The sequence below is a fragment of the Felis catus genome, chromosome B1 (assembly GCF_018350175.1).
Source record: "Felis catus isolate Fca126 chromosome B1, F.catus_Fca126_mat1.0, whole genome shotgun sequence".
Lineage (NCBI taxonomy): Eukaryota > Metazoa > Chordata > Mammalia > Carnivora > Felidae > Felis > Felis catus.
Genome location: NC_058371.1, coordinates 109904810 through 111017206, shown reverse-complemented (window position 1 = coordinate 111017206; position 1112397 = coordinate 109904810). Strand labels below are relative to the sequence as shown.

The following is a 1112397-nucleotide window of genomic DNA, read 5'->3' as shown; positions in this document are numbered from 1 at the left end:
GCTGAGGATCATCATTACCATAATGTAATATGTTTCTTCTCTTGGGTTCTTTTTTAAAGTCTTTATGACTTGGATTGATGTTTTTCAGTTTTGATATGATGTGTCTAGATATAAATTTTTTTTATTCTCTTGAGGAATTACATTTTCCAGATCTGAAGATTCATATCTCATCAAGTAATGCTACTACTTCAGGCATTATTTCTTTGAATATTTCCAAAATTATTCTCTCTTGCTTTTCCTTCTGGAACTCCTATTATACTTGCTCATTCCATATTCGTCTGTTAACCTCTCATATTTTTATACTACATCTTGGGTCACTTTCTCAGAAATTTTTTACTAGTTCATAAGTTCTCTTTTTTGTCTTAAAAAATACTCATTTGTATCAAGTTCATATATGCAAATAGTTTAAAGTATCAAAGAGGCGACCGCTTTAATTTTTTTTACTGATTCCTTTAGTTATGACTTCCTCATCACTAAATAACATGGTTTTACTGCTAGTTCTTGATTTCTCAGATGTGGGTAGTATTTCTGTTATCTATTCCTATCTAAAACCACACCAAAACCTAGTGTCTTCAAACAATTTGTTATTTCTCAATATACTGTGAGGCAATAGGATGGTTCTTCTGCTTTGTATCAGTTAAGATCCTGGACAACCAGAGGGCCTTAAACAATGTCACTCACATAGCTGGAAGTTTGTCCTGACTGCCAGCTGGAAGTTTAGCTGACGTTGTCAGCCAGAACATTTTAGCTCTCTTCCACATTGTCTCTCTATGGCAGCTGGATTCTCAGAGTCAATTATATGTATATATAATTATTTATATATATTATAAATATAATATATATAGTAATATATTATATATAAATAATATATAAAATATATTTTTTATTTATATAAATAATATATAATATATATGTGTGTGTATATTTATATATAATTATATATAATTATAATTATATATAAATACACACACACATATATATTAGGACTGTTATGCCTTCTTAATTAATTTGCCTTCTTATCATTATGAAACATCCCTCTGAAGAGGCTCAGAAAAAGTCTCCCCAAATTATGCTACTGTGACATGGAGATCATGTTGAACTAAAGGCAATCAAGTCCCAGTGGCCTCACGAAAAGCTCTTTACCACTGCCTTATCTATAAAAAAGAAATAAAAATGTCCCCATTTGTGGGGAAATTCTGCAATTATAAAGGAAATTTATATTAGAAAGGGGGCCTGTACCAGAAAAAGATCTATTACCAGAGATAATTTTTTACATAAGAAATTTATGTGCATAACAGGGCAAGATTTGTTTCCCAAACATCTCCTACTCTCACTTTCCTATGAATGGTCTTCCTTCCCTTTGTAGCCCCAGACCTCGACACCTTTCCTTAACTCAAGATGTTACAGAAACCTCAATTTCCTGGCTGCCTTTTGAATTTAATATCTTTTAAGGGCTCCCATACATATGTTATTAAATTTGTTTTTCTCTTGTTAACCTGTTTTATGTCATTTTAATTGTTAGACCAGTCACAGAACCTAGCAGGGTAGAAGAAAATTTTTTCCTCCCAACACCTTCTTATCCCTAGTAATGCTCCTTATATTGAAGTCTAATTTGTCAGACATTAATATAATCACACAAGCTCTATGGTTAGTATTTGCATGGTTATATCATTTCTCATCCTTATTTTATTTTATTATTTTATTTTATTTTTATTTTATTGAGAAAGTGCTGATGGGGGAGAGAGGCAGAGGGAGAGATGGGGAGAGAGAGAGAATGAGAATATTTTAAGCAGGCTCCACACTCACATAGAGCTTGATCATGACCTGAGCTGAAATCGAGTCAGATCTCAACTGACTGAGTCACCCAGGTGCTCCTTTTCATCCTTACTTTTGTTTTAATATAGTTTTTTGATGTTTACTTATTTTTGAGAAAGATAGAGACAGAGTGTGAGTGGGGAAGGGGCAGAGAGATAGAGGCACAGAATCTGAAACAGGCTCCAGGCTCTGAGCTGTCAGCACAGAGCTGGATGCCGGGCTTGAACTCACTACCCGTGTGATCATGACCTGAGCCAAAGTTGGATGCTTGGCCTACTGAGTCACCCAGGTGCCCCTCATCCCTACTTTTAATCTGTTTTCATATTAGAAGTGCATCACTTGGGAATGACATATGGTGAAGTCTTTTTTTTTTCTTTTTTTAATTAATAGTCTGAGAAAACAATCCCTAACTTTTAATTGTTGTGTTTAGCCCATTTAAAGTAATTATTTATCTGGTTGGTTTAAGTCTACCATCTTGTAATTTGTTTTTCATTTGTCCTATCAGTTCTTTCTTCCTTTTCTCTCTTACTGCACTCTTGGATTGAGTTGTCTATTTCCTTGCTTTTAATATTCCCTTTTACCTCTTCTTTAACTGTATAGCTGTATGTATTTGGGGTGTGTGTGTGTGTGTGTGTGTGTGTGTGTGTGTGCCCTATTTATTGTGTCTTCTAGTGATTGCTCTAGGGCAGTGGTTCTCAACAGGGGAAAATATTGACTCCCAGGGGGACATTTGACAGTGTCAGAATAAATTTTTGGTTGTCACATTGGGAAAGGTGAGTGCAAATGGCATCTAGTGAGTAGAGGCTAAGGATGCTGTTAAACATCTTACAATGCACAAGCCAGGCCTCCATGAAAAAGATGATCTGGCCCAATATGCTGAGGTTAAGAAATCCTGCTTTAGGTATTATTGTATGCATTCTTCATTAACCACAGACTACCTTGAAATTATATTAAAACACTTCTCTATTAATAGAAGAATGTTACAACTGTGTGTTTCCACTAACTTCTCGTTTCCTTTGTGTTACCTTTATTTCACTTCTCAGCTACAACTCCTAAAACACATTGTTATTTTTAATTTTTGCTTTATAAGGTCAATTGTCCTTTTATTTTTTTTAATGTTTGTTATATTTTTTTAAGTTTATTTATTTTGAGAGAGAGAAGAGAGAGGATCCCAAGCAGGCTCCACGCTGCCAGCATAAAGCCCAACGTGGAGATCAATCCCATGAACCATGAGATCATGAGCTGAGCCAAAGTCACGAGTTGGATGCTTTAACAGATAGAGCCACCCAGGTGCCCTAGCTGTCCTTTTAAAAACAAAACAACAAAAAAGTATATTTATCTACATTTCTAGTGCTCTTTATTCTTTGTAAATCTGAGTATCCATTTGGTTTCATTTTCATGCACCTGATGAGCTTCCATTGGCTTTTTTTGTAGTAAAAATCTGTTGTAATGAATTCTCTCAGTGTTTATCAGAAAATGTCTTTATTTTGCTTTCATTTCTTTTTATTTTTTAATTTTTTTTAATGTTGATTTACTTTTGAGATAAAGAGAGACACAGAGGCATGAGAACGGAGAGGCAGAGAGAGGGATACACAGAATCCAAAGCAGGCTCCAGGCTTTGAGCTGTCAGCACAAAGCCCGATGTGGGGCTCAAACTCACAGACCTTGAGATCATGACCGGAGCTGAAGTCAGACACTTAACCAACTGAGCCACCCAGGTGCCCCTATTTTGCTTTCATTTCATTTTTCATTTCTGAAAATTATGCGCCCTAAATGTAGAATTCTAGGTTGACAGTTGTTTCCTTACTCCCTCCCTCCCTTTCTTCCTTCCCTTTTCTTCCTTTCTTTTCATCCTTCCTCTTTCTTTTCCTTTTTCTTTCTCTTTTTTTTTCAACGTTTATTTATTTTTGGGACAGAGAGAGACAGAGCATGAACGGGGGAGGGGCAGAGAGAGAGGGAGACACAGAATCGGAAACAGGCTCCAGGCTCTGAGCTGTCAGCCCAGAGCCTGACGCGGGGCTCGAACTCCGGGACCGCGAGATCGTGACCTGGCTAAAGTCGGACGCTTAACCGACTGCGCCACCCAGGCGCCCCGACATTAACTATTTTAAACATGCTAGGGGTGCCTAGGCGACTCAGTCAGTTAAGCGTCGACTTGGGCTCAGGTCATGATCTGACAGTTTGTGGGTTTGAGCCCCGCTTCGGACTCTGTGCTGATAGCTCAGAGCCTGGAGCCTGCTTCAGATTCTGTGTCTCCTTCTCTCTCAGCCCCTCCCCTGCTTGCACTTCTTTCTCTCAAAATGAATAAACATTAAAATACAATTTTTAACATGCTTATAGCATGATTGCTTTTTATATTTTGTGTATTAAATTCATGGTTTTGTTTTTCTCTGCTATTCCATGTGTCCGCTTTGTGCCATAGTAGTTCATTTGTAATTTGTGATTGCAAGCTCATTTTCAATGTGGTTTTATATCTATGGAAATCCTGTGAAACTTAGATGGAAAGCATGTATGTCTTTCTCCTTCCCCTAGTGAATGTTTTTGCTTTGCAAGAAATATCAAGAGTATCAATGCCTCAAAACTACTTTTTATGTTAATTTCTTAGCCTGGGGTTCCAAGACTGAGGTTACTGTAAATCCCAATTTCTTAATAGAAAAAGAGCCATTTTTTTTCCTAACCCAGCTTTCATCAATATTAACAAACTTGCTTTTTATCTCCTACCCTTCCTAGCCCTACTTTCTGATGGTAGAACTGGACTCAGCAGAATACCTTTCTCTTTTGTTGGCAGGTTCTATGTTGAGATCTTCCAATAAGGGTGCTGAGGAGACAGTGCAAGACTCAAAAAGGCAACTTAATTCTTTTTTTGCTATTTTGTTTTCCATGTAATGGCAAGTGGATCAGCAGGAAGGAGTCCTGGCAGTGGTTACTACAGTGGCACAGCCCTCCTACTCCAGTGGTAAGTGCCCCCCAGTCCATAGAGGTGGGTTCACTCACAGGCAGACACCTTCCATCTAGCTTCTCCATTACCAGAGGAGCAGGGCAGGTTTCTATGGCATCCACAGTCTTCTCCGAGGTCTGAATGTGCACTTTGTAGGGCTGTCCTCTAAATGGCTAAATTCCTCTGCTGTTCATTTTCCCTCAGTCCCAGGGGTGATGGCTACTCCCAGCAGTACCTACATCTGTTAGAACTTGGTTTCCTTCTAGCATTAACCTTCAATCTGTATAACAATAACAGCTAATATTTATATTATATTTAGGGTATTATAGTTATAGCATGGCATATAATGTACATTGCAAAAAGTATAGTGTAATCATATTATACTAAGCTCTTAACATTATACTAAGCACTCACTTTTAATATTCTACTAAGCACTTGATTAAATGCTTAATCACTTAGGGGCACCTGGGTGGCTCAGTCACTTACGTGTCTGATTCTTGATTTCGGCTCAGGTCATGATCTCACAGTTCTCGAGATCAAGCTCCATGTTAGGTATGCGCTGGCAGCATGGAGCCTGCCTGGGATTCTCTGTTTCCCTCTCCCTCTCTGCCTGCCCCCCTACCACTTGTGCTCTCTCTCTCTCAAAATAAATATTTTTTTTAAACGCTTAAATAATTTATGCTGACAACAAACCCATGAGGTAAACTTAATTGTCTCATTATCTACATTTTATAGCCATCTTATCTGGTATCCTGTGTAAATTTTGGTAATCTAAACTCTGTTCCAGTGAATTGAAAGAATGGATTTACATCCATGTTTGGACCACTATGGTAACAGAGAGCACAGAATGCTCCCCGAACCCCCAGAGAAACATGATTGTAGCAGCTGATCTCAAAAAAGCAAAAAGCAATTAATAGCCAATAGAGGAATTCTGAGCAAAGAGATTCATATTTGAAACTTCACAATCCAGACGACAACTAGAGGTACAGATTGTATCCTGATCGACTGCAGTTTCCATGAGAAAAACTTCTTCCTTTGACTTCAGAATAAACCACTAGAGAGAAAGGAACTTTGCAAGGGATGAGAAAGGAGAAAAGTCCCGCTAGCGGGAAGGTGGGTAGATGGCGTCTCTAGCAAGCTGATATTAAGTGGCCATCACTGTAGATAATTTGTGTGTCTCTTACTGGTACATTGACTAGTCTGCTGGGCAAACTGCCATTTAAATGATTTCTCTAGCTGTGATAATTAAGCATAAAAATCCTACCAGAATATACTTGACTATTGTCTTTATTGATTCCATAACCATTCTCAAATGCAGGTTTGGAGATGCAATATTGTGCCATGGCAGAAACACAACAAGACTTGTGCTCAACTCATTTTATTGGAATCCACCTACATTAAAATCCTCATCACTTTCTAAATGTCTGCATTTGTTATCAAACTTAACCAAATTGGCTATTAATTAATCCTTCCTGCTGATAGGCCAGATTAAAAAAATTTTTTTCTCCAATTACAGATGTTTCAAATTACCATTTAAAAAAACTGAAAAAAATACAAGGAAAAAATCTCCCAAATCCACAATCTTGCTAATATTTTTATTTACCAATTTTTATTTTCCCCTAGGAATATATGTAAGAAAGAATGTATATATGTATTTGAAAACATATGTGCTTTGTTTTAAATATGATTTGGAACACACTATATATATAGTTTTCTATCCTGATTTTTTTCATCCATCAGCAGCATTTTGCCATGCTATTAAAGCTTTTTCAAAAAGTATTTCACATGGTTATGGAATAAGACCATACCAGCAAATTTAACCATCCTTCAATTGTTGAGCATTTACTTTCTTTCTGGCTCTTGACAAATATTTCCAAATGATTTTTCAGAACGAATTTCACTGTCCCCCATTCAGGACAATACTACTTCACTGTACCCTTTCAAAAACTGAACATTTTTATTAGGAAATTTTTGTCAACTGACAAGTGAACAGTGACTTTCCTTTGTGTTTTAATTTGTATTTTTTTAGATTAGTGAAGCCCATTTTTTAATGTTTTAATCATCTGCACTGACTCTGAGGATCGTTCATATCCTTAACTGAGTCCAGATCTACTTTTAATAGAGGTTTATAAAATGTCTATAGTTGCATTAATTGTGGTGTCACATGCAGTTGTAAAAAAATAATATAGAGAAATCACTACATGTATCCTTTACCCAGTTTTCCTCAATGGTAATATCCTGCAAAACTATAACACAATATCACAAACAGGATACTCACATTGACACAACCAAGTACAGGTTTTCCATCACCACAAAAATCCATTCTCTACTCCCTGATCCCTGGCAACCATGCAATCTGTTCTCTGTTTCTTTAATTTTGTCATTTCTAGAATTATACAATATGTAAGCTTTTGATACTGGCATTTCAATTCAGAATAATCTTCTGCAGATTCACTTAATATGTGTGTGTCAATAGTATGTTCCTTTTTGTTGCTGAGTAGTAGTCCATAGCTTTCTTTAAACATTTATAGTTGAATTTTAAAGATTATTTCACTAGTAAATTTGCTTGATTGTGGGGACTGAAAGAGGGATAGAAAGTATGGTTGCTATGCAATAAGTCATTCAGTCATTCCACCAATATTCACTGATTGCAAACTAATAGGCCAAACATATCCTTTATGCACTTGGTTACAAAAAACGACCAAGACCCAAATAAGGTCAAAATTATTTAAGAGGCACTTCTAAAACTGAAACCTAGGTCGGTCTAGATTTCAGGAAACAAGAAAACGAATAGCTCAGAAACGATTTTTTCATTAGTAACAATTTTCCAAAACGTAACAATTTTCCTAGATAAATTACAACAGGCTAAAAATAGACATAGTTTTTAAAAAGCACTTTATGCAATGGACTGGGAGTTTACTAATCCACGCCTCAGATGCGATTTTAAGGCCCAAATCAAAAACCAAGTTGTACAGGAACACTTGAGAATGCAGACCAAGTCGCGTCAGAGTAGCTATCTCTTCGCATCTACTAAAGAACCCAGCAGCACGCTTGGATTGGCAAGGCGTGGATTGATGTCCCTGAAAAACCATAGCCCTCGAACTGATTTCCTCTGGACCACTACCACCTCTCCGAAACGATCTGAAATTCTGATTTTAAACAAAACAAAAAGAGGTCGGTAGGGCACCATTAAGTTTCTCTACAATACTGACAGTACGGAGATAGAAACGCAAACTAGAGACCAGAAAAGGAAAAAATTCCTGGTGCATTCAAAACTATTTCACTCAGTCCCCTGACTCTATTTGCCACTTATGGTGCAATATTAACTAAACCTAAGCACACAACACACAGAGAAGTGCCCCTTCTCATACCCGATGACTTCTGGCCTTGGGCTCTAGGTAAGCCGCTCACAAGGCTTTGGTACAAAGTTCAAAGGCTGAGCCTTGACGGTTGCGACGCGCGGAGACGCTCGGGACCCAGACGCGGGAAACGCAAGGAGAAAAGGAGACTTCTAGTTAGGTCAAGGTCCAACAAAAACATCCACACCCAGGAATTGAACTAGCTCCAAGGCAGAGGCTGCGGACGCGGGAGCTTGTGGAAGTGACGTAAGAACCGGTGGCCGGAGGAGGCGGGGCCGCAGAGGGAGGGCACCCTATTGGGGCCCGGGAGAGGGCGGGGGTGTGGCAGCGTCGGCGGCGAGGCGCTGGCCCGGGTGCTCGGGAGGGCGGGGTCTGGGTGCGCGACTCGCGGGGACTGGCTTCCTTCAGCGGCTGGAGGCGGTCACTTGTGCTAGGCTGAGGTCCTGAGGCGAGCGAGGGGCCATGCGGACAGCGAGGGAGTCCAGATCGCGCAGCCCGGCACTCTTCCCTCGAGCGGCAGCGACTCGGTGGCTGCTGGAGTAACCGCTGCCTTTGTTCCGAGCGCCTGTCCCAGTTCTCACGCCGTTGCGCGCCGGCCGGCCCGCCCTTGGTCCCCGAAGCCTCATTCGGCTCGTGCCGCGCGGATGCGGCTGCCGGGCCTGAGTGTGGGCTTTGAGCGGGAGGAGGAGGAGCGGCGGCGCCTGGGCGGCATGCGATGGGGAACTGCTGCTGGACGCAGTGCTTCGGGCTCCTCCGCAAGGAAGCGGGGCGGCTGCAACGTGTAGGAGGCGGTGGAGGGTAAGCCCGCTGGGGGAAGGGCCGAGCTCCCACTGGCTCCTCCCATTCTGCCCCTTGCGGGGAACCCCCTTCACTGTCTCCGTTTCCTCCCTCCGCCTGCGTCTTCAAGTAGGCCGGGAGCCCCTCAGCCCGGCGTCGAGCGGGCTGTCGTGGTGGAGGCCCTGGTCGAGAGTTGTCCCCCAGGGAAAAAGCTAGAGAAGGGGGCGGGTGTCGCTCTTGCCGCCTCCAGCAAGACTCCCTCCGGGCGCGATGTCACGCGGGGAAGGAGTCGTGGTAGGCGTCTTCTCTGGGAAGCTATGGGGTACTCTCTACGAATGGGCAGTAGAACAGGCTTCACAACAACCCGGACACACCCTACGTTGAGTTTGGGCTGATGCCAAGGGTAATAGCTGTGTATTTGATCCTCCCTTTGGCTGTGACAGAGCCGCTGAGAATCTGGCTCCAGAAAGTTGTTATCTCAGAGGGATTGTTAGTAGAAGTCATTTGGATGCTGTAGGTAGTAAAATAAGGTTCCAGACATTGAGTAACTCTTTGACATGTACAAAGACTTGCCGAATTGCTGGGTTCCCAATAGGCATTCGGATTCTTGGTACTGATAACAAGAGGAGCAGTGTGTGGCTTTTCCGTATTAATTCTTTCGGTTATTTCCAGAGGAATGCTAGACCCTGATTGCTACCTATAAACTGTAATACTGAGGAAATCACAGTCCTTCTGAACCTTACGTCTCTTGATTAAAACTGGCATATTCATAGGTTTTTCTACTCACACCATCCATGGAATACTAGAAATTCATTATTCCATTTTTGTGTTTTTATTTCTTACGGTGTTGGGAAAAAATTAGAACAAACTCCTTTGAAGTTGGCTTTGTTGTTGTTAAACGTTTCCCAGAAATTCAAACTTAGAATAGAAAATATGAACCAAGGCGCTTTATGTAAGGAATAAGACTTTTTGCACTTTATGGAACAGATTGCTAAATTTTCAGTCTCTGTCTCATTGAACCAACATTATTAGGTAATAGGGTGTTCTGAATACACGAACGGGAAGCCACATGATTTATAATTTGGATCTTTTGGTGATGGAGATCTTATTTATATATGATTCACTCATTGGTTCGTCAGGTGCATATTCTTTGTGTTCATTGCATCACCTCACTGATACATAGTAGCCAAGGTTGTGCACTGAGTAGTCTGAATGGAAGGGTTAGGATTTAAAGATTTTGTGCCTAGTTTAGTATCTTGATTTCCCTGACTTAAGGGCTATTACTGTCAAAGGGGAACATGACAGCTGTTTTTATCATGTCAGACATAATCCTGTAATTTACTCCTAATTTTTGTGTGGAAGTGCACCAATATAGTTAAATATGCTTAACTAGGTTTGACTAAGGACTGGAAGTCACAAAATCTCTGGCTTTGTTAATATGCTGTTTGTATTTGTGTTGTGGTGTGTTAAAGTCTAATTGTAGAAATAGGGTCTTATGATCTAATTGGGTAAGCAGAAATCATTTGTATTTGATTTTGGACTACACTGGTGTCTGGAGTTTTTGTTTTGATCTTTCATTATGATTTTACAAACTAATTATGTTTTCCTTAGAGTGTAGCATTAAAATTGTAGATTTTACTCCCCAAGCACCTAAGCTTGGCAGCATAGGGAAGGGGCTGGGGGAAATCAGTGAAATCAGTGTGTTAATTGTCGGTTGATATGCCATAAAAACATAATGGTTTGATCTGTTTTCCTCTGTTATGGGCAAAACTCCTTGAACAAGCAAGTCCTATTGAAGGAATGAACTTCTGTGGGTGTGGACACTGTCATCTAAAACCATATAATGGTGATATCAATACTTTTTCTATCAATCCATAAATGTAGATTTGGACAAGACAGTTCCCTTATTTGAATATACTGATAACTTATTGTTTTACATTAATTTTCACATTGTTTTAGAAGCTTCTAGTAAGCATGCAGAGACAAGTGGATGTAGCTAATTGTTATTTACAGAATAAAGTTGCACTTTGCCTCTCGTTTTAGTTGCTTGTTTTTAACCCCCTGGTAATTCTGATTTTCTTTTTGGTATAGGTTTAGATAATTAATAGTTCATCTGAAGATGAAAAATTTAGAGTGATCGCAAAAACTTGATTTAATTTATATTTGTCACTGTAGTTGTCATAGGTAGGAAAAAACTGGGCTTTCTTAGACTGTTTTAAGCTGGACATCACAAGGATGCCTTATGACCTAGGGCCTTAGCCTCATAGATTCCCCAAGGGTATCTCAAAGTCAGATCATTCAGTATTCATTACCCAGTTTCAAAACCAGAATACCACTGATTTTGTTTATAAAATATTAGGGAATTCTAGTATTTTATATTCTAAGATATCTGTCAACTAGTCAAAATATTAATATCAGCGTTAAGATATGTCATAAATATTGCTACTAATAAAATTATTTGGTGATTAAAGCAGAGGGAGTAAAATATCTTTAAGGAATAAAATTTAGACATCTTAATGAGTCACCCTTTTTCACTGTAGGAAGTTTTGCCCACCAACACATTCCAGAGGGCTCCACCTGCTGGTCAATTCTTGGGCAGTACTGGAAATCTTTTTTGTATGTACTTTTAGTGTTAGTTTCTTTCTCAAACTGAAGATCCAGTTATGTTTTGTTGTGTTATATTTTAATTACCATTTTTATCTTGCCATATATTTCCACACAATGGTTCCAGTTAAGATGTACAATAGGTTTTTTTTGTGTATTTATTCATTTTGAGAGAGAGTGAGAGAGAGTGCATGCACAAGCAGGGGAGGGGCAGAGAGGCAGGGAGAGAGAATCCCAGGCAGGCTCTGCACTCTCACCATAGAGTCTGATGCAGGGCTCAGACTCATGAATCAAACCATGAGATTATGACCTGAGCTGAAATCAACAGTTAGACGTTTAACCCACTGAGCCACGCATGTGCTCCAAAATGTGCTGTGGTTTTATATAAAGGTATGATCATGTTTCGTATCCTTTATATTTAATATTTGTTGGCCTTTTGGCTTCAGCAACAAAGTTGCCTCAATTCAGGCAATAGTTTACAATGATCAGCTGTTTTCTTTCCTGGTAAAAAATATTTTAATAATAGCTGCCAACATCTGATTACTTCCTATGTGTGCAGGCTCTGTTCTAATAACTTTGCATTATCTCATTTATTCCTTACCACAGTCTTGTGACAAAGGTAAGTACTATTACATACATTACAGATTGAGAACTGAAGTGTGGCAAGTTTATCTTACTCAAGATAGCTAAACTGGGATTGAGCCCAGGTCCCTATGAATTCAGAGCCTTTACTCTTAATCACTAATAGCTCACGGCTTTTTATTTTGTAGGTAATGTATGCATATATCTTAACAACTTGACTCTTTATTCTGTATGATAAACTGTTCTTGAAACTATGCACTTGACCTCTGCAACATCACTTTTATTTTCCTGCTTCTCTGCTGGCTGTTCTTACTCTGCCTATTAAGTATGGGATTTTTCTCCTTGTTTTCCGTGCTTTATTTAGTTCTCTTTACACATAAACCCACCCCTGAAGAAATTTCATCCATTCCTATGATTTCCCATCCACCAACACTTCCAAATCTCATGTCTTCTGAACAGACCTCTTTTCAAGGGTTCAGCACTGTATTTTCAGTTGCTAAGTGAACAGATACACTTGGATATGTGAAGTCTCCTCAAATCAACCTATCTAAAATATCTAATATTGCAGGAAATATCTAAAATAGTATAATTTCTTTCCCCCAAGGTTTCTTCTTTCACTGCTTTATGAATTAATTCCTTTAACAGCTGCATTCACAGTTTTCCAAGCCACAGACTAAACTTCACAGTCTTCTACCTCTGTCTCATCAGCTAAGTCAGTCTCTTCTTTATACATATTGAATCCATTTCCTTTGTTGGTACTTTGCCTTAAACTTTGTCTTTTTTATCGCCAGGTCACTGGCTTCTTGATGGTTCTCCCTGTTGTATGTATCTGTCATACTTCAGTCCATCTTCCCTTTTTGTCATTGGAGTTAGGCTTTCTAAAACTCATACTGGATCATACTAGGCCCTTACTTAACCACTTCCTGTGTGTCCTATTTCCTACAGCTAAATTGCTCAGCCTTTTTCCCCTTCTCTGAGAGATGATGAGATGCATGGCAACAGCTCAAATGTGCAACATAACGTCTGCTCAAGATTATATGTAGTCTCTGCATTTGCGTAAAGAGTGTAATCTCAGTATTTGTTCTCTCACTCAGAAGATAATATCAGAATACAAATCAGTGAGAATAATATAAAAAGGAAAACAATAAATCTAATTTCAAAAAACAACTCATTCATAAGCCTTAATATCTTAACTTTTTTGAAAAATGATAACCTTCCATTGAGAGTAGTATCAAATTTAAACTCCCAACAAGATAATTTTAATCTATTTTACCAGCCTAATTGTGTTTTCCAGTTATATTTTTCTTAAAATATGCATTAAAATTGTAGATTTTACTTCCTGCATGCATGACCTTGGCAGCATAGGCAGGGAAAACCAATGAAAGTATTCTCTGCCATTCTTCACTTGCCACATCCCCAAATTCCTAGATACTAGATGGACTATATGCATTCCTGTTTTCTTAAATTACAGTGTTCTCTCATCCTTGCCTTTGTGTGTGATATTTCTTCTTTTCCTGTTCTTGGTGAGCTTTTACTTATTCTTAAGTATTACTGTCTTTTTTTTTAAATTTTTTTTAACGTTTATTTATTTTTGAGACAGAGAGAGACAGAGACAGAGCATGAATGGGGGAGGGGCAGAGAGAGAGAGGGAGACAGAATCAGAAGCAGGCTCCAGGCTCCGAGTCATCAGCCCAGAGCCCGACCTGGGGCTCGAACTCACGGGGCCGCGAGATCGTGACCTGGCTGAAGTCGGACGCTTAACCGACTGAGCCCCCCAGGTGCCCCAAGTATTGCTGTCTTTATGAAACCTGCCCAGCCCCCTGAGACAATGTTACCTCCCTGAGGAAATAATATTCTCTCTAGGCTTCAATCTGCTTTATAAGGTGAGCTTTTTCTGTAAAGGTCCAGATAATAATATTTTAGGCTTTGCAGGCCATAGGTGCAGCTTTTTTGCCACTACTCAGCATTGCGGTTTTAGCACAAAAACATAGATAATAGGTAAACAAATTGCATGTGACTGTATTCTAATAAAACTTCATTTTTCAGAAACAGGCAACTGGGCCAGATTTGGCCCATTGACCATAGTTGTCGGACTTCTAGCATAAAAGGTGATATGGGTTGAGAGCTCCTCAAGGTCAAGGATATGCTTTATCTCTGTCTACTCTCAGTGTCTCATGTTTGTTGAATAAATAACCAGGAAGTATTACTTACGTACTTGTAAGATATAGAAAACAATGTTTTCTCTTATCCTTTTTCTTTTAGGTAATTGTCTAACTTTGGCAAAAACGTCGCTCGTTCACAGAGTTGAACACATATCCTACCAGTTTTACATTGATTAATTAAAAAAAAAAAAGACCATAGATGGGGCGCCTGGGTGGCACAGTCGGGTAAGCGTCCGACTTCAGCCAGGTCACGATCTCGCGGTCTGTGAGTTCGAGCCCCGCGTCAGGCTCTGGGCTGATGGCTCGGAGACTGGAGCCTGTTTCCGATTCTGTGTCTCCCTCTCTCTCTGCTCCTCCCCCGTTCATGCTCTGTCTCTCTCTGTCCCAAAAATAAATAAACGTTGAAAAAAAAATTTAAAAAAAAAGACCATAGAGAATACTAATGAGAATATTTTATCATAATACATGTCGCTAAAATAGTAATCAATAGTGTCATTGAGAGATTCAGTTTGGTTTTCTGCATGTTTGTCAGAAAAATATACAAGTATAGGACATTTCTTTTGAAATTTCAGGAGTTAGGAAGGAGAACAGTAGTAGACTTAAATGGATATGAATTTCCTGAATATTCTGTATTTTACCTTAAAGACTCCCCAGGGCTCTGAACCTTACTCTATTCTTTTTTAATATATTTTCCTTCTTTAATGTACTTTTCCTTGGTGATGGCATGAAAACACATGGCTTTACCTATTACCTGCATACTAATGAGCCCAGTCATCTCAGTATTAGCTCTGAAATACGTAATTACCCACTGGGTATTTCCACTTGGATATGAAACATAACTTCAAATTCAGTTTGTAAAGCTGAGCTCATCTTTCTTCCCTTCTCACAGCCCTTTCCTCAATTTTCTATTTTTTATTTTTTAAACCCCCAATCATTTCTTTTACCTTGTGCCCTACCTCGTGAGTGGTAAACACTGTATCGTCACTTAAAGCCATGAATCTAAGAATCATATTAAACTCCTCCCTTTTAATCACCCTACAAATATGGGTTGTCATGTTCTGTAGATGATACCTTCTGAATTGCCCTTACATCTTTCCAACTAATACAGCCTCCCTGCCTTAGAACAGACCATTCTATCTTCTGGATATTTGTACCTCTACCCTCTCGCTGATACCTTTTTGAGCCTATGTCTCATTAATCTGAAAAACAAAGAGAAAGAAACACTAAACCTTACTTAGACTCCTACATCTCCGGCTAGCTACTACCCTATTTCCTGTTCTTTCCCTTTAACAACCTAAAGAATTATCCAGTCTTGGTATCTCAATTTCCTCACTTCTCACTCAGTCTTCAAGGCAAGCTAAATGTTCCCTGCCACTGCTGCCTTTGTTGCCTCCTTCTGCCCCATAACATGAAAACAGCCATCATAATCCAGTGGGTGTTAGTAATCTTTGCTGTACTTCACCTTTTAGCTGCATTTGATGCTGTTTGCTCCTCCTTTAACTCCTGTAATTTCATACCATATTTTCTATCTACCTCCCTGGGTAGTGGATTTAAATTGATCTATCTTCCCTATACCCTATGAATATTCATTTTCTTGTTTATTCCTATGTTTCTGTATTTTGAGAGAGAGAGAGAGAGAGAGAGAGTCCTAGTGGGGGACAAGGGCAGAGAGAGAGAGAGAGAGAGAGAGAGAGAGAGAGAGAGGGAGAGAGGGAGAATCTTAAGCAGGATCCATACTCAGTGTGGAGCCCAATGTGGGGCTCAATGCCACGACTGTGAGATTGTGACCTGAGCCGAAATCAAAAGTTGGATGCTTAACTGAGCCACCCAGGTGCCCCTGAATGTTCATTTTCTTCACCTTTGTCATTAAATGTTGGAGTCCTTAAAAATTGAATTAGATTCTTCTACTGTACCTTTCTTAAAGTCACTAACCTAGGAGCATCTATGACACTATTCCCCCATCATCTCACATTTCTTAGTCCGTCCCCCAAACCAGATTTTTTTGTACCTCCTAGTTTTTCAACCCACCTATTTCTTTCACCACTGCCACCTTAGTCCAAGCTTTCATCATTTCTTGCCTAGATTTTCAGTACCATGTGGTAAAACAACACTCTTCCTAATTCATCATATTCTGACACTACTTTATTCCTTCATAGCACTTACCACTTCATGACTTTGTAAACTCTGTCTGTCTAGTATTCATTTCCCTTTAACAGAGTATAAATTTCATGAACTCAGGGACTTTGATTTGTTTATTCCTATACATCCAGTATACAAACAGTGCTTGCCCCATATTAGGCACCCAGTAAATATTTGTTAACTGAGTGGGTAGACTGCCAGCAGGTCTACCCACATCTATTCCTGATCCTTTTCAGTAGCTCCTATATTTTGGAGTCAAAGTAAAGATAAACGCAAATCTGTGAATAAACACCGATTAAAATTCTTCAGTGGCTTATCATACTTTTAGGATAAACATTGAAATCTTTAATGTAGATTTCAAGACTTTGCATTATTACTTCAAGGCTTTTGGGGGGAGGTGGTACTCATCTGTGTCATACACTTCGTTGCATCCATTTCTTCCCTTTTTACTTAGGTAGCTCTTACTCAGTCATCTTTTAGACGCCAGCTCAAGGATTCTCCCCACAGAAGTCTTCCCAAACCACTTCCTACCCCCAGTGGATAAGTCTTCACACCATCACGGAATCATCATCCTTTTCTTCTGAGCACTTCTTCAGGTTTTTATTATACCTGAAATAGTGTGATTATTTGGTTAATACGTGTTATCTGCTTTCAGTGTAAAGGAAGGAGTCCATGTCTGTTTTTGCTCACCATTGACTGTTTAACTCCAAGTTCTATGCCTTGGATAGAAGGTATACAGGCATTAAATACCTGTTGACAGAATTAATGTGTATGTTTCTTAAATATATCTTGCTCTTTCATTCCCCCTTGCCTTTGGTAACTGGTACTCTCTGAAACGCTCTTTTTCACTCCTTGGGGCCTGGCTGATCCCTCCTCCAGCTGATTTTTGATGCCCCTCATCTGAACATATCCCTCTCAAAGCATGGCAGTTGTTAATTTACCTGTGCATCTATCCTGTTAGACCCTAAGCCTCTTGGGTACATGGGTAAGTTTTTATTCACTTTTGTGTTTTAACTACAAAGCTATGTCTATCATTCAGTAACCCAGGGAGGTTCAATTATAATTAGAAAATTCAATATCATAGATACATAAGTAGCAACAGTTACTGAAGAAGAAGGTGGTCAGCAATTTCACATGCTGTATACAGATTGCAGAGGATGAATGAGAAAGAACCAAAAGACCAATAATGCTCCTTCTAGTTATTAGTTTCCTCAGGCCCCTCTTAAAGGGCAGTGACCCTCATATAATGCATCTTTTTTTACCACAATGCTATGAAGCTAGAAATCAACCACAAGAAAAAAATCTGGAAAGACCACAAATGCATACAGGTGAAATAACATGCTACTAAACAGTGAATGAGTGAAGCAAGAAATCAAAGAAATAAAAAGTTACCTGGAAACAAATGAAAATGAAAACACAACAGTCCAAAATCTCTGGAATGCACCAAAGTGGTTTATTTCATTTTTATTTTTATTTTTATTTTTATTTTTATTTTTATTTTTATTTTTATTTTTTTTTATTTTTATTTTTATTTTTATTTTTATTTTATTTTTATTTTATTTTTATTTTTATTTTTATTTTATTTTTATTTTTATTTTTATTTTTATTTTTATTTTTAAAGAGAGAGCTTGTGCAGGGGAAAGAGAGAATCCCAAGCAAGCTCCACACTCAATGTGGAACCAACATGGGTCTTGATCCCACAATCCTGGGATCATGACCTGAGCCAAAATCCAGAGTTGGACGATCAATTCACTGAGCCACCCAGGCACCCCAACAAAAGTGGTTCTAAGAAGGAAAGTTATAGCAATAGAGGCTCACCTCAAGAAGCAAGAAAAATCTCAACCTTACACTTAAAGGAATTAGAAAAAGAACAATACACAATACACAAAGCCAGCACAAGGAAAGAAATAAAGATTCGAGAGGAAATAAATGATATGGACACTAAACAAAACAATAGAACAGGTCAGTGAAACCAAGAGCTGTTTGAAAAGAATCAACAAAATTGATAGACCTCTAGCAAGAGTCATGAAGAAAAAAAGAGAAAGGACTCAAAATCACAAATGAGAGAGGATATAACACCTAACAAACACCACAGAAATACTATTGTAAGAGACTATTGTGAAAAATTATATGCCAACAAATTGGACAATTAGAAGAAATAGATAATTTCTAGAAACCTATAACCTATCAAAACTGAAGCGGGAAGAAATAGAAAATTTGAACAGACTGATTACCAGTAAAGAAATTAATCAGTGATTAAAAACAAAAAACCTCCCAACAAACAAAAGCCCAGGACGAGATGGCTTCACACGGGAATTCTACCTTTTTTTTTAATGTTTATTTTTGATAGAGAGGCAGAGAATCCCAAGCAGTTTTCACACTCTCAGTGCAGAGCCCAACTCAGGGCTGGATCTCACAAACCTGAACCAAAATCAAGAGTCAAATGCTTAACCCACTGAGCCACCCAGGCACCCCCTACCAAACATTTAAAGAAGAGTTAATCCCTGTTCTCCCAACTAGTTCAAAATATAGAAGAGGAAGGAAAACTTCCAGATTCATTCTATGAGGACAGCATTAACCTGATAGTAAAACCAGATAAAGACACCACTAAAAAAAAGAGAACTACGGGCCAATTTCCTTGATGAACATAGACACAAAGCCCTTTAAAAAATGCTAGAAAACTGAATTCAACAATAAATTTTAAAAAATTATTCACCATGATTAAGTGGGATTTATTCATGGGTTACAAGGGTGGTTTAGCATTCACAAATCAATGTGATACATCAATAAGAGAAAGGATAAAAACTGTGTGGTCTTTTCAATAGAAGCAGAAATGCATTTGACAAAGTACAACATATTCATGATAAAAACCCTTATCAAAGTAGATTTAGAAGGAATATACCTCATAAAGGCCTTATATGAAAAACCCACAGCGAACATCATCCTCAATGGGGAAAAACTGAGAGATTTTCCCCCTAATACCGAGAACAAAACAAGGATGTCCGCTCTCACCATTTTTGTTCAACATAGTACTGGAAGTCCTAGCCACAGCAATCAGAAAACAAAAAGAAATAGAAGGCATCCAAATTAGTAAGGAAAAAGTAAAACTTTCACTATTTGCAGATGACATGACGCTGTATATAGAAAACTCTAAAAGACTCCACCAAAAAAAAAAAAATACTAGGACTAATAAATGAATTCAGTAAAGTGTTAAGATATGAAATCAATATACAGAAATTGATTGCATTTCTATATACTAATGAAGCAGTAGAAAGAGAAATTAAAGAAACAATCCCATTTACAATTGCACCAAAAATAATAAAATACCTAGGAATAAACTTAACCAAAGAGGTGAAAGACCTACACTCTGAAAACTACAAAACATTTATGAAAGAAATTCAAGAAGACTTTAAAAAATGGAAAGACATTTCATGTTTATGGATTAGAAGAACAAATATTGTTAACAAATATTGTTGAAATGTCTATTGTTAAAATGTCAGAAGCAATGTGCACATTTCATGCAATTCCTATCAAAATACCAACAGCATTTTTCATAGAACTAGAAGAAACCATCCTAAAATTTGTATGGAACCACAAAAGACCCCAAATAGCCAAAACAATCTTGAAAAAGAAAAGCAAAACTGTATCACAATTCCAGGCTTCAGGTTACAAAGCTGTAGTAATCAAAACAGAATGGTACTAACACAAAAATAGACACATAGATCACTGGAACAGAATAGAAAACCCAGATATGAACCCACAAGTATATGGTTAATTAATCTTCAACAAAGCAGGAAAGAATATCTGAAGGGAAAAAGACAATCTTTTCAACAAATGGTGTTGGGAAAACTGGACCACTTTCTTGCACCATACACAAAAGATAAATTCAAAATGGATTAAAGACCTAAATGTGAAACCTGAAGTCAAAAATCCTAGTAGAGATCACAGGCAGTAATTTCTCCGGCATCTGCCATTGCAACTTCTTTCTAGGTATGTCTCCGAAAGCAAGGAAAATAAAAACAAAAATAAACCATTGGGACTACATAAAAATAAAAGGCTTCTGCACAACAAAGGAAACAATCATCAAAACTAAATGGCAACCTACAAAATGGGAGAAGATATTTACAACTGATATATCCAAAAAAGGGCTATATCCAAAATAAATGAGGAACTATAAGACTCAACACCGAAAAATATAATCCAGTTAAAAATGGGCAGAAGACATGAACAGGCATTTTGCCAAAGAAAACATCCAGATGGCCAACAGACAACATGAAATGATGCTCATCATCACTCATCATGAGGGAAATGCAAATCAAAACTACAATGAGATATCACCTCACACCTGTTAGAATGGCTAAAATCAACAACACAAGAAACAACAGGTGTTGGTGAGAATATAGAGAAAAGGAACACTTGTGCACTGCTGGTGGGAATGCAAACTGGTGCAGCCACTATGGAAAGCAGTTTGGAGGTTCCTCAAAAAGTTAAAAAATAGAACTGCCCTACAATCCAGTAATCACACTACTAGGTATCTACTCAAAAAATACAAAAACACTAATTCAAAGGGATACATGGATCCCTGTTTTCATTTACAATAGCCAAATCGTGGAAGCAACCAACAGTCCATTGATAGATGAATGGGTAAAGAAGATGTGGTGTATATACACAATGCAATGTTATTCAACTATATGAAGGAATGAAATATTTCTATTTGCAAAAACATGTATGGAGTTAGTATAATGTGAAGTGCAACAAGTCAGTCAGAAAGACAAATAGGATTTCACTCATATGTGGAATTTAGGAAACAAATGAGCACAGGAAAAAAAAAAAGAAAAGATAAAGCAAGAAGCGTCTAGACTCCACTACAGAGAACGAGCTTGTGGTTACAAGAGGAGAGGTGGATGAGGGGGATGGGTGAAATAGGTGATGGGGATTCAGGAGTGTACTTGTCCTGATGAGCACTAGGTGATGTATGGAACTGTTGAATCATTATATGGTACACCCGAAACTAACATAACACTGTATGTTAACTATATTGGAATGAAAAATTTTTTAAGGCAATGACTCTTTTTAACCCATGTTTAGCAGAAAGAGTTGTCTTTCTCTTTGAGAAATAAATTTTCTACACATTCATTTTTCCTAAATTTGCCTTCATTCAGGAGGGGCTTATTAAACAATAAGTGTTATTATTATTTATTATTATCATCTATGTCGATGCTATCCCAACCTGGAAAATCTACTGATGGATCATGCTTTGAGATTTGAATTATTAAACTTCCATTGAAATACTTGATAATAATTGAAAAATGATGTGTCTATCATCTTGATTGTAACAGCTTTTATGGGGCATCTGATTTGTAACCTTTCCAGTCTTTTGTTCATTAAAAAAAAAGTCTTGGGAAGCTTTTAATTTTTAATAGACTTTGTAACAATTTACCGTGGTTCTTCATTATTTATAATGTCAAACAGAAGATCTAGGGAAAGACTTTCCTATTTTATTTTAACAGATGTTAGACATCAGGATATGAAGAAAAGGAACAGTACAAATGTAGGACTTATGAAAAATTTTCAGTTATCTTTTACTTAAGTCACTTTGGTGAAAAGGGTATTTGCTGTGCAAAATAACATGCAGAAGTATAAAAAACTGCATTTTCAGCCTATTCTTGATGAGACCGATTTTATCCTGAATAAAAAATTATCTTGATATCTGCCTTGATAAAATTGATAAATATGCAAGAATATATATATGCAAGAATTTTCACTTGTGTAACATTACTTTTAAACTCTTCCAAAAATTTTTACTTCACCTTCATTTAGAATACGATAGCCTATTTTTTCTACTTCTTTAATATCATTTATATGTTTGAGTCCGCTTTCACATCTTCAGCAGTAGTAGAATGGACATACAGAAACTTTACTTTGTTTAGAAACATAGGGACATAAGGCTTATGTATAAATGAATGTCCTTGGATGACTTTGGGGAGCTCTAGACTGTTAAAGGGAAAATAGACTTCTATTTTCTTTAACTCATTGTTTTTGGAGACTCTTTGTTTCAGCAGCTCAGCTTTCACCATAATACACTTGAATATATATGCTCTTGAATAGAATGGTGGAATTGTTGTCTACATTATTTCTAATCTCCCCTTTCCCTCCAGGGCATATGGCTGAATTCATGAAAGTTAAGTGCACACATGATAAGACTTTAACCATTTTCTTTACAGCTCAGCTTTGTATTATGTGATACTGGTGTATTCCTATAGGTTTCTTTCAGCTTCTCACATCACTTAGTTTTTTATCCTTGTCACCTCTGGCATTTAAGTCTTAGGACTTGGATTGGCCACATTTATTTTTCTCCCCTTGTACACTTCATTCTTGACTCCTGTTTCTTTGCTATTACAACCCCATTGGGATTCTCTGACTCTCCTCCCCATCATCTCATTTTCCAGTTTTATTTTCTAAATACCTCTTTAACCTACCCATTTCACTCACTGACTCCACTTTAGTACAATCTGTCATCATTTCTTACCTAGATCCAACTTTAATTGCAAACTTTATTCATGCATGCACTTATTCTCTATGCATTTATCTCCACTCATTTCTCTAGTAATCACATGGTTCCTGGAACTTGCAGGAGCACCTTCTTATATGGGTCTAAGTTTACTCCTCCCACTTGAAAGAAAGAGTGATGTTTTTATTCCCCTGTTGTCACTCTGAATACAGTAAACATTGATTGATTAATTCTTTGCTTTAGGGTATTGTTCTTACCTGGAATATTTATTCAAAATATCCATTTTCATACATGTGGCTCTGGTTCATTCATTCAGGCTCCTGTGTAGTGGTGTGTCATTGTATCAGTAAGCTATAATTAATTTATCCATTCTCCTGTTGGTGAGCATTTAGATTATTTTGAGGTTTATTTGGTATTACAAACTACTTCAGTTAACATTCTTACAAATGACTCTTTGTACATGTGTATAAGAGATTCTTTAGGTACATATACCTAGGAATGGAATGGGATAGCTCATGCACATCTTCAGATTTATTACAGAATGTCAGACTTTTCAAAGTAATTTTACCAGGTTATACTTGTACCAACAGTAGATTTTCATTGTTCCACTTCCTAACATCTGGTATTGTCAGATATTTTTCCCAATGTATTAATGTGAAATGCTGTCTAATATTTATACTAAGACTTTATTGTATTCCTGTATTCCAGAAACAAACAGATAATGCATGTTTTAAAAATTACTTTCTGGAGCACCTGGATGACTCAGTTGGTTAAGTGTCTGACTCTTGGTTTCAGCTTAGGCCATGATCTCATGGTTCATGAGATCAAGCCTCATGTCAGGCTTTTTGCTGACAGTGCAGTCTGCTTGGGATTCTCTCTCTCCCTCTCTTTCTGCCCCTCTCCCACTCATCCTCCCTCTCTCTCTCTCTCTCTCTCTCTCTCTCTCTCTCTCTCTCTCTCAAAATAAACAAATACACATTTTTTAAAAATTACTTTCCATGTTAGCAATGAAAAGTATAAGAAATTAGAAATAAATCAATAATAGATGTGTAAGAACAAAACATTTAAAAACAAAAGCCTGAAATAAATGAAGGATAGTGCCATGTTTATGGATAGAAAGATGTGAATTGAATGCAGGTCCACCAGTTGCACTGAACTTCACAAGCTGATTCCAATAATTTTTATGAAAGCACAAGAAACCAAATCTGGCCTACAAATTTTGAGGAAGCTGACTTGCCTTATATGTTCTAATAATCAAAACCCTGCTATACTGGTATAAGGCTAGACAAATAGATGAGTAGAACAGAATATAATATCCAGCTCTGTAAATCAGAGACAGAGCTCAGTAATCTCCACTTTTTTTTTAATTTTTTTAACGTTTATTTATTTTTTTGAGACAGAGAGAGACAGAGCATGAACAGGGGAGGGTCAGAGAGAGAGGGAGACACAGAATCTGAAACAGGCTCCAGACTCTGAGCTGTCAGCACAGAGCCTGACGTGGGGCACAAACTCACAGACCGTGAGGTCATGACCTGAGCCGAAGTCGGATGCTCAACCGACTGAACCACCCAGGTGCCCCAATAATCTCCACTTTTTAACAAGGTGATTGTTACATGCCGAAGTAGAGTATGACAGATTTACTAAAACAGAGCTGTTAGCATTAAATATGTATTATTAGAGATGTTTTTATGTATTGCGTCTAGATCATAGACACATACTTTTTTCTCTTTCTTATTTCAGCTATCAGAGGTGTACATCAGTTTCCTGTCAGTAATAATAACTTATTAATTGATTGTTGCCCTAGGGTGGGGAATGGATGCCTTCCTAGATTTACTGTTGCCATTTTTGCATATTGGTTTCTCTAATAACCTCCAACGTTCACTACTTTGAGAATCTCTGGTCTTACGAGCTTGGGAGTTTTCTCTTAGAGTTTTGTTATCATTATCAATGAAATGAATTTGAGATTCAAAACTTTAGTCAAATGTTACAAATATGAAAGCAGAGAATATGGTTTTTAGCTGCCTGTTTTTATTTTTAAGCAGTTATGTTTGCATAATGAAAAATCTTAAATTGTTCTGATTTACTTTAAAAAATTTTAGTGAAATTTAGGGAACTTTGTACATGACCCACTTATATACTAACAATAGGTCTATAAAAGTAGGATGGCTCTTTATTTTTAGATTCTTAAGAAGTTAATGAAAGTGACCACATTTTCTTTTCATTTTATCAACTTTTTTTTTTTTTTTTTTTTAATTTTTGGGACAGAGAGAGACAGAGCATGAACGGGGGAGGGGCAGAGAGAGAGGGAGACACAGAATCGGAAGCAGGCTCCAGGCTCTGAGCCATCAGCCCAGAGCCTGACGCGGGGCTCGAACTCCCGGACGGTGAGATCGTGACCTGGCTGAAGTCGGACGCTTAACCGACTGCGCCACCCAGGCACCCCTTCTTTTCATTTTAAATGTCAGATTTAAATGTCTTTTAATTTTAAATAACCCCTAATATTTAGTGAACTTTTTATGAATAATAAAACAAATGCTTTATGAATAATACAAACATTTGTTTCTTCTAAAAGTGTACTAAAAGCCTATATTGCAAAGCAGCATTACATATAAAATCAGCATACTTTTAGATTCTAAGCCATACACAGAGTATTGGAATATGCACATCAGTGTTTTCAACTGCAGAATTGTAATCAGTTTAACTTGGAAGGAAGAGGAATTGAGGAAGATCTAACAGATATTTATCTATGTTTGATCATGAATATATGTTGAAAGAACTTAGTTATTGGAGTTAGATCATTTTATTTTGTTGTTTTTGTTTGGTATTCAGTCTTCAAAATCCAGTGTCTCTTTGAAATATTCAGACTGAATTCTCACTTCAGACTAGCCACATGTTAAGTGCTTGATAGCCACACGTAGGCTAGTGGCTATCGTGTTGAACAGTGCCTGTCTCTAAGATTACAGTACTTCATAGGATTATTGTGGAAAGGAAATGTATATAAAAATACATATAAAAACTAAGTTCATAAAAAAACAACAACAAAGTCCATACATGCATAATAATACCTGGCCCATTATAGACAATAAATGTCTCTCTTTGCTCTCCATTACGGTGATAATTTGTTATACTTTGTTTTTTTGTAACATTTTGCATACTAAGAATTTTCAAGTCAATATTTTTTTTTTCAAATTGAAGAAAGCAAAACGTTATTTCTTTAAGCCAAGTGATAATAATCAAGAGCCAGGCCTTTGTGGGACATTTGGGTGGCTCAGTTGGTTAAGCATCCAACTCTGGATTTTGGCTCAGGTCATGATATCATAGTTCATGAGTTCAAGCCTCACATCAGGCTCTGCACCATCAGTGTGGAGCCTGCTTGGGATTCTGTCTCCTCTCTGTGCCCCTCCCCCACTTGCTCTCTGTATCTTTCTCAAAAATAAATAAAAATAAACTTAAAAAAAAAGAGCCAGGCCATTGCAATAGACATTGCTACTTTCAGTCATTTTGTTTCTTATTTTTCTTTCTAAGATTTAACTTTCATCTAAGGTTGGAAATGTAGTTTAATTGGTTGGTATCAAATTTCTGGTTTTAGACTGATCCTATTTCTTTGTATCTAATTTTCCACTGTTCTTTTTTAATGGTGCCTCTTATATACAACTAGAACTTCATTCTTGAAGAAAATATTCTCAACTAGGACCTATGTACTGTAATGAAATATTCCTGCACAGGACTTGGGAGACCTGAAGATGACAAGTCCTGTGATTTTTCTATGGCTAGTTTTGTTTTTCCATTAACACATAGTAATTTTTTTTTAAGTTTATTTTGAGCGAGAGAGACGTGGGAGGGGCAGAGAGGAGAGAGACAGGGAGAGAGAGAGAATTCCAAGCAGGCTCCGCACCGTCAGTGCAGAGCCCAAAGTGGGGCTCCAACTCACTGTGAGATCACGACCTGAGCTAAAACCAACAGCCAGACACTTAGCTGACTGAGCCATCCAGGAGCCCCTAACACCTAGTAGTTTTGTTTGAACAGTCACATCAGTGATTTCCCTTTGTCCCAGGCTCTTGCCCTCAGCTTTATTGGGTCAAATATAGAAAAACAGAAGGCATATTTGGTAATTAACAATGTAAAATATAACTGTCCAGAAAATGTATAGTACTTGTAGCTTCAGTTAAGCACATTCTTTCGCTATGAGTAAATAATAGGGTGGAGTTTCTTAGCATAAATTCAGAAAAAGTTATACAATTCAAATAACCCATCACCATGGAGCACTACCTACCACTGGGTCCAGATAGCTCAGTTCCTTGAACCAGGGACTGTTCTGCAGATGGGCTTTGGATGAACTCTGCCAACATTTACTTCCCTGTTTTCTGCCCTTCCATTTCCTCCACTTTAACACATTCTTCTTTTAGATATTAACTACTTCTCTTTCCTTTACCCAGGAGCTATTCTTTTTTCTTTAAGGTAATTTAGCTTGTCGAGGTAACAGATACATTGTGTGTTGCTTTTATAGTTTTAATTTTTGTTTTCTGTATTTCCAACTTTTTGAGAAATAGCTCATTCTTCCTTTTTCCCCAAGAATAAGCTATACTTCTATTTCTCCACAGTGATTGGTAATAAACTTCTTAAACACAATAGGCTTGTGTATGTATTAGTAATAGCATGAAGCATATATATGGGAGGAAAAATCACTGGCATTGTATCTTTGTTCACAGCAAGCCTTCCTTAGGATAGGAAAAGAAAACAAAGATTAATTTCCTGGGTTTGAAGCCAGGAAGAAAAGAATGGTGTTCTTAGTGATCTGGAATTGAGAAGTAGGCCCAGGGTTAATTATAGAAAAAGTATAAGGGGTTTGGGGATTGGTATTTATCTTAATGTGCTAGACTTGGAATTTGAATAGAGAATTCTCATCCAGACTCTTAACTATGTATGGATGTTAAGCGTAAGGCATCTAAAAACACCAGTCACCCCTTTTCTAGGTTGGTTTGAAACTTTATAATGAATTAGGCTGACAATACCTGAACCTACAGATCATCTTAGCATCAGTAAAAGTGAGGCAGACAAAAATAAAGTTCCTCATAATTTAGTTCAACAGCAAGTGCCATATTTGAAGAGTTCTTGCCTTAAAAAATTGCACTCAATTTAAATCAAATTGTCAGTACACAGGAAATACAGAGGATAGAGGAAGCAAGCAGCACCAAGAGAAGAACAATCAGCCAAACCTAGAAATTGAGAAATTCTACAGGACAAATGACACAATTTCTCCAATACATGAGTGGCATGGGAAGAGGTGATGGTACAGCAAGGAGGGCTGTTACAGACTAAAAGAGGACTACAGAGGAAGTAGGGTGGTTGCAAGTTGGGGTGCGCCGGATGACTCAGTTGGTTAGTGTCCAACTCTTGATTTCTGCTCAGGTCATGATCTCACAGCTCATGAGTCTGAACCCAGGCTGGGCTCCTGCACTGACAATACACAGCCTGCTTGGGAAAATGGTAACTTTTTTAAGTAGGGTAATGGGTACAAGGAGGTGTATATGTTCTCCTCCCTACTTTTGGGCATATTTGAAAATTGTCATGATAAAAGCTAAAAAAAAAAAAAAAAGTGTGGGGGGGATGCCAAAGACAGAAATCTTTTTTTGTAAATTCTTAACTATTGAGAATAAACTCCAGAACCCTTCCTATGGCCTACAAAGGCCTGTGGTCTGACCCTGGCTGTTTCTTAGACCTCATATTTTTTTCTCCCCATTCCAGCCATTCATTCAGGTCCCCCACTTACGTAGAATATGCAAAGAACAATTTGCCTCAGAGCTTGTTTGTATTTGTCTTTCTTCTGCTTAGAATTATTTTCCTCCAGTTATCTAGCTGGCTGGCTTTCTTGGGGGGATCTTTGTTCCAATTTTGCTCTAACCGAAAGTCCTACCCTGACCACCCTACATAAAATAACTTCCCTCTCCTGGTCACTATCTTTGCTTACTCTGAAGTATTTTATTTTTTCGTAGCATTTCCCACCATTTGCTTATTGTCATTCATTCCCAAGAATGTTAGCTGCAAGGTGGTAGGGTCTTTATCAGTTTTATTGACAGTTGTATTGCCAGCACTTTAGAACCATGCCAAGCACTTAGTTACATACTCAGTAAATATTTATGAAATAAAAATATAAACACTTGAGGTCACATTTAATAAAACAGGTACGATTTTCCTCTCTGCAATTGTTCTACTTACCTTTCACTTTTATTATCATCTTTTTTTTTTTTTAATGTTTATTTATTTAGTTTGGGAGAGAGACTTAGAGCATGAGCAGGGGAGGGGCAGAGAGGGAGGGAGACACAGAATCTGAAGCAGGCTCCAGGCTCCGAGCTGTCAGCACAGAGCCCAACGCCGGGCTTGAACTCATGAACAGCAAGATCATGACCTGAGCTGAAGTCGGAGGCTTAACCGAATGAGCCACCCAGACCCCCTCACTTGTATTATCATCTTTACCTAGAAGTAGGTAGTAGAGGATTGTGAAGAACCTCACTCCTTATTCTAACACAACACTTCAAGGGGCGCCTGGGCGGCTCAGTCGGTTAAGCATCTGACTTTGGCTCGGGTCATGATCTCACAGTTTGTTGGTTCGAGCCCTGGGACAGGTTCTGTGCTGACAGCTCAGAGCCTGGAGCCTGCTTCAGATTCCATGTCTCCCTCTCTGTCCCTTCCCCGCTTGCACTCTGTCTCTCTCTCTCTCTCTCTCTCTCTCTCTCTCTCCAAAATGAATAAACATTAAAATATTTTAAATAAATAAAATAACACTTCAAGGTAGAAAATCAGGGCACTTTATTACAGGAAACCCTGAAAAAGTTATATTCCAGATGTATTAGACTTTTAGGCATCCAATAATATGTAAAGATTTTAATTTAAATTTCTTTCATATACCACTTAAGTAATGGAGAGCTCTCTCAAATCTGAGATGCTACTTTCAAGCAGTCGGCTTTCTAATTACTTTAAAATGTGTATTACAATATTTCTCGACTTCTTTTTGGATAAATCCCAGGATAAAACGCTTCTAATAAAAAATGTTGCCCCTGAGTTTGCCAAATTGAGTATTTAATCTATTAGTATAATCTTGGCATTTATGATAGTAGGAATCAATATATGCCTTTGTGAATAAAAACATTTAAGTTTCTTTTTAAAAACAGATTAGGTTGAGACCTTTAATCTAAGTTTTCTTTTTAAAAACAGATTAGATTGAGACCTTTAATCTAAGTTAAGTTTTCTTTTTAAAAACAGATTAGATTGAGACCTTCAATCTAATCTGTTTTTAAAAAGAAAACTTAAATGTTTTTTCACTTGTTTTGCTTTTCTTTATACCTTTCATTTTAATTGTTGTGTTTTATTTTGGTTTTAGGGTGTTTTTTTTTCTATTAACTTGCTCTTTTGCCATTCTATTATATAGACTTATGTTTATTTATTAGTCAGGACTTTGTGGGGACAGAAATCTAGATCAAACTATCTTAGGCAAAAGGTAGAATTTCTTATAAGGATACTAGATTTATCAAGTACTAGCAAAACCATGGGCAGAGCAGGGATGCCCCTGATCCTTAGGGATGACTTCAACACTGTCAGAACATTCTTTTGATTGGTTTCATTCCTCTTTGAAGATTTTCAGAAGCATAACTCCTAGCATCTCCCTAGAGCTCTCAGGAAGATATTATATCTCTCTGCTCAGTTTCCATATGACCCTGAACCAATCACATGAGTCTGGGGTTTGACTATGGTCTAGTTTGGTCAGAAAATCAGGGAGTTAGAGTCATGCAAAAGCACAATCATCCTCACTAAAGTTAAATGTGGACAGAAAGCACAGAAAAGTGAGACATTTACAACAGTCAGTACCTTGGGCTTCTCCTAAAGTTAGGGGTGTATCTGTATATAATTGGAATAAAACACAGTGTTCTGCTATTTAATACAAGCATAGTACAATTACTTCTCTTGGTTTGGACAGTATACCACTTAGCTTTAGGTTTTGCTTCAGCAATGAAGTCACATTGATAGTCTATAATGAGATACTTAGTATTACTGAACTTTATTATTCAGTTACACCATCGCAGTAAGCCTGGAAGGAGAAGTAGATTAATCAGAGATAGATTCTTCATTCAGGGAAGAGAGCGATGGTTGCAGGGAGAGAGCATACAGTACTTGAAGTACGTATCCTAATACCAGAACACAGCGCTATTCAAAGGCTCAACTCATTTCTGTTTTTGTTTGAGAAATGGGGAAAATAGAAGAATGGGGACACTACATGCTTAGAGAATTAAGGGTATTTTGTTTGTTCTGGGTATGTTCCATAAATTATTAGATCTGTAAAATGACAATTCCAAGTCCTCTGTTTTTTATTAATTATCTCTTAATGGGCAATAAAACTGCTTTGCATCTGTTAGCAAATAAAGATTGTACTAAGAAAAATGGGACCTATGATTTCACTGTTTTTTATTCTTTATAATAGTAAAAATTTTATCATGATAATATAGCATTCATTCCCTTTCACTAAACCTGTCTCCCTTTCACACATACATAAACACATGATACTCACAAAGCATTCTGACCTATCCTAACCCCAGGATTCTTCTCATCTTTTAAAGGATCCTTTCTGTCCAAGGATCCATTAAAAACCCTCAGTGTGACTTTTGGTCTCTGTGGGGGCATGAAGTCCACTCCTCCATTAATTTAAGCAGCTATAACACGAACCACATTATAAGTGAAAGTCTTATAATCTCCTGGCATTTCCAGTAGTAAAGAAGTTTGGGTGTCTCTGCCCTATACCAACTTTCATACTATAATAGAGGACAGAAACATAGTTAATAGAGTGTGGACATGTTCTTGGAGCAGATATAACAAAGGAGTTTCTTGTTTGATAACCTGTAAATTTCACTAATAGGAGCAGAAGAGAATGATTAAAATTTATATGGGCATGGAAAGAATAAAAAGTGCCTAACTTTGTATAAACATGGATTCCATAATCCAGAAACAACCACTCTTAGCATATTGGCATATATCTTTCCAGATTTATGTTGTTTTGCATATGTTTTCGAAAATTGGAGACATACTCTTATACATTGTTTAACACATCAATATTTTAACATACTTCCCTTGATACAATAACAATAATGAGTGTTAAAATTTAATTGTATTCTATGTAGTAAATACAATAAATTAATTTGTTATTACAGGTTGAGTAAATAGTGGTGTTGGTAGGTAAATGTTGGTTGAACACTTTTAAACTCACAACTAAGTTTGAAAATCTGGGAAATGTTTTTATAGAAATGTGTTTATGTCACTACATTGGCTCAGTTTTAGTATTAATTGTGATTTTTAAAGTTTTTCTGCTTTTCTTCCCAGATCCAAGTATTTTAGAACATGCTCAAGAGGTGAGCACTTAACTATAGAGGTAAGTAAGTCTTGAATCTGATTGGATAAAAGTCCCTTCGGGAAGGCAGAAGGGACATTTTTCTTTTCATTAAGGGCCCTAGATTTAGTATGGACTTGTTATATTTCAATATTATTGATGCCAATGAAAAGGAAAAGAATTGGGGTGGGGAGGGGAGGGGTGAATAGGGCGAAGTTTGCAGAAGATTACGGTCCTGTTCTTCTAATAGAATGCTATTTCTACTAAGAAGTGGTGTTTTTGTTTTTTGTCTTTTTTTTCACAGTGCACAATTCAAAGAGAGGGTACTCTTGTGCAGTTACAATGGCTCAGTAGGCAGTGATTCTAGACATAGATGGTTGGCCTGCCCCAGTAAAGAAGTATAGCAGGATCAAAGCAGAAAGCTGACTTTAAGCAACTCCACAGGATGAATCACTGAGTTTCTTATTCTTTGTGTGTAAAATATAATAATAGAATCTATTCAGTCCCTGCTATGTCCCACCTACTCCACCATAGTTTATAAACGTCATCACACATAATTCTTAATGTAGTTCTGCTGAATGGGTGGGCAGTCATCCCATTTTATGGATGGGAATGAGAGGCTTAGACAGGTGAAGAAGTTGGGCTTTGTTACAGCCCATAAATGGCAGAACCTAAATCCAGTCCAAAACCGCCTGGCTTCAAAGGTTGAACACTGTACGTCACTGCCTTCTATATTAAATAAGGAAGCAAGTAAACCAGAAATTAGTTTTTTTAAAAAAATCACAAACCAAAGAACAAACAAAAAGTTCAAGATAATAATTTTAAACAATTTTAAGTCACTTCTTTAAAAAAAATTTTTTTTGAAAAAAAAAAAATTTTTTTTTGAACGTTTATTATTGAGAGACAGAGAGAAACAGAGCATGAGCATGGAAGGGGCAGAGAGAGGAGAAGACACAGAATCCAAAGCGGGCTCCAGGCTCTGAGCTGTTAGCACAGAGTGGGGCTCAAACTCACAAACCGCGAGATCATGACCTAAGCTGAAGTCGGACACTTACCGACTGAGCCATCCAGGTGCCCCAAGCCACTTCTTTAAATTCTTGTCATTCTAAACCTTTTAAATGCATTGTTTTCTTGATTTTAATCATGTTAATATTTAATAGTAGATAATGTTAACAATAAAACTTTTTTCTTTTGGTGGTTATCAAATTATTTATAGTTTAAATACAAATATTTTAGTAATACAATTTAGTAGTAATGACTCATTTAGTCATTGGATATAATACTGTTCATCACATCATCAACAAATTGTTTACTTTCCTGTCTGTAGAAAGACAGACACTATATTTGAGAGCAGTGACTACCATTTGGTAGATTTTCAGTAAACAGTTAATGAATAGATGAATAAATATAAACATTATAAGATAAATTCTTATTTGGGTATCTTTTAAGGCCCTGTTTCTTGAGTAAATTCTCCTTCTTATGACATTAAATTTTTTTTTTAATTCAAGTGGAAAATTCTGGTAGTATGGGTTTAAAACACCCATATGAAATAATTCAGGTGAAATAGTTTATAAGTTTTAAAAAGTTTCTGATTTATGAAGAAAATTGCTTTAATTCTCCTTTTTCTTTTTCATGTAAATCATAAATAACAGTATATACTTATCTTGGCTATCTTATAGGACTGTTGAATATATCAAATGAACTAGTGTATAAAGGGACACATGACTCAAATATCTTAAAAGTATAAAGGTATATTATTTTTGAAGTGAAAAAGTGACAATTTTTTATGAGGTATGTACCTTAGAAAAATATCCCCCCTAACGCTTGCTTTCTTGTTCTTTCAGTTTGAGAATCTAGTAGAAAGTGATGAAGTAAGTATTTCCACAGTAGTGCAAAACCCATATTTGTTCTCATGAATCATCGCATTAATCCTAGGTTTTATTTAAAAAATTTTTATTTTATTGTCTTTCAGGATTATTATTTTTTGGTTTTTATTTTTACTTCTTAGTCCCTAACTATGTCCTTTTACCAATTTATATTAGCATATCATTCAGAATTTTCTCATGTATAACATATATAATACTATATATATGGTATATTACATATAGTTTTATATGTTGGTTTCATGTATTTTATATATATAAATATATATCATATTTTAAAGCATGCTATAGAACTCAAGGAACTTTAAAAAGGATATTTCTAACCTCTTGCCATTAGGTAGGTAAAATTCTTCAACAACCCAAGGTAGATCCATTCTTTAACCATAGTTTTCATAGATTTCTGAGGGTAGAATTTATGCATGCCCATTCTATAATCACTTTCTGACTTTAGCCATTCTCTTTTTTATCAGTTATTCTTTTTGTTGACTTTTTGCATTTCATCTCATCCAAAACTTAAATTTAAGATGCATTTGAAGTACAGAAGTGTGAAAATATGAAAAAAGTACAGTGTAGAATTAATGAACTGTGGTGTATACTTCTTATGCACTGGTTATAGTTAGAAGAGCTTTAGATCGTGAGCTAAACTTCAGTTTCACTAAACTAATTATATGAGTTTGTGCAAGTTACTAAACCTCCCTTGGGCAAACTTTATACAACTCTAAAATGAGTTCTATAAGAACACTGAGAGCTCTGACCTTTTATCACTTTTTGTTGCTAAGGAAAAAGGAAAATGTATCAAACTAAATTTAAATTATCCTTTAGCCCAACATTTCCCAGTGTGTATGGAATACTATTTCAGAATGTAAATTAACATGGTAAAGGTTCTGAGAAGAACTGTTAAGAGAACTGTTAAGAAAATTATTTAAACCTATTCAACTCAGCATTTCCCAAATTAATTTGAGTATGATTCCTTTTTTCAGATAATAATACATATTTATTATCCTCTGATAGAACACATTTGGGAAACAAGCATAGCCTTTGTTTCCCAGTAAAATTTCTCCCAAATACATTTATGTTTCATAGAACCCAGTTTCTTTCCCATTTCAAGTCATTTTAATTCCATGTTATTTTTTAAGATAAGTGTAAGCAAACACTTTACATAATATTTTTAAAGTTTCTAAACTCTAGAAGTGCTAAATGTAAGAGTCCTTTCAACCTTTATTGCATCATACTGCTTTTCAAAAGAATGTGGTTCCATGTGCTTTCCTAAGATGCTTTTTGTTTGGTTGAGTTTTTTGTTTGCTTTTGTTTTTCCTAACTGGTCTTCTCCCCTTCTGTGTCATGTTTTGTGTTTGGTTTAGTTGAACATCACCCTGTTTTGTGGTGCTGTTTCTTATCAGCACCTGTTTCCTGTTGTTATTTGCCCATATATGTTAACTATCACATGTGAATAGCTTAAGTGTGTAAGAAAGATGCATAAATTCAAATCAGTTTTGTAAGTAGTTCTGGTTTACTTTGGAGGAAAAAAAAACTATAGGTAATTTCATAACCATGTGAAGAAAAAAACAAAAACAATTCATTCTCATCATTTGTGGTAGTATGTCCTATAAAGTTGCCGTAAATGCTGAATTATTGAATACCAACTGGAAATTACTCTTAGGAAAAAATGGAGAGTTAGATTCCTGTAAGCTTCTAGCCACAACATTTTCATCACCCAATCAGTAAATTACCTTGTTTTAGATTTCTGTTTTACACCTTATTTTAATATATATTACTGATTCATTAACATTGAACTCATGGCCAACAGCATTGTAAGTCATGTCTGAACAGAAGCCTATCCAACACACACATTTTTTCCATAAGTCTTGCCACAGTCTTCATGTGACTAGGAATATTAGACAGCACTTCAGCACCATACAGTGAAATCACCAACAATACACAAACAAGCAAAAAACATGGCACTCAGTAGACTGTAAAGAGGACAGTAGGAGAACTGAAACAAGAAGGCAGAGCATCGCTATGTTCTACCTCAACTGGGAAGGTGCATATCGAGCAACTCAAAGTTTTTTGCTGCTCTGTGAAAGTCTGTTCATGATGACAAAAGTGCAGGGGTTATTAGTTTCTTTGTTAAAGTACATTTTAGCCTTATAGGTAAATTTGCAAATATGGAATCTACAAAGTATGAAGATCAACTGTAAATGAAGAGGGCGTAGAAAGTATATTGTCTAGTACCATCCTGACCACAGAAGTTCATTTGGTATAGAATATATATTTGTTAGAAAAAGTTAAGAGGGGCGCCTGGGTGGCTCAGTCGTTGGGCGTCCGACTTCGGCTCAGGTCATGATCTCGCGGTTCATGAGTTGGAGCCCAGCGTCGGGCTCTGTGCTGACAGCTCAGAGCCTGGAGCCTGTTTTGGATTCTGTGTCTCCCTCTCTCTCTGACCCTCCCCCGTTCATGCTGTCTCTCCCTGTCTCAAAAATAAATAAACATTAAAAAAAAAAAGTTAAGAAATGTCCAATAATTAGTTAATATAAATTAAGCTAAATATTTAATTTTGCTTTTGAGAAATAGTAAAATTTTAAAGCGTTTTGTTTAAAACACTCTTAATAATAAAATTTGTTTACATGATAAAAATAGATAAGCAGAAAATATTTTGATTAAATAAAAAATTTGTTGAATTGCCTCGCATAGAATTCACCTAGTGAAATTTCTTTAATTGTTTAATTTTTATACAGGGGGAAAGTCCAGGAAGCAGTCATAGGTAAGTAAAGCTTTTTTTTTTTTTTTTTTTTTTTTTTTTAATGTCTGTGTGAACCATAAGAAGCTCCCTAAGAAGCGAGGCTCTGTCATTTGCTTGCTTTGAGGGATTGAACAGTTTACATTTTAGGACCTTAGTTTTCTCTTTCTGTCAGATTGAGACAAATAATAATGTCTCAAACTGTTGTTTTGAACATTAAGGAATTGAATGTACATGATTGCCTAGTGTTCTCCTATTGAACCTAAGTCATGTATATTGTAGTTTTTAATAAACTATTTAATATTAATAGTTACATTTCCTTGAATTTTTAAAATGTGATCGCCCTTTTTCTTCCTCATGACATTCTAAAGTTTGTTTTACTAATAAGGTTAACTAGAACCTTGATACTTCAATTTGTTTAAACAGCCTCTTTAGATTCTTCCTGAGCTACTTGAAAAAGAACCATCTGTCTTTAACTCAAGAGTTCTTAATATCAAGAGAATATTTTCATATACTGTTTCATATTTTGAATGAATGTTCTTTATCTTTTTTAGTTTAGCAAACATTAGGCAACTATCATGTGGCATTATACGAGGCACTGGGATTAAAAAATCAAACATGGTTCTCTCCATTAGAAGAAAGAATATCCTGGTCTAGGAGGTAGTTTGTGTAGATGACTAATTTCAACATAAGATGGGGAAAGAGATTAATTAGCAGTTATAAAACACGCAGGGAAAATGCAGGAGAGACCCTTTGCCTAAAATGTGTGAGAAGAGGTGTGTTGTGGTAGACTTCTTTAAGATGACACTTAGGTCAATCCTGGGAGTGTTGGCTAGTGATGACTATCCAGAGGAGGAGAGCATTCCAGACAGAAGAAATTGCACAAACAAAGGGGGTTGACAGGAAAGAGTTACAAGAGAATTTTGTGGAGGGATGGATATGTTTGTATCTTCCTTTGTGTTGAAGTTATATGAGTGTATACAGTTGTCAAAACTCTTAAGTGAAATAACACTTGAAATTTGTATTTTATGTGAGACCTCAAAAAGAAAACTTAAAAAAAAAAAAAGCCCCAGGCAGAAGTTAGGGCTAGAGGAACAGAAGTAGGAGACATTACCTTATAGTGATGGTTAAAACCGTGATCATTATCAAGATCACCAACCCGAGATTGGGACCAGGAGGAAGTGGGTTGGTTGGAGTGTGTGGAGAGAGAGCAACGGTCTGAGAACTGAATAGGCAAACACTAGAAGAGGATTCTGAAGACAACAAAGACTCAGTGGGCAAAAACAATTAAAAGAACATGGTGGACATAATCGTCTTTATCTCATTTCCCTTGTGTGTATCATCTCTGTCTCTACCTGCTAATGTTGATGTGAGGATTGAAATTAATTAATATACATAAAGCACATTGAAGAGAACCTGATACAAATTAAGTGCTAGATGTGCTATCAGTGTACATTTAGTTTCATGAATTTTGGCTGAAATGGGAAGGAGAGGGAGCAGTAACTAGAAATAAATATAGGTAAAATGAAGATTTTTCCTTCTTCTTTTTTTTTCTTCCTTCCCTCTTCCCTTCACATGGAAGAAAGGTAAAGACAGATAAAAAGTAGGGTGAAGCTGAAAGAGAGGTGCTAATTAATAGGCAATGTCCCAGGGAATGCCCTAGAGTGGGGGAGGGAGGGTGGCATCCATGTCAAATGAATCAAGAGTAGAAGTATAGCAGATGACCTTGAAGAAGTTAAGGAATGCCAGCTCTTCAGAGGATTGAGGGAAGAATAGAGAGGATAGACTTAAGAGGTGAGGTGGCAAGAAGTTGAAGGAATTGCTGGTTGATATCCTCATATCTCAGAGTGGGGTGAAGTTAACTTCTGAGAGAAAAGAGTTTAAATGCGGAACTTAAGGAGTACTTGAAGATTTGAAGTATAGCTTAAGATGTGAGAGGTAGTTGATCATGTCTAAGAAAAGGGTTATTGCTAGGGACTGAGAACCAGATAGGTGTTAGATTTTCTTTAGCAGCTCTCAGGAGAAAGGGCTAATCATGGAAGTGATCCAAGGTCAGAAAGTAAGCTGGGTGAATATGGTATTATGATAGGAATGCAAGAAGGTGTGTATGTTGGTAAGAAAGTACTTCAAATTTGCCATGGTGTCCACATTGGTTGTATGTGAAGTATGGCCAGGTAATCAGCATAGGTTGACGAGGAGAAAAGGGAAGGATCAAGGGCCTATGGTGACCAGACTGACTGATTGGCCAGGATAAATCGGGAGGGTATCGGGTATGAGAGTTAAGAGTCCTAGAATGAATGATAAGAGGGCTATCAAAGCATAGCTTTATGCTTTATGGTGAATATTTTGGGATATGGTCAGATGGCTGAAGCAGAGCCAAAGTGAAGGTAAATGGAGTCCACATATCTTAGAAGTGGTTGTAGTGCTAAAAAATAATCTGAGAATATATCATCCTATTCAACATATATACCAAATTATAGCAAGTGTTAGAATGTATGCCTTTTTACTCTTAACAATTGAAATTATAGCATCAAATTGCTTTAATACGTTTTGAACAGTAAAATTTTAGTATTTCTCTGGTTTATGAGTTTTTTATTTGGACTTGAACTCATCAGAAGTATTTTTTTCTTTTCTTTCTTTTTCTCCCTCATTTTTCTCTGTAGACCTCTTACTGAGGAAGAAATTGTTAACCTAAGAGAGAGGCATTATGATTCTATTGCTGAAAAACAGAAAGATCTTGATATGAAAATTCAAAAAGAGGTAAATAGTCTTTTATATTGCTTAAGTATGTGTTCTCATAAAGCTTCAGTTTATAGTATGGAGAAAGTTGTCATTAATATAGGGCATATGAACAGTCACTGAACCTATATTTAGATATTATACAGATGAAAATTATTTAAAAGTAAGAGAAGAACAAAAAGTAAAAGAATAATGTTCCAGTCTATTATAGTTTCTTTTATTTTGATTTAATTGATCAGAAATCATATGCTGCCGAAAATGAAGATAATACATTCTTCTAAAAAATAACATCTTAATTCACAAGTAGAGACTCTGGCAAGATACATGTATTTTTGTGTTTAAAACCAACTTTTAAAAACTACTCTGTTTCACAATAAGTATTTTTTAAGTCTTTTTGTTTGTCTTGGATTTATTTATTCTTAGTAAGTGAACCATAAACTATAATCCTAAATGTTATATTTATTTTAATGTGTTGATGGAAATGGCCTATAATTATAGTTTTGCTAATCAGTAAGTGGAATTAGTCACATTCTGTTATACATGTAAGAACAGTTTGTTTAGTACCAATTACTGATTTCAACAGCATTAATTTAAGCTATGCAAATAGATGTTAATATTAGGCTAAAGAAAAAATCGTTGAAATTTGATTTTTAAATTTGGTTTGACATGCAATGAATTATCACTAAAGCAGTTTGGATGCTATTAGGAATAGCAAGAATTTAAATTTGAAACTAATTCCTGAATAGCTTGGTGGTAATAAAATTCAGGACACATGTGCATCAATGAGACATGAACTTTGTGAAAGCTTACTTCACTTTGATAGATGGCGGTATGATGGGCCTTAGTTTAAAGACCTTGGACTCAGGAGAGCCAAAACCATTAAACTAGTCAGAGTGATAGGCATTGGAACAATTGTTGAGCATGAAGATCACTATATATTCTAAAGAAACAATTTTGTATTTCTGCAAATTAAATGCTACTACTTCATAATTCAGTTTCTAAAGAGTTCTATAATATCTTTGATATCATTTGAATTATTTTGTAAGAGGAGAAATTGAAATGAGAAATCACAAAAATTTCAATTCTGTTATGCTTTGTAGAGGTCATTTATTTTTTTAATAATTTATTTTTAATTTTACAAACAAACATTTTATTTTTAGAGCAGTCAGACAGGTTCTGGTTTTTGTTAATCCTTATTGTTTTGTTCATGTACAGTTAGCCTTACAAGAAGAGAAGTTAAGACTAGAAGAAGAAGCTTTATACGCTGCACAGCGTGAAGCAGCCAGGGCAGCAAAGCAGCGAAAGCTCTTGGAGGTGAGGGGAAAAGACCCCAACATATGTCAGGGCTGCTCATCTCCTGATTTTCTCTGACAAATCTCAGTTGAGACTTCTTCCACCCCCCAGAATCAAGGGCTTCTTGTTTAACAGCAAATGTATTTATGCATATATTCTTAGGAATTTTCATTTTTATTTTCTAGTTTATTTATTTTGAGAGAGAGAGCGCACAAGCAGGGGAGGGGCAGAGAGAGAGAGAGAGAGACAGAATCCCAAGCAGGCTCTGCGCTGTCAGCACAGAAGCCCCATGCAGGGCTTCATCCCACAAACTGTGAGATCTTGACCTGAGCTGAAATCAACAGTCGGATGCTTAACCGAGCCACCCAGGCTCCCCCATTCTTAGGAATTTTAAAGGCAAATTAGTTCGTCTTTAACAACTAGGAATAGCATCAAATAATTTCTACAGCACTTTTTAGTTTACTTTTGTGAGTATTTTTTAGACCAATTCGTTGAACTGCTAGAATTTCTTCTACTTCTTTGAATCTGGTAAGCTAGGCAGTTTGCCTCATCTTCAGATATTGTATATTTCTCATCTTTACTCTTGTGTCTTTGGGAGACTGGGAGTTTGAGTCTTGAGAAATCTTTGGCATATTATCAGAGAAGGCAACAGATTTATTATATCTCACCATGCTGTATGCTAATATGGCATTCCTGTAATTGCCAGACCACTATTAATAACAGGCATTTATGGAGCCCTGGCTAAGTGTCAGGAAGTGTTTTAATTAGTTTACATGTTTTACCTTGTTTACTACTGACAACAATCCTAGGAGATAGGTAGCATTTTCAGTCCTCATTTTATAGATGAGGAAACCAGGGGACAGAGATTTTAAGTAACTTGCTTGAGATCCTGCAGTTAATAAATGGTAGAGCCGCAGTTCAAAGCACAGCAGTGCTTGGTCAGTTATCCTACTTAGCATCTTCCTCCATATTTTGCCTGTGTGAACTCTGTGCTGTAATATTAACTGAAGTAGTACAAAGATCATGTCACATAAGAATTATTGTAACAGAGAAACTGAAAAATCATGTGTCATATTGCCATGAATTTATATGTGACCAGTGCCCTTTCTCTCTTTCTTTGTCTCTATCTCTTTCTCTTCCCGCTCCCCTCCCGTTTTTATTAAATTGTTTCAGCAGATTAATTAGATTATGTGGGAGAATGGAGTTTTTTTTTGGTTTTGTTTTTGTTTTTCAATATATTCTAACTTGTGAAAAAGGTTAAAAATTAACTCACCTACTAGGAAATAAAAATATTTTTCTGGCTATACTTTAGATAACTCTTCTTACTATAATAAAATCTCTACTGCTCACCTTTTAAAGACAAAAGCATTCCATATGCAGCATCTATTTGGGTTCTCTGAGTTTTCCAGAAACACATAATAGTCTGTACAACATACACTGGCACACAAACATACACAGATATATGCAAATCCATTCGATTTTCAATAGCATTATGAGTGTGTTAGGGCAGTAATATAGCCATCTGTAATTTACAGATAAACAAAGTAGAGAACATGCCAGGGATACACAGCTAATAAGCGTCAGAACCCTAACTCTTTTTTTCCTCCAAAGTTTATCTATTTTTGAGAGAGAGAGAGAGAGAAAATCCCAAGCAGGCTCTGCACTGTCAGTGCAAAGTCCAATGCAGAGCTCGATCTCACAAACCCTGACATCATGACCTGAGCCAAAATCAGGAGTCAGATGGTTAACTGAGCCGCCCAAGCACCACTTTTTTTTTTTTTTTTAAAGTTTATCAAAGCCCTAACTCTTGACAGGTTTTCTAAATCCTTTGTTTTTATTATTTCTGAGTCAGCTCAGCCAGGTCTTCTAGATCTTTTGTTTTATTGCTATTTATTTCAGCCAAAATAGAACTTCATCCACTGTTTTAACTATTTTTTTCTTACCCCTCATCCTTCCAGTTATTATAAGTTCTTGGGTATAATAAGAATGTTGAGTACACCAATATATACCTGTTTTAAAAGTTATTTTTAATAACACTGTAAATATTCTGAGCCCTCAAGGATTATACAAGGATAGAGATTCTATCCATAAATAAGAGGATATAGAAATGAACAGTGATACATTTTTTTTATAAAAACCTTCAATGGAATAACTTTTTAAGTTTGTTTTTTTTTTTTAGGAACTAGGAAAAAATTACCTTTTGGTGTTACATGAAAGATTTTTTTTTAAATATAACTTTACAACAGAGTGATTTTGTATTGCATTATGTTTCCAAAGCAAGAAAGGCAGAGAGTTGTGCAGCGATACCATCCTTCGAACAATGGAGAATATCAAAGGTAAACAGTGAAACATAATACTTCCCTTTGTAGTAGAAAATGTTATTTCCAAAGAGAACACAGTTCAGCTCTGGATGTTTGTATACATACTATGTTTATGTGTTCCCTAAAAAATAGAGACAATACTTTGTAAAAAGACTGAGAACATTTGCTTTCTTTACATTGGAAAGTGCTCATTATTTATTTAAATTAATTTCATTGTGTTTTTATGAGTGGTCATATCTTCCATATAGAAAATAATGCAGTAACAGACCAAATGCCATTGGATAAATTGCTTATGCCTTGCTAGATTGTGTTTTCCTTAGCACCCCTCTTTTTCTTATAACAAAGTTTATGTATGATTGTTTTTTAGAACACACATTCCAAAGTTGTATTTTCCACTCATTCAAAGAACCTTGTTCGTGCTTCATTATTATAAATTATAAAAATGGGCTTATGACTAAACTTTGACTTCAAGATTAACCAAAATCTTATTATTTTCAATTTATTGCTAGCATTAAGAAAATTAGGACCTATTTTCGTTAGGTAATTCTAATTGTATAGTAATTATAAATTTGTGTGGGATAGACCCTCAAACTAAAATGCCTTCATTAGCATAAGCATGCATTTTGTTGCATCTACTATGAATATATTAAAAAATTCTTTTACTTTTATTACAGTTCAGGACCAGAAGATGACTTTGAATCTTGTTTAAGAAATGTAAAGTCACAGTATGAAGTTTTTCGAAGTAGTAGTAAGTCTTTTAAAATATATGCGTACATTTTAATTTTACTTAATGCCACAACAAACAGATAAATGGAGATCCTGACTCTCATTCTATAGAAGAACTTCCTGCCCTTTAAAATTGTATTTCCCAGATATATCAATTAACTAGTTCTGTATTATACATTTGTATCTTTCCTTTTCAAAAGGGAATTGGAGCAAAGAAAAATCTCAGGGTATCACCGTAGATCTGGATGGAGAGTCAAGCACATGTTTTTCTATTTCTACTCTGGTCTTACCTCTCCATCTCCCAGAAGAAGGGAAGACGGGAAGAAGTAGTTACAAAAGTATACTCATTTTAGTTATTACAAATTAATTAAAGACTAAATGTTTTAAACATTAAAAAGGTTAAGATTAAAATGTTTTTCTCTAAGTTTCAAAAGTTGGAACCCCAAAAGCAGTTCCTCTTGAAAACATGGACAGATTTTCATTTTTATTTGTTAATTTATTTTTTTGTCCCTCTTTATAATTGGCTATTAAAAATATTACCTAGAGTTTATTGTATTGGAAAAGTTTATATAATTCATTTATTTATTTATTTTAACGTTTATTTTTTTTTATTTATTTTTTATTTTTTTTTTAAACGTTTATTTATTTTTGAGACAGAGACAGAGCATGAACAGGGGAGGAGCAGAGAGAGAGGGAGACACAGAATCTGAAACAAGCTCCAGGCTCTGAGCTGTCAGCACAGAGCCCGACGCGGGGCTCGAACTCACGGCCTGTGAGATCATGACCTGAGCCGAAGTCAGACACTTAACCTACCAAGCCACCCAGGCACCCCTATGTTTATTTATTTTTGACACAGAGAGAGACAGAGCATGAATGGGGGAGGGTCAGAGAGAGGGAGACACAGAATCTGAAACAGGCTCCAGGCTCTGAGCTGTCAGCACAGAGCCCCACGCAGGGCTCGAATTCACGGACCGCCGAGATCATGACCTGAGCTGAAGTCCGCCGCTCAACCGACTGAGCCACCCAGGCGCCCCTATATAATTCATTTAAATTTGCATGTTTATCACACTACATGGTAAAAAAATAAAAAGAAAGAAAGGGGAAAAGCCTTATATTGTTCCCAATAGAAACTTAACCAATGTGATGATTTCAATAATTGTTTCTTATGATGTTAAAAGTAATAATACTTGGAGAAAGGTAATATTACAAAATAAATGGTTGTGATAAAAGAATATAAATGACCACATTATATTTAATGTATATTCTAGGACTCTCATCAGATGCCACAGTTTTGACACCAAATACAGAAAGCAGTTGTGATTTAATGACCAAAACTAAATCAACCAGTGGAAATGATGACAGCACTTCCCTAGATCTAGAGTGGGAAGATGAAGAAGGTATTTTATATTCACAATTATACCTGAAAATTTTAATCTGTGTTAATTTATAGAAATCTACTTGGTATTTTACTTTAAACTGAAATGAGTGCAAGACCATGAAAAATCAGTATAAAAATTTCTTAGTATCTTACTATATTAGTGATTATCATCTGTTGATAAATGGGTTAGAAAGTTACTTAATTCTCAGTGTTTCTTGCACTTTAGAAAATAAATGTTAATGAACCTATAGTACTTAATAAGAAGAATTACTGCCCCCTTGTGGTCTACGTAAAGCCAAAATTTTATTATCTTTTGGTTCATTATAAATGGTAGGGGTTTTTTTGTGTAGTTCAAAAGCTGTAAGTAACATGGACATGAGTTTGAATTTTAGCTGGTATGTTTTCCTAGCTCTAGTACTTTCAGGAGATTTCTTAATCTCTTTACAGCTTCAGTTTGTTCATCATAAAAAGGGAATAATAAACCTACTTTAAAGAATGACTATTCACCATTGTATACACAGGTCTAAAATGCCTGGCACAAAATAAATAAATGAAATGAAATGAAATGAAATGAAATGAAATGAAATGAAATGAAATGAAATGAAATGAGGCACACAATGAGCAGTCCATAAATATTTGAACAAATGAACATATGAATGTTGTGAGGATGAAATAAAATGTATATAAAATACCCACTACAGAGTATAGCACATAGTAAGTACTCAAAATTGTAGCTAAAACATGGGAGGCTTTTAAAGGCTATTTCACTGAATAAGGCTCAAGTTTTCATTTTCATTTTCATTTTCATTTTAGGAACTAGGTAATCCACAAAAAGGAAGAACCAATTATAGAATGTAGGACTTTAGAAGAATAGTAAGCATTAAGTATTTTATAGAATTTTGAGATGCAATGGACCTTAGTCCTCTAGTCAAGCCATTTCTTTTATCAAGAAACAAACAAAGATACAAGGGACTTGAATAACTTTACCAAAGATTGCTTTAACTTACTTAATTAAGTCGTCTTCTCAGCTAAACACTTTCCACAGTCCTGTACTTCTGTTATTTTGTATCTGGGTCCCAAGCAGCAGACTTTAAATTTATTTTTATTGTAGCATCTTTTTAAGTTTGATTTACAGCCTGTGAGGTCTTTCAATTCCAGAGTCTGTCATCCACACTGTATGCTAATCAGATTTGTAGATAATATGACTTTTGAGGTTATTATTCTAGTCATTAACACAGTTAGTTACTAAACTAGGCCAGGTAGGAGAGAGAGCCAACTAGAAACCTTTCCTTAACAAGGCCTCCATAGGACTGACTCTTGAAGTTAATTAACAAACCAAGTCTGATTGTTAAATAAAAACTGTATTACTAACTGGTAAGTCTTTTGACACAGCTTCTTAAATTTTCACTGAGATTTGTAACAACTCTCCAAATAATAGGAATGAATCGCATGCTTCCGATGAGAGAGCGTTCCAAAACGGAGGAAGACATTCTCCGAGCAGCACTTAAGTACAGCAGCAAGAAGACTGGAAGTAACCCTACATCAGCCTCTGAGGATTCCAACGGGCTGGAGTGGGAGAATGATTTTGTTAGTGCCGAAATGGACGGCAATGGCAATTCTGAGTATTCTGGATTTGTAAATCCTGTATTAGAACTGTCTGATTCTGGCATAAAGCAGTCTGATGCAGATCAACAGAAACGATAGGGTAAAATCGTGTGACCCGGTTTATCAGTTGTGACCAAATTTTAAAAACCAACTAGAATGTATAGATGGTTGTGCTGAGCCGTTTTGTAAGAGGGAGATAAGAAACCATGTTGTAAATGCTTATTAGAAAGGAATAGAAATGATAGGCTATATCTGAGTTGCTTCAGAATTAAGTGCAATTTCATCATCTGCCTTCTGCTTTTCAAAAACAATTTAATGGTTCTGTCGTTATTAGATTTATTTTAACTCATCTTTATAGCATTCCTGTTTACTATTTGTAGATTTTCACTTTTAAAAATAGTTTCATTAATTTTACTTTGAATGCTTCTCAAACCTATTTCAGTAGGTCTCTGTGAAAATATTAGGGCATTTTGTGTTAATTCTCAGCAGATGTGAAGGGAGCATGAGGAGGGACTGCCAGATCAGATATGTAATAGTGTTCCCGTTTCCAGCATTATTTACTCCTATGACTTACTTAAATTTTATTATCTAATAGTAAGCACAATTGAGTAGATGACCCTAAGGAAATGCTGAAGTATCCGTTTCTTTCTACACTTACTGCATATCCTAGTATAATAATGTTGATTCAGTCTGAACAAAGGATAATATGTTACAATAAACTCTCAGAGTTTGGACACTTGAAGCTGGTAATCAAAAATAATATTGAAGAAGAAATATATATTTAGGTTTTTCTCTTCCTTTTACATGCTGCCAGTATAAATGAATATTGACTTTAAGTTAATTGATATATTGAATTTCTAAGTGTCATTTTTTAAAAATTCTATATTTCCAATGAATGGTCTTAGAAAGATTTTACACAGGACATATTCTCTGTGCATGATTTATTAAGAAAGGAAAACCTAAAAAGGCAATACGGGTATTTCAAAGTAAAACCCTTTCTGGTGTGAAAGGATCCATTGATTTTATTAAGCTTTCCTTTGCCTTGTAATACAAGGTGCTTTAATGGGATGGAACTAAGCATATCAGTATATAAAAATGCATTTTGTTTTATGCATTGAGCTCTTCTTTTCCCCAAAGTTTATGTATCAACTTGAAAGGCCAAGGATATAAGCACTCCCTAATTGCTTGTCTTAATTTTGCTGAGGATTGAGTATGATTTTAGTAAGCAGACTGTTTTCTGATTTTTCCTTGGTGTTTTTTTTTTTTTTTCCTTGCAGCAATGACAGTGCATGTTCTCAAAAATATAGGAAGGTCCAGATATAAATAGTAACTTAAAGTTCTTGCTGTACTTAAAACAAAATCATGTGGCCCTTTCAATATTTGAACTGCTAGGCAATGACATCTATAGTTTCATCTTTTTTAATCTCATAGAAATAAATATGATACTTTAAATATGTAAATATATTAGGTAATGCTGTTATTTATGATTGTCTGAACATAATTTAAGTTGTAGCTTTGTCACTGGAAATATTTTAAAAGTAATCTATATTCACATTGCCTGTGTTACGCTTTTTAAAGTTTGTATACATCAGATGTATATTTTTGGTTTGGCATAAGCTACTATTGTAATTTTTCTTGGCATTTTGTTCATAAAAAATTTTTTGAAGGAATGGTAACTTCTCAAGGATTGTGAATAAACACATTTTTACATTTAAAAATAATAAATTATTTGATTATTACTAGGTTTACTCTATAAAAATGCAATAATTCCGACTCCTAGGGCATAATTATTTTACTAAATCTGCTGTGAAGACAAAAAGGAGTGAATTAGGAAAGCAGGGTGGAACTAAATTTTAAAATGTTTGTTTTAACTGCTAAGAAGAAGATATAAATTTTCTTGTTTTATATATTTATAAAAAACACTAGAAATAGCATTTATTTATTCAGCAGATATTAGAGAATCTGTGTCTGATAGGGTATTCGGGATATCGTGGTAAAAAGACATAAAATGTCCAAGCTCTTTTGCCTACATTCTGATGAGAGAGACAAGACAGTAACAAGTAAACATCTAAACAAGAAAACCACAGATCACAATTAGGAAACATACAAGACGAGAGGATGCAGGATAGCTGGAGACGAGCGGATTACTTTTGGTAGGTCAAGCGGGCCTTCTCTGAGGAGAGGACATTTGAGCTGAGACCTAATTGCTGAGCAGGAACCAGCCCATGTAAAAAGCCTGGTGACACAGGTTATAAGCAAAAGGAACAGCAAATATAAAGTTCCTGAGGTGAAGGAGAATGTTTGGTATGTTCTGAGAATGAAAAGACCACTGGGACTGAAGCATTGTGAGGTAGAGTAATATGAGATGATATCTGAGGGGTATTTAGGGCCAGATCATGTAAGGCCTTATAGACTGTGGTTAAGAATTCATTTTATTTGATGTATAAAGCCACTGACTTTTTGTAAGCTAGAGCGTAGAGTGATCAGAGTTGCATTTTTGAAAAATTCCTCTAGCTGCAGTATAGAGAATGGGTTATAAGAGGGCAAGAGTGATACTTGCAATGGGACATGGTGTGACTTGGGTTGATAATGATGATACCAATGCAGAGCTGATAAACTTTAGAGGAAGAATTAACAAGATTTTCTAATGGGTTAGATATGGGGACAAAAAGGGAGTGGAATCCAAGATAACTGTAGGATAATGCTTCCAGCACGGTGACCTGGTGACCTTGCTAACTGCATATCTACCTAGCAACACTCAACCCCAGTCCAGCCTGTCTTGACAAAGCCCTATGATCCTTCCTGGAACATGGCAAGATAGGCAGTCTTAGAGGAGCTGTGACAAAGCCATTTATCATCTGCTTCCCTGTCTTGCAGAAGGCCGCGATGAGGCAATTTCTCACCCAACTCCTTGGTTCTAGTGAAGCATGGGATTTCCACCCCACCCCCATTCACTACAGATGTAGGCTAATAAAACTGTTTGGCTGGAGTTCATTAGAGACGGCTTTTTCAACAACAGAGCTACCCTCCATTTATGTGTCATTTAGCCTCTGGGGTCCAGTGTCCTACGGACATCCATAGGGACCAGGGATGGGGGACACTGACTCCATGCTGATCTTCCTTTTGCTATCTGTGTAAGTAATAGAGTAAGTCTATTTGAGCTCATTGTCTCCCTGCTGGCTAAATCTATGGAAGTGTGACAGCCAACCTAAGAGCTTCAACTATGCTTGTCAATAGTTTTTTGGTTTCTAACTTAATGAATGCAGTGGCAGGAACAGATTTAGGAAGGTGGAGGAAATTAAGAGTTCTGTTTTGGAAAATTAAATTTGAGATGTTTATGAGAAATCTGAATGAAGGTCTCAAGAAGGTGATGGGATATATGTCTGCAGCTCAGAGAAGAAGAGGTCAAGGTACAAGTTTAGGAGTCATTAGTAGGTAAATGGTATTTGAAGTCATTACACTAGGTAAGATCACCCTGGGGAAGCATATAGGCAGAGAAGCCCAACTATTGATATTTAGAGAACAGGGGTAGAAAAACAGCCATCAGAAGCAAACACAAGAATACAGGAAACCAAAGAATGTGGTGTCACAGGAACTACTAGTGGCCGTGTGCCACCATGTGAAGTGAGGAAGACGAGAATTGGAGCCAATAGGCACTGAGGGGCAGATGGTGGTGACTTAATCCCCAGCCACAGCCTCCTCTGCCTGAGGCCTACAGCACCCCTCCCTTACAGCAAGCAGTCTAAGAACAGTTCTGTCTTCAGAAAGAATTTCAAAAAAATTTCAAACGTTTCAAAAAAATGTTTAGAATTAAACTTAGACCTTGTTTTTGGAGAGAGAGAGAAAAAGAGAGAATGGAGGAGGGGCAAAGGGTGAGAGAATTTTAAAGAGGCTCCACACTCAGTGCAGAGCCCAACACGGGGCTCAACCTCGTGACCGTGATAATCTTGACCTTGAAATTAAGATCAGATGCTTAACCGAGGAATCGGTTAGGTGCCCCTAAACTTCAACTTTATTATGTGCATGGATGCTGTTAAAATTTTGAATTCATGCAATTTAAAAGTGTGTAGTAGAGGCGCCTGGGTGGCTCAGTCGGTTGAGCACCCAACTTCAGGTCAGGTCATGATCTCGCGGTTTGTGAGTTCGAGCCCCACTTCGGGCTCTGTGCTGACAGCTCAGAGCCTGGAGCCTGCTTCAGATTCTGTGTCTCCCTCTCTCTCTGCCCCTCCCCAGCTCATGCTCAGTCTCTCTCTCTCAATAATGAATAAATGTTAAAAAAAAAATTTTTTTTAAGTGTGTAGTGCATAAAAATCAATGTAATATTTGGTAAGAAAACAAAAAAATTCTAAACATAGCAATGGTTTATTAAAATGTCTAAAATATTGGTTTTAGATACTGAATATAGATATGGAGAACTACTTTTGGAAATAAACACCACAATTCTACAAAAAGGAAATCATAGAAAAGGTATTATTGCTCAAATAAGGCTTCCTATAATAAAACCACAATGACGCATAGACACTGCTCCAAAACACATCATGCTGTGTTGCAGTACTCTAGCACTGCAAGTACCAACAGGCTATACCACCAGGAGCAACTCAACCATGGCCTTGACATTGAAAACAAAGAGCCGCTTGTGAAATAATATGACCAAACAAAGAGGTGGTTCCTTGCAAAACATAGGGCTAAAATCAAGCGTAAAAAGAAAATAATATAACTATTTTGAGAACACTATTCCTTCATCACCAAGGATGCTTTTTGTACATTAATGTTCACAGAGGTACACTTAAATACACTTAAGAATTCTTCATACATCTAGGAATGCAACAAACGACTAAATCAATGACTAATACAATTTAGACTTCAAAATGATAAGAAGAGATCCCAAATCTGATAACAGATAACAGTAATATACTAATAAACTGTGAAATATCTATAAAACGTCTACAGATTTCTTCATCCTTCACAATTCTCCTCTTAGCCCTCTGTGTTCACAATTCATTTTCATCCATTTCTGTAGGAAAAGTGTTTTGGGTAGAACAGGATGAGTAACAGCCATCCTCAGGTATGGGCTTCTGTAGTGGCCAGTTGTTTTCTTGCAAGAGTGATGTTGGAGACAAAATAAATTGAGTCTCAAAAAATTCTAATGACTCTCCATCTTCCTTCTCTATCAGGAGTTGATAGTCACCAAATCTGACCATGCACTTGTCAGGCAGGTCTATTTTATTTAAGTAGCACAGCTCCTTGTTGTCCACAAGCAGACTGGTCTTCTTACTCATATTTTTTATTTCAAAAGAGAGAACTGAACTATCAAACTTTTTAAACAGCTGCAGAGAAAACTGAACTCGGGAAACTTGTTTGTCCTGAAAGGTATAATGACAGATATTGGAATTTCGGCCAAATTTCACCACTTCACTGGAGGGAAGTTTTTCTCGGTTATAAAACCTTATGGATTGGAATATTCCACTTTGCAGCTGGACAGGATGGTAAACAGTTATCTGGAGACAAGTTATTGTCTCTTCCGTGTCAGCATCTTCAAAATTGGACATGACGTGTCTCAGAATCTGACCTGCCTGCAACAATCAAAACAGCATGTTAGTTCACTCCTATACTTCAGGCATTGATATCTTTAATTCTAATATTTTGATGAAAATCTTCTGATAGGTCATTTATTTAGACTTTAAATTAAGAAGACAATACAGGGGCACCTGGGTGGCTTAGTCAGTTAAGCGTCTGACTTTGGCTCAGGTCTCTATCTCAAGGCACGTGAGTTCGAGCCCACATCAGGCTCCACACTGATGGTTCAGAAATGTTTGGGATTCTCTCTCTCTTTTCCTCTCTCTCTGCCCCTTCTGTGCACTATCTCTCTCTCTCTCTCAAAATAAATAAATAAACCAAAAAAAAAAAAAAAAAAGGGAAGATGAATACATAGAATACTTTCAATTATCTAGCACAAATGTGAAAATTTTCACCAAGCCCCATGAGATCTGGTGTATTACTTTTTCTATCTCTATTTTTCATTTCTAGTTTGACAACAAGACCATACATACAGTCTAGACAATAACAAGGAATGCCTGCTGATAATAAAGTGATTTGGCAGGAGCAAAAAAGAAACTTCAGTTCCTTTCTCACTTAAATAGAATGACTTGGGGGGCGCCTGGGTGGCGCAGTCGGTTAAGCGTCCGACTTCAGCCAGGTCACGATCTCGCGGTCCGTGAGTTCGAGCCCCGCGTCGGGCTCTGGGCTGATGGCTCAGAGCCTGGAGCCTGTTTCTGATTCTGTGTCTCCCTCTCTCTCTGCCCCTCCCCCATTCATGCTCTGTCTCTCTCTGTCCCAAAAATAAATAAACGTAGGAAAAAAAATTAAAAAAAAAAAATAGAATGACTTGGGCTCAGAGAAAATATGACAGCTGTACATTAAAATTGGGAATAAATAATCCCTTTGCTTTAAATGCCTTCGGAGAATATACACATAAAGAAAACCTACAGTTTATTAACGAAATTATAATTAGATGTATTATGAATTGTAAAACCTGATTAAAGAAATTTAAAAGTTATGAACAAATAATTCCAACATTTATCCCTTAACATCGTCACTTAGATTTCTAGTAGGAAAAGGGTTAAATACAATAAATGCTTAGCAAAGATATGGAAGCAATCTAAGTATCCATCAATAGATTAATGGGTAAAGAAGATGTGGTATACACACACACACACACACACACACACACACACACAGAATATTATGCAGCCATAAACATGGATGAGATCATGCCATCTGTGACAACTAGAATGAACCCAAAAGGTATTATACTAAATTAAATAAGTCAGACTGAGAAAGACAAATGCCATATGATTACACTCATATGTGAATCTAAAAACCAATGAATGAACAAACAAAAAGTAGAATAAGACCTGCAAATACAGAGAACAAACTGATGGTTTCCAGAGGAAAGAAAGTAGGGGGATGGGCAAAATGAATGAAGGAGAGAGGGAGATATAGGCTTCCAGTTACAAAATGAGTAAGTCACAGGGATAAAAGGCACAGCATAGAGAATATAGTCAATGATACTGTAATAGTATTGTGACAGATGGTAGCTATGTGGTAAGCATTAAGTACAGAGAAGCTGAATCACCATGTTGTACACCTGAAACTAATGTAATGTTGTAGGTCAACTATACTCAGGGGCACCTGGGTGGCTCAGTGAGTTAAGCCTCTGACTTTGGCTCAGGTCTTGATCTCACAATTTGTGAGTTCAAGCCTCGTGTCAGGCTCTGTGCTGATAGCTCAGAGCCTGGAGTCGGCTTCAGATTCTGTGTCTCCCTCTCTCTCTGCCCCTCCCCCGCTCATGCTTTCTCTCTCTCTCTCTCTCTCTCTCTCTCTCTCTCTCTCTCTCTCTCTCTCTCAAAAATAAACACTAAAAAAACAGTGAATCCTTTAAAAGTTTATTTTATTTTATAATTTTAAAATTAGACATTACATACTTTAAAAAAATCTCCACAAGTTAGTTCTAAATATCATAGTCTGTACTCCTCCTGGAATTATTTATTTCTGTCAATGGTTCCTAATGACTGGACAAACTGACATTAACCACAATATAACTGCCATTAAGAGTTAAGGGTGTCCCTCGAGAGCTCTTGGCCCCACAGTGCCCTCCACCTACATTTGCCTTTAATAATCAGTACAATAAAGTAGCATAACAGAATAGAACTAATTGCCAAAATCTTTGAGAGATTATTCTCACACAGAACTGCCATTTTAAAGCTAATTTATTTTAAAAGGATTGCATGCACATGATTAAAAAATTGGCACAGTAAAAAATAATATTTTAAAGAGAGTATCTTCCCTCCACCTTAGTCCTTTGTTTCCTTTTCTAGAGCCAACCACTGTAAAAGTTGCTTTTATCCTTACAGAAATGTTCTTTACACAAGCAGCTTAACTATGTGTATGCTCAGACACAAACACCTATATTTCTACACATAAGAGAAAACATTTTCTTACACAAACAGGAACATACTGTATCTAGTTCTAAACCTTGCATTCTTAAATTAATAATACAAATGGGTGATTTGTTTCTATATCCACACATGTAAATATATCTTACATTTGAACAGCTACACAGAATTCCTTTAAACTAGTGTGGCGATAAATTATACCAATAGAGGGGTGCCTGGGTGGCTCAGTCAGTTAAGCATCCGAATTCAGCTCAGGTCATGATCTCGTGGTCTGTGAGTTCAAGCCCCGTGTCGGGCTCTGTGCTGACAGCTTAGAGCCTGGAGCCTGCTTTGGATTCTGTGTCTCCCTCTCTCTCTGCCCCTCCCCAGCACTCGCTCACACGCTCTCTCTCTCTCTCAAAATTAAAAAAAAAAAAAAAATACCGAGAGAGTGATCCTGAGCACTTACTGCATTCCTTAAAAACTGTTTAGAGTTTGGGAATCAATAAGCTTGAGTGAAGTTGGTGTGTAGTTTTGTTTGCCATCTATATTAAATGTTGGTATCAGAATTATGCTGATTTAAAAAAAATGCTTTCCTTTTCTTTCTATGCTTGCTGCTATTTACTTTTAAAATACAATCTTTCCTCCTATTTTGCAAAGTTATGATGCTACAAATCAAAACTCTCAATTTATTCCATTTTTCAACAAACGATATAGCTAAGCAAAATTTCTTTTTTATTGATTTGGAAATATATCTTTATTTTATTTTATTTTTTTTAACATTTATTTATTATTGAAAGACAGAGAGACACAGAGCATGAGCAGGGGAGGGGCAGAGAGAGGGGGAGACACAGAATCCAAAGCAGGCTCCAGGCTCCGAGCTGTCAGCATAGAGCCTGATGTGAGGCTCGAACTCACAAACTGCGAGATCATGACCTGAGCCAAAGTCAGTCACCTAACCAACTGAGCCACCCAGGCACCCCTCTTTAATTTTAAATTTACTTTTTGTAATAGATTGTTTTTGGACATTATTACATCATATTGTATTACCCAAGTAGACAAGAGATGCCTAGCTATAAGCAGAAAAAGTGACCTGAACCCTGAAAATCATGGGTCAAAGATAGTAAAAATTACTATGAAACCAGTGTAGCGACAATTAACCAACAATGGGCAGAATTGGTTAACAGATCCTACACTGTGATTTGAAGATACTTTAATTATGATAATAAATTCTCATTATTCACAAAGCAGACAGCATTAAAAAGAATAATTATAACAAATCATTAGATGATGCAATTAGTTGTTGACAAGAAAACAATTAGCTGTTAACAAGCAAAAAAGATAAAAGGAAAAGCAAGAATCTGTCCATGATCTCAGTCTTGTCTAGGATACATTGCCCTCATTCTAGTTCATTCTCGGACGTTGGACAATAACAGTTCCAAAAGGAGAACTGTATTCAAAACCATTGATACAATCTTTTGGTAACACCCAAATTACACCCAAATTTTGGTGTGTGTGTGTGTGTGTGTGTGTGTGTGTGTGTGTGTGTTTATTTTAGAGAGTATGCGTGAACAAGTTGGAGAGAGGGGCAGAGAGAGCAAAAATCTTAGGCAGGCTCCACTCTCAGTGTGGAGCCTGATGCAGGGCTTGATCCCATGACCCTGAGATCATGACCTGAGCTGAAATCAAGAGTCAGATGCTCAAATGACTGAGCCACCCAGGTGCCCCTGTTTTGTGTTCTTTATATAACCTGTGAACTTAGAATTCATTCTTTTGAGCAAATGTGCCACCAAGAAAAGTTTGCCTCATACAAGCTCTTATTCCTAGTACTCAGGGTAGATCTATTATTCACTGCAAGGGAAAAAATACTGGCGTTCTGGTTTATCAAATCAGTGGCTACAAGTGTCTTGGTGTAGATCAATTCTCAGGGATCACAATTGTGACCCTTCAACAAACACTGAGATAGACTGTCTAATGTCAAATACTTGTTGCTCCTCCCTATCAGGCCAATCCCTACTGGTTCTGCTCCTTTAGAAAGATGAGACTTCCCACTCCACTGACAGCCATGTAATGAAACACGAATGGAAGTAACATAGAAGCTTACTTCCAAGCAGAAGCTTTAAAAGGCACTGTGGGGTTCCACCAGTCTTCTTTGCCTCTGCCACATCAGCAGTCCCCAAAAGCAGCTCAGCCTCCATTCTAGAGGCAAAGGCCAAAGATAGAGCCAAAAAGGACACAGAAGATGAGCAAGAAATCAAACCTTCTTTAAATCATTTGTTCTTGAATTCTAACATCACCTGGGCTGACATCACCTGGGCTGACCTATCTAATGAAGGTAAGAAGTGACTGACTACAAACCCTGACAGTTAATAGGGTTACTACTTACTGTTTATGCCCTTCACATGCCAGTTACACTGCTAGCCATTGAAATCTGCTTGAGATAAATTATCAAAGACAGAAGAACAATGAGCTTATATAGTATAACAGTGGTTACCTTTGGAGAGGGAAATGGGTTGGGGATGGAAAAAAGACTTCATTGCACACTCTGTGCCTTTGAAATTGTATACCATGTGCACTTAATATCTAACCAAACAGTTAACAAATATTTTCTTTACAAATTTACAAACCATCAAATTTTTGTGGAATTAAATGGAGGTGGAGATTACCTAAGTATTCAGTGGTAAATTGTGATATCTGACATCAAAAAGTTGTAAAAAAAAAAAAAAAAAAAAAAAAAAAAAAAAGAGTTTGCCTGGCTAGTTCAGTTGGTAGAGTATTGATTCCTCATCTCAGGGTCATAAGTTCAAGCCCCAAGTTGGGTGTAGAACTTACTTAAAAAAAAAAAAAGTTTGTAAAACACTGTGATGATGTCTGAAACACAGTAATATCTGTATTCACAAATGAACTACAATAAATGAATAAATAGAAATGAAAATGAGCCCTGCCATCAAGAACTTTATCACAGAAAGCATAATACAGAAGGCATGGGTGCTCCATTGTCAGAAGAAAAGTAAACCTCTCCCTTCCTAGGCACCAGGAAGTACACACTTACGGGGACTCAGAGCGGGCAAGAGAAAGGTTAGACTGAGGTTGGCTTCTGCTCCTCTCAGAGGAAATAGGGCAGATATGTGGAGAGGTGTTATGTGCAAAAAACATGCTCTCCATCCCTGCTCACACTCCCACCCCCTCTACCCTTCTCTCTCTCTCTCTCTCTCTCTCTCTCTCTCTCTGTCTCTCTGTCTCTCTTTCACACACACACACACACACCTCACCACACCACACCAACTACCCCTCCAAAAGCTGGGCAAAGCCAGTAAAGAGACATATGACCCTCAACCTTGCAAAAGGCTGTTTGGACCTCAACTGTTAAGAACAAAAAGATAGACAGATATTTTTGCTTAAAGGAGGAGCCAGGTGTCCAAACAGTTTAACAGAAAGTTTGGTGCTCCTGGGTGGTCATGCATGCCAAGAGGATTCTCATGCTTTAAGAGTTTGTTTTTTAGAGTAAGATTTACTGAAATAATGGAGTTTGTTCTGGGCAATGTGTTAAGGAAGGTATCCTTCTAAAATTTTTACTTTCATCCCTCCTCAACTCAATAGGATTATTAATAATCTCAAGACAAAGTATGTCTCTGCCTTGTTGCAAGTAGCCTTTGATCAAAGGCTTTTTCCCTGACCAACACCCAACACTGAGCTTATTAATAAGGAGGGAAGAGAAACTTGAAGCACAGCAAAAGGCACAGTAATCCTGCCGCCAAACCTCCCTCATGGGTCATCACCCCCGCAGTGTGGCTTTGAAGACATCTGTGAACAACAGTGTTCAGCAGAATCAATTTCTACTAAAGTAATAGGTTTGGCAAAGGAGTCGTGAATAGCAAAAAGAGCAAGAGAAAAACCTTAAGGAAAAACACTTTCTTTTCAGAGACCTTGTCTTCTTTCTCCCACTCAGCCTCACTAATCTGTACCCAATCAAATTTGCAGACTCCGCCTCCAAATTTGGTGGCTGTGGACAGCCGCTACGAGGTACAGCGTCTGTTCTGGCTTCCGGAGGATTGGGGAAATTCCTCCTTTCAACCTGAAAGCTAGGGAAAGTCCCAGAAAACAGCCGATTACTCTGTTTTCCTAATGAACCACTGAAGCAAGTAAGGCAGGTCCCGAAGAACCCTCAGCAGAGAACTCAGAGCCCCGGGGAGCCCGGGACCCCGCAGAAAGGTCTCCGCCAACGAGAGGGGAGGGGTTCACGCATAATTTCTCTATGAGCTACACTTGATAAATTCTTTTTTGTTTTCTGATGGGGGGGGGGAGGGGACCTTGCAAAGCACAGAAAAGTGTATTAAAAAAAAAAAATCCCATCTCCAGTATTTCCTTTTCAGTATTCCTCCTCGCATTTACAAACATCCCTGTGTCATAAAGCTGGGACCATGCCGTATATAATTAATTGAGCGTGCCCGTACGCTGAGCTGGGAGCAGCGGGTGTGACTTTCGACAGGGCACCCCGAAAGACTCCTTGACAAAGCCTCCCTCTTGGGGCGATAAACAGACCAGACACAGTCCCCACCTCACCCCCAGGCTACAGCCCGCCAAGTACCTTGGGGCCCGAGGGTCGGAAACCGTCCCAGAGCGGCTTCGCTTTCCCGGCTCCGCCGAAGACTAACGGAGGCCACCCCGCGGAGGTTCGAGTTGGGGGACGGTCACCGCCCACCGCCCACTGCCCGTAACCACACTGGGAGAGGGCGCCAGCCCGCCGCGCCGCAGCTGCGCTGGGAGGGAGGAGGCGGGGCCGAGCCGGGGGGAGGAGGGGCGCACACGCGGACGGCCCCGGATCCTCCCGCGCGCGCCTCCTCTGCTCCCGCTCCCCGCGAAGTGCGCCCGCTACCCACCTCCCCGAAGCCTTTACGGAGTCTCGACAGCAGGAGCCGGTTCCCAGCCTTGGCCCCCGCCCGCGCCCGCCTCCTCCTGTCTCCGCCGGACGACTGCGGCTGCTGACGCTACATCCAGACCAGAAGGCCAGCCCCCTCACCCCTTTTCGGAGTTCCCAGGACCGGTTTGAGGCTCCGTCCACTGGTGCGGACCGCACCTCCCGAAACGCGTTGGCCCCTCCAAAGAGGATGTGGCTAAGTGAGCTAGATTTTGAAAAGGGAAAAGAATCACTTCCCCATTAAAGGGCCACTCTCTCCAAGAGTTGGCCTCGGACGGGGTAGGGATAGGAGGAGAGTTGCACTAATTTACTAAACAAGACAGGTGAACGGCTTGTATTATCTCATTTAATCCTCACAGTCGGGAGACTAGGACCCCCTTACAGACGGATAAACTGCGCCCCTGCCAGTGGTTAAGTGTCACGTTGAGCAAGAGCAGAGACAGGATTTGAACCTGCCACAGAGCCCATAATCAACCTGCGGCTACCTGTGATGCCCTGACCTTACACGAGACCAGTCCAGGAGCTTCCTCTCCCACCCGGGGATCCACCAAAAGGGATCCCTCACTCAACATCCAGGCTCTGGCGTTGCACGACTAAAAGCTGATACATGATGCAAGGAAAAACACTTAACCTCCCACGAGTCCTTTATAGCCTTGGATGAATAAGATAATAGTTTTTTCCTGCCTCAGGGAAAAAGGTTTGGAAGGGAAAAAAGTGGAGAGAACCTGAAGACAATAGGTGTCTAGAGCGGGGTAGGAGTGAGACTCTATATAAGGAGTAAAAGACTGAGAAGAAAGGAGAGAAGACCAAGCTTGCAGTGACTGAGGAGGTCAGACTGGCCCACTTACTTCAGAGCTTGGGAATCTACCCACCAACTCGGGTAGGCGTCAGATGGAAGACGCTCCCCTGGATTCTGTCCTGGGCTTGCAGGAGAGTTGTTCCTTCGCAGGTCAGTTTCACTGGCAATAAAATGACGCTGATACTTGGAGCTTCCCCATCTGATAAAAGTTCTGAGAGGCGTTAAGTTTTGACGTCTCCGAGTTACGTATAATCAGGAACCATAAACACAGGGAAGGAAAAGTACAACTACAAATGTGGCAGATTCCTGTAAGGCTGCAATTTTGTTCGTTAATCATCAACATTTATTATTTCTTCTCTGAAGTGGAGATAGCCAGAGTATCTTCTTTCAGGTGAAGAACATTAGACCATGTGGACGGTAAGATATGCAATCTGACTATACCAATAAACATACACAGTAAAATATTTTATCAGAGTTTCTGATATTCACTCTTTAAAGTTAAGCAAGATTTGAAAATTCTGTGTAAGCTGCAAAGGACTAGTGTAGTAGATGTTATTAATAACACTAGTAAAGAAAATGCAACAACTGCTAAAATTTATGATGCTGAATATTATTTCGTTTTTCTGTTCCCTTTAAGTATTCCTAGGCTACCAGTTGAGGAAGAGATTAAGAGGAACCATTCAGGGGCGCCTGGGTGGCTCAGTCAGTTGGGTGCCTGACTTCGGCTTAGGTCATGATCTCACAGTTTGTGGGTTCAAGCCCCGCGTTGGGCTCTGTGCTGACAGCTTGGAGCCTGGAGCCTGCTTCAGATTCTGTGTCTCCCTCCCTCACTGCCCCTCCCCTGCTCATGCTCTGTCTCTCTCTCAAGAATACATAAACAAAAAAAAAAAGAGAGAGAGAGAGAAACCCTTCAGAGAAATGGATACCCCCAAAGTCCGGCTGGAATTGTTTATCAAGGCAAAACGGAAGAAAACAGTAGGCAGATATGTTATTGATATTTAAAAAAGAGGGATTTACTGTTTGAATTATCACTGATGAATCATTTAATGTGAAAATAACATAAAATGCCCACAATCTATTTTTCCATGAATAGAATATTAAAAATAGGTTTTAGATACTTTCACTACCCCCTAATTAAGCAGATGTACCTGAGCCTCTTGTATTTCATTTAAAACTAGAGGAAGCTAATTTATGGTAATACGATCACCCCTTATAGAAAAAAGAAAGTGTTGCTCGTTTGTGTTGCTTGCTGGGAATTGGGTTATATGATACGCACCTTCTGTCTGGTGCACTCTAAACCCCTTGGATACACACTCATCTAACTCTCCATTCCCAAGCTCAGATGCTCAGATTTGGGGTAACTCAGTTGTAACTCAGTTCGGGAGTGCCCCACCTCATGGTTGATGCTTTCTACCAACCTTTGAAAATACTCCGAATTACCTGAGATACCTCACTCAACTCTTTTTTCATTATTCTCTGAATGGAAGACAAGCAGAAACCCAAAGAGTTGGGACTGGAAGAAAGGAAAGCTAGCGTGGACTTCTCTTCCTCCTCCCTATTCTTGGAGTCAAGTGACTACAATTAAAATGAGCCACTTAGATTTATGTGGAGAGATCTGCCAGACACATTACTAATGGAAAAACCAAGTGCTAAACAAAAATGTTGCCATTTGTGGGGAAAAAAAAAACAAACCCTGTCTGTAAATGCATGAACTTTCTGCAAAGAAATCCGAGAAATAGAACTGATAATACTGATTAACCTGAGAAAAAGAAATTGGGAGAGAGAAGGCAGAAGGTCCACATGGGGAGATATTTTTTATTGTGCACTTTTTCATACTGTTTGGATTTTGTCTCATTTGCATGCATTGTGGTTACACACCAAAAAAAACCCCCAGCTTTTTAAAGAAGGGCCAAGTAAGAGAAGTCTCCCGAGAGACAGATTCAATGCTCTAATGCCTCAATATTTCTCATAAGGTGGAGGACTGCAATAGAATTCAGGCTCCCGAGAGAGTGGTCAGATGGTGAGGTAAAAATTAGAGCCCACAAAGGCAGGGCACCTGAGGGTGGAGGAAGGGGAGGAGTGGGCCTGATTAGGGCCATCTGCTCTGCCCCTCCCTGGAGGCAGTTGTGGGTAGTTCTGTGGTAAAGCAGAATTCTAAGATGGGCCCCAAGATTCCCACTCACTGGCGTACACAATTTATATAACCCCCTCCCCTTGAGTGTGGGCAGAACCTGTGAATATGATGGGCTGTCACCCCTATGACTAGGTTTCTAATCAGTTGTCTTCAAGTTAATCCAAAGGAAAATTATCTAGCTGGGCTGGACCTAATCACATGAATCCTTAAAAGGGATGGATCACTTTTAAGGAGCACAGAGACACATACCCCTGTTGGCCTGGAAGCAAATATCCAAGCCAGGAGCTGCCTATGGAGACCACATGGCAAGGAACTACAGGTGGTATCTAGGAGGTCAGAGTGGTCCCCAGCCAACAGCTAGCAAGAAAATGGGACCTCAGTCCTACAACTAGAATTCTACCAACAATCTGAGCCTTGAAGGAGACCCCAAGCATCAGATTAGATCTGCAGCATTCTCAATGATAATGTGCCCAGACTTCTGACTGATAGAAACATAGAAATAATAAATGAGTGCTGGGTTTTTTGTTTCTGTATATCATAGAACCTTTATTATTTTCCCCCCTCAATTCTTAAGTCTTATATAACATCCATGTTCTAAGTATGATACCATTTATAGACAGTTTTTAATGTTTATTGTTTTTTTTTTAATGTTTATTTATTTTTGAGAGAGAGAGAGAGACAGACTACAAGCAGGGAGGGGCAGAGAGAGAAGGAGACACAGAATCCAAAGCAGACTCCAGGCTCTGAGCTGTCAGCACAGAGCCCAACATGGGGCTTAAACCCACAGACTGTGAGATCATGACCTGAGCCGAAGTCAGGCACTTAACTGACCCAGGTGCCCCTAGACATTTGTCTATTTCATTTCATTTCATTCATTTCATTTCATTTCATTTCATTTCATTTCATTTCATTTCATTTCATTTCATTTCAAGAAAGAGAGTGAGTGTGTGAGCCCGGGAGAGGGGCAGAGGGAGAGAGACAGAGAGAGAGACAGAGAGAGAGAGAGAGAGAGAGAGAGAGAGAGAGAATCTTAAGCAGGCTCCACAAAGAGCCTGACACAGGGCTCCATCCCATGACCCTGGGATTGTGATCTGAGCCAAAATCAAGAGTCGGACACTCGGGGCGCCTGGGTGGCGCAGTCGGTTAAGCGTCCGACTTCAGCCAGGTCATGATCTCACGGTCCAGGAGTTCGAGCCCCGCGTCGGGCTCTGGGCTGATGGCTCAGAGCCTGGAGCCTGTTTCTGATTCTGTGTCTCCCTCTCTCTCTGCCCCTCCCCCGTTAATGCTCTGTCTCTCTCTGTCCCCAAAATAAATAAACGTTGAAAAAAAAATTTTGAAAAAAAAAAGAGTCGGACACTCAATCAACTAAGCCCAGGCACCCCACCATTTATATACATTTAAAATGCATCTTCATTTACAAATATTTTACATTTGGTCTATAGAACAGATAATTTAATGGGTGTTCTTTTAAACTGCTAAATTTGTGGTAATTTTTTATGCAACAATAGAACAATAATATAGGTTTTTTTGTTAGAGGATCCCTGTGGATTATGAAAGTCCCCAGTAATCCTGATCCTAATAACCCAATATGAGAGCTATAGACTATGTAAGCAGGAAAAGAAGGGCCAGTTTTGGGGAGGAGTGCATTATTTCTACCGGTCACATAACCTCCAAACCAGGTAACTTCGTCTTGCCCTTGTTGAATCTAAACTGTGTCATCTAGTACTCCTCACTGGTGTAATTTTTAGTAAAAAAGAAAACAAAACCCAGAAACCTTCCCTCTCCTTTAATATTTTATTTTTACATTTCATTTGTGTTTCTTCGTTAATTTTTAAAATCAATTTTAAAAAATTTTAAAGCTATCTTTGACCTATTTGCCAAGTCAGTGGACACTTTTCTAACCTTATCTTTCATCATTTCTCTGCATCGTTTAGTACTGTTGACTACTCCCGCCTTAAAATACGGAGCCCTAACATGAGTTTGTCTGTTTATAATAGATGAAAAACGTCATGTTATTTCTTAGTGACATTCTCTTTCCTTGGCCCTCAGAGGACTGACTCTCTATTTTGACTTGGTCCACATAAGAGGATTCCTTGCACGTTGTTTAAAAGTAACTTCCCTGTAGTAATACAACTCCCAGAATACCTTTCACCAAAGCAATTCCTAAAGGGGTGTGGCTTCTGGTGCAAAACTGCTGAAAGTCCCAGAGGTGAATTACACAATCAGATTCTGAGGCAGTGACAGACTTTGTTTTCCTTCAAATTTCTACTTCCTGAAACCAAGGCTCTTTATGGTAAACAGTGTATTTCAGGGAAATTGTGCTAAAATTAACCTTTTTCAGAGATTTGCTGGCCTTAAAAGTGTTTATCTTCGAGACAAAGGTGAGTATAAGCTTTTAAATGACAAACACAGTAGATGTGGGTACAAAAGATGGCATAATATATAAGGAGGTATTATTTTAGACTCTGACCTTGTTTCTACTTCCTGGTATTGTCTGCATTTAAATAACTTGAGAGCTTTAAGAATATTTGCAATTCTAAAAGTGCTACACAAAGGGAATAAGGGTTGGGAAGGGGAGGGAACAGTAAATTTAGATTACAAGGGAAAGGAGAAAAGTAACCTGTTTTTTTTGTTTTGTTTTGTTTTTTTGTTTGTTTGTTTGTTTTTAGCAGGTTTTAATAACAAAGTCCATATGTCAGGAACCTTGCTACTGAACATCTGGCTTTGTCACTGAATGGAGATGTTTGATTAAAGCATTAACGAAGTGGGATTACTTATGTGAAAAATTGACCCTAGGACTTTTGCCTGGAGTACATTAGTCATAACAGAAACCATCACTTGTAGGATGGCCTCAGTGATTTTGCCAGGAAAATAGATAAGAGTGGAGAATTACTCTTTTCATATGGGAACAACTGACAGGAATTCCGGGTGTGGTGAAGCATTACGTAGACAGAAAGCATCTAGAAAAATTAAATTCTGGGGCGCCTGGGTGGCGCAGTCGGTTGAGCGTCCGACTTCAGCCAGGTCACGATCTCGCGGTCCGGGAGTTCGAGCCCCGCGTCAGGCTCTGGGCTGACGGCTCTGGGCTGACGGCTCGGAGCCTGGAGCCTGTTTCCGATTCTGTGTCTCCCTCTCTCTCTGCCCCTCCCCCGTTCATGCTCTGTCTCTCTCTGTCCCAAAAATAAATAAACGTTGAAAAAAAATTTTTTTTAAAAGAAAAATTAAATTCTGGGGCACTTGAGTGAATCAGTCAGTTAAGCGGTCAACTCTTGATCTTGGCTCAGGTCATGATCTTATGGTCCATGGGTTTAAGCTCCGCTTCGGATCCTCTGTCTCTCTCTCTGACCCTACCCCATTCTCTCTCTCTCTCTCTCAAAAATAAATAAATATTAAAAAATAATTTTTAAAAAATTAAATTCCTTCATATTTTATTCAAAAGAGTCCTTTCATTAACAAATTTTATTATTTGAAATTAGGGCTATAAACTACTTTGGAAAGCCACAAATTACGACCTTTAGAATAGTTTGGGACTGGGGCACCTGTGTGGCTCAGGTGGTTAAGCATCTGACTTGGGCTCAGGTTATGATCTCACGGGTTTGTGGGTTCAGGCTGCAAACCGGGCTCTGTGCTGACGGTGTGGAGCCTGTTTGGGATTCTATCTTCCTCTGTCTCTTCCCTTCCCCCACTTTCACACTCATGTGCAGGTGTGCTCTCTCTCTCTCAAATAAATAAATAAACATACAAAAAAAAAAAAGAATAGTTTGGGACTTCCAGGTGGGTGAGAGTACAGAGGCAGGGTCAGAAAGGAGGGTATTTATGTCACAACATACTGACGTCTCTAATATTTGCTATCTCCCTCTGCCTTTTCTTTTCTTTTTAGTAAGTGTAGCTAGTACTCTTACGAGAAACAATATCTGCTTTTGGTTGGCTGATACCTCCTTGTTAAGAACATTTTAAATTCCTTACACATAATCACTGTTGCTGTTCAAGCCAATACATGATGCTTCAGCATAGTCTCCACATTCTTTTGTTTCTCCTCTTTCTTCCGTGACCTCAAATACAATTGAACGACATGGTGCATTAGTGTGATCGCACCACAGAGCCATGCGCCCCTGTCTAGATGGTGCGTCGGCAGATTACAAGTCAGCAGATTACAAGTCTGTACATTGAGCACAGTTTTGGATAGGGGTGTGTATAGATTAACTTACCACCTAAGAGACATACCAGACCTGAACAAATGCTAAGTCAAGCCTTTATACCAACTGACTAAAATAATTTACTTCTCTTTTTCCACCTCCTCCTTCTGAACTCTGTCAACCTACAACCTCAAAAGAAATAAAATACTTAAAATTATGCTGGCAATAATTTTCTCTCCACTTTAAATATCTTTTGAATCTGAGCTGAATCAATTCTCCAAGTTCTTTTCCAACAAGACACCAGAATTTTATAGTATCCTCCATGGGCATGAGTGATGTTAGGGTGACCGGTGATGCAGGTGGCAAAGACTTGCACAAAGAGTAGAACATCAAGCAGGACAGAATGTATTGCTGGCATGTTAGAGCAGAAGGTGACAGGTTTCTCTGTCCAGGGCTCACCTGGGATGTGAGTTGTGGTCAGGCTAGAGAAGAATATGTTTTGTAGTTGGGGTCTATTTGTTGAGAATGCAAGGTACCATGATCTGGAAAAACAAAGAGTGCCAAGTATAAATACTAGTGAGTTTTGTCTGTAAACTTGGCAAGGGAAGGGGCTGTGAACAGATTCCTGTCAAATAAGGAGACAATAATTACTTTAAACTTTAAAATACATACACATATATACATTATATATATTATATATATACATTATATATATACATTATATATTATATATAAATGTGTATATATACATTTATATTTATATATTTATACACATTTATATATACACATTTTTATATATACACACTTATATATATATACATATATAATAAATATATATACATATATATGTTTATATAATATATATGTGTATTTAAAAATTTTTTTTTAATGTTTTATTTGGTTTTTTTTTTTTTAATTTTTTTTTTCAACGTTTATTTATTTTTGGGACAGAGAGAGACAGAGCATGAACGGGGGAGGGGCAGAGAGAGAGGGAGACACAGAATCGGAAACAGGCTCCAGGCTCCGAGCCATCAGCCCATAGCCTGACGCGGGGCTCGAACTCACGGACCGCGAGATCGTGACCTGGTTGAAGTCGGACGCTTAACCGACTGCGCCACCCAGGCGCCCCTTTTTTTCTTGTTTTTGTTTTTTTTTTTAATTTTTTTTTCAACGTTTATAATGTTTTATTTGTTTTTGAGACAGAGAGAGACAGAGCATGAACAGGGGAGGGGCAGAGAGAGAGGGGGAGACACAGAATTCGAAACAGGCTCCAGGCTCTGAGCTGTCAGCACAGAGCCTGATGCGGGGCTTGAACTCGCAGACCACAAGATCATGACCTGAGCCGAAGTCGGACACTCAACCGACTGAGACACCCAGGCGCCCCTATATGTGTATTTTTAAAGTTTATATATATTTATATATATATTTTAAAGCCATATGTAAATCAGGATGAATGTTATAAAATCTCACATAAAATAATACTGTGTAATGAGCACACCTGATATATTAAGCTGTAACAGTCTCCCCTTAGGTCCTATGTGATCTAAGTTTGAGTTTAGAACCCAGAATTTTCCTTAAGAATAAATGTATTCATTTCAAAATATTTCTGAAACTCCATGGTTCCTCCCATTGCAAAAGAATTTCAGTAACCCCTTTCCCTGAACACCATACACATACTACTGTTACTGTCCCTTTATCTATTTCAGATGATGATGGCTTTTTAGTATAAAATGCTCTTTGGAAATGCTTTCCTGAATTTTTTTTAATGTTTATTTATTTTTGAGAGAGAGAGAGAGTGAGAGAGCATGTGTGTGCACACATGGGGGAGGTACAGACAGAGAGGGGGACAGACGATCTAAAGTAGGCTCTGAACTGACAGCGCAGAGCCTGATGCGAGACTCGAACTCGTGAACCGCGAGATCATGACCTGAGCCGAAGTAGGCCGCTTAATAGACTGAACCACCCAGCCTCCCCTGTTTTCCTGAAATGTTAAGCATCTATGGTTTGAAGAACTTTAATAGGAATGTGCTTTCAAACCTTTGGTGTAAACTCATTCTATATTTTTGTTATTTTTATTTGTTGCCTCTCTATATGGAGAAGTCTTTGTTTCTTGTTATTGACAGTGACATCTTTTTGCAGGATGTTGTGATTTGCTCTGTTTATAGAGTTCTGTGAGACAGACAAATTTAAAAGTAAGAATATTGTCTGGGACTATTATTCTTCTATGTGTAAAGAAAGGAAAGAGATCATAGCTTTAACATCAGTTTTATGATAATACAATTTTCTCAAAGTATGGTGTACAAACTACTGATTTTAGGTAGCATGTGTCTTTGAAAATTTGAGTTAGATGCTTATTTTAATGTGAAATAAAAATATAACTAGCTCATAAAATTTATGACTTCATAGATATTATTGCTCAGGAAGATGTTAAGTAAAATGAAAGTAAACTGTTCACTACTGATTTTAAGGAAATGAGTAAACAAGGTAACAATTGTGAAGGTGGCATGTAAATGGCTAAAGTTTTGGAAATATTGGACTAATGTGTTTGCTAAGTGGATATTTTCTGAACCGCTGCAGAAATGTGAACCTCACTGGTCCTTGGTTACACTGCTCAATTAGTAATGCAATCTGTTAAAATTTCTTAATTATAGATGTACAAAATATTGGATAAAAAATGCCTTATCAAACTTTTATCAGACCTACAGTCCTCATGAATTGTCATAACATTGAAGGGATGCAGAAATTAGCCCATATTTTTTGAAATCAGAATCAGAGAGAGGATGAATCATCCCAGAGTCAGCATTATACTTCTGTTGTGTCTGTTTCACCAAGACACTGATATCTTAGAAGGTCAGGGAGGGGTGCTGTGCACTAAAAGGTGAGAGAAGGGGAGGGGACATAAACATCATCTAGGTCAAGGACCATCAGTGTATCATGTAGTGTGTCAATGGCCATTAAAAATGGTCATATTGTTCGTTTCTTTCAGGGAATCCATTCTAGGGAGGATGTAATTCTAAATATGGAGAAAATCCACACAAGATGTTTATCATAAAGGTATTTATGATACAAGGAATTAACAAGCATTCTAAAAAAAGGGAAAGATTAAACAAATTATGGTATAACAGTCCCTCCCTTATCCATGGTTTTGCTTTCCACAGTTTTAATTATTTACAGTCAACCACTGCCAGAAGCAGATGATCTTCTTTATGACGCTTCCTCACACGCCTGAGCCATTCACCTCACTTCATCTCATCACATAGACGTCTTATTGTCTCACATCATCACAAGAAGAACAGTGAGTAGTATATAGGCATATCTCATTTTATTATGCTTTGGTTTATTTTGCTTTTCAGATACTGAGTTTTTTACAAACTGAAGGTTTGTGGCAACCCTGGTTCAAGCAAGTGTGTCAGCGCTGTTTTTCCAACAGCATTTGTTCACAATTTTCTCTGTCATGTTTTGGTAATTCTCTTGAAAGTTTCAAACTTTGTCATTATTGTTATATTGTCATGGTGATCTGTGATTAGTGATTACAACTTACCGAAAGCTCAGATGATGGTTAGCATTTTCTAGCAATAAAGTATTTTTTTCATTTTGGTGTGTACATGTTTTTAGGCATAATGCTATTGCACACTTAGTAGACTAAAGTATAGTATAAACATAACTTCTATATGCACTGGGAAACCAAAAAGTTCATTTGACTCGCTTTATTGCTATATTTGCTCTATTGCAGCGGTCTGGAAACTGAACCTGAAATACCTTCACAATATGCTTCTACAATAAGATATTTTCAGAGAGAGAGACCACATTCACATATGTTTTTATACAGTATATTAGTATAACTGTTTTACTTTAGTATTGTTGTTGTTAATCTCTTCCTGTGCCTAATTTATAAATTAAACTTTATGTATGTATGCGTGGGAAAAAAGGTGATATATATGGGGTTCAATATGGTTTCAGGCATTCATGGTCTTGGAATGTATCCCACAAGGATGGTGGGTGGGGGGGACTACCGTATATCTGTAAAACAAGATGAAGAATAGTACCAGCACAGAAAATGCTGAGTGAAAAATGGATTCAAGGCTGATTAACAATCGTACTTACAATTATGTAATACATACATAAAATGATATAGATATAAATCCACAAATATTCTGAAAGTGGTTATTGTCTCACAGTGGTAGATTAATTATTCCTTTTCCTTTCTCTACTTTTGTATATATAATATATTTTTAGATTGGCTTTTTATATTATTATATAACATATTTATATTACTTTTTTTTAAGTTTATTTATTTCAGAGAGAGACAGAGAGAGAGAGAGCAGGGAGAGAGGCAGAGAGAGGGAGAGGAAGACAGAATCACAAGCAGGCTCCATGCCGTCAGCACAGAGCCCGATGCATGGGGCTTTTTGACAAAACTCTGTCAGATCAATATGTTAAATATGTTAAATAAACTACGCTGCTGTATAGTAAATATAATTATTCAGTCTTTGGGAGATAAATCTTACCTTTTCTTTGCTTGACATACAAATAACTTGCTATTTGAAAGAAGGGAGGATTGAGTCTCAGTGCTAGAGTGAACGGGCATGACAGAATCAAAGAACAGAGGGGGAAATACCAGTTGAAATACTTACTACTAGTTGATTTTTCTTACATTGGTTGCCTTCAATGTCAACCATGGCTTTTACTGAAGTCAACTTATTCTTTTATTTTGAAGAGAGGAAAAAAGGCAGGAAAGAGGAATGGGAACTTCACATGATATGTATGCTATTAGTTTCTTGATTTGTTTCTCATTCTTTTGGATTCCTATAACTTGGATTCATAAATTTATATCTGTACATACTGTAATTACATCTATGTTTTCCATATTATTGCATATACTCCTATTGTACCTCAAAGTATATTGTGTCATCAGCTTGCTCAGGAAGCTTTGCTTAGAATCTTAACCCTAGAATATATAGTTACTGTGATGCATTCCCCATTAGTGCATTATAAGCACTAAAAAATATGCACAATTTTCAACAAAAGCCTCATCCATTCATAATTGTTTTTTCTTTTCTGTAAGAAAAGTGCTTAGATCCTCATCACATGTCCTTTTGCTTGACGACTTCTTCACAATAACTTAATCTCTGATTAAAGTCTGGATGCTGCAGGTATCATTCTCCAAGATAACTATATTCCTACCCAGAAATCTGCTTCCCTAAATCATGCCCAAGTTATTGTGAGGGATAGTAACATGTAAGTGAATAGCATCTCTTGTGAGATATTAATCGGTCAGGTCTGATGCTCATTTCCTAATGTTGCAGGTTATTTAATAAGAAATATTTGAAGCCTTTTGAGCCCAGATTCCCTCCCACCCTGTACCTCCCCTCCTCTCCAGTGGGCAAGAGAGACTGGTAGGCAGACACCAGGAACTAGGAAGAGCTTCTTAAGGCACAGCTTGCCAGGCAGCTGAGAAGCAGGCAGAAACACCCTTATCCCGTTAATTCTGGGCTGCAGGCTCCAACCTCTTAATGTAGATGAGGCAAAGCACTTCATCTTTGTAGCTCTCCTAGCGGATTTCTTGGGGGCATATTCTTTGAATATATTTCCACTTAATAAAATGACCTCTTATTACTTTATTCAAATCCAAAGGATGCTTTCTAGACTTCATCTTTCTCTCTGCATTTCTTTGCAATTTTGACACTATTGACTTCTCCAAATTTTCTTTTTTGGTTTCCATATCACCATGCATTTCTGACTCTTCTAGTTCTCTGGCTGCACTCCCCTTTTATATTCCCGTTCTCTGCTCTCTGCCTCCTCTCGCTCCTGCTGTATTTTCACATTGGGTGATGCCCATTGCTACGTTTATATCAGTTTACACTCATATACCGAAGGCCCTGTGGTTCCTCTTCCAGAGTTCTGGACTCTTACATCCAAGTGTAAATCTGCTACTAAATATCTTTATTCTGCATTCCACAGGCATCTCACATCTAAAATTTTCAACCCTGGACTCATCATTTCTCACCTCCATCTGTATTTTTTATATTGATATCTGGCACTAAAAGCCATGGACTTGCTCAAGCGAAACACCTGGGGCTCTCCTAGACCCCTTATTTATCAACAGCATCTAATCAGTTTTGAAGTGACATTGATTCTGTTTCTTAAATATCTTTGGAAACTACCTGTATGTCTACTCTTGGTTCAAGCCCTCAACATCTCACACCATATCCTCATCTCCTCAGCCTCTAGTCTGCCTGCAGGCAACATTTTAACAGTTATTTTGGGTCATGTTGTTCAGAGACTTCTCATTTTCCTAGCATGTATTTTAATAGCCCTAATGATCCGTGATCTGCATCATTCTCCAGCCCCATCTTTCAGCCCTTACCAATCAATACCCTAGATGAATCTAAGTTCCAGTGATACCTCGGTACCCATTCATTCCCAATATGCTCCTCCATTCTTTATCCCAACTACTGCTTGCTCTGCCTGAAAGACCATTCCTTTCTTTGGTGGCTTACTTTCTGAAAGGTACACCTCAAGCATATTCCTCTGGGAAGATTTGACTGACTTTACTGCTCTCTACCAAAGCAGGTGGCCATGTTGTCCTGTTGGACTAGACATTTCCTAGAACCCAGAGTATTCTTCTTTCCCAGAACTTTTTTGCAATAACCACTTTTGAAAACTAAGACTGTATCTTCTATCTCTGAATTCCCAGTACCTAACCCAATGCATGAGACATTGTATGTATCCAATATGGATTTCCTAAATAAATAAAATTTCACGAATCCCTACTTTTCTGTCCTATTTCTTTTAAGTGAGATTTACCACTACTTAAAGCTCCCTAGCTCACAAAGGGCATAATTTTTCCCCAGAATTTAATAAAAAAAAAATCCATCAATTCAACATTTGAATAATTACATCTACTTTTTCACACATATATAATGATATCTTCTCAACTAGAGACTGTAGAAGGTTGTGACATTTGAGAGGTCTTGGACCCTGGCAAATGCTCCTTCTGACTTGGTATTGTTTTTTAAAAATCTTGAATCTTTGCTCCATTTAAATATATTTAAAGATTCCCAGAAGGAATACCATATATTCTGTATTAAAAGGCTCATATTTTTAAATGTTTATTTATTATGAGGGACAGAGCAAAGAAGGGGCAGAAAGAGAGGGAAAGAGAGAGAACCCCAAGCAGGTTCTACGCTGTCAGCACAGAGCCTGACACAGGTCTCCAACCCATGAACCTTCAGATCATGACCTGTGACGAAAGCAAAGAGTCAGACACTTAACCAACTGAGCCACCCAGGCACCCCCTTTAAGAAAAAAATGTTTATTTATTTATTTATTTGGAGAGAGAGCAGAGAAAGGGCAGAGAGAGAGAGAGAGAACCGGTTCACATTTTAAAGCAGCTTGTCCATAGCATGGCCAAGTTTTTGCTTTTGTGCTATTAGGTTATTTTTAAAAAAAGATTTTACTGTCTATCCAAAAAGAAAAAAAATTCTTCTAGTCTTTTATCAAGTCTAAGTGCTATCCTATGGTACAGGATGCTTTTGATCTGGTCAATTGACTGCCCCTGTTAGTCAGCTTTGTCCCTTTGCTGTGTGACCATGACCAAGTTCCCTAGTCACTATGGGCCTCAGTTTTCTCCACCCTAACATAAAGATAATTATGTTAATTATCTCTTACAGTTTTTATGAGAATCAAATATGTTAGTACATTAGGGCCCTTAAAACAATATTTGATAAAAGCAAATGCTAGCTGTTTTTAAGTCCTGTGGAGTCTATGTAGATCCTATGGTAGCACACCAGGTGGGCACTGTCTTCAGTTATTTGCTGCCGAATTTTGAGAAGGTAGAATAGTATTACAGGATTATAGAGTTGGAAAAGACTTTATTTTTTTTTCAGTTTATCTTTTTTAAAATTTTTTTTTTCAACGTTTATTTATTTTTGGGACAGAGAGAGACAGAGCATGAACGGGGGAGGGGCAGAGAGAGAGGGAGACACAGAACCGGAAACAGGCTCCAGGCTCTGAGCCATCAGCCCAGAGCCCGACGTGGGGCTCGAACTCACGGACCGCGAGATCATGACCTGGCTGAAGTCGGACGCTTAACCGACTGCGCCACCCAGGCGCCCCAAGTTTATCTTTTTTGAGGGGGGAGGTGGAGAGAGACAGAGGATCCCAAGCAGGTTCCTCACTGTCAGTGCAGAGTCTAATGCGGGGCTTGATCCCATGAACTATGAGATCATGACTTGAACCAAAATCAAGAGCTTGACCCTCAACTGACTGAGCCACCCAGGTGCCCCATCCTAGGAGAAGTTTTGATAAAGATTAACACTCACTGATGAGGGTTGGCTACTGGGATTTGTCATTTGTGTTAGCTGGGATGTGGAGGGGCAGGCAGAGTGGTGAGAATGTCTAGTTCCAAAGCAAGGCTGAAAGAAAAACAGAAGACAATAAATGCAGAAAGCATCCCTAAGTTAACCATAAGTCATGAGGGAAAGGAAGTGCCACTAAAATATATATATAGTGTCACAGTGTTTTGTTAAACTACTTCTGACTACACCTAGGCACCTCAGTTGAGAGACAAAAATCAGACTGCTCAATTATAGTCCAAGAATACTTACTTAAATTTTGAAAATTACACTTTCAAAAGCTTCATTATAAATATATATGTGCATATAGAAATATATATATGTATATACACATATATATATATATATAAACATTATAACTGTACACAGAAACAATGATATCAAAAGGTTTATAGTGCTTATTTCTTAGTGGGACCATAGGTAATTCTTATTTTCTTTTTTGCCGTATTTTTTCTCCAAAATTTTAAATAAAATCACCATTTTGCTCTCATTATAAAATAAAATGTTTCAAAAATTTAAATTATTTAAAAATACATCAGAAATCACTATGGTACAATCTTCAAGATTTTCATGACTCAGGGCGCCTGGGTGGCTCAGTCAGTTAAGCGTCCGACTTCATCACAGGTCATGATCTCGTGGTTCGTGGGTACAAGCCCTGCGCTGGGCTCTGTGCTGACGGCTCAGAGCCTAGAGTTGCTTAGTATTCTGTGTCTCCCTCTCTCTCTGCCACTCCCCTGCTCATACTCTGTCACTCTCTCTCTCTCAAAAATAAATAAATGTTATGGGCACATATGGGTGGCTCAGTTGGTTACGCATCCGACTTCAGCTCAGGTCATGAACTCACAGTTCATGAGTTCAAGCCCCATGTTGAGCTCTGCGCTGACAGTTCAGAGGCTGGAACCTGCTTCAGATTCCGTGCCTCCCCCTCTCTCTACCCCTCCTCCACTCTGCTCTGTTTCTCTCTCTTGCTCTCTCAAAAATAAATAAAAACATTAAAAAATTTTTTAATAAATAAATGTTACAAAATTTTTTTAAAAAGTTTTGCATGACTTAAATACTTCTTGATAGAACATACTGGAAAACACCTAGTAGGCTAGTAATACCTCTCACTCATAAGCCAGAAACCACCGTGTATGAAAAAGTAAGTTATAGTGAAAGAAAAGAAAAGCACTACTTAGTATGCAACATAGATCTTAGAAGTCTCACAGTATCTCAACACAGTTATTCCCCAAATCACAGTTGTCAAGGGAAAGCTTTTTAGACCACAACTGCATATGCACAAAGTGAAAGTCTAAGTGACAGGAGGGAACCAGGGGGTTCCCTCTGGGCAAGGTTTCCCTTCAAATACCCCTATCTGCTCCCATTCAGCCTCTTCTGAATGCACAGCTCATCTAAGAGCTGGCCTTTCATTTCACTTCCCTGGACAGGTCATTAGCTGAGTCATTAGCTGAGGCAGATTTGGAGTTCAAAGTGGACATGTTGAGAATATGATGCTGACTGGATATACAAGTCAGATACCCAATGAACAGTTGAAAATATCCATCGGAAAATTTCAAGGCAGAAGTTTGGACTGGAGATACAAAGTTGGTGATTGTCAGCCAATACATGATATTTAAAACGATGAACTGAATGAGATCACCAAGGAGTGGATTGATTGATTGTTGAGAGAGAGAGAACATGCAAGAAGGGATGGGACCCAGAGAGAGGGAGAGAGAGAATCTTAAGCAGGTTCCACACTCTCACAGCTGTGAGATCATGACCTGAGCCAAAACTAAGAGTCGGACGTTCAACCTCCTAAGCCACCCAGGCGCCCCAAGCCAAGGAGTAGATTTAGATGGAGAAAGGAAGAAGGCCAGAGACTGAGGCTTTGCACATCTCAACATTAAGGGGTCTAGGAGAGGAGGATGAACCAGCCAAAAAGGCTGAGAAGCAGTGATCAGTGAGGTAGGAGGAAAACCAAGAGCATGTGGTATCCTGGAAGGCAATGGAGAAGGGAAGGTGTGTGTCACATGCTATCTATCACATATTTTAGTAGGTTAAAAAGAAGAGGAATGAGAATTGGTCTTTGGATGTAGCAAGGTGGAGTTCACCAGTGACTTTGACAATGGCAGTTTCAGTGGTGTGATGGAGCAGAAGTCTGATTGAAGTGCATTTAAGAGAAAATGAGAAGAGACAGATCGAAAGCTTAAGTAGGAGCAATTCTTTCAAGGAATTGTGCTGCAAAGGGCAATAGCTGTTGATGAAAGTGAAGTCAAGAGATTTTTCTTCTAAGATGGGAGAAATAATGGCATGTTTGTAAATGGATAGGAATGAACCAATGGAGAGCAAAAACTCAGAGAAGAAAAAAATTCAGCACCGAGTTTGAGTAAGGAGAAGGGTGCAATTATTGTTTGAATGGAGTAATTGCTTCCAGATAAGAGAAGGGTGACTCATCTCTGAAAGCAAATGGGAGGGCAGAATATGGGTTGCAGCCACTGTTAGAGGTGAAAGTCCTCTTCTGATTGCTGAGAATGAGGGCAGAGGAGGAAAGGAGACAAAGTGTGAAATCGGCCCCTGACAGAGTGAAAGGTGGATGGACCTGAGAATCACAATGCGATTGCCTGGCAGCATTAATGGCATCACTGAGTTTCAGAGGCAGAAATTTAAAGTGGAATCAGGGGGCAGGGATATTTTTTCCCCCAGCATCATTCAGCTGTGTAAAGTTTGGGTTTAACTAGAGTTGTGATTTTGACATGCACATGTTAAAAACAAGGGAGTCAAAGGTGTATGCATGTGGTGATGATCATGATTGACCATGGAAATTAAATTGGGTAGAGGGAGGAGAAAGGGCCTCAAGGAGGGTGGTAGGATCAATGGATTCCAGGTCCCAGTGAGATTTTGGGATTATTGGATTTGGGAGAATAAAAGGGGACAAGATGGATGGTAGTGGATAGAAAGTGAGATACAATTTGAAAGTATGAAAGAGTTGCCTTAAAAGTGAATGCCCGAGGTTGGGTGAAGGGCAAGATCTTTGGAAGAAAGGATTCAAGAAACCAAGAGTCCCTGATTGCTAAATAATTATTGCAATCTCCAAGAATGGGGGTCATTGGAGTAACAATGATGTGGGAGCTAAAATGCCCTAGGAGCAGGCTGTTGACATTAACAATGACGGGCAGTGGGTCATGATGTAAGATTCCAAGATTGGGGAAGGCATATGCAGATTAAACAAGGAAGGCAAAAGCAAGGTCTAAAAGTGGCCAGGAGGCTGCTCATTTAGAGCCAGTGGTTCAGGGACTTAAGGGCATAAGCTGCCCCCTGAAATATTTTTCAAGGTGGTTGAAAATGTAAAGCACTATGGGGGCACCTGGGTGGCTCAGTTGGTTAAGTATCTGACTTTGGCTCAGGTCATGATCTCACAGTTCGTGAGTTCAAACCCTGCATCGGGCTCTGTGCTGACAGCTCAGAGCCTGGAACCTGCTTCAGATTCTGTGTCTCCCTCTCTCTTTGCCCCTCCCTACCCCGCTCATGCTCTGTCTCTGTCTCTCAAAAATAAATAAACGTTAAAAAAAGAAAGAAAATGTAAAGCACTATGAAATGTCATGTATTGCTATTTCTAGTGTATGAAAAAATAGTAACTATTATTGCAAATTCTTTCGGCAAAATATTTACATAAATAACCAGGAGGACTTCCTCCCCTGGCAATCCCCAAAAGTAATAAATAGACTTCTTTTAAAGTCACTGAGACAAGAGATCGTTCAGAAAGGTTTTTTCAGCAAAGTCTCTTTATTTTCTCATAATGAAACTGTCAGAGGGTACCAACCCTGATAATTTAGACCTCTGATAGTAAAGATTCTAAAAAGTCTAAAGAGAGATTTGAAACCCCTACCTCTGTTTAAGAGGATGGAGAGAGATGTTTGTCCCCTGTTAACCACTTTGGACAGGATCTGGTCTTCTGTGATTGACATTTTTCCTTTATGTGTTTCTTTTTTTAATGTTTATTTATTTTATTTTACTTTTTATTTTTTAATGTTTATTTATTTTTAAGAGGGTGCTAGTGGGAGAAGGGATAGAGGATCGAAGCGGGCTCTGGGCTGACAGCAGCCAGGCTGATGTGGGGCTTGAATTCATGAACTTTGAGATCATGACGTGAACCGAGGTCGGTTGCTCAACCAACTGAGCCACCCAGGTGCCCCTATTTATTTATTGTTAAGGTTTATTTATCTTTGAGAGAGAAACAGGGAGTGCAAGTGGAGAAAGGGCAGAGAGAGAGAAGGGAACAGAAGATCTGAAGCAGGCTCTGCGTTGAGAGCAGAGAGTGCGTCGCGAGGCTCGAACTCATGAACCATGAGATCATGACCTAAGCTGAAGTCAGACACTTAACCGACTGAGCCACCCAGGTGCCCCACCATGTGTTTCTAACGTGATGGATGGTGATGACCAATTGTAACTTCTCTACTCTCATTTGGGACTCAGGACAGTGAGTTTCCTCTGTTCTCTTACCTGGGATGTTTCAAGTAGAAATCATGCAACAATGCCTATGACATAATGCAGGAAATAAATATAAATTATTCCTTATTCTATCCATTCTCTTATTATAATAAAGTCCTCTGTGTTTAATATTTTTTTAACCTAGAAAGTTCTAAATTAGAACTGGATCAAAATCTATGAACACCAATTTTGGGTAAGTTTTCACATGAAGTTTTGAATTAATTATTTTCTCCTAATTATAGAACTATACATAGTCATTGTAGAAATCATAAAAAGAAGGGGAAAATAGTCAAAGAGTATTACTGAGAACCAAAGATGCTAAATATTTTGGTGTATTTCCTGCTATTTTTGTAGTCATTCTTAATAATTGTGGTAAAATACACATAAAATGTGCCATCATAATCATTTTAAGTGTAGAGTATAGTGGTATTAATTTACATTCACATTCTTGTGCTACCATCACTCCCATCTATTCACAGAATGCTTTTCATCTTGCAAAACTGAAACTCTGTATTCACCATCAAACAATAGCTTCTCATACCCCACTCCACTCCCCCCACCCCACCCAGCCCCTTGGCAACCACCATTCTACTTTCTGTCTGCATGCATTTGGCACCTCAGGCAGTAAGTAGAATCATGCAATTTTGTCTTTTTGTGATGCTTATTTAATGTTATATAATGTCCTCAAAATTTACCTGTGTTATAGCATTTGTCAAAATTTCCTTTTTTAAGGAAATGTATGTGTATACCACATTTGTTTATCTGTCTGTTGATGGGCACATAAGTTGCTTCTACCTTTTGGCTACTGTAAATAGTGCTGTTTTGAACATGGTATACAAATAACTCAAGTCCATGCTTACCATTATTTTGGATATGTATTCAGAAGTGGAATTGCTGCATCATATGATAATTCTATTTTTAATTTCTGAGGAAACACCATAATATCTTCTTCCATAACAGCTGTACCATTTTATATTCCCACTAACAGTGTGCTAAGATTATAATTTATCCACATCCTGGCCAGTACTCTATTCTTTTTTCCTTTTTTTTTTCTTAGTAGCCATCTTAATGGGTGTGAAGTGGTATCTCATTGTGATTTTTGTTTGCATTCCCTAATTATTAGTGATGTTGAGCATCTTTTCATGTGCTTATTGACCATTTGTATATCTTCTTTGGAGAAGTGTCAATTCAAGTCCTTTGCTATTTTTTTAAAATTAGGTCATTTGTATTTTTACCCTTGAGTTGTAGGAGTGCTTTACATATTCTGGATATTAATTCCTTATCAGCTGTACGATTTGCAAATATTTTTCCCATTCCAGGGGTTCCTTTTGCACTCTGTTTAATATGACCTTTGATGAGCAGAAGTTTTTAAATTTTATGTAGTCCAATTTATTTGGGGTTTTTTTGTTTGTTATCTGTGCTTTTGATATCGTACCCAAGAAACCACTGCAAAATTCAGTATCATAAAGATTTTCTCCTGTTATCTTCTAAGACTTTTATAGTTGTAGGCTTTATTTTATTTTATTTTAGGCTTTACACTTTTCAGTTAGTTTTTGGCTTTGGTATAAGGTAAAAGTCCAACTTTATTCTTTTGCACATGGACGTCCAGTTTTCCCAACACCATTTATTGAAAAGATTGTCCTTTCCCCATCGAATGGTCATGGCACCCTTATCAAAAATCACTTGATGTGAAGGGTTATTTCTGGGCTCTCTATTCTATTTCATTGGTTTATATGTCTGTCTTTATGCCAGTATCACACTGTTTTGATTAGAATAGCTTTGTAGCAAGTTTTAGAATCAGAAAGTACAAGACCTCCAACTTTGTTCTTCTTTTTCAAGATTGCTTTGGCTATTTGGGTTTTTTGAGATTATAAATGAATTTTAGGATGGATTTTTTTTCTATTTCTGGAAAAAAACATCATTCATCTTCATCTTTTTAAAAACATAGTAGCTGTCACACTGTGAACACTGGTATATTCTGTTTTTTCCTCCTTAACATTATATTTATCTTGTTAAAAATAAACATTAGGTCTTTTTATTTAAACACTTCATAAACATATTTCACAATGACTACATAAAGGACAATGAACAAATGGAAGTATAACTGAAAGACTAGAAAATATTTGTGCCTCAAACTATGTGACTAGAATATACTTTAGATATTATAATCATAAAAATGAGAAACATATGATTCAAGATTGTGATTCTTGTATTATTTTTGACCAACTACAACTCTGGAATTCATTTATTTCCTCAGCAAATATTGCTGAGTCTCTATAGTTTATAATACACTGGGAACCTAGATATAAATTAGATATGATCTTCACCCTCAGGGAAAGGGAACAAATACTAAAATTTAGTGAAAGTGTAGTATGTGTCATGGGTTTTCACTTTCTTTTTTAGTGTTTGTATTTGTCTTAGGGAGAGGTGGTGTTAGACCCATTTACAGATGAGGGGAAAAAACATTCATTTCAGAAACGTGTCTAAGGTGACACAGAGAGTGGATAGCAGGGCTGGGATACAGTTCAGGGTTGTCTGCTTCCAAAGCTCATGCCCTTTTCACTCTCCCAAGTTGCCTTTAGGCACTAATGACATAGCACAAGAGACAGGAGTACATATAGCTAAGTGTAATGTGAACAAAAACTCGTATAGCTATGAATTCTGCCAGAAAAGAGTAAAAAAAGGCTTTAGAGAAATGCCACTATAATTTAAAACTTGGAAACTGAGAATTTCATTAGATGAAAATGGAAAGAGCAGCATTCTATCATTCATCCGTTCACAAACCCGCACTGAGCTTCTATTTCACAAATCCGCACTGAGCTTCTATTGTGTGCTAGTCACATGGCTGGTACCAGCTGTGCACTGGAGATTTGAAAGAGAATGAGTGAGGCTGTGCCCACTCTCAGGAGTCAGTCTCTTGGGAGACAGTTAAGTAACTGATATATGATAGAGCTTTGTGCCAAGCTCTGCCACAGAGGAGAAAACCGAGTGCCGGGGGACACTATTACAGGGTACTAAGGGCAAGTGCACAGTGACAGAAGCTGTGCTGCATTGCAGGTATGCTGGGTACCACACACTGGATTCCAAGTTCAGGTGCTTGGACGACTTCATCCTATAGGCAACAGCAAGACAGCAGACATTTTTTTTTAATTTTTTGTTTTGTTTTGTTTTAGAGAGAGAAAGAGCATAAGCAGGGAAGGAACACAGAGAGAAAATCTCAAGCAGGCTCCATACTCAGCACAGAGCCTGATGCGGGATTCAATCCCAGGACCCTGGGATCATGACTTCAGCTGAAAGCAAGAGTCAGATGCTCAACCGACTGAGCCATCCAGATGGCCCCCAGCAGACATTTTTAAGGAGGGGAGTAACAAGGTTAATTCTACTTTTAAGAGGCTACCTGGCAATGTGTGAAGTATAGAGTTATGGGGTATGGAAAGAGACAGGTGGCAGGAAAACCAGTTTGGAGGCTAATGGTCCCAACTAGAGATGGAGGGGACCTGGGAAAGACAATAACAGAAGAGATTGTGAGAGCAGAGACCATATTTGCAAGAAGATGGCAGAATTCATCCAATATAGGATGTGTAGTGTGAATAAGGTAGGAGTCAAGAGAACAGTGTAAACAAAGGCTTCAGGTCATATATATGCTCAGAACCACTGCATTATTTGCAAGTGAAGGACTCATTCAGCACTTCATAAGTAAATAATGAATGCTCTTTGAATTATCAGTGTTTATTTCATATATTTAGCCATGCTAAAATACCCTTAATAGTTGAATAGATTTTTTTTCTCCCAGTTTGCACATGGCCTGCAATACTATGTACACTATTAATTCTGTTAGCAAACTCTTTCTACATAGATAGTACAAGTGAAATTTTTATTGCTGTTATATTGAAGCATCATAGATTTTGAGACAATGGACTCGTGATGTTTTTCTATAATAAAATTCAAAAAGAGTAATGTATTTTTTTTCTGAAATGGGGTTCAAAAAAGGTTATTGGTAGATAAATAATATGCATCTCTATTTTAATGTTTCACAAAAGTTTTCCATTTTATTAGGTCATTTCTAAGTCTTGTAATTTATTTGGCTCTTTTTTGTTCTGTAGAGCCACATTTGTTTTCATTAAGTAAAGATACACATCTAGTTTAAGAAGTGGGATCTTTTATGCCTGTGCTGTTATATGTAACCAGAAGAGGGCGGCAGTGAGGCACTACAAAGCGTGAACAGACCCTTAAAATTGCAGAAAGGCAGTTAAGATCATCATGTAAATGACACAAACATTTGTTGGGACTGACAACTCATTAACTGACTCATTTTCTGAGCCAGAGACTATGACATAAACATTGTCACAGAATTTTCAGAACATCTGATGATGTCCTTATAATGCAAAAAGTAACACTAAGTAGTCTCAACATTTTACATCAGTCTGAAAGGAAAACAATTAGAGGATGAATTAAGAATAAACATATTGTTTCTTGTTAAAGAGCATAGGCAGAGAATTTAATAGCTTATAGAGACAACAAAAGGAATCCTATTTTCTTTGAATATTACAGATATTCCTGAAATAAAAAGAAATACTTCCAATTTATCAAATATATGGTAAGCAAAGTGTAGGATTAAGCAACTGAGAGAGGATGTCCAGATTCAGTAGATATCTCCTTTTATAAACAATTCATGAAAACAAATACTTTTTGAGTACATCATATATGCTAGGAATTATCCTATGTGCTAAACATTCCCGGCTATAGAGAAGAACAGAACAGATGCATACCCTGTCCTATTGGAGCATATATTATAGTGGGGAAGATAGACATTAACAAAACCACTAAAATTAATTCATAGTTACGATTGAGAAAAGAATGGAAAGCAGTCTACCACAGGGCTACAAGTAAACTAGTTTAGGTTCATTCCCCAAATTGGAAATTAGATAAAACTGAAAATAGGACTTAAGAACAACTTATTTGAAGTACTTAATACCTATTTACATTATGTATTTCTTTTAACAATAAATAAAATGGATAAGGGAAAAGCTACATAATAGTAAAAATAACAATGCACAAGAGTATTTGGGTAGTTGGTATACAACAATAAAACACCACCAATTTGAAGTGTAGTAAAATACCCCAAGACTTCTCTGACTGCCTGAACTTGATTAAACAACCATCTCAGTCATCAGACTGGCTGCGGCTTCAACTGAGAATCTGTCCTCACTTGATCCACTCAAAACCCCAGGTCCCAAACCTGAAAAACACTTGTGTAAATATAATCCCCTACCTCCTCTTTTTTGTTCATTCGTCTCAGCATCTCCAACATCCCAGATTCTCAGTTTGCCCAGGCTACGAGCCCACTTCTAGGTCCTCTAGCCTCTCTGAGTCTGGACCCCTTGGTTCACAGGCACTTTAGACTTTTGATATGTTCCTTTGCCCTCTGCTGTATACACTTTCCAGATGTGGATTGACTCAGCTGTCTAGAGTAGAGGTGGGGTAGCCCCTCAGCTGACTGATGGCATCCATTATTGATGAACTGTAGCTGGGCCCCACTGAATCTTTTATTTATCCTTACTTAATTGTCTTTCCAATTCTCTACAGCCCCTGTTTCAATCCAGGATCCCCCCCTTTTCAAGCTGAGCTCACTGCTGCCACCCTACCTCCCAGATTTCCATCTGTTTGACTTAGGATACTGGGTTATCTATGGTGAACTCTCAGATTTTCTGTCTGTCATTAGCCATTTTTTTCTCCTTCCCTTATGCCTCAGAGAAATGGTAGTCTACCTTGGATTAAGCCTACTCCTTCTGACTTCTTAAACCTCTTTTGTGATTTTTCTCATTCATATTCTTTCTCTTTCATTTTTTTTCTTTGCTTTCCTTATTTTTCCTTTGCCTTCTAATAGCTCCTTAGCCTACACACGTGTTCAAATCTAATGATTTTTATGAAATATTCATTTCCCCTGAGACTGCAATCCATCTTTCTCCTTCCCTTAACAGCAGTGCTTCTCAAAATAGTTGTCTATATTTATCCCTTTCACTTCCTTGATTAACACTCATGCATCTACTTCTGATCTGCCCTCTTCTGATTATGATGTCGATTTACAAGATCAACCAGAACTTTACAATCACCTAATCTAGTTGCCTCTTCCCAGCAGTTACTCTGGGGTTTGGTTTCCTGTGGAACTTGTTGCTCAGTATCATGTCTCTGCTGTTCTTGGTTCTCACAGTTCTGGCTGTTTCATTGGAGGCCATAATTTTACTGTTTGGCTCTTGAGTAGAGGCATTTTGTAGAAGTCCGGTCTTCTTCATATTTTACCTTTGCCTCCTTTAATCTAATACAGTGGCTTCTATTATTGCCCCCGACGTGGATGATCCCCAAATTCCTCTCCAGCCCTAATATCTCTCCTGAATCCGACTCACATTTCCCACCTTTTGTAGAGAGCTTCATTTATCTACAAGATTCCATGGGCACTTCAAACAGAACTGGTCTGAACTCATCATCTCTCAGTGTTCCACACACCCTGGCTTTCCTGCTAATTCTAATCATGATCTGCATTTGCTCTTGCTGTGTCTCCATCCCACCCCATCTGTCTGAAATGCGTCTCTTTGTACCACTTTCCTTGTTCCCCAGTCCCTGCCTCTCCATTTTCTCCAGTTGTTGGAGTCCTACCCATCCTTCAGTGTTTAGCTTATATTTGTCCTTCTTAACAAGCAATTACTTAACTAAATCTCCCCTTCCCCACTCTTCACCCATTCTTTGCTTGGAATTCAACTATATCTGATCCCCCTCAGTCTTGTGTTTGAGATACAGATTTGTGTTTGTCATTTCTATTAAACCCTGAGGACTAAAAATGCTGGGACTATGTCTTACTCATCTTTAGATCCCCTGCAGAACCTGACACATAGCAGAAAACCTAGAAATTATGGTTAATTTGCATTGCTGGAAGAAAAGTACCTTCATTTTTTTAAAGTTTATTTATTTATTTTGAGAGAGGGACAGAGAAAATGAATGGGGGAAGGACAGGGAAAGGGGGAGAGAGAATCGTAAACAGACTCTGCACTGTCAGCACAGAGCTCGATGCAGGGCTTGAACTCACAAACTGAGATCATGACCTGAGCCCAAACCAAGAGTCAATGCTTAACCTATTGAGCCACCCAGGCACCCCACAAACCTTAATTTTTAAGAATTGAGAAGAAAATGGAATTTATAATATGCAGGCTACAAATCTAGGAGAATATAGGATCTAAAAAATCAAATTTACATCAAATATAGTTGACATTTTTCCTATTTCAGTTGAGGCAGATTTTTAGAGGATGACATAAAATTTCACTCGGTAAAGGCCTTTTTTTAGGGGTAATTTAATTCTTGGAAATTAAGATTTAAATTTCAGGGACTGGGATTTTATTTTACTTTCTTTAAAGTTACTAAGTTGGGAACGACTGGGTGGCTCAGTCAGTTGAACATCCAATTTGTGCTCATGTCATGATCTCACAGTTCTCGAGTTCGAGCCTCGCGTTGTGCTCTGTGCTGACAGCTTAGAGCCTGCTTCAGATTCTGTGTCTCCCTCTCTCTGCCTCTCCCCTGCTGATGCTCTGTCTCTGTCTCTCAAAATGAAATAAACATTTAAATAATAAAAATAAAGTTGGTAAGTTGACCTGGTACTGTTTCATGGATGCTGGCAAAAGACATGAGATGATCCTCTTGGGTCAAAGACAGGGGACTTTATTATTCAAGAGCACAGCAAGCATGAGCATCATGTAGACATCTGTTTCTTATGCCCTCTAAGTCCCAAAGGAGTGATACTGAGCAGTCAAGGTGGGTTTGTGTTGCAGTCAAGGAACATTGATCTTGAGGAAGCCACTGCTTTTATAACAAAATTGTTCTATGACCTCATTTCTCAAGGTTGCTGCAAATACAAACCTGGTAAATAGGCCAAGCAAGGGAAATTGGGTTGACATTCTTGACACACTCAGCGAGAGCTTGCAGAGATGCATGCCCACAGCCCATGGTGGATTGCCTTTCCCAAAAACATTCTGTGAGAGTAATGATTGATGATTATCCTGGTGCAACAGAGGGACTCAATAAATACTTGTTGAATCAAATTAATTAATTAATGAGAAGGAGGGGAACCACTGAGGAATTTAAAAAGGCAAATAGAGTGAATCCCTGTGGGAACAGTTCCAGATTTCAGATCTTTTTCAGAAGAAAAAGTCAAAAGGGTTATGAGAACTAAGACTTTGTAGACCACTTAGCCTTATAACAAATAAAATTTCCAAAAACTTTACCTCATGGAAAGTGAGAAGGACTCATATACAAAATAATCACTGATTAAGTCCAAACAACCTAAGGCAATGCCCATAGCTTGCTGAATTAGTATCACAGTAACTATAGTTCTTTCCATCTGCAGTGTTTTACCACACACTAAATTTCATTGAAAGTTTAGACATTATGCTCATTTGGGAACTTCTACCACACATGAGTTTTACTTCCTTAAAATGGTGACTTGAACTACAAACCAACATATATTATGCTAATGAATTTGATCAGAATTAAATACTCGCTTCAAAAGTTGCAAACAAATGAAATACCTTACCCTCTCAAAGATTCTCTTGCTTTAAAATTAAAGTATGATTAACATAAAACACTGTATTAGTTTCAGGTGTACAATATAGTGATTCTACAATTCTATACATTACTCAATGATCACCACAATAAGTGTAGTCACCATCTGTCACCATACAAAGTTATTACAACATTACTGATTATATTCCCTACTCTGTACTTTTCATCTCCATGACTTATTTATTTTGTAACTAGAAGTTTGTACTTCTTCATCCCCTGTATCTATTTCACCCAACCCCCCACCCTACTGCCCCTCTGGCCACCACCAGTTTTTTTCTCTGTATTTAAGAGTTTGTTTTTTTGTTTGTTTTTTCATTTATTTTGTTTTGTTTTGTTATGTTTTAGATTCCACATATAAGTGAAATCATAGGGTATTTTTCTTTTTTTATCTGACTTATTTCACTTAGCCTAATACCTTCTAGGTTCATCTATGTTGTTGCACATGGCAAGATCCCCCCTTTTTTTTTATAGCTCAGTGATATTCCATCATATGCTCCATACCACAACTTCTTTATCCATTCATCTATTGTTGGACACTTGGATTGCTTCTGTATCTTGACTAGTGTAAAAATTGCTGCCAATAAACATAGGGGTGCATACATCTTTATGAATTAGTAGTTTCATTTTCTTTGGGTAAATATCCAGTAGTGAATTATTGGATTGCATGGTGTTTCTATTATTATTTTTTTTTGAAAAACCTCCACACTGCACCAATTTACAATCCCACCAACAGTGCATGAGGGTTCTCTTTACTCCACATCCTCATCAATACTTGTTATTTCTTGTCTTTTTAATACTATCTATTCTGACTGGTAGGAGGTGATATCTCATTGTGGTTTTGATTTGCATTTCCCTGATGATTAGTGATGTTGAGTATCTTTTCATGTGTCTGTTGGCCATCTGGATGTCTTCTTTGGAAAATGTCTATTTAGGATCTCTGCCCATTTTTTAATCAAATTGTTCATTGTTTGTTTGTTTTGGTGTTCAGTTGTATAAGTTCTTTATATATTTTGAATATTAACTCCTTATCAAATATATTATTTGCAGATATCTTTTCCCATTCACTAGGTTGCTTTAGAAAACCATCAATAAAACAAAAAGGCGATCTAGTGGGTCAAGATTCTCTTGAAGGAAAGGAATTAACCTGAAATATCTTGTCAGAGTGTAACAATGAGGTACTTGAGACATGTAGGTTGGAAGTGCAGATTTGTGAGGGAAGTTTACTTTTACACTGATGATTTTAACTCTTGTTTCTCAAGAGTTTCTCTAAGACGGTCTTGTTTCTCAAGACCATATTAGTCCAAGTGACTAAAATACTTAGGCTACAGTCACAAAATTTTGTGATTGCATATCTCAATGTTTAGCCTCTCTACTTTCCTTTTTTTCCTGTATGCTTTCCAGTCTTTTCAAACTACTGTTGCAGTGTCGCTGTTCTCCATCTGCTGCTCTCACAATTGGAGATTGATTGCGTCCAGGATTCACAGTGTTTCTAGCAACCTTATATACTTTGAATTTTTAAATCGCTACTACAGGAAGGTTTTGTTTTTAAGATCTAGAGTTCCTCTCTCCTCTGTTATGCCCAGAATTCATGATCCCCAAAGACCACTAGGGAGCCGAGTCCGATGCAAAAGCAAAGAGCCTTTATTTGAGCTAGCTCGAGCTCAATCCCCTACCTGCAACGACTCAGCGGTGAGATACCAGGGAAAGAGAGCGAGTTTCAAAAGGACAAAGGTTTTATTGGGGCCTGGGGGCAGTTGGTGAGGTAATGGCTATGGCCTCAGCCGATTGGCTGGGGAAGGGTCCTGGGGAAGGGTCCGAGTCCTGTTAGGCAGGTGAGGGAGGGTTTACTCAAGGGGAGGAGGTGTGGTCAAGGTGAAGGACACAGAACAAGATGGAGTCGGCTGGCATAGGCCCGCCCTTTCATCCTCTCCCAAGGAATGTTACCCAGGTTCCTCTAAGGAAGCAGGGTTAGAGGGCTTTTGAGTAACTTGTGCTTCACTCAGACTCAAACTGGTATCCCCAGATATGTCATATAGTTGGAACCCTTCCCTACCCCAAGGCAAGTTCTCAGCTTTCCTGAGGCTCTTTCCTTTTCTTTCCTCAAGTTTATAGAAAGCTTCATCATCCTTTTGTCTTGGAAAATCTTTACAATAGAGATGATCATCATTTCCTTCATTGGTCTTATCCTCTTTACCAACATCCCATTTTCATACCATTTGCTCTATTCTTCCCTGATTGCTGAGATTGTCCCATGCAACAGGTCACAACAGGTCCCCTTCCCCCAGCCATCAGCGTCATTGTTGCTGTGCCCTAAAGGACCGGGAGTAGATAGCTGATGCCAGAGGTAACAAATATGTTGTGCTAAGACTTTGTCTTTGAACTAAGGATGCTGAGACTGAATTAGTTTCTGCTGAGGATTTGAATCAGGAGGTCATGTAAAGCCATGATAAATGGATCAGATAAGGATGGTCTACAGAGAAGAATAAGGCAGACCTTGTATGTTCTGTTTGCCTCTGTACTCTTACCATCTAGCATGGTACCTGATACATAGTAGGCTATCAGTAAGTCTTGGTGGAATAAATAAAACAGACTCTTAAAGGGGGAGAGAGAGAGAGATTACTTTTGCTTCCAACAGCTTTCGGTTCCTGACTCTAATCCCTCATGAGGACTACTGCATTTCCTGTCCTATGTCCAGGAGAGATCCTTGTGTCCATCCAATAAATCTCCCTTTATGCTAAAGCTAGTTTGGGTGTATTATGTTCCTTACAGCTACATTAAACCTAAGAATCTCTTGGGGCGCCTGGGTGGCACAGTCGGTTAAGCATCCGACTTCAGCCAGGTCACGATCTCGCGGTCCGTGAGTTCGAGCCCCGCGTCAGGCTCTGGGCTGATGGCTCAGAGCCTGGAGCCTGTTTCTGATTCTGTGTCTCCCTCTCTCTCTGCCCCTCCCCCGTTCATGCTCTGTCTCTCTCTGTCCCAAAAATAAATTAAAAATGTTGAAAAAAAATTAAAAAAAAAAAAACCCTAAGAATCTCTTAATATAAGGGTTCCAATCATTAGAACTTAACGTCTCTGTGTCCCCAGGGAGCTACAGTTCCTCATGCAAGCCAGAAATCTTGATGACTTGTGCAGAAATCACTGAATTCCAGAAGTAGGCATGCCTCCACTTTGCTTGATGTGAACCTCACATTGTTGGGACAGGGAAAAGAGTAGAAATGCAAATTCAACTGAAAATAAAAGAATTACCTCCAAAAATAAAGTTTGATGGTCTTCTTAAAAAGTTACCTCTTGGGGCACCTGGGTGTCTCAATCGGTTGAGCATCGACCCCAGCTCAGTTCATAGTCTTGCAGTTCCTGGGGTGATAGCAGGGAGCCTGCTTGGGATTTTCTTTCTCTCCCTCTCTCTCTGCTACCCCCCCCCCACTCCCTCACTCTCTCACAAATAAATAAACATTAACAAAATAAAAAATTAAAGCAACATCTCAGGACACCTGGCTGGCTCAGTTAGAGGAGCACATGGCTTTTGATCTTGGAGTTGTGGGTTTGAGTCCCACAGTGGGTGTAGAGACTACTAAAAAAATAAATAAATACACTTTAAAAAAAAAAAAAAAGCAACCTCTGAAGAAAAACTCCAGAAACTCCAACTTGAGGATCCTTTTGTAGAGAGGGCCAGGTCTTATGCATTGTTGATTGAACGTGACTTTATTTAGGGTCCACAGGGTAGATCAGGCATGATCAAGAGACACTTGCCAACCTAAGCTCCAGGACGAGGGGGAGTAGGTCATGGCTTCACCTCAACTTCTGAAATGCAGTTGAACTAAACTTGGTGATGCAGGAAATTTCTGTGCAGTTTCTGGTTGTCTTCTTGATTATCACACAGCATGTGGAGGAGAAAGGTTAGTCTTTCCTGCTCACTAAAGTAGCAGGGAGACAGGGCACATATAAACTCCGCTATAGAAGGAGGGAGGTGGTTGAAAAATCCAGAGGTAAACATTCTAGGTTTGAAAAACAGAAAAACAAAATACCTGGAGGCAATATGGCAGGTTTGGCAAGAACACAGGCAGTGAGACAGATCTCCAAAACCAATTCACCAACTTACTGATTAGCTCTGTGTCTTGGGCTAAGCTGCTTAAACTCATAACCTTAGATGTCTCAAGTTTCCTGGCCAGTGGTACCATGCTAAGTGCTCAGTAAATGGTAGGGATGATTAGGATTGTTAGTGCTTAGTAATTTAAGCAATAATGAAGAATGTGTTGCTTTTAGGTTGACCAAAAGGGAGATTGAAAACTTTTTTTTTTAACTGAAGAAATATTGTACTAAAACATATATTTAACAGCTCTTCTTCACTGTTACTTTTACAATATAAATCCCTATGTGATCGAGAAATGTAAAAGAAGAGACCAGTAAATATCTAGCAAGATGGTAGCTATACAGCAAACCGCCATGAATTGTGGTATCACTCAACAGAAGTATAAACTTCCTTAGAAGAAGGAGAAGGAGAAATTCCCTAAATAGGAGGCACGTGTGAATTCTCACATGCAGTCTTCTGACCTTATGCACTTGCAAACTGTATGACCTCTAGATGGCGAACTTGGATAGGGTGAATACTAAGCAATGACTACCTAGAGAAGAAAGCAATGGTTTTTGTTTCGTTAAAGGAAGGACTAAGTTAGGTTGCTACATTGATAAAGGCTGTACACTATACCAACCCAAGACAATACTTTGCTGACACACTGAATGTCTTCCTCTAAAGGGGCCGTCCATCTGCCTGTCGAAGTGAGTCTACCCTCAGTCATATGTGCTGTTGAGGGACAAGCCTGCATTAGTTTCTGAAAGAAATGTTTTGGTTCAGAATTCATACGGGCTGCTAGTCACTGATACAGGAGAACAGTATCAAGTAGGGAATATAAATAGATTTCTTACAAGTCTCTTGAGGCGTACAGAAATGTTACCCTCTCAGAATATCCATATGTAACACTATTTAATTATCTGAACCCATCTTACATGTCCAAAGTATCCCCATCTTTTGATCTGTATAAATAATTATATCCTCCCTTGCTCGCTTATTGCCCCTGTTGAGTATTTGTTCTGTACACTTCCCAAGGCAATCCTTTAGGGACCAATTATCATCCTTTATTGACATCATCTCACTGGCTGATGGAGATTTCTAGAGTTCCACACTGGGCATTCAGGACTCCTAAGGGAGCTCTATGGTACTTTATATGATCTATATGCCCTGCTTGAGAAACATTTTCTTCCTTAAAATTCTACCATGAGGTACTATTTTTAGCATATTTACTAGTTTTACCAGATCACAACTACATATAATATGTGAATTTGTAGTAAAATTCGTGTGACTTTCCAAAACTGTGTCTGCTCATGCAGTGGCTTAGATGTTCTGTTTGTTCTTTCAGTTGTGAAAAAGCCTAGTAATTCACCCAACATGATAGATGGATGACCTTTTGCTGCATTATAAAAGGGTCACTGTCCCCAAAGCGCCTCTCAGCTTGTGGATCAGGTAAAGGAACATCTCTAAACTTTTGTGGTGCCTCTGCCCTGTCAGTTATCACAAGGCTGTAATTATTGCCTAAACATTGGCCTCCCCACAACTATGTACTTATGGAGTCCAGAAACTGTACTATATTTATCTGTTTATCCTTAAACAGATTGTGTCTGGCACATGGTAGGTACTTATGAAAATGTTGAGTGGATTAAACAATAATATATGTGCTTTGGAAGAACAAGAGAAGGCAGCAAGGAGGAAGTATCAATTTAGGAAAAACAAAAAGAGGAAGATAAGCTAACCACCTATAAGGAATTGTGCCTATATTAGACAAATTTCATTCCAAAAGTATAGAAAAAGAGAGAACAGCAGTGGATTGTGTCCAGCCAAATACATTTATTTTTACTAACCAAATTCTTGACAGGTTGACTTATAAACTAATGTGCTAGTTCACCATTTCCTGTAGAGAACATCTCTTCAGAGATTACAAGTTTTGTGTCCAGGTTACAGCATTGCCCTTAACCAATTCCACTGACTTCACGTCTTCATTCATTTCAAAATGAAGAAAGTCCCTAACTTTCAGGATGGGGCAGTTCTGGTTTTCAGGTATCTTCTAAAAGCTTCTAAAAAGTTGCAGTTACTCTAAGATATGGTAGGTAGAGAAGTTATCAGAATGTTCAGAAATTGTAGATTTAGATTTAAAGATACCCACTGGTAAAAGCCATACACTAGAAGGTAGGAATGAGGAACAATCAGAAACAGACTCTGAAAGACAGTTCAAATAAGAGGAGCTACACATTACCCCAAAGTTTTACTCATAGAGTTGACAATGGTACATCTGACATGAAATAATAGGGATGGCCAAAGACATGAGGACCATGCCTAGTGATGGAGAGTATAGGACTGTCATGTCTACACATGGTGAACACTCAATAAATGCTGGTTGAATGAGTAAGCCATTGTGTGCCCGAGCTGCTGTTAAGGGAAGTCATGAACTGCTTTGTTAAAGGCAGGGTTTATTTATTTACTTATATATTTACTTAGGTACATGTAAAAAGGAACCAAAGTGGCATGCACTATTAAAATGTACATAAAACAGGGTAGGAAAAGTTAAAGCAGAAACCATTTAGAAGAAAGGAAGAAAGCAATGGCCTGGAAACCTGAGGTGAGAGAATCATTACAATGGAGCTTATAGGAAGCCCTGAGCTTCCTGACAACCAGTTCAAAAGGGAAACATGCTAGATCATGCATTCTCATCAGCCAGTAAAGGGGAGTTTGTAAATTCATCTGGAAATGGAGAGTTATTCTTGGAACTTAATTCTAGAAAGAGTTTACTGCATGGACACTTAAATAAGAGGAAGAAGACATTTAATAAGTTTTTCATCAGCTACATACATCTTATTCATTGACTAAACTTAAAGGTAACCACCACCAACATACCCTATGTAAAATAATAGATGACAGAGAGGGGGAATGTGTATGAACATACACACCTGCCGCTCAAGCAAGGAAATATAAATATTGACCACAGTCCCCATGTTTGCAACTAGTTATGAGACTACATTTGTAAGTTCCTTACTACACTTTCAGTAAACAGGAGGAAGACTCTTCTTCCCTATAGTTTCTGAGCCCCTGTAATCTGCCCTTGGGTGAAACAACACCATATATTGGTTATTGATTTGGAACATATACCATTTTCTCTAGACCAGTACCCCTACCTCATAAGATATCCTCCAGCTGGCTCTGTAACTTTGTCTTCAATAGACTATTGCTTTGCTATAAAAAGCCAGCTGCTCCTGGGTTATGGTAAGACCAGTGAGTCCTGTGGGAAATTACCTATAACATCCTGACCAGAAGCAATGTTATGTGGATTACTGTTGGTGAATTAAGCCTTCAGGAAGTCCACAGAATATATTGCTAATAGAAACATAGCAGGGAAGTCAAATCTCTATCCAGAACAAATATCCATTTTATTGAGAAAAATTGCTACCAAGTCCATAATGAAAAGGGTTCAGTATAATCAGTCAATAGGAGGTTGGTCATGCCATCTACATGGCTCACGTATTGAACCGAATGCAGAAGTCTCTGCTGCTGCTTAGGCATTCAATAGTGGCAGTAGCCAGATCTGCCTTGTGAGGTTGAACTCATGAATAACCTCCGCCTCTGTCACTATGGCCACTGTGTTCCTGAACCTACTGAGTAATCCTGGTGATGCTGGGGAAAGAAGACAGCTGACATGTGCAGTCCTGGTCTTCTTGCCCACCTGATTCTGGAGGGTCTTCTCTGCAGAGAGAGCCCACTGATGAGCTTTAACATGAGGCACAAGCATTCTCATACCATCAACCTATTTTAAGACCCCCATGAGTGCACCTCTACCCTAAACCTTCTTATAATCCAATATTGTTCCTTTTAACTTCTCATCAAGCCAAACCTTTAGGTTCTATGTATAAATCTTCACTATAAGAATCTTTATTTCTAGGTCAATTGTGCAATTCGATTGACTTATCCAAGTTCTTAGTTTGAAGATTTATTTTCCTACTTGTCCCTCATGGCCAACAGTGAGAAGAGCTCTGGGATCAACTTATTTATGGCTGGTGCCAGTATATTACATGCGCAATGATTAGTGAATCAGTCTTGAATCTTTTCTTCCCTGCCTACAGGAAATCCCATGAGGCTATATGAGTGGGTATAGGAGTGGTGGCATTTGAGCAGGATTAAGTGCCATGAGAGTTGAAGCCATTTTCTCATGAAACTTCCTTGTGCCTTTAGAACTTGCTCAAGTCTGATCTTGTATATGCAACTTCAAGTTGAGGATGGAGAGCTGCTTTGTACATCCAAATTTGAGAACAGGTCAATCAAATAGCGCTTAATTTGGAAGGCAGCTCGGGTCTAACAAAGAGTCCATTTCCTATGGCCAGATATTCAGTCTCTGTTAGGACCTAACAGCAAAAATCAAGAGCTGTTTCTCAACGAAAGTAGTTATTTGTCAAAGACGTAGGGCTTTGCTCTCAGTTACGGGGCTATACTATGATTCTCTTATTAGGGAGTTTCAGAGGCTCAATGGTTTGTTGCAGACACTTTGTGCACATTAGATTTCCTGGATCACAAGATCTAAGTAGCAAGTATGGCTTATTCTTTAAACTGAACTGGCTGAAGAATATTCTTTTGCTTTGGGGCTTCCTTAAATATAGAGCCTTGTGGTTTATTCAATAAGAAGGAACAACACCAACGTAACATTATTTTGCTTCTCTCATACTAAAAGCCCACCATATGTGTATGCCTCTTTCTCTATGGAACTGGATACAAGGTGAAGCAAATTGTCTTTAACTTGGAGGGGATACCTTTATATATCACAGATCTCTAGACTCCCAGAAAAATCAGTAAATTAGTAGATCTCTGAACTTTCATAGAATTCATCTCTTATCTTCAATCAGATAAGTGTCTTACCAAGGTGTCTTATGTATTTTCTACTTTCTGACCTAATTGTAATAACCAATCCCACATACTGGAACTAGCACAAAGAACCCAGAATCTCTGGTAATTGTAGTCATGTTAATAATTTTGACCCAAAGGAGCTATGTTCCTTTTTTCCTCCTTAGTCTAGCATTTTAGAATTCATTTTCACAAATATTCCCCTGGCTTCTGCTGTATAAATTAGAAAAAAGTCATACAACTCTTTTGATATATAAGCTCTCTTCTCTGGGTATGATCTGGTCTGACTCTCCTTATATTTAGATACCTCAGCCCTAAAGTTCCAAGAAGTATGACATTGAAGCCCCTTGATTCTTTTTTCTTCTTCTTCTTTTTCTTTTCTTTCTTTTTTATTTCCTTCCTTCCTTCCTTCCTTCCTTCCTTCCTTCCTTCCTTCCTTCCTTCCTTCCTTCCCTCCTTCCTACCTTCCTTCCTTCTTTCCTTTTCTGGGTAAACAGCATATATTGGCTTTATTTTTATTTATTTTATTTCTTTAACTTGATACACAGTAAAATTGACCATTTGTTTGGTCTTTATTTTATAATTTTAACACATGTATAGATCTGTGTAATAACCAACACCACAATTAGGATATGGAACGAATTTCCCTCTAAGCGCTGCTTTAGCTGCATGCCACAGTCCCAAGGGGAAACACTGTTTCCCCTTGTTAAGACCATTGTCAAAACTAGTAAGTATTTAAACAGTTATTCAGGTAGCATAAGCTTTGAATATATAAAGTTTTAGAAAGTAATCAGTTTAGGGGCGCCTGGGTGGCTCAGTCGGTTAAGCGTCCGACTTCAGCCAGGTCACGATCTCGCGGTCCGGGAGTTCGAGCCCCGCGTCAGGCTCTGGGCTGATGGCTCAGAGCCTGGAGCCTGTTTCCAATTCTGTGTTTCCCTCTCTCTCCGACCCTCCCCTGTTCATGCTCTGTCTCTCTCTGTCTCAAAAATAAATAAACGTTAAAAAAAAATTAAAAGAAAAAAAGTGATCAGTTTGGTTGTGGATATATAGAAATTTTAGAATATTAGCAGGAAATATATATCTCAGAGTGGAAAGTCAGGATAAGGGTGAATATTTCTTTTATTTTAAACCAGATAATTCTGAGGCTTTTCTAAGTTACCCAGATCCTTGTGCTACAGGCTCCCTTTGAATCTGATTACTCTGCTATAAGTTGCATGAAAAAAATTCTTGGGATAATTTGTTTTATAAATCTTTGTTGCTTGTATACAGTTCCTGATAGAACCAGGGAAGCAGACTGGATGAAGATCTTTGCATTTCTTTTTGCCAGTCCTGTAACATTCCAGGAGGAGATGGGGAAGGCTTCATAGTAGTGATAGTAAGAATCAGAAAAAAAAAAAAGGCCATTTGCTTTTGGTGGTTTATTGTTGTGACTCTAATCACTGAGATGTAGTCTTGTCTGAAAGGAAAAGATAAGCCAGATGGTTAAGTTTCTTTTCATTCTTCAAAAGGTGGATACTAATACCTTTGTGGTGATTGGGATGTTTGGGGTCCTGGCCTCCTGGCATATTGAATGCTTTTAACAGGAGTGGAAACTGGTGCCATCTTGAATAGAAACAAATGAACTCATTGGGTTTCTAGTTGAGGCAGGACAGGGACTAATATCAGTATGAGATGAGTCTCAGAATTTCAACTTTGGGAGACCTGCATAGTGGATATAACATATTAAACCCACATAATCAAGAGGTAAAAATATAATTTTTGTATTTTTCAATGACTTAATGTAATTTCAATCTTATTATGCTATTTCATCTGGATAAGGGGAAGCATGAACTAATTAAGTCCCAGCAGATTCCAGTAACAAAGGTTCTTCTCTAACAATTTCAGGTTTTCTTGGACTTCTTCTGAGGAAGATTTCACAGAGGGTAAGTCGAACATCTTTGATTCATCGCATGAGCTTTTAGGATTTTTATCTAACCTGAATGGGTGAGGAAAATGTTTATTGTTTATAGTCCTTTGCTATGAATTTTTCATGTGCCTTTGCATTTTGGAAAAATAAATAAAAACAAAAACAACCAACCAACAAATCTAGGCCCTTGACTTGAGTCTGTCTTTCAAAACTATTAAGGTTTATTTTGTTTACTGCTGTATCCCTAATGCCTAGAATAGTGTCAGACACATAGTAGGTGCTCAATAAATATTTGCTTACTGTCTAAATGAAAGACTGAGTAATAGGTGAATGAATCAAAAGTCTAGGCTTTCACTTTTTCCTTTTAGGTATAGTTTCCCCAGCAGAAAAATAATCAAATGAACAGCCACATACAGTAAGGATAGTAAAGGAATTAGAGTAGATGAAAGTAGATTAATTAAAGTAGATTCACTGGCACAGAGAGTAAGATGAGATTCAGATAGATGTCTTTCAATATTGAGTCAGGGGAGGACAGGCAGACAGAAACTACATTTAGATGTATAAATTCGAATGTGTAAAAAAATAAAAAGCTTTGGGGCGCCTGGGTGGCGCAGTCGGTTAAGCGTCCAACTTCAGCCAGGTCACGATCTCGCGGTCCGGGAGTTCGAGCCCCGCGTCAGGCTCTGGGCTGATGGCTCAGAGCCTGGAGCCTGTTTCCCATTCTGTGTCTCCCTCTCTCTCTGCCCCTCCCCCGTTCATGCTCTGTCTCTCTCTGTCCCAAAAATAAATAAACGTTGAAAAAAAAAATTAAAAATAAAATAAAATAAAATAAAATAAAAATAAAAAGCTTTAACTGCAAGCAAGTTGCTTATTCTCCCTGAGTATCCATTGTAAATAGGGATACCCAAAAATAAATGAATGAAATTTAGGTAAACTTATTACATCTTTATTGAGATATAATTTATATACTAATAAAACATAATAATTTTAAGTGTACAATTGAATTTTTAAAAATAAATTTACCAAGTTGTGCAAATATCAGAATCCAGTGTTAGCACATTTTAATCACCCGAATACTGTCCCTTATGCTCATTTACATTTAACTATTCTTCTCATCCCAACCCTCATTCCCACCCTATTAAATCTACTTTCTATCTCTTTGGATTTGCCTTTTCTTAAAATTTCTAAGAAATTAAATCACAAAGTACTTGGTCTTTTGTGTCTGGCTTCTTTCACCTAGCATCTTTTTGAGATTCATCCATGTTGTAGCAAGTTCCTTGTTATTGCCAAATATTTCATTTAATAGATATTACATTTTCTTTATCCATTCACCAGCTGATGGACATTGGGTTGTTTCGACTTTGGGGCTATTATGAATGATGCTGCTGTGAACATTTGTGGGCAAGTCTTTGGGTGGACATGTGTTTTCATGTCTTTTGGATAAATACCTAGGAGTGGAATTTGGGGGTTTTTATGGTAAATAGCTGATTAACTTTCTTTTTTTTTAAATATATATATTTTTTAACATTTATTTATTTTTGAGACAGAGAGAGACAGAGCATGAATGGGGGGAGGGCCAGAGAGAGAGGGAGACACAGAATCTGAAGCAGGCTCCAGGCTCTGAGCCGTCAGCACAGAGCCTGATGCGGGGCTCGAACTCACGGACCGTGAGATCGTGACCCAAGCGAAGTCAGATGCTCAACCGACTGAGCCACCCAGGCGCCCCTAGCTGATTAACTTTCTAAGAAACTGTCACACTGTTTTTCCAAAGTGGCTATACATTTTATATTTCCACTAACACAGTATACAAACTCCACATCCTTGCCAACTTCTGTTATTTTCTGCCTTCTTGACAATAGTGAATATAATTTTATGAGGAAAAAGCAGCCACCTGTGTTTCCTTATGCCAGCTGTATTGCTAGTGAAATAATGACAGCTAAGATAGGATTGGGATCATTTAAAATATTTGGAATGGAATTTATAAAACTTGAAAAGAAGCAAAAACTCTCTGCCATCCTGGTAATCTTCTTCAAGCTCTACTTTTTTCTAGATTTTTTTCCCTCTTCTATTAGAAACTCTTCATGACTCTCTCAGTAGTCTCCTGGAGTTGTGTCCTACTGGGCCTTATGAGAACCAATTATTAAATTTTTCAGGAATTTTGTGAGCCATTTGTCAAACACAACCATCACTAAAAATTAAATATATAACTTAAAGCTAATAAGTTACTTACAGACAAACACAGATCTTATTTCTCACTTATTTTGTAGCATTTGACTATCTATGGTGTTGAGATTTCCTGTCTACTACATTTGCATCATGGACACATTACATAATGGTGTGATACTGCACATCTCTTCCCAACGCTATTTTCGGTGATCCCACAGTGATAGCTTGAAATCACCCATGGTAGGAATATTTACACCACAGAAGTTGGCAAATGCTACAAACCAGTACTTTTTTTTTTCCCTCCCAGAGAAGTGGTTGTTAAATATTTACCAGGTCTAAATTTATCCTGTTGGTATTTTTTAATTAAGTTTATTAAAGGTGTAGATGATTTTGGAGAGAATCATACCATTAAAATATTATTTGGTTCTTTGCTGTTTGTCTATTACCTCAGTAAAATTTTCTTTCCACTAATAACCTGAATCCACTTCTTATCAATTTTATATTTGGCAATTTATATTTTGGAGATATCGGTGGGAAAAAACTATGTCTACTCTAGTTATTTTTTCTTCATTGTCTTGGTCAGGTATTAGTTATAGTGTTATGTCAGTCTTATAAAATGAACTGAGAATGTCTTTCATATTTTCCTACCCTCTGTAATAATATAAATTTCCTAGAAATAATATACATATTTCTAAAAGAATTAGTCAAAATTGACTATGACATCATCTGAAACTGGCACTTTTCTTAATAGATATTTTTTTACCCATTCTTAGTATTAATTATATCTTAGATTTTTCTTCACTTAAAAAAAAATTTAATGTTTATTTTTGAGAGAGAGAGAGAGAGAGTGCATGCACGCGAGTCGGGGAGGGGCAGAGAGAGGGAGACACAGAATTCAAAGCGGGCTCCAGGCTCCAAACTGTCAGCACAGAGCCCAATGTGAGGCTTGAACTGAAACCTGAGATCATGACCTGAGCCGAAGTCAGATACTTAACCGACAAAGCCACCCAGACACTCCTTCTTCTTCACTTTTAATGGTGTATCAAAATTGTCCTAGAAAATATACACTATAAGCAAATATTCACATTTTTAAAAAATTTTTATTTTGTATTCGAGAGAGAGAGCGTGAGTGAGCGTAAACAGGGGAGGGGCAGAGAGACAGTGACAGAATCTGAAGCAGGCTCCAGGCTCCAAGCGATCAGCACAGAGCCCTGTGTGGGGCTCAAACTCATGAACTGTGAGATCATGACCTGAGCTGAAGTCGGATGCTTACTCGACTGAGCCACCTAGGCACCCCAAATATTCACATTTTTTAGATGGATTTGTACATGATAGTCTCTTATACTTCTAAAATCTTAATCATAATGGTGTTTATACCACTTTTCCCATTGTGAAATGATTCTCTCTTCTTTTTTTTTCCATTGCATTTTTCTGAAAGCCAATTAATTGGTATTTTCAAAGAGCTACCATTTTGATGTATCTGCTATTTCATAAATCACTGTTTTTAAATTTTTTATGTTTATTCACTCTTCCTACTTCCCTATGACTTAGTCTGTTACTCCCTTTCCATTTCCTCAATATGAAAGCAGTTTATACTTCTTCATTTTTATTATAAAAAGTTATCAAGCTATGAATTTTTTCCAGGTATGCTTTTGGTTGCATCCTTATGTCTGGAAATGTTTTGGAAAAACACAGTAAGATGACTTGTAAGTGCTATTGGAATTTCCAAGCAGGCCGATTACAATTCTTTTTGTTGTTGTTAATAATTAGAACTGTTATGCATTGTCAAAGAGTTTTCCTTTTGAGGGTTTGTGAAGTTTCTTTTGATCCTACTACATTATTCATCTTTATAAATGTTCAACAGTAATGCACACTTAAATATATATTTATTTTGGATAAGAGATGAAGGGTGCATTTATAAAATCATTTTGATTAATGAACTATTTTATATTAATTTTTATTCTTAAATATAATTATACTTAGGGGGGCTAGGGCAGAGGAGACAGTTGTTTTGAGTAAAATATCATAAACAACTTTAAATGTACCTAACCCTGTACTTATTTCCCTACCTTGTTTAAATTAGAAGTGTGGGAAGAAGGTGATAATAAACAATCAGGAGGAGGTAGAAGAAGGAATAAGAATCACATGACAGAGATGCTTTAGTAACTTTTGAAGTGCTACAAACATGGAGGGGACACACTACCTGGGAAGGACATTTGCTAAGGTCTAGATGATGGAAATAAAATCTTTCAGAGTATATTTTACTTTGGAAATGATTGGGATATAAAATTAAGTAGAGAATGATACTAATTATAAATGAGACTTTGGTGCCAGGATTGAAGAGAATATAGCATGACAACTCATAGCAAAGTTTCTTTTTAGTGTCTGAAAGTTCCCAAGTGGCTCACAGCAAGATAAATAATTGGTCACCTGTCTCATAGCTTAGTCACCTCAGAATAACTGGCAGATAATACCTGCCACATAGTAGGTATATGACAAATCCAGGCCTGCTTAACTCCAAACCCTGAGTTCTTTCCATTTGCCATAAAGCCTTTCTAGCATATGCTTATAAAGAAAATGGCCAAAATAAATAAATAATACTATTGTGAAATGTATTTTAACTTGTACACATATTCAAAATTATTTGAAATTACCTATAATGAGATACATAGATGTGTCTAGAACTATTAAACTTAGGGTAAATAATGTGGACCAAAAAATGAAGGATCTGGGTTGATGAATTGTATAAGATTATCTAAGTAAAGGACACCCATGAACTAATTACAAAATCTGGCTCTGAGTTTCCTGGGAGTAAAGGCAAAAAGGAACAATACGATAAGGTTTAGATCCTAACAATCTAATAGAAAGAAATGTGTCCATTTTGTATGAAAATTAGAATGTCTCCTGCTTTAACCATAGAAGAATTTATTATGTGGGACTTTAAGTAAAAATAACTCTAAGCAGCATAGTAAACATCTTCAATGGCGATTTTTACAAAACATTATTTTTAAAATTACAATTTATAAACCAATTATATTTTTATAACTAATTATCATAAAATAAGGAAAACAAAATCAGTTTCATTTATAGCATAGTGCTTTCCTTTAAAAAAAAAATCCTAGCGTTAGTAAGGGAATATCATCAATAGAATAATGGACTTTACTTGTTTTCCTTTGTTTTAAATAAAAAATTACATACATTTTCTGCAATGTTGTACAATTTTTATTGTTTATTATATTTTATTGAAATTGGGTACTGGATTATCTGCTCTTTAGTTGGGTATCATCAGCTGAATCATCTTTGTCTGTAAGAGCTACCTACAAATTACTGCATCTAAATGTTATCCTGCAACATCTGAATGTTTTTCTGTAAAAATAAGGTAAAGGAAAAAAACCTGTGACATCACCAGGTCTCTTTCCCCTGATTTTCCAGGATCAGATTCCCTAGACAGAAGATGTGGTTAGCATTTGATCCTAATCAAAGGACCCAAAATACGTGGATATAGTTCATTTTAATCTTAGTTGAAAAGATTGTGGATAGACACTTAGGAAAAAGTGAAATCAGCATAATATCTCCTCTTCAAGTGCAGTCCAGCTTTCAGAGTGGTAACTTGGATTTCAGCCTCTTCATAATTGTCCTTGATGAAAACAGAAGGATTTCACAGCACAGAAAGCAGTGGTTTATGAGGCTGGGTACAAGACAGACGTACAAGAGAACTCTGTTCATCTTCTTCAAAGTGATGCAGCGATGGCACGGCCGCTGCTGTGGCCACATGTAATATAGCCTGTAGCTCTTTAAAGAGGATTAGCTTTCGCGGCTGGGAGCATTCAAAGCTGGATTTCATGTAGAGTGGAATATGCTAATGAAATGTAAATGTCTATGGCAAACATTGCGTAATATCGAAACCCCTCAAAACTGAGCTTTGTCTCTTGCACAGTGGGAAACCAAACTTTATCATGTCAGAAGAAAAAGTAGAAAAGAAACAACCCTAATACGTTTCTGCCCTATGTATCTGCGTCTGTAAAAAGTGAATTTAAATATATATACACATGTATATTTATATTTAAACTAAATTAAATTTTAAAGTCAGTGGGGAAAGCAAAGTCATTCAAAAATATCTTGATAGATCTGTGCCCACAGATAGATGTGAAATAATTCATATTAGTAGAAAAGGATATATGCATCATATGGATTTTTTAAACACTGTTTTCAACACTATTTTTAAACACTATTTTAAGTCTACAAAGGGCTTCACAAGGTTTCCCCCCATTTCACCTTAAAATTTTTATTTGTAATTTTTCCCTTTTTTTCTACATCATGTCCTTCTGTTCAATAATGAAAAATACTGTGTCTCTATCATAATTTTCCATCTAGTTCTTTTACTACTGGGAAGCCAGTATGAGATTTGATTCATCTCTTAAAGCTACATATGTACTTAATTAAATTAAGGTCATTTTCACGTATTAGAGTTTTAGAACACATCTGACATTGGGAAGGTGAATTCATTATATGAGGTGTGTGACTGGCAATCCATGTAACTGTGTATAGCATCTTGGACTCCACACACATGGTTCCCAAAGATTAAAAAGCCCTTAAAGAATTTCTTCTCAATTGCTGGGAAATAAAGATCCCAGGAAGCACATGGAACCGGGTGCTTGTGTGATCTTTCATTAGTTACTAGCATTTTCACTATGCTCAACCGAGTAGTTTAGGTTCTCTGCATTTTGTTGGTCAGTGGTGTGTGTGTGTGTGTATGTGTGTGTGTGTGTGTGTGTGTGTATTTTATACCTCAGTTTTTGAAGGGTTTGTCTCTGTAGACACTGAGGAGGAATGGTAATACATATTCATGAAAGAGTACTCTTTCCAGGCCCTGCTACCTCTGACAAAGCCTTAGCTGTTTCACACAGCAAGCTGACTGGGATTGTGTGTGAGGGCTGCATGGCCAGATTAGTGCAAACAGCAAGCCCACTCCTCTGCTTGTTAGGCCTTGCCTTCCTGACAATTTCCCCAATTGTCGCTTGTGACAAGGCTGTCATTAGGTGATGGCTTCTTTTGGCCATTTTCAGATAAAGATAATTTCCTTAACTTCCATTTTATTTGACAACAAGCAGTTTGGGAGAGAAAGGAAGTGCTTCAGTAGTTTATGGATTAGGGTTTTGTCACTTCAAAGGCATCTTTGATCTAAAAATATGTGCTGTACCAAATTCATTATGTCTTTCCTTAAAGAGCTTTTAAATTTATTGATCTTCTCCTCAATTATTCTCCTTTTACGTCCAGTAATGATGTGTGAGATGGTAGTGTTGGGAAAAGCCTAAGGAGGAGTGTGGGGAAAATGCAGCCAACTGGTCACTTCTAAGGCCATTACAAGAATGAAACAACAGGTGCTTTTGTTTAGTGTCGATTCTCTTCTGAATCCCCATGCAGACAAAGGCCCCTCTGCTGTTTATCACTCAACATAAAGATATCAGTACCAACAGGATAAGACAAAGTTATATTTGATATTATAACCTAGTAAAGCAAAAACCCCGCAATTTGTGTAAAAATTATGCCTGCAATTGTTTTCATTCTCACCATTGACTACTTGAGTTCCAAAAGCCTGTGTAAGAGTCATAGAGAAAGAGCAAGTGACTTCTTTGAGGACCAATAATTTGGCTTCCTCTAGAAGCAATATGACATTGTACTGAGGCTCAGCTTGCCAAAATTCCTAAAACTGGATCATTAGACTGCCACCGAGAGCAGAAAATAAGAGATGATGAATCCATATGTGAAAATATACTTGAAAAGCCGAGCAAGATGAGCATTTACAGCTTCCATACTAGGTTCTCTTATTTAGAAGGTCTACTTAGCCTTTTCACCTTCCTTTTGCTGCTGTTGTTGTTGTTCTAAACAAATGTTATGCGGAATTATTGTGTTTTAAACAACACCTAGGACAAAGAAGTAAATAGTTTACATCTAAACTATCACGATTAACCATTGTCTTCTAATGCTTCACCTATAATAACTTCAATTTAGGACAGAGCAAGCCACTCCCACTTCTGCAACTGGAAAAAGGGGGTTAAAACAAATGGCTTCATTTCTTTTTTCTTTTTTTTTTGTCTCAATGTATTATTTTATTAGCCTTTGGTCAGGCTATTTTATAATTTAGAGATATCCAGATGGTTTTGATAATTAGTTCATTTTAGCGAAGCATCATTTTAAAATCTTACACATTAAAAGAAATATGTAATTTAAAAGCATGGCCTTAGGTTCCTAAAGGCGATAAAAATTGTTTCTTTTAAAAAGTCAGTTTTCTGAATTTCCAAAGACCAGTAGAACATCTTGTCTTTCATTCTGAAAAACTCACTTAGAGGTTTGGGACTCTATCTTTAGGCCCTTAATACTCCTGTCCATAAAGTCAGGATTAAAAACAGCCCTCAAAACAAAATGTCAGAAGCATTTTCCATGTGTTAGTTATTTCATCCTTATCAAGAGGTGGATACTATTATTAACTCGATTTTACAGAAAGAAACTGAGGTGCAGAGAAGTTATGTAAGTTGGCCATTATCTCATATTCAGTAAGTGGTAGACCCAGACTTGAGTACTTGGATGCAAAGCTTATGTTGTTAATGGTAGGTCCTAGAAGACGTAGGATCTGGAATATCTCCTGGTACTGAACAAGTAAATGTTAGCTTTCTTCTCCTTCCCATCCTTCAGCTCCCCAGTCCTGGGCCCTTGTTCCACAGAGTCCAAGAAAATGGGAAGAGAGAGTAGGAAACAATAATGCGAAGGGGGCTGATCCAGGTTTCCTTCTGCCCGTGTGTCAGACGCAGGGGTGCTGACATGCCAAAATCTGATAAATTCAGACAGTGGGTTCATGGTTCATTGTGCTGTCTTTTCAAGGAACCTTCCACCCCTTCATTATAGACCTCTGATGTGATTTGTCTTGACTTCGTTTTAACCAGGAAACCTTATTTTAACTTCCTTGTGAAATCAGTAAGTGCCACTTTGGAGGAGGAAAGAAGTACTTTTTGAGCAAGAATGTTTTGGAGAAAGATCTCTGTTTTGTCTTAGAGTTCACCTGCTCTGTAACACGTGAATGCACCACAGAAACTGGCAGGCAGCAACACCACCAGCCTGCCTCCGAGGAGACAAAAGTAAACACCCGTTTCAAAGAGATTGCGCTGAAATATGATATCAGCTGCAAGAGAGGGCCATCTCCTCTGGTCAAATGAGAAAAATCATATTATCCTCACTGTGGTATACAAATAGCTTGTAAGCCACATTCTCCATTTGAATGATAACAATAAAGTGCTAACCTCACTGCTGCCGGGCCAGGGCCAGCCTGATCCCATCTCCAAACACAAACACTTCTGCCTCGGTTTTGGCTGGGGGCTGTGCAGTGGCCTCCCAACCCCCACCTTTTCTTCCCCCCCTGTTAATTGGCTGAGACCACCAGAATTTGGAGGACACAGATGTCACTGATAGTTTTCCTAGGGAGCACATTCATGCCCATCTGTTGCAGCCTAGAAGGCTGTTCATATATCCACAAGGCCTTCATTTAATTCTTGTCAGAAAGTAATGTAAATCCAGTTTACCTCAGAGGTCGCAGCCGAGATTTATGCCAATGAGCCCCCTGCAATTTACACACACTGTAGTTGTATAGGATGAAAAGAAAGCCTTTCATGTTGGTGCATATTAACAAGAAAGCCTGCCTTCCGAGAGGGGCTTTTTGATTGAGGTTTCTCCTGATTTTAATACAGCCGATGCCAGTTGGTATACCCAGCTTTAGAAAAAGGAAAAAAAAATCTAATCTTTAAACTAAAGTTTCTTCTTTTATAAGATGTAAAAGAGAGAAATCCTAGCAAGTGGCACTGCCATGTCTTTAATTATCTGCTATGAGACAAAACTCCCCTGCACTTGCAGAAGATAGAGTGTGACAGGAGAGCGTGTTCTGGCCTGAAGTCTAGGGAGAATTCAGTTGTAAGCAATTGTCTTTCCAATGTGAAAATAGTAGTGGTGACCAGTTGAATTAGTCTCTGACTTTTCAGTTGTCTCTTTCTCGTATGTTTAGAGGAAATTATGGCATTTGATTAACTTTCTTTGGACCAGGCTGGGTAGAAATTGATTCATCAGTAAAGTGGAAGAGTACATACGTGATACATACTTATGTATTTATAAAATTATTGGAAGCCTACGAGTGCTTAAAAGGACTTCCATTCATCCTATCTTTCCATACATTTTGAAATATTCAGGACGGTATCAGTAAGCTGGAAGGCAAATAGTTTTAAAAAACACCCATCAGGTCAAAATCTTCTGGAAAGCCTGAATATGCTTTTTATGAAGTATATGACCATGGGCAAGTTACTTTAACCTCCATGACCTCAACTTTCTCATCCCTAAAGTGGGGATAATAAAGCCTATATTATAAGGTTTTGTGTCTTAAGTATCTTGCATAGGACCTAAGGATAGAAAATACTCAACCTGTGATAATTTCCTTCTCCATCCTGCCTTTTGGCAGTGTCTGTGACAGCAAACTGTAGATTAAAACCGTTAGTTAACTTGGTTTAAAAACTCTAAGCATTCAAATCATCAGATTACTTTTTCATATTTTTTAAAAAGGTTAAACAGACATGAAGTTGGAGATTTTCATTCCAGTTTGCAATTTTTGTTTTGAGTTGTTTAACTTTTGAATCCTGTAGAAAGTAGAATAATAGAAGTGTGTTACATAGTTTTGTTAAAAGCAGGCTTGGCTTCTCTACTCATTCAGTCCTAGCCTGTGATTTCCCAAGACAGTGTTAATAGGGGGCGTGCTTCTCTTGTTTTTGTAGACAGTGCTCATTTACCCATGCTAATGGCTTTGAAATATTGGTATGATTATTTTTGCACACATTTAACTTTTTGTTTATATCTTTGTTAGGATAATATTCAAATTGCCTTGTGCTTTCTAAGCACGTACTATTAAAAGGGAAGTGCAGCAAAAAAGCCCAGATTATATGATGAGGATGGAGGTGGAATGGGCCGTAATTAAAATTATGTGTTGTTGGTAACTCATTAAGCAGACACTTCAAATACACATAGTCATAGTCTGGACTTAATTACAGAATCAGATGAAGCAGTGGCTTCACTTTTAGAGAGTAGGGCTCACATTCACGAGGGCAAAGCACAGTTTTGTTGGCTATCCAAACTTCGTACTAGGCAGATTTAAAATAATTTCAGAATAGTCTTTTACCGCTTCTCAGAGTTTATCAAGACATTTCTTTTTTGCTTACAGTCTTTAAAACAGAATCTTTAAAAATTTTTCATTATACACAATTTCAAACGTACAAAATTAGAGGCGGCAATATAAGAAACCTGATATATTTTATTCAGTCTCAACGTCTAACAATCTGTAGCCAATCTTGCCTAATTTATACCCTCACTTTCTCCCCGCCTCCATGTCCCAGATGATTTTTGAACCAAATTTCAAACTGCATACAATTTCATGTATAAATATTTCAGAGTGTTTCCCTAAAATATATGAACTCTTTTTCTTTTCTTTTTTCCTTTCTTAAATGAACTCCTTTTTGAAAAGCACAGTACTATTATCTCACCTTAAAAATTAACACTAATTCCTTAATATCATTTATTGCAACTTAGTATTATTAGTGAGAAAATGGAAGGCCCCCCTCCATTATTTGAAAGATTATTATTTGGTGGATTATTTGGCTTTCATGTTACAAATTAGTTATTTTGCTCCCACAACACAAGAGTTTCATGAATACCCTTTTGTAACAACTTTTAATGTTGATTTATGTGGTCGGTGTGTTTTGTGATATGTGGTAGTATCTTCCTAGAATGAAAATTTGTCATTTTATTGGAAAATAAAAATTGTATCACTATTCTACTCCTACCTACCTTCATTGATTCATTTGGGTAAGTGTTTTCCAAACTTATTAGCTTCAAATGAAATTATGCATGGAAAGCCACTATATAAAACGGATGGAAATGAAATTGCTCTGGGGCCATGTTGCCGACCTCTCATTTGTCCCATTCTTTCCCCATGTGGGGTTTTGGTAAGTGAAATGCTTTTTTATAAATGTATACCATTTTCCCATTCTGGTTTTCGGGCAAGACAAATTGCTATGTGAAACAATGTAAAGAATAAGAGAGGATTGCATACATAGCTGAAACGACAAGAAAATGACAACATACTTAATTTTTAAGCCTACTACCACTAAAAAGAATGTTTCACTTAAAGTAATTAAAATGTTTATTGTAATGGGAAAAATCTACTGTGTTCATAAATAATGGCCCCACTTCTTAGTTGACTATACTGGGGCCTCCTGGGAGGAGATGTATTTGCTCCCTGTCAGGATTAATCTATAAATGCAATCACCACTTAGACCTCATCAGTTCTTTCCTTCCCCTTCATTGGTCCCTCTGGAATTATATTGCAGCTTGAGTAAGGTCAAAATTAGGATACTTTTTCCCCAGGAAAAACACAGCCGTTGTTATTTCAGTGCTTTAAAATTTGACAATCAACCCAAGAGTTACTTCTTTGAACAGCCTGGAGTATACGTTTCTGTCACAGAATCAATATTCTACCAAAGTAATGCATTCTGTTTTTCAGTGTGTTTATTGGTTTCTTTCCCACAAAATCCAGGGACACAGAGTAGTCTCACATGAAACCACAGTGGATTGTATGTTTAAAAGCCTGTGTCTAACACCTGCAGATAATCCCAGTGAGTTGCCATTTGAACTTGGACAACCACTGAATTTCTGACTTTATCTTCAAATGTGGGCCATATTACTAGCTATCTTCCTCACTGTAATCTTATAAAAGTAAGAATTCTCCGATTTCCTTTGTCAAGTTTTAATATGAATGTCTTTGCCTCCAACTTGTCTAAACGTAAGTAATCTCATCCTGGTGGGTCAGAATATTGCTTTGGAGTTTTTTTTCATAAGCTAAATTATGTACTTATTTTACTTTCCCAACGAGGCTGTCTTTGAGGGTTGTCTATTCTGTTTCTTGGCAACCTTTAGAAGTATCAAGTACAATATATAATGGATACTCAACATATGCTTAACTACCATTCAGAAGTTTGCAAATGCAGTACATATTATTTTATATTTTAAGCCTGTAAGTTAGCTATCAAAGCTAAACCTTAAGGAAATAGTAAGAAACAGATCATTAATTTTTGCCAGGAAAAGATTGTATAAAAACTAATGTGTTTCAGTTGCTTACTTTGATTTACTTATTTTAAAAAATTTTTCTGTTCTACACTGGCAAATATTCCTTCATTAGCTAAAAGCAAAGAATAGAATTAACACTAAGTCTCAGATCTCCATCCTTCTCATTAGGGGAAAGAGAAAATGTGAGTTCTTCTGCTTGAGGAGCTACCAAAGAAAGTGAGTGGAGTAGTTCAAAAGCAATAAAATTATATCCCCAAATCAGGTGATTGATGTTCTGAGCACATTTGCTCTGTGACGGAGCAACATTTTATCCAGGAACAGAACTCTTACTGAAAGTGAAGAATCCTGAAATTGTAAAACTGTACTCATTTTCCAAGTCAGCCTGATGAAAGGAGGGCCTGGAAGCTCTCTATAGGTTACAGAGAGAGCAGAAGCAGGTTTGGTTTTCTAATAGAGTCTTTCTGGCTCCTAAAATGACTCCCGTTAAGGACTCTGTGCATTTGTATATACCTTAGGATGCACATAAGCTGTCAACAAGTAAGTAAACAAAAAATTAAACGTGCTACCTTTTCTTTATAGACACCTTTCCCCCCACCTTAAGACCACACAGGAGTGGTAAAATCCTGCTGTAAACTCTCCTACAGGGCCCCTCACCCCGGGGCTGTACGTGGTTGTCACTATGTTCAATTAGTTTGGTGTGTGAATATTTGCCTCATCGAGCGATATTTTTGCCTTTGTGCCCTCCAAGTGTGTGGATATCCAAGTGTGTGGATATCCCGGCGGTTCTCCCTCAACAGTCTCTTGCCACTCGAGAAAATTCAAGTCGTATTTGTTCCCAGGCCAGTAGGAGGCTCCCTGCCAAGACCCATCGGCTGCTGGTGACATGCACACGCTGTGTGAATCACATGGCCACATGGTGGACTTTTATTATGTCGGCCTGGGAGTGTGGTCTGCCAAACCCCAATCCAGAAGCCCACCCCCTGGCGCCTTTGACATTTTAAGTAAAAAATAAATAAAGAGCTTTGTGTGTATCTCAGAGTGAAGAAGAAGATGTGGGGTTGGGGGTGTTTCTGTCTGATCTGTAATCCGATAGACGTTCTTTCCCTTAGCCACTTCAGGGCTCGCTTTCCTGCCACCTCAGATAGGGGAAAGGCTGAGTACTGGAGGCAAAGGCTGATTAAACCAAGTTGGCTGGGTTTTAAGGGCTTTTCTTTAAGCAAGTAAAACTCACATTTTTCTTCCTGAAAATATCTAACTGGTTATAATATTTCAATTCTCTAACATATTTTTATTCATTAATGAATGTGAATCTGGAGAATTATTTAGGGAATAGCCCCATTACTACAGGACTTTATACTGGGGAAAATAGCAACATATCAAGAATCTGAAAACTTTGCATCGCCAAGCAATTTTCTCTCTTAAGAACATAAATGCTAATTAAGTCAATAAGGAAATCAAATCCAAATAAGGTGAAGAGAAATTAGGTGACCCTTTAAAAAATGAAACTTTATTTCTTGAAAATTTTATTAATAACAATAACTGACCACTATGGAGCACTTATTGCATATGCTAGGCAATGTTCTTTGTGTTCTATATATAATGTAGTATATTTACATTATTATAGTTATCTGATATCATAATATAATCCAATCGATCCTTATAAAACTCTGTGAGATTGGTTCTATGATTACCCTTTTTTACAGACGAGGAAACTGAGACATGATTTATCTCAGGCTGCTCAGCTAACAAGCAGCAGTACTGAAATTTAAAGCTGAGAACCCTGACTGCAAAGTGCTTGTGCTTACCTTGGCTACCCAGTGATGGCTTAGACACTGAAAGGGCAATTCCTCATTTTACTCTCTTCATTTTTCTGCTTCTATAATTTCAGAGCCCCCTCATCCCTTTCCTCCAAGACACAGTGTTCTTTCGTAGGCTATCTCAATCCGAATCTACATCAAAACAACTCTCCTGGCTGTGAGAATTGCAAATACAAATTTGAAATATTTTGTTGCAAAAATAACTTTGATCCCCACATCAGCTGGCCTCATCAAAAGTCTGTAATGTTTCATAGCCCTGGCAATTTTATATCATAGTATACGTCCTGCCATTTCCATTTGCATACGGCACCATCGCCTGGCCTTTCCTCCTAGTCCACCCCGGGGACATCCAGCAGGTTTGCCATTCTGGGTCTGTCACACAGAGCATCTCAGTTGCCTCATCAACAAAACACAGACTACATTAATGGTCAAGTCAGCTCCATTTTTTCTTTTAAAGATTTCTCTTCCAGTGAAGTTATTCTTGCTGTGTTTTTCTCTGGAACTCTGGTATCCATTAAATGAGAAGGTGTGTTTTAAGGACAAGTCCTTAAAACTTGTTATATTCCTATCCTACTTGTCCAGAATTCCTATCCTGATCATTGCTTGGGACTTTGGGCAAGTTACTCAACCTCCTCCTCCTTCTGATTCGTCACCTAGAGTTTGGGTGGACAATATCTGCCTCCTAGAGTTTAGTTGTCACTTTGAAGGCCCTTCAAAGTTTGTAAAATAATTTTTTCTTGCTCTGTGAATGCCCCCCAGTGTCATGGAAGCTCTGGATTTGGGGACGTATGGAGTTAGTAAATGTGGCAGCTCTTCTCTTATTTCGGGTGCGAAACTACAAAGAAAACTCTTCCTGGAAGCACCACTTGGAAGTACAGGATCCTTGAGCCAGACCAGATGGCAGGTTTGGCTCACCTTGACCTGAGATGTTACTCTTCTAGCCATGGGGGCCGGGCTTCTAATTCATCGGATGTCACCGTGGCTGATGGAGTGGGTAACTGTAGCTGCAGAGTATGAGCAACAACCCCCACGATGATGACCTTTTTTTCCCCCTCCTCTTTCTTCCTGAGGCCAACAGGTAACCCATTCATGACCCGGAACACTCTCATTGCACTTTCCTGTGCAGTCAAGTTGGATAAACACATTCAGCAGTCAGCAACTGAAGAGGGTGGGGCACAAGGGCAAGAGAGACAGAGACAACTTTGAGAGAAGGGACAACTTTGGCCTCCAGTGTCCTGTTCTAACAAGGTGTGGCCTTTAGGCTGGAAGTCTTGATATAAAAGAGCCACAGGAAAAAACTCCTCTTTCATTTATAGAATTCCCGAAAATCTTTTCTTTTTTTAATTACATACACTCCTTCATTTTCTTTGTAAATGGAAAGAAAAGGTGAATTGAATTTCTTGGCCATCTAGTGTTTGTGAAATTAATGGTTCAAACTGCCTGTCTTATTATTTCACTAGTCACTGCTAACTCATGGATCCTTAATACAAGATGAGGATCTCCTCCTTGGAGTCTCTTGTCATGCCACTCCCCAACTAGATTTCTTTTCCTCACTTCTCTCTCCAACTATTTCAGATCCTACCTCCTTGAAAAGTCCCAGTGCAAGTGCCCCTTCCTACTCTGAAAGGTTCTTTCTCTCTCTCAATGGAATCACTGACTCCAATCCTAAGGGCAGGAACTGATATTTATTACCTGTGCAATACTCCTAGGCTTGAGTTTCTATTTTCCACTTTTTAATTTTTTCATTAAATGTCAAATAGGTATCAAAAAATTATAAAATAGGGGCACTTGGGTGATTCAGTTGGTTAAGCATCGGACTTTGGTTTAGGTTATGATCTCACGGTTTGTGGGTTCAAACCTTTCATCAGGCTCTGAACTGACAGTGTGGATCCTGCTTAGGATTCTCTCTCTCTCTCTCTCTCTCTCTCTCTCTCTCTCTCTCTCTCTCCACCCCTCCCCCACTCACGCTTTTTCTCTCTCTCTCAAAGTAAACTTTACAAAATTATAAAATAGGTGTAGTATACTGAGAACATGATGAATGCTCATAAATCAAATAGTCTGAGTAAAAAACGTACCACTTTCTTTGACGTTTCCTGTGTTCATATGCTTCCCCCTCATCTTCACTCTCCCCTCAATAAATCCACTGTTGTTAATTTTTAGTTTATCATTCCCTTGCTTTTCTTTGTAATTTTACCATATATATATGTATCCTGTAATAATATATTGTTTAGCTATAAACATTTTTATGCACATATTCGTCTGTGACGTGCTTTTTTATATTTATAAGATTCATCCGTATTGCTATATGTAACTGTAATTCATTCACTTACTTGCTTATTCTATCCCAGTGTACGAATACACTTCAGTTTTTAATTAACTTATTTTTTTTAAGTTTATTTTGAAAGAGAGGGAGAGAGAGAAAGTGAGGGAGGGGCAGAGGAGAGGGGGAGAGAGAGAATCCCAAGCAGGCCCCATGCTGTCAGCGCAGAGCTTGATGCAGGGCTTGAAGCCATGAGCCATGAGACCATGACCTGAGCCAAAATCGGGGGTCAGACACTTAACCAACTGAGCCACCCAGGCACCTCTACACTTTGGTTTTTTAATGCATTCTCCTCTTGATGGGTAATGGATTGTTCCTTTTGTTTGCTATTACAAACTGTGTCACTGTGAACATGCTCATATTCCCTAGACACAGGTCCCAAGATTTTCTCCAAACTAGAATATCTAAGAGTGGACACTGGGTCATAGTGCACCACTATGTGCATTTTTTTTACTTTACTGTATAATGCCAAACTATGGTTTCCAGTTTCCAACAATAGTGAATGGAAGTAGCAGTGACTATTCTTGACAACTGTTATCCAACTTAAATTTTTTCTAATCAAAAAGTTGTGAATGGTCATGGTTTGAATTTGTATTTCCTGATTACCAATGAGCTTGGACACATTTCATGTGTTCATTGGCCATTAATGTTTTCTCTTGTGTGAAGTGTCTGTTCAATTCTTTTGTTCATTCTTTTTCTACTATGAGATTGGTCCTTCTCTCAAGGATTTATAGGAATTCTTTGTATATTCTCAATAGAAATCCTTTGACAGTAACATACATTGCAAATACTTTCTCCCAGTTTATGACTTGTCTTTTCACTTTCTTTATCGTGTCATTTTACTAATCAGAAGTTCATCTCTCTCACTAATTAAATATCAATCTTTTGTGATTTGCTCTTTTTATAAGTGTTTGAGAAATTCTTCCCCAACCAATGGTCAAAAGGATATTCTGTCTTAGATATTCTCCTCTAAAAGTTGCATACTTTTGTCTTTCACATTTAAGTCTTTAACTAGTATTGATTAAAAAAAATAACCAATTAGCTCAAGGTCATGTATTGAGCTAGTGTATTAAACCAAATTCCCATATATACATGTGTCTCTTGCAGAACTATATTTAGAAAGGCAATTTGCCTATCCTAGTGCCAGTAATTTTTGCATCATTTAATATGATTTTATTATTAATTATTGACATCTGTTATGATACTCCCTGCTCCTCCCTTGTTATTTTTCATTAGAAGTATCTTGATTATTCTTGAACTTCCTCCTTTCACATAAATTTTAGAATCATCTGGTCAGGTTGGCACACAAACACATGTTCAGCTGTAGTAATTTTTATTGGAATTGCATAAAGATGGAAATAAATATGGGAAAAATTGCTATCTTAATAATATTGTGCTTTCCAGGCCACTACCATAGAATATTTCCTCATGTATTTAGATTTTCATTAATGTCTTTCAATGAAGTAAGTTTGATAATTTCTTTCCAAAAGTCTTACATAGTTATTATTAGAATTATTCATAGGTTACTTCATATATACACACATATAAGTTTTAATTATACTTTACATATTTTATGCCATTGTAAATGGTGTATTTTTATTGTTACATGTTTTTAGCTACTTGTTGTAGATTTAAGGATATTTTTCTTAAGACTGAATTTATTGGCTTGTTGGATGTTTGATAAAATTTTACTGGTAAAACTGTATGTTCCTGGTGTTTTCTTTGTAGGAAGGTTTTTCAACTACTGATTACATTTCTTTAAGATTATAGGACCATACAGGTTTTCTGTTTCTCCTTGGTTTCTTTTAAGTAAGTTATGCTTTTATATGAATTGCCATTTTATTGTTTTCAACTGTATTGGTATATAATATTTCATTATTCACTTGTTAGCTTTTTAAAAATCTCTGTAGTATCTGTTAATGTCCCCTCCTAAGATTTTTAGTCCTACTTTTATTTGTTTGTTCTCTATCTCTTGATCGCTTTTACCAGCAGTTTGTCAATTTCAGTGGTCTTTTGAAAGAACTTTATTTTATTGAGCTTCCTATGGAATATTTGTTTTTTCAATTAATTTCTGTTTCATTCCATTAATTTCTGTTCTTTTCTTTATTTCACTTTTTCTACCATTTATTTTTTCTATTCATTTCCTTACTTTTGGTTATTTAAGTTTAACTCATTAAATTTCCCTCATTCTTTATTTCTATTGTAAGTATTTTGGCTATAAATTTCCTTTTGTGTTCCACTTTGATTGAATTCCACATATTTTGACATGCAGTATTTATCATTCCATTGTAATACTCTCTAATTTTCGTAATGATTCTTTCTTTGACCTGCAAATTATTTAGAACTGTATTTCTTAATTTCCATCTATTTGAATATTTTTCTAGTCATCTTTTTGTTATTGATTACCTTAATTGCCTTTCAGTCATACAATGTCATATGCAAAACATTAATCTGTTTTCTGAAATTTGTTGAGATTTGTCTCATAGCACGGTAAACCTTAAATTCTTATAAATGTTCCTTCCAGGCATGCTTGAAAGTAATGTATAGACTGCCATTGATATGTTGTTTCATAAATATCTATTCAATCAAGTTTGTTAATTGTGTTGATCAAATCAGTGATATCATTACCACTTTTTTTTTGTCTGCTTAATGTATTAGTTTCTAAAAGAGGTGTGTTAAATTTTCCCACTATGATTATGTATTTGCATATTTTTCTTTATGGTTCTCTTTTTTTTTTTAGAGACATTAAGCAACCTTTAAAAAAAATTTTTTTAATGTTTATTTTTTTGAGAGAGAGAGAGAGACAGAGTGGTAGCAGGGGAGGGGCTGAGAGAGAGGTAGCGAGACACAGAATCCGAAGCAGGCTCCTGGCTGTGAGCTGTCAGCACAGAGCCCGATGCAGGGCTCAAACCCAAGAACCATGAGATCCATGACCTGAGCTGAAGTTGGACGTTTAACCGACTGAGCCACCCAGGTGCCCCTATTGTTCTTTCACTTTTTGTTTCATATATATTAAAAGCTATACTCTTAGATGCATATACATTTAGAATTGCTATACCTTCCTGGTGAACTGAACCATGTATCATTGTAAAGTAGCTTTTTTATCTTTATTAATGCTTTTTGCCTTAAAGTCTGTTTTGCCTGATATTAATATACTTTCTTTTATTTATTTATTTTTATAATTTTTTTAATTTTTAAATTTTATTTTTATTTTTTTAAAGTTTATTCATTTATTTTGAGAGAGAGAGAAAGCCTAGGTAGGGGAGGGGCAGAGAGAGAGGGAGAGAGAGAGAGAAAACCCCAAGCAGGCTCTGCACTGTCAAGTGCAAGCCCAGTGTGGGGCTTGAATTCACAAACAGTGAGATCATGACCTGAGCCCAAGTCAAACGCTTAACCAACTGAGCCACCCAAGGGCCCCAGTTTTTTAATTTTAAAGAGAGCACGCTAGTAGGGGAGAGAGGCAGAGGAAAGAAGAGAGAGAGAAGCTTAAGCAGGCTCTATGCTCAGTACAGAACCTAATGCTGGGCTAGATCCTGTGACCTTGGGATTATGACCTAAGCCAACATCAAGAGTCAGAAACTCAACCAACTGAGCCATCCAGGCACCCCAATATACTAACTTTCTTTTAGTTAGTATTTTTCTAATATATCTTTTTCTTATTACCTTTAAACTTCCCTTATTCTTATGCTTTAAGTAAATCCATGTGACTATTTTTAAAATCAACTCTACCTTTATCTTTTAACTATAGCATTTAGTTCATTTATATTTATTGGAAATACTTATATATTTAAATTTATTTCTGTCATCATATTTTGTATTTTAAATTTATCCTGACTTTTCCTTGTTTTTTTTCCCCTTTTCCTTTCTTGCCTTCCTTTGGATTGTTTTGTTTCTTTTCATGTTTTACCTTCTACCAGTTTGAAACTTACATGTTTTATTTTTAAAAGATTATCTTAGAAATTTTTATCACAGTCTAAAGTTAAAATCTCCCTACCTCCTGTCAATTCCAAGATCTAAAAACACTTTGACATCAATCACTCTCCTCCTCATATATATGTTGTTTGTATTTGTATGTGTTTTTTTTTCTATTTTTTAATCTCATAAGACATTGTTATTGTTGTAGCTTTATACAATCAGTATTTATATTTAGCCAACATTTCACCACTATTTTTGTTTATTATTTTCCCTTCAGTCTCAGGCCCTTCATCTGTGATCACTTTCCTTCTATGTAAAGTATGTACTTTAGGGATTTATTTAGTAAGAATCTGTTGATGTTTATTTTTAAATATTTTTATTTTTCAAGGTTTCCCCCCAGTATATTGAAGATATCCTTTCACTGTCTTCTAGTTTCCATTGTTGCTTTTAGGTAGGTAGCTATAAATCCACTGTTGTTTCTTTGAAGGTGCTGTGTTTTCTCTCCAGTGACTTTAAAGATCTTCTCTGTGCCCTTGGTATTCCCTAGTTTTGCTATGATATTTCTAAATATGGATTTTTATTTATTTATTTAATCTGCTTGAATATTATGGGTATTTTAATTACTGTCTTTCTCCTGTTCTTAAAGTTCTTAGTCATTATGTGTCCAAACATTTCTTTTGCTTCTCCCTCTTCTTCCCATCAAGGATTCTTATGAGGCATATGTTAGAGCTTTTCCATCAATTTTCCCTGTTTCTGAACCTCTCTTTTGTATTTTCTCTCTCTGTCTTTTTTGTTGTTGTTGCAGTTTAGATATATTCTGATTTATCAACAGTTTAAAAATTCTATCTTCAGCCAGAACTAATATTTGACTGAATCTATTTCATTCATAGATTTAAAAATTTTTAACTATTATTTTTTTCATTTATAGAAATTCTATTTGATTCTTTTTCAATCTGCCTATACCTTTGTATAGTTTCCTGTTCTTAACTCATATACTCAATATACGCTTTCACAATTTAAGCATGTATATTTTGTAGTCTGTATCTGATAATTCCATTAACTAAATTCTTTGTGGGTCTGATTTTACTATCTGTTGTTTCTTCTTTCATCCATTGTTTCCTTTTACCTCATGCATTTTGTGAGTTGGCCAGGGACTCATATTTCTTGGTATTTTATAGGTGGAAATTCTTTGAAGCCTAGTTTGAAGTCAGATTCCTTTAGAGAAGATTATGTTTCACTCCACCAGTTGCCTGAGAAAACCACCAACCTAGGACCTTTCTTTTTTTTTTTTTTTCATGAAATTCACGTATGTAAAACTACCTTTTATTTGCTCTAGCTATTTTTTTTTTTGAGAGAGAGAGAGAGAGAGAGAGATTGAGGGCACAAGTGATCGAGAGGCAGAGAGAAAGAAAGAATCCCATGAGGGTCAGAGAGAGAGAGAGAGGGAGAGAGAGAGAGAGAAGCAGAGCTCATGTTCACCTGAAGCAAGGCTCTTGCTCATATGATACGGGGCTCACTCACCCATTGTCAGACTCGAACTCATGAACCCTGATAATCATGACCTGAGTCAGATGCTTAAACAACAAGCCACCCAGGCGCTATGCTGTAGCTATTTTAAATAACAAGCACAGGTTTAGAATATTATTTATCTCTCATGATGTTGAAAAATATCATATAAAAAGCTAAGGAATGAATGAAAAAAAATGATTAGGTATTTGACATGTTTTCAATAAACACATATGATCTTGAAAAACATCGTATAAAAGCTAAAGAATGAATAAAAAAACGATTTGGTATTTGACGTGTTTCCAATAAACACATGTGATCTTGAAAAACATCGTATAAAAGCTAAAGAATGAATTAAAAAACGATTTGGTATTTGACATGTTTCCAATAAACAGTTAATTAAAAAATTTACATGAGCTCTGCATGTTGCCTGGGTCGGGATGTCATTATGTTATAAGTGGACTTTACAAGGTATGTTCTCCTGAAGCTTTAGGATCATTTTTAAATAACTTGTTTTAAAGTAATTATTAGCCAGAAGTTTTGTAGATCTGTGGAAATTCTCAAGAGAAAAAAATCTGGTCTCTCTCAAGAGGCAGCATGTTTTGCCACAGGCAAATTTCCTGAGAGGTGGCAGGAGAGGATGAGGATTCACTTTTAGCTTGCCCTTACACTAAAGGATCAACCTTTACTGGGACATCAGTTTTATGCAAGGGAACAGTGTCTTCTTACACATTCCAACTTGGGTAGGCCTTCGATTTCATTTCCTATCTTCCCACACTCCAAGATCGTGAAAACCAAAGTTTCAGCTTACAGTGTTTGCAAATACACTCAAGGCAAAAGCTAACTTCTGTACTGCCTAACCTTCTGGGTTCCAGCTTTTTCTTGGTTTGTTTTCTGAGTAGTCCTTCCTTTCTTATAATTTTTTTTAATGTTTATTTATTTTTGAGATAGAGACGCAGCATGAGCAGGGAAGGGGCAGAGAGAGAGGGAGACACAGAATGTGAAGCAGGCTCCAGGCTCTGAGCTGTCAGCACAGAGCCCGACGCGGGGCTCGAACTCACGAACTGTGAGATCATGACCTGAGCTGAAGTCGGACGCTTAACCAACTGAGCCACCCAGGCGCCCCCTTTTCTTATCATTTTTATTGATACACTGTAGATGTGATAAAGGGCGTTTGCAGCATTTTTACTTGTTTTCAGCGGGAATGTTGTTCAGAATGTATAGTCTTCCATACCACTAGAATAGAAGTCTACCCTTTTGGGTTTTGGTGACTTAGAAGTTGCCTTCTCCTTCTCTTTTTATTCAGTTTTAAAATGGTAACAATGGCTGTTACCCAAAAATATCTATCCAAGCCCCACAGTTGTCTTACTCTCCAATCAGTTCTCTTTCTACTTTTGTGTCCCCACTTGCACGGACCAGTACCAGAGGCACTATGGTCAGAATTTGTGTGTGGGGTTGCTCAGGGGAAGGTGAAAAGGTGGAAAAAGCTGCATTGTCATTGCTGGTGACTGATCAGAGAAATGTATTCTTGTTGTTCTTTGTTAGATACCAGAATAGAACAATATGATAAACGATTTTGAATGTAGATGAAAAAGTAATTTGAGTATAATTATTCATTTATATATGAATCAAATGAGCTCTGTATGTTCGCTTGTGAGTCTAACCAAACATTAATTGAATTCCAACAAAGATATTTTAAACTGAGACTTTGGACTATAATCCTGTTTAATATTTTAATGTACTTATGTCTTATTCCCATAATTACATTATAACTCCTTGACAGTGTAGGCTTCTTTATGCCTCTACTTCTTTATGCTTCCCCACATCGTTTAGCTTAAGGATTATGACTAGCTGGCTGGTGGATTATTACAGAAGTGGCAGCTAGTAGACCATGGAATGCCTTTGGAATTCTTTTATTTTCTTTGATTTACCCCCAAAGGAGTACTAATTGTCCAAGAAAAAGACTCACAAATGCCAAAAGAAATGGGGTTTTGAATAATACACTGATTTGCCTTCTCTTAATGATGGCTGATTTCTCAATTATCTTACAACTCATCCACTCAGCTGTATTCTAGGTCACCAATAGAAATAAAATACACAAATATCAAAATTCCAAACATGGAATATATGAACACATGACCATTTGGCTATGTGCATGCATGTGTGCCATAGATTCTAACTTTGTTGGATATCTAATATTATCCTGGAAGTATCTGTTTGTATGTTCTCTTGCTCTTGATGGCCTCTTTCTATTTAATTTTTTGAAAAAAAAATGTATATAGGGGATGTCAAAATAGAAAAAATAATTCTTAGATTACAAAAAATATGGGGAAATTAACATTATTCAATTTAGGAATAGGTACAGCTCACAGAACGCCACAGTTCAGGGAGCAAAAATTGATATGTGTTGAAATTGAAAATGATTCTTTTATAAAGGAAGCTGACCAAAATTTCCAGCAGGATCATTGCCTGAAGGAAAATTTTCTAGGCTCCAGCCTCTGTTATGCTTAACAATGAACCATACAAGTCTGGACAGATGGTTGGATTCCAAAGTGTTTCTCATGTTACAGTATTTTCTTCCTATTGTCTCTCCTGAATTCTGCAGGGAAATGAGAAAATGCTATAACTTTCAAAAAGTATAAAGAATATTTTCAATATATTTTGGGAAGTCCCAAGTACTAAACATTAATTATCCTGGAAATCTTCTTTTCTTAGAAATGCTTTCTTGGTTAGAATCCAATTGTTTATTCTGGACAGTATGATTTATCTTTCTATCTTTATTGCTAGAAATATAAAATATAAGATGCATTTATGCCTTTTCCTAGATCCCTTCTATGTTCCCTGTCTCAAAGTATGGTAACTGTCCATTCAACTTTGAGCTATGGTGAGCCACAATCTTGGGACTCATTTTTAAGACCATATCTATCCAACAGCAACACTGCATTTATTCCCTAAACAGCCCTCAAATTTGTCCAACTTTCTGTCTCTATGACTCTGGCCCAAAGTTCTGATATTTCTCATCTAGGTTATTACAATAAATGCCTAACTAATCTACCTGCAATCACCTTTTTCCTCTCTGCCCCCAAAACACCCTATAGCCAAAACAGAATGAACTTTTCCAAATGCAAATCTGGTCATGTTCCTCCTGCTACCAGTAGTTTCCTATGACTCTTGGGTTAAACACAAGATTCCTTACCTGGCACATGGGGCCCTGAACAGCCCCTACCTACTTCTCCAAACTCACCTCATCAACTTTCTCCTTTTATCTCTAGTTAAACTAATTTGGCCTTCTTTCATTTCCTCTATATTTCTATCTGCATTACGGCTGTTCCCTACCATTTTAATTTCATTAAGCCCTGTTCTTCTTACAGAGTTTAATTCAAGCATCATATCCTCAAAGAATACCCCAAATTATTCACCCAAATTATTAGGACAAGTCCTGTTGTTTGCCCTCACAGAACCACATTTCTTATCTCTCTTTCACAGCACTTAGACAAAAGGAAGAGATTTATGATCCTGTAGACATTAGGGTTTCAAGTGAGGGAACAAAAGCAGAGTTATATTTATTTAGTAATCAACCTCTAAGATTCAAGCCAACATTTCTAAACCACAGAGAAAAGTATACATAGGAATATTATACCTAAGTGTTCTCAAAAGAGCCAAGAATTATGCAATGAATAAGTATCAGATATTCTTAGGCAAAATAGACAATCTGCTGAGTATGTAATTTAAGACCTGGAAAGATATTAGCAATTGTTCCCACTTAACCCCCTTAAAATAGAGATAAGAAAAATGAGTCTCCACAGTGAACCTCAGAGGTCTCACAAATAGTTGACGATAGAGAATGAAGTGGAATCAGTCACAAATATCTGTTGAACACTATTATGTGTAACAGTTTTCCTCTATCCAAGTCCTCTATTCATTACTACATGCTCTTTCTGTTTAAACATTTACAGAAACAGAGCAATTAAAGTTTATTTTAATTTGTCAGTATAACAAAAGACTACCTCCTACCTTAAGAGGATGATATGGCACCAACAAAACATTATTCTAAGCCTTTAGACAAAGGAATGGTGTGCTATTAACATTACATCACAGTACAGGATTATTTCTTTGTGCATGAGTTCTTCATATTTTCTTATTATACTCCTCTTTCTATATGAGGTCCTAAAAAGGATCCTAAAAAGAGAACCCCCTTCTTCCTTTCATTTGAAGAAAAAGGAGTGTGTCCTACTCACTTTCAGTTAATTTCAAGCAAGGTTTGTTAAGTTTCTCAATTACCAACTGCATTTCTCAATCTCCATGCTAACCCTCCATTAGAGCACAGCTCCCTTTTTCAGGAATGGTGGGCCATTCCATTGCTACATGGCTTCTTGCTTGTGCTACTCCACTAATTAGCTCTCTGACCAGCCCTCACTTCTTGGTTCCTTTCGTAGAAAGGCAAGCTAATGGCCAGCTCTTACCACACAACATTCACTTAAAAACACTTGGGCTAAAAGGGACATTGGAAACCATTTAGTACCACAACCCAATCCATGCAGGAATACTTTTCTGAAACATCTTAAACAGAAGAGAGATTTAATTTATACTTATGCTTTAAATGTATCCAGTAACTAATTCATCACAATCTCACTTCTGTGAATTCTCTTTCAAGAAACAGGAATTTTGTATCCAAGTACTGTACTTGTGTTCTTCACCAACAATACACCATTATTTTAAGGAAACAAGCCTGTAACATCCTGAAACTTTGCTTTGGCAGTTTTCTGTCTAAAGAACGTGTGTGTGTTTTCAAACCCAAAGTATATAAAGTATACCAGCCAGGTTAGAATGAAAAAGTGAAAAGTTTATATTACACAGTTAGTTCGTCTTTCATTTTCTGTTCCTGTTAAGGAAAAAAAAGAAAGAAAGAAAAATATTTTCTTGCTATTTAAAATTCAAGACTAGCTTCTTAAAATGAGACTTTTTATCCCAACACCTACGCAATAATTCATGACTTTAATATTTTTAATGATTACTTCCCTGCATGTATAAGCCAGAAGATGAAGGAACATGAGCCATCCATACATTTGTTACTTCCTTCCCTTTCAGACTCTCTTGCTTTAGTAATAAAATTCTATGTGCCCTAGGGGCGCCTGGGTGTCTTAGTCGGTTAAGCGTCCCACTTGGGCTCAGGTCATGATCTCGGGGTTTTTGAGTTCGAGCCCTGGTGTTGGGCTCTGTGCTCACAGCTGGGAGCCTGGAGCCTACTTCAGATTCTGTGTCTCCCTCTTTCTCTGCTCCTCCCCTGCTCACACTCTGTCTCTCTCTCAAAAATAAATAAAGATTAAAAAAAATTTTTTTTAATTCTATGTGCTCTATAAGAATGTCTAAGCCCTATAGCAGCTCCACTCTTTTCTGGCAAACTCAGGAAGAGTTTCTTTGTTTCATTTGTTCATTGTAAACAAAGGAAGTTTGTTTTGTTTACAGTGTACATTCCTTAATAAAGGGAAGATTTATAGATAATAAGATAGTATTCTTATTTATTTATTTGTTTATGATCTGTAAGATAATAAAGATGTATTAATTCAGTAATTTTATGGTATTTATTTGCCAGGTACTTTTGTACTGTTAGTAATTTATTTTGTTCGTGAAATTACCTTGACTGCAATAGATCATTATAGTATATTCATATTTACATATGCAATCTGTCATCCAAAAATTCATCCATACACTAGATCTAGGAAATTGGGCTTTCTGGGATATCATTTCTCTATTTTATTTGGCAATACGCCTAGCGGTGAAGAGCTTTAAATTTGGCATCTGTCATTGCCTATCTTGGTCCAAATTATATGATGCTAAATACCATGAAGAATACTTCACAGGGGAAATCAGTAGTGGGTTATGAGAATGGTAAACTTCATATCACCATGTGCTTGTATCTGAATATTAGAACTGTTAGCCAGATGCTTCCTGTAGACTTCCGGAGAGACAGAAAGTGCGGTGCCACTGGGATCCAGAGGCACTGATGGGAAGTATGCAGAAGATACATAAATCACAGAGTATATTCATTTCATTTGGCTTCATGGGATTCCACTGACATCACTGCGGGTAACCAAGGTCTGCACCAGGACCCTCTCCCTTCTGCTCTCTGACGCCTTCGAGGTGCTGCCCATCTAGACCAGGCCCTGCAATAATTTCACACACTCCCCTAATAAAGTCCTCCGGGCTGTCATGTATTTTCATGTGTTTGCCCTATTATCCCTCCCTGCTTGAGTCTTACAGATAATTGATGATGCTTCAGTTAATCATCTTTCTCTCGCTTTTGTTCACCAGGTACCTTCGCCTTGAAGGGGCTCTTTTATTGAGAATCGATGTCTTCTTCTGGGTAATTGATCACCATAGACCCAGGGACACTTGACTCATCGTTGAGGAAGAGTAATCATCATGAATAATCAAAAAGCCGTAGCTACACTACTGCAAGAGTGCAAGCAAGTGCTGGACCGGCTCTTGTTGGAGGCGTCAGATGTGTCGGAGGAGGACAAGAGCAAGGACCAGCAGTGCAGAGGTGAGGTCCTGAGGAGAGGCGCTGGGGGGAGGGAGAAGCCAGCAGGTTTGCTCTCAACTCCCCTGCCTGAACGACATGTTTTCATCTCTGCCCTATTTTTCTTCTCTTGGCAGATGACCACCGAGAGATGAGTGGATTTCTAGGGCGTGAATGGGACATGGGCTACAGGCGGACGGGCAGGGGAGGAAGCCCACTTTGTTGCAGTGAATTGCTGTCAGTTCTAATTTTAGGCTTCAGTAAACATGAGGCTACAAGAAAACAGTTTAGTTCAAGAAGAACAAAGGGTGCAAGTAGGCTGGTGCTCATAAATTTCAATTATTAAAAAATTGAAGCAACTTCTGAATGGTGGCATATACTTTTTTCAAACTAAGCTTTTGTGCCTCATCAGTTTCCATAGGCTTCTACGGTTTCCATAAATATGTCATCTCATTGGTCCAATCTTTCTTTTTTTTTATTATCAATACATTTCTCATGCTGCATTCACATGCCATTTGTAAAATAAATCCTTTCATACCGATGAATACTGATTGCATCATTATCAGGGTTTAAGAATTTGGCCTTTTGCTCATTTCATAGTTTATGCCATTCATAGTTTTAGATGAGTCATTGTTTGAGAAGTTTTGATCACAAAGTCTAGAAAGTTAAAACATTTATTTCTTCCATAGCCAGTTTTGGAGAGGGAATTTTCTTTCCTTTCAGCATTTGAATAAATTTTCCTGCATTTCTATAAGTGTATCCCTTTTATGTGCTTTTATTTATTTATTTATTTATTTATTTTTTGTATTTTTAGTGACTGGCTATTCCTTGCAGAGATAAGATTACACAAAATGCACACTCCCCATTTCTTTTGTTGTGGATGATTATGTAATGGGAAAGGTTCTGGAGGAGTCTCTCCCACATTCTTGTATACTGGCACACACACACACAGAGGCACTTCAGGTACCTAGAGGCGTCTTAAATTTTTGTAATCCGTTATTTGTGCCCCTTTCAAGGTAAAATGCCCCTTGTCCCATTGTTTCACAACACCTTAGTTTATGTGTTTTCCTTCTTTATTAGCCAGATACACCACTGCGTGATTTTGCTTGCTAGTTATACGTGCCCATCAGCCTGGGCACACCCTGGCAGGTGTTAGCCCCTCGTCAGGGAACGGCGGGTACTTGGCGCCTCCAGAACACACTGCAGGGCTGGTTCTAGTTCCCTCAGGGCCAGCGTATTGTGTTCTCTCTACTGAAGTTTTTCTCTTGTCCTTTTACTACATGGCATCCTTTGTCTCTTTAGCCCAAATTCCTTCAAGCTTTGTGTTCTCCCTAGTGAAATCTCAGAGCCCCAACTTGGGTAGCATCTTCTTCTTTTTTCTTCCCAAGTGCCACAGAAGAGGAGAAATAATCAGTTTAGTTCCAGATAAGGCAAATCAGGGCTACAGAATCATTCGATTAGCAACGGCCCTTCAGGTACGCTGCTTGGGGAAGTAAGTGATCAGAGAGGCAGAAGAGGATACTGCTCTGTCAGGGGCTGACTGCTGGGGTTGGCTGAATCTGATAAGCCAGTGCGGGAGGAAATTTGTGCTGAGCCATTGATAATCTCAGCATTAACCCATCCGCATGGAGGCAGGCTTCGTGATCCACCCCAAGCACCATCAGTACAACTGAATGCAGTGTGAGTGCAGAGTCCCTCCCTTAGCAGGTGGTTTCTGAGCCATACTAGTGACTTAAGTGGTCACTGACATGTGCTCCAAGAGAAAGGTATTAGTGCAGGGCAACTTATGGTGACAGGGCAAGCCAGAGAACTCTAAACATGATTACTGTGGTTTTTGTTCTTTCCCTCCTCTTCACAACCCTGTTCTCTTCCCTCAGAAATTGTCCTTGCCAACATGGGTGACTACTTCTAGCAACTTCCTCAGAAATAGAGAAGGAACTGAAATCTAAAATATATATATATATATATGTGTATATATATATATGTGTGCATATATATATATATATACACACACACACACGCATATATATGTATATATATACATATATATGCATATATATATACACATATATACGTATATATGTGTATATATATACCATATGTATATGGTATATTTTATTACATCATATGGTATATTTTATATAATATAATTTACTATCAAATTGGCTAACATACAGTGTGTAAAGTATGCTCTTGGTTTTTGGGGTAGATTCCCATGGTTCATCACTTACATATAACACCCAGTGCTCATCCCAACAAGTGCCCTCCTCAATGCCCATCACCCATATTTCCCCTCTTCCCATCCTCCCACCACCCTCAGTTTGTTCTCTGTATTTAAGAGTCTCTTATGGTTTGCTTCCCTCCCTCTCTCAAAAATAAATGTATTTCAGAAGCATCATTTATTTCAGTGTGCCACACTGGACTATCCATGTTCTGGCATGATCTGTAAGGAAAGGGTAGTGTGGAGGAGGCAAAATGAGTTGTACAGAATCAGATTTTCTCCATCATCATGAAAAAATTGAAAATATTGAGACCATTCAGTGCCAAAATAAGGTGAAATTCTTCGAATCCAGATATCAGATTCTTGTTGTCATTTGACTACTCATTTGACTCCAGAGCTTGATACTCACGGGCAGAGTGTCCAAATTTATTGGTCAAACTGGGACACTTGAGAACAAGAAGGGGCACTATTAATAAGTACAGGAGGACCACAGAGAACTGTCCTAAGTGAACAGGACTGAATAGTCATCCTATTCCCAACTATTTAGAAATATCATTTAAGAAACTTTCTTTACATACATACTGGAGCATTTCTGGCAATCAGAGGGCCAAGCTTTCCAGCAGATTATGACCACATAGGTCCCTAATGCCATGGCTCTGCTTTCTTTAGAGGAGTGCTATCACACAGTCAGTGCTCCGTAGTTCTAGGTTGCTGAATCAGGAAGCAATGATTTCAGTGTGATATTTATAAATCATCCTCAATAGTCAGTATGGATTACTCACTGGTGTGGTCCATCTGATACCCTCTCAATGCCAAGCAGTGTCTCCTCACCAGCAGTCATCCATACATTTGCCCACTTGGCAAGGACACAGAAAGGCATCATGGACCAAGGCAGAGTTAGGTTTTCTTCCTTCTCTTCTTTTTGTGTTTTACTCTCTCTGTCATATCTCTTTGGTCCTATTTAGCATGTCTCATGTAGATATAAGACAAATCCTTATAACCATCAGGGTGTGAATTACAACAGCGATAACACACGATGTCTGTCTTCAGGGAGCTCACAGTCCAATGAGAGGACAGTATAGTTTCAGAGCAGTGGGATGAACACTGAAAGGGCATCTGCATTTGGGGACTTGGGAGCACTCAGGAGGGACATCTCAATTCTGTGGGATGGACATCTCATGGCAGGCTGATGAGAAGTACCCAAGTTTGCACTGAGTGCTAAAGCCAGTGGGCCTGAACTTGATCATGAAAGGACTGGGAGAAGGCAATGCAAAAATGAGGACAGAATATACAAGGGCAATGGCCTGCTCCATCTTTTTTTTTTTTTAAGCAAAATGGGGATCAACAGTGTGGAAGTTGGAGTGGAAGAGGCAAGATAAGAAGCAGGGGTTCAGGCAAGAATTACTGATAATGAAAAGAAGGAAATGGATTTTTTAGGATCTACAGATTTCAATAGCCAGTTAGATTCAAGAAGGAAGAGAGAGCAAAGAATCTAGACTGACTTTTAAGTTTCAGACTTGGTGACTCAGTGAATGGCGGTAGCATTCGTCAAAATAAAGAAACAGATTTAGAAAAAAGACAGTGAGTTCAGTTTTAGATATTTTTGAGTATGAAATGTCTGTAAGATAGAGATTTATAGCTGGCAGTCATATAATCAGGTCCATAATCCCTTATTCAGACCACTTGGGGTTCACATGTGCTTCAGAATTTGGAATTTTTCAGGTTAGGAAGGTAGTATGGAACATGTACCATCTACTACCTTCATACTCCGGTGGAAGCTGGACAGCACCTATAGTCAAACATAATTTTTACAACAAAACTTTTGGATTCTCACTAAGTAAGATAAACAAGACCATAAGTACCCTCTAGTCAGTTCAAGTCTGGTTTGGGTGCCAAACTTAAGAAAAAAACCTTCTAGTTTCCAGAACTTTTTGGGTTTTCCAAGTTTGGACAGGATATTGTGGACCTCTTATAATGAGGTTTGGTGCCCAAGAAGAGATCGAATATGTCTACTAATGTAATACAAAGCCATCTCACAATAAGTCGATACCATTTCAAATTTCATTTTTTGGTAGCCATTGTCAATATTCAGATGTAGTCCATAGTGAAAGTATGAGGTGAGGCGAGAGGTCTTGGAGAGGTAAAAAGAGGTTATACAAATTGACTCTCTGCATTACGCAGCTGCCACAAGCCCCAGATGTCATTCCATCTCGGTCCCTTTCTCATTTTACAGGGAAAATAATATTTCCTTCATTCCTTTCTCTGATTCTTCATGCAGAGATAGTCACTGAAGTGCTTTACTTCCTGCTAAAAACCTTTCTTAATGCCTGACTACCCCAATTTACCTGAAGGGCAAAGTAGACCAGGGCCACCCCTGACAGATAGCTTTGCGCTATTATTCTTTGAGTCAGAACCACCAGCTCAGACCAGCCAGCAAGAGGTAGGCAATTTTTTTTTTTTGCCACGGAGGTGCTTCATCATAACATTGGTAACTCAACAGCCTTTTCTTTGACTGCAATTTCCTTACCTGAACTCTGACCTTTTCAGCTTCACTCCCCTGTGAATTAAGGACCCTGATCCAGGAGGCAAAGGAAATGAAGTGGCCCTTCGTGCCTGAAAAGTGGCAGTACAAACAAGCTGTGAGCCCAGAGGACAAAACAAACCTGCAGGATGTGATTGGCGCCGGGTTGCAGCAGTTACTGGTAGGAAGAGCCACACCACCTGTTCCTCTGACACCCTGAAGTGAGGCATTTAGCCTCTAAGTGGTCTAATAGATTAAATTTCTTTGAAGCATAAGACAGCCCCTACCCTTATGGCCAGCTCTGCCAGATTGACTAATGTGGGGGAAATAGCTTTTAGAAAGTGTTGCCTGCCTGTAAGACCTTCTGTTGGAAGCCAAAGCAAGTAAAAGTGAAGAAGAGTGGTCAGTGGGTCTATCGAGAAAACTGTCATCCTGAAATGTTTATTATATCCCTGGTAGTCCAGAAGCACTGGTTTTGGTTCTGCTGTGTCTCTTAGCATTTTTATTTTGAAATGCTCCTTTTTAAGGGTTGAGTAGCTTGAAAAAAAAATCATTCACCATTATTTCATCAATATGACATGCTGTCCACCATGTCCCTTCCCAAACCTGGGATCCTCCTCATTCCCTTGTCTCCTCACAATGCGGGCTGTTCAGGAAGCATTAAATCAAAGTCATTGACCTGCTTATTCCTCAAATCACTTCTTGCAAATTGATCAAACTGCTATCTCTTCCTTGGATAGAAGAGGACCTCAGGAATAGCACATGAACTCAGATCTGAGCTCAGATTTCAGCCTTAGGTTCTAGGGATGCTACACAGAGTGTCATTGTTCTTTTTAGTAGCATTGTTTTTTTATTTACATTCTCTCAGATGATTGTCAAGGAAGAGAGTCTATTAGCTTTTATGTATTTTTTCTCATGTAAAAATATATGTTTGTCTGGACACCAGGTATTACAAGCAACGATAATATCCTAACATTTTTATTGCATCAGTTTACATTTGAATGTGTTTTGGGGTCACCCCCAAAACAAGTGTACAGGTATTGTGTTTGCCTACCGAAACAGAAATCTGGGAAAGGTTCCCTGATCTATGCACATATAATGGCATCTTTGGAGACTTAGTAGAAATAGCAAAGCCCCCACTTTTCCCATGACCTACCCCCGCCGAAAATATAAACAAACAGACTGAGGTTAAGCAGACTGGAGACTGCAGGAAAAGGAAAGTGGGTATTTGGAAAGAATGCAGTGGTGAACCAGCGATTTTAAATCCAGGCTTGGTATATGTGGAAAAGGGGAATGGAATAATAACTATGGTCTGCTTATCACTGCAGATTTTACAAAGTGCTCACACATATATCATCTCCTTTACTTCTCAAAATGGCCCTCCTGTAATCACCACCATTATCATCCCCATTTTACAGATGAGGGAATTAAGGTGCAGGGAGATTAACGTGCCCAGGGGAATAGACCGGTGAGTGGTGGAGCTACCCCTTCCTCCATCTAGCTACCGATTCTCCTTCAGAAAGCCCCATGTGAGGAACTTGAAAGCACAGGTAGAATCCCCAAGACTTTTTTACTCTAAAGCAAGATGTAGGCTACCCAGTAGAACTTCCTGCGATGCAGGAAATGTTCCATAGCTCTGCTGCCCAGTGCGTTAGGCCCTGGCCACTTTGGCTCTCCACCACTTGAAATGTGGCAAGCATGAGAACTGAACTTTTTCGTGTTATTTAATTTTTAAAAATCATTTTTTATATAAATAGCCACATGGTGCTAGGCCTACGGTTTTATGGCACAGGGCAGCTCTGGAGAAGTGATACTTAAAATGAGACCTCACAGCAGTAGCACTAGAAACTTGTGGGATATTCAGATTCTTGGGCCCCACCCAAGACTTACCAAATCGAAAACTCTGGGCCTGGCAATAAGCATAGACAAGCCCTCCAGAAGATTCTCACGCATGCTAGAGCTTGAGAACCAACGTTCTAAAGAAAAGAGGAGGAAAGTCAGAGAGCCTGACCGGGGATGTGAGGGGAGAAGGAACAAGGTAAGGGGTAAAAGGAGACTCCAATGTGAAGTTTCCAGGAGACCAACCGTAAAAGCAATCTCCTTCCCATTAATTCCAGGAACTTGTTTAAACTTGGGCCAGTTCTTGAAAAGCCATAGTTGCTTCACCTGCTTGGGAAGCCTTGTGTGATTCAGCCGAGGGTGGCATAGAACGTTCAAGGCTTCCAAGGAAGGTGAGAACAGGACCTCTTCTTTGACCTTTGGGGCTTAGAAAGTTCCTCTGAACTCCAAACGTAGGCTGAGAGAGGGAGACACATCACACCATGACAACCAGGGTTTTATTCCTCTTGGTCCATCCCGCAATCACCAGATCCCCCTCGCCGCATGCAAAGCTGTTAGTGACTCTAGATGAAAAACTCAAGATGGTATTTTAAAAACTGGGTCTTGCTGCATTTGGGGGCTAATGTGAGTTGGCAGACAAGGTGTTCATAGTTGTTAGACTGTATTTATTCCTTCTACTTTCCCTCTACATACTGCGCGGATGTCACAGTTGGGAAAATAAGAGACATACAGAATTTAAGACATTTGTGTCCGGCTCACGAGATCACTAGTGGCAGCTCTGAGAATCAGTCCATTAGGCTTCTTTAGTCCCTGATGTATTTAACCTGGGAGCTTTTTGAACTCTGAGCATCATTTTCTTTCGCTTCCCCAGCAAGCTATAAATTAAGTAACCACACCTCCTAAAGACTCTTAGGATGCTTTCCTATTGTGTCAGACCCCAAGTGCACAATTACTAAACCACTCTGTTTTGTAAATACAGAGCACTATAGCACTCTGTGAACTCATGCTACTTTCGATATCTTAGCTTGCCAAAAGTATCCCGAGTGAATTCCATGATTTGTTTTTATCCCATTATCTGTTGGTTTCAATATTATTCTTTACTGAAGCGGGCTGGCCATGTTTTAATAATCAATTCATTACGAGATTCTCTTCTTTACATAAAAAATTGGTTAAAGGCTGCTGAGTTTTCTGTTCAGCCGAGTTATGTCTTCTTTCACTTTTTTCCACAAATCTAAATTGCCATGATTTTCTTTGCTTTGAAATGAATCCTTCCCATAAAAAGTTTCCCCTCCATTTTTAAAATTAGCATTACACTTAGAGTCTAGCCACTGTTAAGTTTAATTTAACTTAAGTTAATTCCACAAATAACATATCAAAGTTAAGCACAGAATTATGCTGAGTGCCTGAGTTAGGGAAATTAAGGGTCATTTATAATGTTACTCTCTTAGGCTAAACTTAATCAAGAAAAATTATTTGTGTTTTATGCTTTGCTTTCTGTTCTCCACAGCCTCTCCCATTTCCTCCCTCCCCACACGCTCCCCCCCACCCCGCCTCCTCCTTCCCCACCCCCAACCTTTTCTCCTTTGGTGTGTGGCCACAGACAGAAATTTATGGCAGGGGCCAACCTCCTTTACACTCCACACAAAGCTCGCTGACTTGAGAGAGTTTGTTCGCTCTCTCCCAGAAAAAACACCTGCAGCACGCTCCCCAAGAAACCTGGAGAGATGGGAGATTAATGTGGCTGTAATAGCTGGGCAGTGTTTTTGGTATTATGCCCTCTCCCCAGGTAGATGGGTCTTTTCCGAGATGATACCAATTATTTATTGCTGAAACATCTGTTGATAACTGCAGCTGCCCTTGTGAAACAAAGCCTATCACGGGGTCACAGGCTATAGGGACCTAAAATCCTACCTCATGCTAGTTTTAGACTATTCAATAACACCCTCAAGTCCATGGGTTACCATCATCTTTAATGTCTCATCATGCCATAGAAAATACTTTGTAAACACTGCACTGCCCTGCCCTACAGGCTTTGAAGTATTATTTCATCTCCATTGGTAATTTATATTCCAGTGCCATTGTGCTGTGGGAAAAAGAGGGGGAACCTTTTTTGTTTTCCATTTAATTGTATATCGCCTGACACTTTGACCTGTATTATTAGTATTAGTCAGAAAAAGGATTTTCTCCCTCTCTTATTTAAAAATAAAATTTCAAGGGAAAGTGAGCGCTCCTTCAGCTCTTTTCACTCAAAACAATGTTTACACTCTAAGAGGAAAAGATGAAAAGCACGAGCAATTTTTTTCAAGTGTCGGAGAAGGGCATTTCAGTTTTTGAAAGAGAACAGTAAGGCCCTTATAAATATCATTCAGCAAAACCTTTGATGGATTTTTTTTTTTTTCCAAAAAGTATTGAAGGCATTTACCATTAGCTTCTGTTTAGCTTGGTTTTGGGCGGGCACAGTAGCGTTCTTACTAGTAAAACTCTCCTTGCTTCTGAGATGCCAGGGAATGAAGGCACCGGCCTCTGTGTAGATGCCACCTTTTGTAACTTTTCCAGTAACTTTTACACTTCTAAAAAGGATGCTTTCTGCACAAATAAAGAAAATATGAAAACAAAACTTTTAAAAAGGAGATTAAGGACATGTTTGGATTCGCATGTCTGTCGCAGTTGAGAGCAGGCTGGGTTGCCGGGCTAAGAGAAGTTGCTGGCCAGGCCCTGCTTTTGAGCCTTCCTGCAGATTTGGGCATCCTGATCTTGGCAAGGATCTGGCCTCTCCTCAGCCCTGTTTCTGTGGAGAAAGGGAACTTAAGTTTAGTGGGGTGTCTCTGCAAAAAGATATGGGGTAATTTTTAGAGGTTGGCTAGAGTAAGGTGCAAGGAGATAAAGCAGTCTCAAAATGAGGATTTTTCCCCATTTTCTCTTTAACTATATAACCATGAAAATGGATAATATGATAACTTTTATTCCACAATTTTTTTGGAAATATCTGTGCTACCAGTAATTTGAAGAGAGACCACATAAATAAGTAGTTGTTTTCTTATGTGATCTTGGGTGAAAAAGCTTTGTGGATGAACAAAGTTTGATAGATTTAACTTCCAGAATATTTATATGTCTGCAGATAATCTTATTGCCTTTAACTTGTTGATATTGTTATTTTTAAACTACTTAAAGTACTAAGAGGTCAAAAATTAAAACATAAATAGGAGCTCCTGAGTGGTTCAGTTGGTTGAGCATCTGACTTCAGCTCAGGTCATGATCTCACAGTTCATGAATTCTAGCCCTGCATCAGGTAAGCTGCTGTCAGCACAGAGCCCACTTTGGATCCTGTCACCCTCTCTCTCTGCCACTCCCCTGCTGGCGTTCTTTATCACAAAAATAAATAAGCATTTAGAAAATATATAAAAAAATTAAAACATAAATGAAAATGAATAAAGAGTTGTTCATTACAATATTATGGGGAAAGGTTTTTAAAATGGCTAGTGTGATTAACCTAAGAGCAGAGAGGACAGGAATAGTATTTAGCAAAAGATGACTATAAATGTATTAGGAAATGAAAAGTCAAGTTCAAAAAAGATACATTGTGTGAGGACTAGGTAAGGTGAGATGCTATCCCTGGAAGCAATAAAATTCTTCTCCATGAATAAGCTCTGGGTTTAAGAAGTTCTTAAAACTAATTTTAAAACATTTATTTCAGGTGTCAGTTTTCATATTAATAATAGAGAATTCTTGGCTTAGATCATGATTCAGGTCATGATCTCACAGTTCATGGGTTCGAGCCCCACATCAGGCTCTGTGCTGACAGCCCAGAGCCTGGAGCCTGCTTTGGGTTCTTTGTCTCCCCTCTCTCTCTGCTCCTCCCCTGCTCATGCTCTGTCTCTCTCTGTCTCTCAAAAATGAATCAATGTTTAAAAAATATTTTTAAAAAATAGAGAATTCAAAAGCAGTAATAGGTAATTTTTGGATTATGATTCTTTCAGCAAGTGATTTTTTCAAATGAAGTTTCATCTTCAACTATGTGCCTTGGGGTTTTAATAGTGGAGATCTTTTTCATTAAGATGCAAAAGGCAAAATGAATGCAAGCTGCATATTCATTCATTTACTCAGGAAAACTTTATTGAGTATTAACATGTGCCACACATTTGATATATTGAACACTGAAAGAAAGGCAAAGGAAGTGGAAGACCTAGTTTATGTCCTGGAAAAACCACCAGAATGAGGAGATGGGTCAACCAACCTTTGTCAAAAGCCCTGCTTGTTGGAACAGTTCCTCCCATTTGTCGATCACTTAATATGTGGCAGGTGCTTGATACATATTCTTCTAATTCTTACAGTCTCGGCCATAAGACCTGTCTTAGCCAATGAAATGTGATTAGAAGTAACATATGCCAGTTCCAAGCAGAAGCTTTATAAGCCATTGTGTAGTTTTACCACTGGAAGTCTTCCTTTGCCTCATGAACAGGATCAGGGCTACTCCTTCAGCCTGGCTTCTGAAAAGGGCAAAATACATGGAGCAGAGTCTCAGAGTTAGAGCCAAACTGCAGCCAATTCTAAATATGAACAACAACCAAGTAACTTTGTTGTTAAAGGTACTGAAATTTTGGGGTTATCACAGTCTTACCAAGTGATATAGGTTGATTTGTCCCCCACCAAACACATTGAAGTCCTAACCCTCAGTGCCTCCAAGTATGATTTTATTTGAAAATAGGGCCATTGCAGATGTAATTAGTTAAGATGAGGTTATACTGCAGTAGAGTGAGCCCTCAGTCCAATCTGACTAGTGTCCTTATAAGAGGAAGGCCATGGGAAGACACAGAGATACAGAGGGAATGCCATGTGAGGACAGCAGCAGAGGTTGGGTTTTGCAGCCATCCGCCAAGGAATGCCCAGGGCTTCTGGCAACACCAGAAGCTGAGAGAGAGGCGTGCAACCTTAGAGAGAGTGTGTCCTGCTGACAACCTGATTTTGGACTTCTAGCCTTGAGAACTTTGAAACAATACATCTTCGTTGCTTTAAACCACACAGTTTGTGGTGCTTTGTTATGGCGGCCACCGGAAACTAATACACTAAAGGAAAGCTGGCTAATGTACATGTGGAAGATAATGCAACTCTCAAATGACCTCAAGATTCTTAGTATGTGGTCCTATGCCTCTATAGAGAAGAAGGCAAAATATACCACAGTCCACAACCAAGAACAGAATTTGTTCAAAAGGACATTTCAACAAAAATGGTTTCTAAAAGAAAAAAAAAGTAGGGTAGGGTATTTACTATATTATTTCATCCTTAAACGTGGCTGGAGAAAACAGATTGGAAAAAGCCAATCACTCTTTCTATTTCATTCAGTTTCGGGGCTATAGAGCAGTCAACAGTCCACTAACCATCTCTATTTGGATGTCCCAGATATCTCAAGTCCCCTAGGGCCCAAACTGGCTCATCATCTTCCCACTTTTGCTCGCTCCGTCCACCCCATTGTCTCTTCCTCCAGTGATCACAATATCAGTAAATGGTATCATGAACCTCCCAGTTACCCAAATCAAGACCTAGGAATCATCTTTAATTCTATCTTCCCATCAACCCTCATGTCGTATTAATTATCAAGTCCCACCGTTTCCTCACAAATATCTCTCAAATACATCTTCCTTTCTCCAACCCTACTGCAACTGTGCTGGTTCAGACCATGACACCTCCTTCCCAGATTATATCCAACCCTTCCCCTACCTCTAGTCATGTCCCCTGTTAGGCTGCAGAAAAAGCAATGCCAAAACTTAAAGCAATAAAGGTTTGATTTTTCATGTCTCTATATGTCCATCTGAGGGGGGAAAGAGAGCTCTGCTTCATGTCACTCCCCTCAGGGACCCAGCTTGATGGAATACCTACCATTTAGAATATTGCTAGTTGCCATGGCAGGAGGAAAAGGAAATGATGAATTGCACAGTGGCTCTACATACGTGCATACAGAAATGACCACAGGTCACAGTAAGTGATGCAGTCACAACTGACGTCAAGAAGGCTGGAAAACACCATTCTACCATGTGCTCAGGAGGGGAAGACACAGAAATAGATTGGCAGGTAGTACTCATTATCACCATGACCCACCAGCTTTACTCTACACTGCAACCAAAACCATCTTTCTAAGATGGCAATCCGCTACTTCTTCTGGCTTAAATCTCTGGGGGAAATCTCAGTTAATTTGAAAACAAGAACTCTTTTAAACTGTACATCTTACAAAAGTACCTAATACTAATCCTGAACAACAAAATCTACATAAATTTGGATGAGCATTTCCATGAAAGTGGTGGGATTTTACTTTTATTTACTTGACTTTTATTCTTTATACATTTTTTATTCTTCACCATAAACATCTCTTACCATTATGAAAAAGGCAGGAGAGAGAGAAGAGTATCTGTTGATCAGTCCCCTTTAGATCCAGATCAGGTCAAGGGCGCCTGGGTGGTTCAGTCGGTTAAATCTAGATCAGGTCAAATGTTCAGAAAAACTTAAGTAAGGGTAGTAAGGTTATGCTGCACCACTTCTCTCACACCAAGTACAGATACGGAATTGCTTCTATCTTAACAATGAACAAGCTAAGGTGATTAATTAAGTGACTCGGACAAGGCATCTTTTGCCGATAAAGGAAGGATTTGAAATTGCAACGTTCTTATTTCTGAATCTTCTCTTTCCATTTAATGGCCTGCCATAAGCTAAGTATCATTCTTCTCCTGTTATGTTTTTGGAGATTATTTTAGCACACAGCTGTGTACCCACACATACACACATATGGAAAATATATGTGTATATATCTACATAATTGGTATGCATGAATACAATTTCTTTCTTTTTTTTTTTTTTCCCAAGAGAGTACATGTGTGAGTGCAGGAGGGGCAGGGGGAGAGGGAGAGAGAAAATCTTAAGCAGGCTCGACATGGGGCCCAAAGCAGGGCTGGATCTCACAACCAACCATGAGATCTTGACCTGAGCTGAAATCAAGAGTCAACCGTTCAACCCACTGAGCCACCCAGGCGCCCCAATACAAGTTCTTTCTTTATCAAATGATAGAACATTGAAGCTGGAGGGAAATTTAGAGATCATTTCTTTCAAGCTCATCATTTGGTCAGTGGGGAACTTAAACCCAGAGAGAGAAAGAGGTGGCTCACCATAAGTCACAGACCCCATCAGCAAGAGCCACAGGATATGACACCCAGGTCCCTGAATCTCCCTGAATCTGCACACCCCCATACTTCACACAGGCCTGTGGTAGAACTGGACCAGCCTTTCCTTGCCGCCTTCCTATCCTTTCTGCTGCCCTATAATCTGCCTTGGGCTCCCTCTGCTAACATCATGGGACTTTTTTACTTAGAGCAGAATTAATTAAGACAGAAATTTTATAATTTCCTATTATCAACACTTAAAACCTTAGCTTCATCTGCTGAACCTCATAGTTCTTCTTTGGAAAAGCAACCAGACAAAATGTTCAGATTCATCAAAAATAAATTTCATTCAATAAGTGAAAATTAGGCACCCAGAGAATGGAGTCCTTAAAAGACAAATATTAGCCCCAAGGCCTATGAAGTTTCAGACTTTAAGATAGAGTCTGATTAAAATCACCAAGGATTTAAACCCTGCTCTAAAACTGTGCCAAAAACCGCCCCTTTTAATACGGTACTTTCAAGTTTTAAATTAAAACGATGACTTGTTTTTAAAATTCTACCAACGAAACTTCAGCTGCCACAGAATCGGGCATGCGAGTTATCCCTTTGATGAGGGCTAACCCTATGGCATGAGCTTCATGTCTCCCCATAATGAAACCCCAAGGCTGAGCCAAGTCTTGGAAGAGTTGATCCGAATAAGATGAGCAGACAGAGCAGCCAAGTTCAAAATGCAGGAAATTAACACGTTGCAGTCCCCGGGCAGACAGAAGAAAGCAGTGACCTTCAGAAAAGGATAAATCCTGGGGGGGTGTTTATTCAGTCCTGTCAGCAAGTAAGAATAACATCACCTCCTAAATCTTATAGGTGAAAAAACTAAGGAGCTTACAAATATCATCTCTAAAAATACATCTCCCTATATCTGACACGGATTCTATTAGTTCAAACAATATGAAAATATCGTCTTTGTATGTCAACAAACATCAAACCATGGCAGTTTCATGGGATTCAATCTGATATGTTCACAACATACAATCTTGGGAAAAACCCTCAAAAGTGGATTTGATTATGCCCATTTTACAGATGAGGTGATTGGTTCAGGGAGCTCAAGAGACTCTCCTAAACTATATTACTGAGTGTGACTAGGCTGAGATATAATCCAGACCTCCCCACGTGCCGCCTCCCTCTGCCTGCCATCATCCTATCATGATGTGAAATCATCTACCCAGCGTATTAAACCAACTTGCCTCACTCTCAAGGGCAGACACCAAAAATTTTTAAGCTCAACAAATTTCGCAGATATTTGGGATTAGCCCTTTCTTTTTTAGGCTATATTGGTACAGAACCAAAGAAAAACTTACGTTATCCCACTGATGAATATATTCTGCATCAGTTGCCTTTGATTTTTGTTGTTGTTGCCCACCCCATCAGGAAAACCATTTTAGCAGGCACCCTGATATACATGTAATTTTTCTTTCTTTTTTTTATATATTTTTTAATGTTTATATATTTTTGACAGAGAGACAGAGTGTGAGCAGGGGAGGGGCAGAGAGAGAGGGAGATACAGAACCCGAAACAGGCTCCAGGCTCCGAGCTGTCAGCACAGAGGCCGACGCGGGGCTGGGACCCACGAACCGTGAGATCATGACCTGAGCCGAAGTCAGACTCTTAACCGACTGAGCCACCCAGGCGTCCCCGTTTAATTTTTCATTTAATAAGTTATATGCACGTACTATGCATATGTATATATATTTCTATAGAATGGAAACTTAAGAACAACACAAAGATTAAATGACCACTTTAGAATAATTTTTTAAATTACATTATTGGCATGAGAACTTCTTGTTCAATTTAAAATTATAATCGAATATGTTTAATTAGATGTTATGTTTAACATCTTAGCACTGTGCCTTGAAGATATGGGTAGGATAGGGTTTTTTTAACACTTAGTTTTTTTAATGGCTGTCATAGTTGAAAAACCTTATGCTTCCAACATAAGCAGATCCAAATAAAAGAGGTCAGCTAATCCATACTACCCATATTTCAATCCATCCATGAATCCTGAAACATCATGTGCTGAAATTCAGCCGCAAATTTCCACATTTTGCAAGTTAATCAGAAGATACTATTTTTTTTCACAAAGGATGTAAAAGCTCTTCATGCAGAAGATTTTTAAACAGGTTAAAAATTTCCCATTTGTGTGAGTTATCTTTACGTGATGCTTTATTTAGTATGAAGATCACAATGATGAAAACATTTCCAGCCCTCATGATCTGAAAAACATTTTCAAAATACCTTTTGGATAGCATACTGTTGTCAGCCACTTATCACAGGAAAGGAAATTTTGGAGAACTTGTCTGTTTATAAAAAATCTAAACCCTGTAAAGTTGACAATTCTTTTTTTTTTTTTTTTTAATTTTTTTTTTTCAACGTTTATTTATTTTTGGGACAGAGAGAGACAGAGCATGAACGGGGGAGGGGCAGAGAGAGAGGGAGACACAGAATCGGAAACAGGCTCCAGGCTCTGAGCCATCAGCCCAGAGCCTGACGCGGGGCTCGAACTCCCGGACCGCGAGATCGTGACCTGGCTGAAGTCGGACGCTTAACCGACTGCGCCACCCAGGCGCCCCAAGTTGACAATTCTTTAAAGAACTTTGCCTTGAGATGTTTATAGTCTTTCTCCCTCATTATGAGTTATTTCAAAGCAGCCGTGATTTATAATACTATCATCTGTCAATCTACTTAACCAGATATGTAGAAACTGCAATACAAGCAACTGAAAATTGAGTTCACAGTTCTCATTGTTGGCCCCTCCAAGATGAGGGCTTCCTCAGGTAACATCTGTATTAAGTGGCCATCTGACACACAGGCAAAGTAAGGAGCTGGTGTCCATCTACTTTTTAAAATGTCAGTAAAGCTTAATTTCTTTCTTACTGGTAAACTTCAGAGGAGTCTTTTTGAATTGTCTTTCTGTTTTGAGAACAGAGAGACTGTGTACGGCCATACCACCCTGAACGTGCCTGATCTCATCTGATCTCGGAAGCTAAGCAGTGTCGGGGCTGGTTAGTACTTGGATGGGAGAACTGAGACAGTGATTCCACAGATCTACTCCCAATCCACTCTCAAAATCATGAGTTCCTATTTACTGAGCAACTATTATGGAGCATTTTACATACGTTCTCTTTAATTTTCTCAGTAATCTGTACAGTATTATTATCTTAATATATAAGAAGTTGAAACTAAAAAGTTAAAAAAAGTTACCCCAAAGGGGTAGTGCCTCAGTACAATCAAAGCCCCCTTTTTTTTTGCACTGTCCTGCAGTGTCTCCCTGTAGCAACTGCTATGACTAGCTTCCTCATGAGAATAGCCTCAACAAGTTGGCTCCTTTTTCTCTATATATGTACAATCTGTCACATTTTGGAAGTATTACCAACTCAGTCATGGAACTTTGTATATTTATTCACCATTAAAGGCTAGAAGCAAAATATGTTTCTTTCATGGACATTGAAAACATCATAGTAGGCGTAAATTATTCCCACTGACACTGTCTAACAATTAGAAATCTCTGGGCTTTCGGGAATCATTGTCAGGTAGAACCTTAAAAGGGCTTGCTTAGAGGTCAGACTCTTAACATTCTTTCTCAATAGCTCTCTCATTTTATTACTTTGAGCATAAGACTGTGGACAGCTTCCCTTCACTCTTTGTATAAGGCCATATCTTTGCCTAATATGCTTAAAATGCACCTTACTTATACCCGTTTAAGACTTTAATGGCTTATGCCAGAGATTACAAACATTGTTTAATGAGCTGACTGAATCAAGATTATCTGGGTGAGTTTGGGTTGGGGGATGGAAAGAAGGGCAGCTTCTTTAAAATATACCAGGAGATTCTTTATTTTTTTTAATGTTTATTTATTTTTGAGAGAGAGAGATGGAGCCTGAGCAGGGGAGGGGCAGAGAGAGAGAGAGAGAGAGAGAGAGAGAGAGAGAGAATCCAAAGCAGGCTCCAGGCTCTGAGCTGTGAGCGCAGAGCCCAATGCAGGGCTCAAACTCACAAACCGTGAGATCATGAGCTGAGCTGAAGTCAGACGCTTAACCGACTGAGCCACCCAGGCACCTCTAACCTGGAGATCCTGATTTAGATCTCTGTTGAGACCCAAGAACTTGTATCAATAAAACATCACTATTGATTCTAATGTACAACCTGGTTGAAGTACCACTATTTTACTCCCCTTTTTAAGTATCTTATTTGTCATTAATAACATTTTCTGTAATTGAATCATATTTTAAATAGATTATAGATATTCATTATTTAAGAATATTATAGTGAAGGGGCGCCTGGGTGGCGCAGTCAGTTAAGCGTCCGACTTCAGCCAGGTCACGATCTCGCGGTCCGTGAGTTCGAGCCCCGCGTCGGGCTCTGGGCTGATGGCTCAGAGCCTGGAGCCTGTTTCCGATTCTGTGTCTCCCTCTCTCACTGCCCCTTCCCCGTTCATGCTCTGTCTCTCTCTGTCCCAAAAATAAATAAACGTTTTAAAAAAAAAAAAAAAGAATATTATAGTGAATCATGAAGACTACCTCGTGTAATGCATAACCATTCCTTAGGTTGACATTTCCTAGTATAGTAATCTGAGATTTTTTTCCTTAATGAGGTTTTATTAAAGCAAGGCTAACCCATACTGATTGGACATTTATTTCTGCTGTGCTTATGTGAATGTGATTCCCTTGGACTATAGGACTCTAAAGTGACAGGTGAGTCCATTGGTTTCTCTAAGTATGCATAGCTGTTAAAATTACAACAGGACAAGTAAGCTCTTAATCCTTTCACTGATAATTAATAGTTTAAGAACCAGTAGAAAGCCCTAAGGAAAATGAGGTCCAAACAGTTCTTTTTGTGCTATACACTGCTACTCTTCTAGCATATGTTTTTGGTAACAATGACAATGACAATCTTGATAAAATTAAGACAGTATAGGTAGGGGCTAAGGAAGCTGACCTGGTAGCTAGACTGTGTGGGTTTGAATCCAAGAGCTGCCCCTTATTAGCTTTGTCATCATGGGCAACCTGTGTAAACAGCATCTACAATGATAGTAATAACAGTACCTACTTCATAGATTGTTTGGAGGATTAAATGAGTGGATAACATGGAATGTTTAGAATGGTGCCTAGCATTCAATAAATGGTAGCTATTATTATACTATAAGCTAATTGACAAAAGGACATGGCTTAGGGCCAGATATGAAATTTTTATAGTTATGAGGCAAGACAGAAACTCAAGGGAAACAAAAGCAAACATAAACAATTGAGACTACATCAAAATGAAAAGATTTTGCACAGCAAAGGAAACCATCAACAAAACATAAAGACAACCTACTCAATGAGAAAAGATATTTGCAAGGGTTAATATACAAAATATACAAAGAACTTATACAATGCAACACCAGAAGAAAAAGCAGTCTGATTAAAAATGGAAAAATAAATGGGCAGGGGACCTGAATAGACATTTTTTTCCAAAGAAGATATACTAACAGCCAATAGACACATGAAAATATTCTCAACATCACTAATCATCATGGAAATGCAAACCAAAACCATAATGAGATATCCACTTACATTTGTCAGAATGGCTAAAATAAAAAAGACAAGAAATAACAAGTGTTGGCAAGGATATGCAGAAAAAAGGAACTCTCACACTGTTGGTGGGAATGTAAATTGGTACAACCACAGTATGGAAGTTTCTCAAAAAGTTAAAAATAGAAATACCATGTGATCGAATAATTCAACTACTGAGTATTTATCCAAAGAAATTAAAACACTAATTCAAAAAGATCTATGCACCCCTATGTTTATTGCAGCATTATTTACAATAGCCGAGATATGGAAGCAACCTAAATGTCTGTCAATAGACCAATGGATAAAGAAGATGCAGGGTGTGTGTGTGTGTGTGTGTGTGTGTGTGTGTGTGTGTATTTATTTATATTTATATATAATGGAATATTATTCAGCTATAAAAAGGATGAGGTTGTGCTATTTGCAACAACTTAGATGGGCCTAGAGGGTGTAATGCTAACTGAGAAAGATAAATATCATATGGTTTTACTCATATGTAGAATCTTTAAGAAAAAATAAACCAAAAAAAGGCAGAATCACACCTATAAATACAGAGAACAGTTGGTTGCCAGAGGGGAAGGGGAGTGTGGGGATGGGAAAAATGGGTGAAGGAGAGAGGGAGATATAGGCTTTCAGTTACGGAATGAATAAGTCACAAGAATAAAAGTCACAACATAAAAAAAGGAAGCAAATATAAAATATTTTATGAATTTTTAAACCTTTTGACATTACAGTATTACCTTTAGTATTAATTTATATTTTTAAAAATACCACTTAGCTGTTAAGAAACTGAATTATCATTCAAAAAAATTCTCTGGAAGGACATATACGAAATAGATAATGTCAATCACCTTCTCAGAGGCGAGGAAGGAGCCTGGGCCCAGGGTGTCGGACTTTTCACTATATCCCCAAGTGCATTTTGAACTATGTGAATATACTACCTCCACAAAAAAATAAATGAAATGTAATTTTTTTTAAAAAAAGACAGAAGCTAAGATCAAATAGAGTAATCAAGACTCTAGCTGAATTTTGCTATCAAGATATCAAAAATGACTGAAATTTTTTCAGATTTATCTATTAATGTATATAGGCAACCTTTCAAACAATGCAAAGAACTTAACGTTCCAAATAGTATGTTAGTGAATCTGACAGTTGAACTTCTTCATGAGTCCCTCTCCCAGTACCAGCAGTCACACACCACCACTATTTAAAAAAAAAAAAAAAAAAAAAAAAAAAAGGAGAGAAAATAATGTACCTGTGGAAGAACCCCAGACTACAAAACTGATTGTCAAGCTGGCCTCTTCCTCTGCAACCATTGATGACAGCCACTGAGATAGAAGAATCATAAGCGGTGATGAACCGATAGTCTGGATTCTTCCCTGGAGTGCCTTAAGGGCAAAACCTGAGACTCCTTTGCTATTACCACTCACGGAACCCATTAGCTGTTAAGAGGAGTAATATCCACATGAGGTGAACACGGTTCCCAGGAAACAAAAGAACATCAGTTACAATGGTCTTCCAGTTCCATGTTAGATAAGAACTTTTGCTTTTGACCTGACTTGGTACTCTTTGAGAAGGGAGACATCTCCTCAGGAGCCAAGGTGGTTAGGACAAGGGAGAAGAATGCATCTTCTTCATCAAATAGCTCTTCTTCTGGGGACCTATTTTTGGACTTGAACTCAATGTGTTGACTCAGATTATAATGCTAAATGTTTGGTCTAAATATTAATTTTTTTTAATTTGTTAATGTTTATTTATTTTTGAGAGAGAGGGAGAGAGACAGAGAGAGAGAGAGAGAGAGAGAGAGAGAGAATGGAGGAGGGTCAGAGAGAGAGAGGGAGACACAGAATCCAAAGCAGGCTCCAGCCCCTGAACTGTCAGCACAGAGCCCAACATGAGAATCGAACTCATGAATTCTGAGATCATGACCTGAGCTAATGTCAGATGCTTAACTGACTGAGCCACCCAGTCACCCCTAAATATTAAATTTTTGTTTTGTTTTTAATTTTTTTTAACGTTTATTTATTTTGGGGACAGAGACAGAGCATGAACTGGGGAGGGGCAGAGAGAGAGGGAGACACGGAATCGGAAGCAGGCTCCAGGCTCTGAGCCATCAGCCCAGAGCCTGACGCAGGGCTCAAACTCACGGACCGTGAGATCGTGACCTGAGCTGAAGTCAGACGCTTAACCGACTGAGCCACCCAGGCAGCCCAAATTTTTGTTTTTAACTCTGACATTCATCTCTTCTGTATTTTCTAAAAACCACCCAATACATTGAGCTGGGAAATTTCATCTTCAAAATGTTTGAAGATCAGATAACACCATGTCTGTCTTTGTTAGTATTGTATACCCAATGCCTATAAGATACATCTTATATCTTAAATATTTTGTTGGGTGAATGAATAAATTCTCAGTAAATCATATGCGAAGAATCATTTGCTACATTATAAAGCTTCACGTGCAAAATTTTCCCCTATAAATGGAGTGTATTGCAATAATGAGTTCCCCTTCATTTTTGAGATTAAGCTCATGGGCCCCAAATCAGTTCTGTCCACAGTCAAGTGTCACATCAACTAATATAGACTTTTGATTTTTCTTTTCATTTCGTTTATTTCCAGGTTAAGCACTCTCCAAGAAAATAGTTTTGCTATGATTTTAGAGATATTTTCATAGTTAAAAAAGAAGGAATAAGAATTCTAATTTCTCAGGCTTCTCTGACATTTCTTTGTCATTACATGTAACCATGACATTGGTATCAATAATAAATATTGTAGACATTTGTACATAAAGGTAGAGCCAATAGGATTTGCTGATATATTGGAAAAGAGAAGGAGAAGAGTCACAAACTTGGAGTCAAAGCTCTAAAATTTTGTCCTAAACAAATGAATGGATGATTTGTTTTACTGAGATAGAGACACCAAGAGAGAAGCAAGCAAGTATAGAAAATAAAGAGCTCTGTTTTAAATATGTTAAGTTTGAGGGGAACCTAGCTGGCTCAGTTGGTAGAACATGCAACTGTTGATCTGAGGGTCATGAGTTTGAGCCCCACATTAGGTGTGGGGCCTACTTAAGAAATAAAATAGGGATGCATGGGTTGCCTAGTTGGTTAAGTGCCTGGCTCTTGATTTCGGCTCAGGTCATGATATTAAGGTTGTAGAATAGAGCCCCATGTTGGGCTCTGTGCTGAGTGTGGAGCCTGCTTGGGATTCTCTCTCTCCCTCTCTCTCTCTCTACTCCTCCCCTGTTCTCTCTCTCTCTCTCTCTCTCTCTCTCAAAATAAATAAATAAACAACCATTAAAAAATTAAAAAAGAAAATAAATATGTTAAGTTTGATATACCTAATTGACAAGTTGGCTGTTATCTAGGCAATCTCATATACAAGGCTGCATTTCAGGAAAGAGACCAAGGATGGTATTGAAATTTGGGATTCACCAACAGAAATGATATTTGAGGCTATGGGAGAGTCTAAGTGAGTGCAGCTAGAGACGAGAAGCAGCTTTAGAACTTTTAGGGCATTCAACCTTCAGAGGCTGGAGAAGGATACTCCAGCAAAGGAGAGGGAAGAAAAGAAGCAATTGAAGTAGAATGAAAACCGGAGAACGAAATGCCGAAGTCACTTGAATAAAAAGGAGGGATTAATTGACTCAACCAAATGCTTCTAGGAGTTTGAATGAAGATTAATAAATGGTCGTTGGATTTGGAGGCTGTTGGCAACCTTGAAAAGGATGGGTTCAGTGGAGTGTTGGGGATGAAAGATATAGCTTTAAGAAAGAACGAGAAATGAGGAAGTAAAGACAGTGAGTTTAGACAACTCTTGAGATTGACTGTAAACAGGGACAGAGACCATGGCATAGGAGCTGGGGAGAGATTGCTGTGGACTGAGTACTTGTATCCCCTCACCTACCCCAAATTCATATATTGAATTCCTAACCCTCGAGGTGAAGTTTTTATGAGGTGAGGCCTATGAGAGGTGACTGAGCCATGAAGGCAGAGCCCTTATGAATGGGATTCATGCCCTTATGAAAGAGGCCCCAGGGAGACACAGGAAAAACATGGCGTCTGTGAACTAGGAAGTAGGGTCTTACCAGACACTGAATCTGCTGGCGCCTTGCTCTTTGGCTTCCCCAGAATTGTGAGAAATAAATGTCTGATGTTTATAACAAGGTTTATACCACCCAGTTTGTGGCATTTTATGTTATAGCAGCCTGAACTAAGACAAAGATGTACAAAGACATATGATTAAGGGAAAATTTTTTAAGATGGAAGACACTATGTCTGTATGCTGATGAGAATGATCCGGTAGAGACGAGGAAATTAATGATGTGGAAGAGAAAAAGGGTGTTGACAGGAATCGTGTCCTAGAGCAAAGAGGGAGGGATAGAACTGAGTATATAAATGGGAGGTTGGCCTTAACCGTGGCAAAGGGACAGTAGGCAGAAACATGGGTTCCACTGCAAGAGGGTTGATAAATCCGGGTAAGACAATAAGAAAGGTCTCTTCTCACTGACTGTTTTCTCAGTGAAAGAAGAAGCCAGGTTGTCCACAGAAAGCGTGGCACCTTGAGAAGAGAGCAGAAGGTGTGAGTGTAGCTGGACTGTCAGCTGTGCTGAGGGCCAACTTCATGTTAAGGTCATAAATTCAAAGTGTCATGGTTGTGTGTTTTCCTCCAGCCACATGCAATTACTTGGATAGAAGCTCAGGTTAGGCAGAAAAGTAGATATAATTTGGGGATTGTAAGTAGCAATAAGTAACACTCATTGTCACCTCCTGTGTTCAGAGCCAACTGAAAGATAGATACAAAAGAGCAGCCTTCATTATTCTAAAATGGATAGGAGAATGTAGCTTTAGGTATTCAGACAAGTGAGTTGGTAAATTCTCTACCCCAAACTCATTTTGTTGCTGGCAAGTTCCTTCCCTTATTGTAGAACAGGGAGAAGATTTTTTTTTAATTTTTTTTTAATCTTTATTTATTTTTGACAAAGGCAGAGAGACAGAGAGGGGAGGGACACAGAGAGAGGGAGGCATAGAATCTGAAGCAGGCTCCAGGCCCTGAGCTGTCAGCACAGAGCCCAACACGGGGCTCGAACTCACAAGCTGTGGGATCATGACCTGAGCCGAAGTCAGACGCCCAACCGACTGAGTCACCCAGGCGCCCTCCCCCCCTTTTTTTTAAATTTTGTTTTAATCTTTATTTATTTTTGAGAGAGAGCGAGAGTACAAGTAGGGGAGGAACAGAGAGAGAGAGGGTGACACTGAATCTGAACGAGGCTCCAGGCTCTGTGCACAGAGCCTGATGTGGGGCTTGAACTCACGAACCACGAGTTCATGACCTGAGCGGAAGTCAGACACTCAACCGTTCAACCGACTGAGCCACCCAGGCACCCCAAACAGGGAGGAAGTTTTGAAGAGAGGGGAGAGGAAAGGTCTGAACCAGGTATGCCCCCTCCCATCAGATAACTCATTCCACCTTTAGCAAGAGAAGGAATTGAGGGATGAGGAAAGTGGCTAACAGTCAGGCTACCCCAGGGATTCGCAGCTCTGCCTGCACATTGAATCACCTGGGGATATTAAAAGAAATCAATGCCTGCATACAATTCCCAGAGAGTTCAATTTAACTGGTCTGGGGTGCCATCTAGACATCTGAACTTTTTCAAGTTCCCCTAAGAGATTTTGTTTTTGAGAGAGAGTGCAAGAGGAGAGGGGCAGAGAGAGAGGGGGCTCCACACTAACAGCAGTAAGCCGGACGTGGGGACCGAACTCACGAATCCCAAGATCATGACCTGAGCCGAAGTCGAAGGCTCAACCGACTGAGCCACTCAGGAGCCCCTCCCTTAAGTGATTTTAATGTGAGGCCAACATTTTTCCTTAACAATAAATATAGTTGGAATTGCCAGATTTATGTGACAGAAGCAGAAAGTGACAAAGGCATCAAGAATGGGTTTTTTTAAGTCATTACTTGGATGCACTGTGGGAATTTAAATTTTTTTAATGTTTATTATTTATTTTAGAGAGAGAGAGAGTGCAAACAGGGGAGGGGCAGAGAAAGAGGGAGACACAAAATCTGAAGCAGGCTCCAGGCTTTGAGCTGTCACCACAGAGCCCGATGCAGGGCTTGAACTCGCAAACTGTGAGATCACGACCTGAGCCAAAGTTGGTGGCTTAAATGATTGAGCCACCCAGGTGCCCCAATGCACCGCAGGAATTTAAAGAGTCAAGTGAGAACATAGTAGGGGTCCATGGATTGTGGGGATGTCCCTGAAGGGTTGCAGAATTGTTGGAGTTGAGCTACTGAGAAAGGCAGTTAGAATAGTAGATAAAGATCAGAGAATCAAATGGTTAAGTTGAGATTCCAACTGGGCTGTTATCAAAATTTTAAGATCTAGGCTATGACTGACCATGGGAGTCGTGAGTATCATAGTCATAGGGACTACGGCTTGGTGTAGAGCAAGATCACTGGAGGTAAAGAGGCTGTGGCAAGAGAGATCAGTGTGCTAAGTGAATCATCGATGTGGATTTTGAAATGACCAGTGGTGACTGGAGTGATAGTGGCCATCATAACCTGGAAGAGACTAAGGCATGCAGGTCCCTGGTTCTCAGGGACCATGAGATACACTAGGATCCTGGGCAAGTGGTCATCTGTTTTGAAACTGCTTTCTTTTTCTTCTAAAAGACAGCCAACTCCATCTATGGTAGATATGAGGGAGAGAGGATGAAAAGCAGGGAGAGATGATTGCAAATGCTGTCTTTAGGTATATAGAGAAAAAGATGTGCAACTATTTTGCAAAAAGGACTTGCATGTTCTACTGGTAAAATGAAAGAAGATCAGTGAAATGTTAACCAGCCTTGGGCATAAACCTTAGGAAAGTTCGGTTCTTTTCCTCACATTTCAGCGGGTGGACAAATTTAGAGCATGACATGCTTGGTCCTCCGTTGACCTTGAGTAGTCCAATTGGACAGGTTCTACTCTTACTCTGCTTTCCTTATTGATGTATAACTATGCAGGCATCATCATTTTTCATTTGTTTATTCTGCTAATTCCTCACCTCAGGACATCTTCCCCCACTTTCCCCTGCCTTTTTCCAATCTCCCAATTTGCTATGCAGCAATAATTTCCCTTTCCACTATTCCTGCCAATTGCAATGCCAGATGGCTTCAGTTCTGAGTCCCCTCACCCAGCCCCCCTAGAGAACAGCTGCCATTGTCATTGCTGCAAACGCATCATGGCTTTGAACCCATAGCTGGGACCCAAACTTGATGCTCAGCATCGGGAGGGGCTAGCACTAATGCAAGGAACCATGAAAACGGCACACACTTTTCCTTGCTGCTGTTCAGCAAAAGCCCTTAGAAAAAGCTCTTTAGCATTTTTTCAATCATCTGTGTATTGAAATCTCATTGTGGAGTTTAATTCCTTTACCACCTGACTCAGCTTTCTAGCCGTGAAGTTCCCTTTGTGCCATAAACTCAATTAGAACCCCATATTTTCCATTCTGAAAACAGATGTGAAAAAACAACTGTGGGGCTGTTGCACACATGCACGCACACACGCACACACTCATTTGTAAGCCTGTCTCTAGAAATCCAGCACTCTCTTATCTACATCCACATATTTTTATTTAAACATGATCACTCAACAAGAAAAACACAAGTTGGTTTGAACAATCTGACAGCCCTTAAGTCAGGCTCTGAAGAAAGATAAAGGAATAGAATTCCTGTTCCTTTTTTTTTTTCCTTGAGTTATCCTATGTTGATTCCAACAACTAAAATTCTGCTACTGTGAGATTGTCTAAAAAGATCATATTTTTGAGTGCTCTGTGATGGCAGGTCAGTCATAGGCCTACAAACCCAGACAAAAGAACCCTGAATCAAATTCCATGTAGACCAATATGCATTTCAAAGGCACTGCCCATGTAGGCAGTGGGTTAGGGTTTTTGTGTTGTTTTCTTTTTCTTTCTTTTTTGGGGAGTGGGGGTGGGGGAGGGACTCTCTTTCATGTTAATCTAATTGTGCATAACCCAGGCACATTTTACCATGTAGGGAAACTTTCTCTTTTAGTGTCCTTCCTTGCCACACACTCTGGCCTCCTTTCATTACCCTCCTCCTGAAGTCAGAGTGCTCCCGGGGCGTACATTTGGGGGAGATTCCCAGGATGGTGATGTATTCGGCGTTGCCGCTGAGGAATTTACTATCCCTTCACTTGGCAGCAAATGAAAGTGGGTATTAATTTCTCAGAGTGCTGGTAGAAATGCGAGAGAGGGGCGACAAGAATGATACCCACCTAAATCTGTATGTAGTGCACAGCATGCCGAGGTTTCAAAAGAGGGAGAGAAAAGACAATGGCAAGAAAGAAAAGATTCTCCTGAGTTGACTTCTCTGCATTTTGCATCGTTAGGTTTTGGAGAGAGATGCGAGAAGCTCAGCCCCAAACGGAGTTAAATTATGCAGCTGTGGGGATGCCAGGTCCTCCAGAATAGGATGCTTCGTTTAGATTTTCCACAATGCTATTGAAGTGCTTATTTTCCTCCTGAAGAGACACAAACAGATGCAAACTTCTGTAAACACTTTAGAAATGAATTCAGTGAGTTTGGCCTCTCAGCAGTGCTCAATAGCTGACAGAAAAATGTCTAATTAGTGCAAGTGGAAATAATAGGGCCACTTGGATTCCTTCCATCCTCCTCCAAGTCTACTTTTCCAAGGAACTCAAAGGGCCTTTGTCTGGCAGGTCACCCTCTCTCAGGCTTTTGTGCTCCAATCTATTAAGAGTAGAAGGGGGAAAAATAGATTAGGCAATGTTCTCTGCTCAAATATATGGCGTGTTCATGCGGGATGCAGAATGGGGTGTTTGCAGCATCAGTTTACAGGTGCTTGGGGAGGGATTCCTCCATTGGCGACAGCCAAAAGCAACTCGCACGTGCTGCAAAGGCTCCCTTTCAGGAACCCGCTTTCCTTCACCAACTGCCATAAAGCCTGCTCATTTTCCTTTTTTTTTCTCAGTTTCTAGCAACATCACTCCTTAGAGTTGGCGAAGAGAAGAAAGAGATTAAAAGAAATTAGAGGCTTAGTTGTATTCTGAGATGAGCCTTATAGATGTTATACACATGATCGATTATTTCCTTTTCACTCTATTGAAAGTTCTGCTGACGGTTATTTTCAGAGCCTGTCTTTTCTTGTTATTTTGCCATACGGAGAAAAGGAGTGCATGAACTGACTTCTTTTTCCTATCCCCCCCCCCCACACACACACACAGTATTCCCTGTCATTTATTAAGCACCCACCATGTGCCAGGCCCTGTGCTGAGCATTTGACTCACATTTCCTCTAATCCTGATACAGCACTGAAAATAAACATTATCCACATTTCACAGATGAAGTCTTTGAGACTCCGAGAGGTTAAGTAATTTGCCATTGACAAATAAATGCCAGCTAAGAAACAAATTCAGGTATCTGTGGTTTCATTTCAGACATTATATATTTTTTAATCTCTAGAAGTTTGATTTGGATCAACTTTCACATCTCCCTTGTATATTTTTAACTCTACCTAATTTTTACTCTACCTTCTGAAACTTACGAAATACAGTTATAACTGTCATTTTGAGGTCGGTTTCTATTGATTTATTTTTCTTTGCAGTTTGGGCTTTTTTTTCATGCCTGGCAATTTTTGGCTGGATGCCAGACATTGTAAATTTTACCACATTGGATGGTGGGTATTTTGCAAGTCCATAAACACTTTTTTTCTTAATTTTTTAAGTTTTATTTATTTGCTTTGACAGGGAGGGAAAGAGAGAGAGAGAGCACACACACAATCAGGGGAGGGACAGAGAGAGGGGGGGAGAGAGAATTCTAAGCAGGCTCCATGTGGTCAGTGCAGAGCCTGATGTGGGACTCAAACTCAGGAACCCTGATATCATGACCTGAGCCAAAATCAAGAGTCGGACACTTGACCCGCTGAGCCACCCAGGTGTCCCGCCTGTAAATATTTTCGAGGTTTGTTTTGGGACTCAGTCAAGTTAGGAAATTGCTCTTTTTCAAGCTTGCTTCTAAACTTTCAGAGTAGACCAAGAGCCACTTTACTCTAATTTTAACTCACTATTGAAGTGATGCCCTTCTGAATACTCCATGCCCTGTGGACAACAAGGTTTTCATTTCTGATTGGTGGAAATATAAGACCTACATGAAGCCTGGGGACTGTTTCCTCTAGTCCTTTTAGGTAGTTCTTTCTCCAGCTTGATGTGGTGCCTTTCCATGAATGAGGTCTCCTGAAAACTTGAAGGACCTTTTCAGATCTCTGGACTTCTTGCTTTGTGCCCCTTTCTCTGTGAACTCTGGCCACCTTGACCGACCCAGACTCCTAGAAACTCCATCTTTCCAACACAGGAAGACCACCTCACAGAAGTTACTACTGGAATTGCAAAGTGTCTTTGCAGCTCAGTGTGAAGAAGGTCCAGCTGGAATAATTTCTAGCTAATCACCAAATCATCATTTGCTCTCATGGCACCAACTTTAGAGAATTTCAAAACAGTGACAGTGAAGGCCATCTCCCATAAAGTTTCTTTTCTTTCTTTTTTTAAATACATAACAAAAACACTCTTTTCAATTGTTGTGGGGTTTTTTTTGTCCCTCCTCCCCCCCCCCCCTTAGAATTTTCTCATCATAATAAAGGATATGGTTTCCTTAGAGCTACTGTTTGGGTTCAGTGAGTGATGAGTGTAGCCCTAGCTCCAAAGACCCAGTATCCTATGCCCAGATCAAGCACTGAGCAAAATCACCCTGATCAAACTATAAGGAGAAAGCAGAAGAAAAACTGACCTTTTAGACATTTGAGTTCCTCAAGTGTTGGCCAAGGATATGGAGAAATTTGAACTCTGTTCACTGTTGGTGGGATTGTAAGATGGTGGAATCTCTAAGGAAACCCAGCCTGGAGCTTTCTCAAAAAATTAAAAATAGAGTTACCATATGACCCATAAATCCCACTCCTGGATATGTAGCCACAATAATTGAAAGCATGGTTCTGAAGAGATATTTGTATGCCCATGTCATTAGCAGCACTGTTCACAATAGCCAACAGTTTGAAGCAACCCAAATGTCCATCAACAGATGAATGGATAAACAAGGTCTGGTACATATATACAGTGGAAAAATTCTGCCTTAAAAGGAAATCTTGTCACATACTATAACATGGATGAACCTTGAGGACATTATGCTAAATGAAGCCAGCCAGCCACAAAAGGACAAATACTGTATGATTCCAATTATTTGAAGTACCTAGAATAATCAAATTCATAGATAAAGAAAGTAAGGGGAACCTGGGTGGCTCAGTCAGTTGAACTTCTGACTTTGGTTCAGGTCATGATCTTACAGGTTCGTGAGTTTGAGCCCCACATCAGGCTCCCTGCTGTCAGCATGGACCTTGATTCAGATCATCTGTCCCCCTTTCTCTGCCCCTCCTCTGCCTGCCTCTCTCTCTCAAAAGTGAATAAACTTAAAAAAAAAAAAAAGTAAAATGGTGGTTATAGGGACTGGGTTGTGACAGGGAAGAGGAGTTGTTTAATCAGTATAGACTTTCATATTCACAAGATGGAAAAGTTCTGGAGATCTATTCCACAACAATGTGGATTAACACTAATGAACTGTACACTTAAAAATGATGAAGATGGTAAATTTCATGTTACATATTGTTTACCACAATAAAAAAAATATTTTTAAAGATGGAGATTTGGGTTCTTGCCTGACCCTGACCCTCTGACTTTATAAATTTGGAAAGTCACTTAACCTCTCAACTTCAGTTTCCTTACCTTACTTAGATTTTATAGTTACTCTAAGTTTAACTGGGCTAATGCACGTGAATGTTTTTCATAAACTGGATGGTGCTACAATGATGGAAACCATTTTTATCAGAGAGGTAAGGATTGAGAATCACCCTTGGAAAATAGCCTGTCACTAAACATTGCATCCCATGTAGGTAAACAATCACCCTAACGCTGAAGTGGGGCACCTACGAGAAGGGAGAACAGAACTAAACATTGAGCATACACCGAAGTGCAACCTCGAAGTGAGGGAACCCACTGTGGCTTGCTGAGTACCCTGCAGGATACATAGTCATGAGCAGGGTTGCAGGAAGAGTGCTGCACTTTCCAAGCAGACCTGTAAGGAAGCCTGGAAGTGGAACAGGCTGCCAGTTGTGCAGGGAACAGCTGAGGTTGCAAACTCATGGACTGTATCACATACACCTCACATAGGAAGGACTCTTGATCAGGGACAGGCCTTACTGAACAGAGTAAGGCATACATAACACCATAAATTTTCCTTTCCATTTGATTTACGGTTTCTGCATGTCAAATGGCTGACTTGTTCTTGCTTCAAGATTTGTGTTTTTCAGACTGATGATTTACTTGACAATTCTCAATAGAAGTTTTGAGCATTGCAGTTTTAGTTCGGGTTTTTTTTTTTTTTTTTTTTGGTTGGAAAGAACAGGTTCGCTCAAACATATTCACAAAATGGGGTGTACATTATTATGAAAACATAATGGAACAATAAAGGAGGCCTGTAACTCTAAAAATGGCCCTCATGAAAAGGTAAATTTGGATTCAGAGCCATCATTCTTCAATCTTCACTCTGCCATTGCCCATAAATATGACTTAGCTATATTCTATTTTCTGCTTCTTTCTACCCTTCTATATTTCTTAGTTCAGATTTGAAAGTTCATTTTTTCAAGCCAGGCCACAGAGTCGTACTCTTAGCCCGGTACTCTTGGGTTAACTTTGAGCTGGTGCATGGGCGGGGAAATGGAGTCAAGGGCAAGTAGCAAAATGCATAGCTATTTCAAAGGCAGGGACCCTGGGCAAAGCAGTTTTCCTCAGAAAGGGTTATGATATATCAGGCAATAATTAATGTTGGGATCTTTGAGAGGATCCAGGATTCCTTCCCTCCTGGATTCTGAGCAAGCTGAGAGAAAAAAAAAAAAAAAAAAAAAAGGTAGGCAGAATCAGGTTAAACATTACTTTTAATTCTGATAAAGACTAAATTGAAAGACATAGCCTCAGGGGCACCTGGGTGGCTCAGTCAGTTAAGCCTCTGACTCTTGGTTTCGGCTCAGGTCACAATCTCATGGTTTTGTGAGTTTGAGCCCCATGTGCTGCCAGCACAGAGCCTGCTTGGGATTCTCTCTCTTCCTCTCTCTCTCTCTCTCTTTCTCTTTTTCTCTCACCCCCCCCCCCCACCCCATCTCTCTGCCCCTCCCCGACTCGGGCTGTCTCTCTCAAAATAAACAAATAAACTTAAAAAAAAAGAAAGAAAGATATAGCTTCATATTAGAGTACAAGGGGTCTGCTAGCTGAACCCCTAAATTATGTAGACATCCTCATTCAATCACAGAAATTACTGAGGCAAGCAGAACACCACATAAAGGGTGGCTTTCTAGATTAGACTTATGATATGAAAGAGCAGAGAATCCTGTTTCCCTTAGACACCTGTTCCCAAGGAAACAAGAGAGAGAGAGAGAGAGAGAGAGAGAGGAGGTAAGCCAGACATGCCCAGTTTCTTCTTCCCAAATTTACCAGATTAGTCATTCCACCTCCCCTGGGGCAGAGTGGGTAAAGAAAGAGGCCAGGTGTGCTACAGTAAGTAAGTTCCCTTCACGTGGAAAAAAAAAAACATCAAAAGAAGACATCGTCCCCCCCTAAAATATGGCATCAATACCACAATGAGAGCAGTGATCAATTTTAACAAAAGGATAAATATAAATGCAAATTATCACTTTCCAGACTTCATAAACACAGCGATAGCTTAAAAGCTTTAATGAGTTGAGAGCATCAATATGAAAATAGAGGGCTTATTGTACTGGTTATTGGTAGGCTTTACCTGATGGATGAATACCTATAAATACAAATGTTATTTTCTATATGCGGTGCTATAGATAAGCACACCAAAACATATATGCCGAAAGCCAAATCACATGAATAAGCACCATAGATAGAATTCTGGAATGGGCCAGATATAAAAGTTTAGAACAGTTTTACTCATAGATACACAAGTATCAAATTACAACTCTGAAAGCACTGTTCCAAGCAGATTTTGAAAAGCAGAGATTATTCTCTCCCAGTTTGAATGTATCCTCTCTTACCTTAAATTTGTTAAAGTAGGGGTGCCTGGGTGGCTCAGTCGGTATCGGCTCAGGTCATGATCCCATGGCTGGTGAGTTCAAGCCCGCGTCAGGCTCTGTGCTGACAGCTCAGAGCCTGGAGCCTGCTTTGGATTCTGTGTCTCCCTCTCTCTCTGCCCCTCCCCCACTTACACTCTGTCTCTCTCTCCCTTAAGAATAAATAAACATTTTTAAAAAATTTAAATTTGTTAAAGTAAATCATGCTTCAGACCAGCAACTCTAACAACATTGATTACATATTTGGTATTTATGGCATCACTGCAAGTATCAGATAATTGATGTCCAACTCCTGTTTTCTTAAAGTCGGTGCAACATGGGACTTGAGCATGTGGGATTTGGACCTGGACTTCCTGTATTCAAATCCTCCCTCTTAGCCAGAGGTCATGCGACCTTGGGCATGTTACTTAACCCCTGTGAGTCTCAGGTTTCCTGCCTGTTAGGATTGTTGTAAAGAGTGAGTGAATTAGTACATGGCATGCACTTCGCACTGTGCCCAGTACCTAGTTTTTATCCAAGAAATGTTAGTACTTCGGATTATGTAGCAGTGCTTCGTGTAGTAACATCGTGCTAGGAAAATAAGCAAGGCTTTCAGCGCTTTATATGTGAGTTCACATGCTCAGAAAACACAGCCTGATTTAGTTTAGTAAACGGAGAAAGTACTGCTGGGTGGGAAACTCATTTATGCTAGTAGCTACAAGGCTTTGAGTGTCTTTAATGTAACACCTCACAAGACCAAAAGATGATGTTTCCCATAATTCTGCCTCATTTATCATTCTTTATGTTACACTTTCATTTCCTGCCTGTTTTCTTCTTTTTCTTGTTGTATTCGTTAACTACATATAAATCAAATGTTTAAAATGTTACCTAAAATTTTGTATTTCCTCTTAATTACAACGTAGGCATTAAATGAAGCAGAGTGTGGTGAATTGATGTGGAACCCTCTTCTAGATGTTACCATGACTGAAAGAACCAGCTAGCATAACAATATGTGTAGTGTAATCTCATTTATGAGAGAGAAAAGGGGGGGGGGGGGGGGGAGAAAGCAAGGCAAGACAAGGAATCAATTAATGCCTAAACACACATAAAAGGGTAGAAGTTTCTAGAAGGATCGCTCTGACACCATTATGAGGAAGAATGAGAATGAGCTTGGGGGCAAGGAGGGTAAAAACTAATGTAAAGAGTCGACTAACTAAAGGGCACTTTTCATTTTTACCTTGTGTTTGAATTTTCTAATAACAGGAAATATGCATTTAGCACTTGTATAATTTTAGAACCGTAGTGGGGGAAATGAAAGAAATATTTTCTGTCCCAGTTGAATTGGATTTTTTCTTTTTTCCATTATTCCATTTCCAAAAAATTTATTTTTTTTCTTTTAGTTCGGCCGCCCAAGAAAGTATGTTTCTCCCCCTAGTTCTAGGTTTTCTTTCTCTTGTTTCAACAAAAACACCTAGAGATTAAGCTTGGTGTCACGGCTGTCTTCTTTTTGCGCCGGGCGCGGCTTCTGTCTGGTTCATGACGTCCCGTGGATGTCCCTCCAGGCGTCCTTGAAAGCCTCCATCCTCGCCCGCGACTGCGCCACGGCTGCTGCCATTGTGTTCTTAAGCGACCGGTTCCTGTACGGGCTCGACGTGTCGGGCAAGCTCCTGCAGGTCGCCAAAAGGCTCCACAAGTTGCAGCCGGGAACGCCAATTGCCCCGCAGGTGGTCATTCGCCAAGCCCGACTCTCGGTCAACGCAGGTAGGCCTCCTCCCGCCGGCCCGGGGCGTCCAGCCGCGGGCTCGCCTTCCCTCCGGGGCTACTTGACTTCCGCGGGGGAGTGCGGCGGGCACCCGGGCCCGCGGGCCATCTTTTCAAGCTGCGGGCTCTCCCCGCCCCCGGCCCGCGATGCCCTTCCACCCGCCTCTTGCCAGCACAAAGGCCCTGGCATAAAGGGTTTCAGAGCCAAAAGCGGTAGAGAAAATTGTGAAAGGGTGTGGAAAATACTAATTGGAGCTTTTGTCTTCTAACAAATCTGTCCTGCTGCTTTCAAACAGGGGTATCTGAATTGCTATACTTCTGACCAAGAGCCTTTAAAAAGCAGATTAAAATTCTACTATTTTCTCTTAGTTCTCCTGTCTCCTTTCTGCAGGGCCACTTGACTATGCTAACAATAGAGCTGACAAACCCACTGAAGTAATTTGAGGGTTTTTTCCATCCCTGGGAACACCGGTACAGTACCTGATTAGGCCTTAAAGTATCTTTTTTTTTCCTTCTGTCACTTTGAATGAAATGAAAAATCAGGCTGACATTCTAACTTAGGATGTAATGTAGAGGGGGATTGGAGGGGAAAGAGACCTGCTATGCATTACAGTGAAGTTTACTTCTATAGCATTTTTGAATTATTTAAGTTGCTGATGACCATGAGGTTTAGAATGTGTAGCCTGCTATTCTCACTTCTAAGAGTGAAAGAATAAAGGACAGAAGTAGAAAGCAAGTTGCCCTTCCCGGACTGGCTCAGTTTTTTAAATTGATTTTAGCTATTGTTGCTGTTTTTAATAAGCCTGGCCTGCAAGGAGTTAAAATATCTTTACTTCACTTCCTTTGAAAAGGAACTGTACTGACTATACTAAATGGGACAATTGTTGGATGCAGAGAGGCACAGAGATAAAAGGACATGAGAGAAATGGGCTTGTGGAGGTTAACTTTTCAAAAGCCCAAGTTCATTCACTTTCAAGTTCTTGCAGCTGTGCGTAAATTGTGTCCATGTTGGTTACTCTTCTAGAGTAACTGCAGGGACGGAGTGGAACTTAGGAAAACTTCCTTCCTTCCAAAATCCCTGATCTTGGACATTTTACAGTGTTTTGAGTTTATAATGTTTGGGAGATGAGGAAAACCTAGCAACTAATGTTCCTTCTGATGGCATCAGATGGCGATGATGTGTGTGTGTAGCACTCTGTGGGGAGGACAGAATGATGAAGGCTGGGCATGCACAGGCAGACTTCCATATTGGTTCTTCTCAGTTGGAACTTGGAAGAGTTAATGTGACCTCGTTTCTGGTATACGGAATTGCTATGGTGGGACATAGAAATTGAGGTCAAGTGGTAAGCAGGCCTGTTGATAGCTTTGCTTTACACAGCCAAACCGAACTTTTCGCTGGTTCATTTTGTTGTTTCTCTCAGGCTTCCAACTATGATAACAACGAAGCCTAGATATCGTCATGAGCAGTATGCTCCTCTGTTCACATATCATACACCTTAGATAAAATCCTAGATCTTACTCCCCAACAGTTGGGTTGTCTTTTCCTCAAAGAAGCTACCAAAAGAGCCACAAGAACACAAACACAGCCTTGGTTAAGTGAAGACAGTAAAAGCTTGGTTTGCAAGCATAATTTGTTCTGGAAATATGCTTGTAATTCAAAGCACTTGTATATCCAAACGAATTTCCCCATAAGAAATAATGGAAACTCAGATGATTCATTCCCCAACCCAAACATATTCATATAAAAATGATTACAATACTGGAATAGAATGCAAAATAATAAAGAAAATACAAAATATAAAGAAAAACAAATTAACCTGTACTTACTTTGAAAACCTTCATGGCTGGTGTGAGGGAGACTAGAGGAGGGTTACTGTGTAGGATGACTTTCACTATCAGTAACAGAATCACTGCTATCTGGTGGCTCCATGGAATCTTTTTCTTTTCATGCAACTTTAATAAGGAACCTATCCAAGGACACTTGCTTTCGCCTCCTTTTGAGGATTTCGCTGAAATGTGACATCCCATTGTTGTTAAACAGATTCATCTTTCACACGGCTACAGCCTTATTCGGGTGGTGCTTTTCTGTAAAATTTTGCACTGCTTCCCATATTTTACACATCTCCCTAATCTCATTTGAGGTGAGGGATTCCTCTGCCTTTTTTTCCTCCTCCTCTGCAGACGAGACAAGACACAGACTTCTTATGAAATCTTGAAGTTTTGGCCACTCACATACCTCATTTGACCTTCTCCACGATTTCCTTCTCAACTTCCACCATAATCATCTCCTTCTTCTTACCACCTTTCTTTTCAAACTTTTTTGCATGGGAGCCATTTTATATGCTCGCATGGATGTTGACTACAGTACAGCATTAATAAACTCTTGTCATATACCATATTTAATGTAACTGGCAATAAGGCAGCAGAGGAAAGAGTCTATATCTGCAGGCAGCCTGACCTAGAATGAAGCAAAGCATTCCTAAGCTTACTCTTGTATGGAAAAGCAAAGGACTGTCCATAAGTGCTTTGAAGTGACAAATAATACACTATCGCCAGGTGTGGGCACCTTCCAACATTCTGAAAAATCACTGATTTCTGCCAAACACTGTGGTCTGAGACCCAGCATCCGACCATGGGAGAAGATCACCCACAGTTCCGCAGAGAGAGAGAAGAACCATTGGCTCAGTTGTGATAATGTGACATGCTACTTGTATTGCAAGACATTGCTCATTTATCAAGTTAAATTTTATTAGAAATGTTTGTCTTGGGGAACACTTGCAGAGCAAGTTATTTGCAATCCAAGGTTTTACTGTATTTGTGAATTTCTGCCCTCAAACAACTCTTGAGCCTCCCCCTACACCAGATGTCTCAAAGAGAGAGAGAGAGACTTAGAGCAGGGGTGGTGTCCTGGTAAAGAAGGTGCCATGGAAAGGGGTCTCCATCCTCAGCACCTGGGACTCTTGGGTCAGAAGAGTGAGATGCCTATATGATATTATAAGGAGTAAGGAAGAGGAATAAAGGTAATATGAGGGGACAGCACGGCCCTACTGTTACCCTTCCTGATATCCACCCAAAACACATTCCAAGGGTGGGGGCATTTCAACATGTGGGGTTTCAGAGGCAATGGAGGGCATCATGAGCCTGCTCAGCTCACTCTTGCCTAGAATTAGGAGGCCAAACCTTTTAAGCCATAATTAGAGATAAAGGTTAAAATTTCCAGTTCCATCAACATGGAGCAGTAAGCACGCATAGAATCTTCTCCCATTACATAAATACTGTGAATAATTTTTTTTTTTTAAGCGCTGAAAATACAGAAAGTGTTCAAAGTTATAACAGTGGACTACTGCTCATGACACTATAGCCGGAGGGGTTTACACTTGGATGTGGTCCTAGGGGAAGGGACTGTCATTTTAATCCTCATGCAAGGACAAGAGACAGCACCTTGGGCCTATGTGAGGAGTGAAATATTTACATAAAGCTGGAATTCTTAAAGGTGTGCACAGCTATGTGTGGGGACTGAACAGCTCCACCAGCTCTCCCACGGAAGTGGCAAGGAAGCTTGCTCTCTGCCCAAGCTCTGGGTGGAGGCCAAAAAAAAATCTCCCCAAACAAATGAAAACCCCAAGACGTGAGTGTGCCAAACGTGAGTATGGAGTCTCAATTTACCCTACCCGTAAGAGAGGGAATCCCCCCAAGTAATTAACAGAAAAAAAACAGTTTAGTACTTACATTTTGGGGGCCCAGCAGAATATCAAGTACAGAACTATGCTCTAGAGAAACATCCACAGTCCAGGAGCGTAGGAATTCCACAGGAGAATATTACTTGCTGAAGATGCCCTCGGATTAAACTGTATAAGCAACGAAGGAAATGAAACATGGGAGAGAAGAACATTGTGTACCATACACAGGAAATGTGGCACTCCAAAACAAAATATAAAAGTAGAACAACTTAAAAGACTCATATGGCTTTTTTTTTTAATGTTTATTTATTTATTTATTTTGGGGAGAGAGCACAAGCAGAGGAGGGGCAGAGAGAGAGGGAGACACAAAATTTGAAGCAGGCTCCAGGCTCCGAGCTGTCAGCACAGAGCCCAAAGCCCCTTGTATGGCTTTCTTTTTTTTTTTTTAAGTTTGTGTGTTTGTTTGTTTGTTTGTTTATTTATTTATTTACTTATTTATTTTGAGATAGAGTGGGGGAGTGGGGGAGTGGCAGAAAGGGTGAAAGAATTCCAAGCAGGCTCTGTGCTGGCAGCATGGCCCAACGTGGATCAGGCTTGAACACACAAACCATGAGATCATGATCTGAGCCCAAATGAAGAGTTGGATGCTTAACCAAGTCACCCCTGTGCCCCAAGACTCATATGACTTTAAAAAATCATATGTTTAAAGAATAGAACACAGGGGTGCCTGGGTGGCTCAGTCAGTTAAGTGTCTGACTTTGGCTCAGGTCATGATCTCATGGTTAACGGGTTCGAGCCCCATGTCGGGCTCTGTGCTGACAGCTCAGAGCCTGGAGTTTGCTTCAGATTCTGTGTCTCCCTTTCTCTCTGCGCCTAGCCCACTCTCACTCTGCCTCTCTCTCTCTCTCTCTCTCTCAAAAAGTAAATAAACAAAAAAATAATAATAAAAAGAACACAACAGGAAAAGAAAATGATTCACTGTTTTTAAAAAGAACTTAAGAGAGCTTTCAGGAAAAAAAATACAGCAATTAAAATTAAAAATCAGTGTGGTTGTCAGAAAGTTTAGTAATTGGTAGGAAATTGCCTACAAGGCAGGCATAGCATATAAGTTTCTTTTTTTGTAGCTACAGGCTACAAGAGTGCAACCATACAGTGATGGCTAGAAAGAGCCAAAAACCCAGCAGCTCTCCCAGTTGGCGGTGATGCTTTTCCGAATTTCAAGTGCTGATAAGGACACCACCTGCCAAACAAGCTGCTTAAACTGAGGTGAATTCAATAAAATAGATTATTAGAAAAATGAAAGGAAAAAAAAAAAACAAAAGAGACCTAAAACTTTAAGTCCAAAGTATTTATTATTAGGTTGAAGAGTCACAACATTACTTTGGCAAAAGATAAAAAAAAAAAAAATTTCTAAATGTTCACTCTCCATTTTTCACTTAATCTCATCTCAGACCAATGATAAAAACTCACAAATGGCAGTGCTTCCCAAACTTTGATGAGGCACCTGGAGAGCTTACTGAAAATGCAGATCCTGATTGAGTAGGTCTGTGGCAGGGTCTCAGAGTCTGCGTTTCCAACCAGCCCCCAGACAACACTGATGCTGCTGTTCCCCGAACCTCACTTGACCAGCAAAGGACTATCCAAAGACTCTAAATATGCGCCCGCCTGCTTCCGGTGAGTGGTAACAACCTCCCAGTAAAGATCAATTTCCTAGGCCAGTTTCTCAGGTGTTCCATCCCCCTAACTGACCTACCTCAAATGTGTTCCTGCAGCAGGTCAAACGGCGGGAGAGAAAATGATGGACCTGGGTGTTATATTTAAGGAAAATCCTGAGAATGAAGTATATAGAGTTAGGTGGATGCAAATATGAAAGCGGCATTTTAAAAACTTGGAGAAATAGAATGTAAAAAACATAATGGGACTTCTGGGAGAATTGACTGGAATCGAAGGAAAAAATGTGTCTTTGAGCAGAAAACGTGGACCCAACCTTGAGCAAAAAAATTTTTTAATAAAAAATCACCCAGACACAAAACTACAGAAAATTGGGGCGCCTGGGTGGCACAGTCGGTTAAGCGTCCGACTTCAGCCAGGTCACTATCTCGCGGTCCGTGAGTTCGAGCCCCGCGTCGGGCTCTGGGCTGATGGCTCGGAGCCCGGAGCCTGTTTCTGATTCTGTGTGTCTCTCTCTCTCTGCCCCTCCCCCGTTCATGCTCTGTCTCTCTCTGTCCCAAAAATAAATAAATGTTGAAAAAAAAAATTAAAAAAAAAAAAACTACAGAAAATCAAACAATGAGGAAATCTTAAAGGAAACAAGAAAAGACAGATTATTTATATGGGAACTATATTTAGACTGAAAAAAGCATCTTATCAGGAATAAGAGTCCAGAAAGCAACGAAATCTACCAAAAAAAAAAAAAAATTTGAGAGGAAATAGCTTTTCAGCCTAGAATTTCATACTCAGCAAAAATCATCATTCAAAAGTGAGGACAAAATTCACATTTTCAGACAAAGACTAAAAATAATTATTATTCTCAAGACATCTCTCTCATGCACACACACATTAAAGAACGTGTGTTGTTAAGGAGGAAGTTGAATCCATACAGATTGAGTAGAAGATTCAAAAAGCAATGGTAAAGAAAGAATTGGTAAGTGCATAGGTCAAACTAACTAAAATCGAAATAAAAGGAAATCATATGGTAGTATCATTTACATAATTTATCAGGTGCAAAAATCTTAAAATAATATCAAATTGACCAGTATTGTATTAAATTAATAATAATACATTACAGTAAAGGAAGGCTATTATCTGTTTATTCCAGAAACATAAGGATGGTTAATGTTTAAAAGTTGATCCATTCACGGGCTCCTGGGTGGCTCAGTTGGTTAAGCATCATACTTCAGCTCGTTGGGATCTCGCAGTCTGTGAGTTCAAACCCCACGTTGGACTCTGTGCTCACAACTCACAGCCTGGAGCCTGCTTTGGATTCTGTGTCTCCCTCTTTCTCTTCCCCTCTCCTACTCATTCTCTTTCTCTCTCTCTCAAAAATAAATAAACAAAAAATTTCTTTAAAAAAAAAATAAGGGGCGCCTGGGTGGCTCAGTCGGTTAAGCGTCCGACTTCAGCCAGGTCACAATCTCGCGGTCTGTGAGTTCGAGCTCCGCGTCAGGCTCTGGGCTGATGGCTCAGAGCCTGGAGCCTGTTTCCCATTCTGTGTCTCCCTCTCTCTCTGCCCCTCCCCCGTTCATGCTCTGTCTCTCTCTGTCCCAAAACTAAATAAACGTTGAAAATAAAAATTAAAAAAAAAAATTGATTCATTCAGAGTTGCCTGGCTGGCTCAGTTGGTAAAGCACGTGACTCTTGATCTTGGGGTCATGAGTTCAAGCCCCACATTGGGTGTAGGGCTTACTACAAATGATAATAATAATAATTGACTCATTCAATTCACCTAATGGACAGAATAAACAAGAAAACTATGTGTTCACCTAAATTGATGTGAGAAGTGTTTTATAAAATGTCAACCCATTTAGATTGAAAATACAAACTAGAGTTAGAGATGTTATTGGTCAGCTTCCAGCCAGGAGTCAGAAACAACACAATAATTTGAAAAAGGAAAGTTCAGTATAAAAGAGTTATTAACTATATCAGGAGATTAATGAGGGATTGGCTAGTAAGTAGTAAAGAAGACTCTGAAGAATACAGGATAAGCAGTTATAAGGAGCAGCCACTATCCCTTATACTGAAAGCATATGAGAAAAAGTTCACAAGCGCACAGCCAGGCACACCAGGGCCGTGATCAAGACCTTGTTGGAGAAGGCACCGCCATGACTCACTGGATGGTAGAGAGGTCAAGGAGTTTCCATGCCAGCAGAACTCACTGGAAATCCACCCTCTGGGGTGCTGAGGGACGCCATCCACAGAGAGGTGCCACCACAAAGCAGCTCTTATGGAACACCAGGGGGAAACATTCATGGAGCCGTTCCTCACTGGCAGGCAGCACTCACTCCACTGTGAAGTCACCTGAGAGGATGCTGCAGGAACCTGCTGGCTGCTGGGTGCCGCTGACCTTTGAGGAGCCAGGTGCTGGAGAAGCCACCTGTATTGTAGGAAGAAGGCACAGGAGAAGCCAGGATCGCTGCAGGAGGCAGGCATTGGAGAAGCTGTATGCACGGCAGGAGCCTGGCAAGAATGGCACACTACATGAGGAAGAGAAGCATCTTCCCCTTGCAGTGTCTCTCCATGCCATCTTTTATTTTTTTAACGTTTATTTACTTTTGAGAGAGAGACAGACAGGCAGAGTGTGAGCAGGGGAGGGGCAGAGAGAGGGAGACACAGAATCAGAAGTGGGCTCCAGGCTCTGAGCTGTCAGCACAGAGCCCGACGCAGGGCTCGAACTCACAAACTGTGAGATCATGACCTGAGCCGAAGTCGGACGTTTAACCGACTGAGCCACCCAGGAGCCCCCTCTCTCCACACCATCTAATGACAAAGCTGGCAAAGGAGAAATATTTACAAGGTCCATTCCCATTATTGCAAAGCAGGCAATAAAGGATGAATTTGAAGCTGAAAGGCAATAAGCTGATAGCTGCACAAGAGGGAACTTCTTAACCTGATAAAAAGGAAGCAACTGGAAACCTTTGGCAAAACTACTGATGGAAAATTAGGAATATTCCTTTTAAAATCAAGTCAAGAAAAAAATGCATCTTGTTATCACTTCTGTTTGATCGTAAACTGGAAGTCCTCCCAATGCAATGAAAACAGAAAAAGAAATAAGAGGTATAAAGATTAGAAATGAATAAACACGATTAGCAGGATTTGTGCACAGTGTGATTGCCCACATAGAAAACTTCAAGAAATAGATTATTAGAATTAAGACATTCAGCCAATGTGGCGAATACAAATCAATATGTTTTAAAACTACCCATCCTTATATATCAGCAAAACCTAATTAGAAAATATAACTTTTAAGAAGAAAGATACCTTTGGTAAAATTTATTTACATAGGTATTTCAAGTTATTGCTCTCTTTCCAAACATTGGAATGAATAAATTTTAATCAGGACCTAACTCATGATTTCAGAAAGTGGCTTTCCCCTTCTTTCCTTCCTTCCGTCTTTATTTCCTTCCCTCCCTCCCTCCCTCCCTCCTTCCTTCCTTCCTTCCTTCCTTCCTTCCTTCCTTCCTTCCTTCCTTCTTTTCAATAGTCTTGTTCACAGAAAGAAGACACAATGTTTTACAATGGTTTATCTTTACTTTTCAAGCCTTATTCTATATGAATGAGTGTGTGTGTGTGCTTGTGTGTGTGTAAATCTAATTGCCATTTCAGATACTGTGCAACTTCCCATCTCACCGATTCCTGGAAATGTCATCTTTCTCTTCACTTTGGTATATGATGTCGTTATTGCTGTTAAATTTTAAAATAGCATGTTTCCAAGAGAGGTAACAGTGTGTTAACCTTAGAGCTTAAACTACTAGTAGTATTGAAGGCACATGTTCAGGTACTAATTGTGTGGCATTTGGTTGCTTCTTTTCAGGGAAACTTTTAAAAGCAGAATATATCCTGAGCAGTCTAATAAGCAACAACGGAGCAACAGGTAAGGTGCTTTCCTATCTTCACAACGACCTTCACTTGCAGTCCCTTCTGGAGTTCTAGTTCTGGAGTTCAGTTCTAGCACCTGAATGACCTGATAGTTGCTGTAGACCAGATGCCTCCAGAACTAGCTAGGACTGACTTTGCCATTAGTGAATGAAGTGGCTTTGGTCAAGGAGCTTATTTCTCTGTGTCTTCATTTTCTGTAATTAAAAATGAAAGCAAAACAGAACAACCAAAGCTCCTAAACTTCTGGGCTTATTGTAGAGTATACTATCTAAGAACAATATGCTGTTAAAGCAGGTAACTCTGTGGGCCTCAGGAGGGGCTCAGTAGCAACGTTTAGGAGAATTGTAAATGGAGATAAAGTCTGTAAGTTGAGAAAAATATATTTATGACTTTATGTATTTAAATGGTTTGGAAAGTAAAGTTGATTTTGCTATGTATGTACTTTCAGAAAAACTTATTTTGAAATGAATTTCTTTCAATATTTAATCATACATGAAAGGAAGCAAGTACTAATAGTTGGGCAACAAATCATTTATTCCTTCAGATATCTTGTCTGAAATTCTGGGCGTTAAAGACAACAAGTTTCCCAGTAAGTTGAACACAACCTCCAGTAGACTTTTAAGCTCAGTCTGCTTGGATATAAGGTCCCAAGCACCTTGAAACTTGTAGACATTCCAGTGGAGAGGTGGTTTGGAATATCGATATTGACCACATACCCATCATTTGTGTCCACCATCACTAACCTATGATATACACACTTCCATCTTCTACACCACATATGCAGATGCACACACACACACACACACACACACACACACACACAGATTAAAAGCTGGGGAGAAAATAGAAAGGGTGATGTGACAGAGAATCAAGGGGGTATAGTAATGAGTTTGATTCTGTTTTTGGTGTTTGCCCACTGACAGTTTTCAGACCCCAGCCTTCTGCCACCCACTTTGTCCCACAACTGGACAGGCTGGGGCGGGGGGGAGGGTTGCTTTTTGGTTTGTTTTAAACCTACTCAGCAGTAAACCAGGCATAGCTTGTGGGAGACTTTACCCCAGCCCACACCCTAATCACAATAAAAACAAAAGCCACTCACCACTCTCTTCACACAAGTCAAATGAACCAGCTTGGGTGCCTGTCTCCTCTCCTCAGAAAGACTCATTATGTGAGTACTAAATCTTTTCATATCTTGGTGTGTGTGTGTGTGTGTGTGTGTGTGTGTGTGTGTGTGTGTGAGCGCGCACAACCATCAGTCTCAACCTACAAACTAAATTTTGGGTGGATGGGAAGGACCCCACCCTCCATTAGGCAACCACAAGACAGTGGGGTAGTACTATGGTAAATCAGTCTGGGGGGCTTGGAGGCAATAGCATTGAGGCTGAGACCTGAAGTAGAAGGAGCTGGTCTCCTCAGGAACCATGCCATGGCAGAGCACAGTCAGTTGGGAGACTTGGAGACCAGACAGGAGTTCAAGTGAGAAGTTGGATTCTTGGTATTCACATACAAGTTCTGTGAAGGCTTGTATGTTATAGCAAGGAGTTTGGACCTTTCTCAATGTAGAGAAGAGATCGTCTCTCAAACCTGTATCACATGTGCTCATGAAGGCTTCGGTGAAATTAGTTTCGTTTTACCAGGCTCTTTACTTGATAACTAGGAGCTGAAACTACTTTTCTTTTTTCCCTCTTTTGTTGTAGGTACCTGGCTATACAGAAACGAAAGTGACAAGATCCTGGTGCAGTCAGTCTGCATACAGATCAGAGGGCAAATTCTGCAAAAGCTAGGTACGGTCATCAAACATTCGCTGCTCTCAGGGCTCATTTACAAAGTCTGGCTACGAGATATTACTGTGGAATTTTCTCATTGTATCTGGTTCAAATTGCTAATCCTCACTTTTCTTAGTTTCCTCATCGAAAAGAAAATGACATTTGAGATCCCAGGAGTGTTATGAACATTAATAAAACAAAATATTTTCTGTTGAATTGTGTTAAAGAAATGTATAGTTGTACACTGTGGTATTAACCGTAGGATTCTTGGTAATAATTCTGGCATCTGACTTTCAGTTCTACAGGACTCTATGTGATAAGAGGGACACCTTATTCTAAACCACCCTGACACCTTACCCATTCACTCCTCAGAGGGCATTCCTCAGGTTGTAAGGCAAAATTTATAGAATGCTCATTGTGCTTTATTTTTTTTTCTCTCTTTTAATGTTAAGGGTATACCTTTAAAAAAAATGCCCTTAAAGCTCCCAAAGGATGGTTAAAAGGAGGGAAAACAAACAAGGAAAAAAGTAATACGGCCAGCAATTATCAAGAGCTCTGCGGTAATAGGCTCAGAACTGTTAGACCTCAGGTTCAGATGGGCCACGAGGCAAGTACACCTGAAATGCGTAGAATGCTAGTTGTGCTTTAAAATGCATGGCCCTACCCTGCTGTTTATGGTCCATCAAGCCTGAGTGGCTTGCCAACAGCCCATGAAAGGGTCTCTGGCACTGTCCCCACAGACAGGGCAACCTGGACATCAGAGGTTCCCAGGAGGGGTCCTGAGGAGGGACACAGGGCAGCGGCTATGCTGTCAGCTGGAGGGAAGAAGGAACTACTGGGGAGCCGCTGGGGGCCCTGTGGGCTTCTTAGACTGTCCCCAAGCCCTTTGCTCACCTGAACGTGGAAGACTTTAAAAAACAACAAAAAGGAAAAATAAAAAGGAGCTGCAGGTGCTCAAATAAATTACTTAATTAAATAAAATGCAAACTAAGGTGTTTGAAAATGTTAGCATAGAATGGTAATTATTCTTGTAAATACTGTATTTAGTTATTTTTATGTTAATGTATTATATATGATATGTAATATTTTTTTACTGTTTTCCTGTGAAAGGGAAGCATTATCTGTATTAAATCAGCTGGAAAAATATGTTGCTGTTTTTCCAGCAGATTGGCATTTGCTGATTGCTCTCAATCTAATCCAGCCCTAAATTTTCCTAACGGGAGCCAGTGAATCTTCTTTCTGTATTAGTTTTCAAAAGTATTTTCTAGCACAATGCACAGATACTAGCAGTTTGTCTCATCTCTCTCCCTTTTTTTTTCAGGGATGTGGTACGAAGCAGCAGAGGTAATATGGGCCTCAATCATAGGGTATTTGACCCTTCCTCAGCCAGATAGAAAGGTGGTTTATCTAGTGCTTTTTTTCCTCTCCTATCCTACATTTGTCTTTGGATGATTATCTCCTTGTGGCATAATGCAGTGTATTGTTTGTCAATTTTATTGGTCCTATTTTTATTGATTCTACATGGGCATAGGACCACGAACACTTGGTAATTTCCTCTTGTGTCTTGCTCCGTCCCCATTCACAACCAGACTCCTGGCATGTATGTAGTGTTTTCACGTTTATTTCTAACTATCTTTTTAAAAATTTTTTAAAATGTTTTTATTTATTTTTGAGACAGAGGGAGACAGAGCAGAGTGGGGGAGGGGCAGAGAGACAGAGAAACATAGAATCTGAAGCGGGCTCCAGGCTCTGAGCTGTCAGCACAGAGCCCAAAGCGGGGCTCAAACTCACAGAGAGTGAGATCATGACCCAAGCCGAAGTCGGACGCTCAACCGACTGAGCCAAATCTATTTATATTTTTATTTCTATTATTCACTTATCCATTTCTTTTATTATATATTTAGCCTTTGCCTGATTCCACAGCAAAGTTGAGATAACCAAGCTGCTTATATGTAAAATCATTTTCCCTCCGTTGAGTGAGCAGACTCCAATCCAAGAAATTTGAGAGACACCACTTGCTTTCCTACTTAATGTTTTCATTCTCTGTACCTCTGTAAGAGTATTCTCCTCGTTAACTGGAGCACTGGGTTATCACCTGTATCAGCAATGCCACCGCCTACAACCCTTTTCCCACACAGACAGAATGGGATGCGAGGACGCATGCTTGGGCCAATCCCTTAAGCCTCTAGCAGTATGAAGAAGTTAGTGTTGACAGTCCAGTAAAGCCCAACTAAGAAATAGCTGTATTTACACTCAGGATCTGATGATCTTTCAAGCCTGTGGCATCCAGTTTAGAAGTATTTCCGCTGTCAGAATAACAAGAAGGAGGAGGAGGGGAAAGAGGAGGAGGAGGGAGAGGAGCAGGAGGAGGGAGAGGAGCAGGAGGAGGGGGAAGAGAGGAGAAGCAGCAACAGCAGCAACAATATTTCATATGGAGGACTAGTCATGGCCTTCAGGCCTTGAGATGAGACCAGTAATGGACCTTGAATTCCTAATCTGTGTTCTGTTTGTATTTTTCTTACAGGGTATCTCCACATCACTAGGTATACTGGCAGACATCTTCGTTTCCATGAGCAAAAATGATTATGAGAAGTTTAAAAACAATCCACAAATTAACTTGGTAATTATCACTTGGTCCAGAATGGCATCACCTACAAAACTGCCAACGTTCTTGGTGCTTGGTTTATCAATCTCATTCTCTTTCCGGGAGTCAGGGAGCACAGTGTCTCCCCTCTTCAAGTAACATGAACATTCCTGGGGACAATTTCTATGGTGTCCTGTTTGGCTTGATTATCTTAGCACCTAGCACAGTACCACACATACAGAGGGTACTAAAAAAATTAAAAATGACAAGTAAAAGAATGAATAAATATCATCAAAGTGATAAATGCTTTGAACCCCGCTGATTTCTTTCAGAAAGAAATCAGAAAAATAAACTGAGGTCTGGACAAATTAAGTGACCTCTAATTCAGATTATCACAGAATTCAGTTTCCACACTTGGCCCATCTCAGTGATAAAGTAAAGGGATAACAATTATAAAACTTTAATTACCCTCTGTTCAAATCAGAGCATCTGTCACTTGTCTAGATTCTTATTCTTAATAATGAGGGTTACTGGGGCGCCTGGGTGGCTCAGTGGGTTAAGCGTCCAACTTCAGCTCAGGTTATGAATTCACAGTTTATGGGTTTGAGCCCTGCGTTGGGCTCTGTGCTGATAGAGCAGAGCCTGGAGCTTGCTTCAGATTCTGTGTCTCCCTCTCTCTGCTCCTCCCCCCCCACCATCCCCCCAACACTCACGCTCTCTCTCTCTCTCTCTCTCTCTCAAAAAGCAAACATTTAAAAAAATTTAAATAATGATTACTAATTCTTATATATTCCTTTATAATTCAAAAAGTATGTGAGCATATGTGTGTGTGTATATATATACATATATATATATATACACATGTATATATGTATATGAGCTCCACAAAACCCTATGAAGTAGGTAGAGCAAAATATATCATTCCGATTTTAGAGAAAAATAAACTGAGGTCCAGACAAATTAAGTGACCTCTATAGTTTGCACACTAGGTAGGAAGGAAACTAGGAGCAGAACTCAGGTCTCTGTCCAGTTTGGAGCATCAACATAGACATTGAGCTGCTCTCCTGCACTGCACTGATACTGAAATTATTTTTTTAAGTTTATTTATTTTGAGAGAGATACAGCACAAATGGGGGAGGGGCAGAGAGAGGGAGAGAGGGAGAATCCCAAGCAGGCTCCACGCTGGCAGGACAGAGCCCAGTGCGGGGCTCGAACTCACAAATGGTGAGATCATGACTGGAGCTAAAATCAAGAGTCAGATGCCTAACAGACTGAGCCACCTGGCACCCCAATATTGAGATTTTTAATAGTATCACAAAGATTGGCATTTTTTGTTAAATACTAAAGTGACAATAGTAACCGTACTTAATAGTAATGAGTGTGGCATAAGAAGGCTTGCAGCTTGCTGCTAACAATCTGAATTTTAACAAAATGTTGCTTGTGCTGTCAGACCAACACACGAGAAAAGGGTTATATCTCTAGTTCAGTGAAGTTGTCTCTGATGACTGTTTAAAATTGTAAACTGCCAGGGCACCTGGTTGGCTCAGTCGGTAGAGCATGTGACTCTTGATCTCAGGGTCATGAGTTCAAGCCCCACGTTAGATATAGAGCTTACCTTAAAAAAGAAAGGAAGGAAGGACGGACAGAAGGAAGGAAGAGGAAGAAAGGAAGAAAGAAAGAGAAAATTTTTAAAAAATTGCTAACTGCCTCCCCACCCTGGAGCTCCTTGACCTTTTCCTGCTTTATTTTTCTCTTGACTGCTTGTCACCGTGTCAGATAATATGCATTTTACTCATTTTGCGTATTGACTGATCCCCTCCGCTCAATAGGAAGCAAGCTTATTTACTGCAGGCTCAACTGTCTGCTATCTCCTTCGTGTTTAGAACAGTGCCTGGCACATGGAGGTTCTCAATGCATATTTCTAGGATGAATGAATGAATCTTAATTGCTGTGAAATCATACATTAAAAGGCTCTTTGCCAAGAACAGTGCAGAAATCATCAGCTAATTTGGCTGCAAAATGTGGGGGATTTCTGTGAACAAAGAGTTGCATGATCCTGCAGAGAAACTTGTGTGAATTATTTTGCACACATTAGGCCCACTCTGGGGAGGGAGGGGGATGGACTGTGTATGGGTGTTGGGGGATAGGACACTCAATTCCCTAGGGTCCTTTGAGACGCTTAACTCTTTCTTGGCACTGTTCGGGTGTTGTTGTGGTAAAGGGCAGGGTGTCCCTCAGAATCCTGAAAGAAAAGTAAAGGAATTTCATAGCCTGACTTTTGCTAATGGATAAATAATTATCAACACAACACTTGGCCTGTTTTCTCACAGGGTTTGCTGAAGGAGTTTGACCACCATTTGCTCTCAGCTGCAGAAGCCTGCAAACTGGCAGCTGCCTTCAGTCCCTACACACCCCTCTTCGTGCTCACGGCTGTGGTAAGCAGGGTGCAGCCTGTTCTAAACACACTCTACCTCTCCCCAGTGATGGAAGCTACCAGTGAGAGGAAAAGGGCTAACCTAAAGTAGGCTTTGTGCACTTCATTAGAGAATTGTAATCAGACCTCATGTATGGAAAGGTTTTATCAGTCAGGGTAGTGACATCCTGGTGGAAGCTAAATTAATTCAGCCTGCGGGTCTGATGTTGTCTGCCTGAGGCCAATGGTTCCCAAGCACAGCAGAATCACACAAGGAGTCTTCTCAAAATGCACATTCCTGATCCACCCTAGACCCACTAAATGCAAATGTCTGGGATTAGTACTCAGAAATCTTTTATTCTGAAATACTGCCCAGGTGCACAGAGGGGTTTGGAAGCCACTACTCTGTTGTTTTGATTATTGTTAAATAAATGATGTGTTTATATCTAGCAGTCTTATTTCTCTTTTGCATAGAGAAACTTACTGTGTCCCTGTCCCATGTATAGACTGTTTGCTGAAACTAACAACAGCAGTAACAACAACAACAAGTTTATCATCTTTGATCAAAAAGTATCAGACCTGGGCTGGCTCAGTCAGAAGAGTATGTGACTCTCGATCTCAGAGTCATGAGTTCAAACCCCACTTTGGGTGCAGAGATTACTAAAAAAATAAACTTTTTTAAAAAAGTATCAGGCCTATAGTAAGATGGTAGTTAAAACTAATCTCTTACACCTTCATGCCAGCCAATCACATCCATCCCAGTCCCTTTCCCTGATTCACCAAAGAGACTTTAGGTCCTTGACTCAATATGTGATTGTGTATTTTTCTTAGAATATCTGTGCCACGTGTTTATTTTCCTATAATATTTCTAATCACTGTCCTCCAGGAATGAAGTGTTTCCTGATTCACTTCCAGTTTCTATTTCAGTGTCTGATTATGTGCTTGGTATTTTCCTCAGAATATCCGTGGCACGTGCTTGTTGTCCTATACTAGCTCTAATGACTGTCCTGTGGAAATGAAAAATTCATATCTGTGTGAAGCCAAAGAGGCCTTTGAAATTGGCCTCCTCACCAAGAGATATGATGAACGAGTTAGTGGAAAACAAGAGCTTCACAGTCTTCTCAAAGCTGCTTTTGGCCTCACCACTGTGCACCAAAGACTGTATGGGGAGACAGAGGTGGTCCGTACAGCAAGTCAGCTCTGTCATGAAGCTATGGGAAAGCTGTACAGTTTCAGTACTTCCTCTGAAAGTCAGGAGAGAGAAACTCTCTCTCAGGAGATCATGTCAGTTATCAACCAGGTAAAGGATCATTTACAAATTCAAAGCTTCTCAAACTTAGATGACAAGTCTTATGTTCCAGAGAGTTTCAAGCACGGGTTGGATAAACCCATCTTGCATGGGCAAGTAGATTTCCAAAAAATCCTTGAAACCTATTCACAGCACCACACTTCAGTGTGCGAAGTTTTTGAGGGCTCTTGTGGGAACAACAAAGATAAACAGAAAGATACGAAAACGGGAGTCTGTATCACTACTCTAGAAACAGAGACAAAAAACATAGATACTGTGTGTACCACTGAAGACAAACCACATTTTCAAAAAAGCACCGTAATATCTTCCTCCCACAAGGCTAAGAATGGTCAGGAGAAACCCAGGAGGATAGCAAGGAAAAACTGGACCCGTTCTGATGCCTTTCGAGTCTCCTTGGATCAAGATGGGGGAACTGAGGTTGAGTCATCAGATCACAGCCATGGTGAAGGAGCTGTTTTGAACAAGTCTCTGAGTGACAGCCAGTGCTCCAGTTCTTGGAGCGAATTATCGGTGGTTAGCTCTTCTACCAGCTGGGAGGAAGTGAATTATGTGGACGATAGGTCAACCAGAAAAGAGCCTTGCAAAGAAGTGCACCTTGTGGATACTGAGTGTTCCGCTGCCCCGTCTGAAGACATCAATGAGGAAACCAGACCTGTACATCCACTATCTTCAGAGCTTCACGGTCTCTCTCTCCAAGTGTCCAAGGATGACAATTTAGAGTCTTTGCAAAGTCAACGACACAGCCACGTGCCCTTGAAAACCTCCCATCCTCATAACACAACAGGCATGTTCTCAGCGTCTGGGGAGGGGCTGTTAGAAGGAGTTCCAGAAGATGTGCAGAAAGCCAGAAATAGGGGATCCAGAAATACTTCTGCTCATTCCAGACCCTCATTTGGTTCTGCTTCTTTGTCCTCTTTTGATGCTGGTTGGCCCAAGAACACAGCCACATACCCTTTGGTCCAAGAAGAAGAAACCTTTGAACTAATTGATGAATTTCCAGAAATCAACTATGATGCCGAAGACAGGCATGGAGAGGAAATCAAAAGAGGCACAGGCCTTACATTTAAAGAAAGTTCCGCCTGGGTTGACCCGGAAGGAGAAACAGCAGAAAAAGAAGAGGATATGCCCTTAAACTCTGACATAGTCATGGAGGATTCCCTGGGCCAACGTTCCAGGACAGCACGAAGCTTTTCCACTCTTCATTGGCCTGTTCAAAATCCTGGCTCAGGAAAGAGCAGTGGCTCAGTCAAAGAGCAGGGCATCGACCCTGATGCCTCCACAGTGGATGAGGAGGGCCAATGGCTCGACAGCACAGATGTTCACCCCACAAGCAGACGTGGCTCTTACAGCCTATGTGCTCTGAGACAGTCACGTGGTCAATGGCCTGAAACCCCCAACTCCTCTGTAAGCAGTAACATTCCCTCCTCTGATTTTAGCAAGGACTGCACTACCACGGAGGAGGGAAACAAACTAGGAAACATGCTAAACTGCAGCCAGAACTCCACCTCGTCCTCGGCAGGGTGGTTGAAATCACCAGCATTTTCCAGCGGTTCTTCTGAGGGGGAAAACCCGCAGTCCTTTCTGAATTCCAGTGGAAGTTCTTTTGTTTCATTGCCGGGAATGACAAGGCAAGAGATCCTAGAAGCTCGAACCCTGCTCCCTGATGACTTTGAAAAACTTTTGGCAGGGGTGAGACATGATTGGCTCCTACAGAGACTGGAGAATACAGGAGTTTTTAAGCCCAATCAACTGCACCAAGCATACAGTAAGTACAATCTTTCTAGTAGGTACAGCCTCAGGAAGTATCTATGATTCTGATCGAATAGCTCTGGGGTTTGGATCCAGGCATGAGTATTTTTTAAGAGCCCTCCAGTGGCTTTGTATAAAGCCAATGTCAATAACCTTTGCTTCAGGGTATTCCCGTGTTTTGCCTGCTGCCTTGAATTCAGACTAAAAAGACAGTTCAGGTTGTTACAAAAAAGGGCAAAACATTCCACTATAATAGGGTTTCCCTATTTTCTATTCCCTATTTAGGGACTCTGAAGGTTCGGAATCACATTCCTTAGAGTTAAGTAACTGCTTTATTGTTATGTGCCAGTTTACAGGTGAAAAGCCATATGTACATGATCTCATACCCATTAGGGAAACATTATCATCCCTGGTGTACAGATAAGAAAAAGAGAGGAAGCCCAAAGTTGGAAAAACAAAACAAGTTGTACATTTCCTCCTTTCTTCTTCCCTCAATTCATTTAGCCTTCCTATGTATGTGTGCAAGAGGCCCACCTTCTGTTTCCAACCCCAGCTTCTCTGATTGAGTTGCCCAGCCCTCGTCACTATCTTCCCCAGCCTCCAGTCATCTCCCTCCCCAACCCCAGACCCATGAGTTTATCTTATTTTAAGTACTTTTTCTCCTGAGTCTTCTGTTCATTCATCCATTAACATGACCTGGATGCAGAAGGTCCTTGTTCAGTTTATCTTAACTTGGATCCCAAAATGTTGCATTTCTTCCTTAGGGCTCATGTCTTTCCCCCTCAAAGAAATGCTTTCTTGCTAGCACTGTTCCTCCTTTCCTTCTGGTGGAGACAGTTTTTACTTTTCCTTCCTATCTTTTCCTTTTTCAATTGAGTAGCATCTTCGTACAGTAGCTGTATTTTCTCAAGTAATTCCTGGACTTCCCCAGCTTAAACAAAACAACTCAGAGAAAATTAAGGTGCACTTTAATATGTAACCATGATTTCTGGAGTTTCCAGGAATCTCTGAGGTATAATTGTTTCATTTATTTCTATCTATGTGGTCTGGCACAGGTAGTAGCCTCCATTATCTGGGCGCCCCAGATAATTAGAAGATGCAAACATGTATCACTGTTCCAATATGAACTCTGGCATTTTACTGTTTAAAAAGCCCTTTATTTTTCACTGCTTTCTCATATATGTATGTGTGTATGTGTGTATATATATATGTACATATATATGTATATGTATATATATGTATGTGTATATGTATGTGTACATATATATGTGTATATATATGTATATGTATATATATGTATATGTGTATATATATGTATATATATGTATCTCATATGTGTGTGTGTATATATATATACACACACACACACATACATATATATATATATATATATATATATATATATTTTTTTTTTTTTTTTTTTTTTTTTTTTTTAGAGAAGGAGCAGGGGAGAGAGAGAAAGAATCCCAAGTAGGCTCCACACTGCCAGTGAAGAGACTGGTACAGGGCTCAGTCCCATGAACCATAAGATCATGACCTGAGCCAAAATCAAGAGTGGGACGCTCAATCGAATGAGCCACCCAGGTGCCCCTCCACTGCTTTCATACAGAAATTCTAGCCTTAATCCCTCTCCATCACAAGAGAAAGGTTTTGTGAATCTTCATTATATTTGCAAAGCTTTACTTCTTTATTGTACTTCACTAACTTTTTAGTAGTATTCATAGAGAAGGCTAAAATTTGAGAAAATGTCTAAAGAAGCTAATGATTTCAGACAAGCTGGATTAGGATCTGTGTCACTTCAAATTTATTCATGAATTGTAACATCCCTTTGAAAATAACATCCAGGGGCACTTGGGTGGCTCAGTTGGTTAAGCGTCTGACTTCCACTCACATTATGATCTGGTTCATGAGTTCAAGCCCCACGTCAGGCTCTGTGCTGACAGGTTGGAGCCTGGAGACTGCTTCAATTCTGTCTCCCTCTCTCTCTGCCCCCCACCCTTGTGTGTGTGCAGGCTCTCTCTCTCTTTCTCTCTCTCAAAATAAAATAAACGGGTAGCTCAGTCAGTTAAGTGTCCGAATTCAGCTCAGGTCATGATCTCACGGTTCATGGGTTCAAGCCCCATGTCGGGCTTTGTGCTGACAGCTCAGAACCTGGAGTCTACTTCGGGTTCTGTGTCTCCCTCTCTCTCTATGCCCCTCCCCTGCTCATGCTCTGTTTCTGTCTCTCAAAAATAAAAATAAACATAAAAAATAAAAATTAAAAATTAAAATAAACTTTAAAATACAAATAACATACATTTTTTCTTACCTTTTTTCCAGATGCTCTTTTATTAAAATATTCTAAAAAATCAGAATTATGGACAGCCCAGGAAACTGTTGTGTATTTGGGGAACTACCTGAATGTGAAGAAGAAAGGCAGACAAAGAAACGCTTTCTGGGTTCATCATCTTCATCAAGAAGAAACTCTGGGGAGGTATTTCTTTAAAACATCTATACCACTAATGTAAAATGGGCTAATTATGCCTTTCTCTTAATCATTTATGAAATTTTGAAAGAGCTGAAAAATTTGGCCAAAATACATATTTCAGATGTCTACTCCTTCCTCCAACTCATTAATTAATTAATAGCAGTTACCACACATTGACCACCATTATGTCAGCCATTTTACATAGACATACATGATGTCAAACCTATCAGGGAAACATTATTATCCCCATCGTACAGATAAGAAAATGGAGTTTCTGACCATGTGGCAGGACAGAGAGACTTAAGCGCTCCCACTAACAAATGCTGACAAAAAAATCTAGTTAAACTACAAAAGCCCCACTTATAAGTAATAAATGAGCCTGCAAAAAAGGTAGTAAAATCCTTTGAGCCTACAGATATGAAGCATATCCAGGGATATAAATGTATACCGAGCCCCTAGGACACTCTGTACAAGTTTTGAGTGGGGTAGGATGAGACGGCAGCTAGTGATAAAAATTACACATGGAAGGGAGTGAGTTTAGATATCATCCATCCATATAGAGCAAGGATTCAGGAATGGCTATGTCCTCAAGGAAAAAGTTTTCTTAAAAAAATACTCACCCCATTGAGGTAAACACCTGGAAAATTTTTAATTTGGCCTTAGTTCTTGACAACAACTTTAAGCAAAAACTTACTTGAAAAATTAGTAACCATGTTACTATTTTTCCCCATTGAGTCTGAGGCCTACTTTTACATCATCTGTGTATTGGAAAAGACCTATCAGCCAAGAATTTTAAGGTGAACCCTGCTCTTTATCCAAATCCAAATAATTTAAGAAATAAGTAGGAAGAGAGGAAGTAAGAGAGAGAGAAATTGGGTGATTCTTAAAAAGTGGAAGTACATTTCTTGAAAAGGTTGTTGATGATAATAATAGTAGAAACAGTAAATATATTTACCAAATATATACTTGCCAAGCCTCATTTTAAGTCATTTTTATACTAATCTAATCAATCATCACAAAACCCTATGAGGTTAATATTATTATCCTGTGGGGGGCCAAGCCCCGGTGCCAGGCTGAGACCGGGTCGAGCAACGTTCCCTGTTGACTCAAGCCAACCCGGTGGTTCCCCCTCCCATTCCCCCATTTTCAAGGGCATACGAAAGCCTTGTCAAGGCTGAGAAAGTTAATTCCTGAAGACTGTGGTCTGCAGGTGTTGGCAGTAATGCTACCTCCCTTTTTCTACCCCGAGTCAGATAGAAACAAACATGGGAATTGTGTTTTGCTAGCAATCTTATCAACAAGGTCTTGTGACCCGTCTAGAAAATGCACAAGAAACACAGAACTAAATGTTTTGGTGGGCAGCAACTATGTGAAACCTGTTTATTCTTAGAATGACCTAACCCATAAGAGTCTGGTTATAAAAGATTGTGTACAGCAACAATAAAGCCGTCACTTAGGCCATCAGCCCAGGGGACCCTCCTGTTCCCAAACTTTCTCTTCTCTTCTTTTTTTCTTGCATTCCCCTACCCTCAGGACCCTGACCTCGGTGTTTGTCACGCCGGTCGCGACCTTATCCCCATTTTACAGATGAGGGAACTGAGGTGCAGAGATGTTAAGAAACTTGCATCCAATGATGGAGCCATGTGTTATGGGTTGAATGACTTTTTAACAGCTGTGTGCCGTCAGCCTCAGATTCATACGTTGAAGCCCTAACCCCTTGTACTCAGACTAGGATCTTACTGAAATAGAGTCATTGCAGATTAATTAGTTAAGATGAGGTTGTACTGGAGTAGAGTGGGCCCTTTGTCCACTATGATTGGTATCCTTATAAAAAAGAAATTTATTTTTTTAATGTTCATTTATTTTTGAGAAAGAGAGAATGTGCATGTACCTGCACACACGAGGGGCAGAGAGAGAGGGGGACAGAGGGGACCCAGGCACCCCTCTAAAAAGGAAATTTAAAGGGAGACATGCACGTGGGGGTGCCTGGATGGCTCAGTCAGGTAAGCATTCAACTTCGGCTCAGGTCATGATTTTGCGGTTGGTGAGTTGGAGCCCCACGTCGGGCTCTGTGCTGACAGCTCAGGGCCTGGACCCTGCTTCCGATTCTGTGTCTCTCTCTTTCTTTGCCCCTTCCTACTCACACTCTGTCTCTCTATCTCTCAAAAATAAATAAACATTAAAAAACAAGAGAGAGAGATGCACACAAGGAGAATGCATATGAAATTGTAGTTATTGTTGCCATAGGCAGGAACCACCAGAAGCCAGGAGGGAGGACTGGAAAACATTCTTCCCTAGTGCCTTCAGAGGGAACATGACCCTGCTGATAGCTTGATCTTGGACTTCTAGGCTCCAGAACTGTGAGAGAATCTATTTCTGTTGTATAAGGCACCCAATCTATGGCACTTGGTTGCAGCAGCGCTAAGAAGCTAATACACCAGGATGCATCATAGGAGGATCTGAGATGGGAAATAAAAGAGAATAAGAAACATGGAAGATGGAGTGAGAGGGTCCAATATATGTCTGATCAGAAAAAGATAACAAAGCAAATGTCTATTTGAATAGATAATATCTGATGATTTTCCAGAATTGCCAAAACCCATTAATCTTCAAATACAGGAATCACAATGAATCCTAAGCAGGATAGAAAAGGAATGAGGGAAAAAACTAGAAGAGAGGAAGGGAGGAAGGGAGACAATCATAAGTCCACTTCTAGCCACATTGTAGTCAAACTTCAGAACACCAAGGACAAAGAAACCATCTTAAAAAGCAGTCAAAGAAAAAAGAGTTTACTACTAACAAATCTTTACTGAAGAAAAATGACCCCAGCAAAATGGCATAAGATGCCAGAAAGAATGGGTCTACATTCCCAGATTGATGATCCTGTGCCTAGCACTGGAGGTCCTCTGACAGAATGCTTGGGAAATGATCCTGTACCAAGGTTTGCTCAAAGTTCCAAACTGGTTCAAAGTTCTTGCAGCCCAGAGGTCCGTCCATAGCAGAAATGCTCACGGCACTGACGGAATACCTCTATTAGGACAGCTGGTCCCCTGCAGCCTGCTTTCTGATGCCATGTGGGTTCCTCCTCTGCAGCCACCCCTGTCAGGTTTCTTTTCGGATCCCCAGGAGGCTGAATGGCCAAAACTGCAGCCAACGTGGATTTCATTATCTTACTGGCAGAAACTTCTGGAGAGAGTTTTCTCTAGTTGAGGCCTGTAACTCTAACCGTTCCCTTTGATTTTTGGAGGTCACTCTGGACGCATGTGAATTACTCATGAATTCACACCAACGTATAGCAAATATAAACCACAGTAAAGTGTGATAGTTACTGTTTGCTCCTTTCAACACTTACTGCCTCACTTATTTTGTCTCCAAGTATGCCTAAGTCCTTGAAATACACATATTTCATACTTTCTTTGAAACACTCAGGTCTGGCTAGCACAATGCTATACACGTAATAGGTGATGATGCAAACAAATATTTGTAGAGACGAAGGACTCGCAAGGGGAAGGGGTAGAGGAAGGCTTCAGATTGTTTACTTAGCCTGTTTAAGACCACGCTGCAGGTAGTAAAAGATCTGGTTGCAGAGTCTGCACTTTCTGGTGCCCATCCTGGCTCCCTTGGCTTACCAAGGAAGCCTGGCAGGCTGATTCGTTAAGGGGAGATTTCCTCTATAATCAGTATTATCCTGGATCAGTGTATCAGACAGGGTTCTTCAGAAAAACAGAGCCAAGAAGATGCAAACATATATAGACGAGAGTTATTGTCAGAAATTGGCTTGCATGGTTATAGAGGCAGGAAAATCTCAAAATGTGTAGTTGGCAAGGTGGAGACCCAGGACAACGAATGGTGTAGTTGCCAAGGCCAACAGGCGGAAGACCCAGGAAGAGCCGATGTTTCCCTTCAAGTCCAAAGGCAGGAAAGACCCATGTCCAGCTCAAAGACAGTTTGGCAAGAGGAATGTCTATCTTGGGAGAAGGTCAGTCTTTTGCTATTTGGTCCTTCAGCTGATTGGATTGGACCTATCCACATTAGGGGGAGCAATCTGCTTTACTCAGTCCGTTGATTCAAATGTGAAATTCATCCCCAAACAACCTCACAAAAACACCCATAATAACGGTTGATCAAATATCTGGGCACCTTATGTCCAAGTGAAGGTGGCACATAGAATTAACCATCACAGTCACCTAGCATGAATTATGTTCTGTTGTTCAGGAGGCTCTCACAAGATTATTTGAGTCATAGGAGAATTCAAGATAATATTGACTGTCTAAGGTAGAGAAAGAGTAACATCTTTCAAGCGGTTTTGTGTATCTTCTTTGGTCTTTGCTCTCTTACTCTATGGTAGGATCACTTTTGCATTTCTTTTTGTATTTTTTTCCTCTGGTCGTAGGTATGTTGGGAAAGAATATAAGGAGCAGAAGGGGCTCTGGCACCACTTCGCTGATGTGGAACGGCAAATGACCGCACAGCACTACGTGACAGAATTTAACAAGAGGCTTTATGAACAAAAGATCCCAACACAGATATTCTATATCCCGTCCACAGTATTACTGGTGAGATTAAAGGGAGTAAGGGTTTGCTTAAACAGGCCTATAAATATATGTCAGGTGAGATTTCTGGTAAAATCCAGTAAACTCAGTTACCAGACTCCTTCATCTACTTCGTCTGCTTTATCCACTTACACATGTCAGAACTAATATACCTGAATATACAATTTGGATCTTGGATCTCCCAAATCACTCTGTTAATTTTGGTATCTGGTCTGCATACATGGTCAAGTTGGCATTTGTAGTATCCTTTCTTTGTGTACTGTCTGTACTTTCAACGAGAGAAGAAGGACCCTGAAGATCATATGTAGTACAAATTATTCCCTCAGCACGATGCATTCATTCCGTTTCACATCTGTTGGACCCCACCACTTGTGACCAAGTGATTACTAAGTCATAGCTTAAACACTTTTAGAAGGAAAAATAATTATTACCTTTTCACTTTCAAATAATTCTAGTTGTTAGAAAGCTCTTAGATTTAGCCCAAATCTGTCTTCCTCTGAATTCTACCTGTGAATTACAGCTCTACCTTCTGGGGCCATCGAGACCAATGTGTTTTCACTAAGATATCTCTTTAAATATAGACAGGCAACAATCCGCCTCCACTGACTTTTCTCTTATTTGGATCAAGAATATTCTGCCTCCCCAACTATATCGAATCCTTAGCTCATTCACACCTAAAGGATTTTGTTTTACTTTGGCCAGAGACATTTTTAGACCCATATTCTATTACCACTAATAATAGCTATCATCCATTTTTCACTTTCTTTATGTCAAGCACTATGCCAGACATTTAACACATTAACCTTTGAAACAACTCTGAAAAATAGATGATACACACAAACGCTTAGCTGACATTCCAGTCCCGTGTCCCAGCACATGATCTATCCACATATCCTAACGGGCTAGCTCCCTGGGGTAGGTCCCATCATGGCCTCATTTTTATGTGAGCATTTTAAAGAATAATAATAATTTTAGGTTCTCATATATCACATAATGTGTTAACCACCCTACATGCATTTTTCTCATATAATTCTTTTAACACTCCTATAGTGGCTATTATTATAATACCTGATTTACAAGCGGGCAAACCAAAATCTATAACAAAGCTCCTAAGTGGCAAAGCCTGGGTTCAAAGTGAGGTCTACTGGACCCCAGAGCCTGCAGCCTTCCTAGCCATTGTGGTATATTGTCTCCCATTTCTATTTTTCAGATTTTGGAAGGCAAGACAATAAAGGGATGTATAAGTGTGGAACCTTATATCCTGGGAGAATTTGTAAAATTATCAAATAATGCAAAAGTGGTTAAAACAGAATACAAAGCTACAGAATATGGCTTGGCATACAGCCATTTTTCCTACGAGTTTTCTAATCATAGAGATGTTGTGGTCGATTTACAAGGTATGTGAAATTGGGGATTATTTTTTTTACTTTTAGTGTTATTCATATGTAAATATGAGATCTTGTAACTAGCTCTTCCAGTCATTATTTAATAGATTGTTCAGTGCCTAGACTACTATGTGTAATTAAATTAATCGATTTTATGGGGTGCCTGGGTGGCTCAGTCGGTTGAGCATCTGACTTTTTTTTCTTAGTTTTTTTAATTTTATTTTTTTATTTTTTAAAATTTACATCCAAATTAGTTATCATTTAGTGCAACAATGATTTCAGGAGTAGGTTCCTTAGTGCCCCTTACCCATGTAGCCCATCCCCCATCCCACAACCCCTCCAGTAACCCTCAGTTTGTTCTCCATATTTATGAGTCTCCTCTGTCTTGTCCCCCTCCATGTTTTTATATTCTTTTTGTTTCCCTTCCCTTATGTTCATCTGTGTTGTCTCTTAAAGTCCTCATATGAGTGAAGTCATATGATTTTTGCCTTTCTCTGATTGACTAATTTCACTTAGCATAATACCCTCCAGTTCCATCCACATAGTTGCCAATGGCAAGATTTCATTCTTTTTGATTGCCGAGTAATATTCCAACGTGTATGTGTGTGTGGGGGGGTGGTGTGTATATACACACACACATACCACATCTTATTTATCCATTCATCCATCCATGGATATTTGGGCTCATTCCATACTTTGGCTATTGTTGATAGTGCTGCTATAAACATGGGGGTGCATGTGTCCCTTCAAAACAGCACACCTGTATCCTGTGGATAAAGAGCATCTGACTCTTGATTTCGGCTCAGGTCGGGATCTCATGGTTCGTGAGTTCAAGCCCTATATCGGGCTCTGTGCTGATCGTGCAGAGCCTGCTTGGAATTCTCTCCCTCTCCTTCTCTCTCTGTCCCTTCCCCACTTGTTCGTTCTCTCTCTCTCTCTCTCTCTCTCTCAAAAGAAATAAACTTAAAAATAAATAAATAAATTTAATAAATTGATTTTACTATATGTAGCAAGTGCCGTCTGAAAAAAAACGTGTAAAGGTTCTACAAGTGTCTAGAGTAATACATAATCAGTGAGAAGATCTGCCTCACATTCTGTTGAGCTTAATTCTAGAGCAAATCCACAACAGCTTTTTAAAATTTCACTTAAGTGTATTTGAGTGATGTAGGTTTTTTAATATTGCATGTTTTAATATGTGAAAATCTTTCCACTCTTTCATTTCTTCAGCCCTTTACCCTTATTACAAGTGTGATATTGGGTTTCATAAATGGTGATCATTATGGAACAGAAAGTTGTGTGTACAAAAATCTGACTTTTTAAAAATTTTCTGCATTTATATTTTAATTTTGTTTCAGTTCATCTAGTATTTTATTTATCAGAACTATTATACTGATATAAGAGCCAATACTCTTCACTTCATTTAAATGATAAATGAGGTTTATTATAATTATTTTTAATAATGATTCTATGACCATTCCCCAAGATTTTGTCTACTCCCCTTCTGTAGCATTTACCATCACTCTCTGCCATATTATATATTTTACGTACTTACATTGCTTCTTAAAAAAAATTTTTTTTAACGTTTATTTACTTTTTTTGAGACAGAGAGAGACAGAGCATGAACGGGGGAGGGTCAGAGAGAGAGAGGGAGACACAGAATCTGAAACAGGCTCCAGGCTCTGAGCTGTCAGCACAGAGCCCGACACAGGGCTGGAACTCACGAACTGTGAGATCATGACCTGAGCCGAAGTCGGACGCTCAACCGACTGAGCCACCCAAGTGCCCCCTTATATTGCTTCTTAATCTGTCCCACTTCACCAGAATATTAGCTCAATGAGTGTAGGGATATTTTTTATTGTTTTTTTTTTTTTTTTGAGAGAGAGAAAGAGAGTGTATGTGCATGAGTGGGGAAGGGAGAGAGAGAGAGAATCTTAAAATTTTTTTAATGTTTATTTATTTTTGAGAGAGAGACAGACAGAGCATGAGCAGGGGAGGGGCAGAGAGAGAGGGAGACACAGAATCCAAAGCAGGCTCCAGGCTCCGAGCTGTCAGCACAGAGCTCTATGTGGGGCTTGAATTCATGAGCAGGGAGATCATGACCTGAGCTGAAGTCTGACCCTTAACCTACCGACCTACCGACCGATGGACCGACCGACTGACACACCCGGGGGCCCTGAGAGACAGAATCTTAAGGAGGCTCCACACTCAGTGCAAAGCCTGACTCAGGGCTCCATCACACAACCCTGGGATCATGACCTGAGCCAAAATCAAGAGTCAGCCACTCACCAAACTGAGCCACCCAGGCACCCCAAGTGTAGGAATTTTTGACTCACTCGTTCATTGCTAAAACCCCAGTACTCAAAACAGTGTCTTGTACAGCATGTATACTCAATAAGTATTTGTTAAATGAACAGATGAATATATGAATTAATGATTTAGGCACTAAATAAACTTATGCATCATGAAATAAATATTCAATATATTGTGATCTTAGTAATTAAACTAAGTGCATTTTACCGCTCTCTAATTCCTTGAAAATTGGTGATCTAGGTATGTCATAGCTGACAAATTTAATTACTCAGCATTTAGTTTCCCTTTTTAAACCAATTATTGGAGTATGCAATACCAAATCCCTTAGGAGAAATTTATTAAAAGTAAACCATTATGACCAGGTTTTTAAAATATCTCTTTAAGCATATACATTTTATTTCTCTGAAACACATTACTGACATTTGTAGAGGATTTAATTCTCATACATATTTATTTCTCTTTTAGGTTGGGTGACTAGTAATGGAAAAGGGCTTATCTATCTGACAGATCCCCAGATTCACTCTCTTGATCAGAACGATGTCACTACCAATTTTGGAAAGAAGGGAATTTTTTACTTCTTTAATCACCAGCATTTGAAATGTAATGAAATATGCCATCGTCTTTCTTTGACAAGACCTTCAGCTGAGAAACCAAATAAGTCATAGACTATCTGGCGTGGTAATGGGATGGGCTTGGTGCCACTCACGGGAGCTGGGTCTTTCTCTTCCCCCAGGCACACACAGTATAGTGAAGCCTGGTCCCCTCAGACTTAGGCAGGGCTGTGGGACTACTTCTGGCCAATGACTTGTGAGAGGAATTAGTGCCTATCCATTTCAGACCCATATTTAATTGCCAGTGTGACTTGCTATGGAGTTACTTCTGCCACAATTAGCAAGAATATGTCAGGAGACAGCTGCTTATCGGCGTAAGTACTACAATGAGGGAAACACGGGAAAGGCCCCCAAGTGACCCATCATGGACACAAAACAGATGAGAAATAAACTTTTGTGTTTAAGCCATTGAGATTTTGGAGTTTTTTGTCACTATCAATGCTGATACCATGAGTGTTTTTCTTATTGCAATATTTAGGAGTTCTCTGTACATATTAAAGAATTCAGGACATTGTGATAGAAGTTACAGTTTTTTTTCTCTTTGTCATCTGACATTTGACTTCATATGAAACTTTTTCTTCCATGCAGAATTTGTTTAATACAGTTGAATTCATTAATCTTTTATTTTATGGCTCCTAGGTTGCATGTCATATGTAGATCCTCCTGACCATGGGTTTATTTTAATCCCACTATATATATATATATATATATACACACACACACACTTATATTTATATTTATATTTATATTTATATTTATATTTATATATATACTTATATATACTTATACCCTTATATATATACACATATATATACTTATATATATATTTATATATACTTATATTTATATATATATTTATTTTTTTTTTTTTTTGAGAGAGAGAGAGCACATGAGAGTAGGGGAGAAGGGCAGAGAGAGAGAATCCCAAGCAGGCTCTGCTGAGCCAGATGCAGGGCTCAATCTCACAACCCTGAGATCATGACCTAAGTCAAAATCAAGAGTCAGAGGCTCAACCAAGTGAGCCACCCAGGGCCCTCCCCCACCATATTTTCTTCTAGTGCATTTACATTTGTGAAAGGTGTGAATGAAGAATAGTACATTTTAACAGCCACAACAGTCCACTCCTTACAGCACACAGATCTGCTTCTTCACACAGGTTGGGGGGCGGGGGCAGCTCATCCAGGATCTTGCTAAAAAAAACTTAGAAAATGGATATTGGTGAGGTGTTCCTTTCCTGAAGTTAGGCTTTGGGGCTGCAACTAGTTTTCACCCTTTCCCTCCTCCACAATTCATTCTAAATTTCCCTCATTCTTTAGTATTACTTCTGCAAGTCTTAGTGTTTACCTGGTGATGTGACTCAGACTTACATATGTGAAGTTTCTGGATGCTTGATAGAGCTTTCTCAGGGGTTACTGCACACATCTGTTCACAACTGCGTCAGGGCAAGTGAGAACAATTCAGATCTGCTGCTGTGGGGAGTGTGGTTGACTGGGAATCCAGCTTCCACTCCACTGGGTCCACTGCTGAGTTCATGGTGAAACGCTCCCCAGTGTGCTCTCAGCCACTGACTCAGCAAGGCCAGGGCACTTTAAACAGGTAACTGCACATGAAGTCTTCCCACTGGCCTGATCAAAAACTTCTTAACACTGCTGTCCTCTAAGACTCTTCCTGCCAAGCCTTCCTTTGTCTGCCTTCTCCTTTCGCAGATGTCAGACCTGTGTACTCTTGTTCCCACTGCTGAGCCTTTACAGTCATTTCTCCCAATAAATATCATATATGTCTAATCCCTTTTTGGCATCTGCCTCCTAAACAACCCAAACCAACACAAGTTTATTAAAGAAATGGGAAAAACCTCATCCTATTCACGAATAAAGAGGGAGGGGTGCCTGGGTGGCTCAGTCGGTTAAGTGTCCAACTTCAGCTCAGGTCATGATCTCGTGCTACAGTGCTACATGAGTTCAAGCCCTGCGTCGGGCTCTGTGCTGACAGCTCAGAGCCTGGAGCCTGTTTTGGATCCTGTGTGTGTGTGTGTGTGTGTGTGTGTGTGTCTGCCCCTCTCCCTACCTCTCTCTCTCTCAAAAAAAAATAAACATTAAATTTTTTTAAAAAAATAAAGAGGGAAAATCATAGTCTCAAAAGATGCAAAAAAAAAAGGTTATTTATTGAAAATCAACTCATGGTAAAAATCTTTGCAAACTAAGCACAAAGGAAAGCTTTCTGGATCTGATAAAGGGTTTTTTTTTTTTAACTTTTTTTTAAGTTTAATTATTTATTTTTAGAGAGAGAATGCACACTAGCAGAGGAGGGGCAGAGAGAGAGGGAGAGAGAGAATCCCAAGCAGTCAGAGTCTGACTCAGGGCTCAATCCCACCAACCATTAGATCATGATCTGAGCCAAAACTAAGAGCCATCTAAGCTCCCCTAATTTTGTTTTAAAAAACAGCAATATCATGGGGGTGCCTGGGTGGCTCAGTCTGTTGAGCATCTGACTCTTGATTTCAGCACAGGTCATGATCCTGTAGTCATGGAATCAAGCCCCGCATTAGACTCTGCACTGAGCATGGAGCCTGCTTAAGATTCTTTCTCTTTCTATCCCTCTGCCCATCCCCCATGCACGGTCTCTCTCTCTCTCTCACTCTCTCTCTAAAAAAAAAGAAAAAAAAAACAAAAGGAAATCACCTTACACCCCTTAATGAAATAATAGACCTGGGAAAAAATCACTGTTAGAAGAACTTTACAATGGAGGAATCAGGCTGATGTTACACCTCAATCAACTGTATCACTAAAAGTGGGACAATAAATCAATGATATAATAACACTTTGGAGACAATTAGGGATTTTTAATGTTTACTGAGTGTTAGATAAAATTAGTGAAGTGGGGGCGCCTGGGTGGCGCAGTCGGTTAAGCGTCCGACTTCAGCCAGGTCACGATCTCGCGCTCCGTGAGTTTGAGCCCCGCATCGGGCTCTGGGCTGACGGCTCAGAACCTGGAGCCTGCTTCGGATTCTGTGTCTCCCTCTCTCTCTGCCCCTCGCCCGTTCATGCTCTGTCTCTCTCTGTCCCAAAAATAAATAAACGTTGAAAAAAAAATTTTTTTTTAAAAAATTAGTGAAGTGGTATCTTAAAACAATACTAAAGCCAAAAAAAAACGTGAAGGTGGAAGTGAAAAAAGCTTGGTTCTTTTTTGGTAATGTTGAAGCAGGGATACAGGTACATGAGTATTCATTATATTAGCCTTTCTCATTTTGCATATATTTTTTAAATGTCATTTTTTTTCATTGGAAGGTGATAAAAAGGAAGAAATACCAAGGATAAACCAAAGAATGGGTTGGTAGAGATAATGAAAACTGTGATTTGTCAAACAAGCTAATCAAGAAAGAATATAAGAAAGAGTGTTCAACAGTGTGAAGTCCTGCAGAAAAATCAAGAAGAAATAGAATATGTATTGAGTGAGGGCCTGAGGATAACGAAGAGATTGGTGACAGCTAAAACAAGCCATTGATTGACAGAATGACCCTCTGGATATTGTAGAACAGAGATCAGCAAACTATGGCCCCTTGGGTCAAATCCTGCCACCATTCCAAGTTTTATTGGAACAGAGCTACACTCATTCAGTTACATATTATCTGTGGCTGAATTTGTGTTACAATGGCAGAGCTGAGGAGTTGCGTCAAAGACTGTGTGTCCTACAAAGTCAAAAATATTTATTACCTGGGCCTTTACAGGAAAGGTTTGTTAACCCTTGTAGAAGAAGAGATCAGGAATAAAGATCAGGTTTTTACATTTACAAAGAAAATGTGAGTATCTCTACCAACACAAAAGAAAAACAGGTAACACAAATGGATGAAGAAATTGGAAATTTGAGGTGATAAAGAAGGAAGTTGATGAAAAGCACGTATCAGAGCACCCTTTCCTTTTTGAAGTCAACAGTCTAGGCTATCTGTTGAATGAGATGAGGCTAGCAACATGAGGGATTTGAGTGGAGGGAAGGTTATGAAATAATGCATATTTCTATATCAAAAAGAGCAGAAATAGGGGTTCCTGGGGGGACTCAGTCAGCTAAGTGTCAGACTCTTAGTTTTGGCTCAGGTCATGATTTCAAGGTTCACGGGATGAAGCCCCCTGTCAGGCTCTATTCTGACACTGCAGAATCTGCTTGGGATTCTCTCTCTCCCTCTCTCTCTCTCTCTCTCCCTCTGCCCCTCCTCTGTGCTTGTGCTTTTTCTTTCTCTCAAAATAAATAAACTTTTTCTTTTAAGTACAAATTGTACTACTGAGGGGAATTTGCAGAAAATTACATTTTAAGAATCTCTTTAAATTGTTATATATTTACACCAACACCAATATATCCAACATCTGGCTTAAGAAATTAAATGTAATACTAATGTTGAAGTCTCCAGTAGACCTTTCCCTAATCTACACCTCCTCTTCTGCCTAGAGGCAATCACTACCTAGAAAGTGTTGGTTATCATTCCCTTTAATGTTGTTACACATTTACTTTTATTAAATGTTGTTATACATTTATGTTCATATAAAAGTAATAATAAAGGGACTTTTTAAAATATTTTTAAGGTTTTTATAAATACAATAAAGACCAGAAGTGTTTAAAAAGAACCAGATTGACTTAGAGAAAATGAAAAATACAGTCATTGATATTTATGATTTAATAGAAAGGTTAAACAACAAACTAGGCATAATTCAAGAAAGAATTATTGAAATGCAAGGTAAATGTGAAGAAACTAGCCAACATGCAGAAGAAAGATAAAGGGTTGGCAAAAGCAAAAGAAAGAACATAAGATTTGGAGGAAACATGGAGAACATGGTCTATCATCTAGTACTCAACTATATCTGCTCACCTCAAGTTTACTAGCCAATAATTTAATTCATAGTACTCTTCTTATCTATAAGCAGCATTTGACACAATTGATCACGTCCTTCTTATTTTTTTTTAAAGTTTATTTTGAGAGAGAGAGAGCATGTGTGAGTGAGTGGGGGAAGGGCAGAGAGAGAGAGAGAGAGAGAGAGAGAATCCTAAGCAGGCTCCATGCTGTCAATGAGAAGCTCAAGGTGGGGCTTGATCTCACAAACCATGAGATCATGACCTGAGCTGAAATCAACAATTGCTTAACTGACTGAGCCACAGAGGTGCCCCTATATTGCATTCTTCAGTCTAGCTCTTCTCGAATACAGTTCTTTCTCTATCTCTATGACCAGTACTTTAACTAAGATCTGCATGATCTCAGACTCTGGTGTTGCCCCACATTGTCCTCTGAGATACTGGTGGTCTCTCTTAAATACAAATCTTCCTATGTCATTAACTTGCTTTAACTCCTACTATGAAACACAAATAAGGGGAAAAAGAGAAAGGATGTGAACAGAGGATTCACAAAAAGGAAATACTACTTTCACTTATCAAATTGCAAATATGTTAAAAGTTCATACTCAATTCTGGAAAGGTTGGAAGAAACTCTGACAACGGGAATATGGATTACAGCAGCCTTTATGGAAAGGAATTTGACAACATATGTTGTCCATTCTTGGACCCACTAGTACCTCCGTGAATCTCTAATGAGGAAAGAACAGAAATGTGAACAAATACAAATGTGTCTATCATATCTTTACTCATGATAGTAAAAAATGAAATAATTTAAAAGTTAAAGAGTAGGGGAATAGTATTATATATTATAATGCATCCACATGGCTAAATGTTCCTCATCCATTGAAATTTTTATGTTTTCAAAAATATTTAATTGTATATAAACTTTAAAGTAAAAACTAGCAATCTATAAAGCAGAATTTGTAGTATTGCTCCCAATATCAGTATGTATGTATATGTAAATAGAAAAATATAATACAAATGTATGGAATAGTTATTGTAGTTTTCCCTGGCTAGTGAATTTCTGGCAGTGGACTTATATTTTCTTCTCTGTCATCTATATTTTCCATAATTTTTGGATTAAGCAGGTACTACTTAAGCCAAAAAATGTATTTAATTTGAAATTCGAATGGTTCTCTTTTTTAGTAGAAAGTCCACATTATCAGATGAGGATATAGGGCTTTCTCTTTTAGCCCAACACTCCTCCTAGTCTTATAGTCTTCTACTCTGTAGAAACACTGAACTGTTAATGGTTTCAGTCCAAAGGCACCCTGCCTCTGCCCACCCCACTACAGTCTTTTTTGTCACTTGGTGACTGTTTTCATGCTTATGCCTACAAGGGCAGTCACCCCTATGTCTTCACATCTTTGAAGACTCACCTCAACCAACACTTCTTTCAAAAACTCCCCCTTGAGAGGTGCCTGGGTGGCTCAGTCAGTTACAGGTCCAACTTTTGATTTCAGCTCAGGTCATGATCTCAGGGTTTATGGGATGGAGCCCCACATCAGGCTCTGCACTGACAGGGCAGAACCTGCTTGAGACTCTCTCTTTCCCTCTCTCTCTGCCCCTCCCCCACTCGTGCTGGCACATGCACTCTCTTTCTCTCTCTGAAAATAAGTAAACTCAAAAAAATCCTCCTTGATGTCCTTTATTCCCATTCTTTTTTTCTCTACAACCTAAGTACCCCTCCTTTCATCTACCACAATAATTGTGCAACTATCACTGCACAGTTATCATGGAAGCTAATATACGCTTATGTCATATTATCTACACTGTAGCTGAATTATAATTATCGGTTATATTATTCCTCTATTGCTGCATGGCAAATTAACCCAAAACTCAGAGGCTTTGAATGACAAAGGATTATGATATACAGAAGATTATAAAAGGCTATTCTCTTGAAGTTTCCACAGATCAGAAATTGGGGAGTGGCTTTGCTGGATAGTGCTGACTCAGAGTCTCCCTAAGGTTGCCATCACAATATCAGCTGGGACTTCAGTCATCTGAAGGCTTGACTGGAACCAAAAGATCTACCTCCAAGCTCTATCATGTGACTGTGGTCAGGAGGCCTCTTCCTTGCTGGCTGTTGGTCAGAGGCCTCGGTTCCTCATCACCTGGGCCAGTCCATATCACAACATGGCAGCTGGCTTCAATCAGAGTGAAAAATCCAAAGGAGAGAGAGACAGAAGTCACAAGTCTTTTATAATGTAGTCTCAGAAGTGACATGCCATCACTTCTATATTCTATTAGTTACACAGACCAACTGTGATACAATGTGGGAGAGACCAAAAGCATATGAATACCAGGAGGCAGGGATCAGGGATCATTAGAGGCTGGCTTGGAGGATATACTATCTGACCAGCCTAAACGGAGCCCTGTGCCCCGTTGTACCACAGCACTTGCCTATGTTAGCATCTGCTTAATAGTTGGTGCTTAAACAGTTCATTTTTGTTTAAATAATTGAATGAATAAGTAAATTAAATGAATAAGCAAATGCTAATTCTATGCATTTTATATACCCAATAACTGCTTATTAGCTAACTACTTCTTGCTACATAAGGCAAGAGGTAATAAGGATTTATGTCCTAATTACAGAAGAATGTCTGAGCTCTCCAGACTTCAGGAAACCATTCTACAACGAGGTAGGATGAGGATAGATAAGCGGATGGACAAGGATGGAAAATTGGAAGGAAAGAAAGACAAATAGAATTTCCTCAGTTGTACTTCTAATTTATGAAGAAAGTTATTTTGCTTCCTTATGTTTAAACTTTTCTAATTTCTTCCCCCACTCCTATTCTTTAATGCTTATTGCCCACAGCAAAATGGATACTGGGATATTTTCAAGTCAATTCTAGAAAACTTCCATTATCATGTTGCTAAATCTGAATTAATAATTACCTTTCAGTTTAATCTTTTGTGTGTAGCATCAAATGACAATATATAAAATGCTAAGTTTCAGGAGTTGTGTTCAACTTCAGGAGATGTAATTTTTGTCCCTTCAGACATCAGAAATATCAGGCTTTTGTTACTGTCTTTTAGCACTGCTATTGTCTGCAGAGGATGTTTGTTCTGTATGGTTTGCTTATACAGATGTCCTCTGCCTGAACGGTTCAGTGGAAACTAGGTGTAAAGTGTAAGAAGCAAGAGTGAGAGAAAAAAAAAATAAATCTCTTTATTATGGTGTATAAACCTTCAGTGTGAGGGAGCTTCGCAGCTGCACAAGGAGAAAAATGCATTCAAAACCATAATGCCAGTGTGAATAATCCTTTCTCGAATGCTGCTTGCAGACTGCTCCAGCTTTGTCAGGTGAACTTGAACCGGCCCATCAGATTTGCCCCCATTCCCATTGCACACTCTGTCTATCACCCCAGGGCATTCACCATCTTGACTGTTGTTTAAAGAGAACAAGCAATCCATCATTGAACCAGGGAGTCACTTTCTCATAGAAAAGTAAAATCAGCATGTGACACTACTCAGCCCTAGTGTTTTGCAGATTAAAATGATACATGGCGACTCACGTGTTACTAGGAAGATTAAGTCGGTTATCTTGTTCCGCTGCTCAGACAAAAGAATTCGCCTCAAGCAATAAGTGGGAGCTTTATGGAGGCTGAAAAGTTGGACCCAACTATACGATGGTAAAACAGAATTTAACAAGAAGACAGAAAAAGAATGTTATTTACATCTCCACACCTTCCCTGCACATGATGGTACAAAGAAGAATCCGCCCCGAAAGGGGGAGCTGTTAAATCTTTGTAGAAGCCTTTGCAGTTTAAGATGCCAATTTTATGACCAGAGAGCACACACAATTTATTGTCTGACTGCCTCCGCAATTGATTTAAATATAGTGAAATAAATGAGCAGCCGCTGGCCCTGAGGCAGTTTGCTTCATAAGAGAAGGTTGCAGCTACAGAATCAAGTTATTAACACTGTTATTCCATTGTGTGACCCACACAGTAATAAAATTTTAGATGAATCTCATACAGAAATGAGCTCACAATGGACTGCCTTCATTTACCAAGCCCAGGCAGATATTTACCATATAACAGAAATAGTAGTTTTGAAATAATTGAATGCGTAACTGTTAGATTTGTTTTTAAAAAAGTGATTTTCAAAAGGGAGAAGACAAAGATAAGTATCAAAGGTTTATTTAATTTTAGATTAAATAAGTGTATTAATAAAAATTAATGTATGAAGAGTCCATTTCTTTCTAATTAATTTTTTTTAACTTAAAATAATTTTAAAGTTTAATATGTGTTTTGCCATTTAGACCTTACATCGTAAATGACACAGGTTAAAGAGAAAGGAACTGTGTTTTCTTTCAGGTTCTGATGGATTTTAGGAAACACTGTTGTTGCCAAATGCTTTCTTAAAATACAGACCATTTTTCTAGTCAAAGGGATTTAGAATCAGAGAATGCCCTCTTTTGTTACTTTTAACTAAATTTTCAAACATTGCGCATCCATAACCAGCTATATGTTATGTAAGTGTTCTGTAAGAATACATGAGAGCATTGGAATATGTAAGTTTTCTCTGCCAAGGACAGACACCAGATTTAACCTTCTTTTTCTACACAAATCACCAGAAAGGAGAAGGACTGTTTAAACACTTTTGTTAGACATTTGACATGGTCTTTTCCAAATAACAGAAGGACCCACAGCGACTGGCTTTGAGGGGCCGTGTTCCCAAATGTGTTTTCAATGGGGAACATTCTCTCTGAGCTGAGCACCTGGGTCGTGTGCAGCGTTCCCTTGGGCTGGACAGCAGTCACTGAGCCACCTGCATCAGAGAGGATGGTAGATGAGGGACAGGAGCCTCTGGCCAGCTGTATCCTTCCCCAGCCTGCAGGGCATATTTGTGCAGGAGCCAGGCCAGCCCAGATCGGCACACGGGCATCCATCTGGGTGGCTGTCCTCTTTGCCCCACCATAGGCAAGTTAGCAAGAACCCTCAATGGGTATAAATAAAGGTTAAGAGCAATGGAGCCCAAGAGCCTTTAAAGCATGCCTTGTGCAAGGATTCAAAGCCATAAATTGTTCTGGCAAAGGCAGTTTAAAATATCAAAGTCCTAAGGGGCACCTGAGTGGCTCAGTTGGTTAAGCGTCTGACTTCAGCTCAGGTCATGATCTTGCGAATTCATGAGTTCAAGCCCCGTGTTGGGCTCTGTGCTGATAGCTCAGAGCCTGGAGCCTGTTTCAGATTCTGTGTCTCCCTCTGTCTGGCCCCCTCCCCCACTCATGCTGTTTCTCTTCCTCTCTCTCTCAAAAATAAACACTGAAAAAAAATTGTTTTTAATATTCAAGTCCTAGGACTTTCAACAGGCACCAGGGAAGATGACCAGAGATTGAGCTGGATACTAGAGCAAGCTTTACAATCCAGCATGGCAACCTACTGCAAAACAGATCTAAGCTCATCCCCTTCCCCCCATCCCCCCATCTCTTTTTGTCCCTCCATCCCAGCAACACAGCCTCTGCATTGTCTGAGCTGAGGAAGGACATACACTCAACAAACAAAAATTATTCCTAAGTATCTGGAGACAGTGTGATCACATATAAAAGTGAATTAAACTTGACATCTCTGAAACTGCATTGCCAAGCACTAGCTTTTTTTTTTTTTTTATACTCAACTCTTGGTTACCAGAAACGAGGGGGAAATGCAAACAACCAAAAAGAGGAGTATTGTTTAAGATTCATCCGACATAGGGGCACCTGGGTGGCTCAGTTGGTTGAACATCTGACTTCGGCTCAGGTCATGATCTGGCGGTTTGTGAATTCAAGCCCCACATTGGGCTCTGTGCTGTGCAGAGCCTGTTTTGGATCCTCTGTCCCTCTCTCTCTCTCTCTCTCTCTCTGCCCCCCCCCCCCAACTAGAACATTCTCTCTCTCTCTCTCTCTTTCACACACACACACACACACACACAAACATTTTTTTAAAAAACAGATTCATCCTACGTAGGCTGACAATTTTGTTGTTCAATGGCTACACAGTATGTGCTGACTGGGAGACAGAAAATTCCAAATCACTGAACGTCAGGAGAATGCCAGGGTTTGTCATCAGTAACTTAAAAATTAAATTAAAATACAGATCAAGATGAATTAAGTGCTTGGTCATTTGGTATATGTCAACTATTCTACTGCCTTGATGGTGTTTGAAAAACGTGCCCAAACTACCATGCTCAGAACATCTATCAACCAGAGTATATCTCGAGTGCTTTAAAAAAAAAAAAATGAACTAGAAAAGGTACTTAGGAAAGTTAATGTTTTATAAATTTTGAAGTTCAAGTTACCAAGAAAATATTGTTTTCAGAAAGTATTTTATAGTTTGGTATAGCTGGTTCATGGAATTTCTAGAAGAGAGAAGGACCCTACTCAGAAGTTTGCATATTTATTGTAGTGTTTTCCATTGGGAGAATTAATTATATATTCACTCCGCTGAAAATGGCTTCTCTTCTGCCCCTGCAAAATAACCCTACAGTGATTTTCTCTTTCAAACTCTCACAAAATCATATGTTTCTTATGAAAAGAGATAAGCTTCAGACAGGCACCTAAGTCTCAATCCAAACACGTGAACTTTAAGAAAATACAGTCACTTTTTTTTTCTTTCTTTCTTTCTTTCTTTCTTTCTTTTTTTTTTTTGAGAAAACTGTTTAAAAATCCAGACTATGAATGGCTGCTTCACAGTTGGAAAGGTCACTTTGAGTGCACTGTCCACAACATTAACTAGAAATGACCCTTGTCATCACTCTCAGCATGTGGGACAGAAGAAACAAATGAAAAGACACACCCAAAAGATGGTTTCTCGAATAGGCCACTTGGATAATAGATGAGATGCTGTACTCATGGGTCGCAAGGGCCCCCTGAGGCATTGTTCCCACTGTGCATTGTAGTGTGCTGGGTGGCTTAGAGATGACAAGGCCACAGGGAACCACAGAGTCTCAACTGGATGGCCATCCCAAAGTGATGGAAATGACGTCTGACTTTCCAATTTCCCAGCTGAGAACACTCCTTTAGTAACATGTTTCAAGTTTTGGTCTTGCATTTTCCTGACAACCTATTCCTTTCTATGCACATTTATTAGGGCAATAAATCGAGGGAAATGGTTTCATCAAATGATGTCCACACAGTTTTCTCCCCCTGCTATGTAGCTGTTGTCAGGAAGGACTTCACTAAGCAGAATGTGCTTTGTTCTTGCCATGGTAAACAAAGAGTTACGTTGTAGAGCCAGCTGGTGGCTTGCCAGGGAGGTTAGAGAGGAAAGAACAGCCTGCCTCCCCTTTTCTTCCCATATCACCAAAATACACCCTATACACCCCCATCCTCATCTCTTGCTGCTTCCCCTCTGCCCCTTTCTACCTCCCTGGGGCCAAAATAATTCAAATTAAAAAGTATGGACTTCTGACACCGAAGTTATTCATGTGGCTACACCCGTATTCTCATCGTCGCTCTTCTGGGCAATACATAAACATTAACTGGTGCTCAGTCCCTTCTGGTTCTACGTGCGGTCACTCTCGCGAGCCCCCCCCCCTCCCCCCGAAAGGTAAGGTGCAGTGAAATCACAGGAAGGCGCCCTAGCTCTGCTGAGTGCTAGGAAGGTGGCACCCAGTCTCTCAGAGCCTTAGAGTTCCAGTATGTCAAATAGGTATAAAAGGACACTCCTAGGGGTGCTGTTGTGAGGATAAGAGATAACGCATGCGAAGGACTTAGCACAGTAGCCAGCACACGTTGGTGTTCGGTAAGGAATAGGGTTTTATCACCATTACACGCGTTCTTTCCCCAGTACAGTCCTGCAAAATTCATTTTCCCAGTCCCACTCTCACTGACTGGCGGCCAAGACCACTTCCTTCCATGTAACCTCAGAATCTCCCTCAGACACCAGAACAGTCTTGGTCCTAGGAACGAGCCCTTTCTGATCAGACTGGGGAGTGAGAAGTGCAAATAACAGCACCACCAACAATAGAATCAGAGTTCAGGTAGTTATTTACTGATGCTTATTCATCATTATGTCATCTTGAGATATCATTTAAACCATATCAAATTTCTGTTTTAAGCCTAAATAATTTATATTGGCAAGTTCATATGATTCAACCTAAATAATCCCCAAACATGATCCTCTCATTTGATCTCTCTCCAACCTCATTTCCCGATTATCCTACAGCCTCCAGCCTCACCTGGCTGCAGCTCCCCACGTGTGACCTGCCCTCCCACAAATGTTTCCCAAGGCCCTTTCCTGTGCCTGGGAGATCTTCCCCTCCCTCCCCTTGGAAATTCTTGTCAGTCAAGACCCTGGTCTTGTCACTTCTTCAGGGAGCCGTTCCCTGGCCCTTCTTCTCCTACTTCCCTCCAGTAATACACACACACACACACACACACACACACAGAGGCTCCATTACACCATCACAAACCACTATGGTGGGACCTCAGCTGCACAGTAACTTCTTGTTTATGTATCTGCCTCCCCCATCAGATTATGAGCACGTGAAAGCAGGGACCGAGTTCATTTCGTCAGCCTCAAGGCTTAGCCTAGCACTTGGTTGTTAATAAGGCCTTGTTGAATGAAAGAAGTAAATCATTAAAAATCACAAGATTAATTAAGAGTGTAGTTTTATGATTGGCCCATTGTGGCATATCTCTTAGTGTAATACAGTATTTAACATTGTGCTGTGCACATAGCACGTGTTCCATAGATGTCTGTGAACTGAATGAATGAATGATGGCAGGTGAAAAATCTCTTAATTAGATCCAGAGGGTCCTCTTTATTTGTACAATCCAAATAAGAAAGGCGTTCTCAGACACTGAAAAAGCTATGCCGACATCTTTGTCTTACAAAAGACTCATCTGAATGATAATGAGCGTGGAAAATGGATTAGCTCTTGGGTGGACAGGGGTTTTTTTTGTTTGTTTATTTGTTATTTGTTTTTGGATTTTTTGTCTGCATGCAAAAGTAAAAATGCTTGAGTGCTCCATCATTTAGGGAGATTCAGTCCCCTCTTATTATTTATGATTTTGATTTTAGTTACTTATTTAATTAAGAAAATCGAACTATTTGCGGTATACAAATTAAACTTGGTAAAAGACAATGGTTCCTTTTATTAATGTTGATTTTTATTATTTTGTATATCTGCAAATTTGATAACTCTGGAGAATTTATTATGATTTGTTCTTGGACTCTAATGATAAGGTGTAATTATCTCTAGGTGTATTCTACAACTGTGCGGGCAAAACGTGTTAGTGATCTAATTTTTTAAGATGATCAATAGGGGAGGGGCGCCTGGGTGGCTCAGTCAGTTGGTGCCCGACTTCGGATCAGGTCATGATCTCGCAGTCCGTGAACTCGAGCCCCGCATTGGGCTCTGTGTTGATAGTCCAGAGCCTGGAGCCTGCCTTGAATCCTGTGTCTCCCTCTCTCTCTGCTCCTCCCCTGCTCATGCTCTCTCTCTCTCTCTCTCTCTCTCTCTCTCTCTCTCTCTCAAAAATAAACATTAAAAAAAAAAGGGGGGCGCCTGGGTGGTTCAGTCAGTTGGGCAACCGACTTCCGCTCAGGTCATGATCTCGCAGTTTGCGAGTTCAAGCCCTGTGTCGGGCTCTGTGCTGACAGCTCAGAACTGGAGACTGCTTCGGATTCTGTGTCTCCCCCTCTCTCTGCCCCTCCCCTGCTCACACTCTGTGTCTCTCTGTCTCTCAATAATAAGTAAATGTTAAAATGTTCACTTCCTTCTTTAGCCAGAGGAGATAAGCATTACTGAGATTAAGGGCACATTATAAAACTACAACAGGCACTTAAATTTTCTGTCCCAAGATGCTGCTGCCATTGTTTCCTGGTTTTTTTCCTGGTTAATCTCAGGATCATTCTTCATTACCTACACCCAAGGGTTAAAAGATGAATAGTATCAAGCTGAAATATTTTAAGAATTAGAAAAGGCATACATAAAGTTATTACAACAGTGTTTGTCGCAGAGTAAATATTCCATAAAGGGTTGCTCTTGTTTCATCATCATTATTTATTCACCATATTTTCGTTCTCTAAACCAAAGCAGAACCACCGTTATGTACTTTAGCTTTGCTTTCCTCCAGAGCTAAGGCTAGTTTCTAGATGAAGGCCAGTTGCTCTAGTTCTCGTTTACTGATAGAACCTGCTTTCTGCATAGTTACCTCCCCAGTCGTCCACATATGGTTTCATGGTATTTCCTGCATGTTTGCTATGATTCAGTCTCTGCTGTAAGCCCATTCAACATCATGAATCTTCCATCCTGATTATGAAAACCTGTCTTTCCAAAAGCCTCTTCTTCTGGTAATATAGGGTCATTTAATATAGGGTCACACAGTCATTTATGATCAGGGCTGCAGGACTGCACAGCTTCTGAGGATTCCGTTCCCCTGAAATCAACATGTAGTGGTTTTCTTTTGCTATGTAACAAATTACCACAAATTTAGCATCTTAAAACAAGGCCATTTGTTATCTTACAGTTCTATAGGTCAGAAATACAGAATGGTGTAGCTAGGAGCTCCGCTCAGGATCTCACAAGGTTAACATCAATGTGTCAGCTAGGTAAGTTCTCATCTGGAGATCAAGTCCCTCTTCCCATCTCATGCCTGTTATTGGCAGAATTCTGTTCCATGCAGCTGTAGAAATGAGATCCCATTTCCTTGTTGCCTGTTAGCTAAGGATTGCACTCAGCTACTTGTGGCCACTCTCCAGTCCTTGCACAGGGCCCCCTCCACCTTCAAAGCCCACAAAAGTACACTGAAATCCTTCTCATGCTTCAAATCTCTCCAACTTCTCCTGCTACCAGCTGCAGAAAACTTTCTATTTGAAAAAGAGTCACCTGATTGAGTCACGCTCACCTTGAAAATCTTCAGATCTTAAAGTTAGCTGCCTTGGGATTTTATATCTGTGAAATCTCTTTAGAGCAGTACCTAGATAAGGGCTTGAATAGCCAAGGTATGAGAAACTTGGGAGTCTGTCTCTAAAATCCTGCATACCACACAATGTGAGTTTGGTTCTCCTGATTTTGAGATGCTGGATGTCATGACATTGTTTAAAATTTTCAGTTGCAAAGAACAGACACTCTTTAAAGATAATTAATTTGGGTCCACATGAGATGATAAGGAAGTAGTTTCATGTAAAGTCACTGATTGACTTCTTTCTGTCTTGAAGCTTAGATTTCTAGAGTTTGCTTCTACTTAGGAGGTGGAAAATCAGAAGAGAAACACAGTTCCCACCTTAGCAACCAAAGCTAGAAAATCTACAAACTTTTCTTGAGCCCATATGAGAGCTGAGGCTACAAGCCAATCAAACAAGTTAAATCCCAAATAATTGCAAGCCCTTCCAAGGAGAGACAGGAAACACAAACTCCTTTACCTTTGGCAAAACAAAAAGACATACATGACCACTATATAAGTCAGTAAGGAAAAAATTAAAAGTTTGATAAAGTCTTAAAGGACAAGTATGGACTGGAGTATCAGTGTGGAATGGCTGGGAGTTGAAGACAAGAGGAGTTTGCCCTAATCCACAAGTTCTTTTCCACTGGAGTCTCATGAGAAAAGCTAGAGTCAGAGCGGGCATGCAGGAGGTGATCAGTGGTGTAGACATATAGGAAATGTTTGGCTGTCACTGTGGCAAAAGTGTGAAAACCCACCCAGCAACCTGGTTCGTTCTCTCATAAAAAGCAAAAAGGCTGAACCTACTTGAGGAAGGGGCAAACTTATTGCTTCTAGGGAATGAATAGAAGCAAAGGTCCTATGCCTCTACACAAAAGCAGGAAACCTCTTGGACTCAGGATCCTGCCCTGGTGGGAGGATGGGTGTACTACTTCCAGGAATACACAAGAAACTCTTTGCTATCCATGACCTACAAGTAAGAATTCAGCAGGCATTGGCAAGAGGGGTAAGAAATGCTGATAAAATCCTATTCCTGACAATCAGGCACAGGGAGTCTGCCAAAGACTAAAATCCCAGAAAAATAAAGATTCCTTCTTTCGTACCATAAGCCTAGTATGACAGGGAAAGATAAGATTCAGTAGACAGAAAGGGAGAGGCTAGGGCTTAAAGGTCCCTGGGTGGTGAAAAACACATATTTTAAAATATTTCCTCTGGAAACATCCTCAAGCAAAGTCCTTCAGGTGTAAATTCCTCTTAAGAATGTGACAGACATTGCCTATCCCCCTCAGGTTTCCCTCAGGAATTTGACAAAAGTCCTGGCTAAAAATAAGTAGATCATAAGACATGTGACCCACAAGGAACAATATGGCCATAGACCACCCCTCATACAATGGAAACGAGCCAATCAAAAAGGAATGACTGGGCACTTCGACTTACCTGGCCAATAGGGGTAAAACCTGAGGAGGAACAAGGGGGAAAGAAAGGGGCCCGACCAAAATCCTACAGAGCAAAGTCCCTTGCATATCGCCGAGGCATTCACTTTCAAATACCCCCTCTCTGTAAAGACAGCTTTCATACTATTCTTCCCTTCTGATCTTATACTCTACGAAACTTCTGCCTGCTGCTCATTTTGTTTTGTGTCCACCTCTCCATTCTTCGAAGTGGGGAGACAACGAACCCCGGGCATGGAGGTAAAAAATCCTGCAACACTTGTGCATAGTAACAAGAAATGTTAGCTCACGGTAGAAGGAGGACGAAGCACATGGAAAGAGAAACAGGCACGCAGGGAGCACGGGACGCTGAAAATGGGGCAGGAGCAGTAAGAACAAAAATGAAAACCCACAGTCCTCCAGGAGCCCAGGCCCGCCCAGCTCTAGGCACAAAGCACAGGAGCCACCTCTGCAATGAAGAAAATGAGAGTAACAACGAAACCCAAGACCAGCTGAGCTTCTGACCAGACTAACTTCTGACATGACAGCCTGACAAAAGAGGCATGTCTATTTTCAGAGTTAAATATTATTTCCCTCAGCTCCCTTTACTCTTCGATAAATGATATCAAGACTTCGTTGAAATGGGATGCAATATTAAAAAGCATGAAACGCGGGGCGCCTGGGTGGCTCAGTTGGTTAAGCGTCCGACTTCAGCTCAGGTCACGATCTCGCGGTCCGTCAGTTCGAGCCCCGCGTCGGGCTCTGGGCTGATGGCTCAGAGCCTGGAGCCTGCTTCCGATTCTGTGTCTCCCTCTCTCTCTGCCCCTCCTCCGTTCATGCTCTGTCTCTCTCTGTCCCAAAAATAAATAAACTTAAAAAAAATTTTTTTAAATAAAAAGCATAAAACACAATCTATTGTTAACGTATAAAGCAATCAATAGAAGTAGTCATTAAGGATGACCCAGATGTTGAAAGTATCGAAGATTTTTTAATTGCTATGATTAGTATTTTAAAAATTTAACAAGGGTTGATAGCACGTATGGGAACAGATAGGAAATTTCAGCAGAGGCATAGAAACTATAATTTTTTGAAGTCAAATGGAAGTTTTACATAAAGAAAAAGAGAAACACATTATCAGAGATGAAGAATTCCCTAGATGGGTTTATCAGCAGACAAAGAAAAGAAAAAAAAAATCAGTAAATTTGAAGTTCGATCAGTATATATTATATAAGCTGAAATGCAAAGAGTAAAAAGAGTTAAAGAAAGAGAGAGAAAGAGAGGGAGGGTTACCAAAAGCTGTGCTGCAATATCAAAAGAACTAATAATATACATGTAATTAGATTTCCAGAAAAAGAAGTAGTAGAGAATGTGGCAGAAGAAATATTGCAGAGATAATTTCTGAGAAACGTCCAAAATTAATAAAAGACAAAACTCTACAGATCCAAACACTCGGAGAATCCCCCAAAGTATAAACACCAAAAGAAGTCACACCAAGACACCTTGTAGTAGAATGGCTAAAACCAAAGATAAAGATAAAATCTTGAGCCACCAGGGAGGCTCAGTCAGCTGAGCATCTAACTCTTGGTTTTAGCTCAGGTCATGATCTCATGGTTTGTGGGTTTGAACCCCCCGTTGGGTTCTGTGCTGACAGTGCAGAGCCTGCTTGGGATTCTCTCTTCCTCTCTCTCTGCCCCTCCCCTGCTCTCTCGCTCTCAAAATAAATAAATAAACTTTAAAAAAAAAGATAAAGTCTTGAAAGCAGATAGTAAGTGTGAGTAGGGTGGGATGGAGAGGGTGTTACATAAAGAAAAACAAAGGTGAGAATTATAGTAGATTTTTGGCCAGAAACTATACAAGTCAGAAGACAATGGAGAAATATATTTGAGGTACAGGGGGGAAAACAGTTAAACAGAATTCTATACCCAACAAAAATCTCTTTTAAAAATGAAGACAGATACTTCCAAATAAACAATAGGTGAAGGATTTCCTCACAAGCAAAACCGCTGCAAGAAATGTTAAAGGAATTTCCTCATGCAGGAGTATGATACAGACAGAAAGCTGAATCTACAAAAACCAAAGAGTGGAAGAAATGTTTATAATCAATTAATTAATTAAGAAGAAATAAATAAATATATATGTATATGTAAAGGATGATTTCCTTTTTTTTTTTTTATGTTTATTTATTTTTGAGAGAGAGAGCATGAGCAGGGGAGGGGTAGAGAGAGGAGACACAGAATCCCAAGCAGGCTCCAGGTTCTGAGCTCTTACTTGACCGCTTTGAAGCCCCACCACTCTTTCTTACCTTTCTGCCTCCCATCCAGAGAAGGCAACCAGAAAGCCCAGGTGCTTTCTCTTTTGGCACCAGCAAGAAGTTAAAAGTATGCCAATTCCAACTTAAAGGGTTTTTATTTTATTATTTATTTATTTATTTATTTATTTTGAGAGAGACAGAGACAGGGTGAGAGGGGGAGGGGCAGAGAGATAGGGAGACAGAATCCCAAGCAGGCTCTGCACTGCCAGAGCAGAGCCCAATACGGGGCTTGAACCCATGAACGGTGAGATCATGACGGGAGCCACAACCAAAAGTCGGACGCTTAACCGACTGAGACACCCAGGCACCCCTTAAAAGGATTTTTAATAAGCCCTTCCCTCTAAATACCACATAACTTTAAACCCATTCTTTCAAGCCATTTTAGACATGTTTGGAAGCCTGACTTGTTGCCCCCAGAAAGTTTTATTATATGAGCAATACTCTCTTCACACTCTTGGTGAATGTGTGGCATCATCAGTCTCTACATCCAAATTTTGTATCTACAGGCTGATCACAAATAGGGGAGAATTGACATCATAGCAATATCAAATCTTCTGATCCATGAGTACCACACATCTCTCCATTTATTTAACTCTTCTTTAATGTTTCCCATAAAACATTTAGTTTTTTAGCTTTCAGCATACACATCTTGCCTATATTTTGTTATATTTGTCTTTGAGTCGTTTGTATTTGTTATGGTATTGCACATAGTGTTATTTTCTTATGTCAACTTCAATTGTTCTTTAATAGTTCATGGAGGATACTTCAAATGCCATCAGCAAGATGGCAGAGTAAACATTTTCTACCTTCATCCCTCCACAATACATCAATTTTGGCGGTCACCCATAGACAAGAGTCCATTCATGGGAGTCTGGGAGTCCAGCAGAGAAGTTGCATACAATTAGAGCAGAATAATCCAAGAATAGAAGCATTGAAGAAGGTAAGAGGAACAGTTTCACTTTGCCCTCAACACTCGTCCCCCAAGGCAGGCTGGCTCAGTGCCAGGAGACACCTCTGCAGATGTGATTCCTCCCACAGGGAAAACTGAGAATAGGTAACGGAGTTCCTGCCTTCCCTAGCCATGCAGGATGCTGCCCAAGAGACCCATTTCTTTCTTACCTCACCCAGATTACTGAGGTGATCTGCAAGCCTCAGGGATTGGAAGAAGTTAAGAGTATAAGCAGCCAGGGCTCTGAACTCATCAAAACGATCTTACTAACTGCTTCATAGTTCTGCTACTAACCAATTCACAAACTCCATTAGGAAGCCTACTCACAAAAAAACCGTGGATGCCCCAAACATGGGCCCCAATTGCCCCACATCCATCTCTAAAGTTTCTCGTGCATCATCCACACTCTTCTCTCCCTGCATGGCCAGCTTCCATGGACAGTGAGAAGGAGACTTTGCAGCTGACTAGCAAGCAAGCACAGAAAGCCAGACTAACTCTGTGCGAGATTAGGAGAACGCTAGCATGCATTTCAGGGCACCGTCCCAGGGAAAAATGGGAGATTCTCAGAACCCAAAACCCAGTTTTGCAAGATTAAGAGAAGGCATACAATTTTAGTAATTTGTCCCTAAGAGGGAACAAAAAGCATGGAGTGGCACACCCATAGAGGAGATCTGAAACAGCCTCAGAATCCCTAGCTGTACTAATACGTGACGGTATCTCTCTCCAAAAGCCAGTCGTTTTCCTAAAGGAGGTAACCACTTCTTTAAAAATAAAAACAGCAATGTGAGACTTCAAGGAACATGAAAAATCAAGGAAACACAACACCACCAAAGAAACACAATAATTTTCTAGCAACTGGCCCCAGAGAAATGGGGATCTATGAATTGCCTGACAAAGAATTCAATGAGATGATTATTTTAGGAAGCGCAATGAGTACAACTCAGATAGATACAACACAGATAGATAATACAATAAACTCAGTAAAACAACACAGGAATGAAATAAAAAGTTCAGCAGAAATATGAGCTATTTGAAAGAGAAATTAAGAAAATAATCTCACTTAAAATAGCATCAAAAAATAAAATACTTAAGAATAAGTCTAACCAAGGAGGTAAAAAAATCTGTACACTGAAAACCATAAGACACTGATGAAAAAAATCAAAAGCTCAAATAAATGGAAAGATATCTTGCATCCTTGGATTGAAAGAATTTGTATTGTTAAAATGTCCATATTACCCCAAGTAACCTATAGCTTCAACGCAATCCCTATTAAAATTCCAATGGCATTTTTCATAAAAATGGGGAAAAAAATCCTAAAAAATTTATGGAATCCCAAAAGACCCCAAGTGCCTATAACAATCTGGAAAGGAAGAACAAAGTTGGAGGCGTCACATTTCCTAATTTCAAACTATATCACATAACCATAGTAATCTAGGGTATGTTACCATTTTATGATTTTATGTTAGTACCATAAAAACAAATACATAGACCACTATTACAGAATAGAGAGTCCAGAAATAAAATACAATCAACCAATCTTTAACAGTAGTACCAAGAACACACATGGAGGTAGGATAGTCTATTCAACTAATGGTTTTGGAAAAACTGGATATTCACATACAAAAGAATGAAACTGGACCTCTATCTTATTCTACTTCTCCAAATTAACTTGAAATGGATCTTAAAAGCCTTAAATATAAGACCTGAAACTATAAAACTCCTAGAAACAAACATATAGGAAAAGTTCCTTGAAATTGGTCTTGGCAATGATTTTTTTTTTTTGGATAGGAAACCAAAAACACAGGTAACAAAAGCAAAAATAAACAAGTGGGCTACATCAAACTAAAAAGTAAAGGAAAAAAATCAGCAAAATTAAAAGGTAAACTATGGAATGGGAGAAAATATTTGCACACCATATATCCAATAAAAGGTTAACATCCAAAATATATAAGGGATTCATACAACTCAGTAGCAAAAAACAAGCAAATAAATAAAGAATAATACTACTTTTTAATTTTTTTTTTACGTTTATTTATTTTTGAGACAGAGAGAGACAGAGCATGAACAGGGGAGGGGCAGAGAGAGAGGGAGACACAGAATTGGAAGCAGGCTCCAGGCTCTGAGCCATCAGCACAGAGCCCAACGCGGGGCTCGAACTCACGGACCGCGAGATCGTGACCTGAGCTGAAGTCGGACGCTCAACCGACTGAGCCACCCAGGCGCCCCAAATAATACTATTTTTAAATGGGCAGAAGAACTAGACATTTTTCCAGAGAAGATATACAAATGGCCAATAGGTATATGAAAAGATGTTCAACATTACTAATCATCAGAGAAATGCAAATCAAACCAAAATAAGATATCATTTCACACACCTTAGTATGGCTAGGATCAAAAAGAGATATCAAGAGATATCAAGTGTTAGTGAGGATATGAAGAAAAGGGAACCCTTGTACACTGTTGATAGGAATGTAAATTGGTACAGCCATTATAGAAAAAGTATAGAAGTTCCTCAAAAATTTTAAATTGGAATTGCTATATAATCAAGCAATCCCATTTTTGGGTGTATATGCAAAGGAAATGAAACCAGTATCTTGAAGAGATATCTGCACCCCCATGTTCATTGCAGCATTATTCACAATAGCTAAGATATGGAAACAACCTAAATGCCCATCTACTGATGAATGGATAAAGAAGATAATAAACAGAAAATTCAGTATTGTTCAGTCATAAAAGATGAGAATCGTTTTGCTACTGAGTTTTATGAATCCCTTATATATTTTGGATGTTAACCTTTTATTGGATATATGGTATGCAAATATTTTCTCCCATTCCATGGGTTACCTTTTAATTTTGTTTTGTTTTTTTTTTTCCTTTCCTTTTTAGTTTGATGTAGCCCATCTGTTTGGGACAACATGGATGAAACTGGAGGGCATTAAGTAAAATAAACCAGGCAAAGATAAGTGCTGTATGGTTATCACTTATGTGGAGGGTGGGGGGGAAGGTTAATCTCATAAAACCAGAGTGTAGAATAGTGTTTTCCAGGAGCTGAGGGATAGAAGAAGTGTGGAAATGTTGGTAATGCTGGCAAAAGGGTAGAAGTTATAAGATAAATAAGTTCTAAGGATCTAATATACAGCATAGCGACTATACTTAATCATACAATATGTATATTTGAAATTTGCTAAGAGTAAAGCTCGTGTTCTCACCACAAGAAGAGAAAAGGAGGGGCGTACGTCTGGCTCAGTCAGTGGAGCATGAGACTCTTGATCTTTGGGCCATGAGTTCAAACCCCACATTGGGTGTACAGATTACTATCAATATAAAATAAGTAAAATAAAGATAAAAAAGGAAATATAAAATATAAAAAAGAAATATAACTGACTTCTGTAGAATGTGCTTATATCCTCTGATCTTACTAAATTCTCCTAGTTCTACTAGCTTTTGTGTAGAGAGGTAACATGTCAACAGTGTATAGTGGTATTTTACTTCTTTCCTTCTAATCATTATGCCTTGAATTTCTATTTCTTGCCATTAGCACTGACTAGGAACTCCAGTTTGATAGTGAATAGAAGTGGTGAGAGTAAATATCCCTGCTTTGTTCCAATCTTAAAAGGAAAACATTCAGCCTTTTATCACTAACTATAATTACTGTAGGGTTTTTGTTGAGGTCCTTTATTGGGTTGCCAACATAATTTCTTTCTGTTCCTAGTTTTCTGGAAACATTTCTGATGAATTGATGTTGAATTTTGTCAAATGCTTTTTCTGCATCTATTAATGGTCGTGAGGATTTTCTTTTTTAGTTTCTTTATATGGTGAATTACATCGATGAATATTCAAATGTCAAACCAACTTTGCAATCTTGGGACAAACCCTATTTGGTCTTGAGGTATTATATATATATATATATATATATATATATATATATATATATATAGTTAGATTCAATTTACTAAAATTTTGTAAAGCTGTTTTGTGTCAATATCCATCAGGGGTATTTGTCATTTATTTTCTTTACTTAATTATGTATTTAATAAAATACATTTTAAAAACTAATTATCTAATAGAAATAAGTTTCTTTTATTGTAATGTCTTTGTCTGGTTTTATTATCAGGGCAATCCTGGTCTCACAGAATGAGTTAAGAAGTATCCCAATCTCTCTTATTTTCTGGATATGTTTGTGTAGATTTGAGATTATTTCTTCCTTAAATGTTTGAAAGAACTCATGAGTAAAAACTGTGCCTGGAATTTTCTTTTGTTGTTTGTTTGTTTTTGTTTTTGCGAGAAAGTTGTAAGATGCACATTCAATCACTTTAATGGCTATAGAGCTGATACAGAGAGTTCTTTGTAGCCATGTTCTGTTATGGTTCATCTGGTACAAAGGACTTCCTCTATCAGCCTTTAAGGAAACAGAGGTTCTGTCTTTCTGGTTATGTTTTAAAAATTTAAAAGGGTGAGAGTTTAACTGTTGTTTAGTGGGTACTGAGTTTCTGTTTGGGATGATGGGCAAGTTCTGCAAGTGGATAATGGTGATGGTCACACAATATTGTGAATCTTTTAATGCTGCTAATTGTACTTAAAAGTGGTTACAATATAGGTTTTATGTTTAAAAAGTAATATGGGTTCAATGTTGAAAAATAGAAAATGTCGAATAAACAAAAATTATAAATTTTTAAACATTCATAATCCAAACACATTACTATGAATATATAAAGTTTGAATGTCTTCGTCTATAAAGCAGGAATAACAATAGTGCCTACTGTGAGATTTTTACACAACTATCTACGTAAAAGACTTAGCAATGGCCTTCACACGTGGTAAGCACATGATGAAATTTAGATATTATTATACCTAGTGTGTGACAATTTTGCACACATTATTGTAATCTGCTCCTTTTAATCTCATGATATATTGAAAAGAAACTTCGATGTGAATAAAAAGACACGTGGTGTCTTATTCCTGTGCACTCTTCAGTGTAAGAAAATTAATGTGAGTGCATAGTTCAGCTACAGTGCTATTATTTATGACAGCTTTGTATCAACTAGAGAAAAACTGCAAATAGTCTAAACACCTTGTGATAGGAAATATAGCTTACAGGTGTAGAACCAAGAGTTCAGAAAGGCTAAAGAACTTATTCAGAATTACACAAAGAACTCAAACCCAAACCCAACCTTCTCATTACGAATGCTGTGCTTTTTCTCTCAATATACTCCTTTTGATTATCAAACCTTTAACCATCAGTACAGTATAGGCAAAAGGGTCTTTTGTTAGACATCGAATTTTTTGAGAGATAAAACTTTAAAACTTTTTTCAGCTTGTAGGAATTCTCACTCTCCCTTCTACCTGTTGTCCCAGCAGAAACCCATGTTAGAAAATTCTTCCAACACATGTACCTGCTTTATTCTCAAATCATCATCGGATCAGAAGCCTTGTGCACAACAGATGTTTTGAATATGTGTCCACCTTATCCTGGAAGAACTTTTGTCAAATAACCCTTCATAGGCCTAAAGTCCCCTTAATATTCAAAATATATGTAATGACTTTTTCCCTTTTTTCATAAAAAAATGAAATAACACATTGTAAACTATTTTCAGGATAGTCCCACCATGATCACTGTGCATATTCCTCAGAAAGAAAAATAATTCACGACATGGCAACAAATGGAATGTAATATTTGTCGAGTTCCTTTGAGTAATTCTTCTCCAGAAACTATACCAACTTACAGCTTAATGTGACTGCCAAAGAAGAGAGAGAGTTACCTGTCCATTCACCTTGACTCAAATGAGGCAATGAAGTTTGGCCTAGATGTTCTCATTGCCAATCCTATTTGCCGGAGCAAAAGCATTTGGATGACTTTAGGGTGACTTTGAAGCAGATGCCAGGTTAAGAGCAAACCCTACTGGAGAGTCTAGATTTGCTTAGATAGATGAGAAAGAAAGAAATTTCTCAAGGAAGAGGCTAAAACTGATTGGATTAATTTGAATATTTTAAAGCAGGAAATAAAGGGGCAGCAAGATTATCTCTTGACTGGTCTCCAGGTCTCCGGGTGTCCTGAAATTGCTGTCCCTTTATTAATTGTCAAAGCAAAGTAAGGCCTGGCTTAAAGAAGAGAGTCAAGGGGCGCCTGGGTGGCGCAGTCGGTTAAGCGTCCGACTTCAGCCAGGTCACGATCTCGCGGTCCGGGAGTTCGAGCCCCGCGTCGGGCTCTGGGCTGATGGCTCAGAGCCTGGAGCCTGTTTCCGATTCTGTGTCTCCCTCTCTCTCTGTCCCTCCGCCATTCATGCTCTGTCTCTCTCTGTCCCAAAAATAAATAAACGTTGAAAAAAAAATTAAAAAAAAAAAAAAAAAAAAAGAAGCGAGTCAAACCCCAGGTTGCTGGGTGGCTCAGTCAAGCGTCCAACTCTTGATTTTGGTTCAGGTCATTATCTCACAGTTTGTGAGTTCAAGCCCCATACCCAGCTCACACTGACAGTGCAGAGCCTGCTTGGGATTCTCTCTCTGCCCCTCTCCTGCCTCGCATGCTCTTTCTCTCTCAAAGTAAATAAAAATAAAAAAAGAGAGAGTTATACCCCAATCCACAAGGACCAAATATATGTCCTGACAGAAGCTTAGGAGGCTTGTCTTGACTATATTTCATGTGTTTATTGGTTCTTTTTAATTACCTGGGTGATATAACCTCACAAAATTGTATACCCTATTGTATATAGTACAAAGGATACGGGCCTCCTTTACCCCACCAATGCAATCCCACTCCCCAATGGCTACTGTTACTATTTGGTGTATATTCTTTCATATGTTTTCCTATGTTCATGTGAACAAGTGGATATAGATAAAAATATGTAGATATTTTTATTAAGATTGGATGATCCCATGCCTGCATTAAGTGAGACATTACAATGACAGAATCCACAAAGCTAATTCAGCTGCAGCTTGAGAAAGAACTCAACACTACTGAGTTACTGTTCCCGCTGCCCCCAGCACACTGGACAGTTCCCTGCACTGCCCACCACCTCCCCCCCACTCCTCCCCCCACTCCCCTCCCCCCCTGCAGGGAAAGAAAGGCAAAGAATTTGAATTCTCACAGTTGCCCCTCAAACCAGAGTTCCTGGAGTGCAGTGCCCGAGGGTGGAAAGAAGGGACACTGGCTCCACTGATAACCAGGACCTGGAGAAATGGCTGGCTAAAATTGCCTGATAGGCAGATCCAAAGTGCAGGACATGAATGTGTATGTGTGTCCCTGACAGTTTTGGAAAAGGGTGTGGTAGTCCGGAGTTGATACGAAAAAGCACAGAATGTAATTAGAAACATTGTCTTGTTCTGGAAACTGCTGTTGAAAGTAACTTGGAATTTTTTAAGTTTAGTTCTCTGTCATTGCTTTCTAGACACTTATTCCACTTGTGTGTCTTCCCTTTGTTAAGGTGTATGTAATGTCCCTTGAGCGTATGCTTGACATAGGGTCAAGGTCTTTGTGACCACAAGTGGATCCACATAGAGAGGATATTATCATGGGAGTGTGTTTATCATCTGAAAAGGTTTTTTTTTTTGAGGTGGGAGGAGAGAGAAAGAGAACACGCACAAGCGAAGGAGGGGCAGAGAGGGAGACAGAATCCAAAGCAGGCTCCAGGCTCTGAGCTGTCAGCACAGAGTCCAAATGCACGAACCGTGAGATCATGACCAACTGGAACCAATTGATTTCCAGTTGCTCGTGACATTCATGGGCAGCATATCATCTAGTTCTTTGTGAATTCTCAGGTGCATGGTTATAGTGACAATGTGGTCTCCTGACATGTGAAGACAGGTAGAAAATAACAAGTCCATGTTGACAGTAGGTCTGTTCATCAGCTTGGTGACTTGTCCACACTCCAGCCTTACAGCACTTAGGTTTCAAAAACATGTCTTCAACCCTTGGAGTCATTCACAGATGATGGAACTGGAAACACTAAATCCCCAAATGCTAAGGGTCTAGTGTGTTCTACTGGTTTCCCTTAACTGGGGGATTATATGGCGATTTAGAAGCTGTTCTATTTTTCTGCATGGCAGAGGGCGCCTGGGCTATGTTCGCTTTGTTGTTTGTCCAGCCTCTATTCTGTACTCTTAGCTAGAATGCCATGGAATACATGTGAATAAAAGTTCTCTTTAAAAAAATAAAGATTGGATGATTCCATACATGATATTCTACAACTTGGTATTTTCATCTACTAAGAAATTGCGGGCAATTTACCTCTTCCCAGTTTATCCCAAGGTAGACTTTCCCAGGAATAATGTAAATGGGAAGCATTACCATAACTTAATACAACTTTCTTGCAAAAGAGCCCTCCCAAATTGCATACCTGTAGTTCCACTAAAGCCATCTGGGAATAACCCTTCATATGTGTCTTTATTGTTTTATTTCACAGTTCCTGAATGTCCATCCCAGACTGATGCCAAATTGGTTGTCTCAAAATCATTTCTGTTTTTTAAAAAACATACAGATTCTGGGTTCTTGCTTCAAAAAAGTCATCCCATAAGTCTGAGGAAAGGGCTGGGAATCTATAAAATATAACACATATAAATATAAAATATAACACCAGTGATTCTGACGATCAGCCAGGTTTGTAGATAATGAAACCGTCAGTGTTTGCTGGAGAACACGTTACCGGTGTTAGTAGTGGGAGATGAGCTCGTGATTATCCGAGCAAGTCAGTTCACCTAGCAATACTCCATTCTTTTGTGATGATGTATACTCTTCCAGCACATGAATGTGCCAGGCATGAGGTAACTTATTCCCTACTGATGAACACTTAAATTGCTTCCAAACTTTTTTATTTTATTAGCAACACTATCATAAATATTTGTGTGTGTGTGTGTGTGTGTGTGTGTGTGTGAAGAACAGAGAGACAATGGGAGAGTTCCTGTAGGATAACTTCTTAAAAATGGAATTTCTGGTTCTAACAGTATATGCTTTTTGATTTTTGAAACAATTCGTCCAGAACCACATTATATAGACTCCTATATTGTCCCATAATATGTTATCAAAGGATGAAGTATTTTATTTCACCTCTCCAAAGAATTATATTCATTGTAGTTATTAACTGTAAATTACCTCAATATAAAGTCAATGGTAGTTACAATTATTCTAAATTGTTACTACTACAGTAAAACCTTGGTTTGCAAACATAGTTTGTTCAGGAAACATGCTTGTAACCCAAAGCATTTGTATATCAAAGCGAATTTCCCCATAAGAAATCATGGAAACTCAGATGATTCTTTCCACAACCCAAAAGTATTCATATAAAAATGATTACAGTACTGGAATATAATAAAAAATAACAAAGAAAATACAAAATATAAAGAAAAATAAACAAATTAACCTGTGCTTACTTTGAAAACCTTCGTGTCTGGTGTGAGGGAGACAAGAGAGAGGTTTATTGTACAGGACAACTTTCACTGTCACAAATGGAATCACTGCATCTTTTGGCTCCATGGAATTTTTTTCTTTTCCTTCAGCTTTAACAAGGAACCTATCCAATGACACTTGCTTTTGCCTCCTTCTGAGGATTTCACTGAAATATGACATTGTCGTTAAACAGATTCATTGTTCGCACTGCTACAGCTTTATTCTGGTGGTACGTTTTTTTCTACAAGACTTTGCACTGTTCCCCACATTCTACACATCTCCCTAATCTCATTTGAAGTGAAGGGTTCCTCTGCCTTTTTCTTCTTCTCCTCTGCAGATGAGAGGCTGATGTAGACTTCTTATAAAATTTTGCAATTTCGGCCACCTCCCTACCTTGTTCATATTCTTCATGATTTCCTTCTTAATTTCCAACTTAACCTCCATCTCCTTCTCACCACCGCCTTTCTTTTCAACCTTTCTCTGCATGGGGGCCATTGTATACACTCGCACAGATATTGACTAACCTCTTGTCATCGACTGTATTTAATGTAACTGGCAATAAGGCAGCAGAGGAAAGGGTCTATACCTGCAGGCAGCCTGACCTAGAATGAAGCAAAACCATTCCGAAGGTTTCTCTTGAATGGAAAAGCAAAGGACTGTCCATAGGTGCTTTGAAGTGACAAAAAACACACTAGTGCCCGTTGTGGGCACCTACCAATGTTCTGAAAAACCACTGATTTCTGCCAAACACTGTGGCCTGAGACCGGGAATCTGAGCGTGACCATCACCACAACCCAGCAGCAAGATGGGGGAGGGGGGGGGAATCATTGGCTCAGTTGTGATCATGTGGTGTTTGATGTCACATACTACTCCTGGAAGATATCGCTCATTTATCAAGTTAAAATTTATTAGAAATGCTTGCTTGTCTCGAGGAACACTAGCAGAACAAGTTACTTGCAATCCAAGATTTTAATGTATACATTTTTCTTTGATATTTTCATAAACCTGATGTAATTTTTAAAGCAACTAAAATTCTAAAGCCTGTATAATTTTATACTTAAAATATCATGTACATTTGGTACTCATAATTTTCAAGAAAATAGTGGAATAGCAATCATTTATTAGGACCTACTATGTGCCAAACACATGACATGCATTAGCTCATTTAACTATTAGAAATAGGGAACTAGGAGCACCTGGGTGACTCAGTCAGTTGAGCATCCACCTTTGGCTTAGGGCATGATCTCTCAGTTTGTGGGTTGAGCCTCGCATCAGGCTCTGTGCTGACAGTTCCAAGCCTGGAGACTGCTTCGGATTCTGTGTCTCCCTCTCTCTCTCTCCCTCTCTTGCTGGCACTCTGTGTGTATCTCTCTCGAAAATAAATCAACATTAAAAAAAATTTTTAAAAAGAAATAGGAAACTAAGCTCAAAATTAAGGTGCTTAAGACCACAAAGACAATATATATTAGAAGTGGGATTTGAACTCAAGCTGATTGATTCCCAAACCAAGCATGTAATACTCACAGTATTAAAATTATTTATTTTAGAGAAAGAAAGTGAGAGCACAAGGTGGGGGGAGGGCAAAGAAAGATGGAGAGAGAGAATCCCAAGCCTGCTCCACACCAAACATGGAGCCCGACATGGGGAAGGGGGAGGCTCAATCCCAAAACTGTGAGAACATGACCTGAGTCGAAATCAGGAGTAAGATGCTTAATCAACTGAGCTGCCCAAGCACCCCTCAAATTTAACTTTATTTTGTTGTGATAGCAATGTGAATGGAAACTCAAGTATATTAAAATGCAGGTAGAAAGGCATTGCTATTGACTCTTAATGTCTTCAAACAATTGTGTTTATATAGAATATATCTGAGCCCCTAACTCCCACCTCATTCACTACCTCACAATATTATTGTAAGTATGCTTTTCTTAGCTCTGGAAGATTCCAGATGCAGCTTGAAAAGATGAAGTATTGTGTAAAGAAGAAAAACTAGAATTTAGGCAGACCCACTTATGACCACATCTATGACAGAGGTTGGGTGAAATGTTAACATTTGAACAAACTTTCTTCTTATCAAGGAATCAATGGGGGGAAGGGACATTGAGATGTGTCTTAATTGAGTATACATATAAATAGGAACTTAGAACTGACTATTCTTTGTCTATAAAAAATTACTTCATGGAGCACCTGCATGGCTCAGTCAGTTAAGCATCCCACTCGGTTTAGGTCATTATCTCGCAGTTCTTGAGTTTGTGCCCCCCGTTGGGATCTCTACTGTCAGCGCAGAGCCCACTTCAGATCCTCTGCCCCCCCTCCCCCCGCGCTCACTTTCTCTCTCTCTCAAATATAAATAAACATTAAAAAAATTTCTTCATCAACATTAACACAACAAATATTTATTGAGCTCCTACCGTGTGGGAGGCACTACTATAGGTGATGGAGATAGCACCGAACAAAGCACGCGCATGCACGTGGGCACGCACAAACACGGGTCCTCCTGGCATTTGCATTCTAATGAGGGAAGACAATGTAAACGAGTTACTTGTTGGTGATTCATGTAAGAAAAATGACGATGGGTGGGCGTTTCCAAAGTAAGGGTACAATGTAACTGGAACAAGACTACAAAAAATCATAGATGTATTTCATATATCGTCTAACTGAATCAGTACCTAAAAATAAGCTACAAGTTTATAAAGGTCATTATTGACTTGGAGCTCTCCAAGTCTCTGCATCATGAAGGGAAAATCAAACCTCCTTAGGAAAAGATGGATACTTTTGTTTCTTTTCATGAAGTTCAGTGACAGAGTAGAGGACGTCATCTAGCCTTTGGAAACAAAGTATTATTCTAAGTTGATGCTAGGTGAACACTAGTTCATAGGAGTGAAGTAAAAACCGTAACTGACCTGCTTGGGGCTGGTTACTTCAGATTTCACTACCTCTCTCTGTTCTACAACTCTCTGCGCTGAGGCCCACCCTCTCCCTTCTTCAGCAAACCAGACCGTCATGTTAATAAGAGTTGATTTGTAAATAGCGTCTCCCTCACCCCATCTCTACCCCCCTTTGGCCAGGCTCCTACTTTTCTGCTCAATGGCACAGATGCGGCTTTGAGCTGACTGGGACCAGGCAGCTATTAGCAGCAAATCCAGTGAGGGAAATTAATGAAGGGGACAGCTAATAAAAGACAGCTCAGGACAGCCAGACTAACTTGCTCGGAGCAGTAATTAACTTTTTTTTTCTTTCTTTCTTTTTTTTTTCTTTTCTTTTTCTTTTTTAACTCATGAAGGTAAATATGCCATCAGCACTGGTCCAACTCTTCTTTATTAAAATGGAGAGAGCAGAGCTATTCATGGGGACCTGAGACTTAATCTGTTTTACCCCAAGAAGAACAATTTTAAATTACTTATGTGATGTGTTTATAGATCCATGATGTCCAAATCAAGAGACGCCTTTAAAGATGAGAAATAAAGGAGGCAGATGAAGGAATATGAGTCCCTGAATAAAAGACATAGTCATCCTCTGCCTGGACGCAGCTTAAAAGACAGAAATCTTTTTTAAAGGTTTGCTTTTCTTCCCCACCTAAAATGATTGGCTTCTGTTCAGTGCCAAGTGTTGAATGGAAAAAAAAAAAAAAAAAAAAAAAAAAAAGATCGGATTCAAGGTGCATGGCAAGTCTTACGTGTCAGTGTGAAATAATAGCCTAGCTTGAGGGACTTTTCAATTGTCTTCCTCAAACCTCCAGTTTCCATTTTTGAAGACCCATTTATTAAAGGCAACTTAAAATTTGGTTTCTCCATCCATTTTTAGAAATCAATATGGCTCTTTTAAAAATAAATCTTTCTGAGATCTCTTTTGCACTGCTGGTGGGAATGCAAACTGGTACAGCCACTCTGGCAAACAGTATGGAGGTTCTTCAAAAAGTTAAAAATAGAACTACCCTATGACCCAGAAATTGCACTACTAGGTATTTATCCAAGGGATACAGGGATGCTGTTCCAAGGAGCACATCACCCCAATGTTCATAGCAGCACCTTCAACAATAGCCAAAGTATGGAAAGAGCCCAAATGTCCATCAATGGATGAATGGATAAAGAAGATGTGGTATATATGTATATATATATACAAATGTATGTATATACAATGGAGTATTACTCGGCAATCAAAAAGAATGAAATCTTCATATTTGGAACTACGTGGATGGAACTAGAGGGTATTATGCTAAGCGAAATTAGTCAGAGAAAGACAAAAATCATATGACTTCACTCATATGAGGACTTTATGACACGGAACAAATGAACACAAGGGAAGGGAAGCAAAAATAATATAAAAACAGGGAGGGGGCAAAACATAAGAGACTCTTAAATATGCTGAACAAACAGAGGGTTACTGGAGGAGTTGTGGGAGGGGAGCTGGGCTAAATGGGTAAGGGACATTAAGAAATCTACTCCTGAAATCATTGTTGCACTATATGCTAACTAACTTGGATATAAATTTTAAAAAGTAATTTTTTTTTAAAGTAAATCTTTCTAAAAAATACATTGAGATAAAGGGTGCCTGAGTAGCTCGGTCAGTTAAGCATTTGACTTTTGGCTCAGGTCATGATCTCATGGTTCACGAGTTCAATCCCTGCATCAGGCCCTGTGCTGACAGCTCAGAGCCTGGAACCTGCTACAGATTCTGTGTCTCCCTTGCTCTCTGCCCCTTCCCCACTTGCGCGCTCTCTCTCTCTCTCAAAAACAAATAACATTAAAAAAAAATTTTTAATTACCTGTGTGTCCCCTTATTAGGCTTGGGTACAAGAGGATCAAATGACATTATACAGTGAGTTTTATCCATAGGGTCCCAGGAATCAATCTACTCTTCAAATGAATCTCCAGAACCTATCAAACCACTTCAATCACATTCTGATAGAATGAGGCAAAAACATAATTACCTTCAGGGCTCTCTCAAGAATAGGTGGCTTCATTCAAGAGGGACAGGTACCCAGATAATGGGTGCCCTCCCTGCAAAATTGCCCTCAATCAGTCACTACTATACAAAGGAGAGCACAGCTCCATATTAATAATTATTTCCCACAATGTAGCAGAAAGAGCAGGTGTGGTAAACAATAGAACTTTATACAATGTTCGTTTCTACATCAGCAGTGTGGAGAAATAAAATTAAATCTTATTAAAATGAGATAGAGAAAAGTAGGGACAGGGATAACATGTGCTTCAAAAATGAAAACAGCTTTTATTATATAACGTATGTAACATACGCAAATTTATAGAAAGAATAGTGGTTTCCAGGGTAGGGAAAATAGGAGTTGTTATTTGATTGGTACAGTGTTTCAGTTTTGCAAAATGCACAAGTATGGGGATTACTTGTACAACAATGTAAATATACTTAAAGCTACTAGGCTTACAAAATGGCTAAGATGATTTTAAAAATCACTTTTAGGATGGCTATAGATTTCCAGGCATTAAAGCTTTTTTTGCATGGCTGTAAATAAAAACTAGAATGGTTTTTGTAACAGAATCTTCAAGCTTTTCAGAGATTAGTTACCAAGTTTTAGTCAACTATAAGACATTGTTTTGCTGCAAGTAAGTTATGTAGTCCCCAAATAAATGTACATGCGTATTAATCAGAGTAGGCTATTACAATGCAATCATATAACCACCAAGTCCTAGTGGCTTTTAACTCACAAGTTTCTTCTCTGTCACTCAACATCCACTGCAAGTTTAGGTGACTCAGGAGGACCACTGCTGCTTATATGGCCATTCAAAAGCCCAACCAGCTTTACTATTTGTCCTCACCATGTCAAGAGAAGAGGAAGATAGAGACCAGAGATGGGGCCCCACCCAATACTAAGGGCCCTGAACATGCCCAATAGGGTTAGAACATCAGATACTGGTGGAGACTAGGCATGTCCTCCACAATATCCAGCAGCAGGGTTTTGTCAGATGGAATGAAATGAAATAATGGGCTTTGAATAATCATCAGATCAGCTCCCTCTGTATAGTTTAGAACTTTTTGCTTTGAAAAAACTCTAGGGAGTCTAGAAAACTCCCCCCGGTATGAGAGAGCAGAATAGTCTAAGATTCTAGAACTGTTCTACATGAGGAGAACTCAACGCTTTTTAAATGATTTGGTCACAAAAAAGAAAACTCATTTTTCACTGCATTCTTTCTGAACTTCCCAGACCGAAGACGTTGTCAGGTGGACTCTAAGTTTCCTGCACAGGACAGGAGCGTCTTTTGCCAATGCCAACAAGAGCTTGGGAAAGGCTTGCCTGTGTACATACTCCCTGCCATGTGGATATGGTGCAATCATTTTTCTTCCAACTCAAGAGAAGCACTGGATTTGAATTCAGGACTTTCAAGATTCTTTTTCCTGCTCCACCAGGAAAACGATGTTTCACTTCCCTACTTCCAAGTTTCTGCCATGGCAATCTTTGAGAGTTAAGGAAAATAAAACTAGTTCAGATGGGCTTGATTTTTTTTTTTAATGTTTGATCATGTTCTAGGCACTGTGATATGAAAGAAGTATTAATGCATCAATACCATACTTATCCAAGGTTATGGTTACACTTTCCTCCACATAGTTTCAAAGATGTGTTGAAGGTCTTAACTCCACGTGATTTCTTTTTTCAAAATTAGCTGGAAAAAAATTATATCTTCACATTGAATCAGTCTTCTTGTATTTGCTTGCATGTTGTGTTTCGTTAGATGTACAAGCTTGAAAAAACAAAATCAAATTAAAGTTATACTCAGAATCCCTCGTTTTTAATTGTTTCAAGGCATCCCAAGATTTATGTACTACAGAAAGCAAGCCACGGCAAGCCTGTGGGCTTACTCTTTTGTCACACTGCCACTAGTTTGGCTTCTTTCTGCTATTCTTATACCGAGGAGGCAATAAACCCCCTTGAGAGTCATGGAGCTGCCCGTGGAGCCCTGACGGTGCGGAGAAGCTTTTATGCCAAAATACAATGCACAAAGGGATCATAAACACGTTTGAAAAGGAAGATGACCTCTTTGTCACAAGGAATTAGGCTTTATTGCAAGCTGCTGCCATGGAAACCAGCCCTGAGTTTCCCTCTGCTTATTTTGAAGGTTCCTGTTTCCATGTTACATGGACTTCAGCACTTTTATTTCATTGTTGCTGGATCAAATAAAATAGGTGAAAGGTTTTGGTTCTTGGCGCCGCTGTTGACCATCTCCAGGTACTCGTCCAGGCACTGGAGGGAAGAGAAAGAGGTGGTGATGGTGTCATGAGAAAGCAAGGAGCAATGTGGAAAGACCTTGGTGGCACAGTCTGCTCCCTGCAATTCAACAAGATCAGAGAAGATACGCCCTCGTTTCTAGACCTTTGAAAAGCCAGTTACAGTGCAAACAGCCTCTCCTGGAGACGTGTCCTTTGAAAGAAATTTAACTTTTTGCAACTAGATTTCTTACACCCCTGGAATTCAATGTACACTATTAACTACAGTGCCTACCAGGTCACATGAATCTAAAAGCACTGCCCCCAAAGTCCAACCAAAATTAAAAGTATGCTTCCACTGGGAGGAATCTTAGATCCCAAATCCTTTTATTTCTTAAGAAATGCGACTTTTGTACGGTGAGAAACTTGACATGAAAACCTAATGCTGACACAGTTACAGCCTTGACAAGTACCAGGGAAAAATAAGTAAAAAGAGAACTGATAATGAGCTAACCACCACTGAAGCTCTGAGATCCCAAAGCTGGTTAGAACACCTGATGAGTAATGGCCCCGAGTCCGCTCGGTGAGAGGCGGGGGCTAGAGAGGGAGAGGAAAGCCCTGCGGATCTTCCTTCCCGCCTGCAGCTCCCCACCCCCAACCCTAAGGGATTCCGGCGCTCTGATCCCAGGAGGCTGAGCCCTTTTGGAAGGTGAGAGATCTGCTAGGTGGAGCGCAGAGCTGGCCCCTGTCCGGGTGCTCAGGGAGTCCCGGCCTTTCACTGGGTGTTCCTGGTCGATAATCCAAGTTGACTTTGCCCCTTTGCGCTGTGAGTTGCTGGAGAAGCCTGGTGCGAGCGAAAGCAGACAGGAGCACTCTTATCGCCCTCCCTCTTCCTCCGCCCGTGGCACCAAGGGGGGGGGGGGGGTGTCATTTGTTGTAGTGCGCACACCATCGGGATCCTTTCCCACTCCATCCTCCCGACTCACGCCACCTTGCAGGAAAATAATAGCTTCGGCCACACTGGCTTTCCAGTTCTGCTTTCTGGATGACTGCATTTCTTTGCTCCTCTCTCCTGTCGGGGACCATCTAAAACTGCCCCCAAGTGGTGTTCCCAGGAGACCCCCCGGATCCGACTCGGGGACTAAAGAGCAACTCACTTCATCTTCCTCGGTAAGAGGAGCTCATCCAGGCTGAATAAAGCAAACTGGAAAAAGGAAACCAGGGGGTGGGGGTGGGGGTGGGGGTGCAGGGAGAACCGCTCCTGCAGTTCTCGCTCCTCCCCGCCCGGCCGGACCTTGCGGGTGCCCACTGTGTGCCACGTGGGGCGGCCCCTAGCGAGCCGCACCGCCCCCCTCCCTCCACATCCACACCCAAAGGTTTTGGAAAAGAAACTAACTGCCCAGAGCAATGAACCCTAGAGGATAGGGAGAGGGGGTGGGGGGTGAGAACCCTCGTTTTTCACACTCACACACACACACCCCTTTTTTGACATTCCTTAAGTGTAATCATTAAAATGAATTTTTAAAAAAGGGAGGCAGCAGCTTAACGCTGCTGTTTCTGACAATCTGCCCCACACACTGTTAGCGAAGTGAAAGATCTGGACCGAGCTTTGTTGCTTCGCTACCAATAGCAGACTTGGGGAGACCAAGCCTCCGATTTCTGGCTACATCAAAGCACTGATTATGCAAATACCCCCCCCCCCTTTATTTTTAAGAATAAAATGGAAGGGGAATTATTTATCACACAATGAACCCCCTGCCAGGGAGGGAAACAATAGATCAGACCAGATAGCCCTTCTAGCCCCAGGCTGGGGGAGCGGGAAGGGGGGTGCTGGAGCCCTCACGTTTTATTGGTCTAACCTAATTTCACTAATTCTCTTTTCACACATTTTCTTTTGCGGATTCGGAGGCCGGGACTTTCACGCTCCCGGGAGCGCCCTGCATCGGTGCGATTCAAGGGCTGCCTGCTTTATTTAATTAATACATTCAAAGCTCGCCTGGGAGCCCAAGAACTGAGGGGGCGCTGCGCCGGGGGATTGTGGGGGGCGGGGGGTGAGGAGGCCCGGCACGCGGAGGAGGCGCTTTTAACGGGTTCCAGGTGTCGGTGCCCAGAAGTCAGAACCTGCCCAAGGCTGTGCAATGCAGGGGGTGCGCCCGACGAACGGCGGCAGGCGGAGGGCGAGACGGGTGGGGGACTCGCAGCTCCCAGCCTCTCCCGCAGCCGGGGCCTGCCGCAGCCAGAAGCCCTTGCCATCAGGACCCGGGGGTGTGCGCGGCTAAAGCGGGCCTTGGGCCCGGATGTCCCTCGTGCGTAATCGGGCTAAACTCGGAGAAGGACCGACGACCCCTCGCCCTCTCCCGGCCAAGGCCGCCCTGGGCCTTCGGCTGCCCTAGCCTCAGCCTGCAAGGCTCAACTCCTGCTCAGGAGCGGCGGGACCCCGGGCTCCTCTAACCTCGGCTGGGCCTGGGCCGGGGTCCCGCGGCGGGCCCAGCAGTTGGCAGCCCACCTCTCTGCTTTTTTTCCTCCTTGTTGGCCCTCAGCTGGATTTATTTAAAATCTGGTGAAGAAATAATAAGGCTGTTAACAAGTCTTGGGCAGTTCAGAACAAATAAATATAACCTGTGCCGGAAACCTGACGGCGTCGAAGCCACGTTTCCAAAGAGGACAGAACCAGGCTTCACACCTCTCAGCCATTAGGTAAACACGCGCAGCTCACGGGCTGGCGCGCTGGAAAGATCTAGCAACTCTGCTGGTGCGGGACTGGCATCGGAAGAACATCGCCTTGGCCTTGTTTGAAACGTATGCCATCAGATAGCTGCCAGAAAAGAATGGCCGCTCGGCGGCCCACGAGCCCTCTCGGTGTAGACAGACCAGCTCTTCATGGTGTGGTCAAAGCGTGGGGAGGAAAAGGAGAAACTGGAAGAGCGACTACACTCGCTACTGCAGAAGCAGCGGCTTCAACCGTGTAATTCTCATTCCTACAGAGGCGAGGAAAGGGCCGTAGGGCCTCAGCCCACGCGCTGTGGAAGTTGCTGTAGGTTGGGGAGGAGAACTTCCAGCGCGAAGTGAGGCAGAAAGAACATCATTCTTAAGCACTAAGAGAGATTGGACGCCATAAAAAATAATTGCACCAATTTAGTATAAAATAAGGTCTGCTCTAGATGGGGAAGAGAAAGCCTGAGTGTAGATCACAAATGGTGGATGGAATTCTGGCCATGTGTGACCACTGACGTCTATGGGGACCGACAAGCTCCAGCTAAACAGGTCTCTCTGGTGCCTGCTAAGCTGAGCAAAGTAGCGGGTCTAGTCGTTCGCTGTATTACTCTTACTCAAAGCTGTGATTACTGGACCATCTGACCATGCCTCTCCAAGTAAACAATGAGTGTCACCTGTTAATGGGGTCACCTCACCAACTGAGGAGGTTTCCCCTAGTCTTGGGAGAGTAACTGCACCTGAGAGTTTGCCTCCACAGACCTGTGCCATGAACTGTTTCTTTGGCAAATTTCTGAAAGCAGCATCTTTTATCAACATAAGCCGCGTCATGATGAGAACAATTATTTGGCACTAACACTGACATTTTAAAACGCCCATACATACTACAATTGTTTTGCTTACAATTGTTTAGCTTCTTAAACATTAGAATTACAAATGTAAATATGAGGTATGGCACTTTTTTCTCATATCAGATAATCAAGAGTGCCTAGGAATAACAGGCTTGAAAATAGAAAGGTATTCCAACAGGTCTCTGTTATGTCCAGCTATGAAAACAAAGCAAAACCCTGGCTCGGTTCTTCCTTTGATAAAAAATGGAGTCATTAAGATATTAAACACTTAATATTTTCCATATGGATAGACAGGAGGAGTCATTTCAGATAGATATCTCAGGAGAAATTATTGTTGCTTGAAGCAGAGGACTGGAGGATTTAACCCAAACCAGAAGCAGATATGAAGTTCATGGGCCGTGGGGGAGTTGGACATGAATGACCATTTCTTTGCTAAGGTGTTTTTTAAGCTTGTGTAGTCCAGTGGACACCCTCCCCCCAAGGAAGGGGCTTAAATCTAGAATGGGGTCAACCTTCACTTGGTCATCTTTTTTTTTTTTTTTTTAATAATTTATTGTCAAATTGGTTTCCATACAACACCCAGTGCTCATCCCACTTGGTTGGTCATCTTTGGCCCATGGTGCTATTCATTTCTGCTTTGGAGATTGAAGTGCAAGTTATAGAGTTTTGTGCTTTGGAGATTAGGAAACCATTTTTGCTTTCTCTTTGAAGAAGTTTTGGCTATGTAATTATTCTAACAAAAAATGAAAGCTGAGCTATTTCCCTTAGATACAATTTTATCCCAGCTCACTCTGAGTATTTTTTCTCCAGGAGTTTGCTTTTCAAACCAACAAGCTTGTTAAAGCAGCTAATACAAAATCAGCTTCTGATAATGAATTATAAATACAATACAAATGCTAGAACTGGAAGGGGGCCTTCCTTAGAAGTCATTGTCTAATTCCTACAATTTACAAATAATAATTGAGACTCAAAGTGTAGGCACCACATTTTTACACATTCTAACAAGAAATTTCAACTTCACTATCTCTTTTTCAATCAAGGTTTCTGAACTTTGGAAATTACCGTGATTTAATTATCTTTTAATCCCCACCCCTTTTTTACTGATCTCGTATATCAGAAATTGATTTCTTAAAAATCAAATTTTGGTTGTATGCAGAGCAACACTCTGATGTCAGTGTTAATGTCTCAAATATGATTCAGCTACTTGTGATTTCTTAGACCTTATGTGTCAGTGAAATTCTACACACAAACACTGATGAAAAATACAAGGACTCTACTCAGTTTGCTATAAGGGGAATTTCACAAAGACACAACACATTCTTCTAAAAACCACATAAGCAGGCAAAAGTTACAACACACAGAAATTATGAAAATTATATATTTTATTTATAGTTTAATCACAAGAACAATTTTTTTGTTCAAGATGTAAATACATACTAGAATAAACTCTGTAGAATATACAAAAAATACATACTTTTCCCATGAAAAATTTCTTTATAATAAATAGAAGGGAACACGTGTGTGGCTGATCCTGATAATGCTCCGTGTCTGCTTAGGTTTTCAGTCTGTTGATTTATTTTTAATCTCTTGAAAGACTGGGGGAGTTCCTTCTCCCCTAAAAGGTCGAGATAAATAATGCATGAAGCAATCCTCCCTCCTGATTTTTCCCTTTTCCTCCACATTTTTCCTTTTGATAGAGAGTTCAGCCTAAATTTCCACGCTTGCATTCAATCATTACAAAGCCTACAAATTATACAATGACTTCTAACCTGGCCCTCTAACAAAACAACTTTTTCCCCCCTTATAAATCATAAGAGACAGATGGCAAAATGGAGAAGAAAAAGGAAAGAGAAGGACGGGACAATAGGCATTGTGACGAATCTGGGAAACAGAACAAAGTGCACATCAGAGAGGGAAAGTTTGGTTTGACAGGTGAAATTCCCACAGCCCGCAGACAGCAATGGGAATAAAGCAGATGCCAGCCATTGCAAATCTGTAGATAATATTATTACCGGTAAAATCATTCAGATGCTAAGATACATTTCTTTCTACTCGACATTAACATCTCTATGTAGAAGCAAAGGTGAAGAGATCAGAGGAACCAGTTGCATTCCCCCTGGGAGATTCACACGCACTGCGCCGGGTCCCTCTGGTGTTACAGAGAGGGGGAGGAGCGTCAGTCCGCTCTGCAAACTCTTTAGACTGGCCACCTTCTTTGCTTCCCAGAATCTTTTTAGCCTTAAGAAACTCCCCCTCCCCCCCCAAACTCTACCATCCTCTTTGACAATAAGCTCCATCACACCTTCAATAAATTAGAGACCGTCTGACGGAAGGAAACCCTTGGCCAAGGAATGCAGCAAACAACCCAGGAGTCAGAACGGCTACATCTGCCCTGCGAAATGAGATGGTTTCCAGGGCATAGAAGTGGGGACAGGAGAGGGGTGGGAGGGCTTGGTCCAGGACAGGAAAGGGAACCCACTAAGGCCTGGCGCGGGTAGCAAGGATGGCAGTTCTAGATACAGTCCCTGACTATGGGGAGGTGAGGTGCGTAGCGGTGCTTGTCGGGAGGTGGGGGCTGCCAATAGTCCATGTCAGAACCAGCCGGGCTGGCAGGAGATAAAGTGCAGCTGTAGGGGGAGGTGGAGTTGGAGGACGCCGAGGAGGACGGCGCCGGGCTGTTGGTGCAGCTCCAGGTGGAGGCAGGCGACGGACTGTCTCCGTTGCTGCTCAGGGAGGCGCTAGCGCTTCCTGGACTCAGCAACACGGTCTCGGAAAAGAGCGCCCCCGGCAGGCCTCCGCCGCCACCCCCGCAGTGGTCCGCCAGGCGAAGGGTCTCGGTAAGCGCCCAGATATAATTGTGGGCAAAGCGCAGGGTCTCGATCTTGGTAAGCTTGGCGTCCTCCGGAAACGTGGGGAGTACCTCGCGCAACGCGTCCAGCGCCGCATTGAGGTTGTGCATGCGGTTGCGCTCACGGTTGTTGGCCTTCAGTCTACGGGTCTTCTTGATGCGCTGCACGGTCTCGGCTGTCTTGGCGCCGCGGGAAACGGCCCGCGCCCTGGAGGGGCGCCGCTTGCATTCATGCACCAGACCCAGCAGCCGCGCTGGCCGGCAGCCCTCAGCTCCGGCCGACGGGCCGCCCAGCCCCCCGGGCCCGGCCTCGGCCCCAAGCTGCCGTCGCGCCCCTCCCGACGCGCCCAGCTCCTCCTCTTCCTCCTCGTCGGCGCTGGACGACAGCGGGGTGAGGGCAGCCGAGGCGGGGGAGGCCGAGCCGAGCAGGACCAGCACGTCCTCTTCCTCCTTCAACTCCAAGGTCTCGGATTTGACAAACATCCTACCGGGGAGAGCGGGGAGGAAGAAAGAACCAAACGAGATGTAAATACAGAAGCAGAGGCACGTTCTTGGTGCCAGCGGAAAGTACTCCTGCGCGCACCCACTAGGACTGGTTCGGAAGGGCGGCGCCAAGGAGGAACGTAGTTAGGGAGGAGACCCCGCCAGTGCTCTCCAAGCTCAGGAGAGCCCCTCGTTGTGTCCCCGCTGCCAGCCAACAGGGTCCCGCCCTCGGCTGGTCGACCTCGCGGCTGTATCCCGCCCGGAAAGAGACAGCAGCCCCTGGGACAAAGATTCTGTGCCTGCAAAGGGTGCTCGGACGTGGTGGAACAGAGTGCCGGAAAAGAGTGCCGGAAACACCCTTCCAAGTTGGAAGACACCGGCGGATACTTACGTAGTTCGCTCCCTCAGCGCGTCTCGGCGAAGCTATTACTTTGGCGTGTGCTGCGATTCTCCGCGCTGCCGGGAGCGCAGCGCTGCGTCCTTCTCTTAACGTGAAAGCGGCGGATCTGGCGCGGCTCCGCGGGGGACCTCTCCGACTGGCGAGTTTGCCAAGAGCCCCGGAGGCCGCGGCGATCCGCCCGGGTCTCGTGTGTTGTGGTGGTGGTGCGTGTCTGTCTGTCAGTCAGTCCTCGGCCGTGCAGCTCCTGGCACGCGACTCCCGGGCACTCCAGTTAAAGCGAAGCTGCTTGTGGTTCAGTGGCTGCGTGTCTGGCACACGACTCTCCTTAAAACCCCTTATATACCACCAAGAAAACAATCAGATCTGCCCCCAGGGCCCCCACCTCCCCCCCAACCCCTGCCGCCGCCTCCTCCTCCCCCCTGTGCAGGCCCCCCTTCTCCCCCGCTTTTCCCTCCCCCGGCTTATTCTTTTCATTGCATTATCATCATTCATTTCTTTCTCTTTCTTCACCCACTTCCCCCCTCCCTGGCCCTGCCATCCATCCTCCTCCTCCCATCGCCCCCCGCCTCTCTTTTCCCCCTTTATCTAATCAGCATAAAATGGTTCTAAAGCTCCTGTTGGAGCTCGAGGCTGCGGTCGGAGCGGCTGAAGCCGCGGTGGCAGCTTCAGCTCAAGCTGCGGCTGTTGTCGCCGCCGCTGCCCATTGTGATTGGTGGCTCGCGCTCGGCTGGAGCGTGCCGCTAATTTATTAATGAATGGAGGTCGCGAGGCGCAGCTGGCCAATCAGGGCGCCCCGGACTCCGGGAGGCCTGCGAGCCACGCGCACCGGAGCCCGCTCCCTTTCAGCAGCTCATTAGGGGCCGGGGCGCCGGGGGCCGTTGGGGAGACGGAGGCTACCTCCCCCCGCCCCCGTCCTTGCGGCCGCACCCCACCCCCAGCCCCGGCGCGCGCTCGCGCACCGCACCAGGCGCTGCCCGGCCTCTCAGCTCCCGGACGTTGAGCTCCGAGGAATTAGTTAATGGGGGTCAGAATCTCGGAGAAAGCAGCAACCCTCTGGTGCTACCCGGCGTCTCTTGGCAAAGCCTCTTAGGAGCTGTACCAAATTGTAAATGGTTTTAAAACGCATTCATTTGGTCAAGGGAGGAGTGGGGTGTGGGTGGCGAGTTGTGGGCACATGGTGGGCAAACGTGTTTAGGTTCCAGAGAGAATGGCGTAGAAGGGTGAAGGAAGAGGACGTTGGAAGGTTCATCGAGGCGTCTCCTAGAAGGGGAGATCCAGTGCGGGAGCGGTAGATGGGCTTTTAGAGGATGTGAGAATAAACGCACTCACAGGTTAAAGCTAAAACCCTCCTCATTTTGCCGGTGACAAACGGAGTCTCCGGGAACCGACACAGGTTCTGTCTGTTCGTTTGCTTTGTTTTGTTTGTTTTGTTTTGGGGTTTAACCCCGGTTTACGGCAGAGCCAGACAACAAGGTGGCTTCCTTGCAAGGGTGGGAGCCAGCGGAGTGGGAGGAGCGGCCGACCTGCAGCGCCTGTGAGCGCCTGGGCTGAGCTGACATTTCCGTGACCTCTGCTCCGCGCTGGGGGGCGTTGTAGGGACAAGGGGCCCGTCCTCCCGATACTCGGCGCTTTTCAACGGGAAAATAGAGCCGAGGGCTACTGGACTTCGGAGGGAACTTGTTCTGAATTGCTCGTCGGCCCTCCCTCTCTCCTCCTCCCCCACGCTCACGCCCACCCTCTTGTCGCCTTGACTGACTTTTCTTAGAGACAGAACCAGAGTCCCTAGAAGTGTGTGTGCCGGATGGAGCATTAGACCGTGCCAGAGTAGCTGACAAGAATCTGGACTGCGGTAGATAGGAGAGGAGTCCCTTGAGTTCCCTTTTGCAAATTCAGTTTAAGCAAGGCGTATTTGGAATGGTGGAAGTTGAAAAGTAACAAGAGAGAAAAGATTCTTGTCTGCAGGTCTCTGTGTCATTCAGGTTGTAGGAATTGGAAACAAATTTATTTCAGAGAAGGGCATGATGAAAGCGGTTGTTAGTGCTTTGGCATGGTTTCAATTTGTTTAATGTTTTCTGCATGGAGTAACTGCAGGATTGGAAGGTGCAAAGTAAAGAAAATGAAAATTAGAATCCCGTGAAAGAGACTTTTGCCCACTGCAGCCCTCCAACCTCCAGACTCCCTTCTGTCTTGAGATGATTTGAAAACTGCCACAATTTTCACTTTGCTCGTTGATATTTGTGTTTTGCCTCTCTTCCCCTTGGAAAGAGCAAGTTCCCTACGCTTAAAAGCATTATTTCTCCAGATGCCCCCTCAATCTTTTCAGAACAGCTTGATTTCATGTGTTAGCAGTGCAAACATTTATAAAGAAGAGAGACACTTTCAGTCTCCAGAATACAGCATCTGCCTCTCTCACACTTCTTCGGGTCTCTGATTCTGGATCATGAGCCTACAGAATCAGAACTTCATAAAAGAGTTTGATCAAGCAGAAGATAGGTCAGTAGTAAAAGTTACCAGAAATGCTTTACCATGGTTGCATGTATATCTTAACATTATTTTGCAGGTGATGCTCACCGACACCAGACAAGTGAATACTCTTCACAGTCCCTCTAAAAGAAAGCCTTCAAAGTCATGGCTAGCAGGTAAAGATTGAAGGAACACAGGAACACTGCAGTGGATGCAAGATTTTTGTGTTAATTTGAGTGAAACAGAGGATGAGAAGGCTGGGTTCTGAGGAAATGATCAAAGACTGCTAAAAAGAAATACTGGGATGATGGGAGGAACCAAGCACGGAGTGTCAGTCTTTAGATAGATACATCTCATGTAGGAGTTGCCCGCAAAGAATGACAAGCCAATTGGTTAATGTATCAGAAAGCAAAGGAAGGTTTATTTCGGTATCAGTAGAAACGTACCCTTTGGACAGGTTGTTGTAAAATTTTGGTTTGGCTAGAAAGTGCTGGGTTGATACGATAAAATATATTTGGGTGAAGAACAGAATCAGAATCCAGTTAAGAAGAAGCTTAAAGGAAAATCTGGTAAATCTTGTATGACTCTACACAGAGATCCAACTGGGTCTAATGCTTAGTGCTAGTGAAACACACAATGGATTTCTTTAGTTGATTGTTAACAGCATTTCGGTGTCTGACTTCCCAGCTTTTATGTTCTCCCAGGTTTTATGTTTTTATGATGCACCAAAGGGGTGCATGCTTTCTCTTGTCAAAATCCAAACTTTCTACACCGTAAGAAGTTAATAATACATATTTAAGCATGTTCTGTGCAGATATTTAGTAAAGATAAAATATCATGAGGGTAAACTGCCCATTTTGGATTCCAGAAACTTCCTTCAAAAGGAAAAATTCTGCAGAGAAACTTAAGGTTTCAAACATAGACGTAAATCAGCTTCTAATCTTTATAAATATAAGGATATCATGGAGTTCATAGAATTTTATCTTTAAAATAAGGGCTTCTTTGGGTGTATGCAGTGGTGTATCTTAGATTACTGTGCAAAGTACAGAGTTTTTAAAAATCACCCTTTATATCATTTTGGAATTCTAAGAATTTTGGCTGTATGTTTGTGTTATAGTTTTCAAGAGAATCGTCACTCAGTAATAGAGCACTTCTGGAAATATTTCCCACTATGAAGAATATTATTTTTAAAAAGAAAAGAAAAGAAACAACCCCAAGAACAGTCTAACAATGCTAGTGAAGTCCAGAAACCAACCATTCACACTCAGTTGCAGAATTCTTTTTGTTCAGCATTTTGCTCAGTTTTGCTGAAAGAAAGAGATTTTAATTTGTACTCAGATGTGCGAAGACGTGACCGACGCCAAATATCCTTAGCTGGACTCTTCTAGCACTCTTTTAACTTAAATAAATTCAAGAGGCACTTGTGTGGTCTAAAAGATTGTCCAGATGAAACGAGGCTGAAATGTTATGCGAAGGGGGAGGGGAGCGCGTGAATAGCATCAGTGAGGACGGTGACCGAGGGCCGCTCCTGTCCACTGCGTGAACTGTCCTGAAGGGTCAAACTGTTCATCTTCAGCCCTTCTTTCAGTGTGCAATCCTACTTTAAGAGAACAAAAGCTCAAAGCAGGCAGTTATCAAGAGATGGGAGCACAATGATTTAAACTCATCCCTAAGCCTTCGAAAGAAAGGGGGTCGAATCGTGTAGCGAGAGAAAAGTGAAGTAAGGGGAGGGGTGAGAGGGTGGAGATCTTTAGAAAGTCTTTGTTGCCTCTAAGAAGCTTGAACTTTGAGGCGACCCAAAAGCCCTAAAGTTTAGGGTAGGTGTTGCTGTGGGGCCATAGGCTACATCCCATCCACACTTCGACCTCACAAGTGGCCAAAGAGGGCAAATGGTCTCCTCCCCAAACTCACGCTGCTGCAGGTGAATGCGGGGGTGAGGGTGGGCGGGGAGGCCGCGAGGGAGGGCTCTTTTCCCAGAGTGCAGGAGGAAAAATTTGCCTGCCCAGCGAGCCTGTCCCCCAATTCCCAGTAAACCACCCTGCCTGCAAGGAGAGGGAGCGTCTACACCCTGCTAAAAGGATAGGGTGCCTTGCCTGCCAAAGGGATTTTATAGCCTAATGGCCTAATCCCCCGAGGGAGCGCTCAGAAAGGCGTAAAGATGGAGAGAAAAAGTTAGCCAATCCTGAAAATCGTTAGTTCTTCACTGGGGGCTGCAAACACCGTTTCCAGGGCCGGGGAGGCCGGGCTGGAAAAGGTTAGCTTTCCTCGCCGAGGACTCCTCGCGCTGCCAGAGTTCGTTATTTGTGACGACAAGCGCTGGCAGCTAGTGTGAACTCGGGTATATTGGCGGTCCCCTTCCGGGGGGAAAAAAAAGAAAAAACAAAACTATGTGAAATCACGCCCCACTTTCGTCCTGGACCCCTGCATGGAATTCCCAGTCTTCCCCGGCTTTCCCCTCGGATCCTGTCCGCGGAGGACTGGGCATCACCCTCGTACTGGAGAGGTGCAAGCTAAGAGCTTCACCGCGCCAGCGCCCCCGCCCCTCTCTTCCATAAACTGGTAGTCGCGGAGAAATCGACGGGAGGAGATCCAGGGCAGGGTAGACCATCTCCCCACCCGACCGACCCCACCCTACTCCCTGTCGGAGCCCCATTCCCGAGATCCTCGCTCCAAGCCCGCACAAAGTGCGTTGGTCCCTCAAGCCAAATATTCAGGGAACCCATCTTGACGCACGAGGTCGTCTTGAAGGCGGCGAGATCTGCCCGGCAAGCGAGGGGAGGCTCCCTTTCTTCCGCCCGGACCCTAACCCTGTCCCCATCAGCTCTGGAAAGGCAGTGCCCTACAGGCTTCTCCTCACTCCTTAAACGACCCAAGTGCCCCTTTGCTTTCCCAGGAAGGAAAGAAATCCCTGTTAGAAGATTTTGCCAATCCACGCCAGCTTTCTGATTGTTTTCTTCAGGTAAGAGGAAAAGAACAGCCGGCGCGTGAATGGGGACCTGGGGGCCCACTAGTGAAAGAAGGCTCCCCCACCCTAACCCTCCGTGCCTGCAAAAGGGACATTGGCTATCCAGGGGAAAGTGCAAGAAAGAGAGCACTAATCGCTGAACCAGGAGACAAACACGATTACCAGCTCCGAGCCTTGAGTCAGAAAGTCTCATAGACTTTAAGATGTTAATCCCCAGCATAATCCTTCCTTTGGCGTGTAGGAATAGTGCAGCCACAAGAGTTGTTTTGTTATTTATATTGGCGTTTAATAAAACTCAGCCAGTGGTGAATGGGCTGCCCACTCTCCAATGGTAATTAATTCCCTATTTCAGTGACCCAATTGTCCTGGGACAGAGCGTTGGGCCCGTCCCGGTGCCCCGGTCCCCCTTTGTGCGGATACACGGCCCTCGTGCTTCAACAGCTATGGAAACTCATTCTTTTGATGTCATTCAAGGAGTTTTCCTTGGGCATCTTCTAAACTTCAAGGACCCTTTTCTTTCTCCGTTTCATGAAAAGCAGTGCGAGCTTGACCACCTCTGTAGAATTTAATGATTTGGTGAAAGGGCCCTTTGGGTTTGTATAAGGAGTTAGACCGAGAGAAAGGAAATTTGGCAGCCTGCTCCCTCGCCCGGACAGTACCGAACCTGGAAAACACAAAACTTATTCAGAGCGATGGATAAAGATCTGAAAGCTGATTTTCCCCTCTGCTTTCCCCACTAAAGAAAAAAACAAAACCCCCCAAACACCGAATTCTCTTCTGGAGATAAATGCATTTTTCATTGCTGCTGATATAGATTTTTAAAAAGGGTGAGATTGCACTAAATAAATTCGAATCTTTAGGAGGGAAGTTTTTTTAATCGTATCTTTGGGGAATAGGAGGATCCGTTTACCGCTTTAACTCATTCATTCAATCATCCCTCCTTCCTACGTTCAAAATACACTTAATGAGTACCCTATGTGTGCCAAGCACTGTACCAACCCCTGGGAACAATGCGACGCGCAAGACAGACACGATTTCTACTCCCATAAAGCTTGCATTCAAGTAGGCAAGAAAGAGAGAGAGTTGCAGAAATCAGGAAAACGTGTGTTGTGTGGACAAGACAGTGTTATTAGTGTCAAGAGAGAGCGAGACTACGTTTTCTTTTGAGAGACCCAAAGTATATTTTAGAACCGAAAACATTAGGGGTCGACCCTTGTCGCTGATGTATTCATTCTTTCATTGCCCCCGAGTCTCCTCGAGCGCCTACTGTGTGCCAGGCGCCGTGCAAGGCGCAGAGTACGCACCTCGAGCGAACCAGACAGCTGCGGCCGGCTCGGTGGTTGGTCACGTCAGTGTGCTAATGCCATCGCTGACACCGCACTCCGCGGAGCGGCGACGGCCGGGTCTCCAGGCCGGGAGGGGGCGGCCGCGGCGCGCCCGGGCAGCGCTCCCTGCACAAGTAGCTCGTCTATGTCTTTATACGCATTTCCAAAAAAACTTCGCAAGTCACAGAAACAATACAGAATTCAACTAAGAAAATACAGAGTGAACCATATGGCCTGGGTGGCTCGAGTCGGCTGCATTTTCCTCCAGACAAAGAAGGGATTGAGAGTTGAAGGAAAGGAGAAAAAAACCAACTTTCCGGCTGATGAAGCTGTTGTCTGGAGGCAATGATCCCAAATCTGAAGGCTTTATTCCGGCTCCGACGGAGACGTGATATGTCATATGATTAGCATCTTTCATATTTACAAGAGTGGTATGGGCTGCCAGTCTTGAGAGAAAGGCCAGAGAAAGAAGGGGGCATATGCTGAAATGGATTTTGCATTTGAAAGAGAGAAAGGAGATCGGATAAATACACTTAAACGAGGATTTCGTTTTACTCCTGTTGAGTTCTAATGGATTGTTGATTGAGATTTTAGGGGCCTGGAACCGAGGTGTCAGCAGTAATTTAAAGAAGGCATTCAGTCCCCCAGCGCCTCTTTTCTCCGTTTCCCCCTCCCACCCCTCCCACCGTCTCTCATTTACGCCTTCAAGCAGTACCGGGACGGAGAAGGCTTTTAAAACAAAACACAAAACAAGATCTCACGCGAGGGCGATATCCGCGGGAACGCGAGCGGCTGCTGGGTTTGGAAGAGGCGCCCCCTACCGCCGGCCGCACCCCCGGGGTCAGGCTCCCTTCCGGTCACACCTAGAGTTAAGCGCAGAGGGTCCAGGGGAGCTGGGCGCGCGGCGAGGTCCTGGCGCCCCCTGGCGGGACTACGGACGGACTACGGCGGGGCCCGGGGTCCGCCGGCTGCAAACAGGACTTTGGGCTGTCCGTCACTTCGCAGTTCCTCCGGTGGTACCCTCTGGTGCCTTCACCTGGACTTGTTTTACAAACGCATGGCACCCGGCCACTTCTAACCATCAGACTCAAAAGCGTCCGTAGTGTGTGTGCGCCTCGGAGCCGAAGTAAACATACAAGGCACCTCCCCCAGCGATTCTGATGGCGGCCAAGTTTGAGAACAAGGGGGCCTAGGCCCCAAGACTTTTGTTTTGAGGATTTCTCTATTCACCAGCTAGAAGTGACGCCAAGATGCAGTAGACTAAGGAAAAGGCCTGAATTCCAGACTGTTGAAAGGACTTCATATGCACTTATTGAGCATACACTACATCTGTATATTATATAAAGGGTGTAGATGAATGTTTCTCCTGACACACAAAGAGCCATTTTCCAGACTCCTTCTCAGATTGCTTGCCGTTCCCTTAGTATATGTTTTTCTCTTCCAAATTGATATTCATTACACATTTTAGCTGGATATCATGTATGTTGGGAGAGGGGGCTATGAGGCACACAGTGCCAATTGCCTTAAGCTTCATCCCTTGGATTCAGAGGCTCAAATTCCAATTTCTGCTACCCATTTTCATTTCTTCCCCACTAGAATGTACTTGTCTTTAACTTTGTCAGGCAAATTGGGCTTTCCCAATTGTCAAAGATAACTTAAGGACTTATAATTTTAGCACTTCACCTGTGATTTTTTTAAGTTTGACCATATTTACCAATGTAGAGTCTAATAATAAGTTGTAGTATTACCACAATAACAAAATGTCGTGCAAACTTTCAAATATTTTTGGCAGATATTTCACCTTTAAAATCATGACGTAATTCTTAGTATGACTCCAGTTTGTAGACAATATGTATACTTGAAAGATTGCAGGGACATAAAAACACATACATCCTGGAAAGAAAAATATTCATCGTGCTTTTTTTTTTTTTTTTTTTTTTGCCATTGGGTAGTGGTAATTGAAATTTTCTTCTTTGTGTTTGCCAGGTAAATTTGGGGACATTTAATCAGAAATTATTATTTAAAAGCTAATGACCTTCTGGGGTTCACCTTTGTCTTTTGTAGTGTTTGTCAAAGATTGGGGGTAAATTTCAGATCAGAGATGCCTGAACCGGGGTGAGTTAGATCATAGAACTCCTTCACGGTTAAAATTAAGGATCACACAGACGGATCGATTGATCCATCTTTGGTTGATTGATATTGATTGATATTGGCTTCTGTAACTTGAAAACCAACATTTAAAACTTGCTCTTGAACCACAGTGTAAACATTGTTGTATAGGAAACATTCAGTGCTAATTTCAATATTTTTGTAAATCACAATTCTTGGGGTTGGATAGGGAAAGGAAATCTCCTTGATGCTATTGTTTTCTATATTCTGGGTAAATCACATATAATTTTCCCAAAGAGATGAGATCTCATCACAGATAGTGTTTTGATGGATATCTAAAGAAAGATTTTTTAACCGTGTATCAAAGTAATATATCCCCCTTTTAAATGGCACTTGTTAACAGAACATTCTTTGTGTCTAATCTTCCTTAAATGTACTTCTTCTTGACCTGTTCTTAGTAGTGATTAAAAACTTTCCTCCTCTTACATTCTGTGCTTGAAAATACGGCATTTAAAACTTCTATTTAAAAAACAGTCAGGATCCAGAAATTGTTTAATTCTGAATTTTGCTTTCTGATGCTATTAGGGCTTTGGCTTTATTGACAGAAGCCATCTTTACCCTGAAGGAGACTATTGTGGGTTTCTATTTAACTTTGCATTTTTATAGCACCAATCATCACACTGAAACTATGTTGTGTTATTGTCTGTGTATGAGGCAGCAGGACTGAGAATAAGAGAAAGGAAAGGATTTGCCAGAGGATAATGGCATTCTTCTCAGCAAATTCTCTTTTTCTCCAAGGTTTTTTTATTTTTGAGGATTTGAGAGTTCATTTTCTCTTGGTGAAAGGAAAAGAATAATTTCACAATATTAAGCAGAAAAATCAAGAGATATTTTCTAAAGTTTTTTTTTTGTGGTAAATGTCTGTGAAGAAATTTCTGAAAAAGAAAACTTTTTTTAAATTTCCCAGCTGCACTGAATCTAATATGCCCCTAAAAATTGGAGGAAAATAGTTTATTTTTTGCATGAATCTGATCACCTTTTATCCTCATACTTCAAAGTATTTGGGCTACATTGGATTTGAGATCAACAGTTTCTCAGAAAACAAGTCATTGGAAGGCTTAAAGGAAGTTGTTTTATGACGAAGTGCATTGTTCCTGACAATAAATTGCTGGCTGCTCCCGAAAAATCACATGGTATTTGGTTTTCTCTCCGAATATTCCTTTGGCACAGGGTCTCACAAAATAGGCATAAACGGTGCTCACCTACCCCCATGGTGATGCTTGGAAACAATTCTTTGTTCAAAATAAGCTAACCAAGGAGTAGTGTCTTATTAAAACACAGTAAAACCTTGGTTTGTCATCATAAGTCGTTCAGGAAACATGCTTGTAATCCGAAGCACTTGTGTATCAAAGTGAATTTCCCCATAAGAAATAATGGAAACTCAGATGATTCATTCCACAACCCAAAAATATTCATATAAAAAATGATTACAATACTGTAATATAATACCAAATAATTTTTAAAATGCAAAATATAAAGAAAAATAAGCAAATTAACCTGTACTTATCTTTGAAAACCTTTGTGGCCGGTGTGAAGGAGAGAGAGAGAGAAGGGTTATTGTGTAGGACGACTTTCACTATCACTAATGGAATCACTGCTATCTTTTGGCTCAGTGGAATCTTTTTCTTTTTGTGCAGCTTTTGCAAGGAACCTATCCAAGGACATTTGCTTTTGCCTCCTGTTGAGGATTTTGCCGAAATGTGACATTGCATTGTCGTTAAACAGATTCACCACTCACACTGCTACAGCCTTATTCTGGTGGTGCTTTTTTTTATACAAAATTTTGCACTGTTTCCCACATTTTACACATCTCCCTAATCGCATTTGAAGGGAGGGGTTCCTCTGTTTTTTTCTCCTTCTCTGCAGAAAAGACACAGATGTAGACTTCTTATAAAATCTTGCAATTTCGGCCACTCACATACCTTGTTCATACTTTTTGATGATTTCCTTCTTAACTTCCACCATAATCATCTCCTTCTTACTGCCTTTCTTTTCACCTTTTTTCTACATGGGGGCCATTGTATATGCTAACACGGATGTTGAGTACAGTATTAATAAACGCTTGTCATATACTATATTTAATGTAACTGGCAACAAGGCAGCAGAGGAAAGGGTCTGTATTTATAGGCAGCCTGACCCAGTATGAAGCAAAGCATTCCTAAGCTTTCTCTTGTATGGAAAGCAAAGGACTGTCCATAGGTGCTTTGAAGTGATAAAAAATATACTAGTGCCAATTGTGGGCACCTTCCAGTGTTCTGAAAATGTTAACTGATTTCTGCCAAACACCTCGGTCTGAGACTGAGCATCCGAGCAAGGGAGATCACCCACAATGTAGCAGAGAGAGAGAGAGAGAGAGAGAACCACTGGCTCAGTTGTGATCATGTGACATTTGTCAGCACTTACTACTTGTATGGCAAGACATCACTCATTTATCAAGTTAAAATTGATTAGAAATGTTGGCTCATCTTGTGGAACACCCGCGGAATAAGTTACTTGCAATCTAAGGTTTTACTGTAACAGGTTTTTCCTTCCCTCTTAACTGAAAAGCTCAAAGTGCTTTTTCTTCTTCTCATAAAATAGAAATAAAAACAAGTAAGACATACAGATTTTTAAAATAATAAATACAACAAATTAAATAAAATATATGCACACAGTCTAATAAGAAGTCAGTAATACATTTCTTGGTTCCAAGCATTTGGCCAAGAAAGGATACCTAGGTGATTTCAATCATAATTTGGCAACTGAAATTCTAACTTAATATTTATGGAGAAATAAATCTGTAACTAGAAAACACAGAGTAAATTTAATCATTGTAGAAAGTCAAGTCAAAATTTAGGTTAACACAGCATTCACAGAGATGAGGACCATCACTTTTTCTTCTTCTTTCTTTTCATTAAGCAATATTGATTACATAATATGTAGTTGATAGATGTATCAAGGCTGTGTCAGATCAACATCAGTGATCTTGATAAAACTTTTTTTTAAGTTTATTCATTTATTTTGAGAGAGAGAGAGAGAGAGTGCAAGCAAGCATGACTGGGGAGGGGCACAGAGAGGGGGAGAGAAAGAATCCCAAGCAGGCTCTGCACTGTCAGTGGAGAGCCCCACATGGGGTTTGATCTCACAAACCGGGAGATCATGACCTGAGCAGGAATCAAGAGTCAGATGCTTAACCGAATGAGACACCCAGATGCCCCAAAACTGTGTTCTAAAGGAATGATTTCTTGGGCAGTTTTTTCTCCACTTAATCTTTCCCCATATTTTTTGGTTGTAGTGAACAGCCAGGGAAGACAGTGTTTTCAGGCTGATACCTGATGAAAACTGAGAAAATAGAAACTACTTCTTTTTTTTGTTAATTTATTTTTTCAAGTTTATTTTTATTTATTTTGAAAGAGAGAGAGCAAGTTGGGGAGGGGCAGAAAGAGAGGGAGACATAATCCCAAGCAGGCTCTGCGCTGACAGTGAAGAGCCCAATGTAGGACTTGAACTCGTGAACTGTGAAATCATGACCTGAGCCAAAATCAAGAGTTGGACCCTTAACTGACTGAGTCACTCAGTCGCCTCTGTTTATTTTGAGGGAGAGAGCACAAGAGAGTGGGAGAGGGGCAGAGAGAGAGAGAGAGAGAGAGAGAGAGAATCCCAAGCAGGCTTCATGCTGTCAGCACAGGGCTTAATGCCACAAACTGTGAAATCATGACTTGAGCTAAAATCAAGAGTCTAACACTTAACCAACTGAGCCACCTGGGTGCTCTATTTTTTTTATTTATTTATTTTGAGAGAGAGAGACACACACACACCAAGGTCACATATTAATTAAAGGTCAGGATCCCGGTCACAGACTAGATCTGTCACACTGTATGTCCAGGCTTGAGAACTCCAAGCCTATGCCCTTCCCTTGAGAAATGCAAAGAAATATTTGAAACAATGACTGAAATTTCCCCCCAAATTAATACCAAACACGAAATCACAAATCCAGGAACTCAGAGAGTACCTAGCAGGATAAATGCCCCGTTCCCACCCCCCACCCCCACCTCCTGCTAAAAATCACCTAGGCTTTATCATTTTCAAATTGCAGAAAATCAAAGATGAAGAAAAAATACTAAAAGAAGCTGGGTTGGGGCAGGAAGGAATACCTTACCTGTAGAGGGGCAAAGATAAGAATTACAGTTGACTTCTCCTCAGAAACCATGTAAGCAAGAAGACAGTAGAGTGAAATGTTTAGTGTTGAGACAAAAATAAAAATAAAAATAAACAAACAAAAAATACCACTCACCTAAAATTCTGTACCCTGAGAAATTATCCTTCAAAAGTGAAGGTGAAATAAAGGCGTACTCAGGAATACAAATATTGAGAGCATTTTTTGGCTAGTAAATCTGCCTTATCAGAAATGTTAAAAAAAGTTCTTTTGATGGGAATGCAAGCTGGTGCAGCCACTCTGGAAAACAGTATAGAGGTTCCTCAAAAACTGAAAATAGAATTACCCTATGACCCAGAAATTGCACTACTAGGCATTTATACATGGGATACAGGTGTGCTGTTTTGAAGGGACACATGCACCCCCATGTTTATAGCAGCTTTATCAACAATACCCAAGTATGGAAAGAGCCCAAATGTCCATCGATGGATGAATAGATAAAGAAGATGTGAGATATATATATATATATATATATATATATATACACACACACACACACACACACACACACACACATATACACACACAATGGAGTATTACTCAGTAATCAAAAAGAATGAAATATTGCCATTTGCAACTACGTGAATGGAACTGGAGGGTATTATGCTAAGTGAAATTAGTCAGTCAGAGAAAGACAAAAATCATATGACTTAATTCATATGAGGACATTAAGAGACAAAACAGATGAACATAAGGGAAGGGAAAAAAATATAAAAACAGGGAGGGGGACAAAACAGAAGAGACTCTTAAATATGGAGAACAAACAGGGTTGCTGGAAAGGTTGTGGGAGGGGGGGTGGGCTAAATGGTAAGAGGCACTAAGGAATCTACTCCTGAAATCATTGTAGCACTATATGCTAACTAATTTGGAGGTAAATTTTAAAAAATAAAAAATTAAATTAAAAAAAAAGTTCTTTTGAGAGAAGGATAATGATATAGTTCAGAAATTCAGATCTACATAAAGAAGAAGAACACCAAGTAAAGAATAGGTGAGGGTAAAATGAAACCCTTTATTATTCTTATTTTTAATTGACCTAACAGAAAACAATTTGTTCAAACTAATAATAACAACAGTGTATTGAGTTATGTATACTTATGTGTATATGCTTATGTCTGCTTACATATAAGTGAAATGAATAAAAGCAAAGATACAAGGAACAGGAAAAAAGGAATTAGGTTTATTTTGTTATTATAAGGTACTCATGCTACCTATGAGGTGGTATAATGTTATTTGAAAATGGGTCTGGATTAGTCATATTGCAAACATATTGCAAACTCTAGGCAATCACTAAAAAAAGTAAAAAAGTAAGAACAAACCAACAAAAGCAAAAACAAAAAAAGAAGTCTAACTGACACACTAAGGAGGAAAAGAAAATGTAATCATATAAAATGTTCAATTGAAACGATAAAAGGTAGAAAAAGCCAAGAAGACAAAACAGGAATAAAGATCAAGGACAACAACAATAATGAATGTGGGAGATATTAATCCAAATATATCAACAATACTTTGAATGTCAATGCTCTAAATGCACCAATTAAAAAACAGAGTCTGGGGGCGCCTGGGTGGCGCAGTCGGTTAAGCATCCGACTTCAGCCAGGTCACGATCTCGTGGTCCATGAGTTCGAGCCCCGCGTCAGGCTCTGGGCTGATGGCTCAGAGCCTGGAGCTTGTTTCGGATTCTGTGTCTCCCTCTCTCTCTGCCCCTCCCCCGTTCATGCTCTGTCTCTCTCTCTCCCAAAAAAATAAATAAATGTTGAAAAAAAAAATTAAACAAAACAAAACAAAACAAAACAAAAAAAAAAAACAGAGTCTGTCAGAGTGGTTCAAAAAACAGAACACAAGCTTTGCGCAGTGGCAGTATCGTAGCCAATGAGGTTTATCCAAGGCGTGATTATTGCTAATTGAGAAAACAGAACACAACTATATGTTGTCTACTGGAAAACCACTTTGACTACAGACAAATTATAGATTAAATATAAGTGGAAGGATAAAAATACACCATCCTAACACTAATCAAAGGAAAGTGGGAGTAGCTATACTAATTTCAGACAAAACAGACTTCAAAGTAATGAACGTTATCAGGGATAAAGAAGGGCATTACATAACGATAAAGGAATCAATTCTCCAAAAGACATAACAATCCTTAATATATATGCACCTAACAACAGAGCATCAACGTAAGGGAGGCAAAAACTTATAGAACTGTAAGGAGGAATAGATATATCCACTAATATAATTAGATACTTCAACACCCCTCTCAGGAATGAACAGTCCAACAGGTAGAAAATCAGTAAGGACATAGTTGAATTCAACAGCACCATCAATGAACTGGATATAATTGACATCTCTAGACTACTTCATTCAACAATAGCAGAATACATATTTCTCTCATACATGGAGCACTTACCAAGCTTGAACATATTCTGGACCATAAAACACCGTAACACATTTAAAAGTATATAAATCATACAATATTGACTTTCAGACCACAGTGGAATTAAACTAGAAATCAGTAACAGAAAGATAACTGAAGAATCCCAAAATATATGGAAACTAAACAACACGCTTCTTTTTTTTAAAGTGTATTTATTTATTTTGAGAGAGAGAGAGAGAGAGAGAGAGAGAGCAAGTTTGGGCCAGAGCGAGAGGGAGAGAATTTTAAGCAGACTCCTTGCTCATCGTGGAGCCCAAAGTGGGGCTTGATCCCATAGAAATGAACCAATTCCTTGAAAGATACAATCAGCCAAAACTCATAGAAGAAAAACAATCTGAAAAGACCTATATTTTTAGAGAAATTTTATCAATAACTAATAACCTTCCAAAACAGAAAGTACCAGACCCAGATGGGTTGACTGGTGGATTCTACCAGACATTTATGGAAGAAATTATACCAAATATCCAATTCCCTGCAATCTCTTTCCAGAGATAGAAGCAGAGGGGATACTTCCGAATTCTTTTTTTTTTTTGAGGCCAGCATTACCCTAATATCCAAACCAGTCAGATATAACAAGGATAGAGAACTACAGAACAGTTAGCTCTCATGAACATTGATGCAAAGATCCTCAACAAATTATGGGCAAATGAAATCCAAAACAGAATTATATGCCACAACCAAGTGGGATTTATATAATCCACCACATCAAAAACTGGGAAAGAAAAATCACATTATCATCTCAATAGATGCAGAAGAGGCAATTGGCAAAATCCAATACCTATTCATGACAAAAACTCTCAGTAAGTTAGAAAAAGAGGGGAACTTTCTCAACTTGATAAAGCCTAGCTACAAAAAACCTACTGCTAATTCCATACATAATGGTGAGGAATTCAAAGCTTTCCCACTAAGAACAGGCACAAGGCAGGATGTCCCCTCTCACCACTGCTTTTCAGCATCATACTGGAAGTCCTTGGTAATGGAATAAGGCAAGAATAGGAAATAAAAGTCAAAGAGGTTAAGAAAGAAGATATAAAACTGTCTTTGTTCATAGATGATATAATTGATCTGTGTAGAAAAGAGTCCACAAAAATCTCCTGAAACTAATGAGCAATTATTGCAAGGTTGCCAGTTACAAGGTTAATAAACAAATGTTAACTGTTTTCCTATATGTTGACAATGAACAAGTGGAATTTGGAATTAAAAACACAATACTATTTATATTAGTACCCGATTCAATGAAATACTTAGGTATAAATCTATTAAAATATAAGATCTATTTGAGGGAAATTACAAAGCTCTGAAGAACAAAATCAAAGAACTAAATAAATAGGTATTTCATCATCACACACAGGAGGACTCGATATTATCAAGGTATCGATTCTTTGCACTTTGATCTGCCAATCCAATATAACCCCAGTCAAAATCCCAGCAAATTATTTTATGAATATTGACAAACTGATTCTAAAGTTTATGTGGCCAGGCATAAGACCTACAATAGCCAACACAATATTGAAGGAAAAGAACAAAACTGAAAGATTGATGCTACCAACTTCAAGACTTGCTATAAAGTTTTAGTAATCAAGACAGTGTAGTATTGGTAAAAAAAAAAAAAAAAAGACAACAGAGCAGAATGGAGTCTAGAAATAGACCCCTATAAATATAGTCTACTGATATTTGACAAAGGAGCAAAGGCAATAAAATGGAGCAAAGGATAGTCTCAACAAATGATGCCGAAACCACTGGACATGCACATGCAAAAAAAATGAATGTAGACACAGACTTGACACTCTCCACAAAATCTGCAAAATGGTCCATCACCTAAATGTGAAATGCAAAACCATAAAACTCCTAGAAAATAACATAGGAGAAAACCTAGAGTACTTTAGGTATGGCGATGCCTTTTTTGATACAACACCAAGGGCATGATCCATAAAAGAAATAAATGATAATCTGTGCCTCATTAAAAACTTGGGCACACACAAAAAGAAAAGATCAAGAGAATTAGAAGACAAGCCACAGGACTGGGAGAAAATATTTGCAAAAGACACATCTAATAAAGAGTATCCAAAATGTACACAGATCTTAACACCTCACCAAAAAAAAGATACAGATGACAAATAAGCATATGAAGAGATGCTCCACACCATATGCCATCAGGGAAATGTGAATTAAAAAAACGAGAGCACTACACATCTATAAAATGGCCCAAATCTAGAACACCAAAAACACCAAATGCCAGTGAGGATATGGAGTGACAGGAACTCTCATTCATTGCTGGTGGGAATGCAAACTGGTACAGCCACTTTGGAAGATAGTTTGGCAGTTTCTTACAAAACCAAATATACTCTTACCATATGATCCAGCAATCACACTGCTGGGTTTCAACAAAGGAGTTGAAAACTTCTGTCCAAACAAAAAACTGAACACGGATGTTTATAGAAGCTTTATTCATAATTGCCAATACTTGGAGGTAACCAAGATGTCCTTCAGTAGGTAAGTAGATAAATAAATTGTGGTACATCCAAACAATGGAATATTATTCAATGACAAAAAGAAATAAGCTATCAAGCCATGTTGTGACACCCATTTGCATATTAGTATAATTTTCATCTTTTCATGTATAATTTTCTCAAGAGCACCCAGCAGCAGCCCAGGTATGAGAAATGGAAAAGGATGTTAGAGTTTTATCAGCTGGAAAAACCCACAGCGAAGAGTCAATGCACCAAGGCAGTTGAGTGTGATTAACACAATGGTGTCTGGGCAGACAGGAAAAGACCAAAGGATGCAATAGGGTTGGCAGAACAGTAAGGAGTCAGGAGATGAGAGATCATGATGAAGCCAGGGAGTACATGTTGGGGAAGTGAGGGAGAGGCTGTGATCAGTGGCATGTTGGAGTAATTTATGCTGATGACAAATCTCAGGTGATTGTTTAAAAGTATGAACATGGCATGAACTGAAAGACAATACTGTTCAGTAAAAAAAGCAAGGTACAAGAAAGTGTGTATAGTAGAGTACCATCAGAGGGCAACGCCACTAATATTTATTGTATGCTAGTAAAATATTTCTGGAAAGAAATTTAAGAACCTTATAATATTAGTTGACTCTGGGGAAGAGAACTGGGTAGCTGAGGGACACAACAGAGAGGTAGACTTTTCACTCTACTCCCTTTTGTTCCTCTTGAATATTGATTCATGTGTATGTTATTACCTGCTCAAAAATATATAAATAAGCCTAGACAAAAGGAAGGGAAAAGAAAATATGATATAATGAATAAACACAGAATACAAAGTGAGGTATTCATGCTTTAAGTATACAAATTAGGCATATATATGGACAAATACTAGAAGGTGAGAAAAATAAGCTCAACTTGATTTGTTTAAAAACATAGAAGAAAATGTTTAAAAAGAAGAAAGGAAAACATACGACCTGGACATTCTAGATTTTATATTATTCAATGTGCAAACACTGAGAACCTATTGTGGTGGTGCTGATCCTAATTTAGAAATGCAGAATAAGTTTTGAAAAGCCATTGGCACTAAAGTTATGAATTAGCACCCTTTGCAATATGTTCTTTATTTTGTCCTTAGCCCCTTGTATTCAGTCAGCTTGCTTACACAGTATGCCTGATACGTGAAAGCAATTCTCATACAACAATGTCTAGACTCAGCAATTTCCCTGAAATGCTGTTCATTATACTTCATCTGATGCCGATTCTGTACTCATGTGATGTCTCCATGTGGAAGGTCATCATTATGCATTCAAAACACTGGATATGGCCCATGATACGTGAAAAGAGTCATAGACTACTTGGAGATGCCATCTGGTTAGACACACACACACACACACACACACACACACACACTCACCCCATCTGTGAGACTTGGTATCTTTTCATGCCTCAGAATTTGTCAACCTTGAATATTCCCCATCAGTTACCCCCCTCCATGCACATCCAGCCCTCTTCTACTTCTCGTTGCCTTACCTGGTCTTCAAAGATCTGGCCTCTACCTCACACCCCAAAGCCTGACACTAACTCTAGGAGTAAGGAATCTGGAAATGTAGGTAACAATGTATCTGAGCTCCCAACATCATCATGGCCATGGTAGTTCTTGCTTTATTTAGAAATAGACACTCCAAAAGAATGGTCAGAGAAGCCTGATATTTTTACCTCAAGAATTCTGCCAAGTTTCTCTATCAGGGATAGCTTTAGCCTGCCCCACATAGGCGCAAGGTGGTACATAACTAATTCACCTGTACTCCATGCCTGGGCTGACAAATAAGACAAGCTGCACACATGTGTTCCCGAATACTGAACCAGCCTGCTTTCCATTGAATATGGGGCCAGCCACAGAGTAGATGCTCAATGAATGCACTGACTTCAACTGAATCAAGAAATGATTTCTATTCCCCAAAGCCACAAATCCATTATAATCCAGCCAATAAAATAAATGTACTCAAAGTTTCTGTTGTAAAAGAGGTACTCTAGGGGCTCCTGGGTGGTTTGGTTGATTAAGCGTCCAACTCCTGATTTCAGCCCAGGTCATGATCTTAGAGTTCATGAGATGGAGCCTCGCATCGGGCTCTGCACTGACAGAATGGAACCTGCTTGGGATTCTTTCTCTCTGTCCCTACCCCACTCATTCTCTCTATGTCTCCAAATAAATAAATAAACTAAAAAAAAAAAAAAAAACAAAGAAAGAAAGAAAGAAAGAAAGAAAGAAAGAAAGAAAGAAAGAAAAGAATAGGAGAGAAAATCAATAATAAAGAGACTAAATAAAACAGAAGAGTTAGGGGTGCCTGGGTGGCTCAGTTGGTTGAGCATCTGACTTCGGCTCAGGTCATGATCTCACGGTCAGTGGATTCAATCCCCGCATCAGGCTCTGTGCTGACAGCTCAGAGCCTAGAGCCTGCTTTGGATTCTGTGTCTCCCTCTCTCTCTGCCCCTCCCCCGCTCATGCTCTGTCAAAAATAAATAAACATTAAAAAAATTTTTTTTAATTAAAAAAATAAAAATAAAACAGAAGAGTTAAAAATGTTAACCTATCTAGTATTTCAGGATGAAAAGAACTCAGGGCCTTGCAGAGATATTTGTATTGTATTTTTCCTTTATTCTATCATCAAGTCATGCTAATATAAACCAAAAACACAACTTGAGCTAAACACACATTTCACTCATGACTAATTACGAAGCAGGCATTTCAAGTCAGCATTAAGCTAATGTTTTTAGAACAATTATTTAATTTTCAAGGTCCAATATCTGTCGAGTAAATCACCAATTTCCATTTCCTTCTTATTTAATATAAAAAAATCAAATTAGTAGAAAGCTATTTCACAGCTGTCTTTAAATTAAACCATAGTCAAGAGCACGCAGCATTGCCAAATCAAACATTCTTTTTGTTCCAATATCATAGAACAATACCAAATGTTACATTTTACTGTGAAGTTTTAAGCTGGGCTTCATAATCTCAGATTTTAACTTGTGATTTTTCACAAACGACTCAAATATTGAAATGCATATTTCTAAGGACAGGGGTTGGCAGCAGAGTATGAAACATATATGTTCTTTTTAAGTCAACTTTTGAAAATAAGGATTTTAGGAATCACCAGCTCAGCTATTAAACTTCTTTGCTGGTAATCAGTTTTTCTTGCATTAAGTAGCAAAGTGGATCCTAGTAGCAAATGTAGACCTTCAAAGACCTTCAAAGAGCAATCAACAATCTGATTTCTTCACAGTTTGGATGAATGTTTAAGCGTGCAATTGCTGTTAAACTCAGGAACACATTTGGGACAAGGCTTGGAGAATTATGAAACAAGTTTTGTTTCTTCAGTGGCTTTATTTCTTTCCCAAACATAAAAGAATAGTTTTATAGAAGTAGACTGGTCATTTTTTATTATAAAATAATTCAAGTAAGCGGTTTTCTGTTTTAACTGATAAAGACAACACTTCATTGCTATTAATTATAATCAAGCCCTTGCCATTTTTCCATATAGAATGAGTAAATGTTCCTTTGTTAATGTTTAAAATCATACCACAAATTGGTTAACTTATTCACATATACACATTGTTGTTTGTAATGATTATCTCTGGGTAGTGGATCCCTAAGTGCTTTTTGTTTTCTATTGTATACTCTGCTGTATTTTACAAATTTTCTACTAAGAGAATGTATTCTTTTCATAATAAAAAATTGGGGGGGGGGTAGGCACCTGAGTGGCTCAGTCGGTTGAGAGTCCAACTTGATTTTGGCTCAGGTCATGATCTCATGATGGTGGGATCAATACCCACATTGAGCTCCATGCTGCCTGCTTGGGATTCTCTCTCTCCCTCTCCCTCTGCCCCTCCTCTGCTCATGTGCACATGAGCACACACATTCTCTAAATAAATAAATAAATAAATAAATAAATAAATAAACAAACAAACAAACAAACATTTTTTAAAAATTTAGGAGTGACGTCAACAAGATGGTGACATAGTTGTTCCTGACTTTGCTCCCCGACACCAGAACAACCACCACTCAAGAATAAGACCCACTGAGAGAATCCTAGAACACAAAAATGAGGCTGAAACACCCCCACATCACAGACACCGGGAGAGACTGCATTCAAAGGGTAAGAAGTGACTACATGTTGACCACATTGCCCCTCCCCTGAGATAGCAAAGCACCACTTGGAGAGGTCTCCCCTGAACCTCTGGATCTTCCAGTGAGAAGAGACCCAAGAGGAATAGCCAGTCATCCCCAGCATTGGGTCACTTTAAGGAAGTCCCTACTCTGATCTCACTCCATGGAGATTGCTGAGAATCTGCAGGGCCCAGCCACTGGGAATCTGACTGTGACAAAGGAGGCAGGGGCTTACAACAAACAGGACAGTCAGACTGAGTTCACACCTGCAGAGCCCAAGAAGTAATCCCTACCAGGGGTTTTTGTTTACCTGCAAAACCCTGACCAGGGAGCTCAGTAGGTAGCTGCCTGATTTAGTTCCTCACATGAATTCTGCCAGCTCTAAAGCCTGGCTTGCCCCAGGCCCAAGCCAAGGACCTGAATCAGAGCTCCACCCTCTGTGGAGTGTCTTATGGCCCCATCTGACCAGAAGGGCTGGCACAACTGGAATCTGTGGTCCAGCAGCAGCAGTAGAGCAGAGAAGTGGATGGGCAGAGCTGACTGTCCCCGGAACAAAGCCAGTACTGGGAGTGGAGTGTTCCCACACTACACACAAGCGGAGGGGTCAATTCACAGCCCAAACTGAGGGTAACTTCTGGCTCCTCCCCGTGAAACTTCAAAGTAGCCTGAAGTAGCCTCTCCCCTTCCCACCCAGACAAAGGAGCTTCAACATAGCCCCATCCCTGTGAACAGTGGCTTTCGACCCCATCTGACCAGAAGCGCTGTGGCAACTCCTGGAAACTGTGTGGCCCAGCAGAACTCAAACTGAGAGGTAGACCGCAGAGCCAATAATTTGACAAGCAAAGCCATGGTCCTGTTCATCCAGGGAACATGGGATGTGGGTTGGTTTTAGTTAAGACAACAAAGAGCATCTGAGAATCTCCCACGGCATTTGAGAATCTAATTCACAGCTCCGCTCATTGCTGAATATAGCCTTTAGTACGTCTGACCAAGGAACCTAATACACAAGATGCTACACAGTCCATTCAACAGCACTGCTTACTGTGGCACTGGAACAGAGAGCGCAGCCCAGGCTTCCACCCTCTGCAGAGAAGAGCCAGTGGCCTCACCTGACCAGGGAATTCAGTGTACAGTCTGACCTGATTTGGGTCGCTCAGTGATGAGCCGTCTGGGCTCTGGATCATTTCCTACTGCGCAGGCAACCCAGAGACCATCCTACAGCCTCGCTTGGGTAGGGGACTGAGCCAGCCATTCTATCCAAATGTTCTCTGCCAGTGGCACAACCCCCCACCTAATCCTCAGAGCTCAAACCCTTACCTCACCCCAAAACAGACAATAGCATGCCCCACCTGCCCAACAACACCGCCAAGAAATCCAAACTGAGCTGACTGGTTAAGAACTGTCTCTGCGAAAGCAAATCTTTAAAGACTGGAAGGGGAGCCTGATTACTCAAATGTACAGGTACAACATAGAGAATCAAGGATCATGAAAAATCAGGTAAATATGATACCACCAAGGAAAGCTAATATAGCTCCAATAATTGACCCTAAAGAAATGGAAATCTATAAATTATCAAAGAGTTTAGAATAATCCTCTTAAAGTTTAGTGAACTATAAGAAAACACAAATAAATGAAATTAGGAAAACAATGCATGAAAAAAAAACCACAAGAAGTTTGACAAGGAATAGCAACCATCAAACAAATTAACAGAGACATAACCCCCCTTTTTAAAACTAGGATTGTAAGTGAATTATGTACCATTATTACTATGTTGCAGAATCTAACTATGACTATATATTTACCATTATTGGTGGGATTTACACTACCTGTGTTTATGTTAATTAACATTCTTTTACTTTTGCTCAAAGAACTCCCTTTGGAGGGAGGTCTGGTGGTAAGGACCCCCCCTCAGCTCTTGTTTGTTCAGGAAACTCTTTATCCCTTTGTTTCTGAAGGACTTCACTGGCTATAGAATTTCTGGTTGACAGTTATTTTCTTTTGGTATTTTAAATATGTCATCTCATTCTCTCCTGGCCTGAAAAGTTTCTACTGAGAAACTGGTCAATAGTCTTATGGAGTTTCCGTGGTATATAACTTCTCTTTTCTCTTGCTCCTTTTAAAATTGTCTTTGACTTTTAACAACTTAATTACTATGTGTCTCAGTGTAGTCCTATTTGTGTTGACCTACTTGGGATCCTTTATCCTTTGGGCCTCATAGATCTGAATGTCCATTTCTCTCCCCACATTCTCTGATTGCTTTAAATACAGTTTCTGTTCTTTTTTCTTCTTCTGGAATTCCCATAATGTGAATAGTGTTTGTTTTGTGTTTCATAATTCCCAAAGGCTTTCTTCAATCTTTTTTTTTTTTTTTTTTTTTTTTTTTAGTTTTTGCTTCTCTGGAGAATTGTCAATATCCCTTTCAATGTCCTTTATGTAACAAATTCTTTCTTTTACATGGCAAAGTCTACTTTTGAAAATCTCTATTGAATTCTTCAGTTGTATTTTTTAACTCTAGATTTCTTTGTTTTAGATGGTGCCTATTTCCTTGTTGAACTTCTTGTTTTGTTCATACATTGTTTTCCTAATTTAAATGCACACTAAAAGGATCATTCACCATGATCAAGTTGGATTTATTCCTGGAATGCAAGGATAGTTCAATATATACAAATCAATGTGATACCCTGCAATAATAGAACAAAGAAATGAAACATCATAATCTCAATAGATGCAGAAAAAATATTTGATAAAATTCAATATCCATTCACAATAAACTCTCAATAAAATAGGCAGAGAGGAACATATCTCAACATTATAAAGGCTATATATGACAGGCCCATAGCTAATATCATACTCAATGATAAAAGGCTAAAAGTTGTTCCTCTAAGATCAGTTAAAAAAAAATGGGCAAAAGAACTAAGTCTTTTCTCCAAAGAAGATATAGGAAAGGCCAGCAGGTATGTGAAAAGATGCTCAACATCACTAGTCATTAGGGAAATGCAAATTAAAACCACAATGAGGTATCTATCACCTCATGCCTGTTGGAATAGCCATCATCAAAAAGACAAGACAACAACTGTTAGTGTGAATATGAAGAGAACCCTTGTGCATGTTTGTAGGATTGTAAATTGGTTTAGCCACTATGGAAACAGCATGGAGTTTCCTCAAAAAAAAAAAAAAATTAAAAATAGAACTACCATATGATCCAGCAATTATGCTTCTGGAGATATATCCAGAGGAAATGAAAACTCTAACTCAAAAAGTCATCTGCACCATTCATAGCAGCTTAGACGTGGATACAACCTAAGTGTCCATTGATGGATGAATGGATAAAGAAGTTGTGATATAGGGCTGCCTGGCTAGCTCAGTTGGTAGCACATGCGACTCTTGATCTTGGGGTCATGAATTCAAACTCCAAAAAGGGTGTAGAGATTACTTAAAAAAGGCAGAAGCTGTGATATATATATGTAAATATGAATATGAATGTACATCATATATGAATATCACATATGTATGTTATTTAGCCATAAAAAACAAAGAAATCCTACCATGGATGGACCTTGAAGGCATAATATTAAGTAAAGTAAGTCCAAGAAAGAAATACTGTATGATCTCACTTATATGTGGCATATTAAAAACAAAAATCCCCAAACTTCTAGAAAAAGAGATCAGACTTGTGGTTACTAGAAGTGGAGGGTAGAGGGAGGGGGAGTTGGAAGAAGGTGATCAAAAGCACAAAATTCCAGTTATATGATAAATAGGTACTAGGAATGTAATGGACAACGTGATGACCACAGCTAACACTGCTGTACAATATACAGGAAAGTTGTCAAGATAATAAACCTAAGAATTCTCATCACAAGAAAAATTTTTCCCTTTTTCTCCCTCTTTTTGATTGTACCTATATGAGAAGATGGACGTTAGCTGAACCTACTGTGGTCATCATTTCACAATACATGTAAATGAAGCCATCATGCTGTATGCCTTAAACCTATGCAGTGACGTATGTCAATTATTTCTCAATAAAACTGGCAAAAAAAAAAAAGAGTAATATACGTAAGTAGATTACAGTTGTTTTTACGGTGGAATATCAAACAGGAACGAGAATATTAAAAACTACCAATATTCAAAACAATGTGAATGAAGCTCATGAGAATATTTAATCAATCACATGTAGAAGCATAATGTGATTACATTTCTATAAAGTCCAAAGCCTGCACATGATAACATGAATCTCAAACCTATGTTTTTAAAAGTTATGATATTGGTTACCCTGAGGGTGAGAGTGTAGTAGCAGTGAGGGGACACCGAAGGGGCTTCCCGATACTGGTTATGTTCCGTCTGTGATCTGAGTGCTGATTACAAAGATGTATTCACTTTATGAAAATTCACTCAGCTGTATACTTGTAATTTGTACACTTTTCTATACGTGTGTATTAAAAAATACTTCAAAATAAAAAAATTTAAATCCATTATATATTTTATATACCAATATCTACCATGTGAATAAATGCACAGGAAAAAGACTAGAAGGAAACGAACCAAAGGTAGTCTCTCATTCATTCATTTGTTCATTCATCCAATGGCTACTTACTGAGAACCTACAATACCAGGTATGGTGCTGGGTACTGGACAAGGCCAGGTACTGAGCACTGCATTCTCCAGGAGTGAATTTTTTGCATTTTTCTTCTTCTTTTTATATTTCTAAAAAGTTATTGTGAATATGTTTTTACTTATAACTGGGCATTATATATATTTAGTTTTTAAAGATTCTGATAGAACTGTAGTTCAGAAAGTGGTGTATTGATACAACTTTGTAGCCATGTTCTAATAGATGAGTTTTTGAGATATTTACTTATTTTTGAAGTAACATTGGTATTCCCCAGGAAGGCTTTTCCATACCCTTTGTAAAATTTATTCCTTTAGCAAACAGAAATAATAATTTTTAGAAAAAAGTGTATTTTTATTAGTAAGATTTTATATTACGTTCAACATCTGCCTATCTTAATATAAGTATGTATATTTTTTGAAGAATAAATTTTTATTTGGAGTTAATTTATTACATAAATATTATAAATTTTTTATCAATAACATTTTGGGGTAGTAAAAATATAAAAAATATATAGTGTAAAATGAATTTAAATTCATATAAATACAAATTATCTATGCCATGACTTTTTGTGAATGAGATTTATCTTTTTCACTCTTTTTCTTCTGTTTCTCTTCTGCTTGTTTTTCAGAATAATCTTTAAGAAGATGATTCAGCTGTGGTTCACATTGGCTTGCATGTTGTAATCCATCTTCCCTTCCTAAAAAAGAGATAAAATGTGAGACAACGATATTTCAGTCATCTCACACAGTGGCAAAGTCAGAGCTAGTCCTACCTGAACCACTCCAAGCACTAACTCAAGAGTCATTTTTAATTCAAAACACTTGAATTAAAGACATTTTTATATTTTACCTTCACAGTGTTGGATCACACGTCCCCAGAGTTGATTTTTCCGCAAACAGGCTAAATTTCCCACGATCAACAAATGCCTCCTTCCTCTGGTCAATGCAACATTCATTCTTTTTTCTGAATCAATAAATCCTACTTGTCTTGTCCTTACACAGGACAGAATAATAATCTCCTTTTCAGCTCCCTGAAAAGCATCTACTGTGGATACCTGCACGGCTTTGATATCAGGATGATCAAAGTCCACGGCATTGAGTGAATGACAAAGCTGTGGAGGAAAAGACGAGATCACACAGGGAAGAGACCATGAAGAACTTAAGCCCTGAACCTATTCACAGCAGCCATTTTTATTTAACTAGTACTGGATAATTTTCATTTTTTAATGATTCACATAGATTTGGTAGTTTCTAAAATGATTCATAAATAACTAGATGACAATATACATTAGGAAACAAAAGCAAAAGTGATGATTTATCTATTGTTGGGGAATTCATCCAGATACACTAATTCAGAGTTGAAAATTAATAATAGAACAGATGAAAAATATTTTAAAAAAGAAAAAAAGTAAAAACTAGTTAGAAGTAATTGGTTTACATGTACATTAATATCTACTTTTGATTTATTAATAAAAAGAAATAATAATGAAAGAACATTTTGGAAAACAGAGATTGAATCCCATCTGGCCCAAAACACAAAGCATACACTGTATTTTCTTCCCTCTAATTTGTTTATTTGCATTTTTGCCCTAACAGCTGTAAACTGAATTTAATTAAACCTTGTTAGGTTTACATTTAATTATACAGAAAAAAAGCCAGACCACACAAAAATCAGAATTTTTAAAAATGTTACACTCCCAAAAGTTTTTTAAGTACCAAACCCAACTACTACTCAAATGTAACTGTCAAATATTGTAACAAAAAGTCCCAATATTTAAGTGTCATAATACGATACAGACCTTGTACATCTGGGATTTGTATAATGTTATCACCCCGATCACCGAGCCTGCTATTCCACTTACAATCAGTGATTGAATCAGCTTGAGTGTAAAAGCAGCTTCTGCCACATTATGAAAGCTGTTATCTCTTTCAATCTGGAATATGAAACAGAGCCTAAATTATATTTCCCAGAAAGGCTGTGGAAAGACCAAGAAAACCATATAAACAACAACAATAAAATTAAACCAGGAAACTAAACCATGTTGACTCTCATTAATGTCATTTACCTGCTCCAGTCCTTTAACGTTATAGAAACACAGAGTTGGGAGCCATTCCAATAAAGGGCTCCTCTCTGTTTCTGAAATGCCATTCATGAGGTTTCCTTCATAAAACAGATCATTAGAGATAGCACTGATTGCAGGGTGACAACGGTATTGGGTTCTCAACAGAACTGGCTTATGACCCTAAGAAATTTAAATCAAGAAAAAAAAAAATTAAAGCATTTTTTTCCTTAGGGGGAAAAAAAAGATTAGTATTTAAAAATTTAAAAATATCAACATACTATGCTCTTAGGAAATGAATTACAACTATGATCAAATAGACTATAAATAACAATTTTTAATTACTAAAAAATATCTTCATGGTAACCTATTATTTACACCACAAAATTATAAAGCATGTCAAATATTAGACTTATCTAATAAGTTTGGTGACTAACATTAGGTGGTTTCATAATGTATGTGGCACTAAATTGAAAAAGAATCTTTAAAAAATATATATTTGAGGGGCACCTGGGTGGCTCAGCCGGTTAAGTGTCTGACTTCAGCTCAGGTCATGATCTCATGGTTTGTGGGTTTGAGCTCTGCATCGTGCTCTGTGCTGACAGCTCGGAGCCTGGAGCCTGCTTTGGATTCTGTGTCTCCCTCTCTCTGTCCCTCCCCTGCCTGCGTGCGTGCTCTCTCTCTCTCTCTCTCAAAAATAAACATTAAAAATTTTAAAAAAATGTTAGAAAGAGTTGTTGATAGCTCATTAATTTTCCTCCTTGGGCACAAGCCATCTTATATTTTGAATCCTCAAAGAAGTTTCCAATCTTGTTAGTGCATCATAAAATCCACATTCCATCCAAGTTAGAGCTCTTGTAGAGCATGCTCTGTGTTTGCAAAATGTTCTGGAACACTATTTGAACATTTTGAATAACTACAAGGTACTCTAATAATAATAATGCATAGTTAAAGGCAGGATTAATGATCACACAGACAAGGTATCTTTTATGGAAGAAAAACAGTAAGTAAAAAAACAGTCCTTGTACTATTTAGGGCATAAGTTTGCGGATGAGTCTAAGTCAGTGGGCATGTGAAAACCTCTGCCAAAAATATAAAATATGCTCAAAGTACAAAAATTCTTAAATGATTTTTTTTATTCAAAGGACCATTATTTAGTACTAGAAACAATGTTAGAAAAATGATTAAAGTATGGTATATTCACATAATATTTGGTGATTAAAATATTTGTGACAACAGTGATTATAAAACTAGTAATAACACAGGGAAATGGTTTATTATAATGCAAAGTTTAAAAAAGGCAGGAGAGTAACTACATGGTATGGTTTCAACTACGTAAAAATACATATTTTTACAGATTTATTGCGATATAATTGACATACAACATAATTGTGTAAGTATAACACAATTGTATAAGCTGAAGGTGAACCATGAATTGATTTGATATTCATATATTGCAAATTGACTACCACCATAGCATTAGGTAACACCTCTATCACATCACATAATTGGGTAATTACATTTCTTTTTTTAATAGTGAGAACATGCAACATCTACTCTCTTAGCAATTTTCAAGTATATGATATTATTAACTATAATTACCATGCTGTTAATTAGATCCCCAGAACTTACTCATCTGATAACTGGAAATTTATGCCCTTTGACCAACATCTCCCTCTTCCTACCTTTCTACCTCCTAGCTCATGGTAACCACCATTCTACTCTTTGTTTCTATGAGGTCAGCATTTTTTTAGATTCTACAGGTAAGTGATAACATACAGTATTTATCTCTTTCTGATTTATTTCACTTAGCATAATGCTCTCAAGGTATATCCATGTCGTTGTAAGTGGCAAGACTTCCCTCTTTTTTTATGGCTGAATGATATTCCATTGTGTGCACATATATCAAATATATGTATTCTTACAGTGTATATATTTGATATATGCAGATACCCCTAGGATAAAAGCTGGAAGGAATGATACCAAAATATTACAAAGGATTTTCTCTTGGGGGCAGTGAGGTTATTATAGATTTTTTTTAACCTTTTAGTTTTCTGTAGTTTCCACACTTTCTATAATGAATAATAGATATTATTTTTGTTTCTTTTAATTAATTCTGAACTAGTTCAAATACACAGAAAAGCAAAAAAATATAATACTCATCTATGTACCACACAAATCTGACATTAGTATTTAGTCATCTTGCTTCAGATTTCCTTTTTGTTAAAATATGAAATGTGGCATAGATAGCTATGCCCCCCCACCCGCCCCCGCGCTCATCTATTTCCTCTACCACCTTCTCTAGAAACAGCTCCAATACTAACTGTGTCTTATGGCATTCCCATGCAAGCTTTATGTTTCATACATGGGCATGTATGTATGAATAATACACATTATTTGCTGTGTTTTTGAAATTCACATAAATTGTATTTTATACTATGTATCTCTTTGTACCTTGCTTCTTTCAACATCTACTATGTTTATGAGAATGATCTATATGGATCAAGTTCATTCACCTTGAATGTTTTATATATTCCATTTCGTAAATTCAATTCCATTATATTCTACAAATAAATCCACTTTTCAGTCTATCTTTATTTGCCCTTTTAAAATTCCCTCAATAATCTACTTCATGTTTTAAACATCATCGACAACAGATAAGTGAAAGAGCAAAGAGCATAACGGCATGCATTGTATGGTAGCGTTTGTAAAAGGGGCGAAATATTTTATGTATTTGCTTATGATGGCATAAATTATCACTAGAAGAATACAAGAAAAAGATGACAGTGCTTTGGGGGAGAAAAACTGAGCGGTTGGGGGACAGGAGTAAAAGTCTTCACTCTACTTTATGGTTCCTTTAGAATTTGCATTTTGAATCATGTGACTAGGTTACCTATTTAAAAATGTTTCCAGAATCCATAAATAATTTTTTAAATTAAGATTTTTTAAAAGCCAATGGAAAGGTCTGATTCAAAAGAATCTGAACACGGACTTATCACGGAAGGGGTAGAAAGTTGTGCAATTCAATTCAGTTACAATTAATAACTCAAGGTAATTGAAAGCTTGAGTCTTCACAAAATTGAGTACAACTCAACTCAAAAGAACACAACTTGAAACTCAGTGTAAGGGGAAACTTCTGAAAAAGGTGGAATAACACTGCCTTGCACAATCCATTCTCCAATATCTAAAGAAACATCTACAACAATATATTAAAAACAACAGCAAAGGAAAAATTCAGTAGCCATGCACCAAAGAAAGGTTTAGAGACAACTCAATGCCATAAAGTTTATAAAGTGCTTATCAAGAAACAGCATTCTAAAGCAGAAGGGAGAGGGGTGCCTGGGTGGCTCAGTCGGTTAAGTGGCCGACTTCGGCTCAGGTCATGATTTCACAGTCCGTGAGTTCAAGCCCCGCGTCGGGCTCTGTGCTGACAGCTCAGAGCCTGGAGCCTGTTTCAGATTCTGTGTCTCCCTCTCTCTGACCCTCCCCCGTTCATGCTCTGTCTCTCTCTGTCTCAAAAATAAACATTAAAAAAAAATTAAAAAAAAAATAAAGCAGAAGGGAGAAATGCAGTACAGATCTTTCTTGACTTATGATGGTGTTACATCCTGATGAACTCATCATAAGTTGAAAATGGAAGTGAAAATGCATTTAATACACTTACCCTATGGAACATCATAGCTTAGCCTATTCTACCTTAAACATGCTCAGAATACTTACATTAGCTAGCAATTGGGTTAAATCATCTAACACAAAGCCTAATTTATAATGAAATATTGAATATTTCATGTAATTTATTTAACACAATACTGAGAGTGAAAAATAGAATGGCTGTATGGGTGCAGAATGGCTGTAAGTGTATAGGTTGTTTACACTCATGACCATGTGGCTGACTGGGAGCTGTGGCTCGCTGCACTGCCCAGCATCATGAGAGAGGATCTTACATCATATCGTTAGCCTGGGAAAAGATCAAAATTCAAGATTCAAAGGATAGTTTCTACTAAATGTGTATCACTTTCACACCATCATACAGTTGAAATTGTTAAGTCCAAACATTGTAAGTCAAGGACCATCTGTATGGTGAGATTCCTAACTTCTCTAGAAGTCATAACATAGAAATTGCTCCTAAGAATAGTAATGAAAGAGGGAAAGTGATCTGAGCAGTTAGTTTTTAGTGAAGTGAAGGCTCTGAGGATGAAACATCAAACTGGGGGACACCTGAAGTCCAAGAATATTCCTTGTCTGGGAAAGGGACAATACCTCCAACTATGTGGAATGAATCCTGATACTGGATATTTAATAAAACCTTAGAATTGAGAGAGCCCATGTAAGCAAAAAAAGGCAGTACACGTTCTTAACCTTTTTTTTTTTTTTTAACTTATTTTTGAGAGAGAGAAAGAGACAGAGAGAGGGAATGAACAAACGGGGCAGAGAGAGAGACACACACAGAATCCGAAGCAGCTCCAGGCTCCAAGCTGTCAGCATAGAGCCCCACGCAGGGTTCGAACCCATGAACCGTGAGATCACGACCTGAGCCAAAGTCAGACGCTCAACCGACTGAGCCACCCAGGTGCCCCAAGACAGTACACATTCTTAATTCAGTTCTATTCCAGTCCCACACCTACCCCACTCCCCACACCCTATTTTCAGGGTACTAAGAAAATACAGAATCTGAGAGCTACCTAAGCAAGAACATCAGGAGATCAAGCAGGAATGGCAACTGTGCTAACACACTACAGCTTCCCCTCAAACTAACAAGATAAAGACAATGCAAACACTATGTATAGAACGCAGCCCAGACAAAATATAATCAAGAAACAGAAGAAAGTTTTCCTCAAGTCTCAACCTTTAGAATATAATCAGAATGTAACTGAGTGAAATAAAATCTCAACAGTGAGATGATGAAAAGACAATGAGATTTAAAAAGATAATGAGATTAAAAGGGAAATTTCAATCCTAAGAAAACAAACTAATTTTCAAAATAGTATCATTAGAGAACTAAAGGAAGCAAAGAACAAATGGAATTTCTTCATAAAACTCACTACAACCCAACTTAAAACTCAATGCAACTTCAAACTCAGTGTAAGGGGAACAGACAGATTAGAAAGCCTTCACAGATAATGAAGACAAAAAATTAAAGTAACATTAATGGAAACAGATAAAGATACCCAATATAAAAATAATTGAGGGGACTTTGTATTTTTGACCAAATGTGTCTCCGACCCCAGTTCCTATGTTGCAGCCCTAAACCCCACGGAGATGATATTTGGAGGCGAGGCCTTTGGAAGGTAATTAGGTTCAGATGAGGTCATGAGGATGGGGTCCTTATGATAAGATTAGTTTCCTTATTAGAAGAGGAAGAGGCCAGAGTTTTTTTCTCATTCTACCACGTGAGGACACGGCCAAGAAGAGCATTCTTACCAGGAACCAAATCTGAAGGTACCTTGATCTTGCTTGGCCTTCCCAGCCTCCAGAACTGTGAGAAATAAATGTCTGTTGGTTAAGCCACCCAGTCTATGGTATTTTCTTACAGCATCCTGCACAGACTAAGCTACTGGTAGAGAATTCATCAGGTAGAGCAGAAGCCTTTTCTGAAACAAAGAAACAAGAGTCTCCAGTTTGAGAGAACTTTTATTACAGAACGATTACAGAAAGCTCCACACTGAGATATACTGTGGCAAATTTATAAACTTTAAGGTTGTAAAAAGAGTTATTGTATCTAGGTAGAAAAAATAAATCATTACAAGGGGAAAATAATCAGGCTGGCCCTAAAATTCACAGTAATACTTGATGCAACTATTCAATAAGCCAAGATGCCTTTTACATTTAAAAGCAATGGACATTTTGAAACAAAACGGACTCAGGAAAGTATGTATCTATAAGTCATTCTTGAAAAAAAAAAAATTGATGATGAAGTCCAAGGCACCCATATGAATGACACTGAAACTTCTAAATATAGAACTAATTCTAGGGTCACCTGGGTGGCTCAGGTCATGATCTCATAGTTTGTGAGATCGAGTCTTGGGTCGGGGCTCTGTGCTGACAGTGTGGAGCCTTTCTGGGATTTTCTCTCTCTCCCTCTCTCTGCCCCTCCCCCACATGCATGCGCACACGTGTGCGTGCGCGCGTGTGCATGCGTGCTCTTTCTCTCTCTCAAAATAAACATTTTTTTAAAAAATTAAAAAATATATAGAATGACTCTAAACAATCGTACAAATTATGACTATAGAACAAAAAGAATAACAATGTAACTAACAAAAATAGGAATAAGGGAAGGGATAAGAAAAGGGGGAAAAGCATGAGAGCACTAATATCTCTACCGTTTAGAGCAAAGCAATCAATCCATCCATCTAAAATCTCTTGTTAGAAGGATCTTTTAGGAAATACTATCTCTTAAGGGTGAAGAAACATTTATTTGAGATTTAATCATTCTTTTAGTTTCATTTCCATTTTTCTTCCTCTGTTAAGAAAGTACAGATTATTGGGTGTCTGGGGGGCTCAGTAAGTTAAGCATCTGACTTCAGTTCAGGCCATGATCTCATGGTTCATGAATACAAACCCTGCTTCAAATGAGCACAAGCCCCACTTTGGGTGAGCATGAGCCCTGCTTTGGGTGAGCCCCAGTTCTCTCTCTCTCCCTCTCTCTCTCTCTGTCTGCCCTTTGCTCAGTTACACCCTCTCTCTCTCTCTCAAAAAGTACAGATTATTGAAAGTTCAAACAGCAAAGTAACTCCTTAAATGCAATTTAAGCTAGCAACATTGATAAAATTTTTCTTTTGGTAGATTTTCTATATTCTTTTGGCCGTAATGCTTTAATCTTCTGCTTATAAAAATAGCTTGATTTTGAATATTGCATCAAAACAATAGTAATAATAAATAGATAAGCAAATTGTGGTACATGCATACAATGGAATATTATTCATCCATAAAAAATTAAATAATATAGACCAATGGAATAGAATAGAGGGTCCAGAAATAAACCTGCACATAGTCAACTGATTTTTGTCAAGGGTGCCAAAACCATTCAATGGGGAAAGGACAGATTTTTTTGACAAATGGTGCTAGAAAAACTGAATATATGCATGGGGGAAAAAAAAAAACTGGACCCTATCTTATACCTTTACAAAAATAAACTCAAGATGGATCAAAGAATCTTAAGTTAAATGTAAGACCAAAACTATAAAACTCTTGAAGATAACACTGGGGAAAATTTGTATGATACTGGATGAGGTTTCATGGATATGACCCCAAAAGCACAAGCAACACAAGAAAAAAAAAATAGATAAACTGGATTTCACCAAAATTACAGAACTTTTGTTCATCAAAGGAAACTGTCAAGGGGCACCTGGGTGGCTCAGTCAGTTAAGTGTCTGACTTCAGCCCAGGTCCTGATCTCACAGTTCGTGAGTTCAAGCCCCACGTCAGGCTCTGAGCTGATAGCTCAGAGCCTGGAGTCTGCTTTGTATTCTATGTTTCCCTCTCTCTCTGCTCCATCACTGCATGCACTCTGTCTCTCTCAAAAATGAACAAAGGTTAAAAAAGAAAAAAAGAAAAAAGAAAAGAAAAGAAAGGAACAGACTCTTTTTTTTTTAAATTTTTTTTTCAATGTTTATTTATTTTTGGGACAGAGAGAGACAGAGCATGAACGGGCGAGGGGCAGAGAGAGAGGGAGACACAGAATCGGAAACAGGCTCCAGGCTCTGAGCCATCAGCCCAGAGCCCGATGCGGGGCTCGAACTCACGGACCGCGAGATCGTGACCTGGCTGAAGTCGGACACTTAACCGACTGCGCCACCCAGGTGCCCCTAACAGGCTCTTAACTACAGAAAACAAACTGATGTGGTTACCAGAGGGGAAGTGGGTGGGGGATGGGTTAAACAGGTGATCAGGACTAAGAAGGGCACTTACTGTAATGAGCGTCAGGTGTTGTATGGAAGTGTTGAATCACTACACTGTACACCTGAAACTAATATTACACTGTATGTTAACTAACTGGAATTCAAATAAAAACTTAAAAAATAAAAAAATAAAGAGAATGGATTTAAAAAAAAAAACATAAAATTATTATATGACCCAGTAGTAGCACTTCTGCATGTATACTCAACAGAACTGAAAGCAGAGACTCGAACAGCTATCTGTATACCAATGCTCATGGCACTGTTATTCACAATAGCTGAAAGACAGAAACAACCCAAATATCCATCCACACATGAGTGGATATATGAAATGTAGTATTACATACAATGGAATATTATTTGGTGTTAACAAGGAATGAAATTCTGACACATATTACAACATGGACACACGCTGAATGGCTTATGCCAAGTAAATAAGCCAAACGCAAAAGGACACAAATCATATGATTATACTTACATGAAGCACATAGAGGAGGCAAATTCACAGAGGCAGAAAGCTGAATAGAGGTTACCAGGTGCTCAGGAAAGAAGAGGAATTATTGTTTAATGGGTACAAAGTTTCTGTTGGGATAATGAAAAAGTTCTAGATATGAGTAGGGAGATGACTACAGTACCATTAAGAATGTATTAAAAAAAAAAAAAGAATGTATTTTTATTTAATGTAATACAGTATTGATATATGCTATAATGTAGATGAACCTCAAAAACTCGGTGCTAAGTGACATAAGCCAGGCACAAAAGGTCACATATTGTATAGATTCTGGGTTGTATATGATATGAAAGTTGTAAGATTGTATGACATAAAGTATACTGACTAGATACGACTATACAGACTGAAAACAGACTGGTGGTTGCCAGGGTCTGGAGAGAGGAGGGAATGGAGAAACTGCTAAATGGGTATGGGTTTTTATTTTTGGGTGACAGAAGTGTTTTCAAATAGAGCCCGTGTTTACAGAGTACCGTGAACGTATTAAATGCCACTGAATTATCCACTTTTAAAACGGTTAATTTTACATTATGTGAATGTCACCTCTATTTAAAGATATATTATCACCACTGTTATTCAACACAGTATTGGAAGTCTTAGCCTCAGCAATCAGACAACATAAAGAAATAAAGGCATCCAAATCGGCCATGAGGTCAAACTTCCACTTTTCGCAGATGACATGATACTCTATATGGAAAACCCAAAAGATTCCACCAAAAAACTGCTAGAACTGATTTTGAATTCAGCAAAGTTGCAGGACATAAAAACAATGCACAGAAATTGGTTGCATTCCTGTACACCAACAATGAAACAACAGAGAGAGAAATAAAAGAATCGATCCCATTTACAACTGCATCAAAATCCATAAAATACCTAGGAATAAATCTAACCAAAGAGGTGAAAAATCTATACACTGAAAACTATAGAAAGCTTATGAAAGAAATTGAAGACACAAAGATATGGAAAAAGATTCCATGCTCCTGGATAGGAAGAACAAAGATTGCTAACATGTCAATACTACCCAAAGCAATCTATATATTCAATGCAATCCTTATAAAAATAACGCCAGCATTCTTCACAGAGCTAGAATAAACAATCCTAAAATTTGTATGGAACCAGAAAAGACCCCAGATAGCCAAAGCAATGCTGGAAAAAAGAAAACCAAAGCAGGAGGCATCACAATTCCAGACTTCAAGCTGTATTACAAAGCTGTAACCATCAAGACAGTATGGTACTGGCACAAGAACAGACACTCAGATCAATGGAACAGAATAGAGAACCCAGAAATGGACCCACAAACATATGGCCAGCTAATCTTTGACAAAGCATATTTATCCAAGGGATACAGGTATGCTGTTTTGAAGGGGCACATGCTCCCCAATGTTTATAGCAGCATTATCAACAATAGCCAAAGTATGGAAAGAGCCCAAATGTCCATCGATGGATGAATGGGTAAAGAAGATGTGGTGTACACACACACACACACACACACAATGGAGTATTACTCGGCAATCAAAAAGAATGAAATCTTGCCATGAGCAGCTACATGGATGGAACTAGAGGGTATTATGCTAAGCGAAAGTAGTCAGAGAAAGACAAGTATCATATGACTTCACTCATATGAGGACTTTAAGACACAGAACAGATGAACACAAGGGAAGGGAAGCAAAAATAATATAAAAGCAGGGAGGCGGACAAAACATAAGAGACTCTTAAATATGGAGAACAAACAGAGGGTTACTGAAGGGGTTGGGGGAGGGGGATGGGCTAAATGGATAAGGGGCATTAAGGAATCTACTCCTGAAATCATCGTTGCACTATATGCTAACTAACTTGGATGTAAAGTAAAAATAAATACATAAATAAATTAAATTTTAAAAGATATATTAATAATTAGGGGAGCCTGGGTGGCTCCATCGGTTAAGTGTCAGACTTGATTTAGGCTCAGGTCATGATCTCATGGTTCACTGAGTTCGAGCCCTGCATTGGGCTCTGGCTGACTTCTTGGGATTCTGTCTCTCCCTCTCTTTCTGCTCCTCCCCTGCTCAGGATCCCTCTCTCTCAAAATTAGTAAGTGTTAAAAAATATATATGTGTATATTAATAATTAATTTAAAAAATTCTTTTAAATATGAAACAGCACTCTACAACAGCTCTACAATAGGGGACATGGATAATAAAGACATTATAGAGTTTTTTAAGATTTTAGAGCAAAAGCAATATATTTACTACCCACTATTAAAGTAGTACATGGGGAAAAGATTCATTATATAAAAGGGTACTTAAATTACAAGGTGCTAGTTATCTTTAAGAGGGGTACTTTCTAAACAGTTACAATTATTTTAGGGCAGGGACTAAGTCTTCTAATATTTTCATTTTCGATCTATCTACGCAGTATATAATCCATAAATGATAATTCTGCATGAATTGAACAGTAGTACCATTAAGCAGAGCCGATCAAAAAGAGTTTGTTCTAATCCATTTTCATGAGCTGCATCAGAACCCTGAATAGTAGGAGGAAGCTGTTTGGGATCTCCAACAAGAATCAGCTTTTCACACTCGAACCTAAAAACAGAATTCCAAAAATTAATCTAAGCAATAAGAGAAGGCATGCATTGACATCATTTGCTGCACTATTTTCCAACATGTATTCCCAGAGTTCTGGGAACTAACAAGGCTTAATAATGCTAATAAATGTATTAAAAGGCTTTGAACTTACTCAGTAAAAAACCCCTTACAATTTTTTCCTACATAAAACATACTAAATGTCCCCTTGCCTCTGCATGGAATTAGCATTTTGCACAACACGTTTTGAGAAACAATGACTTTTAAATTCTATAAACTTAGAGGCTTTCATAGAAAACATTTGGCTTAAACTCTTTCTTTAGAGATGAAATAAATTAGGTTCCTGTGGCTAAATGTCTTTTTAAATCGAGGTAGGATATCATGGGAAAATGTCCCAATTTTTTGTAGAAAAACTTGTATCTAAATCTCAACTCCATTATGTTCTATGGACACAACAAGTTATTTAACTTCACCAAGCTTCAGCACTCTTACCAGTAACCTGGATGTGCTACTACTTTGCATAACTGTTATCAGGACTTCGTGCAGTATATAATGTGTTTAGTATACAGCAGGTGCTTCACATAACAGGAAATATTTCTTGTTACTCATACTAGCATTATTGCTTCTATTGTTAAATAGATTGACCCTATTACTCCTCTATCCTCTGTACCTTACTGTTCCTCCATTCCCCGCTCCTGAGTGGGGTGACCAACTCATATTGGTTTGCTTAGGACTGTCCCAGTTTAACCTAAAATTCCCATGATGCAAGACCTCCCAAGTCCTGGGAAAATCATGACAGTAGGTACTCGTTCCCTCATTAACTGGGGATAGAACAAGGATTAGAACTCAGGCCCCTCACACCTGTTAGAATGGCTAAAATCAACAACCAAAGAAACAACAGGTGTTGGCGAGGATGTGGAGAAAAAGGAACCCTTGTGCACTATTGGTGGGAATGCAAACTGGTACAGCCACCATGGAAAACACTGTAGGGGTTCCTCAAAAAGTTAAAAATAGAACTACCCTATGATCTAGCAATTGCACTACTAGGTATTTACCCAAAGGATACAAAAATACTAATTCAAAGGGATACATGCACTCTTATGTTTACAGCAGCATTATTTACCATAGCAAAGATATAATAGCAGCCCAAGTGTCCATCCACTGATGAATGGATAAAGAAGTGGTGTATACATACAATGAATATCATTCAGCCATAAAAAAGGAATGAAATCTGGCCATTTGCAATGACACAGATGGAGTGAGAGAGTATAATGCTAAGTGAAACAAATCAACCAAAAAAAGACAAATACCATCTCATTTCACTCATATGTGGAATTTAAAAATAAACAAGAAAGGGAAAAAAATAAGAGAGAGGTAAACCAAGAAACAAACTCTTAACTATCGAGAACAAACAGATGGTTGCAAGAGGGGAGGTGGGTGGGGGGAATGGGGTGAAATAGATGATGGGGATTAAGGAGGGCACTTGTGATGAGCACAGGATGATGTACAGAATTGATGAATCACTATATTGTATACCTGAAACTAATATAACATTGTATATTAACTCCCTGGAATTAAAACGAAAACTTTAAAAAGAATTATGTGATCCAAATGTCTCAACTGTGATCTAACAAAATTTTGACACATTAACCCCTCTCAAAAGTTCCCCTCTGCATTCTTTTAAAAAGTCACTTTAGTACCTAAACTGTTAAAAATTTTCAAAAAGTTTGGTAAGCGTTTGAAGTGCAAAATTATTTGAAATATTATGATATCTGAGTGTGTTTTGGAAAGGAATTTTTTAGGTTACCTTGCAATGGGAAGGAGAGAGGCCGGTTCAGTTATTTGACTACACTCATCCAGCACAACTACAGGAAATTTAAGATCATTCATGCATGGGAATGGGCAGGCTGCACAGGTAACTCCAACTACCCGCACCTTTATTACAATAAGAATATTATTAATTAACAAACTTTTAAAAAATAAGACAATGTATTTACCAAAGAACTTGTAGGCTAAAATCAGAAACGAGCTGTCCTAATTTAATTACTGGCAATCAGAAATCATAGGTCACTTTATTTCCACATTTTTGTCATTCCCACAGAGTGAATGGAGATCACAGCATAGAGGCTACTTAAGCCACAAGCCCCTTAATAAGAACAGATAAAAGACACATTTTGATATTCACAAGGGAGGTATTACAGTGTCAGGATTTAAAACATTAAGGATGACATGCATATTTTATCCTTCTAGATGACGCTAAATAAACACCACATGTGTTATCATCAACACAGGCCAAAGTGCTCCACGAAGAGCACTGAACACACTAATGAACTGCACTCTAGGATTTTAACTTACTTAAGAAAGTAAAGATGGCTACTTGTAAGCAACAGTAAATTAGTGTCCTTGTGGCCTGTAAGTATATTTGAATCTTATAAGAGAATACCATTATTCTCAAGGCAAAAAGCCTGATGTAAAAAAAAAAAAAAAAAAAAAAAAAAAAGCTCATATTTAATCTCTGCAACTAAATATAAACAAGAGGAAAATGACTGAATTTTCTAATTACATGTGGCCATTGTACTAGTAGTCTAATAGCTACACACACACACAAACACACACGTGTGTATAGATACACATACACACAAGCATATATACATTTTTTTTCCTCTCTTAACAATCTGAAGTATAATTCTACTTCTTGGTAGCAAGGGCAGTCCACACAAACTGACCAAAATTTTGTCAACAAATGTGATTGACAAAAATATGCTTTACAAATTAAACACTGCCTCCATAGGCCCTGTGAAACAAGAAATACTATAAACTCCTTACTTTCTTTAATAATAGATAACATTTATTACATACAATAACCCTTCGTCAGTTAGGTTTTCCTCTTGTTAAAAACAAAACCAAAAATCCCAAGGCCCCATTTATATTAGAAACTCCACAGTTTTTAAATATTCAGCTCTTGCGAAAGGATCCAGCAGAGGACACCACACTGTAGCACTATACATTCTCATGGTACCACTCTCAAATGGCATTCCTCATTTAATTTCTGGGAACTGTATCTGATAAGACAAGCTTAGAATGAGAACCCTGAAGTTGTGACCCAGGAAGCAGTTTTTTTAGTTAAATAAATATCTAATACAAAAACCTAAATAACTAAGTTTTCTTTAAAATATCATATTATTATTGAGGAGGGCACTCGTTGGGATGAGCACTAGGGGTTGTATGTCAGCGATGAACCATGGGAATCTACCCCAAAAACCAAGAGCACACTTCACATGCTGTATGTTAGCCGATTTGGCAATAAATTATATTGAAAAATAAAATAAAATACTGTATTATTTATATATTTTAATTTGTCCTTGTATTGCTGAGGTTCTAACCACAGAAGAGATTTTTATTATTGATCTAGGAAATAGTCAACCACGAAGCATTTTTTAAAATTAATTTTATTGTAAAGACATGCCACTTTAGAAATGTGTTAGCTCTGACCTTGGAAATTTGCTAAATAAACTTTAAGAAAAATGTTTCCTTTAAAAGAGTTCTCATTTGTGAACAGATATTACCAGTGAGCAACAGATTATGCTATCTGGGCTTTCGCTTAGAAAATTATCAAAGAAGTCGTTAACAATTATTCTTACATGTCAATATTATATTGAATAAGTGACTAAAATGGTAAATAATTTACATAAATGACTAATTTGCATTGATTGAACACAGTCAAACTAAGCCCTTCTGGATTAAGTAGAGAAGGAAGTACAATTTGACTCTATAATTCAAAATACTTGAAAGCTCGTCTGAAGCCTTCTGAGGACTTCTGTAAGCAAAACTTGTTGCAGATTGGTTATCATTTCCAATTCCCCCCTCCCTCCTTGTGAGAGTATTACACATCCGCACCCTTTGCCATGTGGCTTTGCAGCACTTCCCACCAGAGAAGTAAGTGGAGTGTATTTCCCTGTCCCACTACTGCTGGGCTTGGCCATCTGACCTGTTAAAGCAAATGGAGTATTAGCAGACATAATATGAACGCTTTAAATGTATTTGTGTGATCCTGCCCACCTTCTTGTGCTTCTGCCATCCGTCAGAAGGCCATCGTGCCATAGGCAACTGTTCTCAGAACGAGAGACCTGAACCACAGCCTCAAGCTGGGCCGTGCCAAATGACCTCTATAGTCATGAGTCTGTTGTCTTAAAGTACTGAGATTTTGTTTGTTAAGCAGCATTTTTTGGAAAGAGCTAAGCAATACCAGGACCCAAGCATGTTGATTTTTCCAAATTTCTTTTTATATAATTTTTTTAAGTTTATTTATTTTGAGAAGGGGTGGGGGAGGGAGAGGGAGAGAAAGAGAATCCCAAGCAGGCTCCACACTATCAGTGCAGAGACCGATGCGGGGTTTGAACTCATGAACCGTGAGGTCATGACCTGAGCTGAAACCAAGAGTCAGCCGCTCAACTGACTGAGCCGCCCAGGTGCCCCGATTTTTCCAAATCTCTTGCAGAAAGTGACCAATGTCCACATGGTCCAAAAAGCCAACAACCCCCTTTTCCTCCATTCCTCTTTCTTTTCTGCATGCTCTCCTTTCATTGGTGGGAGCTACTCATTGGCTTCTTTCTCATCAGCTGCCAGCTGAAGGAAGCTGCTCTGGATGAGAAGTTGATAAAAGGGATGATGCTACCTGTTACAGGTTAGGATCCTATGTGCCCGGTCTTGGTTTCCAATACCTAGAAGCAAGTATCTGAGACTCCTAGATTCTCAGATACAGACAGACCCTGAAAGGCTTGGCTTTCTAGGGAAAGCATTAAAGACAAATTTCACTTGATATTTTGCCCAGGTCAGACCTTCTCCTCTCCAATTTCACCTAGAAAAAAACCAAGTTTCACTTAACTTGCCCAGAAAACTATCTTCTGTTTCCTCTTTAAGGGGAGGTTTTTCTCTATAATAAATAATTATTATAAATAATATACTTATATATAACTTATATAAAAATTATAAAATAATGCATTAATAATAAAAACCTTTTCTCTTTCCTCTTTAAGCTTATAAAAAGATATACAAATAGGGGCACCTGGGTGGCTCAGTTGGTTGAGTCTGACTCTTGATTTCGGCTCAGGTCATGATCTTACAGTTTCATACGTTCAAATCCTGCATTGGGCTCGGTGCTGACAGTGCGGGGCCTGTTTGGGATCCTCTCTCTCCCCATCTCTCTCTGCCCCTCCCCCACATGTGCTCTTTCTGTGTCAAAATTATAAATAAATAATGAATAAATATTTTAAATACACACACGCAAATACAGAAAAGGAGAAAAGATAACTCAGTCATGGTAAGCTGGATCTGTTCACAAATTTGAAGAGTGTTTTCCGATAGGATAAAACACACACCAGATGGACATACACACACCTTATTTGAATCTAAACTATCACAGTCATTTGTTTTATTTAAAGGAAATACTCTCCGTCAACAAGAAAAAGAAATCTGAATAGTATGTATAAATGAAGAAACAAACGTACCTGCTTCAGCAGGGTTTTATTGGTCCCCAGTTTATGCTGCTCAATACTTTTTCTGACATAGATCTTTTCCAGAGGAGTCAAGTCTTCTTTCATTAGTGCGTTCAGTTCTTTTAGTTGCTCGTTTTCATTTTCTGAGCTAGCATGCAAACTAAAAAAAGTATTACATAAAACAATATCCCTCTTTGTCCCATTTTCACATTATAAAAATATAAAATACAGATTTTCTAAGTTAAAAAAGATAAAAAAGAAAAAAAAGATAAATCTTTCTCCACTCTTCTTCAAAAACCAAATTTAAGGTAAGAGTTATATAAAATTATTATACTTCTTGGGGTGCCTGGGTGGCTCAGTCAGTTGAGCAACAGACTCTGGGTTTCAGGTCAGGTCATGATTTCAAAGTGTTGGGATCAAGTCCCAGTGCTGGGCTCCACACTGAGTGTGGAGTCTGCTTGGGATTTTCTTTATCCCAATCTCTCTCTGCCCCTCCCCCGCTTGTGCGTACGTGGGTGTACTCTCTCTCAAAAATAAATAAATAAACTTAAAAAAAAATTGTACTTCTCTGAGCACTTTGTGACTTCTGGAATTCAGTGTTCTCACCTATAAGGTAAAATTGGTTTGGCAATCTTCCTAACACTCCCAACTCTGACGAACTTTTCAAATCCAAGACTGAGAAGCCTTTAAAGAAAACAAGGTTAAATAGATTCCAATTATTTAGAAAAACATAAAGCAAAGTTTCATATAATATTTTTGTTACTAAAATTAATTTTGTGTTAATAGTGTATTCTATAGTTAATAGAAGTCAATCTGAAATGTCCAAACTAGAGTAAATGCAATGTAGCTAAAAGTCTTTTTTATATAAGGCGTTTTATAGAGAATTTTTAAATTCAACTGAGGGTTCATTAAATGTTTATAAAATATTGATGTTAGTATTTATCACATATAAAATTGTCTCTAACAACATAATAATATGGAAAACAATAGCTACCATATACTTAGCATCAGGATTTATCAGGAATAAATACTTTATCTTTATATACATTATCTCATTTAATATTCATTACAGCTCTGCCCGACAGTATCTCATCTTAGAGATGAGGACTCCAAAAAAAAAAAAAGTGAGGTATTTTGCTGAGGCCACATAGCTAAAAAGTGGAGTCAGCCATGATTCAACCTAGGCAAGTCTGTCTACCTCTAAAGGCTATGATCATTTGTATATATACATCACTCCCTTTCTGAAGGACAATTTTGCAAAATATATTAGGGAGCTTAAAAATGTTTGTATCTTGGGGCGCCTGGGTGGTTCAGTCAGTTGAGCCTCTGACTCTTGATTTTGTCTCAGGTTATGATCTCACAGCTTACAGGTTCAAGCCCCACGTCAGTCTCTGCACTGCCAGGGTGGAGCCTGCTTGGGATTCTCTCTCTCTACCTCTCTCTCTCTCTCAAAACAAATAAATAAACTTATAATAAACAAACAAACTTAAAAAAAATTTTAATGTTTATATCTTGGGGCACCTGGCTGGCTCAGTTGGTAAGAATGCAACTCTTTATCTCGGGGTTGAGAGTTTAAGCTAACATTGGGCACGTTGGCCACAGAGCTTACTTAATAAGAAAAAAAGGTTGATATCTTTTATTCTAGACCTGGGACTGTTTCCTAAGGAAAGAATCAGAAATGGAGATAAAGATTTATATTTAAGGATTTTGTCACAATATTACTTATAATGGCAAAAATATGGAAAAAATTAACGGATCAAAAATTGATTAGGGGCACGTGGCTGGCGCAAGTGGAGGAGTGTGCAACTCTAGATCTCAGAGTCATGAGTTTAAGCCCCGCGTTGGTTGTAGAGATTACTTAAATAAATAAAACTTGTAAAAAAAATAAAAATAAAATAAAATATTAGACACTTAAATACACTAGTCATACCTACCCAAGAAGTACTCTGTCCACAGCTACGTTAGTGGAAGAAGAAATGAGAAGTTTCCATGGTCTTGCATTTCCAACTGTAGGAACTTCACTCTTTTCAAATAGCTGTACAAAAAACAAAATCACCACTGCCAGCAAATAACTCTTTCCTGCTCCAAAAACACCTAATTATTTTGAAGGAAGGGGAAATAGAATAAAGGCAATGTCATAAATAAATTTTTGAAAGTATAAGAAATATTTCATCCATCTGCTTCCCTCTCCCTTTCATTTAATTAATTTAGTCAAAAGACATTCACTGAGTGACTACTATGTGCTTTGCACAAGGGATAAATAGATAACCAAAGGCCTCCACATTTAATGAATCTACGCAGGAAAACAAAGTGAAGGAACAATGATAAAATAATATGATAAGCAACACTGTTATTGTATCAAAGAAAGAACATTCCTCTCTGCTTTGGTAGAGATGGGAATGCTTCCTAAAAATAAGAAGTAGCAGAACTAAGACTTCCAGCATAATATATCCAGACTGCTTAAAGAAAGGTTCATTCCAGGCAAAGGCATGGCAAAGTATGCAGATGTTAACTATTTCTATACAGCCTATAGCAAAATAGGTAAGAGACAAGGCTGACAAAGTAGGCAAGAGGATAAATCACAAGAATTCTGCTTGGTGCGGCTAAAAAGTTTAAATTTTGTCTTGCAGACCAGGGAAAGTCACTGAAGGATTTTAAGCAATAGAATTGACTTAGGCAGACTGTATTTTGTAAAAACTACTTGAGTGAAAATATTAAGAAGGAAAAAACTAAAGGTGGAGCAATTAGAAAGGGGTGTGAGATAACCATAACAATAATACATGCTAACTTTCCTCAGTGCCTCCCATGTGTCAGACACTGTTCTACGCCCTTTACCAGCGTTCACTCATATGGTCCTCCAACCCTAAGAGAAAGATGCTGTTATCAACTTATGTTACAGAGTAGGAAATTAAAGCTGAGATAAGTAACCTGCTAAGGTCATGCAGCTAATACATGAGAGCACCAGGATATAAATCCAGGATTCCAGCTCTAGAGCCTACCTTTTCACCACCAGGCTATATAGGAGGTACAGTGAAGGCTTGGATGGAGGGGACCCAAGTAACCTGGAGAGGAGAAAACTTATAGGAAAGAAAGGTAGAAACCAGAAGTGAAACATCTCAGTGACTAATCTGATGGGGGGAGATAAACAGAGAGGAGGAGGAAGATTAAGAGAGTCACTTCATCTAAGGAGAAAGAATAATCAAGGATGAGTCCCAGGTATCTAGCTTGGTCAACAGGGTGAATGTGATATAAATCCTCAAAATAGCACAAAATAGCTTTGGAGTGGATGTTTGAGGAAATGAGCTAAAAAGGTGACAGAATCCAGATAGAATTATTAGCTCTGAAGAGGGGGAAGTAAAGCTCCTTTACTGGGACAGAACCAAAAAAGGTAAAAATAGGTTCAAACTTAGGGAAAATGGGGGAGAGCAGGATATTGAGAGGAATTTCTGTTATAAACTCCATTTCCTGTTTTAAAGGCAGAATCAATTTTAGAGGGAGTAGGGCAAGGGCCAGGAGAGATTAAAGGTTTGGAATAGCTGCTGGGGGAGGAGGAAAGTGTGAACTCACTAGGAATTAATAAAAGGCTTTGTTGCTCGGGCTTGAAGTTCACTCTGATAGTGCAACACGTAGATATCTAGATCAAGTCTGGATACTGTGAATAATGAGTATATAATGCTACTCATTCATTAGATACACTGCCTATTCTCCCTTTCAGGATGGTCAGTTCTGCTCTCATCTAATAGTTTGCTAAAGTAGGTTCAGACTCAAAATAATCTATGTAGAGTCATTCTAGAATCTTCTGTGATTAGGAAATTACAAGCAGACAGAGTTACAAAAGTGCATATAACAGTATATTTATTAGAACTGCTTTCTTTCTTGCTTCTTACCATGTATGATCGTGATAGGGAGGGTATGTGTTTGCAGTTCCTTCACTTCAGCATTTTCGTGCGACGCCATCATTTGAGCTATCTGAATTAAGGCTGTAGCTTGATCCTCATTTAACTTGTGTGCCTGAATTAATTGACTAGCTAACTGCAATGTTGCTTCTAGGCTGAGAAGTTCAAATTTTGTATTGATACTTGAGAAGGCTGGTGGGATAAATTTTCTCTTACTGACTCTCTTGTTGCTAACTACAGTTGACGAAGACCTAGTAAAAAGGCAGCAAAAAAAAAAAATCAAAGGAAAATGAGGGGTTTTTGAAATAGTGAGTAAACCTATTAATAACCTTCATTTCATAAGCATCATAGAGAACATTTTTTTAAGAGCACAAATGGATATATATACCCCATTTTGAAGGAGGGTAGAGGAGAAGAAAACTAATGTTTTAATGCTATTTTGAATACCAACTATGTGCCAGCACTATGCTAAGCATTTTACATATTATTTGATGTGATCTTAAAAACAACACTAAGAAGTAGTTAATTAGCCCAAATAAGATACAGAAATATTAATTTTTTTTTCCCAAAAAGCACACAGATAATAAGTGGTGTACTGACTTTAAAGCCCATGTTCTATTATACAAGGCTGTCTTAGGTAATTAATACAGCCTCTATTTCAGGTAAAACTATAATAAATAAATTGGTTTTATTTCTATATTTATAAAGGATCAATTCATTTCAAAGATTAAATAACAAAGATAGATAATAACATAATGGGATCATAAGGATTTTTATTTTTTACCTAGAACTTCATTATACTGAGAGAAAGGAAACACCACAAGACAGATAACATTCCAAATTAGAAACTAGACTGTTTCTACCATTTTAGTGAATTTAATAGAATATCACTTCCAATATTTTAAAAGGGGGTATTTTAAAACTTGAGAAATTAAGTTTATGTCAAGAATAAAGCGAGTACAGGGCGCTTGGGTGGCTCAGTCGGTTAAATGTCCAACCCTTAATTTCGGCTCAGGACATGATCTCACAGTTCATGAGATCCAGCCCCCCACAGGGCTCTGCGCTGACAGCATGGAGTCTGCTTGGGATTCTCTCTCTCTCTCTCTCTCTCTCTCTCTGTTTCTGCCCCTCCCTTGCTCATGCATGCACGCTCCCTCTCCCTCAAAATAAACATAAAAAAAATAGTATCAATGTACATACTGAATTCAACCTATAAAAAGGATTCTTTTTTATTTTAGTTTAGTTTATCTTTTTAATTTACATCCAAGTTAGTGAGCATATAGTAAAATAATGATTTCAGGAGTAGAATCCAGTGATTCATTATCTACATATAACACCCAGTGCTCATCCCAACAAGTGCCCTCTTCAATGCCTCTTGCCCATTTAGTCTATCCCCTGACCCAACACCCTGCCAGCAACCCTCAGCTTGTTCTCTGTATTTAAAAGAAAAAAATTAATGTTTATTCACTTTCGAGAGACAGAGGATGAGCAGCAGAGGGGCAGTTAGAGAGGGAGACACAGAATCCCAACCAGGCTCCAGGCTCTGAGCTGTCAGCACAGAACCTGACACGGGACTTGAACTTTCAAGCTGTGATATCATGACCTGAGATGAAGTTGGACGCTTAACCAACTGAGCCACCCAGGTGCCCCTGTTCTCTGTATTTAAGAGTCTCTTATGTTTTGCCCCCCTTCCCTGTTTTTATATTATTTTTGCTTCCCTTCCCTTATGTTCATCTGTTTTGGATCTTAAATTCCACTTTTGAGTGAAGTCATACAGTATTTGTCTTTCTCTAATTTCACTTAGCATAATACACTCTAGTTCCACCCATGCTGCAAATGACAAGATTCCATTCTTTTTCATTGCCAAGTAATACTCCATTGTGTGTGTGTGTGTGTGTGTGTGTGTGTGTGTGTGTGTGTGTATACACATCTTCTTTATCCATTCATCAGTTGATGGACATTTGCCAAGTAATACTCCATTGTGTGTGTGTGTGTGTGTGTGTGTGTGTGTGTGTGTATACACATCTTCTTTATCCATTCATCAGTTGATGGACATTTGGGCTCTTTCCATATTTTGGCTACTGTCAATACAGCTGCTATAAACACTGGGGTGCATGTGCCCCTTTGAAACAGCACTCCTGTATCCTATGGATAAACACCTCGTAGGGCAATTGCTGGGTCACAGAGTAGTTCTAATTTTAATTTTTTGTGGAACCTCCATACTGTTTTCTAAAGTGGCTGCACCAGTGTGCATTCCCACTAAAAGAATTCTTTTACATGTTAAATAATTTGTGGCATAAAAACAGAAATGAATAAAAAATCAACACTCAGAATCTCCCTAAAATATCATTCCTTGAAGAAGGCAAAAATTTACACTAACATCCTTTTAACTACTGACAGACAGTAACCTCATGGTCTCTGAAAGATAATTAAAATATTTTTGACAAAAATGTATGTAATGTACTTTGAATGCATTTTCATATTCACAGTTAGTCACCATTTTTGAACACCAATGACCGCTGGTAAATAATGACTTACATTGTTAACAGGTACGGTGTTAGAGGTAGAGTAGCTGGGTTAAAGTAGTCCTGAATGTTTTTCAAAGTGGTCAGCTCTGTGCTAGCATTACAAACCAACAATGCATGGACCACTACTGTAGAGAGAACGCAGAAACTGAACATTTAATGAAAATAAAATGGATGATAAAGGAACTATTTAAAACATTCGATACAACTCAGAGCTCAGCTACTGCATTAATCACATGACATAAAATAAACCCTTAAGTATATGGGGAGGTACTTCTACCCATTAAACTACTATACGATCTACTTATTCATACTTTTTCCACGGGTATCCATAAATTGCATAACTTAAATCAAACTCGGATTTCTATATATCACCTAATGAGCAATAACTACTGTTCTGAGTTAGTGCATGGTGACCCTCCTTGACAGTTCCAACTAATCAGCATACCACCTTGTGCTGTATAGTATTTGTGTAACTTTGGAACATTTTCTTTCATTTTTCAACTATTTTATAGAAATATATGGAAAACAGAAAGTTAGAATGCTGATATTGCTGGGGAAACAACGGTAGCAAATATTAAAATACACATATGGGGCGCCTGGTGGCCCAGTCAGTTAAGCATCTGACTTTGGCTCAGGTCATGATCTCACAGCTTGTGGGTTCAAGCCCCACGTCAGGTTCTGTGCTGACAGCTCAGAGCCTGGAGTCTGCTTCAGATTCTGTCTCCCTCTCTCTCTCTGCCCCTCCCCCACTCGCACGCATGCACGTGCGCATGCTCTCTCTCTTTCTCTCAAAAAAAAAAATAAAAATAAAAAAAAATAAACATATGAAAGTGACTAAGTAACAAATGTTTACTTAATTAGGCAGGCTTTTACTGGACTCAAGCTAGTTGACTAGATTTATTTTGTTCTTGAAGAAAATAATCAAAAGTTAGAAATGTATATGAAGTACTTAAATGAATCATTAAATGTTGTCTTTAATTAGTTATAGACCAAATTCGACCATCAGGAATTATTTCGGAGATCAAGATGTATAGAGATATCTACAGATTCTTAGAACTGAACAGGGATTCAGCCTACTAAAATTTCCTTTATTAAAATAGTAATAAGACTGGTAGCCTAGTAGCTTATTGAAAATTTCTCAAGACAGATGATAAAATACCCTCAAAATAAAAATCATACCCTCCTCTTCAGTTTCCTACAAAATCTCTTGCAAAATCTATAAGACCTTCTCAATATAAAATAATCGATTTATTTACTAAATGTACCCTATTAGAATAATAAACCAAAAGAATTCAAAAACCAAGAGAATCAAAACTTGCTGTAAGAAATTATTTGAGAAAATACTTATTTATATGTTTAATGTTTATATTTTTAAAAATCAGGTATATTCTGTGTAAAGATCAACTTTAACAAATTAAGTGAGGATTCAAAATTTTATTATATTTTTATCCCTCTGAGACTTGAACTACAGAAATATTTATATATTCGACTTTTATACACATTTTTCAGGAACACATTATACACAATAATAGGAAGTAGAGGTGGATGCTTTTTGTTGGCTTTAATCAAATAACCCCAAAGTTAGCATCCTTGCTCACAATACATCTTATGTCTATCATTCTTCTTTTAATATAAATTAATATAAGCATGGCAATACTTACTGTTAGTGGGCCAGTTAGAGGGGAAATAACCTTGCAAAGGTAGTAGCTCCACCTCATTGGTAGATGATGGTCCAAAGAAAGCACTACATGCAATAAAAGTATCCAATTCAAAGTCTAGGGTTTTTGAAACCACCCAAAGATCATCTGAGAAGACAAACAATTTTTAAAGAACTTAGAACTATGCTCAATTTAAAATTACTTTGAACTTCTTACATGTTTAGTCCTATGTTATTTCTCAAAAAACAAAATTGAAGGGCACCTGGGTGGTGGTCAGTTAAGTGTCTGACTCTTGATCTTGGCTCAGTTCGTGAGATCGAGCCCCAGGTTCATGAGAATGTGCCCCATGACGGGCTCTGCGCTGACAGCTCAGAGCCTGCTTGGGATTCCCTTCCTCCCTCTCTCTCTGCCCCTCCCCTGCTCACGCTCTTGCTCTCTCTCTCTCTCTCTCTCAAAATAAATAAACATTTTTAAAAAGACAACTTTATAACTGTATTAGACTTTCCCAAGGTAGAACATTAGTCTGAAAAGAGGCTCTGCCATATAATGGTTTTCATGCTCAAATAAAGTTGGCAATCTGTGGATAGAATACAAGTTCTCTTAATGGATTGTCCTTAACTGATGCTGTAGATTAATTAATGTACTTCTTTCTTTCTGTATAATATGCCATCTCCATGGCATATTGAGCACTCATAGCTAGTAGGCTATTTTCCACAATACCTGTACACCATTTCTACCACCAGTTGAGTTTACACTTACAAAGAGTCAATTGTATTTGTTCTAAAACTTATTTATACAGTTGGATTAGTTATAATTATATATTATATATAATTATTTGAGTATGAAGAAAAATAATTGTTTTACAAAAACTAAAGTAATAATTTAGAAAGAATTCATTACAATTTGCTTTAAGAAAACCACAAAACACAAAAACACTGCTGTTGACTCAAGCATAGGTGAAGTAAATATAAAAGATTAGAAAAGAAATTGAAAACATTTAAATCATTCTCTACTTATATCGCTTCACAAGTTCTTGCTCCGTGTTTAAGAATTCAGAATGGTAAATCTCTGAGTGGTATATTTGTGGGTATAGTTTATACAAGATAGAAAAGATCTCCAACCACAAACCCCACATTCCAAGCAAAAACCTTGATTCTTCATCAAAAGATCATTAAATTATCTCATATATTTTAAGTTAAAATATTTTATGTTCATATGCATTATTTATTATAATCCCTGACCTTAACCAACTAAGAAAATTAACTGACAAACCACAAGTCTCAACTGCATCAGAAAAGATAGTGTACTGGGCTACATTCCCATCTTGGAAAGTCCAATGCATACCAGCATGTTTAAGATTCTGAAAAATCTTAGATTAAGGTTATTTGTTTAACATAGCACTCTCCAAATTTATTTAGCCACAGAAGCACCTGCCCTTTTTTTTTACACTGAATTTTATCATACCCCATAAAACTACTGTTTTAGAAAATATGTTTAGGAAACTATTTTTTAAAAAGTTCATATATATTTTATATCTAATTTTTAAAAAACTACTTGCCAACTTATGTAATATATATTTAAACAATTTTCCCTGGGCACCAGGGTAAGATGAATAGATCAGAATCTATTGGCAGATCATGTATCTATGGGAATTTTTTTTTTTTTTTAATAAAACGCAATAGCCTAGGGGCAGCCTGGCTAGCTCAGTTGATGGAGCATGCGACTCTTAATTTCAGAGTTGTAAACCTGAGCCCATGTTGGGTGCTGAAATTACTTTAAAAAAATAAAATTTTCCAAAAATAAAAATAAAAAACAACCCCCACACAATAACCTATATTATATTCTGGGTCAATAGATATTTTAAATGTCAAGTAGGTATTATTATTATCACCATTTTATTGAGGAAGGAAGACTGGCCCAAAGAAGTTAAGTTGTCCATAGACACAAGGCCAGTAAATAGCAGATCTGGGACTGAACCCAACTCCCTGACCTCGTTGGAGCTGACCAGACTGTGGTCAGCCTTCACTCATCTGCATTGTCCAGAAAGAACAGCTGATACCACGAGGGGAAAATTAGTTCACGGGCCAAAATAATGAGACATTTAAGGAGACAAAGACTTCAAAAGAAAAACATACTGGATTACAGAGTCCTACACACAAAAAAATACCAGAACAGATGGACCAGTCATTTAAATTTAGCCTGGTAAAGAGATTTTTTTACAAGAAGGAAGAGAAGACAGTTGCAATGCAAAATAAGAACCAGAAAATAATGAAAGGTAATGAACAAAAATATCAGGTTGAAAAAATACGGTAGTTGAAATAAAGCTATAATTGATGTGTTAAATCATAGAATGGATACATTTGAGGAATAACTAAGCAATTTAGAAGACCATATTAAGGATATTTCCTAGAAGGAAGAGATGACAAAAGCCTAGACAATATAAAAGAAATGTTGAGTCAGAGGTGCTACATTGGAATAATAAAAGTCTTAGAGAAATAAAAGTAAAATGAAGATTATTCGAAGATAAAGGAGATCAATTTTCCAGAATTAAAAAAAAAAAAAGATAAAGGACTTTAGTATTTTTTTTAAAAAAACACCTTATGGAGGTATGAATGACATACAAAACGCTGTACCTATTTAATGCATATACTGGATGGATTTGGAAATAGACACTTAATAGATTTAAAAGGCTCACAGTGTGCCCAAGAGGAGAAAAAGGAAAAACCACATTTAGACACATTACAAGGAAATATAAGACTATAATAGTCAGAGAGAAAATTCTAAAGCTTCCAGTCAGAAAGAGCGAATAACATACAAAGGAGTAAGAATTGGAATGCCAACAGATTTTTCAACAGCAAGAAGATAACCAAGTATATTAATGTTTTCTTAAAACATATAAAATTGCTGCTTCTGGGGGTCAAAAGTATTAAGTGAAAAGAACTTATAACCTAGAATTTTATGTGCAGCCAAACTATCACATTCAAATAATGAATGTATAACAAAAACATTCTCAAGCATTCAAGGCTTAGAAGGTTTACCATACAACGACCTACATTCAAAACAGTTTTTGATGAAATACATTAATAAGAGAGAAAAATTTAGGAGACGCTAAAAGAGATACATAAACAAATGTAATTAAATTACCCTGGACAAGTCTGAGTCATCTTTTCAAAAGTACTTACATTCAAAGAAGATAGAAAATAAATCCATACTAACCTAAAATTTATAGGTTTAGATTAGTGCTGTTCAAAGTAGCCTGTCTTAAATAGTTCTGTTATAGGTCTGCAACATAAAGTCTGTGCTAGAATGCAATTTAACAAATCAACATAACGCTTCCTTCATTCAGAAAGTCTTGCTACAAACAAAACAAAGCAAAACCCAACTAAACTAGTTTGCTTATTGACATGGGTAGTTTATAACACCCTGGAGCAGCTCCTCACCTCTCTTTGGAAACCAGTAACAGTGTTTGGACTAAAACCAGTCTGCAGACCATACTTTGAGTAGCATCATTGTAGAAAATATCAATAAGATGTAGGGAAGGGGAGAGTGAAAGAAAAGGTCAAGAGGAAGAAAAAAGCTCTTAAAAAAAAAAAACAGGAAGAAACAAGAGGTGTGTTTTGTAAGTTCTTATCTTATTGGAGGGTAAGCTTTTAAATGTCAATTTAAAAAAAAGCAAGAAATGATTTAAAAGAGCATAGATAAAATGGGATAAAAAGAAATAATTTAAAATTGTAGAAAAACGAAAGGGCACATGCGCCCCCATGTTTATATCAGCACTATCAACAGTAGCCAAAGTATGGAAAGAGCCCAAGTGTCCATCAATGGATGAGTGGATAAAGAAGATGTGGTGTGTGTGTGTGTGTGTGTGTGTGTGTGTGTATATATATATACACACACCAATATATATGTGTGTGTACACACACACACACACACACACACACACACACACACCAGTATGGAGGTTCCTCAAAAAATGAAAAATAGAACTACCCTACAACCCAACAATGGCACCACTAGGTATTTATCCAAGGAATACAGGTGTGCTGTTTCGAAGGGGCACATGCACCCCAAAATTATAGCAGCACTATAAACAATAGCCAAAGTATGGAAAGAGCACAAATGTCCATCGATGGATGAATGGAGTATTACTCAGCAACCAAAAAGAATGAAATCTTGTCATGTGCAACTACGTGGATGGAACTGTAGGGTATTATGCTAAGCGAAAGTAGTCAGTCAGAGAAAGACAAATATATGACTTCACTCATATGAGAACTTTAAGACACAGAACAGATGAACACAAGGGAAGGGAAGCAAAAATAATATAAAAACAGGGAGACGGACAAAACATGAGACTCTTAAATATGGAGAACAAACAGAGGGTTGCTGGAGGAGTTGTGGGAGAGGGGATGGGCTAAATGGGTAAGGGGCATTAAGGAATCTACTCCTGAAATCATTGTTGCACCATATGCTAACTTAGATATAAATTTAAAAAATAATAATGATAAAAATTAAAATAAATAACAATTTTAAAAAATAAAATTGGAGAAACACACCCAAGCATATTATTATTATTATAATAAATTTAAATACTGGACCTATTCCATTCACAAGTCAAAATTTTAAAAATTCAGACATCTGCTATTTATAAGGGACAATGTAGGAACACACAAAGGTGGAACAAGAATGTTAGAAGACTTACCAAACAAATACTAATCGAAATAAATCTCACATAGTTATATTAAAAACTAGATTATAAGAAAAAAGTATTATTACAGATGAAGAGAGTCTCTATACAATAATAAAAGTTTCAGTTTACCAAGAAGATAATAGCAATTTAAAATATAAACCTCAATATATTCAAATATTAAAATAACCTCAATGTATAAGATCCAAAAATAGCAGGGAGAAAGTATACCATAGATGGAGCTACAGTAATTTAGACAGCATGGAATGGACACGAGGATATACAAATTGAACACTAGTATAAAATAGGGAGTCCAGAAACAGATCAACATTATTTTGAACTTGGCTATAACCGAGATAGCATTTCAATTTAGAGAGGAAAAGCAGGACTAATTAATAAAAAATGATTACTATGCTAGCAAAACTGTTAATTAAAGAGACAAAAAATGAAATTGGATCCCTATCTCATACCATGTACAAAAAAAAAATAAAAACTCCAAATGGATTGAAGATTTTCGCATGTAGTATGTCATTAAGAAAACCTTAATAAACTTTAAAGAAGTAAAAAAAAAAAGTCAAAAAGAAAACTTTAAAAAAAATTAGTAGAAAATAAAGGTGAATAATTTTAGACCTCAGTATAGGGAAAGATGTTAAAAATGAGACACAGAGGGGTGCTTGGGTGGCTCAGTTGGTTAAGCGTCCAACTTCAGCTCAGTTCTTGATCTCACAGTTTGGTTTGTGAGTTTGAGCCCTCCAGGGCTCTGTGCTGACAGAGTCAGCTGGCTCTGGCTGGCTCAGTCAGAAGAGTACATGACTCTTGATATCAGGGCCATAAGTTCAAGCCCCACAGTGGGTGTAAAGATTACCTAAATAAATGAAACTTAAATAAATAAATAAATAAATAAATAAATAAATAAATAAATAAAAATAAAGTAAAGTGAAAAGACAGGATACAAACTGTGAGCACACAGTCACAATATACATGATCAACAAAAAATTAGCACGAAAAATACAGAAGAACTATAAATAAGATTACAAATAATAAAATGGGTAAGAAACAACAATACAGGGGCGCCTGGGTGGCTCAGTCGGTTAAGCGTCCGACTTCAGCTCAGGTCACGATCTCAGGGTCCGTGAGCTCGAGCCCTGCGTCAGCCCAGGCTCTGGGCTGATGGCTCAGAGCCTGGAGCCTGCTTCCGATTCTGTGTCTCCCTCTTTCTCTGCCCCTCCCCCGTTCATGCTCTGTCTCTCTCTGTCCCAAAAATAAATAAACGTTAAAAAAAAAAAAAGAAACAATACATAAGCAAAAAACACATGAAGAGCTGTTCGACACCATAGGTGAGCAGAGAAATGCAAACTAAAACCACAGTGAGATCCTTTTACACCCATTTGATCAGGCTGATGCAAGATAGTAGAAGATAAGCTGATGTAACCACTTTAGAAATGACTTTGGCACTACCACCTGAAGGTGTGGGCATTTTCATTCTCAGAATTATATCCAAAAGAAGCTGTTGCACATCTACAAGACAGTACAAGAATATATGTAGCATACTGCTCACAATGGAAAAACTTAGAAACCAAAATCACCATCAGTGGAAGAGTGAATGAATAAACTGTGGCACATTCACAAAATAAATTGATATAGCAGTCAAAGCAAGTAATCTACACTCTAGATTTCAGATCAACATCAATAAAATGTCTATATTGCAACGATATGTCTGTCACTAAGTGAAAAAGATAAATAAACTCCAAAAGATTACAGATTTATATCACTTTAATAATGTTTAAAAAAAAATTTAAACTACAACTGACTCCTGAACAATATGGAGGTTAGAGGTGCTAACTTCCCACAGTCAAAAATCTACATATAACTTTTGACTCCCTAAAGACTTATCTACTAATAATAGCCTACTGACCAGAACTTTACAGATGGCATAAACAGTCAATTAACAAACACTTTGTATGTTATATGAGTTATCTATTGTATTCTTACAATAAAGAAACAAAAAAGAAAATTTTATTAAGAAAGTCATAAGAGAAATTATAGTTACAATACTGTACTGTATATATTTTAAAGATCGATCTATAAGTGGATCTGCACAGTTCAAACCTATTTTGCTCAATGGTTAACTGTACGCTCTTGAGGAATTCATTTCTATCAACTTACAAACAAAGAGGAGCAAGATGCTGATGAACACAGGGATGAAATGATAATTACCTTAGGTTAGGAGACAGCCAGATTGAGTTAGTGGGGTCACTTTATATTAAATGTAGGTAGCTAGAAAGGTACTTGATTTTGCCTCAGTTTGTAGATTCACAGATAATTACACTTAAAGTAACTAAATAATCAAAGCACTCTAGGTGAGGACCAATGATATGAGTAGGTCATGAAACCAAAGATAATGATGAACCCAATTTAGTGCATCTAAGCTCCTTAGAAAAAAAAATTCTTTTAAGATTTTATTTCCAATTCTCTAAAACTGGTGGTCTAGTCCTGTCAAATTGTGCAGACAATGACAGAAGTGTCAATAAAGTCATTACATTTTCAGTTTATTTTTTTAAAGTTTATTTCTTTATTTTGAGACAAAGAGTGAAAAAAAGAAGAGAGAGAAAGAGAGACTGTGAGCGGGGGAGTGGCATAAAGAGAGGGAGAGAAAGAATCCCAAGCTAGAACCCGACACAGGGCTTGAACCCACAAACTGTGAGATCATGACCTGAGCCAAAACCACGCGTCAGATGCTTAACTGACTGAGCCACTCAGGTGCCCACATTTTCAGTTTATTTTTGATATTAGGTCAGAGTACAGCTGAATCAATATACTTATTTATATAGTGGTAAGAAGCTAGTATAATTTTTCCAAACAAAATTAAATAGATTTTATTAAAAAATTTTTAGGGACTAAAACTAAAATTTTAGGGACACTTGGGTAGCTCAGTCAGTTAAGAGTCTGACTTCAGCTCAGGTCATGATCTCGCATTCCGTGAGTTTGAGGCCTGCATCGGGCTCTGTGCTCTGTGTGTCTCCTTCTCTCTCTGCCCCTCCCCCCTCACGCTCTGTCTCTTTCACCCTCAAAAATGAATAAATATTTTTTTATTTAAAAAATAACAAAAACTAAAATTTTAAAATACGCTTTTTGGAAATGGTCTAATTTATTACATAGTAACTCTTATATAATAACTCAGAGTATATGCTACTATTAAACAGTACTTTATAAACCTTCTCTAATGTAAAGAATTTGCAGAGCTGTATGTAACTGAGATACAAGGGTAGACTCTGTCACCACCATGACCAGGTCAACTTACTTTTACTATAAGTTGAAGAACTTTCCTTCCGACTCAGCTTAAGATAAAGTTTGCTTTTAGGTTCACTATAAAATTCAGGATTTACAGTTGTAAACTTCTTTAGTTTGCCATACTGTTTTCTTTGAAAGTCAAATCCTTTTCTGAAAAATGAGCAAAAACAAAAATAAATTTAAATATTAAGATACAAATTTTTACTGAGATATAGTTGTCAATAACAATTGAAACAATTGTATTAGGTGTACAATATAATGGTTCGAGATGTGTGTGTGTGTGTGTGTGTGTGTGTGTGTGTGTGTGTGTGTGTGTGTATTTACGGTAAAATGATCACCAAAATAAGTCTAGGTAACACCTATCACCACATAGAGTTACAAACTGCCTTCCTTGTGATGAGCACTTTTAAGATCTACTCTCTTAGCAAATTTTACATATCCAATACAGTATTATTAACAACAGTTACCATGCAGTACATTACAACCCCAGGACTTTATAAGTTTGAAAATACATTTTTTTTTTCATCTTTAAAATATAGCATTAAAAGGAGGGAACCAGAGTGAGTGTATGTTTATATACTTTCATCCATGGACAAAAAATTTAAAAAGTAGGAAGAAAATAGCAACCCTCACAGAATCATTAGTTTTATTTTTTTTAAATGTTTTATTTATTTTTTGAGAGAGAGGAGCACAAGTGAGGGAGGGGCAGAAAGAAGGGACATAGGATCCGAAGCTGACTCCACACTGGCAGGCTGACAGCAGCAAGCCCGATGTGGGGCTCGAACTCATAAACTACAAGATCATGACCTGAGCTGAAGTCAGATGCTCAACTGACTGAGCCACCCAGGCGCCCTGAATTATCATTAGTTTTAAGATGAGTAAGCCAGGGGCGCCTGGGTGGCTCAGTCGGTTAAGTGTCCAACTTTGGCTCAGGTCATGATCTCACGGTTTGTGAGTTCAAGCCCCGCGTCAGGCTCTGTGCTGACAGCTCGGAGCCTGGAGCCTGCTTCGGATTCTGTGTCTTGCTCTCTCTCTGCCCCTCCCCCGCTCACGTTCTGTCTCTCTGTGTCTCAAAAATAAATAAAACATTTAAAAAATTAAGGGGCGCCTGGGTGGCTCAGTCAGTTGGGCGGCCGACTTCGGCTCAGGTCATGATCTTGCGGTCCATGAGTTCAAGCCCCGCGTCGGGCTCTGTGCTGACAGCTCGGAGCCTGGAGCCTGTTTCAGATTCTGTGTCTCCCTCTCTCTGACCCTCCCCCGTTCATGCTCTGTCTCTCTCTGTCTCAAAAATAAATAAACGTTAAAAAAAAAAAGAAAAAAAAAAAAGAAAAAAAAAAAAGAGAGACTAAGCCAGGACAAGTATTGAAAAAGTACACAAAAGATAGAGTATCTCAGCTTCAATAACTGTAGTAAATCATCCCCATTATTTCCGTATCTTATAGGTTATTATGATGATTAAATGAAATAATACATGCAAAGTCCTTAGAAGAATGCAGGCATGTATAAACTCCCCAAAGATGTTATTAAATTACGATGCACATGTTCATTATAGCTACTTTTTGGATAATCCCACTTTTATAGGACATGTTTCCAAATTGTAGCATTCTATTATCCTATAAAACTAACTAGTTAGGCTACCTATTATCCTGCACTGACAAAAATTATTCTTGTGGTTTGTTCAACAGGGTTTCCTAAGGATTGTGACTATATATAAAAATGATTGTCTAAAAATAGCTTTAGAAAATTATTTCCATTTTAAAGTTAGAAAACCTGAGGTACTCTATCTTTCAGATAATTTACCTATCTCAATATCTTTTAAAACTGATAACAATCTGTGAGGCTATTATTTTCTGATACAATAATTAATTACAGGCATTATTTGCTACCAAAGCATACCTCACTAAAAGCTGGCATTCCTCAAAGAGGGGTATCTTTTGACTTCTTAAGTATAAGCCAATACTCTTTATATCACTTAAAACCATGCTAGTTAGAGAGGCTTCCTTTGTTAAATATCCTGGGGTCACTTCTTCAAGCCACTTGAAAAATTTACATCGGTTAGCTTTGGGTCCATCACAGGTATAAAAGAGACGACCCTAAGAGGAAAAAGATATTGCAATTGAGTAAGAAAAATTTTATATTTTACTATTTTTGTATTATGTTTGTCAAGACTTCTATAAAAAGGTGCTTGGCATTAATGTGCTCCAATAAATTATTCATCATACAAGTTAATCTTTTTATTAATACTAAACAACAAATTAAAATTTAAAACCACTTAGTTGACATTTCTCTTTATCAGAAAATTACATTATTCTGAGAACATAAGCTTATTTGAAAAATAAAATTTTTTGTTTCTCCAATTTAAAATGTTCACCATAGACACCCTGAAGGCTACCCAGAAACAACTACAAGAAACATCTTGTGCATTTCTTTTTGGCCTTTTTTGTCACTCACATAAGTGTGTGTGCGCACAAGGACACACACATACACTGTTTTTTTAAAAAAAAGTAAAACTCAGATGATGACGTGTTTTCTATTCCATAACCTAATATAACCTAACACAATAACATGCTGTATGCATGACAACCATGTCATCAAATTATCTTAAAAAGAAAAAAAAGACTTTTGATGGCTCTATAATATTTTATTCTATGGTTATAATATTATTTACAAATTCTTGCCTTTGACGCCTAAATTTAAATCTCAATGTACGTACGCAATACATAAACATTTTACTAACTTGACATCTTCCATAATAATATGTTATCAGCAATGTAAATTAAATCAGTTTGCTTTTACATTCCTCAGGCCTTATCTATTACTCGTACTGGGGCTCACACAGGAGACTACTTCAACTTTCACTTCTTCAGGCTCATCTCTGCATTCTCTAAGATCTCAGGTTGGGACATATTCCTCCTCAGTGTTCTCACTGTAACTTGGGCATATCCTTCCTATTCTATCAATTATACTATTACATAAAATTTATTTTTATGTTTCTGTCTCCAGCCACCACTATGCAATAGATTCACAGGCAATCTGAAGGATTATCTTAACTCATACTTTTATATCCTAGAACACAGATCATCTTTTAGTAAAAATTTACTGGGAGTTTACTGTAGGTTAGTTACTAATACCTCAAGTAGAAGGCTCCTAATCAGGACCTGCTCTTTGACAAAGCCGGTCATAAAGCAACAGGTACCTAAATTTTCTACAAGACAAGTTTTCGGTGGGGCAACCGGTGAGTATCAGGGAACAATACCTTATTTGGACCTTCCTTTTTAACCGTGACAAGTTTTGCAGGTTGATGATGATGGCAGGATGGCACATTACTTTCTACATTTTTCAGTTTCTCTCTCTTTAGTGATGTGTAAAATGATATGTCAACTTTTGAAAGAGCTTTGTGCAACCTCTGCGCCAATCCAAACAGCAATATATTTAGATGTTCTACAAAAAAAAAAATATATATATATGTATATATATATATATGTGTGTATATATATAAATACGGATGAAAATTAAATACAAAATAAGTTTGTGTTTGTATCATGTGTACTGTTAGCTAAGTCTGAAAATGACTTTTAACAGTAATCTATAATCTAACACTAATATTCATTTTTTTAAAGGCAAGTTTTGCCCTTGTACAACAAAACAATCAAAACTAATCATGCATCATACTTAAAATTTCTTAACAAAACCATCTGTAACACTTCTAGTTGTTATTATTATTTTTTAAAATTAAATTGAGCCATCCAGGCACCCCAGTAACACTTCTAGTTTAATAAAAAAAAAAAATGAAGAGGTGCTTGGGTGCCTCAATCAGTTGAACTGCTGACTCTTGATTTCAGTTCAGGTCATGATTTCATGGTTTGTGAGTTTGAGCCCAGCATCAGGCTCCGTGCTAACAGCCCTGCCCCTCTCCCTCTCTCTCTGCCCCTACCCTGCTCTCTCTCTCTCTAAAAAATAAATAAGTAAACATTTTTTTTAATGAAAAATTCTAACTTGTGAAAGATAATAAATACTATCATTTCCTACTTTTGACACTCAATTTGACCTGAAATTAGAATATAAGTTACTGTTGAAAACTGGAATGGACATATGGAAAATAACAAATCTCAAGTAGAGAATTTAATATGAAAGTTCACAATATAAGATACTATGTTTTCTCACAGATATCCTACTTACATTAAGCAGCAACCAATTATAATAAAATAGGAAGATAAGTCATACCTATGAGACAAGATGTAAAAATTTGCTTATAATGAGCAGGAGACTGAAAAACAGCCGGTATATGAATTTGCCTTTGGGGAAGATAAGCAGATTTTATTTTCTGCCCACTTGGGAAGCACAGCTCAGAGCCACTTATCCCCTGAAATGGAATAATTCAAGTTATTATAACAACTCCAGAAAAATACTGTCTACTAATGAGTAAATTATTTTCTATAGATATGTTTAACAAACACATTTTTTTGATTTTTCAGAATCCTTGAAAATCATTTTCTGATTTTATTATTATTATTATTATTAGTAGTAGTAGTAGTAGTAGTATTTTAGAGAGAGAGAGCACAAGCAAGGGAGCAGGGCAGAGGGACATAGACAGAGAATCTTAAGCAAGCTCTATGCTCAGCGCAGAGCCAGATGCAGGGTTCCATTCCATGACCTTGGGATCATGACCCGGCTGATATCAAGAGTCAGGTGCTCAATCGACTGAGCCACCCAGGCGCTCTTCATTTTCTCATTTTAAATGAGATACCAAGTATAGCAAGAATGGCTACGCATCGCACTTTTAATCATATAAATAAGACTAAACGTGGGGCGCCTGGGTGGCTCTGTCAGTTGAGTATTCAACTTCAGCTCAGATCATGATCTCATGATTCATGAGTTTGAGCCCCATATTGGGCCCACTGCTGTCAGGGCAGATTTCGCTTTGGATCCTCTGTTCCCTTGTCTCTCTGCCCCTCCCCCACTTACCCTCTCTCTCTCAAAAATAAATGAACATTAAAAAAACCCAAAACTAACCATTTCTGGTCTGCCTCTTAATAAGTTTGTAAAAACTTTTTTCTAGGAAAAACTTAGCTGATGTGAATGGTATCATTATGTGTTTCTATTTCCGGTTACAACTACAATAGAATTTTGCAAAACCAATGTATAAGATGTAACTTTACCCTAATCATGATCTGATCGGCAAAATTGAGCTGACGGTGAAAAATGAAAACAATCACAGTAATAGTAGTGGCAGAAGTGGAAACAGTTGGAGCTATCATTTATTAAGTACCTATTACGTGCCAGATACCACATAATTTCTTTTAATGCTCATAACTACTAGGTAAGATTTTAAGTCAAAGAAGATATGACTATAGCTAGAGTTCTATAAAACTCAAAAAAAGAAGTCATTAGCTCTAAAAGTAAAATCATTGCTCCTATATGATTTTGGTAATTCTTTTGTTGAAATTCAAACACTAACTATTGGACACAATGCACCAAGCTACATTGGCTCATTTCCTCACCTGTAAATCTCCTGTTACACTGTAGTTGCAGCAGGCAGACTCTCCTAACACATTGTGAATTTTCTCAGTCTTGGTAGTCTGCTTTAAATTCAAAGACAGTGCTTTCTTTCTGGAAATCAAATTCTGACTGCTAAAATCCTGTTGCTGCTGATGGAGCATGTCTTTTATCATTTGCAAATGCATGGAGCTTTCATTCACAGCATCACTCTGTCTTTCACCTATGTCACTACAATGTGTCCCAGAAACAACCTCAGCAAAGAAGCCATCTGTTACTTTATCAACTACATTTAGAGTAGTCAAGTTGCACTGGGGTATGTTTTGATATTTCAGCCACTTGCTTTGAGTAGATATATTATTGAGAAGTAAAACATCCTTTGGAGTCACTTCTCTGGATTCTTTAGAGAAGGAAGTTTCACTTTGGTTGTCAAGTCCAAAGTTAAAAGAAAGAACCGCTGACTTTTCACACAAGTTGAATATGGGGGAACCAGAAGATTCTTGCCTGTCATAGACGATGTCGTATGAACGAGAATCTAAATCAGGTGACCTATCAACACGTGGCAAAGTAATAAGTGGAACTCGGGTTCTACTTACTAATGGAAGCCTTTGAAAGTTCTTATTCCCCAGAGAACTGGGTTTTTTGATAACTGGAAAAAAAAAAAAGAGCTGATTAAATAAAAATGTATTATGGCCATCAACTAGGCTCTAAAAACCAGTAGCTATCTATACAAGAAAGAAAAAGTAACAACTTGCCTCGCCAAAACAAACAAAAAAACAAAAAACAAAAAATAGGTAATTTTAGTTCCTTTTTTATAATAAAATATTTTTAATGATTTTAGTCTCAAAAAAATGAAGATTTCAAAGCTCAAGAGACTCAAACTTTTTTAAGGTTAATGCATTTGAAATCCTTCCCTTTTTCTTTTTCCCTTAGCTAAGATTCCCCCCAACCCACCACCACCAATCACTAGATTATATTTACATAGCACTTAACTTTTCAAAGTACTTTACAACCATGAAGGGATTTATTATTCTCATTTTACAGATGAGATTGCCAAGGCCTAGAGGTAACATGACTATCAACTGGCAGAGTCAGGACATGAACTGAGAACTGGTTTTTTGTTCTTAATTGTATATTCCTACTCCAGAGACTGAAGTTCACGGTTTATTTATCTATGTGACTGTAACTTCCTTTATATTTACTATACCCATGAAGTGATATGTTAACCTTCAGGGTAAAGAAGATAGTTAGCTTTATTCTGATCTATTGGTATGTGGTAAGAGTATAATTCTCCTAAACTAGATTTTGGCTGAGTTTTAGAATTCCTTCTGTCAGCAGTATTAATAATAAATATATTCCTAAAATGTAAAAAGCAATAATAAATATTTGTTCAATAAATAAATGAATAAATAATACTGCATGGGAGCTATATAAGCTTAACGTTTTTATCTGATAATGCTATGGTTTCCTATTTTATAATAATGTACCTTCTTGACAGAGTTAATATTTGTTGGAAATAAACTTTGGGGATCATTTGGGTAGGTAGTAGAGCAGTAAGTGAGCAAATGATATTCTTTTATAGTGTTATTTTATAATTCTAACAAGCCAATCAAGCAACACTGACAGAAAAGGTAAAACATCATTAAAGAGTAAAAGATTGGCACAAAAATAGACATATAGATCAAGGGACAGAGTAGTGTCCAGAAATAAGCCCACACTTATGGTCATACAACAAAGGAGGCAAGAATATACAATTGAGAAAAGACAATCTCTTCAACAAATGATGCTGGGAAAACTGGAGAGCTACATGCAAAAGAATAAAACTGGACCACTTTTTTACACGAGACACAAAAATAAACTCAAAATGGATTAAAGACCTAAATGTGAGACCTGATGTCATAAAACTCCTAGAAAAGAGCATAGACAGTAATTTCTTTGACACTGGCCATAGAAACATTTTCCTAGATAGGTCTCCCCACGCAAGGGCAACAAAAGCAAAATTAAACTATTGGGACTGCACCAAAATAAAGCTTTTGCACAGTGAGGGAAACCATTAACAAAAGAAAAAGGCAACCTACTGAACGGAAGAAGATATTTGCAAACGATATATCAGATAAGGGATTAATATCCCAAATATATAAACAACTTATATGACTCAACACCAAAAAAAGCCAATAATCTGATTAAAATGGGCAGAGGAACCAAGGCACCTGGGTGGCTTAGTCAGTTAAGGGTCCAACTTTGGTTCAGGTCATAATCTCACGGTTCGTGAGTTTGAGCCCCACACCAGGCTCTGCGTTGTCATCGCCAAGCCTGCTTCAGATCTTTTGTCTCCCTCTCTCTCTGCCCCTCCCCCGTTCTCCCTCGCTCCCTCTCTCTCTTGCTCTCTCAAAAATAATATAACATAAATAAAATAAAATAGGCAGAGGACCAGAAGAGACATTCTCCCAAAGACATACAGATGACCAATAGACACATGTAAAAATGTTCACTAATCATCAGGGAAATGCAAATTAAAATCACAATGAGATATCACTTTACACCTGTCAGAATGGCCAAAATCAAAAAGACAAGAAATAACAAGTGTTGGCAAGGATGTGGAGAAAAAAGAACACTGCACTGTTGGTGGGAATGCAAATTGGTGCAGCAACTATGGAAAACAGTATGGAATTCCTCAAAAAATTGAAAATAGAACTACCATATGATCTAGTAATTCCACTGCTGGGTATTTACCCAAAGAAAATGAAAACATTAATTTGAAAAGATATATGCACCCCTATGTCTACTGCAGCATTGTTTTCAATAGGTAAGATATGGAAGCAACCCAAGTATCCATTCGTGGATGGATAAAGAAGAGGTAGTACATACCTACCCACACAACACACACACAAACACAATGGGATATTACTCAGCCATAAAAAAATGAAATCTTGCCATTTGTAACAACACGGATGGGCCTACAGGGTATAATCCTAAGTGAAATAAGTCAGAGAAAGACAAATATATTATTTCACCCATATGTGGAATTTAAGAATCAAACGAACAAAGAAAAACGGAGATAAAAAAACAGACTCTAACATACAGAGAATAAACTGGTGGTTTCCAGAGGGGAAGTGGGCAGGAGGAGGGGAAGAGATAAAGGGATTAAGAGTACACTTATCTTGATAAGCACTGAGAAATGTCTAAAGTTGTTAAATCATTACACTATACACCTGAAACTAATATAACACTACATGTTAATCATACTTGAATAAAAAATTAAGAAATCAAGAGTAAGATTCATGCTTTAACTATGAAAATCATCTATTATTCCATTGTCACTTCATTTGTTTTCGATACCCACTCCTCCCATACTGACTTTTCCCTACCTTGCTTCCTCTACTAGCCATACCCACTAAACCTTCTTCAACCCAACTACTCATTCACATTACAAAGTTGGTGGGGTTTTTTTGTTCTTTTTTTTATATCGTCCACTCCCCAAAATTACCTACAACTTCATCCCTTACCCAACATAACTTCGGAATCAGGGAAGATACGTTGGTGAGATTTCAAGAAAAGAGAGAGGGAAAGAAAAGTTAGTGGAAAGAATCCTACAGAATGTACTGTACTTATCAAGAAGCAGGAAATTACTCATAGGGAAGACTTAAAATGTATGAAAACACACAGATCTGAGAATGCAACTGTGGTAGCAACAGTTGGAAGAGTTCCCTGATTTTGCCAGGATCCCAAAGCAAAAAAGGGGAAACAAGAGGTTATACCAAAGTCAACCAATGGTGTAAATCAGACATTCACAATGAATCATTCCCTGGGAGGGGAGGGCACTATAGAGGGGCCCGACTCTGGAGTTACAGCTGTGAGAAGTACTGCAATGATGGAAGACATTTGCAGAGGTCTGTCATGAGAAGTTGAGAGGAGAAGAAGGACCTGAGAGTTAGAAGGGTGTACTGTATTTGGAAGTAAGAGCCATCTCAAATAGAAAAGTGGTGTGGGAAGGATTGAGGCGGATGACACTCAATCTGGTTTCAAGATATTTTTAGTTTAGCGACAATTTCTCAAATAAAAAACTTCATTTTACACATATAAGTATTATTAGAGCAGCAGGGTAGCAACTGTCTAAGCTGAGGAAGTAAAGGTCACCAGGTAAAGTTCTTGCTTTCAGGGACTCCGTAGAGAATTCTAGCACAAAGTCTTCATCTCTTGAGTTCAAAGAAAAAGTAGAAACAGGGTTTAAGGTCGAGATCTTTTGCTCTGGTGATGTCATCTATTCAGAAAGAAGAAACAAAATTACTAACCAAATGTTACTACATTTTTTTCCCTATAGTTTGAATGAATTCTAGTAATCTATATCATACAAATAATGCTTTGAAGCACATTACGTAGAACTACAGTAGGGCAAAAACTCTTCCCAAAGGGACAGGATAAACTCACTAAAGTCAACAAGAATAATAAAAAAATAAAACGCAGAACATAAAAACCATTGGATTTATTTGAAATGGGTCAGATCCTGACTTAGACTGATCTGGGTTATGGGGATTTGGTTCTGAAGATGAATTTCTAGTCAATAGGGCTTAAGACTAACTCAGATTTCATGTTTGAAGATGTGAAGGTAAAACTTCCTGCAGACTCATGGAATGAACAGCTTTCTCTTATGTCCTCAGGTCTAGGGTTTATCTATAGTTGACCTAAACTTGAAGATACTACTCCCAAATGGACTGAACTTTTTTGATCTATTCAAGACACGAATAGTCATATTACTCATTATGTTATTCTCCTTAGAACAGTATTTAATTTTCTTGCTGCTTCCAGAAATTAATCACCTTAAAAATATAATACGATGATCACATTATATATATATATATATATATATATATATATATATATATATATATTTGTATAACAATAGAATGAAAGAATAAAAGTTTGGAAGAATACATACCAAACTGTTAAGAGTGGTTGGTTTCTAACGCAGGTGGAATTAAGGAGAAAGGATTCTTGTAACTTTATGTACTTCTGAATGGTTTAAATGTTTTAGAATGTGCATGTCTTTTTTTTTTTTCAGTAAATTACAATAAAGTTAAAAAATGTATATATAAATTTTAAAACACTCTCTTAATTAGTCATTTGGTTCTAGCTGCTGTGCTAGGAAATAAGGATGTGAAGATGATTACTCATGATCCCCACATTCAGGGAGTTCAGTCTAGTAGAAGAAACTGACAAATCAATGGGAAATTACATTCAATCATCACCATAGTGATAGTCTTATTATAATAACAAATTCTTACTATGTGCTAGGGACTGTCCTAAGTACCTTTTAGTTTTAACTTATTTGATCCTTACACAACCATATGAGGTCAGTACTCTCATTTTCCTTATTTTACAACTGAGAGAATTGAGAAAAAGAGTAGTTAAGCAATTAAACTTGTTTAAACTCATCTAGCTTATTAGCAGCAGAGTTGGGATTCAAACCTAGGCAGCCTAGATTGTATTGCACTTTCAACAAAAGTAACAATAATAGGCAATACTTACTGAGTATGCACTTGTTCCCACAGTACATTCTCTATCAACCAGCCATAGGTTTCTTTCTAAACATAAGTTTAATCATTTCACTCTTCCCATTAAAACTAATGGTTCCTTTTGGGATGAGCACTGGGTGTTGTATGGAAACCAATTTGTCAATAAATTTCATATATAAAAAAAAAATAAAGTGGGGATATGGAAAACAAACAAACAAACAAACAAAAAACTAATGGTTCCCAAACTCTCTCAAAGTACAAAGCTCTGAAAATGTCCTACCCAGTTGCCCTATAAGATTAGGTCCTTTACTTCCTTTCTGATCTCACTTCCTACCACTTTCCCCTTCGTTTGTTCACTCATTCCATGGCTACCTCCTTGCTGTTCTACAAATTGGCCAGCATTCCCCCGCCTCAAAACCTTTCCATTTGCTATTCCTTATGCCTGGAATGCTCTTCCTCCAGATATGTGCATGGCATGCGTGTCCTCTCCCTTCCTCTCTTTTCTTTCAGTTCTCCACCCCAGTGTTTTATTAGAGAGGCCCTATTTTACCTATAAAATAGAACTCCATCCCTCTTACACAGCTTTATTGTTCTCCACAGCACTTAAACCCTCTAAGGTACTATATACTTGCTCATTATCTGTCTCCTTTCATCAGAAGGCAAGCTCCAAGAGAGCAGATCTTTGCCTGTTTTATTCATAGGCCTACCTCTAACACGTAGAACAGTGCAACATACAGTAGATGCCCCCAAAATATTTGAGGAATGAGTGGCTGATCAATCAAATATGTTACTCTTTTTAAGGAATTTTCCATATCCAGTCACTACTTTCTTACATCTCATTTACCATTTAATCCATCTAAACTGGTTTCAATCCTCACTATTTCACTGAAACTGCTCTTGCCAAAGTCACCAATGACCCTCAAGTTGCCACATGAGCCTGTTTCTGTCATTTTACCAATGTCTCCACAATAACTGACATAGCAAACCCTCCCCATCCCCCAATTCTTAAGAATGGGATATAACACATTCTCCTTTCTCTACACACTCTTGAAATGAACCCATCCATTCTCAGTGCTTTAAACTTTGCTATGTGCAAATGACCATGCAAACTTCTCTGAACCAGACCCATGTATCTGATATCTAACTTTACATATCTACCTGACTGATTCACAGGCGTTTCTGTCTGTTCCTATGTATTCACCAAACCCGCTCCTCCCTGCTGTGGACTGAATTGTGTCCCCCACAAATTCAGATGTTGAAGCCCTAACCCCAATGTAACTGTACTTGGAGACATGGCCTCTAATAGGTAACAAAGTCTAAATGATAAATGAGGTCATAAGAGTGGGGCTGTGATCTGACAGAATTAGTGGTCTTATAAAAAGAGAGCTTGCATTCACCTGCTCTCTTTCTTTCCATGTGTACACATCGAGGAAAGGCCATGTGAGGACACAGTGAGAAGGTAGCTGTCTGCAAGCCAGAAAGACAGTCCTCATGAGAAACCAAATTAGCCAGAACTATGATCTTGGACTTCTGGCTTCCAAAATTCTGACAAAATAAATTTCTGCTGTGTAAGAGACACATTCTGCAGTATTTTGTTATGGCAATCCCGGCAGACTAATACACTCCTCCTTCTTACTCCACGCAGTGAAAATCACACAATTGTTAAGTCAGATAGCCAGGAATCTTTCTTCTCCCTTTTCCTTCACCCTAACTATCTACATTCAATCCATCAACATCCATGCTTCTAACTCCTCTCACTGCCACAATGCCTGTCCTCAAGTCCCTATCAATTAAGTCTCCTCTAAACTGGTTTCTCTGTTTCCACCACAGCATCCATTAAACCCATCTACCACAGAGCAACCAGCAAACCTTTTAAAAATGTAAATTAAGTCATGTAATTTTCTGCTGAAAACCCTTCATGGATTTCCCTGAGGAACACAGAGGACTATCAAAATTCTTTACCTCACCTGTAAGATTGTGTGTCTGGCCCTGCTCACTTTTTCAATCTCTAATTACCACTTTCACGCTCTACAATCCCACTACTCTGGCTTTCGTCCACTTTCTCAAGCCCACTCAACTCTTTTCGATCTCAGGGTATTTATACTTGCAGTTTCTTTACAAGGTATGCTCCTCCCCCTACAGCTGCCACAGCTGGAAAAGCCATAAAGTAGATTTATCCATAAAGTAGATTCCCCTATTTCAGAGTACGTTCATAGCTTTCTTACATAGCAATTATCTCAATTTATTTGTTTGCTTGCACTCTTGATTAACATCTCTCTCCCTCCTTTAACCATCTCATCCTCTTTCTCCTTGGCCTTTAAAGACAGAGATCATACATACCTATTTTGTCCATCACTCTATACCCAAGTCTTACAAGTTCTGACCTACAGAGGGTATTTGGTATTGGTGCATTGCTATGTATTCATGAATTTTATATTTCACAGTAAAATTTCATAGTTTATTTCACACATGTTCCATATATTTACAATTAAGATTATGCCTAGGCATTGTATATCAGTTGTTATTATTGTCGGAACACTTTTCTATTATGTTTTCTAACTGGTTCAGGAAAGCTATTAATTTTTTAAGTTTATCTTGCCTTCAACTAACTTACAAAATTCTTCGTAAACTTCTCATTTTTAATTGATTCTTCTATTTCTTCCTCTCTAATTATGTATGCCTCCTATGTCATGTCATATTAGAAAATTCAAAACACCTTTGAATAATAAGATGGCAGTCATCTACATTTTGTTAATTACATTCTAACAGAAATTTTGCTGCTTGTTTTATCATTAAAATAATGTTGGCTGGTTATTGATAAACTTTATCATGTTAAAAATGATCCAATCTTAAAATTTTTATCTTTTTCGTTTTTAATGGATTCATTTCCTATAAGACTACCAAGATTTTTTACTACCAACTATTAAAACTTTGCTTATACTGTACCTTATTTGCTTCCAATGAAGTCCTCTCTGCTGATTTAAAATCAGAATCCAAATAATGATATGAACGTTCTGACTTTTTAGGAGAGAAATCTAAAATTGCTGTGGAGAAAAAAAAAAAAAAGCATGGATTTTTACATAATGGTTTGTTCAATGTCAAATAACTTTTTAATGTTATGTTTTATTTAGAATTTACTTACAGTCATTTTCAACTGTGTCCTTATTAGACTCAGCTCTCACTTGAAAATTGTCTTCAATATTAAAACTAATACCTCCTTTTGGAAAGTCGTCTTCATCTGGGAACTAGAAAACAGAGATCCATTTATCAGTTTATTTAGTAAAAAGAAACTGTATGTGTGTGTGTGTGTGTGTGTGTGTGTGTGTGTACATATCTATATCTTTATCTACCTCTCTATATATACACACATAGCTTGTGGTTATAACGAGACACAGACAAACAGAAAACAGTATGTTATGAAACCAATTCTAGTCAGGGAAAGTAGAGTATATTACATTTCATCTATTCTTACAGTTCACATTTCTTATACCTTAACACCATTGAAATGCAGATGAATCCTGTGATGACACTTTTACATCTCTATAGCACCAGCAATGGTTGTAACATAGTTGGTATTGCTGTGCAAGTGAAACTATATGCAAGTTAGACATACTGTTCATATATTGGTCACTTAAATAGGAGTTTGCCTTAACATTACCATGTTATGAAATTTTGCTGTTTAAACGTATTCAAATGGATGACATTATCATTTGCCATTGAACAAAAAAGTCTTGTGTTCACAGAAGGGCAAGGAAACAAAGCAGGGTGATATACCTTATTTGTGATATACAAATAAATCCAAGACTTCTTTCAATAAATATAACATCAAAAATCTAAGTGAAAGTGAAAAAGTTCTAGAGATCTGTTTCACAACATTGTAAATATACTTCACATGACTGAACCATACACATGAAAACAGATGAAGTTGGAAACTTTATGATGTGTTTTTTACCACAATAAAAAGTTTTCAATAAAAAGTCTAAGTGATAAAGCATCGTATGTTAACTGACTGTTCTTCTTTCTTAGTGGTGTATAATAGAACAGTGTGCCTTTCAATCAGTGAGAGCACCTGAGAATTTAATGAACTACAGAATTTTTTTTAAAGTTCAGAGACTGCTATATGCAATTTGCCACACTCACACCAAAAAAATTTTCTCTGGTCCTAGATCTATCTGGTCATTTTGCCTTAAAACATATCATAGAAACTCATGATACAAAACATTACCGTAACCAACGTATGTAAAAATAATTAGAAATAAAACAAATGGGGGTGCCTGGCTGGCTCAGTCGGTACAGCATGTGACTTTTTTTTTTTTTTTAATTTTTTTTTTCAACGTTTATTTATTTTTGGGACAGAGAGAGACAGCATGAACGGGGGAGGGGCAGAGAGAGAGAGGGAGACACAGAATCGGAAACAGGCTCCAGGCTCTGAGCCATCAGCCCAGAGCCTGACGCGGGGCTCGAACTCCCGGACTGCAAGATCGTGACCTGGCTGAAGTCGGACGCTTAACCGACTGCGCCACCCAGGCGCCCCCAGCATGTGACTCTTAAGCTCAGGGTGGTGAGTTCAAGACCCACATTGGGAACGGAATAAAAATAAAATAAATAAAAGAAATGGATACAAATTTCATTTTCAATATGAGTGCCTCTATTCTCCTCAAAAAAACCATAGGAAATAAGACACAAAAACATCTTTTATTTTTGATGAAACTAAGAAACAATGGTAACCTTTAACAACCATATATTAAGAGGATGGGGAAGAATACAAACTTCATCATATGAAAGAAAGTCACACCAAAGTACCTATTACAGGGGAGTCCAATGACAAGTAAACTGATTTACCCCTATAACCATGGAAACACTTAGAAACTATGCCGTCCACAGGGGCTGCTGAAAAAGTAGGCTACAAAAGGTTAAAAACATTTGATAGAAGCTTTAGAATGAGAAAAATCAAGAAAATAATGGGGAGGAAATTACCAAAAAATTATTTTTAAAAAAATTTTTACAGGACTGGTGGACTTGTATCTGCAGGATAGATTCACTGAGAATTCAATATCCAGTATTAATAAAACCTGAAGGAAGGTTCATCATTGTGAAATTTCAGGAATAAAGAATACAAAGAAAATATGCTTAAAAACCTCTAGGAGAAAACACTGCTAAATTTAAATTTAAAAAGAAAAATAGCAGATCATATCCAATTTCTATATTTAGCCTATCAATCAAGGATGACAACAGAATAAAAATATTTACAACATACAAAGTCTCCCAAATTCTATTTCCTATTCTCCCTTTCTTCAGAGGCACTTAAGATGTGTCATAACAAAACAAGAAAAAAAGACAATGTTCAAGATATAGGCAACTCAAGCTAGGAAATAGGCAAAGTTTATTTTTTTAAATTTTTTAAAATGTTTATTTACTTTTGACACAGAGAGAGAGAGAGAGAAAGAGAGAAAGAGAGAAAGAGAGAGAGAGAGAGAGAGAATGAGTGGGGGAAGGGCAGAGAGAGAGAGGGAGACACAGAATCTGAAACAGGCTCCAGGCTCTGAGCTGTCAGCACAGAGCCCGACACGAGGCTCAAACTCACAGACTGCGAGATCATGACCTGAGCCGAAGTCGGACGTTCAACCGACTGAACCACCCAGGTGCCCCTAGGCGAAGGTTAATTTTAAGATGCCAACTATACAGTGTAGATTAGGACAGATGGAGGCCATAAGAAAGAGATCCAAGGGGGAAAAAAATGAACTAACAAAGTTTATCTAATAAGTTTGTGTAGATTCCTGTATTGAAGGGTATTTTATAAAAAGCTTTTCGAGTATGTGAAAAATCTCTACTCCAATATTCAAAGAATACTAAGCAAATTTTTAAAAATGAGACAATTAAAAACTAAGAAAAAAAATCCAAAATTATAAAAGAAACAAAATGTAACCACAGTATATTGTTTCAGCTGTGAAAATATTACAATATTTATAATACAAATGTTGAACATCTATTTATTTAAAAATGATATAGTTATACTAGGAATCTGAGAGAATATAAAGAAGGAATTCAGAAATAACTTATTCTACTTAACATAGCCAATCATTAGTTCTTACTAAAAATAGTGTAAAACCATGATAATAAAGAAAAGCAACAAGATTCATTATTAAAAAGAACTGAAGGAAAACTTAAGAGTTCTGGCTCCAGAAACCATGAAAAAAAGCACTGATAGATCTGATTACAAAAATATTAAAAATGCATTTCTGCAGAAAATCATAAACAGAACCAAAACACTAATACATTGGGAAAAATGGCAAACGGTTAGTTTTCTTAATATGAAAAGAGCTCCTACAAATCAAATATACAAATAACAGATAGAGAATGCTGTATGCCACAAATGTAAACTTTTATGGGAAAAATTTAAGATCAAAATAGAAAATACATTATTACAATATTGAAAAAATATCAATAAAATATTGTAAAAAAATGTCAATTCTCTTCAAGATTTACATACACAATGAAATTCCAATCAAATTCCCAGCATGTTTATGTACATGTGTGGAAATTATTAAGCTAATTCTAAATGTATATGGAAATGCAAAAAGCTAAAAAGAAGAAAGTGGGAAGATTTAGAGATGCATGAAAACACATACTTTGTAAGATATGAAGACTTCCAAAACTACAAACCAATGAATCAGAACAGAAACCAAAACTGGACCTGAAATATAAGGACACGTGATTTATACAGCAAAGGGGGAAACACAAAAGGATGGAGAAAAGATAGCCTTTTCAATAAACGATGCTAGGTCAACTGAATGTCCATATGGAAAAAATATGAAACTTTATCCATATCTCGATACATAAAAAATTGTACATCAAAGTGTGAAAGGCAAATAATAAAGCTTCTACAAGATAATATGAGAGAATATTTTCTTTTTCCTTTTTCTTTTTTTTTAGAGACAGAGAGAGAGAGTGCATCTGAGCAGGGGAGAGAGGGCAGAGGGAGGGGGGGAGAGAGAGAGGAAGAGAGAGAGAGAGAGAGAGAGAGAGAGAGAGAGAGAGAGAGAATGAATATCCCAAGCAGGCTCCACAGTCAGCACGGAGCTCAATCCCGCAACCCTGGGATCATGACCTAAGCTGAAATCAAGAGTTGGACGCTCAACCACTGAACCACCCAGGTGCCCCATGGAGGAAAGACTTCTTAGACCTAAGACAAAAAAGCACTGATCATAAAGGAAAGGGTAGATAAACTGTATTATGTTAAAAAATTATAAACTTCTGTTCATCAAAAAGCATCATTAGGAGTAAAATATAAGACAGAATCAGGGAAGGTATTTGCAAAGTATTCAACTGACAATGAGTATATATCCAATATATCAAGGATTTCAAAAATTAATTAAAAAGATAAACACATGAATTAAAAACTGAGGAAGAAATCTGAACAAATACTTCATCAAAGAGAATACAGAGAAGGCCAATAAGCATCTATAAAGGTCCCAACCTCACTGTTAGGCAGGAAAATGCAAACTAAAACCACAATGAAATACCACTACATATCTACCAGAATAGCTAATATTCAAAACACAAACTGTCAGAACCAAGCGTTGATGAAGATATAGAGTGACGGGGACTCTCATACACTTCTGATAGAAATGTAAACTATAACAACCATTTTTGGAAAGCAGTTTGGCATTATATACTAAAAGCAAAGATATGCATATCTGGTGACTCAACAATCTCACTCCAATAAAGTATAATTAACAGAGGTGCATGGCAGCACACGAATGTTCCTATCAGCATTATCCATAACAACCAAATGCAAACAACTGAAGAATGGATAAACTGGGGAATATTCATACAACGGACTAGCACACCAGCAATGAAAATGAATAAACTACAGCTACAGGTAACAACAGTGATGAATTTCAAACGCTCAGTGTTGAACAAAAAGAATGAGACACAAAAAATACATCGTATATTACTACTCTATTTACATCAAGTTTTAAAAGCACAATGAATATATGGTGTTTTAAGTCAAACTAATGGTTATCTTTGGAGGGAACAAAAGGAGTAGTAGTTGAAAGGGAGTAGAGGGGGACTTCTGGGTGGAGGTTACATGGGTGTGTTCACTTCGTGGTAATCATTAAGCTGTGTACTTATGGTATGTACATTTATTTTGTATGTGCATCACACTTTAATAAAAAAGAAAAAAAATTTAATCTCTTTGACACTGTTTCAAATATATGCATATTGTTCCCTCTCTATGACCTCTATTTGGTAGCAATGAGAAGTACCTGGTGTCACAGTGAAGTGGGGGTGGGGATAATAGAAGAAAAGAAAAAATCTATAGCTGTTAAATATATTTTCTAAATGTGATCTATTTGCCATTGTCATGAATCCCTAGTCTTCTTAAATGAAAAGTAATCCTTTAAATTCCAGGTCCTAAAAGGCAGCAAATCTTTCAAATAAAATATTTTTCTCTTATTTAGATTTATTTCAGATATCATGCTTCTTATCAATTTACTAAACTCCTTTGTAACTTACATTTGTTCAAAGATTTAAATATAATCTGTTTATAAGATTTAACACTTACATAAAGAAAATGATTTGGCAAGGTGCAACTAGAAAAAATATTTTTACCTGCAAGAAATCAATCTGCATACAAGCGCTAGTCAATTTTGGTGTCAAAAAACAAGAGTCCGTCATGCAGTTTCCATACTCAATACTATCTGGAAACTGACTGCATTCTAGCTGTGAGTTGTGTCCTCTGACCATCACAGTGCTAGTGGCTGATCCTTTCACTTGGTGCCCTTGAAACTCAACAGGCTACAAGTAAATTATTAAAAATGAGTATTGCATAAGTATATATTGATATATAGTCACAATGTATATATACACAGAAATCACAATTCAGCTCTATTAAATATTACTTAATGTAAGTAATTACTAAGTGACCAATACTAAAACCAGGAAAGACCCCTATTATCGTAATATGTTAATTATGAAATATAATTCAGTTATTGATTTAATTCAGTTCAAAATGAATAAGTACTAATTTTTTCATTATAAGCATAAAAGTATAGTTATAATGAACTAATTCCACCAGAAAGATGTGGAGCAGCTCACAGTTTGTGAGTTCGAGCCCTGTGTCAGGCTCTGCGCTGATGACAGTATGGAGCCTGCTTCAGATTATCCCTCCCTTTCTCTCTGCCCCTCCCCCACTTGCTCTCTCTCAAAAATAAACGAATAAATTTAAAAAATCAGAAAGATGCGGCACCTGGGTAACTCAGTCAGTTAAGTGTCCAAGTCTCGACTTGGGCTCAGGTCATGATCTCATGGTTGTGAGACTGAGCCCCCAGTCGGGCTCTGTGTGGGACCTACTTGGGATTCTCTCTGCCCCTCCCCTACCTGTGCGTGCTCTTTCTCAAAATAAATAAACATTAGAAGAAAAAAAAAAAAGGAAGACATAGTTGCTCCTTTCTCTATGCTTCCCCTGTACATTATAAAATTTTCCATTATAGACTTATCACATTATAGTACAACGAAGTTTCTTCTTGTCTATATACTACCTATACTGTAAGCTCCTTGAGGGAAGAGACCTTTTTGTTTCATGAGGATATAATGTGCATTTAACACTGTCTTTGGCATATAGGAGACAGTCAATAAACATGATAATAGGAAAGAAAGTAAGAGAAGAAATACAAGAAGCATTTTCCTTTGTTTAGGCATTTTGTACACTATCAGGCTTAATAGAGGAGGGATGGGGGCTCCCAGAAGATCTGATCCTATTGTTCTGAGACCAGAGACCTAAGAATAGGATGCCAATCTAGGCATGTACTTCAGGGAGGTACTGTCATCTCCTCAGAGACTTGATCAGCTTTCAGGCTCCAAATGGTTTTCTCTGCTGCCCCCTTGAGGGCTCTAGGATTTTTACTCCTCACAGGGTGACCAAACCTACCCAAAAAGTAGGAAATTAAGATTGCTAATAGAGCCAAGGGAATGTACATAAAGGACAAATTTATTTCTAACTCATAAATGAACAAAATTATAATAGTACATAATCTGAATATTCTCTTATTAAAAATGAAGATTCTAAATCATACATTTGAGAGGAAAATCAAATCTAAATTGCCCCTGTATGGGACTTTTATTGAAAATATCCTGAATTATGAAGCACAGACATTTCAATAAAAAAGTCTCAATTGTTAAAGACTGTATATTTCCGTTTTGTTTGATGGGGAATACACATTCTCCACAAGAACACAGATGCCTTGTTGTCTATGTTTCTAAGTGGATCTCTTCTGTAGAGATCTATTGGGTTTAAGAAACAGAATCGGTACTTACAAAACTCAACTATTTATATGCTACTTTCTCTATCAATTTTTGATATGCAGTAGGTGGAACTACTTAGACCTTGGTTTATATATACTTCTACAGAAGTAGAAGTGGTAGACTAGACTATATGTTCATAGCTATAAAGATCTCTATTTTGTTCTCCACAGAACATTCATTAATTATACTTAATTTATCTTCCTGTCCAACCCCTAGGGCATCCTTCACACACACACACACACACACACACACACACATATATACATATACACGTATATATATATCCTTCATATATACATATATATGAGATGCATTATTATTAGTTCATGAGTAAAGAGAAAGGGCTCAAGACCAAACAAAGGCTAGCAGTCAGTTACTCTTGCTCTTAAAACCAGGTTAATTCATTATGCTCACTAACCTTCTACCTATGAAAACTCTGATAGTTGTATAAAAAACAGCAGGAAAAGATAGTAGATTAGAAAATCAAAGTTCTTTACAAGTTTTACCTTAGGATCACAGGTTTTTCTCTCTAACTGTTTAGGAATAACATCTAGAAAAGTAGCCTCTTCTTCATCTCCCAAGGGAAAGAACTAGAATAAAATATCAGTAAGTGTGTTAGCTACAATAGTTTTGTAGGTGGTTCATGGGTTAGATGGGAAAATACTCCCAAAACTTAAAGTTTCCCATTTGAAAATACACTTGCCATTTCAATCTTCTGTATATACATATGTATAAAAGGTACCCCTGGCAAAGGAGTTCTCTAGCAGATAAGGCACTATGCTAATTAATTTTAAAATTCAGCAATAAAAAAATTCTAATCCTAAAATTTTAATTGAATGTTTTAACACTAGAAAAAATTGTTGAGTACCTGATAATTATCCATCAAACCTAATATTTAATGCGAATGCAGATTATTTAATTCAAAAATTAGTATGAAATCAAAGGAGGAAAAATTGTAAACAGTGTTAACAGTTTATCTAAAGAATGAATCAGGGCGCCTGGCTTGCTCAGTCAAGCACGCAACTCTTGATCTCAGGGTTGTGGGTTGTGAGTTCAAGCCCCAAGCTGGTTGTTAAGCCTACTTAAAAAAAAAAAAAAAAAGAATAATTTTCTAGCAACCATAAAACACAAGATATAGACAATAAAAACTATTCATTTTTTTTTTAATTTTTTTTTCAATGTTTATTTTATTTTTGGGACAGAGAGAGACAGAGCACGAACGGGGGAGGAGCAGAGAGAGAGGGGGACACAGAATCGGAAACAGGCTCCAGGCTCCGAGCCATCAGCCCAGACAGAGCCTGACGCGGGGCTCGAACTCACGGACCGCGAGATCGTGACCTGGCTGAAGTCGGACGCTTAACCGACTGCGCCACCCAGGCGCCCCGAAACTATTCATTTTTAGTTCATCAAATGACTATGTAAAATAACCATGATTTCTGCTATGATTTAGATAGAAAAATGAATTCAACTGAGAAGTAATTTTTATGTTTAAAAAATATAGAGAAAAAAATTTCCCCAATAGACAGAAGAGATAAATTAGTGTATTTCTTCAAATAATGGGAGCTTTCCATTAATAACAAAATACATTAACACATCTCCCAACGAAGTAGTTCTTGAAAACTTTCAACTCTTATTTTATTTTTTTTTATCAACACACATTTTAGAATTAGAATTTTCTAATACAGTGAATTTAAAAAATCAATTAGCATAGCACCTTCTCTTCTGCTTTGCTATGTATAGCTAATTATAGAAATAAAGTGGCAGTGTCATTAAGTGTATCCTCAAAGAGGACCCTAATTTAAAATTTTGAAAGTTCTTTCTATCACTAGTGTACATGAAGAGATTGCTTCAGAGGGTTGTAGTACAAAATGCATTACATAAATGCAAATATATTCCTATATTAATGCTACAGATTTAAATAATTTTTTTTTTTTGCAAAAGACTGTAAGACCTTTTTCATTACTGTTAAAATTACAATGCACTTTTTAAAAAACATGTAATTATTTACTTATTTATTTATTTAGAGAGAGAAAGCGTGAGCAAGAAGGGGCAGAGAGAGGGAGAGAGAGAATCCCAAACATCTTTGCACTGTCAGTGCAGAGCCCTATGCAGGGCTCAATCTCATGAACTGTGAGATCAGGACCTGAGCCAATACCAAGAGTTACATGCTTAACCAACTGAGCCACCCAGGCGTCCCAAAACACGTAATACTTGTTTTAAGAGGAAACTCATTCTGGAGGAAAAAACAGTGATATTGTTTATTTGCAGTTTATACTTTGTGATAACTGTTCTTGAAAGGGTTAAATCTTAATTTTTCAAGTGAAAGAAAGCATTAAGAATATGATCATATAGGGGCGCCTGGGTGGCGCAGTCAGTTAAGCGTCTGGGTGGCGCAGTCGGTTAAGCGTCCGACTTCAGCCAGGTCACGATCTCGCGGTCCGTGAGTTCGAGCCCCGCGTCAGGCTCTGGGCTGATGGCTCAGAGCCTGGAGCCTGTTTCCAATTCTGTGTCTCCCTCTCTCTCTGCCCCTCCCCCGTTCATGCTCTGTTTCTCTCTGTCCCAAAAATAAATAAACGTTGAAAAAAAAAAATTAAAAAAAAAAAAAAAAGAATATGATCATATATGGCCCCTGGGTGGCTCAGTCACTTAAGCATCCCACTCTTAGTTTCTTTTAGCTCAGGTCATGACCTCATGCTTCGTGAGTTCACACCAGTAGCGTGGTTCCTGCTTTGGATTCTCTCTCTGTCCCTCCCCTGGTTCCCGTGCATGGTGCACCCGCTCTCTTTCTCTTTCGAAATAAATGAACTTAAAAAAAAAAAAAAAAAAAAAAAAAAAAAAAAGAGGGGTGCCTGGGTGTCTCAGTCGGTTAAACGTCCGACTTCGGCTCAGGTCATGATCTCGCGGTCTGTGAGTTCGAGCCCCACGTCAGGCTCTGTACTGACAGCTCAGAGCCTGGAGCCTGTTTGAGATTCTGTGTCTCCCTCTCTCTCTGACCCTCCCCCGTTCATGCTGTCTCTCCCTGTCTCAAAAATAAATAAATATTTTAAAAAAAGTGACCATTTATAAGCTAAATTATGCAGTTGCTAATTTTGATTTTATACATTTGCTCTTATTATATACATAAAGGGTGAAAAATGATTGAGCCACCACAATATGAATTTTATTTGTTATGTTTTGTTCTCTTTTAGGCAAAGGAGTTGCAGGTGCAGCTGTAATTGTCAATGACAATTCTTGGATTAAGTAATGCTTACAAAGTTTACAGACTTAGTTTTACAATAAAAGATTTGTTATATAACCAAATTGCATTGACCACACAGGCATTGGTACAAAAGATAGCAGGATCATCTAAGTAAGTATAAAGGAGCAACTAATTATAAATGAGATTGAAAACTAGTGGTGCCTGGGTGGCTCAGGCGTTAAGCATCTGACTTTTGATTTTGGCTCAGGTCATGATCTCACAATCATGACCTTAAGATTCTCTCTCTCTCTTCCTCTCTCTGTGCCCCTCTCCTACTTACACACATACTGTCTCTCTCTCTCAAAAATAAATTAATTAAAAAATAAAAAATAAGATACATGAGACTGAAAACTGACAATGTAAAATACAAACATAAAATTATATGCCATACCTATATATACAACTATAATTTCTGGCTACTTTATAGTTTAAAAATGAACATACCTGCAAAGACTGAAGTGGTCCACTTGGTTTGACTTCATTTTCTTTTATAATCTTAGGAACAGAATATTAATATAAGAACAACTAAAAGGTAGTAGTAAGTTACAAAAAATACATAAATTTCAATTAGACATAAGAAATAAAAGAACACCATCACTAATAATCAAGAAGTAAAAAATGTTAATGAAACACTATTTTACTTAGCAAGAATTGAAAATATCTTAGTACTGGTGAATGTAGAGTGAAATAAATATTCATATTGTAAAACAGTAAGACTTTTAAATTTGACAATATATATCAAGAAAATTGTTCTTAGCCTTTCAAGCTATCAGTTCCACTTCTGGGACTCACGTCTAAGGAAATAAATGTAAGCAATGATTTATGTGCAAAAACATTTACTAATATTTTATTAATCCTAGCAAAATGCTGGAAATAACCTAAATGTTCAAAATAGGGCACTGCTTGTCCAAAGCACAGGATATCCATAGGACGGAATAGTAAGTAACCTCTAAAAAATATATTTAACTCCTGGTCAGTACCCAGTAGCAAGCCACCAATGCCAAACTCTGTTCCGCAGGATGGGGTTTATTAAAGTTGTCAAGAATAAGACTGATTTCAAGAGATACCAAGTGAAATTTAGAAGACAAGAGCACAAAACTGATTACAATGCTTTGAAATGCTCGGCGATTCAGGATAAAAATAAGTACAACACACCTTAATACAGGATGGTAATTTGTGTAACAAACAGAGATCTCATTTGTCAGATTGCTAATGCCCCTAAAGGAGATACGCTAGTTTGTGCAGCTCATGGGCATGAACTCCCAAAGTATGGTGTGAAGGTTGGCCTGACAAATCATGCTGCAGCATGGTGTACTGGCATGCTGCTGGTCCACAGGCTTCTCAGTAGGTTTGGCACGGACAAAAGTCTATGAAGGCCAAGTGGAGGTGACAAGATGAATACAACGTGGAAAACACTGATGGTCAATCTGGTGCCTTCGTCTGCTATTTGGATGCAGGGCTTGCCAGAACCTTTAATGAAAATGAAGTTTGGGAGGCCCTCAAGGGAGTTGTGGATGGAGGTTTCTCTACCCCTCATAGTACCAAAAGATTCCTTGGTTCTGATTGGGAAAGCAAGGAATTCAATGCAGAAATACATCAGAAGCACATCCTGGGTCAGAATGCTGCAGATTATATGTGCCACTAATGGAAGAAGACTAAGATGCTTACAAGAAACAATTCTCTTGATAAAGAACAATGTAACTCCAGGCATGATGGAGATGTATAAGAAAGCTCATGCTGCTGTACAAGAGAATCCAATCTTTGAGAGAAGCCTAAGAAAGAAGTTAAAAAGAAAAGGTGGAACCATTCCAAAATGTCTCTTGCCCAGAAGAAAGATCGAGTAGCTGAGAAGAAGGCAGCTTCCTTAAAGCACAGGATCGGCTGCTGAGAGCTAATAAACCAAACCATAATTTTCTTTGAAGATTTTTCAGATTAAAGATAATAATAAACCTATTCACCAAGCAGCTAAAAAAATAAAATAAATTAATAAAAGATATATTTAATAAGTGTTTTAATGATGTGAGAAATACATTAAGGGGATAAGATATAAAACTATTTGTACACATCAAGCTAACCATATTTTTAAAAATAGGCCAAAAAATCCTGGAAACACTAATAATAATTATCTCTCAGTAGGTTGTTTTATTTCTTCTTCACTTTCTTCTATAATTAAAAAAGAGAAAACATCAAGATTATTTAAAAAAAAAACAGTAACATGGAAAACAGATAAGATACAAAGTGGGACAAATGAAACATTTCACTTTCTTTTCTTTTAAATATATCTTCTCGAAAAAGTGTCATATGAATTATCCCTCCAAATATGCTAATAGTATCCCCACTGAGAAACAAGAATTTAGATTTATTCTAATAAATTAATTTTATTCTAGAATTTCAATGTATCTAATTAGTACTATTATTTTTATATTACTACAATGGTTCCCAAACTGTTCAAGGTATTTTGGGGTGCCACAGGAAACTCAACATGGGCTCCATAAGATACTTTAAATTTAAGGGAAATACAGTGTCATTTGACCTCTATTGAATGAACTACTAACTCAAGGTAGTTCCATTTCAACAACAGATCTTATGTCATTTCTCTCAATGGCAACTTGTAAAGCTGAGTTTTCAGAAATTGCTATGATAAAAAAAAATCAATTACCATGAGAAAAACAACATGAACTAATTATTCTAAGGTTTGAGAAGCTGAGCAGTGCCCAACAAATGCATACATTCTATCAGTGATTGTGTTTAAAAATAAAATGCTTACAGCAACTTCTTACTTAACACATCTCTAGAGGCAAGGGAAACAAAAGCAAAAATGAACTCTTGGGACCTCATCAAAATAAAAAGCTCTGCACAGCGAAGGAAGCAATCAGCAAAACTAAAAGGCAACCGACAGAATGGGAGAAGATATTTGTAAATGACATATCAGATCAAGGGTTAGTATCCAAAATCTGTAAAGAACTTATCAAACTCAACACCCAAAAAACAAATAATCCAGTGAAGAAATGGGCAAAAGACATGAATACATATTTCTCCAAAAAAGATATCTAGATGGCCAACCGACACATGAAAAAATGCTCAACATCACTCATCATCGGGGAAATACAAATCAAAACCGCAATGAGATACCACCTTACACCTGTCAGAATGGCTAACATGAACACCTCAGGCAACAACAGATGTTGGTGAGGGTGCAGAGAAAGAGGATCTCTTTTGCACTGCTGGTGGCAATGCAAGCTGGTGCAGCCACTCTGGAAAACAATATGGAGGTTCCTCAAAAAATTAAGAATAGAAAAAAAAAAATTAAGAATAGAACTACCCTACAACCTAGCAATTGCACTACTAGGTATTTATCCAAGGGATACAGGTGAGCTGTTTCGAAGGGGCACATGCACCCCAAAGTTTACAACAGTGCTATTGACAATAGCCAAAGTATGGAAAGAGCCCAATGTCCACTGACGGATAAATGGATAAAGATGTGGTATATATATACAGTGGGGTATTACTTGGCAATCAAAAAGAATGAAATCTTGCCATGTGCAACTACATGGATGGAACTGGAGGATATTATGCTAAGCAAAAGTAGTCAGAGAAAGGCAAATATCATATGACTTCACTCATATGAGGAATTTAAGATAGAAAACAGATGAACATAAGGGAAGGGAAACAAAAATAATACAAAAACAGGGAGGGGGACAAAACTAAAAGACTTAAATATAGAGAACAGAGAGTTGCTGGAGGGGTTGTGGGAGGGGGGGATGGTTTAAAAGGGCAAGGGGCATTAAGTAATCCATTCCTGAAATCATTGTTGCACCATATGCTAACTAACTTGTATGTAAATTAAACAATAAACTAAAAATTAAAAATAAATAAAATGTTTACAGTAATCATTTCACTATACATATATCAAATCATTATGTTGTACACCTTAAACTGATCACAATGTTATATCTTTTATATCAATGAAAATGGAAAAAATAAAAAGCTCACTAAATTACTAAGACATAATACTTACTATGTTGTTTAATACTACTAACAACTTAATAAATGGAACTGCCAGGTTTGGTTTTTCTTTTTTCCTTTTAGCCAAGGGATATAATGAAAAATATTCTGAAACAAGGTGTGGGAGAGTCATGAAGCAAGATAGCTTGGAACCCTTTATATTACTGTAATTTCATTACTAATGACAACATTCTATATCAAAATATAAGAATATGCTGATAGGGAAAAAAAAAAAAAAAGACGTACCTGTTGAGAATCCTGGTTCAGATGAGGAAACTTTGGTAAAGTTTGTGAAACTACTTCAGTCAACGGTTTCCTAGCTATAATAGATAAAATGAAATTATTTTATTCATCATACATATAGTAGTGTTTTAAACTTTTTAAAAACTTATTTCTAGGGGCACCTGGCTGGCCCAGTTGATGATGACAACTCTTGATGTCAGGGTTGTAGGTTCGACCCCACACTGGATATAGATACTACTTAAAAATAATCAAATCTTTGGGGGTACCTGGGTGGCTCAGTCGGTTAAGTATCTAATGCTTGATTTCAGCCCAGCTCATGATCTCATGAGAGATCAAGCCTCCATGCTGACAGCACAGAGCCTGCTTGAGATTCTCTCTCTCCTTCTCTCTGCCTCCCCCCAACTCCCACTTGCACGAGTCTGTGTATGCTCTCTCAAAATAAACATTTAAAATAATAACAATAAAATCTTCAAAAAACCACCTAAAACTGAATGAAACAAGGAATACAACTTAAATTTGAAGATAAGGTAGTCTTGATAATTGTTGAATATGGATTTTGGATATTTGAGGATTCATTGTCTATTCTCTATATTTTCATGATAAAAATTTTTAAATAAGATTTTTTTTGGTTATGTTCTAAGTCAGTACTAGAAATGCTTCCTTTTTTCAAACTAATTGAAAAACTGAGTAAACAGCTAATAATCTATACTAAAAATTCTAAAAATGAAACATTAACTATTAGAAGAAAGCCAAGACCAGCACTATACAGCTGCTATGTGCAAACACGGAAAAGAAAAGAAGAACTTCATGCTATTTCTGGGTCTATTTTAAACCCATTTGACTATGGTTTGAGAAAAAAAAACTTCAATTATTTCCAAGTGTATTATGCCAGACACTAGGAAAACAGCAGTCCCTTGAAAAGGGAGAGCCACAGAATAAACAAACCACATAAATTCAGATTATGATACAAAAGGGCATCATAAAGGTTGATATGACAGAGACTAATGTAGATATGATGATTGGAAAGCTCTCTCGTGGGAAGTGATATTTAAGTTGAGATCTGAATATAAGAAAAGGCCACCAGCTATGCCAGGGGTAAAGGTGTTGAGACCAAAGTCACAAGTAAAAAGACTCTGAGACAGAGAAGTTGACAAGTCTACTGAATACAAAGGACATGGTGGCCAGGCCATCCTACCTTGTTTCAAAATAGGATTTTTTTTTCTTAAAGAAAAGTGCATATTCAAACATTTCAATTCCTTCTAAAGTCACCAAGACTATAATTTTTTAGTCAATTGTTATTTATGGTTTCATTATTTTCCTGTTAAAATTCAGAATACATTAAATGAAATAAAAATAAGTGGATCTTGGAACTTGATGCTATTTTTAAAAAGATTTTCATGCACTGCATGAAAATTGGTGTGTTTTCCTTGATTGCCTTCACTCAAGAATAAAATTCTAAATTAACATTTCAAAGTTATTCTCAATTATCTCATAAAAACTTTAACCTACTGAAGAAAATCTTTTTTTTTTTAACACATTCACACATCCTAAATTGGTGGTAAAACTGATTCATCTCTAATTCTGTATTAATTTTCTCAGATTGTCTTAAGAAAACCAACATTCCTTTTTGAAGAAATACATTTATATCAGAAAACAAATACAGTTAATCTTTCTTACTCACAGATCTTACCTACGCACTAAAATTTATTCAGAAACCCCAAATCAATACCCTGTTTTTGAGGTCATTTGTAGACATACAGAACTACAAAAAATAAGTTGCCCGACATATACATTCCCAGCTGAGGTAGAACAAGGCAACACTCTGCCTTCTTGAGCTCTCATACTATAAACAAGTATCCTTTTTGTCATCTACTTAGCCCATGTTTTTGTATTTGGGGGCTTTTTGTAAGGGACTGTGCTATTTAAAATGTTCCCTAAGCATAGTGCTGTCTAGTGTTGCTAAGTGCAAGAAGGCTGTGATGTCCCTTACAGAGAGAACATATGTTAGATGAGTTTCTTTTTTCTTTTTTAAGTTTCTTTATTTATTTTGAGACAGAGAGAGAGTGCAAGCAGGGGAGAGGCAGAAAGAAGGGGGGAGAGAGAGAGAGAGAGAGAGAGAGAGAGAGAATCCCAAGCAGGTTCTGCACTGTCAGCACAGAGCCTGATGTGTGGCTCCAACTCACAAGCTGAGATTATGACCTGAGCCGAAAACCAAGAGTTGGACGCTTAACCAAATGAGCCATCCAGGCGCCCCTAGACAGAGGTTTCTTTCAGACATTAGTCATAGTGCTGTTCACTACAAATTCAATGTTAATGGATCAACAATATATATTGTCTTCAAATGGAAACACAGATAAAAACAAGATTTTGATCAGTTGATGAAAATGCTTTGACCAGAGGCTTGAAGGAATCTACCCCTAAAAGCAATGACTCATTTTTCACTAATTCAGTGTTTATGTTGATTTTATAGAACTACCACAAATAAGAAGAATCAACTGCAATCCTCTTTTTAACTTCATGAGAAAAAAGATTTCTTAAAACTAAATTCTATAATTCTCAAGTCTTCATACTAGGGATTTACATCCTTATATGATATTACATAATCATATCTACCCCTACTTATTTTTCATTAAAATTTCTTCTTTCTTTTTAATTTTTAGAAAACAAACTATCAACTGCCATCAAACAACTACATTTTTTAAATTAAATTAAATTTTATTTTATTTTTACTTTATTTATTTTTTAATATGAAATTTATTGTCAAATTGGTTTCCATACAACACCCAGTGCTCATCCCAACAGGTGCCCTCCTCAATGCCCATCACCCACTTTCTCCTCCCTTCCTCCCCTCATCAATCCTCAGTTTATTCTCAGTTTTTTTTATAGTTCTTAAATTTTTTTTAACATTTTTTTAAATTTATTTTTGAGACAGGCAGAGACAGAGCATGAACAGGGGAGGGTCAGAGAGAGGGAGACACAGAATCTAAAACAGGCTCCAGGCTCTGAGCTGATAGCACAGAGCCCGACGCGGGGCTCGAACTCACGGACCGTGAGATCATGACCTGAGCCGAAGCCGGACGCTTAACCGACCAAGCCACCCAGGCGCTCCTATTCTCAGTTTTTAAGAGTCTCTTATGGTTTGTCTCCCTCCCTCTCCAACTTTTTTTCCCGTTCCCCTCCCCCATGGTCTTCTGTTAAGTTTCTCCGGATCCACATGAGTAAAAACATATGGTATCTGTCTTTCTCTGTACGACTTATTTCACTTAGCATAACACTCTCCAGTTACATCCACGTTTCTACAAAAGGCCGTATTTCATTCTTTCTCATTGCCAAGTAGTATTCCATTGTGTATATAAACCACAATTTCTTTATCCATTCATCAGTTGATGGACATTTACGCTTTTTCCACAATTTGGCTATTGCAAACAACTACATTTTAAAGAAACATATCAGGGGTGCTTGGGTGGCTGAGTTGGTTAAGCCGGCCAACTCTTGGTTTTGGCTCAAGTCATGATCTCACGGTTTGTGAGTTCGAGCCCCTGCTTGGGATTCTCCTTCTCTTTCTGTTCCTCCCATACTTGTGCTTTCTCTACCCCTTTCTCTCACTCAAATAAATAAACAAACTTAAAGAAACATATCAGTACATATAGTAATTTATTCCTATTTTCCTCAGGAATCCTTGAGATATTCAAATAAGAATTCAATTTTAACTTTTCTTTGAGTATCATAAAGTACATTGTTCATTCACATTCATATGTATATAATATTTGCTATATTTACTAATATGTTCTATAATAGTTTTTCTTTAAAAAAAATGTTGCTGTTGGCAACATACCATAAGCAAAGTCAGAAGACCAATACCATACTGAAAGAAAATATCTGCAACATATATCATAGATAAGAGGCTAGTATCTCTAATATATAAAGAACTCTTACAAATCAATGAGAATAAAAAGAACAACACCCATTAAAATCTGGACAAAAGGGTAAGAAAGTTCATGAAAAAAAGATATATAAATGATAATTAAACATATGAAAAGATGCTCAATTTCACTTGTAGTAACAGAAATGCAAATTTAAGTATACTGAATGCCATTTCTCATCTATTAGATAAGCAAAATTCAAAAGCTTGGTAACACACTATATTGGCAAGACCAGAGAAACAAGCACTCTCATATATTACTGACAGGGCTACGAAATGGAGGGAATTTTGAAGTATCTAATAAAGTCACGCATTTACGCAGCAAACCTACTGGGAATTTGCCCTGAAGACACACCTCAAACAATATGCAAAACACACACACACACACACACACACACACACACACACACGGTTATGTATTGTCACTTTATTTGTAATAGCAAAGTATTGGAGACAGGTTGCATAAATGATGGTTTATCCACACAGCGAGTATTACACAGATATAAACAAATAAAATGAGGATGTGTCCTATGAATTGATATGAAGTGATTTCCGGAATATATTAAGTGAAAAGTAGGTGCTAAAGAATATACAGACTTTACTGTCTTTTGTTGAATATGTGTGTGTCGGGGGCGGGGGGGGGCGGGGGGGGGGACAAGAATTTAAACATGGAGCTATTTATTTTTGCAAAAAAGAAACACAGGTATGATATATTGGTTACATATAGCAGGTGAGTAAGAACAGGATAAAAGGCTTAAGGAAGGCATATGAATTTATGTTTTTATACAGCTTTGACTCTTAACTAGATTCATATTTTACATAGTCAGAAATAAAAATAAATCAACAAGGTTGCACAAAAAACCCCTCATACTGAAATATAAACAATAAACTTAACTATATTTACATCAAATGATACTACAATTACAGTAAAGAAAAGTAACGCAAGTAACTTTTGAACATAATACTCCAACTCTATATTCCCAGGATACATTCTAAAAAAAAAACAAACAAAAAAAAAAAACAAAAAAAAAAAATCAAAGGATTTGTGAACTTCACAAACTTGTAAAGGTTTTTTTGCTAGTAGTGATACTAGTATAACAATTTGGAAGCTATTTGATGTGTATTGTATGCAGAATTGAGGAAGTAAATATACGGATGTTGTTGGGAACCAGGGCCCCCTCTCATTTTAGAAGTAAAGAAATATAATCATGAAATGGAAGGACAGGAAGAACCCTGTGGTTTAGAACTGGAATTAGAGATATCAATATGAACTCATGATTATTTTTTAAAAGTATCTTCCAGCAGGGTGTCTGGGTGGCTCAGTCGGATGAACCTCTGACTTCAGATCAGGTCATGATCTTAGGGTTCATTAACTCGAGCCCTGCTTCGGGTGAGTGTGAGCCCCACTTCTCTCTCCCCCTCTCTGTCTCTCTGCCCCTTGCTCACTTGCGCTCTCTCTCTCTCAAAAAAAAAAAAAAAAGAAAAAGCATCTTCTAGCACACATCTAAAAATGTAAGACAGGAATGGATATTCACACACATATTGCTTATATATGCCTATACATGTTTATATATGCATAAAACATTTGCAGAAGGATATCCTGGAAGGAAACTGTGGCTAATTCTGAGGATTGGACTGAGGGACTGCAGAACTTACTAGATTATCTATTAGAACTGATTTTACCAAGTACATGTATTACCTATTTAAATACTATGTAATTCTTAAGTTTATTTATTTTGAGAGAGAGAGAGAGAGAGAGAGAGAGAGAGAGAGAGAGAGAGAGAGACAATGAGCAGAGAGGGAGAGAGACAGAGAATCCCAAACAGGCCCTGCACTATCAGCATAGAGCCCAACGCAGGACTCGAAACCACGAACCGTGAGATCACGACCTGAGCCAAAATCAAGAGTTGGACACTCAACCGACTGAGCCACCCAGATGCACCAATACCATGTAATTCTTTAACGTAGCCTCCAAAGCAAATACTTCTCATCCTTAACAGTTATACAGATAACAATCCAAAACAAACACACCAATCTAACCTTCAGGATTGCTGTCTGGCTCACATGTCTGCAGAGTTCCTTGTTGCTTAAAGGTTGTATTTTTCTTTTTCAATATTTCCAAGCCTTCTAAAGCCGTACTATGTTCAGACAATGACTTTAAAAGGGAAATGTTATTTACTAATCCAGAGAGTTCTGAAGGATTTCTAGGAATATTCCAGTATTGTTTGCTTTCTCCAACAGTTTCTACATCGATATGGTCATGGTCTAAACTTCTAATCCTTCCCAAATCTTCAGGTTCAGGAATACACGCTTCTGTGTCTTTGGAAATTGGACGCTTTTTTCCCAGAGGGTAAAACAAAGAATTAGAAACTTGGGTATTTGATTTATCAAGTGCAACACATTCTTCAGAGTGATTCTGATTGACATTTAATTGTTGGATACTGATATCACTGCTAGAAGTTGATGGTAAAACCCATTCATCGTTTTTGTCTAAATTACTTCCCATAACAAAAGGCTGAGGCTCCTCCTGGTCTGAGAATAGGCTATTTTCAGGAGTCTGATTAATGACTATATTTAAATGAGGAATATGTAAATTCGAGCTGACATCTTTAGATTTACTCAGTAGTGAAGCAGTATCATAGTTAATTCTCACTTTTTGAATAGATTTATTAGCATCTTCATTATTATCTACATATACATCATCAGTCCATTCTAAGGATGAGTCAAAATTGCTTAATGTGTCACTGTACTCTTCTGTTCCTTTTCTAATGTTTTCAGCTTTCCAAGGTCCTGTGTCAAAACCCACATAAGCTTTATCACAAAATTGTGATAGAAGAGTCTCTTTAATAGGAAATGTCTTTGTAGGTTTATCCCCAATAGACGTTAAGGGAGACAAATGTTTACTGCCAACTTCTGTACAGCTTATATCTTCACATCTCTTTTGAACATCTGGACTACTGTCATTAACCAAAGTTTCCTTTACATGACTCCCTGAATCCTGGGAAACTTTGTTGTTTTCCTGTGACTCCTCCTCAGTGTCACTGGTTTCAAAATTGTTCAGATTAAAAGTCACCTCCACAAGTGGCTGTGTTACATTGCTCATAGGTTTGGGAATACTATTAAGACTTTCACTATCAGTATTACTGTTAGAAAGCATGCTGTTAAAGTCATCAGAGACCCTAGAATTTTTACTTCTAGAAGATTCAATCTGTAGATGTTCAGATTCTGGCAGAAACGACACTGGCTGTTTGTACTCCTTTTCTGGTGTTCCACATATATTTATCTCCTGAGTATTTTCTCTAATGAGAACTGATCCTTTTAGACACATCTGGTCATTTTCATTAACAGGTATTTTATTATTTTTTTCAATGTCAGGCTTGGATAATAAGCCATCATTCTCTACATTGCTACAGGTAACTGGTATATGGTTGCTTTCACAGAATGAAGGAATTTCCAGTTCTACTTCCTGATCCCAAAATTGATCATTAGCATCTACTGGCTTGTCTTCATTATACTTTTTGCCCTCTTCAGCACATGTTTCAAAGAACTGTATCTTTTCTTGTACCAAAAGGTCTCTCAAATTTAAATCTATATTGTCTCCCTGGGCCTTGGGTTTCCTTTCTATATTATTTCCATCTTCACTAGAAAAATGTACAGGTGAGCTCTGTGAGGATAAATACATGGCCCACCGGCTTTTATTTCTCACGTTTTTTTCTGATTGATGCCGGTCGTGTAAACTTTCTGTGCTCTTCACGTCAGCACACTCCTTCTGTTCAATTATGCACTTTGGTTTAGTAGGAATGTTTATACTTCCTTGTAGTTGTATCTGAGGGAGATGTTCTGTAATCCCAGAATTTGGCTCCTTACACATAGTTGACTTGGACTTCAAAAGAGCTAATATATGTGCTTTGCTTCTGACGTTTTGTGAAACTCCCAAACAGTGAGATATCAAACCATCTTTTTTTATGGCCTCATTGGTCAGTAAAGAATCTGAATGCTTATTTACAGAACAGACAGGAAAGCAAGAATAATTTTCTTCACATAGCATTTCTGGGTTACTCTTAAAAGATGGAGTAGAGACAACTGAAGAAAAACGTAAACCATTTGCTTCTCTATTCCTGTAAGTGACAATGTTCTCAGGGTCTATTGGCATATTATTTATATCTTTCTTGCCAGCAGTAGAAAACAAAGGAGGTGTGCTGTACAAGGGAGAAAGAAAATTAGGGCCAGGTTTCTTAGCCTCAAGTGATGCCGTTGATTCACCATTTTCTGTAATCATCATTTTCTTTGGCACTTGACGTGGTCCTTGAAAACCCTAAAAATATTAAAACAATTATTAGCTGTCCCATTATCTACAAAGGAAGTGTAAAATGAACTAGCTCAAAAAAAAGGAAAGAAAAAAAAAGGAGCCTGTTTTACCAGGTACAGTAATAAAGATATAAAATCTGCTAAATTAAAATGTAAATGCTCATTTGTATTAAGATTTCTCTAATTAGGGTTTACTTCCCTACCTAAACATATATTATGAAGTACCATTTTAATGATATAGAGTACAATAGCTTCAAATTCACTACTTCTTGGAACAATATTATAAATATATATTGACTTATTATTTTCAACAGATAAACTTACAGTAAACTTCCTTTTTAAACCAGCAGGCTGACATCCAAGGGATCGGCCAGAGGATAGAAATGTCCTTGGACTTAACTCTGGTGCTTCTTTACTGACATCCTGTTTAATAGCTATGCTTCCAGCAACTTTAACCTCCTCAACTGTGATTAAGTATCGGTCACCTTCTAAGTCATCTCCAGGCTTCACCTAAATTTTAAACAATACATTTTAAAGAACAAATAAGTTCTAAAACATAAATTCAAAATCACATACATCTAATTATTGGATTCTGTGTTCCAGTAGGTCACTAACACTACTAGCAAGACACAATAGGTATTCGATAAATAATTGTTAAATGTATGAATCGATAACTAAGTCTTTATTATTATGTACTAGTTAAGAAGCACAAAAAGGAACAATACAGCAAAAAAATTGTCACCAATTTATGTATCCAATAATACACATGAGACCCTTTGTTGCATGCAGGAGGTACAATGACAAGCAGCACAAGTATGCCCTCTTTCAAGGAGTTCATCAGGAGCTAAACGTAATTTTTTAAATTAGAGCTATTAAATAGCAATTATATATTTATCCTTATAAATTCAGATGAATTATATGCTCATAATTATTACAAATTAAATATTATTATAAATTATTAACTGAAATAATATTATAAATTATTAACAGAAATTGCTGAAATAATCATAATCCAAAAATGCATTTTAATTACTTGAATAAACAAAATATATTTTTTAAGATGTTTATTTTTGAGAGACATAGGGACAGAGTGTGAGTGGGGGAAGGGCAGAGAGAGAGGGAGACACAGAATCCGAAGCAGGCTCCAGGCTCTGTCAGCACACAGCCCGACATGGGCTCGAACTCACAAACCATAAGATCATGACCTGAGCTGAGGCTGGATGATTAGCTGACTGAGCCACCCAGACACCCCATAAACAAAATACTTTTAAAAAACAAAACAGGGGCGCCTGGGTGGCTCAGTCAGTTGAGTGTCTGACTTCAGCTCAGGTCATGATCTCACGGTTTGTGGGTTCGAGCCCCGCATCAGGCTCTGTGCTGACAGCTCAGAGCCTGGAGCCTGCTTCAGATTCTACGTCTTCCTCTCTCTCTCTGCCCCTCCCCTGCTCACACTCTGTCAATCTCTCTCTCAAAAAATAAACATTAAAAACAAAAAAAATTTTTTAATAAAAAAAACCCAAAAAACATAGCATCTGCCACCATCTCTGTAGCATAAAAATAAGATTATTAACCCCTGGTAATACACAAAATCTGTGTATTATCTCAGACAATGTGCTTAGTCTTTACTCATTAGTAAATGATTTAAAATGAAATAACAGTAGTTAGGCCCAATTAAGCATCTACGGAGATAGTGCTTTTCCTCTTTATGATAAATATAAAGATACCACAACCACTATTAATGTCACATAAAATTTTAGAAGATTTATGGGGCGCCTGGGTGGCTCAGTCGGTTAAGCACCCGACTTTGGCTCAGGTCATGATCTCACGGTTCGTGGGTTCGAGTCCCGCATCAGGTTCTGTGCTGACAGCTCAGAGCCTGGAGCCTGTTTCAGATTCTGTGTCTCCCTCTCTCTCTGCCCCTCCCCTGTTCATGCTCTGTCTCTCTGTCTCAAAAATAAATAAACATTAAAAAATTTTTTCTTTAAAAATTTTAAAAGATTTAACACCATGGTCAAAATCAACACAATGATAACAAGAACATGCATTTTAACACTTTTAGAATCACCATACTAAACTGCTAAGCACTTCACATACATTATTTCTAATTTTTAGACCAACACAATGAAATCTGTCTATTGTCTATATTTTATAAACAGTAGAGAAGTTAGACACAGAGAGAGGTTAGCTAGGAAGCATTTGAAAGTGGGACATGAACCCAGAATGACCTACTTTAATAGCCTTATTCTTTACACTGAAATTGCCTTTAGTTCCCTTTTTTCCCTCCAAAAGGGAAAAACAGAGAATATTTGAGAAAATATTATAAATAGGAATAATTTCACAAAATATTCCCCACTGTAGTTCTCAGCCTATCAAGATCATGTAATAGAGTTAGGTTATAGGGTCACTTCCTGGGTTCAAATCCCAGCCCTACCACTGTAACTCTATGAACATGAGCAAGTTACTTAACTTTTCTGTACTGCACTCCTAATCTATAAAAATCACAGGGTTGTGGAAAGATTATATGAAACAATATCTAAAAGTTTTTAGCACAGAGTGTGGCTAATAATAAATGTTCAATAAGTACTAACTATAATTAACACTATAGTAACACTAATAGTAACACTAACAGTATTTGACAATATTCATAAAGGAAAAAAAGAGATGTTTTTAACTTAAATATAGAGATTTAGATAACTTAAAAATAAGATAGAAACATTAAAATACCTCAAGGCACTTAAGAAATATACTCTCCAAACATTCTCCTTTGTCATCATATAAAATTGCCTGTATTAAAACAAATGTTAAACAATATAATATTGCTTCTCTTAAACATCTTCAATAAATAGCAAATCAAAAGTTGTTGCATAAGTAATCATATAATGAAAGAATTACCCACTTTGTTTTGGACTAGAAAGTGTATTTCAGCGTACCTGGGTGGCTCAGTGAGTTAAGTGTGACTTCAGCTCAGGCCATGATCTCATGGTTCATGAGATAAAGCCCACATTGGGCTTGCTGCCGTCAGAGTAGAGCCTGCTTCAGATCCTCTGTCCCCGTCTCTCTCTGCCCTCCCCAATTTGAGCACACTCACTCTCTCTCTCTCAAAATAAACAAACATTTTTTAAAAAGTAAAAAAAAAACAAAAAACAAAAACAAGGAAAAAAAGTGCATCTATCTCAAATGTTTCCTAAGCAACTATCCAGTCTGTGCAAGAGAGCAAAGGTATACATATAAGGAATTCACAAACTTAATCTCTACCAGAAGGATCTGGGATGGAACTGGAAAGAAAACAGAACTGGAATGTATTAGAGGGCAAAACAGAAGGCAAAATGAGTAAAGAGATTATGGTAATGGTGTGGCACAGAGCACCAGGGAGATGATCAGTGCTTGAAATAAGTCATCAGCATTGGGACGGAACTTGTTTATGAGGTATAAGGAATAAAATTTGAAGGAGAAAAAGGAAACTAAGGTAGTTATAACTTTCTGGCTTTCTCCTTGTTATCTCTAGACATTTTTTATACCAGTTTCTCCACTAGTCCCTTAAATATTACTGTTTCCATCACTTTGGAAAAGTTTGGCAGTTGCTTAAAAGGTTAAACATGAGATGCCACGTGATCCGGCAATTCCACTCCTAGATATATATACAGAGAAATGAAAACATAGATCTTCACAACTTCACAAATATTGCACACAAATGTTCATACCAACATTACACATAACACACATAACAGCCAAAAAAGTGGAAATGACTCATATGTATACCAATTGAAGAATGGATAAATAAAATGTGACATATCTACACAATAGACTATTACTGAACAATAAAAAGGAATAAAGTATTGACACATGCTTCAACATAGATGAACCTTGAAAACATGCTAAATGAAAGTAGTCATTCAATGAAAGAACACATATTATACAATTCCATACACGTGAAAAGTCCAGAATAGGCAAATCTATTGAGACAGTAAGTAGATTAGTGGTTGCTTAGGGTTGGGAGGTGGATACTGAGTAGTGACCATTAATAGGTATGGGATTTCTTTTAGGGGTGACAAATGTTCTAAAATTATATTGTAGCAATGGTCAGCAAAATTCTGTGAATATACAAAGAACCATTAAACTGAATACTTTAAATGGGTGAATTGAAAAGTTTGTGAATGTTATCTCAACACAACTCTTTAAAAGATTGGTGTTTACAAAGGCCCTATCTTTTCCCCTCTATTCTTTACATTCTCTACTCCATCCTTTGGCGATATCATCCACACAAACCAGATCATGTCATGCTTCTGTTCAAATCCTTCCAATGTCTCCACAGCTCCCAAAGAGTAAGAACAAAAGTTCCTACAATGACCAATAAGGCTTACATAATCCCCTTTATCTCCATTCTCACCCTTGCTCACCCTACTTCTTGTTGTTTGCCTAACTCACTAGCCATACGTATTCATTTAGTTTATTGGTCTCTTTCCTCCATGCTATTTCCATGAAGTCAGGGATTTATGTGTTTTGCTCTCTCTGCATCCCCTAGAATAGTGTGTAACTCATAACAGGTTCTCAAAAAATATCTGCTAAATGAATAGATGAATGTATTCACTCCAGGAATTTCAAATATCTAAGTGTTAAATACTCCTAACATATCTATATCAGTGGCCCAGAACTTTCCTGAGTTCCAGGTCTCTAGAGACAATTACTTAAATGTTCCTAGGACAGAAAAAATTCAGTAAATTCAAAACAATGGAACTCAAAATCTTAATTTTTCCTCCTAAACTTGCTTTTTTTCTTTTTGAGATATCCTATTTCAGTACCATAAAAACAATACAAAAACCTGAAAGTCATTGTGAATTCTCACCTTTCACATCCAAGACCTTAAGATTCTATAATATTTTCATAATTTCTCCCTAATCATCCTTTCTCTCCACTGTCATTGCTAATGCCTGGTTGGCCAGACCCCCATCACTTTTTGTCTACATTATTCTTTAGACTACACTCTTCCTAACTTCATCCTACACAGCTCAGAAGTTATGATACACATTGCTGCCAAAGTGATCTTTCTAAAATAGAAACATGATTATGTCACTCTTCGACTCCTAATTCTTCACTGGCTCCTGAAGCAGAGAAGACAAAGTCCTTCATTATATGACTCCTGACTGCCTCTTTAGCTATATTCTACAATTGTCCAATATGAGTCCTTCATTCCAGGCATATTTAATTGCTTATAGTTCCCCAAATGTTTAATACACTTCCATACCTCCACGTTGTTACAGTTATACCATCTTTAGCTTCCGTCCCTCCAAGCTATCAATTCTGTTTACAAAACAAAACAAATCCTCAAAAACTATGCTTCATCTGGAAAGACTTCTCTGAACCAGAGTCAGACTTTGATGTCTCTCCTTTGTAATCTCATAGAACCCTAAGCATATCTCTTTACATATTATAATCTTATGTTCTCAGGTAAAAGCTCCTTGAAGGCAAAAACTATAATAACAGTTACCATTTATTGCATTCTTACAGTGTGCCAGGTACTCTGATAAGAGATTTGTACATTTTTCTTATTTTTCTTATTTAATCCTCAAGACAACTTAAAGAAACTATAGCCCTTGAGAGGCTAAATAACTTGCCAAGATTACATATCTAGTAAGTGAAGAACCAGGATTCAAACTAAGGTTGTTTGATATTAACTGGTCTTCTACATTGCCTCCATATGTCTTATTTAACTTCTCCCACTGCCTACCAGCAACATATGTTTATTGAATGATGACTCAACTAATGGAAGTTGAGTAACTGTGACAGTAAGAATTTGGATAGGTAGGGAAAAGGTAATACTAGTAAGAGAAATGGTGCAAGCAGTGGTTTGGATTTGAGAACAAGGCTGTAATTTAGGATCTACTAACTTTCTTGCATCACAGAAAATCCCTAGGACTAACTTGAATTTATCCTGTCTTCCTGTAACTTACCAATGAGAGGCATAAAATAGACATTCAATAAATATACGCTATACGTGCAGATAAAGTTGGATAACACCACTAGTGTGACCTAATATTATGATTTTGTACCAGAAGACATGAAGGATATGCAGAATCTAATCAGATGCCTTTTTTTTTAATGTTTATTTATTTTTGAGAGAGAGAGAGAAAGAGAGAGAGAGAGCAAGGAAGGGGAAGAGAGAGAGGGAGACAGAACGCAAAGCAGGCTCCAGACCCCGAGCTGTTGGTACAGAGCCCGATGCAGAGCTCAAGCTCACAAACTGCGAGATCATGACCTGAGCCGAAGTCAGATGCTTAACCAAATGAGCCACCCAGGGGCCCCAGATGTCCTTTTAATATAAGACAAAATCTATAAGACTTTGCAGACTTGGCCCAACCAAATAGGAAAACTATTAAATATGAGTATATATATAGACAGAGAAAGAACAGCTCAAACAGTGAATGGATTAATTAGTTTAAGACAAATTATTTAAAAATATAAATGAGGGCAGGCATAGACATTCATTTATTCAGATTAAAAGAATTAGGTAATTGCAAACTGGTGCAACCATTCTGGAAAACAATGTGGCGGTTCCTCAAAAAATTAAAAATAGAACTATTCTACAATCCAGCAATTGCACTATTAGGTATTTATCCAAAGGATACAGGAGTGCTGATTCCTGTGCATGAAGGGGCACATGCACCCCAATGTTTACTGCAGCAATATAAACAATAGTCAAAGTATGGAAAGAGCCCAAATGTCCATCAACTGACAAGTGGATAAAGAAGATGTGGTATACATATACTATGGAATATTACTCGGCAATCAAAAAGAATGAAACCTTGCCCTTTGCAACAACATGGATGGAACTAGAATGCATTATGCTAAGTGAAATAAGTCAGTCAGAGAAAGACAAATATATGATTTCACTCATATGTAGAATTTAACAAACAAAACAGATGAACATAGGGGAAGGGAAGCAAAAATAAGATAAAAGCAGAGAGGGAGACAAACCATAAGAAACTCTAAATACAGAGAACAAACTGAGGGTTGCTGGTAAGGTGTTAGGAGCAAGGATGGGCTAAATGGGTGATGGGAATTATGAAGGGCACTGGTCAGGAGGAGCACTGGGTGTTATATGTAAGTGATGAATCACTAAATTCTATTCTTGAAATTATTACATTATATGTTAACTAACTTTGACTTAAATTTTAAAAAATAGGGATGCCTGGGTGGCTCAGTCAGTTGAATGTCTGACTTTAGCTCAGGTCATGATCTCAAGGTTCATGAGTTCGAGCCCCTCATCGGGCTCTGTACTGATGGCTCAGAGCCTGGAGCCTGCTTTGGATTCTGTGTCTCCCTGTCTCTCTGCCCCTCCCCCACTCACGCTCTGTCTCTCTTTCTTTCAAAAATAAACATTGAAAAAAAATTTTTAATAGTAAGTAAAAATTAAAAAATAATATGGGGCGCCTGGGTGGCGCAGTCGGTTAAGCGTCCGACTTCAGCCAGGTCATGATCTCGCGGTCCGTGAGTTCGAGCCCCGCGTCAGGCTCTGAGCTGATGGCTCAGAGCCTGGAGCCTGTTTCCGATTCTGTGTCTCCCTCTCTCTCTGCCCCTCCCCCGTTCATGCTCTGTCTCTCTCTGTCCCAAAAATAAATAAATGTTGAAAAAAAAAAAAATTAAAAAAATTAAAAAATAATAAAAGAATTAGATAATGCCATGACTTAAACCTAAGATATCAACTATGAGACCAACACTCTCTAAAGGGCATGGACTTAGACATCCTGTTGTTACTCCCACTAAACACAAGGCTCAACATATCCCTTTATGATGCTGGTAAGGGTACAGTGATTATCTATAACCCTAGGTCTCAAGTCCCAGCCTAGAATCTAATTAGTAACTTGTGTTCACTGATATACCTTCAATTTACTTGGGCAGTAACATTTTTATCTAAAGTTTATTTATTTGTTTGTTTGTTTATTTTTAAGTAATCTCTACACCCAATGGACTCAAACTCACAATTCACAACCCTGAGACCAAGAGTCACCTGTTCTATGGAATGAGCCAGCCAGGTGCCCCTAAAAAAAAATTTTTTTTAAACTATGGAAAAGGACTTTTTAACTCCTGAAACATTTAGAACTGGATAGTGATAAGGCAGTAAATCACCCCCAAAATATCAATGCTTTTGAGTTAAGATCATGAATAGGTTTTAGTAATTATGCAACCCATGATTTTGAAGTATCTGTGCTATTTTAACATTCAAAAATTATTTTTTACTTTAAAAAGTACTTGTAATGTTTCAATTTACAAAGACAGATTATACATTTATGATCCCAAATGTGTAACTGAAAAATTCATTTTGGATATGTGGCCTTTATTTTTTTGTAACTCTTAGAGAGAGAGGAAGGAAAGGGGAGAGAGAGAGAAAGAAAGAAAGAAAATCAGAGTCACCTGGCTGGGTCAATGCAAGCAGGGGAGAATGCAAGCAGGGGAGAAGAACAGAGGGAGAGAAAGAGAATCTTAAGCAGGCTCCATGCTCAGCACAGAACCCAACATGGGATTTGATCCTACAACCCTGGGATCATGACCTGACCTGAAATCAACAGTTAGATACTCAACTGAGCCCCCCCAGGTGCCCCAGATATGTGACTTTTTAAGTGAAAGAGGTGGGTAACTAAATTTTACTAAGTTTATAAACAGTATTAGAATACTTACAAAGCCTTAAGAATAACTATGTTTATGTTTAATTTACTAGATATAATAGAAGGATTTTGGCAATTGGGAGGTTTTTATTTGTTAGGACAACTAAAATGCTAAAGAAAGAAAATCAGAGGCACCTGGCTGGCTCAATTGGTATGGCATACAACTCTTTTTTTCTTTTTCTTTTTTTCTTTTTTTTTTTACTTGAGAGATGGAAAGAGTGTGAGTGGGGGAGAGGCACAGAGGCAGGGAGAGGGAGAATCCCAAGCAGGCTCTGCACTGAATGTGGAGCCCAAGGGAGGGCTTGATCCCACAATCCTGGGATCATGACCTGAGCTGAAATCAAGAGTCAGACACTCAACCGACTGAGCGACCTATGTGCCCCAGCATGCAACTCTTGATCTTGGGATCATGAGTTTGAGCCCCACATTGGATGTAGATATTACTTTGGGGGGGAAAAAAAAAAAGAAAGAAAAAAAAAGAAACGGACACCTGGCTTGTTCAGTAGGAGGAGTATTTCACTTTTGATCTAAGGGTTGTGGGTTTGAGCCCCATGTTGGGTATAGATTACTTAAAAACAAAATCTTAAAAAAAAAAAAAGAAAAAGAAAAAAGAAAATAAATTTATAAATTTAAAATATTTAAAATTTTATGTCTGTTACTAGACTGATGATTAAAAGTATCCAGTTTGTTCAACTTAAGTTGACTGAACGTTAAACCCACTGAACGTTAAAGTTAATAGGAAGTGTAAGTTGAACTTGAAGGCTTAAAGCAAAATGATTTTTTTCTTTTAATTTTAACTAATTGCTAATTTAAAAATAATAACAAGTAGCCTTTCTACATTGAAAAGCTTCTCTGGTAATTTCACAATGATAGATATGTAGAATAAGGACAGAATATGGAGATCTTTAACTGCTAACTGAGAAGTATGACTTCTAACTTCATGTATTGTCAACTCAAATGTGTTGGAGGGTTTTTTTTTGTTTTTGTTTTTAATTTGTAATATTAACAGAGACAGCAGAATGGTTAGGATATGGGCTCTGGAGCCAAAAAGCCTAGGGTCACATATGACTTCTCCATTTTCTAACTGTGAGATCTGTGGACAAGTTACTTCACCTTTCTGTGCTTCAGTTTCATCCTCAGTAAAATAAAGATAAAAATAGTACCTAATAGTGGAGTTATGTAGACTAAGTAAGTTGACACATTTAAAGCATGCCTGGCACCTAGTAAGCAGTTGACAATATAAGTTTTTTTAAAAATCCATCCGGGGGGGCACCTGGGTGGCTCAATTGGCTGAGCATCCTACTTTGGCTTGGGTCATAATCTCGTGGTTTGTGGGTTTGAGCCCCACATCAGGCTCTGTGCTGACAGCTCAGAGCCTAGAGACTGCTTCAGATTCTGTGTCTCCCTCTCTCTGGCCCTCCCCTGCTTGCACTCTGTCTCTCACAAAAATAAATAAACACTAAAAAAAAAATGTTTTTTTAATCCATCTGGGAAGGGGAATGAAGGGACAAAATGGATGAAGACGTCAAAAGACACAAAATTCTAATTATAAAAATAAATAATGTACAGCATAGTGACCATAATTAATACCACCATACTGCATATTTAAAAGTTGCTAAAAGTAAATCTTAAAAGTATTCATCACAAAAAATAAAAGAAAAAAAATTTTGTTAACTATATATGGTGACAGATGGTACCCTACACTTACTGTGATCATTTTGCAATGTATATGAATATCAAATCACTACACTATACACCTGAAACTAACATAATGTTAAATGTCAATTATACCTCAATAAAAAAATAAACAAATAGAGCTGATTGCTCTCCCTAATTGGATGGGCCTCATCTGATCAGAGGAAGGACCGAAGAGAATAAAAAGCTTGAGTAAGAAAAAACTCCTCCTGCCTGATTGTCTCTCAGCTGAGTTATGAGTGCTCTCCTGCCTTTTGACTCAAACTGAAATACTGGCTCTTCCTGAGTCTCAAGCGTTCCAACATTTATATTGAAACTACACTATTGGCTTTCTTGGGTCTCCCATCTTACCAACTACGGATCTTGGGACTTGTCAGCTTCCACAATCACATGATCCAATTCCTTAGAATAAATCTCTTTTCTCCCTCTCTCTCTACATGTGTGTGTATACACACACACACACACACACACACACACACACACACACAAAGGGATAAAAGAGAGAGTAAGAAAGATTTATATACCTTTATGTATTTCTTTATAAGTACATGTAAGACTGAGTCCTAAGGAAAAATTTAAAGTTTGAGAAGAGAATGAGCCCACAGAAAATACTTAGACGTCAGCAACATCAGGAAAGTGTGGTGTCACAAAAGTCAAATGAAGAGGTATCAGGAAGAAGAATGGAGGAGCCAACAGTGTTGCATAAGGTCATGAGAACTGGTTAAAGAATTACAATTTGGCAGATGGAGATCCTTGAGGGTGAGAGAAGAAACCCATAGAAGGATTACCATATCTAATAAAGTAAAACATCACCCTAGCAAATAATTCTCTCAAGATTGATAGGTACATATCACAATCAAAGTAACTGATTGAAAGAAAACATGAAAAGAAAGAGTACTCTGTACATAATTTTAGAAATCAGCAACTTTTCTACAACGGTGTGTCAACTCTGTACATATCCTTTCCCTCTATTACCATGTTAGAAATATATTTTAATATATATTTTTATCATTAAACTCATGCCTGCAAAGAAAAAAAATGCCAAAATTCCTAAAACATTTTATAGAAAACCTAATTCAACTTTTGAAAATCAAAACAAATTCAATAATATTTACTGAACTTTTATAATGCACAAATTAATCACTATAATCATCTGATCACTTCTGTTTTCATATTGTTTCAGTTTATGGACAAATTTAACATTCTATCATCTATAGAGTCTTTTTTAATACTCAATCAAAAGGCAAGAATTTAGCTCTTGAATTTTGTAGTCAACTGCTTTGTACTTACTTTGTTTCCCAAGTGAGTGATCTTCAGAGTTCCATCTTGCCACACTTTTGACTTCTTCATTTTTTGATGAGTATATAGTACCTTATTTCCAAAAGTACAAAAGAAATGGTTTCTTTTTACATGTATTAAATGTTATATATCTTTATACACTACCTACCCACAAAAAATATTTAGACATCTTTTATTGAAACAAAAGATATAATAATAACAACAAAACATCAGGGTGTCTGGTTGATTCAGTTGGCACAGTACATAACTGTGAGTTCAAGGCCCACACTGGGCCCTGAGCTTACATGAAAAAACAATAATAATAATAAATAACAACAAACATCAATTTAAAAAAAAGAAACTTGGTAGTAGAAGTCAAGGCAGGAAAGAAACAAGATAAAATCTAAAGAGGAAACTGAAAAGTTAACTGGACAACAACAATTTTGAGGGGCACCAGGGTGGCTTAGTCACTTAAGCATCCGACGCTTGACTTCAGCTCTGGTGATGATGCCAGGGTTGTGGGACTGAGCCCCATATTGGGCTCTGTGCTGAGCGTGGAACCTGCTTAGGATTCTCCCCACCTCTACCCCTCTCTCCTGCTTGCAGCACACTTATACACTCTCTCTCTCTCTCTCTCAAAAAAATAATAACAATGATAATTTTCAGCTTCTCAGACATCTGTGGGAAGGAAAATATTTGTTGAGTTATACAGAAGTCATGATCTGTGCTCAAAATGTAGTCCAGAGACTCCTATATGTTCCCAAGACCTTTTCAGGGGTCTATGAGGTCATAGGTCTATGAGGTCGTATTTTCGTGATGTTATTTGCCTTTTCTCTCATTTCTTCAGGCATGCAGAATGGAGTTTCCCAGGGTTATGTATACGCAATGTTGTAAGATTCAATTTCAGACTAATGCAGAGGCAGATCTAAGAATCTAGCGGACTTTTATTAAGTCAATTGCTAGGAGGATTTGCAAAAAAAAGTAAAGCAATGCCACTTTTTTCTATGTGTTTTTCTTCTGTTGTTGTTTTGGAAAATATAGCTATTTCCATTAAAAAAAAAAGTAATTTATGTCCAATGTAATGGGTTATTTTTAATGAATTAATAAATATTTTTTAAATTTGTTACAATTTATCATATGAAAGACATCAATAGACATAAGCCCCATAATCAAAAATTCTCTTGGGTCCCCAATAATTGTTTAGAGCATAAAAGGATCCTAAGACCAAACAGTTTTAAGAATCACTAATCTAGATAGAAGAGGCATGCCAATTCTTCAAAAGAAATTATTTCCTGGTCTTAACAAAGAGCTTACAAAGAGTTTGTTCCAAAGGACTTTGTATAACAAACCTGAATAGTAGGCAAGAGATAGGGTTGCCAGGTAAAACATCAGGCAATATTTGAAATATACATATTTATACCAAAAAAATTATTCACTGTTTATCTGATACTTAAATTTAACTAAGTGTCTTGCTTTTAGGTTCTGAGGTTGTTTGTTAAATCTATCAACCCTAGCAAGACATTTGTGAAATGTGAAAGGAAGTAAGAAAAAGGAAATAGTGGGGCACCTGGCTGGCTCAATGGATGGAGCGTGCAATTCTTGATCTCAAGGTTGTAAGTTAGTGCTCCACAGTGGGTGTAGAGATTACTTGAAAATAAAATATTAAAAAATAATAATAATAATAAAATAAAGAGGATTTTAAAAAAAGAAAAAAGGAAATAGTGAAAACTGGTAAGACTCACAATAAATTCCTGGCTTTCCATTATTTCTTCCGAAGTTATAAACGAGTCAGGTCCAGAAAATAACTGTGGTTATTCAATTATTTGTATCACCTAAAATGAAAACAAAGAACATTCAACCTTGACGAAAAGAATAAATATCAAACACAATTGTTTCCCACAAACTCGACAGAAGAGAGAAATCTGAGAGTTCTAAGTCTCTTAGAATCACCAAGGGAAACATAGGTATAATCAAATTATCTGATACTAAGTACACAATAAAAGAGTGACCCTACCCTGTGGAAAAAGAATTTGCCAAGAAAAACTAAAAGAGAAAACTAAGTAAAATATGTAAGATAATGTATATTATAAAATACATAAAATAACATGTTATTAATATATATTATATAACAATAATATATATATTATATAAAATAATTAGCATGGAAAGCTTTTTCTAGGTGCCATAACATGTATCTGAAAATGATCCCACAACATATGGGATCCTTGTGGAAAGAGCTTCAATTTTCCATTTTCTAAATTGCTATAGGCACCACAAGATGGCCCCCTTGCGTTTTGAATTCTTCCTTTTACATCTTAAAGTCAACATATCCTAGCATCCAAGAATATACAAATTTCCTCTGCAAGGAATAATCTTTGCAATATCACTGCAATGATATTGGAATGAATACTGTAGTTATCCTATGCTACTGGATAAAATTGTTACTGTGGGCAAATTTAGAAATCTAAAATTACTGATGGGGAATTGAAGAAGTAAACAGAGATGCCAATGAAAAAAAAAATTTCTAAAGCACTGGTTCCAAAGGTATGAACCCTGGACTAACAAGACAACATCACCTGGGAACTAGTTAGAAATTCAAGGTCTTGGGTCCCACCCCTGACTTGTTCTATCAGAGAGTCTAAGGTCAGGCCCAGTACTTCGTTTTAACATGCCCTGCAAGTGATAGTGATATATGCTCAATTTTGAGAACACACGGCTAAACCACCCAGGATGATTCAATAAAAGTATAATTTACGATTCTAGATTCAAATCCCCTTTCATACATATAAAATATACCACATACGTATCATTTATAAATTACATATATTATTTCCCTTAGTACTTGCCAGACAATGTGCTAAACTAGGTACTAAAATGAACAAAATACTATTCTTAACCAAGGAAATTTCAGTGTAGCAGGGTGAAAAACAGTACTTACAATAAACCATGACAGAAATAAGCACAGGAGGGACACTTAACTAGGTCTAGGGCATCAAATAAGGCTTCCCGAAGAACATAATGTCTAAGCTGCAAGTTGAAAATAACCATAACCAAAAGAAGATGCCAGGAATGTATTTCCAAAATGAAATCAATATATACAAGGACCTGTGAAAAGACACAGCAAGGCATGATCAAGGAACTCCGTACAATTAAGGAGTCAAGATAGGGAATAGTGAGAGAGAAGACTGAAAAAAAACGAGAAATAATAGGAGTCAGAGGGCCTTCTATGCTATGCCGAGTTGTTTGAACTTTGCATAAAGGCAGTGGGAAGGGTAGGGTTTTAAGAATAAGATTACATAATCTGACTTGGGTTTTACAAAGATTGCTCTGGCTGCTGAATGGAGATAGGAGGGATAAGGGATTAGGCAAATGAGGTATGAATACTTGCCCCAGGACATAGTTCACAGGACAGGACACAGGCCTATGGAGGCACTGCCTTTCAGAGATAAAAACTCCCATATCCTACATCCCTCCCCTCAAACCCACAGGAATTGCTAAATCCCTAATGAATGCCAAGAAGATAACAGATGTCCAGAGAAACACATCTTTCACTACTGTTTTAGAGCAACTTGCTCCCAGCCACTGAATGTGTTGGACATTCTACATATGTATGAGACTACATGTGTGTAGACACAGTGCTTGGCATGTGGCAGTTATTGATATGAGATTGCTTTTTTTTTTTTAATTTTTTTTCTTCAACGTTTTTATTTATTTTTGAGACAGAGCATGAACGGGGGAGGGGCAGAGAGAGAGGGAGACACAGAATCGGAAACAGGCTCCAGGCTCCGAGCCATCAGCCCAGAGCCTGACGCGGGGCTCGAACTCACCGACCGCGAGATCGTGACCTGGCTGAAGTCGGACGCTTAACCGACTGCGCCACCCAGGCGCCCCCTGATATGAGATTGCTTTAATAACAGCTATCATTTATTCAGTGCAATTATGTGCTAGACATCTAACATGCTTTAAATGCTCACAACCTTACTGTATAGATTTCAATTTTCACATTATTTTACAAAAAAAGGAAACAAAAGTATATATCAGTAAATAATTTGCCCAAGATCACAAAATAAATGGCAGATTCAAAATTCAAAACTAAGTAGTTTAGGGGCCCCTGCCTGGCTCAGCCCCTAGAGCATGCACCTCTTGATCTCCAGTTGAGTTCAAGCCCATGGTGGGCATAAAGTTTACTTAAAAAAATACGAAATTTTAAAAACTAAGTAGTCTAAACTCTGGCATTCATACTCACCAATATGACATATAACTATTTATTGAGTGCCTACTATATCAGGCAGGAAGTAGACTAGATAATTTATATCATATACAAATTATATATAATATTTGCCAGTCTCAGAATCCTGAAGGCATGATCTAAAGCACTAGTTTAGATATTATCACCACAACATACAGATTAGGAAACCGGTATTTACTAATATAGGATTACTTATATTCTATTTAGGAATTGCAAGATAAATCCCCATTGTTTTCCTAAATCTGAGATACTACTTGCGGGATTTACAATTTAAAAGGAATTGTAAAGATCCATGCTCTCAGAAGTGTAAATTAGGTAAAAAAAAAAAAAAAAAAAAAAAAGACTAGCTTAAAAAAAAAGCTAGCTAACTGTATTCAAAAATATTTAAAGAGGCCTGGAGTGCCTGGGTGGCTCATTCGGTTAAGCACCTGACTCTTGATTTTGATTCAGGTCATGGTTCGTGAGTTCGGGTCCTACATCAGGTTCCTACTGACAGTGAGGAGGCTACTTGGGAATCTCTCTCACCATCTCTCTCTGCTCCTCCCTCTCACACTGGTGCACACACTTGCTCTCCATCCCAAAATATATAAAAAAATTTTTTTTAAAGAAGAGCTAGTAACTATTCTTCTCAAACTGTTCCAAAAAACAGAATTGGAAGGAAAGCTCCCAGACTGATTCTACAAGACCAGCATTACTTTGATTCCAAAACCAGACAAAGACCTCACTAAAAAGAAAAATTACAGGCCAATATCAATGATGAACACGGATGCAAAAATTCTCAACAAGACATCAGCAAATCAAATCCATCAGTATATTAAAAGAATTATTCACCATGGTCAAGTGGGATTTATTCCTGGGCTGCAAAGGTGATTCAGTCTTCACAAATCGATCAACGTGATACACATTAATAAAAGGATAAGAACTATAGATCTTGTCAAAAGATGTAGGAAAAGCATTTGACAAAATACAGCATCCATTCTTGATAAAAACCCTCAACAAAGTAGGTATAGAGGGAACATACCTCAACATCATAAAAGCCATATATGAAAGACACACAGCTAATATCATCCTCAATGGGGAAAAACTGAGAGCTTTTCCTTATAGTCAGGAAGGAATAAGACAGATTTCCAGTCTCACCATTACTATTTAAATAGTACTAGAAGTCAGCCTCAGCAATCACACAACACAAAGAAAAAAACAGGCATCCAAATCAGCACGGAAGAAGTCAAACTTTACTATCTGCAGATGACATGATACTCTATGTAGAAAACCAGAAAGACACCACCAAAAAAATTACCAGAATACATGAATTCAGCAAAGTCTCAGGATATGAAATCAACATGCAGAAATCTGTTGCATTTCTATACACCAATACGAAGCAGCAGAAAAAGAAATCAAGCAATCTATCCCATTTGTAATTGCACCAAAACAATTAGATACCTAGGAATAAACCTAGGTAAATAAAGAGGTAAAAGACCTATACTCTTGAAGACTATAGAACACTTATGAAAGAAATTGAGGAGGACACAAAGAAATGGAAAAGCTTTCCATGCTCATGGACTGGAAGAAAAAACGTTGTTAAAAGGTCTATAGTACCAAAAGGAATCTACATATTCAATGCAATCATTATCAAAATAACACCAGCATTCTTAACACAGCTAGAACAAACAACCTTAAAATCTGTATGGCACCACAAAAGACCCCAAATAGCCAAAGCAATCCTGAAAAAGAAAAACAAAATTGGAGGCATCCTGATTCTGGATTTCAAGCTATATTACAAAGCTGTAGTCATACAGACAGTATGGTACTGGCACAAAAACAGACACATAGATCAACAGAACAAAAAACCCAGAAATAAACCCGTAATTATACAGTCCATTAATCTTTGACAGAGCAGGAAAGAATATCCAGTGGAAAAAAGACAGTCTCTTCCACAAATGGTGTTGAGAAAACCAGACAGCAACATGGAGAAGAATGAAACCAGACCACTTTTTTACACCATACACAAAAATAAATTCAAAATGGGGGTGCCTGGGTAGCTCAGTCAGTTAAGTGTCCAACTCTTGGTTTTGGTCATGATTTCACAATTCGTGAGATCAAGCCCCATATCAGGATCTGCACTGGCAGCACAGAGCCTGTTTGGGATTCTCTAGCTCCCTCTGCCCCTCCTCAGCTCATGCCATGTTTGTCTCTCTTAAAATAAATAAATAAACAAACAAACAAATAAATAAATTTGAATGCATGAAAGAACTAAATGTGAGGTAGGAAACCATCGAAATCCTAGAAGAGAACAAGCAGCAACCTCTTTGACCTTGGCCAAAGTAACTTCTTACTAGAGACATTGTGGAAGGCAAGGGAAACAAAAGCAAACATGAAGTATTGGGACTTTAGATAAAAAGCTTCTGCACAGGGAAGAAAACAATCAACAAAACTAAAAGGCAGCCTATGGAATGGAAGAAGATATTTGCAAGTGACATATCTGATAAAGGGTTACTATCCAAAATCTATAACAAACTTATCAAACTCAACACCCCAAAATAAACAATCCAGTTAAGAAATGGGCAGAAGACACGAATAGACATTTTTCCAAAGAAGACATTCAGATGGCAAACAAGACACATGAAAAGATGCTCAACATCACTCAGCATAAGGGAAATACAAATCAAAACCACAATAAGATACCACCTCACACCTGTCAGAATGGCTAAAGTAAACAACACAAGAAACAACAGGTGTTGGCCAGGATGTGGAGAAAGGGGAACCCTCTTGAGTTGTTGGTAGAAATGCAAACTGGTGCAGCCACTCTGGAAAACATAATGGAGGTTCCTCAAAAAGTTAAAAATACAACTACCCTATAGTCCAGCAAATGCACTAGTATTTGCCCAAAGGATAAAAAAAGTACAGATTCAGAGGTACATGCATCCCAATGTTTATAGCAACAACAATAGCCAAACTATGGGAAAAGCTCAAATGTCCAGCAACTGATGAATGGATAAAGAAGATGTGTTGTATCTATACATATATACATGTACACACAATAGAATATTACTCAGCGATCAAAAAGAATGAAATCTTTCCATTTGCAACGATGTGGATGAAGCTAGAGTATATTACGTTAAGCCACATAAGTCAGTCAGAGACTTACAGGATGGGGGGAAAAAAGGGAAACAAACCATAAGAGACTCTTAAGGATAAAAAACAAACTGAGGGTTGATGGAGGGAGGAAGGTGGGGGACAGTAGATGCATGATGGGTACCAAGGAGGGCATTTGTGAAGAGCCCTGGGTGTTGTATGCAAGTGATGAATCACGGAGTTCTACTCCTGAAACCAAAATTGCACTGTATGTTAATTAACTATAATTTACATAACATTTTGAAACGAAAAAAAAATTTCCTTAAAGTCTTCATCTAACCACATCAAGTGTTGATCCACTAAAGGGTCAAAGTTTAATGTGGAAAACTTTTAAAGTGGTATGGAGCCCTCAGATGGTGTGATGATTAACCAGACACATACAAACACACCCCACACACACATATATACTCATATATCCTTACACTTTTTGTACATTCATATATAAAATTCAGTGTTCTCAATAAAATGAGTACCACTTCCTTTTAAGTACCACAAGATTTTTTTGGTCTTTTATTCTGGAACAAACAGGACCTTTAGAATCCCTAAATGGTTCAGATTCAAAAGTTGGAGTCTCGAACCCAATATCCTGTTTAAGAAACCAGTCAGTCCAAGTAACCAAAAGAAGCCCACACTTCATTTACCAAGATAGTAATTACCATGATCCTGTGTTAACCAAGTGGCAATGAGACTTGACCCTTTGTCAGTCCTAAAAACAAACAGAAAAACCCTCCCTGGTCCTTACACGTATGCGGGAACTGCAGAGCAGAGGCTTGGAAACGCGGCGAAGAGGAGGCAGCAATTTTACAGGGATTCGGAGCAAGTTGCGACAGTCACTACCCAAACGTGATCCGCACGGCACCCGGACCAGTCCGCTTCTGGCGGAACAGATTCTTTTAACTCTTTGCCCTAAATCAGTGACGCTGCCTCTCGCTCAAAATCCCCTTGCCTATCCACCCTCAATCCCGGGAAAACAGTTCACTTCACCGGCCCATTGCATAAAATCCACTTTCGAATTTCTCCCGCGAAAAACTGTGACGTCATTAGCCCGCGACCGGAACAAATCAGGACCCAATACTTGGCCCGCCCACGAGAAGCAGCATTTTCAAACCGCCAAACTTTTCGCTGAGAGCCTAGGCCAGCCGCGTACTCCGACGCCCCGCCCCCTGCGCCAGCTCACGCTTGTGACGTAAGCGACGGACGCGCGGTCTCCGTGCTCGTCTTTTCCGAGGCGTACGGGAGAACGGTGTCGCTCGTCCTATGACGCGGAAACCCGGACCATAAGGATCTAGAGACGAAAAGGTTGGAAGACGCAGTCCCCAGCCCTGTGTGTTGGGAATTGAGCGGAGTAAGTTCCAAGTAGACTGTAGATAGTGTTGGACAGGTTGAGCGAGGTCTCAGTTTCTCTTTTTTCACTCAGTCCATTTTATCTATCGTTTTTCTCACCTCGCCCCCTCCCGCAAACCCATCAGTTTGCTTGTGCTAGTTCTCTGTGCGCACGCGCAAAAATGCTTTGGCAGCCCTTGTAGTTCCAGTTTTCAGAGGTTGGGGGCGCGTATTGTCCGGCGTTGGGAGGTTGGGGGTCCGCCCAGCATTTGGCGACGTCCTTGCGAAAGGACGGGTGCTGAGGGGGCCGTAGCCAAAGTGGAAATTACCTTACTTCGTCGATCTGAGCCTTGGCGGCCAAACGATAGCGAATGTGAGGGCTTGTGTTGTGAAGTTAAGTCATTTTCTTTTTCAGGATTCTAGTTTTTGTCATCAAAGGATGTCGAAAATCAATTACGGAAAGGAGCTAACAAAGTAGAAGTGTTAAGTGTACTGAGTGCGTTCATAGATGCCCTTTAGGGAAAGTAAGGTAGCAGTTAATTAAGGAAGAAGTGGTCTTGGAAAGCTATGGAGAGTAAGATGCCATTTAACGTGGATCTTGAAAATTGAATAGAGGTTTATAAGACAAGTAAGGTAAAAAGACTAATTCAGAACTTGCACACAGGCAAGGGAGTTCTGGTACCGTCGGGTGGTCAGCCGTGACTAGAACTTTAAGTTTTTGACACACCATTTCCTCCAAAAACGATAAAAGCTATGGATGAGTTTCCCAGGAAAATTCATGTACATGTCCAAATATTTTGCGTATAATTTTGTAGGGAAATTATGAAGAACATTGAAACGGCCAAGAAGCGTTATATTATATGTGTTGTCTAGGTTATCTCTTTCATTGTCATTGAGTTATTTTACTTTGTGTAAGTTGTAGAAAACGATAATAATGGAAATTAGTCTTGGAATTAAACTAGTTTTGCAATTACTGCCGTAACCAGTTTTACACCTATTAACAAATTCATTTCAGTGTTCCTGATTGCTTATTTATTTTAATTCTCCTTCGATTTGGTATTTTATATAATTTTTTAAGTTTATTATTTATTTATCTTGTTTTAGGTAGGCTCCACACTGAACATGGGCCTTAAACTCATGACCCTGAGATTAAGGGTCACATGGTCTTCTGAATGAGCCAGCTCTGCACCCCCTGAGATAGTTTTTAATACTTAACTGTTTCCTAACACAGAACACACACACAAAAAATCCTACTTAACTAGTTCCGTGATTTATTACTTAAAATATTTGATGTGTATTCATTTTATATTCACATATTTAGATTTCTTTTTTTAAAATGTATCTTTTAACAATTTCATGAAATTGACAAGAATGTTTGAAACCCATCCAAAATTCCCTGGACTGTAGGTTAAGAATATCTGAGTCAGAAGATAGAACGAATGATGACAGACTACAAGAGGTTCTACTAATAGGAGTCGAATTTACCAAAACTTGTTTACCTAGCTAGTTTCGGCCAATTCACTTCACCTTTAAGCCTGTGTCAAAACAAGTTGGAAGAAACTACCTGATTGTGACTGAGGATTTAAAACAATATATGTAGGGGCGCCTGGTTGGCGCAGTCGGTTAAACGTCCGACTTCAGCCAGGTCACGATCTCGCGGTCCGTGGGTTCGAGCCCCGCGTCAGGCTCTGGGCTGATGGCTCAGAGCCTGGAGCTTGTTTCCGATTCTGTGTCTCCCTCTCTCTCTGCCCCTCCCCCGTTCATGCTCTGTCTCTCTCTGTCCCAAAACAAATAAAAAACGTTGAAAAAAAAATTAAAAAAAAAAATAAAACAATATATGTAAAGTAACTGGCATTGTTATACAGTAACTTTTATTCCTTAAGCCCCTGTTTAGAAGCCAGTTAGATGTCACTGGTTCATCACCAATTTTTTAATTTTTATTTTTTTATTACCAATTTTTTAAACTTGCATATTGTAAGAAAGTGCTAAAGGATTTTTAATGTTGAAAGTTGTAACATTAAAATCATAAAATTAGATCTGTGTTTTGGACAAGTTACACAGCTTCTGAGAAGGATAGATGACTTCTGGAACCATTTATAAATTGTTCCCGTATTATAGTGACAGTAGTTGTGAACACACTGGAAGGAGAGAAAGAGCCCTTCCAGAAGTTGGTAATAATAATGGTAATAATAATGGTTACGTTTTATGGAGGGAGTGAGAAGGTAGAGTTGGAGAATCAAGACTGACAAAAGTACTGCCGTGTAACTTCCTGATTTTCTAACAGCCATTGCATAGGAAAGTTAAATTGAATCCTATCTTGTTACTTTATGTTTCATCCATATCTTCTCTAATAACAGAGATGTATTTGATTATCTAGAGGATATATTTCTTAAAATCGAAATTGCAGACATATGTTATACACACTAGGCAAGAGTTTTGGAACTTAATTATTCGGGTCACAAAAATAATCCTTAGGAAAAGGAATGAGGAGGGTCTCTGAGATGAGAATGATAGGAAAAATCTGGTTTGGGGAAATCGTGACTTTCTTCACTTCTGCAATTCTGTCCACTGTTTCTTTAGATGGTGGCTCTGACAAGGAAAGGAACTAGAGAGCTAATAGTATGCCATTTACTAATTTGGAGTTTTTACAAAAAGGAAAGTTAACATTGGATCCTTATGTAATAATTTTTAGCTTCCGCATATTTTTAAATTATAATCCTACCCCCTTTCAAAAGAACTTGAAGTGCTTAACGTTTTGCAGTGTATGAGAGATCCTTTTAAATAATTAGTTAACAAATGCTTAGGTTGTGATCAAGCTCAAGTCCCTACCTTCAGAGTTTTTTGCATTCTAATGGGGTAGACAGACAATAAAATTATAACTCCAAGAAGATATACAAGGATACAAAGTGGTGACAGAGGGGATAGGTGGGGTTAAAGTTGCCAGGTAAGGAATATCTTAGATTGAGTGAAAGAAAGCCTTTTTGAGAAATTGACATTTATGGAGACCTGAATGAACAGGGAAGTAATCCCTGTGATGTGGCAGGGAAGGTAAACAGCAAGAGCACAGGCCTTGAGATGGGAATGGCCTTAGCATGTTTAAGGAATGATATGTTGTAGTTGGAGTGAACCTGTTGGAAAGAATTGTTAAGAAATGAAGTTAGATATCCCCAGGCTAGAGACCATACTGCTTAGGCATACTATGGATTTTGGATTTTGAGTGTGATTAAAAATCCTTTGGAGGACTTTGTCCAAGATATTGACATCTCTGGTTTACATATTCTGGCTGCTGTCTGGAGAGTTGGTGATAATGGAAGAAGAGTAGAAGCAAGCACAAGTTATGTTCTTGTAGTAGTTCAGACAGGACACAATGATAGCATGAACCAGGTGATAAATGAAAAGTATTCATATTCAGGATATATTTTATAAAGGTAGAGCTAACAAAAATGCTAATGGATTTGTTGTGGTATATGAGGAAAAGAAGGAGGATTTCAGAATTTTTGCTCTCAACAGTTTTGTGATTGGTGTTTTTCAGAATGGGGAAAACAAGGCAAAAAGAGGTTTGTTAAAATTTGAGTGTTAGGTTTTTGCCATTTTCCACATGAGATATATATAGTTCAGGAAGATAAGTGAAGATGTCAAATGGATGATTGAATATTGGAATGGGGGGAGCTAATGGGAGAAGTAAGGGCTGGAGAATATAGATTTGTGAAACATCAGCATAGAGCTAAACAGCGTAAAGCCTGGGACCCTCAGAAAGGATATGTGTGGAGATAAGAAGGGAGCCCAGGACTGAATTCAATTCTGGGTAGCCTGTAAAGGTAGAGCAGAGTAGAATGGTCCAGAAAAGGAAATTGAGAAGGAGGAAAACTCTCCTGGAAGCCAGATGAAGAAAATATTTTCAAAGAGGGAGTTTGACTGCAAGAGCTGCTTAGGGGTCCAGTAGTCAGTGGAGATCACTGTTTTCAGTTTCACTAGAATGATGGAAAGGGAAGCTTCACAGGATGGGCTGAAGAATGTGGTTATTCAGCACTAAATGACACCTGATTGGTTTTTGGGTTTTTTTTTTTTTTAATGATTAATTCTGACAAGTAACTCTTTTATATGTATCTCAATAAATACTTCATTACTTGTATATTTTCAAAATTGGTACTTGGTCAATCAGCTCCAGCCTGTTCTGAAAATGCCAAAATACTCATCTGATTTTTGTGAGATTGCATGTTTAGTTGGAGATTTGAAGTGAAATGCATTAATGGCTTGTACTCTCTTACTGGGTGTCACTTTGAAACACATTTTCTATTTCTATTACTGTCTGCAGCATTGGTGCTCAGTAACTGATTCCAGCTGACAGGCCAAAGAGACAGAAATAGGCTTTAATACTATGTACACTGAGCTTTAAAGAAGGATAAAGACAGAAGATACAGTAGGGACAGCATCTTCATCTCATCTGGAGTCTCGGCCCCAGCACTTACTCAAACTGAGCAATTAATCCAAATCCACTTTTCCCCCCCTTTACATTACAACAGATGTGTGTGACTTCCATAGATAACGGACCAGAATGTTTTAGGTCACCTTGATGTGTAAAAGCCTTAGCCCCTGTTTCCCATCAATCTAGTATGCCATTCTGGTCGCATAGGTCCAAGGCCTGCATACCAACCAATAGTGGCTCCCACCCTGGTGCAATCAGATAAAACTCTCCCCATATGTCTTCACTCTCCTGTGTCCCAAGAAAACAGTTATGGGAGCCTGGGAAATAAAATATGGGAAAACTATGTTACAGAGATAAATCTCACCGCAGGCCTGATTTAATAAGCCTTTGCTCCTTCTTTTTGTGTATGTACTTCTAGTGGTTCAGTGAAGAGGCCACAATTCAACAAATTTTTGAGTGACTACTGTGTGCCAGGGAATGGGAATTCATCAGTAAACAAAACAGACAAAAACCTGATTTCATTAATATTACATTCTAGGAAGGATAAATAAAAATGTACAGTAGGGGCACCTGAGTGGCTCAGTTAGTTGAGCATCCAACTTCCAGGTCAGGTCATGATCTCACGGTTCATGAGTTCGAGCCCCATGTCAGGCTTTGAGGAGCTTCCCTAGTATTGTCTATCTCCCTCTCTCTCTGCCTCACCACTCCTAAAAACAAATAAATAAGCATTTTTTTAAATGTACGATAATGTTAGAAGATAAGTGCAATGAAGGAAAAGTAAGGCAAGGGAGATACAGGTATCCAGAAATTTGCAGTTTTAAATGAAGTGACATTTGAACAAGACTTTAGCAAGTGCGGGAGCAAGCCATGTTATCTAGGCAGCAAGTGTTTGCAAATTCAGAAGGCCCTCAGTTGAAGATTTGCCAGCCAGGTTTTAGGAAGAGCTAGAAAACCAGTTTTAGGACGAGCTAGATAACCAGGTTTTAGGAAGAGCTAGATAACAAAGAAGATACATGCAAAGTAACTCAAGGAAAGAGGTTTGCTGTCCCAAGAAATGAACACTGGGATGGGAAGGTCACCTGGAAAAGAGAAAGCCAGTTCTGTTTCTGATGAACAGAAATTAACATTTCTGGGCATGTGGCTAGCTTAGTCCATAGAGCATGGGACTCTTGATCTCAGGATTGTAAATTCAAGCCCCCAAGCCCCACTTTGGGTGTAGAGATTACTTAAGAAAACACTGAAAACAAAAACACTTAAAAATCAAAACCAAGATCAACTTATTTCATTGGAGATTGTATTTTTTAGTTTGTTAAGATGGAGAATGTCTGAGACTTTAATCTTATAATTTGACATATTGATTTAGAAGTGTAGCTTGGTGAGATATAGATGTTGGTAGAGATTTTATGCTATACTAGAACATTCTGGCCCTGAACTAAAATGCATCAAAAGCTTAAGCTAATTAATGACATAGGTTGTAAATTATTTTGAAAGTAAAAAGGCCAATGAAAAGTGAACAGGTAAGAGATTTAAAAAAAAAAACACAATGAAAGTTTTCTCAGCTAATTACAAGTGTTAACCCAAAGTTTGTTCTCTGCCAGCTGAATGAGTCTATTAACCTTCAGACAATAAAAAGGGTAACCTAAATATTTTCCTATTATTACATGTGATATAAACCTTTTTTCAGTACATAGGAATGGAAGCTGAAAGTGGAAATCAAGAAAAAGCAATGGAAGAAGAAAACCCTGAAAAGAAAAAAGAAGTAGAAAAAAAGAAACGGTCACGAGTTAAACAAGTGCTTGCAGATATTGCTAAGCAAGTGGATTTCTGGTTTGGAGATGCAAATCTTCACAAGGATAGATTTCTTCGAGAACAAATAGAAAAATCCAGAGATGGATGTAAGTTTACTTCACTGTATAATGAGTGGAACTAGTTTTAGAGGGTTACTGCCTTAAACTTGTACAACGTTTACCATAAATACAATGGTAGCATATTTTGTATTGTGATATATACCATATACTATACATACAAACCCATTAGTTTTTACACGTGAAAACTATTATAGCTCACTTTTGCTTTAGAAGACAGATTTCTAGTGTTAAAAGACAAAGATTTCAGTTAATTCTGGAGACACACATCCTATATTTTTTTGTTTATCTTAGAGATAGAGCAGAGATATGGGGACAGGGGTTCACAAGCAGCCTTTGTGCTGAGAGCAGATTAAGTCGGAGGCTTAACCTAACTAGCCACCCAGGCTCCATGTTTGTGTGGTTGAGCTCCTTGCAAGCTCAGTTTTCAGTGAGCAAAGTTTTCAGTGTTTTTTGAGTTTTCTTGAATGCTGTGTGCTTAGTGCATTAATTCTCATAAGGCATTTTACTAATTAATTTTGAAAGGAGGGAAATGTGATTAATTTTTTACCAAAATGCAATTATTCTCTGTAATACTAACTTATGCATTTCCATTAGATGTTGATATATCACTTCTCGTGTCTTTCAACAAAATGAAAAAATTGACCACAGATGGAAAGTTAATAGCCAGAGCACTGAAAAGTTCATCTGTTGTAGAGGTAAGAATTATTACAACTATATCATGGAATTATTATGTCAGTTATTAATCTCATGTAACTATTTCATAGCTGGACTTAGAAGGCACCAGAATCAGGAGAAAAAAGCCTTTAGGTGAACGACCAAAAGATGAGGATGAGCGGACAGTGTATGTGGTATGTATGTGGTGAGACCTTATTTTCTAAAAGCTCAGTGCTGGCATTCAAAAGAATGACAGAAACATTCTAACATTACAAGTAAAAATTTATTGACCCTGAAAAAGTTCTTCTATTTTAATATTGCTTCTCACTTACAGGAATTACTTCCCAAAAATGTTAATCACAGCTGGATTGAAAGAGTATTTGGGAAATGTGGCAATGTTGTTTATATAAGTATACCACATTATAAATCTACTGGAGATCCAAAGGGATTTGCCTTTGTAGAATTTGAAACAAAAGAACAAGCAGCGAAAGCTATTGAGGTAGGTCCCGAACCTAAAAAGAAAAGCAAAGACAATTAGCAAGTGTTTTTAAATAGTAACAAAATTTTATTGGTTTTCAGTTTCTTAACAACCCACCAGAAGAAGCACCAAGAAAACCTGGCATATTTCCTAAGACAGTAAAAAATAAGCCTATTCCTGTCCTTGGAGTATCAGGTAACTTAATATTGATATTTAAGTAAACGTAGTTGAATTAAAATGAACACTAATGATAACATTGTTACAGAAGAAAAGAAAAAGAAGAAGAAGAAGAAAGGCCGAATGAAGAAAGAGGACAATATCCAGACCAAAGAGTCAAATATTGACACAAGTAAAGAGACTGTAGGAAAAATGAAAAGATCCAGGACCACATCTGAGGGATCTGAAGTAGAGATTACTGAACCCCAGAAGCCACCGTCAAAGAAAAAGAAAAAACGGGAAAGAGCAGAAGCATCCAGCTTACCTACAGTCAGAACGGGGAAGAGGAAGAGAAGTATCTCTGAAGAAGCAGAACACCCAACTCCCAGGTCAAAAGTAAAGAAAATAACGCAGAAAGACAACATTAAAAAAGAAGATGTAGAAGTTCCCAAAGAAAACAAAGGTATTGACAGCTTCAAGGTTAATTTATCTACAATTAAATTAAAATGAGACATTAAGAAATCCTTATTTACCTAAAGTTAACTTTTTGATATTAAGATTTAGAAGTCTCTACTGAAGAGGAAAAGGATACTGGAGATGTAAAAGATGGATCCCTTTTAAAAGCAAAAAGGAAGCATAAGAAAAAACACAAAGAGAGGCACAAAATGGGAGAAGAGGTTATACCCTTAAGAGTACTTTCAAAGTAAGTAGATGATACAGATTCTGTAGTTGAAAATTGGCACACGCCATCACCATTGCTAAAGTGCAATTCCAATTTGTATTGAACAGAGTTGCATATTAGCAACAGTCATGGCATGTAGCCAAGATCTGCACATATAATGGATATAAGGCAGTTGAGGATTTGAAAGGAACCACCACACTAAAACATGGAAGCACTTATTTTTATTATGTCACAGCAAGTGTCTCCATGTTGAAGTAGAGGGCGTTCCTTAACAGTTTTAAGGGTACAGCTTAAATATACCATAGATGGTCATTTCGGTGAGGCTTAAATTAAGCCTTGTAAGTTTCTAAAATGTAAAAGTAAGACTTACCATCACTAAAACATGGAAGCACTTACTTTTTTAGATACAAAGCAAGTACATCCACGTTTAAGTGGTGGGGAGCCCAGTCTTGTAAAAATGTGAAAAAGTTACCATTCCTTAACCTGTAAAGTAAGCTTAGAAAATGCCGGATCAAGATAAAAGTTGTGTCCATTTGGGAACACCTCCACTGAAACATGGAAGCACTTACTTTTGTTTTACACAGCAGGTACCCCCATGTTAAAGCAAAGGGGCTCCCCTTGGGTTATATAAGGAACTTGCCTTGTTACATTCAGAGGAATGATTTGGATTCACTTCTACTAAAACATGGAAGCACTTACTATTTAAAAGTCAAAGAAAGTACTTCCATGTTAAAGTTAAAGGGAGTCCATCCACACAAGAAGCGGAAGCCATGTAGGAAAAGAAAAGAAAAGGCAAAAAACCATACCTTTGCCAAGAAAGTTTTTCTGATCCTTCTTGAATTGTACTCTCGAAGTGCCCTGTCCTCCTCTTGAAGGTTAAAAGGCAAGGACTTCAGGCACTTGTATTTATACTATTCTTAACTGCTGAATTCCTCTTGCCTTTTTATCTCAGAGAATCATTACAAGAGGTTTTTGTTATTCTAATGTATCAGCTCTCTGGGAATGTATGATCCTGGGTGGGTCTGGATACTTTTTTTTTTTTTTTTGAAGTATACAGATGTCAATAATAACAGCTAAGACCATTACCACAAGATATCCTCTTTAAAAAAAAAAAAAAAACCCTATCTGCTTGTTTGATGGCATAGATTAGAGTAACAATGAGTGCTCCTGTGGAGCCTGGAGAGGCATTGTGTTTCTATCTGGAGGAGCTCTAGCTGTTTGAAGAAACATCTACATGTTAAATGCATGTAAATAAATAAATTGCTTCCATGGGGCGTTTTTTTTCTTCTTAGAAATTCCTTTTGAGTCAAGTAAATGCTAAGGAATGTTATCTCCCAAATTGGAAGCAGTTTAACAAATAATCTCTAAATAGTAATCTGCCATTTTCCCCCTAGTGATGACTAATTGTTACTAGTTAATTAATTCAAAACTTTTATTTTCATAAATGAAAATATTTGAAACATACTCAAGAATTGAATTGTCAAATTTAAAACATTTAATCTGAATGTTGGGTCAGATGGAACTCCCCTTTATATATTTACTGGATGGACTTAGGACTCCAGAAGTAGTGTGAATGTATGTGTTTGAAGAAGGAAAAGATTACAAGGCACTGTGAATGTATATACTTTGATAATAACTTTTTATTTGACCATCTTTTTTCACTATTTCAAAAGTACATTCTTTTCGTTACAGGAGCGAATGGATGGATTTGAAAAAAGAGTATTTAGCACTGCAAAAAGCCAGCATGTCTTCTTTAAAAAAAACAATATCCCAAATAAAATCGGAGTCAAAAATGGAAACAAATGGAGTAGCTCCTAACTCTGGAATAGAAAATGAAAAAAGTAAATACCACTATAATTGTTTTTGTAGTATTGTGTTTATATACTAATGTACTATTTCTGAGTTACAGGATAAACCTTAATTTTTAAAAACTTAAATGTGCAATTTATTTTTGATGTAAGAATATTTGAAGTGCTCGTTTCCATGACTCCTGTTTTTCTGGGCACCTGGCTGGCTCAGTAGAACATGTGTCTCTGGATCTGAGTCCTATGTTCAAGCCCCTTGTAATTCAAGCCCTTGACATTTAAAAAAATTTAAAAAAGAAAAATGAAAGTGTCTTTTTTACTTAAGTTTTCTCTACAGTTTTTATTAATCAGAATTAGTGATGAGTGTCTATCAATTGAGCAAGTTTGTAGAAACAAAAATTACAATTTCCGTCTGTAATTTTATCCTATTAGGACATATTTGGAATTCTTACAGATTGAAAATCTTAAATTTTCACATTTTAATCATAATGTTTGTTGAATGTTAACATACTGTTCTGTGTCTGTTTACTAAGTAAAGTACTCTATTATTTGGTTAAGAAAAAGGGGGAGTTTTTTCTAAGGTTTTACAAGTGTTCTAACCAGGCTCTGCAATTAGAGTAGTAAAGGTTTGGGTATTTTTATTCATGGTAATCTGCAGTAAGCAGTATGACACCAGAATAACTTATTTTACAGTTACATTAAGTAAATTAAAATTGGTTACTTAAATCAGCTGAAGAAATTACTGTTGTTCTTCTAAAGTGGGCCTACTAAATTACTGAGCGTAAGAGGCTTATTTCTCTTTCCTTTTCAAATCAACAGCAAACAGTGAAGAGTGTTGTCCCCAGGAAAAGGTTAATGCAACAGGACCACAGTTTGTCAGTGGCGTGATTGTGAAGATCATTAGCACCGAGCCTCTGCCTGGCAGGAAACAAGTCAGGGTAACGCTTTTGTGTGTTGAGGATAGTTGTTGCTCTTTCCTTTTTAAAACTTCCCCACGTGAAAATGTTTTGCATATGGAAAACAAAGCAAGTAAAATTAGAATTTGTTCCTCTGCAATAAACTATGTCTAGATTTGATTCTGCCGTAACTCTTGTATTTGACTTGAAGCAAAATCTGAAGTCTGAAATTCCCTGCTGGATGAAATTTGCAGTGAGCTCAGTTTAAAACATCTTTCTATAGAACTGCACTTGGCTTATTTTTATTGGTGCCGTTAACGGTTGATTGAGTAGTTGAATGAGTAAGCCTTACTATAGTCATTATAACTTAAAAGAATAAATTAGTAAAATGCTTTCCTGGTATTCCTTTAAGGGACATCTATTTTCAGAGAAAATTTATTTTAGAAAATATTTCATGCTAAAATGTATTAAATATCTAGTCAACGTTAGAGTTGGTCTGAAGTTATGACGAATTTTTAATCATCTGTTGTTGTCTGATTTTGTAGCGAACATAATTCGTTTTCATTAGAGCTCTTAACTTCCAGTAGATTCCCAAAAGATTTTGTGACCTAAAGAAAGTCAGAGCTATTTTGGAACAAAGGGGATATCATATGCATATTTTTTAACTTAACGTAAATTTAGTAATTTTGTCTGTTAATCCTCTTGGAAATTGAAATTTTTTCCTGGAAGAAATGAAAGATATTTTTGGAGAAAAAAGGTTTTGTTAATACTATTTATTAATTTTTTTTGCTATTTTCAGTCTGCACTGATTGTTTAAAAATGTGAAACAATTTAAAAAAATGTGAAACAATTACAGAAAAGTGTAAAATATTTTGAAAAGCTACAAAAATTTTGTATGCGTGTACAAATAAATACGGAGTCCTATATAATTTACAGTACACATTGTTATATCTATTGCTCTGCAGTCTTTTTTCACTTTATCTATTTGATCTTCTGACAGCCTTTTGTAACAGCACAACCATATTTCTTTCTTATTGACATATTCCTATGTAAAATAGCATATATATTTTCATAGCAAATATATTTTCAATTGTTATGCTGACATTCATTGTCATCTAGTATGTTGTTTTGATTTTGCATAGACTCCTACCAGTCACATTTTTTAACTTGCATGACCATTGAAGTTGCTCACTGAAATAAGCTTGTGAACACTTTATCTGAAATCCTGTTTCCTGTAAAATCCTGTAGCTGTCACTAACGTAAATTTAGATTCTCTTTAAGATGTTGATGAGGGATTTGGTGAATCCCAAATTGGTATTACCAACTTATATTTCAGAGTATGGTAACAATACAGAATTTCAGATCAGAAGGGTAAAAAACTGAGGATGTAAATGAAGCTGTGGTTAATCAGGTTGCAAAAGATTTAAAAGAAAAATTAGAAAAAGTTTGTTATTTGAAATAACATAGATTCAGTAATATTCATCAAAGAGCTTTTGTTATCTAAAAGATAAGTATATCAGTTAAAAATTACTTACAGAATCATAACATTGTTAAAAGTTAGTAGTTACTTACATTTTGCCAGAACAAAAATGGAGTTATTATGGTATTTACTGCTATTTAACTTGCCCATGTGATTACCAGGCTAATTTATCATTTTAAGGAATGGTTTTAAGTCCTGGGATTAGCCTAACATTATAATGGGTATATAGGTAATATTTTGAATTGTAGTAATCGGGTCTATCTGGTAAGTCAGTTACAAAACACTACCAGTTAATATATTCACATTTCATTAACTTCATACCAATTATTTGTCTTGCTTTCTAAATTTAGTACTCAAGTACAAGTGGAAAGAATTGGCAAGTATATTTCCCTCCAGTTCTATTTTTTTCATGTAATTAGCAATCAGTAAGTGCCAATTTTGAGATAGGCAATATGCTAAGAGTAGGGTTGAGTTAATACTCCCTGGCTTCTCGGGTTTTTATTGCTTATTCTTTATTATTAACTAATAAACTTTTCTTATATTGTGGCGAAATAACATTTCCAGAATACTGCTCAGTTACAGAATTCAGACCTTAAAAATCCAACATCTAAAAGTAATCTAAATTCTTTGAGGCTTGAAATTTGGGTCAAAAGTAAAGCCAGATGCGTAAAGTGCTTTTTTTTTTTTTTTTTTAAGTTGGGAATCTCTAGTAATTTCTTTGGTTTTCTGAATGGAAGTTGATGAATGAAGAATTATATAACATTCCTGCATAATTGCATTGTTTACACCACAGAACATACTGGGAAGAAATGGTTAGGAATGCAGGAATCTTGTTAATTTGCCCTCACAGCAGGCATTATAGGTAAAACTTTTCCTTGCTGGGGGACCACAACTTGTTTAGAAGAGATTGTTGAGGTATTTCATCAGAAAGTATGAACTCTTGAGCTATATTCCCATAGATCTACTCAGGAACCTAGGATTTTTGTAGGCTCCCGTGAAATGTTTTTTTTTCACAAGTTGTTAGAAAAAGTTGAATTTTTTTTCATATATTTTAAGTCATAAGGGATTTTGTACAGATAAGTGGAAACGCACCTTCTCCCCCAATCCATTCTGGGTTTTTTGTTTGTTTTTAATTGTATTCCTTATTTTAACTATACCGTGACTTGTAATCCCCTTCTTGATGTGGGGGCTAGGGGAAATTATTTGTACATCCTGCTCTATAAATCTGTTGTCTCTCTGTAGTAGTCCTATTCTAGTTAATATTCTAAGATTGTGATTGAAAAAAAGGGTTTGATTAGAGTTTTCAACTTTGTCCAAGTCAATTTTAAGAGTATTTTGTATATTTTAGAGGTGCGTGGCTGGCTCAGTCAAGAGAGTTTATGACTCTTGATCTTGGGGTTGTGAGTTCTAGCCCAGATTATGTAAATGATCTCTACCCTCAACATGAAGCTCGAACTCAAAACCCCTAGATCAAGAGTCACCTAACTTGTACTGACTGAGCCAGCCAGGCACCCCTGTGTATGATAAGTAGCATAGTTACTCCTCATTTTAAACTGGATATGGCTTATTTATGTAACACATTCTAACACAACCATGGGAATAATTTTAGAATTATTATCAAGCATTTCTATTATTTATGTAAAATCTTTCTAAACTCTAATGCAGGATACTTTGGCAGCAATCTCAGAAGTTGTTTATGTGGATTTGCTAGAAGGAGATACAGAATGCCATGCTAGGTTTAAAACCCCTGAGGATGCTCAAGCAGTAATAAACGCATATACGGAAATTAAAAAGAAACACTGCTGGAATCTCGAGATCCTTTCTGGTAAAACGTCAGAGTCTTTTTTAATAACTCCTACTTAGAGGTGATTGTACTATGTTTTCTGATTTTGATTAATAAACTTTTTATTCATATTCTAGCATGTACAAAGTAGTATTTAATCAGACAACTATAGATTTATTATTGAAGTGTGATTAATGCCTTGAATATGTTTCTTCATTTGTATCAGTGATTATTGTTTTTGTTTGTTTTCAAGGTGATCATGAGCAGAGGTATTGGCAGAAGATTTTGGTAGATAGGCAGGCCAAACTTAATCAGCCTCGTGAAAAGAAAAGAGGCACTGAGAAGGTAATCAATTCATTTTTTTGTTTTTTGTTATAGTTGTTTGATAGCTTAAATATAATAGGTTGAATGTTTTCTGGAAGTCAGTAATGTGTAGTCCTAAAATAACCTTGGTTTTCCTATACACGATAAAGATTTACATGGTGTATACTGCATTTTAAATTGTGAGAGACAATACTTGTTTCTCTGGATTTTGAAATATACGAAATTAGAATTATTTTCCCCACAGGGTACATAATTTTAATTTAGAGTTTTCTTGTTTTCCTGTCTTTTATTGTACCTGTTAGTAGCAGTTTAATTTCAACAGTGTTGAATTCTGGCTGCTATGTATCATAGTTTGGTAGTAAATGATTATTTAAAGATTGTCTTAATGGTAAAAACACAATGTATTTAAGGGTGTAGTTTTTTAAGATATGACCCCCCCCACAGATAAGATTGGGAGAGTTTATGCCTAATGTTTGTTATAGCAATGATAAGCTTTATTCCTTTTTCTCTATAGTAGTCAACAAGTGAAACAAACAAGCTTAAATACTTTAAATAATGTAAAATAGACTCTGTTTCAATCATTTCATTTTAAATGATACTGCGTAATTTAATACTTGTTGCTTGTGTGCTGTCACGTTTATTCTTTTTAATCAGATTATTATAAATAGTAGTACATCTTTAAGTGCTTAGGACAAATTAAGGGTACATAATAACTAATGCTATTATAAAATTTTTAAATGTGTATTATTAAATAAGAATCTAAAAGGATATGCATTCTTCTATGACTGGTTACACTTAAAATCATAATACTTCCTGTGTGCTAGGTTTGTTGAGTGGTTTTCATTGGCCTTGCATTGCCTAGGATTCACTGGAATTTAAGGTGATTTGAAGGGAGGTTTCCTACTGGTCTTTGTTAATTCTGTTTCCATGAATACAGACTGAATTTGCTGAAATGTGGGAAGGCCTCCTTCCTCCCTAAGGATTCTTTCAGGTCTAAGAGGTGGTAATTTCAAAGCCTGCTTGAGATTATTTAAATGTTAAAATCATTGAACCAGAGCTCATAACTAAAATGAAATCACTTTGTTAAATAGTATTTACCATTCTAATTGGTGTGAAATTTCATTTAAATCGTATATGTTTTTAAAACTAGGAATTAGTTTTGTTTTTCAGAAAGATCCAATCTCCATAAATAAACTTGAGGCAAGGAAATAAACAATGACTGGGGAATTTTATAAGTTTCATTGGAACACAATGAGTGCCTCTGTTACTGAGTAGGAAAGTTTTTTCCTGATCTCATTTATCTGTTGCACCACCAGTCTTGTCCTTAGCATGATTTGTTTGATAAATAGTATAGGATTCTAGCTGAAGATGTGAAAGTAGCTAGTTGGCTCCCGTCATGTAATTAAAATAAGGTACCACACAAAGTGGGTATTGTACATACTTTGCAGAAAACACAGTAATTAGTATGTCAGTCTACCTTTTTGATAATTCATTTAATTAATATTTTTTGAGTGCTGATTTGTGTTAGCCACCATTCTAGGAAATAGCTGCAAGTAACAAAATACCCTGTTTTCGTGAAGTTTGCAGATGAACAGTTTAGGTCAGGTGATGACAAATGCTGTGTATAAAGAGCAAATTAAAGGGTATTGTGAGATATCTTTACATCACATGAGGTTCTGGGAAGTTCTCTGTGAAAGCGACACTAGAGCAGACCTTAGGAAAGTGAGCATACAAGCAGGAGAGCTTAAATGCATAGCTTTCCAGGCAGAGGCACCAGAAAGCACAGAAGCCTTAAAGGGAAGGAGGCCACTACAGCTAGATCCCTGGGAGCAAGCACCGTAGTAACGGAAGTTAAATATTTAGAAAAAAATTAGCGGCTAAAAAAGTATGACATTAGCGCTTTTCTGATACGACAGTTCAAAGTTTCCCAGTAGTATTGTAGTGTTTGGTCCATGAGCGAAGGAAGAAAAGCACTGGTAATGAATCTTCGTTCTGCATTTTCATGTCGGGGAGCAGAAGGAAACTAGGGACAGTTTCCTAAGTCCCAGTCAGTTTATGCAATATTAAAAGAGGAGAATAGGTGAAGAAAAAAGGTGTTTTATACTCATGGTCATATTTTTTACATATAGAGATCAATATGGGTAAGTTCTCACAGAACATTAGTAAGATGAGGAAGCGTCCTCCAGAAAGGGGCTCATTCCTTCTTTGTAGTCTTCCCTATCACTTTGAGCGTGTGGGTAAAATGCAGTAACAGCTACTGGAGACCATGAGTCTTTTCTCATTCATCCTTAGCTTTTAAAGCATATTTGAAATTTAGTTAGCATGGTCTTTTTTCTACAAATTACTGATATATCAGATATTCAACAGGTAAAGACAGAATTCATGAAATTATAATGAGGAACAGGCTTTTGGTTTAATCTTGAAGTGACTTTGTACAAAAACAACAAATACAGGGGCACCCTAATTTCATTTCCATGGTAATAAAATCTTAAATATATCCCATAAACCTTTACTTCCATAGATATAAACCCTGGTTTTGGCTTTGCTGATGAATTTTGTGAATGTGGTCCTCATGTGGCTATTACTGTTTTCTATCATAAACAGACTGTTTTGTGACCTTGGCATCTTTTGAGTTTTTGTCTTTAAGTACTTGTATTTTTAACTTGTGTAGCCGGTCTATCTCTATGCTGACTTCTACTTTAACTTTTAAGTAAACTTTTAATATTAAGCAAACACTTTAAGAAACTAAACAATAAATAAAATAAAAGTGACTTCCTACCAATGGCCACAGTCACAAAACATTTTAACAAAACTGGTGAATAATTACTAGAATCTATTTTTTTTATTTTTTATTTTTTGATGTTTATTTTTGAGAGATAGAACACGAGCAGGGAAGGGGCAGAGAGAGAGGGAAACACAGAATCAGAACAGGCTCCAGGCTCTGAGCTTTCAGCACAGAGCCTGACGTGGGGTTCAAACCCATGAGCTATGAGATCATGACTTGAGCCAAAGTTGGATGCCCAACCATCTGAGCCACCCAGGAGCCCCCAGAATCTATTTTTTAAGGGAGTAAGATTTTCATTTCCTCCAAAGCTACAATAAGATACTTAAAATTTTTACATCAAGAAAACTTTTGGAATATTTAGACATCTTAAACGGTCTTCTACATTCCATACAATTTCATTTGCCTTTAAAAATATTAAAGTATTTATGTAAGGGTGTGGTAAGTAATAAGTTCTCCTAAGAGTGGATCCGTAGGTAGAATATTTTAATCTTCAGATTTGTAAGCAAACCTTTGTGTAGCACTCAGACCAAAATATATTGTCTCATTCCAATAATGCATGAATTCGCACGCACAATATAATTATTTAGGACCACATATCTTTTAACAAATGTCTTAGTAATTAATACTCAAGTCCAAGGGGATATGAAACAACTAACCAATATGGGTCTTGAACCCTCCTAAAAGGTTAAAAAAAATTGCCAGCATGGAGTGGCTGTTTTCAACTGAAAATTTTTTAGTAATGTGAAACTAAAATTTGAGTGTTTTAGGTAATTCTAAGATTTATTATCTATTATACTTAATAAGCCATAATCCTGAACAGTTCTTTCTATATTGATTTGGGCTACGCTTAATTTATGTCTTTTGTCTACCTTTCCCTCTTTTAAAAAATTTTTATTCAACCTGATTTTTCTAGTCGTAATTATCTTTTTAAGCATCCGGTACATTCTGATTTCTAATTTCTTTCTCCATAGTTAATCACCAAAGCTGAGAAGATTAGACTGGCAAAGACTCAACAAGCAAGTAAACATATTAGATTTTCTGAATATGATTAAAAAACACTTTTGGTTCACCTCTTAAGATTTCAATGATTACTTGAACTTTTCTTAGGAAATCCATTTTATTATGGTAGTCAATAATAAAGAATGTTTTTCTGAAACCTACGTTAATTAAAAAAATACCTTTGTTCCTTAACTTGTAAATAAGACTTTTTTTTGAGACAAGTACATTGTATACCCACAGTTTTACATTAAACGTCTTATTTGCTGAAATTATCTTCTACAAATCAACCTCAAAATAATTAGTAAATGTTTTGAACATTATCATTGATTTTGTTGTTTTTATATTACAAAAAACAAACTATTTGCAAAAATAATACTACACAAATAGTTTAAGAAAATCTGTTTGACAGTAGACTCACTGTACTTGTTTTATAGTTTGCTTTTTCCATTTCAAATATCTAGGATATCTTTTCATGTTGACTTATACAGAGATTTATGTGTGATACTTCATTCTGTTCATTGCACTTTGCTTATCTGAGCTTCCACTGAATAGGCCATATGAACTGTCCAATTAAAATATTAAACTTTTAAAAGTATTGAGTTTGTTTTTCATAAATGAAGTTGAACATTTTATTTTGCTTAACCAAAGTAAAATGTACCAGATGCTCTGAACACTGGGAGAAAAAACATCTTCTCAGAATCAGCCTTGGGCATAACTGAACTCTATCATTTTATTCAGGAAAGTGGCAGACTGGAGTATTTTAAGTCCTTCTCAGAACTGAATCTACAAGGCCTTTTCATGACTGGCATCTTGATCCCCTATCAGAATATTAAAAACAGCCATGGGGTTCATTTCCTTGGGCTAGAAACCATTTGTAGTTCCATCAGCTTTATCCAGAAGTGAGGGCCTCATTTGGTGCCTAATTGTAGAAGACCTACAGTCAGGAAACTACTTCTGTGGGCCAGGGATTTGAGGAGATTGGCTGCCTCACTGGTTGAGGTGACAGCAGTTTATTAATACTAAAAATAGGTATCTGGCAAGTTGCCCACTGACCCGTTCCCTTTTTTTTCTCTATGAAGGAAAGCTAACGTACACACACTGTAATGGAGGGAAAGAAATATCTGTAAATAGTTACTAAACCTTATTATGAAGATTATGACTAAATATGCTTCAGTTGATCCAGAATAGTCAACAGTTGGATGTATGTTTAAAGGATTCAGTTGGTCTCAGTGAGGACGGTCTTAAGGTGACTTTGGAAGGGTTATTAAGTAAAATTTAAGAAATTCTCCCCTTGGCAGTTTTTAAAACAAGATGAGTGGTCATTCAGCAAATATCTTTGGACACTTTTAGCACTTGGGACAAAGATCTCTCTCCCATGGACCTTATAGTTCAGCAGTAGTTAGAGACGGTAAGCAAAAATAAGTAATAAAAGTTATACTTTGTTAGGTAACTCCTTAGGACAAACAGAAAAGGTGGAGGAGAAACCCCATTCATTCATTCTTCTATTTATTCTTTAATTCATTTAATTAAAGAAATACTTAGTCTTTGCTACACATTTGACCCTGACAAACAGCTACAAATAAAAGGTAAGGCATCCTGCCCTTGAGCAGTTTACAGCCTTGGGGAAGACCCACAAGCCAACATAATCATGATACTATGTAAGTAATGTAACAAGTAGCTCCAGATTATGTGGGATACATTCCTAAAAGCTTACTCATGATAATTGAGTGACCTTCCAAGGTTTCTATGAACCTTTAATTTGGGGGGGGGGGGGGGGGGGTAAGTGAATTTCCTTTTTAACTAACACTTAGCACATAGTAATTGTTTAATACATATTTGTTTAATTGAGTTAAATTGAATATGTGTTTCAAGATGTACCCCCAGGATGGATGTTACAGTTTGCTCCAATGAAGGATATTTTCTTACTCAACTTGCTGATTCTCAGTGTTCACATTCCTTTTTTTTTTTGTAAGTGCTTGCTATGTACCTGTCTTTATGTATTTTGGTGGGATTTAGTTTCTTAACTGCAAAACTAATTTTATTTAAGCACCTTACAGTAGCTCAGTACCACTCATTGGTCATTGTCTGTTGTTAGTAGTTGTTGAAACTAAAGCACTTGTCAAAGGTTATAATACCTAATCTGAGATTTAAGCTCAGTTTCTCTTATTCTAAAGACCACACATTTAACAACTGTGATACCTCCCTTCTTAACCACCTTCCCGCCTTTCTCCTTTTCTTCCTTATTTTATTCTTTCTAGCCAATGTTTTCCATGTTATGGTAGAGATGTACTGTAGTTTATTTAACCATGCTTCTATTGGACAAGTAGTTGTCTGCTTTTTTACTACTAAGAGCAATGCTGCAATGAACATCATGTCCACCTTATTGAAATGTATTTGCGGGATAGATTTCTGGAATAGGAATTGGGACAAAGATATCTTTTAGGGGTGCCTGGGTGACTCCTTTGGTAGAACATGAGTTCAAGCCCCATGATGGGCATGGAGCCTACTTAAAAGTTAAAAATACATATATATCTTTTATATTAGTATGTCTGAAATAGCCCAGAATGGTGTATAAATTTTCACTGGGCAACAATTACATTTTCCCTTTTTTTTTTAATCTAAACTCTTACTAATACAGAATCTGGAGTGCCTCGCTGGCTCACTCAGCAAAGCATGCACCTGTTGATCTCAGGGTTATGACTTGGAACCCCTCTTTGGGCATAGAGTTTACTTTTTAAAAAGTACAGGTTGAGCACCTGGGTGGCTCAGTCAATTAAGCATCCAACTCTTGGTTTTGGCTCAGGTCATGATCTCATGGTTCTTCAGATTGAGCCCATCAGGCTCCACGCTGATAGCTCAGAGCCTGCTTGGGATTCTCTCTCTCCCACTCTCTCTGCACCTTCCCCCCTTGTGCCTATGCTTGTTCACTCTTGAATAAACTATTAAAAAAAGTACAGGTTCTAATCATAATCAGTCGTTTTCGTTTTTCCCGATCTAAACATGAAAATGTGAAGTGTATTCATGATAAATATGATCATGACGTGAGCCAAAAACAAGATTCAGATACTTAACTGACTAAGCCACCTGGGTGCCCCAACAAATTATTATTTGTAGATTTTTATGGCATGGATAATTTCTTTTTAAGGACTGAACTGCAGAACTTTTTATGTTAACATATCCTTATAAATATGTTCTCCCATTCAACCACTTGCCTTTCAACTTGGTTTATAATACATTTGTTGTATAAATATTTTATATTTTTACAGAGCCGTATCTTTCAGTCTGCTTTTTACAAAATAATTTCCCAGTCTGGAGTCTGTGAATCCTGCCTTCTTTTCTTATTTTCTCATGTTCAGAATATTGACAGATAAGCAAGAATCTTTGAGTTAGCATGAGATTTTGTGGACAAGTGCAATCTTTTTTTTTTTTTTAACATTTATTCATTTTTGTGAGACAGAGCATGAGTGGGGGAGGGGCAGAGAGAATTCAAAGCAGGCTCCAGGCTCTGAGCTGTCAGCACAGAGCCCAATGTGGGGCTCGAACCCGCGAACCGTGAGATCATGACCTGAGCTGAAGGCAGATGTTCAACCAACTGAGCCACCCAGGTGCCCCATGGACAAATACAATCTTAATTAAAGCAATACCTTTCTTTAAAAAATAAGTCACAAATTTTATTTTTTTTTAATACCTTGGGAAGTTTATAATATAAAGAGAATTAAAATGAAAAAGTAGGAAGCAGTCACACTAGAAGAGTCCACACTATCACTTTTATTTATTCCCCATTTGTCTGATGACTGACTTATCACAAACAAGACTGTCTCATTTATGCAGCTGCACAAGTTATGCACCAGTGCTAGCATTTGCATAGAGTATGATGTGAAAGTGTTCTTGGAGGTATATAGTGTACAATCTGCACACTGTACATGACATCCCAGTGACCCTTAGCTTTTTCTGTTTTGTGATTGAGACCATCCTTACACTGCTGGGGAAATAAGACAAAAAACTAACATTCTTGTAAATTACCACAGTACTCCAGGTCTGAGGTGATCCAAACCTGGAGACTTGGTTTATATTACAGAGCAGGTTATCAAAATAGGGACTTTCAAGTATAGACATTATACTAGGGATCTCTAAATGTCAACCTGAGGTTTTGCAACCATAATAGGAAAAATTTCTATAGCAATACTTACAACTATAATATATATAACTATATTGTGAATGTCTACCAAAATGTTTTAGATTTGCTCTATCTTGACTAACCAGGGCTTGGTCTTAAAAGTTGTGTTTTGGAGGCACCTAGCTGATCCAGTGGGTAAAGCATGAGACTCTCACTAATCTTGGGGTCACAAGTTCAAGCCCCATGTTGTGCACAAAGTTTAGTTTTTATTTTATTTATTTTTTTTTAAATTTTTTTAATGTTTGTTTATTTTTGAGAGAGACAGAGTGTGAGCAGGTGAGAGCCAGAGAGAGAAGGAGACACAGAATCTGAAACAGGCTCCAGGCTCTGAGCTGTCAGCACAGAGCCTGACACCAGCTCGAACCCACAAACTGTGACATCATGACCTGAGCTGAAGTCGGGTACTTAACCGACTGAGCCACCCAGGTGCCCCCAGAGTTTAATTTTTAAAAAAGCATCTGGGTGACTCTGTCCATTGAGCATCCAACTCTTGATTTCCACCCAGGTCATGATCTCATGGTTGTGAGATCAAGCCCCATGTCAGCTATGTGCTGAGAGTGGAGTTTGCTTAAGATTCTCTCTTTTTACTCTGCCCTTCTCCCATGAGTATGTGCGTGGTCACTTTCTATTTATCTGGGAAAAAAAAAGTCAACTACACTCACTTAATATGGCGCCCAAACTCGTCCCAAGATCAAAAGTCATATGCTGTACTAACCAAGCCAGCCAGGCACCTCAGGCATAGAGCTTACTAAAAATATATATAATAATGTTTTCATATTTGAATAGCTTATTGAAATGATAATATTTATTGGCTTAAAATATTACTAAACTTAATTTCATTTGCTTTTTTTTTAACCTTTTTAATGTTGCTATAGAAAATTTTATTTTTTTAATTTGTTTTTAATGTTTATTTTTGAGGAAGAGAGAGTATGCACACACGAGTAGGGGAGGGGCAGTGAGAGAGGGAGACAGAGGGTAGGAAGCAGGCTCAGGCTGTGTGCAGACAGGAGAGAGCCCATGCAGGGCTCTCCAACTCAGAAACCTTGAGATCATAACCTGAGCTGAAGTCAGATGCTTAACCAACTGAGCTGCTCAGGAACCCCTGCTAATAGAAAACTTTAAATTACTTACATGCCTCACATTATATTTCAGTAAGATAGCACTGACTTGGAGAAACCACAATACAACTGGAATCAGTGGTAGTATTTATAGTAATAGCTTTTATACTGACTCAGTTACTGAAAGAATCAACTGAAAATATCCAAATGCTTATTGCTCTACAAAAGACTTAGTCGATACTAGGAAAAGAAAAGTCTGTTCTAGGTCTTACCATTTAGTAAGGTTTGTTATCTTTTGATTGGAATAGATCTGAATTTGTATTTCTGTAAGTCCCTAGTGGGGTAACTAAATAAAAATTGTCGGGGGTGCCTCGCTGGCTCAGTTGGTAGAACATGCAACTCTAGATCTCAGGGTTGTGAGTTCAAGCCCCATGTCAGGCATAGAGCTTAAAAAAAATTATCAGGATTTAAGGGGTTTCTCCCCCCCTATACCTGAAGAACTTCTCATGAAATTACGTAGTAACCAAACACACACCTGCCTAATCCTTATTTTAAATAAAGTGATACTTAGAAAAATTGGATGAATGTATTAAAATTAATCTTGATATACTGTGGGTTAACTAGTGAATTCATTATATAATTGATAAATTAGATTCTGGATCCAATGGATATGGTCAAATAATGTTTATCTTACAGTACTTAAGTATTACAAAATCCAAGGGTACCTGGGTGGCTCAGTCGGTTGAATGACTGACTTTGGCTCAGGTCATGATCACATGGTTAATGAGTTCGAGCCCTGCATATAGCGGGCTGCTGTCAGCCTGGGGCCCTCTTCAGATCCTCTGTCCCTCCGTCTCTGCCCCTCCCCCACTTGTGCTCTTTCTCTCTCAAAAATAAGTATTACGAAATCCATTATTTCTGTTGCAATATAATAAATCTTGGCCCACAAAGGTGTGCAAGAAGTATAACTTTATATATTTATAATTCAACTTAATTTCAATTTCAAGCCCTACTTTCTACAAAATTCTTAACCATTCTTAACATTCTTAGTCAATGTAGGGTTCTCTCCCTTTTTCTTAAAAGTTGAGTCAATATTAGATGCTTATGCAATACCAAGTGGGAGGGGCACCTATTTGTTTCCAGTCCTATTATCTGAGAAGGCCACTGCCCCAGTTCCAAGTCATTCATTCACTCCAGGTTTATAAGTATCCCTTGTTCCTGCGTACTTAGCCCAAAAGTTCTCATGCCACATCTCAAGCATGCTCACGACTGGTAAATAACTACAGAGCTTTTGTGCTGTGCTATAACTTGCCCGTCTCATGAAGTAAACACTCCGTGACTGTTGATTTACTTCTCTTCACCTGTCAGAGTAAGGATAGGTCAGTATGGGACCCAGCAACATACTTACAGAATAAGTATGCAAGACAAAAAACTTAGAAGAAAGAATAAGTGTGCAAGAGCAAGTGAGAAATGTTTTGTTTTTGAGAGAGCACAACGGGAGGGGCAGAGAGAGGGCGACAGAGGATCTGAAGCGAGCTCTGTGCTGACAGCAGAAAGCCCCGATGTGGGTCTTGAACTCAGGAACCACAAGATCATGACCTGAGCTGAAGTCAGATGCCCAACTGACTGAGCTACCCATATGCCCCTTCTCTTTGGTTTTTGTTTGTAAGTAGGCTTTACACCCAGTGTGGGGCCAGAACTCATGAAAATGAGATCAGGAACCGAATGTCCTACTGACTGAACAGTCAGATGCCCTATTTACTATTTTTTGGTTGCAAGAAATAGAAACTACACTAGATTAAGCAAAGGGGGAAAAATTATTGTAAATACAAGGGAAACTTGTGAAATCTGAGAAAGAAGTAAATGAAGTACAGGAGCCAGGACAGCTCTGGATTTCCTCACAGATTTTAGAGAGGCTACTTCAAATTACTGTTAAGTCGATTCAGCAACAATGTTCTCCAGGCTCATGGACTCTCAGTTCAAAATTCCCATTTCCCTTAGGAGACCAACTCTCATGACCAAGCTTGGGTCCAGTCAAGTGCATTCTTGCATTATTATTAATTATAATAAGTAGATATTCTGAAAGACGACTACAGGTTTAGGATTCATTCTTCAAGACGACAGCAAAGGTTGTTAGCTGACCTTTGTTACCATCTCTTGTATCAGTAGAGTTAAGAAAACAGCACATGTAAAAATGCTAAAGGAAGAACTTGCCTGGTGTGTTTGAAAAATCTCAGCAGCTGAAGAAAGTTCGTAAAAAGAAAATAGGGAAAGATAAAGAATAGGATAGGTTGATAAGGATCGGTCTATAGAAATTTTTGAATGTTAGATTCAGGGATTTACCCTGTAGCAACTGTAGATTTTAAACAAGGGAAAGATATCAAAGTATCAGTGTAAAAAAACCAGCATCAATATGTCAACTATTGGAAGGAAAGAAGGAAGAAACAAGTAAGTGCCTGGCTCTTGATCTCAACTCAGGTCTTAATCTCAGTTTTGTGAGTTCAAGACCCGTTATGGGCTACAAGCCCAACATGGAGCTTACTTTTAAAAAAAAGTGTCAGGGTTGGGGGTGGTGCCTGGGTGGCTCAGTCGGTTAAGCGTCTGACTCTTGCTTTTGGCTCAGGTCATGATCTCACGGTTCATGAGTTTGAGCCCCACGTCAGGCTCTGTGCTGACAGTTGTGGGCCTGTTGGGATTCTGTCTCCCTGTCTGCCCGTCCTCTGCTTGCTCTCTCTCTCTCAAAAATAAATAAACGTTTAAAAAAAAAGTTCTTAAAAAAAAAAACTATTAGACTATTTCAGTCATGAAGCAGTGGAGTTCAGAGAAAATGAAAAAGATGTTATGAATGCAAGGTCTAGGTCAGAAGGGCTTACAGTCCTTGGTGACTGATCAGATAAAAAATGGTGGAAATGGAAGAGTAAAAGCTATCTAAGAAATTCTAGGCTAGGTGACAGAACACAACAATTGATTTTAAAAAATAAAATAAGTTCGAGACCCACATCAGGTTCTGCACTGACCATGCAGAGCCTGCTTCGGACTTTCTCTCCCTCTATCTCTGCCCCTTCCCCACACACAAGCTCTCTCTCTCAAAATGAACTATAAATAAATAAATAAGGTTAAGATGAGAGTTGATTTTCAGGAGGTGTGCTGGTGGGGTGAGGATATAATCAGCAACTTTTTAACATGTTAATTTGAGGGTGGAGTTCTGTATGAAAATGTCCTACAAACTGTTGGACGAATAGAAACTACAATCATAATACAAGAGGCCAAATACAAGGATTTTGGGTTTCTCCCAAATAGCTGTGTATAAAAACTGATGCCAGAGCAATATCTGGGAATGTAAGGTTATATGTGTTAGTCACACATTTGTAACAATTATATATTTAGTTGTTTAAATATGCAGAAGCACAGAGCTAAAATTCAGTAAAAGTAACCTAGCTAATCACTTTATGTTGCATAAAGCACCACTGTTTATGTCCTATAAAGCACAGCACCAACAACTACCTTGTCAACTTCTTAAGAAGCACAACATGTATACTGAAAACTGTACTTTGTGTTTTTGTTTGTTTTTTGAAGCTTAGTAAAGATCAATGAAATTTTACAAAAGGAACACATAGGTAAGCAGCACCCAAATCAAGAACTATCATCATGAGCCACCCTCGGAGTCCCTCTTCCAGCCACCCCCACTCCCTCCACAAAGGGAGGAGACTTAGCATAGATTACCTTCATCTGATTTTGTACTTTATATAAGTAGAATCAAATGTTTAGATGTTCTTTTGTGTCATTGGTGTGGTCATTCCAGGAAAAACTCTAAATCTTCAAAAAAGAACTAGTTCTTTACATTACTATATGTTTATCCAATTGAATGCTTTGCAGAGGTTAAGATTGAAGTGGAGGAAAGATGTTACAAGTCAGTAATAGAGTATGAGCCCATCTGGGTAAATACATTAAAGATAATGTATCTACTTCAAAAAGCATTTATCATATTTGTGCTGTTGCATACATTAAAAATATTTTATTATTATTATTATTTTAATGTTTATTTATTTTGAGAGAGACAAGGCAAGCCAGGGGATGGACAGAATCCCAAGAGAGAGAATCTCAGGGCTCAAACTCAAGAAGCTTGAGGTCATGACTTAAACCAAAATCAAGAGTCAGACATTTAACCCACCAATCCACCCAGATGCCCCTTTACATTAAACAAATTTTAGAATACTACATAGGAAATTGATAACCGTGATGCCTTTGGTGAAGATGACCTTAAGTAAAGACAGACTTTTTGGGGGCTCCTGGGTGGCTCCATCGTTTGAGAGTCCTACTCCAGCTCAGATCATGATCTCAGGGTCTGTGGGCTCGAGCCCCCCATGGGACTCTGTGCTGACAGCTCAGAGCCTGGTGCCTGCTTTGGATTCTGTGTCTCCCTCTCTCTCCTTGCCCCTCCCCTGGTTGTACTCTGTCTCTCTCTCAAAAATAAACAAACATAAAATATTTTAAAAAAAAAAAAACAAACTTTTTAATTTTAGCTCTTTGTGTCTTTAATTTTAACAACCATGCATTTTATTCAATTAAAAAAAACATGAGTAGAAAGTTGAAGAATCCTTTAAATACAATCCTCGCATTTAATTTGAGAACCCTTGTTGACTACTGTGGTAATAAAACATTGGCCCAAGAACTTAAATCACAGCACTGAAAATGTCTGAAAATTCTAGGAGTAACTGGTGACCCACTTAAAATTGTTGATTTAAGCTGTTAAAATTGTTGATTTAAACTTTGAATCAGGCCATTTTCACAGTCATGATTTTCAAGCTCCCAGAATAAAATCAGAATAATTAGTATGCGTATCTATTACTCAGGAAATCCAAACAGTTTTAAAAGAAAGTAATGGAAAAAACAAAAAGAAAAGAATGTTTGGGAGCTTTAGCTGCTATTACTAAGGAAACCAACTCTATTTGTCCTGTCACTGGATTTTAAAAAAGAAAACCAACAAGTTTGATAAACAATAAGGAAGAAAGACTAAGAGAGTGAAGAAAGATTTTTAAATTCTCGCAAGTACTGAAAATAACTTTTTTTTTTTTTAAGTAGGCCCCATGCCCAACATGGTATTTGAACTCACAAGATTAAGACTCACATGCTATACCAACTGAGCCAGCCAGCACTCCCCTGTCCCCCAGTTGGGGTTGTGAGTTCAAGCCCCAGGTTGGATATAGAGCCTACTTAAATTTTTTTTCAAAAAACAAAAAACAAAAAAAAAATTTGCCTATTATATTTGAGTTACATAAATAACACAAATTTATTAAGGAAAAAATTAGAAATTGTATGAGAACAAAACAGAAAAGAAAGTCACCAAAATTTTATACAGGTTATTACACTTTCATAACCTCCTATGTTTAGTGAATAGTATACTGTAAAGATTTTTCTGTCAATAGATATTACCTTCTCCAAGTGAGGTTTATGTTTTATTTTTATTTTTTAAGATTTTATTTTTAAGTGATCTCTACACCCAATGTGGGGCTCAAACTTAAAATCCTAAAATCAAGAGTTGCATGTTCTGAGTGAGCAGGCCAGGTGCCCCTCCAAATCATGTTTTTAATCTACAAAATATGGACAGTAATATTATATACCGTGTAGCACAGGCCTGGCATATGATAAGCATTCAAAAATAGCATCTTTTTTTTTTTTTTTTAAAGCACCTGGGGGTGTTCAGTCATTAAGCATCTGACTTCAGCTCAGGTCCTAATCTCATGGTTTGTGAGTTCAAGTCCTACATTGGTTGCGCTCGAGCACCACGGTGGGTGAGCTCAAGCCCTGCTTTGGGTGAACATGAGCCCCACTTTGGGTGAACCCCACTTCCCTCTCTCTCTCTCTCTCTTCTCCTCTTGGGATTCTCTCTCTCTCTGTCCCTCACTCACATGCGCCCCCCCCCCAATAAATAAATAAATAAATAAATGTTTGTTTATTTTGAGAGAGAGAAAAGAATATGAGAGGGGCAGAGAGAGGGAGAGAGAGAAACCCAAGCAGTCTCTGCACTGCCAGCATGGAGCCCAATGAGGGGCTTGAACCCACAAACCACAAGATCATGACCTGAGAAGAAACCAAGAGTCAGACACTAGACCGAGCCACCCAGGTGCCCCACATTGTTATTTTTATTTTTATTTATTTTTATTATTATTATTTCTTTATTTTTGAGAGAGAGAGAGAGTGCACAAGTGAGCAAGGGGCAGGGTGGGGGGGTGGAATCCCATGAGGGGCAGACAGAGACAGAAAAAGAGAAGTGGGGCTTACCTGGGGCTCGTGTGTGTTTCTTTTTCTTTCTTTTTTTTTTTTTTTAACCCAAAGCAGGGCTTGTGTTGACCGGAAGTAGACCTCAAGCTTGCCCCATGTGGAACTCAAAATGTGAGATCATGACCTGAGCCCAAGTCAGAAGCTTAACGGCTGAGCTACTTAGGCACCCCTACATTGTTATTTTTAATAGCTACTTAATACACTTTATGTTATCTACTATAGCTTCTTTTTTAAAGATTTTTTTGTTTTTAGAAATTTTATTTAACTATTTTTTATTATTTTAGAAAGAGTGGGGAGTAAGGGGAGGGGGCAGAGGAAGAGAGAATCAAGCAGGCTCCATGGTCAGTGCAGATCCCGAATCAGGTCTCGATCTCATGACCTGAGCAGAAATCAAGAGTTGGATGCTTAACTGACTGAGCCACCCAGACACGCCAAGATTTGTTTTTTTAATTTTAGTTTTAAGTAATTTTTATCTGTACCCAATGTGGGGCTCAAACTTACAACCCTGAGATCAAAAGTCACATGCTCTACCGAATGAGCCAGCCAGGCACCCCCTACTATAACCTATTAATGAAACAATTATTGCCTGACATTTGGTTTCCTAATTTTCTTTTAATTTAAAAAAAAATTTTTTTTAACGTTTGTTCATTTTTCAGAGACAGAGACAAAGTGTGAGTGGGGGAGGGGCAGAGAGAGAGGGAGACACAGAATCTGAACCAGGCTCCAGGGTCTGACCTGTCAGCACAGAGCCTGATGCAGGCCTCGAACTCACAGACCACAAGATTGTGACCTGAACCAAAGTCCAATGTTTAACCAACTGAGCCACCCAGGTGCCCCTCTAATTTTTTATTATTATGTGTGTGTGCTTAGAAAAAATTCCTAGAAGTGTTTATGACAGGCAAGGGGTGCAGTACAAAGAAAGTGAAGGAAGTGTTCCATGAATTCCTAAGGGCCTGCTAAATATTTCTAAACGCATTTCCCCCCTCCTATAAAGTTCATATGGTTTGTGCCATGCATGTTAAGTACTTATGTTGCTAATGACCATGACTGACTAGACCAGAGCCAAAAGCAAATGTGTGGCCTAGACCTGGGGGAGGCCAAGTGTCTCTTGGGCATCTGGGAGTCAAATCCCATCCAGTTGGTTTGCCACTGGACCCAGCATCACCTTCTCCCCTGGGTGATAGGTGTCTCAATGAACAGACCGAGCTCCTGTGGTGCTGCTCCAAGAGGATTGCTCTTATCCAAAGCTTGACTGAATGGCTGAGGAGCTGACATCTGTGTCTTATACTGAAGAGACATGGGTATGTCTCTCTGCTATGACTCTTCTAGAACCTGATCTTCCATCTTTAAAATGAAATAGGAGGGGTGCCTGGGTGGCTCAGTCGGTTGAGCGGCCGACTTCAGCTCAGGTCACGATCTTGTGGTCCGTGATCTCGAGCCCCACGTCGAGCTCTGTGCTGACAGCTCAGAGCCTGGAGCCTGCTTTGGATTCTGTGTCTCCCTCTCTCTTTTAAACGTTAAAAAAAAATTTTTTTTTTAAATGAAATAGGAGAAACTGGAAGGAACACCTTACGAGACATATTAAGGCACTATAAATTTGTCTTCGTTCTGAATACAATGGTTGTACTTCGGAGCACTAGCTGAACTGTTGCTCTCTATCCGTGCCAGCATAAATACTCATACATCCTGTTTCTTCCCAGTTGTGGGTTCAGTGTTTGACTGAGCTGATTGAGAACACTGTCTCTCTGGGGTGACTGGGTGGTAGCTCAGTCAGTTGAGTGTCCGACTCTTGATTTTGCCTCTGGTCATGATCCCAGAGTTGTGAGATGGAGCCCTGTGTCATTGAGCCTGCTTAAGATTCCCTCTCTTTCTCTCTCTCCCCCTCTGCGTCTCTACCCCACTCGAGCTTTCTCTCTCTCTCTACCTTTCTCTCTCTCTCTCTCTCACTCAAATAAAAAAATTAAATAGGGGTCCCTGAGTGGCTCAGTTGGTTAAGCATCCTACTCTTGATCTCAGCTCAGGTCATGATCTCATGGTTCATGGGATAGAGCCCCAGCTCAGGCTGTGTGCTGACAGCTCAGAGCCTGCTTGGGATTCTCTCTGCCCCCTCCCCCCCCCCCTCAAAATAAATAAACACACTTAAAAAAATGAAATAAAGGAGCCCACCTGGGTGGTTCAGTTGGTTAAGTGGCCAACTTCAGCTCAGGTCATGATCTCATGGTTCGTGAGTTCAAGACCCACATCAGGCTCTATGTGGACAGCTCAGATTCTGTCTCTCTCTCTCTCTCTGTCTCTCTCTCTCTGCCCCTCCCCCCACTCATGCTCTGTCTCTTTCTCTGTCTGTCAAAAATAAACATACATACATACATACATACATACATAAAGTGGTTTTAAAAAAATCACAGCCTTTCTGGGGTTCCTGGCTGGTTCAGTCAGTAGAGCATATGACTCTTCATTTCAAGTTTCTGAGTTCAAGCTCCACATTGAGCATAGAGCTTACTTTAAAAAAATATTTAAAAACAATGAAACAAACAAAACCACAGTCTTTCTAAGAATAAGCTGTCCAAAAGCCTCTGATCACATCATACTATTGACTTGAATTCCCCATTGGTCCCACCCAGGACTCTAATCCTCAAGACTATTCTTTGTTTTATGGACATATTTTGTTTTGGATGGTGCTGACTTTGGTCTCAGTTTTAATATATCATATATCAAATTATCTTAGATTACTCTTAAAGGAGAAAAGCTGACCTCAATATCAGTGAATAAATAGATTTTTAAGTTTAACAATGGACCCTATTCTCTATTACACACTTACCCTCTCTAACCAAAAACTATCCACTTTGGTTTTTCAGGTGGCCTAAAGGTCATCTCCCTATCCATATTTGATTACGAGTGTGTGGAAGAATGGGCCTAATTTATACATAGTGTATTTTTTAAATGCTTTTTTATTTTGAGAAAGAGCAAGGGGAAAGGGCAAAGAGAGAATCCCAGGCAGGCTCCATGCTGTCATGCTCACCGTCAGTGTAGAGCCCCCACAGGGCTCCATCCCACAATGGTGAGATCATGACCTGAGCTGAAATCAAGAGTCAGACACAACCGACTGAGCCACCCAGGTGCCACAAGAGTATATATTTTTAAAGATTTTGGGGGCGCCTGGGTGGCTCAGTCGGTTAAGAGGCCGACTTTGGCTCAGGTCATGATCTCGCAGTCAGTGAGTTCAAGCCCCGCGTCAGGCCCTGTGCTGACAGCTCAGAGCCTGGAGCCTGTTTCAGATTCTGTCTCCCTCTTTCTGACCCTCCCCCGTTCATGCTCTGTCTCTCTCTGTCTCAAAAATAAGTAAACGTTAAAAAAATAAAATAATAAAGATTTTTATTAAAAAAGTTTTTTTTAATGTTTATTTTTGAGAGACAGAGAGAGAGTGCAAGCAGGGGAGGAGCAGAGAGAGAGGGAGACACAGAATCTGAAGCAGGTTCCAGGCTCTGAGCTGTCAGCACAGAGCCCGACACAGGGCTCAAACTCATGAACTGCAAGATAATGACCTGAGCCTAAGTCACTTAACCCACTGAGCCACCCAGGTGCCCCAGAGATTTTTATTTTTAAGTAATCTCTACAGCCAACATGGGGCTTGAACTCACAACCCCAAGATCAGGAGTCGCATGCTCCACCCACTGAGCCAGCCATGTACCCCTACAGTGTATTTAATCCTCTATAATATATACTAGATATCAATTTCTTTCTGATTATAAAATAAATATAGTTAAGTGAAAAAGCAAGTTGAAGAGTAAAACAATTTCACTCATATAAAACATGTTTACATACATACAGATATAAAATTTATATTTGCATACAAAAAGTAGGGACAAATATAAGCCAAAATATTAACAGTGGCTATATCTGCAGAGTGGAATCTGGTGTGGATTTTCACTTTTTACTTTATTTTTTTTAACATATATATATATATTTTTTTTTTTTATTTTTTTAACGTTTATTTTTGACAGCGCATGAGCGGGGGAGGGACAGAGAGAGAGGGAGACACAGAATCCGAAGCAGGCTCCAGGCTCTGAGCTGTCAGCACAGATCCTGACATGGGGCTTGAACTTATGGAGTGTGAGATCATGACCTGAGCTGAAGTTGGACGCTCAATCGACTGAGCCACCCAGTTACACCTAACATATATTTTTTAGTATTTATTTTTGAGAGAGAGAGAGACAGAGTGTAAGCAGGGGAGGGACAGAGAGAGAGGGAGACACAGAATCCGAAGTCGGCTACAGGCACTGAGCTGTCAGCACAGAGCCTGACGTGAGGCTTGAACTCATGAACCATGAGATCATGATCTGAGTCGAAGTCAGTTGCTTAAACAACTGAGCCACCCAGGCGCCCCTTTCACTTTTTACTTTATACAACTCTGTATTAATTAATAATAAAAGTGAATACAGGTGTTTACTGTGCCAAGCACTATAGCAAGCACTATATATTTATAATTCATACTTAGAACAATCCTATGAGATAGATACATTTACATATGAAGAAACTGAGGATCAGAGAGATTAAGAAACATGTCCAAGATCACAGGCTAATAAAAGGGAGAGCTGGGATTTTAAACCAGGTCTCCCCAGTGCCCAGATAAGTTCCTGGTGCATAGAAAGCATGTTGGTCATCTTGATAGATGCAGAGAAAGTATTTGACAAAATTCAACATTTTCATGATAACACTCTCAACAAATTAGCTATAGAAGCAATTTACCTCAACATAATAAACACTTTATATGACAAGCCCATCATACTTGTGAACATCATACTCCATGAAAAGCTGAAAGTCTTTCCTCTAAGATCCGGAATAATTAGACAAGGGTGCTCACTCCTACCACTTCTATTGACCATAACACTGGGAGTCCTAGCCAGAGCAACCAGGCAACAAAAAAGAATGCACAAGGAAATAGAAAAGGAAGAAGGGAAATTGTGTTTGCAGGTGACATGCTTTTATATATGAAAAGAACTACAGACTCCACCAAAAACTGTTAATACTAATAAGTGAATTCAGTAAAGTTGAAGGATGAAAGATTGACACACAAAAATTTGTTGCGTTTCTGTTCACTAACAATGAACTATTTACAATAGCATCAAAAAGAGTAAAATATGGAGTGCCTGGGTGGATCAGTCAATAGAATATGCAACTCTTGATCTCAGGGTTGTGTGTTCAAGCTCTATGATGGGAATAGAGTTCACTTTAAAAAAAAAAAAAGAATCAAATATTTAGGAAGAAATTTAACCAAGGAGCTGAAAGACATATTTACTAAAAACTATGACACTTTGATGAAAGAGATTGAAGAAGACACAAATAAACAGAAAGATGCCCTATGAATTGGAAGAATTAATATTGTTAAAATGTCCATATTACCCGAAGCTATCTACGGACTCATTGCAATCCCTATCAAAATTTCAATGGCATTTTTCACAGAAACAGGAAAAAGAAGCCTAAAATTTGTATGGAACCACAAAAGACCTTGAATAGTCAAAGCAATCCTAAGAAAGAACAAAGCTAAAGGCATTTTGCTCTCTGATTTCAAACTATATTACAAAGCTATGTTATTTTTTAAAAGTATGGTGCTGGCATAAAAATAGACACATAGGCCAATGGAACAGAATAGAGAGCCTAGAAATAGACCCATGCACGTACAGTCAACTAATCTTTGACATGGCAACAAGAATTCACAATGGGTAAAGTATCTCAATAAATGGTGTGGGAAAACTGGAGAGACAAAGTGGAAAATAATGAAATTGGACCTTATACCATACATAAAAATTAACTCAAAATGGATTAAAGTTTTAAATGTAGAACTTGGAACTATAAAACACCTGGAAGAAAACATAAGGAAAAGCTCCTTGATACTGGTCTTGGCAATGATTTTTTGGATTGGACACCAAAAGCTTAGGCAACAAAGGCAAAAATAAACAAGTGGAACAATGTCAAATTGAAAAACTTATGTACAGCAGAGGAAACAACAAACAAAATGAAAAAGCAACATATAAGAGCAGTGCCTGGGTGGATCAGGCAGTTAAGCATCTGATCTCATAGTTCGTGAGTTCAAGCCCTGCATGAGACTCTGCACTGACAGTGTGGAGCCTGCTTGGAATTCTCTGTCTCCCTCTCTTTCTCTGTACCTCCCTCACTCCTTCTTTCTCTCTCAGAAAAAGAAAGAAAGAAAGAAGAAAGAAAGAAAGAAAGAAAGAAAGAAAGAAAGAAAGAAAAGCAACGTATGGAATGAGAGAAAATATTTGCAAATCACATATCTGATATAAAATATAAGGAAATTATATAACTTGATAGCCAAAAAAAATCTGATTAAAATATGGGCAGAGGACCTAAATAAAGACATACAGATGGTACTGTATGTAGGTTCCTAAAAAGGTACTCAATATTAGTAATTATCAGGGAAATTAAAATCAACCACAAAAGATACCACCTCACACATGTCAGCATGGCTATTGTGTATAGGACGATAGATACCAAGTGTTGGGAAGCATGTGAAAAAACGGGAATACTTGTACACTGTTAGCGGGAATGTGAAGTGGTAACAGCCATTAGGGAAAACAATATGGAGATCCCTAAAAAATTTAAAAATAGTGCTACCATGTGATCTAGCAATCCCACTTCTGGGTATATATACCAAGAAAATAAAATCAGTATCTTGAAGAGATATTTGCACCCCCAAGTTCACTGCAGCATTTATTAACAATAACCAAGAAATGGAAACAACCAAATTGTCTGTTGACAAACGAATGCATAAGGAAAATGTGTTATATGGATGCAATGGAATACTACTCGGCCATAAAAAAATGAAATCCTGCCATTGGTGACAACATGGATAATCCTGGAAGACATTATGCTAAGTGAAATAAGTCAGGCACAGAAACACTGTATGATCTCACTTACATGCATAATCTAAAAAAGTCAAATTCATAGAACTACAAAGTAGAATGGTGGTTGCCAGGGGCTGCAGGTGGTAGAAATGGGGTGATGTCAAAGGGCATAAACTTTCAGTTATAAGATAGTAAGTTCTGAGGATCTAATGATCTAATCTACACATGGTGACTGCAGTTAATAATACTGTATTATATACTTGAAATGTACTATGAAAAGTAAATCTTCAGTGTTCTCATCATAAAAAAAGGAAAAATAAAAAGTTGGTAACTATGTGAGGTGATGTGTGTGTTAACTAACTTGACTGTGGTTATCATTTCATAATGTATACGTAAATCATTGTATTGTGGGGCAACTGGGTGGCTCAGTTGGTTAAGCATCCGACTTCGGCTCAGGTCATGATCTCACGGTTCATGGGTTCGAGCCCCGGGTTGGGCTCTGTGCTGATGGCTCAGAGCCTGGAACCTGCTTTGGATTCTGTGTCTCCCTCTCTCTCTGCCCTTGCCATGCTTATGCTGCCTCTCTCTCTGTGTCAAAAATAACTAAACATTAAAAAAAATTTTTTTAAATTATTATATTGTACACCCTTAAGGAAAGATTAAACATTATGAATAAATTAAGCTTATTTTAATTAGCATCAGTAAGGTATTTTTGATTACTTAAATACTAAAAACAGAAGAAATATTCACTTACATGTATTATTAACTTCAAATTATTCCTATTTAGTGATACTGTGCATGCTGTTAGCCCATCTTCAAGTACTGCCAAGGAATATTTGTCAAAATAAAGAATAAAATTATTTTTAGTTATTCTTTAAATCAGATTTTAACTAATTCAGACATCTTTCTCCATTGGTTTAATTTGTGAGGCCAACATCTATGAAATCACATAGAAGTATATTAACTGTAGATCTGGGTTCTACTGAGCATTTCTCCTCAGAGACGACCATCTTTGTGGAATCTTTAGGGAGTATTTCATGTTGTTTATGATAGGGGCTCAAAACCCTATCCTACCACTTACTAGCTAACTGTTTTTGGGAATTTTCTTCACCTTTTTCTGCCTCAGTTTTCCAAACTACGAAGTAGAGATTAGGATAATACTCTATTGTAGAGCATGTGGGGAAAATTAAGTCAGTTAATAGGTCTCATGTGCTTAGTACAATATCGGGCATGTAGCAAGGGCTCTATACATACTCATTGTTATAAGAAAAAAGATTGGTATTTATATAAATAATACAATAATCTTTTAAGAAGGTATATGAGAAAAGTGATCATTCTATGCCGTAGTACTTGTAAAGTTTATTTTTAAATTTTGAAAGAATTTTCAGGTCTCAAAGTAATATCATTTTGAGATGTGGAGTGAAAGAACAACAGAAAATGCTTATTGATTGGCCTATAAGCAAACATGAGTGATCTTTCTTTTCTGACACATTTTGCACATTTCTTTTACCTATTTTTTCTATGGATTCTTCTTATTCTGATGTCTTCAGTTTCTTAGCTAGTTCTTCGTATAATTACTCATTTTTATTATTTTATTTATTTTCTTACATTTATCCTTAAAAAAACACACTTTCCATTAAGAATCAATAAAAGAGGTATACGATGGAGTATTACTAGGACTCAAAAAGAATGAAATCTTGCCACGTGCAACTACGTGGATAGAACTAGAGGGTATTATGCTAAGCGAAAGTAGTCAGAGAAAGACAAATATCATAATTTCACTCATACGAGGATTTTAAGAGACAAAACAGATGAACATAAGGGAAGGGAAACAAAAATAATATAAAAACAGGGAGGGGGACAAAACAGAAGAGACTCTTAAATATGGAGAGCAGAGGGTTACTGGAGGGGCTGTGGGAGGGGGGATGAGCTAAATGGGTAAGAGGCATTAAGGAATCTACTCCTGAAATCATTGTTGTACTATATGCTCACTAACTTGGATGTAAAAAAAAAAAAAAAAAAAAAAGAATCAATAAAGTAGGAAGGGAACACCTGGCTGGTTCAGTCAGTTAAGCATCTGACTCTTGATTTTGACTCAGGACATGATCTCATGGTTCATGGGATTGAGCCACTGTGCTGATAGTGCAGAGCCTGCTTGGGATTCTCTCTCCCTCTCTCTACCCCTGCCCCCCCTCAAAATAAATAAATGAAACAAAGTCTCAGTCTCAAATCTACATAGATAATTAATTTAGAAAACTTCTTTAATTTCTGTAATACAGGTTTGCAGTATTAACTAATTTTCATTAATTATATACTTGCTGTTGTGATCTAAGCAGGAACTAAAAATTCCTGAACCTGAGGATGGGGTTCAATAGGTTAAATATTTTATTGATAGTTCTAAAAGTTCAGACTCTTTCTGAGGCAGGGATAGATAGGTCTGAGAAAGGAAGGGTGCACGTGGAATAATCATGTGCAAAAAAGACACACAAGCATCATCTTGTAAATTATTGCTTATGTTACAGATGAGAAACAGAAGCCCTGAGTTGTTCAATTACTTATCCAAAGTCACAGGACAAATGGAGTTATCCCAGATGCTAGATTTAGGTGCTAAAGCCAACACCTAGGAGAGACACCACTAGTAGTCAAATTCATCCTAGGGAAAAAGAATCCCCCAGGAATATGCCTCGGTAGAAAAATTAATTCTCGAGGCACCTGGGTGGCTCAGTCAGTTAGGCGTCCAACTTCGGCTGAGGTCATGATCTCACGGTTCATGAGTTTGAGCCCCATGTCAGTCTCTATGCAGACAGCTCAGAGCCTGGAGCCTGCTTCAGATTATGTGTCTTCCTCTCTCTCTCTGCTCCTCCCCCACTCTGTCTCTCAAAAATAAATACATGTTAAAAAAGAAAAATTAAGTTCAACAGAGCCAATTTTCCCATTATTAGAAGCAGTCCCTGTTCCTTCCAATGGACACAGATGTATGTGAAGATCATGCCATGAGACAAGTGAATCTTGCTTTTGCTCAAGCCCATGGTGCTGACAGGATGGGCAAGTGTCGTGGTCTTCATACTGCCAGGAAGCTCCGTAGCCACTGACGAGATCAGAAGTGGTACAATAAACAGTACAAGAAAGCCAATTTGGGCACAGTCCTGAAGGCCAACCCTTTTGGAGGCTCTTCCCATGCGAAAGGAATTGTGCTGGAAAAAAGTAGGGGTTGAAGCCAAACGGCCAAATTCTGCCATCAGGAAGTGTGTCAGAGTCCAGCTGATCAAGAATGGCAAGAAAATCACCGCCTTTGTACCCAATGATGGTTGTTTGAATTTTATCGAGGAAAACGGTGAGGTTCTGGTTGCTGGATTTGGTTGCAAAGGTCATGCTGTTGGTGACATTCCTGGAGTTTGCTTTAAGGTCGTCAAAGTAGCCAATGTCTCTCTCTTTTGGCCTTATACAAAGGCAAGAAGCAAAGACCAAGATCTTAAGTTTTGATGATGAAAACATGACAATAAATTTTCATATACAACAACAACAAAAAGACAAGTGAATCTTTAAAAAAATTTTTTTTTAACATTTATTCATTTCTGAGAGACAGAGAGAGTATGAATGGGGGAGGGGCAGAGAGGGAGACACAGAATCCAAAGCAGGTTCCAGGCTCTGAGCTGTCAGCACAGAGCCCGACGTGGGGCTGGAACCCACAAACTGTGATGAGATCATGACCTGAGCCAAAGTTGGATGCTTAACTGACTAAGCCACCCATGTGCCCTAAACCTTTTTTTTTTTTTTTTTAAGATTTTATTTTTAAGTAATGTCTACACCGAAAGTGAGGCTCAAACTCACAACCAGAGATCAAGAAGTCACATGCTCTACCCACTGAGCCAGCCAGGCACCCCAAGTGAATCTTTAAGTGCTAAATCACACACAAGTGTGGCTCAATGTTCACACTCAGAAAAGAATTTGGAAAATGAAGCCTGGGAAGAGTATATTCCTGTTTCCCAATTAAGACTTTCCCATATAAATTAAATTATCACACTCTCCTTTCTCTCCTCTTCTCCCTCTTCTTTACTTTTCTCCTTTTTCTCCCTCTCTCCTTTCTGAGCTTGTAGGATTTGTTATTTCAGGGAAATGCATGGATTTTCTTGATTGCACCAAGGTTGATGGGACCGTAGGACTCTATAAGAGATACTGGAATAGTGGAAACATCGAAGAAAATACATGAATGACAATCATCTGTTATCTAGGAATCTGCCTAGTGACTTTCTTTGGTTTATATCACATAGGAAGTATTTACCGTTTTTTTCTCACCATCCCAATGACTTACTCTCCCAAACCTCAGACCTCATTTCTCAGTACTTGAAACAGTTTGGGCCAAAAAACTATTTAAACACGTTGAACCAAATCTATGGGTTCTGCTCTTCAATACTTTGCTCTGCCTAGCTCTCAGAGTCCTTAACAAGTTTGAAAACGTTTCATTTGGAAATCATCACTCCGCAGGGTATCAAGCCTTGGCAAAATTCCCTCACCAATTCATTATCCATCAGCTCTGCCCTTGATTTAAACTCACTACCTGTGGGGGTGTCTGGCTGACTCAGTCCGAGGAGCCTGCCCCTCTTGATCTTCGAGCTGTAGGTTCAAGTCCCACGTTGGGTGTAGAGATTACTTAAAAATACAATCTTATGGGGTGCCTGCATGGCTCAGTCGGTTAAGCATCCAACTCTTGATTTTGTCTCAGGTCACGATTTCACGGTTTATGAGACTGAGCCCCGAGTAAGGCTCTGTGCTGCCAGCGTGGAGCGTGCTTGGGACTCTGTCTCCCTCTCTCCCTGCCCCTCACCCACTCACTCGCCCTCTTGCACATGTTGTTGTTCTTTTTTTTTCCCTCTCTCTCTCTCTCCCTTTCAAAAATAAATAAGCATTTTTAATTAAAAAAATAAAATCTTAAAAAATTAAAAAAAAACTGAATTCACTAAGGTATCCTGGAGTTATATGGACCCCAGAGTGAACAATTACTGCTCAATTATAGATGGCTTCTCATATATGTAGGATTTTTAAATTAAAAACAAAAATAGAATTCAGGATTAGAACTGGACAGTGTAGCATCACACTTTCACTTTTATTTAATGTATTTGGCATATCTAAAATATTAAGATTTTTAAGAGCTATTCTCAGCCCTGTTACTGCTCCAGTCAAAGACAGTGAAATGTGAGTAGAGATGCAATTGCATTAAATGAAGCTAACAGGGTTTGCAAAGCATATACAAGCAAGGGCTTCGCTGGGTTGACTAAGGTTAAGCAATGCAGCTTTAGAGCTCAATGTAGGTGGAAGGGGATCAGAAAAGTACTTCAGAAATACAGTGTTAAGACTGACTCAGGAAAACTTGAACTACTTTTGCATGACAGAATTCGGAGTATCAAAGGCTATTCTTCCTAGCACAAACTTACAATGGAACTATTTTACCCCGTGATGCTGGAGGAAATAGGACAGAGAGTTGTGAAAGCACCTGAAGTATACAAACAAAGGAAGAGAGGCATAATAGTGCAAATTATTTTACATCTTACAATAATTCTTGTTTTAAATGGCTTACACTGCCAGCTATGAAAACTTGTGGATTTTACTTCTATATCAATACTCATTTTGGATGTCAACCTTTTTTTTTTTTTTAAATAGTTTTATCACATCACTGCCTCATTTGTGAATCTATCAAGATTTCCTGTTTACTGGTTACTATATCTCTTAGCTTAGCATTCTGGGCTCATTGTCAACTCCTCAACCTCATCTTTTGTTATTTCCTAACATGACCTTCTTCTTGAGCCAAGTTAATTGGCAGATAGCACCCAGCACATGACTTGCTAGTTCCTCTCTGTGGACCCTTGGAAAAGCCATTCTTTAAATGTGGAATGGCTTTGCCACTCTCTGCCAATCTATATCCATCACTTACTCTCAGTGCTGATCCAAAACTTAATTTTCTCCAAGGAGTCTTGGAGACTCTGATCACTTCTTTACTGCATATTCCCCAATCATCTAAACTCTGAGGTGCTTCTTACTGTGGTCCTTGTTAATTTCCTTAAATTACTTCATGTGACTGCTGTCTCTACAGAACTGGGACTGATTCTTTCTTTGTTATTTGAATTGAACTTAGCACCTGGTAGCACTAACTGATTCCAATGCTATTGCCACTACTCGTCATAAATATCAGAGTTAATTGTTCAATTATAAGCCAGGGAAAAGGAAATACAAAGAAAGATTGTAAAGCATAAAAGTAACAAGCACATGGGATAAACTGATACATGAAAGTGTGCACATAAACCAAGTGGAAAAAAAAAGCAATAGACCCTAATGCTTTATAGATAAAGGTAAACATAAATATATTTTAAAAATAAATAAATAAAGTCACCTGGCTGGTTCAGTCAATAGAGCATGAAACTCGGGGCCCCTGGGTGGCTCTGTTGGTTAAGTGTCCGACTGGGTCTCAGGTCATGATCTTAACAGTTTGTCAGTTCCAACCCTGTGTCGGGCTCTGTGCTGACAGCTCGGGGCCTGCTTTGGATTTGGTGTCTCCCTTTTCTCTCTGCTGTCCCCTGCTCATGCTCTGTCTCTGTCTCTCTCTCTCTCTCTCAAAAACTAAATAATAAACTTTAAAAAAATTTAAAAGATAGAGTATGTAACTCTTGATCTCAGGGTCTTGAGTTCAACCACCCACGTTGGTCATACAGCCTACTTAAATATAAATAAATAAATGAACAAATAAACTAAAATAAAATAAAAATTGTATCACAAAATAGTATATATACTGATTTCGACTCAGTAAAATATTAGGTACATTTATTTCATACCTGGTAATTGGTGTTAGAGATTAACTTTTGTTCTATAAATTTGAGTCTAACAAAAAACAAAAAGTAAGAGATAGTGATGGAAGTTGAATAGTTCTGCTTCTTCAGTTTAAGGGAATACACCCCCATCCCTCCTTTCCTGTCGTCCACAAGTCCACAAGAACTGACGAAGAACATATCCTGTGCAGGGCATTGGCAGTTGTGATCTACCTACAGGTGACTGATGCTCACTAATGTTGGAGAATCTCTGCACTAGGGCACGAGATCCTGTGGTTCAGTGGTTCTCAAACTTTAGGGTTGCATCAGCATCACCTGGAGGGCTTGTTGAACTCTCTACCTCTAGAGTTTCCGATCCAGTAGGACTGGGATAGGTCTGAGAATTTGCATCTCCAACGAGTCCCCTGATGATGCTGATGCTGCTGGTCCAGATGGCTCTCTGAGGACCACTGTCTTCACGATTATCTGACGGTAATCAGATTACCTTGTACAGCTAATTTTTGCATATCATACGGCTTCTTCTACTTGCTTAAGCCCATATCATATTCCCTTGTAAACTAACCTATGGTCTGCGTCCATCCAACACAGCCCCTCTCTCTTTCTACTTAATTTTCCTTCCCCAAGGCCTCTATGAAAAAAACACCACCACCCTCTAACTTACCTATGCCAAGAAAGAGAAAGCTATGATTAAAAGTTCTCAGAGCAAGTTTGTGATGACTCTGCTTTAGTCGACACCCAAAGCTGATGTTTAATCCCAGAGGCATGAGACCCTGTGCAGGCCTGAAGAAGTGTTTGGTTTCACCACACTTCTGCCCCCAACCTGCATATCATTGAAAGGTAACCTCTTCTGATTATATACTTAACTTTGAAATGGTTTCAAAAGGTAGGAGGGGACTTAAGACCTTCCTTATGTTCTGCTCTCACAGGGTTATTGAGAATTGATTTCACAAAGACACCCAAACCGAAGCAGAGGCTGCAGCTACTGTTTGAGACTATGCGTACCCTCAGAAGTGAGAATGCTGTCAGCACATGACAAATGTTCTTGCAGCAGCTGGGAAGGCATACCAAGCTTCCAATGTGATACGGTATATTTTTGCCCAGAGTCACGTAGTCCCTGCCTTTAAATATCCAGGTCGCACTTTGAAAGGATGAGCCGATCATTTAAAATTTCTGATTATTATATGCAAAATAGAGAATTGTTAACCTCAGTTTCTTTAACTTTCCTATCTCAAAGTTGAAACCAGGAGCAACGTAATGTGTTCCTTGTTGATAGGCTCTTATTTTGGCAGTCTTTATTTTTTACAGTACAATGTGGTTATATTTAGTTAGTCATTCCCTTCTCAGCCCTTGAAATTTTTTGTTTGTTTAGTTGGTTTTAGTACCCTTAGAGGAAGAGGAGAGATCTATTAACATACATGAGAAGTGACCACAAAAGGGTTTTAATACAGCAGTGGAGCTTCTGAGATTAGGGTTGGGTTTTCCTCTATTGACAGGATTAATGCAGTCTTGTTTCTGGCCCACTGAAGAGGGTTGGCCTTCTGCAAAGTGATCAAGTAGACAGGTTAATCTTCAGGGTCCGAGACTGTCCCATTCTTGGGGTGTCTGGATGGCTCAGCTGGTTGAGCATCCAACTCTTGATTTTGGCATGAACTCTCATGGTTCATGAAATCAAGCCACACGTTGGTCTCCTTGCTGAGTGTGGAGACTGCTTGGGACTCTCTCTCTGTGTCTCTTTCTCTTTCCCTTCCTCTGGCCCTCTCCCCCACTACGTGCTATCTCTCTAAAATTAAAAAACAAAACAAAACGAAAACCTGTTCCATTCTCTGTCCTTCACCTTCTTGGGTGGTGTCCATCTGATCTCATGCCTCCTTTCATGATTGTACTTTTATTAAAATATTTTCTTAGATTTTTCATTACAAATAGCAATGTATATGATTCATGTATTAATTCAGCAAATATTTATTATACAGCTATTTGGGGCTAAGCATCAGCAATAAAATAATATATCTGGCTTGGCTGAGCTTATATTCCAGTGAAGGGAAATAGCTGTATATGTATATGTATATGTATATGTATATGTATATGTATGTGTATATGTATACACACCCATATATAAAACATTTATATTTATTTATATATAAATGTACACACACATGCATACACTATGTTAGATTATGATACACACTATGTAGAAAAATAAAGCCAGGAAAGGAGATAGGGAGTTCAAGTGGGTGGTGTGTATGCAGATACTGCAATTTTAAATAGGACACTCAGGGGTTGGTCTTACTGAGAAGATGACATTTAAGTCAGGACCTAAAAGATGTGAGATAGAGAGCAATCCCGCTTTCAAGCCGAGGAGGAGCAAATGCAAGGGCCCTATGGTGGGAATGTGCTTCAGATATTGAGGTAACAACAAGAAGCCTGGCCTGGATGGTGTGGAATGAATACGGGAGAGAGAGGCAGGAGATGAGGCCAAGCGTGGAGGTGGACGTCAGATGATATAGAGCCTTGGGGATCGCTGCAAAACAAAAAAATTATTTTGATTCTGAGGGAGATGAGAAGCCACTGGAAGGTTTGGAGCAGAATAATGTGGTCTAAAACATCTTAAAGTACTATCCTTTCTGGGACTACAACACTGTAGAGGTAATGACAATATGTAATATTATGTGTATTATAATGATGATAGAAATAGCCAACATATATTGAACAATTAATATGCACAGGCACTATGATAAGCATTTTATAAGGAGATTCTAAAATAGAATTTCAGCAATAGATATTTTTAGGCAGGAAGTGTCTTCTTTATGAAAACACCTCATTTTCTCTCATTCTCTGTCTACAGACAAGATCAGTCATCCAGTGCCCTGAATTTTGCTGGTGATGTAGAAACTAAACTACTCTTTCAGTCAGAAGAGGTAAAATAGGAAATAAAGAGAAAAGTTTCAGATTACATTTTTCCAGAAACACTATTCTTACTGGAAACCCATCATTAAGGGAAACCCATCATTCCTAACTCATCAAAAAAAAAAAAAAAAATGCTGACCAACTCTTAGCTCTTCATATCCATTCAATGCAAATTCACGGCTCTGTCCTTTTTAATCTTAAATTCTTTCTAGGATGGTGCAGGGCAATTATTTCTCTTTTCCTCCTAAATTCTTTAAATTCTCTGCTTGAATCAGATTTATATTGAGAATCTCTGAAGCTGATGGCTAATGCAAAGTCCTATGTAACTTTGTGTCGATTCAGTAGGGCAAGCTCTATGGCAACATGGTGGAAAATTCCTGGGTCTGTGTCCTTCCTACTGGCCACTCTTTCAAATTCTCAGTCTCTTTCTTTTCTTTGACATGCACCCAAGTAGATTCTTAACATGGTACATGTATAAATAAATGGCAGTGTTGGGCACCCTTCTGCAGCACCAGAAGACCAAGGAGCTCTCTCTCAACTTTGCAAAACTTCTCAGATGCCTATGCTGGCAGAGAATTAAACTCGTGTTTATGTGGTGTGCTCATCTATTTAATTCAATTGCAACAAATACACGAGACACCATTCTAGCTGTGATAAGGAATAAAGGTTTAAGAAACTATTTGCCTGGCCTTATATTTGTCTTTTTGAATATGTTATTTCATATAAAACTTAAATTTTTAGTTAGGTATTATTAGCTACATTTCATCTAAGGAAATTGAAGCTTGGAGAATTAAGGTCCTTGATGAAGTTCTTATAACTTGTAAGTGGCAAAGTCAGGAGTAAGATTTCAAATTCAGCTGACATTGAAGCTCATGTTTTGCCAACATAGGTGGTAACATTTTATAAAATAGAATGTAAATATCAAGCACACATCCCATATATGTATTCATTATTCTATGGAACATTTAACATAATTAACCTATTTGAATTGTGCATTCCTGTGGCAAGAGATTTCTTCTTCGATCTTTTATTGAGATACCAATGTTGTCAAAACACAAGGAAGTCCCCTAAGGCAATGCCAATCACTAGAAACTACGAAATCACTCAGTACCAGCTGGAGTGTCATGGGCGTGTGCATTGTAGGGTTAGCACAGGAGACTGGGAGTTTAGGCTCCTCATGTCTTAATGTGTGTCTCCTCAAGGGCAGGAGGGAGGAGGGAAGTCAAGGGCAGGCACTTGGTGTTCGGCAGGAGGCCAGGTGCAAGATGAGAAGCAACAGCAGCTGAGGATCCGGGGCCTCTGAACCTGTTCTTTTTCTTCGACCTTGACTTGTTTCTATTTTCTTTTACATCCAGTATCAACCTTCTCTCACTTGGTGTTTTCTGTTCCCTGAACTAAATAGGTAGGACTCCCTAAATCCCTTTGAAAAAAACATCACAAGAATATGAAACTTCGGTCCAAGGATACAGCTTTTGTGTGTGTGTGTTTTTCAAGATGAAAAATTAGTTTTTTCTTCACTGTTAATGGCAAATAACATAGATAAGTGCAGATGAAGTGCAAGGGGCACATACATACACATGCATATACCTAAAAAAAAAAAAAAAAGATGTAGAGGGGCGCCTGGGTGGCTCAGTCAGTTAAGCGTCTGACTTCAGCTCGGGTCACGATCTCGCAGTCCCTGAGTTTGAGCCCCGCGTCGGGCTCTGGGCCGATGGCTCAGATCCTGGAGCCTGCTTCCGATTCTGTGTCTCCCTCTCTCGCTGCCCCTCCCCCGTTCATGCTCTGTCTCTCTCTGTCTCAAAAATAAATAAACATTAAAAAAATTAAAAAAAAAAAAGATGTAGAAAGGTATATGCTAAGAGTTAGCACTGTTGTCTGGATTGCAGTGTTTGTAGTTCTTTTTCCTTGTCTGTTTTATAATGTTCTTTTTTTTTTAAGTGATTAGGTATTGCCTTTTTAATAAGGAAGATGACGATTATAGTTACTATGCATATATGATGACTTATCGACATATTAAAAGTGAAAACTAACAAATAAATTTGTTAGTGAAAAATAACAAATAAAACTAACAAAGACTATGTAAGGACAAATGCAGAACCAAGATAGAATGAAGAAAACTCAAAATAATGGGCGAATAGTTAAGAAAAATATAGCATGGAGGCTTCTGCAAACATACCTCCGCTCTTTGGGAGAGTCTGTTCAGTGGACATGGGATGCTGAGGAAAGACTAAAGACCGCTTAACTTGATAGATTAACCTAATTAAACTCTGATGGATGGATTAACAATAGTCAAATATAAATCATATTGATATCCAAGTAAATCCATAGAACATTATTTTCATTAAAAAAGTGTTTTTATGGGGCACCTGGGTGGCTCAGTCGGTTGAGCATCCGACTTCGGCTCAGGCCATGATCTCGCAGTTCGTGAGTTTGAGCCCCACGTGGGGCTTTGTGCTGACAGCCCAGAGCCTGGAGCCTGCTTCAGATTACATGTCTCCCTCTCTCTCTGCCCCTTCCCTGCTCCCACTCTGTCTCTCTCCCTCTCTATAAATAAGTAAACATTAAAAAAAAAAGTATTTTTATGAAAACTGCTTAATTGTGTGGGGAAATGTCAAATGAATAAGTCAGGATGAAAAATTGTATTTGTAGTAGGAATACAAATAATTTTTTTAAAGTAATCTAAGCATTAAAAAAAATAATAACTGGAAGGAAATTTACCAATAGTCTATCAATGATAGTAATTATGTAGTGGGACAATGAATAAGTTGTTTTTCCTAGTTCTTTCTTTCTGTATTTCTAAAAATTTTTAAATAAGTGTATTACTTTTGATAGGAAATAGCAGTAAAGCCATAGTAATATAAGTTTTTAAATAACTATGTTTTTCGATATCAATCAAATAATTTGAGAAAGTTGTTCTTGTGGGATTTTTGAGTGAGAATTTAAAAGCTTAGGCCTCCATAAAATTTTATGTTCAACAAGTTCAGTTAAATTTTTGTTTTAGTCATATAGATACTGAATAGAGAAATAGAATTAAAATACATTTCATGAGATTAGACTAAATATTCATTTTTTTTAAAAGTAATCTCTCTCCCCAACATGGGACTAGAACTCAATGACCCCAAGATCAAGAGTCACATGTTCTAATGACTGAGCCAACCAGGCATCCCTTAGATCATAATTTTAGATTATGCTCTAAATTATTAGTAGCATGCTCTACTCTTGATTTCAGGGTTGTAAATTTGAGCTCCACATTAGTTGTAGAGATTACTTAAAAATAAAATCTTAAAAAAGATGAAAGAAAGAAAGAAAGAAAGAAAGAAAGAAAGAAAGAAAGAAAGAAAATTATCATCTAATAATATAATCCAAAAAAAGAAACACTCCTTAAATGTTATTTATTTATTTATTTGCTTACTTACTTATTCATTCATTCATTCATTCATTCATTCTTAAGTGCTATTTATAACAAGAATTGGAAGATGATGCAAGGGGAATAGTTACTGAAATTGGGATGTAGATACTTTGTATTGTAAAACCATTGTACATGCTACTTTTTTTTAAACATGCTACTTTTGATTATCATGCAGACAAAAGGTAAAACTGAATATGCAATATAGACAATGGGTTATCCCTGATAATTTCATTATGTAAAAATATGCATGCATCTTACAAATTACTAGGAAAGGAATATACAAAGTATTAATGTTAGCTTTAGGGAAGTGTTATAATGGATGATTTCCCCTTATTTTATATATACAAAAAACTTAAAACATTTTTATAAATGTAGTTTGCTTTTTAAAGGGAAAAATCATCTACAAAATTGCCACTCAAAAAATAACCACAGAGCGAGAGGGGCTACTTTATGTGAGAACAAGTCTGGGCTAGGCAGAGGCAACAAGAGGATAGTACCTATCTGACAGGATTATTTAAGAATTAGTAATGGAGTGCTTAGTATAGCATCTAACACAACATATGTCCCAATGAATGAGGGCCATTCTTACCAACTCTCTCACCCAATTTCTTTCATTTGCTCATTTATTCATCAAACCTTCTTTAAAAAAAGGGGGGGGGTTTGGACACCTGGGTGGCTCAGTCGGTTGAGCGTCCGACTTCGGCTCAGGTCATGATCTCATGGTTTGTGGGTTTGAGCTCCCCGTCGGACTCTGTGCTGACAGTTCAGAGCCTGGAGCCCACTTTGGATTTTGTCTCCTTTCCCTCTGCCCCTCCTCCCACTCATGCTCTGTCTCTCTCTGTCTCAGAAATAAACTTAAAAAAAAAAATAAAAAAAATAAAAAGATTTTTTTCTTAAGTAATCTCGAACTCACACGAAAATCAAGAGTCACATGCTCCACCAAATGAGCCAGCCAGATGTCCCACATCAAACCTTCTTTAAGTGACCGGGCATATGGCATGCTGAAGGTAGAGAAGAGTCTTTCTCTTTGGTTAAGACTAATAGGTATCTATACCTACAAGTTTGGTTGACTGTGTTCAAGAAAGTTCCCTGAGTAGAAACTGGCTATTGGGGAAATTAATGACTTGGTATAGGCACAGCAGACATCACATATGCAGGCCACAGTATTCTTTTGGGCTTAAGAAAATGTTTTAATTTATTTTAAAATCAGAAGGAAAAATGACTTTCAGGTTCAAAAAAATATTTTATATTTTAACACATAATATATATTTGCCTTTATACAGCACAGTTATTAACTATAGTTTCAATATTTATAAGGGGACCATGAAGGTAAAAGTGCCAAGGCCATGAAGGTGATAATTTGGTTCTGCCCTCTAGATGTGGTCAGCACTTTGATAAAACACTCAAAACTTTAAACTTAAAAGTACTATAGAAAGGACATTGAAGAAAGAGGGACATTGCAATGCATTGGCTGTAGTGGTATTATCAGGAAAAGGCCAATATTTCGGGTTGACCCAACAGACCTCAAAGGGGAGAGACATGTATTTGAGGCACACTAGAAAGTTACACTCTCTGGGGGATACTCCACAATGGTTTAGTTAAATACCAACTAAGTTCCCTTCTTCCCCATTTGTGCTCAGCAAACAATCTTCTCATGTCTTTTCTTTGTGATTCCTTCATTTTGTTATGTTATAATTAAATGGAATCTGTTATTCCCCATAGGACTATAAAGACCTTGAGGGAAAAACCATAAGCTGCTCATTATTTAACTGTATTAACTTGCAGATAATAGGCACTTAATGTGTACTTGTTGAATTTGTTATTAAACTGATTAACCAGATAGCTCGTCAATAGGAAAAGAGTGATTTGCAAATAAGACACATATATTCAGTCACTAGTGGACTATACACTTTATTTAAAATAAGTGAATTAGGATGCCTGGTTGGCTCAGTCCATGAGGCATGTGACTCTTGATCTTGAGGTTGTGAGTTTGAGCCCCACCTTGGGTGTAGAATAAAATAAAATCTTAAAAAAAATATTATATTTATAGCATGTGAATTTGGGTAGCTTGAGCCATCCTTGAGTAAGCTACCAAGGTCCCAGATCAAAGAAGTTGAAGAACAGACTTTAACCTCATTACCCTTGCCAGAGTATCTTTAGCCCCAGGAGGTCCCCAGTCTTCTTAATCTCCAGTTAACTTTGTCTCAAAATTGCTCCTGCACACCACAAGAAACCCCCATGAAGGGTGTGAACACAAAAGTAAATGGCAGGTAAACTATGATACGTAAGTATGCCTAATATTTAAACATTTTAAAGTGTTCAAATAAATGAAACTAAAGCAACAATGGAAATCTTTTTTTTTTTTTAATGTTTATTTATTTTGAAAGATTGAGAGAGAGAGAGAGAGAGAGAGAGAGAGAGCGCACATGTGTGAACAGGGGACGTCAGAGAGATAGGGAGGTAGAGAGAGTATCCCAAGCAGTCTCTGAGCTATCAGAGCCCAGCACAGGGCTTGAACTCATGAATGGTGAGATCATGACCTGATCTGAAATCAAGATTCAGAGACTCAACTAACTGAGCCACCCAGGCGCCCCAACAATGGAAAATGTTTTACTTTTTTCTTTACTGCAAAAATTGGCAATTAAAAAAGTTACTACTTGGGTCTCCTGGCTGGCTCACTTAGTAGAGCATGCAACTCTTGATCTCAGGGTTGTAAGTTTGAGCCTCACAATAGGTGTAGAGATTACTTAAAAAACAAAAATAATAGAACCTTTAAAAAATTTACCACTCTGTGCTGACAAGGGTCCAAAGAGAAAAAAGTGATCATATGTTGCTGATAGGTATATACTTGACATTTTCAAGAGAACTACTTAACAATTTCATGAAGAACTTTCAAGAAATTTTGGTCCTTTGATCTAAAAACTCCATTTCCAGGATTCTTTTTCCCAAAAAAAATAAGTCAGATATGTGGGAATGGTCAAGAAAATTTTGGTATACTCATAAGAAGAAATAAGATGTAGCCATTAAAGATAATATTTTTGAAAGACTTTACGTGACATGTCAAAGGAACTATATTGAGTGAAGAAATATTGTGTTCAAAACTCTGTATAGAGTATGATCCCAACTATGTGACATTACATTATTCTAGACAATACATACATTAGATATTAAATGACAGGAAGAAACCTTGTTTAATATGCTCATATTATAGGGGCGCCTGGGTGGCTCAGTCCGGTTAGGTGTCCGACTTCAGCTCAGGTCATGATCTCACGGTTTGTGAGTTCGAGCCCGCGTCGGGCTCTATGCGGACAGCTTAGAGCCTGGGAGCCTGTTTCAGATTCTGTGTCTCCCTCTTTCTGCCCCTCCCCCACTCATGCTCTGTCTCTCTCTGTCTCAGAAATAAATACACATTTAAAAAAACTTAAAGAAATCCTCATATTATAATAAAATAATATTTCAAGGAAGAATATATGTTTAAATTTCAAGACTTTAATACCTTGATGGGGATTTTAATTTTTTCTTTTTTTTGCTTCTTTCTCTCAAAATATCTTCAATCAATATTAGTTTTTTTTCAGTGTATTTTACTTATTTTGAGAGACAGTGAGAGAGAGAGAGAGAGCACAGAAAGGGCAGAAAGAGAGGCAGAGAGAGAGAATCCCAAGCAGGCTCCTCACTCTTAGCACAGAGCCCAATATGGGGCTGGAACTCACGAATCCTGAAGTCATGACCTGACTCTAAATCAAGAGTTGGACACTTAACAAACTGAGCCACTCAGCCGCCCCAATATTAGTTTCATGATCAGGAAAAAAAAAAGTTATTGAAAAATATGCTTCTAAAATCTGCTAGGCTAAAAGGTTTTCTTTTCCTTGCTTTCCAGCATCCAGCACATTGATTGGCATTCTGTCAGCTTGCAGAAATACTGGATAAATAAATCTATAAAAGAATGAACAAGTAGATGAATAAATGAAATAAGACAAAGTCCTGTATATTTAAGCCACCTTAACTGCTTTCTTGTCTCCACATTTCACATCCAAACCATTCTCAGATTTTGTCAGTCTTATCTTTATAAACAACCCAAATCTGACCTTTATTGTCACCTATGATACCATCCTAAACTACATACTTGCACAACTGGACATGTGCAATGACGTCTCAGCTGGCCTCCCTGCCTTCATGGTTGCTGCCTACAATCTAATCTTAAAAAGCAGTAAGAGTGTGGCTCGGAATGTATAACTCCTCTGCTCTGAAACCTCCAGTGATTTTCACTGTCAATCAAAATGATCAAAAGTCTTTACAGTGGCCCATGAGGCCCTTTGTACCTGGCCCCGCCCCACTTCCCTCTAACCTCTTCTTCTACCTCTTTTCACTCCATTCCGGCTACATTAGCTTTTTGCTCCTGCCCTAGGTCCTTTGCATCTGCTTTTCTCTCTGCCTGAAATGTTCTTTCCCAAAATAACTGCAAGGCTTTGCTCCATCACTTCATTCAGGTCCCTGTGCAAATGCCAGCATGACAGAGGGGACTTCCCAGATCCTTCTATTAAAAACAGCACTGTTCCCATCCATTATTCTCCCATCATTTTCTGTGCCTTTACCTTCCTTTTTTTTTCTTCCCAGCCCCTTTACCCACCTGAAATATATATATTTATTTGCAACATCTATCTCCCCTCCCAACCCCCTGCCTAGAATGTAAGCTCCATTAGGGCAAGGGATTTTCTTGTTTTTTCTCTGCTACACACAAAATTAATTTTTTGAAAATGACAACACAATTACTAATGATCAAAAGGTTAATGATATGTTCTCCCCTCTGAATTACCTCAAAGATTTATAATAAGGGTACCTTAAGTTCATTTCTTCTTTAATTTCAGTTTCGAAAGCTGAAAAGTTCCAAAATGTCCTCATGCTATAAGATAATGTGTTAAACTGAGCTGTACAATGAGAGGTACTAGACATCTGGTATATAAAGAACTATAATGCACTTTGTGTCCCAAATTACAAATATTTTGATTGATTGCATTTTTAAAAACATTTTAAGGAGCGCCTGACTGTCTCAGTAGAGCATGTGACTCTTGATCTCAGGGTCATGGGTTCAAGCTCCATTTGGTCTAGAGCTACTTTGAAAAATATGTATATAGATATATTGGTTAACATTAATTTATATTGAAAATTATAAATTTCCTATATAGTTGTCATATAGCTTATGACAGAAGAAGTATTGTAGTAATTGCTTGATATTTTCTGAGGTTGTTTGATTTCAAACTTTTTGCTACAGTCTTTTTTGTTTGTTTGTTTATTTTTCTTTGCTACAGTCTTAACAATTACCTAGAAACACTGGTTCCACAGAGCATGTCCCATATATTTGTTTCAGACAATTTAGGTGGACCGAATATTATGATCCTTATTAATGTACATATTCCAAGATTGTTCAGCTCTTCACTGGCTTTGTGATCTTGATCAATGAACTTAACCTCTTCAAACTTCAGTATTCTTATCTGGAAATGGGGATGATAATAGCAGGTAACTAGTAGTCTTGTAGGAATTAAATCAGATGGTATCTATAAAGTACTTGGCATAGTGTCTGAAACACAGTATGTGCTCAGCAAATACCAGCTATTTTTATTATCACACAGACATATTTATAAGAGTGAGGAAAACAATCTCTGGGAGGCTCTCCTAAGCAAAGGCACACATGAAAATTTGAAAGAGTAAGTTCAACCTCACTAGTCATAAAAAAAAAAAATCAATTAAACAATATATAGTATTTCACATATCAAATATATTTTTAAAAAATCAATGCACACTGTTCATAAGTATATGGTGAAAAGGCTACTCTTATATTCACCACTCATGGGAGTCTAATTTTGTAAGTTCTTTCAAGTCTGCGTTATGTATCTAAAGCTTCAAAATGTATATGTAAAAAAATATATTTTGAAGTGCTAGAAATGCATTTGAAAGCCATAATTAACAAGGGGTAAAAATATTCAACTATAATGGTACTCATGGGGCACCTGGGTGACTCAGCTGGTTAAGCCTCCGACTTTGGCTCGGGTCGTGATCTCAAAGTTCATGAGTTTGAGCCTCACATCAGGGTCTGTGCTGACAGCTCAGAGCCTGGAGCCTACCTTGGATTCTGTATCTCCCTCTGTCTCCCTGCCCTCCCCTGCTTGTACTGTTTCTCTCTTAAAAATAAGTAAACGTTGAAAAAAAAAAAAGCACACATAACAGCATAGTTTACATATGTTATAATGAAATAAAAAATTAGAAACAATCTGAATAGTCAAAAATAAATAACTGAATAATAATTTACAAATATAATAGAATTCTATGCAGCCGTAAAAAGACGCTGTAAAATCACATTTATTTTTTAATTTTTTTTTAAATTTTTTTTAACGTTTATTTATTTTTGAGACAGAGAGAGAGCATGAATGAGGGAGGGTCAGAGAGAGAGGGAGACAGAATCGGAAGCAGGCTCCAGGCTCTGAGCCATCAGCCCAGAGCCCGACACGGGGCTGGAACTCACGGAGTGTGAGATCGTGACCTGAGCTGAAGTCGGACGCTTAACAGACTGAGCCACCCAGGCGCCTCTTAATTTAAAAAAAAATTTTTTTTTTGTAAAATCACATTTAAAAGATATTTATAATATATTATTAAATTAAATTAGATGCAGTTTTTTTTAAATTTTTTAAGTTTAATTATTTATTTTTGAGAAAGAGAGAGCACATGTGAGCAGGGGAGGGACAGAGAAAGAGGGAGAGAGAGAATCCCAAACAGGCTTTGTGCTGTCAGTGTGGTGCCTGACTCAGGCCTTGATCCCACAAACTGTGAGATCATGACCTCAGATGAAACCAAGAGTCATACTCTTAACTGACTGAACCACCCAGGTGCCCCCCTCTTTTTCGGAATCCCCACCCACAATGTGGGACTAAAACTCAGGACCCTGAGATCAAGAGTTACATGCTCTACCAGCTGATTCAGCCACGTGCCCTAGATGTTGCATTTTTTAAATCAGTAGAAAAATAGTTGGAAGAATTAATTAAGGTGTTACTAGGTCAGAGCCAGTTGGATTATAGATACTTTTTATTTTTTCACCTTGTTATCTATATTTAAATTTTTTTCAATGATAATCTTATGGTATTGCACAATCACGAAAGCACACAGAAAGGCATTTATTGAATGAGAGCATAGCAGTTAAAAGCATTGGCTCTGAGTCAGATGGCTTGTCTTGTCATCCAGCTGTTCCATCAACTATATAAACTTTGACAAATTATTTAACTTTTTTGAACCTCACTTCTCTCTTTCAGGAGTCTTGAGGACTAAATACACCAGTGAGTCAAAGTTTAATATTACTTTGTAATAATAATGGCTAACATTTATTGACTACTTACTGTGTGCCAACACTGTTTTAATCTTTACACATATTAAATCTTTTCATCTGTAAAACAGTCTTCTAAGGATGAGCACTCAGTAAATGATGTAATAAATGTAATAATAATTATTAAGGTTATTTTAATTGTTCAGTTTGGGACTATATACATATATAAGTAATGTATGTATGTATGTATGAATGTATGTATTTAAATTTTTTTTTTCAACGTTTATTTATTTTTGGGACAGAGAGAGACAGAGCATGAACGGGGGAGGGACAGAGAGAGAGGGAGACACAGAATCGGAAACAGGCTCCAGGCTCTGAGCCGTCAGCCCAGAGCCTGACGCGGGGCTCGAACTCCTGGACCCCAAGATCGTGACCTGGCTGAAGTCGGAGGCTTAACCGACTGCGCAACCCAGGCGCCCCTGAATGTATGTATTTAAAGTAGGCTCGACGCCCAATGTGGGGCTTAAACTCACCGCCCTGAGATCAAGAGTCGAATGCTCTACTGACTGAGCCAGCCAGGCATCCCAGGATTATCAGCTTGAAAACATAACTGTTTATAAAACAAAAAAATGTACACCAAGCCATAATTTTCACATACAGAAGCAATGATATATCTTGTCAACCTATTTTCTGGGGGAGCATCATGGAGGGATTCATCCCAAAGTCATTCCCAGCTCTGAGCATATGATGCCATGATTGAGATATTTGCTAGAAAATTCAGGTATACCTCAAACATAATAAATGTTGACCTAATGGTATTCAGAAATAGATCACAGTATCCTGTAGGCCTATTCTTAGACATTAGCTTTTCACACATTGTGGATAAAATAACTGTGTCATCTTAAAACTATTAAAGCAAAAAGAAGATCACTTCAGTACCACTTGGGCTCTCTATCTAACAGATTGCTATTTTATTTTTTAGACTGACTTACTTAATATGTAGTTTAGAAGGAAGCAGAGGTGTAGGAAGGGGACACGTTAGTAGAGAACATAGAAGGAAAAAGACCAAAGGATGCACATTCACTGAATTTGTGGTACTACTATGTGTCCAAAGGCATTGTGTCCAAAGGACACATACTACTATGTGTCCAAAGTGCTTTATGCAGATTCAGAGCACGGTGATAAAGAGTGTATGCTCCGGGGCCAGACCACCCGGTTCTGACTCTGCCTCTGACACTCTCAGGGTGATCTTGAGCAAATTGCTTAAGCCAGTGCTGTCCTATAGAAGCTTATGAGACACATATTACTTATGAAACACATAAGTAATTTAAATTTTTTATAGTAGCCAAGTTACAGAAAGTTAAAGAAACAATAATTAATTTTGTTAAAATATTTTATTTAAGCCAATATATACAAAATATCATTTCAACATGCAATTAATGTAAACCAATATATATTTTTTAAAGATTGTGTTTTATTTTTCCACATAGACACTTTTTTTTATTAAAAAAATTTTTTTTAACGTTTATTTATTTTTGAGACAGAGAGAGACAGAGCATGAACAGGGGAGGGTCAGAGAGAGAGGGAGACACAGAATCTGAAACAGGCTCCAGGCTCTGAGCGGTCAGCACAGAGCCCGACGCGGGGCTCAAACTCACGGACCACGAGATCATGACCTGAGCCGAAGTCGGACGCTTAACCGACTGAGCCACCCAGGCACCCCTGACACATTTTTTTTTTTAACATTTATTTATTTTTGAGGGAGAGAGTGCCGGCAGGGAAGGGGCAGAGAGAGAGGGGGACACAGGATCTGAAGCAGCATCTGCACTGATAGCAGTGAGCTGATGCAGGGCTCGAACTCACAAATTGTGAGATCATGACCTGAGCCGAAGTCAGATCCTCAACAAACTGAGCCACCCAGGCACCCCAATGTAAACCAACAGTAATGAAACAGCTTGTATTCATCTGTGTATCTCAGTTCAGATGAGCCACATTTTTTTTTTTTTTTTAAATAGGCTCCATACCCAACATGGGACTTGAATTCACAACCCTGAGATCAAGAGTCTCATGCTCTCCCAATTGAGCCATCCAGGCGCCCCACACAGGCCGTGTTTCAAGTGCTCAATTGCCACATGTGCTGCTGACTATTGTGTTGAACAACCCAAGCTTCCACTTCTGCCTGTCTGTAAAACGTGTGTAAAATCAGTACCTGTCTGAGGAGTGGGAGTGAGGGCAGGCAAACTAGGGGAAGAGAGTCAAAAGCTACAAACTTCAGTGGTGCTTGGCTGGCTCGGTTGATGGAGAATGTGACTCTTGATCTTGGGGTTGTAAGTCTGAGCTCCCGACTGGGTGTAGAGATTACTTAAAAGTAAAAACCTACAAACTTCTGGTTAAAAAGTAAATAAGGCAGGGGCGCCTGGGTGGCTCAGTCAGTTAAGCCTCAGTCTCTTGATTTCAGATCAGGTCATGATCTCATGCTTTTGTGAATTCAGGCCCTGCATCGGGTTCTGCCCATGAGCCTGCTTGGCATTTTCTCTCTCCCTCTCTCTCTCTTCCCCTCCCCTGTTCAAGCTCTCTCTGTCTCTCTCAAAATAAGCAAATGAACTAAAAAAGAAAAAAAAATGTCACGAGGATGTAATGTACAGCAAGGCATCTAGAGTTAACAATACTGTATTAATATATTAGAAAATTGCTAAGAAAATAAATCTTAAAAATTTTCATCTATTAACTAGGCATTGTGGTGATCATTTTGCAATATATATAAGTATTGAATTATTATGTTGTATGCCTGAAACTAATACAATGTTATTTGTCGGTTTTACCTCAATAAAAAAAAAAATAAAGATAGCATAAAAGAAAAAAGAAAACAACAGTACGTGTCCCATGAGATTAAATGAGTTAATGGATAGAAAGTGCTTACCACAAACTCAGAATTAAACAAGACAAAACAAAACAAAAAACAAAGAACAAAAAACAAAACAAAAAAACCACCTTTACGCCTTCTTCAAAAAGGGCCTAGTATTCTTTAGGGGAAGGCCTGAAGCTTGTTGACAAATAAAGGAGGGGAGATCTCATGAAAGCAGGCTGAGCATGGCTGTAACCATGTTAGCAAAGGTTATAAGGTTGCTTGAAAGAGGCACTGATAGCATAAATGTAAAAGGGATTACAAGATTTGCCTAGTAAAACATTAATGATCTACCATTTTGTTGAGGCTTCAGCTCTCTTTCTCTAATTACTGATATATATGCCTATCTTATTTTGGAGGAGTTCATTCCTACAAGAGAAAATGCCCAATAAGCAATTGCTCTTAAACTATTATCTTTTAAAAAATTTTTTATTTTACTGTGGTAAGTCCACTTAATATAACAGCTACTCTCTTACAAATTGTTAAGTGTACACTGTTGACTATTTAAATTCTTATCTTAATCTATTCACAACACAATAAGAAAAGTTTTTTTTTTTTTTTTTTTTTTTAGTAAGTTCCACACACAGCGTGGAGTCCAAAGTGGGGCTTGAACTCATGACCCTGAGATCAAGACCTGAGCTGAGATCAAGAGTTGGATACTTACCTGGAGCTATCCAGGCCCCCCAAGAAGAGTGTTTTTACCTCCATTTTTCAGGTTAGGGATTTTATAGATCACAGAAGGTAAAATAGCTGTTACTCAAAGATCACCCAGGGGTGAACGAGGATTTGGACCTGGGTTATCTGTTTCCAAAGCTCATGCTCTTTTCATTTCACCATATACTCAGGAATTTCATAGATTCTGCCAGATGTTTAAATCAAATCAATTTTGTAATTTGTCTTTTCACAATACCGTATCTTTTGTTTATTTACTTATGAATTAATTAATTATTTTTTAAAGTAGGCTCCAGCCCAATGTGGGGCTTGAACTCATGACCCTGAGATCAAGAGTCACATGCTCCACTGACTGAGCCAGCCAGGGGCCTCCACAATACCATATCTTATTACTATTTTCTAAACAGGTATATGTTCAAATATTAATTTCTGTTTTGGTAGATTTTAGTTTTTAAAATGGTACTAAATTTGGTACATTAATATCACTGCTATACAGAACCCAAAGAATCTTGAAGTAAGCAAAATATTCTGAGTATGCAAAAATAATTGTCCTAAAGTCCATTGCTCTAGAGTTCATGACGATTCTCTTTTTTTAAGTTTATTTATTTCTTTTGAGAGAGACAGAGACAGTGTGCAAGGGGTGGCGGAGGGGGGAGAGAGAGAGAGGGACAGAGACCTGAAGCAGGGTCTGTGCTGGCAGAGAGCCTGACACAGTGCTGGAACTCAGGAACCACCAGATCATGACCTGAGCTGAAGTCAGAGCTTAACCGACCGAGTCACCCAGCCACCCTCATGACTATTCTTACAAAAGAGTCTTCAGGACCTCATTCTGTATCCATTTGTTTGTATTTTGCATATAGTTACAGCAACTTTTATGATGTGTCTTCTAAACTTAAACTGATCAGATTGGTGTTAGAGGAAGAACATCTGTCTCAAGTGGCATATTGACAACAGTAGTAAGCAAAAAATCATTTCATATCAGCAAGGAAGGAAAACAAAAATATAGAAAAAACTTAAATACTTCAAAGAAAAGTAATAAGGAGTCATTTAGTAAGGTCAAACAGTAGTAGTATTTCTTCAAACAGCAGGGAGTTTCCACACCCGAAAAACAAATAACCCAGTGAAGAAATGGGCAGAAAACATGAATAGACACTTCTCTAAAGAAGACATCCGGATGGCCAACAGGCACATGAAAAGATGCTCAACATCGCTCCTCATCAGGGAAATACAAATCAAAACCACACTCAGATATCTATCACCTCACGCCAGTCAGAGTGGCCAAAATGAACAAATCAGGAGACTATAGATGCTGGAGAGGATGTGGAGAAACAGGAACCCTCTTGCACTGTTGGTGGGAATGCAAATTGGTACAGCCACTCTGGAAAACTGTGGAGGTTCCTCAGAAAATTAAAAATAGACCTACCCTATGACCCAGCAATAGCACTGCTAGGAATTTACCCAAGGGATACAGGAGTACTGATGCATGGGGCACTTGTACCCCAATGTTTATAGCAGCACTCTCAACAATAGCCAAATTATGGAAAGAGCCTAAATGTCCATCAACTGACGAATGGATAAAGAAATTGTGGTTTATATACACAGTGGAATACTATGTGGCAATGAGAAAGAATGAAATATGGCCCTTTGTAGCAACATGGATGGAACTGGAGAGTGTTATGCTAAGTGAAATAAGCCATACAGAGAAAGACAGATACCATATGTTTTCACTCTTATGTGGATCCTGAGAAACTTAACAGAAACCCATGGGGGAGGGGAAGGGAAAAAAAAGAGGTTAGAGTGGGAGAGAGCCAAAGCATAAGAGACTCTTAAAAACTGAGAACAAACTGAGGGTTGATGGGGGGTGGGAGGGAGGGGAGGGTGGGTGATTAATACAAAAATATTTTTGGTGCTTATAAAGAACACTGTCAGCTATCCTTTAAAATCTCCAACCCTCTGTCAGTCTGTCCATTCATCCTTATGGATGAATCCACTATGCAGGGAATTTACATTCAAAGATGGAGAAGAGACACATAAATCATCAAAGCACAGTGACAATATAGTAGAATTCCTGGCACATAGTAGGCACGCAAATAATTGTTGAATGAATGAATGCGTAGCATAAGTAAAATGAGAGCATAAAACAGGAATTTATGTGGGGGTGGGAGGTAACGGAACCCAGAAGAGGGACCTTGAGCATTGGTTTATAGAAGTAAGAATGAGCGTTTGACTCATAGGCAGCAGGGTGTTTGAAGGCAAGATGGTAGAAAATAGCAAGATATTCAGGGCACGTGTGGAAATGGTAGCTGATGATGCAAGAGCCATGGGCAGGGACCAGACTGTGAAGAGCTTTGCTCATTAAACTCAAGGATTTGGATTTTATCCTGAATCCTGTGCAGTGCCTTTGAAGGAGTGAAAACAGAAGTGCCACCTGATTACACTTTTGTTTCAGAAAGATCATTGGAGGATAGATCATGGGATCAGAGTCAGACAGAGCAGTCAAGGAGTCCCTGCCGTAAAATGGGAAAAGGTGTCAGGAGCTTGAAATTGTGGCCACTGTGAAGAAAGAAAAAGGGACTGTTACCAAAGAAGTCGGTAGGAAGGGAATTTAATAACTGATGTGGGGAAGATTGGTGGAAGAGAAGAAGGAGATGAGGATGATCCCGAATTTCTGGTTTGTGCTGTGAGAATGAGAAGAAGCAGCTGAGGTTGGTTTTGGTCATGCCATGTGGGGTGCTCACTGGTCCTGAATAGTTGACTTCTAAAGGATGTTTTATCCTTGTCGTGGCCTTTCAGTATTATCATTCTCCATATCCCCTTTTGCACTTAAGAAAGAAGGATGCATAGAATTGAAGAAACTATTTCAAGGACACCAACTGAAACTTTGCTTACGTGCCCAATTGACAAAAAAAAAAAAAATAGATACTTATCTTAAAAGCTAAGTAACATATAAAGCACTTTTAGCAGAACAGGAAAATGGTTGTTTAGTGTGGGGATTCAGACATTATTTTATCACCGAAGTAAATTAGTCTTTATTTCTTTCCTGTTCTCTCTGATCTGTTTTTACAAAGTCACATCTATGAGCCATCTGCAAAGCAATGAAATTTGTTATTCAAAATTCCCTAGTTGTTTATGAATATTCTGCTCCAATTTACAGATCCTTAGATTGCATTTTAATTGATAAAAAACATACGGGGTCAAATGCACATTTTCTCATTTATAAAAGTATATCTAACTTGATTTCTTCTGCTTTTATTCCCTTCATTACTTCACCAAGAACTAATATCTATTAGGAAAGAAATTCTATCATATGGCAGAATTCTTATTTATTTTATAAAGTTGTTTTCTATTCTACATTCTTCTTCTAGAAAAGTGCTTTTTGACAGAGTCTTATTTCACATTTTTTTCTTATTGTTTTATTTTTTTAATGTTTATTTTTTATTTTTGAGAGAGAGAGGGAGAGCATGAGCAAGGGAAGGGCAGAGAGAGAGGGAGAGAAAGAATCCCAAGCAGGCTATGCACCGTCAGTGCAGAGCCCGACCCAGGGTTCGAACACAGGAACTGTGAGATCATGACCTGAGCTGAAACCAAGGGTTGGATGCTTAACCAACTGAGCCACCCAGGAACCCGCTCTTTCACATTTTCTGAAGCACCTTATACAGCTGTTTCAGCAACTGTGAGGTGAATGTGTCCTAAATTTGTAGTTTTCCTCAGTCTTCCTTGTACTTCAGTTTCCTAATTGCTCTGAATGGTCACTATTATCTATTTGGAAGGTGGATAATACTATCTTAATACACTAAGGTCCTTCCTGTCTTTCAGTGGGATTTGTTTCAAACACTAGAGCAAGTCCATAAAAGAGTACTTCACCTGTTTGACCTACACAGCTGATTTTAACATTGGCTCTTCATGTACCAGGCATATTGCCCTGGATGAACTGGAAAATATCCCAGTGAAGAAGAAGGTCAGAAGCCTTCTGGAGGTTTTTTTCAGTCAAGATTACCTTTTCTGTCCTTCAAGGTCAAAGTAAATCATGTTGTCCAAATGATAAAACATGCAATAATAATGGTATTTTCTAATTGTAAACATTTTCTATTGGAAAGACTATCCTGTACCTCATCCAGGACAGTACTCCTAAAGGTACCATCACACTCCTGAAACCAAGCCTGGGCCTATATTAATTTCATAACACAACCTTTGACTTTTAGAGTCACTTATATTTGATTTCTTAAAAATGTGCTGTGATGGAAGATGCTGTGGTGTCTGATAATACCATGTTGTTTATGGTATTAAGACTTCTACTACACCACAATCAAAAGAAACGAACCACTGATTCATCCAACAACTTGGCTGAGTCTCCAGGGAATTCCTCCCAGCGAAAATGTCAGTCTCAACTCTTTGGTCTCAGCTGCAGAAAGGAGATGACAAAGGGGACATCATCATTTGGAAAGTGTTGCAGGGGTGCCTGGATGGGTCAGCTGGTTAGCGTCCAACTCTTGGTTCAGATCATGATCTCATGGTTTGTGAGTTTGAGCCCCGAGCCTGCGCTGATGGTGTGGAGGCTGTTTGGGAATTTTTCTCTTCCCCCCTCTCTGCCTTTCCCTGGCTCATGTGCTCTGTCTTTCCCTCTTTCAAAATAAAGAAATAAACTTTAAAAAAAAACAAAACTAAGTAGATTTGTATATACTGATATGGAAACATGCTATATTGTACAGAGATTAAAAGCACCTTGTGGGGGGAAAAAAAGGAAAAAAGCAACCTGTAAAGTAGAATGTATAACATAATTCCTAAAATATACTTATTTTGCCTTTTCAGACATGTGTGCTAAGAGTTCTGGAAGGACAAATAAGAAATAATTTATAGTAGTTGACTACTAGGGCATGGGACTAAAGTAACGGGAAGTAAAGGACTCATTTTTCACTTCATATACTTTGTATGTTGTCTGTTGTTTACTATGAGAATGCATTACCTTTATAATTAATATTTTATAAAAGATTCAAGCTTAATAACTATTTAGAATCTTAATAAAATTTTGTAAAATACTGAGATACACTTATAAATATGAGTGTCAAAAGCATCTGGAATAACTTCAAGTGATAAGGTATATTGTTATTTAATATGTAAATGCAATGCCATATATTATAATATGTAATGCATGTACAGGTATAAGCTGCCAACTGAGGACCAATGTGTTCTTCAAAACTTGTCTCTCTATACTCCTTATTATTTTGAAGAAGTCAAAAATGACTGGAAAATGAGAAAAATATCCCTTTCTTTTTGGAGCTCCTACATAAAAACTAATGTCCATTTCTAGGGATTTTTTTTATTTCTGGTGACTTTTTAGAAATATCAACAATTATTTATTTCATGCCTATTATTTGTAGGACATGTACTGGGTTCTGGAAATAAAGGCAATTATATGACATAGCCCCTGACTTTAAGCTGTTAATGACATAGCAATTGGGAAATAAACTGCATACATAAAATATAGAAAACTATACACTGTTACCTTGTATTATATATACATAAGAGTGATAGGATTGCCTCAGACAAAAAGTGCTAATAAATAATCAAAAGTTATGGCCATTAGAGAAGTGTAGGGAAATCCAATAATACTCTAACTAGAAGGCAGAAATAAATGTGGGGATTAACTTACGACTTTTTTGTTTGTTTTTAAGTAGGTTCCATGCCTAAATCGGGGCTTGAACTCATGACTCTAAAATCAGGAGTCATGTGCTCTACTAGCCAGATGCCCCTGTGGGGATTAATTTACACATTAGATTGGTTCAGCTGAAAAAAGTTTTATGTAGACAAAAGATAGGAAATAAAATTTGAAAGAAACAAAGAAGTCCTAATGGAAATCTTCAGTGCAGCTTCCTAACATTCAGCCTATATTTCATAGGAAACAGAACTTGGATCAAGATCTATGTGAGCTAGAATATCTGAATTTCAGTCTTTTGATTGTTTTTAAGTTTATTTTGAGAGAGAGAGAGAGAGAGGGTGCACAAATGGGGGAGGGGCAGAGAGAGAGAGAGAGAGAGAGAGACAGAATCCCAAGCAGGCTATGCACTGTAAGTAGACCCCGACACAGGGCTCAATCCCATGAACCCATGAGATCATAACCTAAGCAGAGATCAAGAGTTGGATGCTTGGGAATGCAAGCTGGTGGAGCCACTCTGGAAAACAGTATGGAGGTTCCTCAAAAAACTAAAAACAGAACTACCCTACAGCCCAGCAATTGCACTACTAGGAATTTATCCATGGGATACAGGTGTGCTGTTTCAAAGGGACACGTGCACTCCCATGTTTATAGCAGCACTATCAACAATAACCAAAGTATGGAAAGAGCCCAAATGTCCACCGATGGATGAGTGGATAAAGAAGATGTACACACACACACACACACACACACACACACACACACACACACACAATGGAGTATTACTCGGCAATCAAAAAGAATGAAATCTTGCCATTTGCAACTACATGGATGGAACTGGAGGGTATTATGCTAAGTGAAATTAGAGAAAGACAAAAATCATATGACTTCACTCCTATGAGGACTTTAAGAGACAAAACAGATGAACATAAGGGAAGGGAAACAAAAATAATACAAAAACAGGGAGGGGGACAAAACAGAAGAGGCTCATAAACATGGAGAACAAACTGAGGGTTACTGGAGGGGTTGTGGGAGGGGGGATGGGCTAAATGGATAAGGGGCATTAAGGAATCTACTCCTGAAATCATTGTTGCACTATATGCTAACTAATTTGGATGTAAATTTTAAAAAATAAATAAAAAAAAAAAAAGAACATAGATTCTGGTGCAAGACTACCCACCCAGGTTTAACTCCCAGCTCCACTCTATTCATCAGTTTTGTGGCCTCAGGCAAGTTACTTTTTCCTTATCTATGAAACAGGGATAATATTGATCCCTATTTGTTAAAGTGATTGTCAGAATTTAATAAGTAATTACCTACAGGCTGCTCAGAACAGCACCTTAGAAACATTAAGCAAACGTTGAAAAAAAAAAAAGAGTTGGATGCTTAACTGACCGAGACACTCAGGTGCCCCTATTGATTTGTTTTGTGTAGTTGAAGCTCCTGTTCTTTTAATTGATTAATTTTAAGATTGTTTTGGACATTATATATATATATATATATATATATATATATATATATATATATAGTTTTAATATATTTATTTGGGAATGAGCCCAATTCTCTTTAGAGATTTATTACCCTTTTCAATTTTGTCTGGAAGCTGTAGGAAGACTTTAATTTTTTTTCTTTTTTTCCCTCCCAAGTTTGTGTTTTGCTTTGTTTTGTTTTGTTTTGTTTTGAATTCCAGTTAGTTAACATACAGTGTGATATTATTTTCATGCATAGGATTTAGTGATTCATCACTTACACACAATACCCAGTGTTCATCACAACAAATGCCCTCCTTAATATTCCCCATTTAACCCACCAGCAACCCTGTTTGTTCTCTATTTTTTTTTTTTTTGAGTATAGTTGACATACATAAAGAGACTTTTTTTAGCCTTAGAGTTTAGTGTGGAAAGTAAGGCCTTTAGACTACAAATCCTGCCTAAAATGCCAACTGTACTATATTAAAACTATCTTCTCTTATGAATACGATGAGTCCTTAGCTTCCCCCCCCCCCTTACAAATGGAATTAGAAGAGGAGAAAGCAGCCATAAATGAATGAAAACACTGTAGCCAGGTGGTATGCTGAGGACAAGGACACTCGACATCTGTATGCCCTGGCTACTTATTCACAATTTGCTATCGCATATACTTGATCCTCTAGAAGGCAGCCCTGGATAAACATCAGAAGGGGTCGAGTAATGGCACATTAATGGTGGACCCATGACTTCTAGGAAGTTGATTCAGCAGTTTAGGTGATGTACCCTGGTTACATACTGAAGCATGCATTTCATGTTATTCGTGGTCTTCAGTTGATTTTAGGAAACCGGGAAAAAATGGTAGAGGGATATTAGGCATCGGAGTTCAAACAAAAGAAAATTCTTTTTTTGTCAGAATCAGAAAACACCTGTGAATTTTTCCCCTCCCCCCACTCTCCGCCAAAGAAAAACACCTGTGAATTTTACTAAAGTTCCAATGTAGTGTAATTCAAGAGAAAATGTTCAACAGGAGCTCTGAAAACAGCACTTACTAGCATGACTTGGGTCATACATCTAAACCCTGAGACTCGTTTTCATTATTTATAACATAAGCCTAACACTGTCTTGCCCCTCCACATAGTAGTTGTGGGCATAAAATATATGATACCTATAAAAGCCTGCAGATAGGGGCGCCTGGGTCGCTCAGTTGGTTAGGCCTCTGACCTCGGCTCAGGTTATGATCTCATTGTTCCTGAGTTCGAGCCCCACATTGGGGTCTCTGCTGCCAGCAGAGCCTGCTTTGGAACCTCTGTCCCCCTCTCTCTGCCCCTCCCCAGCTCCTGCTCTCTCTCTTTCTCAAAAATAATAAACAAACATTAAAAAAGCCTACAGATAAAATAAATGTGGAATGTCAGATTAAGGAAGAAAATAAGACCTAATACAGCTTTGTAGTCATTGAGTGTCCAGACACAGTAAATGATTTATATCGCCTCTAGACCTTTAACTCCTACCACACACATACAACCTATAAGGTTTAGGGGGATAACTTATAATAAGATATAGGAGCCAGACTCAAAGCCAAGTTTGTCACATCATAATACGCACCTTTAATTTTCGGACCTGCACAAATATCGCACCAATGATAATGAGTCTCTGTTCTAGAATGGAGATCAATAGCTATTTAGACATTTGAAAGGTTGGAGGCTCTGGGTTTTTTGAAGCTTGATTGAAATGCTAATGAACTTACTTTAAATATATTTATAATAATGTATATAATACTATTTGGGGAGATATGTAGATCTATGAAAATACAAGATCATACAAATTTATGTGTAAATTTCTCTATCTCCATAAGTGGTAGTAATCTCTTTGAGGAAACAAAACATACACCTTTGAGAAGTGTTGACTGTTTTCTGAGAATTGTAAGTTAAGAATTATGTGGTTATGTTTCTTTGTTTCATATTTGACACAATGGTCACTCCAAATTATTTATACAAACACACGAACCTACACACACGTATACACATTCTCACACACACACGTAGTTTGGTGGAAATTCAATGCAGTCAGCTAGCTGTGGTCATAAATTATGATTCGATATTGTTTCAAGTGGTGCTCCTTGAAATCACAAGCTTTATAGAGCACTTACTAACTGTGAAGGGCTCTGCTAGGAACTGAAAATTCAGAAAAAAAAATCCAGTCTTAACTCCCTTTGAAATCTCGTAGTCTGGTTGGGAAGATAACTGTGTAGACAGAAAAATTACAGATGTGCAAGTATTAAAATAGAACTGGCTAAAATTGCTCTGGGGCACTGAGAACAAAATTCTATCTAAAGGAGTAAACAAAGACTTTTTCTTGATCTAGGTCTTGCAAGGTGCACAGATGTTAGTTAGGTGAAGAAGGGAGGTGAGGGCATTCTGGGCAGATGGAACCCAGCATGTGGGGGGGCCAAAGGCATAGTCGAGGCTGGTTTCCAAGGACAAGAAAGTGGCAGAAACAGAGAGTGAATCAGGAGCAGAAGGAAACAAGCTCAAAGTCCTAGTTGTGGAAAAAATGGAGAAGGGCACTAAAGGAAAACAAACAAACAACTGATAACTTGAAACAATTATTTTTTTGCCTTTTTAAAAAAGTTAGGTAGGCTCCACACCCAATGTGGGGCTTGAACTCAAGACCCTGAGATTATGTGTTGCATGCTCTACTGACTGAACCAGCCGGGGGCCCCTTGAAATGATTTTATTATGAAAACTACCATACCTGAAATATTTGCCTGAAGAATTATTTGAATGAGTTAATGGCATTCCATTATACATTCCTGTATATGGAAGTTCCACAATGTATGTACTCAATTCCCTTCTTTAGAATATTTAGGTGATTTCCAGGTTGTTATTGTTTATTTGTCTTTGTTTTTACTATTATGAAGAATGCTGCAATAAAAAAACCTTTGTTCATGTTTGTGATCATTTTCAAACTCAAAAATTATATGTATATTTGTATATTTTACAGCTTTTTTTTGTACAGAGTGACAAGATATTCTTCAGAATTCTTTTGGAAGCTCTGGAGGGATTTTCATTGCTTAAAATTCTCTTTTCTGCCAATTTAAACGTGAAAATAGTAGTTTGTCATTTGCATTTGCATTTCTTCTATTACAGAAGAGGCTAAACATTTTTTTTCATCTGTTTATTAGAAATTACTATTCTTTTGTGAGTTCTCCTAAAAGTCCTCCTCTCTTTAAAAAATTTTTTTTGTTTTTTTTTGGGAGCTAGCATGAGCGGGAAATAAGGCAGAAGGGCAGAGGGAGACAGAATCTCAAACAGGGCCCGGGCCCAGCTTGGAGCCTAACGCAGGGCTCAAAGCAGGGCTCTATCCCATGACCCTAGCATTATGACCTGAGCCGAAAGCAAGACTTGGACACTCAACTGACTGAGCCACCCAGCTGCCCTCGGTCATTTAGATTTTAAGTTTTTTCTGTTCACACACAAATACATATTCATAAATATTTTCATGCCCTATAATAGAGTGAGTTTTAATGTAAAGAAGTTTTATACTTTTATGTAGGAAAATCTACCAGTTCTTTTTAAATTTTTTTTATAGCTATCATTCTTAGGAAATCTTCCTGAGCATAAAAAAAGTATATTAATATTAAGAAGGGTTTTTATTTCAAAGTGAAAGGATGTAGATTTCATCCTGAGGGCAACAGAAAGCCATCAGGGCTTTTGAAATGGGAGGGTTTTTTGTTTTTGTTTTTGTTTTTAAGGAAGATACTCTGAATTATGCAAGATGTTTCAGAATAGAAAAAGCTCTGAAGGGCCATTATTAAGAAACTACAATAACACACTAAGTGTAGCTGAACTAACCTGGACTAAAGCCATGCATATGGAGAAAAAGAAGCAGGACTTTACCATATTAGAATTCACAGGGTTTGGTGAGAGATTATGGAGTGTGAGAGATGTAGAGAGGTTGAGAATGACACTAAAATTTCTAGTTTGAGTGACTCAGTCGACAGCGAGACTCTTTATGTAGATTAAGAATGAAGAGGTTGAAGCAGGTTTTGAGTGTTTGTGTACATGAATGGATAGATGGGATGCATAAGGGAAAAAGGAGGCGTTGTACTTTGAATACCTTATATTCAAAGGACTGAATCATGTCTTTACTTAACCCACTTGAAATAGCTCACACTTTCCTGAGGCACTTTAAAAAAATTTTTTTTAATGTTTATTTATTTTTGAGAGAGAGAGAGAGAGAGAGAGACCATGAACGGGAGAGGGGCAGAGAGAGAGAGGAAGACACAGAATCTGAAATAGGCTCCAGGCTCTGAGCTATCAGCACAGAGTCCAATGTGTGGCTTAAACAGAGGAAATCTATTCTCTCTCAGTTCTGGAGGCTAGAAACCTGGGATCAATGTTGGCAGAGTGGGTTCTTCTGAGGGCTGTGAGGGAAAATCTGGTCTTTGCCACTTTTCCAGCTTCTAGTAGTTTGTTGGCATTCCTTGGCTTAGAAATGCATCATCCCAATCTCTGTCTGCATGTTCACATGGTGCTCTCCCTGTGTGTGTGTCTGTGTGTCTAAATCTCCCCCTTTTATAAGGACACCAGTCCTATTGGATTGGAGGCCAACTCAGTATGACCCCATCTTAACTAACTACATCTGCAACCACTCTGTTTCTTAATAAGGTCATATTCTGAGGTACTGGGGGTTATGACTCAATATATGAATTTTGGGAGACATAATTCACCAAGGAGACCTCACTGATAAGGTGATATTGGCACAGGGGCCTGAAGGAAGTAAGGGAATGATCTATGATGATATCTTCTGGAGAAGTGGTTTAAGTCCAAAGGGCCAAAACCAGAGTAGGCCTGGAATGCTCAAGAAGTAGAAACAAGGTGGTGGGCAGGAATGGAAGATGGATTACATAGACTTTATCTTATATCAAGAGGCGTTTGCTCTGACTATGAGTGAGATGAATAGACATAAGAGGTCTTTGAGCATTGGCCAGCTGCTCCATTGCAAGCCAACTGTGAGGAGCAAGGGTGGAGAATGCAGACTGATTAGAGACTTGTGCTATCAGGCAAGTGAAAGATGATGGTGGCTTGGGCTAGAGAGACTAGTAAACGAAGTGATGAAATGCTGCATGAACATAGAACCAATAGGATTTGCTGTTAGATCAAATGTGGATCGTGGGAGCAAGAAAGGAATTAAGAACATATTGGAGGTTTTTGCCCTGAACATCTGAAGGATGGGTAGAGCTATAGCTGAGCAGTTGATTTGGGAGGGGAGGATAAAAAGGAGCTCAGTTTTGCACCTGGTAACCATGAAACTCCTAGATATCCAGGTAGAGGAGGAATTAGTTGGCAGTAGGAGTTTAAACTTAATAGGGGAATTTGGGGGTGGAGATACACATTTGGGAATATGTATCAGAATACAGATTCTATTTATTTATTTATTTATTTATTTATTTAACTTAAAAAAATTTTTTTCATGTTTATTTTTGAGAGACAGGGACAGAGCATGAGTGGGGGAGGGGCAGAGAGAGAGAGAGAGAGAGAGAGAGAGAGAGAGAGAGAGACAGAATCTGAAGCAGCCTCCAGGCCCTGAGCCATCAGCACAGAGCCCGACATGGGGCTCAAACTCACAAGCCGTGAGATCATGACCTGAGCCGAAGTCGGAGGCTCAACCGACTGAGCTATCCAGGCACCCCATAATACAGATTCTATTTAAAGCCATAGAACTGAGGTCATCTTAAGATCAACAACAAAGTGAGTATAAATAGAGAAGAAAAGGTGGACCAGGACTGAACTTTTTGATATTTCAAAGTGTAGAGGTCTGGAAGATGAGGAAGAAATAGTAAAGGGGACAGATGAGAAGTACCAGTGAGTTAAGAAGATGGTCAAGAGGAATGGGTTTTTTTTTACAGTCATGTTTATGAACATTTCATAATGTATATAATTGTTAAATCACTATGTTGTACACCTGAAACTAATATAATATTACATGCAATCTATACTTCAATTAAAAAAATATCCTTTAGGGGTGCCTGAGGGTTGGGCATCTGACTTTTGATTTCTGCGCAGGTTATGATCTCACGATTGGTGGGACTGAGCCCTGAGACGGGCTCTGTGCTGACAAAGTGGAACTTGTTTGGGATTCCCTCTCTCTTCGCCTCCCCCCCCAAATAAATAAATAAAACATTTGAAAAAATTATTTAGTGGTCAAGCCAAATGAAGACTGAGAATTGACCATTAGACCTGGTAACATGAACATCACTGGGAATCTTGGCAATAGGAAGTTTGGTGGAATAAATGGAGGAAAGCTTCTATAAGAAGCTTTAGTGGAGAGTGTAAGGATAAGAATGGGAGGTATTGGAACTTTGTTGAAGATCTTGCTGAAAGAGGTATAATCAACTGAAATACTAGCTGGGGGATAGGAGTAAGGGGAGGGTATCTGTGGTAAAGTTTGTTTTTTTAAAGGTGGGAATATGTTTGTATGGAGATCCATAAGAAAGAGGAAATTGATGCATGAGAGGGAACAATTAATCTCTTGAGGGTCACCTTATCTGTAAAAAGCTGTCATTTCCACCTCAGTGGGGCAGCTGAGCCAATAAAGAGAAAAAATGATCAGGTCTTGGAAAGTGGTTTGTACTTAGTCAATGACAGCTCCAGATGTATCCCTGAGAGACAATAATGCAAACAAAGCTGGTCCCTGTGCGGGATTCACTACTGCTGCCACAAGTTCTTGCACAGATTGAGGTCTGCAAAACCTGGTCCTGTCTTTTAAGTTCTTCACAGGGCTACTTACAGAGGACGTTCTCTTCACCTTAGTGAGGATGGGGTCCATCACTACCCTGGACAGGTAGTTTGACGGATACTTTCTCATGAATGAAGATGGGAGGGGAGAAGCTGGGTCGTGGGGAAGGGGAAACGCCCAAAGAGTAAAGGACACACTGCTTAAGGCAGTTCATCAGCCCACAGATGACATAGGTTGAAGTCGCAGTGGCATTTCACGCCGTGTCCAGTCCATAAATTAATTTCTCCTTCTCAATAGGGAGTGGTTGACAGAACAAAGAATGTGTGCCTGTGGAGGCTAGCGGTGAGCGCTGGTGAGTGCGTGGCTATCACAATGCGAAGGGGGAGAATGGGTGTGAACAGGCAATGTGTGCACTGTATGAATGGAGAGAGACGAGCGAGTGTGGAGATGGGCAGGGAAGAGCTGGACGTGTCCTGCAGGCCGGGGGCCTCCCGGGGGAACGTCTGCCTGTGATGCGGGAGCGCCAGCCGAGGAGCCTCCTTCTCCCCACCCACCTCCCGAACTCCGGCAGTCAGTGGTGCATATAGACATATTTCTGGGAGCTGTCCATGAGCTCATCGCTCTCCTGGCGATAGCGGCAGCAGCGAGGGAAGCAGCCTCCTTTCTCCCGGCGCCGCTAGAATAAGCCCCGCCGCTAACACATTCAGACACACGCGCGGAGCGCGGCGCTGGGAAGTGGCCGCAGTCCGCCCGGCTTCGCGGCCAAGGTCGCGCCAGACCCCGGACCGCCATGGCCCCGAGTCTCCCGGCCGGGAGGTAGGTGGGCGCGGGAAGGCGCTAGGGGCTCCGGCCGGGACTCCGCCAGGGCGAGCGAAGGGGCCGGCCGCTCCTTGCACTCTGCGGCGGAGGGGCCCGGGCGGGGCCGCGGGGCGCGGCGGCTGCGGAGTCTCCCGGTCCCTGCGGGGCCGCGGGCCGCAGGCCGGACGCTGAGGACTCCAGGAGACGCGGGGGACCCGGGCGTGACAGGAGGAAGAAACCCGGAGCACCAGGAAGATGGCTTCTCCCACCTCCCCGGCCCCGGAAGGCGGGGCCTCCACCCCGCCGAACCCGCCGCGGATTCGTCAGGTGGGTGCACAAAGTGCGGGAGGGGCGCACCCCATTGTCCTCGCCTCCCTCAAGGACGGGGACCTCGCCCCAGGGTAGGGGCTGAGCGAGAGGTGGGGCTGACATAGGCGTACTTGGCCGCATCGCCTGGCCCAGGACCAGTCTCTCACTCTCTTTTTCTTCATCTCACTTCACACACAGACACACACACAGGCACACAGACACACACACACATACACTCCTAGAGAAACACGTCTTCCAAAACCAGACGTGTAACTTCTGCACACCCCCCCGCCCCCGCAAACTCATCCTTCCCCCCCCCCCCCCCCCAAGTCGCGCACAGAGGCACACACCCAAATGTCACATGATCTACTGCGGAGCTGCACCATTAGAAGAAACCCGTGGTGCCCTCAGGGTGGAAATGCACCCCAGACCCAAATCCAGCGAGGACTCTGAGAGGGACTGCCGGAAGCATTCACTTCCCACTCTTAGGAGAGGAGGAATCTTGTCTATATGTTACTTACCAGTTCTCAACTTTCAGACAGAGCTACTCCGGACAACTGCAGCCCTGTAATAGACATGTAGTACTAGAAAACATGTGTTCCTGTTCTGTCGTGTGCAAAGACAGTTTTCCCCAATACTGCAAGAGGGGAATGCACATTGCTTTGGCTATTTGAATGAGTCCTGTTTTCTGTTTGTATGGTAATATTAAAACAAGGGAGTACTCCATCTGGTTGTGATCTGCCATTTGGTATCTGAAAGAGTTTTGTGTGTGTGTGTGTGTGTGTGTGTGTGTGTGTGTGTGTGTTTCCTGCTGTCATTGCCTGAACTACATACCACTTTAGGTTATCGCCGTAGGAACGCAAGGGTTAGCCCTGATCAGGGTAGTGCATGGGTGTGAAAATATGATCCACTGACTCCAAGGAGGCAACCTCTTTACCAACGATAATTGGATTCCTGTTTAGAAATAGGGTAAAATCGGTTTATGGAAACTATCTGGGCGGGAAGATAATGCCCAACACAATGGTCTTTTTTCAGGACGGTGTAGAAATTATGAAGAACACCAGGGGCTTCAGAATTTCTGAAAAAAAGAAATTCTGCCCATAAAATTTAGTTGACACTTAACCAGGTCTTTGCCACATTTGAATTTTAATATGTACAGGTAGTGCTATTTTAGGGGCAACCTTTGTTTATGTGCATTTTTAAATGCAACAACTAAAAATTAATGTATACTTTTGAAAATCTTCTTTCTTAAAAATGTATACTTTTTTTAATGGCACTTTTTAAAATGGTATCCCAAAGAAACTGTTAGGGTTTTAAACTCTTATAGGGCACAGGACTCTAATTTTATGACAATGCGTTTTTAATTGCACATGGAGCTATTTTTTTTTCCTGAAGAATTGTGGTGGCAGGTATCATTAAATCTTTGTGATAAATATTTGTGATATTTATGCATGTAAGAATGAAGGTGAAATTATTGGTATTTGCAATATAAGAGAAAACACATCCTATGCAAAAAAATAGGATGAAAAAACATTTCTGTATCTATTTGACTAAATATGTATATATGTATGTAGTATATACATTCATATAAGCATTCAGGATAAAAATATATTAGTTTAAACAGAATATACGTACTCATAAAAATCTCTATGAAATCTTATTCTATATTTAGAATACTTGTATTGATCTAAGAAATTATATATGTAAATAGTTACTAGAAAAAATTTGCAAGAAAGGTCATTGTTATTTTGTAGATATCTACTTAGAGGACCTCCTAACTAGAAGCTGTGTAAATGACATAATGCTGCAACATTCAAGTAATTGAGTGGTGTCCTCTGGTTAGACTTTCATTTATATGACCTTAAAGAAGCACTCTTTTAGTGATTGGTGCATTAATTTGCATAGGATGTAGAAATAGGCTCCTGGAATTATTGGTCATTCCATTCTACCTGATTCATCCAGGCAGGTGGAAAAAAAAATACTGACAACCTCTGACTGCAGTATCACCATTTGCCTGCAAGTGATTTTGAGACAATTAGGAATAAAAAAAAAACCCAAAAACAAAAAAAAACAGAAGAGATAACAGTGTTTTCCTGCAAGTGGTGAAATATTTTAGGCCCCAGTCCCAGTATATTTTAACGGTGTCACTGTTTCTCACACATCTTTTTTCCTTGTTCTTTAAGAATTATTTTTCAAACCAATTCTGGATTGAATCACAACTGACTTAAAATCTGAATTTTTTTTCTTTTTAAGTCATGATTGAGAGAAAAAGTATAATTGAGAAAGCATAGAACTCCAAAGCAGTGAATTTTAATTATGTAATGGACATTTAGAAATAAAAAATACTTTAGAAAGTCTTTTTGTGAATATAAATATAATTGGTAAATTAGTGTGTTTAATGTCTAATTTCAATGAGAATATGTTATGTGAAGACTCATTTATTCAACACACATATATTCTGCATAAGGTAATATTTCATGCCTTAAAGATAAAGAAAGGAAGAGGACACACACAAAAATCTTATCCATTAGCAGGTGTAGGTATTTTTAATGAAGACTAACATTAAAACATTTAAATTCTGAATTGCTTATAAGGTCCTTTCCACATTATTTTAAAAATATGTTTATTTCTCAGCTTTTGTTTTGATCATTCCTCTAATAATGAGCCTAAATAATACCTAGGCCTGCATATATCTAAAAAGTCACTGTATGACCAAATTCCTGTTTGCATTAATTTGATATACTTCTGTTCTCTTTTAATTATTTAATATGTTATTAGAATTACATATCAGATACTACATGTATTATTTTACAATTTGATATTTTGGACAAATATTTTTGCTTAGCTTTTGGAAAATACTGATGCAGCATGAAATAGCTAAAGTAGTCCAGTGGCTTCACATACCGTGGTTAAAATCTAGGTTCCAAAAATGAGAAGGTCAAGGGAAAATGACCTTCAACTTCATTCTGTCATGTTGAGGGAGAGAAAATTTATCAATATACTCTGTCTTAGGCTCGTAAGATACTAGATACATAATTTTACCCTCTTTTTTTTATTATTAAAGCATTTTTTAAATGTTTATTTATATTTTGAGAGAGAGAGAGAGAGAGAGAGAGAGAGAGAGCAGGGGAAATGTAGAGAGAGCCAGAGACTGAATCTGAAGCCAGCTCCAGGCTCTGAGCCGTCAGCACAGAGCCCGATGTAGGGCTCTTGAACTCGTGATCTGGAGATCATGACCTGAACTGAAGTTGGTCATCTAACTGACTGAGGCACCCAGGCACCCCAGTTTTTTCCTTCTTTTAAATAAAGATTTATCTTTATTTTATATACAAGATGACGTGGTACAGACGTTTCACCTACTTTATAAATATCTGCATTAGATTAGTTTCCAGCAGAAAGACACATTTACTGGATTTCTTCGTGTGTTTATTCTTCATTCACTTTTTCACTTTGTAAAGAAAAGATTAAGAAATGGTAGTTTTGCAACTAAGTTTTTAAATAGTTTGTCTGTGTATATTAAGAGACCCATATGATACCTATGGCCATTGCCAGAAAACTTAAATCAATTAATTAAATGAGTATTTATTGACATCTTGAAGATATTTTGCTAGCCTCTTTCTGGCCTTAACCATCTTTCTGATGAACGCTGATGGGAGTTTCCAAGGCAATGATTGCTAGGAGAATTGAAAAGATATAAGAAATCCTTTGAAATTGGTGCTAGTAACATTTAGTGTCTTTTTCATTTCATGATCAATCCTTCTCCAAGATTTGTTGGTACTGGTGTCTTTGCATTTATGGCAGCAAACCAGTGTTCCTTCTTTGTATGCTGTGGTAACTTAGACAACTCCCATATATGATAATGATGAAATATTTATAATGACTCAGGTGTGATGCTAAGCTAGGTTTTTCTCAAGGGTTCCATGAAGGAGGTATTGTTATTCCTCTTCTCCAGATGAGAAATGTGGGTTTAGAGGAACTGAGCTACCTGCTCAAGGTCATAGCTAGACAGTTGCAACTCAGGGATTTCAGACTTGGTCTTAATTGATCATGCCTTGTTTCACAATCACTATTATTTATTGTATTCCCCTTCTAATTTTCAGACATTGTGACTCTTGAGGGAGCTTGTCTTAGCACTCTTGCTAAGAATGTAACCATTCTCCTTTAGGTTACCTTGAAAATAACTGCAGAATTTATAGCAGAGTGAAATAATTTTCATTATTGTAATTTGTTAAGCGAGATAACTTGAATTCCATTTTCACTTCTGTATTCTCTAAGAGAGTATTTCTCTAGCGTCATGGTTGCTGAGAGACTAAATCCCTCATTTAGCTTTTGCTTACCCCTGAGAACTCTTCAATTATTCCTGCTGTTAATACAGTGGTCCTGAAAAAAAATAATTCTGGAGCACCTGGGTGGCCCAGTCAGTTAAGCGTCCGACTTCTGCTCAGGTCATGATCTCACGGTTTGTGAGTTCGAGCCCCACATCGGGCTCTGTGCTAACAGCTTAGAGCCTGGAGCCTGCTTCAGATTCTGTGACTTCCTCTCTCTCTACCCCTCTCCCATTCACTCTTCGTCTCTCTCTATCAAAATGAATAAACATTAAAAAAATTTTTAAAAATTCTGAAAATGAGTTGGGTTAATGGAGAGTCTTCTGGAACACGTGTAAACAAACACAATAGGCTTGTATTTTCAAGTTTTTCAATGTTTCTAATATCAATTCCATTCTTTGTTTATGGTTAAGGTCAAGATAACTTATATTTTGAATTTTCATGTTATGTAAGGTATTTTAGTAACAAAAGAGGATAATTTCCTTCAGACAGTGAAGTAATGGAAGAACAAGGCCATAAACAATATAGCAATACATTGATGTAACTGGTTTCGAGTTTTTAATTTTTAAAAATTTACATACAGTAAAATTCACTTTATATACAGTTTTATGAGTTTTGACAAATACTTAGGCTGTGTCTCCACCACCACTGCCCGGGTACAGAACAGTTCTATCTCCCTGAAACATTCCCTTGTGCTAATTCCACTGTAGTCAAACAAATCTTTCCTTCTCTGACCCCTGGCTGCCACTGACCACAGCCACCGACCTGTCCTGTCCCTACATTTTTGCCTTTACCTGAATCATTATAAATGGAATTATCTAGATAATCACCTTTGGATTTTTTTCTTTCATCACAATGCTCTAAATATCCATCTAACTTCCTGTGTGCATTAATATTTTGTTCCTTTTTACTGTGGAGTAGTATTCTGTTGTATGGATGGTACCACTGTTCAGCCATTTAGATGAAGGATATTTGGGTTGTTTCCAGATTGCAGCAATTGAGAATAAAGTTGCTATTAAGGTTTTGTGTGAACATAAAGTTAATTTGTCTCGGGTGTATACCTAGAAATAGGATTACTGGATCATATAGTAAGTGTATATTTAACTTTATAAAAAAACTGCTAAACTATTTTCCATAGTGATTATACTATTTTGCTTTCCTCCCAATAGTGAGAATTCCTGTTGCTCTGAGGCTTTGTCAACATTTGTTGTTATCTCAGTCAGAATGGCTAAAATTAACAACTCAGGCAACAGCAGATATTGGCGAGGAGAGGATGTGGAGAAAGAGGAACTCTTTTAACACTGCTGGTGGGAATGCAAACTGGTGCAGCCATTCTGGAAAACAGTATGGAGGTTTCTCAAAAAATTAAAAATAGAACTACTCTACTACCCAGCAATTGCACTACTAGGTATTTATCCAAAGGATACAGGTGTGCTGTTTCAAAGGGTCACATGCACCCCAATGTTTATAGCAGCACTATCAATAATAGCCAAAGTATGGAAAGAGTCTAAATGTCCATTGACAGATGAATGGATGAAGAAGATGTGGTGTATGTATATACATATATATATATATATATATATATATATATATATATATATACAATGGAATATTACTCAGTGGTAAAAAAGAATGAAATCTTGCCATTTGCAACAATGTGGATGGAACTAGAGTGTATTATGCTAGGCGAAATTAGTCAGAGAAAGACATATGTGACTTCACTCGTATGTGGAATTTAAGATACAAAACAGATTAACATACGGGAAGGGAAGCAAAAATAATATAAAAACAGGGAGGGGGACAAAACATAAGAGACTCAAATACAGAGAACAAACTGAGGGTTGCTTGAGGGGTTGTGGGTTGGGGATGGACTAAATGGGCAAGGGGCATTAAGGAGGGCACTTGTTGGGATGAACACTGGGTGTTATATGTAGGGGATAAATCACTGGATTCTACTCCTAAAATTATTATTGCACTCCATGCTAACTAACTTGGATGTAAATTTAAAAAAAAGAATACAAATTGGTGATATCATTTTTTTTGTTTTAGTCATTCTAATCAGTATGCAGAGGTACTGCATTGTAATTTTAATTTGTATTTCTCTAATGACTGATGTTGTTGAACATCATTTTCATGTGCTTAGTTGCCATCCTTAACATTTTTTTGTTGAAGTATTCAAATACTTTGGCCATCATTTAAACTGGGTGTTGTTTTCTTATTGTTTAGGGAGTTATTTGTATATTCTGGATGTAAGTTCTTTGTTAGATCTGAGATCTGAAAACATTTGCTCTTAGTCAGTTTCTTGTCTTTTCTCTTTACACTTTCTCAGAAATGGCTTATAGGGGCGTCTGGGTGGCTCAGCCGGTTAAGCGGCTGACTTCGGCTCAGGTCATGATCTCACGGTCCGTGAGTTCGAGCCCCGCGTCGGGCTCTGTGCTGACAGCTCAGAGCCTGGAGCCTGTTTCAGATTCTGTGCCTCCCTCTCTCTGACCCTCCCCGTTCACGCTCTGTCTCTCTCTGTCTCAGAAATAAATAAACGTTAAAGAAATTAAAAAAAAAAAAAAAAGAAATGGCTTATAATTCGATGAAGTCCAATTATCATTTTTTTTCTTTTATGGGTTGCATTTTTATTGTGTTTAAGAGCTCTTTCCCTAATCTAGAGTCACAAATATTTTCTCCCATATTTTCTTAAAAGTTTTATAGTTTTAACATTTTACGTTTAAGTCTATGGCCCATATTGAGTTGATTTTTTATAACTTATAGATCAAGATCCTTTTTTTTTTTTTTTTGCCTATGGCTATCCAGTTGTTCCAGCACTATTTGTTGATATGACTGTGCTTTATCTATTAAATTGCCTTTGCATCTTCATAAAAAAAATCAATTGACATATTGACATGAGTCCATTTTTGGACTGTTTCTTCTAGGTTTAGATGTTTTGAGTTTTTCAGATTTCAGAAATAGGTATGTATCATGTAATTTTTAGGAAATCTTAATGACATTAATATGCTTTTGGCTTTGTTTTTTAAAATGTTATTTACATAATTTTAAATCTAAATGTTATACGAAAGTACGAGGCAAATCCTCATGTCTGGGAGGGAAGCCATTTATAAAAGTGAAATGCATACAATAAAACTATATCAAGAAAACAAATGGAAAATGACAAGATAATATGTCATGTTGTGTCTGCTTGATGAGTAGAGCTTCCAGGGGCGTTAAGAAAAGTTTCTAAATCAGCTATATTCAATATTGGTAATGAAATGAAAAATAAATAGGGACTTCATTCATCGTAGGTTTTAGAGAAGATTAACGTTTCATGTTTTTTGAAGTTATTTTAAAAAAGAGTTATTTGGGATGGCTGGTCTGGGTGGCTCAGTCGGTTAAACGTCCAACTCTTGGTTTTGGCACAGGTCATGATCTCATGTTTTAGGAGTTCAAGCTGCGCATCGGGCTCTGCACTGACAGCGGGGAGCCTCCTTGAGATTCTCTCTCTCTCTCTTTCTCTCTCTCTCTCTCTCTCTCTCTCTCTCTCTCCCCCCGCCCCCCTGCCCACTCTCTCTCTCAAAATAAATAAATAAAAGTTAAAAATAAATTAAAATAAATTTAAAAAAAGAGTTATTTTATAGGTAGGTTATGGTATATTAAGGAGCTAATAAGGGGGTGCCTGGCTATCTCAGCCTGTAGAGCATGTAACTCTTGATCTCCAAGTTGTGTGTTCAAGCCTCACCTAGGGTATAGAGTTTAGTTAAAAAAAAAATAGAGCAATCACCTGTTCCTAATGACACATACAACCTTGAGTTCAGTAAACCTAGCTGTGATTGCAAAGATTTATAAATAAAATTTCAGTGACCTATTGCTGCATAACAAGTCACCCCAAGCATAGTGGTTTTGAGCAATAGTAATCAGGTATTTTGTAATCTGCAGTGTGAGCAGGGCTTGATGAGGGCTTTGGGAATCAGCTGGGGTTACCAGAAGGCTTGAGGTGACTTTCTGGCTGGGGGCAGGAATCATGTAAGGTTTGCTCACGGACATGTCTGGTGGACAGTGCTGGCTGGGCTGTTGGTTGGAATGCATGCACGAGTCCTCGCCATGTAGACACTTCTCTTCCTCACAGCGTGATGACTGTGCTCTAACAGTAAGAGTCCCAAGAAATCACAGCAGAAGTAAATAACATCTTTATGATCTAGACTTGGAAATCACACAGGGCCACTTTTGCCATAATCTATTGGTTGAAGCAGTCACAAATTTTCACCTAGATTCAAGGGGAGGGGACCTAGATCCCATTACTCCATGGGAAGGGTGAATATCAATCCTACATTTTTAGAACAGCATGGGGGTTAGGATATTAGCCACTTTTGCAAACGTGATCTACCACGTTCAGAGAGTGAGAACCAAGTTAACACAAAGTAAGTTGGTATATTCAGCACATTGTTTTTGTCATTGGAGCAGGAGGTAATACACAGGTGACAACAACTAGTTAAGTAAACATTTCAGAGGAAATATTTTCCCACTTACATCTTTGTCAATCACTATATGAAAACACTGAATACACTTTGACTGACTTTCAGTTGCTCAGTGGTCCTAGATTTGGGTTCTGTCATTGGAGTTTGGAGGGTGTCACACAGAATCACCCTTAGACAAAAGCAGAAGAGTCCCCGGCCTATGGACGCTCCCACTCTGGGCCTCCTCTGATGATACCCTTTTCTACCAAGGGAGGAGTGCTTGGGGCCAGGGAACTTGCTCACACTGAGTCAGTACTTTTGTCTTTGGAATTATGCTCTGGGTAGTCAGGAACCAGAATTTTCTGTTCCAGTGACTTCGGGTCTGCTTTCCTCCTAGTCTGTTCTCCAGAGAGCAGACTGAGAGGTACGCGTGTGTGCCCGTGGCCCAAATATTATTTGTGGAGAGTGTAGACAGAGCTTGACAGCGAAGCCTGGAGTATGCAGGTGTCCTGTGCAAAGTCTGGTTTGATCACTTATTGGCCATGTGACCAGATCTTAGGCAAACTACTTAACCTATTTGTGCCTAGTTTCTTCACTTATGAATGGGGAAATCATAGTGGTATCCACTACATAAAATTTGCTTAAAATTAAAGAATATAATGAATACAGTGCACAATGCCTTTTGCTTAGTGCTTGGCATTTGGTAAATACCAAATAATTGTAGGTATTGTTGTTATACGAGAAATACTTAACAAATATCAGCCCCTTCCCTTTCCCAGGGACAGTGCTAGAAGTAGACATCTAAGTCATTTTTCTGAGGAGTAGACATAAAAGTCAGAAGTCAGGCTTGTACAGCTAACCTGGTTGCTATTTGAGTAAATAAATAATTCTGAGTAATTCTGAGTAAATAAATTATTCAGTCTTGTTAAGCCTTAGTTTTATAATCTATAAAATGCAAATAGGAGCACCTGGGTGGCTCAGTTGGTTAAGCATTTGACTCTTGATCTCAGCTCAGGTCATGATTTCACGGTTCGTGGGTATGAGTCCCGTGTCAGGCACCACACTGACAGTACAGAGCCTGCTTGGGGTTCTCTCTCTCCCTCTCTCTCTGCCCCTCCTCTGTTCCCCTGCTCTCTCTCTGAAAATAAATAAACTTAAAAAAATGCAAATAATTATCATGCTAGCCGAAAGGCCTAGTATTAAACTCTAATAATTCTAAGTAAACCTTACTCCAAACCCAAAGTCCACAACCCCCTACCACTAAAGCAACCACTTCTTATGTATTCCCTAGAGAAATATTCTGTGTTTATATAAAAATTTACCTGTATACATACCTCTACCCCCTTTCATTTACATAAATGTGATCCTACTGTACACATTGCTTTGTACTCTGTTTCTTTCATAAAAAAATATTTTGGTCATCACTCCATTTTGGTACATACACTTCATTTTTTATCTAGCTATGTATTATTTTATTAAATTAACATATCATAATTCATTTCAAACTTTCTTTATGAATGGACATTTCTGTTGCTTCCAGCATTCTGCAACAGTGAAGATCTTGCGCATTGTGTTTAAGGAGATGTGTGGGAATATATGGGTTTTTGAACACATGTACTGGTAGATAAGTTCCCAGAAGTAAAATTGTTGGATAAAGGCTACTTTTTACCTCCTCTCACTTCTGAGTACTATATTCAGCAATGTAGAAACTCCAAGTAATGAATGAATTACATCAATTTTGGTCCTAAGTATACAATTGCCAACCAAGCTTTATATTTTGCAGATCCTTTTTTGTTTCCCTCCATTTAAAATTTTTTTTAACGTTTTATTTATTTTTGAGAGAAAGAGAGAGAGAGAGAGAGAGAGAGAGAGAGAGAGAGAGAGAGACAGAGTTGAATAGGGGAGGGACAGAGAGAAAGGGAGACAGGATCTGAAGCAGGCTCCTGGCTCTGAGCTGTCAGCACAGAGCCCAATGTGGGGCTTGAACCCACAAACTGCCAGATCATGACCTGAGCCAAAGTTGGACACTTAACCTACTGAGCCACCCATGCACCTCTCCTCCACTTTTAATGTTACATGCTTATATGTCATCATATTAGGGAAACAGTTATCAGAATCTTGTGATGAGTCCTAATGGATTATATATACTTTGGCTGAAAACTTTCTTAACTCCATTATTTTCTTAGATCACTTTGTTTATTTATTTTTTAAGGTTTTATACGTATATAGTAATCTCTACATCCAACTAGAGGTTTGAACTTACAACCCCAAGATCAAGATTAGCATGCTCTATCAACTGAGTCAGCCAGGTGCCCCCTTAGATCCTTCCCTTCCCTTCCCTTCCCTTCCCTTCCCTTCCCTTCCCTTCCCTTCCCTTCCCTTCCCTTCCCTTCCCTTCCCTGTAGGCTCCACACCCAGTGTGGAACTCATGACCCTGAGATCAAGAGCTGAGTTGAGATCAAGAGTTAGATGCCTAACCAGCTGAGCCACCCAGGAGTACCTTAGATCACTTTAGATTAAGCTCCAGGATGTTATTAGCAAGTACCATTTCTGTTCACTTTTCATATTCTCTCTTTCATAATCACTCTTTTTTTTTAAAAGTTTATTCATTTATTTTAACAGAAAGACAGAGAGAGGGGGGAGGGGCAAAAAGAAAAGAAGAGAAAGAATCCCAAGCAGGCTGTATGCTGACAGCATCGGCCAATGGGTTCTGAACTGTGAGATCATGACCTGAGCCGAAACCAAGGATCTGACCCTTAACCGATTGAGCCACCTGGGTGCCCCCGTAATCATTCCTGACAGTCACTTAATGACTAATATCTGTAACAGCTTGGAAAGCAGATAATCTGTATTTTAGATTTCAGATTAGGTAAGTGGATGCACAAGGAGTATAATGTGCTCAGTATTACCTAGCAAGCGAATGACAGTCTGAAAAAGACCCTGATTAGTAACTATTTGATTTTAATCAATGGAACTTTATTGTCTTTCAAAGAAGAGTGCTATCGGCAATCACATTTCCAATTTTAACTATCATTTGATGGAAGATATACTAACAATGTAATCTTCCTCTACAATTTCATTGGACATTATAAAAGGTTGCTCTTAAAATGAAAAACCAGGGGCGCCTGGGTGGCGCAGTCGGTAAAGCGTCTGACTTCAGCCAGGTCATGATCTCGCGGCCCGTGGGTTCGAGCCCCGCGTCAGGCTCTGGGCTGATGGTTCAGAGCCTGGAGCCTGTTTCCGATTCTGTGTCTCCCTCTCTCTCTGCCCCTCCCCCGTTCATGCTCTGTCTCTCTCTGTCCCAAAAATAAATAAACGTTGAAAAAAAAAATTAAAAAAAAAAAAAGAAAAACCAAATTGCAAGTGTAGGTGTCTCTTGGAATATTCCTCTAGGTGGACATTATAAGTGATAAGTTCCTCAGATTTTTTAAAAGATAAGCCATGATTATAGAAGTTCTGGTTTATTTGGAAAATTTTTCCTAAAAAGGACTTTAGATTTACCTCTACTCTCAAAATCTTAACAATTCTATGGAAGATGAAATCAAGGAAGGTACATAGCTTACTATAATACAGATAGAATATGGTAAATACAATAATAGAGTACAAAATACCATAAGAAGACAGATAAAAGATGTTTATTTTGGTTGGGGGAAATCATATTAGCTTTACTGTAGCAGTTGAAATATGAGATGGATATTGAAGAATAGATTTAATTTTGACAGGTAGAGATTGGATAAAAAACATTTGAAGGGAGCCTGGCTGGCTCAGCTGGCAAAGCATGTGACTCTTGATCTCTGGGTTGTAAGTTCGAACCCCATGTAGGGTATGGATATTACAAAAAGAAAATCTTAAAAGAAGAAGAAGAAGAAGAAGAAGAAGAAGAAGAAGAAGAAGAAGAAGAAGAAGAAGAAGAAGAAAGAAACATTGGAAATTCAGAATGAGTGCATGAAGAGACACATAGAAATGGGGGGAGGGGGGGAATGAAGAGTAGACCGAATGGTTAGTAATCAAAACTGACTGGCTACAGAGTAAGAGACCAGGAGTGAATAGTGAAAGATGAAACTGGAATGGTAATTGGTATACCATGGAGAATCTTCAATTTGCTGGAGTTTGATCTTTATTCTGTTGAAGGTAAATACCCCTGCTAGGGTTTGGCTCTATCATCATTATCATCATCATCACCTAATCATGGATAAGCCATATTTTTACAGTTTTAACTAAAATGTGAATAAAAGTAACTCTAGGAAACTACTATTTTCATAAATTCTGTAACATAAAATCTAAGAAAAACGATATGTTTGTGTTCTGCACGAGTAACTTCACATCATGCTTCCTTAGAATCTCCCTGTCTTCCTATCATATTGCCTCTCTTAGGTCCCAACTAAATAGAAATTCTGAAGCTGCTGCTGCATGTAGGGATTTTAGTTGAAAGAATAATTTATTTCAAAGGCTGAACAATAATAGATTTAAGATCATAGGTCTAACTGAGATCCTTTTGTGTAAATATAACTTGTAGAACGCTCAGAAAAAAATGAGCACTGTAATAGATTTGCTTATCTGGTTTGGCTCATTTGAGCACCAGAATCTTGACCAATATTTAAGTATTAGACCAGATATCTTTTTATAACAATGCTTGCAAGAGGTGTTTTTGTTTGTTTGTTTGCCTTTTTTGTATTTTATTTTTATGTTATTATTTTTTAAGTTTTTAAAATTATTATTTAAAGAGAGAGAGCATGAGTTGGGAAGAGGGACAGAGGGAGAGAGAGAGAGAGAGAGAGAATCTGAAGCATTCTCAGTGCAGAGCCCAACACAGAGCTCGATCCCATGACCCTGGGAACGTGACCTGAGCTGAAATCAAGTCTGACACTCAACAGGCTGAGCCACCCAGGCACCCCATCCTTTTAAATTTTATTTTGTATTATTTCCTTAGGATTTTGTTTTTAAGTAATCTCTACAGCCAACATGGGGCTTCGACTCCCAACCCTGAGGTCAAGAGTCACATGCCCTACCACCTGAGCTAGCCAGGTGCCCCTAGTCATTTTTTAAGTAAGCTATACACCCAACATGGTGCTTGAACTCAAGACCTGCAGATCAAGAGTCCTGTGCTGTACCACCTAAGCCAGTCAGGCATACCTAGGTTCTTTACTTTAAGACTTTATGAAACCAGTAAATAATTCATAAGGAATAATGGAACTCACAATATAAATAAAAATTACATGCATTTAAAGATACAATAGGGACACCCGACTGGTTCGGTCAGAAAAGCATGCGACTCCTGATCTTGGGGTTGTGGGTTTGAGCCCTATAGTGGGAATAGAGATTACTAAAAAAAATAAATTTAAAAAAATGAAGATACAATAAGTTAAACACATCTGTGGTTATTAATACTATCCAGTCAGGGTTTGAAACAAAATACTGTGCCTCTTCACTAGGAAGTCTCAGTCTTTGGTTTTTCCAGATCCAGCCTGATCATATTCTCAATTCCATGTTCTTTCCTAGAAATGTCTATGCTGTGATTGATAACTTCCTTGTTTTAGGGTTGTTGTCATTATTTACATGTTAATCTTATTTGATGCTAATGTGATTTAGTTTAAAATTAATTAATTTAAATCAATTAATTTCAACATTAATTTAAATGTTATTTAAAGTACTAAATTTTACAATCTGATTTATGGGGTCTTTTGCTTCTGTCACTTTACTCTGCAAAACTTCTACCATAATCTACCTATTAACCTGATAATGATATCTATCTAATCAGTGTCTTCTGTCTTGAACATGTGTATTTGGTCATGATCCCCATTTGGTGAGCTGGAGGCGATAGGAGGGATACTTTAAGTTATAGCTTACTAGGTCATTTCTTGGTTGAGTTCAGACTGAAAACAGAATCCTTTGGGCAGAGTACAGACTGATGGTATTTCCTATGTTGCATGTAACCAGTTTAGGTGGGGATGTGCCCAAGTTTAGGTGATGGAAACCCAACAAGAAGTCAAAGATATGATCATGCTAGTTGAGAATGGGTATCTTACAGCTTAAAGAAACTAGAGGAGACATCAAGATAGGAGTTACTGTCAAATGCTATATCTGGACTTTATTTTTTCTTTTAATGAAATTAAGGACCTAGGACATATTCTTTTGTTTTATTTGCATATATCTAAAACAATGTTTTTTTAAGCAGACTTCATGCCCGGTGTGGAGCCCAACATGGGACTTCAACTCACGACCCTGAGATCAAGACCTGAGCTCAGATCAAGAGTCTGATGCTTAACTGACTGAGCTGCCCAGTTGCCCCTCTTTTTTTCTTTCTTTTCTTTTTTTTTTTTTTAATGTTTCTTAACTTTTGACAGAGAGGGAGAGTGAGCACAAATGGGGAGGGGCAGAGAGAGAGACAGGATCTAAAGCAAGCTCTGCGCTGACAGCAGAGAGCCTGAGCCCAATGTGGGACTTGAACTCATGAACTGTGAGATCATGACCTGAGCCGAAGTCTGACGGTTAACCACTGAGCCACCCAGGTGCCCTACCTTCTTTTATTTTTTTATTATTTTTTATTTATTTTTTTAACGTTTATTTATTTTTGAGACACAGAGAGACAGAGCATGAACAGGGGAGGGGCAGAGAGAGAGGGAGACACAGAATACGAAACAGGCTCCAGGCTCTGAGCTGTCAGCACAGAGCCCGATGCGGGGCTCGAACTCACGGACCCTGAGATCATGACCTGAGTCGAAGTCGGACGCTCAACCACTGAGCCACCCAGGTGCCCCCCTGCCCCCTTTTAAAAAGTAAACTTTACCCCCCAACATGGGGCTTAAACTCATGGCTCTGAGATTGTCATATGCCCTACCATCTGAGCCAGCCACGTGCCCCAACAATTTTGTTCTTAAAAGAACAAAGCATTTAAAAATGCTTTATTTTACTTGGAGTAACATAGCAATAAATCGCCTCGAATCTTCCACACTGTCTTATATAGAAATTATTTATTTCAACAATTTTCCTTTATAATGGATGGTAGCTTGCCAGACACTTGGTATTAAAAACTAGACTCCTAGCAATGCAGTTTTTTAAATTCATTAACCTTTATTCAACTCTTATGGTAATAAAAGTAGAAGGATCATGTCATTTTTCTGCAATGTATGATATAATATAAATTGGGTTTGTATGACCTAAAGAATAGGCTTATAAAAGTACAAGAAATCGGGGCGCCTGGGTGGCTCAGTCGGCTAAGTGTCCAACTTCAGCTCAGGTCATGATCTCAGTTTGTGGGTTTGAGCCCCGCGTAGGGCTCTGTGCTCACAGCTCAGAGCCTGGAGTCTGCTTCGGATTCTGTGTCTCCCACTCGCACTCTGTCTCTCTCTGTCTCTTTCTCTCAAAAATAAATAAACATTAAAACTAAAAGAAATCTTCCCACAGGTTTTATGAATACTGAGTTTCTATTTTAATGTCTGTCTTCAGTTTCATATCATAAGGTCATTTCACCCTAGTTCATTTTGGGATCAGGCAAGTGAAATAAACGCTTTTGGGAACTGGATTTAACCTGGTTTAACCAACTTGCTGCCTCATGTAATGAATATTACATGCATCATACTGTGATATTGCTTAAATTAAGTGAGCTTATAAATTTAAGAATAATGGATATAGGGGTGCCTGGGTAGCTCAGTCAGTTGGGCTTCTGACTCTTAATTTGGACTCAGGTCATGATCTCATGGTTGGTGGGATGGAGCCCCGTGTTGGGCTCTGTGCTGGCAGCACGGAGCCTGCTTGGGATTCTCTCTCTCCCTTTCTCTCTCCCTGTCATGCTCTCTCTCTCTCTCTCTCTCTCTCTCTCTCTCTCTCAATCCCTCTTACAATATAAATAAATAAACATTAAAGAAAAAGAATAACAAATATATTTGACATAACTTATATGGACTATTCACTTTCATAATACTAGTTTATAAGGAAAAATACTTGTTTTTAAATCTGCACCATTGAGCTAAAAATAATGCTTACCAAATCAATGTATGTAGTGCTATTACCTATCCATGATAGTTATCAAGTATTTGTATACCTTTGTTAGAAGTGCTCATATAGTTGATTTAGACACCAATGAATAATAAAAGACACATTTACAAATATAAGAAGCTAAGTTGTACAAAAACACCAGAGCTGTTGACTAAATCGGAATTCTAATTGGGTAAGGGAACTTGTATGCCAACTTTGAAAATCCTATTTCCTTTTTTTTTAATGTTTATTTATTTTGAGAGAGAGAAAGAGAGTGAAGGAGGGGCAGTGAGAGAAGGAGAGAGAGACAATCCCAAGTAGGTTCTGCACTGTCAGTGCAGAGCTCGACGTGGGGCTCAAACTCACAAACCATGAGATCATGCATGACGTGAGCTGAAATCAAGAGCAAAATGCTTAACTGACTGAGCCACCCAGGCGCCCCAGTCCTCTCTGTTTTTGATAAAAGCAGATTGGTTTCTTGTATTACTGACTTAATTCTTTCATTGAGAGTAAAAATGTTTTATTCACAAATGCCTCTTTTATAGTCATCCTCTTTAGTTATAAAAGAAAACCAGAAACATACCTCCAGCTCTACACATAGTATTTTCACATATTCTTGCTTTCTTTCTTCTGTTTCATAGGAAGAATTATCCTGACCTTGATCCCACTCCTTTTGCCTACTCTAGGAAGTTACTTTGCCTAGGAGTTGTTTTTTCCCCCCCATTTTTTTTGTCTTCATAGTTATGGAGACCGGAGCAGGGTTGAGCCTGATGGTGAAGTGAAAGACGCCCAACTATGTGGAGAGAAGGTTGCTTTGGTTGAAAATTTAACAACTGACAGCCCTAATCTTACTAGACTTCTCAGCAATTTTGATTCTGTTGATCTTTCTTTCCTTTTTGAAACTCTTCCCGGGAGGACTGTAGAGCACCATTCATATATTCAACCATTACATTGAACTCCCTCTGAAATATGATGCTAACTCTTAACGGAGCCTGAGTGTGTGCCAAGTTCTATACATGTATTCTCTCATTTCATTCTCCCATCCATTCTATGAGATGGGTACAGTAATTATCCCAATCTATAAGACAGAGAAGTAGGCTTAATAGTTTACCTATGATCACATGGGCAAGTAAACGGCAGAGTAATGGATTTATATCCACATGTGTTAGGCACCATAGCCATGTCCTTAAATAGAGCATATAATACCCACTCCTCATTCCAGGTGCCCTGTTAAGGCCTGGAAATGCAGAGGTGAAAACAGTCACTACTCATGGAAGTTACCCTATGGTGGGAAAACAAAACAAAACAAAAAAACAAATAGAATGTGATGATTTGGATCATGGGGGTATGATCCCAGGCAGTTTGGGCCTTTGTTTACTGGGGGGGGGTGGGGGGGGGTGGAATTCAGCAACGGCCTGGGAGAGAAGCTGGTGTTTGAAGGAAGAGTAAAAGTTTGAAAGATAGAGAGGAAATTCCAGGCAGAGGACAGAGCAGGTGCAAAGGCATAGAAGTAGAAAGCATATTGTATTTTAGTGAGTTATCAGCAGATATGAATGGCTGAACCAGAGTGTTGAGAGGGGGTCACAGGAGATGAGACTGGTAATTCAGTCAAAAGCCAGATCATAAAAAGCCTTATTTATGACCATGACTCATTCATGATTTTCCTCCCAGTGCTTTCCCAGGAAGTTCTTTATTATTCTCCATCATTTCCTCTTCTCTCACTTGTCTTCGTTATTAGTGTCTCTCAGCGTTCTGCATTGGACCGTTATTCTCCCTCCTTCTCTCTCCCCCTGCCCCATCTGTCTCCCTCTCTCTGCAAATGATGAAGTTGTGGTCTGGAATCACAGCTGTTTAATGGAAGAGTGTACCTAACACACATACATATACACACATCATTTAAGATGCTTCAGCTAATCTTGCCTTAAGCCATAAGGAATCTACTGTTTACCTAACAAGGAGGTCAGAAGTTATTGATGTTATCAGTAATGTTATCAGTGATTGAAGCCTCTCTAATCTTTCTGTTTTGCAGTCCTCGGGTGTAATCTATGTTGTACCTCTTGGTCACAGGATGGCTGCCACAGTTCTAAGCATCATGTAGTTTTTTGTGGTAAACTCCATCCAATGTGGGGTTCAAATTCATGACCCCAAGATCAAGAGTCACATGCTTTCTTTTTCTGTAAATTTAATTAATTAATTTTTTTAAAAATTTATATCCAAATTAGTTAGCATATAGTGCAACAATGATTTCAGGAGTAGATTCCTTAGTGCCCCTTACCCATTTAGGTCATCTCCCCTCCCACAACCCTTCCAGTAACCCTCACTTTGTTCTCCATATTTGTGAGTCTCTTCTGTCTTGTCCCTCTCTCTGTTTTTATGTTATTTTTGTTTCTCTTCCCTTATGTTCATCTGCTTTGTCTCTTAAAGTCCTCATATGAGTGAAGCCATAGGATATTTGTCTTTCTCTGACTACCTAATTTCACTTAGCATAAGACCCTCTAGTTCCATCCAGATAGTTGGAAATGGCAAAATTTCATTCTTTTTGGTTGCCGAGTAATACTCCATTGTATGTATATACCACATCTTCTTTATCCATTGATCCATTGATGGACATTTGCACTCTTTCCATACTTTGGCTATTGTTGATAGTGCTGCTGTAAACATTGGGGTGCATGTGTCCCTTTGAAACAACATACCTGTATCCCTTGGATAAATACCCAGTAGTACAATTGCTGGGTTGTAGAGTAGTTCTATTTTTAGTTTTTTGAGGAACTTTCATACTGTTTTCCAGAGTGGCTGCACCAGCTTACATTCCCACCAACAATGCAAAAGAGATCCTCTTTCTCCTCATCCTCGCCAACATCTGTTGTTGCCTGAGTTGTTAATGTGAGCCATTCTGACAGGTGTAAGGTGGTATCTCATTGTGGTTTTGATTTGTATTTTCCTGATGATGAGTGAAGTTGAGCATTTTTTCATGTGTTGGTTGGCCGTCTGGATGTCTTCTTTGGAGAAGTGTCTATTCATGTCTTTTGCCCATTTTTTCACTGGACTCTTTGTTTTTTGGGTGTTGAGTTTGATAAGTTCTTTATAGATTTTGGATACTAACCCTTTATCTGATATGTCATTTGCAAATATCTTCTCCCATTCTGTCAGTTGCCTTTCAGTTTTGCTGATTGTTTCCTTCACTGTATAGAAGCTTTTTATTTTGATGAGGTCCCAGTAGTTCATTTTTGCTTTTGTTTCCCTTGCCTCTGGAGACGTGTTGAGTAAGAAGTTGCTGTGGCCAAGATCAAAGGCCTGCTTTCTTCTCGAGGATTTTGATGGCTTCCTGTCTTACATTGAGGTCTTTCCTACATTTTGAGTTTATTTTTGTGTATGGTGTAAGAAAGTGGTCCAGGTTCATTTTTCTGCATGTCGCTGTCCAGTTTTCCCAGTACCACTTGCTGAAGAGACTGTCTTTATTCCATTGGATATTCTTTCCTGTTTGTCAAAGATTAGTTGGCCATATGATTATGGGTCCATTTCTGGGTTCTCTATTCTGTTCCATTGATCTGAGTGTCTGTTCTTGTGCCAGTACCATACTGTCTTGATGATTACAGCTTGAGTCACACACTCTTTTGACTGACCCAGCCAGACGCCATTACTCCCACCTCCCCGTGCCCACCAAGTATCATGTCTCAGTGTAATGTTATCCAAAGCAGAAAGCAAGGTTATGTGGAGTGTGGCACATGATGGCCAGGTCTTTCTCTGGTCACATCCCTTTTTGTGTATCAGGGAGAAAAATCTTTCCTAGACGTCATCCTTCAAAAACCTCCTTTCATTTCATTGTTAGAACTGGATCATGTGCCTACCCCTAGAAAAATCTCTAGGAATAAGAACACGATGCCATGTGTTGGGGTTGGGTACGTTATCATTTAACCAAAATGGTTGGGAAAAATTAGAGAAAGGTGTTAAGTAGCAAATCAACAATATCTGCTACAACTAAATAGCTAGAACTTGATTGAATTTTAGATCTCACGAATCTGCAGTTAATTTACTGGAATTTACTTCTGTGAGGCTTAAAGACTGAGTCTTATGTTCTGAGTTTTATGTTCTCTTTCTATTTAGCTATCTCTATGAGGGCTTGATATAAACTTTGTGGTTAATGTTTCCATGGTGATCAAAAGCATTATCATCTAAGAGCATTCCTTTAGAACCTAACAGCAAAAGACACAGTTTAGATGATGATCACAGGAATAAACAAAAATGGTCCCTGGCAATTGTTGAGAATGTGTTTAGAAAGAATTTGTTCTTCAGTTCATGTGATGTATGCATTACATTACTGAAATTACCTCTGGGTTTAAACTTTAAAATATAATCAATAGAGATAAGAGTCTCAATTTTACACTCAAACTTCTGAGAGAATCTGTTGAGATGGTCTATATAATAATTCCTACAATAACTATGCTCTTATCTTTTCAGCTTGGAAATTATGCTAAGATAGTGGTGCCTGGCTGGCTCAGTTGGTAGAACATGAGACTCTTGATCTCTGGGTCGTGAGTTTAAGCGCCAAGTTGGTCACAGAGCTTACTTAAAAAAAAGAAAAAGAGAAAAAACACAAAGAAAATTATGCTAAGATAAAAGAAGGTGTGGTATCACTTAGTTCATTTTATAAATATTTTTTGATGCCTAATATGCCTTTATCACACTGTCAGGCAGTGTTACAGAATTTGGGAAGCAACAGTGACAAAATGAAGTCCCCGGCTTCATGAAGCTTATATTGCAGCAGGTAGGAAAGATAGAAAAAAAAGATATAAAAATAAATATATACCATCTTACGCCTATTGGTATAGCTACTATCACAAGGCAGAACGTAATTATTGACAAGGATGTGGAGAAATTGGAGCCCTGTGCACTGCTATTTGGTATGTAAAATGATACAGCTGCTGTGGAAAACAGCATGGTGGTTCCTCAAAACATGAAAAATAGAACTCCATATGATCCAGCAATTGCTCTTCTAGGTATATAACCAAAAGGGTTGAAAGTGCGAACTTGAACAGCTATTTGTATATCCATTTTCACAGGAGCATTCTAGCCAAAAGGTGAAAGCGACCAAAGTGTCCATCCATGGGATAGTGGATAAACAAAATGTGGTATATACATATTATGTTTCACATATATGTTTCACATATATTTCACATACAATGAAATATTATTCAGCCTTAAACAGGGAGGAAATTCTGACACATGCTACAATAATGGATGAATTTTGAAGACATTATGTTAAATAAAAGAACCCAGTCACAAAAGGACAAGTACTGTATGATTCCACTTCCATGAGAAACCTATAGTAGTCAAATTCAAAGAGACAGAAAGTAGAATGGTGGTTGTCAGGGGCTGTGGAGAGGGTGGAATGGGGAAATTGTATAAGGGGTATGAACTTTCGGTTTGGGAAGGTGAAGACTTTTGGAAATTGGTTGCATGACAATGTGAATGTACTTTACGCTACCAAACTATACATTTAAAAATAGTTGAGCAGTAAATTTTATGTTATCTGTATTTTACCACAATTAAAAAAAATAAAACAAGAAGGGAAGAAGGAAGGAAGGAAGGAAGGAAGGAAGGAAGGAAGGAAGGAAGGAAAGAAGGAAGGAAGATAGGTAGAAATATTAGGTAGTGATAAGGGCTATGCAAGAAGTCAAACACAGATATGGGAGCACATGGCATGAGTAGGGTACAGATTGCTGTTTTATATTTGGTGGTCAGAGAAAACCTCCCTGATGAGCGACAGTCAGTCGTACAGAGTTTTGAAGCATAGGAAGGAGGGATCACCCATCTGGGGGAATAGCATTTTAGGCATATATTAAGTGGATGAGAATGGTCAAAGGTAGGACCAGTTTGGTATTTTCCAGGAATAGGGAGATTGTCATTGTAGTTTAAGCAGTCTAGGTGAGGTTGAATGAGGCCTCAGAGGTGAGGATGGGCAGATCATGTTTCAGGTTGTGACACTGAGTGTGTTAAATGCATCTTGGTACGAATAAAGTATGGATATTATATTTCTCTATACTTGTAGGCATAATGTCATTTGTTTGAAAGCAGATGATCATATTGACCTAAATCATATATGTTTTCATTCTGTATACTCCTACAGTTAATAGAGGAACGTTCATATTGGTGTATACAGCCCCTAAACTGTCTTTAGTGACATTCTTCTCTACTCCCCTCACCACCTCCCACTCTACCCCATTTGCCCATCTTTTAAAGGAATCTTTTTCCAAGATTTTCAAATTACAGACTTAATATTGTGTTTATATCTTCAGAGTCAGAAATTAAGCTTATTTTAAGAATTCTGCTTTTGAAAAAATAATGTAAAAGTACAGAAATCAAAGTATAAGCCTTCTTGATTTTAGAATCATTGAGCAATTTACTGAAAATGTATAATAAGAGGAGTTTTCTTAGTGTTTATAAATATCCAGCAATAGTTTACTATTAACTTTATATATAAAATTAGATATTACATACATGGTTCAGTATATAGCTAGCTGTAGTGTTCAATATAGACAGTTATTGTTAAAGTACTATTATATAAATTACTTAACGCATATTTTTACATGGAACTGAAAAACAAAACAAAGCAAAACTTGTTGTAATTATGGCACAATGTGTGATTATGCCATAAGATTTAGCCTCAAAAGACCAGGATCAAGCATGTATTATTTACTAGATGTAAGCCCTTTAGAAAGCTGGAAAGTTAAGAATCCTCTCTGAAACTCAGTTTCTTCACTTGAAAATAATATCCATCCAACATGGTTGCTATATGGACTAATTGAGATATTGTAAGTAAAGCACATGGGATACACTTAATTAATTGTTACAAAATTAGAAATCATATGTGGTTAATAATGTCATTCAAATAGGAACTATTAATGCATTTACAGTGGCTCTCCTCCATTTAGAAGGGGATTAGGGGTGGAAATCTGATTAGAAGGGGCAGATACATGGGGGAATCTGTCTTGAATCTGTAGTTGCATAGCAAACGTACTGTTTCAGTTAGGTTGTATGTTCTTTGGGGGCCTCTTTTGCCCCCTACGCACCACTATGAATTTAGTTATTCTGAAAATTACAGTCTGTATCAACATTCCAAAATCAGAGAAAATGCTATCATTCATATTAGTGTATATAGTGACTAATATCTACACATTTTATATATATAGCACTTACCAAGTGCCACTTTTATAAATAACTTTACATGCAGTGATGTGGCCATGTAACCAGTTCAAGACGAACCTATTATTAAAATACCAGAAATTCTCGGGGCGCCTGGGTGGCGCAGTCGGTTAAGCGTCCGACTTCAGCCAGGTCACGATCTCGCGGTCCGTGAGTTCGAGCCCCGCGTCAGGCTCTGGGCTGATGGCTCGGAGCCTGGAGCCTGTTTCCGATTCTGTGTCTCCCTCTCTCTCTGCCCCTCCCCCGTTCATGCTCTGTCTCTCTCTGTCCCAAAAATAAATAAACGTTGAAAAAAAAAATTTAAAATACCAGAAATTCTGTGAGTTGACTGACCTCACACTGGTAGGAAATTGGTAATTGCTACAAAGCATCCTTACTACCCAGACCTATTTTTAAACATTTACGATCACACCATTATGTGCACCAACTCCATTTACTCTCACAGTGACTTCATAAAATGGATACAATTATCATTCCCACTTTACAAATGACGAACTGAGACCAGGGAAGTTGAGGTCACTTGGCCCATCCACAGTCACATAGATAATAAGTTGCACAGTAGGGATTTTTATTTCAGCAATCAGGCTCTGAAGTTCATGGTCTTAAACTCTTTGCATTGTCAATGTTGCTTGATCCCAAAGCTGTGTTCTCTCCTTGCAGTGTTTTCTACAAAAAAGAATGCAGCCTCACAATGGAAGGTTGGAATGTATTCTTAAAAGTCATCCACATGGCAGGGGCGGGAGTGGGGTGGGGGGTGTGCCTGGGTGACAGCCGACTTCAGCTCTGGTCATGATCTCTCTGTCCGTGAGTTTGAGCCCCACATCTGGCTCTGTGCTGACAGCTTGGAGCCTGGAGCCTGCTTCAGATTCTGGGTCTCCTTTTCTCTCTGCCTCTCCCCTGCTCACGCCCTGTCTCTCAAAAATAAATAAACATTAAAAAGAAAATTAAAAAAAAAAAGTCGTCTACATTGGTTTTCACCAACAGCAGACAATGGGCTACTCTGGATTGGAAACAGCCTGGGTCTCCCTCTACTTGTAAATAGCACTCATTTACCACCTGAGACTTGTATTCCTCTTCTAAAAGTAAAGAATTTGATTATATCTAAAATGTCTTCCATGTATAAAATTCCTACTTATCCAAAGCCTATCCAATTCTGTCTCTTGGCACCAGTGTTTATAGACTCAGCATCTGCCCCACAGGTAGCCTGTAATTCTACTGGTGAGCAAGCATTTGAGTCTATTGGCAATTTTTCTCTGGTTGTTTTATACACGTACATATTTTTTTATAGAAATCAGGTAGGTTTGGGGCACCTGGGTGGCTCAGGAGGTTAAGCGTCCAGCTCTTGATTTTAGCTCAAGTCATGATATCACTGTTTCTGGGATTGAGCCCTGTGTCAGGCTCAGAACCTTCTTGGGATTCTCCATCTCTCTCTGCCCTTCCCCTGCTTTCTCTCTCTCTCTCAAAAATAAATAAGCATTAAAAAAATTAGGTAGGTATTAGGCTAATAGCTTATCATGATTTTGAAAATTACACTTTAAACGTTGTGAAGGCGGAAGCCCTATCTGTTTTGCTCACTGGCATGGATGAAGTATTACCTCAAATTTTGACAGTTGTTGAGTGATTACATGAAATTTTCTTTGGTTCATTTCAGCAATTCAACTGCAGTTCAAATCAACAAGTGTTACTATTATGGGTGTAGTTGAATATATTGGGGGTGGCAAGAAATTAGAAAATTGGAGACAGAAAAGCTACTTGCTGGCTTAATCGGTAGAGCATACAACTCTTGATTTTGAGGTTGTGAGTTCAGGCCCCACAGTGGATGTAGAGATTACTTAAAAATAATTAAAAAAAAAAAAGAAAGAAAAATAAAAAGAAAATTGGAGACAGACACCAGTGATGTGATGTCATATGTGTGTGTGTAACATACATATTTGCATATATATGCATAGACTATCTGTGGAAGGAGGGGCGCCTGGGTGGCTCAGCTTTAAGCACCCGACTCTTGGTTTCAGTTCAGGTCATGATCCCAGGATCGTGGGACTGAGTCCCCCATTAGGCTCCGCAATGATTGTGGAGCCCACTTAGGATTCTTTCTCTCCCTCTGCCCCACTCCCTTGCTTATGTTTTCTCTCTCTCTCTCTCTCTCTCTCTCCAATAAATAAAATAAAAAGATTAAAAAAAAAAAGAATATCTGTGGAAGAAAATGGAAGAAACTGATAACATTGCTTTCCTTTAGGAATGAAAAGCGTAAGTTCAGTTGTAAACCTACCCCCAGTCTCTCCTTAAAAGAAGATCCCATTGGGACGTCTGGTTGGCTGTCAGAAGAGCATGTGACTCTTGATCTCTTGTGAGTTCAAGCCCCACACTGGGTGTAGAGATTACTTCAAAAGACAAAAAAAAAAAAAAAAAAAAAAAAAGAAGATGCCATATCTTCTCTTCTTGTGGAGAGGAAACTAACTCCCCAAATTGGCTCACTGATGGGACTGTCAAGTTCTATAAAACATCTTAACCGATGGGAGCCTTCCTGCTGTTCCTTCCTTCTAGTTAAGTGCAGGGCCAAAAGGCACCTCAGGAATGGTGTAGTGACTTTCCATCATATGTATTCAAAGTCATTAATTGTCAAGAGCTATTGACTCAGACATTATGCTGGGAAGACCTCTGTTAGGGGTATGTAAGATCAATGGAAGACAAATAGCTGTAGTCCCCACTTTGCTTGGTGATACAGAGATAGAGTGATCTGAGAACTTTGAGGAAATCTGACCAGGAGAACATATCCCCTCATTTTATTAAGGATGATCCCTGGGGCACCTGGCTAGCTCAGTTGGTAGGGCATGTGACTCTTGATCTTGGGGTTGTAAGCTGGAGCCCCATGTTGGGTGTAGAAATTACCTAAAAGTAAAATCTTAAAAAAAAAATCCGCATCATTTTTCTTTCAGGATCTCAAGGAATAATTCTCTCATTTTCCAGTGTCATTTATTATAATAGCGATTTGTTTCATGCAATGTGTTTCCATTGTACAAAGTGTTCATGCTTATTTTAAAACATAAGAATAAAAAGTAATACAGAGAAAAGGTCTTCCATTGTTTTACCACCCCAAAATAACCACCATTGCTGTGAGACATTTCTTTCCATTTTCACTTTTTATAGTACTTTGTTGGTGTGTGTAGGAAGTAATCTGGGCATTTTGCCCAGTTTGGTTTAATTTTTGTTTATTTGTGAAGTGTCTTAGGTTGCATTACACTTATTAAATCATTACTGTTATTAGCTGTTACTAATGATACATCGTAATGGGTTCTTATCAATCTAAAATTGAAGCAATAAAAGTTCATTCCTTAGGGCAATCTCTCATATATTGTTTTAATTATGAAGAAGTGACACACAGTGGAAATATAACTCTAACTACAATGAATTTAAAATTCCCTGGATTGTGGTTCTTTAAACATTTCTTCTCTGTATATATTGCTTCGTGTAAAATCAGAGTGTTTCTTTTCCTGTCCCCAGCACTCTGTGGCCTTTTCTACCTTCCCACTTTACTCATCTCTTCAATCTTCCCAATCTCTACCTGTCAAGACTCAGGCCATCTTCAAGGACTGCCTCCAGATTTACTTCCTACAAGGAGGCTTTCCTTGTCCCACTAACTTTCACCCTTAACTTTCACAACTTAAACAGCAGTGAATCTGTCATTTTCTCAAGCTCCTGCACTACTTACTATCTGTACCATTCATGTGGTATTTATATTCCATTTCCCTTTTTTTATTGCGGTCAACAGCTCATAATGTAAAATTGACTATCAACCATTGCTAAGTGTACAGTTCAGTAATGTTAAGTATATTCATACTGTGGTGCAACTGATCTCCAGAACTTTTTCAACATGCAAAACTGAAACTCTATACCCATTAAACAACAGTTCCCCGTTCCTCTTATGCCAGCCCCTAGGAACCACCATTCTGCTGTGTTTCTAGGAATTTGGCTACTCTTGACACCTTGTGTAAGTGGTATCAAATAGTATTTGTCTTTTTGTGACTGACATTTCATATATTCCATTTTCCTTGGTTGTGATTATTTACATATGTGTCTTTCCTTTTCTATCAGATGTTAAGCTACCAGAAAGATATTATCATGCACATTTTCTGATCCTTCGTATTGATCAGTATGGAATAGTTTTCATTAAATGTGCTCAATATGGGGCACTGAGATGGCCCATTGGTTAATGAAGCGTCTGACTCTTGATTTCGGCTCAGGCCATGATCTCACTGTTCTTGAGATCAAGCCTCCACATTGGGTTCTGTGCTGACCCTGCAGATCCTGCTTGGGATTCTGTCTCCTCTCTCTCTGCCCCCTCTCTGCCCCTCCTCCTGCATGCACTTGCATGCTCTCTCTCTCTCTCTCTCTCTCTCTCTCTCTCAAAATAAATAAATAAACTAAAGAAAATTAAATATGTTCAATAAACTTGTGTTGAATGAGTACAGTCAGATTTCAAATCTGACCCATGCATAGAATTGCTTTAGCTACATGTCCTGCATACTTGTGGGAACCATGAGGGATACTTAGGTAACATTTCCAATTCCTAGGTTCTTTTTTTTTTTTTCTTTTCACAGCAAGTTTTAGCTTTGCTAGCAGATTCAGTGTAGATAATTTGAGAGTCATTTGTACTGCTTTCCCCCAAATTCTATGTTTTCTTTTAGGTTTCAGAATAGAGGGGCACCTGGGTGGCTCGGTCGATTGAGCATCTGACTTCAGCTCAGTTCATGATCTTATGGTTGTGAGTTTGAATCCTGCGTCAAGCTCTGACAGCTCAGAGCCTGGAGCCTGCTTCAGATTCTGTGTCTCCCTGTCTCTCTGCCACTTCTCTGATCATGAATGCACTCTCTCTCTCAAAAAAAAATAAAAATTGAAAAAAAAAATGAATGGAAATAAACCCAGGGATTACCAGTACCTTTCAATTAAATTTTATATATAATATGTATGTTATATATGTTATATATAACTATATATGTTATATATTATATACTATATGTTATATATAGAATTTATTATTTTACTACATTTTATTATTACTTTATTATTTTATATGTATAATCTTTTACCTAACTTAATGACTTAAACTGCTAAATTACTTCATTTATCTAACTTAAGGACATAGCTGCCAAATATATCTTAAAGAAATGAAAAATAGAACCATAGAATTTATACAATCAAGTTCTCTAATTTACACATGAAGAAATTGAATCTAGAGAACTGGGGGTACCGAAAAATGTGGCAGATCATCATCACTTCCCCTCCGTGGTGGCAAATTTCAGGCGTGTACCAGTTGGGGAAGAAATTTTTGATTACATAGGCTTTTCCTTGCAAGCGACATCATTTCCACAGGTGCTGAATGTTGGTAGAGTTAACTCTCTTTCTGCAAATCCTTTTTAGAGGTAAAATGGGTGATAAGTCATCCCACTCACAGGCCCTGGTGGGGGGCTAACTTACAGTGATATTGCCCCTTATTCCAGTAGCTCTGGTGGAGCGGAGCTCTGCCGAGCTGGGGAGAAAGAGAATTGCCTAGAGAATCATGACAGCAATTCTTCCTTTAAGGAGCACAATTAAAATGGTTATGACAGTTGGGTAGTGGTGGTGGTGATGGTGGTGGCTCTTTCCAGAATGTCCCCTAGTGTTTTTAAGATCTTAGGCTCTGAAGAGTCACTGTCTAGGTTGAAATGCTGGCACTGATGCTTACTTGCTGTGTGACCTCAGACTGGTGACCTCATCTCTCTAATCCTCAGTTTCCACATCTGTAAATTAGGGATAAAGTGTAGCATAGAGCTGTCATGAGAATTAAATGAGGGGCACCTGGCTGGCTCCATCTGTAGAGCATAGGACTCTTGATCTCAGGGCTCTGAGTTTGAGACCCACATTGGGGACAGAGATTACTAAAAAAAAAAAAAAAAGGAATTAAATTATATCTGGCACATAGTAAATACTTTATAAACATTAGTTATGTTACATGGCTGAAAGAAAAGTGCTAACAGGTCGTAATGCTTGATTTAAAAACACAGTAGACTATGATATGTCCATAAAACATATAGCTTCTCTCTGGAAATTTGCTGCCTGTCACTGAAACAAGTCTTTCAGTGTACATATAATATTATTTCTGTGAAATTTAAATTAATATATATCAATCATCTATCTTGGTTATCAGTTCCTGCATAACAAATCATTTCAATATTTACTGGCTTAGAACTATAGTAATCGTTTATGTGTTCTTGATTCTGCCATTTGTGCAGGACTGGGTATAGCACCTTGTTTTTGCTGCACATGGCATCAGCTGGGACAGCTTGCCTGGGGTTGGATGATCCATTTGTTTTTTGTTTTTTTAAAAAAAAGTTTAACATTTTTATTTATTACTGAGAGAGAAACACAGAGCATGAGCATGGGAGGGGCAGAGAGAGGTGGAGATACAGAATCCGAAGCAGGCTCCAGGCTCTGAGCTGTCAGCACAAAGCCTGATGTGGGGCTCGAACTCACGAACTGTGAGATCATGACCTGAGCCAAAGTCGGAGGCTTAACCAACTGAGCCACCCAGGCGCCCCTGGATGATCCATTTGTAAGATGGTTCATCACATGACTGAGAAGTGGGTGCTGGTTGTTACCTGTGAGTTTGGTTGCAGGAGACGTTCAGTTTTTGCTCAGCTGCAGTTCCTTGGTTCTTGTCAGCTGGGTTCTTGGCTGTCTTCCACGTGGCCTCAGCATACAGATAACTTGGGTTTCCCCCTAACTTGGTGGTTTCAGGATAGTTGACTGTGTATGTGGGGAGTAACTTCCATGCATGCCAAAAGAGAAGCTACTAAGCTTTTGTGAGGCTTAGGCCTGATTAGTGGTGAGCATGTATCTTCCACTGTATTTGACTGGTTAAAGAGTGTTGGATTCAAGGCGCCTGGGTGGCTCATTTGGCTGAACATCCAACTTCGGCTCATGTCATGATCTCACAGTTGGTGGGTTGGAGCCCCGCATCAGGCTCTGTGCTGACAACTTAGAGCCTGGAGCCTGCTTTGGATTCTGTCTCCCTCTCTGCCCCTCTGCCACTCACACTCTGTTTCTCTCTCAAAAATAAATAAACATTAACAAATTTAAAAAAACCAACAGTGTCAGATTCAAGAAAAGGGGACTGCATAAGGATGTAAATAGCAGGAGATGTGGGCATTGGGGCCCAAACAGCATCATACCACTCATCTAATACAAACATTTGGCTACTTCTTGGAATATAAGAGAATATTCATTTATTATTTCCACAGTTATTTGCTGAGCATCTATCCTGTGCCAGGGCTTGTAGTAGACACTGGGGATACCACTTGTACAATTGAACAAAATGTACAAGGTCCTTGTCCTGATAGATCATACATCAGGCAGTTAAACAAGTGATTTCATTCACTCATAATTTGATGGGTGCTCTGAAAATGGTAAGAGCTATACTGCCAACATTTAGCAGGGATCTCAACTTAGTCTGTGGGTTCAGGGAAACTTTGATTTGTGAGGTAAAAATAATACATTCTATAGGATTTGATGAAAGGAGAGAAACAGAGTTAAAGTAGGCAAGGAAAAGTCTGTTTTTTCTGGTATTAAATGATGCGAAACACTTGAAATGATAAGGTGTAGGGAGGATGCTTTCCAGATGAAAGAAATGAGTGCTGAGCCTGGAAGCAAGTGTGTGTGTGTGTGTGTGTATGTGTGTGTGTGTGAGAGAGAGAGAGAGAGAGAGAGAGAGAGAGAGAGAGAGAGAGAGAATGAGAGAGAGAGAGAGGGAGAGAGAGAAATGAGGTGAGTGGTTCCTTTCTACAGCAGGAGTGCTGGGTTGTAGTACTTTACTGCTCTCTAATTTGGGGCCATGGCACATGCTTACAAAATAGGCAGAGAGGAGTGCATTTGATATTCATGAATCTAGGGATTGGCTGTTTGACCTTGAGGTAATCAGCAAAATACCCAAGTGATTCCAGAGAGAGGGAAGGCAAATGTGCATGGGATGCAAGCTTTTAAAGGCTACCTCTGCCTTCCCTCCCTTGTGCCAAATTACCAAATTCCTGATATTCTCATGGTAGAGGGCGGGGAGCGGTTTCCTCCCATCTCCCCTCCAATCACTCTTTCTGACAGATCTATGTTGTTGCCCTTTCTTTTATTAACAGAGGAAAATTAATTAGAGAACCACTGGTTTAATTCAGGTGTGCTGGGAAGTTTCCAGAAAAAAATTTCTTACTGAAAATACCATTGTCATTGTTGAATATTACCATTGCCTGATTTCCTATTTAAAGTAGGCATTTTTATCAATTAGAATAAAGCAGGGGCACATTTAATCAGTTTAAGCCTACTCACCTGTGTAATAAGGAAGCTGGATTAGATCGAGCAGTTTAGGTTTAATACTCTGTTTCTGCTTTAGGAATTAAAAACATGTAGTTTGAGTTTCATTTCTCAAATATATTTGTTTCATTTTTAGACATTTTTTTAAAAAAGCATACACATTGAAATACGTTAAGTGCAAAATTTAATAACTGGCAAACACAAATTTGAGTTAAATTAAAATCTCTATTTTTTTCAAGCCTGTACCCGATAGTTAAATTTGGTCAGTGAAAACTATACAACAGTGGTGTGTCATTGTCCATCAATAATCCTGAACCTTAAGGGACTCTTCCCCTCCCCCGTTCATGCTCTGTCTCTCTCTGTCTCAAAAATAAATAAACGTTAAAAAAAATTTTAGAAAAAGAAAAAAGGAAAAAAAGGGGCGCCTGGGTGGCTCAGTCGGTTGAGCGTCCAACTTCAGCTCAGGTCACGATCTAGCGGTCCGTGAGTTCGAGCCCCGCGTTGGGCTCTGGGCTGACGGCTCAGAGCCTGGAGCCTGCTTCGGATTCTGTGTCTCCCTCTCTCTCTGCCCCTCCCCCGTTCATGCTCTGTCTCTTTCTATCTCAAAAATAAATAAACGTTAAAAAAAATTTTAGAAAAAAAAATAAGGGACTCTTAATGCTGTCCGGAAACATTCCTGCACTTCCCTCATCTCAGGCATTCAGATTTCATTGAGCATCACTCTCACCTAGGGGGCCTGTTAAAACATGAATCAGGGGTGCCCTACCTCCAAAGTTTCGGATGGGGCCTTGAGAATTTGTAATTTCTAACAAGTTCCCATGCCATACTGGTGCGGCTAGTCGGGGCACCACAGTTCTGTAAACCTGTGTCTTAAGCCACTCACTCTCTCACTTCATTTCATAATTTCCTCTCTCCATTCTCTTAAACTTCTAACATCTCCTCCTTCACACTCATTCTCAGCTGATGACCTTGCTTCTGGATTCACTGAGAAAACTGAAACTATCAGAAGAGAAGTACGAAAACTCCCGTCAACATCAGCAAGTCTGTGCCCACCCAGTGGGGCCGAGCACATAATAAGCAACCAATTTATTTTCTTAGATAAGTCTTATGAAGTGTCTTAACAACAAAATATAGATTTGAATTTAAATAATGCATTTATCCTAATGAAATACAGCTTATATCACTTTTATATTAGTGAACATAAATATATTATGTATTTTTCTATTTGAGTTATACTGCAAAAAACAAAATTGAAAACCCACTGGAGTTTATGACCTTCAAGATCCCTTGCAGCTGAGTCGCTTTTAAGACTTCATGTAATGTGGAATAATGAGATAGGAATTGAAACGAGACAGAATAATCCTCAAAAAGGGAAGGAGGGGTGTCACTTCCATAGACAAATTAAGTGGAGAAAAACTGCAGGAGTTATTTTGTTGGGCAAAAGGTCATTGTCATGATGAAGAACTTCTATAGAGAGTTGCTTATTAGTAATCCGTCACCACATGAAAAGATATTATGTAGGTGAGTGATCATCTGAATTATGTTTAAAAAAATCACTTGCCACCGTGTGGTGCTTAGGTGCAATGAGGACAAGAGTGTTAGCATGACTGGTGAAGGCAGTACAGTAATCCATGGAAGAGATCATGGCAATTTGGTGCCATCAATAGTGCCATCAATAGAGGTAGAGAAAAGTGAATGGTATTGAATATTTAGGAGACAGAGTTCACAGACTTCCTGATGAATATGGTTGTTGAGGGAAAGAAGGGAAACAAGATGATGCAAGGTTTGTCATTAATGATAGTTCGAGTCATTGTTCTATTTTCCTCTTAATACTTTCTGTATTTCCCCAATTGTTGTCTTGCGTTAATAATGAGAAAAGGAGGAGGCACCTGGGTGACTCAGTCAGTTAAAGATGGGACTCTCAATTTAGTCTCATCTCAAGGTTTGTGGGTTGAGCCCCGTGTTGGGCTCTGTGCTGACAGCATGAAGCCTGCTTGGGATTCTCTCTCTCCCTCTCTTGCCACCCCTCCCCTGCTCCACACTCTCTCTGTCTCTCTCAAAATAAATAAATAGACTTAAAAAAATCAGAATGAAGTAACAGATGTCATTTACAATATTAAACATAGTGAATAAAGTTGTAAGCCATCTAAAAGTAATATATATTATATATATATTCTTACATATATTTTTAAAGTTTATATCTAAAATATTCTGTTTACAGAAACAATCGTGACATATTTATTGAACGATAGATACTTTAGGAGGACAATCTTCAATCTCTCGGCATAAACATATGTTGTATTTTCTGCACTAAGATGCGGGAACTTCAACATACTCCAGATTGATTGGATCGCTGTTAATCCTAGGGGTTTCTTTCTAGCTGTAAGAAAGCCCAGGTAAATGTCAGGTTACTGTTTTAATTAGTAGTTTCTCTGTTTACTTATTTCCAAGAGGGTGACAGTTTGCTCTGTGTTAGAAACCTGGTCTGCTTTAGATGCAAGTGCATAATTAGCACTAATGTTCATGCAGGGCCAGAAAACGTCAGTATGCTTTTTTTACTATTTATCAGAAAAATATGATTAGAGTTTCTGGGGCTGAGAGAAGGGCTGTATAATGCATTTTTATACTAAAATAATAGATCAAAATTAAATCGTTGCCAGTATTGTTCCTCCCCTCCCCCAGGTAGGATGATCAGGTAGTGACTCTTACATGTCCCCTGTGTTCTTTTGCTTTCCTTTCTCTCTTGTCTCTTCCTAGCCTGTCTCTAGTCTCACGCTGTTCTAGTCGATCCTTTACCACTAGAGAGATCTTTAATAAACTCACATTTTATAAAGGTTTATAAAGATATATTTCTTTGCTTGAAACAATTAAATGATTCTTCATTACCTTTAACAGAAAGTCCAAATTCTTAATAAGGCTTCTGAGGTTCTCCAAAGTCTGGCTTGTCCCTTCTGACGTTCAGGGACTTCAGGGCCCCAGGTCTCTGAATGGGCTGGGAAATTTTTGCTTCTCCTCCAAATTCCTTTGTTTAGATCCCAAGTCTTCCCCCTCCCTTTCAACCAAGGAGTCTACTTCTCTTTCTAGAGTCCTCTCAAGAGTCACCCCTCTATGGGAGGCTTTTCTGAGTCTCCAGGGTTGAATGCATCAGCCCTTCTTTGTGCTCTGCCTCCACCTTTACAGGCTTGCATTACTGTCGCCTACAACAGCTTACTGCACTTCTTTTTGGTAACATCTGTCACATCCTTAAAGGCATGGACTATGTCTTATTCATCTTATTCCCAGTGTCTAGCACAGGGCATAGTGCAGAGAAGGCACAAGATATATGTTATATGAATCATTCAATGAATGGTAGTGGTTTTCTTGGGAACAAAAACTTTAAGAAGTAAACATTTTGGTTACAGGATGATTTTTCTAGCTTGGATGTTTTATTTTCCAAATTCTCACCACCATCCGGTTCCTTTAAATGTGGTTAGCTGTCAGTATTCTAGTCCAGGTTCTGAAGAGGGAGAAAAAAAAAAAAAAAGGAAAAGCAGAAACAAATAGCTATTACCAAAAGGGCAAAGGCATTATTCTCCGAAGGATTATTATCTCATATGACAACCACTCTCTCCCTAGCAACCATCATTTATCATGTGCTTCTGCATCCAGAGATTCAGCTCTGCCTTTTGCACCCAGGCATCAACACACAAGAGAGAGATTAGCTCAACTTCCTTTCCTTCTGTGATCTAACAGCTCTCATTAGTCTTTTCCCTAACGAATAGACTTCCCCTTTTCTAAAAGCACTTTCCAATAAGACATCTTCTTCCCAACAAGTCTGGCACCCCTACACTTGGCCCTACCCAGAGAGCTTCCTTTTCCTTACATTGTCGTCTTGACAGACAAAGCCTGTCCTGTCCGTGCTCTCTCTAAGGGCTGGAATTAGGAAGTGTGGGTGGCAGAGCAGCCTTAGGGTTCATAGCGTTGTCTAGTGCAAGCATTCATAGTTAGAGTTCGTTCTGGATAGAATTTAGAATTGCGATTTTGTTTTTTCTTCACCATTACATTTAGATGTTATTATTCTTCCTGTAAAACAGCTTGTTTGTACATCTCTATAATTGGCATTGGACTCAAACAACTGCATAAAGCATTTTCCTTACTAATTGATATAGTTATGATGTAACAAAGTTTCAGGTACTAGATGCTAAATACATGGCCCCTTTACTTGAATAGGTTACTGTTTAGAAAAGGGAATAAACACTTAAACAAAAGTGTGATAAATACCATGCAAACCTGAGGAAGGTCTTCAGAGAGGAGATGAAATCCATTCTATGTTAGCATGGCATCCTCCTTAAACTTTGTACTGATGAAAGAAAGAGAGAGAGAGAGAGAGATGTGGGGGGGAGGAGGGGTGTGGAGTTGGATGAACAGAGACCCTAGATAAGGCTGGTTCAGGTAGGTTGGGGCCAGAATGTTAAGGGCCTTGTTTGTCTTGATAAGGAAGAGTTAGGGCATTATCCTTTGAACAATGGTCACCCATAATAGATTTGCAAGTACAGGAGTAACATGAACAGATATATTTTCATTCTTAGAACAAAGTAAAAGTAAAATTGCAGAAAAGTGCCCCAGAATAAAATGTCAGATGATCCAAATGTCAGATGATGGTTCAATGACAATTCATGAGATTTGGGGGATTAGCCCTCATTCCCTATCTCCTTTTGAGATCTGTGGGGGCTACCATAACAGATCAAAACCCAAATATTGACTCTGATCCTTTGCATGAAGAGTATGGAACTCTAATCTTCCTCAGGCTGTAAAAGCAAATCTTTTTCCATATCAGCTCACTACCTTGCTTGGTCAATAACACTGTTATTAGGGAACTGGATTTTTATCCAGTCTTGCCATTTTAATGGTTGTTCTATAATCTTTCCTTTCCATTTAAAACAGAAGTGTGAAAGTGAAGGCAGTTCTCTTTGGCTGACACCTGGCAAGTCCTATATAGTAGAATTTTATACGGTTCACTTTGCTTACTAAGTTATTATTTACATATTTTATTTTAATCCTACATAATGAATTTTATTTAAAAGTGTGCAATTTTCTGGTTACAGCATAATATATGCTTGTAAATCATCAAACACTCTAGAAACATATCAAAGGGAAATGGCGATCTTTCATAGCTTTCTTCTCTAAAGATAACTCCCATAGTAAACAGTCTTCCAGCTTTTTCACAAGTTGGTTGCTTAAACCAACACTTAGAGATGTATTATTCTATATTTTATATTTCTCATTAACATTTGGATACAATAGCACAGATAGATTTATTGAATGGCTATAGAGTATTAAATTTAATGGATAATTCTACTCTTTGAGACCTTTCCATTGTTGCCAGTTTGTTTGTTTGTTTGTTTTTAAATTTACATCCAAATTAGTTAGCGTATAGTGCAACAATGATTTCAGGAGTAGATTCCTTAGTGCGCCTTACCCACTTAGCCCATCCCCCTCCCACCGCCCCTCCAGTAACCCTCAGTTTGTTCTCCATATTTATGAGTCTCTTCTGTTTTGTCCCCCTCCCTGTTTTTATATTATTTTTGTTTCCTTTCCCTTATGTTCATCTGTTTTGTCTCTTAAAGTCCTCATATGAGTGAAGTCGTGTGATTTTTGTCTTTCTCTGACTAATTTCACTCAGCATAAGACCCTCCAGTTCCATCCACTAGTTGCAAATCATTGTTGCCAGTTTTTCATGTTATCTATATTACTTCCTTATGATGAGATCCTAAAAGTAGAATTTCTGGGTCTGACTATATGCATTTTAAATTTTAGTATATGTTGTCCTCTGCAGTTATGGCACAAAATTACATTCCTGCTTAAAAAGAGTATCAGAGTGCCTGTTCTAGCAAATGCTTCCCAATATTAACTATTTTCTCTTATTTTTTAATCTTTGCTAGTCTGATAGCCAAAATACATTTCATTTGGTTAGCATGTATTTCTTCTTTTGTCATCAGGTTAAATATATTTTTGTAAGCCTATTAGCTATTTTTATTTCCCTATTTGTGAATGTCTGTACACAGTCTTTGTCATTTTTTATTGGTGCTTTGGACTCTTTCTAAGTGACTTGTGAGGCCTTTTTATATATGTGTCACATACGATCAAATAATTCTTTCCTGGTGGAAATGGAATCCTTGGATTCCATTTATCATGTTTTTTCTTCATATATTCATAAGTAGGTAATCACATTTATCAGCCCTTTTCTTTCTTCACTATTTACTTCTTCCTTGACTAATTTGTAAAAATCAGTAACATGTATTCACCTATCACACAGGTCACAACACATATGCCTGAGGTATAAATTCATACATAAAAATGATTTTAAAAATTCTGTTTTTTGCAACACAGTATTCATCTTGTCCTCTTACCCACCCCTTCTCACTTCAGCCCATTAAAGGAATCTACTGAATTTTCAATTATGCAGTGGCTAAGATATTTTGGAAGTTCTTAGAAAAGATCACAAATTTGGGGGATTACAATGAAGTTAGTAGGTATAACCAGCTTTTGTTGATCATCATGTACAAGAATTAAGAAAGTAGAAAAATTATATTAACCTGAGACTAGTTTTCCAAATATATTTCAAGAGGACATTATTTGCGTTTAACTTCAGTGAAAACTACTTTTTCAACTCTTAAGTATGATGTAAATAAAGGAGAGTCTAGATAAGATGCTGTTTGGTTTGTGAAGTAGCAGAATTAACTTGGGAACCAGAAAATGCCTTTGAATACCTCTCTCTCCTGACATGTAAATGATATCATCATTTCTCTTGTATTGGAAAGGTACGGATGATGTGTTCCTTAGCTTATGCACATGCTTTACTGTTAAGTAATATTTAGTATCACATGAAGATTTGTGAAATAGAGACAAATAACTTGACACGTTAATCTAAAGGAGTTTGTTCATTTTTATAATTTAAGATAGGTTTAAATAATAAGGTAAATTTTAATCAAGCATAACAGAGAAAACCTGATGGAAGTTAAAGTTATTCCTATTTGATGACAAAAGATATGGTTTTATTTTTCTGCAAATACTTCAAATATATTCAGAAATCCGATTTTAAGCAGTAAGTAGGTTTATAACTGTATTCACATATTTATGAGATCCCTGAAATGAATTTCAACATGTATTACATTATTTTGGGAATTGAGTACAATTAATGGTGTCAGACTTAAAGCAGCAGACATTACCTTTACATTTCTCAAAAAGAAGAGAGGAACAGTAACCAGATCTTCTAAGGTTGCGGAATTCCTAAGAGCATAAATTATAATAAAGGGTATCAACATCCTGAGGTGATACATTCTTCACCCAAACTGTGCGGATTTTCAAAGTGAGAAATTCTTTTGTATCTTTGAAACGAGGAAAATCAAAGGAATTTCTTTTAATCTGGCTTACATCCAGGTCAGTGAGTGGCACTAATAAGGAACAAACACATTAGCACCAAAAGGACATGATAATTAGAAAAGAAATCTTAATCCGTAGACCACAGGCTGGGATGTCTAAAGCCTTGCCACCGGACTTTAAATGTAAAAATCACATTCAAATGTGCAAAATGGTAATACACAAGAATATTTGCATGTGAAAATGAGTGGCTTATGCGCAAATTGATTAGGTGAATACCTTTTGTTGGGGAGATGGAAGATGGTTGTTTTCTCCTAGGAACTGTTGGGGGTGGGGAGCGAAGCATGATTTTACACGAAAGCACTGAATTTAAGAGAAGATTTATTTTTTCAAATTAATAAGTAAATAAGTGCTTCCGATTAAGCAAAGTGCTTTTGCTCTGATTTATTTTAATGGTGGTTCTCTAAATTTGGTTCTGCTTATCGAAAGCCCTTTCCCTTCTTAATACTGAGAATGAAAAGAAGGTGGGAAAAGTATGAAGAGTGATAGGACACAATAACAATCTACATTAAATAACAGACTTTAACTCTTAAATATCTTAGGGGATGAAAAGAGGTATTAATTGTGAGACAAAAGTTGAATACTGATACCTGCTCATGTTTTCAGTATAATCCCTGCACAATGAATTAATTTCTATTGTAGAGAGTTCCCAAAGATGTCATCAAATATATTTTATGAACTTTTTTTCATTGATGAAAAGATTTGCCTATTATTCTAGAATATAAGCTCTCCATTAGCTATCGAGAGGTAGTAAGAGCTGTTTTCGTACATGTATCTTTTGGTAAGCATACTTCAACTAATTTCAGTATCTTCAGTACATCAGGAAAATGTGGTGATTAATATTGTATGATGTATAACACCAAAAGCTCTTCTGGAAGACTGTCTTGTTCTTGGATTCCCATACCGCTTGACAAGGGATGCCCCAAGCAAAAACCAGTTTTTAATCTGGAGCGGAATACCATCTGATTTGCTTGTTTACACAGACATGTTTACTGTGTAACAATTGTAAGATGGCAAATTAGAATGATCATCATGGGTTTTTTAGAGTAAATGTGGTGTGGTAAGTCAAAAATAAGTTTCAAGGTCCCCACGTGGTGGTAAATCTAATTCAGACTTACTAGACCTGAGCTTGCTGAGGAAATGTAGAGAACACCTTCATAATGAGCCTGAAACAAAGTATGTCTTCTAGGAACATGTGTGACCAGCTGTCCTTAGTCTCTGAAGAGGGTCAGTTCATAGTGATAAATTCTTTGTTCCTGAAATCTGCTTTTTTTTCTTGTTTGCTTTATCTTTAACCTAGGAGGGTATGTTAATTTCATGCACAGACAATATATTGCTGTTTGACCTTCCTGTTTTTTCTCTGGCTCCTGCTGCCTTTGGGCCTGAAGTTCTCAACATGATTTTGTCCTGGATATGCTCTGAAAATGGATGCATACAGGATACTCATATACGTACATGTTTTATAGTCCCCTTAAAGCAGGCAATTGAAAACCACTTGGTTGGAGAACATCTTGAAACATACCTATATTTTTTAAATGCTTGGATTATTGGAAACAAGAATTACACATTATTAACTTCATAAATAGCAGTGAAAAGTAGATTTGGTTCTTTAAAATAAAGGTATAGTACTGACTCATGATTCTCAATCACCTTTAATTGATACTTTGAAAGATTTTATTTAATCTTCTAAAGTAATCTGTAACCCCAATGTAGGAAGCAGACTCAGGACCCCTGAGACCAAGAGTCACATGCTCCAGTGACTAAGCCAGCCGGGCACCCCTCCCTTTAATTGATTCTTTTTGACCCGTGTACATTTCATCAGTTATCACAGTAGATAAAATCTCCAGTGATGTTATTCATACCGCGTATGTGAAGATTTTGTTTCTGGTGGAAAAATGTCTTGGGTTGCTGTGTACTTAAGTATAAAAGTAGATCCATAGATACTAATGGCAAGCACTTGTTGATGGATCAAAGTAAATTTTGGAATTTGGAAGAAAATGTTACATTCAGAAAATGTATGGAAAAGCATGGGTTGTTTACTCTAAAATTTACCAAAGTCAGCTATCCCCAGCCCTGCAGTTTGTGAGCTAGATTGTCTGAATAGAATCACCGGATTGAAAACAATCACAGCAGTATTTTCTAGGATTGCCCTGTAATGTTCCTGGATGGTGCTGGATAAAGAGGAAGGATTTTTTTTTTAATATACAGAGGCTTGGGGCACCTGGGTGGCTCAGTCGGTTAAGCGGCCGACTTCGGCCCAGGTCATGATCTTGTGGTCCGTGGGTTCAAGCCCCGCGTCGGGCTCTGTGCTGACAGCTCAGAGCCTGGAGCCTGTTTCAGATTCTGTGTCTCCCTCTCTCTGACCCTCCCCTGTTCATGCTCTGTCTCTCCCTGTCTCAAAAATAAATAAAACGTTTAAAAAATTTTTAATAAAAAAATATATATAGAGAGAAGCTTATCATGGAATATAAAAGGTGTTCATTTCAGTATTATTCAAACCTAGGCACCTTCTAACACATTATTTTCTTATTTCCACAATTTCTTACTTAGAAACCCCAAAAATATGCCTCATGTCCAACTTTTTTGATTACCCTAGTGATCATGAATGAGAAAAATCCAAATAGATCAATACTATATACACACCTGTTTGTTTCCATGCAGTAGAGCATGGATATTATTAGGCTTTATTTTATCTATAAGAACATTTGCTTTCTGTTAAAGGTAGCAGATACTGAGGGAGTAAATCTCAGGTTAATTGAAGAGGAACGGGAGGAGTGAGTGGTTAAAGAAAGCCCCCGGGACACTCTGCCCCATTCCACACATCAAAGAAAGAGAGTAATGGAAGCCCTTCAGAAATTCACTAAGTAGGGAAAAAGTCTGCCCTTGTTTTTAGAAAAATCACCCTTCAAACTTTTATGTATTTATGTCTGGATGAGTTATAGGTGCAGACAAGGATCTCAGCACACTTTCTTTTAACCAGATTTATTGATTACTATCATATATATCATTTCTACACACACACACACACACACACACACACACACACACACACACACACACTTGTGTATATCGTATGTATCTATGGACTTTGAGATTCCTCCAAATTTCTTTCTACCATCTGCCTGCACAGGTTTTCAAATCTCAGCAGATGAGGCAAGACAGGTGCTCTGAGCCCAGGGGAAGCACCAGGTGAGACAATGAGGAGTCCTAAGAAGGAGAAGGCCTAGGGCTAGAGAAAAGAATGGGAAACCGAGGCCTGAAGAGAATGAGGAACTAAGCTGGTAGGAAGATTTCTGAGAACAACACTGGTATGAAATGAAGGCGGTGAGGGGAAAGAGATAGTCCCAGGCAGGGGAGGGTTGTTTGGGAGAGCTGGCGAGAAAGGCTGTGAGTATACTTCAAGGCCAGGCTTAGAATGAAGCAGAGAAGCATTGATTGACCCAAATGTAATTACCCAGAGAAAAAGTGCCTCACTTGTTTCACCTCATCCCAACCGTGTCCCAGTGGCAAGAGCAGTGCTCTCTATGGATAACCTACAAGTATCTCTCAGGGTAGAAACAGATGGTAAAGAGCAGAAAGTAATGTCAATTTAATGAGGACCAGAAAGAGAGTGAGGTTCCAAAGTGTCTGATAAAGAACTCAGTAGAAGACTGATGAATAAAGGGTTGATTTTTCCTCCGTTAATTTCTGTCTCCTAAAACAATGGTAGTTCCTGGATGAGGGCATCAGTCTGTGGCACGTGTATAAGAAGTCTTGCCTTCAGTGGTCGTTTGCCCTCATGAAGTAAGTCTTAGGAATGGTGGCAAAAACACCAGAGCACACCCCAAACTCTATTTCCCTTCTTCTTTTTACTGAGAGTAAAAGTAACTCACTAAAATTTCATAGCCTTCCGCAAGCAAAGCTTCTCACCTCTGCTGCAACATCCCTTCTTGAACTCTCACTCAGCACAGCCCCCAGAAGAAAAGATCCAAAAATTTGCCCCACTTCTTCAAGCCTTAACAATTCTCTTGGGATTCTTTATGCACATGGACCTCACTTCCTACTTTAGAGATAAAATCTCTGCCATCTGTTGTAAACTCCCTCCACACCTTAGCATATCTCTGGGTGCATTCCTGTCCCTACATTTTTGCTAAAACTATTTCCTTCAGCTTTCCCCTCCCCTGCTTCTAATTCCATCCCTCCCCCACTGCTCCTTAATCCTTCTCATCCTTTAGGACCTAATCTAATCCATTGCTCCTCTGCAAAGTTTTCCTTGACATTTCCTGCCCACAATGATATCTTTCTTCTTTGAACTTCAATGAAATCTGTCATGAAATGTCTTAGAATCACCAAACTGGCAGGCAGCTCCTTAAGTCGCCTTATAGTCTAACCTCATCAGTTTACATATTTGCTTAGTCTTTTGGCTAGTTAATGGCTGAGCCAGGACTAGACTTCTGTTTTCTGATTCCAGTGCTGTGTTAGCTGAGCCTCCATATTGTTAAAATTAAAGGCCAAGTGTTTCTTTGCTTTCACAGATTGCGGCATTCTAAATGCTGGCAGGTTTCCTCCATTTATGCAAGCATGGTCACGTTTTATGTTGCTACATTTCCTTGGTGGGAGGGATTGGGGTTGTTTTTGGGAACCAAGAGGCAGTATGGTAGAGCAGGAAGAGTTTAAGGCTGGAGAAGAGACTTGGGTTGAGATTACAGGCATGAACTGGCCATCAGATACTTGATACTTCTTTCTTTGTTTTATTTCTTCTGTACATTGAACAATCTTTTATTATTGCATGGACATTGATAAAACTACTTTCCAAACATTCACAGTTTCTTTCTTCTGCTAGACTGTGAGCAGCTTGAGAACAGGGACTTGAGGGCATCCATGTCCTCTGTCTGGTGTGGTAATTTATCACCAATTAACACTGATTCACTTGTACTGAAGCCACAGTTCCTCTCTGGGCCAGTTTCTCTTTGACATAAAACAGAGTGTTTGCTCCTGATGATTTCTAAAATCCTTTCCAGTTCTAAATTTCTATGGCCAATCTGAATCTTCTTGTAAATAGAAAGCAGAGGTAGCTGTCAACTTATGGGCTAGGTTGGGTTGATGTCATATTTTTGGTGTGTGTGTGTGTTTGGCTACATTATATTAAAATTTTTTAATTAGCTTCCAATGCTTAAAAGTCTTTGTATAAAACTGTGGACTTTTACCTTCTCTCTTTCAAAAAAATATATATGTATATATATGTGTGTGTGTATATATATATGTGTATATATATATGTATATGTGTGTGTATATATATATATATATGTATATGTGTGTGCCATATATATATATATGTGTGTATATATATATATATATATATATATATATATATATATATGGCACACTGAGTTTGCCAGTGACTTTCCTTCAGTTTGCAGCCACCACCTTCAGACTCCTTGAAGTTCCCCAGTTTCCAGGTCTCCAACCCATGTCAGCCTTTCATGTGTATTTCCTAGCCACTCTGTGTACTGTGTCTGTTGTCCCTGCCCTATAGCTGCCCAAGAAAACCTGCTAGAAAGGAAAGTGGTAGAAGAGAGTGAGGGGTCATAGAAAGAAAAATCCACAGTAGAGATTTGGGGGAATGAAATACTGAATTGAATGATAGATTCTAATATGATGACAGTAGTTACCTCTACAAATAATGACAGAAGAGTAGAAAGGAAAAGGAAATTTTTTACTTTTTACCTTAAACTCTTGTGTCTTGACAGTTCACAAGCAAGGAAAAATCCAAGATGAAAACTTAAAGGCATATCAGCAACTTAAAACTAGCTAATATTTACTTTGTTAAGATTTTAAGTCATACATATGCCTTGGCAGGAACAACTCTTTTTCATTCTTTTCATTAACCTATAAGCCCTGTGGAATGCTATTGGTATGGAATAAATGTTTATTGAATTGAAATTAGAGAAATATATATTTTTAAGTTTATTTATTTATTGTGAGAGAGACAGAACACACACATGAGAGCAAGGGAAGGACAGAGAGAGAGGTAGAGAGAGAATCCCAAGCAGGCTCTGAGCATTTGGCACAGAGCCCAATGAGAGACTCAAACTCACGAATGCAACCGTGAGATCATGACCTGAGTGAAATCAAGAGTTGGACGCTTGACTGACTAAGGCACTCAGGTAATCCTGAAATAAGAGAAATATTAATTTTAAGGTTATTTTTTTATGTAATTGAAACACGTGGGGCACCTTGGTGGCTCAGCCAGTTGAGCATCTGACTTTGGCTCAGGTCATGATCTCACAGTTCATGCATTTGATCCCCGCATCCAGGTCTCTGCTGTCAGTGAAAAGCTCGCTTTGGATCCTCTGTCCACCTCTCTCTCTGCCCCTACCCTGCTCGTGCTCTGTCTCTTAAAAATAAATAAGACATTTAAAAAAAGTAATTGAAATATGCATATATTTCAGTATTCCTCAGAGTTGATTCCTAGAATCCTTTGGTCTTGTCTTTGAGGTTTATGGATGTAATTGGAATCTGTTGTGATAATGGTTCCGGTATTTCTGACCGTGCATTTGCCAGCATCTAGAGGATGTTTATTCAAGTGGCTGAGGGCAGATCATTGGATTCTAGCGCATTAGCATGTCATATGGCTCTGTTCCTGCCCTTTAAACTGTGGACCTGGTTTCTACAGTTTAGAAAGAAAAGACTACATTCTCAAAGGTCAGGTGGTAAGTTCCTCATAAATATTTGTTGACTAGATGACTGTGGTCCTTCCAATATTATCTTGTCAACATTTTTATCCAAGGCTGTTCTGCTACTGAGAACAGTGGAGAAAATGGGAGCCTTAACTTTAAAAATAAAAATACTTCAGTTTAAAGAAGTTTAAATAATCTAAATATACAAGCTCTGTTTAGGTCTATCTATATTCCCTAACACCTCCTAAATGCCAGACAGATTCAATGTACCATTTAAGTTTCTTTCAGGAAAGTCATCTAGTTTACTCTGTAGGTCTGCCTTTTCTAATTTTTTAAAGATATCCAAGTTTACTCAATTGAATATTCTTCAACAAAACTAAGAATGTTTTTAACGTTTTAAATGGTTGAAAAATTGGAAGAATAATAATATTTTGTGACAGGTGTAGTCAATGAAATTCAAATTTCAGTGTTCATAAATGATGGTTTTTGGCATCAGAAACATTCTTATTCATTTATGTACTGTCCATGGTCACTTTTGTAGTACATGGTAGTGGGTGAGTAGTTTTCAGATTCCATAGTTCAGACAGAGAGGGTATGACTGGAAAAACCTAAACTATTTTCTATTTGGTCCTTAACAGAAAAAGTTTGTGGACCACTGTTTAGTGTTATTCCTTTTCTAATGGTCAGAATCATTGGTTCTAATATTCTATGATTCTGGGATTCTGGGATTCTAAGATTCTATAAAATAGCATTCAACTTACCATTCAGACCTGAACATCAGATACAGACCAATGAGGGTGCCTGTTTGGCTAAGTTGGTGGAGCGTGTGACTCTTGATCTTGGGGTTGTGAGTTGGGTGTAGAGATTACTTAAAAATAAAATCTTAAAAAAAATAAAATCTTTAAAAAATAATATAGACCAGTTGTTGGAGGTCATATCTCACATGTTCCTAGGGAGAACTTAGACCATAGAGACTTATCAGAAGAAAAGCATATAAAGGCTTCATTCTTCTTGAAGCAGCCCTGCTCATCCATGAAGTGCAGGGTATAGAAGGCATCTGGGTAATGTAAGTATTTGGTGTCTATGAGGACAAAGCCAATCAGGGGCAACACACTGGTGCCTTTGGGCAGAAAGTAGCCTTGGAAATGAATGTCCCTGGATGACATTATGGGGGACACCCTTGGTACAATATTTGTCAGATTTTATATCTTCTGGATCACAGCATCTGTGTAGGACATTTTGACTTGGTTATCTACACCTGTGGTCCAATCACTTAATCTCTTCATGAATCTTGGCTTTCACCTTAGGATGCTTCATCATTAGCATAAATTCACAACATTGCATAGAGCTCACAGTCTCTGTGCCAGCCAAGAAGATGTTGAGAGTGGTAAGGACCAAGTTCATGAGATTGAATTCTATGTGGGGATCATTTTTATCCTGGAGCATCTGGATGAGTAAACAGTCAATGAAGTCCCAAGGGTTTTGTGGGTCAATAGATGCTTGGTTGATTTTGATCCTAGAGGCAAGGAAGTTCTTGAGCTCCTCTAACAAGTAGTAGATGCAGTTGTGTCCTCCTGGCAAATATTGCATGATTCTGGAATACATGTCATATAGCTTTGCCCAAGGTGTGCTCATCTCAGTGAAACTCTCAATGATCATGTGCAGCAGCTTCAGGAACTGCTTGTCCTCACAGTCTAAGTGGCTTCTGAAGACAACCAACTGATGGTATTGAAGACAGTGAGGTTCAGGAAGAAGGTGGGTTGAGTGGGAACACCTGTTGTCTTCTCTCATACCTCTACTAAGAAGCCTGTCTCCTCCTGGATCCACTCCTCAGTGCCCTACTTTCTTATCCCAAAGCCCAAAAGAATGGTTAGGGAGACGCATCAGAGAATCTTCCATCATTCTCCATTAGCCAGATCTACACCATGACTTCGGAAGTTACACTTTATTGAAACCAATTCTCTGCGGCCGCTGAACTCATCTGCTCTATGCACCAGGGCCTCCTTCACTGCTTCTGCCCACATAAAACAACTACTGGCTGGGGACCCATGTACACAGTGAAGACTGGGCCATATTTCTCCCTGAGCTTCATATAAGACTGAAAAATGGCATCAGTAGGGACTTGCAACAGTTGCTCAGGAAGTGTATCAGTGTGGAGCGGGGGATGCTTTCCTCCTTTGGTCCTCTGTCTCCAGACAATAAGGATGAGTAGACAAGGAGAGTGCCAGAAAGATAGTGGAGGCCCTTCCCAGCTCCATGATGCCAGGTCCAGGTATTTGTTGCTATATTTGTTGTGTCCAGGGCACCAGATCCTGCTCAAATATATTCTGGGAAATTAGCTGTGCAGAAATCTGAATATCCTGAGATTTAACTTTTCTGGGTTTGGATGCCATTAGACAGGATATTGCTGTATCTGGTGGGTGGTTATATAACCTAGAATCTCCCACCTGAATAAAGGTGGATTGAGGGGTGCCTGGATGGCTCAGTTGGCAGAGCATGGGACTCTTGATTTCAGGGGCTGTGAGTTCAAACAGAATGTTGGGTATAGAGATTACATAAAAATAAGATCTTTAAACAATAAAATAAAATCTTATAAAAAAAAGTTTGATTGAATTTACCCAGGGACATCCACTGGGGCCACTCCTTTCTTCTTATTTCCAGTCCCTCAGCTCAACTCCTAGTTCAACATGTCTTGGTAGGATGTGGGAGGCACTTGAACATCATTTTTAGGCTATTGCATTTAGGAATCAGATGATCTGGGTTCAAATTTCGGTGCCTTTAAAAATTTTTAGAAACAAATGTCTATTTTAATTTTAAGCTAAGGTTTACTATTGCCCTTGTAGTAAATTCTGTTGGGAAAATACCAATATAGTACTAGCCTTTATAAAATCAGACTGTTGAGGGTAAGAAGATAAGCTTGTCCATAGTTTATAGAAAATAAACTGAGAGTCAAAAGGTTCTCTGTGCTTTATCTTTATCAACATTTATATTCTATAGTTCAATTAATGGCATTAAGTTCTTGCTGTTTGTGAGAAGGTATAAGATGTATAGGGACCCTTCTAGCCCTTAGCTGCTGACAGATTGGCGGGGAGGAAAGGACTTGAACAAAGAGTGGCAGTGTGATGCAGGGGGGAGGAATGCCATATTAAGGCAACAAAATTAAGATGTTACAATTCAAAATAACTGGTAGCATAATAGGTAAAATGAGAATTACTCAGAGGCAGTTAATTAGCATTCTTTTATCCCCCTTCATTTGATTTACAACTTTGGCTAACTTTACCAATCTTATGTATCTTACCATCTCTTACGTAGGTTAATTGTTGTATTATTATTTTCTAACCATTATGTTTATAAGTATTATACATTGTCTAGCTATTTTTTACATCTTTTTTACTAGAAACGATTATTAAAATGAGTCACTGTGTTTCTGGATAGTTTTAAACAAAAAGAAGAAAATGCCCTCTACTCTTTAATGAGTGGAAAATATATTTAAGATAGAAAGGCCCCTCAGTCCTTCTAACAAAGGGCTTTCCTTGCTGGGATGTCAAACAGCCCTTGAATGAGTCAGGAATGCAGGATTGGCTTCTGGCTACTGAGCCTTCACCGAACTAAAATAGAATCTAGTGACAGGACAATGCAAAAGGGGCCTGGAAGAGAAAGCAAGTGTAGGTGGATTTCTTTCTTTCTTTCTTTAAAACACTCTTTCTCCGTATTACAAAAGCAGTGTCCAAGTATTTTCTTTAAATAGAATGACCATTTCTTGTAGGATTTTTGAGAAACTGATACTATTTGTTGCCTCTGGGAAGAAGAGCTTATGTTGGGGGAGGGAGAGGATACTTTTGTATATTTTATCTCTTAAAACATTTGTCTGTAGTAATTTAAAAAAATTAAGTGATGTCTTGTAATTGTAGAAAAATAAAAGTAAAAAAAATTAAGCAAAAAGAAGAAAATAAAAAATACCCTGATTTTATAACCCCCAAATGATCATTGCTAACATTTTGTTTTTTTTGTTTTGTTTTTGTTTTTGCTTTTAAAGGAGTTAGAAGTTTATTGAATACACTGTTAGAGAGTGGAAGATAGGACAGCAAAGGAGAGACTGCCTTATTGCTGACATTTTGATGTATACTTTTCTATTTTCCCCTCTATGCATCTGACTTTTAACAAGAAAAGCAGGTCATCACACACACACACACACACACACACACACACACACACACACACATGCACACATGCACCTCATTCTCTAGGAAGACAGGCTAATGTAGCACACCCCCCCCTTTTTTTCTTATCTTTTTAGGGTAAAGTTACAGAAAGCAAGTTCTATCAATCTATCAGATGCAGGTGACAAGTAGTGTATCAGTGGTTGAGGAAACCACTGTTGCAGTTAGATCAAAATATTTTAGATTAGAAGAATCTTAAAGATGGAATTCAAATCCCTCATTTTAGAAGTGAGTAAATTGTGTTGTGAAAGGTAAGGCTACCAAATGGTGCATGAGAGAAGTGGCCTGACTCTCAGGTGAGGGATCATCGTGTCACTATGTCATTCTTCTAAAAGTCCTAAATTTCAGTGTGTGGACAGACTCCACACGAGAGGAAAGCCTAGAAGGGACCAGACTTCCCCTGACATTGAAGAAGTTCAGTTTTGATATATGTAGGAACTTGATTTAAAGCAAAGATTATTAATGACAGTAGAAATGAAGAACAAACCAGCAGAAATAAAACTCCTCTTTTGAGTTAAAACTTTTGAAGCTAGCAAGAGACTCAATAATAAGTAATAGTATGATGTTGTTATTTCTTAATTGTGTTGTTGTTTTAAGAGCTGTGTACTTCTTACTGCTTTTTTAATTTTTAAAATCCCTTTTCTTACTAGGGAAGTTTTCAAGCCTTTATAGAAGTGACATGAATAATTTATTATTCCTTTATATAACCATCACTTTGGTTCAGCAGTCACCAACATTTGACATTTGCTTCATCCATCCCTATTTTTATCTTTCCGCCCATCCTTCATTTTCGTTGCTATAGTATTTTATTTTTTGTTACTTCTTAAAACATTTTAAAAACATGTTTTTTATTTGTTTTAAAGAGAGAGAGAGAGAGAGAGAGAGAGAGAGGGAATGAGTGGGGGATGGGCAGAGAGAGAAGGGGACAGAGGATCTGAAGTAGGGTCTGCACTGATGGCCGTGAGCCTGATGTGGGGCTCAAACTCATGAACCATGAGATCATGACCGGAGCCGAAGTGGGACACTCAACTGACTGAGCCACACAGCTGCCCCTGTTGTTATAGTATTTTAAAGCCAACCCCTGATTTCTCATCATTTCACCTTTTTGCATTTGTGATTACGTCACCCTGTAATTGCCATGATACAATTTCATTGCTGACAATTTGGGTTGGCACTTTCCTTAGATCTCTTAATGCCAGCAGTGACATATTTTATCAGTAACTGTCTAACAGAATTAATGAGAGTCTACATTGATGGAGTACCATGTGCCAGGCAAAGGTCCAGGCATTTTTACGTGTATTAAATTTTTTAATCAGTTCTGTGAGGTGTGAGTTACTATCATCTCTGGTTTTATAGATGAGGAATTGGAGGTATAGAGAGTTAGTTTATGGTAGATTACTCATGGGCAATTAATCACTTATTTAATAGGTAATCCACAGTTTACAGGTTATGAATCTTCGTAAATTGAAGCCAGGGAGCTTCTCACTCATGAATATTTTATACTTTTCTGCATTTTGCTCTCCAGATTTTAGGCTAAATCTTATTTTTGTGTCTTTAGTCATTTTCTCATACCACAGGAGGTAAGGCTGAGGACTGAGAAGTGTGTATGTGAAGGAAAAAAAGAAAGGTAAAAGGTTTCTTAATTTTGAGCTGTTAATTGTAGACGTTTTCCTTGATCTTCCAAGGTTTCCTGGCTGGGACTGAAATGTAGACTGACAAAGATTAACAGGAGAAAGCATGCAAACTTGTTTAATACAAGTTTTACATGACATGGGATCTCTTATGAGAAAAGATCTGAACGAGTCATTAAACTGGAGTGCTTTGATGCTAGGTTTGCTGAAGAATGACATTGTGGAAAGATATGACAGGACAAAGAGTGTGAAGTAGTTGTAGTAAACTGGGGAAATGTAGCAAGCCCTATGTATTAGATCTCCTTCTATGTCCCTTTCTCTTTAGAGATAGGGAGGGCATCTCACGTGAGGAACTTATCACTTGCTTCAGGGAAGGTTAGGAAGTTCTTCCTGCACCTCCTGTTTTTAGATGCCTTCAGTTTAGAATGTTCCAAATGCACAGGTGCCATATTTTTGGGGTAGTATGTCTTGATTACATACCCTGTATAATCATTTTAAAGATGCGTAATTGGGGCACCTGGCTGGCTTACTCAGTAAAGCACGTGACTCTTGATCTTCGGGTTATAGGTTGGAGTTCCACTTTGGGGGTAGAGATTACTTACAAATAAAATCTTAAAAAAAACGCATTGTTTTAGGTGTATGATTCTGAGTTACATTCAAGTTTTACTAGTGAGTTGGAAAATAGGATTTTGTTTTCTATTTATAGCCTACCTGGGATTTGAAATACAAGCCTACATATATTTTGTTCTCTGATCAGTTTTAAGTGTTATTTCTTCCTAATTAGTTTTTCTATTTATAATTTTCAGACAACAATAGCTTCGGTGAGATCTGCTGTCAGAACAGTCTTCAGAAGATAGCCAATCTTTCTAATTACTGAATTTTGAATAGCTATTTTCTTTCCCTTTCTAGGAAGTGTTATCAGACAATAAGAATAAAGGTGGATGTTGCCTAAAAATAAGAGGATTCCCTCCAGCCTGTCCCTTGGTGGTAAATTCCATCTCAATACTGTAGAGAATGGGGAGGTGAGTCAGTTAGCATGTGAAAGGAAAGCCCACTTTCTCCCTTATCCTCAGCTTCCCTGGTTTTGATTAGGTCCTGTAGTTTCATTTCCACATTTTCCTGTCATCCAGGTCTGGAACCATATTGGATTACTAATGATCATTTTAACTCCATACCTTGTAGGGGACTTGATGCTTTTCAAAGTGCTCTTACCTCCTGATATGTTGTTCCTCTCTTCCCTTTATTTTCGTCCCATGCAATTTGTTGTCAACTTCCTATTGATTTCCTGACTATAATGTCTTTCAAATTCCACCCCTCCATTCCAGTAGCTGATACCATAAAAATTACAGCATGGTGGGGCTGGAAGTATCCTTAGAGATCATTTAATATGAACTCCTCATCTTTTAAATAAAGATATTAAGATATGATCACGGTTATATAACTTTGGCAAGATTAGAGGTACCCTTAGGTCCCCTGACCACTTGCCTTCCAGGCCACAAATTAAAGCCTGACTGCTTAGTTCCCCCACCCGCACCCTAACCCCAATTCTAGTTCTTTAGTGTGAAGCTTGGAGGAAAATAGATTTCAAATTTCATTTTTGATTTCAAATTTCATTTTTGTAACGATGACCTCTCTCCTCTAGACTTAATGCGACTTCTTATTTTCTGATGTATTAAATCAAAAGTGTCTTAGATTGGTTTAGTATGTGTTCTTTTTAAACAATTCTTTTTTCCCCTAAACACATGTGTTTTTTTTATAGTAAATTCATTACAGTTGAATATATATTGCTTTTATAGTGTCCTGAAGTGTTGGATATGTATTTTTTATTTATCTAGTAGGCTTAAAACATCTGTGAAGAATGATACCCCTTATTTCTTTCGTATGCTTCTCCACAGTGCCTCCTATGTATGGTGTTCTGAGCTGGTACTCAGTTAATAAAAAGAAGGTTCCTTTCCAAGGTGAATATAAAGACAGTGTTTGGAAATATTTCTTTTAATAATGTATTCTTAACATTTACTGATCTCCCTGTCTTCCATTTTTATACTTCTATTTTTGCACGTAACTGTATTTTTTTTCCTCATTTTACTCTATTACTTATTGTAAGGGAGCAAAGATATCTTTCTTCTACCCTGTTAAGTTCCTAGCTGAGACATCTGTAACAAGACATAGATTAACAAGAAAAAAGCATACCAGTGTACTGAGTGTAAGTTTAATGTGACATGAGAGCCTCCATGAGAAGGGAAGTCCCAGTGAGATGGTTAAGCCTGAGTGCTATTATGCTAGGTTCGATGAAGAGTAGGAAATGGTGGAAAGATATGATGGGACAGAAGACAGGAGGAAAGTGTAGGAAACTGGGGAAATTTAGTAAGTGAGGCTGGTTCATTCGGATTTCTCTCTGGGAATGTTCCTTTCCTCTGGGACTTGTGACCTTTCTCTGGAGAAGGTCAGAAAGCACTCCAGGCAGGTGTCATTTCTCAAATTCCTTAAGCAGAAGATATTCAAAATGCCAGTTTGCCACATTCAATCAATATTTACAATATTTAACATTTAATTTGCCATATTTGGGGGAAGCATGTACTGAACCCTGTGGTATAGACTCCTCGAGGGAAGAACCAAGCCACTGGTGCATGCAACATAGTAGATCGTTAAGAAATATTTCCTTCATGTAATTGCACTGAGTACACCAAGTATTGTAGGAGTACAGAAATGCACAGAGGAAGGAATCTTTGCTTTTTCTACAGGTGATGTGGTGCTAGAGAAACCTGGACCGACATTTCAACTAAGCCTGGAATTACCGAGCTAGGGAAAAGGACGTTTCAGGTAAAAGAAATTGTTTTACCAAAGGAGGGAGAGTTCCACCATTTTAGGTGGGATTTTATCCAGGTTGCCCCAGTTGATTAGTGCATCGGAAGATTGAAAACACAGACTTCTAAGAAAAGTGTGCTTCTTTAAAATTTACTTTATTATTTAAGTAAAAAAAATGTTTCCTTAACTTTTGATTAAATCATTGGAAAATGAAAGGATGCAAAGATACTTGCTAGTTAAGGGAAAATTGCTAAGCTCAAATTTGCACTCTTAATAAAGCGAGGTAATCTGCTTGGTTAGGCAGAGTAACATCTGATTTGAAATTGCAGCAAGGTTTGACAATGTCGTTCTGTTGAAACTTTACTTTTGTAAGAGTTTCAGATATTTTTTGGCAATGTTTAAAAATCAGTTTAAAAAATATTTAGTGGGAAAGAATAAAATTAAGCACAAGTTAGTTTTCCTAAATATCTTGACACTCTAACTTGTACTTTTTTGGTTTGTTTTTAATACTTCAGAATTGAATTGTGTAGCAACTTGAAAACTGCTTATTTTTTTAATGTTTGTGCTTCTTGGCTTTTGGTGCCCTCCAGTGGCAGGAATGAACTGTTAAATCCTTAATTAAGTGTTTTGAAAATGCTCAATACTACTTGATAGAGTTAATTCTATGCATATTCAACATTTCATTAGGAGAAAATTAAACTTGCAACTAATGGGAAGGAAGTACTAATTTGGATTAGTATAAAGTGATAACTCCTGGAAATATTGTTGGAACACATGATGAATATTCAATGCATTTAAGGCAAGAAAAAGAATCTGCTGCAATTCTCAAAAGGTATTAAGGAACATAGCTTGGAGCTGAATCCCATGGAAATTTTATCTAGGAAGATAAGTGTATCAAATCAAGAGGATATGGAGGACATACAAAGTGTAGTGATAATTTACATAGTTTCTTACATTTATAGATTTGTGATAATTAGGGAATATGGTCCCTAGGAGGGGTAATCTGCTGCATTCAAAAGATAAGTAAATGTGGTGGAATTTTCCCTTGTCCCAGAAATCAGATTATAGAATTACAAAGTACCAGATAAACTGGTCAGTTTCCCAACTTGAGTTGAATCATCCAGTTGAAACTTTACTTTTAAAGTAAAGTGGTTCTAGTTCAAGATCAGTCTTTGATCAGCAGTCACTAGTGGGAGGGAGGTTCCCACAATATTACATTACATTACATTACATTACATTACATTACATTACATTACATTACATTACATTACATTATATTATATTTAAAATGTTTATTTTTGAGAGAGAGACAGAATGCAAGTGAGGGACGGGCAGAGAGAGAGGGAGACAGAATCTGAAGCAGGCTCCAGGCTCTGAGCTGTCAGCACAGAGCCCAATGTAGGGCTTGAATCCATGAACTGTGAGATCATGACCTGAGCCAACGTCGGATGCCCAGCCGAGCCACCCAGGCGCCCTTCCCACAATATTTTATATGCCCTTGTTTGCCATCATGTTTGTGGTGGGCTCAAGATCCAGAATCCCAATACTGAGTTTGGGCAGTTGCCCCAGGTCTGACTGGCCATTGCCATTATCCTTCTTGGCTTTGTTTTCTCATCTGTAAAGTAGGGATAGTTATAGTTTACCATTCATTACTTTTGTGCCTTAAGTGACATGTAGAGATAGAGTGTTTCCTAACTTTAAAAGACCTTTAGGTGGCTCAGTTAGTTAAGCGTCTGACTTTGGCTCAGGTCATTATCTCATGGTTTGTGAGTTTGAGCCCTGCATCTGGCCGTCTGCTGTCAGCAAAGAGCCCGCTTTGGATTCTCTGTCTCCCTCTCTGTATCCCATCCCTGCTCACTCTCTCTCTCAAAAATAAATAAATGGTAAAAAAAAATCTTTAAAAATTAGGTTATTATTGTTCCTAGGCTGTGAGGAGACAGAGCCATGCAGGGCCTTTCAGAAGTGACATTTCAGCCAGGCTTTTAGCAACTGCTAAAAGATTTAAAAGATTTTGCCAAGCTCTTGAGTTCAGAACTGTAATGCATAAAGGAGACTAGACCTGAAAGGTAAATGAAAGTATAAAGAATTAGTCTCCCGCAGGAAAGGCACTACACATTTCTTTCTAAATCTGTGAACAGTGTTTATTTTGCACTTTTCTCTTTTCACTACATAACTGTTAGGTCTTCATTTGAGCTGTTGTTGGGGGAGTCTGGGGTGATCTCATTCCTTTATAAATTGCCCTTGATACTTTTCAAAACTCATTTTATGTCAATTATCACTTTATTTAGGAATGACCATTAAGATCCAGGCCCAATGCAAAACCTCTGCTTTTTCCTACTTGAGTCTGCCTATGAGAGTTATCACTGCAGTAACTCAGACCCAGAGAAGCTTCTGGAATGGGGAAGGTTCACTATTCTAAGAGTTCTTTCTATACTTTGACTAGCTCTACCACCTGGAAAACAGGAAATTCTCCCTGAAAGCAATCATTCCCTTGGGAGTCCCAAACTTTTCTCCCACTGAGGTATTTCCCAGTATCTTCTATCTGGTCTTGACCCCACTCTCAACTCTTGTTAATTCAGTGAGTAGCTCATAGTCTCATTAATGGAGAGCCCATACACAACTGCTGAAGCTAATTTCAGGAGTTCCACACAAACTTGACTATTAAGAATGCCCGAAGAACCTTGCTTGTGTTGAATTATTACAATAATTTCTCATTAACTTAAGGCAAGGATAACTGCCAACATTTCTGAGGCAGAGCCTCTCAGCATACGTTGCTGTCTTCCCCCTAACCCCCCCCCCCCCCCCCCCGGAAATTACCTGTCTTTTGCACTCAACACTTAGGAAATATTGAGTGTTCACACTTTCGGGGTATTTTTTTTATTAGCAGACTCTTATTTAATCCTCATAACTTTATGAGGGAGGTATTACTATGAACCTCGTGATACAAATAAGGGACCAGATGGAATAGAGATGTGAAGTAATGTGTTCAAAGTCACTTCCTAGTATTTGGCAGGGTGAAGATTTGAGCCCAAGAAGCATAACTCCAGAGTTCTTGCTGTCAACCATAGTACTATGCAGGCTTTTTGTTTTGCTTAAAATCCTTTCTTGATCCTGCCAACATGTCCTTTCATCACCCAAATCGCATCCACTATCTCTATTCCCTTATCAATGGCTTACTCTTCACCTCCCTGCATTCTGCCTTTCTCTATTGACATTACTTCTTTCCTTTTTTTTAAGATCAGTAATCACCAGCTGTTTCATATGTTTTCATTTTTTTAACCTTCTTTTATTCTTAGCATTGTTAAGTCTTTCCTCCTTGAAACTCTTCCTTTTGTTTTTGGTGACACATCAATCTCTTAATTGTATTACATTCCTTTGACGGTTCCTTCTTTGAGTCATTTATTCAGGCTTTCATTTAGTGTGTGTGTTGTGTGTGTGTGTGTGTGTGTGTGTGTGTGTGTGTGTATGTGTGTGTGAGAGAGAGAGAGAGAGAGAGAGAGAGAGAGCAAGATTAAGAGACAGGCAGAGCAGGCAAGAGGCACTACTTGTCATTGGAGGTTGAAAAATTGTTTCTTAACCTGAGTGCTTATTAGAAGAATGTGTTTACTCTGTGAAAATTCATCAAGCCCTGCATTATTATTTGTGCTTTTTATGTCAATCTTCAGTGAAACATTTATTTATTTTCTAAGGTTTTATTTATTTTTGAGACAGAGAGAGAGACAGAGCATGAGCAGGGGAGGGGCAGAGAGAGAGAGTGAGACACGGAATCTGAAGCAGACAAGGGGCTTGAACTCATGAACCGTGAGATCATGACCTGAGCCAAAGTCGGACGATCAGCTGAATGAGCCACCCAGGCACCCCTTTAGTAAAACATTTAAAAACAAGTACGTGTAATGAGGAGCTTGGGGTCTGGTGTGAGAAAGACAAACAGCTGATGACATTGCAGTATGATTGCAATGCCATATAGACTGATGTGGGCCATATAGACTGATATAGACTGATGTGGGCTGTGACCTAGAGTCCTATGAAAGTACAGACTGAGCAGTGACAGCTCAGGAAGTGATGCCAGAGTTGAAAATCACACACAAAAAATGTTTAAGAAGGTCGAAGAGTTTGAAGATTTAATTAGGACTGTATGTAAGCACCTTTTAGACAGAGGTTATGGCACGTCAAATGTACATTTTTTTAAACAAGGTTTCTTAGTGCTTATGCTTATTTATTATTTTTTAATGTTTATTTGTTTTTGAGAGAGAGAGACAGAGAGAGCGGGGGGGGGGGGGGGGAAGGGGGGAAGGGGGGATGGCAGAGAGAGAGGAGAGAGAATCCTAAGCAGGCTTTGGAGTGTCAGCACAGAGCTGATGTGGGGCTCAAACTCAAGAACTGTGAGATCATGATGTGAGCCAAAGTCCAATGCTTAACCAACTGAGCCACTCAGGTGCCCTGTCAAATGTGCATTTAAAACATAAAGAGAGGTTGTTAAGTTTGGAAGGTTTCATAGCCATCGGTCCGTCCATGTGATAGTTTTTGAGTGCCTATGCTTGGATGCTATGCTAGGAATGACAAAGTCAGTCTCCATTCTCAACGAGTTTACTAACTAGCACAGTGTATGAGATAGACAGTTAATCAAGCAGTTAGTGTAAGGTGTAATGAGTACCACTACCAAGGAAGTTGAGAACTAAAATAAATTAATAGACATTAGACTTGAAGCTGAGTCCAAACCCAAATGGTTATATTAGTTGTTTAGGATTTTATCTCACAGGCAGTTTGAAGCCACTGATAAGTTTGCCATTGGAAAGCAAAAGGGTCAAATTTGTAGTTATGGGAGGTTCTCTGTCTATGGCTGCGGGGGTAAGACTGGACCTAGGATCCCAGTAAAAAGGATGTTGAGACAGTAGACATGTAAGAGATATTAGATGCCTGGATTTGCTAGCTGCCTTCATGATAGTGAGACCAGGTGGATTCCATAGACTGACTTCTCAGAACCTGGTGTTAATTGGATGTCAGTCAGAGAGGGAAGGGAAGCCTCCCTCAAGGGAGCCTCTCATGCCTCAGGCACGTTCAGTTGAAGAAGACCAAATGCTAAAACTGAGAATGTGAGATCAGGTCTTGTTGTAGGGAAAGCCGATAAGTCTAGTTTTGGCCTTGTTGAGATGAAAGTTCCTTACGGCTGTATGGCCACAGCAGGTTGCAGGTGGACTAGGGACATGGGTGGGTAGCAGATCTGTGAGGACATTCCGTGTCTGTCTGTGCCCTTGGAATCTCTCTCCTTAAAGGCCCTGAGGAGCTCTGAGAGCTTCTTCCATTCCAATATTTGGCGCTCAACATTCTTACACTTACTGATCTCATTTACCGCCAATAATTATTATGTTCATGTGGGATATTCCTAAGTCTATGTTTCAACGTACATTTCTTCAGCAATCCGCATACATCATTTCCATTGGCCTACTTGGTGAGAGGTGCCACGTGGTTGTCCTATATCTCTCTTTAATATCTCACTCACACTTAAATTTCAACGTGACTTGCACATTTGCTCCTTCTTGGTCTCATAATTATTTTTTTCTCGCACCGTTCTCCCAATATACAGCCACTAAAAATTGGCAGAATCTTTGACGTCACGTACTCTGCATATTCAGTAAGTTCCTGGTCCCATCGATCTCTTTTCTGGTGTCTCTCTCTAATCTTGTTCCTTATTTTCCAGTTACTTCTGTATTTCCTTTTTTTTTTTAATTAAAAAAATATTTATTTATTTTTGAGAGAGACAGAGAAAGACAGAGCATGAGTGGGAGAGGGCAGAGAGAGAGGGAGACACAGAATCCAAAGCAGGCTCCAGGCTCCGAGCTGTCAGCACAGAGCTGGATGCGGGGCTCAAACCCACGAACCATGAGATCATGACCTGAGCCAAAGTCAGATGCTTAACCGACTGAGCCACCCAGGTGCTCCATTTCTGTGTGTTCTTTATATTTCTCATCGATTTTGCCCATGTATCTTCTGACTGGTCTTCCTGACCCCACTATCAATCCTCTCTAAATCAGTTGTCCTGACTGGTGGGCCTGGCAAACGTGGTCATCATGAATAAAGATCACTTATGGTTTTCTTTTATTTCTTGTCCTACATAGTTTGTACATCTGTAAAAAGGAAAGGATGCATATATATTTTAATATTCTCTGATAAAGTTCTAGTTTTCTTAACATTTTATTATGAAAAGTCTTTTAACATAAAGAAGAGAGAATAGACGAGGGAAAATTCATATATCCAGCAATATTTTAACAAAATAATTAAGAAGTAATTAAGGAGAATATTCATTAAGATGCTAAATTGAATCTTTAACCCAGTATTCTAGCTTTAACAATTTTTAAGATTCTGCCACATGTACTTCATCTTTTTTTAGGTGAAATATTCTAGAGTACTTAAAGGAGACATGATGGTTGTTCACCTCTGAATATTTACCTATACATTTCTAAAAATATGAAGATTTTCCTACATAACTGTATCAAACAAAATGAACAGTTCTTCATATTATCTAAGATCCAAACTATGTTCAGGTTTTTCCAGTTGTCCCCAAGCTATCTTTGACAGCTGATTTGTTAAAATCAAGAGCCAAGCAAGGTCCACATATTTATTGCATTAAGTTGTTTTGTTTCTTAGGTCTCTTTTAATCTAGAACAGTCCTCCCTGCCCCAAGCCCCACCCTTTTTTATGACCTTGCCTTGTTGAGAGGGAAGACCAACTGTCTGCAGAATGTCGGCCCTTTGAATTTGTCAGATGGAAACTCTATTTTATCATTAGCTTGTTTTATCTGGCTCCTCTGGTCACCTCAGGCATTTTTTTCTATGTTGGTCCTTAATCATTTGCTTTTTTGAAACATTTTTTTCTACTCACTGAAACCTTTATTTGCCTTTTATCTTCTGGTACTGAATACCACTGTGTTCTGCCTTCTGGAACAGATTTTCCTTTTCCATTTGTTTTCCTTATTGGGACTTCTGACATGTCTTTTATACAGGATATGCCTGACCGCTCTAAAATCCTCAGTTCTAGGATGTCATGGTCTGGATCTTTACCTGAATTCAGTGGTTCCCAGTCAGGAGTATACTGCCCCCTAGGGGCACTTCTGGAATGTGTGATACTTTCAATTGTTACAGTGACTGGGGTCTTACTGGTCAATATTCACCAGTGGCCAGGGTTGCAAATGTTCTTCTCTACTTGGAATAATCTTGAGCAATTAAGAATTATCTTCCCTAAAATAATAATATGTTGAAGAACACCTGATCTTTGTTAATTTACTCTTGGGTTAACTGACGAGATGTGATACACCAGCACATAGTAGGTGAAATGTTTGTTGAATGAATACGTGGGTTTTGAAATTTGACCTTTTAAAAGCAGACTTGTATGCAGGTATGTATGTAATCTCTACACCCAAAGTGGGGCTTAAACTCATACCTCCAAGAGTTTCATGCTTTTCTGACCAAGCCAGCCAGGCACCACAATAAAATCTTTTTAAAAAAAGAAATCTCTACACCCAATGTGGAGCTTGAACTCACAAGCCCGAGGTCAAGAATCACATGCTCTACTGACCTAGCCAGCCAGGTGCCCCAGACAGTGGGAGGTTTTAGAAGTTTTTTGAAAAGAGATTTAACAGAACTCAATACTATTTGTGGAAAACAGCATCACAAAGAGACTTGAGCCCCAGGAAAATAATTTTTTGAAACTCTCAGGATTTTTATTGGTATACAACAAGGTCTTCCCATCAGTTTCTTCCCTTCTCGTGGGTTTTTTCCAGAAGGAGTGTGGGGGACAGATTTGTGTGAGGATCCACCAGCAGTGAATAGGTACTGATTCTCTGCAGCATAAACAGTGAAGGTCAGAATGCAGAATAGGTCATAAGAGACGTTGCTAAGGTAGAGTCAGAACGTGGTGACCAGATGGGGCAGATAAGAGAAGTAAACTAAAACACATGTTTTTGTTGTTGTTGTTGTTTTTTAATTCTCAAGTTAGTTACAGTATAGTCTTGGCTTCAGGAGTAGAACCCAGTGATTCATCAGTTACATATAACACCTAGTGCTCATCCCAACAAGTGCCCTCCTTAATGCCCATTGCCCATTTAACCCATTTCCCCACCCCCATCAATCCTCAGTTTGTTCTCTGTATTTGAGTCTCTTATGATTTACCTCCCACTCTGTTTTTATATTATTTTTCCTTCCCTTCCCCCATGTTTATCTGTTTTCACAAATTCCACATATGAGTGAAATCATATATCTTTCTCTGACTGACTTACTTCACTTAGCATAATACCCTCCAGTTCCGTCCATGTTGTTGCAAATGGCAAGATTTCATTCTTTTTCACTGTCAGGCAGTACTCCATTTTGTGTGTGTGTGTGTGTGTGTGTGTGTGTGTGTGTGTGTATCTCACATCTTCTTAATCCATTCATCAATTGATTGACATTTGGGCTCTTTCCATAATTTGGCTATTGTTGAATGTGCTGCTATAAATGATTTTTAAGATTTCTGGGCTAAGACACTGGGTGAATGTTAGGTATTAACTGAGATGGGACAGTAGGAAAAGGGACAGGTTATAGGGTATACGTGGTAGGGAGAGGGGTAGGAAGATAGGAGCTTATTGCTTTGTTGGATTTGAGATACACTGAGGATATTCAGATAGAGAGATGTAGCAGGCAGATGAGAACTTAAGTCTGGAGCTCATAAGAAAGGCCAGAGCCAGCAAGTATAGATTGATTGATATTATTTTTAAGTTATCTTTATACCTAATGTGGGGCTTGAACTCATGATGCCAAGATCAAGAGTCCAGTGCTCTACCAACTGAGCCAGGTAAGCTCATCCCTAGAGTTTCTGATTCAGTCTGGGCAAGGCCCAAGAGTTGGCAGCTCTAACAAATTTCTAGTGACGCTGCTGGTCTGCTGACCACACTTCGAGAAGTACCAGCCTAAAGAAATAGGTAGTGAACTGGGTGGGGGTGGGGGGGCATTGGAGAGTGCCCAGATTAAGAAGGAAGTGAAGGAAGAAACGCTAAGTGAGAGATACCTATAGACATGTCTTACAGTCCTTGCATTGTAATAGAAATAATTGTACATTAAATGTACTTATTATGCACACTTCTTTGCATATTAAATGTGCACGTATTGGGTATACAGTTAGATAAGGAGTATCAGAAGAGAACTGAGAAAACAGAGAATGCTATGAATCCCAGAAATTTCGTCTTTGGAAGAATCCCTCTCATTCTGTTTAATCCCTAAGTGGCTTTCATTTGGGACTCATCCACTTTATACAGGCCTCAGTGGCCAGTCCCATTCCTGGAATAAAAATGTCAAGCCAAGGGGCACCCGGGTGGCTCAGTAGGTTAAGCGTCCAACTTCAGCTTAGGTCACGATCTCACGGTTTGTGGGTTCAAGCCCTGTGTTGGGCTCTGTGCTGACAGCTCAGAGCCTGGAGCCTGCTTTAGATTCTGTGTCTCCCTCTCTGCCCCTTCTCCACTCGCACTCTGTCTCTGTCTCGTCTCTCAAAAATAAATAAACATTAAAAAAATTTTTTTTAATGTCAAGCCAAATTTATAATCTGAGATTTTCTGTGAGTTGCTCCTAAAAAATTAAAATGGATTTTATTTTTTTTATTACAAGGAAAGTGAAAATAACATCAGTAACAAAAATAACTCAGTGAGTGTTGACAATATATTCTTGTTAATTTTATTGTTTCCATATACAGTTTTGTTTTGGGGGAGAAACTATAGCTCACCAGCAATATGCATGCAGAAGACTCAAATGAGCTAAATCACATTGTGGGGAACTTGCTCAGCAAAGCAAAAATTTTAAAAGCCCTGTTACTAATAAAAATATTGAAAGTATTGAAATTAGTTTTTTAAAAAAATGTCCATGATCTCATATTTGAGAAATAGCCACCACGAAGATTTAGGTATATTTCTTTCCAGTCTCATGTATATTGTAGGGGAGGCAAAATTATTTTTCCTACTACCCTCTAGGTTTGCTTGCTGGGGCCCTGCATATTGGACTAACAAAAGATTAAGAAGAGAAAAAATACATACACATTTAAGTTTTATGTGGCACAGGAACCTTCACAAGGAGATGAAGCCCTGAAGAAACCCTTGGGTCTGAGTGTTTTTATATGAGATTTGATGAAGAATGTATAGTCATGGAAAGACATGATAGAATAAAAGGGTATGAGCTAAAGGTAGTAAAGAGGGGGAGACTTAGCAAAGCCTGTTCATTCAGATTCTTCTTTACCTCCAGGTAAAGGGAGGGCACCTTTCCCACTAGAGTCTCAGGACCTGTGTTAGGGGAGACCAAGGAGGTCAGAGAATCCTTCCTACACCTGCTGTTTTCTCAAACTCCTTCCAGTTAAGTATTCAATATACCAAGTTACCGTATTTGGGTGTAGCATGTTCTGAACTCCATCAATATTTGGAAAATTAAAATGAAATAATTGATTCAATTTTGTATCTCATTCTTTTCCACTCGATATTATAATGGGACATTTGTCCATGTCATTAAATGTCCATTGGCAACCTCATTTTTTTTTTTTTTTTGAGAGAGAGAGAGAGAGAGAGAGAGAGAGAGAGAGAGCAAGCACACAACTGAGGCAGGGGGAGAAGGAGAGAGAGAATCCCAAGCAGGCTCCATGCTGACTCAGGGTTTGATCTCACAACCGTGAGATCATGACCTGAGCTGAAATCAAGAGTCAGATGCTTAACGGGCTGAGCCACCCAGGCTCCCTGGAAACCTCATTTTTATTGGCAGCCCTGCATTCTAGTTTATGGTTGTATCATAATTTATTTAACTATTGCTTCAAGTTGTTCCCTTTTAAAAAATCATTCTAATCAAAACATAGGTAAATATTAACATTCTTTTTTGTATAATAGAAAATTTCTTCTAAAATGTCATAAACAGATATTTGGTTTTTGGCAACATTCTCTTTGCTATTTAGATATTTAGGTGATATTTTAGTTTGACGGATGCAGCTAGTGCTCAAATATACTCAATAGTTTTGCTTTTCTCCATTTCCTTCATTTTGTTAGCCATCAGTCACCTGGATGGGGCAATTTTTTTTGCTAACTGTATGTGTATAACTTTTTTTTTTTAATTTTTTTTTTTTTAATTTTTATTTTTGGGACAGAGAGAGACAGAGCATGAACGGGCGAGGGGCAGAGAGAGAGGGAGACACAGAATCGGAAACAGGCTCCAGGCTCTGAGCCATCAGCCCAGAGCCCGACGCGGGGCTCGAACTCACGGACCGCGAGATCGTGACCTGGCTGAAGTCGGGCGCTTAACCGACTGCGCCATCCAGGCGCCCCTGTATAACTTTTAACAATACTCAGTAGCAAACTTGTATTCAACTATTATGAAGAAATATTAGGTGTTCTGGGAAATTACAGAGATGCTCCCAGAGAGATGATATATAGTGAGGCAAAAATATGAGTAGACTATAAATGATAATCAAATTTTTAAAAAAGATTTTCTTTTTAAGTAATCTCTACACCCAAAATGGGACTTGAGCTCACAACCCTAAGATCAAGAGTCGCATGCTCCTCTGACCAAGCCAGCCGGGCGCCCCCCCCCTCCAATATTTTTAAAATGATAATCAAATTTAGTTTTTTGGTTAACCACTCTCTGACTTAAAGTTCCAAATTAAAACAAAGAAGTTGTATGTATGAAATTGTAGATTCTCTTCACATGTAGATTGTAGAAATGTAGATTGCTGTATGTAGAAATTGTATGTATATTTCCCTCCTTCTCTAGTGTCAGGAATAAAATTCCAATTGTGTTAAATGTGCATGTTGAATAGAAAACGCATCCCCATATCAGAAACATGAAGTGTGCAAAGATACATTTTTCAGAATTGAGAAATTGTAATTTATATGCATGTATCTGTCTGATATATGTCTACCTATCTATCACCTATCAGAGATCACTTAGTGATAGGTATTTTTTTTTTTCCTCTTGAGATTACCTAAAGAGTCTCTTCTTCTAGAACCAATTTGTGGACATTTGACTGGTATCTCTGCCTTCAGTCACCTCTGATCTGGCTTATTACTTCCAGACCAATATTCCCAATCCCCAGTTCTCATCAGGACAAAGTGAAATCAAAGTCTGTGCTCATCTGGGGCAGCTCATCCTAGCTGATTCTGGGATTGTCAAGACAGTTGTTCTCCATCTTGGTCACAATCGAAACCAAGATCCTGCTGTTACCAGTGAGATCTTGAAGAGCCAGGAAGGGTGGAAATCACCAGCCCTTTTCTTTTCTTTGGTTGCTGAAATGTGATAGCTCATCAGATGAGGTTTGGAGAAAAGCACACTGGATGTAGTGTAACACAGTTTGAGGCCCATCTTTGTTACCAATCTTTGTGTCTTTAGGGAAGTGTCCCATGTAGTCTTGGTCGGCTTTTATAAATCAGGATAACCACTGTTTAGCTCCCTCTCAAAATTGTGGTTAAAAAGATACCGACTGTGTATACGAAAGTGCTTTCAAAAGGATAAGTTGTTTCACAAATATATAGAAGTTAAATTTTGTCAGTACCCTGCTACTGCAAGGGCTGACTAAACACAAATCCCAAAATATTATGACTTACAATCAACTAACTTCAGCAAACATCTGTGGAGGATTCAGAGACCCTAGAGGTCCTAAAGACCGGGGAGAAAGGTAAATAGCACACACAGTTCCTCTCCTGAAGGGGCTCATCATGTCCAGCTCCTGGGAAGCAGGTCCCGGTGCCTTGCCGGCCCCCCTGCCATAGCTGCCATGGAACCAAATCTTTGAGAATGGATACTAGCCTGCAACTGATGGCTAGCTAGAATGTTCCTGTTTGTGCTCGGGACGCAGGGTGGGGGGTGTGATGTGGGAATGGCTGACTACTGAACAACTATCCAGCACACTATTGCCTAGAGCTGGATCTGTCGGTTTGCTAATCTTTTGTATGGTGGAAACTGAATTTATAATGACTTCCAACTTCTCTCAGCATTATCATTTACAGACAGCTCTAGCGCTTGCCACTGATTTCTAGTTTGCCGAGCAAGCTCAAATTGCCTGTTCTTTGCATAAAATTGGACCTCTAGGGAAATCTGGTTTGTACCAAAGTGGTTAGGAATGGAAGTCTGCTCCCGTGGGAGTTTTCTGTACCGTCAGGTTGTGTGATCTGCAGCCCCCATTTTTCAATGCTGGGGGAACCACTTTTGGTGAGGTCCTGGCGTACTCTCGCTAGCTGTGCACATCCTGTAATATCAATGTGGAGTAAGCAATTTTTTGATCATTCTGCTTTGTTCTTTAAAAATTAGTCACCTTTTTCTTATTGACAAGGCAGTATAATAGTACATAGATTTCTCATTTTCTTCTCATTGACTCACATAATTATCTCAATTACACAAGTGCATGGGAGATTTTACTACCAGATTTAGCATTTTTCTCGAGATCCTGGAGGATGGAGTGCTCTTTCTACATGACTGTTTTACATAAGCATTTATACATATCTCAGTCTCAGACCTTCTCACAATTATTTTATCAGACAGTCTACCCTTGCCTTCACCTGAACAGAATCCTAAAGTAGGATTATGGAGGAAAAGGAATCATGGTGGAGCCTGACTTCTCTGTGTTCTCAGAACGAGCGGTTTGTTGCAGAGCATCTGTCAAGATTTTCTTTTGCCAGGAACTAAGCCGGGAGAAGGCGCTGTGCTCTGTAGCCCCTTGCCGGCCCTGAGTCATTAGCCAGCAGTGAAAACCCTGCAGTTGGAAAAGCCCATTAGCCCCAGAGAGGCTGACAGGAAATGAATACGCTTCTGCATCTCCAGTCAAGGACAGTGCCATTAAGGGCTGCAGAACTACAATATCCCAGACTAAAGATTTTCAAATTCTATTGCTGGTGCACCATTAAGACTTTCACTGCAATTTCGACCCAGGGCCGGAAACCCAAGTAATAGGAGCACAGTTGTTAAGGCAGAACATAATTGGGATTATGAACGAAACAAGTGAATTCTAAAGGGAATCTATATATTGAGTTAGCTGTAGAATAGGTCTCTTAGTGTTTGTTACTCTTTAATGACCGTAAGTTCAATCTGTTTTTAATTTTCAATGATATTTCCTTTTTAAAAAATGTTAATTGATGGCTATGCCTCAAAAGACTGCACTGGCAAATTTTATTTAAGTAAATCTAATATGTGCATATAGTAAAAAGGTGAACGCTAAAGAAGAGTAAAAAATGAAAAGTAATGTTTGCTTTATTGAATTTCTGACTTCCATTCCCACTGCCAGTGGTAATAGTGTTTTAAATATTCTTTTAAAAATAATGAAAACCCCCTGAATGGCTAAAAAGCAGAAATAGGCCTGTATTTTTCACTGTTTTAAATTTAATTTAAAACTTAATGGGACTCCTGGCTGTCTTAGTCGGTAGAGCATGTGATTCTTGATCTTGGGGTTATGAATTCAAGTCCCACCTTGTATGTATAGCTTACTTAAAAAAAATGTTAAAAATAACCGTGTAAGAGACTGTCAGCCAGATGTAAGATATGGAACCTTACCTGGATCCTGACTGGACGAAATTATTTAAAAACTCCAACCCTCCCCCCTCCAAAAAAAAAAAAAAAAACCTAATGTTTTATTTCTTCTCCCAGGTGCTGGCTGGTTATGTGGGTAGGTTCACTTGGTAAAAAATTCAGCAAGCTGTATACTATAAATACTGCAACACAAATTTACTTATAAGCATTTATAAAATAAGCAAGGAGATTTTAATATTTTTATAAAGTAAGCTCTAGTCCCAACGTGGGGCTTGAACTCACAAGCCCAAGATTAAGAGTTAAATGCTCTACCGACTAAGCCAGCCAGGTGTCTTCATGAAGGAGATTTCAGTAGTGACTAGATATTTGATAATATTAAAGAAATGTTAATTCTTCAAGTGTGATAATAGTATTTTTGGTTATGGTTTTAAAAACCCTTATATATTAGAGATCTATAAAGAGATACTTATGGATGAAATCTAGGATTATTTTGAAATAATCTAATATGTGTTTTTGGGACGGGGATGGGGTAGAGGGGAAATGTAACTGGCCATGATTTGCTAATTATTAAAGCAAAATGATTGGTACATCTATGTTTATTATACTAGTCTCCCTGCTTTTGTTTATACTTATAGTTTTCTATAATAAGAAGTGAAAAAATATTTTCATGAAATATTCTGAGCATAAAAACTGTGAAATAATAGTAGCTAAATTAAATAGTGCTTACTCATGTGTGAGGCATTAAGTGCTTTGCATATATTAACTTATTTGATCTTGTGTCCCTGTGAGAAATGTATTGTTATTATCCTCATTTCACAGATGAAAAAATTAGGTTAAGTAACTTGTCTAGGGTCACAGAGCTCAATAGTGGTAGAGCCATATGGGTTTCTGTGAATATTTGCCTCCTAGCTTAAGAAATAAAACCTTTTGAGATGCCTGGTGTCTCAGTTAGTTGAGCCTCTGACTCTTGATTTCGGTTCACATCATGATCTCACGGTTCATGTGTTCGAGTGACAGTGCGGAGCCTGCTTGGGATTCTTTCTCTTCCTCTTTTTCTGCCCCTCCCCTGCTTGCCCTTTCTTTATCTCTCTCTCTCAAAATAAATAAATAAACTTAAAAAAAAAAAGGAAATAAGGGGCGCCTGGGTGGCTCAGTCAGTTAAGCGTCTGACTCTTGATTTCAGGTCATGATCTCATGGTTTGTGAGTTCCAGCCCCACATTGGGCTCTGTGCTGTCAGTGGGCAGCCTGCTTGGGATTCTCTCTCTCTCCCTCTTTCTCTGTTCTTCCCCTGCATGCATTCTATCTCTTTCTCTCAAAATAAATAAATAAATAAATAAATAAATAAATAAATAAATAAATAAATAAATAAATAAGGAAATAAGGAAATAAAACCTTTTAACATAGCCGATGACTACTTATATTATAGGTTGAATCATGTGATATTGTTTTTATAGGTCAAAAATGGTGGCACATTGGCAACATCATGTGGTTGACCTCGATACTTCTTCCTAATTACATCTTGCTCTGAGTCCCCAGATAATAACTACCGTCATTCCCACTCATTTCTTTGTAGTTTTATTTCACGTGTATCTGTTCCTAATGGTGCATAGTATTGTTTCTCATGTTTTAAAATTTTATATAAATGATATCATCCTATTAGCATTTTAACAATTTGCTTTTTGCTCTCACCTTATGTTTATAAGATGTATTTATGTTGATATGTTTATAAATATACTCATATATATGGTATATATATGGTATACTCATTCTGGCATAGTATACAATAATAAAAATACACAAACAAAACCTAAACATTTTATTTTCACTTTCACTTACTATTCTTTGGAAAGTTTTCCATAGCAGAAATACAGATCTATCTCATTCCTATTAACTAACTGCGAAGTATTCATTCATTGTATGAGTAAACGAATTTATTTAACCAGTTCCCAACAGATGGATATTTAGGTTGTTTCCAATCTTTTGTTATGATAAACAATGATCCTACAAATGTATATGACATACTTGTATGAGTTTAAAGAATAAACGTTAGGGGCGCCTAGGTGGCTCAGTCGGTTAAGCGTCCAGCTCAGGTCATGATCTCACGGTCTGTGAGTTTGAGAACCGCGTCCAGCTCTGTGCTGACAGCTCAGAGCCTGGAGTCTGCTTCAGATTCTGTCTCCCTCTCTCTCTGCCCCTCCCCCACTAATGCTCTGTCTCTCTGTCTCAAAAAAATAAATAAACATTAAAAAAAGTATAAACTTTAAAAGTTTGTTAAAAGAATAAACTTCTATCAACAATGGCAATTTATAAACTTTAAAATTAGTAGGTAAAAATGCCACACTAATCTTCTTGAGCTTCTAGGACATATTTGATTGAATTTTATTTGGTCCTCCCTGACTGGATTCCAGATGGTTCTCACCGATATTCGTGACAGACTACATTTCATCTGTTCTTCCGGAAAAGTATACCTCCCCTTAAGAGCATTTGAAAATGTGCATAGATAGGCAAAGCAGAAAATGTGGTTGAGTTGGAAAATGTTTACTCAGTTTGACACTGTGGCAAATAAAATAAAACAAGAAAGAACCAGAATTACGGGAAGAGAGGGAGTCTTTAAAATAATAAAAAATTAATCTTAAAGTAAATTACTTTGATGTAGCTTTGGGAGCATAGCTGCTTGCTCTGGAGAAAAATCCTTCTTCAAGGGTCTGTGGGCTGAGGATAGAGATGATGGTAAAGTTTGTTCTTCTGTATTGTTGGTGGGGATATTTATCCTTTTTGACTGTCCGCTCTCCTATGCTTCTTTTGCTACCTCTCCTTGATCCCTAATATGTCTTTTTTGCCTCAGCGTGGATTATGAACAACCTTCCTGGTGACTGTCAATGGCAAGACTCTTGGCAGTAGTGACTCTCACCTAAAACCTGAAAATGTGAAGGGAAGCCTGAGGTTCAGTGATAAATACTGGGCATGCAGGATGAATATTCTCTGCCCAGTTGCAGTGGCCCTTGTGCTATTGGTATATATACACATTTGTATAAAGAGGTAATAGGTGCTGGAATGACTTTGGGAAATGAATTGTTACCATATGTGCATAAGCTTATTTCTTATTCCAACCTTAGCAATCCTCATTGGTCAATGTTCTTGCATTGTGGGTAGATTCTTGGTTGAGACCATCTTGGAAAACTGGATGTTTGCTTTCCTATTCTGAATAGTAAGCTGGTTTTGTAAAAAGGTTTCAGTGTTTATCTCAGCCTTCACTTCAGAGAGAGCCAAGGAAGATATTTTAATAAAAGGATTACAGTTAAAATGTTTAAAGCATACTAACTAAAGAAAAAAATTTTAGCATCTTATTCCTTTAGGCTTTCTTGCTGCTTATGCTTAGCTTTAAAAATCCATATTAAAGGAGACCCTATTATCATACATTAACAATCGGAACCATAAAGCCTTTAACGTTTAAATTCAACTGCAAGAAAATCAGTCTTTGAGATATCCTGTAAACTTTATAATGTTGACCAAAATATTTTAGCTTGCCAAATCTATTCTTCACTGTGTGAAAAAAAAATATGACAATATGAGGTGTGGGTGTAGATGTACTTTTTTTAAGCTTTATTTTTTTAGAACAGTTTAGTTTCACAACAAAATTGAGAGGCAAGCGCAGAGATTTCTCATATACCCCTTGCCCCACATGTGCCTAGCCTCCCCATTATCAATATCACTTACTAGAATGGCACATTTATTACCAAGGATGAACCTATATTGACAGATCATAATCACCCAAAGTCCATAGTTTACCTTAGGGTTCACTCTTAGTGTTGTACATTCTAATTCTTTTTGTTTTTAAAAAATTTTTTTTTAACATTTATTCATTTTTGAAAGGCAGGGAAGAGACAGAGTGCGAATGGGGGAGGGGCAGAGAGAGAGGGAGACACAGAAACAGAAGCAGGCTCCAGGCTCTGAGCTATCAGCACAGAGCCCGATGTGGGGCTCGAACTCACGGAGCATGAGATCATGACCTGAGCCGAAGTCGGCCACTTAACCGACTGAGCCACCCAGGCTCAGTACATTCTAATTCTATGGGTTTGGACAAATGTATAATTACATTATCCATCATTATAATTTCATACAGAGTATTTTCACTGCCCTAAAGATCTTGTGTGTTTTGTCTACTCATTCCTCCCCATCACCTTGTCTTTAGCAACCACTGATTATTTTTTACTATCTCTATATTTTTGCCTTTTCCAGGATGTCATATAGTTAGAATTCTACTATATGTATAGCCTTTTCAGATTGGCTTCTTTCACTTAGCAGTTCATATAAAATTCCTCCATGTCTTGTCTTGGCTTGATAGCTCATTAAAAAAAAATTTTTTTTTAACGTTTGTTCATTCTTGAGAGACAGAGCATGAGTGTGGGAGTTGAAGAGTGAGAGAGGGAGACACAGAACCCGAAGCAGGCTCCAGGCTCCAAGCTGTCAGCACAGAGCCCAACACAGGGCTTGAAGTCAGACGCTTAACCGACAAAGCCACCCAGGCACCCCAGTAGCTCATTTTTTTTTAAGTACTGAGTAATATTTCATTGTCTGAATGCACCACAGTTTATTTACCTATTCACCTACTGAAGGACATCTTGGTTACTTCCAAGTTTTGGCAGTTACAAATAAGGCTGCTATACATATTAATGTGCAAGCTTTTTTGTATGGACTTTTTTTCAGCTTTTTTGGCTGAATGCCAAGGAGCACAGTTGCTTGATTGTATAGTAAGAGTATGTTTAATTTTGTAAGAAACTGCTAAACTGTCTTTCAGAGTCGCTGTACCAGTTTGCATTCCCAACAGCAATGAATTAGAATTCCTATTGTCCCACACCTTTGCCAGCATTTGGTGTTGTCAGCTTTCCAGATTTTGACCATTCTAATAGGCAGGCAGTGGTATCTCATTGTTTTAATTTGCATTCCTTGATGAGATGTGCAGTGGAACATCTTTTCATATGTTCATTTGCCATCCACTTATCTTCTTTGATGTCTGTTAAAGTCTTTGGCCCATTTAAAAAAAATTATTTATTTAATTTTTTTATTTTTATTTTTTTTTAAATTTAAATCCAAGATAGTTAACATATAGTGTAATAATGATTTCAGGAATAGATGGCCCATTTTTAAAATCTGGTTGTTTGTTTTCTTATTGTTGAGTTTTAATAGTTCTTTTTGTATTTTGTTTAACTGCCCTTCATCAGATATGTCTTTTGCAAACATTTTTTTTTTCCAGGCTGTGCCTTGTCTCTTTTTGGCAGAGCAGAAGTTTTAAATTTTAATGAAGTACAGTTTATCAATTATTTATTTCAATGATTGTGCCTTTGGTATTGCATCTCAAAAGGCATTTTCACACCCAAGATAATCTAGGTTTTCTCTTGTATTATCTTCTAGGAGTTTTATAGTTTTTGTATTTTACATTCAGGTTTATGATCCATTTAGAGTCAATTTTTCTGAAGAGTGTAAGCTCTGTATAGATCCATACTTTTCTGTACATGGATTTCAGTTGCTCTACCACTGTTTGTTGAAGAGACTATCTTTGTTCCATTGTATTGCCTTTGCCCCTTTGCAAAAGATCAGTTGATTATATTTATGTGAATCTATTTCTGTCCTCTCTATTCTGTTCCATTGATCTATTTGTGTACTCTTTTGCTAATACCACACTTTCTTGATTACCTCATTTCTAGTAAATCCTGAAATTGGGTGGTGTCAGTCTTCTAGTTTTGTTCTTTTCCTTCAATATTGTGTTGGCTATGCTGGGCCTTTTGTCCCCTCATATAAACTTTAAAATCACATTGTCAATACCTATAAAATGACTTGCTGGGATTTTGGTTGGGATTGCATTGAATCTATATATCAAGTTGTGAAGAACTGACATCTTGACAATATTGAGTCTACCTATCCATAAACATGGAATATTTCCTCACTGATTTAGTTGTTCTTTGTATTTACTAATCAGAGTTTTGCTTATATAGATCTTGTACATATTTTGTTAGATTTATACCTAAGTAATTTTGGGGGGTGCTAATGTAAATAGAATTATTTTTGATTTCAAATTTTGCTTGTTTGTTGTTGGTATACAGGAAAGCAGTTGACTTTTGTATGTTAATCTTGTATCCTGCAGCCTTGCTATAATCACTTACGAGTTGTGGGACTTTCATTTATTGAATCTTTTGGATTTTCTACATTGATGATCTTGTCATCTGGGAGCAAAGACCGTTTTTTGTCTTCCTCCCAATCTGTATACTTTCTATTTCCTTTTCTTGTTTTATTGCATTAGAAGACTTCCAGTACAATATTGAAAATGGTGGTGAGAGGAGTTATCTTTTCTTTGTACTGATCTTAGTAGGAGATATATATCTTTTTTGTGTGTGAAAAAAGAAAGATTTAGAACATCTTCTTACTAGGTCAACTCACCACTAGACTTTTTAATGCCTTTAGTCATCTGTGACAAAATAGGTATAAAATCAAACATTTTTATTTGTGTCATTCAAGTCATATATATCTCTTATAAATTAATTTATTTCAGCCTAGACTGATAGATTCTCTCTCTTTTTAAAAATGTTTCCAAATTCACAATGGCAAAATTAAAGTAAGATTAGATTAAAAAGGAAAATAATATAGCCACATGTGAAGATTTTAAGTTTTTAACATGTGAAGATCTTAATCTACTGTTTCAGACTTAACTTGTGCTACTCCTCTGGATAAACCCTTCATTTGGGGTAGACTTGTGTATTGCTTGCTTCCCAAATATATTACATTAGGTTATTATTATTATTATTTTTTTGGTTGCAAGGAAGAAATTCACTCATATAACCTGAAGATAAAGGGTTTTATTGTGAATACCCAGGACTTAGACTTTGTCTTAGCTGGGTGGGCCAACTTAGCTAAGTGGGCTCTTGGGTCAGGCCCACTCTGGTCTAGTCAGTGGCCACTTCCTGTGAAGAATAGAGTAACACCACTGTCATGGGCAGGCAGTTTCAGCTGAAGAATGAAAGTTTCTGTGTAACTCTGGGACTGTCATATACAGAACATGTCTCAGGTATTTCCACTGCTCTCCCTTTATGGATATCTATTCTCTTATCCATAGGGTGTTCTCAGTGAATTCACTCATATTTTGATTCTACCCAGATAAAATAGTAATAAGTTAATCAAATCCTGCCTCAAATAGTGCAGTCTGTTGACATATTCCATCTATGATCTTTTAATGGATCACTACTGAGGGCATATATGTGCTAATATTATTTGTAAAGTATTAAACTTACATATTGAATCATCTTTTTAAAAGATTTCCTTTATTTTACATTTTCTAAAGTTTATTTTGTTTGAGAGAGAGAGAGAGAGAGAGAGAGAGAGAGAGACTCTATATGCAATGACTTTTTAGTGAGAGTACTACTTTACTGGAATTGGGTATATATAATACCGTTTCTTTAGAAACGAATGTGATTTTTAAAAATAGGCAAAAGGCACTGAATCATAACCTAGTACATAGGATCCATGCCCTAAACATTTTGGGGAAAATAAAGACACACAGAGATGGCCCTTTCCCTCAGAGAGTTTACACTCAGATGATTCAATATATGGAGTGCCTGGGTGGCTAAGTTGGTTAAGCATCTGACTTTTGATTTCAGCTCAGGTCATGATCTCATGATTTGTGACAGCCAGCCCCATGTCAGGCTCCACACTGATAGTACAGAGCTTGGGGTTCTCTCTCTCCCTCTCTCTCTCCGCCCCCTCACCCACTCTGTCTCTCACTTTCTAAAATGAAATAAACTTTAGCAAATGTAAAATAAAGGCAATCTTTTAAAAAGATGATACATACTGATGTAAGCTTAATAGTTAAGAAATAATATTAGCACATGATATGCCCTCAGTAGTGATCCATTAAAAGATCATAGATGGAATATGTCAACAGACTGCACTATTTGAGGCAGGATTTGCTTAATTTATTACTATTTTATCTGAGTAGAATCAAAATATGTATGAATTCATAGAGAAAACCCTATGGATAAGAGAACATATATCAACAAAGGGAGAGCAGTGGAAATACCTGAGACATGTTCTGTATATGATAGTCCCAGAGTCACACAGAAACTTTCATCCTTCAGCTGAAACTGCCTGCCCATGACAGTGGTGTTACTCTATTCTTCACAGGAAGTGGCCACTGATTGGATATAGTTATTATAGAGTTGACCCTTGAACAACATGAGTATGAATGGCATGGGTCCACTTATATTCAGATTTTGTATAGTTCAGTACTGTAAATGTGCTTTCTTTTCTTTAAGATTTTTTAAATAACATTTTCTTTTTTCTAGTTTACTTTATTGCAAGAATGCAGTATATAATACATATAACACAAAATATGTGTTAATTGACTGTTTATGTTATATAATCATAGTTAAGACTTCTAGTCAACAGTAGGCTATTAGTACTTAAAGTTTAGGGAGTCAAAAGTTATATTCGGGGATGTGGGTGCCCCTCATCCTTGTGGTGTTCAGGGGTCGACTCTATTGTGGTAAGACGGCAGGTTCAGAAAAAGATCAGAACAGACTTGAAGAAAACCCTCAATTTAATTTTTATTCATTTATTTATTTTTTATATTATTTATTTACTTATTTTTATTAGAGAGAGAGACAGAGAAAGTACATGAGCAAGTGGGGGAGAGGGGCAGAGGAAGAGGAAGAGAGAATCCACCAGTCTCCTTGCCCAACTTGGAGCCTGATGCAGGGCTTGATCCCATGACCCTGGGATTATGACCTGAGCCAAAATCAAGAGTCAGACACTTAACTATAACTGAGCCACCCAGGCGTGAAAACCCCTAATTTTAAATGAGCTGAAGCCTGGGGCTCACAGCTCACTAGAAAATCCTCAATTGTTAGAAGACTACAACATCTATTAGAAGAAGAAGGTGAGACAAAGACATCCAGACTAGGAAGATCAAAATGGAGAATTAGCTAAAATGATACTTGATGACTAAATCATTGGGGATCCTTAAAGGAAGAGCACTGAGCATACCTTCGAAGTTAGTAAGTAAGATGGCTGTCAGGGAAATGGTTATGATTTGGGACCAAGGAGGTGAGGAAGGACCTAGAAAGGAAAGACTTTTTCAACAGGTTATAGGAATGCAAATATAGAAATAATTACACTTATTAAATTTAGAGTTGAATTTATGCTGGTCTTGGGGTTGAGGGGAGAAGCAATGTGGACTAACAAGGACAGCAATGATCACTGAATGGTTGGCATCTTACCAGTGATTTACCTCAGGTGTATGTGGTTTGTATCCCCTTAGGTCTGTTATACTCTAGTGGATCTGTGCTTTTTATCTCTGTGTTATGGACCATTAGCAGTTGGTATTAAAAGTAATTTTCTTCTGGCAATTCAGATGTGACATATTTACAAGGTAGGCACAACAGCTGGAATAAGAAAAAGAAATAAAATAAGAGGACATGAACCAAAAGGTGCAGGGCTTGAAGGCAAAAATCTCCCTCTCTTTGATCCTTGGAAGCAACACCAGAGAGTTTCAAGATGGTGACAGCAAGGGGTTCATTAAAGAATTCCCATGGGGTGTGATGGCTCAGTTGGTTAAGCATCCAACTTCTGCTCAGGTGATGATCTCGTAGTTCACAAGTTGGAGCCCTGAGTCGGGTTCTGTGCTGACAGCTCGGAGCCTGGGACCTGCTTCAGATTCTGTGTCTCCCTCTCTCTCAACTCATCCCCTGCTCTCTCTCTCTCTCTCAAATAAATAAAACATTAAAAAAAAAAAAAAAGAATCCCCTAGACAGCAAAGAATTAGGCTTATTTGCTCTTCTAATATAGTAGAGATAGCTTGTGTAAATGTGTGTTGGGCTACCTAGTTTGTCTCTCTGGAAAAAAAGAAAATGAATAAGAGAAAACTCATTTAGACATTTTGGACATCAGCAAGATGATAAAATATAAATGAACTTGTACTTGTAAGAAGGAAGAATGAATTCTTTGTCCACAGTGACCTTGAGGTAAGTAATCTGTCCTTGATGATGTACTCATTTATCTTCGTGAAATTGATCTTGAAGTCTACCTTGTTGATTTCTTTTTTTAAAAATATTTATTTATTTTTGAGAGAGAGAGAGAGAGAGAGAGAGCGAGCGAGCGCATGTGCATGAGCACACAAAAGCTGGGGTGGGGGGCAGAGAGAGAGGGGGACAGAGGATCCAACTGGGCTCTGTGCTAACAGCAGAGAGCCTGATGTGGGACTCAAACTTACCAACCATGAGATCCTGACCTGTGCTTAAGTTAGATGCTTAACCAACTGAGCCACCTGGGCACCCCTACCTTGTTGATTTCTGAGCCAGCTCACTAGATTTCCATCAGGGTAAGGGGGGATTATAGAAGGTTTTTCTTCATAGATAGATGATCTTGTTGACTGTTTCCTTCCTCTTAAGGATTTTTAAGGGTGTGCAGATAAAAAAAAGTAGCTTTTCCTCAGGAAAATGCTACCCTTTAGGACTAATTTAGCAAATATTCATATTTACAGAGTATTTGAGAAGTCTTTCTAGCTGCCACATTTTAAAGAGAGTCTTGACAAATTGGGACATTTCTAAGAAAGTCAGGGCCTAACAGGGAAGAATTCTTAAAATATCTGGGTCTCTTCATGTAATTTTTATTTTTAATTGAAAGAAGGAGATAAATTTATACCATATAGCTCCAGAAGGTGGAAGTTAGATTATTGGGTAGACCTGCAGAAAGCAGATTTTCTTAAAATAAGAACTTTCTAACAGTTAAGAGTTGTTTGAGAGTGGAACTGGCTACTTTGTGGCGCAGGCTGTATTAGTCATCTTGGGCTGCCAGAACAAACAATGATAGGCTAGGTGGGTTAGACAAGAGAAATGTATTTCTTTCATAGTCCTGGAGATCAAGATCAAGGTTTCCACTGATTTAGTTTCTAGTGAGATCTCTTTTCCTGGCTTTCAGGTGGTTGTCTTTTTGCTGTCCTCATATGCATATGCACATGTCTTTTCTCAGCACATATATGTAGAAAGAGAGAGAGAACACATGAATGATTGCAAGTGCTGTGGTGTCTCTTATAAGGACACCAATCCTATTGGACCAGGGTCCCACCCTCATGAACTTATTGAACATAATCACTTACATAGCAGCCTTTCTTCACATATAGTCACACTGGGGTTAGGGCTTTGGCATATAAATTTTAGGGAGACACAAACAAAATAGGACAATACTATGTTTGGAGTATTTAAATAGAAGCTAGTTAGCCATCTGTTAAGATGGTTGTAGAGGGGAATCCTCAAACTAGGAGATGCTTGATCTGATGATCACAGTTTTCTTGAATGTAAAGGAACAGGGTAGAGCTGTAGAGTATTGGAGACAGGCATACATAAGGGTGCACATTTGAAAAAAAAAAGATTTTATCTTATTCTGGGAGCTTCTTAGGAACCTAAATCATAGTTGTTGGAAAATCAAGGTAGAAATAAAGAAAACCTCTTACCACTAGAGCTGCTTGGACTTGGTTAGACGAGGGAATTGAAAACGATAGACTCTACCTACATAGAATTTTCAAATACCTTAATCTTCTTCATCAATAATAAAAGTAAAGGTAATATATACATATTTGTCATGTAGCTGATTCTTTAAAGGACAGATTCATAACAACATTATACATATGCTGTGTCATTAATAGATGCTGGTAACTACTTTTAGAGAACATAAGCCACATTTAATTTTGTTTTCCAACGCATCCTTTTTTGGGGGGGTGGGAAGTGCACGCAAGCGGAGGAAGGGGGATGGAGAGGGAGAGAGAGAATCTAAAGCAGGCTGCATGCCCATTGCAGAGCCCAAGGTGGGGCTCAATTCCACAACCTGAGATCATGACCTGAGCTGAAATCAAGAGTCTGACACTTAACCAACTGAGCCACCCAGGTGCCCTTGTTTTTCAACACATCCTAACACATAGTTCCTTTTCATTAGGCAGTGAAGTAAGTTTTGCATCCAGTAGTATATCAGAATTGGACCTAATAACAATTAACATTTGAATTATTTGAAAAACTTTTATATACAGATTGTATTGTGATGGAATTTGAATCCATTTAATATTAAAAATGAATGACAGTCAAAATTGTTCAGTGTTGTTGATGGCTATAACATAGTTACTGGGAGAATATGGTTATCATTTTAGGTGTTTGGTATTTACTATGGTTCTTATATACATTAATATTTATGTTAATCACAGTAAAAATTTGCTGCAAGATATGCAAGAAACATAACAGATGCTACACATTATATAATGTTCCATTGTAGGGGCCCAGGGCAGGCTGCCCCAAGATAGGCCACTTTGGCATAAAGATGATTTTCAATTAAAAGTAATCAAAATCCAGCAGATTCAGGAAAAGCTCTCTGCCTCCCCCTCAAATGGCTAAATTTACATTGGAAAGGAGAACCTGTAACTAGAAGAGAAGCTATTAATGGAAACTCTTCTTTACCTAAGAACTTTATCTGCATAGTGGGGCAACCTTGTTTTTCCAAACACCTCCTTTCACCTTCTTGCTAATGAGCTTTCTCTCCTTTGTATCCTCAGGCTTCTCTCCCTTGCCTTAGCTCATATAAGCTTCATGTTGCCTCATTGTCCTTGGAATTTCATTTCTGTGTGGATTCCCCGTGTGTATGCTATAAAATTTGATTTTCTCCTGTTAATCTGCCTCATGTTGATTTGATTCTAAATCCAGCTAGAAAGACCATAGGGCAGGGGAAGGTCTTCCTCCCCAATGTTTAGTTGATGTGCTACTATTTTGGGAACATGGAGAAATGAAGATCCAACAGGAAGTAGAGAAATAGAATAGTTTTGCCCTGATATAAAGGAGGTTGTGAATTTTCTTTTCATGTTATGCTATTTTTTGTTTTTCTTTCATTATAAATTTGATACATACTTATTATAGAATGCTTTGGGAAAACGTATTATTTTTAAACTCACCATCTGTTACCTCAAAACTCGATTTTTTTGGACAATATGAATTCATCATTCCTTTTGATCCAAAGTCTTAAAATAAAACAACAATGTGGTTTACTTTAAGGAAAACTTCAATTTTTACTACTAAAAACCTACAAATAATTTTAAAAGTAAGAAAATCCTCAAATTAATTTTCTATCTTTTGATAAAATTTATTAAATTGTTTTGTCCAAGAAATTAAAATTAAGTCATAAATGAGCCAAAAATTAAGATGTTAAGATGGCTTATATAAAAATTATTGATATGAAAGGCTGTGATAATATTTATATCTTGTTCAAAGAATTTAATTATGTGATAAGCATATTAGTATCCAATAATAGGGGTACCTGTGTGGCTCAGTCAGTTAAGCATCTGACTTCGGATCAGTCATGATCTCGAGGTTCTTGAATTTGAGTCCCGTGTTGGGATCTATGCTGACAACTCAGATCCTGGAGTCTGCTTCGGATTCTGTGTCTCCCTCTCTCTCTGCCCCTTCCCGACTCACGCTCTGTCTCTCTCTCTGTCTCTCTCTGTCTCTCTCTCTCTCAAAAACAAATATTAAAAAATTTAGTATCCAATAATAACTTACAAAAGTGGCTATAAGGCAAGTAGTTTTGAGTCATTATTATTTACCCTGAAAACCCTTTGTTAATGTGGGGTCTCTAGATCAGATGGGGGCCACCAAATGTGGGCGACTTGATGAGGTCGTGGCTGGCAGCATGAGTGGTAAAAGAATTCACCCAAGGCAGAACAAGAGACAGAAGTTTATTGAATACACTGCAAGGGAATGGCGTGCAGGACAGCAAAGCAGAGGCTGTCTGCCATGAGGTAGTGGTGGGGGGCTGTAGTTAAAGGGGAAGGTGAGGACTGGTACCTGTGTGCAGGTGTAAGTAACCCAATGTTTAGCTAGGGCTTATGGATATTTTCAAGTGCGTTGTCTAATGGACCTGTTTGTATTCAGCCCATTGGGAGTTGGGGCTTACTAGGGCCCGTCGACCTTACTCAGCTTTCATTGTTCAAGTTGGTTGCCCAAAAGTGGCCTCTACAGTTAAGAATTTTATCTTATTATGCCATTGCTTACTAAAATTTAGATAGGAACTGTTTTGTATTTTGGTTTATAATATTGCTGAATAACCAAATTATAGAAACTCAAAGACTGAAATATCCTTGGAGATGATTTTGTTCAATTTCATTTTTCATAGATGAGAAAACTAAAGCTCAGACAGAAATGAAATAACTTCCTCCATTGGGTTACTAGTACCTCCCTCCCCCGTCATCACATTTCCCATGTGGGAGTTATAGAATAACTAATTGTTGATTCCCCACCCCAATCCAGTGTGTTGTAAGACATAGTTAACAATGTAAAAGAGAGCTCTGAAGTGCTTCTATGACAAAAGTGAATTTAAGACAAGCTATAAAAGGCCATGAAATTTCTCTGGAAAGTTTTCATGCAGTTAATAGTTTATTTGTCCAGATTTCTAACTTGGATGTCTTTTTTTTTATTAAAATTTTTTTAAAAATCTTTATTTATATTTGAGAGAGAGAGAGTGTGAGCAGTGTGAGAGAGAGGGAGACACAGAATCTGAAACAAGCTCCAGGCCCTGAGCTGTTAGCACAGAGCCTGACACGGGGCTCGAGCTCATAAACCATGAGGTCATGACCTGGAGCCAAAGTCAGACGCTCAACCAACTGAGCCACCCAGGCGCCCCTAACTTGGATGTCATATAAAATCAATTGCTGTGAACAAAGATTTTATTTATAAGAATTTATGTATTGATACAGTATTTTGATAGGTAATCCTCCTGTTGTCTGAAAGAGGCATCACACCATTTGCTGGAAGATATTTAATTGGTTCAATGATTAATAAAAGCAGAATATGTAGTTCTCTTATTTGTTTACTGCTTTGCCTGTTCTTAGCCAATTAAGTTAAACCAATCCCATAACAAGTACTCCTGGAAATGCAATTTAAGTATAATTAAGCACACAAGGTCTAGTGTGCTTGTAGGGGAGTACAGTATCCAAGCCTGAATTTATACTTAGTGATTTTCAGGCAGCAGGTTTGATTTCTTTTTGTTCAATATGAGCTGGTGACTACTTTATTTATTTATTTATTTATTTATTTATTTATTTATTTATTTATTTATTTATTTATTTGACTTTTTTGAGCCAGGGAGGTGCTGAATGCGGAAGAAGCACTTTCTTGTTACCCCTAATTATTCTAGGTGGGAATCAATCTTAAGTGCTTCCATTAAAGAACAGACTTCCTGCCAAGAGCCTTATTTATCTGCCAATGTTAAGAATTTACGCACAGATTTTGATTTCTTAATGACATAGGTCTTTTCAAGGAGGAGCCAGTGTTAGAAATTGGCTCTATAGGCAACAGTGAGAGTGATAAAATGAGTCTGGGCTATTGGGTCAAAAATAATTAGGTTTGAATCCTGGTCCTAGGAATTGTAAAGCAGTATGACTTTGGGAAATATTAACTGTTCTGAGCTTTAATTTGGCCATCTATGAAATGAGGATAACAATATGTTTGTTATGAGAATCAAATGAAATTGTGAATGTCAAGCATGAAGGGCAGTATCTGGTACACGTTGTATAAGTCTTAATTCCCTTCCTGCCTCCTTACAAATCCAATTCTACTTCCCTTGGATTCCTTTGCAGACTAAAGTGCAGAATACTTGAAGTGGGGATAGAGAGCTTTGGGCTACTACAGCAGCCATTTTACTGGTGAATATTACCTTCCAATAAATATAGGAGAGGGATCAAGATTACCATTCCCCATTGTGCTCCAATCCTAACCCCAGTTCTAATTGCAAACAGCCCACATTCAATTAAATCCAATTCTCACAAGCCTCATCTGTGCATATTACTTAGAGACTTGACACAATGATAGTCCTGTGTTGCAAGGTGAGGTAATCCAGGATTGGCCTCAGTTGCTTACAGAGTCCCGGTGCTCCGGTAAAGTGGCTTTTCTACTTTTCTCTATGAAAGACGAGCAAGAGCTACAGCTCTTGTAAGAGCTTATCTTATTTTAAAGTAAGATAGATGCCAAGATCCAGGGACAGGATCAGAAGGACAATTACATTAATTTTTTAAAAATTATAGGAGGCACCTGGGTAGCTCAGTTGGTTGGGCACCCAACTCTTGATTTTGGCTCAGGCCATGATCTTGTGGTTCGTGAGTTTGAGCCCCGCATCAGGCTCTGCAGTGATGGTGCGGAGCCTGCTTGGGGTTCTATCTCTGTTCCTCCACCACTTGTGCTCTCTCTCTCTCTCTCTCTCTTTCTCAAAATAAATAAATAAAAACTTAAAAAATTATACATATTATGTATATATCATAAGCTTAATCATTTTAACCATTTTTTTAAATTATTTTTTTTTAATTTTTATTTTAGAGAAAGGGAGAGAGTGGGGGAGAGGGGAAGAAGGAGACAGAGAGAGAGAGAGAGAGAGAGAGAGAGAGAGAGAGAATGAATCTAAAGCAGGTTCCACGCTCAGCATGAAGCCTGATGTGGGGCTCAATCCCACAACACTGGGATCATGACCTGAGCTGAAACCAAGAGTCAGTTGCTCAACTGATTGAACCACTCAGGTGCCCCTAACCATTTTAAAAAATGTTTATTTATCTGTTAGAGAGAGAGAGAGAGACAGAGAGAGACAGAGAGAATGCAAGTGGGGGAAGGGCAGAGAGAGAGGGAGACAGAATACCAAGCAGGCTCCGCCCTACCACCTCAGAGCCCAATGCAGGGCTTGAACTCATGAACCATGAGATCATAACCTGAGCCAATATCAGATGCTTAACTGAGTGAGCCACCCAGGTGCCCCATCATTTTAGCCATTTTTAAGTGTACAGTTCAGTGACATTAAATCCATTCACATTGTCAGGCAACCATCCCCACCATTTTTTACTATATCTACACCAAAACTCTGTACCCATTAAATAATAACTTCCCTGTCTCAGTCCCTGGAAACCACCATTTTATATTCTTTCACTCTATAAATTTAACTATACCTCATATAAATGGAATCGTATAGTATTTGTGCTTTTGTGATTGGCTTATTTTGCCTACTATAATGTCTTCAAAGTTCGTCCATAGTACAGCATGTGTCTAAATGTCCTTCTTTCTTTATGGCTGGATAACATCCCATTGTATGTATATATCATATTTTATTTATTCATTCATTAGAGATGGTTGCTTCCATTTCTTGGCTATTGTGATTACATAGGTATGCAAATATCTATTGGAGTGAGTGTCTGCTTTCATTTTTTTGTGGTATATATCAAGAAGTAGGATTGCTGGATCATATGTTCACTTTATAATTTTTAGAGGAATTGCCAAAACTGTTTTCCATAGTGGCTGTAGCATTTTACATTCCTACCAGCCATGCATAAGAGTTAAAATTTCTCTACATTGTTGCCAATACTTGTTATTTTCTCTTTCTTTCTTTCTTTCTTTCTTTCTTTCTTTCTTTCTTTCTTTCTTTCTTTCCTTCCTTCCTTCCTTCCTTCCTTCCTTCCTTCCTTCCTTCCTTCCTTCCTTCCTTCCTTCTTTCCTTCTTTATTTTGATAATGTTGTCCTAATAGGTGTAAAGTAGTAAATTACTCTTAAAAACATGAATTGTGGGGGCACCTGAGTGGCTCAGTCGGTTAAGCGACCGACTTGGGCTCAGGTCATGATCACGCGGTTCATGAGTTGGAACCCTGCTTGGGACTCTGTGCTGACAGCTCAGAGCCTGGAGTCTGCTTCGGATTCTGTGTCTCCCTCTCACACCCCTCCCCCGCTGGTGTTCTGTCTCTCTCTCTCTCTCTCTCTCTCTCTCTCTCTCTCGCTCTGTCTCTAAAAAAGAAACATTAAAAAATATTTAAAAACATGAATTGTGATATACAATAACCTGTCTCATTTCCTAGCCTGGGATCCAGGCACATTGTAGGTGTTTGTTGAATGAATGGGCAAGAATCCACATGTCATATATGAAATGAAATATCTGTGGAATATAATCCAGGAAGTAATACAATACAACATATTCATCCATCCATCCATTCAGTCAATGAACAGGAGTATGCACTATGTTAATTGTTAGGAGTCAAATTTCAATAAAAATTGAAGCCAAGACAAATGAGGCTTCTTTACTCAATGAACCCACAGTCTGTTATCTCCTTAGGGAGGAAGGCTGAGTCACCAAGATATGACAGCTCAACTAGAGTATCAAAAAACAAACCCCCAAAAACAAAAACAAAAAACCACAAAAAACAAAACCGAACCCTTTTGGCATCAAAGTCCGTATTTTTCAAGCCTCATCGTGATCAGTAATGATACTCTATTCTAGTTTTGGTGACACATATGTTTTCTTATGCAAGTTAGTAAATAATACATATAATACACCCACATATATGGATTACATGTATCTGTGTATATGGTTTAATTCATGATATTTAAGCCCATCTGAAATTCTGGGATTGAAATAAGCCCAAATGGCTCTAAGATAGCCATTGTATCTAGTGAATTAACTTTTCTTTTCATCTAGAATGGTACTAGCTATTTGCCATCTTAGGAGAATTGAAAAATAATCACTCAAATCATTTTCTGTATCTTGTGTTCAGATGAAGAACCCCTGTTGAGAAAGTCTGCCTCAGTGACTTTCCACTTCTCAGTGAAATAATAAAATTGATCTGAACCTGCAAAGCTTTTGCTTTCTGTATAAATTGAGAAGGATAGGCTGACATTTATTTGCAACTGAATCATAGTCTTTCTTCCCATAGAGAAGAATGGGCTCCTTTTTTGGGGTGGGATTTATTTGTCTTTTCTTTTTTTTCCAAATTTTTATTTAGATTCTAGTTAATTAACATGTAGTATAATATTGGTCCCAAGAGTAGAATTTAGTGATCCATCACTTACATATAACACCCAGTGCTCATCATAAAAAGTGCCCTCCTTAATGCCCCTCACTGATTTAACCCATTCCCCACTGACTTCCCCTCCAACAACCCTCATTTTGTTCTCTATCATCAAGAGTCTCGGGATTTATTTGTCTTATGTCCAAGTCAAGAAAATGTTGTAAATGATCATACTGTCATTTGGTTTATTATACTCAAGCTATGCACTGAACTTATTCTCTGAACATAAATGGACGGTACCTTGCTACTGAGACTCTGCATTCCTTTTACTACCTATTTAATTCCATTTTATTTAACAATTATTTATTGAGATCCTACTATGTACTCAGTACTATGCTAGGTCCTGATAACAGAAGAGTGAACTGATCCTGTGGCCTAGTGGTGGAGAAAGACAAATGAATAGACAATTCTAATTGCTAAGTATTAATTAAATAGCAGAGCGAGCACAGGATGCTGAGGTAGCACAGAAAAGAGACCCCAACTGAGACAAAGAGGATTAGAGGAGACTTCCTGGAGGACTGATAATTAAGATCTAGAATTTTTTTTCAGTTTATTTTTGAGAGAGAGATTGAGAGAGAGAGAGAGAGACAGAGACAGAGACAGAGACAGAGGGTAAGCAGGGGAGGGGCAGAGAGAGAGGGAGACACAGAATCTGAAGCAGGCTGCTGGTTCTGAACTGTCAGCACAGAGCCCGACGCGGGGCTTGAACTCAACGAGCCTTGAGATCATGACCTGAGCTGAAATCGGACACTTAACCGACTGAGCCACCCAGGGGTCCCAAGATCTATGATTGAATAGGAGTTAGCTGAACAAGGAAAAGAAAAATTCTTTCTCCGGAAACAGCATGGGTAAGCATGCATTCTTAAGAAAATAAAACAAGATAAGAGTGGTTTGAGTGTGTGAGATGAAGCCAGAGAGACAAGCAGGAGCTCATTTATCTGGGATGTTATGAATCCTCTTCAGGACTCCATTCGGAGAGCATGGAGATGCACAGAGCTTGAGGAAAGGGTGCATCACGATGAAATGTATGTTCTGAAAAGATAGCTCCAGCTGCAGTGTGGAGAAGGGGTAAGGGAAGGGCAAGTGCAAGTCAGGGAGACCATGAATTTTCTGTACTAATCCAGGGATAGAGATAATTTTATAAATTTGGACATTCTTTTCCAGGATTTGGGGACTTTTTGGATATGTGATGTGGAGGAAATGGGTGACTCCTGGTTCCTGGCTTGGCCACTAGGTGAGATGGAAAACGGAAGGTGTAGCCGTTTCCTAAGGAAGATGATAAGTTCAGTTTGAGATAATTTATATTTGAAGTGCCAGTGAGACAATGAAGAAGGCTGTTGTGAAGTTTTAGGGGAGAGATTAGGGAAAGTTATTGTCGATGTTTAATTTTTGCTCTTATTGCCCATCTTCTTTTAGGATGTCACTATGTGATTAATAATTAGTAATTAGACATGCAGTGTTTAATAATAATAAGACACTGGGTATCTAATTAATTAATTTTATATCTTATTTCCTGTGGAATTGGATCCAAAGAGTACAACAGGAAGGGATACATGACTTGCTGCTTGGGAGCATGATGAGCTGAGGTAGCATTGTTTTGATGATCATTTTCTGCCAACAGCTCAATGTTTACTCCTTCCTATTTATATAAATAATAAATAAATATTTAATTGCAAATGTATGTATATGTAGCTAAGTATGATCTGTTAAAAAATTTTTATGTTTGTTTATCTTGGGGGGGGGAGAGGGAGAGAGAGAGAGAGAGAGAGAGAGAGAGAGAGAGAGAGAGAGAGAAAGCAAGTGGGGGAGGGGCAGAGATAGAGAATCCCAAGCAGGCTCTGCATTGTCAGCTCGGAGCCTGACTCGGGGCTCAAACCCATGAACCTGTGAGATCATGACCTGAGATGAAACCAAGAGCTGGATGCTTACCTGACTGAGCTACACAGGTGCTCCAGATAAATATGAGGAGCGGGGAATTACTAATTTATATAATCTTAACATTGCTAGAATGTTTTTTTTTTGCACAAAGTATTTTATTTTATGAAAATAATAAAATTATTGAGGAAATAAATTGAGTAAAACTTTTGAGGAAACTGTGTTGATAAAAAATAATTGAGGGGTTGGGAGAATTTTGAAGCACAATGTAGAAGAAACAGAAAGGAAAAAAATGACTGAAGGTAACATAGAAGGTTTGGTGATACTTCACAAGTTACATGGGGGAAGGTCTCCCTGCCTTCTTGCCTCCCTAAGTGGTATATTAGGAACCATGTATAAAGAATTTTTGTCATTCAGTTGCTGCTTCTTACTTATTCTCTTGTAACAAGCCTCCAACATTATACTTGTTAGGAGACTAATGCTCAACTGTTACTCACTGGTAGGCTGTGGTGGTTATTTATAGCTGGTATCTGTTCTGGTTTGTCTGGTTGCTGGTTGTTATTATTACTGCTTTAGTAATTTATATTCTCTGACAGCATTGATTTAGGGAGCCTTGCTTTTCTTTTCTTTTCTTTTCTTTTCTTTTCTTTTCTTTTCTTTTCTTTTCTTTTCTTTCTTTCTTTCTTTCTTTCTTTCTTTCTTTCTTTCTTTCTTTCTTGTCTTTCTTTCTTTTTTTAAAAGACTATTTTATTGAAAAAAATGTGTATTTATTTTGAGAGAGAAAGAGGTGGGGGGAAGGGGCAGAGAGAAAGGGAGAACGAGAATCCTAAGTAGTCTCTGCACTGTAAGCATGGAGCCCAACACAGGGCTCGATCCCACAAACCACGAGGCTGTGACCTGAGCCAAAATCAAGAGTTGGATGTCCAACTGACTGAGCCACCCAGGCCTCTTTCTTTCTTTCTTTCTCTTTCTTTCTTTCTTTCTTTCTTTCTTTCTTTCTTTCTTTCTTCCTTTCTTTCTTTCTTTCTCTTCCTTCTTTTTTTAAAGTTTACTTATATATTTTGAGAGAGAGAGTGAGGGAAGTGCAGAGAGAGAGAGGAAGAGAGAGAGAATCCCAGGCAGGCTCCACACTGTCAGCACAGAGCCCAATGTGGGGCTCGAACCCATGAACCATGATATCATGACCTGAGCTGAAGTCGGATGTTCAACCGACTGAGCCACCCAGGCACCCTCCTCTTTTTATTTTTAAACTTTTATTTATTAGTTTAGTTTAGTTTAGTTTTTTTTGTTTTGTTTTAGTAAGCTCTGCATCCATTGTGGAGCTTGAACTTAATGAACCTGAGATCAAGAGTTGCATGCTCTACTGACTGAGCCAGGTACCCCTGATTTAGAAAGCCTTTCTTGACATCTTCCTCTTCTTCCTCTTTTCAAGTTTAACTGTCAGCTCCTTCTCTGCTACTCCAGTATTCCTGGATACATATCTATAATGGCACCTGTACTAGGCTGAATTATGGCTCCTGAAGATATCAGGTCCTAATTCCTGAAATACCTAAATGCTATCTTATTTGGAAAAAGGGTCTTTGCAGATATGCTTAAATTAAAGATCTGGAGATGAGACAATTATTTTGGATTATCCAGGTGGGCCCTAAATGCCATCACAAGTGTCCTCATAAGAGATAGGCACAGAGAGATTTGACACAAGCACAGAAGAGAAGGGAATACAAAGGTGGAACAGAGATTTCAAGATGTTTGCCTTGAACATTGGAGTGATGTGGCCATAAGCCAAGGAATGCCAGCAGCCATCAGAAGCTAAAAGACACAAGGGACTGGTTTTCCCCTAGAGTCTTGATTTGAGCCTAGTGAAACTGATTTCAGGCTTCTCAACTCCAGAAATGTGAGAGAATGAATATTCTAAGTATGCATGGAATGTACTTATACATACTATTTGTTGTTTATCTGAAATTCAAATTTAACTGGGTGGACCTCCTATATTTTATTTGGTAACCCTAGACAGAGATCACATCTTAATAATCTCTGTGTTGTTTAGCAGTATTTGGTAAAATGGATATTTGGTATAAATGATGTGATAATTTTGAAAATTTTGCAAATAGTTAAAAAGTGTTTTCACTATTGAGACTTCCAAATATATTCAAAAGCAGAGAGAATAGTGTGGCAAAGCCCCATGGATCTATTACCTAGGTTCCACGGTCATCAATACATGTCTGATCTTAACAGTTAAAAAAATACTTTGGGGGCACCTGGGTGGCTCAGTTGGTTGACTGTCTGATTATTTTTGCTTGTTTTTTTTAAATTTTTTAAAATATTTACTTATTCTTTGAGAGAGAGAGACAGAGCCTGAGTCGGGGAGGGACAGAGAGAGAGGGAGACACAGAATCCAAAGCAGGCTCCAGGCTCTGAGCTGTCAGCACAGAGCCTGATGCAGGGCTTGAACTCATGAACCTCTGAATAATATTGAATTGTGTGTTTATTCATTCATTTATAGACAGACGGTTAGGTTGTTTCCATATCTTGGCTACGGTGAATAATGCTACGTGACCATGGGAGTGCAGATATCTCTTTGAGGCACTGATTTCATTTTCTTAATGTACCCAGAAGTGAGATTGCAGGATCATATGATTGTTCTATTTTTAGTTTTTTGAGGAACCTCCATACTGTTTTCTATAATGGATGAACCAGTTTACATTCCTACCAACAGTGTACAAGAATTTCCTTTTCTCTACATCCTTGCCAATACTTGCTATCTCTTAAAAAAATATTTTTAATGTTTATTTAGTTTCAAGAGAAAGGGAGAGTGAGAGCGGGAGCAGGGGAGGGGCAGAGAGAGAGAGGGAGACATAGAATCCGAACTCTGAGCACCAAGCTGTCAGCACAGAACCCAACGTGGGGCTCGAACTCATGAACCATGAGAGCATGACCTGAGCTGAAGTCAGACACTTAACTGCCCAGGTGCCCCCCAAAAAGGTGAGTTTATTAAAGCAGGGGGAGAGAGAGAGAGAGAGAGAGAGAGAGAGAGAGAGAGAGAGAGAGAGAGAGAAAATCTTAAACAGGCTCTATGTCCAGCATGGAGCTTGATGCAGGACTCAATCCCATGACCTGAGATCATGACCTGAGCCAAAACCAAGAGTCAGATACTTAACTGACTGAGCCACCCAGGTGCTGCTGTGTAGTGTGAACATTTTAACAATATTAATTCTTACAGTTCATGAGTATGGAACATCTTTCCATTTAATTGTGTTCTTTTCAGTTTCTGCCATCAGAGTATCGTAGTTTTCAGTGTACAGGTGTTTTACCTCCTTGGTTAAATTTATTCCCAGGTATTTTTTTGATGCAATTGTAAGTGGGGTGGTTTTCTATCAGCAGTTGCAAAAATTTAGGGCTCCAGACAAGTAGACAAGCTCCTTTCTAGAAGATACCAGCCAGCTGTACTGAGGCAGATGGATGACGCGTAGATGGCCTTCCTTGGCTTACATTGCTGTCGTTCCCTGAGAGCACTTCGGTAGCCTCTAGATGGTGCCCAACCTGAAGGCTGCCCCTGGGGCCTATGCTCCAGGACTAGCACGCAGGCCTCTTTTACAGAAAGGCTAGGGGTGTGTTTTAGCATGCTGTCTGTGCAGTGCCCTGGAGGTGGTAGCCTGCCAAGAACTGTTTTTCTAATTGTCAGTCTCATGGGACTCAGGAATGCAGCTCCCTCCCCCTCCTCCACTGGCCACTAGAGCCAGGCAATCAAGAGGTCACCCCTCTGGAGCAGCCGACAAAACCAGGCACCAGTCGTAAAAATGGTCAGCAGACACATATCACAGCTCCCCTCCAAGAGGCGCTGGTTCTCTAGAGCACGGCAGAAGGAGAGTATGAGGATAATGCCTGTGCTCTGAAGTCCCAGGAGAGGTTTATGGTCAGCCTTTAGATGTGTGTTTAATTAGAAGCCTGTCTCTCAGGCTGCAGCTCTGAGGAGAAGCTAATAGGTCTCTTTCGCAGAAACATCGAGCACCTGGGCCTGTTGTCTCTTGCTGAGCCCTGGGGGTGGTAGCTGTTTGAGTCCTTTCTCCATTGGTTGTAGGTCTGTGGGACCTGCGAATATAACCCTTGCTGGTCACTGGGACCAGGTGATGTAGAAGAGTCCCCTAAAAGCAACACCAATAATCACGAAACCACAAAGGTATAAGATCTATTCTGGAAGACACTAGTGAGGTGGAGTGAGGCAGAGGGAGCGTTGCAAAGACTGTCTTCATCAGCCTCTGTACCGTAAGCTGCTATGAATGTGCGGAACAAGAAGCCTGCCCCTCAGGTAAAAACTCTTGGACAAGAGATAGGCCTTTTTCACAGAAAGTCCAGGGGTATGTTTCGGTCTGCTGTCTGTGCAGTGCCTTAGGGGTGGTAGTCTGTCAAGAAATGTCTTGTGTGGCTCAGTAGGTTAAGCGTTTGACTTTAGCTCAGGTCATGATCTCATGGTTTGTGAGTTCAAGCCCCACATCAGGCTCTGTGCTGACAGCTGGGAGCCTGAGCCTGCTTTGGATTCTGTATCTTCTTCTCTCTCTGCCCTGCCCCTGTTCGTGCACACACACTCAAAAATAAATAAACATAGGGGCGCCTGGGTGGCGCATTCGGTTAAGCGTCCGACTTCAGCCAGGTCACGATCTCGCGGTCCGTGAGTTCGAGCCCCGCGTCAGGCTCTGGGCTGATGGCTCAGAGCCTGGAGCCTGTTTCCGATTCTGTGTCTCCCTCTCTCTCTGCCCCTCCCCCGTTCATGCTCTGTCTCTCTCTGTCCCAAAAATAAATAAACGTTGAAAAAAAAATAAATAAACATAAAAAAAAAAAAAAGAAATGTCTCTTAGATTGTGACAGTCCCATGGGACCCAAGAATGTAAGTCTTTCTGGCTTCTGGAGCCAGATACTCAAGGGGGCATTCCCTGGGTGGCAGCAGCAAAAACTGGGTCACCAGATGTAGAAACTGGAGCACCATAAATGTGTAGAAGCTACCCTCTGGGAGATAACGGTGCTCTGGAGTACAAGAGAGGGAGTGTGTAAAGATGACACTGGCTGGATTGAAGCAGAGGGAGAATGGCAAAGATGGCACCCACCAATAAAAGGAAAAAGAAAAAGAAAGGAAAATAAAAAGAAAAAGAGAAAAAGGAATAGGGGAAATAAAAAGAAAAAAAAGGGAAGTGGGTGGAGAAAAAGGCCCTTTCTGGTGTTAGCAAGGCAAAGGGTGAGTGTCCAAGATGGTGCCTGCTGACTAGAGCATAAAGATGGTACCCGTGGGAAAGGGAGGAAAAAAAAAAAAAAAAGGATGGTGCCTACTGGTTTTAAAAGTGCAGTGTAAGAGCAGTAACAGCCTGCTACCCCCAGAGAATATCTTAGCTGGCCCCTGTCCCTCAGACCAATACTTTAAAATTAGGAAATGAGTTTCTTTCACATAAAGTCTGGGCATTTTTCAAAGGGCTGTTTCTTGGCCCTGGAGTGGGTGAGTCTGCACACAGGCCCTTTAAGAGTATTCCTCAGTTTGGCACAGACAGACCCAGGATCTTGTGGGCATAAGTCCCATTGACCTTAAAAGCCAAGTGTTTTGGGGGCTCATCTCTCAGGTGCTGGTCTTAAGAGTTGGGGTGTCTAATGTAGGGTAAAACCCTTCACTCTTTAGATAGAAGCTCCTGGTTTGAGTTCCCTCCTGACTGTGGGTGGTCTAACCAGGAGGTGGGGTTTATAGCACTATTGCGTCTTAGACTTTCTTCCTTGTTGTGCTTTCCCTCTCATTTGCCTGATGTGAAGGCACTATTTATCAGTTTTTTAGTCCTTTTTTTTCCCCAGAGAAAATTGTTCCATATATAGCTGTAGATTTGGTGAGTCTGCAAGAGGGGGTGAGTTCAGTATCTTCCTATCTTGCCATCTTGAACCAGAACCTCATTATAATTTCTTGTTGAAGGGACTGGATCAATTTTCTGGTAGAATTCTACCTTCTGGATTTATATGATTGTTTACTTACATTGAAATTCTGGTTTACTTTCCACTGTATTTCCTGTAAACTGGACTTTTTTAAGTTTATTTATTTTGAGAGGGAGCAAGAGAGCAAGCAGGGGAGAGGCAGAGAGAGAGAGAGAGAGAGAATCCCAAGCAGACTCTACACTGTCAGCACAGAGCCAGATGTAGGGCTCAAACTCACAAACCATTAGATCACAACCTAAGTGGGAGTTAGACACTTAACCGACTGAGCTACCCAGGCACCCCATGGACATTTCTATCTAAAGTTGTGACTACAGTCAGGTGTCAGGTAAAACATTCTTGTCAAGACTATTTCATGAGTGATGCTGTGAACGTTATATTGTGCCATATCAGGAGTTGCATACTACCTACTTGTCTTTATGTTAACCTCCGTCATTAGATTCATTGTTACTGTGAAAAATGCCACATCACTCCATTGGGAAGTTATGAGTTTTCCCCTTGAGACAATAAATATTCTGTGTGGAGACAACCTGGCAGCAGATTGTTATCCAGTCTTTGTCAACCTTATATTCAATTTTTTTTTTTTAAGTAATGTCTAGGCCCAATCTGGGGCTTCAACTCATGGCCTCAAGATAGAGTCACATGTTCTACTGACTGTATCAGCCAGGCGCCCCATACACAACATTTTTAGCACCCGTTGCTGACTCCTCCCTGAACCAGTTATTCCATTACAGATTGCAAAATGGTGATTTTTCCAATTCTGTCAATCCTTTTTCATTCATTAAGATTCTTCTATCAAGAAGAGCTTCTTCTCATCAACTGAAGCCAACTGTTCCTCTGATATAGAGTTTCATGTGGTAAAGAAATAGTACTTAAAATCTCTCTCTACAAATTTTCAAGTCAGAGAGCTGGTATGATGAATTGAACTTCTCAATTAGTGGCAAATGTGTTCTTTTTTCTTTTTGTGTTAAAGTATCATTAGGATTTTTATATATTCAAGTGGATTAATCATTATTTATTATTCTTTAGTATTCTTTATGAATCTGTCACAGATTGTATTCACCTAAGAATGCTATACCAATATATTTGGTCCTACATGTTCTTCTTCTTCTTCTTCTTCTTCTTTTTTTAAATGTTTATTTTATTTATTTATTTATTCTTCTTTAAATTTTTTTTAACATTTATTTATTTTTGAGAGACAGAAACAGAGCATGAGCGGGGGAGGGGCAGAGAGAGAGGGAGACACAGAATCCGAAGCAGGTTCCAGGCTCCGTGTTGACAGCTCAGAGTCCCCACGTGGGGCTCAAACTCACGAATTGTGAGATCATGACCTGAGCTGAAGTCGGACGCTTAACCGACTGAGCCACCCAGGAGCCCCTATTTTATTTATTTTTGAGAGAGAGTGAGCACGTGCAGGGGAGTGGCAGAGAGGGAGAGAGGGAGAGAGAGAATCCCAAGTAGGCTCCGTGCTGTCAGTGCAGAGCCCCATGCAGGGCTCAAACTCACAAAGCACGAAATCATGACCTGAGCCGAAACCAAGAGTCAGATGCTCAACCGACTGAGTCACCCAGGTGCCCCCACATGTTCTTCTTATAAAGTGATATTGACATTTCTCCATTGCTTCTGCCCAGCCCTCTCTAGGGATATGTGCTTTCAGTGAAATCCAACCACCCTGAAGCCCCCACACCAAAGAAGAGAAAGCATATGGAGAGACAACATAGAGATATAGGAGATGACTAGAGAGTCCTGATTGTTTCATCCCTTAGTTGTTCCAGGCCAGGCAACAAACATGTGAATGGATGGGTGAGCCTTCAGATTTCAGCCTTTAGCTTTTGAGATGATCAGTTGATGTGAGTGGAGTAGACACCAGTTGACCCACTGAACTCTGCCCACACTGAAAATTTGAGAGAACATGTATGTTGTTTTAAGTAAAGTTTGGTGTGGCTTTTTGTGTAGCCACAGTAGCTAGATGAAGTTGGCCTCCCCAATTTGGGGAGCCTCCCCAAATTGATTCCTACATTTTTTAACATGATGTTTATGCTCTTCTATAGTTTTTTTACTTCTGGCATAAAATAATGTCTTAAGCTCATGTTACACATGTTCTGCCTCAGATCTGAAATCAGCCTTTTCTCCAAAGAGTCTTGGTTCTTTTTAGTGGGAAAAGGTATTGAGGGTTCAAAATGTGAGCATTGAGAGAGTTTTCAAAGGAGCAAATTTCAGTAGAAAAATTACAAATTTGATGATAATAAAACATTTCAACATGTTTCCTGAAAGCAGAATTGAAAGACAAACTATGACGGTCAACAGAATGGACAAGAAAAGTAATAAAATTCTAACAAAAGTAAAAACAACTTGTATAGTGTTGCCTCGCTGGCTCAGTTGGTAGAGCATGTGACTCTTGATCTCAGGCTTATGAGTTCACGCCTCATATTAGGTTTAGAGATTACTTAAAAACAAAAGCAAAAACAAACAAAAAACATGAATAAGCCATTCTCAAAAGGTGGAATACCTATGGATAGTAAATACTGCATCATGTTCAACTTCCTTTTACTAAAAAAATTGAATATATACTATTTTTTTCTTGATCAAATTAGATTTTCCTTAGAAGAAATAAGCTTCAACATGAATGTAGTAAAAATGTAGAAAAAATGTGATCTTGTACACATTGGTAGAAATGACACTTGATATTTGGCTTTCCGCTAAGTAATTGGGTAATATGAATTATGCTACAATATTAAAAAGTTGCAACCATTCTTACTAGTCAGGATAGAGCCTATGATACTGTGACAAAGAGGTACCAAATGAGGTCTCTTGAAATTAAAAAAAAAAAAGATTCTCTCCTGCAACAGGTTGAGAGTGAGTAGTCCAGGTTGGAAGGGCAGCTCTGCTTTCCGTGGTCATTTAGGTACCTGGTTCTCTTCATTCCCTTGCTCTGTTGTTTCCTAAGTGTTAAAGCTGTGTGGTTCAAACTAGGTCACAGGCAAGTCCGGGTTCCAGGTTGTATGAAGAGGAGAGAAATAAGTCCAGGACAGGCACTATTCTCTTAAAGAAGAGAGGCAGAATTCTGCTAACAAGGCCCCACTTAGCTGGAAGGGAGCTGGGAGCTGCGGTGTTTAGACAGGAACTGTTTATCTAGCTTGAACCCTGTCACTTCGGAACAGACCACATCCTTTGATTCAATAATTTCCATTTCTGCTAATCTATTTTAATGAAATAAATCAATTACAGAAAATGTGTTAACTGCTTAACAATTACTCCGCCAAGGAGAATAATGTTCAGTTACGTACTCGAGAGGAAAAGCACTTGAGAAACATCTTATACATATTATTGGAGCATTTTAGAGGCCATAGCAAGGAATTAAACGAGGTGGAAACCAGTGGAGGGTTTTGAGTAAACGAGTGATTCAGTTTAAGAATATTTTGCTTGCTGTCTGGAGGACAGAGTGGAAGCAGTTGCCAGAATCTAGGAGACACATGACGATGGTAGTTTGAACTAGGGTTTTAGCAGTGTTAGTGATAGTCAATCGAATATTAAACTTTTATTAGCTGTGTAGATTTTGGAAGGAACATTTTGTCCGTGAGGCCAAATTTCACACTTTAGTTTGCCCACATAATTAGAGATAGTGGCAAAAGATCACTAGGTACAGACACATATCTAGAGTGTTATTTTAAAATGTTCAAAATTAATTATGTTTATAAAGTTAAAGGTAAGAAAAATGCCAAGAAACTCTAAACAGAAAGATATTTCTCAAGCAAAAAAGTATCAGTTTCATTTGTTTATATCTTAGTTTATTAATATGCTCTTTCCCATAGAATAATAACAAAATAATGATAAACAAGGTCTTCATTATTTTGTCTTTGTTCCTTACATTTAAAGTGGATTTCAATATTTTTGTATGTATTTACTAAAGCTACAACATCAATATTTAAACAGTATCTACATATCCTCTTTGTTATGGGGATAATTGAATAACCTATTAAGCTATATGATTATTAATATAATAACCTATTTGTCACTATATATATATATACACACATGTACACATATGTGTATATATATATATATATATATATATATATATAAAATATTTAAATCTTCTGCTTCTTTTGTATCAAGTTTTTGATATTTTCTCCTGAGAAGGTGACCAGGTTGCTTGTGACTATGGAATTCAAATGTGATTCCATGAGGCAGCTAATTTCCATTTGATTTCTATTGGGAATAAGCCATATAAACAATAAAACTGTTTGAGTCAATTAATTTATTCTCACTACTTGTTGAACACCTATGATGTTTAACACCTATTTACACTGTGTCACTGTAAATAATATGAAGGTGCATGTAGAGACCTCCTGTTTCTACATAAATATCTGAAATACAGTTGATAAACCAAATTCACAGGAAGTAATACAGTTAAATTAGACAAAGAAAGTGAATTCTCCTCTTGACCAGGGAAGAAGTATGCTTCTGGTTACTGCTGCCTTACTTGGCTATGATTTTGCTTCATAAAAGCTTAATAATTGTTGTTATTCTTACCTTAAATGTTACATTTATTGCCATTTATTATAATGAAACCGAGATGAAACATAGTTTTATTACTAGCCTTCAGATTCAGTATTAGACACAAAACATGTTATAAGGAGCCTTGAGAGAGCCATTATTTCTTTGACTTATCACAGAAATAGAATTAGAAACCCTGTGCCAAATAAACAGAAATCTTATTTGAAGATTCAAATACCCTGCCCCTAAATCTACTAACCCCCTTTGTAGTAGGTGCTTAGTAGGTGATCAATAAATGGTTATTGAATGAATGAATGCAAGCATGAATCGATGATTCTGAATTTCTACTTACCTAAGTCTGTAAGTCTATTTCTGTTGGACTGTATGTGAGGAATTATTGCACATGGCACTGAATCTAGTGGTTACCTCCCTGAGAAATTCCATGAAAGAAAACCAGTAGTGACTAGCTTAAATAAAATTCACACACAACCCACCAATATTTTAGGACATGTACACATATATATCTACTGAAAGGTGGGGGGGGGCGGGGAGGTGGTAGTGATTTGCAGATGAAATTACTCCCATGGTTCTTGGCATCTTGGTGGTAGCTCATTTTTCACCTTCTCTGAACTAGGTGTGGAACTTCAGTTACTTCCCATATATCTGCTAAGTTCTGGCTGCAAACACATCCCAGTGCTTTTCTTGCTTATTTCTTCCTTGTGTTAGAAACAGAAGGAATCAGGCAAAAAAAAATTTTTTTGTGAGAAAACAATTCCTTACTCTGTACCACCTGCTTAAATGTAAGCCAAAGGCACCCAAATGATGCAGCCCACGAGTGTAGAAGAGGCTGGCGGACGGCTGTCACGTCTGGCTGATCTGATGTCAGAGCGGATCATGTGGTGCTCCGTGGGCCGCTGGGACTGGCCCGCCGAAAGCACATGGATTACCGTCTGAGGCTGTAATGGGAAAGTCGGCTCCGGGGCTGCTGTCTCATAGACACCAGCCTGCAGGGAAGCTGGGGGCTCTCCGGTTTGCCCTGCTCCGGGGCCCCTCCTGCTGTGTGACTCACAGTTACATTGCACAGAGAAGCTCCTGCTCCCAGTAAGTACTTAAAGAAGGTTTTTATTCAGAGCATTCTGGAAGCGGGGAGGAAGTGTTGGTGTTGATGGGGGTTACTGGAAGCCCTTTGTAGAACACTCTCCCAGGATCTGGGCTGGGCAGAGCGCCTTTCCATGCCATCCTGGAGTTGATAGGCAGCGCTGATGTGCAAATGTCCCCCAGCCCTGATTTCGGTTTGTTCTCCACGGTGATGTGTTTTTCTGAATTGCATTTTCTATTTTTGTAATTGTGGGGTAGATGTGTTAGATGTGGTTCGATTGAATTGATTTCAGATTCTCACACCCCTGAGTGGTCCTGGTGTTCTCTGTATGGTAAACAGGGAGAGGGGAAAGAGGGTGGTGTCTCTCTTGGTCAGAAGCACTGTTTATGTTAAGATACTGGCTGTGTCTGTGCCGGAGAAATATTTAGTGGTTGCCCCCTCTTTTTTGGCTTTGGGTAAGTAGGTGATGGGAAAGAAAGCAGGGTGAACCAGCAGTAAGGAGCATGTAGATTTGAGGAATTACTGGTAAACTGAAATGCTGTTAGTATATTGCTTTTTAATGGTCAATTTTATATGAGGTAGTGTCAGCTGGCAGCACAGGTGCCAGTAATGGAAGAATGATGGAGTTCTCTCTCCCTTTTCCCAGCAAGCAAATTGTTTTTACTGCTTGCAAAGCCCCGTTAAAGAGTGGTGAGAAGTGCAAGCAGGGCAGATTTCTAAGCACTGTTTTTTGTTGTTTTGCTGGTAACAAGCATCACATTCCCACACTCATGGATCAGGAGAGATCCTTACCTCTGTAATGTTTAGGTGTGGCCTTTTTGGAGAGCAAGGGAATACACTCAGTAACATCTTATTGTTCCTTCTGGGCATGTAACACTGAATTTGTTTTAGAGACTGAAAATAAGTCTCTTGCAAGGGGCTACAAAAGGAAACTTAGGGGAAGAGATTGTTTATTTGCCTGGGCGCTTTTCTATGAACACTTGACAGAGTTTTAGGTCAAGGTGTGGGATGTCCACTTGAAAGACATAAACAAATAATTATTTAGGCTATGTCTTTAAGCATTGGGAGATATTTATTCTTTTTGTTTGTTTGTTTGTTTGGGTTTTAGGAATAACCCTAGTCTTTTCTTTGAGTCTCTGCATTAACTGTAGGCGTTGGGGTCAAAGCCTGATTCTAGAAACATTTAGGTATCGAAGAAACTTTTGGGTGGGAAAGACAGTGGGATGGGAGCAAAGCAAGTATGCTTAGATGCGATCCATTCTTTTTTGTAGGCTTTTGCAATAGATGATTTAAGTCACAGAACATCAAACAACAGACGAGAGCTTGCCCCACCCATAGTGTTGTGAACATGGATTATTCATTCACTTGCCATTTTATTCCAATGAACTGCATAAGCACTAAGTGCAGAGAGGGTTCTAATTCATCGTTTGAGCCCCGTGGAAGCAGAGTACAAGCCAAATAAAATGAAGCTGTAGAAAAATGAAGCTTCTCTCTTTCCTGCCCCACCCCATCTTGTTCTCCCTCCATATTGTTGAGTGAAGCTAGATTTATTCTGGAAAGGGTCCTTATTACTGCTTGTAATTTCGTTAGCCATTTCAGAAGAGGGGACAAAGGGCATAGGATATGCAGCTGGTACTTGCTGGAGGAGAGTAGGTGAGCATAGTGTGAGAAATGTTTTCAGAGGTACTCTTACTGACCCAGCCCTAGACCACACCCCCTTTTTTGGCTACCTGCCAAATACTGTATCTCTGTCTAGGGAAGCCCGATGAACTGATGCCCATGCTTTGGCCCATCGATTCTTTGGTGATAAAACCGAGGAGCCCTCATCTCTGCAAGGACACACCAACCTGCTTCTCAGGGTAGAGATGCCAGTTTATGGGTGTTTTAGAATTTCTTTTCTTCAAAAATTAATATACTCTTATGAAAAGAAATGGAAGAAAATGACTCATTTCCCTATCTCACTCACAAAAGCTTTGCTTAATGCCTCTGTTTCCTTGTCTTCATTGTCATTTTTGGCAGACTGTGATTAATGCACAGGGGCTATCTACACCCCAGATTTCTACTTTTCAGGGAAGGCATACGCAGTTAGGGACTTAGAAGTAGAACAGACCCTCAGGACTGACAGTCCATCTGCTTATTTTACAGAGGGCAAAGTGGCCCGAGTCATACATGTGATGAGTGACAGAATCAGGACCGGAACCCTGCTCTCCTGACTCAGTGTACCTTTCACAATCACCTAACTTAAGGAGAAAGCATTTTTCTATAATTTTTTTTTCCAATTTTAGGTGGTTTTTCATTTTATTTAGCTGTGGTACTACTAGTAAAATCACTACAAGTTTGCATTTCTTTCCTAAGAATATCTTGGAATATGTTGGAATGTCCTTTGAAAGAAAATTAAGTTTTATTTTGTTAGGGGAGTAGCATGCTCTTTGTGGGTCATGTGATGAGATCTCAAATACCTGATTATTAGTTTTCCAATCTTGCCTTACTGGGAATGTGGACCACCTTAATTAGTAAAGTGATCATTATTCAATCATTGTTCAATTATGGCAAACAAATACCACAGTAGCATTGAGAAGCTTCTTCCCATTTGGGTAGTTTTCTTTTTCTTTTATTTTTTTATTTTTATTTTTTTTATAAGATTTTGTTTTCAAGTAATCTCTACATCCAACCTGGGGCTTGAATTTACAACCCTGAGATTAAGAGTGGCATACTCTACCTACTGAGCCAGCCAGGTACCCCTGGGTCGTTGTCTGAGTCATATTAATATTCTTTCTTTACATAGGCCCTATTCATGGGGACATATTTAAATCATTTAAGAGATATTTAGGGCTGCCTAGGTGGCTCAGTTGGTTAAGCATCTGACTCTTGATTTCAGCTCAGGTCATGATCTCATGGTTTGTGAGATTGAGCCCTGCATCAGGCTCCATGCTGGCAACACAGAGTCTGCTTGGGATTCTGTCTCTTCCTCTCTCTCTGCCCCGCCCCAGCTCACTCTCTCTCTCTCTGAAAATAGATAAATAAACTTAAAAAAAAATTTAAGAGATGTTTAAAATAAATTTTCAGCTTAACTTTCTTTAGATTGCTGCTAGACATAAAAGAGATTAAAAAAATACTTATTGATTGAATGATAGAATATATAGGGCATTACAATGCCTGCTGATGAGTGTATTGAGATTTAAAAGGTAACACAATGTTATGCTTTCCTATAATGGAATTAGAATATCCATCTGTTAATTATTCAGTCTAATTTTGGTCAGGGTGAGATTCACATATTTGTTTGAAACCAAAATAAATAAGAATAAATGTCACATGTAATTCATGCTATTTGTAAAAGCAAGAAACATAATTAATTAGATTGGGTGTTTAATTACATTTTTTAGAAACCTTGCCTATAATACAGAGGATCTCTGATTATATCCTTAATGTGTAATAATCAGTTTCTACTGGTCTAGTGAGGGCATCTTTTCAATCTAGACATTATACTATAGTGATATATTGGAAGAAATTAGTTCTGGTGGCTTTGAGTGGTTTCAACAAGAATAATTGGAACACTGTTCCAAAGAGCCTGCACTCTCTAGCTCCGAAACAAATGGCTGCATGTGTGACATTTCTAAATGGTGACATCTTCAAGGAGCCCTCTAGCTGATTTCTTATTTTAAGTTTCAGGTTATGGTGGGCAAAAAGAAAACAGAAAAGAGAAATTGTTAATATTTCTAATATGGAGAGACAAGGGCTTCAATGAAAGGTATTACTTATTTAAAAAAGATATAACTAAGAGGAAATGCAAAAACAATGGCCAGAGGAGCCTCAATACAGTGAATGGCTGCTGTCCATGTTGTAAATTTCACTCTTTAAGGCCTTGGATGCCTTTAACTGGTTCCATTTAGGCAGAAAGCACAAGCGAATATCTCTTGTTGTAAACAAAGCAACAGATTTAAGTTAATGCTAATGTGTTCACGGCCAGAGCCAAAAGCTTTTCAGGGTTATTATAACACACTGGGCTCTTAGCCCATCCATCTAAATGTCTAAAGTAGACTAAAGTTATGGATCAGCCTATTGTATACACCATCCCACATGAGAGCCAGATGCTACTGTTTACTGTGCTAGTAACTTTGCCAGCTTCAATGTGAAATCTGAGATTACTGTTTGGGGTCAATGGAAGTTATAGATTGATTTCTTTGATCATGAATTTAAGCTCCTACACTCCAGTCTGTTTTGATTAATGCTGATTTTTTAGAACGATCTCTTAAAGTTAATTTACACCCAACTGTCTAAATTGTTTAGATGGAGGGCTTCCTCATGAAAACTGTGTTTATTTATTATCTTTTGGGTCTTTGGGTTTGATGTAGGTCTTCAGCATATTTTTTGTCCTTTGTCTTGAGCATGGAAAAGAAGTTACGAAGATCTATTGCACAGCACTACACTTGAAAAGAGCACAACACAACTTTTGAGGAGATTTGGTAGAAAAATAGTTCTATATTTCCTAAATATAATGATTTAGGAAAAGATTATCTACTGCCATCAGTCAAAAAGAAAATTCAATCATTCAAGACCCAGTAGTGGGTTTTGATGACATTGTTAAATCTTTATTCCTTAATCTTAATCTTAATTTGATTTGTACCTTATGTATCAGATTAAACTGGGTTTTGAGGAAGTATCATAAGTAATAACAATAACAATGACAATAGCAGCTGCCATATGCTGAGCACTTCCCATTTGCCAGACCATTTCCTAACCTTTCATTTATTTATGGAGATTTCACAGATGGTGAGGTGAACTTGCACTAAAGCACTTGACTTGTCAGCTCAGATTCCAACCAGGTCTTTCTAAGTCTAAGGCTCTATCTCTTTTAACTAATGCTATTGTTTCAAGTATAGATTTCTGTAGAGTTGTGTACACAAACATGAAGATTGTGGTAAGACCTATTTGTTTATATATATAATACAGATGTGGGGAGGGGAGTATTGACTTATAGGTGAGGAGAGAATGCCTTTATTTTGGATAAGATTCCATTATGTTAATAAATTGTGATGTGATATGATTAAAAGATATGGGAAATGTTTAGGAGTAATAGTTACCTCCTTATTAGTTCTACCAGGAGTATTTAGAAGACAGTCCCCATTACAAGGTCCTAATAGATACCATAATTTGACAAAATTTTGTTTTATTTTTTAAAATGGAATAAACATATTTATTTATTTATTTATTTATTTATTTATTTATTTATTTATTTATAATTTATCATCAAATTAGTTTCCATACAAAATTTTGTTTTATAAGACCTTATTCTTAAAAGCATAGTTCTTTCAGCTTTATCTAAAACATGGTAGCTTTGTAACCAGTTTAACTCACAGCAAAATGATTTATGGACTCTGTAAAGGTAATGCCCTAATAAAAATATATCACAAGGAAACAACAGATGTTGGTGAGGATGTGGAGAAAGGGGAACCCTCTTGCACTGTTGGTGGGAATGCAAACTGGTGCGGCCTGGAAAACAGCATGGAGGTTCCTCAAAAAATTAAAAATAGAATTACCCTACAACCCAGCAATGTCACTACTAGAAATTTATCCAAAGGATACGGGAGTGCTGATTCATAGGGGCACATGTACCCCAATGTTTATAGCAGTGCTATTGACAATAGCCAAATTATGGAAAGAGCCCACATGTCCATCAACTGATGAATGGATAAAGAAGATGTAGTATATATATACAATGGAATACTACTCGGCAATGAGAAAGAATGAAATATTGCCATTTGCAACAATGTGGATGGAACTGGAGGGTATTATGCTAAGTTAAATAAGTCAGTCAGAGAAATACAGATATCATATGTATTCACTCATGTGGAACTTGAGAAACTTAACAGAAGACCATGGGGGAAGGGAAGGGGAAAAAACAGAGAGGGAGGCAAACCGTAAGATAGTTTTAAATACAGAGAACAAACTGAGGGTTGATGGGGAGGTGAGGCAGGGAGGAAAATGGGTGATGGGCATTGAGGAGGGCACTTGTTGGGATGAACACTGGGTGTTGGATGTAAGCGATGAATCATGGGAATCTACTCCTTAAGCCAAGAGCACACTATGCACTGTGCGTTAGCTAACTTGACAATAAATTATATTAAAAAATTTTTTTAAAAATATATATCACAGAACAATATTACTGGAAGTCTGAAAAAGCATGTTATCATATTTATTACATTTTCTTCCTTTTGCCAATCAGTTCACATTTCCTAACTTGAGTAGTGAATTGCCCACTTACCTTAGGCTTCTTTAAGTTCCTTGAGAGAAGGGCTGTTTTACCTTTGTCTTCCCAGAGCTGGGCACAGTGACTCGTATAGGATGTTGTTTGTTCACAAAATTGCCATCCACCATGAGGCCCACCTCTCTAAAGGTGTAGGTTTTGTGGTCGAAACTCAAAGTAGGATTTCTTCGATATTTTAAGAGAACACATTGTGGAAAAACAACTAAAACCAGAAAACAAAATGTAAGTAATCCAGACTGAACTGCTTATGTCTTGTTTTTTAACAATTTCACAGATCCTTTCATGCTAGCCATTCAGAATATCCGTTGTTGGGGTTCCTGTTTGTGACATGTAAAAGTATACCCTTGAGTGTGGTTTTCAAGTGCTAAAGAAAAAATAGGCTCCACAAGTTTCATATGATTATTTCATATTTCATATGATCTTTTCTCATCTTGATGTTGGAACATCAATGCTGCAATTCATAACTTTTCCTCATATCTTAATATCATTGGGTTTTATACTAAAGGGAACATTAAACCATCCTAAATGAAGAATGAAGCTGGGTTGGAAGTAGATTTTACATCATTTTACTGTCATACTATTATTTTGTTTTGCTCAGAAAGGACTATTGTTCCTTCACATTGTACGTATTTACACTTACTAAAACTTTGTTGATATACATACACAAAAACATATTCCTTTAGTTGTAAAGTTACTTGTAGAACAATACTGAAGAATTTTAAACACCTTAATTCTGATATCACATGGTATTCAATTTCAGAATAAACTAAATTCTGTTAAGAACATTTGGCTCAGATGTTACTAAAAATAATTGTTGCTCTGAAATCTCACACAGGGAATAAACATTCCATGCCTTTCTACTTGTTACGCATTTTCGCTTTGTTTCCATTTGGGACTGAAAAGAGGACATTTAGGAGAAATATTTTAAAAGGAGATGTATTGGTGCTTTATAAACTCCCAATATACTGCCTCTGTTAAATCTAAATTGTTGCTATAAAAAGACAGCTATATACTTGTGTTTAGGCACTAACTGTAAATTATTTAAAATGTAATTTAGAAACAGACAAATCCCCCTAAAGATAGCTAGCCCAATATATGTTAGTTAATCAGTACTTAGCTAGACCAGGTAGGATAGAAAATGGTCTATAGCAGCTACATTGTACGGCAAGTCTCTTTTGGACACAGGACAGTTTTGAAAGGTGGTCTTACTTTCGGTTTGAACCACCAGACGAATTAACAGAGAGAGCCTTTGCTCTACTGAAGAAAGTCTTGACGTGCAGAAATAAATGTCCACATATGACATCCATTAAGACCCTTTTAAATTTTAATACTTCTTTTCCTTTTAAAAAAAGGTTTGAACCAGAATAAGCCAAACAGGAAGTAGTACGTAAGAGGAGATGACAGTAAGCTGAAGTGGCAGTCTTTTAGACCACGGTAGCTCTAAAACCCAGAACCCTAGAATATTGGATTGGATAGATGGCTCAAGATTTCTGATTTTAGCAATATCAGGGCAATTTTGCATTGTCAATCTCGTAGGCTACCAAAATTAGATTAGTGTAAGCTGTGACTGATGATGACAGTTAATGATTAGTTTTGGTGATGCGTGATGTAACCAAGTGGCTGTGCATTCTGTTTTTTCTTTTAATTTGTGAATGATTTATGTTTTTTTAAAAAAAATTTTAAATGTTTTTGCTTATTTTTGAGAGACAGAGCACAAACGGGGGAGAGGCAGAGAGAGAGGGAGACACAGAATCCGAAGCAGGCTCCAGGCTCCGAGCTGTCAGCACAGAGCCTGACGTAGGGCTCAACCCCACGAACTGTGAGATCATGACCTGAGCCAAAATTGGATGCTTAACCGACTGAGCCACCCAGGCCCCCTTGATTTATGTTTTTGAATATATGATATACTCTCCCAAATTCAAAAGATAAAAAAGAATGAGTAAGTTTTCTTCTTGCCTGCTGCTCCAGTTCCCCTCCTCAGAGGTAACTGCTATTTTTAGTTCCATGTGTATCTTCTGGTTATTTGCCTTGACTATACATACATATATCTATCTGTATCTTGTTAAGCATAAATAGTAGCATACTGCATACACTATGCTGCTGTATTTTTTCCACTTAAAATGTCTGCCATTGTTCCATATGAGGTAACATACAAAGTTACCTTATTCTTGAAATGTGTTTTTTTAATGAAAAATTTAAAACATATATAGAATTAGATTGTGTAATGAACACCCAGGTATCTATTAACCAGCTTCAACAGACATATAAATATTTTTGACAATCTTACTGTATATTAGATAATATTAAGGGACTTACCATCAGCTTTGTTAGGTGTAATAGTGGTCTAGTGGTTATATTGAAAAAAAATTTCCTTATCAATTAGAGATGCATGCTGATATATTTATGAGTGAAATGACATGTTGTCTGATGTTTGAGATTTACTTTAAAATATGCCAGAAGAAAAAGTATGTGTGGGAGATGCAGCTTGAGCTAAGACTGGCAAAATGTTGAAGCTGGATCAATGCAAATTCATTATTTCTTTGCTATGTGTATGTTGGAATAATTCCAAAATAATAAATACATTTGCAAATCTAGTTACATCTATAGCTCCCTCTTTTTCTCTGGAGTATTTATTTATTTATTGCATTTTATTATTATTATTATTTATGTTTATTTATTTTGGAGAGAGAGAGACAGAGCCAGAGAGAGACAGAGAGTGAATGATGGAGAGGCAGAGAGAGAGGGAGACACAGAATTCAAAGTAGGCTCCAGGCTCTGAGCTATCAGCACAGAGCCTGGCTGGGGGCTCGAACTCATGAGCAGTGATATCATGACCTGAGCTGAAGTCTGATGCTCAACTGACTGAGCTACCCAGGCATTCCTAGAGTATTTTTTTAAATGTTTATTTTTGAGAGAGAGAGAGAGAGAGAGAAGGAGAGGGAGAGGGAGAGAGAGAATGCACAGGGGAGGGACAGAGAGAGAGGGAGACAGGATCTGAAGCAGGATCCGTGCTGTCAACGCAGGACCCTGTGTGGGACTTGACCTCATGAACTGTGAGACCATGTCCTGAATGAAGTCAGACGCTTAACCAACAGAGCCAACCAGGCACCCCTTCTCTGGAGTATTGTAAAATAAATCTTACATATCATGTAATTTACCCATAACTACCTTTGTATGTATACATTTTTTCCTCTCTGTATGTATTTCTAAGAAAGACACAAAGACTTAAAAAAATAACTATAATACCATTGTCACATCTTAGAAAACTAACAATAATTCTTAATATAATCCCAAACCCAGTCTATTTTCCAGTTTCTCTGTCTCAAAAGAATCTTTTTATAGTTGTTTTGTTCGAATTAGGAGCCAAATTGTGTCCACTTATGACATCCATTAAAATTCTTTGAAATTGTTAATACTTATTTTCCCTTAAAAAATGTCATTTATTTATTTTAAAAAATTAGTTTTTTTTTTTATCCTATAGAAGGCCATACTTTTGGATTTGACTGTTTCCTCTAGGTGCTTTTCCACTTGTTCTTCTATTCCTTGTATTTGAGGCTTGGTTAAATTCATGTTAAATGTTTTTGGCAAGAATTCTTCCTAAGTGGTTCCTGTGTTCTTGCTCAATCACCTTGGGAGGCTCATATATCTCATGTTTCACTTTGAGTGATTTTAAGATTGAGCAGAGGATTTGGGTGACATCGGGCTGATCTGCCTGTATAAAGTTTCCCATTAATGTTTCACCTAATGTTTTTGGCATTCAGTGATTATTTTTGCTGTAGTCCATTATTCCATTAAGGGTTGCAAAATGATTTTCCAGTTCTTCCACTCATTTTGCATTGCCTGGGATTGTTCAATAAAGGCATTTCTCTCATCTTTTTGATTAGTCTAAATATAGTTGGTTTATTCTTTTTAAAGACCATATAGCATTTTATTGTATCATAATTGAACAGGTCCCCCCCCCCTTTTTTTAAAAATAAACTTTACCCCCAATGTGGGGCTTGAACTCATGACACCAAGATCAAGAGTCACATCCTCTACTGACTGAGCTAGCCAGGCGTCCTTTAGAATGTTTGTTACTATTTCTTGATTTAAATATTTTTTCTTACTGTTTATTACCTCATATACTTATGTATTTATGGTGAATAGTAAACTATGGAATTTTAAAAGAATTATATTTTAATTGAAAAATTACTGGAGTTTTACTTCCTGCATGTTATTTTCATATAAATATGAGAGTTAGAGTCAGACAGATCTGTATTTTAACCCTGGATCATTTATTAAAAACAGGACCTTGGGCAAGTTATTTATCCTTTCTAAGCTTCATATGCTGAGAATAATAATAATAATAATAATAATAATAATAATAATAATATCTGATTCCTTGACTGTTTTAAGGATTAAATAAAATAATCTATCAAAATACTTGGTACAGTGCCTGTCATACAGTGAGTGTTGAATAGGATGAACTTTTGTTAATATTTGATGCTTAAAGAGCACCTGCAAACTCAATCTGGCCTGGCAAATAGATGCTCAATAAATAGTGCTACTCTTTTCTCTTTCTTCACTTTGTCTCCAATCTGAGCAGCCATAAAGATTATTCTTTTTCCTGACCGTTTTCAGGAATTTGAGGAAAAAAAACCCAAACATGTCAGCTGCCCTGAGCCTTTTGCTGTTTTCATCCTGTAATTCTGCTATTAGACTTTCTGGAAACCCACCTGGTATTGTTGGAGTCACAGGCCCCTATCCCAGGAAGCCTTCTTGTATACTGAGAAACGCTAACTTTCAGACTGTCCCAGTCCAAAACGGACCAGGTGGAATGCAAACAACACTACATTTTAATCCTGAGCTGTGGAAATAGTGTTCCTCTTGTCTGTCTTGCCCACCCGGCCCATCCATAGTTGCCAGTTCATTTTTAGGATTAAAAAGTTAGTCTGTTACAACTCTGTGTATTATTCCCTGTGCTCTGTCTAAACTGTGTGGGAACCAAAACTAGGTAGAATCATGATAAATTAATCTTCCCATCAAACTTTAGAATAAAGGGCAGTTGCCTTAAAAGTTGATATGCTGACTTATTTTATTCTAGCAACTCATGAGAATTACTATTTGTTTTGCTCTTTTGGTATTTCTCTTTTCCATATATTCCTCTTCTTTGTAACATCTTCAACCTTAAATTTATTCCTCCACTTTCCTCTATCCAATCCTGGCTAGTCTTTCCTCTTTCCCCACTGGTCAGACTTCTAGCATCCCCTCTTGTTACTTTCTGCCTCCATCCTATAACCTTTCAATTCTTAGACGCATCATGTGTTGATGAAGTAAGTACACATTTTGCCCCACTCCTTAGCTATGCGATTGGATAAAGCTGGGCTTTCTTGGCATTATCTGATGTCTTTTTCCTCTGTCTTTATGTAATACCTGGCAAGCATTGTACTTTTGTTCACTGACCCCAAGGTTTTAGATACACAGAATGCGAAAAGGTTAAGTGATTTGAAAGGATGTGTTGAAGATAACAACGTAGAGCCAGCACTGCAGATTAGAGACAACACCCGGCTCCCGGATGCTCAGATCAGGCTGTTTTCCAGTGAAATCTGCCAAAGGAGCACACACATATCTTAGTAATGGCCTGGAAAACAAGACATACTTTTCCTCATTCTAATGGTACTCTTTCTATTTTGATAGAAGGATATGATAAACATGGACTGAGTCTTTAAAGAACGATGATACTACCTATTTTGACAAATTTGAATGGCTTCTTAAGTGTTAAGAAGTGTGGTTTGGTTAAGATAAATCCTATTTGGTGTGTTAATTAAGATTTGGAGCATCACAAACTCTCACAGAATGACACTACTCTTTAACTAAAAAGTTATGGTATAAAGCAGAGGAAAAAGATTAGGAACAGGGAGGCTGGGAACAGCATGGAATATGCTAGGAACAGCATGGAGCCTGATGTGGGGCTCAATCCTATGACACTGGAGTCATGACCTGAGCCGAAATCAGGAGTCAGAGGCTCAACCAACTGAGCCACCCCGGCGCCCCTCAGTGACCAGCTTTAATAATGATCCATGTCTGCTCTTCATCTTGGGTATAGAGTTTTGTTTTTGTTTTGTTTTGTTTTATTTTTGATTGAAGGATGCCTTTTAAAAAATTATACATAATTGTTGAAATTTTGTCTTGCTCGTTTTCTGTGCCTGGGATTGCTTCAGGGGGAAAATCTCCTAAAAATGCCCATTTCTAATCTTTCTCTGCCAGTTTTGCATTCCTCTATGTGTTGGGCAATGGATTGTTGTTCCCAATCTATGAAGGACAAGGGTTTTCCTGTCTGCTCTCACACATTCATTCTAAGCAACTATTATGTGCTAGGTCTGGCGCCTCGTGCTGCAGGTACAGAGATGAGGAAGACATGGTCCCAGTGTAAGAGCTGGCGCTAGGTCAGGCATCTCTGCCTGGAACAAACAGGGTTCCCAGAGTGTGGTCTGTGGTCTCGCCTGGGGCCCTGCTTCAGCTATTGAGTAAGAATCTCGGGATAGGCTTAGGACTCTGCATTTTCATCAAATGATTCTTAGGCATTGGCCCAGAGCATGGTAGGAGCCAGGTGGTTCATGGAGAGAGTAGCTGCTAGTGTGCAATGCATTGCATCTTTTAGATGCTTTTAGAGCTTTCTACTCAGCATTAATATTTCTGGGAGGCTCCTCAGGAGGGAGACACCTCGCCTGGCTTGAAGGAACCCCCTCTGGAACAGGCAGGCTGAAGGGCTAGTAGAAAGGCTTCTGGGAATGGTGTGAACTCTGTCTTTGAAAGTCATGGTCCTGAATTAAGGGGCAAGGTTCTGGGTTAGGTTGGGAGGAGAAGAGCCAAGGATTTGGATCCATAGATGATTCACAATTTTGTCCCTGTGGTGTCCAAGGGGAAGAATATAGCTCACGGCTAATATCATGAGGATTCATCTAGGGAGAGAAAAAAATGCAGAGATAAAACTCTAAAAGCCAGCACATATATAGTGTCTTGCTGTGCCTTCCTTCTGTTCCGTGCACTTTACGTATGTTAATTCCTCCAATCCTAACAACGATCTTAAGAGCTAGGTGCCAGTACTACCATCTTCATTTTACAAATGAAGAAACAGAGAGGTTATGCAATAGTCCTTTGGCAGAGCCAGCATTTCAACACAGGTAAGTGTGGAGCCGAACAGAAGTTCATCACTAGAGCATTCCAGTGCCTCTCAGAAGATCATCACCGGAAAACGTAAAAGCGGAAGTATACTGTTCTCTTTGAGCATTGGCTTCTTCCAGCTTGTCGCCAGATGATACCCATCCTCCCCCGTGGGCCACCCAAAGAACACTTTGGAAGCCCTGACAGTTGCTCTCTTAAATGCCTTCAAGGCTGGTTTCTTCTGTTTTAGAGAAGACATTACATGCTTCCTTTTGTTGTTAACCTTATAATCCAGATGCGTGTGAAAATCTCCTTGGCAGTAGATCTGATCCTGCATTTCACTGCCTGAAGTGAAGACTGGACGCACTATTTTTAGAGGCAAACCCACCACATCTTAGCCTTTGAACAACTGCGTGATATAAAAAAAGAAAATTTCGCAGTGCCTATTTAAAAGCATGAACAACTTCTGAGTGTTTTTAAATTTGATTTTAATATGGGATTGGGTATCTAAAGGCTTTGTGTGTGTATTCAGTAATGTGGATAGTTATTAACAAATTAAAAAAAAATGGTATCAAGGAGCTTCTGACATGAAGAGTTATTTAACCTGAATTCTTTTTCAGGAGCGATTTCACTTTTTACGTATCATACCAGATGCCAGAGACCTGGCTTGCAAGCTGATCTAAAGATGTCCTGAATCAGTAGGAAGTCAGTGAGCTGTGATATTGCTCTTTTTATTTTTTCCTATAGGATGAGGAGCGAGAGGGCTGCCATTAGAAATTTTGCTCCAGTGGCCTGGCAACTTAACCTTTTTCCTGGTCTCCTTGTTGGAAGAGTTGCACCCACAAAACATTATCTAACTGACGAAACCATTCTCAGGTATAGGTTTATTGCACAAACACTTATTCTTTCACTCAATCAATGCCTACCTGTGTTAGCACTGGTAGAGTTACTGAAGGGCATGGTTAATTCTGGCAATGAAAGGATGCATAAACCTCTCATAAGGCAGGAACCACTGTCGACTCCACTGAATATTTAAACTCCAATGATTTTCATTAGTCTAAACCAATTCTTTTCTATTAAAAATAGTATACGCTTCTTGTTAAAAAATTCAACAGAGGAAGACATGTTTGAAGTCAAAGATGAATGATGCTCACCCCAAAGTATTTTCAAAGTCAACAGATACCTAGTGCTTCTTTTAAAATAACATTCCCACTGAATAAAGCGATATTTCAACTTATGATGACCAGAGTTATAATTCCTATTTTTTTTTTACTTTTAACTACTTGGACATTATATTAGTTTCCTATTGCAGTTGTAACACATTTCCACAAATTTAGTGGCCAACACAAAAATATTACTTTATAGTCTGGAGATGAGAGTTCCCCACGTGGGTTTCACTGGGCTGAAACCAAGGTGTTGGCAACCTATGGTTCCTCTGAAGACTCTAGGGGAGAATTTGTTTCTTTGCCTTTTCCAGATTCTAGAGGCTACCTGCATTTCTTGGCTCCTGACCACATCCTCTGTACCAAGGAACATCACTCTGATCTCTGGTTCTGTTACCACATCGCCTCCCTCTTATAAGAATCCTACCTGGATGGTCTTTCCATCTCAAAACCCTTAGTTTACTCACATCAGAAAAGTCCCTTTTGCCATATGTGGTAACATTCAGAAGTTCCAGGGATTAGGATGTGGACATCTTTGGGGAGGGGGCATCGTTAAGCCTACCAAAGAGATGTACAAATCCGATTTGCTAAGGGATTTTGTGTGGGACAAATTCATACTAAATTAGTACTTCTCCTTCAACTGTTCTTTCTGTTTTCATTCAAATACCAGAAACTCTATTATGGTCTCACATTTGATTTATCTGGGAGCACCTGACCATGATGTGAAGGGTCCTAGAGCAACATTTTCTAAACTGAAGCTTGCTATCGTCTGTGATTCCGAATGTATTTTACAATGGAATCTTTTATTTCTCTTTCTTCTTTTCTTTTTTAAAAAAATGTTATTAATGATCTTCTGAAGGAGACTGATGTGTTGTGATTGGGAATTATTGTCCTTAATGCAACTTTCATTCTAAAGCTTAACTATATTCCCCTGAAAAAAATAAATAAAATAAAAAGAGTGTATTTAAACTGCCTCTAAATATCTTCTAAATGGCATCTTTCATATTTAATCTTCTTTCTCTACTACCTATGTTGAACTTAGTTTCTTTAGACTTTATTTTTTTAATTCATTTATTTTGAGAGAGAGAGAGAGAGAGAGAGAGAGAGAGAACACAAGAGAAGGGGCAGAGAGAGAGAGAGAGAGAGAGAGAGAAAGACAATCCCAAGCAGGCTCTGCACTGTCAGCATGGAGCCCAATGTGGGGCCTGAACTCATGAACCATGAGATCATGACCTGAGCTGAAGTCAGATGCTCAACCAACTGAGCCACCCAAGCACCCAGTTTCTTTAGATTTAAAGCAACTAACTTTCATAATTTGAATTGAGGTTAAGAATAACTTTATATTTCTATAAATAAAATTTGAGTAATATTACATGCAAGCAAAAATTTTGTGACTATGATAACACAAAATTGTTTTGAAAAGTAATTGTTTAATGTCAGAGTTTTTCAAGGTGTGTAGAAAAATGTACTATTTGACTATCTCAGAATCCCAGGACTGGCACACATTAATTTCTTTAAAAAATTGTATTTATCTTTTTCCTATTTTGGGAAGGTATTTCCTCTAAAGTGGTCCACAGTGGTACCTGATAATTAATGCTGGGTCACCTCAGAGCTCCCAAAATGATGTGAAGAGATCTTCGGCCTCCTCTGCTGGGTTCGTGGTGAGATAGCCCTTAGCATAGGTTGGCAGTTCAATCTTCACAAGATAAAAGTTTTTTTTTTTTAATGTTCATTTATTTATTTTTGAGAAAGAGCACTTGCGAGTAGGGGAGGGGCAGAGGATCCGAAGCAGGCTCTGTGCTGACAGCAGAGAGCCTGATGTGGGGCTTGAACTCATGAACCAGAGATCATGACCTGAGACGAAGTTGGACGTTTAACAGGCTGAGCCACTCAGGCACCCCAAGAGTTTTTCTTTAAAATAAGCTCTACATCCAACATGGGGCTTGAACTGATGATCCTAAGATCAAGAGTCACATGGTCTACTGACTGAATAGAGTGCCCTGCCATGTGCCCTGCAAGATAAGACTTTCATTGCACTTTCTTTGTCCTTTTCTTATGACATTGATTTTATTTTCTCACACATCATTAGTTACATGCATGTTATGGTTTATATGCCCAGAGTAAGGTTCTTAAGGGTAGGAGTCATCACTATATCCTTCCTGGTGCCTGGTTCAGTGCTTTCCCCACAGTAGGAACTGGACCAGTGCTTGTCAAATGGATGACTCCGTGAATGAATGAATGCATTAACTTACAATGGAAATATTAGGTGTGTGCTTCAATCACCCATCAGTTGATCCACATTTATATCCTACCCTAGTTAAAATTTAGGGAATGTCACAAAGATATACATATAAAGTAAAGAAAAAGCTAGATTACTAATAGGTGAGATAACTTGGACAAAGGAAGGATAGGGGTTAGAAAGTAAAATCGATTGGGGCGCCTGGGTGGCTCAGTCGGTTAAGCCTCCGACTTCAGCTCAGGTCACGATCTCATGGTCTGTGAGTTCGAGCCCTGCATCGGGCTCTGGGCTGATGGCTCAGAGCCTGGAGCCTGCTTCCGATTCTGTGTCTCCCTCTCTCTCTGCCCCTCCCCCGTTTATGCTGTCTCTCTCTGTCTCAAAAATAAATAAACGTTAAAAAAAAAAAGTAAAATCGATTTAGGAGTGGCTGTTCTGAAAAACATGTGCCATTGCCGGTGGAGGACATTAATTTGGTACTCAGCTTATTAAGAGCCTATGAAGGAAACAGTTGGTTATTTGATTTTCAGTATCTAGAATCTATTTTTTATTTTTATTAAATTTTTTTAATGTTTATTTATTTTTGAGAGTGAGAGAGAGACAGACAGACAGAGCATGAGCAGGGCAGGGGCAGAGATAGAGGGGGAAACACAGAATCTGAAGCAGGCTTCAGGCCCTGAGCTGTCAGCACAGAGCCAGACGCTGGGCTCAAACACACAAACCGCGAGTTCATGACCTGAGCCGAAGTCGGATGCTTAACTGACTGAGTCACCCAGGAGCCCATAGAATTTTTTTTTTAATGTTTATTTAGTTTTGAGACAGAAAGAGAGAGAGAGAGACAGGGAGAGAGAGTGAGTGGGGTAGGGGCAGAGAGAGGGAGACACAGAATCCGAAGCAGCTCCAGACTCTGAGCTATAGCACAGAGCCCAAGATAGGGCTTGAACCCACAAGCCAAGAGATCATAACCTGAGCCAAAGTCGGACACTTAACCAACTGAGCCACCCAGGCACCCCAGTATCTAGAAAATTTTAATTTCAGTTGCTCACATGAAACAGCTATTTCTGGAACTAGGATCAGAGAGAAATTCTTCCCATGGGATATCAGAAGAAGTTTACTGTGTAATATGAAGAATAATGTATGCAACATATCTTTAGATACAGCAATGCATTTTAAAGAGAATTTCTTATATTACCCTTGGTTACTGATAGCATCCCCATCACATCACAGCATAACCAACTAAGGAGTACAGCTGTAGAAAGGGATAAACAGTGGTTCATGAAATCATTTTATGCTAACGAAATTGCAAAACAGTTATCAAACATTTTTATCCAATGTTTAATTAGCAATTAATATGGATATAAAATTCCACTAGCAGGGAAAAGAAACTAGTATGGAATAATGCAGCATCTGTTGCCTAATTATTAGAGTAAATACATTGTAATCAGTCTTTATAATCAATTATCTGAAGGTGGGGCTCAAATACTGATGACCGTTATTTACTTAAAGTGTTTTTTGCCAAAATTTTCTTTGTATAAAGTATTACAGAATGCGCCAATAGGACTGGCTGTTAAACAACAGGAAAACGTCAGCTAAACATAGAATATATTTCTTCCTTAAGTTGCAATTTAAGTTCCTTTTCAGTAGAAAGAAACTGACTCTAGTGAGAATTCACAGATACCAATTATCCCAGAAAATGATGACTTAAAAGGAAGGTGTGAGAATAGAAACCAATTAAAGAAGGGCAGGCACCTGGAGCCCTCTCTGGGGAAAGGGAAAGTTGGATGGAAGCGTTCTAACTGCAGGGATGTGATGGATGGAAATAGCATGTCTTCTGGGAAATTAACTGCCACTCACTTCCTTTCTTATGTGCTTGTGTGGATCTGATACTGCCGGCATGTAATAAAGACAGTGCCAATGTCATTTTGGAAATACCTTTCAACAGCCATCAATTTATTGAGAAGAGTTTATAAGAATGTGGGATTCCCAAAAGTTATTTTTAGATCTTGGGAATTTTTTTGGAATGTTGTCTTAACATTGGAGGTTTTGAGGTTAGGATAAAAACTTGCCCTGACCTCCTTCCTTACATCTGACTTCTGGTGTTGAGGCTGATTGGGGTGTCCAGCCAGATCGAGGATGGCAAAGAAGCCTTTTTATTTGGTTTCTAATTCCTTTGGGTCACCGTGACTTTACATTGATTCACATTTAAGAGTTTTGTTAAGTGTGTGTAAGAAATTGTAATCCTGACCTGCAAAATACCTTTTTTCCATCTCCTTCCCTTCTTGAAACAGTAGTCTTCCTTGCTTGTATCTGCTTCCTTCCATCTTAATAGCCTCTAATAAGCCATTCACCCCTATGACTTCACTGACTTTGTTTTGGCAAAAGTCACCAAATCTGTTAGCTTCTTTTTTTAAAATTAATTAATTTATTTTTTAATTTACACTCAAGTTAGTTAGCATATAGTGCACAATGATTTCAGAGTAGATTCTTTAATTCCCCTTACCCATTTAGCCCATCCCCCCTCCCACAACCCCTCCCGTAACCCTCTATTTGCTCTCTGTATTTAAGAGTCTCTTATGTTTTGTCCCCCTCCCTGTTTTTATATTATTTTTGCTTCCCTTCCCTTATGTTCATCTGTTTTGTATCTTAAAGTCTTCATATGAGTGAAGTCATACAATATTTGTCTTTTTCTGACTAATTTTGCTTAGCATAATACCCTCTAGTTCTATCCACGTAGTTGCAAATGGCAAGATTTCATTCTTTTTGATTGCTGAGTAATACTCCATTGTATATATATGCCACATCTTCTTTATCCACTCATCCATCAATGGACATTTGGGCTCTTTCCATACTTTGGCTGTTGTTAATAGTGCTGCTATAAACATTGGGGTGCATGTGCTCCTTCAAAACAGCATACATATATCCCTTGGATAAATACCTAGTAGTGCAATTGCTGGGTCGTAGGGTAGGTCTATTTTCCATTTTTTGAGGAACCTCCATACTGTTTTCCAAAGTGGCTGCACCAGTTTGCATTCCCACCAGCAATGCAAAAGAGATCCTCTTTCTCTGCATCCTCGCCAACATCTGTTGTTGCCAGAGTTGTTAATGTTAGCCATTCTGATGGATATAAGGTGGTATCTCATTGTGGTTTTGATTTGTATTTCCCTGATGAAGGGAAAAATGTGGAGCATTTTTTCATGTGTCGGTTGGCCATCTGGATGTCTTCTTTGGAGAAGTGTCTATTCATGTCTTTTGCCCATTTCTTCACTGGATTATTTGTTTTTTTGGGTGTTGAGTTTGATAAGTTCTCTATAGATTTTGGATACTAACCCTTTATCTGATATGTTGTTTGCAAATATCTTCTCCCATTCTGTCGGTTGTCTTTTAGTTTTGTTGTTTCCTTTGCTGTACAAAAGATTTTATTTTGATGAGGTCACAAGAATTCATTTTTGCTTTTGTTTCCCTTGCCTCTGTAGACATGTTGAGTAAGAAGTTGCTGTGGCCAAGGTCAAAGAGGTTTTTGTCTGCTTTCTCCTTGAGGATTTTGATGGCTTCCTGTATTACGTTTAGGTCTTTCATCTATTTTGTGTTTATTTTTGGGTATGGTGCAAGAAAGTAGTCCAGGTTCATTTCTGCATGTCGCTGTCCAGTTTTCCCAGCACCACTTGCTGAAGAGTCTGACTTTATTCCACTTGATATTCCTTCCTGCTTTGTCAAAGATTAGTTAGCCATACGTTTGTGGGTCCATTTCTGGGTTCTCTATTCTGTTCCATGGATCTGAGTGTCTGTTCTTGTGCCAGTACCATACTGTCTTGATGATTACAGCTTTGTAATACAGCTTGAAGTCCGGGATTGTGATGCCTCCAGCTTTGATTTTCTTTAGCCTCAGCAATCAGACAACACAAAGAAATAAAAGGCATCCAGATCGGCCAGGAGGATGTCAAGCTTTCACTCTTTGCAGATGACATGATGCTCTGTATGGAAAATCCATAACTGCTAGAACTGATCCATGAATTCAGCACAGTCACAGGATATAAAATCAATGCACAGAAATCAGTTGCATTCCTGTATACCAATATTGAAGCAACAGAAAGAGAAATCAATCCCATTAACAATTGCCCACCAGCAATTGTTCCACCACGGAATCAGTTCCATTAACAATTGCCCCAAAACCCATAAAATACCTGGGAATAAATCTAACTAAAGAGGTGAAAAATCCATACACGGAAAATTACAGAAAATTTATGAAAGAAAATTGAAGAAGACACACAAAAAAAATGGAAAAAGATTCCATGCTCCTGGATAGGAAGAAAAAATATTGTTAAAATGTCAATACTACCCAAAGCAATCGACATATTTAATGCAATACCTATCAAAATAACACCAGTACTCTTCACAGAGCTAGAACAAACAATCCTAAAACTTGTATGGAACCAGAAAAGACCCAGAATATCCATTAGCTTCTTTTTAATCTCCCTTCTAGTTTTCTCCTCTCCTGTTTTACATTTCTAAAGCAGCCTTCTTGCCTGAGGCATCCTCCTCTCTCATGATCTCCTCCCTCCTCCTGGCTATTTCTTTTCAGTCTTGTCAATGGGGCTTTCCTCACTTTTTAGAGCTTGTTGTTTATTATCAAGATCCTCTAAGTTTTCTTTCCTTGTTTTCCTGGTTGATCTCATTCATCCTGAGGTTTCAACTACATGCAGCTGACTCCTGCAGTAGTCAGAGTGAGGCTGAGCTGCTGTAACAAAAAGGTAGCTGGGTGATTCTCCTGAGTGATGAGGTTACCCAGGAATGCGCTTTTCTTCTCACTTGCTGCTCTGCCACCCCCTCATGTGTAGTCTTTAGCTGCACAATCCAAAGTAGCTCAACAGCACCGTGTCTGTGTTCCAACATCCAGGAATTGAAGGTAACAATTTCCTTTTAAGTAAGAGAAAAAGAAGTTGTACATGAAATTTCTGCTCAAATTACATTGGTGAGGAGGCAGTCACCTGACCACCTGTAGCTTCAAGGGAGCCTGGGAAATGAGTGGCTTTGTACTCTGTAAAAATTGTGAGTTTTGATAACTATGAGGAAGAATGAGAGAAGGGATATGGGGGCAAAGTTAATGGCTTCTGCTAAAATACCTTCAGACCTGCTCTTTGATGTTCCAGATTCATAGATCTGTTTACTTTGTGAGGTCTTCTGCTTTCTTAAATGGTTCATTAGATTAAAAAAAAAAGTCAGCTTTGGGGTGTCTAGTTGGCTTAGTTGACAGAGCATGTGACTAGATCTCAGGGTTGTGAGTTCAATCCCCACGTTGGATGTAGGGTTTACTTAAAAAAAATAAAAATATCAGGTTTATTGAGGCATATTTGCTGTATAAAATTGTACGATATTTAAAGTGTACATCATGGTGATTTGTTATACATATATATGGTGAAAGGATTGCCCTTATCTAGTTAATTAACCCATGTGATGTCTTCTGTGTCTCCTGCACCCACTCAAATTTAACATCACAAAACAGAACAAGTCTGAACTAATTATTTTCTCTAAGCCTATTCCTTCTACCACTTTCCCAACTCAGCTAATGATCATTACTCAGTTGTTTGAACTAGAAACTTCAGTCATTCTTGATTCTTCTATATGTCTTATTCCTCAAGTAAATTTGTCACCATGTTCTGTGTATTTTGATTACTGAATTCATTCTTCTACCACTATCTGTGTCTATCTAGACCCTAAAAACTCTATCTTGTGTGTGTGGGTGCGTGTGTGTGTGTGTGTGTGTGTGTGTGTGTGTGTGTGTGTATTTTTTTTCTTTTTTAAAAAGTAATCTCTATCCCCAATGTGGGACTTGAACTCACCACCCTGAGATTGAGAGTTGCATGCTGTATTGACTGAGCCATCCAGGTGCCTGAATATTGTATATATTTTTGCTAATCATTTTGTATACTTTTTGAAGCCTCCTGACTGGCCTCCAGCCCAAGAGCTGTTTCCTTAGATGACCATCCCTCCCACACAGCCACTGTATTTATCTTTCTAAATCACATATGGGATGATTTCATTTTCATTCCTTTTTTTTTTTCTTTTTTTGAGAGATAGAGGGCACAAGTGAGCTAGGAGCAGAGAGAGAGAGGGAGGGAGGGAGGGAGAGAGAAAGAGAGAAAGAGAGAAAGAGAGAGAGAGAGAGAGAAGCAGAGCTCACCTGAATCAAGACTCGAGCTCACTGGAAGCAGGACTTGAGCTCATCCAATGTGGGACTGGAACTCATGAACCATGAGATCTTGACCTCACCTCGGCTGAAGTTAGATGCTTAACCGACTGAGCCACCTAGGTGCCCTCATTTTCTTTCTTAAAAGTCTGTCATGACCCTCCATTTGCTACTGTGGGTCTGTAAATGTGATTTTTAGAAATGGAACCCCCTTTCTTTCTTTCTTTCTTTCTTTTTTTCTTTCTTTCTTTCTTTCTTTCTTTCTTTCTTTCTTTCTTTCTTTCTTTCTTTCTTTCTTTCTTTCTTTCTTTCTAGAAATGAGTCTTCCACCAAATTACTCAACATAAAAAAAAAAAATGGAGAACTTCTTGGATAGGGATTGTCTCCAGAGAGTGTAGTGTGAATTCACTGGCCTGCGGAATTTTAATTTAGATTACTTGATAACAATTAAAAGAGCCTTCACAAACCAGTACCAGCTGACTTTCCCAGATTTATTTTTAGCCAGCATTCCCATCATCTTCCCTGCTTTAGTCACATGGCATTAATCACTTCTGTCACTCGTGGCAGGCATTTGTGGGTCTGTGTTCACTCTTGTTCCTTCAGTCATAATTGGTGTCTCTCCGTTGTTCACTGGGCACACCATTACTCCTCTGAAAGAGCAGGAGCTTTGGAGATTGGCAGAGCTGGATTAAGAGTTCAGTTGAGTCCTAGTTTTCTCATCGGAAAAAATGGATTCAATAAGAGAATCTACATAAAGTACCCTGGCCATAGGGGAGTGTCAAGATGTCAGTCCTTTCTATCTCCTTCTCAGATGTCACTTCTGTATTTTTTTTTGTGACCACCACGGGAGAAAGTAGTTTTCCTCAGTCTCATATTATTTCACATTATTTGATTTCATACTATTTGATAAAGCTTGTATTAGAGAACTTTTATGATTATATTTATGTATGTATGTGCTTGTCACATCTGCTGGACTTTGAACTCTTTGAAGGTAAGAGTCCTGACTCACTCACCTTTGATCCTTATGCTTGGCAAAAATAGACACGAAGTAAAGGTTAAATTGAATTGCATTGAATTGAATCAAAATGAATTTACAGTAGAAAAATAAATCCAGTTTCCTTGGCTCTGACTCACCCTCCCCATAAGGAATGGAGCAAGAGTTTGATGGATGTGCATATGCTGTTTTGTAATAAAAAGGAGCAGTCTTCTGATTCTGAACATGAAATAGCCGCTGCTGGACTATGAAACAATCTGCAAAATTGCATTTATCCTGGAGTGTTTTGTTTTGGCATCAACAGGGTAGAATGTTGTTTCATAGTCCATGTTTATTGAACCATGTAAGGGATTTACATGAGCATCTGTATGGAGGCCAAAGTTAAAGTGGGGCACAGTCCCAAAAAAGTGACATGTAAGACAAATTGATGTATTCAGGCATTCACAGTTGACAACATAATCTGCTATTTTTACAGACGACATTTTGACACTGGTTGCAGAGTGTGTATATATGGGACAAATCAAGCCCGATATCACCTCCCCACCCCAAACATACAAGCAAATTTTTCTTTTCTTCTCTATTTCTTTTTTAAAAATGTGGTTTGCAAAAACCATATAACATTAAATTTATCATTATAACCATTTTTAAGTGTCTAGTTTGCTAGTGTTAAGTATGTTCACGTTATTGTGCAACAGATCTCTAGAATTTTTCATCTTGTAACCCTGAAATTCTATACCCACTAAACACTGATTTTCCCTTGCCTCTTCCCCCTACCCTTGGCAACCTCTTTTTAACTTTCTTTTTCTGATTTTGACTACTTGAGATACTTCATCTATGTGGAATCGTACTGTATTTGTCCTTTTATGGCCGGCTTATTTTGCTTAGCATGATGTCCTTGAGGTTCATCCATGTTGTAGCATGTTATAGGATTTCTTTCATTTTTAAAACTACATAATATTTCATGGTGTGTATATACCACATTTTCCTTTTCTATTTATCAATAAATGGACAGTTGGGTTACTTCTATCTCTTAGCTATTGTGATTAATTCTGTGATACACATGGGTATACAAGTATTCCTTCAAGATCCTTCTTTGAATCTTTTAGATAAATATCCAAAGTGGAAGAGGTGAGTCATATGGCAATTCTATTTTTCACTTTTTTGATGGATCTCCGTACTATTTTCAGTCATGGCTGTACCATTTTACATTCCCATCAGCAGTGCACAGGTGTTCTAATGTCTCATTTTCATCAACACATGTTATTTTCTCTTTTTTTGATAGTGGTCATCTTGATAAGCGTGAAGTGATATCTCAATTAGTTTTGATTTGCATTTCCCTAATGATTAGTGATGTTGAGCATTTTTTCATGTGCGTATTGCCACTTGTATGTCTTTTTTCTGGAGAAATGTCTATTCAAGTCCTTTGCTCATTTTATAGTTGAATTATTTGGGTTTTTTGTTGATACTGTTGTTGAATTATAGAAGTTTTTTTTATATATTCTAAATAATAACCCCTTACCAGTTATATCATTTGCAATCATTTTGTCATATTCTACAGGTAGCTTTTTCACTCTGTTGATTGTTTGATGTGCAGATGTTTTTAAGTTTGATGTAGTGCCATTTGTCTATTTCTGATTTTGTTGCCTGTGCTTTTGGTGTCATTCCCAACCTTTCTATTTTTTTTAATGATGTTTAACGTCCAGTCTTTGTGTTATATAGGTTTTAAATCTCAAAATTATTTCTCTTTCACATCCTGTATTTAGAAAGTTGCCTAAGACCACTCATGTCTATAATAGTTGTCACCTTCATTCATTGTCTCTCCCACTCCCTCTCCATGCACACATCCGGTTTATCACCTCATTCTGAATTCCTCTCTCTTCTGCTTATTTGATACCTCTTATATTTCCAAACTACTAAATATGCTGTGTCTAGTTTATGCTTCTTTTTTTAAAAAATGTCTATGTATTTTTGACAGAGAGGGGGTGTAGAGAGAGGGGGGGACAGAGGATCTGAAGTGGGCTCTGTGCTGACAGCAGTGAGCCTGATGCAGGGCTTGAACTCACACACTGCGAGATCATGACCTGAGCCAAAGTTGGACACTCAACCGATGAGCCACCCAGGTGCCCCTCTAGTTTATACTTCTTAAGAAAGAGTCTAAGTCATTCAGAATACTTCAACTTTCCTCATTGTTGTCCAGAAATGTCTAAATTTTTCTAAAATTGGTTCTCACCTATCTTTCCTGCTTTATCTTTTGTTCCCTTTTTTCATTACCTACACACAGTTTATAGTTTAGTCAACAGGGTTAATTGCTGTTTTCTCATAGTGCCACATAGTTTCCTGACATGGCTTGTGCTATTCTTTTTTATTTAAAATATATCAGAATGCTTTAGTGACTCTTCTTTGGTGATTCATTTGTCTGTTCCCAAGTTTCCCACTCAACCTCACATAGGAAGGAGTGAGTGAAGAGGTGGAATGGGGCCAAGGAGGTAATAACACTACTGGACATTTGCCCATGTGGAGAAAACATTGGGAATTGAAAGCATATTTCTCCTCTCCCCCCTTCCCCACATATATCTCTATCCAGATATCTCACTATCACCTCAAATTCATGTTCATCATATTCTCCTTCAAGACACCTTTCTTCCCCAATTGCTTCTGTTACACTGAAAGATTGAGTCAGCTTTGACTTGACTTTCCTCAAATGCTACAGAGTTGAATATTATAATCTCATTGTTTTTCTTTAAAATGCATCTTTTATTTTGTCTGTTCGCCAGTATTGCTACCACCAACTGTGACAAACCTTTAGCATCCTTGAATAGATCTGTCCAATATGTAAGTCTTCTTTGCTTCTGGTTTGCTTCTTAAAGATTGTTCATAAATCTGTAGTATTTTGGATTAGATGCAAACTGGCACTTAAGTGTCTCTCCATTGCCCTAATATATGACATTCTTTTACAATATGTTCCAGCATATAAACAGCACTTTAGGAAAGATGACGTTTTGGGAACACAGCATGCTCATTCCTATTGCTCCTTTGCCCAAGTGGGCAGCTGTGCCCGAGAATAGCTTCTTGACCTTCCATAGTCTTAAATTTCCCAATTCAACCTCCCTATCTCCCAGATGCCATGTACTCTAGTCTGCATCTCTGCTAGTGTACTTAACTGCTTTGTGGAATTAAAATGATTATTTTATAATTCTGAAATTGTTTATATTTTGGCTTTAGCTTTCTAACTAACTTGTATAGAAGTATAGTTTCCTATACTTCTAATATCTCCCCACCCTTCCTCTGCATGTCTAGTAGAGACAAAACACATACTAAATAATTAATGAAGTTGATCAGTATAGAAAGTTAGAATGGCGTATTATTCAGTATGTTTGAGGTTAAATTTCTAGGCTAAGATGTGAGCCTTTTAAGAAGAAGAATGACAAAATTTCTTCCAATATTTCCTGTTTAGAAATTTCTATAAATAAGTAGCATTTATATGTACATGATTTAAACTTCTTCTGATGTATTTTATGTTGGATAATAAGACCCTTTTCTTTGGTGAATCCCAAGTAAGAGTATGGGAATGGAATACTGACAGGAAGGGGGGAAAAAAACAACAAAACCTTTCAGATAACACATGGCCTCAATCAAGAAAGCATTGGAAGAAATTAAGAAGGCATTTGGAGAAAAGACATATTGTCATCTGGACACATTGCTTTTAAAAGAAAAAAAAAACATTTGGGTATATGTAATATTTAAATCCATTTTGTGGACCCCTCTTCTTGAAAAATAAAAGAAGTTATTTTTTATAATGACTCTAGTTTGTCTCTGATGTGTATACTTGCAAACTTGAATTTGTTTTGTACAACAGCATAAAACATGTGATGGAAAGGCCAACAAGCATTCTAGAAATATCTATTAGAATTTATTTGCCTAGACTATAGATGCTGGCAAGGATGTGGAGAAACGGGAACCTTCTGGCACTGTTGATGGGAATGCAAACTGGCATAGCCAGTCTGGAAAACAGTGTGGAGGTTCCTCAAAATATTAAAAATAGAACTACCCTATGACCCAGCAATAGGACTGCTAGGAATTTACCCAAGGGATACAGGAGTGCTGATACATAGGGGCACTTGTACCCCAATATTTATAGCAGCACTTTCAACAATAGTCAAATTATGGAAAGAGTCTAAATGTCCATCTATTGGTGAATGGGTAGATAAGATGTGGTTTATATATATAATGGAATACTACTTGGCAATGAGAAGGAATGAAATCTGGCCTTTTGTAGCAGCATGGATGGAACTGGATGGTATCATGCTAACTGAAATAAGTCAGAGATAAACAGATACCATATGTTTTCACTCATATATGTGGATCTTGAGAAACTTAACAGAAGACCATGGGAGAAGGGAAGAGGGGAAAAAGTTACAAACTGAGAGGAAGGGAGGCAAACCATAAGAGAGTCTTAAATACAGAGAACAAACAGGGTTGATGGGGGTTGGGGGGAGGGGAAAGTCAGTGATGGGCATTGAAGAGGGCATTTGTTGGCATCAGCACTGGGAGTTGTATGGAAACCGATGTGACAATAGATTATATTTAAAAAAGTTAAAAAGAACTTAGTTTTCTAAAGAAACTTAAAAGAAGAAACTTTTGTTTTACTTATATCCACATAATTGTTTGCTTTAATAAATGCAGAACAACTTGAGAGAGGTTGATTCCTGGAGCTTTTATTTTTCTTGAATTTCAATTATTAAAAAATGTTTTCCTTTTGATATTAGAACACCTATTAAAAATTAGCTAATCAATTGAGTCTTCCATCTTCATGAGTATTTTGGACAACTGGGAACAGAGGGATATCTAGAAGAAATTGGAATGTTTCTTAATTCACAGGATTTCAGTATGTTGGAGAAGAAGGTGCCATTTCTAGGAATGGCCACAAGATGGTGTAGAAATAAATACCTAGGCATTCATAAATGTCATTCATTCATTCAGTAAACAAGCATTTAATAATCCTCAACCACATGCCTAGGATAATGTTAGGCATAAGAGATACTGAAATGATTTATATACAGTTCTGGTCCTCAAGGAGCCAAGAGTCTAATAGGGGAAGGTGTATCTGTAAGAAAATAAGGACAATAGTGTTTTAGGGCTATGTTGAGCTATATATGGCAAAGAATGGGGCCCCAAAGGAAGGAATGGACACCTCTACAGATGTTAGGGGGTGGGTTTGTAAAGGTATTGGAGAGATAATGATTCTAAAACAGAATCTTTTATACCTGGAGAGGGGGTTACTAGGAAGTAGATTATATAGATTGCAGAACTGGAGGAGGTGGTGCCTGGGAGTAGAGGGAGATACATGAGGGAAAGACCAAGAATCCAAGAACCAGTCTGGCATATTTAAGGAAATTGAAGTAGTTTAATATGATTAAGACATACAGTAGGACACTGTATATAATGCAGGCTAGATAATCAATGGCCTGGCATGCCTTCCTTGGTGAGTTTGTTTACTCACTTTTAGGGAAGTCACTTTTACGTTGTTTACATAGTTTACATAAATGGTGGCCGTGAGATAGGGACGTAAGTTGGGAGACTATTGTAGCCTGTACAGGAGAGATGATAAGGGTCAATACTGTGGGAATGAGTGGTTAAATTCACATGATTTGACAATAAAATGGCTGTGTGGCAGAGGTAGTATTCTAGGAAGGCATCAGGAGTTCTGGTTTAAGTGATTGTCATAGATAATTGACCAAGATTGGAATTATAGGAGGAAGAATGGTTTCAGGAGTAAAACTATGAGTTCATATTGGACTTGTGTCTTGAGGGTTCAGTTTGGGACTAATGGTACAGAGATGGGGACTGAGGTGATGAAGGGGAATGGTGGAGATGACCACTGTACTGAGATGGGGCTCAATGTGGGAGAAGTGGGGCAGAATGAAAGGTGAGGTGTTGTGATTTGATTTTGGTTGACATTTTTGTATTATCTGCATTCCTGATTGGTTGTTAGAGTTAAGTTGAGGACCGCTTGCCAGACCACAAAAAAAGATTTTAATTTGTTTCTAAATATGAAACTCTTAATGACACAAGTATTGACTGTGTTGTTTCTTAATCCTACAAATACATTGATTAAGACAGGCTGTGTACTCTTTGGGCATGGACCATGAACTTGGGCTCTGCATGGCTATATGACATTGGACAAGTTAATTATTCTTTCCTCAGTTTCCTCATTTTAAGGTGGAAAACTTTATTTACTAAGGAGCTCATGTATAATACTTTTCTCTTTCCCATGGGTTATAAATCAAGAATGACCAGGACTCAGGCAAATGGACAGCAAAGTACTAACTTTAGTACTGAAAAGATGCTCTCTGAGAGGAGGTGGCTTAGATGTGTGGGAATAGTAAGCTTCCTAATATTTGCTTTCTCTCATAGCGACCTTGGAATAGATAAATCGCACTAAGGAGAAGCACTTTCGGCTGTGTTTTGTGAAAATTAAAAACAAGTGCCTGGACCTGGGGCCATCTTCCAGGCCTTGCACAGATCCCTGGGGGGTGGCACTGCCTGCTGGAATCACCTCAGCAGCCCCACTGCCCAGAGTTCTGTATCCATCTGCCTTCTTTTAACACCCATCAGCCTCCTCCGACTGAGGTGCTACCAACATTTCTACTCTGTTGCTGTCGTGCACTTTAAACATCTGCTGGGACAACTTTCAGTATGTCAGGTGGCCTGCCTGGGCAGTTTAAGCTATTCTGGTACAGTTTTTGGTAGCGTTCTGATGACAGCTTGTGTAGTTTTTGAGAGGTACCTCTATTCCTTCCCTTCCTGCCCCCGCCAGCCCTGTATTCTATAGTTTTGTAGAATACGGAGAATTTTTTTTTCCAGAATGTATATATCAAGCTACAGCAGAAGTACCCGTAAAGATAACTAACACTTAGCTATTACTTACTGTGTGCCAGGAATTACCCTAAGTGAATTACACCTATTTACTTGAAAACGATGACAGACAAGGTAGTATACTTACAGGTGAGAAAACTAGAGGCATGGGGGTCAAGTGACCTATGCAAGATCCCACATCTGGAGAGAGAGCCGGGTTCAGAGTCAGGCAGTTCTGGCTCCAGAGTCCATGACCTTAACAACTATGTTACTTATCTCTTCAATGAACAGCAAATGGTGAATAATAATGGGTACATGTATCACCTCTATTATCCTTCCCATTCGTTGCTTTCTTCGTTCCTCTTCCCATTTTTCCAGTACCCTCAGTGATTGTGTTTCATCGTTCGGAAGAAATGGGAATTGTCTGTGAACTGCTGCAGGCAGCCTGGGCTCTCATGTCTCACCTCAACCTCATGCGCCTGCTCAAATGCCTCTCACCTTCTGTGGGTGGTCCCAGCAAGGCTCTTCTCCCGCTTTCTGACTGCAAGGGCTTTTCTGGACTCCTGTACTTTACCTCTGTGCTCTCTACCCTTAAAGGAAAAGATTTCCCCATTATCCTGATTTTTACGAGATGAGAAGATGGAGATGGTGGTGATGGTGTTGGTGTTGGTGTGGGTGTGTGTCTGCATGGGGGGGCCGTGAATGCCATACCTTCATTCTTTATTAAGCTTCATTGATAAAACATACCCTGCCCTTCCCATGTCCTCCCTTTTCTTTTCCAAAGAAAATGAAGCCCTCACTACACGGTTCAGCTATTTTCCCCAAGTAATTCACAATGTGAGGTTAAAAAAAATTTTTTTTTCAACGTTTATTTATTTTTGGGACAGAGAGAGACAGAGCATGAACGGGGGAGGGGCAGAGAGAGAGGGAGACACAGAATCAGAAACAGGCTCCAGGCTCTGAGCCATCAGCCCAGAGCCTGACGCGGGTTCGAACTCACGGACCGCGAGATCGTGACCTGGCTGAAGTCGGACGCTTAACCGACTGCGCCACCCAGGCGCCCCACAATGTGAGATTTTAAAAAAGGGTTCCAGGGGTGCCTGGCTGGCTCAGTCAGAAGAGCATGTGAGACTCTTCATCTCGGGGTCATGAGTTTGAGCTCCATGCTGGGTGTGGAGATTACTTAAAGAAACAAATAAACAAACTTAGAAAGAATGAAGCACTCTGTGACAATTGTCTTTGGAAAAACCCTAGATTAAACCAAGTTACTAAGACTCCATTTTTTTCAGAATTTTTTAGAACCATTAAATGCTAATGTGATTTAGAATTTTTTATATGCGAATGAACACGCTTTTAAACTGGGAGGATTGAGTATACATTCTTTTCCAAGTTTATTTGATCAAGGAACCACTTTTTTGGAGAGCATCTCATCAGCTAGTGTTCTGCAGAATGTGGCCTTGGAAAACATACATTTGGATAAAGAAGCGCAAAACAAGGAGATCCCGCTAAAGTGTCCTGAAATTGTCTTATCGTCTATCCACATTTTAGTGACTGCATCTACTTTGATGTATTTTGTTACTTTTCAGACTTGAGAGTATTTAGAGATTTATTCAAAAATGTCCCCAGTGAAGATGCAATAGCTTGATGTAATGGGCAGTGTTACTTAGAGTACCTACCTCTTTGGAATTGGACTGCCAATCTTTGGTTCTTATGTCCCTGCTGCCATTCGGGTGGCCTTTGGAGGGTTGTGAGAGGTCTCACATAATTGCTTTTCTGGGACTTAATTTGAATTTCATGAGCAGTGTGAGTGCAACTTAGATGTGGGTGCTTGGCCAAGATGTGAGTTAATGCGGGATCGCCGTACCTCCATTGAGCTTGCTCATTTCTATCCACACTCCAAACAGAAATGGATCATGAATATTTTGGGACTGCCCATTTTTGGAGGGTCATTTAGATGCTTGATTTTCTTTTGACTATCCCTATCTAGCATTCTGGATGAAATTTCAGACTTACCTCACTTAACTTGCATTTGGTAAGCTAAATAGTCCCAAGTATATTTTTCATAAAAAATGTATTCTATTCAAACAAACTGGTCCCAATGTTTTATAGCTCCCTGTGGATAAGCTATACTTCTTGGCAGCATTTGTCTGTGCTCTGGCTACCTCTTAATAAGAATTTTTAAGGAAGTATGTTGTTAAAGAAAAAATATTCTGAAACTTGCTAAAATGGCAAAGAAATCTCTTCAGGACTGTTGTGAATGTTGTCAGCACTATTGTACCAGGAGAGAGAGGTTGTAATAGGGAAGAGAGATGGAGTTACGCTCCAAATCCAGCAAAGGCAGCTGGAGATTTACAGCCAAGGAATAGAGTGAGGGGGTCAGTGAGTAGGAAATTACTAAGAGGAGACATCAAGGTAGGGGGATTCTTTCCAAACTGACTTAACATAATTCTTGCTGAAGAGAAGTCAGGGTGACCAGAAATAAAGGGTGGGAGGTGAGGAATTTGATCAGATCATTGAGAATGGAGGCTTCTTTATAAACTGTCTTATCAGGATTCTTACTAAAATTTGGCTATCCAGGCCCATCAAGGATGGGGTCCAAGATGGAGGCTTAGTTGAGGAAGGGGTTCAGAGAAACCTGACTAAAGTTGCTTTGAGGAGGGTCTTTATCAAGATAAAAAAAAAGATAGAAAAAAGGACTTTGAATAAGAGACGTGTGGGTTAAATTAGTTTTTACCATATGTAAAATATTCTGCCCTCTGAGTTCGTTGTTACATGTTATTGAAGATGTATTCTCTTCTATAATGGCCATAGCTCCAAGGACAGGGGCTCATGATTTGGTTTAGGCACATTGAAAAACATTAGGAAATACTCATCTAGTATTCTCTTGTATGTCATGTTTGAGTTCATAAGAATATATTTGCCTGAAGTTTAGCACCATGGATATCCCAAGTCCCTTACATATTGTACAAAGCTCTAAATGGTTATTTATTTATATTTTAATTAATTATTTATTTTTTTATGAAAAAAAAATTTTTAATGTTTATTTTCTTTTGAGAGAGAGGGAGACAAAGCATGAGTGGAGGAGGGACAGAGAGAGAGAGAGAGAGAGAGAGAGAGAGAGAGAGAGAGAGGATTCAAAGCAGGCTCCAGGCTCTGAGCTGTCAGCACAGAGCCCAATGTGGAGCTTGAATCCACAAACCATGAGATCATGACCTGAGTCAAATCAGACAACTTAACCGACTGAGCCATCCAGGCACTTCAAGTTTTTTAAATTTATGTGTTATTTTATTTATTTTTTAATTTTTTGAGTCAGAGGGAGAGACCAAATCTTAAGCAGGCTCCACGTGCAGCATGGAGCCCTTTGCAGGGTTTGATCCCACGACCCTGGGATCATGACCTGAGCTGAAATCAAGAATTGGACACTCAATTGACCTAGCCACCCAGGCCCCCTTGGCTGTTTTTTTTTTAAAGAAATTATATATTATTGTTTTTGCATTTTTATAAGGTTCCCAGATGATGCTGATTCCTCACTCAGGTGAATAGCAAAGACCTAACTCAAAAGGAAAAACACTAAATGCTCTTTTGAGCTATTTATTTACTTTTTTCTCCCCCCAATTTAAGAGAGGTAGTTCCTAGCTTCAAAACACATGTATAAAATGAACTACTGGGCCCTCATCAAAATAAAAATCTGCACAGCAAAGGAAACAATCAGCAAAACTAAAAGGCAACCGACAGAATGAGAGAAGATATTTGCAAATGACATATCAGATAAAGGTTTAGTATCCAAAAATCTATGAAGAACTTATCAAACTCAACACCCAAAAAACAAATAATCCAGTGAAGAAATGGGCAAAAGATGTGAATAGACACTTCTCCAAAGAAGACATCCAGATGGCCAACTGACACATGAAAAAATGCTCACCATCACTCATTATCAGGGAAATACAAATCAAAACCACAATGAGATACCACCTTACACCCATCAGAATGGCTAACATTAACAACTCAGGCAACAACAGATGTTGGTGAGGATGTGGAGAAAGAGGATCTCTTTTGCATTGTTGGTGGGAATGCAAGCTGGTGCAGCCGCTCTGGAAAACAGTATGGAGGTTCCTCAAAAAACTAAAAATAGAAATACACTATGACCCAGCAATTACACTACTAGGCATTTATCCACGGGATACAGGTGTGCTGTTTCGAAGGGACACATGCACCCCCATGTTTATAGCAGCACTATCAACAACAGCCAAAGTATGGAAAGAGCCCAAATGTCCATCGATGGATGAATGGATAAAGAAGATGTGGTATAGATATACAATGGAGTATTACTTGGCAATCAAAAAGAATGAAATCTTGCCATTTGCAACTACATGGATGGAACTGGAGGGATTATGCTAAGTGAAATTAGTCAGAGAAAGACAAAAATCATGTGATTTCACTCCTATGAGGACTTTAAGAGACAAAACAGATGAACATAAGGGAAGGGAAACAAAAATAATATAAAAACAGTGAGGGGGACAGAACAGAAGAGACTCATAAGTATGGAGAACAAACTAAGGGTTACTGGAGGGGGTTGTGGGAGGGGGGATGGGCTAAATGGGTAAGGGGCACTAAGGAATCTACTCCTGAAATCATTGTTGCACTATATGGTAACTAATTTGGATGTAAATTTTAAAAAATAAAAAATAAAATTAAAAAAAAATCCCACATGTATATATCTACAGAGGAGGGAGACAAAAATTTGCCCTCTAGTTACTGTCTTACTTTTTTTTTACTAGGATGTGCAAATTGGACTGACAAAACATTGTTAACAGAAAAGACATATGTATTTTATTTGATGTTAATATTTTGATTTTTGTGCACAGAAGCCTTTATAAATGAAATGAGAATTTGAAAAAGCAGTTTGGCTTGAGAGCCTGTATACATTTTAATAAAGGGTGATAAATCGTGGAGAGGTGATTAGACAAAAGAAAAAGTGTTTGGGTTTCTAGGGACAGTGAATTGTGGGAAGGTAAATATATGGGGAAAACTGATGGAAGATGATGGTTATTTTACTAAGCTTTACTTGTGCAGACCCATATCAGGTTCATCTTTCTGTCTCCAGTGATGACAGTTTTCTTCCTCCTGGTAGAGACAAGGGAAGGGGAACACCATCACAAATGGAAATTTGTGTCCCATTTTTAGGCAGATGGGGGAAAGCAGAGACCTCTTTCTACATGTGCTGTTTTTTAATTGCCTTCAGTTCAAAGCAATCCTTATGCCAAAGTGACATATTTGGGGTGGCATGTTTTGATCCCCATCATATTCTTGTCATGTTGTGAAGAAAATCAGAATTGTAAATTATTTATTACTTCCAAGCAGTGAAGATGACTGTTATTTCATGAAAAGATTGTGCATTATTTATAGATATCACTGCTTCCTCAGTTCTAGGATCCCTTATTAGGAGGAAAAAAAGCTGGGGCGCCTGGGTGGCGCAGTCGGTTAAGCGTCCGACTTCAGCCAGGTCACGATCTCGCGGTCCGTGAGTTTGAGCCCCACGTCAGGCTCTGGGCTGATGGCTCGGAGCCTGGAGCCTGTTTCCGATTCTGTGTCTCCCTCTCTCTCTGCCCCTCCCTCATTCATGCTCTGTCTCTCTCTGTCCCAAAAAATAAATAAACGTTGAAAAAAAAAAAGATTCCATTTAAAAAAAAAAAAAAGCTAATTTTATGGATATAAGTTCCTAAAGAGTGACAATATTATTATTCATAAAAATAACATCAATAATAAAAATAACAAAACTGTCGTACATTGAGCCCAGACGATGTGCTAGGCATTTTTCTAGGTGCTCTTTACATATTATCTTTATAAGTCCTTACAACAAGCTTGCATAGTAGCAGTAGCTATTATTAAATATATTTTGATTGAATGACGAGGAAACCATAGTTGAGAGAAGTGAAGGTATCTGCAGTGCTACAAGGGAAGTTTGAACTCAGATCTGCTTGGCTCCAAAATCGTGTATAGTCTATAAGAGCAAATCTAATAGTGTAATAAGAATAGTATCAGGTCCCTTATTCTACTAGGACAGTTCTATTCCTCATTATCTATCTTAGCTCATGTATTGAGTGAAACAAAGGGAAAATTAGAAAAGAAGACCAGTTAGGCAAAATGATCCTGTCTAGGACTATGGCTGTAACATCTGTAAGGTCAAAGATGATTAGGGAATATTTAGTCTCTCATTTTCTCCCTTGAAAATGTCTCTTTTCTTGACCTTCTCTCCACATGGTAGGTAGTCTTTCCCCCTTTTGGATTGAGAGATGCACACAGTCCAGAGCAATTTGGCCATTCAACAATTATCAGGTTCTTCTGGAAGGTACTTGAGTAGCTTCTGCTGGCTAATGTCATGGGGACCACGGATCCCCTCCATAAAATCTTTCTGTTAGAAGGAAAGCAAGTCTTAGATCAAATTCTGTTGTGCCTATAAATACCTATATTAGTAAGAAGACCAGAACGGTTGTAATACTTGTTACTAGAGTTTGCCCCAATCTCTGTCCTCAGGGACTCTGCACTCTTCTTCAGAACTTCCCATGAGAACCTCCCTCTAAGGAAAACACAAGAAGTTCTCATGAAAGGCCCAGCTAAGCTTGTGGGAGATGAGGTGACCAAGCCCTCCTTGAAGTGGACAGAACTGGTGGTACCAGTGGGATTCCAGATACGAGTGTGCTGTTCGTATAGGGCAGTGGGGCCCAAGCAAGTCTCCACTCGTTTTACAAGGAAAAATTATTTCAAACCTCGTTTGTGTTAAGTAGCAAACCTTCTGGGTTAGATTGTACTTAAGATTGTACTTAAGAAACCTCTTTTGGAGTATTGATTTACGATTACTTTCTGCAGATGTTAATCAATCACTTCCAAAGAATAGACTAAAAATTAACACATACAAGCATTTTCAATACATTACCATGCTGGCAGCGTAATACTCAGCGTAATTTGTTTTTCTTCACAGAAGTGGGTTCTTGTAAAAAGAGGCAGCAAAAGGTTTGGTGTACAAGCTGACAAGGCCTGAGAACAAAAGCAAAACCAGGGGCCTGAAGGATCGTATTTACTGAAAATTGCATGTGGTTCACAGCTTAGCAAACCTTCAGAGGCTGTGCCTCCAGTCACCCTGAGGTCCCACAGTGTTCCACTTGTCAGCAGTCAGTGGGATTGATCTGTGTACAGCTACCAACATCACCCATATATACCAGCCTTTTCCTTCCCACTTAATCATTTTGCTAACTAATCTGGGGATTAGAGAAGTAAATGTAACAGTGACAATTTCAAAAGAAAAAAATTTTAATCTTTATTTCTGAGAGAGATAGAGAGATAGAGAGAGCAGGGGAGGAACGGAGAGAGAGGGAGACACAGAATCCGAAGCAGGTTCCAGGCTCTGAGCTGTCAGCACAGAGCCTGATGTGGGGCTCCAACTCATTAACTATGAGATCATGACCTGAGCTTAACTGACCTGATGCTTAACTGATTGAACGACCCAGGTGCCCTGACAGTGACAACTTTTATAGTACTTTATTCTAGAGAGGGCATAGTGTGGGTAATTTTCTATCAATTTCCTATCTGTACAAAACAAGCACAAATAGATGTGGGCAGTGGTTGGGTCCAATGGCACATCTCTCTTGAGAGTATAGTCTTTCACAGTTCTCAGGTTCTTGTTTTTAATTAAAAAATTTTTTTTTAGAGGAAGAGTGAGAGAGAGAGGGAGAGTCAGGGAGAGGGGCAAAGGGGGAGAGAGAGAATCTTAAGCAGGCTCCTTGCTAAGCGCAAAGCCTGACGCAGGGCTCGATCCAACCACCCTGGGACCATGACCTGAGCCAGAGTCAAGAGTCAGACACTCAATAGGCTGAGCCACCCAGGCACCCCTCTCACAGTTTTGGTGCACATTGTAGCCTCCATGAGTGGTGGAGGTGATTGGAAACTGTCTTCTGTCCAGTCCACAACCTTAGTACCAGGTAATCTGATACAACAAAGGCATGTGTTGAACCAAATTGTGTCCCATGAGCGTACATTTGATAGTGAACAAGCACGAGAGCAATCATACAACCTGGAAGGCAACTTCCGGTCTCTACTGTCTTTTCTGCACTTCTGCAATTATCAACATATGGAAGGTTCATCTAAGGCAAATGCTATGATGTTCTGGCAGTAGGGTTCCTAACCTTGTAGTTGGATCAGGTGCCAGAAACCTGTGTTATGTGACAGACACAGGAACAAATGGAGTTCTAATTACAAAAGCTACCTTGAAGTTGTCATGCAGCTAGGCTAGACAGGTGCTTATACACCATGCAGGGCCGAGCTGGTCAATCAGTGTTTCCAGCCAGTGTGCATTGTATGGACAGTACTAATTTACCTGTAATAGATGATATCTAAGACCCTTGTGTTAATTAATAACCTCTCTCAGCAGCTTCAGATGGAGATGCTTAAACTGTTTGCCCAAGCAGGCTTGGGAGTTTGGTTTCCTCGTGGGGTTTGTCCAATGCCAACAACCGGCCCAGGAAAACATGACTCAGGGTGTAGATTAAAATCAGTGTATGATCACATCATGCACTGCCTATCCTGACATTTCTTTAAGTAAGTGACAGACACATATGTCTGACCAACGGCTGAACAGTTACTGGGCAAAACAAAAGAGAGAACTTAGTGGGTTTTTTTTTTCTTAGTTGTACACTCTCAAAGAATTTTCACATGAGATAATTATGATCATCTGTTTCAATATTTACATTAAAATACTCTGACTTTTAAACTCCTGGTACTCTTATTTTGTGCTTTCTGGATTTGGGAAAGGATAAGAGAGGTAGGCCCAGTTAGATGTCTGTCTTTCTGACTTATCCGGCCTCAGCAGGATCCTTCTTCTGTTCAGGAAGGTTCCAGCCCTCAGGGGAGCAGGACTATCTTGGCTTAAACTTGTACCCTTCTATTGCCTCTTATTTGCTGCCAGCTTATATGGCTGGAAGCCAGAGCATTTTGTTCCTCTGCTTGAAGTCTCTTTAATAAAGTCTCTGCAGAGGAGCAAGTATGTGTAGAAAACGGCGTTGCTACTTATCTGTGACCACCCTGCCTGGACCACAGCCCCTTTCTGAGGCTCTCTCTCACCTGGCTGATTTCAGGTCAGATCGTGAAGAGGGCTAGCATACAGGGACTGGTTTCCCCAAACTGATGACGTTTATTACTTAAAAAAATAATAAAAAGATGAAACTTTAGTTGCTTACTAAATTTGTCCTGGTTTCCATGATGTTGGTTTGCTACCTAACAGATGTGAATACACTGGCCGATTGCTGCTCTGTCAATAATAGAGCAACCATTCTCTGCAAAATAAGGGGGTGTTGTTTCGTCAGTTGGGTGGTACATACCAGCAAATCTGGTCCATCCTATGGGGGAAAATTGCTCTAGTGAAAGGAGGATTCATATCCATGTTTTATTTTTACAGTGTTCTATCACCCAGACAATAAAACATCTATTTGATTACGTGCCATTGACTGTACTTCCCTTCCCAGTCACCTTTTCATCCACACAGTTTCTTGGAGCCAGATTTACCATTTAATGTGACCCAAGTTTTTTTGAACAGAGGTTTCTTTCTTTCTCTTTCTTTCTTTCTTTCTTTCTTTCTTTCTTTCTTTCTTTCTTTCTTTCTTTCTTTCCCCCTCTTTCTCTTTCTTTCTTTCTTTCTTTCTTTCTTTCTTTCTTTCTTTCTTTCTTTCTTTCTTTCTTTCTTTCTTTCTTGTTTTTTAAATGGTGGTTGCAATTTTTTTTAAGTTTATTTATTTATTTTAAGCAATCTCTACACCCAATGTGCGGCTTGAACTCACGACCCTGAGATCAAGAGTCGTATGGTCTTCCAACTGAGCCAGTCAAGTGCCCTTTTTTTTTCTCCTAAAGTTTTTATTTGAATGCTAAAAAATAATTGAAAAGATCTGGGTTCTGGATTCCCCTTGCTACTAACTGGAAAAGATACTTGAGCTCTCTGGGCCTCAGATCAAGTATGTGGAAAAATGAAGTGGTTGGAAAAAAATGATTTCTGGTATCTTTAGGTCTAAAATTCTATCGCTATATATTTTACAAAACAAGGCAATGCTTGCTACATAGGGGCTTGCTTCATTACACAAGTTTCATAAATACCAGTATAATATGTAAGAAGTTAACATTTTAAAGTGGGAAGATTTTACAACGACTATTTTTTGGATGTAAGTCTTGCTTTCTAAGGTTGGGTGACTGGGGCTATTGTGATCTGGGGTCCCTAGCCCTAGGGGCTGCCAAAGGGTACAAAAGAATTGCTTCACTGTTAATTCTGCTGGACTTTTCTAACGGTAAACAAACTTCCTTTGACATGAACAAGTTCCCAAAGCCTTGCTTAGGGAAGGTAGTTGAAGTTAACAGAAACAAAGCCTTTCGATTTAATTCACTGGGTGAACATGAAAGCCACACATAAATCTTACAACTGTGCTCTGCTAGGAGGCAAAGCATTCCCCCTACACTCTGAGGTGGGGATATGCTGGAGGGGCCCAGGAGGTCCCTGTGAGGGTGCAAACCAATTAAGTAGAAGTCTTGAGCTGAAATAGCTTTTTATCATCTGGGTGAGAAGCCACAGATTTAAAGAAAAGGACTATTGTTTGACAAAGATCTAATTAGCTGGGCTACACTCAAGCTCTTGGATTTATATCTTATTAGGGAAAGGAAAGGTTGATATTGTATATGGAGTACTCATTAGGTTGGAATTCCTTGAAATTTGGAACTTACATCCATTTCTGAGGAATACAGGACTCTCCCAAAGGCTGTGTGTGTTCGACTAACTAGGTTTTAGATTGAGACCCAAACTAAATATGTGATTACTCTGATTGACTGAGGGCTGTCTTAAATATCTTCTTTACTGCAGGCTTGGTGGGTAGCATACATGTTTTAGCCTGTTAAAGAACATAAACTCCAGAGTAAATAATAGGTGTGTTTCCATTTGAGCTGTACAAAATCTCAGCTGTCCACTAAATAGCTATTTGCTTTGAGGGTAGTTATTTGAATTACTTGAATTTATGTCTAAAATGGGGTATGCACATTGTTATTGGGAGGATTAAATAAAATTTAATGACATTGTTAATGTCCCAAGCAACCTGATAGGGCTTCTCATTCTTACTTGGTATGCTGTTATTTATTTTTTAAAGTTTATTTATTTATTTTGAGAGAGAGAGAGGAGAGACGGGGAGGGAGAGGGAAAGAGAGAGAGAGCGGAGGAAGGGCAGAAAGAGAGAGGTAGAGAGGGAATCTCAGGCAAGCTGTGTGCTGTCAGCACGGAGCTGGATGCGGGGCTTGAACTCACAAACTGCGAGGTCATGACCTGAGCCAAAATCAAGAGTCGGATGCTTAATCGACTGAGCCGCCCGGGGGCCCCTACTTGGTATAATATTTAAAATGTGGCTCTTTCAGGGTGGCAATATCTCATTGTAAACATGAACTTAGCTAATTTATCTTCGTTAAAAGTAAACAAGCAAACAAAACGATGGTAAGTAAGAAAGAGGAAAGAATGGGAGCGGGACTCACAACTAGGTGGAGAATGTAACTAAGAAAATTTTTCCTTATTCTTTAAGAGCAGCAAAGACTTGGCACTTCACGTTTGGCACTTCACTTCAACTCCTTGGTTGAAATCTAGAGTGTGCCTCTTAGCTGAGTGGGGTAAATTATTTAATTTCTTTGCCTCCATGTCCTCATCTAAAAATGGTGAAGATAATTGTACTCCTGGGGTGTTGTGAAGACGAAGGGAAATAAAAGGTGTAAGGAAAATACCTGACATGTGCTCACCGCCCAGTAAAAGCCCCCATCATTACCTCCACGACTGGCATGAAACTGCCAGGCACTCATGTACAAAAATAGGAACAAAGAGCTTTAATATTCTGGTGTTTGACAGATTTAAGGAACAATGCTTTCCCTTAAAGTATATTAATTTCATTATTTTTTAGCATGCAATTATTACTTTTTGATTTCTAAAGAGATATAGATGGGCTTGTCCAATGAAAACACTTCTGAGCAACATTTTTAAACAGGCTAATCTTCCACGTGAAAACTGGGCTTCATTATTTCTGGAGTGTTCCTGGCCAAGGCAGATCAGAGTTTTAATTTTTGGAATGCTAAAAAGAGCAGCTGTATTCCAGAGTCCCAGTTGTTTTTATGGGATTTTTTTTTTTTTAAGTCCAGAAACAAAACTAGTGGGAAAAATGTTTATAGACTCTCAATCCCTTGCAAAGGGTTATTTCTCTTCAAATTAGATGGCAATAAAATTAGTCAATCAAATAAATGTGAGGTCTCACGGCTTATAACTATTGTTAGATTAGGTTTTTCTTTGCATTTAGTTTATATGTTTGATTTTGTAAGCATTTTTAAGGCATGAGATACATGTTTTTCCTATAAATAAAAAGTTGAATGAGAACCATTTACTCTAGAGGATTCAGGGAATTCCAGTGTTTGAATTTTCCTGTAAACACAGTTTTTATACATAAAACGTTACACGTATCTTTTTTGATAAAGTTTTTGGAATTCATCAAATGTTTTGCCATTTCATAATTTATCCTAATCTTTGTGTTTTTTTCTTGAACAAAAGGTTAGGAAGTTATCTTATTTTTTTTTCTCAAAACATGCTGTATTTCACTTTTGAAAAAATGATTTTGAGACACTAATTTCTATATAGTCAGTGTGACTATAACCATGAAAACCCAAATGGTCTTTCAGAAGAGAAAAATGCTAGGAGGAACAATTTTTACAAATTGTGAGTCATGAAAATGTTGGCTATTTAAAGTTTTTTATCTTTCAAATATTTTTATTTAAAAAAATTTTAATGATCATGTATTACTCCTAAATTAAAAAGTCATAATTTCCAACTTTATGTAAGCTGTGATAAATTCAATAGCCTGAGATTTCAGCATTATCTTAAAAATTACAAAATCTTGTTTTTGTTTTTAACTCATTAGGGGAAATATGTGACTTTAAAGTATCTTTATACTATTTTGATATGGTGATGGCTCTAACTGGTCAACTCCATGTTATGTGCTATGAGGAAAATAATTAAATGTTTATAAACAAAAGATTGATAAAATACTGCTATTGAAAGAATTAATAAAAAAATATAAAAGGCAGTACAGTCTGAGATCGCCAAGAGCCTTCCATTTATGTGGGACTACACACAACTGGAAAAACCGTCTCAATGTAGAGGTCATGGAAGAAGCAGCAAGGATTAGATGAGGGATTATGGAGAAAAGCCAAAAATTACTTGTAGAGAGAAGAAAACAGATTTGAAATAATAAGAAATCACTAAAATAAGTATTCTGGTTAATTCATGACTATATTTTATTTACGTAGCATTTAACGAAGATTTTGTTCCAGGTGAGATCAAGATATCCCCTACCCAGACATATCACTGGTCCTTAGTGTCGTATCTTATCACTATGACATTATGACCTTGGGGAAGGACCAGTAAAATTGTCACTAAATAGTAAGGATTAAAAAAAATCAGCTTTATTCAGGTATAATTGATATATAACATTGTCAGATATTTACATTGCACATTTTGGTGATTTGATACATGTATACACTGTAAAGGAATTACCCCATCTGGTTAATTAAAATATTGGTAAGGATTAAAGAGAAACAATTTTTTAAGAAAGACACTGCCAGCATCTGCATCTATTACCTTTCTTTTTGTTTCCTCCATACTGATGAATTCCAATTTAAAATAGCACATTTTTACTTTAAATGTGTTTATGTTGTCAGTGAGGTCTGAAAGTGTTACTGACCTTACAGACTGTCACTCAGTTACTCAACAAATATTTGTTGAGATCCCATTAGGTACCAGGCACTGATTAGGGCAGGAGGAATATACTAGTGAACAGCACAGACAAAAGCCCCTGGGCCCACAAGACTTGTATTTCCTCTCTTTATTTAACTTCTGCTACTTTGCCTCTTTAAGATAACTTTGCATTATAGTCTTATTTTATAGATTAATAGTTTGAGGCAATTAAATTTCTCATTTGTGACTCTTGCCATTACATACTGCCTATAAATACAAAAAGCAGGCGGTATCTTCTATAAGGGTTTTGGAAAAGGGACAAAGGCATGGAAGTTCTACAGGTGATAACAGTGTTGGAATCTACACCTCTAAGGTTTTTGTTGTTGTTGTTGTTGATGTTTACTTGGCCAAAAGTGATTCATTAACGCATACTGTGTTTGGATATCATATAAAAGCAACCAAATGCTATGCTCATGGTACTTTGATTTGAGTGGCTGCTAGGAGTAGAAACTAGGGATTCATTAGCCTTAGAAATGGCACTGGCGAAGACCTGTGCGTTGCAATGAGTGTAATCCACCCAATGCTGTGGGCATTCTGTTTGCTGTCAAAGTAATGTGGAGAGCTCTGGTTCAGCATTGAAAGTCATTAATTCCCAAAAGCAATATAGCCAGTCACGAAGCTTAATGCAGAGAGATTTAAAAAATGGCAGTGAAGAAAATAACCCTCCTGTCTTTCATTTTCTCCCAACCCTTTGAAAACTGTTGCTGCAATTACAATGAACTTTGGTTCGGTTTATACCAAACTCACAACCGTAAAATGTCTCAAAGTGGCTGTTTGTATATGGTTTTTAATTCAGGTTTCCTGAGTACGTAAAAAGCATTATTCTGCCATGTAAAAAGGATATATATTTACTGGCAGTTTCACCTATGAAAAATAGATAAACTACTTACAAAATAGTTATGGCAAAACGAAATGTGGTGTGGGGATGTGGAGGTGGGGAACGTAATGAATCGCATGAAAGAAGTTTTGAGGCAACTACAACTTATAAACTGTGTGATGATAGGAAATATTACAAGACATCTAACCTAATCATATGCCATGACCTTAAAAAATGTAAATATTGTCATTTACCTAAGATTTATTTTATGACACATACTTGAAATGCTGAAGATGGATGAATTTCACAAATTTCCTTGCAGCTTTATTAAGATCTGTTACTGGTAGGGATGGTCTAGTAGGTTTCTTATGCATTCATTCCAAAATAATCATTGCTGCAAGTTTTAAGGAAATTAAGTAGCCTGTTATTTTTCATAGCAATGGGTGTTTCAATTTTCTAATAATGTTTTGTAGGAAATTAAGATTAATTGCACACATGGACGCACAAACATGCACATATGTGGCCTTACTTTAGCTCTTTGGTGGATCATTTTTCTACATTTATGAAGCATTCTATTTTAACAAGACTCAACACTGTAGTTTTCTTAAGTACCAGCCCTGGCCATTTTTTAATTTGGGTCAGTATATGGTGCAGCAAGGGAAAATATTTTTTGGAGAATTAAATACTCTTTTATTTTGTTTGTTTTTATTTTGAGAGTGAGAGAGAGAGAGCACAAACAGGCGAGAGGGGCAGAGGGAGAGAGAAAATCTTAAGCAGGCTCCATGCTTGCTCAGCGTGGAGCCTGACTCGCGGCTTGATCCCACAACCCTGGGATCAGGACCTGAGCCAATACCAGGAGTCGGGGCGCCTGGGTGGCTCAGTGGGTTAAGCCTCTGACTTCGGCTCAGGTCATGATCTCCTGGTCTGTGAGTTCGGCCCGCATTGGGCTGTGTGCTGACAGCTCAGAGCCTGGAGCCTACTTTGGATTCTGTCTTCCTTTCTCTGCCCTTCCCCGCTCTCACTCTGTCTCTTGGCTCTCAAAAATAAATATTTTTTTAAAAAGTAAAAAAAAAAAAAAAGTTGGACGCTCAACTGACTGAGGCACTCAGGTGCCCCAAGAATTAAGTACTCTTAACTGTCAGTTATTGGGTATCCACTTTATGACTGTAGTTTATGTTCTTCCCACCTGCTATAAACCTAGATAGGAAAATCTTTAAAGCAGCATAATAGAATGGCTGCTTCTTATCCAGCTGCTAGGTAAGGACATCAAAATCTGGATCGTAGTTGAGACCCGGTTAAGGTTTCAGTCAATATACCTGAGGGAACCATTTATGTGAGATTATATAAGGACAATAAAAAGATTGAGTGACTAAATCCAGACTATAGAATAAGAATGATATGAAGTTGAATATTCTTCAGGTAAATTAAACACAGATATATTTACATAACAAACTAAGATTAATGTACAGTATTGTTCTTTTTTATTATTTTGTAATGACTTGGGTATTCCAGAGAAAAGATAAAATTAACAAAACACAAATAAGCAAAATGAGACGATAAAGTTCACTTATCATTTAGCCATCCAGAAATTAACGGTTATTTTTTTAAAGTTTTTTTTTTAATGTTTGTTTATTTTTGAGAGAGATAGAGTGCGAGCAAGGGAGGGGCAGAGAGAGAGGGAGACACAGAATCTGAAGCAGGCTGCAGGCTCTGAGCTGTCAGCACAGAGCCTGATGAGGGACTCGAACTCACAAAGCACGAGATCATGACCTGAGCCAAAGTCAGATGCTTAACTGACTGAGCCACCCAGGTACCCCAACAGTTAATTTTTGATGTTAACACTGGTGTAAACTTTTTGTATATTTTTCCTTGTGTTTATTATGTTTAAAGGGATGGTAGCATTATGCTGTGGTCCTGAAGTTAAACGCTAAGCTTTTCTTAAAAGTGAACCGACTAAAGGAAACCTTTATGTCATGATTTTTCCTTTTTCCTCACAATTCTATATTGTAGCTCAGCAAATGTATGTTGGATGATATTTGGAAGTGTGGATTAAAAAACTGAGGGACCAGAGTCAGGAAAACTAGTTTGTTTTTGGAATTTTTGGCAAGAGACACATAGATGAATGAAGACGATTCTGAGAAATTATGTTTAAACTCTCTAATTACTTTTAATTTCTGTTTTTATCATTAAAGCCAATGTGAAATAGTCCCTGGGTAGTTGGGATTTTTTTCTCTTCTGGAGATTCAGTGTCTTTCCTATATTTTGAAGTGCTTTCTCTCATGAGGATAATCAGTCCTTTGCCAATGTTATTTTTCAAGTAAGTTTGTAATTTGAATAAATAGAAACCCAATATATAAACTGAGCAAAAAAGCAGCTTAAAGGGACTCAGCACCATGATAATCACAATATCTCTTTAAAATAGGGAGTCCTGCTTGGAGTTTCTGTGTGCTTTGTAGCAAGTTAATTTAAATCAATGTAATTTTGCATATATTGTGGGGACATTTTGAGAGATTATGCAGCATTATCAATCAGGATTCTGACAGAAAGCAGCTGGCATGCTCAAAATAGGATACATTAAGGAGGTTTTATTTATGCTGAAACTATTTACAGAGGTAAAAGAGGAGGAGGAAACCAGGGGAATGGAAGATATTTTAAAAGCAAGAAAAAAATGTGGGGGATGGAGGGCACAGGTGTAGGCTTTAACTTTGAAATGAGATGTACCATTTCCTCCAACCCCGCAGGAAGGGACTAAACAAACAGATGGAGATACACGTGGATACACGGGAGCCAAAAGGTGATGGGAAAGTGCATGTTGTCTGCCTGGGACGAGGCTAGAGTTCTTGTCCTGGATTCTCACTGATTGCACAAGGCCTGTTTGCTGCTAAGGGGTAGAAGGTATCTTTATCTTCTAGCCAAACAGAGAGTAGTTTTTTCATTGAGGAGAAATACTGCACATAGACAGGTCTACAGAGGGTGAGAGTTGATCTCCCCGTGAACCTACACATCGGGTACCACACAGTGCAGTGTACCAGATCACTTTTTTCCCCCTGTCCCCACCAGCAGAGACGCTGGACAGAAGTGTAGTGTGGTTGTACTGACAACTGCAAATGACGCAGAGCCATTGACTCAATCCATTAAGTGTTTATTTTTTTTTACTTTTTTTTTTTTAAAATTTTTTAATGTTTATTTATTTTTGAGACAGAGAGAGACAGAGCATGAACGGGGGAGGGGCAGAGAGAGAGGGAGACACAGAATTAGAAGCAGGCTCCAGGCTCTGAGCCATCAGCCCAGAGCCCGACGCGGGGCTCAAACTCACGGACTGCGAGATCGTGACCTGAGCTGAAGTCAGACCCTTGACCAACTGAGCCACCCAGGCGCCCCAATCCATTAAGTGTTTAATAGGTGTATTGAATTAATGTGCATTATATTTAGTAGGTAGAATTTGATAAGTTTTGACATAGGTGAACAACTGTGACACCATTAGCACAGACAGGGTGGTGAACATACCCATCATTCTGGGAGTTTCCCCAGGCCCCTTTGTGTAATCTCTGGCCCCCCCTTCCCCCTCTCCTCCCCCATCCCCCAGCCAGGCTTGTTGTTACTGTAGATTGATTTGTGTTTGCGTTATATAAATGGAATGATACAATATTTACTTTTTTCATTGACTTTTTTTTACTCAACATAATTATTTTGAGATTCATCTATGTAAAATGTTAAAATAGCAGTTGGGCTCTCTATTTATCATTCAACCCTTCTACCTCCTTTTGCTGAACATTCTTTTCAGTTCCTTCTGATGTTAAACATTCTTTTTCTTGTCAAGTTTTCTAGCCAACAGTCTTTTCCTCTTTTCCACCTATTTCTAAGTGGATGACTTTTTTTTTCTTCATTGAGATAAATAAGACCATCAGACCAGAACTCTGTTCTTTTTTCTGTTTTCACTTTTCCCCCTCTAGTCTCAGGGAAGAGGTGTCTCCTGCTGTCTGTTCTCATTCCTTTCTTTCTCAATGCTATTTTACTCTATCACCAATCTCCTCTTTCTTCTGTACCTTCAATGGTACCTCCTGTACCACTGCCTCCTTTCCCTAAGCCTGTAAGCCTTTCTCATCCTAAAATAAAAATAACAACAACAACCACCAAAATAACCAAAAATAACAAACAACCGCAATAATAGAATTCTCTGTTGTCTGCATATCAGTCTGATTGCTTACTGTCTCATCTCTCTTTCCTTGTTTAGTCAAGCTTTTTAAAATTACACTCTATCCAGGACTGGCTACAGAATTTGCAGAGTTTGGTGCAAAATGAAAATGAAAGACTGCTTATTCAAAATTATCAAGAATTTCTAGATGGCAGCAGTAGAGTAGTAAGCCAGGTGTGGGCTCTGGGCCCCATGTGACTGCTTAGGTTGCACACCATGAAGCTGACTCTGGGTCTACATGCCTCATTTCTACTTACTGAATTCCCATTCACCTCTCAACCCACTGCAGACTACCTCCTTCTTAATGCCATGTAAGCTCACATGTAGCTAAAATCAGTAGATATTTTTCAGCTCTTATTTTGAACTTTTTGCATTAGCGTAATCTTTCTATGTATTCCCATCTTCCTTCCATCCATTGTGGTTGCTGGAAAATTATTTATTGAATGAATGAATGACCATTCTTGGACTTCTGCTCATTGGATTTCAGGGTCCTCTCTCCTCACTTACTCCATACCTTCACCCTAGTTAATCCCTCCAGGTTTATGTGTAAACTGGTGACCTCAAAATCTATGTCTAGGTCTTCCTCTAACTTTACACACACATATACACACACATATGCAGATATGCTGTCTGTGATATCTTTACCTGGATGATCAATTGATATTTTAAATTCAACATATCTCAAACCAAACTTAATACCATTTCTTACAGTAAACTTTGTTTCTCTGTGATTCTTATTTTTAATGGCACAAAATACTAAGGAGGACTCATTGAGGGAAAGATTATATATATATACATATATATATATTTGTTTATATTATGTATATATAGGTGCAAAATGAAAATGCAAGACCGCTTATTCAAAATTATCAAGAATATGTATATATATATATTTTTTTTTTGAGGGAGAGATTATATTTTCTGACCAATGTAAGGAGCTTAGGAAAGATATCAAGTCTGAAATAAAACTTGAAAGGTGAATAAATGTGGAAAGATACAAGTGAGATAGAAGTTACATAAAAGGTAAAATGCTACTGTTTTTTTCTTTTGGAAAAGAAAAAATAGATGTGACTGTGGTAGCCAGCTTCTAAGATGGCCTCCAATGATACCCACCTTCTGATATTTACACCTTGTATAGTACCTTCCCGTACTAATAGAGCTGACGTGTAGAACATACAGGAAATTGCTGAAATAATGAAGTTTGACTTCTGAAGCTGGTTTATGAAAGATATTGTGGCTTCAATCTTATTCTCTTGGATCACTAGTTTTAGAGGAAGCCACTTGCCATGGTGTGGAGGACTCAAACGGCCTGTGGAGAGGTCCATTGTTTGAGGAACTGAGGCCTCCAGACAAGAGCCATGTGAGTGTCCCTTCTTGGATGCAGATCCTCTACCTCAAGCAAAACTTCAAATGCTTGTAGTCCTAGCCCTATGTGTTGATGCAAGTTTGGGGCTAATTTGTTACACAGCAATAGATAACTAATGAAGAGGGCTTTTCCTTACATACAATTTTATAGGTGTTGCACTTTTGAACTCTAGACATGTATTATCTCTATAAAGAAACACAGCAACAGAACTACAAAGGGAGCTATGAAAATAAAATCCCTGCCTCAGTCCCCCAGTGGTTTCCCATTACACTTAGAATTCCTTGTACTTACCTCCCCAGTCTACGTGATCTGGCTCCTGCTTCCCTCTTCAGCATCTCCAGCCAGGAGGCACTTAGGGCTGGTTCCCCTGGACTTCTATTAATGTTCTGACATTTCTGACTTCCAGGATCAACAAAGATCAGGTTCTTGAATTGAAACTCCAACTGTATACCCTGAAGCACTTTTTACCAAAAGTGATATCCCCTATATGTTTCTAGCACAGTGGTGCACACACTCACATACACACACACACACAGTGAACATTATGCTTAAAAGTTTCCTCCAGGCCATTTTGTAGGCTTTTCCTTCCTCTCACCTTGTCTCCTCTGCCCTAAACTACTTATCTAGACAGATTATAGAACATTTCCATCATTATGGCAAGTTTTATTGGAAAGTGCTTGTGTAAGTCTTGTAAACAATACCTGATTTTGTTTTGTTTTAGTTAATATACTAGTTGTCTATAGAGCCCATGAGTGTTGGAAGCTAGTAGTGCAGGAAAACAATTCTATTGACAGCTGTTGATGAGATAGTTCTTGGCTTTTAGAGGTCTGCCTTCCAGATCAGCTGAGGTATATCAAGTTCACACCATTGTGCAGTGTGAAATGCCAATAGCGAAACATATTCCTCTAGGAAACTAGTTCCTGACTATAATTAGAAAAGGTAGCTTTATAGGTTGAGAGAGAAATTTGTAGTCTTTGATTGAGGGAGGGGAAAACCAGAGTTTGTTCCTTCCATTTAATTATCAGATACAAATCTGACCAGAGTATCCCCTATCTGTATCTTCTAGTCCTGGTTCCTTTTCCTTTTTTCTCTGCTTACCATGGGTTGGTATCTTCCCTATAAACCCTCAAAGAGGTTGATGGAATTAGACAGGGTCGTATTTGGTTCTTTACTTTTTCATATGGAGGCTTATACTGAGGGAAAAATGGGATAATACAGTCTTTTCCTAGAGAATAGCTCCAGTTGTTGTTTCTTGTTACAAAAGCATATTGTCTTTTTTTTTTTTTAATGTTTATTTATTTTAGAGAGAGAGAGAGAGAGAGCGAGAGTGCATGAGTGGGACAGGGGCAGAGAGAGAGACACACACAGAATCTGAAGCAGGCTCCAGGCTTCAAGCTGTCAGCACAGAGCCCGACGCAGGGCCTGAACCCATGAACCATGAGATCATGACTTGAACCGAAGTTGGAGGCTTAACTGACTGAGCCACCCAGGTGCCCATGGAAAAGCTTATTGTTAAAATTAGATGTATTTTCTCTCTTTCAGAATAAATGAATACCTTTTTTTTTTTTAAAGGAGGTGTTTGAGTGGCTCAGTTGGTTGAGCATCCAACTCTTGGGCTCAGGTCATGATCTCATGGTTTATGAGTTTCAGCCCCACGTGAGGCTCTGCACTGGCAGCATGGAGCCTGCTTGGAATTCTTTCTCCTCTCTCTCTGCTCTCCACCTGTGCATGCATGAACTCTTTCTCTCAGAATAAGTAAAGAAACTTAAAAAAACTTAGATGTGCAAATGAGTTAAAAGAAGAACGTAAAAATCATGACCATGCTGAATCACACAGAAATAACTACTTAATATTTTAGTATGAACAGAATTCTCATTCACCTTATAAAAATGAAAATTGCAACACATATATTTTACATCTTATGTTACTTACTCATGTTACTTAGGAATGTATTATGTTATCAAATATGTTCTGTAGCGCAATTTTAAGTAACTGATGGAGGGGCGCCTGGGTGACGCAGTCGGTTAAGCGTCCGACTTCAGCCAGGTCACGATCTCGCGGTCTGTGAGTTTGAGCCCCGCTTCGGACTCTAGGCTGATGGCTCAGAGCCTGGAGCCTGTTTCCGATTCTGTGTCTCCCTCTCTCTCTGCCCCTCGCCCGTTCATGCTCTGTCTCTCTCTGTCCCCAAAATAAATAAACGTTGAAAAAAAAAAAAAAAACTGATGGAATTGTATACTATTGTTTACTGAATATTTGAATGTATCACCTGCTGTGAATAAAGGCTTTTATTTTCCTTTAAGCCTTGAATTGTTTGTATAGTCCCATATATACGGAAAAATACACAGAAGTAATTCCCAGCAATATTAGAGTCAAGTTAGTTTACAAAAGCAGAAAAAAGTAAATCATTTTTTAGTTGCTGAAGTATTCATTAGTAGTTTAAAATGTGTTTTCCATCTCAAATCCTGAATGATGTTTACTAATTTTCAATGGTTGGAAACCTGATCTGAGGAATGGAATGTGGCAGCTGTTCAATAGTTCAGAACAATAAGAATGTTGGTTTAGAATCAGGATGACATATCTAATTGAAACTTTCTGTGGAAAAATTTATGTAGACAGAATGAAATTTTCCAGATCAGAATTATACAGGAATACCTGCTGTAATGCATCAATAAATAAAAGATTAAAAAGAGAGAGAGAGAACAAAAACCCTGGCTTCTGTTGATTTCATACCTTAATAAAGGCATATATTATTTAATATTGTTTTAGGAACATTGAGAATGTGAAAAATATTTCTAGGTAAATTCCATGAAAGTGACTGTGTCTCTTACAAAGGATCCAAACCTTTATTAGCCTGTAACAAAATACAGTGGAAGTGTTTGCAAAGCCCCCAGGCTGTATCAGCTTCTATCTTTTTTCCCCTAGGAGACCTCATTGAATGGGTCCGCGATGTGCTGAGTGTATGCAGCTAGTGAATACTTTCTGATTTGCCTAGGAGTTGGGTGTCTACTCACGGTCACTTGTGTTTCTTCTCACTTGTATTTGTTATTATAATTATGCAATTCAATTAAATATTACATAGGCAGATGAAACATGTTTGAAAAAATTATTTCTATAAAAAATGGAATACTTTGTCAAGACTTGATAAAGGTGAATGAAGGTGGGCTAGAAAACTAAAAGTTTGGGGAAAAATTCACCAAAAATCTTGAAAGATCTGAATCCAAGTTGCTTCTCATTTGGCTTGATAGCTATTTATATATCTTTCTTATGATTCTTGATTCTACCTTTTTCAGTTTATAATCAACACGTGGACCTGATTGCTCTAGATAAGGTTATAGGAGAGTGAGTGTTTTTCAATAGATTTAAAAAATAATGCAATAAAGGTTCAACCAAATGTGGTCTCATTTCATAAATTCCCCCAAATGAGTATAAAAATATCACTTAGATTTATGAATGTGTTTCTTAGTTACAGAAAAACTTGAAATTCTGATAAAAGGTTTTCAAAAAAGTGATAGACAACGGTACTCACTCAGGTACTCTTATCACAAAAATGAAACAAACTGGCCTATTGTTTTTTTTTTTTTTACACTTATTTATTTTTGAGACACAGAGAGAGCACAAGTGGGGAGGGGCAGAGAGAGAAGGAGACAGAATCCGAAGCAGGTTCCAGGCTCTGAGCTGTGAGCACAGAGCCCGACATGGGGCTCGAACTCACAAACCATGAGATCATGACCTGAGCCAAAGTCAGACGCCCAACCGACTGAGCCACCCAGGTGCCCCATGGCCTATTCTGACTTAATATTAAACTTATTGGTCCTTAAGCGATAGAATAGATCATGAGTTTGGTTATTTAGATGAGGGATTGCAATTTTTTTTTTTTAAGGACTAGATAGTAAATAATTTTAACTTTGTGGATCATATAGTTACTACTCAACTCTGCTCTTGTACTAAGTGCAGCCATAGGCAAGGTGTAAATGAGTCAGTATGGTTGTGTTCCAATAAAACTGTATTTATGGGCGCTGAAATGTGAATTTCATATAATTTTCACATGTCATGAAATATTATTCTTGTTTAGATTTTTTTCCAACCATTAAAAAATTTAAAAACTATTTTTAGCTCACAGGCTGTAAAAATCATGTGGCAGACTGGATTTGGCCTTCAGGCCCTGATTTACCAACTCCTGATCTAGACACCGTTACCTTTCTCACAACCTTCTAATCAGGTTGTGTTAGTATTACAGAAACACATCGTGTTCATATTTGCTTACACATTTTTTGGCTCATATTTCTTCTTGTATAGAATATCTTCTGTTCTTTTAATCCAAAAATCAGCTGACTTCTCTGTCCTCCCTTATTATTTCCCAGACCTGCTAGCCCTCAGGTATCTCCCTTGCCACCAAATTCTTTTAAGTACCTTCAGTCTCTTTCACACAATTAGTGTGAATTAGTTTATTATTTCAGAGATGTGAGCTTTGATTTTTTTGATTATCACATTTTAGAGCAGAGACTATGTGGTATAGTCCCTCTAATTCCCTTCGCATAATATTGGGCATGTAGATGGATAAATACTTACTAGAATGACATGTTTGCTATCAAAATACAATATTTATTATTCTTCTATTATGTTTTAAAGCACTTTTATTTGGCTCTTTGGTCTCAATATGCTCTTTTTTCCCCCTCTGGGTTTTCACTTGGTCTTCCCTCACTAGAATTCCTTCTCTGTCCATAATCATGCTCAAGTTCTCTCTTTGTAAAACCTAGCAACAATAACAATGAATCTTCCATTGACATTGATACTCATCTATTCCCTATTGAGTTAAGGAATTCAATTATTCCTTGAGATAATGTTTTTTCAGGATCCTTTAGATACTCAAAAGGAGACACATGAGCAGGGCCCTAGCTTCTTTCTGGGAATGCTTCCCAGTCATGGCACATGGAGGTGGAGACCAAATGGAACACAGTCTCACTGGGCGGAAGGGGCAGAGATCATTGTTTACGCATGCTGAAGCAGCTGGAATTTGTAGGGCAGGGTCCTGGAGAAGAGGAGAGTCACAGAAGTCTGTATCCTTAGCCAAAGGCTGACCTGCACATTTGTAAGGAATTCCCTGTTACAGAGATGAGAGCTGAATGAGATACAGAGGTTGCATAGTGCTGGGAGTTGTTTAAGTTATGGCCCAGTTAGAATAGATACTTCTTTGGGCACCTTGAGTGTCCAGCTGAGACCCTATGAAGGCTGCATTCCAGTAAGTGTGTGGAGTAAGGAGTAAGAGCTATGCTCTAAGTTCAAAACAGATTTGCCCTAACAAGTAATGCAAAACTGACTCTGATGGGACCAAACAGATCTGTGAATAATTTAACTGCCTTTTGCAAAAATGCTCAGCACTCTTGCAGGAAGATGGCATAATCTAGACTTCCTATAATGTCTCACCCACAGTGTTTACTATACAATAAAACCTTTCTATTTATTTGAATAAAAAATTCAAAGAAACAAGAACAATGAGACCCATAATCAAGAAAAAAAGTTGAGCCAATAGCAGCAGTACCTGAGATAATTCAGATATTGCCATCCCACGAAAAGTCTGTAATGTCTTTCCCCATATTTGTTGTTGTTGCTGTTTTGTTGTTGTTAATATTGAACCCATGCTCAAAGTCCTATTCAAATGGTAGGAGATTTTCAAGAGGCTTCTCTGAATTCCTCCAGCTTGAAATAATTTATTTCTCTTGACTTCTCTCTGGTTTATGTCTCTTCCAGGCTACCATATTACATTAATTATATTATATTATATTATATTATATTATATTATATTATATTATGTTATGTTATGTTATGTTATGTTATGTTATGTTATTTTATTTTATTTTATTTTATTTTATTTTACATTAATTTATTCATGATATGAAATGATACTAATGTTATCTCCATATCTACGTGTTTTCCCCCCTGGTTGAGGTCAGGTTTTTTGTTTTAGCTTCTTATTTTTATCTATTTTTTTAAGTTCATTAATTTATTTTGAGAGAGAGACAGAGAGGCAGAGAGGCAGAGAGAGTGTGAGCGGGAAAGGGGCAGAGAGAGAGAGGGAGAGAGAATCCCAAGCAGTTGACCTGGGGCTCAATCTCACAAACCATGAGATCATGACCTGGGCCAAGATCAAGAGTCTGTTGCTTAACCAACTGAGCCACCCAGGTGCCCCTGTTTTTGTTTTTTAAATCTTTTTAGTCACTAATGGACGTGCCCACCAAAATCATATAATAAGCACTCAGTTATTATTTTTGAATATACGAGCAAAAGATGTATGTGTTCTATATACTCCTGTTTAAAAAATACTCACTTTCTGGGGGTGCCTGGGTGGCTCAGTTGGTTGAGCTTCTGATTCTTGATTTCAGCTCAGGTCATGATCTTATGGTTCGTAGGTTTGAGCCCCCCATCAGGCTCTGTGCTGACAGTGCGGATCCTGCTCCGGATTCTCTCTCTCTCTCTCTCTCAAAATAAATAAACTTAAAAAAATATATATTCACTTTCTGAAATTTTTATATTTTGTATTTACTCATGTACATATATATATGAATGGAAAATCTTTAATGTTATCATGGATCATGAGTTTTTATAGAGGTTTCCACAAATTAGCTGGCTAAAGTGATTGCTTTTCTCTTCCTTTGTATAAATGGAAAAAATAATTGCTTATTGTTTTTATCCCAGAATATTGAACATAAATTTATTTATGTTTATCTTCTCCACTGCAAGTTCTTTGGGAACAGAAAGTTTGTTTTGTATCTTCTGTATTTTCAACATTTTCTGGCACAATAGTAAATGCTCAACAAATATTTATTAAATGCGTAACATTGGGTGTTTGGCCAAACTTTGCTAAATATGATACACATTTTATCATTCATTATAAATTATTTTAAACCATTTGAGTGTCAAAAAAAAGCTTTCAGAGTTTTAAAATAGTTTTCCTCAGAAATTTTACGTGGAATATAAGGCCTATTAACTAAAATCTATATTTTAACAAAAATAAGTAGTCTTTTTCTTGTTAGTTACTTTGAAGACGATTTTAGCTGTACATTTTATTGCTATTTGTACATATAATACTGACAGTATTTTTATGTTCCCTTTGTTAACAACTCAGAAATTAGAGAAAAATCAGTTGGTGGGGAATTGTCTGGTTATATAGAGGGTGGAAGTGGTTAATAGAATGTTTAATGTCATCATCTTTTAAAGCTGAAATGGACCCTAGAGATCATGTAATCACTAGAGATGTTGAAAATGAGTTCCAGGAAGTTATGGACAGTGGTTTGCAGAGTCAAAATAAGTCTCTATTTTGTATAATTAATGAAACTTTTTTCAAGCAAAAAATACACATACACACATACACACACACTATATATATATATATATATATATATATATATATATATATATATATATATATATATTGCATTCTGAAAATACACAGAAATTTGCATTTTAAAATGTAACTAAGATAAATATCCAATATCAAAAATATACTTTTTGGGGAAAGTTTTAGCAATGTAAACTCTAAAGTTTTAGCAACGTTAGCTCTAAATTATTTTAATTTTGATACTTTGTTTCGACTCTACAGAAAGGGAGCCCTGTCTGTTTTCTAACCTCTCACCTTCCCACCCCCAAAAGAGAAACAAACCAGCAATGCTCAAAGGGATAAATCCAGCCTTTGTTCTACCAGATTCTTTCAATCTGGCACTGGCACTGCTACTGGCTTGGTTTGATTATAGTTAATCCACTGCCTACAACATGACAAATGTTTTTGGTCCAAGTTGAATGGTAAAGTCTTTTCAAATGGGAAAAGCAGTTGTCAGCTGTCGTTGTTGTGGTCCCAACATGTATCATGTCAGGACAGCCAAACAAAGAGGAGGATGATTCAGAATGCTGACCTGGGTACACTGAACCTTATTAACTTGGATGGTTTCCTAGAAGGCCTGAAAAAAGAAATCAGGGCATAAACCCTATGTTATATTTTGTCCCTTTGATGGATATAAATTTATCAACTAGCTGACATCAAGTGGTGTGACAAAATTGTGAATTGCAATTTCTAAGTCCCCTATAAATGATATGTTTCTCTTCTTAAAATCTCAATTTTTGAAGGTTTCCTTAAAATATTTGTTTCCCAGTTTATTAAGCCTGTTTAGCGGAAAGTATCTCACTTACAGTTCTTGAATTCTATGAGTGCTGTTTCTCTTGAAGTACTCATTCAAAAAGATAAACTTGAAATTCACTTGAAGACTGTGCCTACTCTTAATGATTGCTTTTATGGGAGATATTGCCTTCTTTTCTCTTTGGGGTGAGGATGCATGATATTGTTTCTAGAATAGAATATACCGACTGTGATACACATTTAGGGATGTGTGCTCTACATAGCCTATCTTGGTCTTTCTAGGTACAGTGGATCCCACAATTCTGCAGAGCTATACTGAGTAGATTAGAATAAACACTTATCTCAACTTTATGTTAGATGTCTACTTTACTTTTTTTGGCTATCCTATTATATTTTTTTAGAACTTTCTTTTTATCTTTTCCTTCTGTTTTTTTTTGTGGGTTCCTGATTGTTTTCCTTTTTTTTTTTAATGACCAATTTCTAGTTTACAAAATTAATGTGAGAAATGGAAGTACACCGTGATATTTTATTTACTAGTAAAGCATGTCATGATTCAATAGGTTTATTTACTAGTAAAGCATGTCATGAGTTCTTTCTTTGGAAAGAACTGAGTTTATGGTCTTTATTTCACATCCCAGCTGTTAGGGAATTACTAAACCCATAGGGAGTTGCATGAGTTATTTAATTGGCGTGAATTATTTGAGTTTAAAGAAGCACAATCATCCCACAATGTAGTGTAAGCCAGTATTGGATGAATCCACATTCTTCAAGGAATCAGGGTAGCAAAGGTCTGTGGAACTGTGATGTTTTCTTAGTTGAGTGCCGTTTTAAATTTATTTCTGCTTTTATAGCTGGTTAAGTGGAAACACATCATTCTTAAGCATCCTGCCTTATTACTACCTAAAAAAAAAGCCATGCTATGAAGAGAGACTACTTAAAAGATGAAATAAACAAATAGGCTTAGGAAATGTTAAACTAATAATACTGAGTAGTTTATAGTATATTCAGACTGTCCCCATTTTCTCACCTCGTTTTCTTCCTTTATAAACACAGTACAAGGGAGTACACACACAGTACTCCTTGCCAAATAGTTTTGTTCTTTCACAGTGGGAGAATAGGAAAGAGCTTCATCCTACCTTGCTGCTCTGGGATTTCCTTTCCTCTTCCCTGAAAATGAGTCTTAAAATTTGGCTCCTCAGTCTTTGAAGTCTTAGATTCTAGAATGAAAATAAGTATCCAAAGCATGGTGTGGTTTTGCTACTTCAACCTATGTGGTAAGACCACCTACAATGACTAGATACTTGGGCCACAGAATATTACGTGGCCTTCAAGGAATGCATTATGGGATGGATTCATTTTCATACATAATTCCCAGTGCTATCACTCTGAAGAATAAAGACTGTAGCAAAAATTAATGCTATAAATTTCTATTGGCCCTGTAATGTTAGGCGCCTATCCAAAGACTGTTTAATCCCTATAAGAGCTCACTTTCATCTGTAGTGGAAAAAATCGTGTATAGTAGAAGAGAAACTGTTTTCCAAAGAATAACTTAACAGCTATTTTTTTGAGACCTTACTATGTGCCAGGTGTAATGTTACTGTTCCAGGCACTTTTCCTATTTAATCCCATTTGCTTTTCACCACAGCTCTGGGAGTGAGTGTTTTTAACTCTATTTTATAGGTAAGATTAATTGAGACATAGAGAGGTTATGGGACCTGCCTGATGACACACAAATAACCATTAGCAGAGCCTGGTCTTGAATCAGTTTCCTTTGACTACTAGTTTTTTTGTTTTTCCTTCCTCTTCGTACTCTCTTTGTGTCTCAGTGAATATGTTATAGGTTTAGTTTATCTGGTTATAATAAAATCGGCTAAATTAATAGTCTTGTTGTATTGTTTCTATATATGACTATTCCTGTCATGTCCAGTTAACAGTTACTCTTTCAGGGGCCCCTGGGTGGCTCAGTTGGTTAAGCGTCCACCTCTTGATCTCAGCTCAGGTTTTGATCTCAGGGTCATGAGTTCAAGCCCCACATTGGGCTCTGCACTGGTCATGGAGCCTACTTAAACAACAACAACAACAGCAAAACAATTACTCTTCTATAGAAATAGGGTGACAATATAAATTATTCTTTAAGGAAACACTGTTTGAGAGGGAAAGGGTGCTATTAGTTATTCTGGAAAAATAGGCTTATACCAGAATTATCCCAGGCAAATTAGGATGCATACATGCCTTGATTATAAAACAAAAACAACAGAAACAAAACTTGAGGTAGTATAGCTTACTAGGAACAGCAGCTCTTGTGACATTGTGAAGTTCAAACTCTGATTCCAGTATTTAAGAGCTACGTGATTTTTGTCAGTGCCTCCCCACTGTTTTAGTTTCCTCATATGTAAAACAGGAGTATATTACTAGTACCTGTTTAATAAGGCCATGTGTTTTAAGTGAGGTAATACATGTATAGCATTAAAACAGAATAAGTACTGATGTTATCTATTGTTATATGTAGAAAGAAAATGACTTCTGGAAATATACCTTCTTTGAGTGCTATCCAAAGATTTGTCAAAGATAAACATAGCTTCGTTGTTTCTTAGAATTAAAACGTTAGTTTTCCAGAAGTACTACATAATAAGTTCTCAACAAGTTTTTATTTAAAAAAATGAATATGTGGGGCACCTGGGTGGCTCAGTCGGTTAAGCGTCCGACTTCGGCTCAGGTCATGACCTCATGGTCTGTGAGTTCGAGCCCCGTGTCGGGCTCTGTGCTGACAGCTCAGAGCCTGGAGCCTGCTTCAGATTCTGTGTCTCCCTCTCTCTCTGACCCTCCCCTGTTCATGCTCTGTCTCTCTGTCTCAAAAATAAATAAACATTAAAAAAAAATGAATATGTGCTAGCATCCGTATGCGTTACAAAGATAATTTGTATTTCAAAGAGATACAAACGAATAGAGATGAGTTAGGACAGTTTGGATGATGGCAGTGGGAAGACGGGAGTTTTGTGTAGGAGAAATATTGCATGGAATTCCTGGGAAAGCATCTCAGATGGGATGTGGGATAGATGTGGGATGTTCTAGACAGCTCTCAGCCAGTGAAACTTCTCTGGATACCAGGTGGAAGGAAGAGGTGGAAATGGACGAGGCCCTTCGGATACATGGTATTTGCATAAAGATTTTACTGGCATTATGTGCTAGGAAAAGAGAAATAGGTTGTCAGGGTGAGAGAATTTGGCCCTTGAAATTAGACTATGTTTACTAATCTTGTAGAAGTCCCTTGGGCAAATAGCCTCAGCTTCATATTGGGGAGCTAGGGATAATAATACTGACTTTATGGAACTATTATAAGGATTAGAATGAAGCATGGGTGTGCATGTGCGCGCGCGCGCGTGTGTGTGTGTGTGTGCATGTATATAATGTTCTTGGTGAAAAGTCAGCAAATTGGGGCTTTTATAATTTTTTAGGGTCATAATAATATTTGATTCGTAGCATTTTGAAGTAAGGTATTTGATGGCTCTTTGTGAACATGAAGTGCTTTGCAGAGATAGGGACTTGCTGTGAATGCTGACATTGCCCCAGTTACAAGCCCTGGCCCTTAGGTGTGCTGCTATCATGAAATCGTGGTGTTCCCTGTTCATGTGATCAGAGCAGCGAGAATTTAGTAAAGGTTGTGACTCCTGTGTATGCTAAGAGTGTATTGAGGTTAAACTTGAAAGCATGATTGCTCTTTTTAGTCTCCTACTCCCCTTTGAATCCTGAGGTCACAGGCTATGGGGTTTTAGTACTTTTGAGCTTAATAATAATTTCTGAAAAAAACAGTTTGACTCCACATGCTTAATGCTGCCGTGACAGTGTCCTTTAAGGTGAGGACCTTAAGGTAAGATGAGGACCTTAAGGTACCTTTAAGGTAAATCTTCATGCATTTTCATATGCTTTTCAAATATCTTACTCAAATATTTTTACGAGTCATTCACTAAAACAGATAACATGTCCTCCAAATTTTCATTTCAACTACACTTTGGTTAAATGTTTGAGTTTTCTTTAGTTAAATTTTTAATGTTTCCTTAATAGCTCATTCTGATTTTTCTAACTCAAATCTTGTGAGTATGCCCAGAAATGTGAACTTCAATTTTCTCAGGTATAAAATGAAGATAATACCACTTCACAAGGTTGTTGATAGGTTAATAAGGTAATCTTTTAAGGTGCTTAGAAAAGTACATGATACCCACCAGTGTGAGATATCATTATTATGGTGAATATAAATAATAGTGCACTTTTAAATCTTAATTTGCTGTAAAGAACCTCAGGACATATTATCATAATAATTATCATTTGTCATTCTGCATTTTGCATCTATTATTCTCTATTCTATAATGGTCTTGCAGGGTTCTTCTCTTTTTAGAGATGGAGAAAATCTGCAGGGATATTGAATTATTTATTCAACGTCACACAGCTAGGAAATGGCAAAATCAGGATGCAAATACAAGCCTGTCTGACCCCAAAGTTTGTGCAGTTTCTACTGTGTCATAAGCGTATTCTTTTTCAACCTAATTATTTCATTTCTAAGCACCTACTCTTTACCAGATAACTCATAGGCCCAGCAATATAGAAGTGAATACAAACAACACTGGTTCTATCTTTGAGAAATTCAGTCTAGTCAGGAAAGGGGACTCCATACATTTATATAGATAGAAGACACCTGCTAGTCTTTTCTTTTTAAGGAAATTGAAATTGTTGGCTAACATCAAATCTTTTTTGACTATTTTCTCCGAGTGTGCTATAGAATGTTCCATAATTGCCTAAGAGGTATAGAAAACAATGAAATACACAGACTCAGAGATCCATATCATTCTTTTCTTAAAAATTTTTTGATGCTTATTTATTTTTGAGAGACAGACAGACTGGAATAGGGGAGGAGCAGAGAGAGAGGGAGACACAAAATCCGAAGCAGGTTCCAGGCTCTGAGCTGTCAGCACAGAGCCCCATGTGGGGCTCGAACACACGGACTGGGAGATTATGATCTGAGTCAAAGTCGGACGCTCAACCGACCAAGCCACCCAGGCGCCCCCTATCGTTCTTGACTGAAAGCATGATATTCTCTTGGATTAAGTCACTGCCCCAAGTTTTTCACCATCTTTTAGCTATTCCAGCATGACTTCACAGGAGTGAAAACAAGAGGGAAGTTTGTTATACTCATGTTTTAGTGATGGTTTCTCTGAGTCATATCAGTGAAACAGGCTTTAGAACAGCAGAACTCATAGATATGATAAGGTTGCATGATCTGAATGCCAGGTTTGGTGTATAATATTTCTTTCTTTCCTTGATCTTTATGAACAGCAAGTGATAAAATTTCAAGTAATTCACTAAATGCCTGGCAGGGTTAATGAACAAATTTTACCACTTGGTGACATCAGGATGCTGATGCATTAGATACATTCGTTGCAATAGTTTTCTAAGGCCACTCCCAAAGGAGACGCTCAGAAGCGAAGCATCAGTGTGCTGGTAAATGACCTAATGGTAATTTAGTTATCCTGAATGCTATTAAACATATTTTTCTAATGGAAATTTTTATTGTGATAAGCATTGAGTCACTTAGTATCATTGCTATCATATTTCATGTATCTGGGTAAAAATACAGATGGTACTAAAAACAGCACATTAGCCTAATGCCACAGTGGATGACATCAGTATTAGGGAGACATCAATACACTGATCATAAAGGCTTTGAATCTTCTCTTTCACACATGTGAGTAGGCAAGCCTGTTTTCAAATGAAAAGAAAAAATCATTCAAAGAAGAATTTGCAAAAGGAATTTTCACTTTTTTCATTTATTAATGAAGACTGGGATTACTTTCTCCACCAATTTTATGATCCTTTAGGTGAAGAGTATCATTGGTTTCTCTCCAGACTGGCAGAAAGTTATCATTGTCTCTTCTTTGGGAAATTAAATAGATTTTTAGAACGCTGCACTGAGGTCACAGCTTTACTATGGGCTTGCAGAATACTGGCACTTAGGTGTTTTCTAAACAAGTGATACGATCATTGTAAGAACCCAAAGGAACACTTTTAATTCATAAGCAGCTGCATTACATAGTTCAGTTACTTCGAAATCCTGCCCATGACCCCCAGAATGTGTTCTCACACTAGAGAGTAATGCAGCTCCTATGTTTAAAAAAATGCCAACAACAACAGCAACAACAAACCAGGAAAGCCATCAAGTCAAGTCTATTTTCCTAAGTATTTATGAATTGCAAAGTCAAAACACGAACAAAAGCAACTTAAAAATAGTTTTCTTGGCTGGCAGTAATTTCAGAAACCAGCTAGGAAACTGTTCAACTCTGGGAGTAAGTGGCAAAGTGAAAGCATTCAAACCGTGTGTTTCGATGTTGGCACATTGTGGCCTGTGCATTGCCCCTAATTGGGCTGGGTCTGTGAGCCCGACTCTCATTTTGTCTGGACAGCTACACAATGGAAGCATTTGTTCTCATTCTCTTGTCGCCCTACTGCTTCAGCTCCGGGCCACTGTGCCCAGACTCCAACAGAGCACAAGGATCTCACGTTAGAATGCTTTGAAGGGTCAGCAGGATTGCTGGACTTGGAGTAAAGCTCTGACTTATGTCCACTGGCTATTTAGAGAGTTCAGCTGTTTGCAAACTGCTTTCCGGCTACAAGGGGAAGGAGCTGAAATGCACTTTCAAAAGCTTTTTTGTTTTTTTTGCCATGTGTGTGATATAGACTATGGTCTGAAAAAGTTGTTTGGAGCCCAAGTTGTTTATTCACCGGGGACGTATTCTCAAGTGCAAACATGAATTTCTCCTGCATGCAATCTGTTGCCAAACCCTTTGGTGTGTCTATGCAAGTAACAATTCTGAGAGGTAATATGTGTGCCTTGGAAAGAAAGTACAAATCACTTCACCAGAAGAAAATAGAGAGGAGGGGGAAAAAAGAAGATTGAGGAACACAGCATAAAACTCAGCTTACTGTTATCTCTCTTCCTTTGCAGGAAGGAAAAATCAATGTGTGGGTGCTGGTAAGCCTTTTCCCCAGGTAGAGAAAGACAGACAGCCTTTGAGTTCTCATTTAGTTCACCTCAGATGCTACGGCGGGGGTTAAAGACATTTTGGCCAAGTTTGTTATTGCTGCCAGGGGGCTGGTTGGGATAAACGCTGTAAATGCGGAGCTCACACATCTTGCTTGTTGTTCATTTCTGCTGTCACCAACCCGAGACCTTATAAATTAGGGTTTTCTCTCTGTCTTCAACCTTGGAAACATGACCATGGCCACTTACCTAAGAACAGCTCCTTTCACTGAGTCATCACTGACTTCACAGTAAAACTGTTCTTTAGAGGAAAACAGACCACTTACCTCCAAGTGTAAGGAAGCTCTCAGCTTATTAACTATTTGCAGACATGCTAATTAAAATGCAGCTTCATGGATTTTAGGGGAAGATTCTTCGTCAGTCATGAACTCGTTGTTTCAGTTCCCCTTCCCTAGTCTACTAGCTCCCTTCCAGCTGATCCGACAAGTCTTGTTTGTCTACTAGCCAGGCCCTCTCCCTGAGCTTCTCTGATAACTGGTCATGAGGAACTGGCCAGTTTTTAGAGATCCAGTTATTCAGGTTTTCACTCGGGCGAAATGAACACCATATCTGCTTCAAAAAACCTTGTATGATTATAGCTTTTGGTCCTCCATGACAGATGTTTCTTCCCTCTCGTGGGTTTCCCATGAGCCTTGTGTTTATTGACCTAGTCTACCAGTCTTCTTTCTTTGCTCAATGCTTCTTATTTGTGCCTTTGTCCTTGCTATTTTTTCAATGGGCCCTTCTCCGTAAGAGGAGTTCAAATGGAAAATATCACTTGCGTCAAGCAAAAATTATCTGCGTACGTGATTATAGAGAAATAAGCTGACGTTCTTTCTTTCTTTCTTTTTTGAAATTAATCTCGGGACGCCTGGGTGGCTCAGTCAGTTGAGTGTCCGACTTCAGCTCAGGTCATGATCTCACAGTCTGTGAGTTCGAGCCCTACACCAGGCTCTGTGCTGACAGCTCAGAGCCTGGAGCCTGCTTCGGATTCTGTGTCTCCCTCTCTCTCTGCCCCTCCCCTGCTCGCGCTCTGTCTCTTTCAAAAAATAAAAATAAAGATTTAAAAAAATTTAAAAAAAAGAAAAAAAGAAAGTAATATCTACACTCAACATGGGGCTCAAACTCACAACCTGAGATTGAGAGTCTCATGCTCCATTGACTGAGCCAGCCAGGTGCCCCTAAGCTGATCTTCTCTAACTCTTAGAATCGGCTTCTTTATTTTTCACATTTCAAAAAAGTACTAAAAGGATTGCTTATCAGAAATTAGTTGGCTGTTGAAATTTCCTCCTCAGTGCAAATGAAGGGATTAGAGCAGATGATCTCTTAAGGGTCTCCCTAGCCCTAAAAATTTTCATGCACTGATGATCTGTCTTCTTGTGGAAGAGGACAGATGGATGCTCAGCTCTCCATACTGCACATCTTTTTGATCAATGAGTTGAACATCTGTTTGGGACCTCTTACACCAACACACTGCAATTCCCATTGCTCAGTGTTTCAGCTAGCAGCAGCAGAATGCCTCTCCAGAAGGTGTCAGGCCTCCTGTCTCTGGAAGAGCTTCTTCTTCTCACTGTTTCCAAGAATAATAAAAGAGCTAGCTCCTTCTATATCCATTCTTTGAGACTGGTTAATCTATTTTGGAGTAATGCGGAAAATATGTGTATTCCTCTCAAAAATCTCAAAAGAACAGAGATTCAATATTAATTTATAAACCTTAACATATAAGTCAAAAAGGTAAGAATATATTTTGACTTATTTCATCAAGGGAGAAGCCAATCTTTTAAAAAAATCATAGACTTTATATTTAAAACAATTTTATATCTATAGAAAAGTTGAGAGGGGTGCCTGGCTGGCTTAATTGGTAGGGCATGTGACTCTTGATCTCTGGGTCATGCGTTCGAGCCCCATGTTGCGCATAGAGATTACTTAAAAAAAAAGTTGAGCAGATAGTAGAAAATTCCCATATCTCCCCCTCAATCCCCCATTTTACCTATTATTAACATCTTACAAAAGTATGATGCATTTTTTTTATTAAAATTTTTTTTAGTGTTTATTTTTGAAGAAGAGATAGAGCGTGAGCAGGGGAGGAGCAGAGAGAGAGAGGGAGACACAGAATCCAAAGCAGGCTTCAGGCTCTGAGTTGTCAGCACAGAGCCCTATGTGGGGCTTGAACTCATGAGCTGTGAGATCATGACTTGAGCCGAAGTCAAATGCCCAACTGACTGTGCCACCCAGAAGCCCCAAGTATGGTACATTTCTTAAAAGTTAATAAATTTTTATTAATTATAGTTATTGGTTATGGTATGCGCCTTTGTTTTTAACCTAATGCTCCTTTTCTGTTCCGAGATCCCATCCAGGACACCACATCACATATACTCATGTCTTCTTAGTCTCCTCTTAGCTGTGGCAGCTTCTTCAGGCTTTCTTGTTTTTGATGACCTTGAGAGTTTTGGGAGTACTGATGAGTCAACTGATAAGTCAACATAACTTATTACTGTTGACGTGGACCTTAGTCATCTGCCGGAAATAGTGTTTGTCAGGTTTCTCTACTGAAGCCAACTATTTTTAAACTAGTGTTGACTAGTTTTTCAAATAAAAGTTCTAGATTCTGGATTTGGAAGATTATTTGGAAATTATCATGAGGAAATGGACTTTAGTGTAATGAAAACATCGGATATAATACATTTGTTTTTCTTCTCCTGTCTAAAGAACACAGAATTAGTTATCTGTGACTTAGACCATTATCCTAGGGAGATAAATTTTGTGTGTGTGGTTGACACATCAAGAGATAAAAAGTGAGGAAAGAGAAGATGATTCCCCCCCCCCCCCCCCACCTCTGGGATGTGTCAGCTCCATGAAAGAATTTCTGCCCTGTTGATCATGACTGTTGGCTCATATATTTCTCATCTGAGAGACTTTTAAGGAAGTGACCATCCAGGGGTACTTTTAGTATTTTAGAACACCTTGCTCAGGAAGCATTTCCTAACCCTTGTCTGAATCTTTCTAGTCTTACTCTACTCAGGCTGATGGAATTGTGAAGCCTTTCCTGTAGCCTCAGGCTCATTATTTTGATTTAAAATTGAAAGAAATGTAGGGTGCCTGGGTGGCTCAGTCGGTTGAGCATCCCAACTTCGGCTCAGGTCATGATCTCAGGTTTTGTGGGTTCAAGCCCAATGTTGGGCTCTCTGCTGACAGCTTGGAGCCTGGAGCCTGCTGCAGATTCTGTTTCCCTCTCTCTCTGCGCCTCCCCCACTTGTGCTCTGTCTCTCTCTCTCTCTCTCTCTCTCTCTCTCTCTCTCTCTTATAAATAAATAAATAAATAAATAAATAAATAAATAAATGAAAGAAATATTACAAAGAATAACTCAGGTATGTCGTTACTTGACTATCCTGTCACCAATTTTAATATTAGTGAAAGTTAGCAGCGTCCTTAACAAAATACAGATGTGACCTTAGTTAGATAGCCTCTAATTTGGATTCTTCCAGAGTTTAGATTCTAAATACACATATTTGAGTTCAGCAAAGGGAGTCATCTTTAAATAAAACCCATTGCATAGATTAATGTGTATTATTAATGTGTATTTTCATATTTTCTTAGTGAGGTCCACAATGATTTTTATACTACTTATTTATATATTTCTCCATATTTTTTCTCATTTATTAATTAGTATTTTTTTTTTTGAGAGAGAGAAAGAGAGCATGAGCAGGGGAAGGGCTGAGGGAGAGAATCCCAACCAGGCCCCATGCCCAGTGCAGAGCCTGATGTGGGGCTTGATCTCATAACCATGAGATTATGACCTGAGCCAAAATCAAGAGTCTGGGACACTAAACCAATGGAGCCACCCAGACACCCCTCATTGTATTAATTATTGCTATAGGATGCATGCATACACAACTTCCTCTATTTTATCCTTTGGCTCACATATAAAAACACAATTTTCTTAGCCATTTAGTGTAGATGACAGGATCAAAAATATGATTTTCTTTTAGTTATTTTATTATTAAAGGTAGTTATATTATTAAAAGTAAATTATAAGCGGTAGGAGATTCATACTATTTCCTTAAAGTTTCTTATATTTATCCCCTTTTCTTTAGTTTCAGTGCTACTAGTTCAGTTCCCATCCTCTGCTTTTCTCAATCCATTAGCCACTCTACTACCAGACTGAGTTTTCTAAATACTAAATTGAATTATGTCTCTTGTGTCTCCACTGTAACTTGTCCATATCTGTACATCATGTGTGATGACTCTGGATTGCTGTCACTAATTCGCTGTCCTGCCTCCCCTACATGATTATGAGATCTCTGAGGGTAGGGACAGTGTCCCATTCACCTATGAATAACTGGCAGCACACTGTAGGCTCAGTAACCATGGGCTGGATAAATGAATGAGTATAACCACATTTGGAGGTTATCTGGTGGACATCTCCATGACTAAAATGTTGATGTTTGTTTTCGTTTCACAGCCCACATTTTAGAAGACTCTTAAAAATCTTTTGTGGACATTTTCAAACACAGGCCAAAGTAAGGAGAACAGTATAATGAATTCCCATGTAACCAGTCAGCTTCAAAAATCGACATCAGCTTGCAATTTTGTTTCATCTGCCTCCCACCCCACATTTTTTTTTGGTTTGAATTTGGTGGAGTATTTGAAAGCAAACACCAGACGTCATACCATTTACTTGTAAACATTTCATTAAGTATTTAACTAGTAAAGTTTTTTTTTCATCATCCCATTATCACACCCCTTTAACATAATTTAATACCAAATATCTAACGTCCATATTTCCTCAAAACTGCCTTTCTACAGTTGATTTGTTAAAATCAGGACCTGAACAAAGCCTGTACATTGCATTTGATTATGTTGAGGCATTGTTTAGTCTTCACATATAGGGGAGTGTCATTTATGTGAAAGATAAATAAGTGATGACCTGCATAAAAAATGTATTTCTGCTTTGTTTTCTCTCTATTCTATGTATGTAAACATTTAATAACATTAGGCCTAGAGTTAAACATTTGCCTGACTGAGCATTTTGGCTCATTCACACCGTTATTCATTCAGTAAATATTTATTGAGTGCCTACTCAATGTTAGGCACTGTTCTAGGCACAGAGAGTCAACAGTTAACAACATGGAGCTTATGTTCCAGTGGCTGGAGCCTCTGCACGTGTTCGCTTTAGACTTGAGCTGGGGTAAGGAGGGGTAGTTCCCGAATAAATCCAGAAGGTTTAATTGAGGCAGACTTGACATGTAGGAGCTAGGATCTAATTCTTAACGCTTGAGATGTTTTGCAATTGTCAGGTCCTTGTTAGAACATTATTGCCATTACAGTTATCTCTTTCTAACCTCTACACCAACCAGGCTGCCCCCTTGCTGGATGAATCTCTGTAAAACTCCATTTTGATCTTGTCATTGCCTTCCTAAAACAGCTGAAGCATGACTTGTCATTCCTATCAATAAAGGTCAAACCTCAATACCTATAAAAGTAACCCTAACTTACACTTTCAATTTTATCTTTTTGCTATATCAACTTTACTGTAACCAGGCTGGTCTCTTGAACTTGCCTTGAGTTAATTCTGCTCTGTAACTTTCTTAGGCTGGAATTAACTCATTACCTTCTCCTCTTTCTCTCCCCTTCCTTCTTTCCTCCAATTTTCTTTTCTATTCTCTCCTCTTAATTTCCTTAAAGCTCGGCTTAATTTTCATCACCTCTGTAAAGATTACACACCACCAAGCCATTTAATGCCTAATCCACCAATATGACACTTAATTTACATTGCCTTGATATATAAAACCACCTGTGGTTGGGGCGCCTGGGTGGCTTAGTCAGTTAAGCAGCTGGCTTTGGCTCAGGTCATGATCTTGCGGTTTGTGAGTTTCAGCCCCTCATCAGGCTCTGTGCTGACAGCTCAGCGCCTGGAGCCTGCTTCAGATTCTGTGTCTCCCTCTTTCTCTGCCCCTCCCCTGGTCACGCTGTCTCTCTCTGTCTCCCCAAAATAAATAAACGTTAAAAAATTTTTTAAAACCACCTGTGGGTGAGACCTAGGCTTTATAAATCAGAAAGCCCTGCATTTGATTTTCAGTCCAGCCACTTATTAGCAATATGGTCTTGGGCAAGTCTGTTTACTTCTTAGAGTCTCACTTTTTTTTTGGTCTATAGAATGTAAATATAGGTTGATTTTCATGGGGTTTCCTTGAATAATAATTAAGATAATATATGTAGTCAATATAATTTTTGATACTTGGAAACACTCTATAACTGGTAGGTTATTATTATTATTAATTATATTTTTGTCTAATTATGTCATCTCCAACTAGATGGGAAGGCACTTAAATAATGCCTTGTACACTGTTGATATTGCACATTGTTTTGTGAAGAGTCATTTTTAAGATCTTCCGCTTTTGGCTCCAGGGGTTCCCACACAGTCATTTAAATATTCATCCAGTTGTTCAGATGTGGTTTTTAGTAGTCATTTGAGAGTGGACAACACTAAGGCAGGAATGGAAACATACATCCCAGAAAATGGTCTAGAACATGTGGGAAAGAAACTGTACCTATTATACTATTTAAGTAGTTGCTAAAATTAGGCTAAAAAAGTGATTGAAATTAGTGAGCCTTTATTTTCATATGAGTTCCTTTATTAAGTTTAGGGGAAAAAAGGGATGTTGTGAATCTGATGCTGAGAGCATCTGTCTAGTTAATATTTTATTTGTTGCAAATGGTTCTCAGTGTTGTTTCTTTGCCAACCTCAAAGCAAAATACTCTGCCTTGAAAGAAGGAAATTAAGAGGCATGATATATTTCACTACAGAAAGCTGGTGAGAGTCCGGGAGAATCAAATTGAATTGTGGGTCTGAAGGAGGCCAAGAAAGAGCATTTTAAACCTAGCTAAGCATAAGACATTGCATCATTAAGCCGGGAGAGTTACAGGCTCATAGTGAAGAAGAAAGCACTTAAATTGCTCTCGATTCTCTTGGAGAAGAATAAACACGTATGCAAAGGCCCAAGATCTGATTTTCAGTGTCAAAAGGAAAATGCGTATTCTGTCAGTGGAGCTCCAATTATTCAAGGACTCAACCGAACAGCCCAATGGGAGCTGGAAGCAAGGACTTCATGCAGTAGCTTTGTGTCTTTGGCAGTCTCTTGAAATTGGGACTAAAATTAAAAGTAGTTGAGTGCAACCAGTTCTAAATGTCAGATGGAACACTTTGCTCAGCAGGCAGTGCACAACGCTGATTTTCCTGTTATGTTCTGCATTGTTATGTGAGATGTTGAATCAGGTCCTTGTTAGTGCCTTCACTAATACAAGAGCTGGAAAGCAACTCTACAATTAATATTCTGTGATGTTATTGCCTATTTGCCTTGAACTTTAATTGGGCAAGGTTTTTGTGAACTTGTTTTTTTTCTTTAAAAATTTTTTTCTTAATGTTTTTTATTTTTGGGAGAGAGAGAGAGACAGACAGAGTGCAAGTGTGGGGGGAGGGCAGAGAGAATCCGAAGCAGGCTCTAGGCTCTGAGCTGTCAGCACAGACCCCGATGCGGGGATCAAACTCATAGAACGTGAGATCATGACCTGAGCCTAAGTCGGATGCTTAACTGACTGAGCCACTCAGGAGCCCCATGAACTTTTTTTTCTCTTTTGACACCTGGAGACAATATTTGTCTTTCAATTTGATTGGTCTTTTCTATGAACACTTCTTATGAATGCTTAAAAGTTGTACTTTCTAAATTGCTACTAAGGCATAGAGAAGGTTGTTTACTACATAGAAAGTGAAATATGAGAAGACTTTTTTCAAAAGACTATTATGCGAACCATCTGATCTCTATGGTTACATATACTATTCTAAGGGAGTTTTAAACGATGGGTCTGATTTAAGCTTCTGAATACCTGTTTATGATTTTGGTAGCTCCTAGTAAGGCTACGTGAAGGTGGACACTGCATCCAATGTAGACATAGGGTAGATCAAATAAGATGAAGGCAGAAATGGAGAAATGGTGGGCTTTGAACACTGTATGTGCCAGAGGCCTGTTATTGATAGTTCATAGAGCCTCCTGGGAGACTGAAGAGCCACAATGCATGGCTCTATAACGGCTCTAGAACATTCATCCATGAGAGAATGCAAGTAGTACAAAAGATCCAGAAAATTGCTCCACATAGGGCAGTACTCCTCAAACTTTCACTTACATCAGAATTACCTGGAAGTCTAAAACACAAATTATTGGACCTCATTCTTGGAATTTCTAAATCAGAAGGTCTGGGGTGGGGCTTAACAATTTACATCTTTAGGGTGCCTGTGTGGCTGTCATTTGAGCCTCAGACTTCGGCCTAGGTCACGATCTCACAGTTCCTGAGTTCAAGGCCCGGGTGGGTTGGGCTCTGTGCTGACAACTCAGAGCCTGGTGCCTGCTTCAGATTCTGTGTCTTCCTCTCTCTCTGCCCCTCCTCTGTTTGCACTCTGTCTCTCTTTCTCTCAAAAATAAATAAACTTAAAAAAAATGAATTTACATCTCTGACAAGTTCTTAAGTGATGCTGATATACTGCTGGTCTGACATCCACTGAAATAAGGCGATGATTCTTGCCATATTTCTCAAACTTTAATATGCAGAAGGATCATCTTGGAGAAGTTGTAAAATGTGTAGTCTTTAAAAGTTACACTGGTGAGGCTCGGGACTCTGGTGTTATTAAAAACACCATTAGTGATTCTGCTGTAATTGGTCCAGGGACATTGGCCTAGGGACTCTAAGCCATTGGAACATCTCTAACCCTTTGGTATTTGAGTTTTTCATGTTGTCATAACCATTCATGGCTTGAATGTCAGTTAATTACTGTGAAGTTCTAAATCTCCTTGAAGAGCAAAAGAAGATGAAATGGAAACATTACAGTATTTTAATGGCTTACTGATAACATAGGCCAAGCCACATCTCATGAAAATATGATACTGTGATATAATATGATAAGCATGTAGCCAAACTTAAATATAACATGACTTTGGCATGAAAAAATTGTCTAATCTCCTGTTATTAAGTAAAATGTAAGTAAACCCAATCTTTTGAAGGAGGTAGCAGGATATAATGAAAAAGAAGACTTTGGAGATAGATAGATTATAGTTCTAACACTTACAAAGCCTGGGCAAGTTACTTAGCCTTTATGATGATTAGTTATCTCTTCTGTAAAAGGGATTTAGTAATTTATGTCTTTTTTTTAAACTTTTTTTTTTCCTTAGTAGGATCCATGCCCAATGTGGAGCCCAATGTGGGGCTTGAATTCACAGCCCTGAGATCAAGATCTGAGTTCAAAGGTCACTCAATCAACTGAGCCACCCAGGCTCCCCAGTAATTTTTGTCTTATATGTCATGAAGAATAAATAGATAATATATAGAGCTTTTAATATATTGCAGATGTTTGCTAAATGATAGTTAAAGAAGAAATGATAGACCACAGGCATCTCTCATTTCATAAATTTTTTTTCATTTTGGTTTAACTGTGATATGGAAGATGCTTATTCAACTTAACATTCCTTGGTCAGCCATTTCAGCCAATGCTTTTGTACAGATTTTAGACTGACTCTGAAGTAAATTTCATCCCTCAGGTTTCTTTCGTATAAGAATTATTGAGATATCTGGCTGGCTCAGTCAGTAGAGCATGTATGTGACTCTTAATCTCAGGGTTGTGAGTTCAAGCTCCACATTGGGTATGGAGCCTACTTAAAAATTTAAAAATAATCAATTTGACAATAAATTTTGTATTAAAAAATAAAAATAAAAATAAATAAAAAATGAAAAATAATTATTAATGTAGCCTTTGCAGATATAAATTAAAACTAGGAAATTTTAAAACTAACTGTGGATGTTATGTGATGAAAAGAATGCCTTTTCTTTGATTAAATAGGTATATGGTGCATGCATATTTTCTGTTAGGCTAAGAAAATATTTTTTTAAAAAGAACAGATGAATTTGTATATACTGGCATGACCAATATCCACAAGGACAAAAAAAATCAAGTTCCAAAGCAGTATTATATAATTTTTTTAATGTTTATTTATTTTTTGGGAGAGAGAGAGAGAAAGAGAGAGAGAGAGAGATGGAGCATGAGCAGGGGAGGGGCAGAGAGAGAGGGAGACACAGAATGTGAAGCAGGCTCCAGGCTCTGAGCTGTCAGCACAGAGCCCAACACAGGACTTGAGCTCATGAACTACAAGATTATGACCTGAGCTAAAGTTGGATGCCTGACCAACTGAACCACCCAGATGGCCTAATTCACTGAATTTTTAATGTAAAATTGAAAGCATTCTTTTCCAATTATTACAAATTAAAAGGAGACCTTTAGAATATTATGAAAAACTGGATCTTAGTAGAAAAAAGGAATGAAAACAGAAGATAGGATGTTACAATAGAGACCTAGCATCAGAGAGACAATGGCTAGAATCCTGGATCAGCACTGATCATTTGTGAACTTCTTCAATATAGACTCTGAACCCATTCCTCATGGGCTTAGAGTGCGTAATATTTCACATGGCTATTGTGAGACTAAATGAATAAATGTATGTGAAACGTTTAAAGTCAAGACATGGCCTTCTTTCAACAAAGTATAAAACCTACCACCTTTTGAGTGCCAGCCTTATGCCAGGAGCATCTCTAATCTTCCAAGTAAGCTCATTTCATGAGAAGAACTAAGGCTCAGAGTTTAAGCAATTTTTGCGGGGCCTATAGTTAGCAAGTGGCAGAGTTAGGCCTTGAAGCCTGGCCAATAAGATTCCAAAGCCAGGCTCTTTCTGTTAAACTGCAGTTCACATCCTTTGACCTTTTCTCCCATAAGGCACAAATACACTTAAAATAGCTTTCTGAGAAAAGCCAAAGGGTATGATTGTGTAGTAAGTTCTCTCTGCAAATCTGTATAAGAAAACTATTTAGGTTGATTCATACAGGCTCGTAAGGCAAAGGTATAAAATACTTGAATATTCTGTGTGATCGAAGCCTGCTTTTGAAATGTGGCTCAGGAAGTCATCTTAATCGTCCTCACTGCCATCAACTCCAGATTATTCTGCGTATCATAGTCTGCCTAATTTTATTAACTTCTATAGTGGGGATACTCAGGAAAAATTGGTGCATTTTCCTTATAGTTTTAAAAATTGTTATGTAATCAGAGAAATGACAGAAACTTTAAAGAGCCTATAAACCCTAAAGAGAATAAACACAAAATAAAAGAGGAGGGATTAATAAGATTAATATGTATCAGAGAGAAAATGCAAGAAGAAGATCCTGTTGACAATTGAAGAAGAAAATGTATTAAATATTTGGAAATGAGCTTAGGAAAGGGTGTGCATGGACTATACAAAGAAACCTGAAATGTTTTTTTTGGGAGATGAAAGGAAAGATCGAATAAGGGATGGATGAGATGGCAAACAATTGTTGTGGTTGTCAATTCATGTAATCTATTTATAGACTGAATGCCCTCCTCTTAGGCCTTATTGGACCTTAAGGAATTAAACTCAAGAAATTGATACTAAGCTTTATTTGGAAAACACATAGGCATGAATCTAAAAGTATATTCTGGAAGAAAAAGAAAAAAGAGCAACAAAGAAGGATATATCCTACCAGATACAGCAAAACACATAAATCAGCAAAAATTAGGACTGAAGATGAGTGGAGCTGAAGAGATAAAAAGAATACACACACACACACACACACACACATACAATACACACTCATACTTAAATTATTTTTATAGAAATTTGGCAGTATTTAAAGTCATTAAAAAGATAATGGCTAACTAAATTTGCAGACCTTGAAATGACATGCATGAACTCTAGGCAGTGGCATGGAAAATAATTATAAACAATAATAATTAAGAAGAAGAATACAATAGTTTATATTTACAGTGTGTTAGATATGCTAGGTTTAAAGAAGTACATACTTAACATTCATGCGAGGATTATATTTACCTGTTAAACTGAGTACATATTCATATTCATAGATTTAAAGGAGAGAGAATGTGAATTAATAAGAACAGTGTTGAGTTCAGATAGTGGAGTAAGAATGATTTTTGTTGTTCCTAAAATTCTTTTACTGTTTTCATATTGTTTTAACAATAAAAGTTTTAATATTGGTTATGTAAACTTTTACGTAGAATATGACCAAAGCATCAAAGTATTGTTTGGCATATTAAACTTGAACCAATAAAGACAGTTCTCTAGTATGAACACAAGAGTTTCATCTTGTTCACAAGTATCATGAGCATGTCAAATCTACGAATGTTGCTTAAAGTTCCCTATGATTAGATATTTTCATAATTTCTTAAATCTGTTCCTCTTACATATGCTATTTTTCCATCTTTTCACTAGCTTTGTTTGCCTACTTTTCTGGGCTCTTAAAATATTTACATATTTTTTTGTTTTGCTCTTTTGCATTTATAATAGAGTGAGTTTTCTTATAAAGTAATTTTTAAGTGCTACTACAAACCTATTTTTATTAGAAATGGAAAAACTCTTCTTAATAATAAATTAAAATGATTTCAAACTTACGTTTCCTTTTTTGTTCTTTTAGGTAAGTAACTGAACAGGGACATGAAGAACTGATATTTCAAATGACAGCCATGTTGCAAAAGGTACTTTTGGTATTTTAATATCACTGTAAAAGTAATCCTATCGAAAGATATAGAGGTTGGAAAGTAACTAAGTACAATTTTGGTAAAAATAATTTTTTATGTAAACAGATTTAAAGATGTTAGAGCTTTAATAATATTTTAATTATGAAAAATGTAATATTGTCAGTATTACAGGGGAGTAGAAAGATAAAGAGATTGATCATTTTGTCAACATATTGACTGGTGGAAAGAGGGAGGTTGGGGACCAAGTTTGGTGTAATAGACAAAGTGAACACATTGGGATTTGTGCATCAGAGTCATCTATTTTCTCTAAGGGATTATGGTTTCTTGTCTGTTATCAAAACATTATCTCCAGGATTGCTCATCAAATTGATTGCTCTAAGCTTGTCAATAGCGCAGTTTGATTCTGGATAATTTAAATAGATTGAATCACTGTGGAGAACTCTCCAGATTCTATTTATGTAAAAAAAATGTTTTTAAACAGAAGGGAGGGAGGAAGGGAAGAAGGAAATATTACACTTAGAGAGAAATAAAGAATATAAAAATTCTCAGTTCTGAATATCTGTCACATGCATGGTTTGTGGAAATCTGATTTTTTTTTAAGTCCCAAATCTCATCTAGAAGAATCTCTTTCTTCTCTAGAAGAAATCCTTAAAATATTGTAGAAACTATCATTGTCACAGGGGAAACAATTGCATTATGAATTGTTAGACGAGCTGTGTGATACCATTAACATTGGCAATCACACAAAAGACTGTGATATTTTAGATGCACTGAACCATGTATTGTCCCTTTGTACTAAATTAACAATTCATTTCAATAAGCAGAAGATACATGAGAATATCAGAAGAAGAGAAATCAACTCAAATATAAAATCACAATAAAAAACTTCTCATTTTGCTTAAAATTTTCTGAAGGATCTTACAAATCTCAGGACAGGTGCCACTGAAGAGGCCTAATGTGAAGAGAAATTTGAAAAAAAAATTGGGGGAACAACTTTATACTAGGAAGTTTACTTTTTTAATGATCATTTAATTAGCATACATTTTCTCTGCTTTGTGGCTATTCTTTTGTCAAATGAGATCTGGGGAATTTTATCAATACTGATAATGAGAGCACTAATCAGCTTGGGCTGTTTTTAGAAAGGGCAGATATTACCCTGTCATATTATAGTAATATGTTATGATACAATTTACTTCACTTGAGGTACAGTGAGGCTTCCAAGTGTAAATGCCAAGTCAGCAGTTGGATTGATGAGTCTTAGAAACTCAGAGAAGAGATCTGTGGTGGATTTTAAGAATCATTGTCTCACAGTTCGTAACTAAGACCGTTGAAATAAGTAAGCCACTTTTGTAGAGACTATAGTGTGATAAAGATTTGAGGACTAATTCCAATACTTGAAAGAAAGGTGAGACTAATGAGTTGACAGAGTGTCAAATGTTACTGACAGGTCAAGAAACATGAAGGCTTAGAAACATAAACCCATTAGATTTTCCCACGGGAATGTCCTTAGTAACACTGGCAAGGGAAGTTTTGGTGAAGTAAGGACAAAAGCCAGATTGGAGGTGGATTGAGGAATAAATAGGAAGTAAGGACATGGAGTTGGCAAAAATAATAGCTCTTTGAAAAATTTGTCTCTGAATAAAAGTGGAGAGAATCCAGTAGCTGGACAGGGATGTTGGGATGAGAGAGAGCCTTGAACATGTTTAAATGTTCATGGGAATGGTGCAGAAGAAGGGAAGAAACGAAGGTATGGGTTTCTTGAGAATGAAGAAAGGGCTGGAGCAGGCAGTGCAGGAAAAGAGATTACCCGTACCTGGTGGGAGGATACCTACTTCAACATAACTAAGGCAGGGACAGGAGGGTGTGTACACATACAGATAAGCTCATAGACTTGGTGTAATACTTATAAGGAGTATTAACCATGGTTTCTCTTTTCTCTATGAAGAAGGTATGGCCAGTGCAGTTAGGAAAGTTTTTGAGGAAAAGAGGAAAGCTGGAAATAGTGTTTGTAGAGAGTAGAGGGGGAGAGGGAAAGTTGTGTTGGAGACTAGGTTGTTAGACTAGGCTGGTATCAATGACTGAGAATTTGTAGTTTATCAGATTCTCTGAATTTTGCAGTGGTCTTAAGATTCCAATTTGTGAACTTGCCAATTCAGTCAACCTTTGTAGATTGTGACAAGCCTTAGGTGGTATAAGGATTTATTGAAACCTAATAAATGATTACCTTCTTCCATAGAATTAGGATGGAACCATATTTGAGGACATGCATCTAAGTGTGGTCATTTCCCTTAATTTTCATGAATATATACTATGTATATTTGTAAATGTACTATATGCATGAATATTATTTTCAAAAAATCAGAAATCAAAGATCTTCTGCTTCAAGGAAAGGGATCAGAAAGATAGTGACTATTCTTTTTCAGGTCCTCAGTTTTGGTGTGTATTTCCTAATGACACTATTTTCATGGCAAAATTTAGGATCACTATTTGACTTTGAAGAAAAGATTCCTTTTTTTAAAATCCAAAGTTTGTGTCCTATTTGCCATGACAGAAGAGAGCCTGTTGTCCCTACTCAGGCGTCAATAGCTTGGCACATTCTTCCTCTTCTGGCGAGTATCCTTTGGATAGTCAATTAGACTGTGAAAGTATTAAGTGGGTCCAGAAGATGAAAAAACTTCAGTTTGTTGACTTTGAATTGTAAGACTGTTATGTTAATATGCACATTTAACTAGAAACTCTAAATTTCCATTTCCCATTTTGATTTTTAAGAGTGTTTACTTGAGGGCATAGAGCTCTTTATTAGACTGAAGAGATCTTCTAGTTCAGGAACTTTCAAATGTTTTTTTAGCTGCAAAACCACTTTGAAAATTAAAATTTGGTATAAACAAAGATAAAAAGAGAACTGTTCTGGTTTCATTAGGCATGGGGGATCTTGGATCCACCTATAGTCACCACCTCCTTCTCATCCCACTTTTGGGTAGGTCTTCTGAGACCTCACCACTGAACCTTGGAATATTGAAAATTAAAATTCTAGGTGATCACAACTATACTGAATTTCATTAAAATATAAAATTTTTAAGATAAATGGTGGTTTGCGGATAATTTTGTTCTCTGATTAAAATAAGCAGGTTACTGCCTACTTTGACCCAAGTCATGTAATTATTTTATAATGCTAATTTTAGTGATAATAGATACTAATTCTGGCCAAAGAAATTCCATAAAAACCATTTCTAACTATGTTTCAAATCTGCGGTTGAAAATGCCAGGCACTCCATTTAATTATGTTTGCTGGTCCGGATGACCAAATTTGTAAATGGGGAGCCCTTTGGTAAGTTCATGAATAGAACTGTTCTTTATTGTTCTTGAATGATGGACATATGACTACGGTAGAGAGGATTTAACTGCCTTGACCTTGAGCCACCATGAAAGTGTGTAAGTTACCAAGATGGTACTCTTCCATTATGGTATGACTTTGCCTAGGGCTGACAGTATTTATAGACATGGAATTGAATATTTTCGAGAGAATAACAGTACCCTGTCTAGTTGGAAACTAGAACATGGATAAAACAGATACAGTAAATGGTCAAAAGAAGGCTAAATCGGAGTATGTGAACTTGCTAACAGAATTATAAAGACAGACTAATAAAACCAATTGGGGAAGTACTAAACATATGATATGTGACACATACAATACCGAATAGTTTATTTGTGTTATTTTTAATAGTTGTAGCAACCCAGTAAAGTCGATATTATGACTTGTTTTTATATTGGATGGAACAGAGGCTCATGGAAGTTAAGTGGCTTGTCCAATTTGCACGGTAAATTACCAGCAAATGTGGTAGAGCCAAAATTTAGCTGGATCATTTTATTTCAAGACCAAAGTGGCCTAGTGAAGTCAGATCCAACAGCCTGCTGGGATTAGAAGTAGCCGAAGTTTTGAAGAGAAAGTTCAAAACTGTTAGAGACATAGCAAGAAGAGGCTTGGTTCACCATGCCAGAGAGTGCTGCCCAAGAAGTTAAATACTTCCAGTGGTTCACTGAGAAAGAAGTGGCTCTGAGAGTCCAATGAGGGTTTGTGTCCTTAGAACCTACTGCCTTTTTAATTGCCTCAAACAGTCCTCCCTCTAAATAACTGTGGTGATTAGAGGACTATCTCTTCAAGGCTCAGGTCACTTGGGGCTTATGCCAAAGAGAGCTCTGAATATAGAGATCAATGGGATGAGCTCTGGCTGGCTGAGGACTCCCTGTGGTGTCCCTGACTTTGGAAGCCTGGCCCATTGTCCTTTCTTTCATTCCAAGATTCATTTCCTGGGGAAGGAGAAGGAGCTCAGTTCTGGATTATGTCCCTGACATCTTCAATTCAAGTGTATATCCCTGAATCATACATTCGAATCTACACTGGTACATGAAATCTTGTTCTAGGTATAGAGAAACAAGTAACAAAAGGAAATGGGAATAATTAAAAGGGTTAAATAGGACATCATGTGAGCCAAATATAAAATTTACAGTCCTGAGTTTTTACATTTTTTTCAAGGCTTGTTTAAATATGTAGGGCTTAACTAATAATAATAATAATAATAATAATAATAATAATAATACAACTTTAAAAAGGGGCACTTGGGTGGCTCAGTGGGAAGAGCATGCAACTTTTGATTTCCAGGTCATGAGTTTGAGTCCCATGTTGGGTGTAGAGATTACTTAAATTAAAAAAACAAAAACAACAAAAAAACCTTAAATATGTAGGGCTACTGGGAGAAAATAGCAGAGACTAATCTTTTCAGATATTAGGAAATAGAATAACCTACATTGACATGACCATTGATAATATGTATATTTTTGCTAGCCTGTGATGTCAACATTTTTTTATACTGCAAATTGTGCCAATGTATCTGTTCATGTAAATCATATGTAATATTTGAGACATTTCCTCTGGTAATGGAGTATTGGTCCTTTGTTTTGATCAACAATTGTAACACGGTTTGCTTAAATTTAGTTAACTCCAAACTCTCAGGCTCTGTATTTTTGGGGTATTTTTTCCTGAAGAACATATATAATTGAGAGAACAATAGAATTACATTTGCGCATCTTAATCCATTTCAATGTTACCAAACCTTCAAATAAAAATGGGGGCTTTATAGTCTCTCCCTCTCAGTTCTTGTGACCAGACAAAAGAATGCTTTTTTCTTTCATTCTGTTTCCTCTTTTGTTATGTTTTGGTTTTGGTTAAAGCTGTTTACAGCTGGCATACCCCCCCTCCCTTTTTCTGTTCTTGTGAAAAAAGGAGAAAATGAAGACTCAGTAAACCAAAGCACTACTAATGTTTCTAAGTACTATGAATATACTAAGAAAAGAACATAATTTGTGTGTGTGTGTGGGGGAAGTGTTCGCTCTATGACAAATTTTCCTCTTTCACAACCGGAAATACTCCTTCACTCTGGTCAGTCTATGTACAACAGAGACTATGTAGAAAGGATTGGTATCAGATAAAGTGAACAAAGCTCTAATGAACTAATTGATTACTTACTTTTTTTCAAAGCAAAATTTGCCTCCTGCTCCCATAATTCCTCCATTTAACTTGTATAAATTATAATTCTAGCAAAGCTAGTGACTATTACAGTTATTAATTGGTCACGTAATTAACCACAGGCACAACAGTAAAATTTATGTTAGTTTTGGTGGTCAACCATATCTTTAGTGTTTTAAGTTTTTGTAACAAATAAACAATAGAGTAAGCAAGTTCTTCTTGGGCTTCTCACCCCCCCCCCCAAATTAACATGAATCACATCAATTTCCAATGTCTGAGGCCACATGCTTAGAGGCAAAGCATATGAGGAAAACAGGACCTTACCCTGATCTAAAGCTGAAAAAACGGATCTCACAGAAAAGAGCATGCCCTTCTTAGCATGCATCTGGCCCTTTTCATTTTGCTTTCATCAGCTGGGGCTGTTCAGTGGTGCAAAGAAAACATTGTAAAATGCTTACAGCCTTTAGAAGTGCTTCTGAACTCTTCAAATAATGGTAAGAGTTGCAAATCTTATAGGAAGAGCCTATCACAGAAAAGCTTTATTCAGCTCCACGGGGAATGGTGAACTTCAGTTACTGAGAGCTGCTCTAAAGTAAAATACTTATGATAAGGAGGTACTGGAGTATTCATTGTGGTAAAGCTTAACGGGAACAAATGTGTGTTTCATTGCATGTCTAAATCTAATATCTGTAAAGGGTGTCTGTGGCCGCCAGCAGAAAAGGAAAGAGTGAAATTTTGCAGATGGATAAAAAGGAACTTTGAATAACCAAGCTTAGGTTTTTGGCAAAAATCCAATGCACTGGGAATTCTCTAGCAAAATGGGTTGAACTTGGCAGATCTACAAATATGCATATTTCTACTCAGAACAATCAAGCAAACATAGAGACTTCCAGAGGAACTAATTATCTTTGTCTTTTTTACCTTAGAAAGAGGGTCATATTTGGAAGACAATTAATTGCTAAGAGATTTTAGAAGCAACATTTAAAAAATGTTGAAAGAAAAACCTATATTTAGCCTTTTTCAAAAATGTTTTTAATACCCCTTTGTGCTCCCAAAATAATTTATCATAATTGACAGAAGCCCAAGCCATATGGGTTTATAATTTGACGACTTGTATATTTTGCCATTTGCCTTTTGAGTAAAAGGAAAATTCTATTTCAATATCTTTTGTTTTTCTTGCTACTTATTGCTGTAGTTTTATCATTATGAAATGAATCAACGCAGTCAATTTTCTAAGTATGTATCTGTACAAGACAAACCCTGTCTACTGACTCAGATTATTTACATTACAGAAAAACAAGCTATAGAGGAATATATATGAATGTATCTCCAAGAAGTATTTTCTGGAAAACATTGCCATGTGAAAATGTACTGTATATATTGATATTAATATATAGTATATGTTTTATATTTGATTATATGCATATAAATAAATTGGGTGATGACTTGGTTTTTCAGTATAAAATGTTATAGCAATTACAACTAATTTGACCCTGTGTTCTAAATTCAAATATAGGTATTTTAACTATTTTATTTAAAAAATGAAATCATACAAAATAGCAGAAAGAACTGATTTACTTAAAATGTAAATCTCTGAATTTCACATGTTGTAAATTTTTCAGTTACAATTGGGGTATTATAAAATGTTTGGGCTAAAAATAGAAAAATTAAGAGAACACTTATTTTTAAGAGTGGACTGGTAGATAGCTTTTTAAATAGAATGAATAAATTTCTATTTTCTGAGGTAGAAAGATGTCAAGGTAAGGAAAAGAAAAAGAAAAGAAAAGAGATAGAACACCGTGTGTGAATCTATTTCCATCATAAATATCTGTGAATAGTTCTAGAAAATATCTGAAGGATACTACACAGTTAATTGTGGTTACCTTTGGTAAATAGAACTCTGTGAGTGGACACAGGAGACTTTCACTTTTATAAATGCATTATATACTGTTTAGATCTTTTTTTCAATATGTATGTTTTCACACACACAGACACACACATATTTTTATTTAAGGCAGTATGTGTACATATTTAAAGGGCTAACACAGTGAAAAAGACTACTGGTCCTGACTTGAAATTTCCTAACCATCAAAAGTAAATTGATCTGCTTATTTTATATCATTATTATGAGAATTATTTGGCATTACGAGTGAGGAAGGGAAGATTAGTTCTTTTTTGTTGTTGCTGTTAAATATGAACACTAATAGCCAGAAAATGGAGCAGGTCTACTGAGACAATTAGGCTGAGAATAAATAGATCTGGTTGACTTTTGTAGAAAGTATAGAGTTAAGGTAGTGTTGTTATGAGATTAACACTGACATAACATTGTTTCTTTTTGTAAATATTGCCCTGAAAGGATTGAAATTAGGGAGTCACAAAAACATCCACATGGTAGGAAAGATTGTATGTGATAGTTAGAAAATATATGTCATTAGCGTTTGTTAGTGAGTGAAACAAAAATAGCAATTAGGTTCTCCCTCCCCCCCCCCCCCCCCCCCCCGCCCCCATAATACATGTGGAATTCTGGTTATGGTCCATCAGTTTCACCTACTATAAATCTACATTAAAATTCCATACAGCCTGTATCCTTCAGGAATACGGCTAATTTAAAATTTTTTATTATAGTACAGGCGTGCATAACTCTTACGCTACTGTTATAAGCTTCCTAGATTGTGTGTATATATCTATATGTATGTATCTGTGTATCCCTTTAGCTGATGAGTATTTCACATTTGATTTCTATTATTACTGTTTTCTGCTTAATGAAATTTATGAGATGAAACAATTTAGTAAAGTTATCAACTGTGTGAAAAGTTGAGTGAATAAACAAACTTGATTAACAAGAGACAAAAATGAAGAACAATAATGGCAAAGTAGTAGCAAACCTAAAATATCATAGAAGCACTATATTAAGATTTTTATTTTATTTTATTGTTTATTTATTTATTTATTGCACCAAGAACTTGGTGAGAACTTTTTATTTTTGTCAATTTTATGTAACAACCAAATGAGAGAATTATCAATATCCACTTACCAAGTAGAAGGAGAGTGAGGAACAGAGCATTTAGAAAATCATCTCAAAGTCCAGTAATCATTTAAGACGAGTGTGGGAGTGACACTGCTTTGTCTTCTCTGGATATTGCAATAGTGTGAATAACTGTTGAGTTTCTGCCATCTACTGCAAGGCACTGGCCTAGCCCTGGTGAATTCCACCTCCACCTTGTCAGTGTTACATTTCTATATTTCCATGGGCGCTCCTTATCGTTTCTTCTCATGTATATTGTTTGACTTAAATTTTCCTTGTGGAGAACAAAGGGATTAAAGTTATTCCAACCAAGATAACTACAACAAAGTTGAGGATTAAGCAGTTAGCCAATTCACTTGATGTCCTTTTTGTTTCAGCAGAATAAATCATGTTGCTCAGCCTCTTGTATATTATGGGCATTTAATAAATGTTGCATAACTGGAGGAATGAATACATTAGGATGCTATTACAAACCTCATCAGTATACTTCATGATTCTTTTACTATAGCGAAACCAGAATCCAACTCTAGAATTTATCATTTAAGTCTTATCTATAATTTTAAAAAATGCTGGGACACTGAACAGTTCTGTAGTTCACGTAGGTTACACGGATTAGCAATCGAAAATAAAGCAGCCAAACCCACATTCCTATAAAATTAAAAAAAAAAATTACGTTCATTTGTTTGATGGAAACTGGAAGTGTATATATCAGATAAGTAAGTAACAAGGGGTGAGGATTCTCCTTTTGAATTAACCATTTGATAGTGCCTTATAATCACCTACAGATTAAGATTACTTGGATGACATGGGCTCAAATATTGATGGTCTCTTAGATATATTAAATTTTGTGTGGTTCTATTACCTTTTCTCAGTGAGTGTTTGTGTAGTTGATTGGAAATGTGCTCTTGGCTAAGCCTGAGTGTATTTGAGACCAGGTCAACTGAGTGATTGACTGATCCTGTCAACAATATGATTTTTATATTTGCTTTCAAAATGTAGACACAAATGTTTGGTATTTTGTGAACAACTCAGTAATGAGCGTCTTTCTATTTTAGTTAGTGCGTTTTACAAAATGTCCCATACCTAGGGGCTGTGTCTCAGCATCCCCCAAGAAAAGCCATTAGTTTTATCATATATCCTGTGAATCATGGGTAGAAATTCAATACTTTTTTTTTATTGTGGTAAAAACCACATAACATTATCAATATAATTTTAAACAAAGTCTAACGCTACTTTTGTACTTACTATACTGTCAATGACACCAAAAAGAAGCTAAAGTTGTCTCTATATAATTTGTTTTGCCAAGTTATTCAGATAAAAAAAGAAAACCAATATGTACATAAAATTTGTCAATAATTTTTTGAGTCAGCTAGAAAAATAGTTCACCTTTCTGAAGCAAGTTAGCTAAGAGCATAGTTATGTAACTACTGTACTAGCGATTATGTCATGTTAACAAATTTGGATATGGCATTTTATGGATATGTGGGCACAGTATTTATGGCTCAGGGGAAAAAAGGCCATTTTTAATGAATATTTTTTCAGTAACATAAATTTGGGAAAAAGGAGAAATCACTTATAAGGTCTAAGAATTTCCAAACAGGACTGCCCCACTAGTTCAATTGGTAGAGCATATGACTCTTAATCTTGGGGTTGTGAGTTCAAGCTCCATGATGTATCTAGACCTTAATTAAAAAACAAAAAAGAATTTCCAAACATACTTCCTATTAAGAGATGACCAAAAACTTTGATACTTGATATAAAAGCATTGCTTTATAAGCCACTCATTTCTACTTCAGCTTCCAAGCAAAATTCCACTGGTATAATATCAAATGTAAGAAAAACCATTTGGCTGCCAATTTATTTTGAGGGGAGTGGGGAGAGGTTATATTACGATTTTATTTTTTTCTGTCCCTCTCATTTTCTTCCATGAAAAGCGATTTGTCTTTTCAGTGGGGATTCCCAAAGGACAAAAATGTATATTCTTAGAAGAGTAACATGGAAAATATCCCACAATTCAGAGAGCTGGATAGTGGGTGGCCCATACTACGGTTTCTAGAAGACTGAATTTGTAAATAGCCTAATTTATTTTAATATTATGAAGAGCAAGTCAGCCATGTGACCATAAGTGGAGTAGAGATAATGCATTTGTAAATTAAATACTTTCCAGTTTCTAGAAATAACTACATCTAGGAAAACATGATTTAAAAAAAAATACTGGACTGGAAATCCAGTGAAGTCTCTAAGGTTTCTTCCAGATCTATAATTTCATGATATGTTGTGTCAATTAATGATTGGACCAAGACATACTACATAGGCCCAGGGTTGCCTATGTAACAATAAAAGAACTATTATTAGCTTGCATAGTACTTTACATAGTTGTTCACATCTATTGTTGTTAGGTTCTTCCCATTGTAACTATTCAAATTATTTGTAACATTGGAATAATGCTGTATTAAACATTTTTTGAACTAAGTATGTAATATTAAGTATTTATATAAAAGGCTAGTAATAGGCACTTCAATATCCTTCAGCAATATAAACTTTTATGGCAAAATGCAGCTTGTTGTAAAGGCTTTTGAGCCATAGAATTCCTTTCCCTGTTGAATAAAGTCATTATCATTCCCACTTTCTAGTAAGGTAATGAAAATACTGGGAGGATAAGAGATTTGTCCAATATAATATATCCTTAATAAAAGCTTTTAAAAATAAATACAATCCCTATCATTCTAAAAACAAAAGAGGTAAAAAGGAAGGAAAAGAGATGGAGGGAGAGAAAGAATGAGAAAGTGAGACTTCAGTATATCATAGGAGCACTTTATCAAGTCAGTATTAATCCTTTTTAATATAAATGGCATATTGTAGGGTTGGAACATTGATTTTTTTATTTTGTGCTTTTTACCTATTTTCCTAAAACTGTGTTTTTTATTAGAATTATTTTTTATTAGAATGTATTTCAAAATAATACATTTTGAAAAATATATATTCTTGAATTTTTCCCCAGTTAGATTATGGATTCTGTAGGAGGTCAAGACCTTGAATTCTCTAATCGCTTTAAAATTCACTTCAGGGTGCCTGAGTGGCTCAGTCGGTTAAGCGTCCAACTCTTGATCTTGGCTCACTCAGATCATGATCTCACAGTTCATGGGTTTAGCCCTGCATTGGGCTCTGTGCGGACAGCACTGAGCCTGCTTAGGATCCTGTCTGTCTCCCTCTCTCCCTGCTTCTTCCCTGCTTGCTCTCTATCTCGCTCTCAAAATAAAATAAATAAATAAATAAACTTAAAAACAAATAAAAAATCTCTTCATATCCTCTGTCCTCTTCATCTGTATTGACCTCTTCTGTAAATTTGTTAGACATGTATCGTAAAGTTGTACAGATATACTATTTTTGTCTAGTAAGTTGAAAGTCCTACTTGGAAACCATAAAGAAATTGTAATACAGTACCTATAGTGGAGTTAGAAAAGAAATTCAAGCGCATAAAAATGGGACAGTTTGCTATGAAATTTAGCTATAATTGCATCTTCAAGATATGTTTTAGATATAATCGCATCTTCAAGATAGTTTTTCTCCATTTATGGTTTTTTTTTTTAAATTTTTTTTTAACGTTTATTTATTTTTGAGACAGAGAGAGACAAAGCATGAACAGGGGAGGGTCAGAGAAAGGGAGACACAGAATCTGAAACAGGCTCCAGGCTCTGAGCTGTCAGCACAGAGCCCGACTCGGGGCTCGAACTCACGGACCGCGAAATCATGACCTGAGCCGAAGTCGGCCACTTAACCGACTGAGCCACCCAGGCGCCCCTCTCCATTTATGTTTTATGTTAGGGATCATTTCACAGATGTTCACCCTGTGTTCTTTTCAATTGAAATGTTTGATTGCAATACTAGCTGACATCTTTAGTGCTTACTTTCTGCTAAGGACCTCAGGTGCATCATACTTGGAGGTATAGTTTTATTATTTTGTGCTTTTTATATTTTGTATTTTGCATTTTGTAGAAGTGGACGTTGAGGTGAACATGGCTATATAACTTGTCACTTGAATTGTGGCATGGCTAAGCTTCCAACCTACCCCTGTCTGATTTCAAAACTCATGATTTTACCCATGAAATCAAACTGTGTCAATATATTGAAAACTGTTACATGTACACATAATGATGAAATGTTCATTTGTGTTACCGTTATTGCATACAGTTATTTACAGAGTCATCATACGGTAAAGTTAGATATGATTGCATAAGCTATCTAATGTGGACTACAAAATGATTTTTTCCATACCTGCTTGCTTTTCTTTCTGTGAGCTGAGGGAGAAAAGGTCCAAGCACATGTGTATGGAGACTGAGAAGGAATGGTACATGCTATTTCCTAAAATTTAGAGATGGAAGGGGCTTTAGAGAACTAGTTCAACTCCTGGTATTTATTTATTTATTTATTTATTTATTTATTTATTTATTTATTTATTTATTATTCTCAAGTTAGTTAACATACAGTGTAGCCTTGGCTTTAGGAGTAGAACCCAATGATTCATCACTTACATCTATCACCCAGTGCTTAGCCAAACAAGTGCTCTCCTTAATGCCCATCACCCATTTAGCCCACCCCACCCCAATCAACCTTCAGTTAATTCTCTGTGTTTAAGTCTCTTATGGTGTGCCTCCCTCTCTGTTTTTATCTTATTTTTCTTTCCATTCCCCTATGATCATCTGTTTTCTCAAATTCCACGTATGAGTGAAAACATATGATATCTGTCTTTCTCTGACTGACTTATTTCACTTAGCATAATACCCTCCAGTTCCATCCATGTTGTTGCAAATGGCAAGATCTCATTCTTTTCATCACTGAGTACTAGTCCATTGTGTGTGTGTGTGTGTGTGTGTGTGTGTGTGTATATATATATATATATATATATATATATATATATATATATATCACATTTTCTTAATCCATTCATCTCAACTCCTGATTTGAATTCTTGTCTCACGATTGAAGGGATAGTCTAGGTAAGAACATAATGTTTCCTTCATTGGAGGAAAAATTTGTTGAGAATACATGAACATGTGAATTTGAAGATGAAATCTACTCTTGGAAACCTTAAGGCAACACAGTCTAATATTAATGGTAATGACTGGTGCCTCTGAATCCCAATGACTGCTGCTTTCTTCTAAATAGTTACTGGAAAATATATATCTAGAGTAAAGTTTGTGGCTAAATTTAGGGTTCATATTTTCTGATTTTCCCAAGATAATAAGTCTTTGACTTCTACTGAATTGAACTGAGTTATAGTAATTAGATTTTGATTTCTTCTCTAGTTATTATTGCTCTCTCCACTTCCTTGTGTGTTTTCTAGAGAGAACTCCTTCGGAGCAAGAGCCTTCTCTGCTTTCTTAGCCTCAGGATCCTCAGTGAAACACTGGGAGAGTTCAGTAAACATCCTGGGATACACATACAAATGATAAATGCTGAACCTGATCTAATGAAATCCTTACTGAGAACATAAGACCTGATAGGGCAATAAGACTCAAAAGAGATGTTTTTTTTTAAGGATAAGTTAAAATTCTCAAAGAAAAATATAGGATGGAGTGTGTCTTGCATAATATTTTGGGGTTTTAAAAACTTGTAACAAGATGCTATGAATTATTTTTCAGTTTGTGTTGGGTTTCAATTTTGTGTTTGCTTTTGCTATTTAGGCTTTGCAATTTGGTTTGTAGGCACATGACTTTGCTTAGTGTAATTAGTAAGTATAAGTATACTTAGTATAACAGTTGCCTATTATCACCAAATTTGATATCTAGAATATCAAAGATTAATATATGCAATTTTTTTCTTTCCTCCTACTTTTTAATGTTTTTAATTGAATTTAGATGTTTCATTGAGGAAGCTGATGTGTGTGATTCATTAAGACAAGAAAGTTATTCTTAAATTATCTACTACACATGTTTGTTTTAGAGATCAAACAATACTTTTAGCTCATGGACTCTAAATGTTATAATTTCTGAATTAATAAACCAGTCACGTGAATCCCTAGTATTTTTGTGTTCTGATGCAGTTTTGCAAAGAAAATGGGTTAACATTAAACCCAATAGTTTATGAATACACATAATAAAAATCTGCTTTTGATTTGGTTATTGAAGGTTAATGCAGTAAATGTACAATTGCATCCTTATCATTGAGCAGGTCTGTGAGCTTCAGTAATGGAAAATTAGAAGAATGTGGGGTTATTTATCAAAGTCATCTTTGATATACATTATAATTATATACCTAAGCTATAATTATGAAGCAGAGGAAATTGATCTATAAAGACTTGATGAAAAATTAATGCATAAATTAGAATTTCCACCTTTAATCTGTTAAATATTTAAGCACTTCAATGAAATATCTGTAGTTTATGCATATTTCGTGGCATATTTGGATAGCAATGTGACTGAGAGTGAAAGTGTCAACTTTCACTAAAACTATAATCTCTTTCATGGTCAAGATTGAGTCACTTTCATTTTTCCATTCCTAGCACAAAGCCTGACACATTAAAAAAGTAAAAAGCAAAAATCTTGATTACACATTTGTCAGGTTGAGCAAATAAATGATTACTTATGAGAAGATCTTCAACTATTATAATAGCATCAGGATTTCCATTCAATGTATTTTAATGAGTAATTCAGTGATCCAATTTCCTATCTTCTTACTATATACAAAGTACTATGAAAAACACCTCTGGGATGCCAGGCTGGCTCAGTCGGTAGAGTGTGTGGCTCTTGATCTTGGGGTCGAGTTTGAGTCCCACGTTGGGTGTAGAAATTACAAAATAAAATCTTTAAAAAAAATAAGAAAAGCACGTCTATGGAATTAACATGACTTAAACAGGACCTTGCTTTTAAGGAATTTGTACTCAAAAAGGAAATATATAGTGACAACTTAATTCCAAAGCTATAAATGCTATGGGAACAGAGAGGAGGCAAGACTTGAGCAAAGGCCCATTGGCGTTCTGGCAAGAAGTAAGAGTGTGTGCAAAGGTACAGCAGTGTGTGGAATATGCCACTTCCAGAACATCCAGTAATTTGGGGTTGCTACAGCTCAGAGTTTGTGCACAAGGTAGGTTTGAGTAGTGAGGCTCAAGGGTCACACAGCTGCTTTCAACGACCTTATTTCTGCCAAAGCACCAAACACCACCACAGAAGAACTCATCACAATCTCTTTAGTGATGTCCCTTTTGAAGTTTTTCTTTTTTTAATGTTTACTTATTTTTGAGAGAGACAGAGTGTGAGTGGGGGAGGGGCAGAGGGAGAGAGGGAGACACAGAATCTGAAGCAGGCTCCAGGGTCTGAGCTGCCGGCACAGAGCTTGACACGGGGCTCCGACTCATGCACTGTGAGATCATGACCTGAGCCGAAGCTGGACACTTAACCGGCAGAGCCACCCAGGCACCCCAGTGATGTCCCTTTTGAATCCAAACCCAGTTGCCATATTATATTATATCCAGGTCAATTCTACAAGCTTTCCATGCTCCCAGCTTCCAATGTGGTTTCTTACTTTTCTATTTTAGATTTTGCTTCTCAACTTTAGATCTGATAGTGAAGCAACATCCTGTCTTCCACCACCAACACTGCCATGGGTGACACCCCTGTTGTTGGTACTGTTTGTTCCATCATATTGGAGGTAAAATTGGAAAAATATAAAGGGTGGGGCTCAAATCACAAGGGACTTTTCTTCCACGTGTTACATGTGGAGAGTCCTCCGAGAAAGATGTAGCCGTAGCAATAAACTCCAGCTATTTGGTTGTTATGATATATTATTAGATGATCTAGATCTTGGGGAATTCATCATGGTTTTACACTGAATCCTGACTTTATAGCCCAGGAACTAAGTTTGTCAGCACATCAAGCAATTTCTTAAGGTGAATTCATATTAACTGACCTTGTAGAAAGTTAAGTAAAACAGAATTCCAATGTATTGTCACATAAGGTGTGTAGGGTCAACATGAGTGTGGTATTCTAACTTTATAGGCAAATAAAATTATATGGGAACAAATATTAACCAGAAGGTTTTTTGCATGAAAGAGGAGATAAATTTATAATTTGATTGTCAATGGCATCGGCCTAGTATCCCGAGGCACCATCTGCATTAAGGGGACTATCTGGGGATGCCTGGGGTGGATCAGTGTTGAATGTCTGAGTTCAGCTCAGGTCATGATCTCATGGTTCATGAGTTTGTGACTGCCAGCTGTCAGCATGGAGCCCACTTCGGATCCTCTGTCCCCCTTTCTCTCTGCCCCTCTCCTACTCGCACCCTCTCTCTCAAAAATAAATAAAACATTAACAACAAAGACAGGACTATTTGGCTACTAGGATTGGAACGTAGGAGATGTGGGGCTTGTGGATCACTTCCCTTGCTTGGATTGGCTTGATGACTCTCAATATCTCTCCTCCCTGAATCTGTTTACTTGTGAGTCCAGGGATGCCCAGGCCCTCCTCTGGTCAGATCACTCTTTTGACTACCAGTATCTTCAGAAAGTGTATAGGTTTTATTTTATGGGCCGTCTCTGACGGATTGGATGTGGCTGCCTGGAGCAGTTTTGAGAAGGACTCTGAGATTCAGACAAGCTCAGCGGGCTAGAGTACCTGGGAGGTTGTACTGGAAGATTGCACTCGGCTAGGGAGGAGTGGAAATAATTCACTGGATTTTCCTTTCTTTCGTGAGTAGTTCAGATTGTGTAGAGCACCTGAAAGAGCATAAGCAGGAAAGTGGCATCAACAAGTTTTCACTTAGAGAAGGACAAGATCACGTCAAATCAGGTCACCTGTCCAGATTCGTCGTACTCAGCATCGGGTGTAAGCTATCTGACCGGGGGTAGCTGAGAAGTATGGCAGCAACATTTAATTCCAGACACTGGTTTTCTATGGTTGCTTTCTCTGTGGCCGATGTATTTCTTGTCCAAGTGAATATTACTTTCTCTGTCTGAAGAATGAGGAGAAATAGATTTAAAAAAAATCTTTGTTTTGTTGAGCAGAATTGAGGGAGTTTTTAAATTCAGTCAAGACTCCTTAAGTATAAAGCAGAAAATTCTTGCTTAATTACTCGGTAATGGCTGATTCAAAGATCAGGGCATCATATTTTATTAATGAAATCTTGCGCCTTTTTGTTTGAACACTACCTAGTATTATTCAGACTTTTCTGCTAAGTGCTTTTAATGCTTACCACTATAATTCTGTGCTCACATCTAAAGATTTATAGTTTTGTTTGTTGTTTATTTCATAAATAAACAGAATCAATTTGATAAGAAACTTTGATTGATAGTCACTTTCATCATGGGGTTAGGCAGTCCATGACTATAGCCTGAGTTGGGTGTATACCTCACTAATAGAGTTATGAACTTTTCTTGAACAGCATTTTTTTTTTCCGGGAAACAGACTTTTTAATGACTAGAGTCTCATTTTCCTATTAAAGATTATTTTTAAAGTATTATGTATAAGGCACTATGTTTAGGGATATAATTTATTTTAAGATGTGGTTATTTTTCCAAGTAACTATAAATGAGTGTACTTGGGACTTTTATGAGCCAGATGCTTTTTATGTGCTAGACACTTTGTGGATGTAATTTTGCATCCCCATGTCTAATCTTTGAGGGAGCATTATTAATATTTTCTTTTGCAATATACATTATAAGGAACAGAGGTCAAATAATTCGTTTGAGTTAGGCAGCTAAAAGCGATGTTTAAATGACGTTTGAACCCTTGTATTTGAACCCACGTCTGTTTTAATGACACAGCCTACAGTCATTATAACTACATAGGACCATATGTGAGGGAATACAGTTTGCAAAATACATTAATTTGAGTGTTATTGGTGCTGTTTCCCCCCAAAGGATTCTGTAGGGCATAATTCAATTGATAGTATTTACATTCTCTCTCAAAACCTCTTGACCTGAAAATTATGCCACATTCTAACAAATAAAATAAAAAAGCATGGCAATAATATTAATGATACTACCCACCATCTTCTTAGTATTTTGCATTTTATATCTCTGTTGTTTGGCATACCAACAGGATTATGGGTTTTGGATTGCAAATAATTTTTTGAAACCTTTAATTTTCATGCTAATTACGTTCTGCTTTTGAAAAATTGTTAAAAGTTTTCCCATGGCCATTTATTTTCCTATGTCCCCACCTGTTTGTTTACTTGGCTGTTGTTTACTAGGCTGGCTCTAAAACTAGGGTTCGTGTTTGCATATCATCATTTCTGCATGGTTGTTGAAATTCTCTATGCTGTTAATCAGAGGTGGCAATATACTCTGCTTTAATGAACCCTTGATCACGTAGACTCTCTACTGAATTTCCATTTAATAATGGGAATAATCTCCATAAATACAAAATTATTCCACTTTGTATTTAATAGTAAAAATTTATTTCTCATTTTCTACATGCAAAACCTTTTAGGGCTACAGTGGAGCTCTTCATTTCTTAATAGAAATTTTTCAGTATACTGGAATGTGCATATTAATATTATCCTCAAGACTTAGCTCTACATTGAAAATTGGCAGAAGCATCTATTCACAGGTGACAACAAGGACTTGTAGCAGCTCTATGGAGTAGAGAATAGCATTAAGGAAGTCATTATTTTTCTGTTTATACTTCCATTAGCTTTAGTTGGGTTTCATTTCTTTATGCGTATGTTTTAATTTATAAGCATTAACTACGTTTTAAACGTGGCATTTTATTTTATTTCTTTTTCAAGTTTTTACTTAAATTCTAGTTAGTTAACGTATAATGCAACATTGGTTTCAGGAGTACAATTTAGTGATTCATCACTTACATGTAACACCCAGTGCTCATCACAACAGGTGCCCTCCTTAATGCCCATCGCCCATTTAGCCCATTCCCCACCCACCTCCCTCCATCAACCCTCAGTTTGTTTTCTATACTTAAGAATCTCTTATGGCTTGCTTCCCTCTCTTCCCCCACCCCCCTCTTTCCCTATGTTCATCTATTTTGTTTCTTAAGTTCCACATATGAGTGAAATCATGTGGTATTTGTCTTTCTCTGACTTACTTTGCTTAGCATAATACACTCTAGCTCCATCCATGTCACTGCAAAAAAGGTGATATTTTAAAAGTAAGTTTAAAAACTTAACATAAGCTCACTCATTGCTGGTCATTAACGTTGGTTGAAGTCCAAACTTTCAGATGAGGAAATAGAACAATTAGTTTATTTTATGAGGGTCAACGGAGGATAATTAGTATATATACTAATTTTAATACACTTATTTTAATATATGTTGAAATATTTTAATACACCTAGATCCTAACAATTTGAGTTGCATAGCGCTTTTAATATTCTCTTTACTTTTCCTAAGACAAACAAAATTAGTGTATGACTACATCTAATTCCCTTAGCAAAAAAGTAGAAAATTTATAAACTGGTATTTTGTCAATACTTCTGTAATAGGGAATAATCCTGTTTGTTTTAGTGTACTAAGTGTCTTGCTAATGCTTGCAAATGTAGCTAAGTGAGGTCAAATCAAAGTTCCAGTTGGAAAATACAAAAGTGAACTTGAAATGCATTGTAATGTCTGCTATCAACGAAGGTTGAACATCCTAGTGAGAAAATTATTTTGTCTAGACAAGAATAAATATCACTTTAATCAATCTGTTAATCTGCCTATAGTTTAACTCATGTGGCTACTAATAAAATTTACCATATTTCATAGTGAATAATAAATTATAGAATTTTAGGTCCTAGAAAGGGCCCTGACAGATCATTTGGCCCAACGATCTTATTTTAAGTACAGTAGACGTACAGGCTCTTCCCCTGGCGGGTTAGCGGCAAAGCAAGATGCAGCACTCCCGTCACCTGCCTCTAAGCCCAGAATATTTTTCACCACGCTACACTGCCTCTGACCTATATGGTAGGTGATATCAACTCAGCTTTTTATAAGATACAAAATTGGTCTGCACTTCCCATATTGAGGACACTCCAGTCATTTTTCTTCTCACAAATATTTATAAAATATCGTGTGCTAGCATATTAGTAGTTGCGGATAGGTTGTCGGGTGAGAGACACGACATTTGAGTGGGAAATGTCAATGTATACAGATAGTCTTCCCATAGCCAAACAGAACGTGTTCCCTATTGGAAAGCAATGGTTAAGACATAATACATGTTCCCAAATATTACATACATAGGCAGAGGATATAGAGTGTAACACTAATGAGATAAGATGCGTTTTATTTTTTTTAAGATCTCTGCTTTCAAAATCTGAACAAAGTAAAACAGTCTTCAGGGATTTTGGGTTAATAACAATTATATTTTATTTTCAGTTATAACTAATGTAATTTCAGCATTAATATTTTAGATTTCCTTCGATTTTGACAAGATTTACCATATTGGTTGTATACAAGTAGTGTACAAATTGGCACAGAGAAGCCATTTATTAGCTTTCTTTCTTCATAGATATATGTATACAGAGTATGTATGTATATACATATATATGTATAGTTATATGTATGGATTTTAATACCACCATCAAAGACAGTCTGTTCTTTTTGAAAAATTATTTATTTATTTATTATTTCTTTCTTTTTTAAATGTTTATTTATTCTTGAGTGAGAGACAGAGCACGGACATGAACAGGGGAGGAGCAGAGAGATACAGAGACACAAAATCAGAAGCAAGCTCCAGGCTCCAAGCTGTCTGCACAGAGCCTGATGTGAGGCTCAAACTCACAAACCGTGAGATCATGACCCAAGCCGAAGTCAGGTGCTTAACCAACTGAGCCACCCAGGCACCCCTTTATTTTTAACTTTTTTAAAGTTTATTTATTCTGAGAGAGAGAGAGAGAGAGGCTCGAGCAGGGGAGGGGCAGAGAGTGAAGGAGAGAGAATCCTAAGCAGGGTCCACACTGACAGCAGAGCCCCCGATGTGGGGGGGGGGGGCTCAATACCACAAACCATGAGATTTGAGCCAAGATCAAGAGTCTGATGCTTAACCGACTGAGCCACCCAGAAGTCCCTGCTCTATTCTTGTTAATTGAACTGTCATGTTTACTTTGTAGATTTGCTTTAATTCTGGCTATCCCTTATTGCACACACACATACCTAATGATCAAGAATTTCTCATTCCACCCATACTCCCTCCTTTTCTGTTTAATATTACTTTAAATGCCCCACATAACGTTGTGAAATTTTATATTTAGAAATCCAACCTCAAATTAAAACTTTGGCTTGCATAACTCAGGGATTTCTGGTTAAGAAATATTCAGGGAATCCTATTTATTTAAATACATCATGTTAGCAAAGTGGTTTCAATGGCGATTGGTCCAAATGAGTAATTCTATGTATTATTTTCTTATGAGAATATTTTCTGCATTTGGTTTCTTAAGTTCTTTGTATAGTTGCTATTTGTTATATGCTCTGATACAGAGGCACAGTAATGTATTTTCAGAAAGCAAGACACCATTTCTGTCATTTTTATCAAATTTTTAAGAGTGAATTTGAGATATAGTTCCACTTGTTTGCATTTTTCCATTTGTTCTTGTGTTTAATTAAATGTTTGTTACCATGGCAGCTAAGAAGAATTGATCACTTGTTTCTTGTCAGATGTCAAACATCATGAGCTCCTGTGTGTCAGGCTTAGAACTCACAGCAATTCAGTTCTAGTTCATTTGTCCTTGAATACATGTGCCTGCGAACTGGCACCTGACCAGCAGCAGAGGGAGTAGAACTCTGGGCTGGACGTCAGAAGACTCGCGTGCACTATCCAGTTCCAGTGCTATTTAATCTTGTGACCTTGAACAACTGACCAACATTTCTGGGCCTCAGTTTCCCAAGATGTTAAATGAAGAAGTAGGACTGAATAATTTTTAAGGTTATTTTTAGTTCAAATATTATAAATAATGAAATCGTGGGGCTACTCTGATTGATCTTGGGAGTGTTCGTATGCACCAATCTCTAGTACCCTTGGTTCCCTTTAACTGGATAGTTGGAGAGGGAAGAGTGGTTCTTATCTTTGGGAGTTTTGAGACGAGAAAGAAATTCTTGAGTAGATCTGTATTGGGCAGCACCTGAGTCAGCTTGTACTAACCTCTGTACTTTTCTTGAGTGATTGTCTAGTCCTCTTTTTCATGGAGTCTAGATGAATTCAGGGTTCTAGATGAATTCATGATGCCACATTCAGTTTAGCGACTGGGTTCTTTACCATCTCTATGAGCCATACATAAGATAAAAGGTTAATATTATTTATCTTAAATTTAGTATTCCTTGTCAGTGTTCACCAACTATGAAATCATGTTCAACTAACTTAGCCCAACTAGGATGTATGTTGGCAAACTTTGAAGTGTTCTCAATTGATGTTCTGTAGCAAAGTGATACAAAGAATCGAAAGATAACTTGATTTAATGACACCTGAGTAGGAAAAACTCACTTCTTCACCTGTGTGTCTCTCCTTTACTACTCACACAGAACATTTCACTTGATACCTCTAGTCACGAAATGTGTGTGGGGTTTTCCCATACCAAGAAGTTCTGTGACACTAGCTATGTGTCCTATAATTTACCTTAAATTGGGTATTCTTTACCTGCAAATACGGTTAGATCCCCCAGATTAAGGCCTAGTCTTGCAAGACTGCCCCAACCTCTCAGATGCTAATGGCAAGCCCAGGTTGTTACCAGTGCTTCTGACCTACCAACTAGAAATTGGACATTTTCATAATTCTTTCCTCTGGTTCAATGATTATGTTAGAGCAGCTCATAGAACTCAGGAAAACAGTGTACTTACTGTTTACTGGTTTATTCTAAAAGGATATATAAAGGACACAGATGAGCATCCAGATGGAAGAGATGTATAGGGCAAGGTATGTGGGACGAGGCATGAAATTCCATGCTGTCTCCCAGTGTTCCACTCTCCCGGCGCCTCCATGTGTTCACCAACCCAGAAGTTCTCTGAACCCCCTACTTTGGGGATTTTTATGGAAGCTTCATCATGTGGGCGTGATCCATCATTAACTCCATTTCCAGCCCTTCTCCCCAGTCTCTGAAAATTGAGACTGAAAATTCCAAGCTTTTGGATTTTTCCAAAAGTCCTCATTCACGATCCCAGTCCTCATCCACAGTCCCACCAAGATCCAGGATCACCTTTTCAGAACAAAAGACACTGTATGACCCATGAAATTCCAAGGAATTTAGGAACTCTGTATCAGGAACAAGGGTTAAAGACCAAATATTAGAATAGACGATGCTCCAAGTGCTCTCATCACTTAGGATATTACAAGTGCTTTTAGGAGCTTTATGCCAGGGCTCAGGGGCAGAGACCAATAGATATGTTTTGTGTTATCTTATAACACTAAAGTTCATATTAAATAATGTGTGTTTGCTTTGGAGTGTTTGAGATAATAGCAGAAACTACTCAGCCTGGTGTGATGGAGTTTGAGATGGGGTGAGTCACTTATTTTGAGCAAAGATTTCATAAAGAGCATATTTGGAATATTAAAATGAAGGTCTTGAACTTTGGTGCTGACTTAATGCATTAATCAATTCAGATAGTTTGATATTAATGTTGCATTTTAGTTAAGTATGGTCAAACCTTGAAGAACAGCTATAATTAAAAATGTGTAATATTCACTGTCACTAACACTAACCTAGCAAAACTCAAGATGCACTAGGGGAGGAAATAGAGTTCTTATTTTAGGTTTTGTCTCCTCTTTTTCTAGTATTATAAAGGATAAGTTGTTTTTAATGCTCCTTTAAAAAAAAGAAAAAAAATTCTTATGTAATGCTAAGATTACTTTTCTAGCCATACAAAAAATAATACTTTGAATTTTAGAGAGACATTGATTTAAAAGTCACAAGATATATATATCCAAAATGGATGTATAGTTTTATTAATAAATGTACTCTAGTGGACACATTATTCTATTTTTAGCTCTTTTGTATTTTGGCATTTAATAGCACTAGATTCAGAGCCAACCCCACTTAACCTGTAGCACTAATCTAGAGATCAGAGAAATTAAGTTTATTTATATTCCAACACTTTAAATAATTGCTGTAAGGGATAATATGAAGAGTTATTTAAAATGTCTTTAATATTGTTGTTTCCTTGTCTTTTGAAATAAAATGCTAAAACAATTGGTCTAGTAGAGAGTGCTGTGTGTTAAACTCCATAATATGGAATTACTTTTGGAATGATGCTGATTATTAAGCTAATTGTTGCTGTGTTGTTTTAAATGAGCCCTGAGCTAATAAAATCCCAACAAATAGCAAACTCAAGTAATATATGAAGTTGGGGGAAAATAATCCGATCGAGATATTTTTGAAAAGAAAAAAGACTATCTTTTGCAAATATGAATTGGATATCAAGCAAAAAAGTTCATGACTGCTCTAAAATTAGAATGTTCATTTTTAATACCCAAAGGGCCGAGTGTTGATATTTGAACAAAATGGGAACCAAAATATTAATATTAAGCAATCTCTTGAGTAAAGTTGTAAGAAAAAAAAAGGATTGGTCACTTTTGGCACATTGCTAAGCTTTAGATATTGGAACAGAGAGGAAGGAGGAATTTGGAAAAGAATATAATGAAACGCCCAAATTCTTGGAATTTGATTCAAACCAAAAGGAAATGATTTCTGAAATTTAGCACACATTTGAAAATAATGATTCTTCCAGTTGTGAAACACTTTAGTCACACCTCTGTTTTAATGACCCAAAATATAATTCTATAAGTTTTGGTATGAAAAATGAAAGGCTGTATATAAAATGCTTTTTAAATTTAATTAATTAATTTACTTATTTTGTCCAGTTTTATTGAGAAATAATTGACATACGTCACTATAAATTTAAGACCTACATCATGCTGGTTTGATTTATATACATTGTGAAACGATTACCACAAGTTCAACTAATATCCATCTTCTCATATAGTTATAATAAAAAGAAAAGGAGGAAAGAATTTTTCTCATGTGATCAGAATTCCTAGGATTTATTTTCTTAACTTTCCTATGTCATCATGTTGCACATTACATTCCCAGTACTTACTTATCTAGTAACTAGGGCTTTGTATCTCTTGATGCGCTTCTTCCAATTCATCCTCCCCAAACCCTCCACTTCTGGTAACCACAAGTGTGATCTCTTTTTCTACGAGGTTTTTTGTTTTTTTTTTAATTCCACATATAAGTGAGATCATACAGTATTTGTCTTTCTATGTCTGACTTATTTCACTTAGCATAATACCTTCAAGGTTCATACATGTTGTTGCAAATGGTAGGGTCTCATTTTTTTTATGGTCGAATAATATTCACACACACACACACACACACACACACACACACACACCACAATTTCTTTATTCATTCACCCATTGATGGACACTTAGGTTGTTTCCACTATTGTAAATAATGCTGCTAAGAATAAGAGATGCAGTTATGTTTTTGCGTTAGTGTTTTTATTTCCTTTGGATATATTTCTAGAAGTGGTATTGCTGGGTCATAGCAGTTTAATTTTTAATTTTTTTTTTTACAGTTTATGTATTTATTTTGAGAGAGAGACAGAGAGAATGAGCAGGGGAGGGGCAGAGAGAAAGGGTGAGAGATTTCCAAGCGGGCTCTGTGCTGCCCCCCAAAGAACCGCACACAGGGCTCCAACTCACAACCTGTAAGATCGTGACCTGAGCTGAAATCAAGAATCGGATGCTTAACTGGCTGAGTCACCGAGGCACCCCTATTTTTAAATTTTTGAGGATCCTCCATACTGTCGTAGTAGTGGCTGTACCAATTTACAATCCCAGCCACGGTGCACAAGCATTCTCTTTTCTTTACACCCACGCCAGCATTTGTTATCTCTTATCTTTTTGATGATGGTCATTCTAACAGGTGTGTGGTGATACCTCATTATGGTTTTAATTTGCATAATAATGATTTTGAAATTAATTTAAAAAGCTGAGTGCGTATTGATATTTTAAAATTAAGGGCTTTTAGAGTTCTTGAAGCATCTCCAGAAAATTTGAGTTGTTTATCCATGACTAATACTTTGTCTTAGACAATTAGTGCATAATTTGGCTATTGCTTGGTGAGAAAACAGCTTTTCAAAAGCTGGCTCATAGTTTTTATAATTGCCCCAAATTGAAAATAATTACAATATTTCATAATAAAGAAGTTGTTAAATAAATTAAGGTATATCCATGAAATAGAATATTATGCATTCATTTAAAACTAGTTTTATTTTTATTATTTTGTTAATGTTTATTTATTTTTGAGAGAGAGCACATGAGAGTGGGGGAGGGGCAGAAAAAGAGGGAACAGAGGATCTGAAGCAGGCTCTGTGCTGATAGCAGAGATCCCGATGTGAGGCTTGAACTCACTAACCGTGAGATTGACTTGAGCCAAAGTTAGATGCTTATCCGATTGAGCCACTCAGGTGCCCCTGAATGTAGTTTTTAAAAGAAATTTTAATGACATGAAAATGCTCATTATTTATTAATTTAGAAATTCAGCATAAACATGTACCAAATATGCTCTCAAATATATAATCCATATGTAGAGAAACATGCAAAAGAAATACATATATATATGGGGTGCCTGGGTGGCTCCGTCGGTTGAGTGTCTGACTTTGGCTCAGGTCATGATCTCACAGTTCGTGGGTTCGAGCCCTGCGTTGGACTCTGGGCTGGCAGCTCAGAGCCTGGAGCCTGCTTCGGATTCTGCCTGTCTGTCTGTCTGTCTCTCTCTCTGTTCTTCCCCCGCTCATGCTCGGTCTCTCTCTCTCTCAAAAATAAAAAAATAAACATAAAAAAAAGAAATACGTATATATCAATAGTAGTTTTATCTGGATACTTATTATTTTTCTTCAATTTTTTTCTTGCATTTCAAATTTTTCCTCTAGTGAATATTTATAACTTTTATAATTAGGAGCTACATTTTTAAAAACTTACTGATTCCAAATGTTCCTTACAGTGGTGAAAATAATCATTATCAAAAGCATATGATAAAATCTTCTTTTTGCTCAAATGTGTGGGGAAGAAAGAACAAAGAATGAAAAAATACCTGTTACCCTGAAAGTAGCATCAAATGCTTTCGTTCACCTCCCAAGCATAGCAGTCACCGTCTTAAAAGAATAACATCCATCTATATTCCATCTGCCATAGTAAGTCATATAACATTTTTAGAAATGCTTATACTTTCATTGTATTATCAGTACAAAAGATACATCTACCTAATGTAGGTCCCATTGACTATATGAATTATGTTTTGAAAGAAAAACTTCACATGGTTGGAAGAAAATCATAGCTTAAATCCAGCAGATCCCTGCCAATATGAACTTGGTATTGACCTCTTACTACACTATGATAGTGATAGTAAGTACCTCAAAGGGATTTGTTAAAAATGTTTATTTGTTTATTTTGAGAGAGAGAGAGAAAAAGAGAGAGAGAGAGAGCACTTGTGTGCACATGAGCAGGGGAGGGGCAGAGAGAGAGAGGGAGAGAGAGAATCCCAAGTAGGCTCCATACTATCAGTGTGGAGCCCTACTTGAGGCTCAATCTCATGAATCATGACCTGAGCTGAAATCAAGAGTCAGACACCTAATTGACTGAGCCACCCAGGTGCCCCAAGAATTTTTAATTAATAAAATCAAATTGTGCAAGTATACTATAAACATTTGGGGACTATTCAAGAGGAATAAACTTGGAGGAACTTTGAGAGATTATTCAGAGGAGCTAACTGGTACAGAATATAATAAATAATTAAAGTTATACAGCATGAAATGAGTTTCTTTCATGGACTTCTCTGGTAATTGATCCATTCTTCCACAGTTGAGGGGAACTATGGTTAGCTAAGGGAGAGAGTTTGTAGTTATCATGAAAAGAAAATATAGTGATACTTTGCTTTTAATAGAATAGTTACAAATAAAGTTAGGCTTTAGTTTGTGTTCTAGACCCCTACGCAGTTTAGAAATAACTTCCTTGAACATTTACTTTTCAGTCGACTACCAATGTGTCTCCCCCGTGGCTATGCATCAGAATTGTTTAAAAACTTCAGAGACATGGATTTTATGCCTGAAGAACCTGATTTTGGTGATTTTCAGTATAGTCAGGGTGACTATAGTTAAACAAAACAAAACATAAAACTTTTTCTCGTGGGGCTCCTGGATGGCTCATTCGGTTAAGCGTCTGACTCTTGGTTTTGGCTCAGGTCACCATCTCAGAATGGTTCAGTGGTCGTGAGATTGAGCCCCATGTTGGGCTTTGCACTGCCTGCTTGGGATTCTCTCTCCCACCCTCTCTGTGCCCCACCCCCCCAGCTTGTACTCACTCACTCAGTCTCTCTCTCTCTCTTTTTTTTTCTCTTTCTCTCAAAGTAAATAAATAAACATTAAAAAAAATCTAGTAATGTTGATGTGTAGCACAAATTGAGAATGACTAGGATGCATATGCAAGTTGCTGGGATTACAAAGAAATAAAATATCAGGCCAGTCCTCATATTATGCACTCTCTGAAAGAGCAGTTCAGTCTCTACTCTTTCACATTGGTAAAATATTCATTTTTTTAATACAAAAGATAATCTCCTGTCATGAGCTCTCCACCTACATATTGATAGATTTTATGTGTATTGTCAAAGGTTCTACCATTCCAGGAACAAGGGCAAAGAACAGGCTGATTGATTGATTGATTCAATTATGTCAGAATAAATTGTCGAAGATCTAAAATGGGCAGAAGAGATTAATGGGTGTGTGTCCAGTGGAGTGCTGGGTGTTGTCTCGCAGACCCTTCAGGAAATTACTGCTTTTATAAGGGTGTGCATATTTAATTCTTCTTCAAGACCATTTTACAACTTTGTAGAAGTGTAAGTTAATTTTTAGAAAACAGTAATGCAAGACATTTTTTAATAGAAGTACTAATAAATTTTGCCCAGTATGAACACAATTAATTTTTACCTGTAGAAAAGATAATCCCAAACATAATATTTTATTGCCACATAAAATATTAACCAGTTTTTCATGTATGGGCAAAATCATTTCCATATTTAGCATATATAGTTGTCTGTATAAATCTGCTCTTCAACAAACCCACAGCTGCTTTTTACTACTGAGTAAAAAGCATAAAGTTTTTCCTCTAAGATCAGGACAAGTCAAGGATGCCAGTTTTATTCAGCATAATAGTGGAAGTCCTAGCTACAACGATCAGACAAAAGAAAGAAATAAAAGGCATCCAAATTGATAAGGAAGAAGTAGAACTATCACTGTTTGCTGAGAAATAATAAGTGAACTTAGTAGTCATTAGAAATCAAATTAGTATACAGAAATCTGTTATATTTCTATACACTAATAGCAAACTAGCAGAAGGAAAAATTGAGTAAACAATCCCACTTATTATTGCATCAAAGAATAAAATACTTAGGAATACATTTAATCAAGGAGGTAAAAGACTGTACTCTGGAAAGTATAAGACAATGATGAAAGAATTGAAGATGACGAAAATAAATGGAAAGACGTACTCACAGACTGCAAAAATTCATATTGTTAAAATATCCTTACTACCCAAAGAAATTTACAGATTCACTGCAATCCCTATCAAAATGCCAATAGCATTTTTTTATAGAACTAGAACAAATAATCCTAAAATTTATATGAAACTACAAAAACCCCAGTGGCCAAAGCAATCTTGAAAAAGAAGAACAAAGCTGGAGGTATTCCACACTCAGATTTCAAACTATACTACAAAACTATGGCAATCAAAATAATATGGCATTGGCACAAAAATAGATTTATAGATCAATAGAACAGAATAGGGAGCCCAAAATAAGCCCAGGCTTATATGGTCAATTGATCTATGACAAAGGAGGCAAGAATGAATGAAATTGGACCACTTTCTTATACCATATATGAAAATAAACTCAAAATGGATTACAGTCCTAAATGTAAGACCTGAAACCATAGAACTTCTAGAAGAAAACATAAGGAGTAAACTCTAGGACATTGGTCTAGCAATATATATATTTTTGGGTGTGTCTTCTCCGGCAAAGGTAACAAAAGCAAAAATAAACTATTGGGATTATATCCAACCGAAAAGCATTTGCACAGCAAAGGAATCTATCAACCTAATGAAAAGGTAACCTACTGATTGGGAGAAAATATTTGTAAATGATATATCTGATAAGGGGTTAATATCCAAAATATATAAAGAAGTCCTACAACTCAACATGAAAATATTATAAATAAATAAACCACCAAACAATCTGATGAAAGAATGGGCAGAGGATCTGAGTAGACATTTTTCCAATAAAGATATACAGATAAGTAACAGACACATGAAAAGATGCTCAACATCACTCATCATCAGGGAAATGCAATCAAAATTGCAATGAGATATCATGTCACATCTGTCAGAATGGCTAAAATAGAAAACACAAGATGGGGCGCCTGGGTGGCTCAGTCGGTTAAGCGTCCGACTTTGACTCAGGTCATGATCTCGCAGTCTGTGAGTTCGAGCCCCGCGTCGGGCTCTGTGCTGACAGCTCGGAGCCTGGAGCCTGTTTCAGATTCTGTGTCTCCCTCTCTCTCTGACCCTCCCCCATTCATGCTCTGTCTCTCTCTGTCTCAAAAATAAATAAACGTTAAAAAAAAATTTAAAAAAATAAAATAAAATAGAAAACACAAGAAACAACAAGTGCTGGCAAGGATGTGGAGAAAAAGGAACACTTGTGCACTGTTGGTGGGAATGCAAACTGGTGCAGCCACTCTGGAAAATAGCCTGGAAGTTCCTCAAAAAATTAAAAAAAGAAATTACCCTATGATCCAATAATTGAACTACTGGGTTTTTAGCCCCAAGATACAAAAACAATAATTCAAAAGAATACATGCACCACTATACTTGTTGCATTATTTACAATAGTCAACTATAGAAACAGCCCAAGTGTCCACTGATAAATGAATGGATAAAGAAAAAGTGGGGACATATGTGCGTGTGTGTATATGTATGTGTGTGTATGTATGTATGTGTGTTTTTGTGTGTATATATATAATGGAAATAATATTCATCCATAAAAACGAATGAAATCTTGCAATTTGCAACAACATAAATAGAGCTAGAGAGCATAATGCTAAGCAAAATAAGTCAGAGAAATAAAATACTTAGGAATAAATTTAAATAAATGTGGAATTTAAAAAACAACACTTGTTAAGCAAAGGAAAGAGAGACACAAACCAAGAAACAGACTCTTTACCTAATTAATTAATTAATCAATTAATTTCTAAATATAATTTATTGTCAAGTTAGCTAACATACAGTATATACAGTGTGCTCTTGGTTTTGGGAGTAGATTCCCATGATTCATTGCTTACATACAACACGCAGTGCTCATCCCAGCAAGTGCCCTCTTCAATACCCATCACCCATTTGTCCCCCTCCCCCCGTCAACCCTCAGTTTGTTCTCCATATTTAAGAGTCTCTTATGGTTTGCCTCCCTCTCTGTTTGAAACTATTTTTTTCCCCTTCCCTTCCCCCATGGTCTTATGTTAAGTTTCTCAAATTCCACATATGCAGACCCTAAACTGTAGAGAACAAACTGGTTGCCAGAGGGGAAGGGAATGGGAGGATGGATGAAATAGGTGATGAAGATTAAAGTGCACTTGTCATGATGAAAAAATAAATAAATAAATTGGTGTGAGAAGAAAGAGACAAAAAGTAACAAGTGTTAGCAAGAATGTGGAGAAAAGGGAACCTTCATGCCCTGTTGTGGGAATAAAAATTTCCACTTTGGAAAACAGTGTGGATGTTTCTCAAAAATTTTAATAGAAATACCATATGGTCCAGTAATTCCATTTCTGGATGTTTACCTGAAGAAAACAAAATCACTGAATAAAAAAGATATATGCACCCCATTGTTTATTGCAGCATTATTTACAATAGCCAAGATATGGAAGCAACTAAAGTAAGTACCCATTGATAGATGAATAGCCATTGATAGACAGAATGAATGGATGGACCTAGAGAGTATTATGCTAAATGAAAAAAGTCAGACAGAGGAAGAAAAATATCATACGATTCCACTTATATGTGCAATCTAGAAAGCAAAACAAAAGAACAAATAGAACAGAAACAATTTCATTAATACAGAGAACAAACTGGTGGTTGCTGGGGACTTTGGAGAGATGGGTGAAATGGATAAAGGGGATTAAGAGGTACAAACTTATAAAATAAATAAGTCACAGGGATGTAAAATACAGCATAGGGAATATAGTCAGTAATATTGTAGTAACTTTGTGTGGTGATAGATGGTAACTACATTTATTATGGTGAGCATTTTGTAATATATATAAAAATGTCAAATCACTATGTTATGCACTTGAAACTAATATATTTTGTTAGCTATACTTCAATTAAAAAATAATACAAATTTGATCTTCAGATTCTTTAAACTAGTTTTAACATGTTACTCATTTTCTCATTTCCCATTAATCAGCTACATTATGTCTTTGACATGTATCATCTTGTATTTGAATGATAATTAGATGAAAATGGTGATTTCACAACTATAAATATCGGCATGCCTTAGACTTGCCTTTGGAATGGATTTTGAATCAGGGATATTTCTACACCTTATGCTATTTCAAGCAGTGGCTCTTTTCTCACTCATCACTACTTGCCACTGGAGATAGGATATACATCCTCCTTGACTATCAGTGCTTCTTTCATAATTTGAGATGATATATTGGTGACTCCTCCTCTGATATTACACAGAAAAAAATTATAGAATCATCTACCCAGGCTTTTTCTGAAAAATACATTCTGGCAGATTTGTTGACAAATAACTATCTTGTAGCTATTGATTACATCATAACCATTTTTATGGCTTTTGCTAAGCTATGGTCATAAATTCTACTGTGTTCACTGGAGAAGCATTTTTTGCTACCATGGCAACAGTCAGAATATGTCAAAGTTATATATAAATTGTACTTATTTCTTTGACCTGTGCATGGAGATGTGACTTTGCTCTTGAAACAATTCAGAAATATCCTCTCCTGCTTTCACAATCAATAAACTCTCTCATCCCAAATGATCATAGCCAATATAACGCTATTTCTAGACACTCTCCATACTTAAGAAAGCCCCTGCTCTGCCATTAGCCTATTAAATTTATAAGCATTTTTGATTTTCTAATGGTCCTGTTCTAATCAAAATAATTGCATTTTGACTTAAAAAATCAAGAAAAATTAATGTGTATATTTTTCAAAATATCAGAAAAATAATTTGCCAAAGAGTAGAATAATTTATGATAATTTATTTCAGTTTTGAAATAGTGCAAATATGGAGAAAAAATAATCTATTGGATTTCAGATTTAAAATAGTCGCTGGTTGTTTTGTTTTGTTTTTGAACTGAGTTTGGAAATAATTGCAATTGATAGAGGAAGTAGTTTTCATTTTCCTAATCTGACCCAATTAGGATATGTTCTAAATAGAAAAATAATATATTCTCATGTCAATAGCACTTAGAGAGCACAAGGCACAATGAGATCGTTCCATTGACAACCATAAAAATGTACAGTTTTCTTAAAACATCTAAGGTAGAAGTTTTTGGCCATAGTAATTGTTACAGACTGACGTGTGTCCCCTCCAAATTTGTATGTTGCCTAAGCTCCAGCACTTTAGAATGTGACTGTATTTGGAGATACGGTCCTTAAAGAGATAAATTAAAATGAGGTCTTTGGGCGGGCCCTAATCTAATATGACTGGTGTCCTTAAAAGAAAAGTTTAGAACCCAGAAACACCCAGAGGGAAAACCACATGAAGACCCAAGGAAAAGACAGCCATCTATAAGTCAAGGAAAGAGGCTTTAGAAAAAACTAACCCTTCCAATATTTTGATTTTTGACTTCTAGCCTCCAGAGTTGTGAGAAAATAGATTTCTATTGTTTAAGTCACCCAATCTTAAGCTTTTTTATTTTTTCCCCATTGAGTTCAAGATAAAATAGGGCAATCATATATATCAAATTCTGTAAGTAAGTTAATTTGTGATTACCAGTCAAAATTTATTTGTCTTTTTTGTGGGGAGGGGAGTCAGAGTCAACCTCTGTTTTTAGGAAATCCCTGGTTTATGCTACTGCACATCTCTTAGTTTAAAAATGATTGACCTGGACTCCTGGCTGGCTCAGTCAGTAGAGCATATGACTCTTGATCTCAGGGTCATGAGTTCAAGGCCCATGTTGGGTGTGGAGCATACTTAAAAAAATTTAAAAAATATAAATGATTGACCTGCTATTTATTCCTTAGACAAATATCTATTCTAATAAGGGTTTACAACGATGAAGCAAATTGCTTTCGGGAATAGAAAAATATAGAAATGAAGAGAGTTTTGCAGGAGGGAAGCTCCTAAATGAGTAGACTTACTGTGACAAATATTTATCCTATTCTTTTTGGATTCATTCTGTTATTCTGTTCCTGAGCAGCCCTTGCATGAATCTTCCTTTATTGTTTCTGTCATGGCCAACACAGGCACTAGCCAGCTGGTCATGCTTATTTTCCCCAAAGAAATCTTCCATTTCTTAATCTCCAGTGACTGGTTTCTAGGTGAACTCTGAGATAAATGAGGTCTGGATTACAATGAGCTATTGCTCTTGCATCCTGAGGTAAGCTCCTCCTTTGTTGTTTTCACCCTAACAATCTGCACTACAGACAGCCTTAATTCTTTCTCTGATGACCACAAACTTAATGATATCTCTCTGTGTAGTGAGGACTGACATAGTAACCTGTTCTCCCCAGAAAATGGCGGTCTGTACAGATATTGGAAGCATATCCCAAACCCAGTTTACATTGAATTAGATGTTTCCTAGTGAAAAGACTGGGATAGAGTCTCTGATTCATGAGGTGCAGTCTCTTTGAGTGATTGTCTTACCACTAGAAGGATAACACACTTTTTGCTTCCAGGTCCATAAAATAGAGTTGGTGAATAGGAGGTACAGAAAGGACAGAGGAATAGAATATTTGGTTGTGGAAGATCATATCAGAATGAGGATTCCTCTACTTTTTCACAGTCATTTTCTTAGTTGTTGAAAATGTTCAAGTGTTGTCTAGGATGCTCCCTGTGAATACCAGGCAGGGGAGTTAGGGTATGAGGGGTAGAGAAGGTTGGATTAGACTGTAAATGGGGGGGGGGGGAAAGAGGGGGAAGAGGTATAAGATTAGGCTCTAAGTGAGAAAGGACAAATACAGGAATAACAAATGAAGTCTCCTAGTCTCCAGACATTTACAAATATAACATTCCTTAGGAGGAAAATTAAATTAAGCAAGGATTGAGAATACCTGCTAGGGTTTGGTCAGAGCACACTTGGAATAGGACATTGGGGCTTCAGGGTATCAGAGGTGTTGGCCAGCAGGCAGTCTGGTGATTTGTAATGTTCTTTAATCCTTTTCTCTTATGATGAAACCGGCTATAGACTCTGCATATGGCTAGGGGAAAAGCCTGAGTGCAGATGGCAGGGAGACATTTCTGGCAAAGTGGTTGAGCAGGGCCATAGAGACCAGAGTAGGTGTTGGAAATAGAGGGCAGCCATCCTAAAAAATTGGTCTTTCCTCAAATGCTCACAGCATAAATATATAGGGATTTAAGGAGCCATATGTTTGTTGTAAGTTAATGACAAGCTTCATTGCATACAACTTATTTTGTGTACAGTTCAAAGATCTCTACCTTAATAAGTTCCATAAAGACTCCTCTCCCACTTAATGTAACTGCAGGTTGGTCTTGCTGCCTTGATTAGAGAATCATGATAATTTCATCAACCCGCATCCACTACTGATTCATATCCTCAATCCAGGTATCTCTAATTATCATAATAACAATTGTACGTTTTTAACAGACAAAATTAATTTTCACTTGTATTTGGGAGTTGTCATGAAATCGAACAATGAAAGCTGACAGCAACTCTAAAAAATGGAAAAATCACTATTTAATATAACATAGGTACTGGTTTCCATTTAATTCATATTTTAAAATGAATCTTTTGAAGTATGTCTGTTAAAAGACAACAGAATATCAGAATGTTCCTACTACTAAGAACCAGTTATTTATCAACAAGTGTTAATTTGCTTTTTAATAAGTGCAGGGGTCAGCCTCTAGCCTGAAAGAGTGACAAAGATAAAATATTTGGCTAAAATGTTGAACAGTCTTAAAAAAGCTAGCCTCCTTCTGTTTGCAGCCGTGGCCTTTTGTCTGGCAAAAGATATAAGGTTTAGTGTTAATCCAAAGTTTCAGTTGTTTGTAATCAGATTTCATAGAATGTTTTAAGGCCAGTGAGAAAGAAAACTTCTTGACAGTGTTTACCAGGTCACCATATATAATTTTACTCTTCAAAAATGTCTTTCAATTAGTTTTTAAAGTAGTTTCATAATAGATAAAATGAAAGTTTCCCGAATATAAAGCTGAAGGAAAATGACGTGTTAGTAAAAAACTTTAATAAAATGGCAAACATACTTTTTCTTGACTTAATCCAAGGAGTCAATATCATGTTACCTTTGATATTCTTCTATTTTTTCCTATAGTCAGGAAAATGTAAAAATCAGTTAATTGATCTTTCAACAAAGAATTATTCCTTTCACTTGTATTTCCTTAAGCATATTTTTTTCCTATTTGTTTATAATTTCCATGATATAGTAGGAATAAGAATGGGTCAGGCGTTACAGGATATAACTCATGAACAAATTAATTCCAAAAAAATCTAATTGTTTTGGACATACACAGAGAAATTTAAATGTGGAGTAGGAGATGATATTAAGAAATTGTTATTATTTTTTAAGTAAGCTCTACGCCCAACATGAGGCTTGAACCCACAACCCCAAGATCAAAAGTTGCATGCTCCTCCGACTGAGCCAGACAGGTGCCCCAATATTAAGAAATTATTGTTAATTTTCTTAGATGTGATACCAGTTCACGGTTATATAAGCAAATGTCCGTATACTTTTAAAGATGCATACTAAAAGATTTAGTGATAAAATTCCAGGATGCTTGCAATTTGCTTTAAAAAATTTTATCAAAGGATAAGAAAAACTTGGATGAAGCCAGTGCTGATAATTGTTAAATCTAGGGAGAAAGGATATGGATGTTCATTTTACAAATCTCTCTCTGCTTTTATGTATGTTTGAAATTTTTCATAGTATAAAGTTAAACAAAAACAAAACCAGGGGCACCTGGCTATCTCAGTAGATAGAGCATAAGACTCTTGATCCAGGGCTGTAAGAACAAGCCCCACATTGGGTGTAGAGATTACTTAAAAATAAGAAATCTAAAAACAAAAACAAAGCAAAACAAAACCAGATATAGGTATTCTGATATCAGATCTACATTCTGTAGCTTTGGATATATCAACTAACCCTTCTGATTCTCAGTTTTTCCTGCTTTAAAATTGAAGGGGAAAAAAGCTTTCTGCAATGATGACTGAACAATATAATTCATGTGAAAGAACTCTGAAAAAAGTAGAAAATTATTTTCTAAAATAAAGTATACATTATTGATGTAAACATAATCACCTAACCTGGGCCTATCCCTTGCTGATAACCTTTTTTAAGAAGCAAATTGAAAAATTAGGATAGATCTGAAGAAGGTTGACTAAGAGGATGACAATCTGGAAACCATGTCATATGAGATGGCCAAAGACACTAGGGAGACTGAGCTTGGAGAAGGGAAGACTCATGTAATGGGTGGAGGAATTGGGCCTGTTAGTGGGTTTTGAATATTTGAAGAGTTGTGGAAATGGAATCAGCGTAGTTCTGGAAGGCAGAATTGTGATCAGTTTATGGGAGATGTAGGTGGTTTGGGTTCAGAATGTGGAAGAACTTCTTAATGAGAATTTGCTTCTAATAGAATTTAATTGTCTTGTAAATAAGACTATTCCTGTGGCTGAAGTTTTCAGTTGAAGCTGGTGACCAACTATAGAGCCCTGTCGAGGTGTTTTTGTCTTTAAATGGGAAATTAGGTTCTCCTGAGCCCTGAGAAAACTTCCAGCTGTCTGTGGTTTCATTGATCCCTCTTGCTCCATATCTTTCTGTTTTTCATGTTATCCAAGACATTACTCTCTCTTAACATTCTTTTCTTCTCCCTCTGGTCTCCTAATTTCTCTCTACTTAAATTTTTAGCCAACATCTCTGCGTTTTCAACATTTAAGTCAATTCAATGGTATTTATTAGATTCCGCTATCACATTTCCTCTTTCCATCATTAAAGGTCATTATCAATCCACCTCCAATAGAGGTCCTATTACTGTCCCTATTTTACAAATGTGGGGGTTGATAACTTTCCTCAAATCTTTTAATTGGCAAGTGGGGAAAACCCAAACAGTCTGTATTCTACAGAGATCATGTCCCAAATTACTCTCCTGATAAAGTTTACTTATATTTCAACGACTTTTTCTTTAATCCCAATGCATAGATCCAAACTTGTTTTTAAGGAGCTTTCAAGTGTCTGAACAGAGTCTTGAAGGATTGGATAATATAGTGATAGGTGGTGAAAATCATATCTTTCATTTCTTACCTTTTAGATGGCAGGTTCTATGTTGGAGCAGCTATAATTAAAAAAGCTATATAAAGCTGTATGTGTGTATAGATGTTATCTGACTGATCACAATTCTTATGTCTTTTAATTTGGGGTATTTTTAGGTCTGATTAGCTTCATTTCCTTGTATGAAGCAGTTATATTCATTACTTTGCTGTCCTCTGAAAAGAATTCCTATGTTTAGTCCTAGCATACCCCAAATGTTCCATTGGTTATGATGTTTTCAGTGGTATAGGAACTCTTCAGACAGCTCATGTGAGGGATGTGGTGCATAATAAAGAGGTGGTCCTTGGGAAAAGATGAATTCTGCTGCTTAAAGCTGTGTGGCCTTTGACAAGTTATTCCATCTCTTTGTAACAGTTTTCTCGGCTATAAATGAGGATAATAATGGTGTCTACATTCTTAGATGAATTATTATTTTAAAGCAGTTGGAATAGTTCATGATACATAGTAAGCACTAATTGAAAAAGTAAATAAAAAATATTATTTATTGTATTCATAATTCCAAAAACCATGTGTTTTCTCTTAGCCAAAATATCTTGTTAGACCCACACGGCTAAACGTGTCCAAAATAGCAGACTTTAAATCATTTAAATCATTCAATCTTTACGAGACCCTTGTAGGTGAGTAAGGATACATTACTCTTTGTTTTTCTAATGAGAAACTTAAAGTTCATGGTGATCAGGTGAATTGTCCCTGGTTGCTCATTTCAAGTTGGGTCAAAGGGGAGACAAAGCTAGGACTTGAATGCATAACTCTAGACACTTTCTCTAGGCTTCTTGTTCCATCATTATACATTTCTTCCTAGGGGTTCTAGTCACTGGTGGTGAAGTCTGTTCAGCGTCATGTGTGTTGGGGTATGATTGAGTGACAGATCATGCGTTATAGCTTGTCTTGTTAGATTAGAAGGCGGTGTGCTCTAGCAAACTCAGACCTTTAGCTCATCTTCTTGTGTTCTCCAAAATGGCATATGTTAAGCCGTCTTTTGGTCACGGAAAAAGCAAGTTAAAAACAAAATCAAAGGAAACAAAAAGAATACATTCCCATAGAAACAAGAAAAGTTGCTTTTATTCTGATAAATGAGACAATGCCACCTAGTGGATTTTTTCTAGATAGGTGATCTATGAAAGAAAAATTAGAGGAAGCAAGAACATATAAATGGAAAATGCTGAAATAAACGATGTAAGATATAATGTCTATTTACCACCTCAGAATCTCATCAGGGGAATATTACACTGAAATGTAAGTGCCATAATTTTTCTGTTTTATTCACTAATATGTCTACCAAAACTCAGAATAGTACCTACCAAATAGTAGGAGCTCAATAAATATTTATTAAATGAATTGATTGTTAAAGTTATTTTTTTAATGTTTATTATTGAGAGAAAGAAAGAGAGAGACAGAGCGTGACAGGGGCAGGGGGTGGGGGCAGAGAGAGAGGGAGACACAGAATCTGAAGCCAGCTCCAGGCTCTGAGCTGTCAGCATAGAGCCCAACCCAGGACTTGAACTCATCGGTGGTGAGATTATGACCTGAGCTGAAGTTGGAAGCTTAACCGACTGAGCCACCCAGGTACCATGACTTATTTTTTAAATTAAAAATATTATTCATATATTTCCTTTTGCTGGACAATTTTCTATACTTCATATATGAAAACGGTTTGTCAGTTTTATTTGTACTTTATAGTTTTGTATCCTAGCTCCTATTGTAAAGTTAGTTTGCTAGTATTTAGTGGAAATTGAAACAAATGTCTTTAATTTTTTTTTTATTTTGAGAGAGAGAGAGAGAGAGAGAACACATGTGCATGAGTGGGGTAGGGCAGAGGGAGAGAGAGAAAATCTCAAGAAGGCTCCACAATCAGCGCAGAACCTGATCTGGGGCTTGATCCGAAGACCCTGGAATCATGACCTAAGCTGAAATCAAGAATCAGATGGTTAACTGACTGAGCCACCCAGGAGCCCTGAAACAAATGCCTTTTTAAAACTAAATAAGACTCGTGGAAATATTTCCATGGCCAGTATTTAAATTTGCTTGAGAAATGGCAAGTTAGTTGGTAGAAAATGGGAAAGCGAGTAGGCATATTAAGTCAAATTCAGGATAGACTAAATAGACTATAAATTTAAAAAGCATAATATCAGGGAACAGTCCATTTTTAAAATTAAATTTTTATTTTAAAATTGGACATTCAGTAAAAATTTTGAATTCAAAATTCAAAGGTACAAAAAAAAAACATATTATGAAAATTCATCCTCACTATCTCTGTTCTCCAGTTACCTGATTCCCTTACCAGGAAGTCACCAAAGTTATGTTATTTTATGTTTTTTAACATTTTTAAATGCTTATTTATTTTTGAGAGAGAGACAGAGAGCATGAGCAGCGAAGGGGCAGAGACAGAGACACAGAATTCGAAGCAGGCTCCAAGCTCTGAGCGGTCAGCACAAAGCCTGATGCAGGGCTTGAACTCACGAGCCATGAGATCATGACCTGAGCTGGTCAGATGCCTAATCGACTGAGCCACTCAGGCGCCCCACCAATGTTATTTTTCCATGTGTCTTTCCTGAGACTTCTTAAATGTTTGCAAGTGAATATGCTTTTCTATAAAATTATACCTCTTATTATAAAGAACCACTATACAGAATGCACCTATTATTACAAAGAACAAAATTTGATCGAAAATTTAGAGTTGTCTCAACTTCATAATATGCTTTCAATTTGACAAAAATGGCAATGTTTTCCTATTGAAAAAAATTCCTTTTGGCATTCCCTGGATTATGTTTAAATGGTAGTTGTTATTTTAGCTTTGTGAATTTGTTTGTTTTTATAATAAATATACATTTGCATGTAAATTATTCACATGGATGTTCAGTATGTTGGGTGACAGTTTTACCAGGTTGTAATCGTCATCTCATGTTCCCAGTGCCTTAATAATTTGCTGCAATTGTTTCGGCAGGCAAGAGAAACACAATTATGGGCTTTTTACCTTATCATATGTTATTTATCTATTAGCTGGACCAGTTTTTGTCCAATTTCTTTATTTTGCCATTAAGCAAATGGTAGAGAGAAGGAACATACATATTCATCTGACAAGTCATTCTTAAATACTCTATGCTAGAGACTGTAGAAATCACCTAATAATTATGTAGAGCATTTATGGGACAAACCCTACTTAGGAACATAAAAATAAGCTAGTGACATTTAAAAATTTGGCTCTATCTGAACACACACAGGGAATGTCTAATTACTTAAAACAATTACTGGCACCAGATCACCTTCAGTATTTGGTTATAATGAGAAGTGATGTCATTAGTATTTTCAAGAATCTCCTAAATGCTGGAGGCATTGTACAGAAAATGAGAATACCCATTAATATTAGGTGCTGGGCTTCGGACTGTCTGACATATGCTCAGTTGAACAACTGTTGTAGGACTTCATTTGACATAACAGCCTCTGAATCATAACTCTAATGCTAGCCCAGTATTTACATTTCAAATAAAGGAGCACAAAGTCCCAAAGTGGTGGAATCTATTGAAAATCTTTGAACATTTTTTCTTTTGCATGGAAAAGCAGCCTTTTTAGTTGAGACAGTTGAAAGCACATTGATTTGTCCCCGAGGCATCCGTTCTGTCTTGGTGAAAGCATAGCTAAACAAGAATTCTTATGTCAAGCAGTATGATTTATTTATGTTCTGGAGCACAGGCTTCAATGCTTGTCCTGCCATTAAGAAGTTAAGATCAGTGGGAGGAAGGGACAGATACTTTCAACCCCCTCATGCTATTGTTGATAAGATTTGGCATTTTTAATTTTTTTTAATCTTTATTTTTGAGAGAGAGAGAGAGAGAGAGAGAGAAAGAGAGAGAGCAGGGGAGGAACAGAGAGAGGGAGACACAGAATCCAAAGCAGGCTCCAGGCTCTGAGCTGTCAGCACAGAGCCAGATGCAGGGCTTGAACTCAGACCACGAGATCATGACCTGAGCCGATGTTGACCTTAACCGACTGAGCCACCCAGGCGCCCCAGATTTTGGCATTTTTAAAGATTGGGGAAACACATGCTGAACAATTGTTAGAGGAGTTTGGCTACTTTTTTCATGAAAGTTGTTAAATGTATCTTTAAGATATTTATATTGGCCATTTATATAATATCCTATTATATACTCAAAAGTACTCTAGAATCATATGGCAGAAAAGCCGATAGTATCGGAAAATGTTTATGTTATTTTCTTGAGTGAAAAAGCATATTAGGAACGGACATATTAAAGCATATTTAAAAGAACATGAATTATATTAACCTAATTTGTTTAAAAAGAAAACTGTATATAACATGTACACAGGAAAAAAATGGAAATCTACACATCAAAATTTTGATAGAAGTGTTTTCTGTGCTTTGGTTTCTTCATTTAATTTTTTTTTAACATTTATTTATTTTTTTTGAGAGAGAGAGAGAGAGAGAGAGAGAGACAGAGGGTGAGTGGGGGAGGGGCAGAGAGAGAGACACACACACAGAATCTGTAGCAGGCTTCAGGCTCTGAGCTGTCAGAACAGAGACCGACATGGGGCTCAAACTCATGTACTGTGAGATCATGACCCAAGCCGAAGTTGGACACTTAGCCAACTGAGCCACCCAGGCTCCCCATGGTTTCTTTATTTTAAAAGTAAGGATAATGATGGGAATGCAAGCTGGTACAGCCACTCTGGAAAACAGTATGGAGGTTCCTCAAAAAACTAAAAATAGAACTATCCTATGACCCAGCAACTGTACTACTAGGTATTTATCCAAGGGATACAGGTGTGCTGTTTCTAAGGGACACATGCACCCCCATGTTTATAGCAGCACTATCACCAATAGCCAAAGTATGGAAAGAGCCCAAATGTCCATCGATGGATGAATGGATAAAGAAGATGTGGTATATATATATACAATGGAGTATTACTCGGCAATCAAAAAGAATGAAATCTTGCCATTTGCAACTACGTGGATGGAAATGGAGGGTATTATGCTAAGTGAAATTAGAGGAAGACAATCATATGCCTTCACTCATATGAGGACTTTAAGAGACAAAACAGATGAACATAAAGGAAGGGAAACAAAAATAATATAAAAACAGGGAAGGGGACAAAACAGAAGAGACTCATAGATATGGAGAACAAACTGAGGGTTACTGGAGGGGTTGTGGGAGTGGGAATGGGCTAAATGGGTAAGGGGCACTAAGGAATCTACTCCTGAAGTCATTGTTGCACTATATGCTAACTACTTTGGGTGTAAATTAAAAGTAATAATAAAATTAAAATAAAAGCAAAAAAAATAAAAGGATTATGACAGGACTTATTTCATAGGGTTGTTATAAAGGTTAAATGAAATAATACTTACAATATGCTTAGAACAAAGTCTGGCATAAATGGTAGCTATTATTGTTTTTATTGCTATTGCTATGCACAATGTTTTATAGATTACTGTTTTTTCATTTTCCTAATTTTCTATAACCAACATGTTAATTTTATAATTAAGTTATTTAAAAATATATTATCTACTTCTAGAATTTTTTTTTTCAGCACCCAAATTCTGTCATCCAAACATTAGAGGGGGGATAGGATCCCCGCATTCTCCTTTGCAGCACGTGCTGATATTATAATTAATTAATTGTTTGAGGATTGTCTTCTCCAGGAAGCTGTAAGCCTCACTGGGTAGGGATGTGTTAGTCTCACTGATTTTAGTTTCCTTTGTGACTAATGCTTTTCCACTTCTTAGTTGGTGCTTAATAAATATTTGCTGACTAAATGGAAGTTAAGGATATATTCAAAGTAATTCATGGTCAATTAGTACTTTGTGGTTTAGTTTATACATTAAGTCATTAAATCCTATTACCCCAATTTATAAATGAAAATACCAAACAGACTCACAACAAGCAAGTAGTAAAGTCAGAATTGGAACCCAGTTAATCTCATTAAAGTATACTGTCACCCATAAGAAAAATGAGGAAAGGGGCATCTGGTTGGCTCAGTCAATAGAGCTTGTCTTGGGGTTGTGGGTTCGAGAACTGCATTAGGTATAGAGATTACTTAAAAGTAAAAAATCTTAAAAGAAAATGAGGAAATATGATCAAAGTAATACTATCTAGGAGAATTACACCAAAATATAGGACATGATTGAAATATTTATTGGAATTAAAAAAAAAACTGAAACTGAGAGGAATAGAAAAGAACATGTAGCATATCTATCATGCTTTACAAATGGGCTTGTGTGTGTTCACAAGCTATCCTTATAATTTCCCGAACAAGTAATTATTATTTACATCCACTTTGTTTTTCACTGGTGTAGCTCTATATCCCCTCTTATTCATAACATAAAATTAAGAAAATACTTTTTTCCGTTAATTTTTTACATACTACCTTCTTCAGTGGAGGGGTGCTTTTTAAACTAATGGCAATCTTAAGTTTTAACAACAAAACAAATTGCTACCTTGAGCACAATTTTACTTGCTCAACCTATACATGGTTAAACTTGGTAACCATTTTCACAGCCCTTGATCTTTCTCCTTTCTCCAGACTTCTGTGAACAGGGGCAGGGCAGAGCCCAAGTCTCATAATGGACCCCTGGCCCTGAGAACAAATTTAAGTAGTAAGAAAAGGCCTCAGCAGGTCGCTAATTCTCATCCTTGGTCTATAGGTGCCGATGTCTCAAATGTAAAACTTGAAAGGAAAGTGAGTTCTCTGTGAGACCTCTCTCCTAATAAATTGAAAGTTTCTCTCTCTCTTTTTCATCTCTCTTCTTTCCTCCTTCTTTCCTTCTCTCCTCCCTTCCCCCTCCCTTCTTTCTTTCTTCTACTTGCAAATCTGGGCAGCCTCAGTTAACAAACTAATGATTAGATAGCTGCTGGAACAAAGAGATTCGGGGAGAACCAGATTCCTGTTATTCTCCTTTCTGTTTATTTTCACTTTGTGGCCATTGTGCTGTGAAGGAAGAAGCTCTTGACTGAGAGTTACATAATCTCCATTCAGGTCTTAGATTTGATTTCTGTAGGATCCTGTCTCCTCATTGTTACAATAATGGCATTAGGCATCCAAGGACCCCATCAGCCCTAAACCCTTCTATTTTGATTGCGTTTGCAAGAAGATATTGTGTATGTAAGAAGATAATGTCAGGATCAATGAAGTTTCACAAAAATAAGAGTAAAATGAAGTTTATAATTTTTTTTTTCTTTCTCTCTACCTTGTTTTGCTGCAAACATTTGGGGGATGGAGTAGGGGTGGTGGAAACAGAAGATTACTGTTAGAGAATATAATTTAATTTGTTTCCTGGCATTCTTGGGTAACAATTTTTAATTAGGAAAGCAGAGTTGGTATTTAGTCACAAGGTTTATACATACAAACCTAATTTGTATGTCAGATATAATTTAGATGACTTCAGACTATTTAAATGAAATGGGAATGGGTTTTGGCAGCCCTTGATTGGAGAAACCAGGTTTTGCAGATTTTTGAGCCCACTGAATTAATATTTATATTTAGCAAGGACTAGAAAACACAGGTATAAGGCTTATCTGCATAGAAATCAGCTATGAAACCCTCTTCCATTTCTGGACAAGCTTTTCAGTCTAGTAGGATTTGGTCTTGGTAGGCATCTCTTTGTTACGGCCTTTTCCTAATTGACAATAAATGATGTATTGAATTAACTGCCTTGTCTGGTTACCGTGATCTCATCCACAGACTACTGCAGAAGTATTTTCATTTCCAGTTAATAAACTGAGGAAATGATTTTTGCAGTCGACAGACCTGCCAAACATAGTGTTTTCTTTAACTTGGGTAAAGAAAATCATCCAGTAGTTTGGAGTTTGTAAAAAATGCAAACATTCTATTTCTTTGTGAATAGAATAGGATGAGGATAACGGGAAATTATTATTAATGAACACATTTAATGAATGTTACAGCCTATAAAAGGTACCCTTAATTTTAAGAGTCTAGGGCCTTCTAAACCCTAATTTTCTCTTTTATGTCCATTTCTTCTTCTATTGGTGGGGATCTCTAATGTGTGGATCCCTGAGGTTTGACAAGCTGAGTAGTTGCTTGCATATGGGAATTGGGAAGTGGTTCCAAGGTTAAGATTTAACGTGGAAAAACAAATGAAAAGACTGTAGTTTGTTTACAATGAAGAGAGCTGAGGCAGATAACACAGAATAAAAATATGGCTTGTAGAGGACATCAGATGGAATGAGAGGTAACACAGACTTCGGCAGACTGCTGAAAATGATACCTTGCCTTTGAGACAATATGATTTGGCGCAGGTAACTCTCCTTCTCGGGGCTGATTACCTTTTAGGAAAAGAAACCTTATTGAAAAAGGCAATGCTGTAGTAAGAGCTAACATTCTCTAACCAAGAGTGCGATATCCAAGGATTTATACAAGTTATTATATAACATTTAATCATCTGTTTACCAGTCAACATGGACTAGGTTGTACTAAAGTATAACATAGTGACAGAAAAACCACAAAGATGTATTTCTTGCTCATACCTCGTGTGTATCTTGGGTTGGTGGGGACTGGGCTCTGCCTTGTCCTCATTCAGGGCACAGGCTGGCAGAGTTTCCACCATCTGGAAATCTGGAATATTGTTGTCTGCCGTGGCACTGGGAAGCAACAGGATGGAATGTGTGTTGCTTATAAAAGGCTTCTCCTCGGAAGAGAGGAATGTTACTTCTATGCATACTTTATTGATGAAAGCAAGTGCAGGAAGGGGCAGTCCAACCTTGTGCCCAGAAGGAGAACCAGAAACATTGGGGAACTGCAATCAAAAAGAGCAAATAGTATTTCCAAATATTATTTATATCAATGTTTTTCCAAAATATTTTAATTGTGTGGATAGTTTTGCCAATTCATTTCTTTTTATTATTTAAAAAAAATTTTTTTTAACGTTTATTTATTTTTGAGACAGAGAGAGACAGAGCATGAACGGGGGAGGGTCAGAGAGAGGGAGACACAGAATCTGAAATAGGCTCCAGGCTCTGAGCTGTCAGCACAGAGCCCGAAGTGGGGCTCGAACTCACGGACCATGAGATCATGACCTGAGCCGAAGTCGGCTGCTTAACCGACTGAGCCACCCAGGCGCCCCTTCATTTTTTTTTAAAGATGTTTTTATTTATTTTTGAGAGAGGGAGTGAGAGAGAGTGAGCAGGGGAGGGACAGAGAGAGAGAGAGGGGGACAGAGGATCCCAAACAGGTTCCACGCTGATAGCAGAGAGCCCGGTGTGGGGCTCAAACTGGAACTGAGAGATCATGACCTGAGTCAAAGCCAATGCTTAATGACTGAGCCACCCAGGAGCCCAAGATTTTTAAAGTAATAAATTAGTTCAGGAAAAATGGGCCTAGGGACTAGTTACAAAAAAAAATTATTTAATAAGTCCTTGGGTCATGGCTACCATTTCTGATTGGTAACCACACAGCAGTCACTCTAAGAAACTGGTAGGCTGCTTTCCAAAAACGTTTATTAATGTTTAATAAGGAAAAGTTTATTTCTTTTGTAAAGTTATTGGTTCAACGGACTCTAGTTTGAGATACACAAGATTGTATCACATAGTCCTTAGCTCAGAAGCAACTGACCTTTGTCTGGCCTTAACGTTCATGTGCTCAGACACTACTCTGATAGCTTGCACCAAACCTGGGCAGTACGTGATCCCTGAGCACTGGGTCCGTGGGTGGTTCAGGAGACAGTGATGGGGAGAGAGCTGGTGCAGCTGGATCAGCTCCGGGGGAAGAGTGAGGGATCTTGGCACTCCACAGCAGTCGTGCTCATCATCTTACCAGAACATAGAAGTGTTTTAAAATTAGTGGTTTTCGGCGCTTTCGCTACAGAAGCTCAGTTATTATTGTTGTGTTTCCTGGGCCTGGGAGGAGAGCTCTGAGTGAGGCTGGGAGCCAGGGATGTCCCAGAAGATGAAGACCAGAGCTCTTCCTGGAAAGGAGCCCCTGCCGGGCAGAGCGGCCTCCTGATGCCCGGATGTGGTGCGGCCGGCCGAGGGTGGCGTGGGCTGTTAGGAGCCGGAGTGCTGAGCAAACGAACGGGCTGGGCCGTCCTGTTAGCCCTCCACACCCTAAGTGCTGCAAAAGTCAGAACAGGGGTGTAAATGGCATGGGCTGTGAAGATTCTCGTAAATTGAAGACTGCCTCTAATTTGATTAAGGCACAGACAGCTAATGGACCTTTATAGGAGTGCTTAAAGCCAATCAGCCAGGGAGGGAGAGGGCGCCTGGGGAAGAATTAAAAGGCAAGCAGGGTCAAATTGCCAATCAGACGCGGCTGTCCATTATTCACTGCTTCTAACTTATAAAGGAGGCCTATATCATTTATATATCATGTATATATAATTTACGTACAGGAATAATGTCAGTCCAGCTAACTTTGGAATTTGTAACAGTAAAAATCTTATTCTTAAAATTGGCTGCGAAGCAGTGCCAGGCGCTGTGCCAAATACAGATTGTTTTGACTCCTCGCAACAGTCCTGTAAGGCAGGTATTATTATTCCATTTTACAGGTAAACAGCTGAAGCCTAAAGAGATGAAGTCATTTCCTCAAAGTGGTATGGCTGGAAAGTGATGGGGCTCAGCCTAGGATGTCTGCTTTCCTTTGGAATACACTTACAAGGGTGATGACGTTCAGGGGATCAATTCTTTCAAGTTGAAGAATGGTATCTTAAAGTTGTTACCCCGCATTGTCTAAACCACCTTTCCCAATTAACACTGATAGGCAGAAACAGCACGCAGGATTTTCTCATGAATAGGTCCTGCATGCTTCTTAAGTCCATATTATCTTTCCATCATATTGTATGCCCTTTGGGAGTAGGAACCATAGCCACACAGTTGTTTCACTCCCATTATTCTTGGTGCGGTGCCCTTCGGTTAATGGCTGATTTTATGAAGTGTAGTTTTTTTTATGGTTAGGCACTTGGTGTAAGTCGTTAACTGATAATACATGCCCATAATTTTAATGAAAATCTTTACTTTGGTATCTTGCTATCAAATAAGTTGCTTACGGTTTGTTCTGAGTTATGCCAAAAATGACTAGAATTATTTAACTCTATTTTTGTAACCTTGAAATATGGAAAAGAGAAGCATGCAGGCATCTGGAGCAAAGCTCCAGAGGGAAGATAACTAAAATCCTCACAATTGAGGGTTAGAATTTTATTGTTTCCAGACAAGTAAAGAGTATACATTTATTTTTAAATTGTTTTAAAAGTTTATGTATTTATTTTGAGAGAGAGAGAGAGAGCACAAGCAGGGGAGAGGCAGAGAGAGAAGGAGAGAGAGAATCCCAAGCAGGATCCTCACAGTGCAGAGCCTGACATGGGGCTTGAATCCACAAATCATGAGATTATGACCTGAGCTGAGATCAAGAGTCGGATGCTTAACTGACTGGTCCACCCAGGTGCCCCTAATGGGTATACATTTAACACAGATGTTATACTGATAAACTCCAAGATTTACAAAATGAAAAAAATCAATACAATGTATGGTAATTAGCTAGAGAGCTTGTGGGAAGTAATGGAGAGCACATGGGGCACAGTCTGTCAGGTTGACTTGGGTTCACATCCAGGCTCTGTCACTAATAGCTATGTCACTTGTAGCAATTCAGATAATCGTTTTGAAACTTAGAAGATTTATTACACAGAGTTTGTAATTCCTAACTTGTAATGTTCTGAGGATCAAATGTGTGTAAAACATCGAGACCTAAGTAGGCACCTCAGTGAGCAGTAATTACTATTATTGTCATCATTGAAACCCAACACTCAGGACGATTTTGATAAGTCAGAGAATCGAATGAAGATGTCATCTTTTCTGGTTTTCTGGAGACTACCTTGTGGCTAAATGGAGAACCTTACAGGATCTGCCAGCCTTACGACAAGATTTAAAATTTCTGGTCCCACTAAGTGCTCACTCTCCCTTGTCATTTTATTACAGGCAGGTGTAATGTATGCATGCAGACCCATGATCGCCGTTTTCCTCCTCACATTTTTCTGCCCAAATCAGAAATCAGAGTAGGGAAAGAGGGGAAAAGGCAGATTTGGGGGTGTTATCACAGAGGATCAGGTGTGCGCCACTTGCCTGGGGCCACTGGGCCTTAATAGTCAATAAGGTTCCTGGTTGAGGAGATCGCAGCTAACTTTTGTCTACTTCCTAAAAATCAACACCTTGCAGAAGCCGAATGTCTACTGTCTGTCTATGGTTCATTTTTATGAGAACTGACACAAACTTGTAACTGTTTTGATTAAAGTCAAACATATTCGTTATTTGTGTTTGAATAGTTTAAAAGTAACAGTAATTCATCATTAAAACTGGCCCTAGTGAAGAGAGAAAAGAGCAATGAGCCAGAACAGAATCCAGAAAGAAATCCAATTATATGATAAATGCGTAACTGGCTTCATTCAGTGAAGGAGTTACACACAGGAAACAGCTTTGATTGTTCTCCCCACATTTCATTCAAACAGGCTCTGTCATCTCTCTTTAGTGGCCTGGATATGATCTCAAGTCATCCAATAGCTTTTTGTCACTCTCATGTGACCAAATGGCCTCATTTTCAGACATTGCAATGCCTGGGGTGCCTGGCTGGCTTACTCGGTAGGGGATGCAACTCTTGATCTCAGGGTAGTGAGTGTGAGCCATGCCTGGGGTGGCTTTAAGCTCACTTAAAAGAATAAACTAAAAATAAAAGTCTGGTCCGGGAATATAAAAACTTTATTTTGATATCCAGTTTAAAGCCTTTGCCTTCTTTCAGCTCAGGTCTGACTTATGGTTGACTCTGGAATGAGCAGGGGGTGAGGAAGAGTATGACCTGTTCTTTCACTCTTCTTGCCCCATATTCTTCCCACTTTTATATCTGCTAGGGTTAGGAGAAGGAGGATAATGAGTTTTATTGTTTTTGGTACTTTCCTTGTATCAGATGCCCTTTTCATTTCAAGTATTCAGATGCTGTCTCTTTTGTTAGGTCACGAGAGTTCTTTCCAGATTACATGTGGAATTTCTCCAGTGACTCTGAGAGTTTTTCTTCGTCCTGAGCTTTTGCCCCGGGCAGCACAATTCCAGTCATTTCCTGTTAGGCCTTTTGGCCCCTGCAGGCAGCAGCTTTCTTGGGGGATACCTGTCAAGTCAAGATGGCAGAAGTCTAGCTAACTGCTGGAATCTACTTTCATTGTTGTCATCTGGAAGGAAGAGATTGTTATCTCCCCAGCTAGGTAAAATGGTAAAATTTGCAGCCATCTCCATGGTGGTTCTCCTGGTCCCTCCTTTTCCTACAGGGGTTGAGGGAGAGAAAATCTCACAGAGCAGTCTCCTGAAATTCTCTTCAAAGAAACAGTCTTTCTAATGAATCGATAGCCTTCTTGTATATGTTCCCTGGTTTGTGGTCTTTTAATTCTTGTAAAGATGATGGATCTACTGGTTGGTTTTAGAATATTTGTGGATATTGCTGACCTACTGCGTCAGGGATTAACAACTCAATATAAAAGAAATGCAACTGATCAATAGACAACTATAATTACATGTCCTCACAGATAACTTTCTGTTTGGTCTGCTTACAGACTTCTCCCCTTTTCTTACAAATTTTATCAGGTCTTCACTCTAATATTCTTTAACTCACTAACTCCCCGTCTGCCACCATTTGAATAGAAGCTTTTAAAAAAAAATTTTTTTTAACATTTATTTATTTTTGAGACAGAGAGAGACAGAGCATGAATGGGGGGAGGGTCAGAGAGAGAGGGAGACACAGAATTTGGAAGCAGGCTCCAGGCTCCGAGCTGTCAGCACAGACCCCGACGCGGGGCTCGAACTCGTGAACCACAAGATCATGACCTGAGCCGAAGTCGGACACTTAACCGACTGAGCCACCCAAGCACCCCAAATAGAAGCTTTTTAAGATCAGGGACCTAGGGGTGCCTGGGTGGCTCAAGTCAGTTAAACGTCTGACTTCAGCACAGGTCATGATATTGCAGTTTGTGAGTTCAAGCCCAGCGTTGGGCTCTGTGCTGACCACTTGGAGCCTGGAGCCTACTTTGGATTCTGTGTCTCCCTCTCTCTTTGCCCCTCCCCCACTCATATTCTGTCTGTCTCTCTCTCTCTCAAAAGATAAACATTAAAAAAAGTTAACAACAACAACAAAAAAAGATCAGGGACCTAATCTCTGTTTCTTTTTTCTGACATATATCTAGTGACTGGTCCCAGTAGACTCTCAAATGGTTATTGAATAAATGTATATATGAATGAAAGAATTAAGAGCAAGTAAATAAAAACAATTGAATTGAAAAGGTTAAAAACTGAAACTACCCAGCATGGGTAAAATAGTGTATTCTCATTTCTGGAGGTGTAAATGAGCACAATATTTCTGCAGGAAGATTTGACAGTTTGCATCACATTTTAAAAGGTGCACCCCTTAAAAAAATAAAATAAAATGTGAGCCCTTTCAATCGAGTAATTCTACACTTTGGAACTTACCATAAGAAAATTATTGATAAGTGCATGTGGTTGTTTATTAAAGTATTGTTTATAATAGGGAAAAGTTATTAGCCAGTGAAATGTCCATTAATAAATAGAAAGTTGATATATTGTAGTGTATCCAAATAGCCAAATATTATGCGTTCACTAGAAATGATGTTATAACATCTATGTATCTTGACATGAAAAAGGTGATACAGTAGGGAAAAATAAATTATGAAGAAGTATGGATAGTATAATCCTACAAGGTTATTCACCAAAATATTGACAGTACTTAATTCTTGAGTCATATTATGGGTCATTTTGCTTACTTTATATGCCCTTGTTTATTTTCTGAACTTTTTATACTGAACATGGGTTACTATGATAACCAGACATTACAAGATAGCTTTTTATTTTTATTTATTTATTTTTTTTATTTATTTTTTTCAATATATGAAATTTATTGTCAAAATGGTTTCCATACACAAGATAGCTTTTTAAAAGGTCATAGTTTACTTTTATAATATTATTTAATGAATCAAATGAAAAGAAAACAGATGAAGTAATATCTTTGTAAATTTCCAGTTTGCTTTCCTGAGGTTTTCTTAACTCTTGCTACTGCCACCTAGTGGATAAGTGTTAGTTTACTTTTTGACTATTTGAGAATATAGCTTGTTTTTTTTCCCCCAAAGATAGTTCTTTTGACTTAAGAGCTTAAAAAAATAAGCAGGGAAGTATACTAAATGTTTAACAATTAGCTCTCTCTCCAGGAAACAAATGCATACATATATACACACAAACATGCATTTTTAGTGAATTTTACCTATATAAAGGATATACACAATTTATATAAAAGTAACACACAATTTACAAGTAATAATAAAGGAAGAAATACTCTTTATTTAAATTAAATACATCTAATTGATTACCAGAAAATGCTTTCATTGATTTATGCTGAACCTATGTGTCTGTAGCCAATCTATGGTTGCAGTACAACCATCGACTGACACACGGAGTTATATTCCAATCCACCAATTCTTTTCCCAATTATCATTAAATATTATATATGATCTACTGTATAACTATGTCCCACCCTTTTACAAATTGTATTCATTAAACTCAGATCTCAGTTTTAGCACTAAATCAAACCCTTATGTGTAGCACTTGTAAATTTTGGTTGTATAAATATTCTTACCATAGTCAATTTCGGTCTACCAATGTGACATCACTGCACATGGATTTGGGAACAGACTCACAGTAGCACACAAGTATGTATAGTATTTTCACCATACAGGTATGATAGAACCTCAAAAGCATCAATAATAACCTCAAAACGTCAATAATAGTAAAATATAGTAAATGTAGCATAATAAATAGGAAGTGATGAGTTTTAAATGTATATTTATCTTTATTTTTAATGTAATTTATTTAATTATAAGTTTACATAACTTAAATGACAGTTAAAAACAGGCTTGCAAAGTTCTTGAAAATTTAACACTTGGCTCTTGTTAGCCTATGTGAGTCAGCTCCGGCACGTCCTTGAATATAGTTGTTATCTTTGCTTTCTGAGTTATCTTTATTGTTCTAGGAAAACTGCAGAACCATGAAAGAGCACCATTCTTAGAGTTTCTAATTTGTATTTGTATGGCATACGATGGCATGTTTTATTGTTATCTGCCATTAGTGCATGTTAAGGAGGAGTAATCGCTCCCTTAACATGCACTAATTATGGAGATTATTCTTCTTTAACGTGTGCTTTAAGCCTTTGAGCGTCTTGCAAAAAAAAAAAAAAAGGAAGAAAGCATAAAAGATACATGCAAAGTTCTCAATTACTTACTGAAATTATTACTATACAGATATAATTATCTAAACTAAAATATCTCTTGGAAATACTTTATAATGTAATCTTTTTACTTTTAAATTCCTTCTCCACGTTGTCTCATTTAACCCTCTTAACAAACCTATTAAAGGGGGTATTATTCCTTTCTTTTTACATGTTGGGAAACAGGGATGCAAAGATGTAAAGGCGCTTGACCAAGGTCAGGAGAGATTAGGAGAGCTATGACCAGATTTTTTTTTAATGTTTGTTTATTTTTGAGAGAGAGAGAGAGAGAGAGAGAGAGAGAGAGAGAGAGAGAGAGAGTGCGAGCAAGGGAGGGGCAGAGAGAGAAGGATACACAGAATCCGAAGCAGGCTCCAGGCTCTGAGCTGTCAGCAGAGCCCCACGTGGGGCTCGAACCCACGAACCGTGAGATCATGACCTGAACTAATGTCAGACACTTAACCAACTGAGCCACCCAGGTGCCCCAGGAGGGCTATGATTATAAAGATGATAAAACAGCAACAGTGTCACAACAGAAAGGTTGGCTGAGCACTGAAAATATGCTAAACAATATTCTAAATACGTTGCAGGTAGTATTTCATTTAATCCTCTCACGAACCATATAAATCTCCATTTTTCAAGTAAGGAAACCAGACCAGAGAGGTAGAACAATTTGCCCAAGATTATAAAGGTAGTGGGGATCATGTGATTCACAGCCAGGTGTGTCTGACCCCAGAACCTAACTCTAAGAGATGATATAATCTCCTGTCCCCATTCCTTACCTGTCCCATGCATATATAGATAAAATGCAATGTCATATTCTATCCATTTCTCAGGCAGGTATACTTTATTATAGCTTAAGTATTGCGAAAATAGTTTCAGAAAAATATCACTGAATACCAACTTTCTCTTTAAAGAGGATTGGTTTTCCTTTTTATTTCTTAAACTTGCTCTTATTTCAAGAGCCTAAAAGGGATTTTAATATCTTTGCTTTAAATAAGTAAAAAAAAAAATATGGTGAATCACATTAGTTTTTTCCCCCCAAATCTGTGGTAGAAATAATACCAACTTAAACTAATTGTAGTATTTCTGAAACATACATATTATTTTGATTTCCGTTTTACTGTTTTTCTTTGTGCCCATTTTTCCCCTTTCCCTTTCTTTCCTCTGACACTTTTGACCTGCCCTGATCACCCTTGACCTCACCTGACAGTCTTCTCATCCAAGAATTAACATATGGTAGTAATTTTTCTTCGTTGAATATTTTAATACCTAGGAGAAGAATACACCATAGCTATTCTTAATAATAAATAATTAAAACTGGTTTCTCATAACAAATATACTTTATCATACCACATAGAGTTTTGTTTGTTGATTTTGGTTGAATGTGTGTCTTTCTGCTAACTGGATAAACTTAATATCCTGCCATTTGGGGGACTGCATATTTTTAAACGATTAGCCACTACGTAGTACAGCTTCATTGTTCTCAGCTACACATGTTCCTATTTTGCATCATTCCAGAAAGAAGTAAAGTGCTGCATTCAGATATTTGGTGCTATGGGAAACTTAAAGGCTGGAATTCTTTTCTGATGTTCCAAAGGGGGAGATGTTCACAGCAAGGACCACCCTGCTTACTATTCCCAAGCCTCCGCATATGGCTGTGGGGAGAATCCTATCATTAGTTTTTTGAGAGGATTACATATGTGTAGTATGCAATAATTTCAGAGCTTTGACATTAGGGTTTCTCATATGGGACTCTTTCTGGTAGATATTAATTCCCAGTTAAGGAAGTTAAACTTCTGGCATTCTCTAGAGGTCAAGCCATTGACTTTTCCCTGGCTCTCCACTCTACAAGAAGGTAGTTCTTTTTTTTTTTAATTTTTAAAAATTTTTTTAATGTTTATTTTTGAGAGAGAGAGAGAGACAGCACACAAGTTGGGGAGGGGCAGAGAGAGAGAGACACACACACACAGAATCTGAAGCAGCCTTCAGGCTCTGAGCTGTCAGCACAGACCCTGACCTGAAGCGGGGGGGGGGGGGGGGGGGGGGGGGGGGGGAGGCGAAGGGGGTGGGGCTCAAACCCACAGACTGATATCATGACCTGAGGTGAAGTTGGTCACTTAATGGACTGAGCCACCCAGGTGCCCCTAGAAGGTAGTTCTTTTGCTTGCTTGTCACAAAAGCTTGCCTTTTGAATTTTGGTAAAATTATCAGGTGTTTGGTGGTCTAATAAACATCTCATACATCTTGCAAATAAATAACTAGCCACAGAGAGCTTATCCACTCCATTCAAATATCTCAATGTTTCAGTTTCTTTTAGGTGGTTGAAGTCACATGCACAGATATTTTCTGCTTTTGTATAAATGTGAAGGCAAAAAAGAAAAACAAACAAACAAACAAAAAAACCCCAAACAAACAAAAAAACAAAGTAAGATATAGAATAGGGTAGGTTGGTTCTTTATAAACTCAGAAAAATGCAGTAACTTCTGGCCATGTTTTAAACCCAAATGAGATTTCAGTATCTAACTGCTATTGCTATGTGAATAATTCAGTTTCTTTTTATAGAATTAAATTTACCACTGGATAATGATGCCTTCCTTTCTTCCCACCCCTTCCCTCCCTCCTTTTTTTCCTTATTTCTCCTTTCTTACCTCTCTCTCTCCCTCTCCCTTCCTTCCATTTTTCCAAAAGCTAGTTCAGTAATATGTCAGCACTGAAGAGCATAGTTCCCTCTACCAAATTACAATGGCAAAATCACTTCCATTAAATTATTTTCTGGACCAAGGCAAATATTATTTGAACTCTAGTTATGCCATTTACTGTCTATGGAAACAATGAGATAAAGTATTTAAATGGAAGAGATTGTGCACTAGGAATCCAGATGGCTCATGTCTAACACATAATTCAAATACAAGCACACTACTAAGAACTCTGAACTGTTAAACAGGTGGTGGCTTTGGGACTTAATTCAGTAGAAAATAGCATTAACTCTCTAGACCAGTAATTCCCGGCTTTCATCCTCCATTGATTTTTAATAGGTTTAATTTTATTTGGCCACTACCCGTTAACATTGATTTCTAACCAAAATGGATAGCAAAATATAAATATAGTCTTTAGGAAGACTTTGGTTTCTTAAACTAGGAAGGTGCTAATTTTAGAAATGAAAAAGTTGAGAGAATTATCTGGCCATCTTTTCTTTTTGTACGTAGATCTAACATTATAAATAGGGTCTTTTTGCTGGTTTGAGTGTAAGATGGGATGATATTTGGGGAAAATAATTTGGAAATATGTGTTAAACAGATGAAAATGTACATAAGCAAAAAGTCAGCTTTTAGGAAGCGGTCCTAAGCAAATAATCCTAAATATACAAAAATAAACAAACAAACAAACAAACAACCTTGCATGGCCAAATATGATTCTAATTGTGAAAAATGTAAATCTTTGGCAAGAGGTGTCAAGATACTTTAACTATGCTCACATTACAATTATGTTAACAAAAACAAGGCAGTAAAATGGAAATTATGGCAACGTAAGTAAAAAAAAAGCGATGGAAATCATTCTTTGATAAAATCATGTAAAGTTCACTAAAACCAGGGCAGCAATTTAAGCTCTCTATAGAAGAAAATGCCAATATATTAATAGTGGTTGTGGGATGAATATTTTTCATCTTTTTTAAGTTAAAAAGGTCATATTGCCTTTGTAATGAAAAATATGAAAACTCAGAAGCTGCATTCCTGACCCAGAACTAGGCATCAGATTAACCTAGGCCTAATGATTGAATAAACCATTTTTAACTCACATAATAATTTAAGATTACGCTCAAGGTAAGAGTTTTTAATAGTGAAAGGGCCAGAACCTTCGAGATCATGTATTCTAAATTTCCATTTGGAATGTAGATGTGTGAACATTAGTAACAAGAAAGACTAAAACCCTAGTCTTTTTTTTTTTTTTAAGTTTATCTTGAGAGAGACAGAGACAGTGTGAGTGGGGACGCGGCAGAGAGGGAAGGAGAGAGAGAGAATCCCAAGGGGGCTCTGTGATGCCAGCTGTTGGAGCCTGTCACCGGGCTTGAACTCGTGAGCCGTGGGATCATGACCTGAGCTGAAACCAAGAGTCAGATGTTTAACCGACTGAGCCACCCAGGTGTCCCTAAAGCCCTACTCTTTTAATTCTTAGTCCAAAATCTTTTTTAAAATTAATTAATTAATTTTTAAATTTACATTCAAGTGAGTTAGCATCTAGTGCAACAATGATTCAGAGTCCAAAATATTTTAAAACCACAAAACATCTTGTAATTTTTTTTAAAGTGAAAATGAAATTATTGCTCAGTTGATTATGTAAGGAATTACAATTTACCACATGGTACGCATACAGCCTGATACAATGGGATTCTAGACTACTGTGTCATAAATATTGCTTACTAAAAACAAGCATTATATATGTAGTAGTATGCCAGGCATAATAAAACATTGTATATATAATTGCCAATATTTATGTGCTAATATTTGGTCATTAGTAGCATTGAGGGAGAACCAAAATCAATGGACTCATACCCCTAGTTAGGAAAGTTTGTGTGGATGCCATCTTGTTCCCTAAATATATTTTTTTCTCTGGCAAGTACAGGCATTTATTTACTCACATGTTCACTTAGTAGATAATTATAAATCACCTATGATGTGCCAATTGCTGTTCTTAGTACAGGAGAAATAATGGTTAGTATAAATATATAAAAATATTAGAAATAATTGCTTTTCTATTCTTCCCTCCAAAAAGAGCCCTTGCATTTTATAAGTATCACGCATCCCTAAGGTACTCATTGTGGATAATCCCTCAGTCATTACTACCTGAGTTCTTAATGAAAAAACTGAAATTGAATGAAGACCATTCAATGCGTAAAGACATTGAGTGCTCTGGGTTTTGGTTAAATTTAATGGCTAAAAATAGAAAGACACTGTCCATACTATGTATTTCTAATGCAGTTTTTAAAAAATGGCCTTTTAAATTTCCCTAAAGCAAATCTGCAATATTGCCCTCGTCTTAAAGATTTCATGTATACTACATAAGATCAATTGGTTGGTATCCTTTTTGAGTTGACTTTACTTGAAAATCATGTTATGATGCATTATTAATGATTAATAATTGTTACTAATATTATTATTAATAGGGCCAAATGTTTATCCCTACCCAATGATAATGGTTATCTTATTGGGACAAGGGAGGTTAAAAGGGAGAGTGGAGCCCTAACTTAACCTCCAATGCAACAGATTTTCCAGATGAAAAAAGTTTATGATATGTTAATTTTTTATGTGATTTATTTATTTATTTTCAAACATTTTTATTTGTTTTTGAGAGATAGAGACAGAGCGCTAGCAAGGAGGGGAAGAGAGAGAAGGATACACAGAATCCAAAGCAGTCTCCAGGCTCTGAGCTGTCAGCATAGAGCCTGACGCGGGCTTGAACCCACACACCGTGAGATCATGACCTGAGCCAAAGTCAAATGCTAAACTGACTGAGCCACCCTCCCCACTGCCACAGATAAGAGGATGCTTCTTAGGGATTTTGAAAGTTATTTTCAAGTCTCACGTGCTTTAATCAATGCTTGCCTAACTGTATTGATGCAAAGGTAGAAAAGTGAAGGTTTGGTAACCTTGTGAAAATATTATGGGACACACATATGTATAGATAGGTAGATAGATAATGGTCTCTTCTACCTGAGACAGTCTCTGTAGTATAATTGTCTTTCATGACCAAAATTCCTACCTCAAATGTGTCCATATGTAGGAATGTAGGTGCATTTTAGTTTTTATGTTTGTAACTAGCAGTGTTACTAATGCAAGTGCTGGTGTTAAGATCAAAGAGCAGAAGTCAAAGGAACACTGGTTAACAGACCCAGGAAGATTGGGAGAAGAATTATCGGATCCAGCTCCAACTACTTGCGGGGTCCCCGAGGAGTACCAGTTGGAGGAACCCCCTTTGAAATCTGACTTAGAACTGTCAACAATTGCAAATGTTCCTACAACCTGGAGGCCGAGGCTTAGACAGACTTAATGTTAAGCAGCTGAAGTAGTTTGAAACCAAAAAAGTAAAGTGCATAATAATAACTCTGATGAGCCTTTCATTGTACTGGTATTCCATGGTGACACTGGTAATAATAATCATTTACTTAAAATAACCCAGGTAGAGACAAAAGTCTTTGTGTATTCAAGCCAAACAACTCAGATGAATAGTGTTACCTAGGAGAAAAACTTTCGGGAAAACCATACTGTAATAGAGTTAAGCCCACCTGTGTCAGTGATATCAGGAGGTGCCACCGTATTTCTGTCCAAGAGCCTTCTTCTGGGGCAAGGTTGCCTATAGGGTGGCTGTAGATGAAATGTATGTAGGGTGGATGTAAACCAGAGAAGTAACAGTGTTAATATCTGCTTTAATTTTTAAAAATGTTATTGTTTTCTTCTGGTATCTCATTTCCAAAACCATTCAAAATGACAGAAAATACATGAGTTGAGTATTATACCAGGGACATAAAAAGTTTCTATTTTCTCTTTTTAAAAAAGATTTTATTTTTAAGCAATCTACACCCGACTTGTGGCTCAAACCCACAGCCCCAAAACCAAGAGTCACATGCTCCACCATCTGAGCCAGCCAGGTGCCCAGGAAGTTCATATTTTCTAACCAGTTTTCCCGGTTCCCAAATGTAAGCACAGTTTGCTTTCTTCTGTGTTTGTTTTTTAAGAACCAGAACCCAAAACATCCTTTATTAATTAATTAATGTTTTAAAAACATCCTTCAATTTAAAATAATTCATTAGTTCTAAACTTTGGGGCAATGATAACATTCCAAATTAGATTGTATTTCGTTCAATACCAGAATTAAATCAATTAAAAAAAAAAAACCCACAAGCACTATTGTCTTGATAAATTTATTCTTTAACGTAATAAATTAGTCAAATCACTATTTGTATATCTGGAACTGATATAACACTGTATGTTAACTATGCTGAATTAAAATAAAAACTGAACAAATTAAAAAATAAGTTAGTGACAGTTCTTCTTAATTAATGGTTCTCTGCCATTGTTTTCCTCAACGGTAGCATTTTTATAGTAATAAGAGTAATTTATTTTTTATAATTGGTTTGCCAAGTTTCCTCCTATGCTTTCTCCCCCTTTTTACTTTCACAGTATCCCTACAAGGATACTGAGGGTAAGTATCATCACTTCAATTTACAGATAAAACCAAGCTTCTAGAAAGTTCATTTTTTCCCTTAGGACATAACCTCCATATTATTTTCAGTTTGCCACACTGCCTTAAATCATCAGACACTTTCACAAATAATCAGATATGTGAGGTGTTTGCAATACTCAATTTCCATACCAATCTTGTGTAGCATTATTATTTTTTTAAGGTGTATTATAAATTTTTTAGCGTATGTAAATTATTTAAGTAACTGCTGCTTAATAGAGACAAATAGGGCTACAGATACAATTCCATTACAAAAATGTCACTACCGAGAACAGTTTTGCACAAAAGCTACCTCGTTGTCTGGGCAGACAGCCCACAGAAAGTGCTTGTCTGATCTAGTTGCAATGAATTCTCTGTGAAGAAAAACAAGCGCTTTCTCTGGATTCTAAAAGTCAGTATAATGATAGCAGCAAAACTCTTATGTGCTACTTTCACTGTAGATAGGAAAAGGAGATCTGAATTAAGGTTTGAGTTTTTAGGGCTATGGAGTGATAGTTACTTGTTTCCATCTTAAAAAGATTACCCAACAGAACCCTTCTCTACTTCAATATTACCAAAACAAAGCTGCAAACATAAAGATTCCGAACACAGGATGGAGAAAGGAGAAGTGTGTGTTTAATAAATTCCCTATTTCTTTAATGAACTCAGTACTTTCAAATGCTTTAGGGACTGGGCCTTGGCTTACCTGTAGGTACCGTAGGTTGAAAAACCATTGGCTTTCTACAGATTGTAACCAGAATGAAAGCATGCTCCATTTCCCTTTGTCATAAGTTTAAGACAGTTGTACCATGTGTCTACGGTCATCTTCTTGTTAGCAATTTTGTCTCCTTAAGTTAATGTGAGGTATTGTGCAGATGATCTTCAGATAAAAATTGCCAGCATAATTATAACAACTAGAGCGGACTGAATTGTTGCAGGAAGTGAAAAGAATGCAGTGCTTCTTCTTAACCCTATCTGCCTATTATAATGACTTGGGGGCCTTTAACTATACTAATGTTGGGCCCCTCTCCAGAGATTCTGATTTAATTTATCTTGCATGGGGCCTGGGCTTAGGAGTTTTTCTAAAGCTTTCAAAGTACCTACAATGTGCAGCTCTAGTTAAGAACCACTAATCTAGTCTGTGGTCCTCAAACCTTGGTTCCTTGTAGATAATGAGGACTAATTAAGGAAACATGCGTAAGTCCCACCCCAACTTAATGAATCAGAATCTAGGGAGAGAGGACTGCCAGCATCTTTTTAAAAGCGTTTGAGAATCACTGATTTATGGCAAAAGGAGAATGGCATGACTTCACTAAACCTTAATTAGACTTAAATATGGAGTTGCTCAGTGATAGGAAAGGAAATCATTTACTCTGGGAATCTCCAGTAGGTTACTGCTAATCATTTGTGTGCTGAAGTGTTATTTCTTTTTATAGCCCAGCTTATCTTCAGCTAATAGGTGAATATTTCCTGATTATCTAGTTTGTTTCCTACCATTTAATTATTTTTTATAATGCTTAATAGTCAATTACCTAGGAGAAATGTTTAATAGGCAGTGGCATGTTCTGTCTCTGTTGTCCTGGCAATGAGATTGACTTTTCTAAGTCATCTGGAGCTGCTCCCTCCTCTGAAAGCAATATGAGAATGTAGTTTGATTTAATTCTTTCTCTTTCAAAGCCAAGTGTATTTCCAAGTACATGTTGGTTGTCTTGGTGGACTCTTTTAGTTTTTAATGATCTTGATGATAATAAAGCCATTCCCACCTTTATAGTTGTGCTGTACAAGGCAAGAAGAACATTCTTTTCTGGGAATGCACCATACTTCATGCATCTATTACCTCTTAACTTCTAATAGTCAAAATATCATGCCACCAAAGGTAATTATAGCTCCCGGGTGAGTGGGTTTTAGTAAGATTGCTTAGATTTCAGTCATTCTTGAAATTACAGAAATAATTTATTAGTTCAAAATTTTGATAACTAAAAATAATCTATGGGCCACAGTAAGAGAGTAGCACTTGGATTTATTGTGGATGTTCAGAGAAGCAACAGGGTTAATTTGCTTTCCCAATTCAATCACTATTTCTCTCCATGACACTTTTTGGTCTCAATGGGTGCGTCTATAAAATGGAAATAAGAAAACGTTTTTAACTTTTCACATATTTCCCTCAAGGAAAAATAATGGCATACAAAATCTTCATAAGATATGGAAAAAAACATGTCTATATAGAATGTGATAATTTTAAGAATCAGTTATAATTCAAAATATCTAACATAACTTTGAAATAACAAAATGAAAATTACAAGTGATAACACCCAAATACTAACACAATTCCATGTTTTCTGTTCTTTTACAGTCTTTATGCCTATATTTATAGTAGCCAACTACTTACCCTTACTAATAATGTTGGTATTTTGTAACCACTCCTATGATTGAATATAGTCAAACTATTTACCATGTTAATGCCTGCATTATATTGTTGTTCAACTGTATCTCTATTGTAGATTCTTATGTTATTTACAAAAAGAATGACATTTTCAATTTTTACTATCCTTTTATCTCTAGATGATATTTTGAAATTTGTTTTTAAAGTTTATTTATTTTTGAGACAGAGAGAGACAGAGTACGAGCAGGGGAGGGGCAGAGAGAGAGAGAGGGAGACACAGAATCTGAAGCAGGCTCCAGGCTCTGAGCTGTCAGCACAGACCCCGATGTGGGGCTTGAACTCTCCAACTGCGAGATTATGACCTGAGCAAAAGTTGGATGCCAACCTGACTAAGCCACCCAGGAGCCCCATTAGATAATATTTTGAATCACATTTGTTAAAATATTTCTTCATAGCAAACTATGTAATACTGTATTTTATAATAATACTTATTGTCTAATTTTACCAAGCCATCAAAATTCATAAAAAGAATTTTAATGACACTTTCAAATTTAGAAAGACTCAAAATTAATATATTTAAATAGGATTATATGTCACATTAAGTATAAAACTTTTAAAAGTTGAAATCTATAAACATGTTTAATTATAATACATTAACTATGTGCATCAATTAAGGTTAAAATACTTTAGGCAGAAACTACAATGATATGTTTCCATTGCCTTGTGAACACTTATGCTGTGAAACCCAATTATATTATAAATGTTTGATTAAACTTATGATGTCTTCTGCTTCTTCCTAAAAGATTATATGACTCATTAAAAAGTTAAAATATACTAAAATAATTTTTATTAATGCAACACAAGCATAACTTTTTTCATATGTATTTCTCATTATAAATGTAATCCATAGAGGCACCTGGGTGGCTCGGTTGGTTAAGCATCCGACTTCAGCTTAGGTCGTGATCTCACAGTTTTTGAGTTCGAGCCCTGCGTCAGGCTCAATGCTGACAGCTCAGAGCCTAGAGCCTGCTTCGAGTTCTGTGTCTCCCTCTCTCTCTCTGCCCCTCCCTGCCCCTGCTCACACTCTGCTTTCTCTCTCTCAAAAATAAATAAACATTAAAAAAATGTAATCATATTACTAGTAGAAAATTTAGAAAATTATTCACAGTCACATTAATCACGTAAATTAATGTTAATGTTTGGTTTTTCATTCTAGTGTTTTTAAAATAATATGTATATAACATATACAGTTTTTAAAAGCAAATTTGTGATCATATCAAAAATTAATTTTTAACTGAATTATTTAATAAGGATTTCTTATGTTTGTAAATATTCACAGGAAATATTCTCTTCTCAGTGTTGCACTTTTCTTTTTTCTTTCTTTCCTTTTTTTTTTTGGCTATATCAGGTTAATGTTATAGTGAACATTTTTGTTTCTAGAATAAACTTTTAGAGAATTAAAGATGTCCATATTTGAATATCACTGAAAACTATAACCATATGTAAGATGGTAGATATAGAAAATAATATATTCTACATAAGCCCTTAAAAATCTATTATGAAATTGTTTTACAAACATTTAAGAAACTGGATCTGTGGTGTTTGATTGACAATGCATAAAATGGGGTAAAACCTTATTAAATGATATTGTTGCGCCTTCTGACCCCCTCTTCTTGGAATGGCAAAATCTCATTTTCAGCCTGAACAAGCACTGTCAATAAATATAGGAAAATGTAAGAACGCTTGATGAGAGCTTGGAGGTAGCACGTCAGGGAAAATTGCTGGTTGTTTTGCCATAATAGTTATTTGGGGATGTTCTTAAGACACATTAAACAGTTCTGAATTGTAGGAGAGAATATCTTCTTTACAGAGAATTTAGACATTTTCTCAGTTGAACCTCTCATGAAATAAGTACTTATAAATGTTAAATGCTGAAATATTATGGCATTGTACCGAGTTGCAAATAAGGAAGTAAATGCAGTGTCCTCTCTACATTCCAGGACAGTGCAACTTGCAAGCTCGTGTATGGCCTTAGCTTTCCCTTGTCGGAGACAAAGGATGGCCGGATTAGCTCCTATTTCTTTCTGGGACTGGGAACCAAGAGTCAAGGCTAGATTAATCCAACTCTTTCCTTTTGTAAGTGAGTGAAATGATGCTACAAGAGGCTAAACAGCTTCCCTAATAATCCCCACACAGTTCTGTGCCAGAGCTGAAACATGCCTTTGCAAGACCTACTTTGATCACCACCATATAGTATAGAGATTCAGAAGTCTCTCCTTCTACTTATGATCAAAACAGTAGTTTAGATGACAGAAGTCGCCCATATTATAATGGCTCTTGCCTTTTTTTAATCTGAAAAATGCTACTGAAATGATGCGTACATTTCTAAAGGTGTGAAAGAATAAAAATGAGCAGAGATAAAACCAAAGTAAACTAAAAGTGTTAATGATTTCATGATTTCATATTATACTAGTTTTTATTTTAGTTAGATCCTTCATTTCTTGCTGTGTAATCACACTGAGATTTTAAATGCAAAATCCTTGGTGAGGATGGCAAAAATGGGGAGATAACAGCTTGCTTATTTTAATATTTAATCATCTCCCCTCTCAGCTTGAGGTGAATAGACAGAGGCTTGTGGATATGTCAAGGAAGAGTGTGGAATCTATTGTCTCCCATAAAGAAAAATCTAACTGATCCATTTCATCTACTATACAGGCATCTTGCCCTAGTAGTTGATAGTAGATTACGTATGCTACTAGGTAAAATTAGATAATGCTTACTTGTTTTTTTTTTCCATCTCTGACCTTTTTTTATTCCAGAGACATTTACCCAGTAAATTTATAGAATGTGTAAATCTCAAAAACATTGAACTCTCTTTCAGTTGGTTATTCATTTGAAGGTCTTTCCTATGAATCATTAATCAGTATTTAACATTAATTATTAGTAGATTAGTGTTTTTCTTGAGCTGAAAGTTTTATTACTGCACAGGGTTCAAAGAGGTATTAGCGCTATTGAATAATGGTCAGATGAATGGATCCTCTTTAGCCACAGATTTTACTTTCAGAGGTTAGGGCACACTGGGACATTTATCACCTCATTGTTGACAGGGCTCATTGGACTGGCTGGATGGTGCTGTTTCCTATCTCAGCTCTCCTACTCCAGGCGTTTGGCTGAGAGGATGGCCATCCCAGAGAAAAGAGTGTTTTTAGTTGAGGAATTGTTTATGCAGCCTTAGGCCAGATTTTTTCTTCTATTTGTCTGTACTAAATGTATCCTGGACAGAGGATGGGAATGGGAAATGGGAATACAGATTTCTTCAAAGACTGATTCCCTACAGTATTATCACCTTTTTTTCCTCTCTCCTGAATCTTTTTTCACATTGTGATTGCTGTTGCCTATAGCAACCACCATCACAACATTCAAAGCAATTTTTACTACAGTGGGAAGGAATCCCAAGTTAGAAATTGCATGCTTTTTCCATACAGGACACATTCTTTCATTACTTAATTAGCTCAGTGTAGGGTTAAAACATTAAACAATCTCTTCCAGAGAGTTTAATATTTTTACTAGCCCTTCAGTTGCTCACTTTTTTCCTGATACTGACCTTTCTTGATTGTTCACACCATTTTAAGCTGGTGGCAGATCCCTGGAAAAACAGGGTCTTTTTGTGTCTTGGCCTCAGATCCGTCTCCTCAACCTGAATTAAAAATGCTATCTTAATACCTATAGATTAGAATTGATTAGCTAGCTCTTTGTTTGGTCCAGGCACTATGCTGGAGGCTCTGCATACATTGTTTAATCTTCACATGAAACTTGCAGGGTGGGTGTAATCATCATATTCCAGATGGGAGGAAGACGGGGGCTCTTACCCAAGGTCATGTAGTTAATAAATGGTGTCTAAATCTCTCAGACTTTGGGCACTGGAGCTCTTTTCATAATCCACACTCACTCTGTTAGTGAGAACTACTTCAGCTTCACTAAATACTCTTTGTTCTGGACATGCAGCGTCTCATTTCTCCTGAGGTAGAGTCTACCATTTTCTGAGTATCCAGGGTGTAGGCGTTGGCCACATTTTCCCTCCATACCTCCAATCTCTCTCTGAAATTTTTATCCTTTCAGCCTTTCTTTCTGACTTCTCAGAGAGTCTTTGGCTTTGCTCAGGGCTTCAAAGTTGAACACTTTATGCTGTTTCCATAAGAAGTTCGGACTCTTGTATGGGAAGGCTTAGGGGAAATGGAGGAGAAGGAGGAGAAGTGAATTTAAGGCTAATGCTCTGAAGAGGCAGAATATGAACTGAATGCTATGGAGGAGAAAAGCTCAAGCAAACTTCATCTAGTCAGTTTTTTCAAAATATTTTAGGATATTTTCTCTATAGAATATTTGTTCTTACATTTAACCCAACTTTTGTCCCGTGAAATGAGCCTGTATCCTCTCTTTCTGTTCTTGGTAGATATGGGTAGCAATTTATTCAGCAACTTCCTTTTAAATTTGATAAGGAGTATTTATTTTGTCATAGCTGAGCCCTCACATAAGATTTAATATGGTCTCACTGGTGGTAAGTCTGAGAGGGCTAGTATCGAATTCTAAATACTGTTTTTGATGCAAGCCCCTTTCATACTGTTTTATTTGATAATATTGCATATATATATATATATATATATATATATATATTTGTCTCTACTAAATTTCCATATATACATATACGTATGTACACACACACACATCCATATATGTGGATAATATATTTAGATGATGCTTTCATATATAAATATAAATATAACCTCATTTTAATTTATTTCTACCCGACTTCATTCTATAAATGATAAATAATTCAGGCTAACCTACAACAAAAATACATATAACAAAATGGGAAAATATAAATGGAAATTTAAATTTATGATTACATAAAATATGCTAACATATAATTTTAAAAATGAAAACTCCTGATTCATGAAAAGATAAAATGAATGCATGCTGCAGATTTCATTCATCTTATTAACTGATGAGGAAAAAAGTAAAATGTTAAAAACCTATCCAAAGAACATTTGGTTTTTATTAGACTTATTGCAATTTACTAGATTGCTAGATTAGATACAAAACTGGCTATTGTCCAACAGGGCCATAAACCACAATTTTGGGGTTCCACTGGATAGTGATTATTTGCATATCTATTAAACCAAATCTACAAGTTAACCTCTGTCCTTACACATTGTGAATTGTCACTAAATACAATGTCAAGCCCAGCACTGCCCTGAAAACATACCTAATAATTTCTTTTGCCTTTTCCTAAATTTTGGATAATTTTTCTGACAAATAATTCTTAAAATTTGTGTAAAGGACCATGATCAAGGTGGGAAATGAAATTTAGGTACATAGGCAGTAAGGGCCTACATAATTGCTATCCTTGAAACCGGCATTTAGTTTCAAGTTCTGTGGAAGCCCAGAATGGAAGATGTGAAAGGTTAGAGGATTTTATGGACAGAAAAAAGAAGTACTTCAGTTCCTTCAAGGAAGATAAGTTTCTCTTCAGAAAAAAGACACATGTACCTGAGGAGTTTCATACTGGGGCTTGGAATTTCACATCTCACAGTCTTTACACAGCCATCCAGCAAATGAAAAAACAGACGTCAGAGGGCTGTTTTCTTGGAGTACACTGTAATGGAAGCCTTGAGTGTAACATTGAAATCCACTCAGAGAAACCAGTTCCAGTGCAGCAGGGGTGGAGTGAGAAGGGAGAGGAAATGATAATTATAGTCCAGGAGTCTGGTTTGAAGATGGCCTACTTGATCCGTCTCTAGCAGTGGGTCATCATCAAAGGAATGTAGAAGGATCACTCAAGGTTTCCTTTTCACAATTATGTCAAGAGCAGTGTTAAGTTTAAGGGAGAGGAGTCTTGCCAGGGTAGGCAAATAAAGTAAACTTACTTAGCATAGTGCCTGGCATGGAGTAAATGTTCGATAAACTGTAACTGCAATTATCATCATTGTAATTATTACTATTATAAAATAAAATTTTTAAAACAATTTTGAAGTTTATTTAATTTTTTGAGAGGGACAAAGCGAGCACCCAAGTGGGGATGGAACAAAGAGAGAGAGAAGGAGACAGAGAATACCAAGCAGGCTCCGCACTGTCGGCGCGGGCCTGACACAGGGCTTGAACCCACGTACAGTGAGATCATGACCTGAACCAAAATCAAGAGTTGGGTGCTTAACCCACTGAGCCACCCAGGCACCCCCAAATGAACTTTAATATACCCCTTAGATATTTAGGTGGACATGTCAGGTAGACCCAAGTTCAGAGGATAGAAGGGGACTGGTGATAAATGTTCGAGAGTTACCAGTGTACAGGAGTTATTGTAAGCCAGAGGAGGGACTGGAAAAGACAGGTTAAGGCCTTGTCAGTATGATAGTACAAATAGTGAATGTGGGGGTGATAGTACTCAGGCTTTCACAAATATAATTTCCTCATTAAAGCTTGATACGAGTAGGACAACAGACAGTTGAGGTTATTTTCTCTGGAATGCATAGCTTTCATGTTTTTATTTTAAAAATCAAATGAGCAGATGTAGTTAGAGTTTCCCCAAACTCTAGCAAATAGGTATGGTAGGACATTTCTATCCCCATTTATGACTAAAGTATAGAAATGTGAAGGGATATGCTCAAGATTTAACCGTATATGTATAAATATATACTTACATAATATAACTAGAATAATATATTAACAAATATATATTATAGATTTATCTAGTAGATGGCAGAGTCAAGTCTTGGCCTCAGAACTCCTGGCTAGTTTATGGCTTTTCTATCTTATCTTTCCTCCCCCATTATGTTTATCTCTACTCTCCTGGCCGAGTTTTGTTGCCTTGCTTTTGATAAAGGATCCAATTAGATACAGTCTCAGAGCTGATTAATGTTTTCTCAGATCCTAGCCTCTGCCTTCTTCTCAGCCTGGCTTCCTATGCAGATTTAATGAGCATGTTCCTTGTGCCATCACTGAGAATATTGACTGAAATCTTAAATAATGTAGGCTCAGGCCACTTCTGACCGTTGTTCCTTCAGTCTGAATAATCACACTTTGGGTGATGGGTTGTGTGATGTAGGTGGTTCTCCATTAAGGAACTAGATTAAAACCAGAAACTTATTTCTTACGGGCCACTGCACTGTTGTTAGGGGTCAGTCACTGTCCATGTGACTGGATGGATAGCTGAAAATAAGAAATATTTCATTATAATCTTAGGAAAGTCTCAAACTACTTATGTCACCATAGAAAAAGAAAACCATTAAAAGGTATAATAACTAAAGCAGTACCTTACCCTGACCTTGCCTCTTGATTTCCTGGGACATAAAAATTGTTTGCTACAGCAGTCAGCTTTGGATTTGTGGTGTGTTTGAAAAACAATTCAAATCATGTATTGGAAAGAGGCCAGAGACCCATCTGCTGAGAGTTTGTCTTTCTAAATTGGGCACAGTGCATAGTGCTGAGGGAAAATGACACACCTCTCTTATGAATATTTTCATGAACCTTCGCAGTCTCTAGAGAATCCACCCATGCACTGTTAAATTGTGTCATTTGTGGGAACACAACGACAAGGGCTAAATTAGGAAGTAATACAGATTTAGCAAGAAAACGTTTTCCATTCAAAGGGGACTTTGCTAATTTCCTGTGTCCAACATAAAGAGGGATCGAATAAGCAACATAAAGTGCTAATCCCAAAGGCGTACTTTCTCGTTACTAAATTAAAATACTACCTGATATTTCATATAGATCATCACACAGAGTGAAGTGGAATTATAAAATGTTTGTGAAGAGAGGGAACATACAATAAAAGGAAGGAAGTGAAGACGTAGACAAACCTGGACTGTAGTCTATTTTTCCTTCCATCTCCTCACTATAAATAAACAACAGCACTAATAGCCAGACTTAATTAAGTGCTTTCTATGCATTGGGGACTCCATATGGATTATCAGGATAATTTTACTACTTCACTTTATAGGTGAGGCCAGTGTAGAATTTGGAGAGTTTGACAAATTAGTCTCGTTTCCCTAGCTAGTTTTCTGTAAAGAACTCACATTCCCCATAGAAATTCCTTTTTGGTTTCTTCTCTCCCACTCTCCAATTTAGCTCCTGTGGCAAAAGTAGAGAAAGAAGAAAGGAAGTGAACACAGGTTGGTCTCTGCCTACATGAAAGAGGGGAAGCAGGGTTATCAAAAGAAGAGTGGGAATGCCATAGAAGGAATTTGGCAGGTGACCTATTCCAACATTTTCATTTTCGGTTGGCGTAGCTATATTTAAAGATAGTAAAGGGTGGGTGATGGGTATTGAGGAGGGCACCTTTTGGGATGAGCACTGGGTGTTGTATGGAAACCAATTTGTCAATAAATTTCATATAAAAAAAATAAAGATAGTAAAATGAAACATTTAGTTAAAAGTAAATCTGGATTAGAAACTGATGTTACCTGGGGCGCCTAGGTAGCTCAGTTGGTTAAGGGTCAGACTTTTGATATCAGGGTCATGGGTTGGAGCCCTGTGGCAGGCTGTGCGCTAACAGCATGGAGCCTGCTTGAGATTCTCTCTCTTCCTATCTCTCTGTGCCACCCTACTTCTTTTTAAATAAACATTTTAAAAAAAAACGATGTTACCTATTCCCAGCCCAGCACTTCTCAGATATCACGTTGCCTTTTGTCATTTCAAATCCTTTTTCCTTCCGCTGAGAAAAATCGAAGTTACTTATCTGACATTATCTTTTGTAAAGGAATCTGCTGTTTAGGAACTTTCATTTAGTTACGTGTATAAAATGAGTATATTCTGTCGATGTTTATATTCACTTAGCAGAAGTCATAAATTTCCTAAGTTTATGATAATTTTGTCTTACGATTTTTTTTTTCTGGCTAGAGTAAATTTGGAGATGCTACTGCTCCTTTAAATAAAATGATATACTCATAGTTTTCAGGTTGTTAAGTGTAGTTGAGATAAATATCAACTTGGAAGGCCAAAAAAAAAAGATGCTTATTGGATCTTAAACAACATTCTAGAAAATATTACATACAACTTTAAGTAATCTTTCATTGTTTGTTGTAGCCAGTAATACAGAAAAATGGGTTTATTTAAACTGGAGGAAATAGGGGCACCTGGGTCGCTCAGTCGGTTAAGTGGCCGACTTTGGCTCAGGTCATGATCTCGCGGTCCGTGAGTTCGAGCCCCGCATCGGGCTCTGTGCTGACAGCATAGAGCCTGGAGCCTGTTTCAGATTCTGTGTCTCCCTCTCTCTGACCCTCCCCTGTTCATGCTCTGTCTCTCCCTGTCTCAAAAACAAATAAAATGTTAAAAAAGATTAAAAAAAAAATAAACTGGAGGAAATCAAAAGGAAGGGCTGATAGTTTTATTTAATGTGAACTGTGAATTGAAAGCCAACACCATCAACCACTCTAATTTTTATTTCTTTTATAAATAGTATACAGCAGGACTGGAAGCAAATAAACTTCCTTTTATAGTTCTCCACTTTTCTCTGTTTTTGCACAAACGCCCGCCTTAATATTGGCAATAATCAGGTAGCATCATTCAAGGGAAGTTCCTTTGTATCATGATTATCAGATATTTCATTTAAACTATCAGATTATTAGATTAGAGCACCAATTAATTACTTTTTAGAGAACTTTCTAAAATCGGTAACTGGGTACCATCTATGGATACATTTGAATATGACTAATCTGTGTCTGGTACTGGTTAATCATTAGTTGTTTTTTTTCCCCCATTATTATTCAGAAGGCCTCAGATGCCTGAGTAGTTATATTTAGTTGATGTTTCTCAATTTGAAAATTTAATATGCCAACACATGCTTCTGACATCTCTTCATTTCGTGTTATTTTTTCTTGAAATCCACAAATTCTTTATGCCGTTCTTTTGTTAGCCAAAAGTGTGAAGTTTAGTGAGGAAGTGGTTGAGAAATTAAAAGAGTTTATTATAAATAGTCCTGGGTTTACTAGCTCCATAATTTTGAGCTGGCTGCTTCTCTGGGAGATACCTTCCTCATCTGCAGTGTGGGAATAATTGCAGAGGCCTTGTAGGGTTGTCACATCCAGTAAAGTACTGGATGAGAAATTGCTTACTAAATTTTACAATGAAGGATAAGGTGATATCAGAAATGTAAGGTGATATTAATGCAGATATTGGTTTCTTTCTAAAGACACCCATTCCAGAACAGAAAGACTTGTAATTTTCTTTTTTTCCAGTCAAGAGAGCTCCAGAATCACCACACTTAGATTAACTACTTCTTTGTGTCCCTACTATATGTTCAATCTACCTCTTTTGTTAAGTCTGCTTCCTTGAATCTCTGCCCACAACACGGAGGTGCATTTACATACATGTTTATATCTCCCATGGACTCAGTTCTTTAAGAGCAGGGAGAAAGCGTTTTAATCATTTTAAATTTAAATCATTTTAATTTATTTTAAAAATTAGATTTTTATGGGGCACCCGGGTGGCTCAGTTAATTAGGTGTCTAACTCTTGATTTTGGCTCATGTCATGATCCCAAGGTCGTGGGATTGAGCCCTGTGTTGGGCTCTGTGCTGTGCATGGAGCCTGCTTAGGAGTCTCTCTTTCTCTTGGGGTGCCTGGATGGCTCAGTTGGTTAAGCCCCCATGACTCTTGATTTCAGCTCAGGTCATGATCTCACGGTTCGGGAGTTTGAGCCCCATATCAGGCTCTGCACTGACAGCACAGAACCTGCTTGGGTTTCTCTCTCCCTCCCTCTCTCTCTCTGCCCCTCCTCAGCTTATGTTCTCTCTTTCTCTCTCTCAAAATAAATAAATCAACTTTCAAAAATAATAAACTTACTTTCCAAATTTCTTTACATTTTGAAATTGATATAAAACTATTCTCAAATGTCCACAAAGTACGTTGTAACAAGTCTGTGGTTTGTTTAAAGAGAAAAACATATGCTGCTATTGTTCATTTCAACAATATTTTTTAAGGAAGAAAGGTAATTGTTTATAATAAATAACTTAAAAATAATTTTTTCCATACTGAAATAGTCAAGCAATATAACATCAACAACTCATTTCTTTAAAGATTATAAACAAAGATGATTATAAACAAAGATTATAAAGATGAAACAAAGGCATATGGATACAGCTTAATCCCTACTATTTGCTCCTTTTATACAAATCTAATTTTTATTTATTTATTTTTTAATTTTTAATTTTAGAGAGACAGAGATGGTATATGCAGTCAGGGAGAGGGGCAGAGGGAGAGAGAATCTTTATTTTATTTTATTATTTTTTAAATTTATTTTGAGAGAGAGGGAGAATGAACAGAGAAGGAGCAGACAGAAAGGGGGACAGAGAATCTGAAGCGGGCTCCACACTGTCAGCACAGGGCTGGTCAGGGACCCTGTCAGGGGCTCAAACTCACGAGCCATGATCATGACCTGAGCCGAAACCAAGAGTTGGACGCTTAACCAACTGAGTCACCCAGGTGCCCTTGTTTTCACTTTCATTTAAAAATTCATCTTACTCTGAGTTAGCAACAAAATTTTGTTCCAGTTTTAAAAATTGTGATAAGATATACATGATGCAAAACTGAAACATTTTTAAGTGTATAGTTCAGTGGCATTAAGAACATGCACATTGCTATGCGAATATTACCACCTTCCATCTCTAGACTTTTGCATCTTCCCAAACTGAAACTCCATATTCATTAAACAATAGCTTCTCATTTCTCCCTTCCTCCAGCCCCTGACAACCATTCTACTTTGTATCTCTATGAATTTGATTAGTTACTTCATGTAAGTGAAAACGACAAATACCATAAGGTATTTGTCCTTTTGTGTCTGGCTTATTTCACTTATAATGTCCACAGTGTTCATCTGTTTTGTAGCAAATGTCAGAATTTCCTTCCTTTATAAAGCTGAATAATACCCTATTATATGTATATAACGTATTTGGTTTATCCATTCATCCATTGATGGACATTTGGGTTGTTTCCATCCATTAAAAAAATTTTCCCAGTAATGTGATGCTTCTGGGACTGTAGTTTTAGCAATTTGAAAATGTTTCAACAAATATGAATTTTATGTAGTCATTTGACCTTTTACACTATGAGACCACAGTGTATGGTTAGGCCCTAAATGGGCTCAAGTCTTAACTCTGCAGATCACTAACCATGTGACCTTTAATAAGTTATTATAGCCTCTCAGGGATATGATGGTTCCAAGAGCAGGATTAATAAAATCAGAAGGAGGAAGTGACTTGGAGAGAAGGGGGCGGGGTGAATTCTGTTTGGGGTAGTTTGAGCTGAAGAGTCTAGCAATTAATCCTTTTGCTGGTATACCTAAGGAAGGAATATTGGGGAACACTAACTTTAGTGCTAAAGAAAGGTCAAGTGATTCTGGGTTAGAGATAGGAATTTGGGATTGCAAAATAATGTCTTTTCCTTAGAAATAAATCCTTAAACTCTAAGATTGAGAAGAGGCCAGGTTGTGTGATTCTAACTTTATTCTTCAAAAATCATAAAATGCATTTTCTTGGGAGTGGGGGTGTGACAGTGTTTCTCTGCCTTTTGTCACTTGTCTCTGGCAACATGATGCTTGTGGAAACAGCAAAACTTTCACTTTGACTTAGAGAACATCTGGGACAAAGTTTAAAAATCCCAGCAAAACTTTGTCAAACTGAACCATTCTCAGTGTGTTCTGTGACACAACAATCATTGGTCCATGGAGAAATAAAGAGGCCAAAAGAGTTTGGAAATGCTGGAGCTACACAAAGGTAAATCCTTTTTTGAAAATTATAAAATCTTGTTTTATTTTGCTTCATTTCATTTTGACTGGACTTTGGTTTTGAAGTTACCATTTATTCACCATCAATCATTGAGAGAAAACTATAGAATGCTGAACATTTGAGGGATTTTGAAATAGAGAATAATTTTTAAAAATCCTAAGCATAACGGAGATAAAAATATTCCTAACTTCCCTTTAGCTTGGACGTGCTACAGGTGTGTTTCTTTTCCTAGCTCCCGGTCTTTCTCGATGTGACCATCCTCAAACCCACCATCCAGGATTCCAAACCTAACGTCTTTTCTCTTAAGACTTTTGATCAAGACAGACAGGTTAATCTTGTTTTCCCTCCAAACTGGGGCCTGTCTTGACTCCTGTCTATGGATCTGCCTCTTTTGTGGGTCTTTGACATGAAAGCTGACCTCACTTGGATAGTATTATTCTCCATGATAGGATGAAGCAGTATTAATTTTGTAAGTTTTAACTGAGTAATTACATTTCAATACAATATAATTGTACAATATTTGTTATGGGTTGAATTTGTCCCCCTGTCCCTGATTCATATGTTGAAGTTCTAACCCCTAGAACCTCAGGATATGATTGTATTTGGAGATTGTACTCAGAGATAATTAAGTTAAAACGAGGCCATTAAGGTGGTCTCTAATCTAATATGACAAGCATCCTTATAAAAAGAGGAAATTTAGATACAGACATGTGCAGAGAAAAGATGGTGTGAAGATACAGGGAGAAGACAGCCACTGTCAAGCCAAAGACAGTTGCCAGAAACAGACCCCTCCCTCACAAGCCCTCACGGGGAAACTTGATCTAAGACTTCTAGCCTGCATAGCGTGAGGAAATACATATTTGTTGTTTAAGCTCTTCTATCTGTGGTACTTTGTTATAGCAGTCCTAGGTGATCAATACAATACAATACAATACAATACAATACAATACAATACAATACAATACAATATATACAGTAATGAGGGATGTTAAAGGGAAAGATTGGGAACTATCATTTCCTTAGAATGAGGTAGGCATCTTCGTTGAGGACATTTATGAAGCCTGGTGAAGGATGGGGTCATTGAGGAAAAGAGTACAGAGATAAAAAATTGATCAAAGGAAGAAACTTCAAGAAATGTCTGTTTTTTTTTCTTTTTGAGAGAGAGAGAGAGAGAGAGAGAGAGAGAGAGAGAGAGAGAGAGAGAGGCAGATAGAGGAGGAGACAGAGAATCCCAAGCAGGCTCTGCTCTGTTCAATGTGGTACTCAAACCCATGAACCTTGAGATCATGACCTAAGCTGAAATCAAGAGTTGGATGCTTAACTGACTGAGCCACCAGGGGCCTCAGAAAGTGTCTATTTTAAATGAAAAGATAGAAAAAGAGTGGAATGCAGGCAATGTGAGCCTTGAGAGGCAGAAGGAAAAGCATAAACTTGATGGACTATAGAAGCTGAAGGAGGAAAAAAGGTTTTAGTTTTTTGTTAGGGATCTCCAACATTAAATTTTGAAACATGATCATCCTTGACAGCCACTGAAGAGTCATATTGTTATTTTATGTAGAACTATCAATTTTAAAGTAATTAGAAAGGCAATAATCTAATCTGTATTAAGAATATGAATTCAGCAAATTCTGAAATCTAGAGAGCAATGGAGAATTCTTCTTTAAAAATCAAAATTAATTTTAAAAACACAAATAATCCAATTAAAACATGGACAGAGGACCTGAAAAGACATTTTTCCAAAGAAAATGTACAGATGGCGAACAGACACATGAAAAGATATTCACCATCACTAATCATCAGGGAAAGGCAAATCAAAACCACCTTCCACCTGTCAGAGTGGCTAGAATCAAAAACACAAGAAGCAATAAGTGTTGGCGAGGATGTGGAGAAAAAGGAACTCGCACGCGCTCTTGGTGGGAATGTAAATTGGTGCAGCCACTGTGAAAAACAGAATGGCGGTTCCTCAAAAAATTAAAAATAGGAATACCATATTATCCAGTAAATCCACTAATGAGTATTTACCTAAAGAAAATGAAAACATTAACTTCAAAAGGTATATGCACCCCTATGTTTATTTATTTGTTTATTTAAAAATTATTTTTATTTTTTAAAATTTACATCCAACTAGTTAGCATATAGTGCAACAATGATTTCAGGAGTAGATTCCTTAGTGCCCCTTACCCATTTAGGCCATACCCCCTCCAATAACCCCTCCCATAACCCTCAGTTTGTTCTCCATATTTATGAGTCTCTTCTGTTTTGTTCCCCTCCCTGTTTTTATATGATTTTTGTTTCCCTTCCCTTATGTTCATCTGTTTTGTCTCTTAAAGTCCTCACGTGAGTGAAATCATATGATTTTTGTCTTTCTCTGACTAATTTCACTTAGCATAACACCCTCCAGTTCCATCCATGTAGTAGCAAATGGCAAGATTTCATTCTTTTTGACTGCCGAGTAATACTCTATTGTATATATATATACCACATCTTCTTTATCCATTCATTCATTGATGGACATTTGGGCTCTTCCCATACTTTGGCTGTTGTTGATAGTGCTGCTATAAACATGGGGGTGCATGTGTCCCTTCGAAACAACATACCTGTATCCCTTGGATAAATGCCTACTAGTGCAATTGCTGGGTCATAGGGTAGTTCTATTTTTAGTTTTTTTGAGCAACTTCCATACTGTTTTCCAGAGTGGCTGCACCAGCATGCATTGCCACCAACAATGCAAAAGAGATCCTCTTTCTCTGCATCCTCGCCAACATCTGTTGTTGCCTGAGTTGTTAATGTTAGCCATTCTGACAGATGTAAGGTGGTATCTCATTGTGGTTTTGATTTGTATTTCCCTGATGATGAGCGATGTGGCGCATTTTTTCATGTGTTGGTTGGCCATCTGGATGTCTTCTTTGGAGAAGTGTCTATTCATGTCTTTTGCCCATTTCTTCACTGGATTATTTGTTTTTTGGATGTTGAGTTTGATAACTTCTTTATAGATTTTGGATACTAACACTTTATCTGATATGTCATTTGCAAATATCTTCTCCCATTCTGTCAGTTGCCTTTTAGTTTTACTGATTGTTTCCTTCGCTGTGCAGAAGTTTTATTTTGATGATGTCCCAGTAGTTCATTTTTGCTTTTGTTTCCCTTGCCTCCAGAGATGTGTTGAGTAAGAAGTTGCTGCCGGCAAGATCAAAGAGGTTTTTGCCTCCTTTCTCCTCGAGGATTTTGATGGCTTCCTGTCTTACATTGAGGTCTTTCATCCATTTTGAGTTTATTTTTGTGTAATGTATAAGCACCACTTGCTGAAGAGACTGTCTTTATTCCATTGGATATTCTTTCCTGCTTTGTCAAAGATTAGTTGGCCATGCACCCCTATGTTTATTACAGCATTATTTACAATAGCCAAGATATAGAAGCAACTCAAGTGTTCATTGATAGATGAATGGAGAAGATGTGGTGTATATACAATGGAATATTATTAAGCCATAAGAATGAGATCTTGCCATTTGCAGCAACATGGTTGGACCTAGAGGGTATTATGCTAAATGAAATAAGTCAGAGAAAGACAAATACCACATGATTTCACTTATCTGTATAATCTAAAAAACAAAACAACAAACTCTTAAATATAGAGATCTAGCAGGTGGTTGCCAGAGGGGATATGGGGGGGATGGGTGAAATAGATAAAGGGGTATAAATTTGCATTAATGGAATAAATCATAGAGATGAAAGGTATTGCATAGTGAATATAGTCAGTAATATTTTTAAAGAGAAAAAAAGGCAAATATTAGTAGCTGTGCTTTTGAAAAATACAATTGAGTTGATACAAGAATTAAAAAAAAATATATTAAAAAAAGTCATTTGGTGAAATATCTTCAGTCAATAGGGAATTTCTAGGACCTCTGTCCTAGGGGGAAAGTCATAGAGAACATGGGGGACAGCCCTAGAGAGGGGCTTTTGAAAATTCATAGAGGATGGAGGGCACCATGGTATGAATTGTGATTCTTATGAGACAAATCAATCCCTGTTGAAAGCTGTGCCCAATGGGGGGGGGGGCGGGAAATGACATAAATGCTGACCAAATTCAAACCTAAATCACCTGGAACATTCTATGTTTACAAATTTCTGTTAACCAGTTCTAGAAAGTCCCGTCATTTAGTATATGTTGTATGGTTTCTCCTGGTAGTTGAAGGAGAAAGCAGAAATGAAAAAGCTGTTTTGCAATCTGTGCAGTAGAATTCATTCTTTCAACCCTTGTTATTGAATGCAGAACTGTATTATCCTCTATTTGAAGAACGCAACAGTATACACCATGGCAACCAGTGCACCAGGCCCATATGCCATTTCAGCCACCCCAACAAGACTAATAATAGTAATCATTTTCATTTTTCTCATTAACTCTAAGCAGTATATTTAGCCATCTTTTAGGACAAAATTCCCTTTTATTGCCTGAAGAAAAACTGTCTGATTTTCAAAATGATATGCATTTCTGAATATAATGGCTTTATTCCCTCACATTGTTATATATTTCATTTTATTCAACATATTAGATTCTTTATTATTTTCTAGTTCACGTACACATATTATACAATCATTATTCACTGACAAAATGTTTATGTTTTCTTGACCTTTGGGTGCATTAAATCTCTATGTATTTGAAGTGCTTGGACTTCTAACATCATTGTGCAAAATGGGAGCTAAAATTAAGAAACTGAACCCCCTTGGGGCACCTGGGTGGCTCTGTCAGTTAAGCATTCCACTTCAGCTCAGGTCATGATCTTGCGATTCGTGGGTTCAAGCCCAGGTGGAGCTCTGTGCTGACAGCTCCGAGCCTGGAGCCTGCCTCAGATTCTGTGTCTCCCTCTTTCTTTGCCCCTCCCCCACTTGTGCTCTCTCTCTCTCTCTCTTCCTAAAACATTAAATAGTAAATAAAAAGAAATTGAACTCCCTTTAAAAATTTATCTCGTGGGGGTGCCTGGGTGGCTATCGGTTGAGCGTCAGACCCCTGATTTTGCTCAGGTCATGATCTCACAGTTTGTGAGATTGAGCCCTGCATAGCGCTGTGAGCTAACACCATGGAGCCTGCTCGGGATTCTCTCTCTGTCCCTCTTTCTCTGCCCCTCCCTCTGCTCTCTCGTTCTCTCCCAACATAAATAAATTAAATTAAAAAAAATTATCTCCTGTGTTTCTTTTCGTCTTTCTCCATATTTTAATGGGTAAAATAGAAGGCAGTAGGAGCTGAGTTCTGGAAGAAGACTAAACTATCTTTCTCTTTTCCTCTCTTCCAATACGCTTCCATGATACAGTAGACACTTAAGGAATTTTCAGGACTTCAGGGTCAACTATTCAACAACCCAAGTATTTTATTCTAGATGTATGGAAGTTAAGGAAGCAAAGTCTACTTAACAGAATTTATATTTTTAGCATTCTTGACAAAATAATAATGATAATTTGACATCCTACTGCCTAAAAGCAATTTTAATTTTTTTCAAGTTTATTTATTTAAGTAATCTCTGCACCCAATCTGGGGCTCAAACTCACAATTTCGAGATCAAGAGTTGCATGCTCTTCCGACTGAGTTTGCCAGGTGCCCCTGAAAACAACTTTAAAGTTTTAGACAATTTTTCGCCTGGACAAAGGCTCAGCCAATATGGAATCATAACCAAAGGTCTTTTGCAATGTGTTTGCATCAACTGTGTAAAATTTAACTTAGTATCTTGGTTTTTCTGATGTATGAGGAGAAGATCAGGAAGTTTGATCAGTATAAGCAGTGAGGTCAGTTAGGATCTGAACTGATTCAAAGCAGGTCTTTATTACTAGGCTCATGGCTTCCTGTGTGAAGAATAAAGAGGACTGGGTGTTTAGAGCCCTGGAAATGTATCCAATTCTAGTAGATTACTATGTAAATTTTTTTCGACTCTTTTGAGGTATAATTGAAAATAAAATTGTAGGATATTTAAAGAGCACATCACGGTAATTTGATATGTGTATACAGTGTGGATCCTTCCATCTAATTAACACAGGAAATGTCTCACATTTTTATCTTTTCTTTTCTTTTCTTGCTTTTTTTTTTTTTGATGAGGACATTTAAGTTCTCCTCTCTTAGCAAAATTCAATTATACTATACAGTGTTAGCAACTGTCAGCACTATGTTTTACATTAGATCTCAGACCTTATTTAATTTATAACTGAAAGTTTGTATCCTTTTACTAACCTCTGCCTCTTTCCCCCACCCCATGGCAACCACCTTTCTACTCTGTTTCCATGAGTTTGACATTTTTTAGGATTCTGAATATAAGTGATACCATGTGGTATTTTCTTTCTCTGTCTGGTTTATTTCACTTAGCATAATGCCCTCAGGTCCATCCATGTTGTCCCAGATGTTACTATGATTAAAGTTCATAGCAGCAGTCAAGAGTGAGCTCATGCACCCCACTCTGGGGAGAACACTGAGATGGTCTCTGGATTTAGGCTTTGCAGTTAGGTCACCAGTGTGTGTTGTAGCCATATATAGTACCTGATAAACTGAGCTCAGTGAACCAACTCCTCTATGGCTTGATTTCTGCCCTACCCTGTCCAACATCTTGTTAGTAAAAGGTCAAATATACAGAAAGTTGAAATATTATATAGTGAATATTTATAGATCCACTACCTGAATTCTACAATTAAACTTTTATGTACCTTGCTTTTAAATAATGGCGATGTTGTCATTGGAAACGGGACCGCACTCCTGTATCTGCTGACATGAAGATGGGATTATTTATGTCTCGAATCTGTCTATTACATTATCTCTGGGCCTCCCTCAAAATACTCACTTTTGAAACACTGTTCTATGCCGAAGCCACTCCAATGAGATTCAGTTCCAGGTATTAATCAAGTGTGTCTGCAAACTTGTCATGTTTGACTCTGACAGGTGAGAGATCTGCATTACAACTTAGACTACCCCACAACACCCACCTGTGCCATTGCACTAAGAATGCTAACTTCAGCCTGAATCTTCTCTGCTTCTCTCCAGTCATTTTCCTAAGAGTGAAAAACACGCAGTGAGAGCAAAAAGGTTCTAGGAAGGCTCTCGTAGGAGTGTGCTTTTCCTATTTGGGTTGTGGTTTTAACAGAAAGAGAATTCTTCCCGAGCTTCTATTGAGGATAGACCTTATTCTTGGTACAGTAAAATCTTGATTTGCAAGCATAGTTCATTCCTGAAACATGCTTGTAATCCAGAGCACTTGTCTATCAAAGCAAATTTCAAGAACCATTGGCTCAGTTGTGGTTATGTGACATTTGGCATCACATACTACTCGTATCGCAAGACACCTCTCGTTTATCAAGTTAAAATTTATTAGAAACGTTTATTCGTCTTGCGGAACATGTGCAGAACAAGTTACTCGCAATCCAAGGTTTGACTGTATTTGTAAAGTGGTTCTCCTCCGAAGATTTGTGAGGACATTTGCTATTCCATACAGATGTGCTTGGTTTAATGTTAAACTAGCTTTAGAGGACATGTGTATATTGTTTTAGTAATATAGAAATCTACCTTTAGTCTCATTATCAAGTTGTCTAGTGGACGCTCTGATTAGGGTCCACAGCTCTCCCTAGAAGGCATAATTTGGGGGGGAAGAGTCAGACACCCTAGGCTCTGATTAAAGGAGTATACTCCGGTCCAGGTTAACAGAATCAGAGGGATGAAGATCCAGGTGAATTCAGTTTAGCTCTCTAGTTTCTGTTTATAACTGACCGGTGCAATACATTTAGAGAACTGTGTAGCTTCTCTGTATACAGAGCCAATTTTTTTCTAGTTGAATAAGTTATGTCTGTATGTACAGTTCAAATATATTTAAGGATTTAAAACATAGTAGAAGCTTCATCAATAAAAAATACAAACTTACAGAATTTGAAGTACGCTGCTGGTTTTATACGAAGGCACATGATTTGGTAACCCACATGAGCATAAAATGCAAATTGTAAAAACCCCAGAAAGGTAGTCAGCAGAGTGTTTTCCAATACATTACTCCAATCAGGGAACTGTTGAGAATAGGGTAGAAGAAACACATGCATAGAAGAAATGGCTTTTGACTCTGGGGAAGAATCTTCCTGGTAACATTCAGCTTGGAAAATCTTCACCATGACTGAGATGCCGTATATTGTGTGACTGCAACAGATGTCTTTGTAGGTGACATTTTTACAGAAAGCAGTTAACAGTGCTTTTAAGGCATTTCACTGTTAAGCATTTCCAGTATTTTAGATACGTGAAATATCAAATGGGAAAAAAATCACTAGAGTAATAGCATAATGGGTAATGAAATAGGTGGAGCTGTTTAGCGTGAGCACTGGGTGCTTGCCGATGAGATTGTGCAGCGTTCCATCTTTTGTGTTCAAATTTCACTTAATTTGCACTTTAGCACATTAGATAGACCTCAACACATGTTGCATATATCGAAGTCAATTTTTTCCACGTTTTCATTACCTAATGATTTCAAGGTCTTCCACGGGTCTACAGTCCTATCCTCCTGTCTGTTCATACTATGTTGGCATATAGGGTGAGTATCTATCTGCCTTTCTGCTTGAACTTCCTCTGCCCCAGTGCTGTGGGCAGTGCGGGGCTGTAAGCAGGTGGCAGTACAGCCGGGTGATGCTCTCTGAGTTCACCTCTCCTGGTTGTTGGGGGCAAGAGATAAACAAGAGATAAACAATGGCCCTTGATCCTTTGCTTCTGATACTAACCAGATTCAGTTTGAAGGCCGGCTTTCTGACAAGCCTATGATAGAAGGTGGCAGGTCTTTGGGCAAGAGAATGCCTGACTCAATGTGGTAGGACATGGAAATGACCAGTTGGCTCCCAGGTCAGCAATTTCCAGACAACTGTGAAAATTATCACCCACCAGCTAGATTGCATGGCCCTGTGGGAGGGCCAGAAAGAAATTTAATTCAGGAATTATTTGTTGTGCTTGATTTCTGAGGGAACAACTGTAACATGAAGGTCTGTTGCCCAACTTTGAGACAATAAATGTTGTAACATTTTTTTTTCATAGATACATTACATATGAAAATAGGGAATTTTATATTTGTCATTTCGGATTCTAGGAAGTGACAATATTAAGTATCCAACAGGAAAGGATAAAGAAGCAGGGGAGGTGACTCAGATACCAGAGGAGATCTAGTATGACAAAGGAGGAATGGGTTGCAAATTAGGATGTGAGTTATACTCTAACATTTCCTCAGTGTTTGTTTCACTAAAGAAATCAGTGGTTTACACTGCAGAGTAATAACAGCTGTATGTTTGTGGAAGAAGAACTCTTTTAGAAACTGTTAAAGAAGCATACTTAAAGCCAGTGAATTTGTTCATTAGATATTTGTTGAGCATCTACTATGAGCCAGGCACTTTTCCGGCAACTGGGATGCAACGTGAAACAAAACACAGAAAACCCTTTGCTCTTTTGGTACTTAAACACATTCGTGGGAATCAAGTGTCCTCAGTAGACCTTTGTGTTTGTTATCCTGGTGACCACATCAGGAGTGTCCCCTACAAGATAATGACTGAAGTACCTTGAGTGGGTGATCCACTTCTGACTTATGTAGACTTGTTATCCCAAGGTTTGAGATGTAGAAGCAAGTATCTAGGAGGTCAATGGAAAGAAGGATTGAGCTGAGAAGAAGTCAGCATGCATTTACTCTGTAAGGGAGAGGAAGGAAGCTATTTGCTACAGGCCAATCAAATATAGTTACTTCCAGCCTCCAGATTTAGGGAGGGAAATGGGAGAATAGTACCTGGAGATACGATGACTAATCTGGGATGTGCTTTGCATCTCTTTTTGTGCTAAAATATGTACAATGCCTCATTATGTACAATCTTCTTCCCTGCTAGCGTATCTTATTGTAACCTAACCAAGATGTACTCCTATTGGGTCCATAGGAGAGGTAGTATTAGCCTAATTGTGTGCATGAGGACCGATAGATGGACTAGTAGAAGGAGGTTAGAGTCTTTAATGTACTGACAGTTAAAACAAATTTTTTTAAAATTTTTATTTATTTTTGAAATAGAGCGTGAGCAGGGGAGGGGCAGAGAGAGAGGGAGACATGACTCTAAAACAGGTTCCAGGGGCTGAGCTGTCAGTACAGGGCCTGATGTGGGCTCGAACCCATGAACCTCGACATCATGACCTGAGCCGAAGTCAGACACTTAACCGACTGAACCACCCACGTGCCTCAATGTAGTGACAGTTTTTAAGCAGACACCAATATCTAAGCTTCTGCTGGATAACTCAAATGGTAAAAAAAAAAAAAAAATCTGATGGGAGAATAAAGGAACTTGGTCTTAAAACAGTATAAAGCAAGGAGGAAGATTTTCTAGTGTGCCAGGTTCCACGGGGATGATTCTGTGGACTCTGTGGACACAAATGCTACTTTAATTTATGTGCAGATAGATCTCCAAGTTGTTTTTCTCTTAAAGCAGATAAAAACCAATGCTAGGACTAGAGGTAACCCTAGAGATCTAGTTATCATGTTTTAAATGAGAAAACTGAGACACAAAGAGGTTGTCAGTTTCCCAAGTTAAAAATTCTTACTTAATAAGATAGCAGAAAGTCATATTATAAATAACTTTAATAAGACAATTCACATTATAATATTGATGAAAGTGAAGCCTGTAGACACAAACAGATGATCAAACATGTGGTCTTACTGATTCATTGATTCCTCTTAGCCATAATATTTACCTACCAAATTTCCTTCTATCTGTAGTGGTGTTTTATATTTATTGTAGCTAATTGATTCTGGGGATAAAAATAAGCTCTTGTGCCTCTGAAAGCCTCAGCAGCCTTGTACAGTATGTTCTCATTATAATTTCATAATGTAAGTCTCTGGATTACCAGATGTTAAGATACATCACAGTGGGCCAAATTTAAGTGAATAGTTTCAGAAAATATCCTGTAGCCTTGTGGTGTAGGCTTGTTAGCTCCCCAAAATGGTGGAAATTCATTAGAGATCTTGGAAAGAGTAGAGTTTAAAAAGGAATGGAGGGAGGTCAGGGAGCCTGATGGTTTAATGGTAATATATATTATGTTAATACGCTGCTTAGTTTTGTACTGCAAAAGTAATAAATGCTTTTAAACCAACTAATTATAAGGAAGCACACATATACATGAGTGCATTTGCGTTTTTTGACTTCGGGTAGTTCATAACTATATCCCTCCAAGATGAAATTGAAAATTAACATTTAATTTCATAGCTCAATAGGAATTGTTGAAATTACAGTGTTTTGGCAAACTAAATTAATAATTTTCTAAAACAATGTAGGTATTGAGCCAAAACAATAGTTTTGAGGCCATAACAAGGCTGGCATAATCAGAATCTCTAATAGTCAATGTATCAAAGTCCCTTCTCTCAGCTGTTAGACAACACTCCACTCTGAGTCATTATTCTTTGATTAATCCCAGATGCTTCTTTGTTCTTTAATGTCCAGCATGTTTGCGAGAGGGATTTTTTTTTATACCTGTCTTGGTGTATCTAAGAACTACATATCCATGCTTGGGTTTGTTTCAGGGAGAGAGATTCCACTTTATCATCTCTAATGCACCCATGTAGATCAACATTTCATGTTTTTAAGTGATAGCCACTGCGAAAAAAGAGAAGACACAAATTTGGTGGGAGGATGGAACATAGTAGACAATGGTCCATTGCTTATATGTATAAAATCTATCCTCATCCTGGGACAGAATATGCTTAGAGTACCAGCATTCTCCTGTCCCCTTCTCCCCCCCTCCTTTTTTTTTTAATGTTTATTTATTTATTTTTGAGAGAGAGAGAGAGAGAGAGAGCAAGCCTGCACAAGTGTGAGCAGGGGAGGGGCAGAGAAGGAGAGAGAGAGACAGTGAGAGAGAGAGAATGAGAATCCAAGCAGGCTCCACACTGTCAGCACAGAGCCCGATGTGGAGCTCAAACTCATGAACTGTGAGATCATGACCTGAGCCGAAATTGGATGCTTAACCGATTGAGCCCCCCAGGCACTCCACTCCTGTCCCCTTCTTGCTCTCCCTTCACTCCTGTCCCATCCCTCTACATGCACATGGTTAGTGTGACTGTCTTTTGATGTGTCCACTTGATGAGGCTACAGTCCCGTTATATAATCAAACTCTAATCTAGATGTTGCTGTAAAAAAGATGTGATTAAAGTCCATTAACTGATTTTAAATAAGGGAGATTAACCCAAATGATCCGGATGGGCCTAATTCAATCAACTGAAAGGCTCTAAAAACAGATCCAAGGTTTTCTGAATGAAGAAAAAATTGTCTTGTGGACAGGAGCTTCAGGCTGTACCTGAGAATTCCAGCTTGCCTTTTTCTTGATGACCTGCCCTATGGAGTTTGGACTTGCCTAGCCAGCCCCACAATTGCATAAGCCACTCCTTGCAATAAATCTTTTAATATGCACCTCCTACCAATTCTGTTCCTCTTGTGTATCTTTTATATGCTATGCATTGTTATGGGTGCTAGCAGCATAGAGGTAAACGAGGCGAAGTTCCCAGGTACATGCAGCCTACATTCTGGTGACAATTGCATTCCTTAGCTCATCTATACAGACAAACATGTTTCCATTTGACAGTCTGGGACATCTTATTCATTGCTAGGTAGGTTTGCATGCTGACACTTGGACCTGAATGGAATAGGGAATGGATTAACTGAAACACATTTGGATCTAACTGATGTTCTTGTAAGAGTTTTGACATAATTTCTGAGAGAGCAACATTTTTACAGATTCTCACTGACACTTGAGGAAAGGACATTTCTTCTTTTATGTTTTGCCACATATGGCAATAAACAAGTAGACATAATATCCTTCTCTGATAAATTCATTGCACCTAATAGCAAAAAGAAAATTCTTGTGATTGTTTACAAAATTTAAATACTTAGATGCAGGCTAGGTCAATAACTCATGGGAGAATTAGCTAAGAGCTACTAGGGAGTTCCTTCTACTAATGAAGTTGTGGCAGCACTGAGAATGCAAGTTTTCATGGGCAGGTCTCCATTAGTTTAATTCTTCTCGAGGGAAAAATTGGTTCAGGGAAATAATTCAGAAGACAGCTGTAGTGTTATTTCAGATAAGAGATGTTTGTAGCTTAGGCTAGGGGTTCAGAAATGGAGAGAAATAAATGAATTTGACAAATATTTAGGATGTGTAGAATGTATACACTGTGAGATAGATATGAAAAAACTGTTAGCTATTTGTTGTATTTTAAACCTTCATTTATTTAAGAGAGAGAGAGAAAGAGAAAACGTGAGTGGGGAAGGGGCAGAGACAGAGGGAGAGAGAATCCCAAGCAGGCTCCAGCTGTCAGTCCAGAGCCCAATGTGGGGCTTGATCCCATGAACCATGAGATCATGACATGAGCCGAAATCCAGAGTTGGAAGCTTAATTGACTGAGCCACCCAGGTGTCCCTCCTATATTTTATGTTGCCTTTCCTTAGAACACCATTCCTGCTTGCTGGTGTATCAGTGTCCGTGGATGCTTCTGCACCTGTACTGGGGGAAATAAGGAATGATACAGATCAGGAATAAGACAAAAATTGCCAGTGAATAGTCAGTCAGTACATCTTGGTGTCACCTTCAAATTCTCTTTGGGATATTCAGTCAATTCAGTGTTCACCTCCCATTAAGTGCTGTTTCCTCTCTGTCAATGCATATTCTCTTCCTTTCTTCCCTCCAGCGTTGAAATGAGAGGTCTAGACACACATGCCCTGGTGGGGAGAGGATCATTTTTGTGCTTACTGTCTTCTCTATGCCTTCAACAAGTTGTTCACTTTGCTTGGTCCATGGTGTCCTGAGACTGTACTCTGAAATGAAGTCTGTTCTATGATTAGGGAAATTGAACACTTGCTCAAATAGTCTTGGATTATCCCAGATCTATCTGGGTGTCTTTCCTCCCGATTCCCCTGAGGTTTGGATTGTAATAGGAAGTCAGAATACTTATTTCAATATTCCTAAACATTTTCATTTCTCTACCTCATTTACTCATCTCTCCCCCAATTCACACCCACCCACCCTAAATAGTCTTTACCATATCTCATAAGAAGGGACTTTCCCTACATCATATCATGCATGTGCCTATCATATATCCTCCCTGAAAAAGGCTTTATCAGAATGAAGTTTATGTTTTGTTCCTCCTAGTATACTTTATACTCCCCAAGTCTTATTCTTGGTGTGTAATTATAAACTTTAGATATTGGAAGACCTTTGCCTATTTCTATAAAACCTGGATTTCAATATTAACATTTTACTATTCACACAAATGAGTTCTAATTTGAAAGTCAAAGTGAAACAAAGAGCTATTTATTCTTGATTATCTTCCCTACATCATATGTAATAATTCAAAGATGGAAAATGTAGGAGCCCATAATGGAATTATATTTACATGTAATAAAAATTGAAGCATGTTTAGAAAGAAATTCTTTGTGATATATACATTGGGTTTTTGATAGGATGATCCATTTTTATGGGGTATTGGTGAGGATTCTACATTCTTTCCAAATTCATATGTTGCTGGTGGAAATGTAAAATGGAACAATCACTCTGGAGAACAATTTGACAGTTTCTTAAAAAGTTAAACTTACATTTATCATATCCAGCCATTCAACTCCTAAATATTTACCCAAAATAAATAAAAGCATGAATCCATACAAAGACTAGTATGCAAATATTTATAGCAGCTTTATTTGTAATAGTCCCAAACTTGAAACAACTCATCAACTGCTAAATGGGTAAAAAAAAAAGAGAGAGAGAGAGAGAGAGAGAGAGAGAGAGAGAGAGAGAGAAAACTATTGATACATACAGCACAGATGATCTCAAAATAATGATCTAAGTGAAACAAGCCAGATATAAAACAAACACATACGTATTATTCCATTTATACACAATTCTAGAAAATGCAAACTAATCAATAGTGATAGAAAGGAGATCAAGTGAGTTCCCGGGGACAAGGATGAGAGTAGGGAGACAGATTAAAAACGGCTGGGAAGAAGCTTTTGGAAAGATGAAGTTAATTTATACATTAGAACCCACATTATGGAGGCGGTTCCAGGGGCTGGGCCCATGTCACAAATCCAAACCTAAGTCAGTCTGCAGTTACTGCAAACGCCTCATTGTCAAGGAAACCTAACACACACCAATCACAATCTTCCAGCTCAGCTTCAGTTAGCTTACCTTACTTAGAAAATAGGACCTGCTAGTCTAATAAGGAAATCCTCACCTCCTCACCAATCATGTCCTGTTTCTCCACGCCTCTTCTAATGCTCTGTAAACCTTGCTCTTACCCAAAATCCTTTGGGAAGAGTACGCTACTGCTTGTGAGGCACCGCACCCCCCCAAGTCCATGAAGTGGTTCCCCTTGAATAAAGGACATCAAATTCGTTACTAAATTGTTTTAGTTTTGTCACTTGACAGGAAGTAATAAATGTTCAATATTTTAACTGTGGTTACGGGTACGTACATATATGAAAACTCATAAAATTGTTCTCTTTATACACAGGTTATTGTGTATCAATTCTACCTCAATGAAACTATATTTAAAAAAGGAAAACATATATACTCACTTAAAACATGTCCTATGGTTGTAGAAGGCAATAGGAACAGTTCCTTTTATTGCACCATTCACTTAACTTTCATAATATTTCATCTATTTTACTCCACATACATTTTAGGGTTCTCTGCTAAGTGTGTTTGTGCTCTCTGGTATGTTAAGATTATGGTTGAGATTATGGTGAAATGAATTTTCCTGTAGTAAGACTACGTAAAGATTTCAGATTGCACCTACATCCCTGTTCTGTGGAATTTCTGACAGACCAACTCGAGGAGCTCCCCTTCCTCAAAACTACTGGTATCAAATATGCTTAGCAAACACAACCAGCACAACCGGTTTTTCACTTCAAGCCCTTCAAATGCAGAGGTGATGCCTTCATCAAATCTCTTGGATTTTTCGTTGCTAGTTAAATACTTAAAAAGACGCAACAGAACTCCCCTGTTTGGGGAGAATGTATCCTTTTTTTTTTTTTTTTAGAGTCTATGTGTACACAAATATTTTGGCCATCTTTCTAATTGCAGGGTCAATTTTGACAAAACATTGCTACCATTGACTACTTTGTCTAATTAGATAGCATGTAAGACATAATACCGTATACAAAGGTCATCTTTTGAGCTGTGGTCCTAAGTGTGATGGTCTTAATTCTTCATATTTTATTCTTCAAAGCTACTGGAATCATACAAACTCTATTAGTTGGACTAATATTTTTACACAGGGTCTGATGCACTGTGACTGTTTCATCAATCTTAAGATAATCCAGTGATAGTAAATAATTGCCATTTTCAAGGTACATTTGGTGGTTTTGCCAAGGGCAAATGGACTCTTTCAAGCAGAAGTCAATTATGCCTGCCTCCTTGTAGGTGCAATTTTCCCCTCACTCACTGAGCCCTTAGGGTACAATTCAGAAGAGGTTTTGTGCCCAAAATGAGTGATGGTCTTTAACAACTGTAATACTTGGTGCCATTTGCCAGAAGTGTCCCCTGCCTTTCATTCAGTCTCAGCCACATGCATCATATGAATTTGCCGGGTTTTCTAGGATGACTTTTAGGTTGAAAGGGAATGTTAGTGAATGAGAAAAAAAGTGCTCAGCCAGCCTAGTGTACAGTCAGTGCTGAGGGTCTTTGTTTTTTTAAATTAATTTTATTTTTTATATTTTGAGGAGGTATCTTTTATTTTGTAAATAGCTGTTGCATATCTGAAGCACACTGCATTGGTCAGCTATTCCCAAATTGTGTTATGAGAGCACTAGAGGTTCATGAGATATTAATAGGAGGTTGCTTAAAAAAATTAAAATGTCCCATTAAATAAATGTGCCTGAGTGCCTCAGTTGGTTAAGTAGCCGACTATTGATTTCAGCTCAGGTCAAGATCCCATGGCTCGTGAGTGGAGTCCCACGTCGGGCTTTGTGCTGACAATGCAGAGTCTGCTTGGGATTCTCTCTCTCCAACTCTCTCTCTGCTCTTCCCTTGCACGTGATCTCTCCCTCTCAAAATAAATAAATAAACTTAAGAAGATAAAATAATTTTGGGAAACTGTGTGTTAAATAAAGTTGAGCAGATTCCTCCGCAGCAGGATTTCTCAGAACCTTTCATAAGCCACTGAATTTTTAATCCCTAAGATAAACCCATAGTACACAGTACTGACTAAGCATATCTGATCACAGCACCTTTTTTTAAATTCAAAAATGCCTAATTTTCATCTTGCAGAACATGAACACACTTAAAATTAATTTGGAGAAATCCTTCTCTATATGCTGCTTTTCATATATATTTTAATTAAATATAAAACCAAATAATTAAAATAAATTTTAATTTATTTAAAATAAAATAATTTAATAATTTAATTAAAACCAAAATAGAAATATAAAAATGACTATAAATTTAGCAAATAAATTTGTCTTCATACTTGTGTATGTATAAAGTATATACATATATTAAGTATTGCAACACATATATTATACAAATTGCCACATGTGTGCATTATTGCCTTTTTAAAATATTAAAATGAATAACTTCCTGTCATGCGTCACACTTCTACAATTTTCCTCTGCAACATTTAGTAAAGAACATCTAAACTTTTGTACAACAAAATTAGTAGATTTCTAGTGAAGTGCCTCTGTTCAGCACCACCTTCCTACCCCATCGTCCTCAAAAAGAAGAAAAGAAAAGGAAAGAAAAGGGGCAGTTCTGTTGGTTAATTGTCCGACTTTGGCTCAAGTCATAATCTCATGGTTTGTGAGTTTGAGCCCCATATTGGGCTCCCTGCTGTTAGTGAGGAGTCTGCTTTGGATCTCCTGTTCCCCCCCCCCCCCCCCCCCCCCCGCCACCGCCTCTCCTGGCTCCTTCTCTCTCTTTCTCAAACTAAATAAACTTACAAAAAAAAAAAAAAAAAAAAAAAAAAAAGAAAGAAAGAAACTCATTAAAGAAAAAAAAAGGAAAGGTAAAGGTAAGAGCTCATATTCACTGTCAGAATGCCAAATATGAAGTGTTTTGCTGTCGATTTTAATTTTATTTGATGCCCCTAGAATTCTTTCTGGCTTTTCTTCACAAATATCATAGCAAAGTTTTAATTTTGGAATGTGGTATCTGGAGAGTCTAAGAAATGACTGAAGTCTAGAGAGATAAAGGGAGTTGATTCAGTAACACATGCTAAAGTTGGGGCAATTGAGAGTAACATTTGTCTTTCCTTTTTTTAAATTTCCTTCCTTAATTTTTAATTTTTTTAATTTTTTTTTTTTTATTTTTAAGTAAGCACTATGCCCAACATGGGGCTTGAACTCACAACCCTGAGATCAAGAGTTGCATGCTCCACCAAATGAGACAGCCAGGTGCCCCAAAGATTATGTTTCTTAATTCACTGTTGAATCAATGTGTTTATGGAGGACGATAATCTGATAAGTGAGTTTCAAAGTTTTCAGGGATGTAGAATGATAGGAAAAAAATCCGTGAGAATAGAAATTGAGAAAAGCTGAATATATTAGCTAAAGATAGAGTTATATTTTGAGTAAATCAAGAAAACTGCTTCTGGGGAGAAAGTGTGGGTGGTTCAGGTCAACTACCAGTAAATCCACTAAAAACTCCCAGTACCTTCACATAGGTCCTTGTTACAGGTCTTAATGACTGAACAATGACATTAGGATTGTTGATTTCATTATCATCCTCCTCATTATCCAAACCATCAAAATTGTGAGGAAGAGTGACTACTTTTTTTTTAATTTTGCTTTATCTGTTTTTTTACAAAAGACACAGAAATAATGTCTACAAAACTTTGAGATAAATGTTGAACATCTTCCTCCTTTTCAATGTTTTCTTGCTCCCTTTCACTTTTTCTTAACAATAATGTAAACTTTTATAATTGGCTATTAAAAATATCTTATATATATGTGTGTTTGTGTGTGTGTGTATGTGTATATATATATACATGTATATGTATGTACATACATATACATGTATATATATGTATATGTATGTACATACATACATGTATATATGTTTATTTTTGAGAGAGAGAAAGCTCAAGCTGGGGAGGGGCTGAGAGAGAGAGAGGGAAAAAGAGGATTCGAAGCAGGCTTTGTGGGGCTCAAACTCATGAACCGTGAGATCATGACCTGAGCAAAAATCAAGGGTTCGTCGTTTAACTGACTGAGTCATCTAGGCACTCCAAAAATACCTTTATTATAAAACAAAACATGAATCATGAAGCAAAACTTCCAAAGGGAAGACTGCGATCAATGGTTGATGTATTCTTGAATATTCTAGGTATGTGTCAGATTAATAAATATTTAACTAAGATTTCTTTCTCCCTTCCACCCCAGATTCAAAGCATTTCAAGTGTCCCTATGATTTTGATTAGGTAAGAGTTATTCAAATATTATTTTTACCTTTGATTCTAGTGACCATTCATTCTTTATGAATTTGATCTTATACTGGATTCTGGGATACCAGTGAATAAATTCTGCTTACTGTTCTGGTCATTCCTCAGTCAGTCTTGCAAGGATTCCTTTTCTCCACCTGACACTTATTTGAAATTTCCTAGTTTTCTGTTGTCAGGCTTCTGTCCTTTCCCTTAGCTCTCAGGTTGAATGTGAAATAAACCACCACTAAATGAGTAAGTTAACTGTAACTGTGTGTTTTAATTATCTCTATTTGTCTATCTCTGTGAAGTTCTCTCTCTAATCCTGGCCAGGAACATGTGCATGCCAAAAAGCTAGAATTCTCTCTCTTACTTGCCATATTCTATCATTTATAAGTCCTAAAATTCTTGGGGCACTTGGGCGGCTCAGTTGGTTGAACATCAGACTCTTGATTTTGGCTCAGGTCATGGTCTTGTGGTGCATGAGATGGAGCTCCACGTCGGGCTGTGTGCTGACAGCATGGCACCTACTTGGGATTCTCTCTCTCCCTCTCTCTCTCTGCCCCTCCCCCACTTGTGCTCTGTCTCTTTCAAAATAAGAAAATAAATTTTAAAGGAATAGATAAAATACACCATTATATAAGTCCTAAAATTCTACTTCTTAAGCATCTCTTTAATCCATTCCTTGATCTTATTTCAGACCTTTGTCATTTCTTACCTTGAAAATTGAAATAACCTCTATTTTCCTAATTACCAGGCTAGTCCCTTTCTGGGGCACTTTGGACCTTGTCTATTTATAACCCTTCAGTATCTGTATAATCCAAACCCCTTGGCAGGACATAAATGCCCGTTGTGATTGGGCCCTTGTCCACCTTTTCAGCCTTATCTCCCCCCATTCTGTCTGAGGCTGACAGATTTGTTCTGGGAAACTATTGCAATACATCAAGTTACCTCTTTCTCTCAGGCCTCTGCAGTTTTGTACAAACCCCTCCATCCATCGGAAGCACTTGTGCCTCTTTGTCTTTTGAGAGACACCTATTTATCCTTCAGGTGACAGTGTTCTGTGCCGTCATCTTCATGACCCCAGTCCTGTAGAATGTGTTCACAGACTTTTTTATGACATGCATCGTAGTATATTTTAGTGGTCTTGGAGACCTGTGTGTTTTATTTGTATGGAAATCTTACCTTGCAGCTCTTTGTACGCTCAATGACAGTTTCAACATAGAAGATAAAATAACTAGGAATGAACAAAATGACAAGTACCTGATTTTTTATGAAAAAGTTTTATATATATTCCCCATATCTTAAAGAAGACATGAACAATTGGAAAGGCATACCTTGTTTTCACATAGGAAAATTCAGTATCTCATACATTTTTTTCCAAAGTTTATCTGAGTATTTAACATCCTCCAAAAATAATATCACTGATGTTTTTCTTTATTTTTTTTGAGCTATACAAGCTGAGTCTAATATTCAAATGAAAAAGAAAAAAGAAAAAAAATGACCAAAAATTGCTGGAAAAGGAGAATAATGTGTGAGGGGAAGAGGACCAGCCTGGATGTTTCAAATATTTAAGAATATTGTATTAGGTATTTAAAGCATTAAATATTTAAAAACATTATAGGGGCACTTGGGTGGCTCAGTCGGTTAAGTGTCTGACTTCAGCTCAGGTCATGGTCTCATGGTTTGTGGGTTCGAGCCCCGCGTCGGGCTCTGTGCTAACAACTCAGAGCCTGGAGCCTGCGTCAGATTCTGTGTCTCCCTGTCTCTCTCTCTGCCCCTCCCCTACTCATGCTCTGTCTCTGTCTCTCTAATAAATAAATAAATATTAAATAAAAGAAGAAACACTATAGCACTATAACACATAGAACATAGTATTGGAATAGAAAAAGATACAAACCAATGGAAGGGAATAGAAGGCCAAGAAATAGATTGGGATACATATGAAGATTGAATGTATGATTAAGGTGGCATCTTAAGTCTGTAGGGACCAACAATTGCTATAGGGACTATGATCAATTTTGAAAAATAATTTTTACGTGCCACCACAGTAAGTAGCATTGAATTAAAGATTTAAATGTGAACAATTAAAGCATAAAAGAAATACTTCAATAAGCCATAGGAAAATCTGTTGATAAAATTGGAGTAGGGAAAAGCTTTCTTCACTATATGATGTAAAAACAATAAGCCATAAGAAAAAAAAAACTGATAAATTCAACTACATGTAAAGAATTTCTGCGTGCAAAGATTACCATAAATAAATTCAAGAAATAATCTCCAAATTAGGGGGAAGTCTTTGTAACTCGCACCACAGACATAGGGCTAATCTACCTAATATACAAAGGGCTCTCACATATCAATAAGAAAAAGACCAATGAACAAATAAAAATAGGTAAAATAGGGGCGCCTGGGTGGCGCAGTCGGTTAAGCGTCCGACTTCAGCCAGGTCACGATCTCGCGGTCCCTGAGTTCGAGCCCCACGTCGGGCTCTGGGCTGATGGCTCAGAGCCTGGAGCCTGTTTCCGATTCTGTGTCTCCCTCTCTCTCTGCCCCTCCCCCGTTCATGCTCTGTCTCTCTCCGTCCCAAAAATAAATAAACGTTGAAAAAAAAATAGGTAAAATAAATGAGGAGATAGTTAACAGAAAAGGAGGTATGAATGCTCTTCAGTGTAGGAAAAAGAGCGTGACTTTACTCACAAGAGCAGTACACATTGAAACACATTGAGGTACTATTTATTGTCTTTCAGATTAGCAAATATGAACACATTTTGCTAATAATTTGTGTCAGAAGATGTGGGAAAACAATCTTTTCCCAGAGATTGTTGGTAGGAGTGTAAATGGGTACCACTTTTACAGAGGGAAATTTGGCAACATGTATGAAAATTAGAAATCCAACGATTTGATCCCACCATTCTCTATGTAAGGATTTAATTGACAGGTATATTTGGGACTGTGTTAAGGTATTTCCTATTTTAAAATATAAACAAATTTTTAAAATAAAAATTAAATGAACTTTTGTTTAAAAAAAAGCCCTCATTTCACCATCTTTTGGCCCAGATTTTCCCTACATTTTGTTTCAAACATTTAGGACTTTGTCATGCATCCACTGTGATTCTGACAAATACATTTCTCTAGAAACTACATACTTTAAAACTTAGTAAAAATTAGTAGAAACTTTAGAAGGAAAATGTTTACTCTTCGTATCTTCAAGTTTGAAACTGAAATGTTAGCATTTTATTTGGCCTGAGAAAGTAAAGGGTCTTAAAAAATTATTGATATAATATACATTAGTTATATACCATCCACTGCTTTTCTAAAACACTTATTTAAAAAAAAATCTATTATGTCTTTTAGGGTGGATGCTTTGATCAAATGTTGTTCGCTTATTTTAACTGAGAGGAAAAATTAAAAATATGTGTGACATATGGAATTACCTGACTCGATGGTTTTGTGGAGCTATCGCATAAATATTTGACCTTCATCTGGGCCTCCGGGGAGCAGAGTAAGCTTTAAGCTTTTCAGAATAGAGGTCTCACACATATGGCTACATGCTCTGCTGTCCTGGAGAAGCAGGTGGCTAAGTCTGGCCCTGGCCACGGAGTCCCCAAAGATTTACTTTTACCTGCCAACCACACAGGGAAACTGTATAATCAATAGTTCCATTATCGGATACCCGGAGTACCATGTGCCTAAGCGCATCGGGATGTCTTTTTTTTTTTTTCCCATGTGCTTCACTGAGAGTGTTTTTTCCTCCCCTTCTCAGAAGAAGACTGTTCCCCAGAGAAAGAACTCCGAAAGACTTCGATCTAAGGAAATACTATGTAGAATCCCACTGCATTTAATTAATGACACGGGTTGCCAAACAGAGAACACGCACACTGAATTTATTGGTGGCGAAGAACTTTATGCCTTGAAGTACAGCATTGAGATTTTAAAACAGAAGCAGATAGATACAGGTAAATAAGTAAGACAATGTTATACAAGCACAGGCATGGCTAAGATGAAAACCAGTACTGGAGTGGGTTGCAAACTAAATTGTAATGTGGCATCAGAAAAATCAAAATGCAGCATTCGGGAATTGCAAAGTGCCGTTTCCGAACACCGTGTAAATCCAGGCTAGTGCGCTCAAGCATTCCAGTTCACCTCCTCCGTAATCTTTCAGTTTCAGGAGCAGCATACATTTTCATCTTTGCAGCCACCATTATGTGCAGGTTTAATTTTGTACCCACACTATTCACTTAATTAAGGTTTTTCATTGTTTTCTCCTTCTGAATGGAATTCCCTTGTTTTCCCTTTTGAACTAAATTTTTAGAGGAAATAAACACAGGTTGTGATTTTAGGATTTCTCAGTTGCATAGGACTCTAAACACTGCATAAAGTGTTGTGTGTTACACTTTATTGCCTTTCAAAGGCAGTTGAGTGGAGTTTATTGTACAGAAGTCTTGTATTTGTAGTTAGAGAAAAGCCTCACATGATTACCATCTGTTTGTTTTTGCAAGAGTAGCCTTAGAATTTAGTTTAGATATGCCAACGGAAATGTTATTTTAGTTTTAGTCAGGACTGGAGTTTTTAGACAGGAAATTTAATTCTCATACCAGAAAGAATATTTGTGACCTCTGATCGTAAGCCACTTTTAGGCTACGACTTTGAAAATCACTTACAGAAAAAAAAAATAGAATAGGTGGTGTAAGAATTTCATTTTAATTCCTGCTTGTTACAAAGTTGGGGTCCCTGAAATAGGCCTTTGTTATTGGGGGTTTTAATGTGGAATAAATGTATCCAAGTACTATGTGGAGAGCATAGGGAGAAATTTACTGGATCAAATGGTCATTTTCCATTTTGTGTCATTAATGGAGTGATTTTGTTATCTAATATTTCAGACCCTGCATTACTTAAGTAAGCACAATTCTTGCTGGCTGGGGGCACATTTCGGCGTTGCATGTCTGAGTGGTGAATAGGAGCAATCCGGTCCAGCTGCCCCCCAGCCTCAGCCTGTTCATTAGGGAAAAGGGCTCAGTGACCAGAGCTAACAAAGACAAGCCGGGGAAGAAAACAAAAAAACTTGCAGCTGCTGATCGTCAGCTGCCTCACTGAAGGGGCCTCAGAGAAAGAATTCAATTTGTCTTACAACACACCTGCTCATAGAAATATTCTTCCACCGTGCCTGAACCAGAGATTTTAAATTATAAACATGTGGAGATGCAGTTAAAGGAGAACACCGTTCTGGTTGGTGGGGTCTTTGCTTGTTTGTTTTGTTTCTTGGGATTAGAGCAAGAGCAAGTGACATTGATGTGGGGTCAAGTGGATTCCTCAGAACAATGGCAAATCCATGCTCTTCTTTGGTTTAAATGTATTCTGAAAACTACAGTGTTCAAAAAGTCTGGACCCATTTTAAATATACATTAGTTATTTTTATTTTTATTTTTTGTGAGTAAGCTTTATGCCTAGTGTAGGGCTCAAACTCATGACCCTGAGATCAAGAGTCTCATGCTCTATGGATTGAGCCAGCCAGGTGCCCCACCTCAGTTATTTTTTTTTTTTAATGTTCATTTATTTTTGAGACAGAGACAGCATAACTGTGGGAGGGGCAGAAAAAGAGGGGGACAGAGGACCCAAAGCAGGCTCTGTGCCAACAGCAGAGAGGCTGATGCGGGGCTCGAATTCAAGAACCAAGAGATTGTGAGTTGAGTGGAAGTTGGACATTTAACTGACTGAGTCACCCAGGCGCCCCTCCTCCCCATTGGCCACTTTTAAATTTTATGTGCTCAGTGTATGTTTCTTCATTCTCCAGATATGTTTTTTTGTTGTTGTTGCAGTACCTCCAAATTTAAAGCAAAGGGCCCAATTGTTAATCTGGAAAAGATACAATAAATACAAAACAGCGTATGCAAAAAGTCTGCAAACACCAGGAAATTTAGAGGTAGGTCACCTGAAAACATGTCTGGGGGTTGAAGAAAAACATATTGAGAATGCTTTGTGTAAATATGACTAACATACTCTTCTGTTTCCCAACACCCTGTGGTTCTAGAAACTGTAGTTGGATGCAACTGTAGGCGCATCAGAGGATGCCTGGACCACTCCTGAGGATAAAAAATGCTTTAAGGAATGAATTTGGAAGTTTTAGCATTTGGTTGTCATATGTCCTTTGTAAAGTAATCCACATTAATCACTGTGATTAATCATTTTTGGAAATGCTTAATTGTATATTGAAAAAAAGATTTTACCTTTATAAAGTAGTTATATGCTTCTAATTCTCATCTTATCTTCATAAATAAGCCCAAAGATTTGGGAGATTCTATGCTTTCCAGGGCTTCATTGTTAGGAGAGATCACACACACCCCATCCATATACACACACTCACACACATCCACACCACTATGCTTGTGGTCCAATATGACAGCACTTTGGTTTGGGAATTAGAAGAACAAATAACATAATAATTCACACCTGGTGGAGGGCAAAAGAAGTAATGTGGATCCTCTACTGGGACTACTTTTATCTTTCACTTTTATTTTGCCTGCTTTCTCATTTTGGAAGAATTGCTCTGTGTGATCTTGACTGAAGAAATTCTTGATAGCAGGAAGATTATGTACTTTTTGTAATGATAAGTGCTTTGAGAGGAGTGTTTGGTGTATAATGTGAGTCAATTCAATCACTGATATACTGATCATTTAAAAATTGTTCCCTCTATTCCAAAAGGAATACGTGGTTTCTCATAGATAATTTCAAACATAAAGATAAGCCCCAAAGGAAAAACAAAAACAAAAAAAAAAAACCAAGCACCCCTGCATCCACCAAATTGTTAAATTTGGTCTTTTTTCATCTTTTAATGCACATATATTTACAAAAACTCTTCTGTTTTCTCATTTATTCATTCAACAAATATAGGCTGAGCACAGACAAGGTGCCTGACATTGTGCTAGATGCTGTAAACACTTCAGTGAATACGACAAATAAGATCTCTGTGCTCCTGGCACTAGCTGGGAGCGACAGACAGTCACTAGATGTGTAAGCGAAGAAACAAATGGGATCATCGATGCTTGCGATAAGTACTATGAGGGAGGTAAACAGCACATGCGGTGTGAGATGGAGAGTAATGCAAGGGTCCTCTTTAGACATGGCAGACAGGAACTGACTCTAGGAGGAGATTCGTAGGTCCAGATCTGAACTGAAGGATAAGAAGGAACAAGCCATGTAAGAGAGAGAGAGACTATTTCAAGTAGAGAGGACACTCGATGCGTACACAATTTTTATCCTGCCCTTTTCCACTAAATATAAATGTCCGCAATTCTTTGTAGACATCTCTTGTGGTGATATTTGGGAATTCAGAAGTTTATGAACTCTTGAAACATATTATGGTTAAGTACACATATTTGGTAACATTTTCAGCGGTGTCTGGGCAGCACCCTGTAATCAAACACATGACTATTTCTGCAGTGAAGCATAAGAATAATCACGCTGTGTGAGATAAATAAAGCCTCTAAATAGTCTCCCTTCTAATTAGGTTTTGGTGTCAAATGAGTTCTAGCGAGATTGGGTTTTTCTGCCAAATAATTTATATATAAACTTGACTTTTTGTACTTTCTAGGTTTCAAGATCATAGGTAAGGGGACTGTGGAACAGTATTCCATAATACAAAACATCATAGGGGTGTCTGGGTGGCTCAGTCAGTTAAGCATCCGACTTCTGCTCAGGTCATAATCTCACAGTCCATGAGTTCGAGCTCCGCATCAGGCTCTGTGCTGACAGCTCAGAGCCTGGAGTCTGCTTCAGATTCTGTGTCTCCCTCTCTCTCTCTGCCCCTCCCTGCTCACACTCTGTCTCTCAAAAATGAATAAATGTTAAAAAAATTTTAAAAAGAAAATAATCATAATTAATGCCATGTTTTTGTATATTTAGATCGTCTCCACTTAATTGTTATTTTAGCCTGCTGGGATGAACATTCTTCTAGCCACCTATTTGTGCACATTACTGATGATTTTCTTAGGAAGCATTAAATCGTTATATAAGGGATGTGCAAAAAACATTTTAATGCAGATTTTTATATAGATTTGATATTTTAAAGGAACGTACCAAAATTGGGGACTCCTCAAAAGAGCTTCCTAATTCTAAGCTTAGCTGAGAGTAATTATTTTCATAATATCACATCCCTATCAAATTTCATAACTTTTAAAGGCAATGACAACAACAAAAAGCATATCTTTGCTTCTGGTTGGTTTTCACCTTGATACCTTTTCACTCCTCCACTTGTAACAGAAACCGTGGATATAGAGAGATTGGGTTATTAACCACTACAATGTTACCACTCAGGGGAAGGGGAGAGTGTACTTGGTTTATTTGCTATATCCAAACAATGATTCAGGATCTGTGCTTATAGAAAAAGCATCCTTCATTTAATTATAGAAGCATGGGTCATGTTTGCAGATTTCCGGGCTGTCGTTGTCTTCTCTGAGCTTCTGTGGATCTGATCATGCATCTGACCTTCCTGATTAAGATCAGCCTGGGGAGAACTCCAGAATTTAGTATTCAAACCTTATTCTGCTCAGAATGTGACAGATCCTTCCTTTCAAAGCAGTAACTCAATAAGTTCCTCACATCAGCTCTGGTTTAAGCATGTGTGATATCAAGGCCGCATTTCTGCTATGCACCCTCATTATGAGCCATACGGTTCTCTCTCAAAAGTACCTGGAGGTTTTCAAGTGTGGTGCCAATTCTGATGAAAACTTTAGAATCAAAATGTCAAATTGTTGCTGTTTGTTGCAAATGTAATTTTATCATCTCTGTCAATTCACTATGAAAGAGTATACAGTTTGTTTGAAGAGCATGTAAACTTTAGCAACTACAATATGAAATTCAAGGATTCTGCCATTATTTACACATATGTGCTCCAAGAGCCAAATGAAATTCTTCTTTACTTACACTGTGCAATACACCTTTATATGGGTTTACTGTATGCATACAGGGTGTGTTCAAGACCCAAGTGCATTATTAACTCGCGATTCCTTTGGATCTCACAGGCTTCTCAAGCATAGATGTCTGTCACTGAGATCTGGATATTTTAAAAATTGGAATGTCAACATTATTCTTCTTGGAATAAATGAAGGGATTGTGGGTGTGAGTTGTGGCTGGTTGCTAAGAATATCTAATCAGGTTGCATTGCTATAGCAACAGTGTTGCTAGGACTTTAAAGTTCCCCTGCAATCAGTTGGAATTCATAAGTGAAAGACATTGTTTATCTCAGTGGTATTTTAAAGTGATCCTGGCTAGCATAAGGCAGGAATCCCATACTTTGGAAAGGAATGATGCCCCAAAGAACTGCACTCTATTTTATGATTAGTTCAGAGTATATAATCTGCAGTACCAGGGTGATAATCTAACAGCCTGTTTTTAAAAGTGTTTCTCGGGGCGCCTGGGTGGCGCAGTCGGTTAAGCGTCCGACTTCAACCAGGTCACGATCTCGCGGTCCGTGAGTTCGAGCCCCGTGTCGGGCTCTGGGTTGACGGCTCAGAGCCTGGAGCTTGTTTCCGATTCTGTGTCTTCTTCTCTCTCTGACCCTCCCCCGTTCATGCTCTGTCTCTCTCTGTCTCAAAAATAAATAAATGTTAAAAAAAATTAAAAAAAAAAGTGTTTCTCTTTCACAGACACTACCTAATTCAAGGGCATTACCACCTGACTCCTCCACGGGCCCACAAAGTAGCCAGACCATCAATTATCTATCACACATTAATTATTTGAGAGGAATAGTATCATTTCACATTTCTGTCATACATCAGAACGTTGATAATGCCAAAAAAAATTCTATTAATGTTCATTTTTCTCGCTTCCAAAATGAAAATCGCTTTTTTTTAAAATTATAGTTGACATACTTCTTACCTAAAATACAGACAGTTTAGAAAGCATAAAGCAGATAGTTAAAAATCTAGAGCTAACTACTTTTAACATCTTGTAGTAAAAATCATGTATATCCATATTTGCTAAATAAATAGATATAAAGCATGTATATGTTTCCTTGGCAGTGTGTTATTTCAAAGGTAACTTTACACTGGATTTTTAAACTGCTTTAAAATTGTCTTCATGTTTGGTCTATTGTAGTTTTGAACACTTTTTTTCCGTCATAAATACACTCAAAACACTGAAATTGTTAGGGGTTAGTCTCAGAGTGGAAAGCCTCTGTGTTTCTTACATATCTGTTCTGTCCTATTCTAAGAAGTATTCAAAATATTTGGTTAAGGATTTTGGTAATCACCATCTTAATGGAACATAAAGCCAGCATTTTTTTTTCTTGTTTTAGTCACTAAACTTTTAAATGAGGGAAAGACATTGTATGACTGCTTCATTTCAACTTCATAATATAGAATTTGATTCAGTTTAAAGAATTAAAATAACTACATTTTTTAAATGTTTATTATTTTTGAGAGAGAGAGAGAGAGAGAGAAAACAGGGGAGGGGCAGAGAGAGAAGGAGACACAGAATCTGAAGCAGGCTCCAGGCTCTGAGCTGTCAGCACAGAGCCTGACATGGGGCTCGAACTCACAAGCCGTGAGATCATGACCTGAGCAGAAGTCAGACGTTTAACTGACTGAGCCACCCTGGCGTCCCTAAAATTACTACATATTTTTTTTAACAGGTTGAGCACTGAGAACTGAAAAGCTAGTTTTAGGTTGGCTGAACATGTAGTTGAAATGAGGCATGAATTATAAGTAGTATTCTCTGCTGTTGGTCACCTCACAGAGACCCAGAAATGAAAATAAAACAGAAAATCTTTGAAGATTTCATGGGGTGGCTTGGCTAATCAATAAGGACTGAGATGCTTGTGGACCTAAGAGATAATAATAATAACTAACAATTTTTGAGAAATACATATGTGCCGGGCACTGTTATAAAGATTTCATTATTATTAACTCATGTAGGCTTTAGGATACCCTATAAAGGTTCTATTACTTATGATAGCCCTATAAGATTTCTGTTATTCCCATTCTATAGATAGGAACACTGAGGCAGAATAAACAACTTCTCAAGGTTACATGGCTAGTAAATATCAGAACCAGAATTTAAAACTGAGAGTTCACTTGCAGAGCCCTCTTTTAAAACCACAGTACTTTGCTTTGAGAAATACTGGGTGGCTGTTTAAGCTAAGCTTTTCTGTTGGGGATTCACAGCCCATGATTTTATCCACAGTTTTGCTGGTCAAGAAACGTGCTTTTGGTTTTGTTGGTTTATCCAGGGGGTGGACTATCTTTAGTGGTTTGCTCACCATAAGTCAATGCACAGGGTATGGATTATAAATCATTTAAACTATCTACGAGGAAAGATACAACTCACCCAGATACACAGACTAGTAATCTCCACAGAGCATATATCATTTTCTTTGTATAAATCTACTAGAGAAGCAAATTACAAATCAAAGAGTTCTGATGAAAATGGAATGAGAATAAGTATTTCTCAAGAGAAGCTTTCATTTTCTTTTTTTAAATTTATTTAAAAAAATTTTTAATGTTTTATTTATTTTTGAGAGAAGAGGGAGGGGCAAAGAGAGAGGGAAAGAGAATCCCAAGCAGGCTCCACACTTACAGCAGAGAGCCGGATGCGGGGCACGAACCCATGAGCCGTGAGATCGTGACCTGAACCAGGAGATCGTGTCCAGAGCCAAAGTTGGACACTTAACCAACTAAGCCACCCAGGAGCCCTGAGAAATATTCATTTTCATTGAATCTGATTTTCTTTAATTCTAAGAATATATTATGTGAAGAAAAAAAAGAGGTCATCTGGGATCAAAACACCTTCTCTTCACAGCAGTACTGATGGAACCAGCCAATTGGTATTAATTGGTTGTTCTTCATGCATTTAGCTTGCCTCATGTTTTGATAAATGACAATTTACTTCTTCATTTGCTGACCAACTTGAAGAGGTTAAGGCAATATTGCCAACTGGTTTAGGGCCATAACTTTTGCAGGCCGACAGACTGGGATCAAACCTGACTTTGCCACTTAATGGCTATGCCCCTTTGGAGAAGCTACTTCTCCAAGCCTCAGTTATCTCATCCTTATAAATAGAAATAATAAGGGCACCTGGATAGCTCAGTGGGTTAAGCATCTGACTCTTGATTTTTGCTCAGGTCATGATCCCAGTGTTGTGAGATCCAGTTCCGTGTCTCTCTCCCTCAGCCCCTGTCCCCTGCTCATGTGTTCTCTGTGTCTAAAAAGTAGATGATAGAGATAGATAGATAGATAGATAGATAGATAGATAGATAGAAATAATAAGTAACTATTGCTCTATTGCTATAGATTGAATGTGTTCCCCTCCCACCCAAATCCATATGTTGAAAACCTATTGGTATTGGGAGGTGATGCCTTTGGGAGGTGATTGGATCATGAGGGTGGACCCCTCATGGATAGGATTAATGCCCTTACAAAAGAGACCCCCAAGAGCTCCCCTGCCTCTTCTGCCATGTGGGGGGTACAATGAGAAGTCAACAGGCTGCAGCCTGGAGGAGGCCACGCTGGCAGTGACCACACTGGCAATCTGACCTTGGACTTCCAGCCTGCATAACTGTGAGAAATAAATTTCTGTTGCTTGTAAGCCACTAGTCTGTGGTATTCTACTATAGCAGTCTGAAGGGATTAAGGCATCCTCTTAAAGTTACTGTACAGAATAAATGAGAAATGTATATAAAGTGCATAGTGCTGTGTCAATACCCTACTGCTTGGAAGCCAATATTCTGTTCATATTGATTGGACTGGGGAGACATCATTTCTGTAAGTGGGGATCATATAGTATTTTGTCTACTGTTTATGGAACGGGTTTAAAGAAATTGTTAGAAATAGCTCTGGCACCTTATAAATGTGTAGCTTTTGGCAAATCCCTAACCTCTTTTAAGCCTTAATTTCCCCCTATCTTTGAGAGTTATAATAATACCTAATTTTCAAGGTTGTGATGAAGTTTAAAGTTAGGATGAAAAGAGACTTAGCTCAGAGCCCTAAATAAATGCTAATGACTACTTTTTACTAATGTGACTGGTTGAAATTTTAACAGGTCTTACTTTCCTGATCATATGCCCAAACTTTGAGAACATCTAATCTGTAGCTCTCTATGCACTGTTAACTGCATTTTTAGTTGTTGAACTAAATGTTATGACTTAACATGTTCATAAAGTTGTTCACAATATCAGTATTCTTGGGTTTTTTTTATTCCTTTTCTACCTACAGTTTCATTGCTCTTCGTTCTACTTCATGAGTAATAAAAAATATGTGGATTGTTGGATCACATTGAATCGTGTTCCCTTTTCAGTGCAAACTACATGGTCTAATGATTAGGGTTAGGTGGGGTGTCATTTCACAAAAGCAATTCAGAAATATCATGAAACCTGACAGATTTTGAATTCCCAGTTGTGTATATTTTCTTTTGTTCATCATGTTTTTTTTTACTTCCTTGAATTTTTGCTTGTTTATTTCCTAGAGGATTGAAGACAATTCAGCATAAATCCAAAAAGTCTTGCTCAAGGTTGAAGGATTAGCATCTTGTACACTTGGGGAGATGAGCAAATAAGGAGATAACGGTATGGTCTTTAGAAGTCAGTGTTATCAAAACACAAATGTTAATCAGGATACAAAAAAAAAAAAAGATATAGAAACATTCAAGAGAATTATCAGCTGTCAGCACAGAGCCCAACTGGGGCTCAAACCCATGAACTGTGAGATCATGACCTGAGCTGAAGTCAGATGCTTAACCCACTGAGCCATCTAGGTGCCCCTCATGTAGCCTTGTTTTATTCCAAATTCCCTGGTAGATGGCAGGTTTCCTATCATTGTGGACAGTTAGGGAGAGAGGCCTAGAGAGATAGAAACTTCATCTGATGTGTGGCCCGTAGAATCTTTTATGGACATTTTAATGACTGGGAAGCACAAACTCTTCTAGGTTCTTCACCCACCAAGTTTCTGCTCAGCAACTCATAGCTCATGTGCCAAATGGTGATGCAAGACAGTTTTGATGGAATGGTAAAATTGTCACATTCTTTTTGAAAACTACCCTTTTCATTTTCAGAGTCCCTACTATCTCTTCCTGCTCTGGCATGCTCTTCCCCACGTCTCACCTTCTTCACTGGGCTGCCATCTTGGCCCTGCAAAGGGCTAAATTTCTGCTGAAGGCATTAGCTGATGTGATACCTCCCTTCACCTCTTGTGGCAAGAGCTGTGACAAATCTCCACCACTGTAGGATTTGTGCTTTTTTTACAAGACCCAAAGGAATGGAAAATTATAGAGAAGGAAAATGGCTCCAGGGCAACAGTGAAGAAAGGATTCTGATTTTTTAGTGAGTATGTACAACATTCTGCCAGAGAGACTTGTCATGGAGAGATTGTGGGAAGGTAGTGAGGATGGGAAGGTTCAAAAGGCCTACTTTTGCTACTGTTCTTCCCTGTTCTGCTGAGTCTAAGGCTCAGAAGGGTGTGGATTGTCTCTCACTGCCCACCTCACATCAGCTTAGAGGGCTTGGGGGCCATGTCTCCATACCCTCAGCCTGATTCCTCTCTCCAGCAGATGAAGGAGAATTGCCATTAGCACTCTTTACTATTCCCTTCACTTTTTTCTAAGCCTTAGAAATGTGGCTCCCAACTTCTGAAAATTTTGTGGGTACCCACAGCAAATAAACAGCCCTTAATTTTTTTAAAGAGTTTATTTTTAAGTAATCCCCATATGCAGCCTGGGGCTTAAACTCATAACCCTGAGATCAAGAATCTCATGCTCTACCAACTGAGCCAGCTGGGTTCCATAACAGCTCTTAATCTTTAAAAGTGTCTCAAAGGCTTTGTAGCTAATTTTTAACCTCAGTGTATTCTGCTGGATTGTCTTTTGCAAAAGTTTATCTTCCTATTTTGTTTAGCTAAGTATTAAACTTATTTCATATTCCTTGAGTACCTTATATAGCTTAAATGTTTCTAAGCACCCATTTCACTTTTGGAAAATGTCTTGGATGTGTGAAAAGTCTGATTTGGTCAGTTTTCTGTTTTGTGAACAGCATTGTGGCTGACAATATGAACTCTGAAGAAAGTAGAAATAGAAAAAACAAAGGGTGAAGCCCAGTGTGCAGTATGTCTGAACAAGGTAGTGTTTTGTTTTGTTTTGGTTTTTTAGGTTTTTACTTAAATTCCAGTTAACATACAGTGTAATATTAGTTTCAGGTGTGCACTATAGTGATTCGACAATTCCATATATCACCCTGTGCTCATCACGACAAATCTGCTCCTTAATCCCCTTCACCCATTTCACCCATTCCCTCTCCTGCACCTCCCTTCTGGTAACCATCAGTTTGTTCTCTACAGTTAAGAGTCTGTTTCTTGGTTTGCCTTTCTGTCTTTTTTCCCCATTTGCTCTTTTCTCTTGTTTATTAAATTCTACTTATAAGTGAAATCATATGGTATTTGTCTTTCTTTGATTTCGCTTAGCATAATACTCTCTAGCTCCATCCATGTCATTGCAAATGACAAGATTTCATTCTTTTTTAAAACTAAACACTATTCCATTGTGTATATATGTGTGTATATATATATGTTTATATACCATATATGTATGTGTATATATATATATATATATACACAACTGTGTATATATATATATATATACACACACACACACATATATATGTATACATATATACACATATATATGTGTATATATGTATACATATATATGTGTGTGTGTGTGTATATATATATACATATATATATATGTATGTATATATATATACACACCACATCTCCTCTAACCATACATCAATCGATGGACACTTGGACCATTTCCAAATTTTGCCTATTGTAGATAATGCTGCTATAAACATTGGGGTGCATGTGCCCCTTTGAATCAGTAGTTTTGTATCTTTTGGGTAAATACCTGGTAGTAAGCATAGTCGTTTTTGGGTTTTTTCTTTAAAGAGAAAACTTGGCAAGACTGAAGTCTCTACTTTGGCCTATCACAGAAGAGAAAAGCTAAAGCCAACATTGCAGAAATGAGAACTGTAATACATTTTCTGAAGGTTCTAAAATTTAGTTAATGGACTCTTTCTTATGAAATATGCTACAACTGTAAATCTTTTAGGAACCCATATTATTTGGGTTCCATCCAAACCTTGGATTTGCATCTCTCATTAACATGCAGATTTTCATATGGACCTTTAATGCTCTAGTTGTTTCAAGTGCACTTGAAAATGGATTAGAAAACCTTGGCTGGTGAAGGGTGAATTTTAGCCGCAGCATGCAGTTTGTACGGAAGCTCCTATCAACTAGACACACTGAGCCAATGGTATATGATACAATGAGATCCATACCAATTGTTCTGAAAAGCTTTTTCTCTCTACCTTTATTTCAGTGTCAAATGACCCATGAGGCCTGGTCCTCAGATGTTGAAAACATTCATTTTCCAAATAATTGGATGTGGTGGGTGTAAAAGAAAAGGGCTGCTGAGATACTCTTTCTTATGTAGACTTAATGGGATAAAAAGAAGAAAAGTTCAAAGTAATGTGTGTGAAAACAATGGGAATCTATCACCCTTCTTGATGATATTTCCCTTGAAAATAACAAGATGAAATGTTTCGTGCGTTAGGTTTTTAAAGAGTGCTTTCATTGTCAGTCAGTCTCACATCTGCCTGTTCAGACTGATGAGACCAGGATTCTGTAGCTGGAGGCAACTGGCTGAAATTAATGATATGAAACACAGGCAACTTGACAGCAAGTCATTTTACAAAGCTAGTGGTTGTGACTTGGAGAAAATGTGAAATTAAGTCTATCTTGGAGTAAGGGCCGTACTTTGAGGGATTTTAGTCATTGACCATCAATCAAAACACCAGCTTACAATTAAAATGCATGGGTTTAACTTTGGTAGCAAAATCTCTAAGGAACTGTTGTGTTAAGAGTCGGTGTCATAGGAGTTGCTCATATTCTTCTAGGAGAGAAGTCTCTGTGAATGGAAGATAAGTTAAATCATTCTTTATTATTTGACAGCTTACCAGTTGAGAAATTTAGTTGAGAAATAGGGTCCAAAGGCTGCTTTCTTTACCACTTGTGCTGTATGTGGTAAGTGAGATGATTGTTTTTCGGAGCCAGGGCCAGCCACAGCAAAACTGTAAAGAATATACCAATTCTAGCATCGACATGGTTTCTCTTCCTGTCGTCCTACAGAATCACAGGAGCCTGAGGCCTGGGGGATGTTTCTCCAGATTGTCCCTGGCCTTGTTTCAGCCACCAACAGGCAACTGCAGCCGTCCCATTCTTCCTGAAGGGCTACTTTTTGGCTGGCACCACTGTTTTCATTTTCCCCATTTCCTTGGGATGTGAATGAGCAGAGTTTGGGTTGGTGATTCTTGCAAGGATATCAATTTCTTGTGTTAACTTTATAATTCTTTGTGATTATCTATTATTCCTTTCATCTAAGTTGACACATAAATCCAAGGTGAAGCCAATTCTACTAAACTATTGGACTTCTCCCAAAATTAGCAAGTTTAGGGGAACAATGTCACCTTCTTATTCTTGAGTGCTTATGGTAGGATTTCAAGGGTTTTAATTTAAATTAGCAATTAAAGATGTATGTGTATACTTACATTTAAAGATATACATACTTATAGATTCTGATCTGCCAGGTTTTTAAAAAATATTTATTTATTTATTTATTTATTTATTTATTTATTTATTTATTTATGAAATTTATTGTCAAATTGGTTTCCATACAACACCCAGTGCTCATCCCAACAGGTGCCCTCCTCAATGCCCATCACCCACCCTCACCTCCCTCCCGCCCCCCATCAACCCTCAGTTTATTTTCAGTTTTTAAGAGTCTCTTATGGTTTGCCTCCCTCCCTTTTTTTTTCCTTCCCCTCCCCCATGGTCTTCTGTTAAGTTTCTCAGGATCCACATATGAGTGAAAACATATGGTATCTGTCTTTCTCTGCCTGACTTATTTCACTTAGCATAACACTCTCCAGTTCCATCCACGTTGCGACAAAAGGCCATATTTCATTCTTTCTCGTTGCCACGTAGTATTCCATTGTGTATATAAACCACAATTTCTTTATCCATTCATCAGTTGATGGACATTTAGGTTCTTTCCATAATTTGGCTATTGTTGAAAGTGCTGCTATAAACATTGGGGTACAAGTGCCCCTATGCATCAGCACTCCTGTATCCCTTGGGTAAATTCCTAGCAGTGCTATTGCTGGATCATAGGGTAGATCTATTTTTAATTTTTGAGGAACCTCTACACTGTTTTCCAGAGTGGCTGCACCAGTTTGCATTCCCACCAACAGTGCAAGAGGATTCCCATTTCTCCACATCCTCTCCAGCATCTATAGTCTCCTGATTTGTTCATTTTGGCCACTCTGACTGGAGTGAGATGGTATCTGAGTGTGGTTTTGATTTGTATTTCCCTGATGAGGAGTGATGTTGAGCATCTTTTCATGTGCCTGTTGGCCATCTGGATGTCTTCTTTAGAGAAGTGTCTATTCATGTTTTCTGCCCATTTCTTCACTGGATTATTTGTTTTTTGGGTGTGGAGTTTGGTGAGTTATTTATAGATTTTGGATACTAGCCCTTTGTACAATACATCATTTGCAAATATCTTTTCCCATTCTGTTGGTTGCCTTTTAGTTTTGTTGATTGTTTCCTTTGCAGTGCAGAAGCTTTTTATCTTCATGAGGTCACAATAGTTCATTTTTGCTTTTAATTCCTTTGCCTTTGGAGATGTGTCAAGTAAGAAATTGACGTGACTGAGGTCAGAGAAGTTTTTTCCTGCTTTCTCCCCTAGGGTTTTGATGGTTTCCTGTCTCACATTCAGGTCCTTTACCCATTTTGAGTTTATTTTTGTGAATGGTGTAAGAAAGTGGTCTAGTTTCATTCTTCTGCATGTTGCTGTCCAGTTCTCCCAGCACCATTTGTTAAAGAGACTGTCTTTTTTCCATTGGATATTCTTTCCTGCTTTGTCAAAGATTAATTGGCCATACTTTTGTGGGTCCAATTCTGGAGTCTCTATTCTATTCCATTTAAACTATCCCTATCTATTCCATTTAAACTATCCCTGTCAAAAGCATTTTGTATTGGGGCGCCTGGGTGGCTCAGTAGGTTAAGCATCTGACTTCATGACCTTGTGGTTTGTCAACTCAAGCCCCACATCAGGCTTTCTGCTGTTAGCTTGGAACCCGCTTTGGATCCTCTGTCTTCCTCTCTTTGCCCTCTCCCCGCTCACACTCTCTCTCAAAAATAAACATTTTTAAAAAAGTATTTTGTATTTCTCATTAATATCTAGTTAAAAGTGCTCATCAGTTCTGTCACTTCACATACAGTGTAAAATAGATACACAGAGAACATGTTACTTTAACTACACTTGTAAATAAAGTTGTGAACACACTTTCTGTATCTAAAATCTGCCCCTAGATTTATAAAAGTCCTTCCAAGCAAAACACTTTCAGTTAAATGTTTTTATTTGTTCTTGTATAAATGTTCTTTATTTTTTCTTTAATTTTATGGACAGAAATAAATCAGGTGAAACAAAACACATACAAAATATTCCAGAAAAAAAAAATTGTACTGGTTCTTAATGATCTAGTGATCTAATGATCTCGCTATTTTTGTTCTTGTTAGTATTTAAATTTTTTGAAAGAATGGATTCAGTGTTAAAAAGAAATTAAGAGGTATGTTATTTATGAACAGAGATTCACAATCATTTTAAGTCTAAATGCCATTATACATGAGAAAATTATAATGGTATTCAACAAAATTCAGTACTTCTTCTGAGGATGTCGTTTTGGACCATTATTATGTTTTAAGGAGAAAGCTCCCATTTTTCTATTTTCTAGCAGAGTTATTTCACTAGGTTAAAATCTGAAATAGCGAAGCTACTTTTTTATGATCATAAAAATCCAGAAAAATAGTGTCCATATTCCTAAATGCAACTGACTGTATTTATTTATGGATTTTGTTTCTAAGCTAAGTGTACATGAGGGAGGCATTCCCTATTGTCTAATAAATGTAGTGCAACTGTATAGATGATGGAGCAAACTTCAAAGACTGGATGTTGTTTACTGCATCAAAGATATAGTGGTCTTGGGGCACCCGGGTGGCTTAGTCGGTTAAGCATCCGACTTCAGCCTAGGTTATGATATGGTTCATGAGTTTGAGCCCCACATCAGGCTCTGTGCTGACAGCTCAGAGCCTGGAGCCTGCTTCAGATTCTGTGTCTCCCTCTCTCTCTCTGTTCCTCCCCTGCTCACATTCTGTCTATCTCTAAAAAATCAATAAAGCTTAAAAAAATTTTTTTTTACCGATATATTGGTCTTGCTGTGATTCAGAAGACCTATGTAACTGGTTATTCAGTCATTAGATTGATACCAGCTGTGCAGAATTTTTCTATTTTAAGTACTTATCAACTAAAAAATTTATATGCAAGACATATCCCATTTTCGCTGTCTTGGATTTTTTTGCTTATAGTTTTTGACCCCCTGAGCCAAAGAAATCCTTCACTTTTGCTTCTGAAATAGTTTTAATGATAAAATATTTCTGGTCTGTATTCTACCAAAAGACAAAGTGAGATTCTTAATGAATTTATCTGAAAAATGGAGAGAATAGCGTAGCAGTTCATTTAGAGGATAGGAGTATAAATTCAGGGCATTGCTTTGGGTTAGAGAAATAGAAATAATAAATGATTTTTTCTTTCTTTTTACGCTTTTCAGCAGATACTCATTTATTATAAGGCAGGAGCCATATAGCATTAATTAATAAATAATAATGGCATGGAACATGTTCTTTGGAATGCAGTTCATGGCTTCTTGCCCAGGACAGCAGAACAGCTGTTTTTGCTGAATTATTGGAATGTGAGAAGCAATGATGTAAACTCTTCAAAGCATAGCGAGTCAAGGGATTTTTTTTCTCTTAAATCCCAATGAATAGAAGCTTTTATACACAAAGAGAGAATTCAAAGAGCCTTGTACTTTTTGAGCATAACACTTCTTCCCTTTGCACATTCCCATTATTCCACTAGATTCTGAGTGTGAGATGTTCCAGGGGTTTCTGGTCACATAGACTATTCTATTCTCCCATAAACCACTCAGAACCAGACCCCTCTAGAGTCTCCCTAGCATGAACACCTGTAAAGGCTCTGCAGCGAGAGGGTGGAGAGCAATACTAAGTGGAGGGAAGCTTGGGCGTGGCTATCGTGTGACCCATAAGGGCTCTGGAGCTGAAGGACCTTAGAGCAGATCCCAGCTCTGCCTCTTCTTAGCTCTGGAAACTTGGTCAAGTTACTTAACATTTCTATGCCTCAATTTTTAAAATTAAAGAAAAGCTTATCAATAGCACAAGGATAATAATAGTAGGATCAATCTTAAAGGGTCCTTAATGAGTATTAACAGAAAAGATTTGTGTAAAGCAAAATGGCTCCTGGTAAACACTGAATGAATGTGGAGCTATTTTTCATTTTATTCCAAGGCATTTTTCAATAGGTTCATTGTACAGTAGGTAACATTTATAGTATTGAAAGATCTGTTTAAAAGCATACTGGAAGGAAAATCAAGGAGATCCTGGTCAGACACTACTAAATACTTTTTGTATGATCTAGAAAAGTCATTTAGGGGTGCCTGGGTGGCTCAGTCGGTTAAGTATCCGGCTTCGGTACAGGTCATGATCTCACGGTTCGTGAGTTTGAGCCCCGTGTCGGGCTCTGTGCTGACAGCTCAGAGCCTGGAGCCTGCTTCAGATTCTGTGTCTCCTCCTCTCTCCCTGCCCCTCCCCTGCTCACGCTGTGTCTCTCTTTATCTCTAAAGAATAAATAAACTTAAAAAAATTAGAAAATTCATTTAACTTCTCTACATTTCAGTTGACGTATCTGAAAAATGAAGGCAATAATGGCTTATATTGATTCTATGCTTGTTACATGCTAGGTACTGTGCTAAGTACATGTCTTAGTTGATTTGTCTTAGTTGCATGTCTTAGTTGATTTAATCATCCTAACAACTTTAAGTGATAGGAACTGTTTACAACATTATACAGAGGAAGGGACAAGAGAGAAATCTGATTCCATTCATTTGAAGAGTACTTACAGGACACCTACTATGTGCAAGACACTTTTTCTTGAAGCTGGAGATGTAGCCATGGAAAACATAGACAAAAAGGGCAACAGCAGGGTCTCTTACAGGCCTATGTTCTAACAGGAGAAGAGAATGAACCAAGTGTTTTAAAAAGAAAATATAGCATATATTGGGGTGATAAGTGCAAAGAAGAAAAGAAAGAAAAAGAAAGCATGAAACATGTGGGATGATTTGTAATATTAGGTACAGTCACCAGGGATGATCTCATGGCAAAAGGTAGCATTTTGAGGGTAAAACCTGAAAGGATTGAAGAATTCTAGAGAGCGGAAAGAAGAAAGTGTTTGCATTTTCAAATGCTTCCCTATGCTGCGAGTGTGAACCCACCCACCTCTTTGAGCTCTTGAGAAGATCAAATGAAATAATATGAATAACCTTTGTAAACAATAAAGCACTAGGCAAGAAATAATAATCGTTATTCAGAAGAGGAAGAGACCGTTGTGATACAATTTAGAATCAGACAGAGATCTATTAGATTTTCTTGACTCTTTTGTTCCTTAAAACTACATTCTCTAATACAGAAGACAATGTGAATTCACTTCCTAAGGCAAATCTTCATAGAGAAAGCACCTTACTCTGCTATCTACCAGATGTAGACGCATCACTGAATTTCAATAGCTCCTTGGCAAGTTTCTTGATTTGTCAAAATGAAGGCAGTGTGGGCTATCAGAAAATTCTTTCTCCTTTTGTGATATAACGTTCAAATAATGCAGCTCTTTCTAATTTTTTTCATAGTCCAGTAATCATTAGTCACCCATATGATTCAGCCCCACCTGACTCAAAACTAGCACTGAAAACACTTGCGATTTTGTTTAACGGCTTCATGATTTTCTAATGACCCAGATGAGACCAAGTTAGCCAAAGTGACTGACCATTTATTCCAGTGATTAGATCCAATAAGTTCTCTCCTTTTCCATTGTTGTTTCTTTTAAGGTCATATGGCTTTAAGTAAGAATTCTTCCAATGTATTTACTGAAGTTTAGGAGTCTGTAATATAAAAAAGATTTATCTGGGAGAAATCTCATACAATTCAAAGAAGCTTTTCTTTTAGGACTGCAAAGCTTTCAGATCATATAACCCACAAACTTTAAGCCTTGTATTAATTCTGACAATAGTGAATACTCCTCTCAGTTAAGCAACTATTGATACCGTAGGTGATTCTTCATGTTTCATTCCTCTTATTATTTTTTTTTAAATAAACTTTAAATATATAACATTCACATCAGCTTTGTAGTAGAAGAGCTTCCCAAATGTATGGGGTAAAATGATATAGAGAGCCTCTGGTGATTGATCCTGAGTTGAGAAAGCATATTCCTAGCAGAACCAGGGGAAAAAATCCAGACTGGGTTCCTGAGGAGCAGAGAGCTAAATTCTTTGGACACTTTTTATTTACGTCTACTGGATTGGACCCCATTTTATCTCTCTTGTATGATTTTTTAAATGTCAAGCAACATTATCTTGGAAAAAAACTTTGCCATCTTTCTAAGCAGATGACTTTCTGAAATATATACATGTATCTGTACTTCATTGGCTGAGATATTTTATTATGTATTTACGGCAACCCCTCTACTTCCCTATGTGATTGTTTGTTAAATCTGTGTTACACACAAGTATGTATTAGGTAATCTGACTCACAACTTTTGAGGAGCTTGGAATCTAAGGGAAAGAAAAAACACTTAGATAAAACTTTTAAGAAGTAACTATGCTTAAAAAATTAACATAACATGAAGCTTCCCACTTTGAAGTCAATAGTCCTTGGATAGGTTTCTTGTTCTCTCCTACTTCCCTTTTTTTTTTTTTCCTAAATCTTTGAAACTTCTAAATGTTTCTCCTGTTTAGGTAATTTTATATTAATAGATCAAAACTTTGGAATTTTTTTGCTGGTCAGGGAATCTGGCCAGTTTGCTTCTACAAAGAATTGTGTGTGGGGGCACCTGGTTGGCTCAGTTGGTTAAGTGCCCGACTTCAGCTCAGGTCATGATCTCACAGCTTGTCGGTTCGAGCCCCGCATCGGGCACTGTGCTGACAGCTCAGAGCCTGGAGCCCATTTCACATTCTGCGTCTCCCTCTCTCTTTGCCCCTCCCCCACTCGCACTCTGTCTCTCTCTCCCCCCCCCCAAAAATAAATAAACATAAAAAAAAAGAATTGTGTGTGCACGTGTTCATGTTTGTGTGTATTTTTCCCCCATGGGAAGGGAAAATAGGGCAGATTATCAATCTGTGCATGCAATGTTGCAGATTGTATGTATGTGATAACACACATAAATCTACACATCATTATTTTACAGCAAATTCAGCATTATTGCTCCCATTATTTATGAAGTGTATGTTTTACCAGATTGCAAACAGGCTTAAGAGGAAAAGCCATTATTTCTGTTAAATTGTATTCTAGTTCCTTTTCCTTAAATTGCATATTTCTCATCTGTATTGTATTTGATATTCAGCTCTAAGATAATGGCATTATCCAACTGGAAGGGGCTCTGGTACAAACCCTTCACTCTTCACAGTGGCGTAGAACAGTTCAGAGAGTTACCTAGTGTTTGGTAGGCCTGGAACCCCGGTCACATTCTACAGGCTCTTGACCATTGCCAGTGAGTAGGCACGGACTATATGTGGAATTTTAGGGTGTATTGCATCCATTAGAGTTAAAGATGATAAAAATTTTAGAAACCAAAAATATAATTGCTACTGCTTCTGTCAGTGTGGCTGACATGAAGTCATTTAACCTTGAGGGAGTTAAGGGAGTGGCTTTGGTGTCATAAGAACTATGGCCTATTTTTAGCGGAAACTTCATATCACCTTTCATTGACTGGATGATGCAATAATAAGTCCTGAAAAATTAACCAAATTTGCCTCATTATGCTTTTTCCATCCTGATGGGAGCAGTGCTGCTGAATTTCAAGAGGTTAGCATAATCAGTACAATGAAGTGACAGCAAAAGGGAGGATTTCTCCTTCTATTACTTAAATTCTTATAGAAGTAATACATGTTAAAACTGATTTTAAAAAATATGTACACAGTTCTAGGGGTGTCTAATATTCAAAGCTAGTTTGGAGTATGGGGGGGGGAAGGAAAACAGGAGCGAGTCAGTCCATAAATGAGGACCAAAAAATAGAGTGAATTCAGATCACAAAAAGCACTTTTAAAATGCTGCGAAATTTTTTCTTGATCTTCAAAAACACACAAATGAAACACACACACGCAAAGTCAAGACCCTCCAGGGGATACTCCTAACTGTCCCTGCCAGGAGTTGTGTAACTATAGCAATAGTCACGTGGCTTGTGGCCAGCATGATAATTGTGAACTACTCCAGGACAAACCCATTTCTCCTGGGTCTTTGTAAGGACTGTAGAGCTTTTATCTTAAGGACTCCAAGGACATTCTGCAAATTTAAATAAACCTCTACTTCCCAGCCTTACAAAGAGCATAAAATGAATACCGTGTACAAATTATTGTTAGAGCCTAGACGATAGCACAGTCTAGGTTATTGGTTCTAAGTATTTGTTAGCTGCAAAATTTCAGGCCCTGTGGTAGTAGTAACACGTGTGAAGAATGTGCTATTAAACATGCTAAAGATTAATCTCTTCCAGCATATATTTTCTTTTAGGTTTTAAACTCACAGAAATCTTTATTTAAAAAAAAGACTTATTTTTTTAAAGTCATTTTAGGTTCACATCAAAATTAAGAGTAAGGTACAGAGATTTCCCATACACCCCCTTATCTTTACATTTATAGTTAATCAGATTGCTACAGTTTTAGAAACTATATTTCACGTTAGTTTTGTACCTCTTGGTTTCTGTAGCATACAATTGATACTCTTGGAATGTTCTCTCATTAATTATCCAGAAACTAAAATTCTGAAAGTCATTATCTTTTTTGTCCTAATTCTTACATTTGTAATCCTTGTACAAAGTACCCCTCATTATTCCTTTCTGTTCTAATTATTTCGTTGGCTCTTTTCTGCCTTATTCCCTATTTTATCCTAAAAATAACAGCCAGGATCAATCCTTAGATGCCACTCTAATCACATTGCATTTTAAAAAAAAAAAAAACAGGACAGCATATATAAAGGGACTCCCTGCATGAACTCCCCCATCCCTGACCCTTCACATGATGTAAGAATTGTGGCAGCATGGGAGGTATATATGTGGGTATTGGGAGTCTCCCTGGCTATTCTTATATACTTTACTTCATTCTTGCCACCCCCTCCTCACATATTTATTTCCTGATAGGACCATTTCCAGTTGTATTCTTCACTTTGTCCAAACAAACGTAAATTTCTCTCTCTTCCTCCCTCTCTCTTTCTCTTTTGTTCCTTTATGGATAATCTCCAAACTCCTGGTATATAATGTTTCTTCTATTCAAAACATTGCTAAAAATTAATCTCTGTGACATTTTCTAGGCTTCTCTTGGATCGTACCTAAATTTCTTCAAAGTGAATAATGCTATCTCCTTACGCAGTTGTAATCAGTTTTGTATGTTTTTTTTTCTCCCCCATGGGTTCTTGTGAATGGTTAATGAGTACCTCTTTCTTTTTCTATGTGAAATGTGTAAATGCAAATTGCTAAAGGTTGGGGGAAGGGAATTATTTTGTGGAAAGTAAGTTTTTGTGAGATGTGGCTGTATGGGCGGCCTAACTAATAGCTATATAATTTTAAATAGTGAGAAATTACACATAGGTAAACTTACTTAGACTATTTCATCTTTATGTGTTTTTATTTCCTAACTTACAAGGAGGCCAGGGATATAAATTAAAATAGGAACAGACAGGTTAAGTAAATGAATGAAGCAGGATGGGCGTAAGAATTGCTTGGTTTCTTGGTTATTTTGCACTTTGACATTGATAGACACAGAATATAAGATAGATTTCTTAAGGAAAAACAACACCTACAAACACAAGTGCTGTGATATATGGCAACTGGCACTTGGGACCTGAGATGTGGAAAGCAAAGCTCTCTCTAAAAGGGACTGCTACAATTTAGCTCTACTTACTGTTTCCATGTAGAGATGTGAGATCCGTGTTGCCAGCTCTGAGTTTTCAGAAGTAAGAGGTCAAAATTTTGATACCAAAATTCCTGACTTTTCTTTTTTGTGTTTATTTATTTACTTTTTTATTTTGAGAGAGAGAAAGCAAGCAGGGGAGGGAGAGAGGGAGGGAAAGAGAGAATCCCAAGCAGGTTCTACGCTGTCAGCACAGAGTCCAATGCGGGGCTCGAACTCACAAATCATGAGATCATGTCCACAAGCCTTGAGATCATGGCCTGAGTTGAAATCAAGTCAGACACTTAGCTGACTGAGCCACTCAGGTGCCCCCAAACTTCCTGACATTTTAAGTTGAGTTCTAACAAAAACAAAAAACTGTGTGGGCCAAACTAAACATAATGAGGCTACGCAGTGAAGCCATCTTCAGCCCAAGGACTGCTGTGATCTATGCCCTAAAGACTAGGCTATCTCTAAGATTTCTTCTTGTGCCAGAGAGCTCTCTTCTAAGTTCCTTGGGGTCAGGAAGTGTCTACTCGTACCTCTTTAACTGCTCCTGTGGATTAACAACTGATAATCAGAAATATTTTTATCAAAACTTTCATTGGATTGAATTTTTATAGAGAAATTTGACCAACTGAGGTATTTTCAGTGGACAGAGAATGTTGATAATCCTGAGAGCAGCCATTTATAGGAAAGGGTCCAAATGCGAAGCTGTGAAATATAGCCAAATCTGGCTTAAAAGATCTCATAGGATGCAAAGAAAAATGACAGAAATGACTGAAGAGGGTGGAATCATGTCGGGAAGTGCAGGGAAATGTCTGGAAGTGCAGAATCAAGGAGAAGGAAGTTATTCATGGTGGTGGACTGTGCTGACTGGCTTTTTGGAGGAATGAAATAAAATGATTAGTCCAGGAAAGCAGCAGTTTGATTTGGCTGAGAGGAGGTTATTGGAAACCTTGGAAAGGGTGGCCCTTTGCAGTAGTTGGGATCGAAGCCAGACTGGAGAAGGTTAATGGAGTTAGAGGTGAGAAACTGGAAGCTCCAGAGGTATGCCACTTTTCCAAGAGCTTGGATACAAAGAGAAAAGGGACCGGGATGAGAGTGAAGGAATCCACTGGTTTCAGAGAAGACAGTGCATTGAAAATGGGGAGTGTCTGTGTTTGCCTGAAGCTGGATGATGATACACTCTCTTCATTGCCGTTGGTATCTTGGAGAGTAAGTGACTTCTTTTGACTTGCATGTCTGGTGACAAATGTGAAGTCCTCTATGGTGTTGAAACAGCATTTCTTGGTAACTTCTGGGTGGAATGATTAATAGAATTTTGAATCATTATTTCAGTATATTCAGCATATATTCAGAAGCTTAATACCTTCACTAAGATACAGGTTTCATTATTTCCTATGTGTGAAAGTCACTCTAGCATGTAATAATGTCTCTAGACTCATGGTCTTAGTTCCTTAAAGGTGGGTTGTACTTCAAATAATACCACTGTGGAGCCAACCTGAGCCAAGTATTTGTGCTGACCATACAGAACCTGATCTCTACCTGTTTACAGGCAACACTTCTACTGAATTCTGTCTGTTCCCTTCCTGGGGCTACCATTACGTGAACTGAACCACATGTTCATATCCCTAGGACTCTAGCATTATATCAGGTTGCCAAGAGCTTAAGGAAAAGCTCATGTCCCCAGGTGTCTTACAGCCATTTTCTTTGATCTCTTTTGAATGGTATGGTACATTACTATTTTCAAGAATTTAAAAATTCCTGTTAGCCCGTTGTTTCATAAAAATTAAACATAAATCCTGTATTGGGAGGTATTCAGGAGATAAGTAGAAATAGGAGTCTTTGTTTTTGTTGAAATTCCCTAAAAAACAGAAATATAGCTCATATACAGTAGGGAGACTAGTGGATTTATTTAGAAATGGTGGCTTTGGGTGAAATGATTGATTTCTTTGCTTACAATACACTATCGTGTTGTCGTGTAATGTGGTGGCACAGTTTTGTGGATGCTATAAATAACAAAATTATGATGGTGTAAAATGTGCATTCCTCTAGCTAGTCCATTTATTTATTTCAAATTTCAATTTTTGATGTATTTCTTCTGCTCTGGTACAGCTATTAAAATAGGTGACTGACATTCACCCATACTAAAAACACTTATTTGGGACCATCTGTGGATTCTGCACTAGTGGTGATGGTAAGCAATTTGCACATGTCTACTTTGTTTAGCGGGAAACATGGCCGATTAAATGATTGCAGTGGAGTCACATGTGCCATGGCCGGGGAGTGCAAAGTACAATGAGAGCACAGAGTGGACAAGCAGCTGATCTAACAGGACAGAGCTTCTTTAGGAAGTCACCTTTGGAATAAGACCCAGAGGAGGCATAAGGGGGAGCCAAACAAAAGTATAGTTGTGACCAGAGGGCAAGGGCGGTGATACTGACCAAGATGTAAGTCAGGGCACAACAAGTCAGAAAAATGCAGAGAACATCTGTTAACTCTCTTTCATCAGAGAGAAAGAGAGGCATTGGATTAGGCGCTGGGAGTTATGAAATGCAAATATCTTCATGGTGTTTATTATGTAGGCAGGAAGTAACTGGGCATTAATGCATTAGCAAATAATTGCAGGACAGTGCATAAGAACTGGAACGAGGCATGTACAAAGGGTGCGGTAGAACAGAGGAGAAATAATTATGTTTGGAGTTCTGAAGGAAGGCTGGAGATTTATTTTACAGCAACCCAAATGTAAGGGGACCTTTTGTTAGGTTTTTATTTTGGGGCTTAATTCAGAATTTAACCTTGTGCGGCCAAGATGGTGTTTGCTTTACAGCAGTTTTCAGAATAAGAAACCTAGAATGAATGAGAAGGATGTTTATGGAGTGTCCATAAATCCTATTCAGGGCAAAGGAAAACATGTGTTGTTTCCATGATGGAGAAGAACAATTTGCTAACTCAAAGGTTGCAGGAGATACCTCAAAGGCCTTCGACTTCTATCATAAATTGCTTTATATGAACCAAATATGCATAGTCTCCTCAGATAGGGGATTGAAGTAGTCAGTGAACACAAGTACTGGGTCTTAATATACATTAATATCTTGGAATGACATGTTGCTATGTGTTCTGTTAGTGCAACTCGGTTTCTGTTGGCTTAATCGTATTTGATGTCAACACAGTTGAGTGAATTTAGAAGATTGAAATAAAAACCTGGATTCAGAATAATTGGAAAAACTCCAGGCAATTTTAACACATAAATAAGAGTAGATTATATATTACTTGTCAGTTTTCCTAGAAAAATAATATTTTAAGAAAGCAAAATTACTCTCAAGCAAGGGGTTTTAGGATACATGGGGATTTGGTATTTTTAAAAAGATACTGCAAATGAACAAGGCAGAGGTTTCTCTAAAATAAAATGGACATATGGAGCTTACAAGAACCACAGTGATTAGTTGGTTTGAGGCCCAATGAGTTGGAGTGATCTGCTCAGAATTATACACCCACAAGTAGAGCCTGACCTGTGCACCTCTCCTCATTCTTGCCTGTGATTTTCTGTGTAGCTCCATGCCTCAGGATGATAAGCTTATCTTAAGAAAAAAATATATATATGTTTACATATATATTTATATGTTTATTTATTTATTTTGAGAGAGGGAGAGAGCATGCAACAGTGTGAACAGAGGAGAAGCAGAGAGAGAGAGAGAGAGAGAGAGAGAGAGAGAGAGAGAGAGAGAGAATCCCAAGCAGGTTCTGTGCTGTCAGCATGGAGCCTGATGCGGGGCTGGAACTCACAAACCATGAGATCATGACTTGAGCCCCAGTCAAGAGTTGGTTGCTTAACTGACTGAGCCACCCAGGGGCCCTGACAAACTTATCTTAATAGCTCAAATACTTTTTTTTTCCAAAATTCCCTGGTAAATTAAGGAGGTAGAGTTATGGGGACACCTGTTGGCTTATTCTTAAGTTATAAGTAAGAGAAATAATACAGCACGTATACCTTATTACTTAATATTCACACAATTTTACATGATTTTCTCATTGCTCTATTTGAAATTGAAATGTAAAATCTGGTTTACTTTTTGGTTTATCTGCTACTGAGGTACGCTTTTTTAATGAAAGTAAATAATGATATTTATTATCTAGGATAAAATATATTACTAAAAAATAATATCTAGCAGTGCCTGAGTGGCTCAGTTGGTTGGGTGTTGGACTCTTGATTTTGGCTCAGGTGAGTACTCTCTCTCTAAAATAAAATAAAAAAATAATCTAGTGTACTATGTGAATCAAAAGGCAACAGAATGATGGTGTATAGATGGGTAATTTTGAAAAAGAAGGATGTGTTTCATCTGTAGAACTAAAAATTGGAAGAGAGTACATTCTTCATATTACAATAAAAAATAAATCAGATAACTTATAAGGGGAGGGATCAGCCATCCGGAGAATGGAAAGTCTTATATTTGACTCGTTTGATAGTTTTGTAAACAAGGTGGTCATCTCTAGCCTGGCTGACCTGTTGAGAAGAGAAGAGAACTGAAGTAAGCACCTAGGCAGTTCTCCATAGTTCAGTTCCCTTCTTCTGAGATATCAAGTAATGGGATGGGGGTTGAGGTCACTTGACTTAATATCTTTACAGATGACCTGGAAAAAAGAATCTGGAATATGTCTGTCAGATTTGTATTAGTGTTTAAATTAGGTGAAACCCCAAAGGATAGAAATAAAAATTCAAACAGTTTTGCCAACAGAATAAAAATTATATGCGGAGAAGTATGGTGCCCTTTATAATGCGAATACAGGATTGGACTCAGCATAAGAAACGAATCTGAAAAAAGCTGAATATGAGTTAGCAATATGTTGCCATTGTTTAAAAATGCCTGCACCATGCTGACTGTGGTTTTTTACTAATTCCATGTTTGTGAATTGCTAAAGTGCTTTACGAACTAAAAGGTAAAACTCCAGAGTGGTTAAAATGTAATCCATGGTGCCTGGGGGCTCAGTTGTTAAGCATCTGACTTCAGCTCAGGTCATGATCTCACAGTTCATGAGATCCAGTCCCACATCTGGTGAGCTCAATCCCTGCTTCTGCTGAACATGAGCCCCAGGTGCCCCAGCTGAGCCCCGCTTCTCTCTCTCTCTCTCTGTCCCTTGCAAACTTGCGCACTCTCTCTCTCAAAAAAAAAAAAAAAAAAAAAAAAAGAAAGAAAGAAAGAAAGAAAGAAAGAAATAAAGAAAGAAAGAAAAAGAATAAATAAATAAACAAAACTTTAAAAAATGTAATCCAAATGATAGAAAAGAAAGAAAAAGGAGGTCACTCATGAATACAGGTTTAAGAAATTAGGATGGTTCTAGCCAGAAAATTAAAAAAAAAAAAAAAAAGGTAAGGTAAAAATTAATCCTGTAGATGCTTTTAAGTACAGGAAGAGTTATTTTTTGGTTTTGGATGAGGGAGAGGTTGGTCTTTTCCTTTTTATACTGAGATGAACAGAAAATGGGTTCAGTGAAAGTAAAAAGGTATTTTTGGTGACTATGTGAGTAATAAATATTAGAAAGACAAAGAGAATAGTGAAATTACCATCCTGGAAAGCTTGACTAAGATAATGAATGGTTGTTTTTCCTTAAGATTTGAGATATTTACTTGCTTGAAAAATACTCAGCAGATGACTTGAATTGTCTAGTCTGCCAATTCTGTGACTATATTTTGAAGTTTGCCAAAACGTCTTTGAAATGAATTGTAAATTTTAACTAAAATAAACAAAAAGAAGAATTAGGCAACATTGTTAATGTTGAGACTTCTATAGAGATACATTAGAAAAAATTTTAATTTTGTAATTGATTTATTATTTAGTTCAATATTTCTCTTTATTTCATCTTGTTTGGAGATATTTGTCTTTCTCTGAATCATCCATTCATCTTGCCTTGGATTTATTTATTTAAGGAGAGAGAATGCCCTGGGGACTGTTGCAGAATAATGGGCAGATGGGCTGATTTCTTGCTTATTAGTAAGCTGGAATGATTTGACTATCAACTTCTTCCTAAGGGATACGAGCCACTTAAAATGAGGTTTGCTCAATCATGGAAATATAATTAAAAAATAAAGATATTATTTTGTCTCTCCCATCCCCCACCTCGTTTCTCTTTTTTTCTTTTTTTGGTATTCTGGTTTGGCTTGATGACTTGGTGTTATCCCTGATGAAACCTTAAGTAGACAGACCAGTGGTTTGTTCTTTTGTTCTTTTGTTATCAGAGTTGCACAGATGTAACTGCAGGATTCAGCATTAGGTAGCTAGGAGAAGCCTCTCATTAAAGAAGAATTGGGAAATCCCAACTGAACGCCCTCCTCCCATTATTTAGTACATGGGGGACACATGATGAATAAAACAGGGAAATTTTTAATATCAAATGCAAGGGTATGCAAAAACTGCTGTCAACCTATGTGTGCCTTCTTAATTTTTTTCTTTTCTAAAACAAAACATTTGCATTTACTGAAGTTAGACACGGCATGTTTTGAGGTAGTCACAATTGGATGCGGTTACTACATTATCAAGTTGTAGTTGAACTCTTCTGTGAGCCCGATAGAGTACTTGAAAAATAAAGAACTTCTGAAACCAAAGCATCCCAGACATCCATGGCAGGAATGTTAGTGTTATCACACATAAATCAAAGTATGATGTTTGACTCTAATTCATAGTTCTATTTACTGTACTACTCTTTGGCTACATACACTATTTGATAAATATATGCAACTTAAATCATGTGTCTGCAGTTTTTGGAGGGAGAAAAACAATGACTGTTTTGAATTCATCTCTTTCTCTCTCTCTCTTTTTCTATTTTTCCAATTGGTTTCTACATATGGAAAACCTATTGTTCCACGAATTTGTCCCAGACCTGGGCACAAATGGTGTGGAGAGTCAAGAGCATGGGTTAAATGTGGAGCATGTGGAAAGTCGGAATGGGAACTAAAGAGTCTGGGTTGCAGCCTCTCCCCACCCTCCCTTCCCCCCACCAAGTGGGGTTTGCCTGGATTAGTAACCTCTTGGAGCCACAGGTCCCCTCCCATATGAAACAGGAGAACCTCTTCATAGAGGTTTATGGTGTACATTAAGGACAATAGTCTAGGTAAAGTCACCTTTGCATGTTAAGTGCTACGGTACCAGTTTGGTTTCTCATTGGGGAACTGAACTCCATTTTCTTAGTGAGCATAAAAGGGATCCCAGAGAAATGCAATATTAATCTTTCTTGTTTGAGTCTTTTTCTCTATTGCCAACTATTCTTTATTCCCACCTTCATCTTTGCAACGAGTCAGACTGTAACATAACTAAGAGATATCACCTAAGGTAGTTTCTTCTATTTTCCACTGTCAATGATACTAGTGAAAGACCTAAGAATCAGCTTAGAGAGAAGGAAGGTTCTCTTTTATAATTGAGTAATCTCACTTGTATTATATTATCAAAAGAGACAGTCACCCTGTAATGTTCTCTTTCTGATAGGATAGTGTTCCTAGGCTGAATTTGAATACTCATTCAAATACTTGCAGATATATCCTTTCTGAAAACATCTACTGGCAGCCAGGTGAAACATTCTTTTCTGATCTGTGAAAGTAATGAGTTCCTCCCGAAGAATCAAATTTTGGAAAGAGTTTTAGAAGAGGATCCAGCTGACATTCACTATACCACAAAACAGCGTCCAGTATCAGGGAAAGCATATGCATACACATTTGTGGAATCACAGATACTGCTTTATTTGCCCACTTGGACCATTTAAATTAGATTACACTTTCCTGTGTTTGGAAAGCCGCTTATTGTCTGGAATTGAGAAACATGATAAAGATCCAAGGAACAACATGTGGCCACCAGTGTAACACAGGATGACATCACCATCTTGTATTATATAAGGTAAGGATGGCTGAGTATATATCAGAATTATAGGTTTGTAGAACAACCTTGGAAGTCATACCTGTAGTCTAACTTTCTAGAAATAAAGGCACAGAGATTCAGGTGATTTGCCCACAGTTGTAATTGTGGTCCATCCAGGAATGGGATTCTTGTGTCCTGACGACTCATCCTATAGAACAAACCAAAAACTCATGGTCTATAATGGCATGATATGCAAAACAGTTCTCTTTAGGCAATTAAATCTAAGAAACATAGAGAAATACCTTAAAAAATAAAACAAAACTTCTCCACATCAAATGCTCACTTTGTGATATTATCATATGATCTTATTACATTTTTGGAGAAGAGAGATTTCTTTCTCTAATAATGTTAACTGACGATTTGAAAAAGAAGTCTGTGGATTTGATTTTAAGTTTGGTTAGATGAACATTGTCATTTTCACTACTGCCTTATCCAACATTATCAAGAAACTCAGCCATATGCGTGATTATTTATGATAAAAAACAAACTAAGGGGGTATTTTCCGTTGGTTCTAGGAGTATAGGTTCTGTGACAGGCAGCAGTTTAGGGACAATCTAACTGCCCATTTCTTACTAGCACCTGACCCCTGTATTGACAACCTCCAGCAGTCACGTGCCTTGATTCTTTCTCCCACATTGTCTTCTTTCCACACCTTGGATGCCTGATTTGTCTGAGTCACAGGAAAGGCAGTCTTAATGATCGTGAAGAGTGTGTTGTGGCGTGCTGGCTGGACCTCCACTCCCGGCCAAATCTCCAGACCTGGTAGGTAGATTTGGGAGACCATCTCTTTTCTTACTGGTTCTGTTTTTCTGTGAGTGTGCTGCCATGCCATATTAGCTAGCTGAATGGAATGAGTAGTTTGCTTGGAATCATCAAAAAAGTTCAAGAGGAAGAAGCTCTCTCTTTTTTTAATGTTTATTTTTGAAAGAGAGAGAAACAGCACAAGGAGAGGAGACGCAGCATCTGAAGTAGGCTCTAGGCTCTGAGCTGTAATTACAGAGCCCAGATATGGGGCTTGAACTCATGAACCATGCGCCAAAGTTGGAAGCTTAACGGACTGAGCCACGCAGGTGCCCTGAGGCTTTAAAAGACTGAGGTTGAATGGTAGAACAGGAAAACCTTGAAGATGGGTTATATCTGAAGATGAAAATTATACCACGAGAGGGAGTCACGATCAGTTTATATTATGTCACAAATATTCTTTAGGTGGGCCAAGAAGAGGAATCTCTGCCGTTTGTATTTTTGTTTATCTTATAACCAGATGGAGTTTTCCAATTCAACTAATAATAACTGAATAGTCTTGATTTATCTGCAATCTATTCAATTGATTAAGAAATATACACTGCCTGCTGTGTGATGAGTACTACCAGAAATATTGATAAGAAAAGACTGCAACCAATATAAGGGAATCTCCTGGGGGTGGTTTTAACCTTCCTAGGTTAAAGTGAAGGCCGAACAGAGAGTTCTCAATGAGGATGCTTTTTCATGCATACCCTTGAGGGTAAGCATCATGTCTTAATTATCTGTGTATCTAGAATGGAGAAAGGAACCTGGCACTTAGCAGATATACAATAATGTTTGCTGAAGGAGTATTGACAATCTTTCTGGGTAAATGTAGAGAATGAATAAATTACTAGATTCTTTTTCACCTAATGAAATCCCTCTCTCCACTTTTCTCCACTACCATGATGAGGACATGTATTTTGGAATCTCTAGTGGAGTATGAATTTCATTTTCCTATAGAAGACATATTTAAAATGGCGGTTTAGATATATTGAAAACTGTTTTGGGGAGCACAAGGAACTTTGTGGATTATCTAGGAACGTATCAAGTCATATCTAACATAGTTTCTAGGACCAAATGTACTCAAAATTTGGAACACAACCATTTTTCTAAGGTTCATACCCACTTGTTTTAAAAAAAATTTATTTAAATTCCAGTTAACATGCAGTGTAATATTAGTTTCAAGTGTACAATATAGTAATTCAACATTTCCATATATCACCCAGTGCTCATCATAAGTATACTCCTTAATCCCTATCACCTATTTAACCCATCACCCCACCCACCTCCTTTCTGGTAACCATCAGTTTGTTCTCTGTAGTTAAGAGTCTGTTTCTTGATTTGCCTCTCTCTCTCTCTTGTTTTCCGTTGCTCATTTGTTTTGCTGCTTAAATTCCATATATGAGTGATATCATATGGTATTTGTCTTTCTCTGACTGATGTTTATAGCAACATTATTAACATATTAATAGCCAAATTATGGAAACAGCTGAAGTGTCCATTGACTGATGAATGGATAAAGATGTGAGATATATATATATATATAGATAGATAGATATTTATATATTTATACTTATATTTTATTAATAAATATATTAAAATATATTTATACTTATATTTATTTCATTAATAAATATATTAAAATATATTTATATTTGTTTTAAATAATATATAATTAAATATTGCTCAGCCATAAAAAAGAATGAAATATTGCCATTTGCAACAACATGAGTGGAGCTGGAGAGTATTATGCTAAGAGAAAGAAGTCAGTCCACCTGTTTTTTCTAGATAGACTCTTCTACTGTTCTACTGTTCTAGCTACTATGAGTTTGTAGAGGAAACAACAAATACCAACAGCACCTTGCACCCAGAATAAAAAGATACTTATCAAAAAATATCTTTTTTATGGTGAGAGGTTGTCTTGGATTATCCATGGTTATTTTATTTGATGTTGCAAGGCGTCTAGTTGGGCATACAAAACAGATGCATATTCAGCAGTTAACTAGTTTGTGTGATTAATGCAGAGAAGTGGCATAGTGATCTCGAGAGAAGGAAAGTTTGATGTGGTTTGTTGTTAGAAAAAGCTCCATGGTCAATTTGGGACTTGAGTTGGGTACATTTTAGAGAGAAGGAAAAAAGTAAGAGTAGGTATTTTTTTTTTCAAAGTGGGAATTTTTCACTGACCCACCAACTCAGGATTTGATGCTCCTCCCAGAAGCTCTGGTAACATTTCCTTAATAAAAATCTGATCACATTATATTTTGGTGTACCTATCTGCTTTCATAGGCCACCTTGGAGACAGGAATGTATAAATGAATTTGAGCAATAATTGGAATGCTTAAATTTATTCTGAGGATATTCAAGAGTGGAAAAAAATGTTCTATGAAGAATAAAAGTGCAACAGTCTGGAGGTCAGATTTGAGGAGGAAACCTGAAGGTGATGAGACAGCAAATCCTGTTGATTAAAATAGTTCAGATAGGAGAGAGAAAGAGGTGGTGCTGCGGTGATAGAAATAGAATGGCAGGAATAGGTAAGATGTGTTTCCAAAGTAGAAACAAAAGGTTTTGTTTCCTGGGTATGAGAGACTGGAAAGAGAGAAGGGAAAGGTGACTACAGTTTCAAGCCTCCTGGACACTTTCGAATTTCTGTCCAAACTGGTGGGTAAAACTCCACAGCATTTGTACAAGTGCCAGATTTGCTTTCAAGGTCTAAATAGTTTGTGCCATAAGTGTTAGTATTTCTCTTTTCCTCATTTTCCAACTTCATTTGTTGACCTTGAGAAAAGTTAGATTCTGTAGCATCATTCATCTTCTAGTGGGAAAAAGAAAAGCCCATTGAAAATGAAGACAGCAATATGACATTCTGTTTGCTATTGTATCACTGGCTATTTAATCTGCTCATTAAATTTCTCTTTGAGTTATTTTCTCCCATAAAGTGTAGGTTTGTAGATTCAAGGACTTTTAGCAATAAAAAAAAAAGATACAGAAAAGTATCTTAGAGAAAAATAAGAGAATGATCACACGTTGGGGGAGATATAGAAAGTGAAGCCCAGGTAAATTATAGGACATGTTGTGAATAAATGGCTGTTAATGACAACATGGGGATTTAAACCTACATGTACTGACTTTCAAACTCTTTTTCCTTATTGTATGCCATAGTGGTTCTGGCAAAACTACAGATAATGTGTGAAATCTTCCAAATGATATAAGCTAACTGTTAAAACTTACCTCACAGACATATATGTATGACTGCAGAGAATATGCAGGAAATCTTGCTTAGTTTCCATTTAAATTTAGACTGTCACGAAGGGCATTTTGGCATTTATCTCTTCAACTGTAGGATAACCTGTATTTTTTGAAACTTCCTGTTGAAGAGAGAATTATCTGTGGGCTCCTTACATTTCTGTACATCTTGCAAGCCAAGGCACTGACTTTGTTCCAGATTAGTTTCTCAAGGAAGTTGGTATAGCAAACAGCCTTGGAAGATAGCGAAGCATGCTTACTATCCAGTATAATAAAGGTAATGGCTTCCTCTGTAGCAAAGCACAGATATGTTTACTGCCTACTATAAAAGATTCAGGTGTCCTAAAGTCAGGGTTCCTCTTTTCTGTTCAACCCACTGATTGTGCACGCATCCATTTAGACCATATCCCTCTGGACCACATCTCAATTCTGTGAGAATTGAAAGGAAAACTGACATGAGTATGCTGATGGCCATGCTATGCTGTGAGTCATGAAATTCTTTGTCTCTGACCCAGGAGTCTCATATCTTCTGGCAGTATCCATAAAAATACAGCAGACCAACTTGTTAGGTTGTAAGTAGGATCTCAGATACTTCACAGTTCTTGACACATACTAGGTGTAGAGGTTTATGGGCCAGGGAAAAAAGCTGATAATTGGCTATGTATAAATAAAATTCAAAATGCTGTATATCAGTTTTTACTCAGACTGTAGTTTTAGATTGAACAGCTTAAGATCTGAGTGTGGTATTACTATCCTGGGGTTCACTGATAGGATTTGTGAAGTAGTACTTGCTCTCATCCATGACAAACTATACAGCATTGAATATAGTATTGTTGTTATATTCTAAATTGCTTTTGTAAATTTATAGGGTGGAAAAGGTTATTTTTGGAACAATTATGCAGGATAAGCTGGTAAACACATATTATGTAGTAATTTGTGTAGATAGTCAATGTGACCAAAATGGATGGCTTCACCATACTTTGGTCCCTGAAGTTTGCTTGTGTGAGTTGGAGAACTTCCTGGAGGAAGATGCTTCTTCCTACCTGAACTTGGAAACTTCCTTTCCAGGTCTGATTCTTACCATATTATCAAGGCTCCAAACATTTTGTTCTTGGTTGCTGGAGACCAGCTCCAGCAACCAGGGGTTCCTGAAGGAAGAATGGTGTCGGTGAAAATAAAACAAAACTAAAATAAAAAAACTAAATAAAAAATGAAAACTAAAATAAAAATGGACACAGACAACAGCAGTGTTGAACTGGCTGATATATTGTAGTAAACGTGGCATTATATATGCTAGTGATTTCCTTGTAGCATACATCATCTATGTTTTTCTAACATTACCTAATTTTGAAAATGTTCCTATGTGTAAACAACCTTTAGGAAATAACATGGTGAGTTTCCTGTAATATTCCCACATACCCTTTGATTATTGATTAATTTCTTACATCATTCCATTATGCATCTGCGTTTATCTATAATTATCTATAGTCTATAAAGCATTTGCTTTGCTGTTCGCGTCAAAGGCCCTCCATTTCTCAATACCTCAAGTGGAGCAGTTACAGGGACATGACCTCCTAACCACATGAGGCCAGAAGAACAATGTGTTTGCCTCGGTCCGAGGTGCCAGGAAGGGGCTGAAAAAGCCTTAGAAACCCATGCCTCATACATTCTCAGAGAGACAATGCACCTAGGAACCAATGAACCATTCTGTACCTTAACCGACTAGGTTCAGTCATCATCTGGAATGCCTCTGGGGGGCCAGGTGGGCCTAGGGGTTGAAGTCACCTGTGCCCAGAGATACACTCCTTAGTTGCCGGAGTGAGGCTTTCAAATCCATATGTCCCTCCTTTACAGGTCCTCTTTGCTGGCAAAGGTATGAGGCTATCCTTCCTGTAAGTAGAAGAGTCTCCATAGGGGATGGCAAGGACTAAATGTAAGGCCGCACAATTTCTTGCGGAACCTTATTTCCTTCCCTAATGGTTCTTTTCCCAGAGGGGCTGTCAAGGGCAATTCCCCAACAGACAACACCCCAGGTAGTTTTAAGGCCGAATTACCTAAAAGCGGGAGTACAAGAAGCTTCACTGTCGGTGGGCCGCCTTGAAGTCACCAATCTGTCCACAGCCCGGGCCTTGCCACTCAGGCTGGGATAGCTCGGCTTCCATCACTTGGGACTTAAGCAGATTGAATAATTAAAATAGACATTGTCTGTTTTAGTTTTGTTTCTAAGCTCGAAACAGTAAATGTGAGGCTTACAAAGAAGAAGACATCATAAAGATTGAATGGCAGAGGGAACCCATCAGATACATAGGTTTTGCTAAGGTCCGGAACATAATAGCCAACATCTACACAAATCACTACTAAAGACTAAATTTGGGTATGTGGTAACAGTGTGGTTAACAAGCTAATAATCTTGCCTCCAACTCTAATGTATGTTTAATCATTTTCTTGGTGTTGGGTTTAAAGCTAACAATGAATGTGGCTGCACTCTATGTCTCTCTTTGGACATTATTTCAAGTTAGTTCTAACCTATTTTACTTTTATTGCCTTTGTAGGCTTTTTTAAAATAACTTTTTGTGCAGTAGAATTTGTGTTTTAAAATCATATTTATATTGTTTAAAAGGATAGAACGGGTGCAAGAGTGGTAAGAGAGGACAGTGCAAAGAGGGTGAGAGTAAAGAGAAAAGTGCAAAAGAAGCCATACTTCAAATATACAGTACTTTCTGTGAATGTATTAGACACAATGGCTCATGTTCAGAAAATCTGATACATGAAACTCATCTTCAGAGATCAATAGAGACTTTACTTTGAGAGGAAATAGTAGAGTTTGACCCAGTAATATGTAGTAAATCATTCCAGAAACTGACATTGATAACCTTGTTTGTAAAAAAAAAATATGCAGAACGGTGCATTTCTAGCTAGCAGAGTCTGCTCATTTGGGAAAAGACTTTGTGTTTATAGTATGCAAAGTCAGCCCTTATACTTCATTTCCCTCATGGCCTACTTTACTTGCTAGCCATCTGTGGCAGATTACATTTTCCAAGATGGCTCCCATCCCATATGTTCTTCTGCGATGTGACCTGTCCACCCCCTCTCATCAAAAGGTGGAGTCCCTTAAAAACTGAAAATAAACTGAGGGTTGATGGGAGGTGGGAGGGAGGGGAGGGTGGGTGATGGGCATTGAGGAGGGCACCTGTGGGGATGAGCACCAGTGCTGGAAGCACCAGCTTCCAGTTGTATGGAAACCAATTTGACAATAAATTTCATATTAAAAAAAAAGTGGAGTCCATTTCTTTACTACTTGAGTCTAGATGGGCCCCGGGGCTTCCTTGAACAGTAAAATATGGCAGAGCCCTTAATTGACTTGGTACTTTACATTTCCAGAAAGGTAGATGCCATGGTCTCTAAATTACCTTCTACATCATAATCTTTGTGTTTTTGTCACTTCCGTTACCACCATGGTTACACATCTTTTTAAAATATGATTTTACATTTATATAAAACTTAAATATGGAGCCTCTGGATGCTTTCTATGTTCAGTACTTATAAATGGACACATACTCTCTCTTCATAGTTAATAGAAGGAAAAACATTTGCCATTTTCAAGATGGTTTAAGATTTAAAATATTTACAGTAATAAAGTTCAGTTGCACTGGAAAAAATATGTCTGTCAAGGACACAACCTACCCCAATGTGCCATTCATTTGCATCTACAGGGAAACCCAATTATAACAGCTATTTTCAAGAACTAATATCACTGGAGACTGAGCAGAGCTACCCTGTAGTAGAGCAAGCAGGTAACAGCGTGTCCTAAAAAACTGACCTAGACAGGAACATGTACATGGTGAGCTTACCCACATTATATTATTCCCCCAAGGAATTCTACATTTGATCTAAAATACTGTTGCTGTTTATGTAAAATGAGATTATAATTAATCATTATGCTAATTTTAATAATTTCGTGTCTCAGGTGGATTGAGGTGCTAAAATTGTATGTCGTGGGTTCCAAAAACTGTCTTTTTGGGTTGGGCATGGTACATTTTGCAACCAAATACCTCCTTTGTAAACCTTATGTAAGACTGGCATAAAGCGAAAGAAGCAGGTCCCTAATCAATTGTTGCTGCTACTTTAAGATCTATCTCAAGGAAACGTTTGTTGAGCTCACTCCAATCCCTGGCAGGACACACACCATATTTACATAAGAAACAAGGGTCATTCTTCCCAATCATTCCTTGGGGGAGTGGACTAATTTCTCTCTGGTCTGTTACACCTTATGCAAAAGCTGATGGCTCCTTAATTTCAAATAATAATAGATAAGATTTGACATAGGCTTTTTAAGTTCACCCATGTGGAAAGGCTGCTCACTGAGGTGGCATGATCCCAAACTTCCCTATGCCATTAACTAGTTGTGGAACCTTGAGAGCAATCTCTAATCTTTCTGAATTTTGTTTCCTCGTTTGTTAAAAGAAATGGACTTCAGAAAATTTTCTTTGAGGCCTCTTACCAATACGAGACTTTAATGAAGATGAACTCTCTTTCCCCTTGCTATTTAGGCAGGAGACCTCCCCACTGCCCTCTGCTTGCTTCTTACTTTTTCCTAGGACTTATGAATGGAACACTGTTCGCAGTGACAGACTAAACAGTGCGTCTGTCCACTCCGTCACCATCTTTTCTTCTCCCAGACTGCTGATAGAGACTCTTAAACACATCTCTTCATATCCATTCTCTGTTTGGTTCCCACACAATAGTTCTTTATATTAAAACAAAAACAAGACCACCAGATCTTATGATTTCACTTCTCTCCTTAAACCATGAAAAATGGCTTCGTGTGGCTTTTCAGTCTGAATCCCAAACCCGCAACATGGCTTACTGAACTTTCTGCTCTTTAGTCCCTCCCTACACCTCTGACACTTCTCTTGCCCCCCTCGCCTTTCAGTTTGCAGTAGCCTGGAGTTGTCCCTCGGAAGATTGAGGTGGCAGCTTAGTGAATATGAATACTTTGTGGTGGTATAAATGTGTTGCAATAAGCACAATGGATATTCTTTTACCAGAAGACTTGGTGACGTCAGACAGAGAAATTGCTGGATATGGCTTCTTAAGTGTTCTAGTTCTTCCTGGGAAGCATGCTCAGTTTTGTGGTCATGGAATTTTTCCTGTCCAGAGTATGGGTTGGTTTTTTTCTATCTCCAAACATGATCCACGAACCTAAGGAGATGATATGTTACATGGTTGCAAACTCAGCCTTTTCTGGCCACACCACTTGCTTTTAGCATCCATAAGCCAACAGGGCCATCTTACTAGTGGTTTGCAAGTTGTATAATAATGATTAGATATCACACATGGATACTTACATGGAACAATAACCAGTCTATGGACAGGCACATTTGGTGCTACATTATGGCCTAGGGTGGAGTCACTACTGCAGGCCCGCCTAGGGACACTGTACAACCACATGCACCTTGTCTCAGTTAGGCCAGTGCCATGTTCCTTCCTACTGGAGCGCTTTTACCCTTGCTGTTCCTTCTTGGATCATTCCTCCCAAACCCCACCTTATACCTTCCTTTCCATTTAGATAATTCCTACTTAACATTCACATCTTCTCAATATTTGAGTTACTTCCTCTTAGAAACATGTCCTGCTCTTTAGACTAGGTTGGATAGCCCTGTCTGGTCCTTCCATAATGCACTTAACATCCCCTGTAGATAGAGTCCTTGCTCTTGCAATTCAATGATTGTCCCACTTTTAGATTTTAAGCTCTTTAAGGGAAAACTTGTCTAATTTATACAGAACCCCAACATCAAGCATGAGGCCTGACATATAGTAGTCAGTCACCCAATAAAGTATCTGTTGTTTGAATAAAGAAATACATGAACAGTGGAAGGGGAACTCCTAGATGAGAAGAAGGAGCAGGTCACAAGGAAGGAGAGGAAGTACTTCCTGCTGATGCTGATGGTGGAACTGCAATTAACTGTGAGGTAAAAAAGAAAAAGTCTCCTGCCTGGCCCATGAGCCTGACTTCAGCTTCTAAGGAAGTGTAATTGTTAGAGTCTGCCTAGGTTTCCTGTGGAAGAGAGATTGCATCAAATAAGATCTGTGCAGTACACCCAGCAATTCAAGAAAGGCACCAGAAGAGAGCAGCCCTGAGGCCTGGAAGTGGATCTGAGCACAACTCTGGCTACACACCCCAATGCATTCTAGGACTTGTATGGTGAACTTTGAGAAACTATGTTTTTCCTTTGCTCTCTTTCCTTCATGTCTTCTTTCTTTTTTAAAAAAAAAATTCTTTTAATGTTTTATTTTGTTTTTGCGATTCAAGAGAGAGACACGGTGCAAGCAGGGGAGGGGCAGAGAGAGAGAGGGAGACACAGAATCTGAAGCAGGTTCCAGGCTCTGAGCTGTCAGCACAGAGCCCGATGCGGGGCTCAGATCCATGAAAGCAAGATCATGACCTGAGCTGAAGTTGAACACTCAACTGACTGAGCCACCCAGGCGCCCCAACCCTTCATGTTTTTCCCATTGATAACAAAACTATTTAAAAAGAGAGAGAGAAAGAAGAATCATTAGAGGACATCAAGAAGTTATATGCTTGCCAAAAGATAAGCAAGCATTCTGTGTTTTCATTCTCAGTGGGTCAGAAGCAATGGCATCTGGAAATAGAAAAAGAAAGGATTTATCCAGGAAGAGAGATAGGAGAAAAAGGAGAGTGGGCAAAGGCTGCTTTGAGATTGTGATCCCCTGAGACCTATCAGGTATCCCTTTCTTGTACCCACCCCTAATCAATAATATTCTTCTCTTCATCTCTTCTGATTCCTCTCTAATTACTTGTGGTCCTTTTTTTTTTTTCATCAGAGTAGCACCTTTGCTCCTGGACATAGGATCCATTTCCAATGGCTAAAGGCTTTGATGCACTGAGAGTATCATTGATAGAACAGGCAACCCAAAATAGAAGTGTAAGTACATATTCCCTGGGAAACATAGGTAGACATGGTTAGGTACCATAAGCTAACTGTTGTAACAAATAGCGCTGTAGTCTCAGTGACAAAACACTCATGAGAAAAAGTTACTCATGTCTACTGAGGGTCAATGGAGGAGGGAAAGGGAAGAAGAGAGACTCTGCTCCACACAATGACTCAAGGACTCAGGCTTTTTTCCAACCTGTTACTCTTCCACCTTCTAGGTTATGTCTTCCTCTGTTTTCAGCCAGTCGGTGGGTAAAGAAAGAAGATCACTCATGGGAGGGTTGTATTAGCTAGTCCTGAAAGTGACATACACTTCCATCTTTTATACAAGCCAGAACTGAGTCACAAGGCTGCACCCAGTAGCAAAGGTAGCTGGCAAATATGGTTGTCCTACTTTGCCAGGGTTGTCAAAACAAAGTACTGGGTGGTTTCAAATAACAAAACTTATTCTATCACAGTTATGAAGGGTAGAAGTCTGAAACCAAGGTGTCATCAGGACTAGCCTCCCTCTGAAAACTTTAGAGAAGACTCTTTCCTTACCTCCTTCTTGCTTCTGGTGGGTTGCTGGCAATTTGTCATCACTGGCTACAGCTACACTTCTCCAGTTTCTTCCTGAGTCTTCGCATGGCTGTCTTACCTCTGTGTCTCTGTGTCCAAATTTCCCTCTTTTTATACGGACATCAGTCATTGGATTAAGGCCCACTCTAATCCATTATGACCTTATCTTAACATGATTACATCTACAGAGGCCCTAATCTCAAATAAGGTCACATATACAGGTACTGAAAGTTAGGGCTTAAACATATTTTGGGGGGAGAAGGGTTGTGGTACACAGTTCAAGTATGACAGTGGCCTAGAGGAAAAGATGAACTGGTGAACCATTTTCCAATCTCTCTCTGCCTAGCTGTTAAGATACTCTATCACAAGTAATGGTGAATAGGAAGGCCTTTTGAAGGGTTTTTTTTGTTTTGTTTTGTTTTTGTTTTTGAAGGTTTTAGAGAACTAAGCCTTTATTTATCACATTGTTTCTAGATTAACTGGATTTAACACCAGGCAACTCTGACTGATAAAGGAACTTTTGGAAGTTAACCTACCTCTAAGACATAACTGCTTATACCTCAGGGAAATTTACCCCACTTAAATAATGTTGCAAGTTTTTTTTAAAGAAGTATGTGTCACATTTCATAATAATATTAACTCTGATGGTTCAATAAAATAAAAGTAGGCATATTAAAATTAATATAAGCACCTCTAAAACTCCATGCCTATTAAATATGCTTAGCATAAAGCGATAAAGATTTCCTTTTTCTACTTGGGTCACTGTCATCTGACTGTGGTTTCTGCTCTTGGCATTTTCCATCTTGGTCTTTGCTCATCTGACCGCTCTTTATTAAAGTGTGCACTTTGTTAAGTCAGCCATGATTTAATAAAAGAACAGTGGCCTTAGAATCCGAACTTTAGCTCTGTATTTTATTAACTTTGTTATCTTGGGCAAGTCACCAAAAAAAAAAAAAAGTTACTGAGTTTACTTCAGTGTTTTCACCTGTACTGTGGTTGATATTAACCCTTTCCCTGTGTGGTTATGAGAATCCTATAAAGTCACTTAATATTTGAGTGTGTGTCATATGCCAGGATTGTTATAAGTGCATGAGATGTATCAGTGACACCCGACAAAGATTTGTCTTCATGGAGCTTTTATCCTAGGAGATAAAAATCGTATACATTATAAAATGCTTTACAAAGGTAAGGTATTATCATCATTGCTATCTTGCCAGCAGCAGCTCTAATTTTTCAAATGTCTTTAAAACTCTTATTATGCGTATCTCCTAGATATCAAGTACACAAAAAGAAAATGTAAGAAATGAAGTATTTACCCATTAGAAGTTTAACTACAAATATAAACTGGATGGTAAATATCGAAAATGTTTCTTTATTGCATTTAAAAGTAATCCTTGGACCCCTAGTATATGTTGTGAATGAGGCTTTGTGTGGAATGTGAAAATAGGCATTAATCCTGTCTTCAAGGAATTTATAGAGTCCAGTGAAACACATGCCCACAAAATACCTGCAGTATTGGGGGGAGGGTGCCTGGGTGGCTCAGTAAGGGTCTGATTCTTGGTTTCAGCTCAAGCCATGATCTCATTGTTCCATGGGTTTGAGCCCTGTGTCGGGCTCTGCACTGACAGCGTGGAGCCTGCTTGGGATTCTCTCTCCCTCTCTGTCTGCCCCTTCCCCATTTGCACTGTCTCTGTCTCTCTCAAAAAACATAACAAAACAAAAAACAAACAAGCAAACAAACAAACAAACAAAACCCTGCACTGTGAGGATAGAAAGTGAATAGTGCCCAAATATGAGGCACCAAAAAATTGATTGAAAGCTTCAAAAGACCACCCCAAACACCTGCAACACTGTAATGTCTTATTGACATTTTCTATATGTAAAATATTTACCTTCTACTGTTGTGATGGACATAGCACTCCTAGTACCTGTTTCAATTACCTACTTACTGCGATTTCATTTTACACGTTGAATGTAGATGTTGACATCTGTGGTATGCTGGTACAGTGTTTGTGCCATACTCTCACTCTGTAGTAGAAATATATTGCCTAAGAGCCTACATGATATTTCAGAACAGCATCCGAGCATCCAGAAGGTTATAACTCATTGTCAAAATTGGAGGCCTGTACCTGACTATCTAAAGAAATTTTTTTAACATTTATTCATTTTTGAGAGACAGAGGGTGAGCAGGGGAGGGGCAGAAAGAGAGAGGGAGACACAGAATGTGAAGCAGGCTCCAGGCTCCCAGCTGTCAGCCCAGAGCCCAACGCAGGGCTTGAACCCACGAACTGTGAGATCATGACCTGAGCCAAAGTTGGACACTTAACAGACTGAGCCACCCAGGCGCCCCTGTACCTGACTATTTAAAGCCATGTGTATATATTTGGGTGTTGGCAGAGAAGACACTGTTATAAGAGCCTGTCTCATCTTAATCAGAAGTTTCTAATTCATGAAGTATTGAAATGTGAAGTACATTTATTTTCAGTTTATGTTACAGTGATTGGGCTCCTAATTGGTCCACCAAACCCATTGATTAAAAAACACATTTTGATGTCACTGGAGAGTAAAGGGTGTTAGTAACACATCTCTTCTATTGATCCAGTTGCTAGAAAAGTTTTCCTTTTTCCTTCTTTTCCCCTTTTGGTGATATCACTTTTTCCCCAAAATATGTGCCAAGAAATTCCCATTTCAGAACTTTGGAGGGCTGTTCTTCTTGGCTGGAGTGTTTTTACTCCAGGTAATTGCTTGACTTGGTCCCTGAGTTCATTCGTGTTTTTAAAGAGCATTCCTCGACAGCTTACCTAAAGTAGCACCTGTCTCCCATCACTCCTTATCCTAAACTTTTTTCCCAGTAGCACTTACCACTTACCAGTGTCTTAGTTCCCCTGTAAGAATATAAGCGCCATGATAGTGGAAATGTTGCCAGTTTTGTTGACCATTATACCCCCAGTGGTTAGGACAGTCTATCCCTAGTGCTTAGTTCCTGGTACATGGTAAATGTTCAATAGATATTTATTGTTTAGATGAATCCAGTTTCCAGGCTGGGGGTGCTCCTGAGAAAGCTTGAGTAAGGGGACCCCAGTGGGGATGGGTGAGGGAATAAGTGGAATAGCTGGAGAGCTAGCAGAGGATTAGGATACCATGGGGGATTTCTGGCAGGGCTCTGACAGCAGTGGGAATTGAGTTCCCGAGGTTTTTGTACAAGTCCCTGTAGGATTTTGTTTCATAAAAAAGAGGCCCAGTGCCCCTGCCTGGCTGTGGGATCCAAGACACCATTGGTGGTGGGTGCATCTGCTCAAGAGGAAGGAGGGTGGAGAGAGTAAGGGGCAGCAAGACTCAGTTGACTCGAGATGAAGATGTGACAAATGTCTTTAGGGTGGTAAGCCAGAGAGGAAGATTAATCCTAGTAGCAGTCTGGACAGAAGGTGAGTTTTTCTTCTCATGTCTATTAAAAAGATGAGTTCCCAATTTTGGTAGCCCTTTTCATGTTAGAAACATTTTTTAAGGTCAATTTTTCTAAGTTGAAAATTACCTGTATTTGTAAAAATAATGGTAGGATCAACAACGACAGTAACACATTGACATAGGCACCTTCAGTTTTCAAAGTGTATTTAAATACATTATCTCACTGATTTGATCCTTACTTTATTTTTACATTTAAGTATTCTGTGTATTATACTTTGAGTTTGTTTTCTAGGAATAGGGATGAATGTTTAGCATATGTATTTGTATAAAATACTGGTTGTATCCACAATTTAATATGTTCAAATATACGGATATGGCCACCTTGATCCAAAAGATGAAATTGGGTTTCTTGTGATAAAAACCAACCCTGTTTTCTTCTTATCAAGAATAATTCTGGAACTTTATATATATAATTTCCTTAAAAGCTGGGATTGTGTTTTATTTGTCAGTCAATAAGGAGAATTAGGTTAAGATTACTTATAAAATGTTTTAACTGCATGAATTTCTTGTATTTCTATTACCCAGTGCCTTACATATAAATTGACAAACCTTGACTAACTGCCTTTAATATATCATGCTTGGTTCTGGGAAATGCAGTGATCTCCCTCCAACCCAAGCACGCATGTACACACACACACACACACACACACACACACACACACACACACACACTTTCCCTGGTCTTAAGACGCTTCTGTTGGGTAAACATACAGTTGTGTGATATGTTACAGGTGCCTTGTCAGAAGGGTACAGTGGAAAGAGGAGGCACAGGGGCGGGAGTGGTCTGTGTTACCTGCTTGATGGGGAACCTGTTTTCAAGTCTCCATGACAAAAGTCATTCTTAAGCTGAGTTTTGAAAGATTATCATTTGAAACCAAGTGAATAACATCTTAAAACTGTAACTTTCCTACATGCACTTTAGGATCTTAACAGCTAATCCTTTCCCTTTGAGTAGCCTCTTCACTGGCTGAAATGTATCTCCTCAGTTTCAGAGACATCAAGATTGTTACAGTTTTCTTATTATGCATTGTGTCTGTTCTGTGTTGAAGTACCTGTAGGAAGAAAATTAAGTGCAGGTTTTGTGTGTGGGTTGAGAGCTGATCGAATTGAAGGTGTGTCAAGAACCAACCAGCAGTGTCCCCACATCATCCGAGTCCCTGGTATTCTTTTTTCCAGGCTTTCTGCATTGTAACCGGTCCCGGTGGTAATTGGTTGAATCAGATTTAACAATGCAGTCAGATAAACAGTTGTGGCAGCTGCTGCCATGGCAACGTCACCGTCCTTACCCTCCCAGCGCGCGCCCCTTCCCCACCCCTCCTCCTCCTCCTGCTTTCCTCCAGTAAGTGCATACTCGCTAGTGGTCTGTGCAGGCAGCAGGGTTTAATGGCAGAGCTATTTTCTTTCCAAACTGTTCAAAATGATGAACGAAGATGCAGCTCAGAAAAGCGACAGCGGAGAGAAGTTCAACGGCAGTAGTCAGAGAAGAAAAAGACCCAAAAAGGTAAATTGGCAGAATTAAGAATGTCTGTATCTCGATATGTGTGTGTATGTGTTAGTGTGTAATCTCAGTGAGATTATGGAACCCGTGGAGCCTTACGAGTGACTGTAGACTGTAGCAGTGCCAAACATTGCTTTTTAAAGAGGCAGGTGCACACTGCTGCTTTCTGAGAATAGGAAAGGAACCCGGGTTCATAATGGATTCATTGACTAGAGCACGGTGAAGTGAGCAGAGATAAGGTGTGTTCTGTATGTGAATTGTTGAGGATTGTGGCCACCGATGGATGCTTCTGGTGTGAACTGGGTATAGAGAGAGTCATTTTATTTTTAGAATGGGTGAGTTTAAAAGGAAATGTTAAGCAAGGTGGATTGTGAAGCAAAACGAAGATTGTGGCCAGATGTTTGCTCGGGGATGATCTTGAGACAGCTAGACAGCAAACGCCTTTTGGTTCTGTGCTAAGTGTATTCTTCCTGAGGAGAAAAGACTGTTGTGACAGGAGAAATATGATCCCCAGCATGGTATTTCTTTGGTTTGCTTAGCTCCTCTACAGTTTTCTCAGACATTATAGTGTGATGCCTCTTTCATTGATTAAGATAAACAGCTAAAGATATTATGGGTCGGGGGTGTTGGGCACACAAAGCCGTGTGTAGGTTTTTTTAGCCTGGCATACATTCCCACACCCTTGATTTTCATGGAAACGATACCAGTGAGAAACAGTGGGAAAAGATGCAAACTATTCAGCCCCACCCAATGCTAGCACTTCTTTCTTTATGGCCTGACTCCTTCTGGTAAACTGTTGCAGCCTCACAGAGCCATGTGAGCCCCACCTCTGACAGAGATGTCTCTTAAATAAATTCTCCTAAAATCCGTTTATTTCTTGAGGCAGTAAGACGGGCAGAATGTAACATGATTCTAATGTAAATGCATTCCGACGTTAGACGGTTTGCATTTTGAATGAGCAGGTTGAAAAAATTACCATGAACAAATGAATGTTTTTCATTTTGACAATTTTGAAATTGCATTGCACTTCAAAATTATAGGTCTCTGGTACTAAATGTCTCATAATCTAAAGAATTAGAAATGATTTGAAGCAAACCTCTGATATTTAAAAGATCATTGTATTAGCAAATAGGGGTTAGTAAATTTGTATGGTGCCGCGTAATTTGATAAAGACAAGCATGCCCACATATGAGTTTAAAAAAAATAATAGTGTAAAGATAGTGATGCAGTCTGATAAAGGCAAAGGATAATTCAGGGTAGGCAGGAACATTGGTAGAAAATCCTTTTGTACCTAAGGATTCTGGATCCTCCAGCCCTCAATGGCATTTTTGCAGAGTGTTAGCTAATTAATTGGTTAACCTTTAAAAAGAGAAAAAACAAATAGAAAAGAAAAAACAAATAGAAAAGAAAAAGAGAGCAAGTGATAGGGAAAAAGAAAGAAGGAATTTTTGTTTGAATTCACAGTATCATTTCAAATTCGTCTTAATTTCTCTCTGAAGTCCCTGTGCTGCATTGGAAACATTATACTCAGAACTACTTAAGGGGTGGAGAATCTGTATCATGAAGATTTTATAAGCTCCGAGGGTTGATACTAAATTCACATGGCCAAAGCCATCTTAAAGTATTTGAGGTGGCAGAGAAGATGAAATCATCATATGTGAGAACTATAATATTTTTTCAGCTCTATTTTCTCAAATATGTTTATTTAGGAATAAAGTCTTTTCAAACTTGTATTCAAAATGATAGCAATTGATTGTAAGCTTTGCGTATGTGTGTGTATTTTTACATACATTCAGAAGCATATATTAAATGAGCTATGAAAACACAGTGAATATTGAGGGTTAGGAGTAATTGCACCTAATAGGAAAACATCCACACACATGCATGCACAAGTAACCAACCTTTAGTTTGTCAAATCAGACATAAATGGGTTTGAATCTTAGCTCTATCTCTGAATATAGTGTGTTTGCAGCATATCGTTTAATTTCTCTGACTTAGGTTCTCATCTACAAGGTGAATGATTCTATACACCTATTGGTATTTTGTGAGGATTAGAAATAACGGGCATCAAATTCTTTGGGCAGTATTTAATATATAGTTCATGGCAATGACTTTTAGGTGTTGTTACAATTCCCTTGAATGGAAATTACTTATGAGAATAAGCCCTATAGAAGCAAAGTCTGTTTATATTCTTAAGAGAGGCAGAATATAATGTTGGTACTTCGCAAAGGCTAGTATTCATTTCTCAAAAGGCCAGAAGTTATATAGTATAATTGAAAACTTGTGATCTCATACAAATTATTGAGATCCACATAAATGTACCTCAGGTCTTTAGATTACTGCTTCGCGTCTTTTTTCATAGCAGGCGACTTAAATTTTCATATTTAGAAACTAGACCATTAAATGTGCTTTGATGAGGAAATAATAATCAAGAGATAAGCATCCCTAATAAGGATAAAATCTGAGCAAAGCAAGAACTGGAGCAAAGTCAGTGTCATATCACTTCAATCCAATTGTCTGTTTTTTTACTAGAGGTTCACATTGAATGCCTGGTAGGATTCTGTGTGAGCATCCAGGACTGTGGACCACCAAGCTCACTGTGGCCCGGGTGCTGATCCAATAGGATGAATCATATTCCTTGAAAACATGCCTCCTCCTCTAGTAAATATTTAACAGATGAGCCGTAATACACTTGTTTATTCCACATCTCATAAAAGTGGTTCTTCTCAGGGACAGAATGAAAGGGTCTTTTGCCACAAAACCCACAATGTGGAAAAATAAGCAAAGGAATTTATTTTATATTAGAGTTTTAGTGAGTACCTTGAAAATAGAAATGATCCTACCTTTAGTAAAGAAAAAAAAATTCTATTCTGTTTTTAATAATTGAGCATCTCATTGCCCTCCATGCAAAGACCACCAAGAACACACCTGTGATTGGGGGCGCCTGGGTGGCTCAGTCGGTTAAGCGTCCCACTTCAGCTCAGGTCATGATCTCACAGTTCGTGAGTTTGAGCCCGGTGTTGGGCTCTGTGCTGACAGCTCGGAGCCTGGAGCCTGCTTCAGATTCTGTGTCTCCTCTCTCTGCCCCTCCCCAACCTGTGCTCTGTCTCTGCCTCTCAAGAATAAGTAAATGTAAAGAAAAAAAAATTTTAATTAAAAAATAAAAATAAAAAAGAACACACCTGTGATTGAATGTGTCGGGGTTACAACTCATTGCAGTGAGGGAGGATGTATATCGTGAGGAGCTGAGTTGGCAAGGACTCCTAGGATTTGGGCTTTGGATGAGTGATTTGGGGGAGGGTCCAAGAAAGTGGGAGCTCACTCTGGATTGAGTGCTGTCAGAAAGCAGGGACAGTTCCATGATTGTTTATCCCAAGAAATCTTAGCTCTAAGAATGCAGACTAAAGCTATAGTTGGGAAAGAAAGAAAGAAAGAAAGAAAGAAAGAAAGAAAGAAAGAAAGAAAGAAAGAAAGAACGAAGGGAAGGAAGGAAGGAAGGAAGGAAGGAAGGAAGCAAGGAAGAGAAAGGAAGAAAGCAAGCAGGAAAGCAAGCAAGCAAGCAAGCAAGCAAGAAAGAGAAAAAAAAACTCCCAGCAATCTCTCATTTAGTAAGAAAGGGGCCTATCTGGTATTTTGTGGCTTGGACACAATGTTCGTGTTTTGTCTGTGTTCAAACATGATAAGGGACTGGTGCTGTTTTTGCCCTGCTCCATCTTAGTCCCAGAGTGGCTTGGTCTGATGATGATGCTCTGGGAAATTGTTTATGTTCAGCAAAACACAAAGGCCAAGTTGATAGTACCCGGTTCACTCCTGGGTGCCAGTGACTGCTTTTCTCTTTCTCAAGCTTGAACACAAAGATTCTTTTGGAGAGACAGAGATTTATTATTGGATGCTCTTTAGTGTTCAAGGAAAATAAATCAGATATTGTTGCTAAAGTAGTCATAGAAATCTTTCTCATGTAATACTTCAGCAAATAGTTTACTTAAGGCCCAGTTATTTCACGCAAACAAATATTACCCAAGGTACAGATCTGGGGTTGATATTGTAGTGGTTGTTCAGTGGAAAAGAGGAAGTGGGAAATACTCTAATTTCCAGCGGGAATCCAGGACTAAAAGGAAGTACAGAGACCCATACTGTATCACTGTAGGGGAGTGTTTAGCCTATTCTAATCCCAGACAACTCGATAAATATTTTATGCCAGACAATATTTTGGCAGATTAGATTAAAATAATTCAAGACCATGTTAGTGTGCAGCACCTCACATTTCCCAATTTTGTGTCAGTGACAAGACTGTAGGAGCCTCTGATAATTTACATAAATGAAAATGGAAATGCCCAAGCATCAATCACACATGACAGAGCCATCTGAAACCATGAGGCTTTGTGAGTTCTTCTAAAACAAGTAAACAACCAAATGACTTAATAACTATTCACTCATTTGGTGGAATACCTATATAAAGATTAAAATATAAATCCTGTTTTCAATCGAGTAGTAGGATAAAATGGCTTTGTGGCATATTTTAGATTCATTTACAATGTTTTGTTCTGGACCATTATTTTAAAATATTCATGAGCGTTGCAAAATTTTTTGGTTATATATATTTTTATTGCTGTTTACTTGCCACTGCCTAAATAGGGAGATGAAAGTGATACCAGATGTGTGATTGAAATGTTGCACCATTGAAATGTGAATCAGAGACACAGAAAAAAAGGTTAATTTTCCAGCAGCCACAGAACGTATGGCTTTTCTAGCACAATCAGGTAGCAGAGCCAATGTTTGGGTGTTCAAATCTTCTTGCAGGCAAATTAGTTTTGAATTTAGTTGGTGCCTTACCTAGTTCAGTCAAGTCTAGAAAGGCTTTCATGTATAATTCATTCTGAATAATATCCCCATTTCTTCAATCTTCCAAATAAGTTATGATTTACCTTTTTTTTTTAACATGAATTTATAACCCAAAATAGCACGTGTTGCCCGAAGACAGCAATTCCCCGTCACTGAAGGTGTTTAGGATAACCATCTGTCAGAGGTGATGGAAATTTTTTTATTGGAAAGAAGAATCCCTTACAACGTGGTATTCTGTGGTTTTCTATGTCTCTCCAGCTTTCTACGTACCTTCATGATAGGATTCTTTCACTGATAATTTCGTATATAAATAGTAGCTACATATTAAACCTAAAATACCCTTTTTAGAGTAAAGTCCTGTCTGCTGATCACGACTATCAGAATTCCCTGGGTTGCCTGATAAATGAAGAGAATTCTTAGGACCCACTTCAGACTTGCTCAATCACTTTTGGGGATTTTTTTACCGGCTTCTAACTCTTTTTTATGTACACTAGAGTTTAGAAACATTGCCTTAGAATGTGGTCAGCAGACAGGAAGTGGAGTTATTTTAGAAAGAAGAGTCTCTAATTTCAGTTAGATGTGTTAGATTGTTACTTGGCTCTTACAGTTACATCTATTTCTTTTAAGTCTAGATGGCAATAACAATGACACAAGAGAATAGACAGCATTTCTCCCCTATTTTACTCTTATTCAATGTCTAGGACCTAGAATTACTTCACATACACCATCTCTTTTAATCTCCAAAATAACTCTCGTGAGTATTATTACGCCAGTTTTGTAGATGAGGAACTGGAGACTCAGGCTTTATGTGGGGATGTCACTGGAGAAATGATAGACATTTTTCCTACTATTCACCAAAGGACATATTTCGAACCATTTCTCCCCCAGAAACCAGGTGCTAACCCATATCTCTGTGTCTCCTGCAAAGCTTCTAGAGTATCTATGGCTTCATCTTCTGCTACAAGATGTCCTCCAGATTTTTCCCCCAGTTTTGCTTCCTGTCTTGCTTCCTATCTTCTACCAGTTGGTGACTTTCTCCAAAATGCTGACTCTAATCTGGGAATAATATACGTAAAGGTGATTTATTTCCTGGATGTTTGTAATATTCTTCTATTCAGGCCTCCCCTTTCCTCTCCTTTTGCGCCTATTACATTTTGTGACATGTTGGGGTAGCTGTTTCTTTCAGTCTATACAGACATGTACTGGACTTTGAAAAATCCACAAAAATGAATGGGATAACATAAGTAAACAGGTATCTTTCTGTGGTTTAGGTGTATCCAATTAAGCTAGCATAAAAAGTTGATCCTACTTTCACAACTTTATTCTAATTGCCTGAGAAACTTTCTTAGTATGATATTCTCAGCAATTGTTGTATGAAAGATTCGTTTTCACATACAGTAAAGTCTTGGTTTGCAAGCATAATTCGTCCCAGAAACATGTTTGTAATCCAAAGCACTTGCATATCAAAGCAAATTTCAAGAACCATTGAAATGGTTGTGATCATGTGACATTCAGCATTACATACTACTCGTATTGCAAGACATTGCTCGTTTATCAAGTCAAAATTTAGTAGAAATGTTTGCTCATCTTGTGAAACACTCACAGAACAGGTTACTCATAGCCCAAGGTTTACTGTACTCTTTTCTAAAGTGCTTGTGGGTTTTTTTTCCTTCTCAATAAAGTTTCTAAAGAGACAAGGGAATGCATATTGAAATAGAATTAAGATTTTTAAATCTGTATTTGTTACTAACTTGCCCTGATTTAGAGCATACTAAATTATAAATATGCCTACAGCTTTGTTTCTTTCCTGCTTGTAATGTGTTCAAATTCCTGTTGGTAGCAGAAACAAAACCACTGTCTATTTTTATCTCAGTGGGCACTGGCAGGATTCATCACAACAAATAAACTTACCATCTCCATTTCCTTTCACTTGAAAAGATCGAGTTGGAATTGCTACCAAATGAGACCATCTTTTGATAGAAAAAAAAAATTAACTGTTTTATAACTTGAGACCAAATAAATATGATAGGATATTCCTTTTCTTTGAAATTCATTAATACCTGCCAACCCATTTTGGAGGGTCAATTTTTAAAAGCCAGAGGGAGAGAGTGAAATATGTTTTCATGAATGATACACCTAATCTAGAGGGTGAGCTTATAGTTAGTTATCAAACCTGGTTTTTATTCATGTCTTTCTGTTAACTCACAATTATCATCTTCTACCCACTAATTTGTGTTTGTACTCATTAAGAAAAAGACCTTGATTTCTAACATTTGCCTAATGAGCTTTAGTTTCCAAGAATCCACTTGTTTAACTCAGTTTAACTTAAGTGTTTCCTCCTAACACACAGGAAACCTCCCTAACTCAACAATTTTGTATTGGTTTGCTAGGTGCATATAGCACTGAATTAACTGTTATGGCATTTCAGGGATGAAAGTCAATGGTTGATACCTTAATGGAGTTTATAATCTGATGGAGTAGACATTTCTATCAAAAAAAGGTAATGAGCAACTCAGAAATATTATAAGTATTATTTAACAAGGATTGTAAGTATTATGTTGTGCAGTGCCCAAAATAAATTCTCTAGGATCCTGGAGAAGAGCAGGAGATCAGTGTGATTTTGTTAAATTATTAAGCTCCACAAGGCGGTGAGCAAATAGCCCTGGGCCTTGATTTATGGCTACTACTGGAGTATGAAGGATGGGGATAGATGGGCAATCTAGATGGGATGACCTCAGCCATGTAATCACAAGTCACGTTAACGATTAGGAAACTGTTGAGAAATTTGTTGTGGTTTATCATCATACATTTTTGGGGTGAATTCTCCTTGACATGTCCTTATGCTCTGAGCCTTGGTCAATTCTAGGCTCACATTTTAGAATTCATCTTGTTTGGGAGACTTATCCTGTGCCCTTCTTAAAGCGCATATTTCTTTAATCACTGATCTTATCTCTGAAGCCTTCCCCCATATATATTCTTGTTTATAAATTATTCCTTTTGTCAATAGTAAATTCCAATAAATAAGCCTCCAAATTAATAAGGCATTTCAGTCTACTACTATATTATCCAAATAATCAACCTCTGCCTTTAGAGAAACTGCTATGGTTACCCTAGGACTGTAGTTGTCTAGAAACTTACATAGGAACTCCCAAGACTTTACACTTACATGTTAGCTAAAAATGGTTTTTCTCATTTGGTTATCATTATATCTGTTATATGTTGGCCCATTTTATGTATTGGCATACTTTTGAGTTTGTTCTGAGTGACTAAATCCTGTTGAATTTTCAGATCCTTGAACATGAAATTCATGACTTTCCCCTCCTTTCCACTTTCTGGTCTGTCCACAGGTTTCTGCGTATGGTCTTTGTTTATCTTCACTGGCAGGCAGAGTGACTTAGGGTCAATTATTTTACCTCTGGCTGCCTTGAACTTTTTATCCAAAAGAACAATTGTAGCCACTGGTACTTCAGAGAACACTCACGGTTTAAAAAAAAAAGTAAGGGGGGCATATTAGAAGTAAAACTATGGAAACAGAAATAAGTGTCAGGATCTGTGTTGATTTGGGAAGTTTGAAGAATTTAAAAATGGAAGGTGGACCATTCTAGAATGTTTTACCAAGTACTAGTAAGTGATATCTTTTTATAAGTATTTCAATGTAATAATGTAGTAATTTATCATACTGCTGATCTTTAACAACATTTTTAAGAATAAATATTTCTCTGTGAAAGTTGAGCCAGTCTAGGTGAGGGTGTTCTAACTGGACAAAAAAATACTAAAAACTTAAAAAAATTGAAACACCATGAAAATTATGGATGGGAAATTTGGTATTTTCTGCGTCATGATTTTAGTTCCCTTTTCACATAATATTTATCCCTAAAGATTCCTTTTCTCAGATGTTCTAAATGTTTGCCCTGAATTCAGGGGGTGTGACGGCAGATTGACTTTCTCTCTCATTTTATAGTATTGTCTCGTAATCATTGCACGGGGGTGAGGGGTGGAAGTGGGGAGTGGCAATAGAGATAAAGACCAGTATTTTAGAGTGAAAACCAGGAAGCGAAAAACTAGAACAAGTACAGACATTTTGCATTCGGTAGTTTAGAGACGCCATTAGAACTAGTAGATCTATTCATCCTATTGGGTTGTTAAAATTGGCATGAATATCTGCTTTAATTTGTTCACATTCAGTCAGACCTGTATCAGATCAAACTGGCATATGATCGTTTAGTATTTTCCATATAGTTGTCACAGTAAGTCATTTCGGTATCCCCTTGAATCAGCCAAATTCAAAAGAGTAGGTTTGCTTAAGAGTTTGATAGGTATGCGTTGTTGGTATGAACTGTAGTAAATATATTTGTAATTGTCTCTGCAACTTAGTATGATCTATCACATAATATCATTTGTGTAGAAAAGTTGTTCAAAAGCTCATATCTAAATGGCCAGTGAAGATACTTTCTAAGTACCCTATAGGAATCAGTTCTGTTCTGCCTCAACATGAAGAGAAGATTAGCATAATGCTGTATTCTTATAGGTCATTCTTCTGTCCTGGTACTTTGATGTGGCTGTATGCCACACATCTGTGCATTGCTGGGTCACACAGCGTGTAATGGGGATGTGTGTCTGTGACAGAGTTAAGGCAAATTTGTCACACTCAGGGTTGTGATAATTCTTCTAAATCTCATGAAATAAAGCTGGTATGTTTTTTTCAATATGGTTGTCGGCTTCCCACCTTGTGTAGAAAGTCAAGGTTCCTGCTCTATCCTAATGACAATGTTTTATCCTGTGTAGTACAAGGATAAAAGGTGAGGAGAAGGATTAAGGAAATACCATGTAGCAGCTCCTCTTCCATTCATTTCAGAAGCCATGCGTAAGTCTGTGGACTCAGAAGTATGAAAAACATTCACATCTGAGGTTTACCTGCAGAGTGGTTTTGTTTGTGTTTCATGTGACGATTTGAGAACATAAATCTGATATTAGAGTAGAATTTACCTGTAGAGTTTACCCCCCACTATACCAAAGGGATATGGTTCTCCCAATACAACGTACAGAACAAGTGACAGGGGCAAAGTAAAGTACACCTGTAAAATTCTTTTCTGAGAAATTTGTATTTGTACTTTGAGAATTCAGAAATTGGCAACACTGTCCTCGCAGTTGACGGTTTACAGTCGTGACTGTGAAGAGACTTAATGTGAATTATCCATTTGTTTTCATGATTTTAGACTCTTTTGAAAACCACATTTGAGTAGCATTAATAAAATGTTAATAAGTAACACATTATTCTCAGACTCAGAATAAGTCCGTGTAGTGAGGTTTCAGGATAAGTGGTGACGAGGTTTTGGTTTGAATTGCGCAGCTGGTTAGGACATAGTGCTAATCTAGCCACTGCTATTCCACGCAAGGCAATTATCTTCATTTAGTCTCAAAGGCATAAGCTTCATTCTTAAGCTCACAGAGTAGCTGATCAAAGGGAGACAGTACAGGAGAATACTGCTAGATGTGTACAAACCCAAATCCATTACCCCACAAACATAAACTTAAAAATCGACATTCTATAGGCACATATTTATGTGTCAAGATTATCCCCTAATTACTTATCTCTTCAATATGAAAAGGAATCCCAGTCCCTTTTTAGGAGGTCCACGTGAGGGGTAACAATAGTAATAGAATGAAAGTAAAAATGGAGGTCTTCTATGGCTTCATGATGAAGTTAACTGAATTCAAACTTGTTTGAATAAGTTATGTTTTTTCTAATAAGCTGAACAGTTTAATTATGGAAATATTTTTCATTAGGAAAAATAGCTTACCTCATTAAAACATTTTATAATAATAATAGGAACAACATTTTTGAATAATAAGCAAAAAATAATACATATTGAGAGTTTATCATTGTATTATGCACTACCCATTGTGCTAAGAGTTCTACATAGATTATCTAATTTTATCTGCACAATAATTCAATGAATTGGCACTATCCCCATATGAAAGAGGAAGAGGTTGATGTCTAGAGGGATTGAAAAACTTCCATAATTGAATTCACATAGCTACTAAATGATGGACCCAAGATGTTACCCCAAGTCAAAATCACCTTCCTGCCTGTCTCCAAACCCCTGTGCTATGCTGATAGAGCAACATTTTAAACAATTAAAATAGGATCAAGAATTAAAAAAATAGAGGTTTCTTTACGTTCAAAACCCATTGGCCCCAATACACCTTGCTGATTAGTCAATGAATCTAAAAAGCTATTTTGATTGTTTTTTTTTTTCAAATATATTTCAGAACTGAAGTATAAATCCAAATAGGAAAATGTTTTTTTTTATTTGGCCATTGATTAAAATTATCAGATGCGCTCATAATATTCAAGTCAGATGTGAGTTCTTGGTCTTAGCACTAGAACACTGAAGAATGAAGCCTTATATGTTGATATTTCCATCTGCACTTCAACTATTTTTGTCAAATGGCTGACACTCTTAACATAGCCTCTTCAATATAAGGGGGAGTTCATGTTGTTTGTCCTAATTCAAAAGGTCAGTAATCTATCATGTGTTTCATAATCTCATTACACAGCAGGGACTTCTTTCCAGTTGTTAAAGAATCAGTAGGAGTGATTGGGCCATTACATGGGGCAATCAGACATTTGTATACGGGCCCATGTAGGAACATGCACTCTAAACTATTTTTTGAGTGGGTAGAAGGTTTGTCCCATCAGGAAACTCTTCCAGATGACCTGACCCCAAGTGGCTTCCATGCCTGATTTGTGCAGGTAGTTCTTTGGCAATAGCAACAGGTTGGATGTGGTTTGGGAATTTACTCTTATTTTGACAAAATGCCTTGATCAGATAAAAAACTGTTGTTGCAACAATTTTCTGAATCACTTGCTGGCCAGAGTCCAATGGAAGAGTGAAGTTTGGCTCCTTATTGCTTCTTTCTGATAACAATTTTAAGGGATGATTATTTTTAAAACTTTACAATTTATCACATATGAAGAAAATGATTTATGAATGGAAATAATTCATCCTTTGCAGAGCAATTAAAATTTTCTTTTTTCAAAAAGGAAATTGGGAGATACTTCTTATAGATTGCCTATACAACAAAGTCAAGAGTTTAGGAAAAATTATATACACACATAGATACACACTTGGATTATTCTCGGTTTCAGATATGATACTATTGGAAATGGCTTAGAAACTTTGGACTTTTTAAAACAATAGTCTTAATCATGCTCTAATTTATAGTTTCCTGGTGTTTGAAGTGTTTTCATTATTACCATCACCATAGAAAGCTTTTATAATGATAACTAACCCTCTAAAAACCTAATGCCATGTCGTATGCAGATTTTAGATCCTTGTATAAAGCTGGATTATTAATTTGGAAGTCATAAATTGAATTTCCAAATATTCAAACAGGCTTCCCTCCCCCTAAGGTGAGTTTGGCTCTCTTTTTCTGTGTGTGTATGTCAGGACCTATGATGGTAGTCTCATGTTCCAACCCAAGAATCAAGGGGCATGTGAACACTATCAGAGGATGGCCTAATCTATAATTTAAATACCATGTACATTTCCATTTCATACTTTAAAATAAAAGTAATATTTTGGGAACTTTTACTATTTAGAATGATTTCTCAAATTTATTTTAACGTCATCAGTGAACAATGAGTTTGGATCGTAGTATATTCTTTATATCTGTTGCTATACAGTTCTTTGTATACTTCTATATGAATACATATCAACCTTTTGCAGTGTCTTTTTTTTAACATCCATAAGAGCCTTATTTTAAATAGAGATTGTCCAATACTATATGAATTGCAGAAGTAAACAGTATGAATAACTTGATAAATTGAGAATATGTGGTCTAACATGGGACTTTTAGAATATATTTGACACGAATGAGTACATCACAGGGGTGATTGATACTTAGGCAGGTACAGCTGACTACATCTTTCAACATACTGAATTTTCTGGAATATGAGAAGGATTCTTGGCAGCTTTTCAATGGCAACTGTCTAGTACACATTTATTTACTATTTGTCCAGTAATTTCAAGGTTGTATAGCTCAGATATTTATGAGTATGATTAATATTTTGCCCTTTCTTTCTACAGTACTAATTTGATTATTTTCCCTAGGTCTATCATGATGACAAGTAATTATGTCTTTTGACCCTAAGATGACCTCAAGGAAATGAGGTGCTTATACCAATTTAGCTAACAGGTGACAAGTGTCTGTGTTAAAGCTGACCAAAATTCAAATTCTATAGTGTAATATCTTCTTAGAGTTGAAAATTCTGAGATAGAATATGAAATTGAATATAAATGTATCTATACATAATCACTTATACATAATCACTCATATATGTGTGTATGTGTGCATAACAAATATTATCTTTGGATATTTCCAAATAATAGCAAAAATGCCACAAAATTTGCCGTGTTTCCTAAATGAATTGTATTGGGTTATCATTTAGTACAAGTTTTCAAATTATCCCTGCAGCCAGTATTGCACATAACATTTGGTAACAGTCGTTAGTAAAATAAATTCCGAGAGAGGTAAATTTCAATACTGCTTTCTCAAAAACTATATTGTAGTTCTTGAGTTTGCTTTTTTCTATGTAGTGTCTAGTAAAAGTGTATTTCTTTGATGATGCGGATATATCCTTTCTCAGTGTAAAATGCATTGCTTTCTATTACAATCAGAAAATGTTTTTGTGTGGCTACTTTCTCAGTTGGCAGAAGATGAGAGATCAAATAGACTGATAAGTAGAATCCACATCTATGATATTAATTGCAGATTATTTTTATTGGCTGGCGGTTATAGGTAGGTATTTTTTATATTATAATTAAAAATTCTTGCAAATTAACAGCATATGTGGAAGTCAAAGAGTTGAATTATGAAAAATGGTATTTTTCTCACATAAAAATATTTCTACTTTTTAAGATGTATGAAACTTGACTGTGCAAATGTAAAAGTAAGGCTGAAAAACACATTTCAGGGCTATTTTGAGTAGACATTGTGTTAATTCTTGCTAATTTTCACCTAACTACATTGAATTTGTTTAGATTGCAATGGGAAACATACTTTTCTGTTTCTTTATTTCACTTGACGCCTCAAATGGCAACTTACTTATGGGAAGCTCACCTCCCAAGTTATTTTAACATAATGTTTTATTTTCGAATTGACCTATAACATTAAACTGAAATTTAATTTTTTTTCATAAACACACACACACACAAACTGTTTTTTTCAGTAGATATATACAAACGTCTTTGTTCCCACTGAAAGTTGTGTTTGGAATTTACAGTAACATGGTCCAATTGAAACTGTATAGCTTTTATGTGTAAAAGATCTATGTTATATTGTTTTATTTTAGCTTATTTTTATTTTGAATACTTTTTTTTAAGTTTATTTATTTTGAGAGACAGAGCACGAGCAAGGGAGGGGCAGAGAGAGAGGGAAAGAGAGAGAATCCAGTGCAGAGCTCAATGTGGGGCTCCAACTCACAAACTGTGGGATCATGACCTGAGCTGAAATGAGGTGTTGGACACTTATTTTAAAGAAATTTTGGGGTGCCTGGGTGGTTCAGTCAGTTAAGCATCCGACTTCGGCTGAGGTCATGATCTCAGGGTTCTGAGTTTGAACCCTGTGTCAGGCTCTGTGCTAACTAACAGCTCAGAGGCTGGAGCCTGCTTTAGATTCTGTGTCTTCCTCTCTCTGCCCCTCCCCCACTCACGCTCTGTCTCTGTCTCTCAAAACTGAATAAACATTAAAAAAAAAATTAAAGAAATTTTGCCTTATTAATTCTTTAGAACATGAAGTGCTTTAGAATTTGGTTATGACACAAATGCCTTTTGCTGGGAGTCTAACAGGAGAAAAAGTCCTTTTTACCTACCTCATTATCTCTCAGTGCAGACTAAGCTCCCATAAGAATACTCTGTGTGGTTTATCACGATGGTGGGATTTTGTGTCTGATTCAGTAATGTTTCCCATATGCAGGTAGCCAATTGTTCTGGGAGTTTATACATAACAGCAGGTGGTACGTGGCAGGATTCAGCTAGGATTAAGGAGGAGGGCTCTACATTCCTCTGTGGTGCATTGGCTACCTTTTGTTTTTCCCATGACTGAAACCCCTTACCTCCCCACCTGCCAGACCAGTTTACCCATCTCGCTCTAGGAGCTCAGTCTGTGGTGATGTGCCTTGCCACAGAATACTTCCTAGTCCTTGCCGCTTCTCCCGCCACCCCGTTTTGAGAAAATCCAGACTATTTATGAAAATTGTGGCCTTGTGTGGTTCTTTGGAAAGTTAACTTTCTAGGGCGCCTGGGTGGCTCAGACGGTTAAGTGTCTGACTTTAGCTTGGGTCATGATCTCACGGTGTGTGAGTTCGAGCCCCACATCTACTCTCTGCTGTCAGCGTGGAGGCCGCCTTGGATCCTCTGTCTACCTCTTTCTCTGCCCCTCCCTCACTTGCACACTCACTCTCTCTCTCTCAAGAAGAAAATATAAAATAAACATTGAAAAAAAAAGAAAAGTTAACTTCTGTGATTTAAGCCATGCATTAAAAATTAGCTTCCTTGTACATCTGTAGAACCTCCAACAAGTAAAAAATGTTAAAATGGAAATTTAAACAAACACAGTACCTCTCAAATTCTACAGAAACATATCGTATCACTCATCCTGTGTGTCTAATAAAAGCAATGATTATTTTGTTATTGCAGTCAATATAAATATATGAGTGTACTCTCTCTCATGCATGTGAGAGCGTGTATACATACAGGTGACTTTGATATTTGATTAACACTAGTTTTCTTTGAAAGCGATACAGGCAGGCTGGATCTGAGGACCCAGAGAGGGGGTCCCACAGGACCAGCCAAAAGGGTCCCTCGCTTCACATAGGATAGAAATCAAACACAAGGTGGAGAAGGTAAAAACAGAGTTTATTGAATAGCATGAGTGACAGAGAATAGCAGAGTATTTAGGAGACTCGGAAAGGAAAAGAGAACGAGTCCTGTGGTTGTTTGGGGTTAGGGATTTATGTCGGAAAGGGACCCTAGATTTGGGGATCTAGGGTAGGGTTCTATCAAAGGCGAGTGTCAGGTGAACAATAGATGTTATTCCAAAATTATCCAAGCTAGGGGTATTGATACCAGCATCAGCAGAGGCTTGTTTGAGGCTAATGTCCTAGAACATATGCAGGATCTTCTTAGATGTTATAAGGTGTTTTGGGTCTAGGACAAAACTCAGAGAATGATTAACTTTCTTGCTTCCCCCCTTGAAGTGGGAACATAGCTTCTATGGCTTATTCAGGGGCAGAATACAGAACATGGGTAAACGGCCAGCAGAAAAACAGAAGAGACAGGGACTTTCTAAAATGGAGTCCCTTCAGCTTCCCTACCTCAAGAGTGTAAGCTTATAGAGCTGAAATTAGCTTAACATTTCCAAATTCAGATGTCTTATGTTACATGAGGAAACTGAGACCCAGAGAAGTCAAGCACATTGGCCAAAATTGTGTAAGCAGTTACATGGACCTAGACTTCACATCTCCTGACTCCTAGTGATCTTCTTATTGCTGAGAGGTCATCTTAAAGAGCAATAAAGCCTAGCAGTGAGAAAGAATTTAAGTGTTGATGTTGAGAGGTACAGCATCAGAAATGTCCCTAATGTCTGCTGTGTGAAGGACATGTGGGCCAGCTTGACAATGAGGACAAGCTATGTTTCAAACACCAAGTGAGGTACCAAGTTTTTATCTGCGAAGATATTACGCAAAAGCCAATGTCCTGGTATTTACTATCAAATGCTTCATGAGAATGTGTTATACTAGGGCTACTAAACCAGAGCTGTCTTTCACTGTGACTTATGAAAGGAGAGCTGCTTTGCTGTATCATTGCTCTGGTGTCTGCCTGGATTCAGGTATATGTTTTATGATACCTTAAGGCCTTTTTAAATTAGAACTTTAAAACAAACTAAAAAGATGGTTGAAATCAAAACATTGTGAGGGAACCGTATACAGATTTGTCGAACCATTAACACACATTAGTCTTAGAAAGGTGCTTCGTTTTACTTTGTGTATACCATCCTTTTCAGTCCCTTGCTCCCTTGATTTATGTTATCCTGTCCCTCTCCCTGCATCATGTGCGCGTGCGCTCGCGCGCGCGCTCGCGCTCGCGCGCGCACACACACACACACACACACACACACACACATTCAGGCTTCATAAGGTTTTTGTAAATCAACTGCAGTGACTACTGAACTCACTCTGTAGGTACTGAAAGTTCAGTTACTGTAGTACTCTTATCAGGAATGGTTCTTGGTTCCTGGTGGGGGTGCCCTTTACTCCTCCACGTATTAACTAATTCTTCACTCAGCACACATTTATCGAATGCCTCTTAATGTCTGGACACTGCTGTGCAAAATACAAAATATCAAATACAAAAATGAGGGAGACATATTCCTTGGCCTCAATTAAAGAGAATTCCTCAAGGAATAGGTCCCCTTCATTAAATAGATACATTTTTAAAATTTGTTTTACTTGAGGAACCTCTACACCCTACGTGGGGCTCAAACTCACAACCCTAGGATGAAGAGTCACATGCTCTTCTGACTAAGCCATCCAGGAGCCCCTAAATAGATAATTATTATATTAGAGGTTAACTGCTATGATGGGAATATACAGAGCCTACTATAGAAGCATAAAATAGGGGCCCCTGGGTGGCTCAGTTGGTTAAGCATCTGACTTCAGCTCAGGTCATGATCTCACAGTCTGTGAGTTCAAGCCCCGCGTTGGGCTCTGTGCTCACAGCTCAGAGCCTGGAGCCTGCTTCAGATTCTATGTCTCCCTCTCTCTGTCCCAACATTAACAAAATTTAGAAGCACAGAATATATACACATATATATGCTTTATATACAATATAAAAACACAGAAGTGGCCCCTGTGAGGAAGGGAAGAAGGTTAGACAAGAACTCCTATAAGTTGTAGTGACTGAGCCGCTATCAGCTATGATGATTGCATTGAGCTTTAAAGGATATGTAGGATTGACCAGGCACTGGGGTGACGGAAGATTTTCTGACATACGGTAAACGCGGGCCATGTCATGGGGAAATGAGAACAGGGCTTCCTCCCAGGAAGGGAGGGCATAATGGAGTACAGCATGGAGTCTGCACCTGGACCACATGTTCTGACATGTCAAGGTGTGTAACTTTGGGCAAGCAGCTTACTTCTCTTCTTCATCTATAAGAACTGAGGTAATTACAGGACCTGCCTAATAGGGTTTCCGTGAAAATTATGTGAATTAATGTATATAAAGTGCTTAGCGCAGGACTTGGCAATAGTGAACACTCTGTAAGCTTTCTGTCTAACTTATAAAGGGAAAAGTAAGTAGGTCTTATGATAAATGAGACTGAAAATGTAGGCAGGAGTAAAAATGTTGTACCTCATGCTCATAAGCTTGGGCTGTATGCTGGGTAGCTAATGAGGAGACTTTGAAAGACTTTAAGCAGTAAAGTGCCATGGCCAGATTTTTTTCCCATTACAGTGGAGACGGCAGAGAATGGGAAAGTCTGGGGGCAGATTTTATTTAGGGAGCTGTAATGCCTGGGGAGATGTGGTATGGGCATCAACTAAAGCGTCATATAGTAGGTGTGGCAAGGAAGGGATAGATAAAGGCAAATTAGCCTGAACCAGACATTGAGTGGATACAGGGGTGAGGTGGAGGTGGCAAACAGCAGGTAAAAAATGACTTCTACATGTCCAACTCTGGTGACATGGTAGCTGGGGGTACTAGGAACTGACATAGACAGTAGTAAGGGAGGAATAGGTTCAGAGGGCAAGATTTCACGTGGAACCTCATCCCTGAGGTTCCTGTGGGATAGGCAGATGGAAAAGTCTAGCAAGCATTTGAAATGTGACACTTGGGCAAAAGGGTCAAGATAGATATAATTTTAGGAACCGTCAGCCAGGTGAGGTTGAAATCGTAAGACGTAACGAAATCACTCATTGGTGGAGGACAGAGTTTTGGACAGAGTTAGCTACAGGGAAAGTTAAGAAAGAGGTATTCAGGAGAGACAATAAAAGGAGATAGCAGAGCTCCCAGGAAAGCTGGGAAAGAGAATGTGTTCATGTTTTTGCCTCCAAGAATGATTTCCCCATTTGAATGCCAGGCTTAGATTCTAACAGGTGTTCTTCTGAAGCTGCACTTTGCAAATCGCAGCCCCAAGCAAGCCTAAGTCCGCCTAATTTGTCAACACTCCACGTAGGCTGCCTGGCCACAGTGAAAATAAGTTAACCGGTCACATCTTTCTCTCTGGGTGGGTGGACCACTCTTGCTCTCCGTCTATACTGGTCACGCCGTCACCGTGTCTCTGGGGCCACTCGGTGATGCCAGTTGCTTTTCCAAGCGTGAGGTTCTGAGTCTATCTAGTTCCTGGGGCAAATGCAAATTAAAGAGATCATTTGGGCAACTATTCCCAAAGAGAATCAAAACAAGTCCTCTCCATCGAATTCTTATTTCTTTCTCTTCTGTTTTCCCTTGAGTGTTGGAAAGATGTAAACTTTATAGCCACATCTTTGGAACAAAAACAAATCTGCTAATAGTTGCCTGTGAATAGCAGATAAAGGTCTGTAAGGGTTTTTCTGCCCTATGCATGAATTTCACCTGCACAATGAAAAGATTGTAAAAATACACAACAATTGAGACAGTTAGTTATGTCTATACTGGATGGGTTGCATATAAGTGAGGCTGAAAATTATCATGAGAAAATTTACATTGTTATTTTTAAACAGTTTGCATGCTGGAGGTCTTCGGCAATCCTTTAAATTTATTTTACTCTTATTTATCTCTACCATTTAATTGTTCTGAATGTCACATAAATAGGCTTCTCATAAAAACTGGAAAATTTCAACTTTATGATGTAAGATGAAAAACAAATAAAAGTATATAACACTATTTTAGTAATGGATTTAAAAATTCCCTTGTGTAACAGGATCCTAAGTGTATTTTCCAGATTTTAGATAGAGAGTTTGCTATCCCATAAGGATAAAGAGAATGATCCGAAATGAATCATACGATTGTATATTTGGATATTTGTATTACAGTAAGAGCAATGACATGGCTAGGAGTCAAAAAATTGTAGACGATTTGATAAGAAACAAACAATGAATAACCACTTTAGGTTTAAGGGAACCTAAGGTCTAAAGTCAAGTAAGGGATTTCAGACTCAACAGATTAAGAAAATGAAATCAAATGAAGATCGAAGTCCTGAAAGTAACAAGTAATGTAAGCAGATCACAGAAGAGAGTGTAAAGCAAGGAGTGAGAAACGGCCTCCGGGGCGTGTAATCGGTGAGGAGAGAATGAGCAAGGTCAGGGAGAAATGAAGAAAAGAACATTTATGCCCTAATTAGCCAGCAATTTGTTATAAAACAGCTTTGCCACCTGGAGAGTAGAATTAAAAAATTTATTGGCACAAACCATCAAATGAGCCAAATGAGAACAGGCCGTCTTCCAGGTCCGCAGCCCAGGCTGCAGCGGACAACTGGTAATGGCAACACAACTCGCGAGGTCTGAGTGAGAAGAAAGCGTGCTTTACTAAAGTAAGACAGAAGACAGTCAAGGATCAGCATAAACTCATGAGACTTCCATATTGCAGTCAGTCCTTTAAAAGTTAAATAATGAGGGACCCCTGGGTGGCTCAGTCAGTTGGGCATCCAACTTCGGCTCAGGTCCGTGGGTTCGAGCCCTGTGACAGGCTCTGTGCTGACAGCTCAGAGCCTGGAGCCTGCTTCGGATTCTGTCTCCCTCTCTCTCTGTCCCTCCCCCACTCACGCTCTGTTTCTCTCTCCTTCAAAAGTAAATAAACATTAAAAAAAACCTTTCTTTTTAAGTTAAATAATGAATTTGGCCTTTGGCACAACTATATGATATCTTAAACTGAGTGTTTTGCTGCCACATGAAACTATATAGGACAAGGAAAGAGCTGCTCATCTCTCTTTTACATCATCATTTATGCTAAACTTTTCCATTGAAGGGTCATGTTTCTCTTTAACCTTGGGGCCATATGTGACTCATTGTTCTTTCTTATGCTGAATATCCAATATATTTCTCTAACTCGTCACGTTTACCTTTAGCACAGTGCCTATTCATTCCTCCTTCTCTAGCCCCCCCACAAAGACTGCACGACTCTGTTCTACCTGTAGGGCCCCTGCCAAAGTGGTCTCTTCTGCTTGACTCCTCCCTTTCATCTTGTTTTTTAGGCATGGGGGCTTTCCAGGCTTCCATCATGCTGTGAATTGATACTATCTCCCTCTGTGTTTGACACTTGACCAGAACGACCTAAACCATCTCCTCCTAAGCCCAGTTGGATGTCCCAGTCTACACTGTCACTCCGCTCATGTGTTGAGAGTCAGTCCACATTTCAGTCTTTACACCACTTGTCTCTTTTGTCCCTGATCCTGAGCGGACACTGCAGAGAACTGGCACACAAGTTCTTTCCACGCCTTTATACTCAGAGAGACTACATCTTTATCCTCCAAATTGAAATGTAGCTTACTTTACTCACTTCCCTTCTCTTGGTATGCTTTCTCTTATTCTAGGCAAAGTTGATCAGCTCTATTCCTAGAATTTGGACATTATCACTTTGTCATTTAAAAAATCTTGGCATTGTTAAAGTCATGAAACCGTGAGTCCTAACTACAAGGGTAGTGGTGATTCTCCAAGCACATGATTACATGGCATCTTTTACTTGGAGATTCATCAGTATCAATGACATTGTTCCATATTTAAATTTTTCCTTCTCATTCTGACTGAACTTAGTGACTCTGAGTTTGAATCTCAACCAAAATGTACTTATTTTAATTTGGTGGTTTGGCACATCCGAGCAATAAATTTCACTGGAAGACAAAGGGTCCATTTGCCTTATAAGTCTATCTGTACAATTTAGGAACCAACCAATCAAACACTATTTTTTGTCCTCAGGTGGCAATCATTCCTGCTCAGTCAGACTATACTATATTTCCTTCCATGGAGATCCTGCAGCCCCATTCCCTCGTGTAATTTTCCTGATTTTATTTACTGCTGCCATTGAATGCATTGAGTCTTTTAAAAACCCTTAAACACTAATTAAATGAATTTATGGCATATGTCATTAACATCCCATTCTGCTTTGATCTTTTCTGTCTAAGACAATAAGCCCTTGGGGCATTTGAAATGCTTAGGTTTAGTTGCTTAGTAAATACTTAGTACCCATCATAACTCAGATTTTGATGACAGTAATGGTGATGGATAAAGGAGGCCATCACACCCCAGAGAAGTTATGAGCCAAGAATGTCTAGTTGGATTTATTTAGAAGAAGTAACGGACAGGATAAAGCACTAAGAATAAGCTTGGGTTCATTTTAAATTGAGATGACAACCATCCCATAGTCCTAAAATAATGACTGCTTCTCTTATATACTGTACATGTCTAAATTGCCTCACATTTATTTAAAAACAAAGCAGTAAATGAAATAGCAGCTGACAGAAGTTTAGGCCTTATGTCTTTTCAGTCAGATTAGGGACAAGGACTGGCAGATAGCATGGTTTCAAAGTCAGTCAGCTGACAGAATAGTAAGCTAGATAATAAAACCCAATTACAGTTCACTGTGATAAAGGCTATGATGCATATTTTTTAAGACTGGTACAGAGAGGGGTGGTGCCCCTGGCTGGCTCAGTTGGTAGAGCATGTGACTCTTGATCTTGGGGTTGTGAGTTCAAGTCCCGTGTTGGGGATAGAGTTTACTTTAAAAGAAGAAGAAGAAGAAGAAGAAGAAGAAGAAGAACAACAACAACAACAACAACAACAACAACAACAGAGATTCATAGTGTGGTTCCCTACTCAGACCAAGGGATCAGGCAGGGCTTCATGAAAATCACCATGTATTTCATACCTTGTGTCTTACCTGCACTCTAGCCTATCTTGGCTGCCAAGATGACTCTAACAAGACTTAATTCAAATCCACCTTCTTAAGCCGGACTTCCTCTTTGCTTGATCAACTAAGATGTTCACTCTTTCTTCCTCAGGGTTTTCTTAACCCTGGTAGGACTTATTACTTCCATTTAGTTGCCATAATAGCTTTATAGTCTGGTCTAGGCTTAGATAGAAGTATATATACCCTGTCCCTAACCCATTTTGAATAAAATCAGCATCGTACAGCTAGAGAGATCAGACAGAAGGACAAGTACCTTAAGAAGACATTTACAAGCTAAACCACCCACATTTACAAGCACTTTTACCATTGCCCTATTAATAGGAGTAGAAAAGGACTCTGGCTTCATGATAATCTAAAGGTTACTGGGTATGGAAAAGAAGGTCAATAAAACAACAGCTTTTATAATAATCTTTACATGCTCAAACCAGATTCCTTTTCCAGGGCATCTTCAGCATGGAGGGAAGGGTTCAGGGACTCAGTCCTATGGAGTCATAAAATCAAACTCGAGCAGCATATACAATTGGATTTCTGGGGAAAATTGTGTTTCCAATGCTACAGTATTCTTTTTTTTTTAATGTTTTTTTTTTTTTTTTTTTTTTTGAGAGAGAGAGAGAGAGAGAGAGAGAGAGAGAGAGAGAGTCATGGAGGGGCAGAGAGAGAAGGAGACACAGAATCCAAAGCAGGCTGCAGGCTCTGAGCTGTCAACACAGGGCCCGAGGCAGGTCTCGAACTCACGGACCGCGAGATCATGACCCAAGCGGAAGTTGGACTCTTAATCGACTGAGCCACCCAGGCAATCCCCACCCCCACCCAATGCTACAGAGTTCTGGTGCCAGTCTCTTCAGGTGTTCAAATGTCAAAGACCTACCAGACTGGTCTTTGTGACATCCAAATAAAATGAGCATGAGATATCCTCAATATTAGAAGACACCTGTGACTATTTTCTTAGAGGGGTGTGTGGGGAATGGGGCATGAGAACACCTCAGCTGAGTTTTAGAACAAGGTTGTGGGAGCAATAACAATGCCTAGGCAATGCTCAACCAAAATATAAGTGTAAGAAATTCCACTATGACTTTTTTGCTCTTCTTCCCCCCCCCCCCCCCCCCCCCCGGAAAATGAACAGTTACTTGAAAAAAAAAAAAAAGGTTTTCTCTGTCCTGCCTTTCCAGCTTTGAAAACATGTATTTAAACTTTATATTGTGTGCTATAATTGTAGATATTATAGTGTCTTTACTCAAACTGTTTCTATTATAGGATTTATGACAATTACATCTTACTGTTAGTAGACCCGTCTTCACAACTGTGTCACAGACACTGTGTCTTATAATTCCTGGAGTTTTGCACAATACCTGGCACATAAATATGTCTCAGTTCATTTATTTTTAAAATAATGAGTAAATTAGCTAATTATTGATTGAATACATACAATTTCGATCTCTACTAAATGAGACTGAAGCATACCAGAACAGATTTATCTGGATAATACATCCAAAACGACCCGGTATACCTGGATCATCTATGTAATTCAGGTGAAACTAGGTCTCAGGCTGAATTATTTGAATAATTGCCCAAGTCTTCGGCAGAAGAGTATAGGCCGAGTAGAACAAAGCAAGGAGAATGGCATTCTTTCTTACAGTCGGCTTTTAAAACACCCCACTCTCTTGTTTCCATGGCAAGAAAATCTCCTGGGTGCATTGCCAGGAGGTTCTCCCTTAGAAATTGAAAAGAAGAAAGAGATGAAGGGAAAGAAGCAACCCGTTGCTGTGTTTTCTGAAAACAGCCTTACTCTCCTGCTGATCATCGACTGCTGCCGCGCCATGGAAACACCTCATCCAATGGTGCCCAGGCCGCCTCTACTCAGCATGCTGGAAGCTCGTGATTAATTTTGTTTGACAGCAGCAAAAAGTGTGTCCTACCTTGGATGCCAGCTGATTATTTCCAGTATGGTTGCTGCTGAAAATTCCATTAATGATTTGCAATATCTATTCAACTTAAAGAGAGGAGAAAAGTGCTTTCCTGAAAAACCAAAAGTAAACAGGACCCAATCTTAAGGAAAATCCTAATCTACAGAGTGAACATTTGATGGCAGAGGAATTGAGAAAGATATCAGCAACTTCAAAATTTTTTTGCACAAAAGATTTGGTCTGTTATTGACAATGTATCATTAAAGAATGTGTTGTGAAAAAATAAGTTTTGATTGATGTGCTTTCCTTTTCTTTCCAGTATTCAAATATGACAAATGTGCGATTTGTGTGTATTTATTAGGTGCCTACGGTGTTCAAGGTCCTTAGTGAAATGTATTGAGTTGAACTGAGTGTACTGTTCCAGATGTTTGTGAATAGGACCTAGTGCAAGCCCTTGAAGAGCTTCTCATCTGAGACAGTGATTCTCAACTGGGGCTGCACATTAGAATCCCCACAGATGACTTAAAAAAAAAATCCTGATGCTGGGTTTCTTCCCAGAGACTTTGATTTAATTCATCCAAGGTGAGGCTTGTGGCCTCAGTATTTTTTTCTATGTCTCCTTATCTCCATGATGTGCAACCAGATTTGAGAATGAAAAACTGATCTAAAAGGAAGTGAAAAGGTAGCACATGGCCAAGTCGAAGTCTCTGTACAAAGGACATTGTTTTTAATCATTTGTCTGCTTGAAAAATATAAAAATTTAAAAGGAGGAGAAACTACATTTCATTGAGTCTATCAGGAAACATTTCAAGAAGGAAGCAATATTTTACTGAACTTTGAAATTTTGATGGGCAGAGATAGGCATCAGAAAGAGGGTCAAAAGCAAGGCTAAGCTTAAGTCAGTTCTGTGAAAACTAATGCATACCTGATATTATGAAAGTTATCGCAGATTTGTAATTTTAGCTAGCTAGTAAGAACTCAAATACATTTATGAAATGGTGGGATATTTCAGCAAGTTTTTTTTCCCATACTCTAAACATTATTTCTAAAACAACAAAGCTGAAAGTGCCTCATATATGGTGGGGCAGGCATATATTTAAAATGCACTTTAGTACCTTGCTATTAAAAGTATATGATTCTCAGATCAACAGCATTAACATCATCTGTAGTTTGTTAGAAATAAAGAATCTTGGATCCCACTCCAGACCTAATGAATCCAAATCTGCATTCTAAAAAGATTTTTGTATGGACACTGAAGTCTGAGAAACACTACTTTAGTATATAAATTACTATTACATAATTAGCTATAATCAATTGAGGGAGGTAGAGAAGTGTACATATGTGTTAATAAATTAAATTTCTATTTGACTATGTGAACAAAGAATAGTACTGACAGACAATAATCTCATTTAATCAGACACCATTAAAATGTTTGTTTGTTTGTTTGTTTGTTTATGAGACAGAGCATGAGCAGGGGAGGGGCAGAGAGAGGGGGAGAGAGAACCCCAAGCAGGCTCTGTGCTCTTAGCATGGAGCCCCACGCAGGGCTCAGTCTCACGAACTGTGAGATCATGACTTTAACCAAAATCAAGAGTTGGATGCCTAACCAACTGAGCCACCCAGGCTCCCCTCAGATACCTTTTTATATTTATCACACTATATATTGTCATGTAATAATTTACTTAAGTGTGATAAAAAAATTTAAATTCCTGTAACTTTGTCTTGGTGTTTCTCTCCAGTTCCATCCTGGTCCTAAATAAGACCTTGGTAATATTTCCTATGCTTTTCAAATGGATGTCCTCAAAATCACCTCTGAAAACCAATTATAATCTAAGATTCTGTGCCTCTGCCATCCCACTGCACATGGGTTTGGGTGGCATATGGCAGATGGGAAAGAAAGACAAGGGACTAGAAAACTCCATCCATGGAAACAGGGAGGCCAGAGTAAACTTGTGGCTCACAAGAAGATGGTCTAGCGTGGGTGCTTAATCATTATTTACCTCTTTAAACTGAGTTAAACAATTAACTGTAAATAATGATTCAGAGAAGTTTTGCTAAATAGCAGAATATTTCATGGATGGGGGTTTTCCAGCAATGCCTCTGATCCATGAAAAGGCAATATATTTACAAATAATTATTGAAACATTCCTTTTCCCAAGTAGTATTGAATTTAGTGATCTGGTTAAATCACCTTAGGTTGATACTTAGCAACAAGAGCTAATATGCTTAATTAACAGAAATGATCTGCCTTTCTTGAACTGTAGTGTGCAAAAGAATATCTGAGAATGTTGTTCCAAAAAGATGTTCCAAACCCTACTGAGATTGTGACTCAGTAACCTGGGGAAAGGCTCAGGAATCTGCACTGAAACAAGCAACCCAGGAAATTCTGTTACTGGTGCTAAGGATATTACATGTTGGAAGAACATTGCTCTAAGACACTGTATTCTTAGGAATTGCGAACTTTCTTCTAGTCCCAATTGTCAGTCTCATGGTAAACTGTAGATTGATCCATTTAATCAGGCAAGCTTTCTGAAGACGATATTAAAAAATTACTTGTATTTACTGGATGATTGTGTATTTTAAGCATTAAAATATGCAGTCCATTATATCTAACTATTGATCATGTTGCATTTTTATAGGGAATAATTCAGTACTTTTTTTTTTAATTTTTTTTCAACGTTTTTTTATTTATTTTTGGGACAGAGAGAGACAGAGCATGAACAGGGGAGGGGCAGAGAGAGAGGGAGACACAGAATCGGAAACAGGCTGCAGGCTCCGAGCCATCAGCCCAGAGCCTGACGCGGGGCTCGAACTCCCGGACCGCGAGATCGTGACCTGGCTGAAGTCGGACGCTTAACCGACTGCGCCACCCAGGCGCCCCTTCAGTACTTTTTTTTAATAAGAAAACTATAAATTAGTATCTGACTAGTGCTGGGAGGTTTTTTTTGTTTTGTTTTGTTTGTTTCTTACTACTTACCATTAAAGGAGGAAAAGAAGGAAGGGTGGAAGGGAAGATGGGAGTAGGGAGGGAAGAAGAAAAAGGAAATAAGTGGTGTTTATTGTGATGCACTTCAGTGGACTGAGAAATATTCGATAACAATTTTCCTGTTGTGAATTTGTTATATGGGTCCATGTCAGGAACTTTTAATTTTGGAAAAGTGGAGAGTTTGTATCATTTCTCATTTATCAGTGAATATTTGCAATTGTGACTAGACAATGACTTCATTGCATTCCCATGTAAAATGGAGCTAAGAGAATTTGTAATATATACAGAATACAGGAGTTTAAATATTGAAGTTGACAGATTTGGAATATCTTTTTGACAAATAAGGGAGAAAAAAATACCATTGATTTATGTTACTTGATTAAGACACCATGAAATCTTTTACTTGAGGATTTATTTATGGCATGACCAAAAGCTGGCTCATTCCTTTATGTTTCAGATCACTTTATCTCTTGTTCCTAACTTTATGTTCCATCAGACAACAGCATTAAGAGTTTGTAACATCTTAGACTTTGTTGTATTCCAAAGCAGTTTATCTCCAGTCATTCAGTATTTTGTCAAGGGTGGTTGTCAAATCTCCTTCTCTGTATGTCTTTAAAAATAAAATATGTTCTAGAAATATTTACATACTTTTAGATTGCTGAATTAAAAAATAAATATAAGCATAATATTCAAAGTTGATGAATGTAGAGGGTGCCTTTTTTATATTACTGGTGCTTTCTCAAAAACAACTTGTCAGTGTTGTAATAAAAATCATAAAATCTGAATACATCCTCAACTAGTAATTCCCTCACTAGGAATTTGTGTAAGGAAATAATTAGAAACTTGAATTATTTGTATGAGTAGACATTGTAGTATCATTTATCAATAGCATAATAAATCTGTTGACCTGTAGAAACATAGGTAAACATATTATAGTATACCCATATAGTTTGGAAAACACAACCATTTAAATTCATATTTTCCAAAAATATTTAACATAAGACTCTCACCATACAATGTTAAGAGAAAAAAGCAGGATACAAGAAAGTTGATTTTGAAAATAAAAAACATATATACACATTAAAAATTTGGATGGAAACATGTCAAAGTATAAGAATGGTCATATCTGGATTATTGAATTGCAGGTGATTTAAACTTTTTTTCTTGATAACTTTCTGTACACTCCAAAATCTTTTCAATGAGCTTATGTTACTTTTACAACTAGGAACAAATTTTAAAGGAATATAAGTTTAAAAATTTAGATTGTTTTAAGGGTAGTTCTGCTTAAGAACAGGTGGAAGGGGGGGGGACCTGGCTGGCTCAGTCGGTAGAGCATGCGACACTTGATCTCGGGTTCATGAGTTCATGCCCCACGTGGGGCATAGAGCTGACTTAATAAACAAAACAAAACAAACAAACAAACAAAAACACAGGTGGATGGGCTGAATGAACCTTTAATGTCCCTTCAGTTCCATGGGCCATCTGCCCAGTCCTATTAACCAGTAACCACTGAAAGAAGTTCTATCCAATTAGTAAAGGCAGAAAGAAACCATGCCTTTGTGAGTTCTGTCTGTTATCTCTGTGCATATCTGCTGCCTTAAACTAATGGACTATTTATTGAGTTCAAGCTGTCCCCAAGGAAGGCTGTTTCCACTTTGCTTCTATGCAAGTGTTGTTCACGTTTTGCAACTAGCTACCGGATCAAAGCCAGCAGCTGGCCATTCGTGCTGCTGCACAGATCCACAGCCCAAGTCCAAGAGTCTCAGGAATGAGCCTGCTCTGGTGTCTTGAATATGCCTGTATAAAAAGCAGACACCACTGAGGATGCTTCTATCTGCTTCTGCTCATGAGGTAAATACATAAAACGTGAAGACAAAGCATGTGGAGGGCCACAGGTTATTGGGTGACCTTGGGAAAGTCAACTGCACTTCAGTTTATTTATCTTTAAAATAAGAATCATAATGGCTTTCTCTGTTTATGTCCTATAAAATATTGTAAGAAAGAGGTTTCTAAACTACAGTTTTAAAATATTAGTTGATACATGGTCATATTCACCTTTTCCACATTTTTCTTTTCCTTCTTAAGTACATAGTGATGCTAAAGAGACATTAAAATAGCAGCCGTCCTCCCGCCTTGCCCAGGACTCATGCCGCTTTGTAATGTGATCTCAAAATGGAGTGCAACTGGATGGCCTGATGCTATTTATTATCACCACTTAAAGTGAACCCATATGCCAGTGGCATATTGAGCTGACAAGCTGTGATGTCATTGGCAGGAGCAGTACTTCCAGAAGGCAGAGTTGCTGAGGATTGTTTATGACATTATTGTATGAACATATTGAATGCTGCTGGTCAATAGTAACAGTGGTGTCTGGGGAAATAAGGTCAAGCGAAGTGAAGACCTGAGTTGCTAATGACTTAGGGGTGACCACCTGTTGGAGGCACAGGCTGGACACAGATGGATTATGATTTTTTTTTTCTAAAATTAGGCTTAAATCCAGTAGTGTTGTCCGCACTTATTTCTTTTGCCTTCAGAAAGTTTATTAATTTTATGGTAGATAGACATTTACCCTTTGTCAAAATAGAAAAATACCCAGGTGTGAGCCCACCCTGCTATGTTTTCTTTTAGCTGTTTTATTACTGAATTTATAGAGGAATATTCCTATCTTTTTGGGAAAGAAGACATATTTTGATATATTTTACAATGGTCAGTACACTGTTCTGATTCTCTTTCTACCTTACTGGTTGCACTTTCCGTGACATCCTGTCTGAGGTCATTTTATGATATTTTGTCTGGAGCCTGGTAAGCAAAGAAAGGTGAGTAGGCACCACATATTTTAAAAGCCTTAAAAGCCAAACTACATTGTCCTGTACAAAGTGGAGTTTCGATCAAGACAGGGAATTGTGCAAATACATATATTATGGAGAGGCCACTTTGGCAGCTCTGTGGACTGCAGGCAGGGAGACGTATGAGGACTGAGGAAGCTATGATAGTCCAGGTGACACATGGGAATTTCTTCAAAGAGGGCATTAGTAGTCAGGGATCAGAAGGATTCGAGAAATATTTAGGAGGTGAAATCAAACAGGTGTAGATTGGGCGTAACGATGACTCCAAGTTTCTAGACTGGGTATCTAGGGGGATACATCAAGAAGTAGCTACCCATGCTTTTTGTCTACTTACAGTGTTCCTTGAACTTTTAACTTCCGCATCTTGAAGTTGCACTTACTTGATTTTTATGTTCGGTTTTCTAGAGAGTTGGTTAATTGGGGACGGGAATCATGCTTTATTAGTCCTAGGTTTCTTAGCGCTCAGCATACTGCTTGGCACATTTCAAAAAATGCCTTTTAAGGGCGCGACCTTAAATATAACTGTATTTCTTTTAAAAACATCCTTAGTTTATGTCGACTTTCTTTCTCATTAATCTGAATCATTGTGTCATTATTGAAAATGATTCGATCAGATGAAACAAATATTTCAGTTGCATGTGGGTCATTATCTTACTTGATTTTCCCTCAGAATACCACAAATACCCAAATACAATAAAGTAAAAAATATTCAAATGTAACTAAAAATGAAAGCATAAGGCTGTTTTAACTATTAATTTAAGAGAGGAGAGCCAGGTGCAAGCCTGACATTCTATGTCTTCCTTCTGGAGGATGTGGTTCTAACCAAGTTGGGTGGGATCTTTGTGACTTTAGAGAATGATGAACCTGCCACATGGTTTAGCTGGGCTTTGAGATGATCTCTAGAGCCCAACTGTTGATATTCCTCTCCTGAGGAAGAGATTTGTGTGTGGCTTATTGCAGTGGAATTGGTTTTATTTCTTAAAGCGGTCTGTCATTTCACAGTCAACCTAGAATCGTAGTATTTTCCATTGTTATTGTTTAGTACTAGAAGACTGAAGATCAGGAATGATAAAATCAAGTACAACAGTTCTGGAGAGCCTTTTAAACTGTTGGGAAAGCAGTTTTGTTTATGAGGTTCACAGTTTGGTGGCCTCCTTTTCATATAGTTTTGAGAATATATGCTCAATATAATTAATATAAACTCTACTGTATATAAGACTTAGATTCTAATCAAAGTTAAAGGTCACTTTGTAAGTGGAACCATGACCGATTTCTATATGATTATGAATTATGACTAGGCTACACAGGAAAACAAATCTCATGACTTTATAGTTTTACGTGTTGCAATGTTCAAGTCTGGAATTACCATGAGTATATGCAAAGACATTAGAATCCCTTCAAATGGAAAACAAGACATTCTGCTACTTGGAAAAAATCTGTCACATCTGTAACTGGCTTGGTCTGCTTTACTAGCTTTCCTTTCCCTTTTTTTTTTTTAAATTTTTAAGGTTTATTTATTTTTGAGAGAGAGAGAGAGAGAGAGAGAGACAGACAGACAGAGTGTGAGCAGGGGGAGAGCAGAGAGAGAGGGAGACACAGAATCTGAAGCAGGCTCCAGGCTCTGAGCTGTCAGCACAGAGCCCAGTGTGGGACTTGAACCCACGAACCACAAGATCGTCATGACCTGAGCTGAAGTGGGATACTTAACCAATTGAGCCACCCAGGCACCCCTGCTTTGCTAGTTTTCTTGAATCTTTGCCCTGTCACCTGTTGGTTATCAAGTGAGCTACTTGGTGATTTTGTTTTCTTTTTCACACCTTTGTCTTTGTAGGCCTGTATTTGGAATCAGTCTCCCTAGGACAGAAAGGCAAAGGAGATGTAAAAGAAGACGAAACCAGGGGTGCTCTGGAGAGCAAATAGAGATGGAAAGAGGTTGGGCAGAGGAAAAAGACACAGGAAAGTCTGTTAGGTGCTGTGTGGTAACCTCCACACTGATCTGCTATCAATGCATTGACAAAATGAACAAAATTGTATGGAAACATTTTAATCTATAAAATACACAAGCCAACTGTTTTTAAGTGCTTCAAAGGCATTACTTATGAAATGTATATTATTCTTATCAGACTCCAGATATTTATTTTGTATATTTTAAATAAGTTGAGTTTCTTTTGAAAAAACTCCAATATAGAGTTTTCACTAACTCAGAATGTCTTTTCTTTTAATTAGTCCTATTGATAAGAGTTTACCGCATGTATCTAGTACCACTTACGACTTTACATTTTAAAACTCAGCATTAACTGACATCAGTGGGAAGTTCCTATGGACATCGATTGCTTTTAAGTTTGAAAGGAGTGTTCTTCTAAATGGTCATTGGTTCCTTCAAAGAGCATGATTCCCTTCCAGGATGACATTCCTTGACGCCAGCTAGAATGATGGGGCATTTTCTCTTAATTAAAAAAGCTGACTTCTATTTAACTTAATCACTAATTCAACTATCTTAATCCTAGCAGCATGACATGTAGACCATTTAGCAATAAAGTAATAAGAAGCTGAATAGTTTATAGAAAGATCTATTTTTTATTTTATTTACTTATTTTTATTCTGTTTCTCTTTTTTTTTTTTTTTAGAGAGAGTGTGTGCATGCGTACAAGCAGGAGAGGAAGGGGCAGAGAGAGAGAGAGAGAGAGAGAGAGAGAGAGAGAGAGAGAGAGAATCTTAAGCAGGGCTCCGTGCTGAGCACGGAGCCCAATGGGCAGCTCCATCCCACAACCCTGGGATCATGATCTGAGCCAAATTCAAGAATCAGACGCTTAACTGACTGAGCCACCCAGTCACCCCCCAAAAAGATCTATTTTCTAACATGAAAAATTCATTGTCACTGACAATTCTTGGGGAGATTTTTACTATCATGGCAATTATTCTTAGCAGAGTCTTGCCTTGTTCTTCTGTTGTAGATCCAGGTGTTTTGATGATAGGACCTTAAATAGGAACCACCTTCCTTTGAAGAAATTATTTAAATCCCTTGTGGGGAATACATAATAGTTGTCAGTTTAGATTTCAAATAGTTTTGTATGGTAATTGATACAGTGCCTTTAATGATGATGAAATATTATTTATTATTAACAAGCAAAGCTGGCCACTCATCTGTCCAGTCTCCACTTAGATGTTTTTTCCTTAAGGAAATCTTTCTTCAACCTAGAATTAAGTAAATTCAATCATTAAATTCTACACTTTTTCATCTTGTTTCCCATAAAATAACTTGCTCCTATTTATATTCCCATCAATTAGTACAACGGCTGTACATTGTAAGTGCTCAATAAATATTTGCTGAAAAAATAATACATGAACACCTGCATACAAAAATTTTACATTTTGTACTAACTTGGGTTTGAATTTGTATGATTTATGTTTTGCATCTAAATATGTAGCAAATGTATAAAATAATTTAGCTTTATTTGCTACAAGAATGTATTACTTCTTATTTCTTTAGGATTACATTTATTTTTAGATTTTGTAAAAGTTATACATTTTATTAATTAATAATTAATTTTGTATCACTATTAATGATGAAATGCCATAATTATGAAAACTTAATGAAACTTTTTTTAAGTTTATTTTATTTATAATCTCTATACCCAACGTGGGGCTCAAACTCACAACTCTGAGATCAAGAGTCACATGCTCCACCGACTGAGCCAGCCAGGCGCCCCAGAAATACATTTTTTTAAGGTTTATTTCTTTTTGAGACAGAGAGAGAGCATGAATGGGGGAGGGTCGGAGAGAGAGGGAGACACAGAATCTGAAACAGGCTCCAGGCTCTGAGCTGTCAGCACAGAGCCCGACACGGGGCTCGAGCTCACGGACTGTGAGATCATGACCTGAGCCGAAGTCAGATGCTCAACCGACTGAGCCACCCAGGCACCCCTGCATTTTGTTTTAATGCATGATTTCCTCTTCCATTTTATCCATTGGGCTGTTTATAAAACCAATTCACCTTCAATATTTGAAACATACATCAGAGTATTCCTCTATTGTGGATAATTATTTCTGTTGTGAATATTATACAAGCAAGGAGAGAAAATGTGGTTTAAATATTCTGACTTAAAATAGTTTGCATCTTATGAATATAATGAGGCAGAATGCCTTAGTAGTTTAATTCCAGTTCTCTCTTTAAATTTTATATATTTGGTGCTCATTGTTATGGTTCTTGAAATAAAATATCATGTAAATTTGCTATAAATGTTGAGCCAGCTTTATAAAAGTGGTCTTGCTGAAGACTACAAAATCTGTCTGGGAGTCACATAGGAAGGTGGGAATGTGTCCGGGCAGCTTGGGCACAAGAATCTGAGTGACTCTCAGATACATGCCCTCAGCCTGATCTGGAGAGGACAAGGCAGGTCTCAATATTTTCTTAACTGCTCTTGCAGTTAGATAGCACAAGTGACTTGCATCTGGTTTTCAACCCTATCCTCTAACCAGGTCCATGGTGACAAGGAGTGGAAAAGTGGGATTGCTATTATCCTCCCATTGTGTAATCTATAAAACGCTCTGCACCAAGCAAAATCACGTGGGCATTTTAGGTCAAAACCGTAACATAGATATGTTGATTTATAGTGGTAGCGTTGCTTAGGCAACAAGCAATCTCTCCAGTAGGCAGCAAAAAATCTTAATCTCATTAAAGAAACTAGTCACTAGCAAATTTAAACTATATGATTTTATATATCTGGTATTTCGAGTCAGTTCATTTGTGTTTTCTCCCCCTACGGCTATATCTCCAATGGATATTGAGATTTGATGCTAAATTTAGCTGATGTGAGAGTTATGGCTGATAGTTGCTATAACATGTAAGCCTGCAACTTCATGGCTTAGCACAAAAGGAGCTTAGTTTTGGTTCACCTGAAGTCTAGTGGGGTTGATGGTGGAAAGGGGCGGGGTGAGGCTTTTGTATCTTTTACATGCAACTGTCAGGGATTGGAGCTTGTATAAGTTTGCTTAGAGACTCAGGTTAGTAGGGACTCTACTTCTCCCATTGGGCTTCTGAGACATCCCTAGGGGTTGACATCCATTCGCCAATTGAGGAAGTGAGGACGTGGAGGCCAGAAAAGGTACGCATCTCTTCTGCTTAGGTTCTGTAATCCGTCTTATGGTCTAACCAAATGCAAAAAGGAGTGGGAAAATGAGGTCTTCCAGTGGGGTGACCATTTTCCAAAAACAACACTTCTTCGTGATAAGGCAGCGTGAGTTTTTGGTGAATAGCTAGCTTCCTCTGCTAAGGTGAGAGAGTGATTATGATTGCTATATTCAAGCAACAACTGAAAATTATCCTTAGAGTAATGGTATTGGAAATAAGGCTATTTTTTAAAAATGGAAACAAAATACTATTAACCCATAATTGAGTAAGTTTAGGACTAGAGGGGTTGCTATGTCATCAAATAGAATCCTGTTTAGATGATTAAGGAGATATTCTTAGATTTCAGAAATTCAGAACAGTTGTTCCCCTTTTTTCCCTCTGGTGATTATTTTTAAGTGGAGGGATAAAAATCCTTCTTTCTACAGTTGCTTAAATAAAATTGCTAAGCAGAATGATAGTTTTATTTAGAGGATACATACAACACATCCCTCTGTGTTATAATGATTATATAAATATTCTATCATGCTAAAATAAATTTCTGTGATTAAGAATAACTATGTCCTCATATACTTTACAAAGTATCTCTAGGTCTTTGTGCCACTTGAGCCCCTCAATGACCCTTTGAGAAAGTTACAGTAGGTATTATTAGCTCCCCTTTTGGACAAGGAATGTGACACTCACAAAGTTTTTGTTTGTTTTGCTTGTAAATACTCACATAGTTTAAGTCACTATCTCAAAAACCTTTGGATTGTAAGGGTTAGAGGAGTGAGAACTAAAACCCTGTGATGCTGTTTTCATGACCCAAAGTGGTATCTATCTGGACGCTGGAAAGGACCATTAGTGTCAATTTTTCAGTTTGTACAATCTATACACATGACCACAGATGCAGATAATGTGAGAATCACCAAGGTGACTGAAATGACAGATCAGCATTGCTGGGTTTTTCATTTTGCTGGTGCAGGCATATTTTGTGTTTTGGCTTTTAAATATTTATAGAGTAGAATTCCGAGAGTGGACAGATATTAAGCCTTTTTCTTTTGATCCGCAAGGCACAAGCCATCAAAACGACAGCTCCAATGTATGTATTTCTCAATGAAGCCAGAACTATTTCTACTATTTTCAAGAAATATTCTCATTTAGTATAGTTGACTTTTCACCTTTTATTCATTGCCTCTTTATTGAATTTTTATTGCCTAAAATTGTTCAATACAGAGATAAAAGACAAGGTCCCTTTTCCCAAGATCACAGTCTTCATGAGAGATAGAGAGGAAGCTGAGACTTCCTATAGTCGAATAAAGGTGATAAACGAAGGCTACTAAGGGAGTCTTATAAGCCCTAGGAGTAGAGGCTAACAGCTTTGGGTGGGATGGAATGGGGTGCTATAGAAGGTGTTCTGGAGGAGGTGATGTTTGAATTGATTCTGGAAGGATAAGTAAGAGTTCAAGTGGACATGTATTGTTTTTTTAAATGTAAAATACAAACTTCAGTTATATTTATATTTATTTATAGTTTTTTTTTTTTTGAGAGGGAGAGAACATGTACATGTTGTGGGGAGAGTTGCAGAGAGAGAAAGAATAGTAAGCAGGCTCCACACTCAGCATGGAGCCCAGTGTGGGGCTTGATCCCATGACCCTGGGATCAGCCAAAATCAAGAGTAGAACACTCAACCAACTGAGCCACCTAGGTGCCCCCAAAATTTAATTATATTTTAAATATTTCACTTAAATTCAGAAATAAGTCTAAAATATAATATCCACATCTGGGCTTCAAAAAAATATTTAAAGGACAGCTCTGTAGAAAGTCATAAACACTGGGAAATAAAACCAATAAAAAATACTGGGTGCTAAGGGTGCCTGGGTGGCTCAGTTAGTTAAGCGGCCGACTTCAGCTTAGGTCATGATCTCGTGGTCTGTGAGTTCAAACCCCAGGTTGGGCTCTGTGCTGACAGCTCAGAGGCTAGAATCTGCTTCCGATTCTGTGTGTGTGTGTGTGTGTCTCTCTCTCTCTGCCCCTTCCTTGCTTGCTCTCTGTCTCTGTCTCTGTCTCTGTCTCTGTCTCTCTCTCTCTCTCTCTCAAAAATAATAAACATTAAAAAAAGATTTTAAAAATACTGGGTGCTAAAGTCAGCATGCAATAAATATTGTTAGATTCATAATGAACTTGAACTTACTCTGTACTTCCTCATTTATTGTGACCTACGTATATTTCTTGATTTGTAAAATTTATCCTTCTTTTTAACTCTGTCTCTGTTCTGACTCTGGCTATCCTATATGAAATCTGTCCCTGCACCTGCTGTGATGTACTTATTATGTGTATTTTTTCCATAAGTATATAAATATTACATATATTTGTTGATTATTTATGCCCAGTTTCATTGTATCAGCACTCATCTTTTATAGATTTCTGTAGCACTTATGGTTCTGTGGGATTTTTTTTTTTGTTTTTATTCCCAATGGCAATATGTATTGCCTACCTAGAAGTCTTCTATGTTTGCATATGAAAATAAAAACCTTTATCTAATTTTCTTTTAAGAGAAATAGGCTCTCATCTTCTGGAACAGTTTATGAAAAGTTACGCATGACAGTAGAAGAGAAAGGGAAAGATGGAAAGAACAGAAGGCCTAGAAAGAACATATTAGTTTTGAGCCCCATATATTGTAAGTCAATTTCGTTGGAACTTTGTTTGCAATAATTCTGAATATTTCTGTGAAATATAGAATCCTATAGTCCCAGTGCTCAGACTGCAAAAGGTTTCTCCTGTCTTTGGTACTTTGTTGGCAAATGGCTTGAAGGCAATGCGGCTGAAGAGCTTGTCCTTGACTGCGATGTCAAAGAACAGGGTGGGTTGACTTTGGCCAGCCTGCAGCAGTGTTGATTGCATCTGCAAAACCTCATTGGTACTCTTTTTGAAGATTGAAGTTCTTCTAGAATTCTAAAAGAACATTGTATGCTGTCCATAAGAAATTAGAAATCATGAATGTTTTTCATTGGATATGTTTAAATTGCTGTGTCAGTTACCCCTTGATGCTCTTCATTAGAAGTTCTATGGTGAACCAATGTTTTGGGAACTGTGAGCTGTGTAGAATTTGAGGTCAGGGACTCTGGGGTTCTCCAGAGGAGGAGGCAGCTCCCTGAGAGGCATGATTGGGTCACTGGGAGTTTTCACAGGCGCCTTTCTGGCTATGTGCAAGGGCCTCCGTTAGTATTAGCATCATTCTTCATTTTCAAACATAATTCTAGAGTGGAAGTGTTTACCTATATCAGGTAAAGATTTTTAGAGCATACCATCATTAACAATTGGCCACACATGTCTAAAAGCATGATCATAGTCTTATTTTAGTGGACTTTATATGACAAAGCTCAAAAACCTCGGAATATTAATCTTTTACAAACTGGTATTTAGAGAAGAACATTTTATGTCTCCAAAAGACATTGAAACAGAAGCCAAAGGACCTGAGCTGGGAAGGAAACTAACATTTATCTGCCTATGGGCCTTTCTTCTGCTAGTGGAACACATCAGTTCATTTACCTGCCCCAGTTGTTACACAGACATAACTAGCACCATATTACACAAATGCCTAAACTGAGGCTCAGAGAAGTTGGACGACTGTATCATGAATCGGAATCTAGGCCTTTCTGGCTCTTATGTCCATGGTGTCACCTATCAATTCTACTTAAACGCATCATTTAATCTTTCTGAGCCATGATTCTGCTCTACTTAATTATCACAGCGTAATGAACCACCCCAACACTTAATGGTTTAAAACAACAACAATTTAAATTCTCTCATACTCCAGTAGGCTCCATCAGCTTTATTATATGGTAGTCTCAGGGCAGCATTCCAAGAAGTGAAAATGGAACTAGGGTCTAGAAGTCCCAGGGTGCCACTTCTCTACATTCTGTTAGTCAAAGCAAGTCCTAAGACCAGCCCAAGTTCAGAGGGTGGAAAATAGTTTGTACCTCTTTATGGGAGGAGCCACAAATTATTTATGATCATATGAAATTAAATTAAATTAATTCATTTATCTTTTTAATTTTTAAGATGTATTATGCTGCACCATTACCAAAGCACTTAAAAATGTTAGAAAATGAAGTTTTACATTCTTAAACATGTCTTCTAATTTTGTCCTACTTTACCATTGTGAAGGAGATAGTTGAAAGAAGATGATGAGCATGAAGATACCTTGAAAACCTATAAATAGAGCCCTCTGTAAGCTAAGGTGTTATTATGATTTCTAGAAGATGCTAGAAGGACTTACAGTTGAAAGGAGTTTTTCATAGATTAAAAATAAATGAAAAAGAGATTTGAAACATAATCTGTAGTTTACAGGGCATGTAAATTTTCCTCAAGACTTGGAAGTATGATTGGTTTTCTGAAATGAAATAAGATGTGATTTTTTTTTAAAGTAAATGTTTTGTTGCTTGTTTGTGCAGAATCAAGCAATGAGTAAAAGTTGTGCAAAGTCTTGCCATATTTTGGGTTAATAGTATTAGATCCAGATGCTTTCATACCAACAAGTCTGTGGAATCATATCATGGACATGGGATCATCCTGACAAATGCAGAAATGCCAGATTACTCAATCTTAATCCCTCCATAAAATCTAATTCCTTTTGGCATCCCAGAATGTTGTGCTAAAATGAGTTCTAAAGTGGGAAACCTACGTGGTGCTACAAAAAAAATATCCTCCAGGGATTTCTAAGAGAGGGCTGGGTGAGATTTGGGGACTTTAGGAAGAAGTTCTTAAAAATTAACCTTGGGAGACACAGGTTTCCAGTTATGGAATGAAGAAGTCACGAGAATAACAGGTACAGCACAGGGAATACAGTTAATCGTATTGCAAGAGCGTTGCATGGTGACAGGGAGTGGTGAGCATAGCATACTTGCAGTGAGCACAGCATAATGTATACAGTTGTTGAATCACTATGTTGTATGCTTATAAGTAATGTAACATCGTGTGTCGATTATATTCAGGTCAAGTTGTATGCTTATAAGTAATGTAACATCTTGTGTCTATTATATTCAGGTCAAAAAATGTATCGGTGTGTCAAAAAATATTAACAACCTGGTCACCATGACCCCACTTTCCATACTTGCATAACCTGCTTGCCTGTGTGAGGCATTTGAGTTTGAGACAGTGATAGAATTATGGCTGAAAACAGTCAAACACCGCCCTCATGTTTGATAATTAAAGAATTTGGGGGCTGCTACTGGGCATGTCAGTGATACATCAGTGACAAAGGGTACAGATTCTCAATTGTAGGGAGGCAAAATGAAAGGATGGACATAAGAGTTTCGTCTATGCCTCCTGATCCAGCTCTGAAAAACAGTGGGGCAGATTTTGCCTGTCTATGAACCATATCATAAAACCCGATTTTGGCAGTAATACTTCAGCACAGATTGCACCTGCTGCTTTGAAAATGCGGCTTATCAGTCATCCTTAGCATCATATTGATATCCAATCCAACACAGCCTGAAATTTTGACTTCTCTCAATATTGTTGTCAACTTACTTCAAAGAATGGAGAAAAATATTCACTCCAAACTGCCTTGAATTCTGAATTCAGGAATTTAAGCAAACTGAATAGTAGTTAAATTCTTTAATCATATTTTGGATTGGCATAGCCTTTATAAGATATGATATATATATATGATATAAATATATATGATATATTTATATATATTGATATATATGATATGACATATATGATATGTTTATATATCATATCATATATATCATATATGATATATATGTGTATATATCATATGTATCATATATCATATATTTATATCATATATATTTATATCATATATATATTTACATTTAAATGTTATGAGTTCTGTTGTGTTTATCATTATTAAATTTTTCTCAGAGTATAGCTATGATTTTCATACCAACTGGCAATTTTAAGATTGATTAGAAAGAAAAATTACCAGGTGATGGTAGTTCTGTTTTCTGAAACAAAGAAATGAAATAGATCAACTTGGATCATTTTGAAAATTGCCCACTCAGTTTTAAATAATGGTAGCTAACATTATTGAGTGCTTATTATGTGCCAATGTTTTAAGAATTCCATATTAATTAAATCATTTATCCCTGTTAGGTAGCCCTGCTTCATAGATGAGAAAATTGAGGCATAGAGAGGGAATAAAATTTGTCTAGATTCACAGAGAAGAGGGATTTGTTTCTGGCAGTTTTATTTCCATGTCTGGTCTTAATCACTCCCTTCTACCACATCTTGCCTTGTCTCTCTCAGACATGCATCTGGTCTCCACTACATTTCCCACAGGCCTGGGTTTTTAGACATTGTTACAATGTGCAAGAGTCTAAACTTTATTGGGCTTTTGGAATATTTTGTATGAAACTTAAGTATGTATAATCATAGTTGCTGTAATGACGGTATAAAGTATAGAAGCAAAATCCATTAATACAAAGATTGGTGGAAGCTGTGGATTTTCCTTATTGAATAAAATCATGTGTTTCCACCCTAAACATTATTGTTCTCTTCTAAGGTGGTTTGAATAGAGCCAGTGTACATTCTCAAAATTATTTTTTAAATGTGGTAATGTGCGATAATGAAAATTAAGGTTAGAATATGAGGATTTACTTAGAATGGTATCAGCTACAGGATTACAATCCATGTGGTCAAAGTACAAACTATATACAAGAGCAAAGTTCTATGCAGCACTTATGCTAGGGTAGAACTACCCTCATTCCTGACTCTGAGGACTGGAGTTTAATAAATATTAAACTTAATAAATACAAGGAAGCAATAGTGAGAAGAAGCAACTTGATAAACAGGCAAAAACAATGGTACAAGTCCTTGCTGTTTAAATTTTGTCCAGGGGTGCCTGGGTGGCTCAGTCGGTTGAGCGTTGGCCTTCAGCTCAGGTCATGGTCTCATGGTTCATGAGCTCAAACCCCACATGGGGCTCGCTCGCTGTTCTTAGTGCAGAGCCCACAGTAGGTCTTCTGTCCCCCTCTCTCTGCCCCTTCTGCCCCTCCTCTGCTCACACTCTCTCAAAAATAAACATTAAAAAATAATAAAATATATAAAGTTTGCCCATAAAACCAGGAGCATGGACATTACCTGAGAACTTGTAAGGAATGCAGAACCTCAGATGCCAGCCATCAGAGCCCGCGGGGAATCAGAACCCATGTTTACATCAACAGGTGATTCATGTGCACACTGAAGTTTGAGAAGCCCTGGGCTAAAGCATTGGTATTCTGTTAATAATTAGTTGTGTAAATATGAATAAGTCACTTACTATGCTCTGTATTTTAGTTTCCTCCATTCCTGGTCATTTAGTGTGCATTGACTCTGGACAAGTTAATTCTGTAATCTTAATTTAGTTGTCTGTAAAATAGAGGTACTAATAATAGCTACTTTGTATCATTATAATGATTAAATGAGGTAATAATAATTGTAAGGTTTGTGGAATACTGTCTGCATAAAGTATGTGGTTAATATATGCTTGCAATTATTATTTTAGTTATTGTTTGCTCTGATATGCTATATTATCTCGTGGATTACATGGCAGCTGGGATAATAAATTTCTCCCAAATTTCCTATACAGATACATAAGTTGTTTTTTTTTTCCCACATTTTCAGCTTTACGAGATAATGCAGAACTCTTCCCAAGTGGTTGTACCAGTATAATTATTGGTTTTAAATACTTGCCTTTAAAAATTGAAAAGTTTAAAGCCGCAAAATTTTCCAAGAGTTCAGTGCCCAGGGGGAAAAAATCACTGGCATGGAGATTAGATGGACTATATAATCTAGTCCCAGTTCTTCTGACCTCGAACCTGTCATTTAACCATTTGGCTTTCGTGGATGTTATATGAGAATATAAAGTGCTTTAAAAACACTTAGAATACTATTTTATGGATGTTGTAGAACTGGCAAAACCCGGGCTGCCTGGGTGGCTCAGTTGGTTAAGCGTCCGACTTCAGCTCAGGTCATGATCTCGCAGTTCGTGAATTCAAGCCCTGCGTCAGGATCTCTGCTGACAGTGCAGAGCCTGGAGCCCACCTCGAGTTCTGTGTCTCCCTCTCTCTGTCCCTCCTCTGCTCACATTCTGTCTCTCAAAAATAAATAAACATTTTTTAAAAATTAAAAAAAAAAAGAACTGGTAAAACCCAATTATTATGCATATGTTATTTTGGTCTGTGAGAATTTGTGATAGGGTGTTCCCACGGCTCTTTTGTGGCACCATATCGGGTACTTTTAGAAGCTTCAGAAAATCTTCCAGATTATATTACTGTTTCAGCCACAAATATATGCTCTAATTCTCTTGATTTAATCCCAAATTCGTTATGTCTACAAGAAATAATCTGCTATTTGAAAGCGTGCTCATTATGGAATAGTATCAACACATTTATTAAAGCTTCACAAAGAAGTCTTCTGTCTTCTCTTCTATCACCTTATTGTCCGGGCGTTATGTGAGCACACTGGCTGAATCATTGCAGGCCTGCAACAAATCTTCACTGAATGAAAGACAGTGACTTCACCTGCATTGTTCTCCATTTGAAAATTCACTGAAACTTGTTGCTTACCTTTCTTGATAAATAGTTTGTAGCAAAATATCGACTCCATGATAACCAAAAAGTCAAATGTTTGAAGTTCACTGAAAATGAAATTCTGTCTCCAATTTATAATTAACTCAGCCAGTGTTTATGTGGGACTAGAGTATATAATGAGTCTTTCATAAATGAAAAGAATTTCTTGAACTTTCCTTAGTTTGCTGCTTTTGTTTCTCTTTCTCAATTAGTGATGATAAATTTCCCTGCTGAACATGTGGCCAACAGACTAAATAAATATTTAAATTGAACTGGATGTTGAAGTGATTGCAAATTAAATAAGGTCATTTTTCCCCTGCTTATTCTGATTATCTGCAAGTCACAACCCGTTGAGGTACTCTGTGATTTAAAAAGAAAAGAGCAGTTTCTTAAAAACTAGGGGAATGAGATTTTGCTTAATCGTTGGATTCATAAATAAGTAAAGACTGTTATCAACATAGCTCTGTGGTAAAGACTTTAAGTCATTAGAAAAGAGATGGTCCTGAGGGAATTCCATTTATATAAAATTTTAAAATGTGGACGTTCATCTGAAGATCTGATTATGTATTCAAAACAATTGCTTCAGCACCGAGAGGGCCAGAAAGAATTTATTGTCATGGAGAGCAGGGTACTGCTTTTATGCATATAGAAGTTAAAAAGCTGCAATGGATCTGTTATCTTCCTTTCTTTTAGTAGCTTTTAAAGATGTGATTGACATAGATATTTAGTGTGGTGTACAATGGGAAGTTTTGACCTATATATATATATATATATATATATATATATATATATATATATAAACCATAAAGCCATCACCACAGTTGAGATAATCAACATATTTAGTGATCTTTGGAATGATAGAGGTCTTTAATTGAACTATCAGAACCAGATTCCATCTTTTCTTCAGCAAATATTTTACTACTGGGTTGGATTTTAACATTAAAATGAGATCTGAGTACACGTTTTTGTGGCTAGTCACAAAGCATTGTTTTCTATCATTTAGATCTATTCATGTTTTAATTTAGGGTGTGGCTGGAATACAAACTGTAGCATGACTGGCCTCCAGTGGTGTCTTTGAAGAATAGCATCACAGCTAGATTCAGAGCCACAGGTGAGATTGAGAAAAGATCCTTTACCTGTCAGCTAAGATCATGCACATACACTACTTGGCAGGGCTGGTGAAATGGAACGTCTATCGCGGGCAGATTCCTCTGTATCGGAAAAGTGTGCTGATGCTAGGTTATGTTTTAATGCAATTGCTGCTCAAACCTTTTTTATAGAGGAAGATTTACACTGATTTTCATTTTAAGAAAAGAGACTTCCTTCTCTCTGCCTATGTTCTCTCTGCTATGCTGATACTTCTTCAAAATGTATCTTTATTATATTATCTGTTTTTTCTTTTGTGTCTTTTTTTTTTCCTTACAGCTTTTGATTTTGGCTAACTACTCTAAGGACTCTGAAATGGCACCTATATGAGTACAAATTAAGGATCCACATAACAATGGCATTATTAATTGGAAGTAATTTTAATGATGAGTGAAGGTAACTGGGAGGTTTGCCTATGGTTAGTATCAGGCACGAAGACAAGAAGTATCCAGATCTTTTTTTTTTAATTTATTTTAACATTTATTTATTTTTGAGAGACAGAGAGAGAGCATGAGCAGGAGAGGGGCAGAGAGAGGGAGACACAGAATCCAAAGCAGGCTGCAGGCTCCGAGCTGTCAGCACAGAGCCCGATGCGGGGCTCGAACTCACGAACCGCGAGATCATGACCTGAGCCGAAGTCAGATGCTTAACCGACTGAGCCACCCAGGTGCCCCAAGAAGTATTCAGATCTTAAACTGCTGTGTTTGGGCGTGTTTTTATTTTCTTGCTAGTATTTCTCGTATTCTATTGTCCACAGCAGTAGAAAAGAGGAATCATAAATAAAATAAGGGAAACCAGGGAAAGAGTCTAGGTTAGAATAAGTGAAGCAGATATTATTTTTTTCTGATTATAATAACAATTCTTCTATAGAAAATAAAATCTTTCAGCATAGGGGTGGGGAGCCTGGGTGGTTTAGTCAGCTGAGCATCTGACTTCAGGTCATGATCTCATGGTCTGTGGGTTCGAGCCCCACGTCGGGCTCTGTGCTGACAGCCTGGAGCCTGGAACCTGCTTCGAATTCTCTATCTCCCTCGCTCTGTGCCCCCCACCCCCCACCTCCCACCATGCTCTGTCTCTCTCTTTCTCAAAAATCAATAAACATTAAAAGAAATTTAAAAAATCTTTCAGCATAGGAAAAGGAGGACTTCAAATACTTGGATTGGTCAGGACCAGTTGAGGTAGACAAGAAAATCTGTCCCACCACTAAATTTTTTTCTCAGACTTTTCTGCTCACTTTCTCCAAGCCACCATCACTACCTAACTTTCTTCTGATTTCTAGCCAAGGCTAGGAACTCTGGAATCTTTATGTTTGCCTAGTGTCTCATCTAAATACGTTTATGCTGTACCTCTCACTGTCTGTGTATGCTCACATTTATGTTCTTCTGTTGCTGTTGTACATTTGGGTTTGTATTTGTTCACTGTAATTCAGGCAAGGGTAGATGGAGACCATATCCAGATGTCCAAATTTTCTTAAGCCTCATCAACTATGGATACAAATGAAGTCAGTTTAATAGTCACATGTCTTCTTTTATGACCCATATCACCATCCCAATCTCCTGAAAAGCCTGCTTTTCTTCCCCCATTCACCACTCTTGTATTTTCGGTGGGACTGTCTTCAGGTGGGTCTGATATGCTCATGAATGAATCGTGTGAACCATCTCATCAGCTGCCATAGAGTCTCTAAACATATTATCCCTTTTCTTCTGCTGCCCACTGCCCTATGACCAGGCTCCACTGAGTCACTGCACACTTCAGATGCCAAAGACAACGTGTTATCTCATTGGAACTCATTCCCCCATTGTGTTATGTTGGAGGTGACTGAAGTGGTATTGCTTTTGCCTCAGTGCCTGACAAAGTCCATCCCGATTCTTTCTATAAAGTTTAAATATGAGAAGGACTTGGGAGCTGGCAAGGAGTTAAATGTCTGCGACAGCAGCCAGCTCTTCCTGTTTTATGAAGAAGACCTTATTATTGCATCAATCTCCTGCGATTTGCTCTCCTTCCATTTGGATGAGTTCTTTACCAAAAGGCTCTCTGGTTTCTTTATCAATTAGGATTAATTGATTAGATAATTGATTTGCCATTAGAACCAATGAAAATCTACAGTAACAGTGGGTTAAATGGGTTAGAAGTTAATTTCCCTCTCATAAAATATATCCAGATATGAATAATCTGGGGCTGATAAGGTACACACTCTACTTGGTCAGGATTCGAGGGTCCTTTTGTCTTTTGCTCTTCCATCCGATTCTCCACGAAGCTTCTACCTCATAGCCTGATCTGATGGTTCACGTTCTAACTGTTATGTCCAGCAGAATGGAGAATGGTGGGGAAGGGTAATTATGCTTTGTCTTTAAGGACATTTCCAAAGGTTGCAAGTAAGCCTTTAAAAAAAAACCCTATTGGTCATCACATAGTTATACGACCACGCTTGGTTACTGATGAGGCGAGAAAATGTAGCCTTTACTATGGCAATGATGTGCCTAACTATTATTATTATTATGATTTTATCAAAGCAAGAAGGGAGCACATCTATTAAGGAAAAGCAAATGGACTTTGCCACAGTACCATGGAAATAGGTTTCCAGAACACCCAGCCTACCAGCTGACCTTGGGCCAAACCAAGATTGTCATTTATAAAATTGTCCAGTGCACTTTTCCTTCCTTTTTATCTCATTGGATTAGCTTAAAATGAGACACGCATTCTTTCTGTGCTGTGCTAGATGTATCTATATGATATGATTGGTTTCCTGACTGTGATCTTTGCACCAAATTGTGTCAGATGGCATGCTTTGATGACAAGTATTCATTCCCTTGATACCAAAACCATATAAAGACATGACAAGAAAGGGAAACTGTAGACCAATGTCTGTCATGAAAAAATAGGTGTAAATATTCTTAATAAAATACTGGCAAAGAGAATTCAGCAATGTATAAAAAAGATTTATACATCATGACTAAGTGGCATTTATTCTAGATATATATGCTAGGTTCAACATCCAGAAATTAACTAAAATAATTAATTACATCAATAGGCTAAAGAAGAAAAATCACATAATCATATCAATAGATGTAGAAAAAACATTCGACAAAATCCAATACCAAATTGTTTTGTTTTGTTTTTTAGGTAAACTCTACTCTCAACGTTGGGCTCAAACTTACGATCCCAAGATCAAGAGTCACATGCTCCACTGACTGAGCCAGCCAGTCATCCCCAATATCAAGTTTTGATTAAAAAAAAAACCTCATCAGGGGTGCCTGGGTGACTCAGTTGGTTAAGCATCTGACTTTGGCTCAGGTCATGATCTCAGAGTTCATGGATTTGAGCCCTACATTGGGCTCTGTGCTGACAGCTCAGAGCCTGGAAACTGCTTTGGATTCTGTGTCTTCCTCTCTGTCTGCCCCTCTCCTGCTCATGATCTGTCTCTCTTTCTCTCAAAAATAAACATGTTAAAAAAAACCTCAGCAATCTAAGAATAGAGGAAACTTACTCAACTTGATAAAAAACATCTACAAAAACCTACAGCTAGCATTGTACTAAATGCTGAGAAATTAAATGCTTTCCCCCTGAGACCAAGAATGAGACGAGAATGTTCCCTAGTATTTTAACATCATATGGGAAGCTTAGTTAATGCAATAAGATAAGAAAAGGAGTGTATAAAACTATTGGGAGAAAGAAAAGTTTCTTTGTTTATAGATGATATGATTTTCTATGTAGAAAACCCCAAATAATCAGCACACACACCTATGGAACTAATAAAAGATGATAGTAAATTTGCAGGATACAAAGTTAATATATAAAACTCAATTGCTTTCCTATATGTCATCAATGAACAATTGTAATTTGAAGTTAAAAACACAAACAGGTACAAATCTGACAAAACGTATACAAGAACTACATGAGAACTACAAAACTCTAATTACAGAAATCAAAGAACATCTAAATATTCTATGTTCATGTATAGGGAGACTCAATATTGTTAAGATGTCATGTCTTCCCACTATGGATTTAACCCTGACCAAAATCCCCGTAAGTTATTTTGTGGATATTGACAGAGTGATTCCAAAGATTACATGGAAAGGCAAAAGATCCATAACAACCAACACAACACTGAAGAATAAAAGAGGACTGACACTACCCAACCTGAAGACTTCTCAAAAAGCTACAGAAATGCAAACAGTGTGGCACTGGTGAAAGAATAGACATAGATGAGTGGAACAGAATAGAAAGCTCAGAAATAGACCAATGCAAATGTAGTCAACTGATCATTGGCAAAGGAGCAAAAGTGATTCAATGAAGTGTCTTTTTAACTAATGGTGCAGAATAATGGGACATCTGCATTCAAAAAATGAATCTAGATGCAGACGTTACACTTTTCACAAAAATTAACTCAAAATGGATCAAGATTTAACTGGAAAATTCCAAACCATAAACCTTCTATAAGAGAAAAAAAGTCTAGGTTATCTTGGGTTTTTAGGTATGACACCAAAAGCATGATCTATGAAAGCAAAAACTAACAAGTTGGACTTTATTAATATTTAAAAGTTCTGGGGACGCCTCGGTAGCTCAGTGAGTTAAGCATCCGACTCTTAATTTTGACTCAGATCATGATCTCATGGGTTCGTGGGTTCGAGCCCCACAGTGGACTCTGCTCTGGGCCTGCTTGGGACTCTCTGTCTCCCCCTCCCTCTGCCCCTCCCCTGCTCATGTGCTCTCTATCTCAAAATAAAATAAATAAATAAAATTTTTAAAAAAGTTAAAACTTCTGTCCTGCAAAAGACACTATTACAAGAATGAAAAGACAAGCCAGAGACCGGGAGAGAAATCTTTGCAGAACACACACCTGGTAAAAGGGACTTGCATTAAAAATACATAAAGAATTCTTCAAAGGAATTCAACCATAAGAAAACAGCTCAATTTAAGAAGAAAGAGACAAAGGATTGGAATAGACTCCTCACTAAAAAAGACAATACGGATGGCAAAAAATCATATTTAAAAATGCTGGATCTTATAGGTTAAGGAATTGCAAATTAAAACAGCAATGAGACACCACTATACACCTATTGGAATTATTAAAATCCAAAAAACCTGATAATACCAAATGCTGGTGAAGATGTGGAGTAACAGGGGTCCTCACTTATTGCTGTGGGAACGCAAATGGCACAGTCACTTGGGAAGTCAGCGCTTAGCAAAGCTAAACATAGTTTAGCAGAATCCAGCAGTTGTGTTCCTAGGTATTTACCCAAATGAGATGAAAACTGTCCACACAAGAACCTGCACTTGCATATTTATAGCAGCTTTAGTCATAATTAGCCAACACCAGAAACAATCAAGATGTCCCTTAATATATGCATGAATAGGGGTGCCTGGGTGGCTCAGTTGGTTAAGCATCTGACTTTGGCTCAGCTCATGATCTCGCGGTTTGTGAGTTTGAGGCCCGCCTCGGGCTCAGTGCTGACACCTCAGAACCTGGAACCTGCTTCGGATTCTGTGTCTCCCTCTCTCTCTGCCCCTCCCCTGCTCATGCTCAGTCTCTCTCTGTCTCTCAAAAATAAATAAATGTTAAAATTTTTTTTTAATATGCATGGATAAATAAACCGTGCTACATTCATACAATGGAACACTACTCAGTGATAAAAAGAAATGAACTATCAAGTCATGAAGAGACGTGGAGAAATCTTAAATGCATACTGCTAAGTGAAAGAACCAAGTCTGAAAAGGCTCCCTACTGTTTGATTCCAACTATAGGACATTCTGGAAAAGGCAACATCATCGAGATAAGAGAAAGGTCAGCATTTGTCAGGGTTTCTGTGCTGAGATGGAGGGTAATGAATAGAAGAAGCATAAGGATTTTTCAGGTGGTGAACAATTTTGTATGATCCTTTAATGTTGGATACACGACATCCCAAGTTACTTCTCCCTATACTTCTAAGTTTTCTCCTTTTTGGACCAAAAGAAAAGGATGTCTCAGAAACAAGGGAGGCAGGAAAAGGACAAAAGAAAAGGGTAATACAACATACAATGCAACATATGATTCCTTTGTACCATTCTTCACAAAATTACTGTTCCTCCCTGTTACAATACCCTGAGTTACTTGCCTTCATCCACTTAGAAAATTCAATTATAAAATATCTGTTTAATATCTAAAATGTCTGAAGTTCAATATGAACCCCAGGGGAACTTTTCATGAAGCCCATGTAAATACATCCTTGTTTGGACTGCTTCTGGTGTGTTGAATCACAAATAGAGCTGTTCTGCATTGCTGTAATCCATAGCACAGAATGCAATTGATCTTAGTGTGGAGGACAGATACTGTGATATGGCTTATGTCAAGATGACTTGAAACTTTTTATCCTTTTTTCACTTATGTTATTTCTTTATAACATATAAGAAAAACCATTTAAAACTGTTTGTTTATTTTGAGAGAGAGAGAGAGAGAGAGAGAGAGAGAGAGAGAGAGAGCACAAGTAGGGGAGGAGCAGGGAGAGAAGGAGAGAGAGAATCCCAAGCAGACTTTACAGTCAGCACAGAGCCCAACACAGGGCTCCATGCCACACACTGTGAAATCATGACCTAAGACAAAATCAAGAGATGGGCGCTTAACCAACTAAGCCACCCAGGTGCCCCAAGAAAAGCCATTTTTGTTCATATCAGAAAAGACTTGGGGGATGTCTGGGTGGCTCAGTCGGTTAAGCATCTGACTTCGGCTCAGGTCATGATCTTGCAGTTCGTGGGTTCGAGCCCCTCATTGGACTCTGTGCTGACAGCTCAGAGCCTGGAGCCTGCTTCAGATTCTCTCTCTCTCTCTCTCTCTCTCTCTCTCTCTCAAAAAAATAAATCAACATTAAAAAAGAAAGAAAAGACTTGGCATTAAATGCTAAGAATAAATGCGTAAATGGCCAGGAATTGACTAAGTTTGTTAGCCTTTATGGTACAAAAGCATCGACTATTTTGAAAATAGTGTTATCTAAGACTAAAGATTTCTTTTAAGTGGGAAGTGTTTTTCTTTTTTTAATAAAGGTAAATGTTAGTAATGTTTTAATGGCAATTTCTGAAAGTAGTCAAAAATTGCTCTAGTATATACATCATCATGCATTTATTGTAAGGGACTAAAATCATTTAGAATCCTGCTTAGCACCAAGCAAAATCCAGTTAAACTGGGTGCTTAGTATTTTCAAAGCACGTAGGATCTCTGGAAATGCATTACTGAATATTATTTGTGCCTTTAATGATTCATCAACATTTAGGAATATAAGCTTTTATTGTCAGTGTTTTAAAAGTCAGCTATATAAAGTTGATAGAGTATACACATTAGATATACCCATTAGTCATTTTTCAGGAAATGGAATATGTATGCAAATCTGAATGTTTATCTAGATATAAAAAAAGAGGAAGATACGCCTCATTTTGTAATAAAAGACAAATATTTGAATTTCAGCAAGTTAAAAAAATATTAGTTGTCATTTTTGTCCCTGTGTGCCTTCACGCCTCTCATCCTTCCCCTCAGAAAACACACAAGCTGCTTACTCAGGCAGTACTTTTTAAAATACCAAGGACCTCAGAAACCTGGGGTTCTATAGTATTTGATAGTGTTAGAATAGGCTGAAGGGTAAATCTTTGTCCACACTTTCATTTTCCTGCCTGTTTCTTTTTTAATAGTTAGCCAGGAGTATAACCTCTCCATAATATTCCTGTTCCCTGAGTGAAATGCCACAGACCTTTTGTCAAAAGTTAGATGCTGTGTGTGTGTGCGTTGTGTGTGATATTGATGGAGACATGGTGGGAATTCTGGGTTGGGAAATGAGAAAAAAAAAGAAAAGCAGGTTTTTGCCCTTTGCCTTTTAAAAAATTTTGGGGGGCGCCTGGGTGGCGCAGTCGGTTAAGCGTCCGACTTCAGCCAGGTCACGATCTCGCGGTCCGTGAGTTCGAGCCCCGCGTCGGGCTCTGGGCTGATGGCTCGGAGCCTGGAGCCTGTTTCCGATTCTGTGTCTCCCTCTCTCTCTGCCCCTCCCCCGTTCATGCTCTGTCTCTCTCTGTCCCAAAAATAAATAAACGTTGAAAAAAAAATTAAAAAAAAAATTTTGGAAAACTAATCACAAAGAGCTTTACAAATCTAGGCAGTTGCTTTGAAGAAAAGAATTGTGAAAAACATGTAATTAATTAAGAAAAAAACTGAAAGAGAAGGTAGGATCATTTTAAAAAAAGGCAAGTGAAGTAAGTCTATGATTTAAAATTAGTAAAATATAATATAATGGGTGAGGATGAAAAACCTAATTTTGGTAAAAGTGTAATATTGTTACTGGACAGAGAACCAGTTCTGAACTCATGTTTTCCTGCTCAGCACTTGAAAATCAATACTCAAGAGATGAGTGAGAGGTGCCTGGGTGGCTCAGTCAGTTAAGTGTCCAACTTGGGCTCAGGTCATGTTCTCACAGCCCGTGAGTTCAAGCCCCGTGTCAGGCTCTGTGCTGACAGCTCAGAGCCTAGAGCCTGCTTCAGATTCTGTGTCTTCCTTTCTCTCTGCCCCTCCCCTGCTCACACTCTGTCTCTGTATCTCTGTTTCTCTTTCTCTCAAAATAAATAAACATCAAAAACAAAATTTAAAAATAAAAAAAAAGAGACGAGTGATGGTGGAAAAGAAAGGTTACTTTATTCAGGAAGCCGGCAGCCTGAGTAGATGGTGGACTAACCTCTCAAAGACCGTTGTCCCCACCGAGACCAAGCTGGAGGGTTTGAAAGGGGAAGGTGCAAAAAAGGGAGGGAGGCCTATGTTCAGGAGAAGCAGGTGCCCAGGCTAGTTTGTCAATATAACCCTGAACAGACTTGCTGGCATCCCTGGTGCTGTTTTCAAATGTAGTCAGGCCTTATCTCTAGGGAAAGTCTGGTCCTTCACTCCTCAAGGTGAGTAGTCTGCAAATCTCAAGGAAAGTGGGTTAGTTCTGCTGCAGGCCAAGGGACTTAGGTGAGTAAGCAAGGAGTACATAAACTGGAAGCAAGTTAACCCCTCAGACCAGTTGGAGTGCTGTTACAGAATCTTGGGACTCCTCCTGGCAGTGTCTAATTAAAGATAATGAAGAGCAGACATAGGAAGTAGCTGGACTTCAAACACTCAATGTTTGTGGTGTTCATAGAAAATGGCCCAGGCAGTAGGTAATAATCCAAACAGATTGAGAAGGTCTAATGGGCATGATGCTCACATGTCCCAGCAGGCAGGTTATACTGTGGACACAGAAATTCAGGAGAGGAGATTTGGAGATTCAGTAGAATGATGGGAAGTTGGTAATAAGCACATCTTGCCCGTTGGTAGCACTTCTAAAGTCCTACCCATTTTACCAATCTAGGATGGGATTAAATTTTGTCATCAAAGCATAAGCCCAGTTATCTAAACTGAGATGCAAAAGTGAATCGATCCTACATTTTGGTGAATTAGAAAGGAATTCCTTAATCCCTTTTTGTTTTAAGACAGGACTAGCAGAATTTGGAAGTGAATATCACATGGCTCTGTCATGACGGTGAGAAAGTTGAAGAGACTGTAGACCAGGCAAAACCTTATCAATGGTTTTGGAAGCAGCAGGGACAGCAGCTAGGTATATGAAGAGAGGATTGAAAATAGGAAAATTTTTTTTTAATTTATCGCTTTTTAAGTTGATTTATTTATTTTGTGTGAGAGAGAGACAGAGAGCATACACAAGCAGGGGAAGGGCAGAGTGGGGGGTGTGTTGGGGGGAAGAAAATCCCAAGCAGACTCCGTGTTGTCAGCACAATCCAACCCTGGGCTCCATACCACAACCTGTGAGATCATGACCTGAGCCGAGATCAAGAATTGGATGCTTAATCCACGGAGCCACCCAGGTGCCCCAATAAGAAACAGTTTTAAGTGATACAACAGAAAGGTAGGATTTTAGGAAGATTAGATATGTGAATAAAATTAATCCGAAATTGATCCAAGATCTTTAGAGACTATTTCAAGACTCATTCATTTTGAGACTTACTATTAAGACTTGCAAACACACATCAAATAATTTTCCAGTTGGGTTTGGAGGTTCATTTGTAAAACAATTTTTGTAAAGATAATAGTGTTCTAGGACCTGGCATGCTTCAGAAATTGTACATCCAAATTAAGAGTTGAATGAATATTCTAGAGTGATTCTGCCATCCTGTTGAGAAATTATCTTGCTCTAAAGAAAAAGCCTGATTAAATTGTACTACTCAGATATGTAGAAGAATACAACTGACTTAGTGCATATTAGTGTACAGTTTGAGACTGCATCAACAAATAATTTTTTTTTAATTTTTTTTTCAACGTTTATTATTTTTTGGGGGACAGAGAGAGACAGAGCATGAATGGGGGAGGGGCAGAGAGAGAGGGAGACACAGAATGGGAAACAGGCTCCAGGCTCCGAGCCATCAGCCCAGAGCCTGACGCGGGGCTCGAACTCACAGACCGCGAGATCGTGACCTGGCTGAAGTCGGACGCTTAACCGACTGCGCCACCCAGGCGCCCCAACAAATAATTTTTTAAATTAATTATAAATATATTAATCTTACCTAGAATGAGGTTAAGACAAATACCAGATACGGATTTGACAACTGAGAACTTACAAACATCTTGCTTGTGCTCAAATTTTACTTGCTTTGTTTCAATTTCTATTTTTATTAAAAAAAGAAAACCCTGGGGGTGCCTAGGTGGCTCAGTCGGTTGAGCCTCTGACTTTGGCTCAGGTCATGATCTCACGGTTAGTGAGTTCAAGCCCCGCATCGGGCTCTGTGCTGACAGCTCAGAGCCTGGAGCCTGCTTTGGATTCTGTGTCTACTTCTGTTTCTGCCCCTCTCCCGCTCACACTCTGTGCCTCTCTCTCTCTTTCTCTCTCAAAAATAAATGAAAATTTAAAAAATTAAAAAGATGTTTACTTAAAAAAACCCCTGCACAATATTTGAATTTATAATCTGTATTAGATGCTTCTGGTTTAATCTATATTGTATGACTTGGAGATATTTCCTGTCTCTCTTGTGTAAAACAGAAAAATACCCACTAAATAAAAAGAAAAAAATATATATATACATATATATATATATATATATGTATATATATATATATATATATATATTGCAAGCATTAGAATAGTCCTCTAAATCTTATGGAACATTTAGATCCTCAAATACTGCTTTCTTGTAACTGCATTTAATGTCTCTCATCCAGCAGAGGGCTATCAAACTCCATTAATTTCTACTTGCACACACAACAACATAGAGTTTATTTCACTCTTTGGTCTTTGTTTCCTGTTTTATTTATTTATTTATTTATTTATTTATTTATTTATTTATTTATTTATTTATTAAGTAGTAAATTCCTTTCTCAAAGTGGAGATTTCCAGTATGTAAAGTAGGTATATATATATATATACCCAGAGATGCTCTTATTGCAGAAGGGACCGGAGCTGCCACTGTGAAAACCCCCAGCAAGGTGTGGAGGATAATGGAAACTCTCCGCTCTGATCTATCCAAAAAATACGCTTCCAAATTCAAAGTCAGCTCTTCTTGGGTGGAGTTGTAAATATTTTTTCCCTCTGTAAAAATCCAAATGCTGACACTGCAGGGAAAATATATAAGCAGGATGATGTCCAAGTAATGGAAGTTCCTCATGGTTGGATTGCCTTTGGTTGCAATTGTAATTCCTACCGTGCGGTAGGTACCGTGCGGTAGGTATGTCTTGTTTGTTTTTGTTGTTATTTACTTATTTATTTTTTTAAACGTTTATTCATTTTTGAGAGACAGAGAGAGACAGAGCATGAGTGGGGAAGGGGCAGAGAGAGAGGGAGACACAGAATCCGAAGCAGGCTCCAGGCTCTGAGCTGTCAGCACAGAGCTCGACGCGGGGCTCAAACTCACGAACCGCGAGATCATGACCTGAGCCAAAGTCGGATGCTCAACTGACTGAGCCACCTAGGCACCCCTGTTTTTGTTTTGTTTCAGTAACGATGCAATATTATCTTCAGTATTTATTATGAGTACAGAAAGCATTTATTTTGACAAATTTTGTTCAAATATTTTAGGTGCCAATTTGATGGACTGGTTGACTGTGGCTTTCTATATTTATGGCAATGGGGCCCGTTCTGCTCTCTGCTAAAACCGAATTTTAGGGATTAATTACGAGAGTGAAAAAGCATTCCATCTCCTATTTATTACTTTGCATTAGTAATAAATCCATTTGCAGAAGAAGCTATTACAGAACCTTCCATTTGGAACTATGCCTAGTTGGTAGTCTAATGGTAATTGTTCTTTGTTTTGCTTTTCCGTTCAAAACAGAGCTTTTACATGGTGTCCCTTTATGCATATTGAAGCCTGGTACTGAATTGGTACTGAATTCATTTAAGTAATATGACCAGAAGGAGCTGTGTTATCATGGGGTTAATAAATACTTTCTCAGGCACATATTTTGTCTTCGTCTGTTCAGGCTGCTATCACAAGACACTATTGACTGGGTGGCTTACAAACAGCAGAAATTTAATTCTCACAGTTCTAGAAGCTGGGAATCCAGGGGTGCCTGGGTGGCTTGGTCGGTTAAACGTCCGACTTCAGCTCAGGTCATGATCTCACGGTCCGTGAGTTCGAGCCCCGCGTCGGGCTCTGTGCTGACAGCTCAGAGCCTGGAGCCTGTTTCAGATTCTGTGTCTCCCTCTCTCTGACCCTCCCCCGTTCATGCTCTGTCTCTCTCTGTCTCAAAAATAAATAAACATTAAAAAAAAATTTAGAAGCTGGGAATCCAAGATCAGGGTGCCAGCGTGGTCAGGTGAGATGAGGGCTCTTTTTCAGGTGGCAGACTTCGTAGATCCCAACATGGTGGAAAGGACACAGGGAGCTCTGTGGAGTCTCTTTTATAAAGGTGTAATCTCAGTCATGACCTAATCACCTCCTAAAGGCCCTCTCTACCAACATTAGCACACTTGGGGCTAGGATTTCAACATATGGATTTTGCGGGAGGTATCGAAACATTCAGACCATAGCCTACGTTGCCTGATTTTTAAGACTCATTGCACAGTGTTAGAAGCTTTATCGTTAACACAGTCTTAAGAAGTATGAACACACTTACAGAGTGATCAGCATTTTTTTAAGTTTATTTGTTTAATTTGAGAGAGAGAGGGAAAGAGAGAGTAGGGCAGGGGCAGAGAGAGAGAGAGAGAGAGAGAGAGAGAGAGAGAGAGAATCCCAAGCAGGCTCCACGCTATCAGTGCAGAGCCCAACACAGGGCGTGATCTCACCAAGTGTGAGATCATAACCTGAGCTGAGATCAAGAGTCAGACGCTTAACCGACAGAGCCACCCAGGTGCCCCAGAGTGATCAGCATTTTCTTCCCACACACTATTTTTGCGGGTGACCCTGTCTCATTTTCTGTCTATCCCCCTAGTTTCTGTCTCAAAAGCCTACTTTTCTTCCCTTTCGTGCTTTTATATTTATGTTTTGTGTGTGTTTGTTTTTCTCAGAACAGTAACCATAGTAGTTGCTACTTACTGAACACCTACTAGACATGTGACACATGCTATTTCTCTCGGTTCTGTCAGGTAGACATTACCTAAAAATCTATATAAAAGGAGATTGGAGCTTACAAAGGCTAGGTAACATACCTGACGTTACAGAATCCAAGTTGGAATTCAAAACCCGCACTCAAGACCCTTCATCACACAAATAAAAAGCTCGATTTTATAACATATCAAATCTGTTATTCGATCAATTAATGAAAAAAGATGCTTAATTAGAATACAAATGATGAATACTGCTTTGGAATATCTGCCTTTAGCAACTAAAGTCACTGATGCCTCAGCTGTGTCTTCGTGTAATAATTTTGAATCTATAAAACATTAAATAAAAACGTTTAGTGAACAACATTTAGTTGGTTTATTTAATGTTTCATATTATGTAGTGTGCCTATAGGTAATAAAAAAGGCAGACTTTATTTTTTTTATTTAAATTTTAGTTAGCTAACATACAGTGCAATATTGGTTTCAGGATTAGAATTCAGTGATTCATCACTTACCTACAACATCCAGTGGTAGTCACAACAAGTGCCCTCCTTAGTACCCATCACCCATCTAGCCCATCTCCTGCCCACTTGCCTCCAGCCACCCCATAATTTGTTCTCTATCATTAAGAGTCTCTTGTGGTTTGTTTCCCTCTCTTCTCCTCCCCTTCCCATATGCTCATCTGTTTTGTTTCTTAAATTCCACATATGACTCAAATCATGTGCTATTTGTCTTGCTCTGACTTCACTTAGCATACTACGCTAGCTCCATCCATGTCCCTTGCAAATGGCAAGATTTCATTCTTTTTGATGGCTGAGTAATACTCCATTGCATATGTACACCACATCTTCTTTATCCATTCATTGGTTGATGGATGTTTTGTTACTGCTGATAATGCTGTAAGCTACAAGCTTTTAAGTGGGCATTTGTGTTCATAGAAGGAATGGAGATATTTTGTTAAGTAAAAGGTAAGAGAGCCTCTATTCTGTCTTTCAAGAAATGAGGGAAGAAAAGGTAATTTGCTTTCTGTGAAGACATTGAGAGCTAAATGTATCACAGGACTTGAAACAGTAAAAATTCCAGAGATGTTTTTACTTTAGTAAGTTAATTGGGTTGAATATTGATGAAAGTTTTTACTGAAGCCACGTTTGTTTCCACATAAAATTTTCAATATGTGAAATTATTCTACTATATTTTTCAGTTACATCTTATTTGATTTTGGTGACAGTTTTGAATTCTCAAATGTTGAAGGATGCAAAAATATTTTTTTATTAAGAAAAAAAATAGACCTTCTAAAGTCCTATTATAAATACATATAATCCTACAGTACATATTATTTCTACAATTCCTTCGATGCTTAAAATGTTCATTTACCTAACATTTATTATTATCTGTTCTTACTCAAATTAGCATAGCTTGGTGGACAGGGAGAGGTAAAAACGTGAAATAAACTTGAGCTCAGTGAGTTCAGATTACTTAACTGCCGACTAAATGCTTTATCTGCTTTAATGCTTTTATATTTATGTAAATATAAAAGATATATAAATGATATATAATTATATAAATGATATATAAATATAAATGATATTACTTCAGGGAAACTGTTGTCATTGTTGTTTGTTTTTGTTTTGTTTGTTTTATTGTTTGTTTCTTTTAATAACTCATCCCTTTTGTGTCAATGGTTTATCCATAGTTCTATTATTTGAAGGTTTTAAGGGTCTGTTTCTCTGTCCTGTTGTTTCTGCTATATGCTTGATCATCTCTGATTGTTTGCTGATCACTGTACTTGGAAAATTATTTATGCACATAATTCAAGGCCAAGGATGGAGGTCAATCCTTCACAGAAGATATATATTCACTTCAGGCTCTGTGGTTAAAAATGATTTGGAGATCACCCTAAGCCAAGTTCAAGGCTTGAGTTTTGTTGAAACCCCAGAAAGTAAAACCCAGTTTGTAAACCTGCTGGAGAACTGGTTATTTATTATTCTACCCTTAGACTAAGGGTATGGCTTTTTGAGGTTTCAGATGATTGTAGGGAGGTCCCATAGTGGACCCTCCATCTTGTATAGACACTGACCTTTGATTTCTGCCCTCTTGCTTACGATGTTTTCAGAATGAAAGTTTAAAATTTCTAGGGAAATACACTCAGGAAACAAAAGCAGTTTCTCTGTTTGTTTATCTCCCAGTGGTTCCATTTTCCTTCTGAAATTCCTTATTATCATGCCCACTATTTGTGGCTTATACGAAGTTACTTATATTTTATCCAGCATTCCTAGCTTGCTTCAGTGGGAGGGTTGGTCTGAGGGACCTGGCTCCTATTAGCTGGGAACATACACTGTATAGGTAGATACTTCGTATTTCAGTGATTGATTTGATTCAGAAGTGATATAACCACCGTGTCACGAAAAAGGTTTGATTATGCCTTACCTTTGAAAGTGTGGTTTCCAGAGAAAGTTTGATTTAATTTTATGCTTTGGTTTCCATATTTATGGACTATGACTTTGCATGAGTAGGTATAAAATGAAAAGTGCTGGTCATGCCTAAAGCAAGAAACATTAACTGCCTAGCAACAGATTTTATTTATAGGTCAATTGAACAAGGGTTGCAATAAAAAGAATAGCTTGTATCTGTTGGTGAAAAAATGAAAATGGTTCATGGAAACTCTATTTTAGTGTATATGTAGGGAAGGTGGGGAGATAGTTAAGTAAGTGTGGTGGCATCCAGAAGCAGTAATAATCCAGATGTTTATTATAGGTTCATAAAAATTACTAACCACCCACGGATACAATAGTAGCACTTTGTAGCACTGCAGTTTTCTGGTACCAACAACACAGCCACAAGGGGATTGTTTTTTGTATGGCTGTGTTATTGAAACAACATATTTTAGAAGTCTTTTATATTTATTGCTGCATCCATGCCCCAAAACTCTACTGGGTATAGAATTGATTGTAGGAATTGCCAGAAGTGTTTATGTCCCTGTCTTAATGGTAAGGGCATTGGGTCGGAAAACTGGAGATCTTAAACATCTGTCACTGATTTGATGTTTGATCTTTCACAGATTTGGATATACTCTAAGATTGCATTCTGCCATCTTTCTGTTGTTAATTCTGAAGAATAATTAGATATTTTTGCTAATAATTTATCGGCCAGGAATGCTGAGTAAGAGAGCTATAATTCACGGTCCATAAAAAGTATAGGATTAATAGCTCAGTCATTTAAAGCCCACATTTACTCGCTTTTAAGCCTTATTGACTTATATGCAAATATAAGTTATGTCACAAAATTTAAGATACACATGGCTTAAATTTGGAATCATGTGAAGAATAACAATTAAAAACAGTTTGTCTCAATCAAGAAAAATTAACCTTTGCCTTTTGCAAATAATCTAATTAAAACATTTACAATCAATGGGGCGACTGAGTGGCTCAGTCGGTTAAGCGTGGACTTCGGCTCACGGTTCATGGGCTCGAGCCCTGTCGTGTTGGGCTCTGTGCTGACAACTCAGAGCCTGGAGCCTGCCTCAGATTGTGTGTGTGTCTCTCTCTCTGCCCTCCCTCGCTCACCCTCTGTTTGTGTCTCTCTCAAAAATGAATAAACTTAAAAAAAAAAAATGTCCTATCAACCTGTCCCAATAGCACTTCAAATTGACACTATGCAAGTGCACAAGTTTCAAGCATTGAGTCCAACTTCTCTCTCCATTACCAATAAAGTTGTTTCTTTTAAGGTACTAAAATACTAACATATAATTCCCAAGTAAAAATATAAATCCTAAAATAAAAATAAAAAATTCTTTATAGATAAAAGGCACACAAATCTGTCTTTGGGGATCTTCAGGACTAGCAGGTTTAAGATTGCATTTTCACATCTTTTTTTTTTAATTTTTTGTTAATGTTTATTTATCTTTGAGAGAGAGAGCATGAGCAGGGGAGGGGCAGAGAGAGAGGGAGACACAGAATCCGAGGCAGGCTCCAAGCTGTCAGCATGGAGCCCGATGCGGGGCTTGAACTCATGAACCGTGAGATCATGACCTGAGCCGAAGTCTGACGCCCAGCCGACTGAGCCACCCAGGCACCCCGCATTTTCACGTCTTAACCACAATTTAGTGCTTTTTATTTGACCAAAATAAAAGGACCAAGAAATATGCGCAGAATTTTTATGGGGAGTTGTTACAAACCCAAATGGCAGGTTATATGTGTTTTAAACCACAACAGCAAATTGTCAGCAGGAGTTAGAATTTAACTCAATTTAAGTCAATCCCTAAAGGACTATGTGGCTTCCTGATCCAGGATTGGTCTGGTTTTTTGTTTTTGTTTTTTTTTTCCCAGAATAAAAGTCCATTTATGAGAAGAGAATAGTCCTGAGAAGATATTTGAAGATATGTAGAAATAATCTGAAACTTGAAACCAAACATTTGAAAATTGTGAGGCAGCTTTCTATTCGAGATCTGAATGTTGGTAGTTGTAATCACTGTAGATTGAACACAGTGACTGAGATGTTGCCGGAGGTCTGCAAATAATTCACTTACAACAGCTGGATTTTTATGACTTTATCATTTTCACTGGTGGATCCCCAATGCTTCTTGACTGACTCAGATTAGGCCCTCAGTAACTGTATTGATAAAAAGATAGCATCAGAGATAGGTGCTGTGCAGTAATGGGATGACAGTGAGAAAGTTTTCAGTTTAAACAAAGAATATTTAAAAGGCAAATATAAATTCCGAGGCTTTCAGTCTAAGATAACATATAGCAAACTAAGAGGAAGAAAGATTTTAGCCTTGTGAGGCTTTTCGAATTCCTGAATGAACTTATTTCTTTATTTCCCGTCCAAGTGAGCACAGAGAAAGTAAATTTGATTAAGAAGCCTCAGTGAAGGGATTTTCTGTCAGAAGAGTTTTCACAATGAGCAAATCCCAGCCCCGTTTACACAGGCTGCCTCCAATTTATACAACCTGGGCTAACGCACATTCATCTTTGTTCATCTGGGTTTGCACTTTGGGGATGAATGAATGGAGTAGGGGATGGAGGTTGGGTGGGCGGCACAGGGAGATAGGCTGTGTCTCTCTTTTCCTTGGGAACAGTTTTTGATTTTCCTTTCCCTGTGCCTTTCCCTTCCCTCTGCTCATCGAGGATGTGGCTGCTGTCGGTCATCCCCTGACCATCCTCAGAGTGGTTATAGAGCCACAGCCTAGGGTGGTGACAAAATGCTAACTATTTGTGACCTACACTTTTGTGGCTTTATCTTCTTTATGTAAAGGGATCCCCAGAGGGAAGCTTTTCACTCCTTGTGTACTTACCATTGTTATTAGCTGGAAAGTTTCTGTGAAACATCAAAAATGTTAATGAGCTCGGTTAGGAGGCTGGAGGATAGGGGTCTTTAGGCTCCTGCTTCCTTGTCTTAAACTCTAGACACCACTTTATTTTGACTTGGAACTGGGGTTCCTCAGGCAGAAGCAGAAGAACTATACTATTTCGATAGTCTCATTTTAATCAAATCATCTCCTTACAGAAACTGTTATGAACGGGAAGTGGGATCTAGGATTATTAGCAAGCTCTGCTCTCTTAATTTAGTGTTATCAAATTGGCTTTTGGATTTGGCTCCGGGTAAAACAAAGTGGGGAGGCGGATGGATGAATGCTACTATTCGTTCAGTCTGCATTATCTTATGCGGACCATTCGGGAGTCTCAGAACACATGTGAATCCTCAAATACAAACACCATTGCACTTAAGCAGAATGAACTCTTGGCTCCCAGCTCAAGTGAGCAGAACCTTTGCTTTTTTTTTTTTTTTTTTTTTTTTTCCTTTCCTTCCTGATTAGGTGATGCTTTAGCCGTCTTTGTGGTGCATCTGCTTCTTTTCCCACTTACCACCCACACTCCATTTGTGGTAGAGTGACAATATATGCTGTTTAATTGCATTGCTCCTTCTCCTGGGTGAGACTGGGAGAGAGAAGGGGGATTAAGTTGCATATGGCTAGCTCAGTTGTTATTGAGCGATGCCCTGACTGAAGCCTGAGGTCTGCAGAGGATTTTCTTTGGATTCTGATCAATGGAGTGCTGGACACTGAGGACAGCAAATGGCCATTTTCTCTCCTGCCTTTAAAATGAAGTATGTCCTCTCTGAAGGGCAATCTATCTAGGCTGGCTCTCAAGTTTAAATGTAAACGACAGTGTGTTCCTTACTTTGAAGGCACACACAAGCTTATCCCATTGATGGCCAAGATGCTTTGTGGAAGGAAGCGGCTTTTGTTACAAGTTTAAAATTCAGGCAGTATTATATCTCTGCTGGAAACTTGATGGGAAGACGCCTTTAATGTGGTGCGTGTATCCTTTAAATGGCTGGGAGCTCCTGGGACTGGAACCTGGTGCCCTGTCTGTGCAGAGGTCAGCTGGTGAGTGTGCCCTGCTCTCTTTCCTCAGAAAGACTGGCACTGATTTTTTTCCCATTCAAGTAGAAATCATAGGAAAGTCTGAACAACACAAATATACAAGAAGGTATGGTTTTTAAAAAAAATCTTTTTCTCAACAGCTTACTATTGAATAAGTCAGTTGTAGAGAGACAACATTATCACTGCGTAGGGATGCCTCATGTGCCTGGTGCTCCAAAAAGGGTTCTGTGTTGCCATCCGTCTCACCAGGAAGCAGTATGTTCTATGATTGGGGGAGATAAAAATAAAAGATTGCACGCTAAAAAAAAAAAAAAAAAAAAAAAAAAAGGACTTGTGACCAGTTCATTTTATTTAAAAATATTCATCCCAGTCTGAGATTTCCTGTTTTGTGCTTTGAGTAGTAGAGCCTGCAGTGGGGCTTTTTGAGTGGGTTCCTTCTCCTGAGATAGGCTGATTTATGAGTGCTGAAACCTGGTCCCCCTGCCATTGTAAACTGTCCTGGGAAAACTATCTGGAACACGTTATTCGCCTTCTAGTGTCCTCAACTAGAAAAACATAGTGACTTTCCTTCTCTGCATCGCATCTAAAGACATTATGAGAATATGTAAGCAAAGTAGGGTAATTACTCTTTTTAAAGATTTGGCAATCGTAGTGAAATATGTATGTTAAACTAACACCTGACAAACTAACATCTGATTCATTATCTTTTCTTCATGAAACAAAGTAATGAAACAGCTCTCAAGCCTTGTAGAAAGAGGGGACAGAGGGACACCTGACTGGCTTCGTCGGTAGAACATGCGACTCTTGATCTCAGGGTCGTGAGCTTGAGTTGGGCATAGAGTTTACTGAAAAAATAAATTATTAAAAAAAAGAAAAAGGGAGAGAATCTTGAGGGCTAAGACTGTTAACCATGTCTAAGAATGTGTTGTTGTTGTTGTTATCAGATTGAAGTTTTAAAAGTGTATAATTTTCCTGGCATTAGAAAACAGCAGAATCCAATTGATACTGTCCAATGTACAAGTAGGGCTGTTGAGCTCGTTAAAGGCTAATGAAATAGACATGGGTTTTTGGGGTTTTTTTGCTTTGTTTTGTTTTTTGTTTTTATTTTTGTTTTTTTATAACAGTAGCTCCTCACTTTCTTCTCTAGCTGTGCTTGTGATTTTCCACCTTCCTTTTGGGAGAGCTACAAAGGGAAGAATATGTTGTGAAACACTATGAACAGGTTCTAAAGGGACTAGGGAAGGGCATTGTCCCAGAGGAAGCCCAAAAAAGTCCTTCTCACTAACGGGAAAACCACTGTATGGCTGTGGCTCAGCCACATTTTTGTTGGGACACATGTTATTAAGTTAAAAGGACATCCACGATCCAAAAAAGAGTAGCTTGGTTGTAAACATTTTTAAAACAGTATTTAGAAGAAGAAAAAATGCCAGATGGTGTTAAGAACACCCTGTGCTCCAGTCTTACGGCTTTCCCTGAACCACCTTCATTCCTAATGACTGTTTTGACACCATCACCACTGATTATCATGAAGTACCTCAGGGAAGAAAATGTTTCAATTATGTTATATCAAGTGGCAGGCGATGATTCACCTGGTTAAGAACATATAGGAATCCTCCCCAAGTCCACATATTATCTTCCCAGGAGGCCTAAATGTCTATGTGTGTTTCCTTGTAAATATGTACAAGATTTTCCAGAGGAGGGAGTTGATAAGCTGCTACTTTTTTTTTTTTTTTTTTTAGGAGATTAATTCTCAGCTGTTTAAGTCAGGGAGGGTTATGCGTCCCGTACATAAGAAACTAATAGTGCTGGCTAGAAGTTCATTGACCTCTGAACCATGCATGCTGGCCCATACAGTGGCAATTATTTTCTCCTTTGGCTTTTGGACGAGGTTAAGTGCTGGGTTCATCCTGATTACTGAGTTGTATCCTTTCGTTCAATGAGTCTCCCTTTCTGGTACATTAACAGCAACATCTAGGAATGTTAAACCCTCTTTACTTCATCACATGGCTTAATGTTTATTTGGTGTTTAACAGAAGCCTTTGGTAATTTACCAATGAGTACCTGTATGCCCCTTAGAATGATGGAGAGGGTGTTCCTACCCCCTCTCTCCCTTTTGCCTCTGCCTTCCTCCCCCTCTTTGGAGGGCCCACTTTTTCTCCCAGGGTAACGTGGCTGAGCCCAGATTATGCTGTGTGCTCACTGACAGCTCCTTTCGATTCCGGCTTAATGCAGCTCCCTAATGCAGCCTCACGTGGGGCTGTAAATGACACAGTGAGGACCGGGCTACTCCCAGCCCTTCCCGGACGCGCTCACCCGGGTATTGCCATAGCGGTGGCAAGTAACTCCAACTGTGCCCGTCTTCTCCCCAAACGGCAGCGTTGATTCTTTTCTGGAAAGGAACCTTGGAGAAGGGAAGGGCTGAGATTTAAAAGGCAGGAATTCATGTCATGTGCTACAGCAGAACTGCCGTAGCAACAGCAGCAGCAGCAGCAGCACCCGCAGCGGCAGCGAGTCATTTAGTGAGACTGCACCATTTTCTTCTCACCCTGCATAGAGGTGTGGTTGGAAGCGGCAATAAACTACCCACCCCCTAGCAGTTCCACAGAGGTGGCCTCTTCCTGGCTCCAGTCGGAAGACACAGACTGTCTGGAGGAGTCCCCAAAGACTGTTCCAATTGGCGATGTGTGTCTAAGGAAGGCTTTTTCAACTAGTAGGATGCTTGCCTGCACTTGCGGCCACCCAACTGCTGAAGAGCTCCAAGTCTAGTGCTCCGCCTTCCCCTGGGACCATTTCCCAGTGTGGGTGCACACCTATGCCCGCGTGTGTGCAGGTGTGTGCTGCTGGGGGGCTTGGCCTGGGACCTTGGTACGTTCTGGTGAATTATGGGTGCTGCAGAGGCTGGAGCAAGATTATGACCTAGCTCGGGGGCGGAGTGGATTATTTTGTGAGTGCTCTGGCCGCCAGCCATTGCCCTGGTGGGGAAAACCGTATCTCCATCTAGCTCTAAAATCACCTGGCTTGCTGGGGAGTGGAAACTGAGCCGCCGAAACCGCTTCTGCTGATTTTCTCTGCAAAATGGCTCACGCTGCTGCTTCTATTAAAAAAGTTCGAGAGGCTGAACTGGATGAAAAAGAAAAAAACCTTGAGAGAGAGAGGAAAAAACAACGGAAAATCCCCAGGGAACGTATGGAACGGAAAAGAAAGGTAACGAGGAGCATCCCTTTAACCCTTTGCCTCTGAGGCTACGTGTAGAAACCCTCCGTCCTCAGAGCCGGCAACTTCATCTTCCCTTCCCTCCATCATCCCCCTGCACCATTCCCAAGCTCAGTTTGCAGCCTATAGCTCATGTCCAAATTTGCTGCATTGGGAGGAGATGCCTGAGCAGGGCAAATTTCCTTCGCTTTAACCAAGCCAAACCGCACTTCGTTTTTCTCTGGTTTTCTCAGTTATGTGTACTCAATCTCAGGGCCAGGTGCTTTATGCCTCCAAGTAACTCCCAACACTTGTCTTAGGAGAAGGAAAGGGCTGATTGATGGTTAGCAGGGCAGAGTATTTTTCTCTTCTTGTTCCTCATCTCCACTTACTAGACCTTCAGCACAGCGCCTTCTCACTGACGATATGTGTTATGTAGATTGCTGGTAGGAATAAGCCTCAGGTTTTATTTACTCCTTTTTCTTTCCCCTTCCGGAGGTGCACACTGTTCTATGTGAAACTGCACTAAGAATATTGGTGCAGTGAGCTGTGTCCTTGCATCTTTAAAATTTTAATTCATTTATTTTCTGGTTTCCATCAGTAATCTTATGATTTTCTCTCCTGGCTGTAGCAATTAGGTGAAAAGACCAAGGTTAAATAACAGGAAGAAATGCAGATTCCCTATACATTAAACTAGAGAGTTGTCTCTTTCTGTCTTTCGAAACATTATTTTTTTCGTTACAATAGAAATAATCTTACACCTGGGCGGAAGGGAAGTGTTCATTTAGTCAGTGGTCTGGTTCTATAAGGGAAGAAGATCTCTGTAAATGCCTTAATTAACAAAGTAGGTCACTGAATAATTTCAGAATGTGATAAACAGCATATTACATTAGCAAAGCATAAAAATAGTGGTTGGTACACAAGCTGTTGTTAAACATAACTCGGGGGTTGGGGATACACTGCAGATCAGATGCTCAATAATCCATATGTTCAGTGCTTCCCCCACCCCTCTTCATTAATAGGTATGTTTACCTTTCCATTTTGAGGATGCTATCTTTGCCTAATTTTCGGAAAGACACGTGAGGACCCACATTGAATTAAGATCTTACTATGTAGGGATTCGTCCTATTTCACTTTTACTACTTATTTCACCACTAGTTAGTGGAAGTAACTATTATTAGGCAACATAATTAAATAAAATTAGAAGCATATTCTCGTTTTTCCTTCTGGGAGAAAACTTTAGTATTGCTTGTCTGACCTTTAGAAGGCCTTGTTTCAAGGATGCCGTAATTCTTTTTTATAATACCTTGGCCATTTTTGTGGGAGCTGGCTGACTTCTTGACAGTTACCACAGTTCTGCTTCTAATCCTCTAAATGGAACATTATTACATAAAACAATTTCCTGTGATCGTATCTTTTTTATCTTATATTCTCCAAAACATAGTATATTGCTTCTTGGCCAGGACCGTTCAGCATCCAGTTGTGACCTAGTAACTTTGCTTAGCTAGAGTACCACGCATACACCTAGAACATTTTTTGGTCTCGCTGTGGCTTGTTTCTGTATCTAGTTCACTTTTCCCCTTTTCTATCCGTTCTTGAAATGGAACGACTACATCATTAAAATGGAAAGGTGCCAATAGTTGTTGAGAATCTCCATTGTTTTGATGCTGCATTGCTTTAGCTTGAATCCAGCACCGTGGCAAGATCGATGGTTAATCATGCAGTCTTATGACAGCATTATCTGATCTTCACATCCAGATAATATCATTAAGCTAGAACCAAGGAAAATTGGGGGAATAATTGCATAGCTATTATTTGTTCTTGTTCTTTTTTTTTTTTTAACATACCTTCTGGACCTCTTCCCTTTTCTACTGCAGATGCTTGAGTTTTTACACAGCATAACAAATGCTAGCTTAGAAGAGTGACTGACATTTTTAGGTGTTTTAGATTTATTTTCAACGCCCCCCCCCATAACTACTTGAGCCAGTTCTAAAATTTGGTTTAAGATAAAAAAGTGTACCTCATTATTATTATTTAAGGTATGTAGAATAGTAGTTCATAAAGAAATGAAAAAAGGATAGTTGCCTATTAGTGGTACTCTGGAACACCATCTCCGGAAAGTAACCTAAAACTTATTATACTTTATTTGCTGTTGCCTTTTTATAACCATAAAGAAATGCATCAGTAGTAGTGGTGATTAAATATATCACTTAAATATCCATTTGTAAAGTATCTTGCGAAAGAACTTGCTTATTTGCAAAATTCAGATGAGACCTGCCCCAATTCAGGTAATAGCCAGCTATGGAGCTCAAAAAAAAATAAGCTGGTGTTGAAAAGATTTTTACTGAAGTAAAAATGATTGAGTATTAAATCAATTAGGCAGCTTCATATTTGGATCTCATTTTAAGATTTTTGTAAACTTGCTGTTGATTAAAAGAATCTTTGCATTATTGTTTTATACTCTGTAAAACATTTTAAGTAAGTTCTAATTATTGTAAACTTGAAACACATTGCATGCTTGGCTATAAGCCTTCTACTAAGTTGTCAGTGGTATGTTTTTTTTTAAAATGACTAATTTGTATAGTAGGGGATCTAGTTTCAACCTCAGTATAAGCAGAATTTATCTTGGAATAAAATGTTCAGTCTTCTTTGAGTCTGGATAGCTAATATTTAAATATAGCATATACTAAATATATATAGTATATGTTGTCATACTATGATAGAGCTAGAATAAAGCTTACCTTTAAGCAAAGGGACCAAGATTAAGATTAGTTGAAGCAAACAAACATTTTTTGCCCCAAATAGTACACTGATATTCTAGTTTTTTTACAGGAATAAGAGGATATTCCTATACTAATTATTAGCTTATATGAACTGAAGTCATTTCTTTGTAAGTCCACATGTCTTATTTCTACACTAGAGCCTGAGACATTAGACTTGAGAAAGATGCCAAAAGGAATGATTTCTCACAGACTTGTAAGATTTAGTTGTAGGAAGTGATTTTGAGTATAATATTCTCTCCACAATCACTTTTTTTTTTTAATTTGGAAAAACATAATTTCAGAGAATCTGTAAAACACAAAACAAAACAATTCCATCCTTGGAAAAAGCATATACTTAAATAACCCTTCTTATTTAAATTTATGATTACCAGTTATTTTCAAATAGTAGATATGTTTTCCATTTCTCAGCATTGACAGACCATTCTCTAATCCATTATAGTGTCTACAACATTCGCTGGAATCGTATGTCATAAAAGGCAATCTGTATGACTAGTGCTCAGCATTGTGATGTTTAAGAAGTTCTTCCTTTATTATTTTAGTTTATACTATTCAAAAAGCCAGAGTTCATGTTTTCTGTATAAATTATATGATAATAATATTTATTGAGTACCAATATGACCCTGTATCTGGCACTTTATATACATTGTACTGTTTAATCAAGAGACAGGTCTACACATTAGGGATTATTCTCTCCATTTTGCAAATAAGGAAACTGAGACTCAGACTCATGGAAACTGCTGTATCATATGCAGCTATTATGTGGCAGAGTTGGGATTTGAATCCAGGCTCCAAAGTTCATTGGGAAAAAGAGGTGATGATTCCTTGGTCTTGTACATACACTGAATGTAGGGAATAAGTAAATAATTTAATCTGTCAATGCTTCAATTGCTTCATCTTCAGAATACCTCCCTACACTGAAAGGGATTTTAGTTCCTGTAAGAAGTTAAATGACATGTTTGAGAGGAAACTATGTATTTAAGTTTGTGATTCTATCATAATTGCTTCAAAATATTCCATGAGATTTCTTGGAAAATCAACTTATTAAAAGTGAACATTTGCTCCTTAAATATAGCAGTTGCGGTCAAGGATAGACTATGATATATTATCACTCTTTGTTACAATTGTATCAGGACTTCAAAATGTATTTGCATATTCACATTCGCAAGCTGACACAGGAAGGTGATTTTGCAGGGGATTTACACAGAAAATGAAAGCAAACTTTTTTCCAAGTCTTTTAAATTGAATTTCATAGGAAAAGGTTCTGATCAGTTATTTGCTTTTATTTTGTCTATGTATAATTTTTATCTTGAAGGGAACAAGGCTCACTGTTTTTAGGATAACCTTTGGGAACCCTCACTGACACTCCCCCCCCCCCCCATATTCTTGTCCACATGGTTATTAAGTTGATGACAATGAGAATACGTATTGAGTATATATAATGGACTTATCATCCAGTTGTAAGGAGACATGGAGAGATGGAGACTTTCTAAAGTTATTAATTAGTGTACTTTATTAAAATGGAAGAATGTTTTATTTGCAGTTGTGGAGATGAATATATTCTGTAACTTTTTTATTGTGTTATAAGAATGAGTTTGTAAAGAAACACAATAGATAATGGCTGACTGTGGCATTTTTCTGGTGGTCTGTAGGTGAACCCTATGGTGTAGGAGGAAGGTGGATAGCCCAATCATTCTTTCTATCCTTCAGTGTTCTGCTCAGACACTCAGCAGCATGATTCCAAAGGCAAGACCAACACTGACAGCAACAATAGTTAGCCAAGAACCAAGTACAAAAAGATTTCCAGGCACTAAACCAAACATAATGTGGTGAAAAATACAATGACAACATGATAGTGTGATCCTTTGTATTTATTACATGCTAGATCTTTTCAAATGTGGTAAATGCCAATAACACTTTTTAGGACTTACATCAAATTGTCTTTATATAACTTCTTATAACCCCTTCATCAATATGTCAGTACTTACAGAAACCACACTAACATAAGGTAGGTTGGTGATTTCTTGAGCTTTACCTGGACATTTGCTCTTCCTATGTCCTAATGTCTACTTATAAGTAAAAACTCAACAGTTTTGTTGTTGATTTCCCATTTGAGTCTAAATAAATATGTTCAGGTATATCTACTTACATGCGGAGGTTTCTATGGAATCATGATTTTTTTAAACCCCACTTTCTTCTTCTTTAACATTCCTTCTGTCCCCTTTTGTAGTTCAATTCATAAACCCTATCTTGGCTAGAACAATTATCTTTATATAAGTGACTTGCACCATTAATGGTATTCTTTGCCAGTACTGTAAGTCTGAGTTTTTATTACTTTTTACTTATAAAGAACCTCTTTCAACCATTGAGTGGGTGACTACTAGCTTAGGGTTACAGCTGTCAAATTTGTGGGATTGTGGCAAAAATAGTCCCAATTATATGGCTTGAGATAAGTTTTTAAGAAGACTGTAAAAAGACAAAATCAGTGTAGAAAAGCTACTATGAGTGAGTTTAATTTGTTTTGGAACCTAAAAACATATAAATGTTTTTATCTTGAACAAAACCAGGATTAATTCCCTGGTGTTCTTTATTACGGAAGTTTTAATTTTATTAGTTACCTCATTTATCCATTGGTAACCTCAGTTACCAATGATATTTATAGCACATTTTGACATCATAAAGAACACTGAAAATACTTGATAGAAGTACTGTAGGGGTCAGTGATAATATAAGGAGGTTAAGTCTACTCACATCATATTTAATAATCTTTTAGTGTTTATATTTTACATTGAGTCACACTTTTTCATTCATATTTCTCAAAATAATTTCTTCCTCACAAAGAATACACCTTTTTTTTTTTTTTCAGTGACACTACAAAGAAGGCACTTCCCAAATTTTGGAGTTCTACATAAATTGCTAGTGGAATCATCAGTATTTAAGTGTGACCCTTTTTCCCACAGAAGTGACTTCTGATTTTAAATGCGTACAGTATTGTGGAAAATCTCATCAGAGTGATTTGACTTTATCCCGATAATAAGAAGTCAGAATCCTGGGGTAGATTGGGAAGGAAAGGGGACTGTAATCTATATATTTTTTTAAGTTCTCCTGGTGATTCCTACCAGAATCGAAAGCCCCTGGAATAAATATTCATATTCCCTCTGCCATCCCCTCCCACCCCAACTCTTACTCTGTCCCATCTTTGAATTTGGAACAATAAGAGATCTACTTTTAATCATCAGTATGACACTAAACTGCTACCGAGAAAAAATTTCCTGTGTCAATAGGAGGAACTCTGGCAACCTGTTGAAAGTTTAATGAGGCTGAGTGGTCTCTATAATAACCAATTAATTCTGGGCATAGAGAGGAGGAACCAAATGTTTAGGAGAGAAGTTGTAAAGCTTCACGGTCTGTATGACCATCTCTGCCCTAATGGAGTAACCTTCAGGAATGAGGCTTGTGTTTTTCTGAGTTCTATGTTAACCAAGCTCAAAGAAAATCAGACAGTTATGTAAGTTAGGGTTTTGAAGGAAAGCCATTCAAATGTGATTTAAAAGTGATGTCTTAAATAGATTTTGCTGTTTTGAATACACTCAAGGAAATGGCCCGGGGATTTCATGGGTAACTTAGCAGTCTTGGTGTCCTCAGACCTTTAGAGATGTCAACGCTTCTGGAGCTCCTGATGCAAGTCAACAACTACTTTTTGTTTCTTGTACCTGACTTTGATAGATTTTCTGTATCTTTATTATATATATATAATCCTTATATATATTTATTATATATTATTCTTTAGATATTTCCTTTTAATGTTTCTAATTCATTAACTTTTTAGTGCCAGGGTTTTTTGTTTGTTTGTTGTATGTTTCTTTTTCACGTGAATATTTGACTTTCTCACTCTCTTCCCAGTTCACCGCAGCTGTCAGGCCAGCCAGAAATGGATTTCCCCACCAGTGTGTACGGAATTCAGGAAAGGACTTTTTAGCATGTATAGTTGGAATTACTCCTTCCATTTTCCCTCACTTTTTTCAGTAGCTTGCCAGGAAAAAAAAACCCTTTTTCTTTCCCCTTAGAACTTCACTGTGAATTCAACCTGGCCTTTCTCTAGAGATGTTCCTTTAACTCTGTATCATTACTATGCTGCTTATGTAATGGGGAACACCTCGATAGAAAACCATGTATCTTGTATTAAAGAAGAGAAGTACCAGGGTGCAACAATTATTATAAACGTATCAACCTAGTCCCCATTTGATTGGGAGTGATAGTGTTATTTCACATTAATAATTTTATATGAATATGTATTTCTTGGATTTTTATATATTTTGCATGAAGACCTGTTCATTACCAATTTTAACTCACTTGTTTATAGTCCTTGTCTGTAAAACAAGGCTGAAATCTAGACTGACAGTGACCTCTCTCTTTATGTAGCTCTATGCGAGTAATGGCAGTTTTCCCAAATGCCTGACTTCAGTGGAGCTATTAAATCTCAAGGTTAAATATTTTAAAAATAATGTTAATATTACAAACATGGACTCTAAGAATCTACTTTAGCTTTATTATTAATATAGGGATAAAATATTACTTTTGCCTTTGAAATCAACTGTAGCTGTCAATACTTTCAAGATGTTAAGCACAATTAGAAGTGGATGTGAAATGTAAGAATAGACATCACAGCTACAGAGAATACACAACACAGCAGAAAGGTGTTTACTAACTTAATAAGTGATATTTATACAAAATTATCGGATGCTTCTAAAAGCTCCATAAAAGCAGATTTAGGAGACCTGCGTTTAATTCTATCTACTGACTGTGACGTTGGGTAAACAACTGATCTGACCTTAGTTTCCACATCTATAAAATGACGAGGACCTGAGATCTGTTAGAATTCTTTCTGTTCCTGTATGACTGTACAGTTTTAACTGTGTCTTTCCCTCTTTTCATTTTTATAAATGATTGAGATAGTTCAGTGGAATCTCCAAGGTTTTCTTTATTTAATAGAAATTTTCTTGAGTTGATACTACAGCCAAGGCACAGTGCCTTCATCCAAGGGGTTCTCAGACCAGCCCGGGGTAATAGGTACTTTGACACATAACAAGAATAATATGTTATTTGGGCTATTAAGTTGGGTTGGAGATTGTTTATCTTGTATATATTATGCAATTTTTCTTTAAGAAGTCTTGTGTCAGTAAATTCTTATCTGGCAGAAGAAATAATAGAAGGGAATAGTTTCTGTTGTGGTACTTGAAATTTTCTGGAAGCTGTTAAGGCAACATATATAAAATGAAGCATTCTTATGGATCTGTGTGGTTGGATACAGTATTTTGGGTACTGATTTGAGTCATTTCTCAGAAAGAAGTTTATTGCGGTTCCCTTAGATCATCCGTATGCTGATAATACCATGAATTATAAATCTACAGAGAAATATTATCATGGTGTTTTAAATCATTTTACAAAGATATAATAGTAGCCAGAATAGCTATCTTTGAACGGCAGGACACTATGATGAACAAGAGTCCACTGTAAACACTTCTACCCTAGCAACTCACAAACCATTCAACTGTCCAGCTCAGTGAAAATAAGACGTTGCCTGAGTTGTTCCAGGAGTACGAGTATAAACTTCCTCCTTATTTATGGTTCCTGCCTCAAACTGGGCCAGAATGCTTAATTAAACCATGTCACATCCTGAAACAACTGAAACCAATAAAGTGTAAGTGGAACAGGTTACCTGGAAACAGTAACTCCTTTGAGAAGAGAGGTCACTTAGGAAGTGAGGAGCTTTTGTTCAGGGTGGTCACCTTCAAAACATGGGGCTTCAGTGTGGGCTCCGAGGGACAGGAACCAAAGACTGGGTGTGGGTGGGGGGGAGAAAAAAAGACATCTGTGTAAGCACAAGTTGTCCTTACTGGGGAGAAGGCAGATGACAAAGGACCAAGTGGCAGATGCCAATTCTCTGAGTACAAACACTTTATCGAATTGGATAAGGGCCTTTGGTATAACATAAACTAGTCATACTCAGTCATTTAACACAAAAAGAAATATTTCAGAACTTCTGGCTTTTATGCTAGAAAACAACACTGGAAAGATAGAAGAAGAATTGGTGACAAGCTAGTATCAGAAATATTTTGCCATCGAAGGAAGCTTGATAACTGAGATGCATTTCACTTTAGTCACTGCAATTAGCCTTCCTACAAGATCCTTCTGGGTTACGTATTCCCTAGTAAGTTGTATAAGAGCTCATGAAACAATTTAGTCACTCCAGTGGTCCTTAAAATTCTATAAAACTTGATTAATCAGGAAGCTCAGATAATTATACTTTCTAGTTTTGATTGCATTTTACACTTAAAGTCAACCAGAATCTCTTTCTTTCTCCCTCTCTTTCTTTTTCTTTCTTTCTTTCTTTCTTTCTTTCTTTCTTTCTTTCTTTCTTTCTTTCTTTCTTTCTTTCTTTCTTTCTCTCTCTCTCTCTCTCTCTCTCTTTCTTTCTCTTTCTCTTTCTTTGTTTCTTTTTCTCTTTCTTTCCTTTCTTTCTTTCTTTCTTTCTTTCTTTCTTTCTCTCTCTCTCTCTCTCTCTCTCTCTCTCTCTTTCTCTCTTTCTTTCTCTTTCTCTTTCTTTGTTTCTTTTTCTCTTTCTTTTCTTTCTTTCTTTCTTTCTTTCTTTCTTTCTTTCTTTCTTTCTTTCTTTCTTTCTTTCTTTCTCTCTCTCTCTCTCTTTCTTTCAGTTTATTTATTTAAGTAATCTCTACACCAACATGGGGCTCGAACTCACAACCCTGAGATCAAGAACTGCATGTTCCACCAGCTTAGCCAACCAGGCACCCCTCCAGAAGCTCTTTCAAATTATGCTTGTTTGTTTCTCTTCCTTCTTGTGCTGGATTAAAAAAAAATGATCATGCTTCATGTACCATCAATCATCTTCCCTATTTTCAATGTGAATTTGATATATACAATACATGTAATATAATTCAGGATATTTCACTTCTTTGGATCAAAGAATTATTAAATAACTACCATGAGATAAATTTTAAGTTAAGAGTGGTCAAGATTTTGATTGACTTAAAAATTTTTTCTCAAGAAATTTCTCTGTTAGATAGGTATTTAAGGTTAATGTCAATGGGGAAAAAGTAGAGGACAGTGCTAGCTTAAGTGTTACACCTTTTTTATGTTTATAGAAGTTGTGGATTTCAAGCTGGGCCTTAGGAAGACAGTCAAGTTTGGCTTAAGCAGAGGGAGCATCTCAGAGGACACACATAGGAGCTGATGAAGGGCCTGGCATGACATGACCAGAGTGGCAGGGTTGGGTAGGAGTTGGTAAATACTTGGAAATAATGCTGACCACACAGGAGAGACTTCAGGGCAAGGAAGAGGTAACTGAACTCAATAAAGAAAAAAAGAAAAAAAGAAAAAGAGGAAGAAAGAAAGAAAGAAAGAAAGAAAGAAAGAAAGAAAGAAAGAAAGAGGAAAAAAAAGAAACTATGGAAGGTTGTACGATAATATAAGATTATGGGGGAGGAAATGGAGGTCATCCAGGAGACTGTAAAGTAATCTAAGAGGGATGAACAGACCTGGATTAGAAGATTTGCACGGGAAAAATCAGTGGAGAGGGAAACAGGATGGATATTAGCACCCAAGTGGGAATAGTGAAAAAAAGAGAGGTGAATAAGCATGACTTAAGATTAAATATTTCAGGGGCACCTGGGCGGCTCAGTCAGTTGAGCATCTGGCTCTTGATTTCGGCTCAAGTCACGATCCCAGAGTTGTGGGATCGAGCCCCACATCAGGCTCCACAGATTATATACATTTCAATGATATTTGAAAGGTGCTGGTGTCATTGGCAGAAAAGAAAAATTTCAAGTGAAATTCAGGGGGAAAATAAAAATACCTTACTTTATACATGGTTAATTTGAAATGTTGTCAAGATGATCTTTGTCATATTTAAATGCAGGAAATTTTTATATGAAAGGCCAAAAAATAGAAATGTTATCTATCTTTCTGATTTGGTATAATGGAAGAAGTTGTAAAATGTAGAGTCAGTGTACTGCATAGCTCTACCACATTCTGGTAATCTGATCCTTAAATTGGTTTGCTTTTCTGTAAATCTGGGTTAGTAATAGTTAACTCTAATAATTAACAACATATATATCATAGAGGAGGTGTAAGGACTAAAATGAAACAATGTTTTGAAATCACTATGCACATGATATTATTCATTATTATATTACTAGATTTACTTGCTTTTTATGCAGGAAGAGCAAAAGAAATATACTTGCCACTGAAAGGATTAAAAATGTTCATGTGAGCATCAGTGTAATGTGCTCTGTCCCCTGAGAGCCCCTGGCAGCAATGATGCCTCGGTAGCAATGAGCATGTGTAGCCCAGATTTTTTCTAAATGCCATTTTCCAATGGAAGGAACCAGAACTTTTGGGCAAATGGCTGATTCAAGTAAGGAAGTGTTCAAAAAGTGATGGGACATGTCAACTTGCAGGAGCTTCCAGTGACCGACTATAGAGAAATTGGAGCAACAAAATAAATAATGGAAGTAAGGAATTATAACTCACAGAATAAATCCCTATGAGTTCGTACTACCAGAAATAAATAATTGAATAAATGAATAAATAAGTAAGCAAGAAGGGAAAGCTTTTTCTTCTAGTAGAATTCCACTTAACACATTTGTAGGAAATCATGTAAATTATAAATAATACAAAGGTCAGCAGTTTAGCCTATTTGATAGTTCAAACTATCAAAAGTTCCATAGTGAATTGTTTTTAACTATAGAATTCAGTAAGAATTAGCTGACTGTGTCTAAGGCATCACAGAAGGAGGAATTTAAGAGACACAGTTACCTTGTGGGGTTTAGAACAGCTTTTGCTCTCTCTTGAACTCCCAGATACATTCAGAAAAAGAAATTGTGGTGATATTTATTAATGATTTATTTTAAAGACATAATGAAATTATAAATGCAAAACAGAAATTTTTGTTTTTTAAATATACTTTTGCAGGTTTTTACATAAATTAATATTTTCTTTATTTTTAAGTTTATTGATTTATGAGAGAGAGAGACAGCATGAGTGGGGGAGGGGCAGAGAGAGAGGAAAACAGAATCCGAAGACGGCTCCAGCCTCTGAGCTATTAGCACAGAGCCCAATGCGGGGCTTGAACTCACATACCATGAGATCATGACCTGAGCAGAAGTCAGATGCTTAACTGACTGAGCCACCCACGTGCCCCTACATCAATTAATATTTAAGGAAATGGTACATGTAAAGAACTTCTGGATAGTATTGAATGATATAACCAAATTACCAGCATAGTATTTTGTTTATGATTGTTGTTGTTTTTTTTTTTTCCAAATAGCTGCACTTGGTTTTTACGAATCACGTCTGCTTATATTGAACATGGCACTCTTGACATGGCTGATGTCAGCACTGATGCAGTGCTTTTCTAATTTTTCCATTTTATTCCTGAATTCTTCCTGGGTAAAATGGTTGTTTAAAAGATCGTTTTTCTGGTAATGGGTAGAAGTATTTTTATTTATTTACTTACTGGTGATATTATATGCATAATGTGTATAATAACATTGGCAACTGACATTTGTTGAGCACTTTTCATCTTCTTACCAGTCTGGAAGATTTCGTTTTATTTCGTTTGAGTAACTCAGATAATCATCTTACTTCTCTGCTTCTTCTTTTTTTTTGTTTTAATGTTTATTTTTGAGAGCAAGTGAGCACCAGTGGGGGAGGGCAGGGAAAGACGGGGACAGGCCATCTGAAGCAGGCTCTGCACTGATAGCAGAGAGCCCAGTGTGGGGCTGGAACTCAGGAACAGGGAGATCATAACCTGAGTTGAAGTCAGCCGCTCAACTGACTAAGCAAGCCACCCAGGTGCCCCGTCTGCCTCTTTTTTGTAACTGACACACCATGAGTCTGTACGGGAATCTGTGCGATGTGCTGCTTCTATTGCAGTGGTGATAATGCATGACTGAGTTATCCTTTTCACTTTGGCCATGAGAATTAACTTTCTCTTTTATTTACAAAACTTGATTCTCTAATAATTTTCATGAGCAGGCCGCTGCTCTCCATATACAGATAATATTCTCACAACTAATGAATCACTCCCTGGTCTCTTCGAAAAGTGCACTCCATTTCTCATTTTAATTAACTTTGCTACTGCATGGCCAAACTCAATAAAATTTCTCCTTCTGTTTTCTCTGCCTTTAGTAATTCACTTGCTTATCTTAATTGGGCTTGGTAAAATATTTAGATATGTAATGTTGGTTCCCTCTTGACACTAAATTCTTAGTTATAACCAAGTGTATAATGATACTGTAAGTTGAGCAAATATTTTAAGTACTATAGAGCACTTGACCACCGATCAGAGAAAACACAAGTACTTCTATTAACGTTACATACATGTTCTCTTTACCTAAATGTGTTTATCTTAGGAGGATTTTAGGTTCTTTTTCTAAGCCTATGTACTTGGAAGTTTTAATACATGAGATGAGAATAATATCCTACCTGGGGCAGCCTAATGCCCTGGTGTCACAGTATTTGACCAGCTTGCTCTGCCCATAATGAGCACTGATTTTCTTCTTATATCATGTCACATTGCCTTAGACACAGCAAATATGCACTGATTCTAAACATCGAATTATTGGGGCACCTAGGTGGCACAGTTGGTCGAGCATCCGACTCTTTTTTTTTCTTTTTAGTTACGAAAGTATTTATTTATAATGAGAAAAAGAATCACAATGAGTTACACATTTTAAAAGTAATAAATACCACATACCATGAAATCCAGATAAATAATATGATATTTTTATTAATTAATGGCCTGAATCACTTTTTTTTTTTTTTCTTTTTTTACTTTACATCGACATCAGTTAGCATATAGTGCAACAATGATTTCAGGGGTAGATTCCTTAATGCCCCTTACCAATTTAGCCCATTCCACCTCTCACAACCCCTCCAGTAACCCTCTGTTTGTTTTCCATATTTAAGAGTCTTTTATGTTTTATCCCCCTCCCTATTTTTATATTATTTTTGCCTCCCTTCCCTTGTGTTCATCTGTTCTGTGTCTTAAACTCCTCATATGAGTGAAGTCATATGATATTTGTCTTTCTCTGACTGACTAATGTCACTTAGCATAATACCCTCTAGTTCCACCCATGTAGCTGCAAATGGCAAGATTTCATTCTTTTTGATTGCCAAGTAATACTCTATGGTGTGTGTGCGTGTGTGTGTGTGTGTGTGTGTGTGTGTGTGTGTGTGTACCACATCTTCTGTATCCATTAACCCATTGATGGACATTTGGGCTCTTTCCATACTTTGGCTATTGTCGATAGTGTTGCTATAAACATTGGGTGAGCATCCGACTCTTGATTTCAGCTCACATCATGATCCCAAGGTCATGGAATTGAGCCCTATATTAGACTCTGCACTGAGCATGGAGCCTGCTTGAGATTCTCTCTCTCTCCCTCTGCCCCTCTCCCCTGCTGGTGTTCTCTCTCTCTAAAATAAAAAATAAATAAATAAAATAAACATCAAATTACTATTTTTGTGTCCTAAACTCAAATTTGTCATAGGTTAGTGTTCTGAATCAAACCCAGAGGACAAGGTTATTTGGGTAAGTTGGAGATTGTATCAAGCATGAGCACATATTACAGAATGAAACATAACCAGAGCTTTTAACATTTTGTGATCAACTATTCTCAGTCACATATATTAACAAGGAAATTCAAGACATTACAAAAGAGGGGACAAAAATTTTTCTGAAATGTATTTTTTAATTAAAAAAAATTTAAATTTATTTATTTATTTTGTGAGAGACTGAGACAGAGTGAATGGGGGAGGAGCAGAGAGAGAGGTAGAGAGAGAGAATCCCAAGCAGGCTCTGAGCTGTCAGCACAGAGCCTGATGCAGTGCCGGAACTCACAAACCGTGAGATCATGACCTGAGCCGAAGTGAGAGTCAGACACTTAACTGACCGAGCCACCCAGGTGCCCCTGGAGAAATATTTTTCATCTTCTTTGGTACAAGTAATATTTAAATGTTAATTCCCTGTGTTTCCATCTTAAAGTCACACTAATGTTTAAAAACTACTAAACACCCTTTTAATTGTCTTATAAACTATTAACTTTACTATTTTCAATACAAATTTTCTCACCTTTGTGGGACTTGAAACGTTCCTCTGGAGTACATGAAATCTACCACATCAAGCTGTCATGACCCTCTCAATAACCTATTTGCACTGTTTCTCTCCTAACCTTGATTCTTGTTCACACTCAGTACATATTATTGGCATGTTTAGCTGCCCTAAAGCAGGGCTAAACTCCGGAACTTTCCTTATTCTCTTCCTGCTTTGTTTTGATGAATGTCACTCAAGCTGCTGGGATGAGGTGCCTACAGGCCAGTGACTCAAGTACATAGGTTATCTAGATATAAGTTACATTGCTGAAATCTAGGTTCCATTCTTTCTAAGATGTATCAGTGTTCCATTGATTTATAAAACTTTTGAAGGACCCCTCCTCTGATATATATAGGTTTCTCCCATTTGAAAGCTGCTAAAAGGCATGCATGTCATTGTAATCCAAAGGGACTAAAACACAAGGAATTGAAGTGTGGTGCTCATTTAGACGTTAAAGGCTGGGTACGTGGTTGTGCCCACGTCAGGTTAGTTTCCAGACTCTCAAGCGGAGACAAACCTGTATGTAGAGCACGCCACCAAAGACACTTCGGTTACAACAAACAGTATATCGTAACTGACTTTAAAACCTTCTAACAGTCCTGCACACTAAAGCACAGTGGAGTTAAATGGGATCTCTGTGATTCCACATATCCTAAAGGAGCAGTTTTTCTCTGTGTGAAACCACATGCATTTTCATGGACGATTCAGGGATAAAAACACATCCGGGCAAGATACAAGAGTGGAATGTATAGACAAAAACTTTAAGGGTTCAAAGGCTTTTTCTTTTTTTCCCTTCTCTTTCCTCTTTGAGCTCAAGTATCATTGAATGCCATGGAGTAAATAAGGTCAAGAATTTGACCTAACAGAGTAACAAAGTTGACTAGGAAAATGTCTCTACCATATAAAAGAAAAAATAGAATACTATCCTGAAATGTCAAAACTATCAGACCCTAAACTCTGATACAACTTGATTAGAGTTTTTTTTTTCCTAATTAACTCATTTCAAAGTAGGTTCTTATTTGAGAACATCTATGGTTGGAATTCCGTTGTTCTTAAGGTATGATGTGTATGTACATGTGTACATGTGCATGTGTATACAAATATATCTATGTTTCTCAAAGGTTTACTTTTATATGTGTTTTATCTCTCTCTGCTCTTTTTTCCTCTGAGTTTTCAATAAATTGAAGTTACAGTGTTGTAGTTTTACTATAGTAGGTACTCAAATGTACTTCAGGGATTGATCATTTTAACAAGCTTTATCAAAGGGATGGATCCTTTTCATAAGTATGTGAAATTGAAAACAAATTTTGTAAGTTAAACAGTATTGAAATGTAAAGTATAGAATCATTCCACAGAGCAGCGTTGTACTTTGCAAGTATATCGTGAGGTATGGTAGTCGTGTCTCAACCAGACTCGGCCCATGAGGGCTTTTGGGATCTGGCTTTAGAATAGATCTAGCTGCAGACACTGGGCCCAGCAGACTATGATCAAAGATGGGATCCTGTGTCACTAAGATAAATAAAAATTTTTCTGACATATCAAGGAACAAAGCAAACTGGATAGGGAGAGCCTCTTAAGAGTTGTAATGTGGTTTATATAACAAAAAGGTCTTTAATGATAAGAAATGCAAAGAAGCAGGACAGAATGGTTAGAACTATCAAGTACTCAAACCATCTGTAATACCTGTATCTCTAACAATCAAAATAGTATCAACGAAGATGTCTAAGTCCTAGATGTTTTCAACAGGAATCTCTTAGAAGAGTGGGGGACAGATGAAGTCAGTTTCACAGATCCAAAATTCAAATGGTTAATATGAAGTCTGTTTATCAAACTGCAGAGGAAGGTCTAAAATTTCCTGAAAGTTAATTTTTTTCACTGGACTACGGAAAGAACCCAAGGACATAAATATATAGCAAACTGGACAAGGAAGACTACTGAGGTACTATTGGCTACAGAGACAAAACATAGCACATAAAGAGCTTTAAATGCCATTTCTGCTCTGCTGAACAATGAGATCAGGGGTCTGTATGATACCTTTATAACATAGAAAGAGCCATCTTCCATTATGTTAGTGTGGGATATTAATAAACTGAACCGTATCAGATTATAAAACAAAGAGAAAGTAATACCTTATCAGAGATCATTTTTAACGTTTTTCCCCAAAGCAGCTAAAATTGAATGTTACCAAAATAGAAACAACATATTTCAGTAAAATTGACATTTTAAAATGTCAGTGGTTAATGGAAGCTACTTTCACTCTTATTGATGATTCTTTTTTGGGAAGAATTTAGTATAAAATTAAGTTGTCGTGACATACTTCTTGATCAACCAAATATAACATGACCTATGTGTTTAGTAAAATTTGACAAAATTTGGGTAGAATCTTGCCATAAAGTTTAATGAATTATCAAAATATGAAGTCAGAAATAAATGTTATTGCCTTAGGGATTTAGAAGCTGGGAATCCTTACTTTGTTTATTTTTATTTTTTTAATGTTTGTACGTTTATTTTTAGAGAGGGAGAGTAGGAGATGGGCAGACAGAGAAGGAGAGAGAGAAAATCCCAAGCAGGCTCCACACTGTCAGTGCAGAGCCTGACGTGGGGAGGGGCTTAAATTGATTTCCATGAACCGTGAGATCATGACCTGAGCCAAAAATAAGAGTTAGATGCTTAACTGACTGAGATACCCAGGTGCCCCTGGAAATTCTAATTGTAAACATTAGAATGTCATAAAAAAGAAGTCAAGATTTTAAATTTTTATGGTGCTCCTTTCTTCAAGATGCGCCTTTATTGCAGTTAACATACATCTAAATTACTGATATCTAACAGTGGAAAAATTGGGGAGTTCCACCTGCCCCCTTGAATTGGTTGTTTATCATGAACAAAAGTAGGAAACGCATGTCTTTTCTATGACTACTTGCTATAGGCTGATAACTGTAAGGTATTTTGCTATGAATTTGTTATATTATTGGTTGTTGTCTACAGAGGTTAGTGTTTGTGTTGAAAGCAAAACATGTTAGAAGGAAAGGTATATATGAATAAATAAAGAGAAACAGTGGAGAGAAGGAGAAAGAATTGAGTGTCATAGGTAAGAAGCAATGTCAGAGAAGGTCATGGCCAAAAAGAAGTGAGGTCTGTGCAGAGGATTAGTTGTGACTGTAAGGGCAGGGATCTATGGATAACCCATCATCCTCAATAAAAAAGAATGAGATAACACAGAGCAACTCTATGGGTGGAAAGAATGGGATGAATAGGGGTTTCCAGGGCATATAATACCTTAGAGGCCCACGATGGCCAAGCCATGGAGTAATCGGGGGGAGGGGGGCGGTGTGTATGTGTGTGTGATAGACATTCATTGTAAGAGTAATCTATTTGTGCCTCTAGAGAACAACTGGAGTGTTTCTCTGGCATCAACAGTGATTACTCTGCATAGGCTTTAGGCATGGCTGGAATATCCAGTGTGATTAATAGTCTTATCCTTACTTAATAAACCATCTTCTGGTTTGTGGCCACTATTGCTCTTATAGCCATTTGCATAATTGTTCCTCTTTTCATTCCTGCTTATATTCAGATGATTACCAGTAGGTTCAGTGCCTCGACCACTTCATGACAAAATCAAACATCTGAAAAAATAATCTAACAAGAGCTGACAGAATGGTAATGCGAACAAACAAAGGAGCATTTACTGGCAATTGAATAGATTGCTACAGATTGCCATTCCCAGAGATTTACTGAAGAATGTATGTGTACATCAGAAATACTGCCCATTTGCCTCTTTTTATTTAAATGACATGTTCCAGCCTGGCATAGAGTGCCAAATAAATATTTATGGGATAAATGAAATGAATGTTTGTGAAAACCAATTGTATTTTAAATGTGTCAAGAAAGATTTTTTTATTGTTTATGTATTTAGTAATCAATTATGAGTGTCTGCTCTATTAGAGACATTGTCAGAAGTCCTAGGAACAAACAGACAAATAAAATATAGTGTCTGTCCACCATGAGCTCATAGTCTAGTGAGGAAGACAAGCATGTAAAAAGATGATTACAGTGCAGGGTAGCTATCGCTGTGATGACTCTGTGTTCACAACAGGCCCTCAGTCTTCTGTTGGCCAGGCAGGGAGGGTTCCAAGAGAAGTCTTGTAAATACAGTGGGAGGGAGGGAGGTGATATGCGTGGAGGATTCCTTGTTTATAAAAGTCCAAAAGAAATTACAAGAGAAAAGGCAAAGATAAGATAGGGGAGCAGGCCACATCATTCAGGACTCTGTAGAGCACATTCAAGGTTTTGTCTTTTATCGTGGAAATTATAGGAAGTGCCCTGAACAGCTGTGAGCTTCAGAAAGCTCACTCCAGCTATTGTGTGGGAAATGGATTTGGAATAGAGCAAGGCCAGAAGCAGGAAAATATTCAGGGGAGAGTTCTAGTAATTCAGTCAGGAAATGATGAATTCCTGACCTAAAATAGTGACTAAGAGATGGAAAAATGCAGACTCTTTAGACCTAAATGTATGGGAAAAGGAATGTCAAAAACATCAACATTTCTAGCCTGAGCAGCAGAGAGTATCGGGTGCTGGTCAGTTGAGCCAGAGGAGGCAGGGCCAGGAACAGGTTTGAGGAGAACACATACTTAGGGGAGAGATTCTTTATTGACCTAGGAAAGCCCTGAGAATATTTAAATACTAGCTCTAAAGAGCTAATAGAAAGGAAAAACATTTTTATTAGAAATATTTTTGGGGCGCCTGGGTGGCGCAGTCGGTTAAGCGTCCGACTTCAGCCAGGTCACGATCTCGCGGTCTGTGAGTTCGAGCCCCGCGTCAGGCTCTGGGCTGACAGCTCAGAGCCTGGAGCATGTTTCCGATTCTGTGTCTCCCTCTCTCTCTGCCCCTCCCCCGTTCATGCTCTGTCTCTCTCTGTCCCAAAAATAAATAAAAAACGTTGAAAAAAAATTTTTAAAAAAAGAAATATTTTTAATAAGTACTCTTAAAGCAAAAACTCTTCTTAGGTTTGAGAGACAGATCTGCATTTTCTTATATTTACAATCTTTCCTTCCTTCCTTCCTTCCCTCCCTCCCTTCTTCCCTCTTTTATTTCTTTCTTATTGTCCTGAAGAGTAGGTAAATTATATGCTGACCTCATAGGATGATTTATAAACTTATGACTCTAAAGATTTAACACATACAAATATTAGCGGAAGAGTCTATTTGCTGTAGCTCATTATTATACAGATTGGAATACTAAAGTTCAGATTGGTGACTGGCAGTGCTCTGCCCAGTGTTTGTTCCTTAACGACATATGGCCAACAACATTGTAGCTCAGAGGACATAAGACCACAATGGCACAGTTTTAGGAGAATTGAATTAATGATATTGATTTTATAATATTTTTATTTTTAGTTTTCCCAGGGTTTTGATTGCCTATAAAATTATTCTCTCTTCCAAAAAAAAAATAGGATATAATTAAAAACTTTACCCCAAAATTTCCCATTATCCAGGGGAACAAATGATATATAATCAAGATATTTATTCTAGTATGAATAGTAGGTAAAGGATTATAAACTATTATTTATACTTTAAGGTACATGGAATAAGTTTGCTCAAGAGAGATCTTGAAATAGAACCCAAATTAAATATCAGTTGGACAATGAAATTCAGATTCTTTTTGGTGCTCTAAGTTTTCTCAGCCTTTGAAATAAATTGAATTTAGTCAATCATTCTGTAATTGTTAATTTAATTCTTGATTAAATGCATACTCAACATGTAATTTTAAAAAATTAATAATGTATTTTATAATCACTGAAACTTCTTGACTTAGTATTTTAATGTATAGTATAAGGAAATCAGTTACCATCCTCATAACAAGTCAGGTTTAATTGGTAATTTTGATAAATACTTAAGTCTGCTCCAGTTTGAACTAATATTAAAAATTTAGTTTGAACTTGAGTTTGTTCTTAATTGATCAGTTCCTGGCTATAGCCTGGCAGTGTATTTTAAATGTCTATGTCTCCTGTCTAATTTCAAAGAGTGTATGTGCACGTGTGTGTGTGTGTGTGTGTGTGTGTGTGTGTGTGTGTTTGCGTGTGCATGTGCATTTATTTTGTTGGGAAATTACTATTTTAAAATACTTTGAGAGAAATAGATTAAAACATTTGAGTGTATGATTACATTGAATTGGGCTCTGCTTTAAATTGAAGAGACTTTTTCAGTAATGGCAAATGTATCAAAACATTTAAGCCTTCATATTGCATGTCATAACCCAAAAAATTTATGAAAAGTTGCTATTTCTCTAGAACCTCTAGGGTTCTCTAACTGAGAATATGTGTATGTAAAATAATGCCTGTGAACCATCAAAGGAAAACTGTCCATATAGTAAGTGAAATGAGACTTGAGAGATATGGAAAGGATAAATGAACTTTTATTTGCTAATCTCAGCCATGGAACATTTATTTGAGCTTAGTGGTGGGGTTTCTTATATACTTAACAATAGTAAGACATTATTTGGAGAGGTTGATTATAAATTCTTGTTAGGATAGCACTCCCGTTTATCTTGTTCTAATTAATGATCAAGCATGGTGTCTAACTACCATGGCATGTGAGAGACCATTTTCATAGATAGGTCTAGACAACTGTGGCATGCATCACATAGAGCATAACCGGTCAGCTTGTGAAGAGTTCCATCCTCTAAGAACTTTGTTCCTCTAGGCACTAGACTTTACCCCATTCAGTGATCAACACTTGTGCTGTGCACCATTCATTCATCTTAAAATCCCCTTAACAGAGTCCTTTTCAGATTACCTCTATCCACTGCCTCCCTAGTTTACAGATGGAAACTTACAAGAAATGTTAATAAACTAAAATACTGACGTAGGTTTCAGAAAGTAACTATTAAAGCCTGATTGCAGTGGAGCCCCCTTCCTGCTTTTTTATTTTCATCCTTGACTCTTTCTACAAATAAAGCCTTGGGAGAGCCCCTGCGTTAGTAGTTATCCATTTTCTGAGTATTATGTGAATATGTATTTTTCTTCAGAAAAAGTAGGAGTGCACAATGGCTAAATTGTTTTATGTTGTGTTTCAAAATGCTGTCCAATATGACAGCACGTCACAAACTAGTCACGTGGCCCTTTAGGCTTGCTTTGGACACCCTACACTTCTTGGCTCATAGTGTCTTTAATGTCAGTTACCGACACTTATTGAGTGCCCACTTTGTGCCAGGCATTGTGTGGAGTAGCCTTTAGAAAACTTCTCAAGTTGTTAGCACTGTTTACTAAAGAATGTCCTCCTTTATGTACTAGGAGTCAAGAGGCAGCAGTTTGGAATGAAAATAATAGCTGGGAGGAATGTAAAATTAAATTGGTTAATTGATGTTTGTGGGCACATAAATAGCTTGGCAATATTCATTTTGATTAATTTGTGGACAGCATAAACAGTAAAACTCATTTATCCTGACCTCAATTAGAAAAGTTATGCCACATGTTAATATGGAGAATCTGTGTAGATCTATAAATTATGCAACAGTTTTCCTGATTGATCAATTATATAACAGATCCAACTGGTAAAAATAGTTACATGTTTAACTTTTAGCTAAAGAAATTATATTGAATGCACCCAAACAGAGGAGAAAATAACGTGCTGTCTCCTGTGTTGCACGGAATGTTCTAGTTTTATTTCCACAGGTCAGTGATTCCCAAAGTTAGGGGAATTTGTCCCTGGTTTCACGTGATTGGACATGGAGAATTCTGCACACAATAGGAGTAATGAAATATTAGTTTAATCAGATGAATACATTTGACCAAAACAATCAGTTTTGAATTACAGCTAGCATGGTTTAAAAAAGGAAAAAGCTGTTGGTGGGGAGAACCGGGGGAGGTGGATTGTAATCTGAACAGTTTTCTAAATTCAGGATAACTCTTACATACTAATGATCTGCAAAATGCAATCAAAGTGGTAACTATCATGTTAGGACTTTTATGCTGGAATGATAGTTTAGATTAAGAGACTGCACTTTGCTTTTTTCATTTCTGTGATACACATCCTTGCATAACCCTTACCACTTGGAAGAGAGAAAAAATTAAATTCCATAATTCTGAGTGAAACATTCTTTCGGATTTGCTACTTCCAAGACTCCTGGCAAGATACGTTTTTCAGTATTTTTAATATTGATAGCACTTGCCCTTTAAGAACAAATCAATTGACATATATGAGGGAGAATAAAATCCTTTCTATTTTATGCAGCTGATTTGCAAAAACATTGTGCTACAAAATCCTATAAAGCTGTCCTACAACATCAGTTTTCCAGACTGAGACCATTTCCAGGTGAAAGCTGTTTTACTCTTGTGAGATGTAGAAAACCGGCAGGGTGAGGTGTCCAAAATGTTTCCCGTTTTTCATTGGAGCTAATTTTCAGGGAAGATGGAGCAAGAGCAAAAGGGTCTTCACCTTGCAAAAGAGCTCCTAGATACCAACAGTTTGTCGTGTTTCACACAATGGTCCTTTCAGCTTCCCTTGTGAGTGTCCCATGGAAATGCCACTGAATGCAGATAGCTCGTAGAACCAGGGACCTGTGATGCAAGATACTGAGTTGTTCTTATCTTTCTCTCTCATGCCAGCTAACTAAAGAGATGGGCAGCGTCAACTCCCCTCTTGTTAGATGTATTTTCAAATGTAAACAAGTAAGGTTGCATGGAACTGAAGAACTCCAGAGCTGGAAGGGATGGAGTCTGACCTCCTCATTTTAAAAAAGAAAACTAAAGCTCAGATTTGATAAAGGTTACACAAATCCATGCAGGGAAATTAGTGATCGAACCAAAATCTGGGATTAGTTTTTCCTAGCTAAGAGGTCTTTTCATTCCTCTGCAGGAGCTGTGATCTAACTCTTTAGGTTAAATTCGAGAACTGATAAAGTTATTTCTTCTCCAAGGGGTTAGTTTTCTGATAATTCTATAATCGCTGCTTCATATTTAAAAGGTGAACTTTATAGAACTGCAGTGGATGGTTTTCTGCTTTGCTGTCATAGGGACTTTAACAGCTACTTTCAGAAGATTGCAGTTGAGAAGCTGGCTTTTGTTCTCGGTCCTTAATTGCTTTTCTCCTGATGGATTTGAAACAGCAATACAGATGAAATAATAACAGTAAAAGTCCCTGGAAATTTAAGAAGGATATTGAAACTATGTCACGTCATGGGGGCTTTGAATTTCACTTTCTAAATCATGTACCAAATGCAAGTATCCTGCTCTAAGTGTGGCCAAACATGCAAATATTTGCTTTCTGAGTAATTTGCCCTAATGACTTTGAAGCATTTTTGAGAAACAGTGGTGACATTGTTCTGCCCTGGCAGAAAGCATATCCCTTGTCAGATGTCCACAGAGATCCCAACAGTCTACGGGTACATTAGTAAGGCATGGGTAGTACACAGTATTTGCTAACTTTGCCTTCTGATTGGCAAAATGTTAGGTATATGGGTTGTCACCTCATCAAGGTTTTGTGACAAGTCTGCCCAGCAGCCAATCTTAGTTTGCCACTAGGAAATGGAACTAGCAGTGTTTTAACTTCTAAAATAATGCTCTCTTCTGCAAACTCCTCTCACCCTTGTTTTTGGTTACGTAGAAAACACCATGGGCAAAGTCTGGGGTAATCACGAGTAGTATGAAGTTGTTCATTTGAAAGTTCTATTTTTCACACTATGATAGCTTCCAGATTGATAATTTAAATCTGTTTGGCCAGGGGCGTCTGGGTGGCCATCAGTTAAGCACCGACTTCGTCTCAGGTCATGATCTCGCGGCTCATGGGTTCGGGCCCAGCGTCGGGCTCTGTGCCGGTAGCTCAGACCCTGGAGCCTGCTTTGCATTCTGTGTCTCCCTCTCTCTGTGCCCATCCCCCGCTTGTGCTCTGATTCCCACCCCCCCCCCACAAAAACATTAAGTAATTTAAAAAAAAAAATAATGAAGTCTGTTTGGCCAGAAAATGGAAAATTTTAGCAATCACAGGGGCACCAGCAGTTTATATTTGCCTTTCCTTTTCCCATACTCGTTTAGGCACTAAACTTTAGTAGTGGGACTTTGTTGCCACCTTGGATCCCTAATGATAAGGAGGGTAGGTGTTATTCTATTCAGCAAGCAGAACATTTTTCTGTTGGGGAAAGGATGGGAAGATTTCCCTGGGATGAAGGAAAGAGAGAAGGGTAGAAAACTAATTGGTAGATGTTTAGAAAAATTATTTTGTAAGAGTTGTTAACATGTTTCTTTTCTGGTTTATGTTCTTAGTATACTTTACAACATTTTTTTTTCTTTTGAAACAAAACACTACAAATTATTTTCTAGGAAAATTTACCCTAAACAATGTTAATATTTTTTAAAGGCTAATCAGAGTGTTTATTGTAAATGTGGAAATGAAATCAAAGATTTGTCACACTTAAAAATGTTTAAAATTGGGGGCGCCTGGGTGGCGCAGTCGGTTAAGCGTCCGACTTCAGCCAGGTCACGATCTCGCGGTCTGTGAGTTCGAGCCCCGCGTCAGGCTCTGGGCTGATGGCTCGGAGCCTGGAGCCTGTTTCCGATTCTGTGTCTCCCTCTCTCTCTGCCCATCCCCCGTTCATACTCTGTCTCTCTCTGTCCCAAAAATAAATAAAGGTTGAAAAAAAATTAAAAAAAAAGTTTAAAATTATTAAATCTGTTACCATTGAAGTGTAAAAAGAAGGTTAGCACAGTGCAGTTAAATATTGAAAAAATCAATTGCCCTCCTATCGGTGGCTGCCTTTTATTCATTTACTTAACAAGCATTTAATACTGCCGTGTGCATTTTACATCGGTGAGGTCAAGGAGAGAGACAAGGCATATTCTGTAAAAAAAGCAAATAGCTGATGGTAGTCCCACCTTCATTAAAAAAGATAGAACAAATTAAGGGACTAATATAAGTGTAATTAAGACTTGTAGGAAAAAGTGATTGTAAGATGTGCTTTGAAAGAGACGATGAACAGGGACTGGTGGAGAAAGGGGCATGTATGCTTGGCTGAGGCAGAAGCCACTTGAGGGCATAGTGGTAGAATGGGTAATGTATTAACAAGACGGAAAGATTCCAGGAAATGATTCATGCTGTTAAAGCACTACAAAATTATTTATCAAGCACCTAGGGACATATTTCCCTAAGCTGGAGTGGTTAAATATTCCTCTCACATGTGTAAGTACAGGGATTCAGATCTAAGCTCTAGAATGAAGGAATGAGGCTAGAGAGAATTTTTAGGATTTGCCTCTAGGTTTTAAGTTGCATGATCTCTATTAAAAGACTGTTGAATATTAAATTTTTAGGTTTTAAAAACACTCGACCAACTGATTCTGAAAGAGAGAAAAAAAAAACTGTACCTCTTTTAACAGCTAGCGAAATCTTGGTTCATAATCTGAATAAGATCGTTCATGTATATTCAAGAAGAAGCACCTGTTTTAAGACTTTGTAAGGCCCTGTAAGGCTCTCAGCACCTTAGAGAAGATAGGAAATTTTAAAACCCATCCTTTTAGGAGAGTTGCTAAACACATGATTAAACATCATTTCTTATTTAATTTCTACAGTACACTGTTCAAGTATGTGTGGCATTTAGTGAGGAATTACTGTATTGTGATAAATCATTACTTTGTATAAAAATAACATGAGCAACACAAAAGGTTTTGCCTGGTACATCTCAGCTACCAGTCTGTTCTTGTTACTGATACTGAAGCTTCATCTTTATGAATACTTTCACCTACACCTGTCACATCCCCCCCCCCCCTTTTCTTAAGTTGTTATCTAAATTCCAGTTAGTTAACATAGAGCATAATGTTAGTTTCAGGTGTACAATATACTGATTCAACACTTCCATACATCATTCGGTGCTGATCCCAGCAAGTGCACTCCTTGAACCCCATTAAACCTTTATCATTTAAAATGTTTGGGTTATGCTTGTCTTTAACATGAATGGAGAAAATATGCCCCCTCCATTTGTATCATAATATTATTGGTTCAGTCAATATTTAAAAAAAAAAAAACTTTTAAAATATGCTATCATCTGTAGCTGAAAGATAAAAATAATTTCACTGAATACTGTCAGTGCCTCTCAGAAATTGGAATGTAAGGGTAGGATCCTTATAGTAAATAGTATACACCAGGTTCTTAAGCTCTGGGATAAAGAGCTATTCAAAGAGGATTGGTAAAACAAACAAACCAGCATGGGGCTGTAAGAATCAACAATCCAAAAATACCATTCTTGGATTTGAGTTTGTTAGGGCTTTGGACAGCAATATAGAGTGATAGACTGTTTGAGGAATGCTGTTTTTAATTTAAATAAATAATAATAGTGACGGGCATTTTTAGTTTTTAGAAAATGGCAAATCAGAAAGGTGAATTTTATCCTATCAAATGAAATGTGGTTGATGTCTAAATATCTTCCACATCCTGTGTTCCCCAAATGATTGCTTTCAATTCAGTAGATTTCTTTAACATTATTTAATACATAATGTGGATGGGTGATAACAAACATCTAAATCTTTATCCTGCCATTGAGTAGTTTAAAACCTGTTTAGAAGATATGAGAAAAGAAAGCAAATAACAAGGATAGGACTAATAGTAAAGCAATGACATATATAAAGTTTTAGAGAAAACCCTAATGGGGGGTAAGGGGAGGAATAAAGTTTCATCAATAATAGTCAATAACAAAGTCTTGATGTATGTCACAATTGGCGTCATAAATCTACTGTGCTCTCATCTCCGTGGGAAACAATTTCTTTCAAAGATCTGTAATGTGGTTTCAAAGATAGTATGTATGTTTTTAAAAGGCATTCTCAATTATTCCTTTATAAAGCTGGAGGAAACATTTTCAGAATATTAAAACTTAAACTTGTACGTAAAGCAAAATGTTTGCTCTACCGTAGCACAGTCATGAATAACGGAAAACTGTAGATACTTTGTAAAGTTCAAAACATCCAGACCAAGGTAAAATGACCCATTTTGATTGCTGTGTTTCCGATGAATTTTAAATGCTGCAAGGACAACCGGTTATTTTCTGTAAAAGATCATGAGAAAGACGATGTATGTTAGCTGAGTGCTCGCCTCTTGGTTTAAACAATTACAAAAATAATTTCTATCTATTCTGTGGGTGAAGCGGACTCATTAGCAGATTTGGTGTTCTGTGTAAGTAGAAAGACGGAGGGTGAAAATCAAGGGATTCAGAGGCATTCACTGAGTAATGCAAAAATTCTCATATGTAGAGACATTTTACACAGCAGGAACTTAAGTCCATGTGTAGAGCAGGCTGCTCACATGGTGAAAAACAAAACAACACCGCCCCCTCCCCTGCTCTCTCTTGGCCTCACCCCCCTCACTCCATTGACATGCATAGCTGGCCTGGTAGGTGTAAAAATAGACTGGCAGAGCCTGAATTGGAAATGGTCACCGAATGCAGCCTGCAGTTGCTGGGGTTTTGAGTTCTCTCTCACACCAGCAAGCCAGCCAGCAGATGGGGAGAACTGGTGAGGGGCGTTTAGGGGACTTGAGCGGAGGAGCCAAAGATCGTCTGGATGAATTGTCCGCATTAGTGTCCCCCAGGGAGCCCTGGACAGAGCACAGAGGGCAAGCACGGGCCCAGGGACGGCAGGAACTGTAGGAGTGAGATGGGTAATGCAGCTCTCTGCCCGTCTTGTCATGCGGATAAGAGCGTAAGAGTACACGGACACATGCAGGAGTTGGACAGAACCCCAGACTACTATGGCTGTAACAACGAGGACACCCAAGAACTTGGGGTGTGGGTAAGTTCTAAGCCACAAACGAGAAGGAGGGGAGGGTGGTGCCATAAGAATCAACAGTGGACCTCATTGGTCAACCTCTAAGCTTCCTAGAAGGAAGTAGACAGAATAAACCCAATGTGACCAAACTACCCAACTGCCTCGGGTTCAGCGGCACGCTGTTGTTTCCTCTTGGAGCCATGCGGTGTCACATGTCTGTTCCTCCTGAGTTGGCTTTAGCTGTGAATTGATATTTGGAATAAGCAACGATGTTGTCTTTTTAATTTGAAACTCTGTCCCAAGCTGAACATGTATTTCATTATGGAGTGCCTTGTCGCCTCATGGCACTTACATTCAGGGTGTCAAATTCTTTTGCCTGTTTATATATTCATGTATGGTTCATTTTCCATTAGGTCACAGGGCATTTTTTAAGCATATGCTAACATCGACTCCCAGGTGAAGCTTATAAAAGTGTTTTTCTTCCAATATTTGACTAACCTCAGTGGAAAGACCTTTAAACACTGTTCTGATTATGATAATAATATTTTGTGCAGAGGCTTAAAAGTTGAGCAAATATCTAAGTGACTTTCAGATTTTAGTAATTCATTGTCATGATATGTTCCTTAAAATAGTTACAAAGGTTTATTGTGAATGGGGGGGGGGCTAAAATCTCTTTCTGAAATCTTTTGATTTTCAAATTTGCTGGAGAATAAAGTTGATCTTTGATCTGCCAGGCCCAGGAATTTGACCTTATTGCAAGTTATTTATTTCAGAGCGAAACCATGAGACTAAGATGTGTAGGATTTCTGAGTAAAAGAAACAGAGGGGTTGGACTCATATTTAGTTTGTGTACCTGATGTTTCCAGGGGTGAGAATAACAAGTAGGTGAGGGGTCTGAGGTGCTCTTTGGCTTTTACTCTGATCTGGATGAATTTCATAATTTCCTAGCATTGAGTCTGTCAGACCACAGTGAAACTGAAACAGAAACTAAGAACTTACCAATACAAACAACCTGCAGAGGCAGTGTGTGCAATTAGCAGAAGTGAAAAGAAAGTCTGTCAGCACTGTAGTGAAAAAGAGGACAGTGCTTCTGGAATGGGAATGGAAGTCACCAGGCAAGAGAATTAACTTGAAAGGCGGGGAGCTTGGCAATCCCGTGGGGGAGGGGAGAACACCTGCCTGAACAACCACACAGCTGAGGTTTCTCCTTCTGGGTTACGGCTTAAATTATCCGCATCCACCAGGAGAGCCACTCCAGATTTCTGATCGGCCACTTCTAGTGCAATTTCTGAACTGAGGTGTCAGAAAAGGTAAACTTTTTTTGGTAACTACATGCTTGCTTTGTTGCAATATGTAAATATATTCCCTGAGAAGTAACTGTCTTGTTTAAAAGGTAATTTCTATGAATATTTTTTATTAACTTAGAATGTAGACCATTCTTACAAATGTTAGTTAATAATTCCTTCAATATTTTTGTTACCTAAGTGTATTCCATTTTTCACCTCTTAAACATCATTAAGAAAAATGTAATGCATTAAAATAAGTTAAAGGTGCTTTAAAAATTAAATATAGGTAAACACGAGCACGTGTCAACATGGTTTTGAGGTCCAAGGGCTGGAATGAGAAATTCACTCAAAACTTCAGAGTTCAGAAGACAATGAAAAATGTTTTAAGAGGAAGACATAATCACCAGCAAGAAAGATCATCCCCTGGTTGAAATCCTTCTATTCCTATTAATATAGATAGGTTCTGAAAAATGGGAGTTGACTTTAAAAATGTATTACAATCTGATTTCTCTGAATTAAATAACATTCTTATAACCTGCTGATTATTGAATAAACTCTTCTGTCAGAGATTTTCTAGATGGGAGCGTATAATGATTGCTGTGACTTAGAAAGTTATAGTAGAGGTTGAAATCCACCTGTTGTCCACCTTCGGAAGTGATGTTCTGCTCAGAATTTCTCCACTTTGGCTGTGGGACCAAAAACCAAAAAATAATTAATTTCTAATACCAAGGGTGACTTAAACTAAATATGTGGTTGTATCTTGCTGAAGTTTTCTGAACTTAAGAACTGTGTCATCTTTTCTTTCATGTTAAGTGGGTACTGCAAGACTGATGTCACTCTCTGAATCGTGTAGATAAATGTGTTCCTTAGTCACTTTCCATCATTCATGTTTGTCACAATTAATGATAAACAGTTGTTAAGAACTTTAGAACTGATTGACTTATATTTTTATTTTGTCCTTTTTTGGGGGAGCAAGACAGAAACAGTGGTACTGGGCACTTTTTTCTTGGAAATAAACTTAGAAATGTTTTATATAATTTATTGTATTATTAGGCCAGAAGTTTCACATAAATAAATTTTCCAATTTTTTTTTTCATAATCAGAAATCAACTTATGGGGAAAAGTAAAATTTGAGATGCTAAAACAGCTTTTTGTATAAATTAATACTTCCATTTTTTCTATGTTTTATTTAGAATTTTGAATATTCTGGCATTTATTTGTATATAGTATAGCAATGAGGAATATATCAGCAATTGTGTTGGAAGTAAGTAACCAAAAATAATTTCTCCTTGAACAATGTTATTGTATGTCCATATTTGCAATTCCACTTATGTATAAGCTTGCAAGTTTTTTATAAAAATGATAAAGGAGGGGCGCCTGGGTGGCGCAGTCGGTTAAGCGTCCGACTTCAGCCAGGTCACGATCTCGCGGTCCGTGAGTTCGAGCCCCGCGTCAGGCTCTGGGCTGATGGCTCAGAGCCTGGAGCCTGTTTCCGATTCTGTGTCTCCCTCTCTCTCTGCCCCTCCCCCGTTCATGCTCTGTCTCTCTCTGTTCCAAAAATAAATAAACGTTGAAAAAAAAATGATAAAGGAAATCAGACGAGAATAATTTCCAGATATGTTACATAGCAAAACACAGAAATTATACCAAAAAAAAAAAGAAAGAAAATGAAACTCAATATTATTTTGGCAGTATGACTATTTTTTAAGTTAAAACAACTTTTTAAAGGTATAGTAAAATAGATGAACAGCTATTATGCCAAAATTTTTTTAAATTCTATAACTGGACAAATAATATGTTATTTTCATAGTGCATATACTAATTAAGGCTTACATTCCAGAGCAGAATTAATTAGCAAGCATTTTTTTTTTTTTTTTTGTAAAGAACTAGCGAGTGAACATTGTAGGCGTTGCTGGCCACCTGGTCTCTGTCACGGCCACTTCTTTCTGCTATTGTAGAACAAAAGTGGCCATGGACAATAGGTAAACAAATCAGGGTCTGGCTGTATTCAAACTCTTACTAAATTTTTCTATTATTATCCCGTGGCTAACTTTTCAATTACTAAATATTAATTTAGTTACTCTTTTTCTATTTTATAAAGATATAAATTAAAATATTAATAAGTTACCATTCCACTAACAAAGATGTAAAATATGATAATATTTAGTCTTAGAAGATTGCCTTGAGAGTGATGAACTTTCCTGCGTGTGCTGTAAGTTTTTCTATTTGAAAAGCAATTTGGAAATACATTTCAGACTCTAATTACAATTTCTGCTTTTCAATTTTCTAGTGCAGTGAGGACTCTAGTAGCAGGCAGATATTTTCAGGGAGACAAAAGAGTAGGTAGGTAAAACTTCTGGGCAGATTCCCACCTCCAACAGCAGCTAATGGGCTGGACTGGACTCCAGTCCATTTGTTGTGAGTATTCCCAACACTCTTAAGCATTCGTCCTTTCACTCAAATTTTAGGGGCATGAGAGAATTATACTCCTTGAGACCTTATTCCAAATCCACTGAGAAAGTAACTGCCTTCCTAATGAATATATAAAGCTTCTGAGCATATGTTAGGGTTTTCCTGTGAAATGTGGTTGCCTCTTACATTAGACTTTAAAGGACTTGAAGATCTATTATTATCACAGTTAGTTTTTTTTTTCAGCTTTTCAATTTTTGTGAATTTCAATGTAACTGACACTCAATGTTATATTAGTTTCAGGTGTACAACATAGCAATTCGACTCTATGTTATGCTATGCTCCCCACAAGTATACCGACTGTCACCATACATTGACTATATCTCCTGTGCTATACCTTTTGTTCCCATTACTTATTCATTTCACAACTTGAAGCCTGTATCTTCTACTCTCCTTTACCCATTTTGCTCATCTCCCCACCCCCTTCCCATCTGGCAACCATCAGTGTGTTCTCTGTGTTTATAGTTCTGATTCTGTTTTTTTGTTTAGTCTTTGTCCTGTTTTTTTTTTTTTTAATTTTTTTTTTTTTAGGTTCTACACGTAAGTGAAATCATATGGTATTTGTCTTTCTCAGTCTAACTTCACTTACCATGTTGTCACAAATAGCAAGACCTCATCCTTTTTTATGGCTGTGTAATATCCCATTATGTATATATATTTCTCACATCTTCTTTATCCATTCATCTCCCAATGGACGCTTGTGTTGCTTTCATATATTGGCTATTTTAAATAACGTTGTGATAAACATAGGAGTACCTATAACTTTTTGAATTAGTGTTTTCATTTTCTTTGGTTAAATATACAGTGGTTATCAGTTAACACTTTGACATTTCCTTACAGAGGAAGCATGTGGAGCAGATAGGAATCCAGAACAAAGTTCAGCTGTTTTAAAATTCTTATTCAGAATAAATCCGCATAATGGTTCTAATTTTTCCTGTTGATCACAGAAGGGAAAACTGCATCATCTCTCACATCATTTTCATTTTCACTTATGCAGATAACTGGTATACACATTCCAAGTTCACCTACAAAAAAAGAAGCTCTTAGAGATGCCTTATAGTCTTTGCCCTTGTTTCCAGGATAGCTGTATCTGGGACATGAGTCAGCAAAGCCATGAGGAATCCAAGTAGGCTCCAGAGATATGGCTTATTGACCATGCTTTGGTAAAATGCAATCTAGAACGACATGAACAAAATCATTTCATGTTCTTCTTGGCTTGTATTTTTATTATGGCATCATTTATAGATTTGTATGTTGCTCTAAGTGTACTCTCTATTTTTCTTGCACTGAGATCATGTATTTTTAGTTGTAGTTTCTTTGCTATATCACATTATGTTGCTTTGTCCCAAGAACAAAACCACAAATTTGTTGCGTCATCACAAACAGTACTTTGGTTACCTGTCCTAGCTGATTTTTGAGCTATTACCTTCTTCACTTTTTTTATCAGTTATGCTCAGAGATTTTTATTTTCTTGTTTCATTTATTTGAACAATTTTTCCAATTTCCATGAAGAATTTTATCTTGTTTATATCAACCTTTTGTTATTCTATAAGTTTTCCTATGATTTTTTAGACCATGAACAGTGATTTCTGATGTTGTGAAAACATTTTAGTTTCTTCTGCTATGCTGAATCAAAAGATGGTTTGTTCATCAGCCAGTATTTATTGAGCTGGGCCTTCTTCTAAATGTTGGCGACGGAATGATGATAACAGTTTGTGGTGGGGAGACAAACTTTAAACATATGTTGGGGGAGGGGGAGTGTGCTGCCTAGCTGAAGTAAGAACATGCTGGGGGTATTCAAGGGACAGAAAGACAGCATGGCAGAAGCATAGTCGTCAAGGAAGAGGGTAGATGCCAATGGGGTCTGAGAGGCAGGCATAGCCCTACCATGGCAGAGGTTTGGATTACTTTCCTTCTTTTTTTTTTAAAGTTTATGTATTTTGAGAGAAAGGGGGAGAGAGAGAGAGAGAGAGAGAGAGAGAGAGAGAGAGAGAGAGAGAGAGAATGTGTATGTGCGCAAGCCAGGGAGGGGCAAAGAGAGAGAGAATCCCAAGCAGGCTCCTCACTGTCAGCACAGAGCCCTACACGGGGCTTGAACTCATGAATCAGTGAGATCGTGACCTGAGCCGAAGTCAATAGTCAGATGCTCAACTGACTGAGCCACCCAAGTGTCCCTGGATTTCTTTCTAAATGCAGTGGGTCTTGGTAAAAGAGTTTGGATTTCATTCAAAATACACTGGGAATCCTCTGGGAAATAGTAGGACCTCATTTATGCTTTGAAAGCTCTCCCTCTCTTGCTGTTCCCTTGGTGAAGGAGGGATGGTGAGTGCAGCAAGAGCGAAAAGAAAAGAGGCTAAGTTTGGTGGTCCCAGAGACCCCCGAGGTGAATGATGATGGAGGATCAGATTTAGGATGCTAGCAGGGGAGGCCAGAAATGATCAGATTATGGATGTGTTTTTGTTTTTATTGAGGGATTGTTTTGGCATTGTAAAAGAAATAAGGGACTTTTGGCTTAAACAACTAGGTACAAGACAATTCTATTTATTAAGATGGAATGGCGTGTGTGTGCTTAAGAAAGAGAGAGAGGTGATTCTTTATCTAAGAACCAAGCATGTCCGGACATCAAGACAGTTAAAAATTTTCTTCAGTTTTGAGTTCTAAGTGTGTAGAAATTAGAGACTTGAAGTGATACAGTGAGCATAAATGATGTCCAGTGGTCTGTCTATAACTGCTATAAGGAAACTTCCTATAATTTTGATATTAACTCTAAAATGAGCCAAGAGTATAATGAAATCTATTCTGATAAGGCACTTCAAATAATACGAAATGATACGGAGCATGGTTATATAATTTTTGGGTGATTTATTTAAAGGTAAATATTGAAAGAAGATAAGCTCCTCCAGGAGCTTTCAATCTAGTTTGAGAACTAGAACTTATCCACATGCAATCAATTAACCATATAAGGCAATAGGCAATAAAGTGACAATGCGAGTGATAAAATGAGCACCCATAGGAAGCTGAAGAAGGGGAGAGCAGTGCACGGCTGTGTTTGGGGGATGCCTTATGGACAGCGCTGATGTCCAGCCAGTATGGAGCAGAACAACTGTCAATTGTTTACACTTTGAAATGCTTCCATACATGTTAATTAAACAGTTGCTTTTATGAGCCCACCAAGCTGCACCTTCTACTGAGGCTGCCTGGAACTGATTTCTAGGATTTCCTAGTCCATTCCATCCCCTAAATAAGCAAACAAAGGAATAGTGCCTGGACCAGCAAGGGGCCTCCAGGACCACTTGCCTCTAGTGCTACTGCCGACATCTACTGTGATTGGTTGGTGCCTAAGCTGTACCAGTTATTAAATATTTTGACTCTCCCTCTGCTGATGGAGAAGTTGGAGCCTGTAGTAAGCCTTGGAAGCAGAGTGCAATCTTGGTTCCTGCTGAGAAGAAAGTATATGCAGTTAAGCATTTATTGAGTGCCAGCCACTGGGTCTACCGAGATGAATAAGACATGTAACCTTGGTTTAAAGAATGTAATCTAAGATGGACAAAGCAGGAGTCCCAGTGTTGCTACGGTGTCGTGAGAAGGCATAGGGTGTTGTGGAACACCTAAGGATGACAACTCAATCAGAGTGTTACAGAAAAATCAAATCTTGAAGCAGTATGGGTAGATCACAGAACCAATGTTGGAGTCAGTAGTAACACTGGAATGATAGAGAAGCAGTAGGTAAACCCCCATGGCTATGACACAGCTAGTTTCTATCGGACATGTGTGGAACTCAGGAAATTTGGATAGTAAGCGTGGAATCAAATTATCAAGAGTTTCATAAGCCACGCTTTAGAATTTGGACTCTATTCTGGGGAAAGGTCACTGAAATCTGTTTTAGAAGAATCGATTAGATCGTGGTTTGCATATCAGAAGCTCCGTCCTCTTCGCAGGGCCTAACAGAGTACCTGGCACCTACCTGGTGATTACTATGTATTTGAGAAAAATAGGAATAATGACTAGGAAATCACCCAAGTTAGCCAGTCTCGTTGTGGGTGTTTTCCAGCTGCAGGTGACAGCTGAAAACAGACGAAACCAGAAGCTGTGAAAATGGAAAAGTGATAGAGGCACAAAAGACATTTCTAAAAACATTAAATTAGTGCTGTGAAATAGTAATTGTATGAAATGTATTTACTATATAAAAATATATTTTCTTGACTTATTAGGCATTCTTTAGATCAAGCTGTACATAAAATGCAATAGTTTGAAATTCATTGAAAGATTACATTGTGATAAGAGGAATCATTATAAACAGTATTAATATAATATTTCTCTTATATTTTTCATATACTGAGGTTCATCCAAACCAAACATAATTCTTTAATTGAACTGTGTAATAGTTTTTAATAGTCCTTCTTCTGCTATATTTAATAAAATTAGTTCCACTGCGTATATAGTGGCTTTTTCAAGGTCGCATGTATGATGGAACTGAGAATACTCTGTGGAAAGAGCTCTTTTCAACCATATTTTGCTTCCTTCCCACACAGACATCTGTCATACTTCTTATCCACTTTCATTTGCTGTCTTAGATTTAATGCCCTTTTAGTGAGTGAAACTTAAGAAATTTGGGGCATACTAGATCATATTTGACTGTCAGAATTTTCAGTGTTTGACTTTTCAAAGCTTACATTCACATCATATTTGTGTGGGCTTATGTGACTCTAGTAAAACATTCTTGTGCCTTTCTTTAAATTTGCTTATAAGACGTAAAAATACTACAGTGATCATCCAAAGTATAATCATCTCAGTGTTATCTTTGTGCTGACAAATTGTATCTAAAAGCTATGCAAAAGCCAGGTATTTAAACAGTAGAGATTGTGAATTGAAACCATGTTTTTGATTAGTTATAAATATTGCTGCCATATTATTTTAAGTTTTGAGATTTTTTTGGTAGTTTATCTACAACAGTTATTAATGACTTACACAGGGGGGCATTGAAGTATATTTTTAAAAAAAAAATTTTTAATGTTTATTTATTTTTGAGAGACAGAGACACAGACAGAGTGTGAACGGGAGAGGGCAGAGAGAGGGAGACACAGAATCTGAAGCAGGCTCCAGGCTCTGAGCTGTCAGCACAGAGCCTGATGTGGGGCTCGAACCCACAAACTGTGGGATCGTGACCTGAGCCTAAGTCTAACGCTCAACCAACCGAGTCACCCAGATGCCCCTGAAGTATATTCTTATACAGTATGCCTGATACTCTAACAATTTCTATATTCTGGTTAATAGCTCTATTAAATAAACATATCATGTACTTAAACATTAAATTTCTAAGATCAATAATTTATCTAATAAAGAATTGTCTGTCACTTTATCAAGGCTAAATATGAGAAATCAGTCAGTCCAGGCAGAAATACTGTGTTAAAACTAGAGCTGAAGTCCATTTAGATGTGCCACTTCAGTATCATATCCTTCTAGGTTGTTGACACGCTGAAGGAAATTGGAAACCATCCACTAAGACCTCTAGTGAAATAGAAGGATGTAAGAAAATTTGTGACTCTTAACTTTTCGGAAATCACTGGTTGTCACAAATAGTTTTCTCCCCCAAATTTACAAAAGGAAAAAAAGCAATTTTTAGAAGTAAAGGGATTCAAAAAATTTCTACCAATAAGGTGTATGTTTTACAAAATTGTCCACGTATCTATAATACATAATTATTATTTATAAAAAAAATGGCTTATCAGATTCAGCCTATTATCCATTCTTACATCAAACATTTTGACCAAGTAAATGATGGATGATGACATAAGGGATAAGGCGTATTTGAGTCGTGTAATAAATACATAGAATGAAAGGTCTAGTTAATCCTTTATGTCAGCACCTCCCAAAGTGTGTTCTGTGAACCACTCACATCAGAAGAATCATCTGGGGTGTTTTAAAGTGATGTGGATTGCTGAGGCCAACTTCCGACCTCCAGAATTAGAATCTCTGAGATGGGAGCCAAGAATATCTATTTAATAAGATTAAGCATGATCTCTAAGTAACCCTTAAGTGCACTAAAATATGATAACTACTGCTTTCTGTTCTAAGAGGTTGATTTTATTGAAGAGACAGGACTGAATATGTACCATCAGCGCAAAAGGACAAAAGAGTATAAAAACCCTTCACATTTGATTAAGATTCTTCTAATCCAGATTCATTCAATTGATTGCTAAATTTGGTGGCAATTGCAGAAGCCAGGGCCACACAGGACACATGGGAATGGAGTCTGCTTTGCTAGCAAACGTTTCACAAACTTGTTCGTATATCTATAATACATAATATTGTTTGGACTCCTGCAGTTCTCATGTACAGCTTTTAGAAGTAAGAAAGTGCCTGCATTGCATTCAATGGAATTTTAAACCTCAGCACTTAGAGTACATTTCAGCTCCACTTTCAAAAGCTAATAATTACTGAACGTGTGTATAGCATCCTTTTATTCGTTGTTTAATCTTGTAAATTCCCATCAGATATCTAGGCACTGAGGTTCTATAAGATATTGTTGTGCAAATGTGTCAAAATTTTTTAAAAAATCAGAATTTCATTCCACTAATGAGCAGCCAGCATGAACAGCCATATTGTTCCAAGTGATCTGATTCTCCCTTAGAACTGACGTCTAGTACAATATCCTGGTTGAAATCCACACTGTGCCTAAAAAGTTATGTAGCACGTAACAGATGATTAACAAAATTCTTCTGGTCTTGTTAAAATTTCTTAGTGTATCAACTAATATGAAGCGTCAAATATTCATTCCATATATTTTCAACTTTTAAAATTATTTATGTATTTCTATTTTGTTTTAAATTTTTAAAATGTTTATTTATTTTTGAACAAGAGAGACAGAGTGTGAGCAGGCGAGGGGCAGAGAGAGAAGGAGACACAGAATCTGAAGCAGGCTCCGAGCTCTGAGCTGTAAGCACTGAGCCCGACGTAGGGCTCGAACCCATAAACCGCGAGATCATGACCTAAGCCAAAGTCGGATGCTTAACCAACTGAGCCACCCAGGTGCCCCTATATATGCATTTCTAAAAGAGCTGTGAAATTAAGTATGAAATCAATCTCTTCCAAGAAAGTAAATAATGAATTCCATTGTCTATATGCTCGCTCCTCTTTCCCTCTCTCTCTCTCTTTCTTTCTCTCTCTCTTTTATTATATAATATATAAATACAGATGGAAAATCAGTCTTTTCTTTGGTGTTGATTTACATATACTCACCAAATAATTTTTTGAAGAATTAAGCAATGATCCAGATGGACATGTTAACTTCCATTCCTGTTTAAACTGCATGGGTCATACAGTTATAGCTACATGTCAAATGGCCTATCCATGGACATCGTCAGCCAAGTTATCGATACTGGTTTGCTTTCTGGCCCATCTCTAACCTCTTGATCTGGTACTGGGACTAGACCTATTCTACTTGGGATCAAAAGTAGACTGAGATGTGGAAAATAATAGTAGCATTTTTAAAAAGAAAGAAAATAAATAAAAGAAATGTAGACATGTATGGAGGGATTCCATATTAACTATTAATAATAATAGCTACCATTCATTTAGCTCCTACTCTTCACCAGATTCTGTCATGGTGCTCTACATACCATTGACAGAACATAAATGCCCTTTACTCCTGGCAATAGCTCTGTGAGTCAGGTATTCACATTTCCTTTTGCTGAGTGTGTGCTTCCTCAATACATTCTTTTTAAGGATTTCATATACATTACCTTCTTTAATGCACATAACACTATGTGTTTTATAGACCAGTAATTTGAGGTCAGTAATTTGCTCAAGATCAGACATCTCATGGTCAAGTTTTGGAACCAGGATTGAAAAGGAAGTCTTCGCTGACAATGTTATGGTTTTTTAAGGAAAGAAAAATGTTAAAAAGGAGACACTAGAGAAATTTAAAAGTGGGCTGAAAGATTTTCAACAATTGGAAAAAATTGCCCCCTTGGAAAATGCCAAGTAACATTGTAACTTATGCTTAATACCAAAATAAATTTCAGAGAATTAAAAGTTAAATGGAGGGGTACCTGGGTGGCTCAGACAGTTAAGTGTCCTACTCTTGCTGACAGTGCAGAGCCTTCGGATTCTCTCTCTCCCTGTCTCTCTGCTCCCCCCCCCCCCCTTAAAATAAGTAAATAAAAATCTTTAAAAAAATAGTTAAATGTAACTTTTTAAAACTAGAAGAAAATGAGAAGAAGTATTTCATTGATTTCAGGGTTGGAAAGCATAAAAGCAATGGAATAAAAAAATCTAAAAGTAAGATATTTTATACTTTTTAATTTATAAAATTAAAAACTTCTAGAGGTCAAAATATATGTTAGAAAGAAAATAACAAACTCAGAAAAGTTTGCAACAAATATGACAAAATCTTAACTTGTCAATATGGAGTTTTCAAAAATAAAAAGGACATTTAAAACTCCAAAAGGACCAAAAATGTGAACAGACAAGTCAAAGAAGACAAAAACGTAATAGACGATACATGTATAATTAAGTGCCACATTCTTCAAAAACGGAAAAGATAAATCAAAACCATGATGATACACATATCAACTGAGCAAAGCAAATTTGAGGGTGTTGTGTGGAGATCAGCTCTTCTACAAACAGATACGACTGTATCTTTTGTTTCAGCCTCTCTCAAGGGAAGTTTTGCAGTATTACAATATGTACCAAGAATCTACATCTTTGACAGGATTATTCCACTTTTAGGAATTTAAACAATGGACATAATCACAACAAGGACAAAGACAAAAACTTTTCACCATAACCTCCTTGACAATAATGAAAATCAAAGGTACTAGTTGTACAAATGATTAGGAAAAGCTAAAAAGAACTGTGATCTATCAACTATTGTATGAGAATTAGAATGTCTTTGAAACTTTTTAATGATGTGGCAATACTTAGTTGATAATATTTTAAAAGGAGAAGACAGGGTATTATTTCTTAGCTTTGTAAAAACCTGATCTTTACACACGTATACAGCATATAGGTAGAGAAATTCTAGAAGAAAATACATCAAAATATGCACTGTTAAATTTGAGTAATGGAATTGTGGCTGCTGGCTGATTTTTGAAAATTCACTTTCCAAATGTTGTACTGTGAGAACATATATGTTTTTATAATTACCCCCCTACATTGTTTAAGGGAAGGGAGATATAGGAACAAAAAAATTGAGTTAAAGAACATAGGAAGTTGTATGGTTTTAGGCAAATACTCTTATGGGATATATATTTATATATTCTTTTGGTTTTATAACAAATTATTATTTTATTTAATATCCTACTGTTATTTAGCATTTCAGTTCATTTGCAGGAACAGACTTTTTATGGGAACATTTTTACTACTTAATTTTTACTGGGAAAATAAGATTTACTATTAAGCTTTCTTCTAGGTGTAATCAACATTTAAACAGCAGGTGTGATGATTAATTAAGAACAGCTGAGAGAGGTTTCATCCCTCTTGGAAGCAGTCCAGGTTTAAATCCCACTCAGGGAAATATGTCAGTATGAGCTAGTAAAAGTCTGCATGCTGCTTTAAAAACAGAGGAACAAATGTCTTTGAAGCTTACCATGCTGTGGAGCTTGAACAAACTTGTCCTTTGTATGGTAATCGTGATCACTGAGAGATGTTGCTCTAGATCGCCAAATATGGTTTGCAGTCATATTTTGAAATAGTATAGCTGTGTCTTTAAAAGTCACAACTCTTGCGGGGGCGCCTGAGTGGCTCAGTGGGTTGAAGCTCGGAGTCTTGGTTTCCCTTCAGGTCACTATCTCACGGTTGTGGAACCCCATGTCCGACTCTACGCTGGGCATCTAGCCTGCTTGGGATTCTCTCTCTCTGCCCCTCCCCTGCTTGTATGTGCATGCCTTCTCTCTCTCTCTCTCTCTCTCTCTCTCTCTCTCTCTCTCTGTCTCTCTCTCAAAAAAAAAAAAAAGTCACAACTCTTGGGTTAGCAGTGTTAAAGAAAAATCTCAGTATTCCAGAGGTGTGAGTGCCTTATGGTTAAACTTTGGGCCCTGCACTAGCTCAAGAAAGGGAACTGAGCATCAAGAGAGATCAGAACATGATCTTTGGGCCAGGAATAAGGCCGCAGTAACTTTTTCTCCGGAACAGAAAGCAGCAGATACTCCTGGTAAGTCAGTCAACAGTGAACAGTGAAAACTGTAGGGGAGGCTGTTGAGAGATGGTAGTGTTTGGTGGTTATGATTAGGACCTCTGGATTGAGACTGGAGACCGGTCTTTGCTCTGGCATTTATTACCGAAAGTCCGTGGACAAGTGGCTTCACCTCACTAAACCTCAATTTCCTGACTTGGGTGCTTTATCAGGATTAAGTGGGAATATAAATGTGTTTGGCATACTGTACAAGGAACCGTTAATATTACAGTGGAAAGTGTAAGAAATACAAAAAGTACAAAAAACTCCCTTTAAGGAGTTTGCAGTCTGGTTGAGCCGCAGAATGTATGCACACAAAAGCAAACTGTACGTTGAAGAGTCCCACGAGTGGGTGGACAATTTAGAGGAAGCAATTCTGGGTGGTATGTAGAATCTTCACGTGGTGTGTGTCAGTCCATATTCTGTAGGATGATATTTATACATTTTAAGAAAGGAATCACTAAAATTACATTAATATAGATAAATCATGTAAAAATGATGAATTGACTTGCTCACTCACAATGCTTTTTGATAACTGTATTAAAACAAAATACAGTGAAAAAAATGTAGTAAACCCAATAATAACATGTGTAACCAATTCTCTTGCTCGAAATCATAATCAGAGAGAAAGGCTTTAGGTCAGGCTCAATCTTTGTAATAATCACTTTACATAATAAGTGATAAATTGATAGTTACATTTATGAGAAGACATTATCAGAGGAAACTCAGTTACAAAATGCCCTACAATTTTTATATGTGGGAAAAATAAAGCGAATAGAAACGGAGCTTCTCCAGCTATAGAGGACTGTATCCTATAGCGATGCCACAGGATTTAAATGTATGCCCAAGTTCTCGTCATGCTTCACATATGTGTTGGGTTCCCGTTTCAAATGTTGCTAATCAGGAATGGCCCAATGTAAACATCTTTTTTTTAAATTATGTATTTTGAGAGAGAGAGAGAGAGAGAGAGAGAGAGAGAGGGGAGGGGCAGAGAGTTTGAGAGAGAGAGAGAGAGAGGGAGAGAGGGAATCCCAAGTAGGCTCTGTGCTGTCGGTGCAGAGCCTGAAGGGGGGCTCGAATTCACAAAACTGTGAGGTCATGACCTGAGCCAAAACCACAAGTCAGATGATTAACTGACGGAGCCACCCAGGTGCCCCAATGTAAACAACTTTTAAATAAAATTCTCAATACATCTTATTTTCACAAGGTTTGTCCTTGAATTATGGAGGCAAAGGTAGCCTGCCACCTGGTTCTTAGTCAAGGACCAGTAATGAGGTATCTATGGTGTTAATATTTATGAAGAGTTTTGACATTTCAACTAAGTTAATTTTGTTAGATGAACAAGAACTTTTTGGCTGTAGTTAACTACTGCTTTGCAAAACAAGTTCTAATGCTATCTTTCTATATGTCCCAAAGTAACCTAATGCTTGTTTAGAAATATTTTAGTTTCTAAAGTTTAATTTTTGAGCAATTAAAGCTAGAATAACTTCTTTTTATCTTATCTGTTGTCACCTTTGTATAAGCTTTGTGTACGTGCTAATGTTCTTCCCAAGGTTTCATTATCGACATATGCGTCTTTATTGACTAATATATAAATTTTTAGGTATTGAACCAGCCTTGGAAATTCTAAGGATTATGGCATGTTTCCTGCCTTCAAGTAAAATTATAGTTCTGTTCTGAAGATGTGCTATATGACTGTCTGCACACACACACACACACACACACACACACACACACCGCACACACACCCCGGTTTACTTTTATATGTTATACCACAGGTAGATATTTAAATAAGAATGTAGAGGTGGAATTAAATATGCAGGTTTCCTATGACTAAAGTGAGGTATATTTTATAATTCTAAGAGAAAACAGCTTCTCTTCTGTGTATCTTGGTCAGAATGATTGAAACAAGCCAATGATCTTTTTTTTTTTTCAACTTTTTTTTTTGGGACAGAGAGAGACAGAGCATGAACGGGGGAGGGGCAGAGAGAGAGGGAGACACAGAATCAGAAATAGGCTCCAGGCTCTGAGCCATCAGCCCAGAGCCTGACGCGGGGCTCAAACTCACGGACCGCGAGATCGTGACCTGGCTGAAGTTGGACGCTTAACCGACTGCGCCACCCAGGCGCCCCGCCAATGATCTTTTTAAAAGTTTATTTAGAAAGTTAATTAGCCTTCTGGTAACTACTGGGGATATTGAAAGAAATTGCTGTACATTGTTATGCATTCAGAAATACTGAGTTCTCAGGAATTCTCCTCCTCTTTGGATAATTTATACAATATTAAGAGCTTATATTATTACTTTATATAAAGTTTTTTTTTCCCAGAGAAGAATGAAGTTATAGTTTCTTATTTCTAAAAAAAACCAGAACACTAATGGTTCCGTGTAGTTAGTATCAGTAAGATACTAGCTCCTTCTATGTTTAATTTCTTCACTAATGTCATTGTTGTTACTATCTGTTAACCTACTCAATCGGAGAATGTTGAGCTCCAGAGCCCATCTAATCAAGTCCATTGCTAAGGATGGTAGTGTTCTCATGACTTCAACTGAAAGATAATAATCATACAAATGGAGGCCATCCTGACCCATTACTCTTTATTCATTTATCCCTAGGAAGAGTTAGGCATCATGTGGTTTTATTGTGGATATCTGATAGAATTATAAAAGACACTTCAAAGAAACTTAATCTTGGGTAATGAGTTTTAGATAAATTAATATAACAAGTATAAATTTTGCCGATCAATATTTGAAACCAAGTTTTAAAATTCAGGAAATCTGCAGAAGTATTTACTTGATTCAGCAAAATTTTCACTAGTTTAATTCCTATTGACCAGTGCTGATTCATGCCCCTATTTGGTCGAGTTTACCTTGTTGAATTTCTTCCTTTGTTTCATTTCCCCAAGTGTTTATTGATCTACTCTGTGTTGGGCACTGTGCTGGGCAGTGGAGACACAAAGATGAGTAAGTCATGGATTCCCTCTACTGTAGAGGGCCAATCTAGTTAGGGAAAATAGGTAAACAGGTAAACTGTGGGCGCTAGTGAATGATTGAATGCTCAGGGTGTTATGGGATCCCAGAGTACAACTTAAGGAGAGGGTAGGTTAGGAAGGTTTTTGTTTGTTTATTTTTTTTAATGTTTATTTATTACTGAGAGAGGGGCGGGGAGGGGCAGAGAGAGAGAGGGAGAAATAGACTCTGAAGCAGGCCCCGGGCTCTCTCAGTACAGAGCCTGACTGGGGAACCGTCAGATCATGACCTGAGCTGAAGTCAGATGCTTAACCAACTGAGCCACCCGGGTGCCCCAGAAAGGTGTCTAAAGAAGCTATCCCAAACTTCTGGGAAATAGACCCACAGGGTCCATTTAATATAAATTCTTATAGGAGGCAGAAAATTAAAAACAGCTAGTAGGGGATTCTTCATTTTTCATTAAACCTGGCTTAGGCCTGATTTTTCTTTTAAAATGGTCTTGGGCATCTGAACTAAAGCTTAGTTCTATAAGATGAATTAAGCCTGTTTTTGTTTTAGTTTTGTTTAAATTAGCAGTTCCATTACTTTTCAAAATTCTGTTTAGAGTTGATGCCAATGCTCTTATACCAAAAAATCAAGAATTTGTTTTGAAAGCTGCTTCAGAAGACATGCAGATATTCTTTGAAAGTCAGTAATAAGTAGAGGAGTTTTTATTGACCGATTTCCAACAGAGGGATTTTGTAGTATGAGCTGGAATGTTTAGGGGAAAAAAAAGTGGTGCAAGCTACAAATATTTGATTTGTTAATCTTTTTTCCACTGCCATGTGTTATATACTATAATTAATCAAATCATTGCTTTTTAAAGCCAGTTTTCCATTCTGTGTTTTACATTTCAGTATAAAAGTATATAAGCTCTATACCTTGCGTGAATTTAGTAGCTCAAACCATTCTTGACATTTGCAGTTCATAGCACAAGGGTAAATTTAGAAAATTATAGTAGGTCACATCCATTGAGGATAAAGCAATATCTTAATTGTATTCCAGGCTTGTGGGGAAATGTCAGCTGCATGATATCAGTATTCTGAGCCCATGAGAAAGCTCCTGTCCAGAATTCTATTTTAGTCTTAGTCTCACTGATATATATGCTGTGTACATACATATATATTGCAATTTCTATTTTATTAGCACTTCCTGGCATTTCATGCAAAATGTTGATGGGTCAATACTATTCACTTGTAGAGGCAATACAAAAGGGCTTCCCTGTTCCTAGGAGTGTTATGGACAGAGAAATGGTTAACAGTGAAGCAAAATCCAGTATTTCTACAAAAAAAAAAAAAAAACAGACCATCACCCAGAGGTTATTTCTACGGGCTATTTCTTTAGTACATACTCTCTCTTGGACTCTGTTTATTATTTTTTTTATTATTTCTTTATTTTTAAATCATTCATTTATTTAGATTTTATATTTAAATAATTTCTATGCCCAATGTGGAGCTTGAACTCACAACCCACGATCAAGAGTAGCATGTTCTTCTGACTGAGCCAGCCAGGCACCACTCTCCTGGACTATTTAGTCTTGTATTTCCAATACACTACTGTGTAGTGTTAGCACTTTATATTTAATCAGTCTAAAACCAAACTATTGTATTCTCTCCAATTTTAGGGTATTTTGTCCCTAAATTCCTAGATTGATTAGATATGTCACTCATTACCTGCTGAAGCTAGATGCCTCCAAGCTTTCCATCTCTTCCATAAACCCTCTAATTTGATTTCCCCAAGTTTTACAGCTTTTTTTCTCTATATGAGAAATTATGTCTTTTTCACATTGCTGTCTCTGATGACATTGCTCATCAGGACTATTGCAGTAGTATTCCAAATTGTCTCCCAAGGTCCATTCTTTTTCCCCTGTAACTCATCCTCCATATGTTACTAGAATGACTGTTTTAAAACAACATTCTGATCCTGGCCTTTTTTTTTTTTTTTTTTTTGGCCCCCCACGTATAAGGTGACAATCTTTATATGATGGCATACAAGAACATTCATGGTCTGGGACTGCCAGACTTCTAGAATTTTACTTCTTTCTTGTTTTCAGCATGATCTTTGTAATTCACATACACTGAATTACTTAGAGTTTTCTGCATACTATATTCTTTTATGCTACTATGACCTTGCACTTGCTAGTCCTGTGCCTGCTATGTTTCCCACCTGACTTATCTCCAGGAACTTTATCAAATACTATATTGCTATTTCTATCCTATATCTTAATGTGTTTGTGAGCAAACATATTTGCTTGTAGTATTTTTTTTTAAACAAAACAAGCATTTATCTCTTGGACTACTGCTCGAAATTGATCTCCCCAGATCCACTAATGTCCACTTCTAATTTATGGACCATACTGCAGCTTAAATTGCTCTTTTGAAAGTTTTTGAGGGGATAGATCATATTTCTTCTACATTCAATCCCTTGCATCTAACACAGCACCTGGCACATGGTAGGTGTTTCAACAATATTCATCTGACTCCTGACTAAATAATTTATCATTAAGGACTGACTAAATTATTTTAATTATTATCAGAATAACTTGTTGTTTCACTAATTGTTTATACTTTTTTCAAACCAAAGAGATGGTTTTTCTGGTGCGTACACATTTAGGTAGGTACAACTGTAGACCCTCCAGGAATTTTTTGTTTTGAGAAAGAGCATGAGCGGGGCAGGGGCGAGAGAGGAGAGAGAGGGAGACACAGAATCTGAAGCAGGCTTCAGGCTCTGAGCTGTCAGCACAGAGCCCAACACGGGGCTTGAACTCAAGAACCGCGAGATCACGACCTGAGCCAGAGTCGGACGCTTAACCAACTGAGCCACCTAGGCGCCCCTCCAGTAATTTAATCAACATCCTTTAGTGAGTATGAGAAGTGATTCTCTTCTTCCTTTTTTGTATTTTTTATTTTTTTTAATGTTTATATTTATTTTTGACAGAGAGAGAGACAGCACGAGCAGGGAAGGGGCAGAGAGAAATGGAGACACAGAATCTGAGGCAGGCTCCAGGCTCTTAGCTGTCAGCACAGAGCCTAATGTGGGGATTGAACTTGAGAATGGTGAGATCATGACCTGAGCTGAAGTTAAGACACTTAACCGACTGAGCCACCCAGGTGCCCCAAAGTGATTTGCTTCTTAAACAGTATACATCTTAAAAATTATTTATTTTTTCCATTTTTTAATGTTTCATATTTTTATTTAAATTCTAGTTGCTAACATATAGTGTGATATTAGTTTCAGTAGTAGAACTTAGTGATTCATCACTTATATACAAAACTCAGTGCTCATCACAGCAAATGCCCTTCTTAATACCCATCACCTATATAGCCCATTCCCCCCACCTCCCCTCCAGCAATCCTCAAGTTTGTTCTCTTCAGTTGAGTCTCTTTTATGATTTGCCTCCCTCTCTCTCTTTTTTTCTTTCCCTATGTATGAATATCCTTAAATTCCACACAAGTGAAATCATATAGTATTTGTATTTTTCTGACTGATTTTGCTTGGCATATACACACTAGCTCCATCTATGTCATTGTAAATGGAAAGATTTCATTCCTTTTGATGGCTGAGTAATATTCCATATATATATATATATATATATATATATATATATATATATATGGAGAGAGATAGTTATATATACATGTACATATCTGTATCTATATATCTATATCTATATCTATATAGATATATATAGATATAGATATATATCATCTTTATCCATTCATCAGTGGATGGACATTTGGGCTTTTTCTATAATTTTACTATTGTTGATAATATTGCTATAAACATCAGTTTGCACGTATTCCTTTGAATCGGTATTTTTGTATTCTTTGAGGTTTTTTTAAACATTTATTTATTTTTGAGAGAGAGACAGAGCATGAACAGAGGAAGGCAGAGAGAGAGGGAGACACAGAATCTGAAGTAGGCTCCAGGCTCCAAGCTGTCAGCACAGAGCACAATGTGGTGCTCGAACTCATGAACTGAGAGATCATGACCTGAACCAAAGTTGGATACTTAACTGACTGAGCCACCCAGGCGCCCCCTTTGAGGTTTTTTTAAATTTAACTTTTAAAAGTTTGTTAACATTCTCCTCTGTAGCACTGAACCAGCATCATAGGGGCCAGGAAATGGATGTAAAAATGATTTTATGTATTACATTTAGCATTATGCTGACTTGTTAGAATTGGAATTTTGCCTTCTAAAGCTCATTGTTTGCACTCAGTGTCCATGTAGATCATTGCAAACATGCAAAAGAGGCTGAAAGCAGTGCATGCCCCTCTGGGACCCACATACTTTAGAGAATGGGGCAAATAAACAACTTCTTAAAAATTATGTGCACATCAGAAGGGTGGGCTCTTGCCATCTTACAGATGACAGTGAACTTAGTAGTAATGAAAAGGGCTAAAGACACACAAATTATTTCTAATAAACAACATAATTATCATGCTGAAATTCATGACATCCAGTAATGAGAAAGATTTTACAAAAAAAAAAAAAAAAGAAAGAAAGAAACCCTAAGGGTGGCGCAACCAGAATTCTTGGGTCTATTATTCCTAGAAAATAAATATATTGTCTTGAGACAAGTAATTATATTAGAAAGTAATGACTTCAAATTCCTGTGTTATTCTGAAGTAGATATTAATATTGTGGGACATATGTACTGAAAAAAATGAAAATAAAAAATCTCAATTGGGTAACTGATGCACTTTTAGTTTTTTTTTTTTTTTTTTAAACACTATAAATGAGTTCAGAATTGCATTTAAACAAGCTGAGTCAGGTTGTCACAGTGTGTGGTTGTTAAGCTGTAATTAAGTGATCTCCCTAGAAAATCCATGTGACCGACACTTACAGATGTACTCCAGGCTGTTGTAAACACAAAGCCCTTCTGTATTTCTACATGCTTCTTAACAGGGCTACACGAAAGTCAACAGTGTCAGGATATATATCATGATAGAAAAACATATGCAAGTTCTTTTAAGATAGAGGTTATATTATAAAATAAGCCATTTGTGAAGCTTTCATTGCAAGATTGTACTTTTTTTTTTTCAATCCTGAATAAGTCCATGCTAAGGAAGCAGTTTACTTTTTAGTATGTGCCAGCCATGGGGGTGCAGTCCGCTCCTCATCTGTGTTGCCTCACGAAGCTGCTTCTGTTTGAGTGATGTCTCCTTCAGAGCATATGGTCTGAAGATGAAGAATAATCAGACAAATAGGGATAAAAATGCGGTGCCTACCCTCAAAGGGGCAGTAGAAAATTAACACTGTAGGATGCCTGGATAATAAAAATTGATGAAAGATATTTTCACTTGGTTGGGTCTGTTTTTTCATCTCCAGTTTTAAGAGCCTTCAAGGGAGACTAAAACCTAATTCAGGTCCAATAATTCTGATCCTTAAGTATAGCAGTGGGATGAACTCTAACACATCTTCTCTCCTTAAAGGTTCTGTAAAATTTGAACACGCTCATTAGTTAGGGACTGAAAAGAGTTTTGGTGTAGAGAAGATTCCTTAAAGAGGTCAATATTGTTACCAACTTATATCAAGAGCTTTCTTTTTTTCTCCTCACCTCAATGTTATTACAGTTGGTTATTATTCATTTATAAATCTGACTCTTTTTATGGCCAGTGACGATCCAAAAGGAAATTCCTTTGGGAATTTGTGAACACTACATAAAAACTCGATAAGCTCTTCCGTGTTTGGCCCATGTTCATTTGGGCCGTGTTGAGCTTAATGTTGGCAGAACACTTTTATAGAGATGTCCAGAGAGTGGGAAATTAGAAGAGAGATTTGGTCTGGGATACGAGTTATTTAATTTTTTTTCATTATTTTATACACAATTAATACCATTTGGGGATCCCTGAGCAATAATAGAGAACTATTTAGGATTCAGCCATGTATGGATATAGTATGTATTACTAAACTTCTATGGTGGATCTCTAAGTTTTCATTATTTTTATTGTTGGCATGTTAAATGCAGACTTCCATGTTACCTTAGCTATTGAAAATATTAAGGGATATTATGGAGAAACTATAATACTCAGTATAGGATTTATGGACCATGTTGCTTGCCTTTGTGTCCTCAGCATCTTGAACATAAAAACCTAGGCAGGACTTTTCCAATAGACCAGGTCAAGCAATAGCGTATTAACTCTTGTTCAATAGTTTAATAGCTAAAGCAATCATCAAGGTTCTTACCTGACTGAAACAGTAATGTCTTAACTCTGTTCACGTAACTGACACTTCCCAAAGAATGTATTATCCCTTGAAAAAATCTGAAGCATTCAATGTCAGTACTTTTCAATTTGTTTTTAAGATGAATCTCAAGTTATTTAATCTGACATCAGAACTATAGCTACAGCAAAATGTTTTCCCTATTATTCTGATTTTCTTGTGGAGATTTGTAAATGTGAAAGGAGCCACAAATATTTCCATCTACAAACTTACCATTTTCTCATTGAAATTCAGAAAAAATTGAAATGTTGTATTCAGTGATGGAACTTCTGAGTTCTGTAGGTGTTTCAGAGTCACAGACAGAACATACACCAGAATATAAGTAATCAAAGCCTGTGGATTTTCTGCCTTATGAGAAGTTGCTTAAATTCACCATATCGTTCAATGGGCAAGTGAGAACTATAAGCAGTTAAGAATGTTTCCACCTGTCTTTGTAAAAGTTCCCATTTTAGTGAAAGTTTTGATGTGTTTCATTACAATAAGCATCTTAATTATGAGCCTGGATATAGAAACATTTTCTAAAGCCAAACTAATGTCAGCAAAACACTCACTTTTCAAGTCAGACTTCTACTGTATCATAAAATACTAACTGGAGAATTCATATTCCTCTGCTCAATAATTCTTTTAAAAATAGATGCATATAAAAACTTACAGAAATTTCAAAATCATGTAGGGAATTTGAAGTATAAAATAGTTATCAACGGTACATCACAAATGTTTTTTCTAGCTTAGAGTTACTGTTTCTACTAGTTTAGGATTTTTGTGTTCTTGTGGTAGTAATTTCAATTCATTAAGGAATGATATCATCATATTATTAATATTTTGGTTCAGTTTTTAGAAAGTGTCACAGAAAAGTAAGTGTACAGAAATTTTTTAAGGTATAAATTTTTTAAGGTATAAAAGGTGAGATCCTTGAACCAGATCTTGTCTTCTTAGATTTGTAGTAAGCATTTTGAAGAGCAGAGGAGTACTATTTGTATGATATGTACAAAGGACCAGAAAAGTAGAATAGCCTTAACTAATGCTAAAGGAAGAGTATAATCAATGCATGATGAGAGAGAATCATAAGGTTTTTATAATTGCGAAGTCTCTGTAAATATCAGAACCACTAATAAAGAGCTGCTCTAAAATTTGACTTAGGAAACCTTTGGAGTTAAAGAACAAAACTGTGGGTTGTTAGTACTCTGCATTGCTTTTTCGACTGTGTAATACCTTCAATATATTTTCATTAAAAACCTTGCATAATACGAACAGTCTGAATTAGAAAAATTGTCTCCACTGTGAGAAAAAAGATACTGCTTTTGAATACTAATTTTTTTAATCTAGTTAGTCTTAAGTGCTTTTGTTACCATTGTGGAAGTTAAAAACAACATGCTTCTCTCTCAGTGTCACCATCTTTTTAAAGTAAATATTTCATTTAATTATAACATACATAAAAAATGTATAAATTATGGTGTTCATCTTGATATTTGTCACAAAGCTTACACACCCAGTTAACAACACCCAGAGCTGAAAAGTAGAATTAGGACATTACCAGCAACTAGATGCATTTTTTCTGCCTCCTTCTAGAACCTACTATTCGGACTCCTAACAATATAGATTAGTTTTTTCTGGTTTTTGAACTTTAATAAATGGAATCATAAAGATGTTCTTTTTTAAGTCTGACTTACCTTGCTTGGCATTGTTTTTGTGAGATCTGTTGATCTGTTATCTGTGGATAATGTCTATATTCATTCCTATTCCTGTATAATATTGCAGCTTTACTCTCCTTTAAACTGTAAGAATTGTACAAGGGGTTTATGAATATTCACATAGTATTGTAAAACAATCTTAATGTTCTGAAAGGGATGGAATTGGTATGTTATATGTTATAGTTGGGTGTTTTTTTTAGTTCTTATTTTTTATGGGTGATAATCTTGGGGAAAACATCAATGAGTGAAATAATTTACCTGGTGTGCTAGTGAAAGTCAACATCAAAATGCAATACTAAGGGAAAAAATCCCTTATCTTTATATAAAAATGTAATTTCAAACAACCACATGTTTAACTAGAAATTATCAGGTAGGATTGTGTGGTGTAAAGTGTTTTACCTGTCCTATGTGTGTTCTAACTGCAGAAGGACCACTTGTGGAATTATTTCTAAAAAAATTCTAGTACATCTAGTGTGCGGTTCTCAATTGCCCCTGATTTTTGGCTTATAACAAGATAGTGATAACAATTTGAGTTACTAAAAGACCTAATACTTAAACAATCCAGCAATCCTTATACAAAAGTATGGCTATTTAAGTAAAAACATTACTATATCACAAAGGGGTGCTTTGTCAAATTTTTGTAGCTGGAAACAGACCGTACACATCCCATTCTGGGTTCCTTTTTGTCCTTTTGCACCCGCACACATCAGAGTATTTTCAAACACTCTGGTCTTCTGGCAACAGCCTTTATATTCAAAGAAGATCATGAAGATGCATCTATACTTAGCTTTGCTCACTGTGTCCTCAGTGTGCCTGTCATAAGGCTAAGCACCTTCAAATCATCTTATTTAATCCCCCCAGAAACTACAAAGTACATTTATTTTTTTAATAAGGAAACTGAGATACACAAAGATGTGAGATCATACAACTCGTGATTTGCTAGACACGGATTTACCTTATCCGGCATTCCTAGGAAAAGACCTAAGGAATGGTAGAAATGTCCTCCATTTCATGATATTCATATTAAGATTCCTCCTAAGTTATTTTAATAAATTTCATTTATTTTGCATTGCTATAAAAATGTGGATCTCAGCTAGACTGATAAACCACCCTGCTTTTATAAAGGAATAACTGCGTCCTAAGAAAATAAGCAAATTATTAAAATTCCACAGGGAACATGTGCTTTCCTTCAGGTTAATCAGCAAATATTTGTGGAGGCTAATAAAGGCTGCTGGCCGACTCACACTATTCAACCCATGCTTCTCAAACTTGAATAATGTAGTCTACTCTTTCAAAGTATAAAAACAAGTTCATGACTTCCAGTGTTATATTTATTATAGTGTTAATTTTTTTTAAGTTTCTTTATTTACGTAGAAAGAGAGAGAGATAGAGAGAGTGAGTGGGGGAGGGACAGAGAGAGAGGGAGAGAGAATCCCAAGCAGGCTCCACACCATCAGCACACAGAGCCCGATGCGGGACTTGAACTCACCAACTTTGAGATCATGACCTGAACTGAAATCAAGAGTCAGGTGCTTAACTGACTTAGCCACCCAGGCTCAGTTTTGTAAAAACAAAACTACACAAAGCTCCTTAAATCATAACCCACTGCTAAAAAGAAAGTTTACAAAGTAAGCATAAACAAAACTACAAAACAAGCATTATTCAAATGCTTGACTCCAATTGAGTAGAATGTATAGCACTGACTAAAACTAACAGATACAGGGTTTAAGAGTAAAAAGATTTAACCCCAGATTTCTATAATTTAATAGGCTTCTGAATTTGACTTGCATGAAAATAACGAAGAATTGTTTTTGTAAGCATGTTGTACAAGCCATTATTAACACGTTTAAGGTTTTGTTTTTCACTTCACAGTAATAAAACTTAAAGCTATCAGAAAAATTTGCTAATGTCAATTTTAACGGCATGCCATTTGATAATCGTTTAAAGCTCTCCGTATTTACTGAGAGAGGAAATTAATATTTCCACGGAGGTTTGTACGTACATAATCCAGTAAACGCGAAAATTGGGCACTGAAAAACGTTTCTCCGTGGACTTTCTGTTACACTCACTGCCAATGGTTGATGCAAGTTGAACCATGCAAAGATAGCATCTGAGCCGTACGTTTATTTGCAACTTTAATGTGGCTGCTAACTGCTGTTTTTTTTTTTTTTTGGTTTATCATGTGTACCATCCTGCCATGTACAGTGATCAGATTCTCTGATCATTCTCTGCACCACAGCAAAACTTTCTGCATATCATGCATCTATATGGCATATCTACTTCACTTGTTACGCAGTGAACTATAAACACAAAGGCATATACCAAAATTGCATGGTTGTACTTGTTAAAGGGTAGCTATCTAGATGACCTGGAACATGCTTATATTTTTTCTTGTTAGGTTATTGTTGAAATGTAAGCACAGAATTAAAAAAAAAAATCTTGTAACAAACTCATGGACGCCTGTGAATATGCCCCTAGACTATGGGGAAGCACTATCTTTAGGATATAATGTGGCTCTGTGAATGCACATTCCTCTTTGCCTTTCAAGTCCACCCTGCTGGGTGCTAAGAAAGTATTCTGTTTTTCTAACGTTCAGATACAAAAAATGTACAGAACTGTGTCAAGAGGAATTTAAAAGGAAATTTTTCTTTCTTGGCTTGAGATGCCACACCAGGGTTGCAAAGGGGGCAAGTTTTAATGACATCCATCTGTTTCAGATTCCAATAAGTGGGACTCAGCATTTGAATTCCTTGTCCGGAATCAGACTTTATAGGCCTAAGTACAATTGGTTTTAGGATTTGAGAGTCCTAGGACATAAAGCAGCAGAGCAGAAAGAGGTTAGGTTTACATTTGTTAGAGACTTTCCCCCAAGGCATTGCTATTACCTCACTTTCTCTTTATTGAGCTGTTATGTGTGAAATCAATCTATTTTGAGAGCATACTTCCCCCCTACTTACACTTAACTTTGAAATAATTACTTTTGTCATAACTCCGAGGGAAACACGATATCATAAAAGCTGCCGCATCTCTCACCGTGAGTCCCTGAATCCTCTATCATCTCGGTGTTGACTGAAGGTAACCAGACCGACTACTGTTTATCTTAAGCTCTTGTGTCCAGAGCTTTAATCACAGATTGACCTCATTGTAGCACAAGGAATGCCTGTGTCTACGTGGAAGCGGGAAAAGAATATGGATTTCCATGCAGGTCTATACTTTGTACCTAAAATGAGGTCAATATTACATAAAACTTGAACTCTCATTTTAATTTTCTCCTTGAAACCCATCTTCTGGATCTGTTTTCTAATTACACTTTCGTTTGTTTGCATTTGCAAAATGCATTTATGATGCATTTTCTCCCTAAGTTTTTCTAGCGGGTTCTAAAAGAATCCAGCTTACCATAACTCACTGTTGAAGAGGTCCCTCTCAGGGTGGCTCAGATGTTACATTTCCGTTGGGTCTAGACCCACCAGAACACTGGGAATGCATTTTGCTAAAATTCCACAGATTGACTGTAAGTCTTTGACTCGCATCTACTTTTTAAAAGTTTGCTTCAGGAAAGAGAAAAACGGTTATGAAAAACAGTCATGTAGGGGTGCCTGGGTGGCTCAGTTGGTTAAGTGTCCAGCTCCTGATTTTGACTCAGGTCATGATCTCACGGTTCCTGAGATGGAGCCCTGCATGAGGTTCCATGTGCTGACAGCACAGAGCCTGCTTGGGATTCTCTCTCTTCCTCTCTCTGCCCCTCCCCAGCTCACATGTGCACTCTCTCTCTCAAAATAAATAAACCTAAAAAAAAAAAAAAAAGTTGTGTAATAGCTAAAGCAATCCTCTGTGTCATGCCCAGTCCCTAAAGAAGTTCTAAGAGGGTCTATTGGGTTTTCCTCAGTGACACCTGTAGCTCCCTTCAGATCAACATCTTTGCTTTAAGCTTCCGCAGCTATGTCTGCAGGTGTTTCTTCATCCCTTCAGGATCAGGTGTTCCCTCTGGCTCTACTTATTCTAGGCATTCTTTTTTTTACCGGAATGACAGAGCACCCTGATCTTAGCTCCTGAGTTTAATCCTATTAGGCAGGTAGGCAGAGATAGTCCACTGGCTTTTTAATATAATGTGTGCTTCACCCCCTTTTCTCCTCATTCCCCAAAGATTATGTTTCTAAGTAGTTTTTCACAAGCCAACTCTTTTTTTTTTTTTTTTTTTAGCTTTCATCCACTCCACGGATTTAGTTTATTTCATTTTATAATGAGCACCAGCAAATGCACCTCTCAAACCAAGAACTCGAATATCACCATTAACAACACATCTTACGTACCCCCCTCCCATTACATCCCCACCCTCCCTGACTTCCCTCAGAAATAGCCACTAGCTGAATTATACAGTTAGCATCTTCTTGCTTTTTTTCCCTTACCTTATCACATTTATGATACTTTTGCTTGCCTTTAAACTTTATTTGTTTATATTTTCTCTCTCTCTTTTTTTAATTTACATCTCAGTTAGTTAGCATATGTTGCAACAATGATTTCAGGAGTAGATTCCTTAATGCCTCTTACCCATTTAGCCCATCCCCCCTCCCACAACCCCCTCCAGTAACCCTCTGTTCTCCATATTTAAGAGTCTCTTATGTTTTTGTTCCCCTCCCTGGTTTTATATGATTTATACTTCCCTTCCCTTATGTTCATCTGTTTTGTATCTTAAAGTCCTCATATGAGTGAAGTCACATGATATTTGTCTTTCTCTGACTAACTTCGCTTAGTATACTACCCTCTTGTTCCACCCACGTAGTTGCAAATGGCAAGATTTCATTCTTTTTGATTGCTGAGTAATATTCCATTATGTATATATATACCACATCCTCTTTATCCACTCATCCATCGATGGATGTTTGCGCTCTTTCCATACTTTGGCTATTGTTGATAGTGTTGCTATAAACATGGGGGTGCATGTGCCACTTTGAAACAGCATACCTTTATCCCTTGGATAAATACCTAGTCGTGCAATTGCTGGGTCGTAGGGTAGTTCTATTTTTAATTTCTTGAGGAACCTCTATACTGTTTTCCAGAGTGGCTGCACCAGCTTGTATTGCCACCAACAATGCAAAAGAGATCCTCTTTCTCCGCATCCTCGCCAACATCTGTTGTTGCCTGAGTTATTAATGTGAGCCATTCTGACAGGTGTGAGGTGGTATCTCATTGTGGTTTTGATTTGTATTTCCCTGATGATGAACGATGTGGAGCATTTTTCCATGTGTCGGTTGGCTATCTGGATGTCTTCTTTGGAGAAATGTCTATTCATGTCTTTTGCCCATTTCTTCACTGGATTATTTGTTTTTTGGGTGTTGAGTTTGATAAGTTCTTTATAGATTTTGGATACTAACCCTTTATCTGGTATGTCGTTTGCAAATATCTTCTCCCATTCCATTGGTTGCCTTTTAGTTTTGCTGATTGTTTCCTTCGCTGTGCAGAAGCTTTTTATTTTGATGCGGTCCCAATAGTTCATCTTTGCCTTTGTGTCCCTTCCTTGCCTCTGGAGACATATTGAGTAAGAAGTTGCTGTGGCCAAGATCAAAGAGATTTTTGCATGCTTTCTCCCCGAGGATTTTGATGGCTTCTTATCTTACATTGAGGTCTTTCATCCATTTTGAGTTTATTTTTGCGTATGGTGTATGAAAGTGGTCAAGGTTTATTTTTCTGTATGTCACTGACCAGTTTTCCCAGCACCACTTGCTGAAGAGACTGTCTTTTATTCCATTAGATATTCTTTCCGGCTTTGTCAAAGATTAGTTGGCCATACGTTTGTGGGTCCATTTCTGGGTTCTCTATTCTGTTCTCTGAGTGTCTGTTTTTGTGCCAGTACCATACTGTCTTAATGATTACAGATTTGTAATAAAACTTGAAGTCCAGGATTGTGATGCCTCCTGCTTTGGTTTTCTTTTTCAAGATTGCTTTGGCTATTCGGGTCTTTTCTGGTTCCACACAAATTTTAGAATTGTTTGTTCTAACTCTGTGAAGAATGCTGGTGTTATTTTGGTAAGGATTGCATTAAATATGTAGATTGCTTTGAGTAGTATTGACATTTTAACAATATTTGTTCTTCCTATCCAGGAGCATGGAATATTTTTCCATTTTTTTGTGTGTGTCTCCTTCAATTTCTTTCATAAGCTTTCTTTTGTTTTCAGTGTACAGATTTTTCACCTCTTTGGTTAGATTCATTCCTAGGTATTTTATGGGTTTTGGTGCAATTGTAAATGGGATCGATTACTTGATTTCTCTTTCTGTTGCTTCATTGTTGGTGTATAGGAATGCAACCGATATCTCTACATTGATTTTATATCCTGCAACTTTGCTGAATTCATGAATCAGTTCTGGCAGTTTTTTTGGTGGGATCTTTTGGGTTTTCCATATAGAGTATCATGTCATTTGCAAAGAGCACAAGCCAGCTCTTACTTTTTCTAGGTGTATAGATGGCTGATAGATGTGGGGACAGGGATGTCAGCCAAAAATTCTCTCTCCAGCTGAGGCACTCTATTTAGGAAGTGCCATGATTTGCAGAGCAAATATGTAGACCAAGGGCGTAACAGTTTTCTCACAACTGAAACCAATCTATAGCTCATAGGTTAGGTATCTGTAGTAACATCTGCTTTGATGCTTTGGAGGGGTGAGATAGAGTAGCAGTTAAGACTAGCTCTGGACTGATAAACATAAGTTAAATCTTGGATCTTCCACTAAATAATTGTGTGACCTTGGAGACCTTCTAAACCTCACCTATTAAATGAGCATAACAATAGCTTCTTTCTCATAGTGTTATTGTGAGTATTAAGGATATAATACATATGACTGGCTCCCTTAGCTCTGTGCCTGACCCACAGTAACGAGTGAATGTTCACTATAATTATTTAGCCTCATGTACAAGATAACGGTAGTTACTAGGCATAATCTCTAATATAATATAGAATATATAGTGCATAGACTTACTTTTTAAAAAACTATATATGGAAAATAATGTCATACTTTCTGTGACCTAATAGTGTTTCATTTTAGTTTTTTTATAGTAACTAATGTTTCCTGTGAGATATTGACATAACATAATGCATAGTATGATCTTTCACTTTTAAGTGCTGTGGCAAGAAACCTGAGATGGAAAATCTTCCTGGAGATTAGAATTTGCCGCAAACCACAAAATAATTTCATCAAATAGGCAGTTTAAAATGAGTCACAACTCAGTCACTGTGGCATTGCAGATACACTTAGGGCACCCTGCCATGGGCATAGCTTTCAGGAGAGGCAAAGAGCGAGGCACTGCAGATCACAGCCATGCAGGGAGGGAAGGACAGTCAGGTGTTAACCAAGTGATAGACTTCTAAAGAGTGAGAGCATGAATTCCAGATGTATAGATTTCGGTCATACCTTTCAACTCTTTGTAAATTATCTATCTGATTTATAACTATATAAATCATTGTGGTATTTGGGTTAAAAGTGAGGTAATTTAGTCTTGGGTTTTCCATCTTCCCATGTGTAAATCATTTGAATGGTATGCAAATAATTCCCTATTTGAGACTCCCAGAAAAAATACCTCCATTTCTATCTCTGTACATCATCACCAGCCATAATGAGTAGGTCTGCAAGAGTGTGCCAAGAGCCCCTGCCAAGCACATTCTTCAAGGGAGAGAGGCAGTGTAGCCTACTGGGGACAGTGCTGGATTACAAGCTGTCACAATGGTGTCTCACTTCCTAGTAGGTCAGTGGCATCCCTTTTCATGTTACCACATTCTCTTTAGTCAGATGCTATACCACAAGAAGAATTATAAAGTTACACAAGTGTCTTGGAACCTAACAAAGTTTATCATCGTTATTGGGCTAAGATTTGAAAGTCAGGCTTTGCCAGTAAGCCAGAGAGTCAGGTGACTATGGCTTCATCTCTGGAGTGGCTCTTTTCTGGACTTTCTGTGGGGAAAATTCAGCTGTTTCTTCCATGATCAGATTTTGAAAGGTGCTGGGGGAAGACGAGGACTTAAAAAGCAACCTCCATTAAGAGTGCTCATTTTTATCAAGGGGTTTTAGTTTGGTATTATGTCAGCTGGGTTAAATTGAATCTTGTTTTCCCAAAATCACTGGGATCACAAAATTTGCATTGGCCCAGTCCACACCTGCCAACTAGTGCTATCCTCTTTCCTCAAAGCATCCTCGGAGCTTTCTGTTTTTCTCTTGTAATGAGGACAGATGAATACCAAGCGACCCATGCTCAGCATTCTCCCTGAGACTTTTCTGAAAACCAAACAGTAAAGGAAAAGAAAGAAGAAACCCAGTGTCTTTAATTTCTTTTACTATTTTGATTCCTTTTTGGCTTGACATTAGGCTTACTGTAAGGTCGCAAGCATCTCAAAGCTAAAGTGAATGGGTAACAGTGGATTTGGGGGTAGTGTAAATTCATCTTCAAATGTGGCCAAAGATTTAAAATAAAGCAGTAACAAGTATTTTTATTTTAGTAGTTCTTCTACACTCTGTAACATAGCAGAACACATTGAATTTAAACAACTCTCTAGAAATACTACGAAGTTGCTACCTTATCCTGTGAATTATTGTTCAGTGTTTTAAACTCAGTATTGAGGTATTTTGTAACTACAGCTTTTTTACCTGCAGTGTAAACTTTCTTTGTCTTTCTGTCTTTGATATGTTTTTATCAGTAATAACCTAAAAGTCTTTTCTTTTTCTCACAGTCTGACAGCAATGCAAGCTTCCTCCGTGCTGCCAGAGCAGGTAACCTGGACAAAGTAGTGGAATATCTGAAGGGGGGCATAGACATCAATACCTGCAATCAGGTAAGAGCATGACTCTGTACACAGCGAAGAAACACTCATTATCTATAGATATATTCCAAGAGCCCAAGGTTAATTTTTGTCTTTATTGAATTTACTAAAATATCAGTGATTCAGACTTATGAAAATCCATTTTCATCCTCTTACCAATTTTTGAAGCCTCAGACATTTGTGTCTAGACCTAATTTTGCAGCAAAGCAGATAGATCAAAAATAACAATTGAATGTCAGTTTTTGTCTATGAAATGGCTGGGCCTTGGTCAATAGCTGGAGTATTGACCAAGAATGATGTTTCACTTCTCATTATCATCAACTAGTTATCCAGACTGGCTTCTTTTCTTCTCTGCCATATGCATTTTACTCATAGGTAACTGAGTGTTAAAATTTGAGATAGAGAAATAAGAGAATAAAATAAAAATGATCCCCCCCTCCTTCCCTAATTATTTTTAAAATATGGATTACAATGAGAAAAGCTTGAAACTGTTGGCTTAAGTATGAAGTGTTTGGATTGTCCATTCATTTACATCCATTCAGTAATGACTCCAGACAGTATTGTACATTTTGGATATTATTCGGCCCCATGGATATTGAGATTTTTGTGCTATTTTTGGAAAAGATTTTTGTACCATGAATACAGTGTCTAGTATACTTCAGTGTTCACTACAGTGTGCTAAATGGTGGTGGTGCATGTGTGTGTGTGTGTGTGTGTGTGTGTTTAACAGAGCTGACTGGGAAGTGAGTAATCCTGGCTAATTTTAAGTGAACAGAAGGAAAATCTCATTGTTGGATTCTACCTTATCTATAGAATGCCCCTTTATATCCTGGTATATATTGAGCCCAGTTATGCTCAACCCATGGTTTCCTGAAATTAGTAAATCTTTCAAACACAACTTTTCAAAAAGTAGACATATTATCTCAAACTTACTCTCCTCTCAAACTTCTACCTGCTGATTTCCTCATCAATGTGTCAATTCCAACAGTTCTCCTATCATCTCCCCCTCTACCCACCAACCTAGCTCCAGTATGGCACTCCTTTCTTAGTCCATCTTCTACATCCATATTTGCATTAACTGAATCACCTCAGTTGCCATAATACCCTCCTTAATTAGGTTCTGTCCTCATCCTGTCCACTCTGGTCAATTTCTACACTATGCCTTGAGTTATTTTTATAAAGTAAAAATATAATTATGTCATTTCCCCCAACAAACTTCCAGTGGCTCCCAATGCTTCGATTAGTGAAGTGGTTGTACCAAAATCACTTGGAGGATTTTGCAAAGATTGCAGGATTTCCCTTGCTCCTCGCCAGCAAGGGAGAGGCGACTCTATGCTGAAAGTCACCAGCATAGAAAGCATTGTCACTGTTGGCAATATTTTTTATCCTTTAGAGGAATGCATTTCTTGGCATTAAAAAATGGTGACAGCCACTTGCTATTGGGAAAAGCAATATGCTGTTTCCCCAATATCTCTAGTATTCTTTTGAATATGACAAGAATTGAAGGACCCTGAATGTTCTTTATCTGGGCCATTTCTTAGGGTGTGCTTACAGTGAGCAACCTTAGGTACCATCTCCCTCTTGACAAAAAGCAGGCTTATGTTTTCTTCTTATTTTAAGTTTATTTACTTATTTTTGAGAGAGAGCACAAGCGTGCAAGGGGGGAGGGACAGAGAAAGAGAGGGAGAGATAGAATATGAAGCAGGCTTCAGGCTCTGAGCTATCAGCACAGAGCCTGACGTGGGGCTTAAGCCCATGAACCATGAGATCATGACCTGACCCGAAGTTCGACCCTTAACCGACTGAGCCACCCAGGTGCCTCAATGTGTTTTCTTATTATAAAAGCTGCGTCCTTCTTTAACATAACCCAGTGTGCACAGGCATCTATCATTGGCCCTGTGTGTCACTTCTGAGGGATTGGGAAGGGGAATAGGGAACTGACACAAGCAGCATGGTGACACTCAGCAAGGGCTTTTGCTGTGAATCATAAAGTCATTCGTCTCTGATCTAGGAAACTCTTATCTTCTGCCAGCATCATGAAAGAGTAGAGTTTGACTTTTTAGCTTGTATGTGAGATAAAATTCCAGACCTTACATACTGACACTGACCTATGGAATAAGGCCAAATCCCTTTATCCCAATATATAAGATCTTCATATTCTGCATCTACATTCCTTTCTTTATCCATCTTATTTTCCATTAAGAATTGTTTTGATATGTTTCTCGTGTTCTTTTGAACAAATAATTTGAACTTTAAGTATGTTAGTTACTCTAAAAGAAAAAGAACATCTAAATTCCCATATGGATACATGAACTTCTTCCAAAAATGCCTATGAGACTAAATATAAAATATTTTTATAATTTTAACATATTGCCTTAGATATTTTAAAGTATATGAAATACATTCCCAAATTTTAATATTGATCCATTAAATTTCTAAATGTGCAACATGCTAGAGAATGGGCAATGAAACTATCAGTTCATTTAGGTAAAATTATCATCAATAATGCCAAAAAAGGAACCCAAGGAAAATGAAGTTGACTGCGGTCAAAGCAAATGCACTTAACCCAAAATAGTAACAAATATATTAATTGTATGAAGGATCTTAAGGGTTTTTTTAGGGTTCTTTGTTTTTTTTTTTAGAAAAATAATCTCTCAGCAGTACTCAGTTTTTTTCTCCTCCTTAGACCAACCTAACTTTTTGAGTTACCTCAAAAACTTTTTAGTGCCTAAATTACTTTTCTTACAGTGGCCAACTGTCCAGTAACATGTTGCTATACAAGGGAAGAACATTTATTTTTGTGAACACGTAGCACAGTATCATGAAACCACACAAAACTTAGAGCCCAGAGACTACAATTTAAGTTCCCTAAGTTCCCGCTCCACTTTTGTCAGTCATTTCAATTCAGAAAGTGACACTTTTCTAATCTCTAAAACAAGATAATAATAATACATTCAATCTTTTATCACTGGGTTGCAGGGTAAATTAAATTAAAGTATTAAATAGGAAAGGAATTTTTAAGTTGTACATGTTCTAGTTGCAATTAGTATATATAATTCACCAAGAATCAGAAAAATTAAAATTCAACTGCATACAACATATGAGATTGAGTCTCCTCAATCACCTGAATTTACTAGGTAAAAAGTAAGTATTGTTGTCTGGTGTTGGTCTTTATTATTACTATGCAAGGATGTACATTAAATAGAGATTAGAGAAATAAAGTGACTAATGTTAACTATTTAGCCACTGTGTATCAGGCTTTCCGCTGGGGTCTTTACATGTGATGCTTTATCAACCAGCAGAGACAAATGTTATGAGGTAGGTAGGTATTTGCTGGAACTTACAAATGCAGAAACTGAGCCTACAAGTGGTTAAGTGATGTTCCCAGGGTCACACAGATCTGTCTGTCTCCGGTGTACAAGTGTTTTCTACTGCAGGACATTTTCCTGAGATGTTGGGATCTGTCCTTCAGGATGTACAATGTGGCTTCCTTTATCTTGAAGCTCAAATCTTCAAGATGTACCATTGTTAGTGTAAAAAGAGCTTTATTCATCCTTAACATAATAGTAGATACAGGGACTTTTAAATCAAAGCGCACCACTACCAGGATTACACTAAAACTCAAAATTCAGAGCTGAATATAATTTCTGAACACCTAGGAGGACAACTCTTCAGCCAAAATACAGCTGTATCTAACGAATATGTAAAAGCTCAAAGTTACTATGGCATATGAAAGAAGAGAAGAAAAAGTGTCCATTATTTTGCTTGTAAGCCAGGGTTTCTGGGGAGCATCATGGCATGTGACACAGAAACCAGAACTTTCTGTACCCTGCTATATTTCTCAATGAAAGGCAATCTGGGCTGTACCAGCTTTCTAAAAATATCGCGTGTGTTGGCGTTCTAAGATTCCTTAAGCTGAAATTTGGATGAAAATTTTTTTCTTTATAAAATTTGTCTCATGACTACCAGGAGAATTTTGAAATTTAATCCAAAAATACAATTTGGCTTTTAATCACTTAAAGGATATGAGAAAAAAATTCATAATTTTGGCACAAAACAATTTTCTTAAAAAACAAAGACAACTTCAAGTCTTCATTTTTCTTTTCCAAATGGTTAAAAAATCTGTTAACTTCTGTTTTCTATAAAAGATAAAACTAGTAATTTATTTATTTTATTATCTCATGTACACTCAGAAAAGAGAATAAATCTTAGCATTTGCTCCAGATCTGAAACTCATATATATGTAATGCTTTTATTTATTTAGTAATTAGTCACATTCTAATAATGTTATCAACAAGGTTAATGTCCAAACATTAAAAATAGACACTATAACCTTTTCATAAAAATATTTATGGCCGGGCACCTGGGTGGCTCACTCCGTTAAGCATCCGATTCTTGATTTCAGCTCAGGTCCTGATTTCATGGTTTGTGAGTTCCAGCCCCCCACTGGGTTCTGTGCTGACTGTGAGGAACCTGCTTGGGATTCTTTCTCTCTGCCCCTTGCCTGCTTGTGCTCATACTCACTCTCTCACTCTCAAAAATAAATAAATAGGACCTTAGAAAAAATGTAGCCAATTACAAGTCAATAAAAGGCTCAGAAGATTCAGGTACTTTCACCAGGCATAAAATTTATTGGTTTCACTGCAGTGACTTCAAAATAAAGGTTATCACTTATCATTTATTGAATGTAATCCTGGAGATGACCCTGAAAGTTAATAGTCTTTAATATATTCTAATTTTTGGTCTTGACCTTTTTTACTACTGAGGTATAAAGGTGCAAAATTACCAGTTAGATCTTATGCTTCCTTTATCAAAGACAGAAGGCAAGGTTAAAGGAACATTTTCAAAAGAATTTTAATGTTCCTAAAATACCAAGCCTTTACCAACAAGAAGGTACACCAAACAATGACTTTATCGTATGCTCACGTAGTTATGACTCAGACCACAATGCATTTTTGGAAGTCATTTTAAGAATGTAGGTGCTGGAATCCAAATTCTCATTTTATCCACTTACCAGCTATGTGACCCTGGACACCAAGTGTTTCTAAGACACCATTTTCTCAGCTGTAAAATAGTGATTGTAACAACACTGGAGCCATAGCATAGTTGTGATAATTAAATGCGATGTTTGCAAAATGCTTAGCAGAATACACATTCAATAAATATTAGCAAATGATAATCCTTATTATAATAATACAGTCTTTTTATATTGATTCTCAGCCTAAACTTTAGCAAAAGCGGTGCTGGTTCTCATAGGTAGGGCAGATCATAAAAGGTATTCTCATAGCCTGTGTCATCAAATAGGAAAGATCGCATTTAGTAGCAATTTGGTAACAATTTCTGTTTATCTGGGTTAAATTAAACTAAATTTCTTTCCTGGAACTAAAATCCTTTTTACCAATGCCATTTGGATCCATCCACTCTGGACCTCTCTTTAAAAGCTCTAACACCAATTCTATTAACCTGGGAATTTATAGAGGCGACAGTGATGAATACTTGAGAATTGGACTTCTGGAATTAATGGAACATGGAATGAACTATGTCCAGTTTCCTAACCAATTAAATTGGGGCACAAATATACCTGCAAACAATCTTGTTAAGTGTTCATTATCTGACATCTCATTTAGAGGAAACAAAAGGTGACACATCTATCTGGTTCTGGTTACATGTATCCTTTTGGTTTTGGATTCTGTATTATTCTCTAATTCTCTTCAGTGCATTAACACTGGTCCTTGGTCTTTACTAAGTAGTACAGATTCAGATTGGACTTAAATAACATCTTCCCAGTATTTTGAGCACTAGAATTTTCATTTTCAGTTTCTTTCTTTCTTTTCTTTTTAGAATTTTCATTTTCATGTTGATAGTTGTTCAATGCAAAGTAATTCCAGTAGACTTTTCATCAGCCACTTGTCCATAACTCTAAAAAAAATTGTCTCACAGATTTAGGAAGATGTTTGAAGTGCAACTCTTATTTCATTTAAAAACGCCAGGGGTAGCTTCATGCAAAGCATTTCTGTGACTGTCTTACGTACTGTGCTGCGGTGGTTTAGATGAAACCAAAACAATTTATATTCTGGGAATTCTCTTGAATGCTCTTTTCCTATGACTAAAAGACATGGGTTTTAATACACAACTCCCATGTAGCCACTCCATTCTCCTTAATTCATCTCAGATATTATAATCACATTATTTCTGCCAGTTTGAACTCAGGCTCACCATTTGTTTATCTTTTTATTCAAACATATAATATGTGTTTACTATGTGGCAGGCACTGACCTAGGCGCAGTGAAAACAGAGACAACACCCCTGCTCTCATATAGCTTATAATCTACAATGTAAGAAGACAGAGATAATCATCAACCAAAAAAGTTAGATATGTGGGGCACCTGGGTGGCTCAGTTGGTTGAGCGTCCGACTTCGGCTGGGGTCATCGTGGTTTGTGAGTTCAAGCCCCACATCGGGCTCACTACTATCAGTGCAGAGCCCACTTTGGATCCTCTGTTTCCTTCTCTCTGCCCCTCTCCCTGCCTGCGCTCTCTCAAAAATAAACAAACATTTAAAAAAAGTAAAAATGTGAAAGGAGTAACTAGTAAGTGATAGTGGGAAAATATAGCAGTAGAGAAGGAGAAGGAATGGAAGGTAAGCAATGTGTTATTTTAGATAGGATGGTCAAAAAAATGCCTGAAGAATTTGACCAAGGAAGCCCTGCACTATTTGCAGGGAATATATTTTAGAAGAAGGCCTGACAAGTGAGAAAGTCCCAAGGAGGGAGCATGCCTGGTGAGTTCAAGGTCCAGTAAGGAGGCTAGCATAGCAGGACTAGTAGGAGATCAGGGGAAGAGAAGTAAGAGGTCAGAAAGAGTCATCCGCAGCACCAGGTCATATAAGACGTTATAGGGTATTTTAAGAACTTTGGCTTTAATTCTGAGACGGAAGAGAAGTGATTGATTAGAAGGTTGTTAGCAAAGAAGTGACATAGGTTGACTTAAATTGAAATAGTAACGTTCAGACTGAAAACTGAGAAAGGGCAGAGGAGGAAGCACTTTTGTAATACTTTAGGTAAGAGGGCAAATGTTCGAGACTTGGGCAACAGGCAGGAGAGATGGTAAGATGTGGTTGGATTCTGGATATATTTTGAAGAGAGAGCTGATAGATTTTTTTTATGGAGTTAGGATAAGATAAGAACAAAAAGAGAGGAGCCAGGGATGAAGGTTGGGGTCACAAGGAAAATAATAAGGGTTGAAAATTCATTAACTGAGAGGGGAGAGGAGGTGGGAGACAATCATCTAGGAGAGTGGAGGGAGAGTGAGTAAGGGTGGCAGAGCATGATTGGAAGGCGGAATTAAAAGCCTACTCAAGGATCGTGACCAGCTAGTATGTACGTGTGTTCTTCTGCAGCCACAGTCAGATACGGACTCAGATGGAGAGTTATATATAACCAGGAATGTGGTTTAGTTAAGCATGTATAGTATAGCTAGAGAAAGACAAAAGAATTAAGGATGCATGCAAAGGAATGAATAAAATGATTCTAAAAGATTGTGCATGCGATGTAGCTCCACTGAGTGAGGAGAGAAACAGGCACTGTGAAAAGGTGAACAGACTGTAGGTGTCAGGCATAGAAGGATTGTTGAAATTGGATCAGTAGATTGTCAAGAGAGTAAATGGTGGTCAAAAGGTCAATGTTCTCAATTGAGATCCGGGGCGGGGGACGGGGGGAGCAGATTATATTATTGGAATGAGAAGGTCTGGAATGTGATGATAGATGTGAGGAGATGATGTAGAGAAAAGGAAAAATCCTTGGCCAAGAAGTCAGGAACTGTTAAGTCCAGAGTTTGGGAAAAATCACTTTCGTATAGGCTGGAGAAAGTGGCAGTGTGTGTGTGTGTTGATGATTATAAAGGAGTAAACTAAATCCTATCATCTCTAGTCTTGTCAAAGCCTTTTCTCTCCTTGTATAAGAAGCAGAGGGAATAAAAAGGAAACCTTGCTTTTAGATGGTAACTTCCCCCAAATTCTCAGAAATGAAGAAAATGGGTATGTAGAAGAGAATGTTGCAGTCCGTTATTAAAAAGTGGCTGTCTGCTGAGCTGGGCATGATCAGAAGCTACCTGTCTGTTAATGAACCTGCATATGTACATGTATACACCTCAACAGGCAATTCTTTTTACTTTCATACTCAGTTTCTCTTCAGCCTCTTCCCTCAGAAATGAAATGTCTTCAAGATAGGGTAAAAGAGTCCAAAATGCAGAAACACAAAAGCTAATAAGGGTATACCTTGGAGCATGTAACTCCTGGCTCCCCCCTCCCACCACCATCATCACCACCAAAAAAAAAAAAGAAAGAAAGAAAAAGAAAGCAAAGGGGGGGGGGGTGTGCCTCTGTGGCCCAGTTGGTTGAGTATCAACTTTGTCTTGAGTCATAATCTCATAGTTCATGAATTTGAGCCCCTCATCGGGCTCACTGCTGTCAGCACAGAGCCCACTTCAGATCCTCTGTCCCCCTCTCTCTCTGCCCCCCTCTGCTCATGTTCTCTCTCTCAAAAATGAATATAGACATTTTTTAAAAAAGGGCAAAAAATATCTTAAAAAGCCAACATCAATGAAAAAAGAAAGTTCTTTGTACAGGGCAGAGTGGGCAGTGGGGACAGTCTGAAATGAAACCCTGTACTTTAGTGGTATGCAAAGTCATTGCTGGGGTGAGTAAAGAATGCTTGGGAAAGGGGTTTATGAGAGAATTCATGGTGTGATGTTTTCTTGAGGAATGAGGAAAGACAGCAGTTGTGCCCATGGCACGTAGAGAAAGGTAGGAGACAGAGAGAGAGAAACAATTTATCAGGGAGTTAAGAATATATTTTCTCGGGGCGCCTGGGTGGCTCAGTCAGTTAAGCGGCCGACTTCGGCTCAGGTCATGATCTCGCGGTCCGTGAGTTCTAGCCCCGCACCGGGCTCTGTGCTGACAGCTCAGAGCCTGGAGCCTGTTTCGGATTCTTTGTTTCCCTCTCTCTGACCCTCCCCCATTCATGCTTTGTCTCTCTGTATCTCAAAAATAAATAAATAAAACGTTAAAAAAAATAAAAAAAAAAAGAATATATTTTCTCATCCAAAGCAACCACCAGAAGTTTATCAAGAGATTTATTATTCAAGTTCCCTTGGAATTATTAGTTTATTATTATTTTTTAAATAAAAACAATCCCACAGCATTCATTGTCATCCAGTAATGACATAAAGGTAACCAAAAGAATAGGAACAAATGTTTTAGAACTATGCTCCCAATAATGGATCTCTAAAAAAAAAAAAAAACAAACTACATGGTCTTTTCAAGAATTTCTCACTTCATTGATCATTTATAGTTGGAGACACTTTGAAACAGGGTAATATTATCTCCTTTTAGCATGATCCGACCCAGTTGTTTTCTTGACTTTGTTTTAGAATGAATCTCTTCTGCATCATCTAATACAAGGTTCACATACTCATCAAAATCAATGATACAGCGCTCTATCTACATGTTCACTTGCTCATAAAACCACACCTGAATCCAAGATCTATTTTGCAGATATCTGAAGATGAGGTTGATGGGCTGCACCATCACCTTCTGCACTTTTTGACCCTGGCCATGGTACGCCATGGTGGAAGCTGACAAAGACCGCTAGAATTATTAGTTTAAACATCAAACTAGCAATGGTCTCTACTGCGTTTCTGAAGTATAGCTGACATACAAAGTTATATTAATTTCACATGTACAACATAGTGAGTCAACAATTCTATGCCCTAAGCAATACTTACTGCAACAAGTGTAGGTACATCTGTCACCATACGATGTTCTTACAATATTATTGACTATATTACCTATGCTGTATTTTGCATTTCCATGACCTATTTATTTTACAACTGGAAATTTGTACCTCTTCATCCCCTTCAGCTATTTTTCCCATTCTTCTGCCTCCCTCCCCTCTAGCAATCACTTTTGTTCTCTGTATGTATGAGTCTGTTTCTGTTTGTTTTTATTGTTTAGATTCCACATATAAGTGAAATCATCCTGATTTGCCTTTCTCTGACTTATTTCAGGTAACACAATAAGCTTTAGGTGCATCCATGTTTTCTCAAGGGGCAAGGTCTCATTCTTTTTATGGCCAAGTAGTATTTCATTGTAACGTATACTCTAGAGCCCTTTTTAACAACACCTTTTAGTGAGATTTTTTTGCGTTTCTCTAAAGGGGCACTAGATTATTTTTAGCTATTTGCATCCACAACTAACAATTTAGCAATATGAAGAAAGCCGCATAAACTGGGAACTTGGAACATTAGCAACACAGGAAAATTAAGAGGTTTATAAAGAAAGGTTCATAAAATATACCAATACAAATATGGCTAAAATTAAACCTAAGGGGAAGAGAGGCTAGCACTGACTTATATGATCATGACAAAGAATGATTACAAACTAGAATTTCAGCTTCAGTGTTGTTGGTCAGTGAAAAGGGCACTCTGTTGGAAAGACTAGGAGACCCAGGATTGGCACATAGTAAGAATCCAATTAATATTTGATAAATAAATAAATAAATAATTGAATGAACACAGACATTTGGCCAGTCACTTAAACTAGTCTGAGTCTCAAATTATCCATTTTTGAAGTGAGAAATAGTAATACTTATGATATCAAATAATAGTTACCTTTGGGGTGCCTTGGTGGCTCACTTGGTTAAGTGTCTGACTCTTGGTTTTGGCTCAGGTCATGATCTCACGGTTCATGTGTTCAAGCCCCATGTCAGGCTCTGTGCTGACAGTGCAGAGCCTCCTTGGGATCCTCCCTCTCCCTCTCTCTCTGACCCTCCCCTGCTTGTGCTCACTCTCTCTCTCAAAACAAATAATTAAGCTTAAAAAAATAGTTACCTCTATTGCATGTCTACAATATGCTTATCACTGTACTGCATACTTTATAATCTTCTCAACATTCTTCTCTGTCTCAAAGGGAGACCACTGGGTGCTCAAATTATACATGTGAAAACCCATTGTGTTGTGCACACTCAGGAGACCAAAGTATGGTTCTGACAGTTGCAGTTAGATAGGATTTAATTAAGATGTATGGCCATGATTGATGATTTCACTCAAACTAGAGTAGCTGTATGGACAGGTTTGGGAAAGTACTAACAAGTTTATTCCTTCTAACTTAACCAAAATTGTCATTATTTCTTTCAGATAACTTGTACTTTTGTCTAATGCATAGGAAGGTCTTGGTCATGCCTCCTCAAACATTTATTCTGCTTTCTAGATGGAAGGACCCATGTTTTGTCAGGTTATGTTTACAAACCATCTCTTAAGGCAGTATTTCTTCTCTGTAGAGAGAGGAGACTTTTTTTAGAACCCTGAGAATACATCCATATGCTTCAGTGTGAGAAATACTGCGTTTAAATTTGGGTGTTCCTTTCAGTGATCACTTGGAATCAATTGACACAGTCATAAACATGACCAAGAAATTACCACATGATATTTAATTAAATATCCTCAGAATCCTGAGATCCTTGAGAACACATCAAGGGATTTCAGACTGAGAAAAGCCCCTTTAGATTAAGTGTTTCTCTCAGGATCTAATTTCGTCTTATGCATGTTAATGTTAACCAGCTTTAGCCTCAGAGAGTGAACTTTTCCTGATTGTGTTTACAAAGGCTAGAAATCATTCTGTTTGTACCTGACGTGCCCACGCATTGACTACATTTACTGACAAATGTAGAATAACTGGATGGATTAAGCAGACGCCTATTTACCTCCATATGGTACTTACTATTCATTAGCTCACCCATTGTATGAACATTATTAAAGCATCCTTTTTCTTATACTAGATACTATATGAGGTGTAGAGCTTACAAAAGTGAATAGGATTTGATTCTTGCCCATGATAAGCCTTGTTGGGAAGATAAACAGAGAACACAAACACAATTGTAAGAAGAACCAAATTTTGTGATTACTCAGAGGATAAACTAAGCCAGCTTGTGAGTCTTAGACAAACCTGAAATTGACACTAGATGAAATTTGTAGGAATCATTTTATAATGATGGAAAGCAGAGTAATGGTATGTTACCTGGAAGACTCCTAAAGCCAACCTTTATTTTGTGGTGGCTCCGTCCTCTCTCTCTTCATATTCTTTTAGAGTCCAGGCTGCCAACTTTGGCTTGTTTTTAATTAAAGTTGTTTTAAAAAATGAGAACATTAGAAGTCATTGTAATTCTATAATAATATTGCTAACTTTTATATGGGTACCTTCACATGTAGACTTGGTTCCTAGCACAATTTGGCATACCATAAAAGTTCAGTAAATGTTTTAATATGTGAGTAATCGACACTCAATTGTTATTTCACATTGAATTTAAGCTTCCTCTAGTCTGTATTAAATTTGAACTTTGTACCATGTTTTTATGTGAATTTGATATTTAGTACAAAACTGTTTCTTCACTTGTGCCTCATTAGGAGTGGGAGGATAGGGGGGTGCCTGGCTGGCTCAGTCGATAGAGCATGTAAAAAAACCTCTTAATAAACAGGTTGTAAGTTCAAGCCCCACGTTAAGTGTAGAGATTACTTAAAAACAAAAAATCTAAAGAAAAGAAAAAAGAAGTAGGAAGGTAGGGTACATTCTGGAATTGCTATGGAACGTTTTTATGTTCTGTTCTCCCTTCTTGTTTTCCTTCTCTTTGAGATCCTGCCACTCTTTCCCTTTTTTACTTCAGTCTCATCCTTGAGCCCTGGAGGCACATCCACTCGAGGGAGGCCACAGCACTAAGGAGTTCTTCCGTTTCATTAAAAAAAAAAAAAAAGTTACTGGTTGATTCTGATATATACTCCTTATCCTTGCTTACCAATTTTGATAAGTTCCATGTTAGAAGGAGAAAATCCAGGTTTTAAAAAAATGTTTATTTTTGAGAGAGAGAAAATACCCGCGCATGCTCGCACACAAATGGGGGGAGGGGCAGAGAAGGGGGACAGAGGATCCAAAATGGGCTCCAAGCTGACAGCAGAGAGCCCAATGTTGACAGCAGAGAGCCTGATGTGGGGCAAACTTACAAATGACAAGATCATGACCTGAGCCAAAGTGCAATGCTTAACCAACAGAGCCACCCAGGTGCCCTGAAAATGCCCTCTTTTAAAATGAGTTGATTGAAATATTAAACGAGTCAGTGATAAATCTACAAAGGCAAGATTTATTCTCTTGTATATTTTTTTCCTTTAAAATGTTCTGGAAATTATACCCTCATTACTTGTCGTTTGATCTAAGAACCACAGAATTTTATTACTAAGAAACTTAAAGGATCAACCAATCTAAACCCTTTCCTTAATTTTTACTTTAAATTAAAACTAGCTAAGTTTCACATGGATATGATAATAATATTCTAGAATGCATTATAGAATTCTTTTCTAATTTTGACACATTTGGACACTTTATGTCTCGAAAGGAGATTTCCCTTTAATTACTGACTTACTGTGAGACACTGAGATACTTACTATTCCACAAAATACCAAATAGAATTAATGAGAAATTGAAGTCTAAAGAGAGCTAAATAGGATTAAAATGCAGAGTCCATAGATTTTTTTTTTTTTTTCAATTCTAGGAGTTAAGGGTATAGTTTCTGAGCTAGAATCACCAGGTAATTCATAATTCATAATGTTCAATTTAAGATTAAGTGAGTTAATGCAATTAAAAGCTTAGAACCAAGCTTGACACTTAAGAATGTTGTATGTTTTAGCTATTTAAATAATTTGCTGCTGACTTTTAAAGTTAATATTTAAATCTCTTTAAACCATGACTATTATAATAAGTAGCTCAAATAATGTTCTTTCTTTGAACTTCATATAGTATTTTGCTTTAGCATGTGTTAAGTCAAATATGAAGGAAATAGTGTATCTATTATTTCTCATTAAAATTAACCAAAGAATGAGCCCATGTGAAAACAACACTTAAATGAAGAGAGTTAAAGCTTTCTGTCATAAAATAGCAGCTCTTTGAATTTTGTAAAGGATGACTACTAATGGACCAGGTTCTGTCTTTCCTAGGTTTCATTAGAATTGAAAATACCTTCTCTGTAAGATTTTTTTTTTTTAATGTTTAAAATTTATTTTTATTTTTATTTTATTTTGAGAGAGAGAGAGAGTGAGTGTGAGTTGGGGAGAGTAGTTCAGGGAGAGAGAAAGAGAACCCCAAGTAGGCCCCATGCTCAGCGCAGAGCCAACACAGGGCTTGATCCTACCACCCTGGGATCATGACCTGAGCCAAAAATCAAGAGTTAGACACTCAACCAACTGAGCCGCCTAGGAACCCCTAAAGATTTTGTTTTTAAATAATCTCTTCACCCAAAGTGGGGCTCCAACTCACAACCCCAGCATCGAGAGTCACATGCTCCACAGATTGAGCCAGCCAGGCATCCCAGAATCGAAAATACTTATAAAGTAAATAATTTCTGCATAAATTAATAATTTCCCTAGTCCAGGTAAACATTGTACAGTAGACTCAAAAATGCTCAATTCGACTCATTGTATTTAACCAAATATCAGTGATAGAAAACAGGAGTTAGGAGTATATGAATTTATTACTTCTTGCACTTAACCAGGAAATCATAATATTTTACATTTGCATATTATTTTATAGATTCAAAATAGCATAAACATGCATTATTTTATATTCTTTTTTAAAATAACTATCTGACGAAAGCAGAGTGGGAAATTCATCTGTTTTACTAACGAAGAAACTTGAAATTGTGTTGTTAGTAATGGAGACAAGCTAGGAACCCAGGTTTTGTGTTGCCTCCCCTGCACCACACCCCCTCTCAGAGCCCCGGATGTGCATGCGGTTCAGCAATGACTTAGTGGATATTTCCAAAGTGAAGAACTCTTCTTTGTCCCATCATCATCCTTCATATTTACATCACAACACCCATCTAAAAATAAGAATTATTAAGTTCAGAAAATTCAAATAAGCATACCATAAAAACCAATCCTCTCTTAGAATGGTCTTTGTGAGCGTTAGCTTTGATCTGAAAGAACATCTACTTTTCCCAACATGCTTGCATGTCTTACCTAAACCTCCTTAGTTGTTTTTTTTTTTTTTTTTGCAGTCCAGACCATGCATGTGTACACAGTCGTGTGCATGTATGTGTGTGTATTGTGAAAATTTTCACCAAAAAAACCCAAAACAAAACAAAACAAAATCAACACTTGCTCATCTACTTGCACTCTGTTTGTCTTTATTCCACTTTATATTTTAAAATGTTGATTGGCAGTCCATTCAATAGATTTTATTTTTTTTTAATTTTATTCATTCATTCATTTATTTATTTATTTAAATATAATTTATTGTCAAGTTAGCCACCATAAAATGTATACAGTGTGTTCTTGGTTTGGGGGGTAGATTCCCGTGATTCATCGCTTACATACAATGCCCATTGCTCATCCCAACAAGTGTTCTCCTCAAAGCCCATCACTTATTTTCCCCCCACCCAACCTCCCCAATGAAATCTCAGTTTGTTCTCTGTATTTAAGAGTCTCTTATGGTTTGCCTTCTTCTCTGTTTGAAACTATTTTTTCTCCTTCCCTTCCCCTGTGGTCTTCTGTTAAGTTTCTCAAGTTCTACATATGAGTGAAAACATGATATCTGTCTTTCTTTGACTGCCTTATTTCACTTAGCATAATACCCTCCAGATCCATCCACATTGTTGCACATGGCGGGATTTCACTTTTTTCTAATTGCCAAGTAGTATTCCATTGTATATGTAAACCACACCTTCTTTATCTATTCATCAGTAATAGATTTTACAACCCACTTATGCAAAATGACCTACAGTTTGAAACTTGATTTACAACTTAATTATTTTAGCTTTACAAACATAAATAGGTAACTCAGATCAAGTTTGGACTTCTGCTCTTCCTCTTTTTAGTGGTGAGGATTTTGAGGCAAGTCACCTGATTTCTGAGAATTTTAGGGTCCTTCTTTGTAAAATATAATGTGTGATGTAATATATGTAAAATATAATAATGATATCTATGTCATTGAGTTTCTTATTCTTTGATTCATCAAGTATTTATTTCTCAGCCCCATAACTTCTTCATCCCTCTTGATCTTGGTAAGTTTTGAAGAATTTTCACAACTCTTTCTTCTTCCAGGCCAAGTCATCATCATATTTAATGTCATTCTCTATATTTGGGGGATTATATGGTAGAAAGATTTGATAGGGCTGAACAGGGGAGAAAGACCAGTGGCCAACAAGGGAGCTACTAGCCAGAAGCACTACAGATATCTGGGTGGCCCTGGATCATAGATGATCCTTAGATGAAATGGAGATCGGGAAGTGGACTATACAAAGTGATATTTTCAAAGCATTCTTATTCTAAGCATTTTCCCATGTAATGATCAATGAGCTACCAAACTCCAAGCCTCATTGTAAATTAGGAAATACCTTACTAAAAATTCATCTTTTGGGAATTACAAAGAAAGCCTTGAAGATTTGAGAATAACTCACTAATAAAACAAGTTTCCTCTTGGGTCACCCACAGTTTGATTTACTATATTGGATCAAAAACCTTTGAAGACCAGCCAAAGACATGGTAAAATCAGTTAAATTGTATCTGACACATTGTTTGCTTTGCTGTTCCCGATCTTCCCCAAAACTGAATGAATCCGTAATTCCATCACAGTAAGTACTCTTAGTTTAGAGCAGCCACCATGGAAGAGATGGGAAAGGTGTAGCTAGATTATGGCTGGGTGTAACCAGTGAAAATTGGATTGGGAATATATAAACAGGTATTTTTGTTATGAGTTTGATTTTTTTCCACATGTAGGTAATTTCTTTTGCTAATGTCACTTATGCCAATATAAGTATGAAATTGTAAATCATACTCATAATTATCGTATGTCTAGACGTGGGCATTTTAGTTCCTCTTGAAAAGAACTCCTGGTTTAAGGCATCTCTGACACAGGAGCCCCATTCAGAGTGGGGGTGAGATGGAGATTGGGGGTCAAGTTTCATTTTTTCTCTGTTACTGCCCTTTGTCCCCATTTGCTCTCCCTTTTCCTTCTAATATTTTTCAAGAACTCGTATATTTCAGTTGCCTCCTTCCTAATATTTACATGTTAGTAGAATTAAGGAAGTTAAGGAAGTTAGTTGTACTTTTCTGATATGCATAAGACAGACTGGAGTACCCTTAACTCAAAATGTAAAATTTGTAAAGAAGAGAAGCCAGACATTTGAAAAAAATCTCAGACAAGTATATGCTCGTGCAGAGGTGGTTTTCAAGTGTGTAACTAATAACTATTTTGGGGCTCTTTGGGGACAGAAAATACATCACATGTCCTTTGCTTCTCCCTTAGAACATAGCTCCTAGAGATGAGCACTTGGTGGGTAGCTAGCACACACTTGCTGATTAGCTGATACCTTTCTAAGTATTGATGCAAAACAGTTGAATGGATTTCGATGCAAAAATTTAACCTTTATATATGTTTAGCTGCATCTTCTTGAATCTATTCCTTAACTTTCTCAGATGGACTACTCTATATCTTACCTGTGTGTGCCAGAAATGTAACCAATGCTTGAATGGCTCTGTACAAATTTTTATTGACTATCTGTTCTACCTGAGGTTTCATATGATCATAGTTTTATATGATCATAGAAAAGCAGTCAATGGGCAAAATATCTCATAAAATCAACAAGAGAAGTGGTGACTACAGCTTATTGTAAAACCTGATTGTAAGCAAAATGTTATGTTGCTTTATAAAAATTTAATAGAACAAAAATATGACCTTTGATTGAGTAATTTGCACATGGTTTGTTTCAAAGCAGCATTAAGACCTTATTATTTTTTAAAACTATTTAGTATATTTAATCATTTTAATGATATTATATACAAAAAGCATTATTCCAAAAGTTGTAGAATCAAAGGTGAGAACTTGTCTAGGACTTACAGAACTATAAGCCCTTGCTCATAGTAAGAGCTGAATTAACATTTGTTGATTGTTTCAAAAGACTCAAATTCATATTGTTTTTATCAACATTAATTAACATTAAGTCAATATCAAGGGCTTATCAATAGTAACCTGCTGTACTTGGTTCCCATTCAGTATGTGGCCACGACATTAACTGGTAGGTTTAGCTCCAGGACTCCCGGTGCAGGAGGGCCTGTAGTGCTGGGCGCCAGCACAGGAATCCCCGATAAGAGCAGCAAGGAACGCTTGAAGGAAATGGAGGTGGGGATTTGAACAGGAAGTTCTGAGGGCTTTAGTAACCAGAACCCCCACTGTCATGCCTGCTGCACCCAAGGTCCCCACAGTAGTACTGGTGCAGGTGCCCGTAGCTCCTGTGATTTGCCCAATTATTGTGACCAAAACATTCCAGCACATCCAACAGACTCTTGGACTCATGGTTCCTCCTATGGTCCACTTAGCTTTGGCCCTGGTGATTGGAATCATTTGAGCAGTCTAGGGGCTCAGGGAGCCCTGTTCCTATCTATATCATGCAGCTGTGGTCTTCCAGAGGATCCCTATCCTGCATCTGGCTTCATTTGCCACGTACTGCAGAGAGCGGATTACGATCTTAACTCTGTAGTAGGTAGTCTCTCTGCCTCTGGCTTTGCGGGCCCTCCCACCGGTCTTTGTGGGGCCCCTATCATGCTGCCCGGAATGGCCGGCCCACTTCCAGTCTCCATGGGTGCCCTGAGGCCTCCCCTAGAAGGGCCAGCAACACCCTGAGAACTGGGCTTAGGCCTGGCATTGGCCTGAAAGAGAAGGAAGAGGTAGTGGCAGCAGCGGATGGGCTAGACAAGACTAGTGCATTGGTGGCTGTGGAGCAGGAGGCACCCCAGCTGGTGTTGCAGTCACCGGTCTCAGCCATCCAGAGCTGCCCTTTCCCTGCCTTTGCCTGAGCTCTAGCCCCAGCCCCTCCCATTGGAAGTCGGCTCACACAGTGCATATCTGGACTTTTGTCTCTGAGTCTATGGACCCGGCCACTTTGCCTTGACCTTATGACTTTGGAGGTCCCAGAGGCCCTGGATAAGGACGAAAAGGAAGGAGAGCCAGAGGAATCGAAAAGCACCATTCGTTCAGCACCTAGGAGTCCCCCAGCCTGCTGGAGTGGGATGCAGATGACTTTCACATCTTCTGTGGGGATGTGGGCAGTGAGGTGAACCATGATATCTTGCATACACCTTCAGCTGTTTCCCATCCTTTTTTATGGCTAAGGTGATCTGCGACAAGTCTGAGGCAAGACCAAGGGTTCGTCAGCTCTTAACGACCCCAGCCATCATGCACAGACTATGTGTGTGCCAAGCCTGAGATGAATGGGAAGTAGGTGAGCTTGTGCCACCCTAACCCACACACCTCCCCATCAAGGGTGGAAGGACCGGTAGCTGGATGTGGCGCAAGAAGCAGAAGGAGAAGAAATCAGACCTAAGATGGGGTCTGTGGCCAGGCACCTACCCCCTGCCTCCTGGGGGGCTGACTCGTTCCCACAGTTCTCTTTGGAAAACCCTCAACAATTCACCCACACATCCTCCCCCAAACCAGTTTCAATAAATTTGCATTCATTAAAAATAAAAGCTAAAACAATGACACACAACTGGTGCTCATAAAGTTTTATTTCTTTATCATTGTCATTGAGTTTTCATTATTCTCATTATCATCATTTTTATAGATAAGACCATTATAGGACAAAGAGGCTAAGTGATTTGCCCAAAGTCACACATCTGGTTTGCAGCAGAGCAAGGACCAGTTTGCATTTCTTATTCCTAATAGCATGTTATTATTTCTGCAGTTGATCACACTGTCTTAAAAAAGGAAGGAAGGAAAGGAAAGGAAAGGAAAGGAAAGGAAAGGAAAGGAAAGGAAAGGAAAGGAAAGGAAGGGAAAGAGAGAAGGAAGGAAGGAAGGAAGAAAAAAGGAAGGGAAGAAAGAAAAAGGAAACATTCAGTCAGGTGTGTACAAATGAAAAACATTTAACCTTTTAACAACCTTAAAAGGAAAGATTTCCAATGAATGACCATAAATGCTCTTCCAATGTCTCATACTTTTTTTTTTTTTTTTTTTACTGTGTATTTATCTGTTTTCCTCCAGATTTGCTTCAGTAGAGTTATAACACCAATACCTTTTATTCTCAAGCATGCTGAGGATATCAATTCAGCTTTTAGGCTACTATTTCTCAGGTTTAATTTATTCTTAGATTTTCCTCTTGTACTTTTGTTTTTGATTTTTAAATGATTTTACATTTTCTTCTAAGTTTTTTTCCAAAGTGTTGGTCAGTATGTTGAGCCACTGAGTAGCTAATTAGAATCAGCAACCGTGTTAATCAAAGTATCCTTGCTGTCCATAAATCTTGTGAGGTAGGGAATACATCAAGCTCAGTGAAAGCACTTGGCATAGTGCTGTTGTAAGATACAAAAGATATGAAAAATTAAAAAAAAATTAATGTTTATTTATTTTTGAGATAATGAGAGAGACAGAGTGCAAGCGGGGGCAGGGCAGACAGAGGGAGACACAGAAACTGAAGCAGGCTCCAGGCTCTGAGCTATCAGCTTAGAGCCCCACACGGGGCTCAAACGCACGAACAGTGAGATCATGTCGGACGCTTAACCGAATGAGCCCCTCAGGCGCCCCAAGATGTGAAAAAAATTTTAAAGTTTTGGTGACACTACATGTCCATACATACATACACTCCCATGTACTGTCATTCTGACATCATTAAAAATGAAACAAGATAAAAGCAAAACCAAGTAAAAAGAGGAATCGAGAACTTGTGGTAATTAATTCTGATGAATACTGAATTTATTTTGTGTTTCCTGGAAACTAGTGAAAAAGACAAACATATGGATTTATGCTGTTTTCCTAAATTAAAGTTTAGTAAAAAGAAGCATAGAGGGTTTTCCTATTACTAAACTTTTCCCTGTTATTAAATTCAACAATAGTTAATCCAGAAAATCCATATAAAACAAACACAAGGATATAAATATTGTTCAAATGGACATTTCTTATATTCACTTGACATATAAGCCAAATATGTAGTAATATTTTATAATTCAGTGAAGCCATTTCTGTAGGGAATACAGATAACATACTCCAGGTACATTGTTTCCTGGTGATCTAACTGAATGTCTAACCTGATATTAATTTAAGAGAATGAGTAGTTATTGTTTCTGTTAAATATGAATTGTTTCAGAAGACTCTTTGGCCAGAACCCAGTAAGCTCACGGTGAGTGTTCTAATAAATACAGAAACTGACAATATTTTATGTTTTGGTTATGTGCCTCAAACACTTTATGTGTGGGAAGCACTATTCAGAAAGTTCTAGAACCTGCCCTGTGTTTGCACTCAAATATAAAAGATCTGACTAGTTGGGCATGTCCACCTCCTTATTCCCTCACTTGGCAAAGTGAAGAATACCTAACAACAACATACCGTCCTTTGAAATGTAGGCCAATATTACTAACTGACCATGGTAAGCCAAAGTATGTCAGTGTGGCTCCAGTGGGAAATCTGAATTTTAGAAACATGACCTCAGGGACTCACCAAAATGGGTTGACTGCAAAACATATTCTCTAGGAGTTAGCCGAGTTGTACTATTAGATGGGATTATTTATCACCTTTCATTTAAACGTGATTAATTTATGTTAGCTCATATTCGCCAGATAAAACTTTTTTCTTTTAAGTCTATTGATGCTGAGCTGCTTTTTCTAATAACAATTACCCAGCATATTCAATTGCTAATTAAACCTATTTTTGGTTAGAAATTCCAGAAACAAAACATTAAGCAGAAAGTTGCTTGTCTTCTGATTCCTATGGCTAATTCAATAGGATAACAATAATGTGATAGTCCCAATTTGATTGCATTTTAAAAGAAGGCAGATTAAAAATTTATAGCATTTATAACTAGAATGGCACCCATCATCTGTCTTTATATCAACTCTAGTTTCAGTAGAGTTAGTATTACAGAAATCTTAAAGACCCATGTATGTCCTGAATTCAATTTATGGCTTATATAGGGTTTACAAATTATTCCCTCATATAGAAATTTTAATCACATTCTTGATGATGTTTTCAATAAAATGCAACTAAATTTCAGTGATTTGTAGTAGGATCTCTGTGCTTCCAAAAAGGGTGCTTTTCCTTAGAAAATTCTTTTAAATTAGAGCCTCAGCTTTGTAATCAATAAAGAAGAAAGCTAACCCTTTTATTGAGGATGTGTTTTATCTTGTTCTGTGGATTTAAATGTTTTGCTTATTTTGTGAAAATGAGGTCAGCTACATTTTGAAATGGTGAAAAGAAAACTGGAGTAAACTAAGGTAAATAGTTTGGCATTGGAGTCTTCTTTAAGATAACTTCTGAATATATTTAATTTAAATATATATTTAAAGGCGCCTGAGTGGCTTAGTCGGTTAAGCCTCCGGACTCTGGATTTCTACTCAGGTCATGATCTCAGTTTGAGAGTTTGAGCTCTACAATGGGCTCTGTGCTGACAGAACAAAGCCTGCTTGGGGTTTTCTCTCTCTCCCTCTCTCTCTGCCTCTCTCCCTGCTCACACGTGCACAAGTGCACTCTCTCAAAATAAATAAACGTAAAAAAATAAAATAACTATATATTTGAACTTTATAAGTTTTTTTTTATTTTTTATTTTTTTTTCAACGTTTTTTATTTATTTTTGGGACAGAGAGAGACAGAGCATGAACGGGGGAGGGGCAGAGAGAGAGGGAGACACAGAATCGAAAACAGGCTCCAGGCTCCGAGCCATCAGCCCAGAGCCTGATGCGGGGCTCAAACTCCCGGACCGCGAGATCGTGACCTGGCTGAAGTTGGACGCTTAACCGACTGCGCCACCCAGGCGCCCCAAGAACTTTATAAGTTTTTAGACAGTGTCAGCTATATTATATTTGAGATAGTGTCTTATTAGCCTTGTCAATTTTTTTATAAAATGTTTTCCCAACATTTATTAAAACACAAAAATAGAAACTGTGTTCTAATGGTCTGGGCTACCATAAGTTATAGCTTTCAGCTGAGGTGGTACTATAGAGTTCAAGGAGAAAGATCTCCCAGAAGGGAAATTGAGAAGAGTATTATAAATCCTTTAAACATCAGAGAATTGGCCACTCATGGAATTGAAGAAAATTTGATACCTTTTTAAACATCTTAATTCTCAAACTTTTCTATTTTAAATTAATAGAAAGTTATACTCAGAATGCCACTGTTGAAATCACTTTCAAGCCAGTCTACCCCACCCATTTTAAGCGATAAAGGGTTGATGATTAGTTAACAATGAGGTTTTGGAGTGGTGGTGGAGGTTGGGAGCCTACGGCCAAGAAAGAATTCTTGAAGATATCTTTGGTGCAAAAAGGGTGATTTTATCAAAGCAGGGGAATAGGACCCTTGAGCAGAAAGAGCTGCACTGGGGTTGTGAAGGGTGACTGCTTATACACTGTGGGGTTGGGGGAGGTAAGGTCAGGAGCAAGTTTCTTAAAGGGATTTCCATATGCTAAAGAGGTCACAGATAACTGGAGGTCTAGCTATAGTGAAGCTAAGGTTGTTTTTCCCTTTAGTAAAACATTACCCTTAAGACAGTAGGGAGTTCCTGGGGTGCCTGGGGTGCCTGGGTGGCTCAGTCGGTTGAGCTCAGTCGGTTGAGCTCAGGTCATGATCTCGTGGTCTGTGAGTTCAAGCCCCGTGTCTGCCTCTGTGCTGACAGCTCAGAGCCTGGAGCCTGCTTCAGATTCTGTGTCTCCCTCTCTCTCTCTCTCTCTGCCCTACCCTGCTCATGCGCTGTCTCTCTCTCTGTCAAAAATAAACATTAAAAAAAAAATTTAAAAAAGACAGTAGGGAGTTCCTGGAGATTAGGCTATTGATAACATTGCCCTTTTCTTTTAATATTACTAAGATACTTGTAAGCTGATGGAGACTATCAGTTTAACCATTTGTTTTCTGTCCTTTTCTTTATTCTTGGGTAGCCAGGAGTGCCTGAAGAATGTCACACATATCCCACCTGGGTGGGGGATGTGCTAGTTTGTGCTTGGCCCTCAGATTGCCTTGTGGTCCCTCAACAGTTAATAATACTTGACTCTTTATAAAGCTTGTAAACAAGATTACCTGTAGATATATCCCATATTGTAGAATTTTAGACATAAATGAAGACCAGATTCAGGCCATTGTACCTTAGAGATATTGACCATTGGGGAGCCATATTTTTCAGTTCACATTATTTATTTATTTTTTTAAAATGTCATTTAAGAGAGAGAGAGAGAGAGAACAAGTGTGGGAAGGGCAGAGAGAGAGGGGAACAGAGGATCTGAAGCAGGCTCTGTGCTGACAGCAGCAAGCCTGATGTGGGGCTCAAACTCATGAACCACGAGATCATGACATGAGCTGAAGTTAGACACTCAATGAACTGAGCCACCCAGCACCCCTCCAGTTCACATATTTTAAATATAAAACTGCTGTCAAACCATCTGACTTTGGCATGCAGTGATATTGCTGGTAAATGTTTAACAACTGGCTCTCTGGAATGGGAGGGAGGGGAACCCTGATACATATTATTTGTTGACTTGCATAGTAAAACATTTCCATGACAGTATAGGAAGACATGATTCTGAGAAATATTAAATTAAATTAAATTAAAATATTAAATTAAATATTAAAATTAATAAAGAACTAAAAGAGAAATCACTGGCAATACTGAGAATACCGAGGAGATGCTTTATTCTTCTCTTCCCTGTCCTTCTCCTTCTTCAACTGATTACAGCTCAGAGCCATGGGCTTAATCCAGGAAAACTTTGTAACTGGGGTGCAGGAGTATAAGAGCACCTGGCTCTGGGGTCCCAAATAGACCAGGTTTCACCACTTGCCTCCAATAAAATCCAAAGACAGAGAACTGAGTGGTGGTGAAACAAGAACGGAATTTATTTCAGTGAGGCCAGAACTGGAAAGACAGGGGACTAATGTCTCAATGACTGTCTCCAAAGTGCTGAAAATACTTCCAGGTTTATACCAGGAAAATATGGAACAGAAGTTGGTGGGTGCGTGTAGATGAGCAATGTAGTTCAGGTCCATTGTTGTCTTGGGGTCAATCATGTTTTCTGTCCTTTTCTTTGGATCTCTCTGGTGTCAGGTCATGGCAGTTGTATTGCTTGAGGGGTGGTTTTGGTTCCCATCACTGGATGCTTTGCCCACCGAACCTTTTGCCTGAGTTAAAAGATAAGCTGGAAAGAATCAGAAAGTACAGACTGAAGTCAAAATGGAGGTAGTTCAAGTCCTTTTTTAATTTGACCAATTTGGGGTGGTTAAAGGGCTCTGGAGAACTTAAGGTGGGAAATCTTCCATGTTCTCTCAATTGGGAATTTCAATTCACAGGTTAAACTCTTCTTTTAATTTACATAAGCATTGACATCAGATAAAATAATCACTAAAAAGTAAAAGTCATCCAGTGAGAAAATTCTAATGGGATATAGAAGTTGACAAAAAGAAATTTTTTTCTAAAGCTAAAAGAGAATTGCAGAGGAGCAAATAAAATGATTCCCCATTCTTCCAGTCATGGAGAGGAAGGAACTTCATAAAAAATGGATCAACACAGTAGAAGTATCAGCTTCATAAAGAATGGATCGCAGTCAGAGCATGCAACTCTTGATCTTGGGGTTGTGAGTTCAAGCCCATGTTGGGTGGAAGAAAGGAAGAAAGAGTGGATCAACACAGAAAGTCATATATGAAGAGGTTTTATTATTTGAAGAAGCCAACTGTTGCCCCTCATGTAAGAACTTATGGAATTATATGGCATGAGATTTTAGAAAGAAAATAATGTAACTGAACCATTGTGAGTTCTCTCCTTGGTGAGTCACAGACACACCATGTGGACTTGTTGCACCAAGTAAGCTTAATTTGCAGCAAATAAGGTGGTCATGAGGAATAACTTTCAACCCAAAAGGGTGAATGGATTCCTTTTATTTAGGATTAGGATGAGTATTTGGATAGGGAAGCCCTGTCATATGTAAAGGTGGGAATAAGGCCATTTATGCACCTTAAGGAAACTTGCCTATATGTGCATTGTATGTTATGTAAATTAGGCTTATACTCCTCCTTGGGTGGAAATTTTAGTATTATCATAGGGGTAAGTCACACACAAAGTCGGGACACTGAGGCTTTTCTTTCCAGGAAGCAGCTTTATTCATGCCAGGGTGGGATCATCGGGCTAAGACCCAAAAGGCTGAGCCCCAAGCACGGCGGGGGGGGGGGGGGGTGTCACCTTTTGTACAATTTTTTTTTCCTTTGTCTCCCATATATGGTAAAAAACAGTCTGAATGGGCGGTCTATATTACAGAGTCATGAGGAATGTCGCACACACATAACCAGGTTGCCTTCCCTTGTTTTGAGGTTTTCACCACATTCCTTATGGAAGGACTCTACCACATTCTCTCCTTTGATGCTTGGACCCCCTATTTTTGGTCAAAGAACATCACCTTGGTTTAGAGGTTTATGTTTCCATAACATCATCACATGTGTGGCTGCTTTCCTTTTGACCATTACCTCAATGAGGCTGGAGACAGACTGTAAAAGTAGGGGAGCTAGGCAAGGCAGGATTAAGCAAGCCCCCCAGGTCAAGAGAAAAATACTTATGAGGGTTTGGAATCCCCTGCAAGTTGAAAATAAATCCTCCTAATAACTCTCCAGGGCCCCAACCTTTTCAGGTCTGGACTGAGACATGAGCAACCTTTCTCATTCGATCTGTGATCTCCTCTATGACTTTTCCTTTATCATCTAGGTAAAGCTTTCCTTTATCAGCTAGGCAGCAGTTACTCAAGTTAAACTTTCCACAAACTCCTCCCTCAGAAGCAAGCAAGTAATCTAAAGTCAAGCGATTTTGATAGATACTATTGTGCATTTTGGTTTGCTGCTTGGTTAGTGAGTTAAGAGCTCTGACAGTTTCATTGTTTATAATTTCTACAACTGCTTTGCAGTCTGATTATGCAGTGTAGCATGTAAATAGGAGTGTGGTAGCCCCAGGACCCATCCTCTGCCCAGGTGGCAGGGCCATATTGGATTACACACTTGGGAGGCCATTCATCATCTTTCCAGTTACCAATTTTTAGGGCTTGTTGTTTCCTTTGAGTCTCCCAGTCCCCATACACTTGGACTCTCAAATGTTCCGCTCTGGCAAGTGGGAGCAGGAAGAAAGATGGACAAATAGTTCCCAGCACACATGACCCTGACCAGCATGAGGAAAGTACTTTTTAGGTTGTCCTTCCACATATCCAGCATAGTTCACCTGGGCCCCGCCATTCAATGGCTGCATTGACATTGTCCTAGGCCTCTTGGAGATAAGAGAATTTAGAAAAGGGGTTGGGACCTGCCTCAAGGTGATCTGGCAACTCCCACCATTGGGTTTCCTAGGAAATTGAGTTATAAAATCTTTGGTCTAATGTTAAATGTCCAACATAGATGGTCAACTTTCTTCCCCACCGGGCAAGGCAGTTTTTCCCAACAATTGAGGTTTTGAGGAGCCAAACCCTGGTAGTAGGACTGGGGCATTCTGTTCCATTATAAGGTTCACAGGGATCTAATTCTCTAGCCTCCCATGGCCATTGATTCCCCATGTTGGTTTCCCCTCATATATAGCAAGAAGAGATCTTCAGAGTCTGGGCTATAGTCTCTGCTAGGGTTAGAAACAAGTTTCATACTGTGACTGAAATGGGAGGGTGGCTACTTCTTATTTCTTCACAGAAGGAGTGGAAGACTTGGTGGGATGTGGTTGGATGAGCAGTAGTGACTCTCTTGAAATATAGCACAGTCCCTGGGCCTCTGTCTCACCTGTGAATCTGGATGCCAATTATCCTGGGTTAATGATGGTAAAATTAACAGGGTTATAGGTTGACTGATAACCTGATATAGGAAGGAGTGCTGTTGTGCCTTCTTTTTTCCAAGTACCCCATGAAACATAGTTCCAGCTGGGGCATACATACTCAGGTGTATAGGCACATAAACCATTTTCTTCACAATGTATTTGTCATTGAGTTGTTTTTTCCACTCCCGATTTAAGCCTCTGTATGGTATATCATGAGTCCTTGGGCCCTCTATGACAAGTCCCTGCTTTTTTTCATATGACAGATGCCTCTGGGCCAATATCTATAACTGCACGTATGTCAAACAGCATTGATACTGGTCCTTTTGGGTTAGTAATTTGTGTCCAGCTGACCAAGCTCCTTGCCCCACCTCTTGGTAGGATTGGACTTCTAACCAATCTTCACTGGGGGAGTGTTGTGGGTCAAAGCAAGTGTATTGACTCTCCCATTGGCATATAGAATAGGTGGTCTTATTGTGTCTGCAGGACTTTTCCTTGGCATGAGAAACAGGTATGGTATAGTAAAGTCCAAGTGACTCCCTGGCCTGACCTGGTTATACAAATACATGGGTCACATGATGAGGAATCTAGGCTATGCTTCAGAGTCAAGGGATGTATAAATCTTGGCTCAATGTAGTCTTTAGATCTGTTCAGCCAATATGGATTTCCTGATGGAACTGCTTGACAAAAGCTGGAGCCAGTGCCTCAGGAATTGCTACAGAAGGGGTCCAGATTAGAAGTAACCGATACCAGTGAAGCATCCTATCCACAAAGGGAAGGTGAGTGCTAACAGAAACCTCTCACCACACTTGCAGCCAGCCTCTGCCAATCCTATGGTGAAAAGTAGAGCAAGAATCACAATAACAGCAAGAAACAAGGGGGACAGTGCATCACAGTAAGGAAACAAATATAGAAAATAAGGACAGTCTATTTGTTCCATCGGATCGTTGATTCTTCAAGCTTCTGCCGTGCGTAGATTAGTCAGCTTCCGTAGTGACTAAAGCAGGGCTGCAGTCTCCTGGAGCCTCTGAAGTCACAGATTGCTTCTTCCGTGTGGTCAGCTTGCACAGCATTGATGGCTCAGGAATGCACTCCAAGTTTCGAGCTGCCATCTTCACTCTGCTGCGATGAATCCAGGGACCCACTTCAGCTACCTTTACTGAACTAGGGGTGGACAAGATGACAGTAAATGGGTCCCTCCAGAGGGGATATAGGGGTTGGACATTCCACTCCTTCACCCATACCCTATCTCCTGGTTTAAAGGGGTGAGCCTGTCTGGTCAGACTCACAGGTAATCACTTCCTAACTCAGTGGTGTAAGGTGGTTAGGGTAGAGCCAAGGGCTTGCATCTGTTGCCTTAGGGTTAGATTGCCTATCTCGTTTAGATCCCCCCCTTATGCCCTTGATAATGGGGGGAGGGCACCCATAAAGGATTTCATAAGGGGAGAACCCCGTCTGCTTAGTGGGACTACATCTGATTCTTAACAGGGTGATTGGCAACACCTGGTCCCAGTGTAGGTGGGTTTCTTGACATAGTTTACTTAATTGCAGCTTCAGGGTTCTGTTCATTTGTTCCACCTTCCCAGAGCTCTGAGGTCGGTATGCCATGTGTAACTTCCAGGTGAATTTTAACCCTTTAGCCACCAGCTGCACCACCTCAGCCACGAACGCTGACCCATTATCTGATCCTATAGTGATAGGGATCCCAAATCGAGGAATAATTTCTTTTAGAAGTCAGACCACTTCATGTGCCTTTTCTGTGCGAGTAGGGAAGGCTTCCACCCAGCCTGAGAAAGTGCACACAAAGACCAACAGATATTTATAGGCTTGGACCCGGGGAAGCTCAGTGAAATCCACCATCATATTTTCAAAGGGGGTTCCCCTGACACTCAGCACCCCAGAGGCGGCCTTGGGTCCTTGATGTGGGTTATTCCGGGCACACGTTTCACATTGCTCGCATACTGCTTGGGCTATGCTGAAGAGTCAAGGGATATAGAAATGTTGGCTCAATGTAGTCTCTAGATCTGTCCAGCCAATATGGATTTCCTGATGGAATGGCTTGACAAAAGCTGGAGCCAGGGCCTCAGGGATTGCTACTTGGCCGTCTTCAAATTTCCACCATCCACCTGGGAGTTAGCTTCCATTTTCAGTCAGTACCAGGTACTTTCAAGTTGTGAGTAATTAGAGTCCCATTCTGGCAGTGGACTAGGGAACAGTGCTGCGGTTAAAGCTGCTGATTCTGCTGATCCTTTGGAAGCCACAAGCTTTGCCTCTTGGTCTTACCGTTTCCCCATGCAGCCGAGGTGTCTCCCCTTTGATGTCCCTGAAAATGCATGATAGCCACTCGTTTAGGGGCCCACACAGTATCTAAGAGTTCAAGGATTTCCTTACCATACTTTATGGCTTTCCTCCTGAGTTTGTTAGACCCTTCTCTTTATATAAATCCCTGTGGTGAAGGCATACTTAGAGTCTGTGTATATACTAACACATATCCCTGCCTCCAGGCAGGTTAGCGCAATGAGCTCTGCCTTCTGTGCCAAAGTCCCCTGACGTACAAATGACACGTTGACCATCTGCTGGTTAATGGGCGCCTCTAGATCAAAAGGGGTGTTGAGACGAAAGCCCTCACATAGTCTTCGTAGAACTGGCTTGGGCTCTCCTCGGGTCCATGGAGTACTTCAGATGTTTTGCTCATATTTATGGCCTTTCACCCCCACTTTCTTCATGCCATTTAGAAGGGCTTCTTGATACCGTTCAGTCCTTGTGAGCCCTCTGTCTACACTTGAGTCATTTGGGTCCCATTTGGGGTCCTCCCCAGGGAAGTGGGCCCGAGCATACGCCTGAGTGTCTAGTGACCCAGTGGGGCATTCTCCTCTAACCATTTTAGGGCTGCCTGGGTAATTTGGCAACGTTCCTCCATGGCGAAGGGGGTCAGGAGGAGTTGGTGGCAATCCATCCAGGCAGGTTTTTGGGTTTCAATTATGGACTGCATTAGTTCAATCATAGTCTGGGGCTTCTCCATATAGGAGGGAGTATGGTGTTTCCAATTTAGGAGGTCCATAGTGGTAAAGAGTTGGTGCACAAAAACATGCTGGCCTCCTCAGATCTGGCCTTCCTGATCATAATAGATGGATCCCCTAGTTTTCCCTCAGTGACATCTGTAGGGCTCCCCGGTGTTGTTTCAGGGAGGGACTGTCACCCTTGGCCTGATATTCTTATCACCTTCCAGGAAGGGTGTATGGGGTTAGTACTGGTGATCTGGGAGAGCTGGCCACATCTGGAGAGGCCAGTGGTGCTAGAGGTGGGGAGTAAGGCCTCAGGACTAGGGGCAGGCTCTGTTGGGGTTTCTGCAGCTGGGATAGCTGGAGGCACAGATGGCAGTGGGGCACATGGCAGTAGGGTCCCTTCGGGCCCTCCCAACAGTATGGGCTTTTCAGTTTTGGGTTGGCATTTGGAGGAAGCCACAAGCCATCATAACTTTACAGCTCTCTTCAATACACACTTTTAGTCAAGGCGGCCGGTATAGGACTAGGTCTTGCCAACAGTCAATGTAAGGAAATTGGTCCAGGTGGCCTGGATCCCGCACAATGACTCTGAACACTCGGCCAATTAGTTCCTTCTCAAGTGAGCCCGTAGAGGGCCAGCCCACCCCAAACGATGGCCAATCAATTTCACAGAATGTCCAGAGCTTTCTGGGAGTTAATTTCACACCATAATTTCCTGAATATCCTTTTTGAAATTCCTCAACATACATTCTAGGGGAGCCAGTTTTCTCTTCTTTCTACCCATTTCCTCCCCCTAACTGGCAACTTTCATGCACAAGAGAGGGCTAGGGGGAAGGGAGGGACTAATTTGGAGAGGATCCACACCAACTTTGTCCACTTTCGGCTGCTCTCCTCTCGGAGATATTTCAGGCACCTCTCTTAGCCTCCTTGATGGGTTCAGTATCAAGCTCTGACCCAGATCAGACTCCCCAGGAAGTCTGACACCACCCTAAGCTGTATGAGGTCACCAAGGAACTGTGGATGGGGACTCAATACTCGCTTTGGCCCATTGGTCAGGTTGGAAACTTTCTGCTGTTTCTCATTCATACACAGTCACATAGTGACTGTGCCTAGCATCTTGGAGTTGGTTTCGTTCCTTATGGAAATATTCAGGCAGCTCTGGGAAGTGATCAGGCTCTCCTTCTATCTCTTAGGGGCAGGTATACCAAAATAAATCCAGGTTCTTACCAGTCTGATGGGCTGTGCTCCCTGAGCTGGTTCCTGGGCCTCGCTGGGTTCCTTTGTGTATCCAGGGCCCTTACCCCGGCATGACAGGAGGGGCTAGTCTCCTATGGATCAAGCGGTCCACTGGTGCCAGGCAAGGTCACCTCTCCTGGTGCCCCAAGCCCCGGTGACAAGGGAGGTGAAACGCTGTGTCTGCCTCCTGGGCAAGCCCCCACGTAATGTAGCAGTGAGTCACACACGGAGTGGGGACACCAAGGCTTTTCTTTCCAGGAAGCAGCTTTATTTGTGCCAGCACTGGATCATCAGTCTAGGATCCAAAAGGCTGAACCCCAAGCGCAGTGGTGGGGGTGGGTGCCTTTTGTACAAATTTTGCTCCTTTGTCTCCCATATATGGTAACATGCAGTCTGCATGGGCGGTCTATGTTCCAGAGTCGTGAGGAATGTCGCCCTTGAGCACATAGGCAGGTTGTCTTCTCTCCTCTTGAGGTTCTAACCACATTCCTTATGGAGGGGCTCTACCACATTATAATGAGGTAAAGTCAGTTGTTTATCATTCTAGAAGTCACTCTGAGGCCTGTCTATGCAGGCACAAGTGGGGAGTTACACTCAAACTGGTCTGGGTGGTCTGGTGACTAGAGGTCTCATCAGGGTAGTCCCATGGCTCAAGGAGTGGTTTCAGTTTCTAGTTGCCTGAGTTAAGAGATAAACTGGAAAGAAGAACTTAAAGAAGAATGTGGTAAAAAGATTGATGAGTACAAGCAAGTGGGCAGTGAAGGTCAGGTCTTAGGGTCTAGCTGGTGATGATAACAATTCCAGTGCAGAATAAGTCCAGTTGTTCTATGGGTAGGCCTTAAGCACTTGGAAAATATATCTCCAAACCAATAATCTCTAGTCCCACTTGGATAAAAATCCTGATATATGGAAAGCTTATAAACTTTAGGGACTACTCAGTCTTTTCCATTCAAATATATTACATAGGTTTGATTGTTTATAAATGTAGACTTTACCAAAATATTCCCTCTATGCTCTCTTTAGATTCATTCATTCATCCAACAATATTTATCAAGTAGGTACTATTTATCAGACCTGGGGCAGACAGAGTGTTAGGCAAATCACTGGATTCGATGTCTCAGAGGTCCTTTCAAACCTCTCAGGTGGAAACTTCAGATGGAGGCAGAGACAAAAACTGAGAAAAAGGAAAGGCAACTTCTTATAATAAGCATCTTAATATGTAAATATTTAATATTTAAATCTTCACATTTAAATATTAGTTGGCTAGGCCATCTAACAACTCCCAGTGATCAGCAGATTTGATTCTTACTTACTGAAGTAACAGATCCGACTTAAAAAACATTTATGTAATGGCTTATCATACAGAGTAAAAGATTTCTTCCAGTAAACAACTTAGGCCAACTAATCAAATGTCATGCTGAAGTATATATAGAATAAAAAATTATCAGAAAAGTTACAGGCTCTAAAATATCAGGTTAATTATCTCCTTAAAAATTCCTACCCGAAGATCATACTGCTTGGCCTTCATTGTGTCAGAATGAGTTTACTATTTGTGAAGTGGTTTTTACATCTATTAAAATTAAGTACTTCCACTTCCTGTTACCAAAGGGACTGGGTGTTGAATAACTCAGAAAACAACTTTGGTCTGGTAAAGGGAGTGGAAAATAATTTTGGTTGAATCATTTGTGTTAGTTAATATAGTTATCATTATTTGCATGCTGGTAGGACACGGGAGTCATAAAAGTGTCTTTATCAAGCTTTTGTTATGTTGTTGATTAATTCGTTAAATTTTCTAGGAATAACGTATTTTGAAAGTACTTTAATTCTTATTATTTTATGCCAGTAAATATATAGAAACCATGACATGCGTGTATTGATGGTACAACTATATCAGCTGCTCAGAGTTAAATATTGTTGAAAAAGAAGAAAAATAAATATTATCTTATTTTTGAAACAGGTATAAAAGCTTGAAGGCTTCCCATAAGAGAATCATTAATATAAGCATTGACCAGTAACAGGAAATTTGCCATAGAGCATTTTGTAGATGTATTTGGTTCTCCTTATATGTGTTAAAAAAACAAAATTCAACAGAGTAAATTTGAAAATACAATTAACTTTATTAAACAATGAGTGGATCAGGCAGCATCCTATCTAACAAGTAGAGGGGAGCTCCAAGGAGTGGTATAAAATGAAAGGTTTTATAGGAAGGAGGGTTGGGCAAGAAAGTTATTAGCCAAAAAAAAAAAAAAAAAAAGTTCCAGGCAAGGTCACTTTCCCTTAGGGGGAGAACAGGGGTTTTTATCATGCAGATTACCTCATCTTCCTCTGGGGAATGGAGAGGGCCCATGTGACAGATTACCTCATGGGCACTGATCAGAAAATTCCTGATTGACTGTAAGTCATTTCTGGGGGAGGTAGTATAATGTATGTAGATACCATATTTGGTAAAATTATCGATGAGTTTTTTCAATGTTATGATGGGTAATTTTTTAGGAATTTAGATGTGTCAGATATTATAGCACTAATGATGGGGTTTGGGGGTGACAGTGGAGTTTGGAGCTTATGGCCGAGAAAGAATTCTTGAAGACGTCTTTGGTGCAAAAAGGTGATTTTTTTAAACCACGGGGACTGGACCTGTGGGCAGAAAGAGCTGCACTGCGGTTGTGAAGGGTGACTGATTATATACCTTCAGGTTAGGAGGGGGTTAGGGACAGTGTAAATCTCTAAGGAATTTTGGAAGCAAGGTTTCCAAGACCTTGAGGGGCTAGCTGTTGTTAGGAAAATATCATTTATTACTGTTTAGTAAAACCTCAGTCATGAGACCCCTCAGATGTATATCAGGGGCCATATGCTTGGAGTATAATTGCCAACATATACTTGGGGGTTAAAGCTAAAGGAGGTTTGCAAAGGAATTTTTATGTGTTTAAGGAGACTCACAGGATCCTGGGGGGGTCAGGATAATGTTAAGGTAAGATTCCCTTTTGCCCCTAGCAAGTGTCACTGTCAAGGCAGCCAAGCTCCTGGAGGAAGGTCACTCTGCCTGTCTCAAGGACATGTCAATGGGCCCTAGGTACTAAGGAAATTTAAGTTTTAATTTGCCTTTGTTTCCCACATCACCATGACAAGTACTTAAACCCTCTTACATCTTGATGAAGGTGATATTAGGGCTCCAGGAAACGGAGTCTATAGGTTTCTGGAGATTAGGTTATGGATGAGATTATCTTTTTCTTGAAGTTTACTAAGTTATCTGTAAACTGAAGAAGACTCCTGTTCTGCATGACTGTGATCTGTATCAGTCAACCATTTGCTTTCTTTTCCTTCTTTTGTTCTTAGGCAGCCTGGAGTGTCTGGGGAATATCACACATATCCCACCTGGGGGTGAGAGGGTGGGAGGGAGTGCTATTAGCCTGTACTTTGCCCTCAGCTTGTCTTATGCTCCCTCATCTCTATCAGAAGTTATAAAATAAATTTTAAATTCTTGGGAAAAAAAACTTACAAACAAATTAGTGACATAGTGCTAAGTGTCTTTTAAGTACAATGTTGTTATTGCAAAGTTTTGTTAGCTTAGAAATTGTCCTATGGCTTTTGAATCACTTTTTATGAAAAAAAGGATTTCCTTCCCATTTGTTAAAAAGTAAGATTTATTTACGGGGCGCCCGGGTGGCGCAGTCGGTTAAGCGTCCGACTTCAGCCAGGTCACGATCTCGCGGTCCGGGAGTTCGAGCCCCGCGTCAGGCTCTGGGCTGATGGCTCAGAGCCTGGAGCCTGTTTCCGATTCTGTGTCTCCCTCTCTCTCTGCCCCTCCCCCGTTCATGCTCTGTTTCTCTCTGTCCCAAAAATAAGTAAAAAACGTTGAAAAAAAAAATTTAAAAAAAAAAGTAAGATTTATTTAAACTCTCTCAATGTTCTAGAAACTGGAAAGAATTTTATTTGTGACTGGTGCAATAAATGATACAGTTGTTCTTTTTTTTCTCTCATTAGAAAAGTATGTAGATATTTCTTAGTCAAAAAGTTGTTGCGATAAAGTTGGCAAATCCACGGCTCTAATGAATATTTACTACTTTCCCTCTCTAAATCAAAAACACTGGAAATTAGTCTCTCTGAACTTAGTAGCTTCAAACTAATGCAAAAAGAAAAAGTACAATGAAGAAACCAGAGTCTGTCTAGTCTCTGGGTTAAATACTTGCGTAAAAATCAGATACTACTCACAACTATTACTCAATTTCTGAGGACTGTTTGCTTCTCTTTTCAGAATGGACTCAACGCTCTCCATTTGGCTGCTAAGGAGGGCCATGTGGGCCTGGTTCAGGAGCTGCTGGGAAGAGGGTCCTCTGTGGATTCTGCCACTAAGGTAATGTTCATGCTAGTAGAATTATTTCCTTGGACAAGAGGAAATGATTTAAAGTTATTTTGTCTGGTTATACATTGCAGACGTTTGCTGGAACACCAAGGTTCTTGACCATGAAGAACTGAAATTGGAACTCTTTCCACTAAACTTTGCAGAGTTTGAGTTGATTCTTTTAGAGACTTAATCAAACATGAGACTGGAGAATTCTGCATACTTTGTTTCAAATGTTCTGTCTTTTTTTCTTTGATTCATGTAGACACTAGATTAATATAATCATGTGTGGATGACAGCACCTATTTTCCTAAGGTTAATTCATTTTTTCAAAAATATATTGATGTAGTAAACTTCTCAGTGGAAACGGACAGGTAATTTTCATGCTTTAATGAAGTTGTTATATCTTTTAATGTATTCATTTAACTTGGTAAGAGAATATTCGGAATCTCTTATACTGTAATGGAAAAGAGATTTTGGATCATGGATTGAATTATTGGGGAAAATTAGATTTTATCACTATAATGTGTGTTTGTAAAGCTATTGGACTCATTTTTAAAGAACTGTACAAGATGTTTGGTATACTAGAAACTATTTTTTTTTATTGATAGTCCTTTTACTAAAATATATTTGAACTTTGTCGTTGGGGAGTCATTTCAGAAACAACAGATTTAAGTATTTTATTTTATCTGAGGGAGAGAGAGAGAGTGGGGGAGAAGAAAAGAGGGAGAGGAAGAATCTTAATCAGACTTCACATTCAGCTCGGAGCCTGACGTGGGGGATGAATCCCACGACCTTGGGATCATGACCTGAGCTGACATCAAGAGTCAGATGCTCAACTGACCTAGCCATCCAGGCACCCCAGAAACAACGGATATATATATTTTTAAATATCATCACTGGTGACAAATCTTTGTCTTTAGAAGGTGAAATTTTAATTTGGAGAAAAACAGTAGTTAGTCAGAATCAAGCCTGTTGCCCAGAGCTGGAGTGTGATAATATGGTTGTGAGAGATGCAGAGAGGCCATGCTGTAGGCCCTCAGGCGACCAGCTGGGGCTTTAGTCTGATCAGGGTTGGACAAAAAGAGTGGTGGAATAAATTAGGAATATGGCCAGTTAACCTGGATTTCTAACACCTCATGCACACATGATCGTCAAAATATAGACTGGCCCGACACCTCACGAGAATTGTGAAGGATGAAAAAGGAAAGCACTATACAGGAGGCTCAGTGTTTTGATGGTGGACAATTTATCCCCTTCCAAGGTGGGCTACTATCTGGATTAGAATGACAAACTTTAACCACTTGAAGTTATCAATCAGCAAAATTGAAAATGCCTGTACATTCGATGTCTACAAAATTTGGAAACCTCTAATATTTTCTGTTTTGTTTCTCCGAAACAGAAGGGGAACACCGCTCTTCACATTGCATCTTTGGCTGGACAAGCAGAAGTTGTCAAAGTTCTTGTTAAGGAAGGAGCCAATATTAATGCACAGTCTCAGGTACTGCATTCAGATTTTCTCTGGTGTGAATGAATTTAAATTAGAACAGCTTTGTGAAATTGATTTAATGGGTTGAGCCAGCTGTTGGATAGTTAAATTTGCTATAAATATTTCCGTTATTTATTTCAGCCACATTATTTTATGAACTCATGCTATGATATTTTTTTGATGTATTATGATCCCCCTTTTCTTAATATAACTGAAAATTTGACAACTACACAGTCTGTCATTCTCTTTAAGTGCATTAAAAAGCATATAAAGTGTTTTTTCCCAGAATGACAGTGACATCTGTGAAATATGAATAATTCATGCAAGTTCTATGTTGTGCTATAAAAGTAGTTTCTCTCCTGAAATTTTAAAAATTCTCCAAAGATTAGCATTCCAGTAGGAGATCTGCTATGAAGTGGGAATCACACTAATTACCTCACACCCCAAATGTGGACTTTACAAAACTCCTGAAGGAAACGAGAAAATTCGTGACCCACAGCCTTACAATGCATGTAATAACAATTATGTAGGATAGAAAATGCGTGTTCTTAAAATGAAGTATTTTTTTAAATTAAAAGAGTAATCAAAATACATCATAAACTCGATGCCCATTTTCTGTGTGAAGAAATGTTGCTTTGCCCAAAGCTTTCCTTTTGGTATCTATTATGAATCTATGTAGAAATTGAGGGGTGTATCCTTTGAAGTCCATTTCTTCTCTCTCTCTTTTAAAGTTTTTAGCCTCTCTAGCATACCACAGGCCATTCCACAGGGACTATTAGCAAAATAAACCAGTTCCTGTCTATTCTTTGGGATAATCTCACCGGCTTGCTTCTGAGGGGCCTTGTGTAGGAATATCTCTACCTATTTTGTTCATTCATTCGTTATGTTGACATGTCTCCAGTGGTATAAATAGCACTACAGGGCAAAAGTTAGAATCAGCCCTTTTTTTCTTGGACTTTGATTAGAGGGAAGACTCTGTTGAAATTATGACAGGCAAGACGTTATTTATTTTCACCTCTATAATATCATACTGTTTTAAATAACCGCATTTTTCTTTTAAAGCACAATTTTTCTTTTGAAAGTCCAATACACATCTCTATTTTAACATTTATTGAGACTATTCCATATTCTAACATCTTCATGACATGAAAATTTTTTTTAAATTGATACCATCTGTAAAGAATTCCCATATAGCGTATAAAGTATAATGGCATCTTGGGCTTAGAGACACAGGACTTGACAAAATCTACTGCTCTAAACTAAGGGATTAAAACCTTTTCTTTATAGCAAGAGAACATCTTTTTGCTCCAGAGCAAAGCTTCCAGACCTTAGCTGGCATCATAATCACCCACAGGGCTTGTTGAAGCATGTGCTTCTGGGCCCAACCCCAGAGTTTCGGGTTCATTTCTGGAGTGGGACCTGAGAATTTATATGTCTCACATAATGCTGAGGTTTTCCAGTTCAGGAACGCTATGAGACCCACTGCTTTGGAGAATATAAGAGAAAACTGGGCTTAAGAACACTGCTATAGAGATTCACTAAGTACAGGTTTAATTATGTGCATAAATCAGTAGTTTGTATACTTAAGAAGCATGGAAATGAAAACCTGGTCAAGTTCAATTGCCCATAGGAGGTTTCTAATGGGAAGTTCACATGCCAACTGTTAGTGCTGTTAGTATCTATAAAAAGAGCTTGGTTACTGTGCTCAAAATGACTCGTTGAACGTTGTGATTTCATAAAAGTTGACAGGTAGCAAATACTGCAAGATAAGTGCTTGTCAAAAGTTGTATCAGTTATTACACTGTGATTACTGGAAATTTATATGCTTTGGAGGTTTTCAAGAATAAGCCAGAACCACTTAATCGGTAATTTGCTTTCAAGAGTCAATGAGCCCATTCTTTATAGTCATAATCATGCCAGATTATAACAGATCTTATAGAAAGATTTATATTATCATTAAAGTAATCTTTATTTGTATTGTATTTAATTAGCTCAATTTAGGATTCATATTGTAGGGAATCCTGACAACTAGCTTCAAACTGATTTTGTATTATAAGAAAGTTTTGGAGTGAAAAAAAATTAATAATTAAAATTTAGGATGCTTTTCTAGATGCCTAAGTGATTTGATAAGCCCTATGAGATTATTTACTATGTTGAATTTAGGTGGCCATCATTACCAAAGACAAAAATTACTATTACTTAAAATATTTTGTAATTTAATGATTAAGATTAAAATACAGGAATTTATATAAAACTATTTGATTTTTTTTGTTCCAATGTGTGAACAAATCCTAAAGGCATGGTTTTAAGGGCCATTGGGAGAGGATATGAGTCCTTCATATGTGATTCTCATTAGTCTTGTCTTGATTAAGATACAGATTTTTTCCATGACAAGGGACCTAGATGGGTGGGTAGGACCATGCTCATGGTAGTTAGATAGTCCCTTCCTTTTGAGAACCAGAAAAGGGGCATAGGAATACCAAATGTGCAACATAAATTCTGAATTTTGTACTCAAATTATACCTTCTCCCATATCTTTCTATGAACATAATGCAAGACAAATGCAGAATAGTCTGTTAGTATAGGAACATTGATAGCTGCATAGTACTTTGCTTTTGACAAACTTCTGAATTTTTTGGAAATGGACCACTAAGGTTATTGTGGAATTAAGAAAAGCCCCAAGGAATAAATGTTCAGTAAACATTTACGGAGCTCATAGGTCATGGAGAGGTATACACCTGTGGATTTTACTGCACTCTCTACATAAACTGTAAGATCCATGTGAAGCTTACCCTGACACGACACAGTGCCAATTTTGGTAGTGTCCTTAATTCATGAAGAATTCCAGAACACCAGCAGAAGCAATTTAAGAGTTTTAAATGGAACTATGTGATCAGTATAATAACAATCCACTGATGTTTAAGTTTCTGTGCTCAGCAGTGGTAGCAGTGTGGTCTCTACTGAGACAGTTGTCCATCTAAAATCTCGATATGATTTTAAATATTGTTCAGACCTCATAGCTCTCTGGCTTGGTTCTTTGCTCTCCTGGATTCGGTGGCACAGAGATCTCATCAAGGTCTCAGTGCAAGCTGTGTTGGTGGAATAACGGGGCTAGAAGTCAGGTTAGAGTGATTGGAGGAATGCTATTTGCCTTGAGGGTGGTTGCTTGCTTTCTGAAAACCTGGGCACTTTCTGACAGTCTTTACTCGGCACATGAACATCTTCTACCCAGTCCTACAAAGTTATGCTGGAATGCTTTCTGGATATTTGTACTGGCATTTATTGATCACTTTTATAACCTGTACAGCTATTAGATTCAAAGATATGACTTTTAAACCATTGTTCCAATTATATGTTGTACACGAAATTTTGAAAAAAAAAATACTCTCAGAGTGATGAGCTCCTTTAAATTCTTATAACACTTTTGCCCATTAATATTTGCCTATCTCAGGTTTATTTTTTGTTATGTATATCTACAGTTTCTGCAAGGTGGTACATTTCTTGGGAGCAGATCATTTTTTCTCAACGTTCCTCTGTATTTTTAGGATTTGGTGTAATACCTTGCACATATATGATTGGAGGCTAAACATATGCACATATATTCTTCCTGTATAAGAATTAGCTCCGTTGCATATTCCAATCATTCTTAACAATAGATGCTAATAATAGTACAAAAAATGATATTGACTGCCAGGAGCTATCTCTGACGCATTGTGTATATTATCTCTTTTGATCTTCATTTACTCTGTCATCATCGATGACAAACTGAGATAAAGATGATTCATTTACTTACTCATAATCTTCATCCCCAGGCAAAACTGCTTCTTAGAACTCTCATAACAGTTAGACCTTCGCTACAGACCCAGGGAACAATTCCTCAAATTCTCTTTTCTTCTGTCCCAGACCCTATGAAGGTCTAAGCCAGCAGATTTTCCTGCAGCAGCATCCATGCAAAAGGTTTAAGGTGAAAACGTCTCCTGTAGTATTTTTTGTGAACTATAAATGCTAGAGCTCTGCAAAAATGTTCAAAACACGATGAGATTTTGCTGTTGCTGCCAAGAAAATCTGGCCTGCAAAATTTCCCTTCTTTGATTTTCTCCACAATAACATGTGACTTTTTGTTCCTCACACAAGAGTGTTTTTCCTTGCAATCTCAATTTTATTTTCTCATGTAAAGTTATTAAAATCCAAATGACCCTCATAATAAACTAAAGTTACTTTAAAAATACCTATTTGTTTTTTGTTTTTACGAAGCAAGCCGGTTTGCGTGATGCCTATTTGGCTACAATGAAAAAAAAAAACAAAACAAGACCACAGTGGATTCTGGTATAGGTAATATCTCTACACAGTAGAAGCTAAGTGAAATTGTGGAACATGGGCACAGTAAAACTTGTGGTCAACTGTAGCTTTCTGACTTTTACCTTATACAATGGAGACTGGGGTGTTTGAATTCCCTGATAGTTACAGAGAGAAAAGAAAATGTGACTCCATTGGAAGAAAGGATGAGCCAGAAATTCCCACAAGTCTGTTTAAGGAGTAGGTGGAAGTGTGTGTCCAGGGAGCTAAGTGTGGGTTGGAGGAGAGTCCAGATGCCACAAATTACAACCCCATAGTAGTATCTTACACTCAGCCTCTTAATTTTAATGTATAGTTTTATGTATTATTTAATCTCATTTTATCTTTACAGTGATGTGAACTAGCAGTGATTACGCTCATTTGGATATAAGGAAATTTGAGGCACAAGCAAGGAAATCTAAGGTCTCATAACATATTAGTGATTGAGTCACAAGCCCAGGGCCATTTTCATGGACACCTCCCTTCCAATAGTCTTCTACATAGTTCACTGTTTCCCTTAAGCTTTCTCTACAGTCTGCCTCTTCTAGGTCAGTTCAGTTACCTCCCACAAGAGCCAGGTCCCTGGCTCAAATGCCATCCATTCTCTCAGGGTCTAGTTGCGAAGATGCTGGGAATAACTAAAAACATTCCATAAAAGCGAGGCATTTCCAAGAAAAGGGATTCATGTACACTGGGACACCTATCTACATTTGGGACATTTCCACTCAGACATTCATTCTCTTAGGGTGTTCTTTTATGAAACACAATTCTTAACACACGGAAGACTTAAATATACTTTCTGAAGTATAGTTGGTGATGTCTTTCTGATTCATTTTTCTTATTAATTTTTGCATTGTTCTACTTTTTCTTGAATTTCTTGTGTTTTAGTATTATGAGGATTCCAGAAACAGTTTTTTTTTTCTCTTTTCATCCTATTTTAGTGGTGAGTGAGTCCAAATAAGAAATTCTGATTTGGTATTCTTCATAACATATTTTGCCGAAAATTTACTTCTGTTTTTCTTGAATCCTTTTGCTTGTTTTATGGTCACTACTCTTTGTTCTTTCAATTCTGGAAATTTCATTCCAAAGGAGGACTTTCCTATTTGTAACACAAACATGATTAGACTTTATTTTATTAGCTTTTAGATTCTCAGACCGTGGCCATTAATGCCAGTTGCAAGATTACATGACCATTAGTTACACCCCCAGAATTTTAGAGGTGCATATGCCTACTCTATGCAATGATAAATGTTTTGTTGGGTGTAGCTTCCAATAATTTTTACTTCATTGGCCCTCACTCATTGTCACAAATAATTTGAATTGGGCTGTGAAGAGGAAGAAAGCCTACACAGTTGGCCGGCATGCCCATTACACTGAATTGCTTCCATATGGCCATGGAGCCATCCCTGGCTCTTAAAACAAAAACTCATAATGGAACATTCCGTTCTGTCACACGCACAAACACACGCGCGCGCGCGCACACACACACACACACACACACACACACAGTATATAAAATAGGATGCGGACTCACAGATCCAAAAAAATTATGTTTTCAGCATTTTTCTCCAAATATATACATATAGCTCTTTCTTAATAAGGTTCTTAGTTGTTTTAATTAAGAAAATTATTGTAACACTTTATTTGAAGTTAAGGTGAACACGTACTTGCATTTGACTGGGGATGAGAAAGAACTTGGGACACTTACGTTGTCTTTTTGACTCTGAAAATCAGTTTATTGAATGATTACACACGTGGAAGTGCATCTACGTTCCTCAGCATTCGGAGCTAAACAAAGGAAGTATGCTTTTCCAATTCTCTATTCTCTGATATGGATCATTTCTCTAAAAGAAATGATGAGAATTGCCATCTTTAAAATTTTGTATAAAATGGAATTCTCTCATATTATAGTAGAATTTCAACACTGAAAGTACTAGTCTGTTCATACACACATCTGAAAAGACATAATATTTTCATTTGCAGTAAAATAAAGCAGTTTGCTATTTTTGAAATAAAATTGAGACATTTATATTTGTCTTTATCTTCATTAATCTGGGGACAGGTGATGTGGCAAGGCTGAATACTGGTTGCCATTTTGTCCTGAAATTTGAATGAAGTAAGACGTAAATGTCATTGAATGTAAATCTATAGTAGATGGCCATATATTTATCACTTCAGAAGACTATCTGTGTCCACTATTACTGTATTTTAAAGGAACTAAATTGTAGAAAGGTGAGACTTGTAGGGAGAAGAACAAAATGGCTACGATGGCTCTACATTTCTCTTAGTAGAAATAGAGTTCAAATTTCATACAGAGGGTCCTTCTCTGTCCTTCTGAGTTAAAATGGAGGATAAGCACCTCTGGCAGCAAATAGTTAAAATAGTACCAGAGCGGTTTGCTTCTTACCTCAGATCTTACAGCACAATGTGCACGTTCCACAGCAACTAAGATGCTGGAAAGACCTCAAAGTAGTGATCCTTCCAGACAAAGATCACAAAACAAAACAAAAATGTGAAAACATGACACTAAATAAATGAAGTAAAACTTGCCAATAGAAAATTATTGGAAGTAGTCATTCCCTCCCTCCACCTTTCCCTCCCTCCCTCAGCACGTGTTTGGATATTCAATTTGTGCCCCCTCATGTTTGCTAGAGATACAAAGATGGGGTTGGAGTGGGGGAGACCAGAGGAAGTAGTGACTGAACTGCTTTCTTTTTTTTTAACTCATAGATAATTTTATTTTTTATATCTATTTTTCCCAGCTTCAGTGAAGTATAACTGACAAATAAGATCGTAAAGTAGTTAAAGGGTACAATGTGATGATTTGATATTAGTATACCTTATGAAAGGGTTCCAGGTTAATTAACATGTTGATGACCTAACATATTTGTTTATTTTCCTTTCTCCCTCTCTCTTTCTTACTTTTTAAAATGAGAACATTTAAGTTCTCCTCGTTTAGCAAATTTCAGTTGTATAGTCTAGTGTTATTAACTACATAGTCATCATGTTATATATTAGATGCTCAGAATTTACTCATCTTATAACTGAAGGTTTGTACACTTTTACCACCCTCTCCCTACTTCCCTCACCCCTCAGCCCCTGAAGACCATTTTTGTACTTTCTGTTCCTATGAGTTCAATTAAAAAAAAAAAAAAGATTCCACATGTAAGTGATACCGTGTAGTATTTATCTTTCTCTCTCTGGTTTATCTCACTTAGCATAGTACCATCCGGTAACTTTTCTCTTAAAAAAAGGAATTGATGTGATAATCAGGGGTGAGAGGAGATGCAGTGTGCTGTAGGAAAATGAAATAGGACATGCGAGAGCCTAAAAGAAATCCAGGAGCTGAAACATGAAGGGGAAATGTGGTACATATGAAGCTGAGAGAGAAGATCACAGCCTGCAGGACTCTGAGCCATGTTAATGATTTTGTTTTAAGATGCTTATCCTAAGCCCAGTATGAGGTAGAGGTGGGAGGTAGAAAAAGATAAGATTTGGATTTTTAAAGATCACCTTGATGCAGTTTGGAGAACTATAAAAGGGGCATCATAATAATAGTACCTCCCTCATAGAGGATATGAGAATTGAATTAGTTAATCCATGTACGGCACTTAGAACAATGCCTGGCATAAGAACTCAGTGACTGTTAGCTGTCATTGAGATATATATATATATATATATATATATATATATATATACACACACACACACACACACATATATATACACATATATATATACACACACATATATATATACACATATATATATATATATTTTTAAGTTTATCTATTTATTTTGAGAGGTGGGGAGGGGCAGAGATGGAGAGAGAGAGAATCGCAAGCAGGCTCTACACACAGAGCCCTCCAGGGGGCCCGAACCCATAAACCGTGAGATCATGACTGCAGCCAAAACCAAGTCAGATGCTCAACCAACTGAGCTACCCAGGCGCCCCTAGCCGTCATTGTTAATAACAGATTCAGTGATAGCTCATTTGTGTCAGAGTGGCCTCTCTGCATGCCCCCACTGCTTGTTCTCAGCACAGTGGAGACAAGGAACAGCAAAGTCAGTTCCTTGACATGTTAACAAGTTGCTACTAAAGGGGTGCCTGGATGGCTCAGTCATCTGTGTCCGACTTCAGCTCAGGTCATGATCTCACCGTCCATGGATTTGAGCCCCTCATCAGACTCTGTGCTGACAGCTCAAAGCCTGGAGCCTGCTTCTGATTCTGTGCCTTCCTGTCTTTCTGCTGCTGCCCTGCTAGCTGTCTCTTAAAAATAAATGAAATGTTAAAAAAAATTTTCTTTAACTAAGTTGCTACTAAAAATGAAAGCTGCAGCTCCCGTGACTGTTTTTTTTTTTTTTTTTTTTTTCCCACATGCTCTTTGGAACACTGTCAATTCGGATGCATGAAATTGCATTATCCTAAACACATATATCGTAGTCATGTAATAGTTTAAGTAATTCAGTAGCCAGGACATTTAGGATATAGACTGATCACCTAGAGACACATGCGGCTTTAGATTAACGGATCAAATATGAGAGTTCTCATCTTAGATATTCTGGGTGATGGAAACTGAAATACAACTACCAAAATATGTTTTTAACCGAGTATTATTCTTGAAAATCACTTTCAGAGAGTAATTCCAGTGTGGAAAATTCTAAGTGGAATGACATAAACCAAAAAAGAGTTGTTTACATTTATTTATGGTAAAATAGTAAAAAAGATTTTTGAAGTGTCTGAAATATATATGAGTATACCTTAGTTAGAGCAAGGTATCATTGAAGCTAGCATAGAAGTTGAAGATGTGGAAAAACAATTTTAAATTGTTTTTTAAAAAAACATCCAATGACCTTGATTGGTCTGGGTTTATTTTCTTTAAAAATAAAATTCCATTCTACACCTTTTATTTGGGCAGTTACCACTTTTCAGAACTAATGGTAGTAACTTTATGGGTCATTTTAGCTCTCCACTATAGATATTTTTGTACCCAATATTTTAATATTATTTTCAATCATATATTTAATATGTATGCAAATTAATAGATTAAATTTTATTTTTAATAACTTAAAAAAATTACTCAGCAAGGAATATCAGGCTGCTTGCAGAGGAAATATACCTAAACCACTGCAAAACCATTTAGAATTATAAGTTATTAAAGGTATTCTCATGAAAGCCAGTAGCAAGAAAAGGATTCTTCTTAGTGATACTGTTCAACATTGTGTTCAAGCCCTAGCCAATGTAATAAAATAAGAATATGAATGGAAAAGGAAAAGACAAAAAATGTTGTATTATAGAATATGATTATTTAGATAACTCAAAAGAATCTGCAAATCAATGAAGATATTTTTACATTAACTAATTCATTAAAATTCTGCTGCCTGCATTTTTCTATCCCATATATCACAGAGTTGTCTTGTATAGTCTTTGGATAAGATTTTCTTCAGCCTAAAAGTTAAAATGAATTATTCTCTTAAAAGTTAATACTAAAACAAAGTAGTAAGTTCCACATCTAAAAATGGTAGATTATGACTTCATATTCTTTTTAAAAAATTGTAAAATTTTTTTTTTACATTTATTTATTTTTGAGAGACAGAGAGAGACAGCGTGAGCAGGGGAGGGGCAGAGAGAGAGGGAGGCACAGAATCAGAAGCAGGCTCCAGGCTCTGAGCTGTCAGCACAGAGCCTGATGTGGGGCTCAAACCCATGAACCATGAGATCATGATCTGAACCGAAGTCGGACGCTTAACTGACTGAGCCACCCAGGTGCCCCAGGACTTCATATTCTATTTAAAATTGGATTTGTGAAGCACAGGTTAAAGCTTCATTACAGTGTGTTTGCATGACTGCCTTTATATATTCTGGTCTTTTCAAAGCATCGGGAAGTACTTTTCGTATTTTATTTTTGTTTTATTTTATTTTATTTTATTTTATTTTATTTTATTTTATTTTATTTTATTTAAAATGTTTATTTATTTATTTTGAGAGAGAGAGAGATCAAGCAAATGAGCGTGGGTGGGGGAGGAGCAGAGAGAGAGGAAGAGACAGAGAATCCCAAGCAGCGCAGAGCCTGACGCAGGGCTCAATCCCATGACTGTGAGATCCTGACCTGAACCAAAATCAAGAGATGGACACCCAGCTGACTCAAAGTACATATTTTTGGATTTGCAAATAGCAGCCCTTTAAAATTTTGGAATTTTAGGATTTGAAACACATGTGAACCAACAATGTCATGAAAAGACATTTATTAACTCTCTGCCTGAACATAACCTGGTATAGTACTTTAAATCGTAACCCTTTAAAACTTTAACTTTAAATGACATATTGACTTGAAGATATGAAGAGCAGGAAACATAAGGAGTTGAGTAACACCTTGACATTAAAATGCAAAACAACAAAGGCACATCTTTTCAGGAGAGCAAGATAAAGACATCACTAAGTAAAGACAAATACAGAAGCTGGGCAAATCCCACTCTGGAATAAGAAAAGAAAGGCAATAAAATGTGTTTAATTAATCCAGGAATACTACATGCAGAGATGGAGACTTCATGAGAGATTCTAGAGTCTAGTAGTCAGGAACCCTGCCCTATCACTTTTTATTTGTGTTACCTTGGACTTGTTATTTAAATGGAGTCTTGGTGACTCCATTTCCCCGTCTATAAAATAGGGATACTACTATTTGCTGCACAGGGTAAATGATAAAGATCAAATGGGTTAATACATGTAAAGTATTAGAACAGTACCTGGCACTTAATAAATGTAATATAACTGTTAGCATTTATCTTAGTTATTAGAGGTAATGGTTTATCTACTCAAATTAGTGAATAAGTAATAAATGGTTTGGAACACTAATTAAATTAAATGGGATTTTAATTAATTAAGCTGTTGTTTTGTCTGATTATCCATTGGAGCTGACAAATTATTATGTTCTGGAGGTAGTGGTAGAGAAAAGATTATACAGAAATTTCATCTTTAGTGATTAGCAATATGGAACGTGTTCTTGGTATGACATAGGTTTGGAACAAAGAACGTGAAGCTGAATGAATAGAAAAAGCACTTGCTACAAACAGCAAGACAGAAACACAACTATATTCACTGAACACATACCATATGCTAAGCACTGATCTACCCGCTGGGATGCAATAAGATAGTCTCTTGTTTTATTAACTTTGGGTAGTTAAAACATCCACATTTAAAAACATTACTTTTGTGTGTGTGTTTTCTTTATCTAATAATTAATTTTTCCATTTTCTGTTTTTTTAAATTTCCTATTATTTTAACATAACTTCTGTTTTAATCCATTTATTTAGCAAATTTAATTAAATATGATTTAATAAAGGAACAAGCTGTTCTTCATCTCTTATGCATGAAAAACACATTTTGAAGGTTGAAGGTAAAGGATTGCTTACATAGAAAAACCCTTATTTTTTTTTCTGCTTCAACTGTTAAACCAGGCAGATCTCCCTATGTTTTCTTAAGATATTTCAAGTCCCAGCCTCTTACTGTATTACCTTCCATGAGAAGCAGGGAATTTGGGGCAAAACTATTTCATTGCTAATATTTGTCACAATCTTTCAACTTACTGAGAAAATTCTTAAAACAGTATAAATTCTCATAAACGATTTACTAATGTTTTTGTTACCTTCTGATTTTATAGCTAGGAACTGTCTGAGGCCAAGCTACCAGATGCTGTCAGCAATCTCAGATAATATAAGCTTTCTTAAATAGTGTAGTGTTTAACATCGGCAAAGGAAAGCATTATCGACTGATGGACCACGTTCTAATTTTAGACCTTTTAAGGTACTTCAATCTAAAGTACGTGGGGCACCTGGGTGGCTTAGTCAGTTGAGCCTCTGACTTTGGCTCAAGTCATGATCTCGCGGCTCATGGGTTCGGGCCCCATGTTGGGCTCTGTGCTGACAGCTCAGAGCCTGCAGCCTGCTTCAGATTCTGTGTCTCCTCTCTCTCTGCCCCCCCTCTCAAAAATAAATAAACATTAAAATAATAATAATAATAAATAAACTATCCGGTGGTGTCTTTACATGATTTAGTAAATAGTCACTTGCCACAGACAAAAGAGAGGTAAGAATTGTGTTCAAGGGCAATGACAATACCTTATGAACACAAACTAGGAGTAATCCTTTTTTGCAGTTAGATCTGTTAAAATATCATCATTGGAGGGCATAATAATCATTATTGTGTAGGTTGGCATGACAATTATTTGGGGCAGGCATGCTCCAGAAAACACATCTGACAGATCAGCCTAGTTAGTTGTTTCTGGGTACATTTTGAAGCCAATACATCCAGGCAGAACTATCAAAATATATTTTTGTTTAAAATTTTTTAGTGGGAGGATGAAGAGTGAATAGAGCATACTTAACATAATTTTATGGGTGAGTTTTGAGGGGTGACCCCTTCCCTCAAAATTATTTGGGTGCCAGTTGTAGCTTCTCTATTTTGAGATCAAGCTCTGCACCCAATTTTTTAAAGCAGATCAAACACTTAAAAGGAAAGTGGTGCTGTAGGTCCCTGTAGGCTGGAATAAGGCTGCCTCTGTCTCAGTAAGGATATGTCACAGTTTTCAGGAGTAGCATGAATCAACCTTGCCACCTCAGATTCTAATTAGAGTAAATTCTCCTGGGTAAGAACTCTCTCTCCTTTCCATGACAATTCTTCCTGTAACATATATGTACCTAAGAGAGCTGTTCCAAGAAACAGCCTCAGGCACATTTAGACAACCAACTTCTGTGTCTTCTCTGTCCCTTGTATAAAATCGGGATTGTGGATGGCAATCAGCAAGTTTCTGTTTTTTAAAAGTATGACGTTTCCCATCATCTATTACATTTTCCTTTTTTCTGTGGCTGCCAAAATCCAAAAGTTCAATTATTGCACCTAGCTCACTCTGGGTTTTGCTTATCTCTGCTAGATCTCTACAGCCAAAGTTGTTTAGGTCTGCTTTTATAGCCTTATCTTGACTATGGATCTATATGTTATCTATAGATGTTTTTATGTTTTTATCTATATATCTATATGTTTTATCTATATATGTGTTTATATATATATATACACACACACACACACACACACACACAGAGTTTTAAATAACCTTAAATTCTTTGTGAATATGATTTTATTTCAAGATAAAAATTATTTAAAAAGTGCTCCAAAGGACACTAAGTCTGGGCTTGTGACTAAGTGGTTGATGTGGTTCATGAGTTTTTTGACCATTTCATTGACAGTATTCATTCTTTAAGATTTTATCTTTGGCAAGTTGTGAATTCGAACTTGTGTTAAGCAGCTTTTAAATACTGGGCATACCACTTGGGGCTGGTTGTTTTAATGGATCTATTTTCTTTCTTGGTCTCAGCACTGCATGGGAACATTGCCTGCTCTGACTCTCCAGCAACTTCTAACAGAGTTTAGAGAAGGGCCCATCAGCACACACTCAAACTCACACTTAGTAAGGGCAGAGTTCTATACTAAGGCTTTTGTTGCCCTTAAACCACTCGGTTTCTCAGACATTGCTGAACCTGTGTATATCCCTTGGTCTTGTTTTAATTTCTATTGGTATAATATGTATAGTATCATCTGAATGAAACTTTGGTTATCCCAAACTGTCCATATTAAATAAGAGGTAACAATAGCATTATAATTCCGACCACTTTTGAGTGACTAAGAAAACTTATAGCGACTATCTTGCAGAGAAAAGGAAACTTTTACTTTGAAATTTTTTTTTGAAAATGTTTGAATCCTAATGGAGTGTGTCAGTGTGTTTGTGTCTGCATGCTCTCGACTATATGTTTTAATTTTTAAATTAGAATACGAAGGACTCCAATCATTAAATGGCAAAAAAGATTGACCTTGCTGAAAGAAGCAATAATTTCAGTTCATTAAATATTTAGACTTTCTAGATGCATGTTATTGGGCAATAAAAAAAAAAAAATCCTGTATGATTACCTTCTGTATTTTTTAACAAAGCTCTAGTTGCACCTTTTGACAGGGCTATCAATGTGGCTTTTGAAAAGTTTGTCCAAATGAACCATTCAGTGTTTCGATGTTAGATGTGCTTTTAAAGACTTGGAGCAGCATCGGGGCGCCTGGGTGGCTCAGTCGGTTAAGCATCTGACTTTGGCTCAGGTCACGATCTCGCGGTTCACAAGTTCAAGCTCCACATCAGGCTCTATGCTGACAGCTCAGAGCCTGGGCCCTGCTTCAGATTCTGTGTCTCCCTCTTTCTCTGCTTCTGCCCCACTTGTGCTCTCTCTCTCTCTCTCTCTCTCTCTCTGTCTCTCTCTCACTGCCCCTCCCCTGCTCATGCTCTGGCTCTTTTCTCTCAAAAATAAAAATAAACATTAAAACATTTTTTAATTAAAAAAAAAGACTTGGCACAGCATTTTATCAAAGACAGCGGGTTAGAATTAAGAAACCTTTTCAGTCATCATTAGTTAAATTTCTCCTTTTTTGTATAATATGCAAGACAACTAATAAGAGTTGTAGCTTATGTTGAGTATTTTAATATGGAGAGTAAAAACTCTTTGATCCTGATATATTTAAGCAACTTCAAACCAATAAAATAATAACCATTTGAATGAGTACTAGGGCTTAATTAAAAATAATGATTTCAGGTTTATGGATTTCACTCTATTAGGGCAAAATAAAAGCATCCTCCACTGATTGTTATTGACTTAATTTTTCTTAACATTATGGACCAATACACAGCAGCCAATAGTTTTGCTTTGGGAGATGACACATTTCCTTTCACTTTTAAGCTACTGGGTCATTTATGAAGTTGCTCAACAGTACACATTTTTAAAGCAAATGCTATGTATGGCAAGCAAATTACAATACAGATTTCTAAAGGTATAGATAAAGACCTATAAAAATATGGACCCAGTAATTTATGTTGTTCAGTAATTTCAACGTTTAGAAAATTTACTTAAAATGTATCAGGGAATTAATCCCCACCCCCCAATTTCACTATTCAAATATTTATTAACTTTATGTTAAAGTTTCATCTGTGATATTGAGACCTTTTCATTACGTCTGCAGAGATTAGTGAGGGCACTACATCTGCAAATTTAAGTTTAGTTGTTATCATTAGAATCATTACATGTGGAACATAAAAGCGTTCTTATAGATTCTTATAAAGTTTTATGTGATATAATGAGAAAGCACTAAATCCAGTGATAAACTTGCCATTTCTATCAGTAGCTTAAATGAAAGTTAGCATTATGCATGCAAAAATAACACTGAATACCTTATTTTGGTTGCTATTCATGCAGAAAAAAATTATTTTGAAATCTTATCTCTTGGAAAAGAAAATGTATTTCTTTTATTTTTTCTAATTAAAAAACTTTTCTTTTATGTTTTATTTTATTTTTGAGAGACAGAGAGACAGAGTGTAAATGGGGGAGGGGCAGAGAGAGAGGGAGAAAGAGAATGTGAAGCAGGCTCCAGGCTTCAAGCCGTCAGCACAGGGCCTGACATGGGGCTTGAACTCATGAACTCATGAACTCATGAGATTATGACCTGAGTAGAAGTCAGACGCTTAACCAACAGAGCTACCCAGGCGCCCCAGAGAAAATGTATTTCTTTACTGAAAATAACCCACCTATTTTTTTTTTTTTTTGTAGTTTAACCTTATTCTTAAAGATTGATTTCATACTTTTTCTGCAGATATGTCTCAGGGTCACTGAATGACATTTTTAATATAATAATAGATTTTGCTTTTAATACTTTTGTTTCTGTGGTACGTTTTGTGATATTCCAGATTTCCTGGAAAATGCTTCATTTTAAACTAATGACAGTAGGGCAAATTATATTTTAGTATAGATATCTCTATCAACCAGAATACCTTCAATTGCAAATAAGCAACAACTTACTTCATACTCAGGTGATCAAAAGAGGGACTTTCTTGGCTTTCATGAATATAAAGTTCAAGTAGGTAAGGTAAACTCCAGTAGTATGATGATTTTTTTCAGTCTTTTTTTTCTTCTACTGGTGTATTCATAAGTAAGGGCCCAGAATGTCTTTTTCTCTTTGCTATGATTTCTGCAAGCTTTATTTTACCATTGGCCTCCCTTGTGGACCTGATTGGAGCAATACTTTCTCTTGTTTAGAGTCAAAATAAGGGAGCCCTGTCCCAGCTTTCCAAAAGAGAATTCTGAACTTGACTGATTGGACCATTTTACTTATTTTGCCCAAACCTGGCCCAGCTTGTATCCAATAGAATGGAATGTGTTGATTGGCTTAAGTCATCTGATACTCTGCCTAGAGCTAGTAAAGGAGAAGTTCAGCTTCGTTGGAATTAAATGAACTATGTGAGGAAGCATAGATGCTTTAAAGAAAAACCAGGATGCTATCAAAAGAGAGGAAGGATACTGGGTAGGCATGAACAAATGCCCACTACTATATCTTGGGCATTCCATGTTAAAAATTAATTTGCTTTTTTCAGTTTTAATATTTTATTTACTTTAAAAAATTTATTTGCTTTTTCTAGGATTATTTAAAAGTTCATTTTACTTTTTATTTTTGGTTTACAAATGCAGTGATATAAACAATATAATTATTCAGTTACAGCTTAACAGTTTAATGAAGTATTTATTCGCTTTTGCAAAGTAAAACATGAGATGCATGTTTTCAATATTTTGGAGTTATATGAGAGTAAATTAAAACATCACCAGCCACCTCAACTCTTTGTGGAATGAAGTGGTTGTGAGACACCTGGTACATTTGAATTGTAATCTTGAGGGGCGCCTGGGTGGCGCAGTCGTTAAGCGTCCGACTTCAGCCAGGTCACGATCTCGCGGTCCGTGAGTTCGAGCCCCGCGTCAGGCTCTGGGCTGATGGCTCAGAGCCTGGAGCCTGTTTCCGATTCTGTGTCTCCCTCTCTCTCTGCCCCTCCCCCGTTCATGCTCTGTCTCTCTCTGTCCCCAAAATAAATAAACGTTGAAAAAAAAATTGTGATCTTGAATAAAGGAGAAATGTACAAATCTATACAAATCTATATTTTTCAGGAACTGAGTAAAATAAAGGTAATGGTAAACTGTTAGTCAGCAGCTGTTTATTGGGTGCTTACTGTATACCCATGAGAGGTCTCATTTCTGTGGAGGATTCTAAACAGTTGTCAGACAGGAAGCTGCTTTTAATTATTTTTTTAATGTTTATTTATTTTTGAGAAAGAGAGAGAGAGAGACTGAGCATGAGTGGGGGAGAGGGAGAGAGAAGGAGGGAGAGGGAGACACAGAATCCGAAGCAGGCTCCAGGCTCCGAGCTGTCAGCACAGAGCCTGACACAGGGCTCGAACCCATGAACCGTGAGATCATGACCTGAGTCAAAGTCAGACACTCAACCGACTGAGCCACTCAGGCACCCTGACAGGAAGCTGCTTTTAAAAGACAAATACAGAAGAAGCGAAGACAAACAACAGAAGATAGTATATGACTTGGTACTAAATTGTATGGAGCCAACAATGTATTAGAGGGAAGACTGGAATTGGCCAAACTCTATTAGAAAAAATTGACAGAGGTGGGGTACCTGGGTGGCTCAGTTGGTTGAGCATCTGAATTCGACTCAGATCACGATCTCATGGTCCATGAGTTGAAGCCCCACGTCAGGCTCTGTGCTGACAGCTCAGGGCCTGGAGCCTGCTTTGAATTCTGTGTCTCCTCTCTGCCTTTTCCCTGCTCTCTCTCTGTCTCTGTCTCTGTCTCTCTCAAAAATAAATAAGCATTAAAAAAGAAAAGAAAAGAAAAATTGACAGAGGACTTGAGCCAGGCATTGAAAAGGAGATAAAGGGGAATTCTCCCCTGCAAAGGTACACTTAAACTTGGTGAGTTCAGAAATATTGGTGAGACAAGCTCATCTGGAAAAATGTCAGAATATATATTAAAGGTTTGCTCTTAATATGACTATGAAGCAAGGGTGCAAAAAATCTTGATCTTCAGCTGTGGTCTATGAAAACTGACCTTCAATCATGGTTGGTAAATAGTTTACATGTTTTCTTGGTTATGTATCCATGAGGAGCTGAAAGCAGGGATTATGGTAGATCTAGTGGGAATACAGTATTTTCAGTGGTGTTTCTGATTGCTAGCAATACCCAGATATGATAAAATAGTGTCCGTCAAATATACTGCTGAAGCACATGGCAGTATAGTATAGTAAAAAAAGCATGAGCTTTAGAATTAGTTATATGTAGGTTCAAATCCCAGCTCTACATTTTGAATAGTGTGGAACTTAATACCTGTGAATGTCTATTTGCTTGAGTTGTACAGAGATCTATTACTTACTTCACTGGAAAAATCTTTACACCTAAGAGAACACTTGCACATTCTTCATCAAGCAGTTCATGATAATTCTGTCACTGTCATTAGGTAGAGCTTCCCTGCTTATCTCTAGCGAATGGCTTAGGAGAAAATGGAAGTCAACTAATTCCTCAGTTACTAGATAAAAGCAGGGTGTTCTCTGTGACAATTTGATGTCAGTTGAAGGGAACAGCTGAGGGGAGTGGAAGCAGCACTGGGTTTGGAGTCCTCCGGAGTTCAGACCCTGATTGCACCATTTGTGAGTATGTCTTTGGGTGAATGGTTGCCAGCTACAGTCTTCTCTGTTAAATGACCCCAATAGCACAGTTGTGGGGATCAAACAAGATGACATGGTAAATATTCCGTAAAGTAGAACCCCCTTCAAAAGATTTAAAACATTAATCATTTTAATGTCATTTAATAGTTTAGCTATAATCCTTTAAAGAGGACCTTTGGAGAGAAGAAGGTGGTTAAAAATAACCCCTAGTATCTTAACCTTGGTAAAGAACTGCCAAGTTCAAATCACCTTAGAAAATTCATATGGTATTTTAATTAATAAAATTCCTTCTTCACTACCAAGCAAGTGTATAATCGTATCTATTGTTCTTTTGCCCTAACTACACCCCCAGAGTACACAAAATAGTCTTTATTTTTGTGACTACAATTAATACCCATTGTTTGTTTTTTTTTTTTTAAATCCTTTGCAGCTGTGCATTTACGTTATATTTAGGGAAATAATTTGAATCATCCTGACCTTAAAGCTGGGTGATAATTTGGGGATTCTTCCCAGCCTTGTCTCTCATAATGCTAGTTCAAAGGAAGAAGATGATACATGGTATCTGGGATGGTAGCTAGAGGAGTAATTACCAACCTGTGCTAACCATCGTCTGATGAAGAGTTTCCTAGGAAGTCATGGCTAAGTCTACTGAAGAATTCTGCTCTGTGAAAAAACCTAAATCTTGATACTGACCTTCCTGCAAAAGACAGAAGCCTTCATCAGAAGGGGAATTTTACTTTTGCAAGTTCAAACCCAGTGCTATCTATAACCATTTTCATATTCTACGGTTGGAATTGGGCATATAATTTGTTGATTAGTTTTCTAGTGGATATGAAAAGTATATGTAGTACTCTTAGAAAACTGGCAAAAGGCACATGGCATTAGGGGTATTATAAAGCTTTAAAGCTGTAATTTTCAAATTCTCTTAGATTATAGATTGCTCCATTTAAGCAAATATGCACGAGTGACCTACTTCACTCTTTCCTTCTTATAAATGCAAAGACTTAATCTTTTCCAATTGCAAAATACGATAAAGAAGGGTAACACATGACTACCATATTAGGTTGCTTTGTCTTTGTGTTTTGTCAAAGTTATATGAAAATAACTGTCTAGGATATGAATTCCTTTCCTAAAAACAAAGGAATCAGTGTAGAATATGAGTGGTAAGAGGTTGGCAAGGTAAACCATGGTCAGTGTATAACCTTGTTGGACATTGTGTCAGCTAGCAATTGCTCATAACAATTTGTCTCCAAACTCAGTGGCTTAAAACAGCAATAAACTCTACGATCATAACACTTTCCGTGGATCAGGAATTTAATAGTGGCTTAGCTATGCGATCATGGCTCAGAGTTTTTCATGAGGTTGTGATGAAAACGTTGACCATCTGAAGGGTTTCCTAGGGCTGGAAGATTCACTACCAAGGTGGTTTTTCACATAGTTGGCAATTTGGTGCTAGTTGTTGGTGGGAGGTCTCAATTCCTGCTCACCCGCTTCTCTCCACAGGCTGCTGGAATGTCATCGTGACTTGGCAGCTCATTACCTCCAGAGCAGGTGATCCAAAACAGAGCAAGGCAGTAAGCCAGTCACTTTTAAACCCTAGTCTCAAAGTCATACACAATAGTTTCCACCACAATCTGTGCACTGAAAGTGAATTACTAAGTTGGCCCACACTCAAAGAAAGGGGAAATAGGCTTTACCTTTTGAAGGGAGGCATGTCAAAGAATTTGAAGACATATTTTAAGACCCCTGCAGGCATAAAAAGGAACTTGGTTTCTTTTGTTGTTGTTGTTTATTTATTTATTTATTTATTTATTTTGTTGTTATTTATTTATTTATTTATTTTAGAGAGAAAGAGAGAGAGAGAGTGAGCACAAATGGGGGAGTGGGGGCAGAGAAAGAGGAAGAGAGAGAATCCCAAGGAGGCTCTGTACTGTCAGTACAGATTCTCACAAATCATGAGATCATGACCTGAGCCAAAATCAAGAGTCGGACACTCAATTGACTAAGCCACCCAGGAGTCTCAGGAAGTTGGTTCCTGTTCTACTGTCTTCACTCACCCATTTAAATATTTATTGAACATCTGCTCTGTACTGAGAATTGCTTTGGGCATTGAATAAGGCCTCTCAGAGAGGGTGATGCTTATATCAAGGCCTGAAAGATGAGAAGGAGAGGGTAAAGCAAGCTCCCTGCATGAACTGTGTCCATTTACCTTCTATTCTCTCCTTAATCTGTGTAACTGGCCAGTCCACCTGGTGGTGCACTCAGTCTCTGGGTTAAAATTTCCTCAACTATAAAATGATGAGTTTCCTTTCAGCTACAACATTTTCACCTATGAAAATATGGCAAGTTTTTTAGTCATTAAAAATTATTTAATAAGTTTAGCTGCATAAGACCAAGAGTTAAAACAGGTAAAATAACAATGACTAGCGTTCAGAGATACACCATTTGAAATTTCCATAATCACTGTCCACTCTTTTAGCTTATGCTTGATCCATGAAATCACCTAAAGTATATCTTTAGCTAGGTAGTGATGTGAATTTCAGTTTTCTTTGTTATCTGTCTGGTTAAGAATTTAAAATTTTTTTTAAACATACATAAATATAAATATATATAAATTTTTTTAAAAAAGAATTTTTAAACCTGTAAAACATTTTTTCAAGATGCATTCTTGCATTGGCTTTTACTCATCTTTGGTAATTTTGCTTACTGTTCTTTTACTATTCACTAGATTTGTTATTAGGCTCGGGGAACAGAATTCCCCAAGTGAAATGTGTACCTACAGCAAATGCACTGAGAATTCTCATACAAACACCACATTTCTTGAGACATGGGGAAAATGAAACCAGAAAAGAATAGCAAATAACATTTTCTTTTCTGTAGATCTACTGTCTTGATTTCATTAAGGCCTCCTAATTTCTTCTCAGATCTATGTGCTTGAGCCAAAAGTACCTTTTTTCATGGTACTAATTGCTCGCTCTTTAGTGATCTGATAGCACTTTTTTTGTGCTTCTTTGGAAATTAGTATGTATTGAGCCAACCATATATATATATATATATATATATATATATATATATATATATTAGTATGTATTTGCTCAATAATATGTATTGAGCTACAGATGGTCCTATATATGTGTATTCTGTGAACTCTGTTATATTTTCTGTTCATGAGGACATAAACAATACTATATGCATATTCATTACTCTCAAGACATCTCATCTAAGTGCCTAAGTAACAAACTGTGGACTAAACCTGGTGTTATAAAAAGACCCTCTGAATTGAATAGTAACATTGACTCCAGTTAATATTAGAGTAATTTGATATGATCAATCTTTCAAGTCATCCAATTGATGAATCTCCATTTGTGTAAGGAGAGAATAAGGTTATATGTGGTGATAGAATTAAGTCTGAAAAGTTAAGATCTTAAAAATTGCTAATGATGATAGTTCTTAGAATTTTTTTTATTTTGGTCCTTGTCCAAATCATTGATTCTAAATCATTTCTTGCTTTGCATACTGACATTATTTGTCTCTGTATAATTGCTTTGAAATGATATACAAATATCAATAGATCTACTTATTTTAAAAATGTTCTGAGAAGCTTCAATAAATCTACATTTGATAGGTAGATACATAAATAGCTCATGTTTATTCAATTTTCCCAGATAATCCAATTACCTAAAGAAATTCTCACCAGCAGCTGAAATCTGATTACTGGGTTGTAGTTATATCACTAATAAAAACAGGAAAACATTTTTTTGTAATATTACAAGGGTTTGAATTCTTGAAACAGCATAATTTCTGGATTTAAGAGACTGCTAACCCTAACTTCAATAATATGAGAAATATTATTCAATATGATCAATCTTTAAGTAGAACATAAATACATAAATACTAAATTACATTTTAAAATATCAAAATCATATTAATATTCCTAATCCTCATTTCTCAGCTGGATTATTGTAAAAACCTTATTACTACTTTTCCAGACTATACTCTGGCCATTTTCCAATTCATCCTCCTCAATCCTGGTAAATTAATCTTTCTTTTTTTTTAAGTGTATTTATTTTGAGAGAGAGAGAGTGAATGTGCACACGAGCAGGGGAGGGGCAGAGAAAGAAGGGGAGAGAGAATCCCAGGCAGGCTCTTGCAGACTCAGGGCTTGAACTCACGAACTGTGAGATCACGACCTAAGCCAAAATCAAGAGTGGGATGCTTAACCCACTGAGCCACCCAGGTGCCCCAAATGAATCTCTTTAAAATGGAAATGTGATCGTGCCAAACCCCAGCTTAAAACCGTGATTCCCAAGTCTTCCGAATAAAATTCAGACTCCTTAGCATGACACATGGGAACTGATTCCTGCCTGTGTCAGCCTCCTCCTGCTGCTAGCCACATTGAGTTATTTGCAGATCCTTAGATGTTCAGTGTTTTCTAATGGGGTTTCCGCTGTTTGAAGTCCCTTTCCTGCGTCTATGCCTAACTTCAGCTTTCGTGATTCAGTTCAAACCAAATCACTCTCCTTGTCTACCAAAGTGTCACTTCCAGTGACTTCCTTTGGATATGATTTCCTTACCCAGTTTAGTTCTGTGCTCTTCTGTGTTCTCTTTATATCCCTCATGTAACTTCTTTCTTTCTTTCTTTCTTTCTTTCTTTCTTTCTTTCTTTCTTTCTTTCTTTCTTAGAGAAACAAATTCTATATGTGTTCACTGAACGGTAACATAGTAGTTTCCTCACTTGCTCATCTCACTCTCTGGACTGTGAGCTCCTAATTAACAGGAACTTTGCCTTTCCTCTCTGAATCACTATGCCAAACACAATGCCTGGCAGTAAAGAGTCACCCAACACATTTTTGTTGAATAAATATACATGAGTGGCAATGGAGACGAATAATGTTAAAGTATTTAATAACTGGTTGGTAGAGGCACCTACTGGTCACGCTGTTAATTATCATAACAGCTGATAATTTGGTGCTTGTTAGCATCCTCCTAGTATCAGCCCAGGTTGTGGATCTCTTTGACTTTTTTATACCAACAAGAAGAAAATACATATACTTTTATACCTACCTGCAGCCAGACTATTTTAGAAAGGCATGGAGACATAATACATTGGAAAGCACCTGGAAGCATGGACACAGGCCAGTAATCCTGTGTTATTAATCTATTTATATGCAGAGATAAAAGCTTTCCTGTAAAATTCACAGTGCTGTTAAAAGGCTGCAGTGCCCTGTCCCAATTACCCAGAGGCATGTTTCACATTTTCTGGCAGAGTATTTCTTGTTAAGTAGTATCAGGAAGTTAGGGAAGGATAATTTCCCACGTCTTTAGGACCTGTAGTAAATGTTTATTGCTTTCTTACTTCACATATTTGTAACAGTAAATAGCTCCCTCCCTCCCTCGCCTAGCCAAGATGTTGTTTTGGCTCAGGCTTCCTTCATCTTTTAAATGTACTATCGCAAATACTACAAAATCTGATTAACCCCGTACTTTCATTCGTGTCTTCCACCACCCCAAACCACAGTGGGTGTGGTCCACTCAGTGTTCACCAGAGTGGACGCTCTGAAACGCAGATGTGATCACGGCCCTTCCTGCCCTAAACCATTCATTTGCTCTGCATCACTGATAACAATATTCTTCAGGTAATTTCAAAAATTGAGCTTTTTAAAAATTGCAGGTGCTTTGGCTTCACCCATGGAGACTCCAGTTCAGCAGAGACACTTTCACTTCACTTATTAGCTGTGAGATTTTGGCCAAGTTACCCAACTGTCTGAGCCTTAGCTGCCTCAGTTCAAGTGGGGTGAAGAGGGATGCCTGGGTGGCTCAGTTGGTGGAGCATGGGACTCTTGATCTTGAGGTCATGAGTTTGAGCCCTACTTTGGATGTAGAGTTTACTTTAAAAAAAAAAAAGGATATGGCAGTACCAATGTTGCAGCAATATTTTAAGTATTAGAGATAGTATTAGGCCATTTAATGTGTCATTCAAACTGAGACACTATTAATTATTACTCCAGGGTACTATACATAAACTTAGACATAAACTTAGACTGTCCCAGACAGACACATACATGATCACAGTAATTAGAGGTGACATCGAAATCATCTCTCATAGTGAATAGCATATAGCAGGAATTCAATAAATTATTTTTATTGTTATTGTTCTTCATATCTGTATCCCCTATACTGCTAAAAGCCCTTGCATGCTGAGGCGGTGGCACCAGGCACAAATGGGATTCATGATGTACTCTAACCAAGATCCTGAATGTTTGTCCCTGCCCTTTCTCCCCTCCCCTATATGCTATATACTGATATTTCCCCCTTTTCTTTCTCTACCACTAACCCACTATTAACACTTGCAGAGCCCAGGGCATGAATGCAAAAGAGGCCTGCTTACAATATACTTTTTTTTTTAAAGTTTATTATTTATTTTGAGAGAGAGAGAGAAAGCATGAGTGGGCAGAGGGGCAGGGAGAGAGGAGAGAGAGAATCGCAAGCATGCTCCGTGCTGTAAGTACAGAGCCCAACTTGGGGCTTGATCTCATGAACCGTGCAATCATGAGCTGAGCTAAAATCAAGAGTCAGATGCTTAACAGACTGAGCCACCCAGGTGCCCCTACAATATACTTTTTAAATCAAAAGCTATATATCAAGTTAACTTTAAATAAGTATCTCCAATCTTCCTATCTTGATAAATATATCCTTATAACAATATGACAGGTCCAAATTTAGACTTCTTAGAAACCTTGGAGTTCCATACAGGATTGTGGCTGGTGGCGGGGTGGGGGTGGGGGTGGTGCTGATTCTAAACCCTGGCCTACAGCGGGTTCCTCTTCTTGGCCCATCCCTGGATCCATCCTCCCCATAGAGCATCATGTGTAAAGGTGTGAACACCCTGACCTGCACCTACTACTCTGACCTTCCCTAGCAAACAGCTCCTGGGGTATCTATTAGATTCCTGTTCCTGCTGTAACAAATTGCCACAAATTCAGTGACTTAAAATAACACAGATTTGTTATTTTATAATTTTAGAAGTCTGAAATTAGGCTTAGGACTAAAACCAAGGTACTGCCCCTGCTGGTTCTTTCTGGAGGCTCTAAGTAAAAATCTCTTTGGATCACGTCCCCTTCTTCCATTTTCAAAGCCAGCAGTATGGTGTCTTTTCTCCTTTCTGACCTCCTGCCTCCTTCTTATAAAAACCCTGTGATTATGTTACACCCAGCTGAACAATCCAGTATAATCTCCCCACCTCAAGATCCGTAACTTAATCACACCTGTAAAGTTCCTTTTGCCATATAAGGTAACATCTACAACCTCCAGAGATTAGAGTGAGGACATATTTGGGGGCCATTGGTCAGTCTGTCACACGGTGTGCATGGCACAGACCTTTTGGAGAATGAACCCAAAGAAGTCTGAGCAAACACTGGAACCATGCTGGGGGCTGCTTAGTCAAGGATTATGGGTAACTTCATGCCTAATGTGTGGTCTGGAAGCAGGAGAGCTGCAGGATCAGGATGGACATGTCCCTTTGGGCCTCTGGATCCCTACCCTGTTCAAATAGAGGAGGCCCCCTCTAAAGCCCAGGACCCAGGGTGGGAGGCTAAGAATGGTACATCTTTTTTTCCCTATTGATGTGGCAACCACGGTCTATCTCCCTTTCTCCTGATCTACATCCAAGATTCTGTCAGAGGAAAACATGTAAGCAAAGTGTTTTACTCTATTAAAAGTTCTGTTTCGTCTTTTTTTTTTTCTTTGCATCCTGCCTTTTCCTTGTCATGAAAGAGCCCCATTCCACACCCACTCATTGTTTTTAACCACACTCACTGGCTTTCCCTTCCTTTGAATCTCTAATTCCGTCCTTCCGCCACCTCTTCAGTGTTCTTAAAATACCCAAGATTTCACCTGTTTGCGATGTTTTAAAAAAAATATGCTATCCAACTAGCAAGCTATTCCTGCATCCTACAAAACTGTCAATTCGTTCCTTTGACAATATTTCTTAGTTTAAAAATTTCCTCCTCTTTTGAAGTCTGCAGATTTTCTTTTGTAACCAAATTTAAAATTTCTTTTCTTATTCTACTTCCATATTCTGTATTTTTATATTTTGCCAGATCTTGGCCATCTTAAATAATGTTGCCACACTTAAACGATGCATATAGAAGAATTTTTCAAAACAGTTATTTTTTTCTCCTTTTATGGTTTTGAAAATCCCTTGTTTTTGCTTATTCTCATTAATGCATAGAATTTTTCAGGGAATCAACAACGCGTAAGGCTCTGACATTGTTCTGAGAGAATTGTTAGATTTAAGAGTTTATGTAGTGTCCCATGTTTTCTATTTTTTTACGAAGTCTTTTCTTAATGCGGTGTTACCTATTGCAAAGGATCTGATGAAAAGAAAATTTGCCAATTTAAACTTAATTTTAAACTCAAGCTGTACAAATTCAGTGATTCTTTTAACCGTGACTATGTAATAATGTTATAATATTACCATAGTATATGTTTCATGAAGGCAGATGTCTGTCTTATTTGTCAGTGTATCCCAGTGATGTCCCAGCTACCAGTGGCTGGAATTTAGTAAATAACTGAATACATGAATATGGGAATTAATGAATGATAGAATTTCAGAATGGCTTTAAAAATAATATGAAGATGTTCAGTATAAACCATATTACTTCAATCAGAATACTGAAATTTAGATTTTTTTAAAAACCTTTTCAATCAGATTTGCAATCACTCCTAGCCTATTCTGGAATGAGTAATAATTTATACCTTTAAAAGTGCTAATTAAACTGCATACATTCAAGATAATGGTGGCCTGTTTAAATAGTTGATGATTTAATAAAGTACAGAAGATAGGGGTCCCTGGGTGGCTCAGTTGGTTCAGCTTCAGACTCTTGATTTTAGCTTAGGTCATGATCTCACCGTTTGTGAGTTTGAGCCTCGTATTAGGCTCTGCACTGACACCGTGGAGCCTGCTTGAGATTCTCTGTCTCCCTGTCTCTCTGCCTCTTTCTCTCTCTCTCTCTCATAAATAAGTCAATAGACATTTTTTTAAAAAGTATAGGAGAGGGGCATCTGGGTGGCTCAGTCGGTTAAAGGTTTCAGCTTCAGTTCAGGTCGTGATCTCGCGGTTGTTGGGTTTGAGCCCCACATCAGGTGCTGTGCTGACACCTTGGAGCCTGGAGCCTGCTTTGGATTCTGTGTCTCCCTTTCTCTCTGCCCGCCCCCAACTCGCACTCTATCTCTAAGAAATAGATAAACATTAAAAAATTTAATTGAAAAAGTACAGAAGATACTATATAAATATTATTTTATAAATACACTACATATAATGAGAATTTATATGTATGCCATAGGATTATATTAAAATTCTAAATATCTTTAGTTTTAACAGTGTTAGGTAACAGGAAATGTAAATCTCTAAAACTGAAATGAAGATAGGGAATTTGGTAAATATTGTTTCCATATCACTTTGTCCTCATTCTTTTAGGAATTATGTGTAGGAATTGGTTCACTTTGATTATAGCTAGTTTTATAATAGTAAATATAGGTATACTACATTGTGAAGGTGTGTTATATGTATCATCATTTCAAAAGTTTACTTCGTAGTATTCTCTCTTTCCTTTTCTGGTATTCTTCCCTGGTTTAAACTTTACAAATGATTAAAGATGTCTTTTTTATTGTTTGTCCTCAGAATGGCTTCACTCCTTTATACATGGCTGCCCAAGAGAACCACATTGATGTTGTAAAATATTTGCTTGAAAATGGAGCTAATCAGAGCACTGCTACTGAGGTAAGACCGTCAACCCAGAGGTTCAAATTCTTTGATCTTAATGTCCATATTCTTTTTATCCAGCTGCAAAGGATCTCCATTATCTTGTCTAAAATATGCTAGAATGTTCATGGGGCACCTGGGTGGCTCAGTCAGTTAAGCATCTGACTTTGGCTCAGGTCATGATCGGGCTCTGTGCTGACAGCTCAGAGCCTGGAGCCTGCTTCAGATTCTGTGTCTCCCTCTCTCTGCCCCTCCCCTGCTCATGCTCTCTCTCTCTCTCAAAGAATAAACATTAAAAAAATTTTTTTTAAATAACAAAATATGCTAGGAGTGTTCATGTTACTTGTGTAATGTACAATGGTGGCCATGAACAAAGGACCCAGTGCACACAGTTGAATGAGTTTATGCCTTGATTTGGGATTCATGTCAACTTATTCTTACATGAACTCATGCTTCCATCAATTTGCCATTCTCCAGGTTTTGGGAGTTTTTATACTAATTTAAAATCAGATTACAGTAAATCCTATCCATCTCTTTTCATCACTATTGTATCTGTCAGGATCCAATTTAATTCTCTAAATGAACAATTTTTAATGATCAGAAATTATTCATAGGTATTTGTGTTAGCACAATTTTATGAGGAATGTGTGACAAAAATAAAGCTGTTCACATTTTCTGAAGCACAAATTATGGCATGTATGACTATGATTATAGCAACAATTAAATAGGATGTTCAAAGTCCATTTAGTATCAAAACATTCAGGACATCTAGACATAAGAAAGGGTTAGAGTGGGCCAGTTTATTTATTTTTTTTATATGAAATTTATTGACAAATTGGTTTCCATACAACACCCAGTGCTCATCCCAAAAGGTGCCCTCCTCAATACCCATCACCCACCCTCCCCTCCCTCCCACCCCCCATCAACCCTCAGTTTGTTCTCAGTTTTTAACAGTCTCTTATGCTTTGGCTCTCTCGCACTCTAACCTCTTTTTTTTTTTTTCCTTCCCCTCCCCCATGGGTTCCCGTTAAGTTTCTCAGGATCCACATAAGAGTGAAACCATATGGTATCTGTCTTTCTCTGTATGGCTTATTTCACTTAGCATCACACTCTCCAGTTCCATCCATGTTGTTACAAAAGGCCCTATTTCATTTTTTCTCATTGCCACGTAGAATTCCATTGTGTATATAAACCACAATTTCTTTATCCATTCATCAGTTGATGGACATTTAGGCTCTTTCCATAATTTGGCTATTGTTGAGAGTGCTGCTATGAACATTGGGGTACAAGTGGCCCTATGCATCAGTACTCCTGTATCCCTTGGATAAATTCCTAGCAGTGCTATTGCTGGGTCATAGGGTAGGTCTATTTTTAATTTTCTGAGGAACCTCCACACTGCTTTCCAGAGCGGCTGCACCAATTTGCATTCCCACCAACAGTGCAAGAGGGTTCCTGTTTCTCCACATCCTCTCCAGCATCTATAGTCTCCTGATTTGTTCATTTTGGCCACTCTGACTGGAGTGAGGTGATACCTGAGTGTGGTTTTGGTTTGTATTTAGAGTGGGCCAGTTTAGAACATCACTTTCCTTTTCAAACTATGCATGTCCTCCAAGAAACAGACTTGCTTTGTTATTTTCTTTCTCATTTTTGCGTAGGCACGTTAAGGAGCAAGTTCAGTGGTTGCTTAGAACTGCGATTTCTAAGTGATCCTCCAGAAACCCTTGTGTTTGGAGAAACTGTCTCCAAACCACCACTGTGAGGTGGTGCCTCGTGGGGCCAAAGCTTGGAAGTGAGTGACACAGAGAAGGGAAAAAAGTTCCACTGGGTCATGCCACTCCTCACCCCTTTCAACCAGATTATGCAGGCTGTGTTTTTCCTTTCTCATATTTTGTGCCTCCACTGATAGAACTTTAAAACTCTTGGCTTGGAGTGAGAGATGATAGATGCTTGCCCTCCAGAAACTAAGTTGGTAACTTTTAACGTCTATTAAGGACTTCCTTTCTTTCTGAACGATTAAGTCTTTAGGTGAAATAAACATGAATTCCTTTCTATCCTGCCCTGGGGGAAGAGATCATCATAATCTATTAAATCCATTTCCAGTCCCTTTGGCAGAAAACTTTTTATGGAGCCAATTGCAATAACTTTCTGACAGCTTATTCTCATTACTTAAAAAAAAAATCCCAAGAAACCACTATTAATGGGGCCATGTTTCTTATTTGTTTATGACTGGAAAACACAACTGCCCAATGTAAAATGATTTCAAGTTCTGTATTTAACACACAGATTTTCCACTCTTACCATGTGGGTTAAGTGTGATTTTTATGATTTGAAGCCTTTGTTTTTTCTTTTTTCCTGAGACACTAATTATGTCAATGAGTAGCATATGAATATCTTCAGGTAAATCTTGAGTAACTATGCGAGACTCTATCTCTGTATCAGGACAACTGAGAAATGTACCAAAATAAGGAAATCTGTGTTTGTTTTATTTTAGTTTCTTGAATGCAGAATCACTTCCCCCAAGAAACCATCACAGTCCAGAGTTCTAGTCACCGGATAGATTTATTATTTCTAGTGTATGGTTTAGAGAAATTCTGCTTGCTGGTATTCATAGCTGTCTCAAGGCTCCTTTGGTGTAGCTCTCTGTAGCATTTCAGTCTGGTTCCAAAAACATCCTTTTATATACACTGCATCAGCAGAGGCCATGTTGCACTGTGATTCTCAAAAAATGAAAACCCTCTCTGATTTCTACACAAAAATGAAGCTTTTGCAACTGAATCGTATGAGGTTTGAAGCTTAGCTTAGACATGTGTATGCTTGTTGTTTAAGTTTTTAATCACTTAAATAACTAGAATTAATTTCTGACTGACTGGACATATATAAGCTTAGTTGATTAATTCCCCCCTCCCCTTTGCTGGCCCTAATGATTATCAAGTAACACACATATGGACATTCCCTTTTAGTCTATCGTTCTGTAAAACCTACCATGTTTCCAGGGCTTTAGGACTGATTACTGTTTGATATTTTATATTGTATTGCCAGATACCTTGTACAGTCTCATGTGCACACGTGTGAATATGCCTAAAGAAGACATTTCCTCTGTGCCCAAAAGTAGCCCTAATTTGTAAAAGTTAACTACTAATCAAGACATTGTGACCACTTTAAAAAGCAGATAATCATGAGATTATTCAATACTTCCATGAAACTCATGTTTGAAAATAAATCTTTAAATATTTGAAATTTCCCATAATTATAGCAATTAGCATTGGTAAATAAACGATGAAAAATGAAGCTACTGAATTTTCATATGGGTTTCCTTTTTCATGGAGTTAGTTGAGGCGCTTGAAAAAATCATTTCAAATATTCACCCCTCCCTCATGAAGCATAGAATAGAATGAAATCCATGTGGTAGACATTGTAAGTTAAATTCTTTTAGGGGAATTCTCTGTCCCTCCAGTACTAATTTTATAACTCTTAACTCTCCTTCTTCCTGAACATTACCAAAATTGAAGGCTAAAAACTTTTTCATTAGGTTCTGTACTGTCAGCAAATGCCTTGTCTCTAAGAAAAAACAAAAACAAAGTTCATACTCTTTTCATATAAACTATCACAGTGTTGCAGGGGTAATCGAATATGTATATGATAATGAGCCTGTTCTTTCTTTCTCAACAGAAAACTTAATTTGTGCCAAAGTTCTAAATTTAGGCTACTATTTTTCATTTTACAATGCTACATGTGGTATTCTTCCATTCTATTAAGTAATGTGTTTATTTAAAATTCAATTCTTATTAAAACAAATTCAAGTCTTTTTATGGTAGTGCTATAGGAAATCACTTTTTCTCAAAACCCTACAGTTTAAAAAAGTTATCATTGAAAACAAATCGAGTAGTTAGATTATGGTAAATTGCTGTTGTCTCTAAAATGTAATCATTAATATACAATCTTATTGTCCTCATCTCTTCTATGAATGGAAACTTCTAACTGAGACTTGTTTTCAAGCTTTTGTGGAGTAAGGGAGGTTTTAAAATACACAGAGCCTAGGATATATATGATATATATAGATTTTTTTTCTATTTGTCACTTTTCTACTAACTGAATACTTGTTTCTAGAAAGAAAACATAGTTTCCAAATTTACAAGCATGGTTATCCATCTACCCCTAAAATTCCTTTAACTTTGATGGTCTGTGCTATTGTTTTATTTTTTTTTTTAACTTGTTGCCAAGTTTAGAATTAAAAATCTGTTTTTTCATTACCTAGCACATTGTATCTAAATGATCTAAGTAACATAAAATTCAATGAAGTATAAAATTAATGAACTAGCCTTATTTATCAAAAAGTTTTAGGTTACATTATGTTCCAAATTTGCCACATTAATTGGTAATAGACCATTCCATTGATAATTATTATTGTTCTCCCCTAATCGATACAGAGACATTTAGAAGCTTGCATATTTAATTACAGAATTTATTTCCCTGTCTTAGCTACTGTATCTTTGCTTCTCAATCAGACTTGGTCTCTCTTATTCCAACCCTTCCCACTTTTTCCTTTTGATTAGCCTGTATACTTAACGTTGGTTCCGATTTTTATTTTCCCGTTCTAAACATACATTTAAGTTCACCTTATGTGAAGTGTGCTTTGTTAGGGAATGCAGATGTTTTTCAAAATATTTAGAACAGAAGCTAGGAAAAAAATCTGATGAAACCAGTCCATAGTACAAGCATAGGACAGTTGATCATCTGCTTTAATCTTCACAGGAATATTTGATCCCTTTGCTTTTCTGCTCCATCCTAATTCTTATTTTAAACATTAGAGGCATTGCTTACAGTTGAATCCCATGCTTCCAAAATTTAATTGAGGGTTTTTCCTTCTATTTTGCTAGGATGGCTTTACGCCACTAGCTGTGGCACTCCAGCAAGGACACAACCAGGCAGTGGCCATCCTCTTGGAGAATGACACCAAAGGGAAAGTGAGGCTGCCGGCTCTGCATATCGCAGCGAGGAAAGACGACACCAAATCTGCCGCACTCCTGCTTCAGAACGATCACAACGCTGACGTACAATCCAAGGTAAAAGCTGAACACATTTGTGGACAGGAACTCTCCGGCTGCCAGCTTCCTCCTGGGGGATGATACAGAAGTAGGCCATGGTGATAATGCAAAATTACTTCCGGTCATCCTAAGAGATAAATTACCGTCGGAGGTATTTCAGAAAGAAGGGGACCGGCTGTTGGGTATAATAACAACAAAATTTAAGATAATTGTCTCTTAAAGATGGGGTTCAGCTTTTTAGAAATCTGCTTACTTATTCTATTGGTATGGAATAAGAAAGGTATGGAATAAGAAATGGAATTAAAAAGGTAAAATTGTATTGTATGGATAGCATTACGGATGTCTTTTCTCAGTAGAATGTATTTTGGAACAGCGTATCCAGTTGCAGTGAGCAGATTGACCGTTTACTTAATTTTGCACTGTGTAATATCTTCCCTCTTCTTCCCACACAACACTGCTTCAGATGATGGTGAATAGGACCACCGAGGTACAGTATTGTGGTTATACCAAAATATACCTTGTTTTTATTTATTTTACTTTTTTGCCCAATTAGAATAAATGCTCACTAATTCGTACTAATGATTGGAATTTCCATTATTAGGAAATTGATTTTAGAGACTTTTCCCATAATTAAGGCAAATGAATAATTCAAAAATTTTAATGTAATATGTATTTGATGTTTTTTTAAATCAGCGAAACTATTTAAATAGCTTACTAGAGTAGAGCATGAAACAGAACTCCTTAATATGTATTTTACTGAGTTAGCTTTACTGTTAACTTTTTGCCAGTAAGAGATATGACCTTCTCTTGATGAAATTTCTCTGCTTAGAGTTTAGCAAAGTGAAATTTAAGGAGGTTTCTTTGCAACTGTTTTATCTTCTTATCTCATTGCAGTTGCCCTTTTCTTCCTGTACTTTTTTAACCACATTGCATATAATCAATAGTGATACCGAGCATATTATTATCGAAGCATTTGCTTTTATCTTGCTAAGTCTTAACAGTACTTGACATGAAATTATCTATTTTCCACATACCAAAGTAAGTCACATTGATCACCAAGAATATTCAGTTCAGAAGTCTCTCAGTAGTGTGTGTGTGTGTGTGTGTGTGTGTGTGTGTGTGTAGTCTTTTGACCATTGCTACTGAGATGCCTTCTATTGTTGAAAGTATATTATAAAAATTAACCAGTATTCAAAGGCAAATGATTGTGTAGATTGATTTTCACTTAGTTGAGGGGACTTTGTAGACTAACCTCTCATGATCACTGGGCTGTGGACCTAGAGAGGTTTTGAGCATTCATTTGGTATTTAGTAGTATTAGAGTATTTCTAAAATTAAAATCTTGTTTGTTAACAAATGTACCTATTGAGATATGAATATATTTGAATTAGTCATATTATTTCTTTTGTTCCATATCTGTGCATGGGACTTAGGTCATAGATTTTTTTAAAAAAGGCCCAATTGGTTGGTGAAATTTCTCAAGACTAGAAACATATAAATTGATATCTTAATTGCTGGTTTTAATAACTTTAATTTTGTAGGTGATTTTTGGTGGTTGTTTAAGAGATGTTTTTGAAAGCAATATTGGCTGTAAACATTGTATTGAAAGCAGCAGTTTGGGAAGATTCGTACTGAGTTAGAAATATTTCTCTGAGGATAATAGAGTAACAAAGAGGGGAGCCCTTCCATTGATTCCCCTGTAGAAAAGTGAACTGAGCTTTCTACCTCCATGGTAACCAGGCAAGAGTTTCTCTGAGGGGCTTCTACGAGCCACATGTCGATCCAAGAGTCACAGTCTGAAGCATCCTCATGGACGGTTGGTGAGGCTGTGTCAGACAATAAATTGGTTTATTTTTGCAAATCAGAACAATAATTTGAAAATGATTCACCAGCAATCACTACGTTCTTTTCCTGAAATGAAATTGTAACTTAAATGGTAGACTTACATTCAGGATATGTCTAGGTGGCAGGAACTATCAAGATACAAATGAAAAACTTCCAGTCAATTATTTCCTAAAATATAAAATTTTGACATTTTATAAAATAACAGCCAGGTTGTAGATTCATGTTTCCCTCCATTTTGACATGAGTATTTGGCATCCTGTAGACACAAAAATATCTTTACCACAAGTGTGGGATTTGGATTGATAGTTACTATTATTATTTTGTGTCTTGTTTCTCTATAGTCAGAAATCATTTGTAGCTAATTTGGTTGATAGCAGGGAGGAATTTCCATTACCTAAGATATCTGAATGCTTATTTAGTCCATTTAAAAAGCAAAATCAACAAAAACTATCAAATGAATAGAAAAATAACGGTTGTGATTCATATAATAGTTCTTAAAAACAATATTATATACCTCAAAGTTCATTTCAAATAAAAGGGAATGATACAAATTAACCTCAAAGCTGCAGGATTTGATATCCAATTCTATAGGAACAGTTTTTATTGTTTCTCTCATCTTTTATTGAGTAATGAGAATTATGAAATTATGGAGAGTAAGAATAATAGATTTTTTAGCATTTTAATAATGAAAGAGTAAATATACTTCTTTTGTGAAAATGGCAAAAATTTCTAACTAAATTTCATCAGAATAAGGAATGAAAGAAAGTATACTTTTCTTCCATGAAGATTTTCAGATTCATTTTTTAAATATTTTGAGAGGAGGAGTGCAGTTGGTTAAGCGTCTGACTTCTGCTCAGGTCATGGTCTTGTAGTTCATGAGTTTGAGCCTCTCATCGGGCTTTGCGCTGAGAGCGCAGAACCTGCTTTGGATCCTGTCTATCCCCCTCTCTCTGCCCCTCACTCACTCACACTCTCTCTCTCTCTCTCTCTCAAAAATAAATAAACATTAAAAAAAATTCTGAAAGTAAACAGTTCTCTAATGTCCATACATTTGATTTAACTTGCTTATTATTTTATGTCAATCTTATTGATAAAATTTGGTTTAATTAACATTCAAAATTGTGTTCAGCTAATTTTTTTCTTTATTTTGTATTTACATTGATGCCAGGTATATTATTTAATTTTTGTTTTTTTTAAATTTTTTTCATTGTAACAGCATAGTCTCACTAAACAGTTATTAGAGAAGACAGAAATATCATGACAGTGTAAATGATGTGGAATGAATTGTACACCTCTGTAAAAGTTTCTCACAATATTTTCATTGTTCCAAAGACACGATGCCAACCAATGTTGGTTTCTTTTTTTATTGAAAATCCCCAAACTAAACAAAACTATAGTTTTGTGTCTTTCTCTGAAGAAAAAATTTTTAATTCATAATTATGTGAATTCTGTGGCTGACACCTTATGTTGTTTAATCATATTCTGTTTTTCTCTAAAGCTTAACCAAGTCAAGATACATGGTTTTGTATAAACAACAAATCTCATACCAGACAAATCACGAAGCTAATTACAAATAATGTTGCCAAGAAATATAGGGTATTTATTTACCTGCTTATAGCCTTAGTTATTTACTATCTTGTAATACTAAAATTTAAAGAGCTTTATTAAAGCATTTATTATCTTAATTGTGTTGCTCACATGTTAGGTAGACAATTACGTGTGATTTTCTTCACTAATCCAGGGACTATAACATATGGAGGTGAAATGATTTACTGTTATTCTCTTTGCTTTCCATAGAGTGGTTTTACCCCTTTGCACATTGCCGCCCACTATGGAAATGTCAACGTGGCAACTCTTCTTCTAAACCGGGGAGCTGCTGTGGACTTCACAGCGAGGGTATGGTTTAAAATAGTTTCTCATTTTAGATAGCAGTAAATGAGAATTTTATTAAAGTAAAAATGAATAACAATAAAGTTTTTTTTTCCTTGACTGAATCTGTGCTGGATATATTAAATTTTTCATTTTTTTCTTTGCATCATAGCACATCATCATGACCCAATACATGAAAAATAAGAATGTGTAAATTCACAGGCACACAAATCATTTGTAGTAGTTAAGGAGGATATTAGTTCTGACCTCAGTGTGAGTAGTTATATTTAAAGATCACTCCATGAATCATGAATGAGCAACTTCAAGTCAATAAACAATTAAACTGTTAAAACATTAATTATCAAATGTAAAAGAACATTTATACAGTGTTATGATCATTATGGGGCATATAATTTGACAGAAAAATGTTTTTAATGAATTGAGAATGTGCTCATATAAAGAGTCTAACCAAAATACATAACAAGACATCATGTTGCATTATATGTTTAATGGTATGCTTTCACTGAAAGAATTCACTTACATGCTAATTACAAAACTCAGTGTACTCAGTATGAATCAGTAAATGCAATATTTGAATATTTGCAAAATTACGACATATAAAAAATTAGGTACCTATTCTTGCCATAATGATGACATACGATAGCCAATAAAATAAATAACTACAATTCATATATATGGTGTTTTTGGCCCTGAGAAGTCTTCTGTATTGAAACTGTGTCGAGTTATTTACAAGTTGTTTTTCATACTGAAATATTCTGAAGAAGATGTTTTTAAGAATCTTTTTTTTTTCTAACGGTTATTGAATATGTATATTTACATCCTGTTTTTAAGTATATAGGAAACTTTAAGATGTCAGAATCTTTCAGTTCATGGATATTTTAGAAAGAGCGATAGACTTTGGACTAGAGCTCTGTCCTAAGTAGAATCTGAAATTTTGTTTATTATGCGAAAGTGCTCCCTTTGTCCCTTGACAATGTGTACAATGTAATGTGTACATTCAATTCATATGTTGTGGTTATAGACAAACTTAATTATGCAGCTTCATTCCACTTTTCATTCTCTAACTATAGTGCTTTGTGGTTTGTGTGCTTTTTTGTTCCTTAAAAATCAAAGACATGAAACTTTAAAAACCTTGAATCAAATTACCACATGGGTCACAACCTTCTTTGTGCCTTTTAACACAAAGTTTTCACCATCATGCCCTGTCATATCCAACATGCTCTTATTTCGTCTTCCCATGGTGTAGAATGGAATCACCCCTCTGCATGTGGCTTCCAAAAGGGGAAACACAAACATGGTGAAGCTCTTACTGGATCGTGGTGGTCAGATCGATGCCAAAACTAGGGTGAGTGTCTCTGTTCTTTGAATTTCCTACCATTTTTGTTTTTTGTATTCTCGAAGCAGGCACCTTAAAATACCAGTGCTTAAATATAAACAATGCATTTTCAAGGAAATTGCTTTCTTGGATTCAATTTAAATTTCATACAATATTTAAAGGTTTCTCATTGGAAAGTGAAATTAATATTTGCTCATAAGTGCTGAAGAAACAGAATGCTAGCTCCTCAATGAGACAGTTTTTTAAGTCCATGCTTATTTTGGGGAAGAAAGATCAAAGATGGAACGGAAGCATCTCTGATTATCAGCTGTACCTTTCAAAAACCCAAACTCATAAAAATACATTAAGCTTTGAGATTGTGGCTTTTACATAAAATATTTTAATACATGTTGACAATCCTTTGCTTCTAACTTTCCAATGTTTAGATCGTTTTTCTTAGGTGGTCATACTATACTGACCTGAACAAACAATCTGCTGTATGCTTATGGAACAAAGGCATATAGTTATTAGATGCACCTTTAGTCAATCCAATTTGATACAAGTCAGTGCCCTTCATTCACTTCAAATTTGTTAAGTAAAATGTAATTCTGAGCTTTCTATACTCCCAACAAATAGATAATGAGATAGGCAGGAGAATACAACTGTTAGAAGCGCAGCCTCTGAAGGCTGACTGCCTGATTTCAAATTTTACTTCCACAACTTACTAGCTGTATGATATTGGCAGTTGACTTACTATCTTCTCTGAACTTAGGCTACTATTGGTAACCCATCACATACGGTTGTATGAAAATTAACTCTTAGATTCTTATTATTTATTTTTTTAAAAGTGGGGGGGTCAATTACTTAGCTACTCATAATTTTTTATTATGTTACTGGAATTATGAGTAGTTACTTGCTTAAACATTAAACCAGTACTTCAATATTCGTTCTCTGGAATACATTTGCGTAATCATAGACTTCAGCAAAATTTTAAATATTCCTATAATGTGAACATTTTCAAATACACAGTGGTGTAAGAAGTCTATAAAAGATTGGGGAATAGGATGTATCCCTTGTGATATTTTATTCACTTTGTTTAATCCTGGGACTTTATATTTTCAGAGTCAAAGGACCAGGGATCAAATCTAGTTCTTTTGCAAATCTTGAGGCTGGCAAATGCTTTTATTTAATTAGCCTTATCATCTTTGTGCTTCTAAGAACTACACCAGTCCCAGACTGTACATTCTGTTTTTTAATGACCTCAGGAACTGTTGCTTTCTTAATCTCATTTCTCTAAGACATTTGATCCAGATCATCTACGTCATATTATCATGTGGGAACTCTAGAGTGGTTTGCTTTGTCTGTCAAGATCTTTGTTGTAGTGTCTACTGTCTTTGCATTAGAGTTTTATATGATTTCTACTCTTTGCTGTGTTGGCATGCCTTTTCCCTTGCTGAGCTGTAGGCATGCAGAATTTGGAACAATTATGCACAGTGTTTCATGCCTTGCTTACTTGTTTTTCATGTTTAAAGGACAGTTTCTGTGCCTCCTCTTTTAAATATGTTAACATAATGTCTCCCTTTACACTTACCTCTCCATTTCTATTGAGACTCTCTAATAATTGAGAGTACCAATGGAAAGAAAGCACTTGGCAAATGCAACGGAATTTTATCTTGGCCAATGTCTTAAAAATCTGCATGCTCTTGTTAGTATTTTTCTGGAGTATTCATTCATTTTGAGGCAAGTGATTTTGTTCTTATTGATCATTGCAATATTTGCTTAGTTCTTTAAAAGATGCTCTAATTTGCATAGCCTACCTACATTTGCATATGTAATTTAAGTCTAACTCCAATTAGGGAGTGCGTTTTCATAAAAAGCATACTAAGACATGGAGAGAAATGGATTCTTATGCTAGTTCTGCCATTAACTAATTGTTCTTGAGCAAGTTAATCAAATATAAGCTTTGGTTTCTTCTGTAAAAGGAATATTTGGGCTGTATTTCATCCAATGAAACTTTTAGATATACAAGTAAGTTGAATTTCATTCAAGAACTTATAAATCAAAAAGTAGATTTTATAATTGTATACATTGTGTGGATCTTCTGTTCATTCATTCCCTAAACAGATAGTTTTTGAGTTCCTACTTAACGCCTAGAGATATAGCAGTTAATATGATAGACTAGGTCCCTTTACTCACAGAGATGCAAATTAATAGTACCCAAAGAATTAGATTAGCAGTATGCTAGTAAAAGTTTACTAATTGGCTTTCAAAAAACAAACAAACTCTGATTTGGAACTTTTGCCTTTGCTGACTTCTGTAGTGTAAATACTCCCCATACCTCCATCATGGCCAGTTAGAGCTACCAATAGGGTATCACTGAATACAAAATTGGGAAGAGATGTGCAAAAACTTGGCTCTCACTAGTTTGTGTGGGTTGGCTCCGGCACACCCCAGGATTGAGTACAGTACAGTATTGAATGGTGGTACTGAGCTTTTCCCACCGTAAGTTAAAATACTTCTTTATGGGGCGCCTGGGTGGCGCAGTCGGTTAAGCGTCCGACTTCAGCCAGGTCACGATCTCGCGGTCCGTGAGTTCGAGCCCCGCGTCAGGCCCTGTGGGCTGATGGCTCGGAGCCTGGAGCCTGTTTCCGATTCTGTGTCTCCCTCTCTCTCTGCCCCTACCCTGTTCATGCTCTGTCTCTCTCCTGTCCCCCCCGCCCCCCCCAAAAAAGAAAAAAACAAACAAACGTTGAAAATACTTCCTTATCTCTAAGAAGTAGGATTTTAAAAGCAATTGAATTCTTTTAATTCTGGCTGTAACTAAAACAACTATATCTTTCTTACCAAAGGCAAAGTCAAGTAGAAGGTAATACTAAAATCAAGGACTGCAGTCTGGAATTTGGAGGCTGGTTCTGCAACTATCACATTTTATTATTAAAGTAAAAGGAATCTGGTTAGCTTTCTCTTTTGTCTTTTGAAAGTATATTTTAAAACAGAAAAATTTTACATTTACTGTCGACTGCTTTTTAGGTAGTACCATGGAGGCTCTACATAAGGAATTAAGAATAATATTTTTTTTCATTTTTTATCATAGAGATCTCAGTTTCTTGTAGCAAACATACTAGTCGTAAACATTCTCAATCTAGTATATTCTGTCAAGGATTTTCCACCTGATCTTCTCATTGTTAATCTCGTATATAAGGTTTTCATTATCTAGAGAAAAGCAGAATATGTAGAGGCTTTCAGGTAATTAAAAAAAATCTTGCCCACTGATCCTTTCCCACTTTTGCCAGCACTTTGTCAATCATTGAGACATTGTGCATGTCATTGACATTCTCATCATTGACTGGGATCTAGTGGGAAACTGAGACATTTTCACCAGAGCTCGGTTTTCTGCTATCTGAAAAAATCTCACGTTAATGTTAAAAACATTAACAGAAATTTCATAGCTGGTTTAAAATGGTATTACTAATCCAGGTTTTATTAAGAACATTATTCTGTCTCTATTTTTAAACTTATATATTATTTATATGTGGAGATACTCCATATAAGGTTAAATTATTGAAATGCGTGTTTCAATGCAAATGATGAAAGTATACAAAAACATTAAAAGATGATGAACAAAAACCAATATATCAGAAAAAGCGTTCATAATTATTAAAGCAACAGCAATAGTGGCCACCAATTGTCATATGCTCACTGTTCTAGGCCCCCTGCTAAGTACTCTACAAATATTTTATTTCCTTTTCCTAACAATTTATGAAGTGTGTATTATCTGCTTGTTGAGAAAATGTGGAGGCCTTCATTTGAGAAATGAGACTCCCAACGGGAAAAGTGACTTTCAGAGGAGTTATGTAACTTGACCTAGGATACACAGGGTAATAATTACAAGAGCCTGTGTTCATACACAGACTTCAGGCTACATCTACAATCTAAGCAGAGGGGAGGAAGGGAAAAGATAAGGAAAGAACTGGTTGTAAAAAGCTAATGCTGTGGGCTATCAACTGGAAAAATGGTGTCCCTCTAATGTTGATTGATTTAACCTATTAAGGATTATCAACATCATGGTGTGATATGAACTGATTCTAGTGAAGAAAAAAAAAGAACAAAAGGAAAGGAACTGTGGGAGGGGAGGAATGTAAGCTTTAAATACGGTCTTAAGAATTTAAGTTAAAAAAGGTATTGAACAGATCATTGCCTCTAGGAGTTGAAAAAAGTAAACAAAAAAGTCCTGGAACACAAAACCTTGGTAAGATTCAGGGGGTGGGGGGCAATAATGAGACACTGTACTTATAGAAAATATCTAAAATCTATTCAGATTGAGCATGTTGGGAAACTTGAATTTAGTATAATTCCCATATCCTTGATAAGGGTAGATAAATTGCATCAGATTTAGAATCAATGTAATCCTTACTGTTCTTTGACGTTCTTGTGTGTTTTTAAGTGTTCTCTATATTTTCCTATTGTTATTCTGAGAATATCAGAAGATTTCAACATGATTATACAATGAATATTTCATGTATTCTGTAGGAAAAATACCTATTCTAAAAATGATTTAAGGCAGAGTCCCCTCATCTTTCAAACAAAGGTTGTAAGTTAAACAGGATAAGAAGAATTATCCCCGTTTTATGTATTGTGAAGTTGAGCCTCACAGAGAATATCCATAGTGGCTGGTCTGAGACTCACACCTGAGGCTCCCTGATTCCAGAGCCCATTTGCTGGACCATTGCATATAATGCCTTCATTCACTACAGTTGATTTCTCAAACTCTAGTTCTCCATGGAGCCCCCACCAAGAATGTGTTTGAGAAATCAAGCTATATCTAATAGTTATATAAATTAAGTAGCAACTAACGCTCTGTACTTTAACCACAAGGTATGTTATCAAGATACAAAAGCACAATCATCTTAATCGCTTTGCCTGCACAGTTACTTTTTTTAGACTCCTCTCTGGCAAACTTTAAAATAACTTGGCATCCCAACTACAGTAGTTAAATACTTTTTTTTTTTCTGGAAAGGCAGTCTTTTCATGCTAATTCCTACATATCTAAAATTGCAAGGTCTATTTTGGATATTCAGTATCTTAATACTAGCTAAGGAGATTTAACAAAGCAAAATATCATTATAATTCAAGGTTCTAGACCGGGGCACTTGGGTGGCTCAGTCAGTTAAGTGTCTGGCTCTTGATCTCAGCTCAGGTCATGATCTTGTGGTGCCTGAGTTTGAACCCCACCTTGGGCTCTGCGCTGACAAATAACTCAAGGTCCTAGCCAGGACCAGAGTGCATGTTCAAATTTGATCATTTGAATATGGATTTATTAAAGGATCTGTTTATAACATTGAGGGTGGATTGTAGGGAAGGCACAAAGGATAGTAGAGTGTCCCCAGAGCTACCAACAGCAGGGCTCATTACCAACCCTAGGCCTGCAAGGTGAGAAGTAGGTTGCCAGAACTTCAAAGGAGAAAACTACATGATGGAGGCTGCTTTGGCAGGAGCATAATATTTGGTAAAGAGACACAGCCAGACTAAGGAGATCCTTTACAGAGTGGCTTCAGGTCTTGCTGCATTTTCCATAGTCAACCAGAAGCCAGAGGGCAAGGTGGCTCACCAATACAATCTAGAGCTCTTTCTGTCAGACGTGGAGCAGAGGAGAGAAAGGTAGAGCGTGGATCTGGAAGGTAAAGGGAAAATACCTAGCATAGGATCCCAGAATGTTGGGATAGGAAGAGTGTTGTGATTCAGATGACTTATATTTATTAGGGGGAAAACATAATTCAGAACAATTGTCCTGGAAACAGAGACACAAAAGATAAGCTATTAGAGTTCTGGAAAATTCAGCTTTTGAAGTCCTCTTTACTTCCCCATCCCTCATTTTCTCTGAATGCTACCTACCTTCTCAATGTCTTTCCCCATGACAATCTTTTTTATCCCTTAAGCTTGAAATCTCTAGTTAATTTATATACTCAGGATTTCATTTTCTCTCTCACTTCTTACCCATCATTCGTACATTTTGCCTGATATTACCCATGCACTCTGCTCTCTGGCCATTTCACCCTAAAGAGAAATAAAATTCAAAAGACAGAGGGAATTTGAGGATTTCTCTGGAATCAGAAACTACCTGAGAAGCATCAAGGTCAGAAAGTTTTATAAGTAACATAACACACAGTTGTGCCATAATTCTGTTTGACACCTTTTTAATGCTATTATTATTAATAACAAATTTCGCCTCTGAGAAATAACTATGTAGTTTTTAAAATGTTGAAAAATATATGTGGAAACCTTTAGAAGAATGTGAAAAACATGACTTTCTTCTCATGAGCAGCAGGGAGCATTTTAGGAGAATTTATAAAACTAGTAACAATTCGAGAGATGCCATAGATGGACAAATTAGGTTAAGAAGAATTTGGGGGTAAAATTGTGTTAGGGCAACCAAAATGAAAATAGTTTAATGATATAACATCTGGTTGTAGTTTCAAGCAAGTGGGGTTTTCAAGTTCGACAAATGCAACAAACTCTGCCTTTCCATCTTCCCAAACAGGGAAACACAGGGCCAACAACATGTGTTTTTACATTGAGCCTCTGCATGTGAGATCTCGCTTGCCTACACCCTCACTCTGTTTCATCCCTATCTTTCTTTTTCTCTCTCTTGCCCTCTGTCAGGATCTCTCACTGTCTTGTCTTCCTCTCACTCTTCTCCTCTATCATTTAACTAATAGCAGTTCTATTACTGATGTATTGAATCACTAGGAACAAGTTCAGGAAACCTTCTCTTTGAAGTGGCATAAGAGGCAATCTTTGTGTGTGTGTGTGTGTGTGTGTGTGTGTGTGTGTGTGTGTGTGTTTAAGTTAACTCAGGCTTAATTCTTCAATTCTTTGGACAGGATGGGTTGACACCCCTTCACTGTGCTGCAAGAAGTGGACATGACCAAGTGGTAGAACTTCTGTTGGAACGGGGTGCTCCCTTGCTGGCAAGGACTAAGGTGGGTCATTATGGGTAAGATGGGATCTAAAGAACTCTTTAAGCCACTTTTTTGAATATGTCTTTTCTTCTTGAAATCAAAGCATTAACCAAGTATTTTCTAATTACTCAACAATTGTGTGCTAGAAATGAGGAGTGTATATCAAACTGTTTTAAAGTTATTTTACTATATTTTAATTGAATATTTATTTGAAATTATTTGGAGCAAAACCCAGCCCACATATTTAAAATATGTGTAGAATGAACTTAATCTTTAAAGCTGTGCCCTATAGGCCATGAAATGGTAGTTTCAAATCATATGTATTATTTTCATTCTCATACTGATACCATGAGTGTTGTAGAGTTTTATCTTTAAAATGTGACATATTGGGCTGGATAGTGCAGAGATAATTGTAGAAAGTTTTGTGGAGTAAACTTATTGAAATTTAAATGAAAATAACAAAATTTCACCAGTCATGTTGCAACCAGTAAAAAACATATATCAAATTGAGAAGAGACAGATTTGCTTTTCCACAAACTATAAAATAGTCACTAATGAAGACAATGGATTACCTAGATGAATTTTTTACTGGCTTTCTTATAATATCAAATATCACTTATATGTAAGGATGTAGCATAAAGTATCTGTGACTGCATGATTGTATCTACTCATTTATTCAGTCATTCATTCATCCATGCATACAATTATCATAGTGAGTAGCTACAACGCGTCAGGCAGTGTTCTGATCACTAAGGAACTATCAAGGTAAATAATACACAGTGTTTGTTCAAGAAACTCAAAATTGAGTGGGTAAGATAGATAAGGAGATAATAACAAAAAGTAGAGCTATGTTCAGGGTAAAGAACAGGGAGAAGATGAACTAATCAGGTTGGCAAGTTGATACCATAAGCCTGTGAGTGGAATAGGCACCTAATGCCAGACTATTCTTCCCCTTACATAAAACTCCCGGTTTTGAATCATCCATTATTCCTCCTTGAAGCAAATATTCATCTATCTGGTCACTCCCCCCCCCCATTATTTGAAAATGCTAGCTCTTGGCAAACTGACTCTTCACCACAACCCCTCTTCTAATACATGATGACTTTAATGATCTAGGCCACAGCTGTAGATGACCTTTCTGGTTGGCCTCTCAATTTGATAACTGTAAACCCTGTGTAAACCCCCCTTTCTGTGTCTAACCTCTGACTCTCCAAACACCCCTGTATGTTTTAGCTACCTTTCTCTGGAACCCCAACTCTAGAAATGTATTTATTCTTCTGAGTCCATCAGCCACTGTTTTACTGTCCCTCATTTACTTTTATGCCCTCACTTTTGCCCAGCATAATCATTCATATCACTCCCTGACATATTCATGCTCACTTGCTATATTTGACCCTGATCAAATCTTGCAGCTGAGTGTGGTGGCAGAAAACACCCGGCCGTACTGACTGTGTTCACTATAAATTCATAATTGCTCACCTCAAGTTGACCTTTAATGCTGCCTGACAATCACGATATGTTTCCCAAGTGTGTTCGCTCTTACTCCCTGCTACCTGACTGTTCTATACTTTTTTCTTTCTTTAGACTTCTTTCTCTGTTGTCACTTCTCACAGCACTGACAAAACTGAAGTAATCAGAAGAGAATTTCTGTAGACTCCTGTCTTCCTATCTACCAATTACGTGAATCTGTCCATATAGTCTGCGTTCTCTCCTCTTGCTATTGTCTGACACAGTTGCTTGCTCCTCTCTTCTCAAAACACTTTCCTTTCCTTATTTGTCTTCTGGGACATTACACCCCTCTGTCTTTCCTTCTGCTTAGTCTCCTTGCCTGTCTCCTCTTCCCTCCCACGTTGCTGAATGTTAGAACCTCCAGAGCTCACTTTGTTTATTTGTCTATCCATACTCACTAAGAAATCCCATCCAGTTTCATCTTTAAATACAACTTATACGCTGATGACACACATCTATGTATCTCCAGAGCTCTATATTGTAGATGTCAACTTACCATTGCTGCATAGATGTCTACTGTGCATCTCAAATTTAGTACGTTCAAAACTCAGCTGCTGCTATTTCCCTCACCCCTACTCCTAATCCTTCTTGTAGTCTTTTGATCTCAAATGATGTTTATTATCCCATTCTTTCAGTTTCACAGGTCAAATACATCATGCAGTGCTTGACTCTCCTCTCTCTTCATATCCTATCACTAAACCTTGTCACGTCTTCCCTCAAAATACCTCATAATTCAGCAATTTCTTAACAGTCTTGTTACCACCCCCCTGGTCTAGATCACTATCAACCCTACCTCAATGATTGCAAGAGATGCTAATTTGACTCCCTTTTTCTCATTTAACCCCATTCGGTATATTCTCAACAGAACAACCAGAGTAATCCTGTTGTCTTAAACCTTCCAAAAGCATCCCAGCTCCCTCCAAGTAGAAATCAAAAAGTCTACCCTGCCTTGTAGGTCTCTTGCCTGAGTTGCTCTCCTTATTCACTCCTCTTATTCACATGTCTTCAGCTGCATTCTGCTCCCTACTGTTCATCAGTCATGCTGGTGGTCTCAACCGGACATGCTTGTATTTGCTTTTCCTCATCCTCAAATATTCTCCCACAGATGAGCAGGACCAGCTCTCATACTGTCATCATGTCTTTCACCAAAACTCACCTTGTCAGCGAGGCTACTTCTGGCTAGCCTATCCACAGTGCATTCATATACACAAACTCCCTTGGCCATCCAATGCTTTAGTGTTCTTAATACTGGTGGCCTTCTGGGGCGCCTGCATAGCTCAGTTGGTTAAGCATCAGATTTCAGCTCAGGTCATGATCTCCCAGTTTGCGAGTTCAAGCCCTGCATGGGGCTCTGTGCTGGCAGCTCGGAGCCTGGAGCCTGCTTTGTTTCTGTGTCTTCCTCTGTCTCTGCCCTCCCCTGCTCACACTCTGTCTCTATCTCTCAAAAATAGATGTTAAAAAAAATTAAAAAAAAAACAAAACACTGATGGTCTTCTAACATACTATATATTTTAATTCTTATTCTTTTTGAATTGTCTGTCCACCACACGTTACCTCTATGAAGACAGGGGGTCCCTGTCTGTTATGTTTCTAGTTGTACCCTCAGTACTTGATCAGAACCTAAGTAGGTATGCAGTAAATATTTGTGAAATGTAACAAAGAATTAATTGCTGAAGATTTTATTTTCCACATAACTTTTAAGTGGATAAAACCACATTAAAGATTGATAGACTGTCAGAGACACATGCCACACATCACCCCAGATACTGCTAAGGCATGAATTTCTTCTACACTTTGCCCTTATGCTATCTCCCCTCCAATGCATAAATACCTTCTCATCACCCTGCTCTTCTAAGTTCATTTCAAGATTTTTTTAACATAAAAGCAATAATTATGGGCAGAGTATTTAAAAAACAAAGAAAGTATATTAATAATTTCAGAACCGCATACTTCTGCCACCCACAAATCACAAGTGAAGACTTTGCTGTATTTGGTTTCAGTTGTCCCTCATTGTTGAAATCACCTTCCTTGTTGAGAATATCAGGCCTTCAGCACATTCTGGCTCTTTATCTAGACACAGTTTCTACTTCTTTGAATGTAATGACTTCCAAGCTGGGTACTTGGTCAACAATTATTCCCTAGTCACTGTATTTGCATTGCTTATTAAGAAAATACTCTTTTTTAATGGGCAGATGTTTTCTAATTTAGTTTCTGCCCTAATTTGACATATTTTTTCTTATAAGCTTATTTATTTAAATTTTAAAACGAGTGTCTTACCTAAACTGATAATCCTCAGTGAATTACCCTCCTATCTTACATTCCTGCTATTGACCTTCTCTGACAATTAAGACTAACGCTGTTTTGGGCACCATCAATGATAATAAATTTATATTATTTTCAAAATTTAAAAGCTGGGAGGTCATTGGCACATGATCCACATTTGTCTCATACTTTTCAGCCCTTACCTGACTGCTTTCTCCAAGTCCAGTTCACGTCTCATGATAGGAAAAAAGGAATTCTAGAATTTCAGAGCACCACGGATCTAAGAGATGATCAAAATATCTTTCTCTCCTTGATGAACCCACTTTCTCCTCCTTCATCCACACCCCCCCCATTTAGAAGTAAAGAAAATCTTGCAGAGAGATTAATTGAATGGAATCGGATACACATAATTTCAGCATCAGCCATCGCTTGTTTTAAATATCTAACATTGCCCTAAGAATTGTGAGAGCCATCTGAATTGCCACACAATATCATATATTCATTCACAAAAGACATATTAATTTCTGTTTTGCCTAAAATAGCATAATTATGAAATTAAATGTTCTCTTAGCTTTCCTCAGCACCTCACACAGTCTACCATACATTTAGATGTCAAGTGGAGATTATTTTTCCCTCTGCTACCAACTGTACCAGATATCAAGAATTGACTTTGCTGTGTTTCACAACCTGGAAGTCATGACTGAAATGTGGACTTGGTCTTGTTGTGTTTTCGATATGCAGAATGGGCTGTCTCCACTTCACATGGCTGCACAGGGGGACCATGTGGAATGTGTGAAGCACCTGTTACAGCACAAGGCGCCTGTTGACGATGTCACCCTAGACTACCTGACGGCCCTCCACGTTGCTGCACACTGTGGCCACTACCGCGTCACCAAACTCCTTCTGGACAAAAGAGCCAATCCAAACGCCAGAGCTCTGGTAAACCTGGCCTAGTCCACATTAACAGAATAGAGACTGAGATCAGTATACCATAGTGATTGATCAATGGTGCACCAGCAAAGTGTGGTTACATATATGAAGTTAATTCTGCTAAGTTTGTTGCCTCCTACAAGTGGCCTGCCTACCTCATGCCTTCACAGTTTGCTATTAAATGATGGTGAGTGAGGATAGATTTAGGAAAACACCAAGGTACCATTTCCACAACTAGCAAGCTTCAGATAGATATGAAACTTCTGTAGTGGTAAGCACTTTTAAATGGAAAATAGAAGTTGAAAATAGGAAATCACAAAATAAATTCTAAACACCTCTATACCAAGTCAGAATGAAAGTGTGGAAAAGTTGAATGTTATTAATCCCGATTTGGGGAAAAAATGGTTTTAAAGTGCTGAGTAGGTTTGACCACGTTAAGACAGGGTAAAATGTAAGCCTGCAAAGAATTCACTTAGAGAATTTCCTTACTGACCTGATTCCCCAAACACAGTCTAATAGAAAAGTGATGCTTAGCACTTTCCTGCTTCAAGAAACATTTCATATAAACTATTATGGGAATTGCTCAAGAGAAATCTACAAGAGGCTGTCCCTAGAGCAGCATATGTATTTCCCAAGGTCTAATATTGAATAAATCTTCCTTGCTTCACTTATATTCTAACAATAATCGTTGGGAGTATTAGGCATGTACTAATTTATGCCTCTTGTTTCCTAATTCTCAAACTAAAAGCAATCCTTTATCCTATACATGTACATGGTTTATGCCAGTTAAATTAGTCTTCAGATAATATTTAAAATGAGAGAGTGCCATGAGAATTATTAAACAATAAATCTTATTTTTATTAGAAAATTTTCCATTGGAATCAATTTATTCCTAATTGCCCAGGAAGCAAATATATTTTTAGGGTTATATGAAATTATGTAAGGATATTTATTTTCTTATAAGGAGGAAAATACTCACTTTCATTTGGATAGTGGTCAATAAGCTTATAAAATATTACACTCTCATAATTAAAAGTCACTTAAGTGCTACACATACATTTGGCTATTTATACCTCGCTTACTACATAGCTTATAAATGGGAAGTGACTTGAACATCGTGAAGAATAATAAGTCATTAGGTTAAGTAAGACAATATGCTTTCTTGAGAACTGCTAATGTAGAAAAATATTGACTGATGATCAGTCCCCATTCGGACAAGCAAAGTAACTAACTGGCAGAACAGATATAGCCATTCTGTATGTAGGGATCATTGTTCAAATGATAATTGTTCAAAGGGATAATTGTTCAAATAAAATTATAATACTTACACATAAGGATTAAGCATGGGACTAATTAACAAATTTTTATGTAATTGCCCCCAATTCCTACACATTGCCTAGTTTGGAAAGTTAAAAACTGTCTTAGAGACATCTCCATATTCCTTTGCCTCAGAGATATCTTATTCCACTAATTCCAGAAATTCTCCATACTTGTCTTGAAAACATTCAAGAACTTAATAATCATATCTTTATAAAATGACAAAACTGAAAATGTTTTAATGTAAGAAATATAACTTCTGGATATAAAATATTATCAGCATAATTATTTCTGCTAATACACAACAATTCCTTATAAAAATTTCTTAATGGAAGATATATAACTTTTGGAGGTAAAAGTTATTAGCATAAATAATGATTTCTGCTAATTTGCAACACCCCCTGCCTGAAGATGTTAGCGAAGCTGAAACATTTATTGTAGAGGCAGTCATGCTTGTAGAGTTTTGAAGTCAAACAGGTGAACAGTTTTTATGCCCTAAGAAATGGTCTTTCATCAGAAAAATAGATGTTTACCTTCCATGCACCTTCAAGCCATGTCATCACCTGACCGATCAGTATACTTTAAAACATCTCAGAACTTCTGGTAAGGAGGCCCATGCAGTTTTCTTTACTTTTGTTTTTCTCTGTAACCTCCCGAATAGAATTCTATACAGGCCCCCCACATATAAACAAAGTTCGGGGCCTACGGGAGCACATACCACTTTTCTTTCCAAATTTCCAACACCTACAGCATTTGAAAAAATGGTAACATTACGTGACGATGTAACATTATTGCCTGCAATGTGCCAGCATGGAGTTGCGTGAGGATCGTTTCTGCATGTTTTCAACTAACTTGATTGTCTTTTGCACAGAATGGTTTTACTCCACTGCACATTGCCTGCAAGAAAAACCGCATCAAAGTCATGGAACTGCTGGTGAAATATGGGGCTTCAATCCAAGCTATCACAGAGGTAGAAAAATGTTTCAGCCTGTCACGAAACATTCCTTCTCTTACTCCTTCTTTCCCTTCCTGTCCCCCATCTTCTGTCCTCTTTACTCAAGTGTTATTTATCTGAAGAAGTCCCCAAAGCCCCCACTGGTGCAGAGGAGTAAAACTGCTGTTGCTTTGTTTCGCAGTCTGGCCTCACACCAATACATGTGGCTGCCTTCATGGGCCACTTGAACATTGTCCTCCTTCTGCTGCAGAACGGAGCCTCTCCAGATGTCACTAACATTGTGAGTATGGCTTGGGTCAGAATAACCACAGGGAGAAGGAGCGAGAGGAAAAGAGAGTATGGATGTGTGTAGGGATGTCCGTGTGTATGTCATCATAGGTAGAGCAGCCGAGTTTTGAGAAGGGCCTCCATAATAACAAGTTATTAAAATAATCACCAGACCTTCGCTGAGAACAATTGTGTTAGAAAATAGAATGTAAGCTGTGGAAGCTGTTTCAGCTTCCTGGTGCAGATGGATTAAACATGCATCGTAAATCCATTTATTAGAACAAAATACATTCTGAAAGCTCCTCAGAATGTGAATGAATAATTGGTTGGAATAAAATCTTAAGGACACATTCTAGTTGCTTGAGTGAATTGTATTCCAGGTAATTTTGATTGTCATATGAAGTCAGTACCACAATGACTCATAGCAGATAGTTAACCAGAGATAGACCCATATTATGGATTTTCATTTGATATCAGATTCTTCCTCTTTCAATAACATGGACTTTTCATTTTCTAACCTTACTTTGATTTTTCATTTTGATTTGATTCTGTTTGCTAGAGTGGAGCCTCTCTTACCTGAAATAATTATACCATTATGACTTTTTCGTGTATCTTGAAATGAATGTTGGTCTCCAGACAACGTTTATTCTGCCAGGGACTACTGGATGTCCCAGAATTCTTCTGCCTAATCTGAATTAGGATTTTAACTTCCAACTTCCTTATGTTTCTTTAATTTTCTTGGAGTCTACCACTTTAAACTTTGATCGTTGAATGCAAAATTTCTCCTTACTCTGCACAAGGTGTAGTCAGTATTTAGAGCTCAACAGGGGGCCACTGGAATATTGAGATTTTTTTTTAAGTATGCGATAGAGATAACTCTCCCCCAATAAGCATCAGTGCTTATTATTGAGTCATATTTTCAAAAGCAATTGATTGACTACCGTTGTTAAATTTTGGTATATCATTCCATTTGAGTTGTGAAACAGAATGTTTTCATTTGCATTCCCTCTCACTTTCTCATGTCTTTGCATTTTACACACTATTTCTGTGCTAAGTTTCTGATGCATGGACAAAATCCATGTGAGATGAATTGATTTGGTTTAAATATTATTTAATACTCTCTCTTTATATTATTCCCAATTGGAGCATAAAACCATTAAATCATTGAAATATAGTCTATGTTTATATTTCCCTAATTATAGCTTATTGGTCCGAAGGTATAATATCATAAATTAATCTTTAATTATTCCATTAAGGATAAGAGTAATTTAAAAACATGCCAATTTGAGTTTAATTTCTAATCACTTCTTAGAACTTTAAAAGTAATCAACATCCTTTTTCTGTGCAGAGGTGGTGACCACCTCTCTTTTTTAAACTGAGACCTGTATGAACCAGTAACTTTCAAGGAAAGTGCTCTGTATATTTTCCCACCATACTGTAGTTTCTGTATTTGCATTTCAATGCCTTCAGGATCAAGGAACAATGGTGATACTGTGTTAAATTATGTTATCGTATTATAAGAGTAACATCTATAAGTATATTCTATGTGATGCTTTATTGAAATCCCCTAGGTTAATATTTTTAAGGGGAGAATTTTATAGAATCTTCAAAGAAACTCCATATGAAATGGTTGTGTGATTCTGTGGCCACTGTTAATTTGCTTCTTAACTAACCAATTCCAAACCATTTGGTGGTTATGGATTTACTCCATATTCATATGCTCCCCTCTGCAAAAAAAGAGAAAGCGCTATGTAGGCTACATGTAGATTTTCAAATAAAAATAAAATATTAATCAAAACAATAAAAAAAATGCTCGCATCCTTTAGGCTGCGAAATCCCAATTTCGGTAATTGTAATATAAAACTAAACTTCAACCTACCAGTCACTATAAAGTTCACTTTGTTTTATCTTCTCATACTCTTTCCCTTCAGTTCCCTCAAAACAAATACTTGAGAGGCACCTGCTAATATAATCCTCTTAACATGCTTCCTAGTTGTTTTTTTTGTTTTGTTTTTGGTTGTTTTTTTTTTTTTTTTTTTTGTATTCAATGTCCTTCAGGGAGCAGATACCATGTAGATAGATAGGGTTATCAGATAAAATACAGAACTCCTGGTTAAATTTGAATTTCAGATAAATGACAAGTAATTGTTTTCAGTATAAGTATGTCCTGTGCAATAGTTGAGACATATTTATCTTAAGATAATTATTCATTGTTTGTCTGGAATTCAAATTTAACTGGTCATCCTGTACTTTTATTTACTAAATCTGGCAACCTACATTTAGAGGGATTTCATTTCTCTAGCAGTGGGATGCCTGTGAACTTGTGCATTCTCAGGACATGAGGATATAACTACTGGATCCAAAACTCTGTGCAGATGAAGAAACTGTGTGAACCCTGACTGCCTGCGCGCTGTGTGAGAGTTGGTCATTTCCTGACCCCAAAGTACCCCACCCTTGGAGCCTTTGTGTGTTGCCTGAAATCCTGTTGCATTTTTGAATGTAATGCTGTCTGTTGTGCTTTGATGCTTTCCAACTGATGCAGCCAAAGTGGAAGTCAATGTAGCTGTCGGCCAAATCAGTTTTAACAACTGAGAAGAGGGGCATGAAAAATTTAGTACCTGCTTCGGACATGAGCGTACCCATTCTCTTGCCAGTCTTGTTTTTGTCTCAAAATTCATTCCAAGTGTGAGATGTACCAATAACTGAATCACGCACAGATATTATTATTGCAAAGCTTCCTTTCCGGAAAGCTCACAAATTCACTTTGCACTTTAAAACCTGGGAAGTGGAACTACCACTTGTAATACATCCATAATCCAAAGTATCTGTTGACAACCATGGGAGTCGAAAACGAAGCACTTTGGGGTCTGTCCAGAGTATGGTGTGAGATATTACCAAGTTTTCGCATATAAAAATCAATGAGTTCATGCCAAAGTTCACACTTTATATTATGTTTAAAAATTCCCCCCAGTACTTGAGGTGAATTAGTTTAAGATAAAGAAAACAAGGGTGTTGAATAAGATGAGGTACCCAACAATCAAGAAATGGAAGTCATTAAAATAATATACGCCTTCTTTCATTTTTTTATTTATATTTATGTATAAACAAGGGTAATGTAAATATAAAAGGGTTAGGGAAATTTACAATAAAAATCAAGTACCCCAGAGTCATTAAATAAGAAATGAACAAGACCATTGCTTTAAATTGGAGAGATGAGTGTGTAGGTGTGTGTATGTATATATATATATATATATATATATATATATATATATATATATATATATATAAAACTTTTCTTTGAATATGTAGATATATATATATATATATATATATATATATATATAACTTTACTTTGAATATAGTGTTTAATATTTTAGGTTAGGTTTTATATCTAACTCATTGATTTTAAATATATAAATATCATAAATATAACTCATTTTAAGTATAAAATAAAATAAGGTTATTGGAAATATTAAGACTAGTATTGGAAACATTTTACATTCTGAAAACTCCTTATTGATAAAGTTTGGCTTGTAAACTAAACATATAAATCCATCCATAAGTAGGAACTCATGACACCATAACTTCTTATAAGGAAATTTATTTTTGTCTTTATTTCTACTAACATTAGTAAAATTGCTATACTTCTGTTAGTCTTAGAAATAGAATAAAGATACGAGGACTTTTTGTGATTGTTTAATAGTTAGATCTTAACTTCATCTATTTAGAGACAGGTTAAGTGATATAGAAAACAAGTTTGAAATCGTGGGTGTCCAAAGAAGAAAAATCTTGCCATACACCCAAAGGTTAAGGACAAATATTGCTATTCTAATAATGTGTTTTATGAGACAGCACACTTCAGATACATTTACTTTACAAAAGTCAAAACTTGTCATCATTAAGGCCATTAGAGGATAAGTGAATCATCAATAAAACAGAAAAAAAATAGAGTAGACATCCAGGTTAATGCTTTCAAAATCAAATCATTTGAAATGAATTTTTCATAACTTCATAAGGAATGGGTCTCTGATACTAGGAAATAAAATGAACTGTGAGCTATGTACCAAACTTAAGTTGTGCAAGGAATCAGAAGAAATGATTCACTGGAATTTGTCAGAAATATGCAATTACCACAACCAACTTTAAGATCAATTGCATTTCTTTGGAGTGGTTTACTTTACATAGTTGAAATCAGCTTTATTTTCTAGAACAGTTGTGGTGACTAGAAGTAATCCCTTCTATTCCAGTGTGTTGGTTTTTTATAACTATAAAATTGTTTGGAAGAATGAACCCCTGCCTTCTTCAGAACAACATGGGGTTTTAAAATACGTTGATTAAAACAAACAAACAAAAACTCCTCTCTCACAGGCAGTACTTAACAAAGTTTTCAATGACAAAAACCCTTTCATCTAACCATCATCCTTCATGCTGCAACTTAAGCTACCATTTCCTGACAAGTGTGCCCTATCTTGATGTGGCATGAAAATACTTGAGGAATGACCTGATGCCTGGTGCTGCCCACCTCAACAGATGACGCTGTTAACAGTTGCTTTACTCATCTCTTGGTAGTTCTCTCAAATAACCGTCTATAATTAAATATGCTCATTAATAATAAATAGGGGACATCCGGGGCAAATCACATTTCTTATGTGAATAGCCATCGTCTAGCCTCACAACACAAAGACAAATTGAATGTAAAAGCGTTTATTATGGAAGTAAATTTTGAATTCTGAAAAGGAATGACTTATGTATAGTACAAATGATGTGATTTTTTTTTTTTTTTTGCACTGTGTTGACTTGATCTAGCATGTAGAGTTTCTCCTTAAAATGGGGTCAAGTTGTAATCACATAGTCAAGTGTGACAGTGACAGATTTTAGGTTTGAAGGATAAAAGATAACACCTAAAGTATTTTTTTTAAAGTTTATTTATTTATTTTTGAGAGAGAGAGAGAGAGAGAGAGAAGAAAGGAAGGGAGGAGGAGGAGGAGGAGGAGGAGGAGGAGGAGGAGGAGGAGAGAGAATCCCAAGCAGGCTCTGTACAATCAATGCAGAGCCTGATGCAGGACTCAATCTCACAAACCATGAGATCATGATCTGAGCCCAAATGAAGAGTCAGATGCTGAACTGACTGAGCCACCCAGGTGCCCCTCACCTAAAGCAATTTAAATTATGCCAAATTAACTATGAAGTTAAACTTCAGGGTATACCGGATTTTTTGGGTAAGTTCACTTGTTTGTCATGGACTGAAAAAAAAAAAAACCTAAAAAACATTTGTTTTATCCTTATGAAGATGGAGAAGATACAAAACTGTATTGTTTCAGACTAAATAATTATGAAATAATTATACCTTTTCATAGATTTCCTAAACCTTTGGATTGATTGCTGAATTTCACAAACAGGCACATTTTCATCCTTGACCATTCAGAGCAGTGAATTTACTTATGACTCAATGGTCTCTGTTTCCTGGCAGCGTGGGGAGACTGCATTGCACATGGCAGCCCGGGCAGGGCAGGTGGAAGTGGTCCGATGCCTCCTGAGAAATGGTGCCCTTGTCGATGCCAGAGCCAGGGTACGTGCTGGTGCTGGAGGTTCTCTCCTACTGCGTGCATGAGTTTCACCTTTATGACGGAATGCTATTCTTCATGTCCCTGACTTGGAAATGCCATGGATTGTACGCGAAAGTATCAATTCAATAGCAGTTTTACAGGCAAAAAAGGAAATGGTATAGTAAATATACACAATGGAAAATGCACCCCAATTTCAGAAACATTAACTTTGAAAAAAATGTATAATTTAGTCTCTAAGAAATATAGCATTGACTAGCCTAATAATTTTTTAACCTATGGAAACACTTTTACTTATATCTCTTTTCATGAACTTAAAAAATTTACCGTATTATAGACATAGTATGCGTATTAAAATATATTTCTTACCATAAGCCAATCAAATTGCCACAGACATTCCTTACTAGTTACTTACAAGCAAATTATACTCAAAGTTTTAATGTTGTACCTTTATCTCTATTATTATTTTCCTCCTTTCTATCATGAATTATACTTTTCTTCTTACTCTGATTTTACGTATTTAGACAGTCTGCACTTCTGTGATTCCCAGTAGAACAATTGGGGTCTGGAGATTACTTGATCAGATTCTCTTGTTTCTAATTGCTTCAAATCCCTTCACAGCGTGATTTTTCCTTCCTTCCTTCCCTTTTTTTTAAATTCACTTCCTATTTGCTTTTCTCACCTTCTTCCTCTACACTGAATATGCTAGTAATTTTTTATCAGTGTACTATATCTTCAATTTCCTTTTTCACGTCGTTCCTTTATTTATTTATTTATTTATTTTTTTGCACTAGCATCTTTGGGATTCTCTCTGCTTCAATATTTGAAGTACCTAAGCTAGAACTCACTTCAGCTTGACTTGTATCATCATGACTCCCTTTTAGAAATGGTATTGTATTAGAATGAAAACATCTGGCTGGAGTCCTTACGCATTGTTATTTCAGGCCAGTCTGCACTTCTAGGTCCTTAAAATATAAAGGTTGGACTTGAAACTCCTTTGCAGACTTCCTTAATATTCTCTGACTATATGAACTTAATAGAATTTTTTCTACAGACCTTCATGAAAAATCCAGTGAAACATGGGCAGCCTTAACATTACTCTTGTCCTTTTGGATTTTATCTGCCTTTTTATCCATTGTGTGAGCAATGCAATTTATGTTCTTTGGTAATCATCATTGGTATTTTATGTTCTTATATATTTAGAGCTTTTGTTATCCAAACTGTATTCTTCTCTGCCTTGGCACTTTTCTTGTTTCCTCTCACCACCAAGACTTTTTTTTTTTTTTAACATTCATTTATTTTTGAGAGAGAGAGTGAGCACAAGTGCCTACGAGTGGGAAAGGGGCAGAGAGACAGGGACAGAGGATCCGAAGCTGGCTCTGCGCTGACAGCAGAGAACCCAGTGAGTCTTGAACTCACGAACTGTGAGATCATGACCTGAACCTTAGCTAGATGCTTAACTGACTGAACCACCCAGGCACCCCTTCCAAGACTAGTTTTTAAGAGCAGTTTTCAGTTCACAGCAAATTGAGAGGAGATTACAGAGATTGCCCATATACTTCCTGATCCCACACAGGCATAGGCCACCCCGTTATCAACTTTTCCTATAGGAGCAGTACATGTGTTAGAATTGAGGAACACACATTGACGCATCATAATCCCCCAAAGTCAATAGTTTACATTAGGGTTTACTTTTGGCGTTTCACATTCTGTGGGTTTGAACAAATGTATAATGACATGTATCCATCCTTATCATACAGAGTAGTTTTACTGCCCTAAAAACCTTCTGTGTTCCACCTATTCTCATTTCCTTTCAAGCTTACCTGGCATTAGTCATTAAAAATACACACACACACACACACACACACATATATACATATAGTTAATCAATGCACTCTGAGTATCATGAACTTCAGTATTTTTACCAGAAATGTGGTAAATATTTGTAATCCATATTTAATAGTAAAAGGGTTTCCTGTTTATCTCTCAAAATTAAACTGCTTAATATCTTTCTATATTCAAATTTAATGTATTCTATTTATTTTATTTTATTAGAGAAAGAGAGAGCACAAGCAGGGGAGGGGCAGAGAGAAAGGGAGACACAGAATCTGAAGCAGGCTCCAGGCTCTGAGCTGTCATCACAGAGCCCGATGCAGGGGCCGAATTGGTGTTATTTATCACCTTATGCTTTTTTGGGTACCATCTGCAACCCCTTCCTCAAAAACCACTGGCTACAGACTCTTTACTGTGAAATATTATAACATTTATGTATGTGTTTATTTTTACACACAAATTCCATCAATTCTATTGTTTTGCTTCTCTTTTGCAACTACATTTAATGCCATGGTCTACATATATAAACATCTATAATTTTTTGTTCCTCCTTATTTAAGTATCACATTTTATGACCCTTTGTTTTTTCAACTCCACCACCTAGGATGCAAGTGAAATTCCTTTCTTATAGCATCCTTCTGAGGTGGACGGGAGAAACTGCCATAGCCTTATATAAAGGCATGCTAATGAAAGGTCATTATGCATGACATCACCTGGGGATCCTGTTAAAATGCAGATTGAACTCAGTAGGGCTGGGATGAGGTCCAAAATCTGTATTTCTAAAAACTCACAAGTGATGCCCATGTTCCTGATCCTGGGATCATGCTGAGCAGCAAGAAGCTTTGGTTTTCCTTTTCACATGTTCTATTTTAAGTTGTACTTTCACCATGAGTTTCTATTTTTATTTAGCCCTTTAGGTTTCCCTGGAAATCTTTGATTTAGTTAACATTTGTACAGCGGTTTATACTTCATAAAGTATTTTAACACAAATTATCTTCTTCAACACACAGAACAACCCTGTGTTGTAGGGTGGTTTAGAGTTCTAAAATTCAAAATGTTGCCGTCTTGCCTGAGGTCATGGAATTAGAAAGGATGAGAAAAAGGTTCCTCCTTGGTTCTGTGTCTTTCTCCTAGGTTTTCTCTGCTGACATCATTATCTCCGTTTCAGATGTAAAGGGAGCCCTTATCTCTTTCATCTAAACAAACAACAGGATTCTAGTCACATTTCCCACCTGAGCTGTTCACTACAGCCAGGTTATCTTATCAAGCCTGGGTTCCATGCCCATTCAGGAGGTGGGATGAGATGATTGGCAGTCCCCCCAGAGCCACGTGTAGTGTGGGATGTCCCCTTCCCCCAAAGGAGGGAGGGAGGGAGGGCTCTTCCCAGAAGAGTATTGAACAGAAAAACCAACATCTATCTGTTCTGTTTTACCTGCTAGTTTCCCAGCAAGCATACACACATGCCTGCGCTTCTGAAAACTCTGTTAACCTAATACATTGCTTTATAATTCACTCTGTGTCAAAGGGGAGATGGTCAGCAATTACACTCAGGTACTACACTGAACTCCAAGGGCAAGTTCTCTGGATAGTCTATACTTCTTAATCAGGTTTGGAAATAATATCTCCTGGTTATATAATCATGACACTACTCCTAATTTATAATGAAAGAAAAATCATGTACTCACAACAGTATCTCTCATTTGAAAGGTGCAAGCGGCATACTCTCTTCAACAGTCAAGAACGTAAGGCATATTTTGCTGGACAGACTGGGGAGCATGGACTACAGTGGCATAAGTTCTTCAGTCAGTCCATATGCTTGCCCTCAGACTCTGCTCTCATCAATGTTCTTCCTTGTCCTGTATCCTCCATGGACATGACCGAGAGAACCCCTGGAGCCTGCCCATTGGGGAGCTCTCTTGCTTTAGGTGCCCATGTTCTGTTGGCATTATATGGGGGGCTGACATTTGCTTTAGGGATTGAGCAATAAGGAGGCCCCTAGGCTTAAACTCACTTGAAACTTAATTCACCTTAAAATTTTAGTCAGCTCCCAGTTGATTAGGTTCCTGGGAATCCTGTTAGCTAAGAACTAATAGCAGAAATTTTATCAAATCTTTGAACCTTGTCCCAGCCATTACTGTTTCTGACCCTTGGTAAAGGAGTTGGGGCTCAGCAAGTCTTCCTAATTTGGGAAGACTGTAGCTTGTGGTAGTAAGGCAGAGCTCATCTCTTCCTGGTCCAGGCTGTATCACAGTCAATGGCACTTTATGGTGAGGGAATAATTATTGCCCCTTATATTTGAAAGAGGCCTAGAGGATCAAGCTAACCCCCCCCCCCTTTTAAATCTCTTTCCATCAATATTATTTTCTGTGCTTTCCCAACTCTTTGCCTTGGCTTGAATTAACTTTAGCTTGGGACAGCAAATTCAACTCTTGCAGTTCAACAGGGAAATAAATAATTCTGCAAACCTTAGAGGTCTTATATCTCTAATTACCATTAGGAAGACTTTCTAACCAAATTTGTTTGTTCTTCTCTTTTTCACTTTCAGATAGGACTGTACCAAAAGTTGAAGAAAGTAGGCAAGACAGCTTATTTCTTAACTTAAACAAAAACAAAAACAAAATGAAGGAAACAAAATCAAGTGCCTGAATGCTCTGTAGTCTGAGAACCAAAGGATAACTTAACCAAATACTTGGCTGTTACTAGCCCTAGATTAAGATGTCCTCATTGCCCCAATTCTTCCACTCACTCATCAAGAACACCTTTTAGATTATGTCACTTGCAGTACCCACCTCTATCAAATTGTTGGGCAGAAGTGCAAGAAGGGAAACCCGGGAACAACAGATATTCATGATAGCTATTCTCAAGTTCTTCAGTTCTTTTTTGTTGTTGTTTTGCTCTCCATTTATCCTCATAACTCAGTTTTCCCCATTTGTCTATTTTCTCTGCTATATATTTAAAAACAGTTGTATCTTCTGAAGTGTTGCAGTCTCCTTTCCTGTTGAGAGTCACTTCATTCTGTTAGTTTCCTCAGTGGCCAATGTAACTGTGTCTATTTCAGTAGAATGTATAGAGGAATAAATATCTTTTGAATCCAATGCCTGAGTTCAAGTCCTGTTTTAATAGCCTGGTGACAATCCTGGAGAACTACTTTAATTCCTCTTAATCTCAGTTTTCTAGAAAATGATACTAATACTACATTTTACACCTTCTTTTCAGGTCTTTTGTAAGACTAGGATCAAGTATGCATCATACCTGAAGGAAGTTTATAAATTGCAATTTTTCAAAAAATTCCAATTCTGTTACTAAAATACTTGTATTATTGTTATTTATTATTTACTTTTCACCACCCTGAAATTCATACAATGCTATTTCCTCTCATCCTGAATACTTCTTTTTTTCTAGTACTTTAAGACACTGCATTTATTTGAACAGCTCTTCCCCCACTCTATTATATCTTTTTTCCATTCATTCTTAGCTCAGTATGCTGACCCAGATTTTCCTTCCTCACTCTGATTATGACATGCCTTTGGACAGATTGTAAAGACATACCTGTTTTCATCACTAAGATTATACTCAACTTTCTTTTTATAAGAAGATGGCTTGGCCTGGTTCTCTTAACACTGAAATGAAAGCATTTTTCTGACTACACATTAGAGTCAGGTGATTTCTTGAGCCTCCTCCAACCTATCCTCCCTATTCGTAGTACCAACTATGTCTTCTCTGTGTTTCTAAATGAAAAGCACTCGGCAAATAGTTAACCCCATTTGCTTCTTGCCAGAGTTCCATTTCATCTTTGAAGTCCTGGATCCAAGTCCCAGAACTATATGCAGTGTTTCCTGGAACAGCATTTTTTTAAAAAGTCAGATTATGATATCTTCTTTTTACGCAGTCCCTTCTTGAAGAAAATGACCAGCATTTGTATCCTTGGCTTGTTTGAGTTAAGAACAGTTTTCCCTGGATCCCTTTTTTTTCCTCTGGATATAGTTCCCAGAATAAGTACTGTCTCTTAATGAAAGCTTTTGGATGAGAATCTAGGTCTTAGGCCTCTGGACTAGATTTTTTTTCTTACTCAGAACCGCGAGCTGGTTTGTATTTAAGCATTAGTGGGGGCTAAAGCCTTAATGAGTTGAGAAACATGTGGGTGTGCCCCGGAAACAATGACCAAGTTCATGAAAGTACATACTTCTAGAAAAGTCTAAGGAAGATTTTGTGACCAAACAAGTCACCTCCATAACAAAATATACCATAAATCATGGTCAGAGTAGTAATAATATCCTTTTGGCTAGGCGCTACTAGAAATTCCAAGGAGACATCAGGAAACATCTGAGTGAAATATGTCATCAGTGAAGTTTGGCTTGTTTTGGCACTAATTTTTTACTTGACTTGAGTTGTAGGAGGAACAGACGCCTTTGCACATTGCCTCTCGCCTTGGTAAGACAGAAATTGTCCAGCTGCTTCTACAACATATGGCTCATCCAGATGCAGCCACAACAAATGGGTACACGCCCCTGCACATCTCTGCCAGGGAAGGCCAGGTAGATGTGGCATCAGTCCTCTTGGAAGCAGGAGCAGCCCACTCTTTAGCTACCAAGGTAAGGGGATGGCTCCATGACAACATGGACCGGGGAGGATCTGAGTCAGGATTCCTGTGTTCTCTATAGAGTATCAAGAAAGGTAGATCTCCTTTAGGCCTCTGACTTCTTCCTATTTAAATATTTTAGATTCATTTTCTAAATCATCAAAGGGGATTGTGAAATTCCATACCATACCTTCAGTAAAGAGTGCTAGATTCCATCTTTCTAGTTAGATTTGTTTCTAATACAGGTATCTAGTGCTTTAACTGAGATTATTTCCATAGAGCAAGGGCCACTTTCTCTTCTCTTTCCATCATAAAATGTATAATGTAGTCCCAAGAGAAAAAATATAAGATTCTCAGATACATTGAACTAGTATTACTAATGAAGAAAAAAATTGCATTAAATTGGCAATACTGTATTTGCTAAGAGTTTTAGTACTATCTAGAAGTTCACCTCACTTGATCTTGCGATTTTCTAACTGTGGTATCAGCCAGTTATCATTCCCATTCTGCTCTCTAATATTTATAGGCTATATTCTTGCCTGGGTATGTACAGTCTCTAAACAGAGCTGTGCTAGAAAATCACTTCATTAGTTGTGTATTCTTCGTATATGCCAGCCTGAATTTGACTTATGTTCGGAGTTTCATGCCGGGGCAGAATAATTTTTCTCCACTTTATACATCCTATTTGAAATTCACTCTGTGGATGTGACTTAGAATAAAACACAAACACACTCAGCTAATCAGTGCTAAAGAAATTGGGCGAGTACAGAAGAGTAGGGAAATGAGACAAGTTTAAAGCCTACCACAAGTGTGTTGTTTGCAAGGCAAAACAATTCCCATGAGTACAGCAGTGATTCATATTATTTAAAAGACATTTTCAATTTGCTCATAGTAAATAAGCATAAGTACTACATCTGAGGGAGAAGTATGAACTGGAGTAGTATTGTCGCATCTGTTGTACTAGCAGAAGGGGCAACCGCTGGCTATGACTTAATCTGGTTGCCTGTGGCATGTTTTCAATGTAAGAAATTGATACCTATTCAAATGCTGAAATCTGAAGAGTTGCCAGGAATTTAAAAGTCATTTTTTAGAAAAATTCAAACCCAGAAACTAAGCAACAAACTACTAATAGCAACAACAACCACCCAAGAGAGACTGGGTGACTGTCTCATCAGATGAAGGTGGTAAATAATTTCAGGTATCTAAAATATAGAAATAGAGAATAAAATATGTGCCTTCCAAAGTTGTTTAGGATTTCAAACATATGTCTAGAGCAATAGTAAAGTGCAGCAGTCAAATGGAAGGGAATATTAAACTGACCAGTTTAACAGTGGAACTCACTGGGGTTCTGATGAATAGTTGACTCATCATCATTAAAGCTGTTGGGGTGTTTATACATAGCAGAGGGTAAATGAAGTCCTGATGAGGTTACCATAGGGAAAGAAGGAATGTGTGACTTGAGATGCTTTCCAACCTCTATTTTGTGATTCTACATTAAAGATTCTATGTAGTTTTGTCTAGTAATAGGTTCCAAATTTATAAAGGGGCTGTATCACTCTTCCAGTAGGACTTTAAGGGTAAGGCATTTATTTTTCTTCCCTACCACATGGTTTTTTTCTCAAAGGATTCTTCTTCATCCTGATTGTCACGCCAACCATTGTGTGCATTGAGCAGACGGAGCACATTAACAGTAAATGTTGGCTTAAATGGGCTAGTGCAAGGAGGAGGAAATACTTCCTGTATTTGTCCCACACTTGGAGAAAGTGAAAGACTCACTCTCCTCCAAGGACTTATTAGTGCCAAAGGGTTCAAAAAGAAATAAAAAGAAAAACAACATCTTAAAAGTAATTTGTGTGGTGACACTGTGAACGGGCAATATTGTTTCTGGGGAGATACTCTGTATTGCAACGAAGGCTTAAATGGTCCCAAGGATAAGCTATATCTTACACCACCTACCGCAGGCACATTTACTTTGTGTGTTGCACAGGCCCTGGTCAGCTTTAGAATTCTCCCACTCCACTGTAGTGCCAGAAGAGCATGTGGCTAGACTGTCTGGCCAAGAGGATGGATTTGAGATCATGGTGTAGGAACTGTGCCATCCTTGAGATCTGAGCCCAGCGACTTGGCTGTTTTTGTAACACACTGCTAATTACAGAGAATGGCATTAGTCAGGCACATAAGTCAGTGAATCTATAAACATGGGTAAGAGAGCATTCTTTTAAAAAAGCTTTACACTGTGGTGGGTTTAAAAGTCTGATGTCAATCAGCTCAACATTGTGCCAGAAGTAGAAGTGTATTTTACAAAAGGAATTGGTCTTTTATACAGCGCAGGTCTTCTGGGAAAGGGGATAACAGGATGGGAGGTGCTTTTTAGTAGTGAACATTTTTTTCTCTGTCAGCCATTTATCCTGCTATTTCTGCAGAAGATACAAATCAACTGAATCACAATAATAATTTTTTTTTTACCATTGCTGTTGAAATATCCTAAAATTTAAATGAAGAAATTTGGAATTCAGGTATTATAAAGAGAAGGCAGCTATTGTCTCAGTCCTATTAATTTTAGAGACAAGAAAAAGCCAAGCTCCCCTCCACATCCTGCCCAACTCACTAACGAGAGCCATTTTAGGGACACTGGTAGCTTTTAAATCCCAACCACATAAAGTCAATTGTCAATTTCTAAGCCCTCAAAATAAAATTTGTTTTGTTCAGTCTATTAAGTCAAACTCTTGTGCATTAAATTTCCTTCTTTTTTTCTAGTCCTTGTTTGTGGCTCACAGATTTAATGCTTCTCATTATTTCTCCCAAATAGAGAGACCCAATATAGTTTGCTTAATATGTTAACAAATAAAACAAGTTTTGTTAGGAGTCACAAAAATATATATTACATTTTACTTTTGTTCTTCACATTCCAGAAAGGTTTCACTCCCCTGCATGTAGCAGCCAAGTATGGAAGCCTGGATGTGGCAAAACTCCTCTTGCAACGCCGTGCTGCCGCAGATTCTGCAGGGAAGGTAAAGGTTTTTACTAATATGTGACATTTTTCAATTAGCAATAATCGCGCCTCGGATAAACCTCATTGGCTACGATACTGCCACTGCGCAAAGCTAATATGTGACATTCTTATAACTCAGTCAAGTTAGAAGCTTTGGAGATCTGTGCTTCAGGATATTTTTCCCACTCTCCTGAAAGGAATATGAAAGCAACTGATGAAACTATGCCAAATAGACATGATGGCTCTCTGTCCGTGACCTGTCCACATACACACCAATTTAGAAGGCATTTAAAGCTGTGCCTCCAATGTATGTTCTTGTCACAGCAGGGCCCAGAACATCTCTAGATTTAGAAGAGCCCTTGCAATGTTAACGTAGTAATTCTTGCATAGCATTTTAGACTTCTTTTTATGGTGGATATCAAGATAACCTGTGCTAATTTAAGCTCAACCAAGCGGTTTCAGTTTTAGCTAAGTTTCTAATCTGAAAACCATTAGGCATTTATTTGATTTTTTTATTGACCATATTAATTAATTAACACGGACTTAATATACATCGGTTTCCATGCATTTTGGTAGCTTCAGGGCAGCTAACGCTAATTTATTAATGCTGAATTTAAACACACCCTTTACAGAATGGCCTTACCCCACTCCATGTTGCTGCTCATTATGACAACCAGAAGGTGGCACTGCTGTTACTGGAGAAGGGTGCTTCCCCTCATGCCACTGCCAAGGTGAGGACCGCAGACAAGGGTTTACAGATACAGGGTATAACTATAATCTGACCACACGTGGGAATTTTTATTTTTTTAAATTTTAATTCCAATATAGTTAATGTACAGTGTTATATTGGTTTCGTGTGTACAATATAGTGATTCAATAATTCCATAAATCACCCAGTGCTCATCATGACTAGCGCCCTCCTTAATGCCCATCACCTGTTTCACCCATCCCTCACCCATCTCCCCTCTGGTGACCATCAGTTTGTTTTCCATAGTTAAGAGTCTGTTTCTTGGTTTCTCTCTCTCTCTCTCTCTCTCTCTCTCTCTCTCCCTTTTTTCCTTTGGTTGTTTGTTTTATTTCTTAAATTCCACACATGAGTGGAATCATATGTTATTTGTCTTTGATTTCGCTTAGCATAACACTCTCTACCTGCATCCATGTTGTTGCAGGGAACTTTTTTTAAACACATGCTATCGTATAATTGCAAGTAGTTCTAGTGATAGTAGCTTTTGATATTGACTTTTTAAAAAATTTTCTACCAGTTGCTTCCACAAAGTCGTTTAAGATTTTTTACCAGTCAGTATAGATTAAGGGGATGTGCCTACGAACCAATAGAGATGACTCTTATTGCCAACACTCTGTTCTAGAGACTGAAGTTTTGAATTTTGAGAAATGAAACCTCATAAAGGCAGATAGGTTTTCTTCTTTTCCCTTGTAAACGGCGTGTTCTCCTATAACATAACCTTTGAATTGTTCATTCCTTTAGGCTTCAAGTTTTTCATTGTAGTATATGTAAGACTCTTTATTTCTTTTTCTTTAAATAGTTCATCCATGTCAACTATAACATACATCCTTTTAAGTCCCTAGGCTAGGAATTCCTTTTTGGTGTACATGTAGCACCAACTTCTGAGATGGTCCCAACTAAGACTTGTACCTACGGATAGGGCATCTTTCGCCATTGGAGCTGTCCCTTATTTACACTGAAAATACACATGAATGTCATATGATACATAAAGTAATCATTGTACCTTTCATTAATTCATTCGGCAAACATGTACTGAGGACATATTAGGATTTATTTAAAAAGAAAAAGTATTTATTTTGTTAGGAAAATAGTCATGTAATGTTAGATGACATAATAAAACAGCGCAACCACCGTTTATTAGCCAAGCACTGTGCCTACCACTTTACATGCAATATCTCATTTAAATTCATAATAATCCTTTGAGATTGGTGTCATAATAATTTCTATTTTACAAATAAAGAAGCAATATTTGAATAGGTTAATTTGTTCAAAGTCACATGACTAAAAAGCAATGGAGCTAATATTTGGCCTCAAGCAATTTGACTTTAGAACCAGCACTCTTCTTTTTTAAGTTTATTTATTTATTTATTTATTTATTTATGTAATCTCTACATCCATCATGGGCCTCAAACTCACAACCCCAAGATTAAGAGTCAGACGCCCAACCGACTACGGCACCCAGGCGCCCCTAGAACCAGCACTCTTAACCACTAGGTCCACTGTGTCCCAAAGCAGTAGAGAGAGAATTAGTCTACTTCTGTTATACAAATATGTACTCACATGTCTATTTAAATTACATAGTTATACATATATAATAAAATGGGATACATTATATAAAAAGTATACTCTGTCTAATATTATATATTTCATATATAAGTATGTTACATATAAATATACACAACTTTGCACATATAACTACACATATGTCTACATATATATTTATACATTACATATGTATGCATATTTTATTGGTACAAATATACACTAAAAATAAAATACTTAAACTATCAAAAAAGGAGGACAAATATTGATAATTATGCTTATCATTCTTATTCCTTGATACTCTTTTCTTAGTAATCTCATCAATTCTGTATTTATTTGATGTCTTTCTTCCTGCTGGATTATAAATACTTGAGGACAGTAATTATGTAATATTCATTTGCATATTCCTGAATTACCTCATACAGTATTATGTGGGTTCTCAATACATTTAAATGAAAGAATGAAGGCTAAGAAACTATTTCAATGGAATAAAAAATATCTGCTCACTTAACATGCCAGTAATTTTTTCATGAACTTTCCAGGCTGGCCATTATCAACATAGATATGAAAGATTTCATCAATAGCCAACAATACTTTAACTCTTCCTATGTATAAAGAAAGGATTGTGGTAAAACATTGTTCTCCTCCCACAAGAGACTCTCAATCTACTTGGGAGAGAAGATCTAAATTATAAAATAATCTGTATGGTTTTGCCAGAGAGACAAATATATCCCTGATCTCTAGCCTCTATGGTGTATGGTCTTAGCCACATGCATGGAGTCCAGAAGACCAGGTAGAGCAATACTCTGCTCCGGAGTTCACAGTAGGATGGGTGTTCAGGAGACTCCTCTGGTATCTTCCACTCATCCACCCCAGCCTGTTAATGAGCATGAGTCCTCTGGGACTACTCCAAAAAGCCTTCTTGGTTTGGACCCTCACTCCCATCTCCCCTTTTTTTTTTTAATTTTTTAATGTTTATTTATTTTTGAGGGGGAGAGAGAGAGAGTGAGCATGAGCGGGGGAGGAACAGAGAGAGAGAGGGAGACACAGAAGCTGAGAGAGAGAGAGAGAGAGAGTAAGCATGAGCGGGGGAGGAACAGAAAGAGAGAGAGGGAGACACAGAAGCTGAAACAGGCTCCAGGTTCTGAGCCGTCAGCACAGAGCCCGATGTGGGGCTCAAACCCATGAACCATGAGATCATCACCTGAGCTGAAGTCGGAGCTTAACCGACTGAGCCACACAGGCACCCCTCCCATCCCCACTTTTGACTATTCACTGCAACCACCTGTCCCAGCCACAGACATAATCTCTTGGGCCTTAGAATCTGTTTGCTTGTTTCTACCAGAGCCCAGAGCTTTTCTTAGTTTTCATTGGATTTTTTTTTTTTTTAGTTATTTGATTCCAAAAAATGTCACTGTACATGAAGTATGAGGGCTCTTCAGATCTTTTAGGTCAAGTATCTACTGGACAGTCAGATCTCTTATATTGTCAAAATTGACACTCTCTTTGATGATCTCTTATGTTGTTTTGATAAAACCTGCTGTTCTCATCCACATAAGTCTCTGACTTCCTAACCTTGGTAAATTTATTGTGATAATTCATCTAATTTGCGTAGAGCCTATGTGCAGGGATGGGAGATGTTTGGATGGAAGAAAATACACTACAGTGCCAAACAAATACTAAATTTATATGGTCCATAAAAATTTATGTGTCCTTTAAAGGAGCTCTTGGGGGGCGCCTGGGTGGCGCAGTCGGTTAAGCGTCCGACTTCAGCCAGGTCACGATCTCGCGGTCCGTGAGTTCGAGCCCCGCGTCGGGCTCTGGGCTGATGGCTCAGAGCCTGGAGCCTGTTTCCGATTCTGTGTCTCCCTCTCTCTCTGCCCCTCCCCTGTTCACGCTCTGTCTCTCTCTGTCCCCAAAATAAATAAATGTTGAAAAAAAAATTTTAAAGGAGCTCTTGGTTCTAAGTGCTGTGTTCTAGAACACCTGAAGCATCTGGGACCTATGATAATATCATGAAAAGGCTTCTAGCGAGAGTTGCCAGATTTCCTCAGCAGCTGAAAGGGAAATGTCATTTATCTGAACTGAAAGAGGCCTACTTTTACTTGGAGAAATGGGCAGAGTAGGTAGAAAACATAGGACGTTGAGGAACAAGATTCGATGATGGCATATAAAGACATTTAAATTCTGAAAACTACTTTTTATTTTTTGGTTCCCTTTGCAGTTAGGCTTCAGGAAATAACATAACCTAAAATGACCTCTTGTGATAAACTCACAAGAAGCAATTGATCGTTATGCGGCCTTTACCTTCGTTATAACACAGTTAATGTCAAAACCACCATTTTTAGTTTCTATTACACATTTTTCATGGAAAATTCTACCAGAAAAATAAAATTCTACCTTTGAAAAAAGAAAAGGAAAGGGAACAATATAGGTTCCAGACTTACATTTGTTCCACGGGTCTGTTTGTTGTTTCTTTTAACCAAGTATAGGGTTTAAGGTGTAGCTCTTGTCAGCAAAGTCTGAATTCCTCTGGTCCTCTCTACAAACTCCCACATAAAACTAGTAGCCTCATATGTCTATTTTTGAGCTCACAGGTTATAGAGGCAATGGGAGATCTAGGATTTTACCTGGCCACAGGATTAATATAAGCTAGTTTTGTTTTTTTTAAATATCTTTTCCATTAGAACGCAACCGCTTAAAGACAGGGATTGTATCTTGTCCACCTTTATATCCTCACACTCTGCGTGGCATGTGCTAGCTACTTACTAAATAGCTATTGAATAAGTAAAAAGTACAATCCAGCTAGAAGCATAGTCGCAGGAGTGTTATAACAAATATACAATATAAAATATACAATATAAAATTCCATTTTATTCTGTACTATTAAAACTGTATCCGAAGCATAGCATTTAGTTCTGGGTAGCACAGTTCAAGACCAGTGTTGACAAACTAAAATCAGTCCAGAACAGATCCTCCTTAATGGAGAGGTCTGGAGATGGGGCTTCTGTCAGGAATAGTTGAAGGACTGGGGAAGTTTAACCTGGGAAAGAAGAGTAAAGGGAGACATGAAAACCATCTCTAGGTATTTAAAGGACAGTCATAGGGAAGAGGAACCTGACTTATTTTATGTTGCTCTGCAGGAGACAACCTATATTATAAAAAGAGATGTTAAGCTTTGGGGTTTTTGTATCTATACCTGTCTTACAGTAGAATGGGTGCCTTTTGATGTTGGTTGTAAAGATACGAGTGGGTGTTGTTGGATGGGAACTTTAATGGGTAAGAATCTAGATCTACTGTAAACTCACTTTTTAACTTTTCTATTGATTAGAGATTCTTATTTCCTATTGAATATATATTCCTACTTGAATATATATGCAAAGATATATATTAAGGCAAGTGTTAAACTTACGATGTATATATGTTTTTGTTTTTGTGTTTTTGTTTTTTTGTTTTTTGTTTATAGAATGGCTATACTCCTTTACATATTGCTGCCAAGAAGAATCAAATGCAGATCGCTTCCACACTCCTGAACTATGGAGCGGAGACTAACATTGTAACAAAGCAAGGAGTAACCCCACTCCATCTGGCCTCACAGGAGGGGCACACGGATATGGTCACCTTGCTTCTGGATAAGGGAGCCAATATTCACATGTCAACTAAGGTATTCTGTTTTTGCCTCTTGTTTTAGCCAAGAGTCTCTCAGATGAGTGTAAAGAGAAACCAATCAAAGACAACGTGTAACAAAAAATGGGGGATATATTAAAAGGAAATAGAGATATCTTATAGAATTCAAGGACAGTAACAGTCGAGTCTTCCGATGAACAAGAAACCACAAGGAAGCAAGAAGCGGACTCTCTGCCTATATGGCTACATTTCTGAATCTTGACTTTTCCCTGTGAGTCAGTTTCATTTACCTGTCTCTGCAGATCTACTTTCTCTGCTTCTCTGTGAGCAAAGTGATGACCCCATAGCTCTGAAGAGGTAACATCACTTCAGTTTAAGAAGTCAATCCAGATTGCCATAGTACCTGCCGGTCATAATCCCAAATTTCAGACAGAGACAGTGAGAGTGAGGGATACAGAGAGAGGTGACAGTTCTCTGGGATCTGGCCCAAACAACTGCTTCTAAGCTGTTGGTCCATGGCCACTACCCAAGCCATTTTGGAGCCCGATTGAGCATCAGAGGCACCTGAGAGGTTGGGGGGTGGGGACAAGGAACTCGCTAGAAGTCTGTATAGCCAACTTCAGCCTAGCTTGGGTAGTTGTGGTGGTGGCGGCCAGGGAATTAGTGTTTTTAATAAAGAACTGCAGTCATTTAAGCCTTTCTCCAGAAAATGGCTCCTGAGGACAAGCACACTAACTATAATAGAGCAACAGTTAGGAAGAAGAGGAAAAGATATTATTCAAATATGAAAATATTTGGACTTTAGAAGTACATGTCTGTCTATACATCTCCCTCTTTCTCTCTCTATATATATCTATAACTCAACCTACCTACCTGCCTGCATACCTACCTACCTATCTATGTAATGTATAGTAAAACATTATACTTACATATACTCCCCTGGAGCCAGCTGCTGAGAAACTAAAAGTTGAAGCCTATGTTTATAAGTCAGTTCATCATTTATATATTTATTTTTACTTTTTTTAAGTTTATTTATTTATTTGAGAGAGAGAGAACAAATTCCAAGCAGGTTCCGCGTTGACACAGCACAGAGCCTGATGCAGGGCTCTGAACCCACGAACTGTGAGATCATGACCTGAGCTGAAATCAGGAATCAGACATTTAACGGACTGAGCCACCCAGGTGCCCCAAGTTAGCTCATCATTTAGATCTCTTAATGCTTTATGTAAGACAAGTTATAGGTTTAGTGAAAATTAAGTTTCTTAGGATTTTTCACAAACGCACAAATACAGAGTTTTCTACATCTCACCGTTGAGCTAATTAATGCTTTTGGAGACTCAGTTGTAAATTGGTCTTAATAACATTTATCAATACGTTATGTAGCATTATGTCCTTTAGAAATAACTATGAAAAAGACAGTTGTCTTGAATGCCTCTAGAGTCCTTTTCTGTGTCTTTATCACTCAGAAATGCTCCAGTAAATCCCTTACCCTTATACACTTCTCTGTTCTCTATCTAAAGTCCTCACAGATCCTTTTTTATAGTCAGAAATAATTATAGAGTTAGCTCTCCAAAAAATATTTTTTTATATTTTAACATGAATGAACATGATTAAGCCTTACATTCAATATATCAGCTGTCATTACAGTCTGGGGCATGGATTTCCTTGTGGTCATCTAAACCATGCCATTCAGGTGGTCATTTACCTACTGGGGCTATTCTCACTATGAGACCAATGGTAGAATACTTCATTTAACATCAGTATATGAAGAGGGCAGAGAGTTTTTATTGTCCATTAAAAACAAATATGCATTTGAAAATAAACACAAGAAATCCATAAACAAATCAAGCAAAATTTTGAGTAGAATGAAATTCTAGGCATTTCATGAAACTGATCATGCAATGCTTCTGATACTGCTATTTTTAATTTGTAAAAATGGTGTACTCATATCTGGAATCAGTTAACTATGTACTCTCTGATAGTATTCTTCTAAACGTATTACTTCCTTTGCGGGAGTTTTATCAGTCAGTCAGTGAATATTTATGAATATTTTTGAGTTGCATACTTCACAGTGAAGAAATGTTTTCAATTTTGAACCACAAACTAATTATGTTATCTTCATAACAATGATTTCAATATTAGATTTGAGTGCTGTCCTAAGTGAAGATATGATGTATTTGTCACTAGAATAAAACTTTAGGGAATACGCTTATATATATCTTAATAATAATACAATATATAGAATCTATCTATAAAAATATAACCTTACCCTTTGGTTGGTATTATAATGAGCTAATGCAACTGCAGGTAAAAAGCAAAGCCAATAATACATTTTTCTAAAGCCTTTGAAACATGCATATATTCTTTTGCTATTCAAGACCAACTGCAATCAATAATTTCATACTCTCCAAATGATTACTTCTCAATAAGAACTAAAATATAGAAATTATATTACATTTCTTATCCAGTCACCATGTGATAATGAAAAATCAGTTGTAGAGTCCACTAGTGCATCTCAGGAAATAAGTTCCTCTTTTTGAAAAGAAGTCCTTCAACATCTTCTATTTTCTTGATTTATTAGAAAAGTTTTCATAATTTGATTTAGGTATGCAATTTTATCATAAAAAAGTGTAGAGGATTCTCATCTTGGCTGTTAGTTTGCAATCTTATATTGTAGAAAATCTATTCTGCAAATAGTATAGAAAACAGCAGATACATTTGACATGCCATTTAAAATATCTTTGAGATAGTTGATGATCATTTCCCTTCATAGTCACTTCAGTGACATTTTAAAAGACCAATTGTGTCCATAAAGAGAAACATTTTTGTGTTTGCTGTTTTCATATGAAGAAACTCAAAATGAGGAAGAATCTTCTGTTTTGTCCTTTTATTCATACTTTAGGACCGTATAGTATTTGTTTAGAAGGACATTTTGGGGCACCTGGATGGCTCAGTCAGTTAAGCATCTGACTTTTGATTTCTGCTCAGGTCACGGTCTCATGGTTCATGAGTTCAAGCCCCACATCGGGCTCTGTGCTGACAGTGGGGAGCCTGCTTAGGATTCTCTGTTTCCCTGGCTTTCTCTGCCCCTCCCCAACTCACCCTTTCTCTCTCTCTCTCAAAACAAACAAACTTTTAAAAAAAAGTCCTCTTTTTTCAGTTTATTTATTTATTTTGAGAAAAACTTAAAAAAAAGTCCTTTTTTTTTTCTTCAAAGTTTATTTTGAAAGAGAGAAAGAGCGAGAGCGGAAATGGAGGAGAAACAGAGAAAAAGGGAGAGACAGAGAATCCCAAGCAGGCTCCACACTGTCAGGGCAGAGCCCGACATGAGGTTTAAACTCCCCAACTGTGAAATCACAAAATTAAGAGTTGGATGCTTACCCAACTGGGCCACCAGGCACCCCAAGAAGTGAGCACATTTTAATGCAAAAGGTCTATCTTCCATCTCATCCTGATGGTTTATAGAACTCAAAGCTGAGCTCAGCCAAAACTATAAGGATTTCAAAGCCCCAGGCCTCAAATAAAAAAACTTCTCTCTAGTTGGAGAATGTTTTTCTCTCTGTACATTTTTTTAATTTTGTTTTTTAAATGTCAGAGGACTTGTCCATTTCTAGGAGTATTCCCTGGCTAGAGATCATGAATTTTCAAGAACATGGCTTAGCTGTCTCAACTTAACCTGACTGCAAATCCATGGTCAGGGGAGGCTGGTCGATTCTAATTGGATGTGAATTGGGAAAGTGGAGGTGGGGGTGGGAGTAGGGGTGGGCAGGTGGATGGGGGCTGACAACTCAGAACATACAGAAACTACCTCAGTATACAGCTACAGGATGTACAGGAAGAGGATGCACATCCCAGGTATTTGAGCAATAGTAGGGGGAGAGAAACATGGAATGAATATACTGCTAACTAGCATACAGGGAAGAAACTTTTGTTCACTGATATATTCAAATACCTACAACACTTCATGGCATATGAAAGGTAGTCAGAAAATACCCATTAAATACACAAATGACTTAGGATTTAAAGGGATTCTTTTAATGTCAGTTTTGTTTGTTAGAAACTACTTGCATGTGTAGTGAGGCTGCCAGATTGTGGCATTGACTTAATAAACCAGTTTTTCCCTCTTCTTTCATCTTGTATTAATTCATAACTGTACTTTAATTGCATATACAAATAATCAAAATATTTACTTGATGTGTATATGCCAAACATTTTACATAAAGCTGGCCGATTTATGGTGCTGTATATAAATGATGGGGTCACGGGGCGCCTGGGTGGCTCAGTCGGTTGAGCGTCCGACTTCGGCTCAGGTCATGATCTCACAGTCTGTGGGTTTGAGTCTCGCGTCAGGCTCTGTGCTGACAGCTCGGAGCCTGGAGCCTGCTTCCGATTCTGGGTCTCCCTCTCTCTGTGCCCCTCTCCCTCTCATGCTCTGTCTCTCTCTGTCTCAGAAATAAATAAACACAAAAAAAATTAAAAAAAAATAAATGATGGGGTCACTTTTTATTTAGTATTTAGAGGAAACTCCAAGATTGTATACTATCCTTGGGTACTGGAGAAAACTGTTCTCAACTCATTTCCTGTAACCTTGTACACTTTTTACATTGAGACGATATTTTATTGATGAAAATACAGATTATTGCTACAGTTATAAAGTAGAAGTTGGTTGATTGATTATTTAAGGGAATAACTAATTTCAGCAGGTGGCACAGATGGATTTGAAATGAATGTTGGGCCGCCTAGGTGGCTCAGTCAGTTACGTGTCCGACTTCAGCTCAGGTCATGATCTCACGGTCCATGAGTTCCAGCCCCATGTCGGGCTCTGTGCTGACAGCTCAGAGCCTGGAGCCTGTTTCAGATTCTGTGTCTCCCTCTCTCTCTGACCCTCCCCCGTTCGTGCTGTGACCCTGTCTCAAAAATAAATAAACGTTAAAAAAAAAATGAATGTTGTTTGGAAGCTTATTAGCTGAGTTATTTTAAGCACATTATAATATAACATAAATACATCATATATAATATAAATATTTAAGTACATTATAAGTACCCAAATGTAGAAAATCTAATTTGTTGTTGAAAGTGTTGATTAACTTAGAGAATATGTCATAAATGGAAAGACATATTAACTTTGAGGGTTTGTCTTAGATATCAAAAGTTGCAGGTTCTGGGAGACCCTGTGAATTTTCTGGGTTTTTTTTTAATAGATATGACATTATAGATGATGAAATATATTTTCTTTTCCAAATATACCCATTTGCTTCCCTTCTCTCTCTAGAGTGGACTCACATCTTTACACCTTGCAGCCCAGGAAGATAAAGTGAATGTTGCTGACATTCTTACTAAGCATGGGGCTGACCAGGATGCTCACACAAAGGTAAAGCAAATCACCTTGAATAGTGTGACAGGTTCTGAACTGGATGACTCCCAGTAGCCCCCATTTAGGTCACCCAAGTCCAAGCCCCTCTCCTCAAAAGTCCATCCTGAATTAATTATGACTCTGTTTTGCTCACAAATCTATAACGGTTCTCCAGTTTTGCTGGAATCAAGTCTAAATGGAGATGGTGATATCAGGACCCTTTAAAACAGTGCTGGCTTAAGTCCACCCTCTCTCCCTTATTGCTTCTGCCAGTCAAGGTGACTTTGCTCTTTTCTTCCTGTGCTTACTTGCCTCCAAGCCCTCGGTCTTAAACTGGCTTTTCCTTCTCTATGCCATGAAACTTTTCAAGCCCACCTAAGCTACATTTTTCATGTATCTCTTCCACATCCGGCTATCAGACTCCATCTCTCATCTCTGTTTTCAGATTCAGTTATCTGTGTCTCTCTTGGGCCTTTGTCAGATGAAGTCACACACGTGTCTAATTCCCTTTGCTGAAGTTGCATGTGCTCCGGGATCTGCTTCAGTCCATATTTGTATCCACAGAAAGTGTCAATAATCTGCTAAGTAATACTTACACAGTGGAATAGAATTTCTACCCATCATACCATAGTTGAAATTCTACCTAATCCCTCTCTCCTTGAGTATTAACCAGTAAGAGTACTTATTTATTTGTCTGTTTGTTTATTTATTTATTTATTTATTTTAGCTTGGTTACACTCCTTTAATTGTGGCCTGTCACTATGGAAATGTGAAAATGGTCAACTTTCTTCTGAAGCAGGGTGCGAATGTCAACGCAAAAACCAAGGTAAAATATGTGTACTCATTTTTATTTTCTATAAGCAGAAAGCTTCTGCCTTGTGGACACTTCACTAGCTCACCATAGCTACAAATGTACTTTTTTCTTTTTAGTTCTTCTGAAGTGATTTTGAATAAGCAATATAGTTTTGTACAATTGTTTGAGGCTTTTCATTCTCATAACCTTTGACAGCCAGGTAGGTTAGCTTCAGAACTACTTTTATTGTAGAGTTAAAGTAGCTCATATCCAGTTAACAATTTACTGCAGAATACAATAAAAGCCTGTTAGAACACTTTGATATTCTGGCTGATTCTTCATGTTGTTTCAAGGCCTTGGCCTGCCTTCCTGTCACCCCCTCTTTCCACATGAAGAAATGTAGACATGCAGCCTAGACCCTGAGCCTTTCATTTTTTTTTTAAATTTTTAAACTAATATTTATTAAATGCAAGCTGTGAGTCACATATACATTATATATGACTTTATTTATATTAAATCATTTAATCCCTAAATTACCTCATAGTCAGATGCTAGTCCTATCTCCATTTTACACTGTGAATTTAAATAACTTATCGAAGGTCACAGAGTGTATATTGGAAGAATTGGAATTCATACTCAGACAGTCTGCCTCAGGGCCAAAGCTCTCAAAGCTATGGTATAATGATCTAACTTCTACATCGCTATAGGTCATTGATGTCAACTCACTGTACCTAAAATCTTATCAGTCATCATTCAGTCTCCTACCTGACATTTATTCCATGCTATGAAATCCTTCTCTTGAGTTCTCTCACCTAGTCATCCTTTTCCTTGTTTTCGAGTCTCTATATTGTGACCTGAACTAAGTTGCCAGGCGACCACTTCATAACTTCCCTACAACTAAACTAGCTTATCAGTGCTTCACTTTCTCACAACAGTATTTTCCCATACTACGTCCTGTGAATAGCAATAGTGCTTCCCTTTTAAATGTGCATGTAAAACATTTTTATTAGCAGTACATACCTCTAAATCTCTGTGTTTTTATTGGTGACGTATGATAAAAGGTTGGGTATGTTCTAACCACCTCTTCTTCACCCTTGAGGGAAGGATCTCGCCCTCTAAATACAGAGGATATAGCTGAACACAGGACACTCAATATCATGTAAACTTTAAATCCATTGTATTTCACTTAAAAAATGTTTATTACCCTGTGATACCTTTCGCTTGTTTCTCCCAACTCCCCACCCCCTGCCTCTAGCAACCATCAATTTGTTCTCTGTATCTATGAGTTTGGATTTTGTTTTGTTTAGATTCTGCACAGAAGTGAAGTCATATGGTGTTTTCTTTCTCTAACTTATTTCACTTAGAATGTTGCCCTCCAGGTCCATCTATGTTGTCGCACATGACAAGATTTCATTCATTTTTATGGCTGAATGATTTACATTGTGTGTGTGTATATGTGCAATTGTATTTATTTTTTCATTCATCCATTGATGGGCACTTAGTTTGCTGCATATCTTAGCTATTATAAATAATGTTGCAATGAACACGGGGGTGCAGATATCTTTTTGAGTTCATGTTTTAGTTTTCTTATAAATACCCAGAAGTGGAATTTCTGAACCATATGGTAGTCCTATTTTTAATTTTTTGAGGAACCTCCATACTGTTTTCCATAGTGGTTGCATCAGTTTACATCCCCACCAATCCCACCAACTCTGTCACATTTGGACTATCACGTGGTAATGCTTAGTAAGACAATGGTGTGTAAGGCCTGGGTTGCAAGTTCTCAAGGATAATGCAGAGCTGACCTGAGCCCAGATGTTTTTTCTAGTGGCAACTGAAAGGTCCTACTCAGCAAAACAAGGTTGGAGCATGACACCATACTTCCAGGCACTCAAATTGTTTCAAGGGAAAGAGAAGTGAATAATATAGCTACTGCTACGATGCCTAATGTAACTTGCAGCTCCAGGTTCTTTGGTTCAAAGAAATATGTAATTACATGTTTGTTCATTTAAGTTTATATATCAGAAATTCTTTATTGCAGCTATGTGAGTGGGCTCGACTAAATTAGTGTGAGCGCATTCAAGAGTTTTCAAAGTCATCGTTCAAAGATGCTAATAATTAGAAACCTAAGTTTTGGAAGTTAGTCTTTTTATATCCTCTTAGAAGCAGAAGCACAATCATGTCTGTACATAAGCATATTTACAAATGAAAAATAGTTGTTTTTAAAATCATAACTACTACTATTGATATTTAAGATTCAAAACTTCTCATGTGACTCTGGGAGGAACAGCTGCTGCCTAGATTCTGAGCAGTTCTGGACTTTTCATGAAATTGTACTTAGAGATCATGTAAAAGGTTGAAGATGAATTCTTGGGTATTAGCACCCAACCCCATTTCTGCTGAGTCAGATCACACTTAAGCGTACAGGAAAGACATTTTTTTTTAATGTTTATTCATTTTTGAGAGAGAGAGAGAGCATGAGTGCAGGAGGAGCAGGGAGAGACGGGGACAGAGGCTCCAAAGTCGGCTCTGCACAGACAGCAGCAAGCCCAATGCTCAAACTAAAGATGAGCTGAAGTCGGACACTCAACCGACTGAGCCACCCAGACACCCCCAGGACAGACATCCTTACTGGAATCCAGGTCTTCTGAGAGGAATAATGGCAGCTCTGCAATGAGACTTTGGTGGAACTTGAAAACGGTTACTGTAGACTTTTGTTAAGTGTGTCAATGTTGAAATAATATTTACAAGCCAGACATATTGTCTAGATAACGTCATTTACCCGCTTGGGGTTTGATATTCAATCACATAGACATTTGGTTGAGAGAAAAATCTCATTTAAAATTTTCAAGTTTTTAAAAATTGAACTATGTAGATTTGACTTGCTTCTGGAAGAAAATATTTCTTTTAATATGTCTTCAGAGGAGTGGACAGATACATAAATCAAAAGATGTTCTTTTAATAAACACTTCAGAATTTTTTTCACATCAAATGGCATTTTTGGAAAAGGATTTATGTTTTCTGCCTCACATCTCATGTAACTATGGTTACTAAAAATTTGTTTTGTTGCTGTGAAAATGTAAACATATGTACTGCCTTTCCCCTCAAACATTCATGATTTGGTATAAGAACTTAGAAGAGTGAACTTGTTTTATGGGACTATTAGTTGCTTAAAATTAAAATGAAACGCTATAACATCAGCTTGAGGTAACCCAGATTTGGTTAATTATATGATCAATTTGCGAAAAGGGTTTAGAACTTCAGCATGTAAAAGAAAATTTTCTTTGTGAAATATAGTGCAAAGATCATATAATTCTTCAATGAGGAAGAAAAAAAATACCAAAATAATGTTTCTTAGCATATATAACTTTAGATAAATCAAAGTTACACAGACAACACATCTGATCCTTCACCAGACTTGAAATCTTGGCCATTCCCTTTTTGCAAATGAGAAAATGAAGGGTTAGAGGGGTTTTGGGATATGCTAAAAGTTGGTAGAACTGGGTCAAGAGCTCCTAGCAGAATGGGCCTAAGACCATGGGTAAGCTGCAACCAAATGTTCATGTAAAAGTTTTTGAGTTCCTCCAGACTTCCCTGGCAAATATACTCATGCACCAGAAGCTTCAGGTAAAGGTTAAATTAAGTCAGGCCCGGGAGACATTTTCCTGGCTATGATGTCCATTGACAACTTGAAAAATGTGAGCTCTTGGGGGCAAGAATGTTACTCTGACATTATTAATTTATGGAAGCACAGTGTCTCTTATTTAGCACATAACATGTGGTTAGTAAATGCTTGTGGAACTTGGTTGATACTGAAGAGGTGAATTAAATTTGGTTGGTGGAACATTTGTAAACACAATGGAAAGGAAGAATTTTCGGGAAAAAAATATCACTACTTTATGCTTCTCAGATGTCCATGAATTACTTTATTTGAGAGCAGAGTCCCTGCAATAGCAGGTTTCTCAGAGTCCCTGTAATCGGTTTATATTTCCAGGTTGCCTGGGGTGATTCCATTGCAGGGATGAATACCAAACACGGCAGGGCTGATGATGTTCTAGACTGAAAGGCTCTCAGACTGATAGACTCACACACATGTGGGGACATTCCCATGGACAAAAGAGCCACAGCAAAAGCATAGAAGGAATCGTGTGGCACCTTGTGCATACAGACACTTCATGTAGATAGGAGTAGTATTGGTCACGAGGCAGCAGTGACACTAGATAAAGGGATATATATTCCTACAAGTTCATGGTATGAATGGACTACTCAGAACTTAGAACCCAGACAATGGGGTCTCAAATATATAGATGAAATTTTATCAGGATGAGGCAGGGAGATAATAAAAAAGTAGTCTGATAGCCATTGGCCATTGTGATCTATACAGGTTCTGAACCTAGAATGATCACAAAGAAATGATTTAACTGTTGTTTTCCATTTAATCACCTCTGACACAGGAAGAAAAATATTCATTTATTCAATCATCTATTCACTCAGTCACTCATTATTTATGGGACACCAACTATGTACCAAGCACCTTCATTTTTAGGATGATAACAAAGATTAAAAGACAAATATAAGGTCTGGTATCCGCCACAAAGTGAATGTTCAATGAATAATAGATAGTAATGCTTTGTTGTGCCTCCAAGGATTTGGCGCCCTTTGTTTAATTAACATGAATATGCAACCAACCTGTGTCCTACCTGCCACCCACTGGAGTTCCGAGCAAGACTGGCTTCCCATTAACCTCACCAGCAGCTCCTCACAAATCACGGATTACAGAGCTTTCAGCTATGAGGAAGTTCAGACTAGGATGTTAAAAAGAACCTAATTCTTAAAGTCATTTTTTGTTGAAAGTGGGCTACTCAGCTTTCAACGAAATGTTCCATTCTCTAAGTGTGCTCTTCTTGGACCAAAGCTGCTCTCTGAAAGGAATGGAAGATTTCGATTTCCTTTCGTTGGTTTAGAACCCCTAACGCTGGCCCAAAGATTATTAGAAAAGTCCTAACAAACAAGCAGTGGCTTGTGAAAATATCCTGTGCATCTTTCCGTTAAAAAGATTTTGAGATTTTACTCTTTCTTTTTCCCCGGGGAAGAAATCATTGTGATAATGCCCTTCTGTCATTAGAAATCTCTCAGCATACCCATTTTTAATGCTAATTAGTTAACATATAATAATAGCTATAATCTGGAGTTTGTTAGTCTATTTCATCAGCTAGTCTTTTCTCTTCGTTTAGCAGACCATAAGGTGAGAGGGAGTATTTGCTGGTGAGAAATGGGGTGGTGGTGATACTGCGCTCCAAATAAAAGGCATCCTTGATGGATTTGCTGTCAATAAGACTAAGGGATTCAAAATGAAGGCTAACCTAGTTTTCCTTCTCCCGCTGCAAATCTATGGTCGGGCCGTCGTCGCCACCGTCACCCACAGAACGGCTACACGCCTTTGCACCAGGCCGCCCAGCAGGGCCACACGCACATCATCAACGTCCTGCTGCAGCACGGGGCCAAGCCCAACGCCACGACCGCGGTAAGGCAGGCGCCGGCTGCCCCTCACCACGCTGCTGCTTCCTTCTCCTCTGCCGCCCTGGCGGCCCCTTGTCTGAGCTGAGTTCAGACACATCCCCCTTCGATAAACCCCCGCACTCTGGAAAGCCCGGGATTTCTGGAAAGCCTTTCCAGAAATCAGCGTGACTTCTCCGGTAGTGCTTCCCGGGGAGGGAGAGCCGTGGGCCCGACTCGGGCCGTCTCTCTCTCTCGGGGGAGTGGGGCCCTGCGTCTAGGCTGCTGGAACGTGCTCTGCTTACAGCTGGCGCTCAGATGTGAGCGCGAGTCCGCCCCTCCCGCCCGGCCTTCTTAAGGGAGCACAGTTTGCGAGGCTGCTGGCTTAGACAAAGCTCTTCGGGATGTGGAGCCATTGAAATGTAAACTAAGCGGTGCAATTAAACAAACCGGGATCCCCAGTGGCCTGGGCTGGAGCCTGAGTTGCTGGCTCGCGCTCTTTTGCTGCACCGTGAGCTCTGTGCACAGCTGTAGCTAAATATGTTACTGAGTTCCCTGTGGTAACATCTTACCTGCAGCAGATGGCCTGACCTCTGATGAGGAGTAAGAATATTTGATACTTGCTAATAATTTTTGGAGGCATCATTCTCCGATCAAGAGGTACTTTCCTAAACACAGTGCAATATCTGTTGGGATGTTTGACAACCTTAGGGTTAAAGCGTCAAGTGCTTCTTATTAGAAGAGCAGGCAGATGCAGCTTGTTGTGTTACCATGGTGACCTGGGCTATAGTCTAAAGAAGTTACAAAGAGATTCAGCTGTAATGGTAAAAACTAGTGATTTTCCTAAGCTGTGCCTTGTTTTGGAAGGAAATGCTGGCTCATGCGGAGCAGCCGGTGAGCTCATTGGCTCAGGGCGCAATCCTCCCTCTCAGTTCTCACTCTTTCTCTCTTTCACTGTCTCCAGAATGGCAACACTGCCTTGGCGATTGCTAAGCGTCTGGGCTACATCTCCGTGGTCGACACCCTGAAGGTTGTAACGGAGGAGGTCACCACCACCACCACGGTGAGTAAAAGGAACTGATGGGCTTTGGCTCCATTGTGTTGGTTTTCAAGCCACACACTTTTCACGTATAAAACGCGTTGAGCTTTTGGTTTTTGAACTTCTTTTGGTGACTATATTGCAGAACATAGAAGTATGCAGATGTAATAAATACATTTACACAATGGATACAGGGGTTTTAGCTTCCTCTAGTTAACATCAACCCATATAAAATGTAAACATAATTTTATTATGTTTAGTTCTCCCCCCCCCCCCACTGCCCCGGACTGACTTCTTTGTCGTTTCGCTGCTCTGCCCTTTCACTGTAGTTGGGTGTGACACCTACTGCAGGAACAGTTGTAGGACACTCCACAGCAAACTTCTGATCCTGGCCATGAGGTCACTCCAGCCTCTGGAAAGACCCTCAACCTCCAGATGCTGGGCTCATGACTGGATCAAATGCATTCCCGTGAGAACAGTTCATCCTCACTTTCTTATTTCTGATTATTCCTTTACTGAAAAAGAAAATTGATTGTACTTAGTAGGTAAACTATATCTGTATCATGACAGAGTATATATATATGCTTAATTTTTTTTTATTGCTTTGAATATGATTGCTGATTCTTTAGGAGAAGCAGTGATAATCACTGCCGTTTGCCAGAGAAACTCTAGGAGAGTGAAGGCTATGGTAATAGTGAGTTGTAAGGCTCTCTTACTACTCAGTTGGAGCAAAGCTTAACGGAGGCCTCGGAAGAGGGAGACTCACAGCCGAAAGTGGAAGTGCTATTCTCTTTGAACTTACTTCTTAACGTTTTTTTCTTAAGCATGAACTCTAAGAACAACAGCTCTTTAATTTCTTTTTAAAATAGAAAAATAGAGCAACAGTAGAACATTAGATGTTCTTTAGAGACAATAAGATCATAAATCAACACAAAAAAAGTCTGGATGGGGTTCTAGTAAATGTCTTAAGCGAGCAATGATGCATATAGTTTTAGAACACTTTTTTATTTTGATAGATATGTGGAAAAAGAAAGGAATTTTATTCTTCAGACTGACACCAAGCCCCTGTCAACATTGAGGTAGATGGAATACAGTTGGTTTGATGTGAAATTTTAAATAGAGTGGAGTATGATTTATTAATGAACTGCAAGACACAGCCTGAATTTAGATGGGAGAGAATAGTACTGCTTGTTTTCTCAAGCAGAATCTTAAAACCTTCAGCTAGTGCACCACAATATTTTGTTTAAAGATTTAAGGTATAGCTTCAATAAATTATATAGGAGAAAAAACAAGTCTTGTCACTGCCTATCACTATACTTCTCAATTGTTATGTGTGGCTGAATCTTAATGGCTTTTTCTTACTAGATGATTACTAGAAGAGGAAAATCTTCATATTAGGAACCTATAATATGTGTCTTTATTTGGAAACTTTGAAACAATGTATAAATCACAGATAAGTAAAGGCTTTAGTGGCAAGATTTAGTGGCCAAGCACATCAATTCTTAGAAGTCATGTTTCTGTCAACTTTATTAGCTTTTCCATGCTCTGGTTATCACGTACATACATTTTTATCAAGTGACCACTAGATGGCAAGCTTGCTTTTTTTTTTTTTTTTTCCTATTTGATCTGCTTTTCCATTCATTTCTTTAAGTAACTCATTTTTTCAATATTTATTAGATAAAAAATATGCCCTGGGGTCTGTGCTGAGTACTGAAGAGTCATTAGTGATGAAAACGTTACCACCACCAACCCTCTCCCCTCCCCTCCCCAACCAGCAGCTTACAGTTTAATGGGAGTGGAGAATGAGGCATGCTTTGTAAGAGTATAAATTCTTCCTTAACATCAACAGAACTGTGGGACTTACGTGTCTGGTTTCAAAGGGATTCTAGGCTCATAAATATTACTTAGAGTGAATGATTTTAACTGTATAGTTCTATATTTGAAAACAGGAGCAATTAGCTTGCTAAATGCTATCACTAAACAAGTTCAGATACCTTTCAGAAATTAGACATGTGGTCATATCTCTACCACAGGTAGCTCTAGTGGAATACGAAAACTACTCTTAGAGCTGTGAGCTTTTTATCTTTTCTGGTAACTATGATTCTTTACACTGCCTAGCTGAGCATTTCCTCAATCACAACCACTATACTTAGAAATCAAGTTTCTAGGTAAAAAGCCAACAAACAAATGTAAAACATAATAGCATGTTTGTTTTTAGTTGGGATGAGAAGTCATTGCCTACAGTAACTAAACAAGTACCCCCTTTATCTAAATAGCTAATTTTATTGGTAACATGTTTTGATGCTGCCCTATTTTTGCTTTCTGCCTCTCAGTATTGAATTCTTCTCTTAGAATTGTGAGTTTTATTGTTTCGTGAAATGGAATTTGGGATTAAGGATTGAAAATACGAACTTATTCCTGTTTATGATGTGGGCCTTCTTACTTTGCACTTCCTCTCTTTAGGAAGAGATTTTCATTCATACTTTTTTCACATATTGTTATGTGAAGCATGTTATCACATGTTAACATAATTTTAATGATATTAAAAATTAATATTTAGCGATTACAGATATGGCAGGCATTGAGGGTAGATCTAGATTCAAATTTAGGTTGTCAGATTCTGAAGACCATGTTCTTAATCACTCTGACATAACTGATCTTGACTTTACTAAAAGTAGTTTAACATGAATTTTGTGAAAGAAGTGTTTTAATCTAGGGGTGTCTGGGTGGCTCAGTCAGTGAAGCATCCGACTTCAGTTCAGGTCATGATCTCACGGTTTGTGAGTTCGAGCCTCATGTCGGGCTCTGTGCTGACAGCTCGGAGCCTGCTTTGGGATGTTGTGTCTCCCTCTCTGTCTGACCTTCCCCCGCTCACGCTCTGTCTCTCACTCCTTCAAAAATAAACAAACATTAAAATTTTCTTTTAAAAGAAGTGTTTTCACCTTATTTTCTATTAAAAACAACCCACTGAAATAGTGTTATTTGTTGATTTTCCTGGAGGTATCATATTCAATATTATTTTCTAAAGTCTGCAGATTCACTAAGGACAATTTGGAACTACTCACTGGTGAATAGGCAAATAGCAGAGACCATTTAATAATTATGTAAAATTAATAAAATTAAATTTAATGTTACCACCATTTAAGCGTAACAGTTGAATTACAGCTACACAACAAATGTACAAATTTCACATAAGTAGATTCATACGATGTGCCATTTGAGCAGCCATGTGGGTTCTCTTCCATGAAAGAAAGTTTCCCATGCTAATCCTCCTTCCAGAGTTCTTTCCCCCAATGTATGAATAAAGTCATTGTGTAGAGAGAAGAGTAAAGCGGCAGTCTGTAAGGGAGAAGCCACTGCTTCAGAAATTTCTGAGACATTCTGGAGTTGTGGTTTGTTTCCTTAACCTTTGCTTTTCTAACTTCACTTTGTAAGACCCAGTGGGGGATATGAGGCAGTTTAGCATTCTCCCAGGATTACAATCATTGTGTGTTTGCCAGAATGGACATCCAAGTGTGGGGGACACATTTCTGGCATCAGAAGCCGACAAGCTCAATTACCTAAAGCAGTTTGGAAGACTGAGCTATGACTCATCCCTCTACTTATTGATCAGCTGTCATTGATTATTTGTGTTATTTACATAATTTCAGAAATGATCATGTTTTAAGTTGCATATGATCACTGTTGTGTAGACTAAAAATTACTGATTCAGCTACTAAAATAACAATGACATCATAAATTACTGAATAAGCTACTAAAATAAAAATAACATTGTATTTACATTAGCATTTAAACATTGGGGAAATTTTTGACAAGACATTAAGGAAATGTAAATATGCAGTGTCCTAAATCTTATCTAATGCTGTAAGTCATTTCAAACAGGAATCATAACAACAGCAATGCAATAAATCCATTTGAAGTTATCTGACACCTTTTGAGGTGGAGTCAAGATCTTTTTTTGAATACAGGTCCATTGACTAGAAGAAGGCTAAATGATCATTCTTGCGCAAAAAAAACATCATTATGACATACTATGTTTTATTTGTGTATATATCCTATATCTATATCTTGACAGTATGTCTTGATATATCTTAATAGATAGTATCTATATCTTGATAACTATATCTTGATCTAAATACTATCAAGTATATTATCTTAAAGCAACGTATATTATCTTAAAGCTTAAACATTATCAAGTATATTATCTTAAAGCAATGTATACTTAAAGTATATTATCATAAAGCAACACTATGCTGAGTGCAGAACCTTTTTAAACTTTTGACATACTTTTTTTTTCTTTCTAATCTTCTGTATAATTGTTTCAGCCACACCTGAGTAGCACTTATTTTTGGTGGCTCACCTATGTTGAGATTTCCAAACCATTTTCATTAGTTTTTATAGAAAAATATTATTTACATACTATTTAAATTATTACAGACATTCTGTTAACATGTACAATTGGTATAAATAGGTTTGGGAACAAAACCAAATTTAGCCCGTAGCTCCACTGATGGGAGCCATTGTGTGTGGGCATTAGAAGGTGGCATACTAGCCGAGACCACTCATCGTGCTGTGGTGACTTGGTGAGTATGTGATACAAAGGAAATGGTCGACAAGGGATGTGGGCTAAGTAGAGGTCAGTGAAACACACTTTCTTTTGCTTAAAAGAAACCAGATATTATCTATTATTCACAAAACAGCACGTTAAGGACTCCTGTTTTATTTTTTACATCTTTCCCACATCATAGTGTATATTAAAAACTCATTGTTAAGCCTTCCATCTATCATATCCTGTTTATATTGCCATATTATCTCATTTAATTACATAGGATTAAATTTGTGCCTTGTGCACCATTTTAACTTTGGAGTGGTTTCTAATCTTGACTACAGAATCTTAGATTCTATAGCAGGAGGAGAAGCCCGTGATCATTTAATTATATCCTTGTTTTCTATGTACTATTCAGATGCATTTGTATGAAACCATATATTTATGTTTTGATAATCAAGTTTTCAAAGGACACTTCTTTTTAAAGGGAAATATGTATTCATTTCTTATAATATTACTCATAAGTAGGAGGGCTTATTTGTGCATTTGACATGTATTTATTGATGGCCTTCTAAAGGTCAAGCACTACATCACGAACAAATGCATACTATATTGACTACATTGCATGTGGAGGGCATTTTTACTATATTTACAGAAAAATATCTATGACCAGTGTGATCACTGTGTGTTAATTTTTGATTGCCACCTATATTTGCTGATAATAACTTTGATAGTATTCAATGACCAAACTAAAGCAAAGCTATTTCCACTCTTAGAAATTCAAAGAAAGTACGGTCCTATTATCAGTGTCTGAAGATACAAACTAAGAATATCGGGCAAGTTAACTTCATCATTTAAAAAATATTTCTGTCACTTATTTTCAAATACAGAAGCATCCTCTTGTGGAACGTGACCTCTGAAGGGCAAATACTCTAGAACATTTCTGCAAAATAAACTTTCTGGTGTAGTCTAGTACAGTAGATATCCCTTCACATTTTTAAATCATTTACACTGAGAATCTTATTTAAAAATTAATAGAATATCATAGTTTAATAGGATGTCACTGTCTCTTTCCTCTATTTTAAATGCAAATCACTTTTTGCAACTTGTACGCTTCTCCAAATGGGTTCCATTTGAGCTCACAATAGACCCATCTGAACAGCTTTTTAAACATACTCATAGTTGGGGCACTTGGATGGCTTAGTTGAGCTCCAACTCTTGAGTTAAACTCACGATCTCACAGTTTGTGAGATACAGCCCCTCTGTCAGGCTCTGTACCATGATTGCAAAGCCTGCTTGGGATCCTCTCTCTCTCTATTGTCTCTCTCTCTCTCTCTCTCTCTCTCTTCCCCCACCCTGCTCAATTGCATGCTCTCTCTGTCTCTCTCAATTTCCCTCAAAATAAATAAGCTTAAAAAATAATAAAAATAAAAATACTCATAGCTGGGCCCTCAGGGGTTCTTATTTAATTGTTCTGTAATGGGATCCAAGTGACAGTGCTTTAAAATTTTCTCTGATTTTAATTAGCAGCTAGAGTTGAAAACCTTTGGTATAAAACATAGGTTTTAATCTAGTCATGTTAAATTTATAAACTAATATAGAAATAAGTAAATGATAGTCTTAAGTTTGTTCATTTAACAAATATTTATTGACCACCTGTTATTATCCAGAATTTTGAATGGGTGCTTTTGTTTTTCCTAAAGTTTAGTTTGTTTTTGGTGAATAAGACATTATGGAATTCTTTAAACACCATCTGCAACATTCAGCAGGAAAGCTGAATTTAGTAGTTTAATCTTCAACTGTGGCTTCATTGGGATGACATGAGACTGACTTCTCAGTTTCTTCCCATTCTTTAACTGTTTTGTCACCCAAAAGAAAGTCTATTCAGTTGTTATGTGGATTTAAAATATATTTTGCATAATTGTCTATCATTGGTTTATTCAGTGTATATTTGAGAAGCACTTAACTATGTTTCAGGTTCTGTGGAAACAATCATATCGTTAATGACCCACACTCTTCTGTGGGAGCAGATAAAGGCACATACAGCTGTGTATGATGTAGTTGTAACAGTACATAACAGCAGATAGTCACAGTTAAAAATAAATTCATCAGGGAGGATTGGGGAATGTTTCTCCATGGAAGTTACTTCTAATATGAGCCCAAGAAAAGAGGGAGAAGAATGTTTCTGGTAGAGGATACATGGAAAAACTTAGAGGTATAAGAGAATGTTACCTGTGAACATGATTGTAAGGTGGAGAGATGAGGCCTCCCTGCCTCTCCTTTCTACAATACCTGGCTCTTCTGAGCCACTTTGTCTTGCTTTTTCTCGGAGGAGATACAGGACCGCTGAAAGGGCAGGTAGTATCGCATTGTGATTTCATCAGTCCCTCTAGACACACAGATATACATGTATATGTGAATATATTTTCAAATTAGTTGACTTACCCTGTAAACATATTTGAAGTTCTCTACTGCTTTGGGAAAGAAAAGAACTGGTGATAGGGTCATTATAGCCATTAAAACAAGTCTGTTCGTTATGTAGCAAAGTTTAAAATCCTGAGACAAGCTGTTTATTATTGTATTTTAGTGGCTTTAATTAAAAATTTGACTTAGGTAGCGTTCCTGTTAAAATGCCAGTCGATGCACTTAATGCATTTTCAATGCAGACACTAGAGATATGAGCTTGAGACTTGACTGTCTTTAGGTGATATTTCAAGTAGTGAGATTGGATTTTTGTCTTTTTTTTTTTTTTTTTAACATGTAATATCCTTGATGTCTGACACAGTGCCTGGTATGCAGTAGGCATTCTAAATGTTTCTTGAGTGCCTTGAATGACTAAAAACTTCAGAGCCTCTTCAGTTTTAGGATGAATTTAGTATTGAATTACAGTTATAATAATGATGTTATGCCTGCAGATATTTGAGTGCTAACATGTTCCAAGCACTGTTCTTAGAACTCTTATTTATATTATTTCACTTAATCTTCATAACAGTTTTACGAACTAGTATTATTATCCCTGTTTTACACATGAGAAAATTGAGGCACAGAGATATCAGGGAAATTGTGCCTCATAGCTAATAAATGATGAAATTAGAATTTGAACCCAGGTAGCCAGTCTTCAGAACCTGGTCTTTTAACCTTCCATTGCCTATCAGGAATGGAAGGCAGTGGCCTTGACAGCTCTGGAGTGCTTTGGTGGAAGGCATATAAGCGACAAACCAGAACCGCAGACCCATGGATCCTCTGGTCCCAGAAGACATGCGTCACATTTTCTGCCCAGTTTGTCTTTCACCTTGTTTGCAACTTCTTTTCCGATGGCTTTGTTTTTAACAAATTACATATGTTCATTGCTTCTTTTTAAAGCTTTTCTGGAGACATCACTCAGTTTGTTTTAGGGAAGCCCTGAAAACGTTAATCTGCTTTCTCAATATGACTAATTATTAATGCCATTGCTAAAGAATTTATTTTCAAAAAGGTACTCAAAATAATGAACTTCCTCTTGTACAACTTCACTGGAGTCAGTGATCGTATATCTTCAGAAAGAACAAAGGAATTTTCATGAAAGAGAATAAGAAAAGAAGCTTCCAAACATCCATGTGGGAAGATGAAATGCCCAGGGAGGGATGGCTTGCTGAGGCTGTCCATGTGACCTCCTCTGTGATTCTTTTGCTCTTGTGTTGGAATTTAACTTGCATATTAATGATTTTTTTTTCCTTTGCAGACTATTACGGAAAAACACAAGCTAAATGTTCCTGAGACGATGACTGAGGTTCTTGATGTTTCTGATGAAGAGGGTAAGAATTTTATTCAGTTTCTGTGACATCTGTCACTCTCTTACACAAAGACAAGCAAGCCATCCTTTTTCTCAGGGACTAAGCTGGTGCAGTGAGTATGAGTGACAGCATCCTAACATTTAAAATCACTTTTTCACCCTTGTTTCAGAACATACACTTTTGCCATTTGGGGCAGAGAGGATAGCAATTAGTCTATTTTTTCAATGGGTATTATCTTCAATGTGTTACTAAATGACAGGACTGAAAAAGTGGAAAGGCACTGGAAATTGGCCAACTGTGGAAAAAAAATCTGTCTGATAATACAATTATTATTAATGTATGTTTTAATTATGTTAAAATACACTTTCAAAGTTACTCTTAAAGCCCTTAAAAGTATACTTTCTCAATGGTATCTCGAGCAATCTCTGTTTCTGATTGGTTCCAATGAACAGAATATATTTTAAGTCCAGAGGAAAGGAGGCTTAGATAAGGTTAAAATTAGTAAGTCATACTAATTCAACATAAGAATTTGATTAAGTCATCGCATATGTCCTGTATAGTCTTAGAGTTGATAAAAAGTGTCTAAGGCAGTGGATTTCAAAGTGTGAGAGACTAGGGCTCTAAAAGGAGCACCAGGGTTTGCCTGGCGGGAGGATGGGGTATTGGAATGTAATACCCAATGGGGTAGGGAGTGTGTTGCTCCCTACCTCCACTTCAGTTAGAGCAGCTGACTTTCCTTGAACAAAAATATCGCTGCCAAAAAATCATGCATGCAGCTAACGAGGTACGTAATGAAGCATGTAACCGAATTTCAATAGTACAGCTTTTGGTCAAATGTATACGTTTGAAAAATTATTGCCATAGATCGTAGTACTAGTATCAATAATAACTGCTTTTACTAAGAAATATTAGAAGCAGATTTTTAGGTTCCTCAAGATAGAACCATAAAGTAAAACTTCACTTGAGATGTTATTTGGAACCAATTTGTTCACCTACTGGTAACAGGCACCGACGTATCTCAGCTTTTGTAAGAACTTACGACAAGAATGAGCACGTTTGGTCACTGTATTAGTATAAATAAATTAATAATGGCCAAAGGTAGTAGTTCCAAGTATTATAATAATGTTGTGTTCCTTCCTAACACTTGCCAGCTAATTTTCAGCATCCATATATGCGCATCATATTTTGTTTTCTGGGGTCATCTTTCTTAACAGCTTTTAAACAGTTCGGTGACAACTTTATTGACGGGGAAGCGCTTAGTGATTCAGGTATCTTTAGAGGAAGGGATTGGAGTGAAAGCTTTTTTTTGCTTTTAATTTTTCTTAACTGGAGAGAAGCAACTTGCCTACTATTTAAATCTGGGTGCCTAATACTAATCTGTTTCTTTTGAAATAGCATGTCTAATATGGATGGAGTTGTGTATGTGTGCATGTGAGTGTGTGGATTTTATTAACTTGGAAGCTTAAAGCCATAACCTGCTTTTACTACTAATGAGTTTGCTACCTATTATTAGAATTGAATTGTTGAGACCTATTAGTAGAATTAAATTACCTAATGAGCATTATATATAAATATTTTTCCGTAACTAGGTCTCTTGTTAGAATACAGATTCAGAGAAAAAAAATAATTCTTTGATAAGTTGACATTTAACTAGCATGAACCTGTTAAAACTAAGACGACTTGACTGATTGTATTTCATATCCTTCTTGGATGGAGATAAGTTTTAGATATGGCTAAAAATATATGAAATGGATAGCTATTATGTGATTTATTAAGGTAGCTAGGAATAAAGAAAAAGTAACTCTTAAAATGATTTAGGGCAGCTTTGGCATATAGGGAAAAATGAATAAAATAAAATATTCTATCCACTGAGAAAGATTCAAGGTACATTTGGCACCACTTTAAGCAAAGCTGCTACATGAAAATCTAAATTTATAGATCAAATAAATTAGTGATTATTTAATTTCCTTATTTCCTACATAATTATTAAATAATTCTGATAGCTAATGCATTCAGAGTCCTTAGTGGGTTTATAGAAATTCCATTCATGGGAAACAGTTTCTTGGAGCTGCTCATTGCATAATGTAAGATGTAGCTATAACATCTTGTGTACTTTTGTTAAAACACGTATAGATTAAGAGTTATTAGTGATAAAAGTCTTGATTTGAGAGAAATATTGGCTAATGATCAAGAATATCTTTTACGGTGAGAGAAGAAGCTTTCTTTTTTTTTAGACATAGCCAAACGCTTAGTAACATTTTTTTCCGAGAAAGAAATTCAAGTTGAATAATTTTTATGTGTAGGATATACAGTATTTGAGTACTGTGAGGTAACTTTTAGTGCAAAGAATTAGTGTAAAGAAACTTGGCTGGTTGACATTGCCAACCCGTTAATGTTTTATGTGCTTAAAATGTTTTTGTGGAACCTATTATCCATATGGACGAGGTGCAGCCACGTGTGTTTTGAAGGTATTAGTCAATTCCTGCCTTTTTAAAAAATCTGTTTTGATAGTAGTATGTGTTTCAAAATTCAAAAGGATATTCAAGCCAAGTATAGATGTCCTTTCAAGCTAACTTGTTATAGTAAAGTAATCAGGATATCCACTTATGAATCCAGTCCACAGATAGTAAAAGTGATGTTATCGTCTATAAAGTTCTATCCCTGTACCACGGGGGAATCAAAGGTGGACATAGGGCATGCCGTTAGAAACATATATGGAGAGATAATGTAGAAGTTAAATGAAGTGTAACTGCAGGCACTATCCCATCACTGTTCATATCTGCCCTGGAAGGTCAGGAGGAGAGACCTGGCACAGTGCCGTGGACTTGCTGAAATGGAGAGATCAATAGGAAGGTGACACAGATTTTAGAGAGTAGAGAAGGAGTGTGGAAGTATGGAAGGTCCTGAGATAGGAAAGTGCAAGAGAGAGACACAGAGTGGCAAAATAATCCAGTCATTCGGTTTGGCTAATGCATTAAAACATATTGGGCTTCGCTGTGGAATGGTTGAATTATTAACTGAAAAGTCTGGGAAATCAGGGCATATTAAAAAATTTGATTAATGAGTGAAACATATCTAATTTTTACAAAGATTAAGCCAGCCATGATACACTAAATGAGTGTATTAGGAAGAAATTGGAAGGAAGGAGATATTTGATGGAAGAGAAAATATTTGCTAAGCATCTACAATGCTAGGTGCATTATCTCATTTAATCCCCATGGCATCCACATGAGATAGGCTATGGATTTCCCCTCATTGTTTTTCAGGTGAGGAAGGGCTCCCCTGAACATGAAAGGACTAAGACTTAAACACACTAAGTAGTTTGTTCAACAGCACACAGCCATTAAGTGCTGGATGGAGAATGTAAGCCCAGTATGAAAGCTGCTATAATAGCTCAGTCATATTATAAATAAGTCCTGGTGGAGCAACATGGCAGGAAAAGGTAGAAATGGGAATTCAGTCCGAGAGTATCGTACTGTGCAGACGAAAACAGAGCTGTAAGAGTAATCCTCTACATCTTCATAGGATCATGAGCTGATCCCTGCCTTTGCTGACTCAGCTCCACAGCAGTAAGTTATATAGTGGGGCTCAGGGGTCATAACACTTATGTAACTAAAATACCTGTAGAAACATGACTCCCGTCCCACATACTCAAACAATTGTTTCCTTTTTTTTTTAAGTAAAAAAAAGTTTTTGCCCCCGTATATTCCTGTGTTTGGATGGTTTGTACAAACTTCTCCACTGGCTCTCTGGAATGATGTGTACTAATAATAATCAAGAGAACTCCAGAAGGGCAGTGTTATGATGCAGTGTAGAGGCATCAGCTATTATCTCCATTGGACACACTTCTGCTGTGAACAGCTATTATCTCCATTGGACACACTTCTGCTGTGAACACTTGTGAGGCTGTTCACTTCTTCCTTGTATTACATGACAGATTCTGCATCCAGCTATTCCCTTCACCTTTGCATAAATAGGAGTAGACTTAGTCTTCCCGAGTGTTAACAAAACTTGCGTACTTTTTTTTTTTCTGGAAAGAATTTAGGCTTATAGCCAAACCAGACAAAGCCTGTGTTTCGGTACACCAATTCTTAGAATTGATCTTACAATCTTTTCCCCCAGAAATAAACAAAGGGGCACCCAACTTAGTTGGACTTGTAAAAGCACTCCTATGTAAAAATGTACCAATCATACAAGAGAGGGGGAAATAGGAGGAACAAATAAATCCTACAAGGCCGATAACAAAATGTCTGAGCTTCTTGATTTTATCACTATGTTCAGACACTCTCTTTCTGGACTGTTTGCCATTGCTCACCAACATGAACGTGTACTATTGCCAAGTTATTTCACATAGTATTCTCTAAATAAGTAATGATTATTAGTCTTTCATATTGTTTTTACTGCCCTCCCTGACCCCTTACACACGAGCCTCTCTCCTGAAGTACTGACAATCTCTGCCCATGAAAACTGAGCCCGAACAAATACTCAGCTTCAATTCTTTCTTCAGTGAGTGCTTCACCAGCTTTACTGAATTTCCGAGGAATACCACAAGAAATTACTACAAACTTAGTGGCTCAAACCTATTCTTTCACAGTTGTGGGAGTGAAAAGTCTATGGTGGGACCATACTAACCTCCGATGGCTCTAAGGAAGAGTCTTGTCTCCTCCAACTTCTAGTAGCTGTCAGTGATTCTTGGTGTTCACCCCTTGGTTTTTAGACACATTGCTTCAACCTTCACATGTCATGCTTTCACATGGCATTCTCCTCTGTGTCTCTTTCTCTGTCTCTTATATGAATGCTCACATTGGATTTATCCAGTATATCTCATCTCGGTCCTTAACTTAGTTATGTCTGTAAAGGACATATCTCCAAATAATGCCACATCCTCAGGTTCCAAATGGACATGAAATTTTAGGGAGGAGACTACTGAACCTACCACATCATCCTAAAGTGATCTCTCTCTCTCCTGACCTTTTGGGCTTCTTCTTTTTTTTATTTATTTATTTATTTATTTATTTTTTTCAACATTTTTTTTTTTTATTTATTTTTGGGACAGAGAAAGACAGAGCATGAACGGGGGAGGGGCAGAGAGAGAGGGAGACACAGAATCGGAAACAGGCTCCAGGCTCTGAGCCATCAGCCCAGAGCCCGACGCGGGGCTCGAACTCACGGACCGCGAGATCGTGACCTGGCTGAAGTCGGACGCTTAACTGACTGCGCCACCCAGGCGCCCCCTTTTTTTTTTTTTTTTAGAGAAAGAGAGGGAGAGGGGCAGATGGGGAGAGAGAGAGAACCTTAAGCAGGCTCCATGCTCAGTGTGGGCCTCGATGCAGGGCTCGATCCCATGGGATCATGACCTGAGCTGCAATCAAGAGTCAGATGCTCAACCAACCGAGCCACCCAGGCACCCCTGACCTTTTTAGTTCTTAAAGTTGACAAACATCATGCATTTTGTGTTTGACTATATTGTTATTTATCTGTTGTTACATCTTGCTTTGTGAGGGAACACTTTGAAGAGGAAAATATATGTAAGGGCTGGAGGTGGGGTGGAGACCACTTTAACAAACATAATTTTAAAGACTTTACTCATGTTTTCCTTAGAGCTATCAGATTTATGAATTTTTAAACAATAAAATTCTATTTCTTTATAATATTTTTGCATAAATGAAATTTAGCTAAATGTGTAATACGTTCACCATTTTGTATTAGTAGAAGCAATAGCTAGCAGTTATTATACTCTGGCATTTTATTACACATTTTTATGTGTTATTTAATTCATATAACTAGTATATGTGATAGATTATTAGTATCATTCCCATTTACTAGTTGTGGAAACTGAGGCTCTGGAAGATTAACAAGCCAGTGATAACAGAATCAGAATCTGAACCCAGGTCTGTCCAATTCTAAAGACTCAACTTTCATTTTATCTTGAAAGTTTCATTTCTCTTTATTTTTGAGAAGGATACAAAAAGCAAATGGAGGAGGGGCAGAGAGAGAAGGAGACAGAATCCTAAGCAAGCTCCTCGTGGTCAGCACAGAAACTGATGTGGGACTTGAACTCACAAACCATGAGATCATGACCTGAGCCAAAATCAAGAGTTGGATGCTTAACCAACTCAACCACCCAGGTGCCCTTAAAGACTCAATTTTTAATAATACTCTGCGTATCCTAACTCAGAGTGCTAAAACTCAATAAAAGTCTAATGGTGTCCCTGAAAGAGCCATGAAAATATTTTTAATGATGAAACTTGTAACTGTCAAATGTTAAATGCATTGATTTTAAGACAAAAATCTAATGGTGAATAAGTTACGTCCCTATTTACTGAAAGATCTTTTTTTTCAGTCTGTCATCAGCTTTAAGTAATTTAGAGACCTAATAATCTGAGGTCTTAAAATCATATATACAGACAAATAATGAAATGTCAAAGACCCACCCTTCTTACAGTTCTTTAATGCTGTATCTCTATAAATTAGTGTTGATTTGGAACAATTATTTGAAACAAATGAGAATAAAACAATATTTAACTTAGTTGTAGGAATAAAGTCCATTCTTTCAAGTTTTCCTTTACATAGATTATGAGGCTTAAAGTGTGTGATTAGTGTCTCAGAGTCCTCAAAGACAGTTTCTCTCAGCTATATTATTTATTTCTCCATCTCAGCGTGTTAATGGCATATAGAACATTTCTGTGAATGGGGTATTATTTATTGAATTACCTGAAAAAGATATTGTTGAAAGCATTCTATTCCTAATCACGGGCAGGGGATGTACCCTTAACATTTGGGCTTCTAAATATGAGCCACCACACTTAGTCATCTCTTTCTGCTACAACTTAGTTACTTAATTCACTTTTTTTCCTATAGTTCACCTTTGGGAAGCCATCTAGTTTCCAACAAAACATACTTTTTATGCTCTCCAGTGTTTTTAAAATTAAATTCAAGGTTGTTTATTAAAATGTCATAATCTGTTCACATTGTTCTGGTGTTCTTTCCCTAATGTGCATATCTTGCTAATCTTATAAATTATATCCCTTCCTTTAATATACCACAGATTTGTTTTAGAGCAGTAGATATTACTTAGCATATTGCCAATGACATGAAGAGAATGTTAATGCTGGACATCATGTACAAAATTATTGGAACTGTGTGTAGAAGTTAAGCAGCCTACATATTGTACTAAGTTAAATAATATAAGCTATAAGCCAGCTAAAGAAAACGAGTAAAGAAATGAGTGATGAAGAAATGAGTAAAGAGAACTGACTGATATTAAGAGAATTAGAATTCAGGTAATTATTTCTTCTTGGTAAGCGATAGAAGCGCGTCAAATATTGTTTCTCTAAGTTTTATCACTTTTTAATTGCATGTGTTCTGTTTTCTTTGGTGTGTGGTGTTTCAGTGATGTCAGTGCTATTATGCTGGTATTTTCCACAATCCTCCTATTTTGTAGTTAATATTACATTCAACGCATAATGCTTTGTCTTTCTCTGGTTGCCTCAAGGTGATGACACAATGACAGGTGATGGAGGAGAATACCTAAGGCCCGAGGATCTGAAAGAGCTGGGTGATGACTCTCTACCCAGCAGCCAGTTCCTGGATGGTATGAATTACCTGCGATACAGCTTGGAGGGAGCCCGCTCAGACAGGTATTCACCTAAAGCTTACATTTGATGTCAGCTAGGAGGGAATGCAACACTTTTTTCATGATAATAATAAAAAAGTAGACATCATTATTGATACCTAAACAGGGACTGCACATAACAACTCTGAGCATGTTACCTTACTGCGTTCTTGAGCAGCTTTTTTTTTAAGTTTATTTATTATTTGAAAGAGAGTGAGAGAGAGCAGAGGAGAGGGAGAGAGAAAGGGGGAGAGAGAGAATCCTAAGCAGGTTCTGTGCTGACAGCACGGAGCCCAATGCAGGGCTCCATCTCATGAACTGTGAAATCAGCTCATGACCTGAGCTAAAATCAAGAGTCAGAGGCACCCAGGCACACCCCTTGAGCAACTTTAAGTGCCTATTTTAAAGAACAGGAAACTGAGTCCAAAGAGATTAAGTTACTTAGTAAAAGTCAAACGACCAGTAAAAAGCAGAGACATGATAAGAAAAGAAATCTCTACTTTTCAATGTAGTGTTTTAATTATTTGCCACTTTTTTCTCTAGGCAAATAAAAAGGCCAGTTTTACCTTATGGACAGGCTAACTACGTGGCAATTACAGACACATGCAGTTTCCTTGAGTGTTTTTGTTAGTGCCATAATTTCTGTGAATAGAAGTATGTTGTGAAGAAGGATTAAAAAGAAGTAAATTCAAAAGGAACCTGTGCCTGAAACTGACTTTTTCATGAAAAATAACGAGACCACAATCCTCCAAGAACTTGAATACAAAAAGCAATCTGAGAAAAATATGAAGGAGCATAGGTTTTGTAGACAAATCTGAAGAGGTTCATATAATACTCTGAAGTATAAAATCAGTGTTATTTTCTGACTGTTACTTACTAGCATAACTGGTGTTGGTTATTTTTTGAGGCAAGCAGAAGAACATTCCATGGTACCTCATCAAAAGAATGACTGCCAATTTAGGTTAAGCATATGGTTGTCCACATAGCGTGTTTTTCACTAATCAATAATCTTAGGTTTGTAGTTTTAATCTTGGCTGTTTGCTAAGCTATAGTTAACATATACGGAGTCTAAGAAATAGACATTTTAAAGTTAATTTTTTAAGTGTTTGTTTATTTTGAGAGAGAGAGAATGAGTGGGGAAGGGGCAGAGAGAGAGAGAGTGAGTGTCCCAGGCAGGCTCCATGCTGTCAGCACAGAGCCGTATGTGGGGCTTGATCTCAACAAACCATGAGATCATGACCTCAGCCGAAATCAAGAGTTGGACGCTTAACTGACTGAGTCACTCAGGTGCCCCTAGGAAATAAATACTTTAAAACGTAGTCAATTCTAGGGGCACCTGGGTGGCGCAGTCGGTTAAGCGTCCAACTTCAGCCAGGTCATGATCTCGCGGTCCGCGAGTTCGAGCCCCGCGTCAGGCTCTGGGCTGATGGCTCGGAGCCTGGATCCTGTTTTCGATTCTGTGTCTCCTTCTCTCTCTGCCCCTCCCCCGTTCATGCTCTGTCTTTCTCTGTCCCAAAAATAAATAAACGTTGAAAAAAAATAAAACGTAGTCAATTCTAAATGGATAATTAGCAAAAACAAGTTTTCTTGGGGGTTTTTCCTTGAGCATCAATGCCTCCTCCCTATTTTTTCTCTTTTTCTTAAACAATTCAATGTGCATGTAGTGAGTGCCTTTCTGGGCTGGCTTTGTGGTAGTTGCTAGAGGTACAAACATGACTAGGACACAATTGCTAAAATCATAGTCGAATGGGATGTGAGAGAGACTGGGCTTTAGTACCCACAGAATGCAATTGAAACCCCAGCGCTCAGGCTTCCTGGAGGAGATGAGCCCAAACTGAAACACAGTGATGGCTAATGATGGTGAAGAAGAGTGGGAAAGGCATTTGAAGCCTTAATGAGATCATGAGCAAAGGCCCATGGTGTGTGAGAGAAAGAGTATAGTGCAGTGTTGCTAGAGTATAAGTGTGAAGGAGGGGAGGTCTTGTCTACATTTTGGGTGGATCCCTCTGACTGTGAGATTAAGGGTGAATTTTAGGGAGAAGTTGTCAAAGGGCTAAACCTGGCAGTTGTGACCACCTGAAAAACTATTGCAGTAATATTAATTGAAGCTGTTAAGAGAAGATTTGAACTTTAACCCTGGTGGTAGTGATCATGGAGAGAAATTGGGAAATGACAAATTCAAATTTGTCATAGATAGAGCCTATCTATGAGGTGAAACTAGCCAGATTTGGTGACAGATTTCACGGAGTGGGTGAAGAAGAGGAAGAAGATTAGACTGACCCCTTGGCTTCAATGACATAGATAGAGGGTGGTCCATGGGGTCAAGAGGCAGAAGGAGGAGCACTCAGGGACGAGAGTGGGAATGCTCATGATGGAGCCCGTGTTTTATAATTGGATTCTGACATCCTGGTAGATTTGGACATCACAATCTGAAGTTTCTTAATAAAAGACTTGAGATTTCCAAAAAATAAAATGTTTATGGCTTTGCACAGATTCATAATAATCTATACATAATCATATCACTGTCAGAGGAAAAAATAACTTTATTTTCAGCCTGTTCTATTTTACTAAGAATAAATTCTTGATCTGATTCTTTTTCTTTCTTTGAAAGTACCAGGTTAAGAAAAATTTGGAACAATATTATCTATAAAACAGGGGTCAAAGGTTTAATGATTCCTCTTAAACTGAACACTTATCAGCATTTGAGATGAGGCAATAAAATGAATACGTCATGGTCAGTTCTCTAGGTCCACACTTGCATTTATGGGACCCCAGATTGTATTCATGATCTCCAACACGGAATTACAGGCAACATCTCATTTTCATGGAATTCTTGTTTCACTGATTTTGTTTTTTTTTTTTATTTTGCTTAGGCAGTTAAGTGGAAATTTTCTTTCTTTTTTTTTTGTAACCATTTTTACTTTTCATTATTTATTTGGTATGCTTTCAATAGTACCATGCCCAGGTAGGTATTAAATAGCATGAAAACATGATCCTCCTGGATACATCCACATTTCCTTGCTCACTTTTCATGTGTGTGTGTGTGTGTGTGTGTGTGTGTGTGTGTGTGTGGGCAAGGGGTGCTTATATTCTAGAATTATGGATTTATTCTCAAATTAGAATTTTGATGTATTGAATAACTAAGCTAGAAGGGTAAATATATTACTAGAATAAAAGTCTATCACATGCCCCTGGTATGATTTTGTGTTAACATCACAGCTCCACCTTGTGGCTGATAAAACATTAGCATGGCTTCTCCAAAGGAACCTAGTCAGCCTTATGTGTAGTTGAAGATGGTAGAAAAACGATTCTGATGCCTAAAATGTACCTGGATGCAGGAGAACAAAAATAAGTACAATTTAATGTACATTCCTAAAAATATATCCAAATTCTGATTAGATGTTGTGTCCATAGTATTATTGTTTTAAATTAAAGATGCCATTTAAATTTAATGTAAAACACTAAGTAACCATGAACCACGGAAGCTTTTACAGACAATAAAGCACATAAAGCATGAACATTTTTGGATATTCACTTGTTTAGTAGGGTTGAAAAACTTCATTAATTGACTGTCTAATAGTACAGCATACTAAGATAGTAATTATTACATTTTTCAGTAATTATTACATTTTCAGACTTTGATACTACCTATTGTGTCCATAAAGTAGTTTACTATAGTGGAAAAAAGTATAAATTTAAGACCATAACAGAACTTTTGGCACAATCCCTAGCTGAACAGCAAGTAAAAATTCACACTTCTATGGATACGTGTTATTTTGACCTTATTAACTGAATGGCATGACCTCTGAGTTTATGACAAAAATGAATTGTAAAACATTTAAACCTGTTTGTAATGTTTTCAGTCAGGGTAGAGACTTGAATTATTCCAGACATTTGTGCTGGTTGTTATTTCACTAGAATAATTTCTCCACTGTTGGAATATTCTAATTTTATTTATTTAAGTAAATTCTATATATCAGAGACAAGAGCAGTTAGAAACTATAAACGTTGATTGAGCACCCAGTTAGCATTTTAGAAGGCAGCAAACAGTAAGACAGAATAAAATCATAGAGATATTTGGGCCTCGTTCTCACTCATTCATTCTCCCTCCCTCTGTCTCTCCAACTTTTCTTACTCTCTGTTTCCATATGCTAATATTTTTCTCTCTCTACCCTAATCTCATTTTTGGTTGTAAGTCAACTGTATCTCTTTTGTTTTTTTCTTCTCCTTCTGTATTTCTTTTCTATTGAGGCTTTAGGAAAGATAAAAAACAAAACAAAACAAAAAACACCAGTACTCTTTTGGCCCTCTGATTCAAACCAGTTAAGAGATAGACCCAGGTATCAAGTAGATAGATATCAAAACAATCCACCTTTATTACTGACGCATAGATTGCAAAATGCAGCTCTGTGCTTGCAGCCAAATGAGTTCTTTAAGACTTCATTCCCAAGCAGACAGACATCCACTGAGTTATAGTATCACCCTGAGTGTGACAATTGAGGCCCAACTGCCTTCTTTCAAAGTTCAGACCTTTATAGTGGTGGCAGTTATGCCACTAGGTCTTATTTCATGTACCTTTATTGCCAGTTTGTTCCCATCCAAGCTAAATTTCCACTTTCTCTTTGAGACCTGTGTTTCCACTATTCCAGTGTCGCGTTTAGGAGTCAATTCTACCTACTGCCAGAGTCTCTACTCGCTGTTGTGAGCAGGCATGTCTAATCTTGTACCTCAATGCCTCTTGCTCCTTTTGCACTATTCATTCATATAGATCTAGCACATTTACATGTGTAAAGTTACAACTTGGAGCTCTGAATTCTAAAGCCATGGATAGAGCTAATGTAATCAACAAATCTGAGCCGGGTAAGAACCTGACAGGGGAAGATGGTTGACCCTATAGACAGACCTATCATTTCAGGAAGCTGATCCTTCACACCTCCTTTTTCCCTTCTCTTGGCCAAATTCAAAACAAAATAAAGCAAAGTAGAATTAAGACCTATGTATCTCTTGCTGCCTGGTACAAAACATATACAAGTGGATCTTAGCTATCTTCATGATTTAAAGCAGGGGAAAAAAAAATTTACTCAGCAGTTGAGACGAGCTTTTGCTGAGATTACAGATCCTTTCCCCCAATAATTTAACCTCTTTTCATCCTCAAATTCAAGGTTAGGCCAAAGTTAATCATAGTAGCCTGCAGCCTGTTTGTGAAGTGCACCATCGAAATCCCAACTGCACAACTGTAAAACCAGCCCCAATATCAGCTGCCAGGACTAAAAACCCCTATGGATGGGCTCACTAAGGTGTCTGGGCTGCTCCTGCCTTTGCTGTGTCTGGAGCCTGAATCTTCGAGAGCCTATATAACACAAAATAGTGAATTCCCAAATTAGATTTCTTTGTATTATAAACACACATTTATATAGGATCCGACAATCAGCTGCTTTGCTTCACGTCACTTTACCCTCTGATATTCCAGGTCTATTTTAGGGGCATAAAACCTACAGCAGGATAAGAGGGTGAAGGCCCTAACTTCCTATGAATTATCTACCAAATGATGATTTCCTCAAAGATAATTGAAGTTGGCTATATTGGCACTTCGTAAAAATGACAGTATAAGGCTTACAGAAATAGGTATATTTGCAAAATGAAAATAGTTTTTGCTCAGAAATATGCTAACCTGACATTTAGTCCATAATTCTACAGTGCTTCACTGGCCAAATGCCTACTAGCTGAAAGTAAATGAAACTTTGCTTCTATAAATATTGCGAAAGCTTGCACATCTCTATTTTTCCCTATGGGCTTTGGGCTAATGTTTTGAATACAGATTATTTAATTCTTAGATTAACACGTGTAAAATATATGAGCTTATATGAGATCTCAATCTATTTGTCATTCGATTGTGCAAATTGATTAGGAAGGAATGAATTGCACTTATGCAAATGTCAAGTTTTACCCGTCACATTTGCGTATATCATTCCGAAGTTTGAAATTCAGATTTATCAAAAATATACAGCATCAATTATCAAGGCCTAAATCCCATTTTGAAAGCAAGCCTCATTTTTCGGTTGTGTCCACTGGCAGTTTGTTTTCGTGCTGGCAGATGTGTCTGTGTTCTGGTTGGTGCTTAGAAACGGTTTCTTGTGCTCTTGCATCTCATCGCCACAGCAACCGGCACTCTTTGGTGCTTCACTCACCACACAGAGGACATGCAAAGGGAACAATGCTGCCCTTTGAAATAGCATTGTTGGAGACACCAGAGACAAACAAGAGGAACTCCACTTCCGCAGGAAGCATGCATCTGGTCACAGTTCATTTCACTCTGTACCTTCCAGGGGAGTGCACCAGTGTTGAGTCATTCACAGTTGGAGAGGAGGAGAATGAAGCATGGAGAGAATGGAAAAATGAGAGAAAATGAAACCTGTGCTTTCATTTTGTTCTCTCTGAGGGTGGTCTATTCCCCGCCCCCCCCCTAATATTTTTCTTAGTTGCAGGGAGATTAACATTTAACACAGATTTAAGCAACCTATTCTGGCATTATTTCCTGTGTGAATTTCTTGTCCTGGCAGTAAGTAAACTACAGTGGCTGGTTTCAAACACTTCTGGGAGGAAAATAAATCAGATTAGAAGGATCAAATTTTCACTTCTGGATTCCCTTGTGCCCTTGCCATTGAGTGGTAGGAACCAGTCAAAAGATGTGTTAGTTTAGTTGTTGGACAGAAAGGTAGGGCAACACAGAGACCTGGGTTTCCTTCTCCCATGGTTGCGATTAATGTCCCCCTGGAAGTTGCACTGTTAGCTAATAGCAGGCTTTTTTCACTCTCCTGCTCGGCTCATCCTTCCATCCTCCCAACCCTGCCACTGCCGTTGGTACATGACCATGGCCTCCTGCCAACCTACCAGCCTTCGATCCTTCAGTTCCGACAGGTCTCACACCCTGAGCCATGCCTCTTACCTGAGGGACAGTGCCATGATTGACGACACGGTTGTCATCCCCAGTCACCAGGTACGTGACTTTTTACTTTGACGTTTCAACTTTCCGGAGAGCTTTTGAATATTACTGGTTGCTGAAGATGTCCAGAGAAATTTTTTTGTGTGTAAAGAAAATCCTTTTAATGTGGTTGACAAGCTAGGATAAGAGTCTGAGGACTTTTCCAAAGTGATATTCTGCATGTTAATTCTTCTGTGGAGATTATACATTAAATCGATTTCTTTATAAAATATCTGTTAAAGGAAAAAGTGAGATAGGATGCATTTAAGGTATAAAATGAAAGGTACAGGTAAAGATATTATATTTACCTTATATTTAAAATTGTTTTCAGTTCCCAGAAAACAGGGAGAGGCAATTATGGAATATTTTAATCTTAGATGTGATTTTATCAGTTTTGGCTGGTTGGATATAGAGAAATAGATGGGAATACCTATCTTTAAAGACATTTTCACAAATGTGGTCTTATGTCAACAGTGTAATTTAAATGGGAATGCATTATAAAACATGCATTTTAAATGACTCGGTCTTATATTTTTAAATGAAAAGGTGGTAATACCACTTTCCTGTGATACTTTTTAGAGTTCATTATATTTTATTCACTTGGAAGAAAGTATTTTTGTTAAATCCCGTGTTCTTTGTATTTAGGTGTCAACTCTAGCCAAGGAAGCAGAAAGGAATTCTTATCGTCTCAGCTGGGGCACTGAGAACTTAGACAACGTGGCTCTTTCTTCCAGCCCTATTCATTCAGGGTGAGTAAATCAATATTATGTATCCAGATCGAGAGGTAAAAAGAGATGAGCTTGAAAATAACAGCTTTGTCCAGTAGCTTTAGCTGATGGCTAGCTTACAGGGGAAGTGACCTTTGTTTAAACTTGTAAATAACATTGCTTTATCCAACATGGACTCGATCTACACAAACAAACCTGCCCAAAGAGTTGAATTCAGCATAGAAAAACTGACTGTTGTTTTAAAATAACTAGTAGAATTGCGTCAGACAGCTTGCTAACTAACCAGAATATACCAGTGGCCTCCTTACTGTTCACATTTTGTCTGAAAGATATCTTTAAAAAGAGGGACAGGATCACTTGCTTTCTAGAAAGTTCTATTTTTCTAAGGTTAACGGACTAGTTTAATAAATGCCTTTCCTCACATATTCATGCATTTAAAATAATGTTTACAGACGTTTGAATCACACAGATAGAAGAGTTCATATACTGTTTGAAGTAGGGGTATACCAAAAAGGGAAATTTTAATGCAACCTGTCAGGTTCTCAGTCACCTTCTAAAAGTTATCCAGATAATATATAAGTCATTATGCATGAAATGCTGCCTCTTTGTATAAACCCATTAAAAAGTAGGATTACTTCGAGTTAATAATTTTGAACATACTTAAAGATCTTTGTAAGATGTAAGAATTCAGTTATGCAGAAAATAGTTTGCTTAATGAGTTTTAAATTGTTTCACTCTTCACAAAAGATTTTCCCCTTACATTTTGGTAGTTTCAATTTGTATAGTAATTTTATAACTACATAAAAGCTTTAAAAATATTTTTCATTTAATCATTTCCATTTTCATTTAAAGAAGCCTCACTTGTATTTTATCCGTGCAATACTTTAATATAAATTATTATCCCAAACTCCTTATCCATAATCCCTGGAACTATTTTGAGTGGTGGATCCTTTCTTATTTTTATTATTCTAAAATATTCTCCTTTCAGAAAAGCATTCGAAGATACTGTAGTTAAAAATCTGGGATCTTGTAGTTTAATTTTCTACTACAGTCTCATAGAATTTAAAACTAGTTACATAGATATTGAAAATAATCATAATATTCTTTTCCTTTTTAAATAAGTAAAAGGCAGTTCCTGATACAAGAGTTATTTCAAGTGAATAAAAACCAAGTTAAACATCATCCAAATTTACTAACTTTTTTTAGGTGTAAAAGAGATAATTAAAGTCTGACAGCTATCATTATTCTAAAGACATAACATTACATTCTTCTACCAGATTTCTCAACAATGCTAAGGAGGAAAAGAGTCTTGGACCTAGAGTACTGAAGGATAATAGATCAGAATCTAGAAATCACAATAAAATATTTGAAGTCTATACCAGCCTACAAAGTGACAAGATTATTTTAGGCAAAGAGTGATTAAATATCAATAGCTGAATTTACAGGAGTCAAAGTGTTATGGTAGTACTTCAGTTTTCAGAATAAATAATTTACTTTAAAAAAGGAATTCCTTAAACCTTTTAACTACTGAAGGGCAATAAACTATTCAGCTTAAGTACATCAATATACACACCAGTTGTATAAAACTAGAAACATGCCATAAGTAATTCTAGTTAATTACTTATGATGAAACAAGATCATCCACTGGTTAAAAATTAACCACTTATTAAGATAAGGATGTTTAAACTCTTGGTCTGTAATAAGCCAATTTTTCTATAAACTTCAGACATGATCATTGATTCTAAACAATTTTCAACATTGGCTGTACATTAGAATCCCCTCAGAGCTTTAAAAAATACTGATACCCAGGCCCCCAACTCAAACTAATTACATTTAAATCTCTGTTGTTGGGGTCTTAGCATTGGCATTTTCTACCAGCACCAGTAGTCCAAATATGTCTGTTTTATATATAAACTGTTAGAAAGGAACAACTTTGCCTAGTAAAGCTTTGATTGCCAGGGAGATCTAGGTAATTAACATATACCTAGTTCTCTCAAATGTTTTTTTATCTCTTCCATTCACTTATTTATTCTTCACACATTGCTGAATTCTATAAAGTACTAAACCTTGTGTCAGGCACTAAGGAAAATAGATAAGTAAGATCTAACCTCTACTTTTAAGAAACACACCTCTCTGTTGTTTTTGAAGTTGGAAGACAATGAGTGGAAGGCAGATAACATGTTGGTTATTCAAACACTAACCAAAGTGTGCTTTGGAGTCAGACCAATCAGAATTCAGTTCCCAGCCCTGACACTCCATATATGACACTGGGCAAGTTATGTAAAATATCTATTTACATAATTTCAGTTTATAAGTTTCAGTTTATAAGATGAGTTATATTATGGATCTGATAAGGGAGCTTTATGGATTCCATGCTTCTTAAATAATTAGCATTTTGCCTTGAAAGAATACGTACTCAATAAATTATAGCTATTAGTATTTATATAACCCTCATATACACCTTCTAAATCGTTCACAAATTTCAAATAAGTTAAGCAGAATGTATTCAGAATACTTTAAGTGACAATACCACTCTAGTATAATTCATAATGGTAATATTTGACTTGTTATTTTTATTAGGTTATATCTAGTGAGGTCTCTAGAATTTGAATGCAATGCCACAGATGACTCTAATGGGATGAGTAATTACACTGAACACAAGGATTTTGAGTGTCATGGTATTTGAAAGCTACCATGATATTAAAGGATATGAATAACATTCATTATATCATATCATCTATAATTTCTCTTTTTCATTTTGTTCATTATACACCAGGCACCCATGTAGTCATTTTTATATAGTTTTTAGGGAACTAAGTTTTTCTTTAATTGATTGGGAGAATTCTTAAGTCACTTCCAAATCTACCCAAAATGTAAGGAATAGTTGATTTTTAGATAAAGGGGATAATAAAGTCAGTGTTTTTTTGCATATGCCTCTAATTTTATGTATAATGTTCTATTTGATTCCATAAAGGGCTTTTAGATTAATAGAAGACACACTTTTACCAAAAGTAGTGTTAGTAATTTTCTTTAACCTCTGCTCTATTTTTCCAATGACTAATGTCCATGACTACAAAAGAGTAGGTATCAGTGCTTAAAAAAAAAAAAAAAAAAAAAAAAAAAACAAACCTGTTCTGCACCCAGTATATACAGCCAATATCTGGCGAAAGAAAGGCTGACAGTAATATTTTTGTTGCTGTTCTTTGGATCGTGTTACTGATTCACAATCTAAACAGTCATTTCTAGCAAGACCAGTCATGAGTATACCAACATAAGCTTGGGCAAAGAATTTGAAGTTTTTAATTCTCCTCCATTTCATAAGTGCATAATGAATTAACAAATAAGGCACAGTTTCTAGTAATAGTTTTGTGATTCATTTTAAATGTTATTATTTCAGTGGTATTATTTTTATAGTCCTTTAATGACAGCCAGTGCCAACAATTAAATGCCACTTCGTGATGTTATGCTCAAATATATTACAGGAGCTACAAACCTATAAGAGAGTGATCTTTTAAAGGACTCCTTTTTCATTAAAACATGGTGACAATTTTGCTGTGAATCTAAAACTACTCTAAAAAACAGTCAACAAAAACACTTATGAAGGTAATTAGCTCAAATAGTGGAAGGTGACGTTAGAAAGGCAAGGAAATCAAGACTGTTTCTCATTTGACAATATTTACCAAATTCCTATAGCAGTTAATTTAGTTGTTTATGTATTTCAGACAACCCAGTTTCTTAAGGTACATGAGGGTAAATTCTTTTGGATGAGGACAACTATTTTCTGAGTGGCAGAACAACTGTTTTGTAAGGCTGGGTTTCTGGTCCATTAAACATGTATCCCTTTGTATATTGTCAAGTGTTGAAAACACAAGTGAATCATATGAAAACTTACGGAGGGTTTTGTGGAAAAGCAGACTCAGGGTGAAGAGGCATGAAAGGACTAGAAAATGGGATTAGACAGTGTGGCCAGTGAGAACAGTAAACCACAAATCAGGGAATGAAAGTCTTGAAAAAAGCATAGTTTTTTGTTACCTGCTAGTAGGTAATTAATGTTACCTGCTCTACCTTATAGTTGATGCTACTGTTTGTCATTGAAGCTATTCAAATTGTGCCTTTTCTGCCTGCATTTCTTTGGAAGAAGACTGAAAGGGCATTACCATTATTTTGAAAGTATTAAAAGTATGACTGAAAAGTTTGGAGACTACGTCCATCAAATCAAAGACTGTGATTTTTATTACAATGCCCCTTGGTGTTTGGCAACTTCCCCGGGACACTCAGACTTTGTTACATGAGCTTCCCCCAGCCAGTGTTGAATAAGGCTACAAATCCAAATCCAGTGATTTTATCACATCCCCAGTTCCCTGAACTGGGAGTCACTGTGAACCCCCATACCTTGCTCTTCTCTCCGCATTTGCATAGAGCTATATTTCATTTGTATTTCCATCTTTTTTCAGTGAATACTGTATTGGTGTATAAGTAATATATTTTGGTTGAAAGTCACTTCTGATTTCCTTCTTTATATTTCACTTTATCCATTCCTTCTCTGTGCTAAAGTATCTATTCTGTTGCAGCCGCACCTCTCCATGTCTTGATCGTGACAACAGCAGGTGAACTTCTGCATAATTCCTTCTCTGAACATGTCGCCTCCTCCTCTCCCCCTTTCACCATCTCCTTCTGCATATACCCCATCTCAGGATGCTTTAGTGTGAAGATACCTAGCCAGAGAGAGAGAGAGATTTATATTCTCCAAATTGTGGTCATTTCTGAATTCTCTTTCTCTGTGGTGAAAGGAAAGTGGGTATTTTTTTTTTCCTTTGGAAAGTAGGTGGGGTTGCACCACAATTAATGTAGAGCTACTGTGAGAGCCTGTTTTGGACCTGAGTCTCCACATCTCTACTTCTTTGGTGAGAAAAAGTGCTACATAGAGCTGAAGAATGTTATTTTCAGCTTTTATGCAAATTGGTTGAGCTATTTTAGTTATATTGTAGGTTATGATTTTAAGGGTCACTTAGCAGGGTTTTTTTTTTTTAACTATATTCTAGGTGAACCAAAGTCTGAAGATTTATTAATAGGGCATTTCTTTGCTAGTACTGCTTTAAGTGCAACCTTTTGATATTTTGGAAATTGTGCTATAGAACAATTCTAGCCAGTTTTCTAAAAATATCTATTCTTCATTATTTCAATAAAGTTATTTTTAAAGGTTCTTATCAGACTACTGATTATAGTATTTTTATTGTACAGTAATTCACCATGATACCACAGCTTGTCTACAAATAAGACAGTTTTTTATTTTCCAATTTTGGAATTCAAAATTTCAAATCCATCCTTTTACTTTTTCTAAAACACAGTAAATATTCTGTTTCTACACATGAATGTTGTGAGTGATAAATAATTGGGGATTTTTTTACAAATTGGAGCCAATTTTTTTTCAAAGCGATTTTCCACCAGTTTTTCAGTCTATGGAATTTGGAGAGGTAGGAAGGAATTAAGGGAGTTAGAGAGGAGAAAGAGCTCACGATATTGTTTTCTCCCATAACCCCAGAAATCAGATTTAATTTAAGGCCCTCTTGCTATGTATATGTGGATCACTGAAGCACCCTGATGACTTTTTTTTTTCCTATTTTCACCCAGTAACTAACTCTGAATGCTGTTAATTCCCTGTCCCCACCCCTGGATGAATTAAAAGTAAACCTAAGGATTAGTAACTTTTGGGGTGGAGGATGTAGTCCTCAAAAGACCAGAGTCATTGTTTTCTGCTGCCTCCTCTGAAGCATGTACCTGTTTAGCTAATCAAATTGTGTATTTGCAGGCAAATCATCTGCATAATAATGGTGGACTGCTTTTGCTTTTATTCTTTTTAAATTGTGATAACACTGTATCTCACAATTTAGAAAACTTCAGAAAGACTTTCTGTTTTGCATGATTGCTGAATTTCATTTGGAGAGTAAGATATGCAATTGAAGCTGAGTATATTCTGTGATAAATTTTGTCTGTACAGTCTTCAGTCAGTGTTCAGTGGAATGTGCGTACACATTTTCTCCAAAACTGTTCGTTGACTGTTTTAAGCATCCAGCAAAATAATCTATATTTCTTGCAGTAAAAGCAGTTTATTTTCCAAATAAAAATTCTTACAGAGCGTCTGACGTGAAACATTTCAGTAGGTTTCCAAACTTTAGTTAACAGGAAATGGTACATAGAATTTTAACACCAGCTCACGTTAGAGTTTATTTAGCCGAATTCTCTCATTTTATGGATGAGAAACTTGAGGGCAACGGTTACAGCAGTAATTCAAGACAGAGATAGATTTAATGATAGATGACGGATAGATCCAGGAAAGACCAATGTACTTGCTCCATTATCTTGTGCCCTGTGATAATAGCTTACTTAAACAGTGAAGTTCATAAACTAATAAAAACTCCACCATCATATTAAACTGCTTTAGCGAGTTTCCATGTTCATTTTAAATATCTGATAAAAGTTAGTTTCTCTGTTTCTTAGGTGTTGCATTATATTGCACTGTAGTTTTTATGACATTCGAAATACACAAAATCATATGGGTGTAGGGAATGGAAAAGGATGGCAACAAGCCTTTACTGACTTCTAAACGCTTTACCCACACATGATTTAATCCATGCTACACCCTTGGTGGTAATACGATTCTCCCTCATTGAGACAAGGCTTAAGTATTTTTTTTTTAATATTTATTTTTGAGAGAGAGAAAGAGAGAGAACGGGAGAGGGGCAGAGAGAGGGGGAGACACAGAATCCGAAGCAGGCTCCAGGCTCTGAGCTGTCAGTACAGAGCCCACGTGGGGCTCGAACCCACAAACTGCAAGATCATGACCTGAGCCGAAGTGGGACACTTAACTGACTGAGCCTCCCAGGTGCCTCACAACAAGGCTTCAGTCTTAAAGTTCACAAACAGCAGGGCTGAGCTTCAGTCCATATACCATCTCCTCTGTACATATTCAGTTATATGTTTTTACTTCTATTCCTTTTACTTCCAAATGTTTACAGTATTATCCCATTTTTAATCTCCTGAAAATATGAGAAAATCCTATTTATTTAATTAACTCTAGTATGTGAGCTGATTCATCTCATGACTCATACCTTCCAGGTTTTCACTTTTTCCTGTGGTACAAAAAAAAAAAAAAGTGCATGGTCTCTTACAGTCTGTTTTTTACACTGCAGAATAGCTTTACTAACTCTACTACCTATCGGAATCGTGAAACCTTTTGGTATTCTGGTATTTTTAATATAAGTGTTCAAATGCTTACCTAATTTTATATTAGAAATTGTTGGGATTAACGAGCATGTTTTATCTAAAAGACTTTTCATTAGCACTTGAATTAGTATTTCTCTTATTCCCTCTCATTTGAAGAAAAGACTTCTTTTAGTATACAATTCTGCATATCCAGCTTTTTTATTAGTGGGTATTCCACACTTATGTTATTTGAGTCTGTAGACTATAGAGTAAGTTCTGTAGACTTTTTTCTTGCTGAATTTATATGCCTTTTTATTCATTCTGACTACTACTGTTCTTTCATGTCTTCTCTTCTTTCCGTTTCTCTCTTGACCTCTTTCTGTTTTGCTTTCTTCTCAATTCTCCTGCCTCTGTCTCTCTCTCCCCCTCCCACCTTCCCTCTCCCTCTTCCCCTCCTGGAAAGCCCCCTCCCTTGCTCTCTGGCGAAAGACAATTCCCTCCCCAGAGCTTGTCATTTTAGGTTAGTCTTGCTACTTCCTTTAGTTAGTTGAGAAAGACACAAAGGCTTGTTTTCTCTGGAAATGTTATTTTTCTTTTCTCTGAATTATGCATATTGACGCTTTAATTTCCCCAATTTGCTTTGGTTGGGTGCAGTACTTAAGTATTACTTCCCAGATCTATATAAACTTAAATTTATCTACTTGCAGCTTTAGCCTTTAAGTTCTTTTGTTTTGATTTCCCAATCTTTGGTCTGTCTTTATGAAATTTTCACTCCTAATAAAATCGTTGACTTTGTTATATTCAAACTCTTGATTTTTGGTTACTCCCATTTTCTCCTAATCATCTACCAAGAGAAATAAATATATCAAGTCTCTTATTTGGGGGCAGGTAAAGGCCTATAGAAGAATATTTAACATTGAGTATAGTCCTTCCCAACTATTTTGCTATTTTATGAGCTGAAATATCTGGGTGTAGTAATTTGAATGAGTTCTGACTGGATTGGTTGTCCAGAGACCAAATAATTGAATTACCTTCACTTTTGCTGCCTTTTCTCTCTATTAGATATAAATATATACAAGTCCTTACAACTTGCTCTTTTCATTCTTCCATTCACTCATTCAACCATTAGTTATTGATGACCTATGTGCTCCATCTACATTATTCTAGGCATTGGGAGAACACAGGAAGAAATAGGAGGAGCAAGGTCACGCCCAATATGGTACTTACATGGCTCCTGTATGTGGTTATAATTCACTTCTTATTGACCAGGAAACTAAGTGATTCTGAGTAAAAAAAACCATCATGTGAAACCTGGGGCTTAGACTATGAGCATCTTGGCAGAAGCAACTGTATTTTTACTACCAGTATCCTCAGTTCCAAGCAGGGCACCTGGCACTCAGTAGGAGGGAAACAAACACTGCATGCTTCTCATGCATGGGAATGGAAATTATGGAGTAAATAGAACAAAAGAAGATTTCAAAAGGAACAGTCAATGACACAAAATCAGACAAAGTAATCAAACGTTGTTATGGAAACATTGCCGCTAAGAACATAGCTACTTCAATTCACTTTTTAGAAGATGCACCACCAGAAGATATTTAACATGTTTTTCTAGATAGGGACATCATATAGGCCCTAAGTCATCACTGAAATACATACAGGGGAAACACAATAGCATATAACATCAGGTGGAAATTCCCTAAATGGCTTTATAGGTTCAAATAATATTCAAGACGGATAATATTAAGTGGATATATTCTAATAAGTTCTTATGGGTTTGAGTCCCTGTTCTATTGTTCAATGTGACAGTAATCAAAAGATGAAAAAATTTAAAGAAGGTAGAGAAAGTCAGAAATATTGCAATGCATTTGGAACATTTGGAATATTTCAGCTACTAGTTGAAACTTAGTGTTGCCTCGTTTTTACAAAAATTGACATAAATATCATTGTCAAATAAAAATAATATGGAGAAGAAACTTTTGTATTCATCTAGAAGTGTTACCAGTTTTTCTTTAACTTTTAAAGAAAATGTTTATTTTGAGAGCGAGAGAGTGAGCACAAGTAGGGGAGGTGTAGAGAGAGACTCTAAGCAGGCTCCGCACTGTCAGTGCAGAGCCCAGTATGAGGCCTGATCCCAGGACTGTGAGGTCATGACCTGAGCCCAAATCAAGAGTCAGACACTTAACTGAGTGAGCCACCTAGGTGCCCTGAAATGCTACCAGTTTTACATCCTTTTGAGCTATAGAACATTGTAAGAAACAAATAAAAAATAATTATTTTTAAGAATTCATACTTAGACAAGTAGTAAGAACAGCAGCCAACATTTTTTTTTTCATTTTGTTTTGATAAAGCCCAGAAACATCTATTCTTGAGTACTGAACAATTGATTACACTCCTCAGTTTTTGCCCTATACTAAAAACTTAGGGGGTTGGGTGTGAGGGGTAGTTCTAGGCTGGCTCCTGCATGTGAGAAGGACAGTGACAGTTCTCGTGGTCTCGTCCTGCATGATGTGCTTCAGACAGGCACTCCAGGCTCCCTCACATCCATTTTTATTACTAGCAACAGGATTTCTGTTTAATAGCATGCTTAATGAGTTCTGTGTTCTGCTATGAGGAAGATGCTAACATATTTCCATCACTTGTCTAAAAATAACATCAATGTATTGTGTTTCTATCCTTACTTTGATGAAATACCTTTCAAATGTTTTAAGTGTTGTCATGGATGTGATATCTAGATATGGTGAATCTGATGTAGTTCTGTGCTTGTTAAGCTCTAAATAGATCCATAATACACCTGTATGTTGCTTTCCTTTTTTTTGTTTTGGTATATAAAATCTTGCAAATGCGATGAAAATTGGGAAGGATAGTAATGTAATCTGTATAAGGGTGTACACATCGTTTGTGTCTTTGTGTATATGTGTACAACACTCAGATTGCCTGGTGTAATTTTTGCTGCTTAATGAAACAAGTACCTCCAAGTCTTTAATGAGTGTTAGGACTATCAGGGTGACAATAACTCACACTAGGCTGTAGCAGGATCCTTTAAGACCATCCCACAGGAAGCAACTTCAAGGTTAAAACTAATCCTTTTTCTTGGTACTCTTAAACAGAATCACTTGGATTATAGTTCTTTTATTCAGGAACAACTCATTTGGCAGAAAAGGAGCAAAATAATAGGAATAGGAGCCTTTACATTTCTAAATTATTAGCTGTGATTTTCCATACACAGCTTACTATACTTTGGGGAAAATCATGATGCACAGATCTCTCCCATTAGCATGAGCCCAGGGTTTCCCACTTCAAAACACAGTGTAGAGATGATTTGTTATCTTATTTCCCGCCCACCCCATCTTTGCTTTAGTTACAATGGTATGGCAGAGGGATTCCTACTTAAGAACTGAAAAAGTGCATGTGAACCAGTAAATTCATTCTATCCAAAACGTTTAGTTTTTCCTTCTCCTTTAGAATGCAGTAAGTTAAATACCTGCATCCTGGGTAAGACGACGTTAGAGCAGGATGCATGTACATGGGTTTGATCTTGGGAAAAGCCCTGTGAATCTTTTTTTTTTTTTTTTTTTTTTTTTAGGTCATAGAATTAAAGTGGGGTGGGCAAGATGCAATTTTGAAAAGTCAGGTTGAATTAACTTAGAAAAAGTGCAATTTGATATTTATTTATTTATTTATTTATTTATTTATTTATTTAGGGAACATGTAGGGGAGGGGCATAGAGAGAGAATCCCAAGCAGGCTCTGTGCTGTTAGCGCAGAGCCTGACATGGGGCTCAAACTCACGAACCATGAGATCATTACCTGAGCCAAAATCAAGAGTTGGATGCTGAACTGACTGAGCCACCCAGGCACCCCAAAACCACAATTTATTTTTTTCTCTTTATCCGTAAACTATGTGGATTTTTACGGATATACCTAGAAAGGAGAAGTCTTTACATTTACAACAAAAGAAGACTCACTAGTGTTCATTATATAATTTCATCCCACTTTCTTTCTGAGTTAATTGGACAGATTTTGAATTTATAGTTTGTATTTAACATCGGTATTGTCAACAAAAATTAGAATTCTTCTATAAAGATCAAAATAATACAAAAATGAAAATAATGACAAAACAGAAAGGCACTGGCATAAAGTAAAATAACTTTTAAAGACAAGTGTTTTGCCACCATGCCAAAAAATAGAAATGAGAGTAAAGCTTTACGGGAAAGAATTAACTTGGCAAAGCTTGTTTATCTGGTTCCAATATTTCAGAACACAGCTAATCTTCTATCTTAATTTTTAGTTTCCTGGTTAGTTTTATGGTGGATGCCCGAGGTGGTGCGATGAGAGGGTGCAGACACAATGGGCTCCGTATCATTATTCCACCTCGGAAATGTACTGCCCCAACTCGAGTCACCTGCCGTCTTGTCAAACGTCACAGACTGGCGACAATGCCTCCAATGGTGGAAGGAGAAGGCCTGGCCAGTCGTCTGATCGAAGTCGGACCTTCTGGTGCTCAGTTCCTTGGGTAAGGGTTTCTGATAAACCTCCCACTTAGTCACGGATGAGCTTGTGTCCTCTACATGAAATCACTAGGATGGAATGGAAAAAGGTACGTCAAAACGTCTTGAAAGAAGATTGGCCCATGACATTTTTTTTTAAAATTAGAAGTAGCACCTCCATGCTTGACTCCAATTATATGCCTCTTATTTTAAGGCATTAATGAGTTCAACATTCAGGTGAATTATTATCCTTTCTCTTTGGATGTTACCATAACCGCTAGACTCCCAATGTGAATTATCATGTTTTAGCCATTGGTAGTTTTTTTTTTTTTTTTTCATCTGAGACTCACCTCGTCAAATCATAACGAAAAATACTACTCTATTCCAAACACAAATTTAAACTCTTGTGTAGTAATGAAATGGAACGATTATCTTTGGGAATCAGTGTTGTCTTTATATAAGAATATCCAAAATTTTACTCTATGTGATTTGTCTTTTCTGTCATCAAAATTGCTACCTTGAGTCTTAAAATTACACTGGGAGTCTCTTTAGTTGTAGTTTTCCCTAAGATGACAAAATCAAGACTAACTTCTGCCATGCTCATTTTAGCAGTTTTGAGCAGAAGTGAGCATTTCTTCTTTCTTCTGTTTATACAGCTGCTGTTATATTAAAGTGGTATTACAATATGCCAAAAGATGAGTAGCTGCCCCTGAAAACTGACAAAAGGATGAAGTTTTGGAGGGGGACAAGTTTCAAAATATTTTGAAACAAATCAATTTTATTTAAGTCTTGTCACGTCGAGTCGTTGTTGTCAAAAATTGAGAGAAAATCCTATTAATCACGAACTCTTTGCTTTGCTACTGTCATTTTGGGGAGAAGGTTTGCTTTAGAACTCAAGGAACGTTCTAAAGTCTTGTAATTTGGAGCAGACTATTAATGAGTTGCTGCAAATTATGTTCACACCTGAAAAGGGGTGTCTGTATTTCCCAATTATAGAAACCACCTCCCATGTCCTCCTAAATGACCAGAGATTTAGAAGGAGCCTGTGAAGTTCTGGGTTGCATCAGAAAATGCCAGTATGGTTGGAATAATTCCCCAGTGAGCCCTTTCATATTCTGTGCCAGGCCCTCTTCCCTCCCTCATGCTCAGGTAGTTTTAGGCTTTTTAATAAATTTCACATCTGTTGAGGAATATCCATGAAAACATCTGGCCTCTATCCCGAAGTCAGAGTTTTTATTATATTCCCAACAGCTTTGTCTTTCCTGTGGAGCATATATTTTTTTTTGTCATTGTTTATTTTTTGGCTCATGCCCTGGCAGTGAACCTAAACAGGGTCAGATCAAACACCCAAGTGTCTCCTTCCACGTGCCTCCATTGTACACTCTGGGTCTCAGTTCCTTGCTCTTTGTGACCAATGGAGGGGGCAGAACCAAACGCAGTGTGAAACCAAACTTCACCCTGTTGATCAGCTGGTGACGCTGGGGTTCTGTGGAAAACAATACCTGAAGCTTACTTATGTTCTTTCTTTCACTGCTGCTTTGGATGTACTCAGTAAACTTCACCTGCCAACGGCCCCTCCCCCACTTAATGAGGGAGAAAGTTTGGTCAGCCGCATCCTTCAGCTGGGGCCTCCTGGAACCAAATTCCTTGGGTAGGAGTGACTTAAAACAAATTGATGGCTGCTGGCCCCCATTCTTCTCCTTCTTCTGCAATATGATTTCTCTTTTTGTCATTGTGCCCATGACATGTCCCTCCCTATGATTTAAATTCTGTATAACCTATCTTTAGTGGACCATTTCTGACCCTTGTGGTATGTGACTTTTATTTTTGAGTGACGTTTTTATATCTTTTCCCTTAAAGTGCTGTGACCTTCATTTTCGTTTAAAGCATGAGATCTGCCTAGTTGTACTATGTGCTAGTTACGATGTTGTTATGATGAATTTGAAGTCTGTATCAAAGCAACCTGGACTGAAAAATCAAAAGCCTCTATAATTTTTGAGAGTGAATGCGACCTGAAAACATCAGGGCAGTGCATGTTCTGGATCCTGAATATAATAGGCATGGGACACAATTGGGCTATCTACTGAGGCACTCAGTTAGGGCCACACTGTGTACACATGCCTATTGTTCCCTTGAATGAAAAAGATATTTAAATAAGCAAAAAACATGAGTGCATGTCTCTTTAGTTCCCAAGTAGTTAACTTTTGTGACATCTTTTCATTTACAACACGTCAAATTATGCAACATATGAGCCATTTTCCTTCTTAAACCATTTTGTCATTTGCACCTTGTAGAAACTGTTTTAGGAGATTGGCACACCTCATGGATATGCATGCACGTTTCTTTTGGTTAAATGTGTTATACTTACATTTATCAAAGGAGAAGTTCCAGAATGCCACATGCACTCACAGGGAAACATTATTTGGCTTAAGGTAGCAGCATGCCCCTAAGGATTGGTGCCCCCGAGTTAGAATGCTACTGTGTGACCATCTGCTAGCCAATGGGCTCCGGAAGAAAGCCTACTATGCCCCTGTCCCAAGAAAGAGAACAATTCCAGGTCACTTTGCAACAGACAGAGTCAAGGTGCTTGTCTTAATGTTGGCCAGCTCTTGTCTACACTGAATGTTCTGCCTTACTGTGTCAGGCCTGTGATCGTGGAGATTCCTCATTTTGCTGCCCTTCGAGGAAAGGAGAGGGAACTGGTGGTCCTGCGCAGTGAGAATGGGGACAGCTGGAAAGAGCATTACTGCGAATACACTGAAGACGAATTGAATGAAATCCTTAATGGCATGGATGAAGGTACTTCATATTGAGGGTTTTGAAAGAATTCTAAAGTGGAAGCATTCAAATGATTTATTTCTTTCTTATGACCTAGGGATGTGGGCGCGGGGACGGGAGGTGGGTTTGGGTATAGGTGTTCCTTGTGTTATTTTACCACAGCAGGTATTCGGTACGTTCCGGGGTTGGAATGCATAATGAATTTGCCTACTCTTACCTCTGTTATATTCAGGAAAACAAATCCTTTCAGTAGGAAATATCTCATTTAATAAGGAGATATAGCATATCTCCATCCTTATTCAAACCTAAAACATGAGATGGAATAGATGTTGTTTCATTACAGAATGAACTGATACTGGATAATAAATCCATGACTTTTTGAAACGCCTAACAAGACAATTTAGATATAGTTAAGACACTGATAAAAGTGCTAAGCTTTTTTGTTGGAAAACTTACATAAACCCAAAACCAGTGCATTATAGGATAATATGGTTTCTTTTGAATTTTCTATTATTAAGGAGGAAAATTAAGTTCACTCAAACTTCCACATCTAATTCAAATAGGGAATTAGCCAGGGTAGAATCTCATATATACACCTACACATATAGTTAAGGAATTTATTTTTTCATTAGGGCTTTGAGCTCTGTAAATCCCAAATCTCGCTTGGGCCATTTTGCCACAGGTTGAAATAGTTCCGTGTTACCGGAGGTAATGGATTAATTATCTGGCATCCTTAGCTTGCACAAATACAGAGTGCCAGTTCTAATCCAGGAGATGCATTCTGCTTTAAGTAACCACACAAATAGGGCAAATTCTTTGCCCAAGTGCCAAGAGCATACCAAATTTTGTACAGAACTGGACAGGCAGCTGTAGAGCTATTTGTAATGTGTAGCTTTGGGTATGGCTCACGGATAGGAGGTATAGCCTGACAGCAGCTACTTTAATATTTCTTTCTGCATCCTGCTGAGGTAGACTAAGAAAAGGGGCCAGGCTTACCCTATCCAAGAAGTAGATGGAAAAAGAAACAATGTCCTCTACATGCATAGGTTAGTATCTTCCAAGCAAGACAAAAAGATCAGGATTTTTACTGATAAAGCTTGTTCCATGCAATATTTAGCTGTTTTCTGCTCCTTGGAAACATTTGTTTTGCCTGCATTTAGGTTTAGGATGTTTTCTTCGGAGATACTTACCTGTCATTAACACTGCCATGAGCATCGGCATCTTGTCCTTGAATGAGGACTTGTATTATACTCTACGTGTGTATGAAGCTTGTTTGGGATTTTTGTATTTTTTGTTCTCTGTGCTTGGAAATGCATTCTTTTGTAAGTATATGCTAGTGTTTGCCAGTGTATCAGTTTCCGATGCCATGATTAGATCCTGGGACTTCTGGCTTTTGCTATCTAGTTATATTCAATAGTCAAGAAAAACATAATTGCTGTTCCTGCCTCTATAATAGACTGCAAATGATTTCTAAAAATAAACAAGTTTCCATTATCTCTGAAAATTCAGTGATTCCCTTAATGCAAATTTTCAGCATTTTAAACCAGTCTGGGTTTGGTGTTGCCCTACATAGCTATACTAATGCAATTTAAAAAGAGCCCATTATCCTGTCTTCCTAATACTAGATGATATGTTTGGTAAGTTAATGGTTTCAGGAGAATATTGAAACCCTGAATTTATAATCGCTGATTTTTTTTTTGTATCTGACTATTTTAGAGACAACCATGTCACTAGAATAAACACGCGAACACAAACCTTACCCTTACAAGACAGGTTTTATTCCCTCACTATTGCCTTGAGAACTGAAAGGGCCATCTCCCTTCTTAAAACCACAATAACTGGTATTTGAGCTAACTTTGAAATTTGCAAAGAAAAGGAGTCCACAAACAATTTCCTCTCTTTCACGTGAACCAAGAATAGAACAGGTTCATTTCCATTTCAGGTTTGCCCTCAAAACCCCTCCTTTACAAAGGCAGTGCTGCAATACTGTATCTGGAGCTGGATGCTCTCCTTTCCCAGGGCCCTGCAAAGACCTAGTTTCCACAGAGAAATAAAACGTGCAGACCAAATGCCAATAGGTCTTGAGAGACTGCAATTTTTTTTTCTAGTGTTAGGATAGGTAGTCTTGCTTTTTAAATTTTCCTATTTAAAACAAGGCATCTTGCTGCCATACTGGTTTACTATGAACTGTGCCAAGGAGTTTGCTAGAATGTTTTTGGATGGAAACCCTTGCTCTATGAAGATGGGTCATTTCTTGTCTCAGTGCTGGATAGCCCGGAAGACCTAGAAAAGAAACGGATCTGTCGCATCATCACCCGCGACTTCCCGCAGTACTTTGCAGTGGTGTCTCGGATCAAACAGGACAGCAACCTGATTGGCCCCGAGGGGGGCGTGCTGAGCAGCACAGTGGTGCCCCAGGTGCAGGCCGTCTTCCCAGAGGGGGCGCTAACCAAGAGGATCCGTGTAGGCCTACAGGTAGGCCCATGTTGGATACACGTTAACCTAACGTGGATTTTTATTGTAGTGATTGGAAATCAGCTTTTCAAATGGGAAATGCAGTAAAACCTTGGATTGCAAGTAACTCGATGAGCAAACCCTTCTAATAAATTTTAACCAACTTGACAATAAATTTCATATATTGAAAAAAAAATTTAACTTGATAAACTCTCAGTGTCTTGTAATACAAGGAGTACATGACACTGAATGTCACATGATCAAAACTGAGCCAGTGGTTCTTGAAATTCACTTCGGTATACGAGTGCTTTGGATTACAAGCATGTTTCTGGACTGAATTATGCTCACAAACCAAGGTTTGACTGTAAGTGGGTAACAAGTCAAATTATTCCCAGGTGAGCAAAAGCTGCCATTAGAGATTGTAGGTCTCATGAAGTTTTATATAAGTGCTTAGTACTAAACTTAACAATTATCATGTTTGAAGTCACCAAACTGATTTATGGCTAAAAAGTGATACATGGAGAAACTTATGTCAAAGAAATTTGACATATATATAATGATATATCATTTATTTTAATATTTTTTTTCTTTGAAAAGGCTCAACCTATGCACAGTGAGCTGGTTAAGAAGATTCTAGGCAACAAAGCTACCTTCAGCCCTATAGTCACTTTGGAACCTAGAAGAAGAAAATTCCACAAGCCAATTACCATGACCATTCCTGTCCCCAAAGCTTCAAGTGATGTCATGTTGAATGGTTTTGGGGGAGATGCACCAACCTTAAGATTACTATGCAGCATAACAGGTAAGTCACTTGTGACTATGCTAGTAGAAAGTTCCAAAAGAAGTAACGTAGATCATTGTAAGTATTCAGTACCTTTGCCATAAGATACCTGTGAGGTTATATGCATTAATTCAGGAAAAGCATTCTAATTAGGGACGTGAAAGGCTAAAGGAAATGAACTTATATTTATTACATTTATATACAGCTCGTATGCCAAACTATTGGACACTTTATATGCATTGTCATTTTAACCTTCACAGTGGCCCCGTAAGGAAATGTTAAACCCATTTACGCAAAAGGAAGCCAAGGCCAAGTGAAGTTCCATAACTTGCCTGAGATCATACCATACATATTTGGCAGAGTTGAAATTCAAACCCAAATTTATATACCTCTACTCCCAAGCTTTAAGCCTTCATCGAAGACCTCATCTTATATCTATTGAAAAACAAACACTTGAATAACTATAGCCAGTAGTTCAAACTTCTGTCTAGGAACTGATATGTCTTTATCATTAATCTATTAAACTAACTTTGGAAAAACAAAGTACAGGTTTTTAATCATTAACTGAATTTTGGCCTTTTCAATTGGAAGTTGTAGTAGGTTTCAGATGACTACCACACTCCAGAAAGACATTCCCAGAATATTGGTTTTCTCTGCTCAAAATACCACCACCACTGGGTAAGAGAAAAAAAAACCCACACAAATAATCTGTGTTAAGACTACATAATTTGACTAATTTCCCTATTTAACAGTAAACACATGGTATTGGCATTCAGTAAATATTTATACTGTTGTCAGTAGGAATAACAACCATCCCTGGTTGTTTAGGTATTGTTAGAATTTTTTTTTTTCATTTCTCTTCCATATTGAAAGGAATGTTCACTCTTATTTTGTTCTCTTAATTCCCCTTCTAATTAGTGTTTTTCTTCTACTTACGACAGCAAACCATTGAGACTTTACCCCATAAGTTTAATAATATGACAGAATTTTAAGATACACAGACTATAATGAGTATAGAAGGAAATCACGCTTCACGTGTGACTTCTTTCCCAATTACCCATTTCTGGTTGTCACCCAGCATTCCTGGGTGTCAGTCTGATACTTTTTGTTCCATGGGTATACAGTCTCTGTATAATGTGCAACATTCATGGCATGGAAGCAAAAGTAGTAAGACCGAAAAGTGTCTGTGGCACACCCTGACCTTGTAGAAGATCCAGTGAAGATACCACGTGGGCCTAGGCGCCACCTAATCTAGTTATTCAGATGGGTTTATGCTAAACACTTTCTTTTTTTTTAATTCTTTTTTTTAACGTTTATTTATTTTTGAGACAGAGAGAGACAGAGCATGAACGGGGGAGGGGCAGAGAGAGGGAGACACAGAATCCGAAGCAGGCTCCAGGCTCTGAGCCGTCAGCCCAGAGCCCAACGTGGGGCTCGAACTCACAGACCGCGAGATCATGACCTGAGTTGAAGTCGGGCGCTTAACCGACTGAGCCACCCAGGCGCCCCTAAACACTTTCTTAAATTTATTTGTTAATTAAAAAATATGTGAAAGTGTTTAGATTTTTGTGTTTTGCTCTGTTATGTGCTTCTGCTAAGAATTAATATTTTAGAGGCCTACTAGAATAAGGTTCCATGAACTTTCTATGATAACTCATTTCTTTCTTTAAGAAATTTTAGAGTCACAATTTTTCTTCATCTCAAACATACATTCCTCTTGCAGTGCTTTAAGACTCTTTCATCCTTATCTATGCCAACTTAATTTTCCAGTAGAATGAAAGTTCACCTCAGCCTCCATGGTGATTTTTCTATGTATAGAGGTTATTTCTTTAGCATTCATTCATGTGTTCACCCACCTTTCAGTATTTATTGAGCTTTTAATATCTTCCAAGCTTTTTTTTTTTTACCAGCCTTTAACTACAAATTGAGAAGAAATTTTATTTCTTTTTTTTAAAAGTTTATTTATTTTTGAGAGAGAGAGAGAGAGAGAAAGTAGGGGAAGAATGCAGAGAGATTGAGAATCCAAAGCAGGGCTCAAACTCACAATCTGTGAGATCATGACCTGAGCTGAAATCAGGAGTTGGATGTTTAAGCAACTGAGCCACCCAGGTACCCCAAGTAATTTTATTTCTTAAAATATGAATAAAATATGATAGTTAAAATAAAAAATATGGGGGTGCCTGGGTGGCTCAGTCGGTTAAGCAGCTGACTTCAGATCAGGTCATGCCCCGTGTCGGGCTCTGTGCTGACAGCTCAGAGCCTGGGGCCTGCTTCAGATTCTGTGTCTCCCTCTCTCTGACCCTCCCCATTCATGCTCTGTCTCTGTCTCAAAAATAAATAAAACATTAAAATAAAATAAAATAAATAAAATACATACAATACAATACAATACAATACAATACAATACAATACAATACAATACAATAAATGAAGTCCAGGAATAAAAGAATACTTGGATTTTTTATTATCTTAACAAAGTATTCAGCTCCTTGGTTGATCAAAGTATCTTTTCACATCATCAACTGCTACAATTTAAAATATATTCAAAGCCTAGCAATTACAATAAAAGCTTCAGAGTGTTAGTCAGATCTTAACTATAGAGAACAAACTGAGGGTTGATGGAGGGAGGTGGGCAGGGGATAGGCTATGGATATTAAGGACATACCTGTTGTGCTAAGTAAGCACTGGGAGTTATATGTAAGTGATAAATCACTAAATTCTACTTCTGAAACTAATATTATACTACATGCTAGCTAGAATTTAAATAAAAACTTGAACATTAAAACAAAAAGAATGTCAGAGCATAGAATACTTGGTAAGTAATTTGAGGCATTTATTCAAATAACTTCCCTTAAGTTTCTCGAAAGGTGGTGTCTGCTATTTGTTTTCAGTGTGTCATTTTTTAGCATGTGGTTTTTAGACATGTTTCCAACATGTCATTTTGAGGGGTGGGTGGGACTAAGAGGTGAACACAGCCAGAACCACAGTGACTTTATTTTACAATTCAAAGTCTGGAGTTTTGCCCAAATTTTTTTAAAAACAATCCTATTATTTCAGGTGGAACCACCCCTGCACAATGGGAAGATATTACAGGAACTACGCCATTAACATTTGTCAATGAATGTGTTTCCTTTACAACCAATGTGTCTGCCAGGTATGGTTATGCAGCCCAGAAAAGCCCACTATGATATTGCCCCTCCCCATTGTCTTTTGTTTTATTTAGTTTCTTACATCCTTTAAAAGTACATCTTTTTGGTTTGCTTTTAAAGATCATCTGCATTTTCAGATTTTAAACTAGACCTGCCAGCAAATATAATAGTGATGATACAATAACAAAGGACAACCAGTCAAATTAAAATATAAAATCACTTAAAAATAAGTGATTGTCGGCTTTGACTGTATGACCTTGACTTTGGTTTTAGCAGCCACCACTGATTTTTCCAGTCCTAAAGGTCTTAGGAAAGATAAATTTCCTGCTGTCAAAAAATAGCCTGAACTACTTTTTCCAACAGAGTAATAAAAACAAAGCCGGCCATGGCTGGCTTAAGTGGTTTAGAGGTTTCAGTGACCCTTATGCCTTCTAACACATTTACCCATTACCCATGTCTTATCCATTTACATATCACATATCTTTTAAAAGCTGAAGCTATCTAATTTTATGTCATGCACACAAGAGTCAGTTTATTTAGTTCCCATTTGCATTGGGATCAGTGGATTGCTAAGCATTTTCCCATTTATTTAATTTGACAACTACAACAACTGTGTGACTTAAATAGAACAAGAGGTATTGTGTCCATTTTACCGATGAGAAAACTAAAGTTGAGAGTGGTTAAAACTTAAATTTCTATTTAGTGGGGAAACGAAAAAATAGAAATTCATGAATAGCTCAGTAACAGTGCACAGCAATACCTGGGTTTGATGGCCCATGTTTATAGTCTCAGCCACTCAGGTTCAGCTACTGAGTCTCGAGCTCTCTGTCAGTATGCTCTGCCACTCAGGCATCTACACTCTAATGCAAGACAATGGCAAGTTTTGAATGAGAGGTCCACCAGAGTTACTAAAGAATTCAGCAGAGGGTGTTTGCATTGGGATGTAGAGGATGTCCAAGAAGAGGTAACTCATGAGACATGTAGGAACCCAATAAGCAGATTGGGAAAGTGGAAAAGAGAGTAACATGAGCAAAGATGCCAAGATAGAATGCAAAAGCGTCCTGGGGGCTTGCAACAATGATCCAGGTAATCTATAATTCAGAAGTAATGCTGGACTGTGCATTGTTTATAGAAGGCCTTGTGGGATAGACTCAGCAGTTGGTAGTGTAAGTGTATTTAATGGTTACACTTAAGTATGGTTCCACTTAAAAATGGTTAAAATGGTAAATTTTCCGTTATATATATTTTACCAAAGCCAGTAAAAAAAGAAAAGAGATGGATCAAGAACTTGAAGAAAAGAGAGGCCAAGACGATAGGGAAATCTCAGGAATGTTGAAAGATTATGGGAAATGAGCCAAGAGGAGGAAGGTGATCATTGTTGAGGAAACGTTTCAGAGCAAGAGGATGTGGAACAACCTTTGAAAGTGTGTACATAGCAGATTGGGAAAATGTCCATCAATGACCTCTTTTTCAGTGAAGTTGTCTTTCTTAGGGCCTCAGATGAGGGGCGGGGGGGCTCAAGCTTTGCTAAAAGCTTAGCAAAGTTAGTATACTGAATAAAATGATATCCGAGGAGAAAGTTGCCAGGCAATGTCACAGACTTAGTTGGGGTTAGAACTCATAAATTGGTGACAAGCAAATAATTTCTTCTGTGAATTATATTCAATATTTAGAAGTTCTGGAGCAAAAGCAAATTGTTTAAAATGGTTTTACCAACCTTGGTGTCTGGAGAGGTTACTGGAAAAGAATGATGGAAAAAGCTGTGTAGATATTATTGAAAAGAGTTTCAGGAAACAAAACAAAGAATAGGAAAGGGAATCAAGGAAACAGACATTCTTATTCAGTGAGATACTTGTCATAATGTCCGATACTGAATTCACATGCTAGAAGATTCTAAAGTGCTGAGATAGAGTTGAGAAGATTGAATACTCAGAAGAATCTCTATGGAAGAAAATCACAAATACTGCATTTGATAGCTGATTTTAAACACCTGATCTTTCTCTCTTCTCCTGAACTCCCTTGCTCCTTCCCATCTTTCTACCTTTCCTTTCACTTTCTTTCTTTCCTTTTAGTTTCTCTTATCATCTCCCTCTTCACTCCCTTCTTTTTCCAAGAAACATTTAGTGACTGTTTTGATCACAGTGAAGGGATTGTTGTTGTTGCTGTTGTTGTTTTTCAATTCCTGTACTTTAAATTTCAAATAACTTACCTTGTTTCCTTTTGTAGGTTCTGGCTGATAGATTGTCGGCAAATCCAGGAATCTGTTACCTTTGCATCACAAGTGTATAGAGAAATTATCTGTGTACCATATATGGCCAAATTTGTTGTGTTTGCCAAGTCACATGACCCCATTGAAGCCAGGTTGAGATGTTTCTGCATGACTGATGATAAGGTGGATAAGACCCTTGAACAACAAGAAAATTTTGCTGAGGTGGCCAGAAGCAGGGATGTAGAGGTACTGTATTTACAAAAATAATTTGTATTGACATGGTGTTTATACCCTTACTAATATATTATATTTAAAATAGTATTTAATAAATAGAGCTATAAAAAAAAAGACCAATCCACATTTTGATCAGTTAGAAGGTCAAGGTCCAAAATCAGCCATTCTTAACCTGTTTGGGTATAGGGACAGTCTCAGTGTGTATGAGTAGATAAAAGGACTCTGTTGAAGATTATTTTGGGAAAAATTATGAGTTATTGGTAAAGTATATAACTGACTGTAATAGTTTAGATGTCTTTATCTTTTCTTGTTGTTTCCTATTATTGTTTAATAGTAAAGAAAGCAGTTGGGAAGTATCTCCTTTGTGTAAATGTGAAAGTACCATATCCAGGACTTTTCTACATTACTTTTTCTTATTTTGGATTTTGTTCTACCAGTGGGCCTTTGGATTTTGAAGTCAAGTAACCTGTTTCATTATGATGTCAAAAATTACCCAGTCAGAAATTCAAATGTGGGACTTAAAGAGATATTGGTTTTGGAGGGGTAACATGAAACTATTAGAAACGAAAACATTAAAACTGCCACCGTGCATTTGAAGATTCCTGTAATTCCTATACCAGTAAGAAGAGGAAGGGGGTACTAACACATGCTTTGTCACTGATAAGACAAAAATGTCAGTCAGCAATTTAAAGATTATATATGTGTATTTTAAGAATTTTCATGGTCCAAGTAGCATCACCACTTTTTTTATGTAAATAACACGTGATAATTATAGCTATTATACTCTATGTTATTTTTCTCTGTTTTCATCAGGTACTAGAAGGAAAACCAATCTATGTGGATTGTTTTGGCAACCTGGTGCCATTAACCAAGAGTGGCCAACATCATATATTCAGTTTTTTTGCCTTTAAAGAAAACCGACTTCCTCTCTTTGTCAAGGTAATATATTCATGAAATTTTGTAATGCCTTTTATTTAAGACCAAGTAAGGATTTGATTTCCTTTAGGAGGAGATAATATTTGCTTCTCAATGATTTCCAGTAATTTTTTTTAAACCATATCTATGAAACTTTAAAGTCCTCTAAAACCAAACACTTTTATTTTTGAGGTTCAAATTCATAAGGCTGAGAATTAGGACAGATAGCCAATTCGTTATTTAGAAAAATTCGCCATTTTTCCCAAATTTTGAAAGAAGTCTCTTTCTTCTTTTTTACTATATTTCTTTTAAATATTTATGCTTAATTTTTAAAGATTCATGAATATCATTAATGTGGAGACCAAAAGAGTTCTAAGTGACAATATTTTGTAATAGAAGCTCTCAAAGGACCCAGGGTCTCACTTAATCTAGTAAGAAATTATCCCAGATAGAGCTGTGAATTGGATATATTTTCAAAAATTCATCCAGCAAATGTTTATGGAGACACTTCAGTACACCATGAATCTGTTGTCCCTGTTTAAGAACGTTAATCCAAGTTAGGAATTTGACCTTAATGGACACACATTTCATTCTAGAGTCCAATTATAAAGAGGGACAAAAATGTGTGATGGAGAGATTCATGAAATTAAAAGGAAGTAATAATTCTGTTATCTATTTCTCCAGTCACTCATTTTTTTCTTATTTCTCAGTGTATTTCACTGTTCTAGAAGTCCTAATAATGTTCCATCCTCACAAGATAGAAGCTAGTCTCCATCAGTTTTTATTACACTGACTTTACTAATTCCAAACAGTTTGTCAGCAGTGACTTATTTTAATCCCTTATTATTTTCCAAGTATATGTCAGTACACCTCTTTTAACTTTTTAAAAAATCTATTAAGTTTTCCCCAAATCTCCTCTGAGTCTTTTGTTGTGCAATTTCTGGTTTGTTTTGCCTGCTTAAAGATAAGTTCTGTAGATCATCGCGTTAAGCTATAACTGCCGAGTGGTAATGGATCCATTTAACACAAATGGGTGTATAACTAAGCTAATACTTGGTATTTTTGATGTGCAAAAGCCATTCTATAAACAACCAAATACAGAAATCAGCAAAGGACTTAGACATTTCTCCAAAGAAGTTATATGGATGGCCAATAAGCATGTGAAAAGATGCTCAACAGCTTAACGAAATTCAAATTGAAACCACAATGAGATACCACTTTGTACCCATTAGGTTTGCCATTGTTAAAAAATGAAATAACTAACACATGTTGGCAGGATGTGGAGAAATGGGAACCTTGATTATTGCCAGTGGGAATACAAAATGATGTAGCCACTGTGGAAAACAGTTTGATGATTCCTCAAAAATTTAAACATAGATTAGCATATGGTCCAGCAATTCAACTTCTAGGTGTATACCCAAGAGAACTGAAAGCAGGGACTCAAACAGTCACTTGCACAGCAGTGTTCATAAGAGCATTATTCATAACAGCCAAAAGGTGGAAACATCCCAAATATCCATTGACAGGTGAATGGATAAATGAAATACGGTATATACATACAAAGGAATATTATTCACCCTTAATAAGGAATGAAATTCTGATATAAGCTATAGCATGGAGGAACCTCGAGGATATATCCTAAGTGAAATTAGCCAGACACAAGGGGACAAATATTCAATGTTTCCACTTACATGAGGTACCTAGAGTGGTCGCGTGCATAGAGTCAGAAAACAGGATGGTAGTTGCTAGGGGAGGGAGGCAAGGGAGGAATGGGAAGCTATTGTTTAATGCAAACAGGGTTTCAGTTTGTGAAGATGAAAAAGTTCCAAAGATGAATGGGGGTGATGGTTGGACAACCACGTGAATGTATTTAATGCCACTAAAAACTGTGTGTGTAAAAATGGTTGAAATGGTAAGTTTTATATTATGTATATTTTAACACAATTTTTTTAAAGAATGAAACTCTGATATATGTTGCAATATGATTGAACCTTGAAAATATCACGCTAGGTAAAATAACCTAGAATCAAAAGGATAACTCTATCCTTTGTATTGTATAGCTGTCTATTCAAGGTACCTGGAAGAGGCAAACTGATAGAGACAGAAAGTAGAATAGAGGTGACTGAGGGCTGGCAAGAGGAGAATGGGGAGTTCTTGCTTAATGGGTACAGAGTTTCTGTTTGGGATCATGGAAAATTCTGCATAGTAGTGATGATTGCACAAGTTTGTGAATGTGCTTAATGCCACTAAATTGAACACTTAAAAATGGTAAGTGTAAAAATGGACGTGGTAAATTTAATGTTATGTATATCTTACAGCAATTTTTTTTAAAAGCCGAATGATTTTTTTAAGTCATTCTAAATGATAATAGCAAAAGAAAGGAACACCTCTAAATCCTTGGCATTATCAATGAATTTATTTCTTCCTGATTCTTTTGGGTATCCTCTAATTAAAATAAATTATATACATCATATCTGGGTGAAGCATGTATGCCTTTTTCCTTCAAGGTACGTGATACGACTCAGGAACCTTGCGGGCGACTATCATTTATGAAAGAGCCCAAATCCACAAGAGGCCTGGTGCATCAAGCTATTTGCAACTTAAACATCACCCTGCCAATTTATACAAAGGTATTGTCAAATGTGCTGTAGTGCACTTCAGTCTGTATAGGATTTAATTTTCAAATCCTTTAAAATAAATAAAAACAAAAGCATTGAATGCAAGCACATATAAAAGTCATTTTTAAAAGATGTTTATTTATTTTGAGGGTTGGGGGGGTGGAGAGAGAGAGAGAGAGAATGAATGAATGAATGAATGAATGAATGAATGAATGAATTCTAAGCAGCCTCCACGCTCAGTGTGGAGCCAGACACAGGACTCGATCTCACAACTGTGAGATCACAACCTGAACTGAAATCAAGAGTAGGACATTTAACTGACTGAGCCACCCAGGCACCCCGCCAGATATTACTTTCTATTTAAACCTCTCACCATTACAGAATTCCTTGCTTACTCTGATCAAGTTGAAAACGACAACCGAATGAATTAAATGTCGGGGATAACTTTATTTGATTACTTAGAACAATTTTAACCAGTATCTTTTCCATAGAAAGCTCGCATGTGGCAGCCTATAGGGGGCTGCAGCAGGTCGTCAGAGTGTGTACTAGAGGTTGGGGTGGAGGGTGAGTAGTGGCAGGTGAGACTTGGAGGAGAAGTAGAAATACATTTAAAACCCTAAATCTTGACTCCACAAAAAAAAGCATTTTCTACACTTTTTAATCCATGATGGTCTATTTTTCTTAACCAGTTGTTCTTATAAATAGAGATGAGTCACATAGAGAAAAGCTCATAGCATCATGTTTTAATATTGCAAATTCTGATTCTGTGATAAAAACGAAACATTATCTGTATATGTAAACTTACATGTTATTCCAGTAATTAGAACAGAGCAATAGGTGTATCCATCCAAATGAGCATAATCTAATCTCACTCCAGTTGATGCAAAATGTACTTTCAGTTTATAGATTTGTAAGTCACTGAAACAGAATGCCATATAAGAACCTTAACAACATATATACTGCTGTGCAGTCCACCTGCGTGACATATAAAGATGAATGAACTTTGTCTCCGATTTCAGTGAGCTTCAATGTGCGATGAAAGAAAGAATTTCCTGTATTGTTACACTGTATTTCTAAGTCAGTACATATTATTAATGCTGTGATGGTCCAGGACAGCTTTCCATTTAGCAGCTCAAAGCAAAAAGGAAAATAATGCCGACATTGTACACTTCAGATATACTTTAGAATTTAGTAGTTCCTTATTATAATAGAACTTCTAAATATTACCTGTATATTCAAAATATATTCACCGTATGTTTTTTTGTGGCTTTTAAGATTTTCGGCCAGTGTCTGTAATGACTGGGATACTCATCATCATTTCTGTAGACATGGGCATCAAATCCATTAAATGTCAAGCCTTAAGGCTGCTAGTAACCTAGTATCTGAAATGAATATATTTATAATTTTAGTTCCTTTGACTAATAAATTAGCATATAATGTTGGTTCTTTTGCCTCTTCAATCTACAGACTTTGGCATTTAAATCAATCCTTTTTTAAATTTTTGTGCCTGTCTTCTATAAGCTCTTAGAAAAAAAAAGTATGCTGTCTGTATGCTTGCCTGTTGATGTTTGTTGGCAACATATTTAATCTTTTCTTTTCTTCTAAATACTGTCTACTCTTTCTGCTCTTTTTTCTATCTTGCATGGCATCTTGGGGCGGCAAGGAATCAGAGTCAGATCAAGAACAGGAGGAAGAGGTAATTATATGACACTGTTGCTTGTTGATGGCTGTATTTGCTCTAACCATTAAGAAGAACATGTAGTTAACCTGTGTTCTAAGAAGGGTTATACAGTTGTTAGTAATTGAAGGGTCACGGTTTTTCTTAACCTCTCTGAGCCTCTGTTTTCTCATCTCATTTTGTAGACTCAATTCAAAGACTAGTAAACGTTCCCCTGTAAATTGTTACCCTGTCTCTGTGCAGTAATATATGTTTCCCTACCAACTACTGAAGGTCAGACTATTATTTCATTTCTCAAAGGTTGATCTGGAGATGTCTGGGGGTCAAACTTGTTTTTAATGCTACTGAGACATTATTTGCCTTTTATTTCCCATATCTCCACAAGCTGTGGAGGAGCCTTCCGGGGGACTGCATTACATATGATGATATCATCACTCTGACTCTGGCATATTGCTTGTGTATGTTTGGGTTCTAGCATTTTCTCAGTTTTAATGTATGAAACAGATATTTACTTGTGTATATCAAACATAAACAGAAGTTCTTCAAGGTTCTCAGTCCCTTTTTAGGAGTGTAAAGGAGCCTTAGGACCACAAAGTTTGAGAACCACTGAGACCAGAAACTATAAGTTTTGAGTGTATAGCTCAACCATTAGCCTATAATATTATAATGCAGGTCTCTACTAATAATGAGCATTTCTCATAAAATAGATTCTTTATTAAGTGCTCCACGTACCTCATAAGCACTAATGTCTCACAATTGCCCTGTGAGGGCTATGCTGTCATATCATAGATGCTATATCATAGGTGAAGAAAGCGAGTCTTAGAGAGGTTACCTTGAATAAAGAACCATTTGAATTAGACCTCTTCAGGCACATGTGTGTTTGTTTTCCTTATAAAGATTTGAAGGTGCCCAAACATTATCATAGAAATGAAAGAAATCATTGGGAAATACCTTCTCCTTTCCTATTTACATGCTGGTTCCTGTTTCTAAGATAGACAAATGCAGTTGTTAATAATTGCATGTAAATGTTTTCAATAATACTAGTTTTATATTTTTAATGTTAGTCTGATGGATTTGGAATACAAAAACATAAAGAAAAATATAATAAATACTCTTGTACTCACCAGCCCAAAATGTAAGGCCTTGTCAGTGCAGAGGATCCCCCGAATTCACTTTTCCTCCTACTCTGGCAGTGGAGCAGGACAAGAGGGGTGATTATAGACTCATGGTCCCACCATGTGTAACCATATACATAGTACACTGCAACAAGACTGATGTCATCCTTTCCCTCAACTGGAGAGTCACTCTTTTGGCTCACATATTCCGTTTCCCTCCTGCACTTGGTGCTTCTATCACCAGAGCTGTTCAAAATGGTACCTACACACCTTCTGAGAAGAGCAATGCAGTTTTAAAACCATTTTTTTTTAACGTTTATTTGGGAGAGAGAGAGAGAGCGCGCGAGCGTGCACATGTGCGCGCCCAAGTGGGGGAGGGGCAGAGAGACAGGGAGACACAGCATCTGAAGCAGGCTCCAGGCTCAGCTCAACTCCGGGCTGATGGCTCGAGCCTGACGTGGGGCTTGACCCCACAAACTGTGAGATCATGACCTGAGCCGAAGTCGGACATTTAACCGACTGAGCCACCCAGGTGCCCCTCAAACCATTTTTGCTGTGTTTAAGTGAGTTTCTTGTGTTAGGTTTATGATTTCTCTATTGAGTATTCTCAGGAGCTGTTCAGGGCAGTAGATCCAGTTTCCTGGATCCTTTTCAGGGTTTGGAATTTTGGCTTGTAATTAATGATACTGAAACTACTTCCGTAGAATGCATTACCTGGCATGCTCTTTGTTCTTTCCTTCTTTTTCACAACTAAATTGACACTTACTGTCTAACCCCTATTTTGCACTTTTCCTGGCCTTTCACCTAATAAATATGTATTTCTAACATCAAACACACCCTGGATCACATCTTCCTAGGAACGACATGTTAAAAAGCACTTTCCACCTGTAGCGCCTAGAAAGGAGATTTGTTTTTTCAAAGTTATGATAAGAATCCAGGAGACTCTCAGGAAGAACTAGCAAATTACTCTGACCTTCCTCTGGTTTATGGTGTCTCCCCATGGCTGTGATTATCAATAGGAGCTTACTTGCACATCAGGGGCTGTGAAACAAGACGCAATTTGTAACCATTCAATTTGTGTATCTTTTCTTTCAGATCGATATGACATCAGAAAAAAGTAAGATTTTAAATAAAATTGAATTTGTTTGAAAGCTGGCTACAATAAAGAGAAGCATGAATTAAGATGCAAGCTAGTTGCCATTACTAACCACTATAATTATTATGTTTTTATATTGTCCTTATTAATCATTAATGTATACTTAGAAAAGCAGCTTGGCCAGTTAAATTACAAAAATATCTTAATGAGCTAATTAGCAGTAAAATGCAATTATTATTCATCTAAGCATTCACTTTCTTTTGATACCCCTGTTAACCCTGCTACTGCTGTTATGCTTGTTTAGAAACCCACCCTACCGTTTTTGTCCATTTGTTAGCATAACATTGTCATCTCATTTTTTTTTTTTAAGCACTGACATGACAGTATCACTTTTTATATCAAGCAACACTGACTTGGGCAGAGGGCTCATTATGTTTGTAGGCTACACCTGCAAAAGTGATACTGTCTTAATAGTTCTCAGCTAAAGCTAACCCTCCCCCCACCCCCACCACCTAGCACCTCTTACTGTGGTGAAGTGTAACTGACTTCTTTAGGGCTGAGGTCTAACGGACTTTTGTGAAAACTTTCTGGGGAAGAAAAAAAAAAAAGAAGCAAGAATGCAAAGATCAAAAACTCCTGGATGAAATTATTTATCACAACAGTGTGCCATTATAGGGCTAACTTTAAATAATGGTGCAAATCCCAAACATAATTTAGTACAGACACAACTGGTTTTCACAGACCTTAGGAGAGCTGTCTTAGAACTCGTTTCGGGTTTGTAGCAATCCATTAACAGTTTAGTGTTTTGGCCTGTTTCTGGCTTCTTGTGTGGAAAAAGTTGAATTTTTCAGGTTTCTTTTTTGTTTTTATGCCCCAAATGGTTTAGGGAAAAAAAAAATACCAATTTTTAACGTTTATTCATTTAAAAATTCATTTTTATTCACTGTATTTCAGGGCGCTAATTCCAAAAGGAGGAAACATAGAACCATGTTTAATGACCACCAGATGTGGTCATCTGACCCTGTGCAATGATCTGGGGTTTTTGGGGTTTTTTTTTATTTTGTTTTTTTTTTCAACGTTTATTTTTGGGACAGAGAGAGACAGAGCATGAACGGGGGAGGGGCAGAGAGAGAGGGAGACACAGAATCGGAAACAGGCTCCAGGCTCTGAGCCATCAGCCCAGAGCCTGACGCGGGGCTTGAACTCACGGACCGTGAGATCGTGACCTGGCTGAAGCCGGACGCTTAACCGACTGCGCCACCCAGGTGCCCCAGTTGTTTTGTTTTTTTGAAGACTTAGTACAATGTAAATTACAACTAAGTTATTGGAATACTTTTGATTGAGTCTCTTTGCTCTTATATTAAATTGACATTCAGGACTAGATTATTTGAAATTCTGAATGTTTTCATTGGCTTATACTTGAATAAATTTACATCAATATAAATTATTTTAATATATCTTTATATACGCATATTCACAGAGTATGTCTCCTCAACAAGTACTGACTCTTTCAAGGCACTTTTATTTGTTAAAAAAGTGACATTATTATTGCATTAATTAACTCCTTTTCTTAAAAAGAGATTTTGTTTTATTATCTTGCTTTCTTCTTCAGGGCTACTAGGTTTATTTAAATGGCCTTTTCTTTTGTTCCTTGAATGCTAGCTAGTAGAAGTTAAAATTTAATACACCCCCCTCCCCCCCACCGCTCAGTCATTTAAAAAAGGAAAAAAAAGTTACTGTGTTGCTATGATGACCCAGATTCTAGGTGTTATAAATATATTTTAAAGCTTAAATATAGACTCGTGTTTGGTTTTCTTTTAGTTTAAAGACAATCATTAAATGATCTTCATCTAGGTGTAAAATAATCTCTAAAGAAGGGTTCTATTGAAGAGACACTTTCCCAATTCTTTTCAAGAGCAAATCCTAAACGAGTTTGAGTTTTCCTTTCTTGCTGTGAATGGGTGCAGGTCCCCACTACCTCTACCTCAAATGTAAGACACTCAGCACCTTAGGTACAGACTTGTGTGGAATTAAATACACCTCACCACAGTAACGTTTTACATACTTGTTCTAATTTCCAACCCATCCTCCTGCCCGTGCATTTCAGCAAGGCCACCTTGGCCACCAGTTTTCCTCCACCTTTGCTTTGCATGGAAATAACTTGGCTTACATAAACTGTGCGTGTGTCCTGTGTGACTGTCTCTGATTTGGATTGCCATGCATCACATTTTAACTTTGGACTCACATATATGTTTAATCACAGTTGTTGTTTGGTTGTTTTCTTGTTTTCCTTTCCTTTCCTTTTTTCCCTCCTTGGTCTGTCTGTTATGTGTCTAAACCAGGAGGTTGCTCCAAGGAAAGGACCATGCCTCTTAGCACCAGACCATTTGTTTCATTGTTAGGTGTGAATTTCCCTTAGATGAAATGCCGGTTTGCAGCTGATTCAGACATCTTCAATATAGTCATTGTATATTGGCAGAACAAAACATACTGAATTCCAGATTTTTTATATGATTAAAAAACACATATACATCATTAGAAGGCATTCTGAGTTTGCTACTACTGGCTTTCTCCTAGAGGAAATCAACTTTCTGCAATTTCTAATGCTTTTTTCCTTTTTTTCCCATGTTTATATTTTTTTCAACATTGATCTGTAACATCTGAACAATCTTGAGATACCTCTGTGTAATTTCACTGCGTTCGTTCTTTGTTGTGATCTGTGATGGTGTGTGTGTGTGTGTGTGTGTGTGTGTGTGTGTGTGTGTATGTCTGTCTGTCTTGGCTATTTGTTACAGCTTTGTTGTATGTGTGAATGTGCTACAAGTGAGAAAATTAAGCAAGTTATTTCCTGCTCATTTTTCCTTTTCAGTTTTTTTTTCCGTTAGCCTTGCTTTGCTTTTGTATCCTGAGACCTTGTGGATCCACCATTCCCAGCCCATTTTGTTGTCCCTCCCGCCACAACAGGAAAAGACACTGTGTTGTTTCAGTCCTGATTACATTTGCCAATATATTTTTTGATTTCCATTTTACTTTCAATGTTTTTCATTCACATCAAAGATGATGAGACAGAATCTACAGAAACATCTGTCCTGAAAAGTCATCTGGTTAATGAAGTTCCTGTCCTAGCCAGTCCGGACTTGCTCTCTGAAGTTTCTGAGATGAAACAAGATTTGATCAAAATGACCGCCATCTTGACCACAGATGTATCTGATAGGGCAGGTTCTATCAAAGTGAAGGAGCTGGTGAAGGCTGCTGAGGAAGAGCCAGGAGAGCCTTTTGAAATTGTTGAAAGAGTTAAAGAGGACTTAGAGAAAGTGAATGAAATCCTGAGAAGTGGAACCTGCACGAGAGATGAAGGCAGTGTGCCGAGGTCTCAGTCGGAGAAAGAATTAGTGGAAGAGGAATGGGTAATTGTCAGTGATGAGGAAATAGAGGAGGCTAGACTAAAAGCACCCTTAGAAATCACCGAATACCCATGTGTAGAAGTTAGGATAGATAAAGAGGGTGACGTAAAAGTAGAGAAAGACTCAACTGGGCTAGTGAACTACCTTACTGAGGATCTAAAGTCGTATGTGTCTCCTCATGAAAAGAAACAGCAGACAGCTCAAGAGATAGCAGGGGAGAAATGTGAGGCCCTGGCTGTGGGCAGGAGCTCTGAAAATGAAGGGAAAGATGCACCCCCAGGTGAGACACAGAGTGCACAGAAACAACACAAACCAAGCCTGGGCATAAAGAAGCCAGTGAGAAGGAAATTAAAAGAAAAACAGAAACAAAAAGAGGAAAACATACAAGGTAGTACAGAAAAAAGTGAACTTAAAAAATGTAGTTCCGAAGAGTCATTAGATGAAGACACCGGTTTAGCCCCTGAGCCTCTTCCCACCGTAAAGGCCACTTCACCTTTGATAGAAGAGACTCCCATTGGTTCCATAAAGGACAAAGTAAAGGCCCTTCAGAAACGAGTGGAAGATGAACAAAAAGGTCGAAGCAAGTTGCCTGTCCGCGTCAAAGGCAAAGAGGATGTGCCAAAAAAGATAACCCACAGGACACATCCAGCTGTATCACCCTCTCCGAAGTCAGAGAGGCATGGACCAGCATCACCCTCTTCTAAAACAGAAAGACACTCTTCTCTTTCCGCCTCTACAAAAACTGAAAGGCATCCTCCAATATCACCATCAAGTAAAACTGAGAAACACTCCCCTGTGTCTCCCTCTGCAAAAACTGAAAGGCACTCACCTGTGTCATCAAGTAAAACTGAGAAACACTCACCTGTGTCACCCTCGACAAAAACTGAAAGACACTCCCCTGTGTCATCTACAAAAACAGAGAGACACCCACCTGTTTCACCTTCAGGTAAAATGGACAAACGCCCACCTGTATCGCCTTCTGGGAGAACAGAGAAACATGCCCCAGTATCACCTGGGAGAACAGAAAAACGCTTGCCTGTATCACCAGCTGGAAGAATGGAAAAGCATCCACCTGTATCAACCTCTGGGAAAACTGAGAAACACTTGCCTGTGTCGCCTTCTGGGAAAACAGAAAAGCAACCACCTGTATCCCCCACCTCAAAAACAGAAAGAATCGAGGAGACCATGTCTGTTAGGGAGTTGATGAAGGCTTTCCAGTCAGGTCAGGACCCATCTAAACATAAGACTGGACTCTTTGAGCACAAATCCGCAAAACAAAAGCAGCCACAAGAAAAAGGCAAAGTTCGGGTAGAAAAAGAAAAGGGGCAGATGCCAACCCAGAGAGAAACACAGAAAACAGAGAGTCACACAATCAAACGAGGTCAGAGATTTGTGGTAACGGGAGTTACCGAATCCAAAAGAGCGGTCCGTGCTTCCTCCATAGGGCTTAAGAGAGAAGAGGTAGCTGTAGAGAAGGAGAAAGTTCTTGGCCACAAAACACCTGAACCTGTTCAGTCAGCACCAGAAGAAGAAAGCCATAAAGAGAGCGAAGTCCCCAAAGAAAAGCTGGCAGATGAACAGGGAGACCTGGATCTCCAGATCAGCCCAGACAGGAAGACCTCCACTGACTTTTCTGATGTCATTAAGCAAGAATTGGAAGACAATGACAAATACCAACAGTTCCGAATGAGTGAGGAGACTGAAGAAGTACAGCTTCACCTAGACCAAGTGCTCACTAGTCCTTTCAACACAACATTCCCACTAGATTACATGAAAGATGAATTTCTTCCAGCTCTGTCTTTACAAAGCGGTGCTTTGGATGGCAGTTCTGAGAGCCTAAAGCCTGAAGGGGTGGCAGGTTCTCCATGTGGCAGCCTGATGGAAGGGACCCCTCAGATTAGTTCAGAAGAAAGCTACAAGCATGAGGGCCTAGCAGAGACCCCTGAGACAAGCCCAGAAAGCCTTTCTTTCTCACCAAAGAAAAATGAGGAGCAAATTGGGGAAATAAGCGAACCTACCAAGTTAGAAGCACCAACAGAAATTCGTTCTGAAAAAGAACATCCCTCAATAAAAGACATTACTGATGGTTCTGAAGAGCAAGGTGCTCTAGTCACTGAAGGCACAGAGCCCTCAGCTGAGTGTTTGCTGAAGGAGACCACCCTAGAGCCTTCCAAAGACACATGCCCCAAACAAGAAGATGATTCCCTTGGCAGCTGTAGTGTGTTAGCAAAAGAAACACCCAAAGAATTGCCTGAGGAAGCATCCTCTGATGAGGGTCAACTTAAATATGGTGGTTCAGCCCACAAGACACAAACTGATACTGAAGCTCAGAAATCCACAACCACCGAGCCCTCAGATGAGACCAAGTCCTCTCCACTGCCTGATGCTTCTGTAAAGACAGGCACAGGGACTGAATCAAAGCCCCAGGGAGTAGCTAGAAGTCCCCAAGGGTTAGAACTTGCACTCCCTAGCCGAGATAGTGAGGTCCTCAGCCCTGGTGCTGATGAATCATTTGCAGTGAGCCACAGAGACTCCCTGGAAGCCAGCCCTGTGCTAGAGGATAACTCCTCACACAAAACTCCAGATTCTCTGGAGCCAAGTCCTCTGAAAGAATCCCCTTGCCGTGACTCTCTTGAAAGCAGTCCTGTGGAACCAAAGATGAAGGCTGGAGTTCTCCCAAGTCACTTTCCTCTTCCTGCAGCTGTAGCCAAAACAGAAATCTTCACGGAAGTGGCCTCGATGCGGTCCCGGCTGCTCCGAGACCCAGACGGCAGTGCTGAAGACGACAGTCTTGAGCAGACATCACTGGTAGAGAGCTCAGGGAAGAGCCCTCTTTCTCCTGACACCCCCAGCTCTGAAGAAATTAGCTATGAGGTTACACCCAAAGCCACAGATACAAGCACACCCAAACCAGCTGTAATTCATGAATGTGCAGAGGAGGATGACTTGGAAAATGGGGAGAAAAAGAGATTCACACCTGAAGAGGAAATGTTTAAAATGGTAACCAAAATCAAAACATTTGATGAACTTGAACAAGAAGCAAAGCAGAAAAGGGACTACAGAAAAGAACCCAAGCAAGAAGAATCTTCTTCATCCTCTGACCCAGATGCTGACTGTTTAGCAGGTGTGGATGAACCAAAACATATGGAGAGTGTAGAGGATGAAAGCAATGTCCCTGTGGTAGTAACATCAGAGAGCAGAAAGGCTTCTTCCTCCTCAGAAAGTGAACCTGAGTTGGCACAGCTGAAACAAGGTGCTGACTCAGGCCTCATACCAGAGCCAGTTATTCGAGTGCAGCCTCCTTCCCCACTTCCATCCAGCATAGACTCCAATTCTAGTCCTGAAGAAGTACAGTTTCAGCCTATTGTTTCCAAACAATACACTTTCAAGATGAATGAAGATACTCAGGAAGAATCAGGTAAATCAGAGGAAGAAAAAGATCATGAACCCCACATACCTGAGGACAGTCATACCATTTCTTCCAGTGGCCCAGATACATCTTATGATGATCTGAACAGATGTGCTGATCAACCAGAAGTCTGTGATGGCCATGGGTGTGAGGCTGGGAGTCCTAGCGGCTCAGTAACTCCTGTATCTTCAGGTCTCCGCAGCCCCACTGGGGGAGAAATGAATGAGCAGCTAGTTATCCATAAAGAATCATTACCTCTCCAAGACACTGATGACAAAAACACAGAAGAAGAAGAGCTTAATGTTTCTAGAGTGGAATCTCTACAAGTAGATTGCCCCAGTGAAAGCTCTTCATCTTTGTCCTCTTTTCCTCATTGTCCAGCATCTGAAGGAAAAGAATTAGATGAAGACATCGCCTCTCCATCTTCTTCAAAAGGGGAAGACACCAAAACTGACCAAGAATTTGAGAACTCACCAAAGGACTATTCCACTCAAGACTCGTCGATTACTACTCAAACAGATAAATTGTCCATGGATGTTCCTGTGTCTGACCCAGCTGAGACTGATGAAATCTACGATCCTCAAATAATAAGCCCTTATGAAAATGTTCCTTCCCAATCTTTTTTCTCCAGTGAAGAAAGCAAAACCCAAACAGATGCAGGACACACAAGTTTTCACTCCTCTGAAGTGTGTTCTGTTCCCATCAAATCCTCTGTCGAAGATGTAGTGGAAACAAGCTCCTCCAGTGGAACTATTTCAAGTGAAGAATCTAATTTTGAGAACCAAAATATGGAAAAAGAATCCAAACAAGAAAGCACCTTGTGGGAACCTCAATCAGAGAAAGGCCCCTCGTCTTTAGAGCCTTCTATACCAAATACAGCAGCAGTCGTTGGTGAACAAATTAGCAAAGTCATCATCACAAAAACCGATGTGGATTCTGATTCCTGGAGTGAAATCCGTGAGGATGATGAAGCCTTTGAAGCTCGAGTGAAAGAGGAAGAGCAGAAGATATTTGGTTTGATGGTAGACAGACAGTCACAGGGCACCACCCCTGACACCACTCCTGCAAGGACCCCAACTGAAGAGGGGACTCCAACCAGTGAGCAAAATCCATTTCTCTTTCAGGAAGGAAAATTGTTTGAGATGACCCGAAGTGGTGCCATTGATATGACCAAAAGGTCCTATGCAGATGAAAGTTTTCACTTTTTCCAAATTGGGCAAGAATCCAGGGAAGAGACTCTCTCTGAAGACATGAAAGAAGGGAGTCCTGCGGCTGAGCCCCCACAACGCGAGACATCAGCTGAGTCACTAGCTCTCTCGGAATCAAAAGAAACAGTGAGTGATGAAGCAGACTTACTTCCAGATGACCTGAGTGAGGAAGTAGAGGAAATACCTGCTTCAGATGCTCAACTTAACTCCCACATGGGGAATTCAGCCTCCACTGAAATATCAACAGAAGAGGCTCCTTCTGTAGGAGCTGAGGACCTCCCCACCATGCATATGGGGGATATGCCTCCTAAGTCCAGTGTGAAACATACATCTTGCCCTGACTCCCCTGAACCAGTCATACAAGTTCAGTTAGATTTTTCCACAGTTACTAGGTCTGTATATTCAGATCGGGATGATGATTCTCCTGATTCTTCCCCAGAGGAACAGAAATCAGTAATTGAAATCCCTACTGCACCCATGGAGAATGTGCCTTCTACTGAAAGCAAATCCAAAATTCCTGTAAGGACTATACCCACGTCAGCCACAGAGCCTCCATCTCTGGAGTATGAGAATTCCCTTTCTGAAGATTTTTTACCCAGCCTGGATGAGGAAAGTAAAGAGGATGAAACGAAACCAAAGTCTAAAATCCCCGTGAAAGCACCTGTCCAAAGAGTAGAGCAGCAGCTTTCGCATCTAGATTCATCTCTCCAGAAAACAGTGGCTCCTCAGGGTCAGGACATGACAAGCAGAGCACCAGATAGTAGAAGCAAATCTGAATCTGATGCCAGTCCTTTGGACTCAAAGACCAAATGTCCAGTAAAAACTAAAAGTTACACTGAGGCAGAAACAGAAAGCAGAGAGAGGGCAGAGGAGCTTGAGTTAGAATCAGAAGAGGGGGCCGCAAGACCAAAGATATTTACATCCCGATTGCCAGTTAAGAGCAAAAGCAACACATCTTCCTGCAAGGGGGCCGTGAGCCCCACAAAAGAAAGTAAGGAGCATTTCTTTGACCTTTACAGGAACTCCATAGAATTCTTTGAGGAGATTAGTGACGAGGCTTCAAAGTTAGTAGATAGACTTACCCAGTCAGAAAGGGAACAAGAATTAGTTTCAGATGATGAAAGTAGTAGTGCCCTGGAAGTTTCAGTAATTGAAAATCTGCCACCTGTTGAGAACGAGCATTCAATTCCTGAGGACATCTTTGACACAAGGCCCATTTGGGATGAGTCCATTGAGACTCTGATTGAACGCATCCCTGATGAAAATGGCCATGACCATGCTGAAGGTATTTGCCAGCCACTGGGATTCCCTGTGCTACGCATGTCATAAATTTTATATAGTTTTTTGTATATCTTTTATTTGGTGATTTGTGTCTCATTTTCTTTAAGCTTTCTGTAGTGGTTACTGCGTTTGTGTAAGCCCTTTGTGTTTTGTGCTTTCTCTGTGTACTTTTGTCTATGAAAACAATCTCAAGATTGAGTAATGAGAATGCTTATGGAAAACATAAACATGATAAACAGGCAATGGTGACCTTGCCTTTCTCGAGCCGCTGCACGTAAGGCCATGCAAGCTTTGAGTTTTGTTGCTCTGAAGTCCCAGGCTTAGCCTCAAATTAAGCACTTTGGCTTTTGCACATGAATATATTGGGGTTTGTTTCATATGGTAAGGATTCGTTGCTTTTTCTTCTTACCCTTAAATACTTTAAAATAATCTGTACTTAATAATTCTATAATCATTAGGAAGCCATTTGCCCAAGAAGATTTCACATTACCCCGAAATTCCAGTTGTTGTGGATCTGTTTTTGATTCAAAAGGTTGGATTTCAGATACCATTGGTAAACACTTTAAGCAAACAAATATAAGGTAAAAATGTACTTTTTGTTTTAGTAGTAGGTGAATGAAGAATCTACTCTTATCAGGTAAAGCAGACAACAAAAACTCAAACTTTGCATGATTTAAGTGACTGTGAGAGAGGATGATGGCCCTTTGAATTATAAAAAAGGAAACCATAGATGGCTTTGAGAAGTAGCCTCTGGTCTTCCAGTATCTCTACAATAAAGACTATTATTCTTATGTTTGTGTTATGAGAAAATGTCATGATGCCTAAAACGCTGCCCGTTAATTAATTGAGGTTAAAAAATGAATGGGAAAATTACAATTTGTGGAAGTACTATATATATAGCTTGCTTAGTAGTAAGCAGACAAAAATTTCACACAAAAGACACAGGTACCTATTGAAACAACAGACACGCATACATGTGCTTTTATCTTCCCTTCTTCCAAGGTCACCAGGACCAAGGAAGATGTTGTTTCTGGCCACACTGAAAAAACACAGGATGGCCTAATTAACCCATGATCTGTGTCTCTTATGAATCTTGGATGTGATTTCTTTCAGACATGACCTGGAAGTGATCTATGCTACTACAGGCAATAGTGGAGGTCCTAACTAGTTACTCCACTTCTGCATCCCATTTATGATTTTTCTGTTGTTTGATGAACAAGATGATTGTCTTCCGGTGGGCAGTATCTTCTTAGATAATTTAAAAAGAAAGTCCTAAAATTAATTACTAGAAATCATTGACTTCTATAATATGTCCAGTGGCTAGTCTTGATTAAAGAGATATGGAAGCAGTTGGTTTTCATGATTTATAATTACATTTATTCCCCATTCCATTCCAGAAATCAGGCAAACACATAACTTAAAATGATTTAAAATATGATAGCTAATTTTTGTTGTTATCAAATATTTGGACAAGTGACTTCCTTTTTTGGATGATCAGTACTATGGTTGCTCTCCTGTCATAGACAACCTTTGGCCATTCTGTTTTTTGACCTTCTATAGATCAACAGGATGAGCAGGAACGGATCGAGGAAAGGCTGGCTTATATTGCTGATCACCTTGGCTTCAGCTGGACAGGTAAAATGAGTGTGACACACTTTTTCACCAAAATTTGCTTCACTTAAATAACAGTGGCATCAGCCATGTGTTGTTAACAATGAACAAGTTGTGTGTTTTGTTTCTTTCCTTGAGGAAGACCATGTGGAATAGTGAAAAGAACAATAAACTATGAACTAGAAAATCCAGGCTCTGCATTAACTCACTGTGTGAACCAGGGCAGGCCTTTTATTATCTCTGGAATTTAGAAAAATAATACTTTCTTTTTTGTTTATTTCAAGTTTTTATTTAAATTCTAGTTAACATATAGTGTAATATTGGTTTCAAGAGTAGAACTTAGTGATTAATCGTTTACATACAACACCCAGTGTTCATCACAAGTGCCCTCCTTAATGCTCATCGTCCATTTAGCCCATCCCCTCAGCCACCTCCCCTCCAGCAACCTTCAGTTCTCTAGAGTTAAGAGTCTCTTATGGTTTGCTTCCCTCTCTTTTTTTCTTCCCCTTCTCCTACGCTCATCTGTTTTGTTCCTTAAATTCTACATATGAGTGCAATCGTATGGTATTCACCTTTCTCTGACAGACTTGTTTTGCTTAGTATAGTACACTCTAGCTCCATCCACGCCATTGCAAATGGTATACACACACCACAACTTTATCCATTCATCAGTCGATGGACATGTTGACTTGTTCCATAATTTGCCTATTGTTGCTAATGCTGTTGTAAACATCAGGGTGCATGTGCTCCTTTGAATCAGCATTTTTGTATCCTTTGGATAAATACCTAATAGTGCAATTGCTGGGTCATAGGGTACTTCTATTTGTAACTTTTTGAGGAACTTCCATATCGTTTTCCAAAGTGGCTGCACCAGTTTGCATTCTCGCCAACAGTGTAAGAGGGTTCTCCTTTCTCCACATTCTCCTCAACATCTGTTATTTCCTGTGTTATTAATTTTAGCCATTCTGACAGATGGGAAGTTTAAATTTGTATTTCTTTGATAATAAGTGACGTTGAGCATCTTTTCATGGGTCTGTTAGCCGTCTGTGTGTCTTCTTTGGAAAAATGTCTAGTCATGTCCTCTGCCCATTTCTTAACTGGATTATTTGTTTTTTGGGTGTTGAGTTTGATAAGTTCTTTATAGATTTTGGATACTAATGCTTTATCAGATATTTCATTTGCAAATATCTTCTCCCATTCTGTAGCTTGCCTCTTAGTTTTGTTGATTGTTTCCTTTGCTGTGCAGAAATGATGAAGTCCCAATAATTCATTGAAAAATAGAACTTTAAATTAGGAGATTTGATAATATGCTACATGTCACCATCCTCCTTTGTTAGCTATGGATACCTAAACTTTGGGGAGATGACTGTGTTTCAAAATCATTGTGAGATGTAATTGTCATAAAATTTGGTTGGAGATGTAACCCAGGGCTCCCTATTTTAGATACCTTATATTAGATATCTCCATTGTGAACAGTACTAAAATTTGCTTTGGATGCCTGTTGAAATGCATATGAGTAAGATATTTAACTAATTTTCTGAGAGATTAGGATATTTAAACATAAAAGCTATAATGTATGTTAAATAATTTTTTAAAGGAAAGTGAATTATGAAATCAGTATGATGCATAGAATTCCGTAAAACCTTTAACAAAGGTAATTGATAACAAAACAGAAAGAATAGTCATGTCCTCACTTTTAAACATTTTAAAGCAATTGTTAATAATAATCATATTTATTTAATTGAGCGATTTAGGGAAAGGAAGGACATCAAAATATCCATGATTGACAAATAGGTAACATTCAGAATTACTTAGTTTGTTTTTTAAATAAGTTTGTTTGTGTATAAAGTGTAGTATCTGTATACTTGTTGAAAATTCAAGCCCCACAACTATACAGAATGGTATAAAATGAAAAGTAAGTAAGTTTTTCACACCTACATCTGGTCTTCTAACACCATGCCTCAAAAGTAACTGCTTACACTTTCTCATGTATTCCAAAAAATATACAATACCCACATCTATGTCTGTTATTTAAAAGTAAGCACAATTTTCCCCAGTAATATTCCTTGTAAATATTCCATCAGGGTAGACATATCTATTCATTCTTTGAAACGGCTCTTTAATTTTTACTGTATGGAAGTATCATACTTTTACCAGTGGCCTTTATTGCTGGATATTTAGGTTGTTTCCTGTTAATGACAAATATCCTAGTGCATTGGTGTATTTTCATGAGTATCTCTACAGGGCACATTACTAGAAGTAGAATTGAATATCTGGATAAAGGGTATGTATATTTTTAATTTTGAAAGATATCGGCAAGCTGCCCTCCAAAGAAGACACTCATTTACACTCACTCACTCATACCACAATGTGTAAGTGTCCAAATACAGTGTTAGTGGTAGACTTTAAAGGAAAAATTTGTGGCTTTTCCCCTAGGTCAGTTAATGCTTCCCAGACCTTTTATTCATGTGACATCCAATCAAAGGAGTTTAGCCAACCACCATAATATAACCACAGCCAGTATTTACCCAAGTATCCAGAAATAGGATTTATAGTACTTAAAACATTGCCTAATGATGATTAAAAGTGAGAAACAGTCTATAACTCCTATTTTTAGTAATTTATTTTTCATTATCTTGGTTAAGGGTATAGACCTGTATGAATGGTCTCTTCTGCATTTTGGAATTAATTGAGCCTGAATTATACATATTTGTATCAACAGTTGTCTCAAACTTAGTGATTCCACAATGAAAGTTATCGATTCTATATCCAGTTTTATTTTTTTTTTAATTTTTTTTCAACGTTTTTTTTTTTTTTTTGGGGGGGGACAGAGAGAGACAGAGCATGAATGGGGGAGGGGCAGAGAGAGAGGGAGACACAGAATGGGAAACAGGCTCCAGGCTCTGAGCCATCAACCCAGAGCCCGACGCGGGGCTCGAACTCCGGGACCGCGAGATCATGACCTGGCTGAAGTCGGACGCTTAACTGACTGCGCCACCCAGGCGCCCCATATATCCAGTTTTAATAAAATCCACAATTAGTGCTAGAAGAACGAAGACCTATTGAGAGTCACTTCTAATACATAGGGGAGAAAATGAACCCTATTACAGCAATTCAAAGAATACATCACTTACAAAATCACAAGGCAAGGTGTTAGAGACTCAAATGTTGAAGTTACTGTATTTAGAGTAATATTTTCTTGTCTAGAATTAGCAAGAGAACTGGATTTCACTGAGGAGCAAATTCATCAAATTCGAATTGAGAATCCTAATTCCCTCCAAGACCAGAGTCATGCGCTATTGAAGTACTGGCTGGAAAGGGATGGGAAACATGCTACCGGTAGGTGGGAAACTGTATGTAAAAAGCATTAGGCTAAAGGTTGGGGTATATGTCTTATTCAACAAGCCCTCTCTTGCAAATTCAGTAAAATAATAACAAATGCCATCAATCTGAAGTGCTACTGTAAGCAAATGAGAACAAGCTATGATATTTCTAAAATACGCATGTTGCATAAAAATTCTTATATTCCCATGAACAATGTCAGCGGAAATACTGGCTGCTAACAGGAACATTATGAAAGTCCTAAAATTTTCTAAATATTGAGACTGGACGCAGTTACTTTGTCATTGTTTTATTGGTAGTATATTACCTTTACTCCTAAATAACTTACATGACAGAAAGATGTCAGGTAGATATTCTTTATAATGATTTATGTATAATATTCTGACCACATCAAATAAAATGAGAAGTGATAAAGACCATTACTTCCTCTCATTCTTCAGCTAAATTTGCTACTTCCTCTAATGCCTCTCTGAAGATCTGCCTACAGACCTCCCTTATAAACATCCAGTCTACATTTATCTTTCCTTCTCTTACCATTCTCCTAGGTAGGATTGCCAGATTTTGCCAATAAAAATAAAGGGCTTCCAGTTAAATTTCAAAGAGTCTACAGATAATTTTTTTAGTATAAGTATACCCCCTGCAGTATTTGGGATATACTTATATTAAATTTTTTTTTAATCTGAAATTCAAATTTGACGGGATATCCTATATATTATCTGGCAACTCTACTTTTAGGGCTTTTGCCTATGCTTTCCCCCACTATTTTATGCATACCTCCTTTCTATTTGCTTTTTTTTTTTTTTTACAAAGACCTTTAGTTGGGCTTTGTTTCCTGTACAGATATAAAAATTTTAGTAAGGCAACTAAATGAAAGAGATTTTCAAAAGAGTACCCCTCAGATATTATAAATGTTTTTCTGTTTTTTTCTCTAATATCCCAGATACAAGTCTCATTGAATGTCTCACCAAGATCAACCGAATGGATATTGTTCATCTCATGGAGGCCAGCACAGAGCCTCTCCAGGAGCGCATCAGTCATAGCTATGCAGAAATTGAACAGACAATTGCACTGGATCATAGTGAAGGTCAAACAATCTGTGTGTGTGGGTGTGTGGTGTATGTATGACTAATTCAGGTGACTGGAACAAATCTTCCTTCTTTTTTTAAAGGGTGGTCTGTGGACTCCGGTGATCACATATTTTTCTCATTTTATAGGTACCTTCATACTGCTCATTCTTTGTTATTTCACCTTTGTTCCAACCATTTTGGACTGCTATAACACAATGCCATAAACTGGGTGGCTTAAATAAGAGAAATTTATTTCTCACAGTTCTAGAGAGTGGAAGTCAGAGATTAGGATGACAGCACAGACAGGTTCTGGTGAGGACCCTCCTTTGGGTTGCAGATGGTTGCCTTCTTGCTGTGTCCTCACCTGGGGGAAAGAGAACTAGCTAGTTCTCTGGTGTCTTCTTACAAGGGCACAAGTCCCAGTCATGAAGGCTCTACCCTCATGATCTAAGTACCTCCTAAAGGCATCACCTCTAAATATTATCACATTGGGATTAGGGTTTCATCAGATGATTTTAAGGGGATACAAATACTCAGTTCATAACAACACGGATGACCTATCCAATGCCCTTTCCTCGGATCCTTGGTGGTACTTCTTATACTTGTGTCTTACTCTAGCTACCCATTCCTATGCTCACAACCAAGACTATATCATTACCACTGACTATATTACTTCTGGGTCCTGATTTGAAGCATTACACTTATTTCTTCTTTTGCTTCAATACTGGTGATTCTTCAAACCCACTGGGACCTCCAGCCATTGGCCCTACCACCTTTTCAGTACTAAAGTTTCTCTGATCCATTCTCCTTTATTTGCATGCTCATTATCTTCTCTCCCTCCCTCTCTGTCTCTCTTTCCCTCTCTCTCTCTCTTTCTCTCTCTTTCTGTCTCTCTCACACCTCTATTTTATACCTTCTCTTCTTCTTTCAAGCCTCCAACATTTCTCTTCTCCTTTTTTAAAGCTAATGACCAAGCTTCGTATTTCTTAGAAAAAATAAGAATAGTCCTAAGCGAATGTCCATATTCTTTCACCACAAACTCTACCAATCTAAGTGCATCTCAATGTCTGTACTCTACCTTCCCTTCTGTATGAAATGTCTTTGCTTTGCTAAAACCATTATCTCTTCTTTTGTACTGGATCTCATCTCTTTTTATCCAATTAAGGACCTCACTCCTTCAGTTATCCACTGTGGCTTCCTACAACTAGATCATGCTCAAGAGCATTAAAACATGCTTTAATAGAGCCCATTCTTTATTTTTTTAATATGAAATTTATTGTCAAATTGGTTTCCATACAACACCCAGTGCTCATCCCAACAGGTGCCCTCTTCAATGCCCATCACCCACCCTCCCCTCCCTCCCACCCATCAACCCTCAGTTTGTTCTCAGTTTGGGCTCCTTCCTTCTCTAACCTTATTTTTTTTCCTCCCCCTTCCCCATGGTCTTCTGTTAAGTTTCTCATAAGTTTCAGATAAGAGTGAAAACATATGGTATCTGTTTTTCTCTGTATGACTTATTTCACTTAGCATAACATTCTCCAGTTCCATCCGTGTTGCTACAAAGGCCATATTTCATTCTTTCTCATTGCCACATAGTATTCCTTTGTGTATATAAACCACAATTTCTTTATCCATTCATCAGTTGATGGACATTTAAGTAGAGCCCATTCTTTAAAAACAAAACAAAACAACTCCTTCACCCTATATGCCTTCTTGTATGATTGTTCTGTTTCTCCATTCATTTTATAGAAAATCTCTTCAAAAGAATAGCCTATATTCCCTATATCTACTTCCTGTCTTCCTGTTCTCTAGAACTGTCTCTAGAATCCGTGACAGTCATTTTTTGAGTCATCACCACTCAACAGAAAGCAATCCTATAAAATTCACTAATGATTTCCTCATTGCCAAATACAGCGAATAATTTTTCAGTCTTCATCTTATTTACTCCTTAGTAATATTTGACAAAAAATTAATATTTTTTAAAAACATTTTCTTCATTCAATTTCCACGACACCCTCCCTTCATGTTTTTTTTTTCTTTTGCTTATTTTTCTGGTTATTTTTACACAATTCCTTTCTGTAGCTTCTTTTCATAGATTTAAATGATGGTGTGTGTTACTATCCAGTGAAAGTTTGTCCTATCTCCTCTCTCCTTTTTTTATATAAATCCCAGACACCTGGCCTCCTTGAGGTTCCCTGGGCACCCTATGCATTTTTGGGCTTTGGAGCTCTGCTACTTTCTGTTTCCTCCACTCTGGAGCATTCTTCCCTCAGAGCATCAAATACCTACCTATTCAGGCCTCTGCTCAAAATCAACCTCCCCAAAGGACCCTTTCCTGACAATTCTATCTAAAATACTAGCCCTATTTACTCTTTATCATGGTTTCCTTTTCTCCTAAAATTTATCATAAATATATATCTGCAGAAATAAAAGTTCAGTGAGGACTTTTCTACCTTGTTCACTGCTATATCTCTAACGTCTAAACAGCACCTACTACATAGTTGATAATATATACATCTGTTGAGTGAATAAATAAGTAGATGAATGTCAGTCATATCTCTGCTAAAGTTTTCAGTGACTCCTCATTGCCCTGGGTATGATAATATTCCTTAGCATGACATGAGAGACCCTCCACAAAAAAGGGTACTAACCTCAAGTGTTGTTAATACAAGTTAATACTTGTGGAACACCTAGAACAGTGCCTAACACATAATATTTAGAATGTATTAGCTATTATTAGTTATTATTAAACTCTAATCCTTCTTCCCACTTACATTCTGTGCCTCACTAGCAGTTATCATTAGGTCTCCTTAAAATGTCACACCCTCTGCATTTCCCTTCCTAATTCTTTAACCCTGAGTTGGGTGCTCCTGCATTTATTGACTGGCACTGTGGCCCAGTCACTCTGCATTTCAATAGATTCTTACTTGCCTGAGCTTCAATAGATGATCTGTATCTTGAAGGCAGACACAGTTATCTCATTCAGCTTTGTAACCATGGATCTATCACAGGATGTGGCACATTAATAGTTACCTAGTAAATACCCATTTAATATAAGTGAGCTTCAGTTAATACTTCATTTAAATTGTTTTTCCCTGTAGGGTTCTCAGTACTTCAAGAGGAGCTATGCAGCGCACAGCACAAGCAGAAAGAGGAGCAAGCTGCTTCTAAAGAAAGCGAGTCCTGTGATCACCCTCCCATTGTCTCAGAGGAAGACATTTCTGTCGGTTATTCTACTTTTCAGGATTGCATCCCCAAAACTGAGGGGGACAGCTCAGCAACAGAGCTCTTTCCCCAAACTCACAAGGAGCAAGTTCAACAGGATTTCTCAGGGAAAATGCAAGACCTGCCTGAAGAGTCATCTCTTGAATGTCAGCAGGAGTACTTGTGAGTTTCAAAAGAAAGCCGGTCCAATGTAATTCCAAGAAATAAGCCAGTATGGCAAGAGTGCCAGGCATGTGCAACCGTAAATTGTTTTCAGATGGTTTTCAAATAAGCCCACCAGTAACAAGTGCCAGAACTACAGGAAAAAGAGCGAAAGATTTGAGACCTAATTATGGCAGCATTGTATGGTAGATCTGCTTGAAACAACTTCCGGTTCTATGACCTTGGGCAAGCCCCAAGCCCTTTTTGGTTTCTGTTTCCACATCTCTAAGTTATAAGAATATATACCTTATTCATCTCATAGGGTCACAGGTCAAGGATACGCCTGTGAAAGCATTGTTTAAACTGTAAGATTTCATGAAGACCTCATGCTTATTGCTTATAAGACTATTGCACTTGACTTCTCTGCAGTGCTCTGATATGTGCCAGTTATCCCATGGCTAGTTCACAGTATGAACAGGGATGCTGTAGGCAAAGCAGCCCTCAGTGTATGTCACCAAAGCATTGGGGTGGCTGACAATAAAAATAGAAACGCAACACAAATTATTCACACAGAATGAAAGACCATCAAAATAAAGTGGGATAAGTTCAGAGTGGAAATACAGTGAAGTCTTCTGGAGACTTTCTGGCTAAAGGAAACTATAGAAGAGTCAGCTCAGAACTCAAGTACTGGGCTTCATAGAAGCAAATGAATTGTTTAAATGACGCTTGTTATATCTAGAGAAGGAAAACAGATGATGTGAAAGGCAAGTGTGTCCCCAGACCTGAAATCTGAGAATAGTGTGGCAGGAGATTACACCAGTAAGCGAGTTTTCTGCTGGGGTCACTGGAGCTTGAGAAGAGGGTGAAATGGGTAATAAAATCCTCTTTCTTCCACTGAGCCACCGCCTACCAACTACCTTTAGATTTTAGGGGAGAGAAGAAAGAAGAAAGAAAGAAAAATAAAAAGATGGGAAGCAAAGAGGGAATATCAGAGAGGCATTTGGGCACTTAGTATCTACAGAGTGACAGAAATTTGTAATAAATAAGAAGTTTAAAAGCAGAAAAAGAATTTTCGTATTTAAAATTGAGATTATAAAGATTGCATTGGAGTAACTCCAAATTAAATCAGAAGAAAAAGTTTTAACTAGGTCTTTCCATCAAGTAATAATTTTCCAGAAGTATAATAAGAATCTCTCTATATTTGCAATTATGATAACCATATTAACATGGGGTTTATATATGTTTAAAAAATTTCCCAAACTTTGATTCTTGCTTCAGAAGCCTTATTATCTACAGATCTTTGTTATATAAACCTCCTCAAATCTTCAAGATAACCTTGAGTTATCAAAGAAAAGATGAAATTATAATTTATATACTTTGTAGAGATTAAGAAATGGTAATACATTTTAGAATAATTTTTCTCTTTAGAATAGATCCATCCCAGCCAATACTAGATCAAGGAGCTGTAACTTTCTTACATATGATTTTTATTCAAATTTCATTTCTCGGCCATATATACAAAACTTATTTTGACTTGTCATGGACCATGAAGACAAGTTCCATCTTTCGTTCCACTTGCCTTGCTTCAGCAAAAGGGGAAATGTAAATGCTCTCATGGTGTAACTTGGCTTTTCCATTTCAGTGTGACAACCCCAGGGACGGAAGTGTCAGAGACTCAAAAGCCTACGGCTATATCTGGCTCTCAAAGCAAGACACCTGAGGAAATCAGTACCCCTCCTGAGGAGGAGAGGCCACACCTCCAGACTCCAACATCTAGTGAGCAGGGCGACTCTCCCATCGTACAGGAACCCGAAGAGCCCCCAGAACATAAGGAGGAGAGTTCTCAGAAAACTAGCCTTGTGATAGTGGAGTCTGCTGATGACCAGCCACAGGCCCTTGAAAGATTCGATGCCGATGCAGCTTTCCATAAGGTAAGGATCTCCTCTCTTTCCTTGCCCACAGGCAGCAAAGCTACAAATCTTCCCCAGTTTCCATTTCTCTGATGGTTTATTTTTTCTCTGAAAAAAATCGACCTGGACCCTGGAAACCCCTCAATCCCCTTTAAAACTTGGGAGCCAGGGAATCTAGGGAAAAAAAAAAAAGATACACAGTTCTAATTCTTGCTACCTGAGCATGAGCCTTAATTTTACAATTGGGAAACCCTTTTGCTAAGGAAAATGAACCCTGGAGTGAAACAGTATGCCTGATGTAGCTTTTCAGAATTGCTAACCATGGGCACGAAGACTAGTGAGGGGGATTAACAGGGCCCCCAGTAAGTGCCAGCCATGGAAACTTGTGGGAGCCAGACTCTGGTTACATCTGTCTGTGCTGTCAGGTGATGAACATGCAGACTGGGGATATCAGGTGGGGTTCCCCCCCCCCCAAAATTTTCCTCACTAAAGGAAGGATTATTTCCAAAATAGATCTCCGTATACCTATTTTAAGAATGACTTTGGAAAAAGGACAGTGTACCTCAACTTATCGTGGTTCAGAATGTCGGAATAAGGAGCAGAAACTTACTTAAGTGTTTCCTTTGTCATTAAGGGAGCTTTGATGTTGCAAAGAGGGGTCTCCGGAGACCATCTAAGAAATTAATTTAAACGGTGTATTCTGAATCATTCCCATGCCTCAGTGTTCACTGGCGGTGTTTGAGCCCTCCTCAGAGGAATGAATCTCAGGGAAGAGGGGAGCAAGAATCTGCATTTTAAATAACGCTCTGGATGATTGTCATGCACAAAAAAGTGTGAGAATCTGTTTGGATTAAACTTAGTATCTATTAAATTATTTATTTGTCCTTTTAGAATTCAAAAGCATTTTTTATGTCACTGTGTTTTTAAAGCATTAATCTAGGTCTCAGTAGTAAAGAATGAGGTATAGAAAAGAACTGAAAGGTTTTGAAGAAAAGCATGATACAACATATCTGTGGGCTTAAGTCCTACATGTATTTTGGTTCACTATGAGGGTGACATCTGCTAGCAGGATTTATCTAGGATCATAACTAAAATTAGGGGAGTTTCAGGCAAATGAGAACTGTGTCCCAGTTTTGGTAGTTATCTTAAATAATGAATTCATCCCGTGAATGGATTTTTATTTTAAGTGTACCTTTGCACAGAATTACTCATCTCCCAAATTCTCAGCTCAAATGAATTCTGGTAAAAATGTTTCAAAGATGCTATCAGGGCTTAGGAGTTACTAAATTTAGCCTAAGAATCCATTGGCTAATTGAAGTATAGATTTCAAACAATTATCTGTATAATTCATTTATTTTTTCTATGCATATAAATAAATTTTGATAAGTCATTCTGTATTCTACTTTCTATGGGCCTGTTCCATTTATTCTTGGTGAATATCCAGTTATCTCTGTGATGCTTCCTATTTTGACCCTTAATTCTCATGACCCTAACTTGAGGATCTAACTTCAGTCACTTTTCTTGCTGATCATCTTTCTAGGCAGCAGATTCCAGAATGTATTTAAAGTATAATTTGGTTTCGATTTTACATGTTTTCATTTAGCAGAAAAGCATATAGAAATATGTCAGATATTTTAAAATATGTTGAAAAAATATCATTGAGTTTTCTTTAAAAAAAAAAAAAGTAGTATCCTGTTAGGAAAGAGTAATTCAATGGAATGCTCCCGAGATATGTTCTAATCTAAAATTGTGTTCTTAGCTCCATCTTTGACTCTGGGCCAGACCCATAAAATCAGACTGGCCTGTGCATCTTAACTTCTCTGCAAAATGAGTCTAATATTATTCGTAGCCTGCCTTGTTTGTTGCCAGGGAGATACTCAACTGGCTAGATAAGAGCTGCAGGAAATTTTGACTTTTTGCAGAAAGTTCTGCTACAAGCATAAGTTATTTCTATACCTGTGGGTTAATCATTCTAAGCCTAAGCCTGAGTGTTGAGTATTGATGGCTTACAAGTGTTGTGTGTCTGTGTGTGTGTGTGTGTGTGTTGCTTAAGTTTTGTGTTTACATTTGGTTATTTATCAGGAGTGTAAGTCCAAGAAGTAATGTGGACAAGTTGCTCGTTTCTTCTGATAGATTCTGACAGATGGGCACTCAGCTTTCAGAATTCCAGAATTGTTTTCATTCATTGAACAAAAAAGTATTCTTACCAAAGTGTGAGACAGACACACACTTGTTTGCTGTGCTGGCTTTTCTAGCACAGCCTCCATGAATAAAACTTTCAGAAAACCGTGTGAACTAAAGCAGAAACCAGTAGTGAAGACATTCCTTAGCGTGTTAAACAAAACGATGCTTCCATGCTTCCACTAGGAGCTAACAGAGGAATTAGGTGAGCTGGAGGCCAGCTCAGATGAGGAGGCGATGGTAACTACCAGGGTTGTCCGCCGACGAGTGATTATTCAGGTACCAGCTGTTACGTTCCTGCACGTCCGGGACACTTCTGTCCCCGTAACCCTCAGAGAGTGATGCTAGCCATGGAGCCACGAGGGCTTGGCATGCTCTTTAGGTAGTGCATGGCCATTCAAAAGCAGACCCCTTCACTTAACTCTCCTAAGTTTTGTTCGTAAAAAAAAAAAAAAAAAAAAACCTGCAGTGGTGATGACATTGGCAGCCCACTTCCAAGAGAGCGAACAGCAAGAGAGAGACCGCTTCTTCAGTTCCACCCACCTCACCTTGCTTGTCTGTTTTTGTTGGAGTGTTTGTTTTACGCCTAACTTTGGTCCACTTCTCCTAAGCATGTTACTTCCCACCTTTTTTTTTTTCTTTTCTTTAAAACACACTACTCGACAGGATTTGGCATCTCAGCAGTGCTTCTCAGTAGCTCCCTTCATTTTCTAACATTATAAGCACTTGGGAGTAGTTTCTCAGAATTGATGCCCGACACTGAAGTGACCGTTTTCTCTCAACTGTTTAGGGAGATGATATGCCTGACATACCCCCAGAAACAGTCACAGAAGAAGAATACATTGATGAGCATGGACACACTGTGGTAAAGAAGGTATTGTCCTAACATGGTTGATCTCAAAGCCTCCTGTTTAAAACTTATCGGTACCCCGGTACTGTCACTCAAACACAAGATACATGAATAAAATATCTTTCAGGTCACTAGGAAAATCATTAGGCGGTACGTAGCCTCTGATGGCACAGAGAAAGAAGAGGTTACAATGCAGGGAATGGCACAGGGACCCATCAGCATTGAGGAAGGAGATGGCTATTCCAAAGTCATGAAGCGCATTGTATTAAAGAGTGACACTGAACAGTCAGAGGTAAGATCATCTGATTCTCCAACCTGATTTTATGGAGAGGTCTAAAACAGAGTCAGAAGAGACGGACACGATTGTCCATACTGGCCCCACTGCTCCCGCTTATATGGCACTCTGCTTTCGGTTGCATATCCACAGGTTTCTTCATGATTTTGTGGAATTTTAAACTAACCTTCAAGGACATTTGTAGCCATTATACTCATTGTCTCTGTTTGGTCCTTCTTATGTATTTATTTTTTTAAGTTTATTTATTTATGTTGAGAGAGAGAGAGAGAGAGTGTGAGCGAGCGGGGGAGGGGCAGAGGGGGGCGGGAGAGAGAGAATCCCAAGCAGGCACTGCACTGTCAGCACAGAGCCGGATGCAGGGCTTGATCTCACAACCCTGAGATCAGGACTTGAGCTGAAATCAAGGGTCGGACGCTCGACCAACTGAGCCACCCAGGTGCCCCTGGTCCTTCTTATTTCTATTTTCTGTTTAATTCATGGCTGAGTACATAAAACAGAAATCCAAAACTGAAATTTTAAAAGACCAGAATTCCATTTGCTGGCGAGCTGTATGTCATGAAAAGACCTTGTAAAATTGTGTTGTAATGCTTGTGCCCGGGCAGCATAGCTTCTTCTGTAGGGCACTGGAGATAAATATTTGATATTTAAACTTCTGCATTTCAGTCACTAAAGCCAGGATCCAGAAACTCCTTGATTTATAGTTTTACTTCTTTCTGTTCTACTTCCCTCTCTGAGGAACGTTTACTCCCTTTGACATATCATTGGTGAGACACTCACTGTTTTGCATTCATTCACATCCTCAGAAGTTTATTATCACACCCACAGTTTCTCTAGAAATCTACTTTTTCAGTTTCTCATTATCTTTGAGAGTTCCTCTTTTGGGGTTTAATTTTATCTTCATAAAATCAAAACCATTTAAACATGGGGGACAAGAGAGTTCATGCTCAGGTTGTCATGTTGCTGAGGAATCAGTTTCTTATTCATAATACTTCCTGATAGATTTTCGTTCAGCTGATTAATGGGTGGTGGGTTTGGTGCTGTGTGTATAGAGTCATTATATAGGCATTACCGGTTGATTATAGGCTTTTTTCTTTCTTTTAGTACCTGCTTCTCTTTTCCAAAATACTATTTTCCAGAATGCCTATGTATACCATTTTAAGGTTTTGGGGTTTTGTTTGTTTGTTTGTTTGTTTGTTTTTACATAGAAAAATCCATCACTGTTACATTTTGGCAGTCAGAAACTGTGTTATCATGTGTCCTTCATTCATTAGGTAACTTTGTCTGAGCCCAGCATTCTGTCCAGTACCTCACAATTTCAGGCTGAACCAGTGGAAGGCCGTAGAGTCAGCAAAGTTGTTAAAACAACTATGGTACATGGAGAAAGGATGGAGAAACATCTGGGTGATTCTAGTTTAGCCACTGATCTTCCTTCAGCCAAAGATGACTTTGAAGAGGTATAGAAGCATTATCACTTTTGTGTTTTTGTGTTGTGTGTTTTGTGCTTGCTTTGTGTTTAAAAATAAAATGATTTACCATTATGTCATTCCATATATGTATTCATGGAAGGGTGCAGAATAATTCAAGAGAGTAGAGTTGCTGTTTGAATAACTTGTACAGTGAAGTAACGTTTTCTCAACTTGTGGTATCCACAAAGCGACAAGTTCCGTGTCATCTTAAATGCTTTTAAAAGTCTAGATGACCAGGATTCGCTTCAACTGAATCAGAATCAGAATCTCTGGAGTTAGGTCACGATTGTACATCTTGTTTACATGCTCCAGAAGTGACTTTAATTCTTTAATTAGTAAGAGAAAGGAAGGGAGGGAGGGAGGGAGGGAGGGAGGAAGGAAGGAAGGAAGGAAGGAAGGAAGGAAGGAAGGAAGGAAGGAAGGAAGGAAGGAAGATTGTGAATTATCTCTAGTAGCTAATGCTCTCAAATATTTCCAAAGATAGGCATTAATGAAAACTCTGATTTATTTTAAACCTAGATATAAAACAAGCATTTATAATTATTTAAGTTCTGACTTTCAGTAATTAGGAAATGGGTCCATAGGGACAGATCCACAAACCCTTACTAGGATTAAAAAAATCCCCAAATTCTGAAAACCAATACAAATTTTGTAGGTTAATAGCAAGCTAACTTGGCAGTAAAACTTAATGTGAGCTGATATGGAGTTATAATGACATGGAGAGGCTTTTGGTCCTACCTAGACTGAATATTCATATGTTTTGCTGTGGATATATTTATGCGTTTGATTAGTAGATACTGTTCCTGCCCCATCAGAGGTATTCAAATATACAGCATATATATCATACTACCTTTCTAAAATCCAAAAGGGAAAATATTCTGAATTCTGAGATACATCTGGCCCCAGGGGTTTTCACTAAGGGATTGTAGGGCATATGCAAACATCTACAAAACATTTTTTTGCTATTGAGACATTTTGAAGTTAAATGTTATATGTGCATTCTCTTCTACACCCACAATGTGCACTGAGATTATATATGGGAATGCATTGGGATATGAAAAGCATACCTTATTTAAATACTTTTAAGGACAGTATTTTGACCTTGTATAACCAAAAGGTGAATTATGTGAGTTGCACGCTTTGGGCTTTATTCATTTGCTGCTTGTTTTTGCCTCTGATCATTATATTCATCATTAGAGTCTCCACCAGAGAAAGAGGGGGGATGAGGTGTGGAGGAAATTAAAAGTCGATCGGTACAGATGCTATTTACCAACATTTATGAGTAATACAATACATCTCCCTCACAAATGGGAGAGATGTAAATAAAACTCAGTATTTACATTTGTTCCTAGGATTGTTTTTATTTCTCCTTTCAAGCATATCTTTTTATGGTATCAATTAAGCAAAGTAATAGCTTTTTTTTTTTAAGTCCATGGCTCATGGTGGGTTTTGTCTTACTTTCTTTTCTCTTCAGGCTTTGAGCTATACAGGTAGCCACATGAAAGTGCACTTACCCAGTTTAGTAGAGAATGAGATTCTGAAAGAGGATGGATCAGTAATTAAAAGGTTTGGGTTAGCATGGGGTTATGCTCTGCCTACTAACACCTTGACTTTTTTTTCCACTTGTAAGAAAAACAGAGCCCCTACCTCTGCCCTAACGTCCTTGGGAATTACCAACTCTGTCTACGTTGTCCGCTTTGCCAAGTGGTAGACCTGTCAGTGTGTCAAACCTGTAGTGTCCTCTTGACGCTTTGAAAATGATACCAAGGCTTGAGGGGAACTGAGACACCTGTTCACACAACCACTCCCTGGGTTTTAACAAGTCATCAGTTGCGTTAAGGCCAACTGGCTAGAATATTCCATTGTGTTGACAGATTTGGAGCACATTTGGAGAGGAAACCAATCAGCTGCTCACAGATTAATCTTGTGACCAGCTACCTTCAGCTCAGTCGTACCGAATCATAATGCCGAGTGGTACCTGCTTTGGGGTTTTGTTTTTGTTTTTAAGCTGCTTCTAAAATCTTTAAGTTGTTTCATGATCTTGCATGCGAGTGGCAAATAGCATGAGCATGAGTTGGATACCCACAAACCTGATTGTAAATGCTGAAACCAGGGATTTTAACAAGTTAAGAAAGGGCCATAAAAGAAGTAAGTGGCTCATTTTTGTGCCTGAGGAAAGAGACAAGCTGTGTTGTCCCTATCACCTACTTGATGCGTGATTGTCAGCACCACTGCCTTGTCTCCTGGCCCTTCTCTCTAGTCCCCTCTCTCTTTGGTCCTTTAGCAGCACCATGCTAAAAAAGTGTCCTCAGCTTCTCAGTGAAAAGACACAATGGAAATTCAAGTTACTATTGTTCTTTTCACTTCATTGTAAAGAAGAAAAAGATTGTCATTTATAGTACTCTACAGAGCTATTTTCAGCCTGCAGAACATAATAATTAGAACAGCGAATTAAAGGTTCTGTCACAATTCCGCCCTCCAATCACATGTGAAAAACAGCAGCAGCTAAGAATTTAAAAGAGTATAATTGCTCAGGGAACTTTAAAAATGCCCCGTGAATTAAGGATAAAGTACTTTTTATACTCTGAACTTTTACGTCTTTTATTCAGTTATGCAGACAAAGCCACACAGACCATGTACACCCTAACATCATGAGATCTTTACATTGGGATAGATTTAGAGACCATCTAATCCAAACTTCTTAATTACTGCTGGTGAATTTGAAGCCAGGGATATGGAACAACTCAATTAAGTTCTACAGCTATTTAGTTCCGGAACTGTATTTGTCAGTACACCGCTTTATGTACTTTATGTTGCTGAAGATATTTTGTCATCCCCACTGCTCCCCTGAATACACATAAGTAAATTCATTCCACTGCTTGAGTTACATGCATACACATGCTCATAAGCACATCCATCTACGATATCTGCACAAAATATCAGGGATTGTCCTGTGATAGAAGCTCATTCACCGCCTCCCCCCACCCCCACCCCCAACACAGCCACACCAGTGCCACGAAGGCTGCTATTAGCTCTTGGCAGAAATAATCAGATATTTGCCTTTTCGGAGAAGAAAAATATTATGGGTGCTGAATCGTGAGAAAAACACAATCTGATTTCAACTACTGGAACAAAATTGGACCTTTTTGATCAAGAGGAACAAATTTAAGTTTGCCTTCAGATACAAAATAATTCATGTGGTATCAAAGGAAGGAGAGAATAAGAAAACATGAGAAGAAGGAAGAAGGAGACAAAGATGCCCAAAAGAAAACCTGAAAGTATTTTGGCTAAAATAAGTCTTTTTTTTTTTTTTTTTTAAATCAGGAGTATCTTAAATGCATGGCAGTGTGAGAAGGTAGAACAATGAAAACTCGGGATGATCTTAAAGGCATGACAGTGCAGAACCTCTAGCTTCTGAACACTAGGAATCCATTAAGAAAAATGCTGGAGTAAAGCTAAGAAAACTGCTCTTCTGTGGTTTTAAGTGAAGATGCATGGCATCGTGGTTACGGATTCAGGCTCTGGAATCCTTGAGTCTTGGCCTCACTTCATACTAACTGTGTTACTTTGTGTTTGGAACATCGCTTAAAATCTCTGTGATTTGTTTTCCTTATTTATTACAATCATAGTGCCTGGCACATAAAAATGTTCACCACATATTTACAGAATGAATAATTCTGTTGAGAAGTAGATGGAAGGACAGAGAATGAACAAATTACAGTTTAATAATTTTCAAGTTGGGATACAGGAAAATAGTACTAAATACCACAGTACATCATAGCCCCTTTTGTCAAGTAATCATTAGGAGGGAGCCAAGAAAGCACTAGTCAGTGGCATAGAAGACCAAAAATGGGCAAAGTCCTGGAAATCTGAGCAGATGGAGGAAGGATCTGTCTCTCGGTGTTTTCTCTCTCTCCTCTCTCTTCCCTACCGTCTCCAGATGAAGTTTCAAAGCTGGGGCAGTCCTCGTCTCTCGTTGGTATTCACCTTCCTCTATGTTGATAGAATAAGATGCCCATTTTTAAAGATCTATGTCTCATGGAAAAGTTTTCCTAGGACATTTCCCAGAACAGGATGCAACTCTAAGGATTAAGCTGACAGCTGAGGTGTTTTCAGAAAATCAAAAACTATTTTTCCTAGCCTGTCAAAAAGTACATATGGAATCCCTGTTTCGGGATGTGCCAAGCGCTTTCAAATCAGTGCACCTTAAACAAACATGAATGATTGTATGGTTGCTTTTGGAGAGAATCTCATTAAAGTATGGTTTTATTTCTTTGAAGTAGTTCTGAAAGTTTTAAAAATTATTCTTTATTCCAAAATACTTTAAAACATTTCATGACTTACGTCAGATGGGAGAGGCCATGTTTAAAAGAGAGAGGTGGGAGGATGGCTGCAGATGTTAAACTAATAGCTCAGTCTAGAAGTATCCAGAGGTAGCACAGTGAAGTATTTTCGTGTCACAGTGATCACTCCCACCCCAAAGGTGGTGGCTGCCTTGTAGTGAAGAAAGTATAATTCTCTCTTGTCTGCTTTCCTCCAGGACGACAATGAGTAAAGCCAGTACACAGAAGAGGGCTGTGGTGAAGGACCAGCATGGAAAACACATTTACTTGGAGCACCTGGAGGATGTACCAGAAGCACTAGACCAAGATGACCTCCAGCGCGACCTCCAGCAACTCCTTCGGCATTTCTGCAAGGAGGACCCGAAGCAAGAGGCCAAATGAGGGGCTGCCCCGTCCTCACACCAGAAACCACACATCCACTCGATATGCAACTTCCCGTTTCACTAGCAGAGCGACCTAATGGGATACCCTGACACTTCCACTTTTAGCAAAAACACTGCATTTTGTTTTAGTTTTTCCCCATCCTCTTTAACTGTAAGCTAATTTGTGACCAAAGATAGCATCCTTCAGTCTGGATGCTGTATCCACTACTTTGTTGTGTCTGTGCTAAACTGGAAACTGGCCACCTCCGTCGTTCTTTGCTTCTGCACAAGCTCCATGAAAATCCATCGATCAGAAGAACTTCACCTACAGACCTCTTCAAGTGTTGATATATAGGAATCCTTCCAAGGGATATCCTTGTACAATGTATATAGCTAAAATGCTCAGATGAACAACATATTAAAATTAAAACCACTGCCTATCATAACTACACTGGGCATCATGGAAATAAAAGGCCTCTAGAAATTGCTGAACAATGGTTAATTAAGATATTGCTAACACAATCGAATGATAATACAGTTCTACTGCAAAAGAAGCACTTCAGACCTACCATGTCCTTAGACCTTCCAGAGTAGCCATTGCTCCTAGTTAAAGATGGGTTAATGACCTCAAGGAACTATCCTAACTAAGCACTTATTGCTGGTGCTGGCCAGCCTTGATTTATGATTCTCCAACAGCCACTCTGAGGGAGGGGAGAAGGGGAGCAGAAGGCAAAAGGAGTGAAACAATGAGGTATTTGGCTGCTAGCAGCTACATCCTGTGGCGTTCTAGCATCTTCAGGTCTTTTGGATTTTGGACACATTGGCAGGGTATTTTAAAAGCTATAACTACTGTACTTTTCCAGTTTTCATTGCTGCTTTAGCAAACCACGCTGTCTTATTGGTGGTACTTTCTTCTGGCCACTGCACTGTAGATAATTCATTGGAAACAAGATTTACCCACTACGCAAAAGGTTAAACTCCTTCACCATGCTGGAGTGTTTTCCACCCCCCCCCCCTCCGGGTTTATATCTTCTCTAATACCTGCATGTAGCATTTAAAAATCAAAACCACAGTCAAAACTTCTCTTCTAATCACACTGATGGTTTTCATTCTTCTGACCCTGAGCAAGCACTTTTCACTTTTCAGCTAGGTCTGTTTTTTAGCTTGCAGACAAGGTTGAGAAATCCTTACAAATTGGGTTTTGGTTAAAATTTTTGATTTATTTATTTGAAATCCAAACTCCCTTGGAAACTCTTAAGTGCATTTGTGCACTTTTTTGTTTGTTTCAAAGAAGGAACTTTAATCATCTGAGTGATTTCCATGTCCTAATTCCTTATTCCTCTAGTGGTTGAAGCTGTGTAGCATTTTAACATATATATATATTCACAAATATATTCATATAAACAGTATACATTTTGAATCAGTTATTTGTTAAAGAAAAGTATATTCGATGAAGATGAAATTAAAAAAAAAAAAGAGTCTATCCTCCAGGGATTGAACATTTTCCAATTCTATCTGGTCTTTTCCTGTTGTGCAAAAATGACTCATTGCTCCGAATGTCAAAAACACAAGTGACAAACAATGGCACTTCATCATTTCAAGTAGTGTTGCCAAGGGCGCAAATTTCCTGGGAGGGAGATTTCCCATAAGCCAAATCTCTTAAGCCTCAAATGCTAGCACTTTTTGGCAGTTGGATAGGAAATAAAGCTTTTTTGGCAGCCAAAATGAGAGAGGCTGATGGTGAAACTTTTTGAGACACACCATGGCCTTCTTGTCAGAACCTTCACTGGAGCTCAAGAAAAGCATTTCTGTTGTGTTATTTGCAGTGCAGATGATGTCTGTGTAACAACATAATGGTTATTCACCTTTTTTTGGTTTTGATTTTTGCTGTGTAATCAAAAAACTTGAATACTGTGAGAAGAAGTGAATTTTCAGTTGATGAATCAGCATCTTGTTCCCATGGTGATAACACTAATTGAATATATCTATGAGGGCATGTATTAGTTAATGGAAAAAAAAATACAACACTAACAATACATAGCTGCAAATGTGTACAATGGCTGATTTAATTAAATAAAATGTACAAGTGTTAAATGTGGCAACAGTGATTTCTTCTTCTTTATCACTTAATCTGTGATTTCAGGAGCTAAGACATTATTAAAGAGATGTGATACATTTAAAGCCAAAAAAAGACACAAATTGCCCTTTTCCTTGTAGTTTTTATTTAGTAGCTGAAGATGCTACATGCCCAACACTGTGTTAAACACGGAGATGAGCAGAAAGATTTTGTCCTTGCTCTCAAAGAAATTTGTATTGTGTTTGTTATACAAAAGGAGAAAAACAGGGGCGCCTGGGTGGCTCAGTCGGTTAAGCGTCCGGCTTCAGCTCAGGTCACGATCTCGAGGTCCGTGAGTTCAAGCCCCGCGTCGGGCTCTGGGCTGATGGCTCAGAGCCTGGAGGCTGTTTCCGATTCTGTGTCTCCCTCTCTCTCTGCCCCTCCCCCGTTCGTGCTCTGTCTCTCTCTGTCTCAAAAATAAACGTTAAAAAAAAAATTTTTTTTAAAAGGAGAAAAAGATTTATATTTAGTTTTGGGATCATTACTAAATAAATAGGAATTTGGGGGCTTGGGGGAAATGAGGGGAGTGTAACCAGGGATTGGTAGGGCAGCGAGGCCCACTGGGCATGACTCTTCCATTTTAGTTTTCTCTTACAAGGCAGTGGGGTGCTCTGGAAACACCCTTTTTTGGGAACAGCATTTTGCTGGGGTGCGTGCGGGTGTTATTTATCTCCTAGCCTGAGAAACACTAAATGGATACATCAATATAAACAGCAAAAGGGCAGAAGCATACAAGACTGAAATCAGTTGTATTTGGAGAATTTTTTGTTTTTGTTTTTTGAAAAATCTCTTTAGTGCCGCTAGACTATTTTTTACTGTAAAAAACATACAAAAAGACATGGTTAGGAAATCGAGTAGGTTTTACTGAAGTTTTAACTAGTATAAGCTGTAAAGCTCACTGGATCTGGCTCATATGCCTAGTTGATTTACAAGATCTCCCGAAATTAAAATACCAAGTATGCTTGAAATTAAAAAATAATAAAAATAGAGTCAAGGTTAAAAACATTTCCCAAAGTAGGATTGTCTGTGTGACCATCCTCTTCCTCTCATTTTTCTCATGGGCTGTGTTTTCTACTGACAGGAACTCATGGCTTCCAGTGCCTTGAGTTTGATTAAGGAGATTAAAGCATCAGGGAATGAATATTCAATGTCTTCTCACGTTTCATTAATTGGTGTACAAACTCCATTAAAACAATGAACAGTGGTTCATATGTCCTTTTACAGAAACATATTTAAAATGTAAGGTAGGGTGAACCCCACCCCCCCACCTCCCGACTGAGGGAAGATTATGCACATTTCATAAATGACTTGAATTAGTTATGAAGAAGAGACAATTACATATACACACCTTGAAACGGGCACGAACAGCATTTGAACTTAGGTGGCTAGTGATGGAATTCAATATATTTCAGCATGGAGGGTCTGGTCTGGGCGTAGGCAAGTAGACAAGCACATGAAAAGAACAGATAAAGAGAAGCCAACCAAATATTTAATGAAAAACAAAATCACTACAAGGTTTTCTTGAAGAATGGAAAAAAAGATGGTCAGCTTGCTTTCATTATTCCATAAGAAAAGAATTGCTTAAATGTCTTGGTCCTCTGTTGCCACTCGCTGCTTAGAAACTACATTCTCCTTCAGTTAAGGTCTGATTTCTGTTTCTGATCTAATTAAAGCTAGAATTACAGTCTTAGAATGAACCACCCACGTAAATGTGTAATACAACTTTTGTTTCACTGTAATAGTGGAACATTTAAGAAAATCTTTTAAGTATCTTGAGAAAAACCTTTATTCCTAACTCCTACAGACAAATTATTCTTTTTTGGTTAGACTCCCTGGGAAAAACAAAAGAACTCTCTCACTTTAAATTAGCTCCACAGAATGGAATCGATGACACATATGAATAGCCTGTGGGTGGAGGGTAGACAGGGACATTTAAAAGTGGTATTTGTAGTACTCTACCAGATATCTTCAATCACTGGAAGTGTTCATTTGATGAGTCCTTGAAGTATTTCTTTGAGGCAAAATGGTTCAACAGGTAATCTTGGACTAAGATTGGACTGCTGTGTCAGGACTTATGTGACTTTGTGCAAGTTTACCCTCTGGAATCCTCATTAGTGAAATAAGACAAAATAATGCCTTAGAACCCTCTCGCCATACCAGGTGCAGGCAGCGCATCAAGTCCTGTCCCATTAATCAACCCTTTAATTTGGAAGTGCCACACTGGCCTGTGTGTCCTTGGAGCTCATTAGATATGGACCCATATTTGTGACCTTCCATCTCTCTGGGAAGAGAGGGCCTCAGGGTAGGAGTTGAAGGCTGTCACCCCTCTAGATTAGAAAGTAGAGTTAACCGCTTCCTCTTAGGCACTCACAAGATTTTTTTTTTTTTTATGTCAGTTACGCCCTTCAATTCACTTCCTTTTCTGAGGAAGGATTCTTCAGGATCTCTTTTTTCTTAGTAGGTCTTCATAACTCAATTCTGGTTTCCATTCCTTCTTCAAACTTCCTGCACATATTCTATTTTTGGGTTTTCACTTTTTCTTTACCCTTAAAACTGCTGAATTAGGTAGAACTACCCAAACTCCCCTATTGAATATTCTCTGCTGGCAACCGGTCTAGCATAGCTGCTGCATGTGCTGGCAGGGCCCTGGGTTGTCCTGGAGGTGGGGATGAACGCAACAGCTGCCTTTGTGGGTGTGCAGAAACAACTGAATTACCGTGTTGCATGACATCCACACCGTGCCAGTTTTTCCTGGGTGTTGATCAGAACTCAGATCTCATCTAGGCCACGAGATGGAATTTTCATGGCGTTAGTATAGCAGCAACTTCTGGGCAAGTTGGACCTCGTGTGAATTTTTCAAGCGACTCACTAATATGTGACACCTTAAACACCTCTCCGACCACACTGTCTCACCCTGAAGAATCAGAGGGACAATGTAGAGAGTCTATTCTCATAATCCAGTTACTGTTCCGACTGGTATGTTAGTTTCATAGGGCTACCATAACAAAATACCCAAGGATGGTATTTATTTCCTCACAGTTCTGGAGCCCAGAAACCTGAGATCAAGGCCCTTCAGCAGACTGGTCCCTATTGAGGCCTTTCTCTTGGGCTTATAGATGGCCACTTTCTTGCAATGTCCTCAAGTAGTCTGTGGTCTTTCTTCTTTGTAAGGGCATTCCTGGTGTTCCTTGTATATCCAAATTTCGTCTTCTTATTAGAACATCAGTCAGATGTAATTAAGGCCCACTCAAATGCTCTCATTTTAACCTAATCATCTCTCTAAATGTCTATTTCCAAATACAGTCACAATCTGAGGTACTACACCCAAGTGCTTCAACACAAGAATTTGGGGGAGAACACAATCTAACCCATAACAATTGGGTTTAGTCCAAGAAACAAAGCCCACGAGATATTTTAAGCAGGAAAGGATTTAATGAAGAGAACTAGAAACTTATATAAATGTTGGAAGAGCCAAACAAGTGAAGCCAGGGAAGGAAGCTGCTGCTGTCTGGAAGAAACCCATAATGCAGAAATCAGAAGTCCAAGCTGCCACTGATGGATTTGGCTTCATGTAGCAATGAAGTTGATGCTTCTTAGGAGAGTGCCCAGACATAGCTGCACAAAACACTTCATCTGTCTTCTGCTAAAGTCCTGCAGTCTTGTACTCTCCCCAGCTGTCCTGAACAAATAATTGTTTTCCTTCTCTTTCCTGTTTGGACTTTGGGCAAACACTTATCTTTGGCAGAATCCAACACGTAACCCCACTGCAAAGGGATTCTGGGGAATACGGTTCTGAGGATCTTCCCTCGGCCTACAGCGAAGAATGTAGAATAGGGTGGAAATGACACTGAGTTGGCAACCATTAGCCATAGAAGCTAAGCCACAGAATAGTTTTCATCCATCCACTAACTCGTGTATTCAAGATCTACTATATTCCAGGTATTGTGCTAAGTACTCAGGTAGATTGAGGTCAAGACGTTCATGATTTTTACTAGTGCCAGTCACCACTGAAAGTGCCCTGGAGATTTCTTTCGTTTCTACCACAAGCCTATTAAGTAAATACCGATGAGGAAACTGAGGAGCAAAAAGGTTGAGTATCTTACCCAAGATAATGCAACTACAAAACAGCAAATCTGGGATAAGAACCCAAGCAAATGGCTCCAACAGTAAAGCACACTCCATCTTTGAAAGACAGTCCTTACCCCTTGAATTTATAAGCTTGCAGTATCGATATATGGAGTCAATAAGTTCACAAATAATTAAACATTAATTTGCTTTGAGACAAAGACCTTTTATACAAAGAAACAAGCCCTGTTCAGTACCATTCTCATTTCTATTCTTCTACAAAATTCCTTTCTTTTTTTCACAAACCTACTTTACCTTCCTCATGTACCTCATGCTCAGCAGATGACCTTGATTCTGTTTTATAAGAAAGTAGGTGTCAATGGGTATAATTATTTCAATGCTGTATGGGTCAGGGTTCTCCAGAGAAATAGAAATAATAGGATGTATGTATAGATAAAGAGAGATGTATTGTAAGGAATTGGCTCATGTGATTATAGAGACTGAGAAGTCCCAAGAGCTACAGTCAGCAAGCTGAGACCCAGGAGAGCCAATGGCTCAGTTCTAGTCCCCAAACTGGCAGACCCAGACCTCAAAGCCCATGTTTCAGTTTGAGTTGGAAGGCAGGGAAGGGCTGAAATCCCAAGTCAAGGCAGTCAGGCAGGAAGCGTTCCTTCTCATATAAGGGAGGGTCAACTTTTATGTACTACTCAGGCCTTCAATTGCTTAGATGGATTCGACCAACCTTAGGGCAATTTGCTTTACTCAGCCTATCAATTCAAATGTTAATTTCACCCAGAAACACCCTCAGAATCCTATTCAGAATAACGTTTGACCAAATATCTGCCACCTGTGGCCCAGACAAGTTGATGCATTAAGTTAATCATCGCAAATGTTCTTCCTATTCCTACCTCCAAAATTATGTTTATCTACCTCCACCCTCGCACAAAATCCAACTAAATTTTACAGATCTTACTGGCTTTATTCAGAGATTCATGAGTTGGGCAGCATCCCATCTAGCAGATAGAAAGTAGCTCCAAGGAGCTGTACATCCTGCACCAAATGAAACACTCTTACAGGCAGATGGGAGCAGGAATAAGGAAGTTATACTAGGCAAAAGTGGGTTAGTTATTACAGTTCCTTTCCTTTGGGGGATGGCTGGGGTCTGTCAGGCAGACTACCTCACTAGAGCTGATCAGGAGATTCTTGACTGGTTTAAGATTCCATTTCTGGAAAAGCTGAAACTAATTAAGCCTTGATTTCGTGATGTGGGGCTTAGCATTAGTGACTCCACTTTGCACCTGTGTTCTGGTTTTTAACACATTCTTGGTTCTTGTGGATGTTCTCTACAGCTTTCTCTCCCAGCTGAGGCATACGTTCAGATTTCTCCTGGTTACAGAGAAAACAAAATTATCCTTCAATCCTGGCTTTGCATCTAATGCTCACTCTCTTGCTCTCTTTCCCACTCTCTTTTATTCTCTCTCACTCTTTTTCTCTCTTTTTTTCCCCTCCTACATATGCTTCCCCAGTTTCTTATTTCTCAATCCTCCTTCAGTCTGTCTTCAAAGAATCTAAAAACTTAATGTATTAGAAACTATGGCTTAGCACCTGTTTATGGGTAAGCACCTAAGCCAGGCTTGGGACCTGGCTTAGCAGAGGTCCTAGGAAAACCAAAACCTTAAATGGGAGAGTCATAATTAGTATGTCCACATGGCCAGACAGGAAAATAATGCATGAATTATCTTGGCATGGGAAATAAGAATTAGTGGGGCCCCGTGGCAAACTTAAGAGAGCATGCCGCATGTTATATATATATTGAGATAAATATAAACCATCAATAATTAATGTATTATTTAGAATAGAAAAATAGTAAAAATACAAAATATATCTGAGAGCTCTCTTTTGGAATAATACAGATGGTCACCACTGACATAAGCAAGAGGTAAAGAAGCAGAAATATGCAATGTTAAAAAAGAGAATTGGGGAGTGTGATACTGCGATTTATAATAAATATATATTTTGTTTTCATTCATTTCTGGCACAAAACTAAAACCCTTGGAAGTTCCTGAGCAATAAGGGCATCTTTTGTTATAGTATTTACTCTCATGTCTTCAGTTTCTGAAATGGTTCTAGAGGCACAAGGTGAAACGTGTCTTGTTATTCTTAACAAGCCCCTTTCCACCGCACCTGAGTCTCTGTTAATGAGGTGACTTCTGGAACGCACCTAGGAATGGGGGCTGGTTGCCAGGGAAAGGACCGGAACAGAGGCAAGGAACTTTTAGTCCCACCCTCTGATTTCCAGGGAGGGGAGAAAGGTCTAGAGAGTCAATCAATCACCAATTTCATCATGTCTGTGTAACAAAGCCCCCATAAAAACTCGAAAAGGAGGGGCTTTGGAGAACTTCTAGATTGGTTAACACGTAAAGATTTTGAGAGGGTGGTGCACCTGGAGAGGGTTTGGAAGTTCTACATGGCTCTTCCCACACCTCACCCTGTGCATCTCTTCTATCTGGGTGTTCTTAAATTATACCCTTTTGTAATAAACCAGTAATCTAGTAAGGAAAATGTTTATCTGAGTTCTGTGAGCTGCTCTAGCAAGTTGATCAAACCGAAGGAGTTTGTTGGAATCTCCAATCTATAGCTGGTTGGTCAAAGCACAGGTAATGATATGGGCTTTTGACTGGTGTTGGGGGTGGGGGGTCCTGTAGGACTGAGCCCTTAACCTGCGGGATCTTAAGCTATCTCCAGGTTGATGGTGTCAGGTTGATAGTCTCAGATTCCCAGTTTGTGTCAGAGAATTGTTTGTTGGTATGGGAGACCCTCCCTCACCCCCCACACTCTCTGGAATTAGAAGCAGAAACCCTTTAGGGAGATAATCAGAGAGGAAATAGATATAACAAAATGTTCCATAATTTTATGTAAGCAAGTGTAGAAAACTGAATTTTGTTCTGATTTTGTTTAAACAGAAATTACTAAAGTTTACCACAGAAGAGAGAGCAAAGGTGAACCCCAAGGTGGTGGTATTTTTCCGTGTCTGCTTGACTAGGCTGAGGAATGCCTAGAAAGCTGGCACAACATTATTTCTGGGTGGGTCTGTTTGCTGTTTCCAGAAGGATTCACATTTCAGTGGGTAGAGTGATGAAAACCCACCCTCAACAGTACAGGTGGGCATCATCTAATGCATAGAGCGCCTGAATAGAACAAAAATTCAGAGGAAGGGTGAATTTGCTTTAGTTGGGACATGTATATTCTGCCCTTGGACACCAGCGCTCCTGATTCTTAGGTCATGGAACTTGTACCAGGACTTGGGCCATGGACCCCCTGGTTCACACACCTGTGCGTTAGGACTAGAATTACACCACTGGCTTCCCTGGGCCTCCAGCTTGCAGACAGCAGATACTGGGTCTTCTCAGCCTCCACAATTGCATAACCAATTCCTCACAATATAGGTGCTGCCACATTATTAAGCTTTCAATAAACAGATAATTCCATTACCATTAAACTGACACAGGGCCCTATGAGAAAAAAAAAGTTCCCAATCACTTTAACAAAACGAACCCCCAAAACATCAAAAATAACAAAAACTCGGATAAATTCATTCAGGAATAGCTATACAAAAAGTCGCAAATAAAATAAATGTAATCTGGCATATATTTTGAAAATTAAACCAACCAAGTGGCTTCATTCCACGTCCAAAACTGGTTTTTTACTGATAGCTGTTAGTATAAGTACCCTCAGTGAAAGGCCAAAGGAGAAAATGTATAATGATTCCCATAGATGGCCAAGAGACATTTGGTAAGATGTAGCATTGGGTTCTTGATTTTTCTATTAAGAAAATCAAAAGAGAGATACACTGCCTTAAAATGATCAAAGGTTTTATGTGTATGTATAAACAGCACTTCTCTAACAAATGTTTAAATAAATTTAAGTGAACAGCATTTAAGTTATGCTCGGTTTAGCACAGCTTTTGCAATAATTTGCCATAATAGAGAATATCTTATCTCTGACAGTACACATTACTGGCTCGTTCCTTGTAAGGTGATATCAGTCATGGAAAGTTTATGAATCCTGTCCTGTAAAGGGTTCCAAATTAATACATTCATTGAGTTATTTTTTTTAAAGTTTAAAGCAAGAGAAAAGAAAGAATGTGCCACAAATAGAGGATTCTTTTATTTATCACATAAATCAGAAAGAATTTACACTTAAGGTGTCGTTCACTAATGAATTTGCAATTTTAGCCAAAATTTGTGCTTACAGGAAATAATTTTTATTTCATGCTTTTTTGCATTTTTTTTTAAAAATGAATTTTTAAAAAATGGATTGAAACACT

The 1112397-nt window shown here is 37.9% G+C and overlaps 7 protein-coding genes, 5 long non-coding RNA genes, 1 other non-coding gene and 4 pseudogenes across 90 annotated transcripts; 10 read left to right on the top strand and 7 right to left on the bottom strand.

Moving 5' to 3' along the window:
• The first annotated feature begins 8482 nt into the window (after nt 1-8482).
• AP1AR (adaptor related protein complex 1 associated regulatory protein) lies at nt 8483-48684 on the top strand. 2 transcript variants are annotated; one of them, XM_011281713.4, is made up of 10 exons: nt 8487-8910; nt 32254-32302; nt 34105-34131; nt 36879-36904; nt 39544-39640; nt 40835-40933; nt 43190-43248; nt 43908-43981; nt 45228-45356; nt 46776-48684. In XM_011281713.4, exons 1-10 carry the CDS (start codon nt 8828-8830, stop codon nt 47039-47041), a joined length of 909 nt encoding a protein of 302 aa, XP_011280015.1. In that variant the 5' UTR covers nt 8487-8827; the 3' UTR covers nt 47042-48684. The 2 variants fall into 2 exon arrangements, with proteins under 2 accessions (XP_019684637.1, XP_011280015.1); XM_019829078.3 differs by lacking the exon at nt 40835-40933 and having other exon boundaries at nt 8483-8910.
• Nucleotides 48685-51285: 2601 nt separating this feature from the next.
• On the bottom strand, nt 51286-60765 carry TIFA (TRAF interacting protein with forkhead associated domain). 4 transcript variants are annotated; one of them, XM_019829075.3, is made up of 3 exons: nt 59465-59656; nt 56981-57075; nt 51286-52515 (listed from the first exon to the last, which is right to left on the bottom strand). In XM_019829075.3, exon 3 carries the CDS (start codon nt 52489-52491, stop codon nt 51934-51936), a length of 558 nt encoding a protein of 185 aa, XP_019684634.1. In that variant the 5' UTR covers nt 52492-52515; nt 56981-57075; nt 59465-59656; the 3' UTR covers nt 51286-51933. The 4 variants fall into 4 exon arrangements, with proteins under 4 accessions (XP_019684634.1, XP_019684636.1, XP_044911941.1 ...); XM_019829077.3 differs by lacking the exons at nt 56981-57075; nt 59465-59656 and adding an exon at nt 60643-60765; XM_045056006.1 differs by lacking the exons at nt 56981-57075; nt 59465-59656 and adding an exon at nt 59757-59891.
• Nucleotides 60605-198219, top strand: ALPK1 (alpha kinase 1). Of its 13 annotated transcripts, none has more exons than XM_045055997.1 (17): nt 60605-60743; nt 69850-69917; nt 70022-70158; nt 99114-99151; nt 128323-128554; nt 133299-133453; nt 163556-163754; nt 172965-173024; nt 174727-174813; nt 176117-176193; nt 177320-177415; nt 179710-179814; nt 180751-182866; nt 185170-185323; nt 189711-189873; nt 191081-191267; nt 194031-194584. In XM_045055997.1, the coding sequence occupies exons 5-17, from the start codon at nt 128434-128436 to the stop codon at nt 194228-194230; spliced, it is 3720 nt and encodes a 1239-aa protein (XP_044911932.1). In that variant the 5' UTR covers nt 60605-60743; nt 69850-69917; nt 70022-70158; nt 99114-99151; nt 128323-128433; the 3' UTR covers nt 194231-194584. The 13 variants fall into 13 exon arrangements, with proteins under 13 accessions (XP_044911932.1, XP_044911934.1, XP_044911933.1 ...); XM_045055998.1 differs by lacking the exon at nt 60605-60743 and adding an exon at nt 60861-61010; XM_019829071.2 differs by lacking the exon at nt 60605-60743 and adding an exon at nt 64916-65108.
• LOC123384980 lies at nt 136710-149335 on the bottom strand. Of its 2 annotated transcripts, XR_006596857.1 has the most exons (4): nt 149118-149335; nt 141478-141577; nt 139346-139598; nt 136710-137899 (listed from the first exon to the last, which is right to left on the bottom strand). It is a non-coding gene; the product is annotated as an uncharacterized LOC123384980 (long non-coding RNA). The 2 variants fall into 2 exon arrangements; XR_006596856.1 differs by lacking the exon at nt 136710-137899 and having other exon boundaries at nt 138955-139598.
• Nucleotides 198220-229191: 30972 nt separating the features above from the next.
• LOC123385232 lies at nt 229192-231369 on the bottom strand. Its single transcript, XR_006597427.1, has 2 exons — nt 231095-231369; nt 229192-230700 (listed from the first exon to the last, which is right to left on the bottom strand). It is a non-coding gene; the product is annotated as an uncharacterized LOC123385232 (long non-coding RNA).
• Nucleotides 231370-236090: 4721 nt separating this feature from the next.
• NEUROG2 (neurogenin 2) lies at nt 236091-238825 on the bottom strand. Its single transcript, XM_023252857.2, has 2 exons — nt 238449-238825; nt 236091-238058 (listed from the first exon to the last, which is right to left on the bottom strand). Exon 2 carries the CDS (start codon nt 238055-238057, stop codon nt 237239-237241), a length of 819 nt encoding a protein of 272 aa, XP_023108625.1. The 5' UTR covers nt 238058; nt 238449-238825; the 3' UTR covers nt 236091-237238.
• Nucleotides 238826-239403: 578 nt separating this feature from the next.
• LOC102901853 lies at nt 239404-242344 on the top strand. Its single transcript, XR_440127.4, has 3 exons — nt 239404-239562; nt 241018-241096; nt 242038-242344. It is a non-coding gene; the product is annotated as an uncharacterized LOC102901853 (long non-coding RNA).
• An 11070-nt stretch (nt 242345-253414) lies between these two features.
• Nucleotides 253415-253554, top strand: LOC111560387. The gene has a single exon (XR_002742111.2). It is a non-coding gene; the product is annotated as a U4 spliceosomal RNA (small nuclear RNA).
• Nucleotides 253555-265303: 11749 nt separating this feature from the next.
• On the bottom strand, nt 265304-356734 carry ZGRF1 (zinc finger GRF-type containing 1). Of its 9 annotated transcripts, none has more exons than XM_045055989.1 (30): nt 356602-356734; nt 350221-350310; nt 348491-348571; nt 339570-339629; nt 337170-337355; nt 334578-336852; nt 328619-328692; nt 324812-324862; nt 321636-321719; nt 319438-319623; nt 313964-314066; nt 313768-313865; nt 309446-309569; nt 305314-305957; nt 304037-304175; nt 303069-303253; nt 301709-301905; nt 299823-299962; nt 291841-291984; nt 290190-290304; nt 287643-287902; nt 285690-285849; nt 284362-284439; nt 283768-283915; nt 280068-280195; nt 278137-278260; nt 267300-267476; nt 267033-267167; nt 266084-266345; nt 265304-265931 (listed from the first exon to the last, which is right to left on the bottom strand). In XM_045055989.1, the coding sequence occupies exons 2-30, from the start codon at nt 350239-350241 to the stop codon at nt 265786-265788; spliced, it is 6525 nt and encodes a 2174-aa protein (XP_044911924.1). In that variant the 5' UTR covers nt 350242-350310; nt 356602-356734; the 3' UTR covers nt 265304-265785. The 9 variants fall into 9 exon arrangements, 7 of the variants coding, with proteins under 7 accessions (XP_044911924.1, XP_044911925.1, XP_044911929.1 ...); XM_045055990.1 differs by having other exon boundaries at nt 290190-290301; XM_045055994.1 differs by having other exon boundaries at nt 305905-305957.
• LOC102899186 lies at nt 325375-326255 on the top strand (annotated as a pseudogene).
• Nucleotides 356735-357065: 331 nt separating the features above from the next.
• On the top strand, nt 357066-376113 carry LARP7 (La ribonucleoprotein 7, transcriptional regulator). 4 transcript variants are annotated; one of them, XM_023252855.2, is made up of 13 exons: nt 357066-357204; nt 363293-363503; nt 364071-364171; nt 364241-364324; nt 364465-364629; nt 364710-364803; nt 364877-365227; nt 365323-365467; nt 367139-367287; nt 368071-368189; nt 371293-371452; nt 371664-371755; nt 375491-376113. In XM_023252855.2, the coding sequence occupies exons 2-13, from the start codon at nt 363302-363304 to the stop codon at nt 375569-375571; spliced, it is 1743 nt and encodes a 580-aa protein (XP_023108623.2). In that variant the 5' UTR covers nt 357066-357204; nt 363293-363301; the 3' UTR covers nt 375572-376113. The 4 variants fall into 4 exon arrangements, with proteins under 4 accessions (XP_023108623.2, XP_023108621.2, XP_023108622.2 ...); XM_023252853.2 differs by having other exon boundaries at nt 364874-365227; XM_023252854.2 differs by having other exon boundaries at nt 357068-357204; nt 363300-363503; nt 364874-365227.
• A 20733-nt stretch (nt 376114-396846) lies between these two features.
• On the top strand, nt 396847-397413 carry LOC101100386 (annotated as a pseudogene).
• Nucleotides 397414-432689: 35276 nt separating this feature from the next.
• Nucleotides 432690-1103987, top strand: ANK2 (ankyrin 2). Of its 50 annotated transcripts, XM_045055954.1 has the most exons (53): nt 534562-534719; nt 613517-613577; nt 892909-893010; nt 929321-929419; nt 930810-930908; nt 959495-959593; nt 964453-964638; nt 965084-965107; nt 968262-968360; nt 969601-969699; nt 976551-976649; nt 981141-981338; nt 983518-983616; nt 983783-983881; nt 989339-989437; nt 995660-995857; nt 998757-998855; nt 999469-999567; nt 1004590-1004787; nt 1010023-1010121; nt 1010831-1010929; nt 1016322-1016420; nt 1017357-1017455; nt 1025699-1025771; nt 1026965-1027018; nt 1033246-1033390; nt 1036319-1036330; nt 1040260-1040362; nt 1040993-1041096; nt 1045647-1045682; nt 1052569-1052793; nt 1054320-1054418; nt 1055412-1055566; nt 1057809-1058020; nt 1058597-1058801; nt 1061838-1061934; nt 1064156-1064384; nt 1065186-1065311; nt 1067795-1067917; nt 1069569-1069601; nt 1071794-1071815; nt 1074852-1081100; nt 1082657-1082731; nt 1085915-1086046; nt 1086990-1087133; nt 1090218-1090503; nt 1092125-1092413; nt 1094760-1094852; nt 1095364-1095447; nt 1095551-1095715; nt 1096990-1097172; nt 1098659-1098750; nt 1101725-1103987. In XM_045055954.1, the coding sequence occupies exons 2-53, from the start codon at nt 613557-613559 to the stop codon at nt 1101906-1101908; spliced, it is 12441 nt and encodes a 4146-aa protein (XP_044911889.1). In that variant the 5' UTR covers nt 534562-534719; nt 613517-613556; the 3' UTR covers nt 1101909-1103987. The 50 variants fall into 50 exon arrangements, with proteins under 50 accessions (XP_044911885.1, XP_044911889.1, XP_044911883.1 ...); XM_045055950.1 differs by lacking the exons at nt 534562-534719; nt 613517-613577 and adding an exon at nt 432690-432900; XM_045055948.1 differs by lacking the exons at nt 534562-534719; nt 613517-613577 and adding an exon at nt 761807-762206.
• LOC123384977 lies at nt 484406-489178 on the top strand. Its single transcript, XR_006596851.1, has 3 exons — nt 484406-486108; nt 486982-487044; nt 487828-489178. It is a non-coding gene; the product is annotated as an uncharacterized LOC123384977 (long non-coding RNA).
• Nucleotides 712448-714454, top strand: LOC123384976. Its single transcript, XR_006596850.1, has 2 exons — nt 712448-713088; nt 713312-714454. It is a non-coding gene; the product is annotated as an uncharacterized LOC123384976 (long non-coding RNA).
• LOC109499333 lies at nt 902284-902622 on the bottom strand (annotated as a pseudogene).
• LOC111560384 lies at nt 998738-998950 on the bottom strand (annotated as a pseudogene).
• Nucleotides 1103988-1112397: the final 8410 nt, after the last annotated feature.

Bases quoted from the DNA above. Each gene is read 5' to 3' on its own strand.
- AP1AR (XM_011281713.4), top strand. From the start codon at position 8,828: ATGGGGAACTGCTGCTGGACGCAGTGCTTCGGGCTCCTCCGCAAGGAA. The intron at 36,905-39,543 runs GTAAGTAAAGCT...TTTTCTCTGTAG, and splicing joins AGTCCAGGAAGCAGTCATAG to ACCTCTTACTGAGGAAGAAA. The intron at 40,934-43,189 runs GTGAGGGGAAAA...ATGTTTCCAAAG, and splicing joins AGCAGCGAAAGCTCTTGGAG to CAAGAAAGGCAGAGAGTTGT.
- TIFA (XM_019829077.3), bottom strand. From the start codon at position 52,491: ATGTCCAATTTTGAAGATGCTGACACGGAAGAGACAATAACTTGTCTC.
- ALPK1 (XM_045055997.1), top strand. From the start codon at position 128,434: ATGAATAATCAAAAAGCCGTAGCTACACTACTGCAAGAGTGCAAGCAA. The intron at 174,814-176,116 runs GTACGGTCATCA...TTTTTTTTTCAG, and splicing joins GCAAATTCTGCAAAAGCTAG to GGATGTGGTACGAAGCAGCA. The intron at 176,194-177,319 runs GTGGTTTATCTA...TTTTTCTTACAG, and splicing joins TTCCTCAGCCAGATAGAAAG to GGTATCTCCACATCACTAGG.
- NEUROG2 (XM_023252857.2), bottom strand. From the start codon at position 238,057: ATGTTTGTCAAATCCGAGACCTTGGAGTTGAAGGAGGAAGAGGACGTG.
- ZGRF1 (XM_045055989.1), bottom strand. From the start codon at position 350,241: ATGGAAAGCCAGGAATTTATT. The intron at 319,624-321,635 runs GTAAAACTTGTA...ATTTACTTGTAG, and splicing joins GAAAAACCTGTGATCCTAAG to CCTGTTGAGTTTCAAGGGCA. The intron at 287,903-290,189 runs GTAAGTCATTAT...CCTTTTTACTAG, and splicing joins ACACCGTACCTGTTAACAAT to GTCTTCGTCAACTGTAGTTA.
- LARP7 (XM_023252853.2), top strand. From the start codon at position 363,302: ATGGAAGCTGAAAGTGGAAATCAAGAAAAAGCAATGGAAGAAGAAAAC. The intron at 364,325-364,464 runs GTATGTATGTGG...TCTCACTTACAG, and splicing joins ATGAGCGGACAGTGTATGTG to GAATTACTTCCCAAAAATGT. The intron at 364,804-364,873 runs GTAACTTAATAT...ACATTGTTACAG, and splicing joins TCCTGTCCTTGGAGTATCAG to AAGAAAAGAAAAAGAAGAAG.
- ANK2 (XM_045055939.1), top strand. From the start codon at position 859,235: ATGGGTAATGCAGCTCTCTGCCCGTCTTGTCATGCGGATAAGAGCGTA. The intron at 859,370-892,908 runs GTAAGTTCTAAG...TTTTTCTCACAG, and splicing joins CCCAAGAACTTGGGGTGTGG to TCTGACAGCAATGCAAGCTT. The intron at 1,095,448-1,095,550 runs GTATTGTCCTAA...AATATCTTTCAG, and splicing joins GACACACTGTGGTAAAGAAG to GTCACTAGGAAAATCATTAG.